The sequence below is a fragment of the Pseudorca crassidens genome, chromosome 11, assembly GCF_039906515.1.
Source record: "Pseudorca crassidens isolate mPseCra1 chromosome 11, mPseCra1.hap1, whole genome shotgun sequence".
Taxonomy (NCBI): Eukaryota; Metazoa; Chordata; class Mammalia; order Artiodactyla; family Delphinidae; genus Pseudorca; species Pseudorca crassidens.
Genome location: NC_090306.1, coordinates 70,110,363 through 71,263,795, shown reverse-complemented (window position 1 = coordinate 71,263,795; position 1,153,433 = coordinate 70,110,363). Strand labels below are relative to the sequence as shown.

General features: G+C 37.0%; 1 protein-coding gene, 1 non-coding gene and 1 pseudogene across 6 annotated transcripts; 1 reads left to right on the top strand and 2 right to left on the bottom strand.

Annotated features, from left to right (window-relative positions):
- Positions 1-268,482: 268,482 nt before the first annotated feature.
- TMTC2 (transmembrane O-mannosyltransferase targeting cadherins 2) lies at positions 268,483-1,130,520 on the bottom strand. Of its 5 annotated transcripts, none has more exons than XR_010932514.1 (14): positions 1,129,748-1,130,520; positions 967,489-968,059; positions 922,204-923,032; positions 899,085-899,199; positions 868,447-868,532; positions 867,794-867,978; positions 866,634-866,712; positions 846,947-847,068; positions 815,081-815,162; positions 794,796-794,910; positions 782,511-782,574; positions 475,588-475,685; positions 333,320-333,385; positions 268,483-268,558 (listed from the first exon to the last, which is right to left on the bottom strand). XR_010932514.1 is itself a non-coding variant. In XM_067697476.1 (12 exons), exons 1-12 carry the CDS (start codon positions 1,129,828-1,129,830, stop codon positions 733,173-733,175), a joined length of 2,511 nt encoding a protein of 836 aa, XP_067553577.1. In that variant the 5' UTR covers positions 1,129,831-1,130,519; the 3' UTR covers positions 730,675-733,172. The 5 variants fall into 5 exon arrangements, 2 of the variants coding, with proteins under 2 accessions (XP_067553577.1, XP_067553579.1); XR_010932515.1 differs by lacking the exon at positions 268,483-268,558 and adding an exon at positions 269,267-269,282; XR_010932516.1 differs by lacking the exon at positions 268,483-268,558 and adding an exon at positions 703,432-703,526 and having other exon boundaries at positions 333,356-333,385.
- On the top strand, positions 677,869-678,931 carry LOC137202965 (protein FAM50A pseudogene; annotated as a pseudogene).
- On the bottom strand, positions 824,243-824,347 carry LOC137203033 (U6 spliceosomal RNA). The gene has a single exon (XR_010932866.1). It is a non-coding gene; the product is annotated as a U6 spliceosomal RNA (small nuclear RNA).
- Positions 1,130,521-1,153,433: the final 22,913 nt, after the last annotated feature.

Sequence of the window (1,153,433 nt, the reverse complement as noted above, 5' to 3'; positions counted from 1 at the left end):
TACTAAAATACATGTTTATTTAAATAAGAAAAAGAATCCCAACAGATTATAAATTTTTAAAGAACTGAGAAATAGCATGATACAAATTCAAAATAAGAAAATAAGATTTTATTAACTACCCTGTTATATCTCTGTAATACATTTTTGGTCTTTATTTTTGGCTATATACTCTAGTGTGTATGTGTATATATATATATATATATATACACACTCTCCTTATATAAAAACTATTTTAAAATATGGTTTCTCTATAGAGGAAAAAGAAAAGTTAGTCTTTCTACAAAATTATCAATCAAAATTTAATTTTTGTCATTAGTAGTTTAATAAATTCTTCACAACTTGTTATTAATAATAGTATCTATATTTTCAGGATTATTGTCAAATCTGGGAAACCTTTATCAAGATGTAAGATATTCATGTATTTCAAGTTCATTTTGGCAGTGACTAATTCTAAGTAGTCTTTAAATTGGTAACATTCATTAACCTGTTTATCATAGATGTCTGTGTTATAGAAGCATTTTTTAAATTATACAAATCTCTATGTCAGTATTTCATGTCAAATCAATGAGCTTACATTTTTAATGTGTTCATGTGATCCACTCCTTAATATTAATTGGCTTATCAAACAAACTGACTTTACATTTTATTTCATTGAAATATATTCATTCCACTGAAGCAAATTCCTCTTATTATTTACCATGTGATCTAAAATACTTTTGTTACAAATAACTTCTTGATATCCGTATTGTCCTAAGGCTACTATAGTAAATTGCCACAAACTTGATGGCTTAAGACAACATAAATTTAGTCTCTCACAGTTCTAGAGGCAAGAAATCTAAAATCAAGTTTTCAGCAAGGCCACAGTCCCTACAGAAACATTAGAGGAGAATCCATTTTGTGCCTCTTCTAGCTTCTGGTGTTGACAGCTTCCTCAGCTTGTAGCCATGTCACTCCAGTCTACCTCTGTCCTCACATCACCTCCTCCTCTATGTCTGTCTTCTCATCTGGTATTTGACTCTTGTAAGAACACTCGTCACTTGATTTAGGGACGACACGGATCATACAAGATAATCTTGTCTCAAAATACTTAATTACATTTGCAAAGACCCTTTTTCCAAATAAGGTAACATTCACAAGTTTCAGGGATTAGGATGTAGACATATCTTTTTGGGGTCACCACACATTCAAACTTTTCTTATCTGAAGACCAGTAATTTTCATGAATAAACACTTTTCCACTATCTCAATCTCATCAGTCTATTTCCAGAGCATCATAATGGTTGATTTGATACTTTTATTCAACTTTACAGTTGCTTTTTGGAGAAAGAATTTTTAGCCTCTTCACTCCATCATGCCAGAGCAAATCTCCAAACTTTGTTTTTCAATTTTCTCCCTATTTTGCATTGTTTCTAAAATCTTCTTGATGCTTAAGATAATAAAGAGAGTTGTTATTCTGATTAGTTTTTCAAGCACATGTATTTAGTAGTCCAAAAATTCGGGGCAATTAGATTTTTGTTTTGTTCAAATGGATAGTTTAAGTTTAAAATCTAGGCAAATGATACATCATATTTTATAAGATGTTTCTTAATCATTTCAAAATCAATTGGTTGCATTATGTATTCCGTACAGGTGCTGAGTCTTTATAAAACCCAAAGGGCATTCATTTTAATCAGCTTTTACATTGTCTACTAGAGATTTATGTATTTATTTACTTATTTATTTATTTATAGTTACAGCCTTGTCTCAATGTTATATGTCATTAAAATGTGATCTTACTTTGCTGGTTGAATTTAAAGAATACATCATTTCTGTGATGGTCAAGGTGAAAAATAAAGAATGTTAAATGCCAATGCCATTCTCACACATACTAGCTATAAACTATGAAATACCAGTGTGAAGATCAAGAAATAACAGGTATTTCACTCAAGGTCAGTAAGGTATCTCCAGGAAAATATACCAGCAAAGATTAGGTGTCAGTGAGGGTTAGGTTGCCTTGGTGGGAATCTTAGAATGGTTTCCTAATGGAATTAAAAAAAGAAAATTCTAAGGGAGATGGACTCTTCTGAGATTTCATATGTTCATGAAAACATTAGGTTTAATATAATTAGCATGTGGAAGGAGAGAAAATTTTTACCAGACATTGCAGAACAAACTTTAAAAAAAACATCAAATAAAAATGATTTTTCAGGAACATTATTCCAGAGAATAATGTTCCTGGACACCATTCTATAATCATGGACAAAGGACTGTGGTAAAATCAGAGCATAGCATGGTGGAGAGTGTGTGGGAGTGAGGATGAGGAAGTCTTTGTCTAACTACAGGATAGAAGAGTTAATCCTAGGCACCATCAAAAGGAGAATTCTGTGTCTACACAAACACTATGCTTTTAAACAGGAAAAATCTTTTTCAAAATTAAACAAACCAAAGGGAAAAAAAAAAAACTGTGCTGTGAAAGAGGAATCCCATAGAAAAATATAAAAATAGGTACCAAGGGAGATGAAAGAGAGACACTGTATAGACAAGGGAAAACTTTTCTAAGTTTTCACAGTGGAGGTGGGTAAAAATGGGTACAGCTATTATGCTGGGCATAAAAGTTGGGTACCTTCAATGTTTGCTCAAATTGTGTTAATGGCATTCATATGTTTTTCTACTTCATTCCACACTTACAAGATTCTTTCTTATACCTGAAATACACTTTTCCTAAGTTCTATCCATATTTATGCATGAATTCAAATGTCATCTCTGTAAAATTTTAATATGCTAGCCTAAAAGAATTTAACCCATCTTCTCTTCTCTCTCCCTTTCAGTCTTATCTCCCATTATTCTGCTCTATAAACTTTGCGATCCTGCCTCATTCATTATTTGCTATTCCTCACTTTCTCTATTGTCTTCCCTTTCCATAAGCTATGCCCACTGTATGGAGTTGTCTTTCTCTGCCTCTCCTTGATTCTCTAGCCTTTCAAATCCTTTCAATATATTTTAAGACCTATATGAATTAGTAAATTCTGTTTGTGAAAAACTCATCGGGGGTTTAAATAGTGAGGGAAATGGGGCTGAAATTCTTTATTGAAAAAAAAATGAGAAATTTCAGGAAAGTTTAAATATTCTAATTGGGAAAGATAGAGTAAACAAACAAATGGATAAATAAATATAATAAAGTATACTATAATTTTGGTTAGTAAAAAGTGATATGAAGAAATAAAAGAGGGTAATGGGTAATAATATAGGAGAGTAATATGACTGAAAGAAACTCAGACACAGGACAGACCAAGAGACAGGGTGGTCAGCTCATCTTGGTTAAAGAGATAATATTTGAATTAAGGCGTTAATTTTGAAAAGGAGCCAGCTGAGCTGAAACTGGTAGTAGAGGTGGGAACAGAACACATTCCAGACAGAGGTTACAGCAGTTACAAAGACACTGACGTGGGAACTAACTTGAGCTATCTCAGTATCAGAAAGAAGATATATACTATTGGAACATAATATGGAAAAAAGTAGCAGAAAATGAATTCAGACAGACAGGTAGATATCACATCTTCTAAAATGTGTTCAGTATTGTCACAAAGTAGGGGTAGATGCCATATGAGTTACATCATTCTCCAATATCATCAAAATAAAACTTCATAGCTATTTGTTGACATAGTGTCTTCTCTTGAACCGTTCTATCATTTTGCAATTTAATTATGGATTTTACTGGTCTCTACACCATGTTATTCATGCAGGGTTTTAAGTTATTTAGCAGATAATCTCCCTGAACCTGAGGACCATATCACTTACTCATGTATCCTTGAAACACTTAATTTGGTATCTTTATCATGCATTAGTAATTGTTTTTTGGCATGTTTAGTATCTTGGGGATATGTTGCTACTTATAAATTAATCTGAAAAGAATTTTTGTTGGATTAACTGGCATGATTTACTATATTCTAGCAAGTTGTTATTCAGTGAAGAGTTTTTTTGATGTTATCCGTGATTCTTTGTTTACTTTAAAGTATAGTTGAGGTTCTTATAAATGACACTGGTAAAACAGTATCTAAGGACACGTTAGATTTACTGGAGTGTGGAACTTTATCTCATCAAACTTCATTAGCATACTTACTTTAGACATTAAAGCAATTTTAACAGTTAATAAATTCAAATGGAAATCTTCTGCGTGTTACAAATTCTATAAAATTAATTAAAGGAAACTCAGGGTAGTAAATACCACAGATGCAATATATCAGATCTGAAGAAGTACAAGGAGACTAGATTACTGAACGCCAAGAACTTGCTTACATTTCAGGGATGAGGTAAACCAATGATGTGGGAAATAAAACTTTACAGCCCTTGTTGTCTTTAGTGTTCAGATTCTTTGTCCCAATCTTTAAGATGTAATGATAAGAATACTGCTATATTCTTGAAAGAACACTAAATTTGTATTTGAAAGGTTCTACTGCAAGGTAAGTCAAGTCGATAGAGCTGTATATAGAGACATTAAGTTAAATGCATTTAATAAACATGGAAAAATTTAAGAGGAGAGTAATAGTATTTTCTTCCAGTCTTGTAAACGTGACTGACATATACAGAACTCTCTAAGTGTGGATTTCAACTATGTGGGCTTCAGTGTGTAGTATTTTATTTCCTGATGGTTCATAAAACTTTGTTCTTTGGGTCATTGTGAATAATGTGAAATAAATCACCTTTAATAAAATAAGTTCATTAAGTGACTTTTCTCCTTCCTTGTGTTAAACAGAAAATGGTTTCTGCACAATAGCACGTAGTTTCTCAAAAGAATACAAAAGAAAAGCAAGGCCTATCTTTAGTTTTGTTGGTGTCCTCTCTGTCAAAGAGTATCTTAATGTTAGACCACCATTGGTCACCGAGGAAATTAACAGCTTTTGTAAGGATTTTTAAAACATAACAAAGGAATTGTGAATGGCAAGTGTACATTTCTATATGTTTCTTTTGCAGTGAATGAAGTAAATAACATTCCTCTCTAAATTATAAAAATCTGCCAGTGTCAAGTGTTCTAAGGAAACATGTCTTTATTTCTAAATATTTACTTTTTGAAAAGTCCCATGTAGTCAAGCTGTTTCTTCCTATTTACCAGTTTACTTATTCTTTGTTAACCTGAACACAAAGCATAATTTTACAATTACAGGATTGGAAAAACTTTGTGTTCGAGTGTCTGTTGTCTTTGTGTGTGGGGTTCTTACCCTTTTGAGAATCTGATGAAAGTTGTGTACCCTCTCTTCAGAATAATACACTAAGACTCCCACCCACAAACTTCCGTATACAGTTTCAAAGGGTTTAGGACCTTTGATTTTGTTCATTCCATTGTCTGATAGACAAAAAAAAAAAAAAAAAAACAGTTTTCTACCATGTTCCTAAAGCTCTTAAGAAAAGATATTTCATAACATCACTCGGTAATGCATTCCAAATGCTGCAAAAACTTTCTTAATCAGTACCATATCTCAGAAGGGATCAGATCTCGTAAGTCACTGTAGACAAAAACCAATTGCCCTCCTTTTCACTGTTCTTGGGTTAAATTGAACTTTTAAAATGATAGAAAAGTAACTAAAAGTAATCCAGATTTTCTTTGTGCCACATTGTCGGATGAAACTTTCTCTCTGAACTATTGAAAAACTGATAAATATAGAAATTACATGGTGACCTGTTTTATAATACAGACATCTGTATTAAAAATTTCCTCTAGTATAGTCAGGGAAATCTGGAGGCATTTCCCAAGATTACAGATCATAAAGAACTGAGGGTTGAAAGCAATGACTTTCTCAACAGATTTGAACATCTGCTCACTGTCAATAATCTCAACATCTCATCTATTCTACATTCCCGCTATTTTTCCTTGGTTCTACCTGAAATATAAGTGAAAAGCAGCCTTGACACCATGCAATCTATATTTTGTCTTTACACTTAAAATATTTCAGCAGCATAAATTATTTGTTTACATATAAGCTTATTAGATTTTTGCCCTCCATAAATTACAATAGTTTCTTTAGCCTTCTTCAATCTCTTTTTTTTTTTTAATTGTTGGTTTCAAAAGTCACAGATTATCCTACAGATTTCCAACCTTGCCAAAAGAGGACAAAAAGAAAAGATTTAACTATCCTTACTATTACAGGCAGACATACAAGTGAGGGTAAACCTGATAGTGTAAAAAAGTGAAAATGTATGTCATTATCATATGCTATTGAATAATATGTAACATCGTTACCTTTATTTAAGACAAAATGAAATATTCTAGGACACTTCATTATTTCACTCATTTCTACCATTTCACCCACATTCTGTGTGATTCTATTTAAATCATATTTTGTTTTTAGAATTTGCAAGCATTCTTTTTTTTTAATTTATTTTTTAATTGAAGTATAGTTGATTTACCGTGTTGTGTTAGTTTTTGGTGTACAGCAAAGTGATTCAGTTTTATATTTTTTTATATTCTTTTTCATTATGGTTTATTACAGGATATTGAATATAGTTCCCTATGCTACACAATAGGACCTTGTTGTTTATCCACTCTACATATAACAGTTTGCGTCTGCTAATCCCAAACTCCTAATTTATCCCTCCCCTCCCTTTCCCCTTTGGTAACTGTTTCTTTTCTGTCTGTGCGTCTGTTCCTGTTTAGTAAATAAGTTCACTTGTGTCATTTTTTATATTCCACATATAAGTGATATCATATAATATTTGTCTTTCTCTGTCTTACTTCCTTCACTTAGTATGATAATCTATAGGTCCATCCATGTTGCTGCAAATGGCATTATTTCATTCTTTTTTATGGCTGAGTAATATTCCTTGTATATATGTACAACATCTTCTTTATCTATTTGTCTGTTGATGGATATTTAGGTTGCTTCCATGTCTTGGCTATTGTAAATAATGCTGCTATGAACATTGGGGTGCATGTATCTTTTTGAATTATGGTTTTCTCCAGATATAGGCCCAGGACTGGGATTGCTGGATCATATGTAAACTCTATTTTTAGTTGTTTGCGGAACCTGCATACTGCTTTCCATAGTGGCTGAACAAATTTACATTCCCACCAACAGTATTGGAGGGTTCCCTTTTCTCCACACCCTCTCCAGCATTTGTTATTTGTAGACTTTTTAATGATGGTCATTCTGACCAGTGTGAAGTGATACCTCATTGTAGTTTTGATTTGCATTTCTCTAATAATTAGCAATGTTGAGCATATTTTCATATGCCTGTTGGCCATCTGTGTGCCTTCTTTGGAGAAATGTCTATTTAGGTCTTCTGCCCATTTTTTGATTGAGTTGTTTTATTGTTGTTGTTGTTGAGTTGTACAAGCTGTTTGTATATTTTGGAAATTAAGCCCTGTCAGTTGCATTGTCTGCAAATATTTTCTCCTGGTCCATAGGTTGTCTTTTTGTTTTGATTATGGTTTCCTTTGCTGTGCAAAAGCTTATAAGTTTGATTAAGTCCCATTTGTTTATTTTTGCTTTTATTTCTATTCCCTTAGGAGACTGACTAAATCATATTTTTAAATATAAAATTTAAAATACTTGTGTAATTTTAATAAAATTTTAATTCTCATGCCAAACAACTTCCTAGGAATGACTAGAATAATGATGCATAGACCATGGGACAAACAGGGGCTGGTAATTCACTGAGATATAACCAACACTACTTAGAGAAATGTGCTTCTCAAAAACCCACTGAAATGATGAATAAAATAATAAAATAACATTTAAATCCACAAAGAGAAGGATAGAGTGCAAACTATAGCCTATGAGAGGTACAAATATTTTTTCCCTTTTTTGAAGACTGATAACTGATTGAAAGATTTCTAGTTTTTGGAACATCAAAATCTACCAAAAAATTTTGTAAATGCCTTAAAAATAGCTAAATATAAAGCTTTGTTTGAAAGAAAGCACAGGGAATCCCCTGGAGTGCATAGGAATCTGAAAATCAGAAGAGTAAGTCAAGATCCAAAACTGAGAATGCCATCTGGAGATGTCAAAGGAAAATAAGACATTTGGAAAATTTGTATCTACCACTATGACCTTGACATGTTCTCAATACTTAAAAACTATTCTGATGATATCAATAATTATACAATTTTTTGAAAGTATGTAATGAAATGTGGCAATGCTTGGAAGATATACATGATTCAATAAACCAATATTTTCCAAAATCATACATAGGTAAAGAATTCATTCAAAGTGTAAGATAGACTGATGAGTTTTAATATAACAGTAGGAACTTGTCCTTCATATGGTTTCAGTTTCCATATTGCAGTGACCATTCAGAAACTATATATAGTGAGTTAAGGTTTAATATTAAAGAAGAATATCTATAATCATCTGAAAACTATATATCTGTGTGAAGCTGAATTTATTTCATATACTCCAAGCAAAACAGTATTTTCCAACACAATAAATACCAAAACAGGTATGGCAATATATTAAACAAGACATTGAAGAGATTTGGTGAAAATAAAAAGCAATCCCACTTTTCTCATTAAATTTTTGTGGGTTTAGGGCTTCCCTGGTGGCGCAGTGGTTGAGAGTCCACCTGCAGATACAGGGGACGTGGGTTCGTGCCCCAGTCCGGGAGGATCCCACATGCCGTGGAGTGGCTGGGCCCGTGAGCCATGGCTGCTGAGCCTGCGCGTCCGTAGCCTGTGCTCCACAATAGGAGAGGCCACAACAGTGAGAGGCCCGCATACTGCAAAAAAAAAAAAAAAAATTTGTGGGTTTGGAAAAGATTATTAAAATGTAATAAGTTTATCATTGTCATTTTAAAATGAATTAATATATAAATATCTTTTAAATGTCTCTTTTTTTTTAATGTCTCTGTTTTTTCTTTAACATAATAACTGTCAACATGGTACCACACAAAACAAAAATTCTCTAGGGCTCTCAGTAATTTTACTAGCGTAGAGTCTTGAGACCCAAAAGTTTGTGAACTGTTGAGTTAGAATGCTATGTAACTTGTCCAGTGATATACAGGAATAGAAATTAGTCCGACACTTCAAAACCCATACTTTTCTGACTCCACCAAGCTATTCTACCTCATCTCCTAATATCACCCAGATCTTTTGGGACTCAGATAGTCACCAAACAGAAAAATATAGTGTATGTATATATGTGGGCATCCATATCCTTTCCAGGTGGTGGTGTGTGTATGTGTATGTATGTTGTATGTTTGTATGTGTGTAGTTTGTGTGTGAGAGAATTCATAGATGTGTGTTGACAAAGGTTAATGGCTTTGCTCAATTATTCATATACCAGTAGCTTTTTCTGAGATATCAAAAAAATATATGCATTTCTTTGAAATGCCAATCATTTTTAAACTTTTTCTTTTCTTTACTATTGGTCTTAATTATTTATAATTAAGTAAAGAGAGTGAGATATTTGAAAATATGCCCTAGAAGTTGAAAAATTTAATCGTATTTTCTTTACTTATGCTGTTTATTAGAATGCAAGCTCCGTGAAGTGTTTTTTGTTTGTTGGTTGGTTTACCAATTTTGTTGGCTCCCTTATTAGGTAGTAGCTAGAAAAATCCATGACATTCAATAATTGCTTTATAAATTAACAAGTAGTAAGAATATATAGCAGAGTAATTATAAAAACAACAACAACAAAAAAGAATCACAGATAAGGTGACATCTACATTTCTCACTATTGGATATTTCTTTCTATTTTTTTCTTTCTAAAGATTTTATTTCTTTACTTGGGTCCCTTTCTCTGGCAACTCAGTTCTGTCCTCTCTTGATTATACTTTTTTTTTCTCCAGTCAGTTCCAGGGTCCCCAAGCCTTGTTAACACAACCTTTAAGCAGATAATCTAAATTCATATAACAGAATTACTATAATATCAGTGCAATATTTTGATATTGTTGGCTAAGCCTCTTTTATCTGGGCTTGCCTTTCATGACCAAAAGCACTAAATAAAGTTGTTTTTCTTTTTTTTCCTGATGAAAAGAGTAACTAACCTTTATCATATCATAAAATACAGACTTTTATCTGTAAGAAATGGGGATCCTTTTGACATTTTACTTAAAGGTATGACATCATGTGATATGTCCTTTAGAAAGATAATCGGCAGAATTTAGAAGAGAGACAGACTGGAACCAGAGAGACTTGTTAGGAAGCTATTGCAGTAAATAGGAAGAGTAAGAGTATGAACTAAAACAAAAGCAATTAGCTTGGAGCAAAGGAGATAGATTCTAGAAACATGCAAGAGAAAATAATTACATGTGAGATAAGGGAGAACTCAGGAATGACTGAAATAATATGTTCACTTTCTGGGAGAATACAAAATGTTATACTTGAGATACTGGCTATAAGAAAAAACCCATGTGTGTAGAAAGAAAAAATTAGTTTGGAAATCTTGACATGTGGTGCCTGTGAAGCAGTGAGATGAAGATGTCTAGGGGGGCATCCCTGGTGGCGCAGTGGTTGGGAGTCCGCCTGCCGATGCAGGGGACGCGGGTTCGTGCCCTGGTCCAGGAAGATCCCACGTGCCGCGGAGCGGCTGGGCCCGTGAGCCATGGCCGCTGAGCCTGCGCGTCCGGGGCCTGTGCTCCACAACGGGGGAGGCCCACAACAGTGAGAGGCCCGCGTACCGCAAAAAAAAAAAAAAAAAAAAAAAAAGATGTCTAGGGAGTATTTAGAAATATGTGGTGATGACATTTAGGAGAAAGACCAGAGCTGGGGGAAGAGATTTGACAATCACATATTACAGGTGGAAGGAGGAGCCAATAAGAAGGATGCAATCAATTAACAAAGCAGAGAATGAGCCACAAAAGTCCCTAAGGGTAGAGACCTACGGCTCAATGTTCTCAAATATCTTTGGAAAGTTAAGTAGGACAAAGAAATATATTTTAAAAACCAAAAATGCAAAAGGACATTCTTTGTATCATCTATCCAATTACCTACAATTCAACGATTCCCAACCATTTGGGCACCAGGGACTGGTTTCATGGAAGACAATTTTACCACAGATGGGAGAGCGGGGAAGGGGGATGGTTCAGGTGGTAATGCAAGTGATGGGTAGAGATGGGGAGCAGCAGATGGAGCTTTGCTGGCTCGCCTGCTGCTCACCTCCTTCTGTTCCTAACAGGCCACAGACCTGCATTGGTCCACAGTCCATGGGTTGGGGACTCCTGACCTACATCAATTCCAAAATATAAATAAAGAAAATTTTTGTATATCAAACTCCACAGATCATAATTGAATCATAAGATGACTGCACACTATATATTCATTAGGAAAATATAATACTAGACTAACTATAACATGGAATCATAAAATACTAAATGCTATGTAGTATGTAATACTATGATTACACTGTATAAAAATGTCATCATATAAATAACTGTTGGGAAGCAGAAGGGAATATTTCAATATGGGCTCAATTACCAGATTATCCGGATTTGAATACAAACTTTGACAATATTTTCTGACTCCTGTAGGTGTTTTGCTATTTCTTTAAGCCTCAGTTTCCTCTTTTGTAAATTGGGAATAATAATAGTGTCTCTTATCTTGCAGAGAGTTTTAAATGTGATAATTCATGTGTTTAGAACATAACTAGCACTTGGCAACTGCTAGATATAATTATTAATTTTGATTAGTGGAAGAAAATAGAGAAAATAAATTGCTATTTTTGGATTGTTGAATGCTATTTCTGAGAGAGTGGACACTGTGGTCAGTCTGTATTAGTTCAATTTCTGCATCCTGGGCAAGTTACTTAACCTCTCTCGGCAAATAATAAATAACAGTAGCATTTACCCAATAAGAGTGTTGTGAAAACTGAAGAAGATAAAACCTAGAATAGTGCTTTTACATATTTAGAACTCAAATTTTGTGTTAATGTTCATAAATTTTAATTATTACTGTAAAATGGTCATTTTAGTTTTCTCACGTGTAAAAGGAAAATAATTATAATTACCTATAATAGTAATGCAACTCTTGGAACTATTATGAGTATTAAATGAATGAATGCATACGTAGCACTTAAAACAGTGGCTAGCAAACAGTAAGCACGCAATAATGACAATAAGCATGATCTTCTATTAATATATACAAATGCATATGTGAACAGGCTTTGAAGCCTATGAATTTTTGCAGGTAATTTTTTCTGATGAACTAGTAATCCTTCCATAATAAAACTTCCATATCACATTTTAAATTATGGAATTTCTGGACTACCACAGTTAATACATCATTAGAAGAGGTGTCTCTAGCTGATGATGTGAAAGTCTTGGAGCAGGTCAATAAGTTAATGTTTTCCTTCAGTCCAATTATATTAGTGAATCTATAATAATAGCCTTCATGGATAAAAGATTATGTCATTTGGGGACTTCCCTGGCGGTCCAGTGGTTAAGACTCTGATTCCAGTGCAGGGGGCATGGGTTCAATCCCTGATCAGGGAACTAAGATCCCACATGCTACACAGCACAGGCCAAAAAAATTAAAAATGTTCCTGGTTAAATATCAAGGCATATTGTACTGAGCCAATTTGGTACAAAGGATGTAACCATAATTCCTCATAAGTTCATGAGATGTGTCTAGTGTACCAACAGTAAACCAAAAAAAACTATTAAAAAATTGTAGAAAAAGATTATGTCATTTGATGTTTTTGAACAATGTGGTAGGAAATAAGACAGCAGAAATATTTTACAAGAGCAATAGAATATAACAAAACGTTATATCCCTTGTTACCAGTTGAAAGCAACTTTCTCTCCAGTACAACTTTTCTTTTTCTCCACTATTTAGTGTTTGTGTGACCTTGTACTAGTTGTTTTTTTTTCTTTTTTTTCTCTATATCAGTTTCTCATCCAAAAAAAAGGTGATAACATAGGATGTTTCTCATAATGTTGTGAAAATATGAGATGACACATGTAAACTGTTACCAACTCTAATATAGCAACATTCAATTATTGAACTTGTTACTCAGACCCAAAATTGAGTTGTCATCATTTACTCCTCTTTTTTGCTGAACTAATCATTTTGGATCTATATTCAAAATATGCTCTGAACTCCACTTTTCCCCACCATTTCTACTGAAATATCCCAGTTCAAGCTTCCAATAGCTTTAAGCTGGGCTCCCTGCAAAGTTGTTCTGACAGGTCAGTTGGCTTTACTGCGGCACCCCCTCCCTTTTCAGACTATTCTTACACACTAGCCAGAAAATGGTTTTCTTTTTTTCTTTTTTTCGCTGTACGCGGGCCTCTCACCGTTGTGGCCTCTCCCATTGTGGAGCACAGGCTCCGGACGCGCAGGCTCAGCGGCCATGGCTCACGGGCCCAGCCGCTCCGCGGCAGGTGGGATCTTCCCGGACCGGGGCACGAACCCGTGTCCCCTGCATCGGCAGGCGGACTCCCAACCACTGCGCCACCAGGGAAGCCCCACAAAAATGATTTTAAAATGTGAGTTAAATTGTTACTCCACATCTCATGAACTGCAGTGCTTCCTCATTGCATTTAGAATAACATTGAAAGTCTTTAATAAGATCTGGCTCCTCTTCCACTTGTTTATGACAAACCATCTACCTTCATCTTCTTGAGCTTCCTTGAATAACTCAGAGAAATTTCCACATCATGACCTTTGCACTTACCACTTTTGGTTTGGTTGATTATTGCCCAGAAATAATATATGACTCATTTCAGTTCATTCAGGCCTCTGCTCAAAATTCATACACTCTCTTTTCCCTTACTGTTCTCTGTCATTCTATTTATATGCCACTGCTTGACATATATTGTGAGCTTAATGAGCAGAAGTACTCTTTTTTATTCAAAGTTTTATCCCAGTGCCTAGAACAGTGCTTGGAATGCAGTAGGTACTAGTATTAATTAATTAATCTAATTGCTATTATAATTATTATGTAAATAAGATCCAGAGGGTATACATTTCTTTTTCTGATTGTTGAATTGTAACTGCTTATAAATTTATAAATTTCAGAAAATAATGTGGCAAAAATTATATTGTCAAGAATCATCATTCCCCACCCTTACTCCAAGAGATAATATTATTGAAACTTTTTGACATACTTTCATTCAGAATACTTTTAGTATATTTCTATTTTAAAGAATTGAGATGAAAAATAAGTCCTTTGTGCCAGTAAAACAGAAGTCATTAGAGCTATTTAAAACAAGAATAGCTTTAATACAGGTAATTAGATGTTTATAAAATCATTGAGTAATGAATATATAAAGGTACAAAAAGTCACTGTTTAATCGTATTTTCTTTACAATCTTCCCAGTTTGCTGCTTCCTCCCAAGATGTCAGGCTGTTGCAGGAATCACAGGAAGCTTCAAAGGATGTTTATAGCTGCTTACACCAATGAGGTAGGCAATATGGGGAAAACAACCAGAAGCACTGCAAGTCTTGTGTCTGCTGAAGTCCATGCTTGTCCACTAATGCTGGAAGAAAAATAATAAGTCCCAAACTGTTTCTCCTTCATTTTTCTCCCCCTTAATCAATGCTATCTGTTTCTCCAAGTTGCCCACGTCAATAATCTAGATGATATTATTAACGTTTAATCTCGCTTCTCCCAAATTTTTGTCCTACTTGAAGTGCTATTTATTCTAATTCAAAAATTATCTTAAATGTCCCCCTTTTTTTGCATCTTTACTTGTAGCAACTCATCTCATTACTCAATTACTGCAACGTTCTATATTCTAGCTCCCCTCAAATCTATTCTCCAAATGGGAGAAAGAACTTTTTGTGTTAACTTAAATAAGAAGCACTTACATTACACTTAGGGTAACATTAAAATTCTATTTGTGAAACACAAGATACAGCAATTGACTAAAGTATGTAAAATTTTAAAGGAAGGTGGGAGTGGTTTATGCACTTTAGAAGTAGACTGGATAAAGATATCAAGTAAGCATTTGAATTGTGTGTTTGGAGCATTGGTTAGAAATTGAAAATAATAATGAAAAAATGGAAATCAACAGAATTATTTCTTCTAAGTCCAACCTAGTGATAATAACCTTCCCAATACACTGAGTTCTTAGTGTATTAAAATGAAAGTAAGATTCAGTGATTAGTTCATGAAATGAAGCACAGAAAAACAGACTAAAGGTGAAGAAAAAAAGAGCAACAGCAGAAAGTTGTAAAGAGAAAAAAAATAAGATCCAGATGGTAAGCCTCTTTTTAAAAGTGAGTTAGATACTAGAGAAAAATCTATAACTTCATGCAGTGATTCCAGAGCTAAGCACTTCTATATGCTAATAAATTCTCACCAGTTTTAGTCTTTACCAGTGGGATGTTGGAAATCTGCTACACAACACAGATACACACACACAAAACCTCAATTTAAAGACAACCTCAAAGAAAAGTTATCAGAATCTATTGATTATAGTTCTTTTTATACTGTTTATTTCTGTCTTCCTCCTTAGATATTTGATCAAGAGTTATAGCACTCCAATTAAGTAACACTTGTAGTTTTTAAGAAGACATTCCATATAATAACACATAAAAAGCCAAAATGATATGAAATATATATTTGTTAACAAAAATATGCTGACCTATATGTAATCGTATTATAATTTTTAATTTTCTTTTGTCAAACAGGTTTTTTGTGTTTTTAAAATTTTACAGAAGCAGTGTTTTAAATCCATCTGCTAATGCCTCTAAGGTCAAAACCTGTTATTTCTTTCTCAATCCTTTGGTTTTAATATGTTATTTAAAGAAACCGGACATCAGCTTTAACATATCAGATGAAGCCAACTATGATCCAGGTATAGGCTTACCCTTTCATAGTCCCCAATTCTCCTATTTTATTTAACTCAGAACATTTGTTCAGAGATAATGATAGAAAACTGACAAATGTTAACTGACAAGCATCTGGTACTTATTAAATAAGATCTACAATTAATCATAGATCATATACCTTTTTTTTCAGTAAAAAACTCAGCACAAAGAAACTGACTAAAGCCATTTTCAAATATAAGAAAATATTATTATGATGGAAATATAACTAAATAAACCAATGATTTTTCTAAAAAAATATAAAATTTAATGCTGTTAATGCCCCCCCGCCACTTTTACCTTAGGAACAACCTCTTAATTTCATCAGGAACAATTGCTGCTATCATTAGCTCACCAGCTAGAATGACAATCTCTTCAGCAAACCCATTGCAACTAACCATTAAACACCCAATGCAATCTAGTAACAAATCAACCACACGCCAATATGGAGATCACCATCACTGAATGTCTAAACGTTCTTCTCTCTAGCAAGAAACAACTCAACTGAGATAAAACCATGATTTTTAAAAGTCAATCTACCCAATCAGAGAGTCATCCTTTTCGTAAATTGGAAGCAGTTAACTAGTGGTCTAATAGTTAAAGACTAATTAGTACTAGAAAAAGAAAGAAGCTGAGAGTAGAAGTAGAACATTGATTTGCCAATGGCATCTAATATACACACTTATGGAACATCTGCTCTCTGGAAGTTCTGCTTTTCCAAATGAACCCACAACTTCTGTTAAAATTTTTCCGATGTATTTCTGCAGATCAAGGATGCAACAGAATTGCAGTCAAAGGATATTTATATTTATGCAGCCATCTCAGTTGAGACAGACTGGGGTACATTTTATCTAGAAAGTGAGGGAGGGAGAAAGAGAATAAATTTTCACTGCCCTAATTACTTGCAAAAATAGTCCTATATATGACATTCTTAAGATATTTTTATTTGCTATCTTCTACAAAATGACATTTTATTCAGTTACATATAATCTTTAGAAATTGACCAGCTAAAAGTTAAGATTTCCTTACAGTTAATGCTCAGTTCTAAGATCTACAAATATAGAGATGATCATTCAAAACATCATTATTAGCTTTCTTTGAAACTAGTCCATTCTCCCTCAATATCTGTGAATAACATATACCCCAACTACATGCCCTATTGCATTGAGAGGGTAGTCCTATACACACCATCATCTGAATAACCCCAAGTAAAGAATTTGGGGGGCACACAAACATTCAGTCCTTAGCAAGTATGTTGTGGAAGATGAAAGAAATAATGAGAGGAAAAAAGAAAATTCAGGAGTTCTGTTTTAAATATTATTTAAAGCAGTGCATGCTTTCAAATGAAAATATAATACATTCAATTATCAACCCAAGAAGTGGAAAATAACATGCAAGCTTTGAATATGAAAACATTTTTACTTTAATAAAGCTTGTCTGCCAAATGTTATTATAACATATGTACGATGGAATGAATTTCAGCAAAAATAGATACTTTTCAACTTAAACATAAAGATGCTGCATTTGGAATTTTTGAATTCTATACTAATTGTTTAAGTAACACAAGTCACCAAAATAAAATCACAGCAGAATGAAAGAATAGGTTTTTATTTATTTATACAGCAACATCAGCAGCAGTCCTCAATCCATGCAAAGGTCAGATACAGGTTATTATGAATCATGCTGGTGCAGTTTTATGAGTAAAATGACCTTTGACCTTCACGTTTCCAGATGTTACTATTTGCTGTTTAATAGTCAAAACAGCTTTAATCCACACTGAGAACTGGAAGGAATTCATAGTATAGTAGGTTGGGGCTATTTATTTTACATATCAACAGAGTTTGGGCGTGTCCCCAGTCAGTATATTCTCATAAATCACTATTCTACACATGTTTTCTAAGGATTCTTTGAATTAACGGCTTTGTATTCGTCTCCTTTTTCTTTCCTCCCATCTCACTGTGAGTAAATTGTTTCAACCGCATTAGCAGAGAATACAACTTTCATTCACTTCATTCAAGAAAGATTGAGAAAAACAGATAACATTAATTCCTCTGATTTCTATGTATCAGAAGAAAAGTTTTGAGCACTCCACAGATGTAGATGTAAAACAGAATTTAAAACTAGTGCTGAGTAGGGCTTCCTTGGTGGTGCAGTGGTTGGGAATCCTCCTGCCAATGCAAGGGACACAGGTTCAAGCCCTGGTCCGGGAAGATCCCACATGCAGGGAGCAACTAAGCCCGTGTGCCACAACTACTGAGCCTGCGCTCTAGAGCCCGTGAACCACAACTACTGAAGCCCGTGCGCCTACAGCCCGTGCTCCGCAACAAAGAGAAGCCACCTCAATGAGAAGCCCGCGCACCGCAAGGAAGAGTAGCCCCCGCTCACCACAACTAGAGAAAGCCTGCACGCAGCAACAAAGACCCAACACAGCCAAAAAAAAAAAACAAAAGTAGTGCTAAATAAATGTGCTGTAACATATTTTATTTAGGAAAATGGGTTTGAGATAACATTATTATCACTTGCCTTTTTATCATAAGAAATACATTCTTAAACAGCACAGATTTATCATTAAGAATTTTTAATTTGTAAAAATAGTCATATGGGAAGTGGATTTGTTTAATCCTTTCTATCTATCTGTAATTGGGGGCAATTTTTTACTTCTTTAAAGCTAGCAGAATCTTCATTCTCAATAACCTCAGATTGAAATCTCAAAATTGGGAAAAAATGAGAAATAGTTACCACATATTAATATATCATATGTATTTAAGCCAAAGAAAAGATTTTCATAATCATTCCCATACTTAGAATTTATAATATATTTATCTCAGTGTATAAGGATTATTTGCATAGTATTTGCTTAGTTTTATATAGTATATGCAGTGTATTTGTAAGTTTAATAAAAATGTTTAATCACTGCTTTTATTTTTATAGAAAAAACTTTTAGATTTTTATTAATACTATTATTTACTTTTAGAGTGCAGAATTGGGTAAGAAATATAAAAGTGCTGCTTAGTGTTTTCTGAAAAGTTATAATATTGTGTTTCCTCTTGAAATTAATGTGTAGCACATTGAATGTTTTTCCTCCTAAGGCTCTCCTTCCCTTCCTCTTTCTTTTTCTCTTCATCCTCTTACCAGTGATAAGTACATATCCTGTGGCATCATATCAAACACTTTATGTGGAGTCTATTATTAAACCTCACCACATGTACAAACACTAACAATCCAGATGTATCTTTCTTCTTTTATTGAGAAGGAAATCAAAATTTGGGGAGATGAACTCACAGCCCTTTGAATAGTCGCCAAATATAAATGAACTCAACTTGTGAGCAATATTGCCTCGTTGGAGTTAACAACATTCCCTGTAAGATACTCAGATTTTACAGATTCTAGGGATAAAATATTCCAGTAAAAGGCAGAAAAAAGACTGTGTTAATGTGGTTCAGGGTGGAAGAAAGAATTAATTCTCAGTGTCCATGCAGTCATTCTCAGTTCTTGTCCCTGGACCAACAATGTCAGCATCAAGTGGGTACTTATTAGAAATGCAGATTCCTGGGCCCCTTCCCAGATGTACTGAATCAAAACTAGTTGCAGCTCAGCAATCTGTGTTTTAACAAGGCTTCTGGGTGATTCTAGCTAAATTTGAGAACCAGAGTCTTTGTGTATCTTTTGATACTCTCCCTAACTGATTGAAATTTGCATCTCATAATGAAAATACTCCTTTTTTAGAAAAGCTCATTTGGAAGGACTTTCAATACCTGATCCGGGGCGGGGGAAAAGCTTATAATTAAGGAGAAAAGAGTGGAGAAAAATTAAGTGGACATCTTATACATTCCTTAAGGAGAGAAAGACTCTCACTCAAAATAATTCTCAGCCATTGTTTGTGTCCTCAAATTTATAAATATGAGTCTTTTTTCTATAGGTAAATGAAAGGGATATCTATATTAGGGTAAAAGCAGAAAGGATGCACACAGATGACGATGGAAGTGGATGAGGGTGCTATGTAGTGATGGGAACCTAAAGAGGAGCAAGCCCAACAGGAGCTACTTCCTAAGGCCGTGAGCCATTCCAGGGACTCTCTTATGAACTATTTTCTTTGTTTAAGTCATTTCGTCCTTTTTCCTATTTCTTTTCTGCTAGTTATCCTAGATTATTACTTACCTAATAGGGTTCATTTCCTTTTAGCCTTACTTCTATTAATATTTGCTTAATCTCTTAATCGGCCTTCTGTGTTTATCTTACTTAAAATTGTATTTAAATTTACCTAGATCAATTTATTTTGCTCTTAATTTTTATTTTAAATTATTCCAGATATTTCTTAGTTGCAGACTAATATTTTTGTTTATATATCTTTCATTTTTCATTTCATTCACTTTAAGACTCTACAGGATAATACAAACATTTATTTACATGTACATTCCAGTCTTGATCACCTGGCATTAAACTTAAGCTAAGATTCTAGTATTTGGGCCAAGTTCACTTTTCCAGAAGGAAAAGGACATAGTTTAAAAGTGATGGCCAAAACTTTTTCCATATATAGGTATGTTGGCTCTTTGTTCAACTTTTCCAGTACAGTCCTTATTTTCACCTGTTGTACCAAAATAATTATTAATAGCACCCAGTTCAGTGCTCAAATGTAGCCCGTTTGAACTATAAATTAAATGAATATCTGCATAGAAGAAGTTGAGCTAAGCTTTGGGCTCTTCTCTAAATATGTATTGGCCAGTGTGATATCGTGATATATGTAAGAAATATATATTTAGTTTTCGTCCCTGGTTCCTGGCACAGAGCTCCTAAAACCCTTGGAATTTCCTTAGTGATAGGATTGAGAGGATAGTCCTTTGTTTTTTATAATCAGCACCTTTCAACCATTCCTGAGTTTATAGTAGTTAAGTGACTCTTGGAGGATGGGGGCTGGTTACCAGAGAAACCAACCACATGATTAAAGAGCTAGAGATTGATTTAATCACCAATGGCTAATGACTTAATTAATCATGCCTATGTAATGAAGTCTCCATAAAAAATCTAGCCAAGGGAATTCAGAGAGCTCCTGGGTTGGTGAACACACTGAGGTTCAGGGAAGGTGGAATGCCTGGAGAAGGCGTGGAAGCTCCATGCCCCTAAATTATACCTTGTCCTGTGTACCTCTTTATCTGGCCTTTCATCTGTATCCTTTGTCGTATCCTTTACAGTAAACTCGTAAATGTAAATAAATGTGTTCCTGAGTCTATGACCTATTCTAGCAAATTATCAAACCAGGGAAGGGGGTCATGTGTGCTTCCAATTTATAGCTGGTCAGTCAGCTACACAGGTGACAACCTAGCCTTTTTTTTTTTTTTTTTACATGTGTATCACACTGCCTAGCACACAGTTGGCACTCAACAAGTTAGGTGATGATGGTTCTTGAAAAGATGGTTCTAGTGATGAGTGCAGAGAGCAGGGCAAAACTGAGGGAGCAGACGGAGATGGGCAGTGAAATACGAGGCTAGGGGGTTTAGCTATCATTTTCAACTGAAGTGAATGGGGGGTCAGGGATAGAGTAATCTATCAATAAAACAGAATAGAAGGGGAAATAAGAGGGGACTTCCTTGGCGGTCCAGTGGTTAAGACTCCCTGCTTCCACTGCAGGGGATGCAGGTTTGATCCCTGACTGGGGAACTAATCTCCCACATGCCATGTGGCATGCCAAAAAAAAAAACCACACCAGAATAAAAGGCCCAGAAATAGATACAACATAAATTAGACTTTAGTTTATGATAGAATAAGCGTTATAAATTAGTGGAGAAATTATGAGCTGTTTAATAAATATGTTAGGACAACTGGCTTCCTTTATGAAAAAAAATTACATTAGATCCCTACGTCACACCACACCCAAAAATAAACTCCAAATGCCTTAAAGACCCAGATGCTTGAGGGAATGTTTTTATGACATGGAGACAGGGAAAGATTTATTTTATAAGATGTGAAAATCAGACATCAAAAAGGATAATGTCAAAATTTAAAGCTTCGGAAAAAATAAAGGCAAGTCATAAGGAAGGACTAATACTTGAAATCTATAAAGAAATTCTTTATGTCAATTTTTAAAAAGGACAAAGAGCCCAGCTAAAATATGAGTAAAGACTATAAACCAGTAATCTACAGAAGAAATCCAATAATCTGAATATCTAATAAACATATGAAAAAATGTCTGGGCCTCACCAGTAAACAGGGGTATTCAACTTAAACAAGGAAATTCAATTTTTCTTGGTAAAAATGGAAAATTATGACAATACAAAGTATTGGTGAAAATGCAGGGAAACAGGAATTCAGCAGGTATTTAAAATAACTTTGGAGAACTGTTTTGGCAAACTCTAATAAAATTGCAAATACACATACCCAGTGACTGAGCATTCCACTTCCAAGATATATCAGAGAAAATTTTGTACATGTTTTATAAACATTACTTATAGAAACCAAAAAATTTAAAAACCACAAAATGCCCACCAGTGAGATATGGATACAATGAATAAACTGTGGAGCATCCACATGGTGGAATACTATACAGCAACTAGAATACACGGATCCAATCTATATGTGACAATAGAGCCAGATCTAGACAACACAATGCTGAGTGATAAAAGCAAGTTGCAGAATCATATGTATAGGAGATAACCATTTTTCTTTTTTATTTCTTTTTTTAATTTAAATGTAATTGCTTTACAATGTTGTGTTAGTTTCTGCTGTACAATGAAGTGAATCAGCTATATGTATACCTATATCCCCTCCCTCTTGGACCTCCCTCCCATCCCCACCCCCATCCCACCTATCCAGGTTGTCACAGAGCACCAAGCTGAGCTTCCTGTGCCTTATAGCAAGTTCCTGTTAGCTATCTATTTTACGCATGGTAGTGTATATATCTCAATCTTACTCTCCCAGTTCGTCCCACCCTCCTCTTTCCCCCCTGCCCCCATGTCTACATGTCCGTTCTCTATGTCTGTGTCTCTATTCCTGCCCTGCAACTAGGTATCTGTACCATTGGCTTCTGAAGTGGGGAGTAGTCTTGTGGGACTGATCTGTAGTATTTGTGTTTGTAGTTGCTTGTTTGGGCAGTTAGTATCTGAATGAATTAAATTGTAAGACAACCAGCTGGCGTCCACAGAAAGTTGGAGAATCAGTTGTTGTGGGAAAATCCCCACATTTTTGGTGTCAGAATGTTGTAAGAGAACAGGAAAAACTTTGCCTTTAGCCAGCAAACAAAGGGGAAAAATATATTTAACTCTCATGGCCACACTTCTAAAACTTGAAGCACCTTCTGAACATTCTCTGTTTCCATCCTCTGCTTTAATTTTTAACATGGCACTTAACACTGTATATTTTATTGAAATGTTTTTTGTTACTTCCCTCTAGAGTCTAAGTTCTCTGAGGCTAGGAGTTTGTCTCTTTATTCATTTCTCAAATAGTGTCCTCAGCTACTATTTGAGTGTTTTGCATATAACAGATGTAGTCACTTCACCTCTGAATCCAAGAGGAAGATGGCGTAGGTTGGAAGAACAGCTAGCCAGTCGATATCACGTAGTCTCTATCCAATAATTCTGTTCTGCAGTTCTTGGCGGTTAATCATGCAATTTGTTTCTGTCTGCTGCTGACTTTATGGTAGCTTGCTTCCTCTTGTATTTTGTTACTTTAGATTAAAAGATTATATTTGGTGGGGCTTTATCTCAGAAATTCTATGTTGTCTGAGTTCCCAGATCTCACAAGTAACGTAGTATAAATGTTAATACAAAATCCATGTGAAACATGTGGTCACAAAATGTCATGGGGAATATTTTTTTCTAACCTATCCACAGCCAAAACTGAAACCCACAATATTTCTTTTCATTTCCTTTTAAAAGTGGGATTTTTTTTTCTGTCCACGTTTACACAGAGGGCTGAGACCCTTTGAAAGTCCAGGCTTCATGCCAAAGTCTGCTTCTCAAATTCTCATATCCTACCTTGACCCTGTACCTGCATAGCCATAAGCACTCAAGCTCTTTGATTATCACTATCAGCAAATGCCACCAGGCACAGTTGAAGCATCAGTACTCACTTTCTGCCCTACTTTTCAACTTACCTACATTCTGTCCTTTGGACTTTTATCAGCCAAGCCTTTGGTTACCACTATAAAGACATGCCTCCTGGCACAGCTGCTGCATCTTATTTTCTGTGTGATACGGTTGTTCTCACTTTCTACTCTAGCTTCCAATTCGCTATTTGTTTTTGGACCCATGAGGTTGCACTTAAAATCCTGAGAATTTCAGTATACATTTGCAATAATGTTTACTATATTCTAGTCAACATCCTAAGTGTTTTGTCATAAGAGATTTTCAAAGTACCTTGTCTTCTATATTTCTGAAACAAGTTTTTTTTTCTTTTATCTTCTTTCTCTTACTTTCATGATAGTTTAACAACTTCAATGAACATAACTTATCTAGCAATGTTCAAAGTTAGCTGTTATTATTAACCTTCTGCCACGATATATAATATGCTTGTTGTCTATTACCTCTAATTATGCCACTGCCTCCTGTCTTACACATTTTTCTTGTCCATAATTTTTCATATCTCCAAATTTTAGGTCAGCCTTAATTGGATTTATCCATATATTTAACATATCCTTTGATCATTATTGCACATAGCATCATACTCATTCCTAGTGTATAGAGAATTCCTTCCTCTTAAACATACTTAGTAAGTTTTTTATGAATGTCTATGAGTGGTGGATTCTCACTCATTGTTTCTTTAGAAATTTTCTATTTCGTGGCTACTCTTAATGGTAGTTTACCTGGGGTTGGAATTTTGGACTAATAATTACTTTTTCTGATCACCATGAATATATCATATTGTCTTCTGACACTTTGCTGATGTCAAGTTTAATGTCAAACTTATTGTTCTGAGTAGTTACCCTGTCCTTTTCACCAGTATGCTAAAAAGATCCCTCTGACTCTGAAATATCCTTTAGAATATTTCTAGGTATAGATTTACTGTTATTTATCCTTATGGGAATTGACTATACTCCTAGTATTTGACAACTTAAGATGTTCTGAAATATTGTAAATCATTTTTACATCATAAATTGCTACTATCCTTCTCTTAAAGAGATTCCATTAGTCTATGTTAGACCATGTAATTCTATCCCACAAGTCCTTTAAACCTCACACATTTTTTTGTCCCTTTTCACTCCGATCTGCATTCTCCTTAGTCCTTTTTTCCACTTAGAATTAGAATTAGAAGTTAGAATTAGAATAACTAGAAGTCTAATTAGAATTATAAGTTAGAATTAGAATAACCAATTCTATCTTCAACTGTATCTAAAGTGCTATTTTTACCCATGCAATACGTTTTAAATTTTAATAATATTTTTATTTCTCAAATTCCATTTTTAAGCCTATATCCATTGTCTCATGGTATCTTATTTTTAAGATTTTAAGATTGTGTCTGAATCATTTAAAATATTAATTTTACTATCTATCATAACACTTTTATAAATTCTTGGCACTCTAACCTACTTTTATTTAATATTCATTGCATTCAATCATATTAGATTGTTTCCTAATGGGCTTTGTAATTTCAGTTTTTTTAGCTCATAACCTGTCATGTTTTATCTATGAAAATACTGTATAATACAGCTTGTCAGAGAGCAGAACCAAGAACCCAGGAGTCAAAGCCAAGTACCACAGGGAAAACAAACAAAAAAACCTTCAGAGAGTACAGAGAGTAGGACTGAGCCTTAATGAAAGAACTGCCATCATGTACCTGGATGTATGGACCAATCGCTGTTATATAACTTTTTTTGACATCTTTTTAAAGTGGGTGTATCAATAGAAGTTATCCATGCCTGTATCACCATAGATATTGCATACATTTGGGACAAAAGTGTGGGCAGAGAATGCAGAAAACATATCTCTGCTTCACAGGTCTTCATATCAAGAGTAACTGTATCTGACAAATTTCATCTGACCTGGATCTGATTTGGATTTTGAGATCTGGTCCATGAGCCTGAACATAATGCTATAGTGAAATATAATTTTTGAGGGGTCTTGGGAGAAGTTAGGTATGTTTTTCAAGTGGGAGGAATACAATAATAAATAAATAATAATAAATATTTAATAAATAAATAATAATAAAAATAATAAATAATAAACAATAATAAATAATTTGTAGCCAAAATGCAGACTGTGATAGTTTTAAAACATGTCCACAAATCCTTTAACACTTCTCTCACTGAGGGTAGTTTCTGTGTTTCCTTCCTTTGGCTGATATAAATAACTCACTGTTATAGAATATAGTGCATGTGATGCTGCAGGACTTCTGAAGCTATATTGTTATATTATAAATGGCAATGTCAATTCTGACTTGTTTGCTAAGACACTTCCTTTTGGAATCTTGAGGCCATGATGTAGTGGAGAAGCCCAGGTCACATGGAAAGGTCACATGTTGGTGCTTCTGTGAATCTTAGCTAAGTTTCTAGACAACAGCCAAAATCAACTCACAGACATGTGAAGACTCTGGTTGATTCCAGCCATCACATGGAGTCACCCCTTCCTGTCAAGTCTTCACAAGTCTATGTCTCAGACATCATGCAACAAATAAACCTCTTATACTATGATCTTTCTGAATTCGAAACCCACAGAACCCATGAATATATGAAAAGGTTGTTTTAAGCCAATAGTTTAGTGGGAATGTGTTATATAGCAATAGTAACCCTCATAGGCTTGTAAATTTACATTTATGTTACAAGCTAAAAATTTGTAATGCTTTATCCTAAAACTCTTGTATGGCATGGGTTTAGAGTTTGTGCTGCCACAGAAATGCAGTTAGTTTAGAATTTAATTTTATATTTACTTATCAGCTAGACTTTTCCTGAGTAAAGTTGTGGTGTACACTGAAACCATACCTATTTGATGGCATGCATGTAGTTACAAATTCTTAGCAGACATCCCAGCTCGACCCCAAGAAAAAAAATAAATACTTATTTTTCATTTTTCTTGTTTTGTGGATGGATATTTTAGCCTATTTTTTTTCACTGAAGGTTAGTTTTACAGTAGGGGTTGTATTTTCAAAAACTGACCTTTCAGGGTCCTGACACAGAGTTCTTCTTTCTGTATAGATAGTAAGTCCCAATCCTCTAGATTATAGAAAAGCTCCCATTCATCTTCACGTACCCACCAACTTAGAAAAGCTACAACACAAGCCTCAGCATTGGTTGCTTACTGAGTTTGTTTTGAGCTCTTTCTTCTTTGTAGAAAATGAGGAATTGTGCTTCCCTTTGTAAGATCTCAGTTATGCATGCTTGATATAATTTGTTGTGTGCATCTAGATATTTATAGTAGAAAGTTTTTCAGATTATAAATTCATGCATATTGCTATCCCATATTTTATTTTTTCTTATGAACAAAAATATAGTACTATGCAAAAATATAAGAAATAAAATGATAAAGAGCAGGAATTAATGAATTAAATCAATAAGTAAATAGAATCAACAAATGGGAAGTTGCATCTTTGAATAGCTGCACAAAATTTAACAAACTCTCACAAGAGTTGACAAGAAAAAAAACAGAAAAAAAAATAGAAGTTATTAAGAATGAAAAGAGATAACTACAGACACAGTAGGGAAAATAATATAAAATCAAACAAAAAAGCATGGTGAAACTATGTATTATATAATTCAAGTAGATAGGAATCAACAACAGTTAAAACTTATAACATTGTTTGTTTTAAATGACCGAGATAAGAAATAAAATTATAATAAATTTGAGGCAGAGAGAAGGAAAGGGATGAAGATAAGGACATTCAAAAGTTATGTAATGTTCTATTATTCTTAGGCTGTTTGATGAATTCACAAGTATTCATGGTATATTTTATATTATATATTGTACTTATTCTGTTTTGTGTACGAGATATTTCATAATGAAATTTTTTTTTTTTTCTTTGCGGTACGTGGGCCTCTCACTGCTGTGGCCTCTCCCGCTGCGGAGCACAGGCTCTGGACGCGCAGGCTCAGCGGCCATGGCTCACGGGTCCAGCCGCTCCGCGGCATGTGGGATCTTCCCGGACCGGGGCACGAACCCATGTCCCCTGCATCGGCAGGCGGACTCTCAACCACTGCGCCACCAGGGAAGCCCCATAATGAAATTTTTAAGTGATAATTTTTTTTAAGGATAATAGCAGATTCATAAAGTGAATCTCTCTAACTATATGAACATATTTTACTGTCAATTCAGAAAACATGATACTTATATATCTTTCTAATTGGCTATCTAGCTTGAAGGTAGAAGAAAATGTAACTGTTAATATAGTTATGATTACTTGCCTTGCAAAAAACAACTTGTATCTTGAATACTTTATCTATGACTATTCCATCACACAATTTCTCTTCACGACAAAAGAGAAGATTTAATTAATTTAAATAAAACTTCTTCATGACTAAAACATAAATCATATTTTCATTGGGATAGTTCATACAATAAATATTCCACAGATAGCATTTTACTCTAAAATAAAATAACTATATTTTAATATTAACATTATTTAATATTTCTCTGCTCTGTTAGCTCAGGCAATTTCCTATGTGGTTTCAGTTGGCATTTTTCATTGTTCTTTGCTTGTCTTAATGATCCAGAAATTTAAAAGGGGTTATGACATATTCATTAAATTTGTTCAGACCTTGAAATAGTCAAATAATGGGAAGTATGCCTTTGCAAAGCATAGGGATGTTAGTCTTTGATTCTTTCTGTGGCTTAGACTGCTTTATGACTTTCTCTCAGTAAAAACCATAAAATTAAAATGACCATGCAAGGGTTTATGAAGCACCTCTGACCCAACATAGTGAAGCTAATAGTAGCAAAATTGTTTCCTAAATCTGCTAAAATACCTGGAGGGAACAATGTTACAATACATGGGCAGACAGGAGGTCTGGGAAATCCATTTTTTCGGAAACCCCTCATCTGGCAGCTGCACATAGAAGGAAAAGTGTCAGTGTTCACAAATTATATTTTAAATATTGCAAAATATATGTCAAACCACACCTTAGCTATCATACTTGGGAGAGAAACAAATGAATAAAGGACCTTGACAAAAATTAAAGTATAATTATTACTGAAATTGTGAACATTAATAGTTACTAGAACATTACTCAAGTTCCATCTCTCATTGCATTTCTTTTCTAATAGTAGAGAGAAGAAATGAGTGATAAAAACATTGGATTGTTGAATTAAATGCCTCTAACCATTATTTCTTTCCTAAAAATAAAAATCATACCATCCAAAGGATCTGAGTTTATAGGAATGGACTGTATCCTCAAATTATATTAACCCAGTTTTTTCTCTAAGCATCTAAATAGATTTAATTCTCTGCCTTACATAATTTTATATAAGGGGGTTGAAACTTACACATATTGCTCAGTATATAAAACATTACATACATTGATCAACGCTTGAGACCTTGGAAATCTTGTCTTTGTGTTATGTTTTGAGGGAGACTGAGATCAAAGGACTGAGAAAAAGAGGCAACATGACATAACAGTGAATTGATGCAGTCACTGTATTTGAGTGCTATCTACAACCTGGCTTTCAAATATTTTATTACATTATGGTTAACTTGGTCTTTATAGTATGTATTATCTTGGTCATTATCAAGAAAACTGTGCCTAACAATGGTTAGGTTTTTTTTATTATTACATAACAAAAAGAGGTGGTGATGGTAATAGCTGGAACAGCTCAATAATCTTCCAATCTTCTGTAACTGTAATTCTCATGGCCTTTCACAAACATCCTAGGATGACCACCATGGCTCTAGCAAAAATAACCTTTAAATGGCAGGAAGACGGGAGAAGAGTGGTTCAAGCTATAACTATCCCTTTTATTAAGAAGCAAAATTCATTTCATGATCACCTCTTGCTCATGTACATCTTATTGTACAGAAAAGTAGCATGCAACTCCTTTTCAGGGCAATAAGTCATAATCGTTTTGCAGTAGTAACATCAAAGATCACTGATCACAAATCACCATAACAAATATAATAATAATGAAAAGTTTGCGATATTGCTAGACTTACCAAAGGTGACGCAGAGACATGAAGTGAGCAAATGCTCTTGGGAAAATGGCACCAATAAACTTGCTTAAGGCAGGGTTGGCACAAACCTTCAAATTGTAAGAAAAACAATATTTGTGAAGTGCAATAAAGAGAAGCACAATAAAAAGAGGAATGCCTGTATTTTATTCTATTTTGTTTGTAACATCTAAATCTGGATCAAAGGATATTATTTTTAGTCTCTTTTAAAAATATATGCATTGTGCTGTGAGCTCCTATGAAGATTTTTGTTTCAGCCTATAAAATTTGGTATTATGTGTTTAGTATCATATATAGTCTCTCTGTATATACATTGTAAGTGTGATATTTTTATTTAGCACTTGAAGATATTGTTCTTTCTTATGCCACCTGTGTTTTGCCAAGAAGTCAACTATCAGTCTAAATGATATTCTTTTGTAGGCGATACTGATTTTTTTCTCTGTATGCTATTAAGATGTTCTTCTTGACTTTGATGCAATGAAGTTTCTATACAATCTGATTTACTTAGGATGTGTTGGACTTTATGAATTTGAGGATTCATGGAAATACCATGACATCTTGCTTGATTTCGTCTTCACTCAAAAGGTTGTGTATTACTTTGGCCAGCTGCCTAGGCGGCTCAACAGCTGTACTCATCTGAAAGCTTACTCCCTCACATGTATAGTACCTGAATGAGAAGACTTGAACAGTTGGAAACTGGAACAGTTGGGACTCCTCAGTTAGCTCTCGACATATGTATGTGTTCTCTCCAGCCTTACAGCTTCAGGGTACTCATATTTCTTACACTGCAGCTTAGAGCTCCAAAGGCACTTGTTCTAATAGAAAGGGCTAGGTGGAGTCTGTGTTGCCTTTTATAATCTCACTTCAGAAGTCACATAGTATCAATTCTGTCATGCTCTATCACAGGAAGTTTAAGAGAAATACCCAGGTTTAAGAGGAGCGAAGTTTTTTAGAAGAGGTTGTGAGACAGAATTTATATCAGTGAGGCCAAATTTGGAAATTACAATAGAATCCAAACCACCTGATAACGTTTCAGAAAATTTCCTTGGCTATAGTTTATTTTGGAGATTCAGGTAACATGGATATGAGTTCTGAACCTACTTATGATTTCAGGTTTTCAGGGGAGTCTCATTTCCAAATCAAAACCAAGACATGTACGTTTCCTTTGTGGATTGTATTTTGTCATGGTAGTAGTGGTGGTGCTGGTTAAGTTTATCATTTCATCAAACAGCAGTCTTTCTTTAGGGAGCGTTGCCTGTTTCAATCTCCCAACATTGCACTAATCAAATCGTAGACTCTAGGCCTTCTTTTTCATCCTTCCATGTCTTTTAAAACCTAAATGAGAAGTTTTACCCTTGGAGAAGAGTCGAGTAGTGACAACAAGGGAACAATGAGAGAGCTTCTGGGCTTTTATAAATGTTCTACTTCTTGATATGGGTATTGATTAAATAGCTAAGTTAACTTTATGAAGACTGATGGGTACATTTATAATTTGTACACTTATATGTATTATGCTATAATTCAATAGGATGTAAAACAAACCAAAAAGTGAAAAACAAAGCTGTGGATAACAAGAGATTTACAAATAATTTTCTAGAGCTGTCTTCTAGTTTAGCATTTTAATTTTTGTGGTTATTTTCATTTTCTAATCTACTCTATTACTAAAAATGGATAAATGGAAGTATAAAGTTTTTCACACTAAATTCTTTTTTGAATGTCATTGCTTTTAATTTACTCAAGTCTGACACCATTTAAACTAGTGCATTGCCTCTGTGAGAAGGAATATAAAATTCATAGAAAGTCTGCATATATCAAAGGATAAGTCAAAGGATATTTGAGATTAAACTATCAATTTTCACAAAGAATGTTGTGTTCACAATAGAAGCAGGATTGTCATAGTATTAAAATCAAAGAGTGGATCTCCTATTATAAAAGAGGAAATTAGATCTCTCAAAAATATGAGATAAAAAAGAAAGTGCAGCATTTTTATTTATATAATTTACAAAATAATTTCAAACAAATTATTTGATTTTGGACTCATACAAAAGTGTGTGACATAGATCTTATTACCACAGTTACCCTACTGGTGAAATGTTTTCTATTACCTCTAGGTAAACACACTGCATTGTCTCTGGCTTGGCCCCTAAGATACTATTATTTATATTATTATTTAATTATTGATATTGCTAATTTCATACCAGACACATGTATAGGACTTAAGATGTGAAGCTCTGAACCCATAGACACTCCAACAGCAAACTTGCAATTGCTGTACTTAGCCACATGGCACTGAAGGAGAAAGTTTATTACCCATTTGGCTTTATCCAGGATGGGGTGACTAACCCTGCCTTGAATTGACTTTCAGTCCCACACAGTTCAAACATTAGTACCTTGACGGCCTTCCCCAAAATATAGGAAATGATGCTTAGGTTCTAGAATTTTTAATACTCCTTTGGAAATTTAGGATATAGGTAGGTGTTAGAAAAAATTTTAAAACTTGGTTTGCTCAACTAGTCAACAAATTTCTGAATTCCTCTCATGTGCCAGGTTCTACCCTAAGTTACGGTTGTACAAAGATTGCTAAGACATAACCCATTGCCTTCAAAGAAATCACAGGACTGTTTTCTAATTCAGGAACATTCAGAAAATAAACCTAAAAAACATTTAGTTAAGAAGGTATCCCCCGTATCTATAACTCTGTTTCTGTCTTATGTTTGTTCATTTGTTTTGCTTTTTAGATTCCACATAAAAGTGAAATCATATAGTATTTGTCAAACAGTATTTGGTGGTTGCCAGAGGGGAGGGGTGTGGGGGAAGGAAAGAAACAGGTAAGGGAGATTAAGAGTACAAACTTCTAGTTGCAAAATAAATGAGTCACAGGTATGAAATGAACAGTGTGGGGAATATAGTCAATGACTATGTAATATCTTTGTATGGTGACATATCGTAACTAGATTTATCATGATGATCATTTTGAAATGTATAGAAATATTGAATCATTATGTTGTGTATCAAGAATTAACGTAGTGTTGTAAGTCAATTATACTTCAAAAACAAACAAACAAACTCATAGAAAAAGAGATCAGATTTGTGGTTACCAGAGGTGGGGGATTAGGGGAAGGGGCATTGACTGCTTTTTTAAAAAAAGAAAAAAAGAGACATCCCCCTTTTCTATTCTATTCATGACTTAGTCTTTTTCATTCTTCAAAAAGAGTAAGAGAAAATTGAATTTATGTGTAAATGTGTGTGTAGTTGTTGGGATTACATGCTTTAATCTTTCTGGAATTTCAAATTACTACTCTTCCCATTATGTAGTAAAGCATGTAGGCTTTTCTCAGTGAAGGCCTATGCTTCAAGACAGGAGATGATGTGGAAAGGCCAGCCCTTATTCAGATCAGCCAATAATTCTAACTAAAAACAAAATATAGTAGACATTGAGATCCCCAGGGAGAACTTGGCACATGCTCTACGTAAAGGCCAACATCAGCTGTAATCAATGTCTTACCATACCCTTAATCTCTGGTTCCTCTGCTTTTACATGAGCAAGCCACTCAGATCTCATTGGAAACTCTTTTTTTTCTGAAATGCTCCTACCAGGGGGATCCACTGTCAGACAAACAAATTGCAGTTGATAGTGATTGATTTTAAATTGGAATTTTGTACAATTTCAGATATACTTTGTGAATTCTACCAAATGCCCTTGTGCAATTTACAAGTTGAACCCTAGGTATACCACTGATAAAGTAGCTGAAGAAAACATCTGAATTTTAAGTGGAAGAGAAACATTAATTTATTAAGATGAGTAAATGTGTTTATCATAGATGCAGATTGCCCTTTGGATTCTCTGCACTATATATCAATAAAGTATATGTGTAAGAAATGCATTTTTATGTTTATCTTTTCCTGGAAGACAGAGAATATAAGATGCTATTCAGGATTTGTCAAAACAAGTTGCACCCTACACTCCAGCCACACCAAACTACATATGTTTCCTGAATATGGCTCCAGCTCATACTGGGCCTTCTGCCTAGAATCATATTCCCTTTACTCCCCCATCTCTCTTTCACACATGCACATACACACAGACACACACGCACAACATGATTTTTTTTCTGCCTTGTAAACAGTGATTCCTCTTTCATTATCATAAACTCCTTAGAGTATGTTGGTTTATTAATGTTTTAACTTCTTGCTTAGCAGTGAACCTACTACATAGTAGATACTCAATGAATAGTAAATGAAGAAAGGAAGGACAGAAGTAACCAATAAATGGAATATATTCAGTAAAACACTGTGGTGAGGATTCATGATATTTCATTCTCTCAAATAACAAATTTGGGAATTTCAGAGCACATAAAATCTAACTAATAAGTGAGCAAGAATGTTTTCAATTATCACTAATTCATGAAGAATCTGAATATTGAAAACAATTCTCAACATGAAATAAAAATAGTATGTGAAATCATCATAGTAAAGTGAAACTCAAATCTTATATCTGTTGTGGAAACCTACAGAATGTGTGTGTGTGTGTGTGTGTATCCTTGTTTTATATATGAGAGACAAATTAGTGAAGCCATAGTGATTAAGGCATAAGGCATGTAAACTTTCCACAAAGAATGAGTTTCCAGGGCTTCCCTGGTGGCGCAGTGCTTGCGAGTTTGCCTGCCAATGCAGGGGACACGGGTTCGTGCCCCGGTCCGCGAAGATCCCACATGCCACGGAGCGGCTGCGCCCGTAAGCCATGGCAGCTGAGCCTGCGCGTCCGGAGCCTGTGCTCCGCAATGGGAGAGGCCACAACAGTGAGAGGCCCACGTACAGCAAAAAAAAAAAAAAAGAATGAGTTTCCAGCAATGATAATATTACATAAAAAGTTTTCTGGCATGATGAAAGGACACAATTTTAAAAGTCACAGCAGGAAAAATGATTAGCAGTATAACTGAACACATAAAGTCAAGTTAAGCATTGCAAGACACATGCACATGGCAGCTTTTTAGTTAAAAAATATATTAAGAATAATGGTTTAAAGAAAAATTGCCATTTAAGTTTACAGTCAAAAATAAATACAAAGTACCATAAAGTTTAAGAAATGTTTCCTTCTTTCATACCTGAATTTAATGATTGTGAAAAAATATATATCGACTCTTTATGATTAATATTGTATTATTGGAAAAAGTCACAGTACCTTATTGATATATATGAGTGACTCATACTATATGTTGTTTATATACATTTTTTTTACTGTTGTTTAAAAACCACACATACCTTACATACCTTGTATGGTTTAAAAACCATACAAACCATACATACCTTATTGATATATATGAGTGACTCATACATATGTTGTTTATATACATATTTTTTTACTGTTGTAAAAAGCAAGGTTTTTCTTCCCTTGTTTGTAATTTATTTACTCATTGTCAGCACAAGAAAACTCTGGTGCATGTGGATAAATTTTGGGGAGTACTATATGCTTTAAAATTATCCCAGTTTTTCTTTTTTTCCTTCTTTACTTTTCTTTCTGAATCAGTTGGTGTTTTTGAGATTCACTTGTAATAGGAACTCATTACTCTGATTTCCCTTATTTGTTTCCATATGCAGAGCTCTCCTGGGCCATGTAAAAACACATGTAGAATGTTTCTATTGTTAATAGGTGCCCTGTGCCTCCAGATCCTACCTAAATCTATGTAATTTATATCTATTATCCATAGAATAAAATCATGTTTTTCTCCTCTTTAAAGAAAATTACAGTTGTCCTCAAGTGTGGACTCAGTTGAATAGCTCTGGAGAGTCAGTGTCCCATGAATAAAACCAAGGAAGATATAAGCTTATTATTCCCCACTGGATATTATAGACACAACGTTTTAAGTACAAATGTTTCCTGGATTGAAACATTTGGGAAAACTCAAATACTTCAGTGACGGGAAAATACTCAAATTAATTATGTAACTGGTAATTTGTTTCTATGCAGCTTACTTTTTTATATGTCCCTGTTATTTAAATGTGCTACTAATAGTAAATCCTACTATTTACTAGGATTTTATGAAAAGTGAAATGTTTTTATTCAAACCACATATATTCTGTTGCACCCTAAAAAACAACAAAAACACCATATTTACTTTAATAAAAGTAAAATAAAAACACTGACATACTGATATTATGCTGAAGGCTGGAAACTAGCATATGCATCTGTGTTACATTATGGTACATCCTATGTCAGAAACCATTTGGTAAAGAAGAAAGTGGTGTAGTAGAGGGGTTTAAAGATGGGAGTCGCAGAGTCAACTGGTTGTATTGAAAACATCCGAAGTTCATGGGGCTTGGTGTCCTTGTTTACTGGCTTGGACTCCATGATGTCCAAAGTGCCACAATCATGAAACAGGTGAAGTAAGAATCAGCTATATACCTTTCAAAACATCAATTTATATATTGATATTCATAGGTTTTCTACAATGAGGTCTAACTTACATTAAAACCTTTACTAGGAGAATGTGCCTACTTCAGAAAGCAAGTTCATACTCATCACACAGCTGATTCTCCGTTTTTCCTTGATAGTTTTGCAGTCACTTGGAAACCCTTTAAAATATAATACAGTCATCCTTCAGTATCCATGGGGGGTTGGTTCCAGAACCCCCAAGAATATCAAAATCCATGGCTGCTCAAGTCCCTAATATAAAATAGTGTAGTATTTGCATATAACCTACACACATCCTCTAGTACACTTTAAATCACCTCTAGATTACTTATACTACCTAATACAATATAAATGCTATATGTAAATAGTTGCCTGCACATGGCAAATTCAAGTTTTGATTTGGGGAACTTTCTAGAATTTTTTAAAAAATATTTTCCATCTGTGGTTAGTTGAATTCCTAGATGCTGAACCCATGGACATGGAGGGCTGACTGTATAGAAGTACATTTGTATATTTTCACCTTGTAAAATCAAATAATACCTTTATTCTTCAAACTTAGTGTTTAGCTATTCTTAACTATTAGTCGTTCTTGGTAAAAACTTTTCACTTTTTTACTTCATCTTTATCTTTTTCTCTCTTTATAGAATTAAAAAGGAAAAATCAAACAAAAGAGAAAATAAATATTTGTGATACTTAACACTGTAATATGATTAGCACTTTAATGTATTTTCTTCAGGTTTATTTTCCTTGGTACAAACATTGCATTGTAGGCTTAAAATGATAGGGAAAAAAACCAATTGTGTTCTGCTTTTGGTGACGGTGGAATGGTGTCAAAGGAGATTGGTAGAGCATATGGGGCTTAGGGGCTTCACTGCCTGGAGTTGAGACTTGGCTGCATTTTAGAAGCCGTGAAGCCTTATGTAACCTTGCAAAGATTGTCTTCTTGCTTATAAAATTGTGAGGATATATATACATATATGTATATGCAAGGGTGTTAGCACAATAAGTACTCTAAATATGAAAACATGATAGCTATTATTATTGTTATTTTTTCTTATTATTACATCATAATATTTCTATGTTATTAAATGTGTTGAAAACATACATAAAACCTACAGAATAACCTATCAAGTGGTTAAAGCTACTTTATTAAGCAACCCTGACATGCCCTTGTATAGAATTTAAATTACATTTAGTTCATCATTATTTTCAATAATTTTACATTGATAGACTTGCATTCATCTTTATTTATCACCTCAAAATGTTGAGCATTGTATCTATTCAGTTATTATCTAGTCTCTTCCACTTTTTTAGTTGGGTCGGTTTTGGTTTCAGAGCTATAGTCTTTTAATTACTATAGTGTTTAAAATGTTTTCAAGATATATATTCATCAGATTAGATTCTCTAACCTTATTCTTATCTTCCAAATGTTTCTTGGCAATCTTCCCATGAGGTTTTCCTAGTATGATCTTATAATTATTTTATGTCCTCTGTATACATCCTGATTCTAATTGTCTTTATATTTTCTCACTTCATTCATTTTCATTATTTTAGGACTCAATTTGTTGAAAGCATATTAACTGATGATCAGGAAGCAATTTGCTATGCATTTTACATGCTATTTCAATAGTTTTTATGTTTATACAGACGTTTTACTGGGTGGCAGTTATGTCTAGGATATTTGTTGATGGCTTTGATTTGATTGTGACCCATTAGAACATTTTAAATTTCAAATAGTGAGAAATAGGAGCTTAGCATCTTCCTGCAAAGTGACTGATTTTCACGAATAGATTAAACAGGAGCTGCCTTAGTTATATCATCCAGTCATAAATTACTGTATTTACTGCTACACCCTAGTCCAAGGCATTCTCAACTCTGCCCTCAAGTAATGCAAGAGCATCCTGCTTCCAAACTTGCCCCTTTAGCTTGTTCTCAACCAAGCAGCCACAGTGACTGTTTTGAAATGTAAAATAAGTTAACTTACTCCTCTGCTCAAACACTACTTTGGCTTCCTGTTTCACTTTAAGTAAAACTCAAAGTTATTGCTTAAGTCACCTGACCCCCTATGGTCTCTCTGCCCTCATAATCTATTATTCTCAATATCCTCTCTCTGATGAAGCCATGCTGTTTGTCAAACAGGCAAAGAACTCTCTCTACTTGGAGACTTTGTACTAGCTTTTCCCATTGTCTGGAGTGTAATTCCCTTATATATTCACATACTTACTTCCTCACTTCCATCAAGTTTATTCTCAAATGATAATCGAAGACTAAAGCTTTCCTTGTCCACCCAACATAAAGTAACACTGCTTTCACCAGCAGTGAATATCTTTCACCAGCAGTGGATATCTATCTATCTAATTATCAAGAGAGAGGGACAGAGAAAAGAGCAAGAGAAGGAGAGAGGGAAAGAAGGTGGAGAGAGAGAGAGAGAGGGAGAGAGATAGCATACCAAATGTAAATAACTGGTGAATCTAGATAAAGGTTGTGGGGAGGTTATCTATCATTTTTGTACCTTTTCTTCAAGTTTGGAATTATATTGAGCAAAGTGAAAAAAATTAACACTAGCAATTATCTACAATTTTCAGGTTTTTTTTACAAGAAAAATACTCAGTGCAAACATCAGTACAGATTTAAGTTATATTGATTCTGTTTCTTATTTCTTTATTGAGATTAGAAATAATACAATTTCAATTAGGGAAAATCTGCATTAATATGAATTTAGTTACATGGAAGTTGGTCACCTCAAAAAAATCTTTGATTTAACATTGTTTTAATTCTAATATCTACTACAAATTTCACAAAAGTTAATGTAATTTTTTAAAGAATCCATTTCCTAAAACATGAGCTATTATGCCACTTATGAAAGAAAACCAAAGAAAGAATTCAGTAAGTGCTAATTTAGAAAAGTAAGGGATATCAAGTTAGTTTAAAACAATAATAATTCCTCAGGTTCTAAGTTGTTAACGTTTGTGGACTTTGCTTGCTGGGGTTTCATATTAAATGATCTTCCAGTATACTGCTCAAAAGAGACATGAATCTGAGGAAATTGTTTTCATAATTAATCATAAATTATACTTGCTACTCTAAAGGCAGTGACCTGTTAAAAATTAAGTAAGAAATGAATAGTGTCAATTCTCAATTCTGATGCAATGGCTCTTTGATTTATTTGTTCTGTTGTATTTATTTAAATGAATGTCTTGGTGATATAATGGGAAAATGTCATAGCAGCAGCCTCAAAGATTTAACTCTTTTTTTCAGCTCCGAATTTCTAATTGAGAATTTGGTAATGTTGTATAATTATCAAGATCCCACATAACAAAATCTAGGCCTTACCAACTTCTCAGTATGGAGAAGAGGTTATCATACTATACTAGAAAACAATAATATTATTGCCACTTAACCCTAGTTTTTTGAAGTCCTGGCCTGTGTCTCAAGCTTAGTTTATTGCTGATGAACATAGCATAGAGCTCCATTCATAGTAAGTTTTGATAAATTCTTAATAAATGAATGAACTATGAGTATAAGGTTAACACAATGATCTTCATACAATGACAATTATTTGAGCATCTACTACAAAATACACATAAGCATCAGTGTTGGCAATATAGAGATGAATAATATATTTGATTAACTCAGAGATGTTGGGCAATATAAAGACTTGCCTTTCCACTTGACCTTATATTCAATCAATACCATATCGTCCTGATTGCTTGATTTCTTCTTTGTATCTTTTAGAGTTGTTGGTGAAAGTTCACATGATGGGGAAGTTCAGGATGTAAAGAAGCACACAAGACAGGAGAATTAAACTGAGGCAACAGTTATAAAATGAGTCTTGTTCTTTAGCTTAAGAACAAAGGGAAGTCATTAAAATTTATTAAGCAGAGAATGACATGAACAAATTCAGATCTTCATTTTCAAAGGAGTGATTAGTGCAAATAAAATTGAGGTTGGTGAGACTAGACATTAAAAGAGCATCTAGAAGACAATTGTATCAATCCAAGCAGGAAGTAATGGCCTTCTGAAGCAGAGTGGTATTCGTAGGGAAGAAGGAAGAAATGCAATAAGAGGAAGTATATAGGAGTGTTTGACAGTATTTCATGTTTGATTTGAGAAACAAATCAAACAATTTTAACAATAAGAGAGTTACCACTCAAACCTGCCTTATTTGAGAAGGTATTTGAGATGATTTACAAAAATATATGCAAAGTTAACATAAATATAGTGGTTAAGAGAGATAATTTCACACTGTGGGCCAAGATATACCTTTACTAAGTAGCTGAAGTATATTTTTTCAATAAACAAGTCAATTAATAAATTTGTTTGTGTCAGCTGTTAGTCAATAGTCAGCTATAAATAGTTGAGCATTGTGGTAATTCACAATGATTCTTGCTCACAAGTCACTGACTGTAAAATTAAATGGTTAAAATAAGACCTATGGGCTTCCCTGGTGGCGCAGTGGTTGAGAGTCCGCCTGCCGATGCAGGGGACACGGGTTCGTGCCCCGGTCAGGGAAGATCCCACATGCTGCGGAGCGGCTGGGCCCGTGAGCCATGGCCGCTGAGCCTGCGCGTCCGGAGCCTGTGCTCCGCAACGGGAGAGGCCACAGCAGTGAGAGGCCCGCGTACCGCAAAAAAAAAAAAAAAAAAAAATAAGACCTATGACTATTTGAGGTAACAATATAAGAAAGTAAATGATAGGAGTAAAAGTCATTCATTTACTCAGTAGACATTTATTGAGTACCTACTAGGTTCAGTGCAATTTTGTAGGGTCTGGGCTATAAAAATAAAAGTTAGTTGTAAAAATATATGTATTTTAGTGAAAGTATGCACATATAAAGTGAAAAAAATCAATTTTGCCATCTGGAATTAGATAAATAACACTTCATTATTGGAATGCATAAGAAGAAATAAGCTTAAGGTTTTTAATAATAACATTTGTACTTTCAAACTTAATCATATCCCTTATCCAATTGATTTAACTTTCTTTTTTAATGTCCTAAATTTAGGTGGTCAAATGTGTTCCCGTTCATATTTAGAATTCTTCTGGTTGGACAGTCATAGATTATTGCTTAAACTGAAATTATTAATATCTTCAAACTCACTGTCAGTTCCCTGCTGTTAGACTGATCTTAAATGCAAATATAAACTTTTTCTTTTTAATTCTGGGGATTGATGATTTACCACACTATCTGAGGACTTATGTATTGAAAATAAAAATATTCAAAAACCTTAATCAAAAAAATTTTTAAATTCTGTGTCAAACTGGGTTACTCTAGAACCCAGATTCTGAGCAAAGACTTGAATGAAAGTATCTTATTTAAGAGGTAATGGAAACACCATTTGAGATGTTAGAAGTCAAGGAAGGGAAACAAAATGAGTGCATTATCAAACCACTTGCCATTGGATTAAGTGCTTAAATGTTTTAAAAAAGAAAACAATAAAACAAAAAAATTTAGGAATATATATGGTACCTAGGATTTGGGAAGATCATTTATTTTATTTTATTTATTTATTTATTTTTTGCGGTACGCAGGCCTCTCACTGTTGTGGCCTCTCCCGTTGCGGAGCACAGGCTCCAGACGCGCAGGCTCAGCGGCCATGGCTCACGGGCCCAGCCGCTCCGCGGCATGTGGGATCTTCCCAGACCAGGGCACGAACCCGTGTCCCCTGCAACGGCAGGCGGACTCTCAACCACTGCGCCACCAGGGAAGCCCTGGGAAGATCATTTTAATTAAGTCTGAAAGCAATATAAGAAAAGCCATCCTTACTTGAATATATAAACAACTTTTTAAAGTTATGTAGTACAAGATACTAAATCAAAAGAAAATGAAGTTTGCACCACAGCTGGTGGATGATGTATTCATACTGATGTTACTCAAAGACATCTGCATACTGAAAACTATAAAATAAATATCCCGATAGAAAAATGTACAAATTAACAATTCAAAAAGTTGCTTTCAATAACCTGTAAGTATACCAGAAGATGTTGAAGCACTCTGTAAGTTGAGGAGAAAACTGATTTAAGACAAAATTAAAGTAATAATGAAAGCTCACTTATTACCAGTACAAAAGAATGATAACAGATTACAACACTGATGACTGGCATTAATAAGTGGAATGATGAACTTTCATATATTGCTCATAGAAATTTAGTTCATTATCTCAAGTGAAACAATTTAGCAATAGCAATTATAGTTAATTATAGATAAAATAAGTACCATCTTTACTCCAATACTCCCATTCATGAGCATCTATCTCAGAAAAATAAAAGCACCAATATGCACAGAAATGTAAAATGTAGTTTGTTGTAGAATTGCTTGTTGAAAAAAAAAATTACAAACAAAATGAATGCCCATCAATAGGGGAAGGGTTGAAAAAACACTGAAACATTGTTGAGTAACATAGAATATTTCCCTATAAAAATAATTACTTGTATCTATGCCATTGACTTGAAGAGATTCTCATAAGGTAATTTTAAAGTTAGGCAAAATGTTGCTTGAACAATATGTGATGTATTACTGTTGAAAAGCAATCACACTAAATCTTCTGTAAATGTGTGTGTGACAATTTTTGTGTAGGATTATATATAGAAATGTGCAGAAGGAAACCCATTTAGTTGTTTCCTTTGGGGATGAATTATTTTAAGGAAGCAAGTAGAAATGACTTTTTAAAAGTTGTCGATCATAAAAATAGAACAGATGATTTCCTACAAAGACATGCATTGAATGTGGACACAGAAAATTAGAACAATGCAATTAACTAAACAGCAGACTTTATTTGTATTCAAGTAGTTTTTGTTGCTGCTCTTTTTACTATTATTCTTTCTATTTACCAGGACCCAATCAGGATCACAAATTGCATTTGCTCCTCATGTCCTTAGTCTCCTGCAGTTTGTGACAGTTCTTATTATTCTTTCCTTATCTTTCAAGACATTCACATTTTTTGAGAAATACTGGCCAGTTATCTTTGCAGAACATCCTCATTTGGGATCGTCTGATATTTTCTCATAACTGAATTGAAGTTACACATTTTTAGCAAGAGTACTGCAGGGGTGATATGCCCTTCTCAATACATCCTACCAGGGATGCAGGACATCAATATTACTTATGAGAAGTGATACAGCCACTATGGAGAACAGTATGGAGGTTCCTTAAAAAACTAAAAATGGAACTACCATATGACCCAGCAATACACTACTGGGTATATACCTTGAGAAAACCATAATTCAAAAAGAGACATGTACCACAATGTTCATTTTAGCACTATTTACAATAGCTAGGACATGGAAGCAACCTCAGTGTCCATCGACAGATGAATGGATAAAGAAGATGTGGCACATATATACAATGGAATATTACTTAGCCATAAAAGGAAATGAAATTGAGTTTTTTGTAGTGAGGTGGATGGACCTAGAGTCTGTCATACAGAGTGAAGTAAGTCAGAAAGAGAAAAACAAATACCATATGCTAACACATATATATACGGAATCTAAAAAAAAAAAAAAATGGTTCTGATGAACCTAGGGGCAGGACAGGAATAAAGACACAGACATAAAGAATGACTTGAGGACACAGAGAGGGGGAAGGGTAAGCTGGGACAAAGTGAGAGAATGGCATGGACATATATACACTACCAAATGTAAAATAGATAGCTAGTGGGAAGCAGCTGCATAGCTCAGGGAGATTAGCTCGGTGCTTTGTGACCACCTACAGGGGTGTGATAGGGAGGGTGGGGGGAGGTGCAAGGGGGAGGAGATATGGGGATATATGTATATGTATAGCTGATTCACTTTGTTATAAAGCAGAAACTAACACAGCATTGCAGAGCAATTATACTTCAATAAAGATGTTAAAAATTTTTTTTTCATTTTCTTAAAATATTTCTTACATATATATATTTATAATAAACCTGTACAAGTTATATAACCAATGAAAACAAGGGGCAGTAAATGGAAGTTCGGAGATGATGCAGTAATTAAATTACTAACTTTGTTTATAGCCCTAGATACTAAATAGGTTCCTGGTTTTGTGGGTTGTTTTTTCCTTTTTAATTTTCTTATTTGAATACCTATCTGAAGAGTGTTTATTCAGAATAGAATAGTGTTTACTAATAATAGAGACATGGCAAAAAGAAAAGGATTCCCATCACTTTTAAGACTTCCAAATGAGCGAAATAAAATTTCTATGTCCATACGAAGAAAAGTAGTGATTAAAAAAAAAAATACAAACAGTACAATGATCTTTGTAAGAGGAAGGCCATCAATCCGATGCTCCAGTTAATGGGGTCTGTAAAAAGGCACTATTTTCATTTTATAGTGTAATTATGAAGGATTTTTGGAAACCACATCCAAAAATTTTTTGAAATCCAAAGCATTCTTTTTAAAAGAAACTGACTAGTGTTTAGTGACCAACCTGGCACTCTTTCTTGATTTCAGACGAAACAAAATAGGCTGTCTTCCAATTCATTAAGAATATCTGATGCTAGCCAACTTTTTCCACTATTAAATGTGTTATAGTTCTCAATTGTACGTCAAAGCTATGTTATATAAATATTACAGTAATCAACAGTGACGGTCCCAGATGCATTGTGGAAGAGAAAGGGAAGCCTTTTATCAAAAGCCAGTTCCTGCTTCCTGAACAATGATACAGTTTCTTCAGTTTCTCTCTAGAGACTTAAATTTAGTTAATATTCATGGAATGGGAAAATGAAATTTTATAATACACGTGCACGCACACACACACACTGTATGCACTCAAACTTTTCAATGACCTTATGAGTATTTTTCTTTTGTAGATGTTTGTTTTAATGATTTATTGAGACAAATGTGCTTGTATTAGTGTTTGTATTAGACAACAATTTTTAATGCTCTTCAAGGAAGGAGAGCTATTACTTTTATTTTTCCTTTGTAAAATGATTTTACCTTCTACTGCTCATCTAAAATATAACATGAACTTAGTATAATGACTAGATGTTATACTAATTTATCCAGACCATCTTTGGCCTGTCATTCAATTTACTATAAAATATTTCTCAAACAAGAAAATTTACATTGTGCATGTTGTCACATTAACTTTAGTTATTTAACCTGGAAGCTTAGGGCAATATCTTTAAAAAAATTAGGTTTGTTATTACCATGCTAACAAGAAAACTCACACCATCACTTTATCATTATAATACTTTGTAGCAATCGGAAATGTACTTTACTACCTTAAATATATTTATTTGGTTTCAGGCCTCGGCACAAAACATATGTGTCTTTCTAAGTGTTCATTTCTCAGATATTTAATGCTCTCTTACAGTGTGTTAAGGATATAAGTATATAAAAAACATGGTCCCTGCCCTGGAAAATCTCACTTTATTAGTTTGTGTGTACAATAACGTAAGGATAAGTAAGTGTTTTTCACCCTTGGCTCTCTTTAGCATCAAAGCAACATTTTTATATTAATGTGTGTTCATGTGTGTATATTTGAGGGCCTAGGAAGAACATTTTTATTTTGTTTTCAGACTGGTTTTGCTTTTGGATATAGACCATTAGGTCCAAGTTTAAGGTGAAGACATTTTCCTGTCAGTCTTTCCACCTTAGAGAGGCCCTGAGGTTGCACTGCCCTTTCCCTGCTACACCATCAAAGCCAAAAGTTTACATTTGGCTAGATATGTAAATGCCCATGTTTTCAGTCAGGTTCCCCAGGAAAGGAACTCAGAGGTAGATTTTTCTTTTGTGGATTTATAGCAGAGTGCTCTTAGGATTTCTATAGGTAAAAATATTAGGAAAGTAAGATACTACCTGGTGCCTTGGGAAGCTCTGAAGCTGCAATAGCAAAATGTTGACAAGAGAACCAGGGCTTGTGATCTGCCCACACTGATCAATCATTAGATAAGAGTTGTACCCACGGAAGGTATATCAGGCAAGGCAACTCCTGGGAATAAGGTAGCCTAGATCATATATATGTATTTTGTATATGTATGATTGTATATATATGATTATATATGTTCATATGTATATGTGTTTTGGATATTTGTGCTTTTATTCACATCCTAAGTAATCCAAGTTTTTACATAATGAATACTTGATTAAAATAGCCACACATAAAAATACCCATAGAATAAAACACAAGAAAGTGTATATCCATATATGTAGGACCTTTCTGAAGATATCTTCCAAATAACTATTCTTGAATAAATATTATAAAGATGCTAGTTTACCATAAATCCCTGTATAAATTTAAATAATTATAAAATAGTTTTAAAGGCGATTAAAGAATAGCTAAAAAATTAATCTAAAAAAGGTAGGGAGTATAAATACAGGGTTTTTATAAAATTCAAAGAATAATTTTAATATTGTGCTACATGAGGCTCCAGGCTGTTTGGTGGGGCTAATGGCAGACTCCAGGAGGGCTCATGCCAAGGAGTACCTCCCATAACTTCCGCTGCCAGTGTCCTTGTCCCCGCAGTGAGCCACAGCCACTCCCCACCTCTGCAGGAGACTCTCCAACACTAGCAGGTATGCTTAAGTTACAAGAGGGTGCAAGGGAAGATGGCGGAAGAGTAAGACGCGGAGATCACCTTCCTCCCCACAGATACATCAGAAATACATCTACACGTGGAACAACCCCTGCAGAACACCTAGTGAACGCTGGCAGAAGACCTCAGACCTCCCAAAAGGCAAGAAACTCCCCACGCACCTGGGTAGGGCAAAAGAAAAAAAGAATAAACAGAGACAAAAGAATAGGGACGGGACCTGTACCAGTGGGAGGGAGCTGTGAAGGAGGAAAGGTTTCCACACACTAGGAAGCCCCTTCGTGGGCGGAGACTGCGGGTGGCGGAAGGGGGAAGCTTCGGAGCCGCGGAGGACAGCACAGCAACAGGGGTGCTGAGGTCAAAGCGGGGAGATTCCCGCACAGAGGATCGGTGCCGACCGACACTCACCAGCCCGAGAGGCTTGTCTGCTCACCCGCCGGGGCGGGCGGGGCTGGGAGCTGAGGCTCAGGCTTCGGTCGGAGCGCAGGGAGAGGACTGGGGTTGGCCGCGTGAACACAGCCTGAAAGGGGTTAGTGCGCCACGGCTAGCCGGGAGGGAGTCCGGGGAAAAGTCTGGGCCTGCCAAAGAGGCAAGAGACTTTTTCTTCCCTCTTTGTTTCCTGGTGCGCGAGGAGAGGGGATTAAGAGAGCTGCTTAAAGGAGCTCCAGAGACGGGCGCGAGCAGCGGCTATCAGCAAGGACCCCAGAGACGGGCATGAGACACTAAGGCTGCTGCTGCCGCCGCCAAGAAGCCTGTGTGCGAGCACAGGTCACTATCCACACCTCCCTTCCGGGGAGCCTGTGCAGCCCGCCACTGCCAGGGTCCCGGGATCCAGGGACAACTTACCCGGGAGAATGCACGGTGCGCCTCAGGCTGGTGCAACGTCATGGCGGCCTCTGCCGCCGCAGGCCCGCCCCGCACTCCGAGCCCCTCCCTCCCGGCCCCCCTCCCGCCCCCCCCACCCCCGGCCTGAGTGAGCCAGAGCCTCCGAATCAGAGGATCCTTTAACCCCGTCCTGTCTGAGCGAAGAATAGACGCCCTCCGGCGACCTACATGCACAGAGGCGGGGCAAAATCCAAAGCTGAGCCCCGGGAACTGTGCGAACAAAGAAGAGAAAGGGAAATCTCTCCCAGCAGCCTCAGGAGCAGCGGATTAAATCTCCACAATCAACTTGATGTACCCTGCATCTGTGGAATACCTGAATAGACAATAAATGATCCCAAATTGAGGAGGTGGACTTTGAGAGCAAGATTTATGATTTTTTCCCCTTTTCCTCTTTTTGTGAGTGTGTATGTGTATGCTTCTGTGTGAGATTTTGTCTGTATAGCTTTGCTTTCACCACGCACATATGGTCACCTTATCTTTGATAAAGGAATGTACAGTGGAGAAAGGACAGCCTCTTCAATAAGTGGTACTGGGAAAACTGGACAGCTACATGTAAAAGTATGAGATTAGAACACTCCCTGACACCATACACAAAAATAAGCTCAAAATGGATTAAAGACCTAAATGTAAGGCCAGAAACTATCAAACTCTTAGAGGAAAACATAGGCAGAACACTCTATGACATAAATCACAGCAAGATCCTTTTTGACCCACCTCCTAGAGAAATGGAAATAAAAACAAAAATAAACAAATGGGACCTAATGAAACTTCAAAGCTTTTGCACAGCAAAGGAAACCATAAACAAGACCAAAAGACAACCCTCAGAATGGGAGAAAATATTTGCAAATGAAGCGACTGACAAAGGATTAATCTCCAAAATTTACAAGCAGCTCATGCAGCTCAATAACAAATAAACAAACAACCCAATCCAAAAATGGGCAGAAGACCTAAATAGACATTTCTCCAAAGAAGATATACAGACTGCCAACAAACACATGAAAGAATGCTCAACATCATTAATCATTAGAGAATTGCAAATCAAAACTACAATGAGATATCATCTCACACAGGTCAGAATGGCCATCATCAAAAAATCTAGAAACAATAAATGCTGGAGAGGCTGTGGAGAAAAGGGAACACTCTTGCACTGCTGGTGGAAATGTGAATTGGTTCAGCCACTATGGAGAACAGTATGGAGGTTCCTTAAAAAACTACAAATAGAACTACCATACGACCCAGCAATCCCACTACTGGGCATATACCCTGAGAAAACCAAAATTCAAAAAGAGTCATGTACCAAAATGTTCATTGCAGCTCTATTTACAATAGCCCGGAGATGGAAACAACCTAAGAGCCCATCATCGGATGAATGGATAAAGAAGATGTGGCACATATATACAATGGAATATTACTCAGCCATAAAAAGAAACAAAATTGAGCTATTTGTAATGAGGTGGATAGACTTAGAGTCTGTCATACAGAGTGAAGTAAGTCAGAAAGAGAAAGACAAATACCGTATGCTAACACATATATATGGAATTTAAGGGAAAAAAAATGTCATGAAGAACCTAGGGGTAAGACAGGAATAAAGACACAGACCTACTAGAGAATGGACTTGAGGATATGTGGAGGGGGAAGGGTAAGCTGTGACAAAGTGAGAGAGTGGAATGGACATGTATACAGTACCAAACGTAAAATAGATAGCTAGTGGGAAGCAGCCACATAGCACAGGGAGATCAACTCGGTGCTTTGTGACCACCTAGAGGGGTGGGATAGGGAGGTTGTGAGGGAGGGAGATGCAAGAGGGAAGAGATATGGGGACATATGTATATGTATAACTGATTCACTTTGTTATAAAGCAGAAACTAACACACCATTGTAAAGCAATTATACTCCAATAAATTTGTAAAAAAAGAAAAATATTGTGCTACATGGAGAAATATCCATAAAAAGGAAATAAAGTGAATCTTTTAAAAATTAACGAAGAATTGTCTGAGGAAACAATTTCTATAATACTTTAAAATAGATAATTTAATCTTATTAAATAGAAGAGGAAAATACAAAGAAATAAAAAAGCATAAATTAAAGATTTAACGTCTTATGAAGGTGACAATACAAAACACTGGTAAAGAATTGTGGTGAAGGATTATTTAATAAACAAATTTAATTAGAAAAATTTAATTACAACTTTAGCATGTGCTATAGAAACTCACTGCAGCCAACTTAAGTAAAAAATAATTTTATTCAACAAACACATGTTAACAAAAAAGAATTTGAAAAGAGTAAAGAAATCAGGCCTAAGGAAAGAGAAGTTTAGAAAGGCTCTGCAATTGAGGTAGCAGAAAATAATTACAGTCACGTCAGGGTGCCCTTGCCAATTTGAATGGCTGCTACATTTTTTAGTGTTTGCATTTTCTGTTCCAAATTCAAAAATCCATCTATTATAAATACTCTTCATATGTTCAGTAAGGTAGAGGTAAAGATGAACATGATAAAGAGAAAAGTTGAAATATGAAAAATACCCAAATGGATCTTCTAGAGAATAAAAGTATAATATCTGATTTAAAAAATACACTAGGGGGACTTACATCTAGATACTGTAAAAGAAAATATCAGTAAATTTGAACATAGAGCAAAATAAATACCCCAAAATAAACACAGAGAGGAAAAAAATTGAATAGGAAATCAGTGAGATATGGGACAGTACCATCGGGAAGCATATATAAAATTGGAGTTCTAGCAAGAGAAATGGGGAACAGAATATTTTAAATAATATCAGCTAAAAATTCCAAAATTTGATGAAAACTATAAACTTTAAACCCAAAGATTCAAGAAATTCAATGAATCTCAAGCAGAATAAAGAAAAAAATTTTTTGAAAAAAGAAGCCAAGAAAAATCACAATGAGATTGAAAAAATCCCACCACAGTAATAAAGGTAAAATCTTAAAAGCAACCGGGGGGAAAGATAGATTATATAGAAAGGAACAAAAGTAAGGATGAAGTCAGACTTCTTGTCAGAAACTATCCAAGCCAAACAATGGTAGAAAGACGTCTTTAAAGTACTGACAGACAAAAATCGTCAACCAAGCATTTTTTATGTAGTAAAAATATTTTTCCAAAATTAGCCAAATAAAGACTTTCAGGCAAAAACAAGGAGGTTTTGATTCATTACCAACAAATGTTCACTTCAACAAATATTAAAGGAAATTCTCTAAGCAGATGAAAATTATAACAGGTGGAAGTTTGAGCCTACCCAAAGGAATGAAGAGCACCAAAAATGGATAATATGCAGGTATAAACAGAACAGATATTTTTTCTGTTATTCTCCACCTCTTTAAAAGATGAGCAACTCTTCACAGCTCTTTAAAGTTAAAAAAAAAAGTGGTGAGTTCTGGACTTTATGTCATAAATAAAAGTGAAACAAAGTATGGAAGGGGAAATGATATGTAATGTTGTAAGGGTCTACATCATGTGTGAAGTGGTATGTTACTTGAAGGTAAACTGGGATAAATTGAAAATCTTTACTGTATACTCTAGAACAATCACTAAAAAAATAAGATTTATAGCTAATAACCCAATTGTGAAAATAAAACAGAATAATAGAAATGCTCACCTAATACCAACAGAAAATAGAGAAAGGGATAAACAAAGAGAAAATAAGAGAAAACATATAACAATATGGAAGAGTTAAAACCAACAATACCCATCACTGCATTAAATGTAAAGGTCTAGACAGTTGAATTAAATAACAAATACTCTTAGATTAGATAAAAAGACAATAGCCAACTATGTGCTGCCTGAAAGGTACCACTTAACAAATAGATTTTAATAATTAAAAATAAAAGTATGGCAAAAGTTATACCATGTAAACCCTAAGCAAAGGAAAGCTGGTGTGGTTATATTGATACCTGACATTTTATGGTAACAGTTATAGTTGGAAATTTTGACACTTCAGTCTCAATAATCGATAGCAAAAGTTTTGGCAGTAAATCAGTGGGGATACTGAAGACTGGAACAACACTATCAACTAACTTGACCTAATTAACATTTATAAAACACTCCATCTGATAACAAAATACACACTCTTTTCAAGGGCACCCAGAGCACTAAGTAAAATAGACATTATTATGAGCTGTAAAACAGTCTCAATAGGTTTAAGAGAATTAATATTATGCAAAGTATGTTCTATGACCAGCAGAGAATTAAACTAGAGCTCAGTAACAAAAATATCTGCAAAAATTTCCAAATATTTGGAAATTTACCCATGGGTCAAAGAGAAAATTCACAAAAGATATTAGAAAATGTTTTAATCTGAATGAAAATAAAAATATCATTATCAAAATTTGTGGAATGCTACTAAAGCAGTGCTTAGAAATCTATAGCCTTAAATGTTTGCTTTAGAAAAGAAGAAAGATCTCAAGTCGATGACCTCAGCTTCCACCTTAGGATACTAGAAAAAGAAGAAAAAATTAAACCAAAAGTAAGCGGAAGAAAAATAAATCAATAAAAGTTATTTTTTAATGAACAGTTTTAAAAAATTCAAAATCCAAAGCAGAGGGCCCAGTTGTTCTAAATTTGGTCATGTGTCTTACTTGGGAGAAAACAAGACACCGTAAATGAAGACAACTGCAGAGTATCTAGTTTTCTTAAAATTAAAAAAAAAAAAAAAGCTACAGCAATATTACCACAAGAAGAGAAAATGAAAGCATCATTAGACAAAATAACAAATCTTCACCATTTTCTTATAAAATGAACATTCTCCCCCCAGTAATACTCAAAGCCATGCTTATAAATAGGTCATAGAGATGTAAGTTATTACAATTATTTTGTAAAAGTATTTTAGTAGTTCCTCAGAGACATAAAAATATTCATATCTAACAACTTGATTGAGAATCTGTCATAAAGAATTAATCTGCAACTTCAGCAAAAATTTATTCACAAAGAATAGACTTTGTTAAAATTTTTATTTCAGGTTTTAATCTCAGATCTGTCACTTACAAAACCATCGGACTTTGGCAAGATTTGGTTCCACCTATACAATAAGAATAAGTGCACTCATGTTATGGGGTCAGGAGAGTGAGCTGTCAGTAAGTGGAAGCGAATTATATTAAAGATATTTACTATCCTTATTTATATTAGAGAAAAAATGTAAAAAATAAATTTGGTTAAACAAATTGTAATATGTTCATCAGATAGGATAAAATACAATCCTACACATTAAAAAAAATGAGACAAAAAAAAAAGATTGTAAGTAGATAGTCATTCCATGGGAACGTGTATATGTTGTTAAGCAAAATAAAATATGCTAAATGTTTATAATAACTGTCTCTTAGTTTTAATATTATGAGGATTTGGGATTTTATTTCTCTTTACTTTTCAGTGCTATTTTAATTGAAGTGATACATTTCATTTTATCAAATAAAAAATGTATTGGTTTCTTTCATTTGACAAAAGTAATTATGAAAAAAGAAAAAAATAGACTTAAAGGTGTTACTACTAAACAACTAGAAATAGATAGTAGAATGGACAAATGAAAGGAGTGTGCCAACTTGCTTTTATTACAGGATAAAATAGTTATAACTTTTCAACAGTATTATTTTATTAAATGGGAAGCTATGAAAATCATCTTGTTAAAATTTTGTGTAATACCTCCTAAAACGTTATATTTAAAAACTACAATAAGTGAATTTGGATTTACCAATCTTGAGCATTTTGTCCTACCTAAAGTATGAATGATTGATACAATTAAGCAGTATTATCTACAAGTTATTATATTACCATAGACATTTTTAATTAAAAGCTCCTTATTTTATTAAAAAAAACCTTCAAATATATCACTATTATTAATTTTACTGTCAAGATTTACTATAAATTCTGAACAGAATGTTGTTTACCCCATAACTAAATCTGTTGATGGAGTTTGATGGAGTTTGATGACGATGGTAAAATAAAATCACAAATTTTAAGTCATGAATAAATGAAGATAGTCTATGTATTTCATGAAAATAAGTTTTTTAAAAAAATTAACCATATGCTTAATTAATTGAAGAGAAATAAATATTATAAATGATGAATTGCATCTAGTAACTCATTTAAAAGTCTTGAAAATACCAATCTCAACATTTTTCTCAGCTTGTTTTAATAATGAGCAGATTTGCTAGAGGTACATTTTAAAATACTTCATATCAGTATGAGAAAAAGAAAGTATTTTAATGACAAGCAATACAAATTAAGTTCTTGATACAAATAACAATCCAGTGAAGATGTTTTACAATGGGCAATAATTGTATTACTGTTGATCTGGACCAAATTTTATCAAATGTTTATCCAAAATTGTATTATAGTAGGTAGCAGTTGAGAACACAACATCTTGACAGTCATCTGTTCTAGTGACACCCATGAAAATTTAAACACACATAATTCAAGTTGTATTAAGCCCTGGAATTTTCTCATGCACAGTAATTGTTCATTAATAGTTCCAAGGCTTAGTAGATAAAACAGAAAGAATTGGGGAATTTTAATCCCAATTCTACTTATCCAATATATCAACTTTCATTTTTGTTGCTGTTATAGAATTCCTTGATAATCTATAATGAAAGACCCTATTCCTAGAAAATGAATAAACATTTAAAATATTTAAGATATATAACCCATCACATAAATTTTCAAGAGGTCTTGAACTCACTTGGAACTAGTTATTATTCTTATGAAATTAAATGTGTGTATTAAAATAAAATATGCACCATAATTATCCAAATACATTCTTAAAAACACATTTAATCAAAATGCTTAAGTTAATACTTAGAACGTCAACCTCTTTTAAAAATTATTATGGAAAAGATGTTGGTACAAAGAGGTTTATCGTTGCATTATTTAGTATACGTTTTAAGTCAGTCAGCTAGTGGGGAAAGACATCAAGTAACCCTGGAGGATTAAATACATTCTTACTTCTAGTCCCTGTCATAACTACATTAAAACAGCAGGGAAGGCAATCTTTTTTCCGTTGCGGAGCACAGGCTCCGGACGCGCAGGCTCAGCGGCCATGGCTCACGGGCCCAGCCACGCTCCGTGGCATGTGGGATCCTCCCGGACCAGGGCATGAACCCGTGTCCCCTGCATCGGCAGGCAGACTCTCAACCACTGCGCCACCAGGGAAGCCCGGGAAGGAAATCTTTTTAAAAAAATGTTAACAAAGAAATGGTAGAAAAGATAATAGCAGAGGAGGGATGACAGCAAAACTGAGAAAGATAAATGGAGATGGAGACTTGACAGTTGACTTAGCAATTGTCAATTCCAGAGTTAGGAATCTGGAACCTATGTGCCTACAGCAGGACAAAGTCAGCAAGAAGCAAGTATATTTCTGACTCAAAACTCCAGGAAGGATGAATAACTGACTCAACAAGAACCCTTAGAGGATGGAGAGAACATTGAATTAAAATCAAAAAGGTTTGAAAATGTGTGTAAGGAGCAGTTAAGAATCTCAGATCTCTTCCATTAGCCCCTACAACAAGGAAAACTGTCCTTCTTGTCCACCTTCACTCTGCAGATGAAAAGAAGATTTAACTGGAGATAAATATAGGCTCGTTCAACAAAAGAACATTACCAAAATGCCAATTCACCTTTTCAATTCACTACATGGCCAATTCCACAACAATCAACTCATGGAAAACCAATTAATTGCTCCAGATGGCTAATTTACTAACTGGTAAATTTGTGAAATGATTAATTGACTAAATTTACACACTGCTTTTAACTATGTCCTTTAAAAATATTTCATATAAATACACACAGCATATAATTATAGTATGAATTATTTGTATTAAGTGTATATTTGAGAATGCATTCATGAACATATTGTTCAAAACTTATTTCTAAGAATAATACATGCACAGAGTATATAGACTTCATAAAATATTTATTTAATATACTCAGGAAGCATATATGTTTAGACTTATATTTCCAGCAATATAGTGAGCCAGATGTTCAGAGAAAACCTTAAACACAGCTATAAACACTGGATAAAATACAAAAATATATTAAAATATAGGGGTTTGTTTTTGTTTTTATAATCCTCTTTAGTTTTAAAATACAGTTTTAAACACAGTTTCTAGTCTCTAGTTATGTGGAGGTAAACAAAGAATATTTACTGAAGTCAAAAATGACAAGAAAGCACAAATCCATAGGATTAAGAAAACTTTGGAAACAGTGTCAGCCTGGGCGAATCTACCTGTTTCTGGAGCACTAAAATGTGCCTTTGATTAACCAATTGAACCTAGTATAGGGTCAAAGCTTGACACCTGGGGTATGTGTGTGCGGGGCGGGGGTCAGTAGGAAAAAGGGAGTTTCACACAAAATCACTTACAAAAAGTCAAGTTCTGTGCATAACAGTTTTAGTGGGTACATTAGCAAGGAACTTGCTCCATAGAAACAGGGCACACCCACCTAGAACTTGGCTCTGGGCAATTCCTAAAGATAGGACCGAGATACAAAAAAGGATGGTTATCACATAAAATGCTTAACCCGTGGGTAAACTAAATACTGATCATATAAAACAATAACAGTAATATTTAACTTAGTATGTTTAAAAAGTTAAATTAGAATTGAAATAATCCTGGATTATTGTGCTCGGCTCACATAATGCATGAGTGAAAGAGGTAATCAAGTCGATAATTAGAAAATAAATGGAAAAGTTTCATAATAAAATTTTTAAAAGGCAATAATCTATATTTTCTTTTAAAGACTATTATGTTCAGTTTTTGTGTGTGTGCTATTGATAGAAGCTTAAAGTTTCTAAGGTTTTAGAAGTAATTTTTGAAAATCATTGTGGAGGCAAACCCACACTTCTAAGCAAAACTCATGGATGGCAAAATGAATTCACACACAAAGAAAATCTTCAGCTCCATCTCTGTGAACCAAATCCTGTAAGTTTTGCTTTAGTTCAGACAAGGTTCAGATAAAATCTGAGCTCATGGTCTCCAGCCAAATTAAATAAAAGGCCAAAATTTTGACATTGTCAGAATACTGTTAATAATTTCAACATCTGTTTGTTCATACTCTTCTGTCTGCAAAATATGGATGAATAATAAGTGATTTCTTACCAAAAGCATATTGCCTTTGGAACTACACTTATGCTTGCTATTCATAAACTATACCATAATTAATACTTGTTAATATTTTGGATGAAGTGATTCAAAGAATCAAAATTAATATCTCCAATTCCACAATATTCTGGAGGAATTAATCTTGGTAATATCTGCTAGGTTCAAAATATTAAGGAAAAGCATATAGTTTCTAAATTACATCTTAGTTGAGTTTAGTTGCTTTGCTTTTGTTAGTCTATAAGGAAACAAAATGGAAACAGCTGACATTCTCACATTAGGATAGTTAGAAGAGAGTTTATGGATAAGAAATTAATTACACAGGTGTGAATAGAGAACAGAGGAAGTGAAAGGGATAGTACAAAAATACAGAGCTAGCAGCAATGGGCTGACATCACTCCTAGGCCCAAAGGGCAAGGGGAGAGATATTACTGGAAACCAGAAGGAAGGAAGTCCATGTACAGCTGACCTCGCTGAGAGCAGAAGTGATCCTCCCTTTGAGAAAAGTCGGTCCTGGTGACCTCAAGGAAACAGGAAATAAATACAGTAGCCCCCCTCATCCGAGGTTTCAGTTACCCGAAGTCTACCACAGTCTGAAAATATTAAATAGAAAATTCCAGAAATAATTCATACGTTTTAAATTGTGTAGTTATGTACCATTCTGAGTAGCATGATGAAATCTCGCGCTGTTTCCACCCAGGACGGGAATCATCCCTTTGTCCAGATTTTCCCCATTAGTCACTTAGTAGCCATCTTCGTTCTCAGACGGACTGCGGGTTCGCACGGTGCTTGTGTTCGTCACCCTTTCTTTACTTAATAATGGTCGCAAAGCACAAGGGTAATGGTGCTGGCAATTCAGAGATGCCAAAGAGAAGCCATAAAGTGCTTCCTTTAAGTGAAAAGGTGAAAGTTGTTGACTTAAGGAAAGAAAAAAATTGTACGCTGCGGCCGCCAAGATCTACCATAAGAACAAATCTTCTATCCATGAAACTGTGAAGAAGGAAAAAGAAATTTGTGCTACTTCTGCTGTCGCAACCCAAACTGCAAAAGTTATGGCCACAGTGAGAGGTAAGCGCTTTGTTAAGATGGAAAAAGTATTAAGTGTGTATAAGATATTTTGAGAGAGAGAAAAAGACCACATTCCCAGAGCTTTTATTACGTATATTGTTATAATTGTTCTATTTTATTATTCATTATTGTTAATCTCTTATGCCTAATATATAAATTAAACTTTATCATATATATGTATCCCTAGGAAAAAAACATTATATATAGGGTTTGGTACTATCCGTGGTTTAAGGCATCCCCTGGGGGTCTTGAAATGGATCTTCAGATGAAAAGGGGGGACTACCTGACTTCTCTCGCCTCCTTCCCAGGTATTCTGATCAGTGTCCTATTGACACAACTCAAACTGAAGGCAGATGGTACAGATTACAGTGATGTAATTTATAAATGTCTACATCCTGGTTAGATATCAGAGTGGGAAAAGGTGTAATGTAGATCTGGAGGGGCGATTGAAGAAACTCAACACACTTTAATGTTCTGAGCTCAGGAAGATACATTAAAGGAGAAAAATAAAAATGAAATGTTAATTATATTACCAGAATTCTCTGATTTGAAAAATCGCAATAAACAAAAACATCCCAGATTTCCAAAATGCAATGTCAAATACCAATGAAAAACTGGAGTACAGTAAGTTAGTTGAACCACTTCCTTCTGTGTATGTGTATATATACATTCATATTTCATTTTCCTTTTGAAGTAAAGCTAATGAAATAATGTTTTAAAATGCTTTAGTTAATATCTATATGAGAATGTATGTATTATAACTCCATTAGAAGCATTCGTCTATGATAATAATTCCATTATAATGAATATTTTCTAAACAAAGTGAAATATGCCATTTTTCCTAAATTAAGTTCGTAATAGCCCTCACATAATGAAGAGTTAATATTAAAACCTGGATATAAATTTTAAAATTTCGTTTCATTTAATCTTCATGAATCCAATGACATTTATAAAATTATAAAACCTTATCTCCTCATTTCAGAGCAAATCAGGACAACTGTTAAAATGGCATATTTTCTTGTAATTGCACTTAAGAAAGAAATATCCCATTCCTTTTTGTTAACTAAGAAGCACAATCAAAATGGGGGAATTTTGTTTCTTGATGACATACAGATATGTGGCACCATTATTTACTTGTTTTTATTAATTTGGTGTGACTGTTAAGAATACTACCTGTGTAACCACATAGACCTTGGTTAAAATTCTGACTTGGGCAATGTTTTGCTATAAATGGGCAAGGTACTTAATTTCCATAAACTCTACCTCTTTATCTTTAAAATGGAAATGATAAGAATATTAATATTAACACTAATATCTACCTACCTCATGTTTTAATAATGTAAAACCAAATAAGTAAAAGTTACACCTCTACCCCATAACCCCAACAGCCATAGCAGATTCAAATATCTACAAGCTTCTAACAGGGAGATTTAAGCTGGTTTCTGCTAGGAAGAAAATTTCCTTAAAATCTCTGATTGAAATATGGTGCTAGAGCTAAAGTGCTAAGAGGGAATTATTTGTTCACACCCTAACTGAGAAAAGTAAGGTAGGTATAGTCAGAATACATCAAGAGCTCACTGTCTCTCTGCTCATCTAATAATTTATTTTTAAGTAAATATAAAGCGTATCTGTATGTCAGTCTTCTCCAGAAACACATAAACAATAGGATACACACAGACACATACATACATACATATACACCCCATTGTCTGGCTGAACTTTTTAGTGCTAAACTTAGGGCATAGATTTAGTGAATAAACTTTCTCCTGTAAAATCACAATTGTTTATGTTTACTGAAACCACGTTTATATGAAAAGGTCCAGAGAAATGAGACAATTCTATAAATAAAACAAGGTAGCCCACAGAATGCTACAGATTTTATTTTGTTGCAACATAAATCGTTTGCAAAACCTAATCATTTACTAAAACAAGGAAAATTTTACTTGCGTTTATAAATATCTGTCTCCAGAGTATTATAATATATGTATAAATATAAATTTAAAGCGATGCGTCTTATTTTTAGTCTAGAAATTACATATTCGTTTATATTAGGTTAGAAAGAAACTGTTTTTATTGCCCTCAATTGAGGTCATACCATAGATCAGTTAGAAATTGTACTGTAAGATATCAACTCTGTATATTGTGTGGCTCAAAACAAGATATGAATATGAATCATACATTACATGGAATAATCCAAAAAATTTTTCATCTAAGAGCCTCTATCTTGTATTTTCCTGAATCCAAATATTCTGTCCAATAGTCCTTATTCATACATTTGTATATCTGATATTTGGTTTGGAAAATGTTGCCACCATATAGTGCTAAATATCTAGGGGTAATTGGTAAAGATTTAGGAATATTATTGTCAACTTTCTTTTTCTTTACATCCCACTCTCTCTTTTTATACTTATTTCTTCTTGGTTAAGTTATCCTTGTTTTGTGAATTTCAAATTGAATATATTTTGCCAAGTGTGCATATTCTGAGTATGTTCCCTTCAATTAAAAGAATATCCTGAATATATTCCCTTCAATTAAAAGCATTTAGTCTATAAAATATTTTACAGTTAAATCTAGGCACTGAGTGGATTGCCTCTGATTCTTACTAAAATATAAAAATGTAAGGCAGAAAATAAGAGATTTTGCAAATAGCAAGTTATGTATGCATCAGCTTTTAACATCCTTTACATTGCAGAGTATAGATTTGTGAATATTGTAAATTAAGAAGCATCACAATATTTCTTTATATTATTTCCTCTAGTATTTGATAGAACCTGAAAATCATAAGTAAGAAACTGCTAATTTTTACCACTAAGAAACTCGGAAAATCCTGAAATTCTAGACAATTTTAGATCTTTCTCCTCTGATGAGTATCACAAAGGTGCTGGCTTTTCGCCACAATCTGTTTAACATTTTCTTTTCTTCATGGGCACTGAATCAGTTAGCCCGTGCTATCTAACAATCCATGGCAGAGTTAATGGTTCAAATTAACAATCTTTTTTTTCCTTCGTGTTCCTAAGTCTGTGAGTCAGCAATTTGTACTGGATTCAGCTGAGAAGTTTTTATGTGCCAGGCTTGGCTTACTGAGGCACCTGCAGTCAGCTGATAGACCTACTGGGGCTGGATGGCCTCATTCACGTATCTGATGGCTGGCAGGCTATTGGCCAGGTTCTCCTCCATGTGGTCATTCAATCCACTTTAGATTGATTTCCAATCTTGGCAATATTGCAAGAGAAAAAGAGCAGAAACAGCAAGCCTTTTCAGTCATAGGTTCAAAATGTGCACAAGTTACATCAGATCTTTTGGTTAAAGCAACTCATTTGGACAAGATCTGATTCAAGGTGTGGGGAAAAAAGACCCCCCTCCTTGATGAGAGAGACTGCAGAAGTGTGTAGACAGTTTTAGATCTAACATAGGTATATAATTAATTCTAGCTTTTCCACCCTCTAACCTATTTGAATGTGGCCATATGACTGAGTTCCAGCCTGAGAAATATTAAGATGAAGTGATGGCCATCTTCAGACATAACCAAGAACACCTCCCATGGATGATTTGCCATGTTTTTTCCCTTCCAGTTCATCGAGGTTGCAATACCTAAGGTGGCATGAAACCAGGTAATGAAGATCAAACCTTCTTCAGCCTAAGTTTCTGAATAACTGTGTAAACAGAGCATCCCCATCTACCCCTTATCGCCACACCTATTCCGCCTTCCTGAAGCAATCCTAAACTGCATGTGAGTAAATTATAAACTTACTTTATATTAAACTATTACCTATTAGGGACTAATATTTAGTATAGCCTAAGTTATTTAAAATAATACGAGTTTACTTGGTTTTTTTGTATATTTGTCATAATAAACTTTAAAAACTAAAATTGCTTTTTTTCTTAGCAGAAGTTTTTGAGAGTAAGAAGTCCATTCTTTAATGGAAACTTCTACAGTTTCACTGAAGGCATAATTTCTATGTGTAAACATGAAGTTTGTTGATAAAACTATTGCAGTTATGTGAAACAACTGCAAATTTTTCACATAAGTTATATAGTATTCTAAGGCCTTTGTCAATCAAGATTCAGTGTATATGATTTAATCTAATCCTTAATAAAGCTTAGAGGTGACGAAAACTCCTATGTATAATATTGTTTTAACTTGGAAATTCAAAAATAACTGTTTCATGAAAACAAATAATCTTTGAGTAAAATAGAATGCTCTGGGTACTCAAAATTGACTTCTTTCAGAAACTTTTAGTAATGCTGAGAATTAATCAGATTACTAAGAAGATTCCCCAAAACTCTAAGCAATAATATTGCCAGTAGCAATGAGTTTTTGAAAGAAAAATTCCAAAATACTCTAGTATTTTTAATGTATAATGTCATCATGACACAGTAATGAAGATTATTTTTAATAAATGTATCTACAACTTTTTAAAGTAATGCATAAGTATGTTAAAATCTACATAGTAATGGAGATAAAGTGAAAATCAAATGCGTCTTTCTTCTGCACTATGACTTCAACTCGCCCCGCTGCTAAAAAGTAACCACCCTCCACAAGTTCTTTGACCCTTCAAGAAAATTTTATTAGGTTTCTTTTTCACATGATTCTGTACTTTGGGACTTTAACTTAATAATATAGCATAGAGATATTTCTATTTCAAACTACATAATTCTCTATTTTATGACTTTCTGATTTCAGACAAATTTTGTTGATTCCTCTAAAAAAGTAAGGAAGTTGGTACGCTTACGTAGTTCTGTCATTTCCCTTTTACCACCTCTTTCCAGATAGTCTCACTTATTATTTTTATATTGTCAAGATTTAAGACATTTGCATTCTGCTCTGTACATAAAATTCCCAGAAATATTTAGTTATAGTTTTCTATTTAAATGACTTTGATGTTCATTGTCATTCTTTTTACCACAGTTTCTCAAAAAATGAGGTATTATTATTATTATTTTGATATATCCCTAGTTGACTGAATTTTAACCACAAGGTTTTATTAATTTACATTTTAAATTGATAATAACTTGGCTGGGAATAAAACTATTCAGTCATACCTTATGTCTCAAAGTTTTTAGGTCTGGTAAATGTATTTTCTAGTATTGACCAATGAATCCTTTGTAAAAGTTTTGAACTCAGATTGTTATTTTTGTTGTTGTTGTTTTCACTAATAAGTGGTTGACTTTTTGTACTTAGAGACCATAGACTTTTTCTTTGTCTTTGAAACGGAAAAAAGCAGTAAGCGATTATATCATCTTGTTGATCGTCCTGTACCAAGGTTTCTTGGAACTTGGTTTCCTTTCAGTCTAAAGATGCAGGTGGCAGCAAATGCTGTGTTTCACCTATACCATTTCAGTTCCCTTTATCATTTTCATGCACACCAACTCCCAGTGTGTTCTCACTCACAACAGTGAGCACCAGGGTCTCTTTTGGAGGACCTGTCCTCAGGCTACCAACCTCATTGCACCTGTTCTTGAAAGACTAAGGGTCCTGAGAATTTATATCCCCACCTGGCCTGGGATTAGCTGTTAAACAATGACTGAAGCATGGAAGGGTCTAAATAATGCAATTCCCTTGCCTCTGACTGGGACAACTCTCAGAAATGAGCTATACTGTCTCCTGAGCTGTCAAGTGGGATCGTGTTCATGTTTCCCCCTTCTGGTATTTTACTAGGTATCATACCACTGTTTAGCTTCCTTCCATTCCTGTACCCATTTCTCCACTACCCTGCTGTTTTTATCTTGGAAACACTGATAATCCTTTGCATACTTTCCTCATCTCAAAATCTGCTCCTGGTATATTCCTTTATTTCAGGAAAGTTTTCTCCTTTTATATCAGAATAATTTTTAGTTCATTAGGAATTTGGTTGCACTTATAATTCTTGGTGCCTTTTGCACTGCAAACAATATGGATATTGTTTTATTTTCTTCTTTTCAGTTAAAGTTATCCCAAACTCTACTTTTTTATCCTTTTGAAATGAGCTTATATTTCTAGCTGGATAGTTTCAGGGTTTCTTTGTTTTTTTTCCCAGTGAAACTCAATAATGCCAGTATCATAAAAATTGTCAGGAGAGAGAGAAGAATTGTGTGAGAACTTTGTGTCTTCTTCTGTTCTTCGTTTGTTATTTGAGTTTTTGTTGAACCTTAAGCTTGGGGCCTGCTCCTCCAGGTGGGAAGCTTAACCTGTTCTCTAAGGGATGGGAAATTCCACTTGGGTTTTGTTTGGTCTCTTGCTGAGGGATAACAACCAATTTCATTAGATTGGTTAGGTCTGGTGATAGTGACAGTCTTGCAGCTCATGGGCTGTACTGTTTGTAGTTCAGTACATAATTTTCATTGCACGGATGCCTCTTTTCTGCAGGAGAAAAGCAGAATTGTGTGCACAGCTCACCCCTCCCAGTCAGGAAACTGATTCGGGAGGAGAGAAAAACATACTAGCTGAGCAATTTCTTCTCTAAGGCTGCTTTCTCTGACAACTGCAGTGGAATAATTAGCTCCAAAAGAGAGGTTTACAGATCTTCATATAACCAACATATTCAACACATCTTCAGCTCTGTCCTGGCAATCTTGTTATTATTGTAGGAATCTTAAGAATTTGTTTTATTTTCCGATCCGCCATGACTCACTGTGCTTCTAAGCTGGGAAGTGTGATTCAATATGAAAATCTTGTTTTGGTTATGTCCACATTTAATATGTGGCAATTAATCTTGTATATAAGTAGATGTAAACACGTGAACTTTTTCTTTTTTAATTATATTTTATTTGCTGAGTATATTTGTTGATTTCATGTTCTTTAGTATAAAATAAATGTCAATGTTTTTCATTTTGGTTATGATTTTACACTCTCAGGCAGACCGTCTGAGTTCAAATCCTGGCTCTGATTTAGAATGGTTATTAAACACTCTCTGTCTCAGTTTTTTTATTTTTTAAATGGGGATAATAATAGTAACTAATTTATGGTATTGTTTTGAAGATTAAATATGTCCATTCATATACTGAGTTTATTATAACAAGTACATAGTAAGAACTTAATAATTGTTGACTTTTTAGCTATCATGTTTTCTGGAATTCCCTGGCTCTGTTCTTTATCTACCTTATCGCATTCAGTCCTTCTAACAGTATTATACTTGATTATAAGTTACATTCTACACATGAGCAAACCAAGGTTCATAGAATTTGATTCACCTGCCCAAATCCCATTGACAGCAAGTGGTCAAACCAGCATTTGAAGCCAAAGTTATCCAGTTTTTCAAACGCCAAACACGTGTTTTCCACACGTGACAATGTCTTTTGTAATTTTCAAATGCATTGCAGAATATTTCTCCTTAGAGTCAATTATTACTTGAAATGTTCTCCCGTACCATCTCATGCATATATAAGATTTAAGTATGGTGAAAGAGACACAAATGTTCTAGTAAACTTTGAAACAGCAAAAACGTTAATTTCAAATATCTGAAAGTGGTGATGTAAATAATTTAGGTTCAAAACCTAAAGCTATCATGTTGACTATATTTCTGCTTTGGTACTACAACAATTTCAGTGAACTGCCTTATTTACTGATTTTTTTGGAGACTTTGTGAATTTCATGAGCTGCCTCTGAAACAGTTTATAGTAATGAGTGTGTGCATGACAGAGAGAGAGAAAGGGAGACAGAGAGAAAGGAGTTGAATGGGGAAGATAGAGTGGGAAATTCTTTGCAAATGGAGACTTCTGTACTACAGTCTGTCTCTCAGTTTACCACATTGTTCACACTCAGTCTTTTTCATGTTACTATGTCTTATTTTGTCGACCAGAAAAATGTACACTATTCACTTAATTTTCTTATATTGTCCCTTATTTCCACAATGTACTTCCTCCATTCTAAACATTATTTTAGACATTACTTTAATATTACAGTTATCTTTTTGAGAATTGAGACATCCCTAATGATCATAATTTACAATTTTAAAAGCAGAATAAAAGAAGTTACCCATGGAGTTCTGAAATCCATGCAAATGAAAAGGATGCCAATTGAGTTAATTTAGGAATTAGTTTGAATTCCAAACACAGTTAGAGGCAAATAGTCTGATTTTAACTTATTTTTAATTGAATTTATCACCCTACATTGGGTTTATTACACAACATGAATTTTAAATTGCCATCTATAATTTATCTCAGAGATGTCTGCTGCCTTATATGTTAATTCACTGTACATTCTTTCAAAAAACATTTGTAGTCAGAAAAACATTGGTTTGAATTCTGTATCTGTCATAATATCCCAGAACAAGAAATACAGTCTTGTTAGAGCTGGTTTCCTAATGTAAAAGAAGGAAAATAATACCTAACTTAGAAGGTTTTGGTAAAAATTAAAATATGTATATGTTAAGAATATACACTCTTGTCATATAGTAAATGCATTTCTTTCTTTCAGGAACAACACTGTAACAACTAACTGTGGGTGATAAAGATAAGGGAAGGAGGTGAATGTGACAGGAGGGGCAGACTCTGACGAGATAGAAGGCTACTAAAAATAAATGCCAAAAAACTCAACTACCTAGAATAATATCCAGGACACATTGTTAAATTTGAAAAAAAATAGGAAACAGAATACATATGTGTAGTATGAATATTCTGTATAAAGAGAACAAACAAATATACATAATATTAGGCATTTCTCATTTGATCCTAAATGTCCGAAGCCTGACTTGAGCTTCCTGAAATAAGAGAAGGATTTTTATTGAAAATCTATTTGATTTTCTCATGTAATAACTAAACCAAAGGCAAGGCATGAATCTGCTTCATTGCTATGGACATGTAGAACCAGATATTCAGTTCTCTCTCTCTCTTTTATTGGCTTCCATCTGCAAAACCACTTGATTCTTTCCTACTGAAGATCACCTGTGACTGTTAGTTCATATCATGATTGTCAACAACTCTCTTGATCAACTCAGCCTTCAGCTGGAGCAATATGAGGTGATGGGCCAGTTTTGCTTTTCATCGAGGTGTAGCTGACATAGGACATTAATTTCAGGTGTGCAACATGATGATTTGATGCCTGGGTGTATCATGAAGGAACCTCCAAAATCAGTCTAGTTAATGTCCACCACGACACAGAATTAAAGTTTTTTTCTTGTGATGAGAACTTTTAAGATCCACTCTCTTAGCAACCTGTAGAAATATAATACATTATTGTTAACTATAGTCCTACGCTGTACATGATAACCCCCAGCACTTATTTATGATCTAACCCAGGGGTCCCCAACCCTGGTACCAGTCCACAGCCTGTTAGAAACTGTCGCACAGCAGGAGGTGAGTGGCGGGCTAGTGAGCGAAGCTTCATCAGCCGTTCCCCATCGCTCCCCATTGCTCACATTACCGCCTGAACCATCCCCCTCATTGTTTGCCTTCCTGCCTGAACCACTGTTCGCATTACTGCCTGAACCATCCCCACACCTCCCCGTGCCCAGGCCCGTGGAAAAATTGTCTTCCACGAAACCGGTCCCTGGTGCCGTAAAGGTTGGGGACCGCTGCTCTAACTAGAAGTTTGTATCTTTTGACCCCTGTCACCCATTTCACCCACAGCCCCCACTCCTGCCTCTGGCAACCACCAATCTGTTCTCTATGAGTTGGGTCTTCTGGATTCCATACAGAAGTGAGGTCACACAGTATTTGTCTTTCTCGATATGACTTATTTCACTTGGCATGTTGCCCTTGAGATCCATCCATGTCGTCGCAGGTGGCAAGATTTCCTTCTTTTTTATGGCCCAGTGGTATTTCCACTGTGTGTATGTATTTATGTATGTGTATATGTGCTGCATCTTCTTTATCCATTCATCTGTTGATGGACATTTGGCTTGCTTCTGTGTCTTGACCATCGTAGATGGTGCCGTTGTGAACGTTGGGGTGCATGTATCTTTTCGAATTAGCGTTTAGAGTAGATGCCCAGGAGTGGAATTGCTGGATCATACAGTGGTTCCGTTTTTGATTTTTTGAGGAACCTCCATGCTGTTTTCCGTGGTGGCTCCACCAGTTTGCTTTCCCACCAGCAGTACCGGGGATTCCCTTTTTTCCACATCCTCACCAGTATTTGTTGTTTGTTGTCTTTTTGATGGTGGCTGTTCTGATGGGTGTGAGGGTTGTATCTCATTGTGGTTTTGATTTGCATTTCTCTGATGGTTGGTGATATTGAGCATCTTTTCGTGTGCCTGTTGGCCATCTGTGTGTCTGCTTTGGAGAGATGTCTGTTCTGGTCCTCTGCCTGTTTTTTTATCGGATTGCTTGTTTTTTTGCTATTAAGCATCTCAATAAATCATTGAGAAAGATTGTGTTTCATTACTCTTCAGTTGGGAAATTGACTGTCTTTATGTTATAAAATCTGGATTTCCATCCTTTTTGCAAAAGCTAAAAACAAAAACAAACAAACAAAAAAAGCATTCAAACCACCAACAGGGGCTTCCCTGGTGGTGCAGTGGTTGACAGTCCACCTGCCGATGCAGGGGACACAGGTTCGTGCCCCGGTCTGGGAAGATCCCACATGCCGCTGAGCGGCTGGGCCCGTGAGCCATGGCCACTGAGCCCGTGCGTCCGGAGCCTGTGCTCTGCAATGGGAGAGGCCACAACAGTGAGAGGCCCTCGTACCGCAAAAAACAAACAAACAAACAAAAAAACCCACCAACAGCTCTGTTTGCTTCAGGGAAAAAGTACTAAAAGATTCCAGGACTTGCTTTACATTTCCTCTCTCCAACCCCAAGTCTTGGCAGCCTGGAAGTCTCCCAATACCTCTCACATGCTCCCCTTTGGAAGGTAATGAACCTGTTACACTCAGGTCCAAAGCTTGCTTTTTTAATGTCATATTTATTATGCTCAAGGTCTTTTACATTAGGAGGGTCGTTTCCAAGGACTTCGTGGAACTTGAGTCAGTGAATCATAAAATATTAAGAGCAGGATTCTCCAACCTGACACTCAATCCTGCTTCTAACAAATGAGCTGCAGAGCCGAGACTGGGTAAAGAAAGTGGCATTGTTCTTCTTTTCCAATGGTGACTCTGGGCTGCTTTTACTAAAAACTCACGTTGGGGAATACATGCGGTCTGATGTTTGGAAACCTCTGTGCTGGCCACTGTTCCTCCCTAGAGCAGAATTTAAGTCCTCCCACCCAAAAAGAAAACCTCCAGGCATGACTTTCCCCTAGAGGGTAGGGAATGAAATCACATGGCAGATACACCAGAGAGAGGCCAGCCTTCTTTTCCAAATCCTGACTTAAAAGTACTGGTCAAGAATCCCGAGAGTCTCAACTAAGTGAAGTGTTTACTCATGGATCATTGATTGTGCACAGGGAGGTGTGGTCAAGCAGTAGAGACGTGGACACCGAGAGCCCCATCTTTAGTTTCAGAATGATTCCAGAAAAGCATGAATCATGACTTTGGTAGCTACTCCAAAGATTATTTACTACATCATATCTATATGTAAATCTATATCCATGTCTACTTAGACATAAGTGTATGAAACAAAATAGGGGCAGGGGGTAGTATGGAAAAAGGTAAGGAAGATGGGGACATTTACTTAATATCCTTATGGCTATTAGGATATTTTTTGATACATAGCTTTAATAAATTATTTGGTGGTTGGCAAAAAGTTAAAGTATGCTTAGATTGTATAGGCTGCATTAATGGACATAGAGTCTTCAGGATAGTGAGAAAAAAAATCTATTTTAATCCAGTGAGACCGCATTTGAAATATATCACTTTAAGTGGGTATAGTCAAACTCTAGTAGATGTAATGAAGAGTAATTAGCAAGGTGAAGGAAAACTATCATGGGAAAAAGGAGTTCCCTATTAGGGGGAGTCAAAGCAATAGCCAATTATCAAGTTTATTGTAGATGATATTCATGAATCAGAAGGAGAGCTGTTAAATCAATATTTTTTAACTCAGAGCTGAACTGAAAAGTTTCCATGATAGCAGATATTCGTTTTGTCTGTTTGTTCACATTTGACATAAGATAGCATTTTATCAAATGTCCTTTAAAAGTTTACAAATTATAACATTAGATGACTCAGTTGTTTTCTGCTCTAGGATTTAGTTCCCCCTGCTTACAGCAATCATGCCTATAACCAATACATCTCAGTGCTAAGTAAAAATGATGAATAATAACTTGTCACTTTCTCATAGTTTTATATCAGTTTGCCTTTAGAGTTGTTATATTTACTCTAACATATATTATGAGACTTTGAGTACATGTTATATAAAGTATATTCACGTGGCATGCACAAAGATTTGATTATGTAATTTACTTCTTTTTATTATAGTGGGCTCTTAAAATTATTAACAAATTATCAATACCTGATAAGTATGACTTTCAACAAATGAAATAGTAAAGTGTGAAAAGTGTTGTTTTCATCAATTTCCATTTAGAAAAAAACATAAAATACAAATAAGAATAAGATGCATGCAATATAGCAATTTTTCTACAGGAAAATGCATCTATAAATGGGAGATTATACAGGCATTCTCAAATTTTGTGGCACGTTATGGTATATTAAACACAAAGTTAAAAGAAAAATTTGCCTACAGCTGAATAGGACATATTATTTTTCTGGGAACTATTTTGTAATTTACTCTGAGATCGTATTGTTTTATTCTGAAGGAAAGTCAGAAAGCAAAATGAGAACTATTTGTTGGAAAAGTTCTCTCTTTTTTCCATTGTGTTATTGGCAATGTTTAAGGAAGCAATTTGATAGCACAGAGATAAGTAACAATAGAAGACATAACAGTTAAAAGTAAGTTATCACTTCCTAGCTTTTATCAGAATTATTTTCTTATTTGCCACTAAGTGGAAATGATAGAATAAATTGTATTTTTAAAAATTATCACCCACTTTCAAGATACATTCTTTGTCTTTATTTCAGTAGATGAGTCAAAAGACAATTAAGTGGTCTCCTTTCCTGGAACTTATCTTTACAAATGTTTGCCATTCTGTAATAACCTCCTATTCTCACTCAGCATTACCTTATTAAAAAAAGAAAGAATTTTTTTTATCATGGCTGTATGTAGATTTGCCTAATGTGTTTAACGAGTGTCACATGCCTATAAATGCTATCTGAAATAAAGAATTGGCTCTCAATTAAGACAATAACATTATAAAAGTAACATTTTTTAGAAGCTTTGAAAATATTGACTTAAACTCTTGACTGAGTAAAGTCATAACAACATAAACAAAACAATAGAATAGAAAGAAGATAAATCAGACTCAACTAAATCATAAGATAATTTATAAAATGAATAAAATAAAAATAAACCTTTGAAAAACACAAAATATTTTTTTAAATGTATCTTCAAAATTTTTTCTTTTTATCTTTTTGGATAATTCAATGTGAAAAGACAACTCAAAAATCAAAACAAACATAAAATGATCAACATATAGTTTCATTCATCAACAAGTATTTTTAGCATACACTAGTTATTCCTAGGACAAGCGTCCTCGAGTTGGAGGTATTATAGGGTTGCATAAAAAGTAGAGGTAAGAGTGTCATCTAAGAAATGGAGCATGAATGTACAAACAGGAAGAGACTACATGACATAAGTGAATTTATAATAAGAGAGTTCGCATTACTTTGTACGATTGTCCAGCTATATCTAACTAGTCCAGAAAGGGCAGGCACAAAATAGAAATCTGAATAGAACCAGGTTTGCAAGTATCAGGTTCAAGGGAGTTGAAGATGACTGCAGGAAGATTAATAAAATAAATGCCTATGATTTATTCTGGAAAGGAGGGAAATGTTCTGTAAAAATGGTGAAAAGTTGTAGGATTAATGGATTTTAGTTCTTGATGGAGTTGAAAAATTGTTCAAATTTGGGTACTAGAGAGAGTGAGCTGGAAAGGTGGGTTTGAGATTGTGATGCTTAAACTGGAAAAATAAATGCATCTGCAGCCCAGATAAATCCTCTTTATATAACGTGAGTTTTAAAAAGACACTAGTGTAGCTAACAGCACAACTTACCACATTTATAGAAACACATGTCAAGGCATATGTTCTACTCGTGAAGGGCCAAGAACATGAAGAACAGCATGCTATGTCATTGCCAAAGGTGCTGAGAAAGCTTTAATTTCTCAGCCAGTAGAATCTTGAGCAGCAGAGATGTTGCTAATAATAACATCTTAAATATACTTTGCTTATTAAGAAACTCTTGGCAGCCACAGTAATGATAATCTCTTGTATATAATGGTATAGAAATTCAGGTCAGAGCTATGTTTTCCATCCAAAAGCCTTTTACTTTTAATAAAGTGTTTGCATTATATAATAAATATATATTCTTGAATTTAAAATTTAGATAGGGTGAATAAAAAAATGGAAGCAACCCTCCCACTCCTGTTATAAATCTTGATATTATTCTTCTTTATCCTTATGAAATACTTATGAAAATACTTATGAAAATATCCTTATGAAAATACTCAGAAAATCATTTAATTTAGCAGAAATTAAATTCCAAAACAAATTCCTAAAACAAAGAAAAATTATACTTAAAATAATAAGAATGAGCTGGTTTGTTTTAGAAATGTTAGACTCTGACACTGATTTTTGTGCCAAGTTATAGAGATTAATCTTATTCCATTGTACTGCCATACTGTGCCAGTGCCTGGAGGGGAGGTGGGTTGGGGGTACTTTTGACTCCTAGAGCATTTCCTACTCTAGGAAATTATTAACTATTTTCATGTACTAATAATCTTATTTTGATAAATTTTATCTGAGGATGATATATTTCTTTTCACGAATGGAAAAAGTTTTATTGAAAGGAAAACATGAAGTGATTTATCTGTAACAAGATGTTGGCCTAGACATCTTGGATAGAGCATCAAACTTTCACGTACACCAAATTTCAACCTGAAAATTATTTGAGGAACTTTCTAAACTACACACTCTAATCTTAGGACAATGAAGAGACCATATTCTCCAACAAACATATCCTTGTGTTTGATACAAATTGCTGATTTTTTCCCTATGCAAACAGCTTTGAACTTCTATTTGCAGCCTGCTTGTTAAGCCAAACTTCTGCTATATATAAATTTTGAAATATTATTACACTACCTATAGAATGAAATAAGCACATGGGCAGAGACACAAACTATTTTGTTTAAAAAGAACTATTGTTCACCATTACCTGATTAAAAATAAAAGACCTAAAGAAGAACTCAGAGAAAAAAAAGGACCCCTTACTACTTCTACCCCACCACCACTCTGGTTCCATTACTGCTAAAGTAACTTCCACTGCCGCTATCACATTAAGGAAGGAAGGTTCAAGACAAAAGCCCTACAACTTTTACATTTACACTTCTTTTGCTGAAACATATATCACCACATCCACTTCAGCATAATATAATTAGATGGAGATCTAAATAATTTCTTTCTTTACTTGAGTCTTAGAGGTTCTGGGGTATAAAGATATATACCCATCTAGATGAGAATAGTAGTGGTTAAAAACTTGGTGTCAGGCATTATGGCTCAGGAAACTTTCCTCTTCCACATACTAAGTTTCTGACCTTGGGTAACCCCATTGATTCCATTGGCCTCCTTTTACTCATCTGCAAAATGCATGTATTATTTGCCTATGTCATAGGATTGTTTTAAGTATTTTTAAAAATAATTCACAGAACTTTGTACAATGTTGCATAATGAGCACTCAACAGATGTCATCTTTTCTTATTATTCAGGCTGGTATATTCCTACAGCCACTCTTCACAGGTACTTTTTTCCAACCTTCAGACAAAATCTGTGATTCCCTTTATCACTGGAATAGCAACCACACCAAAGAACTCCCCAAGTTCTAGGGACACTGTGATGAGAACTTGCCTAAGAGTGATCCATAAAAGGTGTTACGTCATAAAAATTGTTTATTTCCCTCCCATAGTATTTATTTTGCCCTCCACCCCATTATACACCACTTATTCTTTAATCTTCTTATTTATACTTCTCTATTCTAATGCACTAATTAAATTTACTTTTTTCTGCTTATTGATTACCACTTCTTAAACCGACTTGAATAGGAATTCCATGAGGTCAGGAATCTGCCCTCTTGGTTCATTTGTTCACTGATTTTCCTATTGTATTCACTGGAGCATCTAAAAAGACGCTCAATAAATGTTTTTGAAATAACTAATAAGTCCAAGGGAAGTTCTGTCTCAAGCCCAAGATAGAATAAGGGTACAATTCAGAAATTAAAATTGCTGGATTTTCCACTTAACTATTTCAGTCTGAATCTTCCTCTGATTATAGTTTATACATAATTTTACATTTAAGTTTGTCTTTATTTTCTCCATGTATGGTTTATCCTATTCCTCAAATAAGTTATTTTGTGTGTGTGTGTGTGTGTGTGTTTTGCGGTACACAGGCCTCTCACTGTTGTGGCCTCTCCCGTTGCGGAGCACAGGCTCCAGACGCACAGGCTCAGTGGCCATGGCTCACGGGCCCAGCCGCTCCGCGGCATGTGGGATCTTCCCGGACCGGGGCACGAACCCGTGTCCCCTGCATCGGCAGGCGGACTCTCAACCACTGCGCCACTAGGGAAGCCCTCAAATAAGTTATTTTATAAAATTGAATAAAATACAGAAATAAATAAATAATAGATAAAATTAAGACAGGACCTCCTCCTGGTGCTGCACAGAGAACGTCATACACAATCTGATCAGCCACATCATATGGCAGTGGAAGATAACTACAAGTTAGAGCTGAAAGTCAGTGGAGGGGAGATTAAAATTCAGTGACTTAGAAATTCACCCCTATAATCTGTGAAATCCTTTGTATCTGCCAGTCTTCACAATCAGACTATACACTTCTGATGGTAAGAAGTATACAGTACACAATTTAGTTTTATAGTGACTTTTTGATAGTCAAGGAATTAATATAGCATGTTATGAAGAAATACTTTTTATTATTTGTAAGAAGTGCTAGCTAGCTCTGTCAGTTACTTACTGTGTGACTTCTTTCAAATTAGGTTGACAATAATGCTAAACCTTCCTTTAGTGAGATTCAGGAGAGAATTAGAGTAGTTAAGAACCAGAACTCTGAAATCAAACAGTACTGAAACTACATCTTGGTTGTGGAATTTACTACAGGAGTCAGACAGTTTATTCATCAATTGATATGCTTAGTTTCCTCCAAAATAGTTGATGATAGTACCAACCTTGTGGGATTACTGCAAGGATTAAATGAAATATTGGACATAAAGCATTTGGCACAGTGTCAAGATCTTAATACACACACACACACACACACTCTTATTAGGAATTTTTAAGTTACAAACTCAGAGGGTTGTAGATATTAAGTAAGATAATGTGTCAGTCACCGACGTAGAGAAAGTGTTCAGCAAATGTCAATACAAGATTCATGTGAAATATTCTACATTAAATAATACATGCTACAGTAAATAAAGAGGAGATGGGGAGAGAGAGGAGGGGAAAGATTAGAGGAGAGGAAAGGAAGCAATAGAGGGAGGAAGTAAAAGGAGAGAAGACAGAGGAAAGGGGGTTATCATCACATTTCAAGGATGGGAAAGATGTGATTTTAACACTGAAACTTTGTTTTATTCTCATTTTGCTAACTTTTAATTTTTTCCACTTTATCATCTTTTGTAATTTGCTGTACTTTTAACAGCCCTACATTTTTTACTCCTCTCCCCTCATAATTACTGTTTTTAACATCATATTTTACATCTTTTTGTTTTGAGTATCTTTTAACAATTTATTGTGGAAATAGATCATTTTACTATTTTTGTCTCTTACCTTCCTACTAGCTTTGTACATGGTTGACTTACTTCCTTTACTGTATACTTGCCTTTACCAATGAGATTTTTCCTTTTGTAATTTTTATATTTCTAGTTGTGGCCTTTTCTTTTCCACTTAGAAAAGTCCCTTTAAAATTTCTTGTAAAGCTGATTTTTTGGTGCTGACCGTTTTTAACTTCTGCCTCTCTGTAAAACTTTTGATCTCTCCATCAAATCTGAATGAAAACCTTTCTGGGTAGAGCATTCTTGGCTGTAGGTTTTTCCCTTTCTTCACTTTAAATATATAGTGCCACTCCCTTCTGGCCTGCAGAGTATCTGCTGAATAGTCAGCCAATAGACTTATGGGAGTTCCCTTGTATGTAACTTGTTGCTTTTCCCTTGCTGCTTTTAATATTCTCTCTTTATCTTTAATTTTTGCCATTTTAATTACAATGTGTCTCAGTGTGGTCTTCTTTGGGTTGATCCTGTTTGGGACTTTCTGTGCTCCCTGGACCTGGAGGAAAGGTTTCAGCTATTATTATCTTCAAATATGATCTCTGCCCTATTCTTTTTCTCTTCATTTTCTGGGACTCCTATAATGCAAGTGTTAGTACAACTGATGTTGTCACAGAGGTCTTTTAAATTCCCTCATTTTTTAAATTTAGTTTTTCTTTTTCTCTGTTCATCTTGAGTGATTTCCTCTATTCAGTCTCAGTTCGCGTCACAGTTCCTCTGTATCACCTTATCTACTGTTGACTCCTTCTAGTGTAGTTTTTATTTCAGTTATTATATTCTTCAGCTCTGTTTGGTTCTTCTTTATATTTTCTAATTCCCTGTTAAATTTCTCACTGTGTTCATCCATTCTTCTCCTGAGTTCTTTGAGCATCTTTATGATCATTACCTTGAACTCTTTATGGGATAGCTTGCTTATCTCCACTTCCCTTAGTTCTTCTTTGGGGGTTTTATCTTGTTCCTTTGAACACGTTTTGCCTAATTTGTTGTTTTTATTTCTATATATTTGGTAGGGTGTTTATGCTTCCTGATCTTGGAGAAGTTTCCGTTTTTAGGAGACATCCTATGGGGCCCAGCAGCACACTGCCCTCTGGTTACCAGAGCTACATGCTCTAAGCATGTCCTCTATGTGGGCTACATGTGTCCTTCTGTTGTGTGGGCTCACTACTGTGGGCATGCTGTTAGGTGTGGCTGGCTCCCAGTCCTGTTGGTTGCCAGGCCCTGCCTACTGGTGGGCAGAGCCAGGTCATGAGGCAACTGGCTGTGGAGCCCCTGAATTTCCTGGGAATAATTCTGGCCCACTGGTAGGTGGGACAAGATCCTGGGTGATGGGCTTCAAGTCCAGGTGTCCTGGAGCTAGTTCCAGCTACTGGTGTGTCTTGCCTGGTCTTGACATGGCTTACTGTGTGGCTGAGATGGTTCTGGAGTTACTGTTGGCCCATTGGTGGGTGGAGCCAGTGCCCAGGGGTCCCCAGGGCTGGTGCCTGCCCACTAATGGGTGAGGCTGGGTCCTTGGACTAGTGCTGACCTGCTGGTAGGCAGGTCCATGTCCTGGGTCTGCTTGTGCCTAGGAGGTCCGACAGCAGCTGGCTTGCTGTGGGTGAGGCTGTTTCCTGCCTAGCTAACTACTTGGCCTGGGGTGACCCAGGACTGGTGCTGCCTGGCTGGTGGGCATGTCTGTGTCCCAGCACTAATAAGGTAGAGAGAGGATTTCCAAAATGCACTTGCCAGCAGCAGTGTCCCTATAGTGAGCTGAGCACCCCAAAATGGCTGCTGCCAGTGTCTATGTCCCTGGAATGAGTCCCTACTGCCTCCTGCCTTTTCAGGAGGTTCTCTAAGATCACAGGTGGGCCTGAGCCAGCCACCTTTGAAATTATTGTTTCTGCCCTGGGTCCTGGAGCATTTGCAATATTGCATGTGCCCTTTAACAGTGGCGTGTCTATTTACCACAGCCATCTGTGTCTCTGAAAATTAAGCTCCACTGTCCTAGAAAACCAAACATTCTGGGTCTCATCTTCCTGGTTCAGGATCCTGGGGCTGGGGAGCCTGAGGTGGGCTCGGAGCCCTTGTTTCTTTAAAAGAAACTTTTTAATAGCTACTCCATAAATACTTGTAATTTTGGTGTGCCCGTCGGAGAAGGTGAGCTCAAGGTCTTCCTCATCTGCCATTGCAGCCAATGATCTAGAGCGATCTAAGTTAAAAAGTAAAATGAAACTGTATTTAAAGCATTCTAGTTAACAATCCAAATTTGTGTGTAAACCATTCCAAAATTTTGTCACATAAAATGACAACTGTTTTACTATCATTATGGATTCTCTGCATCAGGATTTAGACAAAATACAGAAGAGATGGTTTATCTCTGATTCACGATGTCTAGGGCATCAGCTGCCAGTTCTCAGATAGCTAGAGGAGACTCTCACAGCTGGAGAATCATCTGTAGGTTTCTTCATTCACATGTCTGGTGCCTCGGCTGGGAATGCTTGAAGGCTAGGCTCAGCTGGAACTATTAACTGAAATGCCTATGTATGGTTCCTTCTTATGGCTCTGGCTTCCTCACAGCCTCAGAATAGTTGTATTGTACGTTGATTTTTACTTAGATATAATAGATATAACATTGTAGTAGTTTAGGTGTCCAATATAATGACTCAATATATGTATATATTGCACAATGATCGCCACAATAAAGTTAATTAACAACCATCATCACATATAGTCATACATTTTTTTCTTGTGATGAGAACTTTTAAGATCTACTCTGTTAGCAACTTTCAAATATATAATACAGCACTGTTAAGTACAGTCACCATGCTGTGCCTTACATCCCAGGACTTACTAGTTATATAACTGAAGTTTAAGGAGGTCATTAAGATTAAATGAAGTTGTAAGAGTGAGACTGTAATCTAATAGGATTGGTCTCCTTTTAAGAAGAGGAAAGGACACCAAAGATCTCTCATGCACACACAGAGGGAAGTCCACATGAGGACAAAATGAGAAGGTGACCTTCAGCAAGCCAAGAAGAAAGGTTTCACCAGAAACCGGTACTGCCAGAAATTCTTCTTGGACATTCAGCCGCCAGAGCTATGAGAAAATAAATTTCTGTTGTTTAAGCCACCCAGTCTGTAATATTCTGTTGGCAGCCCCACAAACTAATACAATAGGGAAATATTGGAAGATTTTAAGTAGGGAAGTGACAGATTTACATTTTGAAATGGTCACTGTGTCATATGAAAATTGGAGAGTGAAAGCAGAGAAAATTTTAAGGGTTTGGAAAAATGATAAGAATAAAAATTGGTACAATCATTTTGGAAGGTGGTTTGGCAGTGCATATAAAATGTTTATAAATGCATAAAAGTTGTTGAAGAAATTCCATTTTAAGTCCTTTACAGATGAAGTCACACAATTATCCAAAGAAATTTATAGCAAGATGTTCATTGAAGCATTACTTATAATGCAAAACTGGGTTTATCTAAAACTCTAAGAAAGCAGTTAAACCAATGATTATATAACCATAGGGTACAATAAACTACAGTAAATGAAAATAATTATATGATTTTTATTCCTCTAAATATACATATATAAGTCAAAGTCTGCATAACATATTGTTAGCAGTTGTTACCTATGGGAGATGGAAATGGTTAGGTGTGTGAATACAGTGAATCAAGAAATTGACTATTGCTTTTCCTTTAGTGCACATCTACACTCTTTTAATTTCCTATGAATATGTATTTCCATTAAATAAATTGATCTACTTTAAACAATTAAATATTAAAATTACATATCAACCTTTTCTGTGTAGTTAGGGTCCTTAAATATCTGGGTTTGTATGCATTAACTACATAATTTGGTTTCAATTTTGCTGTGTACAATACAACAACAAAACCCCCCCATAATTATACAGAAATTTGTTAGCCAGACAGCTGGTAAATAGGAATGCTTGAATACATAATGAATATGATTTTAAATTGACAATGTAAACAATGAAGCAGGTGGAAAGCACCAAATCATTTTCAATAAATTTTTAAAAGACTATATAGTTACTTTTTATCAGAGGACCTTAAATAGAATGCCTGTGTGACTATTTGCCTCGTTAATCACTAGGATATTACTTGTGATCTTTATTAGGGACTTTTTGTACTGCTTTGGCATCTTAAATGGAACATGTTTCTTAATTTCTCAAGACAATTACTTAATTTTAAAAAGACAACTGTGTTTAAGACAGTAAAACTTCTACCACATATTTGAAGCACTATATCCAATGTGGTTAAATAGATCTGTATCATTAAATCATTCTTAGTGATCATACCATGATGTAGCAATTTATTAATTTAATAAGCTGAATGATTACTTACTCATTAATCTTCATTTGCTGTTAGCTATTAATATAGCTTCAATATTGTCAACCTAAGTCGTAGTGATATGGGTCATCATTATTTTAGAATAAGATCCTTCAAATTATATTGTTCTCCTGTTCTATGTCTACTCTCATTTTCTTTATGATAGCATGTTTTTCTATATCTACTTTGTTCATTTTATTGTTTAATTTCTTCTCTTGCATTGCCTCATTTTAAAGACCCTAACTTACATGTGTATAGTAAATCTCCAAACCATCTTCAGTAATCTTCTACGAGCCATCTGTGCAGTAAAATACATTTGCCGTACGACGTTATATTGTGCTCATATTTTATCTGAAAAATTTTTCTGGCTATTGAACATTTGTTAACATTTGATGGTAAATAGACCAGACATTGTTTCTTTCTTTTATATCTTTATCATTCTAGTAGAAGACAGTATAATTGGATATTTGAGAGTTCCTTAGGGATGGAAACACATGCCCCCTTATTCTGCCTTTCTTCCTGAGAGATTGTATTATTTCAAAATCATAGTATTTTTAGTAATTTTGAGGTAGATTGGGAAGTCATTAAACTGTCTACTTGTCCTGGTACTCATGCTTTAAAGTGTAATAAAAATTGTAATTTTGCCTATGTCTATAAAAACTCCACCTATGTACACATTGACAGGAGGCTTTAATATACAGTAAAAATGCACCCAACCAATTTGTCCATTTGTCCACTCTTTGCCCATGTGGCTAGCCATTTAATTTAGGGATTAGTAAATTATGCTTTCTAAAATTATGACTAAAAGGAGACCTCTGTTGTTTATTATACTATTCCAAGGATCCTTGGGGGAATCCCTTAAGGAAATTTAAAACTATAAGCTATGTTGTACCTGCTTAATTAAAATGATCATTATAGGTTTTATCTGTGCCAAATCCATGCTAATTTTTGGTCATTATCATTTTCTATTATGAAGTGTTATTCTAAATATATTATGCTCCCATTCACTATAATGATTTCTCAGGTGTTATAATCATGATCTTTGCTTAACAAGTCTGTATTAAGTGGGATATATTAGGGTGAAACTAAAATAGGTGAGGTCTGTCTTGGGCACTTATACATCTCTCTTTGATAAACTGTTTGATCTTGATGGTGCCTATATTCTCTGGTATAAGGTATCTTCTTCAATTTCTTTGCTATTTCTGTCTTTTACGCCTCTATCTACAACCTTTTCCCTGTGATTTTACTACTCATGGGTCATAGAATTCTTTCTATGGCAAATAATTAGATACAGTCATTCATATCTTAGACATTTAGGCAATATAAACCTCAGAAGAGAGGTCTTTCTTGGCAAATATGGAAAATATAGAGAAAAAAATGAATCATTCATCCATTTTTGTTTTCCTTCCTACCATGGGCTAAGCACATATTTTAATTTTTCTAAATAAAATTTACATCTTAAGGTAAAATATGAAAATTGATATACTTAATTTAAAACTTTTAGAAAATTAGATGAAATTGAAAAAAGATTGTATAAAAATTCTTAAACCTGGGGCTTCCCTGGTGGCGCAGTGGTTGAGAGTCCACCTGCCGATTCAGGGGACACGGGTTCGTGCCCGGGTCTGGGAGGATCCCACATGCCGCGGAGTGGCTGGGCCCGTGAGCCATGGCCGCTGAGCCTGCGCGTCCGGAGCCTGTGCTCTGCAACGGGAGAGGCCACAACAGTGAGAGGCCCACGTACCACAAAAACAAAAAAAATTCTTAAACCTGTTGAAGATACCCCTGATCATCATCCTCTTTTTCATCTTTTCTTGTATATTGCTGCCTAAATAAATTTTTTGTAATCAAAATTACATTAGAATCTTATATGCTTACCATGTGCTGGCATGATTCTAGTTAAAACAATTCTAAAAATTATAAATAATGTTTTATTTATTTATTTATTTCATTGTTTATTGTAAAAACTTAGAAACGATAGAAAAATAGAATAAAGTAGGGAAAAATTTTTTAGCTAAATCCTATTAAAGTCAACTACTGTTTTCACTGTTATAATTTTCTCATTTTCTGTCTTTGCAAAATAGTTTATATACAATTGTGTATTTTTCCACTTATCATTAAAATGTCAGTTTTATCCCATGTCCTTAAAACTTAAGTATGACTTCTAGTAGCTACTTAGTAATTTATTAAATAATAATAATATATTAAGTAAGTAAATATGAGATAATTTACTTAAATAACTCACGGGTAAGTTTATTTTTTTTACTATTTTACCATCACAAATAATTACATAATGAAAGTGAGCTTGCATGTATTTTTGCTTATGAGTTATATTCTTTTATTAGAATTTACAACTAGAAGTAGAATTACTGGGATAATATGATATGAATGATTAAAGGTTCTTGATATATGTTAACATAATACTTCAAAGAAGACTTTTACAAAGTCCATATGGTCCAATTTATTTATTTATTATTTTTTATTTTATTTTATTTTTTTTACATGGGCCTCTCACTGTTGTGGCCTCTCCCGCTGTGGAGCACAGGCTCCGGACGCACAGGCTCAGCGGCCATGGCTTACGGGCCCAGCTGCTCCACAGCATGTGGCATCCTCCTGGACCTGGACACGAACCCGCGTCCCCTGCATCGGCAGGTGGACTCCCAACCACTGCGCCACCAGCGAAGCCCAAGGTCAAATTTATTGATAATTTTCTTTGTGACTTTCTCCAGACATTAATTTAAAATGTATTTCCCTGTCATTTACCCCTTCACCTCAGATTTGGTCTAATACTTCATGGGCATCTATTTGTTTGTGAATGGGAACAATTCAAAATAATGTTTATTTCAAATTTAAAAAATCAATTACCTAGGAATATAAGTTAGTTTTCCCTTTTGATTAGGTATTTCATTTTTCAAATATTAAAGTTATTTTTTTGATTAACAGCTTTAAAGAAAGATAATTCACATCCCATACATGAACAATTCAGTGGTTTTGAGTATATTCACAATGTTGTGCAACCAACACCACAATCAATAAAACATTTTCACTACCCCAACAAGAAACCCCATACCCTTCAACAGTCACTCATCATTTCCCCCAAACCTCAACTAGCCCTTAGCAACCACTAATCCATTTTCTGTCTCTAGAGATTGCCTTATTCTTTATATTTCATATGAATGGAATCATACATTATGTTGTGACTGGCTTCTTAGAATGTTTTTAAGGTACATCCATGTTGTAGCGTGAATCAGTACTTCATTACTTTTTATTACCAAATAATCTTCCTTTATAGAAGTATAACACATTTATCTACTCATCAGTTGATGAACATTTGGAGGTTTTCTACTTTTTGACTACTAGTATAATGCTTCTTATAGATATTCCTGTACAATTTTGGGGGTGAAAATATGTTTTTATTTTACTTGGGATATACCTAAGTGCGAAATTGCAGGCTCATATGGTTACTCTATGTGTAACCTTTTAACGAGGTGTTAGTTTTTCAAAGTGACTGCACCATTTTATGGTCCCACCAGCAGGGTATCAGGGTTCCTATTTCTTTACATCCTTGCAAATACTTGTTATTATATGTGTTTTTTGTTATAGCCATCATTGCAGGTGTCAAGTGGTATCTCACCATGGTTTGATTTGCATTTCCCTGATGGCTAAAAAGTTGTGTTTAAAGTTTATATTCTATTTCTATTATTCTGCCACATTGATATGTCTTTCCTTGCCCTGATATATATTTTGATTACTGTAGTTCTATAATATGCTTTAATGTTTATTTCCAGTTTCTAGTATAACCCTTTTTATACACATTTCTTGTGTAGACATCCTTGTTTCTTAATTGTTTTAGATTAACATTAGAACTATTTCTTATGGTTCGAAAAACACAATTGCCAATTCTACTTCCAAGTATTTATCCAAAAGAAACAAAAACAGGAACTTGAGTATTTGTACACCCATGTTAGTAGAAGCACTCTTCACAATGACCAAAAGGTGGAAGCAACCCAAATGTCTAGCAGTTGATGAATGGATAAAGAAAATGAGGTATACACATAAAATGGAATATTATTCAGCTGTTAAAAAGAAGGAAATATGGCACATGCTACAACATGGATGAGTCTTGAAGACATGATGGTAAGTGAAATAAACCAATCACAAAAGGATTGTATGATTCCAATTATATGAGGTACCTAGAGTAGTCAAATTCATAGAGACAGATAGAGAATGATGGTTTCCAGGGACTTCAGGACAGAGTTTCAGTTGAGGAATACGTAAAAGTTCTGTAGATGAATTATGGTGATGGTTGCACAACATTGTGAATGAGCTTAATGCCACAGAACTGTACACATAAAAATGATTAAAGTGGTAAAATTTCTGTTATGTATATCTTACCACAATAAAAAAAAAAGTAAAAAACACAACTGGAAACTCCAATAGCATTTCATGAAAGCAATTAATTTAAGAAAAAGAGTTGACATGTTGTAAAATTAGTTTTCACACTAAGGAGAATTCTATCTCATTTGACATTGAATTTAGTTTTGTTATTGAAGTTTTATAGTAGTTTCCCCAATATTTCTTTTATTAAGTCTATTCCAATCTCTTTTACACTTATATTACTAATATAAATAATATTTTAAAATACAGTTCCTAGTAGTCTATTGGTAGTATAAATTAAAGATTATTCTTGTCTGACTACTCATTAAGTTTTATATTTTAAACTTATATATCTAGAATTTTCCTGAAGCTTGTTTATTCAAGAAAATTCTCAATGTTATATGGTCATCAACTGAAAACTTTAGTTAAAACAAGAGATCTTAAAAATAATGCACCTATATTTAAACATTTTAATGAAAACATACACATGGGCATTTACTCACCACTCCATTTAGATAAGGCAAAGACCATATTTCTGAGTGTGGATCTGCCTATTTTAGTTTTGTATAGTCTTTCTTACCTAAATTATAATCCATCACATATTTTTTTTGAGTGTGGTGGTTGAAAATCATCTGGCCATGATGACAAGAATCATTCTAAATTCAGGTTCACTAAACTCAAGTCAGTCTTTTGTGCTGCCCAAGAGTCCTATAACATTGCCTGGTCCAGGCACTTTGCCACTCTCTCAAAAAACTTCTCTCCCTTCCAGCATCCAGTATTGCCTTCTCATCCATGCTTCCAAGTGATGACTAAGCTTTCTTTTTCATTGAAAAGTAAAGAAGAGAAATGATTTGCGTTTCCACTGCCACACCAACCAATTTCTTTCCATAGAACTCTCTTCTTAGTGTGAAAACTAAATTTTACAAGATGTCAACTCTTTTTCTCAAATTAATTGTTTTCATGAAATTCTGTTGACATTTCCAATTGTGTTTTTTATTCTGGTAAAATAGACATGGAAATTTACCTTCATCTTTTTCTCTGTACCTATGGAATGGATGATCTGTCCATTCTGCTAAGACCAAACTTTTCACATGTGCACCAGATCTCTCTTATGCAAGAGTGTCCCTTCAGCAACTTTTCCTACTCTAACCTAAATCATCCACTTTTCTTTCCCATTGATTGGATCATCCCTATGAGCATATGAACCATTTGTTATTTCTTTCATCCTACAACAACCCTCTTTTAGGCACACATTCTTCTGCAACTACCAGCACCTTTAGTTTTTTTGGTTTCTGTTTAGAGAAAATACACAAAACAAAATAAAACTTGAATGAGTTGCATAAGCCAGTTTCTAATCCAGGGCCACCTGATGTTCCTGATTTTTATGTCTGATAAATCCCTTTTAATTAACATTAAGCTTTTTTTAATGTAAATGACTATTGAAGAGACAAGGCTAATTTTTCTGCAAAAATATACATCTTTTTACATTTCTAAAGTTTAGTCATGGCAAGATGTGAGCATGCAACTAAGTGACTTCTATGAGCAAGACTTTTTCATTATTTTGTCCCTAAAAAATACATTCTACTTGAAATTTAAAAATTCTTTTGGTAAATGTGGGTCTTATCTTTTTTGTTCTTACAGTCAGTGGGCAACGTCCATGGGGCAGGGGAGAATAATGATAAAATAAAACATTGAAAACTTTTCTAGACATACATCAACAGATCAACAAAAATCTCTGTTTAGCCATCTGGATATTTACTCTTTATAAGGTGTGTTTTTCAATTTGTGTGAAATATAAAGAGCTCTTTTATTTTTTCTCCACAGCATGATAGTCAGGGACGATTCTCTTGCTAATTCTGTGGTTTTGACCTCTTAACCTAGTTAGTATACAGGGAATAAGGAATAACAACATGCAGACCTTTGAGAACTGAAGCCCAAAAGACACATCTGGTCATCAGAAGGGAATATAGTATGCCAATAGCAAATAGTCACACTTACATGATGCCATCTGCTTTAGCAGAACTAATGGAGGAATGAAAAGAGATAATTTGAAGTAAATGACATATAAGTGGATTGCTGATCCAAATAGAATGGGGTGAGGGATGCCACTTTCCCATATTTGGTTCAGGTTAATATGTGGGCAGTGACTTTGATAATCTGAGTGGTGTGCACTCTTCAAGTTCAAGAGGATTTCAAGTGATAAACATCTCAGGAGAAATCAAACCTTTGGAAGAAGCAACTGTGTCCCTTAGCATGAGCCAAGAAACTTGGGATTTTAGAACAACAAACTTATCTAGATTTTGAATAAGTCAATCATCTAGTCAAGTAATGCTTAGAAAATAATAACTTTTCCAAGATGATGATGTTCATCACCATCAAAAATACTATCCTTTTTCTCTGGAAATGTGAAAAGTTGGCAGAATATTTCTGACATATACAAAAGTTTTGGCAGCAGGGAATTTTTTTTTTCTGAAAATAAAGTGTTGACCCAGCCCCATTTTCACTCAGTTTAGCTGTTTCACCTTCTTTAAAAGTGAGATAAAATATGTGAAAGTTGAGGTAGGTTAACAGAAACTCCTATGTGACTTAAAAGAGAAACAGATCATTGAGTACCTTGGATGGAAAATAAAGTTTGAAGCATTGCCTTCTTGAACATTCTATTGACGATTTCTCCAGTGAACAACTTTATTTGGAGTTTAAGAAACGAAAGGTCAGCTAAAACTAGCTGGTTCTGCAACAGTAATATTTAGGCCTCAATATTCTTAGAGCTGTAAGAGTCAATGAAAGTGTCAAAGAATTGCACAGATTTTTGAGTCCCGCCAAAGAAGTTTCAAGAGACCCTCTGGCATTGTAACGGTGGTGTTTGACATTGACTTAGCATTGGCTGCAGCTTCTTACATGTATATAATCATATATGTTAACAACTCACAAAACTTTACTAGAGCCCTAGTATTAGGGCTCTGACAATAAGATGATTGGAAAGAATTATTTTTTCCCTTATAGTAGCAATTAACTATTCATTCTCTGTCTTCTTGCTTTATATCATGAAATTGCTTCTGGATATTATTCCATTAATCAATACTGAAATATGATAATCTTGCAATTAGAGAGCCATGCTAAGTGCATGTCCTATGCCATGATCCATGCACACTTAGCAAAGAGCAAGCCCCTAACCATTTAATCCCTAAGACATTTGAGCCTCAACTTATTTTTAGGCAGCATACTGATACGTAAACAGCATGGACATTGTCTTAAAGTATAAATAATTTTTTTCTTTCTTTTGCATTTCTCTGTAGAACCAAGTGCATTGCCTGGCCCAGTGTAGGCACATTTTGAATATGTGTAGTTTAGTCTTCCTTTGTTTTTTATTTAATATAACTTCATTTAAAAGTGTTATTCATTTGACCTTTGTTATGCTAGTGTGTTGGGGATTATTTTCTCAATACCTGTTTTAATAGGGCTTATATTATTATTCACAGATGGGGGAATATGTCTTTGAAACAATGTATTACTCAATGAATCTAAAATGCTGTAAAGGCAGTTATGTTTCTCTGATATATATAGATTTAAATTTGGTGAACATATGTAAAATCACATGAAACCACTGTAATAACATATAGGCAGATGCTAGAAAATGCTCCCACTTACATTAGAGGACAAGAAGAATTAATTTGTGACATATTTGAACTTTTAGACTATTTTTTGGAGATAGGTCCCAATTTTGAACTTGTATATATGTGACTTTCAAGGGCAACTTTTCAAAGTTATTTTGTACTTTTTATTCTTCTTTTGGTGTATCTGGCAACAATTTTTCCCTAGTATTTTACAGTTTCTAAAAATATATCTTGAAATTCTCAAAATACATGAAAGCAAATTCCCAGCTAGTTCCTCACTTGAGTATATTTGCAATGGTGGTATGATTCTAAAAATAATATTTATGTTTAATGTATCCTGCTTTGAGATTTGTATAAGAGGTTTTATAGCTTTGTGAGTTGTTAGCATATATGATTATATAAATTTAAAAGCTGCAGCCAATGCTAAGTAAATGTCAGTGTGGTTGTGAGGGAAAAATGTAATCATTTACATCAGCTACCAAGTCTAAACATTGTATAAATATGGTAAAACCTTTTAAGAACTGCTCCTGATAAAGAGGACAGAATTTTGCAGCTATAGATTCTGCAGAGGATGAAATGAAGGACAAAACTAATTTTCCCTGATTTGGGAAGCTTTGTCAATCTCAAGATATCAACTTTAAATGTAGAGAAAATTAAACTCAAATGACACTTGAAAAATAAAGCAATAGTTTCATACACTTAGCAAAGAATAAAGTGTGTCACAGATTCTTTTGATGCCACACATTTTCATGTGTAGCACTGTTATGGCCATTTTTCATTCCCTCATTTCTATTCATTACTTTTGATGGTAAGACTTTCCTCTTCAATCTCAAATCTTGATAATAAGGAAGAGGTAGAACTCATTGCCATTCCTAAATAATAGGGCAACTTAATTATTGTTTAACTTAAAAACTGACCTGTTCATTCTATTCTCCAAGCAAAAAAAAAAAATAGATGTCTTTTGTTGTTGATAATGATAATTTTTGTTTCATTTTTAACTGTTTACTCTGCAGCACGATTTCTCAAGCATGGGACTATTCATATTTGGAATCAAATAATTATTTATTGTGGCAGGCAGTCTTATGTGTTATAGGATGTTCAGCATCATCCGTGATCTTTACTCAATAGATGCCAGTCCCACAGAGTGTGAAAATCAAAAAATGTCTCTAGACGTTGCCAAATGTCACCCAATAGGCATTGAGAACAAATGATCCTCAGGATAGTTTGGGACTTTGGGGGCTTACAGTACTAGACAGAAATATAAAGGGAATATAAACACAGCATTTTATTTTACAATAGAAAACATAACCCTAAAAGTAAGAAAATCAGTGTAGCAGTTGTCATATATATACAATATCCATGTGTTCCAAACATGTAATTGTCACAGATAACTTACTAAGCAGAGAAGTACTTGTCAGGACAATGAGACATTTGAAATCTGGATTCTCCTAGCATGGCAAATATGTTTGGCTTTGCTTCTTTTTACCTCAGGAAAGAGTGAAAGAGTAGTGGGGTAATTTATGATTTTTTGGTCCATTTATGGTTTGCTGTTGCCTCACCATAGCTACTTAATACTCTATTTTCATAATATATGTGCAGTGTAGTATGGTATTTTAGAAGTCTATTGATACAGAAACATCAGGAAATGAGCTCACCTTTGCATCTCAAACTCAATTATTAGCTTTGAGGTATTCTATTATGTAAAACAGTTTATACTGTATGCTAATACTGTTAAAAATATTAAACAATGTAAAAAACCTACATTTCTATGTTGACAATTACAGAGCAGTAGTTGATTTTATCTGTTGAAAGACATGAATTAATAAAACCATGTTTCCATGACAACAATGAACCTCCTTTGCCCTAATAGCTGCAGTTTTAATTATAGCTTATATTCTCCTAGTAATAACTCTTCACTGTTTCCTCACTACTTTCTATACTGAATGTTTTCTCTTGGTGCCTTAGCCATTAAAGATCCAGTTTACAAAGGCTAAATGTCAGGTTAATACACGTTAAAGCTGGATTTATCTCTTGGATACTACACCTTGACAATTAACACTAGAAAGAGTGACATTAAATTAAAGCACGTGGATAGTTTCTAATGTAGAGTTCTCTATGTGTATAGCATTATTATTCAGATTTCAACAGTTATTTGTTGCTTCCACTGAGCAGTAATAAAATAAAAATTAAGTACATTATAATATGATTTTAATAATGTATATTTCAGATTATCAAGAAAATCTTTACAACAATATTTAGAGAAACTTTTGTTTTAAGTTAACAAAAAAATGTATTTGGGTAGAATGTGTCTTTGGGTGACCCCTTTGGACAAAGAATGTCACCGCCATATCAGTAAACAAAGGATGTTGCAGCCATCAAGCCATCAGCCACTGCAGCCATGCTGCCCCTCACCCCCTACCCCATGAGGGGATTCAGGATGGAGAGAGCAGGATAGTGGTCCTAGACAGTTAAGGTATATATCAAAGAAATGATTTCAATGAGTCCAGACTCTTGCATCTTCCCTTACATAGAAAAGTGCTAAATGCATTAACTTGAGATGTCTGGGTTTTCTTTAATTAACAGTAATCTTTTGATGTTCTGACTAACTGGTTTTTTTGTTTGTTTGTTTGTTTTCAAAAACTCTATATATCCTGACTCCTCCCTTACCTCTTTGGAACAGTCCCTCAGAGCTATCTGATTGGCTATCTCCTGGGCTTAATTCCTCAGTATGTCTGCTGAATAAAATAAAACTCTCAACTTTTAGGTTGTGCATTATTTTTCAGTTGACACTCCCTAGTCTGTGTCTTTTTTATTTTGTTATTAGGCCTCCTCTGCTTTCTCACGTGTCATCCAGGATTTCTCTGCTTTGTTCCAGGTATTATGTTGCTCTCCCAATGTCGAGTTTGAACCTGTGAGCATTATCTAGGCTTGAATTCATTTCCCCTGCCTCCAGTGCTTCATTGTCAGTGTGCCTATACCAGGTTCAAGATTCAACAATAGTAAGTCCCAAGTATTCTTGGGCGCTTTCACAGATTATCTTACCTCATCCTATCAGCCTCTAAGCTACTTAGTGCCACTTTCAATTTGATGATGATGAAGCTGAGGCTTCGAGTGTTTTGACTCACCTGGCCATGGGCACCCAGCTTTTTCCTCTGAGCCTCTCAAAGTTTGACTCGCCCATCTGATAAATTCATCACTGCTACTGTGGCCACTAAAGACCACCATGCCCCTTTTGGTAGAAATATTTTTCATGGTGGGGTGGGGGGGTGGGATGAATTGGGAGATTGGGATTGACATATATACACTAATGTGTATAAAATGGATAACTAATAAGAACCTGCTGTATAAAAAAATAAAATAAAATTCAAAAAAAAGTTTTTTCGGAGAATCTTTTAAAATACTGTGAATTAGATTTTGTTTAACCAAAAAGGAAAATAATGGTGCTAATCTCAGATCAGGTGAGAAGGACTCTGTGGCTCTGAGAAGCAAAGAAAAGATATTCTAAATCATCACAAATCTTCTCTGGGTTTTGAAAAAAGTTATATTCATATGTTGTGATGCTAATGGCAGTTTAACTCATAGAGATGGTTGCAATGTTTTAAACCAAAGTTCATGGAATTACAATTAGAATGGCATGTTCTAAAAAAAAGCACTTGCAATTTTTGAATCCTTGATAAGTCAGATTAGCTATGAACTATGTATGAGGCATATTTAATAATTAAGGGCCCACTTTGTCCTTGGCTTTTCTTCTGGAGAACTCAGCCCCTGGAGGTACATTATAAAGTATGAATAGATATTAAAAATGTAATTTTAAAGTAGAAATGAAGTGAGGCCTCTGTCTAGAGCATGACTTGTCTAGGTTTATATTCAGATAGTTAAAAAGCATTTTATTGAGAATACAAAAGATAAAAACCCTGATTTTTAAGTCTCTCTCTTAGAAATGAATAAAATATTAATGTCCCTACAAAAGGATAATGGTGGAAATGTTCATCGTATATATTATTAATTTTATGAAATCAATGTAGTTATTTTGGGGAATTATAGATTTTTATGGAATATCCCTTTCTAGATTTACAAAATTTATGAAGTCACAGTACACATTATGGAATTAGGAGCCTTGTTCAAAAATAAATTCTGTTCCTCTTCAGGAAATGAAGGCCCAAACCATAAGGATAAAGAGTAAAAATTCTATTATTCAAGGGCATATTATGTCATATTATGTCAATTATAATTATTTGTGGGTAAAAAAAAATTAAAGACATCTGAATGGTCTTTAAAAATTTTTTTCTCGACATATGTTACTGACCTTAAGCACAGATTGCTGAAATGAACATCAGAACATTTGTTAAGGGTGGTAAATATTATAAACTGATGTAAGAAAAAAAATTAAGTATATTAGAATAAATTATATTAGACAAGTTTGCTAATTACCATAATTTCCAGGTAAGCTACTCCAAGTCACAATCTCTCAGAAGGTGTTACAGAGAAGTGTAAAATAGAAATAGCAAATTGCACTTTACAAACTTAGTATATGGAAAAATTCTACAATGGCATTAATAGTATAGGCCATAGGAAAGCAGCCTAAAAAGTTAAACACAAGTCCAGTGAATTCTATTCTGGGGAGGTTTGAACATTAGGTACAAAAATTTATCAAAGAATTCAAAAACTTCTGCACAGTGACATGATTTTCTAAGTACCAACCAAACTATTGACAGTTGTTTTTCTTAAAGTGAAAATTGTTTTTGTCCCATCAGAACAAAATCAGATACTATAAAACTCTATTTCCCATAATAGTGCACTGAAAGAAATGCATATACAAGGATAATGGTATGAAGTAGAGAGACTTGACCCAGAGTTAGAAAACCCGTAGTGTGTATATGTGTCTCTCTGTGTGTGCGTGTGATAATAAGCAGACGTATAGGCATTTTCAGTGCTACTGAAAAAGAAGTTTATATTCCAATATTATATGAATGCATAAATCAATTACAGAGAAATAGTTAATCAAGGATCTTTTAAAAAACAAATTTGAAGGACTGATATAATAGCAAAACAATAATTTGCAATTGATATTAGAACTCATGCTATAATTTCTCTCCCCCTGCACCTCCCTGCCCTCCTAGATGCAGCCAACCAGTGTTCTGCTTTCTCTCACTAACAGATTAGTTTGCATTTTCTGGAATTTGATAGGAATGTAATCATATCATATATAGTCTTTTTAAAGAATTCTTTTGGTATAGGCTAGAGTGGGATGTAGACAATGTGGACATAGGTTTGTGCATGATGTCAAGGTAGATTGCAAAAAAGAAAATCTGATGGAGAACAAGGCAATGATATGAAGATATTACCTGGATAAAAATTTCCACAACTCTTTGTAAAGGAGCAATTAGAATTTAATATCAGAACAACATTGTATATTACTTTTACCTTGTTTATAAATATTCATACTTCCTTTAGTTATATATTTAAATACATGTATTTTTGTTTTTATAGTGTAGGATCAGAGGTCCTTCTATTAGTTTGGTAGAGCTAGCGTAACAAAATACCACAGACTGAGTGACTTAAACAACAAAAATTTATTTTCTGATGTTTCCAGATGCTAGAAGTCTGAGATCAAAATGTCAGCAGGTTTGGTATCCTCTGAGACCTCTCTCCTTGGCTTGCAGATGGCTGCTTTCTCTCTGTGTCCTCACACTCTCTTCCCTCACTCTGTATCTGTAATCTATTCTCTGCTTTAAGGACACAAGTCATATTGAATTAGTACCCACCCATATGTTCAAATATAGTCGCATTCTGAAGTACTGGGAATTAGGACTTCAACATATGAATTTTAGATCATTAAAATCCTCAATTATCTTTTTCTTAACCTTTCCAAAATGCTAAATTAAAGGAACCTAAACCTAGATCACAACTGACAAATTCAATTGAAAATCTTCTGAGCTTTTAGAAGGATGCTGCTAAGACTTGGATGTGATGATTATTACAATGAATGCTTTCTGCTACAGGAAGTACTTGTAAACTATAAAATGATATGTGTCAGTTTCGTTTAACCCACAATTAGATTCTTCTGTGTAGTAGTGACTGCTATATACAGTGTATCGCTTTGTTTCATCTTTGTTCTGAGAAGTATGTTTATAAATGGTTCATATAGAGAAGATAGTTTTATTACTAATTTTGTAAATTATGACATCTCTAAATAATTTATCACTGTATTTTCAGGTAATGTCATTTTTCTAACTTTTTATTTCCTTTGATAACCATAAATACTCTTCTCTCATTTGGGAGGTAGCTTTAAAAAAATTCACCAGAATTAAACATTTTAAATGTGTCAAGTTTTTAAATTTCAAATTTTAAGACACTAAGTCTGAAAACTATGATCTTTCTCCAAAAGATATAGTTGGTTGTCTTTTTGAGACAATACAATTTGTTTTGAAAAAAGGAGATACTTGAAGTTGTTTAATATCTGTCTGTGATTTTATAACACCAAAAATGATCTAAGATTGTGATCATAGTCTTTTATAATGAATGCCAAATGTTTATTTTCTATAAATACAGGATTGTAAGTGGGTAAATAAAGCACTTTCCTCTTATGCATTGCATCAGATATTTTACATGTTTAATGAGATACATGGTGCATTTACTTAAATCATCCATCATTTATTCTAGGCATTGTGCTTTATAATCTCTAATGTTTGTATATTATATATATAATATACATATATATCCAAATAATAAACTAAAAATTTCCAGCAAATTTAAGCACACATGGTTTCCGAAGTCCAATTCTTAAAGCTTACATTGTTTGCTTTAAGTTTAATTAATAGTTGATCTTATTGTTTTAGACACTGTGAAAAGAATGGTTACTATTTATTATGAAACTGATAAAACGAAAGCAATCACTTAGTATAGTATACATTACTAAATTTAATCTACAAAACTTCAGATACTTGAGTATAGTAGTGAAATGATATGTGCCTAACAGCCACATGAATAACAACTGCATATTGCACAGATAGTGCAATCACTTTGTGATAGATTTTATTATGGGATGAATTGTGTCTCCCCAAATTAATATGATTAATATGTTGAAGCCTCAACCCCCAGTACCTCAGAATGTGACTGTATCTGGATCATATTTTTAGTGAAAAAAATTAAAGTGTTAATAGCAGCTTTCTATAGCAGTGGATATATATGTGCAAATTGATTTGGCTTAATCCAGTAAATAAGCAAATCACCTGTGTCCTTTGAACACACACACACACACACACACACACACACACACACACACACGTACCTATTAGGTTCCCATTATCCCATTATGCTAAGCCTTTCAGCTGATTTCTTCATCTCTCTGATGGCTGATTTTGAGAGGTTATAGGGTAAATCTAATTAGAGAGAATGTGTGAAGAGAAATGTACAAACCAGGCTTTCCTTGCTAAAGCTAAAAGGACTATGCTTTGCTAGTGAACAATGTGGGATGGAGAGTCTGCTGTTGCTGACCCTTCACCTCTCTGGCTCTGGTGGTCCTGAACCTTTCTTTGAGCATTGAACCACTCTGTTCTGATGGTGATTTCAGGGCTGCCTATCTGCTCTCAGCGTCTTCAGGCAGTCTGCACACAGGAGACTTTGCTTGCGCATAAGCCACTACACCTTTCAAAGTGAGCACAGATGTCCTACACCACCCGACCTTCTGTTCGTTCTGGGTGAATCTTTTCATCCATTTCTTACATGACTTGGTCACTTATTCACAGTAATAAATGATAGGAAAAAAACTAGAATTGCTTCTGGGCCACATCCTAGGCTTGAAATGTGTGTGATTTTTACACGATAGTTTATAATAGATGATTGATTTTAAAATACATGTCTCACTTATACTAGGATATGAAGACTGACAATTTCATTTTCAGATCTTCTGTATGGCAAAATTAGAAATTGATTTTAAAATTAACATACGCTTTCCTATAAAGATCTGATATATGTGTTTAGATTACTTTCAGGATGCTAGAGACTCAGAACAACCCTTTAGCAAAGTGTTACAAAATGCACGTATACATTCCAAACTTTCTGACACCTAGGAGTTAACATATCCTTGTCAAGTCAAACCACGACTTCAATTTGGGACTTCGAGTTGTCTTTGTAATTTATCTTGTTGATGTTAATTCACATAGAATGAAATGGGTAGATTAGTCTTTGGAAAGTAATAGAAAGGACTTGGGTGTTTTTATATCCTTTGTATGTAAAAAATACATTATGACATGATTAAGTCTTGCTTTTATTCTTTCAAGCATTCTAAGGCTGGGTTTCTTAACAGCAATACCTTTGTTATTCTGGGCCGGGTAGTATTTGCCGTGGAAGGTGTTCTGTGCCTTGTAGAATGATCAGCAGCAACCTTATACTGTATTCACTAGATGCCAGTAGGACAGTCTCCCCCGCAACCCCCCACCCCCACCCCGCACACATACACACTGTGTGGTAACAACCAAAAGTGTCTCCAGCCATGCCAGTGGCCTCTGGGGAGAAAAACCACATGTAGTTAAGAAGATGGCTCTAAGGGATTTATTGAAACATTATAGCATATTAGAAAACAAGAGTTTTTAGTCTGTATACCAGAATTTAATCTCAACTTTGCTACTTACTAGCTTTGACTTTCAGTGTGTCACTTTATTCTTTGCGATTTTATTTTCTCATTTAAAATTTGAGGGCTACCTTCATCCACTGCTTAGAAAATTTAGAATCAAATGCTAACACCTTAACATGGTTTTGAAGGAAAACACAATCTATGATTAGGGAAAATAACCCAAGGAAACTAATTTAATTTCGTTGGTCAGAAAGAAACCTCTCAAAGGTGACATGTAAAATGAAACATGAAAGAATAAAAATGCAAGTCTTGGGATGAAGAGGATGAAGAGTGGTCTGTGGAGGAAAAAAAAAGCAAGTACAAAGACCTCAAGGTCTTTGTCTAAAAGTACATGTGATTTTTCTCCCATTCTATAGAGATTTTGTCTGTTTGTTGAAGGAGATCAGAGGGTCACACTAAAATTTGCTGCTTTGGCATATGGATTACTTTGAGCTGATGGAAGTTGAGACACAGGAAGAGCTCTATGCCCTCCGCTCATCTGCCTAAACAGGACATCAATTCCCCTTGTGAAGATGTTCTCCACTCTCCCATAACAGGAAGAGGGGAACAGCTCTTATCACCAGAGAGGGGGCAGCACGGAGATGACTCTGCATGAAGTAACCATACCAAATAACCCTTATTTACCATTAGTTTCCCTCATATATTTACCTTCCCACAATTTACTACCCTGATAAACCCAACCCCCCTTTCCTTTTTCTAGTCTCTTGTCCACAATTTATCATTCTTTGTTAAAAAGATATATAAGCTGTCATGTCTGACCACTTCTTTGAGTTTTTCACTTTTGTGAAGCCTCTGTACACATAAAAATATATTAGCATTAAGTAAAATTGGCATTCTTTTCTCCTGTCATTCTGTCTTTTATCAATATGAGTCAAAGGCCCCATTTATAGAACCTAACAGAGTAGAAGAAAAGCTTTTCCTCCCCTACAGGCATGATATGTCTACTTACCACCAGAATATCTGGCATATACTAGGGTCTCACTAATTACTTGTTGAATAGATAAGTGTATGAAAATAATATTGACATTTATTTCTAGGCCTGATGTCAAAGGAGGCACTGCATGTGAAAGAACTACAAGAATTGTATAGTGTCACACATAGCTAATGGTTATTACTACCATTTTTGTTTTCACAGTTTATTATATTGATATTACACAAGCCAGTATAATATATATAGTGAAGAAACTTTTACTTCATTAAGTTTGGATTGGCATAATTTTGAATTTAGGATTACAGATAGAATCTTACCCTTCTATGTAACTTGGTTCCAGCCACATTCCTGTTATATTTCATTCTTGGTTTCTAAATGAATAACTCATCAAAGTTTGAGCTTAAGCATATGATTCCCATATTCTAGAATAGGCATGTTATAGTTGCTGTAATTTTAAAAACTGTAAACATACTGTACTCTGTAAAAAACACAAACTTAGTCAGGACCCAATTTTGGTTCTTTTTTTTTTTTTCGCGGTACGCGGGCCTCTCACTGTTGTGGCCTCTCCCGTTGCGGAGCACAGGCTCCGGACGCGCAGGCTCAGCGGCCATGGCTCACGGGCCGAGCCGCTCCGCGGCATGTGGGATCTTCCCGGACCGGGGTATGAACCCGTGTCCCCTGCATCAGCAGATGGACTCTCAACCACTGCTCCACCAGGGAAGCCCCCAATTTTGGTTCTTAAATAGCATGTTTTGTTAAAGAATTCCAGACTTTTCAAAACCATTACTTTTATTTAACATATTTAGAGAATTAACTCTTATGGGCTATGTGGCATTTACCACCTTATTGATGCTACTGAGCTACAAATATAACTCTATGAAAATTTCATTTTTCATATTAAGTTGGCTTTGACCATCCCTTTGATGTCTAATTGAAGTGTTATTTTTGCCCTAAACTCCTGATTTTGTCTCCATGTTGTCTCCTTGAGTTTGCTATTCCTTATGAACCTTTTCAGCTGCTAATAATCTTATATGTGTTGAAATTAAAGATATGCAGCTTATAAATCTTAATAATTAATTCACCTAAGGCTGTTTCTCTGTATGGCATGATAAAACCATTGCGTGATATTTCCAAGTATAATGTTATGAATGGGAAGATAAAACATTGTTTACACATTCAAAGATAAGAAAGAATTATAATTTCAGGCACAGTGGTTATCTGAGAGTTATGCTGTATGGACACTGGCAAACTGAGGCTAATCTATTCCTGAATCTAGATACTGATATTCTATTTTATCTATATCTAGAAGTAAGTAAGAGAATGGACCCAAACTACTGCATTAAGACTCCAGAGACAGTTCAGGTAAATTAAATAGCATGCTTCCCAAACAAATACATTTGTTCAATAATATATCTATATATCCTGGGCCCAAGTGGAAATTTCATAAATAAACATATTTTATTAGTCACAAATTAAATATAAGGGGAAGTTAAGAATTATTTATCTTTATGGCCAAATAAACAAAAATACCGAGTCAGGATAAGATGGTTTCCGATTTCTGATGCTTCATCTTTTTAATCATTGTTATTGGAAGGACCTGATTTTAATCAAGTTATAGGATTTACAGTTGAATTCTGTAAAATAAAAGGAGATTGCTATGATATTACTAAGCTTTACTATATCTTCCTAAATTCTATATTTACATGAGAAGAAAAAAATCGTGAGATCTAATGTGTTTCCATAGTCAAAGATTTCCTGATTTCTTTGCCTAAAATTATCTTCAATTCACATCTTTTTCACTTTTACACTGGAAGAGTCTTATCATATTATGATACCTATTTTTTGGTGTCTGTGGTAGGCAGAATTCTAAGGTGACCCAAGTTTCCTGCCCCTTTGTGTAATCACCTTTCCTTGAATTTGTGCAGAATGACAAATCACTTTGTGATTATGTTTGGTCATATGAAATTTTGCAGACGTAACTTAGGTTTCTAACCAGTTGACTTTGTGTGAATCAAGAGGGAGATTATCCTGGGTAACCTGGTCTACTCAACTCAGGTCTTAGAAGTGATCAGAGAGATTTGAAGTGAGATTCTCCTACTGGCCTTACAGGAGCAAACTGCCATATTGTGGAGAAGGCTATGTGGCTAGGACCTGAGAATGTCCTCTAGTTGACATCTAGCAAGAAAACAGAGACCTCAGTCTTACAACCACAAGGAACTAAATTCTGGCAATAACCAATGACCTTGGAAATGGATCCTGAGCTCCAGATGAAAATATAGCTAGAATGACACCTTGAAAAAAGAACCCAGTTACAACATATCTGGACTTCTGATCCATAGAAAAATATGAGATAATAAATGGGTGCTGTTTTAAACCCTACTTTGGAGTAACTTGTCTAAAGTCACTAGGTTTGAGGTAGCTTGTTACACAGCAATGGAACACAAATATTGTATCTTTTCTCTAATAATTCCCATTTCTAAAGTGTAACAAAAACTCAATGAAATTTGGCACTTCAAGGAATCATTATCCCTGTCATTTCCCAGTTTTATGTTCAATCTTGAACATGTGTTTAAATGTAGTAAAGGAGAGAATAAAAGGCCTGGATCTATCCTGCTTAGAAGTATGTAACATCCTAGAAATTTAAAAAGGAGTCTTAACTTATACTGGGTCAGACACTCACTTTACAAGGGAAAAACTGAAGGACCTGAATTTATTTTTTAATCAACATTTCAAAAATTGGGGTAAAAATATAAAGTAAGATTTAAAAATTAGTGCAAATAACCAAGTAATTAAACTATTTTCAAACACATTTGAATTCTTTTATGATTTACCTATAGGTGGATTATTCAGATCCATTTGTTTCTTATCCTTGTACTAGTTCTTTCTTCTTTCTTCCTTATTTCTGATTATATCATTGCCTATGAGCAGAAGTGAGCAGGGCCAGGGAAATTCTCTGTGAATATCTTTTAAAATTTATTAGCATCAGTGATCAAAGATTTAGTGAAGGACAAGGATGAAATTAATGTTTAAAAATTAAGTTATAGTACTTTGGGTAATATTGCAAGTAAAAACAAAAATCATAAAAATTTTAACTTTGAAACATGGTACTGCAAATCCTTTTTATAAAAACTGCAAAATGAGAATTTTTAGCTAATGAGTGAGACTTGGCAGGACACAAATGGAAATATGTTTCATTGGCCAACATGTTCTGGAGGCATATGAGTGTTTAAATAGATGACGCTCAAAAGAATATTTTTGGCATCAAAGTGCCTCTAAACATTTTGATCAGGAATTTGATTGCCATATGTCCGTATCCTCCAACTTAAATGATGAACATACTTCAGGTCTCTTGGGATTTTTTAGTTCCTGGCAGTACTGACTCTTTAACCATTAAGAATTTTGTCTTGCAAAATACGTTCTTTTCCTCTCTTTCATAATTTTCCTTGTACATTGATCATTTCAGTGTAGACTGTCTGGAATTCAAATTGAAGCAGTGATTTTTGAAGCTCAATATTGAGAGAAGCAGCCATGTTTAGGGTTTGCTTTTGAACAGTGCTTATGAATTCCGCTGTCATGACAATTAACCATTAAAGCTTTCATATACAGATTCATCTTGAGTCTTAGATGTTCATTTTTTTAAAAAAAAATTTATTTATTTGGTTGCACTGGGTCTTAGTTTTGGCAGGCGGGCTCCTTAGTTGCGGCAGGTGAGCTCCTTAGTTGTGGCATGCGAACTCTTAGTTGCAGCATGCATGTGGGATCTAGTTCCCTGACCAGGGATGGAACCCAGGCCCCCAGCTTTGGGAGCTTGTAATCTTAACCACTGCACCACCAGGGAATCCCAGATGTTCATTTTTTATCTAAACTCCTATATTATAAATGTCTAAAGTGCATGTCATTTTCATCTTTGTTTACCCACAGAAACTTTCAAAAGGAAGGTATCAGAAAATATTTGCAAATACATTACTGAATACCATATTCAGTAATGCTAGATATTTCATTTGTTTCAATAAATCGCATTATTTTAATAAAACACGCAAATGTCACCAAAGGTAGAGATCTGAGTTTGAGGGGAAGATAATTGGACCTGAAACTTTTCTGATGCATTAGAAATCCTCAAATTACTTAAAATGTATGAGGAAGGAAACATTTTGTTAATATTTTTCCAGTTCTCCTCACCATTTTCTTCCATTTTTTTCGGATACCATGAATATACTTAACATTTGTGTGTATGCACAAGTAATCCTGCAATATGGAAGTTAGGAGTAGCCATTTTTTTCAGCTAACTTTCTAGATCTGACAGTTCTAGATATGCATTGTAGGCAATTGATGGTTGCATGTTTTTTAAATTAATAGACTTTATTTTTTTTAGAGAAGTTTAGGTTTACAGAAAAAATGAAAGTACAGAGAAAAATGGTTACATTTTAGTTATAAATGCTTATTTCAATTAGTAAGTCTTGTGCACCACATTTTTGCAATTCCTATCCTCCATTTCACTTTAAATCAAAATTTTTGCTTCGCCTTATTTTTTTAATGTTCACTCTTTGAATACTGGAGTTTATAATGTGAATGTCTTGTTAAGGAACCCCAAGAATCATGAAATAAAAAGCATCAAAATGAAATATAATTGATTGACTTATATTACGGGAAAGGTTGGCATGTCTCCTAGGCAGCAATAGAAAGGGTTCAATCAGGAGCTCAAGTGCCATAATTGAAAATAAAGATTTTTATATTTACTACCTCACCTACTGAAAAGGGGGAATTTCTCTTCCTGCATTAGATAGCTTGAGGCCTCAATCTCATATCTGATGGTGTCTGGGCCCATTTAAGTTATATATCAAGTTAAATAGCTCCCTGGCTGGCAGACATTTGTGCGTAGAATTTGAATGATTTCAATCTTTCAATTTAATAAAGGAGATAGTGTAACTTAATAGTTTCTGTGTATTCAAAGAACTTCATAGAGTTCAGCGATGACTGAATACAAAGCAATTAGAAGACAAGAAGAATGTCTGGTTGAATCAGAGAAGCATTAAGTTGTCTGTTCACAGTCTGTGCACCACATCCTGATAATGGTGCACAAAATGACCTCGTTTCTCCCTGTGGCAAATTGCCGTGCTTGACATCTGTGGAAATTGTCACACATCTGAATCCCTGAGACACTGTCCTGCAACTTCCATCCCTCCGCAGGACCTCTTTCTCCTAACTCAAGTGCAGAGAGTGCAGCAGAAAGAAACAGTAACATTGAGAGTGTGGTCTGACTGCACAAGACACCACTCAGCATGAAAATATTGATAGAATTTGGAAAACAGAATAACTCTATTACAAAGTGAAGACAATGCATTTGCAACAGTTATCTATTTATACTCAAAGATGAATATGGAAATCTAGAGTTTTTACTGCTTCTGTAGGTGATATTCTAGCCAAGTTGTGAGTGCAATCCTCTTTATGACATGATGTTAATTAAGCCAACTCTTCTCTCAATAAGAATGTCTGCAGGTTATATCCTACAGCCATCCATCCTACCATTCATCCATCCATCCATCCATCTATCTATCTATCTATCTATCTATCTATGTGTCTATCTATCTACCTACCTACCTACCTACCTACCTATATCTTATCAATCATCTATTTACCTAAATCTATTTTCCTTAGAAGTACCTCCTGTAAAACTTTTCAGTGTTTCTTCATTTGCCTCTACTAGCTACCAATCTATCATTAAAGGTTTTTTAATGTTTTGCTGCATAGTACTAAAAGAAATGTCACTTCTTTCAAGAAAAGACTTACCATCTTCTCAAGTCTTATTTCATCTCCATACTTCTCTATGGCTCCTCCATTATATCACATACTAGACTATCTGTCTAGTGTTTTTGCCTAATTTCCTGACTTCCTAAATAGATTTAAGATTCTTCACATCAGAGACCATATTTTATTTGTTTTTGTATCCTTCATTTTTCCTCACCTAGTGCCTTGTGAATAGTCAGAGCTAAATAAATATATATTGTGTTAGTGATAAAGAGTATCATTTACATTATTATGCTAACCTACTTTAGAATATAGATATTTTTGTGTATCTATGATAACTTATAGTTGTGAATAAGACTAATAATCATGAGTTCCTACTACATCAGGCTCTGTGCAGCATACTACACCATACACATTGTTGCATTGGTTTCTGAGCTGGGAGATTCAAAAGCATAAGGAAGCTGAGGGTTATGGAGGTTAAGAGACTTGTCCAGATTCAGGGTGTGGTACAAATAGGATTTAATTCCTGAACTTTAAGCCTCCCCATATAGGGTTTGTAACTATTGTACTATACTTTGTTGTAACTGCTTGAGTTGGGCATATGAGATAGTCATTAAAATGTTCATCATTCTAGCCGTCTTCCTTGTGGACACATGATCCAACTGAATTTTCCCGCCCCACTTGGTTTTAGCATGGCTATGTGATTTCCTATGCCATAAAACATAAGCAGAAGCTATGGTGCCCCTTCTTACAGAAGACTTGAGTGCCAGTTAGTGATCTGTCATGTTCTCTTACCACTGCTGACGTGATTTTGGAAAATTCCATCAGTCTGAGCCTTTGAGTGACTACAATAAGCATAGCCCTAATGCTGGTCTATGTTGTGCCTATACCATGAATGGGGAAAAAAAATTATTGTAAGTCACTGACATAATGGGGTTGTTTATTACTGCAAATTAACCAAGTCCATCCTGATATACCAAGAAACTCTTCTTGTAAAAGATCTTTTTCCATGCCTTTTTCTTCAGTTACCTGTTTCTTGTTTGAACAGCAATCTATTTATGGACAGATACATGATTACAATGTTTTATTCACTGATATGCCACAATAGTTGGAAGGCCAATTCTTATGGAGAATTGAGAGACTTGAGGACCCTTTTACCAGAATCATCTGGGAGCTTTTAAAAAACTACAGAGTCTGCAATCCACCCTAAATCTACCAGATCAAAATCTCTGAGAGTAGGTCTCTGAATCGTGATATTCACTGATACCTTAAAGGAGTGTTACATACAGTAAAGTTTGAGAATTAATGCCATGGATAGTAGAAGGCAAAATTTATTTCCATAGCTAAGTCCTGGCCTCAGTTTCCTTCTTGAGGCATGGCAGGAGTTATTCCGAGGCTTTGCCTTAATATCTTTTTGGTAAATGGCAACCATAAGCAACAACAAAAAATTAACTTGCAATGCAAATTAGAAGTTTAAGAACATTTCAGTGTTTTCAAGGTAAAGTGAGCAGGATGTAATGAAAAAGCATATTTAGAGAAATGAATTTGAGATTCAGAATGTAATTACTTTCAGATCATGTTCCTTGAGCAAGAATCCAAGTAATATGATTTCATTATGGAAAATATATGGATACAAACTACAGATAAGAAAAATATGAAAGAAATAAAAGTAAGCTATAATGTGGTATGTCTTTCCAGACTTCTTTTTTTTTCTTCTTTTGCTATGATATCTCTACTGGATATATAATGGCACCCGTATAGCACAAGTGATATCATACATTATAATACTTTTATTAACTATTCTGTGGGATATTGTTTCCTTTTATTATTTTATTGTTTTTAATAATATTGTCATGCTTATGATAGTGGATCCTGTTTAATGTGTTTATCATATATTCAAGTTTTATAATCTGCTATTACCCTCCATAATTTCTCAGTTTGAAGGCACCTGGAAGATATGGCTTTGAAGGCAGCTCTGCTACTAATACATGTGACCATAACTGAGTTACTTAAATCCTCTGAGCAATCTGTATATTCCTTGTACCATACAACCCTTACTTGTCCTCTTCAGTCCTTGCCACACCCCTCTAAAATAAGTATCTTTATCTCTTTTCATAGAGGGGGACAGAGTACTCTAGAGACGTCAGGGAGCCAGTAATTAAAGTTGTGTTGTCTACTTCTAATGCCTCCAGACTTCTTCCCACAGATTCAGCATGAGGCTAGTTTTCTTGATTGTCTTTTTTTTCTTCTTCTTCTTCTTTTTAATGAACTCAGCCTTCAAACGTGAGAAACACATCACTGTAAAAGTTTAGAATGTCTTGTTTCCTCTTTGGGTGGTATAATCAAAAGGGTACTGTCTTTGGAACAAAAAACTCCCAGGATTCAAATATTCCCCTCTAGCACTTGCTAAGCTCTGTGGCCATGGTCAAGTCCCTTTTCCTGTACAAAAGAATGTACAGAATGTAGATTGTCAGAATGTAGCTTGGTTGAAAGATTGGCTTGATTATAAATGAGGAGCATGCTCTTTGCATTAAATGGTGTATGGCTAAGCAGGCTGGATTCATTTGACTTCCCAGACAGCCAGAGTTGATTCAGAAGCAGCTAATTGCCTTGGGGACCTTCCTTTGGCATCTTGCCCAAAGTACTCTTCGTGGGAGGAGCAGCTTCACACACAGTGCTTCGAAGCATCTGGGTTGCTGCTGTTCTGAATGCTACTGCTGACAGATTTACCATCTGCCTTTGAGAAAGACAGCAGTCTGGGGAACTTTGATAATAAGCATTCACATGATAGCCTTTGACAGTCAAAAGCCCTCATTAAATAAGATACCAAAATATGTCCCATCTAAACTAAACAAACAATAAAACACCAGCTTTATTTTGGTTTTCATTCTTTACAAATGTAACATGGAAATTCATTGATGGCAGCACGTTTATTGAACATTAACTTTGTTCCTATGCTAAGTGCTTTACATTTTCATGTTTAACTTACACAACCACAAACTTGGGTAGGTAAAATTTTTATCTTTGTTTTGAAAATAAGGAAACTAATACTTAGAGAATAAAAATTTTGTTCAAGCTTACTTTAGATAGTGTCAGAGCAGGAATTTGAACCCAGGTAGTCAAAGTTGGTTTACCATAAGCTTCATCTCTGCATATACTACACTTTTAACCATTTTCTCCTGGAAGTTGATGTTCTGGATTACCTTAGCATAGGTTGATTATTTAATTAATGATGCAGTTGCATAGTATATTTCTATTACAGTAGATTATACAGTCAGGGTAGATTACTCAGAAGGTAGTTATATTGAGATCAAGGTTGCATCTGAGCTTTTCTTGACTCATTAGCTTCTCCAGAAGAAAATGTTATTCAGTGAGAGATGGTATCCCTAATCCTTAAAGATGCATGTCAAAGGTCAGACCAGGTTGACAAAAGTGCACTTCACCTTTAAAACTACCAGAGTACTTGTCACAGTGATGTGAAAGTACTTAAAAAAGTAAAAACTGGTAATTCCCTGGTGGTCCAGAGGTTAGGATTCAGTGCATTCACTGCTGTGAGCCTGGGTTCAGTCCTTGGTCAGGGAACTAAGATCCTGCAAGCCGTGTGGTATGGCCAAAAAAAAAGTAAAAGCTGTATGCAATTTTAAGTTATATCATATCTGAAAGATGGCACATTTGGTTAGCCTAATGTTTATTAACACTTGCAATTTATAGAATAGCTTTTTATCATCATTATGTCTTGCTTTCTTAGAGGATTGATAAAATATATACTCTTAGCAAGTGAGATGTGATAGGCATGTATAATTATATTTGCCCACAGCTGCAATTATATACACTACTTTGCTTAAACATTCTTGGCCTGCTCTTTAAATACTCAAAAGCTGATAATCTCAATGCCATTAATATCTATGTTAACTTTAAATGGCAATTTAATTTAAAGTCCCTAAACAGAAATGCATGGGTACATTTAAAATTGAATTGCATCTTTTAAAATAGCTCTCTGTGGACATTTCTTTATGTTCCTTAAAAGGCAGGCACATTCCAGCCGTAAGCACTTGCAGTTGGAATGCATGTCATGACCGATAGTTGCCCTGCTTTCTTTTCCCTTTGGGAAATCCACCAACCTGGTTGCAGACTGTCAGTAGGAAGATAGGTAGAATGATTTATAACCAGCCTGTGGCTGTTTATACTAAAGTGCATATAGACAAAGCACACTGGAGGGGAACATGGAGTGGAAGATATTGATTCATATTTTTTAGGACCAGCTCTAAACCCTATGAGCACAATCAATATTGAGTCTATTAACTTATATGTAGTACACTAATGAATAGTAGAAAAACTTGAGAGCAATAATCTTAAATGTAAAGGGAATACAACATATAAAGATGACGTGCACGAGTCTGAAACTCATGATTTAAGATTACTGTGTATAAATGAAATGTAATTTCCAATTATATTTGAAGACTCTGGATCCTTTTCTGGTATCAGGCAAAGAAACAAGTTAATTTTTTTTTTAACATCTTTATTGGGGTATAATTGCTTTACAATCGTGTGCTAGTTTCTGCTTTATAACAAAGTGAATCAGTTATACATATACATGTGTTCCCATATCTCTTCCCTCCTGCGTCTTCCTCTCTCCCACCCTCCCTGTCCCACCCCTCCAGGCGGTCACAAAGCACCAAGCTGATATCCTTGTGCTATGCAGCTCCTTCCCACTAGCTATCTACCTTACGTTTGTTAGTGTATATATGTCCATGCCTCTCTCTCGCTTTGTCACAGCTCACCCTTCCCCCTCCCTATGTCCTCAAGTCCGTTCTCCAGTAGGTCTGTGGCTTTATTCCTGTCTTACCCCTAGGTTCTTCATGACATTTTTTTTCCCTTAAATTCCATATATATGTGTTAGCATACGGTATTTGTCTTTCTCTTTCTGACTTACTTCACTCTGTATGACAGACTCTAGGTCTATCCACCTCATTACAAATAGCTCAATTTTGTTTCTTTTTATGGCTGAGTAATATTCCATTGTATATATGTGCCACATCTTCTTTATCCATTCATCCGATGATGGGATCTTAGGTTGTTTCCATCTCCAGGCTATTGTAAATAGAGCTGCAATGAACATTTTGGTACATGACTCTTTTTGAATTTTGGTTTTCTCAGGGTATATGCCCAGTAGTGGGATTGCTGGGTCATATGGTAGTTCTATTTGTAGTTTTTTAAGGTACCTCCATACTGTTCTCCATAGTGGCTGAACCAATTCACATTCCCACCAGCAGTGCAAGAGTGTTCCCTTTTCTCCACACCCTCTCCAGCATTTATTGTTTCTAGATTTTTTGATGATGGCCATTCTGACTGGTGTGAGATGATATCTCATTGTAGTTTTGATTTGCAATTCTCTAATGATTAATGATGTTGAGCATTCTTTCATGTGTTTGTTGGCAGTCTGTATATCTTCTTTGGAGAAATGTCTATTTAGGTCTTCTGCCCATTTTTGCATTGGGTTGTTTGTTTTTTTGTTATTGAGCTGCATGAGCTGCTTGTAAATTTTGGAGATTAATCCTTTGTCAGTTGCTTCATTTGCAAATATTTTCTCCCATTCTGAGGGTTGTCTTTTGGTCTTGTTTATGGTTTCCTTTGCTGTGCAAAAGCTTTGAAGTTTCATTACGTCCCATTTGTTTATTTTTGTTTTTATTTCCATTTCTCTAGGAGGTGGGTCAAAAAGGATCTTGCTGTGATTTATGTCATAGAGTGTTCTGCCTATGTTTTCCTCTAAGAGTTTGATAGTTTCTGGCCTTACATTTAGGTCTTTAATCCATTTTGAGCTTATTTTTGTGTATGTTGTTAGGGAGTGATCTAATTTCATACTTTTACATGTACCTGTCCAGTTTTCCCAGCACCACTTATTGAAGAGGCTGTCCTTTCTCCACTGTACATTCCTGCCTCCTTTATCAAAGATAAGGTGACCATATGTGCGTGGGTTTATCTCTGGGCTTTCTATCCTGTTCCATTGATCTATCTTTCTGAAACAAGTTAATTTATTTGTTGGATATAAAAGTTTACAATAAATCAAGTCAGAGATAAAGGAAAAGAGAAAATGTATGGATAAATTAAATCTAAGGTAATGTGTATGCATATGCACTAATCCACAAGAGAGTGTCATAGTGACAAGAATTGTGTCATATGACTCTAGTTTTACCAATGTGGGAAGAATTCTAGGATTTGAAGACAAATACACGTGAGGACAAATCTTGATTTGGCCACTTGGTAGATGTACAGCTCTAGGTAAGTTGCTTAACTTTGTCTCTGATTTCTCTCTAGTTGCAAAATGGGATAACACCAATTTCGTATTTTTCTTGTGAGTTTTTTTTTAAATTAACTAATTAATTTATTTTTGGCTGCCTTGGGTCTTTGTTGCTATGCGCGGGCTTTCTCTAGTAGCAGGGAGCAGGGTCTGCTCTTCCTTGCGGTACACGGGCTTCTCATTGCGGTGGCTTCTCTTGTTGTAGAGCACGGGCTCTAGGTGTGCGGGTTTCAGTAGTTGTGGCTCTCAGGCTTTAGAGTGCAGGCTCAATAGTTGTGGCACACGGGCTTAGTTGCTCCACGGCATGTGGGATCTTCCCGGGCCAGGGCTCGAACCTGTGTCCCCTGCATTGGCAGGCAGATTCTTAAATACTTGCACCACCAGGGAAGTCCCTCTTGTGAGGTTAAGACAAGAGGAAATGAATTGGTTGCCACATTGAAAGCAGTGAATCGTTACTAGTTTCTGTCTTTGCTCCATATTTCATCCCTTACTGAAAATGTCTTAGTCTGATGTTCAAGGCCTTCCCTAACCTGCTTTTACCCATTCCTCCAGCTTGATGTCCTATAATGCCCCTTTCAAAAGTGATACTTTCACTAAATTGGTTAGTAAGTAGTCCTTGACTTTCTTATATTTTGTACAATTCCTACTTTTTCACATTAAAAGTGAAAAGGTGTTTAAATCTTTGTCAATTTAAAACCAGTCTTTCTGTAAGTCAGCTGACCAACAATCATTTTGAGTTGTTTAAAAGAGACTACTGGTCAGTAAATTTCTGTTAGTCAGAATGCCTATGTTTCTCAGGTTTTTGGTTTTTTTCTCCTTTTTAAAAAAACAATTCTACAGAATTTTTTAAACTGGATCTTCAAAATATTTTCAAGACCATAATAAAATAAAGATTTTTCTCCTGTTCAGACCACATTCCAGTGGCCTGAAGGGATAGGAGCATATTTATGTAGCTTATATATCAGGCTTCTGTGTAAGGTTTCCCTTACTAAAGGAAATTAAAACAAACAAACAAAAAAACCAAAACAAAAAAATTGTGCCTTGAAGGAGTTCCATACAATGGTCTAGAAATTCACATCAGCAAACTGAGTAGATAGGTTCAAACCTCAGGAATTTTTGGCCTTATATTAAAACTATTTAGATCAATGGTCTCAAACACAAGTGTTTTCAAGGATAAGAAGAATAATATAATGGAGGGCAGTAGACCAGTATGATATGACATGGAGTGTTGGCAACAAAGGCATATTGGAGAGTGGAGGATCCATCTAAATTTATAGCTCTGTGTCTCAGTATCTCTGCTTCTCTACCTCTGTATCTACCTAGCCATCCATCCATATAATTGTTCATGCCAGTTCAAACTTTATCTACAAGACAAATGCTTCCAGAGTCCAGCCAGTTTGTGACCTTTGTCCTAGTGCAGATAAAGAAGCTATACTACAACAAACATACACATACACACAGATGATATCTCATTATATCATTATAATTATGATTATAATTATTTATATTATGATTATAATCATTATAATTATGATTTCTTGAGGAATACCATTCATAAATTTACTTGTAATTATTGAATTTTAAAGGGAAAAGTATTTTGCCTTGAGATGATATAAAAAAAAGATTGCATCAAAATTGGAAGTCATATCATTCCCCATACTCTCCTCTTCCTGTCTTCTTCTTTTTCTTTTTTCTGTTCTTCATCATATACATCTTCCATGATCTGTTTTTCTCCTATATCACAGCAGTACCCAGCCATATCCCTTTTCTAGGGCAGACTGGAGAGAGGGAAAGAGAAGGACCCTCACTAAGGGAGAGGGTTGTCCAAGCAGTGTGGGTGTCCTATCAGGGGAGATTGTCCCCTTTTTGGAATAGTTAACAGAATCTATAAGACTAGCCAGTGGGGATGCTTTCTGATCACTGCCCTTATTGCTTAAGTTTGGCCGAGCCATTTCAAATATTGCTGAAACAGAATTATTTTGTTAAAATAGTACATTAAATGCTATTATATATGTACACATATTTGTTTCATTTTTATAATATATAAATCTGTTGTTCAACTTTTATACTTTTGGCTTTCAGACAGAGTTTCAAGAATATGTTGGGTATAAAGTAGAGGATTTCGTAAAGTTCCCAGGCTTTCCCTCTCTGCCTCTGATAATCAAATCCTGTATATGTCTCCCAGACCAACTCATTTGCCATTTGACTCCACAGATTTTTTCCTATCTAATCAGAGTAAAAAATTACTGGCTCCTCCTGTAAAGCACTATTTTTTTTTTTACCTTTTTGTGGCACTTATTTGATAGTTTATATCATAATTACTTGTGATTATGCTAATCTCTATTCTAAGGCCACCTTTTCAGAGACCTTAGACATCTTTCTCGCCCACGCTGCAGATGCTTTGTGCTCTGTGCTGAAGCAAATACGAAAAAGAATAATTGGCTGCTATAATACTTATAGAAATTGGTAAGATTAGTCAAATTGGATTATCTACAGGATTCTTTTAATAATAGTATGATGTTTGATGAGTTTTCATCAATATTAAGAATCAGTTAATGCATTTTGAGTCAAATAAGTAGTTAACAGAAATAAACAAAGATAAGATATGCATAATGTATCTCATGCATTCATGGTCTCTAACTTTAGACCCCCAGGTATTCTAGAGTTGAGCAAATGTCCTAGTATGTATCTTTTTTCCTCAGTGATCCATAGCTGTCTTCCATTCAAATTTCCAAGCATGCTTTTATCTGCTATTCACTCCTTAGCACACTCTGACACAGAAATTACAGGAAGGTATTTCCTCTATTTTTATCCCAATTCAAAACAGAACCTATATTATTGCATACTTTTGTCTGTCTCCTTTTGTCTGTGTATTAGTTTAATACATTCAGGACTTGATGTCATCTTCCCGTCTTACAATTTATTACTACATGTTGGCTTAACTGCTAAAGCCATTAGGTGAGGTGTGCATGCATTTGAGGAGAAAATGTGGTTGTTAATCTCAAAAGGGATATTCATCAGTCTCTTTTTTTTTAATTCAAAATTTTAGCAAGGTTAGTACTACATAAGTTCTAGAAAAGTAATTAAAATTTTAAGGACAGGGTTATAATTATGATTTCTTGAGGAATACCATATAAATTCGGTTGAGTATTTTCCAAATCTTGAGATTTGCATTAAAAATAATGCTTCTTTTTGACAAAAGGTATCAATAATGAAATAAAATATAGTTACCAGTTTAATCTTCCCTGTAGGAAGCAAATTATCTCATTTTTTTCTCTGAAAATTAATAGATTTGAAAAAGCAGGCCTTGTAAAAAGCCTCACTTGCATTATTAAAATGGGCATCTAAAATTGAAAAATAAAAAAGTACTTTATAAAAATATTGATGTGGTAATGACTTTGCAATTTTGGAGCACAATAGAAAATCTCTTCATATAGCTACTATTCCATTTGGCATTGTTGCATCACAGTTTTAAAAATACCTAGTGCATTTCAAAAACACAAAGCAAGCTCATATTAAGAGAGGGGGAAGTAAATTAAGGAAAATAAAGGAAGCATCTGTTGCATGACTGGAAACTTTCATGACTGTTGTTAATAATGTGAAGGAAAATTGAGAGGTTGTAAGCTTTCTGCTGAGGATATGGTGAGCCATATCATGTTTTTCTTACATTATTTTATCCAATCCACGCAGTAAATTGTTAAATTGAGTACTGTCCAGTTTTACAGAGAAGAAAAAATGGTGGCCAGGAGATATTAGGGTATCATTTGCACAAGATCACACGTACAGTGAGTTGCAGGCCAGGAATTAAACCCATGACTCTTCTTTTCTCACTGTTTTTAAATATTTTTTTAACATCTTTATTGGAGTATAATTGCTTTACAATGTTGTGTTAGTGTCTGCTTTATAACAAAGTGAATCAGCTATATGTATACATATATCCCCATATCTCCTCCCTTTTGCATCTCCCTCCCAGCCTCCCTATCCCACCCCTCTAGGTGGTCACAAAGCACCAAGCTGATCTCCCTGTGCTATGCAGCGGCTTCCCACTAGCTATCTATTTTACATTTGGTAGTATTTTTTCTGAATACCAAAGCACATAAAGATATTGCTGAATTGTTAAGGGTAAGTGAATACCAGTGGAATTATTCATCCCAATAATGTGATATCAGAAGAGCAATTTTGCAAGATTAAAATATATTATAATAAGGCAAAGAGGATGATATATATTTACTTTTCAAATATGTTTGTCTAATTTCTATGACTGAAGAATATAATATAAAGGTAAATGTGGTAGGTTTTTAAAAATATTTTTTGCAAGTAAGGATTATTACTTTCTTCACCTATTTCCTAAAGTGGTTTAAAGGGTTTTCTTGGGAGATTAATTTTCTGTTTGTCAGTGTAATCAAAATATGGCTGCATGTAAATGGAGAGGATTGACAATAGCACAGACTGTTTCAGAAACATGGCTCTATGGTATATTATTGTATATCAAAAACTCAAAAACTTTTAAATCAAAGTTTACAATACTTTAGTGAGTCATCACTGTATAAAAATATTTCTTCATCACACTTGTTTTTATGTTCCTTTAATATTTTTAAAAATTTAATGTTACCTATAAAGCTTTTTGTTTTTGTTCTTGTTATTTTTACAAACTATCTCTCAATTATTCCATTAAGCTTGCCCTACAGGAAGTAAAATACTTATTAATTGATTAAAATATTTAACAGGCACCAGAAAATGCACTATTCTAGGGTCTGGGCATATCCACAAATCAAAAGAGCAACAAATTATATGCTCATGGTGTATGCTTTGTAGTGAGAGACAATTTTCCCTTGCAATTATGCCTAACTGTCATTAATATCATTAACTGTCATTAATTTAAATATTTTAACTATTTCCTTTGATCTGACTCCAGCTATCAAAGGCCTTAGCCTTTACAAGTGTGGTATTCCCAGAATGCACACTTGGGAAAACAGCTGTAAATAACCTAGCCACAGGAAAGAAATATTCAAAGTATAAATGACAAAATTCAGATTTTGTTTTGTGTTTATTTACTGGTTTGTTTTGGTTTGGTTTGTGGCAGTTATTTGTGGGTTTTATTGGCATTGATTTACTTTTGTAGGCCTTGCTTGGCCAGAACAAGATTTGGACATAATGGTTTCATCAAGGTAATGCCACCCTGTGAAACATGACACGGCCAGATGGTAGGCCTTTCTTGATCACATTGCTTCCCCCCATCATGGCCTTCAAACTGCAACATTAACTATACTGTTTAAACTTTTACCACATGTTCTTCCATAATGTTTTAAATAAATTGTCTGTTAAGTGGGCTTCGTGTTGGATGCTTCTCCAGATACAAAGAGAATTGCATATGTAGCCCTAATAATTAATTTTAGCCAATTGATATTGAGTAAAATTGTTAAAATGACAGAAATAAAATTGTTCTAAATTCTTGGTTTTTATGTAGTTAGTCTGATTGTTTGGAAAATATTAAATGATAAGTTTAGGACAGTGTTATGAAAAACTGTGGTGTGAAATAGCATAATTTAATAAATTCATTGCCTCTCTAAGGCCATTTTATATCTGAATATTATTGCTAAGTATTATAGAATTGCTTCCTTTTGAAAATGTTTAAGGGTAAGCTAAAGAATTCATTGAGAATACAATTAATTTCTTTTCAAAAATTGCTAAAGTATGGGCTTAAGGACCCTTGATTATGGTTCTAATTTTTTCAGTTAAATTTCCAAGATCAAGAGTAGAGTCTGATGTCAGTATCTAAGTTCTTAGTGGGTCATTCCAACTGTAATACCATGAACTATTTTAAAATTGCTCTCTGGTGCTCTGACATTGAATGCAAATAGAGTAAAAATTATATTACCTCTATTGAGCTTTGTTATTTCAGAAATTTTGTTAATTTTATGTATTATCTTACTTAATAATAATAGAAGTGAGAGACCTTAAGTATGCTGAATTATTCCATACTCTCAGCTCCCTTGCAAAATATTATTATTTCCATTTTACAGTTTAGGATCAAGTAAAATAACTTGCTAATTATCAAAGAGGTAAATTTACTTGCCCCAATTGCACAGCAAGTATTGAAATTACAATTCAAGCCCAGGTCTGTTAGATCCCCTTTGTTTCATAACTATGCCATGTTATCTTAGTACAAATAGAAAGAGCCAGAAGGTAAAATGTAGAAGATCCTTTGATTCCAGTTTAAGGAATTTGGTTTTATCTGCAAAGCAATGGGGAAACCTGAAGCAGAAATTCCTCGCTTTCTCTGAAGCCTCATTGTGTATCACTCTCTCTTTTTCTGAGTGTGCTTCAACATTTTCAAGCCCCTTTGAGTCTCTGGGTCTTTTCTAATTCTATTGTTCCTGTACTTATTTGCTACACATTCTTTAAATCTCAGCTCTAATATTATCTCTTATGTAAAGTCTTCCCTCACTATCAGGTCTTCTGTAAGCTACTGTATTTTATTTTTTTGTTTATAGCAATTAAATATATATGTTGAATGAATGAACTAATAAATGAATGAGGTACATATTATGAGTGCAAAGTAGAATATTAAGAAGAGGTGATTCTACAAGAGTATATTGCAAGAGCTAGAGAGGCAAAGTAATGGTTTTCATCAAAACTGGAAGGCTTGACTGCAGTGGTTGAAGAGGGAATTGAAAGGAAACGATGGGTAAGAAGGATGTGATAAGGGATGTTACATCAAGATTTAAAAACCTAGGAAAATAAGAGACTTATGGCAAAAAGAGAAATAATCTTAAAGGGTTACTACTTTGACAGTAAAAAGAATGATTTTGGTTTAAGACATTGAGGTAGCAGGCGTGTTGAATTTAAGGAATTTGAATATACAAATTGTACAGTTCAGTAAAGAATGAGAATTAATGAGGCAAAATACTTATAAATATCTTTTAATTTTTCAGACTCTAAGGAATTCAAAGCAAATAATTTTAAACCACACACATTATTGGGCGTCTGTATATGATTCAGTGTCTTGCACTTGTTCAACTTGGTGGTAAAATAAGAAATCTCAAATCTGAAGTGTTTGTGAGTGAATTCTAGATAATTGTTATAGCCTGGCAGAATCATTATTTGGCCAGGAATACCATGTGTTCCACTATTTGTCAGTAGTATTTGTGTGTGGTTGGGGATTAAGTGCTGAGGTTTGAGGCAAATAAATGGCAATGTTAAAAATATTTCAGTCAATCAACAAGTAGATATTAAGATCTTTTTGTGTGTGTGCCTAGCAATGTGTTGTTTACCTTTCATAGACATAGTCCATGGTGTTTATTAGTGAACCAAAACAGAATCCAAGGATATTCGTTCAACCATCTCAAGTAATGATTGTTTGTTTGATGACAAAAATGATGCTAATTGGTGAATCAGAAAGCATAAAAAAATGTTTCAAAATTATGCTGGTGAGGGAATGGTAACCTAGATCTCCTGAATCTATTTCTCATTTTACACAGGCTGTCTTTGAAATCCTAATGCTCCCTAAAGGCAGAGGTGAGAATAAGTACATTTCATATTATCAGGTCCATTGCTTTGATAAGCTATCTATATTATTCCTTCTTTTTCTCAAAGAGACCAAGATGGTCTTAATATTACTGCACTACCCTCCATTTGCTTTTACCTATTTTATCGTATGCTATATTTATGATCAGAAGATCTTATCATAGGTACGAATTAGAAATATCTTCTAGGGGAATTTTAACCATTAAACTTAAAAGATCAAGCTCATTGTAGCTTTTTCCCCAGATATATTGCTAGGATAAGAAAAGCAATGGTATTATGGTGATATTATGGTTGGTATTATGTTGCTACCAGAACTAACCAACACACACACTGCAGCGTAACCCCTGACAGTTTTTTTTTTTCTTTTTTGTAACAAGTGCCTGACTTAGGCTTTGATTGCAGATGCATCTGTTCAACGGGGCAGCCCCTTCAAAGACTGAACATACTGTCGGCTACAGGACTAGATAAAGGGCAGGTTGCCTCCCCAATCTGAGCCTCTTTTATTTTAGAGATCTTGGCTGATTTTACTAACGGACCATTTGGGCTACTTGTTTTTGGTTCTCTTCCCACACATTAAATCATTGCTCTTATGTTTTAAATTCATCAATAAAGAGTGAGGCCACGAAACCCTAGACCACCACCCTCGACCCCAATAAAAGCAGAACTCTAGACCTATGTGCTCTTTCTCTCTACCCTTGACTTTGTTGTGTGGCCCCAGGTGTGCTCTGTAATTTCCAGGTCTTGTAAGTAGTAAATCTCAATTTGTTTTTCAAAATTTCCTGATGGTTCTTACTGAAGGGCATCTCACAATCATAATAAGAACTGCAAGAGCTGGTCCAACCACAGCATGTTATTGATAGGCTGAAACCGGCACAGTAGGGACACATATACACACACACACACATACACACACCCTGAAATATCCAGTGAAGTCTATTCTCATCTGATAAAATATTTACACTCCCCCCACTCCCTAACATAAATTTCAGAGTCTGAGGTAAATTTTTCTAAATGCTAAATATTTAGAAAAATTGATTTCGAAACTAAATATTCAAATGGGCTAAAGAACACACTGCTACATTATGTTGCAACAGCAGTTATTCTTATTTGTGAAATCAGTATGATACATTGGGTTGGCCAAAGAGTTCATTTGGGTTTTTCCGTAAGATGTTACAGAAAAACCCAGATGAACTCTTTGGCCAACCCAATACTTTGCTCTACATTTCACATTCAGTAGTATACTATGATGATCCTATAAACTTTTCTAATACTATGGAAACCTTCTAATTGTCTGAAAAGGAAAATTCCTGAGACTATATTCATTTGGGTAAAAAATTATACATTATTATATGGGCTTTGTATTAGTTTTTAAATGTATTGAGAAAGGATGGTATATCACATACATGCAGAGAGAAAGGATGGTATATCACATACATGTGACATTTTCCAGAATTATGGGTCAATGGGAAATTCTTAACCTCTCTGTGTCTCAGATTTATCATCTGTGAAAAGGAAAAAGTCATGCCTACTTCAAATATTAAATTATTTCATGCAGGGTGACTAGAGGATAGGGGAATAGGAGAATTACTATCATTATTCTGTTACTTTTTAAATCGGTTTCCACTTTAAACATATGCTACCCATTACAGGGAGTTTTCTCTATCACTTTCCTTTTTTTCTTGCTTTTTATTCCTTCTTTATATGTTGGCTTTATACTTATTCTTCAAAGCCATTTCACAGGAAAGAAGGGATGGAAAAATCCAGTATGAGAGTTGGTTAGAGTTTGAAAGGGCAACCATTTTCTTTATCCTCCGTAAGTCCAGTAACAACAGTGACAGCTAAAATATTATGTTCTTCATTGTTTAAGAAATTCTTTAAAAGCTGACTCAGTCTTTGAAATATGAAGGATGTTCTCATTATGCTTCACAATATAGTCAATCACAGCTGTATTAAAGCAAAAATGGAGTGTTAATTACATAAACCATATAGTGTGCACTCTGGCTCACCAACTAAGCTCCCATATGCCATTCCTCCATCCTAACAGAACTCTGACTTCTTCTGGATTTCTACTCTTCTCATGCAGAATCTATTTGGCTCAGGGGAAATCAGCCCCAGGAGTTAGCCTCAGATCGTTTCAGCGAATTAATCATTGCATTACCTTAAAGTCACAGGTTCAGTAGAGGCATACGGCCAGAGCGACCTATAAAGTTAAGGATGCTTGATTGGAACACTGAGATTGAAGCATCCTCTCTATTTTTCCTTCTTCTGGATGGTGTTATACATGAAAGTGGGACTCAAAATGGCTGCAGTTATTTTATCACCCATGTGAGGACAAAGCCAATACAGAAAGAAAGCAGACTCAATAAAATCATAGGAACTAGAGTCAGAAACTGAGATCTTCTATCCCTCTCGACTTCACGTTATATGAAAGAGTCAAATTTCTAATTTTAAAGCCAATTTGGGTTGGGTTTTCTGTTACTTACACACAAAGCCATCCTAAATAATAAAGGATAGGATTTGAAAAATTTAATGTAATGAGAAAAATTGAGGCTTGGATTAAGCAATGTGATGTGTCAGGCCCAACAGTTAAGTTTGTTGCAGAATTAGAAGTTGTCCTCAGATCTCCTCACCCTTACTCTCACAGTAAGTGCCTTGCAGTAAAGCTCATAAAAGGAAAGTATAAACAATAGAGTTCCAATGTTATCATATTGTTCCACTTTGCTAAGAAACAGATAAAAACCCTCAGTTGATTTCAGAGGGAATCGTGTCTCCTGTTCTTGTCTCCATGGACTTAATTACATGCTTACCACTTCAGAATTTATATCTTAAGTCCAGATATTTCAGCTGAACTCCTCACTGACATACTCACATATGTCATTTAACTCAGGCAGTGTATTGCTGAGACTAGTAAAGCCAGCTGAAATACCAGTATAAAGAGGAATGAGAGGACTTGTGATGTGTGAGATTCTTTATACCCCCACTCTTTGGAGATTTATTCCTGACTTGATGCACTGATAATTGTTCTTCAATTTTTTAAAAATACCCCAAATTTAAAACATATTTCTGGCTAACTTCTTTGACTTACAGTTCATAAAATTGTTAGTCAATCTTCTAGACACAATAATGTGTTTGATACCTTTCCTGACCATATTAGTTATTGCTATAATGTGCTACCCAAAACTTAGTGGCTTTAAAAAAAAAAAGCAATTAGGGCTTCCCTGGTGGCTCAGTGGTTGAGAGTCCGCCTGCCGATGCAGGGGATGCGGGTTCATGCCCCGGTCCGGGAAGATCCCACGTGCTGTGGAGCGGCTGGGCCCGTGAGCCATGGCCACTGAGCCTGCGCGTCCAAAGCCTGTGCTCCGCAACGGGAGAGGCCACAACAGTGAGGGGCCCGTGTACCGCAAAAAAAAAAAGCAATTAAACAAGTAAAATAAGAGAAACAATATTAAAATTTAAATTACAATAAACAAAGAAAATGAAGAAATAAACAAAACAACAACAAAAAGAACAAAATACATAAAAAGGAGAAAAAAAACAAAGAGACGAAATAAAAAGAAGAAAACAGTGCTTGTCATTACTTATGAGGCTACATATTGACTGTATTGTTCTGCCGATCTGGGCTGGATCACCAAACTTTTTGTCCTCCTTCATGCATCTGACATCTGGACAGTGAGAACTTCAGTTGGGATGATTGATTCATCTCATCTTTTAGGACAATAGTCTGGGTTTGTTCTCATGGCAGAGGCAATATTCCAAGAAAGAACAGAAGAGCTCTAGACCCCTTGAGGTCTAGTCTCAGAACTGGCATAATGATTTATTAGTCATGTATTTTAAATTTGCTCAGTGTCTTAGAATAAATTTCTTTATCATCAATTTTTTTTTTTTTTACAAAGTTTAGGGTCATTAGACCAGCATTCATCTCTCTTTATAAGATGAATAGGCAAAGAACCATAGCATAAGGACTGCCCCCATCAATAACAAAACAATGACAACAATAAATCATTACTCTGATGACAAAATACTATTTAAGTTCTGGAATATTTGAACTTCTCTTTAAAATACATTTAGGAAAGGATCGAACATTTTAGGAAATACTAGTTCCTTGCTCCTGAAAAGATTTAAGATGATATTATGAAGAAAGAACAGGATGAACTAAATAAAAATTGTTAGAGTGAGAATTATGACAGAGGCCGTATGACCAGCCACAGGTTTAGTGCTTTGCTTAAAAGGCTCACAGGACTCAGCATATAGTAATACTGAATGGCTAAGATTTATTGCAGTGACACAGCAAGGATACATAGCTGATTCAGTAAGGGAAAAAGACACATCAGGCAAAGTCTGGATGAATTCATCGGCAGATTTCCCAAGCGCTCGCTGAGAGGGCCTCACAGAGCGCATGCTCCCTTCCAGCAGCGAAATGTAGTTAACACATGCACAATGTTTCTACTCAGGAAAGAGCTGTTTGATTCTGTTGTTTTCACTGGGAGCTGGTTACACAGACACAAAATCAACCATAACTACTGCAATTCTATACTCCCAGAAAGGAAAGCAAGTGTTTAGTGCCCAAAACTGTTCAAAAGCCAATGTCCCAGGGAGCCAAGGACCATCCCTATAAGCAGGTGTTTCTAAGGAAAACAGCCCACCTATTACCTAAATTAAAAGATCGCTGGAAGCCAAATAAAATAGAATCAGCAATGTTCCAAAGGTAATCAGTGATTTGGAAAACAAACTTGAGAAGAATGCCTACAATAGCTAATCAACAGACAGAGATAAGAGACTGTGGAAGACATAAAAATTGAAAAAGTAAAACAAAGTAGAAAACAAAATGCATGTAAATTTTTTTTAAAATCTTTACTCCCTTATTTTTCATAAGAGAGTAAAAGAAAAAAATGTAACAGAAACAATGATCTAACTTAAAATAGGGGGGAAAGGCTTTTCTAATGTAATACAGGTCATTAGTTTGAAGGTCACCATGTTTATGGCAAAATTTAAGAAAATTAAAAAAACAATTATAAATATATTAAAATTGTGAATTCTAAGAATAAGAAAGTAAATACTTGGTTTTGTAGAAATATGAGGGTGTTTATGTTGCTTTTTTCATTCAAAGAAATGAAAATATCTTTAAAAATTTTTTAAGAATGAGACTATGAGCATGACAACAAGCTTGTATATAATAAATGCATAAATAGATCAAAATTTGGATCTAAAAGATGATGGCATCCACCTCATATCTTGAGCACAGCATACCTTTGGAAACAGAATTAAAGGGCTACAAAAAGGTCCCACTAAATTTTCTTAAACTTGGTTTGCAATGAGTCAGGTTACTACTGAGAGCAGAGTGACAGTCATACTATACTAGGATGAAGGGGGAGTATGCAATGCCACTTGTTTTTTTAAAATCAGCTTCCCTATAACAACAGACTGAAAATGGTTCTGTTCTAAAACTGGCGCCAGAATTGAAATCCAAAAGTATTCTCACATAGAACCAGAAGGGCTAATCGCAGAGTATTCATCAGATTTCGTGGGAACATTCAGTTATTAAACATCATATTTCTTCTGCCTTCTTCTTCTCTTTAACCCTCCCTATCTTCTCACCAGTTCCAATGCTGAAGGATCAGATAACTGTGCTCACTTTCCTGCTCAAGTTCCAAGGATAAAATTAAGAAAGCATTTCCATAAATGAAGATAGAACTTAAGTAGAACACACACATAAAGTCGCAGAGAAAATGGCATATCTGGATATAGCCATCCCCATTAAAAGATAAAGAGTGCTCAGAAATAAATCCAAAATGGGGTCTATCATAAATGGCATTTTAAAACAAAACACACACACAGAATAAAAAGTAGAGAAATATAATAGCATCAAAGGCCTAAAAATTATTTACTTTGCAAGAAGAATTTGTCTAGGAAATTAATGACAATTTTAGATTAAAACTTTTCTACTTTCTAAAATAAATTTTAAAATAATACAGGCTTTGTAAAACAAAACAAAACATAAAAGAAAATAAAATCGAAAAGGACAGTTGAAAAGACAATGGAATGAAATGATAGCTGGTGGTACAAATTAAACATAACGAAGAAAACATTAAAACCATTCCAGAAATTAAATAAAAGAAAAATTAGAAGCAGCAAAATGTGAAGTCACATGATAAAAATAAAGTTAGTCATAGAAGATAACTTTGAGAAAAATGGGAAAAGATCAAAAAGCTGTCAAAATTCAGTAAAGAAGTACGAAAAGCTCAAAATGAAACTAGAGAAAATGATACATGGAAGGCAGACAATGATATAAACATTTAATGCATAAAAATTTTAAAAACAAGAATAAAATATGAAAGATATTAAAATATATAATGGAAGAATACTTTTTGCAAATTTAAGAGAGAGTTTTACAGGAGATTTAAAGGGTTTAATGTGTATTAGAAATGAGAAAAAATGAAAGGAACAGTAAACCACAAACAACATGACATCCTGATGAATTTACTGAACATTAAAACAAAAACAAAAGAATACTATAAACACCTAGACAGAAAAAACAGATCATTTACAAATATAAAAATGTCAGTGGTATCTCACATTTTTATACATCCACAGTGAGGGCATAATAGAGTGTTGTAAATTCTAGGCAGTTTAAAATTTTTAAAAAGGATGTGGCATAATTTTTTAGTTCTTTTAGCCACACTATAAAAATTAAATTTACAGGCAACATCAGGAAGGCAGGCTCAGGAATGCTCTGCCCTTTCATTATCTGTCCAGATTTGCGGGCTTGGCCTCTGCGGTCCATGCTGTAGGAATATGATTTGGGGTCTGTTATATTACTTGTCATGTGGGAAAAAGCTCCTGAAATGAGAAGAAATAAAGCCAAGAAGGGCTAAGGAGTGATTGAAGTTGATATAAGGAAATACTGACTAAGTTGAATCTTAGTTTAGTCATCAAGGCTACATTTTTTTTGCAGTATGCGGGCCTCTCACTGTTGTGGCCTCTCCCACTGCGGAGCACAGGATCCGGACACACAGGCTCAGCGGCCATGGCTCACGGGCCTGGCCGCTCCGCGGCATGTGGGATCTTCCCAGACCGGGGCACGAACCCGTGTCCCCTGCATCGGCAGGCGGACTCTCAACCATTGCGCCACTACGGAAGCCCCAAGGCTACATTTTGATAGCTGCTTCCTCAATCCTGTGAATTGCACTAGTTCTTTAGGCCAAGAAATTTTCTTTTATCCTTAAACTAGTTAGACTTATTTTGGTACTTGCAAATGCAGGAGTCATGGCTAATAACCCAAGTAAATACTTTAATATTAGAAACTAACAGTTGTGATATTAGTATTAAAATTTTTGTCTACAAGGTACAAAACATTCAATGAAACAAAGAAAGTCACTTTACCATAACCAAGAGCAAAATGAACAATGGCAATATAGGTGCCAACAAAGTTTTGGCAAGAGTAATTCCAGAGCAAAATATGTAAAGCAAAAACTATATAACATATAAAAGAGAAATCAAGAGGTATAGAGTAATTTTGGAGGAAATTTAAATATATTCCTTTCAACATTTGGCCAATTCAAGTAGGTATGAAATAAGAAAAGTCATAAAGGCTTAGAATTATATAATTAATAAAGATGATTTATTGGATTTTAACTATATGTATGTGTATATATATATGTTTATAAATATAATAGTGAACTTTTAACTTTCACTCAGAAAATTTAAACTTAATCCTTGATTCGAGAAAAATTTTTAGTTTTACATGCATATATGAGAAAAGGAGAAAGATGAAATTCAGTGATCTAAGCATCAATCTCAAGAAGTTAAGAAAAATAATCCCAGCAAATTAAGTTTAAAAAAAAAAGCCAAAAAAATAAAGGCAGCAATCGATGAAACAGCATCAAACACACAAAAGAGAGGATGTACTAATAAAATGTGTAAAACTTCCTGGCAATTCTGATCAATAACATTTTCCTTGAGAGAAGATTGGTTTTTGTTTATGGCCTGAAACACTTCTCGAGGCGAATTATCCTCAGTCCGAAGATGGACTGAGAGGGTTACGTACTCTACTCCTTCTGACAGCTAGTCTGTTTCTGGTTCACCCTCATTCCTTTAGGGCTCCCACTAGAAGCCTGCAATTTTTACCAGAGGCCCTTCTCCTTCTCAGACTTCTGACTTTTCTCTCAAGCCCTATGAGACCTCTAAAATCTCCACTTGGTTTATTATCTTTTCTGACACCAATTTCACTTTTAGAATCAGCAGTTGCTTAAGGGGGAAAAGTGGCCTCAAGGTTTGAGTTAACTTCTCTCGTCTTCTCTTCTCTTCTTAGCCCAGCATATTCTCACTGTTAATAATTTCCTGAGGCTTCCAAAGAGATTAAAAAACATATTTTGTCCAGTGTATTGAAATATTCTCAGCATGAGCTACAGTCTCAGACAGTCTAGCCTATTATTTTTGAATGTGAGATCCCATCTAAGTAACTTTTAGGTCAGATTAAATACCGAGACAGAAATTATGAAACCGCTTAAGAACTTTCCCTGTTGGATGAATTTTATTTCCCTATTTTACATTTTTATGGAGCCACAGAGGGCATTGAATTTTCTATCTTCTCATTCTGACCCTGACTCCATCTCTACATTTCATTATCTCAGTGCCTGTCCTTGTTTCTCTGAAATTATCCGGGTGTCTGTCCTTGTTCACTAGCTAGCACCAGTCTATCCGTTTGCATACTTCAGAAACTGACATCAGACTCCCTGCAGAGATGTGACAACACATTGTAATCAGTCCTGGACAATAGGTGAACTATGGCCTTAGAGCTTTGTTGCCACCAGTGCGTATAAACACTGAGTTAATATTAACATTCCGGTTGCTTTTATTTAAAGACTATCTTCCTAGCCTCTTCTTTATATAGGCTGAAGGTTTGTAGTTGAAAGGGTGATGTGTAAGGGCTTAGCTTCGCTACATTTTAGTAATCCTAGATGAAGTATTTTGGCAGTTCCTTGACATTCTGTGGAGTTATTTTGTGACTATTGATAATCACAATTTTGGAGCTCAACAGAAATTTCCAGAATAACAGGAAAAATTCCCTACATTTGCTTGTATTAAATTTAGTTAATTTAAGTTTGAAGTATCTGATGAATTCATTAATCTGAGACTTCAGAAAATAATGCAGAATCCCAAACAAGACTCTGGAAGTCCTACATAGATATGCTTTTTTGTAAATGTAGTCATAACTAAATGTTTGTTATACAGCCGTGATCCTGCTTGACTGCCAGTTCCTTTATGCTAAGAATCAGTGTCTCTCCAGAACATGGTTAGTGCTGTGATTCTTTATTTTTTCCAACAAAAAAATACTTAGAGCTAAGGAGAATGGGCAACTATCCCGAGAATTTTGCATTGTATTTAAATCTTATGCAGCTTGTAGTACTCCCTCACTTCATACTACCCAACATTTGAATAAAATTGCCTCACCAGAAGGAATGAAGTGTTTATCTGGTGTCTTAGTGAACCTTCCTCCTCTGTGTCCCACAGTGACTGTTCTCTTTGAGAAGAGCAATCCCAGATTAACCGGTCACTCTAGTGTGACAGCATATAAATATCAAATCATTTAATATTTACGAAAGCATTTAACAAATGAGGAAACAGAGGCACAGAGATGTTGACTAAGTTTGCCAGCATGCTAAATGGCAAACCCAGAGTTCCAGGAGCCATTCAGTCTCCATATCTCCTGCTCTAAGCCCCTGCGCTATCTGGCCATGGTTCTGGTACTAGTCCTTAACTGCCCTGCTGTTCCATACACTGCCCTTCCTCCTGCCACAATATTTTTTCTGGTATATAGGATTCTCAGACTCTTACAGCATTTGCTTATCCTTTAATTTTTTTTTTTTTTTTTTTTTTTTTTTTTTTTTTTGCGGTACGCGGGCCTCTCACTGCTGTGGCCTCTCCCGTTGCAGAGCACAGGCTCTGGACGTGCAGACACAGTGGCCATGGCTCACGGGCCAAGCCGCTCAGCGGCATGTAGGATCTTCCCGGACCGGGGCACGAACCCGCGTCCCCTGCATCGGCAGGCGGACTCTGAACAACTGCACCACCAGGGAAGCCCTATCCTTTAATTTTTAACAGCATACTTTTTCGTTTACACAAAACATGTTGGGAGAGTCTCTGTCGATACCTAAACTTGACCACTCTTTCTTTGATGTACCTCTATACACTTCTAACATAGAAACTAGAGCACTTTTAAATTTATAATACACTGAGCGTTGCCCCACTAAACTGTAAGATCTTTGACTCCTAGGACCATGTCTAATTTAACTCTATGTTCCCAACACCCTGCATTGCATCTGATACCTTCAGCCTGCTCGACAGATGCTCAAAGAATTAGACAATTCAAATGTGCTTTACCCCTAAAAGCTCTCTGTACTCTTGTTTCTGCTCTTTTGGTCGTCTGTTTCACTGCATTCTCTGCACTTCATACTTCTGTACATTAGCTCTCGTCATGCCAAGACTTTTTGTGAGGATTCTTTGTCATGTGGGAGAGCTAGAAATCTGCATTTTCTCTTCTGACACCTTCCTCCAATGGTAAGATTATAGACAACGAGTTCTAGTCATGTTATCATTGCATGATGACCTCCTGCCTTCCAGAATTTCCCCTTGGGCCTAAGGGCATTTATGCTGTTGGTCAAACTTTTGTCTAGTATGATTATGCAACTATTCTCAATATTACTGGTTATATTGGCCCTCTGTCATGTCCAAGGAATGTGCACTGACAGCGCTGCTATCTCTTCTGTCTATAGAGTCTGCACATGATTGAGTCTGTCACCATTCTGCAAATGAGAAGGGAAATTTGTTCATATTCTGCATCCATCACTAATCAGGAAATGGGCCCTTACCAGACACTGAATCTGCAAGTGCCTTGATCTTGGACTTCAACCTCCAGAACTGTGAGAAAATTAATTTCTGTTATTTAAACCACCAAGTCTGTGTTTTTTTATGGCAGCCCTAGAAAACTAATATAGAACTCAGTTTTTATCATTCATCACCATTATCACATATTGTTGCTTAGAATTATTATTACATCTTTTCATATGCACAGCTTGTCTTCCCAACAGATTAATAGCATTTTCAAAGGCAGGAACTTACCCTGTACTTTGTTACTTTCTTAACAATATTCAGCAATACAATGCACACAACAAAAACTTAATGAATATTTTTGTTAAGTCAGTTAATGACTTGGAGTAACATTTATCTTACTGGTAAAAAGTTTGACTAATTCACAAAACATGGAAGTGAAATATTTCATATCTATCTCATTTCTACCTATATATTTTATTTTTAATAGGGAATGAGAAAGGAAAATCAAGAAAAATTGATAGATCAGGCTTTCATACTTTTACATTTATGTCATAAAATTTATCTTTACCCATACTTATTATAAAACCAAGATAAAGAAATGAAGCAACAAAAGAAGAAAAAAATTCTCCTTTTAGGAAACAGCTTTAATTTTCACTGGTTTTCTTCCTTAATTCCATCAAGACTTCAGGGTATGGTAGTGTCTGAAGAGCAAGAGAATATCAGCTTTTAGGTCACTGGAGTATTATTTAATGGAGAGAAAATGTAATTTTCAAGAGAAAACAGTATACTAATCTGGTAATGACAAATGTTACTGAAAAACAGTAAGTTTTGTACTGTCTGTAACAAAATGGAGAGCACGTCATTTGAGCTCCTCAAGACTGAATCAAATTACTCCTTTAACACTGGTGAATAGTTTGGAGACTTAAAGACAAACATCAATTGGTATAAGCTACCTATGATGCTTTAAGTTGTTCATTTTTATGTCAGTAATGATATTTCTTAATGGCTGTAACTGACTTTATTTGGTGAACAAATATTAAATGAGCTAGCAACAATGGTTCTATGATTTAATTCCAAGCATAAGTTGCTCAATTATGGTCGGCTAAAAAGGCTATAAATGTATATATCCATGGCTAAATAAGACCTGGCACTAAAAATTTCATCCTGATTAACTTGAGTTAGTCCTATTATCATGTGTTCATTAGTGCTAGAATTGTTATTCGTATATTGAGCCATGGAATTGAGTCAACCGTGATTTTACTTAATGTAATTTATATGTATTCCAAAGTAATCTATTGTCTTCGAGTATATAGTATCTTTTAGTATCAAAAAAAAAAATGGATAAAGAAACTAAAGATCACCAGCAAACCACCAGAAGCTATGGAGGGAGAGGCAAGGAAGGATTGATTTTCCTCCTACAAATTTCAAAGGGAGCGTGGCCCTGGCAACACCTTGATTTTGGACTTCTAACCTCCATTTGTCTTACAAATACATTTGTAAGACAATACATTGCTGTTGTTTTAAAGCACACACACAGAAAGTGGACAGCGATTCTGAATTGTGGTAAAACAGAACATAACTGTGGTAAAACAGAATGTAAAAAGTAAAATAAAACCAGTGAGTCAACATGGTAATTAAATAAATGATTTATGTTGAGTGTATAACCACAAATGAAAGTGAAGACTCAGCATCTATTCTCAAATAAACTTTTATTTTTAGATGGCAGGCAGAATATAAATTCATGAAGCATATTTAGTATAAATATATTTATACTACATGAATATATAAATGCATGAAATATATTTAGCATTTATAAAATTACAAATGTGTGAGTTAATTGAATACAAATTTAGTAGGGACATTGCTGATGAAACTGAATGATCAGTCATAGTTTCTATATGAGGCCACCTTGATTCTTTTTAAATTGTATTGTGACAAGACTTTCAAGAAGAAAATTTTAAAGTAATATCTTTGGTGGCTACATAAATATAAGATCTGAAGATAAAGGTATTCCTGCTAAAGCTTTTGATGATTAAATTTGTATCAGCTTCTCTCTCTCTCTCTCTCTCTCTCTCTCTCTCTCTCTCTATATATATATATATATATATACACACACACACAGAACCTTACTTTACTGCTATTTCTTCACCTTATGATCATTCACATTTATATTCTAATTAGGAAAACACAATTAACAACAATATCTAATATGAGAGATTAGTAAAATAATATAATGCTCTGTGTACTTCCTTTTCCTCTTTTAAGACCAGTGCACATGTTGCTTCTGTGAGTAGGAATATTGGCTTCTTATAACTTATAGGTGCATCTTTCCAGAAATTGCCCTTGGCTAAAACGGAGCTATCTTGCCCAAGACACAACACTTACCCCAAGAGAAACCTGTATCCAGTGACAGGCCAACAGTGAGGTACAATGCTTGCCCATTTGTCTTGGTTGAGAACAATTCCAAAGTACTGATCTTTCTCCAGAGGCCACTGTGGGATGGGCTGAGGGTGCTGCTGTAACTGCTTTACAGTTCAGCTTTTCTTGCTGGCCTGTCCTCCTCCCTCACAGGTGTTGCTCCTGAGAGCATTCCCCAAAATACCTGTGGCATTCAACTCCTCTCCATCTCAGAGTCTGTATCCAGGGAATCTGGCCTAAGATTAAATGAAGGTGGTCTATTATCACACTTACAATTTGAATATTTAAGAAATAGATAGAACTCCTTCTCTGTGTACAATATTTGGGGAAAGAAACAAAAGGTTTGCAGTTTTGGAAATAGTATGCATATATATTTTTAATGATTAGAGTCAGTATGTGGACACATGGGAGCCAAGGGAGAAGTAAAACGACATGAAGGGTCCTGTCTCCTATCTCTAGATATTTGGCATCTCTCCTACTTTATTTTATTTTATATTTTATTTTTTAAGCGAAATGAACATTTGTTGAATGGACACTAGCATACTTCATAGAATTGAAGGAAGAACTGTAGGTATCAGTGCATTTCTGAAATACTGAAACTTGATACTCTCAGGATGGTCTCTGCTGTCTCTCTCTCTGATTTTCTTCTCTTGCAGCTTCATGCTCTCTGTGTGATGGGGAAATGTGCTCTGGGGTTATATCCATACAGCTCTATGACCATAGAAAAACAAGGTATCTCTACCCCACTCCACATGCATGGACATGCAATACCTCCAACCCCATTACACAGGTACATTAGTTCCAGTTAAAAATCAGGGAAATGGGGCTTCCCTGGTGGCGCAGTAGTTGAGAGTCTGCCTGCTGATGCAGGGGATGCAGGTTCGTGCCCCAGTCTGGGAGGACCCCACATGCCGCGGAGCGGCTGGGCCTGTGAGCCATGGCCGCTGAGCCTGTGCATCCGGAGCCTGTGCTCCGCAGCCGGAGAGGCCACAACAGTGAGAGGCCCGCGTAACGCAAAAGAAAAAAAAAAAATCAGGGAAATGATTCCAGTTGTACTTTCTTAGATTATTATGTCCACCTCTGGATAAATCTTTCGAAGCTAGTTTATAGATTTTGAGTCTTCCAACTTAGGTCACATGCCTGGGGTCAGGGATTAGATTCTGCCACCAGAAGAAGAGAAGAGGAGTGCTGGGCAGACAAAGACAGTAGGCACCACAATAACTGAAATGAACATGTTGATTAGAATAATTTGAATAACTGCTTTAGTTCTCTATTTTTTTCTTCCCTCTGGGCAGAGGTATAAGAAATAATTTAAGTATATACAAGCTTTGGCATTCATAAGGGCAAGGCAAGAGGGAAGTGGGCATGGAGAGAGGCCTAGTGAATCTTTGGGAACCAATTTAATTTCAAAAATGTTGTAAAAATTGCAGTACTTTAATGTTTATTCAAGTATTTGCAATATTTTACAATTTTAAATTACATTAAATGAGACCTTACTATTTTTGTGTTTACAAAAATAGACCATGGGGCTTCCCTGGTGGCGCAGTGGTTGAGAGTCCGCCTGCCGATGCAGGGGACGCGGGTTCGTGCCCCGGTCCGGGAGGATCCCACATGCCGCGGAGCGGCTGGGCCCGTGAGCCATGGCCGCTGAGCCTGGTCGTCCCGAGCCTGTGCTCCGCAATGGGAGAGGCCACAGCAGCGAGAGGCCCGCGTACCGCAAAAAAAAAAAGAAGATTGGGATTGACATATCTACACAAATATGTATAAAATGGATAACTAATGAGAACCTGCTGTATAAAAAATAAAAATTCAGGCCTTCCCTGGTGGCGCAGTGGTTGAGAGTCTGCCTGCCGATGCAGGGGACACGGGTTCGTGCCCCGGTCTGGGAGGATCCCACGTGCCGCGGAGCGGCTGGGCCCGTGAGCCATGGCCGCTGGGCCTGCGCGTCTGGAGCCTGTGCTCCGCGGCGGGAGAGGCCACAACAGTGAGAGGCCCGCGTACCGCAAAAAAAAAAAAATAAAAAAATAAAAAAAAAATAAAAATTCAAAAAAAAAAATTAAAAAAAAAAAAAATAGACCATGGGTTTCTAAAGGTTTAGAAAAGTGATGTAACAGGACTTGTTCTGTAGAAGAAACATAAACTATGAAATTGATCCCAAAATCATGTTTAGAAGTAAATTTGCTAAATGTCAGCAATGAACAAGGCTTAACTTTCCACTTACTTACCACCCCATGTCTAGTGAATACTCAGTAAATCTTTTGGATATTGCTTAATGAACTCTAATATCTCATTGAACTTTAGATAGCATCTCCACTTTCTTGCCTTTTGTCCTTATCACTTCATTACTAAGAAGGACAGAAAGCATAATATTAGCAGCATCCCCAACAGATGTGATTTTCAAATTTTTTTTCAATGGAAGAATATTCCTTGATCTTCTCTGTGAAATTTCCAGTACTACCAATTTTACTTTTACTTGTTGAAGACATGAACTAAGGGAAGGACTTTAATGAGACAATCAATCTCCTTTAATATTTAATAAAATTTTGTGCCTGTGGACTGTACTTGTTCGTGCATGCACATATATTGAGAGAATTTCCAAGGCATCTGTGAATCAAAAATATTTTAAAATGGCAGTAAAGGATGTGGGAAACAAAAAGTTATTGCTTATTTAAATAAAAATATTTCAGCAATTTTAACAGTTAAGACCTAGTTCATTCCATTGGAGGTCTACTATATATACTGCATAATACTAGTAACACTATTTGCAAAGATATATCAAGGACTTGTGCAGAGCTGAGCTCTGTTCTGAGCACATTCCATACATTACCTAATTTAATCATCCCCATACTACAGTTGAGAATATTGCAGCTTAGAACAGTAAGACTTGCCCAGAGTCATATAAGAGTGAATGAAAGAGTCAGAATTGATATTCATTTCTGGTTCTAAAACGCATTTTTTTTTTTTTTGCCAGGAATAAGGTAGGCACTAAAATAAGTGAATTGAATTAGATTAAAATTTTGATATAAGAAATATGTGATAAAAGATAAATGAAACATATTTACCATTTATTAAACTGTCCTTCAAGTAAGTAATTTATAATATTCCTTCTGCCCATCTCGATCCCGTAATTTTTTTTCTAATAGTTTTAAAAATATGTGATAAGGGATTGCTCTCTTTAAGCTTCACTTATTTATTCAAAAAATTATCAAACTACCATTGTATTCCAGGCATTGTATTGTGAATTCAGTGGGGGCATAAAGAAGACATTGTCTTTGTCTTTTGAGGACCTACATTCAAGCAAGAGAAACAAACAATAAACAATTTTAAAATAAACCTCATAGCTTTAGCTATAGTGTTCAAGGAAGCCCTATCGTTTTTATTATTTAAAATTAATTATTAAATTACACTAAACTTACCAAATGAGTTCTTCAGTTTCTAAGGGATTGTATGCATTTTTTAAAGAGGAAGGATTTTGAATGTATAAATTCTAAAATCATCTCATAAATATCTGTTCAATACTTTAGACAGAAAGTGAACTGTGTAGTTCATTTTGTTCAATCTTTTCTTTTTAAAAATGAGGAAACAGGGTTCCTCATTAGTTAAAAGACTTGGGAATTACAAAGCCAGAACTGGGACTAAAAGCCAAGTGTCATGTATTCTGGGCTAATGTTTATTCTGTGACACAGCAGAGTCTTTGTCTAAGGTCTTACAGAATTGGGGAGTTCTGAAAGGAAGCTGGGCTTTGCCTAATGAAAATCAAAGGAAAGAATGAGTGAAAATAATTTTCCATTGGCTTTTCCTTCTATTCCTTTAAGTGTCTTGGGAATTTTTTTTAGAACCCTTGTTTTTTTAGAACCCTTGTGCTTCTCCAGGTACATGGAGTTCCAAAGAGAATGGTCTGGGATTTACTACATTGGAAATGATGTCTTAGAGAAAAAACTAGAGCCATCAAATTGCAGAAAAGAAAAAAGAAATAACTTTAAAGTCATATAATGCATTGCCCTCTTTTACGTCTTAAGAAAATCAATATGCAGAGAGAGAATGAATGATCCTCTACAAATTTAGGCTAACTCTAAGGACTTTTATGAGTGCCTTTATTGTGACAAACATAGTCCAATGTTTGATGTAAATAGATACTTAATGAATGTTGAAAAATGGATGGACTGTTAAATATTGGAATGATAAAAATTTCCTTAAGTTAAAATATAAAAAAAAAGATCAAAGTTTTCATGTATTATAATGTATCAGAGTGGTTCTTACCTGAGGTACAAAGAATAAATGTAATAGTTCTTATAGAATTTTTTATATTATTCTTTGTTTCTTATTATTCTGTTTTCCTTTTGGGTTTATATAAACCTTGGTCAACCTAAGTTTTCATGGAACATATGTAGTATACATATATGTACAATGATTAATCTTAACCATTTCCTGATTTTCTGCAATGAATTCTATTCCTAAGCCACTGCTTTGCTTATATTCTCTTGTCTGATAGAAACCTTTCCTACTATGGAATATTTAAATGTAGAGGAACAAATTTAAACCTTTTGTTGATTTAATATTCAACATGGAGATTAATGAAGTCATAAATTAGAATGGAATTTGGGCAAATAGCTGTTCCTGTGTTCTAAATTTTCACTTATATAGACACATGTACACATATACACACACATGGCACATGTACTTTATGCAAATTTTACCTTATCTAGCTATTTTCAATCACATTTCTTTTCAAATGGTTTGGCTTAAGAAAATTGTTTTTAAGTGATGTCAGGGTACTGAAGCATGAAGGATATTTAAAGGAAGAGCAGAGTAGGAACACTGAAGACCAAAAAATAAAATAGTCATCCTACTGGATAAAAAGTGCACACACAAAGATATTTGATAATTTTATGTATTGATGTCCTTAAATAAAACATTTTAGGACTGAATTTCCTGAGTAAGTTTGTAATACGTGGTAGTTTGCTTCCATGTTGTTCCTGACCAAGTGGTTTCAAGTGTTCTTAGAAACCACTCTAGGGCACTCTCTTGCACCAGTTTTGTCTTAAAGTATACGAATACCGGAAGAGAAGGTATGAACAGAGCTTAAGTACAGTCAATAAAAGTTCAAAGATTTGATAATGGCACACAGAGATGTCTCTCAAGTGGCCTTTTTTTTTTTTAATGAATGTTATTAAGAGCCAAAGCAGAGTCAAGGCGGTAATGATACAAGAGCATGGCATGAACACTACAGCCCACGAGAACATCATGCTACCTATAGTGCTACTGTAGCACCATCATGCTCCATTGACAGTGAATGTTTGAGGGCTTCATGGCTTAGCTAACAGGCTTTAGTGGTAAAAATTCAGTGAACTTCAAAAATAGATAAATTGTGGTTAAGGTAAGGAGTGTGTGGTCACAAATCAAGGCAGATATGTTTAGGAAAAAAAAGAGGTTTACTCAGGTACTCTGGCCTTGTAAGCATGTGGTATGCTCCTGCCAAGCCTTGTTTTAAAATTAATCAGAGAAATATTTCTTTTGAATTTAAAGAAGATGCACCAGAAAAGCCAGTATATTCCAGTTATGTTGCTAGCCAAACTGGGGTGGCTTTCATGTGGCATTTTGTGGCTTTTGAAAATACAGTCAAGTAAGTGCCCATTTACAAATGTTGTTAAAAAGCTCAACCTATCACAGTTGAAAAATCTATTTAAAGGAAAAGAAACAACAAAAAAACCTGATGTTGAACAACCCACATACTGATTTAATATTTGTGACAGCTCTTAGAACCTGTTAATATTGCCACTTTATCTTAGCTTTCCTCGGAGTGGGTATATAATATTAGCTCTGTGTTGTGGTCTGATGATGAAAACTGTGATAAGTTTTGGGGTCTCTTAAACCTTAAAAGATAAAGTTAATCTTTATTGTCTTAAAAAAAAAAAGTCTAAAGCAAGTGGGAAAAAGCCATATGGTACTCCAAACCACAAGGGAAATTATACTTCTTTATATGAAGCATTCCCACTAGAAAAAAGGGTAACCCTTCTGTTTATCATTATATTTTATGAGGTAACTTCAATGAAATCATGGAAGCATTATCACACGAACAGCAAAGGATAAAATCTCTTTTGCCAGGGTCCTCAAAGGATAGGAAATTTGGAATATGGCACAATTGGAACTTATTTTCCACACTGCAAATGAGGTTCAAGATGTGGTGTGGGTGAGTGACAGAAGGTTTCTTGCCATCAAAGAAGATGGTCAGCATTTTCAAAACTTTCATGTGGGATATGAGGGTATATTTTATGGGCCCAATACAGGAACTAAAATGTACTTTTAATACAGTTTACGTTGATATTTTATGTGGGAAGAGTTTGTTGACTCAAATGTTCCAATGTGTGAAGGAAGTATCAGCAAACATGCACAGGGAACTCACTAAAAAAATTACATGTAGGGATGGTTTTTAGGGGAAAATTGATGAAGTCATAGCAAGGGTATTTTCCATCAGATGAAAACTACCAGTGCTGTCTATTCATTTCCTTTGGAAAATAGAAGATCAAAGAGAATATTTTAGTAGAGTGTTTCTTTTCAAATATAACAAAGATTTTTTTGCAGTAATAATGTCTCTTTCTCCTTTCCATATGCTCATTTATGCCCTCATCAAATATGTGCTATGTGACACACACTGCACCATATTATAGTAACAGCAGTCAGCATTTACACAGCCTGTATTATGCCACTTAGCAAGATAAGTGCTCCATGCCAATCTATAGCCACAAGAAAACTGAGGGAAATGTTCATGTTTTACAGCTGAGGAACGTACAACTTAGTGAGGTTTTGGAAGTGATTTTAAGACTTATTATGGAAACAATATTTGAATTCAGGATATTGATTTCATAGCCCAAACGTTGATGACTTCCCTCCCCATAAATAACTTATGTCTCAAGACAGACAGAGATTATTATTCAGTCATCAAAGACATAGAACATTTATAGGTAATTCACAAGGAAATAAAAGGAAAGTGCTTTGAAATCCATAAAAAAAGGGACATGATAAAATCCGGCATGCCAGAGTCACTTTATTAATTATCATTATTTTTAAAAATAATAACTTGTATTAGGTAATTCACTATATCAATATATTACATGCACTAAAGCAAATAATTTATTTTCCACTTCCTTCTACAGCTGTACCGAAATGCACAATGTGGTATGACTGACTCTTTGATTTGAGCAGAACCTGTATAAGTAGACCGCTTGAATGGCTACAGGGCATAAATATTTAATTTTCTCACTCTTAAGCAAATAAAGCTCTATGTACATAAAAATTAAATTTACCCAGCACCAAAACCAGTTTAAAATATGAAATAAAAATAAGTCCCTGGATTGAAATAATTATAAACTGACCAAAAAATGTTTTCATCTAATTACAACCATAAAAATGTTGCACAGGTGAAGTAGTGACTTCATCTAAGAAAGAACTAAGTATTTAGGATCAAAGTTACATTAATTATCACTTGTTGTGAGCAGGTTCCTTGAAAGTTCATACATTTTTACCTAGGAAAACTTTTTGTCTCTCTAAATCACCCTTTAACCAGACTCCAATAGCATTGTCTCCTCATCTTCAGTTTTTAAGTGACAATTCTCTATAGAAAACAATGTCCTGAATAAATTATTCCATTACCTTATAAAAACTCTTTATTCTTTAGAATTTGGAACCTAAATAAATTTTTTGAGAATTAGAGGGAAAAAAACCCTTTCTCTTTCCTAAAAAAAATTGTAAGCTGTTTCATCATTGCTCATGAGAATGCAGAGTTGTACGTTCATCTTGACAAATATATTGACAATTTCTTACAAAACTAAACATTCTCTTGCCATGTGATCTAGCAATTGTACTCCTTGGTATTTATCTAAAAGTGTTGAAAAATTATGTCCACAAAAAAACTCCTGCACACAAATGTTTATAGCAGCTTTATTCATAATTACTAAAACCTGGAAGTGAACAAGATGTTCTTCAATAGGTGAATGGATAAACTGTGGTACATACACACAATGGAATATTATTCAATAATAAAAAGAAAGATATGAAGCCACGAAAAAACATGGAGCATATTTAAACGCATATTGCTAAGTGAAAGAAGACAACCTGATGGCTACATATTGTATGATCCCAATTATGTGACATGGTAGAAAGGGCAAAACTACGAACACAGCAAAAAGATCCATGGCTGACTGAGGGTCTGGGGAAGGGAGGTGATGATAAATAAGTAAAACACAGAGGACTTTTCAGGTATTAAAGCTATACTGTGTGGTACTTTAACAGCAGATACATGTTATTATACATTTGTCACAACCCATAGAATGTATAACAGAAAGAGTGAATCTTAAGGTAAACTATGGATTTTAGTTAATGACGTATCAATATTGGCTCATCAATTTTAATAAATGTAGCACACCAACATAAGATGTTAATGATAGGAGAAACAGGAGGTGGGGAAGAGGAAAATATGGGAACTCTATACTTTTTGCTCAAGCTTTCTGGAAACCTGAAATTGTTCAAGAAAATAAAGTCTGCTAAAAAATTGTAATGGAAGAAACAAAGATTTGATCTCAAAAAATATACAGTTAATAATTTGAACATGGGTCAGATCAGTTATATAAGATATGATTCAATAGAAGTCTGCTGTGAATAAAATCTGTTAAAATTAAGAAACTTCCCACAAGGCTAAGGAAAAAAAAAACAGGAAAATGCATGTTCCCTTTACTGTTTCTGTATGGTTAAGCAAAAGTAAAGTTTAGTGTGCATTACTTAGGATTGAAATAAACATTCAAAGGGGATATTTTGTCTTTTAATTGTGGTATCTATTCAAAATATAATTTCTTACTTTAGTTATTTGATTTATAGCACTAAAATTTTGAGTATTTTTTGAAAGTGGAATTGTTCACAATATTTTTTAATAGATTGAAGTAAAATTTGGTAGTGGTATTAACTGGAACTTATATTTTGGTAAAGGTAAAAACATACAATGAAAAATAAAGCCTAATAATTACTGAACATTATCCATGTTCCAGATATTGTGAATATCTCATTTAGTTGGGTTAAGTACCTATTGTGTTGTGTTACTACATTTTTCTTTTCAAAGATGGGGAAAAAAAGCTTAGAGAAGTTAAGTAGTAACTTGTTCAGTGTCACAAGGTTCATAATTGATGCAGTTGGAAAGTCAACCCAGGGAATTTGACACAGTCCCTATTCTTAAAAATAATTTCCAGCGTTGCTATAGAAATACTGCAGAAGTAAAAATGTTATTATCATTTAGCAATGCAAGCATTCATTTCTATTGCACAAACGATATAAAAATCTAAATTCAAAAATCACCTCTGTATCACAAAAATATCACTAAGAAAATATGACATAGAGAACAAACGTATGGATACCAAGGGTGAAAGCAGGGGTGAATTAGGAGATTGGGATTGCCATATATACACTATTGATACTGTGTATAAAATAAATAACTAATGAAAACCTACTGTATAGCACAGGGAACTCTACTCAGTGCTCTGTGGTGACCTAAATGAGATGGAAATCCAAAAAAGAGGGGATATATGTATACGTATAGCAGATTCACTTTGCTGTACAGTATAAATTAACACAATATTGTAAAGCAACTATACTCCAATTTAAAAAACTAAAAAAAAAAAAATATGAACTGTATAGAAATACATATATACCAAAACCTAGCTTCTAAAAATGTAACTTTTAGGTAAGTCATAGAGCAAAAGTCTCATGGTTGATTTGCCAGTATGCATGGGCTAATATGATCATTCAGTAAATAAAAAAATACATTCAGTATGTAATGTTAACTGCAAATATGCCTAATAAGTGGTAATTAAACACATTTAACTAATAATTAAAACACATTTTAAGTGATTCAGAATTTGAGTTATAAAGTAATGTAGTCTGATAATGCCAAGTATCACACTTATATGATGATTATATGTGTGTGCAAAATCTAGTTAACAAGCCACATTGATCAATTATAGGACAATATATGTCTGCCTGTAACTCATGGAATTTCCATATTCAGACTATTAATTTAATGCAGTTATTTTTAGCAGTTGTAAATTACTTTGTTATTTAGACATGTGTTAACTTCATTATGTGATTTAGATAATTTAAGGCTCTGAAAAATTTTTAATGAGAACACTATAATTACATATTCTAACATGAGGCAGTTTCTTTTTAAAATATTTGTACACACTGCTGTATTTAAAATAGATAACCCACAAGGACCTAGTGTATAGCGGCGGGGAACTCTGCTCAGTATTCTGTGATAACTTAAATGGGAAAAGAATTTGAAAAAGAATAGATACATGTATATGTATAACTAAATCACTTTGCTATACACCTGAAACTAACACAACACTGTTAATCAACTATACTCCAATATAAAATAAAAATTATAAATAAATAAATGGAAATTGAAAAAAATATAAATAAAATATTTGATCCTTAAAATTTTATTTTTGGTAAGAGAGACAGTTCCACTCTTAACTCCCAGTAACTTCCATTTCCAATCATGATCATTCATAATGATTCCCAGGTGTAATAGCTTTAGCTGTATTCCTCAGGCCCTCACCTACCTGCATTTCTTTAAGGAAATCTAAACTCCTAAATTAGGTCTCCCTTTGATGGCATAAAAAAATTGAACTTTGTGTATTCTATAATGGAGAATTTGAAAGAAATCCTTGTGACACTTTAGAGAGTTTTGTATATTAATATTTCCTTAAGAATATCACAGGGTAAAACATTTTAATGTTCTATGTTTATGTGTACGTCAAATATGTGTTTCATTTAAATAAACAAAAAATCTAGTGTCTATGCTACCATGTACTTTGTAGTGATAAGTCTACCTTTTATCATAATCTATTCACAAACTTTCTTCTTCTTTAACATTTCAGGTATTAATGTCTTCCCACTAATGGTAACACTGGTAAATTACTATGACTACTTTTATTTATTATTTTATTATTATTATTTTTTTGCAGTACGTGGGCCTCTCACTGTTGTGGCCTCTACCGTTGTGGAGCACAGGCTCCGGACGCGCAGGCCCAGCAGCCATGGCTCACGGGCCTAGCCAATCCGCGGCATGTGGGATCTTCCCGAACCGGGGCACGAACCCATGTCCCCTGCATCGGCAGGCGGACTGTCAACCACTGCGCCACCAGGGAAGCCCCCAACTTTTTTTTGATTTCCACTTGCATGGAATATCTTTTTCCATCCCCTCACTTTCAGTCTGTATGTGTCTCTAGGTGTGAATTGAGTCTCTTTTAGACAGCATATATACAGGTCCCATATTTATATCCATTCAGCCAGTCTTTGTCTGTTGGTTGGAGCATTTAGTCCATTTACATTTAAGGTAATTATTGATATGTATGTTTCTATTACCATTTATTAATTGTTTGGGGTTTGTTATTGTAAGTTTTTTCCTTCTCTTGTGTTTCCTGCCAGAGAAGTTCCTTAGCATTTGTTGTAAAGCTGGTTTGGTGGTGCTGAATCCTCTTAGCTGTTGCTTGTGTGTAAAGGTTTTAATTTCTCTGTCGAACCTGAATGAGATCCTTGCTGGGTAGAGTAATCTTGGTTGTACGTTTTTCCCTTTCATCACTTTAAGTATGTCCTACTACTCCCTTATGGCTTGCAGAGTTTCTGCTGAACTATCAGCTGTTTTTTGGTTTTCCCTTGTTGCTTTTAATATTTTTTCTTTGTCTTTAATTTTTGATAGTTTGATTAATATGTGTCTTGGCACGTTTCTCCTTGGATTTATCCTGTATGGGACTCTCTGAGCTTCCTGGACTTGACTGACTATTTCCTTTCCCATATTAGGGAAGTTTTCATCTGTAATCTCTTCAAATATTTTCTCAGTCCCGTTCTTTTTCTCTTCTTTTTCTGGGACCCCTATAATTCGAATGTTGGTGTGTTTAATGTTTTCACAGAGGTCTCTGAGACTTTCCTCATGTCTTTTAATTCTTTTTTCTTTATTCTGCTCTGTGGTAATTATTTCCACTATTTTATCTTCCAGGTCAGTTATCCATTCTTCTGCCTCAGTTATTCTGCTACTGATTCCTTCTAGAGAATTTTTAATTTCATTTATTGTGTTGTTAATCATTGTTGGTTTGCTCTTTAGTTCTTCTAGTTCCTTGTTGAACATTTCTTGTATTTTCTCCATTCTATTTCCAAGATTTTGGATCATCTTTACTATCGTTACTGTGAATTCTTTTTCAGGTAGACTGCCTATTTCCTCTTCACTTGTTTGGTGTCGTGGATTTTTACCTTGCTCCATCATCTGCTGTGTGTTTCTCTGTCTTCTCATTTTGCTTAACTTACTGTGTTTGTGGTCTCCTTTCTTCAGGCTGCAGGTTTGTAGTTCCTGCTGTTTTTGTTGTTTGCCCCCAGTGGCTAAGGTTGTTTCACTGGGTCGTGTTAGCTTCCTGGCGGAGGGGACTAGTGCCTGTGTTCTGGTGGATGAGGCTGTATCTTGTCTTTCTGTTGGGCAGGTCCACATCCGGTGGTATGCTTTGGGGTGTCTGTGACCTTCTTATGATTTTAGGCAGCCTCTCTGCCAATGGGTGGAGTTGTATTCCTGTCTTTCTAGTTGTTTGGCATAGGGTGTCCAGCACTGTAACTTGCTGGTCGTTGAGTGGAAAGAAAAAAATAAAATAAAGTTATTAGAATTAAAAATATTTATTAAAAATTTTAAAAATTAAGAAAAGAGCAGAGAGCAACAAAACCAAGTGTACAAATGATAACAAGCAGTAAAAACTGTCCAAAAAAAGAAGAAAAAAGATGGACAGACAGAACCCTAGGACAAATGTAAAAGCAAAGCTCTACAGACAAAATCACACACAGAAGCATACACATACACAAAAAATGAGAAAAAGAAAATATATATATATATATTGTTGCTTCCAAAATCCACCACCTTAATATTGGTATGATTCGTTGTCTATTTATGTATTTCACAGATACAGGGTACATCAAGTTGATTGTGGAGATTTAATCCACTGCTTCTGAGGCTGCTGGGAGAAATTTCCCTTTCTCTGTTCGCTCAGCTCCTGGGGTTCAGCTTTGGATCTGGCCCCACCTCTGCCTTTAGGTCACCTGAGGGCGTCTTTTCTTTGCTCAGACAGAGTGGTTAAAGTAACAGCTGTTTAGGGGGCTCTGGCTCACTCAGGCTAGAGAGAGGGAGGGGTACAGAATGCGGGGCGAGCCTGCAGCGGCAGAGGCCGGCATGACATTGCAAAAGCCTGAGGCATGACGTGTGTTCTTCCGGGCAAGTTGTCCCTGGATCATGGGACCCTGGCAATGGCGGGCTGCACAGGCTCCCGGGTGGGGATGTGTGGATAGTGATCTGTGCTTGCACACAGGCTTCTTGCTGGCTACAACAGCAGCCTTAGTGTCTCATGCCCATCTCCAGTGTCTCTGATGATAGCCGCGGCTCGTGCCCACGTCTGGAGCTCATTTAGGCGGTGCTCTGAATCCCCTCTCCTCGTGCACCCCGAAACAATGGTCTCTTACTCCTTCGGCAGGTCCAGACATTTTCCTGGACACCTTCCCGGCTAGCTGTGGCGCAGTAGCCCCCTTCAGGCTGTGTTCACTCAGCCAACCCCATTCCTCTCCCTGCAATCTGACCTCTGAAGCCAGAGCCTCACCTCTCAGCCCCCGCCCGCCCCGGTGAGTGAGCAGACAAGCCTCTCAGGCTGGTGAGTGCTGGTCGGCACCAATCCTTTGTGCAGGAATCTCTCTGCTTTGTGCTCTGCATTGCTGTTGCTGCGCTCTCCTCCATGGCTCCAAAGCTTCCTCCCCGCCATGCCCTGTCTCCAAAAGGGCTTCCGAGTGTGTGGAAACTTTTCCTCCTTCACAGCTCACTCCCAGAGGTGCAGGTCTCGTCCCTATTCTTTTGTCTCTGTTTATTCTTTTTTCTTTTGCCCTACCGAGGTACGTGGGGAGTTTCTTGCCTTTGGGGAAGTCTGAGGTCTTCTGCCAGTGTTCAGTAGGTGTTCTGTACGATTTGTTCCACATGTAGTTGTATTTCTGATGTGGGGAGGAAGGTGATCTCCACGTCTTACTCCTCCACCATCTTGAATGTCTCTGATAGATATTTATACTTTTTCCAAAGTCTTCCAGACAATGTCATAAATATATCTTTTGTTATATTTATTTTTAAAATAATCTTAGCATAAAATTTTGTTTCCCAAACATTATATTTGAGTTGTTGCCTTTTTAGCTTCTTGGAAATATTAACACAACAGCAGCAAAAAAAATTGTCACAAATTTGCATGATTAGATATATTGAATCAGACAGTTTGAGATAGATAACTACAGAGAAAGAGAGAGAGTGAGAGAGAAAAAAATGCTTTGTTGGCTCAGCTATATATAGATGACAGCAGACAAGTTTTCAAATCTAGCTCAATTAGTTGCTGGCTGGTTCCATTTGAACAAATTTCTCTACGTTTTAGTTGCTTCATCTGTGAAACAGGGAAAATAATAATTCTGCATAGCTTGCACTGTATAGGTTTTAAGTATGCTAATGGATATAAGTACCTGTTACAGTGTTTGGAACAGAAGAAATGTAATAATTGTACATAAATTACCTCATTAACTCCACAATATGAATTCTTATTCTAGTTTTATACCCGTTATGGGTTCTGACTGGGCCTCAGATGGGACTCAGGGTCTCGTTTTATTGAAGACCCAGTGGACTGATGCCACTGGGTACCAATTCACCTTAACTGATTTTCCATAGGTATGGAGGCCTGTAAAGAGGAGGAGGATAAAATGAGGTGTAATGGGAGAGAACAGGGACAAATAGTCCTACGGAGGGCTCCAGTGGGAACCCCACTAAAGTCATTTTTTATTTGCAGTGATATCAAATCATGAGAAGACTAGAGGCCAACAAATATCTTCATAAGCACAGTTGAGACATTCCTATGGTCTCCAAAAAACTGGGGAAGACTGAAAAGGAGCTAGATGTTCTGCAGTGCATGAGCATGAGCAATTATCCAGAAAATAATTGCTACGGAAATACAGTTACACACAGATAAGAAACAGCACCTCCAAGTAGGAAAATAATTTATCCAAGTATATACACCTAATAAGGGAAGATTTTCAATCTCAGGTCTTTCTGTGTGCAAAGTCTATGCCCCTAAACATGAAATTAGCCACAAAACACCTTGCCTCATTGTTCAAATACATATATATGTGTGAGTATTGTTCAGTAACATATTTCTGCAAGTGAATACTGGCCTCCTCTTGAGGATTTTGCTCTTAGGTGATGCTTAAATAAAACATGGAAGCAATGTAGGATTATCATTCCCAAGATATTTATCGGGGATTATTTCAGCATCTCAATCCCTTCTACATATAATTGCCCTCATCCTCACAGCTTCATAGAGTCAAAATTTTCATTGTGAACCTCCAGAGTCACCTGAGAGACATCTCCCTAGAGTTTTTGGATTTGTCTTTCATTCTCTGAAGAAGAAACTAACAAAACCCCCTCACATAACATAAATAAGGATGAGATTATTTGGGAGCTTCCATCAAAGCAACTTCAGGCACAAACTAGTCAATCAAATTTAAGGTAGGAGCACTGGATACTGGTAACAGAGAGATGAGATTCTGTGAAATTTGGGGGCTTGAAGGGATACAGTATAATTTAAAGCCAATTATGGATATTTTATATCCTACTCTGGGTAATAGCATAATTTTACATATAAAATAATGTTTAAGATGATTTGGAATCAAGCTTACTTTATTTTATTTAAGATACATCTAGAGCTTTGAAAAAGAGTTAAGCTGTCTTTCTCAATATAGTAAATTGCCATCATTTATTTATTAATTTTTATTTCATTTGGTAATCACTGATGAGGTTTCTCAAAGTACATATTTCTTCAATAACTGGTCTTGATAGTAGGATATTGATTTTTGCATAGCTTTAAAATTTGCAATTATGGGAGCCTACTAATAAAAATACTCTAAAAATATAAGATTCTGAATGTGGGAAATTGTGCTTTGTGTTTTCCATTTTAAGTCAAAAGGCGAGAAAGGGCATAGAGTTTTTAAACAAATGACCTTTATCATAATGTGTCTTGTAAACTGAATTTCAAATAGAACATGCTGGTTGAAAGGCAAAGAGATGACTGTCATTGAAACACAGGATTCATCAAGTTATAATGTCAACTTAGTAAAGAAAATGCTTTCCTACATTCTTGTCAATTGACAGGCTGTCATCACATATTAAAATCTGACAAGGCATTGATGAATTAGGTTGTTTTTAATATGTCCAAAGCAACTAACCTTCAAAAAAGCAGAGGGTATTGCTCATCAGTTAAATATACCATTTTTTGACTTTATAATTATTTTAAAGAAAAATAAAGTATTTAGATAAACTTGTAGAATTCTAAGTAGATGTAGAACATAATTATACATTATTAAATTGTTTTAAAGAGCTTATATACTAATAACTGTGAAATTGAACATATATCACATGTATCAAAGAATATATATATTGATGATAGAGGAGGAATATAAAGCTTAATTTAAAAACAATAATTCTATTCTTTATAAATCATTTCTATAAACTACAACGTACAAAATGTTTGGCTATTTAAAAAGTCAATAATTTGTTTAGCTGATACGAAAGAAAATATGATGAAAGAAATTCAAGAGTAGACAAATAAAATTACCAGTGTACTGGAAATTTCTTTCACCATTTTGATGCTAGATTTTTTGATACCTGGCACTTATGTCCATTTTCTTAATTTACTCCCTTAAGATGGTAAAACATATCTTCCAGTAGCCTTTTAAGAATGTATTCATACATAATAAATTGTTGATAGCTTGATGTTTAAAAATGCCCGTTTCATCCTTACACTTGGTGAAGTATAAATCTAAGTAGAAATCATTTTGCCTCAGAATTCTGAAGGCATAGCTCTGTTGTCTACTAGCTTTCACTTTTGCTGATGACTGATGCCTTTCTGATTTTTGACATACTGTTTATGGCCTTTTATTTTTCCTCAAATAAAGGATTTGATGATTCTCATCTTTATATTTCTTGATCTGAGTTTTCATGAAGAATGCATTGGTGTGGATCTAGTGTTTATATTCCTGTGTGTGTGTGAGTACATGTGTAGATCTTTTTAATGTGGAGAATTATGTTCTCTAGTTGTTGGAATGTTTTTTTTCTATCTTTGATAATTTCCTTCCCTCCATATTTTTGAGCTCTTATTAATTAATTCTAATATTTATATATCAAAACTGTTAAATGACAGTCTGTCTTTTTTCTAATATTTTTAAAAATCAGGTTTATAGTGATATAATTTGCATACAGTAAAATTCACCCTTTTTAGCTGCACAAATCTATGAATTTTAACAAATATATAAAGTTGTGAAATCACCACTACAATCAGAATACAGGATAATACTATCACCTCCAAAAGTTCCTTCATACTGCTTTGCAGACAGTTGTCTCTTCCCACCCAAGACCCTGGCAACCATTAATCTATTTTCTGTCTCTATAGACATACCTACTTTGGACATTTTATATCAGTGGAATCATACAATACATGACCTTTAATGTTAGCTTCTCTTAATTAGAATAATGCTTTTTAAATTATTCAGTATTATTACATGTTTCAGTAGTTCATGTCTGTGTTTCCTCAGTAGAATTTATTTGCATAGATATACAGCAATGTTTTATTCATTCACCAGTTGATGGCCATTTTGACCATTTCCAGTTTGGGGAAATTAAGAACAAAGCTGCTATAAACTTTCTTTAACGGGCTTTCTGTGGACATATGATTTCATTGCATCTTCTGCAGCAGTGTCTGAGAGTTCTCCTTGCTTACTACACATATTTGTCAGCACTCAGTACTTTCAATCTTTTCTTACTCTTTCTTTTATTTCAGTTTGGTTTTATGTTTAGCCATTCTAGTGGGTCTGTAGTGGTTTCACATTGTGGTTTTAATTTTCATTTATCTGATGATTAAAGATGTTAAGCATCCTTCCATTCCTTCTGTGTGCTTATTTGCTATTCTTATATCTTCTTTGATCTGTCTGTTCAAAGCTTTTGCCCCTTTGAAAATTGCATTGTTTGTTTCCTTAATAATGAGTTTTGAGGTTTCTTTATATATTGTTGAAGTGAGGCTTTAACCCTATATGGATTTTGCAAAATTTTTTTCTAGTCTAAGGATTGTATCCAGACTTTCTAATACTGCTTCTTAAAGAGAAGTTTTTACATTTTGATCATACCCAATTTAAAAAATGTTATAGTTTATTTCCTATCTAACAAATAATTGCCTATTCCAAGATGATAAACATATTCTCCTGTATTTCTTCCAGAATTTTAGGTTTTACATTTAGGTCTATAATCCATTTCAAATTAATTGTTGATATTTTTAATGTGCAAGTTTTCTATCATTGATTTTTCACTATTGCCATTATGTTCTTAGTTTCATTAATTTCCTTCTAAATATCGCTTTATCTGTGCCCTGCTGTGATATTGTGATTTATAAGAAGAAATATATATATTTCCTCTTCATTCCCATTTATAGGACAAAGTTCCTAAAACCCTTGGAATTTCTTATGTGATAAAAGCAACAAAGGTGTCTTTTGTTTGTTAATGAGGTGACTTTTGGATTCCACCTAAGGATGGGGGCTGGTTGCCCGGGGATTACAAGGTAGGAACTTTAAATCCTACTCTCCTGACCTCCACGGAGGGGAGGGGGGCTGAAGGTTGAATCAATAACCAGTGGTCAATGATTTAACCAATCATTCTTTTGTAATGAAGCTTCCATAAAACCCAAAAAAGGACAGGATTCTGAGAGCTCCCAGTTGGTGAATTGACTGAAGAAAGTGGTACTCTGAGAGAGCATGGAAGTTCTGTGCCCTTTACTCACACCTTGCCCTACCCATTTCTTCTATATGGCTATTCCTGAATTACAGTTGACTCTTAAACAGCTCAAGGGGTTAGGGGCACTGACCCCCCATGCAGCTGAAAATCTGATTATAACTTTAAAGTCTATATCGGTTTTGTAGGATGGAGCCCTTAACTGGTGGGATCTGATGCTATCTTCAGGTAGGTAGTGTCAGAATTGAGATGAATTCTCAGACAGCCTGCTGGTATCCAAGAACTGCTTGTTGGTGTGAGGAAACCTCCACATCCATCCCCTAACCTCCCCATACCCACACAGGTTAGAATTGGGTCCCAGAACCATAAGACCTGCATACTTTATATGTTGTTTTTATTTTTACTCAATTCAAAATATTTTTTAAACTAACTTTGATTTTCTCTTTGGTTTATGAGTTATTTAGAAGTATGTTGTTTAGTTTCCAAATGTTGGGACATTTTAAGATATCTTCCTGTTACTGATTTACAGAATTTAGTGATGATGAGAGAAAATAAATTGTCTAATTTCAATTATTTTAACTTTGTTGGATTTATTTTTATGGCACAGATATGGTCTATCTGATAAATTGTTCATTTTAGTGTCCTTGGATTGACTTATATTCTGCTTTTCTTGGGTAAGGTGTTCCATAAATATCAATGCCAAGTTGATGATGTTTCAGTCTTACATAGCCTTATTATTTTCTGTTTGTTTATTCTAGTGATTTTTCAGCGAGGCATGTTGAAATCTCCAAATATAATTGTAGATTTGCCTATTTCTCCTTTCAGGCTACCAGTATTCACTGCATGAATTTTGAAGCTCTTGTTAAGAATATACACATTTAAGATCATCATGCCTTCTTGGTGAATTGATCCCATTATCATAATGCAATGTCCCTCTCTATTCCTTATAGTATTGATTGTTCTGAATTCTCAATATGATCATTCCAAGGGTATTATTTAACAAATATATTGTATACTTTATGAGTCTTACTGTATAAATTAAGTACCTGAAAATACTGTCTAATTCTCTAGTTGTTCACCATCAACTCTGATGTAAGCCAGGTTCCAAAATGGATTATAGTAGTAATATACTGTCATTGGACAGCTAGTGCTGTATAATTTATTCTGCCTAGAGAAATCAGAGAAGGTAGCACAAATAGATGATATCTGAGTTAGACTAAGTAAGGGAGCTATTGCATTCCAGACAAAGGAAGGTAGCTGTAAATGGAGAGCTATTCAGAGGATCAATACAACATTTACCTAGGGTCTATGGTGGAATGGCATAAAATCATGAAGTAAGCCTGAAAAGTAGTAAGCTATTTACTTCTATCTTCTTCCTGTCTGACTACTTGGACATTAGTAAAAATGATTAAGTTTTCCTTTTTTACTCTGTAAAATAGGAATAATAAAAGCTATTTCTCAAGATATATGTAAAGTTTAAAGAATAATTAAGTATATATATAACATCTTGCACAGTGCCTGGCAGTTAAAAAGTATACTATCTTTATACTATGTTTTTATGTTTATTGTTATCATTATTGTTGTAATTATTTAGGTCTCCAAAAATTTAGGATCTTCCTTGCAAGAGTTTTTCAACATAGAGCCTCATTTTATTATTCCAATTTTATAACAGAAGTAAAAAATAAAAACAAAGATTTTCTTAACATATTCCAAATGCATAGTAACTAACCCTCATAGAGCATGTATTATGGGATAGCTGCTGTTCTAAGTGCTGAAAGGTGGCAGAATATGCCACCTCAATATATGTCACTTTGGCATAAAAATTATTTGAACCAAAGGCACTTAATAAAATAGCAGATGCAGGAAGGGCACTCTTAATCTCCCTTTTTCTTCCTGAAAGCAGGAGATTAAAAACTCCCATGTAGGGCTTCCCTGGTGGCGCAGTGGTTGAGAGTCTGCCTGCCGATGAAGGGGACACGGGTTCGTGCCCCGGTCCGGGAAGATCCCACATACCGCGGAGCGGCTGGGCCCGTGAGCCATGGCCGCTGAGCCTGCACATCCGGAGCCTGTGCTCCGCAACAGGAGAGGCCACAACAGTGAGAGGCCCGTTTATCGCAAAAAAAAAAAAAAAAAAAACTCCCATGTAAAAGATGCCCTGTCTATACCAGGAGAAAAGAAACATTCTTTGATAGGAAGTCAAAGCCAAGAGAATTCTATACAAACAGACCTTGTTAAAGTAATTCTTATCTTCCTTTAGCCTCCCTGTATTTTAGTCACTTTTCCACAATTGCCTCTCTTTGGCCAATCTAGTATAAAAGCATTTAGGTTTTGCCACTTGTTTGGGTCTTTATTTCCTTATGACGGCTCTTATGTCACCTAAAACATATAAATGTGAATGCTTTTCTTCTGTTAATCTGTCTTCTGTAAATGTAATTCTCAGGTCCATCTGAAAAGCCTTAAGAGGTTAGAGGTAAATGTTACCTTCCCAACAGTGCTTTACAAATTTTGTTCATTTAATCTGATACTATGGAGGTAGGTACTATGGTTATCATCATGATCACTATTTTTCTCAGGATGAGAGACTCAAGAATTTTAAAGAACTGTCTCAGTTACATAGGAAGTAAAAGGGCTTGGTTTTGAACCTAGGAAGATTAGGTCCAGAATCTGTGCAGTAAACATTCTGTTATATTGCCAAGCCCAAGAGTTTTGAGGGGAAAGAGGAAAGTGGAGACATTCAATAAAACTCTTAAATCAGTTGGCAAAATGATTCAACATGATGGCTTAACTCTTACCCAAAGACATTATCTTTGGCTCCTCTTTTCCAAACTTAAGTTCCAATGAAAAGATGTTTAGAGTGCTCTCTCTCTCTCTTTTTAACACTCATATATATTTTTCCTTTGGAATCAGGTATTCTCCTGGTAACAAATTCATTTTAAGGTGAAGAAGGTGAGACATAATAATCAAATTCTCTAGAGAGGGTCTATGGTTTGGGTATGAATATAGTCGACATTATTTCTGTGCTTTGTTATGTTACAGGATTACCTCAGTCTCCAGGGAATGAACAAACCATCCATCCTCTAAATGGTATTTCAGCGTGTGTTTTGTGTGTCTACTTTAAAACCCTAAAGCACAAACTGCTACAAAAGGAGGATTTTTGTCTATTAAATAGCATTAACATGAAATCTCTTTGGACTTGTTTAATAATAACCACTTAGTAAAGTTGAAATGTGAAAATACAATTCAAGATTATTCCAAAATCGTTTTTCCTTTTGCCAAAAAACACTAATATGAAATAGAAAAGGGGTGGTTTACATCACCAAAGTCCAAATTCTATGTAGTAATTTTATCATGTGTCATCAGCAAGTATCATTATCAAAAGGAAACCTACTTCAAATTACTGTCAGATTTAATTGGATATCCTACAAAATAATCTTTAGTAAATTTATAAAGATCATTATGAATCATGAGTTATTCTCTGAATATTAAGTAGAATGTTGTTAAATCCTTTTAAAATTTAAATCTGAAGTGTAAGTGTTCCTTCATAATCCATCAAGATATGAAATCTACCTAAATGAAATCATCCTCTTTCTATGCTGTTTATTTCAATCCAAGCAAAGTCAGTCTCCAAGAAAAAAGAAAAGTTGAAAATTCAATTAAAGGACAAGTTCTAGGTGATTAAATGGTGAGGCATTTTGAATCAGAGACTCTCCTACTGCAGAATGCCTTTTGCAGGCTCAGTTACTTTTTTGAATCCTGTTGTAATTTTAAATTATTTTAACAAAGGACAAAGGCATAGGAACTGGCCCTCCTTTTGTTTTTATGACCTCAAATAACAGTGTAGAATACTTAAAAGGAAAATGGTTGGATTTTTTCAAGAAACTTTTCCAAAATACTGACTGAAATATGCTTGAGGATCTGGAATAATGATCATTGCTTACTAACCTATAAGAGGGGAGTAGTCTGTACAGATATTTCTAGCACAGTTTATTATTTTCACTGCAATATCTGTTCTTTGACAAAGGTGAATATTTCATGGCAATGATGTTTGTTTGTTTGTTTTTCTTAGGAAATAACCAACATAACAGGCTATGATATAATGATATTCAATACAACCTTATTTTTAAATGTTAGGCAGACTATAAAGAGGCAATAGAAATAGTCTTTTGAAAGAGACAATGAATTCTTTGTCATATACTTCAAATAATTATTTGAAGTTAATACTTCAATTGATTGTTCTTATTTGATTCTCTCAAACTTCTTTCCATTTATCTCTACATTTTGTCACTAATTTCCAAGTTTTATTTTTTTTCTCATTTACTTCTTATGTACCTGGTCAACATCAAACAAGAATTTTCTTTAAACATGAATTTCGATGGACTTTAGACCTAGTTGAAAAACTTTTTATAACAAAAGTGAGACTAAGTCAAAATCCCTGAATAGATACTCTTCATTATTTCTGAAAAATTCCTTTCAACGTATATTTTCAATGATCAAAGTAGTGCAATTTAGTGGAATCAGCAGTTCACAGATTTTTAAATTAAACTCTTCTTTTGTTACAATCTAATTTTTTGACTTAGTTTTTAAATGAGAATTAGAATAAAAAGTATAAATGACCCAATGAAATCTTAAATATGGTGCCAAATATTAGGCAGTTAAAACTAGTATCTTAATATGTATTGTCCCAATTTTAATTTAACTGTTTCTTTAATTACAAAATGATAGGAATTCTTTATATGTTTGGTATACTAATTTTTTTCTTATAATATATAATCCAGATATCATTGCTTGTTCTTTGGCTTATTTTTTCACTCTTTAATCTATCTGAGTATGAATATAATTTATTAATTTTTATGTTGTCTAATTTATCAACATTTTCTTTTATGGGCAATACTTTTTGTTCTTTTATTAAAAGATTTTCCTTAAATCAAGGTGATTAAAATATTTTCCTGGTATTTTATAAAGCTTTATTGTTTTGCCTTTCACTTTAGGCTTGTAATATTTCTAAATTTAATTTTGAGATTTAAGGGTCTAGTTTTACTTTTTTATACTGATAGCCTCTTATGCCAGTGACAATTTTCAATTTTTAATATTTTTTTTTTTTTTTTTTTTTTTTCTGTATGCGGGCCTCTCACTGTTGTGGCCTCTCCCGTTGCGGAGCACAGGCTCCGGACGCACAGGCTCAGCAGCCATGGCTCACGGGCCCAGCCGCTCCACGGCATGTGGGATCCTCCCGGACTGGGGCACGAACCCGTGTCCCCTGCATCGGCAGGCGGACCCTCAACCACTGCGCCACCAGGGAAGCCCTTTAATATATTTTTTATATATCTACCTTCTTTCTCCCACCACCCAGTAAATATCCATGGATGTTAATTTCTTATATATTCTTCTGTGTATAATTTTAATGCACATAGAGGCAAATAGAAATATAGATTCTTTCCTTCAGCTACTTTTACATAAAATGTAGCATACCATATCTACACTGTTCTTCAACTTATTTTTCTTAACAAATAATATATCTCAGAGGTCTTTCATATTAGTAGTAAATAATGTTTTTATTATTTTCATGACTACATATTATTCCCCTATATCAGCAGGTTTATTTTTAATCTCTCCACTAATATCCCATTCTCTTAATTACTGTAATTTTAAAACAAATCTTGGTATATGAAAGAACAAGGACCTTTTATTATTTAGTTAGCTGTTTAATACCTACTTTAAAGAAGTATATTTGTTTTTAATTTATCCATTTTATTTATTTTTTAAATTTCATTAATTTAGGCTGTTAGGTTCTTATTTCTTTCCATCTACATTTGTTTATTTTGTGCTTGCTTTCAAATATTTTAAGGTGGTCAGTTTGCTGGTTACTTTTCAGCTCATGCTCTTCCAATGTTAATTTTAAAGCTATAGCTTTTCTTCTAGACACAATTTTAGATGCAACCCACAGATATGATATGTAGTATTTTCATTAAAATTCCTTTATGCGTTCTTCTTTGACCCATGGATTATTTAGATATATATACTTGCAAATATATAGTGATGTTCAGTTATATTTTATTGTATATTTCTAACTTGATTGCATTGTGGTTTGTAAACATGTGTACACTTTCAAAATCCTTTGAAATTTGTTGAAACTTACTTTATAGCCTAGCAAATCATCAGATTTTTTACGTGTTTTGCGTTTGCTTAGAAAAAAATGGTATTCTGCAGTTGTTGTGGATAGGATTCTAACTATGTTCCTTAGCTCTTGTTTTCATCAAATTAATCAGACCTTCTAGATCTTTCCTAAAATTTCTTTTCTGCTAGTATGAAGTTTTTGTCATCTGTTACTGAGCAAGATTACCACTTGATTTTGGATTTGGCTATATCTTCTTACATTCCTCTAAGTTTTTGGTCATTAGAGGCTATGTTATGGGATGCATACAAATTTAAATTTGGTATATCTTTCTGGAAAGTTAAACATTTCATCATTCTACCATGTTTCTCCTTATCTCTACTTTTTAAAAAATTTAACTTCTAAATGGTCTTTAAAATGTCTACAAAAAGATATATCCTCTATCCATCTTTTAACTTTGTCCATATTTTCCATATTTTGATGCTTAAACCTTCTGTGCCCTTTGTTTTAGATATGCCTTTTTTAAACAGCATTCAATTGGATTTGGCTTTTAGCAGAGTCTACAACCCTCTTCCTTCATAGCAAAGTGTTTAGACTGCTAATTACTGCTATATTTGGATTTAAGTCCACCATCTTATTTTCTATTGGTCCCTCTCTTGGACATATTTTTTGCTATTTTTTTAACCTTTCATTGAATTAGTGTACTAATTTTTATTAATGTAATTTTCCTGATATCTATCTGTTGACCTAAATACAAAGCAAATATTTTGAGAGGATACAAAATTGTAAATAGAACTTAACCAGGGGAATAGAACTGCACTGAAAGGTAAAAAGGAGCTTCAAAATTTGATGTTTACCTTGTTTGGTTTGATTTTTTTTTACACGGGGCATATATTTTTATACTGACTTTTGGAAACCAGATCTGCAGACTACAGTAATTCCGCTAAAAGATAATTCGAAAAATGCATGCAAAAACAAGTAGAAATTGTTTATTCCTTGAATACTTTAGACTATCTGTTCAGCTTTTCCCCACTATCTACTTACTCTCATGCCTAATAGCATAAATGTAATTTACACAGCAAAAACATTCACAGAAAAATAATGTAGCTTTTATAATATGTTTCTCAGCATATCATTGAGTGTTTTTTATGCAAAGTGGCTTCACTGGGTTCTGGCATAGGGTCTTCAGAACTGCTCTGGCCTTTGCATGACCCCTTGTTTTCATTAAGTGATGAGCTCTTAGTAAATGTGATATAGGAAGAAAGGCTAGAGTAGTGAAAAGATCACAAAAAAGTTTGGGGTTTTTCTTTTTTTTCTTTTTGGTTGGTTGGTTGGTTTTGGTTTTTGTTTTTGTTTTTTGACCTTTGTCAAGTCTTGATACATCTGTAGGCTTCATCTGCAAATAAAAGTGTTAACCTAGAGTTGGATGATTTTACACCCCCTACCAATCATAAGTACATAACAATGGAAATATTTTGAAGACAGGCAATCTAGTCCTACTTTCAAATTCTGCTCCTTCCTAGCTATATGATTTCAACAGTTACCTGATTTCTTTGGAATGTGTTTCTCTTTAATACAACTTGAGTTATTCTGAGTAAATTCCCAGTAAATCACTGAGTTATTCCCAGTAAAGCACTTGGGGAAAATCTAAGTTCTGTCTTATAGAACAGAATTATTATTATTTATTTTCATCTTTCTAGCAGGTAGTAGGCAGGTGATGATTATTAGTTTCTACTTCTTACTGACATCCTAGAATTGTAAGGAAATTGCAAATTAGTTCTATGAAAGATTGATGTAATATTTCATTGTCTAACCTGGAATTTACAAGTGCTCCCCTCTTGCACATTAATAAAATGTGAAATGTTAATATATATTATATAGAAGAGTTTTCAACAAAAAATGTGAATCCTTATGCATCCATGACTCTATATTAAAACTTTAACAAGTTTACACATTTAAGTAGTGATATAATCTTATAAACAATATATAAATGGTATATTGGCAAAGGCAATATAAAGAATCAGGAAAAACACAACCAAGCAGAAAACTGAATGTAAAATTATTTGAGATTAAAAAAATCTTACTACCATCATAACAGCTTTTTTATCCATGTCATTTCTTATTTTGTATTGTCATGTAACAATTATGATAAATTTTACTACAAAGTGGTCAATATCATATTTGAAGGTCATTTTGGTAATTGGAAGTGAGAGTCTCCCAAAGTGATGGCAATTGGAAAGCACAACATTTTACTTTCATGAATTCAGTGATTTAGTTCTTTGACCTCTAGTTGGTTAAGCATGATATATAGTAGAACATTTCACTTCTGATATATGCACGTGAAACCCTGACAAGAATTAAAGGCAGAGTGCAGATTTTAACTGCTGGCATCCCTCACTCTGCTTGAATAATTGCTAAAGTTACTTTGAAGTACCTTAGAAAGAGAAAAAAAAAAAAGAAAAAAGAGAAGGAAGGAAAAGAGAAATGAAAGAAACATCAGAACAAAGAACAGAGAGGGGAAAAAAAGGAAAGAAGGAAAGAAGGGAAGGGAAAGGGAGGGAAGAATGTAAAAAAGTAGTCAATTTGCTTATTTTCCTTTCTGCACAAATAGCATCCTAAAGAAAAAAATATATATTTGAAAGGCTTTTAATGTAAACATGGACAGCTGTTTTAGACATTGTAACATGTGCACATTTGAAAGACACATCATGAAAAAAAATTCATGCTGAAATGTCAATTTTATAGCTCTAAGATAGAGGTCCTAAGGTTTAGAAGTTAAAAGTAAGTTAACTCCTTGCTTATTCGAACATTAAACTGTCAGCATGGAAGTAAATTTAAAACTTATGATGGTCTGAAAATGTGGTGCTAAATGAAGTCTGAAGACCTATTAACCTGCCTGAGATGTAAACCAGGAACTATTACACTCTGCTCTTCAGCATGTAGTCAAGTACTTTCTAGTAGTGTGTGAGCTATTAAGAGGTGAACAAGGAAGCTGAATAGTATCTCTTTTTTCCTAAATGTAATGATAATGTTAGCTATTTTCAGTATTCATTTAGGAATTGCATGCATGTAGGAAATGGAATACTTGCTTAAAAAGGATTTCTTCAATTTTTTTATCAGTAATGCAGAACTGACAATCCTTTAACAAATTGGCCAATAATCAATTTTTCCTTTGTTTTAGGGCTTTATAGGGATTTAAAGGTAAAACACAACATTTGTAAACATACTTACATGTAGGTGGTAGACACTTTTGATAAGCACTTTTGACAAATTATTCATTGTTTTTTTTACTTTCATTAAAAAAGGTTTTCATTATGTTAATAATAAAATATTTTAATGCATGAGCTCCTTAAAGTATTTAAACTTAATAAATTCAATATGAGATAAAAATAATAGTAATTAAATTAGTTAGGTAAGGAATATGATCATCTTTCCTTTTGCAGTTAAAATATGTTTCTACTTAATATTGTTATGTCAAACAAATATACTTTTAAAAAGCTTTACTAGGACATTTATCAATTATTTTATGATAACATATCAATTATATATATTTGATTTACATTTGAAAAGGCAGAATGGACTAAATCCGAATTACCTCAATTAAAATTAATGGTGAAATAAGCTACTGACTGAGAAAACATATTTTGTTATGAAAATATCTTTTTCCCAGAATGCCCTGTTTATGGGTTTTTAAATTCAAGTGGGAAAGACAATAACCATTTTTGTTCCATACAACACTGTTAGAAATATATTTTTAAAGAGGATTACACCAAAATATTTGAGTAAGAAACCAAAGAGTTTCTTTTTCTGGTTACTAGAGAACATTTATTCCTGTCTTAATAATTAATTATTCCTTAATTAATCTTAAGATTTAATCTTAAGTCTTACAAGCATTGTTTTAGGTGGTACGGAGTAAAGCAAGAGAAGGCTATGACACACTTGTTCCTCACAGAGCTTATAATCAGCCTGTGGAGAAGAGATAATGAAAGCAAAGAAAAGATAATAAAAGATATTAGCATTCCAGTGCCTAAGTACTTGATACACACATTAGGTACTAGGAAATGTGAGAAGGGAAAAGATGAATCTAGGGCACCATGATGTGACCTAAACTGGACTTTGAAGAATAAATGAGATGGTTGTCTCCTACAGAATTGACAAGGAATTGGTCTGTGATTTCATCTGGTTCTGGAGTATAACAAAATGTGGAAAGTACTGAAAATGTGGAAAGAACCTCAGTGACATCTGAGCTTTGATCTTGTGTCAGCCTCTTTGTTCTTTGATGAGTGTTTGATGCCCACCAGCAGGTCTAGAACATGGATAAGAGACACAGTTAACACTTTTAATTTGCTGAATGGCTTTGTTTTCATCCTCTGCTTCTCAGTAAATTGCTCATTTTGTGTGGGCAAAATGTGCAATTATTTGATTTTGCATTTATTTAGCTACATCCTGTCTTATTGCAAAAGTAATTTAAGAAAGCTTTTTAAAAAGATGAAAAAAAATGGTAAGGAAAGTAAAGGTTGGAAAAAAAATAAGAGAAGAACAAAGCTTGTGTATTTAAATACACAAAATAACTTCTATGTACTCCAATATAGTTTTCCAGCCTCTCTGCCCTAAGTCCCATTCCTTTAAAGTTTTGCTCTCTTCTAAGGAACAGATAAATACTATTATCTTAGCAAGTTGGCAATGCCATTACCTAACCCCCAGAAGAAACATGAATTCAGTTATGATGGGTACAAGTGTTTTAGTTCTATTTAATCCAAAGATGTCATGGAAAGTAATTATCGTAAGTATTTATATGAGATATCAGACTATGTAGTTACAGACATTCCACTTACTGCCCATTGAGTAAGTGATTTAACTTCTCTGTGCCTTAATTTCCTCAACATTACAATGACATAATCATTTAATTTATCCCAGGGGGTTGTTGTCAAGAATAAATGAGACAATCCATATGACACACCAAACTTAATATCTGGAACATCTGAAGCGATAAATAAATGTTAACTCTTTTTAATTTTATAACCTCATAATAAAGTAAATTTTTGATTTGCTTGTCTTCTAAGTTTGATACAAGTATCACTCCAAATGGAGTATCGAAGAAAATTATATCTTTCGGACTTCAAAGTGTCCCTATCATTATTCTGCTAAGAAGCAAGTGGAGTAAGTGGCAGCAATACTGCTTTTCTCCCTCCACTTGTTCCTATATCCTCTTTGCTGCACTCTGACCCTCAGGACTGAGTGATACTAGTCAAAATTCTACTCATGACTACCTCCTTTCCACCCAGAGTTCACAATAAAATATGTACGTATTATTCCATTTTCATGCTGTCATGGAAAATGGAATGTGAATTATTGCTTCCCTACTCTAAATGTGGTCCACTGACCAGCAGCATTAGCAACATTTGGAAGTCTGTCAGAGATACATATCTCAGCTACTCCCAGCACTTGCTGAATCAGAATATGCATTTTAACAAGAGCTCCCACTGACTCAATGAATATCAAAGTTTGTGTTGTATAAGATATCCTACCAGATAATGCAGATTGTTGGTAATGAGAAATGGGGATTTGGTGGTGGCAGTGGTCATGGTAACACTTTCAAGTGCCCACATTTCTGATTGACAAGTAATGATCAAAGTAATTGTCTCTGTTTTAATCTCTCTGAAATTAGAGGATACTATGTTTTTATCTACTAGAACATATCTTGTGTTAATTTCAAGTGAGATCCTCCACCTCTCTGTCTCTCCATGTTTCCCATTTAAAATTATTATCTTTTAATATATTACTTAACTTCAAAATTCTCCATAGATGAATAATTAGTTCTCCTCAAGTGTAATTTTACTTAGTGATATACCCTTGTTTTCTAAATCAGTGCTATTTTACAAATATTAGATGTAAATGCTGGACATATTAATGCTAGTGATTTCATGGGCCAGGAGGTTTATTAACAGGAAAAAGGGAAGAAAGCTTAGCTATGCAATGTAGGCAAATAAGGTTAGAGGACAAAGATCCAAATATGGGAGAAAAACTTCACATGAATTAGCCAAAACAAAAATAATTATGTTTTAATAAAGTAGGGACTGAAAATAACCATTGGGATATTAAGTCAATAAGCCTATGAAAAATCGTCTTAATAAATATTTTTTGTGTGAAGTTTATTTTTCCTATGGTATTAAAAAAATAACCTAGAACAAAACTGGGTATTTCTAATATTGTATTATTATAACATGACAAGACTTTAAGAGACTGTTAAACATGTTGAGACTGTTAAGATGTCTATAGCCTGTAACAATGTTCTTCCATTCTCACACATTATTCTTTCTATTCTTTCAACTTATTATTGTTTCAGGCAAATTGATTTCTTTCAGATTCTTTGAAGAAGGCATACTCCCTGTAACCACAGAACCTTTGCATATACTATATCATTTTCCTCTGCAAAGACTGTCCAACCATTTTCATTCCTTAACTCCTGCTCAGTCTTCAGATTTCAGCTCAATTATCAATCGGAGAAGTCTAGATCAGGCTCCACTTTTACCAAACCTTGCCTCATTGTGTATTACTTTTACTCAGTTTTCTACCTCGTAGGGTTTTATGGAAACTAAACAAGTAATACTCTTAAGGCACTTTCCACAGAGACAAGAACACAGAAAATGCTCACGAAATATTAGTGATTTTAAACATGGCTTATACTGCTTGCATCAGGTAGTAGTTTCCTGTATTTTAATAGATCCCTAAGTAAGATACCAAGCAATTTCTATAAAGAAACTGCCTTCCCACAGCAATAATTCAAATTTATTCCAAACTTCTTAACACGTGTGTTGTTAAATAGATTTCACTTCCCTGGATCAGGCAGATCTAGGCATGTATTGCCTCTTGTTTCTCAATAGATTTTTCTTCACTACTTCTGTGACTCTGGGGCTTTCAGTACTTCTCTAATCTCTGTCCTCTATTCCTTTTAGTTTGATGCTTTATTCTCCTTCCTATCCTCCTCCTCTTCCTCTTCTGCTGCTCTGCCTTCTTCTCATCTGCCTCTTCTTCCTACTCCCCCTTTTTCTTCTTTTTCGCCTTTGTATGTTGCAAGAACAATGGAAGATAGTATTCTGCAGTGTCTTCTGATTTTGGATTACAGTCTAGGTTGGGTATGAGTTATATATAAAAACAGACCACCCATTACACAGAAACATTGATGCCATAACTTTCATATGCAATACCATTAAACATCTCCTTTGCTTATCTCAGCATTGCATTTTATTTTTTTCCCTGTTTACTCCTTTACAACGTAGACAATAGTTACCTTGGGCAATTTTATATTTTCAGAAATAATAGTTTTTTAAAGGCTCCTCAAGCCATATAATATTCATAGTTGGAACAACATTCTTAATTTTCCAGATTAAACTATCCTTTCTACAGACAATTAAACTACGTTTTGAGGACAATTATAAAACCTGATATTTTAAAGAAAAAACTCTAGAGTTGATTGATAGTTGCCATCAGACATGAGGTCATCATGATAATAATCCTTCCTTAAATTTGAAGAACTTTGCTTCAACTTTTCACTACTATGCACCTGCAGCTTGTTGATTAGATAAATGCAGTCTTTCCTGGCTTGATGCTTAATTCGAAGTGATCATCGTTATAGATACAGATATTGGTATAAATGTTATAGATATTGCTATAGATATATTTGAATGTGAGTTGTAATTAATACTGTGCAATTCATGATATTTTATCACATCATCAACATTTTCCATGTCACCAAAGTCAACATTTTTTTATTGTTCTGAGTAGTTGGCTGTCCCATTCTCCATCCTATTTCTATATGTAGATTTAAAAAGGAATTTTTGGCCCACTAATTTTTCTCATGGGGACACATGTTTACTTGAGTCGACTGTTTATCGGAGTTTCTTCCCTAAGCAGATGCAGAATCATTGCAGAGATAATGTCCACTATGCTGGGTTGGAGTTTAAAACTCTTACCATGATTTGAAAGGGAATGGTTGATGATGCTTTCTGTAGTTTCTGCAAGAGTTGAGCCAGAATTTCACCAGTGATGGAGGCAGGGCAGTGCCATCACTGTTGCTGTAGTCAGCTTTCCAGCTTTTTATGTGGTAAAATATATGTAACAACACTGCTCCCAGTCTGTCACACAGCTCAGACTATCATGGGAATCAGATCTTGTCATGGTGTCCCAACTTTCTTCTCAGCTTTCCACATACATGAAACAAGATTTTGCTAATGGAATATTGTACAAAAGTACAGAAAACTGTCACTACCTCTGGAGTTTATAGGTGTTAAAGCACTATGTAAAGTGTCAGATTTCACAGGAGGAAGTTTATACACCTGGAAGGAGCTATTCTATACCCTGTAATTATACAAAGTCATAAAAGTTGAGTTGAGACAAGTATTATTATTTTGATATATAAATGTCCTGTGACTTTCCCAGAAGAAATCACATACTCAGATATTCATGACCCACCCTTACAATTAAATGCACTGTAGAACAGACTGTATAGTTTAGGCTCTTGTTCTACTAACATGATTCCTTGTTTTCTCAGTGGAAAAGAGGTCAGTGTGCCTATAAATAACAGTTTACCTTGCTTTAGTGAAACATATGGGCAAGTTTCTTTAATGAACTTTTAAATTTTAATCTCTTCAGAAGAATGAGAATGAAATCTAGGTGTAAGAACAGTGAGGGAAAAAATAGTGGTAGAGAAAGGTAATAAAAATCACTTTTGAACAGGACATTCATTTAGGCAAAAATAAAGGTGATTAGACTGGTTTATGTGAAGGAACTAGAGCTGCAACGATGCATGCTTTCACATAAGTCTCCTAGCACATATTTAAACACATAAAAATAGGGGGAAAAGTTGGTCTTTAAAATTCTATAATTTCAACTTCTACTTATCAATAATGAAATAAAATAAAATTTTCTCTTTATTATTAGATATATGAATTGTATTTTATCATAAATAAAAGGGAAAATACTTCACAATATTATCACTATTTTCTCCTTTAACCTCCTCAACACATACCCATACACAGAAACATATAACCATCCAGGGAAAGAAGAGAAGTGTCTTTTCTAAAGTTAAATTGTTTTCTTTAAAAATAAAGTGCACCATTAATTCATCTCTGGAATGTTAAATTTAAAATACTGCAACCCTCTTTAGGCAAGTTGCCTCCTTCAGAAATGCTTTAAACCGTTAAATCTATTCAAGGTCTTTTATTTCCACGAAAGTTACAACTGCTTTATTTCACCTGTTATATTCCCACCTGTAGTAGACACTGTTAAACTGTCCCCCAGGATCCATTCTCACCCCTTTTCATTTTAGTAGTGGAATCTACCCCTCCCTTCTCCCTCTTCACTTGCTCCCCAGCCTCCCTGGGTTTGAGCTGGGCTTATTTCCCAGCCTCTCTTGCAGTCAGGTGTGTCTACCTAAGTTCTTACCAATGGTATATAAATAGAAGTGATGTGCACAACTCACTGGTCGTTTTCAACTTAAAGACAAGTTGTGTGCCCTGACTCCACTTTTTCCTCTTCTTCTGACCAAGGAACCACAACTGCAGATGCAAACTTTGATACACAGATGGAGTCGTGTTTTGTGTAGAGCTGGCTGGCCCAGAAGTAGTCATCAGCCAGAGCCTGCCTACACTTATATTCTAAAATGAGAAAGGCACAAACTTCTAGTTTATTTACTCAACTGTATTTTTAGGCCTCTTTCTTATAGTAGCTGACTCTGTATCCTGACTTATAACACACCAAAGTATAAGCTTAGAGTAATAGTGTTCTTGAGCCTTAAGTTATTGGTGCATAAAACTGATGTGAAAACACAGTATTTTAAAAAGTGGAGTGCAAAGCAAAATCAGCATTTGCTTTTTTTTTCCCCCCAGAGATCTTCTCAGCAGTTTGTACACTTAGTTTGCATTCCACAAGGAATACTGTGTAGTCAGAGTAAATCATGTATCTTGAGAATAATAATACATATCTATTGCACCCTTGAGAAGAATGAGCAACGTACACTATATACCTCTAAGATCACAATGCACATGTAGTGAACATTGGAATGAGATTCTTCATAGCATTCAATAGCCATTCCTCTGTGCTTTGCTTCATCATTGTAAATCCATTAGCGTTCATATCTGTGGTCCTCAAAGTGTAGTTCCCAAACCTGCAACATTAGAATCACCTAGGAAAGCGTTAAAAATTCAGCACAGGGCTTCCCTGGTGGCACAGTGGTTGGGAGTCCACCTGACGATGCAGGGGACGCGGGTTCATGCCCCCGTCCGGGAAGATCCCACATGCCGCGGAGCGGCTGGGCCCATGAGCCGTGGCCGCTGAGCCTGGGCGTCCGAAGCCTGTGCTCCGCAATGGGAGAGGCCACAGCAGTGAGAGGCCCGTGTACCAAAAAAAAAAAAAAAAAAAATTCAGCCAGATGCATTGAATTAAAAATACCCAGTAGGGCCCAGAGATCTGTGGTTCAACAGTCTCTCCAGGTGATTCCAGTGCATGATAAAAGTAGAGAAAAATGGCTTTATACCAACAAGCTAGTAAAGTAGAATTGGCAGTCATTAATAGAAGACATTTGTTGAAATTATATTGATTTAAAAACACTGATCTCAATGTGTGTTTTTAAAATGTCTCCACCTGAGTGATCTTGACTTCTGACACTCAATTTATCTTATTTAATTCTATAAAAATTCTGATTTTTTAAAGTTTCTAAATATTGCAAATGGCAAAATGCTTTATTTTTTCAGGTTGGAATAGGCAACACTACTTAAATACTATATTCTCATTCATGTATTATGTCAAGACTTTCTCTTTTCTGCTATATATATAAATGGTACTCTTAAAATTCCATTAAGCCCTACTATATTTTAGAAAATACACATGATTTTTATCACCATACTTTCATGTTTATGTGATTGCCCTTGCATTCCTGTATAATATTCAGAAATAATAACTTAAATTGTTTAGTATTTTACCTTACACACATTTTCATACTTATTAACTAACTTGAGGGTCCTGTTATGTTAGCTCTGTATTCATGTAAGAGCAAACAAGAAATTTAGAGAAATTGTGAGATTTACCTAACATTACACACCTAGTAAATGAAACAGCCAAAATTAACATTAAGGACTTTTGAATCCAAACCTAAACATTGTACTTGCAAGGAAATAAAAATAATAAGATACAAATTCAGTCTCAAAAAGGATATTGTCCCTATAATTAGTGTTGCAAACAAGCAGATTATTACAAAGGAAAGTACAGCTGGGGCATTGCTAGACCTCATCTTTCTTATGATCACTCATAGATCTGCTGCAAACCAGCTGAATCATGGTGGGTAATTAACTTCAGTGAATTTCTACAACTGGGGAAAGAAGAGAATTCTGGGAAAAAGCCACTATGGAAGGTGAGAAAGAAGTAAGTCGACTCAGCAAGTTTGTTTGTTTATGTGTTATAGCTAGGATGTCCATTTGGCATTCTCTAAGAAAGATCAATAAATATTTAACTTGCTTTTCCATTGCATTAACTGACAGTAAGGTATGTCTTTGAATGCAATTCAGTTCCAAGGTTAATACCAATGTGAGAGCAAACTTATCTTTTCCTGATTAAACTGATATTAAGTCAAAAATAAATATATTAGGCAGTAAGATACCAACTTACAATGAAAATTTAGGATATATTATGCTATTTCAAAGGAATATCATGCTTACTGCTGCATTGGATTTTGTCCTCAGACTTCCTGCTGCAAAAATTCACTCTCTTCTCCCCTTGAGGAATCCTGGTGGAAACAGGTAAGAGGCCTTGGGCCAAAGATTTATAATATGATTTAAAACATGTAAAAATTCTTTATGTGATTATTTAAAATATTTTTCAATGTGAAAGTGAAATTATTGCTATAAACTGGAATCAACCTTCAAATACACCTACTCATGCATAAATCAAGATAAAAATGCTATTTTACTTGGTAGGTGGGATTATTAGTTGTTTCCATCAAATGTCCAATAACTTGTTTCCTACAAGTGTAATGTAGTCAATATAAGGGAGTGTGTCTCCTCCACCGTCCTAGTGAATTTGTGCAGGTAACCTTTTCTACCCATCCTTCAGCTTAGTGGCAAGTTTTTCATCTTATTTTGTAGGTTGCTTTTCTCTTGGCTCATTCATATGCAGAATTGACTTTGTATGTTTTTATTTCTCTCCACTTTTTATGAATATGTTGACATTAATGAATCCAATAGTGACCCAGTTGAATCGAGTCTGCTACCAGCTGTGCCACCACTGTAATAACTGCCCAAAAAAATGCATTTCTCTCTTTCATTCACCGGGGAGTTTGTTACTTCCTACCATCCCTGAGTTCGCAAGAAGAGGCAGGTACTAGTTTTCTATTATCTCAGTCCCACATTACAAGAGTAGCATTCCAAATGAAGATGAACAAACCTGAACTCATCATCTTTGTATAGAAAAGTGAAAGATGTTATTGAATTAGCTGGTATTAATCTTTTAGGAGGCTTGCCCCCATCCACCCAAATACTTTGAAAGTCCATTTTGGATGAGGATTTTTGATCCCTGAACTGATGGTTTGTAAAGATGATGTGTAAACAGTGTTAAAGTTCTCTTTATAAAAGAGTTAAGAAGAATGTTGATACTGGGTCAAACAGCAAGAGGGGAGAAGGTAAAAGAAAAGGAGGTCATCAAGCTTGAGTGGGGAAAGCTGGTACTCATGGTAAATAAAGGATCGTAAGAAATTCATTATAATGTGACCAAAGAATCTATTAGAATCCAGAGATTTACTGTTCAGTATTAATTTATACATGCAGGTGCAATAAAAAGTCTTTGGCCTAGTCTTTAATGGAGTATACCAAATAAGCAAATGCTTTGTATGACTGATTTGGGGGAAATCAAGGAAAAATTCTTATATTTTAGTGATTCTCAACATATGTGCCTGAAACAGCAACATCGGCATCACCTGGGAAGTTGTTAGAAATGCAAATTATCAGGGCTTAACCAGATGTAGTGAATTAGAAACTCTGAGTAGAGCTTAGCTTTCTGTGCTTGAAGGAGGCCTCTAGGTGATTCTGACACAGGGTACGGTGTGAGAACTACTGTCTTATTCTGTATCTAGGTTTATGTGGAGCAGAAAGAAGGGGACAGTTAAAGGAGATGAGATGCTGCAGAAATTAAGAAATCTGTCAAGTAGGAATTTGGTGTTAAATTGCTAAGGACACGTGAAAGCAAAGTAAGAATTATCAAGTTCTTGGGAAACACATGGTGGCATATCCTACCATGTAGTAGGTAGTTTAAATCTATATAACCAAATATAAAAATTTTAAAAGAGAGGCTGACTCTAGCTTTGGATAATTTTTTTTTTTTTTCGATATGCGGGCCTCTCACTGTTGTGGCCTCTCCCGTTGTGGAGCCCAGGTTCCAGACGTGCAGGCTCAGCGGCCATGGCGCAGGCTCAGCGGCCGTGGCTCACGGGCCCAGCCGCTCCGCGGCACACGGGATCCTCCCGGACCGGGGCACAAACCCGCGTCCCCTGCATCGGCAGGCGGACTCCCAACCACTGCGCCACCAGGGAAGCCCTGGATAATATTTTTAAAATATAAAAGTATTCATATTCGATGCTAATAATTCTACTGTTGTGTATACTAGATTGGTGGGAAAACTTCCAAGAGCACCAAATGATTTTTATCGAGGAAAGGTTTTGACAGGTCTATCAGTTCCTATATTGTCTACCATTGCAAGCTGGAAATGTCTTTTGAAGAATATTTAAAATTTCTTTTAATGTTTTAAGATCTACATCTTCCAACCTTTGTGCAAACAGTAATAGGCATTCAATTTTAAGGCACAGTTAAAACTACCTTAAAAATTTGGATGAAATATATATTTTAGACAAGAATATCTTTTTTTAAACATCTTTATTGCAGTATTATTGCTTTACAGTGGTGTGTTAGTTTCTGCTTTATAATAAAGTGAATCAGCTATACATATACCTATATCCCCATATCTCCTCCCTCTTGCGTCTCCCTCTCACCCTCATGATCCAATCCCTCTAGGGTCTCCCTCTCACTCTTATTATCCTACCCCTCTAGGTGGTCACGAAGCACCGAGCTGATCTCCCTGTGCTATGGGGCTGCTTCCCACTAGCTATCGGTTTTACATTTGGTAGTGTATATATGTCCATGCCACTCTCTCACTTTGTCCAACTTACCCCTCTCCCTCCCTGTGTCCTCAAGTCCAGTCTCTACCTCTGCATCTTTATTCCTGTCCTGCCTCTAGGTTCTGCAGAACAATTTTTTTTTTTTTAGATTCCATATATATGTGTTAGCATACGGTATTTGTTTTTCTCTTTCTGACTTACTTCACTCTGTATGATACACTCTAGGTCCACCCACCTCACTACAAATAACTCAATTCCATTTCTTCTTAAGGCTAATATTCCATTGTATATATGTGCCACATCTTCTTCATCCATTTATCTGTCAGTGGACACTTAGGTTGTTTCCATGTCCTGACTATTGTAAATAGAGCTGCAATGAACATTGTGGTACATGACTCTTTTTGAATTATGGTTTTCGCAGGGTATATGCCCAGTAATGGGTTTGCTGGGTCGTATGGTGGTTCTATTTTCAGTTTTTTAAGGAACCTCCATACTGTTCTCCATAGTGCCTGTATCAATTTACATTCCCACCAACAGTGCAAGAGGGTTCCCTTTTCTCCACACCCTCTCCAGCATTTGTTGATTGTAGATTTTCTGATGATGCCCATTCTAACTGGTGTGAGGTGATACCTCATTGTAGTTTTGATTTGCATTTATCTAATGATTAGTGATGTTGAGCAGCTTTTCATGTGCCTCTTGGCCATCCGTATGTCTTCTATGGAGAAATGTCTATTTAGGTCTTCTGCCCATTTTTTGATTGGGTTGCTTTTTAATACTGAGCTGCATTAGCTTTTTATATATTTTGGAGATTAATCCTTTGTCTGTTGATTCATTTGCAAATATTTTCTCCCATTCTGAGAGCTGTCTTTTCGTCTTGTTTATAGTTTCCTTTGCTGTGCAGAAACTTTAAGTTTCATTAGGTCCCATTTGTTTGTTCTTGGTTTTGTTTCCATTCCTCTAGGAGGTGGGTCAGAAAAGATCTTGCTGTGATTTATGTTAAAGACTATTCTTCCTATGTTTTCATCTAAGAGTTTTATAGTGTCTAGCCTTACATTTAGGTTTCTAATCCATTTTGAGTTTATTTTCTTGGATGGCATTAGGGAGTGTTCTAATTTCATTCTTTTACATGTAGCTGTTCAGTTTTCCCAGCACCACTTACTGAAGAGGCTGTCTTTTCTCCATTGTATATTCTTGCCTCCTTTATCAAAAATAAGGTGACCACATGTGCGTGGGTTTATCTCTGGGCTTTCTGTCGTGTTCCATTGATCTATATTTCTGTTTTTGTGCCAGTATCATACTATCTTGATTACTGCAGCTTTGTAGTATAGTCTGAAGTCAGGGAGCCTGCTTCCTCCAGCTCTGTTTTTCTTTCTCAAGATTGCTTTGGCTATTCGGGGTCTTTTGTGTTTCCATACAAATTGTGAAATTTTTTGTTCTAGTTCTGTGAAAAATGCCAGTGGTAGTTTGATAAGGATTGCAGTGAATCTGCAGATTGCTTTGGCTAGTATAGTCATTTTCACAATGTTGATTCTTCCAATCCAAGAATGTGGTATATCTCTCCATCTGTTTGTATCATCTTTAATTTCTTTCATCAGTGTCTTACAGTTTTCTGCATACAGGTCTTTTGTCTCGTTAGGTACGTTTATTCCTAGGTATTTTATTCTTTTTGTTGCAGTGGTAAATGGGAGTGTTTCCTTAATTTCTCTTTCAGATTTTTCATCATTAGTGTATAGGAATGGAAGAGACTTCTGTGCATTAAATTTGTATCCTGCTACTATACCAAATTCACTGATTAGCTCTAGTAGTTTTCTGGTAGCATCTTTAGGATTCTCTATGTATAGTATCATCTCATCTGCAAACAATGACAGCTTTACTTCTTTTCCAATTTGGATTCCTTTTATTTCTTTTTCTTCTCTGACTGCTGTGGCTAAAACTTGCAAAACAATGTTGAATAATAGTGGTGAGAGTGCAAAACCTTGTCTTGTTCCTGATCTTAGTGGAAATGGTTTCAGTTTTTCACCATTGAGAACAATGTTGGCTGTGAGTTTGTCACATATGGCCTTTATTATGTTGAGGTAAGTTCCCTCTATGCCTGTTTTCTGGAGGGTTTTTATCATAAATAGGTGTTGAATTTTGTCAAAAGCTTTTTCTTCCTCTATTGAGATGATCATATGGTTTTTATTCTTCAGTTTGTTAATATGGTGTATCACATTGATTGATTTGTGTATATTGAAGAATCCTTGCATTCCTGGGATAAACCCCACTTGATCATGGTGTATGATCCTTTTAATGTGCTGTTGGATTCTGTTTGCTAGTATTTTGTTGAGGATTTTTGCATCTATGTTCATCAGTGATATTGGCCTCTAGATTTCTTTCGCTGTGACATCTTTGTCTGGTTTTGGTGTCAGGGTGATGGTGGCCTTGTAGAATGTGTTTGGGAGTGTTCCCCCCTCTGCTATATTTTGCAAGAGTTTGAGAATGATAGGTGTTAGCTCTTCTCTAAATGTTTGATAGAATTCACCTCTGAAGTTATCTGGTCCTGGGCTTTTGTTTGTTGGAAGATTTTTAATCACAGTCTCAATTTTAGTGCTTGTGATTTGTCTGTTTATATTTTGTATTTTTTCTTGGTTCAGTCAGATGCAGGGTACACCAAGGTGATTGTGGGGATTTAATCCACTGCTCCTGAGGCTGCTGGGAGAAATTTCTCTTTCTCTTCTTTGTTCACACAGTTACTGCGGTTCAGCTTTGGATTTGGCCCTGTCTCTGTGTGTAGGTCACCTGAGGGCATCTGTTCTTTGCTCAGACAGGACTGGTTTAAAATAGCAACTGGTTAGGAGGCTCTGGGTCAGTCAGGCTAGGGGGAGGGTGGGGTACAGAATGTGGGGCAAGCCTGCAGTGGCAGAGGCTGGCATGATGTTGCAACAGCCTGAGGCACACCATGTGTTGTCCCTGGGAAATTGTCCCTAGATCCCGGAACACTGGCAGCGGTGGGCTGCACAGACTCCCGGGAGGGGAGGTGTGGATAGTGACCTGTGCTTGCACACAGGATTCTTAGTGGCTGCAGCAGCAGCCTTAGCATCTCATCCTGTCTCTGGTGTCCATGCTGATAGCTGCGGCTCACACTCATCTCTGGAGCTTGTTTAGGCGGTGGTCTGAATCCCCTCTCCTTGCGCACCCCAAAACAATTGTCTCTTGCTTCTTAGGCAGGTCCAGACTTTTTCCCATACTCCCTCCCAGCTAGCTGTGATGCAGTAGGCCCCTTCAGTCTGTGTTCACGCAGCCAACCTCAGACCTCTCCCTGGGATCTGACCGCCGAAGCCGGAGCCTCAGCTCTCAGCCCCCACCCGTCCCGTCTGGTGAGCAGACAAGCCTCTCAGGCTGGTGAGTGCTGGTGGGCACCAATCCTCTGTGTGGGAAGCTCTCCACTTTGCCCACTGCACCCCTTTTGCTGCACTCTCCTCCATGGCTCTGAAACTTCCCCCCAGCCACCCCCCCATCTCCGTCAGTGAAGGGCCTTCCTAGTGTGCGAAAACTTTTCCTCCTTCACAGCTCCCTCCCAGAGGTGCAGGTCCTGTCCCTATTCTTTTGTCTCTGTTTTTTCTTTTTTCTTTTGCCCTACCCAGGTACATGGGGAGTTTCTTGCCTTTGGGGAAGTCTGAGGTCTTCTTCCAGTGTTCAGTAGGTGTTCTGTAGGAGTTGTTCCACACGTAGATGTATTTCTGATGTATTTGTAGTGAGGAAGTTGATCTCCACGTCTTACTCCTCCACCATCTTGAAGGTCTCCAAGGAAATCTTTTAAAATGGAGTATGTGTACTCTCTTTAATATTTCATCTCTGTATATGTCTAGAACTAAATCATTATTTCTATTACAGTACTCTTCTGCTGATGCTATTAGAACAAGTAAATGACCAATTTATTTTTTTCAGAAACTATAAACTTTTTTATTTTTTATTAAGATAAGGTTGATTTATAATACATTAGTTTCAGGTATACAATATAGCAGTGTAAAATTTTTGTAGATTATACTTCATTTAAGGTTATTATAAAATATTGGCTATATTCCTTGTGCTGTACAATGTGTCCTTGTAACTTATTTATTTTACACATAAGAGTTTGTATTTCTTAATCTCCTACCCCCCATCTTACTTCTTTCCTCTTCTGTCTCCCACTGGTAACCACTACTTTGTTCTCTATATCTGTAGTCTGTTTCTATTTTGTTATGTTCATTCATTTTTTAGATTTCACATATAAGTGATAGCACACAGTATTTATCTTTCTCTAACTTATTTCACTAAGCATAATACTCTCCAGGTCCATCTCCTTCCATGTTGTTGCAAATGGAAAATTTTCTTTTTTATGGTTAGGTACTATTCCACTGTTTGTGTGTGTGTCTGTGTGTGTCTCTGTGTCTTTCATTTTGTTTATCCAGTCATTTCTAGATGGACACTTGTGTTGCTTCCGTAGCTTGGCTATTGTAAATAATGCTGCTATGAACCTTGGGGTGCATATATCTTTTTGAAATAGAGTTTTTGTTTTCTTTGGATGTATAACCAGGAGTGGAATTGCTAGATAATATGTTAGTTCTATTTTTAGTGTTTTGAGGAGTCTCCATATTGTTTTCCATAGTGGCTGCACCAATGTACATTCCCACATACAGTGTATAAGTGTTCCCTTTTCTCCACATCCTTACCAACATTTGTCATTTGTGGTCTTTTGATGATAGCCATTCTGACAGGCGAAATCTCATTGTGGTTTTGATTTGCATTTCTCTGATTAGAGATGTTGAGCATCTTTCCATGTACCTGTTGGCCATCTCTATGTCTTCTTTGGAAAAATGTTTGTTCATGTCTTCTGCCCATTTTTAAATTTTTTTTTTTATATTGAGTTGTATGAGGTGTTTATATATTTTGGATATTAACCCCTTATGGGTTTTATCATTTGAAAATACCTTATCCCATTCAGTAGGTTGATTTTTCCTTTTGTTGATGGTTTCCTTGGCCATGAAAAAGCTTTTTAAGTTTAATTAGGTCCCATTTCTTAATTTTTGCTTTTGGTTCCTTTGCCTTAGGAGAGACATTAAAAAAACTATATTGCTACGATTCATGTCAATGAGTGTGCTGCCTGTATTTTCTTCTAGGAGTTTTATGGTTTCAGGTCTTACATTTAGGTATTTTAAAATCCATTTTGAGTTTATTTTTGTATATGGTGTGAGAAAATGTCCCCATTTTATTCTTTTACAAGTATCTGTCCAGTTTTCCCAGCACCACTTGTGTATACTTGTTGTATATTCTTGCCTCCTTTGTGATAGATTAATTGACCATAAGTGTGTGTATTTATTTCTGGACTCTCTGTCCCACTGATCTATGTGTCTTCTTTTTTGTGCCAGTAGTATACTATTTTGATTACTGTAGCCTTAGATTATATTCTGAAGTCAGAGAAAGTGACTCCAGCTCTGTTCTTCTTTCTCAAGATTGCTTTGGCTATTCATGGTCTTTTGTGTTGCCATACAAGTTTTAGAATTATTTGTTCTAGCTTTGTGAAAAATGCCATTGGTATTTTGATAGAGATTGCATTGAATCTATAGATTGCCTTGGTAGTATGGTCATTTTAACAACATTGATTCATGATCATGGTTTATCTTTCCATCTGTGTTGTCTTCAAATTTTCTTAAATCAGTGTCTTATTGTTGTCCAATTACAGATCTTTTACCCTCTTAGATTTATTGTTTTCTTAATTTCTCTTTCTGATAGTTCACTGTTAGTGTACAGAAATGCAACAGATTTCTGTAAATGAATTATGTATCCTGCAATGTTATAGACTTCATTGATGAGCTCTAGTAGTTTTGGGTGGCATCTTTAGGGTGAATAATCAATTAATTTAGAAACAAAGATTAAAATACAGGATAAAAAATATTCATGATCAAATATTTTATCTTAAAATGTAAAAATGTACATTTTATTTATCAATTGTTTTATGAATGGTCAAGATTTTTTAAAAAATATAAATCTGTTGATTAAAAAATTCTGTCATCTTTGGTATGTAAACTACACCCACAATGCACTCTTTGATTTTTCACAGCAGACCCAGAATCTTAAGGTACAATATAAAACAATTTGCCTGCAGAATTATTTTATCACTTTTAATATAAAATCACAATTGTTATCCTTGTAGAGAGCACATGTGGAATTATTTAAATATTTTATTTTTCTCAAACTTTTATGATCATGCCACCCACACCTAATTAGATAGCAAGTTTAAAATTGACTCATCTTTATTAAACCATTCCAAAACATTCAACTTTGTTACCATAGAAATAACGTTTTTAGTTAAGGTAGTATTAATTACAATATGTAATTAGAATAACATGTTTATCTAATATAAAACAGTTTGAGGAACACACATAACAGTCTATTAATTGCATTCAAGTCAGCTGGAAGCCACTGAGTTGTGTGGACAGGCTGGAGAGCCACCACCAAGGTCAAGGCACTAACGTATAGTCAGTATCTCGCATAGAGAGAATGGAGAGGGCTAGTTAATCTAGAGTCAAGAATGTGGACTAAAAGTGTTTCTTCATTGATATTTCCATAATCTAAAGTTCTGATATTTATATTTTTAAAAGCCTCTAAGTGAGTAAAAGTTATTACTTTTAAATTATATTTTGATTATTTAGTTAAATCAGGTTTAAATAAATATATTTTATTTAAGTATAATTACCTCTAAATTATAATGTCCTTTGAAATCATACTGACTTTTTGCATCTTTTATGGAAAAAAATGGTTGTTGGGATGAATTGACAACCTTCTGAGAGATCTGTGCTTTGCATGAGGTATTGCCACTGTTCAAAATGTGCTACAAGACCTGCCACACAATCTGACTAGAGAGGAAGTCTCAAGGCCAAGATCAGTATTTTATTTGTGCATATTTCATAAGTGCCTATTCCAAAGAGGAGCAGTGAGTAGGCACTGAGTAATTGTTGAATAAGCAAAAAAGAAAGGGAGAGATTCTATGATATGATTTTTTTTCTTACTACTCTTCTGATTTTTTTCTCCTGATTTCTTTCCTTTTATTTTTTCATGCTATCTTATTTTTAATGTAATATTCCTTTCTTCATATTCTAATCACAAGATAGTCATTCCACCTTGTTCTGTTGTTCTGAAGAGACATAAAAGCAGAGACAGGTTATACCTTGCCTTGTAGAATATGAATAGAAAAATAACATTCTGTGGACATCAGTTTATAATATATCCTACGTGTGCTGTGTCTTGCTTTGTGGTCCGTAATCTAAAAAGCAATTTTTATTTAGAAACATGCTTGTTGGAAAAATAAAGCATTATATAATGTAACGCACAATATTAATAGATTCAGAGAAGATTTGGAGTAAAGAAAATGCATGTTGGATTAAAGGTATTTTTCTAACTTTAGATTGAGGATGCAGAAGCAATTTATAAAAGGTATCAAACATTAATTTATAGAAGATGCCAAAACATCTGACTTTGGAAACCTAGAAACAAATATTTCTTTTCCTCATCTTATGGAAAGTAATGAGATCCATAGAACAATATGTCAAATAGTTCTGGTACTCAAATATTCACCTTGAAACATTATTTAAATTTTTGTAAATGTAGTCATAATTAAAGCAATATCACCTTTTAGTTTTCACACTCACTTCTCTGGCCTCGTCATATGTTAAAAAAATTCACAAGTGGATTCTACACATGTGGCATCTATTTCTACGTCATAAACTTCCTCCATAATCTCTTAAAATATGCTTTCTCTTCTTAATCTTAAAATTCAATTTAGTTGTGTTCAATTCGAATAATATGTTGTATATTTTATAAAAAGTAATTTAAAAATTGTTATATTGAAATATTTTTAAGAATTAATTTTGTAAATAATTGAGAATTATTATGCAAATAATTGACCACACCAACTGAAAAGTTTAGGTGCATATGTAATCTAGTGGTCTAGAACTAGAAATGCCCTGATTAAAGGCCTCATTAATATGCATCTGCTCTGGAGGGTAGCAGCCCAAGTCAGGGGAAATTAAAGATTTTGACTTTTTTTTTTTACTGGAAAGATGCAACATTGAGGTTATTCAGATATTTTTTCTGCCTCTATACTTATTTTCACCTAATTTATTCTCTACACAGCTTAGGGAGTCAGGGCTGGCTATACATAAAGAAATGCAAAGTGATATAAGCCCAGATTTAAAAAAGAAAAAAAAAAAACCACTCAAAGGTACTAAAACGTAAGACATTTCCCTCTAAAAACATGTCATAATTTGTAAACATAATAGAGGTAATAGGGGTACATGAATAACAACATAAACCTACAAGTCGCCCCCCAGACCTTTGGTATGTGTATCCACCTCACCGTCCACCTCCTGACTTGGAATCTTTGCTAGGCTTTTCGACATTCTGCTCTCTCCGTTTGTTTAGCATCGATTTATCCTCCAGGTTGCACTTTAAAAGTCACTTCCTCAGGGAACTCATTATTTACTTTACAGAAGCATCTTTTATTTTTCATTCAGACACATCCTAATAACTATTTATATAATCATTTAATGTTTTGTACCCCATTGGATTGTCATCTTCTTGAGGGCAGTACACATTGTTTTGTTATTCACTCTCCTCTCAGGGCCTGGAGTAATGCGTATTGTATATTTTTATTTTCAAAATGCCTGTGCATGCTGTGAATTGAACAAACAATTGAATGGATAGAGGCCCCAATATATAATACTTGGTGAAGTGTTTGTTACTCACCATGAAGAGGCTGTCAATCAAGGGAGCAAATAACCACCGCTGTGACATCTGCACAGCCCTGCTTCCCACTCTGTCAAGGCATTTGACATTGTGGAATAGAGGGTAAAAAAAAAAAAAAAAATCTGTGACTCCAAGATTGCTCATTTTCAGCTTTATGAATTAGGAAGTAAAAATAGAGCTGAAGAGATTCAGATATGAACCTCCCAATCTTATTTAATGTTTGGCCTAGACAGAAATGTTGATTGGTAGCTCTGCCATCTCCAAGGGACAAAGACCAAATTACTGGCATTAGGAGGTTAGTGAAAGTGTTGAAAAGAGAGTAATATCTTGGCTGTGATATCAGCTACTATGGGGGTAAAGGAGTATCAGTGAATTCTGTAACCATTGCCCTAAAAAGGACACAGTGAGAGCCTGCAGTTGGCCTTATAAGCAAAAGCCTAATGCCCTCAGGTGTAGATAAAGGTGCACGAATACAAGCAGTCAGGGGAATGTCAGAGATGTAAGATTAAATTTGGGAATTTATGAAAAGCTAGAAACTAGAGTGTCTGCAATAAGAAATTGGGGGTATAGAGTTCTCCTTATAAAATAAAATAAGAAAAAATTGGATTATTTGGTTGATACCAGCCTTTTAAAAGTAATTAACCCATTAAAGTTGAGTCTGTTGTAAAGAATATGACAATGGAACTTACTTCAGAACATTACCAGCATTTTATATAACCACTATAGTGCGTTGCAAATGCTTCTGATAAATATTACATATTTCAGATCCCATGATTATTTCAAAAGAAATCATTGTTTCAATTATTTTGTAAATTTTTATGGGTACTGTTATCACATGTATTGCCACACTTTTCACAGAAGCAAATAAACATTTCTCAAAGAAATGGAAGATTTTGAAATGATTTAAATTTAGAGTACCTAAGAATAAAAAATGTTAAACCTTTTTCTTGCCTGCTACTCAGGACTAAAATACTGGAAAACAAAGGCCTTGATTTTTGACCCTATCCTTTCATGATTAAAATGAAAAGGACAGCTGTACAAAAGGGATTCCTTTTTCACACATCACTTCTTTTTGATATCTTTCTAGTTGTGCCTTTGCCCTTAGATACTTTAGAGCAGCTTCAATAAGGGTATGCATTCCTGTTAGGTGTTTCCTTAAATGCAGACAGCTCTGGGACTAGACTAAAGGAATTTCTGCTTTACAAGCCTACACCTCTTACCAAGTGATGAGAACAATAAGCAGGATTACCTCCTGAGGCCAATTAATCAAGAAGAAATTGGGTAGCCTGGAGCTTTCTTTCTAGCTGACAGCACAAAGTAATAATTCATCTTAAGCAGTTAGAACCTTCTGATTCTTTGCATTTTTCCTCTATTTCCTTAGTTCCTCTATTTGTCTACTATATATATATATATATATATATATATATATATATATATATATGTATATATATATAGTTTTGTAGTTACACAGATTTGATTTTCCCCATGTATTTAGCAGGGTCATCTATAACTATGCTAATTTCATAATTGAATTCTTGATATGCTTTGCAATTTTCTGATATGGTATTTGGATCCACATCCTATTTTAATTTTTTGAACATTGTTGTGTTTCTAATTTAATGATTTTATTTTCCAGTATCAGCTTTTCAGTCTTAGGTAATGACATCAAAGACAGAGGTCCAGAACTGGTCTTTAGATTTGGTCCATTTGACTTAAATCTTGGGACTTAAATTTTTGCTGCCAGAGCCATGACTTTTCTATTCATTGGTGGAGGAATTCATGTTATATCTAGTCCCCATAAAAGCTAATTAAAACTTTCTGAAAATAATGTAGCTATGTATTGCCATGTCTTAATCTCTAAATCATAAGATTGAAAGAGACTTAAGAATTTCAGTGACCACACATCCTTTTTCACTTGAGGCAGTCCAGATGTACAATTATCACCCATCAGAATAATTATTGTGCTCCCCTTTAGTCTTTTTCACTTTTCCCAATGTGAATGAAAATTTATTTGGCCCCCCGACTTAGATGTCATTTTTTTCCTTCTCTCACATGTCAGAAATCTCTTCATGGGATCATTGATAGGTAGTTAATTTTTTGCTTGAGAAATTCTAGAGCTACAAAACATTACTTACATAGAATGGCCTGCCTTCCTTGTATAGCTCCATTTGAAGTTATTTCTTATATTGAGTTTTCATTAAGCTAACTACTCTTAAGCTGAGTTTTAAAACAAAATACTGTAACTATTTGAAAGAGTGAATAGGGACTCCTAGTTCCTGGTTCCAAGGAACTTGGAAGTTGCCACTCTGTCCTAATCAGTAAAAAGCTGAACAGGCTGAAAAATCCACAACTCTGCTTAGAGCCATAAGAGAAGTGAGTTTACAGGGCAAGCCACTGCCCCCAAGATTGTACAGGCAGTCTGTCTTACCAGAGCAGAGTCTCATGATTGGAAATGCCCTAGGGAACTAGTGCGGGAGTAGGAAAACCTGAACTGTAAGTGACAAATTGCTAGAGGCTCAGTGCAGACAGCAGTGAGAGTTTAAAACTACGGGGGACCCACTCATAGAGGGTCCACAATATACTGAGATCCACCTTCAGGAGCTTTACCAGATTCCCATAGTAAATATTAGAGAAAAATGCCCTCAGCCTTCTGGAAGGGAGAAATGAAAAAAAAAGCAAAACATTTTGAAATATGCCAGAGCACTCTGTTCTTTTTAACAAGGCTTGCGTTAAGAGAAACCAGAGCCTAACCTGCTGGGGTATTATCAGAGCCTAACTGATCTGAAGAAGAGGAATACCCAACTCCAGCCATGCTACCTACCTAAGGGGGGAGAAAAAACTGAGAAATGCTTTTGAAGTTCATAATTAGACACACAGGCTCAGTGAAAGACTAAGATCTAATCAAGGACTCTAGAACACGTTCTTCCCCCCACACCTCACTACCACATTACTAAGGGCTTTTTTTTTGGGGGGGGGGGGCTGCACCTTGCAGCTTGTGGGTTCCTAGTTCCCCAACCAGGGATAGTACCTGGGCCTTCAGCAGTTAAAGTACAGAATCCTAACCACTGAACTGCCAGGAAAGTCCTGCTAAGGGCATATTTATGGCAGCTCCTTTTACCCAGTACATCATTTTCACCTATCAAGAAAAATTTACAAGGTGTACCAAAAGGCAAAAAACACAATTTAGAGACACAGAGCAAGCATCAGAAAGAGACATGGTAGGAATGTTGGATTTTTCAGACCAAGAATTTAAAACTACTATGATTAACACACTAAGGGCTCTTGGATCAAGTAGGCAGCAGGCAAGAAGAGATGAGCAGTATAAGCAGAGAGATGAAAATCCTAAGAAAGAAACAAAAAGAAATGCTAGAAATTTAAAACTTAACAAATGAAGAATGCCTTTACTGAGCACGTTAGTGACTGGACATTGGATGAAGAAAGAGTTTATGATATAGAGGATATCAATAAAATCCTCAGACTGAAAAGAAAAGAGAGCAAAGACTGAGAAAAATCAGAACAGAGTATCCAAGGACTGTGGAGTAACTACAAAAAAAAAAAAAAAAGTAACATACACATAATGGGAATACCAGAAGGAGAAGAAAGAACAGAAATATTTGAAACTATAATGACTAAGAATTTCCCCAAATTGTAGTCAAACACTAACCACAGATCCACAAAGCTCAGAGAACATCAAGCAGGATAAATACCCTGCCCTCCCCCACCCCCCCAAAAAGCCCTACACTTAGGCCTGAGGAATATCATCTTCAAACTACAGAAAATCAAATTAAAGAAAAAATCCTAAAGGAAGCCAGAAGGTAAAAATACCTTTGCCTATAGAGGAAAAAAGATAAGACCTCTACCTTCTCCTTGCAAGAAGGGAGTGGAGTGAAATATTTAAAATGTTGAGAGAAAAAAACCCCACCAACCTAGAATTCTGTACACTGCAAAATTATCCTTCAACAGTGACGAAGAAATAAAGACTTTCTCAGGAAATAAAAATTGAGGGAATATGTTGCCAGTAGACGTGTCTTGCAAGAAATGTTAAAATAAGTTCTTTAGAGTGAAGGAAAATAATATATATCAGAAACATGGATCTAATTAAACAAAGGAAGAGCATTGAAGAAGGAATAAGTAGAAAAGTAAAATAAAAACTTATTTTTCTTACTACTAACTGACCTAACAGAAAAGTTTGTTCAATTAGGTAGCTTTAGGTATATATCTTGTTTGTATACGTTTATGTGTATGTGTATATATATATATATATGTATATATATACTTATGTAGGTTTATATATAAGTAAAGTGAATGACAGCAATGATACAAGAAGTGGGAGGAAGGAATTAGGATTATTTTGTTATTATAAATTACTCATACTATCCATGAAGTGGTATAGTGTTGTTTAAAAGTGTACTTGAGGGCTTCCCTGGTGGCGCAGTGGTTGAGAGTCCGTCTACCGATGCAGGGGGCATGGGTTCGTGCCCTGGTCCGGGAAGATCCCACATGCCGTGGAGCGGCTGGGCCCGTGAGCCATGGCCGCTGAGCCTGTGCGTCCGGAGCCTGTGCTCCGCAACGGGACAGGCCACAACAGTGAGAGGCCCACGTACCGCAAAACAAACAAACAAAAACAAAAAGTGTACTTGAATTAGCTGCAAATATATATTGCAAATTCTAGAGCAACCACTAAAAAAATTTTTTAAGTATAACTGATATGCTAAGAAATGAGAGAAAAATGTAATCATCAGAATTCTCAATTCAAACCGCAAAAGGAAGAAAACATAGTGAAAGACAAAAATAGGAAAAAGAATAAGGGCAACAAATAGACAACAGTAATGAATATGTTAAATTAATCCAGCCACCTCAATAATTGCTTTTAATGCAGTGATGTAAATGTACCAATGGAAAGACAAAGATTGTCAGAATGGATCAAAAAAAAATACCCTACTATATGCTGTCTAAAAGAAACCCACTTTGAATATGAAGATACATATGAATTAAAAGTAAATGGTTGGAGAAAAATGTACTATGCTAACACTAGTCAAAAATAAAAATAAAAACAGGAGTGGCTGTATTATTTTCAGGCAGAGCTGACTTCAAAGTAAAGAAAGTTATCAAAGAAAGAAAGGTATTACATAATAACAAACAGAGCAATTCTCCAAAAAAGACATAACAATTCTTAACTTATATGTGTCTGACAACAGAGCATCAGACTACCTGGGAGAAATACTGATAGAATTTCAAGGAGAAAAATAAGAATCCACTTTCATAGCTGGAGACTTCAACACTCCTCTCTCAGAAATGAATAGATCCAGCAGGCAGAAAATCAGTAAGAAGGTAGTTGAACTCAATAACACCATCAATCAACTGTATATAATTAACATCTGTAGACTGTTTCATCCAACAACAGCAGAAAACACATTCGTCTCAAGCTTTCATGGAACATTAACCAAGATAGAACACATTCTGGGCCATAAAACACACTTGAAGAAGAAATAGAACTCAGTGTCAGTTCTTAGATCACAATGGAATTGAGCTAGAAATCAATAAGAAAAAAGAAACTAGAAAATTCCAAATATATGGAGGTTACACATACTTCTAAATAACACATGGGTCTTAGAAATCTCAAGGAAAATTGTAAAATAGTTTGAGATAAAATAAAAATACAAGTAATCAAAATTTGTGGGGTGCAGCAAAAGCGGTGCTTAGAGGGAAATGTATAACATTGAATGCTTATGTTAGAAAAGAAAAATCTAAATTCAATCATCTAAGTTTACACCTTAGGAAACTAGGGGGAAAAAAGAGCAAATTAAATCCCAAGTAGGAAGATTAAAATAATAATAATTAGAGGAGAAATCAATGAATTTGAAAGCAGAAAATAGAGAAAATCAATGAAACAAAGAGCTTGTTCTTTGAGAAGATCAGTAAAATAAATGAGTCTCAAGCCAAAGAAAAAAGAAAACAAATTACTAATATCAGAAATAAGAAGGGGGACAACACTGTAGATCTTATGGAAATTAAAAGGGTAATAAATGAATTTATGAACAACTCTATGCCCACAAATTTGATAACCTGGATGAAATGGACCAATACCATTACTAGTTATTGTTTTTCAGGGATTATCAAGCAAATGTTTCTGCATGTAATTATCAGGTGACTTTAGTATAGATTTCAGTTTCTTACGATGGAAAGGAAAAAATCAGTGCATATGTTTTCATTATAAACTTGGTCTTTGTTTTCCCTTTTCTGTTCCCCTCCTTTCTCCATCCTCTCTAGCTCATGTCTGTCTCTTCCCTTTTGCTCCTCTGTGCCAGATTCTCTTTGCCTTACCTTGTGAGTACACATTCTGATACTTAGTCTTCATTAACGCCCAGACAGTATAGGGTTGGGCTGAAAAGTGTGGGGGCCTGGAGACGAACTTCCTGGATGTGAACACACATTACATCCCTTGCTAATTTTTAATTTTTCTTGTTTCCCTGGGAAAACTGCTTAAATTGTCTGTGTTTGAGGTTCCTGTAAGATGGAAATGTTAGTCATACCTACCTTGAGGGATACTGGGAGGAATAAAGGGTTTCGAATTTTCCTATTCTAACACAGTCCTTAGACCACACATCTGAAACACACACTGGGAGTGTGTTAGCAAGGAGCTCCCTACAGACCTACTGAATCAGAATCTCCATTTTTACACAATCCCTAGGTGATTTGTATGTATGTTAAATTTTGAGATGTACTCGTAGTACATGTAAAACATGACTGTTTATATATAATGTGTCCTTACTAAGTGCTGTTCTAATTATACTATAAAAATATGGATAGAGAAAAAGTGTGGTATTATTAATAGAAAAAAATTTGTTCAAAGCTTTTTTTCTTATCCACTATCTTGTTATTTCTGCTAACGTTATACAGTTTAGGGTTTGAATTGTGAGTTGTGCATGCACACATGTGCATGTATATGTGATTAAGAAAGTGAGGAAGAGAGAGGGAGAAAGGGAAAGGGAAAATATAAGACTTCATAGTCGGTAAGGAAAAAAATGTTATTGTATTGATTCCAATTATTCTCTTTAGAAAAAGATTAGTGAATGTGTGTCTTAAATTGCCCTTAAAATTCCACCTATACTACTTTAAAAAGAACCATCTTATCATTTCTCTATTTTGCCAGATGTGTTGAATCAAAAGTTTTCATGTGATGACTCTGTTGTGGATACATTATTTAAAGCAAAGTATCCACACTTTGGTATAGAATTACAGAAAGTAATATACACTTGTATTTCTGAAAACTTACGATTGACAATATTCTTACGGTTGTATAAATCTTTTTTTTTTTTTTTTTTTTTGGCGGTACGCGGGCCTCTCACTGTTGTGGCCTCTCCCGTTGCGGAGGACAGGCTCTAGAGCGCAGGCTCAGCGGCCATGGCTCACAGGCCCAGCCGCTCCGTGGCATGTGGGATCTTCCCAGACCGGGGCACGAACCCGTGTCCCCGGCATTGGCAGGCAGACCCCCAACCACTGCACCACCAGGGAAACCCGATGTATAATTCTTAATAGGAAAGATATTGACTCCTTTTACCATAAAAAGAGTTCATTTTCTTTTTATCAAATATATAAATAAAAACAGCGTTAAGCATTTTAAGAATAAATCATCTAGTGTGCTTATGTACCCTCTACCACAGAGAATGAAAAGAAGGAAAGCATCCATTTTTAAATTAAACTTTTCCGAAATACTGTTCACACAGGTTACTACACTGGTTAACAGCCTGTTCAAATTAAGGTAAGAGAGCAATGATAAATATTCATCTTCTACTTTCCCACCACACCAAGATGTAAATATAGCTAACTGTGGCCTGCTAAGTGCAATTATTAATCAGTTTTGCAGCAACATGTTATTTATGCCCAGATGTATGCAAATATTCAGGTTTCTCTTGCTGCAGATGGTGTTCATTAAGTTTAAGTAATCATATAAGCAAGTGCTCTACCGTGTTGTTCCCTCTGTTCACAGGAAGCGAAAAGCAAAAAAAAAAAAACTAGCATCCAACAGCCCTGAATTGCTTAATGTTCTTGATGCACTAGAAATTTTAAGAAAGTTAAAAGACCCAGAGTCGTCTGAACTTTCAAAAGCTAGGCTGTGAAATGAAGTAACCGTATTGCAATAGTACCCACACAATAAAATTTCATTCCTTCTGAATTTCCAGATAAAAAAATTAGACTAATGCATGAAGAAAAACGCTCTCTAGTTGTGATAAGCAGTCATACTTTGTTATCTTGAGTATAAGATTACATATTTCTCATCTTTTAGTTTGAATTTTCTTCGGTTTTGAAGTTTTTAAAAATAATTTTGTTACCATTTCATATTTGGGAGCAGAATAAATTAATCCTGTCATACCTATTTTAGTTGAAATGTAAAACAAAGATCTGGAAGACCTGCAGTAATAAAATAACTCAGGTTTTCATAACAAAAAACATTAACTTCAGTATACAGGAAAATTTCCCATGGATATTTCAAAGTTAACTTGACACAAAAATATTTGAAAATTTTGGAAAGGACAAACAGATAAAGCATATTTTGAAGTATATATGTGTGTCTTCATTGCATATTTAATAACTAATGATTAGAAAAAAATTTGAATTTCTGAATCCTATTAATAATAGGTTTTTACGCCCTTTGCCTAAATTATGTAGGTTTAACTATTTTATTCATGAGAGAGAAAAAATAACACACCTCTTTTATTATGCTTTTATAAGCTCCATGAAGATAGTGATTATTTCTATCATTTATTTTAACCTTTCAATAGCAATGAGTAATGGTAATATTTAGTGAGTAATAATTAATTTGAATTTCATCTCTCAATTCCTACCATAACACTATAAGCATGGTGTTGTTATTTCCCTTACTTTACTTGCAGCATTTTCTTTATTGTTGTAAAAACTTGCTTTCAGAGAAGTTAAATAATTTGATGAAGTTAAAAGACTAACAAAAGACAGAGACAAATTTTAAATCAAAGCATTTTGACAATAGAACCCATACTCTTAACAGTTAACCAATCAATTCACCTCCTTCATTCTGATATTTGATATGTAAATCAATTTGTATTCATTTAAACTGTAGGGTGTTCCTAAGTAAGTGCAGTTGTTTTTTCGGAGTCACGGTTGAGGAGACTAACGCACTCTAAGGGCTTAAAGAAAAAGATGCCTTAAGGAAGTTGATGACCTACTGTTAAGTTGATTTGTGACCATATTTGCCTTTTTTACTTAATTAACAATATTGGTGACCAAAATGGAATTAATTTAGAAGCACAACTTAGCTGAATTAAAAGTAATGTTTCCAAATCCATGTATGCTACCCTGGTTATTACTTTTAGCTTTTTTTTTTTCTTTTGCTGTGCTGCATGTGGGATCTTAGTTCCCTGATAAGGCATCAAACCCGCCCCCTACAGTGGAAGTGCAGAGTCTTAACCACTGGACTGCCAGGGAAGTCCCTACTTTTAGCATATTTTTTGAAGTTGATACTCAGAAGAAATCAGGCTTTCATCTTTGTCCTTTATTATATAGTATCGTTTACTTAGTAATTTAAAGAATAAAAAAGTTACTACTTCTGTAATACTTCCTTTGTGCCAGGCACTGTTCTAAAAGCTTTATACATGTTATTTCATTTAATTTTCACAGTAACACTTTGTGTTGCACTATATTATTCTCATTTCCATTTTATGCAGAGATAGGGATGTTTTTAGGTTGAGAATATCTGATAAGCTATTTGAATATTTAGCTTCTAGAAGCTCTTACTACTGCATTATCTTTAATAGCCTTCCCAAGTATTTCCATTTACTGGTGATAGGAAGGAAATAGTCACTCTTAAATTTTCATTATAAAAGAAAGCATGGAATTTTAAGGAATATGTCATAGCACATTTAGTTTATCTAATTGGCAGTGTTACATGTTCTCTTCTGTAGTCTACAGGAGCACAGGTTTTTCGCTTATCTAGAGAATTACTGGATTAATACAAATATTTGCTTGATGAATTTGCCCAAATAAATTGTTTCCTATGTAAGTGATGAAAATGAAATTGGTCACACATCATCTGGGAAAGATGCACCCTGTGTAAGTTCTAAGTGCTTTGTAAATTGCTATTCCTTATTGGGATTAGATGCCTTTTTGGACACTTGGTTAAGTAAATTATTTAAGTGACCCATAAACTGTCAGACATAGCAACAGGATGTACACACAGGAAGTATCTTAGTTTGCTATCTATCTCATCAGTAAGCCCAGGTATATCATCTGTAAGATATTTGGTTTCCAGCAACTAAAGGAGTTGTCTCTACTTGCTTTGGCTTGAAAAATACTGTTGCTAGGAGAGGGAAACTAAATGAGATCTACTCTTTAAGCTACTATTTCCTAGGTTTCCTGAAACCCTTTGTTTATTCCTTGTCTCAGAACTTAGAGACTGAAACCTGACTGGCTCTCTTCTACTAGACTGTGAACATTTGGAGGACAGGAATTTTTATTCATCTTTATATTTCAGCACTTATTTAAGTAACTGACACATAATCAACACTCAGTATTGAAAAACTAAATACAGTAATTAATGAATAGTAAATGACTCAGAAATATAAAAGATATGTGAGTGTAACCAATTAATATAAGCTGAACTAAATAAGCAATCCCAACTATTAAATTATATGGATCTTTCTGTTGAGCTCATTATAAATGGCACAAATGGATTCATAATTTTTGTAGCTGTTAAACTCAGTTCTGATTAGGTTACATTTTCTGTACTTTCCCTTTTCTCAATTTCTGTGATACACTCAGGTTTTTAAAATATTTTCTCAGAGACCACATATTAGAGTATTTTTCAGCTTTTGCCATGAAACATTCTCTATTTTATTTGAATTGCTTTCTCTTAGTCACTGCAAATCTTTGTTCATTGAGTACCTTATAATGAGTTAAATTCCCTCTGTTTTCATTTTGCCGGTTAGACATCTGTGCTCAAGTTCAAACTTTCCCTTGATGATTTGTTTCCCTAAATGATAAATTTCAGGTTACTGAGTCTTCTGTAGAGTTCCACTGTGGTCCAATGATCAAGAGGTAGTGATTTCACTGCTCACATCCTTCTGGTATGGGTTTGTTCAATGATGTGGTTGCTCTGTCCAGCTCCCTTTCACTGGCCATAATAGATAATGGTAATACTCGCTCTTACATTGTGCTGAACATTTTTCTAGTCTAGACTAGACACTCCTCTCTAAGTCCTGTTTTTAGTTTTTTCTATTCTCATCACTAGCTAACTACACTGTATTTCTCCAAGAACATTATCCTTGTGATTTGCAATTGCAAACAAGAAGAATACTACAAGAAAGATAAATGTCTTAGAAAATATTGTTTTGTTCTAACACTCATTAGTTTCTTCTGTTATCTTCTCTCATAATTCTATCATAGCTATGCCTGGCTGAAACTCTACCAGTGCTATGGGTTGAATTGTTCCTCCCCCCCCCCAATTCATATGCTAAAAAGTCTTAATCCTCAGTATTTTAGAGTGTGACCTTATTTGGAAACAGGGTCATTTCAGAGGTAATTAGTTAAAATGGGTCATAAAGGAGTAGGATGAGTCCCTAATCCAATATGACTAGTGTCCTAAATAACTCCTAACAATGAATATTTTGGACTTTAGGATTGTGGTATGGAAACCAGGAATATGACATGCTATTACCTATTTTCCACTTTACAATTTCTAGAGAACAATAATACTTGCCTTTCTTGTCTTTCACTTATCCCTAACCACCAAATTAGCCATCATATATTAAGGAAAGAAAGCCTCTCTAATAATTTCACAAATGTGATACCCAAATTAGCTTTCAGTTTGATTAACTTCAATTATAACAAATTTCATTTTCAAATGTGATATTTTCACTTCTTCAAATATGTGTTTTACCTATTTTCTTTGTTTTTTGCTCTGTACTAAGGTTTCATTTGAAACACAGTATCTGATGCCAAAACACTTGAAAAACCAATGATCTTGTTATTTACAATGTATAAATAGTATAAATGATAAATTTAAAAACAATGCACAAAAGCATACTTTACCTGAATTTTTTATGTTAATTTATGGAATTTTAGATATAATAGGATTATGGAGATTATCAACATCAAATGCAAAGGCCTACAAGAGGAGGAAATAGCCAAAAATTTTAGCTGTCTTGTACAAGGTCCCAGAGTGAATTAATGATAAATTAAGGATTAGGACCCAAATTTTCTGATGCTGTTCTTTTCAAAATACAATAATGCTTCTGTCTATAGTAATCATAGTTTCCTAAATAATGAACTGGTCTTTGGTCAGTACCATTTTATTACTTTGCATGTTTACTTATACGGAAGAAACTTTTAAAGCAAAACATTTGTGATTGAGTTTCTTTATTTTCACTTCACAGGAGGAAATGTTGCTTGGGATGGTTTTCTGTGATACACCTTCAATAAAAATAAGCATTCTAGTCTTAAATTGAACATATTGCATTTATATATGTTCTCAGTTATCAAAGCCTTTATAAATGGTCAGTTCCCTCCTGCTAGGAAGTAAAAGGGATTTATTATTTCAAATTGGGAGGCTTATTTAAAATTTTAAATTAATTCATTACTTTTACTTAGCAGAGCTAAAAACTGGCTTTACATAGACATTACAGAAAAATTTTGATATTCTTCAGTTGCCAAATTCCTTAACAAAATATACTTAAAGCCAAATACTTGCTAGAGCCACTTGAAATCAAAAGATAGATACTATGAAATGATCCAGACCTTAGCTCAATGAATATGCCAGCATTTATGACTGGAGAAAGAGATGAAATGAACGGTTATATGGCAATCACAGTAAATTAAAAGGAAAACAATTGGAGAACTTTTTAAAATGATTACAAGTATAGAAATTATATAATATAAAAAGTCAGATGATTTTTAAATAAGTTCTTGTCTGCGTTTTACATCCTGCTCAATATTTAAATAATCGAGGCTAAATATGACAATGGCCTATTGAACACAGTCCTCAAAATTTTTGGATTTGGTTTCCTGAGTGTATGATACCTTTTTGCCATCTGGCATTTCATTTGAGATCATAGCCTTTGCTTGAAGAGGAGAATTATCACAAGCTAAAATTATAGTTAATATAGGGTAAACTATAGTAACATCTGTGCACATGACAATTTATATTTAGTTGTATCTAAACTTCTTTGGAATTCTAATGACCATGTTGAAATTTTACTAGTTTGTAGGCTAAAGTAACATTTATTTTCCAAGGAAATTGGTTTTCTTATTTATCTTCTCTGATTTCAATATAGTATATGAGCAATCAACTACAGATTGACTTTGAAAATGTTCTTTGATTATTGCCAATTCTTTTTAATCTTGAATTTAGGAATTCTTGGAAATAAATGGCTCTTTGCATTTATCCCCATTACCAAATACCCTGAGTATTTTCACATCAAACTGGCACAAACATGTCTTACCTCCTCACTACTTCTGAATTTACATATTATACTATTTCACGTCACTTTTTAATTTATTCATGTAGAAAACATTTAAAGTGTACAGATCATGAGTATATACCTTGGCAGATTTTAGCAAAGTGAATATACTTGTGTACTCATATTGCCAAATAGAAATTTGTAATTTTATTCTATTTCATACTAGAAATAGCTTCCTAAGAAGTGCTTCATAGGAGCTCTCTTATACTCCATCCCAGTCACTATTCCTCTCCTTTGTCACTATCCAGACTTAATTATCAATTGCTTTGTGTTAGACCTCTATATAAATAGAATTACAAAATAGGCATTATTTTGAATCCAGCTACTTTCACAAAATACTATATTTGTGAGATTTATTCATGCTGTTGTGTATAGCAGTAATTAATTTTGTATAGTATTCCATGGTATGAATGTAAAACAATTTCTCTTCTTTTGATATACATTTGGATTCCTTCCAGATTATTACAAATGAGATTGATAAAACCATCGTTCCTGCGTTTGGCTGACATATATATGCATTTCTATTAGTAATATACCTCAGAGTAGAGTTCTTCAGAGGTTCTATATTTGTCCAGCAAGTCGATTTTCCAAATTGTTTGAAAGAGTTCCAACTTATTTACAAATATGGTTGTATAGATTTACTTTCCCAGTGGGATCTTCCCAGAATGGGGCACGAACCCGTGTCCCCTGCATCGGCAGGTGGACTCTCAACCACTGCACCACCAGGGAAGCCCCACCATATTTCTTATAAGTGAAGTTATCTTCCCTTCTTGAACATCCATCCATTCCTGGATACAGTGTAGTCTGATTTATGTCACAGCTGCATTCCTAGAACTACATTCAGCTATGTCATGAATGATATTATGGTAGGTAGAATAATGGCCCCCAAAATGTCCACATCCTAACCCTTAGAACTTGTCAATATGTTATGTTACATGGCAATAGGGAATTAATCTTGCAAGTCAGCTACCTGAAAATAAGAGATTATCCTGAATTATCGGGGTGGGGCCAATGTAATCACTAGGACCCTCTAAGGGGAAGAGGGGAAAAGGATTAGAACCAGAGAGATGACATCATTAAAAAACTTGAGTGGCCATAGCTGGCTTTGAAGATGGAGGGAGGCCATAAGCCAAGGAATGCAGGCAATCTCTAGAAGCTTGTTTAAGGCAAGAAAATTAAATATTCTCTACAGCCTTCACAAATGAATGCAACCCTATCAACACCTTAACTTTAATCCAGTGAAACTCTTTTGGATTTCTGACTTCCAGAACTGTAAAATAATACATTTGTATTGTTCCAAGTGATTGTATTTATAAGGAATTAATATTGCAGCAATAGGAAACCAATATAAATTCTGGTTTCTGAAAGTGGGGAGCTGCTGTAACAAATACCTAAAAGTGTGGAAGGGACTTTTGGTTTGAGCAATTGGCTCTCAAATTTTGAGGAGCATGGTAGAATAAGCCTAGATGGCCTTGAACAGACCATTAGGAGAAATACGGATATTCATGACTCTGCTAGTAGTGACTGAGAAAGAAGTGAGAAGATTTTATATTCTTGTCCTATTTTCTATGGTAGCGTTTGATAATATTGAACTCTTTTCAAGAAAAATCTTTATTCCTTTAATATCTTTACATGTTTCTTTCATACTTCTTCAAACCTGACTATGCCTTTTTGATTTTCTCATTTAATTCTGTGTATATTGGGCATACCTTTATCTTCTGCAAATCTACGTAGTTTCCCTAGATAATAGTATCTGCTATGAATGACTTCATCTGTTCCTACACAGAAATGATTCACAAATATTTGTCTTCTATACGGACCCCCCTCATTGAACTCCTGATTGAAAATCCAATTGCCTAATGAGCAAACTTAATAAGATGTCCCTCAGGTAATCCAAAATCAACGTGTTAAACAATGACTTTATTATTACCTTTCAAATCCATCTCCCTCTCTAAATTGGTGCTGCTATCATCAGTCCAAATAATGGAACAAGAAATTTGAGGTTATCTTCTATTCATTATTCTATGATTTTCTTTATATCCTCCAAACCAACAGATTCTGCTTTTTAATTTTCTTATAGTTATTGATCACTTATCATGTGCCAGGTACAGGTTTTCAAAGAAAAACACATGTATTAATTATTTCAATTCTAATAACAACCATATGAGGTATGTTCTATTGTCATCCTCATTTTACAAATAATCTGAGACAAAGGAAAACATTACCCAAGGTCATGAAGAAGTGAGTAGACAAGATGGGATTAGGAGGCAGGGAGCCTGGCTATAGGGCCTATGATTAAATAATAATGCTGTACTGTTATCTCTTGAATACACCCTTTATTTCATTCAGAAAATAGTTTCTGCTTTTCAAATCTGAATTTTTTCTTCATTTTTTTCTGCCTATCTCTCTCTTCCTTCCTCTTCTTTCCCCTTCTCCCTCAACCTCTTTCCTTTTTTTTCCCTTTCTTTTTGTCTTGCCTTCTTTTCTTCCCTAAAAGGTTATCTCAATTTTAGTCTATCTCTACTGAGATTCAAACACTACACCACTGTCCAAGCAATTATTTTAAAATAAAAATCGAAGTCACTCCCTTGCTTGATACCCTTTAGGAGTTTGACAGTGCCATCAGAATAAAATCCACTATTTTATACAACATTCAAAAAACTCAACAGATTTCACCCCGTCTTTAATCTTATTTCCTCTCTCTTTTCCTTGCATCTTGCTACTGATTTTCTTAGTTCCTAGTAAACGCCACATGGGTTCCTTTGCCTTTTCAACTTCATATGTCAGTTAATAACTTCTTTATAATTTTTATCTCTAGATAGGATTTGTGTGTTTGTTTATTGTCTCTCTCTACTACTAGAATGTACACTACCTGAGGACAAGGATGATATCTGTCTTATTCACTGCTTTACCCCAGCATGTAAAACAATTTCTGGTATGTAGTTGGTGCTCAATAAATGTTGAATCCATATGTTGAATGGATAAATTAATCCGAAATCAACAGAAAAGCATGGTGCTTGTCTTCTTTGTAGTAAGACTGAAATAGGTAGCTGCCCCAAATAAGAGTTACTTTGTTACAGTTGCCATCACTCAACATTGTGCATGTAACTATTAGTTTTATCATATTCTTTACAATAATTGCTATGATTTCTTTACAACTATATCTCCCCTACTTGATAGAAAACTTCCTAAGGATATGATGCTCATCCTTTCTTTCCTAATCATAACTTAAAATCTCCAATCATACTCTAATATTTTACTTAAGATAATCAATAAATATATTGTATATATAGCTAAAGTGATACCAGTTCCATTTAATTTTAGCACGTCTCATTTTTTAACCTCATGAAAATTTTTTTGTACTTACCTACTCAGATGATAGTGCAATCTGATTTTTCTTTCAGGTATTTGTTCAGTCCAGTTTACAGAATAGCTTGAAGAGCCTCTCTAGCTTCTCCTAATCAAATGTTAATTTTAGGAATAAAATACTTCTAAATAAATTGATAATTTTTCATAAACAAGGACAATGTCTTTTGTTCTTTTAAATCTCTAAATATTAATTAACATTGTTTGAATTTAATACATAGTAATGATAAAGAAAACTGTGTTACTGGTCGTGACTACAATATTCTGTTTTCCTCTTTCCAAAATGACCATTTCAAACCCCCTCTCTTCTCTCCTCATGCTCCTTTTACTCTCACTCCTCTTAACTCACAGGTAAACCAAGTAGACATAATAAACTCCCTGATCTTCATTGTACCTAATCTACTATCATACCAGCATCTGTATTCAAACTCCTTGCCTACCTGTCTGTTGCCCTAGAGGTAATATTCACTGACTTTTTATTTTTAATTTTTATTGGAGTATAGTTGATTTAAAACATTGTGTTAGTTTCAGGTATACAGCGAAGTGAATCATTTATACGTGTACATATATCCACTCTTTTTTAGATTCTTTTCCCATATAGGTCATTACAGAGTATTAAGTAGAGTTCCCTGTGCTGTACAGTAGGCCCTTATTAGTTATCTATTTTATATCTAGTAGTGTGTACATGTCAGTCCCAGTCTCCCAATTTATCCCTTCCCCCCTTATCCTCTGGTAACCATAAGTTTGTTTTCTACATCTGTGACTTTATTTCTGTCTTGTGAGTTCATTCGTATCATTTTTTTTAATTCTACATATAAGTGATGTCATACGTTATTTGTCTTTCTCTGTCTGACTTCACTTAGTATCATAATCTTTAGGTCATCCATGTTGCTGCAAATGACATTATTTCATTGATTTTTATGGCTAAGTAATATTCCATTGTACATATGTACCACATCTTCTTTATCCACTCCTCTGTCAATGAACATTTAGGTTGCTTCAGTGTCTTGGGTATTGTAAATAGTGCTGCAATGAACATTGGGGTGCATGAATCTTTTCAAATTATGGTTTTCTCTGGATATATGCCCAGGAGTGGGATTGCTGGATCGTATGGTAGTTCTACCTTTAGTTTTTTAAAGAACCTCCATACTGTTCTCCATAATGTTGTAACAATGTACATGCTCATCAACGGTGTAGGAGGGTTTCCTTTTCTCTGCATCCTCTCGAGCATTTACTGTTTGTAGAATTTTTGATGATGGCCATGCTAACTAGTGTGAGGTGATACCTCATTGCAGTTTTGATTTGCATTTCTCTAATAATTAGTGATGCTGAGCATCTTTTCATGTGTTTTTTTGGCCAATAATTAGTGATGTGCAGCATCTTTTCATGTGATTTTTGGCCATCTGTATGTCTTCTCTGAAGAAATGTCTATTTAGGCCTTCTGCCCATTTTTTTGATTGGGTTGTTTTTTTTGATATTGAACTGCATGGGCTGTTTGTATATTTTGGAGATTAATCCCTTGTCAGTTACTTCACTGCAAATATTTTCTCGCATTTTGAGGGTTGTCTTTCAGTCTTGTTTAAAGTTTCCTTTTCTGTGCAAAAGCTTTTAAGTTTCATTAGGTCCCATTTGTTTATTTTTATTTTCATTACTCTAGGAGGTGGATCCAAAAAGATATTGCTGCAATTTATGTCAGAGAGTATTCTGCCTATGTTTTCCTCTATAAGAGTTTTATAGTGTCTGGCCTTACATTTAGGTCTTTAATCCATTTTGAGTTTATTTTTATGTATGGTGTTAGGGAGTGTTCTAATTTCATTCTTTTACATGTAGCTGTCCAGTTCTCCCAGAACCACTTATTGAAGAGGCTGTCTTTTCTCCTTTGTATATTCTTTCCTCCTTTGTCATAAATTAGTTGACCATGGGTTTATGTCTGGACTTTCTATCCTGTTCCATTGATCTATATTTCTATTTTTGTGCCAGTACCATATGGTTTTGATGACTGTACCTTTGTAGTATCGTCTGAAGTCTGGGGGCCTGATTCCTCCAGCTCTGTTTTTCTTTCTCAACATTGTTTTCACTATTTGGGGTCTTTTGTATTTCCATACAAATTGTAAATTTTTTGTTCTAATTCTGTGAAAAATGCCCTTAGTAATTTGATAGGGATTCAATAGAATCTGTAGATTGCTTTGGGTAGTATAGTCATTTTCACAATGTTGATTCTTCCAATTCAAGAACATGGTATATCTCTCCATATGTTTGTATCATCTTTAATTTCTTTCATCAGTGTCTTATAGTTTTCTGCCTACAGGTCTTTTGTCTCCTTAAGTAGGTTTATTCCTAGGTATTTTATTCTTTTTGTTGCAATGGTAAATGGGAGTGTTTCCTTAATTTCTCTTTCAGATTTTCCATCATTAGTGTATAGGAATGCAAAAGATTCCTGTGCATTAATTTTGTATCCTGCTACTCTACCAAATTCATTGATTAGCTCTAGTAGTTTTCTGGTAGCATCTTTAAGATTTTCTATGTATAGTATCTTGTCATCTGCAAACAGTGACAGTTTTACTTCTTTTCCAATTTGGATTCCTTTTATTTCTTTTTCCTCTCAGATTGCCATGGCTAGAACTACCAAAGCTGTGCTTAATAAAAGTGGTGGGAGTGGACATCGTTGTCTTGTTCCTGATCTTAGAGGGAATGCTTTCAGTTTTTCATAGTTGAGAATTCTGTTAGCTGTGGGTGTGTCATGTATGGCCTTTATTATGTTGAGGTAGGTTCCCTCTGTGCCCATTTTCTGGAGAGTTTTGATCATAAATGGATGTTGAATTTTGTCATAATCGTTTTTCTGCATCTATTGAGATGATCATATGGTTTTTATTCTTCAGTTTGTTAATGTGGTGTGTCACATTAACTGATTTGCCTATATTGAAGAAAACTTGCATCCCTGGGATAAATCCCACTTGATCATGGTGTATGATCCTTTTAATGTGCTGTTGGATTCTGTTTGCTAATATTTTGTTGAGGATTTTTACATCTGTGTTCATCAGTGATATTGGCCTGTAGTTTTCTTTCTTTGTGACATCTTTGTCTGGTTTTGGTATCAGGGTGATGGTGGCTTCGTAGAATGAGTTTGGGAGTGTTCCTCCCTCTGCAATTTTTTGGGGAGAGCTTCAAAAGAATAGATGCTAACTCTTCTCTAAATGTTTGATAGAATTCGCTTGTGAAGTCATCTGGTCCTGGACTTTTTTGGGGAGTCTTTTTATCTTACTGTACATTTCAGTAACTGTGATTGGTATGTTCATATTTTCTATTCCCTCCTGATCCAGTCTTGGAAGGTTATACCTTGCTAAGAATTTGTCCATTTCTTCGAGGTTGACCATTTTATTGACGTATATTTTCTTGTAGTAGTTTCTTATGATCCTTTGTATTTCTGCAGTGTCTGTTGTAACTTGTCCTTTTTCATTTCTAATTTTGTTGATTTGAGCCCTCTCCTTTTTTTCCTGATGAGTCTAGCTAAAAGTTTATCAATATTTCTTATCTTTTCAAAGAACCAGCTTTTAATAGCTTCATTGATCTTGTTTTCTTCAACTCTATTTCATTTATTTCTGCTCTGATTTTTATAATTTCTTTCCTTCTACTAATTTTGGGTTTTGTTTCTTCTTCTTTATCTTGCTGCTTTAGGTGTAATGTTAGGTTGTTTATTTGAACTTTGTTTCCGGAGTTAATATTGTATTGCTATAAACTTCACTCTTAGAACTGCTTTTGCTGCATCAAGTAGGTTTTGGATTGTTGTTTTTTCTTGTTATTTGTCTCTGGTTATTTTTTGATTTCCTGTTTGAATCTTTAGTGATCCAGTGGTTGTTTAGTAATTTTTAGCCTCCATATGTTTGTGTTTCTAGAGGTTTTTTTTTTCCTGTAATTGATTTCCAGTCTCATAGTGTTGTGGTCATAAAAGATGCTTGATATGATTTCAGTTTTCTTAAATTTACCAAGCCTTGATTTGTGGCCTAAGATGTGATCTATCCTTGAGAATGTTTCATGTGCACTTGGGAAGAAAGTTTATTCTGCTGCTTTCGGATGGAATACCCTATAAATATCAATTAAGTTCATCTGGTCTAATGTGTCATTTAAGGCTTGTGTTTCCTTACTGATTTTCTCTCTGGATGATCCGTCCATTGGTATAAATTGGTTGTTACTGTCAATTTCCCATTTATGGCTCTTAACATTTGCTATATATTGAGGTGCTCCTATGTTGGGTGCATATATATTTACAATTGTTATATCTCCTTCTGTGATTGATCCCTTGATCACTATGTAGTGTCCTTGCTTGTCTTATATATCAGTCTTTATTTTAAAGTCTATTTTTTTCTTATATGAGTATTGCTACTTTCTTTTAACTTTTATTTGCCTGGAATATCTTTTTCCATCCCCTCACTTTCACTCTGTATGTGTCCCTAGGTCTGAAGTGGGTCTCTTGTAGACATCATATATTTGGATCTCATTTTTGTATCCATTCAGCCAGTCTACATCTTCTGGTTGGAGCATTTAATCCACTTAACATTTAAGGTAATTATTGACCTGTATGTTCCTATTGCCCTCAATGGTTTTGGATTCATTTTAGTCAGTCTTTTTTCCTTCCTTCCTTCTTTTGCTCTCTTCTCTTGTGGTTTGATACTTCTTTAGTGTTTTGTTTGGGTTGCTTCTTCATTTTTGTGTCTGTATCTGTTGTAGTTTTTTTGTTTGCATTTCCCATGAGGTTTTGATATAGCAGTCTATTTAGTCCAAGGTTGTTTTATGTTGCTGGTCTCTTAATTTCAAATGCAATTCCTTTTTCTGGCATTTGTACTCGTCTCTTGTCACAGTTCCTGGTTTTGATATCATATTTGTGTGTGGATGATTTCCTACTTTTACTGTATGTTTGCCTTTACCCATGAGCTTTCCCATTTGTGATTTTCTTGTTGTGGTCTTTTTTTTCCCCGCCAGCCTAGAGAAGGTCCTTTAGCATTTGTTGTGATACTGGTTTGGTGGTGCTGAATTCTCCTAGCTTTTGCTTGTCTGTAAAGTTTTGGTTTTGCCATTGAATCTGAATGAAAGCTTTGCTTGGTATAGCATTCTTGGTTGTAGGTTCTTCCCTTAAATCACTTGAAATATATCAAGCCACTCCCTTCTGGCCTGAAGAGTTTCTGCTGAAAAAACAGCTGATAACCTTATGGGGATTCCCTTGTATATTATTTGTTGCTTTTCCCTTGTTGCTTTTAATATTTTTTCTTTGTATTTAGTTTTTGTTAGTTTAATTACTTTGTGTCTCAGCATGTTCCTCCTTGGATTTATCCTGTATGGGACTCTCTGCACTTCCTGGCCTTGGGTGACTGTTTCCTTTCCCATGTTAGGGAAGTTTTCAGCTATAATCTCTTCATATATTTTCTCAGGCCCTTTCCCTTCTCTTCTTCTTCTGGGACCCCTATAATGCAGATGTTGGTGCATTTAATGTTGTCCCAGAGGTCTCTGAGACCGTCCTCATTTCTTTTCATTCTTTTTTCTTTCTTCTGTTCTATGGCAGTGATTTCCTCCACCCTGCCTTCCAGCTCACTTATTCATTCTTCTCCCTCAGGTATTCTGCTATTGATTTCTTCTACTGTACTTTTCAATTCAGTTATTGTGCTGTTCATCTCTATTTGTTTGTTCTTTAAATCTTCTATCTCTTTATTAAACATTTTTTGTATCTTCTTGGTCTGTGCCTCCATTCTTTTTCTGAGATCTTGGATCATCTTTACTATCATTATTCTGAATTCTATTTCAGGTAGATTTCCTATCTCCACTTCACTTAGTTGTTCTTCTGGGGTTTTATCTTGTTCCTTCATCTGAGACATATTCCTCTGCTGTCTCATTTTGTCTTATGTTGTGTGATTGCTCTTTTGGTTCTGCAGGCTGGAGGGTTGTAGCTCTTCTTGCTTCTGCTGTCTGTCCCCTGGTGTGTGAGGTTAGTCCAGGGGCTTGTGCAGGCTTCATGGTGGGAGGGACTGGTGCCTGCGCTCTGGTGGGTGGGGCTGGGTTTTGTGCCTCTATTGGGAAGGGCCATGACAAGGATTGTGTTTTGAGGTGGCTGTGAGCTCAGTACAGCTTTAGGCAACCTGTCTGCTGATGGGTGGGGCTGTGTTCCCTACCTTGTTTGTTGTTCAGCTTGAGGCATTCCAGCACTGGAACCTGCAGGCTGTTGGTTGGGGCCAGGTCTTTGTGCTGAAATGGAGACCTCCAGGAGAGCTCATGCCGATCAGTATTCCCTGGGGCCTCCGCTCACAGTGTTCTTGCCCCCACAGTGAGCTACAGCCAACCCTCATCTCCCCAGGAGACCCTCCAAGACCCCTAGGTAGGTGTAGCCCAGTTTTCTATGGAGATACTGCTTTGTTTTGACTCCTAGTGCACGTGAGACATTGTGTGCACCTTCCAAGAGTGGGATCTCTGTTTCTCCCAGAAACAGTGTGGCGTGTGGAGCTGCTGCACTCAAGCCCCTCTGGCCTTCAAGGCTAGATGCTCTGGGGATTCTTCCCTCCAGTGCCAGACACCCAGACTGTCTTGGCTATTTTTATGTGGGAATGTCCCTGTGTAACCTGCATGGGTTAATAGTTTTTGGTTCAAGGGCTGTTTTTTTTTTTTTTTTTTAAAGAAGATGTTGGGGGTAGGAGTTTGTTAATTAATTTATTTGTTTTTGCTGTGTTGGGTCTTCATTTCTGTGCGAGGGCTTTCTCTAGTTGTGGCAAGTGGGGGCCACTCTTCATCGCAGTGCGCGGGCCTCTCACTATCGCGGCCTCTCTTGTTGCGGAGCACAGGCTCCAGACGCGCAGGCTCAGTAGCTCCGCAGCATGTGGGATCTTCCCAGACCAGGGCCCGAACCCATGTCCCCTGCATTAGCAGGCAGAGTCACAACCGCTGTGCCACCAGGGAAGCCCTCAAGGGCTGTTTTTAGTGTGGATGTTTGCCACCTTTTCCTCAGTGTACGCTCGCTGTATTCCCCTTGGTAGGAGGTGTGACTGATGTGGTGACCTGAGCCAGCACTGGATATTGAGCAGGGCCTCCCCTTTGCTCTGCTGTGGTCACTGCCCTGTCAGAGATGGTGTCTGCTCCCTAGCTATTGGAGTAGAGGCTTGAGTTGAGAATACAAATAGTAAGATTTTAGGGTCATAGGATATGCATAAGTTCAGAATTAGTGGATAATTTAACAGTTTTCCATAGTGTTCGTAGAAATATACTTTCACCAGCAATATATGAATTCCAGTTTCTTCACATTCTGGCCCAAACTTGGTATTTTTAATTTTTTTTCATTTTAGTCACTCTAGTGTGTGTAGTTTCCAGTACAACTTAACATTTTTTTAGCCTTCTATCATGTCAATCCAATTTATGGGTTTTGATTTTTTGTCGTTTTTTTGCTTGCTTGTTTCCTGCCATTATATCTATGTTACATTACCCATCATGGGTTAATACGTTTTAAAAACTTCTTTAATGTTATTTATGAGAGTTTTGACAGGGGATGGAGTTAAATGTTTGTGCACAATCTATCTTTCACTAGATGTCCATTAAACCATTTTCAGTTAAAAAAGAGATGCAGTAAAAATGCACTTACCCTAAAAACAATGCAAGTATCATTCTTAAGTGGAATACTTTGTTTTTTCAAATGAAATACTTAACATTAAATATACCTTTCCTTTCTTGCTCTAGCAAAGTCCATTATATTAGGTAGAAATAATTTAACTTCCTATATTTTAGGGATTCTAAATTATTTTAAACTTATTTTAGTCTATGTGCATTTATTCCCAATAGATCCATTACAATTGTAACAATATTTTAAATTCAGGAAATCTAGAACTTGATAATGCTCTGTTTTTTGTTGCTAATTTTAACATACCTACAATGTAATTACGTCCTTCAGGTTCACTTCTCTGATCACACAAATGCAGTATACTGAGTCAATAACTTTAACACAAATAAAACAATTTCTTGGTCTATGAAATTCCAATTAAATCAGTTCTGATTTTAGAGCCTACTTTTGAAGACCACACTGTATAACAATTTATGATTGTTTTAGTTTCAAAAAGTATTATCTTTAATGTGACAATAAAATTTTCTGGTGAGTGAACAAAGCAATCAAGTAATTGGCCATGGTAAACAAATCATTTTGACATTTTAATAAAACTCAATTTTAAGCACTTCCCAGTTATATTTTTAAAGATACCCTAAATTCTATCTAGCTGTGAAGCTTTCCTTATTCATGAGCACATGGAAAATAGATGCTGTGTTTTTATAATAGGCCTTCTTTAGCAGACACTTTAATAGGAAATATAATATTTATTTTTAGGGGGTTTAGGGAAAGTATTGAAGCCCAGACCCTACTTCTTATTCCTTTTTTTCCAAATTTCTCTGAGTCAATAAACAAATATAACAAATAAGATAATACTTTTATAAATCACCAATTTCCCAATATCCAATATTCCAAGTGTAGACTTGAGATACAGTTCATATAAGAGACCTAAGCAGGGTTTCCTAATTTATTCTGATTTAAAATGAGAATAAATGCATCTGAAAGACAGACGAGTTCATTTTTCTGAGTAGCAGAATGAACAAGTATGAGCAGACTTTTTAAAGGGATAAAAGATGTATGCTTATTACAGGGCGGTGGGGAGACAGCACAGAATGCATGAACACTGGCTTTGACTAGAGTGATATAGCTTACTAATAAAACAGCATATACTGAAATTGAGAGCAAATTCATTAATTTTATTTTCTGGAGGATAACCATGAATAAAACATCAAAAGTTCTTTCAATTGTTTCCTCCTAACAAAAGAGGGTGTAGTCATTTGCTAGGGCTGCCATAACAAAATACCAGAGACTAGGTGGCTTAAACAACATACATTTATTTTCTCACAGTTCTGGAGGCTGGAAGCCTAAGACTGACATGATGGCAGGTTTAGTTTCTCCTGAGGCGTCTCTCCTTGGCTTATAGACAGCTGCCTTCTCTCTCTGTTTTTACATGGCCTGTCTCTGTTTGTAGACATCCCTGGTATCGCTTCATCTTTTTTATAAGAACACCAGTAGTATTGGATTAAGGCCCATCCATCTGACCTCATTCAACAGTTATTACCTCTTTAAAGGCCCTGTCTGCAAGTATAGTCACACTCTAAGGTACCAGGGGTTTAGGACTTCAACATATGAATTTGTGGGGAGGGTAACACAATTCAGTCCATAAAAGAAGGACAAAATTTTGGATAGATGTTTTCTATTTATGTGGTAGGCATGCCCCTTTTCCCTGCCACTTAATATATACAACACTAATTTGAATACATGCTTCCATTGCATCAATGTATACATGCAATGTATACAATTAGTTGTATTCCTTTTATCAGTAAATCACTCTGAAAGGGAAAGCAAAGCACAATCTATCTATGGCTAATGAAATTTCTTCCAATAATTTTAAACTATGGAGGTGGACAAGAGATTAGAAATATGATTCCTGTGGAGCAGAAATAAGTGTGTAATTGATCTTTTAACCCAGACAGAACACTTTGTCTAATACATACTAAATACTGATATCTATTTTTTTGGTCAATGATAGTGAAATGGAGAAAAAGATAGAAAAATCCAGGTAGTATAGTAAAAATCTTATTTATTCTATTTAAAATCTACCAAATACCCATGGACACTTCAAAGTCATCAGTTTCCACCTGTACCATGGTTACTCCTCCCAAATTCAATTTCTTAGGGAGTGGAATCACGATTCCCTCCCTCATGCCTGTCAGGAACTTAGGAACCCATTGTTAACTTCTTAAACTCACAATTCCAGTCATAAAGCCCTTTAAATTCTACCTCCAAACTATCATGCATATGTTTCTCTCCATGCCCAATGTCACTGTTCTTATATAGTATTTTATATATAGTATTTTAACCTGCTTTACTACATTATTTACCCAGCTAGTATACCAACCTCTATCTCTGATACCCTTATACCAACTTCCCAGTCTGTTTCTATTTGTCAAATAGAAATCTGATAATACCAATAATTAACTCCTCTTGTGGCATACATATCTTGTCACCCAGCTCCCTGTTTACATTTCTGACCCTCGTCATAGCTGGACATCTGTCATGTATATATAATAAAGTTATACTAAATATTTTATAGACTAGGTCCTTAGGTTTTATATATTAATCCCTCTGTCAGGAAATATACTTATTCACATTTTCCTTCCTGTCTATCTCTTCCTTGTCCTTCAGAATGAAATAGTTTCCTCCTCATAAGAAATTGTTCCCATTACTACCCCTCCTTTTAGGACTTAATTACTTGCTTACTATATTGTTGTTATTACTTGTTTCCTATAGAAAGCCCATGTATATCTCTGCTGGATTAACACTGTACCACAGTTGTTTGCTAGCTTGTATGAATCTCCATCTAGAATGTGTATTCCCTGGACTCAGGATTAATATTTGCTGTTTTTATTTGCTTATATTATTGTTTGTCTTTTTTTTCAATAAATAAAAACTGAATAAGAACAATAAATATTTGACAAGACAATACTTGGAAAACTCACTTCCTCTAAAAACATAAATCTCAGTTCTATTGCATGATACAAGTTTAAATTCTAGGTTTCAAAATTTCTAGGCAAAGTATATAGGAAATATTACCTTTATTCTAAACCTAAAATAAACAGATCTTCAGAGGTGGAAAATGTAAACAGATCTTTATAGGTGGAATTTTGAATGACATGAGGAATACTCATAAATTAGAAGGTTACTTGGATTGAACATAAATGCATTATACATAAGTGTATCATACTTAAATACATGGTAATGAAACTTTTTTGGATTCTTACTATTTTAGTTATCCATTTATTGGTGTATCACTTAAAATAACTTCCACTTATTAGCTGTCATAATTCTCTGGAATTGACTGGGCTTAGGTGGACTAGTCTTGTTTGTTCCATATACAAATTGTCCCCAACTTACAGTAGTTTGACTTAAAATTTTTTGACTTTATAAGAGTGGGAAAGCAGTAAACATTCAGTAGAAAGCATACATTGAATTTTGATCGTTTTCCAAACTGACATTACGAGGTACATACTTTCTCATGATGCTGGGTAGTGGCAGTGAGCCACAGCTACCAGTCAGCCAAGTGATCGTGAAGGTGAATAACCGATACACTTGGTAATGGTAATGGTTGTACCCATACAACCATTCTGCTATTCACTTTCAGTACAGTACTCAATACATTACGTAAGATATTTAACACTTTATTATAAAATAGGCTTTGTGTAGATAATTTTGCCCAACTCTAGGCTAATGTAAGTGTTCTGAGCACATTTGAAGTAGGCTAGGTTAAGCTCTGATGTTCAGTGGGTTAGGTGTATTAAATGCATTTTCAGTTGACAATCTTTTCAACTTATCAGTTTATCGGATGTAACCTCACTGTAAATCGAGAAAGATCTTTTCTACCATCTGGACTGCTTTCATCTAGTGGCTTAATCGGGGCTGAGATATTCAAGATGACTTACTCATGTAAGTTAAAATTGGTGCTGGCATTGGCTGGGGGTTCAGGCATGGTTTCTACGAGAGAGCTTTGATTTACACAGTATGGGTAAGATAGGTAAATGAGAAAATCTGGTTTAAAAAATTAGATCATAGACAGCTTGGATGTCATGTTCAGGAATTTGACTTTTAATAATCATTTTAATAATCATTGGAAGGTGATGAAATATACTAAGCAGAAGATTGACTTTTAAAATGTCAGGTTTTTTAGGAATGTAATTTTAGCAACTGGATAAAAGATACTTGGGGGTAGGAAGAATGCCATTGACATGTATTAGTTGAGAGTTTACAAAAGACAGATACAAAGCAGTAACATTATTGGAGGAAAAAAAAGAACATTGAAAGGCATCATATCAAAATAAGAGGACTCCATTGACAGTCTCAGGGAAAAATAGGAAAGATCATGCTTGAGGATGAGTTTGAAGCTTTAAGCTTGGGGAAGTAGATAGTTCTGACATCATTCATGGAGACAAAACAGAAAAAGGCATAAAATTTGGGGGGAGAAGATAACAAGTCCAGTTTAGTTTTTAACCAAATCTGAGGTGGCTTTGGTACATCTGTGTACTTTGAAATATGGCTCTCAGCATGAAAGAGAAAGAGGGGATAGAAATACAGATTTTGCAGTTATCAAGAATGTGCTTTGGAAAATAGCGTTACTCAGGATGAGACTGGCAGTTTTATATATTACTGTAGGACTGTAAGCTTATTCAACAATGTTCTCAAAGAAATTAAATAGCATGAAAAATGTTCCTATTAGAATAAGTAGGGGGGAAATATCCTAAGCTAAATATGTAATATGTATTCAACAATTGTCTTTTAGTTCATTGATTCAGAGGCTGCATCTTGTCTTTCTCCTCCTTGCTGCCTCCTTTAGAGCTAAATCACATATACTGGGACAGTGTGGATAATGAAAATTTGCTTGTATGAGCAAACTGTGCAGCGCTTCAGGCTTACTTTTCCAGTTGCTCTTTGTATTAAACAAAATGTAGATTTTTAAAGATATAATGAATGTATAACAACAGGCTTTTTCATTGCAAGTATCAAAGTAACCACTGAAGGAAAAAAATTAGCTTTTGATTCCTTCTTTTTTTTTTTTTTTTTTTTTTTTTGTGGTACACGGGCCTCTCACTGTCGTGGCCTCTCCCGTGCGGAGCACAGGCTCCGGACGCGCAGGCTCAGCGGCCATGGCTCACAGGCCCAGCCGCTCCGCGGCATGTGGGATCTTCCCGGACCGGGGCATGAACCTGTGTCCCCTGCATCGGCAGGCGGACTCTTAACCACTGCGCCACCAGGGAAGCCCTGATTCCTTCTTTTTGTAACTAGACATTTGATGAGCAATTCGAGGATTACTATTAAGGGACCCAGAAACCATTTGCAGAAAAATTTTAGAGTGCTTCCTCAAGAATGTCAATAGCCTGAAGTGTTTGTAGCAGAGGGCAGAAAACCTTTTCTAATATTCCACATAATAACTACCTCAAAGCCAGGTTTTGACCATAACACCAGGACCAAAGCTCAGGATGAAAACCATAAAGCTAGGATTCATTAATAATAGGTATATAGAGAGAATTTAAAATAAATATCAAAAGTAATAAAAATGGGGCTTCCCTGGTGGCGCAGTGGTTGAGAGTCTGCCTGCCGATGCAGGCTATACGGGTTCGTGCCCTGGTCCAGGAAGATCCCACATGCTGTGGAGCAGCTGGGCCCCTGAGCCATGGCCGCTGAGCCTGCACGTCCGGAGCCTGTGCTCCGCAACGGGAGAGGCCACGACAGTGAGAGGCCCGCGTACCGCAAAAAAAAAAAAAAAAAAAAGTAATAAAAATGAAATTATAAAAACTTTCAAAAAATAAATTTTATACAAGATAGAAACATTTCAATATAGGTAAAGAAATGTGACATGTACATTTTTAATGTTTTTATTAAGACAAAACATTTTTTATGATTATTTGAATATACTAATATTTTTTTGCTGAAAACTCTGAAATTACAGAAAAGCATAAAAAGTGAAATTAGTCATTCATCATCCCATATTAAAAGGAAATCTCTACAAAAACTGTAGCTATGTATATTACCATATGTAGTATGATTATGCATATATATTATGCACAATGTATTTTTTTTTACATTTTATGACAAAAACTTACCAATGAACTATGAACATTTTCATATATTACCAAATAATGCATTTATCTTCATAGAAGTCAATTTTATGGCTTTATCATAATTTATTTCTTAATCTTGAGAAAGTATAATTTAAAATTATCAGATGGCAGGCAGTGATATAGTAGTGTATGAAGCAGTTATCGAAGAAATTGTCTCGAGAACCAAAGATACTAAAAGCAAAATGAGAATAAATTGACCATAGAATGTTTGTGTGTAACAGTGATTAGCTAAACCTGGTGGGAGGAGGGAGAATAGGTGGGGAGAGTTAAAGAAGGACTTTGAAAGCCACACTTAAAGAGTTCACATTTTATCCTGAGGGCATGTTTGTGTCCAAAGGCATACTTTAATAAAATCAATGTTTTTGAAAGTTTAATCAAGTGGCCATATGTTATGGGAGTGGAGTGAGGAGAGACTGAAGACAAGCAGACCTGTAAAGTGGTTACTGTATTAATCCCAGCAAGAGATGAAAGGGATGGCAAAGGGAATGGAAAGAAAACGACAGATTAAGAGAAATGTTTTAAGTAACAATGTCATATAACTGAGTCCCTCTGATCGAAGAGGAAAAGCAAACATTACATTGGTTTTGAACAGGAAATTTGAAGCTGTGGCAAACCCTCAACTCAAAATTTTGGTGGCTCTTTGGAGTATAATAAAAGAGTCTGTTGCAATTCTGAATAAGTAACAAGTAAATTTAACTGTACAGAAAGTACCTGCAGTATTGGAGCCCTGGGCAAGAATAAGCTAAGGATAAAAGGAGTGAATAGCAAAAGTTTAAGAAGTACATGGAGGGAATGTCCATAGTAAGGAAGGCAAGAGGAGGAAGGTAACCAGGAACTTTTGATCCTTATGCCATCCCCAGGTTAAATGGAAGACATAATACATAGAGCACTGGTTAGCTGAGGGAGAAGCAGGCATGCTCACACTGTCTGTACGGAGCTTCACAATTGTGTATCACACTCTCTGAGAAATTTCCTGGACTCTTTTTGCTTCCCTATGATCTCTCCAGTGTCTAATCTCTGTTGTAGCAGTTGGTTATATAGCACTTTGACATTTAGACAATACCCTTTATTACAATATATAAGATTTAGCATATATTTGCATTTCTAATTATGGCATAAGGTTACTGATGTAAATTTAAAAATATATATAGCCAAAGGTGTTGTAATGAAAGAGAACTGGACATAACTTGAAATATGTGCAGTGTAAACTAGCAACTGCCCCTTAATAAATGTGACAATTTAACCCCTTCAAACTCTATTGCTCTTTTTGGTCCTACATCTTTTCATTATGTTTGGTGTTTTCCTTCATTTCCTGAGACTTGTTTGGCCTCTTTCCAATTTATAATTTGTAAATTCTCACTGTGATAACTTAGCTTTCAGCCCAGGAGATTCAATTTTTCTTCTAAATACATATCAAATAATATCTTAGTAGGCTGCCAACCTGTTTAAGTTTAAATTCTAGGGAGACTGTGATCACTAGGCTCTTGCCACAGATTTCTGGGATCAGAAACTGATCCATTGTTTTCCAAAGTCAGCTTCACATTGTAATCATCTGGGAAATCTTTTTCAAATACTGATTCCTAGCCCTCACTGCATACATCGTAATTTAGTTTGTATGGAGGGTAACCTGGGAATCATATTTTTTTTTTGAACTCTCCAGGTGATTCTAATGTGCAGAGAAGTTTGGAAACCACTGGATTACTCTTTTGTCTCTGTGTCTTATAGTGCATATGCACCCACCTTATCGCTGAGCATTGAATCATGACACCTGATTTCTACCCTTCTGGGATCTCCTTTTTCCTCTTGAGATAGGGGAACCAATGCATTTATACATTTCCCACTGTCATAGCTTGCACAATAGAACTAGCACAGAGCTCTTCAAATATTCTGGTACCCCAGCCTTGCCCCAGTCCAGGGTATCTCTTAATGCTTTAGATAAGGAAGTGTTTTCTGGACTTTCTTAGGGTTGGAGGGGCAGGTTACTCCAAAAAAGCCTGCTATTTCAGCAGCCTATGAACTCCTTTTCCAATCCTGTGCTGTTGAAATTGCTGCATTTCAACCGCATTGATTGTAAATAATTGCTTAGTCAAGGCTTTGCTCGCTAATCCAATAGACTATTAATAGTAACATCAATCACAAGTGCTTACAACAACACATTAAAACCCAAATTCTCAGTGAGTGCTCACCAAGTTAATAAATTCATCCTGATCAAGTCATGATATATGATCATGATGTATGATTATGTCATGTTATCTCTTCTTCCATACAGTCCAGCACTTTTAGATTGCACTCCATAATACTCCCCAGTTTCCTGCAGATACAGATGCTTAGAGCTTAGAACATTTTTGGTGTAATAGCGATCTCTTTCCAGGTAGAAAAGCATATCTGTTTGAATTAAATAGAACTCTGTCTATATATACACCTGAAGGCAATACTCTGGAAAGAGATTATCTTGAGATTTGGCATTAATTTATGAGGTATCTTTCTCAGAGTTAACTATGGAATGGCTTTTAGGCATAGGAGAGCAGCTTCCTGGGGAAGAGAAGGGCTTGCCTTGTCCAGGAAGAAGTCAAGAGAATTTAGAAGTTGTCAGGCTCTTCCATGTATGCCCCCAAATCCCTATCCCACATCCCAAGTTCTGTTCCCCTACCCAATTAGCACTGTAAATCTGCCACTGCTGCAATCCAATCTAAACTTCTTCAGCCATATCTGCTCTTCTATTACTTCTATTACTGGAGATAGGATGCTTCTTCAAAGGTTTTATGCAGGCTCTCTGCTTCTTATTTTAAGATTTAAGATTGTAGATTTTAGTTCTCTTTTTCCCTGTATAAACTCTCGAGAGCTATGGGAAACAGCCAACTGATTGCGCAAGCTTTATAACCACTACTTCTTGTACCTACAGGAACTTGTTCTTCCAACCTTCTTTCTTTCACCTACGCTTCCACTCATGCCACAAGAGATGATAATTTAATTGGATCTGATGCCACTTCTTGACATAGATTATGCATGGCCCTTTTCTCCACCCTACCCTCCACTAGCAGTGAATTTATGCCAGTAATTATTTACTCTTTGACCAATACAATCCCAGAATGCCATAAGTGTCTCTTTCCTGGGGTCAGTTCATGTACCAATTACCCTACCAATCAGGGCCTCAATAGGAGATTGTTGGCACATTCAGGATCATTTGAGGATAGTTTGTTTTCAGAGAGACAATTTATAAAAATCTGCATGTGGTAGAACCATGAGGATTAGTGCTGGACTTAGTATTATCACTCCTCTTACCATTCCTAGTCCCACTGGAAAAAGGGATAGGGGTAGTGGTTTGGGAAACCTGGAAGTAAATAATTCTATAGAGTTAGCATGGGCCTTCAGTCAAAGGAAATAGCCAGTTCCCTGCAGAGAGGGATCCGGGGGGAATATAACCTGGCCACTTTGTTCTATTAGGTTTTCCTGTTGGCCAAACCCAATCTGAAAGCAAAAGACATGGGAACTTGCTAATGTAGTTCTTACAAATGTGCCTCACAGACCAGAGAGCAGGGTTTAAGAGAGTTGAGAGCAGATAAGAAGATTAAGAAAGCCCATCCTCTCTCAATTTAGAATAACTGCTTGGAATTTATACATTTCATGCCTACGAAAGAGATTTTTTAAGAAGAAAGAATTGTCCATATTTTAATAGTAGAATTATTTTCAAAGACATCTTAATCAAAGTTTTACTACTTAGGATTTGTATAATAATGAGCTATGTTATATTGAGTGTGTCTATAGGTCAAGCATATTCCAAATTTATTTTATTTATTGTCTAATTTGATTGTCAAACAATTCTATTGCTATGTATCCATTGTTAGGGTACTATTGTGCCAATTTTGTGGGTCTGGAACTGGTGCTTGATGAGATTAGCTTGTTTTTTGTCAGTAGATTGTAAGTGGGAATTTAGGATATGACTTCTGCTCTGTTTGACTCCAAAGCCAGAACACTACATTAGTTGGTATAATATTGGGGAAAATTTTCAGTGATTATCTCTTCCTATGTATACTTTACAGAGTTATTCACTGGGCATCTTCTATGAGGCAGACAATTTAACAAGGATCACAGTAGATATGAAGAAGGATATAACACAGACCTGGTTCTTGGCATGAATATGGTGTTTTGGAGAGTCAGTGTGCCTGCACTGAAGAAATATATGTGTAAGAGGCATGGGTGGCAATGTTGTGGTCATAGTGTGACCTGCAGCATTATATCAGAAAAGCTTTCAGTGACCAAGGAAACAATTCCAGCTTCCTAGAGTAAGGACAACAAGCCTCAGAAAATCAGGTAGGATTTAGATAGGTTCCTCTTCTAGTAGGATGACAAATAAAATCAAGAACTCAATATGTACTTGAAGGTATAAATAAGCCTTTAGCTTGTTATTAAATTTGTAATTTTGAAAAGGAAACAGGGACTCCCTGGTGGCGCAGTGGTTAAGAATCCACCTGCCAATGCAGGGAACCAGGGTTTGATCCCTGGTCCGGGAAGATCCCACATGCCATGGAGCAACTGAGCCCATTCACCACAGCTACTGAACCTGCATGCTCTAGGGCCCTGTGTTGCAACTACTGAGCCCATGTGCTGCAGTTACTGAAGCCTGCACACCTAGAGCCTGTGCTCCACAGAAAGAGAAGCCACCACAATGAGAAGACCGCCCACCACAACGAAGAGTAGCCCCCGCTAACAGCAACTAGAAAAAGCCCACACGCACAGCAACGAAGACCCAACGCAGTCAATAATAATAATATTAATAATAATAGAGATAAAAGCAGAAACCAGTAAAGCAGCAACAAAAAAAAAAGGGAACAGTCCAAAATTATCTGGCATTTGAAGAAATTTCATAGAGGGTAGGATAGGGACATCATTGAGGAAGAGTGTCCAGCCTACCCTTGGTAATCTTGTTTTCCCCTCTCTCATCTTCATGACTTTGAGTCACACCGACCTAACCCAGTTAACGAGGATGTACCTGTAGTTTCAGATGCACTCATTCCTCATTTAGTCATCTCAGATCTTTACAAAGAGAGCTCTGTATTTACCCTAGAGTATCATTGCTTTTGGGAAATATCTGAAAGGATAAATCTCAAATACTCAATGTGAAAACTGTGTGTTTTATTTCTCACCATTCAGTAATGGGTTGGCTACTTGCAGATATTGAAGAAAATATGCAGTTATTTTGAAATATCCGTTCTCATAATCATTTAGGAAAACACACACACACATTGGTCTTGGTGACAAATTCAATGATAAGCAATAAAGACAAACTCTTTCTTTTAAAAGTTTATTCTCATAAATTAGCTCACAAAATTACCAAATATATGTTGCTGTAGTATGTTCTTGCTTAATTTCCTAATATCCATTTCATCCCCAGTGATTAATCAAAGCCCATCCTGGCATGACTATTTTATTGGTGATAATTGTCACATGATCCAACCAAGTTATATGCATGATACAACCCTGACCAATGAGAACTAAGGAGAAATCTACTAAAGGTTTCTAGGAAAGGTTTATGTACTTCTGAAAAGGAGAGGTGAAAAAAAATATGTACATGTTCTTCATATGGACACTGACAAAGATGTTCAGCTTGGAAGTTCCATGGCTATCTCACTATCAACCCAATAAAATAGCCACACACAAGGAGAAGTACAGACCAACAGGAACACTGAGGAGTGGGAACAGTGTACCAGCAGACCCTGCCTGGAGCTCCATTAACTGTCATTTATTTTTGAGTTTATACATTTCCATGTTGCTTAAGTAGGCAGAATTTTCTGCTACCAGGAAATGTACCCACGTAAAGCTGTAGACATAAATCAAGGATGTCTTGAGTGAGATTGTTTTCACAAATAGACACTACAGAAAATAATTCCAGCATTTACTAGCTGTGCTCAAAGATCACATAGAGGTGCCTGTATTTCACCTCTGCAACTTTTCTGCCCACACATATTCTGTAATATCTGGTACTACTCAAGAATAATATCTTGTTTTTTGTATGACCTGTATTTACTACATAGTCTTGCCTGAGAAATCTTCAACAAAAAATGCATCATATGCAGTTCTTTGGGGAATGTGGGTCATTCTGTCTTTTGACAACTACTTTGATTTGGAGAATGCACCAATTCCCCCATGTAGCATTTGCCTGTCATTCCCTAAGACAATGGGGGCATATGGGGGAGATTAGAAGACAGGATATAATGTTCTATGGGAGAGCTGGACATACAGGTGAGAGATAAAAGAAAAGAAAAGTATGTGAACCGCAACAAATAAGTGGTTTGTATATATGTGTAAATAGGTAAATAACATTTTACAAAATAAATAAGTCAATAAAAATTTCCAGGAAGTACAAAATCTTCGCTGGAAAAAAATAACATAAAAATTCCAAGTTCAGAGTTACTGTTTATTATTTCAATGACAATAGATTAATTTCTATTGAAATATCTCCTACGACTGACTGGAAGTTGCTTTAACAATAGGGAAAACCCCATTATTTTATAGGCACTAGTATTTTATATTTCAATATCATGTGTTTATAGCTTTCTAAAGTGATTAAAAATTGAGTGGCTATCATTTACCCTTAGTCTGTGATTGAATGGCTCCAGAAATCATTGTAATATTACATGGATTAAGGCTATGATCCAATTTATAACATTCTACCATATGTAATAAACAAAGATGAATTTTCATGATGGCAGGTGTACAATAAAAGAGGCCATTTTACTTTCATGGCTTCATTTCATTTTCATCACATTCAAATGACCAGTCATGCCTTTTTTATTAATAAAGTCCATTTTGAAGACATTTTGCAATCTGTTAAACAGACAGAATAAGCTTGCTTAGGACAATTTGGTTTTAGTTTTGTTTATAGTGAAGTTAACAAAGAAATATCAACTTCAAGGAGGTTCTAAACAATACTCATTACTTAAACAGTATACGAATAATTACCTAGTAAAGATGGATATATTGAACAGCTCTCTAAATCGTTATTCATAAAACACAACTAAGAACACATTCAAAATAGAATATAGACATTATAAAGACATTATTTCAGTAGATGGGATTACATTATACTAGATACATGAGTTTCCTCCAACTCTTTGATTCTCTGTCATTTTATTAATCAGAATTACATTGTGTTCCCTTGAAACCATCCATTTTTTAGTTTCTATGTTTTGGAAGTTGGGTACTCTTAGAATGAAACTTAATCGAGATATTTTGTTTAAGATTCAATTTTTGAGAATAAAATATGGGGTAAGGAGAATCTCAAATTCTGTCTCTGGCTTCTGTTGGTGAAATGACAGCCATTTTTATGAATTTATTAAAGCTACACACACACACCCGAACACAAGAGACCTTTCCTCAAGCAATATATAGTCTATTGGTGACTGGGACAGTTATGTAGGGTAGTAAGTGTTATGGAAGACATACAAGCAGAAGAATTCTAAGGCAGATTCAGTGAGTCAAAGAAAGGTTCTTTGGGGAAGGGATTCTGAAAATAAAACCAGGAGGATATATTAGAATTCATCAAAAAAAAAAAAGCATATTAGCAGCATAGGAAATGCTGGATGCAAGTGTTACAGATCTCCAAGGATTTGAATCCAGATGAAGAATATAGAGCAAGGGGAGGGAGATGGAGTGTAGAGGCAGGCTAGAAATATGCTATGGAAGCCTTTAATGTCTTAATAATGATGCTTTCCGAAATATTTTCAGGAAATATTGGAATAATTCAAAACAGTGAAATAACCTGTTCAGATTTGTGTTTATGAAAATACATGTGGATAAAATAATGCAGGTAAATTGGAAAGGAATAACCATAAATAAAATTTGGGGAGCTATTCTGGGCAAGAAAATATGTAATTGTATTGAGGTTGGTGATATTGGAAATGAGAGAAAAAGATGAACTGGAGCAAACTTAAAGAAATATTAAGAAAACAGAACATAGTGATTGATTCTGTGGGAGAAAGGTGGGAATTAGGAGGGTGGGTTAGGAAACATAAAAGTCGTACCAAGGTCTGAGGATATCCATAGGGATAATGGATATGATTATGACATTCCCTTAGGTAAGTTTTAAGTAAGTTTCAGAATACCTCTGTGACTTTTCCAAACATGCTCAGTAAATAAATGATACCTGAAATGTAAGGAAGATATTTGACTCAATTATTCATAGATAACATCGTCAGTGAAGTACAAGTTAGCATTTAAAGAGTCTCTGAATATTAAATGCTGAAATTGTCTATTTAAACAAAGCTTGATGTGGAATCTGCATGTCTGAAACCTGGTATTTCCCTGAACATCCATCAGGTATTGCTGTATAACAAAACACACAAAAGTGTGTATAATACATACTTAGACTATGTGCCCTGATAATGACACACTGTTTCTTATGTACGACGCCAGTCTGGTTATGGTACAGACCTGGATTTCTGAAGCTTTCAGACCTCTCAAGGCCATGGTCAAGGCGTTCTCTTTGCTATGGGATGCTGTCTGCCATAGGCAATGTTCTACCTTTGTAGCCTGAGCTCATAAGAAGCACATTTTCATAACTGATCCACTACTGCTCTTTACTTTCTCTTTGGTGTTGTATTAAAAATAGCATTTAGCTAAAGCTTTTCTCCTTAGATATTTTGGAGCTGTAGTAAAAGGCACAAATTTTAGGAGGAATGAGAGGGAGGGAGGGAGGGAGATTGTGTGTGTGTGTGTGTATATGTATGTGTTTGTTTGTGTTTGTGTGTGTGTGATGGACTATGGTAAGATGCTTGTAAACTATATTTTCTCTTTTAAACAAAATTCAAAGACCTTCCATGTCCATTATCTCTGCTGGGTGTCTTTTGGTGGACTGATTACAGTGGTACAGATTTTCCAACCTTCCCTGTATTCACAAATTTTGCAATGTGAAAAATTTCTCCTGTTCTTTCCATTATGAGCTGGAGTTTATTTCCCTGGTCCTTGAATCTGAGCTGTGACTTGCCTAGGCCAGCAGAATGTGTAGGAGTGACAGTGCCAGTTCAGAGCCTAAGACTCAAGAGTCCTTGCATGTTTTTGTTCTCCCTCTTGCTCTTCTGCCTTCGTTATGGGAATAAGCCTGTATTAGCCTCCTGGAGGATGAGAAGGCACATGGAGGGGAGCTGATTTGCACAGTCAATGGTAGACTGATTCCAAACATGTGAGTGAGTCCAGACAAAATTAGCACAGCTGCATATCTGTCCCACAGCTAACTACAGATGCATGAGAAAGCCCCGATAAAACCAGAAGAACTGCCAGCCATAGGATAGACTAGTAAGCAATAAGGCACAGATATCATTTTCAGCCACCAAGTTTTGGCATGGTTTGTACAGCAACAGTAGCTGACTGATGAAGTTCTTTATGTGCCAGAAGTATAGAGGTACCATCTTAGTACCATCACTTAGGTAGATGAGATTACTGTGACTTTATAGGTTGGTTGTACCCTGAACAGTTTTTCAGATTCCATGAATCATATCTTCTTGGTTTATTTAGTCACTCCTAATTGTATCTTAAATTTTTCTGCTGATGGGTTATGGCTAGCAATCCAAGTCAATTTATAAATGCTATAAAGATAATGTCCTTTGCCTTCACCCATAATGAAACAATATTAAATGTATTTACACATGTTTATTTTATTTGTTTATTTATGTTTTAACATCTTTATTGGAGTATAATTGCTTTACAATGGTGTGTTAGTTTCTGCTGTATAACAAAGTGAATCAGCTGTATGTATACATATATCGCCATATCCCCTCCCTCTTGCGTCTCCCTCCCACATTCCCTATCCCACCCCTCTAGGTGGTCACAAAGCACCGAGCTGATCTCCCTGTGCTATGTGGTTGCTTCACATTAGCTATCTATTTTACATTTGGTAGTGTATATATGTCCATGCCGCTCTCTCACTTCGTCCCAGCTTACCCTTCCCCCTCCCCATATCCTCAAGTTCATTCTCTACGTCTGTGTCTTTATTCCTGTCCTGCCCCTAGGTTCATCAGAACCACTTTTTTTTTTTAGATTCCATATATATGTGTTAGCATACGGTATTTGTTTTTCTCTTTCTGACTTAACTTCACTCTGTATGACAGACTCTAGATCCATCCACCTCACTACAAATAACTCAATTTCATTTCTTTTTATGGCTGAGTAATATTCAATTGTATATATGTGCTACATCTTCTTTATCCATTCATCTGTCGATGGACACTGAGGTTGCTTCCATGTCCCAGCTATTGTAAATAGAGCTGCAATGAACATTGTGGTACATGACTCTTTTTGAATTATGGCTTTCTCAGGGTATATGCCCAGTAGTGGGATTGCTGGGTCGTATGGTGGTTCTATTTTTAGTTTTTTAAGGAACCTCCATACTGTTCTCCATAGTGGCTATATCAATTTACATTCCCACCAACAGTGCAAGAGGGTTCCCTTTTCTCCACAGCCTCTCTAGCATTTATTGTTTCTAGATATTTTGTGATGGCCATTCTGACTGGTGTGAGGTGATACCTCATTGCAGTTTTGATTTGCATTTCTCTAATGATTAGTGATGTTGAGTATCCTTTCATGGGTTTGTTGGCAATCTGTATATCTTCTTTGGAGAAATGTCTGTTTAGGTCTTCTGCCCATTTTTGGATTGAGTTGTTTGTTTTTTTTGATACTCAAATGCATAAGATGCTTATAAATTTTGGAGATTAATCCTTTGTCAGCTGTTTCATTTGCAAATATTTTCTCCCATTCTGAGGGTTGTCTTTTTGTCTTGTTTATGTTTTCCTTTGCTGTGCAAAAGCTTTTAAGTTTCATTAGGTCCCATTAGTTTATTTTTGTTTTTATTTCCATTTTTCTAGGAGGTGGGCAGAAAGGATCTTGCTGTGATTTATGTCAAAGAGTGTTCTTCCAATGTTTTCCTCTAAGAGTTTTACAGTGTCTGGCCTTAAATTTAGGTCTTTAATCCTTGTTTATTTTAATTACAATTTAATTATTTTAATTACATGTGCTTTTGCTAAAATATACTTAGAGTAACAGGCCCATGAATCCCCTTTTACCCATTACTGATGTTTTTCAACCAAAAGAGCTCAGACATTTTTCTCCTGAAAATATATTTTGAATCTCTACCCCAGTTTTCCTTTCTGTTTTATGATATTGAGAATGCCAACACTTTTATAGAGTGTCAAAATATTGACACCTTGTTGGAACCATCATCAATATTTCTTAACACAGCCATTCCCTTTGTGAACTAAATCAAGATTGTTTAATTCTAATTCAATGTGTTCTCTTATTTCAAAAGTGATGATGTATGTAAGTACATGTGTGTGTTTATTCCAAAATATGCCTGACCACGTCATATAATTATAACATTTTACCTAGGTAACCCCTAATAGGGTGTTTTCTCTATATTTAACAACATATCTCTATTGTTTAAAACTATTACTCTTCATCTACTCTTTTAATCAAAAAGACTAACAATTAATAGTGATTAACTCATATAAGCCATGAATGTATCTTTTCCTTACAGTATGGAAAACTTAGCTTACAATTTTTTCTATTTGACTTCACTAACCAAGATAGTTTTTTTAACTACCAAGTAGACAAACAGACCTATAGGTGTGGGAGAAGAGAGAGGGGGGTGGGGTGGAGTGAGGGAGAGAGGGAGGGAAGGAGACAGAGAGAGAAAGAAGAACTCTTGAGAACTATCTAAAAGGTCATATTGAGGTGATAACAATGAGAGACATGTTCCATACTGCTGGCTCTGCGGATGAATCTTGTCTGGAGACGTGTTTTGTTTGACATACACATTTTTTAGAACAAATTTGAATTAATTGTCACAATTAAAAATAGGGGAATTTCTCCAAAATGAAAAACATTTATCTTCTCTTGAAAAATCAGAAAATACATCCACACTGGGCCTACATGCTTGAATTACAAATGTCTGATGGAGCCTAATAGTAGCTGCACCCTCTGATGGGGGATGAACTCTCCAGATCCATCAATATCAAGTGTTCTATTGCTTATAGCATTTGGCTAAGACTTAGAAATTCTTATTTTTTAACAGTAATATTTTTATTCTTTTGCAGAGGCAAAATTTAGAGATTTAAGGGCTTTGGAAAACCAGGAAGTAAGGGGATGAAAACTATTGTAATATTTACCTGGCTTGTTTAACCCATTTGCTTGCCTGGTTCCTCTAGGCCTTTTGGTTTCAATCCCTGATTTAATGCTTTAGAAGGACTGAAATAGTCAATAATTTGGGGTCATAGGTGGCAGGAACCAACTCAAATTTCTTGAAACAAACAAAAAGTGGTAAGTTAATGCTCACATTATTTGTTCTAGCAGTCATCAGTAGTCTATTTCTTTTGTTCTTCGTTTACTGATGCCATTGTGCTCCCTGTTGGCTACATTCTCAGTCTGGTTCTAGCTGTGAGATAAGAAAGACAACTGGTCTCCCCAGGCTTACGGCATCTTTAATTTCCATAATTCTAGATGGAAGGAGAGTATAATTCCCAGTAATTCCAATGTGACAACTTGGAGGGCTTTCATTGGCCTGTGTCAGGCCACGTGCACAACCCAACCAATCAGTATTGCTATGGGGACTGTGGTATTTTCATTCACCAGGTCCAGATTCTAGGTTATCTGCTCATCTCTGAGGCAGGATCAAGAAGACTTAAAACTCATGAAATAATATGCCCATAGTAAAGAAGATTTCTGTTTATAGAAGAAGGGGAGAGAGATTTAAGTCAGGCAAAATGACTCCAAGATAACTGCAAATTAAGTTACAACACTAGGTAACTGTGTAGTTATTCAGGAATGAATATTTGAGTTACTAAATGAGTTGATAAAATAAAAATGTTACTCACATGTATATTCCAAAAAATAAGGTATGTATAAACATATCATATATCTTTGTACAAATGGGCCACTGAGGAACATAAGAGTTGTTATTAAGGAAGTTAAATCAGTCATATTGTAAAAGAAAAAATTAATGCAGTAGGAGACAGATATTGTAGATATTATCACTAACAGTGTTACCTTAACTATGCCATTTATTCTTTTAGAACCTTAAGTTTCACATTTTAAAAAATTATCATAGGAATAGATAGGAATGTACAAATGTACACACATACTTTAGAAAAAATAATAAAGCAAACACCCTTGTTACTACCACTCAGTTTAATAGTGAAAATATTACCCTTCACTTAGAACCCCCTGAGATACCCTCATATATATTATATATCCCTAAAAATGTCATTTAGTTTTGTCTGATTTTTAAATTTATAAAAATGGAATCATAGTATAGGTTTATCTCTCTGACTTATTTTGCTCAACATTTATATGTTTAAGTATCATTAATGCTAATGCTTATAGCTGTTATTAGGGTACATAGACATTCCACACTGCAATATCTTTCTCACAAATTGAATTTTTATTTACTATAAAATGAAACTATCTTTGATAATGCCTTTCCTTACCTTCTGTTCTCTCAGAAATCATACAGCAACCCCTGTTCCTTTTGGTTAGAATTTTCTTGACTCATCTCTTTCCATTCTTTTACTTTCTAAATACATTGATTTTTTAAAACTTTTTCCTTGCAGTTTTATTGAGGTATAACTGATATATAGCACTGTGTAAGTTTAAGGTGTATAACATACTGATGTGACTTACATACAGCATGGAGTGATTACCACAACAAATTTAGTGAACATCCATCATCTCATATAGATACAACGTTAAAGACATAGAAACAAAGTATTTTTTCTTTGTGATTAGAACTCTTAGGATTTACTTTCTTAACAACTTTCATATGTAATTTTTGGCAGTGTTAATTATATTTATTATGTTGGACATTACAGCCATAGTGGTCATTTAACCTATGACTGGAAATTTGTACCTTTTGACTACCTTCATCCAGTCCCCCCCAATCCTCACCTCTGGTAACCACAAATCTGATCTCTTTTTATATGAGTTTGTTGGTTTATTTGTTTTTGAAGTATAATTGTTCTACAACATTATGTTAGTTCCTGGTACACAATATAGTGATTTGACATTTCTATACATTTCAAAATGATCACTATAATAAGTCTAATTGTCATCTGTCACCAAGCACAGATATTACATAATTATTGGCTGTATCCCCACACTGTACATTTCATACCCATGACTCATTTATTTTCTAACTGAAAGTTTGTACCTCTTAATCTCTCTCATTTACTTCTCCCCTCCCCAACCCCTTCCCCCGACAACCACCTGTTTAATCTCTGTAACTATGACTATGTTTTCTGTTTAGTTATGTTTGTTGATTTGTTTTTTAGATTTCACATATAAGTGAGATCATACAGTGTTTGTCTTTGTCTGACTCATTTCACTTAGCTTAATTCCCACTAGGTCAATGCATGTTGTCACAAAAGGCAAGATTTCACACTTTATGGCCGAGTAAAATTCCATTGTGTACATATACGACATCTACTTTATCCATTCATCTATTAATGGGCGCTTGGGTTGCTTCCATATCTTGGCTATTGTAAGTAATGCTACAGTGAATGTAGCGGTGCATATATATTTTCAAATTAGTGTTTTCATTTTCTTCAGATAGAAACTCAGATGTGAAATTGTTAGATTGTGCAATAATTATATTGTTAATTTTTTGAGGAATCTCTATACTGTTTTTCATAGTGGTTGCATCAATTTATATTCCCAGCAACAGTACACAAATGTTCTCTTTTCTCCACATTCTTGCCAACCCTTATTTCCTTCTTTTTGACAATAGCCATTCTGACAGGTGTGAGGTAATAACTCACTGTGGTCTTAATTCCATTTCCCTGATGATTACTGATGTTGAGCATCTTTTCATGTGTCTATTGGACATCTGTGTGTCTTCTTTGGAAAAATGTCTATTCAGGGCCTCTGCACATTCTTTAATTGGGTTGTTTGTTTCTTTGATGTCTAGTATGAGTTCCTTGTATATTTTGGATAGAACCCCATGTCAGAGATATTGTTTGCAAATATATTCTCCCATTCAGTAGGCAGCCTTTTAATTTTATTGATAGTTTTATTCACTGTGCAAAAGCTTTTTAGTTTGATGTAGTTCCATTTGTTTATTTTTGCTTTTGTTTTCCTTGCCTGAGGAGACAGATCCAAAAATTTTGCTAAGCTCAATGTCAAAGAGTGTACTGCCTGTGTTTTCTTCTAGAAATTTTATGGTTTCAGGTCTTATAATTAAATCTTTAATCTATTTTGAGTGTATTTTTCTATAAGATGTGAGAAAGTAGTCCAGTTTGATGATTTTGCCTTTAGCTGTCCAGTTTTCCCCGCACTACTTATTGAAGAGGCTGTCTTTTCCCCATTGTATATTCTTGCCTCCTTTGTTGTAGATTAATTCTGATATATGTGTAGATTTATTACTGGGGTCTTCATTCTGTTCTGTTAATCTATGTGTCTGTTTTTGTGCCAGTACCATACTGTTTTGATTATTATAGCATTGTATTATAGTCTGAAGCCAGGAGGCATGATGCCTCCAACTTTGTTCTTTTTCTCTCAGGACAGGTTGGTTACCCAGGGCCTTTTGTGTTTCCATCCACATTTTAGTATTGTTTGTTCAAGTTCTGTGAAAAATACCATTCATATTTAGATAGGGATTGCACTGAATCCATAGATTACCTTGAGTAGTATGGTCATTTTAACAATATTAATTCTTTCAGTCCATTATCATGGTAATCTTTCCATCTGTTTATGTTGTCTTCAGTTTCTATGATCAGTATCTTACAGTTTTCTGAGTGCTGGACTTTTACCTCCTTAGTTATATTTATTCCTAGGTATTTTATTCTTTTTGATGCAACTATAAATGGGATAGTTTTCTAATTTCTCTTTCTGATAGTTTATTGTTATAGTATAGAAACACAACAGATTTCTGTATATTAAATTTGCATCCTGCAACTTTACTGAATTTATCAGTGCAACATAGTGGAAGACACAGTAGTGGAAATCACTGAAGCTGAACAGAGAAAAGGAAAAATAATTTTTAAAAATATGAGGACAATTTAATTCGTATTATAGGGGTCCCAGAAGGAGAAGAGAGAGAAAGGGGCAAAGAACATATTTGAAGACATACTGGCTGAAAACATCCCTAACCTGGGAAAGGAAACAAACATTCAGGTCAGGGAAGCATAAAGAGTCCCAAACAGGATCAACCCAAAGATAACCACATTAAGACACAATGTAATTAAAATATCAAAAATTAAAGATAAAGAGAAAATATTAAAAGCAGCAAAGGAAAAGAAGTATTACATACTAGGGAACTCCCATGCTACCATCAGATGACTTTTCAGCAGAAACTCTACAGACCAGAAGAAAGTGGCACAATATATTTAAAGTGATGAAATGGAAAAACCTACAACCAACAATCCTCTACCTGGCAAGGCTTTCATTCAGATTTGAAGGAGAGATCAAAATTTTTACAGACAAGCAAAAACTAAAAGAGTTCAACACCACAAAACAAGCTTCAAAAGAAATGTTAAAGGGACTTCTTCTCTAAATGGAAAAGAAAAAGCCACAACTACCACAGTCTGAAAATTACAAATGGAAAAATCACACTGGTAAGGCAAATATACAGTAACAGTAATAGCTCAGCCACTTATAAAGCTGGTAGGAAGATTAAAAGACAAAAATAGTAAAATCATCCCCTTACATCCACTATAAGCAGTTAGGGGAAACACAAAACAAAAGGATGTAAATATCATGTAAAAACAGTAAAAATTGGGCTTCCCTGGTGGTGCAGTGGTTGAGAGTCCGCCTGCCGATGCAGGGGACACGGGTTCATGCCCCAGTCTGGGAAGATCCCACGTGCCGCAGAGTGGCTGGGCCCATGAGCTGTGGCCACTGAGCCTGCGTGTCCAGAGCCTGTGCTCTGCAATGGGAGAGGCACAACAGTGAGAGGCCCGCGTACTGCAAAAAAAAAAAAAAAAAAAAAAAAAAAAACAGTAAAAATTGGGGGGGACAGTAAAAATGCAGGATTGTTAAAATGTGTTCAAACTTAAGAGATCAGCAACTTAAAATAATCATGTATTTATTGCTAAATAGAGCCGCATGGTAACCAGAAACCAAACATCAATAATAGATACAAAAACAGAAAAAGAAACCCAAACATAACACTAAAGACAGTCATTAAAACACAGTAGAAGAGAGCAAAAGAAGAAAGGATCAAAAAACTACAAAAACAACCCAAAGTCAATTAACAAAATGGCAACAAGGACATACCTATCAATAATTACTTTAAATGTAAATGGGAAAATGCTTCAATCAACAAACATAGAGTGGGGGCTTCCCTGGTGGCGCAGTGGTTGAGAGTGTGCCTGCCAATGCAGGGGACACAGGTTTGTGCCCTGGTCCAGGAAGATCCTGCATGCCACGGAGCGGCTAGGCCTGTGAGCCATGGCTGCTGAGCCTGCGTGTCCGGAGCCTGTGCTCTGCAATGGGAGAGGCCACAACAGTGAGAGGCCCATGTACCACACACACACACACAAAATAGAGTGGATGAGTGGATACAAAAACAAGATCCATATATATCCTGCCTTCGAGAGATTCATTTCAGATCTAAAAACACACAGAGACTGAAAGGGGATAGAAAAAGGTATTTTAGTCAGTTGGAAATGAATAGAAAGCCAGGTTAGCAATACTTATGTCAGACCAAATAGACTTTAAGACAAAGACTGTAACAAGAGATAAAGGACAATACATAATGATCCAGGGATCAATCCAAGTAGAAGATATAGCAGTGGTAAATATAAATGTATCCAAAATAGTAGAACCCAAATATATAAAGCAAATATGAATGGACATAAAAGGAGAAACCAACAGTAACATAATAATAGTAGGGCACTTTAACACTTCACTGACATCGATGGACAGATCATCCAGACAGAAAGTCAATAATGAAAGACTGGCCTTAAACAACACATGACCAGATAGATTTTTTATATGTATATATAAATATTCCACCCCAAAGCAACAGAATACACATTCTTTTCAAGTGGACGTGGCCCTTCTCCAGCATAGATCACATGCTAGGCCACAAAACAAGTCACATTAGATTTAAGACTGAAATCATATCAAGCAACTTTTCTGACCACATGCTTTGAGACTAGAAATCAACTACAAGAAAAGATCTGCAAAAAAAGCAAACACATGGAGGCTAAACAATATACTATTAAACAACTAACTGGTCACTAAAATCCAAAGAGGAAATCAAAACATACCTAGAGACAAAAGAAAATGAAAGCACAATGATCTAAAACCTATATGACAAAGCAAAAGCAGTTCTAAGAGGGAGGTTTATAGTAATACAAGCCTATCTCAGAAAACAAGAAAAACCTCAAAAACAACCCAACCTTACACCTCAATGAACTAGAAAAAGAAGAGCAAACAAAACCTAAAGTTAGTTGAAGGAAAGAAATCATAAACAGCAGAACAGAAATAAATGAAATAGAGATTAAAAACAATAGAAAAGATCAATGAAACTAAGAGCTGATTCTTTTAAAAGATAAAATTGAACAACCTTTAGCCAGACTCATCAAGAAAAAAAGGGAGAGGACCCAAATCAATAAAATCATAAATGAAAAAGAAGTTACAACCAACACCACAGAAATATAAAGGATCATAATAGATTACTATGAACAATTATATGAAATAAAACGAACAGCTAGAAGAAATGAACAAATTCCTAGAAAAATATAGTCTCCAAAGATTGAACCAGGAAAAAAAATAGGAAATAAGAACAGACCAATTACCAGTAATAATATTGAATCAGTAATTTAAAAATTCCCAACAAACAAAAGTCCAAGATCAGTTTCACAGGTGAATTCCACCAAATATTTAGAGAAGAGTTAACACCTATTCTTCTCAAACTATTCCAAAAATTTGCAGAGGAATGAATGCCTCCAAATTCATTCATGAGGTCAGCATCACCCTGATACCAAAATCAGACAAATGCACACAAAAAAGAAAATTACAGGCCAGTATCACTGATTGAACCCTTAAAAGGGTCACACATCCTGATCAAGTGAGATTTATCCAAGGGATGCAAGGATGGTTCAGTATCCACAAATCAATCAGCTTGATTCACCACATTAACGAATTGAAGAATAAAAATCATATGATCATCTTAGCAGATGAAGAAAAAGCTTTTGACAAAATTCAGCATCCACTTATGATGAAAACTCTAAGCAACGTGATTACAGAGGGAACAGATCTCAACATAAAAAGGCCATACATGACCGACAGCTAACATCATACTCAATATGAAAAGTTGGAAGCCTTTCTTCTAAGATCAGGAACAAGACAAGGATGCCCACTCTTCCACTTTTATTCAACTCTTACTGGAAGTTTTAGCTACTGCAAAACTTATATTGTCCTTCCAAAACAATATAAGACCCACAGAACACTTTATCTTCCTCTTGACAAGTTTTTCCTCTTCTGTATTTGAAATCTACATATATAATCCCATTAAACATTGTATTATCTCTTTGTTTCAGTAAGCATTTGTTTAAATTTATTCACATGTTTGTTACTTCCTGTGCTTTTCTTCCATTCATTTCAGCCCCTTCATCTGGGACCTCTTTCTGTTTACATAGAGTGTATCCTATAGATTTCAGTGCAACTCCACCTGTGATCAACTTTATTAGTTTTGTCTGAAAGTATCTTTACTTTGCCTTCATACTGAAAATAAGTTTTCAGATTCTCACTGAAAGTGTCAATCTCCACTCTTGTAAAGGGGAGAAATCCTTGTAGGGGGAACAAGTATCACTGAGTTATGAATATTTGGGTTTTATATACTTAGTGAATCACAATAAGGTGGTCCTAGCTATAAGTGCACAGGCTCGTTGTTAATCCTACCCAACTGGTTGTGAGATTCGCCTGTATGTAAATCAGGCAACTCTAAAGTGTTAACACTTGGTGTGATTTATGTACATCTGGTTCTTATACCCCAACCATCTAGCTCCAGTTTTACATACATGCAAAACTGGTAGACATTCTATGGTGATGTTGATTAGATGTGATGTCTTTTCATGGTGGCAGTCAGTACTTTTGTGTTTGTATTGATACAGTGAGACTGAGATTTATCTCACACACACACACTCTCTCTCTCTCTCTCTCTCTCTCTCTCTCTCTCTCTATATATATATATATATATATACACAATCTCAACTCTGTTATTGCCAAATCACTTTTCTTAAAGTCCCTTGGGATGAGTTTACTCTCGATTCACACTACAGTTACATTGAGAATAGCATTTGAAGTACTAGCTTTCTTGATGGAAGTATAAAGATGTCTCCTGTTACACTCCCTATCATAGGAAAGCCTAGGGCTTTGGGTTTTGGCCATGCTGCGTGGCATGCAGGAATCTGAGTTCCCTGACCAGGGATCAAACTCATGCCCCCTGCAGTGGAAGCACGGAGTCTTAACCACTAGACCACCAGGGAAGTCCCAGGCTTTGGGTTCTGTTTCAGTGTCTTATGAGATCAAAAAAGCGTCAATACAATATTATCACGGTTGGAAAATATCTTTAGGGATAAAGTGGGTTTCTGTGCTCTGCTTACTTCTCTGCATAATTTTATACTAAGATTTTGACATGTTAATTTATTTTATCTCTATTCTATGAAGCTTTTAAAATAATTTCTTAAAATATTTTAATCAGCCTTTTAATTGATTTCAGAGGGAGGAATAATCTGAATAGGAATTCTGATGGTTACCAAAGACAGGGTGACAATTTTTCACATTGTCAATATCTCAGAGTAGGGTGGATTGGTAGGGCTCCAGCTCTGTAATTGTGTGACTCAGTGATTAGGTGGAATCCAAAGACTTCCTTCTTCCTCACTCTTTTTAGCTCTGCTATAGAGTACACAGAATTTCTAAGACAGTCTCTTCTCTTGTTCTAGTAGTAACTAGCAAAAACTAGAGGTTGACATCATTGCTTGGTAGCTTAGAAATTTCCCATAATCACCTATTATAGAAATTCCTGTACTTCAGAGATTATTTTCTCTACAAATAAAATTATATGACAAAATATGGGTGGTATTTGGCTGATGAAAATTAACCACAAAAATCTGTTACCAAGATGTGAAAAGCCTTAACAGTACTAACTAAATTCAAAATCATATTATATTTTTGCTGGGTTTATATTTTAAATTATGCATTATAGTTTAGCAATATTTAAATGCTATTCTCTTCTTCCTTAGAAGGAATTTTACACATTAGCTATAGGATTAATTTTTGCTGATTATTCATTGTAGAAATTTGCATGATGCATGTGTTCTTGTTGTATATTGGGTTGGGGGTAATGAACATGAACCAACTTAAAATGAAGGTCATTGGGTATATTTTATGAACATGTCTCTGATATTGAATATATGAGGCAGTTTTATACACTAATATGTAATTTTATGATGTTTTGCATTAATATTCTATACTATAATAACATTGGGCTTTATTTGACAGCTTTTGCTGCAAAAGGGTTCTGTAACAAATAACCTTTGACTTTCAGTGGCTTATGTAACTGTAGATTTATTTCTCTCTCACATTTTATGTCAGTGCCTGTGGGTTAGATGCTGACTCTTGTCCAAGTTCAATGTCAGATGTAGGTCTGCTCCAATATGTCCTCTAATTCCAAGACCAGCATGATGCAGATTCGCATATGAGATGTGATGTTTTCATGGGAAAGTAGAGGAATACAAAAGGGGCACAGAAACTTGCCCTACCTTTCACAGCTTTTATTCACATTGTACTGACCAAAGGAAACCTTATGACAAAGTGGCACATGAATGTGTTGAGAAGGATATTCTTCCCATGAAGTGTGGCAAGGGGAGAGTGAAGATTTGCAAGTAAGAAAATCTACCTTAAGGACACTTTGGTTATTGTTTTTGTTTATTTTTTTTAATTTTTAATATTTCTAAAAGAAATAAAACTATAGAAAAATAACATAAAAACCAATATGCCATCCAACAAGTTTTAGCAAGATTAAATATTCTTTCATGTCTGCTACGGGCATTGTTCTTTAATAAAGCAAGCCTTCCAGAGATGGTTGGAATCCATGTTTAACTGTTTACCATTCATACGATTATCATCTTTTCTTTCCCAGAGTTAATTACTATCTTGAAATTAATATTTCACTTTTTCATGCATATGCACACATTAACTAGATTTGAGTACTTAAGCAAGAAAGTACAAATGTGAATTTTTTCATCAATGTAGAAATATTATTGTATGTATAGCATTCTACAAATTGATTTTTTATCCTAAAATATTTTCCATGTTAATATACATAATTCTAGTTTCATTCATTTTAACTACTGTATAGTATTCCATTGTGTGAACAAGTGACAGTTGTTTAATCCATTTACACAGTGTTGAACATTTAAATTTTTCTATTTTAAAAAACTGATTTTGCTTGATTTGCCTTATCTTTGCTGTTATAAATGTTTTGGTAAACATTTTGTGCATGTCTTCTGGTACAACTATGTGTTATTAAAATATTACACTTCAAGTGGATTTGTTAAGTCAAAGGGTATGTACATTTTTAACATAGAGTTTTTTCCAATTTTTATAATTTTTCTTTTTTATCAACTTGACTGGAACATCTATTCCAAAGTTGAATACAAGTGGTGCTTTATTCTGAGCTTAAATAGCTGGCTTCTAAAATTTTACCATTAAGAAGGATGATTGTTTTATGTTTGGGAATAAATTTATCAGATTATAGACATTACATTTTTTCTTAGTTTGCAAAGGCTTATTTTTAAAATCATGAATAAGGGTTTGATTTTATCAAAGGCACTGTTTTGGGCATTTTTGCACAGAGTTTTTCCCTTTGTTAATATGCTAATTTTTGTTCAATTTTCTGACGTTGCTTTCCTTTAACATTGTTGACTATGGTCTACTGTTTTAAGTTACTGCTAGATTAAATTGCTTTGCCTTTTACTTAGATTTTTTAATATAGTTCCATAAGTGGGATTACTCTGAATACATTTTCTCTTTGATATGTTCATTTCTGTTGTTTGTTAGCAAAGTTTAACTTGTAAAATTAGTTGGAACACTTTCCTTCTTTTCCTATTCTCTGGAAAAACAAAATGTGTATAATATATGTATTTTCTACTCCTTAATGATATAGAAAACTGCCTTATAAAAAGTTGATTGGGCCTGTTTTAGGGAATAGGGGCCACAGAATATATTTGAAAATGGATTTGATTTCTTTAATACTTAGTGCTTTATTTAGATTTTCTGTATCATTTTGAATCAGTTTTGGTTATGTTTTTTAGAAAATTATGTATTTTATCTAGAACATAAAATTTACATGTTTCATTTATAATTGTTTAATGTCTACTTAATCTGTAGTTATAGGCTTCTTTTCATTCTTAGTACAATTTTTTGGCTATTCCTCTTTTTCTTAGTAATTTATAATTTGGAGGGGGGTGCTGTGAGTTTCTCTCTGATTTGTTTTTATTTTTTCCCCAATAAGCAGCTTTTGGTGTTAAAATTTTGTCCACTGTTTTATTTCAAGTTTAGTTTCCATTGTTTCATTTCTAGTTTATTTTGTTTCTTAATTTTTGCTATTTCTTTTGATTAAAATTTTTTTCTTACATTCTTTTTTTCATAAATTTTGTGTAGAGCATACAAATATTATTATATGCTTTTAAGCCTATACATTCTGATCCTTAAAAGCCTTTTCCCTTAAATCCTACAAGTTTTTATATTAAGAATTTTTAGTCTTCTAAATATTTTAGAATTTTAGTCTTATTTTTCTCTTTAACCCCTATGTAATTTAAATTTTACCCTTCCAAACTCATGGATGTTTTTAGGTATAATATACTTTACATTTTTAAATTTCTAATCAATCACATCATGATATCCATGTATTAAGGACTTTGCAGACCCAGTCTTTGAGACAGTGGGCACCTTGGTTTAATTGTTGGTCTTTTTGCTGACAAAGCCCCAGTCTTGTCACTGAAGGCTCTTTTCTTTGCTTTCTTTCATTGAGCAGGATTGGGATCAAACCCAGCTCAAATGCTTGGGCCTGGCTCTGAGGTCCTGTCTGACCAGAAGCCCTTTTAGTTCTCTTACCGCACATGGTGGTTCAAATTTCTGGTGGCCACTTCAAGCTTCCAGAACTTGAACCTAGCAGGGCTGTGGCAGTAGCCTTGTTCTTTACTTTCCATTTGTGGTCTTTTTTAAGTCCAGTGAGAAAAAATAATCTTATTTTTAGGCACAGATATGTCTTACTGGCTTTCCATTTTTATATTTTATTCCTCACTGCTTTGTGTCTGGAACAGATTGTTTCTGATTAAGTATTAATTCACTGTACAATATCAAACAGAAATTACACCCCTTCTTAAGATATGTAATTTTATGAAGCACACCATGTTTTGACATTCTGTAGATAATTAGCGCCAAACACATAAATCAGTCATTTCTTTAGCAATATTTTTAAACATGTATTTTCTTTTTAAAAACATTTATTTATGTATTTTTATCAAAGTATAGTTGATTTACAATGTTGTATTAGTTTCAGGTGTCCAGCAAAGTGATTCAGTTATACATACATATATGTTTTTTCAGATTCTTTTACCTTATAGGTTATTACAAAATATTGAGTATGTTTCCCTGTGCTATACAGTAGGTCCTTGTTGTTTATCTATTTTATATATAGTAGTGTGTATATGTTAATCCCAAACTCCTAACTTATCCTCACTTTCTCCTTTGGTTACCATAAGTCTGTTTTCTATGTCTGTGGGTCTGTTTCTGTTTTGTTTATAAGTTCATTTGTATCATTTTTTTTTAGATTCCACATAGCAATGTCATATGGATTTGTTTTTCTCTGTTTGACTTACTTCACTTAGTATGATAATCTCTAGGTCCAACCATGTTGCTGCAAATGGCATTATTTCATTCTTTTTTATAGCTGAGTAATATTCCATTGTATAAATATACAATATCTTCTTTATCCATTCATCTCTTGATGGACATTTAGGTTGCTTCCATGTCTTGGCTATTGAAAACAGTATTGTAGCAAACACTGTGGGCATGTATCTTTTGGAATTACGGTTTTCTCCAGATATATGCCCAGGAGTGGGATTGTAGGTTCATATGGTAGCTCTATTTTTAGTTTTTTAAGGAACCTCCATACTATTTTCCATAGTGGCTGTACCAATTTACCAACAGTCTTCTGAAAGATGTTACTAGTATTTCTTAGGTCACTTCCATATGTATTATGTACAATGAATCCATTTTTAAACACTTATCATGACTCAAATATGGTTCTCTCCTCAAAGAACTTAGACTGTTGTTGAAGAAGAGAATTGAAAAGAATTAGGAGAGTATGTTATTAAAAGAAAAAAAAAAAGAGGTAAAATTAACATCCTTAAAGAACAGAAGATGTACCTGGTCTTCCAAGGCTGGAGAAAAGGCAGTGAGGGCAGGTACAGTTGTAGAGGATGGCAATTTAAATTAATTCAATTTAACAGCCATGATTGTTTCAGTGAATGTAGAAGGTAACCAGTTGTAAGAGGTGAGGCAGCATGGAGAATTTGTGGAGATTATAAAAGTTTTATCTAGAGACATAAAATGTATGTGTTAAAAATTATTTTTTAAAGTTGAGGGCCAACTGGCTAATGATACTTGAAATCAAGTGCTTGAGAGGTGTTCACAACTAATAAATATCAAAGAATTGGTGACTGGACTGCCTTCAGTCTCCAGGATTGTATGCAGTTCTGTAACATCATCCAGAAGCCCAGATTTAGGAGCAAGGGAAATAGAATCACATAAATTAGAAAGTGTAGCATTTTGTGAGACAAAAAAGCAAAAAAATTAGGACATAGAATGTTAACAACAGTGACTGTGGTGTTGCATTTTATTGACTAGGGGAGGTGAGGAAGAAGAAGAAGAGATTGTTAATCACTTCCATTTCTGTTTCCTCTGCTTGATTTTGAGTACTTTGAGATCAGAGTTATATTTCTTTTTGCTAGGTATCCACAGCACTTTCTCTGACATACAGTAGGATTCAATAAGTGGTTATTGAGTTGAATTTAATTTGTACAAAGATACTTTGGTTCAAAAATTGGCAAATGAAGACTTCCACAATTCATAAGAAGTGTCTCTTTGAACACTCAAAGTGAATTTAAACCCCAGGATCCACATAATCTTTCATAACCAGGTATTTGTGAGACAGTGGAAATTGCTTTCTGAAATAAGTCACAATGATGTCTATTTCCAGGCAGAAATCCACTGACAGTCTAGAATTTCTCACCTGGATCTCTCCAAAACCATGCATGTTTAAAATGTTTTTGGAGGTTTTTGAATAAAGTCGTCAAAAGTAGAAAGACTAACATACAAAAGAATGACATGATACATTATGTTAATCTTTTTCATGTGTGAAATGTAATGGAGGTAGAAAGAAAGAATAGACACTGATAATATTTAACAAAAACCAAGTGAGAAACCTTAGTGTGGGTACATTTAAAATTCCTAAATATGAAAGCAAAGTAATAACCCATCATGAAGTTAACGTCTTGTTCTGCTTCTGCTTTCAAATACAGCATGTGACGTTGTTCTGCAATAATAGGAGACTTAAAAGAAACAGTACTTGAAGCAGAGCTTTCAAATTTGCCCATTGAAGAGAGCTATGTGTTTGCTATGTTTTTTGTTTTTTTTTCTGGGTGTATTTTAGTGGCATTTTACAATACAGCTAAAGGTAATGTTCCCCAATATATAAAAAATAAATAGATCTATCAAAAGGCAACTCTTTTATAGCATTAATATTTTGTAACAAAATAACTGAATTATATTGCTGTATTCTATTTTATTCTAGTAATTATAATGTTAAATTAATACAAGTTTATTCTCTATCTGATTAACTTTAAAAGCTCAAATTTATTATAAGAATTCTAAAATTGTATGTTGTCAAGGAGAGGTAGATTTCTACAATCAGGGTGAAAATGTTCTGAGAAATTAGAGTATATTTTTCTCTCCAAAATATCTTATTTTTATTTCTCTAGTATCAAATTTGGTTTTGTTTCAAAATGTTCTTTGTAGGAAATTTACAAGAAATCAGGAACATATTCATTATATACATTTTATTTAAATATAGATTATATAGAGTCATTAGGTATTAAAGATAAGAGTTCTTAAAGATCATCTAGAAAAATTCCTTCACAGCTAATGAAACTGTGGCTCAGAGTGATAAAACATTGGAAATACATTGATGTATTTTTAAAATATTTGAAATTTCTGCCTATTTATCCAAATAGCAGTTGATGTAAATTAGTTTCTGAGACAAAAAATGGTTCTAAAGAACAACACATACATAAATTGAAAAATTAATGAATACAAAATAAATAATGAACTTCTATCAGTGAAGAAATAATATTGCTTTGAATCTGACCAATTTGATGTTCTGCTTTAATAATATTTCCAATGAGTTAAGTCTGTTTCAAAATGTTAATTTGAATTCTGAATAATTCTATCAAGCATTACCGGATTAGCACTTTCATTTTGTAAAACTTCTTTCTAATTTAATTGGGGAAGGTGGTATGGTTTTAAGCATTGTTTTATCCCGTAGCTGACATGTGATTTTCAGGAAGTCACTTAATTTGTTTAAGTCTCAATCTTTAATTCTGTAAAGGAATGTATCTCATTTCTTTGGGGAGATTACCAGTCATGTCAATAACAGCTTCTCCCTCTGCCTTCCCTTGTTTCCCCAGTTCATTCATATTGGTGGGATTTTTAAATTTTAATTTTATAGAGAGAAGGTTGTCAAGAGAGGGGTTCATGGGGAGAAGAGGAAGACACCACGTGTATATAATAGAGTACCTACCCACCAGCAGGTTCCTTATACTGGTTTTTGAACCAGGGAATCTAGGGATTAGGTATGTTTAGAGACAGAGCTAATAGAGCATTCAAAATTTTTGTTATAACTGGGCACAGCAAAGCTTGAGGCCAATGGTGACAATAGACACAGAAGAGACCCTCCCCCCTCTACTTTTACATGCACACCAGCACTATTTTGGTACCGGGAAGAATAGAAGGTTGGGGCCCATCAATACCAACAAGCGCAGCTGAGATGTCAGAATTCTCCTGATGGGCTCTGATGCTAATGAAACTTCTTTAGCAAACATCTCAGGCAGCAGATACGTGTCAGCGAGACCAGAGAAGGATGAAGCACAATAGGGCAAAATCTGAGTTGTGACATTAGGCACCAAACCGATTTGTAGATCCGTGTGTGACATCTGTTGGGGATGTCCAGAAGTAATTCTGAATCCTCAAATCCAGAAGCATCTCTCTCTGCTTCGGGTCCTGATTGCATGTATGGTCAGAAGTCTGCCTTTCAGTACATCATATATGCTAATATCCTCCATTTAACAAGAACGTTAGCATCTGGAAGGCAGATTAGTTTCTTAAACTTTTATGTCCCTTAATATCTAGGAAAAGGGGAAACAAAAGTTATATAACTGATATATAAGTATGGATATATTTTAAGGTGGCAACAGTGAGATAATTTATTTTCACAGAAGTGATATTGTGGCAAACACCATACTGTATACATTAGGTTATGATTATTTTATTAACCTGAGGAGAAGTTTCAAGGAGGGGAACATAGGAAGGTGTTTGTGAAGAGAACAGTAACATTGGTGCCTCAATGTAAAATCTAAAAATAATTACATACCTGCCTCAATCTGGCGAAGAATGTACACTCCTGAATTTATCTTGGCAATAGTGTGAGAAAAAGACCCTGAAAGACAGATGTTTGAGGTGGAAATGGAAATACTTCTGGATTAAGAGAGAGATGTTTTAGTCACAATTTTAGCTGTGCCTTTATTGTTCTCAGATCCTTGATAAATTGCTTCCCCTCATCATGTAAGATTTTCTTTGTTTGCATTTATAATTCATTCTTAATTTGAATAATGGTTAGCTATGGCATAAGTCATGGGCAGTGGTTGATAGGCCAAAAAGGCTTCAGGGCACTTATTTTGACTGTGGTCTGAACTTTGAGCTTGATATTAGACTAACTCAGAAAACGCTCTGTTTCTCCAATTGCAGAGTGACAAAATTATGTCAAGGAGATGTGATTAAAAATGGTAACATAACAAAAAATAGGAGACAGAGGATAAAAGTACGTTTGGAAAATCTTTGTGCTCTTATGGACAACAAAAATAGATTGACTCCTTACTTTTGATGTTTTTCTGAATTAAAAATTAGAAAAAGCAAAATGGACTGATATGGTACAATACTTCCACACTGCTCCTTGTCAGATATTTAGAATTATAATTATGTGTTAGTATACCTTTCTATATCTCCAGTTTTTGAAAATATGAATATAAAGTATACTTGCATATATGGGTTAGTTTAGATATACTTTTTGACTACTTATCCCAATACTTTTTAGAAAGTGAAGAGGAATAATGTCAGTCAAGTTTACAGTTGCTTCCTCAGTGCCTAGAATTGTGCTTGGCTTTGAGTAATAGTTTAGAAAGAATGAGTAAATGTTTAAAGGCAGAAGGATGAGCAGGCTCATATATGATAATCATTCATTATATCTAACAACAGAAGGCGTCTTTATAAAGCTTAACCAAATTAGAGTGTCCCTAACCCAATATATTTTTTAAAAAAATAATTATCATTAGTTAACATTCATGATAAATTTTGAGCCTATTTTAATGCTGACGTAAACAATAGAACCATTCTATTTAAAGGAACCTGAGGTCATCTAGTCTCACCACATCATTCTGTAGCTTAAGCTGGAGGCCAGCACCAGTATGTGACTTATCTGTAATCATCCAGCTAATTGCAGAGAATGGGGACTCGTCCTCTTCCTCTTTCCCACTCCAGTGTTCCTTTCACTAACCAACACTATAGACAAGGTAGAAAGCTCTCATTTTTCCTCTAATTCTAGCTTATTTCCTGTTGTCCTATTCATTTTTCCACATAAGCCAGAATTACTCAAATGTTTTTTTAAATGGTCTTCTACTAATGGGCGTCTAACTAAAGGCAGTTTGGCTAAATTAGTTCTTGAAGGCAATCTTAAGTCAAATGCACATAGCTAACATTTTTATTATTGAGCACTTACTGTAGGCAGACCCACTCTGAGGGACATAACACTACCCTTTTCTTTGACTTATTCTTCATTCTAACCCTATGAAATTAGTTCTGTATCATCATCAATATTTTTCCTAAAAGAAATTGAGAGTGGCTGAGGGAAAGTTAAGTGGCTTGTCTGAAGTCACTGTTAGTAAATGGGAGGACTAGGATATGGTTAGTAGAGTCAGTTACTTCCAGAAGCGTTTGAGAAGTTTCCTTTGTGTACCTAGCTTGGTCATCAAGCCACAGGCCAGATGTTTCACACCCTGAATGGATCTCAACCAGTTCCTTTAACTCTGTTCCAGCCCAGCCCTACACAGGATGCTTGGGTGGCAGCTAATGCCGTATTATTGAGACCTATTTTGCAATAATATGTAACTTTTACACAGTTTGAACACAGTAAGTGTTGTAGAATATCACATTTTAAGGTAAATTCATGAATTTTTATTATTTCAAACAGAATTCGCCCACCTGGTTCAATGTAAAGGAAATTTAAAACACTTTGTAAACTGGTTATTGACTTCTTGGACTGCTCAGAGCTCTTACAAAACACCATTTAAATAAACTAAGTGTAAATATTACTGGAAACATATGAACTAAATTTCCCTTGAAACACTGGGTTTAAAAATTGGGAGGAAGAGCGCTTGGCCAAGGCATTTTATGTTTTGCCAAACCCCAAATGTTTGAAAAAATAGTTTTAAAACCTTTTATTGAATCAAAATGCTACTGAGTGTACACATTCCTTAAAAATTTATGTTTACTTATTGAATCATAAGCCATATTACATTGGTACAAATTAAGTGATTATGGGGCAATGTGTCAAACTATTCAGAACATTAATGTAAAGTGTTTGATAATTTAGCAGCGGTCAAAGATTGACAAAGCTATACAAAGTGTCCTCTGCTCAACTTAATAGCTATAGAACAGCATAGCCACAGAATTATTTTCCAGAGAAGTAGCATAGATAGTCATTTTAGAGAACAAAAACATGTTCTCAAACTTAATGACTCTAATAATTATGAAAAGAACTTTAATTGACTAAAGGGGAAAGGAAACAATTTTAAGAATGACCTGGTCACAGCAAAACATTGATCACTGTGTGTGTGTGTGTGTGTGCAATTTACCCAAATTGGAACCAAACACATTTTTTGTATAAATAATCAACAGATTTCAAATTCCTTCAGTGTGTAAGTCTCAATTTTATATGAACCCTAATGGGAAAATATTTACAAAACTAACTTCTGTAACAGTGGGTGGGCATGACCTACCCAACTCACTCTTGCTGGGTGATCCATTAGCACATCAGTCCTTTGAATCTGAATGGATTTATGGTCTTCTGTCCACTTTTAAAATAGAATTACCCCAGAGTGTTAGATCATTGTTATCTAGGTCCTTAGCAAGAATTGTTTGAAATTATTGGTGGTTGGATTGACAGCTAGCTAGCTGGAAACAAGGCTTTGTGGGAACAGGCTTTAGCCCAAGAGTCAGATGGGAAATGTCTGAGACATCTAAAACTGCAAGTATAAACCGTCTGCAGTATGAGAAAACTTGCCTGGCTCTTTTAGTCAGAAATCCATCAAAAAGTTCTCCATGTGCTACTCCTGGCTCTTTATGGGACACAGTACTTTCCCATGACTGCATCAGGGTACACACTACAATGTTCTTTTCCCAACACTGATCTTAGCCAGCAACTTCATTCTTCTTTCACTTTTCAGATTACATTTTGCCTACCAAGTAAATAGTTGGATGACTGACTCTCTTAAGTAGGTCCTCAGTTATCTTCTATTTTAGCTCTTTTGTTTCCTTTATAGCATTTACTAGAATTTTGAATTATTATATTTATTACTTAAGAATTTTAAATTTACCTCCCTCACCAGAGGAGTTCTATGGAGAGAGGTAATGTCTGTCAAGTTCACAGTTGACTCCCTAATACCTAGCATTGGGCTTGGCATTGAACAAATACTTTTGAATGAATAAGTGTTTGATGGCAGAAAGATGAACAACAGGCTCATATGTGATATATTCATTGTATTTAGCAATAGCAGTCATTTGCTAAAATTGAAGCAAATTATGGTGTTACTGCAATGCAAGAAATTAGCAAATTAACTTTGAATGAACTGAGCCAATGGCTGCTGATATGATACTGTATTCTACTTCTTCACTCAAGGTATGAGCTTAATAAAGCTATCTCCTAGAAGGAGTTTCAAGAAGGCTGGGATATTTCCTAATAAGGAAAGCTAAAATGAGAGAAGAGACTGAGTAGGGCAGTGGGGGAGTGTGGGGGAAATGCTTCCTCTAAAGTTTTCTGAGTATTCGTCTACTTTTGAAAACATTAATATATGTCTTTTATGAGCTGAAATCAGCTCATTTTCCAGGCAAAGATTTCATAGAAAATGGTGGCCAAAAATAAGTGAGATTTGATGGAGCCTTCTTGCCATGAGAACAAGCTCTGATTATTCTCTCGACATAAGGTCTATTTGGACATTCAACTGAAAAATAAATTCTGAGTGTTTTTTCTCTAATTGCCATAGTCAAGATCTGTCTTCTCTTTCTCCTATATCTCACCCCAATTTTATACTAGTGTCTGATTTCCTCTCTTCCTGTCTTACAAATATTGTTTTAGCATCTATTATGTATCTGGAAATTGGGAGTATAGTAAGAAACAAGATGTGTTCCCTTTTCTCAAGGAGTATATACACTTTCCTATGGACCTCCACAACCTACCAACATATTCATGGGTTGGAAAATTAGAGTCAGCCTGTTTTTTTTTTTTTTTAATAATTTCACTGGTTTTGAGATTGGTCCTTGTACTTCTTACATTGAAAGGGCTAGACGCAAAGAAAGAATCAGGAAGACTGCCAAATTCGTGCATAGTGTTCTGTGTCATTTTTCTGTTGCCATAAAAGGAAAAACATAGCCCCAGTGGGTGATGAGCAAGAGTGCAGCAAGGACATGTCAGTGACTATGTGAGGTGTTAGGAGGTGCCTCTAAGAACAAGTTGGCAAGGAATCCAGAGTCTTCTCCAGACCTGGCAGTTAGATTGCCAGCACTGCCTTGAGTTTTCTACTAGCATTTCTATCCCTTTCATGTTTCTATCCTAAATTTTTTCCTAACTTATGATTCTTAGAATCCATTTGTCATATTTGAGTTAGACATTCAAATTTTGATCATTTTCTAATAAAAAATGTTACAATGTCAGATTGAACTGAAACTGGCTCTTAGATTCTCCATAGATCATCATACAGTACCCCTGGTATATGTTTTGAGATGCCTGAAATCACATAAGCAATTGCAAGAAGAGGCCAAAAGTGTACGGAAGAGGCAAGAACTCTTAGTGCCTTCTCTTTATAGCAGTTGTAGTGAAAGCTAAAAACCAGTTAAGATGGAAAATGTTGGTTTGGCCCATAAGAATGCCTTTATATCAGGAGTTTACTAGATGTTTAATACTTTTGATTGGTAACCAATTTATAGACTATAGTAGGTCAGCAGTAACATTGGAGTTAGCAAATATCATCAAAATGACAGGGGTGGTATATATTATAAACACTTTTTTGGTATAAGTGAGATGGATGTGTTAAAAAATAAAATATTTGCCAATCGGTTCTTTGTATAGTCTTACAATCATTCTGCATCTTGCAAATATATATATATTTGCCACTGTTTTTCTCATTGGCCACATGAACTTGCTGAATTTTAAGCTCATTATAGCAATAAAAGCCTATTTTACTTGCTTATTAGTCTTGTTACTAAATTCCTTTTCTTCCCCCCTGAAATGGAAGAATTTAACCATTTCTAAAAATATAACATAAGGGACTAATAGAATGGGAATTTGCTATGGTATGCCTGACAGGTCCACATGTATGTATTAAGTTTTTATTCCAATTAATTTAAGTGTATTTTATCAATGTACAGTATTGAGAGGGAAACCACCTCTCTCCTCCACTCAGAGAAGAGCTCAGAGCAATACTTGGCCTCTTTCCCCATTACTCACATGCTCATCTCTATAAACACAGGATGAATTATCTGCTAAATTTTGTTGTAGGAATTATATATATTCAATCCCTCTCCCTCTCCCCTCTCTATTTTGGTGCCAGCCTCAAAAATCACAAATTTTTGTGCCTTTAGTATGAAGCTTGTCAGGGGAAGCTTTGAATTATTCAGATCTATTCAAGTATGTTTAATAATAGTTTGAAGTACTAGCAGGCCCTCTATGCTGAAGATTTAAAGCGGATTCTCTAAACAGCCTTACTGAGATTAAACGCTGATAATTTCATCTCAATGTCTTTGACTCTTATGCTTTATATCGTAATCAATTCCCAACCCAAGAGAGGAAGAAAAAGATGTTATTTATTCAAACTTAAAAACCCCAACACAAAGAAATAGATTTCAGTTTTACTTTTAATTTACAATACTATGGTGAATATTTCACATATTCACCTAATGCACATGTGGAAACACTAAAATGTGTGTGTGTACATACACAGGCATCCACACACTTAGGAATCCACATAAAAAGTTTCTATGAGATAATATTTCTCCATATTGAAGAAACACTCAGTTGAACAATAAGTTACAAGTTTATGTTCTGATTGAAACTTGATTTCCATAGATTTCAGTTATATATAACTTAAAGGTGACTTTATTTTCCTTCTGCCTGAAATGTTTGAGATACTTTCATAGCAAAGATTCCACATATTTAAACTGTACTTATGTTAAGAAGATGAGATAAAAGAACTTAGATGAAAATATACTTAAGAAGAACTTCAAAGAGAAAATTGATCCTTCAGTATAATCTTCATCTTTGTAAACGGTTTTAACTAAATTTACTTAAATTATTTTACTTAACCTAATTAATATCTGTCTCTGGTTTTCAAGAGATAACATTATATTAAAACTGTGTATACTAATTCACAAATATTTTTCAAAGATAAATCTGTGTTTACATAAAGCAATTGTTTTGAAATTCTTAAACCTTAAAGACTGTATTCTTAATTCTCCCTCACAATATTTTTTCATTGAAATCAGTTTATTAATGCTTAGATTGTGAAGAGTTGATAGAATTTATCAATTAATTGTCCAATAGAACACTTTTACATTAAAAAAAAATGGCAAAAATTACATTAATAGGTTAAGTTGGAAACAAACATAAATATGGAAGCTTCTTTATAATAAATAAAATGGACATTTCAGGTTTCAATTTATTTTATTTTTAGCAGCATTTGCCTTATTAAATATTCTCTCTCATTTGGATTCCTCTTCACCTGCATTGGTGGAATTATTCCTCCTACATCTCTGGTGTCTCCTAGGTCGTCTGCTTTGTAGGCTCATTGTCTGCTACTTGGTCGTTAAAGTTGGACTTCCTTAAAGGTTAGTCCTAAGTCTCCATTCTCCTCACTTCACATTCTCTTTCTTAACCATATGCATGTATTCTCATGAACTTCTCTAGCTGAGGAAGACTGCTTTGTATTTCCAGCCCTAATCCTTCCTCTCAGCACGGATGGATATAGTCACCCCTTATTTGGCATTACTGCCCAGTTATTTAAAGTAACCTCATACCTCATTCTCTTTCACTTTTCCCTTGAGCATCCCCACTATTCCTCCAGTTTCACATATCAGAAAGTGAGTCATCATTGACAACTTACTCTTCCTTATTCTCTGTATCCAATCTTTTATAAATCTTATCAAATGTGTCTTTCAAATCTCTTTCATCCATTCACCTTTTCATTGTGACCATTCTAGTCCAAATTCCCATTATTTCAGGCATTAATAATGGTGATTTAATATGATATTAATTATTAATATCTATTTTAAATATATATAAGTTAATTTCAGTAAAATATAAAGAGAAAGCTACACAGAAGACAGACAATTTTGGTCATGTAATATTATGTCATTAATATGATTTTAGTCAGGAAACTGGGGAGTACTAGTTGATTCATTTCTCAAGAGTAAGGATTACAATGGACCATAAGTAATCCATAAATCATTTATTGTTCTGGTGACTTCTTAGGCCAATATCCTCTAATAAGTTTACCTAGATGAAGATCTTTGGTTATATTTAAAGTGTAGTAGATATTTCACTAAAGACCTTAATTATCATATTTTATTTATTATTATTAGACTTTCTTCTCTCCATGTATCCATGGCATTTCTTGGAGGATTTTGTGACTTACCAACAGTGTGTTTCAGGAGAGATCACAGAGGGATGTGTTAAGTAGTGAAAAAGAGCTTTGCATTTGAATTAGACCAGAATTTAAATCCTAACTTTGGTCACTTAAGTTTTTAGAAACTTGCATGCTTTCTTTAATTTCCAGCTCAATTTCCCCATCTGTAAAAGGGGGACAATAATACTTTCTCTTGGCTTGTGAGGAATATCAACTAAGATACAATTCATGAAACACATTATGGGGCTTACATCATGATCTCATATGTTCTTGAACAAAACTAAAACTATACGTTATGGGAAATATTTTAATTTTCTTTAGTTGTACTTTACATAAAGATTAGAACCTAAATTTAGCCCTAAATAATCTGAATTCCATGAATAAAAGTATTTGGTATGTGGTTTACTTCATTAACATATGCTTATTAACTTATTGGATATGATCCCTTAAGTTACTTTAAATTCTTCATGGGAGCTATGTAGTACATACGTTGTAAACTAATGAATTAGATAAAATCTTGCATCTGTTTTTTGCATGATTCCTAGTCTGTCATACCTGTGTAATAAGTTACCTTAGAAAGTGCAACTCATGTAACGCATGCTTATCGTTACAAACCAATAGTAAAAGACCAATTATGTAATTTTTTGCTAAATCTTTATCACCTGAATTTTGAATCTGGAAATTTAAACCTGAAAAGACCAATTAAATGTAATTCGCCTGTTCAGATGGAAAATTCATGCAATTGTTCTGCTTACTTTTTTCTAAGTAGACAGTTTCGTGCCCAATTTTCTCCATTCAATGCATTTTACACAGAGCATATGGAATAGCTTTTTTACATCTTCCATCAAGCATGTGGAGGTTGGTGAGAAAATAGATCATAAGAAAACATTAAAAAAAATACATGAAATACATTCAAGATGTATAAGGAAAACCAAATGCAGATTTTTCATGGCCTGGCATATTTAGGAGTGAGAAAAGCACTGGATTCAAAGCCTTGATTTCACTTTTGCTCAAACTACTAAATATGAGTAAATAGAAAAAGAAATATTTATTTTTCTATAATTTTCATGAGGCAAGAAAAAATAATCCAATTAAGATTTGAGTTAGGTTACTGATTATATCTATATTTCAAGGGTCTAATAATATTTATTTACATCAAGCAGAAAAAGCAAATCTAGTTCCTTTGGAGCAACGCCTGTATAATAATCACATATCATTAGAGATTAGAAATGATAGAACTTAGGAAACAAATAATAAAACTAGAAGCAGAGAAAATGCAGGGGAAATTTTTGAAAGTATTTCATGTTCCTTTAGCATGGTTTCTGAACATGCTAAATAATGTTTAATTGTAAACTTTTGTAAAAATAAATAGGATATTGATCTCTGTAACTTCTTAAGTTCAAAGTTCTATGCTAATAACTTTATGTACTTTTTATCATTTAACTCTTATAGAATAATTATATGGTGGTAAGGTACAATTAATAAAATTTCTTTTTCTCCATTCAAAGAGACTGAGGCTTAAAGAGAATAAGAATTATGTCTAAGATCACACTTCTATAAATTGGTAGAGTTGGAATTTGATTTCAGTCTTTGGATTTGAGAGCTTAGATTTTAAATCACTAACGTATACTACTTTTTATATAAGAGCATATTGATAACCTGAGAAAGTTATTATTATATCTTATTACTTTCACATACAGCAACATATCTGTAATTACGTATACTATATATTGTCTCGTTATAGTTTTAAAATGATCTGTAACTATCTAACCTCAAATGAGTTTTATAGACAATACAATTTAGATTATAAGCTAGATTTGTTTCAGATCAAATAGACAGTAAGTAGCAGAGTTGAAATTTAAGCTTAAACCCTCCGATTGGAATGTCTTGGAATGGCTTGTTATTCTAGTTGTATGAGTTGTTCAGTTTATACTGATTCATATATATGCTTTTGTATATTTCTTCCTTTTGAGCATGGCATGCATTTATAAGATTACTAGGTGACATTTTTTTCCCTTTATTTCAACAGAACTGTGTTTACTTCCTATTATTTGCCAGATATATATTGTTACGGATATAAATTTTTTTAAACCGAATCTAGCCTTCAAAACCATAAAGCCCAATAAAAAATACAAGTAAACAACCAGTTGTAATGCAGTGGTTATGTACTTTCCTTAGCAGTATAGAAAACTGTTATGGAAGTGGGGCAGTTCTCATTCTGCCTTGCTTTGGAGCAGCCTGGAAGAAGAGATTATACTGAAGCTCTGGGATAGACTGAAGCTAATTAATTACTAATTTGGCCTAATAAATAGTGTGTGCCTATCCTTTGAGTTAATCAACTACAAGATTACTCAGTCACTACATATGCTTTAGGCAGCTCTGTTTGAGAAATCTTACAACTGGCTCTGTTGGTCTGTCACTTGGCTGCTGCCCTCAAAGAGTTCACAATGAAGCCAAAGAAATGAGGCCACATTTCAAAAAATGTTTGTTCCATAAGGACAGGGGATTTTCTGCTCTGTCCATGAGTATATTCCAAGCTATTTGTAAAGCCTGGTTCCTAATAAGCAGTCAAATAATTACTGAGTAAAGGACTAAATGATTGAATGAGTGTGAAGGAAAATGTAGACTTTGACACCTGGGTTCAAACCATCATATCCTCCAACTACTAACTTTTTGACTGCAGGCCTTTGGGGAATAAATGCATCTAACTTATATGGTAGTTTTGATGATTAAAAATAATGTATGTGAATTATAGGTTTTGGGGTAATTATTCATAAATATGTATAAAAATTGTTCAGCAATACCATGAGAAAATTGTAAACACCAATAAGTTGTAGAGAGGGTTGTGCTGAGTCGAAGAGATAGTGGGTGAACTGAACTTGAGCTTCATGGATAGAACTTCGTTACGTTTCTGGTTTCTGAATTTCCTGCTTCTCCTTCAAGCACGTTGTTTGAATTTGCTGTAAAGCTTAGATAATAATACTTACCTTACAGGGATTGAAGATCTGGAGGATGACTAATGCAGGGATTTCATAAAAGTTATCTAGCTAGTGATCATTGTGGATTGGAACAGCTAAGGGAAGTTTTACACAGGAGAAAAAGGTAAATCAAATTAAAAACAAAATAGAACAACAAACCTAGAAAAGTACTCAGATAGAGAATGGAGGCACATTATAAATTTAGCATATTTGTACGGAAAAGTTAAGATGTTTATGTTGCTTAAAAATTTATGGACGTAAGAAGCAGCAGCAGTTTTATACAGTACTATGGCTGTTCTGCAGCCATAGCTAGCTTTGCTTGAAAAAAAAAGAATATGTATTAATTACTTTGTGATATATGTTATATATAATATATATATTATAATTTGAAAGCCATTCCATTATCTGTAAGAATTCAGATGCTAGCCCAGTTTTTTAACATCATATTATGTAAGTTAACTAGGTTGCCTTCAGTTTCCTCATCTACAAAGGAGAGAAAATAAAAGTATCTGTTTCATACAATTATTTTGAGGATTAAATAAATAGGCACATATAAATCCCTCAGAACAGAGTCTGGAAGGTTTTAGTATTCAATAAAGTTAGCTTCCATTATTATTTGTCATTTTTTTCAAGATTTCCTTGAGCTAGAATGGGCCTCAGAGACCAGTTTATTCATTGTAATCATTACTCTTTTCACATTAATTTTCTAAGACTGAAGAGTCCTAATCTTCTGGTTTTTCATGGAGGCATTCCATCATCTTGGCCATTTAAATTACATCTTCCTGAGCTGCTTCTATCTGCATTACATCTTTCACTTCACTAGCAATCACAGTATAGAACATTGCAGGGGGGCCTCACAATAATTTCAGAGTAGGATAAGCTTATGTTTGTGTCAGTTCCTTACCTTTCCTAATGCTGCCCAACCTTTTTAGTCTTTTTGTGCACCCTAAGGGGAAAAAAAGCTAAATCATTGTTTCCTTTTCCTGGATTGGAACTAAGAGTTCAGAACCCATCATCTAAAACAATTGTGCTTACACTTGTTTTCTCTAAATGCATTATTCTAATTAAAATAATAATACTTTATATTCTCATAGTGCTTTATGATTCAGAAAATCCATTTGATCAGAAGCCATAAGGTACCATCTCATTATGTATTTTTACTGTTCTACAGCATTTCTTAAGCACACATACACACCCACACAGATATAAAGCCAAACCAAATATTTTTTACCCCTCATTCCAAATCTTACTCTACAACTAATATGAGGTGGGATTTAGCATGATTTCTGTAGTATGTACATCCTGTATGTAAAATACCCCCAGAATTTTGGAGGTATTTTTTGAAATGTTCAGAATAAAATGTATGTATCATCAATTACTAGTTTGGATTAAACCAAAATCTCCTGATAACCAATTACATTCTTAAAATTGTGCTCAACTGAATCTTGGTAGAGCCACAGAGATGCCCCTGGACAGCTCAGTTTATGAGGGTGGGTAGAGCAGTGAACTCTGAGCAACCATCCCCTTTACCAGAATAACCCAATTTCAAGTGTTTTTATCTAGCTTACAATTTCACTTGAAGAAAAGATGCCATGGTTAAAACTGGATTGAAAACTACTATAGTGGGTAATAGACAAAGGGTTTTTAAAAACTCCCCATTCTCAGAAATCAGATCAACAAAAAATTTAGTAAGTCTAGTTAACTGACAACCCTAAAATCTCAGGGGCTTAAAACCATGAGATATATTCAGCAGAGGGCTGTGCTCCATTTTGTCCATGTTTAGAGACCTTCCTATGGCATCTCTGTTTACTGACAGAGAAACATAGATGGCAAATTAGTCACTACCTTCCAAGGGTGACATTGCTGAGTGCATCTGCTGACTTTTCATCAGCCAAGCAAATCACACCGTCATGCCTAACTTCAAAACATGTGAGGGCTTCCCTGGTGGCGCAGTGGTTGAGAGTCCGCCTGCCGATGCAGGGGACACGGATTCGTGACCCGGTCCGGGAAGATCCCACGGGCCGCGGAGCGGCTGGGCCCCTGAGCCATGGCCGCTGAGCCTGCACGTCTGGAGCCTGTGCTCTGCAACGGGAGAGGCCACAACAGTGAGAGGGCTGCGTACCGCAAAAAAAAAAAAAAAAGAAAACGTGAAAGTTTGCTTCTACTCTGTGTGTGATGGAGGAAAAAGGAAAACCGGAGGTATGAGCAAACAGAAGTAATGACCACCACAGGAGCCAACTTTATGTAAGAGAGTATGCTGAATAAAATGTAAAATATAAATACCTACACAATTCCTAACCTCACAGATCTTAGAGAAGTAAGTAGTTCTGTTGGTACAGGATGTATAGACAAATCATGTGCTTTCACCATAATATGGGCATATAGAAGCAGAATCAACCAGAATATAAAAAGTGGACCATTATGGAAAATGAGACCTTAAAAGTCATTGATCGTGTGTGCCATCGTAAAGTCCGTCAACCTCTCTGTTTCCCACTCTCCTTGTTATAAATTGTAATTAAAATCAGTAGGACAAATATGACTGTGGTTAGAACAATGATTTCAACTTTCAGAAAGAAAATTCCATTTTTATAAATATACTCAAATATTTTACAAAATATCAAGTAAAAGATTATTTTTTTTAAACAAGTGCTTAATTAGCTTTAAAAACCACATTCTTAGATTAACAATTCTGTCTTAAGCAAGGAAATAATTGGCCTTTTTTCATATACTTTCTGTAAGCCTGTGATTAATCATTTATCAATTCCACAAATCTGAACCAAGTAAACACATTTTGATATCTAATCCGAGGAGAATTGTAAGAGTCACTCATTCATCAAAATTTCTTCCAACATTATTCTAATTGCCAGTCTTGAGGCAACAAAGGATGATATAATTGACCATGATAGATTTTTATTACAAACAAATATCTCAGATGAACTTACTACAAAGTTTTAAGAAAGGGAAGTCTGATCTCCTCAGACAGTGGAGGAAGGGTACTTCTGCTGGTACCCAACTTTTTTTAGACTTGTCCATCTTCTCAGCTTTTCTCATCCCACTCTTTGGGCTCCACTCCTTCCAAGGCAATGCCCAAATCTTAACATAAAAATCATGGCAATGGTGAGCATTTGAGTTCTGTTTCAATTCCACAGTCAGCCTAATTCAATTGTGGGTAAGACTTTGAACCATGCCTGCCTTATACTGACAAAGAAAAGAAAAAGGATATTTAAGGCAACAATGGAAACTCTCTCTTGTTCTCTGATTTCTTGAGATGAAAGTCTGAGTTTATCTTTTTTTTTTTTTTTTTTTTTTTTGCGGTACACAGGCCTCTCACTGTTGTGGCCTCTCCCGTTGCGGAGCACAGGCTCCGGACGCGCAGGCTCAGCGGCCATGGCTCACGGGCCCAGCCGCTCTGCAGCATGTGGGATCTTCCCGGACCGGGGCACGAACCCGTGTCCCCTGCATCGGCAGGCAGACTCTCAACCACTGCGCCACCAGGGAAGGCCTTGAGTTTACCTTTTTAAAAGGTCTTCATAATTGTTAGAAGCAGCCAACAAATATTGGATGCCTCAAAGCTTTTCCCTATATTGGTATTTCATCTCAAATAACTAAAAGTAATAATATGTGATAATATAGATAGTCCCAGTGCATCTGCAAGCCACAGATATTAGCAATGCATTTTTCTTTAGCCAAAAAAGCTCTTATGTGGTCAAACTCCAAGAGGAGAGAAATCCAATCCCAAAATCCCATGTTGAGAGTCTCCTGTGGAGCTATTCCTGGTACTAAGCCTGTATTAGTAAAGGTTTAATTAGCAAAACAGCCCATCCTAAGTAGTTCAACAGAATGAATGAATTACAAAAAGATAGATATGCTGGAAAACCAAAGGATGGTGAGGTAACCAACAATTACTAACAGCAGGAGACCATGATCACTTTGGAACTGGAGAAGCCGAAGTGGGAGATGGTGTGACCAGAGTCAGGTCCAGCTAGTGGAAATTGGAACTATGAGGGAGGCTGCCTGAGGAGAGCTGGAAAAATGGAGTAGAAGCAGGAAGTGCTGGTTACTTCCTTCCTCAAATCCTCCAAACTCCTTACTGTGTGTCTATTGGCCAAACTCAACTAGAATCCTCTTGGTAAATGATCCTTAGAAAGATAGTGTGAAGGATTCAGTGCCAATCAATTCAAATTAGGTTGGGAGAAATTCAGGAAATTAACTGAGAGCAAATGGGGGAAGTGACAAGCATGCTCATTGTCATGACCACTTTCAAAGATTAAAGGATAGTAATATATTTGAGTTTGTAAGAGATGGTCACAATCTTTTATAATTCAATTTTTAAAATCATTTTGTTCTGGAAGAAAGATTGCTTCAAAACTTTGCTTGGTAATTAGCTACATGGTCTAATCATGGCTCCTTGAATCAGGAAGTTCTTAGTTCTGATCCTTAATCATTTGAAACCAGTATCTATTATTCTTATCAGTTAAGAAAAATGATTATGAAACACAGCCATGTTCATTTTTATCCTTGACTTCTTAGTGTTGGTACAGTAGAGCTTTGCACGCTTATCTGATGTATGTGTCATATCTTAAAATAATCACTATGTATTCTGGAGGCTCTCATTTTCTCTCTAATGCTTTCCCTGTACTATTTTTGATTTCTTATATTGATTCTAAATTAAAGTATCTGCCTTTATGAAATAGACTTCACATACACGAAATTGTTCAAATGGCGATTTCAGTTGTTCTGGCAACCTTGAAACACAGCATAGCAGACTTACTAAAGCTCAAAATAAGCTTACCTATGACCAACAATCTCCCTACTCGATAATGTTCATTAAAAGACACGTGAAAGAAGACTCATAGCAGTGTTATTTGTAGCAGCGCAAAACTGGAAACTATCCAAATGCCCATTTAGTGATAAAATAGACAAATTGATTTATAACACAATTTATTATTGTACAACAATATGAATTATCTGTCACTATACAAGTCATTATGGGTGAAGCTAATTGAAAGAAACTAAACACAAAAGAGCATATGATATATGATTCCATTAACATAAACTAAAAGAGGAAAATATTGAATCTATGCAAATAGAAATCAGCATATATCTCCCTTGGTAACACAGGGGTAGTGGCCAGAAGGGAACATAAGAGGGTCTTCTGTGGTGCTGGCAATGGTGTGGTTGTGTGTGAAAATTTTACCAATCTCTACATGTTGTTATGGGCTGAATAGTATCCCCTCTAAATTTATATATTGAAGCCCTATAGCCCTTAGTACCTCAGAATGGGGATGTATTTGGAGATAAGGCCTTTAAAGAGGTAATTAAGTTAAAATGAGGGCCTTACGCTGGACCTTAATCCAATTCGATGGACGTTATTATAAGAAGCGGACATTAGGTCAAGCAGACACCAGAGCACAGTGAGAAGGCCCTGTGAGGGCACAGGGAGAAGGCAGCCATCTGCAAGCCAAGGACAGAGGTCTCAGAAGAAACCAAAGCTGCCAACACCTTGGTCTTGGCCTTATAGCCTCTAGAACTGTGAGGAAATAAATTTAGGTTGTTTAAGCCACCCAGTCTATAGTATTTTGTTATGACAGCCCAAGCAAACTAATACACATGTGTATTATTCTTTATATACATTTTACTGTACTTTGTAAAAAACTTATGACATGTATATCACTTACTATGTAATACTCAGGAAAGTCTAAGGTAATACACTTTAACCACACTGATAAATCTATAGCAAACCATATGGCTATTCAGACTAAGTGGAATAAATAAAAATTACAAATAGCCTCACTTCTGTTTGTGTCAGATTTAGCTGCTCCATGAATTTTGGCATCAAAGTAACAAAAAGAAAAAAAATTTTAATGTTTTCAAACTAAAAGTCCTTTAGTTTTTAGAGCTCTGTGGATTTGGGACTGTGGATAAGCCATTGTGGATCTGATAAACAATCATTTTAAAATAAATGTGCAATAATGTCTATTTCCAACTGCTGTTCTCCACTGTAGTAACATCAATTGCCTTCTAAAATAGTCATGGAGATTTCACACTGTCATTTGAAATACAGGACCCTTAAAATGTTTTAAGCAGCTTGAATTAGAGCACAGTAAATATAAATACAGGGTCTTTGTGAGGACGTAGGATCTGCTCTGAACCTCATAGTATAATACAGCCAATATATTAAAAAGACCAATAAAGTAAGGCTGAAAGAATAAAATAACTTATAAAGTACCATTAAATATGCCCCTGGAAATTATACTCCTCTGAGTCCAACTTCAATTCCTAGTAAAACTATGGCATTAACATAAAATAGTATTGGGACTATTAAATAAGTTTAAAAATATCATGATAGTCTTTTATAGAGTTATAAAATGAAGCTGATAGAAAAATAACACTTTGATACTTAGAAAGTCACTTGATGATGTCTCAGGGCAAATGCCGATCTCATTTCAGGCCAAAGGAGGCATATGCCATCCTAAGCACCAATAATTAATAAACCTTCTGATGGTTTTATTTTCATCTTACGTGGTCAAATCCATGTGATACTGAAAACAATTTTTATTTGCTGTACTGTATGTTTCCTGTATAAATGAAAAAGTTTCACAAATCAAATCGGCATTTAAACAAAATACCAAATACTTGTATGTGTGGCTTACAAACTGTGTAGGTTGTTTGCCTTCTGGGAAGTGAGACGGTGTTGAAAATATCTGTGAAGACCACTCTAAAATAGAACTTGTGTTTCCTATGGGAGGAGAATACTAGAAATCTAAGTTAAAGAAAGGATCATGAGAGCAAATGACATTTTGAGGAAGAGAGATGATATTGTGAAGTTTTATCTGATATCCTTATAACCTTTTTTTTTTTTTTTTTTTTTTTTTTTTTTTTTTTTTTGCGGTACGCGGGCCTCTCACTGTTGTGGCCTCTCCTGTTGGCGGAGCACAGGCTCCGGACGCGCAGGCTCAGCGGCCATGGCTCACGGGCCCAGCCGCTCCGTGGCATGTGGGATCTTCCCGGACCGGGGCACGAACCCGTGTCCCCTACACCGGCAGGCGGACTCACAACCACTGCGCCACCAGGGAAGCCCCCTTCTACCCTCTTTAATTCATGCATGAGACAACCATTTTTGTAACGGGCATCTTTTAATGGCAAAATCATAGCGTATGTTTTTAGCAACAAATTTGTGGCTCAAATTTCAAAAGTTGAGCTCCAGATGTAATATAAAAAATGTTGGAAAAATGCATGATTAGGCAGAATCAGACTGCATATTCCTCCTGTATCGTTCAGTTTGGAACAGGGAAAACTTGACAGGAGTTGCCCTCAGTACCATCTTAGATTGCAAATGACTGAGAGAGTTGTGAAGGCAAAGAACGTTCTCCATCTTGCACTGGTGAGAGAGTAGACTACCTATCTATAATTAATCTATTCACTATTATGTCTACTATGTACTGTGCATTGTGCTGAAAATTTACATAGAGTATCTTTAATTTATAAAGCATGGATGTTTAGAATAATTAAGCATCTTGCTCATGTTTCCCTAGCATGACACTGACAAATCTGGAATTTGAGCCTGGCTATTCTGTCTTTAAAACTCATGGTGAGAATATATGAGGAGAGGTGGATATTTAGAAATGAACAGCAGTTTATGGGAATTTGGGAAAGATGGCTATGGAGTCAATTCTAACAAAGTGGGCAAGAAAGAAAATTCAAGTTGAGAAAACTAAATGTCAGGCACATTTTGCTCACTAACAGAAATGTTAGATCTAGAACAGGAAGTTGAATTTGAAACAAAGAGGTAATTGAGGGATTCTTGAAGGTAAGGATTGGATCACGTTTTGCTCTCCTTTTTCTGGTACTCTTTGGATATTTCATATTCTTGTGGAATGAATCAAAAGGCTATGAGTATTTTATTGGAATATCAGGCATATATTTGAAAAGCTCTGTTTGGAGAAGCTAGATACTAGAAAAAGAATTTTAATGTTTCCCTTCCTTGGGATAAAATATACTCTTATTATTTTTAGAAGTCAGAACATGTTCTTTCATGGTTTGGTTCTCTGAGAAACCTCACAAACCCCAAATGATAAGCTTCACTTATTTCTATATATTCTTCTAATAACATTTATCTTAGCCTACTCTGTTAGGTGCCTTTTTCTTCTCCGTTATACTTTTGCCATCTCCTTGTTTATATTCCTAGTATCTAGCAGAATACTTGCCATATAGTAAATACTAAAAGTATCCAGAATATGTCCTCTACTTTTTAAGCTATTTTCTATATTTCTAGATTATAGTATGGAGGAGGGGTAAGCAATGCAAATATAACTAAAAGAGGAAATGAATGCATTTGCTGAATCCTTCACTTAGAAGGCTCTAGAAAAGAATGAGGTACAGAAGAGGAAGGGAAATTCTGATAGTGCTGCCCAGAAAGGGAACCCCATGAAGAACCACAGATAAGGTGGTGTTGGGAATTATAATATCACAGCACACTGCTTACTTTTACAACCATTTAGAAAGTTGAGATATCTAGCTCAAGTTATTAAGTTAATAGATCTTATGTTAGACCACAAAACAAGTCTTAATAAACTTAAGAAGATTGAAATCATATCAATCATCTTTTCCGACCTCATCATTTTACATTCTTGCAAATCTCTTCAATGCTCAGGTTAATAGAAAATGAATGGAATCTCGTATTTGCTTCCTCCATCTCTTGCAATAAGACACATCATATAGTCTCTAGAAAACTCCATTATACGTTCATAGAAAATGAAAGATAAAAGAGCAAATGACATCTTAGTATTTTTGTGAAATTAGTTTTGATTTATAAAAAGTTTTTAGAGGCCCCAGAAGGAACTCAGACCTCACTGTGAGAACTACTTCTGTAGCAGATATTTAAAATAATTTTCTGGCACTTTTCTATTTTTCGTGGAGGAGGCTGTAGCCAAAATACTTTTTTCTTCCTATATCTGAGTTCTTTTACATAGCTAAATGCATATAAGATTCTTTCTTTGTACTTGAATTTTATTAACTGCACCAAGACATGCTTTGCTATTTTTTGTTCTTTATCAGTTTATCATGACTAAGCTCTGACCTTTTAGACAACAATTGAAGGCCTTCTTTCATGCAAGACAACTATTCCTTTATTTTTAAATGTTATTCCTGCTCTGTTTGTAGTTTTTTCAGGAACACAATTATGTTTATGTCAGACCTTCTCTGTATGTCATAGTTACTTAATCAAGAATTTCTGTTGATCTTTTAAATTTTTTATGGTGATATATTCTGCAAGTCTGTCATCCATAATTGACTTTTCAGGCAACCCATTTCTCCTTGCTTCTAGTGTGTACTCATTTTGGTAATGACAATGTTGTAATCTACAGTTTGATGAGCACTGCTCTCTGTTCTCACTTTTGATGTTATTCTTTTATCTTATTAGTTGTTCTCTGAGCAATATTTTATGGAATCAAGGGATATCTTATTTTCAGTAGTTTTAAGAATGTAGGGTATTATTTGCTTCTAAAATGTCATCTCTTCCTGGAAGAACTTTCTTGGTTTTTTTAGTGTTCTGTCATTTACGATACCTCCTTTTTCTGTTAGTATATAGAAGTAGATATCATGTTGAATCCTTATGCTTATTATTCATATACAAATGGAAGGGGTTTTTAACCACTTTACTGAGGTATTATTGACAGGTAAAACGCTGTATACATTTAATATATACAACTCAATTAGTTTGGATATAAGTATACACCCAGAAAATCACCACCACCATCAAGACCATAAACATATCCATCACCTGCCAAAAATTTCTCCTACTCCCTTTATCCATCATCATCATTACTGTTTCTGTGTGGTAAGAACACTTAACATAAGATTAATCCTTTTAGAACATTTTAAGTGTACAATAGTATTATTATTACCTATGGGCACAATGCTTTATAGTAGCTCTCCAGAGCCTGTTTATCTTGCATAACTGAAGCTTTGTACCCTTTGACCATCACCTCCCCGTACCTGCCTCCCCACAGCCTCTGACAGCCATCATTCTATTCTCTACTTCTAGGAACTTGACTATTCTAGATTCTACATGTAAGTAAGATTATAGTGTTTTTCTGTGTCTGATTATATCACTTAGCATAATGTCCTCCAGGTCTAGCCATGTTATTGCAAATGGTAGTATTCCCTTCCTTTTAAATGTTGGATAATATTTCATTTTCTTCTCTTCCTTATTATCATGACTAATATTATTATTATATTTCACTGTATTGTGTACTTCAACATAAAAAAAGGCTATATACAAGAAGCCCACAGCTAACATTTTCCTCAACAGTGAAAAACTTAAAAAAGGATACCCTGTCTGGCCATTTCTGTTCAATGATTTAGTGTTTATATTTATCTGATCAGCTGACTTGGATTAGCAGGTGGGAGGCTGACTACAAGTTTCTTTCTGTTCTGTACTTTTTTATCTTCAGCCTGCTTCTCATGAATAATAGTTTGAAGAGGGGAAAAAATAGTGTATCTATAGCAGTTCCAATTCTCAACTTTGCAGTGAATTTCGTTGTTTCTCCTATAACTTCTCTCCCATATCCCTACTCCTTATAACTAAATTTAAAAGTTTCTTTACATCTTTCAGAACTTAATTAGTTTTATAAAAATTTTTATCCTGCTAGAGATCAAAGTGAACTGTATTATTTTTTCATATTGATAAGATTGAATACACTGCATGTTTTTGTTTTTGCAGAAATTGTCTAGCAATACTGCATATGTCTTGAGGGCAAGAACTGTGGCTATAGACACTTGAAGTCTACAAATATTGCAATTTTTGAAGCATAGTATTATCCTCAAAATATAATATGTTTCCTAAGTTCATTAGCAATGAGAAAAGTAGCCATTATAACAGGGGTTAGAAAACTACAGCTCATGGGCCAAATCCTGATCATGGCTCTTTTTAATAGATAAAGATTTATTGGTACACAGCAACACATTTATTTACATGTCGTCTATGGCTGCTTTTCTTTTACAATAGCAGAAAATTAGTAATTGTGACAGACCCATGGCCAGCAAAACCTATAGTATCCGCTATTTGTCCCTTAACAGAAAATAATTGCTGACCCCTGATCTATGGGAAGTAAAATGAAAAGTTATTGAAATTACATGAAGATTCTTCTCCTGCTCTACTGAGCTCACAAATTTTGTACATCTAAGAAAGAGGAGAGCTCAAGATTTCAGGAAAACTTTATTAAAAAAGGAAAAACTAGTAGATCATTATAGGCAAAGATTCTAAGCATGCTAGGGGGAGACACATGTATATTGGCATTGAATTTGAAAGAATTTTTGTGTAAAAATATAGCATAAATAAAAATAAGTGAAATGTGCAAATATAGCCAAGGTCAAAATGGAATTGGAGAGCTCTGAAACATCAATCACAAAATAATTTTCTGTACAAAAAACTAGCTAAATAAAAGGCACAACATCTCACATATAGGATGATGTTTCTAAGACTTTCCTTAAGTCTCCAATGTCTTTTTAACAAACAAAAGCAAATCCTATTTCAGATGGAAAACAGTATTTTCCTGAAATAAATAATAGGATTGTTTACAACAAAAAAGGAATTCAGTGGAAATGACAAAATAAGCTTACTGTTTAAGGAAGCAGAACATTTACTTCTGCTCTTTAGAGACCAAGTTTATAATTTATCTTTCTGCATGTAAAAAGCAGAAAAAGATAAAGTAAAATTCACATATACTTTATTACTAGACAGCCATGAACTATATGCATAATTTACAAGAACAAAACAGCAAAATATATTTTTAAATCCCAATATATGGGTATTAGATTTAAGCTTCTAATGTTGAAAACAGAAGCCAACTTCAAGTTCATTCAAGAGGTTTTATTTTTCTAAGTTTTTGAAGTTTATTTAATTTATTTTTTTATACAGCAGGTTCTTATTAGTCATCCATTTTGTACCCATCAGTGTATACCTGTCAATACCAATCTCCCAATTCATCATACACCCACCCCCTGCCACTTTCCCCCCTTGGTGTCCATACGTTTGTTCTCTACATCAGTGTCTCAATTTCTGCCCTGCAAAACGGTTCATCTGTACCATTTTTCTAGGTTCCACATATATGCATTAATATACGATATTTATTTCTCTTTCTGACTTACTTCACTCTGTATGACAGTCTCTAGATCTATCCACGTCTCTACAAATAACCAAATTTTTATGGCTGAGTAATATTCCATTGTATATATGTACCACATCTTCTTTATCCATTCATCTGTTGATGGACACTTAGGTTGCTTCCATGACCTGGCTATCGTAAATAGTGCTGCAATGAACATCGGGGTGCATGTGTCTTTGTGAATTATGGTTTTCTCTGGGTATATGCCTAGTAGTGGGATTGCTGGGTCATATGGTAATTCTATTTTTAGTTTTTTAAGGAACCTCCATACTGCTCTCCATAGTGGCTGTACCAATTTACATTCCCACCAACAGTGCAAGAGGGTTCCCTTTTCTCCACACCCTCTCCAGCATTTGTTGTTTGTAGATTTTCTGATGATGCCCATTCTAACTGGTGTGAGGTGATGCCTCATTGTAGTTTTGATTTGCATTTCTCTTTAATAATTAGTGATGTTGAGCAGCTTTTCATGTGCCTCTTGGCCAACTGCATGTCTTCTTTGGAGAAATTTCTATTTAGGTCTTCTGCCCATTTTGGGATTGGGTTGTTTGTTTTTTTACTTTTGAGTTGCATGAGCTGTTTATATATTTTGGAGATTAATCCTTTGTCCGTTGATTCGTTTGCAAATATTTTCTCCCATTTTGAGGTTTGTCTTTTTGTCTTGTTTATGGTTTCCTTTGTTGTGCAAAAGCTTTTAAGTGTCATTAGGTCCCATTTGTTTATGTTTGTTTTTATTTCCATTACTTTAGGAGGTGGATCAAAAAAGACCTTGCTGTGATTTATGTCAAAGAGTGTTCTTCCTATGTTTTCCTCTAAGAGTTTTATAGTGTCCAGTCTTACATTTAGGTCTCTAATCCATTTTGAGTTTATTTTTGTGTATGGTGTTAGGGAGTGTTCTAATTTCATTCTTTTACATATAGCTGTGCATTTTTCCCAGCACCACTTATTGAAGACACTGTCTTTTCTCCATTGTATATCCTTGCCTCTTTTGTCATAGATTAGTTGACCATAGATGCGTGGGTTTATCTCTGGGCTTTCTATCTTGTTCCATTGATCTATATTTCTGTTTTTGTGCCAGTACCATATTGTTTTGATTACTGTAGCTTTGTAGTATAGTCTGAAGTCAAGGAGTCTGATTCCTCCTGCTCCATTTTTTTCCCTCAAGACCTCTTTGGCTACTTGGGGTCTTTTGTGTCTCCATACAAATTTTAAGATTTTTTGTTCTAGTTCCATAAAACATGCCATTGGTAATTCGAAAGGGATTGCATTGAATCTGTAGAGTGCTTTGGGTAGTATAGTCATTTGCACAATATTGAGTCTTCCAATCCAGGAACATGGTATATCTCTCCATCTGTTGGTATCATCTTTAATTTCTTTCATCAGTGTCTTATAGTTTTCTGCATACAGGGCTTCTGTCTCCCTCGGTAGGTTTATTCCTAGGTATTTTATTCTCTTTGTTGCAATGGTAAATGGGAGTGTTTCCTTAATTTCTATTTCAGATTTTTCATCATTAGTGTATAGGAATGCCAGAGATTTCTGTGCATTAGTTTTGTATCCTGCAACTTTACCAAATTCATTGATTAGCTCTAGTAGTTTTCTGATGGCATCTTTAAGATTCTCTATGTATAGTATCATGTCATCTGCAAACAGTGACAGTTTTAATTCTTCTTTTCCAATTTGGATTCCTTTTATTTCTTTTTCTTCTCTGATTGCTGTGGCTAGAACTTGCAAAAGTATGTTGAATAATCGTGGTGAGAGTGGACATCCTTGTCTTGTTCCTGATCTTAGAGGAAATGCTTTCAGTTGTTCACCATTGTGAATGATGTTTGCTGCGGGTTTGTTGTATATGGCCTTTATTATGTGGAGGTAGGTTCCCTCTATGCCCACTTTATGCAGAGTTTTTATCATAAATGGGTGTTGAATTTTCTCAAAAGCTTTTTCTGCATCTATTGAGATGGTCATATGGTTTTTATTCTTCAATTTGTTAATATGGTGTATCACATTGATTGATTTGCATATATTGAAGAATCCTTGAATCACTAGGTTAAATCCCACTTGATCATGGTGTATGATCCTTTTAATGTGTTATTGGATTCTGTTTGCTAGTATTTTGTTGAGATTTTTGCATCTATATTCATCAGTGATATTGGTCTGTAATTTTCTTTTTCTTATAGTATCTTTGGTTTTGGTATCAGGGTGATGGTCGTCTCATAGAATGAGTTTGGGAGTGTTCCTTCCTCTGCAATTTTTTGGAAGAGTTTGAGAAGGATATGTGTTAGCTCTTCTCTAAATGTTTGATGAAACTGAACTGTGAAGCCATCTAGTCCTGAACTTTTGTTTGTTGGAAGATTTTAACCACAGTTTCAATTTCATTACTTGGGATTGGTCTGTTCATATTTTCTGTTTCTTCCTGGTTCAGTCTTGGAAGGTTATACCTTTTGAAGAATTTGTCCATTTCTTCCAGGTTGTCCATTTTATTGGCATAGAGTTGCTTGTAGTAGTCTCTTAGGATGCTTTGTATTTCTGTGGTGTCTGTTGTAACTTCTCCTTTTTCATTTCTAATTTTATTGATTTCAGTCCTCTCCCTCTTGATGAGTCTGGCTAATGGTTTACCAATTTTGTTTATCTTCTCAAAGAACCAGCTTTTAGTTTTATTGATCCTTGCTATTGTTCTCTTTGTTTCTATTTCATTTATTTCTGATCTGATCTTTATGATTACTTTCGTTCTGCTAACTTTGGGTTTTGTTTGTTCTTCTTTCTCTAGTTCCTTTAGGTGTAAGGTTAGATTGTTTATTTGAGATTTTTCTTGTTTCTTGGGGTGGGCTGTAAACTTCCTTGTTAGAACTGCTTTTGCTGCATCCCATAGGTTTTGGATCATTGTGTTTTCATTGTCACTTGTCTCTAGGTATTTTTTAATTTCCTCTTTGATTTCTTCAGTGATCTCTTGGTTATTTAGTAACGTATTGTTTAGCCTCCCTGTGTTTGTGTTTTTTATGTTTCTTTCCCTGTAATTGATTTCTAATCTCATAGCGTTTTGGTTAGAAAAGATGCTTGATATGATTTCAATTTTCTTAAATTTACTGAGGCTTGATTTGTGACCCAAATTTGTGACCCAAGCCTTGATTTACTGAGGCTTGATTTGTGTTCTGTGCACACTTGAGAAGAAAGTGTAATATGCTGTTTTTGGATGGAATGTCCTATAAATATCAATTAAATCTATGTGGTCTATTGTGTCATTTAAAGCTTTTGTTTCCATATTAATTTTCTGTTTGGATGTTCTGTCCATTGGTGTAAGTGAGGTGTTAAAGTCTCCCACTATTATTGTGTTACTGTCAATTTCCCCTTTTATAGCTGTTAGCAGTTGCCTTATGTATTGTGGTGCTCCTGTGTTGGGTGCATATATATTTATAATTGTTACAGCTTCTTCTTGGATTGATCTTTTGGATTGATTGATCATTATGTACTGTCCTTTCTTGTCTCTTGTAACATTCTTTATTTTAAAGTCTATTTTATCTGATATGAGAATTGCTACTCCAGCTTTCTTTTGATTTCCATTTGCATGGAATATCTTTTTCCATCCCCTCACTTTCAGTCTGTTCGTGTCCCTAGGTCTGAAGTGGGTCTCTTGTAGACAGCATATATATGGGTCTTGTTTTTGTATCCATTCAGCAAGCCTGTGTCTTTTGGTTGGAGCATTTAATCCATTCACGTTTAAGGTAATTATGGATATGTATGTTCCTATTACCATTTTCTTAATTGTTTTGGGTTTGTTTTTGTAGGTCCTTTTCTTCTCTTGTGTTTCCCACTTAGAGAAGTTCCTTTAGCATTTGTTGTAGAGCTGGTTTGGTGGTGCTGGATTCTTTTAGCTTTTGCTTGTCTGTAAAACTTTTGATTTCTCCATCGAATCTGAATGAGATCCTTGCTGGGTAGAGTAATCTTGGTTGTAGGTTCTTCCCTTTCATCACTTTAAGTAGATCATGCCACTCCCTCCTGGCTTGTAGAGTTTCTGTTGAGAAATCAGCTGTTAACCTTATGGGAATTCCCTTGTATGTTATTTCTCATTTTTCCCTTGCTGCTTTCAATAATTTTTCTTTGTCTTTAATTTTTGCCAATTTGATTACTATGTGTCTCGGAGTGTTTCTCCTTGTGTTTATCCTGTATGGGGCTCTCTGTGCTTCCTGGACTTGGGTGGCTATTTCCTTTCCCATCTTAGGGACGTTTTTAACTGTAATCCCTTCAAATATTTTCTCGGGTCCTTTCTCTCTCTCTTCTGCTTCTGCGATCCCTATAATGAGAATGTTGTTGTGTTTAATGTTGTCCCAGCAGTCTCTTAGACTGTCTTCATTTCTTTTCACTCTTTTTTCTTTATTCTGTTCCATGGCAGTGAATTCCACCATTTTGTCTTCCAGGTCACTTATCCATTCTTCTGCCTCAGTTATTCTGCTACTGATTCCCTCTAGTGTAGTTTTCATTTCAGTTATTGTATTGTTCATCTCTGTTTGTTCTTTAATTCTTCCTGATCTTTGTTAAACATTTCTTGCATCTCTTGATCTTTGCCTCCATTCTTTTTCCGAGGTCCTGGATCACCTTCACTATCATTATTCTGAATTCTTTTTCTGGAAGTTTGCCTATCTCCACTTCATTTAGTTGTTTTTCTGGGATTTTATCTTGTTCCTTCATCTAGTACATAGCCCTCGGCCTTTTCATCTATCTTTCTGTGAATGTGGTTTTTGTTCCACAGGCTTCAGGACTGTAGTTCTTCTTGCTTCTGTTGTCTGCCCTCTGGTGGATGAGGCTATCTAAGAGGCTTGTGGAAGTTTCCTGATGGGAGGGACTGGTGGTGGGTAGAGGTGGCTGTTGCTCTGGTGAGCAGAGCTCAGTAATTTAATCTGCTTGTCTGCTGATGGGTGGGGCTGGCTCCTCTCCCTGTTGGTTGTTTGGCCTGAGGCAACCCAACACTGGAGCTTACCCAGGCTCTTTGGTGGGGCTAATGGCAGACTCTGGGAGGGCTCACGCCAAGGAGTACTTCCCAGAACTTCTGCTGCCAGTGTACTTGTCCTCATGGTGAGACAGAGCCATCCCCCATCTCTGCAGGAGACCCTCCAACACTAGCAGGTAGGTCTGGTTCAGTCTCTATGGGGTCACTGCTCCTTCCCCTGGGTCCCTATGTGCACAGTGCTTTGTGTGAGTCCTCCAAGAGTGGACTCTCTGTTTCCCCCAGTCCTGTTAAAGTCCTGCAATCAAATCCCACTAGGCTTCAAAGTCTGATTCTCTAGGAATTCCTTCTCCCATTGCCAGACCGCCAGGTTTGGAAGCCTGACGTGGGGCTCAGAACCTTCACTCCAGTGGGTGGACTTCTGTGGCATAAGTGTTCTCCAGTTTTTGAGTCACCCACCCAGCAATTATGGGATTTGATTTTATTGTGATTGCACCCCTCCTACCATCTCATTGTGGCTTCTCCTTTGTCTTTGGATGTGGGATATCGTTTTTGGTGAGTTCCAGTGTTTTCTTGTCAATGATTGTTCAGCAGTTAGTTGTGATTCCAGTGTTCTCGCAAGAGGGAGTGACAGCACCTCCTTCTACTCCGCCATCTTGAACCAGTCACATTCCAGAGGTTTTAAAAGGCTATCTGTGGGCTTCCCTGGTGGCGCAGTGGTTCAGAGTCCGCCTGCCGATGCAGGGGATGCGGGTTCATGTCCCAGCCTGGGAAGATCCCACATGCCGCGGAGCGGCTGGGCCTGTGAGCCATGGCTGCTGAGCCTGCGCGTCCAGAGCCTGTGCTCCGCAACGGGAGAGGCCACAACAGTGAGAGGCCTGTGTACTGCAAAAACAAACAAACAAAACAAAACAAAGAAAAACAAAAAAGGCTATCTGTGATCAAAACTCTGAAAAGCTTAGACTGCAAATGTATAGTAGAGCATACTTAGCATAACTGACAGTGTTATCACAAGTTGAAAAAATATTAAATTGAATATACAAAAATAACAACAATTTGCCTATGTGTTAGGATACATTATTCTGTTGTACACTACAGAAGTCCAACTCAAACCATTTTAAACACCAAAAAAAACCAAAGGAATTCACTGACATATAAATAAAATAATCCAAGGTACTGTTCAAAGTAATATGAAAATACTAGAATTCAGGTGACATCATCAGAATTTAGATTTTCCTCAAACATGTCTCTTCTCTGTGCTAGATTTATTTTGCCCCCCATAGGGGATCCTGGGTACTATATGCTTATATGGCCTCCTTGCTCCACAGTATAAGAAAGCGAGCTTCTCATTCTCAAGAGTTCCAGAAAAGGTCCCTGCATTACTATAATCCTATCAAATTCCTAGAATTTAAACAGTTAAAATTCTCAGTGCTGGCTAAAGCCTAACAAATTGCATTGTGTATGGGAATGGAAATTAGCAGAACCATTGCAAAGAGTGATTTGTCAGTATCTGAGAGGGAGGCAGGATATTATGAGGAACATGAGTAAACTTTCTGAAGTCAAATAGCATCTCTAAACTTAAGAAACTTTGGCCAAAATATCCAATTTCTGGAATATAATCTTAGGAAATAATCAGAATAAAAATATTTTATTCATCAAAAAGTTAATCAAAACCTTATTTATCATTAGATGAAAGAGCTTCAAGGGTGCTATTATAATACTGTTTTCCAGAGTTATACATATAAAAGGTTATAGCCATCTAAAAATATCCAAAATTTTTTTTAACTTCATAAAGAATAAATGATCATCTAAAATATAAATATTAATATACTTTAAATACAATCCTTATAATTTCAAAAATTGGAAAAATATTGGAAAAATTGGAAAATATTCAATAATATGAAAACTTTAAATTGAGGCACATGCTTTCAAAAAATATCAATACCATCATAGCACTAAATATTATTTATTCTAATTTTTACTTTGCTGTTTATCTAAATATATAGATATAGGTATCTTTTTGTTGTCTTTTTATCTAATTCTGTAGTGTTATTTCTTTTATTACTCTCCTTCCTGCTTGTGAATTTCTTCTTCTCCTTTCCTATTTTTTCTGTATTTTTTTATACTATGCAGTTCATCAAATAGAAATTATTTTCTATTCAGCAGTAGATTATATTCTGAGGATTTTTTTTCCTTTTAGATTACTGAGTGCTTTGTCCAATATCTTTCCTCATACCCATGGCACTTTTTGCTCATGGGCCCTATGTTGTTTTGTGTTGCTTTTCTTCTTACTCATCATCAGTCGAGACTCAGTGTTTGCCAACAGAAAGAATGGAGAAATTTTTCTTGATCTCAGTCTACATTTGTATGCTGGTCCTTTTTCAGATCTACAACTGAACTACCCAGGGGTCCATCCTATCACTTAGCAATTGCCACTTCAAACCAAGAAGTTTTTCTGTTTTTTGTTTTATTGTTATTTTTTTTAATTTGAAGACTCTGCATGTGTGCAGCAATCATTTCCATGAGAGCTGAAAAGAACAGTGTAGAGGGGGCACCATCATCACCAAACAGTTGTTGAGGAATAGAAAGAAATACTTTGTGTTCCTGAGTTAGAAATTGACTCCCAACCATGTGCATTTTTTCCAGGCAATCTCTGTACATTAATCTGTTTTTGCTATGAAACAAACAACCTCAGTATCTCAGTGGTTTAAAGTAACATGTAATTTGCTTACTTCTTGGTTCATTGGTCAGCTGGGTGGTGCTGCTTCAGGTCTGTTCCATGTGTCTCCCACCATCCTTGTTTCTAGGACATGTCTCTCTCATGGGGACTGATAGAAGTGTAAAAGGAACAAGTAGAAACAGTATACTTCATAATATCTTGGTTTAAAAGTGGTACACTGTCATAACTGTCCACATTTCATTGGCCAAGGCACGTTACATGGTCAAGTTCAAAATAAATGGAGCAGAAAAAGATACTTTGCCCATTCTAGTGAGAGCAACCTACTGCAAAGTCAAATAGGAACATGCATCAATTAATTCTATTATAGAGAGGGAGTGAAGAATTGGTAATCAATTGGCAACACCTACCACATTCTGTTTCATGAAGCAAACCCAAGCTTCATCTTGTGTTGTAGCATAAGCAGATTTTATTGTTAACAAATCTAATCTGCTTTATAATGTATGTCAATTTCTTTCAGATTCTCTCATTAAATCATCTGTCAATCTGGGCTTTTTGTGCTGCAAGTTTTTATCTTACTCTTTGTGTCCAGTGGTATGTTATGAATGAGATCTTGTTGGAGCTTGTTAGAAAGTCATAAGGTTGAACTGATGACCTGCATTCTGTTTTGTTTTTTAAAACTGGAGTTGAACTAGACTTCTGTTTGAGAAGGATACAAAAACAGTTTTCAAGTTATATGTGGAAATATATAACTTTTAATCCTATAGATAGTACAAAGCAACTTTGTAAACTGGGATAAGCCTAGATTCTCTCTTAGCTTCAGTAGTTTCATCTGTAAAGAAAGAAAATGAGTTATTGAAGTTAAAACTTGTGTAATGGCATATTCTTCAGTAATGTAGTAAACAAAATATTTTCCAATAAATTGTTAATCATGTGCTACCAAACAAATGAACAAAAAACACTTTCTTATCTGTAAATTATATCTTTGGAAAAAATCTCATATTTTTTCAATTACTCTAGTTATTAAAATGCATTAAAATTAAAATTCTAATTAAAATTAAAATTCTAATATTATTTCTGATTTATTTCCTCTGGGAAGAGGCTGAAGGGAACCTTATAGAGTATGGAAATATTCTATGTCTTGATAGAAATGTGGGTTACATCAGTGTATGCATTTGTCAAAACTTTTAAAAAAGTATACAATTAAAATTTGAACATTTCACTATATGTAAATTTTGTTATAAAAAAACTGCAAACAGTTTTTTAATTAGTGTTTGTTTTTAACAATGGCATGGGTTATCAATTCTCAAACTACTTTTTGTATATCATATAGGTTTGAGCAAATAAGTAAACCCATTAAAAATAAGAGGAGTCAGGGCTTCCTTGGCGGCGCAGTGGTTGAGAGTCCGCCTGCCGATGCAGGGGACACGGGTTTGTTCCCCGGTCCGGGAGGATCCCACATGCCACGGAGCGGCTGGGCCCGTGAGCCATGGCCGCTGAGCCTGTGCGTCCGAAGCCTGTGCTCCACAACGGGAGAGGCCACAACAGTGAGAGGCCTGCGTACCGCAAAAAAAAAAAAAGAGGAATCAGGGAGAACATTATTGAAGAATTTTCCTCAGCTTGTCCACTGAGAGGGTATAAAACAGTGACATACCAATAACAGTGGGCTTATTCAGAACCCAGATCTTGGTTTCCAACAGTCATTTTCCAATAAAGGGAAACAGGGCTCTTGGAAAATAGACTCAATCTAAGTACAGGAAAAGTGAATCTTTCCTGGAACACTTTATTATGCCATAAGTGAATACAATGTCTAAATAATGATGAGAACATATGAAAAGTATATAAATGCTAGCTTTAAGGCATTTAAATTGGACAATCTAGGATATTTTGAACATCAAAATATGTAAATAGCAGTAAGGAACTAAAACCCATTGAATAAAACAAGAATCCATGAAGCCATGCAGACAGGAAGGAAGGAAGGAAGGAAGGGTCGTTCCTTGAAGTAGACTGTTCACAAATAACAGAGGAAGTGATGGGCTAGAGGCAAAAGAATATTTGGCAAGGCGGGAAACCTCGAGAAGCTCATTGAGGCTTCCAGGGTAGACTGTGAAGTCTGACTGGATGAAATGAAGGTAAAGAAGTAGGTAGTAGCCTAAAGGGTCCTACAGGCTGAGTTAAGGGTCTTGGATTTTTTTTCCTTTAAGAGTCATGGAGACCCACTCAAGTACTTTAGGCAGTACATTGGCATGATCAGATCTGTACTTTAGAATGATCATATTCATGTCAACGTGAAGCACAGAAGATTCGCAAAGAAGCTACTGCAGGAATATTGCTGAGAGACGATAATGGCCCAAGTTGAACTAGTGGCAGTGTGAATGGGTAGATGGGGACAGATTTATGGCTGTTAGGCAGCTGGAATTTACAGGACTTGGCATCTGACTAGATGAAGGGTAGAGGGAAAGGTGTTCTGGTTTTCTGGTTTGGACAGCTGGATGGACAGAGAGTACTACTCAAAAGGTAGAAAACACAGAAAAAGGAGTGAGTTTCTTAATCTGTGTGTTTCTTTATCTGTGAAGCTGGCATTATTTTAATTATCGTGTAGGGTTGCCTATACTAGACTAAGAACTAAATCCCTGGCACAGAGATGTTCAATAAACAGCAGCAATTATTTTTATGTACAAAGTTGCATAGAAGCAGTTAGCCATTGGCAGCGGGAGACAAAGTGGTTACCAAGCATGTCAGAGAAGGCATTGTAGGGCTATTGAGCTGGGCTTCAAATGATGAGTAACAAATCACAAGGGCATAAATGGAGGGATGGGTGATGGGAAACCAAGAAGAATGTTCTTCCTCTGTGATCCCATAGCACCTGGGCATCCTTTTCTCTTTTCCTGTGAGATCTTTGGGGCCAGGGTCTGTGGACTTACTCATTGTTGTATCTGTACCTAACACAGTACCTGCCACAGAATAATGACATGGAATAATCATTTGTTGAATGCCTGAATGAATCAAAGAATGAATAAATGGACAAATGAAAGCAAAACTAAATAAAAGGCAGCTTGAAGTATTACAAGAGAAGGAATTTAGAGGTTTATCACACACATCCACTTGCCTTTGTCCTCTAGGTCAAAAAACATTGTCCTTTCAATTCTCCGAAAGCACTACACTCACTCCAACTCCAGGGCCTTTGCACCTGCCTGAAATACTCTTTCCCCTTCTACCCAGAGTTAATGCCCCTTATCCTTCACATTTCAGGTCAGTCATCCTTTCAGCAGGGAAGGATTCTTGCCCATACAAAGTCAGTCCCTCTACCATTTTACCCTCCTAGCACCAGGCATCTGTACTGTATCATTCTCACTTAAAAGTAGCTCTATATTTATGTCTATGACCGTTCCTTTAGTAACTGTTTCCTTCAGTAGACAGTAAACTCCAAAGGACAGAATCATGTCTGTTTTTTATTCACCATTGGATTCCCAGTGCCTAAAGTACAGTGCCTGACACATAAAATAAAATTTGTTAAATAGATACATGAATTAAAAATGGTCTCATCAGCAGTTAGCTGGTTCATTTCAGCACTCTGTATACAGTAGGGCTCAGTAAGTAAGAGTTGTTTGTTAAGTGAAAGATTAGAACTGATTTTCTTTCCCAAATTTGTAAACGGTTGTTAACTAGTATGCTTGAAGTAAATATATTCATTCCTACAAATTAAAAAACAATAGAAATGATGGAATTAGAAAATCAATGAATGCTAAAATGATTGAGTATAATTTTGCTAAGAAAAATGGTATTTACATAGTTTCAAAGTATCTCCTCACAAAGTACTTAATAATTATGAAGGGGAAAAGGAAATATAGTGACTTCATAGTAGATAAACTTTGCAGATAACCTTTAACCATATGATTAAATTAATATCACATGCCTTTTACATGATGCCTTGAGTAGGACACAATATCCCTTCTGTGATATTCCCGACAAAAATGTAATAGCTGAAACTGATCATAAACATCAGACAAATTCATGTTGAGGTATTTCACAAGATAGTGACATATATATGTTTGTATACACACACACATGCATACACACTGTGTATTAGAGAATTATGTAAAATGTTAAATATCCTGATCTTGATAATTATTCAATCATTATGTAAGGGAATGTTTTTATTCTTAAGGCATAAAAGTGGAAGGATTTAGTGGTAAAAGGACATGTGGATATACAGCAAGGTCCTACTGTATAGCACAGGGAACTATATTCAATATCCTGTGATAAACCATAATGGAAAAGAATGTAAAAGAATGTATGAATATGTATAACTGAGTCACTTCACTATATAGCAGAAATTAACACATCATTGTAAATCAACTATATTTCAATAAAAAAAGGACATGTTTCCAATTTACCACACACAAATACACACTATTCTGTTCTCCACCTTAGGCAACACTCATGGCTTAAGGAGTTTGAAGTAGGAGCAGGAATACAATCTATACTTTCATTCCTCCTTTTCTCTGCAACTGGCAAGGAACGGTCAGAGAAAGGGAGGGGATGGTGTTTGGCTAATAGTTGAGTGTGGCAGGGTTCATTGTACAGCCTCTTAACAAATCCTAAAAAGTAGTTATGTCTCCAGTTGTTTGTTGGTCTCTTTAGAAAGCCTCTGTTTTCAGCTGGGGCCCCACCTGTCTATTAAGAAGGAACAAGAAATATCCCATTTATTATTCTATGATATCAGCTTACATCCCTAACATTCAAAGTCTGGGTGAAGTAATTACACGCTTATATAGTGTGTGTAAAATACAAGCTTGAACTCACTATATACACTGACCCTAACCTAAACATCATTCCACATTCATATATATATATATATACACACACACATATATGAATATGTATGTATACATATATATGTATATTTTAAAATAAAGCCTATATATATATATGGGCTTTATTTTTAAATATACAGCCCAGGTCTGATATTTGAGTCAATTAACTCTGCTACTAGAAATCTTTATTTATAAAGCAAAGTTTGTGCTGCTCCATAGACGTTACATTTCCCAGATACTCTCATGGTCCTTAGAGAGCCACTGGCAAAAACTATTACCAAGCAGAAAGAAAGCTAAAGAAGTCACTGAAGTGTGGTGTCAGAGAGCTCTAAATAAGGAAAACAAAGATTTATAGAGTAACTATGAAAAGAGAACATGTGGGTGTGAAGAATAAAATTGGCTCTGGACGTTTCACTACAAATATATTGCCATCAATTTTTCTGGAGAGGAGGTAGAAGATTGCCTGATGACATTAAAATGCAGTGCAGATTGAAAGCAGCAAACATGCAGGAGACCAAAATAACCCCCAAATAAAACTACCTCATTCATAATATTTATATCTATATAGCCGTGAACCAGCAATCTACTTGCCAACTGCATTTTCCTTTCGTAACCAGATGATGTGTGTCATATAGACATCAAATTCTACCCAGAGTTAGGATATGTGACTTTACAATCAAACACTTAATATTTGGAGCAGAAAAGGTTATGTTTGTTTTATGTACAAAGAAAATAATGTTTCTCTGAAACAGTCATGCACTCATTCAGTATGTAACATACAACGGCCGCTATGAAGAGAAAATATACTAAACAAATAATCATGAGGCCAAACAAAGTTATCTGCTTTGGATTCTACTACTCATAGTCCCAAGATTGTAAACAACTTTTTTGTCTTAGTATACTTATTTGTAAAATAAGATAATTTTCAGGGTCATTTTTGTCATTTCTAACAATTGTGAAATTCTGATTTCAAATACTGGTAGAAAATATCTTTTAGAGCCTCTTATTCCAGAGAGAAAAATAGTCAATTTTAAATTCTTTAGGTCTTATGAACCCACTGCAGCTTTTTTTTAAATTAGCCTACTACAACAAAGAACCTGATTTGTTCAAAATTAAGAATATGCAAGGTCCTCAACTAAGGCAGGCACCTTGAAAGATGATGCTTGCCATTCTTAAAACCTTACCTTGCCTTGTTTCTAGAGCAATAACTGGGGGCAAGTCTCAGCATGGCCTAACTAAGGAAATACCATATCTGGGGCAGGGGTTGGGTAACTTTTTTTTACCTTGTTCCGTCTGTTGAAAAGGTCTATAAGAAATTATATAACAATAAGAACATCTACAGGTCAAATATTTTTTTCTAAATACAATTCTCCACTAAAAGGAACCCTAGGCTCCTTAGAAGAAAAGACTGATTTTAGGGCTGAGAAAGGGAAGGTACATGAGACTGGAATATTTTGTCATGCTAGAAAATAAGAAAATTCTCTAAGAATGATGGGACATGTCAAAAGGACACAGGGATTATCTTGAGGGACTCATACTGGTCACTCTAGGAACATCAAAAAATAATAACAATAGATTTTAACTCATTCAAGAAACAATGGTCCATAAGTCCATACTGACTTACATGCATGCATGGATGTGTTTCTTTTACTGAGGTTGAATGCCAAATAAAAAGTATAGAAAAAGTTGATGCTGTGAGAAAATAATCAGTGGATACTTAAACGAGAGGGTAAAAGTTAAATGAAGGATAGAATAATTGCATAAAATCAAAGTATATATCTCTCCCACATTACCTAAGAACAAAGGAGGAAAGTGGAATTTTATAGTGGAGAAACGCTTATAGGCAGATGCCACCTTAACCACATGATCAAATTTACTATTAGTAAATTAAATTTAAATTTAATTTAAATTTAGTAAATTAACTAAATTTACTCCAGTTAATTTACTGGAGCAAATTAACACCATGCATTTCCTGATATAATGTCATGAGAAATATTCCACCCCTCTTGTCATATTCATGTCCCATATACATAATCTAAGTTTAATCATGAAACATTAGAAAAATCCAGATTGAAGGACATTCTACAAAATAATTGCCCTCTACTTTTCACAAAAGTCAAATTCAAAAATGACAAAGCCTGTGGAACTCTTTCACAGTAATGGAGACTAAGGAGAAAGGATACTAAAGGCAGTGTGTGTTCTTGTATTAGATCCTGGACTGGAAGATATAACAGCTATATATGAAAAACATTATTGAGACCACATTGTGGAGATGGAATCTGCATATGGTGTCAATTTAATAGCAGAATCATATTACTGTCAATTTTTATTTTGATAGTTGTGAAATCGCTATTAAGAGAATGTCCTTGTTCTTAAGAAATAAACACTTAATGCACCCACTTTAATGTAAATGTTTTATCTCCAACTTAGATAATTCAGACAAAATTTCACACACACATGGAGAGAGAAAAAAAATGCAGTGAGAGCAAAATATAAACAATTGGTGAATCTGAGTAAAAGGCAAATAACAGAGCTTTGTACTATCCTTGCAACTTTTTCTTAATTTTTAAAACTATGTAATTTTTAAAATACAAAAAATATCAACAATGCAGGAACAGAGAGATGATATAGTTTACTACAATGGAAAATAGTGAAACACTCCCCTAGTCTTTACAGTTGTCTCAGTTCTCAATCTTAGAGCCAATCAAAGTGGTGGCTGTGTTCTCTTGAGGAAAAATCCTACAACACCCAGCAAGTTTAGGCAATACTGATCACTTTCACATTTCCCCAGAGAGACCTATGGCAATTTACCAGAATAACTGTCTCTGTGGAAAGGAGAATGATCAGATTATTCAATGGCTATTGCTTACAAGAAATAAGGTGATATATATGTATACGTACATATATGTCTGTATGTATATTTAAAAGGAAGAGAATGGGTCATGGTGTACTGGTAGGCTAGCTTTCTGGGGGAAAAAAATTCCTAATTTATAGTGTTTGCTGATTTTTGAGGCATAAACCTCCCACCATGGCTAATTTCAAGCCACTAACAGTTAATAACTGGCTTATAAATTTAAAAAAAAATTTTCTAATTTTTAACTTCTCAAATATTTTTATTGTTGAGGTATAATTGACATAAACCATTATATTAGTTTCAGGTGTATGACATACGGATTTGATATTTGTATAAGCTTCAAAATGATCCCTGCAATAAATCTAGTTGACATTTGTCCCCATACATAGTTACAATTATTTTTCTTGTGATAAAGACACTTTTAAATTAATTTTTATTGAAGTAGAGTTGGTTTACAGTGTTGTGTTAGTTTCTGCTATACAGCAAAGTGAATCAGTTATACATATATCCACTCTTTTTTAGATTCTATTCCCATTATAGGTCATTACAGAGTATTGAGTAGAGTTCCCTGTGCTATACAGTAGGTTCTTATTAGTTATCTATTTTATATATAGTAGTATGTATATGTCAATCCCAATCTCCCAATTTATCCCTCCCCCACTTCCCCTTTGGTAACCATAAGTTTGTTTTCTACATTTGTGACTCAACTGCTGTTTTGTCAATAGGTTCATATTTTTAGATTACACATATAAGCTATATCATATGATACTTGTCTTTCTCTGACCAAATTCACTCAGTATGGCAATCTTTAGGTCCATCCATGTCACTGCAAATGGCATTATTTCATTCTTTTTTTATGGCTGAGTAATATTCCATTGCATATATGTACTATATCTTTATCCATTTCTCTGTCGATGGACATTTAGGTTGCTTCCATGTCCTGGCTATTGTAAATAGAGCTGCAGTGGACATTGGGGTACATGTATCTTTTTGAATTATGTTTTTCTCCATATATATACTGAGGAGTGGGATTGCTGGATCATATGGAGCTCTATTTTTAGTTTTTTAAGGAACCTCCATACTGTTTTCCATAGTGGCTGCACCAATTTACATTCCCACCAACAGTGTAGGAGGGTTCCCTTTTCTCCACACCCTCTCCAGCTTTTATTGTCTAGATTTTTTGTTGATGGCCATTCTGACCAGTGTGAGGATTTACCTCATTATAGTTTCGATTTGCATTTCTATAATAATTAGTGATGCTGAGCATCTTTTCATGTGCTTTTTGGCCATCTGCATGTCTTCTTTGGAGAAATGTCTATTTAGATCGTTCACCCATTTTTTGACTGGATTGTTTGTTTTTTTGATATTGAGCTGCATGAGCTGTTTGAATATTTTAGAGATTAATCCCTTGTCGGTCACTTCATTTGCAAATATTTTCTCCCATTTATGGGTTGTCTTTTCCTTCTGTTTATGTTTTCCTTTGCTATGCGGAAGCTTTTAAGTTTAATTAGGTCCCAATCTAAGAACATGGTACATCTCTCCATCTGTTTGTGTCATCTTTGGTTTCTTTCATCAGTATCTTATAGTTTTCTGGTACGGGTCTTTTGCCTCCTTTGGTAGGTTTATTCCTAGGTATTTTATTCTTTTTGATGTAATGGTAATTGGGATTGTTTCCTTAATTTCTTTCTCATCTTTCATTATTAGTGTATAGGAATGCAGGAGAATTCTGTGTATTAATTTTGTATCCTGCAACTTTACCAAATTCATGAGCTCTAGTAGTTTTTTGGCAGCATCTTTAGGATTTTCTATGTGTAGTATCACGTCATCTGCAAATAGTGACAGTTTTACTTCGTTTCCAATTTGGATTCCTTTTATTTCTTTTTCTTCTCTGTCGTGGCTAGGACTTCCAAAATTATGTTGAATAAAAGTGGAGAGCGTGGACATCCTTGCCTTGTTCCTGATCTTAGAGAAATGCTTTCAGTTTTTCACCATTGAGAATGATATTTGTTGTGAGTTTGTCATATATGGTCTTTATTATGTTGAGGTATGTTCCCTCTATGCCCACCTTCTGGAGAGTTTTTTTAATCATAAATGGGTGTTGAATTTTGTCCAAACCTTTTTTCTGCATCTGGATAAAGACTTTTAAGATCTACTCCCTTAGCAATATTTGAATATGCAATACAGTATATTATATTAACTACAGTTGATCCTTGAAGAACACAGTTTTGAACTATGTAGGTGCACTTATCCATGGTTTTTTTCAGTAGTAAATTTGACAGTACTATGCCATCTGTGGTTGGTTGAATCAAAAAATTCAGAGTTGCAGATATGAGAAACTGCAGATATGAAGAGCTGACTATAAATTATATGTGGATTTTCAACTTCATGTGGTTTTGGCACCTGTAACCCCTGCATTATTCAAGAATCAACTGTATAGTCAGCATGCTATGCATTACATCCCCATGATTTATTTATTTCATAACTGGAAGTTTGTACAATTTGACCCCCTTCCCCTATTTTACTTAACCCCCATGCCCCCACCTCTGTATCTGTGAGGTTGTTGGTTCTTTTAGATTCCATATGTGAGATCATAAGATATTTCTATGTCTTTGTCTGACTTATTTCACTTGGCATAACACTCTCAAGGTCTATCCATGTTGTCACAAACGGCAAGATTTCCTTCTTTGTTATGAGTGAATAATATTTTATTGTATATATACATGTCACATTTTCTTTATCCATTTGTTAACTGATAGACACTTATGTTATTTCTGTATCTTGGCTATTGTAAATAATCCTGCAAGACTGTGAGGGTGCATATGTCTTATTGAGTTAGTTCTTTGCATTTTCATTGGATACATATCCAGAAGTATAATTGCTGCATCTATTTTTACTTTTATTGAAGAATCTTCATACTGTTTTCCATAGTGGCTGCACCAATTTAAATTCCCACCACAAGTGCACAAAGGTTCCCTTTTCTCCACATCGTCACCAATATCTATTATTTCTTGTCTTTGATAATAGCCATTCTAACAGGTGTGAGGTAATATCTCATTGTGGTTTTGATTTGCATGTCTCTGAGCATTATTGATGTTGAGCATCTCTTTTTTTTTTTTTTTTTTGTGGTATATGGGCCTCTCACATTGCGGAGCACAGGCTCTGGACGTGCAGGCTCAGTGGCCATGGCTCACGGGCCCAGCTGCTTCGTGGCATGTGGGATCCTCCTGGACCGGGGCATGAACCCGCGTCCCCCGCATCAGCAGGCAGACTCTCAACCACTGTGCCACCAGGGAAGCCCCTGAGCATCTTTTTATGTACCTGTTGGCCAATTGTATTTCTTCTTTGGAAAATGTCTATTCAGATCTTCTGTCTATTTTTTAATTATATTGTTGCTGTTGTTGCTATTGAGTTGTATGAATTCTTCGGATATTAACTCCTTATCATTATTTTCTCCCGTCCAGTAGGTTATCTTTTCATTTTATTGATTATTTCCTTTGGTGAACTGTCTCAATTTCCTGAACTGTGGATTAAGAGCTATTGTGATACAAAGTCCAAGTGGAAAGCCTTAAAATGCACACATTTCCCTTGCCAAATAGTAAGAAGTACAGTTGACCCTTAAACACCACAAGGGTTAATCCACATGTAACTTATAGTTGGTCCTCCATATCTGCAGTTTCTCGCATGTGCCGATTCAACCAACCACGGACTGTGTTGTACTGTAATATTTACTACTGAAAAATATCTGTGTATAAGTGGACCTGCACAGTTCATACCTACATTCAAGGATCAACTGTGATATCATATTCCAGGTGTAATGGTAGAGACTAATTTTATCACCCTGTAAAGTGTCACTAAAGTGTGCATGAATAATTGTCCCTATCATAATGCTCTTAATTTACTAGTATAAACCCTGCAAAATCCATAAGAATAATGGTGGTAATGGTGAATGTATTAGATATTTATTGCTGCAAGATGAATCACCACAAACCTAGCGGCTAAAAACAACACACATTTATTATCCATAATTTCTGTAAGTCAGAAGTCTGGGCACAGTTTAACTTGGCCTTTGGTTTCAGAGTCACAGGAGGCTATAATACATGTGTAGGCTAGAGGGTCAGCTGTGGAAATATCTGCTTCAAAGCCCCTTCAGGTTATTGGCAATATTCATTTCAAGTGTTTGCATGACTGAGGTTTCAATTTCTTGCTGGAGAATGCTATTCCACAAAGAGGCTACACACAGTTCCTTGGATGTGGTATTTCTAACATGGCCTTTACTCCATGGCAGCTTGCTTCTTCAAGCCAACAAGGGGTATCTCTAGTACACTGGTTAGTAAGATGTATCTTTGCCATGTTTCATTGTTTAGAAACAAGTAAAAGGAAGAGCTTATATAAGATCATGAATAGCAGTAAGCAGGAATCATTGGGAGTTACCTTAGTGTTCAGTAGAGTGGACTTCTTAACTTTCTTAATCATAGCTGCTGTTATACTAGCTATAGTATATTTGCTTGAACAGAGAGGGATATTTCATAATGATATAGGAATTTCCTCTCAGGAGGATATTATAATGCTAAATCTTTATGTACCTGATAACACAGCTTTAAGTTGAAGCCTACCAAAATTCTTATAAACAACAGAATGGCTAAATCATGGCAGAGCCACACAATGGAATACTACAATGCAATGAGACTGAACTAACTCCAATATGGTATATTTCAAAACGTTTCTAAAAACCTATCTAAAATAGTTATGCATGTGTATTTTTCCAGAAATGGGAGAACAAAAACATTGACTTCATATGAAACAGAAATCCAGACAAAAATTATATGTAGTTTATCTTTATTGCGAAAAATATGAACTACCATGAATATTTATCTTTTATGACACCAGACAACTTCAAAAAATAATAGCAACAGTTTCAAAACATAACAACTAAGAGTACACAAAGAATAAAGCCAATTTAGTTTTAGCTTAAAGCAGTCCCTTTAATATTTCTTGCAAGACCAGTCCAGTGGTGATGAACTCCTTTAACTTTTGCCTATCTAGAAAACTCTTTACCTCTCCCTCAATTCTGCAGGACGACCTTGCTAGATATATTATTCCTGGCTGGCACTTTTTTTCTTTCAGCGCTTTGAATATATTGTATTACTCCCTTAAGACATGCGAAGTTTCTGCTGGAAATTGTGCTGATAGTCTAATGGGGTTCCCTTATACATAACAAATTGTTTTTCCCTTGTTGCTTTAATATTATGTGTATCCTTGTAAGTCTTTGGGGTTTCCTAGATCTGGATGTCTATTTCCTTGATCTGGTTAGTGAAGTTTACAGTTTTTATCTTTAATATAAGTTTTCTGCCCCATTCTCTCACTCTTCTCCCTCTAGGACCCCCCTATAGTTCCAATGTAGTTCCATTTGATGTTGGCCCCTAAATCCCTTAAGCTATTTCACTCTTATTTATTTTTTATTTTTGCTTCTTTGATTAGGTAAGTTCTACTGCCCTCTCTTCTAGTTCAGTGATTCGTCTTCTGCTTCAACTGGTCTGCTGTTGAGCCCCTCTATTGTATTCCTTATTTATATATTTTAATTTTTATCTTCTATTGGAGTATAGTTGATTTACAATGTTCTGTTAGTTTCTGGTGTACAGCAACGTGATTCAGTTACACATATACATATATCCCTTCTTTTTCAGATTCTTTTCCTATACAGGTTATTACAGGGTATTGAAAAGAGTTCCCTGTACTATACAGTAGGTCCTTATTAGTTATCTATTTTATATATAGTAGTGTGTATATGTCATTCCCAATCTCCCAGTTTATCCCTCCCCCTGTCCTTTCCCCTCTGGTAACCATAAGTTTGTTTTCTACATCTGTGACTCTGTTTCTGTTTTCTAAATAAGTTCATTTGTGTCATTTTTTTAGATTCCACATATAAGTAATGTCATATGATATTTGTCTCTGACTTACTTCACTTAGGATGATAATATCTAGATCCATCCATGTTGCTGCAAATGGCATTACTTCATTCTTTATGGCTGAGAAATATTCCATTGTATATTTGTAGAACATCTTCTTTATTCATTCCTCTATTGATGGACATTTAGGTTTCTTCCATATCCTGGCTATCATAAATAGTGCTGCAATGAATATTGGGGGGCATATATCTTTTCAGTATGGTTTTCTCTGGATATATGGCTGGGAGTGGGATTGCTGGATCACATGGTAAGTCTATTTTTCGTTTTTTAAGGAATCTCCATACTGTTCTCCATAGTGGCTGCACCAATTTACATTTCAACCAACAGTGTAGAAGGGTTCCCTTTTCAGCACACCCTCTCCAGCATTTGTTCTTGGTAGATTTTTTGATAATGGCCATTCTGACTCCTGTGAAGTGATACCTCATTGTAGTTTTGATTTGAATTTCTCTAATAATTAGTGATGTTGAGCATCTTTTCTTTATGGCCATCTGTATGTTTCTTTAGAGAAATGTCTATTTAGATTTCCTGCCCATTTTTTGTTTGGGTTGTTTTTTTGATACTGAGCTGCATGAGCTGTTTGTATATTTTGGAGATTAATCCCTTGTCTTAGCATCATTTGCAAATATTTTCTCCCATTCTGTGGGTTGTCTTTTCATTTTGTTTTGGTTTTCTTTGCTGTGCAAAAGCTTTTAAGTTTACTTAAGTCCCATTTGTTCATTTTGTTTTTATTTTCATTACTCTGGAAGGTGGATCAAAAAAGATATTGCTGCAATTTATGTCAGAGAGTGTTCTGCCTATGATTTCCTCTAAGAGTTTTATAGTGTCCAGTCTTACATTTAGATCTTTAATCAGTTTTGAGGTTATTTTGTGTATGGTGTTAGAGAATGTTCTAATTTCATTCTTTTACCTGTAGCTGTCCAGTTTTCCCAGCACCACTTATTGAAGGGACTGTCTTTTCTTCATTGTATATTCTTGCCTCCTTTGTCATAGATTAATTGACCAAAGGTGTGTGGGTTTATTTCTGGACTTCCAATCCTGTTCCATTAATCTATATTTCTATTTTTGTGCCAGTACCATACTGTTTTGGTTACTGTAGCTTTGTATTATAGTCTGAAGTCAGGGTGCCTAATTCCTCCAGCTCCATTTTTCTTTCTCAGGATTACATTGGCTATTTGGGGTCTTTTGTGTTTCCATAAAAATTCAAAAAAAATTTTTTTGTTCTATTTCTATGAAAAATACTGTTGGTAATTTGATAGGGATTAAATTGAATCTGTAGATTGCCTTGGGTAGTATAGTCATTTTGAAGATAGTGATTCTTCTGATCCAAGAACATGGTATATCTTTCTATGTACTTGTGTCACCTTCAATTGCTTTCATCAGCATCTTATAGTTTTCAGAGTACAGGTCTCCTGTCTCCTTAAGTAGGTTTATTCCTAAGTATTTTATTCTTTTTAATGCAGTGGTAAATGGATTGGTCATGGATAGTGAATGGATGGTAAATGGGATTGTTTCCTTAATTCCTCTTTCTGAACTTTTGTTGTTAGTGTATAGAAATGCAAGAAATTTCTGTGCATTAATTTTGTATCCTGCAACTTTACCAAATTCTTTGATGAGCTCTAGTAGTTTTTTGGTAGCATCTTTAGGATTTCCTATGTATAGTTAACATGTCATCTGCAAACAGTGACAGTCTAACTTTTTCTTTTCCAATTTGGATTCCTTTTATTTCATTTTCTTCTCTGATTGCCATGGTTAGGATTTCCAAAACTACGTTTAATCAAGGTGTCTAGAGTGTGGACATCCTTTTCTTGTTCCTGATTTTAGAGGAAATGCTTTCAGATTTTCACCACTGAGTATGATGTTAGCTGTAGGTTTGTCATATATGGCCTTGATTATGTTCCCTCTATGCCCACTTTTTGGAGGGTTTTTATCATAAATGGGTGTTGAATTATGTCAAAAGCTTTTTTTGCGTCCATTGAGATGACCATATGTTTTTTTTTTCAATTTGTTGATATGGTGTATCACACTGATTGATTTGTGGATATTGAAAAATCCTTGCATCCCTAAAATAAATCTCACTTGATCATGGTGTATGATCCTTTTAATGTGTTGTTGATTTGGTTTACTAGTTTTGCTGAGGATTTTTGTGTCTATGTTCATCAGTGCTATTGGTCTGTAATTTTCATTTTTTGTGGTACCTTTGTCTGGTTTTGGTATCAGGGTGATGGTGGCCTCATAGAATGAGTTTGGGAATGTTCTTTCCTTTGCAATTTTTTGGAATGGTTTCAGAAGAATAGGTGTTAACTGTTCTCTAAATGTTTGAAAGAATTCACCTGTGAAGATGTCTGTTCCTGGACTTTTGTTTGATGGAAATTTTTAAATCACAGTTTCAATTTCAGTACTTGTGATTGGTCTGTCCATATTCTCTATATCTTCCTGGTTCAGTCTTGGAAGATTGTACCTTTCTAAGAATTTGTCCATTTGTTCCAGGTTGTCCATTTTATTGGCATAGAGTTGCTTGTAGTAGTCTCTTAGGATGCTTTGTATTTCTGTGGTGTCTGTTGTAACTTCTCCTTTTTCATTTCTAATTTTATTGATTTCAGTCCTCTCCCTCTTTTTCTTGATGAGTCTGGCTAAAGGTTTATCAATTTTGTTTACCGTTTCAAAGAACCAGCTTGTAGTTTCATTGATCTTTTCTAATGTTTTCTTCATCTCTATTGCATTTATTTCTGCTCTGATCTTTATGGTGTCTTTCCTTCTACTAACTTTGGGTTTTGTTTATTCTTTCTCTAGTTGTGTTAGGTGTAAGGTTAAGTTGTTTGAGATTTTTATTGTTTCCTGAGGTAAGATCATATTTCTATAAACTTCCCTCTTAGAACTGCTTTGCTGTGTTCCTATAGGTTTTGGATGGTCATGTTTTCATTTTCATTTGTCTCTAGGTATTTTTTTGATTTCCTGTTTGAGTTCTCCAGTGATCCACTGGTTGTTTAGTAATATGTTGTTTAGCCTCCATGGGTTTGTGTTTTTTTACAGGTTTTTTTTTTTTTTTTTGTAGTTGATTTCTAATCTCATCGTGTTTTGGTCTGGAAGGATGTTTGATATGATTTCAATTTTCTTAAATTTATCGAGCCTTGAGTTTTGGCTCAGCATGTGATCTATCCTGGAGAATGTTCCATGTACACTTGAGAAGAACGTATTAATATATTCTGTTGCTTTCAGATGGAATGCTCTATACATATCAGTTAAGTCCATCTGCTCTAATGTGTCATTTGAGGCCTGTGTTCCCTTATTAATTTTCTGTCTGAATGATCTTACATTACATCACGTCCATTGATGTAAGTGTGGTAAAGTCTCACACTATTATTGTGTTACTGTTGATTTCTCCTTTTATGGCTGTTAGCATATGCCTTATGTTCTGAGGTGCTCCTATGTTGGGTGCATATATATTTACCATTGGTATATCTTCTTCTTGGATTAATCCCTTGATCATTATGTAGTGTCCTTCTTTGTCTCTTTATTTTAATGTCTATTTTGTCTGATATGAGTATTGCTACTCTGGCTTTCTTTTGATTTCCATTTGTATGGAATAACTTTTTCCATCCCCTCACTTTCAGTCTGTATGTGTCCCTATATCTGAATGGGTCTCTTGTAGACAGCATATATATGGGTGTTGTTTTTGTATCCATTCAACCAGTCTATGTCTTTTGGTTGGAGCATTTAATCCATTTACATTTAAGGTAATTATTGATATGTGTTCTTATTGCCATTTTGTTAATTGTTTTTGTAGATTGTTTTTCTTCCCTTCCTCTTTTGTGATTTGATGACTATCTTTAGTGTGTTTGGGTTGCTTTTTTTTCTTCCCTTCCTCTTTTGTGATTTGATGACTATCTTTAGTGTGTTTGGGTTGCTTTTTCTTTTTTGTGTATCTGTTGTAGTTTTTTGGTTTGCAGTTTTTTTTTTTTTTCATGTATAAACTAAGTTTAATATATGATTTCTTTTTTTTTTATTTTTTTATTTTTTAACATCTTTATTGGAGTATAATTGCTTTACAATGGTGTGTTAGTTTCTGCTTTATAACAAAGTGAATCAGTTATACATATACATATGTTCCCATATCTCTTCCCTCTTGCGTCTCCCTCCCTCCAACCCTCCCTATCCCACCCCTGTAGTTAGTCAAACCAACGAGCTGATCTCCCTGTGCTATGCGGCTGCTTCCCACTAGCTATCTATTTTACGTTTGGTAGTGTATATATGTCCATGCCACTCTCTCATTTCGTCCCAGCTTACCCTTCCCCCTCCCCATATCCTCAAGTCCATTCTTTAGTAGGTCTGTGTCTTTATTACTGTCTTGCTCCTAGGTTCTTCATGACCTTTTTTTTTTTTCCCCCCTTAGAGTCCACATATATGTGTTAGCATACAGTATTTCTTTTTCTCTTTCTGATTTACTTCACTCTGTATGACACACTCTAGGTCCATCGACCTCACTACAAATAACTCAATTTTGTTTCTTTTATGGCTGAGTAATATTCCATTGTATATATGTGCCACATCTTCTTTACCCATTCATCTGATGATGGACACTTAGGTTTTTTCCATCTCCGGCCTATTGTAAATAGAGCTGCAATGAACATTTTGGTACATGACTCTTTCTGAATTATGGTTTTCTTAGGGTATATGCCCAGTAGTGGGATTGTTGGGTCCTATGGTAGTTCTATATTTAGTTTTTTAAGAAACCTCCATACTGTTCTCCATAGTGGCTGTATCAATTTACATTCCCACCAACAGTGCAAGAGGGTTCCCTTTTCTCCACACCCTCTCCAGCATTTTTTGTTTCTAGATATTTTGATGATGCCCATTCTGACCAGTGTGAGATGATATCTAATTGTAGTGGTGATTTGCATTTCTCTAATGATTAATGATGTTGCAGATTCTTTCATATATTTGTTGGCAATCTGTATATCTTCTTTGGAGAAATGTCTATTTAGGTCTATTTAGGTCTATTTATTGGATTGGGTTGTTTGTTTTTCTGACATTGAACTGCATGAGCTGCTTGTAAATTTTGTATCCATTCAGCCAATCTGTGTCTTTTGGTGGGAGCATTTAGTCCATTTACATTTAAGGTAATTATCGATATGTGTGTTCCCATTCCCATTTTCTTAATTGTTTTGGGTTTGTTATTGTAGGTCTTTTCCTTCTTTTGTGTTTCTTGCCTAGAGAAGTTCCTTTAGCAGTTGTTGTAGAGCTGGTTTGGTGGTGCTGAACTCTCTCAGCTTTTGCTTGTCTCTAAAGGTTTTAATTTCTCCATCAAATCTGAATGAGATCCTTGCTGGGTAGAGTAATCTTGGTTGCAGGTTTTTCTCCTTCAACACTTTCAATATGTCCTGCCACTCCCTTCTGGCTTGCAGAGTTTCTGCTGAAAGATCAGCTGTTAACCTTATGGGGATTCCCTTGTGTGTTATTTGTTGTTTTTCCCTTGCTGCTTTTAATATGTTTTCTTTGTATTTAATTTTTGACAGTGTGATTAATATGTGTCTTGGCATATTTCTCCTTGGATTTATCCTGTATGGGACTCTCTGTGCTTCCTGGACTTGATTAACTATTTCCTTTCCCATATTAGGGAAGTTTTCAACTATAATCTCTTCAAATATTTTCTCAGTCCCTTTCTTTTTCTCTTCTTCTTCTGGAACCCCTATAATTCGAATGTTGGTATGTTTAATGTTGTCCCAGAGGTCTCTGAGACTGTCCTCAGTTCTTTTCATTCTTTTTTCTTTATTCTGCTCTGCAGTAGTTATTTCCACTATTTTATCTTCCAGGTCACTTATCCGTTCTTCTGCCTCAGTTATTCTGCTATTGATCCCATCTAGAGTACTTTTAATTTCATTTATTGTGTTGTTCATCGTTGCTTGTTTCATCTTTAGTTCTTCTAGGTCCTTGTTAACTGATTCTTGCATTTTGTCCATTCTATTGTCCATTCTATCTCCAAGATTTCGGATCAACCTTACTATCATTATTCTGAATTCTTTTTCAGGTAGACTGCCTATTTCCTCTTCATTTGTTAGGTCTGATGGGTTTCTATCTTGCTCCTTCATCTGCGGTGTGTTTTTCTGTCTTTTCATTTTGCTTATCTTACTGTGTTTGGGGTCTCCTTTTTTGCAGGCTGAAGGTTCGTAGTTCCTGTTGTTTTTTGTGTCTGTCCCCAGTGGCTAAGGTTGGTTCAGTGGGTTGTGTAGGCTTCCTGGTGGAGGGTACTAGTGCCTGTGTTCTGGTGGATGAGGCTAGATCTTGTCTTTCTGGTGTGCAGGTCCACGTCTGGTGGTGTGTTTTGGGGTGTCTGTAGACTTATTATGATTTTGGGCTGCCTCTCTGCTAATGGGTGGGGTTGTGTTCCTGTCTTGCTAGTTGTTTGGCATAGGATGTCCAGCACTGTAGCTTGCTGGTCGTTGAGTGAAGCTGGGTGCTGGCGTTGAGATGGAGATCTCTCGGAAATTTTTGCTGTTTGATATTATGTGCAGCTGGGAGGTCTCTTGTGGATCAGTGTCCTGAAGTTGGCTCTCCCACCTCAGAGGCACAGCACTGACTCCTGGCTGCAGCCCCAAGAGCCTTTCATCCACAGGGCTCCTTAATTTGGGATGATTGGTTGTCTATTCAGGTATTCCACAGATGCAGGGTATATCAAGTTGATTGTGGAGCTTTAATCCGCTGCTTCTGAGGCTGCTGGGAGAGATTTCCCTTTCTCTTCTTTGTTCTCACAGCTCCCAGGGGCTCAGCTTTGGATTTAGCCCCGCCTGTGCGTGTAGGTCGCTGGAGGGCGTCTGTTCTTTGCTCAGACAGGACGGGGCTAAAGGAGCCGCCGATTCGGAGGCTCTGGCTCACTCAGGCCCGGGGGTAGGGAGGGGCACGGAGTGTGGGGCGGGCCCGCGGCTGCAGAGGCCGGCGAGACGCTGCAGCCTGAGGCGCGCCCGCGCGCTCTCCCGGGGGAGTCGTCCCTGGATCCCGGGACCCCAGCAGTGGCGGGCTGCACAGGCTCCCCGGAAGGGCGCGCGGCCAGTGACCTGTGTTCGCACACAGGCCTCCCGGTGGCGGCAGCAGCGGCCCTAGCCGCTCTGGGCGGCCCTAGCCACGTCCGTCTCTGGGCTCCGCACCCCTAGTCGCGGCTCGCGCCCGTCCCCGGAGCCCTCCCAAGCAGCGTTCTCAATCCCCTCTCCCCGTGCACCAGGAAACAAAGAGGGACGCAAAAGTCTCTTGCCTCTTCGGCAGTCCCAGACTTCTCCCCGGACCCTCTCCCGGCCAGCCGCGGTGCACCAACGCCCCGCAGGCTGTGCTCACGCCGCCAACCTCAGTCCTCTCCCGGCGCTCCGACAAAAGCCGGAGCCTCAGCTCCCAGTCCCGCCCGCCCCGGCGGGCGAGCAGACAAGCCTCTCGGCCGGCAAGTTCCGGTCGGCCCGATCCCCTGCGCTGGAATCCGTCCGCCTTGCCCTCCGCACCCCCGCCGCTGCGCTCTCCTCCGCGGCTCCCAAGCTCCCCCACTCCGCCTCCCGAAGTCTCCACCCGCGAAGGGGCTTCCTAGTGTGTGGACACTTTTCCTCCTTCACAGCTCTCTCCCGCTGGTGCAGGACCCGTCCCTATCCTTTTGTCTCTGTTTAGTTTTTTCTTTTGCCCTACCCAGGTACGTGGGGGGTTTCTTGCCTTTTGGGAGGTCTGAGGTCTTCTGCCAGCGTTCAGTAGATGCTCTGTAGGAGTTATTCCACACGTAGATGTATTTCTGGTGTATCTGTGGGGAGGAACGTGATCTCCGCGTCTTACTCTTCCGCCATCTTCCCGGAAGTCTCTGGTTTGCAGTTTTGATAAAGCAGTACAAGGTTGTTTTAAGTTGCTGGTTTCTTAATTTCAAATGCGTTTCCAATTTCCTGAATTTGTACTCTCCTCTTCTCACAGTTGCTCGTTTTGATATATTTGCGTGTGGATGATTTCCTGCCTTTCCTGTATGTTTGCCTTTACTGGTGTATTTTTCCATTAGTAATTTTCTTATTTCTAGTTGTGGCCTTTTCTCTTCCACCTAGAGAAGTGCCTTTAGCATTTGTTGTAAAGCTGGTTTGTTGGTGCTGAAGTCTCTTAGCTTTTACTTGTCTGTAAAGCTTTTGATTTCTCTGTCGAATCTGAATGAGAGCATTGCTGGGTTGTAGGTTTTTCCCCTTCATAACCTGAAATATATCATGCCTCTCCCTTGTGGCCTGCAGAGTTTCTGTTGAAAAATCAGCTGATACTGTTATAGGAATTATATGTTATTTGTTGCTTTTCATATTTTCCCTTTGTTTGTAATTTTTGTCAATTTGATTAATATGTGTCTTGGCATGTTCCTCTTGGGTTAATCCCGCCTGGGACTCTCTGTGCTTCCTGGACTTGAGCGAGTGTTTCCTTTCCCATGTTAGGGAAGTTTTTGGCTATTATCTCTTCAAATATTTTCTCAGGTCCTTTCTCGCTCTGTTCCTTCTGGGACTCCTACACACCCCCATGGTGTGTTTCATGTTGTCCAGAGGTCTCTTAGACTGTGTTCATTTCTTTTCATCTTTCTTTATTCTGTTCTGCAGCAGTTATTTCTACCAATCTGTCTTCCAGCTCACTTATTTATTCTTCAGTCTCATTTATTCTGAGGTTCCTTCTAGTGTATTTTTCATTTCAGTTATTGTACTGTTCATCTCTGGTTTATTCTTGAAATCTTCTAGCTCTTTGTTAAGCAGTTCTTGTATCTTCTCAGTCTGCGCCTCCATTCTTTTTCTGAGATCTTGGATCATCTTTACTATCATTGTTCTGAATTCTTTTTCAGGACGATTGCCTATCTCCACTTCACTTAGTTGTTCTTCTGAGTTTTTTATCTTGTTCCTTCATCTGAAACATATTGCTCTGCCATCTCATTTTGTTTAACTTTGTGTGTTTGTGGTCTCCATTCCACAGGCTGCAGGATCATAGTTCTTCTTGCTTCTGGTGTCTGCCCACTATGGGTGGAGCTTGGTCTTGTCCATCTGGTGGGCAGGTATGTGTATAGAGGTGGCTGTGGGCTCAGGACGACTTTAGGCAGTCTGTCTGTTGATGGGTGGGGCTGTGTTCCCTACCAGTTGGTTGCTTGCAGAGGCATCCCAGTACTGGAACCTGCAGGCTGTTGGGTGGGGCCAGGCCTCAGTGCCAAAATGGCAACCTCTGGGAGAGCTCACACTGAGGAATATTCCTTGGGGCCTCTGCCATCAGTGTCCTTGCCCCCACAGTGGGTCACAGTCAACCTGCACCTAAGAGATCCCTCTAAGGCTCACAGGTAGGTCTGGCCCAGGCTCCTATGGGGGTCACTGCTTTACCATGGGTCCCAGTGCATGTGAAAACTTGTGTGCATCCTCCAAGAGTGGAAACTCTGTTCCCCCCAGTCCTGTTGAGCTCCTGCACTCATGCCCTGCTGGTCTTCAAAGCAAAATGATCTGAGGGCTCCTTCTCCCATTGCCAGACCGCCAGGCTGGGGAGCCTCCCATGGGGCCCAGAACTCTCACTCCTGTGGGAGAACCTCTTTGATATAATTAGTTTCCAGTTTGTGGGTTACCCACCCACCAACCATCACAAAAGTGCCCCTCCTACCATCTCATTGTAGCTTCTTCTTTGTCTTTGGATGTAGAACATCTTTTTTGGTAGTTTCCAGTTTTTCTTGATGGTTGCTCAGCAGTTAGTTGTGATTTTGGTGTTTTCATGAGTGGAAGTGAGCTCAAATCCTTCTATTCCGCCATCTTGTCTCCCTTCCTCTGTTGTATTCTTTAGTTCTGTGACTTCCATTTGGTACTTTCTTAGATTTTCTCTGTTTATCCATTCCTCTGCAGAGTTTGGTTAGCATCTAATGACCATTATTTTGAACTCCTCATCTGGTAAATTACTTATTTCTGTTTTATTACGGGTTTTTCTTCTCTCAAGTGTTATTTTGTTCTTTAATTTGGAACATATTCCTCTATTTATTTATATTTTTCTTGACTTTGTATGGCTCTCATGCATTAGATAAAAGAGCTACCTCTCCCTGTCAGGAAGGAGTGATCTCATGTAAGATATAAACCTTACCATTCAGTACTGCCCTAGCTCTTGGTTGTCTCTTAAACCTCTGTGACTGTCCAAGCAGCCTATTTTAGTCACAGTGATTCTCAGTAGATGAGGGTGTGTCAAGACCTGTCAGTGTCCTAAAGGGAAAGATCTCAGTTGGCACCTAGATTATCTTTCTACATTTTTAAACTCCTTACTATCAACAAATATTAGTTTTATTTTTAAAAAAAAGTATTCACTCTTTTAAAAATGTTCTTCCTATACACGAAATAGAACATCCATCTATTTTTGCTAAAACTCAAAATATATTCACATACATTTTCTTCCATCTTAATCTCAGACTACGAACAGTCATATTTGTTTAATATAGAGATAATTTATTGACTCAAACACAGGTCTATTAGAAACGACTGCATGGCACCTGACTTCTTTAATTAACATAATTTTGTCTATTAAACAAAATCAACAAAAACGGACAAATTAGTTCACACCAGAAGGTACTAAAAAGATCTAACATTATAAATATTTATAAGAATGAAAACACGTCAAAATCAACATCACAAAACAACAGCATTTTTTACTTGAAATGAAAAGGTTGCATTCTAGTAGTTAATTTATAAAATAACTTATTTTCACAGTTAATGTTTCCTGCTTAAGATACCTTAGCATCTCCAATTATTCTTTAAGTACTCTGATATTAAAAATCCTTATCTATTTTGTTACTATACTCACCTGAGGAATTGCTCATAGAATACCTTTAGAGTATTTAGCCGTTAATAAGAAAATCAGGGTGAGCCTCTGAATTCCATTTCTGATATAAAATTGTCAAGTCAGCAAGAGTAAATTTATGTTAACTAGGATGTGCATTTATGCTTCCTCAGGGAACAGAAATAAAGACATCAAGAGTTAGCTAAGTTACATGAAAGAGAAAAGAATGCTATTAGAGTTCCCTTTGACACACTGAGTGGTTGCTTAGAGAAAAAGATCTGATGTCTTTAGCTTCAAAAGAACTAAATGAATGCGTCATGTCCTTTTGTTTCTAACAAACACCTCACACCCAAAGATATGACACCAGTAATATTTTAGTTAAATCAATTGGAAAAACTTCAATGGAAAAATCTGTAGATTCTGTACTTCAAGGAATATTACTTACTTTGGAGTAGATCAGACCTGCTAGTCAAAATAACAATATTTATTATAGCTAATATTTCAGTGCCTACTACCTGTAGACATCTCTTACTACAATATTACCTATTTAATCCTTATCAAAAAAAAAGAAGTCGTCAAGGGACAGGTACAGGGAAGTCAGAACTTATCCCAGGTCACATGGCTTTGAACGTAAACAGATTCACTCCAGAGCTAGGACTGAAAATGGGAATCCTATAAGCAAAGCTACAAAAATAAGACTTAGATGTAGAATAAGATATTTTGATTCTTTATGCTTTTTTCCCTCAATTATATGGATTTTATATAGGGGAGTTGAAGATACAGGATAAAAATTTGGTTGAGCTGACATTATGATGAACCAATTATGGACTCTGGAAAATAATAGGGACCAGGGAAAGCTTTCCAGCAGAGGAACAGTAAAATCAAAGTGGTGCCTTATGGAGAAAGAAGACTAAAATTTAAATTAATGTCAACGATTAAACTGCTGTTAAACTATAACCTTGGAATCACATAAGATGTGCGAGTATTGAGTATGCTTTTGAGAAATAGTATTACTTCATGGTTCCACTCAGATCTATAATGAGTAATGAAGCACATTTTGGTACCTGTTAGGTATCCTATGAATAATTTGCAACTGGATAAATTACTTGGATGGACTTCTTGGGTAACAGATACATAATGTAAATCCAAACTAATATTAATAATATACTGATAACATTTAAAATTTATTAATTAAAAAAATTTAAATATCCTATAATTCCAATCATTTTCCATTTCTATTATCACTAACCTAATTCAGGCTGCTACAACCTCATGTACCAAAACAAACAGTGCATAAGCCTCCCTAATAGTGACTAAGTTTCAATCTATCACCTTCTAATTTACTATTTACCTCTACAACTAAAATCCCATGATTCTCCTCAAAACTTTTTGACTCTCAATAACTTACCAGTGTAATTTCAAACTTCTTAATCATTTAAGACTTCCAAAGTGTCCCTCAACCTGTTTAGTTTATCTCAAATTACTATGTCATTGCCAGGTTATTCAATAAGATGGTTATCTTGCTTTCTCTCCACAGAAAGAAAAGAAAGATAAAATTTGGGAACAGAAATGAGTTTGATTCTCAGTCATTTACCCTCTTGAGCCACAGTTTGCCATTTTATTAAAACAGGTTTTTCATACTTCACTCAACAAGTTATTATAAGGATTAAAATAAATTTAAATCATGCATTTTTCCAACAAACATTACTGTGTTCCAGGATTTGGAATAGGCACTGTGGCTGCAATGACAGTATTCTAGAGATTGGTATATGAAAGAACATGGACTATTTTCCCCTTCTAAACTCAGAACCAATGTAGAGATAAAGAGGCCAAAATATCAATTTTGTTACTAATAAAATTGTGAGAAGACAACTTAAAGTCCAAAGACCAGTCCTACCATTCTCTGCACCTATAGGAATATACATCGGATGCCTGTCCCATCTGAGAGGTATTTTGCTTCTAGAAACAGACATATTTGCCCAAGAAAGCTGCCTTCCGTTAATGTGTGATGGACTATCCAGTCCTAGTGGGTATTACATTCAACCTATGTATTCAGGCAAGAATATTTCACTATATTGTGTTTAAATTCCTGGCAGAATCCAGTAAAAATATTAACAGTGGTAGATATTTCACTGGTGGCCTAAGTAGTAAACTAATTAACTTTTCTATCCTTTTCTCTCCAGGAGGGAGTTAATTCCCAAGTATTACTTGCCACTTCCCTATTTACTTCCAAACAACTATTTTTAAGTCCCTAAGATAGTCTATTTCCTGATCTTTATCCTCTGATGTGGACATTAATAGAATAATTCTATCATTTGCTTTATCTTTGATGGCCTCCTTCTTACATCTATTAAAATTTCCTGACATACACCAGAAAATGTAGAGAATAACAATCATATCAACTGTAGAAGTTGCTCCCAAATGCAGTTTTGCACTGCCATATGTTTCAGGTGAAGACACTAACATTTATTTGCTAAATCTAATTCGTTTCCCCAGGACTTTCCCATTTATAAAAATTTCCCATTTCAATTTCTGGCTACCATGGAAGCAGTTGGACTTGGTATTTGCTTTAAGTCCTCTATAACTGTGTGATAACCAAATGACTTGTCTTCTAAAGAGGGACCCTTCTAAGAGTAAAACATGGCTGTATTAATAGTCACACAGAAACAAGAGTAAGACAAGACAGTCTTACAAGGGTACAAGATTACCCTCCCTAAAATTGACCATAAGTCTCTAAAGTCCCATTTGGCTCCTGTACAGACAATTGAGTCACTATATGGTGCAGGAGCAAGAAATATCTGTCATCTTTTTGTATATCCATTTCAATTGTTGATTCTTATGGTATACTGTTCATGGTTCATCGGACAGCCTCCTAGAACTTCTACCTATAGAAAGGAGATGACCACTACTGGACCCAGACATCTATTTCTTTACATGGTATTCATCTGAAATCTCTCTCAACTTCCCAGGATTTAATAATCATGGATGCACAAGAAATGGGTATGACATTATTCAACCTCTATCAATTTGTCTGTTGCACAAATCTATGACGATTTTTAATTCAACTAGACCCCTAACAATTATTAGGCTAAGAGGACCTCACAAGCCTACATCTTCTACATTCAGGTTTAAATTTGCCTCTTTGAACTAAATAGTGTGAATTCTCATCCTGTCTTAAATCTTTTAATTTTAGGAAGATACCTTTAACTGTGGAAAGTAAAACCTCAGTATCAACAGTAAAGTCCCATAGATTTCACTTATGTGCAATCCCCTGAGTTTAAGGTAGACCTCCCGGGCCTAGCAAAGTGCGAGGACCATAGATCTGGTCTGCTTCCTCTCTCATTGGGTTTATGTTATCCCAGTTGGACTCTTACCAGTTCTTAAAAACACTGATTTTACCTGAGTGGGGTAATTTATAATTACAGTGGATACTTGAACAACACAGGTCCACTTCTATGTGGATTTTTTTCAATATTTACTTCAGTACTATAGGATCCTTAGCTGTTTGAATCCACATATGCAGAACTACAGATATAGAGAAACAACTGTAAATTCATACACGGATTTTCCATTGTATTGAGGGTCAGTGCCTCAAGCCCCACATTATTCAAGGGTCAGCTGTATAGCAGATAATTCTATTGACATTTATAGCTCTAAAACATGGATAACCCCAGTCATTTATTGGCCTCATCCAAGCATTCATGGCTATCTTCTGTTTCCCAAGGCCTCTAAATTCCATCAATTTTATTGTATTTATTCTTCTCCCTTGGAAAGAGTTCATCTTTGGGGTCCCTCTGATCTATATTCCTGCTCTCTACTTAGAAAGATGTGCACAAAGCTTAATGATAAATGATCTGGCTCTGAGTAAACAGCCAGATCAGAAGTACAAAGAACACAGGTCACAATTTCTTGCACCAGTAGACTAGGTGATAGGTCATTTCATCATTTAAGGGTTCTTTTTTTGCATCTCAGTTACAGTTTCTTTGTTTTACTTCTAATGCATTATGAGGTTAACACCTGGTCTGGTCATGAACTACCACTCATAGTTCAGAAACATCTTACCTCTTCTGGGTAGTTCGATCTAGAGGAAATCCCCTCAAAATCTAGCCCAGGATTTATTTCTACTAATTGTAGCCTTGCCTGTTTGCCCTTTACTTTTACATCATGCTCCTCTAACTTCTCTTAGATTTCTAATTCCATAAATGTCTTGAACATTTTTCCTCAGGGCACAAGCAACATCTGAGTTTCAATAACTGAGTCACCTTGAAACTCACCCAATAATACTTTCAGTATTTTAGTTATCCAAATTTTATGTATTCATATTCTGTAGTTGTCCCAATCTTCAAACAAACAAACACTTGTTCATCAACTGGTTTTTTTATGAATCTTCTGAAATTTGACACAGTAAATGTCAATTTGGGGGGACATTAGTTTTTTCTGGGTTATTTATTCCAGGTTTCCCATGATCTCCCCTTCTTTTGTTGGATCTCTTTGAGGTATCATTGACTTCCCTAACTGAGCAACCATTAAAATTCCTTCTTTCTAATGATAAGACCATTAAGGGGTTAATATCCAAAATGTATAAACAGCTCATACAACTCAATATCAAAAAGGCAAACAACCCAATTAAAAAATGGGCAGAAGACCTGAATAGATATTTTTTCCAAAGAAGACATACTGATGTTCAATGGGCACATGAAAATATGCTCATCATTGCTAATCATCAGAGAAATGAAAATCAAAACCACAATGAGGGCAGGCAGAGTCAAGATGGTGTACTAGGAGGATGCAGAACTTGCGTCCCCTCACAACTAGGGCACCTATAAGGGACTGGTGGGGGACCACGAACAACTAAGGGGACAGGAGGAACCTGCAGCAACCGGGTAGGATGTGTGGCATGGGGGGAGTGAAGGGGGAGGAGAAGTGGAGGTGAGATGAGACAGGCGCCCCTGAGGGGCAGCTGGGGGAGAGGAAGGGATCCCAAACCCAAAGGAGGAAATAGGGGAACCATTGGGAGGGCAGAAGATCAAAAGAGAGTGTGGCCAGGTTTCCCCTGCCCCCTTGGACCTCCAGGAAACTGTTGAGATCCCGGGCCTGATCCCCTGCCCACTGAGGCCCCCTCCAGCCACACGGGTCCTGAGGGAGTGAGAGGGAAGGAAGGGAGAGCAAAAGTAAAGGCTGGACCTCAGGGACCAGCACCCCTGAGGGGTGGCTGGGGAGGGCAGGAGTTCCTACACCCCGTGGGAGCCACCCACAGTTAGGGGTCCAGGAGTGATGGGGAGTCCCTGGGATAGATGGTGGGGCAGGGGCATGAAAGAAGGGAAGGGAACAGGGCCAGTGCTTTCCCTGTCCACTTAGGCACTGGGGAGCCTGTTCGGCTCTGGGCCTAATCCTCTGCACTTAGAGCCTCCCTCCTGCACAGAACCCAAGCCCCATCCCTACCTCTACACTCGGAGACTCCCCACAACGAGCTGGGCCTAAACCCCACACACCCTCACTCAGGGCCCTACTTCCAAACTCTGGAGCTCCAAACTCCAGAGGCCCTCCTTTTGATGCGCTGCCTCTCTCCTTCTTGTGCAGGTCCTAAGCAGAGGCCCCACCCCATGCTTGAATGTTGCCCCCCCACCTGCCTAGGTCCCACGCCACCCAAAACTGTGCCCAGGTTCCACCCACCCCCACCTAAACTCCACCCTCATAGCCAAGGCTTTTTTCTTTTCTGTTTTCCTCTTTTAGATTGGGGTCTGTTTTACCTTGTTGATTCACTGTTGTTGATTCTTTTATAATTTTATCTTTCCTAATCTTTTATTTTATCCATTATACTTTGTTAGTGATCTCTTTTTTGGCTTGTTTCCCCCTGCCCTTTTTATTTCTTTGTGGTTTACCTGTTGCTATTGTTACAAATATAGTTTTATTTTTCTTAATGTATTTTTTATTTTTCTAATTTTATTTTGTTTTTTATTCTTTGTATTGTACTACTCTTTTTTTCTTTTTTTGTACTGTGCTACAAACTTTGCAGGAACTTGGTTCCCAGGCCAGAAGTAGGGCCCAAGCTACTGCAGTGGGAGCTCAGAGTCCAAACTGCTGGAATAACAGTTTGAGAACCTCAGACCCCAGGAAATATCAGTCACAGTAAGGCCTCCCAGAGGTCCTCATTACAGCACCAAGACCCAGCTCAATCCAACTGTCTGCAAACTCCAGTGCTGGATGTCTCAGGCCAAACAAAGAGACAGGAATACAGCACCACCCATCAAAAGAATAAAAAATGAAATGACAAAACAAATTCTTACACACAAAGGAGGAAGGTAAAAACCTGCAAGACCAAACAAATGACCAGGAAATAGGAAGTCTGCCTGAAAAAGAATTCAGAGTAATGATAGTAAAGATGATCCAAAATCTCATAAACAGAAGGGAGAAAATACAAGAAACATTTAACAAAGATCTAGAAGAACAAAAGAGCAAACAGTGATGAACAACACAATAAATGAAATAAATATTCTCTAGCAGGAATCAATAGCAGAATAACTGAGGCAGAAGAATGGATAAGGACCTGGAAGATAAAATAGTGGAAATAACTACTGCAGAGCAGAATAAAGAAAAAAGAATGAAAAGAACTGAGGACAGTCTCAGAGACCTCTGGGACAACATTAAACACACAAGCATTCAAATTATATGGGTCCCAGAAGAAGAAGGGAAAAAAAGAAACGGTCTCAGAAAATATTTGAAGAGATTAGTCGAAAACTTCCCTACCATGGGAAAAGAAATAGTCAATCAAGTCTGGGAAGCACAGAGAGTACCAAACAAACAGGATAAACACGAAGAAAACACGCCAGACACATATTAATCAAACTATCAAAAATTAAATACAAAGAAAAAATATTAAAAGCAGCAGCAAGGGGAAAGAAACAAATAACATACAAGGTAATCCCCAAAAGGTTAACAGCTGATTTTTCAGCAGAAACTCTGCAAGCCAGAAAGGTGTGGCAGGACATATTTAAAGTGATGAAAGTGAAAAACCTACAACAAAGATTATTCTAACCAGCAAGGATCTCATTCAGATTTGATGGAGAAATTAAATCCTTTACAGACAAGCAAAATCTAAGAGAATTCAGCACCACCAAACCAGCTTTACAACAAATGCTAAGGGAACTTCTCTAGGCAGGAAACACAAGAGAAGGAAAAGACCTACAACAACAAACCCAAAACAATTAAGGAAATGGTAATAGGAACATACATATTGATAATTACCTTAAATGTAAATGGATTAAATGCTCCCACCAAAAGACATAGACTGGCTGAATGGATACAAAAACAACACCCATATATATGCTGTCTACAAGACACCCACTTCACACCTAGGGACACATACAGACTGAAAGTGAGGGGATGGAAAAAGATATTCCATGCAAATAGAAATCAAAAGAAAGCTGAGTAGCAGTTTTCATATCAGACAAAATAGACTAAAATAAAAACTATTACAAGAGACAAAGAAGGACACTACATAATGATCAAGGGATCCATCCAAGAAGAAGATATAACAATTGAAAATATTTATGCACCCAACAGAGGAGCACCTCAATGCATAAGGCAAATGTTACCAGCCATAAAAGGGGAAATCAACAGTAACACAATAATAGTAGAGGACTTTAACACCCCACTTTCGCCAATGGACAGATCATCCAAAATGAAAATAAATAAGGAAACACAAGCTTTAAGTGACACATTAAACAAGATGGACTTAACTGATATTTATAGGACATTCCATCCAAAAACTACAGAATACACTTTCTTTTCAAGTTCTCACGGAACATTCTCCAGGATAGATCATATCTTGGGTCACAAACGAGCCTTGAAAATTTAAGAAAATTGGAATCGTGTCAAGTATCTTTTCTGACCAAATGATATGAGACTAGATATCAATTACAGGAAAAAAACTGTAAAAAATACAGACACATGGAAGATAAACAATACACTACTAAATAACCAAGAGGTCACTGATGAAATCAAAGAGGAAGTCAAAAATATACCTACAAACAAATGACAGTGAAAACACGACAACCAAAACCTATGGGATGCAGCAAAAGCAGTTCTAAGACAGAAGATTATACCAATACAATCCTACCTCAAGAAACAGCTCAAATAACCTAACTTACACCTAAAGCAATTAGAGAGGAACAACAAAAAGAACCCACATTTAGCAGAAGGAAAGAAATCATAAAGATCAGATCAGAAAGAAATGAAGGAAACAAGAGCAAAGCTCAGTAAAACTAAAATCTGGTTCTTTGAGAAGATAAACAAAATTGATAAACCATTAGCCAGACTCACCAAGAAAAAGAGAAGACTCAAATCAACAGAATTCGAAATGGAAAAGGAGCAATAACAACTAACCCTGCAGAAATACAAAGGATCATGAGAGATTAGTAAAAGCAATTATATGCCAATAAAACAGACAACCTGGAAGAAATGGATGAATTCTTACAAAAGCACAACCTTCAGAGACTGAACAACAGAAAATATGAACTGACCAATCACAAGCACTGAAATTGAAACTGTGATTTAAAATATTCCAACAAAAAGCCCAGGACCAGATGGCTTCACAGGCAAATTCTATCAAACATTTAGAGAAGAGCTAACACCAATCCTTCTCAAACTCTTCCACAATATAGCAGAGGGAGGAACACTCCCCAACTCATTCTACGAGGTCACCATCACCCTGATACCAAACCAGACAAAGATGTCACAAAGAAAGAAAACTACAGACCAATATAACTGATGAATATAGATTCAAAAATCCTCAACAAAATACTAGCAAACAGAATCCAACAGCACATTAAAAGGATCATACACCATGATCAAATGGGGTTTATCCCAGGAATGCAAGGATTCTTCAATAGATGCAAAACAATGTGATACACCATATTAACAAATTGAAGGATAAAAATCATACGATAATCTCAATAGATGCAGAGAAAGTGTTTGACAAAATTCAACACTCATTTATGATAAATAGCTCCAGAACGTAAGCATACGGGGAACTTACCTCAACATAATAAAGGCCATATATGACAAACCCACAGACAACATCGTTCTCAATGGCGAAAAACTGAAACCATTTCCTCTAAGATCAATAAAAAGACAAGGTTGCCCTCTCTCACCACTATTATTCAACATAATTTTGGAAGTTTCAGTCACAGCAATCAGAGAAGAAAAAGAAATAAAAGGAATCCAAATCAGAAAAGAAGAAGTAAAGCTGTCACTGTTTGCAGATGACGTATTATACATAACCCTAAAGATGCTACCAGAAAACCACTAGAGCTAATCAATGAATTTAGTAAAGTAGCAGGATAGAAAATTAACACACAGAAACCTCTTGCATTCCTATACACTAATGATAAAAAATCTGAAAGAGTAATTAAGGAAACACTCCCATTTACCATTACAACCAAAAGAATAAAATACCTAGGAATAAACCTACCTAAGGAGACAAAAGACCTGTTTGCAGAAAACTACAAGACACTGATGAAAGAAATAAAGGTGATACAAACAGATGGAGAGATATACCATGTTCTTGGATTGGAAGAATCAACATTGTGAAAATGACTATACTAACCAAACCAACCTACAGATTCAGTGCCCTTTCAAACTACCAATGGCATTTTTCACAGAACTAGAACAAAGAATTTCACAATTTGTATGGAAACACAAAAGACCCCGAAGGGCCAAAGCAATCTTGAGGAAGAAAAACAGAGATGGAGGAATCAGGCTCCCAGACTTCAGACTATACTCAAAGCTACAGTAATCAAGACAGTATGGTACTGGCACAAAAACAGAAACATAGAGCAATGGAACAGGATAGAAAGCCCAGGGATAAATCCAAGCACATATGGTCACCTTACCGTTGTTAAAGGAGGCAAGAGTATAAATGGAGAAAAGAGAGCCTCTTCAATAAGTGGTGCTGGAAAAACTGCATAGCTACATGTAAAAGAATGAAATTAGAACACTTCTAACACCATACACAAAAATAAACTCAAACTGGATTAAATACCTAAATGTAAGGACAGACACTATAAAACTCTTAGAGGAAAACTTAGGAAGAACACTCTTTGACATAAATCACAGCAAGATCCTTTCTGACCCACCTCTTAGAGAAATGGAAATAAAAACAAAAATAAACAAATGGGACCTAATGAAATTTAAAAGCTTTTGTACAGCAATGGGAACCATAAACAGGACGAAAAGACAACCCTCAGAATGGGAAAAAATATTTGCAAGCGAAGCAACTGACAAAGGATTAATCTCCAAAATATACAAGCAGCTCATGATGCTCAATATCAAAAACAAACAACCCAATCCAAAAATGGGCAGAAGACCTAAATAGACATTTATCCAAAGAAGATATACAGATTGCCAACAAACACAAGAAAAGATGCTCAACATCACTAATCAATAGAGAAATGAAAATCAAAACTACAATGAGGTATCACCTCACACCAGTCAGAATGGTCATTTCAAAGTCTACAAAGAATAAATGCTGGAGAGAATGTGGAGAAAAGGGAACCCTCTTGCACTGTTGGTGGGAATGTAATTTGGTACAGCCACTATGGCGAACAGTATGGTGGTTCCTTAAAAAACTTAGAACTACCATATGACTCAGCAATCCCACTACTGGGCATATACCCTGAGAAAACCATAATTTAAAAAGAGTCACATACCACAATGTTCATTGAAGCACTATTTACAATAGGCAGGACACGGAAGCAACCTAATTTTCCATTGACAGATGAATGGATAAAGAAGATGTGGCACGTATATACAGTGGAATATTACTCAGATATAAAAAGAAATGAAATTGAGTTATTTGTAGTGAAATGGATGGACCTAGAGTCTGTCATACGGAGTGAAGTACGTCAGAAAGAGAAAAACAAATACCGTATGCTAACACATATATATGGAATGTATAAAAAAAAAAACAAGAATGGTTCTGAAGAACCTAGGGGCAGGAGAGGAATAAAGATGCAGACATAGCAAATGGACTTGAGGACACGGGGAGGGGGAAGGATAAGCTGGTACTAAATGAGAGAGTGGCATGGACATATATACACTAACAAATGTAAAATAGATAGCTAGTGGGAAGCAGCCGCATGGCACAGGAAGATCAGCTCCGTGCTTTGCAACCACCTAGAGGGGTGGGTAAGGAGGGTGAGAGGGAGCCGCTGAGAGACAGGATATAGGGATATATGTATGCATATTGCCTATTCACTTTGTTATACAGCAGAAATTAACACAACACCGTAAAGTAATTATACTCCAATAAAGATGTTTAAAAAGAAAAGATATGCACCTCAGATATGGAAACAACCTAAGTGTTCATAAAAAGAAAAGATATATGCACCTTAGATATGGAAACAACCTAAGTGTTCATCAACAGATGAAGTTGTGCTTGTGTATATATATATATATATATATATATACACACACACACACAAATACAGACACACACACACATACATATACACAAATGAATATTACTCAGCCATAAAAAAGAATGAAATTTTGCCATTTGCAGCAACATGTATGGACTTTGAGTCCTTTATGCTAAGTGAAATAAGTCACACAGAGGAAGAGAAATACTGTAGAATAGGAATCTAAAAACTACAGCACACTAGTGAAGATAACAAAAAAGAAACAGACTCATAGAGGACAAACTAGTGGTTACCAGTGGGGAGAGGGAAGGGGGGAGGGGCAATATAGGAATGGGGGGAGTGGGAGGTACAAACTACTGGGTGTAAAATAGTCTTAAGGATGTATTGTACAACATGGGGAATATAGCCAATACTTGTAATAACTATAAATACAAAGTAACCTTTTAAAAGTGTATAAACATAAAAAATTAAAACCTTTAAAAATTATATAAAGATAAAGAATTTATTTTAAATAAGTAAATAAACAAAACTATGTGTAAATGAACTATTCTAAAAAAAACAAACAAACCACAATGAGATACAACCTCACACCAGTCAGAATGGCTATCATCAAAAAGAACACAAATGTTGGCGATGATGTGGAGAAAAGATATCCCTTGTGCACTGTTGGTGGTAATGTAAATTGGTGCAGCCTCTATGGAAAACAGTATCAAGATTTCTTAAAAAACTAAAAATAGAGTTACCATATGATCCAGCAATCCTACTTGTGGGTACATATCTGAAGAAAACAAAAACAGTAATTTAAAAAGATACATGTACCTCAATGTTCATAGCAGCATTATTTACAAAAGACAAAATAAGGATGCAACCTAAGTGTCTATCAATAGATGAATGGATAAAGAAGATTGTGTATATACAATGCAATTCTCCTCAGCCATACCAAAGAATTAAATTTTGCCATTTGCAACAACATGGATGGACCTGGAGAGTATTATACTTAGAGAAATAAGTCAGACAGATAAAGACAAATATTATATGTTATCACTTATATTCATTCTTTTGCCTTATTTTTTGATTCTACAGATAACAAAAAAGAAACAGAATCACAGATATAGAGAACAAATCAGAAATTACCAGTGAGGGGGTGGGTAAGATAGGAGTAGGGGCTTAAGAGGTACAAACTGCTGTGTATAAAATATGTGAACTACAAAGATACTATACAGCACAGGGAATATGGCCAATATTTTATAATAACTTTAAATGGAGTATAATCTATAAAAATTTTGAATCACTTTGTTGTGCACCTGAAACTGATACAATATTGTAAATCAACTACATCTCAATAAAAAATGAATCTCAAAAATAATATTTACTTCTTTCTAGCATTATTTCTAAAATTACATCTAGGTATATTTTTAGAGCATGTATCTTATTTTTTTTTAAACATAGTATTGATTGGCTTTAAAATCTGAAGTCTCCTATGAAGTTTATCAATTCTTTTCTATATTCCTCAACTCCTCCCAAATGTATTCTTTACTATTTCCAGAACAAAAGCATTTTAAAAAGTTATCCTAACAGCCATCTATTTCATTAAAAATAGTGGTCCTCGGGCTTCCCTGATGGCACAGTGGTTGAGAGTCTGCCTGCCAATGCAGGGGACACGGGTTCATGCCCCGGTCCAGGAGGATCCCACATGCCACGAAGCAGCTGGGCCCATGGGCCATGGCCGCTGAGCCTGCGCATCTGGAGCCTGTGCTCCACAACGGGAGAGGCCACAACAGTGAGAGGCCCGCATACCGCAAAAAGAAAAAATAAAAACATAAAAAAATAAAAATAAATGTTTCTCAACCTAGGGAGGTGACTAGAAACGTGGGAAACACTTTTGATTGTCACACTGACCAAGGGAATATTTGGGATTTGCGGAGTTGGGGTAGAACGTCAAATACATTATCATAAATAGAATTAGCTCTCATATTGGGACAGTTTCCTGACTAAATGCCACTACCAAGTACACATCCATGGAAGAACACTAATCTGAAAATAATCAGGTTTTTTATCATCTAAGTATATTCATTCCTTGTAGGACAATCTATATTCCCAAATTGTGATATCCCAGATACAGATACAATTTAGTTATTTGTTTTGCATTTGGGTTTGTAATGATTTAGCTTTCTTTCTACCGTTGTTCTAATAAGAAAATATTCCCAATGATATAGGGGTCCAAGGTAGTTTTATCTGTGGTTAATAAAGCCCTCTATATTTATGTGGGTAAAAGTCACAATCTAGTTTTCAAGTTTCACAACCACTATTTACAGAGAAGTGTAAAGTCTCAAAGATTACGTGGCTTAGTCTGTAATTTCTACATAAATCTATTGGTCTTAAAAGAAAATGATCATTTAATGAAAAAAATATTTTGTAGTACAAAAGACATGGCTGAAAAACACAACCACAGAAACCAAATGATTCTATCAATGAATTTTTAGATACTCAGAAGCAAATTCTAAATGAGTCTTACCAACTCATAATGACTGTCAAAGTCAAAGAAACACATCCAGAAGGGGATTCTGGAAAGATGGCAGAGTAGGTAGCACAAGATAAGGATACCCACTCTCGCCACTTTTATTCAACACAGTTTTGGAAGTCCTAGCCACAGAAATCAAAGAAGAAAAACAAATAAAAATAATCTAAATTGGAAAGGAAGGAATGAAACTGTCACTGTAGATGATATAATATGCATAGAAAATCCCAAAGATGATACCAGGAAACTACTAGAGCTCATCAATGAATCTGGTAAAGTAGAAGGATATAAAATTAATACACAGACATCTGTTGCATTTCTATACACTAACAACAAAATATCAGAAAAAGAAATTAAGAAAACAATCCCATTTGCCATCAAATCAAAAAAAATAAAATATGTAGGAATAAACTTACCTCAGGAGGTGAAAGACCTATATTCTGAAAATGATAAGATGCTGATGAAAGAAACTGACAATGACACAAACAAATGGAAAGACATACTGTGTTCTTGGACTAGAAGAATCAATATTGTCAAAATGACAATACTACCCAAGGCAATCTACAGATACAGCTAAATCCCTATCACACTACCAATGGCATTTTTCACAGAACTGGAACCAAAAATTTTTAAATTTGTATGAAAACACAAAAGACCCCAAATAGCCAAAACACTCTTGAGAAAGAAAAATGGACCTGGAGGAACCATGCTCCCTGACTTCAGACTATGCTACAAAGCTACAGTAATCAAAACAATATGGCACTGGCACAAAAACAGACATGCCCAGAAACAAACACATGCACCTATGGTCAATCTATGACAAAGGAGGAAAGAATATACAATGGAGAAAAGATATTCTCATCAATAAGTGTGCTGGGAAAACTGGAGAGCTACATGTAAAGGAATGAAATTAGAACATTCTCTAACACCGTATACAAAAATAAACTCAAAATGGATTAAAGACCTAAACGCAAGACCAGATGCTGTAAAATTCCTGGAGGAAAACATAAGCAGAACACTCACATAAATCATAGCAATATTTTTTTGGCTTCGTCTCCTAGAGCGAAGGAAACAAAAGCAAAAATAAACAAATGGGACTTAAGTAAACTTAAAAGCTTTTACACAGCAAAGAAAACCATAAACAAAATGAAAAGACAACATACCGAATGGGAGAAAATATTTGCGAATAATGAGACAGACAAGGAATTTCTAAAATATAAAAACTGCTCATACAGCTCAATATCAAAAAAACCAAACAAACAAATCAAAAAATGGGCAGAAGACCTAAATGGACATTTCTTCAAAGATAACATACAGATGGCCAACAGGCACATAAAAAGATGCTCAACATTGCTAATTATTACAGAAATGCAAATCAAAACTATGGGTCAAATGGCTATAATCAAAGTCTACAAATAATAAATGCTGGAGAGGGTATAGAGAAAAAGGAACACTCCTACACTGTTGGTGGGAATGTAAATTGTTGCAGCCACTATGGAGAACAGCATGGAGGTTCCTTAAAAAACTACAAATAGAGTTACTATGTGACCCAGCAATTCCACTCCTGGGCATATCTCTGGAAAAGACAAAAATTCTAAGCCAAAAAGATACACGTACCCCAATGTTCCCAGCGGCACTACTTAACAATAGTAAAGATATAGAAGCAACATAAATGTCCATCTACAGAGGAATGGATAAGGAAGTTGTGGTATATATCTATATATATCTATATATATCTATATCTATCTATCTATATATATATATATATATCTCACAGTGGAACATTACTTGGCCATAAAAAAGAAAGAAATAATGCCACTGGCAGCAATATGGCTGGACCTAGAGATTAGCATACTAAGTGAAGTAAGTCAGACAGAGAAAGACAAATACCATATGATATCAATTACGTGTGGAATCTAAAATGTGATACAAAAAAAGTGTTTCCAAAACAATAATAAACTCACAGACATGAAAACAAACTTATGGTTACCATACCAAAGAGGAAAGGGGGGGGGAGGATAAATTAGGAATTTGGGATTAACACATACACACTACTATATATAAAACAGAATAACAACAAAGACCGACTGTATAGCACAGGGAACTATATTCGATATCATGTAATAACCTAATAGAAGAGAATCTGAAAAAGAATATATATAGATATATTAATATATGTATGTAAAACAATCACTTTGCTGTACACCTGAAACACAGTAAATCAACTATATCTCAATAAAAAAATTTTAAAACCAGAAAATCATCATTTAATGAAAAATATATCTCACAGTACAAGAGACGTGGCTGAAAAACACAACCACAGAAACAAAATGATTGTAACAACAAATTTTTAGATACTCAGAAGCTAATTTTAAATGAGTCTTTAAAGTCAACTAAAAATGACTGTCCAAGTCAAAGAAATATATCCAGAAGAGGATTCTAGGAAGATGGCAGAGTAGGTAGCACTTTAAAGTCTTTAAAGTCAACTAAAAATGACTGTCCAAGTCAAAGAAATATATCCAGAAGAGGATTCTAGGAAGATGGCAGAGTAGGTAGCACCAAGAATCTGTCTCCACATCTGGACAATTTGACTAGAAGGATGTATCTAATGTAATTATTTAAACTCTGGGGGCTGTTGAAGGCTTGCACTTCCAGGGGAAGACTTGGATGGACAGTTATAATTAATTGAGTTCAATTTCAATTCCTAGGAAAGTAGCAGCTACCTTTCCTCCACCCCCAGCCATGTGGCAGGCAACTGTGTACCACATTACTAGAAAAGCTGTACACAGCTTGCTGGAGCCAGGATGGGCAAAGAAAGGAACCTGGTCTCCAAATACTGAGGATCCCTGCTACTGATCACAATGGTACAGACAAAAAGTGGGTGGCATCAAGCCCACTTTGCAAGCCCATCTCCCTCCAGCTGAAGTGACTTCCAGGGGATTTAAAGTTACAGCACCCCTTTTTTCTCTTTCAGGAGCCAGATATTAAAAACATGGACATTCAAAAGCAATAGCATATACAGAGAAAATTAGAAAGTACTTGTGCATGCCCAAAACAAAGAATGAAAAAATACATGATGAGACCGTAAGTTAAGATCTGTGGCTGACCCACAGCACAGAGACAGTCTAAAATAATCAAAATAACAAAATCAATAGCAACAACAGAAAAAGTAAAACCTGGGGAGCGTAGGTAATCTAATTTCTAGAGTTACCACAATATTAGAGTCGAATGTCCAGTGTTCAAGAAAAAAAAAATCACAAGGCATGCAAAAAAAATTGAGTATGGCCCAATTAAATGAAAACAAATCAACAAAACTATCCATGAAACAGTAGTAATGGCAGATGTACTAGAAAAAGACTTTAAGTATCAAGTATTGTTTCTGACCATAATGCTATGAGACTAGATATCAATTACAGGAAAAGATCTGTAAAAAATACAAACACATGGAGCCTAAACAATGCACTACGAAATAACCAAGAGATCACTGAAGAAATCCAATACGAAATTTAAAAATACCTAGAAACAAATGACAATGAAAACACGATGACCCAAAACCTATGGGATGTAGCAAAAGCAGTTCTAAGACGGAAGTTTATAGCAATACAATCCGACCTCAAGAAACAAAAAACATCTCAAATAAACAACCTAACCTTACACCTAAAGCAATTAGAGAAAGAAGAACAAAAAAACCCCCAAAGTTAGCAGAAGGAAAGAAATCATAAGGATCAGATCAGAAATAAATGAAAAAGAAATGAAGGAAACAATAGCAAAGTTCAATAAAATCTGGTTCTTTGAGAAGATAAACAAAATTGATAAACCATTAGCCAGACTCATCAAGAAAAAAAGGGAGAAGACTCAAATCAACAGAATTAGAAATGAAAAAGGAGAAGTAACAACTGACACTGCAGAAATACAAAGGATCATGAGAGATTACTACAAACAACTATATGCCAATAAAACGTACAACCTGGAAGAAACTGACAAATTCTTAGAAATGCACAACCTGCTGAGACTGAACCAGGAGGAAAAAGAAAATATGAACAGACCAATCACAAGCACTGAAATGGAAACTGTGATTAAAAATCTTCCAACAAACAAAAGCCCAGGACCAGATGGCTTCACAGGCAAATTCTATCAAACATTTAGAGAAGACATAACACTTATCCTTATGTGAGCGAGGAACACTCCCAAACTCATTCTATGAGGCCACCATCACCCCGATACCAAAACCAGACAAAGATGTCACAAAAAAAGAAAACTACAGGCCGATATCACTGATGAACCTAGATGCAAAAATCCTCAACAAAATACTAGCAAACAGAATCCAACAGCACATTAAAAGGATCATACACCATGATCAAGTGGGGTTTATTCCAGGAATGCGAGGATTCTTCAATATACGCAAATCAATCAATGTGATACACCATATTAACAAATTGAAGGATAAAAACCATATGATAACCTCAACTGATGCAGAAAAAGCTTTGACAAAATTCAACACCCATTTGTGATAAAAACTCTCCAGAAAGTAGGCATAGAGGGAACTTACCTCAACATAATAAAGGCCATATATGACAAACCCACAGCCAACATCATTCTCAATGGAGAAAAACTGAAACCATTTCCACTAAGATCAGGAACAAGACAAGGTTGCCCACTCTCACCACTATTATTCAACATGGTTTTCAAAATTTTAGCCACAGCAATCAAAGAGAAACAAATAGAAGGAAGGAATCCAAATTGGAAAAGAAGTAAAACTGTCACTGTTTGCAGATTATATGACACTATACATAGAGAACCCTAAAGATGCTACCAGAAAACCACTAGAGCTCATCAATGCATTTGGTAAAGTAGCAGGATACAAAATTAACACACAGAAATCTCTGGCATTCTATACACTAATGATGAAAAATCTGAAAGAAAAATAAAGGAAACACTCCCATTTACCATTGCAACAAAAAGAGTAAAATACCAAGGAATAAACCTACCTAAGGAGACAAAAAACCTGTATGCAGAAAACTATAAGATACTGATGAAAGAAATAAAGGTGATACAAACAGATGGAGAGATATACCATGTTCTTCGATTGGAAAAATCAACCTTGTGAAAATGACTATATTACCCAAAGCAAACTACAGATTCAATGCAATTCCTATCAACTACCAATGGCATTTTTCACAGAACTAGAGCAAAGAATTTCACAATTTGTATGGAAACACAAAAGACGGTGAGTAGCAAAAGCAATCTTGAGAAAGAAAAATGGAGCTGGAGGAATCAGGCTCCCAGACTTCAGACTATACTGCACAGCTACAGTAATCGAGACAGTATGGTACTGGCACAAAAATAGAAATACAGATCAATGGAACAGAATAGAAAGCCCAGAGAAAAACCCACGCACATATGGTCACCTTACCTTTGTTAAAGGAGGCAAGAGTATACATGGAGGAAAGACAACCTCTTCATAAATGGTGCTGGGAAAACTGGACAGCTACATGTAAAAAAATGAAATTAGAACACTTACTAACACCATACACAAAAATAAACTCCAAGTGTATTAAAGACCTAAATGTAAGGCCAGACACTATAAAACTGTTAGAGGAAAACATAGGTAGAACACTCTATGACATAAATCACAGCAAGATCCTTTTTGACCCACCTCCTAGAGAAATGGAAATAAAAACAAAAATAAACAAATGGGACCTAGTGAAATTTAAAAGCTTTTGCACAGCAAAGGGAACCATACACAAGACGAAAAGACAACCCTCAGAGTGCAAGAAAATGTTTGCAAACGAAGCAACTGACAAAGGATTAATCTCCAAAATATGCAACCAGTTCATGCAGCTCAATGACCGAAAAACAAATAACCCAATCCAAAAAAGGGTAGAAGACCTAAATAGACATTTCTCCAAAGAAGACAAACAGATAGCCAAAAAGCACATGAAAAGATGCCCAACATCACTAATCATTAGAGCAATGAAAATCAAAACTACAATGAGGTATCACCTCATACCAGTCAGAATGGCCATCATCAAAACATCTACAAACAATAAATGCTGGAGAGGTTGTGGGAAAAATGGAACACTCTTGCACTGTTGGTGGGAATGTAAACTGATACAGCCACTATGGAGAACAGTATGGAGGTTCCTTAAAAAACTAAAAATGGAACTACCATATGACCCAGCAATACCTCTACTGGGCATATACCCTGAGAAAACCATAATTTGAAAAGAGTTATGTACCACAATGTTCACTGCAGCATTATTTACAATAGTCAGGACATGGAAGCAACCTAAGTGTCCATCAACAGATGAATGGATAAAGATGTGGCACATATATACAATGGAATATTACTCAGCCATAAAAAGAAATGAAATTGAGTTGTTTGTAGTGAGGTGGATGGACCTAGAGTCTGTCACACAGAGTGAAGTAAGTCAGAAAGAGAAAAATAAATACCATATGCTAACACCTATATATGGAATCTAAAAAAAAGTGGTTCTGATGGACCTAGGGTCCGGACAGGCATAAAGATACAGACGTGGAGAACGGACTTGAGGTCACGGGGAGGGGGAAGGGTAAGCTGTGACAAAGTGAGAGAGTGGCATGGACATATATACACTATCAAATGTAAAATAGATAACTAGTGGGAAGCAGCTGCATAGCACAGGGAGATCAGCTCAGTGCTTTGTGACCACCTAGAGGGCTGGGATAGGGAGGGTGGGAGGGATGTGCAAGAGAGAGGAGATACGGGAATATATGTATACATATATCTGATTCACTTTTTTATACAGCAGAAACTAACACAACATTGTAAAGCAATTATACTTCAATAAAGATGTTAAAGACGTTAAAAATAAAGGCTTTATAACAAATACCTTTAAAATACTCAAACCAAAGACATAAAGTCACGAAAACGACATGTGAACATAGTGGAAATATCAATAAGAGACAAAAAAGCTAAAACGGAATGAAAAAGAAATTCTGGAATTCAACAGTACAATAACTGAAATAAAAAATACACTACAAGGATTCAAAGGAAATTTGAGCAGGCAGCAGAAAACTTGTAGAAAAATGGAAAACATTGAGCCTGAGGAACAGAACGAAACGTAAACAGAGCCTAAGGGAACTGTAGGATACGATTAAGCAGACCACATACTCATCATGAGAATCTCAGAAGAAGAAAGAAAAAGGGGCAGAATTATTGAAGAAATAATGGCTGAAAACTTACCGAATGTGACAAAAGATATGAATGAAGTTCAGCAAACTCTAAGATGAACTCAAAGAAACCCACACTGAGGCACACTATAATCAAACTTTCAAAAACCAAAGAGAGAATCTTGAAAGCACCAAAGAGAAGCAAATCATCATACATAAGGGATCTTCAATATAATTATCAGATCTCTCATCATAATCTCTGGGGGTCAGAAGACAGTAAGCCAACAGATTTTTATTTTAGCACTTTGAATATATAAACCCAAAATCCTATATACAGCCAAATTGTCCTTCAAGAGTGATGGAGAAATTATGACAGTCTCAGATTAACAAAAACTGAGGAAAGCTGCTAGACCTGCCCTGCAAGAAATGCTCAAGGAAATCTTGCAAGATGAAATGAAAGCATGGTAGTATGAAGCCATATGGAAAAATAGCTATCTTAGTAAATATGTGGACAATTATAAAAGTTAGTATTGTTGTAACCATGGTTTGTAACTTGTGCCTTTTGTTTTCTATGTGATTTAAGAGACTGATACATTACATGGGAAAAAAAAAAACAAGTATTAGTGTGAAAGCTAGTATTACTGTAATTTTGGTTTATAACTCCAAACCTTGTTTTCTACATAATTTAAGAGACTGGTGCATTTAAGAGAATTATTAGTTTATGTTTGGGGGCACATAATGTATAAAGATGTAATTTTGTGTCATCAATAACCAAAAGGGTTGGGGAAGGAGCTATAAAGGAGCAGAAATTTCGTATGTAATTGAAGTTAAACTGGTATAAATTCAAATTAGAGTATTATAATTTTAGGATGTTAATTGTAATCCCCATGGAAACCACAAAGAAAATAGCTATGAAATGTACACAAAAGGGTGTGAGAAATCAATTTAAATATTTTACTGCAAAAAATTAACCAAACACAAATGCAGGACAGTAATGCAGAAAATGAGACAGAAAAGTGCTATAAAGTATATAGAAAATAAATTTCACAATGACAGAAATAAATCACTTATCACAAACTACTATAAATATAAATAGACTAAACCCTCCTATCAAAAGACAGTTTGGTAGATATAACAACTATGAACATGTATGAGCCTAATAACAGACCATCATAATATATGAGGCAAAACTGACAGATTTGAAGACAGAAATAGACACTGCTATAATAATTGTTGGAGACTTCAATATCTCACTCACATTAATGGATAGAAGAACCAGAGAGAAGATTAATAATAAAATAGAGGACTTAGCACAATACACCAAATTTAACTAGCTGACATATAGAGAAAACTCTACACTACAACAACAGAATACACATTCTTCTCAAGTGTACATGGGACACTTTCATGAGAGCCCTCAATATATTTTAAACATTTAAAAAAATTAAAATAAATATTGAGATGTAAAAGCCTCAATAAATTCAAAAAGATAGATATCATGCAAATTATCTTTTCCAATCACAGTGCAATAAAGTTAGAAATCAATAACAATGAAAAGTAGAAAATTGTAGAAATTAAATGACATACTTTTAAACAATCTATGGATCAAAGAGAGAGAAATGAAATTGAGAACAAAATATACCAAAACTTATGGGACACAGTAAAAGTGGCACTAAGGGGGAATTTATAGCTGTAAGTGATTACATTAAAAACTAAGAAAGATCTAAAATCAACAACCTAACTTTACAACATAAGGAATCAGAATAAGAACAAACAAAACCCAAAAGTGGCAGAAGGAAGAAAATAATAGAAAAAAGTAGAGAAAAATCATTCAAATCAAAAGTTGGTTTTCAAAAAGATCAACAGAATTGACAGAGCTTTAGCCAGATGGACTAAAATGATAGAGAAGATTCAAATTACTAAAATTAGAAGTGAAACTGGGGTTGTTACTATCATTTCCACAGAAATAAAAAAAGATTATAAGAAAGTATTATGAACATTTGTATGCCCACAAATTGAATAACCTAGATGGAATAGACAAATTCGTAGAAAAACAAAACCTGTAAGATTAAATCATGATGAAATAGGAAATCTAAACAGATGCATATGTAGTAAGAAGATTGAATCAGTAATCAAAAATCTCCCAACAAAGCCACTGGCTTCACTGGAGAATTCTACAACATACTTAAAGAACTAATGCCAGTGCTTATCAAACATTTCTAATATTGAAGAGGAGGAAACAAATCTTAACTGATTCTGTGAAGCCAGCATTACCCTGATACCAAAGCCAGAGAAAACTACTATTGATACAAGAAAAGAAAGAAGGAAGGGAGAAAGGAAGAAGGAAAGAAGAAAAGAAAAAGAAAGAAAGAAAGAGAGAGAGAGAGAAAGAAAGAAAGGAAGGAAGGGAGGGAGGGAGGGAGGGAGGGAGGGAGGGAGAAAGAAGAAGGAAGGAAGAGAAAGAAAGGAAGAAAGGAAAGAAAGAACGAAAGAAAGAAGGAAAGAAAGAAAGAAAGACTACAAACCAGTGGTCAAATGATTGTTGGCAAGGGTGCCAAGACCATTCACAATGAGGAAAGAACAGTCTTTCAACAGACAGTGCTGGGAAAATTTGATACCCACGTGCAGAATAATGAAGATGGACCCTTACTTACCACCATATATAAAAATTAACTCAAAATGTAGGACTAAAACAATATAGCACTTAAAAAAATATATAGGATAAAAGCTTCATGATACTGATTTGGCAATGATTTCTTGGATATGACACCAAAGGTACAGGTGACAAAAGAAAAAATAACAAAATGGACTTTATGAATATTAAAAATAATTTATCCACAGAATAAAAGGCAATCTCCAGAATGGGATAAAATATTTGCAAATAATATAAGGGATTAATATCCAGAATATATAAAGAACTCTTAAAACTCAACAACAAAATACAAACAATTCAAAAATGTCTATTCGATGTCTATTTCTCAAATGTTATAGTGAATATACCAAATGTTGGAAATAAATAATATCTTTTTTCAGAAGCAACTGGGAGAGAAATACAATAAACATCAACATATATTTTTTTCCTATTAAGTTGTTGGAGAACATGAACAGTGAGACTCGTGTGGGTTAGCTGGCTCTTCTTGAAATGCTCATCAATTTAAAAATAGCCACAGGAACTGTTGGCTCCATAGAGCAAATGCACATAGCCAGAGTGGCTGCTCACACTAATCTGAGGTGGAAAGAGAAGTCAGAGACCAAATCCATAATGCTCATAATTTTTACACACGTTAGCTCCATCTAAGTGAAAAATATGTACTGATGCTTGTCATTCTACAACTAAGAAAGTCACTCCTTCATGAGGAGGAGTAAAAGTGGAGCAAGAGGTCCTGAGTGTTGTTCTGGTGGGGAGCCTTTGCATGTATGACAAGTCTTTCTATCTTAAAAGCTGTAGAACACCAATGCTTATTGCAAAGCTGAAATAAAGTTACACATGATCGATTTTTCTTGAAGGAAAGCATGCTAGTGGAGGTTGCATAAATTTCAGAATTCTAAAGCACTATTAGAAGTCCATCAGGTGGCCCATGCGGAAGAGTCCTTCACAGAAAGAAACTGACATGGGCAAAGCACGTAAGCATAAAATAGCAGAGTGTGCATGGGGCACAGTAAGTAATTTGGCATGACTGGTGAACTAAACACACAGTTGGTGGAAAGATTTGGCAGAAATGCAATAAAACAAGCAGGAAGAGGACAGTTCATTTAAGGCCTTACATGCCAGCTAAAGAGTTTGAGCATCATTGCAAAGGCCATAGGGAAAAACTGCAGTTTTTAATCTGGCTTGAAAAATCAGATTTCAATATTAGATCATTTTAATTCCTTTATGAATGAGGGATAGAAGGTTTGGGGGACTGAGAGTGTAGTAATGAAAATTAGAACACTACTCCCAGGCCCAAAGGAGAAATGATGAGAGTCTGGACAAGTCAGCGTTGATAAGGAGTTAAATTTTAAGAGATGTTTAGGAGGTGACATAAGACTTGATCAGAGGAAGGAGTCTCGGCTTACTTCTAGATTTCATTATGTATGATTGATTGAATGCCAATGCCTATGGGTATAATAAGGAGAAATGGAAAAATGTGGGGAAAATACAATGAGTTCGTGAATAAAGCTACTGACTTTCAAATGCTTAAGTAAATGCAAGAAGAGCTATTCAGTACGATCATTTTGGATATTGGAAGATGGGACCCAGGTGGCAATATAGATTATTAGCATATGAGGTTATTAGCATATGGGGTTTATGAAAGGTAATTTGGAGAAAACAGAATGAAAAGAGAACATAACCAAGAAAATGTTATCATTTAAGAATGTGGTTAGCAACAAATAACATAATAGGATACCCAATAAATAGTAACCTTTAAAAAGGCTTCCAAAATATACAAACAGCTCATCAAATCAACAACAAAAACAACAACAAAAACCCAAACAACCCAATTGAAAAAAGGGGAAAAGACCTAAATAGACATTTCTCCAAAGAAAACATAGAAATGGCCAATAGGCACATGAAAATATGCTCATCATCACTGATTATTAGAGAAATTCAAACCAAAACTACAATTAGGTACCACCTCACACTGGTCAGCATGGCCATCATTAAAAAGTAACCAAGGGGCTTCCCTGGTGGCGCAGTGGTTAAGAATCTGCCTGCCAATGCAGGGGACACGGGTTCGTGCCCTGGTCCGGGAAGATCCCACATGCCACAGAGCGGCTGGGCCCGTGAGCCATGGCCGCTGAGCCTGCGCATCCAGAGGTTGTGCTCCGCAACGGGAGAGGCCGCAACAGTGAGAGGGCCGCATACTGCAAAAAAACAAAACAAAAGTATCCAAATTATAAATGCTGGCGAGGGTGTGGAGAAAAGGAAACTCTCTTACACTGTTGGTGGGAATGTAAATTGGTGCAACCACTATGGAAAACAGTATGGAGGTTCCTCAAAAACCTAAAAATAGAGTTGCTATATGATCCAGCAATCCCACTCCTGGGCATACACCCATTCCTCTGTTGATCAACATTTAGGTTGCTTCCATGTGCTGGCTATTGTAAATAGTGCTGCAGTGAACATTGCAGTGCATGTATCTTTTTGAATTATGGTTTTCGTCAGATGTATGCCCAGGAGTGGGACTGCAGGATCATATGATAGCTCTATTTTTAGATTTTTAAGGAAGCTCCATACTGTTCTCCACAATGGTTGTACCAATTTACATTCCCACCAACAATTTAGGAGGGTTCCCTTTTCTCCACACCCTCTCCAACATTTACTATTCACAGAGTTTTTGATGATGGCCATTCTGATCTGGGCACACACCCAGACAAAACTGTAATTTGAAAAGATACATGCAACCCTATGTTCACAGAAGCACTATTTACAGTACCCAAGGCATGGAAGCAACCTAAATGTCCATTGACATATTAATGGATAAAGAAGATGTGGTATATATGTACACTGTAATATTACTCAGCCATTAAATATAATGAAATAATGCCATTTGCAGCAACATGGATGGACCTAGAGACCATCATACTAAGCGAAATAAGCCAGAAAGAGAAAGACAAATACCATATGATATCACGTATAAGTGGAATCTAAAATACGATACAAATGAACATATCTATGAAACAAAAACAGACTCACAGAAATAGAGAATAGACTTGTGGTTGCCAAGGGTGGGGGAGGGATGGATTGGGAGTTTGGGATTAGCAGATGCAAAATATTATATGTAAGATGGATAAACAACAAGGGTCTACTGTATAACACAGGGAACTATATTCAATATCCTGTGATAAACCATAAGGGAAAAGAATATGAAAAAGTATATATGTATAACCAAGTCATTTTGCAGTACAGCAAAAATTAACACAACATTGTAAATCAGCTATACGTCAATAAAATTAAAAAATAAAATAAAAAGGCTTATTCCTCTCACATAACTAGAAATCCAGAGACAACCACTCCAGGGGTTTTGCAATGGTTTAACACCACCTTCAAGAAGCTGGCTTGTTTCTATGTTTCTACTCTGAATCTATCAGTGTGTTGGATTTCATGTTCACACTTGCTTCTTGATGGTTGTAAGATGGCACTGCCCCTCTGTCTCATATCCACATTCTACACAGAACAAAAGAGAAAGAGGCACTTTCAATATAAGAAAAGGAAAATATGTTTTTCAAAAAGTCTAAGATACACTTCATTGACCAAAATCATCATATGACTATACCTGAAAGAAAGGAAAGCACTGTATTTTGATCTCAGCACATTGCTACTCAAAGCCACTTCTATTATTAAGGAAAAGCGTAGGCAGTGCTAATGGTAGGCAATTCATAATCTCCAGAAAAAGTAAAAGAAGTTTGTTCTAACAATTACCAGAAGAGGCAGCCCTTGTGAAGTATATTGAAAAGGAGTAGCCCAAAAGACCGTGAGAATCTTAGAATTATGACATATAATTCAAACAAATAGGGAGTGAGCAGCAGTATATATGTGTGTGGAGTTCATGTACAAGAGAACTGATGAAAACGTATGTTGAAAATGCTCTGAAAATAGTAACTTGTTGTCTTGATTGCTCTATTTAATTTGCACATGAACTTCATGAACTTTGCTTTGAAAAACTGCTCTTTTATCTCTATCTTTTGAAATCCTGCATATTTTCCAGATTCTGCTCTACTTGTTTCTCTGTCTTCTATGATGATCTTTACTTCTTTAATGTCTTAGTGAACTAAATATATTTAATCAAAATTTTCCCATTTTGGTTAATGATTTCTTTGTCACTAACCCTCATTAACCAAAATGGGAGAATTGGAGGTAGAGCTGCTTGAAGAGAGAGATTCAACAAGTATTCATCACCTACCCAGGATGACCAAAACAGTGTGTTAATTGTCTTTATGTGTTCTTATGCTTAAGACCTAACTTTTCTTTGAACATGAGCAATTTGTATACCATTTTATCATGCCCTAAGGATACCAAGATGAATAAGTTACACAGTCAACTACTATCAATAGAATTTCAATCCACTTAAAAAAGGGATACCGTGTATTTATGATGATGGCCACCTTATGTGTAGCAACAGCCATTTGCTTTACAATGTACACGTTTAGTCTCTCTTCTTGCAATGTGAAATATAGGATTTCTGTCTCCATTTAATGGACAAAGAAACAGGGCTAGAATTAACTATCCAAGATGTTGAGTAATGGTATGAAGATTTGGAGCCAGAGCTATCGGAGCTCAACCCACATTCTTTCACTATGCCATATCCCTTTTAGTCACAATGCGAATCTGTGTATTTTCCAGAGGAAGAGATGGTATTCAGTTGGATGTGTCAGGAAGGAGTTAAGGAATTAAGAAAATGTTTGTGACTTACCACAGCCATATTTACATTTGCCTTTGTATTATTCTATTTAACATACTTAAACAATCCATATACTAAATTTTAAAGAAACCTTGGAGATTGCCTACTTGTGGCTACTTAAAATTTTCTGTCAAGACATTGGGACATAAAAGGATTGTGAGAAGGTAAACCCAGGACCCACCACAAGTATCAAACTTTTTTCAAGTCAATCTTTGATCTTAAAACTGTATATAATCTTTCATTTTACTCCATAATATGACTATTTCTATAAGTACAGAATTTTTATTTCAAAACATAAACATATATCCAGCATTATGCTTCACCTTGGTATCTCATATGCCTTGCTAGCTCCCTCTTAATCCAAGAGTTAGATTTTCCATAATTGGAAGAAAACTCAGTTGGGTTACCAGTCAGAGAGCCTTGCAAAGTTCAAGGTATTAGAATTCGATTCCAGTTCAAATGCACTTATCTGTGAGTGACCAAGAGTCCATTGTTATCATCTGAGTTTAGGTTGTATTAATAATTAAAATAATTTTAATTGGGAAGCGAACAAAGGTTCCTCAGAAAATTATCCATGCAATTTAGATAATATGAATTATAAAAACTGAGTTGAAGTGTGAATGAAACGCTTATCTGTGATATTTTGATCTCTTTCTGTGTAGGGCAGGAAACACCACATACTTGTATTTTATCCTCTCTTAACACTCCTTTAAAAAAACTCTCATCCTAAATGGAAAAAAAAAAAAAAAGTTCTCAGCCAAAAGGAGTTTATTTTGTTTCTGTCTGAGTTTTGAGGGAGATGTCTAGTGGTGTTTATTGTTTCTAAAATTTTTGGCAGGACAAAGAAAAACATTTTTGCTTATAAAAACCATAGGGGAAATTTAAATTAATAAAAAGAGAATGAGAGCAAGTTTAGGCCATTCCTTTGAAGCTGGCTAGGCAATTCAAAGTCACAGGGTAGGGCATCAAAGAACCACTGCCTAGAAAGGCCTCTCTCCACCAAATCAAGCTTAAATATATTTGGAATAAATTGTATATCCAATACAACAAGCTTAAAATATTTTATTTCATATTGGCTGGGGTTAGAGTTATTGTCCTTTTCATTACTTCAACGTCATTTCTCTTTGTGTCTTTTTCCTCCCTGGTTGCCCTAGTTGATCTTTTCCAAGTCCCTTGAACATAAATATATCCTTCTCCAAGTATCTTCCCTCTCATCTCTACTACCTCTGCCTTCTGATATTTTTTGCCACTGATTTAACTCAAAAATGATATGTACGCATTATCATATACACAACGCCCCACATCTTTGTCTTGGTAAATTTGAAACAGAATTCAAACCAAAAAAAGCAGGCAGAAAAACAACATATTTTTTAGCTTTAAAAGATAACGTGTTCGAGAGGAGTTGCGGAAGATGGCGGAAGAGTAAGACGCAGAGATCACCTTCCTCCCCCACAGATAACATCAGAAATACTCCTGATTTATCCCCCACAGATAACATCAGAAATACTCCTGATTTCCAGGAGTGGAACTGCTCCTATAAAACACCCACTGAACGTTCGCAGAAGACCTCAGATCTCCCAAAAGGCAAGAAACTCCCCATGTACCTGGGTAGGGCAAAAGAAAAAACAGAGACAAAAGAATAGGGATGGGACCTGCACCAGTGGGAGGGAGCTGTGAAGGAGGAAAAGTTTCCACACACTAGGAAGCCCCTTCGCGGGCGGAGCCTGCGGGTGGCGGAGGGGGGCAGCTTCGGAGCCACGGAGGAGAGCGCAGCAACAGGGGTGCAGAGGACAAAGCGGAGAGATTCCCGCACAGAGGATCGGTGCCGACCAGCACACACCAGCTTGAGAGGCTTGTCTGCTCACCCACCGGGGCGGGCGGGGCTGGGAGCTGAGGCTCGGGCTTCGGTCGGAGCGCAGGGAGAGGACTGGGGTTGGCGGCGTGAACACAGCACTAGAAGGGGGCTAGTGCTCCACGGCTAGCCGGGAGGGAGTCCGGGGAAAGTCTAGACCTGCCGAAGAGGCAAGAGAATTTTTCTTCCCTCTTTTGTTTCCCGGTGCGCGAGGAGAGGGGATTAAGAGCGCTGCTTAAAGAAGCTCCAGAGACGGGCGTGAGCCGCGGCTAAAAGCACGGACCCCAGAGACAGGCATGAGACACTAAGGCTGCTGCTGCCACCACCAAGAAACCTGTGTGCAAGCGCAGGTCACTATCCCCAACTCCCCTCCCGGGAAGCCTGTGCAGCCCGCCATTGCCAGGGTCCCATGATCCAGGAACAACTTACCCGGGAGAACGCACGGCACACCGCAGGGTGGTGCAACGTCACACCAGCCTCTGCCACCGCAGGCTCGACCCACATCCATACCCCTGCCTCCCCCTGGCCTGAGTGAGCCAGAGCCCCCGAATCATCGGCTCCTTTAACCCCTTCCTGCCTGAGGGACGAACAGACGCCCTCAGGTGACTTACACACAGAGGCGGGGCAAATCCACAGCTGAACCCCAGGAGCCGTGCGAACAAAGAAGAGAAAGGGAAATTTCTCCCAGCAGCCTCAGGAGCAGCGGATTAAATCTCCACAAACAACTCGATGTACCCTGCCTCTGTGGAATACCTGAATAGAAAAGAAATCATCCCAAACTGAGGAGGTGGACGTTGGGAGCAAGATATATTATTTTTTCCCCTTTTCCTCCTTTTGCGAGGGTGTATGTGTATGCTTCTGTGTGAGATTTTGTCTGTATAGCTTTGCTTTCACCATTTGTCCTAGGGTTCTGTCCATCTGTTTTTGTTTTTGTTTTTTTTCTTAATATTTTTATTTTAATAATTTTATTTTACCTTACGTTATTTTATCCTCTTTCTTCCTTCCTTCCTTCCTTTCTTCCCTTCCTTCCTCTCTCTCTCTCTCTCTCTCTCTCTCCCTCCCTCCCTCCCCCCACCCTCTCTCTTTCTTTCTTTCTTTCTTCTACCTTTTATTCTGAGCCATGTGGATTAAAGGCTCTTGATGCTCCAGCCAGGACTCAGTGCTGTGCCACTGAGGTGGGAGAGCCAACTACAGGACACTGGTCCACAAGAGTCCTCCCACCTCCACGTGATATCAAATGGCGAAAATCTCCCAGAGATCTCCATCTCAACACCAAGACCCAGCTACAGTGCTGGACACCCTATGCCAAACAACTAGCAAGACAGGAACACAACCCCACCCATTAGCAGAGAGGCTGCCTAAAATCAAAATAAGGCCAGACACCCCAAAACACACCACCAGACGTGGACCTGCCCACCAGAAAGACAAGATCCAGCCTCATCCACCAGAACACAGGCACCAGTCCCCTCCACCAGGAAGCCTACACAACCCACTGAACCAACCTTAGCCACTGGGGACAGACACCAAAAATAATAGGAACTACGAATCTGAAGCCTGCAAAAAGGAGACACCAAACACAGTAAGATAAGCAAAATGAGAAGACAGAAAAACACACAGCAGAAAAGGAGCAAGGTGAAAACCCATCAGACCTAACAAATGAAGAGGAAATAGGCAGTCTACCTGAAAAACATTCAGAATGATAGTAAAGATGATCCAAAATCTTGGAAATAGAATAGAGAAAACAGAAGAAACATTTAACAAGGACCTAGAAGATCTAAAGATGAAACAAACAATGATGAACAACACAATAAATGAAATTAAAAATACTCTACAAGGGATCAATAGCAGAATAACTGAGGAAAAAGAACGGATAAGTGATCTGGAAGATAAAATAGTGGAAATAACTACTGCAGAGCAGAAAAAGAAAAAAGAATGAAAAGAACTGAGGACGGTCTCAGAGACCTCTGGGACAACATGAAACGCACCAACATTCGAATTATAACAGTCCCAGAAGAAGAAGAGAAAAAGAAAGGGACTGAGAAAATATTTGAAGAGATTATAGTTGAAAACTTCCCTAATATGGGAAAGGAAATAGTTAATCAAGTCCAGGAAGCACACAGAGTCCCATACAGGATAAATCCAAGGAGAAACACATGAAGACACATATTAATCAAACTATCAAAAATTAAACACAAAGAAAACATATTAAAAGTAGCAAGGGAAAACAAAAAATAACACACAAGGGAATCCCCATAAGATTAACAGCTGAACTTTCAGCAGAAACTCTGCAAGCCAGAAGGGAGAGGCAGGACATATTTAAAGTGATGAAGGAGAAAAACCTACAACCAAGATTACATTACCCAGCAAGGATCTCATTCAGATTTGATGGAGAAATTAAATCCTTTACAGACAAGCAAAAGCTGAGAGAGTTCAGCACCACCAAACCAGCATTACAACAAATGCTAAAGGAAATTCTCTAGGCAAGAAACACAACAGAAGGAAAAGACCTACAATAACAAACCCAAAACAATTAAGAAAATGAGAATAGGAACATATTGATAACTACCTTAAATGTAAATGGATTAAATGCTCCCACCAAAAGACACAGACTGGCTGAATGGATACAAAAACAAGACCCATATATATGCTGTCTACAAGAGACACACTTCAGACCAAGGGACACATACAGACTGAAAGTGAGGGGATGGAAAAAGATATTCCATGCAAATGGAAATCAAAAGAAACCTGGAGTAGCAATTCTCATATCAGACAAAATAGACCGTAAAATAAAGACTATTAGAAGAGACAAAGAAGGACACTACATAATGATCAAGGGATTGATCCAGAAGAAGATATAACAATTGTAAATATTTATGCACCCAACATAGGAGCACCTCAGTACATAAGGCAAATACTAACAGCCATAAAAGGGGAAATCGACAGTAACACAATCATAGAAGGGGACTTTAATACCCACTTTCACCAATGACAGATCATCCAAAATGAAAATAAATAAGGAAACACAAGCGTTAAATGATACATTAAACAAGATGGACTTAATTGATATTTATAGGACATTCCATCCAAAAACAACAGAATACACATTTTTCTCAAGTGCTCATGGAACATTCTCCAGGATAGGTCATATCTTGGGTCACAAATCAAGCCTTGGTAAATTTAAGAAAATTGAAATCATATCAAGTATCTTTTCCGACCACAACACTATGAGACTAGATATCAATTACAGGAAAAGATCTGTAAAAAATACAAACACATGGAGGCTAAACAATACACTACTTAATAATCAAATGATCACTGAAGAAATCAAAGAGGAAATTAAAAAATACCTGGAAACAAAAGACAATGGAGACATGACGACCCAAAAGCTATGGGATGCAGCAAAACAGTTCTAACAGGGAAGTTTATACCAATACAATCATACTTTAAGAAACAGGAAACATCTCAAATAAACAACCTAACCTTGAACCTAAAGCAATTAGAGAAAGAAGAACAAAAAAACCCCCAAAGTTAGCGGAAGGAAAGAAATCATAAAGATCAGATCAGAAATAAATGAAAAAGAAATGAAGGAAACGATAGTAAAGATCAATAAAACTAAAAGCTGGCTCCTTGAGAAGATAAACAAAATTGATAAACCATTAGCCAGACTCATCAAGAAAAAAAGGGAGAAGACTCAAATCAATAGAATTAGAAATGAAAAAGGAGAAGTAACAAGTGACACTGCAGAAATACAAAAGATCATGAGGGATTACTACAAGCAACTCTATGCCAATAAAATGAACAACCTGGAAGAAATGGACAAATTCTTAGAAATGCACAACCTGCCAAGACTGAGCCACAATGAAATAGAAAATACGAACAGACCAATCACAAGCACTGAAATTGAAACTGTGATTAAAAATCGTCCAACAAACAAAAGCCCAGGGCTAGATGGCTTCACAGGCGAATTCTATCAAACATTTGGAGAAGAGCTAACACCTATACTTCTCAAAGTCTTCCAAAATATAGCAGAGGGAGGAACACTCCCAAACTCATTCTACGAGGCCACCATCACCCTGATACCAAAACCAGACAAAGATGTCACAAAAAAAAGAAAACAACAGGCCAATATCACTGATGAACATAGATACAAAAATCCTCAACAAAATACTAGCAAACAGAATCCAACAGCACATTAAAAGGATCATACGCCATGATCAAGTGGGGTTTATTCCAGGAATGCAAGGATTCTTCAATATATGCAAATCAATCAATGTGATACGCCATATTAACAAACTGAAGGAGAGAAACCATATGATCATTTCAGTAGATGCAGAGAAAGCTTTTGACAAAATTCAACACCCATTTATGATAAAAACCCTGCAGAAAGTAGGCATAGAGGGAACTTTCCTCAACATAATAAAGGCCATATATGACATACCCACAGCCAACATCGTCCTCAATGGTGAAAAACTGAAACCATTTCCAGTAAGATCAGGAACAAGACAAGGTTGCCCACTCTCACCACTATTATTCAACATAATTTTGGAAGTCTTACCCACAGCAATCAGAGAAGAAAAGGAAATAAAAGGAATCCAAATTGGAAAAGAAGAAGTAAAGCTGTCACTGTTTGCAGATAACAGGATACTCTACATAGAGAGTCCTAAAGATGCTACCAGAAAACTACTAGAGCTAATCAATGAATTTGGTAAAATACCAGGACACAAAATTAATGCACAGAAATCTCTGGCATTCCTATACACTAATGATGAAAAATATGAAAGTGAAATTAAGAAAACACTCCATTTAACCACTGCAACAAAAAGAATAAAATATCTAGGAATAAACCTACCAAAGGAGACAAAATACCTGTATGCAGAAAATTATAGGACACTGATAAAAGAAATTAAAGATGATACAAATAGATGGAGAGATACACCATGTTCTTGGATTGGAAGAATCAACATTGGAAAAATGACTCTACTACCGAAAACAATCTACCGATTCAATGCAATCCTTACCAAACCACCACTAGCATTTTTCACAGAACCAGAACAAAAAATTTCACAATTTGCATGGAAACACAAAAGACCCCGAATAGCCAAAGCAATCTTGAGAACAAAAAATGGAGCTGGAGGAATCAGGATCCCTGACTTCAGACTACACTACAAAGCTACAGTAATCAAGACAGTATGATACTGGCACAAAAACAGAAATATAGATCAATGGAACAGGATAGAAATCCCAGAGATAAACCCACGCACATATGGTCACCTTATCTTTGATAAAGGAGGCAAGAATATACAGAAAAGACAGCCTCTTCAATAAGTGGTGCTGGGAAAACTGGACAGGTCCATGTAAAAGTATGAAATTAGAACACTCCCTAACACCATACACAAAAATAAACTCAAAATGGATTAAATACCTAAATATAAGGCCAGACACTATCAAACTCTTAGAGGAAAACATAGGCAGAACACTCTATGACATAAATCACAGCAAGATACTTTTTGACCCACCTCCTAGAGAAATGGAAATAAGAAGAAAAATAAACAAATGGAACCTAATGAAACTTAAAAGCTTTTGCACAGCAAAGGAAACCATAAACAAGACCAAAAGACAACCCTCAGAATGGGAGAAAATATTTGCAAATGAAGCAACTGACAAAGGATTAATCTCCAAGATTTTCAAGCAGCTCATGTAGCTCAATATCAAAAAAACAAACAACCCAATCCAAAAATGGGCAGACGTAAACAGACATTTCTCCAAAGAAGATATACAGATTGCCAACAAACACATGAAAAAATGCTCAACATCATTAATCATTAGAGAAATGCAAATCAAAACTACAATGAGGGTTTCCCTGGTTGCGCAGTGGTTGAGAGTCCGCCTGCCGATGCAGGGGATATGGGTTTGTGCCCCGGTCTGGGAAGATCCCACGTGCCGCGGAGCGCCTGGGCCCGTGAGCCATGGCCGCTGAGCCTGCGCGTCCGGAGCCTGTGTTCCGCAACGGGAGAGGCCACAACAGTGAGAGGCCCGCGTACCGCAAAAAAAAAAAAGAAAAAAAAAATACAATGAGATATCATCTCAAACCAGTTAGAATGGCCATCATCAAAAAATCTAGAAACAATAAATGCTGAAGAGGGTGTGGAGTAAAGGGAACCCTCTTGCACTGCTGAGGAGATTGTAAATTTGTACAGCAACTATGGAGAACAGTATGGAGTTTCCTTAAAAAACTAAAAATAGAACTACCATACGACCCAGCAATCCCACTACTGGGCATATACCCTGAGAAAACCATAATTCAAAAAGACTCATGTACCACAATGTTCATTGCAGCTTTATTTACAGTAGCCAGGACGTGGAAGCAACCTAAGTGTCCATCATCGGATGAATGGATAAAGAAGATGTGGCACATATATACAATGGAATATTACTCAGCCATAAAAAGAAAAGAAATTGAGATATTTGTAGTGAGGCGGATGGACCTAGAGTCTGTCATACAGAGTGAGGTAAGTCAGAAAGAGAAAAACAAATACCATATGCTAACACATATATATGGAATCTAAGAAAAAAAAAAAGTCATGAAGAACCTATGGGGTAAGATGGGAATAAAGACACAGACCCACTAGAGAATGGACTTGAGGATATGGGGAGGGGAAGGGTAAGCTGTGACAAAGTGAGAGAGTGGCATGGACATATATACACCAAACGTAACGTTTACCAAACGTAAAATAGATAGCTAGTGGGAAGCAGCCGCATAGCACGGGGAGATCAGCTCTGTGGTTTGTGACCACTTAGAGGGCTGGGATAGGGAGGGTGGGAGGGAGGGAGATGCAAGAGGGAAGAGATATGGGAACATATGTTTATGTATAACTGATTCACTTTGTTATACAGCAGAAACTAACACACCATTGTAAAGCAATTATACTCCAATAAAGATGTTAAAAAAACAATAAAGATAATGTGTTCAAGAAAACTTAATCTGTAAATCTGTGTTCTTTAAACCTAATCCACTGGCATTTTATATTAAATGTGTCAAATTGCACAATGAAAATTATAACAGATAAAGAACTTCTTTTGACCTTCTCTTCAGGTTCTAAGTCCCCTAATAGAGGGATTTGACATGAAGAGGTCAGAGAAAAATTCCTAGAGGAAGTGATATGTAAACTCAGAGTTGTAGGATGAATAGAAAATATCTAGTTAAGAGTGGAAAAAGGAGTGTTCAAAGCAAAAGGAGCAATATATGCGAATAGTGAGTATGAAGGACGGGAAGAAAGCCAATTGGGCTGCATGAGAGGAAGTAGAGGAAGGCTGGTACAAGATGAAGCTAGAGCAGGAGGTAGAGGTTGCATGACACAGGGTGCTGAAGGCCACGGTAAGAATTCTACCCTTTATCCTGAAAGCAGTATGTATCATTAAAGGGTAGCAAGCAGAGGGGGGAACATGATCAGAAACGTATTTGGACAGATCACTCTGCAATACAGTATGGAGAATGGATTAAAGGAAAGTTTAGAGAAGTTTGGGGAAATCAGCTTGTGGGCTATTGAGAATCCCACGATTGCAATAAGTACAGAAGGGAATGTTGTGTTGGCCATGCACATGAAAAAAAAAAATCTGAGATATATTTAGGAAATGTGACTGACAGGACCTAGTGATGCTTTAGATATGGAAGGTGAGGAAGAATGCTGTGTCCAAGATGACAACTGTTATTTGCTTGTAAAAATAAAAGGATTGAAGTGTCATTCATGGAGATCAGGAAAGCTGAGAAAGGAATAGAACTGAGGGAGAATATTATGAGTTTATTATTTTTTATATCCTATATCTGAGGTGATTTTGAGATTGCCAAAAAGGGGTATCAGAGAAGGGGCCTGGGTAAGTGCATCTGTTCTCTCTGTATAGCTAATAATAATTGAAGTCATAAAGGTGAATGAAAACATAAGAGGTGAAAACAGGAGAGATTCTACCATTAAGCTTAAGGAACTTCAATATTTAATGGCCTATAGTGATGAGCCCAATAACAAGTACAGTGAGGTCGGAAGAAAATGAAACGGTGCTGTTGCAAGAAATTCAAAAGGTGAGAATTTCACAATGCAAGAAAGTAGAAGATAGAGCTGAATGTTATTGAGAAGCAGACTAAGAAGGGTATTAAAAATATTCTTTGGATTTAGAGACAGGAATGTGATTACTGATCTTCTCAGTAACTGTTTTGGTAGAGATGAGGTGCCTGATGCCAGATCAGTTTGAGGAGTAAGACAATAAATGAATGCAGCATCATACACACCTCGTTTGAGAACACTGTATTAGGATTTTCTTGCTCTATATTTTGGTGAAATGACACCAAAACTCATACCCATGTTAGAAACATGAGTATTAATCAAGATTCATACTTCTAATTTACTGTTCTACTCTCAGTTTGATTTGAAATCTGCAAAGTTTTGTCCTTAAAGACTTTTATGGCAAGCAGCATCTTAGACTAGAAGGAATGTTAGCCATGGATTTGAATCCCAAATCTATCAATGACTAGCTGTAAACCCTGAGTAAGCTACTTAACCGCTCTAAGCCCTTACTACCTCATCATAAAACATAACTAATAAAATCTCTCTCATAGAACTTCTTACAAATTAGAGAGATTACTATAAAGTGTTTATTAAAATGAGAGTCATTTTAAATACTAAAATTAGACATTTTTTACCCTTGTCTCCTTTTCCTTCCCCTATCAATACTTATGTTCGGGTTTTCATCAACTTTTGCCTGGTTTGCTTCACTTCTGTCCTAACTAGCCTCTCTTCAATTCTCTTCCAGACTGTTGCCAGGATGAACTTTCTAAAAGGCAAGCATGATCGTATTGCTGCCTTGCTCAAAGTCCTTCAATAGTTGCCCCTAGCTTCCAGAATAAAGTTCCAATTTATCAGATTATCATCCAGGGTCCATCATGTCGTGATGCTTGCCCTAAAATCCTAGCTCTGTTTCCTGCCTTTTGCCCATGTAAACACTTCCAATCAACACCACAGAACTTCTTGCTGTTCTCAAACAAATAGACTGTATTCCTCACATTATCACACAGATAGTTCCCACTGTTCAGAGAGCTCTTCTTCCTATTCCTTCTTCAAAACTAAACTGAATCTCCACTGTAAAGATTTTCTTCAATCTGACTGGTATGGATTTTCCCTATGCTCCAATAGCATCCTGTGCATTTTCCTCTCTTGTATATGGGTTAAAGCACAGACATTGGGTAGATTGCCTGGGTTCAGATATTGGCTCTGATATTAGTTGTGTGCCTGTAAGCTAATTATTTTACTCTCTCTGTGACCCACTTTTCTCATCTGTAAAATTAGGGACATATTAAAAGGGTTACCTTTTTGGATTGTAATAAGGAATAAATACATGTAAAGCATTTAACACTCAACTGTTAGATGTTAATATGGAGGTAGCATGACAGCTGTTAGCTGTTAACACAGAGGTCTTGATAGCCTACTATACTATGAGCTCCTTGGATCAAAGGCCTTCTATTGTTTGCTTTTATAATACCAATATGTCACAGTTGCTCTACTGTCTATTGCTGCTCAAGTAATACTGAATAATGAAGTAAGTAGATGTAATAAAGAATAAATTTCAGTACATTTCATCTGAGATCTGAAAGCACCTATATGAAACAAGGACTAATATGGACACTGAGAAAAATCTCTTCCTTTGTATTAATAAATTAAGGAAAAGTGCCTTTCTAACATGGCTGTATGCTTACATCCCATTATTTACTGTTTGCTGAAGAAATGAACTATTGTAAATACCAGAAATAAACATTCCTTGAAGAGAGATAATGGGAATTTGAATATGTCTTAATTGTAAATTTACTGTTATTAACAGAATAAATAATCATTTCTTAAAGCATCATTATTCATATAAATTAGATATATATTCAATAAAAAATCTAGTTTCCATTTTTAAAAGATATAGTTAGTTAATATGTATTATATATAGTATTATTATTATTAAATTTTCTAGTGTGCTCACATGAAATATTCAGGTGTCAATTAAGCAGATTATGAATGGCCCAAAATGTGGTATACATTGTGGTCACTAAAAATATCAGTGTACTTACTTATATAAGAATAAATGGAATAAAAAATGGTTTGGTTTCCTAATTTATTTTATATAATCTGAACTGAGCTCAGCAGTTCAGAGCATATTCTCTAATTTCTAGTGAATCAATTTCAACAATCTGTCATTCTTCACAGTAAGGTCAATTCTCAGGAATCAGAATTACTTGTTTTACAAATTACAAGAATAATTTATGAGTGACCATCTTAGAAGATTTTGCTCTCACCAAACAAGACAAACTGATAAGTGGCCATGAGCTAACTTACCTGTGTGAAGCATAGTAAATACTTCTCAGTTCCTATTTTATAACAATGTCTTTTGTCATACTAGAAAATTTTGCAAAGGAAAAGTGCAGTTCCAAAGTTTTTAATTTAAGAAAACAGAATCATGATCCACAAAGCCAGAATAGCAACACAAACTTTTTTTATAATGGTCACTTATCAGTATAGAATCTAAGGCCATACATAACCTTTTGAAGATTCTTTTTCTCCAAACAACTTTTCTATTCTAAACCTACCTATGACCTGGTTGACATGGACCCTTGCTTCAAAATCATAATCCATTGAGAAGAGTTTTGATCTCCTTACCTTGCTCATGGCCAAGTCCTGGTGTTTTCCTTATTCTTCCCTTGAGTTCTTGAAACTTCTAGTCAATTTGATATTTTATCACTTGCTTCACGTACTATTGGTTGCTCTATACTCAACTTTCATATCTGACATGAAACATTACTCCCCCAATGACCAAAATTCCCAAATATGATTTACCTTGCTCCTTGGAACTGTGCCTGCTGTGGTCACTTATCCAGCAAGAAGCCTAGCAGAACTCCATCCCTGGGAATAAAGATAAGATAATTTTTAAAGGCAGGGAATAGAGAGTTTTGAGTATGCATACATTTCTAGACATAAAGTATATTAAATTACTTTTCCCCAAGTTTGAAACATACTGATTTAAGCATTAATACTGAAAGGCAAGTTTAGATTTTAATATTCACCTTAAGTAGCAAAATGCATGTTTTAAAAAATAACTTTGCAGGAGTTTGAAAAATTGAGAATTATTCTAATAGATATGATCTAAGACTACATAAATATGAAAAAACGTATTCCACATATTTATCCATTAAATGCAGAACTGGAGCAAAGGAAATATTAAGACTGAAAAATTAGATCAAAAAAAGTTTTTAAAAAAGCATTCAAATCAACGTTTCATCTATGCTGAGCTGAGCAAGATAGACCTAGCCTTTTATGGGTACTTGTTTTCAAATTCTATTCCATAATTATCACCAAATGTTTTATATTCCTGAATAGGAAAAAATAAATAATCACACAAGTCACTTTAAAATATGTGTTCTTTACTAACCAGAAACAGAAGCTGTTTAAAGTAGAAGTATGGATATCAACAATGTAAATAATTCTGCTCTAAAATATAAAATTACCCATATTTTATCGTAACAGGCATAATGTGAAAAAATTTATCCTGACTTCATTTTTCACAATATCAATCTCTAAAACGATTTTATTAGTAATAAAAAGATTAACTACACAATTCTATCTTGTATTTTTCTCCAAGAAAATGCTACAGTATCTTATTTTAATATTTTGAAATTTCTCAAGCATCTGTTGAATCTGGAAAATATGGTCTAAATATGGCAGGGACACATATAACTGTCTATAGTCAAAAAATGATAAGAACTCATAGGAAACATGGAGTGTGATATTTCAGCCATATTTTCTTTGAGCTATAATCATAATTATTAATATTAAGCATGATCATTGTTTCTTACTCAAAATCACCTTATGATTTTGACAGAATCATCAAAACCTTTTGGTTGTTTTCCTGAATTAGGTAGATTTTGACATCAGTAGTATCAAGACCATAGCAACCAAAATGGATTGATTACCTGCTCATTTTTACAGGCAGAACCAGATTCCTTTTCAGAAACAATGTGTTCTTTAAATTTGGGTACTGGAACATATTTAAGGGACCTTGGGTATATTTTCATTTATTGCACTTTCCGTGTCAACTTCTTTCATAGTAAATACTGAATACAGTCAAAAGTTCACAAAATCAGATACGTAAAATACAACTTTGTTTATAACTGCAGTTACTGTTATTGAGATCCCAATTCCATGGATATCAAAAATATTTAACTCTACCAATTCATGGTAATTAAATTATTTCTGTTTTAAAAATGAGTCTCTCAGAATTCCACCACCCCCACACACCACCACCATCACCAAGCACACACAAACATACAGAGGTGTGGTTTGCCTTAATTTCTCACTTAGTCATCGAAATCCTAGGGTGGAGCTATGTATCATCCCAGCATTAGAAGCGAGGCATCTGGTCCTCATGCCAGTTTCTGGCTTCTCTGGTCTACGTGGAAATGTAGTTTACATTTATCTGGCCCTCACTACTCTATTACCTTCACTGATCCAGTTCATGCCTCCATAACACTGTTTTAATTGTCAGAACCATATAATGCACATCGTCTTTGTTCCCAAACATAAGTTTTATTCTGGTACCTTGATCCTCCCAACAATTCTGAACCTTTGGTGGGGATTGGTTGCTCAGGAACATTGGTTATTGTCCCACACTACTCTGGGAGTTCATGACTTTATATAGTTGAACTCATACTGATGTGACTACGAATCTCCTTCAATCACTGCTACACTAATCCTGGGTGAAATCTGGATAGTGGGTTTTCCCATAAAACTTGCTGATTTCTTTATTATACTGTGGGAAGCCAAGTAATTAGTCTTTTCTGGGGGTTTACTTCATCTCCTCCACTTTTGGGGGCTTGGTCCAAAACTCAGGGGATGGGCATTTCCCAGAGAAACATTGTTTCTAAGGTCTAGTCACATTCCTTTGTGATCTCTCTTGCCATAAGCTAATCAGTCTAAACCTCACTTTCCTACCCTAACATATCAATTCTTGGCTCAAATTCCATCAGGCACTGGCTCTTCATACTTAAATGGAAGCTTCTGGCAGTGAAAGAAAAATACACATTTCTACCTCAAGCACAAATTTCTTGCAATTAAAATCCAGTCTTTTCAAAACACTGTCTCCACCATAGGTTTTCAGACATTGAGAGATGAAGAATTTGACTCCTTGTTTTTTTTCCCTTTTGTTTTATTCTTATCATCTCTGTCCTGAAGATACAGTTTATAGCAACACTTCCTGCTGCCTCAGAGGCTAAGCCCATGAGAAAGGAATGGAAAAACTTGGTTTCAATATCAAAACTCTGCCCAGTGCACTTGCCACTGTCAAGGTAATTTAGACTAGACTCAAGAGCATGGATATTTAATGGCCCACTCACATGTGCTTTTTGCCTCTGTAGTTGTTCACAGGGTTCCCTCAAGTTCTTCCCTCAGGTTTGTATAGTCAAATCCAAGCTATTCTAAGCTCAAGTCAAATGCTGCCTCTTCCATGAAGCATCTCTAGTCAACAGAAATACTCAAGATGGTCTCTTCTTCACTAGAAATTATTATGGTGTCATATCTGTACCACTGTTATGAAGTAGAAAACTTCAGACTTATATTGGAATACTCCTGTTATATGTTTTTTTCTTATATGTTTCTTTAGTAATATTTTAAGTTCCCTAAAGGTAGTAATTGTGTCTGAGTCCTGTGTTTATCACTAGCCATGATTGTATCTGAATGAGAGACTACATCAGTTTACTTCATAAATTGATCAAACCATTTAGCTTTCTCCAAGGCCTATTAAAATATACAGTATGTATTCTAATATTAAAATACATAATTATATGTTAGTTTCCTAGAGCTGCTGTAACAAGTACCACAAACTACATGGCTTAAAAGAACAGAAATTTGTTCTCTCAATAGTTCTGGAGACAAAGAAGGCCAAAATCAAGGTGTCAACAAGGCCATGCTTCCTCTGACACCTGTAAGGGTGAAATCCCTCCTTGCCTCCTAGTTTCTGGTGGTGGCCGTTAATCCATAGTGTTTCTGGGCTTGCAACTGCATTACTTCAATCTCTGCCTCTGTTGTCACATGGCTTTCTCCTTGTCTGTTTCTGTCTTCACATGGCTATCCTCCTTTTTGTGTGTGTCTTTGTCCAAATTTCCCTCTGAAGGACTCCAGTCGTCTGAATTAGGGCCCACCCTAATGACCTTATCTTAATTTGATTATATCTGCAAAGACCCTATTTTAAATAAGTCCACATTCCATAGAAACCATGGATTTGAACTTCAACATATCTTTCTGGGGAGATACAATTCAACCCATAACAACAGCTGGTGATATTTGACACATAGTAAATATTTAAAATATATTTGAAGAATAAAAAACAGTTGGTTTAAAAATGAGGCGTTTCCATAATTTAACATACCTACTTTATATATGCCAGCTTATCAGCAACGTGTAGCAGCATGATCCTTGCATTAATAAAATGGTCCATTTGAATTTAAACAAGTCTCCCTCCATATTACTGCCTAGTAATTCACATTCCCCCTGAAAACGTCCTTCATTTTTATTTTAAAGCTTTTGATCTGAAATTGACTGCTACTGTGAATTTCCTGTTAAAGGCCCAAATCAAATCCATTTAATCAGTAATGGAATTGGGCCCATTAATCTATTTCACTACACATCACAGAGAAAAATCAAACTGAAAAGAAATAAAAAATGATGCTGTACAATATATTCACTTGCTTCTCTTAACCCAAGCCCTTGGTTCAGCTGTTCAATTTCATTGGAAATGACTAAAGATAATGGATATTTATCAGCCTTATATTGTGTCTAGATAGTTGTTGAAGCATCTCTATGAGATACACCACGGTACTGACATAAAAATATTAAAAACCTAGCTGTGAAAACTGAATAGCACTGCACCACATAAATGGTATTTGTGGTTACTGATAAGATATAAAAATTCAAGGGTGAGTAATATTGTGGATGAAATGATATCTGAGTGGTGATCTTAATTAAAATTCCTTAAAAGAAAAGAGTGAATGATTAAATATTATCACATTCCTACTGCAAAGTACTAAACTCCCACAATATTAAGTTGTTTCCAGTTGTATCACTTATATTTGGCATTATTTTAAAGTACCATTCAAAATAATTTAGGTGCTGGGAAAACTGGACAGCTACATGTAAAAGAAAGAAATTAGAACACTCCCTAACACCATACACAAAAATAAACTCAAAATGGATTAAAGACCTAAATGTAAGGCTAGACAATATAAACCTCTTGGAGGAAAACATAGGCAGAACACTCTTTGACATAAATCGCAGTAAGATCTTTTTTGACCCACTGCCTAGAGTAATGAAAATAAAAACAAAAATAAACAAATGGGACCTAATGACACTTAAAAGCTTTTGCACAGCAAAGGAAACCATAAACAAGACGAAAAGACAACCCTCAAAACAGGAGAAAATATTTGCAAACGAAGGAACTAACAAGGGATTAATCTCAAACAGCTCATGAAGCTTAATAACAAAAAACACAAACAACCCAATCCAAAAATGGGCAGAAGACCTAAACACACATTTCTCCGGAGAGGACATACAGATGGCCAAAAAGCACATGAAAAGATGCTCAACATCACTAATCATTAGAGAAATGCAAATCAAAACTACAATGAGGTATCACCTCACACCGGTCAGAATGGCCATCATCAAAAAATCTACAAACAATAAATGCTGGAGAGGGTGTGGAGAAAAGGGAACCCTCTTGCACTGTTGGTGGGAATGTAAATTCATAATGGCCACTATGGAAACAGTATGGAGGTTCCTTAAAAAACTGAAAATAGAACTACCATTGACTCAACAATGCTACTCCTGAGCATATTCCCGAAAACCATAATTCAAAAAATTACATGCGGGAATATTCACTGCAGCTCTATTTACAATAGCCAGGAAGCAACCTAAATGTCCATCAACAGAGGAATGAACAAAGAAGATGTGGCACATATATACAATGGAATATTACTCAGCCATTAAAAGGAATGAAATTGGGTCATTTATAGAGAGGTGGATGGACATAGAGACTGTTACAGAGTGAAGTAAATCAGAAAGAGAAAAACAAATACCATACATTAATGCATATATGTGGAACCTGGAAAAATGGTATAGATGAACTTACTTGCAATGCAGAAATAGAGACACAGATGTAGAGAACAAACATATGGATACCAAGGGGGGAAATGGGGGATGGGATGGATTGGGAGATTGGGACTGACATATATATACTACTGTGTATAAAACAGATAACTAATGAGAACAGACTGTATAGCACAGGGAACTCTACCTCAATGCTCTGTGGTGACCCAAATGAGAAGGAAATCGAAGGAAGAGGGAATGTATGTATACATGTGGCTGATTCACTTTCTGTACAGCAGAAACTAACACAACATTGTAAAGGAACTATACTCTAATAAAAGAAATTCTTTATAGCCATGGTAAGAGATCCATATGGCATTTACAACATAGCAACACACGAGAAAGTAGCACAGAGATAATGTTTGATATAAATAATTTTGAAAGCATTTCCACCTGCAAGTGTAATATAAGTCTTAAAGAACCACTAATAAAGTGTCTTGAATATTCATATTAATTCTATACCTCAGTGAGAAAATATACTGGTAAAGAGTAAAAAAGGAAGAATTAGTCAGAAATACATTTCACAACTATGAACTTTTTCATACGACAATACAAAATAAATGACTACAGGTTTCTAAATGTCACATTTCATTTCACAAAGTGTATATTGTTATTCACCATTATAAAATTTGAAACTGATGACAAAAGCAACTGAAATCTTTTTTAAACATCTTTATTGGAGTAAAATTGCTTTACAATGTTGTGTTAGTTTCTGCTGTATAACAAAGTGAATCAGCTATACATATACATATATCCCCATATCCCCTCCCTCCTGCATCTTCCTCCCACCCTCCCTACCCCACCCCTCTAGGTGGTCACAAAGCACCGAGCTGATCTCCCTGTGCTAGGCAGCTGCTTCCCACTAGCTTTCTACTTTACATTTGGTAGTGTATATATGACAATGCTACTCTCTTACTTCGTCCCAGCTTACCCTTCCCCCCACCGTGTCCTCAAGTCCATTCTCTACATCTGCGTCTTTATTCCTGTCCTGCCCCTAGGTTTGTCAGAAACATTTTTCTTTTTTAGATTCCAAATATATGTGTTACCATACAGTATTTGTTTTTCTCTTTCTGACTTACTTCATTCTGTATGACAGACTCTAGTTCCATCCACCCCATTACAAATAACTCAATTTCGTTTCTTTTTATGGCTGAGGAATACTTCATTTTATATATGTGCTACATCTTCTTTATCCATTCATCTGTCGATGGACACCTAGGTTGCTTCCATGTCTTGGCTATTGTAAATGGTGCTGCAATGAACAGTGCAGTATATGACTCTTTTTTTTTTTTTTTTTTGCGGTACGTGGGCCTCTCACTGCTGTGGCCTCTCCCATTGCAGAGCACAGGTTCCGGACACACAGGCTCAGTGGCCACGGCTCACGGGCCCAGCCACTCCGCAGCATGTGGGATCCTCCCAGACCGGGTCACAAACCTGTGTCGCCTGCACTGGCAGGCGGACTCTCAACCACTGCGCCACCAAGGAAGCCCTATGACTCTTTTTGAATTACGGTTTTCTCAGGGTATATGCCCAGTAGTGGGATTGCGGGGCCATATGGTAGTTCTATTTTTAGTTTTTTAAGGAACCACCATACTGTTCTCCATAGTGGCTGTATCAATTTACATTTCCACCAACAGTGCAAGAGGGTTCCCTTTTCTCCACACCCCCTCCAGCATTTATTGTTTGTAGATTTTTTTTGATGATGGCCATTCTGACGGGTGTGAGGTGATACCTCATTGTAGTTTTGATTTGCATTTCTCTAATGATTAGTGGTGTTAAGCATCCTTTCATGTGTTTGTTGACAATCTGTATATCTTCTTTGGAGAAATGTCTATTTAGATGTTCTGCCACTTTTGGATTGGGTTGTTTGTTTTTTTGATATTGAGCTTCATGAGCTGCGTGTGTATTTTGGAGATTAATCCTTTGTCAGTTGCTTCACTAGCAAATATTTTCTCCCATTTTGAGGGTTGTCTTTTCTTCTTGTTTCTGGTTCCCTTTGCTGTGCAAAAGCTTCTAAGTTTCGTTAGATCCCATTTGTTCATTTTTGTTTTTATTTCCATTTCTCTAGGAGGTGGGTCAAAAAGGATCTTGCTGTGATGTATGTCAAAGAGTGTTCTTCCTATGTTTTCCTCTAAGAGTTTTATAGTGTCTGGCCTTACATTTAGGTCTTTAATCCATCTGGAGTTTATTTTTGTGTATGGTGTTAGCGAGTGTTCTAATTTCTTTCTTTTACATGTAGCTATCCAGTTTTCCCTGTACCATTTTTTGAAGAGGCTGTCTTTCCCCATTGTATATTCTTGCCTCCTTTATCAAAGATAAGCTGACCATATGTGCGTGGGTTTACCTCTGGGCTTTCTATCCTGTTCCATTGACCTATATTTCTGTTTTTGTGCCAGTACCATAATATCTTGATTACTGTAGCTTTGTAGTATAGTCTGAAGTCAGGGAGCCTGATTCCTCCAGCTCTGGTTTTCGTTCTCAAGATTGCTTTGGCACTTTGGGGTCTTTTGTGTTTCCATACAAATTGTGCAATTTTTTATTCTTGTTCTGTGAAAAATGCCATTGGTAGTTTGATAGGGATTGCATTGCATCTGTAGGTTGCTTTGGGTAGTAGAGTCATTTTCACAATGTTGATTCTTCCAATCCAAGAACATGGTATATTTCTCCATCTGTTTGTATCATCTTTAATGTCTTTCATCAGTATCTTATAGTTTTCTGCATACAGGTTTTTGTCTCCTTAAGTAGGTTTATTCCTAGGTATTTTATTCTTTTGGTTGCAGCGGTAAATGGGAGTGTTTCCTCAATTTCGCTTTCATATTTTTCATAATTAATGTATAGGAATGCAAGAGATTTCTGTGCATTAATTAAAGTAGAATCCTGCTACTTTACCAGATTCATTGATTAGCTCTAGTTGTTTTCTACTAGCATCTTTAGGATTTTCTATGTATAGCATCATGTCATCTGCAAACAGTGACAGTTTTACTTCTATTCTGATTTGGATTCCTTTTACTTCTTTTTTTTCTCTGATTGCTGTGGCTAAAACTTCCGAAACTGTGTTGAATAATATGGTGAGAGTGGGCATACTTGTCTTTTTTTTTGATCTTAGAGGAAATGTTTTCAGTTTTTCACCACTGAGAACAATGTTGGCCTGGGTTTGTCATATATGGCCTTTATCATGTTGAGGTAAGTTCCCTCTATTACTACTTTCTGAAGAGTTTTTATCATAAATGGGTGTTGAAATTTGTTGAAAGATCTTTCTGCATCTATCGGGATTATCATATGGTGTATACCCTTCAATTGGTTAATATGGTGCATCACATTGATTCATTATATGTAAAAAAAAAAAAAACACTAAGTAGGCTGTTTTAAAGCTCAGATGGAAAATATAATAAGTATGGATAACCAGGAAAATTCTTTAAAAGAAAGCCAATTAGGGCCATTAGCCCACTAATATAAAATATAATATAAAGCTTTCATAATTAAAACAAGACAGTACATTGACTACTGGTGTAGAAGAAAACATACAGAAATATACACACACTAACATGAACATATTTTAATACATGAAAATATTTGGATCTCAAGTTAGTAAAGAAAAAAATAGCTCATTCTATAAAAGGTTTTGGGAAAACTGGGTAACCATCAATACAAAAATAAATTTGGAACTGTATTTCATATCATACATTAGAAAAAAAATCAAAATGAATCAAATACTGAAATGTCAAATTTTAACAATGGCATGTGGTACAGCTGTGAAATGAATGCCCCTAATTTGGTCTTGCAAAACCAGAATGACCTAATTACAGAATCCCATTTCCTAATTCTTGAACCACTGGACATATGTGAACATTTTACAGCTATTCATTTCCATTTGAAACCCTCTAATCTTTGGCTTCAGGGACTTCAGTGTTCGATGCAGACTCAGGCCAGGCAGACAGTTACCTGTTCAAGATGCCAGTATATAAAGAACACTAAAATGTCACTGAATAAGTGATGAGAAGAAAAATTAACTCCCAAGATATTCCCTAGGTATATTACTGATTAAACTGCTTGAGTCTGAGGGAAATTCTTCCTTGACTCACCTTTCATAAACAATGTTTTACAGAGGTAGGTTTTTAAACTCCAAGGTTTGTTTTGCTGAGGATTAGGCAAACTGAGGCATGTCTTTTCCAACATCCTCCCATTCAAGGATTTAGCCTCTTCTCTGAATAAATGAGAAACAGCCACTTACAGAGTGACATTGGAATAGACATCCAGCTATTGTCTTGTATTGTAGACGCTAAATCTTCAGATCTCCCTGGTCTTTTAAAGTCTTCTTCCCTGGGGCCTTTAATGTTTTTAAATATTACTGTTTTCCCCAGTTGGTTCCTCCCCTTCAGAGATCTCATCTGCTCTCATAATTTAAAAATCATAATTCAAAAATAAAAAAATATAAATTGATGACTCCAAAACCTGTAATTATATCTTTAGTCTAGAAAACTTTTAGCTCCAAACCGTTATTACCCATTTCCTATAAATTGTTGTCTCAAGTCAGAGACAACCACATGAAGGCAGTTTAACGTAGTAGTTAAGAGCTTTGGAGCCAGACTGCCTGGGTTAAATCCCAAGTCAGCCGATTACTAAATATGTGATCCTGCACAAGTTCCTCAGTTTCACTGTGGTTCAGTTTCTCCAGATAGTTAAATCATTTAATATTTATAAACCATGTATAACAGGTTATAAGACAGAGTAAGAGCTATTTAAGTGTTAAATAAATATAATAATAATAAATAACGGAAATTTACAATGGGACCCTCCAAGGAACTTATCCATGTGCTTCATTAGAAAGCCAACAGTTAGATATCTGTCCCACAGGACTTTGATGACCCATCAGCCTTAAGAAAGGTGACAGTAAAAGAAAGAGTACTGCTCATGCAAGCCCAATAAAGAGACTTGTCTCTTTATTTTCTGTTCCTAGAGCAGCTAGAGACATAAAAGCATAAGATAGAAGGTGGGGAGGTATCCTAAAAGACATACTATCACCTTCCATTTGACTCTTGGTGATAGTAAGAAAATGAGAGAGCAGACCACACTTCCTCCCCACTCCAAGTCCTTTGGCCCCAAACCAGGGCTGAATTTTGATGGGGAGAGGATATGAGATTAGAGTTGTAAACTAGACTTTTTAATAACTTAGAGAGAAGTTCTAGAATCTTCCCAAGACATCATTAAGAAATCTGCTACCCAGCAGAGAAGGAAAATTTGACATCACACAGTTGGGAGCAATGATTAGAGAAAATATAAATCCTTTTCAAGTGTGTACCCTATAAAGCTCAGACTCTCCAATAAACCTGCTATACTATACATAGCTATAAAGAGCTTTAACATATGAGAGGCAGGCTGTGGCACTCAAATGGCTCTCGGTGGAAAAACTTCTGCAAAATTTAAAATATTTTCATCAAGTCAAAAAAAAATCAATAACATTTGACAGAAACCAGGAGTCACTTAAAGTGGCTTATGCTATAACTGATTTTATTGCTGTAACAAAAAAAATCTACTACTAAAAATGACTCTTTTGCCCAATATAGTTTCATTAAACTCAGGAATTTCTAAAGATGATATGTCTGAACACACACACAGTCATACACACACGTAGTCAAAATTTGGAAACTAAGTCATATTTTTAGCAAAATAAAAATTATGTTCTTAAATATTCCCCTCTTCATCCATTGTTTCATATAAATTATGTTATATAAGGAGGATACAAATAAAAGTGATTTAAACAAAAAGGCACGCAATAAAAAAGGGTGGACAACCACCTCCACAGTGCTGTTTGAAAAATGTCAAAACATCCACAGATGCAGAATTATATTTTTCCTATTCCATTTATTGAATAACAAATTGATTTTCTCATCTTTCAACATTGCTATTAACACCACTCTGGGATTAGGATAAAAAGCTGGGGTGGAGGAGGCATCATTTCAAGAAGACAAATTAAATCAGGTTGTTAACATATAAAACACTTAGTAGTGTAACAAACATTAAATATATGTAACAAGCATTAAATATATGTAAATGTTTGGCTACTATGGTTAATGGCGGGGATGTGGGGGAGCTTACATATTTCCATCAAAGTCCATTAATTTATTAATTTTGATTGTTGAGACTTTTGCTTTACTGAAGAATTGTGACAGAGAGTTGAAAACTCTCAATTTTAGATTAATGAAAGAGTAAAGAACATAGAGCAGACACATGAGACAACATGAGGATATTAAGAAATAGATCACAAATGATCGTTTGCGAAAAGCTAGGCTTTGGGGGAATCACACCCAAAGGAAAGGAAGACCCAACTAGTTCCTTCACCACATAAGAGATTTTTACCAAAAGAGTTTTGGTTTCAACTTAACTTTCATAATAACACCAATAGAAGACACAGAAACAACATGAAAAATGAATGATACAGGGAGAATGCCATGTGATGGCAGAGGCAGAGATTGGAGTGATGCAACTGCAAACCAAGGAATGCCAAGGATTGCAGGCAACCTAGAAGCTAGGACAAGGCGAAGAAGGAGCCTGACTTTCCCCCATGTTGATTTGGGGTTTCTACCCTCTAGAACTAGAATAGAATAGATTTCTGTTGTATTAGCCACAAAGTTCATGGCACTTTATCAAGATGACCCTAGAAAACTAATACATATTTTGGTTATAAGAATCTGCCTGTTACATAAAGAACTCTAAACACAATGGAGATGGAAGATCTTTGCTTTGTGTTAGTTTCTTTAGGTCTTTCTCATGCCCCCAGTACAGCTGATCCTTGAACAACACAGGTTTGAACTGTGCAGGTCCACTTACATGTGGATTTTTTTTTCACAAAATACATACTATAGTACTACATGACCCAGGGTTGGCTGAATTAGCAAATGCCGAAGCACGGATACAGAGGGCCTACTGTAAAGTTATATGTGGATTTTAGACCACACATGAGGTGGGGGTGTCAGCACCCCTAACACTCTCATTGTTCAAGGATCAATTGTAATCCTCTCTAAATCTGAATCCATAAATACAATAGAAAAATTTACTGTTAACACCAATTTTTCCAAATCAGCTTCAGCTGGTTCCTTCAGGCATTTCAGGCATTCTGTATACTTTTAGAATCTCTACAAATGTCAGCACCCTAGTTATTCCAAATCCTCTCCCCCTTCTTCCTCCTCCTTCCTGTCCTTCTCCCTATTCTTTTACCTTTGTCTCTATCTCTACCTCTTTTATTATTGCCACTCCTTTCTTATTTTGTCAAATTTTAAGTATGAAATATTGCCCAGAAAACACTTCAGGACAGTTTCTCTGACAATTGCCCACTTCTCCAGCTAGTATATACAGCTAGGAGGGCCCAGGTCTCACCCCTTAGCCTGTTCTATAGAAAACTGTCACCCCAGTTTCCCAAGGTCTCTCTGGAATAAAGTCAAACAACAAAAGGAGATGGCCATCATCCAGACATTCTATTGATATGTGGTTCACAAATTGTGCCCCAGACTAGCAGAAAAAGTAATACTTGGGGGTAAGTGAGGAGTGCAAAATTTCTAACCACATTCCAGACCTGCTAAATTAGAAACTCTGGGGTTGAGGTCCTGCCATTTTTGTTTTAATGAGCCTCCAGGTGATTCTGATACACGTTAAAGTTTAAGAATCACTGCTGTAGATGATGTTCAGCAAATTAACTCTCCATGTATAAAAGCTAGTTAGTGGCTGAGTCAGAGGAATGATCTAGAAATAAATCAACATGGTTAATTAAGAGAGAAACAGTGAAAAAGCTAGACCTATGTACTGTAGTTCCTTTCCTGATGTTTATTCAAATGGCTCACAGAGGTAGAAGGAGAAATTATACTTTAATTAGAATAAGTAAAAGGATCATTATCAACTAGTTATGATGAAAAGATATAAATTTCTATTTATGGTTTGATATAGTCATTTATTTACTCAGCAAATATTTCTTGAAACTTTTTCTAGACCACGAGGATACTGCAGTCAAGAAGACAGAGACCTTACTTCATAAAGTCAAATCCTAGTAGGTATATGGAAAGAACATCTCTTCCATCCTCTTTGAGTATCTGGCTAAGCCTAAGAATTAAACTGACATAAGATGGATTAACAGGAGAAAAGCATACAAGTTTAACCAAAGTTTTACGTACACATGGAAGCCTTTACAAGAGAATGAAGACCTGAAGAAGTGACCAGAACAGAAAGCTTTTATACCTTATAGACAAAGAAAATAAATTTGTGAAAAATTGACAAGACAAAGGAGTTTGGCCTGCAACAATAAACTGTTGAGAAGTGATCAGGAAGTAAGGGTTAATTTAACAAGGCTGGTTTGTACAGATTTTTCAGCCTCAATTCCCCATCTCTGGTGATAAAAATGTCTTCCTTCCTTGTGGTACAGGAAGGGTACCTTTCACATGGGAGTTTTATCTCTGGCTTTCAGGAAGAGGAAAGGAGGGTCAGAGTACCTTTCCTGTACCTGCTGTTTCTCAAGTGCCTTTAACTTAATCACTGTGCCAAAGCAGCATATTTTGGGGTGATATGCTCTGAATTCCTTCATAGCAAAGAAAGAAAAACTAAATATTGTATAATTTTAGGGAGTGGTAAGAGTGATAAAGAAAACTTTGTAAGGGATTAGTGATGACTGGAACTAAATGATGGATGAGCAGAAAAGAAGAATATTTAAACAGAAAAAGGAATGAAGTTTGGGATGTAGACTTCAGTTTGGGGATAATAGATTCCGGCAGAGAAAACAGAAAAATGCAAATACCTTGGACTGGACTGAACTTATACATTTCAAAGAACAGCAAGAAGGCCAGTGTGGCTGCAGCAAATTAGCCAAAGGGGAGAAGGTAGGAGATAGAAGTAGAGGGAAGGGCCGAATCATGTAAGGCTTTGAGGACATCACCACGATGTCAGATTTTATTACAAATTTGTTGTGAACTCATTGGAAATTTTTCAATGGGAGAATTGACATGATTTACTTAACTGCTGTGTGAAGAAGCTCTAAGTGTAACAAGAGTAGAAAAAAGGTAAGACCATTTAGAAGTCTAGTGTAGAGGTCAAAACGAGTAGGTGGTAATTTGGATGAGATTGGCAGCAGATGAGATAAGAGGAATGGTCAGATTATAGGTGTACTTTAAAGGTGAAACTAACAATTTATGGATGGATTGGGCGTGAAGTGGGATAGAACAAGGATATAAGGATTACTTATAGGTTTGGGGGCTGAAAAACTGCAAACCTGATAGTGCCTTTTATTGAGCTGGGAACCAGTACGGCAGCAGCAGGCTTGGAGGGGGATATTGAGGTCAATTTTGGCATGTTAAATTTGTCCATCCAAGTAGAGATGTCGAGTAGAGAGTTGGATATATCATGCTGCTGCTGAGGGGAAAGACAAGACTAGTGAGAAAAATTGGGAGGAATTCATGATTTAAGAGAGAATAGTTCTGAAGACAACACAATCCATAGGAGGAAAGGAGGGAAAGAGTTTGTAAGTAATTAGGGAGATACTGCACTTTTTTGGTGTGAAAATAAATGTTCACCAAGAAACTAGAGAGCAGGATTTCAGGTAAGCACCCAATAATATTTGTTGACATCTGTTCACATGTGTGACTCTGTTCACAAATGTGTCTGCCTAGTTTGATAAATTATGAGATCAATAGGACCTCATATTTTCTTTCCATGATTACCTTTCAGTGAACTGCAAAAATTCAGAGATTTTCTACCAATTAACCAGGGTTGGTAACACTTTAATTAAAAGACAAAATAGGGAAGGAAAACTGCCTCAAAGGAAAAATAGTCAAATTTTAGATGTATGTTTTTTTATGTGGAAAAGGGCTAGAAGAGAATATTTATAGCAAATATACTATTATTAATTAAAAAACACTTACAAAAACCCATAGATCTACAGCCAAGCTTTAATGATTTATTTAATGTATTACATATTGTTAAGAAAGTTTAATAAATGTGCTCTATTGCCCATTAATAGAGTATGCAGAAACAAATAAAATGATTTAATATATTTTCTTTAAATGTTTCTATATATCTTCCTGGCCAAGTTGTTAAAATAACTTGTAACTCTAAATATTTCTTCCATTATAGCCTAAAGCCACAGAACCTATTTTTGTAAACTTGTTGAAATGTACATATTAGACGACTCTAATATTTGTATTTGAGAAAATTAATTAATGAATATTTGTCCTAAATGGTATTTGAGCATTGTAATTTCAAACGGCTGACTTTTGCTTCTAAGGTAGAAGAAATTTACAGTAACCAAAAAGAAAACCCCAGAAAACATAAAATTATAGCTAAATAAGAAAGCAAAAAGCTAATAGTAAAATAGTGAAAAGTCCAATTAACATCATGGCTTTTTCCAATAGGTATATTGGAATATGTAAATCAGTTTTTAAAATATTGAAGAGGAAAAAATTCTTTTGTAAACAATACTTTTTGGTTACAAATTCACACTAGTAATTTTATAGCAAATCTATAACACGTGAACCACCATGAAGACAGGGCATGCTGTAATCAGGCTGATTTATGAATTTACTATAACAAAATGATTAGACACTGGATTTAATCATGCCACATCTGGGATTTGGCACTCTAACTGTAGAATTTGGCACTGTAGCCCAGCTGCCAGCCCTGCCACAGTGGTAGAAACTTACCAGTCCTTTGTAATAAGCTTTCCAGAGAGAGAGAGAGAATTACGTATATCTCCTACATGTGCTGAGGTGGCATGACTCATTTGTGACTGGAGGCTTTCTTACATATCTTACTACCCAATGATATCCATATGAGTGATCACTGCTGTGAACTCAGGAAATGAATATCTGGATAGTTTTCATGATGATACTAATAAATTATTCTAATGAATTCTGATGAGCAGGAACTAATACAATAATCTCACAAATTTCAAATCATATTATGCTGGACCATAGAGTAGCTTGCTGTAGCCTTAGCCAGCTGCCTTGCCAAGTTCTAAAGCGATGTACTATAGTATAGATATTATAATAAGGAATTTGATTTTGCCGCCAAATCATATCTGCTAAAATTTAACAACTGAATGTATCAAATACCTGTAAAAGAGTTAATTCTCCTATGGTCAGATTTTGAAATGCCCCTCTTCTCAGTCTCACCAAAATCCCAAACTAGAGAAGTTACATCATATTTTCTTTTTTGACAACTAACTTCTGGAATGACGTTGTTAACAGAAAAACAGAAATGTTGCAAAGGAGAACTGATTTGAGGGGAATGTTAAGATTCTGTTTTGAGACTTTAGAACTTTAATTAACATTATATTATACAGATAAAGATTGAGGAGAAAATTTGTAATCATCTTACCGGTGTGCCTGAAATAAAGTAAATGATGCTAGCTGCTGTAATAACAAATCTGAAAATCTTAGCAGCTTCAAACAGTGCATGTATTCCTTGCTCCAATGCAAATATTCCTGTTGGCAAGCACTTCAGGTGATTATTCAGGGGCAGGCACTTTATATCTTCTTGCTCAGACCACGTCCAGTATCTCCATTTATTTGCTGAATAAAGATCAGGAAAGTCAAGTATTGTGTATGAAAGATTTTTAGAAGCTGGGTTTTGAAATGACATACAAGAATCACCCTTGTCCACCACTGTGTAAAACTGTAAGGAGGTTGGAAAATATAGTCTACTTGTGTGCCTAGGAGTAAAAGGTGAACACACAGAATCTCTGCCACATTTTGTTTGGTTAAGAGGTGAGGAATTGTGATGTGAACCTGAGCCGCAGAACGGAAGTGACCGTGAAAACTTGATGATAGGTGGGGATTTTGAAAATGTGTGTGTACATGAAAAAGCCAAAGTTTAAACAGCATCTTATAATTCTTTGATACATATGGGGAAAGAGTAGATAAAATTTTTAAAGTATATTAGTATTAAACTAATCTTTGTAAATATGAATCATATTAACTAAGCATTTCTGCCAATAAGATAAATGAGATCAACACATTGAACTGGTTGAAGGGATCCAAGTTCTTTTCTTCAGTTTTGTTCATCATTTAATGTGACTTCTGGGAAAACATTCTTTTTTTTTGGAAATTAAATTTATTTTTTTCTAGTTTGAGCCTCTGTGGAGCTATAGCTTCATGTTAGACCTGCAAAGGAGGACTCTTTATTTTAAATCCTACTTTCCGCAATATTAAATACCTCTCCTACACTTTTTCATAGATAATGTTGTAGTTCCTTTTTAAGTCAAAACTATGCAAAATAAGAGACTAGTGATATTGTTTGGCAAGGCATACAAACAGAATCCATAAATATATTCAGCATTTCAAGTTAAATATCACATAAAAGTAGCTTTGCGCCTACCGTGTGGTGCAATACTCTACACGTTTCATGGTAAAGATTGTTAACTGAGATTTACAGTGGAAATTTATCTCAAAGTCTGTTTTTTTTAAATGACATATTTTCCAGCAGATGAGTGGGTTTTTTAACTGGCACATTCTAATATGCTCAGTGTTCATTTCAATTATAGACATATTACTCTGACAGATGTTTCCAAGGGAAATGTTTATTTCAATATTAGCAGAGAAACATCTGCTGTTGGAAGGAGAAAGACTGCCATTTTATTTCTCCAAATCTTACAAAGGCCAATGGCTCATCACCAAAACCGTCTACCACCCATCTTAAACAAATATATTTATATTATTAGGAGTGAGCAACAATTTCCTTAATATTTCCTGGAACTCCAATTGTGTTCTACTGAGATACATGAAAATGTTTTTTGAAATTCTATAATCTTTTTATTTGCCTATATTCATACAACCCAAAACTGACAGGGGTAAGATAGACTCATAACTCAGTTAAAAACTATTACAAATAGAGTAATGGAAAGAGAATACCTACAATATAAAAGGCAATCGACCTTTTTATTGATACTTATCCATCTGAAAATAACTTCAGATTTGGAAGAGGTTTTTCTCATTATAAGTTAAAGGTTAGAAATACATCTGGTGTTTTCTTGAGTTCTGTGGCTGTAGAGAGAAGTTTTATCTTGACCTGATTTTTATCTTGTAAAGAGTTTTAAAAGGAAATGGAATTGCATAACCCATGGCATACACCTTCCTATCACTACTTTTTAGGAGAAAATCAAACTTGGTAAGCTTTTATTTAGTAAATACCTTACAAGTAATGATCATTTTTTAATAAGTAAAACCTAATGTTCCAATGTAAAGACTGTTAAATATGACTGCTAACTCTCTAATGAACTGTGACATAATACTAAAGAGGAAAAGTTTACATTTATCATCGCTTCCAGCAGTAGAATATCTGAACATAACAGAAGTAATAGTTGTATTGATTTGAGTCCATGTGTTTTTGTCTAAGCCAAACAAAAATCAATAACATCACTTTTGCAAAGTAAAAACTGTTTTTCCAACCCAAGTAAATATGATGATTATATCTTTTTACACAATGTATTCTTTCCCCTCAGAGTTATGACTAGTCCCCAAGAAGCCTAGAGGGTAAGACTTTGTTTGTAACGTCGAGAAAAGGAATTAACAATTGGTTCAAGAACTTCAAGTAGTTCATAGCAATGGCTGCTTTGACATAGGAAAAGTGATGATTGCAGCAGGAAGTTTAACAAGAGAATTTTTTCTTAAGTTTACTTACAGAAATTCAAATCCCAACTCAACAGCTGTCTAGCTCTGTGACTTAGACAAATGACCTAACCTCTCTATTCTTCACCTTACTTATCTGCAAAATGGAAATAATGATAATACCTAATTTGTGGTATTGTAAGTACTAATTTTGCGAAGTCCTTACAATAGTATGTAACATATAGTAAGCTATTACTGTTATTAATTTTCTGTTCAAGTAAGAGAGATTGTAGGAGAGCACAAAAGAAATATATAACCTGGTGTTATTCTTCTATTTTAGATCAATGAAATTAAATTACATTACACATGAATTTACTCACCTATTTAATAAATTTTTTGGTTCATTTTTAATTGAGGTATAGTTGATGTGCAACATTATATAAGTTTCAGATGTACAACATAATGATTCACAATTTTTAAAGGTTATATTCCTTTCACAGTCATTATAAAAATATTGGCCATAGTCCCTGTGTTGTACTATATATCCTTGTAGCTTATTTATTTTACATAGTAGTTTGTACCTCTTAAACCCCTACCCCTTTCAAGTCCTTCCCCCCTTCCCTTTCCCTACTGGTAACCACTAGTTTGTTCTCTATATCTGTATGTCTGTTTCTTTTCTATTATCTTCACTAGTTTGCTGTATTTTTTAGATTCCACATGTAAGTGATATCAGGCAGTATTTGTCTTTCTCTGTCTGCCATTTAATACTTTTTAGTCATAGCCTGTATCAGGCTATTTATTAGGAGCTTCGATCCTAGCAATGAACAAGACAGAAGTGGCCTGGCCCTCAGACAACTCAGAGAATTCCACCACTAGAGAGTATTATACAATTGTATGCAATTAAGAGTTACAACTGCCTTGAAGCAACCACTATGTGCTATGTCTTTATAATGAATAAACATAAGAATACTATGTTAATTTTAATCAACAGTTATTTTACATTTATATCTCTAACTTCACAACAACCATAGGTTACCTATTACACCCATATTATAAATAAGGATCTTGAGATCACACAGAATCTAATGGCTTCTCTGAGCTCTTTCAACTAGTAAAATGACAGGGCCAGAATTCACGTCTCTGCCCTCATTCTCTGCACTAGCTATTATATAGCAGAGCTCTCTTCTTAGAAATCCCTAGACTCTGTACTCTGCACAGTTTTTTTGTTTTGTTTTTTGTGCGTGTGTTTTGTTTTGTCTTGTTTTGTTTACGCTGAGTGCTTTCTTCCCCCTCAGGGAACCATTTTCTATTTTCACCCCAAATCAAAACGCAAATTTTTAAACCAAGCTATTGGTTCTCAAACCTCCCTGCACATTGGATTAACTCTTAAAAAATACTGATATATTGTTCCTACCACCAGATTCAATTGGTCTAAGATATTGCCTGGATATTGAATTTTTTGAAGTCCCCTGAGTGATTTTAACATATTTTGAAGGTTGATAACCAAAGAACTAAGATATAAATGACCTCGTGGGTGGTGCTTAAAATAGGGATCGGAGATATAAATTAAGGGACTAAGTTTATATAATTTGGAGAACTATAGTGAAAAATAAAATAATACAAATTCAATTTTACAGGAAAATTATTTTGTAGTATTTCTATAAAGATTAGAAAGATAACTGATTAAAACATATTTTCTTATTATTGACAGGTTTAACAAGACAAAAGACATAAAATCTCCCCATATATTTTATATGTTCTATGATTAGATTTTCCACAAACTAGCTTCTGCCTTTACACATTTCAAACTTTGTATTTCCTCTACTATACACATTTTTGGGGGGCACTGAGAGCCATAGTATGAGTTCACATTTCAGTACAACCTCTAACCCTGTCAGGATGCTCTAGCAGATTTGTATAATGAGGAGTAGTAATATTCCTGAAAGCTATTCATACCTGGCACAGCTAGCCATTATTTAGCTATACACCAAAGATACCACGAACTGTTCAAGTACATCCTGTACCCAAAGTACATTTATCCCCAACTCAACTTTCCCTTAACTATATCCCAATAAGCCTGTGGCTAATCCACAGGTCCTATGCTAGGGGAAGTGTAATGGAAGGGAAAATCATGTAGTGAGGAGACAATGGTCTCAAATGATTGTAGTTATTATACTACTTTTGAAAATCTTACCAAAAATTCAGGACCCTTAAGGGACCTGTCCAAGTGAGGGATCCTGACGATTTAGCTTTATGATATTCATGGCAAATCCATCTCTAAATATTAGCCACTATTATTGTCAATAGCATCTCCATCATTTCAATAGAGGGTAATAATCTGGTTAGAACATGCAGATAAAAACTAATATTAGTAAATGCCATTCTAAACATTTCACAGATATTAATGCGTGTACGCCTCACAGGAACTTTGTGTAAGTAATATTATGATCACCAGCTCTCAGATGAAGAAGGTGAGACCCACAGAGGTCAATGACCTTAACTCACAAAGCAAGTAAACGGCAGATATGATGTGAACACAGGCAGCCCGACTTTAAACGGCATGTTAGGGATCTCTATAAAGTTCAGCCTCTTAGATTATCCTTGAAGCCGAAAATACATAGCCCTTTACCCTAGTTTGAGGAACCATCAAATATTTATTTCAAATAACTGAATAGGGACTGTGGTAGTTGATGAAAATTGTGGAAAACTGCTTGCTTGAAATGAAAGATAGGTGGGTCTATGGGGTCAGTATGGGAATCTGCCATATACTGTTGAGGCAGCTCACATAACACATAAAGGAAAACTTTAAGGTGCGCCTGACAGGAGAAAAGGGAAAAACTGACAGAAATGTCAAGCGAAAGGAAAACTGAGTCAATTTCCTACCTTGTGTCAAAGCAAAGCCCAAAGCAAAGAACATTTATAATGTGGTTTACAAAGATACACAAGATCAATTTACAAGACAAGTTCCATATTTGCTATTAAGACAGATACATCATAATGTAAAGGCATTACAGGTCCAATCAAAGAGCTTACAAAGTATGGAATGCAGTGTTAATTGTGGTTCACCCAATCAGAAATCAAAAAGTGGAGTGTGTTGTGGATAACTGTATCCATTCAACGTAAAATGTGTAATAGTTATGTTAACTATGTGGTTTGAGAGGGGAACTGGGACTAAACTGAGCATCAATGTCCCTCTGAGAGAGAAATTTAACAGACTAATTCCCATTTATCCTAATTCAATTCAGAAGTCAGGAGACAAAAATCATATGCACCAAACCCTGACACACTGCCTATTCCTTGTCTCTGTCTCTGTCTGTCTCTCTCATAACTTATCAGAGCATTTAGCATTTATCATAATCATTTAAGTGCTTATTTATTTGCCTGTCTCCTCCAAAACATAGAGACCTCACTGCTGGCAGATCTTATCTTTTACTTCTGTGTTCTGGTCTTTTCACCTTGGAAGTGTTCCATAAACCATAGAATGATGAATGAACAAATCAGTGGGGGAGGGAAGAAATGCAATGTCTCACATCCTGCTTACTATGCGTCACAGGGTTTTAAATTCAGCACCACTGAACGTAACACTGAGCAATGGCCAGGAATGTGACTTCCAAAACTTTCCACAAATATTGTACACTTCCAACCACCCTTTGAACACTTGGAACACTTTTATTCTCTTATAATATTTATCATATCCATTCTCCAACAAATATATATATATTGAGTATGACTATGGGATAGACACTATTTCAGGCAATAGTGAAAAAGTGTTGGACAAAACGATTCTACTTTGTGTTCTATTTATAGAAGTATTGTTCCTGTCTAATTCTTCTATATTAAAAAATTCTTGTGGCCTACTCAACTTTGTATCCCCTATAATACCTAATAATTCATCTAAAACATGTCCCCTTTTTAATTGCTAAGTGAATTTATACTGAATAAAAGCAAAACTATGTGTTCAAATCTTGCAAGCTAAATTCACAGTGAATGGATATAGTTATGCCATCACTAGTTCCATGGGAAACTATTTATAAACCGCAGAATAGTCTTTCCTGAGGAATTTGTGTGTGTGCACTGCTGCTACTGAATCAGAACCTATGATTTAACAAAAGATAGGATATAACAGAAAAACTCTTCTGAGATATCACCCCATCCATATACAAAAACGCTTGATCTGCAGATACTGAGGTAGCCAAGCACCAAATACTGTGGTATAATTTTTGAGCACCCCCTAGTGTAAACAGTAACTTCCTCACTAAGCCTGTGGAATCAGAATACATCATCTGTTATTACTGAGATCTGAAATTCCAATTTCTCCATCAATTTAAATAATTTACTTCTAGGCTTTAAAACGTGCACTTTCAAGCATTCAAGCTCTCAATCAATTTATGAGCACTGTCTCAGTGTTCCTGCCGTTCAAGCCCTGCCAAATGTTCTTTTGTTTGTTCTTTGAGAAATGAATGCTGTCTTCTCCAACGGGACCAGAAAGTTTTCCTGTGAAGTCAGTGTTCATTTTCATTGTTTTGATTTTACCTCCCCACTTCCCCCCAAATGCAAATATAGTTTTATAATTTTATTTATATCTAAGGTTTTGCTTGTTCCTTCTAGGAATAATACATGGAAAAAACAAGGTTAAAAAAGCTATATGTTTTACAATTAAGTAAATATTGCTAGGAATTTAGAAGACTAAGAAACATGAACTCTGAAACATTTTAATTCTTACCATCCCTCCTATTTTGAAAAACATATAGTACAATATGTAATTCTACTGAGAATATTCTTCTCTCCATGTGGTAAAACTCGACATTAATTAACTCCTTACATGTCTATAGATATAACTTTTAGTAACTTTCCTTTCCTATAGTGGAATTTAAGCAAATTGAGTCCAGTCTAAAGATGAGGTTCTACAATGCCTTATCTACTTCATATTGCTTATTAATTATTCTTTCTTGAAATACTCGCCGAATTATTGTTTTTTTAAGAAAAATGGATATATTTTAATGTGTGACTTTGGGCAAGTTTGTAGGCTTTTCAAAGTCAAGCATTAACTAATCTCTCATCTTCTCATTTTACATTCCTACTCATATTCCTTCATGTGCATACAAATTCCACTAAGATTAAGGTGTGTCAGTTCATATCTATTTATCTCCATTAATTTCACTATCTTTACCTAATGAAAGGATTAACTTTATAGTTTTGATAGTTAAAATCATAATTAATTTATGCCATGGATAACTTTATGGAAATCAGAAATATGTCTGCTTTACTCATTGCTTGAAAAAGACAACCTTTATTCAGCAGTAGCAAAGGTGGAATTTATTTCTTCTTTATAAGTAAAGATATGAAGCTCACTTTTCATATTTCAATACCTGAATCAAAAATGCTAATGAATTCCTTAAGATGATTCTACAAGTAAGACAACTTCTAGAATCTAACAGGATATTTAACATTGCGTGAAAAGAAAGAGAAGGTCAAAAAACAGCCCAATTTCTAGCGACATCCTAAAATGGTACCTTGGAGACATCACTTGTACTTTAATAATTTATGAAGGTCTAAATCCATAGTAAGCAAATGTTAATAACAAACTCCCATGCTGTGCTCAAGAATAGCTCAAAAAGCATTTTATACAACATATTGCTGTAAGTCAGACTGAAATCTAGAGTTAACATGTGCTTTGTTTTCAAACTAGAAGATACAAAAACATAAACGCAAAATTAAAATATTGTTTTACTGGCTGCCTCAGTTAGCAACTTGTTTTGCTCCAAGGGAGAAAATAAAATGCGTGGGTTTTGTGTGTGCTTTCTCTTAAACCTCTTCTTAACATTCTAAGCTACTTTAGTATCGTTACAACTTTAATATTACTACTAAAGTAACGTTTAAATAATACTACTAAAGTATTATTACTTTAGATTTAGATTTGGGAGTGACCAACTAAGTACATGATCATTAAAACCTTCAACGTAAATGCAAACCCTCAGACAAACTGAAAAAAGCATAGTGAGAAAAGAGGTGAAAGGAGAAATCTGGGGAAAACTATTTTTAGGGGTCACACAAAACAACAAACAGAAAAGGAGACAATGAGCCAGTAGAGAGGGCCAGCGAGTTTGAAGATACAGAGAAAAAAAGGAATCGATTGATTCAGGAGTGTTTTGGAGATGGAGAGGAAAGGGATTTAGTCATGGGAGCCAGAGGATATAGTATAGAAATTAACCTTGACTAGAAGGAGAAATACCTCATCTGCATAGAAAACTTTTAAGTATGGATGGATTTGGATGTGGATGTTGCCTTGCAGGAATGGCAGTAGAAGAATTCAGGAAAAAAAAGTCACACACATTGTCATGTTGGTGATAGTTAAATCATTATCTATTTTAAAATATCTATAGTAAGAAATAAAATGGGAGTTTTCTAGGAGCATGTGGATGAATATGAGTGTGGAAGACTGTAGCCATAAATAGACTTCACTTTTCAAGGTATTTGGGACGGAGAAACAGATCGATGTTTTTTACTGATTAAGAAGTTCAAAGACTTTTCTTTGTTGTTTGTCATCATCATTGTTGTTCTGCTGTTGGGGCATTTCAGAGGGAACAATTAGAGCATGAAAAGATGAAGAATGCAATAAAAATATTAGTGGTGCAATTTTAGATACATGGGATTTTTAAATAGGTTGGCTTGCTTTTCTCATGTGTCAATCCTTGTGCTTGACCCTCCTCCATTCAACCACAAGTATCTTGGAGAGAATTAAAATTGAAAACGAAAGGAAAAAGTTAATGAACAGCTTTGCCTTTCAAATTGTCTTGTGAAGCTCATTTCATTGAGGGACAAGTAACAGCAAAAAAACTTTTATTTTGCAACAGCAGAGATCATCGAGAAGGAAAAACAGGATGAGGATCGAGGATCAAAAATCAAAGCCCTGAAGGAACATAGCATTAACTTGATTCACAAACATAGTTTTAAGAGGTAGATGAAGAGCAATATTTTATAGTTATTCTTTGATAGTGTTAGTTCTGACTGAAAGGCCAGGAAAACCCGTAAGGCAGAAAAGGGAGAGTCTCCCCAACCAAAGTGGACCGTTCTTGTTAGGGAATCCCCACTTCTTCCAAGAGCAAGTACTATCTATACCAGCCCCGGTAAGAGGGAGACATTGCCTTGCTGAGGAGCTATGTAAGCAGTCCTTCATACTGCAGGTAGTAACGGTAAGATAGCCTTTATGGATACCAGCATGATGCTGGCCAATCTTCAGCAGGGTAAATTCCCACCACAACTATTCCCATTAGACAAGCTGTTCTTCAATGTCCTACAACACTGACATGCTCTCCAAATAGGATAAGGTCCTGGATAACCAGAGAGGCACTGGAAAGTAGAGGGAAGGACAAAGCTCCATACACCCCTGGGCTTGGAGGGGGATAAGCAGAGCCAGCTCCAGAGTCCCCACACTCCCCAACAGGGGCAGCGTTGAAATCCATTCCAGTTACACTTTTTAAAAAGAGGACAATTGATGTAAAAAGATCTTAGGAGGGACAATCTAATCAAGAGCAAAGGTATATGTCAAGTCACATATAAGTAAGCAGGAACATGCTTCTTCTGAGGTGGGAAGGAATCAAGGGGAATTAAAATACAGAGGAGCAAATAAGGAAAGTGAGGGAACTAACAATATATTCACATAAATATAGGAGACTAGATAATTTATGAGAAGATGGTGCTGGGAGGATGGCTGGTCTGTGTTTTGGGGTTTGAGAAATTTAGGGAATCTTGGATAATGTGACATGCTTTAAATAAGACATATTACAAAGGTCCAGCTGAAATTAGGTAGCATAAATTTGTAGTTTAAAAATCATTAATTACCAAATTATAGCAACATTCACCATGGTTCAATTTATTTTGGTTTAATTTATTTCCCTAGTAACAGATGTCCATGTTATATGCTAGTTGCCAAACCACATGATTCTGTTTGATAATAACTCTAGTGCTTATTTTAAAATATTATTTGTGTTATTAGATATAAACTGAATATTTAAATGTCACCAAGTAAAAAATTTTTTGAAAACTAAGGCTACAGAATTCCAGTGAAATTACTCACACTTCTCCCATCTGTTATGCAAAAAAAGTCCAGGCTTAAAAAATGTTAGTATATATAAATACTTGACTTCCAGCATTTGCCTATATACTGTGATTTACTAAATTGTTACTTTAAAAGAACAGAAATAATAAAATGAAAAGGGAACCAGCAGTAATAGACAAGTTTTATTAGCCCAGAGAGGCATTATACAGAAATGTCAAAATGACCACCTACTGAAAATGGCTGGAACCCTCACTTATTTCTAAATGTCACCAACTGCTCAAAATAAACACTATGGATGATGTACTAGCAGCCTTATATGATGTTCTTTTAATGTTATCCATACTTTATTCACTCTTTTTCCCTCCAAACTTCAAGTGACCCTGCATTTTATTTTGCTTTTTCCCTAGCAGCATGCCATAAAACTCTTGCTTTCCTCTCCTAGATGAACTTCTTCTGGAACAGCCTCCTTCAATAAACCCATCCAATCCTTCAACGCCCACTCCAGCTCAACAGGAAAAGGGCACAACTTTTAAAGTCAGAAAATTTGAGTTCAGAATTCACCCTTTGCTAGTTATATGGCCCTTGAGCAAGTCTCACTCTGGACTACAGTTACCTCCTCTGTAAAATGAAAGGATTCTGAGTCTCATCCTTCAACCTTTAACAGTCTGTGATTCAAATACATAACCCATTAATACTAAGAAGCTCAGAGAAGCAGCAATATACAACCAAATTAGGATCAAAAAGCATGCCAAAACTGTCATAGAAGGGAAACCTGGGCTTCTACACCAATATTTTTCTACCAAATTCCCCAGATTTCCCATTTTGGGTTTAAACTTTCATATGAGTGAAACTATCATTGATAATGTCGGGAAAAAAAGATTAATTTGTGTATATATATGTGTGTGTGTGTATATATGTGTATGTATATATTACATATATATGTGTATATGTATATATATATATATTCTAGAAACCATCTTACAATTCACTGAATTCAAAAGGCATTCACAAAGTACTGGTTGGCAATGTTAAGATTTGCTTACTTGATAAACCATATCCAGCCATATGATTGCTAGGAAAGCAGTCATATAAAAACATCGGATATGTTATTTGTATAAAAAAATATGCTTTGAATCATAAGAACAAACTAGTGCCAGGAACTTGTTATGATTCCTAAATATTTAAAATTATTTTGATGTAAGTGTATGCCATTTAGGAAATTACAATAAATGTGCATTTACATTAATTTTTTTTAAATCTCTGAAATAAAACTAAGCTATTTTGTTTAGTATCAAGAAGGAATGTTTAGAGTATTTTTCCAAAATAACTAAGTTCAATGAATTTGCCATTTAGTTTCTGCAAAAAGTACCATTTATATGCTCATATATGTATACACATGTAGGTAAAATAAGTGATAACACCATAACATTTTCATCAAACTCCCATAACTTCTTAATATTTCATCAATTATTTCCATGTACTGAGAATGCATTTTAGAGCAAAAATCAAGAGTCACAGCAAAAATTTTTAAATGTACTTTTGAAGCTTATAAATGCATAAAAGCTATAGGCAAGACCAAAGGCTAATTTATAAAGATCATCAAAATAAAATTAAGCAGGAGAAATCATATCAATTCTAAGAATCATTTTGCACTGATAGGATATTGGCTTAACTACTGTCTCAAAATTATAGAAACTCGTTACATCATCTCTTACTGTATTGCCTTCATGTGTGTGAATGTTTTGCAGGGTCCTATATATAAAGACAACTTTGCACATTAATCCTCCAAGCCTTTATGGCTTCGGTAAAAAATTATTCAAAATTGAGTTATGGACTAGATTTTTTAAAATCACATTAATACGGAATATCTCAATGAAGAGCCATTTACACGAGAGTATAAATTTTTACCTTTATCATTATTTTAGAGTATACAAATGCCATCTCAAAAACAAGGTTCATATGACATGTGAATTGCACATTCATCTTTTTAAATTATTAATATGAGAAGGAAGAATGTTGTTACCTCTCAGTGCAGGCGGCTGCAGTGGCAAGTCCAGCAGCTTATGACTTAGAATCCCGTAATAGCTAATTTACGGTATTCTTCTATTTCAAAGCGCTTATGTCTTAGATGGGTTCATACCTCTAAACACAAATTCTTATCTTTCCAGCTCACTTAACTCTAATCATTAGTCCCACTCCAATAACTCTTCAACCCACTGGGACCACTAATTTATTAATCTATCACTTTTTCATTGGCAACCAGCCCCTCATTTTCTTAAATACCCAGTTTAGATTCCTGGTCCACAATGCTCATCTAGTCTTTGAACAAAACCTGAGCTCCTGTACTTATGCCCTCATCTGTACTTACTTGAAGAAAAAGAAAAAAACCAACCCTCAATCCCAATTAAATCCAACTTTCTTATCATACCATGCCTGTACCCACGCTGCTCAACATGACTGTAGAAAGCACACACAATCACGTGGGCTAGTCTCACATTACATTCGGGACCATTTATCTCACTCTGGACCTCAGTAGTGCTCTGGAATTCTAATATACATCCCCAGTGAGTTTACTCTCCCAATTACGAAGATTATCTCATACCACTTTGCATCTCCTCAAATTTTCAGCACCCACTTCTCCTCCCTACTCTCAGGTGAAAACCACATTCTTAGTTCACTGAACAAACTGAAGCAACCAAAACAGACCATCTCCTCCTCCCATGCCTATGTCTCTATTGATGAATCCTGAAGATCCTTTTTGTTACACTGGATGACAAATCTCTACATCTATCTAAGGTCAACCCATTCACTTATATGCATTTCAAACTTGTCTCCATCTCAAAGACTTTGTTCCTTTAGTTATCACGTCTCACTCAAACATAAATTTTATTTTTTCTCAGTTTATTGGATGGTTTCTATTTACACAGCAATGTTCTATAATAACTTTCACTAAAGAAAAAAGAAAACTATACCTATGTGCCATTTAGTCACTGCTTAAATTCTCTGCTTGCATCTTGGCAAACTTTCTCAAAGGGTTTATTTATATTTGCTGCCTCCTTTTGACCTCTTAGGGCTTTGATCACAACCATTCCATTGAAATTGTTTTATTCAAGGTTAATGACAGTCTCCAAGTTGGTAAATTCCATGGTTATATGGTCTATACGTAGTTTTAATTTTACTCAACGTTTCAGCAGCTTTTGACTAGATATTTTCTCCTTCTTGAAACATTTTCTTGTCTTCAATTACAAGACACTACATAATCCTGGTTTTTATTTTACTGTTTCTGTTCAGACTCATTCTCTGTATTTTCTTCCTCTTCCTGACTATTAAGTACTGGAATGACCTAGAACTCAATCTTTGCCTCTGCTTTCTCTATCCACCCTCACTTCTTAGGTAATGTCGTCCAGTCTTAGGGCTTTGGAAACCATCTATATAATTTGATAACTCCTAAATTTATAACCTCATCTTAGAATGCCCCCACTATCTCTTGACTGTTCATCTAACTGGCAAATCTCTCTCCTCACTTGGATCTTTAATAGACATCTCACACTTAACGTTTCTAAAATAGATATTTGATTATTTCTATCCCTTCAAACCTGGCACCACAAGTTGCTCTGGCCAAAAACTCTGGAGTAAAATCATGAACAATTACAGTGTACTCAGTCTTTAGAATATACGTGAATCTGACTACTTTTTTTTTTTTTAACCTCCACTGCTAGCACCTTATTCTAAGATATTACCTTCCACAGCAGCTGGAGGATCTTTTAAAAATCTGATTTTTAATCTTTTAAATCTTTTAAAAATCTGATTATGACACTTCTTATGTCAAAAATTCCCGAAGGCTTCCCATCTGGTTCACCTTGGGGACCTTACATTATGGTCTAGTATATTCTCTATGACCTCTCTTTCACCTGTCCCTTTAACCTTATCTCCTAATGCCCCTCCCCTATTTTCTGAACTCAACATATTTACACTTATTTCCTCTTCCTTAATTCCTTTCTTCCTTATATTGAGAAGACTTGTTCATTCACTTTATTAAGGTCTTTTGTCAAATTTACCTCCCCAGAGAATCCTTTCATGAACATCCTTTCTAAAATAACCTTCCCCTTTTATTCTCTACCTTTAATCTGCTTTATTTTTCTTCATAACACTTATCTCCAAGAAATAATATAATAGTATACATATTTACATATTCGCTTATTTATTGACTAACTCCTCCAATGGACTACAGACTCATAAGGACTTACTCTCTGTCTTGCTAATTCCCTTATCCCTAACACAGTACTTGGCACACAGTGAGAGCAAAATAATTATGTATTGAATGAACAAATGATGATAAAACAAATGAATTTAGATAAATCCATTACAAAATTCAAACTTACTCTATTTAAGATTCTATTACCTATTCTCATGTGGCATAAGTAGTGCATCCTTTGTGGCTTAAGTAAAATGTTCTTTAGTATTTTTATCATTAACTATGAATTTCAAATATAGGAGTTGTCTAGAGTTTCTTTAGTCTCACTACTTTAGCGTGATATTCAAAGATGAACCCCATTCAAATATAACGACCTTCACCCTAGGGTCTCACCTGCCCTTGTTCTAGAATAGTATTTCATTGTAGTTTTGAGTCAAACTACCTGACCTCCAATACAGACTTAACTCATTATTAGTTGTGTGACCTTAAACAAATGATTTAACCTCTTTGTGTCTGTTTCTTCATCTGTACAATGGAGAAAATTCCCATAATACAAAGGATTAAGAGATATAATGCATATAAGGTACCTACATATAGTACCTGGTCCCCAACTTGCACTCAAATAATGTCAGGTATTATTACACATATATTTCAGAAGGTCCTGACTGCTTTATCCCTGACTTAAGGTAAAATATTTCTGGGGACACTGGCTTCCTCCTCACTATAAATTATTTTCTGAACATGTGTGGTAGACAAGGATAGAAAAAAAATCAGGAGTTCTAGGATTAAAACTTGCCAGTGTTACTTGGTTATGATATTAGGTTCTGAATATCTGATCCTCAGATTCTGAATTCTGCTTACCTTTCTACCTCAGAGATCTGCCAACTTCTCTTTATTCAGGAGCCCTCCGGGGACTTGCCTACTTTCCTTTATCTACCAAATACTTACTTGATAGTCAAACACCACTGCCTGCCATTTGCCAGATCTCTGTACATCTTAAATCTAGCACCTTTATCTCTCTGCTACAAACTTTGTAAATCATATTTCTGGTTCTGTTTCTGACTATGTTTCATTACAAGTTTGTGTATTTATTCTGATAGGTCAATATGACATACTTCTTAGCATAATTTTATATTATGCTCTTTGGAAAATTTAGTCAGAGATAGAAAAACAACTAAATTCAAACTAATGTCAGCATCTATGTTAATGTTTCTTCATCTATTTTATTTTTATTTTTCAGAGGATTCTTTTCTCCTTTACATAAATTTTATCCCTCTACAGATCTCTGCAACGAATGCTCTTTATTGAATACAGTAAATAATTTACATGATTAAAAATCAAGAGGATTTTTCTATTAAAATGGATTTCATTTGTTTTTTTCAAAATATTTTATGAGAGGGCAATTATTCTCAAGCAACTAGCTAGTTCCTCCTAAAATCTAGTATGTGCTATTATGTTGTGTTACACTCCTTGATTTAAACTCTAAACTAGAAGTGAAACAAATAAAATAGTTATAGGTTATTTACTAAATTAAAAATGCAGTCTTCCAAAATATATTTCTATTGCCACTCTTAAAGTTCAACAACACTGTCTTATTGGATAGATTTGAAACATTCAGTCAGAACAAGGTCATAAAGGGGCATTTTTTTCATGTTTAAGTGAGCATTATTGTTTGGAAAAAAAAGACTTTAGCATAACTATTTCAATGTATACACTACCCGGTGATGCTTGTCTCTAAATTTTAAAACTGTTTATATATTTATAAATTTGAAGGTCAAAAAAGTAATGTAAGCTTTAAGAGTGAAAAGCAAGAATAAAATTCACTTTATATTTTACACTAAGATTTAATACTTTCATAGTGCTAAATTACAGTGTGAAAATGCAGGCATTTGGTACTTTAAGTGGATTAGCAAACAACACACAAGTAGACAGCAGAAATGAAACTGAATGCATATCGAATACAATACCCAAGCAATAAATGAGAAGAACAGTGTGTTGTAAATCTCCCCAAATGAAACTGATGTATGGAAGGTCATGCTGATTTACATGCTAAACAAATATAAATCAATAGTGTGATTCAGCTTTTAAAGCTAATGAGTTACGGAGGTGCTTTTACGGTATTTAGAATAGCAGCGCAGATGTAAAGTGAAGCTTTCTAAATTACCTAAGCAAAGAAAAACATACAAGGGTTAGTAAGGAGTCAGAGGAAAGACCTAGAATAAGAGTTTAAGACATTAAAAAGACTTCATAATACATCAGAGAATCATGAAAAATTGTTCCTAAAGTAGATTGCAGAATGAACAAAATATAAGATAAAGGAATAGCACAAGATGGTCATACAGTGAAATATTTTGACAATGAGGATAGTTAAACACAAGACTAACTTTAAGTTGTGGAATCATTTGCTTAGAGAGATTTTAGCACGGACTAGGTCTTCACAGATGACATAGCTGGAACACAGTTCTTTCAAAAATGCTAAGCTGTTCACCAGACTGCTTAGAATATGTTTGCAATTCCAAAAAATAAAACTTGGAATTTAGCGTCAGCGAACCTGATTCTGAATTCCAGCTGAACCAGTGTTTCTTCTCACTCATCATGGCAGAAGTATAAAGAAGTAAAGTTGTTTGTTAGTGAGAAGAAAGAACACAGACATGCACAGTTATGTCAAGGAGAGAGACAGACATACACATCCAGGAAGCCACAGCCATTACCATTCATTAAAAAATAAATACATATATAAACACATATAAAGTAAACATTTAAAAAAATAAGCTCCCAGCCTTTGTGATATGCACATTGATAGGAGGGACACAAAGTCTTTTTTATAAATTACAAATAATGTCTCATTATTTTATTAATGTGTATTTATTTATTAAATACATAAGAATAATACAAAATTTAAACATGATTATTAATAATGGACCAAATTCAAAAGCAGATATCCCAGTCCAGAAAATCATAGTTGTGAGATTCAGAAGAGGAAAAAGTAGAATTCAGAAGAATAATCTCAATCATACCAGAATTGGGACCAGTCCCTTGGTTCTGAGGTTAAGAATTATAAGTACTTTCCAGGTGAGAGGAAACTAGAAGTTGATTTCAAAATCCCAATCTATAGACGCCTAGTTATTCATCATGATACCTGAGTAGAAAATATGCTTATTTCTTATTCCTTAATGGGTTCAGTCATTGCCAACAAATCTTTTTGTCATCTTCAATAAATCCTAAATCTAAGAAGAAAAAAAATACTCTCCAGGTATTGCTATACAAATCTCCATGAGTTAGATTAGCTGTTCCCAAATATTTGAACCTGAAGTAAAATATAATAACAAAAGGTAAATACTCTTTAAGAAGACCATCTTAAGCAGGCTTAACTCTGTCTGGATGATACACAAATGACAAAATTAAGATTAGTAGTTCTCGTATTTGGTAAGTATCTGAAGAATTTAGAAAGAACTATAAAGCTTTATTTAAAATACCAAGTTTCAATATTTAGTACTAGAAATTTTAAGATTAAAAATATGGGATGGCGCTCTAATGTTTACTGCATGGCTCCCAATTGTCTGCGATACACAATTAAGATACACAAATACAAGTAAATATGTATTTTAAATTAAAGCCATGAAGGAGAATTACTCAAGGATTGAAACATTTATTTACTAATATCTTCTACAAATATCATGTTGAACTATATGAAATTGTCATTTTTGTAGTGCAGAAGTAGTTGAATATTGGTGATTTCATATTGTTAAATTCAACATTTATTCAATCACATTTGTGTGTGAGGATCAGTTACAGGCACTGAGGGTACAATGTGAGCAAAATTAGAGTCTGATGTGTAAATAAATTAATCCTCTTCAGTTTTCATGGCCTTTTAGTATGTCTATATCTCCCATGGATGACTGTTTTCAGCCCATCCATCCATTGGTTCATCCATGCATTCATTCTACAGATGTTGATTTGGCACTTGATACGTGCCAGATATTTGTCTAGGTATTAAGCACACATTCATTATCAAAAAACAACAACGACAACAAAAAAACCCACACATAATCTCTGCCCTAATGAAACTTAAATCTTAGGAAACCAGACATCAAAATAAACAACCCTCACCACATTATGAATATAAACATTGTGATAAGTATATTAAAAAATATGTATAAGTGGCTTTATGAAAGAGCAACCAGGAAAATCTTGCCCGATTTTTGAGGTTTCACATTTTGTAATCAGTAGTCCACATTCTTTAAGGCGTCTCAAAACTGCAAGGGGGGAAACTGTAATAATGCTTAATAGCCAATGTAACGTGGGCTAAGTGCTTTACAGATGTTTTCTCATTTAATTGTCACAGCAAAGCAGACACAATCCTAGTCCCCATTTCACTGATCAAGAACCGAATCTTAACGGGTTAAGTAATTTGCCTAAGAACACAAAGCTAATGAATGGTCTCAGAATTTGGACTCTAGCAGGCTTTCTCTCCATTATCTCTGTTTTCAGCCTTTGCTTATGTTGCCTCCTATAGCTCAACTCTGATTTATCCTGTCTGGCCTGGAACTCCAGGCCTAATATAACAGCACCAGGACACAACTTTTCTAGAAAATATCCCTAGGATTTTTCAACTAAGCTCTTTTCTTTGTGTGCTGAGATGTAATTGGAAAACGCAGGGCAGGAGAAGGGTGACAGTTGATGGCATGGTCAGTCAGCCGAGAAACGACTGAAGCGAAGGTGTCTCAAGCAGTCATCATCTCTCTTCACATAATCCTATGAAATGTGATCTGAAGTTCCCTTTTAGTTTAGGACTGATACCTGATATTCAACAGTTATAAATTGAAGCAACCTTTACTCAAATCCAAAAATGCATACTCCAAAGATGCTAAAGTTTACACACAACTGTAACATAAAATCCTCAGAGTCTCACAATGCCTCTTTGTGTAGAGTTGAAATGGAAAAAAAAGAAGAACATAAGCTTCAAATTTTAGCAGACAACGTTAAAAGTTAAGAACTGGGTGAAATACATAATGTTAAGCAAATTTAACATAATTTGGACAAGTGAAAGACATCTCAGAATACTTGACAGGAATTTTTCTATTAAATTTCATGGCAAATGACCCTTATTTACCTCTTTTCATCACTCCTGATAAAGAAGTGATACTGTGAACACTACCATTTAATGCACTTACTCTGAAACATAACATTAAAAATAACGTAGTTATGATTACAGTCAGTAAACGCCAACTGTAGAAGACAAAATTTCCTGTACCACCAAATTCCCTCTCTTTGATTATCCACCTCTCCCATGTGGCTAAGAATAGGGATTTAATCTTTACCATTTTCCCCTAGGCCTCATTTGTAGGAAGCATTTCCACTATGTCCAGAAACCATAAATACATATTTTTTATGGCTGTCTTCATCTGTATGAAGCTGCCAAGTTTACTTTGAAATCTACCACACTCAACATAGGAAGATGAAACATTATTTATAGCACTGTAAAAGTTGTTACTAATGTGTGGTATATGAGTTTATATATGACACAGGTTTCTTTGGTTGCAAGCAACAGAAACCAACGTGGACATTCTAATGAAAAAAGGAATGTGTTGGAAGAAGATACAAGAGCTCACAAGATCTGGGGAAGGTAAACAACCAGATTTAAAACTGACAAGAAACAGCCAACTACAAATCCTACCAGACCTTCCAAAGTCACCACTGCTGCTACTAGGATCAAATGCCAATCATTTGTTCTGTTTTGAATTACTCTGCTCAAGTTTCAAATCCACCCCACCCCCCAAAAGAGAGAGAGAATCTGGCTGAATAAGCTTAGATTACAGACCTCTATCTTTTTCCTAGAGAAAGGAGAATTCTAGTTAAGTCCTAGTAAAAAAGCCCCCAAAGACCCCTTCTGTTTCTGGAGTAGGAAAACTTGATTTATTGCATTAAAAAAAAACTATGTACTGATGGTGGATCTTTCTCCAAAAGGAAATCGGAATACAGTTAAAATGACAAATCACTGTTGATTGGCAGAAGACAAGAAAACTAAATAAAACAATTTTTCCCCTAAACTGTAGAATATATGCATCTCCTTTGACCCAACAATAGCATTCCTAGACATTCACCAAAAAAGAAATGCATACATATGTTCACAAAAAGTATGTACAAGAAAATTCAGAGCAATATTCTTGGTAGTGGGCAAAAAACTGAAAAGTACTCAAATGTCCATTAACAGTAAAAAGGGTAAACACTACATGCATAACAAGGTGAATCTCACAAGTATTCTGTCGAGGGAAGAAGCCAGTACTAAACAGAACCTGGTGCGTTATCTGATGCATTCTTCTGTTACCAAATTAAAAACAGGCAAAACTAACCTGAGATGTCAGAAGTCAACATATGAGTTACTTTCAGGGAAGGTAGGAACTAGAGGGGACGGGAGGAAGTTTCTAGGACGCTACTGATGGCCTGTTTCTTGATCCAGATGCTTCTAAATGCTGTATTCAGTTAGTAAAATTCTATCCACCTGTGTATCTTTGTGATTGGAGTACTTTTCGTTGTGAGTGTGTGTATCACTGTATATCTACATAAAATTACATAAAGGAACTAATGGTGACATAAATTACAGAACAAAAATAGAAAAGATTAAAGGAATCCATATAGCCATCCTAATGCAGACATGACCAAAAAACAAAATGGAAGCAGCACAGTATGTTCATTCGTTTTCATGTAATATTTATTGTGAATCACACACATGGCATTATGCCTTTTCAGGAAAAAAGGCAGACTTGAAGTGATTTGCCTAAGATGGCATTACTAATAGTGGCAGGCACATGGAACAGGCTTCCTGAATGCCTGATGACAGTTTTCTTTTGTTCATATCACACCTCTCCTATTAAGCAGTTCCCAAAGTTTATACAGTTTCCACTTACAGAAAGCAGGACAAATGAGGTCCTACGATACCAAGTGTAATGACATACAGCCGAATGGATGTCCCTGCTTACAGCACACCTAGAAGGAGAAGCCACATGCCTGTGAGGAGCAGCTGCTTATGTACACCTAACAAAGAGGAGTTGCCATTCAAGTCCACACTGATCATTGATTATATCATTGCACTTAGGGGGCCTGTCAGGGTGATGCCAACTCTTAGGTAGAAGCAAGGGTCATTTTCTAAAATCAAAGCCTTAAGTGAAAGCCACATGTAGGTAAACATTACCTCGGAAAAAAATTCTTATCACCCACAACTTAACAATATACATATTCTCTGTGTGTGCTCTTACAGAATAATTCTTGATAAAGAATTAAAGTCTAAACTAGCATAAGAGGAAAATCTAGGTATAGCAGCCAGAAATTCAAATAGTTTTGACAATTATATATTGATCGTATTCCTAGTAGCAAATGAATGAGGGGCAAATTAAGAACTATGATATATCCCTGCTTGTTTCATTTTATTTTCAATATTAAACCTCTAAAATGTAATCAATTTGTTTGTTATGATTTTATAAACTAGTGTGTTCACACATTCGAGGGTGAAATAGGTTGTTAAGACAGTGAAATGAAATGAATTCATGACAGAGGTCTTATGATGATGTCATCATAGTATTGAGCTTTAAAAATACCTTGAGCAGAATATGCTGTATCCTCTGCCTATAGTTCACATATTCCCTAGACTTCTCATCAGACGACTGAAATGTCTCTAGGAAATGCAAACTGTAAGCCTGAAACCACAGTTGCCATTATAAATAAAACAGATTTTTCCACAACCAAACACTCCCAATACATAAATCAGAGAGCTTCGTAATCCAGACCCACTGGGAAGATATGTAATATATAGAATATGTCCTGGATTACATTAAAAAATCTAAGTCAAAGATCTAAAAATCTTCTGAATTCTGAAACCCATCTGAGCCCAAAGATTTCAGATAAGGAATGATAGACCCTTATAATTTAGTAAATTATACAACTGCAGATTTAAAAGAGTATAATATTAGATTGATGAAATTATTCTTTGTGTAGATCAAAATAATCCAATATCAACACTTTTATATGGTTCAACCTAGTTGTTCTTCATTCCTCATACTTTCAATTATTGGTGTAACAAGATATTAGAATGTACTTGGTTCTCAGTTTCAGCTGAGGCTCCAATAATGAGTATGGGTCAGACTCACCTTACCGCCCACCCAAAGGGATTTTAAAATAGAAATGCAAGAGAACCTATTCTGTGGTCCTTCGGACCCCTGATCCAGATCAAAGATATTTATTAAAGAGGAGAGAAGGGAAGGCTGCTTAAAAGTCATGAAATCCTACTTCTAACTCCTAGCACTAGTAAGAGGAGATAGGGCTTCAAGTTTCCTCCACAGAAAAGGAGGACCAGAAACAAACCTGGGAGGAACCCAGAAGCATACCCCATTGTGCAAGCCATGGTGCAGGACAGCGCTTATTACCAGATCACACCAAATGAAAGTCGTTCTTGTCCTAGTCCCTGAACAAATCTTCCTTCCCCGTATTGAGGTCAAAACAGCAATTGTTAGAAGGAGAAACCTGTCTCACTGATCATCCCTGCTCCCTTTTTCCTGATAATTTCCAGTCTGAAACAGTCCTTTGCAACAGGGAAGGGGGGTTGGAGAAAAGATTTAATACATGCAAATTCAGTGTTTAATTACAGGTATTGAACATTCTAACTTGGGTTGAGATTATATGCAGTTTAGAGGGACTAAGGTCTATGCAGAAAACACATGAGGCGTGTTTCTTAAGCATACTTGTTTATATTTATTAAGCAAGATATAAAATGAATAATAATAACTCTATCATGGACTAATCACATGAATATGTAGATAAATTTTGATTTTTCCTATATAACTTTTTCCTGTGCAAAAAGAACTAGAAGGACACACAGTACAATTTCTGTGAATGCAAAAGAAACTCCCAGAAATGCTACATTAAGATTATTTTTTAATTATAGTATGGAGGTTTCTTAAAAAACTAATAATAGAACTATCATATGACCCAACAATCCCACTCCTGGGCATATACCCAGAGAAAACCATAATTCAAAAAGATATATGCACCCCAATGTTCATTGCAACACTATTTACAATAGCCAGGACATGGAAGCAACCTAAATGTCCATGAACAGAGGAATGGATAAAGGAGATATGGTACATATATACAATGGAATATTATTCAGCCATTAAAAAGGAATGAGGTTGGGTCATTTGCAAAGATGTAGATGGACCTAGAGGTGTCATACAGAGTGAAGTAAGTCAGAAAGAGAAAAACAAATACTGTATATTAACTCATATATGTGGAATCTAGGAAAATGGTATAGATGAATTGATTTGCAACACAGAAATAGAGACACAGACGTAGAGAACAAACGTATGGATACCAAGTGGGGGAGGGATGGATTGGAAGATTAGGATTGACATATATACACTACTATGTATAAAATAGATAACTAATGAAAACAGACTGTATAGCACAGGGAACTCTACTCAGTGCTTTGTGGTGTCCTAAATGGGAAGGAAATCCAAAGAAGAGGGGATAAATGTATAAGTGTGGCTGATTCACTTTGCTGTACAGCAGAAACTAACACGACATTGTAAAGCAACTATACTCCAATAAAAAATAAATTATTTTTAATTATAATTATTAAGAGTAGAAATACATGCAATTGGTAATTGCATGCAATTAGTAAATATCAACTTTAATTCCATAAACTATCTTCAATATGAAATGATCATAAAATATTGGTCACGAGTCACATGTTTTAAATGTATCTAAAGATTTAGTAAGGCTTTGCATCAGAAAATAAACACAAGGTAATTCAGACTGGAAACTTCATTTCCTGTTAAGGTTTAAACTCCTATGAGAAACATAACCACATATTTCAAGGCCACAGCTTGAGGATTTTTATCTTATATTTATCTGCACTCAGAGCTACTGTGTTTATGTATATAATCTTCTCAACCAATGCCTCACATTCATTAATTCATTCTACACATATTCTGAATACCTACTTACATTTCAGATGTTCTAGCCAGTGGGTAGATAAATAATAGTGAACTAGACATGAATGCGTAGACCGCTCTCAGGAAGCACTGCACAATTAATAACAAGTATGACACGTCACAACATGGTAGAAAGCATAAGAATGCTTCAAGGAGTGATGCATAGTTCTATCGGGGGGCAAGGGAGGGTAAAATGTCGCTCATTATTTTTGCGCACAATCAGAAATGTGGTCACTGCAATAGACTCACTATGCTCTTAAAATGACAATCAAAACATAATAATTGTGGTACTGATTAAAAAAATAATGTATATATGGGACTAAATGAATGATTTCGAGTCTTTTTTTTGGCATTATTTTCAAACAATATTTTCAAAGGTGGCTCTGCTATATTTTAATCCAAAAGTTCAAAAGAAATACAGTTGACCCTGCAACAACATGGGTTGTATAAATACTCGAGTCTACTTAGAAGTGAATCTTTTTCAATAGTGAATACTACACTACCACACAATCCACAGTTGTTTGAATCCATGGATGTGGAACCATGGATATGGAAAGAAATGTGTATAAGGAGGGCCAACTATAGGTTATACTTGGATTTTCAACTGCAGGGAGCATCAGAGTCTCTGACACTTACTTTGTTCAAGGGTCAACTGTATTTTGTTTTTCATTCTGTATGATGTCACAGAAATTTTACTTGGAGAAATGTATGCCTTTATCTCACAATAGTTCACTCAGACTATTATACTCATTGCTGATTCAACTTTTCGACATGCTTCTGTATTCTTTTTGTTTTATTTTTTCTTAAATTGCCTAAACATATGACTATGATCAGCACAGTTTTTCTGTCCATCTCAGTGACAGAGTCAGAAGATAAAGAAAGAAATGAATGACCAAACATGCATCCACTGAAAGTATCTCAAAGGAGGCATATTTTAAAAGGTACCCCAAGGCACACGGGAAGTTAGTTTTGGATTTGAAAATACTACTTCAGAAAAGCAATATTGTTCATTTGGAAGAAAAATTGAAGGAAAAGAACAATGGGTTAGGTGGAGAGCAAAACAATCTACTATAAAAATAAGCATCAAAGTAAAAATATGCCATGTGGAAAAACATATTTCCCCAATGTGTTGTGAAAAGTAGCAAATACTGCTAAATCATACTGAGGAAGAGACATATTGTCCTAGTGATTTTCTACAGATGTCAGCTGTGGCAGGCCACTAATTTATGTTTAGAGAAATAAATAAGAATAGGTTTAGTTGAAGAACTTTTAGGTTTGATGCTTAATTTTTCTTGGAAGGATCACTGGTTATTTTTTATGCATAAAGAATACTTGCGGGGGCTTCCCTGGTGGCGCAGTGGTTGAGAGTCCGCCTGCCGATGCAGGGGACACGGGTTTGTGCCCCGGTCCGGGAAGATCCCACATGCCACGGAGCACCTCGGCCCGTGAGCCATGGCTGCTGAGCCTGCGCGTCTGGAGCCTGTGCTCCGCAACGGGAGAGGCCACAACAGTGAGAGGCCCGCGTACCACAAAAAAAAAAAAAAATACTTGCAACCAACAAGGAACTACTGTATAGCACAGGGAACTCTGCTCAATATTATGTAACAACCTAAATGGAAAAGAATTTGAAAAAGAATAGATACATGTATATGTATAACTGAATCACTTTGCTGTACACCTGAAACCAACACGACACTGTTAATCACCTATACTTCAATATAAAATAAAAAGTTAAAAATAAAATATGTATTCTAGGCAAAAATTAATTAATTAAAGAATGCTTGCAAACACCCACTCGAAGTAATCTTAGTTGTGATATGAAGGCAATAATGATCTGTAAAAGGTGCATGCATCACTATGGTAATAAAAACAATCAACCTCAGTCTCTCTTCTCATCCCTTCTTACCCTCCACACACACAGTAGTTATTCGTTTTCCTGTTTCTGCTAATGGTATCACTATTTTCCTGCCTTCCAACCTTGAAAGCAGCAGTTTAGATCACAGGTTTGGAATTAGACAACCACCCAAGGCCCAGCTATGTCACTAGCTGAGCTGATTACTTAACCTTGAGCAAATTACTTAACCTCTCTCAGCCCCATTCCTTTACTCTACACAACAGAGATCACAATATCTTGCTTACTCCGTTTTTGTAAAGATCACAATAATACATGCAAACCAATATAGGAAGCATTCATTACGTGAGCTAGTATCACTATCACCATGATTATCCACCCTTCCTTAGCAACACTATGATATTTATCCTTCCTTCTCCTTTCCTATTCATCTTCATTCTGTCACCGAGCCTCTGACCCTCACTTCCTACTGTCTCTATCTCCATCTCCCCGTGTTCTTCTACCCTTTTCATAAACAAAACCAAAACAGCAAGAATATTCCTCTTCTGTACCCCTGGTTTCTGCTACAAATACAACCTGTCCCTTCCTTCCCCTTGCAAAGCCTGCTCAAATGTGACACCCCATCTGCATGAAATCACAGGCTAATAGGCTATCCAGCCTAAAATGTTTTCGGATGGGGAAGCCTAGAATTACTACCTATCCTATCTGGTAAGTAGAGTCTTGTTCTTTCTGAACAAGATTACTCTCTGACCTCTGTCAGTACCTTTCATCAGGAGTTCACCAGCCCTCCACTCACAGAAGCCCTGGTACTCAGTGTAAAGAAGAAAACCTGAGCAGAGAAAAAGGGAGTTTCTCTTTTTCCATAGATATTACAGTCTCAACACGTATGCTGTAACTGTTCCCTTTGGTTCCTTACCACAGGCTCCTTGGAGGACAAGAGGTCATGTTGAGCTCTGGGGTTTTTCCTTCTCTTTCTTTCCCTTTCCCTCCTCTCTCTGCCTCCTGCCCCTCCCTCTTCCCTTCTTCTTTTTTTTTTTTAATGTTCATTGTGAATAGCCTTTAATATATCGGTTCTTTTTTTTTCTTAGATGTTGGGGGTAGGAGTTTATTAATTTATTTATTTACTTTTGCTGTGTTGCGTCTTCGTTTCTGTGCGAGGACTTTCTCTAGTTGTGGCAAGCGGGGGCCACTCTTCATCGCGGTGCGCGGGCCTCTCACTATCGCGGCCTCTCTTGTTGCGAAGCACAGGCTCCAGACGCACAGGCTCAACAGTTGTGGCTCACGGGCCTAGTTGCTCCGCGGCATGTGGGATCCTCCCAGACCAGGGCTCGAACCCGTGTCCCCTGCATCGGCAGGTGGACTCTCAACCACTGCGCCACCAGGGAAGCCCTTCCCTCTCTCTTGTCCTCCACTCCTCCTCTTCTCTTTTCTCCCCATTCTCCCTCTTCCTCATCATTACACCTGGATGCCTAATGTTTTTTTCAGATGATCCTAAGCATGTCTGAGTACATCAAGGTGCATCTGGCTTGAGCAATACTCTGTCAATCACCCAGCAGAGCATCTAGAATCTCCTGTTCTGCATGGATGACATAAAAATAGGGCAAGGTATCAATATTCAGCCAGGTTGGATAAATGGAATTTAACTCTGTGTGTTTTATTTCTGCCTTAACCGCCTTAGAAAAACTAAGCCCATTCTAAGAGAAAGTAAAGGATAAGGTGTATAGCCAGCTCCTATATCACTTGTCTTCGAATAATATGAAAATATATCGCCTCACTTCTAGGCAGAGAATAGTGGCCACACATAAGGTCTCCTCGGCTCCACCGTCACCCAGGAGCGGTCTGGGAGGGGGAGTACTGCAGATACAGATGACTTAATATACCAGGCCGTGCTGCCTCCTCGTGCTTATCTGTGGCAAAATGTCAATGTCACTTCAGAATATGATTGTGGTCTATTGAACATAGTCTACTGGGAATTGTGTTGTTCCTGCTTTTCATAATACACTTTCCCATGTGCCATTACTTCATCAGCTGAAGGGTAAGCCCAGGTGACCAAGGGAACTACTAGACTCTACGAACACTTCAGTACCTCTGACACACCATTATGCTACATTCATCCTACCCATCCTCTCTCTCTTCTTAATCATAAATGCTTCCCTCTGTCTGGGATCATTTCCACCAGATAAACATTCTGAAATATCTCCCATATCAACACAAAACAAAAACCCTCCTCTGATATTCATATTCTCCTTCAGATAACATCCAGTGTCTGTGCTCCTCGTTTAGCAAAAAAATATTTTAAAAGTTTTTATCATCTCTGTTCTACTTCTCTCATCCTCTCTTGAATCCAATCAGGCTTTCATCTTTGCTTTCCACTGAAACAATAGTTGACAAACTTGGCAGTTATCTCCATTGTTGCTAAATACTGTGGTTGTCCTTTGGGTCATCTTCTTATTTGTTTTAGCAGCAGCATTTGACACAGTTGATCATGGTCTCCTTCTCATAACAGTTCCTTGACTTAGCATTTTACTCTGCCAGATTCTCATCTTCTCAAATTCTAATTTTTGGAGTTCTCCTGGGTGTAATTTTTGGGCTCTGCCTCTTGTCTCATGATTTTATATCATCTATATCCTGCTAATTCCTAAATTTATATCTACAGTCCAGTATCCCTCCCCCACAAATTCATTTCATGAAATAAAATACTTTAAGCCTGTTTTAAACTATTTTAAGTGAAGTTATTTCTCTACTCTAAGCAGTTTATTCACCTATGATTGAAAACAGTATCTATATTTTAGGGTTGTCACAAAGTTGAAATGAAATACCTTAAGTGGACATATTATTTTAAAGTGCTAAAAAATATAAAGGATTAAAAATTAGAAAATATCTTTAATGTTACTTCTCAAATACGCCCAGATATTAAAAATTTTAGTGGTACAAATATAGTGCTACTTTTCAAAATGGCATTCCTCTATTCAATATATAATGAATATATCTTGTAAGAATATGCATTTTCTATGGAACTCATTAGAGTAAAACTGTATGTTAACTTTTTTTTTTCTCACTGTTGTGGCCTCTCCCATTGCGGAGCACAGGCTCCGGACGCGCAGGCTCAGCAGCCATGGCTCACGGGCCCAGCCGCTCCGCGGCATGTGGGATCTTCCCGGACCGGGTCACGAACCCGTATCCCCTGCATCGGCAGGCGGACTCTCAACCACTGCACCACAAGGGAAGCCCTGTATGTTAACTTTTAATATGTATTTGGCAAACATCTTTATTTTCTCTGAACCGATCCTTCAGGGAAAAAAATGTGTCCCCCAAAGAAATTAATGTTACTAATGAAACAGCACCAGATCAACCCAGTTAAGACAAATTACTCCATTCATAATATTTACTTTCTGATTAGTCTTTGTAGAAAACTTCTAGGGAAAACCATAAGTAAAATAATTCATTTATTAGAACAATCAAGAAAATTGATACGTTTTAAAACCTTAAAGTTCAAACAGGAGTTGAGTGAATTTTTTATACTTTCAAACAGTTATTTTGATGACACAAAGACATGGACACAGTGTATGCTACAAGATGTTCTTGCTCTGTAAGTCTAATTACACAAGCTTGCTCTATAATACAAAAGGGGATCAGCAGGAAACACAGCTGACTAATAAATGTGGATGAAATTAAAGCAAACTGTACAAACCAAACACTGTTTTTGCAGCCTAATGATTTTTGAAAACTACTTGCTGGGTAATTATGATTAATCCAAAGGAAAATCTGGCATCTGGTGCTTTTAATTCAATTTGTGAGTGATTAGGACATTGAGAAAGTAAGATAATAGCTCTCTTAATGGGGTGGCTTTTAAGCACAAACTTGCCTATTGAATGCTTGAAGAAAAACATTTCAAGATTTAAAGAACCTTGCAGTGATTATTAAAACTTCTGACAAGCATTCTCTATGCTCTAATAATCAAATAAAATAAAAGTTCTTTGCCCTACTTAGCTTTACCCTTTCAATCCAGGTCAGCCAACCCACCCACGTTGTCGCATCTTCAACCTCATCTTCATTACAAGCTCTATAATCTCAAACTTATTTTCCCCCTTTGAGCATGACTTCTTGTCTTTCCCCTTTACCAATTCTTTAATATCAACCTCATCATGATCCCTCATCCCCCTACTTATTTTTGCTATGCTCAACTCTTTATTTCACTTAACTCTATTTCTTCAACCTCTCTACCACAGACATACACTTCAGTCAAATTCTCACCGTACCTCTCTTGAGAGTCTACAACATGCAAAGAGAACATTCTACATTGCTACAACATGCAAAGAGAACATTCAGAGCCTCAGTGGATAGGGCCGAGATAACTGGCAAAAGGTCACTGTGATTATAAAACAAGGAGAGATGGACACAAATAACAGCAGCAAGGCAAAATGAAATACTGGGATAGAAAAGAACCAGAACAAGATGACCAAAAAAGATCAGAAAAAGCAGTTCAACAGGAGAGAGATCTGGGTGAATATAAGATCTCTGTGGCATATATGTGAAAGCTGGCTATATTCAAATAGCCAAGGATAGACTAGATCCTATTACCCACACTGGGCCCCTTTCTATGCCCTTGAGTTCACCTGTTGGAAAGCTTTGGCACAGGCTGGTTCATTTATCAGATGGGCTGTGATCTCTTGTGGTCTTATTCTGAGGCTTATGTCTTACCTAACAAGTCATTGGAGTTATTTATTTATAACTCCAGTAGTTATAAATATTTAGTTATTAGATGGTATTAATGGTGGAGGACTGGATCTTATTATTTGGTATATGGTTCAGGGAACAATAGCTGTGTAGCCACCCCTCTTCCTTAAAGATACACACAGTACAATGTTGAGATTACATATGTCACAATAACAAGACAAGATATGACTGATGTGGGCTCAAGACATAAACAGAGCCTCTAATTTTCCCGAAGTAAAAATAATATACATGGGATTTCCCTGGCGGTCCAGTGGTTAAGACTCCGTGGTTCCACTGCAGGGGGCGCGGGTTCGATCCCTGGTTGGAGAGATAAGATCCCTGAATGGGGCGTGGCACAGCCCAAAAATAATAATGATAATAAAAATAAAGACATGTTAAAATATATAAATATACACATATAAATACACACACACACACACACACACACACACACACACACACAACCAGTCAGGGCTAGCTTCATAGTGTGTGACCTGGGCAATCACAAAGAGCCTCATTCTCTGAAGGGACTGAGCATGCTTTAATGCTCTGTTGCTGCCTTCTTCAAATTCCTAATAATTTTGTCTTTGAACTTGTGCTTTGCTAGTGAAAACTGATGGGACAATGGAGCACGCATGTTACCAGAAAAGATATGCACACTGCACATGTGCATCTCTGTTCCTGCTCACGCCATTTGCCATACTTCATGACACAGAATTCTGGTGGACACACAATGCACGTGAGTTCCATAAGACTCAAAGTTAGCACAAGATACCTGTGTTACATCTACAACTGAATAAGCAGAGCACGCCAGACCTGAGAGGTCACACTTAACTATTAGAACAAGAACTTGCTTCAAATGAAGACAGAAGGCAATGGTATTCTAAAAAACACGAAAAACCAAGACCTCCTACAGTATCTTTTCATATATGTGTTACTTCCATGTATGAGCTACACGTTTACACTGAAAATGATGACATACGGAAAAAAAGGGAAAGATAGAGCAACCTGTAGTTCCTTTTTACTTCCTTACTCACCAGAGAGCTGAAGGCAGTAAGATTAATAGAATGTGTGCCTATCAAAACGTAATATAAGAACAAATTTTGTGCCGCATTTCCATATGTATGAAGTATGAATTGTATACTTTTGGTATTTCTAACAAATTAAATATGTTGCTATTTCTACGTTATAAACTGGCATTGTGTAATATAAATATGAGCAGTAAAACTCAAACTAATAATTAAAAATTTAAATTTTTTTTTACTTAAAATAACATTAAATAACCAATACAAAACACAATGGCAAGTCAAGAGAGAGACTATGGAAGAAAAGAAAAAGCTTCATGTTCTGTTACCTTTAATTGTATTTTTGCTCCTTTTTGAACGGGGGGTCCTGCATTTTAATTTTGCACTGGACTCCACAAATTATGTAGCCAACCCTTGAACCAGTTTACAGATAGAGAGGGTGGAGCATGTTTAATTGTGTGTGAAAGAGAAGAAAGGAAAAGAACATGGCTAGGCTCATCCTTGGGGTTAACCTCGCTTGATTACATATTTGGACATAGGAAGACAGGATGCACAAAATATGCTTATATAGTCATAACATTTTAATATACGTGCCCAGAAAGTTTCCAGTTTAGAGAGATGAAAGCTGTGGGATGAAGCAATAGTTTTCTTCTGTTCCCTATCCAATTTCCCCTCCTCCCACTTTTGAGAGTAAAATGAGTACTTATTACAATCTGTGGAAATTTTAAGAGATGATTAATTATATTATTGAAAATCTAACCTTTTGTAAAGAAATCTGCTGGTTAACATTATACTTTAATCTATAGGGGTAGGTGGATTATACAAAACAGCATGTAATTCTCTGTATTTCATTCCTCTTCAACATGACGATTGGCTTTTTCAGATTTTCCCAGGTATGGATACTTATAAATGATTGCCATGCCACTTAATGGCTTTCTATAACAAGTGCTCTAATAATACAGAAATTTTCCAGAGTTTAGTCAGTTATGTCGTCCTTCATTCATCCCATCACCATTGCTCAACATTTAAGCTAATCCTGATTTATTTGTTTTGACATCTCTTTCCTTTACTCAGTGCAGATGGAAATAAGTGCTTTTAGAACCTGGAAAAACCTTTAATTCCTATCAACTAAGGAAAAAATACAAAACATTGCCATTTCTACCACATTTAGATATAGGCAAAAACTACCTTTTTCTTTTCAAATGTAGTAGTTCCTAAAAGCAAGTATGCAGTATTTGTCTACCAGAATAAGGTGATTATTAGTGGAAATGATTAACATTTGCATGTACCTTGTCCTCTCAAATTTCTCTTGTTTTTTCTCACGCATATCAGGCTGGTGCTCAGTAACTGTGCACCTAGGGAATCCTTCAAATACTGCGGTATTTCAATACGCACCTCCTTGCTTCTCATGATTGCACAGAAGCTTTGGTTCATAGGTGCCCTGTGGAAAAGTGTTTGCCTCTGAAGTTGCAGGTTTTTTATAATCATGTCAAGGTCTTACTCTTTTCAGGAAAAAAACAAAAACACTGACTTTGTTTATAGTTACATGTATTACCAATACTTTGCTTTTCTAGGAGATCACTAGTCAGTTTTCTTATAGATAATGGACTCAGACTTAACTTTTGGAAGGTGATAGAGTAAACATTCTTTGAGAAACAAGTTGGCCAGTTTTTCTTTGCCTTTTGTTTCCTAAAAGATATAAGATAAAGCCCTCATCTTGCTATGGTTCTATGAAACATTGTTTGTAATACATTTATCATATTTATTTTAAATATTATTATAAAAATCTACTTGTCCTCCCTCCAGTGAGCTTTTGGCAGCATCCAGTAGGGTAGGATAAACAGAAATTATTTCTTGTTCATTTTGTATTCTCAGTACTTAGCAAGTTAATTTATATACTAAGCACTGAAGAAATGTTTGTTGAATAAATGAAATGGTTGAATTTAAACCTAAATTTCCCCAGGGAGATCATATTCAGAGTTATAACCCAAATGTCAGTGGTCTGCTCTATTTACTTATCTGTTGCAGGAATTTCAGCTTCTTACTGTGGTGTGTGGTTATATATGGTGATGAGTCACATGGACTCATAAACAGTGTTGCTGTTGCCTTCATATAAAAATTACTTGAGATGGAAGCTGCACGTTGTTGGAACATTATGGCTACCATTCACAACGACACAGTCTTCTTGCTTAGGGCATTAATTTCCCAAAGCTAAACCCTGAAGCTACCAAAGCAGTACTGGGTTCCCTTCAGTCAATACTGTTCAGGTGCTCTACTGTTTTCCATATAAAAATGGAACTCTGTTCTCTCCAAATAAATGACAGACACTGTCATCATTAATTCATGTATTCAATTAACAAAGCTGTGTTGAATGTCTTCTAGGTGCTAAACACTGCTCAGGTCACTGGAGATCAAACAATGTACAAAATAGTAAAGGTAAAATAATGCACAAGATAGCAAAGGTACCTGTTCTCATGGCATTTAAATATAAGAGAGACGAGAGATGATAATACTTGACAAATCTATGATTTTAGATAGTGATATAGCACAGCCTGTGCTCCATATCTCAAATGTCCCATTTCTTTCGATCTGAGTCACAAGTTGCCTTCATATTTTATGGCTCTGAAATCAGGATGTCTATTACATTGATATGTAAATTTAATGCAGTGCATCCTTTTAAGTTGTTTTCTGTGAAAACTTTTTATTGATAGTGTTTGTGATGAAGAATGGCTTCTTAAGTGGAAGGAAATATTGCAGTCCCTTCTGAAGACACCACTTTTAAGTTCTGCCTGCTACAGCTCTCATGGAGCACTGAAAACCAATTCATTCAATCAAGCTGAGAAATAGATAGCACTCTGACCACCGACTGTCTTTCCTCTAAGGTTCTTTAGTCAAACATTCCCATAAAGATCCACCCCCATCAGCTCATGGGATATATTCTTGATGGGTCTGTGTGACCGCTTCACTAGATATACTCAGACATACCTCAGACTTAACCACAAGCTCTACTTCAGCTCAAGCTGTAACATTTTACAGCTGGAAATTATCTCATCCAATCCTCTCCTTTTACAGGTAAGAAAAGTGAAGCCTCAGAGGTTAGGTAAGATGTTCAAAGTCTACTCCCATGTCAGGATTGGAGCCTATGTATTCCCAACTTGGAATCCATTTATCCATTTAGCTACCAACTACTCTAAATAGTTTAAAAATTCTTTCACCTTGCATCCAGACATTATTGTTCCTAAGCAACATATGTGAAATCTTCAAAATAAAAATATACAAGACCTTGAAACAAGCTTAGAAAGATATCATTGGACACCTCCTCTGTAGTGGGGTTACTGGATATATGAGAATGTGTAAGAAGCTGCCTCCTTGAGAATCACGGTGTCATGGCCAACTGAATAGCAGGTATTGTAATTTACGATCATCTTCAAACAATGCTTGCTCAAGAAGAACATATTAGTGTTATACCAACAATTTCTGTTTAATAACTTAAAATGATTGTCAGTTGCTGGTCCTACCTAGGTTGGATCCTATTAAACACAAAGGGCACTATAAATTCTGGGTGATCTAACAGTGTAGGCTTCATGTTTGATGATAAAAAAGAAAAGTTATATAAAATGCACTGCAGGGGACTTCATCCCACTCTTTCTCTAAAATTCATTTCCAGTCAAGCAGTGGTAAAGCTAACAAAATTCTCCCTTTATGGAAAGGTCAAGAGTCACATCTATTTTCTCTTTCCTAATAGGCTACGTGAACAAAAGCATCAATGGGAAATAATGGTGGGAGATTTTGCTCAAATAAAAGATGATTTCTTTTTCTGAGAGCTCTGTGAGAAAAAACTATGTGAAAGGCTTCAGCCTTTGTGATTTATATTTTAAAGACACTGAATATGAATAATGCTATATTTTTATAAAAGGTAGAAGGATGACACATACTTAGTACTAAAAGGGTTTTGGAAGAAACCTTCACTCTTAACCACTCTTTAATTTTGATTTTAGACTCAAGGGTTTCATCAAATATCACCCAAGTATTACATACATCATCAAGCAAATATTTGATAGGAAGCCTTGGAAAAGAAATCTATGTTACCTGTCCATAATTTGATGAACCTGGAATTCTACTTAACATTCCTCCTGAAGACAATGATAAGAGAATACATGTGAGGGGTGCAGTAGTGAATGAAATCATGGAAAGTTCTACACTTCTTTCCTAAAGGTTAATATGCATATTAGCAAATATGTTACTTTACTAGAGCTGCTGTAACAGTACCACAAGCTGGGTGTCTTAAAACAATGAAAATTCATTGTCTCACAGCTCTGAAGGCCAGAAGTCTAAAATTAAGGTATCAGGAAGGCCATGATCCCTCTGAAGGTGTAGGGTAGGATCTGTTCCAGGCCTCTCTCCTAGCTTCTGGGAGGGAGTTCCTTGGCTTGTGGCACCATCACTCCAATCCTCACATGGTGTTATCCCTGTGTGCATGTCTGTGTCCAGATTTCCCTTTTATAAGGACACAGTCTTGTTGGATTAAGGGTCCTTCCTACTCTAGGATGACCTTCTTCAATTTAATTAGTTACATCTGCAATAACCCTATTTCCAAATAAGTTAATATTCTGAGGTCCTAGGGATTAGGATATCAACAAATAAATTTTTAGGGAACACAATTCAACCCATTACAGCATATTAAAATCGTTTGGAATACCACTAAAGAATAGCATTTAATTTTGGTTTTATTTAAGAATTCCTTTTCCTATATATATATTTTTAGAATAGAACACTTTACTACTATATTCCTGTTAGCATCTTATAAAACAGTATAAGAAAGAGGCAAAAGGGAAAAATTAAGGTGCAAAGTGTAGACAGCACCTGAAGTTAAGGTGGTGGTAGTGTGAATGGAAAATGGAACTTGAGAAGGAAGCTGTGTAAATAATTGCTGCAGAAGTAGAAAGACAGAAGTGCAATGAATATGAAGGGAAGGAGAGATATCAACACAAAGAGGATATACAGTTGGTATCCTGCCTGTATCAACTGGCTTTTGCCACATAAAAGATCACCCCAGATCGCAATGGCTTAAAACAGAAACATGTATTTCTCATGCGTGTGGAATTCAGCTGCTCTGTCTGCTGAATTTGGCTGATCCCTGCTTATTCCCTCATGCATCTGTGGGTTGGCTTTGTTCTACGTGTCTCTCAGTCTCCTCCCTGGGATTAGTAGGTTAGCCAACATGTCCTCTTTGTTCAATGGCCGAGGTAAAGAGAGCCAAGTGGAAATATCTAAGGCCTCTTGGGGCCTGGGCTTGGAAAGGCACAACTCTGCTTCTGCCTCATTCTATTAGCCAAAGCGAATCATATCACTGAGCCCAGAATCAGAATGAGAGGTCATTCATCTTCACATCTGACATCCCACCTGAAAGCTAGAGGCCAAAGGAAGCTAATTAGCCCTATCCTACCACCCACAGATTCATCAACTGCAGGATCTTTACATTTTTAATTTATCTCTTCAACCTGGAGTGCCTCCTTCCAGTAGCAATTATGGGCTTTCGTAAAGCCAGTACCTAGGAAATCTAAAGGCTACCCAAGGGAATATCTGGTGCATATGTTCATGTTTAACAGTGATATAAATAAAGTGTGTGTAAATAGGTACTGAGCTGCAGTATATATAGGTATAATATATACACACACACAAACACTCAACGCACGTAGTCGTAGTTGTTCTGCACACTGATAGATTAAAACTTTGGCCTCTTCAATGTAACCTCCCTCTTTATTCCCTAAGTCTACCTTCCTACTTTCTAGTACACCCATTGTGTTTCACCTCTTCCTGTTGGACCATGCAGTACTCCAAGAAATAGTTCAATGGCCTGAGATATAAAACCTGAGAATATCACTGAAGAGCTATACAACCCTTCTGAACACATGGCTGTGTTTTACTTGCATAAAATTACCTATGACATGGAAATGGAAAATTCAATGCATAAAAAATTAGGATAACTATGCATTCATCTAATATTTATTGAACACCTACTGTACATCAAGAACTGTTCTAGCTCTGGGAAGAAACCTTGTATCACTAAAACCATCTATTTCAAAGGACTTTTTACCATATCACATTAAATCAGCTCTGACATAAGAAAAATTTCAATACATAATACCTTTGATGCTTGTTGATTCATCTAATATGTATTGAGTGCCTATTATGTTTCATTCACTATTCTAAGCTCTGGAGATATTTCAGTAAACTCAGCTTAATGTTTCAGTGGTAGTTATAGACAAAAATGAAATAAATATAAAAATAATTCCAGGTTACTATAAGTGCTATGCAGAAAAGCTAAAGCAGAATTAAAGGGTAGACAGTGATGGGTAGGTGCTATTTTATACGGATCTATCCAAGTTGATAGACCAGGGGACACCTGAACAAAGTAAAAATTACATAGAGAGAGAGAAAGCCAAGAGAATACCTGAGAAAAGACCCTACCAGACAGAGATAACAGCAGATACAAAAGTCCTGTAGTGGTGTTATGTTTGACATATTTAAGAATATAAAGAAAAAGGCCAGAGTGGCTACCAGAGAGGGAGCCAGCATCCAGATCAGGTAGGGCATCCATTAGAGGCCTTGTCAAGATTTGGAATTTCCTCCTAAGTGTTAGGAAAAGTCACTGGATGGTTTTGAATAGTGGTTGTAGAAGGACAGTGAGTCATTATTCTTGTTATTAAAGAATGCTTTTACGCTGTCCATCCAAGCTCTACAACCTGGAACCAATCAATCTACCTTCCAGACTTAACAACATTATTCCATAAATCCTAATTCTCTAGGAAAAGATCCTGTCATCATTTCCCATTACTTCTGTCACTGCTTATCAAAATCTTCTCATCTTCCAAGGCCTCCAAGGATAAATGCCACCTCCTTTAAAAAGGAACTTTTCTGATTAGAATAATTTCTCCATCTTCCACTATTTATCTTTTTGATCTCTCTGTAAGTTTTTATTTCTATGTTATTCCCTAGAGGTCCTATTATTCAATACAACTGTCCAGTAATCAGTCAAATAATTGAAAAGGTCTATAAAAATGTGGAATTTTTAACATTGAGACATTCACATCATATTTTATAGTAAATTAAAATATGTAATTACACATTCATGAATATTTTAGTGTAGGGCCAAGACCTTTTCTTTGAGTGTGGATCTATTGATTAAACTTTTGCATAATGCTCTCTCCTAAACCATGCTCATAATGCTTTGCCTACTCGTCTCAATTTTACTTAATATTGAGCAGCAACTTAAAGAAACCTGTAATATAAATCTCAAGGTAAAAATCTTTGAAAGTTTATCAGTTTTCTGTCTTTTAGTATCTTCCAGAATCTTGCTGCTCAAAGTATAGTTTATGAACCAACACCCTCATCATCATATCTTGGAACTCGTTAGAAACACATAATCTCCAGATCTTTACCAAAATTAATTTAATGTGAATCCATACTTTAACAAAATCTCCAAGTGATTCTTGTAAACATAAAACTTGGCTAAATAATGGTCTAGCACTTATCCAATTCAACTGCAATTTTTAAAAAACTACCTTTATTAAATCTCTTCAAAATATTGAGCTTAGTTTTCATAGACACAACTACTTTCTCTCTTGATCTCTATTTTTTCTGCACTCATATTTCATTTGTATATGAATCTGCAAAAAAGACTTAATAACAGCAGGCCTGAGACTGTTCTCCTTAGAAAGTCCTGCTTGCAAAGCTGGCCCTTGGCTGGTGTTAGGGTGCTTGACAGGGAAACGATTCTCTACATTGGTATAAAGTTGTCTCGAAATAGTAAAAGTGGCTCTCTGTGCTTAAACTGTGCCGATGATGTAGTTTATGGTGAACACTTGCTCTCCTTCTGAGAGTCTGCAATTGTGGTGTATGCTAAGTAGAGGATTCTGTTACTGACTTTCAAACGCCCTGGACTCCTAGGCTCATATAGGTTTCCCTGGTAGATAACACTTCACATGGGTTGTCACAATTAGTTTCAAGGGAAATTAAGTGTATCCTGTGTGATTCCACTGGGAGAGGACTCTTGGAAATTTGTGCCAGGTCTCCTAACTTTGTATCATTCACCTTTTCTGTTTGCTACTCTGCCTTGTGTCCTTCCCTGTAATAAATCTTAGCTGTGATTACAACTATATACTGAGTCCTTCTAGCAAATCACCCGAGTTGGGAGCAATCTTAGGGACTCAAAACACAAAGTAATTCTAAATTAAATTACCATATTACTAAAATAAATACAGCTGATTTTGGAAGGCACAAAACTGATTTTTAGTGAGCATACATCCCAATTAGCAAGAGCAAAAGTGCACGGATCTCAAGAGTCACCAAGGGCAATTAGTACATCTCAAACATAGATCAGCATATTTTCAGAGCGACGAGGAGATAATATTGGTTAATTCTCCAAGGACATAAAGCTCTCCTTAAGGCAAGATCTAAGCTTAACAGACCTATTTTCCCCCACAGAATATAACACTGTGCCCTACACATAATAAGCTAGCAGGGAATATTTATTAAAGAATTATTTAACTGTTTAAATATTTGACTGAATTCTATTTTAAGCAAGGTAAAAGAGTCACTAAGATATTTTTAAATAAAGGAAATGTAAATGACATGTACAGGTAAATCCAGTTTGCCTATAAATATTTTTAACAAAAGAAAACATACTATGTTTCCAGTTTTTCACTATCAACTTACTATGTCAGTAGTTTATTCTCAACATAAAGCAAAGTACTGTGTTTTTATTTTATTGGCTGCCTATTTCAGGTTTTATGGTTTTTATTCTGGATCACTAAAGCTCTCTAAGGCAGAGAAAATCACAGGGGTATTCCTGCTCCAAAACAAATCTGACATTCCCCAAAGCCATCATTCTTCTTAACTGGTCAACAGATTCACTTCAATTTGTTGTACTGATATAAAACTTGAACTCTGAAAACTAAACACCCCAGGAAGCTATGATCCTTCTAGGATAGTTTGAAGGGCTTTGCCATTTAGACAAGTAAATGACTCCGTTTAGAAACTATTATGAAAACCAAGAACAATTGTTAAAATGTTGATTTATCATAATGTAGGTAAATTGCTTTACTTTGCAGCTAACATGATTTCCCACAGCCTTTGGTCACCCAGAGAGGGTTAACTTTAAAAACATTAACTTAGAATGGCCTCTGATATACATGTGCTAAAAATCATTTCATTATCCTTTTTTTCTGAATTAGAACACTTTGAATACCTAGACATCTGGTACCAACAAAGTCTGTGTGATCATAATTTTGTCTGAATCCTCAAAATTACTGGTCAACTTCAACTTGTATTGGGCTGACACGTGTAACCCTGTGGAATGGAATACTGTTATGTACAATTCTCCACCTAATCTGATGCAGAATCTTTGGTACTCATCATATATAAAGGGCCACAAAATAATATCTTGCTAAAGACATTTAGAACATTTATGGACAAGGAAAACTAATTTTAAATTATAGATTTCATTTTAAGTTGACTAAAGCTATATCTTCCTATAGGATTTTTCTCCTTGCCTTTAACCATAGATTTCACAAAAATGTTAGCATACTGAAACAATTTGAGATATTTATAAAGGCAAGAAAAGGGTCTTCTGCTATCCTAAGGAACAAATAAAGTGGTTTTTACATGAATCATTTTTCATTCATATGCTAATAAGTTTAGATTTTAAAATTCCAGAATAACTGTATTTTAAATTTACCTGAGCATCATTCAGCAATATATATATAATACATGTATAGATGTATATACATATTTTATTAAGATGTTGAATCTAACATATCAATTCAGAGACCAGTCCAGGAGTTGATGCATAAATGAACAAAATAAATCTCTCTTGAATAAAAAAATAAATGAAGGCATTAACACATAAATGAGTGAATGTGTAAATTAGTGAGAGAATTTTACAGGGATAGATCCTGACCTCTCTGAAACTACAAAATTTACTAGGAGAAAAAGAAGAGGTGTCTAACATAGTACTTTTTTGCCTTTAACATATTGTTAAAATAACAACACAGACATTGGGATTAGGAGAACAAAACATCATGCTGTATAGTAATTCTTTGTGATGCATGATTCACCCCTCAGTTCTTAATATCTAAATCAAATAAGAGGCTATCATACTATCACAGATGTTTCTAATCATGGGTTTATTTACCAACCTATATAAGTAGTATGAGAAGTATTTGTTTGTAGAACATGTACGTGTATATCAGAATTCCCAATTTCTTTTAAATGTGTTTTCCTAAGTCCCCGTAAGGGTCTTTGTTAATTACTATACTCACTTCTAAAACTGGAAACTTGGAGATGAGATAATTACATGACTTGCAAAAGGGTTTAAATCAAATAAATAGAAAATCATGCAATAAAATGATTCTGTGCAATAAAATCATACAGTGTGATGCAAAGGTGTTAACTATTCTTATAGTCATCAATGCTATTGTGAAATAACAGATCACAAAGTAGTTATTTTAATTCTTGATTTTGGAATTTTAAAAATTTTGGATTTTAATTCTATTGGAAAATTCAAAAGAGAGACAAATGCATCAACCATCAATGTTAAACCACATGGAAGTTCTTTTGTCAAAGAAGATAAAGCAAAATGTCAGTAGACTGTCTTTGAAAAATACAGTAAAACCCCAGGCCTGAAAATATACAGAGAATGAGATGTGTTTTGCTCTGATTTCCAAAGCCTGAGATCTTCACATAATACATCAGCTTTGATTTATTTCCATTCCTTGACTTCCTCAAATACCTGGTACCTAATTCTGATGTTTTCTTTCAAAATTAGTATTTTAATATCCTTATACACTTTATATGGGGGCTGTTTCCACTATAATCATTTTCTAGTGGAAGAGAATGATGTGATTCATCTGTGCCTTGGGATGATACTTTATCACTTGTCTTTCCTTTCGGTATAAACAAGGCTTTAAAATGTTCACTTGATGCCTGAATGGAAAGTCTGGAGTATTTATATTTATGGAATACATGAAAAAAAAATTGCAAATCATTGTCATAAAAAGAAGAATCACTCCTCAAACTATGCAGGAAAAATTGACTGAGAATTTACATATGTATTTTATATATTTACATATGTATTTTAAATTTTTGTATGTTGTTATGTCAAAATAAAATTGTATGTAGTATGTAGATGATTTGGTTGTGATGTCAGTAATATTTGGATTCTTGGCAAGTCAGGAGAGCTAGGACAATTTTGCAGGCCTCAGGGATGGTTCCACATCAGGGTTGCCTCCTTCATTCTCGTCTCTGCATTCCTTTGCATGTTGGCTTAATTCCCTCTTGCTGCTGAGATAAACCTTCTGCCAGTCAGGGGCATGGCATTAACAAATACTGGGCTCAAATTTTCACATCTTAGTGACATAACTGAAAGAGCTCTTACTCCATCAAAAGTTGGAAATACCCCAGTGAAGGGGTATGACTGGCTGGGCTTAGGTTCATGGCCACTTCTCAAACCACTGCCATGGCCAGGGGGCAAGTTTCATAGAAAAAATATTAGTACTCATTTGGACCGCAAGTTACAGTTAAGATGGAGTTACTTTGCTCAATAGAGGAGGAGATGTTGGCAATGAAAACAATGCAATCACAACATAAATGTCCAGCATTATTTACATTAACTATTAGCAATAAAAATGTAAAACAAATTGCCTATAAACAAAATTAAAATATAGTGTTATGTAAATATACGCTCACACAAGTGAACATGATCATTTTATTTCTCCTTTTTTCACTGCAAAATAAGATTCATAATTATTTTCTAAAAGGATTATTCTGAAATTAAAATACAAAATATCTTTAAAGTAACAAGGGCTTACCTTGACACAAAAATCATGACTCGTAATTTGTTGCTAATTGTTCAAAATTTAAATGGTCACAATCTATATTCACTTTGAAAGAATTCTGCTAATCTTGCCTAAGTATTATTTTCAAAACAATATGCTTTGGGGTTATTATTTTTGTTAATAATAATGCCACTCATCATTTTGATATTCTGGATATATTGGCATTTGCATTTGTAGAATACCAGCATAAATGAATACACGTATCCTATATAGATAACACAAAGTGATAACTCAATAAAAGGAAAACTGAATAACAAAAAAAATTATCTTTTACTATTGATATACATTTCTTCTACCAAGGTGTATATTTAGCATGGTGCTTTTGTAAGTAATCTACTTTTATAATTTCTCTCCAGAGATTATCACCTCAGAGAAGCAATTGCACTAGAAATAATTACTCTGTGGCAATATTGTGATCTTCTACATTAGCTGGGTGGAGTGAAGGTGAAGAACCTTGCCTTCCAGTCAATGAAACAAGAAAAACTTTCCACAGCTCAATATTATTGAAAAGAAGGACTCTGTGCATCTCAATTATATGAGTAGGAAGTTGTGATGTGTTTGAACATTTATAAAACCTAAGTCTATATTTTCAGATTTTCTCTGCATTTCCTCAGTTTACCTTTCACCTAGGAGTGTTTCATGGTATAACTCTTTCCTAAAGTTTAATTAAGAAGATAATTTTTTGTAAGTACATAATGGCCAGCCATGTACAAATAACTGTCGCCTCAAGCCACACCAGCCCAAGAATTGATACGCGGATTTATTACCAGTAAAAAGCTCCATTCATTGTTTGCTACCACCATATACCAAGGTGCAGACCCTGGTCCCCTCAGGCTTACTCTCCATGCAGAATTAGGGAGAATTCCCAAGAGGTAGCTGAGGCCATCTATCAAACAAATTCAGGAACTTTCTACCCATAATTTCTGTGGCTACACTGTAAATCCTTCAGGTGGCGCTGTTCTCACCACGCACTGTTCACCTGTTCTGGACACCACTATTTCCTTTGTATGCCTTAAAGTCCAGTGGTCATCAAAGCCAGCTCGACTGCTGGCTCTACTTCCAGTTACCCTTAGACACAGCTATGATTCCCCGTGGGCAGTATCAAACCTGTCAGGCACTATCTGTTCCAGGTATTGTGACAAAAAGACAAAATTAGAGAATGTCCGTTAGTGTTACATTCTGAGCCAAGTTCTAGAGCAATGCTTAATAACAGGTATCACTATTTCAGCACTCACAATGTGCTAGGCACTCTGCTAAATCATCTCATCCAATGTTCGTTATTTAAAAATTAAAATCTGAAGCTAAAATTATTGAGTAAATTGTTCAGTAAGCAGCAGTGCTGATTTCCCTACCTACGTTTGACTCCAAAACTCAGCTTCTGAACCATGCTTCTAAATATTTACAGAGGTTTCATGAAACATTCTTTCAGCTTTTATTTAAAGCCCTTTCTTAACCTCTAAGTGAGTCTATGAGCTGCTGTGCTGTGGGAAATCCAAATGAAAAGCACTATGTTCTATTCAAAATCTTTCTACCCCACAACCCTGATACTGTGTTAAAGAGCTAAGCCTGTTGTATCTGATTTTCTCTTTGGAACAAGTTTCTTCCCAAGATTGAGTTACTTTGCTCAATACAGGGGTAGATGCTGGCAAGCAAAACAATGCAATTACAACATAAATGTTTAGCATTATTTACATTAACTGTTAGCAATAAAATGTAAAACAAATTGCATATAAACAAAATTAAAATATAGTGTTATATATAAATGCTCAGATGCATAAGATGCCTAAACATCTTATATAAATAGATATAAGCTCTAAACCTGCCTTGAAATATCTTAGCCCAGCATCGGATAAAGCTGGTATCTGTGTATCTGGTATCATCTGGTCTAGAGTAAAAATTCTCCAACGTTTTCGTCCTAGGACCCCCAACACCCTTAAAAATTACTGAAGACCTCAAAGAACTTTAACATGTGAGTTATGTCTGTGTATATTTACCATATTAGATATTTTTAAAGTATAATATCTTAAATAGAACCACAAATTCTTTGCAGTTCCTTCAAACAATAGAGTCTATATCAGAACTTTGAATATTTGCTAGCCTTTTGACTTGCTTTGACCAGAATAATGCAGCAGAAGTGACATTCTATGACTTCCTGAGACTAGGTCTTAAGACAATTTGTAGCTTCTGCTTTTGCTCTTTTAGAATTCCAAAACCACCATGCCCTGAAGAAACCACACCTAGTTTATGAGATTAGAGGCCTCGTGGAGGAGAACTTAGATGCCCCAACTAACAGACTTATGAGTAAGGACATCCCGTACTTTGTAGCCCAGCCAATCCTCATCTGACTGCAGCCTCATTATTGAGCTTAGAGGAAACCAAGAGAGGAAACTCTCATTCATCCCAAATAATATGGAGAAATAATAGTAAGTCACTGTTGTTTTAAACCATTAAGTTTGGGGTGAGTTTTTACACAGAAATAGACAACTGTTATGGAAATCTTATGCACTCTTAGAGTAGTTTTGGGTTCCTAAAAATTTGAAACACAAAGAAAATTAGATTCTAGATAATGAAAAAAATATGTTACTTTAAACATAATTCACCCAGAGTGCTTTTCTCAGCTTATTTCCATTTTTTTCCCGAAACCTTTGCTCTTCTGATTTTCTGAAAACAAGAACTAGCTTGATTTGAAAAGACAGCTTACAGACTGGGAGAAAATATTTTCAAACACGACCAACAAGGGTTTAATTTCCAAAATATACAAACAGCTCATACAGCACAATATCAAAAACCAAACAACCCAATCTAAAAATGGGCAGAATATCTAAGTAGACATTTCTCCAAAGACATACAGATGGCCAACAGGCACATGAAAAAATGCTCAACATCACTAATTATTAGAGAAATGCAAATCAAAACTACAATGAGGTATCAGCTCACTCCAGTCAGAATGGCCATCATCAAAAAGTCTACAGATAAATGCTGGAGAGGGTGTGGGAAAAAAAGTGACTCTCCTACACTGTTGGTGGGAATGTAAATTGGTACAGCCACTATGGAGAACACTATGTATATTCCCTAAAAAACTTAAAATGGAACCACCATATGATCCTGCAATCCCACTCCTGGGCATATATCTGGAGAAAACTATACTTTGGAAAGATACATGCATATCAATGTTCATTGCAGCACTGTTTACAATAGCCAAGACATGGAAGCAACCTAAATGTCCATCAACAGATGAATGGATAAAGAAGATGTGGTATATATATATATAATGGAATATCACTCAGCCATAAAAAAAAATGAAATAATGCCATTTGCAGCAACAAGGATGGACTTGGAGATTACCATACTAGGTGAAGAAAGCCAGACAGAAAAAGACAAATATCATACGATATCAGTTATATCCAGAAGAAAGATACAAATGAACTTATTTGTAAAACAGAAATAGACCCACAGACATAGAAAACAAATTTATGGTTACCAAAGGGAAAGATGGGGGGGCGGGGCAGTGATAAATAGAAGGTTGGGATTAACATATACACACCACTATATATAAAATAGATAACTAAAACAACCTGAAAAAGTGTGTGTGTGTGTGTGTGTGTGTGTGTGTGTGTAAACTACATCACTGTGCTGTAAACGTGGAACATGACATTGTAAATCAACTATACTTCAATTAAAAATAGATTAATTAACTAATCAAACAAACAAACAAAAGAACTAGCTTTATTTACACAATAGCTTTTGGGAAGGTATAAAAAGATTTCCCAAGACTCTTCAGCTATTCCTTCAAGTGATGTGTGTGTGCGTGCACACGCACATGCATACACGTGTGCTTAATATTTAAATTTTTGGCAACTTCTGCTGATTATTTGAATAGCTGAAACATTTTAATGTCCCTTTTGTACATGTAGCAAGAGTTAGTATAATGGTGCCCAGGATCCTTAATTATTATATTAATACATTTTTCGATGTGTTCTAGTTTTAAGTGAAATGTACAGACTCTTTGACATTGAGGCTTTGTAAGAACAGGTCTAAATTAAACACAGAGTTGAGACAATTATCTGGCTACACCCTATTATTAAGAAAAAGCAGAGGTTTGAAGTTGAACATTTTCAGATTGGCTGTCTACATTGATTGAGTCATCCAGCTTTCCATTATCATTTTTTGCAAACATGATTCAAGTCTTTTTGATACAGAATACCTTTAGGTACATCTATATCCATATAACAAAATGGGCTCATATCAGCAATTGTGTTTTTTTGTTTGTTTGTTTTGTTTTTTTTGCGGTACGCGGGCCTCTCACTGTTGTGGCCTCTCCCGTTGCGGAGCACAGGCTCCGGACGCGCAGGCTAGGCGGCCACGGCCCACGGGCCCAGCCGCTCCGCGGCATGTGGGATCCTCCCGGACCGGGGCACGAGCCTGTGTCCCCTGCATCGGCAGGCGGACTCTCAACCACTGCGCCACCAGGGAAGCCCTGTGTATTTATTTTTAAATATGTAAGGAAATTGCGTCCATTTGGTGCTTTACTTTGAAAAGATGCCACCTTAGTGTGGTATTATATAAATTCAATTTGAAAACAAATATTTGAAGGGGTAAAGGATCTTTTATGAATGATGATATAGGAACTAGATGACACTGGAGAATACTAGATACTGTATATTTGAACATGACCAACCTCTAACCTGTGAGTTATCTTCTAAGAGAGGAAAAATAATGGTTATAGCATTGACTAATTACCTGTTGTTCTATTCTTTTAGCACGATATTGGCTTTGCCATTAATTCTTTGGAGATAAACATTAACTAACTCATTAACTCTTGTGACAGTCATAGGAAGTAGATTTTTCTTTCCCCTGAAAGAGATTGTATATAATGTGAAAAGTGAGAGAGAAAAATGACAAATTTCCAATTAATGCAACTGACACAGAAAGTCAAGGAATAAAAATCAGGAGCCAAATATAGCTTTTTTCATGAATGATGTACAAAATCATATGTCACAACTCCTCCATAATTTTCAAAATCCTTGATCACTCTTTAATCTTCATATAACTGGAGCACACTGTAGCAACCAAGGCCATGTCTTTCTACTGACCTTCCAATGGTAAGTGCTCCGTATTTATTTATTAATTTGTTGAAAGAAAGGAAGAACTTTTATCTTTACTTTCCAAGATTATTCACACCTAAATCTCCTACCAACAGATGAGTCCCCTTTCAAAGATTGTGAGAGAACACCAAAGTGACAGCAAAATCTACTTCTTTCATTCACTTAGATCAGACTCTTCATGGCTGTTATCAGTGGTGACTATACATCTTGAGTCAACTGAGAGAAGCACAATTTATGCCTCTTGTAGCAGAATAAAAATATTAACCACCTCCCCTTTCATTATCAAAAGTGTTCAAGTTTGGATAATAGCATAGAAGGTCAACCAATGAATAGCTTTTTCCCTGGGACTCCATCTCTCATGAATATATGTCTCCTTTCAGAAACTGTCTTCAGTCAGAAGGAGGAGAGTAGGTCAGTAGTTCTGAATTCAGTCCATCCCTCCCTTATTTATTTATCTTTCAAGGAAAGGCCAGCTGTATCCTTGGCTTTGTAGCCACTTGATTTGTAACATAAACAGTATTATTTAGCAGGCAGGTGAGGATGAGCTCTTGAGTTGGAGCCAACCTTGCCTGAACTTTCTTAAGACTCAGTTTCCTCACCTGTAAAAGGAAAATAGTAAACTGTCTCTTAAGGAAGTGGTAAGAATATGTCATAAAATTGTTTTAAAACTAAAATATGAAAATGCATATACTCTGATTTATGTTACAAATTAAAGCTAACTTAATTTAGGAGTAAAAAGTATTTTTCCAGGACTAATTTTCTGGAAGTTAACAAATTTTAAGTTCTTTTTCAGAATTATGATAAGTAAACTGTTTTACAATAGGTTTTTCAGATTTCTGAGAAGTACAGAAACTAAGCTGGAAGGGACCCTAAAAATTAGAAGTGGGTGGAACGAAGGGAAGAAAAGGGAAGGGAAAGGAGGAAGGAAAGACAAAAGGAAATAAGAGGAAAAGAAACATATAAAGAACTATCATACCTAGAAAAGTAATAGGAATAAATCTCAAGCTGAAATCCTAATAATTGAATGATAAAAGCTTATATAAGATAAAGCCACATTATTATTTTTCACAAGAAAACTAAAAATAAACTTGAAAAAGTCACATTAGGATAAATTCTCAAAGATTTATGAAGGATGACAGATACATAACTGCCTCGAGGATCAATCAGTACAGTTCCTTCATTACATTTGAAATTTAGCATCATATTTTACATTTTGAGCAAATAAGCTCTCAAAACATGTTTGTAGTCAAATAACGTAAAGCCGTCTTAGCTAGAGGGAAGGTTAATAAAAACATGGACCAACAGAAAAGTGTTGAAAAGTGGACTTCAACATTTTGATATAGCATTATTTAAAAGTTATTTATTCAGGGCTTCCCTGGTGGCGCAGTGGTTGAGAATCTGCCTGCTAATGCAGGGGACACGGGTTCGAGCCCTGGTCTGGGAAGATCCCACATGCCGCGGAGCAACTGGGCCCGTGAGCCACAACTACTGAGCCTGCGCATCTGGAGCCTGTGCTCCGCAACGGGAGAGACCATGACAGTGAGAGGCCCGCGCACCGCGATGAAGAGTGGCCCCTGCTCGCCACAATTAGAGAAAGCCGTTGTGCAGAAGCGAAGACCCAACACAGACAAAAATTAAATAAATTAAAAAACATTTTAAAAAAAAAAAAAAGTTATTTATTCAAATGGTCAGTAAATATTTCCTACATTCAGGTTCAACAACAAATAGCTAATGATCTATATACAAGACAATTTATGCAAAAAAAAAAAGTCACTGCTGCACAAAGTGTATAGAATCAAGTTGAGAAGAAAGAACATTTACGTAGAAAGATTTCTTTTTAAATAAGGTGGGATTTATGCTCCTGACCAATTTGGAGTATTGGAGGTTAGATTTATCCTCCTGTCTAAAACCACATGAAAAATAAGCAAAATATAGGAAACAGTATTTTTAAAACACTGGCCGTCAAGTGACAAAGGACAATGTGATCTCTGAGAGCAACAAATGAGGTGAGCCCCAGGATTGCATCCACATACTATATTCAGAGTCATTCCAGACCATGACACAGAGACAGTAATCCAGATGGAGCCCAACAGTCTCCTTAAATTGAGGAAATGGAGCTGAGAGCCAGGGGGACCAAAGTGGTTAGAATTCACAGGGCAGACTCCTGGTGAGGGGAGAGTTGCAAAGAATAAATACCCCAGAGATCTGCAGAGGCCGCCCCCAACATTTGAATATTCCACAGAGTACTGAGCAGCACACGTGTGTGAAATTACTCAAAGCCAGGAAAGAACCACTCAAAAAGATTAAAGGAAATAGTACTCAGAGCACACACAGGAACAGGAATAATGTGTATCCTTTTGCCAGAATGAAAACCTGTCACTCACAGGACATTGGAGATTATACTCGGAAAGATCTTGCCTCCGTAGTGGGGAATAAATAATTAGCCATAGACTAAACACTGTTCTGGTTCTACCTAATAAATCTTAGAGGCAAGACCTAAAAGTATCAGTGTTCCAAGTAACTCAACTATATCACAGGAACAAAGCTCAAGAATACGTCTAGGAATATTTAAAAAAATACCAACATCCAACAAGGTGAAATTCACAATGTCTGTATCTAAACAATATATTGAAGAGCACTAGAAATACTATGTTGGTAAATACATATGATTTTTTTTCATTTTGTAAATTTACTTAAAAGAGAAAACTGGACTTCTGCTTCCAGGAAGGTGCAGTAGAAGCACTTTTCTTTATTCCTTTGCTAAGTACAACTAAAAACTCTGAATGTCATATAAAAAACAAATATAAAAAGACTTTGAAAGGTAGAGAAAAGTCAGACTGGGTAGGGAAATAGGGACCCAAGGAATGACATGGTGGTGAGTTCTCTGGGTTTTCTTTTTGCCTTATAACAGTACAAACTTGGAGCTATAGAAGCCAGCAACCCACAGAAAGAATATTTATGTAGAAAGTTATTATTTTTGAAAAAGTAAGATGGGATTTAGGTCTGTGGCCAATGTGGAGTATCAGGGACTGGATTTACCCTCCTACCTAAAAGCACGTGAAAGGGCTTCCCTGGTGCACAGTGGTTGAGAGTCTGCCTGCCGATGCAGGGGACGCGGGTTTGTGCCCCGGTCCGGGAAGATCCCACATGCCGCGGAGCGGCTGGGCCCGTGAGCCATGGCCGCTGAGCCTGTGTGTCCGGAGCCTGTGCTCCAAAACGGGAGAGGTCACAACAGTGAGAGGCCCGCGTACCGCAAAAAAATAAATAAAGAAAAGAAAAGAAAAGCACGTGAAAAACAGTCAAAATATAGGAAACAGTGATTTTAAGAACATTGGACATCAAGTGGCAAAGATGTTTAAGTGTGATAACACACATACCTGCATATACACACACACACACACACACACACACACACAGCTTCAAAGAAAGTCTGTGTGTTCTAATGATAAGGCAGAGAAAAGGGGCAGCCTATTAAGACAGAAAAGTTTTACACAATAACTGTTCTACTCCAGCCAAACATGAGAGAAAAAAAAAAAAAAAAAACCTGTGGTCACATATCACTGACTCCAGGAAAGGCTGATTGCAGAATCTAGACTTCTAACCTAGCCAGGATGTAATGAGTCATCCCAGCCCCTCCCCACTGCCAGGGTGGTGTCAGAGAAGCACAAGTAGGAAGCCAGGACTTTTATCCTTTCTAGGTGGTAAAAAGCCTCCATCCAAAGAGGTATCAATGAAAACCACTGGAGGAGAAGTAACAAGAAACCCCTGTCTCTCCAGCCAGGCTGATACCAATGGGGCCCCAGAGGGGAGCCAGAACTCCCACTTCCATGCTACAATAATTAGGAAACATTTTCTTTTGTGTCAAGAGGCTGTGTGGGGAATCTTCACTGTAAGTCTCACGTTGCATAATGAGGTGATGCCCTCTTGCCTGCTGAAGTTAAGAGACAGCCAGCTAAAATGGAAAGTTTAAACAAGATCCAGATACTCATAACATACAAAACATTCAGATTCCAATTGAAAATCATTTGTCATACCAAAACCCAGTAAAATTTCTACTTGAAGGAAAAAAACACAAATCAATAGATGCCAAGACTACATGACAGATAATTCAGAATTAGCTAACAAAGATATAAAGCAGCCATCATACAAATGCTCCAACGAGCAAACAAAAACACGCTTAAGAGCAAATGAAAAAAACAAATTCTCAATAAAAAAAATTAAAAGTATTATCAAAAAATAGAGAAAATAGTAGATAGTAAAAAGAAATAAATAGAAATTTTACAACTGAAAAATAGAAAAACAAAAACCCAGTGGAAGGGATTAACAATAGAATAGACAGGATAAAGAATCAGCGATGTTGAAGACAGAAGAGAAATTTTCTAACATGAACAACAGAGAAAATAATACAGATACAGAACATCAGTGACCTGTGGAATTAGAATAAGAGATCTTACATTTGTGATATTTGGGTAATAGAGAGTAAAAGGGGGCAGGATGGGGAAAATATTCAAAGAGATAACGACAAACCTTTGCACATTTGGCAAAAAAACATAAGCCTAGAGATTCATAAACCTGAACCCCAGGCAGGATAAACCAAAAGAAATCCACACCAAGACATATTTTAGTCAAACTTCTGAAAAATAAAGAGAGAAAAAACTTTAAGGCAGTGAGAGAGAAATGAGAAGTAGAGGGAATACTCCCAAACTCACTTTATGAGGCCAGCATCACCCTGATACCCGAGCCAAACAAAACCACCACAAGAAAAGAAAATTACAAGGTAATATGTCTGATGAACATAGATGCAAAAATTCTCAAAAAAATACTAGCAAGCTGAATTCAACAACACATCAAACCATGATCGAGTGGAATTTACCCCTTGGGATGCAAGGTTAGTCTAACATAGGGAAAAATTGATCAATGTGATGCAACACATTAACAGAATTAAAAAATAAAAACGACATGGTCATCTCAATAGATGCAGGGAAAATAATCTGATAAAGTTCAACATCCATTCATGATAAAAACTCTCAAAAAATAGGGATGAAGGAAACTTACTCAACACAATAAAGGCCATGTTATGAAAAACTCACAGCTAACATGATAATCAATGGGGAAACGGAAAGCTTTTTCCTCTAAGATCTCATATAAGGCAAGGATGCCTACCCTTGCCACTTCTATTCAAAAGTACTGAAAGTCCAAACAAGAGCAATCAGGTAAGAAATAGAATGCATCCAAATTAGAAAGAAAGCAAATTCTCTGTTTACAAATGACATGATTCTATATGTAGAAAACCCTAAAGCCTCCAAAAAAGTCTGTTAGAATAAACAAATTCAGTAAAGTTGCAGAATAAAAAATCGATGTACAGAAATCAGTTGTATTTTCTTACACCAACAATAATTATCCAAAAAAGAAATCAAAAAAACTATCCTATTTTATGTTGGTATAAAATAGAATAAAATACTTAGGAACAAATTTGACCAAAGAGATGAAAAATATCCACTGAAAACTGTAAAACACTGATGAAAAAAATTGAAGAAGAATGCAAATAAATGGAAAGATATCCCATGTTCATGGACCAGAAAAATTAATAGTATTAAAATGTCCATCCTACCCAACATGATACAGGATTCAACACAATTCCTATCAAAATTCCAATGGCATTTTCACAGAAATTTTTTTTTTAAATTCTAAAATATGTATGGAACCACAAAAGACCCTGAATAGTCAAAGCAATCCTGAGGCATCAAATTCCTGATCTCAAGTTAGATTACAGAGCAATAGTAATCAAAATAGTATGGTACTGGCATAAATACAGACACGTTAACAAATGGAACAGAATAGAGAGCCCAGAAATAAACCCAAGCATATTCAGTCAACTAATTTCTGACAAGGGTGCCAAGAATACACAATGGGGATAGGAGAGTCATTTAATAAATAGTGTTGGGAAAACTGGATAACCACATACAAAAGAATAAACCTGGACCTCTATTTTAAATCATACTAAAAAAAATCAACTCATAATGAATTAAAGAATTAAACATAAGACTTGAAGCCATAAAAATCCTAGAAAAGAAATAGGGGAAGTCTCTTAGACTTTGGTTTTGGCAATAATTTTTTAGATATGACACCAAAAAAAAAGGCAAAAAAGCAAAAATAAACAAATGGGATTACATCAAACTAAAAACCTTCTGCACAGCAAAGGAAATAATCAACAGAGTGAAAAGGCAACCTACAATATGGGAGAAAATATTTGCAAGCAATTTAGTTGTTAATGGATTAATATCCAAAATATATACAAAGAACTGATACAACTCAGTATCAAACAAAAAACAAACCCCACAACTAACCCAATTAAAAAATTAGCAAAGGATTTGCAAAACATTTCTCCAAAGAAAACATATAAATGGTCAACAGGTATATGAATAAAAATGTTTAACATCACTAGTCATCTGGGAAATGCAAGTCAAAAACACAGTGAAGTGATATAACCTCATGCCTGTCAGAATGGATATTATTAAAAAAAAAAAATTCAAGTGTTGGCAAGGATGTGGAGAAAAGGGAAGCCTCATGCACTGTCACTGGGAATATAAATTGGTACAGATATTGTGAAAAAGAGTATAGAAGTTCTTCAATAAGATAAAAATAGAATGACTGTATGATCAAGCAATCTCTCTTCTGGGTATATACCCAAAGGAAATGAAATCAGTAACTTGAAGAGATGTGTGCATTCCCATGTTCAGTGCAGCATTGTTTACTATAGCCAAGATATGAGAACAGCCTAAGTATCCACTGGTAGATGAATGGATAAAGAAATGTTATATATATATTCAAACTTAAAAAAGAAAATCCTGCTATTTGCAACAACATGAATGCACCTGGAAGACATTATCCTAAGTGAAATAAGTCAGACACAGGGGAAAAAAAATGCATGATCACACTTACATGTGAAATCTAAAACAGTCAAATACATAGAAGCGAAGAGTAGAATGGTGGTTACAAGGAACAAGGAGGTGAGGGAAACGGGGAGATGTTGCTCAAACGGTACAAAATTGTAGTTATGTAGAAGGCATGATTCTAGATATCTAATGTACAATGTGATGACTATAATTAACAATACTGTGCTGAATAATGGAAATCTGCTGAGAGTTGATTTCAGGTGCTCTCATTACACACACACACACAAATGGTAACTATGTTAGAAGATATATTAATTAGCTTGACTGTAGTGATAATTTCACAATGCATATGTTTATATATATATATATCAAATTATTCTGTAAACCTTAAACATATACAGTTTTTATCAAAAAATTAAAATAAATTATAAACATAATACTTGACTAAGTTATCGGAAGATTTTTCAAAGTATGTTTTGGCAAATTGATTTTCTGAAACTTTTATAAAAACCTATGAAATCTGATATGTTTGATTAAATTTAACTAAAATTCCTAATCGCACATGTTGCAACTGTGAAATACTGGATTTTGAAGGTCATTGTGAAGAAAAATCTAACACAACTTATTCATGATTCTGATGTGGATTATATTTTAAATGGATAATATTTTAGATTTTCTGGGTTAACTAAAAATGTTATTAAAAAATAACAATAATATTATCATATAATGTAAGTGGTTTAAAACCCTTCAAATAAAAGATAGAAACTATCAAATTGAATAAAATATAAATATATATACAGTGCTCATTAACAGATGAATAGATAAAGATGTGGTATATATACACAATGGAATATTACTCAGCCACAAAAAAGAGTGAAATTCTGCCGTTTGCAATAGTGTGGATGGATCTAGAGAGCATTGTGATTAGTGAAATAAGTCAGACAGAGAAAGACAAATACTCTTTTTTGTTTTTGCTTGTTTGCCTTGTTTTGAAAGCTGTGAACATCTGGCAATGCTAGGCACATTTTCCCCCAAGGAAACACCTTTGTCAGTTTTCCAACTAAGGCAGTTACACTGGCCAGTTCTACAGTAGCTGCTCGACTTTGTTCATTGAGTATTAATTGCCATCTACCATCATAGTCACGGTGTTATTTTCCTTACAGTAAAGAGGAAAAAAAAATATTTCTCGTGAGCTTCATTCACTTAGATTCCCTGCTTTGGTCCTGGGGCATTTTACTTTGAATGCCTGCTATATAGACTGTTATTAAGATCTTAACTGATTAAAACTTTGATATTTCTTGGTCTTCTTGGGGTAATACACCCAATGGCAAACTCTGTATCCATGGGCACCTCTGTACCCCTGGGCTCCACATCTGTGGACAAAAACGAAACACAGAACAAAAATGTTCCGAAAACAAATTCCAGAAAGTTCCAAAACTTGAATTTGCCATGCACCTGTAAATAGTTACGTAGCATTTACATTTTTAGGTATTATAAGTAAACTAGAGATGATTTAAAGTACATGGGAGGATAAGCATAGCTTACATGCAAATGCATCTTTTTATATAAGGGACTTGAGCATCTGTGGATTTTGGTATATGAGAAAGGTCCTGGAACTCATCCCCCCTGGATACTGAGGGACAACTGTAACATTGCCGAGCAGGAAACATGCAAATTGGTACCCTTGGAAGTATACTGATGTTGCTGCATAGGAGACCTGTATTCTGTTTGGGGGCTCAAAAGAAGCATCTCTTCCTTGACAAATGGAGCAAAAATAAAAGCTTTCCTTTTGCCGCTCTGTGACAGAGAATGGAGTTAGCAGAGAGAAATTGTGGTTAACAAGTAATAGAACAGGAAGTCAGTATTTTATAAGACATATCAGAGGGAAGAAAGTCTTTCATAGAAAACAAAAAATAGTCAATGCGAGTTAGACTTTAAACACTGGCAAAAACAATAATAAATGCTTACTGTGAAATATAATTTGGTTCCTGGTGGGACAACTATAAGTTTGAGGGTTATTTTTAAATATCAGTGCTTTGAAAAATAATTGAGACTGGAAAGCAGTAAGAGGACCCTTGATCAGAGTGGCATTTGAATCCTTCCTTAAAAATAAGTCTAACATTTATATGAGCTAGGAACTATGCTAATCCTCACAGAAACCCTCTTAGGTGCAATTTCTTCATTATTCATATGAAGAAACTGAGGCACAAAAGGGTAAGGGAATACCTGTGCCAATGTGCAAATTCAAATCTGTATGATCCCAGAGCTCTTGTTCTTGCCCACTTCACTGTACTACCTTTCTCTTCCCTTCATGTCAAGGAACTGAATACTGAAACAAGAACTCTAAGTACACTGCTTATCTTTGTTGTATGTATATATTTATACTTAAGTTGATACACAACCATCAAATCTTTATACTCATTCTAAGGAACAACTGATCTTCCCCAGGCAGAAGCCATCACAATGAAGAGATTTCTGGATCAGTCTGAAAACAACCTAGGACAAGTGGATGCAAAGTTGTCAAACGAGCCTGGAATCTAGGAGCATTCAGATAACTCACTTTGTTTATGGCCCTGTATTGGGACACAAACACTGTTTAATACTCTCAGATTCCCTCAGTTGCCTCATTCTTCCTCTCCTACAAACCACACTGGACTCAGATGAAACATCACACCATGGCTTATAGGATCTGGTTTTCTGATTTAACTAGCAAGGCACTTTGTCTCTGGGAGTAGAAAAGAGTAAATGTTGACCACAGGAAACGAGAGATTTACTTCCCTGATGACTACTCCCAGTGACAGTTTCTCCTTGCACCCTGATGAAGTTCTGACTGCCAAGCAAATACGCATAGTGAGTGGCCTGCTGTCTCTCTTTCCAGCTTATTGTGAGATAGGAACCTAGAGGCAATGCATAACATCTTCCCTTTACTGACTTGACTTTCCTTTTTCCTTGTCAGTACTCTGGGTTTGCACTTCCCAGATACCTATCAGTCCTTTAATCCTTACTTTAGACACAATTTTCCAGAGGACCCAGCCTAAGAAAATTGATACTGCAAATTGTTATATAAAATTGAAGCTTGGGATAATGTTTTATAATTGGATGGCTCACTTGTTTGAAAACAATTCCTTGTAATAAGGAGCATAGTATGAGCTGCATATACACTGCTGCCTTAACTCGTAGAGTACCTACCTCCATCTTATTCTGTCCAATCCCATTTTCAGTGGTGCTGAGGCTTTCCAATCTCACCAAAACATACTGTGTTCATGGAGCTTACTTGTGTTCAGATAATTGGATAGGATGTGGTCCACAAATCATATGTCAATCAGGAATGGCAGACAAAGACTAGGCAGACACTGCAAAGCCATTGGTGGTTGGCAGTCTTCATTCATTGATAGCTCAGTGCTGAAGAAGCATTTACTATCTCTCTGATCCTAGAAATAAAAGGTCCATCTTTCCATGCCCCATTTAATTGACATCTATTTGGGGACAGCTTCTGGCCATGTCTCTTTTACCATGAGTACCTTTTTTATTTTCTTTGCATATCATATGACCTGATACTCCTTTCCAACTAATGAGACAAATAAAATGTATAGAAATTTTGTTTGCTAAGACATGACCTGTGATGAATATTGAAATTAAAGTTGCTTTTATGGCCATTCATCACTGAACCTTAGTATCCGAATGGACAATGATTATTTGTAAGTGAATTATTGTAGTTTATTTTTCAAAAAGCAATTCAATTTACAAATTTCTGAAATCTGTCTGTAATGGTCCATGTTACGGTAAATAATTCTAACTTGCAAGTAAAGAACTGAGTCTTAATTTCAGACTGATCATAATTAGCAAAATCTAAAAGAACCCATTTCCCAGCCTCATCTTAATGGACATCAACTTCTCTACATTCTCAAAATTGCCATCTTTAATAATGGTAAGTTAGTAAGATCCATGGAAGCCAAAACCAGAGCATCTAAAACACAATTTTCCCATACTTTAAACGCCTGTCGGCATCTTCTTCCATCCATTCCCAAGTTTCAAAAAGATCTGCAGGTCTTGAACACAGTATTTTCTTTCTTAGATGCCACTGGGCCTTCTTTTCATAGTTCTGAGGTAAGTCACTGAATCGCTTAGTGTTCAAGTTATATTCCCCAAAGCTCCCTTAGTATCCACTAATCCCCCAAATGTTTGAAATATCTGTAATTAGTAGGTCAGTATCAATTAGTGATGGTGTATATTTTTAAGGGTTGGTGCTCAATGAGTGTTTAGATACTATCAACCCCATCTTTCATGGAACAATGGAATAATCCATGCCTAAGTCTACAGACATCATAAACCTATATGCCACGTGTAAGCTAGCACCTATAACATCTTTGCTGTGTTTTAGTATCTTACCGAATACATTATTTAAATGAATACGTCAAAAAATTCATATCTCAAAATTAAAATTAATAAAATTTCGATTACTAAATTATAAGAGGAAGTTCTTTTGGTGGTGGTAGTGGAAGTTTTTGTTTGCTTGTTTGTACTTACTAGCCATTGGGTATCCGCTAAAAATCACTTAAGTCCAACATTGGCTACTGGTTCCCAAGTAAAGAGTTCAAAGCATCTTAAATTTAGGGTGTGATGTGTTCATTCACTTTAATGCAACTCTGTTTTGCCTGATTCTTTTTCCTGTATCACCATCAATGGAGATTTTACTGCTAAACTGCAAATTTTCAATGTGCTTCTTCACCTTCTTGGTTTCAGACAATGCAATATCCCTAAAGTTCTCCCCAGATTTCCTAAGTTTATTCAAATTCATCCTATGTTTCCCCATGGAAAGAGAAGCCATTTCTTCTGTCTTGGAGCGTCTCCCATAGATTTTCTTTCCACTCTGAACGTACTGAGGAGCCTTCCAAAATCAGTTTTTAGGCTTTTGTATGGGGAATACTCTAGGTACCACCCAGGATGAGAGTGAATTAGGACATAATGACTACTCTATCTGTTCTGCCTCTCCTGCATTAGTACACAGAATGTGGAAAGAAAGGGCATCCAGTTATTGGATGCCTTCCTGCTGCTGAAAGAGTTGAACTTAAAAAATAATGTTGGAATTCACTGAAATCAGAAGTGTCTATGCTTCTGAACTCTTTCCAAGTCTGGGAATATAAGTGAGGCAGAATCTACCTACTGAATGCTGCTATTATCTGGTAGGGAAATTCCAATTAAATGATACCATTACCTAGATATGGATGGGTTCCAGAATCTCAGCATAAAGAGAGAAAGAGAGAGAAAGAAAGAAAAACAAAATAAAGCCAAAGTCTAAATCTGGAGATGTCTCTCATGTCTTTGAAAGAACTAATACTGCTCTCTGGGACCACAGAGTTTCTTCCCTGTCACCATACTGCGTCACTACTTGGGTCCATGATCATGGATCAAGGTGCTATACCTCAAGTATCTCCCCTGGGCTATCTTAAGACACGTAACACCACTATTGGAACTTATATTTGTTTTGATATATTCTCATTGGCAGTAGTAGGTTTAGATCTTGGCCAGTGTTATTTCCACACACCCTTCTAGGGAATATTTTTATACCCTCTCTCAGCTTGCCTTCAACTTCTGCCTCCTTGCCTTCCTTGATCAGCTTTAGCAACTAAAAGAAATTGTAGAGTGAGGGGGAGCAGTCATACCCTACTTTTTAGATAGAGCAATTTACTTGGAAAAGCATGAGCTAGGAACTGATCCAAAAAAACATTTGAACTCATATCCAGATTCCATAGAATTTTTAGGTTGCAAAGACATATTTTCTCCTAGCATTCTGGGAAGTTATTAAGAAATTAGCTAGAACTGCCCTCCAGCTCTCTACACACCAAAATGCCCAATTGAAAGCATTTACACATTCTGCCACATTTACTGACTTTCTTGCTTTTTTGATTTGTTTTGATTTGGCCTAGCAGTCAAGTACAGAGTTTTGTAACTCTGCTACTTCTGTATCTAGCAACAACTCAGGAAAACATGCTGGGTCACAGTTCAAAAGTTCCCTGACCTGATACTGGGACAGGATCTCCTGAAACCAATCCCAGCTTTTGGTTATGGTTTCTTCCAGTAAAAGAGGAAATAAGTATCCTGAAGCCAAGATGCATTCATCAGTTTGGCAAAGTATTTTCCGACTCCTCCAGATTACCTGCCTTGAGGCTCTCTCCTTTTTTAAAGGATGCATGAGGAAAAATCTGATCACTTTTTATTGGACCAGACTAGCTTCCAACAAACCCTCTTTATTTCAATAGGCTAGCACACAAGGTAGATAATTAATTGCATAGAAACTACTCCCTTTGGGACAGCCTTCCTAAGTACCCATGTCTAATATGATTTTAATGATGCTTGCAACATCCCATAGATCCTATTCACAGTTGGTCATTATTCCTATCACCAGAAATGTGAACATCAAAGTTGACTTTATCCCTATGCATTATTCCTGTATGAACCTGGTGCTAAAGAAGGAGAAATATGTTTAATTCCAGCTTAGAGGTAATGTTACTGTGAAGTAATTCAGGTTTTACTCAGGACTTTCTACATTGAAAGGTGAGCAGACGTGTAAATCACCTAAGAAGAAGATGGAAAGATAGACCAAAAGAGACAGGGCCTACAGCTTTTACCTGGCACATGGCAAGGTTATACCTGTGTATCATGGAAGGACCCCCCAGATTAATGGGGATGGTGCTGACTCGGCTCAAAGACTTCCCAGCCAACTCTGTAGTTAGGACAAGGCTTTCATTTCAGGCCACTATTGCAGGTGGATTTACTTTCTCCCCATGCTTTCTAAGTAGTACATAAGGTAGAATTTAGTATCAAAGCATCATTCTCCTGGGATAATGGATTACCACCAGCTCTGAGATCTCTGTATAAACTGCCCATATGCATTACCTTCTACTCTACCACCTACATGGTGGTAATCCATTCTGACAATGGGGTGCAAATCAACCTTACCCAGTTGTTACAGGAGAATTTCTAATGCCATACTGATTGTCAATTCTGATTCTAGTAGCCCACTGAGACTTACCTGCTTTCGTCAGGCCCCTACTCTTAACGTCAGCAAGTCGGCCTCTGAACCCTGACCCAGAGCAATAACAATGTCACATGAAGAAAACCTTCTCAGATGAGCTCTGTTAGTCTACCTGGATTACAGGTATCACCAGTGATATGCAGGTGTGATGGTTAATTTTATGTTTCAGCTGGGCTAAGGTATGCCCAGATAACTGGTGACATGCTATTTTGGGGTGTGTCTGTGAGGGCGCTTTCAGAAGAGATTAGCATTTGATTGGTCAACTGAATAAAAAAGATCACCCTCACCAGTTTGGGTGGGTATCATTCAATTTGTGGAGGGTCTGAATAGGACAAAAAAGCAGAGGAAGGGTGAATTTGCTCCCTGCTCAAACTGGGACATCATCATTTCCTGCCTTTAGACTTGGCTCTCCTTGTTCTCAGCGCTTTGAGTTTGAACTAGAATTCTACCACAGACTTTCACAGGCCTCCAGCAGGCAGAGGGCAGATCGTGGAACATCTCAGCCTCCATAATCACATCATGATTCGTATTATATTTCTGTAAATATTCCTACCCTGGCCAGTTTAAATCTATCACTGTATCATTACTGAATGCAGAGTTGTGCACTGGTGGCTGGCATGGGCAGATAAAACTAGCTCCAGCACACCTATCTAGATTACCCATGATTCCTTTCTTCATACTCCACTTCTTCATCTTGGAACCTCTTTGTCAATTATTTTACCTGAACTATAAAAGTGAATGACTAGTACATTGTGGAATCCACCCAGCCCACCCCCAACAGAATGTCTGTGTGTGTAAGTAAACTTCCCTGTTCAAGTAGGCCATCAACATTGCCATACCTATCCCCACTATGTGCTCAACACAAGACCCAAACATACAGGTTTAGTGCCAGACCCTGATCCTGGATATTTCATCAATACATCATTAAAGAACTCAAAAAAATAACAGAACAAAATCAAGAATGCTAGAATATATTTACAGTCTTTGTATTTTAGGTCAGTTAACATCAAATTGAGTTGATTACTGACTACCAATAAATTGTTTCATACCAATAGTGTGAAAACAAATGACTCCATATTATTAAACTATCAGAAGCACTCATACGAAAGGTTACGGGTTTCAAATTTTTTGGCTACCATTTGTCATTAAATCGTCTAGCAGGTTGTCCTATTTCTGAGCTTCGTGGTGAGTAGCCTAATTGAGGGCACAGCTGTTCTTGTGTAATTTGTCACTGTCTCTCTCCGACCATACTGAGTACTGAGTTTCTTTTCTCTGATATTATCTAAATTAAAAGTAAATCAACAGAGATAGAACACATGAGCTGGCTAGCTAACAGGGTGAGTAGAATTTTAAATCAACTAATTAATCAAATGGAAGACATGTGGTAAAACAAAAATGTAGTAGAGGAAAATGGTTAAGATCTAGACTTCCTGAACCAGAGATGTGTTTCAATCCCCACATCTGCCAATATCAGCTGTAGGATATTGAACAAGTTACTGAACATCTGTTGGCAGAGGCTGCCAGCTGATCACCATAATGACTTTTACTTCTTCTCGGTTTCTGGCTAGACTATATCTCTCATCTGCCCAATATTGGCAATGGAACAGAAAAGCAACAGATGCTACTTTGGGGCTAAGAATGTTAAGAAGCAGTATTCATCCTCCATTCTCCTTTTTCAGTACAGACTGAAATACAGATTCAGATGACAATAAAGACTCCGAGGGATGGTGAAACAAAATGGAACAAGCCTGGTTCCTTGAATCACCACAAGGAGAACAGTCACCTGCAGACCAAGGCCATCACTTTGACTTTTCCTTGAGTGCACTGTCTTTGAACTTAAACGTATCTGTTACATCAGTTCAGCCTACCCAAATGAATACAACATCTGTTTAAATGAAAGCATGATACCACTACCCGTCTTAATTAACACTGTCTTGGCTGGGAGTAGCAAAACTTCACTGAAGCTACACTAAGTTAAATGGAGAAATTTTCCATAATGAAGTGGTAATCCAGGAAAATACCTGTCTCTCTAGCAGCAATAGAAACAATCAGAAAAGTCATTTAAAATCTAAGAAGCCACTTTTAAAATCTCTCTTATCTCTGTACATGTGCATTATTCTATCTTTCCATCCACTCCACAGGTGGATTTTACACACTCACGTTCAAGAAAATAACATCTCTCAATTGCAATTTCCAACTCAAGGGAATAGAATCTATTTGACCCATCTTAGGCTAAATGTTCACCATTTGTCCACTTTAGAACAAAGCAATGAGATCACAAAATACTAACATCATTGCCAAAGGCCCACGCCTATGTGTGAGTCAAGAGGGGCGATTCTCAATGTAAAAAGGTTTGGGGTAAACAGACTCAAAATGGGTCAAGTACACTATCTCATGAATTATCATAAAAATTAAATGAAATGCTCCTGGAATCCTTAGCAAAGTTCCTTACACACAGTAAGGAACTTGTTATTCTTATGATTATTAGTATTAAGACACTGTACCAGTTTTCTGTTGCCATAACAAATTATCAAAAATATAGCAACTTAAACAACATTCGTTAAACAACATCCTTTTATCTCACAGTTTCCATGGGTCAGAAGTCTGGGCACAGCGTGGCCTAGCTGGTTCCTCTGGTCCAGGTCTCACAAGAACCAAATCAAGATGTTGGCAGGACTGTGTTCCTTTCTAGAGGCAGATTTTTGGAGGCACTTCAAAGCTCTCTTAGTTTGTTGGCAGAATTCAGTTCCTTGTACTTATAGGAAATAGGTCCCTGTTTCCTTGAAGACTGCCAACTATGGGCTAACTTTATCTGCCAGAAGCCTCTCTCTGGTCCTTGCAGTTGGCCCCTATAGCTCAGGACCAGCAATGGTGCTTCGAATCCTCACTCGGAAACTTTGCCTTCCCCTTCTGCAACATCTTTCCTGCCTTCTCTTCCACCACATCTCTCTGACTCCAGACAGAGAAAATTATCTGCTTTTAAGGCTTATGTGATTAAGTTGGACCCACCCAAATTATCCAGAATAATCTTCCCACTTTAAGGTTCATAACCTTAATTACACCTTAATTACACCTTAATTACATTTGCAAAGTTCCTTTTTGTTGTTGGAGTTGCACACATTGTTTTAATTGAAAGAAGTTAGCCTCCTAAGTATTGCTCTTACAGGTTTATCGAAGTATTCATACCACTTATAAATTTTAAAATATATGTATAGAAAGTGATTTACATATAAAGGCAAACACAAATTGTACGCTTACATAATATTTAAAAATCATTACGGTCGTGTTTATACCATGGCCTGCTTCAAAATTTCTTCAGAACTATTCAAAAGTAAATGGTAGTTGGGTCATATATGTCTATCATAATTTCTAAATTAGAGAAGTCTGGAGTAGTAATATTTAATGTCTTTCTGTGGTAGGTAGAATTGCCCCCCGAAAATGTCCATGCCCTAATCACTGGAGCCTATGAATGTCATGTTTTCATGCTAAAAGGAACTTTGCATTTAGTTCTGAATAGTTCTGAAGAAATTTTGAAGCAAGTCATGGTAGAAACATGACTGTAATGATTTTTAAATATTATGTAAGCATACAACTTTTGTTTGCCTTTATATGTAACTTTCTTTCTATACATATATTTTAAAATTTATAATTATTCTCTTTGTTAAGTAACACATCCTCTGATTTATACATTCATTTCACATATATTTTTTTTACATGCTCACAATTTCAGGTGCTAGAGATACAGTCCCGGCCAGCACGGTTTAGAGTCCTGTGCCATGAAGGAGCCTACACACTAGTACCGACAGACAAGCAATAAGCAAGTTAACTTAAAAATCAAGGTAATTTCAGATGGTGATAAAACAGAGTTATGTTTTGGAGAGGGCCCAGAGAGCTAGGTAGGCAAAAGGCAGCTCTCTTTTAGATTGGCTGGTCAGGGCACAACATCTCCCTAAGGAGGAAGGATTTGAACCTTACAGGTAAAGGTACAGTAGAAGAATGTATCCACAGGGAAGGGAACCAGTTTGAAGTGATGTGGCAACAAGCTTGGGAAAAAGTGACCAATGGGAGAAAGGTACCAGATGAATTCAGAGAGGGGGACAGAGGCCAGATCACTTGACTAACACTTTTAAATTCTAATTGTCAGTATAGGTACTTAAAAATTACAATCTGATTTTAAAGCCATAAAATATACAAATAATCAGTTCAAACTAAACTTCACCAAACTTGTCTGCTTGGATACAGTATTTCAATCAAATATAAACTTATAGTTGCAAGAGAAAGTTATAATGATTAATTTCACTCCAATGTTCCCAAGTCCACCTAGTCCTATAAAATCATTCTTCTCCTTCAAGTGTAAATAGAACACATATTCCTTCATGGAAAAGATGTCCATGTCCCATATGTAATGGGAGAACTAAGAATCCTTCTTTTTCCTCATGCCCTTTCCCACGAACCTTTAGTGTTCATGTTTCTTCAAGTCAGTTTGCCCTAATTTATTGCTTCTGCTAAATTTTAATTTCACTTATATCTGCCTTCTGACTTTTTTTACTTCCTCCCCAATTAGAAAAGAACACATTTTCCTTAATTTTCTTCAAATGCACTCTCAAATTCCTCCCCCCCCAACAGTTATATGTAATTGTAACAGACTGTTTATTTATAGGAAAGAAACAGGAGTAATATTGCAGCTACTTCAAACTTAATAATGGTCATCCCTGTTCCAAAGGACGTTGGCCATTCCCACCTGGGGGGTGGGAGTGTTCATACTGTTCTCTTAGCATTCAGAAATGTTGCACTCTGATTTCTTTAATCCTCTTCTATCACCTTAGCCCCTTTTACAGGATTGTCAAAGGAAATCGAAATCAGTTATCCCCATAGCTGCCACGTCATAAGAGTACCTCAAGGTTTTTCCTTAAATGATACTTCTGTCTTTAACAGGAATTCTGCTGTTGGACTGTTTTTTTCTCCTTGCCTTATAAACTATGAAGAATTTTTTGAAAGACATAGATAATTTATTTTTCCTTTAGACACTAACTTTCTTCATTATACCATACATCTCTCTCTCTCTCTCTCACACACACACACACACACACACACACACACACACTTTCAGAGGAAACATGCTCTATAAATGCAAAAAGGATAATGATAATTATTATTCATAGTTTCTTGTGATATATACTAGAATTCATCTGTAAAATGATCTGTTGCTGAGAGATGGACAGAATGAGAGATATTTAAAACCTTAGAAGGAAAAAAGATCTAGTTGAAATGTGTAAAAGTCTTATTTTATTCAGCACCCCAACTTAAAAATGGCATTGTTAAAAAGCTCTATTCAAATTTGTAGTGAATAGAGATCTAAATTTAATTAATCTGTTGGCTTGAGAACTTTTGGAACATTTTATCTTTCTTACAGAGTCCTAAAATATGGTCTGTAAGCAGCCCTTGACATTTTTGTACATTCGAACCATATGTCTCTTGTTCAGACTCCCACTTTCTAACATTACATAGTTTAATGCCTTAAATACTTTGGAAAAAAACCCAGAATTCTGACTCTTATAAATCAAATGATAAATACCACAAGTTGTGAAATGATGATTCTGTCTGTTAATCAACATCTTAATATAAATGCTGTGACCATTTTTCAGAGAAATGTGTATCTGAATAATTTATGAAATCTCATTGTTTTGACAAGGGACATATAAGATTAAGGCCCAGCTCTGTCTGGGTATTAATTCCAGTAATTCCAGTTCTGTCATTTACTAGTGAGTTACTTCACTTTTTGTGCTTCCATCTCCTCTTTTGTTAAATGGGCAGTAGTTCATACAGTTGTGTTAGAATTCAATGAGTTAATACAAGTAAAGAAGTTCTTAGATCAATGCCTGGCATGCAATGGTATTTTAAAAGGATTAGCTACGAAACTATATGAGATATGAAACGATATGAAGATAGTAAATTATTATATTAAACTTCACAGAAGTGGGGAAATGAAAGTATTGCTTCTACTGAGAAAACATTAAATCGAGTAGGTTATCCAAAACTTTGCCCTTAATCAAGGGCCAACTGGACTAATGTTCACAAGTGAATGATCAAATTATGAAGAAAAAAGTTGTACGAAGTGTTGGGAAAGTTTATTGTGTCTAAATTATAACACTGTCAGCTCTCAGGAGACAGAATCAAACCACCACTCATATCATATAAATCTCTTAATTGTACATAAAAAAGAATTTGTTACTTGCTTTCTTCTTAGTTCACTTTTTTCCCGATGCTTATTTCATCATCAATATATTCTCTAAAATAAAATGAAGACTTTTTTGCATGCTCAAACCTAAATGCATTAGCAAGATAAACATGTAATTCACAATTTTTAGGCCATCTAGAGATTTTTTTTCTCCTCCAGAGATTCCCACGTCACTGGCACATTTTTCTTTCTTCAGGGGTAAAACAAATTTCATTATCTTTACTTACAAGTGACTTTGCCTTTCACAAGTTATAGTCTATAATACAACTCTGTTTTAAAGGTAAGCTACAATTTAAGAAATTCTGATGGTTGATTTGAGCATTTTTATTTTTAAATGTACACTAGCCTTTTTCTCAAATTATCCATGATTGTCAGTGAAGATTTATAGATATCAAAATTTTAAAAGGAAGAAAGCCATAAAATGAGATAAGTGGCATGTCACTAAAGCTACAAGGTTAAGAGCCCTGGCGACACAAACCAATCATATGTCTCCTGCCCACTGCCCACCCCCAGCAAAGTGCGACACAGGAAAAAAATTCAGGGAATGTTAAGAACAGGAGAAGACTTAGATCAACTCTGATACTTTTTTGTGCAGGTGAGGATCCCCCTGGCTCAAACAGAAAATGTGAGTAGTTCAAGTATAAAAAGGGTTCAGACTTTTTACATCTGAAATTCACTTCACAAGAGATATTTTACTATTCTCTCTTGCCCCCATAAAAGAGAAAATCTTATGTGGGCCTTATCCTGGGAAAAGAAGTGTTGCTGCAGTCTTGTTTTCATTCCTTTTCTTCCTCCCTTCATGCCTTCCTTCTTTTCTCTTTCATTTGTTCATATACATATAGATATAAAGATATATAGACATAGATAGATATAGATATAAATTTTTAACAAACACAACATTAAAATTCACATTACTTTTAAATGTTGTGCTACCTTTTCCTCCCTTTTTTTTGACACTTGTTTTATCACCATCTGAAATTACCTTGATCTTTTATGTGTTATGATGTTTCTATTTTCTTCTCGTCTCCCTCTCCTTGTCACATAATCTCGCTCCAAAGAGTTTAGTGGTATGAATCATTCCATATTTTTGTTTGTTGGAATAACCACACACGAAGTGAACACAAAAAATGAACATGGGTGCGTGTAAGCATGTATGGATTTCTCTGTCATTTAAAGTTAGGTAAACTCAGCAGTGAACGTACTTAGTCATTTTGTTGCTTGATTCTGAATCACCTTTCCATTATCTTCCAGGTTAATTTATTTACTGAAGTATTCTACATCTTCTTGGGCAATTATTTTTTAGTTTGCTGGGCTATCATCCATTTCTTCTAGGTTACAAAATAGATTTGACTGTAGTAGCCTCTTCTAACTCTTTTCATTTTCTCTGTATTTGGGAGTTATGTTTTTCTTCTCATTTCTAAGGTTTCTCATTTCTTTCATAATTGATTAATCAAATGAACAAGTAGTTTGTTTAGGTTATGCATCTTTTAAAAGAACCAGGTTTTATATAATTTGATATCTGTACTATTAGTTATAGAATTTTTTTCATTCATTTTGGTTTCTATCCAAATAATCACTGTTTTTAGAAATATATCATTTTTTCAAGGTAACTACCTCAGAATCCCTTAAGAAAACAGCATTAGCAAGATATCTAATGTATGACTGCCTTTTACCAAATTATAGATACATATTTGTTCAAATTATTAAGCATTGAATCTCTGAGAATTAAACGTGTTTGTGTCTTTTACAATTATTTTTGTTTTTATTATGAAGTTATACTTTAATGGCATTTTGGATTAAAAGAAACATGAATTTAAAACTATTAAATCGGAGAGGACCTTCAGGATGGCAGAGGAGTAAGACGTGGAGATCACCTTCCTCCCTACAAATACATCAGAAATACATCTACATATGGAGCAACTCCTACAGAACACCTAACTGAACGCTGGCAGAAGACCTCAGACTTCCCAAAAGGCAAGAAACTCCCCATGTACCTGGGTAGGGCAAAAGAAAAAAACAGAGATAAAAAAATAGGGACAGGACCTGCACCTCTGGGAGGGAGCTGTGAAGGAGGAAAAGTTTCCATGCACTAGGAAGCCCCTTCACTGGTAGAAAGGGCGGGGCGGGGAGAGGGTGAGGGAAAGCTTCGGAGCCGCGGAGGAGAGCACAGCAACAGGGGTGCGGAGGGCAAAGCGGAGAGATTCCTGCACAGAGAATCGGTGCCAACCGGCACTCACCAGCCCGAGAGGCTTGTCTGCTCCTCTGCCGGGGCGGGCGGGGCTGGGAGCTGAGTCTCGGGCTTTGGTCCGATCGCAGGGAGAGGACTGGGGTTGGCTGCATGAACACAGCCTGAAGGGGGCTAGGGCGCCACAGCTAGCTGGGAGGGAGTCCGGGGAAAACTCTAGACCTGACTAGGAGACAAGAGACCATTGTTTCGGGGTGCATGAGAGGAGGAGATTCAGAACACCGCCTAAACGAGCTCCAGACATGAGCAGGAGCCACAGCTATCAACATGGACAACAGAGATGGGCATGAAATGCCAAGGCTCCTGCTGCAGCCACCAAGAAGCCTGTGTGCAAGCACAGGTCATTATCCTCACCTCCCCTCCCAGGAGCAGGTGCAGCCCACCACTGCCAGGGTCCCGGGATCCAGGGACAACTTCCCCGGGAGAACACACAGCACGCCTCAGGCTGGTGCAACGTCACGCCCACGCCAGCCTCTGCCGCTGCAGGCTTGCCCTGCATCCGTACCCCTCCCTCCCCCTGGCCTGAGTGAGCCAGTGCGCCTAATCAGCTGCTTCTTTAACCTTGCCCTGTCTGAGCAAAGAACAGACGCCCTCAGGCAACCGACACGCAGAGGCAGGGCCAAATCCAAAGCTGAGCCCCAGGAGCTGTGCGAACAAAGAAGAGAAAGGGAAATTTCTCCCAGCAGCCTCAGGAGCAGCGGATTAAATCTCCACAATCAACTTGAGGTACCCTGCATCTGTGGAATACATGAATAGACAATGAATCATCCCAAAATAGAGGCAGTTGACTTTGGGAGCAACTGCAGACTCGGGGTTTGCTGTATGTGACTGACTAGTTTCTTATTTTTATGTCTATCTTAGTTAAAGTTTTTAGGGCTTGTTATCACTGGTGGATTGATTTATTGGTTTGTTGCTCTCTTTTTTTTATTACTTTTTTATTTTAATACTTTTTTTTACTTTTTTATTTTACTTTATTTATTTATTTATTTTTCTTTCTTTTTTTTCTCTCTTTTCTTCTCAGCAGTGTGGCTGACAGGTTATTGGTGCACCAGCTGGCTGTCAGGCCTGAGCCTCTGAGGTGGGAGAGCTGAGTTCAGCACACTGGAGCACCAGAGACCTCCCTGCTCCACATGATATCAACTGGAGACACATCTCCCAGAGATCTCTGTCTCAACGCTAAGACCCAGCTCCACTCAACGACCAGGAAGCACCAGTGCTAGACACCCCATGCCAAAAACTAGCAAGACAGGAACACAAACCCATCCATTAGCAGAGAGGCTGCCTAAAATCATAATAAGTCCAGAGACACCCCAAAACTACGCACCTGATGCGGTCCTACCCATCAGAAAGACAACATCCAGCCTCATCCAACAAAACACAAGCACCAGTCCCCTCCATCAGGAAACCTACACAACCCACAGAACCAACCTTATCCACTGGGGACAGACACCAGAAACAACAGGAACTGGCGTCGCGGCGTTCTTCATCAAGATACACCAGAAATACATCTACACGTGGAACAACTCCTACAGAACACCTACTGAACGCTGGCAGAAGACCTCAGACCTCCCAAAAGGCAAGAAAGTCCCCACGTACCTGGGTAGGGCAAAAGAAAAAAGAATAAACAAAGACAAAAGAATAGGGATGGGACCTGCACCAGTGGGAGGGAGCTGTGAAGGAGGAAAGGTTTCCACACACTAAGAAGCCCCTTCGCGGGCGGAGACTGCGGGTGGCAGAGAAGGGGGAGAAGCTTCAGAGCCGCAGAGGAGAGCACAGCAACAGGGGTGCGGAGGGCAAAGCGGAGAGATTCCCGGATCGGTGCCAACCAGTACTCACCAGCCGGAGAAGCTTGTCTGCTCATCCGCCGGGGTAGGCGGGGCTGGGAGGTGAGGCTCCGGCTTAGGTTGAAGCGCAGGGAGAGGACTGGGATTGGCAGTGTGAACACAGCCTGCAGGGGGTTAGTGCGCCACGGCCAGCCAGGAGGAAGTCCGGGAAAAAGCCTGGAGCTGCCGAAGCGGCAAGAGACTTTTTCTTCCCTCTTTGTTTCCTGGTGCGTGAGGAGAGGGGATTAAGAGCACTGCTTAAAGGAGCTCCAGAGACGGGCGCGAGCCGCGGCTAAAAGCGCGGACCCCAGAGACAGGCATGAGACGCTAAGGCTGCTGCTGCCGCCACCAAGAAACCTGTGTGCGAGCACAGGTCACTATCCAAACGCCCCTTCCCGGGAGCCTGTGCAGCCCGCCACTGCCAGGGTCCCGTGATCCAGGGACAACTTCCCTGGGAGAACGCACAGCATGGCTCAGGCTGGTGCAATGTCAACCCGGCCTCTGCCGTCGCAGGCTCACCCCACACTCCGTACCCCTCCCTGCCCCGGCCTGAGTGAGCAAGAGCCCCCGAATCAGCTGCTCCTTTAACCCGGTCCTGCCTGAGCAAAGAACAGATGCCCTCCGGCGACCTACATGCACAGGCGGGGCCAAATCCAAAGCTGAGCCCTGGGAGCTGTGAGAACAAAGAAGAGAAAGGGAAATCTCTCCCAGCAGCCACAGAAGCAGTGGATTAAAGCTCCACAATCAACTTGATGTACCTGCATCAGTGGAATACATGAATAGACAACGAATCATCCCAAATTGAGGAGGTGGACTTTGACAGAAGCATTTATTATTTTTTCCCCTTTTCCTCTTTTTGTGAGTGTGTATGTGTATGCTTCTGTGTGAGATTTTGTCTGTATAGCTCTGTTTCCACCATTTATCCTAGGGTTCTATCCAACCATTTGTTTTTCTTTAAAAAAATTTTTTTTATCTTAATAACTATTTTTTATTTTAGTAACTTTATTTTATCTTATTTTATTTTTTCTTTCTTTCCTTCCTTCCTTCCCTCCTCCTTTCTTCCTTTATTTCTTTATCTTCCTCCCTCCCTCCCTCCCTCTCTCTCTCTTTCTTCTTTTTCTCACTTTTATTCTGAGCCGTGTGTATGAAAGGCTCTTGGTGTTGCAGCCAGGAGTCACTGCTGTGCCTCTGAGGTGGGAGAGCCAACTTCAGGACACTGGTCCACAAGAGACCTCCCAGCTCCACATAATATCAAATTGCGAAAATCTCCCAGAGATCTCCATCTCAACACCAACACGCAGCTTCGCTCAATGACCAGCAAGCTACAGTGCTGGACACCCTATGCCAAACAACTAGCAAGACAGGAACACAACCCCACTCATTAGCAGAGAGGCTGCCTAAAATCATAATAAGTCCACAGACACTCCAAAACACACCACCAGATGGGGACCTGCCCACCAGAAAGACAAGATCCAGCCTCATCCACCAGAACACAGGCACTAGTCCCCTCCACCAGGAAGCCTACACAAACCACTGAACCAACTTTAGCCACTGGGGACAGACATCAAAAACAACGAGAACTACGAACCTGCAGCCGGCAAAAGGAGACCCCAAACACAGTAAGATAAGCAAAATGAGAAGACAGAAAAACACACAGCAGATGAAGGAGCAAGATAAAAACGCACCAAACCTAACAACTGAAGAGGAAATAGGCAGTCTACCTGAAAAAGAATTCAGAATAATGATAGTAAAGATGATCCAAAATCTTGGAAATAAAATACACAAACTGCAAGAAACATTTAACAAGGACCTAGAAAAACTAAAGATGAAACAAGCAACGATGAACAACACAATAAATGACATTAAAAATACTCTAGAAGGGATCAATAGCAGAATAACTGAGGCAGAAAAAAGGATAAGTGACCTGGAAGATAAAATAGTGGAAATAACTACTGCAGAGCAGAATAAAGAAAACAGAATGAAAAGAACTGAGGACAGTCTCAGAGACCTCTGGGACAACATTAAATGCACCAACATTCCAATTATAGGGGTCCCAGAAGAAGAAGAGAAAAAGAAAGGGACTGAGAAAATATTTGAAGAGATTATAGTTGAAAACTTCCCTAATGTGGGAAAGGAAATAGTTAATCAAGTCCAGGAAGCACAGAGAGGCCCATACAGGATAAATCCAAGGAGAAATACGCCGAGACACATATTAATCAAAGTGTCAAAAATTAAGTACAAAGAAAACATATTAAAAGCAGCAAGGGAAAATCAACAAATAACATACAAGGGAATCCCCATAAGGTTAACAGCTGACCTTTCAGCAGAAACTCTGCAAGCCAGAAGGGAGTGGCAGGACATATTTAAAGTGACGAAGGAGAAAAACCTGCAACCAAGATTACTCTACCTAGTAAGGATCTCATTCAGATTTGATACAGAAATTAAAACCTTTACAGACAAGCAAAACCTGAGAGAGTTCAGCACCACCAAACCAGCTTTACAACAAATGCTAAAGGAACTTCTCTATGCAAGAAACACAAGAGAAGGAAAAGACCTACAATCACAAACCCAAAATGATTAAGAAAATGGGAATAGGAACATACACATTGATAATTACCTTAAACGTAAATGGATTAAATGCTCCCACCAAAAGACACAGATTGGCTGAATGGATACAAAAACAAGACCCACATATATGCTGTCTACAAGAGACCCACTTCAGATCTAGAGACACTTACAGACTGAAACTAAGAGGAGGGAGAAAGATATTCCATGCAAATGGAAACCAAAAGAAAGCTGGAGTAGCAATTCTCATATCAGACAAAATAGACTTTAAAATAGAGACTATTAGAAGAGACAAAGAAGGACACTACACATTGATCAAGGGATCGATCCAAAAGGAAGATATAACAATTGTTAATACTCATGCACCCAAAACAGGAGCACCTCAATACATAAGGCAAATACTAACAGCCATAAAAGGGGAAATCAACAGTAACAGAATCATAGAAGGGGACTTTAACACCCACTTTCACCAACGGACAGATCATCCAAAAATGAAAATAAATACGGAAACACAAGCTTTAAATGATACATTAAACAAGATGGACTTAATTGATATTTATAGGACATTCCATCCAAAAACAACAGAATACACATTTTTCTCAAGTGCTCATGGAACATTCTCCAGGACAGATCATATCTTGGGTCACAAATCAAGCCTTGGTAAATTTTAGAAAATTAAAATCGTATCAAGGAACTTTTCCGACCACAACACTATGAGACTAGATATCAATTACAGGAAAAGATCTGTAAAAAATACAAACACATGGAGGCTAAACAATATACTACTTAATAATCAAGTGATCACTGAAGAAATCAAAGAGGAAATTTTTAAAATACCTAGAAAAAAAAGACAATGGAGACACAATGATCCACAATCTATGGGATGCAGCCAAAGCAGTTCTAAGAGGGACGTTTATAGCAATACAATCTTACCTCAAGAAACAGGAAACATCTCCAATAAACAACCTAACCTTGCACCTAAAGCAATTACAGAAAGAAGAACAAAAAAACCCCAAAGTTAGAAGAAGGAAAGAAATCATAAAGATCACATCAGAAATAAAAAAAAAGAAATGAAGGAAACAATAGCAAAGATCAATAAAACTAAAAGCAGGTTCTCTGAGAAGATAAACAAAATTGATAAACCATTAGCCAGACTAATCAAGAAAAAAATGGAGAAGACTCAAATCAATAGAATTAGAAATAAAAAAGGAGAAGTAATAACTGACACTGCAGAAATACAAAGGATCATGAGCGATTACTACAAGCAACTCTATGCCAATAAAATGGACAACCTGGAAGAAATGGACAAATTCTTAGAAATGCACAACCTGTCAAGACTGAATCACGAAGAAACAGAAAATATGAACAGACCAATCACAAGCACTGAAATTGAAACTGTGATTAAAAATCTTCGAACAAACAGAAACCCAGGACCACATGGCTTCACAGGCGAATTCTATCAAACATTTAGAGAAGAGCTAACACCTATCCTTCTCAAACTCTTCCAAAATATAGCGGAGGGAGGAACACTCCCAAACTCATTCTATGAGGCCACCATACCCTGATACCAAAACCAGACAAGGATGTCACAAAGAAAAGAAACTACAGGCCAATATCACTGATGAACCTAGATGCAAAAATCCTCAACAAAATACTAGCAAACAGAATCCAACAGCACATTAAAAGGATCATACATCATGATCAAGTGGGGTTTATTCCAGGAATGCAAGGATTATACAATATACACAAATCAATCAACATGATACACCATATTAACAAATTGAAGGAGAAAAACCATATGATCATCTCAATAGATGCAGAGAAAGGTTTCGACAAAATTCAAAAACAAGTTACGATAAAAACCCTACAGAAAGTAGGCATAGAGGGAAATTTCCTCAACGTGATAAAGGCCATATATGACAAACACACAGCGAACATTGTCCTCAATAGTGAAAAACTGAAAGCATTTCCACTAAGATCAGGAACAAGACAAGGTTGCCCACTCTCACCACTCTTATTCAACATAGTTTTGGAAGTTTTAGCCACAGCAATCAGAGAAGAAAAGGAAATAAAAGGAATCCAAATCGGAAAAGAAGAAGTAAAGCTGTCGCTCTTTGCAGATGACATGATACTCTACATAGAGAATCCTAACGATGCTACCAGAAAACTACTAGAGCTAATCAATGAATTTGGTAAAGTAGCAGGATACAAAATTAATGCACAGAAATCTCTGGCATTCCTATACACTAATGATGAAAAATCTGAAAGTGAAATTAAGAAAACACTCCATTTACCACTGCAACAAAAAGAATAAAATATCTAGAAATAAACCTACCTATGGAGACAAAAGACCTGTAGGCAGAAAATTATAAGACATTGATGAAAGAAATTAAATAGATGGAGAGATATACCATGTTCTTGGATTGGAAGAATCAACATTGTGAAAGTGACTATACTACCCAAAGCAATCTACAGATTCAATGCAATCCCTATCAAACTACCACTGGCATTTTTCACAGAACTAGAACAGAAAACTTCACAATTTTTATGGAAACACAAAAGACCCTGAACAGCCAAAGCAGTCTTGAGAACGAAAAACGGAGCTAGAGGAATCAGGCGCCCTGACTTCAGACTATACTACAAAGCTACAGTAATCAAGACAGAATGGTACTGGCACAAAAACAGAAAGATCAATGGAACAGGATAGAAAGCCCAGAGATAAACCCACGCACATATGGTCACCCTGTCTTTTATAAAGGAGGCAGGAATGTACAGTGGAGAAAGGACAGCCTCTTCAATAACTGGTGCTTTGAAAACTGGACAGGTACATGTAAAAGTATGAGATTAGATCACTCCCTAACACCATACACAAATATAAGCTCAAAATGGATTAAAGACCTAAATGTAAGGCCAGAAACTATCAAACTCTTAGAGGAAAACGTAGGCAGAACACTCTATGACATAAATCACAGCAAGATCCTTTTTGACCCACCTCCTAGAGAAATGGAAATAAAAACAAAAATAAACATATGGGACCTAATGAAACTTAAAATCTTTTGCACAGCAAAGGAAACCATAAACAAGACCAAAAGACAACCCTCAGAATGGGAGTAAATATTTGCAAACGAGGCAACTGACAAAGGATTAATCTCCAAAATTTACAAGCAGCTCATGAAGCTCAGTAACAAGAAAACAAACAACTGAATCCAAAAATGGGCAGACGTCCTAAATAGACATTTCTCCAAAGAAGATATACAGATTGCCAACAAATACATGAAAGGATGCCCAATACCACTAATCATTACAGAAATGCAAATCAAAACTACAATGAGGTATCACCTCACACCAGTCAGAATGGCCATCATCAAAAAATCTACAAACAACAAATGCTGGAGTGGGTGTGGAGAAAAGAGAACCCTCTTGCACTGTTGGTGGAAATGTAAACTGATACAGCCACTATGGAGAACAGTATGGAGGTTTCTTAAAAATCTAAAAATAGAACTACCATGTGACCCAGCAATCCCACTGCTGGGCTTATACCCTGAGAAAACTGTAATTCAAAACAAGTGATGTACCACAATGTGCACTGCAGCTCTATTTACAATAGGCAAGACACGGAAGCAACCTAAGTGTCCATCAACAGATGACTGGATAAAGAAGATGTGGCACATATATACAATGGAATATTATTCAGCCATAAAAAGAAATGGAGTTATTTTTAATGACGTGGATGGACCTAGAGCCTGTCATACAGTGTGAAGTAAGTCAGAAAGAGAAAAACAAATACCGTATGGTAACACATATATAAGGAATCTAAAGATTTAAAAAAAGGTTCTGAAGAACCTAGGGGCAGGACAGGAATAAGGTCGCAGATGTAGAGAATGGACTTGAGGACACGGGGAGGGAGAAGGGTAAGCTGGGATGAAGTGACAGAGTGGCTTTCACTTATATACACTACCAAATGTAAAATAGATAGCTAGTGGGAAGCAGCCGCAGAGCACAAGGAGATCAGCTCCGTGCTTTGTGATCACCTAGGGGGGTTGGATAGGGAGGGTTGGAGGGAGACACAAGAGGGAGGGGATATAGGGATTTATGTATACATATTGCTGATTCACTTTGTTATCAGCAGAAACTAACACAACACTGTAAAGCAATTTTGCTCCTCTAAAGATGTTAAAAAAAATAACAGGAAAAAAATAATAAAATAAAACTATTAAATCCATATATTTCAGAAGCTTTTGATATCCAAAATAAAGTTATTTACTGTGCTCTACATTCATGATGTTTTTCAAGATCAGGTAAACTTTAAATGATTCTTAATTATTGATTTTGAACTACAGACAACTAGGAATCATTTTCTGTCTTTTCTAAATAAGGATATGGCAGAAAATGACATATGTAAAAAACCATCAATTTTCTTTAAGATAAAATTATGTTATTTGTTTGTTGTAACTCATAATATTAGGTTTTAAATGTGTCTGTTGTATATATATAAGATACTATTTAATTTTTATGATAACCGTAAAGGTTAAGTAAAGGAAAAGATAGCTTTATATTATCGTTATATAAGAGGCCATATAGATTAAAAGGTGAATAAATTAAATCAGGGACTACTAATGAGCAATTCAGATAGTATAATAAAAAATAGATTCGAAATTCAGTATAAAGTGAAGGAATTAAACATACTCAAGACTTATCACTTATCAACAAGCTCTGAGAATCGTCGAGAAGTTTCATAAGAGAGACAAAAAGGAGAAGGAAACAATTTCTAACTCTTAAAAATAAGCATTAAACATGCACAATTTTCAAAAATAAAACCCCTGGATTTTCTAAAAAGAAACTAAGATTACAGACCCTTATTAGGTGTAAACTTGAGATACTGTTACTCTTGACTATATCTGGACTTATCTTTACAACCAAATTACTTCCTGAACAGCTCTTCGGCTCTGAACCATACATAGGCCTTTCACAAAGAGGATACGGTGATCCACCCAGAGTTTCGTATTTTGGTAAATATAAGATGGAGGAGCTCACCTCTTGTGAAAGGTCCCCCATGTCAGCAACTTAGGAGAGCACTTACAGGAGAAATGTACTTAAGAAATACCAGGAATCAAAGAGACCAGTTTATCTTTTAGAGAAAAAAACACTAATTCAAGACTGGTTTTTTTAAAACAAGAGTAAACACAAGCCAATTCTGTCTGCCCTCTAACACAAGTAATGTATGTCTTAATGCTTAATTTCTTTTTTTAAAAAAATCTAATTTGCCTTTATTATCAATATGTAATTAGAAACACTAAAGTACCTTCTCATAAGATGGTTCCTATGTCAGCTATGGGTTCTGTTCTCTGTTTAACACAAAAAAGAGGAAGGAAGAGAAAGAAGGAGGGAGGAAGAGAAAGAGGAAAGGAGAGAGGAAGAGAAAAATAAGTTCCACAAGTTACTCTGAGCCTTGAATTGTGCCTTAATCACCTGAAGCAGATTAGAATAAGTCATCAGGACATTGTGACTCTCCTCAGAAACAGGATTAAGGTTTCAGAAATCAGAATGGTATGAATCATCTTGGATTGAGAAAAAGCATTCTACTTAAATAGGAGGAATTATAAGGAATTTATAGTATGTTTAATCTCAAATGTTTGAACAAAGAGAAAGATCAAAGTGTAAGTTCTACCCACAGCCTTTGAAACCTTAGTTTTGCTTCATCTTTGGAAGGCAAATTTTGGACAAGAACAGTTGTTCCTTTAATTTTACTACAGCCCCTATTGAAACAATAGGACTTATCAGAATCGTTTCTTCTCAGAATCTAAGTCCTTATTTTTTAATGTTTAATAATTTATTAAAAATGAAGAAAAATCAGTTATTTTAAATACTAGTGTGAGAACACTGGAATGCTAATTCCTCATTAATATTTGTGAGATTATTATAAAATAATTCATTATTGAAAATGTTTTAAGGCCACATGTGTCATGTGTTAGTCAATTCATAGTTTTTCAAAAGAATCCCCTTTGGTTTTCCTCACTTTACAGACGTGAAAGCTCTTAATTGAACAGCTGGATACTTCATAAATGGCTGATTTTGCAGCACAAATCACACTGTCTCTCCCATTAAAAGAGAGCAGAACCTATATAATCCATTGCTGTTCTGATATTTTACGATTTATTATATTACAATTTATTGTATTATTTAAATACACTCAGAATATTGTCCATGCTTTGCAATTTGAACTGTTATATATACATAATGCTCAGTTTTGTTTGGAATTATTTTACAAATCTCCATACTAACGTTTTAAGGTCTCAATGTCAAATTCTACGAGTCTCCATGATGCTGTTCCCAAAGTCCAAATAGAAAACAACATATAAAATATCTGAGAGCTGGCACTTCGGTTAAATGTTTCGTTGCCAATTATGAAGTTCTAACTAAACAATTTTTCTTTTTTTAAGCCAAGACTTCATCATAATTAAAGATGTTATAGAAATCCGACTCAGCAAGCTTAGAAGTAATTTTGGAAAGCGAAATTAAAAAAACCATAAATGAGCAATTTGCATGTTTTTCTCCTCTATTTCATTGCCATAGTGGTGGGAAAAGAGACAGTTTATGGATTATGGTGGTCTCATCATTTCTAGTAAGTCAACTGACTGACCAAAGTCTCCAGAAAGTTTTATGGTTCATGAAGTTTTAAGTTACAAATTCTCACATCATCCATCTTTCAATTTATAGCAGCTGGAGCAAAAATCTAGTTCTAAACAATTAGCTCAGAAAGTGCTGACCCCTTTTTGTTTCATTCCATCGGTATCATTCTTGAATGTGAATCCTAAGTCTCTAAGCCAATTCCTTGGAGACTTCGTAAAAGGGCTCCAAATATTTGCTCTCTTGGACTCATTATTCACTGACTGATATTTTGATAGCATTAGCTTACATTGATCACAAATATTTCATAGCTTTTGTGTTTTTGCTTGGGTGTTGACTTTTTTTGAGAGGGAAACAATGCAGTGAATTACAGGAGAGAGAAATGAAATATATCAGATAGTAATTGACTGGCAATTAAACAAACTGAAGCATATGAACTCAAGGGCATGCCCTAATTTGCTGCTTATTGGTTTGTAATTTATGGCCTGAAAGGGTCAATATAAGATAGCTGCTGCTTAGGTATCAAGTACGTATATAGATTATTGTGTCCTCAGCTTATAAGATATCTCAAAACTGTTTGGTCCTAAAGGCAAATCCCTACTCCCTGAAATACTCTTTTCTCTTCTGTGATATATTAATTTTTTTAGGGAGGTTTCTAAATACTTTACCAGTTATTCCTTCTCTACCATGTTCTACTGCTGAGTTTCCCTGTGTTTGGTAGTGAGCCCTATACCTGGTAGTTGTACCTGTTCCCATAGTGTTAAATATTATCTCTATGCTGACAACTCCAAAACCGTATCTCCTATTAAGACTTCTCCTTGGATTCCAGGCACTCATATCCCATTTTCTATACAGTATTTTTAACTGAATGTTTCACAGCCATCTCAAATAAGTCCCAAACAAAACTCTTATCACCCAGCCTTCAGCAAATTGTTCTCTCCAAGTCTTTTCTAGGTATATAGGGTACCATCACATGCCCAAATTGCTGACAGTGATATCATGTAGGTGATACTAGAAAACTGGGAGTAATCCTAAATTCCTTCCTCTTCCTTACCACTCACATTCAATCTATCAGCATATCTCATGATTTCTGCCTCAAAAATATATATTGATTAGGTCTGCTTTTCTTCAGCTAATCTCCTACCACCTTTGTTGAAATCCCTTCCAGGGCTACTAAAACAGCCTCCTTACTGGTGTCTCTGCTTTTCCCACGGTCTTCCTCCATCCTACTGTTACACAGCAGCCAATTAAACATGAACCAGATCAGGTCAGGCCTCTTTGTAAAATCCTTTAACATTTCCCCATTGCCCTTCAAATCAAATGTTCCAATGTTGGCCTACAAGTTTTTGAAAAGTCTGACTCTTGATTATGTCTCCGATTTTACATATCTTCTTAATTACTATTAGCATCACTTCATCTCCTAGAATAGTCACTTTATCACTTTTCTTCCCTAACTAGGGACATAGTACTTATTTTTCATGGTACCTGAAATGCTACTGTTCTCCAGGTTCTGAACATGGTTGGCTCTGTCACATCCTTCAAGTCTCAATTTAAACGTCACCTCATCAATGAGACCTTTCCTAACCACCCTGTCTATGCCCTTATGCTCTACCAAAGTTCTCTAGTCAGATAAGCTGAAGCATGAAGATGACAGGCCCTACCCAAGCTCACATCCCAGCTTTACCTCTTCATACTGTAGAATGTTGGACAACTCACTTGACCTCTTTGTACCTCTGTTTCCTCATTTTTAGAGCACAAATGACAATAGTACCTACCTTCTAGATTACTGAGAAGATTAATGAGAACTGGTTCTGGCACTGTTGTGTCAACGTTCAATTCATGTTAGGTTTCTTCACAGCACTTCACAATTTTCTATTACTCATTTTTTGGTTGGCTTTATTTTGTTTTAGTTTATAGTCCGTGTCCTCCAGAGGACTAAGAACTCTATTAAGTAGGGTATATTTATGTGTGTTCTTTTTTTATATCATTGTAAACTCAGTGGCAAATGTAATATCCAGGACACAGTAGATGTGTAATAAACAATTAATGAATCAAGAAATTATGTTTGAATTGCGTTTACAAACTCACACTTAAACATGCATACATCTGGTTTTGTTTTTCCTTTGACTATGGGAAAAAAATTTGTGGTTGCTTTAACCAGGTATTAATCATTCACTGATGATTAACACAGATATACATGTAAAGAATTATATTTTATTATGTAACTATGCTCTTGTTTTTAATCCTAAATTCACTCTTACTAAACTTAAAATGTTTTAGCCATGAATCACCAGATCCATTTACACTTCATTTTCTCTTTATTCTCTACTTTTAATAAATTTTATCCTTAAACATGGGCTTCTGTATTTTATGTAGCATCAGGGGCTTTCATTGTAGGGTTTCAGACCACATCTGATCTTTCAGAGGTACCAGTGTTATACTTTAAAGGCCTCTAAAATTCAAGCAAAAGTTCTATGTTACTGTTGTTACTGTTGAAATTGCCACACTTTCTCTTGACCTCTGCATACTTGAGCTCTGCAGAAGGATGTTTTAGTCTTTAGATCACAGGGTTTTCTTTTTTTTTGCTCTTTGTTTTTTTACTATATTTACTTTGAAGTTTGTCTTTGACCATCTCTTATCCTGAGATAGGTCTCAGGGTTTCCAGTCTTCAAAAGGATGAAACCTTAGCCTTATGTCCATTGCATGACCTGTCTTCCTCTGGGCTTCCTGAAAACGTTGGCTATACTCACCCTTGCCATGCAGTGAAAAGTCTACATCAAGCCTCTTAGTGACTGATCAAGTCTGCTCAGACTGTAACACTGCATCGCTCCATTTTAACCTTTAGTTTTCCTTACTTGATAAAGTAATATACTAGTAAGAGTGAGATGTCATTTAAAAAAAAAAAAGTGGGCCTGGAAATAACTTCCTTCCTTCCTATAGCCCCTCCGTCTCATCTGGTTACCAAGACTTAATCTCACCCTTGCATTGGCAAAGTTATCTTCAAGTTAAATAAAATTTAGATATATCTAAGTTTATTTTTAGCACTTCCGTCATGTCAGTTGTTTTGGCACAATTAGATAACCATATATTAAGGGAGATTACAGTAAAGGAAACACACATGATAAATAGAAAAAAATGTGCTTGCCTGTAGTCATTATTAAGGAAATACCTCTTGAAACAACGAGATTCCAATTTTTCACATATTTGATTAGAAAACATTAAGTTTGATGAAACCTACAATGGACACAAGTGTGTATTATTGGCTGAAGTATAAATTGAAGTACTCATTGTGGAGAAAAATTTGGAAATATCCAGGAAAAGTTAAAATGTATATATACATTTACCCAGCATTAGTACTTCTAATAATATACATAGCAAACAGCAAAATACACAAATTTAAAAATTTACAAAGATTTGTGAACAAAAAACACAAATTTACAAGACTTACCAGTTTCTTACAAGGAACGGGTAAGCATTTTTTTTCCTGTTCCATCTATCATCTTAGTTCATGTTCTTTCAGTAGGGTTGATATCCATACCCCAAAAGCAGCATATGACCCAAAATTGAATAATCAGAGAATCACTTTCCATGACCCCAACAACTGGTCAAGAGAAAGGCTTATGAATGAGTCATACCCAAACAGAGTAATTTCTATCACTTTTGCTTGAGGAAACAGAAGAGAGTGTCCCTCTTTTCTGCTGGTTTCCTGGGACAAGGCTCTGAGTCTGAAACTGCTGGCAGCCATTCTGCCATCTTGAAAAGGGAGCCAGCCTAATGAGAGAATCAGCCCAGAGGGGAGGCAAGCCAAAGGATGGAAAGAAACCAGTTACAGATGATATTAATTGAATTAATATTAATAGACCCAAACACACTCAAAGTCAGTTGTACTTCTGATCTTTTTGAGCTCTGATGGCAAAAATTTCCTTTTTTGTTTAAGCCAATTTTAATTGGGTTTCTATAACACTTTACAACAGAAATCCCAATAAAAATATAGTATATTAGCACACAAATGGAAAAAAAATCATCTCTGTGGAGAATTTTAATTATGACATACTTAAATGGAATACAAAACAGCTATTGAAGATAATAAGATACAGCTATAGATATTTCCATAGACAGACACACATCCAGGATATAATAAAGTTCTAGAAACAAAAGTATATTATAGTGCCACTTCAAAAATGTTAAAATCTATATACATATATATTTACATAGACTTGTATAGAAAATTGCTGAAATAGTGAAGTGGTTACTTTCACAATTTCTCATTTAATGGCATACTTTTTATTTTATATTCATCTGTACTGTTTAAATATTTTACCATGAACATGTACTTAAATTTGTAATAAAGGTATATTTAAAAAAAATAAAGACATAGAAGCAACAAAACATGGAAGTACTATTTTTTTTCTAGCCTAAGTCAAGGTGAAATCAATCTACTATAGAAGAGGGAGTAAGATTTAATACCATTTACTATTTCTTTCTCTGCTCAGGAATTAATGGTGTATATATCACACAACTGTGACAACTGAAACAGAAAATAAGGAAAGATGTGAATGTATCAAGCCAAAATATTTTTATTTTTCTTACTGTACTCGACATAACTGATGTGGTGTTGAGAACACAGACTTTAAGATGGTCCCCTTGATTCCATCCCTAGTGTTCTTTCCCTTGAGTATGACTTGCTTTTAACCAACAGAATGTGGCAAATGTGATATAATGTCACTCCCATGATAAGGTAGCCTTATATGGGAAAGGGGATGGAATGGCACTTCTGTGATTATATGACTCAGTCTTACTAGTCAACTCACTCTCAAGTCTCAGGAGTTCCCTCTCTGTCTCTGTCACTGGTTTTGAAAAAACAAGCTAACATGAATCCTATATTCACAAGGAAATGAATATTGTCAACAACTGAAAGGATCTTGGAAGCTGATCCTTTCTTAGTAGACCTTCCAAACGAGAACCAGCTAAGCTATGCCCAAGCTTCTGACCCATAGAAACTGTGAGATAATAAACATGTGTTGTCTTAAGTCATCACATTTGTGGTAATTTGTTACACAGCATAGAAAGGTAATACAGACGAGACAGACTTGAATTCTAAATTCCATGCAAAATTTTGTAACTCTTCTCTCTATTTTAAGATAAAAATATTCATTACATACCTGTTCAAAAACATATCAATAAGAAAGCTAAGTATTTTTAAGTTGTATATTAATTAAAAGGGGACATAAATAGCAAAGAAAAGAGATGACACCAGGGATAAATTATATTTTCTTTTGGGAATTTATAAAACCCAACTTTGCTATACTAGATCCTGGCATAAAATGAAATTCAACACTAACTATTTTTTAGTAATTCAAAAACCTAAAACATAAAATTCTGGTGCTTTCTACCAAAAAAGGCACTTACACCCATTTAAAAAAATGGAATGATGGGAGAGGATAAAATAAATGTGTACACACCAAAATAAATGTGTACACACCAAAGAGATGTAAGAAAGGTTTGGCTTACATAAAAATCATTTAATATAATTTAATTTCTTGCCTTATAAATAATGCAAATTTAGTAAAATAGTCTATCCTAAGATGCACAGGTAAAGCTCTCAGTAATTTCAAAGGGAATTGTGCTTGCATATGTACTAAATTTTCCATCTAAAAAGCAACAACAAAAACATGTCTATATTTATAGATACATTTAGAATGTGTTGTTTTCTCTAATATTTAGTACACTACACACATACTTAAACACTGATTTTAAAATATAAAATAAGATCCTTTCCAATTTTGAATGGATTTTAATCAAGTCAACCCACACACAAAGTCCTGCATAAAGACATATTTTTACATGAAATATTTTCTTCAGTAGAGTTCACATAAATATAGTCTCTCAGACTTTTTAGTAACTGTGGCAAAAAAAAATTATGATTGGGAATTTATTTTTCTTACAGCTTGTATATGTTTTCTTTTTCTTGGATTGTCTACCCTGGTAGTTGGGGGATTTGAACAATTCTTTCCACAATGGTAACAGAGTCAGAGGTCAAAAGTTTCCAAGCGTGGACTAAACCTAAATGGCAAGAAAAATATCAAGATGTATGCAAAAATATACAGAAATGTTATTGATCTCATAAAAGCAAAACATACCAGAAAACTGCCTTAAGAAAATAAACCTTGCATTTGTCCAAAAGAAGCCTATCAAGAAGTATGTAATAATCACATAAACTGACTTAAAAATTTTATTTAAAAAAAATACCCATATCTATAGAATGAACAGTATCAGGCCAAGAAAAAATTTAATGTCCTGTTCAGAATGATAATAATGGAGGAACAGATAGTGGCCAGTTTAATTTAGGAAACGAAAACCAACCAAGTGGAAAAATTAACAACTAAATTAAAACCAAAAATATCAAACTAATGTTGTGTATAAAAGTTCAAACTAATGTTATGTATAAAAGTTTCCAGAATAAAGTGGAGAATTGAAGTAATTATCTGGATAATTAAAGCTCAAAAATGTAAATCTTTCTGCCCCATTGTTTAGGTATTTCAGGGAAATTTTTACTTGGAATTTTCACATTATGTGACTGTACTGCTGTATTTCATGAATTAGCATTTCTCCAAAGAGGCTGAGTAAAAACTCAAGGGTTGAGTGTAATTAAAGAGAACTCAACATAGATACATAAATACCTTTAACTTCAAACTTCACGTAACTTCAGAGGCCTCTGAAAGCATTATAAGGAATTGGGGCTTTATCCTAAGGCTAAGGGAAGACATACATATATCATATTTTCATTTGGAAAAATGTACTCTGGCTATAATATAGAGAATTTGTCAGAACAGAGGTGGAAGGGCAATAATATAGATGCCAAAGTAAGAGAATATGAGTGTGCTACTTGTTTCACTCTTCTGTACTTCAACTTATTTTCTCTGCTTACTTTTCTATTTGTTCACATTTTCAGTTCAAGTGTCATCCTTTCTATGGAACAACTTCATAAAATTCCTACCTGTTCTGTAAAGTCAACCATTCCTGCTTTTGTGCCCCATTAAACTCAGGATACGTTTCTACCCTCTTACATAAACCACTGAGTTGTATACTTAAATTTGTCCTTCTCCTACTCAATAAGTTCTTAATGACACTTATTTTCTGTTTCCAGGATCTAACACAATGTCTGGACCTGTGCTTATCAAGAAAGTTCTGAATGACATCAGAAACAATTAGTTTGGTACCATTTTCCATACCCTCACTAAAGACCACTCTTAAAAAGACATTTTGAAAATGCCATTTTGGTAAATACTATTGAGCTACTTCAACAGCACTATAATTTAAGTTGCTTAAGGAAGATATCTTGTCTGTGTTGTTCACACTGCATCCCCTGGGCCTAGAACAATGTCTGTCTGTCTGTCTGTCTGTCTCTCTCACATGTGCACACACACCCGCCATTCATCTCTGAAAGAAAAGTATTTATTTTCAATGTTCAGAGGCTAAACAGTTAAGGTCTGTATCGAGAGGAACACACACCTGAACAACAAGGCAACAATAACAATATCACTACAATGTTATGCAGAGGGACGTTAGACTCCATCACTACCCATCTGTATTAGGTTCCTGGGGCTGCTGTAACAAATTATCACAAATTGGGTGGCTTAAAACAATAGAATTTATTCTCTCAAAGTTCTAGAAGCTGAAAGATGTCAAGCAAGGCCATGCTCTCTGAAGGTTCTAGAGGAAGATCCTTTCTTGCCTCTTCCTAGATTCTGTTGGTTGTTGGCAATCTTTGGCATTTCCTAGTTTGTAGATTCATCACTCAGATCTCTGCCTCCTTTGTCATATGGTGTTCTTCCCTCTGTGTGTATTTGTCTTTGTGTCTCTTCCTTTCTTCTTATAAGGACACTAATCATATTGGATAAAGGGCCCATCCTAATCCAGTTTGATCTCATCTTAGAAAACTATATCTACAACAACTCTATTTCCAAATAAGGTGACATTCTGAAATTCCGGAAAGGATATGAATTTGGTGGTGAGGAGGGTGCTATTCAACCTAGTATACCATTTTGAAAAAACCTATTTCTAAGCTGTGCTATGGCTCTGGTACCTATCTGTAATAGCAAATGGAATCACTACGAGAATAGTCTATAACAGAAATCTGCAGAAGCTTTAAAATCACAGCACTAATTTTTCTGAATTCAAAATGAGGCTAGTATCTTCTTACCCTGAAAGTCTAATATTATATGCAGGTGATAACATATATGGAAATTCCATAATTTTTTCACATGGAGGCTATTGCAAAACTACTTGTCATAAAGCTAGTTTGTGGCTCACTCTCTTGTAAATATATACAGAATCCAGATTATTTTTCCTTAACCTTGCTCGTTATGTAAAGCCTTATGAAACTTTGCTCTATTCCCCCTGCCTTGGGACCTCTTTCTGCAGCTATACACTGATTAAAAGGGCATTTTGTTATGTAGAGGAAGTCCAGAACACATGGAGATTGGGAGTGTTTGTGGTCTTGCCTTTTTCCCAGATTAGGTTAAGTAAATCTGGGCCCAGCAGCTTCAGAGGAAGACTCTACTATTTATTCTCATCCTTGTAGAAAAGTGCCTGTTTATCCTTGTTTTCTGTCACTAAGCTAATTGCCTATCCATGACTAAACAATTTCTCCCTGGACCCACCTCAATTTCATAGTAACTCACATTCTTAGAAAATAGCCCTTGATGAGGAACTTTGCCAAAATCTAAATGAAATCTAAATAACACATATTCCCTAACCCTCACTAATTCATTATTTTAGTTACCCACTCAAAGATCTATAGTAGTCAAGCATGAGTTCATTTTACTAAAACCAGGTTCATATCCTACTAGAAGGTCATATTTATTTATGCTTTCAGCATTCTTACTTTTTATCATAGATTCTACTGGCTTACTGGCTCCAAACTTTACACTAGATAAAATATAAATAGTCCTAAAGAATTATTTACATTTAAAATGTCAATAAAGAATTTAAATTATATTTATACATCGCTACATATTATTCACATAAACCTTATAAAAAGATATTTCAAGAAAGAAAAGTAAAATCACCCCAGTTTCCTCAGTCAAAACCAAGGCATGAGAAAACTAAATAAGTAAAACGTTCATGACAACATAGATTATTCAAAGAATTGAAAGACAGAATTATCACTACTAAGGATAAATTTCCCCAAGACTAGAGATATTCAAGTATATAGTGCAGATAAACAAAGTGTCCTAGAAGACGAAGAAACTGAGGATGAAAGTGAAAGCAAAAGAGTAGCAAAGTATGTTAGATCACCTTTACGATTCTGAGATTTTGTGATTCTATTAAATTATTCCATATTATCTCTATAGACTCCTGCTTAATTCACAAGAGCATAACTCTCCCCTTAAAAAAACAATGTTATCTTATTCTGTTATATTACATATGTCATGTAATAAATGCTTAACTCTTTTCTAGGAAACTAGATTTTACTATATGTGTTTTCTTATCTCGTAGCTTTGAAAATACTATTACTACCCCAGGTTGTGTTTAAGAATAATGTTCTCTATTTTAAAACCATTGCACTAACATATTTCCAAGAGTTGAAATTGTTTCATGAATCATAGCAATTCTTTCTAGGTCAAAACTGGCAAACAATGGAACAAATATCTCTTTGTGCTCTCATAATTAAATCTTTTTTGTGTGATTTGTCAATGATATGTGCCCCAGAAAGGACATCTGTAGTTTTTTCACTTAGCATGAATACTCTAAAATATTATTCCTCTTTCCAAACCACCTTGACAACTAACTGAACTAGTCAATTACAACTAACTGAACTAGTCCAATTAGAATTCAGAAATTCACATTTGCATTTGCCAATAATTTACCATTTCTTTCCTTCCAACTCTTTCTGCTACTTGAAATTTGCTTTTATTTCTTTGATTTTGATTCCATGATTGTCCTTTCACATGGCATTTTTCTTTTTAAAACACTTGATACAAAGTGATAATAGAGACTATCTCTAATAACTGCCTGAGAGATTTAAATTCAGTTTCTTTTCTGCTTTATAAGGTCCATACTAGACTAACATATTTTTTTTTTTACTATTCCAGTCACTGGTTTTCCTTCTGCATAATTATTCTTTTAATTATACATGAATGTCATTCTCATAAAAAACTGAAATATTACAGAAAAACTAAAATCCCCTTCATATCATTGTCCATACCACTCCTCAGAGGTAACCATCAGTTTTTACATAGATATTCTATTGTATTTCTGTGCATTTACACCCATATATGCACCCATAGAAAATACATAGTATGGTTATGTGGGTTTAAAAGAAAAAACAAAACAAAGCCTTAGAGAGCTATCGCAATACCTCTTTCTTTCCAACTCTTACATCATAATCCATACAATGGATATATTATTGTTTATTCTCTTACTGGTGAGCATTTAGTCATTTCAAAATGTGTATCAATAGCGCTATAGTGAACATGCTTATACCTGCTTTCTTAAGCACACAGCATTTAATATTCCCTCCCTTCTCTTCTTTACCTGATGTTCTATTAAATGTCTTTCAAGGTATCTCAAATATTACTAATCTTTGTAACTGTATAATAGTATTTTTTTGACTCTCCTTAGAATATGGTTGACTTCTCATTTTGACACTTAACATAGCCCAGTTTCTTTTACAGTTATTTGTAAAATATCCAGATAATTTTGGATATTCTTCTACTTCTTGGGATATCCAGATAATTTTCTTAAATTTCATCCATTAACGAAATCTTTATAAGCATGGTCTATGTCACAAAGAACTGTTTTAAGTACTAGGAATGCAGCAAGAAACAAAACACTATAGGCTCTGCCCATATGAAAAAGAAAGGACCATCTCCTATATCTTGATTCTCTTCTAGTGCTAAGCATAATATCATAATTGATATAAACGTTCAATAACTCTTTGGTAAGGCTGACTTATGTTCATGATATGATATAAATAAATGAGCCAAGATAACTATATACATAGTGTGATAGTTAATTTTGTGTCAACTTGTTTGGGCCATGGTGCCCAGCTTTGTGGTCAAACATTCTTCTGGATGTTTCAGTATGGATGTCTTTAGAAGAGATTAACATTTAAATCACTGGATTTTGAATAAAGCAGATTGCCCTCCATAATATGGGTGCACATCACCCAATCAGTTGAAGACCTGAATAGAACAAAAAGCCTGACATCCCCCAAGCAAGAGACCTGCCAGTAGGTCTGCAGTAGGTCTTCTTCCCTAAGTCTTCAGACTGATGAACTTTGGGCTTGAATAGATTTTGGACATGCCCGCCTACATAAAAACGAGTCAATTCCTAAAACAAACAACCATGTGTGCACGCACGCATGCGCGTGCACGTGCGCGCACACACACGCGCGCGCACACACACACACACACACACACACACACACACACCCTATTGTTTCTGTTTCTCTGGAGAACCCTAACTCATACACAGAGGGAAAATAGTGAAATAGTTTAGCTCTTACTCTGGGACCATGGAGAGGCTTTTTATTGACAGTAACCTCTATCATTGCTGCCCCTCCCTTTCTGAGGATGGCCAAAATCAGACTTGACTATGTACTTAGTAGGAACCCTTCCCATGGGGAAATTGTACTTCCCCACTCTATTAACAAAATAAAGCTTGCCCATGTCACTCACTTTGGCCAACAAATGAGTATCATCTATGCCATTTGCAAGTATATGCTATTTTCGCCACACAAGCAGCACGTCATAGAAAGAAGACTGCTCCTTCGTACTGAACCCCAGAGTGAAAAGGCATAGAAACTAGAGTTGTGACAAATTTATAAGTGCTGAACATAAATGTTAACAAGAGATAGGCCTGGCTTGTTTTAATGATTTTGCAACTTCCATTACTATAGACAAAGTAGCCTTAATGGACTAGTACAGGTGACCCTTGAACAATGAGGTGGTTAGGTGTGCCAACCCTTTGAAGAGTCAAAAATCCACACATAATTTATAGTCAGCCCTCCATATATGTGCTTCCTTCATATCTGCAGTTCCATATCCATGTATTCAGCCAAACATGAATTGTATATTATCATATTTACTATTGAAAAAATCTGTGTAAAAGTAGACCCTTTCAGTTCAAACTCATGCTGTTCAAGGGTCAACAGTACAGTTGAAAGGAAATCCTAGAGAACTACATGACTAGGGAACTTTGAAAATCTCCAACAGAACACATTCTGGAGTACTGAAAGGATGTACACATGTCTAGGAGAGACCTAGGACAGAAGAAGGAGGCAACTGCTCACCTATGGTTGATACTGAGGCCTGCACAATCGTTGTGAAAAGCTAAGACTGTCCTGTAAAATGTGAGAAGTTTGAGGTGAACCTTCTTACACAGAACCCTTTGGGAAAGGGTGGAAAACATACAGGTAAGGCATTTAAGGAAAACTGACTGATGACTGACAGAACATTAAATTATACTGACCTAGGTGTGGCCTCTAGAAAGCAGGCTTAAAAATAAAAACAAGAATTTAAAAACAAAAAGCTAGTAGAAAACTCAGTGTCTACATACCACCGGGAATACAGAAGCAAAAGAATTAGTCCAGGAAGGTTGCTAAACAATAGGCAGCAACACGGAAAAAAAAAAAAAGCAACAATAAGAAGTGCTAGAGAGTGGAGAAATTTCATACCAGAGTTGATACATTTCTAAACTGCCCAGTTTCAATCAAAACTTATGAGACATGCAAAAAAAAGGAAAGTATGCCACAGCAATGGGGGGAAGCAGCCAAAAGAAAATGTCCCAGAGGGAAGCTCAGATATCAGAATTAGTAGACAAAGACTATTATAAGCTATTATAACCATGTTTTAGATATTTTTTAAAGAAATGCCTAAAGCATGAAAGGAACGTAGGATCATGACATCTTGTCAAAATAGAGAATATCAATATCAAAAAACAGTCCTAAAAATTATTAAAAAAGACCAAATAGAAATTCCAGAGTAGCAAGTACAACAACTGAAAAGTTCACTGGAGAGGCTCAACAAAAGATTCAAACTTGTAGAAAAAGAATCTTTGAATTTGAAGAGAGGTCAATTTAGACTTTTCAGTCTGAGGAACAGAATCAAAGAATAATCAGTAAAAATGTACCAAGCCTCAGCAATCTATGGGTTACCACCAAATATACAAATATACACCTGATGAGAATCCCAGGTGAAGACAAAAAAAGTAGAAAAAACATTTGAAAAAATAATAGCTAAAGAGCTCACAAATTTGATGAAAAATATTAGTCTACTCATTCAGTAAGTGTGAAAAAATAAGAAAAAAGAGATACACACCTACACAGGTCTTAGGCAAATTGGCAAAAGTCAAAGACGAAGAGGGAATCTTGAAAGCAGCAAGAAAATAATGAATTATAACATACAATGTACCCTCAGTAAGATTAATAGCTCACTCCTCATCAGAAACCATTGAACCAAGAGGAAAATGGGATAACATCTTCATAGTTTTGAAAGAAAAACTGTCAATCAAGAATTCAATATGCAGAAAAATTCTTCTTCAAAAATGAAGCAGATGGGCCTCCCTAGTGGCACAGTGGTTGAGAATCTGCCTGCCAATGCAGGGGACACAGGTTTGAGGCCTGGTCTGGGAAGACTCCACATGCCGTGGAGCAACTGGCCCCGTGAGCCACAATTACTGAGCCTACATGTCTGTAGCCTGTGCTCTGCAACAACAGAGGCCGCGATAGAGGCCCGCACATCGCGATGAAGAGTGGCCCCCACTTGCCACAACCAGAGAAAGCCCTCGCACAGAAACGAAGACCCAACACAGCCATAAATAAATAAATTAATTAATTAAATTTAAAAAAATAAAGCAGAAATTAAATCACTCTCAGATAAGCAAAAACAGAGTATTCACTGCTAGCAAATGGGCCCTATAAGAAATATTAAAGGGAGTCCTTCAGGCTGAAACAAAAGGGCATTTAGATGCTAATTCAAATCCAGACAAACAAATAGAGTACCTGTAAGAGTAACTGCATAAGTATTATAACAATAAGGATAAATATATTTCTCATTGTATCTATTTTCTTCTATTTTAAAAGATAATTGCATAGTTATAAAACATTTTCTAACATATTTATTGGAGTATAATTGCTTTACAATGGTGTGTGAGTTTCTGCTTTATAACAAAGTGAATCAGCTATACATATACATATATCCCCATATCTGCTCCATCTTATGTCTCCCTCCCACCCTCCCTATCCCACCCTTGTAGGTGATCACAAAGCACCAAGCTGACCTCCCTGTGCTGCAGCTTCCCACTAGCTATATATTTTACATTTGGTAGTGTATATATGTCCACGCCATTTTCTCACTTCGTCCCAGCTTACCCTTCCCACTCCCCGTGTCCTCAGGTCCATTCTCTATGTCTGCATCTTTATTACTGTCCTGCCCTTAGGTTCTTCAGAAACTTTTTTTTTTTTTTTAAGATTCCACATATATCTGGTAGCATATGGTATTTTTCTCTTTCTCACTTACTTCCCTCTGTATGACAGACTCTAGGTCCATCCACCTCACTACAAATAACGGAATTTCATTTCTTTTTATGTCTGAGTAATATTCCACAGCATATATGTGCCACATCTTCTTTACCCATTCATCTGTAAATGGACACTTAGGTTGCTTGCATGTCCTGGCTATTGTAAAGAGAGCTGCAATGAACATTGTGGTACATGACCCTTTTTGAATTACGGTTTTCTCAGGGAATATGGCTAGGAGTGAGACTGCTGAGTCATATGGTAATTCTATTTTTAGTTTTTAAAGGAACCTCCATACTGTTCTCCATAGTGGCTGTATCAATTTACATTCCCACCAACAGTGCAAAAGGGTTCCCTTTTCTCCACACCCTCTCCAGCATTTATTGTTTGTAGATTTTTTGATGGCCATTATGACCACTGTGAGGTGATACCTCATTGTAGTTTTGATTTTCATTTCTCTAATGATTAGTGACGTTCGGCATCTTTTCATGTGCTTTTTGGTCATCTGTATGTCTGCTTTGGAGAACTGTCTATTTAGGTCTTCTGCCCATTTTTGGATTGGGTTGTTTGTTTTCTTGTTATTGAGCTGCATGTAAATTTTGGAGATTAATCCTTTGTCAGTTGCTTCATTTGCAAATATTTCCTCCCATTCTGAGGGGTGTCTTTTTGTCTTGTTTATATGTTCCTTTGCTGTGCAAAAGCTTTTAAGTTTCATTAGCTCCCACTTGTTTATTTTTGTTTTTATTTCCATTTCTCTAGGAAATGGGTCAAAAAGGATCTTGCTGCGATATACGTCACAGAGTGTTCTGCCTATGTTTTCCTCTAAGAGTTATATAGTGTCTGGCCTTACATTTAGATCTTTAATCCATTTGGAGGTTTTTTTGTGTATGCTGTTAGGGAGTGTTCTGATTTCATTCTTTTAAATATAGCTGTCCTGTTATCTCAGCACCACTTATTGAAGAGACTGTCTTTTCTCCATTGTATATTCTTGCCTCCTTTGTCAAAAATAAGGTGACCAGGGCTTACCTGGTGGCGCAGTGGTTGAGAGTCTGCCTGCCGATGCAGGGGACACGGGTTCGTGCCCCGATCCGGGCCACAGAGCGGCTGGGCCCGTGAGCCATTGGTTGCTGATCCTGCGCGTCTGGAGCCTGTGCTCCACAATGGGAGTAAGCCCGCGTACCGCAAAAAAAAATAATAAAAAAATAAAAAAAATAAGGTGACCATATGGGCGTGGGTTTATCTCTGGGATTTCTATCCTGTTTCATTGAGCTATATTTCTGTTTTTGTGCCAGTACCATACTGTCTTGATTACTGTAGCTTTCAGGTATAGTCTGAAGCCAGGGAGCCTGATTCCTCCAGCTCCACTTTTCTTTCTCAAGACTACTTTGGCTATTTGGGGTCTTTTGTGTTTCCATACAAATTATGAAATTTTTTGTTCTAGTTCTGTGAAAAATACCATTGGTAGTTTGATAGGGATTGCATTGAATCTGTAGATTGCTTTGGTTAGTATAGTCATTTTCAAAATGTTGATTCTCCCAATCCAAGAACATGATATATCTCTCCGTCTGTTTGTATTATCTTTAATGTCTTTCATCACTGTCTTAGTTTTGTGCATACAGGTCTTTTGTCTCCTTAGGTGAGTTTACTCCTATGTATTTTATTCTTTTTGTTGCAATGGTAAATGGGAGTGCTTCCTTAATTTCTCTTTCAGATTTTTCATCATTAGTGTATAGGAAGGGAAGAGACTTCCATGCATAAAACTTGTATCCTGCTACTTTACCAAATTCATTCATTAGCTCTAGTAGTTTTCTGGTAGCATATTTAATATTCTCTATGTATAGTATCATATCACCTGCAAACAGTGACAGCTTTACTTCTTTTCCAATTTGGATTCCTTTTATATCTTTTTGTTCTCTGATTGCTGTGGCTAAAACTTCCAAAACTGTGAATAACAGTGGTGAGAGTGGACAACCTTGTCTTGTTCCTGATCTTAGAGGAAACGGATTCAGTTTTTCATCATTGAGAACGATGTTGGCTGTGGGTTTGTCATATATGGCCTTTATTATGTTGAGATAAGTTCCCTCTACGCCTACTTTCTGGAGGGCTTTTATCATAAATGGGTGTTGAATTTTGTCGAAAGTTTTTCTGCATCTACTGAGATAATCATATGGTTTTTCTCCTTCAATTTGTTAATATGGTATATCACATTGATTGATTTGTGTATATTGAAGAATCCTTGCATTCGTGGGATAAACCCCACTTGATCATGGTGTATGATCTTTTTAATGTGCTGCATATACATACACACGTACAAAAAGAGAGAAAGAAAAAAATATATATCTCTTTTGGGAAGTCTGAGGTTTTCTGCTAGCGTTCAGTATGTGTTCTGTTGGAGTTGTTCCACATGTAGATGTATTTCTGATACATAGGAAGTGAAGGAAGGTGATCTCCACGTCTTACTCCTCCACCATCTTGAAGGTATCTCTAAAACATTTTTTGATGGATTTATAACTTTTAATGATGCAATTCATTTGAACATTGTACAATGTGGGAAGGACGAATTACAGCTAAATTTTTCTGTAGTATTGAATATATGTTAATATTAATCCAAACTAGATTAAGATGCTAATTATCTTCCCCAAGGCAACAAGAAACCAAAAAAAAAAAAAAAAAAAAAAAACACTTAAAAAAGAAACACCTAATACATTTCAAAGATACACTGGAAAATATCTATTTAATACAAACAAAGGAAGAATTGAGAAACAGAGAGGTGAAAACACAGAAGACATGCAGAAAATAAATATCAAATGGCAGTGGCTATACTAGTATCAGGCAAAATAGCCATTAACACAAAAATTTTTGTATGAAAAGAGGGATATTTTATAATGATCACAGGGTCTTTCCACCAGGAAAATATTCTGTTAAAAACATATATGCATCTAACAACAGAGCACCCCAAAATATAAAGCAAAACCAATATAATTGATGTGAGAAATGGACAATTAAACAACAAAAACTTCAAAGCCTCAGTTTCAGTATTTTATAAAAATACAGTTAAGAAATAAATGAAAACCTGAACATTATAAATCAACTAACCTTAACAGACTACTTATGCTCCACCCAAGAATATGAGAATACACATTCTTCAAGACCATATGGAGCAGCTCTACCCACCACCAGTCACTCCTATCAGGAAAGTTAACAAGCCTCTTAGATAGCCTCATCCACCAGAGGGCAGATAGCCTCATCCACCAAAGGGCAGACAGCAGAAGCAAGAAGAACTACAATCCTGCAGCCTGTGGAACAAAAACCACATTCACAGAAAGACAGACAGGATAAAAAGGCAGAGGGCTATGTACCAGACGAAGGAACAAGATAAAACCCCAGAAAAACAACTAAATGAAGTGGAGATAGGCAACCTTCCAGAAAAACAATTCAGAATAATGATAGTGAAGATGACCTCGGAAAAAGAATAGAGGCAAAGATCGAGAAGATGCAAGAAATGTTTAGCAAACATCTACAAGAATTAAAGAACAAACAAACAGAGATGAACAATACAATAACTGAAATGAAAACTACACTAGAAGGAATCAATAGCAGAATAACTGAGGCAGAAGAATGGATAAGTGACCTGGAAGACAGAATGGTGGAATTCACTGCTGCAGAACAGAATAAAGAGAAAAGAATGAAAAGAAATGAAGACAGCCTAAGAGACCTCAGGGACAATATTAAACACAACAACATTCACATTATAGGGGTCCCAGAAGGAGAAGAGAGACACAAAGGACCAGAGAAAATATTTCAAGAGATTATAGTTGAAAACTTCCCTAACATGGGAAAGGAAATAGCCACTCAAGTCCAGGAAGTGCAGAGAGTCCCATACAGTATAAAGCCAAGGAGAAACACACTGAGACACATAGTAATCAAACTGGCCAAAATGAAAGACAAAGAAAAATTATTCAAAGCAGCAAGGGAAAAACAACAAATAACATACAAAGGAACTCTCATAAGGTTAACAGCTGATTTCTCAGCAGAAACTCTACAAGCCAGAAGGGAGTGGTGTGATATACTTAAAGTGATGAAAGGGAAGACCCTACAACCAAGATTACTCTACCCATCAAGGATCTCATTCAGATTCGATGGAGACATCAAAGCTTTACAGACAAGCAAAAAGCTAAGAGGATTCAGAAGCACCAAACCAGCTCTACAACAAATGCTAAACGAACTTCTCTAAGTGGGAAACACAAGAGAAAAAAAGGACCTACAGAAACAAGGACAAAACAATTAAGAAAATGGCCATAGGAACATACATATCAATAATTACCTTAAATGTGAATGGATTAAATGCTCCAACCAAAAGACACAGGTTTGTTGAATGGATACAAAAACAATACCCATATATATGCTGCCTACAAGAGACCCACTTCAGACCTAGGGACACAGACAGACTGAAACTGCAGGGATGGAAAAAGATATTCCGTGCAAATGGAAATCAAAAGAAAGCTAGAGTAGGAATTCTCACATCAGACAAAATAGACTTTAGAACAAAGACTATTACAAGAGACAAAGAAGGACACTACATAATGATCAAGGGATCAATCGCAGAAGAAGCTATAACAATTATAAATATATATGCATCCAACATAGGAGCACCTCAATACATAAAACAACTGCTAACAGCTCTAAACGAGGAAATCGACAGTAATACAATAATAGTGGGCCATAACCAAAAAATCTACAAACAATAAATACTGGAGATGGTGTGGAGAAAAGTGAACCCTGTTGCACTGTTGGTGGGAATGTAAATTGATACAGCCACTATGGAGAACAGTATAGAGGTTCCTTAATAAACTAAAAATAGAACTACCATACGACCCAGCAATCCCACTACTGGGCATATACCCTGAGAAAACCATAATTCAAAAAGAGTCATGTACCAAAATGTTCATTGCAGCTCTATTTACAATAGCCAGGACATGGAAGCAACCTAAGTGTCCATCAACAGATGAATAGATAAAGAAGATGTGGCACATATATACAATGGAATATTACTCAGCCATGAAAAGAAATGAAATTGAGTTATTTGTCATGAGGTAGATGGACCTAGAGTCTGTCATACAGAGTGAAGTAAGTCGGAAAGAGAAAAACAAATACCATATGCTAACACATATATATGGAATCTAAGCAAAAAAAAAAAAAAAACAAAAAAAGGGTCATGAAGAACCGAGGGGCAAGACGGGAATAAAAACACAGACCCACTAGAGAATGGACTTGAGGATATGCGGAGGGGGAAGGGTAAGCAGTGACAAAGTGAGAGAGTGGCATGGACATATATACACTACCAAACATAAAATAGATAGCTAGTGGGAAGCAGCCGCATAGCACACGAAGATCAGCTCAGTGCTCTGTGACCACCTAGATGGGTGGAATAGGGAGGGTGGGAGGGAGGGACATGCAAGAGGGAAGAGATATAGGAACATATGTATATGTACAACTGATTCATTTTGTTATAAAGCAGAAACTAACACACCATTGTAAAGCAATTATACTCCAATAAACATGTTAAAAAATAAATAATAATAAAAATAATAATAGTGGGGGATTTTAACACCTCACTTACACCAATGGACAGATCATCTAAAATGAAAATAAATAAGGAAACAGAAGCATTAAATGACAACACGGACCAAATAGATTTAATTGGTATTTATAGGACATTCCATCCAAAAGAGCAGATTACACTTTCTTCTCAAGTGCACACGGAATATTCTCCAGGATAGATCACATCTTGGGTGACAAATCAAGTCTCAGTAAATTTAAGAAAACTGAAATCATATCAAGCATCTTGTCTGACCACAACGCTATGAGATTAGAAATGAATTACAGGGAAAATAATGAAAAAAACACAAACACATGGAGGCTAAACAATACGTTACTAAATAACCAAGGGATCACTGCAGAAATCAAAGAGGAAATCAAAAAATACCTAGATACAAATGACAATGAAAACACGATGATCCAAAACCTATGGGATGCAGCAAAAGCAGTTCTAAGAGGGAAGTTCATAGCTACACAAGCCTACCTAAAGAAACAAGAAAAATCTCAAATAAACAATCTAACCTTACAACTAAAGGCACTAGAGAAAGAACAAACAAAACCCAAAGCTGGCAGAAGGAAAGAAATCATAAAGATAAGAGCAGAAATAAATGAAACAGAAACAAAGAAAACAATAGCAAAGATCAATAAAACTAAAAGCTGGTTCTTTGAGAAGATAAACAATACTGATAAACCATTACCCAGACTCATCAATAAAAATGAGGGAGAGAGGGCTTCCCTGGTGGCGCAGTGGTTGAGGGTCCGCCTGCCGATGCAGGGGACACAGGTTTGTGCCCTGGTCCAGGAATATCCCGCATGCCGTGGAGTGGCTGGGCCCGTGAGCCATGGCCTCTGAGCCTGCGCGTCCGGAGCCTGTGCTCCGCAACGGGAGAGGCCACAGCAGTGAGAGGCCCGTGTACCACAAAAAAAAAAAGAAAAGAAAAGAAAAAAAGAGGGAGAGGACTGAAATACCAAGCACCCTAAAAGACTACTACAAGCAACTCTATGCAAATAAAATGGACAACCTGGAAGAAATGTACAAATTCTTAGAAAGGTATAACCCTCCAAGACTGAACCAGGAAGAAACAGAAAATATGAACAGACCAATCACAAGCAATGAAAATGAAACTGTGATTAAACATCTTCCAAAAAACAAAAGCCCAGGACCAGAAGGCTTCACAGGCGAATTTTATCAAACATTTAGAGAAGAGCTAACATTCATCCTTCTCAAACTATTCCAAAAAATTGCAGAGAAAGGAACAGTCCCAAACTCATTCTATGAGGCCTCCATCACTCTGATACCACAACCAGACAAAGATACTACAAAAAAGAAAAACTATATACCAGTATCACTGATGAACACAGATGCAAAAATCCTCAAAATACTAGCAAACAAAATCCAACAACACATTAAAAGGATCATACACCATGATCAAGTGGGATTTATCCCAGGTATGCAAGGATTCTTCAATATACGCAAATCAATCAATGCGATACACCATATTAACAAACTGAAGAATAAAAACCATATGATCATTTCAATAGATGCAGAAAAAGCTTTTGACAAAATTCAACACCCATTTATGATAAAAACTCTCCAGAAAGTGGGCATAGAGGGAACCTACCTCAACATAATAAAGGCCATATACAACAAACCCACAGCAAACATCATTCTCAATGGTGAACAACTGAAAGCCTTTCCTCTAAGATCAGGAACAAGACAAGGATGTCCATTCTCACCACTATTATTCAACATAGTTTTGGAAGTCCTAGCCATAGCAATCAGAGAAGAAAAAGAAATAAAAAGAATACAAATTGGAAAAGAAGAAGTAAAACTGTCACTGTATGAAGATGACATGATACTATACGTAGAGAATCCTAAAAAATGCCACCAGAAAACTACCAGAGCTAATCAATGAATTTGGTAAAGTTCCAAGATACAAAATTAATGCACAGAAATCTCTTGCATTCCTACATACTAATGATGAAAAATCCCAAAGAGAATTTAAGGAAACACTCCCATTTACCATTGCAACAAAAAGAATAAAATACCTAGGAATAAACCTACCTAGGGAGACAAAAGACCTGTATGCAGAAAACTGTAAAACACTGATGAAAGAAATTAAAGATGATACCAACAGATGGAGAGATATACCATGTTCTTGGATTGGAAGAATCAATTTTGTGCAAATGAGTATACTACTCAAAGCAATCTACAGATTCAATGCAATCCATATCAAATTACCAAAGGCATTTTTTATGGAGCTAGAACAAAAAATCTTAAAATTTGTATGGAGACACAGAAAACGCCAAATAGCCAAAGCAGTCTTGAGGGAAAAAAACGAAGCTGGCGGAATCAGACTCCCTGACTTTAGACTATACTACAAAGTAACAGTAGTAAAGACAATATGGTACTGGAACAAAAACAGAAACGTAGATCAATGGAACAAGATAGGAAGCCCAGAGATAAACCCAGGCACCTATGGCCAACTAATCTATGACAAAGGCGGCAACGATATACAATGTAGAAAAGACAGTCTCTTCAATAAGTGGTGCTGGGAAAACTGGAGAGCTACACGTAAAATAATGAAATTAGAACACTCCCTAACGCCATACACAAAAATAAACTCAAAATGGATTAGAGACCTAAATGTAAGCCTGGACACTATAAAACTCCTAGAGGAAAACATAGGCAGAACACTCTTTGACATAAATCACAGCAAGATCGTTTTTGATCCACCTCTTAGAATAATGGAAATAAAAACAAAAATAAACAAATGGTAACTAATGAAACTTAAAAGCTTTTGCCCAGCAAAGGAAACCATAAACAAGATGAAAAGACAACCCTCAGAATGGGAGAATATATTTGCAAATGAAGCAACTGACAAAGGATTAATCTCCAAAATTTACAAAGAGCTCTGCAGCTCAATATCAAGAAAACAAAGAACCCAATCAAAGAATGGGCAGAAGACCTAAACAGACATTTCTCCAAAGAAGATATACAGACTGCCAACAAACACATGAAAGGATGCTCAACATCACTAATCATTAGAGAAATATAAATCAAAACTATAATGAGGTATCACCTCACAGCAGTCAGAATGGCCATCATCAAAAAATCTACCAACAATAAATACTGGAGATGGTGTGGAGAAAAGGGAACCCTCTTGCACTGTTGGTGGGAATGTAAATTGATACAGCCACTATGGAGAACAGTATGGAGGTTCCTTGAAAAACTAAAAATAGAATTACCATATGATCTAGCAATCCCACTACTGGGCATATACCCAGAGAAAACCATAATTCAAAAGGACACATGCACCCCAATGTTCATTGCAGCACTATTTACAATAGCCAGGTCATGGAAGCAACCTAAACGTCCATTGACAGACAAGTGGATAAAGAAGATGTGGTACATACCCACAACAGAATATTACTCAGCCATAAAAAGGAACGAAATTGAGTCATTTGTTGAGACGTGGATGGATCTAAAGACTGTCATACAGAGTGAAGTAAGCGAAAGAGAAAAACAAATATCGTATATTAACACATACATGTAGAACCTAGAAAATGGTTCAGATTCTAGGGGGGAAAGCTGCGGGGGGTGGGTGTGTGATGAATTGGGAGATTGGGATTGACATGTACACACTGATGTGTATAAAACTAATGACTAATAAGAACCTGCTGTATAAAAAAAAAATTAAATAAAATTCAATAATTTTAAAAAAAGACCATATGGAATATTCTCCAGGAGAGATCATATGCTAGGTCAGAAAACAAGCTTTAATAAATTTAAAAGAACTGACCTCACACCATTTATGTTCTGCAACCACAATGCAATTAAATTACAAATCAACAACAGAAGAAAATCTATACTAGATACCACACTAAGCATTGAATATAACAACATGATGAATGCAACTTACCCTTGATAAACTTACAATTGAGGGAGGAAACAGACATTGTATCTCTTATGTTTAATATAACAAATACATTTTAATCAAAATCTTGCCTCTGCAGATTTAGTACATTTTTAAATATTTACTGTATAATCTAGTTGGCAAAACAAGTTCACATCGTAAAATCAGTCAATCTTACTTTATGTCAGGAAAAAAGTATGCTAACTTTATTTTTCAATTCAAGTTTAATGAATTTTACAAAATACACCAAAATAATTAGATGTAGTCAGATAGATAAAATATAGTAGTAAAAGGCATTATGTTAAAAGTAGTATTACAGATCTAATACAGTTAAATTTTTACAATTTAGAAAACTAATATATAAATATCTTGTTTCTTATTATTTTATGATAAACCAATACAATGAGTAGCTAATATTAAGTTATTTATGAAGTGAGGAATTCCTTTGGGGAATGTATTTGTTTGCATATGCATAAATTCCTCAAAACTGGAGTTGAGGTTTTATGAATGATTAAATAAGAAACAAGAACAAAAATTAACTATCAATTTCATTCTACATGATGACTCTACTTTCCTAGTTTCATTATTTTATTGTAGTAAGAACACTTAACAAGAGATCTACTCTCTTAAAATTGTTGTGTACAATGCATTATTTTTGACTATACATACCATGTACACAGATCTCTAGAGTTTATCTTACTTAACTGAAACTTTATGCCCCTTGACAAGTAACTCATTTCCCCCTTCACCCAGCCCCTGGCAACCACCATTTCACTCTGGTGCTATAAATTTGACTATTTTACATTCCTCATATAAATAGAATTATGAAGTATTTGTCTTTCTGTGACTTGTTTATACCACTTATCATAATGTTCACAAATGTTGTACTATCTGTCAGAATTCCTTCTTTAAGGCAAAATGATATTCCATTATATGCACATACCACATTTTCCTTATCTATTAATCTGTTCATGGACATCTAGGTTGTTTCCACCTCTTGGCTATTGTGAATAGTGCTGCAATGAACATGGAAGTACTGATATCTTTTTGGGATTCTGATTTCAATTCTTTTGCATAAATACCCAGAGGGGGATTTCTGGTTCTATGCAACAGTTCTATTTTTAACTTTTTGAGGAAACTCCACACTATTTTCTATAGCAACTGCACTATTTTGAATTACCACCAACAATGTGCATGGGTTCCAGTTTTCCACATCCTGGTCATCACTTTTTGCTTTTCTAATAGCCAACCTGATAGGGATGAATGGATATCTCACGGTGGTATGAATTTGCATTTCCTTGATGACTACTGACATTAAGCATTTTTTATGTACCTTTTGGCCATTTGTATATATTCTCTGCAGAAATGTATGGTCAGATCCATAAACCATTATTTAATCTGGATTCTAAATTTTTCCCTATTGAGTTGTCAGGTTTCCTTGTGTCTTTTGGGTATTAACCCCTTATATATGGTTTGCAAATATTTTCTCCCACTCCCTAAGTTGTTTTTCCACTCTGTTGTTTCCTTTGCTGTGAAGAAGTATTTTAGTCTGATATGGTCCTGCTTGCTTACTTTTGTTTTTGTTGCTGTGCTTTTGGTTTCATAACCATGAAACCATTCCCAAGACCAAAATCTGTAAGCTTTTCCCATTTTCTTCTAGAAGTTCTACAGTTTCAGGTCTTGCATTTAAGTCTTTAATCCATTCTGAGTTGTGTATAGTGTAAGAGCCCAATTTCATTCTTCTACATATGATTTTTCAGTTTTTTTTCAACCATTTATTGAAGAGACTATCCTTTCCCCATTGTGTTTTCTTGGCACTCTTGTTGAAGATTAGTTGACCTTATATGTTTGTGTTTATTTTTGGGCTCTCTATTCTGTTTCTTTGGTCTATATGTCTCTTTTTATTCAAGTCTTGTACTGTTTTGATTACTATAGTTTTGTAATATAAAGTCAGGCAGCATGATGCCTCCAGCTCTGTTCTTTTTTAAGACTGATTTGTCTATTTGTGAACTTTTATGATTCTATATAAAGAATTATTTATCTGTAAAAAAAATGCCATTGGAATTTTGATATATCACTTTGGGTAGTGCACATTTTAACAATATTCTTTTCCAATTCATGAGCACAGGTTGTCTTTCCATTTGTTTGTGTTTTCTTTAATTTCTTTCATCAATGTTTTACAGTTTTCGATATAAATGTCTTTCACCTCCTTGGTTAAGTTTATTGCTAAGTATTTTAGTCTTCTCTATGCTAGTGAAAATAAAATTATTTTCTTAATTTCTTTTCAGGTAGTTTGTTGTTAGTGTACAGAAATGCAACTGATTTTTGTATTTTGATTTTGTGGCCTGCAACTTTACTCAATTTGTTATTAGTTCTAAGGGTTTGTCTCTTTATGGAGTTTTTAGTGGTTTCTATATATAAAAGCATGTTATCTGCAAACAGGGACAATTTTACTTCTTCCTTTCCAATTGGGATGCCTTTTCCATTTCTTGTCTAACTGCTCCAGCTATGACTTCTACTCCTATGTTGAACAGAAGAGGTGAGAGTAGGCATTCTTATCTTGTTCCTGATTTTAGAAAATAAGCATACAGCTTTTCACCATTGAGTATGATGTTAGCAGGGGGATTTTCATATATGGCCTATATTATGTTGAGGTAGTTTCCTTGTAATCCTAGTTTGAGAGTTTTTATTCTGAAAAGTGTTGAGTTTTGTCAAATGCTTTTTCTGCATCTACTGAAATGTGATTTAATTCCTTATTCTGTTAGGATGGTACATCATATTAATTGATCTTAATATGTTGAACCAATTTTGCATCCTAGAGATAAATTCCACTAGGCTATGGTGTGTGATCAACTTTTACATCTATGTTCCTCAGGGATACTGACCTGTAATTTTATTTTCTTGAGGCATCTTTGTCTGACTTTGGTATTAGGGTAATACTGGCCTCATAAAATGAGTTTGTAACAGTTCCTTCCTCTTCAGTTTTTTGGAAGAGTTTGAAGAGGGTTGGCATCAATTACTCTTTAAATATTTGATAGAATTCATCAGTGAAACAAACTCAACCTAGGCTTTTCTTTGTTGGGCAGCTTTGATAACTGATTTATTCTCTGTATCAGCTATAGGTCTATTCATACTTTCTACTTCTTCATCACTTAGTCTTTGCAAATTGTATATTTCTAGGATTTTATCCATTTCTTCTAAGAAATCTAATTTTTTAACATATAATTGTTCGTAATAGTCACTCATGATCCTTTCTATCTCCGTAGTATTAGTTGTAATGTCTCCTCTTTCATTTCTGATTTTATGTGTTCTTTTTTCCTTAATTTAGCTAATGGTTTGTCAATTTTGTTTCATTTTGAAAAGGTAACTTTTAGTTTTCCTGATTTTTTCCTATTATTTTTCTATTTTGTTTATTTTTGCCCTAATCTTTGTTATTTCCTTCCTTCTGATAAATTTGGATTCAGTTTGTTCTTTTTCTAGTTCCTTGGCATATAAAGTTAGGTTGTCTGAGGTTTTTTTTTTTAAGTAGGCACATATTACAAACTTCTCTCTTAGTACTACTTTTGCTGTATCTCTTATGATTTTTATGTCGTATTTTCATTTTTGTTTGCCTCAGAGTATTTTCTAATTTCCTTTTTGATGTCTTCTTTGGCCCAACAGTTGTTCAAGAGTGTGTTGTTAAATTTTCACATATTTGTAAATTTTCCAGTTTCCTTTTGCTATTGATATCTAGTTTCACTCCACTGTGGCCAGAAAAGACACGTGGTATGATTTCAATATTCTTAAATTCAATCTTCTTAAAATCTTAACTTTGTTAAGATTTGTTTTGTGAGCTAATATTTAATTTATCCTGGAGAAAGTTGCATAGATGTTTAAGAATGTACATTCTTCTGCTGTTGGGTGAAATGGTCTGTATATGTCTATTAGGTCCAATTTGTCTATATTATCATTTAAGTATGTTGTTTCCTTATTGATCTGTCTAGATATTCTAGTTTTCTGTTTTTAACCAAAGAAAAAAGCATAATGTGCTGAATATTGTGTCTCCTAGCTAAAAAAATTTTGGTTAAAGATATTTGTCAAAAAAAGCATAAAATATTGGGCTTCCCTGGTGGCGCAGTGGTTAAGAATCCATCTGCCAGTGCAGAGGACATGGGTTCAATCCCTGGTCCAGGAAGATCCCACATGCCGCGGAACAACTAAGCCCCTGCACCACAACTACTGAAGCCCGTGTGCCTAGAGCCCATGCTCCACAACAAGAGAAGCCACTGCAATGAGAAACCCATGCACTGCAACGAAGAGTAGCCCCCTCTTGCCGCAACTAAAGAAAGCCTGCGCACAGCAGCGAAAACCCAATGCAGCCAAAAATAAATAAATAAATAAATTTATGGGGGGAAGGCATAAAATATTAAGCATTTTGTAGAAGGAAATAACGTGAAGCTTGACTGTGATTGGGACATATTACACATGATTTGATAAAGATCAATTTTTGCTACCTTTTAAAAATATACATATTAAGGTCTTGAAAAAAGAAAACATACAAGTTTTATCTTTGGATTTTATCCAGCATACCTAGATCATTTTTGTACTCCCAGAAAATACTTTAGTGAGCTTTTTTTAAACTAACCTATTCTGCTTTAACTTTTGTGGCTGTTTTTATTTCTAACTAATTATACACCCCAGAGATTAGGGTCTAGAATAGTTAAGAATTGCTTATGTTTAAATACTTGAAAATGCCACTTTTAGCAGTTAGTAATTTTTGCTCCCAAGGACTCTTCCATCCAGAAAAAAAAAAAAAGTTTTTTAAAGTGGTGGAAATGGGGATGGAGGTAAGGATAAGGAGGCAAATATTTAAAAAGAGAGTTGTCCTTAATATTCAAGACCATATATGACCACATATCTGAATTCAGAATACCTCAAAAGACCAAAATATCCAATTTGTAAAAATCATGCTTCATTCTGAAAAAGATAATACACAAGGAAAGGAAAAATGGGGAAGCACTCAGACTTTAGGCTACCTTAATTAACCATTGAAGGATACCTCTCATTTGTTTGTATCCCAGAGGTTTATATATACAGGAGCAATGCTCCATAGCAAGATTGAGGAGCAATAAAAGGGATGGTCAGAGGACTGAGGATTATTTTACATCTGTAAAGGAAAAGTGCCATTGTGAGTCCAGGAATATCTCAGGCAGAACGATATTAGGAAAGAGAACATAAAGTTGGTGTAGAAATTGCCTATGAAATTCTTTGGAATTCTCAGTTTGATGACCACTGATTTAAAACATAAATTTTGGGAATTGGAGAAAGCTGATAAAAGAGGGAATAGAAGAGAAGCAGGAAGGAAAGAAGCAATGGCTTAACTTGGCAATAGGTCAGAGTCCAGCAGAAAGCTGCAAAGGGAGAAATTCATGATCCAGGAGTGACCAAGAACTTTTAACATCATGGTGGTTGGTTCCCAGGGATTCTTACCTCCTGGTACTCATATCCTTGTGTAACATCATTTTTTGAGTGAATACTGGACCTAGGGAGTTGCTGCTAACAAATAATACTTCAAAAGCGATTAGATGTCAATTCCAAGATTAGACACAGAAAGACTTTGACTTCAGTCCCTGTCTCTCCCTCTCACACATGTACACCTCACTGTGGGGGGAAATAAACTGCCGTGTTGTTAGTAACTCCACACAGAGGTCTTCACGGCAAACAACTGAGGTTTCCCACCAACAAACAGCCAGACCTGAGGCCTGCCAACAGCCATGTGAGTGAGCTTGGAGGCTCCCCTACTGAAATATCTATAGCCCCAGCCTGTCCCTTACATTGCAAGTATGTGAGAAACTTGGAGTCAAAGGCATATAGCTAAGCTGTGCATAGATTCTTGACCCCCAAAACTGTGAGACAATAAATGTCGTTTGAAGCTGCTAGGTTTTGAGGTAATTTGGTATACAGTGATGGATAACTAATACAGACATGATTATTTAATATGCTATATTTAAGTGATTACTTCAACTATCAAGTAAGAAACAAAAGACTAGTATAGAATTCTTAAGAATCAATATCAGAAATCTAGGGCTTCCCTGGTGGCGCAGTGGTTGAGAGTCCGCCTGCCGATGCAGGGGACACGGGTTCATGCCCTGATCCGGGAGGATCCCACATGCCGCGGAGCGGCTAGGCCCGTGAGCCATGGCCGCTGAGCCTACGTGGCCGGAGCCTGTGCTCCGCAACGGGAGAGGCCACAACAGTGAGAGGCCCGCGTATCGCAAAAAACAAACAAACAAAAAAAAGAATCAATATCAGAAATCTTATGATTTTTAACAAAAATACATAGATGCACACATACATATGCAAAATAAAGTGAATTCAGAGAGCTAAAGTCTCTGATAAGACTTTCTAATTCTCATCTATAAGGCTTTCTAATTGTCAGTTAAAGTCACCTTTCTTCTTCTTCAGTTCATTCCCTTCTACATGTCCACTTTCATTTCCTGCAATGCAGACACAAGTGCATACATGGGCACACACACTGGAGAAGCATGCTATATCACTAGCTAGATTTACTGTTGCTGTTGGATATAGGTTAAGTGCTTTATGAAGCACCTGAGATGGTTCACATCATAATTCAAATTTAGAAAAAATCTGCCATTTTTTGTTGTTTTCTACAACCATCCTAACTCATGAAAACTAATCTAAATAATTCCTGCCACAATTCCACCTGTTTTTTAACCCATGAAATAAAATTACATACCTGTTGTCAAAGAATTCAGAGGAAAAAAATGGCTACATTTAATAAAGCTGATAAGAACTTCCCTTTACAGTATATTTGACTTCTGATTTCTTAGTTTTGATGAAATAGTGTTTCCTATCCACAGCAGGAGCTCTCTTTTCATAACGTTCCAGCAAAATGTCAGCACCCCCCATGGAGATGGTTGTCAACTTTACATCCTGAGCAGAGATACTGAAAACGATTGGGATATTTATTTTAAGGCTTCAAAATACTGTGAGGTAACATTCATTCCACATGTCATACCTTAAGAAAGGTTTTATTTATTCATATAAACTTCTTTATAACACTGTCCTCAGATTCCTTGTTCTAAATCTTATTGCTTTATACCTTTTCTTTTTGACCTTTGAGTAATTCACACGGAATCCACCACACACTCATTCTACACTGCATTTCATACAGTAAATAAGATTGTTTTAACCCTAAAATATATTGTAAGATATACTTTTATTATGAAAGAATTTCTTCTCTTGTGGAAGTGTGTACTATGCACAAACTAAACCACATTACTCACACTTAGTCTATTCATCCATTTGGAATATGCTTACGTAGAAGAATTTTTCCATCAGATAAGAAAGAGCCACAGATTTTATTACGAATGAAGGAATCCATTATACATTTAAGTAAATCTGACTCTGTTTAAACAGTCTCAATGCTTTTTAAAATTAAACTTGGCGGATTGTTTGTTTTCCAGGGTGATCATTAAAGGACAAAGCAAAATGTCAGTGCAAAGTGTTATTGGCAAGCTTTGCTAGTCTGCTTCTCTCTGTTAATGAGCAGCCAATGGAACTTCTGTGCTTATTATGACAGTGTTCCAAGCAACCCATCTTTCTCAATCTAACATCCAGTTGTCTATTAAAGTCTTATTTATCATCAATTCATCCTCTTCTCTTCATGTCCATTGCAGCTACCTTACTTGAGACTCTAATCATTTTTTTCCTTAAATTTAAATTTTCCTTTCTCTTTAAATTTTATATTTTGAAATAATTTCAAACATACAGAAAAGCAGCCAGAATTCCCATATCACCTTCAACCAGAATATCCAATTGTTAATATTATACCACATTTGCCCCATTGTGCCACCCTCTATATACATATATGTATATACACATAGACAATATGTATATATACATGTACACAAATACACACAAATATGTCTAAGTCCTTTCCAGAAACTTTTGAGAGTAAGCTGCAGATGTAATACCACATTATCCTTAAATACTTCAAACACTCCAGTGTGTATTTCTTTACAACTAGAACACACATCTATATGAAATACCATATAACCCTCCTAATCAGTTATTCAGCATTGGTAACACTGCCACCTTTTCAGACCCCATTCCAAATTTGCTCACTGTACCACTGTGGTAGACCAAAGATGACTGCAATGACTTTGCTATTTCTCCCATCAAGATGTGTTGTCTAATTCCTCTACCCTTGAATCAGTTGACGTTAATGATTGCTCATCAGTACTGTGTGTGGCGTCTAGAGCTGCCATATAAAGAAGTCTGATTTCCTGAGACTACTATGCTGGAGCTGCCACAGGTAAGCTGTCCCTCTGAAATCCCCAGCTGAGCCCAGTCTTCCCCTGCCAAGTCTTTAGAAATATGATTGAGGCTGTAGTGGGCCCTCCATTTCTGCCCACCTGCCAACGTTCAATACCACATTGCACAGAAGAATTGTTCAGGTAAACCTGGCCAAACTCCTGACCTAAAAAAAAATCATGAGATATAATACAATGGCATTTGCTTTATATCACTAAGTTACGGGGAACACTTTTCCCCAGAAATAGATAGAACACCTCACAATGTCCCTTTTCTTGCTAGTCTAAGATCCTAGAAATATGCTTATACTTAGGTATTGTGTATTATAGACTCCTTCAATCTCGAATAATTCTTGAGTCTTTCTCAGCCTTTCATACTCTTACAGTTTTGAAGAGAACAGGTCTTATAGCTTGTAGATGGTTTTTAGCCTGGGCCCATCTACAGAGTCTTCATGACCAGACTCAGACCATGCATTGGGACGGAAACCACAGAATTGATGCTGTGCTCTTTGTGGTATAGAACATCAGGAAGCACACAATGTCAACCTGTCCCAAATGATATAAATGCTGATGACCTGGTCTTAGTGGTGTCTAACAGCTTTCTCCACCTTAAATTCACAATTTTCCTGATTGTAATGGATTAGTATTAGTATTGTTAACGGATTAGGTATTCCAAGATTACACTAATACCCTGTGTCTCAAATTCTACCTACCAGCCTTAGCATCCATGGACAATTTCCAACTGAATCAACCTCATCTGATGGGTGTCAAATGGTGATTCTCTACTTCCAACACTTACTGGAACTCTGAGGAATAGCTTTCCATTGCTCTGCCATTTACCTACTTGCTTGCTTAATTAATATATATTAGCATACATTAATAGATTTTATTTTATTAAAATAATTAATAACTATCATTGTTTTGATACTCAAGTCCCCTTCTATTCATCTATTGAGAGTGCCTTCAAACTGGTTATTTTATCACTTTGAGACATTTTATTTTTGAGGACTTAACTTTCTTTGAATAACATGTTTAAGGCACATCTTGGACCTTCTCTGCCCCAACCTATCATCAGCCATTTCTCCTTTAAGGGAGGATGATACTTAGAAAGCAAATACTGGCCACTTGGGACACTCATTGCTACTGAGACATCATTGTTTCTAAGCCCTCTCAGAACGAGGAAACATTTGTATGGCATCTATATAATTACAACTATATAATATCACATATGTAATACATGTACATACTAGGAGTTTACCTGACGCCCCATACTATCATCTAACAACCAAGAGTTCTTCCAAGTCTTCCCCATATGCATGATTGTATTATATCTCCTCGAGGATTGAGAAATTTGACTCAGTATATTTATTCATTTGCTCAATTTACTTATTTGTCTGATGTAGCCCATCTTCCAACACATAAACCATCTCCTCCCGTTGCTGCCCCTGCAGCAGTCCCATGTGGTCCCATGTCCTCTTTTTCCAGGCCTGCTATCTCATGCCTCCATGGAGCTCCTCAACTCTGGACTGATTCTTCATCTAGCTCCACAGTCCACCCTCCTTGCTCCATGTCTTTGGCTGTGGTACTGACTGTGCCAGGAAGGAAGTAGAAGACAGTAAAAAAGGGGAAATGGGAAGTGAGGAGATGCCCTTGTTCCCTCTTGTGACACTGAATACATTCTTAACAGTTCTCCTTGTCCCGATTCAGCCCCTATCTCATCTCTTTCCTATCCTACAAACTGCAGAGTATTCTTAGAAAGAGTACGATGTGTAGTGATGAAAATAGGAAGTTGAAAATAAACATTCCGATTATGTCTTCTTACTCTTTCACTTACTTATTGTTACTATGGACCTTTGACTTATTGGAGCCTCGGTTTCAAACAGGGAAATAATGCTTATTTAGAAGACACATTGTAAAGTTTCAGACTGAGCATGCAGAATGCCAAGAACATAACTGTAGCTGTTGTGGCATTTATAATTATCGTGAAAAATTCTAACTTGATTCTGAAACTCCTGCTCAAAACTCCTTAATGTAAAATTCAATAAAAAATTTAAAACCTTTCAATATACCTCATCACCTACAGTATCAAATCTAAACTCTTTTGTGTTATTTTAAGAGATTTTCCATGAGCTGGCCTCAGCTCACATCTCCAGCCTCACATCCCAACTCTCCCCAATGTCACTTACACCTCAGTCAATTTAACAGCCTTGCATTTCCTTGACTTCAGTATGTTGTTCTATTTCTATGCTTTGCACATACTATTGCCCCAACTGAAACTGTTCTTTTCCTAAATATCCAACTATGTTAAACTTTTACTTACACTTCAAGATTTGGAGTTAAGTTCATGTCCTCTGGAAACCTCCCTTAACCATCTCCAAAACAGAGTTAACTCTTCCATTCATTGGGTGACGACTGTGATTCTTAGGTGCCTTAATTATGTATAACACTTGTCACAACATATGGCAACTAATTTTATACACACACACACACTTGCCTTACTAGATTGTGAGCTCATTGAAGCTAAAAAGTATATCTTGGGGGCTTCCCTGGTGGCGCAGTGGTTGAGAATCTGCCTGCTAATGCAGGGCACATGGGTTCGAGCCCTGGTCTGGGAGGATCCCACATGCCGCAGAGCAACTGGGCCCGTGAGCCACAACTACTGAGTCTGCGCGTCTGGAGCCTGTGCTCCGCAACAAGAGAGGCCACGATAGTGAGAGGCCCACGCACCGCGATGAAGAGTGGTCCCCGCTCGCCGCAACTAGAGAAAGCCCTCGCGCAGAAACGAAGACCCAACACAGCAAAAATTAATTAATTAATTAATAAACTCCTACCCCCAACATCTTCAAAAAAAAAAATCGTTCTAATGAACCTAAGGGCAGGACAGGACAGATATATTCTTTAAAAAAAAAAAAAAGTACATCTTGTTCATTTTGATATCCCCAAGATATTTTCTGGCCAATAGTTCCGTCTCACCAATAATAAATCTTCAATAAATATTTGCTTGATAAAAAATCCTTATAATGGTTAGAATAATCAATAATTATTGATCACATATTAACTACTAATTACTCAGTACTGTGCTAAAGCACTATCAATTTTTCATACAAAAGAAACAACATAAAACCCTGTTATGATCATTCTAGAAGATCTCTATCCTATAAATAAGAAAAATGAGGCTCAGAAGAATCACTAATTTGTATCAGTTTGCAGCATCTAGTAGAACTGAATCAGAACCGAAGCTATTGATATATCTATAATGCAGAAAGTATGTAATATATACATGAATCCCAAGGTAAATATAAAGAAAACTATCATTTTAAAATAGGCTTTATTATATACTTCATTTTTACTTGGACACAATAAATCATTACAAATAATAAAAGTAAATGTTGAGGGTGTAGCTAAGCTACTCTATAAAATACTGCTTCCTTGGCTCCACTGTAAGTGACCAAGTAGCCTACAGAGGATTTGAATGGACACTAGCCCCTCCCTGGAGCACATGCCCTAGACAACAGCCTGCAGAGTCACAAGTAAATGAAAGTTCATTATAAGAATCCTCTAATGGCCCTTGTGATAAACAGTTTCCCTGCCTCCCAAAGCCTTCCCTTGGTGTGCTCCTTAGATAAGACACTCAAGAAGCATATCAAGCCCCTACTCCTTTTGGTTTGAATTGATTAATCTGGACTTAGCCCAAAGCACTCCAGCTATGGACTTTATTAAAGGCATGTGCCCCAGGTCCTGCCATCTCTCTGCCTGCATCCTGCCTTGACCTCCCCATGTGGTCTCTTAAGGCATGCCATGTACCTTCCCCAGGAAGTAATAAACTTCTCTATCTCAATTCCCTTGTGATCTTCTGTTAAACCAAGGCTCACCCTCCAAGACCCCAGGGCTCTACTTTAAAAATGATAATTTAACAAGGTCACAAAGGTAGACCACATGCAAAGGGAACGTGCTAAACATTTTATATGCAAGAACTCATTTAATGAGTCATAGATGAGAGACCTGATGTTCAGAGAATTTGAATGCCACACAGCCAGTAAGTGGCAGAGCTCAAGATTCTCTGTTCTATCTAATTCAAAGTTTATTTTGCTGAACCACCTTGCAATCCTAGAACTTTCAAAATATAAAATACAGCCATCCTTTGTATCCCAGAAGACAAAACATAACATAGATTTGAGTGCAAAAAAATCAGACAGGAAATAAATTTTAAAAAGAGGAATTACTAACAGGCTAAGGCAGGGTTTGGTAGACCTTTTCTAAAAAAAGCCAGTTAGTAAATATTTTAGGCTTTGTGAGCCATAATGTCCCTGTCACAACTCTTTAATTCTATGGTTATAGCAAAAAGCAACCAAAGGCAATACATAAATGAATGAGTATGGCTGTGTTTCAATAAAATTTTATTTATAAAAGTAGGTAGTGGACCATAGCTTGTGGCCCCCTGGACTAAGAAACTGGATATTTTTAATCATAAAAAATATTGAAAACTATTGAGACTCACATTGTACTTCAAGGCCCATACTCCAAAAGAGCAGTAGGAAGTAGTATAGGAATGACGTGATAAAAAACAAGGTTTACTTGCAAGTAAACCTCAAGGCAAATGTGAAAACCGTTGGCTTTCCTGAAAATGCCAAAAAGGAAAACTGCCATTGGGTCTTTAATGCGTAAGATATTGTATAAAGATATAAGCTTGATGGAAAGTTTCTCAGAAATATGTGGTCGCTAGTTTATAATCATTTAGAAGTCAGAAGCAAATATTTTGTTTCTAGGTATATATATCCATGTAGAATTATTTTACTGTGAAACAATCTTTTAGCATCTAAGACATTTGTAAAAACTATTCTCATAAATATCATTATAAGTGAGAAAAATTTATCTCAAATGTTAGTGGATATTAAAATCACTTGAAATGTTCATTAAACATATTGACTCCAGAGCCCCAACCCCAGAGATACTGATTCAGCAAGTCTTGGGTAGAGCACCCCAAGTTATTCTCATGAGGATGATCCAGACCACATACGAGAAATTCTTAACTAAAGCAACAATTCCACGTATGGTATGTATTATACTAAACAGCCAGGAGCTTCTGCGAAGCAGAAAGGAGATTCTGCTGGCCACTAGGGATAGTGAACAACCAGGAATAAGACTTGAAAATAACACTGGTTACCTTCTAAGATGGGATATGGTTCTCGAGAGAGATGTTTCTAAGAAGTTTTGTGTTTAGGAATTGGAGATTAAGAAGCTGCTCCCATCCAGATTGATAGTAAACCAGGGACCTGATCATTTAGCAACTATATCTATTGGCCTCCTGGGTTCCCCACTGTGTTTATTTCCTACTGCTTCTGTAAAAAATTACAACAAACTTACTGGCTTAAAATCCAAAACACTTTATAATCTTGAAGATCTAGAGGTTCAAAGTCTGATATGGGTTTCACTGGGCTAGAACTAACGTCTTGATGGGGCTGCATTCCTTCTAGAGGCATTAAAGACAATCAATTTCCTTGCCTATTTTAGCTGCTGGAGGTCACCTACACTTCTGTGAGCCCTTCAGCGATCTTCAGATCCAGTATCACAGCATCTTCACATCTCTGACTCTGACTTTTTCTTCTGCATTCTAAAGGGATCTTGTAATTACATTAGGCCTAGACAAATATTCAGGATAATCTACTTTCAAAATCAACTGGTGAGCGAGCTTTATTTCACCTGTCATTTAATTCCCTATTGCCATCTAACAACATATTCACAGGCTCTTGGGATTAAGACCCAGACACCGTGGAGAGGAGGAAGTACCCATCATTCTTTCTACCATACCCAGAGAGAAGCTTTCTCTCCAACCACAAGAAAGTAGAGAGTAGGAAAAAGAAAAGAGATTCTATGAGAAAGTGAGAGTAGGCTCCTAAAAATGTTAAGGGTATTGAAGGTGCTCTGTAAAGCAGCACCTATACCTTTAGAGTGTGAGTTGCAGCCTGGTACGATTCAGCAGTGGAAAAACCAGAAGGAAGGAAGCAACACACCACATGAAGCTGCAAAGGGAAATTATATGGTCACAGAGCATCAAATGAAAGACCTATTGTCTGAGAAAGAGAAATAAAAGGATGTTATAGACTGAAGGTTTGAATCTCCCCAGTATTCATGTATTGAAGCCCTAACCTCATGTGGCTGTATTTAGAAATGGTACCTCTAAGGAAATAATTAAGGTTAAATGAGGTCATAAAGGTGGGGCCCAGATCCAATAGGATTAATATCCTTTTGAGAAGAGACAGCAGAGATCTTTCTCTCCATCCCCATGCAAACACACCAAGGAAGGGCCATGTGAGGACACAGAAGGAAGCTGGCCCTCTCCAAGTCAGGGAGAGATCCTTCACTAGAAACCAAAGGTGCCAGAACTTTATCTTGGACTTCTAGCCTCCGAAACTGTGAGCAAATAAGTATCTGTTGTTTTTTTTTTCCCACACCGCCCAGGCTGTGATATTTTATGACAGCTTGAGTAGACTAATACAGAGGGAAAAGGAACAAAGGTAGAGGTAAAGAACTATGAGTCCAAGCAAGAATACAGATTCATGCGGCTATCTTAGAGATCTCAAAGTCTGGAAAATACATTCCCACAATTAAGCTACTAAGCCAAACCTTATGCCAGGTCAACAGTCAATTTATTCTTTTTTAAATACATGTTTAGAGCTATCCCTTGGGAAACATTTTCTATAATAATATTAAGATTAATACCTTCTCATTCTTGTAATAAAACTCATTTTAGGAAAAAAACAAGTATTTTGGAATATTTATTGTGTTTATCCTTACAGGTTATTAATGTATAAAATATATAAATGTGGATAAATCAATATATTTAGACGCATTCACTTTACAGTTCATTGAAATGAATTTATTTAATAAGATCAAAAATTACTTCAGGGCTTCCCTGGTGGCGCAGTGGTTGAGAGTCCACCTGACGATGCAGGGGGCACGGGTTTGTGTCCCGGTCCGGGAGGATCCCACGTGCCGCGGCGTGGCTGGGCCCGTGAGCCATGGCCACTGAGTCTGCGCGTCCGGAGCCTGTGCTCCGCAACGGGAGGGGCCGCAACAGTGAGAGGCCCACGTACCGCAAAAAAAAAAAAAAAATTACTTCAATTTTCAAATTAAAAATTGAAGCCTTGGCTTCCCTGGTGGCGCAGTGGTTGAGAGTCCGCCTGCCGATGCAGGGGACACGGGATCGTGCCCCGGTCCGGTAAGATCCCACATGCCGCGGAGTGGCTGAGCCGTGCGTCCAGAGCCTGTGCTCCGCAACGGGAGAGGCCACAACAGTGAGAGGCCCGCGTAGCACAAAAAAAAAAAAAAAAAAAAAAAAAAATTGAAGCCTCACTGAAAAATAAAAAATGCCATTTGTCTTCACAGGTCACTCTTTTTATATTCATGAGTCAATCATTTTCTTTGCTTGAATAAATTTGTTTTCAAAACTAAGTGTTTAATATGCATAACATCTTTCACAATATATGAGGTCAAAGAATCATAGAGCTTTAGAATCTGAAAATAACAAGATTGTTATTTTCCAAATCCTTCTACTTATTACTAAAGAAATAAGCATTCATAAAACAGACAAAAGTAGTCTTATAACCCTATAACCCTCTGGTTTTCTCCTTCCTTATAATTTTGTTTCAGGCTGGAAAGTATGGCAGCCACGTCAAAAGCACACCAGGATAGCTTGGGTAGGGAATTATTTAGAAAGGGTTTATGGGAAATAGGCTAACTGGAACCTTGTTTGAACTTGAACAAATACCACCTTGCAGGTATCAATGAATTTAGTAAGCTGAGCCTGAACATGTCAGAACTACATAAAAGATGCTGCTTAAAAGTTAAGTCCATGAACACTGGCCATCTGTTGGTATTCCTTTTACACAGTGTCTAGCGACTTTTACCAAGAAGTTACAGCCATACTGAACGGGATATGCTGTGTTCAAGGGAAACACCGATTAAAAAAGTAACACTGACTTCTAATAGTCTACTTAGATATTCAAACACATCTGAAACAATGAAATCATAAAACCTTTACATATTTCTATTTATATGTAAGGAAATGCAGTATTATAGAATATCTTACTGCTGAGATAGTCTCTGCTTATGGCTGACTTTAAGAAGAGATTCTAAAATGCTAGGTTGTGAGATAAATTTAGCAGTACTATTCTTATCATTATCTTATTCCCTTTTGGGACTAAGAGCTTTGATTAAGAGTGACACATATGCCTTCAGAATGTTCAAGATTTGGACAGAGTAAGATTCAGACCAGTAATTGAGACTGATCATACACATTAGTGCCAAAATTGCAGCCTTTTCACATATAACACTAAACACGGGAGAGGGCAAGAGGGGAGGAAGGGAAAGCTAACAATTGATTTTCTTACTTCCCTTGACAAAAAAAAGGAAATCCCTAAATGCAATCATTCACATATTCCTGAATGTGTTACATTCATAGTGATTGAACTTTGTGGTCTCGTAGTTAGGTTTGACTACCAAGAAAAACGACACTAACCCTTTCTGAAATTTGCTTCTTCCTTTACCATCTAATTTGACGAGTCAAGTCAGTCTAACTAGTTAAACCATCTGTCAATATTGATGCCCCCCAATCTACACTATTAGAGCACTGCCCAACTTGTCTCTCATTCACTTCTCCTCTTGATTCTCATTACATTTAAATGAGGTAAAAGCAGAAAAATAATCATCCACACTTAATACAACCAGCTCATTCTTACCATTCAAAAGAAAAAGGCAACAGAGAAATTTTATAGTGAAAACACTAATGAATAATAGGAATCAACCCTAAGTTGAAAAAAAAGATGCAAAACTGAGAAAAGCAGTTTTTATTAAGATCTTAATTTAAACTCGAGAGTAAATTTTAACTAAATATAAATTAGGTTTTTTTTTAGTGTTCTAATAATATATGAATATTTAAAAATGCAAATAATAAAAATGAGTCATAACCATTAAAATAATATAGTTAGTGTCGTCCACATGTGGGTTGGAAAAGAATTTCCAGACACAAGGCAGAATGTAAAGAAGATAGAATTTATTAGAGGGAAGGGTGGCTGCCAGAAAAGCAGGCCGACTTCCTAGTAGTCTGGGAGAGTAGAGACCGAGCATGTGCTATTGATCAGTTTTTATAGGCAGAAAACAAAAGAATGGTCCTAGGTGAAATTTTCGTTTACTGACTGGTCAAGGCACATATACCTTCCTTCTATAGGGTGGGAGTGGGACAGGGCATATGCCTTTCCTAATTTGGGACAGGCCCTGTTGCCCAGGTGGGCGTCTCCCGGATGGGCTCAGGAATTTCTTAACCATCGCAACATGGTGGGGAGGGCTATTAAGAGTCCAGTAGGAGATGTAATGCTGAAACTTTTTTCAGGCAGGGTCGTCCTTTGTCCTTGAAGCACCACTGTCCTTGGAGCACCACAGTTAGCAGTTCCCCAACCAGAAGTGATGAGATAAAATAAGAAAGAGAAATCATAGGCACATACCAAGTAAAACTGTTTCTTGTATTATAGGAAATTTCAAAGGAAATGTACATAACTTGTAACTCCTGTAATATTAGCCTGAGAAAGTCATGAGGAAGGCTGTGTAAGACATCATGCCTGCTTCACTTATCACCAGCTTGATATCTAGATATCAGGGTGGTCACACCACATCAACACTAACCCAATCTCCTGAGACAATAAAAAGAATATTAGCATAAGCTATTCTCTTAGTATTCTTCCATTTCAAACTTACTACAGCACCAACTGAGAACTTTACACACAAAAGCCCAAAATTTTGGTTCTCATTTTGTGTTTCAATAGGATGCCACCTCACTGTTGCTTTGTTTACTTAGAATATTTTTTAAAATCACTACCAAATATTATTTATAAAGACACATCAGCTACAATAGCAGTCACAGAAGCTCTAACTTGTAAAGGACACAAAGTTTCACTCTACTGGATACAGAGAATATAAAGAAACATTTAAGACGCTAAGTCCTGAAGGACTGCATGAGAATAACATGGCACAGCTGTGGAGGAAGACGTTTTTGGAGTTGTGGGGAAGCTTAGGAGAAACTCCACAGGGGCTCCAGGGTAAAAGATTGTGCAGTAGTTTAAAGAAAGATTAGAACCTGGGCAAATTAAACAATGATTTAGAAATGTGTCCGGAAGAGAAAAAAACCCAGCCTCTCCAGAGAAGAGAATAGAAAGAGAGAATGAGGTAAAAGGCAAAGTAGAGGGAGACAGATTTCACATTCAGTATTTAGACGTTTGTTTTTAACCCACATTTCCAAACCTTAGTTCCAATAGGAACAAGTAAATAATCCAAATTCCTTGGGCCGAGGAGACAATCTGAACAACAACTACAACAAGACCTAAGAGGTAAAAGAGTGGGTTCACTCTGGAAAATGTTATCACCTTCCTAGCTCATAGGTCAATAGCTGGGGAATGTTTCTAGGCATTGAAAGCAACTGCAGGATTTTAAGCATAATGACAATTTAAATGAGGCATTCAAATTCTTAAACATTCATATATGTTATTTCACTTAAATCACTCAAGAAAGAGTGGTATAGGCAAAGCAGTGTTGTGGAAAATTCACCTGGTTAAAACTTATAAAATCTATGAAAAGAAGCAGGAGATACACTAGGAGTCTATCACTTAGACTGTCGAGGAAAAAATCTGGTGCACTTGAGAGAAATAAAGAATTTTAAAGTTACCTTTGGAACCGGAGCACAAGTCAGCCAAATTGAGAGTCGTAGTGGACTTAACCATGACTTTTTGAGGACGACACCTCCTGCTTAGCTTTCCATTGGTCCTGAAGATGAAAATACAAAGAAATTCCAAACCATTAGATTCAGAAGCAGGCACCTCCCGGTTTGAAGAAAAGGAGAAAGCAGATGCTACAAGCCAAACACGGTATATAAACCAACGGTTTGCAAAGCTACTCTATCAGCATCACCTGAGAACTGATAGATATTCAAGTCACCTGGCTCTCCCCCTCATCTACTAAATCACTTACTCCTGCCGTAGAGCCCCTGAGTCTGCGGTTTAACAAGCTCTCCTGGTGATTCTGATGTATGCTCAAGTTTAAGAGCCACTGGTATAGCTAGTGTTATACAAGTAAGGGAAATCATTGAATTCAGTTCAAGATCTGAGAGAGCAGCTTCTTGAGAAAAGAGACTCAGTCAAAACTCCTAATTGGATCATTCCAGAGGGTAATTAAATACTTCAGTTTGCCCATGACCAAACAATGCAATCTTCTTAGAAATGACCCTCCTGAAAAGATATAGGAAGAGAAATTTAATACAAAACTCAATGTCAATAGTATTTTATAACACCAAATCAATTTGATTTTTTATTTCCCTCTCTTTGGAATTACCCATTGCCAACTCCTCCTCCTAAACACACAATCTGCTATATTACAAGAAAGAACTTTTATGCCCAGGGAAAGGAAGGTATTTGATAAAGTTTTGTTCTATCATAACATGTAGCAATACTTTCCTGCAGATTCATATTGAACTGAAGAATATACTCTATAATATTTCATTTAATAATATTTTTTATTAGAACCAAAAAACCCAAAATTAGCAGAATGAAAAATCATAAGATCAGATCAGAAATAAATGAAAAAGAAATGAAGGAAACAATAGCAAAGATCAATAAAACTAAAAGCTGGTTCTTTGAGAAGATAAACCATTAGCCAGACTCATCAAGAAAAAAAGGGAGAAGACTCAAATCAATAGAATTAGAAATGAAAAAAAAGTAAAAACTGACACTGCAGAAATACAAAGGATCATGAGAGATTACTACAAGCAACTATATGCCAAAAAGTGGACAACCTGGAAGAAATGGACAAATTCTTAGAAAGCACAATCTTCCAAGACTGAACCACGAAGAAATAGAAAATATAAACAGACCAATCACAAGCACTGAAGTTTAAAGTGATTAAAAATCTTCCAACAAACAGAAGCCCAGGACCAGATGGCTTCACAGGTGAATTCTATCAAACATTTAGAGAAGAGCTAACACCTATCCTTCTCAAACTCTTCCAAAATATAGCAGAGGGAAGAACACTCCCAAACTCATTCTAGCAGGCCACCATCACCCTGACACTAAAACCAGACAAAGATGTCACAGAAAAAGAAAACTACAGGCCAATATCACTGATGAACACAGGTGTAAAAATCCTCAACAAAATACTAGCAAACAGAATCCCATGGCACATTAAAAGGGTCATATACCATGATCACCTGGGGTTTATCCCAGGTATGCAAGGATTCTTCAATATATGCAAATCAATCAATGTGATACACCATATTAACAAATTGAAGAATAAAAACCAAATGATCATCTCAATAGATGCAGAGAAAGCTTTTGACAAAATTCAACACCCATTTATGATAAAAACCCTCCAGAAAGTAGGCATAGAGGGAACTTACCTCAACATAATAAAGGCCAGACATGACAAACCCACAGCCAACATCATTCTCAATGGTGAAAAACTCTAACCATTTCCTCTAAGATCAGGAACAAGACAAGGTTGTCCACTCTCACCACTATTATACAACATAATTTTGGAAGTTTTAGCCACAGCAATCAGAGAACAAAAAGATATAAAAGGAATCCAAACCGGAAAAGAGGTAGCTGTCACAGTTTGCAGATGACATGACACTATACACAGAATCCTAAAGATGCTACCAGAAAACTACTAGGGCTAATCAATGAATTTGGTAAAGTAGCAGGATACAAAATTAATGCACAGAAATCTCTTGCATTCCTATACACTAATGATGAAAAACCTGAAAAAGAAATTAAGGAAACATTAACATTTACCACTACAACAAAAAAGAATAAAATACCTAGGAATAAACCTACCTAAGGAGACAAAGGACCTGTATGCAGAAAACTATAAGACACTGATGAAAGAAATTAAAGATGGGGGGCTTCCGGGAAGATGGCGGAAGAGTAAGACACGGAGATCACCTTCCTCCCCACAGGTACACCAGAAATACATCTACACATGGAACAACTCCTACAGAACAACTACTGAACGCTGGCAGAAGACCTCAGACCGCCCAAAACGCAAGAAACCCCCCCAATGTACCTGCGTAGGGCAAAAAAGAAAAAACAGAGACAAAAGGATAGGGACGGTACCTGCACCAGTGGGAGGGAGCTTGTGAAGGAGGAAAGCTTTCCACACACTAGGAAGCCCCTTCAGAGGCGGAGACTGCGGGTGGCGGAGGGGGAAAGCTTCGGCCGCCGGAGCCGCGGGGGAGAGCACAGCAACAGGGGCGCGGAGGGCAAAGCGGGGAGATTCCCGCACAGAGGCTCAGGGCCGACCGGCACTCACCAGTCCGAGAGGCTTGTCGGCTCACCCGCCGGGGCAGGCGGGGCTGGGAGCTGAGGCTCCGGCTTCGGTCAGAGCACCGGGAGAGGACTGGGGTTGGCGGCGTGAACACAGCCTGCACGGAGTTAGTGCGCCATGGCTAGCCGGAAGGGAGTCCTGGAAAAAGTCTGGACCTGCCGAAGAGGCAAGAGACTCTTTTTTCCCTCTTTGTTTCCTGGTGCGCGAGGAGAGGGGATTAAGATCCCTGCTTAAAGGAGCTCCAGAGACGGGCGCCAGCCGTGGCTAAAAGCGCGAACCTCAGAGACAGGAGCAAGCCGCGGCTAAAAGCACGGACCCCAGAGACGGGCGGGAGACGCTAAGGCTGCTGCTGCCGCCACCAAGGGGCCTGTGTGCGAGCACAGGTCACTACCTACACCCCTCTTCCGGGGAGCCTGTGCAGCCCGCCACTGCCAGGGTCCCGGGATCCAGGGACAACTTCCCCGGGAGAACGCACGGCGGCCCTCAAGCTGGTGCAACGTCATGCCGTCCTCTGCCGCCGCAAGCCCGCCCCGCAAGCCATGCCCCTCCCTCCCCCGCCCCCACCGGCCTGAGTCCGCCAGAGTGTCCGAATCAGCGGCTCCTTTAACCCTGTCCCGTCTGAGCAAAAAACAGACGCCCTCCGGCGACCTACATGCAGAGGCGGGGCCCAATCCAAAGCTGAGCCCCTGTGAGCTGTGAGAACAAAGAAGAGAAAGGGAAAGCTCTCCTAGCAGCCTCAGAAGCAGCGGATTAAAGCTCCACGATCAACTTGATGTTCCCTGAATCTGTGGAATACATGAATAGACAACGAATCATCCCAGATTGAGGAGGTGGACCTCGAGAGAAAGATCTATGATTTTTTTCCCCTTTACCTCTTTTTGTTAGGGTGTATGTGTACGCTTCTGTGTAAGATTTTGTCTGCAGAGCTTTGCTTCCACCATTTGTCCTAAGGTTCTATCCGTCCCTTTTCTTTCTAAATACTTATTTTTTAATTTAATAACTTTATTCTATTTTATTTTATTTTACTGTAGCTTCTTTCTTTCTCTCTTTTTTCCTTCCTTCCCTCCTTCCTTCCTTCCTCCCTCCCTCCTTTCCTTTTCCTTTTCTTCTTTCTTTCTTTCTTCCTTCCTTCATTCCTTCCTTCCTTCCTTGCTTTCCTTCTTTCTTTCGTTCTTTCTTTCTTTCTTCCTTCCTTCCTACTTCTACTAATTCTTTCTTTCTACTTTTTCTCCCTTTTATTCTGAGCCGTCTGTATGTAAGGCTCTTGGTGCTGCAGCCAGGAGTCAGTGCTGTGCCTCTGAGGTGGGAGAGCCAACTTCAGGACACTGGTCCACAAGAGACCTCCCAGCTCCACATAATATCAAACAGCAAAAATCTCCCAGAGATCTCCATCTCAACACCAGCACCCAGCTTCACTCAACGTCCAGCAAGCTACAGTGCTGGACACCCTATGCCAAACAACTAGCAAGACAGGAACACAACCCCACCCATTAGCAGAGAGGCTGCCTAAAATCATAATAAGTCCACAGACACCCCAAAACACACCACCAGACGTGGACCTGCCCACTAGAGAGACAAGATCCAGCCTCATCCACCAGAACAGAGGCACTAGTCCCCTCCACCAGGAAGCCTACACAACCCACTGAACCAACGTTAGCCACTGGAGACAGACATCAAAACCAACGGGAACTACGAACCTGCAGCCTGCAAAAAGGAGACCCCAAACACAGTAAGATAAGCAAAATGAGAAGACAGAAAAACACACAGCAGATGAAGGAGCAAGATAAAAATGCACGAAACCTAATAAATGAAAAGGAAATAGGCAGTCTCCCTGAAAAAGTATTCAGAATAATGATAGTAAAGATGATCCAAAATCTTGGAAATAGAATGGACAAAATGCAAGAAACGTTTAACAAGGACGTAGAAGAACTAAAGATGAAACAAACAATGATAAACAACACAATAAATGAAATGACAAAGACTCTAGATGGGATCAATAGCAGAATAACTGAGGTAGAAGCACGGATAAGTGACCTGGAAGATAAAATAGTGGAAATAACTACTGCAGAGCAGAATAAAGAGAAAAGAATGAAAAGAACTGAGGACAGTCTCAGAGACCTCTGGGACAACATTAAACACACCAACATTCGAATTATAGGGGTTCCAGAAGAAAAAGAGAAAAAGAAAGGGACTAAGAAAATATTTGAAGAGATTATAGTTGAAAACTTCCCTAATATGGGAAAGGAAATAGTTAATCAAGTCCAGGAAGCACAGAGAGGCCCATACAGGATAAATCCAAGGAGAAATACGCCAAGACACATATTAATCAAACTGTCAAAAATTAAATACAAAGAAAGCATATTAAAAGCAGCAAGGGAAAAACAACAAATAACACACAAGGGAATCCCCATAAGATTAACAGCTGATCTCTCAGCAGAAACTCTGCAAGCCAGAAGGGACTGGCAGGACATACTGAAAGTGATGAAGGAGAAAAACCTGCAACCAAGATTACTCTACCCAGCAAGCATCTCATTCAGATTTGATGGAGAAATTAAAACCTTTACAGACAAGCAAAAGCTGAGAGAGTTCAGCACCACCAAACCAGCTTTACAACAAATGCTAAAGGAACTTCTCTAGCCAAGAAACACAAGAGAAGGAAAAGACCTATAATAACGAACCGAAAACAACTTAGAAAATGGGAATAGGAACATACACATCGATAATTACCTTAAATGTAAATGGACTAAATGCTCCCACCAAAAGACACAGGCTGGCTGAATGGATACAAAAACAAGACCCATATATTTGCTGTCTACAAGAGACCCATTTCAGACCTAGAGGCACATACAGACTGAAACTAAGGGGACGGAAAAAGATATTCCATGCAAATGGAAACCAAAAGAAAGCTGGAATAGCAATTCTCCTATCAGACAAAACAGACTTTAAAATAAAGACTATTAGAAGAGACAAAGAAGGACACTCCATAATGATCAAGGGATCGATCCAAGAAGAAGATATAACAATTGTAAATATTTATGCACCCAACATAGGAGCACCTCAATACATAAGGCAAATACTAACAGCCATAAAAGGGGAAATCAACAGTAACACATTCATAGTAGGGGACTTTAACACTCCACTTTCACCAATGGACAGATCATCCAAAATGAAAATAAATAAGGAGACACAAGCTTTAAAAGACACATTAAACAAGATGGACTTAATTGATATTTATAGGACACTCCATCCAAAAACAACAGAATACACATTTTTCTCAAGTGCTCATGGAACATTCTCCAGGATAGATCATATCTTGGGTCACAAATCAAGCCTCGGTAAATTTCAGAAAATTGAAATTGTATCAAGTATCTTTTCCGACCACAACGCCATGAGACTAGATATCAATTACAGGAAAAGATCTGTAAAAAATACATACATATGGAGGCTAAACAATACACTACTTAATAACGAAGTGATCACTGAAGAAATCAAAGAGGAAATTAAAAAATACCTAGAAACAAATGACAATAGAGACACGATGACCCAAAACCTATGGGATGCAGCAAAAGCAGTTCTAAGAGGGAAGTTATAGCAATACAAGCCCACCTTAAGAAGCAGGAAACATCTCGAATAAACAACCTAACTTGCACCTCAAGCAATTAGAGAAAGAAGAACAAAAAATCCCCAAAATTAGCAGAAGGAAAGAAATCATAAAAATCAGATCAGAAAAAATGAAAAAGAAATGAAGGAAACAATAGCAAAGATCAATAAAACTAAAAGCTGGTTCTTTGAGAAGATAAACATTTAGCCAGACTCATCAAGAAAAAAAGGGAGAAGACTCAAATCAGTAGAATTAGAAATGAAAAAGAAGTAACAACTGACACTGCAGAAATACAGAAGATTGTGAGAGATTACTATAAGGAACTCTATGCCAATAAAATGGACAACCTGGAAGAACTGGACAAATTCTTAGAAATGCACAACCTGTCAAGACTGAATCACAAAGAAACAGAAAATATGAACAGACCAATCACAAGCACTGAAATTGAAACTGTGATTAAAAATCTTCGAACAAACAAAAGCCCAGGACCAGATGGCTTCACAGTCGAATTCTATCACACACTGAGAGAAGAGCTAACACCTATCCTTCTCAAACTCTTCCAAAATAGAGCAGAGGGAAGAACACTCCCAAATTCCTTCTACGAGGCCACCATCACCTTGATACCAAAACCAGACAAGGATGTCACAAAGAAAGAAAACTACAGGCCAATATCACTGATGAACATAGATGCAAAATTCCTCAACAAAATACTAGCAAACAGAATCCAACAGCACATTAAAAGGATCATACACCATGATCACGTGGGGTTTATTACAGGAACGTAAGGATTCTTCAATATACGCAAATCTATCAACATGATACACCATATTAACAAATTGAAGGAGAAAAACCATATGATCATCTCAATAGATGCAGAGAAAGCTTTTGACAAAATTCAACGCCGATTTATAATAAAAACCCTCCAGAAAGTAGGCATAGAGGGAACTTTCCTCAACATAATAAAGGCCATATATGACAAGCCCACAGCCAACATCATCCTCAATGGTGAAAAACTGAAAGCAAGATCAGGAACAATACAAAGTTGCCCACTCTCACCACTCTTATTCAACATAGTTTTGGAAGTTTTAGCCACAGAAATCAGAAGAAAAGGAAATAAAAGGAATCCAAATCGGAAAAGAAGAAGTAAAGCTGTCACTGTTTGCAGATGACATGATACTCTACATAGAGAATCCTAAATATGCTACTAGAAAACTACTAGAGCTAATCAATGAATTTGGTAAAGTAGCAGGACACAAAATTAATGCACAGAAATCTCTGGCATTCCTATACACTAATGATGAAAAATCTGAAAGTGAAATCAAGAAAACACTCCCATTTACCACTGCAACAAAAATAATAAAGTATCTAGGAATAAACCTACCTAAGGAGACAAAAGACCTGTATGCAGAAAATTATAAGACACTGATGAAAGAAATTAAAGATGATACAAATAGATGGAGAGATATACCATGTTCTGGGATTGGAAGAATCAACATTGTGAAAATGACTCTACTACCCAAAGCAATCTATAGATTCAATGCAATCCCTATCAAACTACCACTGGCATTTTTCACAGAACTAGAACAAAAAATTTCACAATTTCTACGGAAACACAAAAGACCCCGAATAGCCAGAGCAATCTTGAGAACGAAAAACGGAGCTGGAGGAATCAGGCTCCCTGACTTCAGACTATACTACAAAGCTACAGTAATCAAGACAGTATGGTACCGGCACAAAAACAGAAATATAGATCAATGGAACAGGATAGAAAGCCCAGAGATAAACCCACTCACATATGGTCACCTTATCTTTGATAAAGGAGGCAGGAATGTACAGTGGAGAAAGGACAGCCTCTTCAATAAGTGGTGCTGAGAAAACTGGACAGGTACATGTAAAAGTATGAGATTAGATCATTCCCTAACACCATACACAAAAATTAGCTCAAAATGGATTAAAGACTTAAATGTAAGGCCAGAAACTATCAAACTCTTAGAGGAAAACATAGGAAGAACACTCTATGACATAAATCACAGCAAGATCCTTTCTGACCCACCTCCTAGAGAAATGGAAATAAAAATAAACAAATGGGACCTAATGAAACTTCAAAGCTTTTACACAGCAAAGGAAACCATAAACAAGATGAAAAGGCAACCCTCAGAATGGGAGAAAACATTTGCAAATGAAGCAACTGACAAAGGATTAATCTCCAAAATTTATAAGCAGCTCATGCAGCTCAATAACAAAAAAGCAAACAACCCAATCCAAAAATGGGCAGAAGACCTAAATAGGTATTTCTCCAAAGAAGATATACAGACTGCCAACAAACACATGAAAGAATGCTCAACATCATTAATCATTAGAGGAATGCAAATCAAAACTACAATGAGATATCATCTCACACCAGTCAGAATGGCCATCATCAAAAAATCTAGAAACAATAAATGCTGGAGAGGGTGTGGAGAAAAGGGAACACTCTTGCACTGCTGGTGGGAATGTGAATTGGTACAGCCACTATGGAGAACAGTGTGAAGATTCCTTAAAAAACTAAAAATAGAACTACCATATGACCCAGCAATCCCACTACTGGGCATATACCCTGAGAAAACCATAATTCACAAAGAGTCATGTACCAAAATGTTCATTGCAGCTCTATTTACAATCGCCCTGAGATGGAAACAACCTAAGTGCCCATCATCGGATGAATGGATAAAGAAGATGTGGCACATATATACAATGGAATATTACTCAGCCATAAAAAGAAACGAAATTGAACTATTTGTAATGAAGTGGATAGACCTAGAGTCTGTCATACAGAGTGAAGTAAGTCAGAAAGAGAAAGACAAATACCATATGCTAACACATATATATGGAATTAAAAAAAAAAAATGTCATGAAGAACCTAGGGGTATGACAGGAATAAAGACACAGACCTACTGGAGAACGGACTTGAGGATATGGGGAGGGGGAAGGGTAAGCTGTGACAAAGTGAGAGACAGGCATGGACATTTATACACTAACAAACGTAAGGTAGATAGCTAGTGGGAAGCAGCCGCATGGCACAGGGAGATCAGTTTGGTGCTTTGTGACCGCCTGAAGGGGTGGGATAGGGAGGGTTGGAGGGAGGGAAACGCAGGAGGGAAGAGATATGGGAACATATGTATATGTATAACTGATTCACTTTGGTATAAAGCAGAAACTAACACACCATTGTAAAGCAATTATACTTCAATAATGATGGAAAATATATATATATATATTTAAAAAAAGAAATTAAAGATAATACAAACAGATGGAGAGATATACCATCTTCTTGGATTGGAAAAATTAACATTGTGAAAATGACTACAGTACCCAAAGCTCTGCAGATTCAATGCAATCCCTATCAAGCTACCAATGGCATTTTTCACAGAACAAGAACAAAAAATTTCACAATTTGTATGGAAACACAAAAGACCCCGAATAGCCAGAGCAATCTTGAGAAAGAAAAACGGAGCTGGAGGAATCAGGCTCCATGGCTTCAGACAATACTACAAAGCTACAGTAAATAAGACAGTACAGTACTGGCACAAAAACAGAAACATAGTTCAATGGAACAGAATAGGAAGCCCAGAGATAAACCCATGTACATATGGTTACCTTACCTTTGATAAAGGAGGCAAGAGTATACAATGGAGAATAGACAAGTGGTGCTGGGAAAACTGGACAGCTACATGGAAAAGAATGAAATTAGAACACTCCCTACCACCACACACAAAAATAAGCTCAAAATGGATTAAAGACCTAAATGTAAGGCCAGACACTATAAAACTCTTAGAGGAAAACATAGGCAGAACACTCTATGACATAAATCACAGCAAGATCCTTTCTGACACACCTCCTAGAGAAATCAAAATAAAAATAAACAAATGGGACCTAATGAAACTTAAAAGCTTTTGCACAGCAAAGGAAAACTTAAACAAGATGAAAAGACAATCCTCAGAATGGGAGAAGATATTTACAAATGAAGCAACTGACAAAGCATTAATCTCCAAAATATACAAGCCGCTCATGCACTGCAAGATCAAATGAACAAACAACCCAATCCAAAAATGGGCAGAAGACCTAAATAGACAGCTCTCCAGAGAAGATATACAGTTTGCCAACAAGCCCATGCTCAACATCACTAATCATTAGAGAAATGCAACTCAAAACTACAATGAGGTATCACCTCACACCGGTCAGAATGGCCATCATCAAAAAATCTACAAACAATAAATGCTGGAGAGGGTGTGGAGAAAGGGATCCCTCTTGCACTGTTGATGGGAAAGTAAATTGATACAGCCACTATGGAGAACACTATGGATATTCCTTAAAAAACTAAAAATAGAACTACCATACGACACAGCAATACCACTCCTGGGCATATGCCCTGAGAAAATCATAATTCAAAAAATGTCATGTACCACAATGTTCATTGCTGCATTATTTACAATAGCCAGGACATGGAAGCAGCCTAAGTGTCCATCGACAGATGAATGGATAAAGGAGATGTGGCACATATATACAATGGAATATTACTCAGCCATAAAAACAAATGAAATTGAGTTATTGTAGTAAGGTGGATGGACCTAGGGTCTGTCATACAGAGTGAAGTCACTCAGAAAGAGAAAAACAAATACCATATGCTAACACATATATATGGAATCAAAAAAAAAAAATGGTTCTGAAGAACCTAGGGGAAGGACTGGAATAAAGAGGTAGATGTAGAGAATGGACTTGAGGACATGGGGAGGGGGAAGGGTAAGCTGGGACGAAGTAAGAGAGTGGCGTGGACATATATACACTACCAAATGTAAAACAGATAGCTAGTGGGAAGCAGCTGCACAGCACAGGGAGATCAGCTTGGTGCTCTGTGGCCTAGAGGGGTAGGATAGGGAGAGTGGGAGGGAGATGCAAGAGGGAATAGATATGGAGATATATGTATATGTATAGCTGATTCACTTTGTTTTAAAGCAGAAACTAACACATCATTGTAAAGCAATTATACTCCAATAAAGATGTTAAAAAATATATCTTTTATTATTATTATATTCAGAATTGCTCCTCTCCTAGACTTTGTTTTTTCAGCACAGGCCTAGCCAACTGTTTCTAAACTACTTTGACTAATGCTATAAAAAATAAAAATAAAAATCCATCTCATAGTACCTATGAATCTTTACTATAAGAAGGATCAATATTATATACTTGACTAAAGATATGATTTTATTTTGAAGTGTAGATTGTTCTAATTTCCCCATAGAACATCAGACTTTTCAAAAGAAAAAAAAATAAGAGAAAAACTAAAATCATTAAAGCTTTGATCTCTTACTCATTTCACTCAAAGTCAGGCTAGTTATAAAAGTTCTAGACATGCCACATTATGTTTTATTTCTGCACTATTACTTTACTTTTATATAGAATTTGGGAATCATATCAAAGGAAATATTTTAAACCATTCCAGACTTTAAGTTAGCGTGATGCAGCTTTTATTTATTTATGAAATTTCCCATCCTGTAACTATCCAAGTTTTGTTAAAGTTGGTGATCTGAAAAAGAAGGGCCAGTTATCAAACATTCCCAAATTGTGAAGGTTTTTATGAAAAGATTCATCCTTCTGCTCTGATCTAATTGTTTGCTTTATGGGGATCCCCATAAAATTAGTCAAAGAAAACTTGTGCTTCCAAATAATGTATTTGCAAGCTCTTTTGCCAGGAGCAGAGGTGCTCAGAAACACCTTCATGAGAATCATCCTTTCACTGGCAAGGAAATTCCTCAAGTTGTCAATTCAAAGTCATTTATGCTATATCTTGAGATTAGATCTTTCACCTTCTACTAAAAAGATGGAAAACATCTGACTATTACCATTACAATTGTTTCCTCAACTAGCCATCAAAACTTAAGGAGAGGAGGCTTCAAAATATTTAGATGTCACTAAAATGATATTCATGCTTTCATAATGTAACAGGGTTATTGAAATGGTTTTTATATACAGAACATTATCACATTTATTCAATTTTATTATAAGTTTTTTACACACATAAACAATGGAAAGGAGAAATGAGATTTCAGAACTTCATATTTCCATAGTACACAGCCATATTGAGTAGCTGAACCTGTATTACACAAGTGATGTAGACGCCAAAGGAACAGCCATATTTTCATTTAAAATCATGCCAAAGTTAAAATTGTTACACCAATAATGTTCTCTCACACTCATACTCACCAAATGTATCTTTTCCCCCATTCTAATTTTGGAGGGAAAGTTAGAAGCCTTAAAAAAGCATTGTTTCCAACATTTAAAATTTAATATCTTCTTATCCTCCTTCCCTTCAAACAAAAGAAGAGGAGAGCTCAAATAACTGAATTTTCCAAATTAGGAACACACACACACACACACACACACACACACACACACACACACACACACACATAGAAGCCAGGACATATAGCACTTCATACAATTCAGGTAATCAAGAATCCTAGGCAATATTCAATGGCATGGCGTTAAGTAATAGATGAGTAATAGAGAATCTCTGAATCTGGATAGCAAGACTCAATATTACCAAAAAGTTAATTCTCTCCATTATACTTTATATATTTTATAAATCCATCTAATTATAATTAAAATCCATAGGAGATTTTCTTGTAAAACTTAATAAGATGGTGCTGATACATAGCTGTACTAGATAATGTGGGACAACACTCCAGGTACAGGGAAAAGAAAACAACCCTATTTAATACTGGGAAAATTAAACAGAAAGGTAATTTGCAGAAAAAGAAATATATAGAAGATCCTTAGACTTTCCAGTGATCAGAGAACTGCAAATTAAAATAGTAATGGGATATCATTTTTCCACCCAATTCGTCCAAAAAATAAAAAAAAATTTTAAAAAAACCAATACCCAATGCTGGTAGAGGTATAGTGAAATAGGCATCAACAGGTAACATTTCACAGTACCTATCAAAATCTAAAATACTTACATGTTTTGACATAACAAATTCTTACTCAGAATCTATCCTTCAGAAATACTTAAACAGAAAGAAAAATATAAAAGTAGATTCAACGCAACATTTTTACAGGAAAGCATCAGAACAGTAAAGTTCCATGTCTGACAATGGATGACAAAGAGATGGCAATGTGCCCATGATATATAGGTTGTCTGTATTGTTATATTTTCAAAAAGAAACATTATGTACATATACATATATGCATGTTATTAAAAAATTTATAAATGCATAGGGAACAATCTGAAAGGATGTTAACAATAACATAAGCATAATAATAAAAATAACTAAGATCAAGTAATCACTATATGCTAGGTACTGTATTATATATTTTTTTATATATTATCTCAATTAATCCTCCTATCAACCTTGTGACTATGTGGGACTATTTAATAAATATGGAACCTGAAGATAAACATCCATGTTTCCACAATATTACACTGTGGAGTGGAAATAGGGATGAGGGTGAGTACCCAAGTAAGGTAGATTTATTTATACTTTTATATTGTTGGAATTTTAAAGAAAGCATGCATATGTTAGTTTACTAATTAAAAATAAAAAACCAAAATAGTTCTACTACAACACAGAACATGTTAAATACTACAAGCAATGTGGTAATAGGTTTCAAAGAAGAGAGAGAATAATTCTGACTGAATAATAAGAATCATTATGAAGGAAGTAATATTTGAAATAGGCCATGAAAGATGGGTAGGGTTTCAAAAGGTAGAGAGTACTTCAACAGACCCTCAAAAGGAATGACAAAAGAGCAAAAAATTAAGTACAAGATGAATACAGGGAACAGCAAAGAACTGCTTAATGGGATCTGAAGAAGTATTTAACAGAATAGTAAGAGAAAGAAGAATAGAGCTATAGGAGGGCTTAAATGATTCTGATATGTCCAAGAAATGACAAGGTAGAGTAGGAGATAAGGCTGAAGAGGCAAGAGGGCTTAAAGCATTTTGATTTACTTAAAAAATGACTAGAAAGTTAGCCCTTTGGATTAAACTAAAATACAGATTCTTCAAAGAGGTGATTCCCAACCTATAGGCCACAGATCTTTGGAACTGGGCAAGGTTTTTACAAGAGGTTCACAAATCCATAAACTCAATAACATTTTTAAAAAATGTCTACAGTCTAATTATCTTGAATTTTCAAAGTGGGCCTGCTTTCAGGCTGGATGTCACAATACAAAAGGTGATGTGGTCAGTTTCTTATTTTTTTCCATCTGAGGCTCTCATTTCTGCTTCCCCACTCCATAGGCTGTATCCAGGTCTTCAGGATTGAAACAGGGGAAGAAAAAGAGGCAAAGGACAAAAAAAAAACCTCCCTTGACTGGCACAGACAGAATTTGGTGTTGGTTTCCCTTAGGCTTGCCAATGCAAAAAAATATATATAAATATTCTTTCTACAGGAGCTTATTTATGGGTTCTTCAAAGCACTTCCATTGCTGGGGGCTCTCACTAACAGTTGCCTTAGCCAAGGCTCTTCATCCTGTGGGTGAATGCCCTTTGTTCAAGATTTTAAAAAAAGATTTTATTTGGGGGTCACCTCATTCCTCTTGAACAAAAGCTTACATTTCTCCTGGAAAATGGATCATCCTTGGCCTGGAATAACTCTGGGCATACAAGTGTTCCCAAAGCTACTATGTCTCATTGTTCTATTATGAGAGCCGCTCCCTGGCCACAGTCTCTTATATCTGGGCCTTCTCAGGTGCAGATATGAAACTATATTCATTCAGCCAACTGGAGACACAGGTGAAATTCTTCAATTTGTCTCTGAAGCCACTCTAGGGCTTATGTAAGGAGGAAACAGCCTCTTCAAGGTGGAAGAAGGGGTCAACAGCATTCTAGAAATTCTTTCCATAGAGACCATGTGACTCTAAAAACCTAAAGTATTTACAATCTTTACAGAAAAATGTTGCCAATCCTCATCATACAGCATCAGCTCTTTGTGTCTGGCTTCTGTCCCTAAGCTTGCCTTAAAGATTCATGTGTGTTGTTACATATCTTTATGTTGTTTCAATTATTCACCCCTTATTATTGCTGAGTAGTATTCCACTGTATAAATATAACAATTTGTTTATCAAATCCTTTATGGATTAAAATTTGTATTTTTTTAAGTTTTGGCTACTAAAAATAATAGACTATAACATATATATTACAAATAATATAGAGTGCTGTAATATAAGTAGAATGGTGTTTTTTAAAGGCTATATGGGTTTAATTCTACCAAAGCCCAATTTATCAGTGTTTAATGTTTAGTGTTTTATGTGACCAAAGGAATCTGCCTACTCCAAGGTTATAAACAATCTCTACTATTTTTTTTTAGAACTATATTTATTTTGCTTTTTCATTTATGTCTATAGCCCATAGCAAATGTATTCTTTGTAAAGCATTAAGTCAAGGTTTTTTGTGTTTTTTTTTTAATTCGGCTATTCAGTTGTCTCAGCATCACTTGCTGAAAATTATCATTTCTTACAAAGACCTACCTTGGTAACTTTGTTGAAAATCAGTTAATATACCATGAGTGGGTCTAATTCTGGAATTGCTCTTCTATTCCATCAACTTACAGGTCAAGCAGAAATACTACTCCTTTTTTTTTTTCTTTGTAAAGATTGTTTTAGCTATTCTAGGTCCTTGGCATTTTCATGTAAACTTAAAACTATCATTCAAATTTCTACCAAAAGGACAAAAAGGATCTGCTAGAATTTTGATTGTTATTCCCTTGACTCTTCAGATGAATTGAGGGAGAATGGACATCTTGATAATGTTGAGGTTTCCAGTCTATGAATTTGGTATATCCCTTCATTTGTTTGTGTTTTCTTTCACTTCTCTCAGCAATGATTAGTAGTTTTCAGTTCACAGGTCTTGAACATCTTTTGTTTAATCTTACACATTTTATATCTTTTTATTTTATTGGAAATGCTTCTATATATTTGATTTTCTATTTCTTAGTTGCAGTATTTAAAAATACTATTATTTTCATAATGGCCTTCTACCCTGTGGGTTGCTAATTTGACCTAATTCCAAGAGTATTTTAGAAATGTCTTGTGATGTTCTACATAATATTGTCTATTTATATAGAGAGTTTTAATTCTTCCATTCCAATCTTTTTTTTTTTAACATCTTTACTGGAGTATAATTGCTTTACAATGGTGTGTTAGTTTCTGCTTTATAACAAAGTGAATCAGTTATACATATACATATGTCCCCATATCTCTTCCCTCTTGCATCTCCCTCCCTCCCACCCTCCCTCTCCCACCTCTCTAGGTGGTCACAAAGCACCGAGCTGATCTCCCTGTGCTATGTGGCTGCTTCCCACCAGCTACCTATTTTATGTTTGGTAGTGTATATATGTCCATGCCACTCTCTCACTTTGTCCCAGCTTACCCTTCCCCCTCCCCGTATCCTCAAGTCCATTCTCTAGTAGGGCTGCATCTTTATTCCCGTCTTGCCCCTAGGTTCTTCTGACCATTTTTTTTTCTTTCTTTTTTTTTTTTTAGGTTCCATATATATGTGTTAGCATACGGTATTTGTTTTTCTCTTTCTGACTTACTTCACTCTGTATGACAGTCTCTAATTATGTCTCTTTTTTCCCTTGCATTCCTGGAGTGACTAGGACAATTTATTATTTCATTATTTGTCCTCCAAGTTATCCATTGTGCATTTTATGAAATATTGAAAACATAGGTCACTCTTTTCCAGATTCCTGTTTCTTCCCTAGCTAACAATAGAAGAAATGATATATATTTTTGGCTTTGGGTTTGGGTAGCCCCTCACTTCCAGTATCAGTTTCCCTATGAGTCAAGTGTGCTGTAATTACAAACAACTTCAACATCTCAATGACTTAATATTTTTCTTGTTCATGTTACATAAGAGCTGCTGGTTGTCTGAAGCTCTATTTAGCTGTGGTTCCACTCCACGTATTCTTTATTCTGATTCAGGTTGAAGGAGTAGTCCCAATTTGGCAAATACCCATTGTAGTGCCTTGTACTATTCATCTGTTAAGCTGAGAACTGTTTTCCAGAATCTACTTCCCTCTAAAGCTCGATACTAGAGTTGGCCAGAAGAAGATTTTGCTTTATATCTGCAAAGCAGAAGTGAAACTGTGGCCATTACTCTCTGCAGAACATCAAAGGAAGATACCATGATGGATAGATGAGGAAGTCAAAACTTTATGGACTCAATACAGATAGACTAGTTATGGATAGACTGGGTGCACTGTAATTTACTGTTGCTCTTTTTTGCTCTGCATTTAAGTACCCTTTCTGAATGTCATCTTGTTGACCAATAGTGGTGTCAGACTCACCAGTAAATATTTGGTTGTAGATGCACATGGCAAAAGACCTCCCCACAAACTTCCCCTTCTATGGCCAGATGTACTTAACTTCTGAGATACTTAACTTCTGATACTCAAAATCTCTGTCTATATCTTCAATTCTTCATCTCTTTCCACTAGGTAAGTTCTAATTCTTAAAATAAATTCCTCATTTTATAAAACTCATATCAACGGTTCCCCTTTTAAATCCTGACTGATACACCCATTCTCTAACAGACAGGACATTTAAAGTAATCGTTTGGATGCGGCATAGATCATCACTCTTCACATACCATTGGCATTGGCCAAAACATATTACATGACCAAGCTGAACATCACTGATATGCAGAAGACTCCTTGAATGTGGGTATGAGGGTGTGAGTACTTGTCAAAATAATATAATCTACCATCCTTACCTATCCCTGAAGCAATCACTAGGTTATATGTTTGGATCTACTATTGAGAACCCTCAGAAAGGTTTGAGGATGGACACAATCTTACTTAAGTTACATGACTGACTAGATGGGAAGGATATTTTCCAGAGTGAATTCAAGATATGGCTACAAGAAAACAAGGAAAATCTGTAAGAAGCAGTGATTCACAGGTGTTCACCATGATTAACTGGTAACAAATAAAATAGTTGTTCATTTCATAGTAAAGTTTCAACGGTCCTTAAATAATCTTTCCACATTCCTTTTTAAAAATCCAGAATCAAAGAGCTCCTTGGAGTGATGTCAGCAACAGAGCTGAACAAAACACCCTCTTGTATCCCTTCCCCAACAATAATTTGGCATCCATCCGCAGATAAAAGTACCTTTGTGGGAGCTACAGGATTCAACACAATATGCCACAGGACCCAGAAGGAGACTTGCCCATCCATGCACTGGGTAACAGGCACACAGACCTCAGTCCTAGCTGTGGACCCTGCAGTGTCTTATGAACTGGCTTCAGCCCCTCTCCGCCACAGTCCAGGAGCCTTTGGAGAACACTGTCTTAGACAATCACCCACAGACAAAGAGCTTTTGTGGAAGTATAGCTTTCCAGTGTAGAAGTTTTAGAAAACCATTGGAGAAAAAAAATAAGTTTGGACACATTAGAGAGAGGAAGAGGAAGAGTTTGACTTTATCTGCATTATCCTCTCCCCCGACATGGCACTGCTCAGTGCCAAGAGAGATCACTTCAGCCTGTGATTTCTCCTGCAGGGAAAGGTAAAAGTGTGTGAGTGAGTATCTGGCTTCCCCAGCTGTACAGGATCTTGCCAAAGAGGCCCATTTCTCTCTCACCCCATCCATGAGTTATATAACTGGGAAGTGAGAAAGACTGAGAAAGCAGCAGATAGGACCTTCAGAAGGTGTTAAATGGACATGGATCCTACAAATTACATTACAGACTCTATTAATAAGGTTGCTCATGAGCCACTGGGGATGCCTGGTGCATAGATCCCCCAACCAGGCAATGGGCACCCCCAGTGCTCTATACATTTTACTCATATATACCGCCATCCTGTAGCCAGCTCCTTATGCATGCTACCAACAGTAATTACAGCAAGGTTTGACAGACACCTAGTGAGCATTTTCAGAAATCCAGCCAGAATCTGTGGGCCAGGGACAAACAACAAACTTGAGCTTTACCTCTGCCCTTGGGAAAGTAAGAGGGAGGCTGTCAGCACCCAGGCTGGTGCTTTGCAGAACTGAGAAAAGGTATATAAGCTTAAGTATTCTGTCACAAGAGTGAGCAAGAAACATCAAGCAGGCATATCCACAGGAGGTCTGAGAAAGCCTCAGAATTTCTAGCAGTTGATAGAAGGTATTTCTTTCCCAAATAGAAGGTATTTCTTACCCAAAGTGAGTTAATGGAGACTACAAGAGATAATCACTACTTCAAATGTGAAGACAGCAACGCAAGACTTCAAGAAAAGTGAAAAATCAAAGAAAGAACACACCACCAAAAGATCACAATAATCTTCCAGTAATTGACTACAAAGACATGGAGATGTGCAGTTTACCGAAGAATTCAAAATATCTGCTTTAAGGAAAGTCAATGAGCTACAAGAAAACACAGAAACAATTCAATAAAATAATGAAAATGATACATGAAAAAAATGAAAAGTTTAATTAAGGGATAGAAATCATGAAAAAGAACCAAACACAAATTCTGGAGCTGAAGAATACAATGACTGAAGTAGGAAAAAAATGTAATAGAGAGCATCAACAGAAGAATCAAGCAGAAGAAAGAATCTGTGAATTAGAGTTCAGGACCTTTGAAGTTGTCTAATCAGATGAGAATAAAGATAGAAGAATAAAAAAGAGTGAAGAAAGACTACATGGTCTGTAGGATACCATCAAAAGTAATAATCTCCAAATTATTGTAGTCCTAGGAAGGAGAAGAGAGGGAGAAGGGGAAAGAAAACTTATTTTAAAAAAATAATGGCTGAGAGCTTTCCAAATTGGGGAGAGATTTGGTATCCACAATTCATGAAGCTCATAGGTCACCAAACAAACTCAATTTAAAGAGATCTTCTTACTGCAAAAAAAAAAAAAAAAAAAAGAGAGAGATCTTCTCCAAGACATGTTACTATAAATCAAAGACAAAGAAAGTATCTTAAAAGCAAAAAAAGTAGCTTGTACCTAACAAGGGCACCCCCATATAGCTATAAGCATATTTCTCAACAGAAACCTTACAGACCAGGAGAGAGTGGGCTGCTAAATTTAATGTGCTGAGAGAAAAAAAAAACAAAACAAAACTACCAACCAGAATACCAGCAAAATTTTTCTTTGGAAATGAAGGAGAGATAAAGACTTCCCAGATAAATAAAAGCTGGTGGAGTTCTTCACCACTAGACCTGCTTTATAAGAAATATTGAAAGGAATTCTTCAAGCTGAAAATAAAGGACACCAATCAGTAACATAAAATATATGAAAATATTTTTTAAAAAGAAAAAAATCTCCTGTTGGAATGCTGGCAGCAAATTGAGAGGTAAGGTTAGTAATGAGGGGCCAACTCCAAGGTTTAGGGTGATGGAACAGCACTGAGCTGCCCGTCTGTGTGGTCCAGTTCCTTTTCCTTATTCAGCAGATGATTACTGAGCTCCTCCTCTCTGGAACCTGTGCGAGGATTGTATCAGAAGTAAAGGGGTGAATGAGAGGCTGTCTCTGACTTATGTAACTGACAACATAGGGTCCTACCCTTCCAGTTCCCTATCCCTCAAGTACTCTCTAAGCTTTAATCATACAAATGGTTCAGCATGTAACACTGATTTCGGCATGACCTGGGCAGTGCTGGTTTTGCAATTTAGTAGTTGTATTACTTTGGACAATCTGTTTGAACTCACTGAATTTCCATTTCCTCATCTGAAAAGTAGGGTTTATAACACTCACTTCTTCAGAAGATTATTATGAGAGTTAGAGATGGTTTACATCAAGAACTTAGAACAGAGTCAGATATACACTAAGTGGTCAATACTCAGTACAGTTATTAATATGTTCATTGTAATCAGGCTTTTGAGTTATTAACAATAACAAACACCATTATTTGGAATATTATTCAGCCATGAGAAAGGAGGTTATCCTGCCATTTGCAACAACGTGGATGGACCTTGAGCACATTATTTTAAGTGAGTACAGTATGATATCACTTATATGTGAAATCTAAAAGAGCCAAACCTGTAAAAAACAGAGAGGAAATGGTGTTTACCACGGGGGGATAAGATTGATGGAGTTTAAGGATACAACTTTGTAATGAGGAGGAACTAAGCCAGAGAGCTCTAATGAGCAGCATAATGAATATAGACAATAATATTATGGTAATATAATGTGATAAATATCTCTACACTGGCAATATTATAATATATAAATGTATCAAAGTAACACACTGTACACCTTAAACTTACACAATGTTACATGTTAAATTTATTCAATAAGAAATTAACAAAAAGCCATTAAAATATATGACAAACCAGTAAAGGTAAATATATAGTCAAATTCAGAATACTCTAATAATGTAATATAGTGGTATATTAAACACATATACTCCAGCATAAAAGCTCAAGGACAAGAGTATTAAAAATAACTATAGCTACAATAATTTGTTAATAAATATACAATATAAAGAAGAAGAAAACTGAGACATCAGAAATATATGTGGGAGGAATAAAAGGATAAACATTTGCATGTAATCAAAGTTAAGTTGTTATCAGCATAAAAAGACTGTTATAACTATAAAAATGTTTTATGTAAGCCTCATGGTAACCACAAAGCAAAAACCTACAGTAAATACACAAATGATAAAGAGAAGGGAATCAAGTTTATCCCTATAGCAATCAGCAATTCACAAAGGAAAGCAGCAAGAGAGGAAGGATGGAACAAATGAACTACAAAACAGCAAGAAAACATTGAGATGACATTAGTAAGTCCTTACTTAACAAAATTACTCTAAATGTATATGGATTAAATTCTCCAATCAAAAGGCAAAGAGTGGCTGGATAAAAATTTTCAAAAAACCCAACTATGTGCTGCCTATAAGACACTCACTTTAACTTTAAAAATGCACACAGGCTCAAAGTTTAGGGAAGTAAAAAGACATGCCATGCAAGTGGAAACAAAAAGACAGTGAGGATGCCTATAGTTATAGCAGACAAAATATACTTTAAGCCAAAAACTGTAACAAGAATCAAAGAAGGTCATTATATAATAATAAAGGCATCAATTCATAAAGAGAATACAACAATTATAAATATATATGCAGCAAACATCAGAATACCTACAAATATTAAGCAACTACTAACAGATGTGATGGGAGAAATAGACAATACAACAGTATTAGGGGACTCTAATACCCCACTTTCAACAATGGATACATCATACACACAAAAAACTTAATAAGGAAATATTGGACTAGAACTACACTTTAGACCAAATAAACCTAATAGACATATATAGAACATTCCATCCTATAGCAGTAGAATACACATTCTTCTCAAGTGCACACTAAACATTCTCCAGGATAGATCACGTGATAGATCACAAAACAAGTCTTAGTAAATTTAAGAAGACTAGAATCATACCAAGTATCTTTTCTGACCACAATCGTATGAAACTAGAAATCTATAACAGGAGAAAACTGGAAAATTCACAAATATGTGGAAATCAAACATACAGTTCTGAACAACCAGTGGGTCAAAGAAGAATAAAAAATAAAAAATTTAAATATCTGGGAAAAAATGAAAACATAACATACCAAAACTTGTGGGTTGTAGCAACAGCAGTTCTAAGAAGATAGTTTACAGGGGAAAATGTCTACATTAAGACCAAAAAAAGATTTTAAATAAACAATCTAACTTTACCTCAAGGAACTAGAAAATGAAGAACAAACTAAGTCCAAAGTCAGTAGAAGGAAGGAAACTGCAAATATCAGAGCAGAAATAAATGAAATTGAGAATAGAAAACAACAGAAGATTAATTACACTAAGAGTTAATTTTTTAAAGATAAACGAATTTGACAAACTTTATAGCTAGATAACTTTACTGAGAAAAAAAGAAAGAAGACTCAAATAAATGAAATCAGAAATGAAAGAAAAGGCATTATGACATACCAAAGGAAATACAAAGGATCATAAGAGACAACAGTGAACAATTAAAAGCCAACAAATTGGATAACCTACAAGAAATGGATAAATTTCTAGAAACATACAACCTACCAAGACTTAACCATGAAGAAATAGAAAATCTGAAGAGACCATTAACAAGTAAGAAGGTTGATCTGTAATCAAAAATCTCCCAACAAAGAAAAGCCCAGGACCAGATAGTTTCCTTGGTGAATTCTACCAGACATTTAAAAAATACTGCCAATCCTTCTCCAACTCTTCCAAAAAATAGAAGAGGAAGGAACACTTCTAAACTCATTTTATGAGCCCAGCGTTACCCTGATACCGAAGACAGATAGGACACTATAAGAAAAGAACTATGGGCCAAAGTCCCTAATGAATATAGATGTAAAATTTTTCAACAAAATAGTAGCAAAAAAAAAAAAATTCAACAGCACATTAAAAGGGTTATAGACCATGATCATTATATAATATGATTTATATAATTTATATAAATTATATAAAACCAGGATTTATCCCTGGTATATAAGGTTTTATACAAAACCAGGATTTATCCCTGGTATATAAGGATGTTTCAACATACATAAATCAATAAATGTGATGCACCACATTAATAGAATGAAAGATCAAAATCATATGATCATCTCAAAAGATGCAGAAAAAGTACATCCTTTGTTGATTAAGAACTCTCAGCAAATTTGGTACCTCAACATTATAAAAGCCATACAAGGCCAGTCCATGGTGAAAGTTTTAAAGTTTTTCCTATAAGATTAGGAACAAGACAAGAGTACCCATTCTCACCTCTACTGTTCAACATAATACTGGAAGTCCTAGCCAGAGCAACTAGGCAAGTAAAAGATATAAAATGCATCTAAATTAGAAATGAAGAAGTGAAATTATATGTCTGCATATGATATGACACTATATGTAGAAAATCTTAAAGACTCCATGAAAAAAACTGTTAGAATTAATAAAAAATTCAGTAGAGTTGCAGGATGCAAAATCAACATACAGAAATCAAATTAATTTTTATACAATAACAATAAAATATATGAAAAAAATAAAGAAAATAATCCCATTCACAATAGCGTTAAGAACAATAAATTACTTAGGAATAAATTTAACCTTCTAGGAATAAATTTAACCAAGAAGGTGAAAGCTTGGTACACTAAAAACCACAATACAAGATGTTCATGAAAGAAAGTAAAGAAGATACAAATAAATGAAAAGATAGCCCATGTTCATATATCAGAAAAATTAATATTGCTAAAATACCTATAATACACAAAGTCATCTATAGATTCAATGCAATCCCTATCAAAATCCCAGTGGTGTTTTTCCACAGAAATAGAAAAGAACAATCCTAAACTTTATGTAGAACCACAAAAGACCCCAAATAGCCAAAGCAATCCTGAGAAAGAAAAAAGCTGGAGGCATCACAATTCCTAATTTCAAACTATACTACAAATAAAAACAGTATGATACTAGCATAAAAATAAAAACATAAACCAATGGAACAGAATCAACAGCCCAGAAGTAAGTTCTCCCATATAGGGTCAACTTATTTTGACAAGGGAGCCAAGAATTCTCAATGGGGAAGGCATATCTCTTCAATAAATTCTGTTGGGAAAGTTGGATTAGTCTCCAAAATTTACAAACAACGCATGCAGCTCAAGAGCCAAAAACCAAAAACCCAATCAAAAAATGGGCAGAAGACCCAAATAGACATTTCTCCAAAGAAGACATACAGATGGCCAAGAGGCACAGGAAAAGATGCTCAACATCACTATTAGAGAAATGCAAATCAAAACTACAGTAGATAACACCTCACACCAGTCAGAATGGCCATGATAAAAAATATATAAACAATAGGGAATTCCCTGGCAGTCCAGTGGTTAGGACTCCACACTTCCACTGCAGGGGCATGGATTTGATCTCAGGTAGGGGAACAAAGATCCTGCAAGACACACGGTGCAGCCAAAAAAAAAAAAAAAAATCTATAAACAAATGCTGGAGAGGTTGTAGAGGAAAGGGAACCCTCCTACACTGTTGGTAGGAATGTAAATTGGTACAGCCACTATGGAGAACAGTATGGAGTTTCCTTAAAGAGCTAAAAATAGAGCTACCATATAATCCAGCAATCCCACTCCTGGGCATTTATCCAGAGAAACACATGTTTGAAAAGATATATGCACCCCAATGTTCATTGCAGCACTGTTTACAACAGCCAACACATGGAAGCAACCTAAATGTCCAGTGACAGATGAACGGATGTGGATGTGTGACAGAAAGAAGATGTGGTACATATATGCAATGGAATATTAACTCCGCCATTAAAAAGAATGTAATAATGCCATTTGCAGCAATATGGGTGGACCTGGAGATTATCATACTAAGTGAAGTTAAGTCAGACAGAGAAAGACAAATATCATATGATATCACTTATATGTAGAATCTTAAAAAAAAATGATACAAATAAACTTACTTACAAAAGAGAAACAGACTCACAGACTTGGAGAATGAACTTATTGGGGGAAGGATGGGGAGGGAGGGATAGATTAGGAGTTTGGGATTTGTATGTACACACTGCTGTATTTAAAATAACCAACAAGGACCTACTGTAAAAATAAAGAAAAAGAAATTTTTTAATACAAAAAATATAAATAAAATAAATAACTAATAAGGACCTAGTGCATAGCACAGGGAACTCTACTCAATACTCTGTAATAACCTAAATGGGAAGAGAATCTGAAAAAAGAGTGGATATATGTATATGTACAACTGATTCACTTTGCTGTACAGCAGAAACTAACACAACACTGTAAATCAACTATACTCCATTAGAAAATTAAAAAAGAATTCTATTGGGAAAATTGGATAATCACATGCAGAAGAATGAATTGGACCCCTACCTTACAGCATACACAAAAATTAACTCAAAATGTATTAAAGACTTAAACAGAAAACTCAGATGCATAAAACTCCTAGGAGAAAACATAGGGAAATATTTATTGATATAGATTTTGGCTATAATTTTTTGGATATGACACCAAAAGCACAAACAACTAAAGCAAAAATCAACAAATGGGACTACATCAAACTAAAAAGCTTCTGCACAGCAAAAGAAACAAATTACAAAATAAAAAATGCAACCTACAGAATGGGAGAAAATATTTGCATATCACATATCTGATGAGGGGTTAATGCCCAAAATATATAAAGAAAACACACACACACACACACACACACACACACACACACACACACACACAATCTGATTTAAAAATGGACAGAAGAACTATATAGACATTTTCCCAAAGAAGACATACAAATGGTCAACGGGAACATGGAAAGATGCTCAATATTAATAATCATGAGAGAAGTGCAACTCAAAATCACAATGAGATGTTACCTCACACCTGTTAGGTGATTATTATCAAAAAGGGATAGAAAAGTATGAGAGGTTATGGATAAAAGGAAACCCATGTGCACTCTTGATGGGAATGTAAATTGGTATAGTCACTATGGAAAATGGTGTGGACGTTCCTAAAACAATTAAAAGTAGAGCTACCATACTATCCAGCAATCTACCTTTGGAAATTTAGTGAAAATAATTGAAATCAGAAACTTGAAGAGATATCTGCATTTCCATGTTCACTGCAGCATTATTTGCAACAGTCAGGACATGGATACAACCTAAGTGTCCCTCTGCAGGTGAACAGATAAAGAAGATGGGAGACAGATGATAGATAGATAGGTAGATAGATAGATAGATAGATAGGCAGACAGATGGATACAATGGAGTATTATTCAGCCATGAAAAAGAAGGAAATACTGCCATTTGCAATAACATGGATGGACTTTAAGGGCATTATGCAGTGAAATAAGACAGACAGAGGAAAAGCAATACTATATGATATCACCAATACGATATGATATCACTATATAAGTGTTTGTAAAAAAAAAAAAAAAGAAACTCAGAGAAACAGAGATTAGAATGGTGGGTGCCGGGGCAGGGAGGAGGGGAAATGAGGAGATGCCAGTCAAAGGGTACAAATTTCCAGTTATAAGAAGAATATGAATATGTTCTGGGAAATCTAATGTACAGCATGGTAACTATAGTTACAGTACTGCATTATATACTTGAAAGTTACTAAGAGAATAGATCTTTTTTTTTTTTTTTTTTTTTTTTGCGGTACGCAGGCCTCTCACTGTTGTGGCCTCTCCCGTTGCGGAGCACAGGCTCCGGACGCGCAGGCTCAGCGGCCATGGCTCACAGGCCCAGCCGCTCCGCGGCATGTGGGATCTTCCCGGACCGGGGCACGAACCCGTGTCCCCTGCACCGGCAGGCGGACTCTCAACCACTGCGCCACCGGGGAAGCCCGAGAATAGATCTTTAATGTTCTTAACAAAAGAAAGAAAAAAGAAACGATAGTTACATGAGGTGATGGAGGTGCTAACCAACCCTACTATGGTAACAATTTCTCAGTAATAAGTGTATCAAATTATCACATTGCACACCTTAAACCTACACTATGTTATATGTCAATTATATTTCAATAAATCTGGAAAATAAATCATTAAAAAAATCATTAAATGTATTCTCAAGGATAATTACTTGAACTAAATATAAAAGTACTGAAATTCTATTCTTGTTCAAATATTGGTATACCATGTAAGTATTCCATATCACCAAAAAATTAGTTTTGGGGGTTTAGTTTGGCCCCCTAGTTTGGGGCTAGTTTGCACTTCATGTTAGAGAATGTTATTCTTGGTAAACAGTGCAACCCTGTCTCTCTGTAACTTTGGTGTGTGCTTGAACAAGAATTTAAAGGCAACAGGCTCTTAGCAGAAGGTGAATGCTGCTTCTTCTCCATGCTAATATTCCTTCCTTCTTTTTCTACTGCAGTTAAAATCATACTTCTGAAACAGGGAGCTTGAAGGATCTTCTCACTTGGGTATAGTTAGTAACATACATACCTTCCTAAGCATCCTTAGGAACAAACCGAACAACCTAGTTCAGGTGTCCCTACAGCCACCTCTGTAGGGTTGTCCCTTTCTACGCCATTTTAATTGCTTTCTGACTTTCACCAAAAGCTGGCATTTTTCAATGAAGACATCAACACCCAGGCAGAGCCAAAACCCATGGCTTTATACTGCCTCATATTTCAGGCTCTAACAAATATTTTTAGCTGGATCAAGTCCATAGTGCTAAATATGCTCTATTACATTCATTCCCATGGAAACAGACACACAATGTCACAAATACAGGATAATAAATTCACTGTCTGATGGTGGAAAAAAAAAAGAAAAGAAAATCTTCTTTGGCTGAAAGAATACAGCTCTATTTATACAAACAAACAAAAAATCCTGTAGCAAGAACAAGGAAGACATAGGAAACAACCAAAAAATTACCTTTTCTTTCAAAATATTGAGTTTTTCCAACAGGAAAGACTATAGTTTGAAAGCTGCAATTGACCTATTAGATACAAATTTAATGAGAAAATAATTTCAAGTGATGTCAGCTACTTAAGGCTGCAAGTTATTTTCAGGGCTAGTCATTCCATTATTTATTTATTTTTAACTGAGCAGCTGCCTGTATGGAAAACCATACTTAGTACAGCAGCCCACTTATGGACTATGACACCAGCCTCTTAACTCTGCCTCTCCCCTTTCAACCGTGTCACTCAGAACCCCTAATCACTCTCATCTCACAAAATAACATGGAAACTCCATCATCTGGCCTTCAAGCTTACCCAGAGCCTGACTCCAAGCCCACTTAATAACTTTAACTTTTAGGACTTTACTGTATGTACCTCCTGTGCAAGTCAAGTCAGATTGAGAGGGTTGGCTGTGCTCACTTCTTGTGCATTTCTGCCATCCATATTTAGCTCTTATTTTTCCCTCTGAAGTAAAAGTTCTGACCCATCATCCCATCATCTCCACATTTTAAAATCCACCTATACTTCAAGTCATGCATCAAATGTGACTTCTATTTTCATAAACCTAAGACTCACTGCTTGGAACTGCCTTTCTTTCTCCGACAGTTTTTTTCCTTCATCACTAGACTGTAAGCCAATGTACTGAATTCGAAAAACACTTATATACATAATAAATGTTTAGTAAATATTACTAAAAGTAGCCAGCAATTAAGATGCTGAAATTTTCATCTACATAAAAATTTAATATAAATGTATCAAATTCGGGTAGAAATTAAACTGGAAAAGAAAAAATGGTTCTTGTAAATCTCAGTGCTGCATTGAAAGGACTGAAAAGTCCTTTTCAGTCCTTAAACACTCATATTTGATTCAGAAAAGTTTGATAAGTCATGGTGAAGAGGATGGATGTTTTAGCATCTTTCTTTTATGAATGAGAAAACGTATATGCAGAGAGGCTATATGCTTTACCCGGTCACGGTGGAAATCACAGCTACACATTCAGGCCAATGGCGTCATCCACTCAGCCATACATCGAAGAAGCCATTTCTAAGCCTCCAACAGGGTGGTTCTGAACTCTCCCATGATAGAGAGTTGTTTTGTTTTTAATTTGAGTAGTTCACATACCTCAATATCCCCACTGAAAATCAGTCCCAGGAAAAGTCAGAGAACACGGGGAGTCAGGAAGCTAACATTGGCATGTGGTTTTATTTACTTATGAAATCATTAAAATACTTCCTCTGATATGGGCTGGGAGGTCTTTAGAATTCAAATATTCTACCTCACTTCTCTAACAGACATGCAGACCTCAAACCTCAACTACTGGTGATAATTAAATGCTAAGGAAGAAACATTTTCATATCTCTATTGCCAGAATTGGCTCCAGATCAGAGATGACTGATAGATGTCAGGGTTACTGCCCTTCATAGATCAATCACTTATTTTGCTATAATTTGGGTGCCCTAAAGTAATTAAAAGAACATGTCCAATTTTTAGGATATTTGCCTAGGATCAGTTAAAAGGCCTCTAGGTACTCACAATTCGCAATTTAAAACTTAGACACTACTGAATGAAATAAAATCTATTTTCCAAGCCTACTGCCCTCAGTAATTTGATGATTACTTTTCTTCTTGTTGCAATTGATCTGTTTAACCTATGCATGCCTGATAGAAAAAGAGATAAATATTTTTACTTTAAAAGGAATCACATAGCTGAGATTTTTAACTCAAGTATGTATAAACTGAGTTTATGAGTGGACATAACTTCAACATTATTTGTCAATCATATGTAAAAGAGCTAAGATCTAGACAAGGTGAATTTAGGCAATATAGTATGCAGCTTTTGACACGGTTCACAAGGATCCCTGCCTCTTGATATTCATCCCTTTGGGTAATACCCTTCCTGTGCATGTGTGCTGGACCTAGTAATTTTCTTCTAGTAAATGGAATATGACCAAAACGCTGGATTGACACTTCTGTTATTAGGTTGTAAAAATCCTATGACTTCCCTCTTGCTGGTATTCTTTACTGCCTTCTTGATTTGCAGCTTTGATGAAACAAGCTGACATGTTGCAGAGGCCCATGTAGCAAGGAGCTGAGGGTTGCATACATCCAATAGCTAACAAGGATCCCTCAAGCCAATAATGCATGAGGAACTGACTTCTGCCAACAGCCACCCAAGTGAGTTTGGAAGCAGATATTTTCCCAGTTGGGCTTTGAGATGACTATAGTCCCCACTGACACCTGAATTCCAGCTTGTGAGAGACCCCGAAACAGAGAACCCAGTCAAGACATGTCCATATTCCTGACTCACAGAAACTGTGAAATTATAAATGTGGTTGTTTCAAAACAGTGTTTGAATTATATTTTAAAACAGCAATAGATCACTAATACCATGTACAGTAATGTTCCCAGGAAGCTGATACCATCACTGGAACCAGGGGTAGATCAATGGCTCACAATCTAGGCAAGCAATCAGTATATTTCATACCTAAATGCACGGTGACTGGCTTAGATTAGACATGTGACCTAAACTGGACATTCGTAGTGAATCTTAAGCCATCGCAGAGAATGCTATGGACATACTTAAGGAATCATGCAACCCTAGGAGTAGCTGATAACCCTCTTGGAGCCACAAAGGGAGGCAATTTTACAATGAATTTGAATCCAAAACAGACAGAGTGACAGAAAGAAATTTGGTCTTCAATGATATTACCAGACACTAGATCAAGCCCTGCTTGAAGTGAGTGAAGCTCTGGGTTTTTCAGTTAAATTAATTGTTATTTAACCTAGGATGAAATGAGTTGACTGATAATTTGCCCCATTAATATTACCCCGAAGAGCATAACTCTTGCATTCCTCACACATTTGACTAATTAAAACCAAGAATTTTAAAAGGCCTGAAAGAGCACCTGGAAACTTTTCCAATTAAGTGATAAAATATACCTCCCATAACAGTAACAGACATAAAAAGCATATGATACAACTAAACATTGACATATGATAATTGAACTAGAATGAACATCAATGAAAGTAGCAGGTAAACAATTCAAGAAAACACCCACACAATTCTTTTATAATAGCTTTTTTTTAACATCTTTATTGGAGTATAATTGCTTTACAATGGTGTGTTAGTTTCTGCTGTATAACAAAATGAATCAGCTATACATATACATATATCCCCATTTCTCCTCCCTCTTGCATCTCTCTTCCACCTTCCCTATCCCGGCCCTCTAGGTGGACACAAAGCACCGAGCTGATCTCCCTGTGCTATGCGGCTGCTTCCCACTAGCTATCTATTTTACATTTGGTAGTGTATATATGTCCATGTCACTCAATTTAATTGTGTTTAATTGCTTTGTAATAATTAAACATCAAAGTCAACACATATAAAAGGATACTTCTGAAGCAGCCACATAAAGTGCCTCAAAGCCAACTTTCTTTGAAGATAAGCTATGAAGTCTATTACACAGAAAAATAAAAGTGCCCCCCGTGTAGAAGGTTTGGAAATTGAATGGAAGTTTAAATAGCTTTTGAACTGTCTAAAATGTGGGGGGGGATTTTCCATAACTTCAGAGAATTTTCAAACAATTCAATATTATACTTTTTTCCTCCTAATTCCCCAACTTACTAATAAAAATTTCTATTAGACTACATTATCCAAAAGAATGAAAAGAAAAATAAATCCTGAAAGTTACAAGAACAAAGAAAGGATATTCAAGACCTCATTAGTGAGAAAATGGATCAGAGTTTCCCCTCTGTGATGAGAAATAATGTCTGCATAGCCACCCACCCAAGTAGCAGAGCTGTTTTCACAGGTCTAAGTCTTTTAAGATGGCCAGCTAAAGAGATCATAAATAATCTGACCCAAATGTTCTGTCCTGTTTGCACAAACCACACAATTTTTGAAAGTTCTAGAAACCCCTAATATTCCCCTGTGAAATTGCAAATGTCAAGTATTTTTAGAGCAATGTAAAGAGTTCTATTAAGACAAATATCAGGCAAATTTTTTTCTCCCTAAAATCTACTCAGCCAATTCTACCGCTAGGAGGTAAAGGAATTAAGTTTAATGAGAGCCTACTATGTTCTAGGTACCATTCATTTTCATATTACTTGAAAATAATTCCTGTGGTGGTATACTTTTGTTATTATCTTTCTACATTTTTCTACAACTGATGACATAAATACACCCCTTCTCCCCCCATCAACTATCCCCAAAGAAAACAAGGTTTCCTCCTTAAGATAAGTCTATAAATCAACTCATATTAAATCCGGACAGACATATACAAAGTCACCTTAAGAATTCTGAATGACTTCCAAGTCAGGAAGTCTATTAACATATCTAAACACAGTCTGCCTGAATTAGAAGAAGAGTTGGTCAGCTATGGAATCATAGATAAATCAAAAAGCAAAGTGGTACCTTCAAGGACTACTCAGACCACAGCTGAGTGGGTCTCTAACTTGCTGCTCATTGATCTAAAACTAATTTTAGATTAGCTATTTTGCTAATTTTAATTAATCTGGGTTGTGCCTACGACACTGTTTTTGTTGTTTGTTTTTTTTTGTTTGTTTGTTTAAAGCTCCCCAGAACTGCTATCTTATCTCCAAGCTGTGATCTGACTTGCCTGCATATTGTAGGGATAAACCCATAGGTTACTGGAAGAGGTAAAGAATGCTTTTCCCTATGTGTTTCATGTTATAGAGGTATGGCATAGGATACCAAGTCATGCTGTGTTTGGAAAATGAAAACAGTGAACACGGTAACTGGAAAAGAAAGGATCTGAAACCTATTAAGATACAAGGTGAAATCTGAAACAACAAATTCCTAAGGTGTTTCCTCTACCCTCACTCTTTCATATGAATCTAGTGACTACTATGGAAGGAGGAGACTGAAAAAATTATGGTAACTTGTTAAATGAATCTCTGCTTAACTTCTCTAGGGCGCCATATAAAATGTGGCTAAATCATCATCATCGTGGTCAACTTCATAATCGTCATCGTCATCAAACTTTCCTCCACCCACCCGGTTTCTGCTTTAATTTACATTAACTTAAAACTCCAGGAGTCATAGCTACAGAGAGAATGAGAATAAGTCCTGGACATCTTAACTCATTAAGTGGAGTGAATCTTGGAAAATACCAAAAATAGAGATACTCATCAAATATTGTCTCTTTTTTTTCTATATCAGAAGGGTCTAAGTCCAAATGTGCAAAACAGCTTCAATCATAATCCTCACGATGCAAAAGTTTATACTTAAACTCTTTTTTACCAGGTATTTAGATATTTAATAAATGTTAAATATGTGAATTAACTTTTTACTCTGTATGTGTTATAAACAAACAATATCGATAGGAAGCTTAAAAAGTTGATTATATGATTTATAAATCCATCCAATATTGAGGAAAGAAAAATCCAACAGGGGCATACAGTAAAATGAAAAATAAATAGTTGACTTACATATTACCCAGCCTCAGAAGTTACTTCACTGTTTCCATTTATGCTCTCTGAGATTATAATCTCTCATTTTTGTAGTATTACACATTTTTCTCAGTGTGATTAAGAAATACCCTATTTGAAATCAATATGTAACTAATATTTTCTCAGGTTTGACCAAAACTTTGTATTCAAAATAAGTCACATAAACAATAATAACTCAAATTTCAATCATATGTTGCTACTACCTGTCTAGTCCCTGATCTCTACTCCCATCCCTACATTATCATACGCCTCATCCTTAGGGGTATTTCAAATGTGTTCATTGACACTATTTTGCCTCAGTTCATCATTCATTCCAGACATATGTTTGTGCACCTTGCATGTACTAAGTAAATCCCTTCACTAATATTTACCGCTTGAGGATGTTGCCTCCCATAAACTCCTTCCACTGATCTATTTTGAAACAACTCTGATTATTTATTCATGTCTCCCATTTGTCCCCAGAGGTTCCAAAGAAAGAGGTGACGAAAAGGGAACTGAGTGCACTTCATCCTCACTGGGCCGAGCTGTCTTGTCCTCTACAGATATGGGGAAAATACCCAATTTTTTGAAGGTCTGTGTCATCTCTCATTATCTGTCCATTAAGGCCATACAGTTTGTGTGTCTGCCTCAGATCCCCTATAAAAATTAGAATCTTCACCTTCTGCTTGCCACCTCTGTTTTAATAAGGCTTATACGCACACCTGAGAGTTGGGATAGAAAATACCCACCCTCCTTCAGTCTCTGTCTTCAGGAGCTTACCTTTTCCAGTTTTCTTTCTCTAAATAAATCAATGCATCCAAATAAAAGCCTGGAAACCATTTGTCCTACCACTTTATCACCCATTCCCAACTCCGAATGACAGTTTTGCCTCAGAGAGGACTCTGCTCTACTTACATATATCACTTTAAGTAACAAGACTGATGCATATAAATAGTGAGTAATATTTGATTGTATAAAAAGTTACCTTCTACCTGCCTAATACAAATAATAAATAAAATTATTCGATTAAAAAAAAACAAGAATCTAATCTATAATAATATCAGGCTTGCTACCTTGCAAACAGGCCAAAGCAACCTGCAGCAATGAGGAAATTATACGTTGAGGTAGATCAGAGTGTTACTGGCTGCGCATACTTTGGCCAGATCTCAAGAAAGCAACACAATTAGTTAAATTGATGAATAAAGCATATTTATCATGAAAGGAGTATAAGTCAGGCATAGTTAAAAATGTAGCACACAATATATCTTCATAGTGAAGAATGATAGAATATATTATACATTTGTTCCTATTAAAGAAAAGCTGTTTCATGACTCTGCCACCCTCGCCACAGATCACGGGTCCAGGGTTGGATATCAGACTAAAAAGCTAGCAATCTATGTAGATCACTCAAAAGCTGACCCCAAAGCTAGCAATCTTATACAGATTGATGGATCAATGAAATCAATGGGATTCTCTTTCTCAGGGAGTTTGAATGTATGACTTAGAGAGAGAGCCAATAGGTTTTAGAAAAGGCAAAAAGACAGAAACAAAAAATCATATAAAAAAAAAGAAATGGAATTGTTGATGATGGCCAGAGAGTAATCAAGTCACTATTCTGATGCTGACCTGGAGGAAGGATGGAAGGTGGGGGAGGGTAGGAATGGTGACACATTACTTACTAAGGGCCAGCCACCACCCTATATGTGCTTAACATGTAGTATAATTCATTTGTTCTTCAAAAACATATTAGAGGGACTTCCCTGGTGGTCCAGTGGTGAAGAATCCGCCTTCCTAAGATCCCACATGCCGTGGGGCAACTAGGCCCACGCACCACAACTACAGAGCCCGTGTGCCCTGGAGCCTGCACGCCACAACTAGAGAGACAAAACCCACACACCACAACTAGAGAGAAACCCAAGCGGACTGCGCGCCGAAACCAAAAGATCCCACATGCCTCAACAAAGATCCCAGTGTGCCGCAACTAAGACCCGACGCAGCCAAAAAAAATAAGGAAAATAAATAAATTAAATAAATAAATAAAACCCAAAACATATTAGAAAGATACTATTTTTATCTGCATTTTACAGAAATTGCAGCACCTGCCCAACATCTTAGAGCTGAGAACAGGTTGAGGGTGTGGTTCTGAGATAGACTGCCTAGTTTCGAATACTGGCTCTGCTGCTATGATGACCAAATGAGTTAATATTTGTAAATGTGCTTAATATATTGCCTGGCACATAGTAATCACTATATAAATAAAGAACAAATACAAAAGCAAATATGGAAAAATATGAAGCCACGCAGTCCAAGTCTATATTAGTCAGCGATTTCCAGAGAAACAGAACCAATAGGATATATAGAGATCTCTTAAAGAGGGATATATTATAGGCTCACATTACTGGCTCCCATGGTTATGCAGGCTGAGAGGTTCCACAATCTCCTGGAGAAACAGGAGAGCTGGTGATATAATTCATTTTGAATCCAAAGAACCAGGGGAGCTTATCGTGTAACTCTCAGTCTAAGACTAAAGGCGTGAGAACCAGAAGGGCTGCTGGTGAAAGTACCAGAGTTCAATGGCCTAAAAGCCGAGAGCTCTGATGTGCAAGGGCAGGAGAAGATGGATGACCCAGCTCAAGGACAGAGAGAGAATTTACCCTTTCTCCACCTTTTTTGTTCTATTTGGGCCCTCAACAAATTGAACGATATGATTCCACATTGGAGAGGGCAGATCTTCTTTACTCAGTCTACTGATTCAAAAGCTAATCTCTTCTGGAAACACCCTCACAGACACCTCCAGAAATGATGTTTTACCAGCTATCTGGGCATCCCTTAGCCCAGTCAAGTTGACACATGAAATTCAACGTCACAGATTCCATATCTATGCTCTTAGTCACTATGGCTGTGTTGCAGAGTGAGAGGAAAAATTGACAGCAGCTATCCTGAGGGTACAAAAAATAACAACCAAGGTGTTAAATAAAATCTAGCCATTTATACAGCCTTCTGGTTTTTTAATGAGAGGAAAGGAGAAAGGCAGTTTGGCAGGCTCTGTAACCTAATATATTGGAGTGTTTCCCTAAGTCATCAGCTCTGCTTTTGGCTTATTTTGCATCAACCCATCAGCAAGAAAAAGACTTTTCAGCATTTAGTCCTAAAAATGTCTTTTTCTCCTTCATGTTTGGTGTGTGGAGGATTCTCCAGTGTACCACATTCTACTGTTTCATTATGTGGCAAATAATATGTATTGGTAAATAAAATTCTCTTTTTAAATGCCTCAGAAATTATCAAAAATTATATGCACATCACATATCATTGGTCCGACAAGTGAAAATAGGTCCAGGATGTATATTCTTTTAATCTAGACATATTCTAGAGGAATCATTTTTGGGGAGAAAGGCTTTAAAATTATTAATATATTTTTTGGAAAAAATAAGCATATTCATTAAGCATTAATAATCAATAGAAATACTTAAAGATAGAACTTCTGAATCTTACAGTTTGTATTTAAAAGTTTCTCAAATTGAGATATTTATAAATTATTACTGAGGAAATACCTAACCATTTCATAATGATTTCAGTACAGAGATATTAGCAGAAAAATTCTTAGGAAAAAAGATCTGTTTTGTATATTTATAAAGACCATAAGTTGAGAAAACATGTACACAATCAATATTAAGAATAATTTCTCAAGTTAGTTCTCTGCAAACACCAACAAAATGAAAGGGTGGGTTTAAATACAGAGGTCAGCATAATAACTTCATTTTCCTCAATTATGTGAATAATTAGGTAATAGAAAAGATTGTTCTTGAATTGCCCAGACACTTGTGTCAAATTGGCCAAGATTAACAGTATTATGTCTATAGCAATTGGAATACATCCATGACAGTACAGCCAAACTATTTTTCTCCTATTTAAAAATCCATGTAGGTAGTTGCTCATGCATGCAACTGCGATGTATCTGTAAACACAAGCCAGTAAGCCAGAATGGGCAAATTCAGCTAGATCCCAGTCTGGAGCTATGGAAAAAAGAATTATTTCTCTGTTTCCTGACCCTACTGAGATAAGAGAGGGCTCAGTTTCAGTGACACTTAATTCCCATGTGTTTCTCAAAAGCTTGGAGCAGAATTATTGTTTTATCTAATGCCAAATTTATGTATCCTTTCTTCTACACCAGCTGGTTGATCAGGTTCAAAAATAAACCCTCTTTTATTTAATATGAAATTTAAAGAGGGAAAGATTATTTCTGTAGTTTCTTTTCTTTCCATTGATGTATTTTAAAACAAAACAAATGAAGTGGTGCATACAATCAAGACTTTGAAAAACATCCCCAGTAAGGAAAGTTTTATAAATATCAGGAATTCTCTACAGGAATGGGAACGTAATGAGATGTTATTTCTGAACCTAAATTGGAAGAAGACAAATTATAGGACAATATTGTAAAACTGTTGATATCATTTTCCAACCCCTTTATTTTGCTCCCTGACTTAAATAAACCTGAAAAGTCCATGCTATATTCATCTTAAATCACTAAACTTAATGGACTGAATGAAAAGAAAATCACTCACACATACTCATCAGATTTAACAAGAAGTCCTGAATTGGTCTGTAAACAAAAATTGTAAAATTATATGACGTTTCAGGCTTACAATAACATAATTTAAGTAAGACATATTTATTCCACTATCACAAAAAGTAATCTACCAAATTTTAACCGTCAAAACAACAAATTCCCAATTCCAAGGTTTTGACTGACATATTTCTTGAAGGGGACTTCAATTATTACTTATAATAGCAGTCATAATAGTTTAAATTATGGTAAATTGGGGTAAAATTTACCAAATTTTGGTAAATTTGGGCAAAATGGCACTCATGAGCATATTAAAATAATTAGATTTTGGTCCTCAACTACTTTATTTGGTCTATACTGGCATTAACTCTCAAAAGGAAAAAAACAGTCTGCCAGTAGAATTATTTGCCTAAAAACAAATACATCTGATAGCAACAGGGGGTTCTAAACAATTTGTTACTCAAATTTAGCTAAACTGAACCAGGAAAATGAATCACTTATTTCTGTGATGAAACATGGTGCAGCAGTGTGCTTGAGCTGGCCCATACCAACTCACAAAAACTGATTAATTCTCAGGAATTTTGCAAGCTGGTTGTTAAACACAGCTATTACTAAAAATAACATCATATAAATTTACAATTCAGTAAATTTTATATGTATTAAATGCTCAAACCTCATCACTTCCTAATTATCTTAGTGTATCTTACAATTATCTTTGATTTTGATATTATTTACCTCTCTTATTTCTATATGTCAGAAAAACATAGTGTGCCACTACACACCTCTTCCCAATTTCATGCTTTGTCATCATGTTGGTAGCCTGAAGTCAGCCATTGCAAGAATATTTACACTGGAGTAACTGGCAAACCCTATAAACCAAGGCTTGATTAATTGATTTATTAATGGCCCAGACTTAAGTAATAGAGAAAATGTTAATATTGCAGGGTAAACTTAAATTATACTATGGCTGTATCTGTTCCATTGTGAATAGCACACAATACTGAGGAAATATTCTTCCAGTATTTGAAAACCATTATCTGATTCAGCAAAGAAGTTGGTAATGTCATTAGCAAATGAGTGAAATTCCAACATACATCTTTGTAGTTTCATTTTGTCTTATTCTTAATGCAAATGAAAATATCAACCAATGGTCATGTTGGAAAGACATTCATTGGTTGCAACTATAGCTTGAATGTGGATATACAAATTGGGCAAAAACCAAACAGAGCATTATGTGAGAATCAATTGGCTAGATTGTACTCACAATAAAGAGTATTGTATACTTTATTATTATTTGTAAAACATATGTTATACATTCTTTATATATGTAAAATTTATAATAAATATGCACCATTTTGTTTTATCGTAGGGAAACCAGTTGTTAAATTTTTACCAGTACACCAAAGATTCTGTGTCCCTATCTTGTCCTAACATAGCTGGTGAGTAGCTTTTTAAAGTGTGTTCTGTACTTGTATGGAGCAGCTAAGTCACCCCCTCCAGGTGAGTGGCATCTAGATCTTTACTAACTGCTACCAAAGTCCCTGGATATTTGCCAGTTAAGGGAAGGAATCTTCCCTATCACAGCGGTGCCCACATTTGACTGTACAGGAAAGTTTATAATAAACTGAGGTGAACAAATGGTAGATATGGTAATTGCTCTGACTGAATCACCTATCCCAACAGAAGGGATTAGGAAATTTCAAAGGCTATTAATTCAGAAAATTACAATGTAGTCAAGCTCTTCCATCTTTCTTTTCTGCCATTCTAATTATTTTGGTTTTTGTCTTTCAAATGGTTGAAGCAGCTCCCAACCATCATATCCTCACACTGAAACATGCAACAGAAGAAGAAAAATCTTTTCCTTACTTTGCTTTTTAAAGGCAAGAAAAACTCTTGCAGTAAGCTCCCAACAGACTTTCTTGCATTCTGTGTTGTGTCACTTACACACTCCGAACTCAACCGCTGACAAGGGGATTAAGTTACCTTGACTGATTCCCTCTCTGTGTCATACTCCCCTGAAACACTAAGCATCCTGACACCTAAACAAAATTGACGTTATAGGAGAAAGTGAGGTTTGTAAGCAACAGTGTCTGTTGCAAGAATATTCTCACTTTAAGAAAACTATTTCTGAGCCTTTGGATGGAGGAAAGGAGCAGGGGAAAAAGAAACCTAAGCTTTGGTAAAAGAACGCTTATTTATTAAATTATTTAATGTACACATGGAGTATTTCCTACATATTATACTTTTTACCAGATGCTGGGAATGCACAGATAGAAGACCAAACTTTGCCCTCAGAGAATTCAATCGTTTTTATTAAGCAGACAAGTAAATGAACAATTACAATACACTGTGATAAGAATTCTAATAGATATTCCTCAGCTGGGTCATCTCTACATTGACTGTGAATTGAAACAAAAATGAAATCTGTGACATCAGCAAACATGAATTTAAAAAATATCCTACATGAATAAATTCTGATGGGTGGGCCCAAAGTTATGAGAATGCCAAACTAGGTTCAAATCCCAAGTTCTTCCCATAACTTCATGTGTAACATTAAGCAAATTCTTTAAATATTTGGTTATTCAGTTTCCTCATCTTTAAAAAGTGAATGAATGTATTAAATCAAATTTAAAAGCAAGAGAAAAATAATGTACATGTATGTAGTGATATCTTATGGGAACACAATGAATGATAGCTAGTTTTGTAATAATGGAAGGGGTTTTTTTGCCTCCCCATCAAGAGAAAATATGCATAAATTTTAAAGCAGAGAAACATTGAAAGTGCAGAAATACTTTCAGCTAAATTGAAATGTTCTTATTAATTAAAATTAGGGCTCTCAGAGTAAGAAAAGTGTATATAGAAACTAAAAAGCAAGAATGTGAGAGAAAATTTGTCAGAGAACGTTCCATTTTAGTATCAATATACTTTCACCTTGCTAAGATTTCAGCTGTTCAACTGACAAATATGTATTGTATGAGATGCTTTTCAGATTATTCACTGTTTTCTCTAGTCATCAAGACTCCTGAAAGATTATGGCCCTGGAGGAAAAGAAAAGGACATCTCCTAATAGTGCGTAACATGATTAAATGGATGAAATAGTGAATAAATGAATTTCTTCATGGTGGCACACTTCTGCCACCTTATGGCTACAAGCCAAAATTACAGGATCAGCTTTTTAAGACACGAGCCAGAAATTTCTTCTTTCCTATTTGCTTTCTTCCTTTTTCCTTTCATCTGCCACATTGTAATTGCAGGCATCATGTGCAACATTGTGCTAGGTTCCAGGAATGCAAACAATTTTCACCATGATCTTAACTGTCAGAAAATTACTATCTAGTGAAAGAAATAAATATATACCCCAATGCAACATATTAAATACTTCAATGGATGCATGTGCAGAGTGGTGTAGGAGCCCACTGGAAGGCAAATATAATTTTTTAAGAAGATATCAGATGACCGTGTAATAAATAAAACTCTTAGAAACGTATTATCTGTCTCTGTGCTTAATTTAGGGAGAAGTAACTTATCCCTATTTGAATACGCAATATCTGATTCAACAAAATCATTGAACCATAAATGAGAAAAACACCACAACTTTCATCTCTTCAAGGGATTCAGTACCAGGCACCACTACTTAAATCATTCAAATCATATAGTTGTCTATCAAATTTAGTGATTCCCTAGGAATTAAGAATTCACAGCAACCTAACAACCCTTGGTAACCTAGGTCAGCATTTGATCTACCGTACCAGCAAAGACACCTTCCCTATGTGTGAATTCCTCCTTCACAACAAATAAAGTCCATTTTATTTCTCAGTCCACACCTGGGAAGATGAAGAACAAGTGAGCAAAAGAATGCCACCTTATAAATAGCTTTTTTTTTTTGTATTCAAAGACAGTTATTCATTTACCGCTTTTGATTTATCTTTCCAGAATAAATAACGACAACTTCTTTACATTATTAGCCTAAAAACAATTTCCCCACCCCTCTCATCACATTAAATGCTCTCTACCCTGTTTCCTCATTTCCTGAAATGTATGATTTTAAACTGGACACAATATTTAGGTAAAGTTCTCTTTCAAAGACCTTGTAAAAAATGATTTTTAGAAGGGAAAATAGAATTATATTCTTTTGGAAATTATTAAAATATATACAAGTTTTTGATGTTAAAATAATATTATTTTAAAACCAAAGACAGAAAACCATTTATAAAGGTACTCCTTTAACATTAAAAAAAAAAAAATCAAAGGCTATATGAGAGGTTATTTTGCATTTCCAAGTGTCAATCTGTGGGAAATCATTATTATGTTCTCACACAATAGCTTACTGGAAAATATAATTTTCAAAAAAACCTTTCAAATCGTTGGTCAAGTTATAACTGCTTTGTGAACTGATTTTGATTGTTGATACACTTCAGCTTTGACTTGACAGACAAACTACCCTAACTTAATTTTTTGTTCAGAATTCTGACTAATCGTTAGTCTATCTCCAGCAAGTTTAATTTTCTGTGATAGACTTATTGACTAAGAGCACCAAAGCTTTGAAAATTTCTAAAGAAGTTAGAAAGTTTTGGCACACAACATTTATTCATCCATTCACTTATGTACAACTTTTACTCACACTCACAAATTTGAGATACCTAACAAGGATATAGAAATAAAATTAAACAATCAAAACCAAAAAACTAATTTCATTCTTTTACATGTAGCTGTCCAGTTTTCCCAACACCACTTATTGAAGAGGCTGTCTTTTCTCCACTGTGTATTCTTGCCTCCTTTATCAAAGATAAGGTGACCATATGTGCGTGGGTTTATCTCTGGGCTTTTTATCCTGTTCCATTGATCTATATTTCTATTTCTGTGCCAGTACCATACTGTCTTGATTACTGTAGCTTTGTAGTATAGTCTGAAGTCAGGGAACCTGATTCCTCCAGCTCCATTTTTCTTTCTCAGGATTGCTTTGGCTATACGGGGTCTTCTGTGTTTCCATACAAATTGTGTAATTTTTTGTTCTAGTTGATACAGCCACTATGGAGAACACTATGGAGGTTCCTTAAAAAACTAAAACTAGAACTACCATATGACCCAGCAATCCCACTACTGGGTATATACTCTGAGAAAACCATAATTCAAAAAGAGCCATGTACCAAAATGTTCATTGCAGCTCTATTTACAATAGCCAGGACATGGAAGCAACCTAAGTGTCCATCGACAGATGAATAGATAAAGAAGATGTGGCACATACATACAATGGAATATTACTCAGCCATAAAAAGAAACGAAATTGAGTTATTTGTAGTGAGGTGGATGGACCTAGAGTCTGTCATACAGAGTGAAGTAAGTCAGAAAGAGAAAAACAAATACCGTATGCTAACACATATGTATGGAATCTAAACAAACGAACAAAAAAAAGGTCATGAAGAACCTAGGGGCAAGACGAGAATAAAGACGCAGATCTACTAGAGAATGAACTTGAGGATATGGTGAGTGGGAAGGGTAAGCTGGGGTGAAGTGAGAGAGTGGCATGGACATATATACACTACCAAACATAAAATAGATAGCTAGTGGGAAGCAGCCACATAGCACAGGGAGATCAGCTCAGTGCTTTATGACCACCTAGAGGGGTGGGATAGGGAGGAAGATACAAGAGGGAAGAGATATGGGGACATATGTATATGTATAACTGATTCACTTTGTTATAAAGCAGAAACTAACACACCATTGTAAAGCAATTATACTCCAATAAAGATGTTTAAAAAAAAAACCAAAAAACTATTAGAAAAGTCAAGTTTCAAAAAGAATTCCAATATATAAGTCATAACAGGGTATATAAAACTGAGCTTCATTTTTTGTATTTAAGCTCCTTGATAATTAAAGTGAAAGGAGAATAATGTGGTCATTTACTTATATCTCAGAAAGTCTTTTTTGTTGATAGGATTAAAGTGTAAAGAAAATGTTTTACATGCTGCTTTAAACTCCACGACCTTAAGTGGTCATATGGACATAACCTTAAATTATTCAAAAAGCAAAGAGAGCAACAGAATTTCACAAGATGCCAACTTTCATTAACATTAAAACACAGCTCAGTGAACAAGTTCTATGGATACAAGAGCCTGGCTTTCATATATGGGGCTGGTCACTTTGCATTAACAAGAACACACACAATTAATATTTGAAATGCTTGAACCTATTAATGAAAATAAGTTTACTGAGTGTACTTTTGTTTCTGAAAATCTCTTCTTTTCTTTTTTTTTGTATCCTTATTTTCTTCTTAGTTTTTGTTTGTTTGTTTTTGCCGTTTGTTTGTTTTTGTGTCTGCCTAATAATTCTCTTAAATGAGTAATATTATTGTCTTTATTTTTTATTTATTTATTTTTTTTGCAGTACGCGGGCCTCTCACTGTTGTGGCCTCTCCCATTGCGGAGCACAGGCTCCGGAGGCACAGGCTCAGTGGCCATGGCTCACGGGCCTAGCCGCTCCGCGGCATGTGGGATCTTCCCGGACCGGGGCACGAACCCGTGTCCCTTGCATCAGCAGGCGGACTCTCAACCACTGCGCCACCAGGGAAGCCCTCTCCTTAGTATTTTTACAACTGGAAAAATAACTACTTCTTTATCCTTTCAGGCTTATAGTGAGAGACCACTGTTTATCTCAGATCTTCTTCCTTTGGGGGAACACTGCGAGAAATTTCTGGACACCTGCATAACTAAAGATATTTCTTATCTGGGATGAGATAAGAGATCAAGAGATCAAGCCTCTTGTCACTTTCAGCTTAAACTAGCTTTCAGCAAAAGACCTTCCACACTAGAGAGCAGATAATACAAGTAGCCCTTATCACATTTTATGTTGTGTAAATGCTAATAAAAACAAACATCTCTTACTTTTCCCGTAAAAGCTTGCTATATTCTCTCTTTTGAATCCATACATTATTGCGTTGGCCAAAACGTTCCTTTGATTTTTAAGTAAAAATAAAAGATGCATTTTTCATTTTCACCAAGAGATTTATTGAGCAACATATTCACCATTTTGATCCACTACCTTTTGCCATTTTTCAGGCAACTTCATAACTCCATCTTCCCAAAGCTTTTTATCTTTTTGAGCTTTTTATCTTTTTGAGCAAAGAACTGATCCAGGTGTCTTTTACAGTATTCCAGAGAATTGAAAATTTTTCCATTAAGAGAATTTTGTGAAGACCAAAATAAATGGAAATATGAAGGTGCAATGTCTGATGAGCACAGCAGATGAATCAGAACTTCCCAGACAAGCTGTAACAGTTTTTGCCTGTCATCAAATAAACATGCGGTCTTGCGTTATCCTGATGGAAGATTATGCCTTTTCTCTTGACTAATTCCAGACCCTTTTCATTGAGTGCTGCTTTTAGTTGGTCTAATTGGGAGCAGTACTTGTTGGAATTAATCGCTTGCTTTTCTGGAAGGAGCTCGCAATAGAGGACTCCCTTCCAATCCCACCACATACACAACATCACCTTCTTTGGATGAAGATCGGCCTTTGGTGTGGTTGGTGGTGGTTCATTTCACTTGCCCCACGATTTCTTCCATTCCACATTATGGTACAGTATCCACTTTTCATCGCCCGTCAAAATTTGTTTTAAAAACGGAACGTTTTCATTATGTTTAAGTAGAGAATCACATGGTGAAATACGGTCAAAAAGGCTTTTTTCTCTTAACTTATGTGGAAACCAAACATCAAAGCGATGAACATAACCCAGCTGGTGCAAATGATTCTCAACGCTTGATTTGGATATTCTGAGTATGTTGGATGTCTCCCGCGTGGCATAATGTTGGCTGTTCTTAGTTAATGTCTCGATTTGATCTCTATCGACTTTAACTGGTCTACCCGACAGTGGAGCATTGTCCAGTGTGAAATCTCCAGCACGAACCTTCGCCAGCCACTTTTGACATGTTCAATCAGTCATAGCACCTTCTGCAAACACTACACAAATCTTTTTTTGCATTTCAGTTGCGTTTTTACCTTTCTTGAAATAATAAAGCATAATATGCCGAAAATGTTGTTTTATGCCATTTTCAATATTAAAATGGCTACACAAAAATTCACCAATTTTGATAAGTTTTTTTTTAAATTCATGCTGTTATGATGCTGTCACAATACAATCTAACAAAATTGTTTCGAATGTAGTTAAAGACAACTAGCGCTACTAGAGCCATCTTACAGAAAAAAACAAAAAAACTGATGGGCCAACCCAATACAATGTAAGGGAAGATTTCAAAAACAATGAGGTAGCGCATCTCTGATTTATCGTGCACAGTTTTTAGTGCTAAATACTAAAGTCAGGCAGAGAAAGACAAATATTATATGACATTGCTTATATGTGGAATCTAAAAAAATGGTACAAATGAACTTATTTACAAAACAGAAATAAAGTCACAGATGTACAAAATAAACTTATAGTTACCAAGGGGGAAAGGGGTGGGGAGAGATAAATTGGGAGATTGGGATTGACATACATACACTACTATATATAAAATAGAACCAACTGTAAGAACCGACTGTATAACACAGAGAACTCTACTCAATACTCCATAATGACCTATATGGGATCTAAAAAAGAGTGGATTTATGTATAACTGATTCACTTTGCTGTACAGCAGAAGCTAACACAACATTGCGAATCACCTATACTCCAATAAAAGTTAATTTTAAAAAAAAGAATGCCCAGAAAAAAAAAAAGACTAGTGTCCCTATCCATATTTTAATATTTAAAAGTACCTACTAGGATTATCCAGCATGGCCAACACAATATTGAAATAGAACAAAGTTGGAGTTCTGGCACTGTCTGATTTCAAGACTTACCATAAAGCTACAGTAATCAAGACAGTGTGGTATTGGGGGGGGAAAAAAGACAGATTAATGGTATAAAATAGAGAACCCAGAAACAGACCCCATAAATATGGTCAACTGATCTTTGAGAAAGGAGCAAAGACAATATGATGAAGAAAAGATAGTCTTTTCAATAAACAGTGCTGTACAACTAGACATCCATATGCAAAAAAAGAAAAAGAAAAAAAAAAGAATGTGGGCACAAACCTACATCCTTCACAAGAATTAATCTGAAATGGATGGTAGACCATTTGTAAGATGAAAAATTATAAAACTTCTAGAAGTTAAAGGAAGAGAAAATCTAGATCACCTCGGGTTCAGCAATGACTTTTAAGATATAATAGCAAAGACATGATCTATGAAAGAAAGAATTAAGAAGCTGGACTTAATTAAAATTAAAAATTTCTGCTTTGTGAAAGATACTGTGAAAAGAATGAAAAGGCAAGCCACAGACTGTGAGAATATATTTGCCAAAGACATATCTGATAAAGGACTTATTTAAAATATACAAAGAATTCTTAAAACTCAACAATAAGAAAAACAACTGGTTAAAAAGTGGGCCAAAGACCTTAAGAGACACCTCACCAAAGAAGAAAGACAGATGGTAAATAAGCAAATGAAAAGATGTTCTATGTCATATGTCGTAAGGGAAATGAAAATTAAAACAACAATGAGATATCACTACATACCTATTAGAATAACCAAAATCCAAAACACTGACAACACCAAATGCTGAAGAGGATGTGGAACAACTGAATCTCTCATTCATTGCTGGTGGGGATGCAAAATGGCATAAACACTTTGAAAGACAGTTGGTGGTTTCTTTCAAAACTGAATTTACTCTTACCATAGTCCAGCAATAGTGCTTCTTAGAATTTAACCAAAGGAGTTGAAAACTTATGTCCATACAAAAACCTGCACACAAATGTTTACAGCAGCTTTATTTGTAATTACTAAAACTTGGAAGCAACCAATATGTTCTTCAACAGGTGAATGGCTAAACTGTGGTATATCCAGAAAATGAAATATTCCTTAATGCTAAACTAAAACAAAACAAAACGAAAACACACACACACCAAAAAAAAGAGCAATCAAGCCATGAAAAGACATGGAGGGACCTATTCACTTACATATTACTAACTGAAAGAAATCAGTCCGAGAAGGCTACATGCTGTATGGTTTCAACTATGTGACATTCTGGAAAAGGCAAAACTATGGAGAGAGTAAAAAGATTGTGATTGCCAGGGGTTAAGAAAGGAGAGATGAAGAGGTGGAGAATAGAGGATCTGGGGGGCAGTGAAACTAACTCTGTATGATACTATAATGAAGGATAGATGCCATTACACATTTGTCCAAACCCATAAAAGGTACCACTAAAGGTGAATCCTAATGTAAACTATGGATTTTGAGTGATAATCATGTGTCATTGTAGGTTTATCGGTTATAACAAACATAACACTCTGGTGAGGGATGCTGGTAATGGGAGAGGCTATGTATGTGTGGGGGTAGGTGGTATAGAGGAAATCTCCCTACCTTTCACTCAGTTTTGTTATGAATCTAAAATTGCTCTAAAAATTTTTATTAAAAAATAAAAAGTACTTGGGATTTATCCCCAGGCAGACCCAGGTTTTCTGTGAGGCTAAAGTAAGCTTACTGAGAAAAATCCTAAAATCACATGATTGAAAATTTAAAGGAATAGTGTATATGACTTGATTAATAAAAGTTAATTCCATTACAAAAGTCAAATTTAAGTTTATTATACATTTTATATATTCTTATGTCAATGCTCTTGCCATATAATAACATATTCAAATAACTTTAATAATATTATGCTAACATGCTTGGATATTTACTATTTATTTGCCAAAGAGTCAGCTGAATATTGTACATATTATTTCATTTAAATATCATAATAATCTTTCAGGTGAGTATATTGCTGTTTTCCCTAAGGGCACTGCCCTTTGTTGTGGTGAAATAACCCACTTAAAATTAACTTCCATTTTTCTTTTTACTCTAAGACAGATACAGAAAATACTTGAGCCTTTTGTGCAAACCCTCTTAATAAAATCTTTCATTTTAAGGTTGATTCAATACCTCTTCCTAATTAAAAAAAAAAAACTCTTAATCAAGGTTCTTTCAAGAAACCCCTTCTTAACAACTTCCTGCCTCACTCAAAATAAAAACTAAACTGCTTATTACGAAGTTTAAGTCTAGACGGTCTGAAGCCCCATTAGCTTTCAGATCTTTGAAGATCATGTTCTTCTTTAAATATGCCAGATAAACTATTATCTCTGGGCCTTTACATTTGCTGTTTCCTCTTCCAGAAACAATCTTTGCCCAGGACTTACTCTTTCACATCCTCAAGGTCTTTACTCTCAGTGAGTTCATCCCTGGCTACCCTACCTAAAATCAACCCATCCAGACATCTCAATCCATTGCCTGGGTACTTTTTTTTTTTTTTTTTTGGTATGCGGGCCTCTCACTGCTGTGGCCTCTCCCGTTGCAGAGCACAGGCTCCACACGCACAGGCTCAGCGGCCATGGCTCATGGGCCCAGCCGCTATGCGGCATGTAGGACCTTCCCGGACCGGGGCACGAACCCGTGTCCCCTGCATCGGCAGGTGGACTCTCAACCACTGAGCCACCAGGGAAGCCCTGCCTGGGTACTTTTTATCCTTAATGTTTTCCATTGACTAACTTAATAAATCTACTTATTTATCTTATTTATTCTCTGCCTCTTCCTCTACAATCTCCAAGTTTACCTGGCCCATATTAGGTGCTTAATAAATATTTTTGAGTAAACTACTTCAACAGAAGCCAATATTCTGCGTAAAAGTGAACAATTAAAATAAAAAAGAAGAAAATGATACCTATTTTATCACTATGTAATATTGTTCCAGGAGTTCTATATATGCTAAAAAACAAAACAATGACATCTAACAATTAGAAAGAAGAAAATAACATCTGTTTTTAGATGGTTATGACCATCTTTTTTGTATTATAACCTACAGCTTTCATACAACATATAAAAGTAGAATAAAGAAACATTAATATTCATTAGGGATTTCAATAAGCTGACCAAGTATATGTAATAATTCATATCTTGCTTATATTTTAGAATAAAATAAAAAGTTGGAAGACCAGACCTTATCACAATAGCGTCCAAGATACATATCTTAAGATAAAATTTAAAAGAAATTATAGACTTCGTATGAATAAAACTATGAAAACTCAGTGAGAAACAAAAGAAAGCATTAATAAACTGATGAGAAAATACAATATTAAGATGTCACTATATGCAAATTAATTCCATATTAACTTTGGCCAGAGTAAATTCCAGATCAATTACACCATGAAAAATTAAAAGATTAAACCAAAAATAAGTAGAAAGATAGAAAATTATTTCTCCAATATTAAAGTTAGGGTAGCTACTCTCAACATGAAAGTAAAGAAACCAAAACCACAAAGGCAAATTTTGATGTATTTAAACTATATTTTAAAACTCCTATTTAAAAATCATGTTAAGCAAAATATATACAGACAACAAACCAGGAAGAAATATTTGTAACATATGGGAAAGCCAAAGGTTGCTTATTCTCACTATGGAAATTGTACTTGGAAAAAAATAAGAAAAATATGTTTACCTCCTATGTCAAGGAAAATAGATATTCACAGAATAAATTAAAACAACGCTGTAACATATTACAAACCGTTTTCCCTTACGAGGAACAAAGACATGTTAATGGAATACCTAGTGCTGCTGAGCTTACATTACAAAGGGCACCTGTGTACTATTTGTGGGACTATAAAGCAAGACTACTTTGGGGAGACAATCTGGCAAAGTGTTTCAAGACCTTATAAGTGTTTCTATGATTTATCCCATAGATTCACTTTGGAAAGTTTCAGGAAAATGATCATAAGAATATTTTTTACTATTTTTATCTAGAAGTGTGAAATGTTGGAAACAATCCAAAACTTTATATAAATAATATAATATATAAGCTTATATTTTAAGGACTTTGCAAGAGGAAAATTCTCGTGATGTAAAGTTAAATGAAAAAGTGGACTTCAGCATTGTGCTTACTGATGATCTTAATTTTACACAATATGAATATATATTAGCTATTAGATGTACCTAATATATAAGCACTATATAGAAATTATTGTTTTTAAATGCTTTTGCGTGCTATTTTTCTTGATAAGCATAAGCTTACTAACTTATTTTGGTTTTGAAACAGAAGTTTATGAATATATTTTACATCAGTTGGGTTGGGGAAAGATGGGAATAAAGATGATTGTGTCCTCTTTCCATCCTAAGAAATTATGGTGTTGAGTGAAGTGGGTAAGATGAGTGATTCAGTAGTCAAACTACGGGCTCCCATCCCAATCAGCTTCCTATCAGCTGTGTGAATTCAGACAATCACTGAGAGTCTCTGCCTCAGTTCTCTTACCTGTAAAGTGGGAATAATGATAATAGTGGCCTCATTGACTTGTGGGAGCACTGAAATAGTTAATGCCTATAAAGCCCGTAAAACCATCTTAGGACATAGCAAGCACCACGTAAGTGTTAGCAATTATCACCATTGTTAGCACAACTCTACTGAACTGACAGAACCCTCAGGCAGTCATTTATTCCAATCCCCAATGTCTAGTCTCAATCCTGTGCTTTGAATATTATTTTAAGGAGTGAAAATGTATTAGGAACATCATGCCACAGTGGTGGGTGGCAGCATTAAGTCAAGTCAGATCAAGCTGGCAGCTAAGTTTTATATGCTCTGTGAAACCAAATTTGTCTCAAAGGAAGAATTTTTTTTAGCAGATGTCTGAGTAACATGGAAGGCGGATGGCAGACTATCTACTAGATTTAATAATATGTGGCTCAATAGCCAGGAACTTGCTGATAAAATCAGGATTGTTGAAAGGTACAGCTCATTTAGAGATACGCATGTACTAGAAACAGCACAACGCACACCTCCTACGTGGTTCGCTCGCCTGCTGACATTTCTCTATGATTAATCAGACACAAAACCTCTGGATTGGAAATGACTGAACCAATGCACATTTTTCCCTTTGTGTGTGTTCCATGTTCTCTTTTCAATGTATAATTCCAAACCGAACTATGGGTACAGAGACATTAAAAATTCCATGTGGAATTTTCAAGCCATGAGGCAGGGTAATTTGTTGAGTTATTAATCTGTATTCTGTTCTCACTGAATTCTTCCATCCCCACATTCCCGTCAGGTATCCGGATCTTTTTGCCCCTTTAACTCAAAAGAGGTTTGTGGTTACAGGGCTCAAAGCATTAATTGCCTGCAGATTCCCTTCTCAGCTTTTGTGTTTTGAAAACTAGATTTCAAGGATGAGAAGGTAATGATAGGGTAAAGAGGAACAAGAATATTTTTGACAAATGTTGGAAAAAGCAAAAAGCAAAAATGAGAGGGAAAATGCTGAGAGTCATCACAACTAAGGGTAACGGAGGTTGCTGTATCCTGAGAATAGTTGGGAACACATTTCCTATCTCTGGCAGCACCCCATTATGTGGCAGGACTTCAGCTGGAGACTGCATTAGGGAAGCTGGACCTACCACATGGACTATAGTCTTGGAAAAGATACCCGTCCCCACATTTGATATAAAAGCAACAGATATGATTATCCCCAAGCTTCAACAAGCAGTGTATCAGCAGCTACACAGACAGACTGAGGACCATCTTCTATTTGCCAGGTTTTTGTACACCACCAAGAAGAGAGCGTGCCCCCAATAATCAAACGACTAATTTTACAAGTCTGACTTAATCATATGCGTATATGCGTGTATGTATGACATTTCTTGCTCATCTGAATTTATAGACGATGACTCATAACTTATAGAAATGTAATATAAATATCAACATGACTGCATATGAGAAGCATACTCATAACACATATGAAAAGTTCCAAACTTTTATCTCCATGATTCCCAAGTTGTTGCAAGACTGAATGAGAGCTTATGTTGTGTCTTTGGATCAAATGTAGAAGGGTAGTAATAAAGATAGGATTGCATTCTATTTTCCACTTTAAAGAAAATGACAGGTTTCTTTTCAAAGTCACAAGTTAAATTGCCACATTGATTTTTTTTTCAAAGGAGCAGAGTTGAAGCTAAATGATACACTACTTGTGTATTTTATGAACTATCTAGTGAAAGGAGTCATAATACTGAAATTTAGCATCCTTTATTATCTATTGAGAAAGTCAAGCCCATTCTTTACAAAAGACTGTGTGACAGCATTGAAGAATAAGTAACAAATCATTATGATTTCCTTTGCTATTCATTGAAGGAATGATAATCATAATTAATGTGCATGTAATCTGTAATTTCATAGACGTGAGGCCATATATTAAGCATTAATTATAAGATGTTCAATTCCTTCATCTATTAAAATGCCCAGCGATTCCCTTTAAGTCCCAGCTTTCAAAGAACCACTTGGCCATTCTCTTACTTTCAAGGTGAATCTGGGGTATGATAGATCTTTCAATCAGTAAGAGAGAAAAGGAAATGCAAATTGTTTTTCCTAATCTCTGTGCTCTCCCAGCATCATATTAGAGAAATGTTGCATAACTCTCTTAGTCTGGCACAACCTATATCTCTGACAGAGGGAGATAAATTTTTCACTCCAAAAGTACTCACTTAATGATTGGAAAAGAGTAAGGAAAAGTCACTTAGTCTTCGTGAAGCAACTTCTCCTGTACTGAAAGCATCTCTTCAAGAGAACATGTCTTTTGAAATCCTGATTCTAGAGTTATTTTCCACAGTCGACTATTTTGATGCCTAAAATTTATTGCTCTAGTATAGATTGACAACAAGGAGTATTACTGAAAATTATTGGGTTTTTTGTGAGAGATTTAAGACTGGTTTCAAATACATAAGTTAACTTTACCTAAAGCACTCATATCACTTTTTACTTTTGGACCAAGCTGTATCACAGTTCACAGTGATTCAGATGCTTAAAGTCACATTATTTTCTGCAGTTGACAGTGCAAGAGCTAGGCTTCAGACAGCTTCTCGTGTCCAAAGGCCTGATCCGCTGTGTCAGTAAAGTGGGAGCACTGTCATAGCATATTATGACATCTGTGATTTGTCTTCCTGACAACATCAGTCGTTTGATTTACATGAACAGGACTTAAAATAAATGAGTGGAATATTCCCCAAGGCATATAATCAATTGCATCTGTTGCAATCTTGGTATTTCCTTTGCCCTGTTTATACCATTACTGCCTCTACTGAAGCAGTATTATCATTAAGTGTTTCCATGAATATGTCCTGGCACCAGCTCATAGCACCACTGCTATACTACAAACACTCTCAGCCTCAAAGGACCACGGCTGCATTAGCATTACTCCAATACCATACTGATTGTGATAAATGTTATGAGAGAAAAGAATATACATTTCTTTGTATTTTTGTGTTTGATGACATAACAGCAAACTGTGTGGAGACGAAGTCATCTGTGAGGTAATCTTGCTGTACTGCAAAATAATGTAAAAATAAATGACTGGGTGTTTCTGAACAATATTCTCTGAAGTCTATAAAAATTGGAAGCATTCGACTTTGTTGTAGTAAGATTAAGAAATGTCAGACAGGAAAATGTGCTTTGCATTTAAAACAAACATATGGTGGAATCAGACAATACTTGTGCAACAAGATGTATCCCTAGAAAAGGACTATATCTTTGTATATATAGTTTAATCAGTTTACCTTACGGACAGGCTCTACTAATTTATATGCCCTATATCCATTTTTGGGAAAAGATCAGGCTGAAAACAAGAGGGATTAATATCCATAGGAAAAAAAAAAGATGAAAGAAAAGCTATTCTTTAAAACTAAACAACAGAAATGAAGCCTATAAACTTTCTAGGTTTCCCTGAATGTTTGATTTAATTTAAAAATAGTATCATATACCTTATTATATGTTTTAGTACTTAGGATGGCTCATAAATAAAGACAAGGTTTCACAAAGATTTTTTTTCATAATTAAATGTCATTATTCAAACCTATATAAGATGTTCCTAGTAAAAATGAAAGAAACCTGGTAATGAAATGATTCTATTCTATGCAATATAAGAATCCTTTGTATTAAATTTTATATAGAAATAAGATTTTGCTTTTCATGTTGCAAAATATATTAAAGTTTTATTGTTCTACCGATTTTAAAATATATCCAGTAGCTTATGTTAGATTTAATATGACTTTGCAAATGCTTACTAAGAAATGAAGAAAGTAGTGGTTAGGGTATTTTTCAAATAAAAGAAAAAACTTCAATGTTAAATGAATGTTAAATTTTTATCCTTAGTTTGAATATTGCGGATGCAATGAAATATCTTCTTAAATTTCTGCTAGTATTTAAGATGAAAAATTCTCTAAATTAATCTGACTGAATTTCCTACCATTAATAACATCTGGTATTAAAAACTTTCAAAACTGAACCTAATAGTAAACTATTCAAATATTTAACATTTAAAACATTATACAGAAGTGTTTTTATTTTTAAAATAAATTTTAGAGGTTTTCATTTTTTGTTTTATTCTCTCATTTCCTAATCCCCAAAGTAACCAAATAAAAGCAAAATATAAGTACAAAAATATACATCTTTATTAGTGGCAACATAATAGAGTCATTAAAATAAAAATAAGTTCACATGGATATAAATATACATATGTGGGGCTTCCCTGGTGGCGCAGTGGTTGAGAGTCCGCCTGCCGATTCAGGGGACACGGGTTCGTGCCCCGGTCCACATGCCGCGGAGCGGCTGGGCCCGTGAGCCATGGCCGCTGAGCCTGCGCGTCTGGAGCCTGTGCTCTGCAACAGGAGAGGCCGCAGCGGTGAGAGGCCCGCGTACCGAAAAACAAAATGTGTATATATATATATATATATATATATATATATATATATATATATATATATATATATATATATATATATATATATACACACACACACACACACACACACACATACATATGTGTATAATGCATTAGTGGTTATTTGTGCAAAGGGAAAATCTCTGATTTATTAATGTCACCAGTTTCACCACTATCACACGACTTTATCATTATGACATGACTAGAACCATCCTGTAAAGTTTTGTCATTAGCCAGCTTCACATTTTATCCAAGGAACAACAGGGTCATGGAGAACAGAGACTGGGGCAAAGAAACACTGGAGGAACCAGGGCAAACACTCGCCCTCTCAATCTTGTTAACTGACTAGCAAGCTTGAGTGAGAGCTGCATGAAACCCTCCAGTGGGTTTCCATGTCCCTCAGAGTCAATGTCGAAATTCTTACAATAACCTACAATATCCTACATGATCTGACCCCATGAGTTCTGTGACCCTGTACCCTCTACACACCCCTTGCTTTTCCATCTCCAGTCCCACTGCAATGCTAGAAGCTCTAAGAACTTGCCAAGTATACTACCACTCAGGACTTTGCACTTGTTCTTCCCTCTGCCTGGAACATTCGTGCCACAGGTATATCACTGTAGCTCAAACCTTCACCTTCTTCAAGTCTTTGTTGAGTAGATTTTTTCAGTGAAAATATCCAGTGCCACTAGCAACTTACCTAACTACCCCTGAGCACTCCCTCCCCTCCCCTTCTGTTTATTTCTCTTTAATAGACCGTATACCTTATAACTTACTATATAGTTTCCTTAGTTTTTAACGTATTGCCTGATTTCCCCACCAGAATGTAAGCCCTTTAAGAATGGGGATTTGAGGTGGAGGACGTCTGTGTTTTACTTTCTTATACCCCCAGCACATGTGGCACAGAGAAGACACTCAAAATATCTGGTAGTATGTTGAATTGGGAAGATTGTGGAATAAAAATCAAATTTAAGAATCAAAAAGTATTTCATTTTCTTGCTAATAAACACACCAGAGGATTGCTTCTTAAGAAGCAAACTTCTGAAAATGCAGTATACTGATTATTCCTTTTTGGTCACTTCCAAGAAGGCCAAATCTTGAGACCAAGTTGCTTTATTTTAAATGATGAAAATACTGTACAACAAAGTCTGGGCTGTAAAATTCTCTGACTCCAGGTTTTACCCTTTATTCTGTCACTGGCAGAAACTGGATTATACCTGAGCATCCTTCCAACCACTAAAGAACACTCTACCAAAATACTGATTTCTTAAAGCTGTTGTATGCAACCAGAGATTTTGTGATATACAAAATGTTTACAGTCCAAAAGATAACCTACTTATAGGAGTACTTCCATTCAAGGTTACTGGACTATTTACACATAAGATCACTGAAACATTATAAACTGCAAATCAAAAGCCAAGAGTGTATTATGGCATTCCCTGCCAATTGAAAAGAAAAGGTGAAGCTCTTTCTATCTTAGGAACTGATACTAGGATAGAAAAAAACAAGTTCTATAAATATAATCTTGGACCTGGAAAGAACCAAGGAGATCATTTTCCCTAATTCCTTCCTTTCGTAAATGTCCAGCATGTAAGAGACAGTAAGGAGATGTTTGAGGAATAAAATTAAGGAAATTGGAAACAATTATGTGATTTGTCTTAATTCATATTAAGTGGCAGAAGCAGGAATAGAACCAGACCTCCTTATTTTTTACCCACAGCAATAACTTGAAGAAGTAGAAAGCTGAAATGAGAATTATAAGAATTAGTTAATTCTGAAGTATAATCTTCCCTTTTTTTTTTTAAAAAAAAAGGGACAATTCTGACAAAGAAGAAAATAGACTAGAAAAATGTTTCCAAACTTACATAATTAAAAAAAAAATCCATATTCCCTAAAGTCCCATCATGGACAAGGCAAATCAGAGTCGGAAGGTGAGCAACCTAGAAATATGTCTTTTTAACATGTACCCCCAGTGATTGAACTTAACCTAGTTTGGGAGACAATATTGGGAAACAATAGACAATGGCCAGATAATTCCATATCTTTTGGTCCCACAACCAATCAATGACAACAATTAAAAAGACTACTTTTGCTAACAGACCTGTTATGGAGAGTGAAGAACCAAAAATTGCACAATTTACTTCAGGATGAATCCTCACCCACCAGCCGTAAGACAAATGACTTATCATTAATGCTTCAATATCTTGTACTCAAGCCACAGAGGGTATGTCTTTGTTTCTCCTCAACCCCCTTCTCTCTAGCTTTCTTTTTCTGAGTTTCTCAGTGCAAAGAAAGTCCTCAGAATCTATAGATAGAAGCAAAGTTTAATCTCAAAAAATCTCAGCTATCTGTAGTTAAGCTTGAGAGTATTAGGAATTCATGTTAATTTGTCAAAATTCAAATATAATATGTACTTTCTCAAATGTTGCATACTTCTCAACAGATGTTCATACATCCATAGAGCCATGCTAACTTTAGACACAAATTAATTTTGTGGAGTTTGTCTACCTTAATTCAAAGAAAAAAAAAGATAAAGACCTATTTAAAGATGAACTAGTTCTAAAAAGAATTTTAAAAAATGTTGTCTTATGAAGTTTCTCATGATGATTATTTCCCTATTTTTATTTGTAACAAAATTTTCAAAAGCACTATTGGTTTGTCAAATTATCATACTTGGTCTTTATCTCTACTTTCCTACAGACAAAAACTCCAGAAAAGAAGGAAAAAAGTGCCAGGTAAAATTTTACATAAAGTATTCATAGTCATCATCAATAGCATTATCACTGTTCAACACATCAAGTGAGAAGTTAGAATTAATTTTCCATGATGCAAGGATGATCACAGTATAGAAGGAGAACATGACATATTCAGGAAAAAAAATATGAACTAAAAAAAGTAGTAATTTCTTAAAGAAAGGGAGGGATTTTCGAAAGGCTTTTCTGAAAAGCATGCCAGAATAGACCTTTAGGCAAGTGTTCACAAACTTTGAAGTACAGACAGTCCCCTATTTACGATGGTTCAACTTACAATTTTCTAACTTTATGGTGGTGCAAAATCGATATGTGTTCATTCAGTAGAAATCGTACTTGAATTTTGAATTTCAACCTTTTCCCAGGCTAGCAAAATATGGTACCATACTCCCTTGTGATGCTAGACAGAGGCAGTGCCTGACAGCGCCAAGTCAGTCATGTGGGTAAACAACCAGTGCATTCACAACCATTCTGTACCCATACAACCATTCTGCTTTTCACTTCCAGTACAATATTCAATAAATTACATGAGATATTCAACACCTTATTATAAAATAGGTTTTGTCTGAGATAACTTTGCCCAACTATAGGCTAATGTAAGTGTTCTGAGTACATTTAAGTAGGCAAGGCTAAGCTATGATGTTCGGCAGGGTAGGTGTATTAAATGCATTTTTAAAAAAATATTTATTTATTTATTTGGTTGCACAGGGTCTTAGTCGCGGCACATGGGCTCCTTAGTTGTGGCATGTGAACTCTTAGCCGCAGCATGAACGCGGTATCCAGTTCCCTGACCAGGGATTGAACTCGGGCCCCCTCCACTGTGAGCGTGGAGTCCTATCCACTACGCCACCAGGGAAGTTCCTAAATACATTTTTGACTTAAGATGGGTTTATCAAGACATAACCCTATCATGAGTCAAGGAAGATCTGTACAATAAAACCAACAGTCTTCTCTACATATACATATTTTAGGGTTTGGACTCCATAGATTCTGATTAAATAGATTCGTCATGTAACTCAGGAATCTGCATTCTAACAAATACCTTAGGTAGTGTTGGGACTAAAAGTTTGGATATTTCAAACTATAATTTAGCTTATTTAATTCAAACAATATCACTTTTGAAAATTACACAGCAGACTTAAAGAAACAGTGGTGTACTTGGGTACAACATGTTCCCAACTAGGTGTCTCAGTGCCACAAACACTCTTTTCTGCCCGAATTCAGTCCCAAAGATAAATGGAAAATATAACTATCCATGTTCTGTTCTTGGTCCTAATACTAACAAAGTAACATTTGGCCTGGGCTGACACCTCTTCTCACTAGATCAGAAAATGTAGTTTCAAACAAAGATCTTTAGAGTAATGTTTTCTCTGGATCATCCAATTCTGACTCCCAATAAAACCAGAAAGCTTATCTCTTAAAATGCTCATTTCCATATCAGATGGCTTGTTTGTTGAACACATTGGACCAAGTGCAAACCATCGTATGCCTCCTAGGTCCAATTTGCTCATTTACAAGATGCTACAAAAAAGAATGTATTATGAGTAGTAACCAAATATGGAGTTACTTTAAGAAAAGTTTTATGAGAAAGTCCCTCCAAGCTCCTCCTTTGGAGGTTAAGCAATTTCTTTCAGTCTACTCTTTTATTTATACTTATGAAACCAGTTAGAGCCATTTCCTTTACTGAATAAACCCTAGCTCTTAAGACAGGTGTTTTACAAACATCAAGGGAGGTGGTGACGAACACTCCCGCCTACCATGCCTTTCTTTTTCACAATTGTGCTTCTCAGAAGAGGTCAAGCTTTGTCAGAATTCAGGGCACTCATAATCATTGTTCTTTTCCCTCAGATCATACTAGATATAAGCCAAAGATGGTAATAAGAATCAAGGATTTCATCAGGTATAGTAAATATATCTTCACCGTTCCTGTCATAATGCAGAAAATGCAAAGTTTCGGTGTTTGGAAGGAGGCAACTATAGAAATTAGATTTGTCTTTTAAAATTTATGAATACATGACTCAATCTAATGTAAAAAATGAAAAGCTCCTATTAAACATTAACATAGAACCTTAAATAAACTTAATAAAAAAAAACTTCTGGGTTGAAATCTCCAGTTTTTGACTAAACATGAAAAAGAGATTCTAGGTAGAAGCAGGGTATTTTAATAGCCAGGGAATTATTTGTTCGTCATAGGCAGCATTTATAAAACCATGGTAAAGAGACTTAGATTCTAGTTTTAAGTTTTTGACTAACTAGGTACATGACCTGGAACCTCATTTACTTTCTTTAGACCTCACATTCCTTATCTTTAGTGATAAGTTTATTACTGTCAGCAATCTCTAGGTACTTTAACAAGTTGAAGACTCTCATTCTAGATTAATCAGAGAAGGGTTTTTACTGCTACTTGCATTGAGCAGTTTATAAAAAGAAATGCCTGCTCTGGTTAGCAAACAAAGAAAAGAAAATAACTTCCAAGAGACTACTCAGAATCACTTCAGAATCTTACTTCTTAAGCCAAGTGACTGGAAATACGTTATATTGATTTAATTTGGATAAAAACATACTCTTCAGCATCTAATGGAAAGAAAATTTAGCTGATTAAAGAGTGTTCAAAGAGCTTTAGGACTTCAAACAGTTCTTACAAATCATTTTACTGATTTTAAGTATTTGATTCCAGCATGTGGGTTAAATTGTATAAGAGTATAAACAGGTCAAATATTAAGCTAGTAAAGGCTTGAGAAAAAATAATTTAGGTTTTTGCTTCCCCCCAGTTGTCTGTAATTGAATTATCTGCAAATGTGGAAAGGTTTTCCTGTCCCTTACATATACTACAAAACTTAACAAAATGTCAGATCTTTCTGTCCTTCTTCACTTATTATTATTAAAATGTTTAACTGAAAAGACTTAATATAGATGAATATCAAAAAGACTCATGAATAATTTTTGACTGCTTTAAGAAACATTCTAATTATGTATCTTTAGGTGAGGGGACACTTTAGAATCCATGTATCTGCACTCTTCAATTTATAGATGAAAGAAACAAAGCACATTGAGGTAAAGTGACTTATCCAAAATCAGATGTTTAGTGACCAAGCAAGGCTAAATTAGGGTCTCCTTACACCTAAAGCTCTTCTCTTTTCACTACTTTGTTATTGCCAAGGTTTTATAAATTGGTAAGGGAGAAACAGGTGCTAATGTCTGAAAAGTATGGAAAACGTTGCATATTTATTCCTCTTCTCAGAACTTCACTAAGATCTTTAGTGAAAGAAAAATTTCACATACTTGATTTTGTTCAAGTCAATGGCCTCACTCTTCCTCTGCTACCCATTGTCACTGTGACTACATATATTGCTATTTAATATATTATTACATTTACTATGCAATCCTTAGAGTATTTGCCTCAGCCTATAGCCAAATTTTGTCCTAAAATTTATAAACCAAAACAGCTATACTAGTTTACTAATATTAATCATAGAAATGTAGATAAAATACCTAGAAATGGATTTTTTAAAAAAATGCTAGTCCAGGGAATGAAGAACATAAATTTAGGCCAAAGTTATCTATACAGTTATACTGAACAGGAATTCTGGATTGAATGTGTTAGAGCAACTGAGCACACTTCTGATATTTGTTCAACTGACTGCATGAAATCAACTCACCCAAGGCCTAGGCTTAATAATTGAGGTTCTAGAACTTCTTTGGTAAAATGTAGATGAAAGAATTCAAAGACTTAGGAAGACAGGATTGTTGACAGGGATTTACCATATAAGACCTAGTCACGCATCCCCTAGATGGCTCTGAAGACTTTCCTTATCAAAGCATTGAGAGCTAATAGGGGAGGGAAGCACAGGCATGCCTTGAGAAGTTCACTGTCCTCTGCAGAACAGACCTTCATGTCATCAGACTCAACATCCTACCTATTAATTGCAAAGGGATCCATTCTGCCTTTACGGATCACAAAATGGATACTATCTGCACTGTCTTTGGTGATGGCTAATTCAACATGGGATCTGTTTCAGACAGACTCTGGGGTAACCCTAATGAGTCCCACCTCCTGGTGTTCATTTCTTTGTGTAATACCTTCCCCATGAGTATGGATGGTATCTATGACTTGCTTCCAACAGATACAATATAGTGAAGGTAATGGATGTCTCTTTGGTGGTTATACATTATATGGCTAAGGTTATGGGCAGCCACTCCCATTATATAAATATAAATAAATAAATATATATATTGCATCTTGCTAGAAGACAGGCTACTGACTCACTATATGGTCTTTGATGAAGCAAATGGTCAGGTTGTTGAAGTCCACAAATCAAGAAACTACAGGATTCGTCTAGTAACCAAGGGCAGCTCCAGTTGATAGCCAGAAAAAAAATCTGGGGCCCTCAATCACAGAGCTACAAGGAAATGAATTCCAACAATCTGAATGAGTTTGGAAGTGAATTCTCTCCTGGTTGACCCTCCAGATGTGAGTACAGCTTGTTTGATATCTTTACTGCAGCCCTGTGAGTCCCTGAGCAGAACACACTACAAAACCACGCCCAGATCCCTAACCCACGGAAACTGTAAGATAATAGATGTGTGTTGTTTTAAATGGCCAAGTATGTGGCAATCTGTTATGCAATAAAGGAAAACTAGAACAGAATTCCTAACACTGAAATAGATGGATAGCATTTAAAGGGGGGCGGGGTAAGGGAGAGCTGTAGGATCTGAACAAACACAAAGTCTAGGTTTAAGAAAATGAGGCCTTGTTTGATTTCACACAATGAAAAATCATAGCCCTTTATCCAAATCTTTTTTCCACGTTATTGCATATTTCTCTTAAATGAAAGTGATTCTAGAACCAGAAAAAAGAATTTGGTAACTCTACCACAAATAATGTGGCATTCATGGGTTGCTAAGACTAGCAAATTATGTGGGTCAGGTGATTGATGCAGTTTTGAAATTAATTTATCTTCATACTAGGTTAACTGACTCTAAAAAACTACCCTATAATTTTTCCCCAATACCTGAGTGTATGGTTGGGATGAGCTTGCTCAGCAATTGGAAGGTTTACCGTATTGACTCTCTGAGCCGTGAAAGTGAGAGCTGCAGTGATCAGAAAATCAGAAGAGCCATATGTAAGTCCATGAAAGCGCCCTTTCTACCAAAATGTACGTATGTATATGAATATGTGTGTATATCAATACACACACATATATATAATATATATGTATATAATCTTCAGTGGAAATCAAATACAGTGTCACTAGGAATGACTTCAAAGATGCAGATGATTTCTACCATAACCTTTTTTAACTCACTTGTTTGCCCTATCAGAGGATGAACGGATCTTTGAGAATTACAATCAGTTTTCAAAAACTTAACTATTTAGTGACTCCAATTTCAGTTGCTGCTATTCTAGGTATAGTCTCCTTACTCAAATCTTTCCTTGGAACCTGGTATGCAACTACAGATCAGAAAAAAACCTTTTTTTTTTTCCTACCTCAATAAACATAGAGGGATTTCCCTGGTGGTATAGTGGTTAAGAATCCGCCTGCCAATGCAGGGGACAGGGGTTGGATCCCTGGTCCGGGAAGATCCCACATGCCGCGGAGCAATTAAGCTTGTGCGCCACAACTACTGAGCCTGTGCTCTACAGCCCGCGAGCCACAACTACTGAGTCCACATGCCAGAACTACTGAAGTCCACATGCCTAGAGCCCGTGCTCCGCAACAAGAGAAGCCACTGCAATGAGAAGTCCACGCACCACAGCAAAGAGTAGCCCCCGCTCACCGCAACTAGAGAAAGCCCGCGCACAGCACAAAGACCCAACGCAGCCAAAAAAAAATAAATTTTAAAAATAAAATAAAATAAAAAAATAAACCTAGAATATCAGAATCAGTTTACTTTCACCTGACAAAAACCACAGGTCATTTCCACTGTCTTATTTCAGGACTATATCTACTCTCTTAAACTTTGTCATAATTTACTTCTCAGAGACTAATACCATTTTCCTGATTGGCTACATTAATATCATGCTCATTGGAGCTAATGATCAGAAAGTACCCTAGGTATCATGGCAAAGCTGACATATCCCAGGCTTGGGAACAACTCACAGAGAATATAGCAACTTGTACTCATTTAAATAGAAATATTCTAGGTATGCATTTGCTTAACAGGCCTGCCATGCCTTTGCCACCATCAACAACTGAGAACTTTATGAATCCCTTATTCATTTTCATGGCATTCTGACTTTGAGACTTATTAGACAGCATAAGTATGCCAATAGTATGATGCCCTGAAGACTCATGATGTTAGCATACACCTCGACACCCCAAAACAGCTGGAGTTCAAGGTCTTGTTGATGAATCAGTTACAACAACTGGGGGACAGCACCTTGTATGGCTGCGTGCTTTCCTACATACCGCAATTTGCTCTGCATCAGTTATCAACTTATGGTGGAGCTATGGACATAACAAGAATACACACAGAACTTGGAATTAAGAGGTAGAAATAACAACACTACCTCTCACCATTGCACCCAATAAGGCCAGCACACAATTTTGCTTCCTGTCCACAGGACTCTGCCCGGTTGAATTTTAGGTTTTAGAAACCTGATTACCTCCTGGAGACACAGCAATTATTCCACTGCTGGAATTCAAGGCTGCCACCTGGTCATTTTTGGATCCACATGCCAATAAACCAACAACCAAAACAAGATGACTCTAGTGGCTGGTGAATTTGATTCTGAATATCATAAATAAATATCATTATTGACACAAATGAGGGGTGAAGGGAGAGCAGTTTATATGTGACATTTCCTAAATCTGCCATGACCAGTATTAAATGTTAACAGGAGACTACAGCAATCTAATACAGATCCAAAATCACTCAGCTCCCTGAGGAACAAAGACATGTGTCCCCACACCAGGAAAACAACCAAACTGTCTAAGGTATTAGCAAATGACAAAGAGTGCGTGGAATGAGTCAGGGAGAAGAAAGTTACAGAACTCAACTATGGGCTCATGACCAGTTATAAAAACGAGGATGGAAGTAACTCCCTACATTTTCCTTCGTATGAAATGTTCTTCCACATATATATACATTGTATTAGTTATGGAAATCAATACCTCCAGTGTTAGCCCACTGAATCCAGCTCCTCCAGTACTTTCAAAAATTTCATAACACACAGTATTACTTAAGCACAGTATTTTGTAAGCACATTATTACAGTCCTTTCTGCTTAAAATATCTAGACTGCTCCAAACTTAGGAAAAGAACAATTGTTCTTAATAGGATAAATAATGCTTACAAAAAGAAAAAAACAACTATAAGAAACATATGCTCAGTGGTAAAATATTGCAAACTTCCCCTTGAGAGTGGGAACTAGTAAAGATGCCAACCACTATCAATTTTATATTTGATATAAACTAAATTTTTAACCAGTGTAATAAGACAATAAAAAGAAATAAAAGGCATAGGATCAGTAAGAAAGAAATAAAATGTCATTATTCACGGATAACATGATTCAAAAGATTCTACAGGCATCTTCTATATTTCAAAAGTTTATAGAATAAGTGAATTTATCAAGGTCTCTGTATACAATGTCAGTATACAATAATCAATTGTATTTCTTTTTTTTTTTTTTTTTTTTCTGTACGCGGGCCTCTCACTGTTGTGGCCTCTCCCGTTGCGGAGCACAGGCTGCGCACGCGCAGGCTCAGCGGCCATGGCTCACGGGCCCAGCCGCTCCGCGGCATGTGGGATCTTCCCGGACCGGGGCACGAACCCGTGTCCCCTGCATGAGCAGGCGGACTCTCAACCACTGCGCTACCAGGGAAGCCCCCAATTGTATTTCTATATTCTGACCATAGACAAATGGAAAACGGAATTTTTAATAATACCTTGAACCATAGCATCAAAAGTCACCAAGACCCTAAGACTACCTAATGAAATATGTGCAAAACTTTAAAAGAAATTAAAGATGATGAAATAGAACCACTGTTCTTTTTTCTCTCCTATCTATGAGTTCCTTGAGAATAGGGGCTAGGTCGTTTGTACTTGTATTCCCTCAGGATCTGGCACAGTGCTTGGTATATATTAGGTGCTTGAACAGTTGAAATACACTTAAACATACAGAATTTCATATTATTTTAACCATTTTTCCTCAATCCCTACAGGATATGAGACTTATACTGAAATCTGCCATCTCCTATCTTTTCACAATTTTCTATTCTAAAGAATGACAACATGGGGAAAGACATGGGGCTAGTCAAGGAGAAAATAAAAGTTTTAAGAGAAACGCAACCCATAGCACCTGGTGAAATGAGACTGAGTTAGGGGTAAGAAGGAGTATAATCTCCAAATCTTAAATTTAAATATCTCATTGCTCTTTAGGAAATAAATTGCACATTAAAAAAATCTGCTTTTTTAAAAAACATGCAGGTTTTATGTAAATTACATCTCTGTTCCCTAATTATTTTAGACTGCTACCTTTGATTAAATACAGTAGGGAAATAATATAACTCCTTAAATTGCTTTTCATCTTAAATTTACTGTCAAAAAGATTGCTAGCTGAACAGACAACTAAAGTGTTGTTATTCCAATTAGATGTTTGGAACCCCAAATTTCATATATTCTGTTGCACTAGTACCTACTGAGATGGTTTCATGAAAAAAGTGTTGGTTTCCTAAAAGTTTTAAATATTGGAGCTGCTAAGGAATTTAAGGTCAGAGCTGGTGTGGTCGCTTTGGACAGGGAGACCTCCCCACATCTCCTAATAGCTCTGAGGTATGGGGTAAGCACCTTCTGACATAAATACTACTACTAACATATATCATTTGTTTACTCCTGTGTTACATGTGTACCAGTGACCCTATTAAACATTGTCCTTCTTTGTATCAATGGTATCCAGAAAACAGTAAATTAAAAAAAATAATTTGATGAATGAATAATGAATGAATGAAGAATGAATATTATACCTTTATTGTTTCGTATAAGTAAATAAGGCAATAATGCCCAACATAATTAATTTTTCTCCAACATACTACATGTTATACCACCAGAACATTCCAAAAATATATAAGATTTATGTCTTCTTACCTAAACTTATCTCATATTCTCCCATTTATGCCTGGTTTTAGAAAGTGTCTTACAAATACCAAAAAAATCAGTCTCATTTGGTTTAAAACTCAGTCTTCCTAAATTAATTTTTAGTCAATTTAGGATTCTCCCACTGCTGCTGCTTCTTGCCTTTTCCCTAGACGGCATCTAGATTTAGAATAAGTTTACATATAATTTCATGCACCGAGGAGGGGGGACGTACATTGTGGAAATCAATAAAGACCACCCAAATAAGAGCAAGCAAAGGCCACTTATTCAGGGCTTGCTCTAGCAAGGGAGTTAGCCATCATCACTCACACTTGTTAGAGACTCAAAGGCAGACGGGGAATTGGAAAGCTTTAGAGCAGAAAAAAGGGAGGCTTCAGGTGTGCTGTGATTGGGAACTGTTGGCATAGGGAAGGTAGAGGTGGGCTAACTAGAAGCAGGGCACCCAATGTGATTGGTTAGGGGAGCACAGGGGTGTAAAAACTTGGGAAGCTGGCAGTCGTTAAGCCAAGTATTAAACTTTGGGGGCGGATTGCTACGGAGACTGTGGTTTGGCTTCCTGGACTGGCTGTCTCAGGGATTGTGGGTCAGAGTTCCATTTTTATATATGGTTTAGCCACTGTCCATTTGTATATGCACTATCTCTACATTTAGCCCAGGATGGTTTTCTGCCATTTCTGGCCTCTGCTGAGTTGCTCTTTGTTACCCTAGGTGTTGGGCTAAGTCATCGGCCCCAACTAAAAAAGTTACGTTTGCTGTAGCCCATAAGCTCCAGTCATCAGGAACAAGCACATTGTGAGGTTCCTTCCAGGCATCCCACCCTCCTAGCCATTTCTAGACCCCTCCTAGGGACAGCAGTGGGATGTGGAGCGGGCTCTGGGATGCTGCTCTCAGACACGCTGGATTCTGGCCATCCCAACATCATCTCCACATGACCAGGTGACACCAAGTTTATCCAGATAACAGGTCTGTGTGCTAAAGAAGTTGGTTCCCCTAACTTCTCTGGTGTTTTGAACTTTGTCATTCTGCTTTTCTTCAGAATTTACCATAGCAAATAGGACACTAGATCTTTTCTTAAACCAATAAACCCCAATTACTTTCCCTCTGACTCTTTTACCACTTTTTAATGAAAAAAAAGGAGGCTTTTGTTCAAAAGTGTTTCTCATTCTACAGTTTATGGAGTCTATTCTAAGCTCTGGGTTCTTTAGGATTTGGTGCTGCAAGTTTAAAGCAAAAATTCTGGAATTTAAAACCAGGGTAGGGCTTCCCTGGTGGCGCAGTGGTTGAGAGTCCGCCTGCTGATGCAGGGGACACTGATTCATGCCCCGGTCCGGGAAGATCCCACATGCCGCGGAGAGTCTAGGCCCGTGGGCCATGGCCGCTGAGCCTGCGCGTGCGCAGCCTGTGCTCCACAACGGGAGAGGCCACAACAGTGAGAGGCCCACGTACCGCAAACAAACAAACAAACAAAAACAGGGTAACAACCATATCTTCTCCCAGCAGACAGTGGCATCCTTATACAACTGAACACCAGGGCTCTTGGTGCAAGGCCTTTTCTAGATCTTTCCTGTAATCTTCTTAAGGGATCAAAAGTCAAGAATTTAATTCATTGTTTGTTCTCTAGTGTTCCTATGTGACAGCAGTGAAAAGGAAGCCATCATTTCCACATTACTGCTTGAATGGCATTGGGGAGAGAAGGGCAGGCCAGATAGGTGACTGCACATGGAAAAGAGAAGAGGTTAATAAAAAGAATTGAAAAAATATATTAAAATCTTTTCTCATATCTCTTTTAAGCACCATTTTTAATGTGCTTTAATATACATTGATTAATTTGATTCTCAAACAGTCCTACATAGAGATAGAGCAACCACTTGTACTAATAAAGAGAAAGGTCCAGTGACTTCACCAAAGGTCACATAATTTAAGAACAGCAGAGAAAAGATTAAAATTCCAGAGAAAGCACTTCTCCTTTAACGAACTTAGAATATATTATAGGAGTACACAGTAATGAAAGTGGCTTTTGTTACAGCCATTTCTTAATAATGGGTTTAGAAAGCTTTTCTTTCACTAAACATTTGAAATTCTTTGCCTTATTTGGAGGGACTATACTTTCCAGGATAAGGTATACTTTCCAGGGAGTATACTTTATCAAGAGAGAATATCAAGGATAATCAAGCTGGCATTGCACTGTTTTTTAAAAACTCTGGTTGCAAATAAATATTTTACATTTATGATTTATAATATTTAATTTTACCTTTAAAAATTTCTCAGCCACTTAACTATAAACAAGTGTTTCATACTCTTCAAAAAATTATTTTCTAAATCATAATTGAAAAAGAGTCGTGTACCACGATGTTCATTGCAGCCCTATATACAATCGCCAGGACATGGAAGCAACCTAAGTGTCCATCAACAGATGAATAGATAAAGAAGATGTGGCACATATATATAATGGAATATTACTCAGCCATAAAAAGAAACAAAATTGAGTTATTTGTAGTGAGGTGGATGGACCTAGATTCTGTCATACAGAGTGAAGTAAGTCAGAAAGAGAAAAACAAATACTGTATGCTAACACATATATATGGAATCTAAAAAAAAAAAAAAAAAGGTTCTCAAGAACCTAGGAGCAGGACAGGAATAAAGACACAGACGTAGAGGATGGATTTGAGGACACAGGGAGGGGGAAGGATAAGCTGGGACGAAGTGAGAGAGTGGCATGGACATATATACACTACCAAATGTAAAATAGATAGCTAGTGGGAAGCAGCTGTGTAGCACAGGGAGATCAGCTCAGTGTTTTGTGACCACCTAGAGGGGTGGGATAGGGAGGGTGGGAGGGAGACGTAACAGGGAGGGGATATGGGGATATATGTATACGTATAGCTGATTCACTTTGTTATACAGTAGAAACTAACACAACAATGTAAAGGAATTATACTCCAATAAAGATGTTAAAAAAATAAATAAATAAAAATATTTTCTAAATTTATTTATCTTATTATCTTTCTTTTAGAAAGTGAGATACAGGAGCTTGGAATAGCAGTTTCAGAATTTAATTTCTAGTTTAAGGTTCTTTTCTATGTAAATCTTCAATGGCTCTCCTAGCAGTCATCAAATAAATATAAATTAAATCAATAATTATATAACACTTTTTCTGCTATTAATTGAGCAGATTTTTTAAATGATAATATTTAATGCCAGGATAAGAAGGTGAGTCAGGACCTAATATAAACTGCTATTGGAAGTGTAAACTGGTATAACCTTTAAGAAAAATTTTTTGTGTTTCAGTGGAAAACTGTATCTGCTATAGCACATTCTTATGGATTATCATTTTCTAGCCCTGTCTGTTGTCTTGAAGTTATTTTGCAACTCTATGTAAGTTGTAGATAACTAATATAGATCTATAAATGTTATCCTGCTAGTGATTTTAATTGCCTTACACCCTCTCTGTGGAAAAAAAAAAAAATCAGTGTTGTCTCAATTTGCTGTTCAGTTAGGGATTCATTTACTTCTTCATATACATTTGTGTTATTTTGACATTTCCTTTGAAATAGTTATAACATTTGCCTGGTTCCCTCATTTCTTATAAATAAATTATTTAATACGTACTCGTTTAAAATCTGTGTGAAAGTTGTGATTTTACCTTTTCCTGAAAATTTATTAATAAACCTTTCTGGAAAATTATTTGGCAGTACAGCTAGTCTTTTTTATCAATGGATGCCCAACCTGGGGATATGGAGGGCTAACTATAGGCCATTTTAAGGGAATTGAGCACCAGCAGAAGTTGGTATCTGCGGAGGGACTGGAACCAATCCCAGGAAGATATGGAGGGCTGACTACAGTTACCAACAGTCATAAAAATTTTCAGACTATGTGCCCAAATAACTTCACTTCTAGGAATTTGTCCTAAAGATATAGTGAGAGATATATTTACAATGATGTTTGTTTCAACATTATTTACAATAACAAAATGTTTATTTGGAAAATATTTATTTAAAAATTAGAAAAACTATTAGATAAATTTTGGTTGTGCATAAAAATAAAAGTTGTGAACTATTAATAAATAAATTCGGCAAATTTGAAGGATACAAAATCAACATACAAAAATTAATTGCATTTTTATACACTAACAATGAACCAAAAAAGAAACTGAGAAGAAAAGAAGATATATTTCCAATACCATCAAAAAGAATAAAATACTTGGGAATAAAATTAACCAAGGAGATGAAAGACTTGTACACTTGTACACTGAAAACTACAAAACATTGCTTAAAGAATTTAAAGATATGAATAAATGGAAAGATATTCATGTTCATAGGTTGGAAGACTTAAAATTCTAGATGTCAATAGTACCCAAAGTGATCTACAGATTTAACACAACCCCTATTAAAATCCCAGCAGCATGTTCAGCAGAAATTAAATTTAAAAAAATCCATCCTAAAATTTATATGGATTAAAATTATATGGATTAAAGGAACCCTGAATAGCCAAAGCAATCTAGAAAAAGAAGAGCAAAGTTGGAGGTCTCACACTTCCTGATCTCAAAACTTATTACAAAGCTACAGTCATCAAGACAGTGTGATACTAGCATAAAGACAAACATATAGACCAATAGAACACAATAGAGAGCCCAGAAATAAATATATATACATATAAAATATATACACACACACATACATATTCAAATGATTTTCAACAAGGGTGCCAAGACCATTCAGTAAGGAAAGGACAGCTTTTGAAGAAACAGTGTGAGAGAAGTGGATATCCACATGCAAAAAAATGAAGTTAGACCCTTACATTAAATCATATACAAAATTTAGCTCAAATGGATAAAAGTCCATTAGGACTTTTGAAGAAAGTAAGGAAAGGACAGCTTTTGAAGAAACAGTGTGAGAGAAGTGGATATCCACATGCAAAAAAATGAAGTTAGACCCTTACATTAAATCATATACAAAATTTAGCTCAAATGGATAAAAGTCCTAAATGTAAGAGCTAAAACTACAAAACTCTTAGATGAAAACATAAGCGGAAAAAATTCGTAACACTGAATTTGGCAATAATTTCTTAGATAGGACACCCAAAGCACAAGCAACAAGAGAGAAAAATAGATAAATTGGACTACATCAAAATTTTAAACTTCTGTGTATCAGAGGACACAATTAACAGAATGAAAAGATAAATCATAAAATGGGAGAAAACATTTGCAAGTTGTATATATGATAAGCATTTATATCTATATCATATAAAGAACTCCTATAACTCAACAACAACAAAAAAAACCAAATAACCCAATTAACAAGTAGGTCAAGGGCGTGAATAGTCATTTCTCCAAAGAAGGTATACAAATTGCAAAAAAGCTCATGAAAAGACGCTTGACATCGCTAATCATTAGGGAAATGCAAAGCAAAACCACAATGAGGCACCACTTCATACCCATTAGGATGGCTATTAAAAAAAAAAGAAAGAAAAGTATAATGTTGGTGAGGATCTGGAGAGATTGGAGTGCTTGTGCATCGATGGTGGAACTGTCAAATGGTACAGCCACTGTGGAAAACAGTATGGTGGTTCCTTCAAAAAATTAAAAATTAAATTACCATGTAATCCAGAAATTCCAGGGTCTTGAAGAGATAGTTGTACACTCATATTCACAATAGCCAAAAGGAGGAAGCAACACAAATGGTCCTCAATGGACAGATGGATTTAAAAAGTGTAGTGTATACATAAAACAGACTATTATTCAGCTTTAAAAAGAAGGGAATTCTAACACGTTACAGGACATTATGCTAAATGAAATAAGCCAGTCATAAAAAGATCAATACAATACGATTCTACATAAATGAGGTCTCTAGAGTAGTCAAATTAATAGGGACAGAAAATATAATAGAAGTTGCCAGGGGCTGAGGTGAGAGGGGAATGGGAATTTATTGTTAAATGGGTATAGAGTTTAAGTTTTGGAAGATGAAAAGAGTTCTAGAGATGGATGGTGGTGATGACTGCACAACAATGTATACATACTTAATACCATTAAACCACACACGTAAAAATGAGTAAGACGGTAAATTTTATGTAATGTGAATTTTACAATTAAAAATTTTAAAACAAGTAAACCATGAAGTATTATCTAAGGTGTGTTTACCCTGTGCATTTTCCCATTTAGAATCCTTATACTCACTCTGGGAGGTATGCTGGGTTTTCTGTTTTTTAATAGATCTTTATTGGAGTATAACTGCTTCACAATACTGTGTTAGTTTCTGTTGTACACCAAAGTGAGTCAGCCATATGCATCCCTATATCCTCTCCCTCTTCAGCCTCCCTCCCACCCTCCCTATCCCACCTCTCTAGGTGGTCACAAAGCACTGAGCTGATCTCCCTGTGCTATGGGGCTGCTTCCCACTAGCTAGCTATTTTACATTCGTAGAATATATATGTCAATGCTACTCTCACTCGCCCCAGCTTCCCCCTACCCCTCTGTGTCCTCAAGGCTATTCTCTATGTCTACATTTTTATTCCTGCCCTGCCCCTAGGTTCATCTGTTTTAATACAAGGAGACAGTATAATGCAGTTGTTAAGAGCACATGCTGTAGAGGTCAACTATCTGGAGTGTGAGCCTGGTTTCACCATTTTCTAACTCTACATCACTAAGCAATTACTAACTTATCTATGCCTCAAAGTCTTCATTTGTCAAAAGAGAAAAAATGATTTCATGCATGTGAAGCACTTAGAACAGGGGGGCAAATAACATTCAATAAAGGTGAACCATTATTATCTCCAGGAATTAGATAACTTGTCCAAAATCAGACAGCTAGAGGATTGTGGAGCCATAGTATGAATCCAGATGTACTGGATTTTAAAAGCCAAGCTATTGAACATCAAGTGAAACAACATCTCAGGTGAATGTAGTCATTAAAATGATGTTTTAAAAAATGTGTAACAGGAGTGTGTATATGTGTGTGCATCACTCGTATATATTCCTGTTACATAGTCACACATCTATTGAAAAAATAGAGGAATTAAAATTTTCAGGTGAATAATTTTTCAATAAAAATACATTTATGAAATATAAAAGTTTCTATAGAAAACAGTTCGGATAGTGTGATAAAGCTACCCTACCACATTATATAGAAGTGCTCACAGAAAAATTTGATCTAACACATCAAAATTAGCTTTTATTTTAATGTATTTTTATTTCCATTTCACACATAATAATTTATATTGCACAGAAATAATTGAATGATAACGTATAATTATTAAAATTTGAAATGGATAAACCTCAAGTTTCTCAGTTCCTTCTTTGAGAGCTTATAGAAATTCTTCTCTATCATTTAACTGAAAAGCTCACATAGAAAACAGCTGGATTTAATGTTGAGCAGTTTTTGTTTGTTGTTTTTGTTGTTGATATTTTTAGTTTTTAACTTTCCACGTGTTTAAAGCAGAACAAGACCCCAGATGCTTTTATCTGGCTTCTCCTCCTTTTAAGGAGCCTTCAATGGGATGTGTGAACATGTGGTTGTACATCTAAAGTCAGCTGCTCATTGTTACGTCAGGGAAGCAAAAGCCCGTGTCTTGCAGTCATTGCCTTTATACTCCTGTGAGGCACAGATTGCCTCCAGAAGGTAACTTTGGTTGTACAGTCAGAAGAAAGAAATCAAGACATAGAAAACCAGTATGGGAGGAAAGTTGATGTTTCACTGTAAGACCTTTTTTATCTTCTGAATTTTATAACACATACAGGTATTATCTACCTCTTTTTAAATGATAGTAATTAAAGTGTTTAAAATTTGGGAAAAAAATATTGTCTAGATCATACCAGCAAAGAGTTTTTTTATGGTACAAAATCATTACCATTTACTTTTATCAAATGCACAAAATGTTTCTTCATGATACACGGGAAAATAGTTTGTTGACATAATAGCTAATTATAAACTATGGTATAGTGATCACATGCTAAAACCAGTAAAGTTGATTTTAAAACATACAATTTAATAAACATCTGCCTGGCCAATATGGAAACAGAACTGGGTTAGATATGGAGAACACAGACTTACAATACATCCACCTTCAAGGAACGTATTCTGATTAGAGAAAAAGACATGCCTGTTAATCCAGATTTTAAAATGTACTAACACAATGATTGATCATTATGTGTTAGGCACTATTATAAGTGCTTGAAATATTTTCATCTACTTAATCATTACCATAAACCTAAGAGGTAGGTACTTTTATTAGTCCTAAAGTCCAGATGGGGAAATGAAGGCATAGAGGGTACTAATAACTTGATAGTTAAGGTCACAGAATCAGTAAATGGTGGAGAAAATATGGATCCAAATTTGGATCTGAAAACACTCTTAATTATTAAGCTAAAATTCCTCCTGACTTCTGAGATATAGTTGTTAGTTGAAGTCTCCCTGCCCCAGGAGAGTACACTAGGTTTCCCTCGATATCCCCAGCTGTGCCCCTGTAGGTCTAGAAACCGTTGTAGATAACTTTAATTTCCCAGAGGCTTGGGTTCCTGTGGTTCCCTCTGATTCTGGGCTCTACTATGTCTAAATCTTGTTTTGCTTCTTTGTTATCATGTATGTAAAACTGAGCTCAAACTCAAGTTAGGAAGAAAAATTTTCTTCAATCAATTTTAATGAGTTAATCTTTAATGAAGACATAGGTAGAAACCTGAGAGATTCCTACCTATAACATAACACTATATGTATAACATAACACTATTTCCCTTTTCTCTCAACTTCCCTCACTCATCTCTCTCTTTACCTCCTTCACCCCAAACAGCCATCAAGCCATTTTTACTAAGAAATACTGTTCTCCAAGAAGACTTCTGCTCATCAAAAATTACCTTCACTATGTTTTCCACACAATGTAAAACAAAAATATAAAACTTATTAACATGCATTGAGCATGTACTACTGGCCAGGCCAGAAAGATCTTTGCCTCCAGGGCATTTAGATTTTGCTGGGAGAAGAAAGATAATAACACTTAAATAAAAGAAAAATATTATAGAATGACCAGGGCTTTGCAAAAAAAAACAAAAAAAAAATTACAGTAGGCTTTGACTCAGACTGTAAATTGGATGGACAAGTAAAGTCTGTCTTGGAAGATGACATCTGAACTGAGAGCTCAAGAAAAGGAGTCAGCCAGATCAGGCAAAGGCAAAAGCTAATACAAAGCCCTAAGGTTGTAAGAATCACTATGAGTTTTAAGAACAGAAAGAAGGCCAGTCTGGCAAAATAGGGGGTAAAGGAAAAAGTGGTCCATCACAAGGTCAGAGATGGTTGCAGAGGTATGCTGAAGTACAGTTTTTAAGCTAGAGTGAGAAGTTTGGTTCCATTCTAAGTTGCTTCAGTTTGGGCCAATCAGAGAAGCAGAACCACTAGGAATGATACAATACAAGGGACCTTAGTGCATTTGTGGGAGCTTGTTAAACAGTTTGTCTTGCTGTTGCTTCTCTGTCTGGCTGAGCTTGAGCTTATTAGAAGAAATATTTGAGAGGAAAAGATAGGCATAAAGTAAGGTTGTAAAAGGACAAATTGGATTTAATGATGATGACCAAGATTGAGCTGGACACCGCAAGGGCAAACTGAGCAGGCTGTGGCAACAATACCTCTCTCTACATTGACCTTTGTATCATAAAAACAGCTGCTGCTTCACTTCTCTCTTCCAAGTCTCAAACAAACTCTTTTGTGGCCAATGCTAGCCCAGAGCCATATAGGGAAAGGAATTCTGGGGGTCACAGTCCCAACCTAGTTGACACAGTGCAACACTACTACAAGAGTATAATGGGAAGTTATTGGACAGTGTTAAGCAGTGGAATTACATCATCTAATTTTTAAAAATCATCATCATGACCATTATGGTGGTAATTAAGTTGGGAAAGGAGTCAAGTCTAACCAGTGGTATTCCAGTAAAGGTTTGCAACCTGCTACGGGAGGAGGAAAGGAGTATTTGTATGTTCAGCAAGTTCTGTGGTATAAAACCTCCCACGGTGGCCAATTTCAAGCTACCAATAGTTTAGCGACTAGTTCACCAAATTCCTAAAAATTCAAGTTAGTTCAAGTTAGTTCTCACGTGCTGATACCAGTCAGCTCCAGCACACAACTGAGTTTAGCTGAGAGATGAAGACTAGTTGAAAATGAGTTTCTGATATTTGAGATTGAAAGAGTCACAGTTGATACTACACTCCACAGTGGTCCCTCCCTGTGCCCTGAGCAAGCTTGGGCACCTTGACTCTGTCTTTCTTGAGCATGAGATACTTTCCTGGGAGGTTCCTTCAGCATGCCTGCAAATATGCCCCTCATGTACAATTTCAACGTGTCTTTTAAATACTGTAGACTCAAGCAGGATCTCCCACTAGAGAATAAGATGAAATGAGGCATGGCTTTTTATGTTCAGTCATTGCACACTGACTAGAACTTGGAAGAAAAATAGTCTGAATCTAGGTGCAACAGACACAACTGAGCTTCTCACATCTGGTTACCTACCTATACTTTGAACAAACTACAGGCTATCCCTTGGTCCAGAGAATCATAATTAATAACCTATACTCATGTGCAGGTTTTGAATTAGCAACTTCAGTTTTGTCCCTGAGACAAAACTATTATCTAACTAGGCTTTGCCCCATAAATCATCATCTGGAAATGCACAGAGCTCACAGCAAGGCAAGAAAACGCAGAGTTGCTCTAACCAACAGAGGGCATCCTTAAGGAAGGAAGAGAATGTTCCCCTTCTACAAAGAGGAGCAAATACAAACGAAAAATTGTCGCTCAGGATGCAGGAAAACGATACAGTAGTGAGAGTCACTTCATGAAATGGCATTCATCATTCTTTATTTTTATTTGCTACCTAGAGAAAAATCTTGTGATTTTTCCACTGTCACAGAACAAGGAGAAAAATGAGATGACTCATAATTTATAGAGCTGACTTGATGATTTAACTCTCACATTTCTGAGAGTTACAAAAATCTTTCTTTCACTCTGGGACAACAGGCAATAAGCCAATCATGTGGAATCACGGCTCCCCTTGCCCTCCCTCAGCATCGCTATGCTGACGGAGGCTATAATACTTCAGTGAGTTTTGCACAGAGAGACCTATTTGCAGGATCTCAGAGAAGACACAGCATTATTTTTATAAACTGATTTCTTGTTTGGGGTGAATCCTAGTTTTATCAAGCAGAATGCTACACAACAAGCCTCCAGGCTGGGAAAGTCATTAAAAGTAAATTTAATTTACCACCCTCACCTAATGTTTGTACTACCTGTGTAGTATTTCTGCGTCCCTTTGAACATCTTCAAACTACAAACTAAATGCAAGTCTTCTGGTTTCTCACCATTTTTTTATTACAGGTATTCATTTATGTGTCCTTCATTTCTTCTTTATTTTTTTAATTTTTATTTATTTATTTATGGCTGTGTTGGGTCTTCATTTCTGTGCGAGGGCTTTCTCCAGTTGCGGTGCGCGGGCCTCTCACTGTCGCAGCCTCTCCCGTTGCGGAGCACAGGCTCCAGACGCGCAAGCTCAGTAGTTGTGGCTCACGGGCTTAGTTGCTCCGCGGCATGTGGGATCTTCCCAGACCAGGGTTCAAACCCGTGTCGCTTTGCATTGGCAGGCAGATTCCCAACCACTGCGCCACCAGGGAAGCCCCTGTCCTTCACTTCTTAATGGAGTCTCTCTCTCTCATACACATAAATATATAGATAGATACATACATACAGATATGATTAATAATGGTATGATTTTATGGGTGGTATCTATAAAGCCCTAGGTATGTGGAGTTCATCAAGGCTACCCCACTTACCTTGTATACTCAAGATGAACATGCTCGTGAGAGTCAAGCAGTCCCACAAAATTAATTGACGAAGGGCTTCCCTGGTGGCACAGTGGTTGAGAACCTGCCTGCCAATGCAGGGGACACGGGTTCGAGCCCTGGTCTGGGAAGATCCCACATGCTGCAGAGCAACTGGGCCCGTGAGCCACAGCTACTGAACCTGCGCGCCTGGAGCTTGTGCTCTGCAACAAGAGAGGCCGCGATAGTGAGAGGCCCACGCACCGCGATGAAGAGTGGCCCCACTCGCCACAACTAAAGAAAATCCACGCACAGAAATGAAGACCCAACACAGCCAAATAAATAAATAAATTTATTTATTAAAAAAAATAATTGATGAAGAGGTAAAAGTAAAGTAATTAAGATGATGGTCTTGGTAACTAGTCACCTTGCAATCCAGCATTAGTAGACAGATGGCTAAGAATGACCAAAGGATTGGGAAGTTGCTGAAACTTCTAAGGTCTTTACTTTCGGATAACTCAGAAGTCAGCCTATTATAGAATTGGGCTATAGCTGCAAAATAAACCTCCCCAGACTTAGTGGTATAAATAACCATTGTACTATGCTCACAGATTCTGTTTGGTTAGGCATTCAGAGCCAGGAGAGCTTTTTTCTTTTTCTGTTTCCACGTAGACACAATGTCTAGTGCTTTACCTAGGAAAACTCAAAGGCTAGAGGTAACAAAATGTCTGGAAGCTGAAATCATCTGAAGGCATATAGGATAGGAAATAAAGGCAGCAGTCTCCAACCTTGGGTAGGGCAATTTTGTTTGAGTTCCAAGAGCATCAACCCCAAGAGGACCAGGCTTTCCTGCCTTTTATAACCTACACTCAGAAGTGACATGCATGTGACTTCTACTGCAATCACAAGTGCACCCAAATTCACTGAGGAAAGAAAATAGATCCCCTCCTTCTCAATGGGAGGAGTGTCAAGGACACATTTTAAGAAGAGCACGTGGGAGGTAAATATATTTGCAACTAACTTTGAGAAACACAATTTCCCACTGTCTGCCCATTAGGCCCCCAAATTCATATATTCATGCGGAAAATGTGCTCCTAATTCCCTCTGAAATCCCCACATCTAATCCAATTATAGCATAAGCCTCAAAGTTAAGGGTCTTATTATCTAAATCAGGTCCAAATACATATGGGGCTCTTTAAATGTGACTACTTGGATACAGCTCCTTCAGTACCATTTCTGTCAATCTGAAAAACTGCAAACTAAAGTTATCTGCCCTAAACACACCCAACATACGGTGGTGGGACATTCATAGGATAACTGCTATAGACACTCCCGTTTAAAAGCGGTGAAAACAGAAGACACACAGCAAGCACTGTCCTACAGCTATTTTGAAATCTAGCACATTTCTTGATTAAATTAAGTCCTACTGCCTGAGAGATGTTCTCTATGGCTCTTGGCTCTTCCCTCTAAGTTCCTGGTTCTACCTTCTGGGCTTTTGACTTTGCCTTCCAAGTCTTCCTTTTCTATAAGAAACAGCCCATGTTGGCAGCTGAGTCGTTCTCTCAGCCTGCTTCCTTATATCACGGTGACTGGGTTTCAAGAGTGAGTGTCCCAAGAGAACTAAGAAAAAACTGTGTTGCCTTTTATAACCTAGCCTTGGAAACCACATAGCGTCATTTGTGTCATAGTCACAAGCTCTCCAGATTTTAGAATAGGGAACACCATAGCCCCTACACCTGTGTTAAAGATAAATTTTGAGATTAGCTTGTGGGATTGTACAAAATGTTTAAGGCACTTTTGGAAAATATGATCAGCCATACTGGGGATTCTGTTTGTTTATTTGGTCATTTTAAACTGAAGGGTTTTGACTCAATCTTCGGAATCTTAATCCAGCTTAGCTAATACTAAGTATATATAGGTGTAGAGACAGTCTTACATGGAGGTAAAGTGGCCAGCGACTTCCTATAGGTAACAGGAAGCCCTATTCAAAAAAATGTACCCCTTTTCCCTTGTGTTAGTAAAGATCAGCTAGGATGAAAGAGGAAAAAAGCCTCAAAAATATAATGTCTCTAAAAAATAATCATCTATTCCATGCTTTCTTCTGAGTGTTCTGGTTGATAGTTAGCTCTGTTCCATGTAGTCATTTAGCGATCCATGTCTTTAGGAACAGTCTACCATCTTCAGTAGTTGAATTCCAAAGTATTCTTGCAGGGGCGCCGTGCAACACAGCACGAAGCAGAAAGGGAAGTAGAAAACAAAGTACTTAACAAGGTTTATATAGGCCAGATCTAGAAGTGGTCTGAGTTTACTCAGTTTCCATTGCCGGAACTCTGTAATATGGCATACCTAATTGCAAAACAGGATAGGAATAGTAGCATAGTTTGTTCCCACGATGAAGAGGCCATATATTTTCTTGAAAAGTCGCATCCGACTTCCCCCAAATATACTCCACCAACTCTTTAGGAACCACCATCTTCCTATTGTTAGGGTACAGCAAATCTCCAACTTTGACTATCACTTGTGTAGTTTAGTCTCTCTTCACACCCCCTGGGGATTCACAATGCACCCTTCTCTGTCCTGAGCTGTGCCTTGAGAGACTGATCTTAGGGCTTCATCCCCTAGGTTCGCTTGCCCTTTGGCTTCTCGTTGGGTTTATCCAGTGGAAGACAGAGAGAGAAGATCTAAAGGTAGGAGGAAAGAGGTCAATGTATTGATTCCCTTCCCCTATTCTCTTGCAGCTTTGCTGTTGCTTTAGCAGCAGCTTCATCCTACGGCTGGAGCTTCTAGAGGGTGGCCAGTTTTCCATAACTCCAGTCCCTTCTGGACTCCAATAACACCATTCCCTCTTCTGGCCCTTTTAGGTTGGTGGTGTTAACAGCTTCCCACTAAGGCTAGTTTCTTAGTATTTCTCTATTTTTTTGTTGGTTGTCATAACCTTTCCCATCCCTTTCTAAATAGTTCCTTCATTAAATGGTTGTTAGTTAAACTCTTTGAGATGTCATCTACTTCCCATCTTGCCCTTGACTGATACAATCATTCGGTGGACTTAATTTGATTCAATATATAATTATGAGGTGCCTATTTGTGCAAATATGGGGTACATAAAATAGAAATAAAAAGGGAACGTCTCAGTTTTAGTTATCTATTGTGTGCAATAAATTATACCAAAATTTAGCAGCTAAAAAAAATTTCACATTTCTCAGTTTCTTTGGGTAACCTATCTGGGTACAGCTTAGGTGGGTCCTTTGGCTCAGGGTCCCTCACAGGCTACCATCCAGCTGGCAACGAGGGTGCAGTCATCTTAAGACTTGACTAAAAGAGGATCTCCTTCCAAGCTCACTTATATGTTAGTGAGAAGCCACCCTCAGTTTCTTGTCATATGGACTTTTCCATAGGGCAGCTCACACATAGCAGCTGGCAACAGAGGAAGCAAATGAGAGAATAAGAAAGGACAAATACGACAGAGACAGAATCTTTCTGTAACCCAGGCTCTAAAATGACTTCTCATTGTTTTTGCCATATTTTACTCATCAAAAGCAAGTTACTAGGTTCAGCCCACAGTCAAGGCAAGGGGATTATATATGGACAGGAAAATGAGGAGGCAGGCCTCATTGGGACACATCTCAGAAGCTGCCTACTATATTCCCTAACCTACCCAAACATTCTTGCTGGGTCCCTCCCTGCAGTTTGCAAGAACTACCAGTAGGGGGCTTCCCTGGTGGCGCAGTGGTTGAGAGTCTGCCTGCTAATGCAGGGGACACAGGTTCGAGCCGGATCTGGGGGATCCCGCGTGCTGCGGAGCGGCTGAGCCCGTGAGCCACAATTACTGAGCCTGCGCTTCCGGACCCTGTGCTCCGCAACAAAAGAGGCCGCGATAGTGAGAGGCCCGCGCACCGCGATGAAGACTGGCCCCCGCTTGCCACAACTAGAGAAAGCCCTAGCACAGAAACGAAGACCCAACACAGCCCTAAATAAATAAATAAATAAATTAAAAAAAAAAAAAAAAAAAAACTACCAGTAGGGACTTTTGAGAGTATGGCCTACAAACACTTCTACCTCTCCCTTTCTGTCATCAGAAGTCAACACAGCTAACACCCTCACTGCAAAGATATATATATATAGAGAGAGATATATATCTTTATATATATCTATATATATATATAAATATATATATCTATATATATATCTTTATATATATCTATCTATATATATATAAATATATATATCTATATATATAATTGATATATATATATCAATTAGAACTGCACTGCACCACTTTTAAATGAAAATCATTGCATAGAGAAAGGAAAAAGAATAATCTGTGTCTATACAAAATTCTCAATCAGTAATTTCTTGACACTAATTGCTAAGTAACCAATCCTATTCCACATTCTAATGGAATCTCTAATTGTATACAGTTCCTTGCTCTGGTCTTCATCCTCTTATTCAGGGTGGGGAAAATATCCATATACTCATTTGGGTATAGATTAACTCTCTGTTGGGAACCACTGAATAAACACAAAGTTAGAATAAAGTTAGTTTTTTTTTCCCTTTGTTATAGCCTACTATATAGTCAGGTCTATTTTCTAAAGCCATGCCATCTTTTCCTTGAAAATAATATTTGTATGGTGGAAGGGATTTATTGAGTAAACTTAGATTTTCAAAGGCATCAGCAAAAGAGGTAGACTTCAAAGTAATGTAATTTACACCGCTGAGCTTCTTTTGACCTGTAAATTTACAACAGGCCTGCTGTCACTTTCTTGCTCAATCATGAGAGATGTGGAGCATCAGTCTTTGAAAGAAGACAGACGACCTCACAACACACCAGGTCTCCAGGGCTCCTCAACAATAGGGTACCAAAAGAAATTGCATTTTGTTTTTGAAGTGCTACCCAATAAATGACTCTGCCGCTCTGAGTCCTTTTTTAATTCTCTTAAATCTCAAAATGAGCTAAAATATCAGATCTCTCTTAAGAAATAGTATAGTACTGAACAGATTATAAATTAACAGCCAGCAAATTTAATTGAGCCCACTTTAACCTGGTGAGCCTAAAGAGATACTTTTAAAGTATAAAGAAAAAAAGAAGAAGAAGAAAGTGCGCTCACTAGGCCAGCTTTTCCAATCTCTCTGGGCATTAATTTTGTCCTTTTTAATAAGGAGTTCCTATTAGCTACTGCATTTTCAAATGATAAAACATCACATTCAAAAGAGCTCATTTTAGCACTGATTTTTATCTCCTGAGTTCTCAATAGAAAACTTAGATTCAAAACACAGCAAACTGTACCACTCTATGAGACTGGTACCTTAACATCACTTCCTATATTGGTTTCTTCCTTTTTTTTCTCTTAAATTCAAATCTCTCCTCCATTTCAATACATGCATTATTCTGAAAGTCAGATTTATATTCATAACTTCCCTCTCATAGCCTTGACTCCCAATATGGTTAAATGATTAGCCTTGACTCCCTCCTTAAACCACCATCTTCAATCTTATGTTATCATTCTGCCAAAACTCAGAAATTTAAAAACACTTTGATCCAAACCAAGTGGACTTTCTGACTTTGCTCCCAATTCCAGATCTCTTCTTTGCATTCGATTACACTTTACCAAGTCTTAAAATGTGCTAATTTCTCTCAATTAGACCACCCTTCCCTTGAGTCATTTCTTGATCCTTTCTTGCATCATCTCCTCAGCTTTTCTACATTTCCATGTTTCAGTCACCATTATGGTCCAAGCTCTCATTACTCTGTGCCTAGATTAAGGCAACACCCTCCTCCATGATATCCCTGCCATTTGCCCCTCCCACCAGTTGTGTGCTGGAGTCAGTTTGTAAGTTTATGAGAGTGGTTTGTTAAGTTTTCAGGAATTGTGCCAGCTGGTTTTTAACAAAGTATTAAAAATTAACATAAACTTACACTGAAATAAATTATATTTAAAATAAAGGTAATAAACATGCATATCTCACCACTTCCCACTTTGTTACATTCTACTATTTTCTGTGGTCTTGAGTTTATCTGTAACTATTATATCTGTAAGCATGGAAACAGATATATAATGAAAGACTACTGTATACCTCTCCCCAATTTTTCATTAAATGATGTCTGAAATTGACCATGGTGGGAGAAACTGGTAAATCCTACAAATCAGGACATGGATTTTTAGAGGGAATGTTTTTGAACATTTGCCAGCTATCACCGTCACTGCACCGTGACACATCAGCCTCCTCTGCTTCATCTTTTCCTTGGCGAGGAGCTCATGACTGGATATGGGTGCTGTATTAGTTAAGGTTCTCTGGAGAAACAGAACCAATGGGATCTATAGATAGATAGGTTGGATGGATGGATGGATGGATGGATGGATAGATAGATAGATAAAATAGATAAGATAGATAGATAAGATATATCCATACATAGGATATCTATATAGAGATATAGAGATAGATAAAATAGATTAGATAGATAAGATATATAGAGGGATATAGATATACAGATGTAGCTATAAATATGGCTATATAGCGATATAAATACATGTAATAGGAGATTTATTATAGGAATTGGCTTACACAATAATGAGTCTGAGAAGTCCCAGGATCTGAAGTCTGCAAGCTAGAGAACCAGGAAAGCTGGTAATGTCATTCATTCCATGTCCAAATGTCCAAGAGCCAGGGAAGCCCCAGTATAAGTCCCAATCCAAGTCCAAAGGCCTGAGAACCAAGAGTGCTGTGGTCCAAAGGCAGGAGAAGATGGATGTTCCAACTCAAGCAGAGGGCAAATTCATCCTTCTTCTACTTTTTTGTTCAATTGGAGCCATCAGTGGATTGGATGATTGCCTATCTGCACTAGGGAGGGCAACCTTCTGTACCTTCAGTCTACTGATTCAAATGCTAATGTCTTCGGAAACACCCTCACAGACACACCCAGAAATAATGTTTTACCAGCTATCTGGGCATCCCTTAGTGGAGGCAAGTTGACACATAAAATTAACCCTCACAGGTGCATTTGGCCAGTCACTTACCGAAGAGCTGCAGGTCCAATACCAGTAGAGAGGTATGTCTGGCCTGTAACTATAGTTTCAGGTAAGACAGAGACACAGAGACAAGGGACAAGGTGGAACAGAACATGGTATAAGGTTGTTAAGTATGAGAAAGATAGGTTATAAGTTGTGACTATAAGTTAAATTGGAAGACTTTGTGGCTGTATTTTGAAGTATAATCAGCAATTACGAATTGGAAAATTCCCATTCAATATGTGTGCTTCAATCTCTTTGAGGTTTACTGTATAATTTCTCTGTCTCACATGCAAGATGGTTAGGACTTTCATCCTTCGTCCTTTCTTACTTAGTATTTGTGAATCATAGGTTTTGGTTGAAAGCATTTTTAGCAGAACTTTTTAGGAAAATGCTTTATATTGTATTATAATACCAGTTACTTGACAGTAATTTTATCATCCAAAATAATTTCAATAGTCTGAATTGTCGTTATATTTTATATATTATGTTACACTAAATTTTCCTAAATAAAATTGCTTTCCTAAAAACTATAAAGATCAAATTCATTATTATTTTATAACTACTCTGATAAATCACTATATCAAAAAAGGCAACAGTTAATTTAAATGTCTCATTAAAAATGTTTCATACATATTATTATTGTTAGCTACTATGTATACCTTTCTCCATTTTACTTTCTAAAATCTAATAAGAGTAAGTTATAATATTAATATTTCATAGCTCTGAATTCCATATCAATGTTTTCCAAATTTCAAGACTTGTCCTCTAAAATCAATTTTCCTTCTTCTAGTTGACTACATATAGAGAAAGAATTTTCTATAAGTAAAGACAATGCAAAAGTGAAAAACGTTTGTAATTAAACAGTTGGAGCTAATGGAACAAGGAAAACTTTTTTTATTGTTGTACCTCTCTGACTTATTCAAATTTGTTACAATGAACACTCACAAAAAATGGAATTGAGAGGTGATTGTTAAAAACAATAACTTTATTATATAAATAATTATTTTTATAGTGTATTCGTAAAGGATTAACATTAAACTGATGGCCTGGTAGCAACCAGAAAACAAAACAAATTAGTAACATATTTCTTTCTGCGTTTCTTTCAAAATCTCAGCACCATGTCCTATTTGTTGGAAGAATAAGTCAAAATTTTGTCTCCATTTATATGCACTTAAATCTTTTTTGTCTTCCACATTTTCTTTAATGAGAACTTAATGTTAGTAAGGGTCACTTTCCACTGAAGTTTGTTTGCATTTGTGGCTAAAATCCTCCCAAGTTCTCTGGACCCAGTCATCTTGCATCTTAAAAATTAAGTAGAGAAACAAGCAAGAGGGTGGAAGTAACTAAATCAACATCTACATATCTGTAATCCTAAACAAAGACACAAAACATGTGGCCTTTTGATGATGGTTCAGTAGCAGCAAATACAAAGGACAGCATAGGCAAGTGGGGTGAAAACAGTAATGTAACTAAAGTCAGCAAACCTAGGTGTGAAACGTACATGGACAACTGGCAGCTTTATGCACTCAAAGGAGTGACTCAACCACGCTGCTCCTTGTTTTAAAAATGCCATGAAAGGATGCTATGTAAATTAATTCATAACATATAAAAGAAACCCCATCTTAATAATAATTGTTAATTCACACAAACTCTACAAATCTCTTATCTCATCTCACAGAAGTTCTCCACAAGTGCCACCCTAACTGAAACAAGCCTTTACCTTTACTTCAAGCATTTCACTAACAAATATTTTTACAGCCTCACTAGTCTATATTAGGCTAGGAAACAGAAAATATTGGTCAGACCTTTAAGATAGAGATCACTTCCTCCTAATGAAGGTAGTAAGAAGTAGTGGAAAGAGTACTGGCCTAAATATTCTGAAGATGATAAACCTAGCTGATGATGACAATACTTTATTAACTGATTGCATAATTTTTCCATTTCACCAAATAATTTTCTGCATCCACTAGGGTGCTGGGGATACAATAATGAGCAAGAAAAAATATTCCTGGTTTTCTCCCAACTCAGAGTCAAATGAGAATAACAGACAACTAAACAAGTAACTATAGTTACATGTGATATCATAGAAGAAACAGGAGCTCTAGTGGGAATGCATACAGGGACGCTCAAGAAGATCTAGAAGCTGGGGTGCCAGGAAGATTTCCTTCCATCCTCCCCCTAGCTCACTATGTTCAGCTCCATAGGCCTTTTTTTTCGTATTCCTTGATCACTCAGGGCCCTTCCTTTATTGAAATGTTCTTATTCCAATTCTTCAAGTAACTGGTTCCCAATCAGCACTCAAATCTCACTTAATGTCCACTCTTCAGAGTGAACATTCTGAGTCCATATCTTAAGCAATCACTAACACATCACACTGTTTTATTCTCATCATTACATGTATACGTGATTAAAATGATCTTCACTGAGGACTGGTTTAACCAGATGGTGTCTATTTCTGGTACTACGATAGGAGCTCTAGGAAGGCAGCAGTCCCTGTTTAATTTAATCACTGTTGAATGATCAGCACTGAAAACATTGTGGGTGATAAATAATTATTTGTTGAATAAATGAATGAATCTGCCTTGATTATCTCACACAATGTTTAGAGAGTCAAACAAATAATAATTAACTACAGTAGCAAAAGCCCTGACATGTTTATATACTATTTTTCAGACTAAAAAAATTTTACATATATCATCTCATTTGAATCTCCTGTCCTATTCTGTGAAGGAAGGCTGGCAAGACTGAGGAAATAAAAGCTTGTGGAGGTCAAGTGACTTCTTTAAGTTCTCAAAGATAGTAGTAAAAAAAAGGCAAAGCTGAAATGAAACTATAGATCTTCAGTGGACAATCTGATGCTTTCACTGTACCACATGGAAAGGTGAACACTGTGTATACAAAGATGGTAGTTCTGCACAGCCAGAATCCTAAATGAACAATAAAATTCTTAGCTTAACTGGCAAACATCCCTAGATATTCATGACAAATCCATGCATTTGCTTCCCTTCCCCCACACAATATGTTGTTACGTTCTGACAACAGTAGCATGTTTTTTACCATAGAAATGTTCCTTACACTGAATGAAGAGAGTAAGTAATTATTCATTAGCTATTAGACTGCACAATTATGTAGCTGCTCGTTGTATGTCAGATGCCTAGATGAGACTTGGCAGAGAAACGTGGAATTGAATAGAGAACTGAAAGTGCAGTATTCTTCAAATAATGTGTGAATATAAGTAAACGGCTCAGCAGCAAGGTGAATAAAAGCACACTGCAAATTATTCTATGAAGAGAGGGTCAGGTCTTCATCTCAACAGGTCTCAATGACAAGTAGCATTAGGGATAAATTCATTAACACGCACTCCAAAATTTCCCTTGGAATACTCAAAGTTGATGCCATTTGGAAATCTAAAAATGTAATGTACTTTAACTTTCTAAAAAGTAACACAAACTTATGACTACTGAGCTTTTTTCCTAAGTATATATCTTCCTACAGTGAAGAGTAAGAAATGGGGAAGGGGACTGAGGATGGAGGCTGCCAAGTCCATCTTTTAATCCATTTTTCACTCAGGACAGGAATAAAACCTTAGAGAATTTGGATTCTTTTAGACAAAAAAAAAAGAAAACCCTATCTTACTGTGCTAGACTAGCATTACTAGGGAAAGTACTTTCTCTGAACCACTGAAAGAAAACATTCCTTCGGGAATCATTGAAAAGCCAGAGGACCAGTGTGATTCCAGCAGAAACGTGCAAAAATAAGTAAAATAAATGAAAGTGCTTTAAATGTACACATTTAGATCCAAGTTTGGAAATGTGCTATTTCTTAATATTGTTCAAGACCAATATATAGCATTCTTATTATATTTTATGAATGTTTCAGTAATTAACTTTTATTGGTCATATTAAATATAAAAATTTAACACAATATTTATCTAATTCCATTGGTTATGATCAAAATGTAAAAAAGAGGCAATTACTCAATAACCATCCAGAAACTTTGTTTCTACATGAAATATTAATAATAAAGTTTATCAACAAAAAATTATGTCAGGCTTAAATCAAAAGTATACAGCAATGCACAAAATATTTTTCTGATGTCACTATTTTTTCAAAATTATTTAATAGTGTATCTTTAATAGAGTTCAACAAACCTTTATAGAAAACAGACAACATGTCTGCTATTGTTCTTAAGATACATAGATGAAAAAGATGCTGAAGCTGTCCCCAAACACAAAATTTAAGCCCACCTGTCATCATACATAAAATTGCCCCCTCCAAAATATGATCCTGACGAAAAAGTTTTACCTCGTGAATTTAAACAAATAGAGAAAGTTCATTTTAAAGCAAATGGAATCTTAAAATTCCAAAATTTTCTTGGGAGATTTATTTTCTGGCTAAGGTTGCTCCACATAATTATCTTCAACAGTAAATATAATTTTCCTCAACATGCTGATCTTTCTAAAGCTATGTAGGTAACAACACAAAGTAAACCAGTGTTTATATGTCTATAAACACTTCATGTATTTTCTCAGATACTGTAGAGTGTTACCTCTGTTTCATATTCCTTCAGGATGTAAAATAAATATTCTTATTAAAATATACGGCTTTTCCAATACAAGCCTACCTCAAGAAACAAGAAGAAACTCAAATAAACAACCTAACCTTACAACTAAAGGAGCTAGAGAAAGAAGAACAAACAAAACTCAAAGTCAGTAGAAGGAAAGAAATCATAAAGATCAGAGCAGAAATAAATGAAATAGAAACAAAGAAAACAATAGCAAAGATCAATGACACTAAAAGCTGGTTCTTTGAGAAGATAAACAAAATTGATAAACCATTAGCCAGACTCATCAAGAAAAAAGAGGGAGGGGACTCAAATCAATAAAATTAGAAATGAAAAAGGAGAAGTTATAACGGACAACGCAGAAACACAAAGCATCCTAAGAGACTACTACAAGCAACTCTATGCCAATAAAATGGACAACCTGGAAGAAATGGACAAATTTTTAGAAAGTTATAACCTTCCAAGACTGAACCAGGAAGAAATAGAAAATATGAACAGACAAATCACAAGTAATGAAATTGAAACTGTGATTAAACATCTTCCAACAAACAAAAGTCCAGGACCAGATGGCTACACTGGTGAATTCCATCAAACATTTAGAGAAGAGCTAACACCCATCCTTCTCAAACTCTTCCAAAAAATTGCAGAGTAAGGAACACTCCCAAACTCAGTCTATGAGGCCTCCGTCACCCTGATAGCAAAACCAGACAAAGATACTACAAAAGAAGAAAATTACAGACCAATATCACTGATGAATATAGATGCAAAAATCCTCAACAAAATACTAGCAAACAGAATCCAACAACATATTAAAAGGATCATACACCATGATCAAGTGGGATTTATCCCAGGGATGCAAGGATTCTTCAGTATATGCAAATCAATCAGTGTGATGCACCATATTAACAAATTAAAGAATAAAAACCATATGATCATCTCAATAGATGCAGAAAAAGCTTTTGACAAAATTCAACACCCATTTATGATAACAACTCTCCAGAAAGTGGGCATAGAGGGAGGCTACCTCAACATAATAAAGGCCATATACGACAAACCCACAGCAAACATCATTCTCAATGGTGAAAAACTGAAATCATTTCCTCTAAGATCAGGAACAAGACAAGGATGTCCAACCTTGGCACTATTACTAAAAATAGTTTTGGAAGTCCTAGCCACGGCAATCAGAGAAGAAAAAGAAATAAAAGGAATCCAAACTGGAAATGAAGAAGTAAAACTGTCACTGTTTGCAAATGACATGATACTATACATAGAGAATCCTAAAGATGCCACCAGAAAACTACTAGAGCTAATCAATGAATTTGATAAAGCTGCAGGATACAAAATTAATGCACAGAAATCCCTTGCATTCCTATACACAAATGATGAAAAATCTGAAAGAGAAATTAAGGAAACACTCCCATTTACCATGGCAACAAAAAGAATAAAATACCTAGGAATAAACCTACCTGGGGAGACAAAAGACCTGTATGCAGAAAACTATAAGACACTGATGAAAGAAATTAAAGATCACACCAACAGAAGGAGAGATATACCATGTTCTTGGATTGGAAGAATCAATATTGTGAAAATGGCTATACTACCCAAAGCAATCTAAAGATTCAATGCAATCCCTATCAAATTACCAATAGCATTTTTTACAGAACTAGAACAAAAAAATCTTGAAATTTGTATAGAGACACAAAAGACCCCGAATAGCCAAAGCAGTCTTGAGGGAAAAAGACAGAGTTAGAGGAATCAGACTTCCTGACTTCAGACTATACAACAAAGCTACAGTAATCAAGGTAATATGGTACTGGCACAAAAACAGAAATATAGATCAATGGAACAGAAACAGAAAGCCCAGAGATAAATCCACGCACCTATGGTCAACTCATCTATGACAAAGGAGGCAAGGATATACAATGGAGAAAAGACAGTCTCTTCAATAAGTGGTGATGGGAAAACTGGAGAGCTACACATAAAAGAATGAAATTAGAACACCCCTAACACCATACACAAAAATAAACTCAAAATGGATTAGAGACCTAAATGTAAGATTGGACACTATAAAACCCTTAGAGGAAAACATAGGAAGAACACTCCTTGACATAAATCACAGCAAGATCTTTTTTGATCCACCTTCTAGAGTAATGGAAACAAAAACAAAAATAAACAAATGGGACCTAATGAAACTTCAAAGCTTTCGCACAGCAAAAGAAACCATAAACAAGACAAAAAGACAACCCTCAGAATGGGAGAAAATATTTGCAAACAAATCAGCAGACAAAGGATTAATCTCCAAAATTTATAAGCAGCTCTTGCAACTCAATATTAGAAAAACAAACCACCCAATCCAAAAATGGGCAGAAGAGCTAAATAGACATTTCTCCAAAGAGGATATACAGATTGCCAAGAAACACATGAAAGGATGCTCAACATCACTAATCATTAGATAAATGCAAATCAAAACTACAATGAGGTATCACCTCACACCAGTCAGAATGGCCATCATCAAAAAATCTAAAAACAGTAAATACTGGACACGGTGTGGAAAAAATGGAACCCTCTTGCACTGTTGGTGGGAATGTAAATTGATACAGCCACTATGGAGAACAGTATGGAGGTTCCTTAAAAAACTAAAAATAGAATTACCATATGACCCAGCAATCCCACTACTGGGCGTATACCCATAGAAAACCATAATCCAAACAGACACACGCACCCCAATATTCATTGCAGCACTATTTACAATAGCCAGGTCATGGAAGCAACCTAAATTCCCATTGACAGATGAATGGATAAAGAAGATGTGGTACATATATACAATGGAATATTACTCAGCCATAAAAAGGAATGAAATTGGGTCATTTGTAGAAACGTGGATGGATCTAGAGACTGTCATACAGAGTGAAGTAAGGCAGAAAGAGAAAAACAAATATCGTATACTAACGCATATATGTGGAGCCTAGAAAAATAGTACAGATGAACTGGTTTGCAGGGCAGAAATAGAGACACAGATGTAGAGAAAAAATGTAGGGACACCAATGGGGGAACATGGCAGGGTGGGGGTTGTGTGATGAATTGGGAGATTGGGATCGACATATATACACTAATACATATAAAATGGATAACTAATAAGACCCTGCTATATAAAAAAATAAATAAAATTAAATTAAAAATAAGAGAGAACAAGAAATCCAAAATTCTATACACTGAGAAAGATACAAATGATCACTCTCTGAATGCGTATAATTACCATGATTGAGACTGAATTTTGAGTTCACTTCCTTGTTTATTTGCTTATGCTTAAAGTACGGTATGTGTTATGTGATGCTCATTATGTGATGCTTTAAAAAATGTTCTACTGGTATTAACTTCTAAAATAAATTTGTCTTATAAATCCTTACACAAGTGACAGACATTTAACACCTAATATACCACATCTCCTGACAAGTTTTATAGCTTATTCAGGTATATTCTTCATAGTGTTGTTTTACGTATCAATTCTCAATGAGAAATGAATATACAATGTTAAACATAATTCAGTGAAGATTTTACTTCAAGAAGATAAGCTAATTAAGTTTTGGTTCAGACATTTCAGGCTTTATTAGCTTGGTAGGGACATATAGCATATAGACTTCCTGTATTAGATATGGAAACTAGCAGATCTTGGGACACAAATAATCTATATTCATGATTTGTCTGGCCAACATTTAAAATTGAAAGAATTCACACAACAGTAGTGATTCACAAGTGCTCTTGAAACAGAAGATTCTCCCCCACTGGGCTTGCACTCCTGTATATCCACCATCAGCTGGAGCTGAGTAAGGACTGCACCCTTTAGATACCACTTGAAGCTGTTCCTTTGTCTGTCACCTGACCCCCTTCACTCATTTTAATTACCTGCTCGGGCCTTTTAGACTAAAGTCATAGAAAGAAAGAGTGTGAACTGAACAGCTATCCTGTGCTCAAGATGCATTTCAAGATTCAGTTGTAGTCCAAAACACACCAGTTTTATACACTTACTTCTCCAGCATTTTTGTTGGAGGCAAAGAAATATTCTTAAATTCACAGAATTTTCTTAAACTACTATAAGACATATTTTTCACCATCTCTGACTATGTGTTATACACACATATGTACAAATCAAAACATGCTGCTAAAATAAAATGGTAATTGCTCGTGATCAGGCAGAGAAAAAAAATTATTTCACAAGGCTCCAATTCAAGATCTTTCCTTGAGTGCAATTCAGAAAAGTCCAATCTATTCGTTTTTTAAAAAGCGATGAATGAAAATATTCTGCTGATGGGATGTCAAAAATGGAATTTTCACACTTCTCAAAACTTAATGCCTTTAGCATAAATTTTTCTGTTGTGTTGAATTGCACAAATATGTTTCTTTCCACTCTTGCTTGCTAATTTCTTAGAAGTTATTTCTGTGAGATTCAATTCCAATTTGATTGTTACAAAGCAAAATTTTAGAGACTGTCACAAGAACTTTTAAAGTGCTTATAACAATTTGGCTGTTTTAAAATTTCAACTGCATTTTGATAGAGTTGAAATCTCTCCTGGCTTCTTTAGGGGGGCAGGAATTCTAAGAGGGAACTGTGTCACATTTCCCCTTCCTTCTCAGAGTGTTCATATTTTTTTGTTTAAAGGGTTCACACAGAATACTCTGATAAAAAAAACTTGTGATTAGCTGAGAAAATGTCTTAAAAGAATAGATTTCAGGAAAGTTTTCAATCCTCCAGCAAATGTCAAAACTGAAAACTTGGCAGATGTCTAATTATTATTGCAGTTTTTCAAATAGACTTTTTATGACTCACCAAGACTATGAAATCAGTTCCATTTAAAGACCTCTCCTATATTATTATGTCAGAATATCCTGATTTATATGTTATCTTCTGAGACTCATTGTGCTCAATCTGCCTTTGCTGCAAACATGGCAATATATATTGTTCTCATAACTTGCGCCTGCTCTCCCTCTTCCATCCCTTCTTCCACCCACTCATCAGAGCCTCTGAGGCAGTAAATATCAATTGTTCCCTTTAAGAGGTAGATACAATAACCATATTTCCAGGAACTCCCAGAACAGCTAATGTCACCACAGTCTACTTGTAATAAATGGATACTTAGCCTTTTGATACTATAAGGCTAAGTACAATGTATGATGGAGTCTTTATTCACAGATACCCAATTAAAATATCTAATGAAATTACCCAACTCTAATACTCAGTTCAGCAATTACCTAATACCTTTAGCATTGTTCTCTGAAAGAGGATATATGGTTTTTGAAATAAAACTTATGAATGCAATTTAAATCTGTTTAAAATGCACAGACTCTTAGGGTTACCAGTGGATTGTAAAACTGACCTTGAATTTTCCTTCAAATATGTTATAATCAGGTGGGAAAACTAAAGTGTCTTCAAGTGCTCTGCTCAAGGGAATTTAGAGGGAGACAGAAGAACTATGAATCCAGCTACGTTTATAATACATACTGTATTATAAATATCAACAGAAGACTGTTAAATTTGTCTAAAGGAGGACTGAATCTGCAGAGGATCACTACCACATAGGATCAGATTGTCTAATCAGTTGTGAACAATCAGACCTCTTACCCATACAAAATAATATCGAAAGGCTCAGAAGCAGCAGCGAGAGGTTTAGGACGTTGAAAGCAGTTCCTCAGGTCCTTCTCTCTCGTATCATATGTGGGTATTTTGGCCCAGAATGGATGTGGTCTCTAAATGAGGTTCTTGTGTGCTTCACACAACTAGAGGTGTTTCAGTTAGGTTTCAATTATGATACATCTTCATCTTATACCCCAGAGAAGCGCATGGTTTGCATGGCATTCTCGTAGGAGCCTTGTCTCTAGAACATGGGTTCGACTTTCCAAGAATTATAGGTAATTCTTTGCCAGAGATATCCTGCAAAAGGCATTTCTTCTTCCTAACAAATATCATTAGTCTGTTTACCCAGAGGGCCAGCTGACAAAACAATAAGACTCCTTTTGTTTTCCTCTGGGGAAAAGAGATGAATGGATAGCAGTCCAACTGTCCTAAAGTCCTTCTCTCAGGGATCCAGCCACATATTTCAGAGAAGCCAAACACCCAGAATGAAATGACTTCGGAAAATTCCCATCTCCACCTGGTGAGATTTAAACTTTAGAATCACAGGATCATATAAATGATGATGCTACATCATGTAAAGTTTCAGATGATTGCAGTCCAAATCCACATATCATATGGCAAATTATCAATAAATTCAAAATACAAATAGAATAAAGCTTATACATTTTCCCTATAATAATAAACGTTACTGTCCAAAGATGCAGTTGCTTTTATTAGTTTTGTACTGAACAAGTAAATGTAATTACAGATTGCCTGAAACTGTATAATATCCTGAATTTATAACAAAAAACCCAAATGAGTTTCCTGCCTTCATTTAGCTTATAATTTAAAATAGCATAATTATAAATTAAAAAATGTGAAGAGGAAAAAAATCTCTTATGAGGGAAGGCTTGGATGCTGTTGAAAACCCATGGCAACAATGCTTAACCCAGATTTAATAATTGAGACAAAGTTTCACTTATTAAAAATTCAAGGAAAAGTTTCTCTAAGGGATTTGTTAAAGAAGGCCAGATAAGGTTAGAGAAATGACTGTCCAAGTTCAAGAAAACAATGAATGAAAAGCCCTGTGTTCAAAGAAACACGATGCATTGGAGAAATTGAAAGCACTTCAGTTTGGCATAAGGCAAAGCTGGAGAACTGAGCAAGGGCTTGATCAGGAAGTTCTGTTAATACATTTGAACTTCAGTGTAAGTACAATGGATTCCCACTGAAGAATGTTAATCAGAAGTATGGCATGATGCCTTTGGGAAATGTGCAATCCAGAAAACGGGATGGGACAACATTAAAGGAAAACAAATGGGGATACTGTTGCAGGAATCCACGTGAGAGATGGTAGTAGCCCAAATCTGAGCTGCAGCTATGGGGAAAAACTGACTGGGTTGAAAGATTTGTAGGAGACTAAATGGCCAGAACACAGAGATTGAATGAACATAAGGGATGAAGAAGACGGAAGTCAAGAATAACACCAAAGCTTATGGTTGGGCAACTGAGTAAAGGATTTGCCACTGATCATTGACTGAGGTACAAAACACAGGAAGAAAAGAGAATTGCGGGGAAACTATGAGCTTACTTTGTTGTATGTTAAACTTGAAAAGTCAGACAGAATAACTTCATGAAGTATCCTACAGGAAGTTGGATGAGTAGATCTGATGCTAATGAGAAGTATCCGGTTAAAATTATTTACTTGGAAATCATTAGCATGGAGCTGGGAATTAGAGTCATGAAGTTGGATGCAACTTTTCAGGGGAATTTTCCCTCAAGAGAGACGAGAACGGAACATAAAAATTGCAGTACCAAGTGGAAGAAAAACATGTAAGGAAACTGTCTAAGAGCAAAGAAATAAGAAACAAACTAGTATGGTGTCACAGAAGCCCAGAAAATAGAAGGGCTTCTTCAAGAAGGGCAAACTCAGTAGTAGTACATGATGCCAAAGGCAACTGAGAAATACCCGTTGCAGCTTCTAAAACAAATGCGGTAACTTTGACAACAGATATAGTAATGGGAACACTGGGGGACAGAAATCAGATGGCATTAAAAGAGAAATGCATGAGAAGGTTAACAAGCCAAGAAGGCAAGTAGAATAAACCAAGAAAGAAACTTTTTTTTTTTAAAAAGTAAGTAGACAACTCTTTCAAGACAGTTGCCTGCAAAGAGAGAATTAGGGAGGTGACAGGAGGTATGCAGTAGGTCAAAGAATGTTATTTTATTTCACTTATTTAGTATTATAATAAGAGAGACAGTCCTATTTACAGATTGATGCAAAGGAAAAAGGGAAGCAGAGGAAGGAAAAGAAAAAGAGAGGGAGGACTCCACAGAATATGGTTCCTAGGAAAATAAGTGGAAGGATTAGTCTTGGAAACGAGGAGTGAAAATCAGAGATGAGTGTGTTTGTCATTTAACGATTGCTACTTTACATCATCATGTTCTCATTAAAATAGGATATACAGCCATTGCCAAAACTGAAGGGGGCTCAGGAGTTTGAAGAGAATGGAGAAGGTTTAAAATCATGTTTTGTGGAAATTAAGTACAAGACTGCTGACTTGAGAAACAAACAAACTTTTGGAGACATTATTTGAAGACATTGTAAAGTAACCCACTGATGGGATTAGCAGGTAGAGGGATTTCTAATTCAGGAATGAGTCAGCCATGAAAAAGAACAAAATAATGCCATTTGCAGCAACATGGATGGACCCAGAGATTGTCATACTGAGTGAAGTAAGTCAGACAGAGAAAGACAAATATCATATGATATCGCTTATATGTGGAATCTAAAAATATGGTACAAATGGACTAAACAGAAATACAGAACAGAAATAGAGTCACAGATGTAGAAAACAAAATTATGGTTACCAAAAGGGAAGGGGGGAGGGATAACTTGGGAGATTGGGATTGACATATACATACTACTGTATACAAAACAGATAACTAATGAGGACCTTCTGTATAGCACAGGGAACTCTACTCAATACTCTGTAATGACCTATATGGGAAAAGAATCTAAAAAAGAGTGGATATATGTATACGTATAACTGATTCACTTTGCTGTACAGCAGAAACTAACAGAACATTGTAAATCAACTATACTCTAATAAAAATTAAAAAAGAAAAAAAGAATGAATCACTCCCTGTTGGGATATTCCTCCTTGAAACCACAAAAAGTTTCATCATCCTATTTTAAACCTTACCTTAGAACAGTCCATTTCAATCAATTATACAGCTCAGGAATGTGATAGTAAAAATAAATGGCAAGCTACAGTTTGCCAGAAATACTCCTTAGAATTCTCCTGCCTAGACAGGACAAGTGGCTTCCCATCATATTGAATAATTCTATCAGAAATGTAAATATTGTCTTCCTTCACAAATTCCTAATATTTCCTATGACCCTCTACACTTTCCTCTGTACTTCTTATCTCGGTTTTTCACTCCAAAAGCTTGGAAATATATAAACTCTTAAATACCAAATGGTATTTGCTTTGTTAAGATTAGATACAGATTTTTGACTCCAAAACGCCTGAGTTCAGACCCAAGTTCTGCCATTGACTACTGGACGATTTAGGCAAGTTACCTCTTCGGAACCTCATGGTCTCGCTTGTCAAATGGGAAGCCTCATCTCATGGGATATTGCAGATTTAATACATTGGAGGGTCTTAAATCGACGCCTAATCCATAGTAAGCTCTCAATAAATGTAAATTATCATTACTTTGCTGTATCTGGGGAATAGGACAGGGGTTTGTGTTACAGGCTGGCTGTTCATCACTCTGTGCTCTTCTTCAAGGAAGATGTTTTGATTTGGGGCCCAGTTCGGTCTGGCAAAAGTTCCACATTGTAATAAGAAATTGCCTCACCAGTTTAACAGGTTAAGACTTTTCAAAAAGGCTGATAACCAAGAAAACCAAAGGTAAAAGTTCTGGAAAGTAGAGCAAGAAAAAATTAATTTTTTTATTCCCATCCCATTTTTAAAATTAAATCCACTGCTTATCTCTTTCTGGGACCACTGTATTTCGTCCAGAGACTGTTTTCATGGCTGGGTTAAATAGCAAGCAGATCTTACCGACTATAAAGGCTGGCAGACCTGGTAATGATTTACAGAAGGAGACTGTGGTGCCTACTTGTCTGAATAATTTTAAGGACTTGGCAGATAATTCTCAAGGACTTTTTAATTGTAGCCCTCAGAGAGCCAGAGGACAGGCTAATGACCTTTGAAGATTTCTTTCATTCTTGACCTGGTAACAGCAAATTTTTCGTTTACCCTAGTATGATATATTTTACATATAATGTGAATATGATTCATTCTAATTGGACATAGCATTACTGCCAAGGACGGTCGTGGATAGAGCTCCTTCCTGTCTTCTATGTAAGGCAGTGGCCCTGCCTGTTGTTTAAATTAGCCTTTCAGGCAACCACTAACTCAAGTCTAGTGATGATTCAAGCCAGAAACAGTAATTTTATTTATATGATGTCTTGCATAGAATGGAGGGTAGGTTAGTAAAAGAAAAACAAATGTGGAATGGACAATGAATTAAATCAAAGCTGCTTTGTACTCGGGATATGTACGATAGAGTCTATCTACAGAGATTTATAATGACTCTGCCAATATTAATTATTCACCATGCAGCTTACCATTTTCAGGGAACCTGGGCTAATGCTAGGAAATGTAGTTCTCGGGGTAATATCTTCCAGCTGAATGATACAGAGCACAACAGCTTTAGCTGTCATGTCACTAGTTGAAAAAGGCATTTTCAAGGCAATATTTCAGTGGATAGAATAAGTTCAGACAGTTCAAAAGTTCATAATAAACATACTTCATAGCTCCGTTTGAAATGGTGAAGGAAGGCTTAGTGAGGGAAATACTTGCATCTGATTCCATTGGGAGGGCCCAGTATACATGGTGGATTAAATATAATTAGCCCCTGTCTACTTTAAGCTTTCTTCCCTTGCCTTATACCTATAAATGATTTCACTGACTGAAACTGCATTTTATATCAAATGGAAAATAGACTGACTTGTTGGCTGGGTTGGCAAAAACATGTTGCCATTTATTGACAGGAAACCAAAAGCCTGTTTTCGTGAATGAAGTCATACGTAATTCTGTTTGATGGGAAGAAGTCCGCTTGAAAGTAGTATTAAAAAAGACTCTGGGTTTTTGATGGATGTTAATAACAGCATGAGAAAAAGGCTCTTCCCAGTAATGTTTTATTGCTTTATTCTATCCTCAGGATCTAGCCTTTCAAAATGTGATGTATTCGCCTGAGCAGTGGAAAGGCCTTTCCCCAAAGAGAAATGCCATGACAGCCTTGTCTTTGTTCATTCAGTGAAATGCTGTTTGGACTGACTGTGTGAACGTACCTTTAGATTTGGCATTTCTATAATGGAAATAATAATAATAATGCTTTGTTTTCCTAAAGTTCCTTTCTTTACAACTAACCATACTCAGGAGAGCTCTAAACTATAAATTAAATGATTTTCTTTTTAAATATCTAAGTGAATGACTGTCTTCAGTTAGGTTATTTTTGAAAACTTTTAAATCCTTGGCTTTTTACATTATCTTAGAATCACTCTTTATAGTCGGAGCAGCTGTATGAAAATGTAAATGAAATTCATATTACATTTCCTACAGTTGGACTCTCACTCACCTTAACTGTATTAAGTAACCATCAGGGAGATTCTATTCTTTGAGTCAGATTTGATTAAAACTGTACAGAGTCATTCTCAGGAAGGACTAAAGAACGATTTCCATGTAAAATACATCCTTGAGCTTAAAACAGACACTAAGCCTGATATTCCAGCATTATTATATGTTAGAAAGATGTGTTAGAAAATAAGATTTTCTCTAAAAGCCAGTGGTAGGAGTTAAGAAACAGGAGTTAATGAGCTAAAAGGAATTTTTAAAGTTAATTAGAAATGTGTTCTTCATAATAAGACGGGAAAATAATTAAACATTTTGGGGAGGAGTTTTAACCACTTTTTAGTTTATTTCACAGAAAGAGGTAATCTTATAATCAGAACAACCTTTAAAAATACTCCAATTAATCACTAAGGTCTATAGTTTATTATAAAATTGGGGGACAATGGAAATTATCATATTGTCAAAAGTTTTTTTAGAATTAGAAAAGCTTTTGCTAAAGTCAACATAGGAAAGGTGGATACGTGCTGAAATCTTTTTTTTTCAATGTTTTAAGATCAGTTTGCTCATTTCATAAATGCTCAAATATGAAGAAAAAAAGACCCACTTAATAATTAAATAGAAAATGCCAGTGTCAAGAGTTCTTGACACTGCGATTGTCCAGATTTTCATATGCTGTAAAATACAAACATTTTGAAAATTCATGGTTTTTATGCATATGCAGATGGGTAAAAAGTTATGCAGAATGAAATGAGGAAGCAGTCCATATCATAGGATTTGTGAAAATAACCGCATGAGTTAAAATATTTGACTTTGAATAATTTGAAACCTCCTACACTGACACTCCAGGTCAAAGTTATGATCAGGTAAGTGTTTCTACATTACCATTGTATTTGACCCTAAATGCATTTTCCTTAGTTTTCCTAAGCTAATACGCTGGGACTTACCAAGGCATGAAGACATGATGAATATATGCAAGCAAGACTAATCACGGAAAGCCAACTGGGAAACATTTATCTCCAAGATGCTTCTTAATATGGCAAAGATTAAAAACATTTGTAATGCAGTTTAAACCCTGTCAGTCACAACCCAGAGGGGTAGACAGAGGAAGAGGGTTCATGGTCAGCAATCATAGGAAGATGCTGTAACTGTTCCCTTTTTATCCTCTTCTGACCTCATCCCACCCCTGACCTTTAGCTCCTACTTTATTCAATACACACAGCCCTGGCTACTCTTGTACATAGAGACATGGGTAATGTAAATTGTTCAAGCTGAAGATCCACAAAAGAACAGACTTGTGTCCACTCTCAGTGGGAATCAATGAGGTTAGCAAGTTATAGTGTTCACAGGTAAAAAGGTGTTCTTCCTCGTATGTGTTGTGCTACAAGTCCACTGACAGTAGGATATAGACATTAAATACTGGGTAAATGTTTTTTGAGACAACTAATCAAGACAAAAAGCGCTTAGCAAATGTTAGTTTATGTTATCTTTAAAGCTCAATAGCAAGAGAAAGAAATAAAAATGTTTGTGTACTGCTCCCAAATAACGGCACAGTCTCTTTAGTTTACTAACTCAGGGTATTTGCTACAGCAAAAGAGGTGAATTAATGGGATTAACTAACAATTACTTTAATAATTTATATTTATTGAGTACTTAAAACTCCTTTAGGTTTTTCATACATATTTTCCTCTTGCATATTATAGATTATTAACAAATAAGTGTGTACATTAACTAGATGCCTAACACTGTGTTAAATAAAATAGAGAATATATGGAAGTATATCATACAATCTACACCTTCAAGGAGTTTGCGTCTTCTTAGAGAGACAACAAAATACATCCATGGGGAAAGTTAAATGGTAATCGTATGTTAATAATGATGAGTATAAACCTTATTTCTTATTTGGCCTGTACACAAACTTAAGATGCTAATCCTATGCAGATACTAAGGGAGATATTAATATCATACCTATGGGAGATTTAACATGTGGAAAGTGCTAGGACTTATATGATTTTTTCCAAAAAATTGCCCCAAACTTATTGTAGGAATTTGCAGGTAATTCCATTTTCTGAGAAGGGATATATATTTTTTCTGTTGCTCACTATCAATGTTCAAGGATAATAATGCTATAATATACTACCTGTATGCATAGTTATATTTGAAAAAAGCCATTCAAAGTATTTCTATTAATATAGCAATGCTTATCTCTAGGACTTCCCATCGAAAAAATTACTGATTTCTTTCTTTATCGATTTTCAAGTTAATTCATTTACAGGATTTTTTCTTATCCCCTTATCTACCAACTAAATAAATCAAATTCTTCATTTTTTAAAACTGAAGCTACTTCCTCGTCTTCAGCCTTATAGAGTACTGTAGCTGACTTACTGGTTCCCAGATCCAACACACAGCCTCTGTTTTCTCGAACTACTTTTTCTCCAACTGATGTTTACAGAGAGCCTTTCCTGGAATCACATTTTTAACAATCCTGCTCAAATTCTGAAAACCAAATTGCCTTTCCTTGAAAAATGTCTGAGGGCTGTACATGTAAGATAAGATAGTGGAAGATGACATAGTCTATGCAATTTGTCTACAGAAATCTTCACCAAATGATCAATGACCACCTCTAACAGAAATATGGTTTCAATTCTCCCTTTGACAGATGGTCTAGTCTGCATTCCCGAGAGATACGTTTTCCATGTCAAGCTTTTTTTTTTTAATGTATGTGCTGGTGTTTGGGGCCAATTTAACAACTATATTACCCTGTTGGTGCTATTCTGAAGTACCACATCTGCTTTCACACTGAGTTTGTGTTTTTCCTGTAAAGTGAGATATATATATATATATATATATATATATATATATATATATATATATATATATATAGTCCTATACTAGAAAGTATTTTCAACTCAGATTTCAATGTGGTCATTTCAAATCTAGAAGGAAAACATTCAAAAATTCAATGTGCTTTTCTTTCTTTTTTACCACTAAGAGCTCTGACGCATCAACAGTTACGCAGATAATTTAGTGTTAAGTTGGTTAATTGTTTCAAGAGAATATAATGCCCCTATCTTTAACTTTGACATAATTCAATCAAAAAGGATTTGGGGTCATCCATTATGTTGTCAAAAATCACTTCCCTCCTACTGCCTCTCAGACCACAGCACTCAAGTGCTCAACCTGACAATCAAATTAGCTAAATTAAGAATCAGGTCCTGCCTTAAGCGGATTCCAGACATGCTACTGTCCTAGGACAGAGGGTACCAGTTACGAAAAATCTTCAAGCGACTGTTGCTGCCTTTCTAGCTACTTATCTTGCCTTCTATTTCAGTGACTATATATCACCTTCTTATCTGCCTGGAATTTTGATTTCTCTCTCAGTTCCCAGCTGTCTAGACATAAAATCCCCTCCTTGTTCTGTTTCTTGGTAATTACTTTTCTCCTACCTGGGAAAAGTTCAAACCTGGAATTGGATTTTTAGAAATCAAAGTTAGGGATGTGGTTTTCACTACGCTCAATCATTATGAGATACAATGCAATTTCATTTAGGGAAGATATCTAAGTTAAGGGAGCAACATGGTAGTTTGTTAATAAGTTGCTTTGCTTCAATGGGTCTATGCATTTTTATTTAAACAGTGGATGACGAAGGGAATGGATGTGAAAAAATGTAAAAGCAGTTGAAATAAATACAGTTGGTACTGATATAAAAAGAAAGACGATTATTTTTCAGAAAAACCTTGATGTAACCAAATGCTATTTGTTCAATGATATTTAAATCCTCCATAATATATATGTTTAAACTATGATTTGAGCCCACAATTTTCAAGTTAACATCTTTTTCTGCCTAAAGCATTTAAAAATTATAAATCTATCTATTGAGATGAAGAGCTTGATAAGCTTGATTTTTGCCTGTCCATGTGGCTTTGGGCAAGGAAGTGATCTAAGCCTATGTATACATATGTCTATGTATACCTTGATTTAGCTGAAATATCAAAATTAAAATTAAACAAGTTTATTCAGATACCTACCTGATCTTTCAACCAGCTTAAACTTCCCTAGGATCAGTTACTTGACCTCAATGGTTCCTAGTCTCATGGTGAGAAAGATATTAGTTACTACACTGTAACAGTGGTTTCTCAAGTCTGACTGTACATAAAAATCACGTGGTAGAGATTTTTTTAAAATATATTAAATGGTCAGTATCCACACCAAATGAGCAAAATCAGAATTTCTGTGGGGAAAATCTAGATAGCAATACTTTGAAAGGCTCCTTAAGCTTGAGAAATGCTGCCCTATTCAATATACAGCTCTTGCAGCAAATATGACCTGCCCTCCAGGGTGTTACCATCTCTCTGAAAAGATAATAGTTAAAAAAATGTCAGCGACCACTGGGAGCTAATTGTGATATAGCATGCACTCTGGAGTCAAATAAATATGCATCTAATTTTGGGCTCTGCTGTGTGACCAAGAGCAAGTAGGTAAACATCTCAGAGTCAATTGTTTCATCTGCAAAATGTTGACACAATACCTCAAAAAGTTGTTGTGAGAATTAAATGTCAGAAGGTATTAACCAGCAAATTAGAGACCATGTAATGTCTATGTTTTGATTTAACAAATAGTTGTGGTAAAAGATTCCAGCGAAGACTGTTAGGTGAACGGGGAGCTTAACATGGATCAGGAAATATGTGGAGAAATGTTATACAAATTTAACTGTAGCTGTGCCTACACAGAATTATGAATCAATAAGGTTAACTACAGTGACCAATTAAGTTAAAGCACCTGCTAGATTATTCTTTTAACAGAATTTACCCTCCTGATTCGGGATTTTATATATTGACTATGTAGTATCCTTTTCTATGAGTTTAATTGAGATATTTAAACCTCATTCTAGTACAAGGATAGAATTTCAGCCAAATGGTACTGAAAGAGTGATATAAATCCTTCTTTTTATATCAACCCACCCTAAGGATTAGGGAGTTACCTAGAACATGGGACTTTCAGTGCTAAAACCACAATTATCTCAAGCCAACTGGGGCTGGTATTCTAGATGCCTATAATCACACTATTGCCTCCTTGCCTAATCCAGTTCTCTCTGTATAAGCTACCCATTATCCAGATCAGCTCTATCCAGATCCTAGCTGTGTATCCTACAGCTGAGCCACATTTGTTCCCTTCTGATTTCCTCAACTGGATTTTCTAGACTTTCCAATGATTCTTCCCATGATTCTTCCTTTTCTAAATTAAGTTGAATTCATTAATGTTACTTACAACTACGAATCTGATTAAAATAGCCAAATCAACAAGAATTCTGAGATATTTTAGTTACTATGCATTTTCAAATCTTTTCCATGACTGCAAGTATGTTTTCTGAGGCAGTGATGTCAAATGGGATCACTGCACACAGTAAGTGCTAAAAAAAGCAGCTGTTCGATGACTAAATACATTTTCTCATTCGAGAAACTTGATACCCACTAGCTAGTGCACGAACAAGCCTGTGATAAATCTTATAATCACGGCAGAGGGAAAAATCAGGGACAGAGAAGCTGGAAACAGCTGGAGAAACTCACTATGTATTTAAAAATGAGGTTTTTAAAAAAACTAAGAACCAGAATTTGAAGATTTAGAAATGACCACGGAAAAACCATGAAAACAAAATGCCCCATAAGTTAAAAACTTGTGTGTTTCCAGGTGTTGGAAAGATTGTGGGAATAAATAATAGCTGAGAAAATCAAAACAGCAAGTTTTTCAAGTTGTGGTTCTATGGTTAGTTAGAACACTCAATACATATGTCTTCCCACCTCCCCAGAGTATTGTCTCCTCATAAATGTCCACTGAAATACAGTTATCCCCCATTCATTATTTTTTCCTTAGGAGAATCTTGCCTGACTCTCCGCACTGATCTATCTTTTTCAGACATATCTATTCTCAGCCTACTTGTTTTTGTAATGTTATGGTCCAACATCTAATCAAGGTTTGTGTTTGTCAGGTCACTTTTATTTTTAAGCTCAACCTTTCAAAATAAGAATGTCGGGGCATTTCCATTTTTAACTTCTTTCAAGGCTCACAAACTATTGGGAATTTCTGGATTCTTTTCTCCTTAGAGAGTTTCTTTTTAATTTACTCATACTGTTTTAATTAAAAATGCTCATTTAAAAAGAATATTGGACAGCATATCTCTCGGTCGTTAGCCAAATGAAATCAAGAAATCCATGTAATCATTCCTTTCCCCTTCAAAGATTTCCCCCTCGAAGATTACACTGAAAAATGGTGTAAACAGCAAATGTGGAGTCCAAAGACACTACTACTGCCATTAAAGAAGAATGTTAGATTTTAAGGGACAAGCCAGCTGAAGGTACACATATGGAAACTAAAAATATATCCTGTACTTTACTTTATTAATCCAATCCAATCACTACATCACCCTGATAAAGTATCATATTACCTTAGCTTCAAAATAATCTATATAGCCACTATTTTCCTTGTGCAAAATTAATAGTTCTTTTCTTCCCTCCTTCTTTCTTTCTTTCCTTAATAATTCAGACAAAGCGCCATTAGACAGTCCCAATCAAGGAAGGAGAAAAGCCTGGCAGGGGTTGAGGTCATGGAAACTTCCAAGTGGGATAGCAGCCCACTGGGACTGGGAAGTTGAACAAATAAATAAATAAATTGAGCTTTCTTACTGAAAGAGAAAAAAATTGTAAACATGAAAAAAGGGAAACCTAGATGATAAATATATATATATTTATCTATTTATAAGATATATATCTCCACTAGCTCTGGAGGGTGAGAGTGTCTGGGAACAGTGATACCCCAATAGCAATCAGCACATACTCACTAAAACCTACTAGGGCTCCTTGGATTAAAGAACTAATTCTAGAGCTAGGGCAAGAAAATCACAGAATAAGCCTGGAAAATGTTATGCCAGCAATTATGGAAATGCACAAGGAATGATGGAAACATGTCAGACAGACACAGCTTGTCCCCACTGGCATAATCTGGGACAATATTGTATCAAAAGACTTAGTGATAGTAACAAATCATATCCCACTGAATAATATAGGAATCCGTAAGTCCACACTGATATAAACAGATAGATAGCAAAGTCTACCATATAGTAAACTGACAACAAATAAATGTAGAAGAAATAATGAAATTTGAAAATTACCATTTGTCACCCATAATCATAATAATTCAGGCAAGAAACATCAACAAAACTAGTGGGTGAAAGGTGAATGAAGAATAGGATATTTATGTAAAGTATCTCCCCACAAAATATATACTAATTATAAATGAGAAAAGAATAGCTTTACAGGGGAAGACATCACCTTACTCAAGTGATCAAGGTTAAGGTTACCAGTGATGAGACAAAGCAACCCAAAGAGCCATCTGATGTCTTGCAGTGAAAAGGGCACAGAATCACTACTGTTTCATTCACAACCTGACTCTAGTAAGAGGAAACACCAGACCTTGCCGAATTCTACAAAATACCTGCCCTGTAATCTTCAAATATCTTAAGGTCATGAAGATCAAGGAATGAATGAGGAACAGTTCCAGATAAGACAACTACATCCAACATGGGATCCTGGATTGGATCCTTTTACTGTAAAAGACTGTATTGTAACAGTGGGTGAAATTGTTTTTATGAAAAAGCATTTTATGGGAGTTTTCTATAGTGTTCTTAGAACTCTTCTATAACTTGGAAATTATTTCAAAAGACAAAGTCCAACTTCATAACGTTTTATGGACAAGGAAGCAATGGCAAAATGTCTGCCATATCAAAAAGCTAATTATCATCTGAGCAGCACTACAATTGCAACTTACCATTCCAGTCTTCTTTCCACTCTTTTGTCCTCAAGTAAAAAGGAATATCATCCCATAAGGTTAGGGGTTTTGTTGTCGACACTGCTGAATCCAAGTGCCTACAATTGTGGCAGGCTCCTGTTTGGTGATGAAAAGCACTCTTTGGATTACTGTACTTTAGTTTGGAGTACTTTTGACTATAAGCAATGCTTTTTTTTTTTTTTTTTTTTTTTTTTTTGCGGTACGCGGGCCTCTCACTTTTGTGGCCTCTCCCGTTGCGGAGCACAGGCTCCGGACGCGCAGGCTCAGAGGCCATGGCTCACGGGCCCAGCCCCTCTGCGGCATGTGGGATCTTCCCGGACCGGGGCACGAACCCTCGTCCCCTGCATCGGCAGGCGGACTCCCAACCACTGTGCCACCAGGGAAGCCCAACTATAAGCAATGCTTTTAATCGCCATTTCCAAATTGATATTTCTGATCATAATCAAACAATAAGGAAAAATGTTCACTGCTGCTCTCAGTCTATGCAACCTCTGAAAACTAAGAAGGAAAAAAGGAATTTTCCAGTGTTTTTCAGGATGCAGAAGTAGATCATGTAAACAGTAAAATAACCTATTGAGTTTTCTCTATCCTCACCCACACCTCTAAAGGTTGTTCCAGTCCATTCATGCACTCACTATAAATGTCACTCTTTGCCATTTACCATCTGCTGTGGCCTCCAAGAGTGAGTCTGGACAGGTTAGTTTTCTCATTCCTTCTAGGAGAATAATATTGAACAATCACAGATACTTATCAATGCTTTATGCTAACTCATATAAGACCAAAACAAACTCATAAATTAGGCATGGAAAAGACCACATAACCATTAAAATTCAGTTGATAATATCATTTAATGTCATAGATCGTGCTGTATTCCTGACACTACATCACCAGTTTTGAATTTTAAAGTAGAAAGGTATATTTATGAGTTTAATTGGTCACCTGTCAACTTGATTCTTTAATTTTGGGCAAGAGAAACCATCTATCCAAAATACAAATGCTGCCTAATGAAAATTTTTCGGATGAGTATTTACAGTTGATGTTGGTAATTTACTGCTTCATTCACTCATTTAACAAATATTTATTGTGTATCGGTCACTCTTTTAGTTAATGAAACTACTGCCAAGAAAAAGTACAAACAGAAATGGAATATGGTAAGACAGCTGCTGAAAAGCTGAGTAGGCTACTGTCACAGGTTCTTTTTGAGTAGTGTGCTTATAGCACTACTTTTATCAAATTATTGTAGAAACTTTATTGACACGATGCTTCCTAAGTCAATTTATTTCCTTTTAAGGGAATTCTATTTTAAGTCCCCAAACACATGAAATCCTTATTTGCCATGACACTCAGTTATATTTTAGACTTAATTATGGTATATGTATGGTATAATTTATGAATGTATCTTATCCATACTTTAAGTTTTAGCATCTTAACACAGGGCATAACACATTATTGATAATAAACATTTATTGAGTTAAAAAATGGAGTGAATAAATAAATGCTTGTGTCTCTTCTGGAGCTCTAATTTCTTAATTAAAATAGTATATTTAACCAAACTGAAAGGCCGTCATCATATAGCTATTTTTGTTAATGTTTGCACATATAAATGAAGAATCACATTGCTATATGCCCACTACTCTTACGACTTTTAAAAAAGTGTTTAAGGATACAGGAAACCTGAAAGTTTTGCTAATTTATTGGAATTGGAAGGGGATTTTGCATTGGATGAGACTTCTAATTTAAAAGGATCCCTTCCATGATTTATCTAACTTGCCTTTCCCTGGACACCAAAAAGCACGCAAAACAATCAACTCAGAGGGAGCAGCATGTTCCGAGTAAAAGGACTCATAAAACATTAACACAATTTAAATTAAAAGGAAAACAATAACAAATCATATTTTAAAGTCTAAAATAAATCGTTGCACACAGTTTGGAGAAAAACATGATTTCATAAGTATTATTATGTATTTCACATGAGGAAATCAATTATCCATGCATACTCATCATAAGACAAGTAAAAGATTCTTTTATATCCTGATGACTCACTTCATTAAAAGGAAAACAGCTTCCAGAAGAAGTTATGCTTTTAAAAAATAAGAATAGTCTCTAAACAACAAGGTCCTACTGTATAACATAGAGAACTACATTCAATATTCTATGATTAACCATAATGGAAAAGAATATCAAAAATTAATGTACACATATGTATAACTGAATCACTTTGCTGTACAGCAGAAATTAACAAACATTGTAAATCAACTATACTTCAATAAAAAAAGAAAAAATAAGAATAGTCTCACTTTATGGCTCCATCTGTTCTCAGACAGAGTAGAACCAATGAAGTAGATAACTCTTCAAAGAATACTAATCAGATTTGTATACAAAAAGAGTTGCACTCCAATTCCTGGCAGTTTGGTAACCAAACATGTTACCGGAGGTTCTACATTTCTTCAGAGTATTGGGGTGGGGGCAGGGGAAGGTGATGGGGAGAGTTTTTCTTACAGTGGGAATTAAGCAACTTCCAAGGTGAAAAGATAAGCTTGCACTTTATCTAACCCAATGTGTTTTTGTAAGTATCAACTCCCATAATGCCATCCTGTAAGAGCTCAATTTATGCAGATGCTATATTTTGATGATCAACGCACAGGATTTCTCTTTTCCTCCCTGATATTGTTACAAGTGGTGAAGTTAGAGTAGGAGAGGAGTCACTTTTCATGGTTCGTTGTATTTGAAATGCCAATATGGATGCCAATAAAAATTTTAGAAATCAAAGGCATGTTTCTCTTTTCTCTTTGTGATATCTAAGTGTTAAACCAAGTATTGCTGCAGCTTAACCTCCTGAGTCACTGAATACTGATTATATATATACTGCATTTAATTAAAAGGTTTTTTTTGGTTTTTTGTTTTACTCACAGGATGATAGAATAATAGAATCAGCCCAGCCCTCTGACTTGTCACAGGAGCTTAACTAAACCAACCAAGGCAAAGGGTTATCCATTTACTTCCTTCTCTCTGTTGGGCTTCTTCCTCTTTAATTTGTACTTTTACAGTCTTATTCTATTGTATTCTCTTTTCTTAAGCTTTATTGAGGTGTAACTGACAAATAAAATATTCTATTGTATTCTCACTACAAACATACCCCAAACAATTTCTAGAAGTAGGTGAGATGTAAAAAATAAAAATGAAAAATAAACTATCACTTTTAAACTATGTCTTGTGCAATGTATTTACTTGTTTCCAAAAGCACATTTATTAAGCTTCTATTTTGTGTCAGGTACATTCCTGCATTTCTGCTTCCTCTCTCAAAAAATAGGAAATTTTATAAAAATTTTTATCTGAATATAAATTTTAATCAGAAAATTACATTAATATATAATCATGATTTTCACTACCACAAAGGAGAGTTACACATTACCACAAGATAGTTTAGTAGCATACTGATAATGTTTAAACTGGTATCATTTGATTAAAGAATCAAGTGACACCAACATTTCCCTTATCAGAATATTTCAGAATACTGTTCATTCAATCCATGGCCAGATTAGGTAGATTCTCTATATTCTCCGTATGTACTTTTTAAATCCAATTTCTCATTTACTTAAATTCAGGTTCTTCCCTAGATCAACACAATAGCTAACCTAAATGGTTTCTGACTGTATCTCAAACCATTTCTACTAGAGTTACTATCACTAAAAAGTGTTACTTCTATAAAGTGCAAATTTGACCATAACATAGAAGAAAGAAATGGCCATGAGCTGACAACTTTTGAAGTTGAGTAATATGGAAATGGAAGTTCATTATAATATAATTAGGATTTGTATATATGAAACTTTTCATAAAAATAATTGCAAAACCACCTTACATGATAACTGTCGGATGAGACAATTCCATCTCACAGTTTTTTCAGATACCTATTGATATTAAAAGCTTTGCCTAGCATCAAACAGAATCATGTATTTTATACCCTAGTTTAGATTTCTAATGGCATCCTGATTATTCATATTAATAAATCAAATTTCAACTTTTCCCTAGAGAAAAATTCATCACGAAGGGAAAATAGGAATAAGGAAGAACAAGCAAAATAAGAAACCAAAACAGAGTTTCTATTTCTATCGCAGCCCATGTGAATCTGGAAATGAATTATTTAACCTTTGAGAACAGTCCCCATGTGCATCAAATTATAGTTATTATTTATTCTAAACACCACTGAAAATGCTTCCTACAGTGGTGTCATTATGTAAGTACAAGTTGTAGTTAAATAAAAGTGGAACACAATTTTGTAAAACAAACTGAGCCAAACCTTGCAAATTGGCACATGTTCAGAAGATGACTAAAAAGTATTAGGAAGAACAAGTAAAAATTTTGATAATTTTGCTCAGATAGAACCAGTCATCTACCTCCAAGAACATAAATATTGCTCTCAGTCTTGACAAACCTTCCATGATCCTTCATTAGGCTGGTTTTGATGACCTTAGAACTGATAAATGACCTTGTGAGATTACTGAAGACAGTCAATTAAAAACAATGGACCTGGGATTCCCCGGTGGTGCAGTGGTTAAGAATCTGCTTGCTAATGCAGGGGACAGCGGTTTGAGCCCTGGTTTGGGAAGATCCCACATGCCGCAGAGCAACTAAGCCCATACACCACAACTACTGAGCCCGTGTGCCACAACTACTGAAGACCGCACACCTACAGCCCATGCTCTGCAACAAAAGAAGCCACCGCAACGAGAAGCCTGCGCATTGCAATGAAGAGTAGCCCCCACTCATCACAACTAGAGAAAGCCTGCCTGCAGCAATGAAGACCCAACACAGCCAAAAATAAATTAATTAATTAATCAAAAATTAAAAACAAACAATGGACCTTCATTTTTGCCCTGCCTTGCCTCCAATCCCCCTTCAAGTAATAAAAGCATCTCAAATTTCCTTTAAGAAGCAATCCCTCCCCAACTTTTAGTCTATGAAATTCAGGTTGAACCAATACTACCCGCTTCTTGATGTAAGTTTGACGAATAAGTGAATTCCATCCCACTGGTTCTAGCGATCAGTTCAGGGACATTTTTCCCAGGTCATCCTAAGACTTGTGTAGCACCTACTGGGAAAGAGAACGTTTCTTCCCACCAAGGTTAACAAGCTCTAAGGGTATGAGTCTGAAGCTACCAGAAGCCACCATGGGAAAGGCTTGGGAGGTGGGAGAGTTGGGAAAGGGCCACCCTAAGAATAAATCCAACTCAGAGGGAAGCAAAGAGAAGAATGTAAGTGTTATATAACCTCTTTGAAGAGTCTGAACTCAGCTGTGCTAGACAACACTCCCCTGGACACACCTACTACATAAGCCAAAAAGCTTGTGAGTGTTTTTGGTTTCTGTGCCTTGTTGACAGAATCTTAACCAATAAACTGCTCTATGGCTTACTATGTCTTTGTTTTTTTATCTGCAAAACTGATATAATAGTTCTACTGAAAGGAGTAAATGAATTAATATATTTAAGGCTTTAGTCCACTGCTTTCATGTAAGAAGTGCTTATTAGTATTACATGCAATTATGATAGTTATTTTTTAAATATTTAAATCTTATACACCAAAATAAACAAATGATGGCTTTACCTGTGACACCATCAGCACTAGTGAGTACTAAATATTCATGCAGTAGAATCACTTCGTATTTTGAACACACAGAGATGCATTCCCACAACTTCACCAAATGTAAAACACAGTAATTGACTCCAGTAGAATTGCTATTTATTGAGATTAAATAACTGCATTTCTCAGAAATTAAAGAAATAGTTTCTAATGACTCTGGAAGTTAATTTTAATTTTATGAGTGGATATTTTCTGCTCTTTGCTGGACTTACTACTATTGCCTTCAAGTCCACTCACTCTTCTAATACGCCCATTTCCATCAATTACTTGCCAACACTAGGACCTCTGGTCCAGTGACTTACACACCTGTCACTATCTACCAGCTCCCTCATTTCCTCACTTCCTTCCTTAACCAGTGAAATTCCTAAGGTCCCTTCTGTAAAAACTCAAGTCCCTCATCCTTTTCTCCTGTTGTAACACTCACCTGGCAAAATCTCAAACCTGGTTAAATATAGGGTTGGCCAAAAAGTTCACTCAGGTTTTTCTGTAACATATTAAGGAAAAAACCCAAACGAACTTTTTGGCCAACCCCATACAATTCTTCACCTATTTTATCTGTATGCATGAATCAGTAGCTGAACTGGCTATAGGAAAACACCTCTGAAGACTGTGCTGATTGGACTCACTTTATTTTTATGACATGAAATATCAGGTAGGCTCTCACCACTCCAAGGCATCCTTTCCCATTTTCCTAGTTATTTAATTCCCCCATCCACAACACACACACACAAACACTATTTTACACCATCTGTTTTTTCTTCAATCCTCCATTACTTTTACCCCTTTCTCACTCTCAACTGAAGGCTTGGCTTCATGTTTCACTAAAAAAGAGAAATAATTAGATGAGAACTTCCTCATTCTCCTAGCACCAAACTAACACTTACCTGCATTTGCATGCAAATATTTAGCCTTCTGTCCTAACACAATGGATGAACTATCCCTGCTCCTAAGGACAAACTCTCTATTTATGTACTGCACTTAGATTCCTTCTTGCATACTCATGGAATTTGCTTCTGTGATTCTCCTTCTCCCTCTTACATCCTTAAATTTTCCTCATCCTAACATTCCCATCAGTTTGTGAACTCCAACATACAAACATCCTCTACCATAGCAACAGGGTTGGAAGGATTGATCCTGGAGAATGCTATTGTTTCTAATTACCTGGGTTGAATTACCACCTGCACACCTTACTAGCTGTGTGACCTTAGGCAACATACTTAATATCTCTGTACTCAAATTTCCACTAAAACAGAAATAACAATATTGTCTCCATCCTACAGTTGTTAAGAGCATTAAATTAGATGTCTGGGGCTTCCCTGGTGGCGCAGTGGTTGAGAGTCCGCCTGCCGATGCAGAGGACACGGGTTCGTGCCCCGGTCCAGGAAGTTCCCATATGCCGCAGAGCGGCTGGGCCGCTGAGCCCCGGCCACTGAGCCTGTGTGTCCGGAGCCTGTGCTCCGCAACGCGAGAGGCCACAACAGTGAGAGGCCCGCGTACCGGAAAAAAAAAAAAAATTAGATGTCTGTAGAACACATAGAAAAATGTCTGGCACATTGTAACTGATAGGTGGGTTTATTAAAATAATAGTAATCATGTAAATAAATCCCTTTAGCAATACACCCGCCTCTGGGTATTGATCAATTTATCTAAAGAGCTGTGCTGTGTTTGCACTGCCCTTACTTTCATACCCAGCATTTTCTCTTGAAATCCCACCACCCAGTCTTCGGTCTTCACCACCACACTAAAACCACCCTTACCAAGGTCATCAACTGCTCCATGTTTCCAAATCCAGTAGTGATATCTGTCTTCATTATGCTGTAACTTTCAGCAGCATTTGAATCAGATGAGATGATCTTTCCTTTTTTTGAAATACATTCTTCAGTTGGCCCCTGGTACATGCTCTTTTGCCCCTTTTACTAACTCAGTGGTTATGTCTTCTCAGACTTCTTAACTGGTTTTTTCTAGTTTTTCTGATCTCTACACTGTGCAGTGCTCTAAAATGTGGTACTTCTCTATCTACTCTCATTTCCTAAGTGCGCTCATCCACTCCTATGTCTTAAATACCGCAATAGGCTGATAATGTCCAAATGCATACCTCCCTTACTGCCCATTCACCAAAATCCAGACTTGTAAATCCAATTTGGCCAAAGGAATATGCTACAATTGAACTCTTGATTTTCTTTTCTAAGCTCCCCCAGGCCTGCTCTATTTGTCATTTTCTCCATTTTGGCAGAGAAGCAACTCCATATTTCCAGTTTTTCAAGGCAAAAGCTTGAAGTCAACCTTGACTCCAAAGTTTCTATCACATCCCACATTCAACCCATTAACAATTACTGTATATTTCACCTTCAAAGTACATCCACAACCTTTTTCTCAAGATCTCTTCTCCCACTAACCTAATCTAAAGAACCATGATCTCTTACCTGAATTACCACAACAGTCTCTTAACTCATCTCCCTTTTCCCATATGTTGGAGGTTGGGTTCTCCAGCAAGCAGACACTGAGATGGAATCAGGAATGCAAAAAGTGCCTTGGGCAGAAGTTGCTGCTGTACAGTGATGCTCACGTGATGACCTGATAAAGTCTCTGCCAGCCCAAGATGGGGGTCTGAAGCAAAGGTTGCCCACTAGAGGTGTCCCACATTGAGCAGAAATGGCAAGACCCTTGTACCACCACCTTGCTTAGTAATTGGCTGCAGTCACTCCAAGAAGAGTGTGACCCCACTTAAAAATGAGGCAGAGAAGAAGTAAAGCTGTCACTGTTTGCAGATGACATGATACTATACATAGAGAATCCTAAAGATCCTACCAGAAAACTACTAGAGCTAATCAATGAATTTGGTAAAGTAGCAGGATACAAAATTAATGCACAGAAATCTCTGGCATTCCTATACACTAATGATGACAAATCTGAAAGTGAAATCAAGAAAACACTCCCATTTACCATTGCAGCAAAAATAATAAAATATCTAGGAATAAACCTACCTAAGGAGACAAAAGACCTGTATGCAGAAAATTATAAGACACTGATGAAAGAAATTAAAGATGATACCAACAGATGGAGAGATATACCATGTTCTTGGATTGGAAGAATCAACATTGTGAAATGACTCTACTACCCAAAGCAATCTACAGATTCAATGCAATCCCTATCAAACTACCACTGGCATTTTTCACAGAACTAGAACAAAAAATTTCACAATTTGCATGGAAACACAAAAAAAACCGAATAGCCAAAGCAATCTTCAGAACGAAAAACGGAGCTGGAGGAATCAGACTCCCTGACTTCAGACTATACTGCAAAGCTACAGTAATCAAGACAGTATGGTACTGGCACAAAAACAGAAAGATAGATCAATGGGACAGGATAGAAAGCCCAGAGATAAACCCACACACATATGGCCACCTTATCTTTGATAAAGGAGGCAGGAATGTACAGTGGAGAAAGGACAGCCTCTTCAATAAGTGGTGCTGGGAAAACTGGACAGGTACATGTAAAAGTATGAAATTAGATCACTCCCTAACACCATACACAAATATAAGCTCAAAATGGATTAAAGACCTAAATGTAAGGCCAGAAACTATCAAACTCTTAGAGGAAAACATAGGCAGAATACTCTATGACATAAATCACAGCAAGATCCTTTTGACCCACCTCCTAGAGAAATGGAAAGAAAAACAAAAATAAACAAATGGGACCTAATGAAACTTGAAAGCTTTTGCACAGCAAAGGAAACCATAAACAAGACCAAAAGACAACCCTCAGAATGGGAGAAAATATTTGCAAATGAAGCAACCGACAAAGGATTAATCTCCAAAATTTACAAGCAGCTCATGCAGCTCAATAACAAAAAAACAAACAACCCAATCCAAAAATGGGCAGAAGACCTAAATAGACATTTCTCCAAAGAAGATATACAGACTGCCAACAAACACATGAAAGAATGCTCAACATCATTAATCATTAGAGAAATGCAAATCAAAACTACAATGAGATATCATCTCACACCAGTCAGAATGGCCATCATCAAAAAATCTAGAAACAATAAATGCTGGAGAGGGTGTGGAGAAAAGGGAACACTCCTGCACTGCTGGTGGGAATGTGAATTGGTACAGCCACTATGGAGATCAGTATGGAGGTTCCTTAAAAAACTACAAATAGAACTACCATATGACCCAGCAATCCCACTACTGGGCATATACCCTGAGAAAACCATAATTCGAAAAGAGTCATGTACCAAAATGTTCATTGCAGCTCTATTTACAATAGCCCGGAGATGGTAACAACCTAAGTGCCCATCATCGGATGAATGGTTAAAGAAGATGTGGCACATATATACAATGGAATATTACTCAGCCTTAAAAAGAAACGAAACTGAGCTATTTGTAATGAGGTGGATAGACCTAGAGTCTGTCATACAGAGTGAAGTAAGTCAGAAAGAGAAAGACAAATACCATATGCTAACACATATATATGGAATTTAAGAAAAAAAATGTCATGAAGAACCTAGGGGTAAGACAGGAATAAAGACACAGACCTACTGGAGAACGGACTTGAGGATATGGGGAGGGGGAAGGGTGAGCTGTGACAAAGCGAGAGAGAGGCATGGACATATATACACTAACAAACGTAAGGTAGATAGCTAGTGGGAAGCAGCCGCATAGCACAGGGAGATCAGCTCGGTGCTTTGTGACCGCCTGGAGGGGTGGGATAGGGAGGGTGGGAGGGAGGGAGATGCAAGAGGGAAGAGATATGGGAATAACTGATGTGTATAACTGATTCACTTTGTTATAAAGCAGAAGCTAACACACCATTGTAAAGCAATTATACTCCAATAAAGATGTTAAAAAAAAAAATGAGGCAGAACCTGGATGAAGCTCACAACTAGAGCTTATCAGCCAACCACACGCTTCAAGCTGGGCAGTGAGTCCCTTCTAAAAGGGACTTAGAGTAGCATAAATCTCCGTCTTCCAGAGCATCCTTGCTCCTCACCATCTAGTGTTACTCCTCTACCATTTATTCTGCACAAAGGAGCCAGCGTTATTTTTAAAATGTGAGGCAGGGACTTCCCTGGTAGCACAGTAGTTAAGAATCCGCCTGCCAACGCAGGAGACAGGGGTTCGATCCCTGGTCCGGGAAGATCCAACATGCTGCGGAACAACTAAGCCCGTGCACCACAACTACTGAGCCTGCGAGCCACAACTACTGAGCCCACGTGCCACAAGCACTGAAGCCCGTGTGCCTAGAGTCCGTGCTCCGCAACAAGAGAAGCCACCACAGTGAGAAGCCCGCACACGGCAACGAAAAGTAGAAACTGGAGAAAGCCTGCATGCAGCAACTAAGACCCAATGCAGCCATAAATAAATAAATAAAAATAAATAAATAAAATGTGAGGCAGACCATGTCATTCCTCTGTTCCAATACTTTCTCATGTCACTCAACATACAACCCCATGGCCTAGAAGCCCCTACCACCTCCGTTCACTCTCCCTGTGACCTCATTCAACAACTTCCTTTTCATTCCCTCCAATCCAGCCCCATCTCAGGGGCACTTCCACCAGGATCTTGGCACTTGATCCTTCCTCATTCTCAAGCTTTCTTCCCCAAATATCTTTATTTCCTTCTGGTCTTTGCATAAATGTTACTTTACTTGGATCATTCTCCCTGGCCCTTTATATAAAATAGGCCGTACACCTCCCCCACCATTCTCCATCCCTACACTTTATGTTAGTTTTCTACATACTGACATGTAATAGATCACATTTATTTTTTACATAAACTTCATGAGTGCAGGGACTTTTTCTTTTTTATTCACTAATGTATCTTCAGTTCCTAGAGTAGGCATATAATAGACTCTAAACAAATATTCTGAATGAATGAATTTTCTCCCTGCTTCCTCCCGTATTTTCCAAAAGGCTCAACTCAGTAGAGCAGCTAGGAGATAACTCTAAATGTAAATCAGGTTATTAGGGCTCAAAGCCTTCTAATAGCTTCTTCCTGCAGTTATAATAAAGTCCAAAGTTCTTACGATGCTCTAGGTGACGTGGCCCTTGGACACCATCTAATATAATTACCTTCTGCTTTTCCTCTCTCATTCCACACCAGCCACATGGGCTTTTTGCTGCTTTTTGAGCACACCCACCATGTTTGACAACCATTGAGTGCCTTTGCACTTCCTCTTCTCTTATCCCAGAATTCTCTTCCACAAAGACATTTACATGGTTTTCCTCAGGACTTTGCCCTAAAGCTCTACCTTGAAGAAGACTTGGCAATCCGACTACCTATAATAGCATTACCTCCTGCCATCTTCCGGTCCTTACACACTTGTCACTACTTGATACATGTATTTATGTTTATTATGTGCCCCTCCTACCAAAATATCAGTTCCTTGAGGGCAGAGACTTTTTCTGGTATTTTATGATAAACAAAGCAAGGACATTTATTTGTATATCTACCCTCACAACAAACACACACTTGCAAGACCAGCCCAATTGTTTTGGAAATAAAGTCTAACGGTAAGACTTAAACTACTTCTGGTAGAATTATAGCACCTGAAATGTTTAGATTTTTTCTCTTTTGGAAAATTTTCCCTCCACGTTAATAATTATTATTGCAAATATTTTATTCTCACCCAAAAAATAAAACAAAGAGAAACAAGCTCAAAAATTCCATCTTTCTGAAACGTTGCTGTACCTTTTATATTAACTGAAGGAAATTATTTCTAGATCTAATGTGATACGAATTAATAATATTCCTTGTGACTTTATTTACCTTCCACAATACAACACATGATTTAATGACTAATGAATTTGAATGCATTTCAGACCTCCAAGATGTTAAAATATTAAAGGCATACATACATTCTTCACCCCCCCAGGTTTCCACGTGGAGGGGCTTTGCTGGAAAAAATTCCTGGCCTGTAGCCTTACCCTTTATTCACTTTCCTGCAGGAAGAAGGAAACCTCATCTGCTTGGTAGGTTTGGGAGGAGGAACCCAGCATGGTCTTCATCTCTCCCTTCTCTTCCTGAGAGGCAGCTGCCTGCAGGAAGCAGATCATCACTGCTTTTCCTTGCCCCGAATTTTACACAGTCAGGTGTCCAAACAGGATGTCAGAGGCTTTTGATCAATGCCCATGACTTTGTAGGTAGGTTAAATTCACACATGAAGCAATAGCAGGGCTTCTTTGGTACAGGTCAAGCCACATTTCTCCAAATATGATTTCCAGACATAATTCTTATATCTGTTTCTCAGATAAATACAAGCAGAGGGAGCTGTGTTATGCCTTGACCTACCAAGACACCAACAACCGCATCAATCTTCTTTTCAATTTGATAAATAATATGGCAGTTTAATTTTTAAAAATGCACAAGTATCCTCTTATCAAAGCACTGTGACTTTAAGATATTTAAGTAACATTTTTTCTACTGTCCCGTTTTTTTCTTCCTATAAAGGTTCAAAGACATTTTAATAAAGTAATAAGAATAAGAATGAATTTAGAAGATGAACCAAAGACAGGCTTTGGTATCATAGAGTATAGCCTCTTTAAAGACTGGCTTTCTTTCCTTTTGATTATTATGGGTTGTCAACCTGCATTCAGAAGAGAGTAAAGGAAAGCACTGCTCCCTTGAAATTCCCACCTCACCTTGCCTAACCTTGAAGTCTCAGGTCCCTCATATCAAATCAGCGTGATAAATGACACCCAGCCCTGCTGACTCTTACTGGAATTTCAATTAATCATAACTTTTAAATTCTATGATTCTCTCAGTCCTTTCCGTCTCCAAGGAAATTTGAGACACTTCGATAATGTTTAAAAGCTGAATTTTTCATGGATATTTTCACAGTCATCTCAATAAGCCTGTCTACTATTTTGAAAATAGAAGTATGTCTGGAATTTACTGCCCATTGAAAGAAGAATCCATTCTATAAGCATTAATTATAAAATAAGTGATATATAACAAATCTGTAAAAAAAGGGGGTTAGGAGAGGCCTGCAGGGGGAATGACCTTGACAGCAGACAAATTGTCAGTAAAAGCTTTCAGGGAATTACAAAGCATCAAGTTTCAAACCAAAATCTGGAACAGAAAATTAAATATACATATAATGTCTTTGGGGGACTATTACATATATGCATGTAATTTTAAAGTGTATGTTTTTATGAAAGACCTTAATACTAGATGAAATTGTGAAATGACAGTTTGATAGTAAGATCCGATAGGAAACTGCCGTATAACACAGTGGATGCACGCCATATATCTTGAGGTTTTGTTTTTCCCTCCAGAAAAATATCCAAATTTTTTTTGAGTTTGATTCCCCCAACCCACCATCCGTAAAAAGCTCTCATTTTCCAGAATCCAGCAGAGAATAACTATATCAAGATTCAATGTTATCTTAATGAAAATTCACATGTATTAGAATTCATATGTACAAATAATTTGGAAAATGATACAGACGTGAATAGACATGATACAGACAGGAATAGATAAGGAGAGAACAAAAATTTTTCACTCAAAAATTCAGTAAAATAAAAACAAGTAAAATTTAGAAATTTTAGAGCAAATATCCATGTTTAATAAATACATATTGAATGAATAAACGAATTAATGTTTGAACAAATAGATACATGGATTGAGGAATAAATAAGCAAACAGAATTCAATAACAAATTGCTAAAAGCTGAAGAATGTTTTTCTTACAACGTTGTGTGTATGTGGGTGTAGAGAAAGAAATATATATAATGCATATTTTATTGGTAGCTCTAATTACAGAAAAGTAAATTGGAATGTCCTAATAAAAATGGCACCCACGTTTATTACATATGCCCATCATATATATTATATATTCATCTACTTTATGAAAACCAGCATGGTTTAATAAGTCACTTTTTGCAGAGCTGAAAATTTTATTATGTGTGGTGTTCTAGACAGAAAATACCAATCTTAATTTTTAAATGCCTTTTCAAAATGCTATGACCAATATATACAGAAGTTCCTACCCATATAAATCAGTCTCTAGTAGAAACAGAAAAAAATAATAATGTGTTAGCGCTTGTTTTATAGCCATATAGCAACTGGAAGAATTTATGTTTTTCATATCACCAGGCTTGCTATCAAATTGTTTTTGTCTCATAAACATATCTCAAAGAAGCATCATAAAAGTTTATAAGATCTTGGGGCTTCCCTGGTGGCGCAGTGGTTGAGAGTCCGCCTGCAGGGGACACAGGTTCGTGCCCCCGTCCGGGAAGATCCCACATGTCGCAGAGCAGCTGGGCCCGTGGGCCATGGCCGCTGGGCCTGCGCGTCCGGAGCCTGTGCTCCGCAACGGGAGAGGCCACAGCGGTGAGAGGCCCGCGTACCGCAAAAAAAAAAAAAAAGAAATATTTATAAATTTATGTAAAATATGTAATGAAAAAGTCATAGCATATATCAGGGATAGCTTTGAGCATTCTTAACAAGGGCTATGCAGTGTAAAAAAATTGCCTTTAAAGAGATACACTATAAACAACCTGCCAGCTTCACTTTCTACCCCTGGTAGAGCCACTGTGAGCTCTTACAGAAGCAGTAAACTCCTTCGTACTGTTATTTACAAAACACCTACATAAATTTTACAGGTATTTATGCCTTTTTCAGAACCACCTCAGATATTAGCTCATCCTGACCTCCCAAGGGCCCTGGAAAGCACATCAAGTGTATATTTTTACTCCAATATTAGAGGTTAGGAAATAAACCAACTTATAATAACTGTCTAGGTGGGGCCATTTAGTCATGTGTTCACATGAGGATAACAGCACTCCACTGTATGTCTAGATCCATTCCAAATTCAAGAATTCCTATAATTTTGTATCCTCACTTTAAAAATATAATATATGTTAAGGGTCTGGAGTTATTTTTAAATGTTTCTAGTCTTTTACTCTTTCTGGTCATATATGACATATCTAGACTGAATTGCTTCTTTCTAATCTGTTACATCCTAATATTTTGGGAAAAGCAGCCTTAAAGACAGATATTTGCAGGCCAGTTTATGTTTTCTCTCGAAGAGTCACTGTGGTTTCGTAACTAAGAGACAAGCCCTGTCCCTCCCGACCCTGTCCCTTCTGTTCCTCCCATGCCATATTTGCATACATATGAGATGTTTTCTTATATACCTTTGGCAAGTTGCTTTTCTCATTGAAAGTCAAATGCAATAACAAATTTCCTCACTATGTTCTTGTATATTTTACTTTCTTTCAAAAATACTCCTGTAGTACCACCCAAATGCAAACAATGATTCATTATTCTTAAATTTCTCAGCCTGTACAGGGGCGTGGGTTAGTAGCAGAGGAGAAAGAACACTAGACTAAGAATCGGGCCCCTAATTAGTTATGCAATACTTGACAAGTCCTTCAGTGTCTCAGTTTCAGAGGGGATTCAGCCAGGTAAACACTAACCCTTCTAGCTCTAACATTTTATGGTTGTTCAAAATGAAAAGAAATTGCTTATAGAATATGTGTTATTTACTTACAACATGCAAAATTAAGGATAAGAAATAGCACAGAGTGTAGGGTGTTAGTAAGAATATGAGTCTCAGATTGAAAGTCTGTTTCTGCCACTCCATTTATCAATCAGAAGTTTCCATCGCTTATCAAACCTAAAGTATAAAAATCAAATTTTCGAAGACGGTTTTTTGGGGACCCTAGTCTGCCATCTTCTTGATCTGCCAGCTTTCTGAATAAGGTCGTTATTCCCTGCCTCAACATCTCGTCTCCCGATTTATTGGCCTGTTGTGTAGTGAGCAGAGCAAGCAGAGCGAGCTTGGACTCAGTAAAAAATGTGGCTTAGCCAGCCGGGAGCCTTGCTGCTCGTGGCTAGCCGGCCCTGGTCAGGGAATATTGGGGCAAGGTCCTAGCAGCTGCCGGGACCATTTGTCCTGAGGCTCTTTCCTTCAAAACTCCCTGAAACAGCACTGGTTACCCCAGTGTTTGGCAGTTAAAGCAAGGAACCGACAAACTTCTACGAGTTGACAGGTTAGATTTTGGAGGCCTTTAGATAATATCACTGGACTGGGTAACAAATGACAAACCTAATGGAAAACCTGATTACTTCATCCAGATCAACAGGAATTAATTACATGGGATTGAATGAACTGTAAAGTAACACTGGCAAATCTGTCCCCTGATGAATGAGAGCTGTGAAAGAAGATCAGCCTACAACCAAGAAACACAAGTCATCATTTCTGTAGAGGCAGAAAATTATAAGCCCTTGGACTTCCCGGGTGGTGCAGTGGTTAAGAATCTGCCTGCCAATGCAGGGGACACAGGTTCGAGCCCTGGTCCGGGAAGATCCCACATGCAGCAGAGCAACTAAGCCCATGTGCCACAACTACTGAGCCCACGCACCACAACTACTGAAGCCCGAGCACCTAGAGCCTGTGCCCCACAACAAGAGAAGCCACTGCAATGAGAAGCCTGAGCACCACAATGAAGAGTAGCCCCCACTCGCTGCAACTAGAGAAAGCCCACGCACAGCAACGAAGAACCAACACAGCCATAAATAAATAGATAGATAGATAAATAAATAAACAGAAAAGAAAATTATAAGCCCTGTTTGCTATAAAAAAAAAGTGACTGCCAGAGTCTTAAGGGCCTTAATTATCAGCTTTATGCAAAGAACCTTGGTGGGATAACAGACTGAAGAGCAAGCCTCAAACTTGTCACCTAACAAGCTTGTTGAAGCAGATGCCTGGCTCGGGAGCCCAACAATTTGTCCCTCAGCAGCCCACAGGTGATGATGGTGGTGGCAATGCTGCTCCTCAGACAACATTGCCATCATCACTGGATTAATGTGTGGTCGGGAAGCAAGATTACATCGGAAAGCGATTTCACAGTGAGATAAGCTTGCGGGACTCTCCCCAAGACATTTGATTTGAAGATGCTAAAAATTTAAGGCCTAGCTCATGTAGGAAGAAGAAATCCTTGGTTTCAGATTTATACCTGTTCTGTATTTTTAATCATATGATCATAATCATATGATATCCTGCTAGTTTGTATATAGAAAGTCCTTCATGTCTTTTATTTATTTGTTTTATTTTTTTTTTAAATATCTTTACTGGAGTGTAGTTACTTTACAATGGTGTGTTAGTTTCTGCTGTATAGCAGGGTGAATCAGCTATACATATACATACATCCCCATGTCTCCTCCCTCTTGCATCTCCCTCCCAACCTCCCTATTCTACCCCTCTGGGTGGACACAAAGCACCGAGCTGATCTCCCTGTGCTATGTGGCTTCCTAATAGATATCTATTTGGTGTTGTGTATGTGTCCATGCCACTGTCTCACTTTGTCCCATCTTACCCTTACCCCTCCCCATGTCATGTCCTTCATGTCTTTTAGAGCTTAAAATATTGCTGTGAAGTATAACCATTCATCTTGAAGCTATACATAGAGTTGCTTGTGATAGAAAACTTCATTTTCTGTCATTTCTCTTGTGTATAAAGCTTTTGAATTCTTTTGTGATAAATGCATCAAGATGCTGTCTTTTCTCCCTTCACACTCGATTGCTACCTAATTTATCTAAGAAATAAATTTCGTAAAGCAATGCAAAAAAAATCAAAATTTCCATTTCTTATCAAACCACATATCCTAAGTAGCTTTAAACTGATGGTCCTAAATGGAAATTTTTAACAAGGCAATATACATCTATTTGAAATAAACAACATCATCAACAATCAGTTATCTATCTAACTCCCTATCTATCTCTATATTTACATCCTTAATCAATAAAAGTCATGTCTTGATTGTTGTTCTTTTACTGCATGAAAACAAAAAAGTTTGTGTAGATTTTCACCCAAGTTGAGGTTCTTGAACTCTGAAGTATAATCTCTTTAGCATATGCAAAAATGTCTCTTGGGATGTCCACGTTAGGCACCCCAAAGATAGGCAATCCTGCAGGGTGTCAAGGGTGGGGCATGTGAATTATCAATCAATATGTACCATCCAAACATTTTAAGTCAGAGAAAACAAGATAGTTTTAAATTTGAGCATCAGGTCAAAATTATAAGGGCAGACATTGGGAATTGGCAATAACTTGCTATCAGAGTCTTTTTCAAATGGGGAACTCTTGGTATTGCTCAAAAGTTAACAGCAACAGAATTTGCTACACCCAGTTTATGATGATTCCTCTAAACAATGGAGAAAGAGCTGGTGATCAAAGTATTTATTAACTGCCCAGAGATGACATAAAGTTTATGTCTAAACACACTGGTTCTAGCTTATTCATTCACCAAAAAAATTTGCTTCTGGGAATTAAGTGAGACAAATTAGGTTAGAAAGAAAAACAAGATGTGTAAATGCACTTACATTTTTATACAAAACTTTATCAACCATGAATTTTATCTCATACCAGAAACAAACATGAAAATGAAGTAGATCAATCTAAAGTCTCTCTGGTAAACTAAGACTCTAAGACACTAGAAATGAAAAACAATATAAACATGTCCCTTCAGGATATTTCATCATCTTGACAATATTGGTTGTGGGTTTAAAACCTGTTTAATGGTCTGAACAAAATCTGAAATACACTCAGAAACTAGGTCACCTAAGTTAAAGTCATCTCAGAAATATTCTCAGTAATGACATAAAAAGTAATTTTAATTTAAAACAATTACATCAATGAATTATAACACTTTATTAATCAGAAACAGCTAGAACAAGTTAGATAACAAGTGACCCAAAATCTCAGTGAGTTATGCCAACAAAGGTCAATTTTCACCCAAGCTATGTATATATCAAGAATTTTAAAGCTCAGCTGCATGTTGTCTCTTCCCAGAACTCACGTCTCTATCTGGAATACGGATGATCTTTGGCAGAGAAAAACAAAATATGGAAAACTACACACAGGCCCCTTAAAACTTCTGCCTGGAATTAACACAGTCATTTTCACCCATATTTCATTGGCTAGAGAAACTTGCAAGACCACTCCTGTATTCAGAAGGACTGGGACAGAATATTCTCCCACAGGATGAGGACACCACAGAGTGGGAATTCTACAAACCAGCTCTACAACAAATGCTAAAGGAATGTCTCTAAGTGGGAAAAATAACAGAAGAAAAGGACCTACAAAAACAAAAACAATTAGGAAAATGGTCATAGGAACATACATATCGATAATTACCTTAAACGTGAATGGATTAAATGCTCCAACCAAAAGACACAGGCTTGCTGAATGGATACAAAAACAAGATCCATATATATGCTGTCTACAAGAGACCCACTTCAGACCAGGGGACACATACAGACTGAATGTGAGGGGATAGAAAAAGATATTCCATGCAAATGGAAATCAAAAGAAAGCTGGAGTAGCAATACTCATATCAGATAAAATAGACTTTAAAATAAAGAGTGTTCCAAGAGACAAGGAAGGACACTACATAATGATCAAGGGAACAGTCCAAAAAGATATAACAATTATAAATATATATGCACCCAACATAGGAGCACCTCAGTACATAAGGGAACTGCTAACAGCTCTAAAAGAGGAAATCGACAGTAACACAATAATAGTGGGGGACTTTAACACCTCACTTACACGAATGAACAGATCATCCAAGCAGAAAATTAATAAGGAAACACAAGCTTTAAAAGACACAATAGACAAGATAGATTTAATTGATATTTATAGGACATTCCATCCAAAATCAGCAGATTATACTTTCTTCTCAAGTGCGCACGAAACGTTCTCCAGGATAGATCACATCTTGGGTCACAAATCAAGCTTCAGTAAATTTAAGAAAATTGAAATCATATCAAGCATCTTTTCTGACAACAACGCTACGAGATTAGAAATCAATTACAGGGGAAAAAAACGTAAAAAACACAAACACATGGAGGTTAAACAATACGTTACTAAATAACCAGGAGATCACTGAAGAAATCAAAGAGGAAATCAAAAAATACCTAGAGACAAATGACAATGAAAACACGATGATCCAAAACCTATGGGACGCAGCAAAAGCAGTTCTAAGAGGGAAGTTTATAGCTATACAAGCCTACCTCAAGAAAAAGGAAAAATCTCAAATAAACAATCTAAACATTACACCTAAAGGAACTAGAGAAAGAACAAACAAAACCCAAAGTTAGCAGAAGGAAAGAAATCATCAAGATCAGAGCTGAAATAAATGAAATAGAAACAATAGCAAAGATCAATAAAACTAAAAGCTGGTTCTTTGAGAAAATAAAATTGATAAACCATTAGCCAGACTGATCAAGAAAAAAAGGGAAAGGACTCAAATCAATAAAATTAGAAATGAAATAGGAGAAGTTACAACAGACACCACAGAAATACAAAGCATCCTAAGATACTACTACAAGCCAATCTATGCCAATAAAATGGACAACCTGGAAGAAATGGACAAATTCTTAGAAAGTTATAACCTTCCAAGACTGAACCAGGAAGAAATAGAAAATATGAACAAACAAATCACAAGTAATGAAATTGAAACTGTGATTAAAAATCTTCCAACAAAGAAAAGTCCAGGACCAGATGACTTCACAGGTGAGTTCTATCAAACATGTAGAGAAGAGCTAACACCCATCCTTCTCAAACTCTTCCCAAAATTTGCAGAGGAAGAAACACTCCCAAACTCCTTCTATGAGGCCACCATCAACGTGATACCAAAACTAGACAAAGACACTACAAAAAAAGAAAATTACAGACCAATATCACTGATGAATATAGATGCAAAAATCCTCAACAAAATACTAGCAAACAGAATCCAACAACACATTAAAAGGATCATACACCATGATCAAGTGGGATTTATCCCAGGGATGCAAGGATTCTTCACTATACGCAAATCAATCAACGTGATATACCATATTAACAAATTGAAGAATAAAAACCATATGATCATCTCAATAGACGCAGAAAAAGCTTTCAACAAAATTCAATACCCATTTATGATAACAACTCTCCAGAAAGTGGTCATAGAGGGAACCTACCTCAACATAGTAAAGACATATACAACAAACCCACAGCAAAAATCATTCTCAATGGTGAAAAACTGAAAGCATTTCCTCTAAGATCAGGAACAAGACAAGGATGTCCACTCTCACCACTATTATTCAACATAGTTTTGGAAGTTCTAGCTATGGCAATCAGAGAAGAAAAAGAAATAAAAGGAATCCAAATTGGAAAAGAAGAAGTAGACCTGTCACTGTTTGCAGATGACATGATACTATACATAGAGAATCCTAAAGATGCCACCAGAAAACTACTAAAGCTAATCAATTAATTTTATAAAGTTGCAGGATACAAAATTAATGCACAGAAATCTCTTGCATTCCTATACAAAAATGATGAAAAATCTGAAAGTGAAATTAAGAAAACACTCCCATTTACCATGGCAACAAAAAGAATAAAATACCTAGGAATAAACCTACCTAGGGAGACAAAAGACCTGTATGCAGAAAACTATAAAACACTGATGAAAGAAATTAAAGATGATACCAACAGATGGAGAGACATACCATGTTCTTGGATTGGAAGAATCAATATTGTGAAAATGACTATACTACCCAAAGCAATCTACAGAGTCAATGCAATCCCTATCAAATTACCAATGGCATTTTTTACGGAACTAGAACAAAAAAATCTTGAAATTTGTATGGGGACAAAAAACCCTGAGTAGCCAAAGCAGTCTTGAGGGAAAAAAACAGAGCTGGAGGAATCAGACTCCCTGACTTCAGACTATACAACAAAGCTGCAGTAATCAAGGCAATATGGTACTGGCACAAAAACAGAAATATAGATCAATGGAACAGGATAGAAAGCCCAGAGATAAACCCACGCACCTATGGTCCACTAATGTATGACAAAGGAGGCAAGGAGATACAATGGAGAAAAGACAGTCTCTTCAATAAGTGGTGCTGGGAAAACTGGAGAGCTACACGTAAAAGAATGAAATTACAACACTCCCTAACACCATACACAAAAATAAACTCAAAATGGATTAGAGACCTAAATATAAGACTAGACACTATAAAACTCTTAGAGGAAAACATAGGAAGAACACTCCTTAACATAAATCACAGCAAGATCTTTTTTGACCCACCTTCTAGAGTAACGGAAACAAAAACAAAAATAAACAAATGGGACCTAATGAAACTTAAAAGTTTTTGCACAGCAAAGGAAACCATAAACAAGACAAAAAGACAACCCTCAGAATGGAAGAAAATATTTGCAAACAAATCATTGGAAAAAGGATTAATCTCCAAAATATATAAACAGCTCGTGCAGCTCAATATTAAAAAAATAAACAACCCAATCCAAAAATAGGCAGAATACCCAAATAGACATTTCTCCAAAGAAGACATACAGATGGCCAAGAGGCACATGAAAACCTGCTCAACATCACTAATTGTTACAGAAATGCAAATCAAAACTACAATGAGGTATCACCTCATACCGGTTAGAATGGGTATCATCAGAAAATCTACCAACAACAAATGTTGGACAGAGTGTGGAGAAAAGGGAACCCTCTTGCACTGCTGGTGGGAATGTAAATTGATACAGCCACTATGGAGAACAGTATGGAGGTTCCTTAAAAAACTAAAAATAGAATTACCATATGACCCAGCAATCCCACTACTGGGCGTACACCCATAGAAAACCATAATTCAAACAGACACACGCACCCCAATATTCATTGCAGCACTATTTACAATAGCCAGGTCATGGAAGCAACCTAAATTCCCATTGACAGATGAATGGATAAAGAAGATGTGGTATATATATACAATAGAATATTACTCAGCCATAAAAAGGAACGAAATTGGGTCATTTGTAGAGACGTGGATGGATCTAGAGACTGTCATACAGAGTGAAGTAAGTCAGAAAGAGAAAAACAAATATCGTATACTAACGCATATATGTGGAACCTAGAAAATGGTACAGATGAACCCGTTTGCAGAGCAGAAATTGAGACACAGAAGAAGAGAAAAAACATATGGACACCAAGGGGGGAAGCTGCGGGGACTGTGTGTGCGATGAATTGGGAGATTGGGATTGACATGTATACACTGATGTTTATAAAATGGATAACTAATAAGAACCTGCTGTATAAAAAAATAAATTAAAATAAATTTAAAAAAAAAAAAAGGAAAAGCAGATTGGCTGGAACCAGACTTCAGCAGTTCAGATGCCTGCTCTGCTACTTACTAGCTATGAATCCTTGACCACCCAACTTAACTTTTCTGTATTTCAGTTTTCCTATCAAACAAGGAAAGTAATATTATCTTTCTCACAGTATTGCTATGAAATTTAAATGAGATAGTACACAGTAATGCACTAGAATACATGCTGGAACCTAAGAAGCCCCGTGGAAGTGAAGATGATGGTCTGTAGTTTAAATGAAATCTCTCAGGTGACAGTGAAACAACTTATTAGAAAATTCAAATATGATCAAAGTATTACTTGGCTTCCTGTATGTGAGAAACAGTTACCTGCATGAAATTTTTTTCTTGCAAAACACCACTCAAATCAATCTGAATAGGTCAAGAGATAATCAATGAACTAATATAAGAACCTAATATGAGTATGTCTGATGCATTTTCCAACAGGAAGAATCAAGTTTAAAATTGAGGTCAGATCATATACAGGTTGGACTGAGAGGGTGGTATCACATGACACACCTAATATAAATTATTTTACACTTATGAAGCATAACTACAGAAATTTTGACAACAGTTTGTCTTTCAAGCGTTTGCTTGCCCAGTTATTTCCTCTCATTCCTACCTTCAATCTCATCTCTCCACAGATTCATACCCTTCTACCTAAAAACCCGTCCCCCAAAAAAACCCATCATTTGATACAGCTCACTCTCCAGCAGCCATTCCATATCTTCTCATCCCACTTTAAGAATTCTTATAGAATTCTTTAAAACAATTAACTCTTTAATACATGCATTTGACATATTATGGAAACTTCACTCTGGTTGTCTGATCGTATTCCTGTTTTCTAAGTCTTCAATTTCCTTCACTTCTTGAAAACATGTAATACTCTTGACCAAAATCTACTTCTTGAAAGTAGATTCCTCCTCTGTCATATATGATATCTCAAAGCTTAGGTTAGTTCCTTCAGTAAATCCTTCCTTCTTCTATATTCCTGAGTCTCTAGCAAAAGTACTATATTTAATAAGATAATAAAGATGATGGTAGATACATTAACAAAATATATTCCTAATGGCAATAGCTAGTTAGAAATGGAAATGATATTAAATATCCAATTTGCAAGAGTGAAAAAAATCTATAAACTCTTATTGAAAGATGAGAGAACAATTGAACAATTGGAAATACCATGTCCTTGGGTGAGATGGTCTGTAATGAAAAAGCCAATTCTCCCCCAAATTAATTTAATGTAATGTCAGTTATAAACCTAAGGTGTATTTGTTTACTTCCTTGTTTTTAAAACTTGAAAAATTCAATTTAACATAGAAGAATAAATTTACCAAAAATGGTTTAGAATATTCAGAGGGAAACAAAGAAAATCAAAAGAAGGATGAAAATAGGTAGCTTTACTTTAGATACAACTTAAGTGTACTTGAAAGCCACTGAAATGAAAACTATTTGGTGCTGGCATAGAAAGCAAATAAGAGGAAAAAATGAATCAAGGACTGCCCAATCGTACCCAGGGAGACTAATTCTGTTTTATTTTTTCTGAAGAGTATTTTGTTTCCTGATATGAGCTTAGCCAAAATTACATTGTCAAGAGATTACACAGTTTATGGTAAAGAGCTAACCACACTTGCAGTTTGAGTAACCAAAGAAAGCACTTATTGGTACCAATTAATATCCTGTTAATGATACTAAGAAATACCAAAAATAAAAAATATATTAAACTTTTTTCTTGTACTGCAGAAAACAGTGGAAATGAAAATTTCTCAAGCTGGGTGTCAGAGGCCCATTGTACCAAAACTTCAGAGATCCATTTCTACTTCATGATCAATTAACTGTTGGCCATGGCTGAGCCATCACTCCTGTCTGAGTCTGGACAGTCATACCTACCACAAAGAGGGTTGAGAATAATAAATGAGACAATTTATGTAAAAAGCCCTGAGCATAATACCTAGCATATATAAAATTGTCAATGTATTGGTTTGCTTTGGGCTTGGTGATAAATGTCCAAAATAATTTTAATTTTCTAAAATTTTATGTTTCTTATAAACCACTTGGGCTACATTCCTTTCTGTTTCCTTAGTAAACCAAATCCCAACTCTGATATGTCTGAGTTTTCTTTGGCACATAAAGTTCATTAGTTTTGTAGCAAACGGATTTTGGGTGACAGTCTTTTAACCTCCAATTTTTTTTGACTGAGAATACATTCTGCTGAGCAAAAATAATAATGTCCCAAGCTTGTTTATTCAGCAGTATAACTTCAAGACACATTAATAGCCCTACGAGCCCAGTACAAACCTGTTAGATTTTGCTTATGGAATCTGCTATCACAGCTTCTAGTTATTACTCTCTCAAGAGTCTGGGTAGAGCATTGTGCTATGTGCTCATGATTCATCTCTCTCAGTGTGAACAGTTAGTGACAAGATAAAAAATACGAGCTTGAAAATGAAGCTGAATTTTCCGTAAAAAGTTTAGCCTTGTTAAGCATGCAATTGGCCTAATTTCAGGTAAAGAACAGAACAATTTGCTTCCTTGCATAAATAATTTAAAAATCAGCCACTATGGTAGCAGCCACAGTGAATGTAAATTGCTCTTTCTGCAGATTTAAAGTTCTCTGGTAACAATAATAGACTCTTCCACCATACAGCTCTCACTTTCAGGCAACACTTAAGAGATAAAGTTTCCAATTCAAGTATCTCTTGTTTATTTCAAAGAGTGGTTTTTAAACACTTGCTCTAAATGTTAGTACTATAAGATCATTTGTTATGTAAAAAGCTAGCATGGCAGAAAATTTAAAGTGTCATTGAGGAGTTAATAAAATCAAATCTACATGGTTTCAATAAATTTATGGTTTATGTGGATAGTCTTCTTTGATTTTTTTTTTCTGTTTTTATCTTTTCTTTTGAACACGGAAGAGTGAAATTTAGGTCTCTAGAAACTACAAGCTTATGGGATAGACCAAGAAGTCAGGGTGAACAAAATCTATGTGACACCAGTCTATAAAATTTAGTTGTACACATCTTTAGTGTAGAAGGGAGTGTAATAATTTCCTTGACTTTACGGAGTTTTTCCTTTATTCCTTTATATTCCTGTCATTCTGATAGAAAATAAAGTTCTAAGGTGATAAAATCCTTGTGTTTCATACACAGACACACACACACACCTCTTGTATCAGATGAAGGGTAGTTCTACCAGCATCTCCACCCCTGCCCTCACCTCACCCCCACCCGAGGAGCTCTTTGGCATTTTGTGCAGTGCTGAACAGTAGGACATGGTGTTTCCCTGGTCCTTACCCACTAAATGACAGTATTGCTCCCCTCTCAATATAACAACCAAAAAACAACCCTACACATTTAAAACCAACACCCTCCCCAAGAAGGGAGAGCAGCTGTCATGCACAGTAGCCAAGTTACTAACTATTGGATATTGTCTTGTGGAACGCAGTATGTTTAAAATCTCCTATATGGCATTAGCTGTTATAATTGCCCCTTTGCTGAGTACTTTAAGGACAAGCAGAAGCGAGAATCTATGACTCTCAAACAGGAAAAGAGAAACAGATATTTATCTTCTCCCTGAGCTCTTCTCTTCAATGATGGTTTCTTCTAACTAGATATGCTGGTAGTTAGATAGTCGGGTCATTCCTTTCCTCTTCTTCGTATATCTCATCCTCCTAATGATCGTCCTGAAGTTACCCACCCACCCTCTTTTTAACTCTTTTTAATATTATGAAATAGTTAAGTAACTCAAAAGTATAATGAAAATGGGGGACTTCCCTGGTGGTCCAGTGGTTAAGCCTTTGCCTTCCAACACAGGGGGTGTGGGTTCAATCCCTGGTCGGGGAGGTAAGATCCCACATGCCTCGCAGCCAAAAAACCAAAACATAAAACAGAAGCCATGTTGTAACAAATTCAGTAAAGACTTTAAAAAATGGTCCACATCAAAAAAAAATCTTTAAAAAAAAAAGGATAAGGAAAATAAAATGAAGTCTCACCTACCAGCTTAAGAAATAACACATTGTTAAGTAAAACTGAAGTGCACAGAATAAGCACTTAATAATTGGTAACTTCCATTATTTTTGGTGCTATTGTTTCATTTATTTGCGGGAGAGTAAGCAGAGATGATTCTCTTTTGGGTACATCAATTTTGACCCCTGGGATACACCACAGCCCCCAGCTTTTATATTGACCACAACATTTCCCTCTTCCAGTCTACATTTTAGGTTTTGCCAAAAAAGACAGAGGGGATGAAAAATTATATGAAAAGAGATCAAAGGAGAAAAGCTCATAATAATAACAATAAATAACAATAATCACAAAATAATAGAAGCTGTCTTCAGAAGGACACTACATAATGATCAAGGGATCAACCAAAAAAGAACCTATAAAAATTGTAAATATATATGCACCAACATAGAAGCACCTCAATATATAAGGCAAAAGCTAACAGCCATAAACAGAGCAATCAACAGTAACACAATAATAGTGGGGGACTTTAACACCCCACTTTCATCAATGGACAGATCGTCCAGACAGAAAATCAACAAGAAAACATAGGCCTTAAATGACACAGTAGACCAGATGGATTTAATTGATATTTATAGAACATTACATCCAAAGGAAGCAGAATACACATTCATTCTTCTCAAGTGCACATGGAACATTCTCCAGGACTGATCATATGCTGGGCCACAGAGTGAGCCTCAGTAAATTTAAGAAAACTGAAATCGTATCAAGCATCTTTTCTGACCACAACACTCTGAGATTAGAAATCAACTACAAGAAAAAAACTGTAAAAAACACAAACATGCGGAGGCTAAACAATATGCTACTAAACAACTAACAGATCACTGAAGAAAATCAAAGATGAAATCAAAAAATACCTAGAGACAAATGAAAATGAAAGCACAATGATCCAAAACCTATGGGATGGAGCAAGAATATTTCTAAGAGGAAAGTTTATGGCAATACAATCTTACCTCAAAAAAGACAAGAAAAATCACAAATAAACAACCTAACCTTACACCAAAACCAACTAGAGAAAGAAGAACAAACAAAACCCAAAGTCAGCAAAAGGAAATAAAACATAAAGATTGGAGCAGAAATAAATGAAACAGAAACAAAGAAAACAATAGCAAAGATCAATGGAACTAAAAGCTGGTTCTTTGAAAAGATAAACAAAATTAACAAACCTTTAGCCAGACTCACCAAGAAAAAAAGGGAGAGGGCTCAAATCAATAAAAGTAGAAATGAAAAAGAAGATGTTACAATGGACACCACAGAAATACAAAAGATCATACGAGACTACTGCAAGCAACTCTATGCCAATAAAATGGACAACCTGGAAGAAATGGACAAATTCTTAGAAAGGTACAATCTCCAAAGACTGAACCAGGGAGAAATAGAAAATATGAACAGACCAATCACAAGTATTGAAATTGAAATTCTGATTTAAAAACTCCCAACAAACAAAAGCAGGACCTGATGGCTTCACAGGTGAATCCTATTAAACATTAAGAGAAGAGCTAATACCCATCCTTCTGAAACTCTTCCAAAATATAGCAGAGAGAGAAACACTCCCAAATTCATTCTACAAAGCCACCATCACCCTGATACCAAAACCAGACAAAGATGTCACAAAAAAGAAAACTGCAGGCCAATATCACTGATGAACATAGATACAAAAATCCTCAACAAAATACTAGCAATCTGAATCCAACAATACATTAAAACGATCATACACCATGATCAAGTGGGATTTATCCCAAGAATGCAAGGATTTTTCAATATCCACAAATCAATCAGCGTGATATACCACATTAACAAATTGAAAAATAAAAACCATGCTATCCTCTCAATAGATGCAGAAAAAGCTTTTGACAAAATTCAGCACCCATTATGATAAAAACTCTCCAGAATGTGGGCATAGAGGGAACCTACCTCAACATAATAATGCCATGTATGACAAATGTACAGCTAACATCATACTCAACAATGAAAAGCTGAAAGCATTTCCTCTAAGATCAGGAACAATACAAGGATGCCCACTCTTGCCACTTTTATTCAACATAGTTTTGGAAGTCCTAGCCACGACAGTCAGAGAAGAAAAAGAAACAAAAGGAATCCAAACTGGAAAAGAAGAAGTAGAACTGTCACTGTTTGCAGATGACATGATACTACACAGAGAAAATCCTAAAGATGTTACCAGAAAACTCTTAGAGCCCATCAATGAATTCAGTAAAGTTGCATGATACAAAATTAATACACAGAAATCTTTTGCATTTCTACACACTAACAATGAAAGATCAGAAAGAGAAATTTAAGAAACAATCCCAGTTGCCATCACATCAAAAAGAATAAAATACTTAAGAATAAATCTACCTCAGGAGGCAAAGACCTGTATTCTGAAAACTATAAAACACTGATGAAAGAAATTGAAGACAACACAAACAGATGGATGGATATACCACGTTCTTGGATTGGAAGAATCAATATTGTCAAAATAACTATAATACCCAAGGCAATCTACAGACTCAATGCAATCCCTATGAAATTACCAATGGCATTTTTTACAGAATTAGCACAAAAAATCTTAAAATTTGTATGGAGATACAAAAGACCCCAAATAGCCAAAGCAATCTTGAGAAAGAAAAACAGAGCTGGAGGAATCAGGCTCCCTGACTTCAGACTATATTACAAAGCTATGGTAACCAAGATAGTATGGTACTGGCACAAAAACAGAAATATGTATCAATAGAACAGGATAGAAAACGGAGAAATAACCCACACACCTATGGCCAATTAACCTACAACAAAGGGAACAAGACTGTAAAATGGAGGAAAGACAGTCTCTTCAATAAATGGTGCTGGGAAAATGGGACAGCTACATGTAAAAGAATGAAATTAGGACATTCTTTAACACCACACCCAAAGATAAACTCAAAATGTATTAAAGACCTAAATATAAGATCGGATACTATAAAACTCTTAGAGGAAAACATAGGAAGAGCACTCTTTGACATAAATCACAGCAATATCTTTTTCAATCTGTCTCCCAGAGTAATGGAAATAAAAAAAAATAAACAAATGGGACCTAATTAAACTCAGAAGCTTTTGCACAACAAAGAAAACTATAAACAAAACGTAAAGACAACCCACAGAATGAGAGAAAATATTTGCAAATGATGCAACCAACAAGGGATAAGTCTCCAAAATTTACATTCAGCTCATGCAGCTCAATATCCAAAAAACCAAACAATATAATCCAAAAATGGGCAGAAGACATACAGATGGCCAAGACACACATGAAAAGATGACTCAACATTGCTAAGTATTAAAGAAATGCAAATCAAAACTACAATGAGATATCACCTCACACTAGTCAGAATGGCCATCATCAAAAAACCTGCCAACAATAAATGCTGGAGAGGGTGTGGAGAAAAGGGAACCCTCTTGCACTGTTGGTGGGAATGTATATTGATACAGCCACTATGGAGAACAGTATGGAGGTTCGTTAAATAACTAAAAATAGAACTACCATACGACCCAGCAATCCTGCTACTGGGCATATACCCAGAGAAAACCATAATTCAAAAAGAGTCATGTACCACAATGTTCAAGCGCCCTTTTTTATTTTGTTTCAAGTCAATACAGTTCTCCACTGGTTGACGTGCCATTTGAGGAATGAAAAATGGAACATCCATTTATATACTAATTAAGAAGCTTTTTTGCCCTCTACTTACATACCACAAATGACAACAATGAGATTTCCCACAGAACCAAAGAAAAACCTTTCAGACCCCAGCAGTGACTTCAAAGAATGAACACATGAGAAGACAGCTCTGTGCAGCAGCATCCCCTCCCAGGTCTGCAGCATGATATATGGCAGGTCACCTTCTTCCTCGCATTTTAGTATCCCTAGATGCTACTAAGGAGTTAATAATGCTTATCACTGATCCCCTTCAGGCAAGGTTAGGAAGCTAACGAGAAAAGATTATAAATCAGTGAGATACCAAAAAAGGTGCTCTAGAGACACAGAGCCTCTGACTACTAACAAACCTGCTACTTTTAGAAATGAAATTACACAGAGCCTACTGCATAGCCCTGGCCCAGCCCTGCACTGTATAACATACAAGCCCCCTCCCAACGGTGCTGTACCATATCTATGTGCACAATTCTCATTAGCCCCTCACACAGAGAAGTCTCTGCCCTACATCCAGCCCAATTCGATTGGAAAGAAGAATAGTTTGATCATCTATTCATTCTGCTTTTTGTAAAGTTGTAAATTCCTAACCATAAAATCAAACTACACAGTATGAAAACCAGGCCTCATGGGCTCATTCTGGCTAGTGGTCTGAAGAGAATTCAATTAAACTGACATTCTAGCTCCTTGCCTGTGTGCCAACATCCCGCAAGAGACACACTCTGAACAGGTGAAGCCCATAGAGGGGAGGGCAGGTGACTGAAGGAACAGAGTACACTCTGCTCTTAAAGGTTACCTGGTGTATTAGTCAAGGATTTCCAGAGAAAGAGAACCAATAGAATGTGTATGTGTCTGTGTGTGTGGAGGGAGGGAGGGGGGGAGAGGGAGAGAGGGAGGGAGAGGGAGAGAGGGAGGGAGAGGGAGAGAGGGAGGGAGAGGGAGAGAGAGAGGGAGAGGGAGAGAGAGAGAGAGAGAGAGAGAGAGAGAGACAGACTTACTTTAAGGAACTGGCTTATACAACCAATGAAAGCTGCAAGTCCAGAATCTACAAGGTGGGGCAGCAGGCTGGAGACCCGGATAGGAAGCAGTGTTGTAGTTCAAGTCAGAAGGCTGTCTGCTGGCAGAATTCCTTGCTCAGGAGGTCAGTCTTTCTTCTGTTAAGACCTCAACTAACTGGATGAGACATACCCACATTATGGAGGGCAATCTGCTTTACTCAAAGTCTGTGGATTTAAATGTTAATCTCACCCACACAAAAACACCTTCCCAGAAACATCCAGAGTCATGGTTGACCAAATAGCTAGGCACTGTGGCCCAGCCAAATTGACACATAAAATTAATCATCACACCTTGTAATTATGTACTTACAGCTCCATTTCATCTGTTACATTGAGGAAGCAAGGGGTATGAGAGTGTCTTCATTGCCTTTGAATATTTAAGGCCTAGCCTAGTACTCAGTCCCCAAAAAGTGTGCAATAAATATTTATTAAACTGAAAAACGTTGTGTCTTGTCTCAGTACTTCTTTACGCTACTACACAGTATAACCTTAAGATTCTTCCTTGTGAAGTTATCTAGTGAAAGGTATCCATCTGTTATGGACTGAATTGTGTCTCCCCAAAATTCATATGTTGAAACTCTAACCCCCAATGTGACTGTATTTGGAGGTAGGCCCTTTAAAGAGGTAATAAAGGTTAAGCGAGGTCACGAGGGTGGGACCCTAATCTCATATGACTGGTGTCCTCATGAGAAGATGAAGAAACACCAAAAATACAAACACACAGAAAAAAAGCCACACGAGGACAGAGTGAAAAGGGACTTGTCTTCAAGCCAAGAAGAGAGGCCTCAGGAGAAGGCAATCCTGCTGGTAACGTGATCTTGGACTTTCAGCCCCCAGAACTCTATGAAAAAAAAATTCTGTTGTTTAAGTCACCCAGTCTGTGGTGTTTTCTTTTGTGGCAGCCCTGGCAGACTAATATACACTCCAAGACACTGTTCCCCAATTCATTAACAAACAAACCAGTCCAGTCCTGGCTCTGGGTCAGGATAGGGGCCTGTAAAAGTTGCAATGAAGGAAGCACAGTTGGGTTCAACTGAATGGAGCTGGTATGATATGTGGACTGGGCAGAAATTGCAATGAGGTCCCTTTGAGGAAACGAAATAAAAATCTAAAAGAGGTGGATACACACACATTGGCTTGCTTTCCAAACCTGCAGAATACAAGGCAAACTTTCATCTTCCCAAAGTAATAAATGGCATAATCCCTCTCCTGGGATGTTTTGTTGTTGTTGTTGTTTTTAATTTAAATACCTCAGAAAAGTTTTAGAAATATCAGTCATTCACACCTCAGTCTGAATTTGTTGTGATCTGCTTTCTCAAATAACTGAAATCTGAGGAAAAGAGGGAGAAAAAAATAATTTTGAATCAAAAGATCTTTAGTAGGGTGATACGGAGAATAATTTAACATGATCTTAATTCAGAAACATACTAGGGGGCTTCCCTGGTGGCACAGTGGTTGAGAATCCGCCTGCCAATGCAGGGGACACGGGTTCGTGCCCCGGTCCGGGAAGATCCCACATGCCGTGGAGCAACTAAGCTCATGCGCCACAACTACTGAGCGTGCATGCTGCAACTACTGAAGCCCGTGCACCTAGAGCCCATGCTCGGCAGCAAGAGAAGCCACTGCAATGAGAAGCCTGCTCAGCGCGACGAAGAGCAGCACCCCTTCTCCGCAACTAAAGAAAGCCCATGCACAACGAGGCCCAAACGCGGCCAAAAATAAATTAATTAATTTAAAAAAAAAAGAAAGAAACATACTAGGGATATAGGGACTTCTACCAAAATTTACCTAGGATTGGCCATACTATCCCCTGCACCTTAGAGACAGGCCAGAGTTAAAGATCTTTAAAAAAATTTTTTTTCCATGACCATTAAGTTTCTGCCTTTCAAAATAAAACCAGTAAGAAGAAACCATTAAGATGGTTTCTGCCTTTCAAAATAAAACCATTAAGAAGAACCTTAATGCTACTGCCTCTCCTTTAAGCATTTTTTTTTCTCATTATTCCTCTAAAATTTATCGAGCTTTCCTACGTCAGCTCCTTTGCTGTTCACAGGATTTTCTTTAAAAAAGGCTCTTGCTCCCCTGCCCTCCTTAGCCATCTAAATCTTCACCATCCTTAAAGATATGGATAAGATACCAGAACTACTGTAAAGCTTTCCTCGATCAGTTCAATGGAAAATTCCCTTCCATCTTTCACCTTTCTGTCCTTCCTATTCATTTGACACTTGAAATGTATACACAACATTGTCTTTTCATACATTAGTCTTAATTCAATGATTAGATAATAAGTTCTTTTGCCTCAGGGAACATTTTGCACATTTAACTGCAGACTACATAAAGCATTGACTAAGCCTCAAAACACATAACATCTTCAAAATTTCTGCACTGATTGATGAGTGGGTGAATGATTAAATAGCAGTCTATCCTTGCTCCCAAGAGTCTGCTTGTTTTTTAAGCATAAATTTCATGCTTATAATGATTTTTGGTATGTGAACATATGCTAGATGGGGTGTCCGATGTGTAATGAAGTAAGGCACCAAAGAATTCTAACGGGTTATGGAACTTTCTTTATCTCGGCTTTTGATTTAGTACAGATTTCTGCCTCCAGCAGACATTTGTATTCAAGGCTAATATTTTCTGGGGACAATACAATCATTTATTCATTAAATATTATATTCCTGTGAGTGCCATTAACTCTGAGAGGGTCTGGAAATATAATAGTGTATATGCTGGGGGGGGGAGGGGCAGGGATTAGCAGGACAAGACATTAGTCTTCATGGAGCTCATAGTCAAGGGAGGAGAGAGCCATTATGAAAAACTATACAAATGAGGACCCCAGGAACAAGACTCCAACCTAGTGCCTCTCCCTCAATCCATCTTTCCATTCATATAATATTACAATCACTGAAGTCCTACAAGGGGAGATATACTGATCTATAAGAGCAGAGAGCAAGGGAATTTGGTCAATGTGGCAGGCAGCATCTAAAATGGCCCCCAGTGATCCCTATCTTCTGGTATTCACATCCTGATGCATGAGCTGAACCTAGTGACTTGTCTCTAATAAAGAGAACACAGCAAAATTAGGTTTGAAAGATGACGAGTTCTCCCTTTTCTCACCGTAAAGAAATTGATGTACCACTGAAATCCTCCAAGACTGGATATGAGCCTGGTTCCAATCAGAAGTATTCACTCTGAACCACCTTCCTTTCCCCTGCACACACACACACTCTTCTCCCATCAGACTCACAAAGTTTCTGTTGAACTGGCAAAATAGTTTGGTATCAAATATTGCTTTACAAATATTTATTGAGTTGAATATAGAGATAAACACAAGAATGCACTTTGGTTCCCAGTTAGTCCCCTCATCAAGTCCTCATTAAATTTATGGGGTAGCAATTAAATAATGAATGTTGGGAATATTTTGCTTTAATTATCTTACGTGTTTTCATCATGTGTTTTACAAATGTGTCATAGAGGAGGAGAGGACCAGATCCCTGAAGTCTGAAAGATAGCCCACATGTAAACTACCTTAACTGGTATAATAAACAACAAATCAGATATCAACTTAATGATGGGTTGCATTGTAAAAAATATAATAACAATTTTGGGGGGAAGATATCTTTGGAAAACTTTATCAGCTTTGTTAATTCTCATAAGAACAAGAATTTAAATGGTTTTGTTATACAATATGCTAAAAGTTATTCTTAGCTCTATTATAGAACTTTTAGGAGCATAAACACCCTATTAAATGGACTCTGGCAGTAAAACCAATCTGAAGACCATCATTCCCCAAGCCAGTGAAAATATGGAATGGAAGGGCCATACCATCATAACAAGACACTAGATGCTAGCAACAGATGATACAGTCCGTTTGTTTGTTCTCTCAACCATACAGTCATTTATTCACTTATTCATTAACACTGAGTGCCTTTTTCAGTACTAAGCACTAAGCTTGGCACCAGGGTTTTAACAATGAGTAAGCCTTGTGTTTGATGGTGATTAGAGTCTAGTGAGGAGTATAGTCAAGTAAACCACATTTGACGCAGAAGCAATTGCAGAGATATTTAAGATATTGGAGAATCTGATAATAATTATAGACTCCCTTCCAAGAAATGCATATTCTAAATATACCAAAGTTTAGTATACAATTGCAGAGGTTTCCAGGACCCTCAAACATTCATCCACAGACCACTAAATACTACCACAGAGTCAGAACATCTGGTTTACAGAGTCTCCTAATTTGTATTTGTGGTGTCCAACTGTAGGACAGCAGCACAAAACAAAGTTTTCAGTGACATGTGAACATTTTCTGTAGATATACTTCTCTGTGGATAAAAATACCCTTGCCATGGGCCAGCTGCCTTTGGCACAAAGTAAGTTCTAGAGACTTACCGCAGTTAGCTTAAAGTTTAGCAATGCATGCCCTGTTGTGCTTACATAATCATCTGTTTATAAAGAGCTGATCCAACAAGCATAAAGATTATTTTTATTTACGTTGTTTCCAAACCAGGTCATCTACCAGAAGAATTAATGTATAAAGTAAGAAGAAAGGACAGTCCAATAGAATTGGCTCTGATAAAGTATCTGCTGTGGTAAAAAAAAAAAAAAAAAAAAAAAAAAAATACTTTGTTGATATTTCTGGATTCATTCAAAGCTAAAACCAGACCTTTTTTTGCAGCTTAAATCTCCATGTTTAACATTTTGAGGTTGCCAGTATAGAGGCTGCTAATTGAAAAAATAACTGAAGAACACTAAAATAACTTTCTAATTGTCAATTCAAACCTTCCATGAATTTAGTTAGAAAAAAGTTTCTTCCTCCTTTTTACACAAATTAATAAGAAATATCCAATTGAAATGCATTTAGGTATAGATCTAGATACTCTTGAAAATTAGCTGAGTTTCAATCAAAAATAACAAGGAATAACTGAAACAAGCAAACGTTTCTTTTGGAAGGAAACTGATTAACTAAATAAAGTAGATTTATTTTTATAGAATGAGAAACCGAAGCTCAGATTCATAAAAGGGGACTTGGTTACAGGGAAAATGATATAGTCTTACAGACAAAGCTTTCCAATTCTATCAATATCACTATTTATACTAGCAAATGCTTTTGTTTTCAGTTTTATTCAAATTCAATTCTGTAGACATAGATTTAGTTAAAGGAAAAATAAAGCAAAACAGGGAATTTCCTTGAGGTCCAGTGGTTAGGACTCCACACTTCCACTACAGGGGGCATGTGTTTGATCCCTGGTTGGGGAACTAAGATCTCACATGCTGCAAGGAGCAGCAATAAATAAATAAGTGAATATTTAAAAAATAAAGCAAACACTTTTCATTCATTTTACATAACATTCACCCATTTATCATGCATTTACTTATCCATGCAATCAGTTAATTTAATAAGTATCTATTGAGTAACTTCCACATGGTCTGCCCAAGGCTTGGAAAGGAGATCTGGCTAGAGTAGTGAACTAGGGAATTGGTGCTAAGACATGAGGTTGGAAATGTAGGCAGAAGCCCATCCAGAAGGCCTTGTTGGGATAGGAGAGAGTTCAGATTTTCTTACAAATGCAAGATTAACCTATTCAAATGTATTTAGATAAGGATGTGATACAAACCAACCTGTTTTAAATCAATCTACTCTTAACTTTGAACCTTCTGCTCTAGTAAAATTACTTTACAATTTCTGCTAAAACATACCTTGCACTTTTCCTTCTCTGTGGCACACAACTTCTTTCCATGTGGAAACCTTGACTTTTATACCAACTAAACATTTAATGATATGAAAGTCTGAGGACCTAAAATACATGACCTTTGAAAATAACTTAGGAAAAATATAGTTGGAAGCACACTCGAGTCAGAAGATTTTAAGTTCAGTCCAGACTGTTAGTTTCCATGACGAGGTGACTACCAAAATGCTGCGTCCACTTTACCTTGACTCTAAGAGCCTACTGATTTGTGGCTACCTCTTCAAACTGGCTACAAAAGCATGCTTCTTTATTATCTACATATTGTCTTCCTTACACTTCTGCTCTCAGGGTCACAGTATTTTCTTTCTCTGCCCTGCTGCTCCTTCATATCTCATTACTAAAGTCAGCAAATGTATCATGCAACCAAGTTTATCAAGAAACTTCTTCATACTAAACACGATGGAGGATATTACAAAGGATACATAAAAAGAAAAGTCTTAGGGAAGAAAAAGAGGAAGAAAAAAATAACAAAATATATTTTAGGCAAAGGAGTAAATAAGAAGATGATAAAGAAAGTGAAAATAATCTTTGCATTGCCAGCAACTTTATAAGGCAGACATGCATTTATCGAACAACAAGTATGTGTTCCAGCTATTAGCAGCTAATATCACCATATGATTACTGGGCATCAAGGAATGTGCTAAGCAGTGAGTATACATGATCTAATGCAACCCTTCTAGCAGCTCTGTAAGTCAAATAGATGGGTACTATCATTATCCCTTATTACAAAGGAGGTTGGACACTTCACCCAGACTCTTCTTAAACTTCTATTAGAATAAGAATCACTTGAAGAACTTGTTAAAAATACAGAAACATGGGGCTTCCCTGGTGGCGCAGTGGTTGAGAGTCCGCCTGCCGATGCAGGGGACACGGGTTCGTGCCCCAGTCCGGGAAGATCCCACATGCTGTGTAGCGGCTGGGCCCGTGAGCCATGGCTGCTGAGCCTGCGCGTCCAGAGCCTGTGCTCTGCAATGGGAGAGGCCAAAACAGTGAGAGGCCAGTGTACCGCAAAAAAAAAAAAAAAAAAAAAAAAAAACAGAAACATGAATGCTATCATTTTTAGCAGATTCTGAGATGAGGCCACAGAAAGTGAATTTTTACAAACTCATAAGCCACCACCAATCATTACTGCCACCACTACCAAACAATCACCCTAACCCAAATTCAATGATTCTACTACTGATGATCCTTTAATTACATTTGAGAACCCTTGTGCTATGGTACACTATAACCCCCAGCACTGTGTTAATTAAATTTTAGGTGCACACATTCATCAGGAGAAAATGATAAAATATTCTGATTCAATAGATCTAAGGTGAGCCCTGAGATCCTGTATTCCTAACAAACTTAGAGGTGATGACAATGTGGTCAGTCTAAGACTCACATATTCAGTAGCCAAGACCTAGTATAGTACCAAAAGATTTAAGGTTAAATATAAGAAATGTAATTCTTTTCCATAAAGAATTTATAGTCTCCATCAACAAAATGAAAAGCCAACCTCCTGAATGGGAGAAAATATTTGCAAATAATGTATCTGGTAAGGGGCTAATATCCAAAATACATAAAAGAACTCATACAACTACCAATAGTGAAAAAAACAATCTGATTAAAAAATGGGCAGAGGACCTGAATACATAATTTTCCAAAGAAGACATACAGATGGCCAACAGGTATATGAAAAGATGCTCAGCATCACTAAACATCGGGGAAATGCAAATCAAGACCACAATGTGATATCACCTCGCACCTGATAGAATAGCTATTATAAAAAAGACAAGAGGGGCACTCTGACACCCAAGGAGACAGGAGGCACCCAGAGTGAACCGGTAGGATGTAGGGGGACTGAGGCGGAGGAGAAGTGGAGGCTGACAAGATCAGCGCCCATGAGGCCAGGGAGATCAGGAGAGGCAGGTTGGAGGGACTCTCCCAGAAGAGTGGGAGAGGGGCAGAGGGTGATCACCTGGCCCACTGGGGCTGGGAAGCCTGCTGAGCTCCCAGGCTGGTTCCCTGCAATCTAAAGCCCCCTCCAAGCCATGTCATTCCTGGGGGCATAGGAGGGAGGCTGGGGAGATCAGGAGAGGCAGGTGGGAGGGGCCCTCCCAGACCCCAGACCAGAGGAGCAGTAGAGGAGCTGGGCTCCCAGGTGAGGTCCCCTGCCCTCTGAGACCAGGCGTGGGGGCACAGCTGGGCCCCTTCTGTTCCTTGAGACTAAGCCCCACCCCCCACAGCCCCCAGGGTCTTTTCCAGCCCTGTGGGTCCTGAGCATAGGCCCCACCCACCCCCCAAACCTTGCCCTTGCTTAGGCCCTGCTCTCCACAGCCAAGGCCTTTCCCCCCACGCTTTTTCTTTTTTTTTTCTTTTCCCTCCTCTTTTTTTACTATTGTGGTACTGAAGTATCTTCCATTGTTGATTCATCTAAATTTTTATTTTTACATTCTTTCTAACATACCTGTTAGTTTCCTAACCTAATTTTATTTTTTACTTTGTTATTGTTCTCTATTTTTTGTTTGTTTTCTTTGCCACCCCAGGTGGCTCCCGAGAACTTGGTTGGCGAGCCCAGGGTCAGGCAGAAGCTCCTGCAGTGGGAGCTCGAAGTCCAAACCACTGGACTAACAGAGAACCTCAGACCCCAGGGAATATTCATCAGAGTGAGGTCTCACAGAAGTCCTCATCTCAGCACCAAGACCCAGCTATACCCAATAGCCTAGAAACTGCAGTGTTAGAAGTCTCAGGCCAAACAACCAGTAAAACAGGAACACAATCCCACTCATAAAAAAAAAAAAAAAATGAGATGGCAAGAAAATATGTCACAGATGATGAAGGAGCAAGGTAAAAACCTACAAGACCAAATAAATGAAGAGGAAGGAGGCAATCTACCCAAAAAAGAGTTCAGAGTAATGATAACAAAGATGATCCAGAATCTCGGAAATAGAATGGAAGCACAGATTGAGAAAACATAAGAAATGTTTAACAAAGATCTAGAAGAACTAAAGAACAAACAGAAATGAACAACACAATAACTGAAATGAAAAATACACTAGAAGGAATCAATAACAGAATAACGGAGGCAGAAGAATGGATAAGTGAGCTGGAAGACAAAATGGTGGAAATAACTGTTGAGGAGCAGAATAAAGAAAAAAGAATGAAAAGAATTGAAAACAATCCCAGAGACCTCTGGGACAACACTAAACACACCAACATTTGAATTATAGGGGTCCCAGAAGAAGAAGAGAAAAAGAAAGGGACTGAGAAAATATTTGAAGAGATTATAGTGGAAAACTTCCCTAACATGGGAAAGGAAATAGTCACCCAAGTCCAGGAAGCACAGAGAGTCTCATACTGGAAAAACCCTAGGAAAAACACAAAAAGACATATTAATCAAACTAACAAAAATTAAAATCAGAGAAAAAATATTAAAAGCAGAAAGGGAAAAACAAAAATAACATACAAAGGAATCCACATAAGGTTACCAGCTGATTTTTCAGTGGAAACTCTGCAGGCCAGAAGGGAGTGGCAGGATATACTTAAAGTGATGAAAGAGAAAAACCTACAACCAAGATTCCTCTACCCAGCAAGGATCTCATTCACATTCAATGGAGAAGTCAAAAGCTTTTCAGACAAGCAAAAGCTAAGAGAATTCAGCACTACTAAACCAGCTTTGCAACAAATGCTAAACAAACTTCTCTAAGTGGGAAACACAAAAGAAGAAAAAGACCCACAAAAACAAACCTGAAACCATTAAGAAAATGATAATAGGAACATACATATCGATAATAACCTTGAATGTAAATGGATTAAGTGCCCCAACCAAAAGACACATACTGCCTGAAAGGATCCAAAAACAAGACCCATATACATGCTATCTACAAGAGATCCACTTCAGACCTAGGGACACATACAGACTGAAAGTGAAGAGATGGAAAAAGATACTCCATGCAAATGGAAATCAAAAGAAAGCTGGAGGAGCAATACTCATATAAGATAAAATAGACTTTCAAGTAAAGACTGTTACAGGAGATAAGGAGGGACACTACATAATGATCAAAGGATCGATCCAAGAAGATATAACAATTATAAATGCTTATGCACCCACATAGGGGCACCTCAATGCATAAGGCAAAATGTTAATAACCATGAAAGGAGAAACTGACAGTAACACAATAATAGTAGACGACTTTAACACCCCACTTACACCAATGGACAGATCAACCAAACAGAAAATAAATAAGGAAAAACAAGCTTTAAATGACACAACAGATCAATCTAATCAATATTTATAGCACATTCCACCCAAAAGTGGTAGAATACACTTTCTTCTCAAGTGCACATGGAAAATTCTCCAGAATAGATCAACTCTTGGGTCACAAATCAAGCCTCGGAAAATTTAAGAAATTTGAAATTGTATCAAGGATCTTTTCTGACCACAACACTATGAGACTGGAAATCAATTACAGGAAAAAAACTGTAAAAAAACACAAGTACATGGAGGCTAAACAGTGCGCTACTACATAAGCAAGAGATCACTGAATAAATCAAAGAAGAAATTTAAAAATACATAGAAACAAATGACAACGACAACCCAAAACCTATGAGATGCAACAAAAGCAGTTCTAAGAGGAAAGTTTACAGCAATTCAATTTCACTTCAAGAAACAAGAAAAATCTCAAATAAACAATCTAACCCTACACTGAAAATAACTGGAGAAAGAAGAACAAAGAAAACCCAAAGTAAGTAGAAGGAGAGAAATCATAAAGATCAGAGCAGAAATAAATGAAATAGAAATGAAGAAACAATAGCAAAGATCAATAAAACTAAAAGCTGGTTCTTTGAGAAGATAAACAAAATTGATAAACCCTTAGCCAGACTCATCAAGAAAAAAAGGGAGAGGATGCAAATCAATAAAATTAGAAATGCAAAAGGAGAAATCACAACTGACACTGCAGAAATACAAAGGATTATAAGAGACTACTACAAAAACCTATATGCCAATAAAATGGACAACCTGGAAGAAATGGACAAATTTTTGGAAAGGTACAATTTTCCAAGACTGAACCAGGAAGAATTAGAAAATATAAACAGACCAATCACAAGTAATGGAATTGAAACCGAAATTAAAAATCTTCCAACAAACAGAAGTCCAGGACCAGATGGCTTCACAGGCGAATTCTATCCAACATTTAGGGAAGAGCTAACACTGATCCTCCTCAAACTCTTCCAAAAAACTGCAGAGAGAGAAACACTCCCAAATTCATTCTACGAAGCCAACATCACCCTGATACCAAAACCAGAAAAAAGATATCACACACACAAAAAATTATAGACCAATATCACTGATGAACATAGATGCAAAAATCCTCAACAAAATACCAGCAAACAGAATCCAACAGCACATGAAAAGGATCATACACCATGATCAAGTAGGATTTATCCCAGGGATGCAAGGATTCTTCAATATATGCAAATCGATCAATGTGATACATCACTTTAACAAATTAAGGAATAAAAACCATATGATCATCTCAGGAGATGCAGAAAAAGCTTTTGACAAAATTGAACACTCATTTATGATAAAAACTCTCCAGAAAACAGGCATAGAGGGAACCTACCTCAACATAATAAAGGCCATATATGACAAATCCACAGCAAGTGTCATACTCAATGGAAAAACTGAAAGTATTTCCACTAAGATCAGGAACAAGACAAGGATGTCCACTCTTGCCACTCTTATTCAACATAGTTTTGGAAGTCCTAGCCACAGCAGCCAGAGAAGAAAAAGAAATAAAAGGAATCCAAATTGGAAAAGAAGAAGTAAAACTGTCACTGTTTGCCAGTGACATGATACTATACATAGAAAATTCTAAAGATGTCACCAGAAAACTATTAGAACTAATCAATGAATTTCGTAAGGTTGCAGGATACAAAATTAATGCACAGAAATCTCTGGCATTTCTACACACCAACAACAAAAAATCAGAAAGAGAAATTAAGGAAACACTCCCATTTACCACTGCAACAAAAAGAATAAAATACCTAGGAATAAACCTGCCCAAGGAGGCAAAAGGCTTGTACTCACAAAACTATAAAACACTGATGAAAGAAATCAAAGATGACATAAACAGAGGGAGAAATATACCATGTTCTTGGATTGGAAGAGTCAATATTGTCAAAATGACTATACGACCCAAAGCAATCTACAGATTCAATGCAATCCCTATCAAACTACCAATGGCCTTCTTCACAGAATTAGAAAAAAAAATCTTACAATTCGTATGGAAACACAGAAGAACCTGAATAGCCAAAGCAATCTGGAGAAAGAAAAAGGAGTTGGAGGAATCAGGCGCCCCGACTTCAAACTATACCACAAAGTTACAGTAATCAGAACAGTATGGTACTGGCACAAGAAAAGAAATATAGATCAATGGTACAGGATAGAATGCCCAGAGATAAACCCATGCCCATATGGGCACCTAATTTACGACAAAGGAGGCAAGAACATACACTGCAGAAAAGACAGCCTCTTCAATAAGTGGTGCTGGGAAAACTGGACAGCTGCATTTAAAAGAATGAAATTAGAACACTCCCTAATGCCATCCAAGAAAATAAACTCAAAATGGATTAGAAACCTAAATGTAAGGCCAGACACTATAAAACTCTTAGATGAAAACATAGGAAGAATAGTCTTTAACATAAATCACAGCAAGATCTTTTTTGACCCCCCTCCTAGAGTAACAAAAATGAAAACAAAAATAAACAAATGGGACTTAATTAAACTTAAAAGCTTTTGCACAGCAAAGGAAACCATAAAAAAGACAAAAAGACGATACTCAAGAGTGGGAGAAAATATTTGCAAATGAAACAACAGACAAAGGATTAATCTCAAAAATATACAAACAGCTCATGGAGCTCAATATCAAAAAAACAAACAATCCAGTTAAAAAATGGGCAGAAGACCTAAATGGACATTTCACCAAGGAAGACATACAGATGGCCAAGAGGCACATGAAAAGATGCTCAACATCACTAATTATTAGAGAAATGCAAATCAAAACTACAATGAGCTATCACTTCACGCTGGTCAGAATGGCCGTTATCAAAAATCTACAAACAGTAAATGCTGGAGAGGGTGGGGAGAAAAGGGAAACCTCTTGCACTGTTGGTGGGAATGTAAATTGATACAACCACTATGGAAAACAGTATGGAGGTTCCTTAAAAAACTAAAAATAGAACTACCATATAACCCAGCAACCCCACTACTGGGCATATACCCTGAGAAAACCATAATTCAAAAAGAGACATGCATCACAATGTTCACTGAAGCACCATTTACAATAGCCAGGTCATGGAACCAACCTAAATGTCCCCCAACAGATGAATGGATAAAGAAGATGTGGCACATATATACAATGGAATATTACTCAGCCATAAAAAGAAATGAAATTGAGTTATTTGTAGTGAGGTGGATAGACCTAGAGTCTGTCATACAGAGTGAAGTAAGTCAGAAAGAGGAAAACAAATCCTGCATGCTAACACATATATATGGAATCTAGAAAAAAAAAGATGGTACTGATGAACCTAGTTGCAGGTCAGGAATAAAGAGGCAGACATAGAGAATGGACTTGATGACATGGGGTGGGAGAACAAAGCTGGGGCGAAGTGAGAGTAGCATCGACATATATACACTACCGAATGTAAAATAGTTGGCTGACGGGAAGCAACAGCATAGCACAGGGAGATCGGCTCAGTGCTTTGCAATGACCTAGAGGGGTGGGATAGGGAGGATGCGAGGGAGGCTCAAGAGGGAGGGGATATGGGGTCATGAGTATGCATATGGCTGATTCACTTTGCTGTGCAACAGAAACTAACATGGTGTTGTGAAGCAATTATACTTCAATAAAGATCTATTAAAAAAAAAAGACACGAAATAAGTGTTGGTGAGGATGTAGAGAAGGGAGAACCCTGTGCACTACTGGCAGGAATTTAAACTGGTGCAGCCACTATGGAAAACAGTATGGAGGTTTCTCAAAAGATTAAAAATAGAACTATCATATCCAGAAATTTCACTCCTGGGTTTTTATATGAAGAAAAAAATCACTAATTAGACAAGATATATGCACACCAATGTTCCTTTCAAAATTATTTTCAATAGCTAAGATATGGAAGCAACCTAAGTGTATCCATCAATAGGTGAATGGATAAATACATACATACACACACACAGGAACATTACCCAGCTATAAAAAATAAAATAAAATCTTGTAATTTGCAACAACATGGATGGACCTAGAGGGTATTATGCTAAGTGAAATTAAGTCAGACAGAGAAAGACAGATGCCATATGACCTCATTTATATGTGGAGTGAAAAAACAAAAACACTAAGCTCATAGATACAGAGAACAGATTGGTGGTCCAGACACAGTGGCTAGAGGATGGACAAAATTGCTGAAAGTGGGGTACGAACTTCCAGTTATAAAATAAATAAGTCATGCGGATGTAATATACAGTAACATGATGATAGTTAATTATGCTATATTGCATATTTGAAAGTTGCTAAGAGAATAAACCTGAAATGTTCTCATTACAAGAAAAAAATTGTATCTATGTATGGTGACAGATGTTCACTAGACTTACTGTGGTGATCATTTTGAAATATATACAAATATTAAATCCTTCTGTTGTACACCTGAAACTAATACAATGTTATATGTCAATTTTAGCTCAATAAAGTAAAGTATTTACAGTATAGAGAAGCAAATGGAGATATAACCAGATGCTTTGGGAATATGAGGCATATGAAGGGGGAAGTGTGAGAAAGCATACTAGAAAAAGACCCTTGAGCTGAGAGTTGAAGGAAACAATCTCATTCAGTTACATGCTCTTTAGGAATTTATTTAATATAAGAAATGAGGCAAATACAAAAACAACTAAAACAAGTAATTTAAGGCAAATATTTCTATAACTAATAAAAACATATACTGTAGACCTTGAAGGAAAGAGATAATTTATGATTATCTCTCCTATAAATATGCCATACATCTACCAATGTTTTATACCTCTTTACCAACGTGTCTTTCCAAGTGGACAGAATTCGTGGGGAGCAGAAACCACCATATTCATAGTGCCATCAATATCCATCTCTTTGGCTCATATACAATACACTTTTTATAAATCTATGTTGAATGACCACTGCAGGCTTCAAGGAGGAGGTAGGTTTGTTTGTTTTTCTCTTTCTGACTTACTTCACTCTGTTTGACAGTCTCTAGGTCCATCCACATCTCTGCAAATGACCCAATTTCGTTCCTTTTTATGACTGAGTAATATTCCCTTGTATATATGTACCACATCTTCTTTATCCATTCCTGTGTTGATGGACATTTAGGTTGTTTCCATGACCTGGCTATTGTAAATAGTGCTTCAGTGAACATTGGAGTGCATGTGTCTTTTTGAATTATGGTTTTCTCTGGGTATATGTCCAGGAGTGGGATTGCTGGGTCATATTGTAGTTCTGTTTTTGGTTTTTAGAGGAACATCCATACTGTTCTCCATAGTGGCTGTATCAATTTACATTCCCACCAACAGTGCAAGAGGGTTCCCTTTTTTCCACACCCTCTGCAGCATTTATTGTTTTTAGATTTTGTGATGAAGGTCATTCTGACTGGTGTGAGGTGATACCTCATTGTGGCGGGCCTCTCACTGTTGTGGCTTCTCCCGTTGCGGAGCACAGGCTCCGGACGCGCAGGCTCAGCGGCCATGGCTCACAGGCCCAGCCGCTCCGCGGCATGTGGGATCTTCCCGGACCGGGGCACGAACCCGTGTCCCCTGCATCGGCAGGCGGACTCTCAACCACTGCGCCACCAGGGAAGTCCCTCATTGTGGTTTTGATTTGCATTTCTCTAACGATTAGTGATGTTGAGCATCCTTTCATGTGTCTACTGGCCATCTGTATGTCTTCTTTGGAGAAATTTCTATTTAGGTCTTCTGCCCATTTTTGATTGGGTTGTTTGTTTTCTTTGATATTGAGTTGCATGAGCTCTTTGTATATTTTGGAGATTAATCATTAAGCTATGAAGTAGAAGACCCAGGTAGGCCATGCCCAGGTTTCTTTTCTCACAGAAATTGTGATATAGTAAATATGTATTGTTTTAAGTCACTATATTTGGGGCTAATTTGTTACACAGCAATAGATTACTAATACAAATGGTTAATGTATGTGAAGGACACTTTATCTTTCTTTCCCCAGGAATCTCTCTCCATTTAATCTAATGTGACTATGTTTCTATCACTTAAAAGCTAAATAGGGCTTCCCTGGTGTGCAGTAGTTGAATGTCCGCCTGCCGATGCAGGGGACACGGGTTCATGCCCCGGTCCGGGAAGATCCCACATGCCGCGGAGCGGCTAGGTCCGTGAGCCATGGCCGCTGAGCCTGTGCGTCCGGAGCCTGTGCTCCGCAACAGGAGAGGCCACAACAGTGAGAGGCCTGCGTACCGCAAAAAAAAAAAAAAAAAAAAAAGCTAAATAGCCACAGCTGAGATATGGAGAAGGGAGGGATTATTTCTGCCTGAGCACAAAAGTAGGGAAGTTTTCACAAAGAAGAGGACACATGTATAGGGATTTATAACTGAGTAGAATTTTACCAGGCCATAAAGGAAAGACAGGCACTGAAAGCAGAAGAAAGAAAATGATCAAAACATGCAAGTAGTAAGCTTTTCATCAACATCTTATTCCTTAAATTATTATTCAGAAGATGATATATGACACACAGTGGCAAGAATGGTCGGAAAGCATCAAGAGAATACACTGAAAAGATCAGTTTGAATAGGATTTGAAATAGGACAGGTTAGAAATAGGACAGGTTAAGGAATTCAAATATGTTTTTTATGGCAATGAGAAACTGAACTGAAGATTTGGTAATAAGAATGGAAAGAAGAGGATAGATCGGGAAAAGACATTCTAAGGTAGAATTAGGAGGGCTCACTGTTGATTTGATATACTGAGCTAGTAATGGGTGGGAAGGAAATTAGAAAGCAAAATGAGATGAAGAATGATGTGGTAACCTGGGAAATACCAACAATTTAGAACAGATTCAAAACAGTATGTTGAGGATGCTGAGAATAAATTATTATGAGAAATAGGAGTAGCAGTTGCCTGAGGGGAGTCATCATTATAAATTCTATACATGTCAAAAGGATAAATTTTAAGAAAAGATCGTTAGATGTAACCAGAACAGAGTTGTTGACCACTGAGGGCAATTTCAACGGAAAGGTATATTCAGATTACTATACGTTGAGGAATGACTAAGGGACTGAGGTGGTCAACAGTGATGGTGAATTTGATATTTTTAAGAGGTAAGAAGAAGGAAAGTAAACTTGTGAACATATGTAGGTCAAGGGGTTTTTTTTTCTTTTGAAAAAAATTTATTTTGCATAATTTTGTGTTATATGAGAGAGTCAGTTATAGTCAGAATCTGAAGAGAAGGAATCAATACAAAGAAAATGGAAGATGTTATAGAAAGAGGGAGTCAGTAATGGGGCAAAGCCACAAAAGAGATGGGAGTGGATGAAAAGAGCATTTTCTTAGACAGGACTAATAGAAGTAAAAATTGGTAAAGTATAGTTTGGAGAAAATTTGAGCAAGCCCATTTTATTCTATCAAGACCAAAAGGTCATCTTTTGACAGCGAAGGCTCAAGGAGGGATTGAAGAGCTTAAGGAAAATGGTAATGGTTTATGTCAGAAACAGGAAAAGGAATTGTAAAAGGATAAAGTTGCCAAGCAAAAGTGTTTTTAAAAAGGGCAAAAGAAGAAGTGAATAGAAGCGTATGATTTTACTAGGGTTAGAAGGGAAAGCTTATCAGACATATGGCTGAAATTAGATAGATCCAAAAGAGCAGATACCTCTGAAATATGAGAATATCAGAGAATCTTAAAAGCCATGTTTTCTTATTTCCCAAACACCCTCAGTTGTAAGGCACATCATCAATTAACTGGCAAATTTAAAGGATTAAAAAAGATTTAATTGTGACTGGCAACATTCTTCTGTAACCAAAGACTCATCCAGGTGCTAGAAATATTAAAATATATTTGAGGAAATTCATTCACCTCCTTAAGAAGACAGGTCTTTTCTTTGAATCTCTTTATATTCTCAGCAGACCCACAACACTCAGCGTAGGATCTTCCTAAATTTATTTTGATACGTTAGTTCTTGCTGATCTATAATTTTTCAGTCCAGTGAGATAAAGTCCCAGATGTAACTAACAATGAGTAGAATGAAAAAGAAGAAGTTGTCATTTCTCCTAATGTAGCGTGACAAACGAATGTTTCTAAGAAAGGTTCATTTTGGACTCTAGAAATCTGAGATTTGTGATCATGTAATTATAGCACTAACAGAAAGAAAGTTGATTTTTCACAACGCATAGAGAAAGGCTTCACTAAGCAACAGCCTAAACGCAATCACAAGGAAAAACATTTTACCTGAGTAGGGAAAAACTATTTTAAAGTACGTTAGAAGCAATAAAGAAGATGAAATCACATTATGTTCTAATTACAAATCCATGGCGCCCATTCTTAAGACCGTTCCTAAGGGTTTACTGTTGGGCAATAACTTTGATGTCCTAGATACTACAACAAAGACATACTTAAAAGTAATAAAACCATTTCCTTCAAGTTTTCTGCGATTGTGTCTGCTCTTTATTTCAGAGGCTCTTCCCCAGGATTATTCTGCATTAATTAGAAGGTGAGTTCTGCCTAGATAGCTCAGTGTTCTGAATAAACCCCCTGCCCCTCTGCCCAGCCCCTGTCCAAGCTCTCCATCAAATCATCCAACACAAAGCCTCTTGTGTCTGCCTGATAACTCTGGTCTAGATCTGCGAGCTCATACCTAGATTCTGCCTTGTCCTTTTGGAATGATGCCTCATTGGACTACCTGCATCAAATTTCATTTTCAGATTTGTTCCCTCAAAACTACCTTTCAGATTCTACTGGCTGTCATAGTCTAGGGCCTTCAAGTCAGTCCTGTGGATCTCTCCTGCCTACATGGTAGCTCAGACAATGCCTCTGGGGCTCACTTAGACTCTGAGCTCCATGAGAACAAATACAGTGTCTGATGCGTATGAGAAACTCGATTTATAATTAACAAACAAATCTAGTCCACGCCCAGCAACCAGAGTATCTGCTTCTCCAGGGAAGAAATTCAGACAAGTTCCCCCTTTCCTTGTCCCCTGGGACAAAATCAATGTTGCCTTCTGAATCTACAGAATTATACAGCAATTAGGTTAGCACTATTTCCTGTCCATTTAGCTTCCAATAACTCCAGAACAGATCTAAGGTGTTTTATGCAGATATTGATGAGCAAAAATGGCTGAATGTCACTTCCAAAGGACAAGGATCTCAGAATTCCTGAAAGATTGCATAGTCCTCCTGCTTGTGAGACCCGAAAGGTAAATTTATGGGATGCAAACCCTGACTGCTTTTAGATATTCATGTTCTGAATCACCAATTTAAGCCACAATTGGAAGCTTTGAACCTTTTCCAACAAAAGTTTCCTGGAATTTTTCAAACAATTCAGTTTAATTTAAGGCAGAATGTTAGCATCTTCAATGAACTTTAAGCAAAAGAGAAGGAGGTCATGTAATTCAGGGCTCAGAAACTGATGAGTACTGTACTTCAAAGAAAATCTCTCTCTTCTGTGAGTCTGACAAGAAGGCCACGATAGGAATCTGTACGTGAAAATGTGGTTAGTGAAACAGAGTTCAACTGTATTTTTTCCCCAAAGAATGTCCTCTCCATCTGGAGCCTAGAAACGCGAGCTCTTCATGGAGAATATCTTTCTAAAGAGCACAGCAATCAGGGTAAAGGTCATCTTCATTAATCATCCTCTCATATGATAGAGTCAACTGTAAAAAATTGTATTAAGGCTAATTTCCTGAAGAGACGATGAGGAACCATGAAGCAGGTCTAAATGTCAACTGAAACAAGGCCCTTTCTTCACATGCCTCTGACTATTATGGCTTCTGCAGTTTTCTCTTTTTCCCCATCTTCCCCTCTCCCCACCATGCTTTATGGAAGAACAAAATCAAGGATAAAACCAAAAACGACCCTTAAATAAAAAGGCCATTTTAGAGAGAAAAGAGCAGTCTGAAAAATCCTCTCTTTTGTCAAATGGGATTTACTTTTCAATCTACCCAAAATTCTATAAATATCAAATTTAAAATAATCTGTGACAGATTATAACTTGCATATTCTTTTCTGATCGTCACAAAAAGGAAATATTCCAATGCAACCGAGTATAGTGACAGAACTTGGAAATGGCTCTTCAATTCATTGACAGTGTTTTTTCAAGAACAAAAATACATTTGTATTTCAGCTATTTCTGTCACCTTTAAATAGCATAGGGACAATTATCCTTTACTAGCCTTTAAGTGAAATGAAAAGTCACCAGTTGTTTACTTAGTGTAAAATCAATAGAAATATTCGCATGGAACGAAGCAATAGATTGAAAAATGAACAAAACAAAGGTGCAATTTACTGTCAGGAAGACCAAATACACACACATACACAGACACAAACCCGAGAACAGTACCAACAACAAAAATCCTTATTTTAGCTCAATCAGTAAAAATCTGTAACAGAGTTAATAAAATGAGTAAAAAAAGAATATTTTTGTTTTGCAGACTTTTTCTGTAAAAGGCCTAATAGTAAATATTTGGGGTTTCGTGGGCAATATGCTCCTTCATAACTAGTCAGCTCTGCACCGTAAAATGAAAGCAGCCATAGACCGAGGCAACCCGTACGGTGTGGCTAGGTTCTAAAAAGATTTATTCACAAAAATTGGTGGCAGGTCACGTGTAGTCTGGGGACCATGGTTTGCAATCCTTGATTTATATCAGTGAGTGCAAGTTATCAGGCAGGTAGTACACACTGGCTAAAATTTGAATGAATAAATAGGTACGTTGTGGATAGGACTTCTGATCACTTACATACAAATACATCTGTTTCAACAGGGAGGAACTGTTTCATGTGGTATAAGTAAATAATGGAATCTGATTTTTAGTATTGGAAGTGACCTTAAAAAAGTCTGAATATCCTCTCATTAATTTTACAGATGAGGACCCTGAAGCCAAGAACATTCAGATGGCAGGTACTATGCTACGTAGAGTTTTTTTTTAAAGGAAGAATGTTCCAGAAAAAAATCATAAGTAAAACCTAAGAAATAAATGCCAAAATAGGACCTCTCTAGATGCAGTGATAAGGAACAAGAGAAACATGACTGTCGTGGGATTTTATTGTTTGTGATAAAGACAAGCAACAATTTAATGTTTCTGTTATTTTGTTTTATTGCTCTACCACAATTTGCCATGAATGACATCACTGAAAGAAGTGACTATTTCTAACAAAAATAAACTAAGTTTCCATCTATTATCATTGTGAACAAAATTGTCAGGTACTGCAACAGGCAAAGAGGCTCCATTATCTGAGTAAGGTAGTATCTACTAATGTTTATCACCCGATTTCCCACTATATGACTTCTTTGGTTATCAGGCACATAAGTTATTTTATCTACTATATGTTGCTGTTTCTCTAAAAGGAGGGTCTGCATATGGAAAGATTATACACATATCCATATTGATGGATCAATAGGAAAAAAAAGTATACTTCTATTCAATGGCCATTAAGGAAAGTAAAAAACCTTGGGTATAGATGAAATATTGGCAGAATTTTAAAGGATAAATGCACCAAAACAAACAAAACAAAAACCCAATGCTATCTTGTCATTGCATTAGTTTTTCATGGTATTTTAGGGAAGAACAGAGGAGGGTCTTAGGAATAGTTACTAGGGGTAGAATAAAGCATAGGTCAGTGCTAAAAAACAATCAACTGATAGTTACTTGGGAGAAGAGCCAACATTTGATACCTATCTCTATTTCACAGTTTCTTCTTTAAAACATTTCTTGTAAGGATGTTCATAGGTCACAGAAAAACAGGCAGGCCAATTAATTAACTAAGAGAAAGTAAATACACTTAAAAAAAAATATGCCAACCTCAAAGTTAAGAACATGTGTAAACTAACATAAACTTGTTTACCTGAAAGAGAAGTTACCCTCAGGATAAAGCATCATGATTCCATTAAAAACAGTGCTTTGCCAATCAAAGTGAACAACCTGGAGCCAAACACCTTGAGCCAACCTGGAGCCAAACACCTTTTCCTCTTTTTCAATATTCTAGGTTCCTGAAATGCAGGTTTGGACTAGGTGTTCTGTAGGTTCCCTAGAAGTCTCTAATTTTATATGTGTTCGCACAAATGCTTTTTTTTTTTTTCTAAATCATTATCCAACTAAATGAAACACTACCCTGAACATAATCTGAACTTCGATGAGATCATGGAATGAGGGGATATTGGCCATTTCTCAATTATCTTTCATGAGAAAATGACTTTTAACCAGAATAAATTTCAACAAGAACCTTTTTATCACAAACTGAATGACAAAGCAACATAACATTTTAAAAGATTTTTATGAATTAATCATGTTTGGAGAACTTCCTAAACCAAAGGATAATGCTTCTTTTTATAAGGTAGCACGTTTTTCTGATTAATGTTTTCAAACAACAAGGACTGCATGTTAATAGAAGGAAATTCTGTTAGTTCATTCAGGTATTACAGTGTCATTGTAGATTAGAATATGGGATTTGGTACAGTATATCTCTGAAAATTTTTAATTGTGTAAGGTAGTTAAATTTTTTCTCTACAGAAAGATTACTGCCTCTGTGCTCTTGGGTTGAAAGCTCTGAAAACCAACATGTATGTTTCAAAAGGTTTAACTTGAGCAGAACTAGTACACGTTTCTAATCTTCACCAGTATCAATAAACTTCAAAACTGTTAACTGATTTGCCTACTTCTTATAAACCACTTGTTCTAAGGGTGTCTTTCACAATTTTATTTAATCAAGGGCAGAGCTATTCATTCACTTCTTTTTTTGGTTGTTCATTTGCTTGTTTAGTAAATATATATTGAGCATAAACCGTTTGCCAAGTATATATGGCTTTCTGATGTCTACTACCAACACCCAAAAAACTAACTGAGGAGGAAAAAAACTTTGGGTCCTATTAGAGCTAGGTATTTAGTCACATAATATTTTTTTTTCCTTTTTTGATTAATGGTTCTTCTTTTACCATTAGCTATGTATGTTTTGCTTAATAATGACTTCAATTTACTAATACAGGCATACCTCAGATACTGTGGGTTTGAGTCCAGACTACCACAACAAAGCAAATATCACAATAAAATGAGTCACTTGAATTTCTTGGAGTCACTATCTATAACAGCTATAGCCTTAGAAAATGTTAGCCTTAAATAACAAGACTTGAAAGTCAGAATTATTCCTTGATCCATGGACTGCAGAATGCAGGCATGAAAACAACATGAATTTCATCATATGTTTCTATCAGAGCTCTTAAGTGACCAGGTGCATTGTCAAAGAGCATTAATATTTTGAGAGAAATGTTTTTTTCTGAACACTAGGTCTCAATGGTGGGTTTGAAATATTCAGTAAACCATGCTGTAAACAGATGTGCTATCATTCAGACTTTATTATTCCATTTAGAGAGCACAGACAGAGCAGATTTAGCAAAATTCTTAAAGGCTCTAGGATTTGGGGAATGGTAAATAAGCACTGGTTTCAACTTAAAGTCACCAGCTGCATTAGGCCCTAACGAGAGAGTTAACCTGTCCTTTGAAGCTTTGAAGCCAGGCATTGACTTCTCCTCTCTAGCTATGAAAGTCCTAGATGGCATCTTCTTCCAATATAAGGCATTTCATCTACATTGAAAATCTGTTGTTTAGTGTAGCCACCTTCATTAATGATCTTAGATAGATCTTTTGGATAACTTGCTGCAGCTTCTACGTCAGCACTTGCTACTTCACCTTGCACTTGGATGTTATGGAAACAGCTTCTTTCCTTAAACCTCATGAGCCCACCTCTGCAGGCTTTGAACTTTTCTTCTGCAGCTTCCTCACCTCTCTTGGCCTTCATGGAATTGAAGAGAGTTAGGGCCTTGCTCTGGATTAGGCTTTGCCTTAAGAGAATATTGCGGTTGGTTTGATCTTCTATCCAGATCTCTACAACTTTCTCCACATCCACAGTAATGCTGTTTTGCTTTCTTACCATTTGTGTGTTCATTGGAGTAGCAATTTTAATTTCCTTCAAGAACTTTTCCTTTGCATTCACAACTTGGCTAACTGTTTGGTGCAAGAGGTCCAGCTCTGGCCTACCTCAGCTTTCGACATACCTTCCTCATTAAGCATAATCATTCCTAAATTTTTATTTAAAGTGAGAGATGTACGACTCTTCCTTTCACTTGAACACTTAGAAGCCATTGTAGGCTTATCAACTGACCTAATTTCAATATTATTGCGTCTCAGGGAATAGAGAGGCCTGAAGAGAGGGAGAGAGACTGGGAAGGGCTGATCAGTGGAACATACACATTTATCAATTAAGTTTGTCAATATATAGCACAGTTAGTGGGGCCCCAAATCAATTATAATAACATCAAAATCACTGATCACAGATCACCATAACAAATATCATAATAATGAAAAAGTTTGAAATATTGCAAGAATCACCAAAATGTGAAACAGAGTCATGAAATGAGCAAGTGCTGTTGGAAAATTAACACTTGCTGGATGCAGGGTTGCCACAAACCTTCAATTTGTAGAAAAACATGCAGGACCTATGAAGCACAATAAAGCAAAGTGCATTAAAATAAGGTATGCCTGTATCTTTAAAACATAGATGGAAAACTATACCTCCATAAAGTAGTAAACCTAAATGCCTCATCGTGCTGAGTCCCTAGGTATGATCTTCTGATCTCCCTGTTTGTGATCTTTGAGCCAAGCCACTTGGTTTCCTAATCCAAAGTCCTTGGATCTCAGTGCTAGGATCAGTAGTCCTAGAATCCACAGGTACTTATCTCTTAAGACTTCACAGACAAGAGTGCCACAGAGGATAGCATGCAATGGCAGGGAGGTAGATATTAGAAAGAAACAGAGATGGTGGTAATAAAAGCTAATATTAAATGCCTCCCTGTCTGGCACTATGCTGCATTCTTTATATATAGTATTGCATGTAATCTGACGACTAGAAGATATCATCATCCCCATTTTACAAATGGGAAAAGTGAGATTCAGAGCAAGCTCAGAACTAGCTAGGTTGAATACAATTCCGTCTGACTCTGAGACTTCTGCTCTTTCAGAGTATTCCAGAAGGATAGATAGACCAGGAAAGAGAGGTAGAAGAAACAAATCCAAAGAAATGTACATATATGCTGCTCCCCCAACCAATGTCCCATGAAAGCAGGAACCGGATTGCTGTTGCTATTCACAGCACCTCGCTGGGGACAGTGTAGCCACTTCCTAGACATTGCTACATAAATGATAGTTTACTGGTATATTCTTCCTTCCACCTTTACATAGTGCCTTTTATGTTTATCATAGACAAAAATCAACAAGTAAAATAAATATAAAATTATACATGTATGTGCAGGGTTGTACATTTATCACAATAAGAAATGTTGAATATTACAAAAGTAGTTATAAGAAAATATGAGCTTGGGGCTTCCCTGGTGGTGCACTGGTTAAGAATCTGCCTGCCAGTGCAGGGGACACGGGTTCGTGCCCTGGTCCGGGAAGATCCCACATGCTGCGGAGCAACTAAGCCTGTGCGCCACAACTACTGAGCCTGCGCTCTAGAGCCCACAAGCCACAACTACTGAGCCTGCGTGCTGCAACTACTGAAGCCTGCACCCCTAGAGCCCGTGCTCCTACAACAAGAGAAGCCACCGCAATGAGAAGCCTGCGCACCGCAACGAAGAGTAGCCCGCGCTCGCCCACTGCAACTAGAGGAAGCCCGTGTGCAGCAATGAAGACCCAACACAGCCCAAAAAACTAATAAATTAAATAAAGAAATAGAAAAAAAATTTTTTTAAAGAAAATATGAGCTTGAACATTTAAAAATGAATATTAATTGGCCATAGCTTCAAAATTGTCAGAGAAGGACAATGCATAAATATACAAAGCCGCAAAAAGAACAAAGAGTTAAAGAATTTAAACTTGCCTTTAAAGCCAAGACTTTATTCTTGGCTAATTTCACCAAAATCATGTACCAGTTGGATCTATCATTTAGATGATCTTTCTGCTTTAGAGAGGAATACATTTATTAGAAAAACGGTGCTTATGATTCGCATTCTCTTCAAAACTGACTATTCCCTCACTATGCTGTAATGGGGCAAAGATTATATTTAAAAATAGAAATTTGCACCCACTGAGGTTGAGGATGACTGTCATTTTTCCATTGGGACTCCAAATTTCATTTTTAGAACTGAATAGAACAGGTTTAAAATTCCAAGCTTTCTCATTAATGTATGCAGTAATATCAGTCTCTAAGTGTAAACAGGAACTGAACAATGGACTAGCAAACAGTTGGTCTCTTAAACCTAAATAAAATGTCACAAAGTTGAATTATCTGTATGATCTCATTGCCAGGAATGAATGGGCTTAGGAAAAAGGGCTTATAACAAGTAGAGACAAGTAAAGGAAAGAAAAAACTCCTCCACCCAAGTATTCAGCTGGGTAGGTAGACTGGAGCAGCAGAAGATTCGTGATCCTCTGTGAAATGCCAGGGGTGCAGGCTAGTTCTTTGGCATTCTTCTTGCTTCCTTTCTTGTCTTCATCACAGGAACTTTATTATAGATTCTGTGCAATGTATTTAAAGCAACCAAAGAAACAAAAACAAAAAAAAAACATGGGGTTTGGAGGTAATCAAACTTGGTCAATCCAGGCTCTACCACATAATTTGACTTGAGGACAGTAATTTCTCCAAAATTCAACTTCTTACTCTTGAGATTGGAAATAGTGCAAGTTTACAGTTTGTTGGGAGGATTTGAAATAATGATTTTGAATGTCAAGCATTGGCATAGAGTAGATGCTTCTAAATTGATTAAAACTACTGCTCTTCTTGTTATTAGTAGTAATAATAGTGGTAGCAGTAATAGTAGTAATAGTAGTTAATAGTAGTAGCATTAGTAGTAAACTACTTTGCTAGTAACACTAGAATGCACTCTTCCTTTATTATGTAAAAAGAGACTTCAGTGGTGCTGAGCTAACCGCGTCCTTCTCTTCCCCATTCCTGTATATGGAAATTACCGTGTCAGAGCCTTGAGTTCATTCTTCTTAGACAATTCCAGTTTCCCTCAATGTACCTTAAAACTAATGGCCTAACCACATAGTCCAAGACCACTCCTAGTTACTTTGTCTCAGGTAATGTGGTGCTTAAGCCAGTTTTCCCATTTGTGACAGATGGGCTGCTCCATGTCCAAACCTAGCTAGGGTCACACTCCCCAGTAATTCACTCCTCAGCTGATAGAATGATAGCGATTATGAACAAAATTTCAAATTCAGTTTTAATTTACAGCTTGTCTTAGACCAAGCCTCAATATTTAATTCTGCAGAAAATTGTAGCAAAAAATACAATCGGGCATTGACAACCACTATTAAGTCTGCCCAGTCACCATAATTGTCGCTAAAGACTTAAAAATTGCTAAACAATATCTATATTGTATAACAGAACCATATGGGAGGAAAGATTTTGATTAGAATTCAACCCTCAAATTCAGAAAGTGATGGAATGAAAGAAAATTCCCAACACACATTATTGCAAAAGGCCTTTTTTTTTTTTTTGCATTTGGACAGCACATTAAGCAATTTAAAGTTTGTTCCTAACAGGACTGTAAAGTTTGGGAACTCTTATTAGTCCTCTGCTTTTGCAAAACTGTGATAGCACTTTCCACTAAATTAGAAACAATCTGAACCGATGAATCCACAGTCGCCTACTTTTTTCTTTGTAATTGCTTCTTCCTGAATTAAGCGATCAGTTTGGAGGATCTCAAAGAGGTATCCTCCATACTTTCCAATGTGTGTGATCTTACTTTGAATTTATGTGAATTGATGCTATGCAGAGTACACCCCAGTTCAGATACCAGAAAGATAACAGTCCAGCTTGGGAATCTTCTTATAACCAGGGTTGGCTTTCTGTGAAAGAAAATGGACAGTTCCCTCTGGCAATATCCTCTATTCCTCCTTTAGCTGCACTATTTGGTTCTATGTGCTATTTGTTTCTGGTTCTCAAACCAGGACCCCAGACCTGTCTCTGTCAAATCTCAACTGGGGCCAGTTTTGCTCCCTAGGGATTATTTGGCAATGCCTGGAGTTATTTTTGATTGTCACCACTAGAGGGCGCTACTGGCATCTACTGAGTAGAGCCCAGCAACGGCATTTAACATCCTATAATGCACAGTACAGTCCCCCACAATAAGTAATTCTGAGACCACGAATATCAAAAGTCCCATTGTTGAGAAACCCCACAAAAAGGAAGCAATGGATATTGTGTCAGAAAGAAAGAAAGAAAGAAAGAAATTTTCCTCTACCCTTTTAAATTCTTCTATCTTGCCTATGAATTAATTTGACATGAGATAGATTAACAGGAGAAAATCAAAAAAAGTTTAACGATATGCATACATGAGAGAGACCCAGGAAAACTGAATAATTCACCAAAGGGCCAAGACCCTCACTTTAAATACCATCTTCGGCTAAAGACAAAAGAGGAAGTGAGGGGTAGTGGTTTCGGACTTTAAAAAGGAGGAGGACAATTCACAGGGTGATGGAAAAGCAAGTATTTGATAAACAAATGTTTGCTGCGCCATGCAGAGACAATGGGATATAGCATGAACTCTGATCCCTAGGGCCTGGCAGTTTCCCCTACCACATCTTGCCCATATTCTTTGTAGATACCTCTGTGATAGTTCTACTCTGGCGACAGATCCCTTATAAAAATTCTTTTAAGCAGTTAAGGGGGAGGTATCAAGAAAAACTTCCTGAGTCTTCTGCTTCTTAGAAATAATCAGCCTAAACTAATCCTCATGTCAGAGACACATTTTGGAGTGGCAAATTTTGCTCCTCTATATAAACTATTTTCAGTAACATTTATTTATTTATTATTATTTTTTGTATCGTTATTGGAGTATAATTGCTTTACAATGTTGTGTTAGTTTCTGCTGTACATTTCAGTAACATTTAAAAGTTGAATAAAATACGTGTTATCTAAGATCACAATGCACAAGCTAACCAGAATTTAAATTTATTTTGTTTTCTGTTGAATTCTTAATAAATTGGTGTGATGCTGCTTTTCCTGCTCATGAGAAGCTCTGATTAGCAACTGCCTTTTATTATAATATATAATGAGAAATGATTATTAATAAATGTAATTGAACTAGCAATTTCTTTTTTCAAAATATAAGGTCAATGGAGGAAAGAACAAGTGGAAGTCATAATGACTACTGGTAAAGTCGATAACCACTGACATAGGTCTTAGTTATCACAAGACTATTTCATCTTACAAGAAAGATAAATATATTTTCTGAAAAAAAATTAATTTCCAAAAGTTTCAGTTTTGATTATCTCCCTGCTCACTTTTTACTACCTGTATGGGTCTCTTCATGGGAGTTTCAAACTTGAAAGCATTTTCTCAGTTATGAGTAAGAATATCGTTTTCTTGACCCAACCATTCTGCTCTCCTGTCTCTCTCCCTTTCACTAAAGTTTTCAAGTGAAAACTCTCCTCTGTTCTCCTATGGTTTGATTTTTTTTTTTTTTTTTTTTTTTTGCGGTACGCGGGCCTCTCACTGTTGTGGCCTCTCCCGTTGCGGAGCACAGGCTCCAGACGTGCAGGCTCAGCGGCCATGGCTCACGGGCCCAGCCGCTACGCGGCATGTGGGATCTTCCCGGACCGGGGCACGAACCTGCGTCCCCTGCATCGGCAGGCGGACTCTCAACCACTGCGACACCAGGGAAGGCCCCTATGGTTTGATTTTATTATTTCTGATCTACAAGAACCACAATGATCTAGGTCAACAACAAATCTTTCTCTGACTATTTATAAAGTTTCCTTGCATCTTCACTTGTCTTGATACATAAGGCAGGCAAAGAAAGTGAGAATGGGAAGGACAGTTGGTGACCCATTTTTAACACACAAGTCCAGCAGAGTTATGCTATTTCCAAGTTGGAATCTGTGTGATATCCTTTCATCCCCACAGTCTATCCTCATCCTACTCCTGCTGAGACTTCACTAAGTTTCTTTACTTTGTGTGAATCATCTTTTTGTAAAATTCTGAAATACATACTTTCTTTTCTCTTTGACATCCTATTCTCTAGACTATATAAGCTTCTGCTGCCTCTTAGAAGAGCAGAATAGCCACCTCAGCCTCCAAAGAAGATGAAATTCTAGAAGACCTGCAATTGTGGGAGGCTCAAAATTAACATAAAGATTGTTTTTTAAAGAGATGACAAAAATCACATCACGGCCACTATCAAGATTGTGGTTCCTAAAATTTAAAGACCATGGGTTATGAATTTTCATTAAACCATCTAGCCAACTGGCTGACTGTAATGTGCCAGTGAGACAGGAGGGAAGGGGGCAGTGCACAACCTTTAAAAGAATGACACAGCTGTTGAGGATATGACAAAAACTGGTTAGAATCGATTAGGCCCAAGATGGCAGAAGATTCGACTTCCAGTTGGCCTTGAGACTCATTACACTCATTGTAATACATTAGCATATGCTAAGTGATACAACCACAGGTGCCATGACAGTTCTGAGGCTGACTATAAAAGGCCAAAAAGTGGCCAGTGGCCCAGTTCCTGGAAATTTCCGACCCCTTCTCCGAAATAGTTGGAGTAACCCTCCCACTCATTAGCCTATGAAACTACCCAGCCCATAAAAACTAACCACCCCATGTTTCAGGGCCTCTCGCCTTCTGAGATGGCCCACACACTGTCCATGGAGTTTGTATCTCCCTAAATAAACCTACTTTCCCACTTAGCTCTTGGGGCAGAGCCCTCTTGCCTGCCTGCTTGTATCCTTCACAAGCATCCTTTATTAATAAATCTGCTTCTTACCTATCCCTTTGCCTTTTGCTGAACTCCTTCTGTACTGAGACATAAAGGACCTGAGCTTCATTAAGTCCTGTGACCAGGTGTGCAGTTTCTGCTGGGAGATTGCGGGTTCGAGTCCCCTCCTAAGCCTGGAATTGTGGGTTTGAGTCCCACCTGTGGTGCGATTGGGTTTGAATCCCAGTCTGAGTTGTGCAGTTCCACCAGGACCCAGGCTAGGTGCTCATAAAACAAGCATGATCCTCTCTCACAGGGCTCATATTCTGTTACCCAAAACCTACAGTTAAGCAAATGATTGCTAATACAATGTGACATATGGTATACTAGAGATATACACAAAATGTTGAAATATACACCTGTAATAGAAGCATAAGGGGACAGCAGTCAATCCTACAGGCGTAGGAGAGCGGAAAGTCAGGGGAAAGGGAAACAAGTTGGGTCTTGAAATACTTGAAGTAGTAGTTTATCAAGCCAAGGGAAGAGGTCTTCCATTTACACTTTCTTATTTCAAAAACAAGAATGCTTTAAAACTGGAAAACTTTTTTTTGTAAACAAAAGAGAAAAAGACTATGCTCATTAGATCTTCTATTTAAAATGTTCTATAACACTACACTATTCCCTCAATCTCTGTGTAAGATGCAATTTACTCCCTAAATAAAAACTACCAGTGTCTCTGATCTCTCTTCGTTTTTCCTTCAGCTCTTTATATTCTTCCCCATTTCCTAATTGAATTTTCTCTGGACCCTTTCTTGACAACTACTCTTCAATTATCTAGACACATCTTTCTCCATTTCTAACCATGTAACTGCTATCTCAGTAGCAAAATATCTGATTGGGTGCAACTTGACCTCCAGAGCACTTCTGTCCAATTGTCAGAGGAAATAAATTTAAGTCAGAGAGACTTTTATTCTTTAAAATTTATTTTAAAGAATTTATTTTAAAGAAATTAAATTTTAATTTTACTTTAATTAAACTTTAAATTTTAAAGAATTTATTCTTTTAAAAAAGGCATGAATTCTACTCTCCTTTTACTCCAACTGGGCCCATAGAGAGGACCCAGTTTTCCAGCTGGATATTTTGTCTTTGCCTCAACATGTGACTTAGGAAGCTTTCAGAGAGAAGGAAGACACAAAAGTCTTAGTCAAGGCAAATTTTCACTCACAAAATAAGATTTTATGGGAATAGCCCAGTTTAAATTTTGCTTTTATTCTATAAATATATTCAAAAGCCACTTAAGCTTCCTTTGAAACTTTCTAGAGCTAATCCTTTTGCAGAGTCCCTCTGGTGCTTAAGCAAATGGTTAGCACTAATTGTTTCCCACCTTGGGGAAAACATTTTTCGTGGAAGAATAAACTAGATCTACAAAGCAGCTACTTTCTTATCTTGGACTCCTACCATCTCTTATCCCCACAATGTGCTGACCCTGGAGCCCATACAGTTGTGATATCTTTAGTATCCCTCCCCAAAATATCCTCTGAAAAGTAGCTTGATTTGGAAAATAATATATTTGTTAAGTGTATTTTAACAATAATAATCCCTTGCTTTAAATATCACGTGTTTGTATTATACACACACACAAACACAAATTTAAGTTAAATTAGAATAACATACAATAGCTTGCAAGGAAATTAAAAGAATAACATGCTAACCATGCTTTCATTTTATAGATAAAGCGACTGATATCCAGAAACTCGGTAACTACTCAAAGTTATATAAGTTAATTGATAGCAGAATCAGTTTGAACTGATACCAGGAACTCCTCACTTCTACTCCAATGCCTTGTTCACATTATATATTTTACAATTAACTTGTGGGATACAGAGTAGGGATTATTAAATGAGAAAATGCTTATAAAGTACAGTGCCCAACATATAATAATCAATAAATGCCAACTTTTGTGGTGGCTATTGTTGTAGCTGTTTTGATTGTTAATATCACTCAAATGTTGTGACTACTATAAAGATAGGGGCCAGAATTATTTATGATCATATCGTTTCAGCCAGCATCTTGCCAACCAGGGATTCTTAGCTTAGGGTCAATGAGCCTTAAGATTTCATGAAGTGTTTAAGGAAGCTCATAAACGCCCAGAAATGTGTGGTAAAGTTTTTGTGTCTGTATATTTGGAAATTTTTTTTTTCTGGGGAGAGAAGAGATACTTTTCATCAATTCTCAAGATTTAACCATGTTGTTGAATGTCTCAGTATTTCATTCCTTTTTATTGCTGAATAATATTCCATTACAGCTGAACTTTGAACTGTGTGGGCCCACTCATATGCAGGTATTTGTCAAGAGTAAAGACTATAGTACTACACAGTCCCTGGTGGGTTGAATCTGTGGATGCAGAGGAACAGTGGTAATGAAGGGCCAACTGTAAGCAATACACGGATTGACCTCATGTTGTTCAGGTCAACTGTATGGATAGATCACATTATGTTCATTCATTCATCAGTTGAACATCTGGGTTATTTCCACGTTTTAGCACTCATATATAATACTATGAATATTTGTGTCTTAGTATTTCTGTAAACATTTATTGGCGATTCTTTTGGAGAATTGCTGAGTCAAATGATAACTCCATGCTTAACTTTCTAAGGATTTGCCAAACTGTTTTCCAAAGGTGCTACACTATTTTACATACCCACTAGCAATGTACAAGAGTTCCCATTTCTATACATCTGTGCCAATATTTGTTATTTCCTTTCTTTTTTTCTTTAACTATAGCCATCTTAGTGGGTGTGAAGTGATATTTTATGGTGGTTTTGATAGACATGTCCCTGATGAATAATGATGTTGAGCATCTTTTCATGTGCTATTGGCCATTTGCATATCTTATTCGGGAAAAAAAGGTTTATTTAGATTGTTTGTCCATTTTTAGTAAGCTTTTTTGATTTAATAGTATTCATATATCCTGAGTAAAAGACCCTTGTCAGAAATGTGATATGAAATTATTTTCTCCCGCTCTGTGGGTTGTCTTTTCACTTTCTTAATGATGTCCTTTGAAGCACAAAAGTTTTTAATTTTTAGGAAATCCAATTTATCTATTTTTCAATTGTTTATGCTTTACCTGTCATATTTTACACTTGATCTTAACCAAAAGGCTGAGAAGTGATTTAGCTGCATATTTTAAAAACCATTACCTAATCCAAGGTCATGAAGATTCACACCTATTGTTTTTCCAAGAATTTTATAGTTTTTGCTCTTACACTTGAGTCTGTGCCCTGTTTTAAATGTATTTGTATGTATATGTCGCAAGGTAGGAATACACCCTCTGGAATACTAATGCAATAAACTATGAGACAGTTGAAGCCGATACCCAAATGATCTACATTATTATACATAAAATCTCTTCTAACCAAAGGTTTAGTATAATAACTTTCAGTTTTACATAAGAGAAAATGGAAAATATGTATATTGTAATTTTTAAGTGTTTAAAAATTTTTTAAATTACCCTAAATGACATGTACATAGTACAGCTACAGAGGGAGTGTCATATTATTAGCATTTCATTCAATCTGAGCTAATCACCTTTCAGATCACATAATCTCAAGCAGCTCACAGAGTATTCACAGCGGAGAGACTACAAAATAATGGCAAAGAAAGAAAGCAATCCCTTAAGAAACAACTAGAAATGGGTATTTTGCTGACCATATTGTGGAAAGTGCATCTAAGTATCAATGAAACAAACTTTGAGCAATTACAAATGTCAAAAGCTTAATTATTTTGTAAATAGTAACTTAATCTCAATTCAAGAAAATAGTATCCTAGCACAAATCAAAGCAGGACACTCAAAGCATCAGCAAAATAAGCAACTCCCAAAGAGAATTCAACACTGAACTTCAATAGAGATAATCATAGTTATAACTGGATAGGTACCTACTCAGAGCAAACTCTCTCTAGACTGTTACAGTCTTGATTCCAGTTTTAATATTAGGCAAACCAGGTAAACAGCCTCACAAAAGATAGTTATCTGTAAAGAGGGGTGAAGGCACCCATCTGTGTATGCAAAACGATCTATTAGAATGACAGAAAAAAAAAAACGTTGGGATCTCTATTAACACTTTCAATTTAAAGAATGAGAAAAACCAATATTTACTGGTACTTAGCTATTAATATGATTTCATACTGATGTCCTCACTCAGTCTATATCAGATTACGTAATTCAGATAAGTTCATGTCATGTGGGATTTCTCTCCCAAAGAAAGAGTAGAAGTTCCACAATGGAGAGTTTGACATAGTGGTCCCACTCATCCTTTTGCTTTCAACAGAGAGTATCGTATTTCAGTGGACGGGGAACCAAGAAGGAGATTTGTGTATTATATTATCCAGTTGTAAGTAAACTAATCCTCATTAAATGGGTACAAAACTACAGACTATTTTTGTAAAACATCATGGATTGGTAATATGGGGAAGAGGTAGAACTGAATAAAGAATGGCAGACTAAAACTTCTTCTAATCTCTAGTACCAGCTCCTCATCAGCCACATTGAAAGATAAATAATGATAATCGAATCAAATCAGACAAGAAGCTGCCCAAAATGTTGAAATTATCTAGAAGGCTTTTGAAATGTGAATTCGTATATTATTTACAATGAACATTTTTATAGAGTGTTTGTGACTTTAACAATGAGTGAGAAAGCAATTAGTTCCCAAAATAACTTCATGTTATGAAGAGAACATTTTGGAGAAAAAAAAATTTTGGGAAATCTCTCTCCTGATGTGCAGTTACTGCGAAAATGTGTGCATATCAATATGTTAAAAGAAAAGTTTATGTCTGTACACTTTCATTCAAAGAAATGGTTTTAGATATTTACGCCATTTGTTCGAAACCTAGATTTTGTTTGCAAGAATAAATTATTGACTCCCGGGAGAAATTAGAATTTATAAAATGAATTCAGTCTAGGAATCTTTGCATAATTAGTGAAAGCAGTTTAAAAGTGAATATCACGTTGTGTTAGCTGCAGCCAATGAATTATTTCTTCCTTTTCTTTACACGTGTTTTTAAATTTTTTTCGAGCTTTATTGAGATATAATTGGCATATATTATTGTGTAAGTTTAAGGTGTACAACATGATGATTTGATACATGTATATATTGCAAAATGATTACCACAATAGGGTTAGTTAACAGCTCCATCACCTCACATAATTACCACTTTGTGTAGGTACGTGTATGATGAAAACATTTAAATCTATTCTCTTAGAGACTTTCAAACAGATAATACAGTATTATTAACTATAGTCACCATGCTGTAGTTTAGACTGCCAGAACTTATTCATTTTAAAACTGGAAGTTTGTACACTATTTCTTCCATTTAAATATCCTACTTCTATGACAGCCATTAAAACAAAGAATCAAACTGAATTCAAAACCTGACTCTTAAATCACTTTAAATGACATTTAAACAAAGATTTTCAAAAATAATAAAGCTATTAAAACATAGTATATTCTCTGCAATGTTATTAAAAATAATGTTGGATGAAAACAAAAAAGGATGTTTGTGTTAATAATAAAAATGAATGAAATTATTTTAAAATGTTATTACTCTATATTATTCTTTTAAATTTCTATTATAAAATTATATATATTGTACTTTAGTAAGTAATTTATTATTAAACAATTTTAGATATACTAAGAGTATTCTCAAAATTGCTCATTAGTGTCTGTTATCAAAATTTTGGGAATCACTGCCACAGAGAATGTTGCACAACATAGGTTTATTATTTTCTGAATATGCTTTATGGTGCACAATCATCTAATAAAATGGAAATAGCCCAGCACTGAGTGACCTAGATTCTAATCCAATTTAAAAAGTTGTAAAATCCCAGGCAAGTCAACTCACCTCTCAGGAACATTTTTGCCCATCTGTAAAATCAAATGGTTGGAATGGCTGATTTCTAATGGCCCATCTAGCCCTAAAATTCTGGTTTCAAGATGTTCTTTGTATGAGACTATGAATTTACAGCTATGTATTATTTGATCATAATTACATAATAATTTATCATAGGCTTTAATGACAAAGGACAAACAAGAAAGCAAAAATTAATTTTCAGAAAATGAATAAAAGTTCATATTAAATACCAGCTCTCAAGAGTATAATCAATCGGATTGATCATTTTACAAGCACAGTTTCCTGCCAAATGTTAGACACAGTGTTTTGCTTTTGGAGGGATGCAAAGATTAACACAATGTTATCCCTCTCAATTACATTCTACATAATACTTCGTAAATAAGTAATAGCAGCACTGATAGAAAGCTTATATCATTGCTTAATTCTCAGTTTACAATTGTGCTTTCTTTTCTTTTAAGTAGAGTTACATCCTAACATGCAAAAGGAAGGAAATAAAGCAACCTATATTGATGACCCCAAATAAAATGCATTAGAGGGAGTTCTTGTTTCTGGGTAAAATGTAAAAGAAGTTTTCATATATTATTGATCTACGCTTTGTTTTAAATTTTTCTCATATATATATATACACACACACACACATATATATATATATATATATATATATATATATATACGCTCCCAAATCCTACTTTTGGTCACAAAGAACTAAATGTGTTGTTCTTTTGGCACTTTAATGTTTGCAGTCTTTCTACAGAGGGTGATCAAAGTAAGTAGACAGGTCTACAAAAGTGTCACTCCATCATAAAAGATAATGTGCCTAATTTACTATAGTTCATTATTTGTAAACTTACTCTAAAGGAAATATTTACCCCAAAATGTGCATGCTTCTGAGATGGTTTCAGGGAAAACATCTTGTAGATATGATTGAAAGACATAGTTAATCTGATATACAATAATATTTTAAGGGGAAAAAATGACTCCCTAATTCATTAGAATTATTTTATTCACTCATCAATTCAACAGATATTATCTAACACTCACTCTACATTGTACATTGTTGTAAACTTGGGGCATGTATTATGAACAAGACAAAACTCCTATCCTCCAAGAGTTTCCATTCTCAAGAGAGAAATAAAGTTATTTAGCAAACAAATAAATAGTATAATTCTTAATAGTGATAAGTGCTCTAAGGAAAAATATAGCTAGTTTTTAAGAGGTAGAGTGGCTATAATATAATGAGAAAGGTAGGATTCTGATGAGGTGTTTGGAAGATTAGTTATGGAAGAGATTGGAGAAGTTTGGAATTTCAGATGTTGTAGAATTTCAGATGATATAAAAATCTATGGTCTGACCATGTAATGAGTAGAAGCATATAGCTTACATGGATTGGAATGGAATAGCAAACTCTGAAGGCATCAGCTGGGCCAGCAACAGGAATATTGAACCAGGGGAAGGGATGAAAAGAGAGATTAAGGCAAGTCGCCAAAATTCTTAATATACATGGGGGAGTAATTGATGTTAGAAAAGAGCCATGTTTAAAAGTAGGAGAGATAACCGGACTCCATTAGCCTAGAATAATGAATGGGTTTTTACAGAGAGATGGAAGAATGATAACCTCTATAATTACTCAAAAAATATTTAAAGAATGCTTAATTGATCTAAAAAAATATAGTAAATCTAAAAAGACATGGGCATGTAGAAGAATGAGCAGCATTTAGTTTAAATGGCTGTATCGACCAAGTGTCTTCAATGCACAAAGGAAATTAAGTCAACTAGGAGAAAGAATGTGAGAAGCATTCTGTGAAGAGGTAAAACATGTATGGGAGCAATAGAAAGAGTTGCGTGAAAAATTAGAAATGGAAGAATGAACCTTGGATAGAGGAAAGCAAATAAGAATTTAAGTTCTGAAGGGGATAAGTAATCAGAGGGACTTATGTCCATAAATGACAGGAATGTAAATGAGTAAAGAGATACAAAAATATAAAGTCAATTCAAATTACTAGACACTAGCAAATATATATAATATAAAATGTAATACATATCAGACATATGTAATGATATGTATACATTTTTTTTCATAAGATGTTTAAGAGGCTTCATTTATTCATTCACTCATTATTTCAAGAAAAATTTTTTGAGCATCTACTTACTAGTCAAAAGCATAATCAGTTAAAGTCTGCTGAACACAGAAATATTTGATAACTTCAGGTTTCAAGACAACTGTGCTAAAACAATGAAGTAAGCATACACGGTAAAATAATAAAATAATTTGAGTTTCTTCCCTTCTCTGGTCTGGTTCCCTTTATTGATACCTGATTTAGTGGTTGAAAAGGATTGAAGGGTGTGCATGTATTCACAGAAATCTAACTATTACAACTTTCACTAAGTCCTTAAGTTTAGAATCTTACGCTTGTGGTAACACAAGCAGAACTGGCATATGAACATGTATTGTTAACCAGTTCATTAACTATACAATCATTTTCCCATTTTTTCTATCATCTTTTATGAGTTCAGTTAGAAAGAACTCTTTCTAAATGTCTAAATGATATACAAGTATAAATGATTATCCCATAGTCCAGATGAGTCATCCTGTGGCTAAAACTTTTTAACATGGTATCTTTTACTTCCTGAGGAATTTATTACTTAGCAAAAGAGTCCATTACCAAGAAATTTCTAGGTAAGTATTTATAGTTAATGTGTTTTAGTAGTAGCAATCCTTTCCCCATCTCCAGTTATTAAGTTAAAACACATGACGCGCTAAACTACAAGTGAAAATCAGTTTGGAGCACTCTTAGAGGAACAGACAGATTCTTACCACCAATCCACCTCCCTAAAAATGCTATGAAAATGATCAGGATAAAATCTGATTTATACTGAGTAAGAAAAGACAACGAGGAAATGCAGAAAACCAATCAAACAACAGAAAAGATAAAATTGGTCATTTGGTCATTTCAGTCAAACAACACACATTGTCAGTAAAACTGGCTAATGGACTCCTTTTTTTGGAGTGAATTAGTTTATCTTTTCAGTCACTGTGACCAGAGTATCATTAACAATTTAAACACATATTTATGCTAAAATTGTCTATACAATATCGGTGATTGATATTACAATGACTCCAAAATTCCAGAAATTTAATATTTCTTATGGGGGGGGGAGAGAGAGAGAAACAGACTGTTTACCACAAGTGTTTGCCTTGCACATAATCCAGGTAAATAGCTTAAAACTAGTTTAGTAACAAAAGAAAATTTTTATTTTATTTTATTTTCTACCACTCAGTTTTCACTGAAAAAGCTTCCTAAGACACTCTTTCAATAAGTACCTAAGTAATATATGAACTCTTCTAGTCAACACCATCATGCAGGCTATACAGGCTTTAGGGTCATAAAGGGAATTTTACATCTTAAAAGAATGCACTGGTAATTAAATAAACATCTATGCTACAGGCAGGAACAAAGACAGCAAAATGGGAGAAAGACATTTCCTGAGATCACTCCCTCCTCTCTGAGCAGTTTCCACCACTCTGTTAGCAAATATATCATTCTTTTGTTAGCTGCCAATAAATTCTTGGTCTTCCTCCTTGCTTGTTTTTCCACCCTTTAATTCTACCTGCAGGGCTGCGTTTGTTTTTTCCTGACAGCATTTGAGATTTCTAAGCTACCACAGGGGTGCCAGCCCATACTGTGCACAGTAAGTGAAGAAGAAACAATCTGGCTGTTGTTTTAACACTTTGCAAATAGCAACTTGTTTCTTCTGCTTGATTTTTGCCCCTGGACATCCAACAGAGGAATAATCAATCCACGAATAAAAGACAGGTTTCCCTTTCATCTTCCCCACCAGTAAATTTGGCAATTTCAGATGGATATTTACAATTCAAAGAAAAGTTTTGTTTTTTAATCATGCATCGGTATTCTTTTACACAATAAGAAAGTCTGTTACTGTAAGGTCGGATCTTAACGAACGGCACTGCGAAACAGAGGAAAGCTTCAAGTGAGCTTTATTAGGGAGCGCTCCCGGGCGAGTTTCACTGGTCCGAGAGAAAGGGGCCAGAGAAGTCGCCACCATCCTGCTTCAACACATCATCCCCCGATTTGGTCTATCGGTCTCCATTCAGTCGGATAACGGACCCGCCTTTGTCTCTCAGGTGGTTCAACAGGTATCAGAAGCTCTCCAGGTCACCTGGAAACTCCACATCCCCTACCACCCCCAATCATCTGGTAAGGTTGAACGCGCCAATGGGATCTTAAAAGACCACCTTACCAAACTGTCCCTTGAGGTCCGTGTCTCATGGCCCGACCTGCTTCCTCTAGCCCTAACCCAAACCGACCTTTTCACCTTTTTGTGGATGAACGGGCCGGAATAGCCACTGGACTCCTTGCCCAGCCTGTAGGGCCTTCCTACCGCCCCGTGGCTTACCTCTCCAAACAGCTAGACCCAACCATTCGGAGATGGCAACCGTGCCTTCGGGCCCTAGCAGCGGCAGCCGGAACTGACCAAACACTCAAACTGACTCTGGCCCACCCACTAACCCTGTTTTCCTCCCACCGGCTGGTCGACCTCCTAGGCCGCAAGTTTCTCTCCCTCCTGGGCCCCTCCCGCATCCAGGAGTTCCACCTACTATTCATTGAAAACCCAGCTATTTCTCTTGATCTCTCCCCTTGCCTGAACCCGGCTTCCCTCCTGCCTATCTCTGGCACGGGGGGTTTTCCATCCCATTCCTGCCCTCATGTCATAGAAGCCTTCAAACCACCAAGAGAGGGACTCTTTGACACCCCTCTTTCAAATCCGAACCGCACTCTCTTTGTGGACGGTACTTCGATACTCGGTCCTGACGGGCGCCGGCGGGCAGCCTACGCGGTGGTAACTATCTCAACTATTATCGAGGCTAACAGCCTTCCAGAAGGAACGACCTCTCAAAAGGCTGAGCTAATCGCACTTACACGAGTCCTTAACCTTTCCAAAGACCAAAGGGTTAACGTCTACACAGACTCTAAATATGTCTTTCTCATTGCACACAGCCACTCAGCACTACGGAGGGAATGCGGATTTCTGACCACTAAGGGATCCCCAGTGGTCAACGCTTCCCTCATTGCAAAACTCCTGGAGGCCCTCCAGCTTCCTAAAGAAGTAGCAATTATCCATTGCAGGGGTCATCAACTCCCATCCAACCCAATAGCACAAGGTAACTCGAAGGCCGATTCCGTGGCCCGAGAGCTTACAAAAGGGGATCCTCCAGCTCCACTCCTATTTTTTACCAGTCCTACCCAACCCACATATACCCCGCATGAGGAAGCTGCCTTACTATCAAAATGGGGACACAAAGACAACAAAGGATGGATTTTTATAGACAACAAAATTGCCCTACCTCTGGTGCAAGCAGCCAGCCTCCTATCAGACATCCATAAATCCTTACACATTGGTCCAAAAGCAATGTTCCGTTTTTTGGACCCCCTCTTTCATCTGCCAGGACTTAGAGAGGCCATCTCAAAGACTCACATGGCCTGCCAAACCTGCGCATCCGTCTCCCCACAAGGAGGCCTACGGCCCCGAATTCCTACACACCAGATGGGTGCCAGGCCTTGGTAAAAGTCCAGATCCCCATCTCTAACATAGAAGGTGTTCACCTGGGATGGTCCACCCCCGCTGTCTGCTTCACTTACGATCAGACCCGAGACTACTGTCAATGGTGGAATGAGACCTATGGGGGGTGCCCCTATCACTCATGTAACATCCATGTGGCAAAACTAGATACCAGGAGCTCTCTCCGACAATCCCACCCGCTCACCACAAATGGCAAGGGTCAATTATTCATCAGCATCAAAGATCCCTGGGACACAAGATGGGTAAAAGGGGTACAAGGAAAAATCTACCGATGGGCAACTGATGCCTACCCCGTGGGCTCTACCAGGGTCTTTCGCTCATATATCAGTTTGATTCCCAAAGTTATCCAACAGTTGAGCGAACAAGCCACTGTCATCCAGGAAACAGAACAAGCCCTAAGACACAAACTACCTCACCCCGAACACAAAGAGGATCCTTTTTCTTGGTTGACCCTCATCCGTCAAGCAGTACAGATACTCAACCACACAGGAATAGGTAACATCTCCGACTGCTTTCTATGTGCCTCGCCTGGCTGGCCACCCTTGGCTGCTGTCCCACTCGACCAGCCCTTCAATTCTACTTCCCACACCTCCCAAAACCCACCTTTTTCCCCGTTAAAAGTCCCCATATTCCTTGATTCAAAAAATCTCACCATCTGTTACAGGAGCCGCCCAAATCTAGCTGATACTGGGTTTCTTTGTAACTCATCCCTCACGGTAAGCACATCAATTGAAGCACCAACAGGCACGTTTTTGTGGTGCAATGGTTCCCTCACAAAAGAGGGAACAAAAAAAGTCTTCCTCCCCCTTCCCATGTATCCCCGTTACTCTCGTCCCACAACTCACACTGTATAGCCAAGCCGAATTTTCCTCGCTAATCACGCCGCCCTTTACCCGACGAAAAAGAGCTATCTTTCTTCCTCTGCTCGCAGGCATCTCTCTCACCTCCTCCCTGGTCGCTGCAGGCCTCGCGGGGGAGCTCTAACACATAGTGTTTCAACATCCCGCGACTTAGAACATAAACTCCAGCTAGCCATTGAAGCCTCCGCCGGCTCCATCTCCTCTCTCCAGCACCAAATCACCTCCATAGCCCAAGTCCTCTCCAGAATCGACGAGCCCTGGATCTCCTGACGGCCGACAAAGGAGGTACCTGTCTCTTCCTACAGGAGGAATGCTGCTATTACATCAATGAAACAGGACTCGTCGAAGACAACGTAAAAGCCCTCCATAGCTTAAGAAAAGAACTCCAACGCAAACACCAACAGTCCAGGCCACCTCCCCAATTCCCGATTGGTGGCGATCCACCCTCTATACCTGGCTAACACCAGTCTTAGGCCCCTTAATTCTCATCTGTATCTTGTTCATGCTTGCTCCCTGTTTTCTTAGGTTCCTTCGCAGGCGCATGGAGGAAGTCTCTCGGGTGGCCACAAACCAAATGCTCCTCGGCCCTTACACCTTGCTTCCTACAGAACCCCCCACTGGTCTCCCCTAAGCCTCGGACCTCTGGTCGCCCGACTCCCCTTTCGACGCCCCCATTCAGCATGAAGTAGCCAGAGATCAGAACGCCGCCCCATTACACCAAAGATGTCGGGATGTAAGGCCAACTGGCCCGAGGCAGGGGAACACAATCAGATTCACAGGTTGCATCAGAACGAAATTCTCCGCACCACCCAGTTCCAGAAACTGCCCTGGAGACATTCCGGACCACCCAGTTCCAGGAACTGACTTCCAGGAACAGGACTTTGAACCCGGCCCAGCCTTCCCGCCTTTCGAGGGGCGGGACTAACGGTCCCCCAGGATACCCGAAAAGACCACCAAATAAGGAATACCCTGCGCCCTCCCAGATTCACCACACCCCTTTCCCTTCTTCCCCTATAAAATCTTGCCCAACCTTCTCCCGGGTGCGACTTCTCTGGCCCGTTTCTCTCGGACCAGTGAACCTCGCCCGGGAGCGCTCCTTAATAAAGCTCACTTGAAGCTTTCCTCTGTTTCGCGGTGCGTTTGTTAATATCCGACCTTACAGTTACCTTCCTCAATTTTTTTAACTGAATTTGAATAAATCACTCTTTGGAATTTATGCCAACCACAACACCTAAGAACAAGGTTTTTTTTTTTTTTTAAATGGGTCCAAATGACAAGATTCTTCATCAAATTAACTATGTTGCTAAACATTATAGCAAACTATCAAAGGACAAGAAAACCATTCTTGTTATTTTGGCGCAACAAAATTATTTATTAAAATGAGTACTTATTAAGTTTGTCTATGGAAGCAAAATTTACCACCCCCAAAATGTGTCTCTTTGGCGTGAGGATTAATTTAGGCTGATTATTTTTAAGAAACAGAAAACTCAGGAATTTTTCTGTTAATTCCCTCTTAACTGCTTAAAAGGATTGAGGTAAAAGGGCTGTTCCCAGAATAGAGCTATCACCAGAGTTACCTGCCAAGAATATGGGGCTAGGTGTGGTGGCGGGCGCTAGACAACAGAGCCCACTCTGTGTCCCACTGTCTCTGCATGGCCCAGCATACATTTGTTTACCAAACATTTGCTTTATTACCTCCATGTGAATTTTCTTCTTCCCTTTTGAAGTCCCAAGCCACTACCCACAACATCCTCCTTTGCCTTTACCTGAAGGTGGTAATTAAGGTGAGGTTTTCAGACATTTTGGCAAGTTACTCAGTCTTCCCGGGTCTCTCCCATGTATACACGTAATTAAACTTTAAAAATTTTCTCCTGTTAATCTCTCATGTCAATTTAATTCTTAGATCAGCCAGAAGGACCTAACAAAGCAGAGGAAAATTTCTTCCTTGCAAACAGTTGGTGTAGTCGGCAGGATTCAGCTTTTCTCCGAGGCTGCTACAGCCAAGAGGAGATCCTGAGACAAATGACAGCAGAAAGTAAGAATTCTTACCATGTCAGTCTCCCTGATCTCTGCCTGCAGGTCCTGTTGGAAAGGAGAATGCCTGCTAAGACTCTTTTTCCTTCTTCTAAAATTAGATTAGCAGGAGAAAATATTTGTGGAACTAGTTCCTTGGACTTAGCAACTCTGGTAAATTTCATAGAGTAATTTATGGCTTAATTGATCATTTCCCTCCTGGAGATGGTCACTGTTTCTCTTTGTCTCTGTTGTGTTTTTTGTCTTGTTCTATATCCTGAGAGTTTGACTTTTATGACAAGTGAGAATATACTTTCTGGTCTCTGCCATCTGGAAGGTGCACATACGTGCATTCGGTGGTCAATTGAATAGACTGGGATCTAAGCAGCTGTAGCCAGGTGATCAGAAGTAGGCAACAAAGCGACTGGCATCTGTTTGTCTACCCATGCCAGCTCTCAGGGAGTTTGTCATAAGGGGTCCCAGTCCATAAGGGATCTTTGTCATCTCAGCCTTTGTTGCTTTGTGAGTACGCTTGTGCAACTTTGTTAAACTATTCTTGGGAGTGGACTTTCTGGACCATCTGAGGGCTGCATCTTTTTGCACTCTCCTTTGGGTATGCTTCTTGTGACAATGATTAAGCCATAAAAAAGCTTATCATTTGAGTCACTATTAAGAGTCTACTCATCAATGGCCAATGAGTCCCTTAAATTGGAAAAACTTCTAAATTGGTAAATTTTTCAGAGAGCTCTCATTACAAACAGCTGATTTTCTTGGTACCTAGGAAAAGATCAGATTAAAAGGTGGATACAAAGAAACAGAATAGCTAGTCTTAAGAACTCTCTTGATTAAAAAAAAAACAGTTCAGGAAATCTCATCAAATTTGCCTCTCAGTTTCTCCTCATGGGCCTTACAGATGCTAATTAGGTTAATTAACAAAAGAATGGGAAGAGGCCAAGGGGAAACCAAGGGACTCTTCCCAACAAGTTGGAAATTTTTGAAGGGTTATTAAGAAATAAGGTAAATAAAGTAGATATTCAAAGAGGCAGAATAAAAAGGAATCAGAAAGGGAAGAATCATGGGACTCACCCCAGCAGGGTAAAAATTTTTAGATGGTTATTAAGAAATGGGATGAATAAAACAGACATTGATGGGGTTAAAACAAAAGTTTTAATACAGCACTATTGAAGGTTGGGTGGGTCAAAGGGACACCTTGCTGGTTGTCTAACACTAATGGGTCCCAAACAAATGTACTCTATTTACCCCAGTTTGGAGAAACTTAAAAATGCAGAAGGCAAAATTTACAATGAGAAACCTAACCAGCAATGGCTTGGGGCAGCAGTTAGGCTGACTAATCTAACTAAAGATTGACAAAAGAACCTGGGTCCCTTGGTTTGACCCCTCACTGGGGACCTAAGGCCTTTTACAAAAATGTAGGTAAACAGGCCTGGGGGTAGAAAGGAGAAGTTTCCAGGACTCCTTGATGCAGTAACCCCGTGAGCTTTGGTACCAAAATCTATTGGTGGGGCCTGGCTACAATTAGGGTTGGTAAGATTATAAAGGTTGGAATATTTAAGCGGGTGTTATGTGAGGAGGTTATGTCAACATTGCTTTCATGCTTTATGGGAATGGATGTTCTGTCTGGCCAGTAACACTTCCCCTATCTCGTGTTGTAAGACCAAGACTTGTTGATGGGGTCCTAGTGAAGGCAACGGTTAAAAGTAGAAGAGTTGATGGAAGTGAGGTGAAAGTATTTGAACGGGCTTTATGTACTGTGGTTGCCTATTTTTTGCATGATTGTATTATCAGGATGGGTGTCATGTCTCACTGGGGAACATTTCCCCTCCCTGGTATTATAAAACAGAGTATGTAAATCCGCCCCTTCAATCTTTGTTAGTTAAGCAAATGCTCAAGGGAACCAGTGGGATTGCCTGAGCTCACATAGTGTAAGGTAGAAGCTTGGGGCCAATGTTCAAGGGTTAACGGAAGCAACTACCTTCATCTGGCAAACCTATACAAAATCAGAAATGTAAACACAGCCCACAATCTCCTAAGACTGAGCCCAGTTAACTCAAGCAGTAGAACCTAAAGCCAAAGAAAAAAAAAGAGGGGGAAAGAGACCTTTTAAAAGCACAAACTAGTGAAAGGCTCCCTCACTCAAAATCTAATTCAAGATTAGACGTCAAGGACAAATACAAATGATACAAGTTTTTTCCACCAATAGTAAAAAGCCTTAGCTATCTGAATAGATAAACTTAACTTATTCCAACTGTTATTTATAAACTAGTGAATTTTGTACTATCGTACCTAAGGTTTTTTTATATATTTTATATATTAAATGAAAGCTATAAGATCTGTTTGCATCTGTCTATATGTTTTTATGTGTCTATTGTAGATGCACAATAGTTTTTTTATCCCACAGATGGTATCACTAAAATTAATTTATAAAAGAGCTCTATTTATTAAGCTTAAAAGTAAGCACTTATGAATTAAACATTTCTAAATCTCAGAAGTATAATAGAAACTAAGCCAACTGTTTTTCAGGTTCACGTGATCTAGAATTAAACTTCAGTAAATTAAAACAAGTTTAAGGTTTTGGTTTAATTAAAATAGAGATGTCTTTAGAGTTATCAGCATTAAGTACAATTCTTTTATTTACCTAGGTCTACTAAAAGTCAAACAAGCTCATATTATCTGTTACAAAACGTGTCAGGAAAAAGAAAAACAGCTTAAGATGATAGTTGACTTTGACACATCAAATTTTAATAGATAATCTAAACATAATTGTAAAGAACTATAACACCGAAGAGCTAAATCGGACTCCACGTTGGATCTTTTTCTTTGACTTTAACCTTTGCTTTTTGTTGCTTTTGTTATTATGATCATACGTAACGGCCTGCCTCGGGGAGCCCTTCCCCTCTGCAGTTCAGCTCACCGGGAGACAATCTGACCCTGCTCACCTGTGGATGGCTGCAAGAAAGAAGAAACTAACACATCCCCTCACCCACCGAGGCTGGTCATTCCAGGAGATGTTCTGCAAGACTGATGGCCCTTTTACTTTACTTCCTCACCACCTCTCCCTCTCTGATTCTATACAAGAAACTGGCATCCAGACATTGCTAAGATGGTTTTTCAGAGACACTAGTCTGCCATCTTCTCAGTCTGCAGGCTTTCTGAATAAAATCCCATTCCTTGCCTCAATACCTCGTCTCCTGATTCATTGGCCTGTCATGTGACAAGCAGAGCAAGCTTAGACTCCGTAACAGAACAAGTAATATTAAATAGATTTAAGCAGGATAAAATGTTTTGAGGTGAACATTTTAATAATAATTATGTGTTACGGTATGTGTGCATGTAAAAATAACTTCCAAAATCTTTTTGGTTACTAGAAACCTTAAAGTTTTGCTAAGTTAAATATTAAGTCAACTTCATTGAATATCTAGATCATTTCCAAATAAGATTAAATAATGAAACATTGGTTATTGTATATAGGTTTAACTACTGTTTGCTTCCTTTTACAGAGGAATTAAAATATTTGGGTCTATTACTAAGCATGTCTTATGATGCACTGAGAAATTTTTTATGAGAAAGCACATATTTCTAAGAAGTACTGGATTGGCCAAAAAGTTTATTCGGTTTTAAGTAAAAATAAGACATTTTTCACTTTCACCAAGAATTTTATTGAGCAATGTTATACACTAACCGAACGAAATTTTTGGCCAACCCAATTTACAAGTATGCCAATCCACAGAATGCTAATTTAAAAGACAGTTCATAGGGCTTCCCTGGTGGCACAGTGGTTAAGAATCCACCTACCAATGCAGGGGACACGGGTTCGAGCCCTGGGCCAGGAAGATCTCACATGCCGCAGAGCAACTAAGCCTGTGCACCGCAACTACTGAGCCTGTGCTCTAGATCCCGCGAGCCACAACTACTGAAGCCCATGTGCCACAACTACTGAAGCCCATGTGCCACAACTACTGAAGCCCACGTGCCTAGAGCCACTGCTCCACAAGAGAAGACCACAATGAGAAGCCTGCGCACCGCAATGAAGAGTAGCCCACGCTCCCACAACTAGAGAAAGCTTGCACGCAGCAACAAAGAACCAACGCAGCCAAAATAAATAAATAAATAAATACATTTATAAGAAAAAAAAGAAGACAGTTCGCAATTGTTTACCTCTTACTTTTCACTAGAAATTAAAAGTTTCTAAGGGTTAAGAAATCTAATTAATATGTGATTAAATCTACTAGAAATAAGGAAAGCATACCTGTATGTAAAGCACGTACATGTATATTGTGGTAAGAAAAATACGAGGAATAACCTTCTTACATTATATTGTAAGAACATTTCTAATGTTCTAGAAATTATATGAAATTCCTAAAATTCTGCTAATGTAACAGTAAAATGTTATCAGTCATAATTCTACTTATCTTCAAATTCTATGTGTTGCAGAACTAAATTTACCTGTCAATTGCATTATAATGAATCAGATCTTTACTATGCTTTTGGCATTTATAGAAAATTCTTTTTTTACTTTGACACTTTTGCAAAAATGTTTCATCTTCAAGAAGATTCATAGAAAGGATTTTTGACAAATATAGGTTTCTGAAAACTTCATTTTATACCACTGAACTTGGAAAGAAAATACAGAACTCTAATGGAAAACTGATGGCTTCATAAAACTGTTAAAAACAGATCAAGAACAACAAGACCTACTTACAAGGGAGTCAATGAACTAATGAATATGATTACAATTTTCATGACTTCTTGTCTGAAATATTACTGCTGTTTAATCTTTGTTTTCCATATATAAAGAAACCTTTCAGCTTATGCTATGACTTGCAGAAACTTGGCAAATTATACTTTTATAAACAGAACTGAAACATTTATCTTTCCTCCCTACCTGATCCCTCTAGAATTTGGCAACTTTTAATATTCTTATTTTCATGATGATATACTTTTTTACATAAATTCACTAAGAATCTGTTCTGCTTATAACAGGACACAATTGGGAACACTGATTATATTACCAAAGATTTGACTGGAATGTCATAACTGAGAATGTGCCTTGAATCACATGTGACTAGACAGATTTAAGAAGCTAAGATTGACTTTATGAAGTCAAAAAGTCCCTTGGAAAAACTGCCTGGTACATTGCTTAGAGGGTGTTAAGCAGCCTTACCAGGTGATTAAAGAAGGTCACTTCCTGGAAGGTACAGGAACCATAGGAAATCTGGGGGACCTCAGGAAGAGAGGAGTTGTCCCAAATCCATAAGTATTACAGATGAGTCTGCTGCAAGTTATTGACTTGGATTCCTGGCCTCAGAGGCCTGGAGGGGTGGGATAGGGAGGGTGGGAGGGAGGGAGACGCAAGCGGGAAGAGATATGGGAATATATGTATATATATATATAACTGATTCATTTTGTTGTGAAGCTGAAACTAACATACCATTGTAAAGCAATTATACTCCAATAAAGGTGTTAAAAAAAAAATAGCTCAAAAATTTCAAAAAAAATAAAATAAAATAAAAGTTCAGTCTGGGGCTTCCCTGGTGGCGCAGTGGTTGAGAGTCCGCCTGCCAATGCAGGAGACACGGGTTCGTGCCCCAGTCTGGGAAGATCCCACATGCCGCGGAGCGGCTGGGCCCGTGAGCCATGGCCGCTGAGCCTGCGCATCTGGAGCCTGTGCTCTGCAACGGGAGAGGCCACAACAGTGGGAAGCCCGCGTACCGCAAAAAAATAAAATAAAATAAAATAAAATAAAAGTTCAGTCTGGAGAGTCCTTATGAAAAGTTCCAGCAAAGCACTGTTAATGGAGTCTATATGCTCAATCACTATTCTTGCTGGAATTATGTAATCAGGCCAGGTTTATTAAAGCTAGACTTATTTTACAAACAGATTAGCCTCAATTTGGCTCTCTTTGGTAAAAATAAGTGTGATTTTAGAGAGGAAAAAAACAATGTGTTTCAGTAGAAACTACAATACACAATTGTGGATATTAAATTCTAGTTCCATAAATCATCTTCATTTTTCTACCTGTAAACTGGACTTGGTCCTATTTCTAGTTTCCTCAAATATTTGGCTACAACTCTCCAAACTAGTGTTTCCAATATTTCACCCACATTTTACTTAGAATGATTGAAAGAAAAAGCTGTCCTTCTCCTGAAGCCCTGCAAACAAAAGCTGAACGATTTGATATAGACTTAAGAGAGACCACAACAACAGTCCATGTTTAGACAATATTTGAGCCTGTTGCTATGTAAGCCACTCAGAAAATTCACCCAAACACTCGATGACATCATCAGAGACACTTAAAATATAAAACAGGAAAATCTGTCAGATTGTCGCTGCTTGCCCTCACTCCAGCTGAAGATGCTTTGAGCCTGACATCTAGAAATCTCATCTGGCAGCTCTCAGGATCCAGAGACTGGTTTTATAATTTGTTCCAATCATTAACCATTGTTTTTCTTTCACCCATAGAAATGCATCTTATTAAAATCCTGACTGCTTGCATATTATAGGCTTAACTCTGAGAGCCCACCTGCATCAGCGCCTCTTGAAATGAATTTAACTGGACTGACCTATTGTCAGAACTAAGTGACTCAATAACATGGAACAATCTACCAACTCAGCTTCTGGACTGTGAAATTTCTTGGAGAAGTTTCAAAGGTGGGAGTGTAGGGGAGCAAAATTTGCCACACCAAAATGTGTCCTTTTGGCATTAAGATTAATTTAGGCTGATTATTTTTAAAAAATAGAAGACTCATAAATGGTGGGATCAAGACTCTGAGTTTACCTCCTCACAGATACATCAAAACTACAACTACAAATAGAACAACTCGAAAAGCAACAACTCTAAAAGCAACTCTAAAAGTTAACACATTAACAAAATGAAGAATAAAAATCACATGTGCATCTCATTTGATGCAGAAAATGCATTTGACAAAATACAACATCCATTCATGAAAAAACTCTTAACAAAGTTGGTATAGAGGAAATATACCTCAACATAATAAAAGCCATTTATGACAAACCCACAACTAACTTCATACTCAATGGTGAAAAGCTAAAAGCTTTTCCTCTAAGATCAGGAACAAGACAATGAGGCTCTCTCACCACTTTTATTCAAAATAGTATTGGAACTCCTAGCCACAGCAATCAGACAAGAGATAAAATAAATTCAAATTGGAAAGGAAGAAGTAAAACACTCACTGTTTCCAGATGACATGATTATTATACATAGAAAATCCTAAAGATGTTACCAAAAAACTACAAGACCCCATCAATGAATTCAGTAAAGTTGCAGAATACAAAATTAATATATAGAAATGTGTTGCATTTCTATACAGTAATAATAAACTATCAGAAAGTTTAAAAATCCCATTTACAATCAAATCAAAAAGAATGAAATACCTAGGAATAAATTTAACCAAGGAGGTGAAAGACTTGTACTCTGAAAACATTAAGACATTGGTGAAAGAAATTGAAGACAACACAAATAAATAATTTTTTGTGCTGTGGATTGAAATTAATATTAAAATAGCCATACTATCCAAAGCAATCTAGAAATTCAATGCAATCCCTATCAAAATACTCATGGCATTTCTCACAAAACTAGAACAAATAATCCTAAAATTTTTATGGAACCACAAAAGACCCAAATAGCCAAATTAATCTTGAGAAAGAACAAACCAGGAGGCATTACACTCCCTGATTTCAAAGTATACTACAAAGCTATAGTAATCAAAAGAGTATGGTACTGGCATAAAAACAGACACATAGATCAATGGAACAGATTAGAGAGCTAGAGAGCCCAGAAATAAATCCATACACATGTGGTCAATTAATCTACAATAAAGAAGGTAAGAATAGGAAACGGGGAAAGACAGTCTCTTCAAAAAGTAGTGCTGTGACAACTGGACAGCTACATGTAAAAGAATGAAACTAGACCATTTTGTCACACCATGTACAAAAAAGAAACTCAAAATGGATAAACTGCTTAAATGTAAGACCTGAAACCATAAAACTCCTAGAAGAAAACATAGGCAGTATGCTCTTTGACACTGCTCTTAGCCTATTTTTTTCATATGTCTCCTCAGGCAAGGACAACAAAACCAAAAATGAAAAAAATGGGATATCTATACCAAACTAAAAAGCTTTTGCACAGTGAAGGAAACCATGAACAAAATGAAAAGGCAACCTACTGAATGGCGAAGATATTTGCATATGATATGCCTGATAAAGGGTTAGTTTCCAAAATATATGAAGAACTCATACAACTCAACATCAAAAAAACAAACCATCCAATGAAAAAATGCACAGAGGAATTTTTCCAAAGAAGACATACAGATGGCCAGCAGGCACATGAAAAGATGCTCATCTGTCACTAATCATCAGGGAAATGCAAATCAAAACCTCAGTGAGCTATCACCTCACACATTTCAGAATGGCTATCATCAACAAGACAAGAAATAACAAGTGTTGGTGAGGATGTGGGGAAAAGGGAACCCTCATGCACTGTTGGTGTGTTGGTGGAAAGTAAATTGATACAGCCACTATGGAAAACAGTATAAAGATTTCTAAAAAAATTAGAAATAAAACTACCATAAGATCCAGCAATTCAACTCCTGGGTATTTATCCAGAGAAAATGAAAACACTAATTCAAAAAGATATATGCACCCCAATATTCATAGCAGCCTTATTTACAATAGCCAAGGTATGAAAGCAACCCATATGTCCATGGACAGATGAATGGATAATAATAATATATATATTAATATTTAAATATATAAAATCTCTATACACCTCTCTCTCTCACACACACACACACACACACAATATGGAACACTACTCATACATAAAAAAAGTGAAATTTTGCAATTTGCAATAATTTGGATGGACCTAGAGGGTATTATGCTAAGTGAAATAAGTCAGAGAAAGACAAATACTATATGTTTTCACTTATATGTGGAATCTAAAAAATAAAACAAATGAACAAATAAAACAGAAACAGACTCATAGGTATAGAGAATGAACAGTTGGCTGCCGAGGGGAAGTGGGTTGGGGGATGGGTAAAAGGGATTAAGAGGTACAAATTACTAGTTATAAAATAAATAATTCACAGGATGTAATATACATCAAAGGGAATAGAGTCAGTAATATTATAATATCTTTTTATGGAGTGTAATCTATAAAATTATCAAATCACTATGCTGTACATCGGAAACTAACATAAGTCAACTATACTTCAATTTTTAAAAATTAGATTAAAATAAATATTCAATAAATAAATAAATAAATAACAATGACTCAGAAAGTTTTTCTTGTTACATCCTTCTTAACTGCCTCAAAGAATATAGATAAAGGGCCTGTTCCAGATAAGAGCTATCAGAGCGATATCTATAGAGAATATGACGCAGGTATGGTAGGGAAATTCAACATGGCCTAGGATCAAAGTCCACTCTGCCCTATTGCCTCTGCAGGGCCCAACATTTACCCAAAATTTGCTGTTCCATCTCAGTGTGATCTGCCTTCCTCCCCTCTGAAGTCCCAAACCCCTATCCCCAACACCCTCTTTAGTCTTTAACTGAAGATGGTATTTAAGGTGAGGGTTTTGGCCATTTTCAGGGGTTACTCAGTTTTCCTGGGTCTCTCCCACGTATACATATTGTTAATTTTTTTTTCTCCTGTTAATCTATCTCATGTAAATTTAATTCTTAGACCAGCCAGAAGAACTTGGAAGAAAAAAATGTTGTCCTCATCAACACTTCCATTTATACACAGTAGAAGTCTAACAAGTGCTCAATAAAATAGCCTCTCTGATGGAAACTACTGATTTCTCCTAGTATCAACTCTTTTTAAGTATTTTAGGCTATGAATCTTAATATTTGATGTATAAATTAATTACCTGGTCTTATTTAAAACTGATATTTTTGCCCCAATCCTAGAAGTTTTATTTCAGTAAATATGTGAGTTCAGAAACCCCTGAATCTGCATTTGGTCAGATGAGTTGAACAGAGACGGCTCAGAAACTGAACTTGAGAAACGCCCTCGGCTACTCCTTATTGGCTTACAGCCTACTATGAGACACACAGGGTTATGAAATGAATTGTTTCCCTCCCCTCCAAATTTGTATGTTGAGGTCCTAACTCTCAGTGTGGCTGTCTTTGGAAATGGGGTCTCTAAGGAAGCAATTAAGGTTAAATGAGGTCATACGTGTAGGGTCCTGCTCTGATAGGATTAATGTCTTTATAAGAAGAGTCACCAGGAAACGTACTCTCCACACGCGCACCTAGGAAAGGCCATTTTGGAATACGGCAAAAAGGAGGTTGTCTGTAAGCTAGGAAGAAAGTCCTCCCCAGAAACGGAATGAGCTGGAACCTAGACCTTGGTCTTCTAGCCTCCAGAACGGTGAGAAAATACATTTCTTTTTTTGAAGCCACTGTCACCTACAAATTGGCACTTGCCATCTACCTCTACAAGGATCAAATTATGAGCCACTGCAGCTACTGACCAACACCCCCTGAAAGGAGTTCAGGGTAGAGATCGGGAATGAGGCACTCTGTGCTCTGGGAAAAACTGGCAGAACAGGTCTTTCAGATAGATATTTTCAGAAGAAGATTTTATGAGCCCAATTCTTGCATCTCCTCATATCTAGAAAAGCACTAAAATCCTTCATGGTGATATCTGCTCCTTGTGACTAGCAATAACCTTCATGAGACTAGCAGAAAACGTCTGCAAAACATATGTGCTTGATTGCATGTACTCCCCCTTCACCAAAATCACATATATATTGACCTTCCCCCCCGCCCCCACCTCTTTGGAGCAGTTTCTCAGAGCTACCTAAAATAGTCTCCTGGGCTATTTTGCTCCAAATAAAACTTAACTCACAACTCGCACACTGTGCATTTTTTTTTCTGTTGACACCAACCAATTTGTGGTATTTTACTGTGGCAGTGCAAACAGACTAATACACACAGTTCTCATCAGAAGTTGTTTATTCTGGATCCCTGGAAACTTCTCCAGCCTCCTCCTCCTCGTTCCTCTCCTTAGACAACTAATCCCTTCAGACCAGTCTTACTATTTTTCAATGAACTCATTAACCTACCTGGCTCCCTAAATACTTTATTTCATCTAGGGTATGTCATACATGGAGTACAGTTTTCAACCCTTCAAATCTGCATAACAAAAAGACACAAAGCTATAGAAATACACAGAAAAAGTGGTAGAAACTAGTCAAGTAGCTGAATCATTCACTATCATTGTAGTCTACTTTTTCCTTCTTAAGACTTTCAAATTTGATTGAATTGGTAGTGAAATATTATATTCTTAGCCTGGGATCAATGCATAAATTCCAAAAACACTCAAATATTGTTTGTAAAATGTTGGGTATATAGAAATTTCTCTGGTGAAAGAATCTCAATGGGATCTACTGACAAGACTTCCCTTAAGGTATAAAAAGCTACCTACTTGAGGGCTTACCTGGTGGCACAGTGGTTGGGAGTCCGCCTGCTGATGCAGGGAGCACGGGTTCGGGCCCCGGTCTGGGAAGATCCCACATGCTGCGGAGCGGCTGGGCCCGTGAGTCATGGCCGCTGGGCCTGCGCGTCCGGAGCCTGTGCTCCGCAACTGGAGCGGCCACAACAGTGAGAGGCCCGGGTACCAGAAAAAAAAAAAAAAAAATCTACCTAACTGAATTACAGAATGTGCTTTTCCAGATGTTAGATATATGAATAAAAGTTGCCATTTTCAACTTAATCTGGTAAAATAGTCCCACGACGAAAGAAAAAAGTCACTCATAAAATGTTTAGAAGCTTAGGGCTTAACATAGAGAAGGAAAAAGAAGAATAAGTGTAATAGACTATTTCAAGTCCTGTAGCCTCCTTGGATCTTTCCTGAACTCTCCAATTCAAGTGTTGTCATCTGTTCCTCACATACTCTATTTTCTTCTGTTTGTGCTGCCCAACTGATGCTTATACTCCATATCCAGCTATTGCCAGTTTAGCTTTCATTAGCAGATATTCCTTCACCTTTGTAATACTTATAAGATGCAGGTTGGAAACCTTGCTGGAATCGTGAATAAAGTCAAAGCAATGTTTGAGAGAAAACCTGCACAATAGCTACAGAACAGGATTTCTTTTTTTAGTGCAAACACTACATTAAAAAGAAACAAGCCTGGAAAGGAGTCACTTCTGCTAAACCTCACCTAGACTTAGTATCTAACCCAAATGCAGTTTCAGCCTCTCCCAGGAATGGAATTTTAAACCAATCAGTGTGGCATTTGCTTGTCAGCACTAATGAGGTAATCTGCATGATAAGACTCCCTGCCCTTCCCTCTAAGGAAAGGTTACTCAGCCTGAAGCAATTCTTTTTTGATTGTTTTGTTTTTTGCTAATAACCTCCTTGTCCCACCTTATATCTAGAAAAGCCTTCCAATTTGCAAAACTCCTCGGAGCACCTGTTTACTAGGTGGGTTGCTGCCAGAATCATAAATCATTGGATAAAGCCAGTTGGATTTTCAAATTTACTCAGCTGAATTTTGTTTAACTAATACATGTTCTCTTTTCATTGGACTTAAAGGTACTGTTTATAAGCTGCAGTGTCTTATTCATGCAACAATCTATATTGCCATGGAAAGAAATGAGTGAAACAAGGGAATATTATCTATCAAATTTAAAGACAAGAAAAAGTGTCAAGAATAATAACATTTAAAAGCAACAATTACCTTCTATAACCAAACTGACAATGGTATTAGAGTACATGTCATGAATTTGACAATTTGAGACTATAATAAGGTAAGTTCAAATCAATTAGCTTCATAAAATCAACTTTTCTTGATAATTGAAAGAAAAGTAAAACATTTAAAGGGAGCAATATAGAAAAACAATTTTTAATGGGGAATATCAATCTTTAACAGGGAATATCATTTGACAAGCTGAAAGATATAATTTGAGAAAAAGAGTTTGAAAAAGTTTTAAGTTTGCCTTATGTAGTTCTGATTCTACTGTTTAGCAAACATTTATGGTGGATTTCCTGAAGTCAGTTTACAAAAACAAAAAAGAAAATTGGGGCTTTGAAATTCTTTTAGATTTGAAATTCTTTTAGAAATATTGTAACAAAAACAGAAGAGACTTTATCAAGACACTGAATGAATTAAAGCCAATTTCGATCTAAAATCCTAAATTGAGCTCATCCAATGTTGCCTCTTAAGGTTTGTAAAATTTTTCAAAAGTAATTTTAAAGCATTTTTTGCAATAGAAATTTGTTTAACACTATATGAGAATATATAGTCCTGATTAATAACAACTTAACACAAATAAAATCAACTATGCCATAGTAATCTTTTTTTTGAAGAAAATACAAAATAATCTTCACAGGTAATTAAACATGACATTTAAATTAGTTCATGATCTATAACTGACAACTCACAATAAAATAATCTTGGATTGGACCACATCTTAATTCTTGAGTTTTCAGTGTGTTTTTACTACAAGGGAGCTTTACTTAAAGTTTTATTAAAAAGGAAATGCTAACTATAAATTCAATATTTGATGTCATTTATATTACTTAGTTGTAATTGGAACGTGGGTAATTATGAATTTACAGCTGACCCTTGAACAATTTGGGGGTTAGGGATGCCGACCCTCTGAACAATCGAAAATCTCATATAACTTATTATCGTCAGCCCTTGGTATCCAGGGTTCCTCCTTATCTTCAGATTCAACCAACTTGGGTCATATTTACTATGGAAAAAAAATCAGTGTATACATGGACCTATGCAGTTGAAACCCGTGTTGTTCAAGTGTCAACTGTATCTTCTGTTATCAAATTAGTTTTTCTTCCCCACAGATTAAATGTCCCTGAAGGGCAGTCACGTGCCAGGGGCGGGGCGCGGTGGCAGCGAGTCCCCCAGTAGCCGGTAGCCAGTAGCCGACGTCACGGCGCTGGGGTCAGTTGACTGCCCGCCTCCACAGCCGCTGCAGCCCAGAGACTCGGCCGGACCGCTGTCGCTGTCGCTGCCGCCATGGCGCAGTACAAGGGTGCCGCAAGCGAGGCAGGCCGCGCCATGCACCTGATGAAGAAGCGGGAGAAGCAGCACGAGCAGATGGAGCAGATGAAGCAGAGGATCGCGGAGGAGAACATAATGAAATCCAACATTGACAAGAAGTTCTCTGTGCACTACGATGCCGTGGAGGCGGAGCTCAAGTCCAGCACCGTGGGTCTTGTGACCCTGAACGACATGAAAGCTAAGCAGGAGGCCCTGGTGAAGGAGCGGGAGAAGCAGCTGGCCAAGAAGGAGCAGTCGAAGGAGCTGCAGCTGAAGCTGGAGAAGCTGCGAGAGAAGGAGCGCCAGAAGGAGGCCAAGCGGAAGATCTCCAGCCTGTCCTTCACCCTGGAGGAAGAGGATGAGGCAGGCAACGAAGAGGAGCTGAAGAGGGAAGAGATCACAAAAAAGAGGAAACTGGGGAAGAACCCAGATGTGGACACGAGCTTCTTGCCTGACCGAGACCGGGAGGAGGAGGAGAATCGGCTCCGGGAGGAGCTACGGCAGGAGTGGGAAGCCAAGCAGGAGAAGATCAAGAGCGAGGAGATCGAGATCACCTTCAGTTACTGGGATGGCTCTGGGCACCGGCGTACAGTCAAGATGAAAAAGGGCAACACTATGCAGCAGTTCCTGGAGAAGGCCCTCGAAATCCTGCGCAAAGACTTCAGCGAACTAAGGTCGGCAGGGGTGGATAAGCTCATGTACATCAAGGAGGACCTAATCATACCCCACCACCACAGCTTCTATGACTTCATCGTCACCAAGGCGCGAGGGAAGAGCGGGCCCCTCTTCAATTTCGACGTTCACGATGACGTGCGGTTGCTCAGCGACGCCACCGTGGAGAAGGACGAGTCGCACGCGGGCAAGGTGGTGCTGCGGAGCTGGTACGAGAAGAACAAGCACATCTTCCCCGCCAGCCGCTGGGAGCCCTACGACCCTGAGAAGAAGTGGGACAAGTACACGATCCGGTGATGTGGCAGCAGCGTGGCCCCAGCCCCTCCGGCTCCCTGCGGCCCCAGGATTCTGGGCTCCCGGCTCTCCGCTCCCGAGACGTGACGGGGCCTACTCAGCCCCTGCCCCTGGCGCTATTGTTTACCGCCTTTCTCTTTTATGACAGAGATATACACGTCAGAGCTGGAGCACCTGTTGTGCGTTTTATTTATTTATTTATTTTTTTAATAAATTTATTTATTTTTGGCTGCATTGGGTCTTTGCTGCTGCACATGGGCTTTCTCTAGTTGCGGCAAGCAGGGGCTTCTCATTGTGGTGGCTTCTCTTGTTGTGGAGCACAGGCTCTAGGCGCATGGGCTTCAGTAGTTGTGGCACATGGGCTCAGTAGTTGTGGCTCACTGGCTGTAGAGCGCAGGCTCAGTAGCTGTGGCGCAGGGGCTTAGTTACTCCGTGGCATGTGGGATCTTCCTGGACCAGGGCTCGAACCCGTGTCTCCTGCATTGCCAGGCGGAATCTTAACCACCGTGCCACCAGGGAAGCCCTGTGCGTTTTATTTTAAAGATTTTTTTTTTTTTTTTATTGAGCTAAAATTCACATAACATTAAAATTCACCGTTGTGACCATTTGAAAGTGTACCATCCAGGGGTTTAGTACATTCATAGTGTTGTGAATCACCCCGAAAGGAGACCCCACGTCCATTAGCAGCTGCCCCCCAGCCCCTCGCACCCCCTAGTTTACTTTGTCTGTATGGATTTGCCTGTTCTGGAAGTTTCACATAAATGGAATTATACAATAAAAAAAAAAATGTCCCTGAAGGACATCTTGAAAGAAGAATAATGAGAAAGATAACACAGGACCGATTTAAATGAAAGCTAGATAACAGCAGCCCCTTGGAAACAATTCAAATAACTTGGTCTGGGAATAACTTGGATTCTCACATAAAGTATAAAATTGAGAGAGGCGGTATGACTAGGAAGCAGCTATCTGGCAGCCCTAACATTTCATACACTTTCAAAATGAAGAAACCACCAAGTTTCTTCTTCCATTTGAGAAATCACAGTGTTCTGGGCTATCAGTTGGGCCCAGAATAAACTCTCAAAAAGACTGGGGTTGACTTCCATTTTTAGCAATATGTCAGACTAGTCCTAAGAAATCTTCTGGTACACAATACCTAAGAAGAGTGCACATGTGGTGACCTAGACGGGTGGGATGGGGCGGTGGGGAGGGAGGTGTCAGAGGGAGGGGATATATGTATACATATAGCTGATTCACTTCGTTGTACAGCAGAAACTAACACAACACTGTAAAGCAACTATACCCCAATTTAAAAAGCAAACAAACCAAAAACCCTTAAAAATATTCACTGATGAGCTGGCAGAAAAATAAGGGCAATTCTTTGAAGCCAGAATTGTCAGCAAAGTACAAATACATAAAGCCCTGAAGCACTAGAAATGGCATTCCCAAGGATTTGATTTTAACTGACCATAAGCCTGACTTAAGGCGAGCATAAAAAAAAAGTTTAGGTCCCCTGAAAGTTGGGAAGTCAGAATGGAGACCTCCACCTAATGCTGGACACCAGAAAAGCATTCAACTTTGCTGGATGTGACAGAAACAGTATTATATGTTGGTCATAATCCTTTCTCTTCCTGGGCACAGAGGAAGGCCCATTTTCCACCCTCCCCTGCAGTTTTTTGGGGACTGTGTGACAGCATTTTGGCCAGTAGGATGCGGATGGAAATGATGTTCTCTATTTCCAGACCTGGCCCTCTAGAGGTAATGTATTCCACACAGTACAGTTTAAAAATGTGAGAGGACAGCCCACTCCACATCAGACTTGGCATGAGGAAAATAAACCTTCATTCTCTTAAAGCCACTGAAATTTGGGGGTTTACTTTCAACTACATTTAGTCTAATAATTTTGATTATTAAAATAATTGAACTAGGGAAAAAAAAAACTTGCTCCACAGAGAGAAATAATTGGAATACCTGCCCTCAATAGGATAGGATGCTGAAATTAATACTCACAATTGTGTTGGGGGGAAAAAAAAAAGAGTCCAAACAAAAATTAGAGTGGCCTCAAATTGTTAGAGTCCCCAGGTACGTTGCAGATGAAATACAAATTCTCTCTCTGCAAATAAACTTTAAATCTAGGATCAAATATTCTCAAAGATATAATTCCAGGATTATTTTACAAATAAAAATAATAAAACACAGAAGGAGACAAGCCGCCATGCACAAGAGAGCAGAAAAAATAAACTGCAGAAGTAGAAATGCAAAAGCAACAATTATTAGAATTATCACAGGGATAATATGTTTCTATTAATAAAATACCATATTAAATGCTACATTAAAATTGTAATTAAACAGTAACAGAGTTTTGAGATGTACCATGCAGATTTGGAAAGAACCAAATGTAATTTCTAGAAATAAAAATGTAATAATTGAATTAGATTAGATACTAATTAAATTCTGAAGAGAGAATAAATGAATTGAAAAGATATAAAAATAATATTTAGAATGTAGCACAGAAAAAAAATATAAAATATAAAAGAAGGGTTAAGAAAATAAGATAGTCATGTGTTCTAAAATATGTTTATAAAAGTTGACCCTAGTGATTGGAAGTAGAATCAAACAGAAACTTTGGAGATTTAAATCTCTTTGAATCAATTTAACAGCAGAACAGACAGAGTTATACAAAGAACTAGTAAGCTGGTGGGTAGGTCAGAAGAAATTATTCCTAATGAAACTTGGGGGAAACGATGCAAAATACAGGCGAGAGTAAAAGATTTAGAACAAGTAGTGAAGCAATATAATAAACATTTCATTGGACTTCTAGGAAGCCTAGAGAGAAAGGGCAGAGGAATATTCAGACATAAGAAAATTTTCCAGAATTGATAAAAGACTCCTATTCTAGATTCAGGAAGCAAAATACATCCTAAGCACAATAAAATAAATAAATCTATAGTCAGAGCCATCCAAGCAAACTGAAAAACACCAAACGTAAAAAGAAGATTTTAAAGCCCATCAGAAAAACAGAACAACTTACAAAGAGCTTACATTTCACCAACAATATATTTCTTAACAATGGAAGGCAAGAGAGTTGGATTACATCTTCAAGAGAGAAAATTCAGTGTATACCCAATTTGACCATATTTCAAGAATTGTGGTGATTTAAAGACATTTCTATGCAAACATTTACTAAGAATATTACCACCAACAAACACTCCTTAAAGGAACTTCTAAAGAAAGTACTTCAAGAAGAAACTGACCCAGAAGCTAAGTTGTAATAAATAAATTCAATTCAAATAAATCATTGAAAGCTTGATTTTACCAAACCATAATATTAACAATGTTTAACTGATGTAGTTAAGAACTAATGACAAGAGTTCTGTTTTAAAATACGTCAGGACAAGAAAGCACTTTTGCTGCAAAACTGCACAAAACCAGGTAAGTTATAAATATCATATTTTAAAAGCATCAGAGAACTTCAGAAGCAACAAACTAAAATTCCAGAAAGAAGAAAAACTCCTTTTTGTGAGCAAGGATTTTTCTCTTTCTTTCTCCTGCAGACATTTTCTAACTCTGGGTGCTCGTGGAGGCTCTGGCTTGATCAGCCAGGCCCTTGGCTACAGAAAAGAGAAACTAGCAAAAATTTTAGTGATTCTGCAGGAGTAGTGGAACAAATTGGAAACCTGAGGGTTTTCAAACTCGCAACTGCTGCTCCTCGCAGAACATTTGCTAAGTTTTGGTGCTATACAGGAAGCTAAGAACTAGGCCAAAAGCTTCCTGAAGGCAAAGTGAAATCTCCAGAAGTCTTGTGGAAATAACCTAACTCAGATATACTACAGTCTTACCTTCAAGGAATTGGCCGTATTTTGAAGCAAGGTAAGCTGGAAGACTGAAGAGCTGGGCTGAGATCTCTGAAGGACGTAGAGTTAAATTTTCTGCAGTCTTCCAAACTGGAGGAGACAGAGACTCACCGACTTAGAATCAAAACCCTTTGCAGGCAGAGAGGGAGCAGAGCAAACATGATGAGCAGGCGCAAAGCAGAAGTAGGCTGGGTTTACATAAAACAGAAACCCAGCCCCAATTTTAATTAACGTCTGATTGGATTCAGGTGCTCCAAGCCTCGCTCTATTTACCAACAAAGGAAGATAACATAATGTAGAGCTTCAAGAGTTATAGCAGAATGTCACAAAGGAACATCACATAATGTAGAGCCTCAAGAGTTATAGCACAATGTCCAACATGCATCAAGAAATTACTACAAGTGTGGAGATGAGAAACTATGACCAACTCTCATGAGCAAAGGAGAGGAGAGATGAGCCAGATACTGGAGTTAGCAAACAAGGCCTTTCAGAAACCTGTGGTTAATGTTAAAAAAAAACAACGGAGAAAAAGAGAGGCAAAGTAGATCAAAGGGTGGAGAATTTAAAAGAGAATTAAAATCTATAAAAGAGAATGAAATGAACATTCCGTAAATGAAAGAAAGAAAATATCTGAAGCTAAGTAATTAATGAGTTGAACAGCAGACTGAACGCAGCTGAAAACAATGACTAGAACTAGGTGCTAGTGAACTAGAAATTAGTTTTTAAAAAACTGAAGCAAAAAAAAAAAAAAGGTATGAGAAAGCACACACATATAAAAATGTAAAAGACTGTGGGACATTGTCTTTGCTCAGGTACCCCAGAGAAAGGACTTTGATGAAAAGACTTGCATTCAGGACATTTAACAATGAGAGCTCTCCCGAAAAACATTGTTAGGAAGCTAAGCATGATTGAGCAGAGGGAGAAATTGAACTGAAATTCAATTACAAGAGAGGCCTTAGTCAATCCTGTAGAAGTTTTGGAACTGGGATGGCCCTTCAGAGATGTCCCAAATTGAGGCAAGGAAGCTGGGCATTTTAACCTCCATGTTGCACCTGTCACTGAATGCAGTATCCTCCGCGAAGGAGCCATAAACTTGGGCAAAGCTGCTCTCTTTGGCTGCCAGCCATGCCGAGCAGGGCCTCAGCTGTGAGTTGTCAGAAGTCAACATTCCTAGCGGCTGGGGGAATGAGCGAGGCATCTAGATTCACCAGAAGCTGGTTCCCCATAGCCTCTAGGATTACCCACACTTGGAGCTACCTGCTTCATATAAGTTCACCTCCCTGGAAACAACTCCAGGATTCTGGTTTATCTCTTTTCCTGTGTAAATTTGCAAGGACAAAGTTAGTGGACATATTACAGCCCTCACGATTGCAACAGTTCCTGGAGATATAATTGACATTCACTGTCTACTGACCATTCCAGATTCACTCTTGGCTACCCCATCTACTGGTTTAAGTGCTTTATGTGTGGGGTGAAAAATACTTATTCTGAGCATCTGTTCACTAAGGCTTTCTCTAGCCGTGGCTGCTGCCCTCATCCATTCACCATCAACATTGGGCAAAGAAATGACACAGGACACACACCTAGATCATTTGGGTGGTAAATATAGTCTCTTCCACCTTCATCGTGTAACAGAAGCTCTAACTTCGCCTAAGGATTAGTCAATTACCCTTGCCAATATAGTGACTTCTTGTCTGCTGGTCTCTTGGAATGAGAAACACAAAGTGATTAGATGGCAACCATGGAATAAAAGTTCTTAGGAATCTGTGTCCCCTGATGGAGGCATTCCTTCCCTGGGAACCAGGCTCTCTATAAACTTAGAATTGGGGGTTCAGTTAATATAAAATCCCCAAGTAAATCATCGAGAGTGATGGTAAGTGAGGCCACTCCTGTTTCCAGTTCTTGGTTCTAGTTCCTTGCATTCTAACTACTCAGGACAGAGCACCTTTTCATGGTTGCTAGTTAGGGTGTATGCTGTGTCCTGGAGGATGGGGCCCAATCCTTGTAGAATACCATCTTCCAGGCAGTACTCAGGTCGTACCCTTAAAATCCATTCAATTGCTATAGCAGGTCAAAAATTTCTGGGTGGTTTGGAAGGTGATCGGACCAGTGGATATCAAGTCATGTGCTCACAGCTACAACTCCTCTGCTTTAGAGGGGTTCTTAGTATGAGGCACATTATATCACATATCTTCTCAGTGAATCAAACAACTATAAACCCTCATAGAGGGGTGCTGCCTAAGGCTCTCTGCAGGCAAGTTAAACAAACAGGAGTATGGAATACATGTCATTTCCAGACAAATCACTGACTTTCAAGATGTAAGGAATCTGGTGTACTCAATTTCCTACCAATTAACTCTTTGGTCTCCTCCAGGAATGGGGCCAGACTGAGGTACAACAATGGTCTCTTGCTGGCAGGTAAAACATTCATTCACCAGTAGCACCCTTGGTGAATGGGAGCCCATGCAAACTCCATCCTAGCCACCATTGTTATTTCATGTCTGAGCCCACTGTGCTATTAGCAGAATGGTGGGTGACAGAGGTTGGCTGGCATCAAGTTTTTTTTTGGTCTATTTTGCTGTTTAATGCCTACTGTGTCAGTTTTCCATGTATCGACTCTTAGCTCTGAATGTCCCTTTCAATATACGCATGGTAACCAACAACAGATTCCTTTAAGATTTTCTGCTTTAAAATGAGCTTGATGTTAAGCTTTCTTGGTGCAGGGTGCTAGAGAAATCTTACAGGAAGAAGAGAATTCCTGGAATATTCAGTGTGGGCTGGGGGTCAGCAGTGTGAAGGGGAGGACTTCCAAATAGCCTACCCCAGTTATAGGCCTAGTGCATCGTCACTGCATTGCCTCAAAGCTATTTCAATTTTCATATTCTCTACCATAATCAACCCACAGCGAACTTGTTCACTTTCTCATCCCACCCTGGTTCACTATGTTGTGGCCATCATGCCAATTGGCTCTGCTGAGTAGGATATAGCTAGCACCTTGGGAGATTATCAGTACCAGAAGGAAATAAACTCTATACCATTTCTGAGGCCCAGCATCTTAGTCAAATTTCTAGAGGTTCAATGATCTACAAAGTGCTAGGAAATTCCCTTTAAGAAAAATTGTCCCAGCTCCACTTAGCACTGAAGAAGAGTCATAATGTTTACTAGGCACTTTTGGATTTGGAAGGCAAAAGTCACATTTGAGTGTTCTGCTCTGATCCATTAAACAAGTAACCATAAGTCTGAGAGTTACGGGGCTTGAAGCAAAAGAAGACTCTGCATTAAGTCTGACCATAGTGAAATGTGTTTATCAATTGCATTTTATGACCCAGCAAGTCCAATGATATTTAAACTGTCCAGGGCAAGGAGGGCTCTGTACAGAGCCTTTAGCCAACACAAACAGGAGAATCACATTGCAAACCCCCAAGCAATAGAAGTAAAACCATATCCTCTTCTGCAAACAACAACTCTGCTTGCTACTAGGTCCTGGAAAAGACTGAATATCCCACCAGAGAGCATCCAGAGACCTTGAAACATGTCATGGACTGTTTTTTTTTAAACTAATTTAGCAAGTTTTACTTCAGTCATGCAAATCAGCAACTCAAAACCAAGTGGAAATGGTATAAAAGATGTCAAGCTAAAGCAAGTCTTCAAAGGCACAAGTAAGTTGAATGACCAGATGGCTCAGATGTCTGCAGCAACTAATCCTGCTGCATTGCCCCTTCTGCCTTAACCCACACTTACAGCCTCATAAGATTTCCTTAATGATCAATTGACAAGAAAAAGCATAGGCCACGGGGCTTCCCTGGTGGCGCAGTGGTTGAGAGTCCGCCTGCCGATGCAGGGGACGCGGGTTCGTGCCCCGGTCCGGGAGGATCCCACGTGCCGCGGAGCGGCTGGGCCCGTGAGCCATGGCTGCTGAGCCTGCGCGTCCGGAGCCTGTGCTCCACAGCGGGAGAGGCCACAACAGTGAGAGGCCCGTGCACCACCCAGAAAAAAAAAAAAAAAAAAGCATAGGCCAGGTTTACAGACAATATTAATAAGATACCACAAGACATTACAGTAAAATGGTTTACGTTGATACAACAGAATACTATTCAACGGTGAAAATGAATGAACGGTAACTACATGCATCAAATAGATTCATCTAGGAAATGTAAATCGTTGAACTACTTTATGTAGAAGAGTATATTTAGTCTAACTCCATTTATAAAAACTTCTAAGGCCAGAAAGCTACAAAGTAAAATATTTGGAGATCCATGAGAGAAAAGCAAGGCATGATTAATACAAAGTGTAGGATATATATGCTTTTGTACATGTGGGGTGAGCAGTGGCCGTAATTCTGTTAGAGAAACACAGAGGCCTTCAAAGGTGTAAGGCCAACTGGCCCGAGGCAGGGGAACACAATCAGATTCACAGGTTGCATCAGAACGAAATTCTCCGCACCACCCAGTTCCAGAAACTGCCCTGGAGACATTCCGGACCACCCAGTTCCAGGAACTGACTTCCAGGAACAGGACTTTGAACCCGGCCCAGCCTTCCCGCCTTTCGAGGGGCGGGACTAACGGTTCCCCAGGATACCCGAGACCACCACCAAATAAGGAATACCCTGCGCCCTCCCAGATTCACCACACCCCTTTCCCTTCTTCCCCTATAAAATCTTGCCCAACCCTCGCCCGGGTGCGACTTCTCTGGCCCGTTTCTCTCGGATCAGCGAACCTCGCCCGGGAGCGCTCCCTAATAAAGCTCACTTGAAGCTTTCCTCTGTTTCGCGGTGCCGTTTGTTAAGATCCGACCTTACAAAAGGAATTGGTGATGTTATATTTCTTAAGCTTATGATGCATATATGAGTATTAATCTTATTGTCATTCTTTTTGCTAGTGGCTCTCAATCCAGGCTGCACTTTGGACTCATCTAAAGAGGTTAAAAAACCGAGAACAAAACTCCAAAACTCATGCCCTGGCACCGACTGATTTATCCTGAGGTGTTTGTGTTCAAATGCTTTCCAAGTGATTCTAATACATAACTAGGTTTGAGAAACATTGCTTTGCACTCTTAATATACTCTTTTTTTTTTTTTTTTTTTTTTGTGGTACGCGGGCCTCTCACTGTTGTGGCGTCTCCCACTGCGGAGCACAGGCTCCGGACGCGCAGGCTCAGCGGCCACGGCTCACAGGCCCAGCCGCTCCGCGGCATGTGGGATCTTCCCGAACCGGGGCACGAACCCGTGTCCCTTGCATCGGCAGGCGGACTCTCAACCACTGCGCCACCAGGGAAGCCCCTACTCTTTTGTATTTTTATATATTTCATGTTTTTTTAGAAGACCAAAGATACCGGAAATGAAACAATTCTCTACTTAGCCTTGTTGTGATGTATTGACCCATTATGCTCCGTGCTCCATGGCAGCCAGGTCATGTGTTAGTTTATTGGGCTTTAGAGACAAGCCACATAAATGTTCTCATGAGGTAATGACTATTCCCAGCCTAACTCAGTCAACCCCGTTTGCTCCTCTTTAATCATCACCTCATCCGCTGATGAATTCTACCCTGGCTTAGCAAACTTCCTACATCAAAACACAGGCATTTTTCTTTGTGCTATCTAGGTATTCTCTGATTTTGTATGTTTCTCTTTTCTCTCTTATTATTTCACTTTTTCCTGCCTTTATGCCTTCAGGCTGTATCACTGTGGCTTTCTTCTTCCCTTGACTGACAATCCCATTTAGTGCTTTTTCCATTACTTTTCCTTCATGGAAATGTCTAAACATTGACTTAGGTCTCTTTCTAAATGAAGATTATTTTAGAAAGAAAAGAGTTAAAATGCATTAACTAAGGACCTTGTCTTTTGAACTGGTGAAAGAAAAAAAATAATTTAATGAGGATATTAACTCTGAAAGCCCTGCCTCAGGTTTTTCTCTACTTTTATAAGTTCCTAAAAATTATACCGGAGTGGAATCAATGGCCAAAATCTTAAATGTCACTTCTTCAGCATGGTACTTTAATATCACTAAGAAACAGTATATTTTACATATCCTTGAATCCAAATCAAAGATATCAAATGTATAAAAATGAAAGTATGATCATTTATGATGAAACTCAAGGAACTGAGCCCAATAAAATCAATACTAGCTTTATTTTTATCGTGTAAGCAAAGTGTGAACATTCAAGCTAATAACACATTGGGGAAATTTAAGACATGAAACATTTCAAATTCCCACTACTGAATGTGAGATGCTTAAATGTTAACGGTATGCTGAGAATAACTGCGATTTTTCACCAGCAGTTTTGAGAACTATACTGGGATATTTCATAGCTTATGCAAGCTATTCCAAATGAAATATTTTTCTAACACCTTTGAAGGGCCACTTTGTCATCCTAAATATTTAATAAAAATAGAAATAGAATAATTTCTGAAATGGCTCTAATTTTTCAGATATTTTAATTTATTTTCAGAGTGCAAGCATCTTGAAAAGAAGGAAATATACAAGGTTTATTCAAATATTTGATATTTTCCAAAACATTTTCTCAAAATATTTAATAGAAACAAAGGTTAGAGATCATAGCTTTCCAAACATAATAGCATAACAAGAAAAATACCAGTTGCCAAGAAAATAGAATAATTACCTAAAAGTAGTTAACCTTTGAGATAAGACTGATTCATTTAAGTATGTTTCAAAAGATTCCTAGCTTCCAGACAGGAAACTTGTATAGGTCAACATAGTCTTTTCAGGAATGAAACTAAGATTAGGCAATTAACCTTTTAATCCACTTACCAGTTCAAATTCCCTTCATTTTAAAGTTATACAGGCAGCACAAAGATAACTGTTGGAGTTTAAAAGAGTTTTTGTGAAAGAGAGAGATTATGGTGGTGTGTGTGTGTATGTGTGTGTGTGTGTGTGTGTGTACTTTTTTTTTTTTTTCTGCGGTATGCGGGCCTCTCACTGTGTGGCCTCTCCCGTTGCGGAGCACAGGCTCCGGACGCAGGCTCAGCGGCCATGGCTCACGGGCCCAGCCGCTCTGCGTCATGTGGGATCTTCCCGGACCGGGCACGAACCTGTGTCCCCTGCACCAGCAGGCGGATTCTCAACCACTGCGCCACCAGGGAAGCCCTAAATATACATTTTTTATGAAGGCTGAAATTGAGGTAATTATTTTTATGCCTCAATAATTTAAGGTGGTGTTGAGTATTATATCCTGGATTTAAAAAAATTATATATATATGTATGTATATATATATATATATATATAAACATTACACTTGGATAAACAAAAATACCTACTTAATTACCTAGTAGAATCCAGTGAGATACCTACAAAGATGACCTAGGGCAGAACTAAAGCACACAGTGTATTCTTGGAAGTGGATGTGAGAAGAAGGTGAATATATCAAATAGTGTCAGCAAGGAAGTGTCAGAATCTTTATGCTTCTATATAATTGGGGATATTTGCTTGTAGCTTAAGTAGACCTCAAATAGGTACATTTCAAACTAAAACAACTTTTAAATGTCCCACTTTTTCTGATAATCTAGAGACTAAAATTAGCTTAAACTAGAATATTGACTATCTCACATAACATGGCATCCAGAGGAGAAGCAGACTCCAGACTGGTTGACTCAACAGCACAATTACATTTTTTAAGGTTCAGTTTGGGATTTATCTTTTTCTCAACCTTTCAGTAGTTCCATCCTTCATGTTGTCTTCATGTTAGGGCTCATAGTAAGGTGGCTGCATAATTTCCAGGTGCTGGATCCAGATCCAGCAACATGCCTACAAAGAAGGCTCTTTTAGGAGTAAGAAATATTTTCCCTAGAATACTCCAGAACTTCTAACATTTCATGAGACAGAATGGTCATATTCTTTTTGGAACAAGTCACTGACAAGGGGTAATTTAATACCATGTGGCTAGCCTATTCATTTGGGGTAGGGATGTTGGGGAGAAAACTCTAGTATTTACTACATATTTCAGCACATATGGTATTCATTATTTCATTTATTTAATAAATACTTCTCATCTTAGGTGCCTATTATGTGTCACTAGAGATATAGTATTAAACAGTGCAGTCATTGGTTTGATCTCATGCAGTTAACAGTCTAGCTGGAAAGGTAGATAGTTTTTAAATTTTTAGAAATAATTGAATGACTAAATTTTTAAAAATATTGTTGGATCTAACAAAATATGGATAAGATATATATGTGAAAAACAATCAAGCTCTGCTAAAAAAAACCAAAACAAAACAAAACTCGAAGAATTAAATAAATGGAGAGATATTCCATGCTCATGTATAGCAAACTCAGTACTGTTAAGATGTCAGTTCTTCCTAACTTGATCTACAAATTCAATGTAACCCCAATCAAAATCTCAGTAAGTTATTTTGTGGATATTGACAAACTGATTTTAAAGTTTATATGGAGAGTAAAAGACCCAAGTAGCCAACACAATATGAATGGAGAATAAACTCGAACACTGACACTACCAGACTTCAAGACTTATAATAAATCTACAGTAATCAAGACAGTGTGGTATTTGTGAAAGAACAAATAGATCAATGGAACAGAATAGAAATCTCAGAAATAGATCCACATATAGTTAACTGATCTCTGACAAAGAAGCAAAGGCAATATAATGGAGCAAAGATAGTATCTTCAACAAATAGTGCTAGAACAACTGGACATCCATATTGCAAAAAAGTGAATTCAGACACAGACCTTATACCCTTCTCAAAAATTAACTGAAAATGGGCCACTGACCTAATGTAAAACACAAAACTATAAGAACCCCTAGAAGATAATATAGGAGAAAACCTAGATGACCTTGAGTATGACCATGACTTTTAGATACAACACCAAAGTTGTGATCAATGGAAGAAATAATTGATAAGCTGGACTTCGTTACAATTAAAAACTTCTGCTCGGGCTTCCCTGGTGGCGCAGTGGTTGAGAATCTGCCTGCTAGTGCAGGGGACACAGGTTCGAGCCCTGGTCTGGGAGGATCCCACATGCCGCGGAGCAACTAAGCCCGTGAGCCACAACTACTGAGCCTGCGCGTCTGGAGCCTGTGCTCCGCAACAAGAGAGGTCGCGATAGTGAGAGGCCCGTGCACTGCGATGAAGAGTGGCCCCCACTTGCCACAACTAGAGAAAGCCCTCACACAGAAATGAAGACCCAACACAGCCCAAAATAAATAAATAAATTAAAAAAAAAAAAAAAACCTTCTGCTCTCCAAAAGACAGTGTCAGCATAATGAGCAGATAAGCCATAGACCGGAAAAAAAAACTTGCAAAACATATATCTGATAAAGGACTGTTATGCAAAATATATAAAGGATCCCTAAACTTAAGAATAAGAAAACAAACATCCTGTCTAAAAAACGGGCCAAAGAGTAGCAGACACCTCACCAAAGAACATATATAGAGGCAAATAAAAATTTGAAAAGATGCCCCACATCATATGTCATCAGGTAAGTTCAAATTAAAGCAATTAGATACCATTATATATGTATTAGAATGGCCCAAATCCAAAGCACTGACAACACTAACAACTCATGAGGATGTGGATCAATAGAAACTGGAATGGAAAATGATACAGCCACTGCAGAAGAGGGTTTGGCACTTTCTTACAAAAGCTAAACATCTTACCATACAATCCAGCAATCAGTCTCTTTGGTATTTAGCCAGATAAGTTGGAAACGATGTCCACACAAAAACTTGCACACTGATATTTATAGCAGCTTTATTCATAATTGTCAAAACTTGGAAGTAACCAAGATGTCCTTCAGTAGGTGAATGGATAAAAAGACCCCAGTACATCTGGACAAGAGAATATTATTCAGCACTAAAAGGAAATGAGCTATCAAACCATGAAAAGACATGGAGAAATTTTACATGCCAATTACTAAGTGAAAGAAGCCAATCTGAAAAGGCGACATGCTGTACGATTTCACCGTATGACATCTGAAAAAGGCAAAACTATGGATCTAGTGAAAACAAACAAACAAACAAGTGGTTCTAGGGGTTGTGAGAGAGGGAGGAATGAATAGTCAGAGCACAGAAGATTTTTAAGGTAGTGAGACTACTTTGTTCTGTATGATATTAGGCTGGATACCTGTCAATATACATTTGCCAAAACACATAGAATGAACACCACCAAGAGTAAACCCTAATGTAAACTATGAACTTTGGGTGAGTATGAACAATATAGATTGTTCATGGATTGTAACAAATGTACCACTCTGGTTCAAGATGTTGATAGTGAGGGATGCTGTGCATATGTTGGGGCAGGGGGTACATGGGAACTCGGTACTCTCTGCTCAATTTTTCTGTGAACTTAAACCTGCTCTAAAAATTAAAGTCTATTTTCTGATCCCCCTGACTTCAATCAACTAAAGCTTGGACAATGTCAACCTCTGCCTCAATTCTACGCTGAATTTTCCTCTGCTCAGGCCCCTTCATGAATATGCATGTACCCTTAGCTTAAAACTCCCCCAATTTCGCTGTTTGGGGAGACACTGCTTTGGGAAGTGTTCTCCTTACTTGCTGCAAGTAATAATAAATCCTTCCTTCTCCCTGTCTTTGGTTTGGTTGTGCCTACTGGTTTGACACTCATCAAGAATTGAGCCCAGTTTTCGGGTAACAGCTAGGAGAATGATGTCACATAACATATGCTTACTAAAGGTTTAGAATGAATAAATGTCAAGCATCATGCTACTTGCTACAAATAGAATGGCAACCAATATAAATACAATTCCTGCTTTCAGGGAGCTTACGATTGAGAAGATGAATAATAAAATAGGAAGTTGCCCTACAATAAGTGTGGCAAGCTGTATGTTAAAGGAAATATAGTGTGCAATGCTTTTATTTATTTTTTTTATCTTATCACTTTTTTCTGCGGTCAGGGAGTTTGCAGTTTGCATTGTTCTGTGAATTAACGGTAATGACTATTGTTACAGTTGACCCCCAAATGTTTGAAGGTCCATATTGTTAAATCACTTGTTGCCTTCCCTATTTGAGATTGTTCTCACCTCCACATTCCATGTCAGTGCTGTATATACAACACTCCAGCCATGCAACAGACTTACAATTAACTGGTTTCTCCACTGGTGACGTCTAGGCAATAACATTACTGATGGAGATATTACAGAGGCCAGTTATAGAATAGAACTAAAATAAGTCTGGGGTTAGTTTCTACATGGATGATTCACATTCATTCAGTTGCTACTATCATTTTCATATCTTCAATTTGGTTATAAACTTCCTCAAATCACTGTGACTGGTATATATTAGTGGCCTAATTAATATTTGGTGAATAAACGGACTGAAGCTCTATTGGTATCACACTGTAAATACCTCCCAAGGATAGGTGAAGTGGATTCAATTCTCTTCTGTTATTAAGCACTCCATCAATGAATAGTATACTGTCTGAGTAGCAGAATTTGGCAAGTGTTTAATCCTACACTGTTGGCACAATCCTTTGGCTGTGTTCCAGTACTGTGTTCTTCTAGCAAGCTTAAAATCAGTAATAGGGGGCTTGCCTGGTGGCGCAGTGGTTGAGAGTCCATCTGCCGAAGCAGGGGACGCGGGTTCGTGCCGCGGTCCAGGAGGATCCCACATGCCGCGGAGCGGCTGGGCCCGTGAGCCATGGCCGCTGAGCCTGCGCGTCCGGAGCCTGTGCTCCGCAACGGGAGAGGCCGCAACAGTGAGAAGCCCGCGTACCGAAAAAAAAAATATCAGTAATAGGAGGGTTAGTTCTGGAATCTTCTCAATCCTTAAACTGAAATTGACTGCTCTGTAATAAAAAAAAAGTCACCTTTGTCTAATTTATATACCTTTTAGGAAACAATGCTTGAATGTGTGTATTTTGTATGCATAGTATCTATAAAATTTACAACCATCTTTGCACATGGACAACAGTTTCTTGTAGAGACATTCAATGTTTTTTCTTGTTTCCACAGAAAATCTGTGCCCCAGTCTCGGACTTTTTTTTTTTCTTGCTTCATGACACTGTTTAGAACACTGAGGACGTTTGCCATGATAAGAGGATTCCAGCAAGGACTTGTCATAAGCAATTGCATGCAGTTTGGTTGAGTATGAGGTTGTGGGTGTGGATTTTGTTCTTGACATAATGTCTCTGCTAAATTACTGACAGTAGTTTGTGGCTGTTCTGATTGTTCAGGAATATCAAGCCCTGACATATATTCTACTCTTTTTGATGTCTAGAGACACACTAATTACTTTCTAACTGATTCTTTCCCTTTCAGACTCATTTCTTGTCTCAAGTCAACTCTGTTATTTCCTTACTCATCCCTCTGTTCCTTATTCTCTGCCTTAAATGTACTTTCTTTCCCAAAAGAAAAGACATTTTTTCTTTTATGTTTTTTCCTTATGATTCCACAAAGAGCAAGTATTATGAAATACTGTTTTCCAAGAATAACCTAAGGATGAGTCCATGGCTCAACTGATTTGAACCAGAAGTTCCATCCTTCTTATTTTCTTATATGTGAACTTCAATGGATAGTTTCCTCCGGAAATCTCATTTATTTTTTCTGACATTTTTCTTGAACTCCTTTGCTGCTAAAAGGTCTAATAATAATATAAATAATAATTACAATTTATCTTTCATCTATACTTTTAACAGAGAGTATCTGACAAGTAAGCACATGTGCATATATTTCTTTGAAATTTTAATACAGTTTGTATTTAGTTTTAGGAGCAACTGCCCTTTTAAAAATATTTGCATAGCACTTTCCTAACTTTAGAATTCGTTTTTGTAATATCTGCTAGATCAATGTTCATCAAACTTTAACGTACATATGAATCACCTAGGGATCTTGTTTGTTTTTTGTTGAATTTTTTTTGCGGTACGCGGGCCTGTCACTGCTGCGGCTTCCCCCTGTGCCAGAGCACAGGCTCCGGACGCGCAGGCTCAGCGGCCATGGCTCACGGGCCCAGCCGCTCCGTGGCATGTGGGATCTTCCCGGACTGGGGCCCGAACCCATGTTCCCTGCAACGGCAGGAGGACTCTCAGCCACTGCGCCACCAGGGAAGCCCTAGGGATCTTGTTAAAATATAGATTCTGATTCAGTAGGCTTGAGGAGGGCCTGAGATTCTGGATTTTTAACAAGCTCAGGAGGATGCCAATGTTATAGTATGCACTGCTCTTTCAATGGCAGAGTGCTAGATAGTAAAAGCTACAAAAGAGCAAAGACCTTGACATCTTTGCTCATCAACACATCTGTTTTATCTACTGTAGGGTCTATTACAAGCTTGGTTTTAAATAAACATTTATTAAGAGAATAATGAGCTCCCCAAATCATCCACACAGCACTGGGAGAGAATAAGGGCAAACACTATGTTCCAACTTTACAGAAGTTCCAAAAAGTAAAGTGATCTGTCAGAACCATAGCTTAATCCGATTGTGTTATTAACAAAGGATAGTAACTGCTCCATTTTCCAGTGTCTGCTTACTTAATTTTTCCTGAGAAGACGCCAGAGTTTCCAGTGATTTTGGAGTACATAACTCTGCATTTGATTTCCATGAGTTGTGGATGAAGCCGTCTAGGAGGAAGCTAATTTATCTTTGAAGTGCTTTTATAACCACTCATGTGGTCATGTATAAAAGCCCTTGTAAAACTCTGCATGGATTTTCCCAGAGACCATTTGAATGGTAAAATTGGGGAATATCTTTTAGGAGGGATGAAGATTTAAGATTCCAATTAAAAAATAGGATTCTTTTAGCATGACCCTGTCACTCCTCCTAAAAAAATTCACAAAGTACAAAAATTCAAGGATATAATCACCTTGTTAAATTTGGAACTGCAAAAACAATGTTATCAGGAAAGAACATGAAGCTCTCCCATCAAGGTTGTGATTTAGGGGCTACTAGTAGTAACTTCTGGAGCAGTGGGAGAAAATCATTTTCAAATGCTGGAAGCCAATTAACTGTAATGAAATATTGTGGAATAACAATCAGTAATTCTACTTCAAAGTATAGTAATGAATGGAAAATAAACTTTCCAAAGACGCACATTCATTGTGCAGTTCTTTAAAAGACCACTTTAATTGTCAGGTCGTTTTTGATTCAAGGTTCTAAAACATATTTTAGCAGGAATTCTGACAGCTGGGAAAAATCCACCTGCTGAGTTACTACCTTTTAATTACCCCAATAAAGAACAAAGTAGAAAGCATGACAAACTTAAATAGAAAAAGTGAATTTAAAGTTAAGAGAGATATTACTCATGCGTTCTCAAGTTAACTTAGTTCTCCCGTGTATGAGAGAGGAAAACGACGTTTATTATTCACAACTCTTCCTAATTCTTTTCCTCTCTAAGGAGAATAGATCTTAGGGAAACTCATTTGCCCTCCTGAGTAGAGTGACAAGTAACGATAATTTTGGAAAATGAAGGGGAGACAGGAGGTGAGAAGAAAAATAAACCACTGTTAAATTGTTCCAAAGAAATGGAAGTGTGAATTTTATGAGAGGAAGGGTGGGTCAGCCAGAAGATTGGAGTTGTGGAAATAGATGTGACAGCTGCCAAGGACAGAGAGCAGAGGTAATTAAAATGGATTCTTTTTTTTTTTTTTTCTGACCACGCCGTATGGCTTGCAGGATCTTAGTTCCCCGACCAGGGATCGAACCCAGACCCCAGCAGTGAAAGCACCCAGTCCTAACCACTGGACCACCAGGGAATTTCCAAAATGGATTTTTAAGGAAGTTTTATAAAGTGATATATTTTATAAGGTCCATATTCCCTCCAATCTAGGGTTTCTTTTTTTCTTTTATTTTTTGCGTTACCCGGGCCTCTCACTGTTGTGGCCTCTCCTGTTGCGGAGCACAGGCTCCGGACGCGCAGGCTCAGTGGCCATGGCTCACGGGCCCAGCCGCTCCGCGGCACGTGGGATCTTTCTGGACCGGGGCACGAACCCGTGTCCCCTGCATCAGGCAGGTGGACCCTCAACCACTGCGCCACCAGGGAAGCCCTAATCTCAAAACTTTTGATAAAGGTCTACACTGGTTATCTGTGCTTTCAGGGTTTAGTAGGTATATGTGTGTATGTTTTCATTTATGTTAATGTTCTCCTTTGTTTGTTTCCTTGGATGTGCAAGTTGGTCTCAGTGCAGCACAGGGCAAGAGCAGAAGTTTCCAAGTCAGTCCAATTACATTCAGATTAACCCTTGAGGGTTTCTGTCTAGAATATTTACCCTAAAATGCGAGTACAGCCACAACTCAATTTGAATTATCAACTGAGAATTGAGGCAACATTGCATCCCTGTAATGACTGTGAAGGGCAAGTCAGTGGATATTGAACTGACAAGAGGTGTGATGACAGACCACATCAAATGTAAAATAAGAGAGTGGAAAACACCCCTCAATCACGCTTTCAGTTTTTCACAGGTTAGAGAGTTAAGGAAGTATTCAGGACTGGCCGTTTCCATTGAAAAAGCAGATGAACACAATGCTATAAAATCTCACTCTAATAAAATAATCCAAGGGAATCCATGTGAAATTCTAGACTGAAAATTGCAGTTTAACCCAACCTTTCCATACATGGTGTGTCTTAATAAATTATATTATTTCCTGGAAAAGAAAATCAAAGAAAGATCAGGTATAAGCTGATATATGCCGGCAAATGCGTTAACAAAGTATATTAAAAAAAAGAAAAAAAGCGCTCACTTGTAACATACATTTGCCGATTTCTGCGGTGTAAATACTACCACCATGGCCAAGTTCAACATTGATATTGTCACTAACATGATGTCACTGAAGGCAGGGTTACAAATAATTGCACACCATTGTCTCTCCTGAGTCAATAGGTGCGGGCGCTAACAAACTAGTAGGCCTGAGGCAGGCATGTTTGCGCTGGTTCACAGCCTTGCTACGCTTCACCTGCTCAACAGTGATCTCTCGGAAAGAGAAGCTGTGGGGTATATTATGAAGTAAGTTTTAAAAACACTGATCCGAGCTTCCCTGGTGGCGCAGTGGTTGAGAGTTCGCCTGCCGATGCAGGGGACACGGGTTTGTGCCCCGGTCAGGGAAGATCCCACATGCCGCGGAGCGACTGGGCCCGTGAGCCATGGCCGCTGAGCCTGCGCGTCCGGAGCCTGTGCTCCTCAGCGGGAGAGGCCACAACTGTGAGAGGCCCGTGTACCGCAAAAAAAATAAATAAATAAAAGCACTGATCCACTAGTCTCTTTGCCATTTCAAAATCTTCCCCTTTGGTGTCTCTTAGCTTTCATTTTGTAGAATAATTTAGTGATCTTTAACACTGAAATCACTGCGGATGTTATTATCTGGTATAGACTAACTAGAAACGCTGGGGCTCAGGCAAAAATTTATTTTAGGTATGTAACATATTTATAGTTAGTATGCTACACACCTAAAACCCTGAAATGTGAAAATACACACATGCATGGGATGCTGCCTTCTGAGTCATGATTAGAACATACTTCTGAGTATTGTATTGTATATCAAGCCTCAAAAGTAGATAAGTAACAGAGATGACCTAGGAGTTGAGACAATTTCAGTGCTGTAATTATATGAGAACTTAATACCCCAAAGCTCTAGGTCTATAGAAGAACATTGCACTTCATTCAAAAGAGCTTAAGAAAAGATGGAGAGATGTGCAAATTCTTATATTTATAAGCATATGTAAACTTTAGAGAGAGATTTGCCCTGAATATTTATGCAGAATCAAAAGATTCTGGTAGCAAGATTTGAAGGTTATGTGGAGTGTAGTTTAAAGAACTGGAAATGACTGGAACAAGGCAGAGTCAACAACATATCAGCACATTGGCACAAGGGACTGAAAAAGCTTAGGATTCCCCAGAGCCTGTACAGCTCTTACAGATGAGTGAAACCAAATCAGAAAGAAGAGGGAAAGGAACAGAAGGTGTTTACTCTGAAAGAATAAGAAAATCATGTGAAGCACCAGTGCAGTAAGCTGTTGTAGGCCTGCCTTGGAGACCTGAGGTGGGCTTCCTGACCACCGAGGCCCCCAGGCAGGAGGGTCAATTTCCAACCCGATTCCAAAGGCTCCTCAGAGCCAGGCTGGGCCCTGGAATCTGCATTCAATGTGGTGAAGTATGATGAAAGCAAGATCATCATGATCACTCAAGCACTGTTCGCTTAGAACTAGACCACAAGGCTAATGGGAAAAGTTTAAGAAGTAACCCAATTTTGCTGAACTCTTGGGAGATGGAAATCCTCCCAGATTTCATTGTCAGAAAGTAACTGAAAAATACTATCTGATTCCTATTGAAGACATAGGTAGAGCTAAGAGCTAAACTGAGCAGTTATTACATGCAGACCCACTGAAATTCTTATACCAATGGATTTGCTTGAATCACAGGGTCACTCTCTGCTAGATAATAAGGACTATGCTAGATGCTAAGTGAGTAAAACTGACAAATTCCTGTCCCGTATGGAGATGTCATTCTAGCGGGCAAGTTAAACAATAAATAAGGGAATAAAATATAATCAAATTAAATGTTGCTGTAAGTGCTGTGAAAAATAAGAGCAAGTGGTAGTGAAACAGAAAAAGAAATGAGGATGTACAATCTATTTAGATGGTAACAGAAGTCATTCTGAGATGAAGATCTCCGAGTTGAAACCTGAAGTATGAGAACTTGACCCAGCATGGCTGACTGTTAGGACCAAGAGGTAAAGCACCATGATGAGGTTGGAGATGTAGGGAGGGGCAGATCGTGCCAATTCTTGGATTTCATTTGAGATACAATGGGAAGTCAGTGGAGGGTCCAAGAATGGAAGTGCCATGACTAAATTTATATTTTTAATATGTTGATTTTTGCTGCCTTTTGAGAATAAGTTGGAGTGGGACAGGAATGGAAGTAAGGAGAGCAATAAGGAGGTTCTTACAACAGTCTAGAGGAGGTATTGACATAATGGTAGCTTGGACCAGAGTGGTATCCATGGGGATTGAAAGTTCTGAACATTATGTAGACATTACAGCAGGATCACTTATCATATTTGTTCCGATAACCTGCTGGCATATCTGTACCAGGCATCAATGTGAACCCCCTGAGGACCGGCACGTTTCTTATTCGTCATTGTCCACCACATTTCTGATGCTCATTGTTGAATAAAAATACTCATGAATGAAAGGATGCTCAACATCACTAATCATCAGAGAAATGCAAATCAAAACTACAATGAGGTATCACCTCACACTGTCAGAATGGCCATCATCAAAAAATCTACAAACAATAAATGCTGGACAGGGGGTGGAGAAAAGGGAACACTCTTGCACTGCTGGTGGGAATGTAAATTGATAGAGCCACTATGGAGAACAGTATGGAGGTTCCTTAAAAAGCTACAAATAGAACTACCATGTGACCCAGCAATCCCACTACTGGGCATATACCCTGAGAAAACCATAATTCAAAAAGAATCATGTACAAAATGTTCATTGCAGCTCTACTTACAATAGCCAGGACATGGAAGCAACCTAAATGTCCATCAAGAGATGAATGGATAAAGAAGATGTGGCACATATATACAATGGAATATTACTCAGCTGTAAAAAGAAACGAAATTGAGTTATTTGTAGTGAGGTGGATGGACCTAGAGTCTGTCATACAGAGTGAAGTAAGTCAGAAAGAGAAAAATGAATACTGTATGTTAACACATATATATGGAGTCTAAAAAAAAAACTTTATGAAGAACCTAGGGACAAGACAGGAATAAAGATGCAGATGTAGAGAATGGATTTGAGGACACAGGGAGGGGGAAGGGTAAGCTGGGACAAAGTGAGAGAGTGGCATGGACATATATACACTACCAAATGTAAAATAGACAGCTAGTGGGAAGCAGCCGCATAACAGTGGGAAGCAGCCACATAACACAGGGAGATCAGCTCGGTGCTTTGTGACCACCTAGAGGGGTGGGATAGGGAGGGTGGGAGGGAGGGAAACACAAGAGGGGGATATATGTATATGTATAGCTGATTCACTTTGTTATAAAACACAAACTAATACACCCTTGTGAAGCAATTATACTCCAATAAAGATGTTAAAAAAAACACATATGCATGAATGAATAAATCCTATGAACTTAAACCCCAGGCTTGAACATGCACATTTTTGATTGTACCATATAAGAATTAATAATGTTTAGCCTTTTTTTTTTCATGCTGCCAAACAGCTGTGTCAACTTCTAAAACTGAGATTAAGATCTAGAAAATATTGCAAAAATCACCTAATAAAACTCCTCTTTTCACAGGTCAGGAAACTGGAGCTCAGATAAAGAGTTACTCCAGATTATATTTGTTAGGAGCAGAGTTAGAAGTGGAACCCAAGAGTTCTTATTCCACAACTGGTGATCATTCTACTGCTCTATACCCTTCTGATCAAAATCATGTGAAAACGGTTCAACCAGTTTGCATGGCATAGATATAACTAAAAGTTTCATAGACGATCACGAACACTGTTTAAATTATAGACTTGCTAATGAAATAAACTCGCCTCAAAAATGACAAACTGTGAATACCAACACACCACTTTTTAACTTACTCGCTCAAAGGACTTCATAAATTAAAGAGAAAAACACCCACAAACACATTAAATGACTGAATGTTCTTTGGTTTCCAAGGAATTCTCTCACCAGGCCTTAGAGTAGAGACGTTTACGATGGAAGATGAGGTCACTTTTGAAAAGAAAACATTGGTTCTTTTGAATCTATGGAAAAGCGAATGTGTGTCAATATGCTGCTGACTCAATCAGACCACAGTAACCATACGAGAATATTCTGTAGTGTTCCCAGACTTCTGAATACTTACGACATTTTCCCATACTAAGACTATGACCAAATGACAACAACAATAAAAATTTGCATAACATAAACACTGCCATACTTAAGAAGGCACACCACAGGTTCTGTATTTCCAGTCCAGGGTTGATGAAACCTGTGTCACAGACTATATAAATTGTCCGTGAAAAATGGAACTCTTTGTTCTCACATTGTCATTTATAGAGAGCTAAAATGTTAAATACCCAATTCTTCCTTCAGGGCTTAAAAACCCAACAAATTTGGGAGTCCATGAATGCTTCTGACACAGTTATAGATAGCTAAGCCTTAGAATGTTGCCATTGTATAAGGTTCTTTCAAATATGCTGGACATAGTTTAAGAAAACAGCATTGGCTCCTTGAAACTGACCTATGCCTTACATTGACTGCAAATTCAGACATGTGTGGCACACCTGGAATAGGAGTCTGTCTGTAGGAAGAAATGAGGAGACTCTTGTGAAAGAATTAATCCAAAGGGAATAGAGTGTAGATACACAAGTGTGGTCCAAGGACATTTGCACCACCATGAATTCACAATTTCCAACCTCAACTTGGAACTAAAAAGTGACAGAAATCCTACGTTGTTTCCTGATCCAGAATTCATTCCAACACTCCACAACTATTGCAAACTCTGCTCTCCTAAAACCTCCATGTCCTACCCCTCTCCTTTCTCTTGGCAGGTGGTTTCACTTCCCACCTCAGAGAGAGAACAAAAGCGATCAGGTATCAAAACCCTCGGTTCACTGCTACCCAAATCAGTAAACCTATTGATGACCACGCCATTTTTTTATGCTTTACTGCTGTTTCTGGAGAAATGACATCCTTCTTCCTATTCATGCATCAATTAATTCAACAATAAATCATTGTAGAATGCTTTGAATTTCACCTTCTTTGGGGAAACTCACCCATTGGTTATCTTCTCTTTTTTCTATATCTTCAGTCTCTTCCTCCCTACTGAATCCTTCCCAGCAGCATTTAAACACGTTCAAATTTGCCTCATCTTAAAGAAACAAATGTACAAAAACAAAACAGTTATTCCCTTCACCCTAGCTTCCTAATCCCCCAGTTCTTACCCACGGTTGTCCTTTCCTTCCCAAACTACTCATATAAGATATCGCTTCCTCTTGCTTATCTCCACTTCTACTCCTCCATTTACTTCTCAACCCACCCCAAATGGCTTTCAGCCCAACCATTCTTCTGAATATGCTCACTTTTATATCACTAATGACTTCTATAGAGCAAAATTCAAGACAGCAAATCCCAAAATCCAACTTTTCACCCCTTCTCTTGCTTGAAGTATCATCAGCATTCAAAATTGTTAGCTGCTCCCTTTTTCTGGAAATAATTTGCTTCCTTGGCTTCTCTGATTCCATATCCTCTCCCATCTCTTTTCCCCCCGTATTTCTATGGCCTCTCCCTCTCCGCCTCCATTGATAGCAGTACATTTTAATGTCTCTCAGGACTCAGTCCTAGGCCATATTTTCTTCTCATCCTGTGTGTCTAATCAATTCTACCTACTCTTACAAATTGAATGACCTCCTCAAACTTTATCTCCATTTCAGAATTCTCTACTGACCATCAGGTCCATTTCCCATCTATCCCTGACTTCTCTAGTTGAAGAAAGCAACCCAAATTCACTTTTCAAACACTGCGTTTATTACCTCCACTCATTCCCAGAGCTGTCAATGCAATCCTTGTTCCCTGCATCAGTAAATAGAAGCACAAGTGACCAAGTTATTCAAGCCAGAAACTCGAAAGTCACTTGCCTCCTTTCCACCCTTCACACCTTCATAGCCAAACATGTATCCTAAAAATTCTACCTTCTAATAGCTCTAGAATCTGTCTACATTGCTCCCTAATCAAAGTTCCAGTTATTGTTCAACTTCTCGACTACAATAGAGTAATATATTGTAATATACTCTATAATATATATAATAGAGTAATATATTGTAATATACTCTATAATATATATAATAGAGTAATATATTGTAATATACTCTATAATATATATAATAGAGTAATATATTGTAATGTACTCTACTGGTACACCCTTGTGATTGCATTCTTAAAACTGAAGCCAGACTGAGCTTATAAAATGCAATTTCTACTGTATATCTCCCTGCTTAGAAGCTTGAATGTTTTTTACATTTTCACTATATATATTTGCTTCCATATATAATAGATACCATTTTATTTATGTATTTAAATTTTGTATACATGAACTACATCCTAGATATTCCTTTGGAACTTGCCTTTTTAACTAAACATCTTATTTTTTAAATGTTATCCTCAACAATTCATAAGCTCCAAGGCACTTTTTTTCAACTCATGAACAGGGTTCCACTGTATGACTAAACCAGGGTTTCTTTATTTACCCCTCTACTGAGGACTATTATGTTAGTCCCACTTTTTCACTGTAATAAAAAATGCTGTGATTAAGTTTCTTGAAAATGTCTCTTGTGCATATATGTGAGGTCTCTAAAATAGATACCTAAAAGACAAATGCAAGGTCATGGGGATTGTACTTTTTGAGCTTCACTAGATACTACATCATTACATAGGACTGATATACTCCAACTTCAGGATAGTGGCTATCTGGAAAGACAGGGAGGAAGAAGGGACATGAGTCTGGGATTTTAGCTGAAGTGAAATATTTTATTTCTTCAAACCCTGTGAGGCAAATGCAAACTACTAGGCTCGATGATGACTACAGAGGTATTTAATGTATTATTTTTTTACATTATTTTGTCCTTTTACAATATTTAATAATTTAAAATATTTTAAATCAAGCTTTCAGTGTTTCTCATTATCTTAGAATAAAAGTTAAGCCTTTTACTGTGACTTACAAGGCCCCCCTTGATCTGGTTTTCATTGGTATTTCCAGCCTCATTAAAGAAAACACAGTGCTCTCATTTGACCTCTTCAAATGGGGTTGGATCTCTGGGAATGCAGGGTCTTCACACATTTTCCTGATCCTAAATCACTGAATATACTGAATTCCCACATTTTAGCTAGTTGTTTTAGTTATTCTGTTAATTATTTCACTGCCAGAATATCATTTTTGAACATGGCTTGAGGCACCATTGCTTTTCCTCCAATTTTTCCCACGGTCACTTACTTATTTAATTCCTTCTCAGCTCTCAGATCTCAGCTTAAATGTTACTTCCTCAGGAACCCTTTCCTGACCCTCTGAGGCTGTTTAATTTCCCCTCAATATACCCTTTCATACCACTCTTTACTTCCCATTTTGCAACATCCCTTACATTTGTAATTATTTCTTCAATATCTATCTTTAAACAATAATTTATTGATTGATTTACTCGTTTGCACCTATCACCCCCATTAGACTCTAAGCCCCCTTAGGACAGAAACTGTGTCTGTCTTGCTCAAAACTCTATTTCCAGCACCCAGCACAATGCTAAACACATACACGTTGAATCAATAGTCACTGGAGAATGAAAGTGTCAGAGAACCAGTGTTAGGCAAATAATAATAAAATGAGAATCACTTTGCCACAGACCTGTGAGATACTGAGGGCATAAAGCAGCAAGACCTTGGGGCCCATATGAATACATGTGGTTCAGGTTGATGTTAAGTCAACTTTCCATATCTGGTGTGATAGTTGGTGCAGGATGCAACAAGAATGGGACACACGGGCTTCCCTGGTGGTGTAGTGGTTGAGAGTCCGCCTGCCAATGCAGGGGATACGGGTTCGTGCCCCGGTCTGGGAAGATCCCACATGCCGCGGAGCGGCTAGGCCCGTGAGCCACGGCCGCTGAGCCTGCGCATCTGGAGCCTGTGCTCCGCAACGGAAGAGGCCACAACAGTGAGAAGCCTGTGTACCGCATAAAAAAAAAAAAAAAAGAATGGGACACACAATGGTCTGAGCCACAAGCAAGACCAACCAGATGTGGAGCCAAACACTAGCCTTTTGAGGGACAGGAGACATCATTGGGATGATCAGAGAAGTGACCAGAATGGCAGAATGTCGTGTCTTAGTCAGGAGCTCTACAGTTACAAGCCCTTGCGAGAAGGTATCAATTTATCACAGAGTGAGTAGGGGCAGAATCATAGAAACAAAGAACTCTTACTATTATTGCTGCTCTATCACACAAACACTTGATTATTTTGTCACTGGATCACAAAATGAAGACTAGATAAGTGAAATATTTTCATAATTCTATGTGACGTGGCAGAGCTGGAAATCGTAGGTCTACGCTATTAGTTTTATCTAAAATACAGAAATATAAAGTGTGTTAGATCTTTAAGTAAGGGCAGATCTAAGGCAAAGAGAGTTCAAGTTTGCAAACAATCTATGGCTTTCAATAAAACATCTGTTTTTAACTTTGTACCTGATCAGTTGCTGCAAGTCATCTACTTCCTAAGAAAATCCTTATTTATGCTATGTATACGTGCAGAGTTGAATAAAACATCCAGAAATATCTTTCCCTTCAAAAATTATTTTTTAAAAATGAGTTATTTTGTCTACTTGATCCTAAATCACTGAATTGACGGAATTCCCACATTTTGCCTAGTTGCTTTAGTTATTGTTATTTCACTGACAAAATATCATTTTTGACATAAACCTGGCATAGAAAGTGAAAATGTAAGCTGTCTGAAGAAGCAACTCTTTACATCCACCAGTTCTCTCACACCTCTTGCAGTTACCCTAGTGATGTTATAAAACATATTACTTTCCTGACCTCCTAAGACATTCTCTGGGGCCAGTACCCTAGATCCCATAATTCACTCAAAAGCCAAAGCTATTGTCAAGGCAGCAGTAATATACCCAAGAGTCTCGATAAATAATTCACTGAATGCATTCATTTCCAGAAGATGCACTCGGCTATGAACCTGGTTCTTCTTCAAGACAGTGCAAATATTGCCTCAAAATTGAAGAGCTAGTTCAACATGGAGCACCTGTTGGGAAGGCTGAGGTAGAAAGACAAATTTTAGTCTACAAGCATTAAAGCAGATTGTACATGCTTGTTAACTTGCGATTGTATTGCTGTCTTCCAGAGCAGCATTTGCAACCACAGGGTGGGAGAGGCAGGGAGAGAACCCACAGACTGGGGAGTGAAGAGAAGTTTGTGGATCCTACAAGCACTTCCTTGTGATGGCCCAGGGAGGAAGCCAAACCCCCAGAGGGCTGTGGCCTCTAGAGGTGAGGGTGATCCAGAATCAGTGTGTCACCTATTTCCTCCTCTCCAGCTGACGTGCATTCACTGCTTCTCTAGTTAGCCTCACTGAAACAGCAGGTAAAAATCCTTGTCCCCTGCCATTTAAGCAAGCGGAATTGTATTCAGTTTAACATTTCTCACGTGAGGCATACTGTACCTTTCTGCAAAGATAACGATCATCTGTGTGGCTTGGGCACACTGCCGGCATTTTCACTGGGCACTTCCCTCTTCTCGCCACTCCTGCTTATCATTAAGTCTGGCATCTGTCCTCCCTGGTTACCACAGAGACATCAGCTGGACTAGCCCATGTGGTCTCTCGGGTCTGGAGACTTCTGCCTCAGAGTCACTACTGGAATGTGGGAAACTTTAGAAAGGCTAGGAGGCCATGTGCCTAGGATATTAAGTCCTTGGGAGTGACATCCGAGGGAAATCTTTGCCTCTTTGCCGAACCTAACACAGTGTCTGTCAAAAATACCCGATCAATCATTCTTTTCAATATGCTGTCTTTTCTATTTTGAATATAAGCCACATGAGGGCAGAAACTACATCTTTCTTGCTCACTATGTGCCTGAAACATGGTAGTGATTCAAGAAATATATGGTGAGTGAATAAATGTTTAGGGGATGGATGTATGTATGTATAGAAGGATGGATAAATGGATGGATGGATGGATGGATGGATGGATGGATAAATGAATGGGTGATGGGCAAACATCTTCTCATGGGTCTTTGGGTTTCACAGAGTTCAATATTATTTGAAATGAATCATCCCAATATCCCTACAAAATGGCATTAAGAAGGAAGAAAGCCTTGTTAAAGACTCTGCTAGGTAAAATTAGTGATATAAAAAAAAGAAAGGCCCTTTAAGACCTCTGTGTATATTAACCTCACTAGTATTCCTAAACTGAATATCATTTGCATTATGTAATCTGAACATGCTTAATTCTAGTAAATGAACATATGAGCAGTTGCTAGAGTAGGAGAGACTATTTGTGTTTTCCCTGGGATCTGCCCTGTCAATCGCACCTCTAAATGCAACTACAATAATTAGTGCCTTTAATCAATTTCCATACCTCTTTGTTCCATAGACTGTAAAGTTCAGGGAAGGCATTTCATGAGTGAGACTGTTGTGAAGACTCATATCTTCCACGGCAGTGGGCGTGTGCGTGAGGAAGGAGAGGGAGGTTCCCCTGTTCTCAAGCTTTCAAATCCTGTCGGTGGTGGAGGCAGCAACACAATCAGAACTATGTCTTTGAAAATCTAAAACATCACTTAGCTCTCTCCCAGATGCCTTAGTGCCCCTATCATATTACCTCTGTTGGCATTTGGAGGAAAAAGAACTTCTAAGGCATTTTATTTTCTGTGAACTTGGAGCCACGTGCAAATACAATTTTTTTTTTCTTTTTTGATGAGGAGTCCCTGCTAATATTTAATAATGTGATCCTGTGCTATGAAAACAGTTTCTCCGGTTGAAGAATAAACATAGGCAACATTCCAGGGCAGGCAAGGCTGAAAAACTTATTATTATTATTACTATTTCACCTCAATAATACTAGTCTGAGGCAACTAGTTTCATGGAAAATGTGTGTGGACCTGCATGCGTAAATAAACACTGCCAGAAAATTGCAGAAACATTGAACATCCATTCAAGGACCAAAGAAGAAAACGGCTAGACTCATTAATGACACATCTTCCAGGGTTATTGGTCCTTAGGAGACCAGCTATTTTAATTTTTTGGTCTTCTTACATTTGTTAGAAGTTATGCTGAAAACTTTTGTACCTGCACAGAGGAAGGGACAATAAACAAGAAAACAAAATCTCCGTTACCACCAGGAAAAAGAAAAACTAGTGATCTGATGAGACATGGTAAAAGAAAAATCTGGAAAACTGGTAGTTTGATAGAATTTGGTGACCATTTTTCCTAAAATGAAATAAAAATTTAAGGAAATGTGATGTTGCACTTTGACCTTCACCACCCCTAGAGTTCCAGTACACTGTAAAATCTGTTCTCCTAATTTCCATCTTCATCTTTGAGATTGCAGTAGCCTCCCAGGACTTTGTCTTATGCATAAAGTTATTATCCCCTTTTGTATCAGGCCTGTTGTAAATGTTCATTATAATCACTGCTGCTTAATTTAGCAGATGGTTGGAACTGAACTATGCTTCTCGGGGGAATTAAATATGGCTATGTCATTTCCCAAGTTGATTTAAAAGATGTAATTTGAGATCAAGCAATGTTTCAGATTCAGTACTAGTTCAGAATCATTGCCATAGATGTTTTCTTTTCTCCACTTCTATAATTTTGAACATCTAGGATGAACTGCGTTGATGTTCCAATTTTTTACGTTTAATATTCTTCAACAAAGAAATAAACATGAATAAATTATTGTACACAAATCCCACATTTTACTACATGATTGATCAGGAGTCCCCAAAGGAATTTTCCTATTGTGTTTGTGTTCTCATCTGTTGTCAGCAAATACAAGGTGGATAGAAATTATTTCTTACACCAAACTTCTGATACACCACCCATGAATACCTTGCACTGCTCTCAAGATATCGGTGGCCAGATATAATTAGCACGAAACAGAGAGGCTTCATCTAAAAAAATGTCATCTATGTTTTTTGTTCAATGGATATTCAATTGGCTGAGAATTATTTTAGCAGCATCACACATTTTCAAAGACAAGAAACTGAAAAGGAGAGATTGTTCATAGTCCCCAGTCTGTCTCTAAATAACAGGGTCCTTCTCCTCACCCTAGCATCTCTTCCAAAAAGGAAGTATTTCTAAACCAAGATTTCACCATTCAAAAGGACTTATTCCTATACGTTATTCAACTGTTTTGAACTTCCAATTTCTATGCTCTCCCAGCCACCAACTATTCCTGTTGATTTTTACTTTGGACACTACAGGAAGCAAAAGAGGGGTAATATTTGAGGGTGGGCATAGAGGGTTGATACACTCAGGGGAGCTCATTACTATGCCATTATATTTTGTATATAGAAGCTTTCTTCTGAGGAAGTAAAGAATCTTAATTTCAAATAGGAAGTCAGCTTTGCAATTGCCCCGTGAAACTGGCAAATTATATTAAAACAGGCAGACATCTTCTAGTGAGTGCTGGGATTGTGACAGAAGGTAGTTAGGTGACCTGGGTTTGTGTTTGTGTCTGTCACTTGCTAGCACTTTAGACTTCAGATTTCTCTGTTTTCATATCCTCTTCATAACTACAAATTATGGCCATGAAGAGGAATAGAATAGCGTATGTATATAATAACGTATATGAATAATATATACACATTATTTTATATATGAATATTTATATATATTATATATATTCATATATAAAATAAGGTATTTCATATAAATAAAATAATGTGTACATAAATAATATATAGAAATATATATATAATAATGTGGATACATTCCATATGTATTCAGACGTTCTCTATGAATAATAAAAATACTGTTTGTGTAAAGATATTTTTAACATTATTGTTATCAGTAACCTCTCCCCTCTCTTCAGAGAAGTTGAGAGAAAGGAATGGTAAGATGCCATCCACAGGCACCCTTGTGCCCTGCCTCAGATGGTTTTCACCACTGCTGCTTCGCTCCTCGGCACCCCCCAAGGAGATAAAGGAACAGATGTACACTCTTCCCTGCGCTTGGTCAGCTACATGCTTTGTATCCCAATCATGAGGATGGCAGCTACTGTGGTGGTGATAAATAGTAGTCCAGCCCGGCTGAAATAGGTTTGCAGCTGGCTTCCCAAGAGAAACCTTCTCTCGGCCTGGCAGAGGGGAAACGGCATAAGTTTTATAGTCAGACAAGCTCATTTTCTAATCATGGTTTATCACTTATCTACCACCAGTTGAATCCTGGGCAGTTACTCAATCCTTGTAATTCTTGTAATCTTGATTCCCTCCTACTAGATTAAAAAGAACTGAACTACCCTTTTAGGATATTGTAAGGCTTAAGTAAGAAATCAAAGTGAAGCTTCTGATGCAGTTTTGATCACTAAATAGGTCTTTAATACGTGGTATATCCTGTCTTTATTCCATCTTCAATTCTTTTTCTATTCTTCTGGCAGCATCCAAGAAGCTATCAGGACCATTCATTGCAGACTCCTTCTCTCTGAACCAGTATTCCTCAGCCCATCACCCCACAAACCAGCATCTCCCCTAGAAAAAGTGGTTTTTCTTCCTATAAACTTCAATGACATTCATTGGAAAAGTTATCCTTTTGTCATAATTCCTTGTGATCCAAAGTAGCTTTCCAATTAATTCTTTATTAGGATTATTATTGTATTTTGCAAAACAGACGATGGGAGAAAGCATCTCCCATAAGAGCTAAAGAGCTCTTATGTGCTTTTCCTTTACACCGCAGCATTTTGGTTTATAAATTTTTGTCTCAAACTTAGTTTCATTTGAAACCAAGGAAAGCTTTGCATCTGCAGCCTGTTCTTTTATGAGGATTTACAAACGTTTATAGTCAGTTTTGCTGTCAGTTTGCATTTATTTTTCTTGAGTTCCCTAGTGGTTATGCCAAGAATATAATCGGTTGTGTGATTCACAGATAAATTTTTCTAGCAAACACTGATAAAAGAGTAATGGTTATTAAAATTTCATATGATAAAGAGTTAATTCAAAGAATCTGAATTTGAAACTATATGAGACCTTCAAGATCACTTGCTTCGATACCTTATTTTTAAACAGCTACCGTGATAGAACATTTGCAAATGTCATGGTGTGTTCTACTACACGCATCACATATTGTCTAAATTCCATATGATTTCCATTGAACAGATGAAAAAGTTGAGGATCTGAAAGATTTAATAAATTTTCCAAGGTCAGGTGGCAGAGAAAGATCTAGACACTGCTGATTCTTAACCTTGGCTCTTTTCACTAAGCAATGATTATTGTTTTATGTGAGAGGTAATTGAAACAGAGGGCTCGTCGTTGATTGGAAGGGGGTGACGGAGCTGGGATGAGACATCTCGGCTCTTGAATACCCAATTTAGTCTGCATTTTGACCGTATCACCCATTAAGATATTATGAGATGGGCTTCCATCATATTTTTCTTGAGGGTTTTCATTTATATTGAGGAATTAAACACAAACATGGTTCCCTGACTTGCTACTTGGTTTCAGTTTTCCATTTGTGTTCATGTTTTCTTTTTCATAATTCTCCACTTCTAATTCCATTGAATTATTTCTTTTCGTTACATAGGGCCTTTTAAATCTTCTCCATAACTTAAGGGATAAGTAAGGAATGAATGAATGAAGTATAAATAGCCCTATAGAGAAGTGAAAAATGCATGAGCAAATGAAATAGTTTAGGGCTCTAAAAAATGTGATGTTTTGAATATAAATCATGCTTCTTCTCCTCTCTGCCCTATACTTCACTCTCCTCTATATGTTAAAGCATCATGTGCTGCATGGACATCATACACTGCATGTCCTGGAGAAGTACAGCCAGGCTGAGGTCCACAAGAAGTAACCAGAAACACTTCGGGAATTTTTACAGCAATGGCGTGAACCACCTTGATTTGCTCAGGCCTTTTCACCCACCGCTTGGCTGGATCCAGTTTCTAATTTAGGGCTCTTTATGCTGGCTTTTGATTCTACCTCCAGTGCTTGGACTTGATGGCTGAGTAAGCCTGACTCTCCGGGCTTGGGTCTTCCCAGCTTTCCCAGGCCTTCGCTGAAGCATATAGAGCCTTCTTCTCCTTTCTCCTTCAGGATCCATTCCTCTCCTGGCCTAGCCCCCAGGTCTCAAAATCCTGCTCTCTGCTCAATGGAAATGTGTTCAAGCCAAGACTGTTCGTCCCTGTTCATCAGACATATTTCCCCAAGGCAGTGATGAATGTATCCATGTCTTTCCAACATTATATGGTCTCCTCAGCATAGTAAACATTAACACAATGCAAAGCACAATTTTTAAAAATCCAGGAGGTTGGTAAAGAATGTGGCCATAAAGTAAAATGAAAGTCTTTATATGAGCAATAACTTTGATGTGGGTGTAATAGACATAGCTAACCACTTGATCACACAGCACCAGGGATCATCAATTCAAGGGGAAAAGAAGTAGAAGTGTATTGTGTTACCTATCTTGCCTCCCAAATTCTCATGGTGCCCACTCCTGCTACACCACCTTTTCTCTCTCAGCCTGTATCTATGGCCTCACGGGGAGTTCCCTATATTCAGTTGACAGAGGAAGAGAATCCTGATTTACAGATGGTTCTGCACAATATGCAGGGACCTCCTAGAAGTGGACGCTGCAGGATCACAGTTCCTCGCTGGGACATCCCTGAAGGACACTGGTGAAGGGAAATCCTCGCTGAGGGCAGGGCTTCAGGCAGTGTACCCGGATGTTCACTTGGCTTGGAAAGGTAATTAGCCAGACGTGCAGACATACCAATTCACGGACTATGGCCAATGGTTTGGCTGGATGGTCAGGAAGGAATATGATTGGAAAACTGATGACAGGGAAATCTGGGGACAACTGATGACAAATATTTGGATAGACCTCTCTGAGTGGGCAAAGATGTGAAGATATTTGTGTCCCATGTGAATGCTCACCAAAAGGTGACTTAGCAAAGGAACATTTTGATAACTAAGTGGGAAAAGATGACCTATCCTGTGGGTACGAATCACCCTCTTTCCCCAGCCACCCCTGTCATCACCTAATGGGCTCATGAACAAAGTGGCCATGGTGGCCAGGATAAAAGTCATGCATGGTGTAAGCAACATGGACTTCCACTCACCAAAGCCAATCTGGCTATGGCCTTGCTGAGTGCCCAATCTGCCAGCCATAAAAGACCAACCCTGAGCCCCCCATATGGTACCATTCCTCAGGGTGATCAGCCAGCTACCTGTAGCAGGTTGACCATATTGGATGGCTTGCATCATAATAAGGGCAGCATTTTTTTCTTATTGGAATACACACTTACTTTGGATACGGATTTACTTTCCCTGAAATGCTTCTGCAAAACCACCACCCGTGGACTTATAGAATGCCTTATCTACTGCCATGTTTTACATTGCTTCTTATCAAGGAACTCAATTCACAGCAAGTGAAGATTGGCAATGGGCCCATGCTCATGTAATTCACTGGTCATCCTGAATCAGCTGGTTTGATAACGGGTGAAATGGCCTTTTGAAGACTGAGTTACAGTGACAGCTAGATGGCAATACCTTGCAGGACTGCAGCTAGGCTCTCCAGAAGGCTGTATATGCTCAGAATCAGCATCCAATATATGGTGCTGTCTCTCCAATAGCCAGGATTCACGAGCCCAGGAATCAAAGGGTAAAAATGGGAAATTCACTACACATCATTACTCCTAGTGACCCACTGGCAAAGTTTTTGGTTCCTGCTCTCTTGACCTTACGCCCTACCAGCCTAGAGGTCTTATCCAGAGAGAAGAATGTTTTTACCAGGAGACACAATAATTCCATTGAACTGGAAGTTAAGACTGCCACCTGGTCACTTTATACTCCTCATGCCTCTGAATCAACAAGTAAAGAAGGGAATTATGGTGTTGGCTGGGGTGATTGACCCTGACTATCAAGGGAAATTGGACTATTATTCTATAATGGAGGTAAGGAAGAGCATGTCTAGAATACAGGAGACCCTGTAGGGCGTCTCTTACTATTACCATGCTCTGTGATTAAGATCAATGTAAAACTTCAACAACCTAATCCAGGCAGCACTACTAATGGCTCAGAAGCTTCAGGAATAAAGGTTTGGGTCACTCCACCAGGTAAAGAATCACGACCAGCTGAGGTACTTGCTGAAGGCAAAGAAAATACAGAATCGGTGGTAGAAGAAGATAGGCATAAATATCAGCTACAACCATGTGACCAGTTACAGAAACATGGACTGTACTGTCATGAGTATTTCCTCCTTATTTTGGTATGGATATTTGTGTGAGTGTGTGTGTACAACTTGTGATGGCTAATTTTACATGTCAGCTTGACTGGGCTATGGGGTGTTCAGACATTTGGACAAACATTATCCTGGATGTGTCTCTGAGGGTGTTTCTGCACGAGATTAACATTTGAATTATAGACTGAATAAAACACAGTGCCCTCCCATGGGTGAACTTCATGAGTGTCTGAACAGAACAAAAGGTTCAGTAAGGGAGAATCTGCTTTCTCTGCCTGACTGTCTTCAAGCTGGGACATAACTATTCTGCTGCCTTTGGACCCAGACTCAGACTGGAACTTATACCTTTCACACTCCTGGTTCTTGGACTTTAACTTGGACTTGGACTGGAACGGTATTGTTCCAGCTGATGGTATTATCAGCTCCCCTAAGTCTCCAGAAGATCTTGGGACTTCTCAGCTTCCACAATCTTGTGAGCCAATTCTCCTCATAAGCCAATATATCCTATTCATTCTAGTTGTGTTTCTTGGGAGAACTCTAATATACCTGTTCAACACTTAATCACTACTTATCACTTTATAAATTATTTGTGAGATCATTTATGGTCTGACTACATGTCCCCTGAGTGTATTACAATAGCAATAGCTATTGTTAATATTATTACAATGTAGTAATTACCAAACTACCCACTACAGCAACAGTAATGACATCCAACCGTTGTTTTACACCTAAAAAAATGCCAGGCACTGTCTTTAGTACTTTATATGTATTAATTCATGCAATCCCTACAACAAACCTGTGAGTTAGATATCATTATGATTCGAATTTACAAATAAGGAAACTGAGGCACAGAGAGGTTAATTAACATACTCAAATATTGGGTTGGCCAAAATGTTCGTTCGGGTTTCTCTGCAACATCTTACAGAAAAACGTGAACGAACATTTTGGCCAGCCAAATTCATGCTGCAGCCAGGACTTGAAACCCAGCAGGCTGGACCTAGATCTCCATCATGCAAACTGTAGCTTATATTATTTTGCTTTGGAATTCCATAATGGAGGGCAGTAGCCTTCACACTATATTCTCTGCACCTAATACATCAGAAAAGTAGCTTGAAAGTATAGTAGTAAGTAAGTAAGTAAGTAGTATCCTGGAACTAGACCTACTGGACATGAATCCCAGTCCTAATTCAATCCCTTTTAACTGTGTGATTGGAGGCAAGTTACTTAACCTTTCTGTGCCTCAGGTTTTTCACCAGGATTTTTGTTACAATTAAATAAGCCAACACTTATAAAGTGCTTAGAACAGTATCTGGCGTTTAGTAAGCACTCAGTAAATGTTAGCTTTTCTAATGATGCTGGTTTTATTCATCAATTTATCCATTCCCATTGCCCAGAAAAAGGCATATAATAGAGACTCAATAAATATCTGATAAATTAAAGAATATATTTGTTTTATTCCTCATTGCATTCTTTTATCTGACAACAGTACTGCCCACTTTCCTTCCATTCACCCCTTCATCACCTATAATGTATGAGGCACTGTGCTAGAGGTTAGGGTGACAGAGCGAATAAGACATGATGCTGCCCTTGAGGCACTTGGAGCCGAGTAAATAAACTGACATAATACTCAGAATATGGTGTCATGAGTGGAATAACATTCTAACCTGAACCTTATGGGAGGACAGAGGGTGGAACATCTATCTAACTGGGAGGGAGGGGGAGGGGGGCTACCACCCTCAGCAATGTAAACGACCTTCTGCTGTGAGCTACTTGTAGTAACTAAGGGAAATAGACTGTTCTCATAACCATTTCCCCAAATACCAAGATAATGCTGCTGAGGACACTGGTTTGTTAGGATGAGCAAATTCAGGTGCAACCTTACCGGTGGAAAGATTAGATGGCTACCTACTTCCTGCCTATTGAACGGATGCCAGGACGGGTCTCCTGGCCCCCACAACTCTTCTTATACACCTGAGGCCAAATAGGTTCTAGGCCTAAAGGAAAGAAAGAGGGCACGTCAGTCAGAAAGGCATTTGCCTGCCAGTGACTAAATGCCCAGTGAAGACTGCCTTAGAGACGGAGGTGATTTTTCTCACATAACAGGAAGTCTGGCAATAAGCAGGTATTGGCCTTGATTCAGCTGCTTAACAATTTTATCAGGAACTCAGGTCTTTTCCTTTGCTCTAAGGTGCCGGCTTTGGCTTTTATATTCATCACCCCATGGTTGCAAGATGGCTGCTCTCACCTTCAGATTTCACTTTCCTATTCAAGACCTGAAGGGGCAGTTAATATGCCAGCCTTTTCTGAAGAAAGCAAAGCCTTTCCAGAATTCCACCTAGCAGACCTCTGCTTGCATTTCATTGTCACATGGGCACTGCCAGCTGGACTGGAGCCTGGAAAAGCCAGAGACAGTACTATCACAATTCGCTTAGACGAGGGGTTGGTAAACTTTTTCTGTAACAGGCCAGATAGTAAATATTTTAGGCTTTGTAGCCCATACAGTCTCTGCTGTAATCACTCAATCCTGCCATTCTAGCCACCATAGACAATCTATAAATGACTGAGTGCTGTATTCCAGTAGCACTTTATTTATGGACACGGAAATTTGACATAACTCTCACATATGATGAAATATTATTCTTTTGATTTTTTTCAACCATTCAAAAATGTACAAAACAATCTGAGCTCACAGGCTGTATAAAAACAGATGGTGGCACTGATTTGGCCCAGGAGACCATAGTTTGCTGACCTCTAGCTTGGACCAATGATAACCCATCAACCGGATCTGGGCAAAAATCTATGACAAAGTTGGTGTTCTAATAGTTGAACTATTAGAGAAATGACTACTGGATAGGGAACTAACAATGCAGCAATAAAGGGTAGCTTTAATTTTCTATATGAAATAGGATGTATATAAAGTATTTACTGTATGATGAGGACATATTTTAGTTCCTTTCACTTTCCTCCATTTTCATTTAAAATTCTTTCTTATTCATAAAGGCCTTTTCTCTGCTCCATGAAAACAGCTGTTATCCAGACTCTGATTTTTAAAGAATTAATATCAGGAATTTTTTTGGGGGGCGCGGGATATCTATCAGTCAACAAGGGATTGATTACTTCCTGTTGCTGCACTTTAACGGAATGCTAAAGAGCCCTAAAATTTATGAACTAGAAACCCTATTTAAGTTTCATAAATGTTTCACAGTTTTCTTCCTGGCTTCCAGTGGTGAGGGAAATACAAATGGAAACCTAGCATAGAGAAAGAGATCCTGCATTCTGCTTTTGCCCAGTCTCATTATACATTCTCCACTTATAAGAGAGAAGAAAAAAAAAAGATGTGTAACAAGCAAAAAATCGGCTCCCTCTTTATATAGTTAATTACAAAGGCAATTTCCTTTATAGCCTACTTACAGGAATACCTCTTCACATGTTGCCAAAAGTATCACAACTTGTTTATTCAAAGGTTATGTGTGAATGAGAGCTTTTTGATATTAATCAAGTAATTTGCTAGCATTGCTGGGAAAAGGAAAAAGCTTTATCCTGAAAAATGAAACAGCCCATTAATCACGTTCACTCTATTGAAGACAATTATGGAGAGACAGAGGGCAAACAGACCCTTCAGATAAGAAATTCCTAAACTGATGAAACTTTTAATAGGGTTTGGCATAGACTTCTGCATAGAAAGTGATGAAGTAAACTAACTTTAATCAACTTACAAATTCGATATCAGGTATTTATGAATTCAAAAGTTACCGCTTGTTATTAACCGAAAAAACCCCAATGAATATGCCAAATTCATGAGCAAAATTCTTGCATATGGACTTTTTTGTTGGTGTTCATTTATTATCTCCAGTTAAAGTTAAAAGGTGAAACAGAATATGCCTGTCCTTAAACATCCGTCTCATTTTTTTGGTTCCCTCATCATCACACTCTTTGTAGGTTTGAGACTGGGTCTCCATCCATCAAAATTAAATTCGTTAGTAGAAGGCATTTAAAACTATTTGTATAACTATAGCTGAATAGATAAGGTTGCAAGATAAGGGATATGAAAAATAACTCTGTTCTGAGGCAATATGGTACATTAGGAGGGGTCTTTTTCTGGCATGATGAATGGCAACAGTCCATTAGTCAAACACCAACAAAGAGTTAAGTTTTATAAGCCAGGCATTATTTGAATTAGTTAATAACATTAAAGCAAACTGAGAGAAAAAGTTTCCATAATATTGTCAATTATTTCCTCAATTCGTTTGCAAACTTCATTGTTAATAAAATTAAAAAAATTTTTAAATGGTATGATGGGGCTTCCCTGTTGGTGCAGTGGTTGAGAGTCTGCCTGCCGATGCAGGGGACACGGGTTCGTGCCCCGGTCCGGGAAGATCCCACATGCCACGGAGTGGCTGCGCCCGTGAGCCATGGCCGCTGAGCCTGCGCGTCCGGAGCCTGTGCTCCACAACGGGAGAGGCCACAACAGTGAGAGGCCCACGTACCACAAAAAAAAAAAAAAAAAAAAAAAAAAAAAAAGGTATGATGTTAGCCATCAGGGAAATGCAAATAAATACCACAATGAGATACCACTTCCCACCCAGTAGGACTGTTATAATGAAAAAAAAAGAACATATCAAGCATCGATGAGGACATGGAGACGCAGACTCTCATTCATTGCTGATGGGAATGTAAAGTGGGGCAGCCACTGTGGAAGACAGTTTGGCAGTTGCTCAAAAAACTAAATGTAGAATGGTCCTATGACCCTACAGTTTTACTCCTGTGTATCTATCCAAAAGAACTGAAAACACGTGTTCACATGAAAGCTTGTACATAGACGTTCGTAGCAGCACTAATCATAATATCCAAAATGTGGAAACAACTCAGTTTTTTAAAATGGTGTGATAGAACCTAGTCCTAAAGAAATTTTCAAATATTTAAAAAATTCTAGGTAAATCATCATCTTTGAACATTTCGAGTACACTTTTTAAAAAATTTTATTTATTTACTTATTTGTTACACAGCAGGTTCCTATTATCTACTTTTTTTTTTTTTTTTTTTTTTTTTTTTTTGTGGTACGCGGGCCTCTCACCGTTGTGGCCTCTCCCGTTGCGGAGCACAGGCTCCGGACGCGCAGGCTCAGCGGCCATGGCTCACAGGCCCAGCCGCTCCGCGGCATGTGGGATCTTCCCGGACCGGGGCACGAACCCGTGTCCCCTGCATCGGCAGGCGGACTCTCAACCACTGCGCCACCAGGGAAGCCCTAGTTATCTATTTTATACATATTAGTGTATATATGTCAATCCCAGTCTCCCAATTCATTACACCACCACCACCCCCTTCTCTCATTTCGAGTACACTTTTATAAGATTATGTAGTGGAGAAAAAAATATTAACAGCAGATGTCAGAGTCACCTGGTAAGGGAGGAACTGACTTTGATTAGAGCAGGAGTTTTGAACTCAAGTGCCTCTAGAGACTGAGCAGAAGCGGGGTGCAGGGGTGGGGGTGGGGACCGTGACACACCTGCGAGTAAAGTCCTATCCAAATGGAACAGCAGCTGCCCACAGAGATATGGTCCCAGTTGCCAGATATTTTGTATTTCAAGGAAAACCAGAAACCCAAGTTTGTTTTTATTTTTTTTAAAACTCTAGATTCCTAAATATTTGTTCACACTTTAACAAACATGTGTGGAGGCTGAATTCAGTCTACAGGCTGCCAGTTTTCAAACTCTGTTTTACGAAAAACACCTGGATAATCAGCTTTCCTTATAGGAGGACAGGTCTGGAGGCCTTTGCATAAGCAGGTAACGGGAGTTTTGCGATTAGGATGAGCACAGGAGAGAGGACCCCCTGAGAGGGGACTGAAACCCACGGAGAGAGGTAACCAGTGAGAAATCCCACTTGCCGGGAGAGGCTAGAGAAATACAGAAACAAGGATGTTCATATTCAATTTTAAGTTGTTTGATTAAAACCACTGTGCCACCAACACCTTTAAAGCTGGCCACATACACAAATGCAAATGGTTTTAGGGGAAATCAGAAAAGAGTCTGCTCTGAACGGCAGAGCAGTAAGAAGAAAAAACCAAGAGAGAAGAGTGGAAGCCCAGGCTCAGAGTCTCAGGATGTGACAGGCAGGTATTCACAAGAACTAGGGAACTGCACCAAACATTCCATAGAAGATGGGGAGGCCAAACATCAGCTGAGCTCAGCTGACACCTGAATTGCAGGAGAAAGCTGCAATTGGTACACTTTATTTATTATTTTTTAACATCTTTATTGGGGTATAATTGCTTTACAATGGTGTGTTAGTTTCTGCTTTATAACAAAGTGAATCAGTTATACATATACATATGTTCCGGTACACTTTAATTAGAAGCAATTCATGCCAACCCCTCACTACAGACAAGTAAAGAAAGAGAACAAAGTGACTGGAAAAAAGCTAAATTATTTTTGTGACCCATGTATTCTTGTTGCACAATTGAATGATCCTCTCCTCCTCTTTCTACTCTCTCACAATGTAGGGATGTAGGTGGAATTGGTCTCTAGTTTTCAGTGGAAGTCTTTCAGATGGAAACACTCCTCAATCACATCTGATCCTCAGAGACTAAGGGAATAATGGTGTATTGATTGTGTCCATACCCATCAATGCCTGCCCAGGATTTAGACTAAAGTCATAAAATTAGGAGAAAGACCTCCTTTTGTACTGAACGTGATCTTGAATGAGTCGTATGGCCATTCTAAGCTTCTGAATCCTCATCTGGAGTTTGGATTTGAGGGTAATTACGATTCTCTTGTCTACTTTGTCAAATTGTTTTCAAGAGCTAAGTATAAAAATAATATGAAGCCTTTTGAAAACTGCAAAACGCTCTGCATGCAAAAAAGATAATTACAACAGGAACACAATCTTGAGAGTGAAAAAATGAAATAATTAACTCTCTTCATTCAGATTTATATCTATGGGAAGGACCCCACTGCCCTGCAATTCCAAGGAGCAAGTTGAATGCCATGTATGGCATATAACATCACCCGGGGAGCTAAAGCCAATGGAGAAAGGTGATATAATTGGGGTGCTCCAGTGGTCAGCTCATTTTCAGCAGTGCTTAGAATTACTGAGTGTGTTGCTTCCTGTATTAGAGAATTCATATTGCTGAATCATTTGGTTAATGTCTCCAAGATGAAATACGTTTAAAACTAAGATATGTAAAGGTCATTTTGGCAATTTCTCTTATCCTGAAAATGGAGAGCAACAAATCTACATTTGCCATGTCTTCTCATGATCTGAGTGGTATTTCTTTTCCAGAATGAGGACAGGAAAGTGCCCTAGATAGAGGAGTGATTCAGCTTGGTTGCTGACAGGCACAGAGGAGAGTGTGAAGAGATACGCCAAGGTGTTTACAACAGTAGCTTAAGAAGTGCCTGCCCTCATCTCCTTTGGACTCTTGCTTGTCTGGATTTAAATTGCTCACTGAAGGACAAAAGCTTTGATCTCACTTTATTTCCTCTGCTAATCAAAACATTTCAAAGTATGTCTCAATCCTCATGACTTCCTCTCCCGGAGGATCAAATGAACAGACACTTATGTTTGAACTCAAGTTTAGTTGTAGACTTTCCAGCCACACAGTGAGTGAGTTAGAGTGAGACTGTGTGTGTGTGTGTGTGTGTGTGTGTGTGTGTGTGTGTACATGGACGTGTGTGCAAGCATGTGTGTGTGTGTGTGTGTGTATAACAGAGAGAAGGTGGACAAGGTTGGTGAAAGGGAATCACACAGATTAGTCAATGATCATAAAGACTTGTAGCAAATGTATTTACTGTTGCTATACTGCAACAGGGAAATGGCATATTATTCATATTCTACAATTATCTCTGGCCTATAAAAAGCTTTCATCTAGCTAGTGCACTCCAAATAGAAGAGCCTCAAGTAAAATAAAGGATAAAACACTAGTCAGGGGCTTCCCTGGTGGTGCAGTGGTTAAGAATCCTCCTGCCAATGCAGGGGACACGGGTTCGAGCCCTGGTCTGGGAAGATCCCACATGCCGCGGAGCAACTAAGCCCGTGCGCCACAACTACTGAGCCTGCGAGCCACAACTACGGAGCCCGAGTGCCACAACTACTGAAGCCCACACGCCTAGAGCCTGTGCTCTGCAACAAGCCACACAATGAGAAGCCCGCGCACTGCAATGAAGAGTAGCCCCCGCTTGCCACAACTAGAGAAAAGCCCGCATGCAGCAAGAAAGACCCAATGCAGCCAAAAATAAAAATAAATAAAATAAATAAATTTTTAAAAAATGCTAGCCAATTTCATCATGAAGGATCACATCCAATTTGGTTATGTCTACTGAAATCTTGCACACTGTGCCTGTTGAAATCGCTAATGAACTTTGGATCACTGATCCATCATGGCCAGGTCAGAAGAAATAACCAAGCAGTGTCATCAGATGACAGGAATGGATCTTTGGAAATGGTTTAATTGACCCTAATGCTTCTCTGTACCACTTTTACTTAGACCAGCTGTGTTTTGTTAGGCATGGTTCATAAATTTATCCTAAAATGAAGAGTTCATTTCTTAAATCAGGGACCCACACTGAGTTTAGTGATTAGGAGTTTCAGGTAGTAATATCTTCCACGTATGCAATCCATAAATAATCCATGAGCAAACCTTTGCTGGTGAGCTTTGTGTCTACCCTCTCCTCCAAAGAAGAGATGTTTCACAAACTCTAGATGGTTGGCATTGAGCCATGTAGGATGTAACCTGTAGCTAGGACTCGACACTTTACCTGCTACGTTTGATCCCTGTGAATGTGTAAGCTAAGCTATGTCATTTGACTGCTATAAACTACAGCTTCTTCATTTCAAAGTGCAGAGGTCAAACCTAATATTCTCTCCTGCTAGTGGGCAGGAGAGAATATTAGAATTTTTTAAAAAATTTGTTTTATTTGTTTATTTATTTTTGGCTGCATTGGGTCTTTGTTGCTGCGTGAGGGCTTTCTCTAGTTGCGGCGAGCGGGGGCTACTCTTCATTGCAGTGGGTGGGCTTCTCATTACGGTGGCTTCTCTTGTTGCGGAGCATGGGCTCTAGGTGTGCGGGCTTCAGTAGTTGTGGCATGAGGGCTCAGTAGTTGTGGCTCACGAGTTCTAGAGCACAGGCTCAGTAGTTGTGGCACGTGGGCTTAGTTGCTCTGTGGCACGTGGGTTCATATTGCTGTTATGATTTCCATGAATATCACTTTGTGGCCACTTGAGAAATAGTAGCAGACTAACTTATCTTTAGTGTCATTCACAGAGCAAAATTTTGGATGAATACAAGCCCAAGCAAAAATTAGTTCTATAAACAGAAGTGACAAAAAATTAACTGATTGACCCACCTCCTAGAGTAATGGAAATAAAAACAAAAATAAACAAATGGGACCTAATGAAACTTGAAAGCTTTTGCACAGCAAAGGAAACCATAAACAAGACCAAAAGACAACCCTCAGAATGGGAGAAAATATTTGCAAATGAAGCAACCGACAAAGGATTAATCTTCAAAATTTACAAGCAGCTCATGCAGCTCAATAACAAAAAAACAAACAACCCAATCCAAAAATGGGCAGAAGACCTAAATAGACATTTCTCCAAAGAAGATATACAGACTGCCAACAAACACATGAAAGAATGCTCAACATCATTAATCATTAGAGAAATGCAAATCAAAACTACAATGAGATATCATCTCACACCAGTCAGAATGGCCATCATCAAAAAATCTAGAAACAATAAATGCTGGAGAGGGTGTGGAGAAAAGGGAACACTCTTGCACTGCTGGTGGGAATGTGAATTGGTCCAGCCACTATGGAGAACAGTATGGAGGTTCCTTAAAAAACTACAAATAGAACTACCATATGACCCAGCAATCCCACTACTGGGCATATACCCTGAGAAAACCAAAATTCAAAAAGAGTCATGTACCAAAATGTTCATTGCAGCTCTATTTACAATAGCCCGGAGATGGAAACAACCTAAGTGCCCATCATCGGATGAATGGATAAAGAAGATGTGGCACATATATACAATGGAATATTACTCAGCCATAAAAAGAAACGAAATTGAGCTATTTGTAATGAGTCTGTCATACAGAGTGAAGTAAGTCAGAAAGAGAAAGACAAATACCGTATGCTAACACATATATATGGAATTTAAGAAAAAAAAATGTCATGAAGAACCTAGGGGTAAGACAGGAATAAAGACGTAGACCTACTGGAGAACAGACTTGAGGTTATGGGGAGGGGGAAGGGTGAGCTGTGACAGGGCGAGAGAGAGGCATGGACATATACACACTAACAAACGTAGTAAGGTAGATAGCTAGTGGGAAGCAGCCGCATGGCACAGGGATATTGGCTCGGTGCTTTGTGACCGCCTGGAGGGGTGGGATAGGGAGGGTGGGAGGGAGGGAGACGCAAGAGGGAAGACATATGGGAACATATGTATATGTATAACTGATTCACTTTGTTATAAAGCAGAAACTAACACACCATTGTAAAGCAATTATACCTCAATAAAGATGTTAAAAAATAAAAAATAAAAAAAAAAAGATATCTGCACCTCTATGTTTATGGCAGCATTATTTACAATAGCCAATATACGGAAGCAACCTAAATGTCCATCAATGGATGAATGAATAAAGATTTGGTGTGTGTGTGTGTGTGTATATATATATATATATATATATATATAATAATGCAATATTACTCAGCCATAGAAAAGAATAAATTTGTGACAACATAGATGGACGTAGAGGGTATTATGTTAAGTGAAAGTAGTCAGACAGAGAAAGACATATACCATGTGATCTCACTCATCTGTGGAATTTAAGAAACAAAACAAATATATATATTTTAAACTTATACATGAAAATTATCTACTCCTGAAAATAAATAAATAAATGCTAAAAAAAAATTAACTGATAAAGTTCCTTGACTCACAATATACAGAGATATGCTTTGCCAGTATAATCACATTTTATTAATATCATCAGTAGGGAATTGGGAGAATGGACCCAATGGGATATAATAAAACCTAATATTGATGTACCCTTCTATATTATTTAATGCAAAATTATTCAATTGAAATTTAATAGAATACTACGTAGTAACAGCTAAATACTTGGTGGTATAGGACAGATTTCTAAAAAGATACTTTAAAATATCATAATTCCAGTGAAATTTCCCAAATAGCCATCATCACAAAGTATAGGCAAAGGAACATTTACAGAGTGATAGTCTATTGCAAAGGAAACATAAAATATCCAGACATTAAGCATAACAACATTTTTAAAATAACACAAAAAGAACTAAAAATGAAAACATATTGAGATTATTAATTGGCTTTATGTAATTTAATAAATTGATGTCTGCAGAATTAAAAAGCTAATTATCGCCAGAGTCAATATGGCCATTACTTGCTAAACGAGATTAGAAAAGGGCCTACATTAAAATCAAAGGTAGGGACTTCCCTGGTGGCACAGTGGTTAAGAATCCACCTGCCAATGCAGGGGACAGGGGTTCGATCCCTAGTCTGGGAAGATCCCACATGCCGTGGAGCAACTAAGCCCGTGCGCCACAATTACTGAGCCTGTGCTCTAGAGCCCGCGAGCCACAACTACTGAAGGCTGTGCGCCACGACTACTGAAGCCTGTGTGCCTAGAGCCCGTGCTCTGCAACAAGAGAAGCCACCGCAATGAGAAGCCCGTGCACCACAACAAAGAGCAGCCCCCGCTCTTTGCAACTAGAGAAAGCCCGTGCGCAGCAACGAAGACCCAACGCAGTCAAAAATAAATAAATAAATTAATTAATTTTAAAAAATCAAAGGTAATCACTTGTTTCTATTCCTCACACACAAACTCACCCCTCTCCTCCCTCACCAATTCTGATTCTCTGGTAACAATGATCTTTTACACAATACTAGAGGAGTGTCCAGCTGAAAAAAAAAGGCATTTTAATTCTTTTATGACATTTTAGTATTTTTGGAAAGAAATTACTTGCTTGATTTCTCTCTCAATATGTTTTTTAAACTTTCATTATAGTCTCTAGCTGCTCAATGATGTTGCCAAGAGAAAGTTCTCAGAGGAGTTATTTTGAGTCTTCTGGGATGGAAAAGAAAGATACATGATAGAAAATTATTAGAAAAAGTGCTTCTAGGAGTCTTGAGCTATTACTGAAATATAGAACTCTATTCTCTCCATCTGACTTGAGAATGGCTGGTAGCTTTGTCTTGAATGAGGGATATTCCTGTCAAATCCAAAGGAGGTAGGAGAGAAATTAAATATATTTCAAATCAGAATAGATGGACAGTTCTAGTCTAAACTTCAAACTGGTTGAACATTTTTCCAACCTCTCCTGTGGTTGTTCTATCCATTCTCTTCTTTGTTAAATGTTTTCCCCCGTATAATACAGTGGCTCAATCTTGGCAGGTTATGAAGCAACCAAAAAGGACACAGTCTCGAACTGTTCCAATCAACTTCTCCTCTTCTACAACAAAAACTTAATTATTTCTAATGGCAATTAACTGTCCATTTCCCAAATGCCCATCCTTTCTCTCTCTACCTTGGCTTTCTCAAAAATGTAGAGCTTGAAAGTCAAAAAGAGACACATTGTGGCTAATGTATAATCAATAATAATCATTAATTTGTAGTAGTTATAATAAGGGTTGCTGATATCATCAGATTTTCTGTGTACAGAAAAGATGACATAGTTTTGTTTTATTGGTGAGCTATAGAAAAGTGTTAATATCCCAAGCAGGGCCAAATTCCCTACTTCAAACACTGTTCTGGTAAAAATGGCCATATTTAGAAGACCCCGATTCTCTAGTTCTGATCCTGGAGGAAAGCACAGCTCTATTCTGCTGAGAGACATGGGTACAGCACATTCAGGAGTCAGTTATAAGGAAAGCTTGAGTTGTTGTTGAGTAGAACATAAAATACGGTAGACAAGGTAAAAACTGACAGAGAATTCGATTATCTTGTTAAAATTTTTATATAATAACAAAATTATATATTGCCTAATTCCTTGATTATAGGATAAAATTTAGATATAAGGATTTTATTTTATGCCAAACACCCTGTGGATGTGTGAGGTTATGTTCCAGCTTCACAGATAAGGAAACCAGGGCTCAGAGGTATGAAATAACCTGTCCATGTCCCAAAGCTAGCAAGCAGCAAGACTGTCCCCATGCTGCCTTATGCTCACATGTCCTGTGTCATGAGAGCACTCAGGCAGTGAACCTGAGTCCGGAGGTGGTTTCTCCGCCCCCTTTGGTATTTCTCTAGCTATTCCATCTCCCACAAATCACCTTCTCTACCTCTCTTACTACAGATTGATCATGAAGATGAAAGAAGGTTGCTATGGTCCGGATATCTACATTCCACCAAAACTCATATGTTGAATACCTAACGCCCATAGGTGATGGTATTAGGAGGTGATTAGGTGATGAGGGCAGAGCCCTCATGAATGGAACTAATGCCCTTATAAGAGAGGCTCCAGAGAACTCTCACCCCTTCCATCACGTGAGGGGGCACAGGAAGTCTGCTACCCGGAAGGGGGCCCTCACTCGACTCTGCTGGCACCCTAATCTTAGACTTCCGGCCTTCAGAACTGTAAGAAACAAATTTCTGTTATTTATAAACTACCCAGCTTGTGGTGTTTTGTTATAGCTGTCCAAACAAACAGACTAAGACAGGTAAGGCATGAAAAACATCTGAACAATTTAGACTGTGAGAGCCAAACAAGACTTCCGTGAACATGTAACTAAAGCCATTTACTTTCCACCTGAGGAGTATAAGGCCCCCAAGGTAAGTGATTTAAGCAAGTTCCCAAAACTACTTAGTGGCAGTTATACAACAGGCTACAGAAATGTCAGATATTAAGTCATCTTAGTACACGAAATATTGCATAATTGATTCTATTCTAAAATCAGGGTAGAGTTTTAACTTGGATTGAGGCACTACGCTCTGAAACCAGTGAAGGCAGGGGCCATGTCTTTCTTTTCTCACATTGTTTTTCTAGCCTGGCACTCTGTTGAGTAGAAGAACATAAAATAGACCATAAATGAAAAAAAAAAATAGACCATAAATGAAAATTACATCTACTATTTGCTCATGATCAACATGATATTTTTGAAAATCACTTTCTAAAAAGTTGAGATTTGGGGATCCAATGACTTCATTTGATGTTTTCACAAATGAAAGTGATGACAGTTTTCACATAGTATACATTTACAGTACAAAGAAAGGAAATGCATCTAAGCCTTGGTTATTCTCTTACCAGGGAAAAACTGGGTTTCTGTGGATAATTTAAGAATTGTAATCATTCCAATTCATCTCTACGTACCTTTGGAATATGATTTTTCACTTAATTTAAATATTATTTCCAATACTACAGAATTTGCTTCCTACTATTTAACACTCAACTCAGTTTAATGAAGGGGTATTGCTAAAAAACTTGGCTTAAGCATTGGAACTGCCACAAGCTGAAATGGCAATGCAACCAGGGTAACTCTGTTATATTTAGTTTTGTAGTAGAGAAAGGCGCGTACCAGGATTTTGACCTTCTTCCAGTGTGATTTTGGGTGGTCTTCCTGCAGAATGCAATCAGAGAAGACTTTGAATTGGCTTTCATTCCCTCTGCCACTTCACCACATATTGACCTCTTGATGTTGTTATTCCATAGAGATCTGAGATGTATTTTGCCCCCTGGGGTACTGCTGGAATTTGAAGCTTCTCGTTCACTTGAAATTTCTGTGAAGTTTTTCCTCGTAAGTTTTCCAAAACATTCCCCCAACTTCTTACAACTGCTCTCTGATGTTATTGTGTTAGTTCATTGTCTACTTCCGAAGAGTGGAGTGAAGAGCTTCTGTTTAGCCAGTAAATCGTGGATCAAATGAGAAAGTTCCAAATATGTGAGACAACTTGATGAGGTCATTAAGAAAAACCTAAAGGAATCTACAAAGTTAATATCTAAAATGGTGTTTGGGAAAAGTTTCTGGAGATGTCCAGCTTTCTCATTGGCCTGTTAAAATCCAAGACAGTATAAGTGTTGTTGCTGTAGACGATTTTAAAAAGGCTTATAAACGTATTTGTTATCAATGCTTTATTGTTGAAAACAAAATCGAAATTCTCTGGCACATAAAACAATTATTTCTACAAAAGGAAAGCCTACAAATCTTGATAATTTATACAAACAACAGTTTCTCAAAAAATAAAATTTTAATTTAGTAAACTTGTGCTCTATATTTTTAGCACTGTCTGCAATAATCCACCATAAATCCCTGAGCGGAGACATTTTTTGACCATGTTCTGTAGACCCCCTCAACACTCCCCCCAAGTTGGTCAGTTACTAAGCCCAGCCCTGTAGTGAAAGGTGTCAGGGACATTTAGTTGTTAATGATCCATGCATTTTATGACACAGGCCCAATTATTAACGCTACTTGGGAACTGGGTCAACATGAAGTGCCTCTGCTGTGCCATCAGCGAACCTACCAAGAACCAAGTGTGTGAAAAGAAGAACAATAACAATAAAAAGACACAAAATGGTAAGACTAGGAAGTCATCATAGGTCAATAACTATTTAAATAAATAAAAATGTTAGACACTGAATTCACCTCTATATCCTTATATTAAATTCCTTTTTGCCTTTATTTTTTTGCAATTGCCAATGCACTAGAAGATGAAAAATATACTTCAACCCACGCTTTTGGTTTGACCACGTGTTTGTTGTTGTTAAACATTAAATATCATTCTGAAAACACAGTGATTTAATTATAATTTAACTTTTGGCCCTTCAATGAAATGTTTACCAAATAATATACATATTAGGAGGGCCTTCTTTTAATGCCATCAACAAATCTCTCTCACTATGTTGCCCTTCTCACCAAAACACTAATGCCATAGGAACACTACTTTAATTCTTTACCCCACCTTACTCAGATATGCAGCAAAACATATAAAATATGAAGAAAACATAATATGATCTATTTGCATGTCCAGCTTCCCTTAAATGGGGACGCTGACCATATATACACTGAATGTGAAAGGACAAGAAAAAAAGCTAATTTTAAGTTGCAAAGAACTGGTTTAATGAATCAAGTTTTGTTATTTTGCTATGGTAGAATAATAAATAAATAAATATGTTGGGTATTGTATAGCTACTTTCTCTAGGAAGAAGTTGAGAGTGGATCGTTGTTTTTACAAAGTTAATTTTTAGTAGCAAAGTTTGACTGCAAGTCAAAAAATGTTCAGTAAATGTTTCTCTCTACTTCCCTTATAGTCTTTTACTCGTGAAATTATCACTGAAGTGGTTACTAATAGGTAATGAAATAAAATGCCAAATTTGCTAGTGAAAAAGAGTTTTCAACTGTGAAAAGCACTTGGCAGGAGACCTAGAAACACGTGGGCTAATGCTATAGTCTACCTGCAGCTTAAAATAAGTCATTTTTTATGTCTTTTGGGAAGAACAAAGTATGATTAAAAATAATTCCTCAAAAACTTATCAGCACTGCTGTTTAGGTACCTATTAGAAAGTGATTAGCATTTCATACCAACTCTTTCCAGAATATAAAAGCGTTGGCAGCCATCATTATACACCCTCGCACAGACTTGATTTTTAACCCAGCAACGTCTGGAAGGCACAAAGCATCTTCCCTTTTGTCTAATAGCTGCTGGTTAGTTATTGGAACTAGACCATTTGTTAAGCTTCCTTTTGATTTACTGCCTTAGCATGAGCGTTAACCAGGAATAGCCATTTTAAAAGGCAATTTCAAAAGCCTAAGAATTAATACAATGAATCCTCCTAGGCAGTTTTGGGAAAACGTCAGTGACGTCAGAGTAAAATATGCCTGCCTGGAACACATAAGGCCTCCCCAGTCCCTCCTACAACACCAGTGAGAAACACGGTTTGCTCTGTTCTGTATACCCTTTTCAGAACATGAAAAGCAAAGGATGCCCACATGATGGTGACATCTAAATCATAAAACGTTACGTGCACTAGTCAAGAAACAAATGTAGACTCTGACAGATCCTGACACAGTATTAAAAAAAAAAAAAAAAGTTTTCTAAGTTTTAGACACTGATAAGCAGGCTGTCCCAAAGAGGGAAGACAGCAGCGTCAGGACAACCGGCCAGCTCACCAGGATTCACACGACACTTGAATCACTGCGTGTGAACACTTGACCGTAATAGTTTACCGTGGCTGAACAGAAATTCTGACTTCCTCTCACAGTGTTTAAGGAACAGTATAATTTCCAAGTTAGCTTTCAAAATTGAACAAAATTTGAAACGTAGACTTCCCTCCCCCCTTTAAGAATGCCAAAAGATCCTGTTTTAAGTGCTCTGGTTTACGGTTCTACGGGTAACAATTATATCCTGCAGGAGGTTTCCAATGTTCCTCTTTTTGGTGTTAATGGCTGTGCCCACAGCAAAGTGGATACTCCCAGAAGTGGCAGTGACCTCAGTGACCTCTGCCCCCCTGTCTTGAAGTCCAAACTAACTCTTGTCATAGCACTGCTGGGAAGTTCTGTTCGTCAATGAGGCCGGCTTTCAAATATGGAGGAGGATGAGGTACGGCCCTCCTGTGTCAAGTCTTGGAGGTCTTCAAGCCTTGCTTTTCCATGATGTTCCAGAGTTTGCGGAGATTGGACTGCGTGATGATGTCATCCGGTTTGAGCTGCAGCGCCCGCAGGTAGTTGGCCTCGGCCTTCTGGAGTCGTCCATTGAGGTGCAGGATGGCTCCCAAGTTCATCAGAGCAGCCGGATACTGGAACCAGAGAGAGGAAGGAAAACGATTAAGAGGCCATGGCAAGCTTTCCTTCATGGAAGACAAAAATCTTCATCCATTTATGCAAATGACTCCCTTATGTCTGGAGGCATTTTATGGAAGCAATGTAGCAATTTATACAAGTAGATAAAACAGGAAGGGAAAAAAAGGTTTTCAAACAGCTGCTGTGTACTTTGTGCCTTAAAGAGGGCAGGCAGTTAGGGAAATAGCTTTTTCTTTAATGAGAAAGTATAGGTTACCTATGGAGACCTAGTAACCTAGTCACCCTGTACTTTCTTGAGAAAAAAGTTGAACGGGATACAATTTTAGATGGAAAGAATTGAACTTTTTTTCAACTCAATGCCAAGAAATAAAAAATTAAGTGGGAAAAGTTGACAAATCTATGTCTACCCATTCTTTGCTTTCTCTCCTTAGCAATCAATATTCTAGGCCGTTTCTGCAAACATATATAAATAAGTAAAATATACTGTAAAATTTTACTGATGTTTTCAGGGTGAAAACCCTGAAAAAAATTCAAATGCAGCCACTAAAATGCTTTCCAAATTTAACTCATGTAGTTTAACGAGATAAAGTTCTAATTTTTAAGTCAAACAGCTTTTAAACTTCTAATGGTCGATGTTTACAATCAATATAGCAATATAGTACGTAGCACTAGTTTAATACAAGGGTTTCCATACCCAAATTCTCAAACATTAGTTAACGACAACAAGGCCTTCCCAAAGGAAAAAACACTTTGCTTGTTATCTACGAATAAGGGCTGTTCTGTTCTTGTCTTGTCCCTGGAACTTTCTGGCTAACAAAGGGCAGCTGATACCTTGGCAGTTACATAAATGCATATTTCAAACATCAGATAAAACTAAAATTGTTTATGCTAAGATTATATTTTCATTTTACAAATGGTGTCAACTATTAATTGTCTTGGCAACTAGGATACAGCCTAAAATGATTCACAATTATTTTTATGGTTTAGTGTTTTCACAATGCAAGCATTTTTTTCAGCTGAATTCATATGACTCCACTCTTTATTGTAAATACAATTATTTCTGAATCAGAAACAATGCTGGGGGGAGGGTTGAATAGCTCAGAGTATATCAGCTGGGAAAAGATGATCAGATTTGGATTTGAAGAGTACTGGATTTGAGTTCTTTTTTTTTTCCCCCCGGTACGTAGGCCTCTCACTGTTGTGGCCTCTCCTGTTGCGGAGCACAGGCTCCAAACGTGCAGGCTCAGCGGCCATGGCTCATGGGCCCAGCCGCTCCGCGGCATGTGGGATCTTCCCGGACCGGGGCACGAACCCGTGTCCCCTGCATCGGCAGGCGGACTCTCAACCACTGCGCCACCAGGGAAGCCCTGGATCTGAGTTCTTGCTCAACCACCGGCTGTGACCTTGGTGAGGTCCCTTAACATATCTGTGTCCCAATTCTTTCATTTATGAAATACTGAATAAACATCAACTTTTTTGTATGTTGTTAGAAAGATAAAATGAGAAAATAAATGTAGCACAGTATTGATACATGCACATAATAAACACTCTATAAATGTCAACAAGTTCACTTTTTGTTGTCTCATTTTGCTTGAGGTCTAGCACATGCATGTTTATGATTTTTATACATACTTTATAATTTTTATTTCAATGGCTGCAAAACGTGTCTCTTTGGATGTATACCAAAGTTGTCTTAAGTCTTCAACTGCTGGGTATAGATTTCTACATTCAGATGAAACATTTTGGTTTAGATATGTCTATTTTAATAGAGTAAAAAAAAAGTTTTTTTTTTTCCGACTCTTCTGTATCCTTTTTTCTTTTCCAAAAACAATGTTGCAAATATAAGCTATTCCTGACCTTCGAAAACCTTTTGGTTAGGATGACTCCATACTTATCAAGAAAAATACAGATGGTCAACTTCTAATTTTAAACACCAATCCAAATAAACATAGCTCTAAATTACATGAGCAGTGAATAGCTCCACATTGGAAACTTGAAATAACACCACCTACTCTGTCTTCCTAAAAGAACTTTGTTATCATACCACCCATTGTTATACTGAGTTTCTTGATGCTGGGACACATTTCTGAATTACCTCCACTCCCAGAGCTTAGCATGACTGTCAATAAACAGCTACTAAATTGAAGGCGAAGTGTGTTCACAGCCTGACTTACTGGAGATGCTAAGTAGATAAAATGTTCAGACTTCCTGCTATCCTGAGTGGGAAGAGAGGAAATGGGGAGGGAGAACCACAGCTGGAGACCATTCCCTACTAACCAGAAATAGAAAAGGCCCAGTGATGGGGCTGAGAGAAACCAGATGGCTCTGTGGGGTAGTGGTTATTTCTTGAACCACTTTATTATCAGAGTCTGTACCTAACTATAATTGCAACTCAAGGGGATTATTAAAAACACTCAAGAGATTACAGAATCACAGGTTCCAATGCCAGTTCTGCTCCAGTGACATGTGCACCTAGGAAGCACTGAGACCACAGTTTCTTCTGGAAACGGGATGAGAACAGTACTTGCTTCACAGGGTTGTTAATGAGATTACATGAGGATACAAAATTATTGTCTTTCCCCTCTCCTTTTCTGTCTCCTCATCATCTCAAACACACAAAGTAGGATCTTCTTGTCAATATGCCTGAACGACCACTGAGTCCAAATGCTGAGGATGTGTGAACTGGCTCTGCCTATACTAGGTGTGTAGCCTTTCTTAGGTTAAACCTGGAAAAGATAACTGTGAAAACAGGTGGTGAAGTACATACCAAGCCACATAAATAGGCTTTACTATTGTTACTAAATTGCAGCCTGGGGTCCATCTCTCCTTAGACTACTTTGAAGTCACCTTTCTGCTATCAAGTGATGAAAAAAAGTTAATATTATTCGAAGAAAACACAATTAGGAAGTTATATCTGTCATCAAAATGAGTTCGGAATGCTAATTATAATGGTGTTTGGAATGATTCTAATTTTGCATTATCCACATTAGTGTTACTCATTAAACAAAAATAATAAAAAATTGACATTATGAAGTTAATGCGGGATAACTGATCTCTTGAAAGCCACATATACTCATTAACTGTGTCCCCTAAAGAGTCAAAATCCAAATAAACTAAAAACGTGCATATTTAAGAACATCATTCAATATTTTTAAGCAGCTATAGATTTCTACATTCAGATGAAACATTTTGGTTTAGATATGTCTATTTTAATAGAGTAAAAAAAAGGTTTTTTTTAAAATTTTAAAAGCCTATGGACATACATTATGTAATGCTTAAAGCAACACTATAGCTTCTTAGTTGAATAAATAGAAACTGATGAAATTTACATACTGGTGTGCTCGAATGTGACATAAGAGTATCACTGCCTTAGGTAACGGCTTTGATAGTATCAACCATTATTTTGATAAAAAATTTCATGTGTTTGTTAAACATTTATGAATAAAACTAGATATAAAAGACTTTCTTCTTACAGGGTTATTTTCTCTCTTCAAAGACAAGGGCTTCTTTATCTTTGAAGCCTGTCATGTCTCTCCTCCACAGCAATGACCAGGGTAGCTTAGTGGATGCCCATTGGACTGAATGCCTTCAGGTCTTCTAGCCTTGCTACAAAAAATTGCAAGGAGTAGCATTGGCATCACCTGGGAGCTTGACAGAAATGCAGAATTTCAGTTGCCACCTACTGACTCAGAATCTGAATTTCAACAAGGTCTCCCAATGCTTTGTATGCTTACTAAAATTGGAGAAGCATGGTTCTAGAGGTTATTTCCAGATTCTAGATTATGTCCTTTTAGGGTTTTTGAGATGAAGTTTCCTATAAGAAGATGAAGTTCCTACAGAGCAAAAGTGTATCAGATCACATGTCTATCCTTCCATAAAGTAGAATTCTTCTCTTGGCCATGTAATTATTTAAGGTAATAAATGTTCAAATGAAACTTTATTAACAGAAGCCATAAATGACTAAATATTGTTAGACAGAAGGAGAGGGAATGAAAAGCTTTTTCATAACCAAAGAAGAGCATGTAAGGGTTTCTAAACAGATTTAAAGACTGCCTCACTATGTAACTGAAATGCAAGAAGTCCAGGTGACTGACCGGCTGTCTGATTACATAGTAGTGTCATTGCTCTCTGCCAGCTATGACTCATGGACTGGGGAACAGAAACCCAACCACATCTGCTGATGTCTTCCCTCACACACATCCTCTTTTATTAAAGACAGCTGATGAAATTTTCAGCATGTTAACAAAGGCAGGCAAGCAGCTTGCAACCCAGTAACATGGGGCTTGTGGCTCCTCACAGACTAGAAAGGAAAACCAGACCTTTCTCATTTCCTTGAAGAGGACAGATGCTTTACATCAAAGGGGCTGACTAGCAGCCATAATGAGGCAACGAATGATGGCTTTTCCAAGTCTCTAGGGAATTATGCCTTTATTGTTACTTTACTGTGCTCGTTGGCTTACTTCTCTAACATTGGAGGAAATAAGCAAAATTAAAATGAATATATATGTAGATGTATATTGGGATGGGGTAGAGCAAAGGTAAGATTATGAAGGTCTTACTCTAATCTAATGCCCTTGAGGCTCCCAAGGAAACCAGCTGATCACACAGCACTGGAACACAAAATCATCTTCCTAGCCTTTGCCTATTACATAGTCTTGGAAAGATATCTATGGAGGAGAAATAGTGAGACCATAAGGGGATTTAAGATTGGGAATCCATGTTTCTACTGGGAACAGGACTAAAATATAGAACTTTGAACAGAGGACATGGGTGAGGCCTAGGAAAAGGAAAAGAAGGACTTGGTTGAAATGTTCTGGAGTTGTAAACCCACACAGTAACTGGCCTCTCTGTATCCCATTAGGCCCTGAGACCACTTCCCTTTTCTGAAAATAAATCAACAGGCAAGAGAAGCTATGAAAAAGATGAAGACAGAGATAACAGACCAATAGTTCTAGTTTTATAAATATATCAATGTTCACTCAAAGTGTTGCTGAAATTATCCATATAGTTGTACATTTACTGTTGTAAGAACTAAATAACTTTTAAGAAAGAACGTCTGAAGTTAGCCTTACCCAGCTGTTATTCAGTTAATACACTACACATCTGGGGGATGTTTTCAAGATAACCACCTTTAACTTCCCTTCTGAATTTGCAAACTTAAATGAGTTTGCACAGTCTGAAGTTTTTAATGGATTCTCACTCTTTTTCAAATAGTTACCCAATAACTTAATGAAGGCTGCCTACTGCCATTCAACTGGATTCAGTTGAAATTGCTTACCCAATTTAATTTACCGGAGCAGTAACTGTACATGATGCTTAAGAATGAATGGTATAAACTTTAAAGAAACATATTCATGAAAAAGAGTATTTATGCATACATTTAAGGGATCTCTTTATATTTATTGTGCCTTGTATATGGCAAACATTTAATAAATAATTACCGAATTAAAGTTTTTAAGATTATCTATCAGGTTTATGGGAAAAAAGTGTGACATGGACTGAGACAAAATTAGATACCCTATTCCCCTCGGTTCCAATATCACTCCTTCTCCTTGGTCCCACTGGCATGCGCAGTGGGCTGATACCAACCTAGAAACCTCAATACATTACCCTTGATTCCTGGGGAATGAATACCTTCCCCCACACGCACACATAAACATTCATCCAGTTGTTTAGTCTTGGCAACTTCACCCTCAAATCTCCCTTAAATCTGTCTTTCAATTATAATTATGCTCCTTTCTCCCAACTTGGTTTAAGCCGTGATCAACTTCTGAGATTGTTTAAATAAAATTATTTTGACAGAAAAGAATAATAAATGAATGGGTAGCTGAAAAGACGGATGGGTGACAGGTTAAATGAATGAACACACAAGTAAAGCCATAGGCAGGGTTTTTTCTTTATTGTAAGTATTTTAGTCATACAAGAATTTCAGAGAATACAATAAAAACTGTGTACCTGCCTAACAAATAAAACTTTATAAAGACAATTGAAGCCCCCAAATATCTTTCAGTGAAATAACCCCCCTTCCCTCCAAGAAAGCCACTATCCTGAAGCTGGTATTTATCATTCCCATGTATGTTTCACACTTTTATTTTTTGTGTACCCATAGCAAAGGTATGATCTTATACATTTATAAGTTTTAATTTTATACATATGTCATTATCCATCATGGGATGCCACCCTGACAAGCACTCACTCGGAACTTGAAAGTTCTGCTCATCTTTTTGTTTTTCAGATTTACCCTTGTTGATATATATAAGGTTTTGTTGTTTCACATAAATTCTGTTGAATGACTACCCATTTTCTGAAGGATCGGCTTACAGACTATTTAAAAGAGGCTGCCACTATAATTCAAAAAGCTACACGCCCTCCTATGTTCATAAAAGCACTATTCATAATAGCCAAGACATGGAAACAACCTAAATGTCCATTGACAGATGAATGGATAAAAAAGATGTGGAACGTATAAACAATGGAATGCTACTCAGCCGTAAAAAAGAATGAAATAATGCCATTTGCAGCAACATGGATGCAACTAGAGATTATTATACTAGGTGAAGTAAGCCAGAAAGAGAAAGACAAATACCATATGATATCACTTATATGTGGAGTCTAAAATATGACACAGATGAACTTACCTACAAAACAGAAGCAGACTCACAGACATAAAGAACAGACTTGTGGTTGCTAAGGGGAAGGAGGGTGGGGGAGGAATGAATTGGGAGGTTGGAGTTAGCAGATGCAAAGTATTAGATATAGAATGGATAAGCAACAAGGTCCTACCGTCCAGTACAGGTAACTATATTCAATATCCTGTGATAAACCATAAAGGAAAAAGAATATAAAAAAGAATGTGTGTGTGTGTATATATATATATGTATAACTGAATCACTTTGCTGTATAGCAGAAATTAATACAACATTGTAAGTCAACTATACTTCAATTAAAAAAAAACCTCTCATCTTAAAAAAAAGGAGGCTGCCATCAATATTCTTGTGAATATCTCCACATGTACCTACGGGAAAGTTTCTAAGACTGGAGTTGTTAGACATGGGGGATCTTCAACTTTTGCCAGATATCACCAAATTGCTCTTCTGTGTGGTTGTAGCAAAATGCATTAGCATCAACATGTAACAGGGGTCTCTGTTTCCTATCCTTAATACCACTTAGTATTGTCTGGCTTTTTAAGTTTTGCAAACTGAGAGTTGGAAAACAGTATCTTATTCTGTGCTTAAGTTTTTTTTCCTGATTACTAGAGAGGTTAATAATATCTTCAGAAGCTTACTAGCTTTTTACATTTCCTCTTCAGTGATCCACCTGTTTTTTTTTTTTTTAATTTATTTATTTTTGGCTGTGTTGGGTCTTTGTTGCTGCACGTGGGCTTTCTCTAGTTGCGACGAGCGGGGGCTACTCTTCATTGCGGCGTGCTGGCTTCTCGCTGCGGTGGCTTCTGTTGTTGTGGAGCACAGGCTCTAGACGTGCAGGCTTCAGTAGTTGTGGCTTGTGGGCTCAGAAGTTGTGGCTCGCAGGCTCTAGAGCACAGGCTCAGTAGTTGTGGTGCACGAGCTCAGTTGCTCCGCGGCATGTGGGATCTTCCCGGACCAGGGCTCGAACCTGTATCCCCTGCATTGGCAGGCAGATTTTTAATCACTGTGCCACCAGGGAAGCCCGATCCACCTGTTCTTTAACATTCGGACAGAATACGTTCTGTAAGGATTGTCAACTACATGGTGATATTTGAAAGGTAATTACTCAGGGCTCCCATCACCTCAGAACAGCTGGTAAATAAGACTGTCTGGCCTGGTGTTTTCCTGGTCAGAGTCACTTTCTCAAGGCTAACAACTAGATAACCACTGTTTCTAAGGTGAAAAATCTGTTATACATAGGGGCTTCCCTAGTGGCTCAGTGGTTGGGAGTCCGCCTGCCGATGCAGGGGACACAGGTTCGTGCCCCGGTCCGGGAAGATCCCACATGCCGCAGAGTGGCTGGGCCCGTGAGCCGTGGCTGCTGGGCCTGTGCGTCCGGAGCCTGTGCTCTGCAACGGGAGAGGCCACAACAGTGAGAGGCCCGCATACCGCAAAAAAAAAAAAAAAAAAATCTGTTATACATGAAATGGAAAATCCTTGATATAGGTGCACTTTCAATGCCGTGAGAGGAGGATAACAGAAATCTGGGCAGCGAGAGGGACAGCAGGAGCCACCAAAATGTGTCACAGTGATCATGGGGCCTGGACCACTGTATGTGGGAGAAGGATGGCATTTTGCTGGTGCTCTAGCATGCAGAACAGACTTTTCTTTATGGCCCGCTTCTCTGTCTCTATTCAGCTGCCTTGCTTTCTGGCTTCTTAGTTCCTTTTCCCAGGGGCAACAAGCAAATTTAAGGTGAACAATATGTTTCATATTCTTCCTCTCTTTACTGCCCTCCATTTCTACTGTCACTGCCTGGGTTAGCATCTCATCCCATTCCTAAATGCTATCAGCCTCCTGTTCTCCACACTTTCAATTTCTTCCTTAATCCAATACCTTCAACCTGACCATCTGTCTTTCTTAAGCACAGTGGGGTTTTAGAGGGTCAGCCTGTGCCGACAGAAAAGAATCCACTTTCATCCCAGTACTAGGAAACCCTTTACAACTTGGCACCCAAATAAGCCCTCCATATACATCCTTCATGAGCCACGTGAAACTTCTCTTTCTGCCGTGTGCTATTTTGAGCATCCAGTTCTTATCAAACTACTCTTCCGACAAAGCTCTTCTTCCACTCTCTTTTTTACAGACTTCTGTTCATTTCAAAAATGAACTGAACAGGGCTTCCCTGGTGGCGCAGTGGTTGAGAGTCCGCCTGCCGATGCAGGGGACACGGGTTCGTGCCCCTGTCCAGGAGGATCCCACATGCCGCGGAGCGGCTGGGCCCATGAGCCATGGCCGCTGGGCCTGCGCGTTCGGAGCCTGTGCTCCGCAACGGGAGAGGCCACAAAAACGAACTGAACAATCTCTTATTCATAGCTTACTTTCTCTGTTGCCATAGTACTGTCTGCATACATTAATTGCAACACTTACCACAATGAATTACATCTACTTGTTGTGTCTGTCTTCTATGCTGGAAGGTAAGATAGTGAATTTACTTTGTTTTCATAGTGCTAGTGCCAGGCTCTGGCATGTGAAAGAAACTCTCAGTGAACGCTTTCTGAAAGGAGGAAACTTCGTATGGTTTAGCAAAAAGAGGTGACCTAGGAGAGGTAAATTCTAGTCCAATCTTAGCGTAATTTAACAAACATTTATTAAGCACTTACTATATGTCAAGGTTGCTGCCAGATATGCTATATTAAGTGGTGAAAAGGAAAAATATATTTTTTTGCTCTGTATGTGTCTTAAGCTAACTTTAATTGCACACTTGGCATTTATCACTAACTATTAGGAGGTGTACATTCTATTATGTATCATTTATGCTCCTGAAATTTGTGAGGTCAGCAAAACTGATATCCATGCCCTGTTTTAAGAACTATAGGGCATTGTACAGAAGAAGGCTCCACCGCCCTCAAGGAGTTTATAGTCCAGGGCATGAATACAAATTCTTCTACGCCAAAGAAGAATCAGACATGTCTACAAAGGACATAGGAAGACTGAGCTAAGGGGCAAAGGGAGATTCCTTCCTTATGGGTGTGAAGCTTTTAGACAAGATAAATGATCAGGCTGCTTCAAATCTTCTATTCTTCTGAAATAAGAATGATACAGAAACTTTTGAAATGAATGGGTCATATCAAAATCAGTTTGTTACTTTTGAAAGCAAACTGCGGAGAGCAGAGCCAGCAGTGGAGAGAAGCCTTCACAGAGCAGGGTCTGCATTTCAATTAGTCTGGAGATTCAGATGTTAGTAGTGACAGCCATGATGTTAACCCTTCTGAGACCAAACCAAAATGGAAAAAAAATTGTTAAAAAATGAAATATTAATACAACAAATGAAAGGTCTTTCACAAAATTTTATGACAAAAAAAACCCCACAACCAATGCAATGTTCGCAATTCAGAAATGATAGTTCTTTGTAGTCATATGCTGACTACAGTCATATTTTGAATAAAGCATCTCTGCAAAAAGATTTATCAAACTGTACATCCAGCAAGGGAAAACAACACAGGAAGTCTAGCAAAGGCAAGGCAAATTCTGACAGATAACAGAAATGATTCATTCTGATTCTGTTTCAACACAGTATTTGTGTTTTTGAAATAGTTTTGAATAAAACAAAACAGATATAGGTGACAAGCAAGACACGACACTGTATTAAGGCAGTAATTTCAATTTGTCAGTGACATATTTTATCCTGTGTGCTCAATCCTTATCTCCTACCTCTGTTCCATCCCAGCGGGTATTACAAGAATGTTCATTTAACTTTTATGATGGGTGTGATTGCCACAGTGTGGAGTGCTATTCATTTCAGTAGCAATCAAAATGCCAACAGCTGTGGTTTGGGGGATAGCAAACAGTGACTGTAACAAAGTCATTTCAAAGGTGGTGGCAATTTCTAACAGATTTTAAAGTACATCTACTAAATTAAGGATATGACCTCAGAAATTATTCTTCACTGAGGATGATCCTATGATGGTTTTCCTTATGTCCTTAATTTCACAGGAAGTCTCTCACATGATCCAAATGGAAAACCTTGATCCCAGGCCACCTAAGTTTCACTCACAGCTTTTTTCTTTTTTAACTTTTTTTAATTGAATGAAAAATTATTTAAATTGTGTAGTGCTTTACAGTTTTCAAAAGTTTCACACACACATGATTTCATACAGTCCCATAATAACCCTCTTCTCCCCCTATCCCTCACTCACAGCTTTTATAAAATGCAATTGGGGGGCTTCCCTGGTGGCGCAGTGGTTAAGAATCCGCCTGCCAATGCAGGGGACACGGGTTCGAGCCCTGGTCCGGGAAGATCCCACATGCCTCGGAGCGGCTGGGCCCGTGTGCCACAACTACTGAGCCTGCACTCTAGAGCCCGCAAGCCACAACTACTGAAGCCTGTGCGCCTACAGCCTGTGCTCTGCAACAAGAGAAGCCACCACAACAAGAAGCCTGCCCCCCGCAACAAAGAGTAGCCCCCGCTCACCGCTACTAGAGAAAGCCCGCATGCAGCAGCGAAGACCCAATGCAGCCAAAAATTAAATAAATGAATAAATAAATAAATTTAAAAAATGCAATTGGCATACTTTATCTTGATTTGCAACAAGCACGTAGCTCATCATTTGAAGGAAAATGACTAAATAAATTTCTACCTATGTGAGAAAATATACAATGACTTAAAATCCATGAAGATTAGAAAAATGAAAGTAAGAAGAATTTATTGAAGGTTAAAAACAATGAAGGAAAGAAGTTTAGAAAAAGATCTGCACGGTAGGCAAACATTATGTCTCTCAAACACCAAGAGCTGTCTTCTCTTACTAATCTAGAGAGCTGCTACAAAAGCCCATAGCATCTTCTCCTTTTCTTTGAACCAAAGTCCTTGCCTGTTTCTAGTCCAAATATGATTTAAGCAACATAATTCACTCTACACTTTATGCGTTTCTTTTTAGCATGAAGGGGAGGGAGGAACACGTGCATGCTTTCTCAATCATAGTCATATTACACAGAAGGATTTCCAGCTGTAAGGCCATCCAAGTGTGTATGTGTGAAGCATGAGTTTGAATATATCTAATACAATGACTGCTCATTCCAAGGAGTTGAAACATGTCACTGGAATAATCATGTTGTTATTAAAATGTATTTTCAGAGACATGTTGGAAGTTGAGATTTAGACTTATAACATTTAAGCACTCAACTGCCATGGAAGATGGAAGCAGAGAGCTAATTCTTTTTTGTTGCCGGGCGGGGGGGCCGGCGGCTGGCCTCTTTTTTTTTTTTTGCTCTGTAAATTGGTCTGATCAAAAAAATACAATACAACAAGAGGTATGGACATACCACATTGACAGAATCAAAGTTATACTGGAATAAAGACTTGACAGATGCCACAACAATCAGATCCAGGAGATTATTTTTAACCTAGGTACATCACTTCTCATAATTAACTTCTATGTTTGCAATACACAGCTTTGATCTGATGGAGGTCAACTGGGAGACAGTAGTTTGCATGTTGTGGAAATGACAGATTTGTTCCTGAATGGGGCTAATTGAAAATATTCATTTTTTATTATGGAAATAAGCATGTCAGAGACCTTAGAACAGTGGATTAAGATGAAATTTAGGTTAGGCATACACTCTCTAAAGATGGATGACACATTTTTTTTTCCCTTTCACAAAGCAGATGGGGACCCTGGTGTGAACAAGCAGGATTAATGCAAGGCTGACAGTGTCATTCAGAGCAATCACATTTCAACGTGACATCAGAAGGCAGCAACTGTACATCCACAGACTGAATAGGAAGAAACACATTTCCCTGGGAGAATTCAGGCACACAGCAAGTGGAAAGTTTTGTGAATGCTCTAAGTTAGGATGACCAGATCAAACGTAACGAGCAGGAGTAAAGCAATCCCTCCAGAAACTATAAGTCTTTCCAGGGACTAAAAATAAAATGTAAACATACTGTTTGCTGCATGGCATTCTATTTGCACTTTCCTAGGGCCTAGACTTTGTTGATACATGCTTGTAAAAATAATGATGCAAGGTCTTCACACATCATTTCAGAAAATATTCCATCAGGACACACCAATCAAGGTGAAGCCATGCTGTACTCCAAGCCATTACACTGGCCAAAGTGTCACACCTGCTGAAAATGTAAAAATAAACATGGCTTGTGTGTATCTACACTCATGGCAAATCAAGGGAGGCTGAATGGCAGAACTTCTGCCACTCACGTAGTCTAAGCTCACATCTCCCCCTCAAGATCTCTGCATTCACTTGCACACTTGGCCTTTATTTCTGAAACGTTCGTTACCTGAAACTGTCACGTTCAGACTGAACCTCCTAACTTTAAGCCTGTATAGTCAGCACATTATAGGAAGGCATTAAAGACCGGCTTGATGACACTTTTCTGCATAGTAGCTTCCAAAATTGTAAATAAAACAGATTTTGTATCACCTTGACCTAATCTTATCTCTTCTCTGAGCAACTCTATTTTTGAAAATGCTACACACTTATTTTCTTGACTCCCTTCCTTGGTCTAACCTATTAATATAAAACAAGTGAGCGAGCAAACAAATAATAAGCCATCAATAAAGCAACTGCACAGACCAAGAGTCCAAGCAACTGAGAACCTCAGATATGTTTATTGAACACTTATTCACCCATACTCACAAATAACAACCAACATACTTGAAAAGGAAGGTAGAACAAAATAAATTATTCCAACGATTAATTCTCATATGCCAACTTTGATTTCTTTTAGACTCATCTTCAATACTGAGTTAGGGAACCATAATGAATATGTGATACATGTCAAATATGTCTACAAAATCACAAATACATTTTCACCTACTCAAAAAACATAATTTTGTATCGACAATGCAACAACCGTGAATAGTGATTTGATATGTGACTACAGAAAAAACCTGGCTACATTTCATCTCGACCTATGATTTGTATCTGAACAAGAAACCAAAAAGAACTTCTCTAGAAGTATAAGAGAGGCACATCTCAATTATTTCATGTAAGAAATCAGAGGCAAGATCCTTTTCTGCTATTACATATTAGCCAGTCGTAAAGTATCTTATGAATACTTCACTAAGTATCTAATTAAATTATAGGCCATTTGTCTCATAAATGCTTAATGTCCATTACATAGAATAACTAAATCCAATTTCAGTATTTTGAAATGGCTCATAGAAATTAAGCTATGCTCTAATGCCTATAATTTAACACTTTTATTTACTTCAGTCAAAGACAGAAGTTTTAGAACTTTGTGACCTTCTTTGGTTCACCCAAGAGAAGAAGAAATTAAGTGGTAATTATGAAGGCAATATTCTTAGAAAATTAAGTCCTGGATGCTAAGTGAACAGGACAGCCACGTGAAAGGGCAGCATCCAGCAGAGAAGCAGGAGGGCGTGTAGTGAATCTACAGGTTTTTTAATGCCAGAACTTGAAGAACCCGTGAACCAAAATATTGCCTGCCACATCGGTAAATAAAGAATGTTGCGGCCATCAAGCCATCACATTACAGCTGCCCGGGAGAGTGAGCCCTGAGGGAACTCAGGATGGAGACAAATGGGCTGCCCACTGCCAAGGCAATCTAGAAATCAGCTGCTGCAACCACCTCCGAGGATGTACCCTGAGGCAACTCAGGATGAGAAAACACAGGATACTGGCCCCAGATAGCTGAAGTGCATATCAAAGGAATGATTTCAGTCAGCCCTGACTCTTGCATCTTCCTATACATAGAAAAGTGCTGAATTTTTAACTTGAGATATCTGGTTTTCTTTTATTAACACTAATGTTAATAAAAGAAATGTTTAGATTACCTGGTCTTTTGTTGCAAAATCTCATATATTGATATATCCAGGACCCCCCCTTGCCTCTCTGGGAATGGTTTTTCAGCGTTGAGATGCTGTGTCCCAGGCTTGAAGTCCTCAGAACGTCCATTGAATAAAACATAACTCTCTACTTTCAGGTTGTGTAATTTTTTTCAGTCGACAAACCATAGGAGGACAGGAAGCATGGCCATCCCAAGTGTAAGCAGATCACTGCATTAAGTATCTCTTACTAAATAAATGGGGGTTTAGGGAGGTTGAAAAAAAAATCTATAACAATGAAATAATTAAAATTTCAAGAAAAAAGTCACTAAAGGAGACTTGTAAGCTGCAAATGGTTAAAATATCTCTCCTGTAGTTCTATGACTATCATTTCTAAAATATGTTTGAATTCTTCAGTGATCTCATCCCTTATAGCCAAATTTCTTTACTTTCATTTTTAATGAAATTTGTTCATTCATCTAATTATTGAGCACCTATGTTGGGGATTCAGTTCACAAAACAGTTCAAAAATCTCAGGCCTCATGGAGCTTAAATGCTACTTCTAAGACATACACACAAAAATAAGTAAAATATATAGCATGTTATATTGCAATATATGATATAAAAATATAACAAAAAAAGGGTTTAAGGAATGTATATAAGGAGAGAGGTCAACGAACCACAGTCTGTGGGTTATCTCCAGCCCACTGCTGGCCCATTTAAAAACCTACATGTTTTAAATGGCTGAAAACACTCAAAAGAAAGAATAATATATTATGATACATGAAAATTACATCAAATTCAAATTTCAATGCCCATAAATAAAATGTTTCTGGAACATAGCCACATTCAATCATCTACGTATTGTCTACGGCTGCTTCCGTGCTGCAAAGGCATGCAAAGAGCTGAATAGTTGAAACAGAGGCATTATGACTGCAAAGCCTCAAATATTTACCATCTGGTCTGCTACAAGCAAAGTGTGCCAATATTAAACAGGGAGATCAGGAAAGGTCTTAAGAGAAGATGGCACCTGACTGAAGAACTGAAGGAGGTGAAGGTGTAAGCTTCTCAAGGAGTGACATGATCTGACATATGCTTTGAATGTTGTGCTGAAAGCAGACTAATGAAGGACTCCAGTTTAGTATTATAGGTCAGTAGTGACGTTGTTGCCTTTGACAAGGGTAGTTGCAGTGGAAGTTGGCTTATGCGACTAGAAGAATGAGATGATTTACTGCAGTGGGAAAGACCATGTGAGAAGAAGGTGTGGGAAGAAGAAGAGGAGCTCAGTTTCGGACTAGTTGCTTGAGGGGGTCCCTGCAAGTGGAGATACTAAGTACACATTGAATAGATTAGTCTGGAGTCCAAAGAAGTGATCTCAGCCTGAGATATAAATTTGGGAGTCGTCGCTGTATTTAAAGCTAGGAGAGAGGTTGGGATCTCTGACAGACTGAGTATACAGAGAAGAGTGAAGCTGTTCAAAAAGAGAAGAACTTCAAGGTTAAGAGACTGGATGGTTGGGAAGGAATCAGCCAAGGGAATGCGTGATAAGACGGATCAGATTTAGGAGGCAGCAGAGAGAGGGTGTGCTGGTAACCAAGTGAAGAAAGTGTTTCCAGGAGGCATGAGTAATTATCTGTGTCAAACGCGATTAAAACGACAAATAACGTTAAACTGAGAACAAACAGATTTAATGATGTTCTGTGCTGTTCTAGTGACTTTGACAGGAGGAGTTTTGGTGACATCATTGGGGGAAAAAGCCTGTATGGAGTAGGTCCAAATGAAAATGGAAAGTTTTGCTATAAACAGAAGGAGGGACATTGAGTGGTAGTTAGAGGTAGAAATGGGCTTGACAAGCTTTTTGTTTTTCAATTTTGGGAGACATAATATCTTTTTTATTTTTTTGAGGTACGCGGGCCTCTCACTGTTGTGGCCTCTCCCGTTGTGGAGCACAGGCTCCGGACGCGCAGTCTCAGTGGCCATGGCTCACGGGCCCAGCCGCTCCGCGGCATGTGGGATCTTCCCGGACCGGGGCACGAACCCGTGTCCCCTGCATCGGCAGGTGGACTCTCAACCACTGCGCCACCAGGGACGTCCCATAATATCATGTTTAAATGCTAATGGAGAAAACCTGGTAGAGAGAAAAACATTTGTTAATATAAGAGAGAGTCAGAGATACAGAAACAGAAAATCGGAGAGAGGGAGGAGAGACAGAGGAAGAGGGATCCGGAACATCCTTCAGTAAGAACAGAGGCATTCAGTGAAGAAATGCAGAGGTTGGTTTGAGCTACACGTATGGACAGTTTATCCATAATAATGGAAGGTAGCATTTAAAGGCACAGATGCAAATAGATAGTTAGATTTTGTGATGGGATTCTGTGGAAGTTCTCTCTGATTACTTCTATATTCTCAGTGAAAGAGGAAGCAAGGCCATCAGTTGAGTGTGATGATGGAAGAAGAGCTGTTGGAAATTTCAGGTGAGACAGTAAAGTGTGAACAGTAATCTAGAAAAATGTCAGACAGAACAGACTAGAAAATTATAGTAGGTTTGCCACCCAGCACTGTGGTCTCACTTGAAGTAGTGATATTGAGCTTAAAGTGTGTTGTCTTCTTCTCGAGCTACGTTTAGCTTCAAGATGCAGATACGGAACAGGCAGAGATGGATTTAACCAGGTGTTGATTGCGCCCGAAAAGTATGATGGGCAAAAAGAAGCGAAGGAGCTGAGGTTGCATGCAAGGGAGTGATAATGATTGACCTTGAAATGTAATCTCAATAAAGAGGAATGTGAGGTATAATGGCCAAGAACATTGAAACACTCTTGATTTCAATGGACTGTAGGTCCTGGGTGTGGCCGGAGCATTTGGGATATTGGTGCCAGAGCTAGAGATGGTAGGCAGGTACTAGGCTGTCTGAAATGAGACCATGGAGGTAGAGAAAAGAGCAACTAGTTAAGAGGGCTCTCTTGACAGACCAAAGTTAATACAGTATTTTAAGAGTTGGGGAGTGATTGATGGGTGATGCAGGCAAAGGAGGGAAATAGAATCTTATGGGAATTAGAGTCTGGGGAAGAGGGATGACTTGTGAGGATGGGGCCTTTTTGGGGTGACTTCTGTGAACAGGGATAGAAAACATGACTGAGATTTGTCCCAATGGTACCAAGGAAAAAAAATGACACAACAATTTTGTTAACAAATACTAGCAAGGAGGGGCATTAGTTAGGATAACTTTTTTTTCCTTTTTAAAAATTTTATTTTATTTCATTTGAACTTTTTATTTTATATTGGAATATAGTTGATTAGCAATATTGTGTTAGTTTCAGGTGTACAGCCACAGTGATTCAGTTATACATATGCATGTATCTATTCTTTTTCGAATTCTCTTCCCATTTAGGTTGTTACATAATGTTGAGCAGAGTTCCCTGTGCTATGCAGTAGGTCCTTGTTGGTTATCCATTTTAAATATAGCAGTGTGTACATGTCAATCTCAAACTCCCTAACTATCCCTCCCCCCAACCCTTCCCTCCTGGTAACCACAGTTCTCTAATCTCCAACTCCAGTTTGCAGTTATTTCTTTTACCCCTCCCCACTTCAGAAGAGTGGTTCTCATCTCCATCTTAAAAGCCCAACAGCATTTCAGAAGGAGAACATACACAACTACCGGAGTCTGCATCTTGTGAAGACCATTCAAAGTAACGGGGAGTAAAAAGGAAAGTGGATCTTGCCTCAAAATGTTTTCAAACTCAAGGGAAGGGAGGAAGTGGCAAATACAGATAAGCAACATAAACAAATAAAAGTACACAGACATCTGATGAAACACTTTGACATCCTCCTGGAATGTTATCCACTTTTGGCAGTACTCCACTTTGTTCAGCTTACTACTGAGAACCACTACACAACCCGCAGTTTATTTATCAGAAGTATGTAGTGCTTTTCCTATAAAGAACACTGACTGATTTGCATTTTGACACAACCCTTTTCTTATATTTCAGTTTGATGTCGTGTTGTCAGCAGAGCAATTCGACTTCTTGCCAAGATAAAGTCTAATTTCATCCCCACAAAATGAGAAGAAATTTGCTTTCCTTCCTCTATTTTCTCCTTTCATCATTAAGTAGCAAATTAGACTAGTGACCAAATATATTTTGTTCCTTTCTTCACTTACAGAAAAAGTAAGACGTGGCATACTTTCCATGCTGCTAGGATTGATGTTCACGGGATGGATGAAGGACTCATGTATCTACTTTTCTTGCTGTCTATCCAAGATCAAGCTTTTTCTCATGTGGGTACAAACTCACTTACAGGAATATCTGCACCCTAATGGCTTGAAAGTTGCAAAGGTCTACCCAGTTGCAAGGAGCTAATGTCAATACGTAAGCTAGTCACATACACTTTGCTGTCAACTGCAAGTTTTTGAATTATCTTTGTAATATGAATTTGTTACCTGCTTTCTAGTACAATTCCCTAGTGAAAACAGCATTAGCCCACTGTTCACCTTAAGCATGACAAATCATCTTCATCCTCAGTGCAATTTTTTGTTCAAAGGTATTGTATATACAAAGCTCCCAGATCTTATTTTTAGTCTTAGTGTCTTAATGGGTCTGAAAGTCTGTCTTCCATTATTTATACTACAGGTACTTTTTCTTTTCTTTTGCTATATTTAAATTTTCAAAGCACATATACAACTGAAGGATTCAGCTTTTCAAAGTAACACGGCCAGTGATCAGTACTACTGGGTCCAAAACCCAATTCTCTCCACTCTATTTCCACTGTACTATTCCAACATACTATGATGGTGATACGGGGATTGTTTTCATTTTGGTAAACACTGGCAGTGATTCACAATGTCTGTCACAAACATTTGGATAGATTGCACTGACAATATCCTGTAACTATAATTTAAGGGCAGAAGGCTAACTGGAAGATGGAGAGACAGAGGTATTGACAGATACAGCGAATCTATCTGCACCAGCACGAATTTTCTATGATTTTTCTGAAACACACTAAACAGTATTTGGGGTCAATGAAATTATTCTTAATTTATTAGCCTTTACTTCTTGCTTCATGTACTCTAAAGAGTGAAGATAAATCACTATCTACTTGAAGAAAGACAAAATTTATATCTTTATAATTGGCCCACTGCTCACAAACAGTAGGGTTTAAATTATAATGCTTTGATATTTAAAAACAAAACACTGCTGTCTAAGATTATGTAATCACATCAAATACTCTCTTGAAGTTTTATCTTTGAATGCAAAATTGTGTCACGAGCAATCATGCTAAATGCCTGTTTTAATTTATTTGATTTATACATTTAATGTTCATTTATCAAGTTCTATTCAATGAAGACATAAAAAATATGATCAATATTGTTCTTAGCCACCAAAGTACAGGGAAAACTAGTTATAAAACACGAACTGCAAAGCAATTCAATAATAAAATAATTATTAATCAATTAGAAGCATCTAGGATGTGCTGGTAGTGCCATACTTACTTTCTGGAAGAAGGTTCCAGAGATTCTGTAATACTTACTTCAGTGTTTATTAGTTATTAGAAGTAGAAAGATCATCTTAACTGCAGCCATTCTTGCTAGTGTTTGTTAGTGGAAAAAAAATAGTGTTCTAGACAGGTAAAATATAGAATTAGCACCATGTATATTATCTAGGTTAAGATGCATTACAGTGGGGGTTTTTCCCAAGCTGTCTGATCTACATAATTATACTTTGTTCAGACAGATCATTCTTGCTGAAAATAACAAACAGACCTCAGATTATAAAGGTGTTGATATAGTTATTCCCCAGTGAGGAGGAAATGTTTTCAGACAAATATGCCAAAACAATATATATGTATGTATATCTCCAAAATGGCAAGTAGGAACAGTTCTGGATTAATAGTAGGAAGATCCAAAGTTTAATTTTTACTTTAGCATTCCTACCTATATGACTTTGGAAAAATTACCCAACATTGCTAAGTCAGTTTCCTAAATGAAAAACAACAAAAAAACCCCTGCAAAAATAGCTGTTGTTTTTCTCATTAGATATTATGAGGAATAATAAAGTAGGCACACAAACAATTTGCAAATTTATAAAACCCTACAGAAATGTCAGATATTATTTTATAGCATGTTACCAAAAGAAAAGCTGTATTATTTCAGTGGTAATGTGCAAACTTCCAGATGGTACTGTCTTAGTAGAAAAAAACTAGATCAAGGGTGAAAATACATTAGTTATAAGGGTAAGCTAACCAACCCCAAACTGAAAGAAAATTAACGTTTTTCTTCTTTTAATTTGTGGGGGAAAATTCTGTTTTGTAAATTCTTCAGTTGAAGAAGAACAATGATAAGCCTTGGAGAATCTCTTAATCTCGCTTATTCTCAAGAGGCATCAGAGGAGATGTACATGTATGTGCATAGAGCATATATACAAGTATATTTCATTTCCTTCCTAATGTTGGAGGAATTTGGACTCTGGGAAAAAAGCAAACTATACTAATGGTAGCACAAGGAAATTCAAAGCAGCATATGGTTAAACTTCGGCTTTAAATCACAAGTGCACATTTAAAATCCAGTGTGAGGGGACTGTGGATGTTGTGCACAGTAAGAATCTTACTAGAGAAAAAAAATTAAATTGAACTCATCTGGTTGCCTATGGGGTTGTTTTTATTTAGTTTGGAAAATTTCATTCCTGCTATAAATCTTAACCATAAATGCTAAAGAATAACACCTGTGGTGTAAGAAAAAAGAACGAAATTAAGCTTTTAATCAAGAAATTAGGAGCTCCCTGGGAAACAGCTGGGGAAGGAGGAGGCATCATATTTCATTCTTTTGCAAAGTAGGAAAGCCTGAAAAAAATACTGGACCTTTATAGGAGGATATTGGCATTAAGAGAATCTGATGATTATGGAGAAAAATCACTCTCTTCCAGCAACAGAGATAGATTTCTTAGTATAGCATATTCATTAAAAGAATTATTATTATTATTTTTTTGCGGTACGCGGGCCTCTCACTGCTGTGGCCTCTCCCGTTGCAGAGCACAGGCTCTGGACGCGCAGGCTCAGCGGCCATGGCTCACGGGCCCAGCCACTCCGCGGCATGTGGGCTCTTCCCGGGCCAGGGCACGAACCCGTGTCCCCGGCATCGGCAGGCGGACTGTCAACCACTGCGCCACCAGGGAAGCCCTGACATACTCTAATTTACTCTAAATTCCTTAAAAGGGTATAACATACCCTAATCTACCTAACAAGTCTTCTCAGTGGGTATTAGGTTGCTTCTACTTTCTTTGCTGTTAGAAACAATGCTGCAGTACCCAGAGATGGCATTTGATATAGATTTTCAAGGATGAATTCCTGGGGCCAGGGGAAAGCACAGGGCAGGACGTATGGGCAGGAGAAGAACTTCAGGGGAATGAAAGGGTAAAGTGCATGGAATTTCACAGCATGTTGCGTTCGTGGATGGTGGTGGCACTGGGAGATCGGGAGGTAGTAAAATGAAGTGCTTTGTAGCGCCGGGGTTGCCGGCATTGGGTAGGGGCGCGCTTGCTAAGGTGAGCTCATCTTTTACATCTTTGGCTTCTGATAAAACTTCTGTTAGAAAAAGGATTTTGTTTCTGCCCAAAAAGTGTGGGAAAAGATTATCAGCAATGAGAAGTCTTATCAGCAATGAGAGGTCAAAGAGTATTTATATTTGTAATTGGAAAGAAATGTGTTTTAGATGCGGTTCTCGTGGCTAAATTAGAGGATCGGTTTGAGGAACCTGAGATTTGAGGCAGAGAGAGCAGTTAGAGACCTCTTGAAAATGTCATGCCAGGAATTGCGGAACCCTAAGCTAAGGCAGTGAAAAGAGAGATGAAGAAGAGATATGACAGCGAGCCATTTTGGTTGTTATCTGATAGGATTTGGTGATCTCCTGGGAGAGGGGGGTGGAAAAAGAAAAGAAAGGTGAAGCTAACTTGAAAATTATTAGCTTGGCCACTTGAGTGAGGGTAAATGTGATAACTGACGTGAAGAATCCATGAGGAAGAGATGTGCTGGGACGGAAGGATGGAATCAGTTGTCCAAAATATGTCCATTTTTTCCCATCTCTACCTAGGACTAAGCCATCACCGTCTACAGGGTAGACTCCTCCAATGGCTGATTAACTGTCTCTCTGCTTCCAGCTGGTCTCTATAATTCATTCTCCATGCAGCAACGCCAGACCTCTTTGTAACATATAAATAAAATTATTTTCCTCACGCTTAAATTACCCAAGAGATTTCCCACTGTACTTAAAACCAAAGTCATTCCTGCCTACCCCTACTTATCTCTCCAACCTCGACTCCTGTCCCTGCCCCCCCCCATATGCTCCTTGCCCACATGGGTTTTCCTTCTGCTCCAAGCTTCCTCCCATCTTGTCTTCAGGCCTTTACACAAGCTGTTCCTCTCCAGTTTTCTGCATGACTAGCTCCTTGGTATTTCAGTCCCAGATTATATCTCACTTTTTAGATATGCTAAACAGTGATTATCCAAACTACAGTATGTGGCCCGCCAATTACTCTTATTTTTTTTATGGCTTATGCTTTTTTTTTCCATAACATGCATCATTCAATAATATTTCATGTTTTTATGTCCTTTCCATGACCAGAATAAAAACCCTTTTTGTAAATAAAAGGGACTGTATTTCCCTTGTTACTGTTCATTCCTAAGGCCTAGGGCAGTGCTGACTGTGAATAGATATTCAATACGTATTTGGTAAATGAAAGAATAAATGGTGTGCCCGAAGTGCCCCGTGGCACAGCTATGTGCATATAGCTCGAAAGCAGTTTTGAGCCCAAAGGAAAGAGAAAGCCTAGAGAAACAGAGGGATTAGGAACAGTTGTACAATGATTGATTTATATCTCGTAGGCTAAGCTACTACTTGTGTTTGCATGTATGAGAGAGAGAGAGATTGAGAGATTGAGAGAGAGAGAGAGAGAGAGAGAGAGTGTGTGTGTGCGTGCGTGTTTGAAAAGAACGACATCCCCATAATAAATACTTTTAAGTAACTTCATTATATCCTTTCCAGGACACAGAAACAAACTAAAACTCATCTCTCCTTGATTTCTCTTTCAATGGCTAGTAGCTTGAATTGGAACCTTGGCTGCACCACTAGTTAGGTGTATGACTTCAGGCAGATTACCCACCTTCATCTCTTTATTTGATAGCTATTTACTAAGCGTTTGCCGTGGAAAGATACTGTGGGACCCTGCTCTCAACGGAACCTATACTCTTGCGAGGGGAATGAAAAATCAAATCATCACACAACTAAATGAAGATCAACTATGATACAAACTGTAAAAATGAGGCAAATTGTAGGGAGCAAACGCAGTTCAGAGGAGGTTTCCCTAGATGATGATTGCCAAGTTGAGATCAGATGAATTAGTAGAAATTCACAGATGAGGGAGGTACGGGTAGAAGTTCAAATTCCTGAGTTGGGATGAAGCACGGCATGTGTAAGAACCTGAGAGAAAACCAGTCTGATGAGCGCTCAGAGAGCAAAGGAGAGAGAAATGTGAGATGTGACTAAAAAGATCACTCAAGACCGTATCATGAGGGGCTAAAGGCCACCTTAAGGGCTTAGTGAATGAAGGGCTCCCACATGCTGCCTTTCCCTGGTAGCTTCTCCCACTGATAACACCGTGCATACTTTGGTGTAGGTATAGAAAACTTCCTGAATGTGGCAGAAAACTTACTATTCCAAACAGTGTCTCTAAAAACCATAGACTCTTCCACATATACAGAAGGCATATTTGAATAACATGTAAAGTATCTGTAAAGTGAATTGAATAAAAGCAACTTGGTTTGTGTTGGTTAAAAGGGATGCATCTGTGACATTTGTCAGATTTTTCTCTCAATCACATACACGCTCATGATGTCAAATTTTTATAATAGTAAGAAATCATCAGTCATGACTTCAGATCTAGAGCAGTCTTCCTCATCTGAGTGTAAATTTCCATTTCTAATATTTAAGAAGAAAGAGCTTGTTAAGCAAATTAATATTGTGGAGAGGGTTTCCTAGAGGCATATTTAACCTCCGTGCAAGGCCAACCACTTTACAATACATGGCTTACATGCAAATGAGAAGCTACAAAATGTAAATTAGTTTGTTCATTACAATGGTCTAATAAGTGACCATTAATAGTCTAATAGTGCATTAGAAATGCACTATCATTAGTTAAGTCACCGTGATAAAGTTATAAAGCTGCATTTTCTATTAAAATTCATTCATTCTCTATTTCTTTCACTCATTCACTCACTCACTCACTAAACCTGCTCCTTGGGGAGTCTTCCCCATCTCAGGATATAGCAACGCCATCCTTATGAAAGTTGCTCAAGCCAAAAACCATGGAATCTTCTCGACTCTTCTCTCTCACACCGTACATCAAATCCATCAGCCAATACTGTAGGCTCTGCTTAAACATATGTACACGCAGACGCAGACACTCATACACACACCCACGATCATCCCACCTCTTCAAGAAATTTTTCTTAGTCACCTTTGTAAACTTCACTTTTAATTGGCACTAATATGTCAAGTTTGGGAATCACAAAACCTCCTGATATCTCTCCATGGACTCTAGGTTTAAAACACTTATTCTACTTGTTCTCTCTGGGTTTTTAAAATAACTTCAACACCTGTATCTCTAGCCCTGATCTCTCTCCCCTAATTTTCAGGCTTGCATTCAGTTGCCTGATAGGCATCAAGGACATCCAGCAGTCCACATCAATGCACTGTCTTGCCTATTAGAATGCTCATCTTTCAGGATCCCCTATTTAAATAACAAGTGGCAGAATCCACTTGATCACCCAAGTTACAGACTCCTCCCTCCTCCTTACTTCCTTGTCCCTTTTAAGGAATCATCAAATGCTGCCCATTTGATTGCCTAAATATTTCTCAAATATGCCTCTTCTCCCTCTCCTACTTACCACTGCCCTAGTTTAAGGGAGCTTATTAGTGTTCTCTTCGTTTCTTAGACCTCAATTTATCTCCTTTGTTCAGGCAAGAAGGGCAGGAGAGGAGGTTCCTCTGTAGAGATGCAGCAGGTACAAACTTAGTATAAACTCACCTACTGCAATCCCTCGCTACCTTCTAGACTCTCACAAAAACAAACCCAACAAGCTGACAACTTATTTACTACACAGAAAAAAGTCTGAAGCAAGAGTTATAAAAAATATTTTGGTGCCTCTTCTTCCCTGCTTTATATGATACCTTTGGGAATTCATTGGAGTTCCTGTCTCATTCACTGAACTTGGCAGTTGTAACTCGCAGACACAAAGAAAAAGAAGAAGTCTGCAGATGTCTGTGTTTTTCCTTTTCTTTCCTTCTTTTTTTGGTGAAGTTCAGCCAGGGCAGAAAATATAAAAATATGTAAAATATCACTTACAGACTTGATCACAAGAAATTTAGCTTTGTATCTTACCTTTGCAAGGATTTTCCTCTCTAACGTTGTTACTCATTATCTTGTTGGGCTATTCCACATGCTAAAGTAATACAGACTGACAGAGGAATGTGTACACACACACACACATACACACACACACACACACACACACACACACACACACAGAGAGTGACACCCTGAATAGGCAACAGAGTTCCTTGCATGCCTCCCAAGAGATAGTATGGGGATCTCTGAAGCATAACAGTACTTCAATACCGAACATTTCGTATCTTAAAAATGTTCCACATTCCCACCATTAAATTTCAAACCTATGTGCAAATAGCTGGAGGAAGAACACGGTATGCTTTTATTTAACTTTGCCACTTGTCTATTTCTCAAGACAAGGGACATCCAAGCTTTGCTTGTCTCTTTATAGTTGTAGTAAATACAACTTGATACGGCTTGATAGAGGGATGCCTGATAGGGGACCTATGATAAAGGTTCATTTTTAATCATGGGGATAGCAAGAACATGGATGCTATTTTTTTTTTTTTTTTTTTTTTTTGCGGTACGCGGGCCTCTCACTGCTGTGGCCTCTCCTGTCGCGGAGCACAGGCTTCGGACGCGCAGGCTCAGCGGCCATGGCTCACGGGCCTAGCCGCTCCGCGACATGTGGGATCTTCCCGGACCGGGGCACGAACCCGTGTCCCCTGCATCGGCAGGCGGACTCTCAACCACTGCGCCACCAGGGAAGCCCATGGATGCTATTTTTAATTAACTGAACTATGCAAGACAACCTATTATAAATAGAGACGTGTATTTAGAAAGGTAAGAGTACATGATGAAGACAATATAAATACCATGATGAAGACTGCTGATTGCTCCCCCAGTACAATCTAGTTTTCTCTTCTTTCTGGGTACAGGGCTACCCGCTAGAAACAATATTCCCCACTTTGTCTTGTGGCCAGGCTTGGTCATGTGATTAAATTCTCACCAATGAAATGCAAGCAGAATGGATGTCTGTAACTTGTGTAAAAGGAAATCCTTACCCTGAAGTTCCTTTCTTTTGTCCTCCAACACATGAGGACAGAGCCGTGCCTATAATCAGTTGCGACCATGTAGAAGAGGCTAATGGTCTCTGGGATGGCAGGACAGAATGGAAGGAGAAGTCCCTTAGACTCTCTTGGAGGCTGGGAGGAGTTGGGCCTGGCTCTGTCTAGGCGAGAATACTGCAAAAGTATACCCTTTGGGAGAAAGCAAGATCATCTCTAAAACACAGTGGCAACCATGAAGGCAGCAGGCCAGTTAGGGATGCCCCATGAGCAGAAGCATGGCTCTCAAAGGCACGCAAATGTACTTTTCCAAAGGAGGTTCATAATGTCCATTTCTTCCTTTCCATCCAAACCAACATATACATGTTGGTACTTATTCTCTCACACATATTCTTTCATCCTCCTTCCTCTAAGTGTGTGTAAACTCACATGCCATAGTGGAGAAGACAGACATCTTGGTAACAAGAAAACCTAGTAGAAAAGTGGGCAAAAGATGTATTATAGGCAAGTCTCACAGAAGATTGTTAACAAATAATTAATATATAAAACATTTGAAAAGCTGTGTTACCACAAGAGTAGGCAGGAAGGTGCAACTTGAAACAACAAAATAGCAATTTTTAGTCTTCAGGTTGTTAATAATTATAAAAGATGGCTATTACTCCAATCTGGCCACTGGGCTGGTAGGAATGTGCATTGCTGTAACTTTTTTGGAAAATAATCTGGCAGTATAGCAACTATTAACATTTAAAATGTTCATCTTCTTTGACTCAACAACCATACTCTTAGGAATTTATCTTAGAGAAGTAAAAACAAAATGTTTAAGGAGCTATGTAAAAGGAGCATTGCAGCACTGTTTATAACAGCATTTAGAGAAAGGGAGAAAAAAGGAGCAAATGAAACGTTCATTAATAGGGTAAAATTTGACAAACTGATGGTAATGCCTTAGTGAAGTTTTACTCTTCTTTAAAATGACCTTCAGTTATACTCTAGCATCTTAAAATGTTTAAAGCCACATATTAGTGTCACCTGTGCAAAGGGGCGTTTAAAAAGGGAATTTGGGGCAAAGTATGTTGGGAGAAAAGCAGTGAAGGGAGGGCAAAGATGATGTGCTGAGCTTTAGAACAAAGCGGGTTTGGACAGAGAAGGGCTTACTGTGGTGACTAGGAAACCACCCAGACACTTCTATAGAACATGTAGCCATTCTTTGGGGAAAACCTGAAAATTATATGAATGGTTAAGTTCAGCATTGAAATCTGTATATTAAGGAAATGTGACTTTATTTGGCAGTCACATGTTGAGGTTTGGGGGTATCTGGGTTATACTTGATATGACTGAATGTATTAGTTGATCTACCAATGTTTCAATGGAGTAGAGCACAAGAGGAACTCTTGGAGTTCTGGGAGAACTCTTGGAGTGCTGGGTGTAAGAGGAACCTAACAAGTGTGAACTTCATTCAGGTGAGTAATAGGAACAGATTTACATTTCAGAAATACCACTCGGCAGCAACCCAGGAAATGGATCTAAGAAGGAAGCGGATAACTCATGCAATGGTAGGATCATCCCTGAGGGCCTGTACAAGGGCAATGTGGGAAGAGATGGAAAGCGGGGAAGACAGATTTGAGAAATGAGAGATGGAATGCCTAGCAAAAGGGCAGACTTGCTGCTCTCTATGCCTCTTGCTCAGTGCCGGGGCAGATGATGGCCCCGTTCCTATACTCTGGGAATTCAGGGATAAAAGCTGATCTCAGAAAACTATCTTATCCAAAGAAGTTAACTTTTTGCAGACACTTGTGATGTGTCAGCTGCATGACTCTTAATGCATAACAATGGAAATAGAACCTTCAATATTAAATTAGTGCAAATGAGTTTTCTCTCTAAAGGGCATGGAAGTGACACTCGTAGCAGGATATGATGTTAGAACAAAGTACTTCAGTGATTATATTTCATTTGATTTCTCCAACTGTAATTCGTTTCTTTCTTTTCTCCTTCACTCAACACATGGATTTAAGAAATTTTTTTCAAGACACAGACTAAATCCAGGAAAATATATCTACATCTAACCTTTCTCTTCTAATGCTTCTGAAAATTAGATATTTTAATGCCGCACTTAAAACATCTAAACCATGGTAACAATCTTACAGTATATTATGACTATACCTAGTCTTTACAACTTATTAGGGATTTGATGTGAAAAGGAAGGCATAAAAAACGCTAAACATGGGGACAGGAAGATGCTTTTTTCTCTCCATGTCCTCTATCACAACTCAAATTTGAGCCCATGAGCCCATGTTGACTGTAAACCTAGGGTATATGCATTGAATTCTGCAAAATATAGGAAGCAGAAAGCACATGCACAGAAGCACAAAAAAGAACATAAAAATCTGCCTTTTGGTTTTTACACTATCAAGCCAACCCCTTGCTCTGCCTTTATCAAGTCAAGATGCATCACTGAAACCCCCCAAGTCAGCACTGCCTACAGAAAGGTCATGACTTAGGAGAGGTCAGCATTTGGAGTTGAAAGGAGCTTCTTTTGCTCACTACCATGCCATATTTCAAACTGAGATTCTCACGATGAGCCTGTAAAGATTTTAAGAATTTAAAATTTAAGGATTTTACGGCTTATGTTTCTGTTCCTACACTTCTGACACAGGCATCATGCTGGCTACAGATCAGGCTACAGTTATTTGTCTGATTCAGTTTCAGAGTGCTTACCAGGCCCAAGTGATTACTTAGTTTGGCTACGAGCACATAAAAAATACAAAAATGTGTCTGCTGTATTGTGAATTCGTTATCTTCTGAAACACCACAGCTAATAATAGCAACAGTACCATAAGGTTAATAAAAACAATAATAATAAGTGACATTCATTGAATGCTTATGATGTACCCTTCAATTTTTTAAAATTAATTCTCACACCAACTCGAGGTGAAAAATAAAATGAGGAATTCGCGTCAATCTGTATAAGGCAATGCAACATGTAAGTGGCTGAACCAGAATAAGAACAAAGGTTTCAGTTTTATAATATAGTGTAAGCACAGATGAGCAGATGTTCCAGAAGAGCCCAAGTTGGGAAGTATACAGAAGGAAGCAATTCAAAGGCTCATTATTATTTTAATTTTTTGTTATCATTTTAATTTTAAAAACAGATGATAATGCTGATGACAGCTAACCTTTGCTGTACACTTAGTATGTTTCAGGCACTATTTTAAATGCTTAAAATCTATGAACTCCTTGGATTCTCAAAATGATTTTATGATTTAAGTGCTACTAATACCCCATTTGACAGAAGAGGAAATTGAAAGACAGAGGTTAAGGAACATACCCGAGGTCACAAAGTAAATGGTTTAGCTGGAACTGGCTGATGGAAGTAAAGCCAATCGAGAAAAGAATGCTAGCTTTTAAACTGGGGTCCGCAGTCTCATGGCAGATTAGAATCAACTGGGTAGCTTTAAAAACTAGGATGATGGGGTTCTGCCTTTGACCAATTAAAATCAGAGTGTCTGGTGAGACGCAGGGCTCAGGATGTTGTGAAAGCTCCCTAGGTGATTCTAACGCAGCTAGGGCTGAGAACCACTGTACAACATAAAGTCAAGACTACCGTTTCTATTCTCAGAAAATAACATTTGGGCTCAAGGTCAATGGCAGGAGGTAGATTAAAAACTCAGTAATAAATAATAGAACTATTGCCTTTGCTGTGTTAGAAAATTATTAACATTGATCATAAACAAAAACATTACAGATAACTTAAAACAGAGTTCCAGAGTGAATACAGAATCTTGGGTTTATTTAACGGATGTCAAAGCTGACTTTCTTATCAGGTTTAATTGGATAGTAAATTCACTCTATCGTTTCCAGAAATAGTCCAGGAATACCATGTTAGGAGAGGCCTTGCAGGATCTTTTTTCAATTGGGCTCAAATAGATGGTTAATTTCTAAAGTGTTCATTTCATTCTGGGGGTTCCATTTTTCATGGCACTTATTTCTGATACACACAGAGGGCAATATTTTCAAGGTATGAGAAATATTCCTCTCAACCCAAGTGAATACATACCACTATCTTACTACTGTTTCGTGAATGGGATTTCAAACAACAAATGAAGTCCCAAAGAGAAATCTGGGATGCAAAATTTTTTGTAGCATGATGGAAACTGTCTATGGACAGCCATTAAAAAAGTAAATAACACAAACTATGCCCTCTCTCCAGGGCAAAGAGAAAGGCTATGAGAAAAAGGTAAGGTAGAAAAAGGATAATGCTTGGTAAACCTTACCTGTTGAGGGAAGTGAGGACAAATACTGGCCCCACCAAGACCTTTTCTCAAAGGCATCGTTAAAAAAAAATATAAGTGCATTCTTTGGTTTTCCACTCTTATTTTACTTTTCCTCAACTGATGGAACTCACAGAAGAATTAATAGCAAATGTAAACTGTGGAGGGGGCTCAAACTGAGTGCTCTTTTCCAATGATGAAGTGTTGATTCAACAACCCCATTAAAAACAGAACATCACCACCAAATCCCGACATAGGACGTGTGGTCAACACGCCTGGCCCTTGCTTCCTGATCCAAGAGACTCACTACCAGGCTAGACACAGTGATGGCAGGAAGAGTCTGGGGAAAAAAAAAATACTCTCCCTGGAAAGCACACATACTAGTTTAGCCAATTTGTTATTTTTGTGTTTAAAATTACTTCTTAACCACAGTCAGGTTTCTTGAAATGCAGGCAATTTTTCTTTCGGAGAAAAATTGGCCTTTCGCTCATTCTTATGGTTGACACAAACCACTGATCCCCAGGGCTGCGGCCTGTCATATTAGGTTTTGGCACTGTTGCCCCCTCTCTGCATAGGTGCCTCACCATTTTGTTTTGTTTGCTTGTCATTTCCCCTTTCACTGGTATTTTCCTCCGATTGTGGCTCCCAATATCAAAACAGGTCATCCACAGACAACAGCACAGGGAAATAAACCACAAAATCTAGTCTTTTTTTTTTTTCCTTCATAAAATTGACTAACGGGGAGGAAAACTTTTTGGCTTATTATTCTTATTTTAAGTTTTCTCACATACCCTTCTTATTTTTAGCATCGAAATATTTGTCATTTTTTTTTTTAAAAGGAAATCTTATATAAGGTAAATTAGCTGGGGAGAGGGAGATATGCCCTTTAAGGGGCTACTTTTTGGAAAATCACTGGCCAGTTTTCAATAAGGTCTGAATGGATTTATACAATCAGCTTCTACCTCATGGTTTACTGTGTGTTTTGCAGAGGGAAGTGAGGCCTGTAAAAAGGAGGCAGGCGTACCATTAGGTCAAACAGAGAAGTGTAAGGGTTATACTTCATTGGGATCATAGCGCTATAGAAGCCGCTCCAAAGGTTTATAGCTATTCATTGTGTGAGATCTGCTGTCACTTCTACCACAGGCTGAGTTTCAGAATCTGAATATATAAACACTTATCAAGAGCGATTCTGCATTTCCTGAGAGGATGAAGTCATCTAAAATTCGACAGAGTTCCAGTTCATTGTGATCACTGTCTCCTGAGACGCAGGTAGAGAGAACCAAAAGACCCAGGGTGGGTGCAAGCTGCGGGTAGACAGAGAAGATTTCAAGGTTCTCCATTCAGCGAGAGTTAAAAAAAAAAAAAAAAAATCAACATTATTCTTAAACACGTCTCTTAAAAAATCACTTGGATGGCTCTTGAGGTAAACTACAGTCCAGCCTCTCAGTGTGTTCCTGGCAGCCAGTCTCACTGCTTTTGGTTTTATTTCCAGCACTGTAAAAGATCAACGTGTTTTGTGCTGAGCAGACCATGTTGTGGTTGGCTTGCATTTAGAGGCTGAATTTCACTGGGGGAGGGGACACGTTGAACATAACATGTTTCAAACACGAGAACCATACTCAGTGCTGCAAGATGTCCATGCTAGGAAAGGACAGGAAGCCAACACAGACTGAGAGGACAGAAGCTTCCTGTGAATCCCTTCACAACATTGACCGAGCACCTGATGTCTTCCAGGCACCACCACATGTGCTGGGGAAAGCGGAGGTACAGAAAATAAAGTCCTTGCCACCACAGAGCTCGTGGTCTGGAGAGCGGACACAGATAATGCACGTAGGTAAGAAAATACATAGGCTGTAGATGGTGATAAAAACCAAGGAGAAAACGTACAGCAGGACAGGATAAAAGAGGTAGGGTATATTACTGGTACAGAGGTGTTTCCTATGAAGCAGGATGGGAAATCTTACTGATACAAGTTGCTATTTGAGCAGATATTTAAGAAAGTGCCAGAGCTAGCCATGCTGCTATCCGGAGGAAAAGCACAGCAGCTGGAGGAAAAAGTACGATTATAAAGCCCGGAGGAAGGAGCATGCTCGAGTCTGTTGACAGGCAACACCAATTTGTTCGTTGTTTAGGTAACCTGGCAAGTGGAATTGACTTATTTAAAAATTATTCTCTTTGTGGAAAGAATATATAGACAAATTCCTGCAATGTAAGTAATTTAACAGTAGCTCTGGACCAAGTAGAATTCTAAGTGCTCTGTATGTATTGTTGCATTTCCGTAACAAATGCTCTGAGGTAGTTATTATTACCTCCCTTTACAGAGTGAGCAAATGAGGCTTAGGGATGTAAGCAACACACCCAGGATCTCAGAGCCAGAGGCAGGTGAAGCCCTGTTTAGTACACCCAAGCCATGTAATTCCAGAGCCTACACTGCTAAGCTATGTTGCCTACCAGGGCTTGTGAAAATGGCATGATTCCACTGGAAATTCACTGCAGAGACTGCTCTTCCCAAACCAGGGAAGTCACCGAAGCATGCTATTTATAGCAACATCTAGTAAACAGACAAACCCTATGTGCTACCCATGTCTCTGTACATTCAGGAAAGCAAAACCCAAAGTTTCTTTGTGAAATATCATGCTGGAAGTAGGTGTATATATATATATATTTTTCCCAGTACGTGGGCCTCTCACTGTTGTGGCCTCTCCCGTTGCGGAGCACAGGCTCCAGACGCGCAGGCTCAGCGGCCATGGCTCACGGGCCCAGCCGCTCCGTGGCATGTGGGATCCTCCCAGACCGGGGCACGAACCCGCGTCCCCTGCATCGGCAGGCGGACTCTCAACCACTGTGCCACCAGGGAAGCCCTAGAAGTAGGTATCCTTTTCTCACTGCTGCCATATGAGCGGAATACACTTTATCCCTAAACATTAAAAACGGTTTGATGCCATCAAGGTACACAAAATATATATTCATGATTAAGTGCTACACTTTTTGAGATATAGCATATATAAGCCAGACCAGGTAGGGTGGGAATAGATATAGGTTCTGGAAAACATGTTAAAATAAAAACTTGATATATATTTGAAGGTGCTCCACTAAATAAAATCTACATTGTATCAAGGATCATTTAGCACTATACACTGTAATTTTATGAAAACATTTAGTTCAAAATAGGCTTTCAAAACCTGCAGTCATGAATTGCCCTTTGACTATCAACTTTATTGATGGTGTGTATCATGTTTTGTCACCATTCCTGCCTTCACTAGGGATCCTGACTTGTTCTGAGGCTATTGCCAACACGCATCTGGCAGACCTTTGGTTATTCCCAGAGCCTAGCATGTTCTAGAACACTTTAAGTGCTATAGCACGCACATATTTGAGGAGATAATAAATTTCCATTAAAGCAGAGTTGAAAACTCAAACCAAGTTTTAAAAAGAATTGAGTCATATAGTATCTTCATGCTGTAGTTCCTTTTACATAAACATCTTCACCATATCCAGCAGCTTCAGTTTAGACATGAGAAGTACTAGGATTGGATAAATTAAAGACTAAAAGATCAATCCCGAATTACTCAAAAAAAGCTTTTTGCTGTAATACTCTATTCATAACACGTCATTAAACAGATTAAAAACCTACAATCAATTTAGCATATTTCTAAGTAGTTTTTTTTTTTTCTTTTCTAGGGATTTTTTAAAGGAGAATGTTAATATTACTTTATTTATATGTGGGGGAATTTTTAGATTCCTGTGTATTTAAACATTATTGTACTGGAAATCACAATAACCTTAACTAATACGAACTTTTGTCAAATACATCTCTAGACCGTAATACACATATAGTAGGAATAAAATAAAATCTGACATGATACCTGCACGTCATTCTACCATAACTCTCATTTAAAGAACACAAATTCAGTTAACAGCAAAACTTCACAAAGAAACTGTCAGGTAAGTAAGAGTCTACTGTCGAAAGTATCTGGCCTTCCAAATCCTAAACCAATATTTCACTAAATCATTTTGCTTGCTTCAGCTTATTAAAGGAAAGGAAATAAATTACCTTTATGAAAAAATGAGCAGATTTACTGTCGTTGCATGAGTTAGCCCAAGACAAAGTAATCCACACATTTCAAGCAATACAAAAACAGTAATTTGTTTGCTATGTTTCTTGAAGTCCCTGAATATTCTCTGAAGATAACACAGTGAATTCATGAATTTTTAAGAACTGTTGTATAAGGTGTGGAAGATGCAAACTTTCAAGACTCATAAACTATATAAACCACTCATGAAAAAAATTAAGAAACAATTAAATGCTAAGCCTGCATCAGCTACATCTCTGAGACAGTAGGAATCACAACTTCCTTGTTTCTCACTATATCCCTGGTATTCATTTTAGATACTGACATATAATAGGCACTCTGCTTGCCTGGATTTGTATTCTGACTCTACCACTACCTGTGAGATCCCAGACAAACTACCCTGCCTCTGTTTCTCCATCTGTAAAAATGGGGTAGAATTTAACTTTTAATGTTTAACTAGTGTAGATGTTGTTAGGCTGACGCTTCCTAATTTTTAAAAAAAGACGTTTTTCTGGTCTCAACATTATCATGTTTATTCTTCTACAAGCTACAGAGACAAAATTTTTTTGGTAATAATTCATAATAGATACAAGCAGAAATATGGACCTATAACAGTTGTTTATCAACTTTTAACCCATTCAATATTATCACCTACATTTAGGTGAATGCTCTCTGTTTTACATCATTAAGTGTGTATAAAAAAGGTTCCTAACTTCCAAACATGGAGACACAGTTTATACAAATTCAAATGTAACTAATGGATTTAAAGCAATCATATGGTACTACAGTGCTTATGGTATAATCCATCATCTGTTCACCATAAAGTTCCCTACAAGTAGGAAATGTTTAGGAGTTACTGTGTCAATCAGCATACTAGAAAAGAAAATGATAATGTTATATTACTCAATGAAAGGAAAAATAAGCATTTGTGCATGTATCCAGTAAAGATTTCCAAGGCTAATCAAAGTACATAATCTTCCTTCGGCAGCAAAATAATTCCATCTTCCAGTTAATGGAATCTATTGCTCTCAATGCTAGCCTAAGAAAACTATTTCAAAAAGAAGATATTAAAGTGGAGAAAAGCAACTAAACATAAGTGAGAAATTATAAATTCTACATAGGAATCTTTCTCCATAAGAAAATTCGAAAATAAGCACAGATATCTATGTATTTGCGGTGTGTCATTTAAGTAGAGTGACCTACAGAAATGCATTTTAAAAATCCTTTGTTCTTTCAATATTTTCATATTGACGCTTTTTCAAATACAGTTTTTCACAATTTCTGGTATCATTTTAATAATGCATGTAGGGCTTCCCTGGTGGCACAGTGGTTGAGAGTCCACCTGCTGATGCAGGGGACACGGGTTCGTGCCCCGGTCCGGGAAGATCCCATGTGCCGCAGAGCGGCTGGGCCCGTGAGCCATGCCCGCTGGGCCTGCGTGTCTGGAGCCTGTGCTCCGCAACGGGAGAGGCCACAACAGTAAGAGGTCCGCGTACCACAAAAAAAAAAAAAAAAAAGAGAAAAAGAAAAATAATGCATGTAATCATGGATGAAGAAAAGTAGCAGTGCATATTAAGGATTTATTTATTATAGTAGCTTTGATTTGCTGATAGATATGTACATTAGCATACTTGTGGTTACAAATAAAAGCTCAGCTAGTTGAAACAGATGAAAGCTATGACTACAAAAATTTAACAAATAGTATGACTCTTTGGGAAAAGATAGTTGAACCTTGTTAAGAAAACGGGAAAACTACCATTGGTTTCTGTAAACCAATAGTGGAAAATGCACTATATATTTAAGAAAAATAATTTGTCTTGTAGGAAAACTAAATTAATACATATTGAGGATTTTTATTCATTTGTTTTAGTAGCTTTTATTAGGATTTGTATATAAACAACCAGTAAAAATTACAGATGGAATCAAGAAATAAACTGTAGTACAAATATAGATTCCATGGGGAAGATCCAGCTATCTTTTATAGGATTAAACAGTTAAGTAGAACAGTTAAGGATAGAGTAATTTAGATTGGAGAATATGGAAAAAAAGTGTTTGAAAGCAGTAGCAGTAAATGTTCTACATCTATCCATTCTTGAGCTTGTTAAGATCTATCATATGATACTATCAAAAACGTAGTTGATTATTTCCACATGTAATTTAAGCAATTATTTTCTTTAGTATAAATTGTATATGTATATATACATATATGTAAATATATAAATATATATTTCGTAAATCATTCTAACAAATCTTTTCAAAATTGCTTCTCTCTTTAAAATTCAGTATTCCTAATCTGAAGAAGTTACTTTTAAAATGAAACCAATTCGGTGAATTGACCATTTCAAACTCTCGTCACAAAACCTTTCATGGCATGACATTTGCCCTCTTTAAGTTGCCATTTACTCTTCAAAAGGGCAGTGTCTCAGTAGGTCATAGTATGTGGTAAAGCTGCATTTCTGGGAGTTATTTCGCTACAGATCTCATTTAAGAAAGTGACAAAAACAACAACAAAACGGAGATGAAAACCACACAGAAATAATGAGAGTAGGTAAAATATAAAGGTCCTATTCTTAAAAAATTGAGTTCTCTATCGTTTTATTTTTTGCTGTAATCACAATGCAGGTTCAGACAACTGATAAAACTCTGAATACCATACCACAGTGGCCATTTGTTGGCACCTGGTATCTAAGGAAGTAACAGTTGATCATAAGACAAAGACTGAGACATTTTGTAGCATACACAAGTTTTTCCCTCTCTTAAAGATGTCATTCTTTTCAGCTCTCTTCTAGGGTTCGTTAGCAAAGATGTTACAGCAATATATTTAAGCAAATCCTTCTCAAGTTGATAAAGGGAAACTCCTGATTCTGAATTATCTAGTGACAAGAAGTTTAACATTATAACAACTCAGTCTGGGAAAATAACCTCATCCAGAATGACACAGACTCTCCTTGACCAAAGAAGACATTCCTCTGAGTCCTCTTTTTGACTAGGCCTCATCCTTGGGTCTTTTCTTACGCCTGCCTAGCCCAGCTGTATCAAGAATTCTGATAAGTTAATTTAGCGAGAATCCCCCCACCCTCGCTATCTGATCATATTGGCTTGTCTTCCAGCAAGAATTATGTAAGTTGGTTTACCAAGAACCCTCCTACCCTTGAGGCCTCTTCTTAGTAATTTTCCATCCACTGACCACCCCCTGCTGTCTCTGCTGTATGCCAGGTTGAACCTGATCTGTCTCCCTTATTTCCATAGTCATGAAACTTATCACAATAGTCCTGAATAAAGTCTTCATGACTATTTTTAAAAGCATTGGGGACTTCCCTGGTGGTCCAGTGGTTAAGACTCTGTGCTTCCACTGCATGGGGCACAGGTTCGATCCTTGGGTGGGGAAGTTCTGCGTGCCGCATGGTGTGGCCAAAAAAATAAATAAATAAATTTTTTTTTTTACAAAAGCATTAGAATAATTTTTTTTCTCTTTAACAAAGACACAGGACTTTCAATAAGAAATTATTCTATCAATCTACTAATTTTTCAGGATCTGCCCAACTTTTACTTGTCTCTAGGGTAAAGTAAAATATAATTTTATCTGTAGATGTAAATGAGAGTTCAGGTAGATAACAAAGAGTTAAGAGTAGAAGAAAGGTAAGAAAATAGAAAAAAGAGGAGTGGAATGTTACAGGAAACTCAGAAGAGGGAGGGGATAAAGAATCATACACAAACACGGCTTTTTGTTAATGTTTCAGTTATATTTAGAAAAAACATGGCCCCATAAGACCAATCAAGGATGAGAAACATAAATGTCTGAAATAGAAATGGGGGAGAAATTTTATATACAATGGAATACTACTCAGCCATAAAAAAGAATGAAATAATGCCATTTGAAGCAATATGGATGGACCTAGAGATTATCCTACTAAGTGAAGTAAGTCAGAAAGAGAAAGACAAATATCATGCGATATCACTCATATGTGGAATCTAAAATATGACACAAATGAACTTATCTACAAAACAGAAACAGACTCCCAGACATAGAGAACAGACCTGTGGCTGCCAAAGGGGAGATGGGGTCGGGGGAGGGATGAATTGGGAGTTTGAGACTAGCAGATGCAAACTATTATATTTAGAATGGATAAACAACAAGGTCCTACTGTATAGCACAGGAAACTATACTCAACGTCCTGTGATAAACTATAATGGAAAAGAATATAAAAATAAAAGTCTATATGTGTAGAACTGAATCACTTTGCTGTACGGCAGAAATTAACACATTGTAAATCAACTATACTTCAATAAAAAAAAAATTAAAAAAAAAAAAGAAATGAGAGAGGCCAGCTGTGGAAATAACCAAAGGGGATTATGAAGAATGTGGTGACTGCGGGTGAGGGAAGGTCATATCCTTCTCATGGTAGCAGCTACTGGTCCACCCTAGTTGCTATTCCCAGGTAGGAACATGGGCCAGTGTGGTTAGATTAGCTGAGTTCAAAACAAAACAAAACAAAACAAAACAAAACAGGAATCTAGTTTCTCTGGAAGAAAAGGGACTACAAGTAATTTTAGTGTGTGGTCCCACAGTTCAAACAATTATAGCTATAAATTGATGCAAAGGATACCCTCACAAAGAAATGTGAGTAAAAATAAACACGTTTGGAATCAGAGAACATAATTAAGTGGAATTCCCCAAAGTTTTTGATGTTCCTCAACCCTAAAGTACTCAGGTTGATTTTCTTTATAGCCAAGAGCCATGTAAGTTCCTGCACACGTCTCACACCCCCTCATCCTTTTCTGGTTGTGAATCTAAAACACACACACAACACATACATACATTTTCAAAAAATAGTGCTCAAACATGATTGCATGTGGATTGTGATGAATAACAATACCCCAAGGATGGAAAAACTGTAAATTCAGCTTAGTTGAGTCCAAATATCTAATCCCAGTCTAGGCAACAACTAGCCCACATCAACAGCTAGTAAACAAGTGGATTATACTAACCATCTTTGTCTTCTAAGCATGAAGAATTATACAGATGATAAACAAAAACAGTAATCACTTCAGAAATACATTTTTTTCTGGTTTATCTCACATTTTCGAAATAGAAGTATAACACAAAGCAACAATGTAAGCAGAGAGAAATGAATGCACCAAAAACTCGACTTTGTAACTTGTTAGAAGAAAAGCAACATCTAAATAATTTGGAAAGAAGATCTACAGTAGCAAGGAGTTTGAAGACAGATATGAGTGTCTTCTCATATCTAAAATTGGGGCTAAAATCGATCCTGGCATAACTGAAGCTCTCAGGGAAGTGAGCATCTATTTTGCTGAAATCAGACATGAAGAATTAGATATTTGATTTCTACGGCTGTGTGCATAAATGTCCATAACATCGAAAGGATTAAGTCTATTTATGAACTGAAGTAGAATTAGGGTTTGTTGACTTAATTGGGTATGTGTGAATAACCAACAGTTTTTGTTTCAATGATATCTCTGGGCCCTTTTAATAAAACCAGATAAAATACAGAGGGAAACTAATGGCGATTTCTCTCTTGATGGAAACCTATTTATTCTGGGTTTGTCAACTTACTCTATTTTTGACTGTAAAATATATAGAGGTATTTGAAACTGAAATGACTAGTGAGAGTGGGAAATATATTTACAATATTAAAATGCATTTTATTCATAAAGTCAATTTGGTGATTCTGGGATCCATATATTATTAATGCCTGAAAGTCAAGAGACACATGGTATGTAATTTTCCCACATCACAGAAGCCTGTGGAAAGTTTTGGAAAAGGCCATATGTTTTTTCCTCCGTTTACAAGCAGAAATGTGGTTTAACTGCTTCCCAGACAAATTATTATTTACCCTATTTTTTTTTTTTCCCAGTGAGATGGCAATCTCAGCAATTTCCCCCATCAAAATCCCCTATATGGTCAAATCTGAATCTGTCCTGTTTAACTGAATTTCATGGTCTCTTGTTCTAATTAGGGTTGAGGAATATCTTCCCCATCAGAAAATAACTATAACTCAGAACATTTTCTCTCTCTTCTATCAGAAGGTAATTCTTCCATCAGAAGTTAATTCTTACCCTTTCCCCCCAGATTCTAGTCTTAGTGGTTATTTCTACTGCACAGCCATCTCTCCCTACCCTATCTCACAACCATATTTACCATAAAAAAGGTAGTCCAAGTTGAAAGGAATATATTGTAGAATCTATGTACTAGCTCATAACACAGCTGCACTCTCTTACAGTAAGCTCATTTCTTTGAATCTCATATTTCTCATTTGCTCTCTGACATATAATCATTGCCAAAGAGCCCCAAATGCATAACATCAGCTTTGATTTTATAATAATACTCTGAAATAATTTATGTTCTAAGTGCCTAGGAAAGGTATAATGCATGGATGTAATTTTCTATTGGACAGTCCAATCCCAGGAACACATTCCCCTTGAATTCATATGTAATGAATGTGCACTGGAAAACATTTATAAACTATTATACATACTAGAAATATAAAGGGTGAATACAACAATCAGTGTAAAAGTCAGAGAATTGAATCAAAACTAGAAGCAATCGACCAGTGGTTTCAGAACTTTACTGAGAATTATCACAAGATGACAAAGGGCTTAAGGCCAGAATTTCTCCTGGCACTTACTGATCATATATAGATGGTACAGACCTATGGCAAATATTATGTACTGCCTGGCCTGGCATGTTCAGCTCTATCCACAGGCCTTTGGCTTCAAATTCTGTCCTTTTTGCCACAGGACCAACGGACAGCCAAATAAAGATGACATTAGTAAATTACTACCTACGCATGCTCTATTTCTAATTTTGTTTTTCCTCCTTATATCTTCATAGTCTACTTTTTCTTTTTCAGTCCCTGGGGAGGAAATAATCCTTTAAGATCTTCTATATTTCCTCTGCTTTCCCCTCTACTTGGACACATTTAAAATCTTGTATTTAAACACACACACATACCCATACCCTTTAACACCTTTTTTTTTTTTGCGTTACACGGGCCTCTCACTGTTGTGGCCTCTCCCGCCGCGGAACACAGGCTCCAGACGCGCAGGCCCAGCGGCCATGGCCCACGAGCCCAGCCGCTCCGCGGCACGCGGGATCCCCCCCAGACCGGGGCACGAACCCGCGTCCCCTGCATCGGCAGGCAGACTCCCAACCACTGCGCCACCAGGGAAGCCCTAACACCTATTTTTAATATTTAATAAACACATACTTAATATTTCTTTGGTATTGCCCTCTTTCACTTACTTCCACACTTATTTGAAGATTCACTTTACACGCTCTGCTCCCAATTCTCATGTCCTTAACACCTTAACAACTTCCGCCCATATCACTCGCATGAAACTGAACTCACGAAGGTAGCCCTTCATCTTATCCTTTGAAGTCAAAGGACTTTCTCAGTCCTTGTTTTTCTTTACTGTTTAGCAGCAGTGGAAATTGCTCACCAATGTTGATTTCTACATCCTATTGTTGTCTTATGCCTTCCTTACCCTATATTCCCAATGCAGGGATGCTCAGGGCTGTGAAATGGGCTCTCTTCTCTCCTTTTGTACTTTCCCTCCCTCGGTGATCTTATCCTCCTTTGGTACTATGCAGTTTCTGCAAATGACTCCTGCACCTCTATGCCTAACGGTGGCCTTTCCCCCAACTGCCACTTGATAGGAATGTCCTGTAGAAAATTAGAATATCTTCCTCCTCACTTAGAATCTGCTCGGTTCAAACTTAACACTTTCTTCTAGAAATAAACACATTTTTCTGTCCTATTTCTGTTTAGGGGATTTCTTTTTTTCCAAGTTACCTAATTTAAAATTTTGGAACACTCATTGGGCCAATTAATTTTCCTACTCATATCCTATCAAATAATATGCTTACTCTCCCTGCATGTTCTTTTCCATTCTACTGTGTTTCTGTATTTTTGGATCTATATTATGCCTTGTGCCTATACTATTTTTTTTTTCTTTTTAAAGAGAGAAGGCAAGTTGTTTTTTTTTTTTAAATAAATTTTATTTGTTTATATTTGGCTGCATTGGGTCTTTGTTGCTGCGTGTGGGCTTTCTCTAGTTGCAGTGAGCGGACTTCTCACTGTGGTGGCTTCTCTTGTTACGGAGCACAGGCTCTAGGTGCGTGGACTTCAGTAGTTGTGGCTCGTGGGCTCTGGAGCGCAGGCTCAGTAGCTGTGGTGCACGGGCTTAGTTGCTCCACGGCATGTGGGATCTTCCCGGACAAAGGCTCGAACCTATGTCGCCTGCATTGGCAGGCGGATTCTTAACCACTGCACCACCAGGGAAGTCCTGCCTATACTATTTCAATGACTTTTTATTTGGTTTTCTCAAAGCTGCATGTGTCATTTCTACTTTCCCAAATGAAACACACATTCTTCATCACATCAGATAAATCACCACTTTCATTACATCATCCTGCTGAACACAATCCTGGAATACAAACTCCTCATTCACAGTATGGTATTCAATGCCCTTCATCTGGTTTTATATTATTTTTCAGTTCTATCTTCCCCCACTCTTCCTCTCTGCCCCCCACCATGGGCAGTATTAACCACATCTGCTTACTGTTCCTTGGGTATAGTTCATGCTTTCTGAGCTCATGTCTTTGTTCATGCATATGCCTCTACCTGCCAGAATTCTCTCTTTTCTCTTCTTTCGCTAAAAACTTCACCTATAAACATCCAGTCATTTCAAGATTCTCTAAGTTTGTCAACTGGGACTCAATGTCTTCTAGGATCAGTCCCGCTGAAAGTTTTTTTTTTTGTTTTTTTTTGCGGTACGCGGGGCCTCTCACTGTTGTGGCCTCTCCCGTTGCGGAGCACAGACTCCGGATGCGCAGCCTCAGCGGCCATGGCTCACGGGCCCAGCCGCTCCGCGCCATGTGGGATCTTCCCGGACCAGGGCACGAACCCGTGTCCCCTGCATCTGCAGGTGGACTCTCAACCACTGTGCCACCAGGAAGGTCCTGAAAGTAGTTTTTTTCTCCTGTGCACTTTTCCAGCACCTAGCTTCTATCACTCACAGAGCACTTAATATACAGCATCTTTTACTGCCTTGAAGTATGAGCATCTGGATCCTTGGTTCTCTCCCCCACTTTCTCCCCGCATCAAGGTCAGGGTTAATTTTTCACAAATTGGATCCTACTGCACTTGGCGTAGAATTTTACACTATGTTAGAACTTAATAGTAACAATAAAAATGTTGAATGAATTCAGACCAAAAACAATTACATGCAGAAAAATACAAAATATAAAGAAATATAATTCCTCATTATTAGGAATTACCCTCTTCTAACTTTGGCATTTACTAAAAGCCAAGTAGAACCGGGTGACTTTGTACTATGCAAATTCCCCATTCTTCGCATTTTACGGAAAATTTAAAAACCTATAAATTAATGCAGAATTTGGCTCACTTCCCACAGGAGGAACAAAACCATTTCATTTTAATGTTCCTTCTAGTCCTCAAGAGTCGGCAGTTTTTGATGTGCGTAAATGGGAGAGAAGACAGAGAAAAGTGTTGTCTTTTTAAAGTAACCTCCACAGAAAGATCAATTTTATTTATAAAAATGGAAAACTGAAAGCGGAAAAAATTAAAATGGCAATTTTGGTAAAGAGTTTTCCCACTACGAAAATGTTTCTCTCAATGTGCACTTAAATAAATATATTTCTCTAAATGTGCACTTCAGTAAATGACGATGTATTCAATATCCCTGATGAAGAAACAATATCAGAGTCTAACATTTCAAGTTATATGTGCCTGCTAACTGACAACGGATTAATCTCCAAAATATACAAGCATCTCATGCAGCTTAATATCAAAAAAACAAACAACCCAATCCAAAAATGGACAGAAGATCTAAATAGACATTTCTCCAAAGAAGATACACAGACTGCCAACAAACAAATGAAAGGATGCTCAACATCACTAATCATCAGAGAAATGTAAATCAAAACTACAATGAGGTATCACCTCACACCAGTCAGAATTACCATCATCAAAAAATCTACAAACAATAAATGCTGGAGAGGGTGTGGAGAAAAGGGAACCCTCTTGCACTGTCGGTGGGAATGTAAATTGATACAGCCACTACGGAGAACAGTATGGAGGTTCCTTAAAAATCTAAAAATAGAACTACCATACGACCCAGCAATCCCACCACTGGGCATATCCCCTGAGAAAACCATAATTCAAAAAGAGTCATGTACCCCAATGTTCACTGCAGCTCTATTTACAATAGCCAGGACATGGAAGCAACCTAGGTGTCCACTGACAGATGAATGGATAAAGAAGATGTGGCACATATATACAATGGAATATTACTCAGCCATAAAAAGAAATGAAATTGAGTTATTTGTAGTGAGGTGGATGGATCTAGAGTCTGTCTTACAGAATGAAGTAAGTCAGAAGGAGGAAAACAAATACCATATGCTAACACATATTTATGGAATCTGAAAAAAAAATGGTTCTGATGAACCTAGGGGCAGGACAGGAATAAAGACGCAGATGTAGAGAATGGACTTGAGGGCATGGGGACGGGGAAGGGTAAGCTGGGACAAAGTAAGAGATTAGCACTGACATGTATACACTACCAAATGTAAAATAGATAGCTAGTGGGAAGCAGCCACATAGCACAGGGAGATTAGCTCCTCGGTGCTTTGTGACCCCCTAGAGGGGTGGGATAGGGAGGGTGGGAGGGAGATGCAAGAGGGAGGAGATATGGGAATATATGTATGCATATAGCTGATTCACTTTGTTATACAGCAGAAACTAACACACCCTTGTGGAGCAATTATACTCCAATAAAGATATTTAAAAAATAAATAAAGTTATATGCCTCTGCTAATTTAGATTTCTTTATTTTAGCATTTGGTCACTGGAATTCTTTGAATATGAATAACCCTAAAAGTCAATTAATAATTTTCAAGTAAGTTGTATGGAAAAATAAGACTTTCGTAGAAGAAAAAAATATAAAGCAATTCATCATGGGACATACTGAAGAAATGGAATAGGTATCTTACTAAGAGAGGAATTCATCTCACAGATAATCAGCAATCTTCTTAATATAGTAAGTGGGTAGTACACAGGGTTGCAATAAAAAATTTTACTTCACATAGTCATGATCTGACATGAGCACTGCTGAAAAATCCACAGAGGACCCCGACATACAGCTACAGACTGCTGTAGTTGAAACTAAACAACAGAAGAAAATGCTTTATGAAAAACAAGAATAAGATTAGGTTACCATGTAGACAAGAAAAATAGAAAAGATAGTGAAACTACTTAAACAGGCAATAAGAGTTGAGGTCTGTTTACCATGTTCTCATATAAACAGGTAACTGAAATTTATTTAGTAAGTACAGAAATAACAAAGAATGTTTTTATGACAAAGGGAATAAACAGCTCTGAACAAGATAAATGTCAGATGGATGTTTTAATTTAGATCACATGCTAACTGCTAATAATTCATGACATGGGGCTATTGTTTAAATAGGTCTCTTCATTTCAGAATACAAACCTGTGTTATTGTCAAGGTTTACATTTTATCAGTCTTGTCTTGGTGGCATCTTACTTACCAAATTATGTACAGAAAACCAAACACAATTCATAAAACAGATTAGGGAAAGATCACATCTGTTGATCATCAACTGTAACATCATTTTCTTATTGTTAAATATAGACTTCATATCTTATCCAAGTCTATAAAATACTTAATTTATTGTTACCAGATAAGAGAAATATCATTTGAATAAATGCATTTTTCAAAAGCAATCTGCGGCGTGTTTATGAAGAAACTTTTTGGGGTTTCAGAAAAAGTGGTTTCGAGTTGGAGATTAAATATTGATTTTATGATTTGGCCAGTCTTTAAAATAAATACTCTTGTAAGTCAGGTTTAAATCTTGTGGTGCCTCATTTTCTTTTTCATTTTTGAGGTCAGGTCAGAGAGCCCTTTTCTCCCTAATCCATTACAATGTGCTGAAGACGGCCACCTGATCAACCACTTAACAAAAATAAAAGTGACAGTCAAGGGACTGCTACTCAATGAACAAAGGTTGAACTTACCATCATTTAGTATATATAGTAAGAGCATTATATCATTCTATTAATCATTCTATTATTGATTCTATCAATCAATTCTATTAATCAAAGAAGGGAAGGAAGGAAAGGAACGGAAAGGAAAGGAGGATAAGGAAGGAAGGAAGGAAGGAAGGCAGTCAGTCAGACAAAAAAATCCTGATTTCTGTCTTCAGTGAACTTATAAGTTTAAGGTCTCAAGTCCAACCCTTTTCTTAGAAATGCTACACAAGATGCCCAACTCAGGCATTTACAAATCTGTGCCTCCTGCATACCTCCCCCTGCACCTTCTAATTTCCTTTTCCTGCTCCATTTTTCTCCAAAGCACTTACTGCTGTCAGACATACTATATATTTTATTGATCTGCTTCTGTTCTGTCTCCTCACCACTAGACTATATGCTCCCAAGGGGCAGAGACTCTTTTGTCAATTTTGTTCACTGGCGTGTATCCAGTGCCTGGACTAGTGTCTGGCACTTAACAGATGCTCAGTAAATATTTAATGAATAAATGACAGGACCATTATTATTTTGTTTTTCTAGACTTCTGGCTTGCATTTTCTAAGATACCACTGCATTTTTTTCCATAAAGCTTTCTCTTATACACACAACAGCCTGGGTTACAATGTGATTCCACTTATTAGTTGTGATACTGGGTGAGTTATTCATTTCTCTGAACTTCAGCAGAATGAGGATCACAGAAGTATCTGTGGGTTGTTGTGAGAAATAAATGAGAGAATTCACTTGTTTAAACAAGTGTTTAATAAATTTTATGCTTATTATTCTTTTTACAACTATTAAATTATTTTCTTCTGTTGCAAACAGCTTACCGATTCTTAAAGTACCTCATAATTAATGAAACTGGGACATTTAGATTCAAGGGCTAAGGTTACATGTGGTTGAGTCTCTTGATCAAAAAAGCTACTTCCTGGGTGGGTTGCTTTCAGGAAGCATTAATCCTCCCCTTGTTCCACACTGTATTTCAATTAGTTGATTATGTTCAGTCTTGTCTGCTACATTGTGTGGTCTTTTAGGGTATGAAATCTCTGTATCCTATCACAAAGCAGGTACTCTATAGACCTTTGTCCAATAGATGAGTTACTGTAAAGAAATGGGACTGATTCCATTATTTGTAGTCCCATCACACGTGCACTTTCATTACTGTTTGAAAATTACATTTCTCAATAGACGGCGTAGATCCAGAGAGCAGGGTAGAGGTTTTAGTGCTGCAGAGTGATGCAGAGCAGTGTGGATGAGAATAAAAGCAATGCCCTGGAATTCAATGATGTACTGTGAATAAAAAAGTGCTGAGAAGACCGATACAAAACCAGTTCTTATTCTCTCGTAAATGGTTCTCTATTTCAATAGCAACGATCTGATTTATGGAAGTGTGACTACCCAGGGAAAAAGTCTAATAAAAAATACTTGATAAAGTTGAAAAGCACAGTTACTAGAAATGAGTACTGTGGAATAGGGAAGAGGCACACAGCTTGAGGTTTGACAACACATAAGAACCATTGAGTTGTTAGGAAGTCCAAAGGCATGTAACACCACAGCAAAAGTACTTTCAAAGAACTCATTTTAAAAGTCATCCAAATGCAAAATATCTAATAATGCTAAAACCTGTGTTCAAATGATAAAAATGTATGGTGCTTCACACACGGTAGTAAATAGGCATTTGTACCTCTGGAAAAAGAAAGAAGCTTGAGACGGGCATATTTTATGGTTGAATCAGCCATTTAACACAAAATAAGAGATCAGAGAGAAAAACACCAGTATCACAAGGCTTCTATGTCTAAAACTCTCACATGCTGTGAGTCCATCCCTTTGAATAATACTTCTCATTAGGAAGGTACTTACATTAGGCCTCAGCTTGGCGGCCAGATCATAGTACTTCTCGGCGGCTTCATTGAGGCTAGCCTGCCTGTTAAAGAAAACAAAAACAAAAACAAAATCGTTTATTTTAAAATTTCAGAGAGGTGAACAGAATCATTATGTAGCAAAATAATATTAACTTTTTAAAGATTACAATCATGCCAATCAAATAATAAGGTGACTAAGCAAAAAAAGATCAGTAAAAATTGAACGCACACAATGTACTTGTCATGATCTTTAAGGCACTGTAAATATCTCAACCTAATCCTACTCAGTAGGCATTATTTTAAATGTACACATTAGGAATTCGCAATGTTAGTTTCCTTTTCCAAGCTAATGTAGATGGTATGTCACAGGGTTGGGGTTCTCCTGCTTCAGTATGATGTCCTAGAAAAGTCTTAACTCTTAAAAATAAACTGTCAAGATTACTATTTAGTTGCTTTTATTTTATGAAAATAGTAAACATTTTCAGGTTTTAGAAAAAAAAATCTATCTAGAAAGCTACTTTCTTTACAGTCCAGGAGGGGAACTTTCCATTGTGTGTTGTTTATCCAGAAAAAAAAAAAAAAGAAAGGCCAGCCTCTCCCTCTCTTTGCTCTCTCGTCACCAGGGTGGGCACATGATGTAGCCTCAGCTAACGGGATGTTCTTGCCTAGGACTTTGATTCCTGAGCAAATGACAGAAAGATGAGAGGATGGCTAGAATTTGCTCACAGTGACAGTGGTGGAGGCAACCAGGAGGCAACTCCTGGTCAGAGTCTTCCTGTAAAGAACTGCTATTGGATGTCCTGCTTCTTTGCAGGAAGACTCTGGGGCTACTTTATTTCCTGCCAGTTCAAGCTATGTCTTCCAGTCTATAGTGAATTCTGTAGTTCCCACAGCCTTCAAATAGCTACAGTCCGTTTTTCTTAATTACTACCAAATACCATGAGTGGCACAGGTGACTTATACAAATAAGATGCAGACTAAACTTTATAGATAAGTTTGTGCACTGTCTATTCTTGCAATTCACAGCAAACTCCTTGGTTCAGCCAATTGGTTAACAGAAGAAATCAAATCTCTCGAGTCCCGAAGAAGCCCAGCCAATTAGCCATCAAAACATTATGCTTTTTACTTTTTTTTTTTTTTTTTGCGGTACGCGGGCCTCTCACTGTTGTGGCCTCTCCCGTTGCGGAGCACAGGCTCCGGACGCGCAGGCTCAGCGGCCATGGCTCACGGGCCCAGCCGCTCCGCGCCATGTGGGATCTTCCCACACCGGGGCACGAACCCGCGTCCCCTGCATCGGCAGGCGGACTCTCAACCACTGCGCCACCAGGGAAGCCCCAAAACATTATGCTTTTTGATCATGCCATGCTGCTTTCTGAAAACCTTCCAAGATGGTAGATAATAAAAGCTAGAAGCTCTTGCAGGTTACACTGTAGTCTGGTGACCATATCTGTGTAGAAAAGAAATGCTATAGAAAAAGAACAAATTCAACTTCAGATAACTATAGCGTGAACAATAGTAGTTAAAGCCGTGTGGTCCTGCAGTTAAAATGGAGACTTCTCTTGAAACTGTGATGTGAAGAACCTTTGGAGACAAGACGATTGCAAAGAGGTCAGGAATAAAGAAACAAAAATTAACTTTCTCAATTAGAAAACTACTTCTCTCTTTAAAAGAGAAGGCAAACTAGCCATACCTATAAAATTGAATTTGCACTTTGGTCAAGCCACATAAAAACTATAAAGACATATGGCATGCAACCATATAAACTACAGGAATAAGTGAAGATAACATTTCTCTGGAGAGCAGGACATATTTTTCTAATTTTTAAAGGAAAAATAATTAGAAACACTGCTATTTTTAATGGGGTTATAGAGAAAGTAAAAGTCCTTGACTTAAGACTCTACTGGACTTACAACATGTTACAAAGTGCTGTTGCAATTTATATTCTCATAAATGTTGAAGTTCAATTTCAATATGTCAAGAAAAGTACTTCAGTCTGGTATGAAACAGTAAAAATTCTCTCGCTAGGGTATTTAATGAAGGTTCCCTAAACCAAACTATAGAATCACTTTGGTTCAGATTCATTTGGAAATTTGAACCAGAATTCATTAGGTCGTGCCCTGGAAAGGTTTTCTCCAGAGGAAAATAAAAGGCATGGAGTAGGAAATTAGAGTAACTTAATTCTACAAAGAAGTAAGTTACTTTGAAGCAAGATCAACCAATAAATGTTTAACATAGAAAATATGGTGACTATTAATATTCATCTTTATGGACATTCAGATTCAGGAGGTAGATAAGGATCAAAAAAGAAACTCAGGAATTCACTAGGTAAAATGCCTTTAAAATAATAATCAATGCAATTGAAAAAAGGCTTTTTCCCCCTAAAAAGGTTATTAGTTTTTCAAGCCTTCACTGTTTTCAGTCTTTTTAATTCCCAAAGGAAATATCTAGTTTAGAAGACTTAGTTTCTTAAGCTAAAAGTAGAATTGATGATATTCTAATGAAATAAGAAAATACAAATAGAATTTATTATATTTGTCATATAACTGTGAAAATTAATTTTGACTCTAGGACTTTTTTTCTAATATTAAACGGATTTTACTGACTACTAGGCACTTATGGCAACACATGGAAAACTGTAGGGAAAAGAGTATGTCAGTTCTACCCACTGGATCTTCCTGTATATCCTTGTTTTACTCTCTACAGAGAAAACTCATGAGGAGCTGTCCAATGTCTACTTTATGGCGTAAGCTGTATTGCATACTCCCCCCTCTGCAAGAAGCATCCTGGGAGTACTTAATAAATCTTAATGCAAAAATGATTGAGCCATTAGTCAGCATTTGAAAACTGAGGAAATTAGCAATATCCTGCCAGTTGCTTAGGGGATTCTAGTAAACAACCTAGAACCTCAACCACTGGATTGTTAGAGATTGATTACAGGACTCAGGTTCCAAAGACTATTGGGATCAAACTATTTAAAGAAGCTGATAAAATATACTTTTCCTGAATGCCCATATTTCTTTTCTTTGTTCACTATTTCTTTTTGAGATAGTAAATTCTCTGTGTATCACTTACAAAATTCCATGGATTGATTACTCTATTTTCCAGTTTCAACAATATTATGAATCTATTGCTATTATTGCTATTATTAACCACATTTCAAAGATGGTTAAAATGAGGCTTAGAGAAGCTGACAGTCCCCCAAGGCAACGCAGCTGGTAAGTGGTTGAGCTCAGAATCAAGGGCTCTAAAATAAAATATCTGAATCACAGGATCATGCTGCTATCTTTGTGAGCGCCGGATGTATCAGAATGACATGTGGTACATTGCTCCGTGGCAGATGACCACAACAATTCTTACATCAAATACTAAGAAAGCAATAAAACATGCTTCTTGATTATTATGCTTAAAAGCGATGATTTAAAGTAAGGAATGAGATTTGAAAAGGGGAAAATATGAAAAAAAAAAAAAAAGAAAGAAAAGGGGAGAATATGGAGAATATTTGCAATGACAGGTTTTACATCCTTCCAATTCTAACTCCCAAACTGATAGAAGTGAACTTCACCAGACCCAGCTGAGCAGAGGATAGTTTTAAGAACGAACAGTGAGGGGCTTCCCTGGTGGTGCAGTGGTTGAGAGTCCGCCTGCCGAGGCAGGGGACGTGGGTTTGTGCCCCGGTCCGGGAAGATCCCACATGCCGCGGAGAGGCTGGGCCCGTGAGCCATGGCCGCTGAGCCTGCGCGTCCGGAGCCTGTGCTCCGCAGCGGGAGAGGCCACAACAGTGAGAGGCCCGCGTACCGCAAAAAAAAAAAAAAAAAAAAAGAACAGTGAAATGCACTATAGTATTTTGCCGCATGTACTTCACCGTCTCCCATAAAGGAGGGGAAGAGTAGGGATTCAGGGGAAAGGCAAAGAAATAGGGAATGAGAAAAAGCAAGAAGAGTATTTGGATACTTAACTTTATTACCCCCCAAATCTCCTATTTTGAGGGGGCGGTGGTCACAATTAGACAGAGAAGGGGACCGTAAGTTTCCCGCGTGTCCAAGTAGAAGACTCAGAAGGTGAGTAAAGGGCAAAGTAGTTGGCTCTGCCAAGAGATCTCCCAGGCCGTATGTAGACAACCTTGTGTTCTGGCCACAATATACTTTACAAAAGCCAGGAATGAGATGGTAAGAAAAATTACTCTTACCAGGAAACTACACTGGGTCCAGATGGGTGACTACCCTCATCTAACATGTCACCCTGAGTCAACATTATGTCCCTTATCTAAAGAATAAAGATTAAATCACCATGCCAACAATAGACATCAACTGGAGACTGATACAGTGGCTCCTTTCTTATTAACTCCTGTCCATCACATATGTAAGGCCCTCTCCCTCTGCATATTATCTGTGGCCTCTCAGGGCCACAAAAGGTAAGGAGGTAGAAAAGCCAGATGGTATTTGTAAACTAGATTATGAAGTAAACCTTAACTTCTGAAAAAATCACTGGGTTGCACCGATTATATTTTATCTTTATTATTATTATTATTTTTTGCGGTATGTGGGCCTCTCACTGCTGCGGCCCCTCCCGCCGCGGAGCACAGGCTCCGGACGCGCAGGCTCAGCGGCCATGGCTCACGGGCCCAGCCGCTCCGTGGCATGTGGGATCTTCCCGGACCGGGGCACGAACCCACATCCCCTGCACCGGCAGGCGGACTCCCAACCACTGCGCCACCAGGGAAGCCCCCCGATTATATTTTTAAAGTCTTTAGATTCAGTTTTTCTGCCATCAGTGAAAAAGTAGGTTCACAGTGAAAACAAATAGTAACAAAAGTCACACACAAATGTCATCATTTGATTACTACAGAATTCCATTTTTGCACATGGGACTATGAAACACATCTGTTAAAAAATATAGAAATATATTTCATACAGCTAATTCTTCTCTTTGGTATTATTTTATGACATAAAAGTATCTTTTGGAACACAGGTTTAGGGCCCAATATTCTTACAAGAAAAGATATGTAAAAGAAATTTGGGAATCAATTACGTTACGAAACAACTTAATACACCCCGTAAAATGTTTGAGGAGATTCTGATTAAAAGAATCATGTGCAATTACCTACATTTTTATGTATTCTGTGAGAATTATAAAATTAAAGGTTGGTAAATTTTAAATTGAAAAAATATAAAAAATAAAAACTCAAGTAGCATTTAGAAGACTCTCTTTAACTACAATTATTAATGGTTGTGAATTGTCAGTTTTGAATTAAAATTATTTAATATGGATGATAACCACTGTTTGACTCATACGAAAGACAATATTTTATTTAATTCTTGGTGATCATTTTCAAGGATAACTTATGAGGATTTTTTTTTTTAACTAGAGAGCCGTTTGTTCCTGTATCATGAAAGTAAGCTGAAACAGTAGCTGATGTTTCCTGTGTTCTTGCCAACTTGCTAAACTTACACTTAGCTTTAAGTTACTCAAAGCAGAGGTAAATTTTAATTCTAGTTGATAAACTGTACAGTAGTAATAGAAGTAGAACTGAAATAAACAAGGACATAAAAATGTATGGAAAATCTTAAAATAGCAAAACCAGCGTCACATATATGTAAAAATAATGGAGTAGAAAAAATCCCTTGTAATGAAACTCCTAGAATAAATGATTTATGGTCATCAAGGCTTCTTAAATGAAAACTTCTCAACCAAGACATCAAAAATGGCTTCAAGACCTGTAGGCATCTGCCTCAATACTAAATATAAAGGATAGAGAGGCATAGTGGAAATGTAGCAATAACAGAGGAAAAGACTAAGCTGATGGTGTAAGTTTTACAAAATGAGTCCTTGAAGTTAGATATTTCTTGATGTCCTGTAAGAATTTGAGCCCATTGTTTCATGGCCTCAAATCTTTGAGGGCTGCTAAGGACAGGTTAAGCCTATATCTGGAAAGATTACATAATGAAATGTACTGGAAAAATTAAAAGGAAGGAAATGTCTATCGGTAATGTCCACTATAATATTCCTATATAGTAAATTACTACTTATGTTCAAGTAGTAGTGCTTGGGTGGGGAGCAGGGTTTGAGAGGGATTACAAGAGGAAAGGCAAACTAGAACTTGTTTGCAGGAGTGGTCCAAGAACCAACATCATAAGCAACACCTGTGACTTGTTAGAAGCGTAAAACCTCAGGCACCATCCACACATACTAAATCAGAACATGTGATGTAACAAGATCCCTGGGTGATTCACATGAACATTAATGTTGGAAAGGCACAGAGTAGGAAGGTACCTACCTTTAACCTCATCTGCCACACCCCTTTGCTTTAAAGACCTTACATCCCACTATAGCCTAGTTGAAATACGCCCCTCTTAACCAAAACTTGGCAGTAATGTACAATTTATAAGTAGAAAACCCAATAACTTTTTGAGCGGTCTTTGGTAATTTGGGAAGTGCTAAAGAAGAAAGTATATTACTTACAGGGTCTTGGAGATATATATATATATCTCCAATATCCAACGTATGTATGCGTGTGTGTGTGTGTGTGTACATTCACAATCTGCTTTGAGAAAATAATCTGATTTTGTTCCTTTATTCCTTAAGAACATCTATTTTATGTCATTTCCAGTGAAATTATTTGAGAATGAAAACTGAAAGATAATTTTTTCTCATATATTCACTCTGCTCTCTAGAAATTAGGGAAGCATTGGGAACCAGTTGGTACAGTACAGTTTTGCTTTCCTTACTACCTTAGGAAGCAGTGACAACTTGGGCCCTTAGGCCTGGATAAAAGGAAACTGCACACTTATCTCAGCAGTGTGTCCTTCGTCAGACAATATACCGTGACGGTATGTCTATAAACTTAATGTTCCTTTGAGAGTACAAACTTGGAGTTCTCTCTCCTATGACTATATACCTACTTTCTAAAATTTACCACAAAGGGATAATGTAATAATACTGGAAGGATCTTACTATTTAGGATTTATACATTTGAAAACCTGTCACTCTCTATAAATCCTTTTTCCATCAATAAATTCAGGAATCACAGCTTCTAGGTAATCACTCAGTTATAAAGCTATGAGGGAGCCAATGTGACACAGTGAAAACAGTATTATACTTGGCAAGAATATGCTAAGTTTAAATCCCAGCGTTACCAAGTATGGGAAATACCAACTCTCTTTGAGCCTCAGCATCTTCATCTGTAAAACGGGAATATTAGTGTCTATTTCATATATGTGAAATTATAACTAAGAGGGTGACATATACAATGCAAAATACGGTGCTAGGTAGACAGGAGATGTTTGAATAAATGCTACCTTTTTTCCTTCATTACCCTGTAAATGGATTTTAAAAAAGAAAATAAAAGAAAAAAACAATTTTCCACCAGAGCCCATGAATGCTGTGAATGAGTTAAATTTGTTTTCAGTGCCTCAAGATTTCCTCTCAGGTGTCAAATACCTTTGCGTGCTTTCTAGCTTCCAGGTCTGGAAGAACACTGAATAAATCCATTCATACAAAGTGCTTCTAACAGAATAATTGATTCAATACTTTCCTCTCACAACTCTATAGACATAACTCTACTGAGTTTTAGTATTTTAAATTCCTTTGATATTTTCCTTTGATGATAACCAATCTGCTTTTTTTAAATGCTCTCATCTGGAAATATCCAGTACTTTTTCCATTTTATTTGAAGTACTAAAAATGTCAACACATGTAGTCAACCATTCATTATGTGAGGCCTTCAACATCTGTGATCACCCTCCCTGGAAATATATTTAGTAATTAGCCACAGTGTGCATCCTGTCTTCCTAAACAAGGCAGAAGCCGAAAATTTCCTCATCTTCCAACTTTCTTCCAGCCAAGGTATCAGTACATGACTCAGATTCTATCAATCAGATGCAACCTCAAGAGAATGAAAATCAGAAGTAAGTATAATGGGTAGGCAGCTGCACTCAGAAGACTCATCTTCTAATGAATGTGGTGCTTATTCTTCTTGGTTCCTTGTGGGTGATGGTGTCAGAGCTCTGGATTCTAAAAGCTGCTGAGCACCAAGGAAAGCTAGGTGGTGGAAATTATTTCTGGCTATGTAGAGCACTCTCAAGCCTATGGGAGAGTCTGTGGGCTACAGAATTCTCTACAATAAAACCTGTTTCTGCTTAAACTGGCAAGAGTGGATTCTCTAGTTTGCAACTAAAAATCGTGACCCATGCAAGAACACAAGTTTAGGAGTAGATCTATTTTCATTAATTTTGGTTTTAATAATGATGATTAAAGACCTCCATCCTATCTTGGAAATTTTTTCTATTTGTTGATAATTGCTCATCTGAGCTATGTTCTCCTTCAGGAATTTTCTATTTATATTAACATTTATACAACAAATAAAATTATATATGTATATGTGCCATATCTAACTACATACACATAAGTACAGCATAATTATATATACATATTTATATATACAGAGACAAAAGTATCACATATTACATAAACAATACCTATATACTATATAGGTATATATAACTATATATACATAGTTGTATACTATATATAATTATACAAACATATATATATATATAAATAAAATTACTAGTGTATATATACTATTCTCAATCTATTCGTCAATCTTTTATCCTTTCAGTCATCATTTTCATGTCTTTAGTGTTTTTCATTAAGTTCTGGGAAAATATATATAATTTCTATTTAAATTTCAATCTATCAATTTTATATTGCCTCCACTGTAGTTATAAACTCAGAGATACTATTAATTGCTTAATCTTTTCTCATGTTATATGGGTCCTCTTTCCAACTATGTATTTTATTTTCACAGATATATTCTGATCAGTTAGGATAGGTTATTAGATTACACTGCAATAATAGACACATCCTGAATCTCAGTGAATTAGGACAAAATTTATTTTGCATTCATTCATCCTATCCAATGCAGGTGAGAAGGGAAGTTTGTCTCCCTTTGCTTATTTCTGGATCTATTTCCACAATTTCCAAGTCAGAAAAAGGGAAAAGCACTGACTCTTACAATTTGGGCTCAGAAATAACAAGCATCACGTTCACACACATTCAACGACCCAATAAGACCCAGGAAGGTCTTCAACTTGGAAGAAGGCAGGAAAGTGCAATCCTATTATGTTTCTTGAAGTGGGAAGGCCAAATATATTTGGTGAACAGCATTAATACTTCTACCTCACACAGTGTTCTTGTGACTCACCTTGACAACAGGAATTAGAAATATTCTAATTCTACAGAAAGAGATCTTTCTCCATTACTGAGAATTAAAATGGATCTGTTAGACATTTCTCCAGTTTCAAGCCTCTTGAAGGTCCTAATAAGTTAAAGATTTGCCCCTTGATGGGCTCTTCCAAACTAGTCTCTTCTGGCGGAATGATTTTTCTTTTCCTTTTTCTTTTTGGCTTTCGTGATAAGCAGTTTTTTCCTTATTAATAGATTCTTTGTGTTAATTCATTGGGAATTACCCAAGGAAAGGGAAGTTAAATAAGTATGCTTCAAATTGTATCTTGAACTATAACATTTCCTAAATTGATGATTTTGTATATTAGGTCAACCATTGATCCAGCTAACCAAGACACAGCCAGGGAGACATCTGCCCTTTCCCTCCCATCGAACTGATCACCAAACCTTGCCAATTTTGTCTCCTAAATATCTTAGGAAAGAACAGAGCTCTTGAAGGAAAAAAATTAATATCAAACTCAATTTACAACAATTTGGCTGCCTCAAGGGTAATGTTAGATGTAACACCGAATAAGCAAAATCTTGACAGCTAACCATTTTGATAAGGCTGCATTCAAGGGAAAACCAATAACCTTTTTTGTTCTTTTTAGCAAACAAAGTCCTACATGCTCTTGATTAATAAGGAAAGAGGCTGGTGTTCAGCTCGCACAATAGGCATTCAAGAAATTGTTGAATTTGACAGAGCTAAAAAAATAAGTAAAAACATTCATACGTACTGCCACCAAGTTGAATAAGGATATGACCAGGTTGCTGTGGTCATACTCACAATCAAGATAGGAAGGCGCTAACTGAATGCAACTTAATGAGGAATGCAGACTGTAGAAAGCTAGAGAGAATGTTCTGAAAAATAAATCCTAAAGATTTCCACGTCGCCAATGTATAACAAAAACTTTCCACTGGTTTCTAGCACTATGGTAACTAAGGAAAAGTTACAAGCTATATATTTAACAAGGATGTTTTTTGTAATGTTCTTGTAACGAGTTTCTAAGTTTCCGTTGGTAGACCTTGAATTTCAGATACTGATTTAATATACAGCAAAATGCCTTGTTGATGAAAGTATCTATTATGATTAAGATAAATTAGTTTCTAGAAACTTGTGCATTCACATTCTATATGGTTTATTGTAACTAAAAGCACAGTGTTTTATTCATGAAGAACAAAAAAGTCCTCTTCCCAACACAGCACCTAACCTTCTCATGCAAATTAAAGTATCTTTTAAAAATTATCCTTCTAGGGCTTCCCTGGCGGCACAGTGGTTGAGAGTCCGCCTGCCGATGAGGGGACATGGGTTCGTGCCCTGGTCCGGGAAGATCCCACATGCCGCGGAGCGGCTGGGCCCGTGAGCCATGGCCGCTGAGCCTGCGTGTCCAGAGCCTGTGCTCCGCCACGGGAGAGGCCACAACAGTGAGGGGCCCGCGTACTGCAGGAAAAAAAAAAAATTATCCTTCCATTGAAGGTTCCTGCGAACTGGCTACAGTTTATTTTTAAAATATACCAATAGTCTATTGAATCGTGATTTCTCTTTGTAGGTACCTGCTTTAGGAACGCTAAGCATTGATATGGAATGAGGATATTCAACTGAAACCTCACAGTACACTCTTTCCTCTCAAACAGACTTCGAATTTCTTATTTAAAACTTATTAAAAGCCAAGGAGTAAACCACTAAGATACAGTTACAGTAATAATCTCAAATTATAAATCCAAGGTAATTTACAAAACTTGCTTTAAATATTGGTTCCTGGGGGACAGGGGTAGGTGAGGGTATGTGATTATAAAAGGAGAATACGAACAATGCTTGTGGTGATGGAAATAGTCTGTATTTTGACTGAGTGATGGATACACCAACCTATACATGTAATAAAAGTGCACAAAACTAAAAACACACAGACACACACAGGGGTACAACTAAAACTGGGGAAACCCAATAAAACCAGTGGACTGCATCAATATCAAAATACTGGTTTTGATCCTGTATGGTAGTTCTACAAGATATCACCACTGGGGAAACTGGATAAGTGGTACAGGGATCTCTCTGTATTATTTCTTAACTGCATGCAAATCTACCATGATCTCAAAAAAAATTTTTTTTAAATGTTCCTCTACTTTTGTCAAAAAGTCCATGTTTTAAAACCATCCAAATGTGGACCAATTCTCTGCTATTTTTCTTCCCATGTAAGAGTAATCTACATAATTAGAAACTTGCCCCTAGAAGCCAAGTTCAGAGCCCATAGTGTGAATGTCACCTAAGGAAGCATTTATGTGGAGATTTAATAGAGTGAAATTCAGGTAACAGCATGTGCGAAGGGGTATACGTATGGCTAACAGAACAAACAATGCTTTTTAAACAACTGTATAAATCATTCGAGTTTCTTAAAAACATCCTCCTTTAATGCATTCACTTTCATTTTATATTCACACAAAAAACTTTCATCTGCCTTTTGTTTTGCTATTATTGTAATTAGCCTTCAAAATAGTCTTTCTGAAAACAGATGCACTAATGGTCTAAAAACATATTGTTTTAACACATAGCAACAGTGCTAATTATAGGGCCATTTTGAGAATTTGCTAGGCCTTAAGTATATTTATATTTGATAATCCTCTCTACTACCAAGCGTAATAAAATGTACCCACATGACCCATTCAATATAATTAATACAAAAACACAAATATTGAGATGCAGTTGACTAACTGACATAATGTTCTGTCTTGGAAACATTTAATTAGACAGTTACTAATTTCAGTTTTGCAATTTTCCTTTTGTATTTTATGGCCAATAATTTTTGAAGGAAAGAGAAAAGGGGCCTGAATAATTTTCAGAGTCCTAAAAGTTCATATACCCTATGTACTATGCGCATAAACTATAATGAATTAAATAGTCCTGACTGATTTTAACATGGTTAAGCAGCATAATTCACTTTTAGAATATGGAATAAGGTGACATATAAGGGGAATTAGTATTATTGATTTAATTATATTATATTAATTTAATAAGAATAAAGCTACAGTGTTGGTCTTCTCAGGCACAGTAGCAAAAACTAACCTGAGCATGTGGGCAGCATTGAAGACCACATCAAACTCCGTGCTATCCAGTTCAGCCGCTTTTTTTGCCATCTCAGCTGCTTCTATGAGGCGAGCTTCTTCAAGAAGAAATTGACCTGCAAAGCATGAAGTCAAGTGAGCTGAAAATTGGAAAATAATAATCCTGTGAAACAACTAAAGCTGCTATAGAGAAAAACGTAAGAACAGTGGTAAGGGTGATACGAAGCTAAGATTTATGTGTACCGTGTATCTACGTGCTCATTATTTAGTCATATTTTATATACATTTCCCTTAATTGCAGGGCATCGCAATGTGCCTAATCTGGTACATTAACAAATTTTTTTCCTTAAAAATCCTCCAAAGACTATTGAAGCAAGAAATAAAATGAACAAATTTAAAGATATACTAGATATGTAAAAATGTTTTTAAAAAGTAAAGCAATATAAAAAAGACTACGGGGGAGATTTTAGTTTTCTGATGGTCAAAGAGTTTGGGGATTAAGGCCCTATATTAGTTCTGTTGAATCTACAGCTCGGGTGCGATATATTTCGGTAAGTCACCCATCAACTGGTTTAAACATTAGTTGTTCCACCTATATAAGTCACGATAATCATTATGTTGCATCACTAGTATAAAATATAATTATTAGCTATAAACCTCTGAGATCCTAAGATGGGAGTTGCTTTGTAGGAAAAAAAGATATATGACAAATATAACTTGAATTGATTTTAATTATTGGTCCTTTAAAACAGTTTTTGTCTCTGACGCACATTCACAAACAGGGCTACCCATATTAAGATATATTTATTTCTTATATTTAAGTAACACTAAAATTACTGGAAGAACACAGAAAGGTTGGTTTAGCATTAACTTATAGATTGACTAATAAACACGGAAGAATATTAACACATACAGATTTCTGAGATTATTAACACATACAGATTTACTTTCAGGTCAGCTTTGCAAGGTTAGAATTATTGCAGATAGAGCCACACAATTCTTCAAAACTGTATCTCAAGAATTGTTTATATGATGCTATCCTAGAATCATATTGTAAAGGCAAAGAAAACAACATAAAAGTTGGGCCCAATTCTAAGGCTGTAAACATGCAAACAGAGAGAGCAGGCTGCTTTTTCATAGCTAAGGATTTATTAGCAGCAAAAGTAATGATGTTAAGCCTTGTCTGATACAGATAATCAAATGAAAACCAAATCAAGGGAGGACAGAGATATGTAGAAACCACCCATGCAATTGACAGGTTTATAGAATTGTTTTCTATTTATTATTTCTCTTTGCTTTCAGATTCCTATTTGCTTAACGTTCAAGACTTTAACAACATGAAAAATAGTTACAAAAATGATTGCAAGTCCTAGGCATACATGGAAACTGAAAAACTTTAAAAATGGTGGGTCCCTCGCTTAGCATTTATCTACTAAATATTACAAATTGTCTTCTGACCTAAAAGGACCAGTTCTTAAAATACAGGGGAAGTTTTCTGTTTTAAAGATTTATAATAAACCACAGCCACTGCTTGTACTTAACCGTTTCTAAACTTCAATTGGTAAAGAGTGGTGTGTAAAGATAGGCCTAGGATTTGAATCCTACTTTCAGACCGGGAGTTGGAGATCCTTCAGTTCTTTCTACAAAAAGTTTTACATAACTTTCTTAGTTTGTCACCTAACATTTGGCACCTTTCTCATTTCCCAAAACAAATATAATTGTTGGGTCAGAAAATTTTTAAGAAAACAGAGTTGTAAATGGTTTTGTTGATAAACAGAAAAACACATTACTTATGAAATTCATGTAGACCCTAACCCTACAGACATGTTGATATGAGACACAATTTAAAGTATATGAGGTTTTAAAAAAGTAAAACAAAAATTAGACACTCTTTGGCATGCTGAAAAATTAACATCCCCTCACATATATCTTAGTACAGGATACCAGGCTAAACCCATATTTCAGTTAGCTATACTTATTACAGATTAAAAAAAATTTTTTAAATATTAGGACTTCCCTGGTGACGCAGTGGTTAAGAATCCACCTGCCAGTGCAGGGGACATGGGTTCCATCCCTGGTCTGGGAAGATCCCACATGCTGTGGAGCAACTGAGCCTGTGCGCCACAACTACTGAGCCTGAGTGCCACAGCTACTGCAGCCACGTGCCTAGAGCTCGTGTTCTGCAACAAGAGAAGACACCGCAATGAGAAGCCCGTGCACTGCAACAAAGAGTAGCCCCCATCTGCCGCAACTAGAGAAAGCCTGTGTGCAGCAACGAAGACCCAATGCAGCCAAAAATAAATAAATTGATTTAAAAAACCCATAATATTAATTGCTACCTGTCCTCAAGGCCTATTTACCTAACTAAATGTATTAATAAATATACTACTTATGTGATATTTAAACAAAGGATAATGTAGGAATTTATCAATTGTTCTTTTTCCTTTCTAGACAGCTATTAATCCTGAAATGTATTCTGTATTAACAGTAGGAAAATGCAACAATTAATGGAATAATGAAGGTTATTTTCTTAAAATTTATTACTCCAGACGGTAGAGGGAAAAGGAGATAATATTAGCTCTGGTAAAAAAGAAAGAAGGAAGGGAATGAAATCTATACTGTCCATACAGAAACAGAGACGGCCAGTGACAAGAAGTCTATGTGATGAAGACAATGATACTCAATGGCCTAAGAGGACAGTTGATATGCAATGTCCAGGGCAAAGCCTTCCAAGGTCTATTAATGCCGAACACATCTCTGTGTTCATCAACAACAAAAAAAGAGTAACATTAACTAATTGTGTAAAATCAAATATACAATTTTTAAAATATTTAAAAACATTTCCTTATGGTTTAGGTAAGCTTTGCCGCAGAACATAGACTTTGTAAGCAGCTTCCAAGATCACAAAACTACACGAAACACATAATTTGTGTATTGCAAATGGTGACAGAAAGAATTCCTATACGATCATTTTCTAACAGGAGGATTCAATCATCATACTAACATTCAGAAAAACAATAACACAGCATATTAGTAAGGTATTTGCATAATTCCCTGCACTCTGTTCTCGACAGGCCACAGATCTCAACAGTCCAGGGTTAGTGTTTTGCTATGATAAAGCCATAAAACATTATGGAATGTGAATCATTTGGTATCTCTTTTTAAAGTGAATTTGAAAATCTGAACCAAAGTTGAAAGTATGTTATTATTATGCTGTTTATATAGTCATCGTTTGTTTGAAAGAGGGCCCAAAATTGATGGAAAATAGAGCAATAAGCATTTCAAATACACAGAACCAACATAAATAAGGAAACAAAGACATACTAGGTTTCTTCTAAATAATTATCCAAAGAGCCTAAATTGATACATTGTTGGGGGAATAAGAAACAAACAAACAAACAAAAAGATGACCTTAATTGCTCCTCTTCCACCAGCTTCTTCTATTATTGCTCCCACCAGACCCTGGCTCCAGACTCTGAACTACTTCCGCTTCCCTTAGTGTAACCTGTTGCTTCACATCCTTATTTGTCCTGAATCCTCAGCCTCTAAGGTTTCTCTGCCTTGTCCCATCCCAAGCTCCAGGCCTGTCTTGCCTACCTCTTGGATATCTTTCATTTTTATGCCCTAAAACATTTCCTTCTTGGTGAATCCTTCTTTGACCACTTTCCAATAGTGGTAGAACTGCTTATGATTTAAGTTCACTGTACTCTGATTTACCATCTAAACTAGAGTACTTAAAAGAGTGAAAGAGAATGGTATTGTCAACTGTGCTGGAACGAGGGGGAATAAACCAGAATTGTCCCAATACCGCTGCCCCACTTACAGCATATGTGACAGGCTGTTGATCGCAATCCTCTTGTCTTGATTACTACTGGGAAGTGAACTGTTTTACACAATAAGGCACTGAATCAGTTTTAGGAGAAGTGATCAATACTAGCAAGTGAGCCAGAGGCGCTCTTCACTGAAGAATATAAAGGTCGACAGTTGCGCCCACCAAGACAGAGCCAGATCCTGAAGTTCTGTGGGTAGGAGCTGCTACTGGGGCTCTGAGATTGAGGGTACCTCAGTCTGAGACACAATGGAGCTAGGACACTGTGAGAAGTGAAAGGTGTTAGGAAAGGAAAGCAAGAGCACTTGAGAAGGGCAGGCACTTTGGGGAGTCCATCCACATTGGTGGATTCTGTAAGACCTGAAAGGTTGCCTTTCCCAGTGGTTCCCCAGCTTTAGGGCATATCACAATCACCTGGAAGCCTTGATGAAACCGAGAGCTAGGTCCCATCCTTAGAATTTCAGATGCGGCAGGTCTGGGGCAGAGCCTGTGATTTGCAATTTTAAGAAGTTTCCAACTAAAGCTGATGCTGCCAGTCGGGTGCCCGCAGTTTGAGAACCAGTTGTCTTATGGGAACAAGAAAATAAATGTTTTGCACCATACTCGGGACTCCATGTCTGGGATTGGCTACCAGTTAGACTGAACTTTTCTGGAAATCAAGTGCATGTGGCACGCCCTTCCTCATATTACTGGCACGATGACCAGGTTACACATACATGTGTAGCTAGAAATACATATGTGTATGAATAAGATATACTCATTACATATGAGTTTACTCTCTCAAACTCGAAATAAGGAGATTTAAGAGTTTTATCCCTCATTTGCAGACTAGATCTCTGAGACATCACTTTTCTTTCAGATATAGTAGACAAACACATTCTTTGTGTTTGATACTTGAGTAGACTTTCAAATAAAGAAACCACAAAAATTTAAGTAAAATACATTTTGTCCTCCAGGGTGTATTGTGCTACCACACTTTATCATTATTTCTTTGGTTTGTAATTTGTCTTACCCAAGTTAATTATTATCATCTTATTTCATTTCTCCAATCAAAGGGAGAAAAAAACAAGATGAGAAACTGTAAAGAAAGAAAGAAAGAAAAAAGACGTTTGAATAGGAAAAAACAGAAGAGGATATAAAAAGAGAAAGCATTCTCTAGAGGTCCAGATACAAAGAGCGTAAGTCTCCTCACAGGCTAACATGGGAAAAGGGGAAAAGCATTCAACAGTTTTAGATTCAACTGTTTCAGTATTAAAGGGATACCACTTCTTCTCTGGACAATTCTCTAACCGAACAATTTAAATTACTTGGTAGATTTTTCCCAACATATCAATATGACAAGCCTGTGAAGATCAATCTTTCATTAATTCCTGGATTTAAAAAGCTGTCTGAAAGGTAGAAATCCATAAAATTGTAAGCTGGCCTTAAGCCGTAGGCTCAAATACTGCTTAAAAGTTCTGCATATAAACTCCCTAGCTTAGTGGAACTGTCATTTCTTACTAAAATACTATGAAAAATTCACTCTTATGATCAATGCTACTAAATTAAGGAGATAAAATGATCTGTAATAAGTGTCATAATGATCCAATTCTCTTTAGTAAAAAATCATTCATATATAGCTTTAAAAATGGTCAAAGGCAAATGAAAATCTTACTTATAAAATAACAGCTAGAACATAACATTTGCGTTAAAATAGTTCCCCTTAGAGAGGACATCAGATTAGCAAAATGTATCCAGAATTGTCTTACTTCTACTGATACCACCCTGTCTCAAACCATCTTCTCCCCCGGGATTACAGCAATAACTTCCTAATGCGTCTCCACACTTCTGCCCTTGGTTCTACAGGGTATTCTCAGCACAGCAGTCAGAGAGATCCTGTCAGATCCCGTCATTCTACAGCTGACCCAAGGAAAGTGAAAGTCATTACACTGGACTACACTGCCTGATATGACCAGCACGGGGCTCTACCCCCAACCTCTACATCGGTTCTCTGACCTCAACTCCTTTGTCTTCTACTACTCTCCCTCTTGGTTACTTAATTATATTAGCCCCTTGCTGTTCATCTAACACACCAGAGTAACAAAGACCCATGCTCCACGGTCTTTTGCCATTCCCTCTACCTGGAATGCTCTTTCCCCATATATCACAGTGGCTCACTCTCTTACTTCCTGGCACATGGTGGGGATTTAATAGATACATATTCGATGGCAGGACTGAATTAACTAATCATACTGCTTCATCTTCCAGAGCAAGCTAGGACCTAGTTGGCCCAGGTCACCAGGCACTTGCCTATTCATAGCCTCTCATCTCACAGTGATTTTCAGGGAGGGCTGCAGTGAATGGCCACACATGCTGGGCATTGCACAATTCTCAAGGGTGCCATTCACAATGATGTCTCTATGGATGTGTCTCTTGGACTTGAGCAACATGGTGGCCGTGGCCATGGTTTTAGAGCTTTGAATTTCCCTCGGAATACAACAAGTGATCCAGACATCAATTATACCTTCAAAGATATCTTAATTCCAGAACAGTTCAAACTACCTAAGGTGGCTAAAGTTTATTATATTCCATTGTACTATGGAATCACTTGAATGGTTTGGGAAAAGAAGAAACTGTAGGTTAAAGTATCCAACCCAAGATATGTACATTGTGCCTTGTATAAACAAGATATGGGGGATATGAAGATAAATGCAACATTTATCCTTGGAATAGTTCCCATCTAGCAGAGGAAAGAGGAGATTATGGAGATCGTTTAACTAGTTATAAATGGATATAAATTTGAAAAGGGAGGTGTGCAAGGTATCAAGCTAAGTGCATCATTTCTGGATGGAGGTGCATTGTTTGGCTTTGTTCAACTTATAATCAAATTTAAATATACATAAAGGGCACAAGTAAGTGAATTTTTACAAAGTGACTATGGTCATATAATCAGAAGCCAGATCAGGAAAAAGAACATTACTAGTATCCAGAAGCAATCTATGCCTGAGGGCTTTCTCCAAAGATTCAGATGACTGGAACAAGGAAAAAGCCACAGTGGAAGGATCTGGGCGGACTGCTTTTGGTGACATCTAACGATAACAAGAAGAGTGGGTAAAGTGGAGCTGAGGTGAGCCCTTCATGGGCTGCTTCTATTAGGGGAGGTGAGTAATGCATTCCTGGTAAGACAGCGTGGGTGACAACCCAATCGTCAGGATTTAGACGAGCTGTTGAAAAGAGAGTCTGCTGAAGACAGGCTCCTTGTTAATGTGTGCTCATTATGCCTGGGAGAAATAAAATTATGGAGGACAACCTTCTCTCTTGCTTCTCGGAAGGGAAGCTTGCTGAATGTCTGAGTGAGGTATGCTCTCACTTTTCAAACCAATCTCTCTCCCCTGCCCTTCTATGAGTTTTGTTGCTTTATGTTTTTGTGCATTGGCTGCCTGAGTTAATAAAAGCTCTGGTTTACTGAGACAGACTCAGTGTGATAAATGTGCCACAGTTACTGGCTAAGAAAACAGGTGGGCCGGGGAAACAAGGAAAAGGACGCCCAGTAGATCAATCTGGACTGCTCACTTTGAGGCTGGAAGGCCCTGGATCTGTCCCTAAGATCCAGGGACATGGATGAGGCCAAGAATTTGCCCTGAATTGGACAGGTGGCATGAAAGGTGTCCAGTGCAAAGGAGAGTAGAAGAACAGCAGGCCAGGGCTCTGTGCTCACCTGAAAAGGAGGTCAGGAAGGTTAGCATTGCTTTATTGCATTTATTTCTACCCTGACTCTTTCCAGAAGGGTTATGAAACTGATGGAGTTATGAAGACTGTCAGATGGGGAATGGGAAGCAGCGGGGAGCAAGGAGGAGAAGAGAGGAGACTGGGGAGGAGTTGAAGAGACCAGAGAGAGCGGAGGAGTGGGGGAAGGGGCACGGAGAGAGGAGCAACCCAATCCCATTATAAGTTTAAGTAATACATAGATTCAATAGAGATCAAGTGTGCTTCATCAAGAATGAGACGTTCATGCTAAGACTTGAAACAATCTGAGTTTCATCACCGAAAGATGAAGAGAAAGACATAACTAAATGAGGGGTACAACCTAATCAAAGATAGAGGTAAGCACTTTGTTCTGGGATATTGTGTAACCTGAGACAAAGCAGCTGTAAGGAAAGAGATGAGGCAGACAGAGGACTCAAATGCAGACACCGAAGTCACTACAGAAAGGAACATGCCTCTGAGACTAAGTTAAGGCAGGTGGTAATTAGAATGGAGAGAGGTGGTCAAAGAGCTTACATCCTCTTCCTAAGAGGAGCTCAGAGTCTTCTCACTGTGCTCCACACCATCCCTAAGGGCTTTGTGGAGGTATTCACTTACAGATGCATCCACGAAGGCACGGAGGAGTCAATGGCAGGGTACACGAACGTACCTTTGGGAACAATTGTTTTAATTAAGCAGAGGCAGAATGCAAACAAGAATCTCCCAAGTGCATTCGGCCACTAAGTCAAATAGCTAAGACTGGAAAAGCAGTCTCTGTCTCTGTCTCTTTCCTCCCCACCCTTTCTTTCCCTGTTCCCAATTACTTGTAACTTATAATCTTCTTTCTTCTTATAAGCAATTATTCCCTTTCTCTCTGGTCCTGTCTGCACGTTGACAGGTAAGGATTTATTATTTTTCTTAATTCCTAGGTTTTTATTCTGTCTCCTCTTCCCCTAATTTCTGTCCCTTATTTATATATCTTATTCAAAAATTTTTCTATACAATTCATTCATTCCAGGACATTAGTATGGTTTCTACTATAATCTTAAAAGAATAAATGGCCATTATTACAATTTACTGAGCATTTATTACATGCTAGTTATTTTACGAAATTGCCAAGTGAATCCTCACAACTTGAGGCAGTAGCAATCATCTCCAGATTAAGAAACTGAGCAGCAAAGAGGCTAGCGGAAGGTGGAACATGCTCAAGGAGATAATCGGCAGTAGGGCTGGTGTGCCTCCTTCCAAAATCCAAGATCTGCCATCCGAAATCCAGTGCATTTTCTGTGCCCTAATCCAAAACTTAATTCAGTTCCCGTCATCTTGCTTTTATAGCTTTTTGAGTCCTATACAAAATCTTCAAAAGAATATATGTAAATTGTTGCTATGGTCTGAATGTCTGTGCCTTCCTCCTGTTCATATGCTGAAATCCTAACCCCCAAAGTGATGGTATGTGGAAGTGGGGCCTTTGAGAGGTGCTTAGCTCGTGAGGGTGGGACCCTCATGAATGGGATCAGTGCCCACATAAAAGAGACCTCGGAGAGCTCCCTTTTCCTTTCCACCACAGGAGAACACAGATAGAAGATGACTGTAAATGAGGAAGCGGGCCTCACCAGCACCAAATCGACCTGAGCATGATCTTGGGCCTTTCAGCCTCTAGAACTGTGAGGAATAAATTTCTGTTGTTCGTAAGTCATGTAGTTTATGGTATTTTGTTATAGCGGCCCTAGTGGACTAAGACAAGAACTTAACTGTACCTTTCTCTTAGCAAAACAAGATTTGGTCACAAATGATTTAAACAAGGTAGATTCTATTCCCATGCAAAAAATGGAAGCAGAGATAAGAAAAGGAAAGAGTAAAACCAACTGAAAGCCAGTCTATCCTCCCTTAATCATTCTTTTATTGAACAAAATATTGACTGACCACCTTCTTTGTGTGAGGTATTGTGTTCAGTGCTGGAGAAGGGCCACCTGGTTATTTTCAAGATTCTCTGGTTTTGAGCCTCAGGTTCCTCACTTTTTAAACAAGGATAACCTCACTGTGTTATCAGAAGGAATAAACAAGGCAGCATGAATAAAACTGCCCAGGGTGGGGGTTGGTGCCTTGCCTCCTGTCTTTTCTTTTCACTCCCCTCTACTTAAGCTCCTTCCCTCCATCTGCCCCTGTCAGGCTCTTTCCCCATCTTGATGACCTCAAGCTGCCCTTCCTTCCTGAGGCTTTCAAGTACATGATTATGAGAGCTCCGTGGGTTTCTCCACCAGCAGTCCTCCAAAATCTCAGCATTCTGGATCTGTGTCACATTTGAAGACCCATCAGGCTCATATTTCCTAAGAGTGAAACTGTGAAAGCACCAGGCAAACCATAAAAATATCACAGCCTGGAGATCAGACAAGGTTCAAATCCTTGCTCTTCCAAGTTACTATGCATAAGGGCCTTCGATATGTCACTTGCACTCTTGATACCTTAAATCTTGCATCTGTAAAACAGGGATAATGTTATTTTGATCTAACAGGGTTAGATTACTGGAGTGACAAACTGTACATAAAAGCACCCAGCACTGGGTCAGAAATGTAACTGTTTGACACTGAGATTCCATAATAAGAGTACTAGCATTAATGGATACATATGTGCCTGGTATGACACTAAGCACTTTCCTTTATGTAAATTCTGAAAACTCTGGAGTCAGCCCACGCCATATTACTTGAATTGATTTAATCATTCTAGTACTGTGAAGCATCTTATAATCCTTGTACATTTTATAACAATAGTATTCATTTCTTTTTTGAAATATAATAAATATAATAAAACTTGGTGGGTGCTATGGTCTAAATCTTAACTCCCAAGGTGAGGGTGTTAGTAGGTAGGGCCTTTGGATGGTGATTAGGTCACGAGGGCTCTGAGATTTGTGTTCTCATAAAAGAGGCCTCAGAGAGCTCCCTCATTTCTTCCACCGTGCAAGTATACAAGGGGAAATCTGCAACCCAGAAGAGGGCCCTCACCGGACCATGCTGGCACCCTGATCTCAGAATTCCAGCTTCCAGAACTGTGAGAAATAAATTTCTGTTGTTTATAAGCCACTCAGTCTGTGGTATTTTGTTACAGCAGCCTGAACGGACTAAGACAGTGAGTCAGACCTATGTCATTTTGGAATCTCAGAAGTATGGTATTATGAGCATCTTCCATATGGGGAAATGGGAGCGCGGAGAGGTAAAGACATTTGCTTACAGCTGTACTACTAACAAGTGGCCATTTGTATGACAACAGTGCCAGGCTGCGTGATGCCTGATTGCTATCACCATAATGAGTTGGGTTTTATTTTTTAAATTTATTTTTATTATTATTTTTTTTGCGGTACGCGGGCCTCTCACTGTTGTGGCCTCTCCCGTTGCGGAGCACAGGCTCCGGACGTGCAGGCTCAGCGGCCATGGCTCACGGGCCCAGCCGCTCCGCAGCATGTGGGATCTTCCCGGACGGGGGCATGAACCCGTGTCCCCTGCATCGGCAGGCAGACTCTCAACCACTGCGCCACCAGGGAAGCCCTGAGTTGGTTTTTAAATGTGTTTTATGAAAAATGCTTACAAGGCTCAAGTATACACTGCATAGGGGTTATAGATTGATATACTATGTACTTAATATATTAAGAGTTTTAGTTGTACTGTGAAAACTAAAATTTTATATAAAGTGTTTATATTTTAAGTAGTATTTTATACTATACTTTCTATAAAAGGTTATTGGAAATGAAATTTAAAAGGCCAATAAGTAGTAGATTCAAAATAATAAATATTATATGTACACAAAATTCTTACTTATTTTCCTTCCTCAAAAGAAAATTCAGATAGAACCAAGAATGGAATATTCATCGTAAATGCATGAATTCCATAAAGACTTCTCCCTCTTATTTTCAAGTCTTTTATGGCTTCAGAATAAAAAGGTAAAAAACAACAGAAGAACAAAGACCACCTCATCATTCACTGAAGCTCGGACCTTAAATGAGTTGTCCATGTTTGACAAGATAAATAGAAATAGTCTTCTACCTCTAAATGTCCCGAATGATAATAAAAGGTGAGTGATTCCCAACTTTCAGTGTATTTGATACATATTGTATCATCCACCAATAAAGCATCCATGGATGTAAAATATCTGTGTTCATCTCTTACACTGACATAGAGGTGATGACAGTGCAACACAGCAGTCAGGACTGTTCTGGTTCAAATGCTGCCTCTATACTAAGTGGCATTGAAATCTTAGATAATCTACCCTACAGCTTGATGACCTCACCTTCCTCATTGTAAAATGGGGACAGGTAATCTCATCGCCTGGCTTTTGTGGGGATCAAATGCGAATTTCTCAGGACACAAAAGCACTTAGTAAATGTTTGTACTGTTATTATATTTGATGAATTCATCATGGAAATACAGTATTTAATAGAGAATTCAGACAAGATGCCTTGCTCTACTTTTTATTCCTTTCTCACTTAATTTTTATCTTAAGTTTTACACGTTGAGTTCTGTTAAATAATTTTTGGATAATTATTCGGTTACTATAATAATTTTCCTATGTTTTCTACAGACTATCTGAGCAATAGATTAAGATGCTTGTACTTTCACATTTTGCTAAAGAATTTAGTCCTTCCAAAACTAATATGCTCATTAAAGAAAACATAAACTAGAAAACATTATGCCTGTCCCCCCCCAAAAAAATTGACTGTAAAAGTCCAAAAAGCTAAAATATCCATTCTTAACACTGTTTACTTGTTTTACTTTGCTTTTTTAATGATATAGCTATTTTGTATAATTTAATCATTCTTCATGTACCATAACATAGATAGTTGCCTCTGTTGTTGTTATTCTTTATAAATTTAACCTAGGGTTTATAATATTTCCTCAAAAGGGGATAACCATAATTTATTTAATTGTTTTCCTTTTGGGGGCATTTAGATGCTTTTTAAATTTTTGCCTCTAATAAATAGCAATGCTACTATCTTTGTTGGTAAACATAGAAAAACATTATATTTTTTAAAGATATATTACCAAGAGAAGAATTACTCAGAATAAGTGCGAGAGCAGCTAAAAAGAATTCATTGAATTCTTTACTTGAATTTGAATTTCTTTGATTTCTAATGAAATTGTATGTTTACCTATCTTTTAAAAGCTATTATATTTCTTCTTTTGAGAATTGTTTGTTCGTAACCCTTGGTCTTTGTATTCGATTTTCCTCATAGTTTATAGAGTTTCTCATGTCTTAAGTAGCCTGATCTTTTAGCTTTTACTTTTAAGGAAATTATTTCCTATCACTTTACTATTTGTCCTTTAACTACATCCCTTTTTTGAGACAAATTAATCATTTAATTTTCCCTTCATTTTTGGCTTGTAAGCTTAGCTAATCCCTTCCCTATTTCTTCCCATTTTACTCATGGGAAAGTTTTAACTCTAAACGTCTCTGGAAAGTATCTCATATAAAATACACACAGGTAGGAAGATTAAATTAAATTACTAAATGCATTGTTATAAGAGGGAATTTAAAAATAAAAAATCCTAGGCAAAAAGTGAAATAGTTTGGAACAACATTTAGAAAAATCCAATTCTAATTATACCCCTGTAAACTGCCTGTACTGTCCTTGGAGCAGTAAAAACACACAAAGCACTGATATTTTAGCAAAATGTTTTCGTCCTAAGCATTGAATATAACTGGAATCTCAATGTAATTTTTGCAAAGGCCAAAAACATATTTTCATTTTTAATCAAGGAAATACCACGATTTAGGTCATTATTTAATTTTTAAAATTACTCTTACAATTTCTGACGTGATTAAAAATGAAACGTTACAACCAACCTCAGTTCACTGCCATGTTCTATTTTAATTACAAACAATAAAAACCATAGGTCTCTCACCAATTCAACCCATTATATAGTTTTCAAGCTGCTTCTTTTAGTGTTCACTGATGAAAAGTCAAACCCAATATTTTAACAATTTTCTCCAGTAACTACTTTTTAAAATGAAATTTAATATATATAAACCATGCTGGAGAAAAACAGACTACAACATTAACAGAGAGTTCTGGACTTAAAAAGTTGAAAGAGCTGGATTTTCAAGTTCTTCTCCCACTACAGACATATGTTGAAAATTTCTGATCTGAAGAGTCACTTGAAAATTCTGAACTTCTATTATCTTAGTCAAATGTATTGGGATCCATTCCTACCTCACAGGGGTTAGATAATGACCAAAGAAGATCAGGGTCCGAAAACACTGGGTTAGATCATAAATTGTTTGATCAATGTAGTAAGAAGTTTTCAAGATTCTAATCTTGTTGATAGTAATGCCTCTAAAAAATAATAAAGATAATTATAGTTTAAAAAAGTCCACACTTCTCTGTGGGCCCCAGATGAAAAATGATCAGCTCTCATAATTTGAATTTCCTCAATTTGGATGTACATTCTATGTATCTTCTCTTAGCATCTAACTATGGTCCTAGTTCTGTCCTTGAACTATTCCCCAGACACATGCCGTGCCTTCTGCCTCAAGCATTTTCTCTGCTTTAACGTTCTTTATTGCCTCCCCTCAGTTCTACACTTTTGTTTGGAGAACTCCTACTCATCATTTAAATAAAGCTTACATGCACCAGGCACGGCTCTCCTGCACCCCAGGCACCTGGGTCAAGGCCCCTTAGTTGATACTGTGTCTCCTTTTAAAAACTAATTGTAATTGTAATTAAATCATTATTTTTATAATTTGTGCCTCCCTCTTCAGTTTGCAGTCTACATTGGAGCCTGTCTTGTTCCTTGTGGAACTGAGCAGAATCCTGTGGCTCCCCACGCCAATTCCCACCCAAGTACAAAGGTCCCTCCATGTCCCCTGACTCTTGTTTGTAGAAAAGCTGAAGTTTCCCAAGCCTCCCTGAGACACAAAAGAGCAGACTCAAGTAGTTAATGATAAGGACAAGAGCGTCACAGAATCTTTCAGTGTCTGATGCACATTCCTGAGTTTTTTTTACAGATACTGTAATTACTACCAGAGGGGAAAAAGCTAACTGCATGATGACCAGATTGTAGCCATGACATAAGCTGCTCCATCTTGAGCAGTACTGAATCTATTGGTAGCACAATTCCAAGAACTGGCCTCAAGTGAATGGGATTAACACTGTTGCTCATAATAATCTATATCTTTGTCGGCATCAAAATAATTGTAGCTTGCTGTGTCCATATATGTAAGCAGGCAACTAAAATTGTCAGCAAAGAGATGCTACAGAGTCATGTCAACATCTTCTACTCTGAGAATATGGTGCTCTATGCCAGCATGAAGAAGTTATAGAAGATGGACCTTCATCCCTAATCCCACAGAAATGGAATGATGTCTGACAAATGGGGATTTGTAAGAGCTCTTTTGCCCCTTTCCTGTTTGTCTATTTCTGTTCCCCTTAAACCTTAATTATAGAAATGAGATCACTAGGTAACATTCAACCTAACTCCTGACTTATGCTCTACTGAATGTGCACAATACCTTGCCTAACCTGTTGATTCTTTCTCTAAATTAAAAGAAGTAGGAATGAACAATGAAGTAGTTAAAGAATGACTAGCTTTCCACCCCCAGCAGCTCCCTTAGCGATCCTGCAGGCAGTCCACATGGGCAAGATAACATCTGAAGAAAGACCATGAGGAGTCAGCCAGCCTGCCTACAATGGAAAACGATGCAGAGCTTGACCTCCTGTCTTGATGATTCACTGAGATTTTTACCTTTAAAAACTGGCATGGCTGAGCAGAATCTTCAGAGTTAGTTTTGGGACATGAGTCCACCTTCTCCCCAGATTGCCGGCCTTCTGATTAAATCAACTTTTCCTTTCTACCAATACTTGCCTCTTGAGTATTGGCTTTTGAGCAGCGAGCAGCTGGACTTGATTTTGGTACACTTACATCTAGTATAGTGCTTGCTAAATATTGAACTGGAGGAAGAAGATCAGGACTTGGCACTATTGTTGGAAATGAACATCACCCAGAGAGAGGATCAATAATGAAGAAAAAGACAATAAATTCTTTGCTCTTAGAAACTATGGTTAAGAGGTAGATGGGAAAAGAAGAACCGTCCAACATCTACTTAAAAGAGTACTTCTTCTCATTACCATTTATCACAACCTGCTCCCTTTTAACTTTTTATGCTTTGGTACTTAATATCTAATGACTTTCCATCTGCCCCAGATTTAAGCATAGTAGGTACCTTATAACAAATATGTATTGGTTTTAGTTGTTTCAGTCTATATCAAATTTACTACTATGCATATAAAGAAACGATTTATAATATATTCTTTCTGAAAAAATGTTTTTTCCAGTAATTCTTTAAAAAACAAAGGAAGGGGCTTCCCTGGTGGCGCAGTGGTTGAGAGTCCGCCTGCCGATGCAGGGGACGCGGGTTCGTGCCCCGGTCCGGGAAGATCCCACATGCCACGGAGCGGCTGGGACCGTGAGCCATGGCTGCTGAGCCTGCGCGTCCGGAGCCTGTGCTCCACAACGGGAGAGGCCGCAACAGTGCGAGGCCTGCGTACCACAAAAAACAAAACAACAACAAAAAAACAAAGGAAGACAAAGAGACAAGGAGGGACTTGTCTTGACTTTCATTCTTTTGGCAGAAGCTTTCTACTGGAGCCAAAAGGAAATTCATGGAGAATCCCTTGAATAACAGGCCCACATGAGACATCAGGGCACCAAATGTTCACCTTTGACATTTATAAATTAAATTCTGTAAAGACTAGACATGATTTGTTTTTTACGGACATGGGAGTACACTGTAAGCTTGATGAGATACGAATACAACCTTATACTATTATGGATAAAATAGTTTGAAACCTATTTTTTATACATTCCTTAAAATTTCTGATGAAAGACCAGTGAGAAATTAAGTATATATTAGACACAACATGAAATATGAGTTGGAAAACATTATGGAAGCCCACATCAACCCTTTCACTTTAGAGATGGGGAATCTTAATCCCAGAGACTATAGGTACCACAGAGGCCTACATTTAACAAACTTATTAAACCAGTTTTAAAAACCTGCCTCGCTTTCTTTCTTGCAAGCCAACATGAAGAAAAAAAGGCAATCTCTAATGCAATCCCTTCTCCCAAGACATAAAACTAGTGGATTCAAAACAAAAATAACTAATAATACTTTTAAATACTGTCTTCTAATTGCCATTGCAGCCAGTATAAATTCCTGTAATTTCCTGTCTATTCCCAACTGAATGGCATATTCCAAGTCACTTGTATCATTAACAAGCAAATGAAAAGCACACCATCACCCAGCAGAGTGAATTTCCCATAGAACAAAACTCACTGACTCTGGCATTTTCACTGGCATTTGCAAAAACATTAAAAAAAAAAAAAAGACTCAGAACAACATTTACCATTTCATTTACGTTACATAAACATTCATTTAACATTAACATTTCATTTAAACATTTATTTTTAAGCTGAAGAAGTGTTATTATTCATTCAATCCATGGGCATAAATACCCTAAGAATATCCATAACCAGTAAGTTGGAGAAGAACTGATATAAAAATCACAGTATGCATCTTCTTGGACAAAGAGTAAAACAAATTCTAACGGAACAAACTTTCAGTCAGTTTTGGAACCTCCATCCAATTCTAAAACTAAGAATATATCGAGCTCAACATTTATTGCACATTACTGTGACATGGCAATATGCTAGATACTGATGGTGCAAAAATGGAAAATAGGTCCTCCCTATTAATTACCTTAGAATTTTCTAAGGAAGGTAAGTGTATAATTTCAATTTAAATATTTGCCATTCCCACAACACTCCCCGGCCTAAGCCACCACCATTTTCTTGCCTGTGAGACAGCAATAGGGTTCCCCTCGCTCTACTCTGACCTTTCTCTCATCTTGTCTTGCCACATGGTCCCTTCCATTGCTCTTAAAATAAAATGCAAACTTCTTAGCTTGGTTACAAAGGCCCCTGGGCTCTAGCCCTGCCTCCTCTCCAAGCTCATCTCCTCCCACTTTCCCATCAGGTTTAATATGCTCCAGTCACATTAGCCTCTTTCTTTGCTGTGAACACAAGCTTGTTCTTGCCTGCGACCTTTGAACTTTCTGTTTCTTTTGTCTTAAATGCTCTTATCTGGCTCTTCAAAGAGTTGGCATAAGCTAAGATTTCATATATCACCTCCTCAAAGATGCTTAACCTGACTATTTGGTTTCAAGAAGTACCCTACTGCCCACCACATCATCTTCTAAAAATGACATCATCCTATTTATTGCCTACATAGCACAGACTCACTTTCTGAAAAGAGAACAGTGCTTTGCATCTTATACATATTAAAATTAATAAAAACCCTTCCTTAAGAATTTTAAGCTAAGTCATGATTTATATGAATTTGACATTCTAAAACTACACAGAAGGGCTGACTAATCAAAAATATCTATCTACCTACCCAGCCACCTATCTACCTACTTGTCTGTCTATCTACAATGTTGTGAAAGAAATGGAATATATATTACAGAAGAAAAAGCAATGATGGTTATCAAGGGACCCAAAATTTAGTTACTTACAGCTAAGTTGGGCAAATCAACTTCATCTCTCCTGGTTTCAATCTACTTATTTGTACAACAGGGGTTATATTAGATAATTTTAAAAGAACTTTTCAGTTCTAAATTTTAGTCATTTGAAGCAGACTTTTTCCAAATAAAAATCATTAATATTCCTTTAAATGTACATTTTTAAATAACCTGAGGACAGTGAGGTAGGAATATGAGGCCCTTAGCTATGGGCTTCCTGTCTATTTGTAGGTTATTTTGCCTTATCTACTACTTTTTGATGCCTCATCTTCAGTCCTTTCCATTTCCTATTCCAGAGTGGGGAAAAAATATTGAAACTATTTCATAAAAATATATTGAATTATGAACTCATTCCTCCCTTGAAAAATAAATGTACTTCTAATAATAGGTATATGCCAAAAAATTAAAATAACCCCGAGTACTAAGAAGAATCAGTTTTACACATGCATCTACAGAACATCTATCACTGTTTTCCAAATAACATACAAAATAAAGAATTTGTTTCACTTTCTGTTAAAACTAAATCCCAAAATTTCTCATTGGAGTAATATTCCCTATTACTACCACTGGAAAAAAATTATTTTCAGGAGAATACTGTAATATAAAAAACAATAATAAATAAAAAGATAGCAGTGGGTAAAGATAGACAAGTCAGAATAATAAATAAGGGGGCTAACTCTTAAAATTAATAAATAGTGACTTTTTTCAGTGGCATTTCAGATGAAGCAATGATGACGTTTAAAGGAATTGAATGTGAAAAATCTAAAGCGTATAATAAAATTATGGGAAACAAGCTTAGAAGATGCAGTAGGTAGGATTAGTTTGAGGTACAGAAAATGCAAGCAGCAAGACAGGATAAAAAAAATCCTATTTCATAAAATGACAAGAGGTCCTTTAGCACTCATAGAAAATAATCAGGGAATTACTTCAGCTCAGTAGGGGCACCCAAAATAATATGCATGAGAAAATCCTAATTTAAAATATTTCATATAAGAAAACCTGAAGAAGTAAACTAAATTCTGCAGCAAACTTAAATTAGTTGACTACTATTTTAACATGGTAATAAAACTGCATTGTGAAACAAAATCAGGAGTGGTGATGCAATAAGTTGTGTGAAATTACATGCTGTGTTATGCTGGAAAGATAAAGTATCACAACCCTAGGTTTATAAACATATACACACAATATAAACAAATGGACCGGTGGTTGGTTAAGTGTATCCTCCATTTTTTTATTTCCATTTTCCACACTCATAGCCTGTCACTGATCTATTTTTACCAGTTGGGAAATGGAAGAAGAAATTTAATATTATACAAGCATATTAGCTTAATTTTCCCAAGATTTTTCATTTTCATCCATCTTTAAGTTTACTACTTGATAAAACAAACACATCGAAGACAACAGTGGTCAAAAATTTGTTTTTATTTTCCAAGGGATCAGCAAAAGTAAATGCTTTTAGGCTCCTTGAAAGCCAGTTCAAATGAAAATATGGTAGGAATCAGCACATCTTACCCGACACCAAACCAGCTATATACTTCGCCTCACTGAACACATGACTCACTACTAATGACAGCATGGAGTGTGACAGAGTTGTTACGTAACTTCATTCCAGACTGATTAAGATAAACCAAGTGAGAGACACATCCTTTACAGCCTTTACAGTTTTTATCCTCGACCCCAATCTCAGGAATCTAGAGAACAGGCTGGGGTAACTCCATATCTTCCAGAAAGCAAGACCCTGAGGCCAAAATGTAAGCCTCTAAAACTTCAAAATGATACATTCAGTGAGCAATACATTAACATTTAGAATGAAAAGAGAGCTAATATTTTAATTATATACCACGCATCAGGCAAGGAGCAAGATGATTTTCTGACGAGACCTCATTTAAACTCCAAACTGAACTTGAAAAAAAACCCAAAAAAACCCCACAACTGTGAAAATACCTTGCCCCACTGAAGTCCTATGAAAATTACTAAAAGTAACCATAAGGCATAGCCCTTGTTAACGTGACTGCTTTGAACAAGAAGGCAAGACTATAGCATGAGACTACATCTACAACAGCAAAGTCAATGTCCTCTCAAAATGTTCTTTGCCAGCACAACCTAAATCTCGGATCAACATTCATTGTAAACGTGGGGGACATGGGAAAAAAAACTATCAACCACTCACCATAATGCATGTAACAGTTTCCTTTGGTGGGGTCCAGCTCAATAGCCTTCAAGAAGAATTTTTCAGCCTCACTCTTACGACCCTTGAAAAACAGAGAAAATGGATGATTCAGCAGCGGATCATGAGGGATTCTTCACCTCCTGGGCCCAAAGGAAGTAGACTAATGTCTACTTAGTAATCATCATCAAAAAACAGTGTTTTGCTTTTATCTAAACGAGGATGATCAAAGAGAATATGTTGAGAGAGAAGACTGAGGTCAGAATCCTGGGAAACATCAAGATTAGAAGAGACAGTGAGAGTGAGTTCATTAAAGACGTCAAAGAGAAGAGACCAGGAGAGCAAGAGAAAAAAGGGAAAAAATGGTTTCACGGAAACCAAAAGGATAAGAGAGTTTTCAGGAATGGTGGGAAACATATTTTCACTTTCTATTTTATTTTCTCCCTTTGATCTGTTTCTCTTCATTCATTCATTTATTCTTCCTTATAAGGAATGATGACTATTTTAGCTTTGAGATGGTTTTGTCTTAATGTTCACTTATTTCTTTATTTTTTTTTAATGTTCACTTTATATAGGAAGAAACTAAGTCACAATTTGTTGACTCTCAAGCAACTACTGCTTATCCTTGCTGCTGTCATTCAGGACTACAATACTGCTAAATCAGGATTTAATCTAAAGCTAGATCTTCTCCCTAGCTACAGTTTTAAGTAAACGTTACCGTAATTCTCAGAAAAAAAATAAGCAAAAAGTAGGGGCAAAGGCTTACATGCAATAAACTGATTTTTCATGAAATAATATCATAATCCAGGCAGATTCTAAAACTAGACATTCTTTGCTGTGCTATAGCTTCTGCACCAAAATTGACTCCAGAGTAACAAAAAGGGGTGACTCAAGGTAGGAGAACAACCCAAAGAAGACCTTTCCTAAAACAGTTCTGTCTTGTCCTGCAAGGTTAAAATGAAGATCTATGTTAACTGGGTGGAAGCAAGGCACGGGGTGGTATTCAGAAGCTGTGGGTCTAGAGTAAAGAGAAACAATCTTATCTGTCTCTTCCTTCTAATTTAAACGCTATCTACCACATAAACTTCAGGTGATGTTTTTCTTTCCCCTTCACATATATTTTTTAAATCACTTTTAAGGAGATAATTCTTCCAAAGATAGAGGTGTATGGTTAAGCTAATATTCTACATTTCATGCAACTTTGACTCATTTCTCCATATGACTTCTCCTTTCTATTCGTTCTTTTAAAAAATTCATTCTGTTGCCCTCTTTCATTTTACTAATGCTACTCTAGTCAACAGCGCCTCTTTAATTCACAAGGCTTGTCAAATTTCCAGTAATTAAAAATCAAAAATCTCTTGCGATATTTCTCACCGCACTTTAAGTTCAAAGGAAAGCACAGGCAAAACACTTGCTACACGTTTCACACGTTGATGAAGTTAGTAAGAATTAGCAAGACTCTTACCCAGTTAGGATTCTCTAAATGATCATGCAGTTAAGAGCACAGATGCCAGGAGGCCGAGCAGCTCTCACACTTATGTAGCTATGTGAACCTTGGAGAATAATTTCATCTCCTAGTTATAATTTTCTCTGCTACGGAAAAGAGGGCAGGTGGAGAACAGAGGATTTTTAGGGCAATGAAACTATTCTGCATGATACTGTAATGGCAGATACATGTCATTATACATTTTTCAAAACCCATAGAATATACAACACAAAGAGTGAACCCTTATGTAAACTATGGCCTTTAATTAATAATAATGTGTCAGTATTGGCTTATTAATTGTAACATGTACAACATGAGCTCAAGTTGATACAACCAGAGAAGCTGTAATAGGAGGGTGGGAGAGTATATGCCATTTCTGTACCTTCTGCTCAATATCTTTTTTGTAAACCTAAAACTGCTCTAAAAATAAAGTCTATTATTTTTTAATGAGGATAATAAAATCTATTTCATAAGATTACTGAATTATCTGAAAGGACACACATGAAGTAGCTATTACAGTACATAGGCATATTCTGAGTTTATAATAAATGTTAACTATTATTTATATGTATATATATATACACATCTCTATATATGTGTGTATAGATATATATATATATATACACACATATATAGTATGCAATAGAATGCAGAGTTCTGAATGACAAAGAATATGTTTTATTATATACACAGCCTCAAAACACATGGTTAGCCTTTAAATCACCACTGGAAAATAATGTACAAAGAACTTGCAGAAGATGATAAAAGAAAGATGCAAAATGAAAACTATCATTGGTAAAGAGTCTGCACAAATGTTATATGCAAAAATATAAAAGGGTCTATGAACTTTCTTCCACTTAAGTTTTAAGGACAGAAGAGAAGAAAGTGGCTCATTTGTCAATGTCTCAGTAAACAGCGTAGTAAAATTCTTATGTGTAGTCCACTGGCAAAGCAATAGTATATAGCTTTAAAAAATAGATCAGGGCTTCCCTGGTGGCGCAGTGGTTGAGAGTCCGCCTGCCGATGCAGGGGACACGGGTTCGGCCCCGGTCCGGGAAGATCCCACATGCCGCGGAGCGGCTGGGCCCGTGAGCCATGGCCACTGAGCCTGCGCGTCTGGAGCCTGTGCTCCGCAACCGGAGAGGCCACAACAGTGAGAGGCCCGCGTATCACCAAAAAAAAAAAAAAAAAAAAAAAATCACAACTCGAAGGCCAGTAGTCTCAGGTTACTCAAACGAACCAGGTTATTAAAGACAATAAGTCCCACCACCTCCTAGATACAAAACAAATACATCAAAGGCCAGAACATTCTTTTTTGGGGGAAGTATCAAACCATCATGCAAAGACCCATTTTTCTACTTTGACCACTATGTGGTCAAGTGCCAAATTATGAGGAAAATAAAATTCTCAGGACACTATATAAAATTAATTCAAGCAGATGCATAAGCCAACCAAACACCCACATCACTGGGTCCTAGGAAGGGTGGTAAGGAGGTCACACTATGTTTAATCAGGTTTACTCTTTTTACTATTATTGTTATAGAGGGGTAGGTAGCAGTTAAGAAAGTGGAGAAGAAGAAAAACATCATGTCTCAGCAGGTTTTTCCTGGAGTCTTTTAGATTATGTCAGCATTTTCTACAAGCAAGCATTATGGAGTAGCCTCTGGTTATATGAACTTCTCACATCAAGCATTGTTATTCATTTTGTATATTGGTTGGGATGTTTGGACACAAGTGGTGGTTGAGAAAACCAAGAAAAAGGGACTGTGGTCAGCTGTGACAAATAAGGGAAATGTGAGTGGAGAGGCTCGGTTTCCACTGCCAGGTCTATGACTTATTTGCGTGTTCACTTGTTTTCGTAGGGTAAAAAACTTGTATCGGATGCCTTGCGCTGTTCTAAGTACTGGGGATATAACCATATAACTGAACAACACAGACTGCTCACTTGCAAGTGCTACTTGCAGGAGGCACATAGCAAACGAATAACCCAATAAGCAAGGGGATCAGTCATAAGAGCACTGAGGGCTAACAATGAATTTCTTCAATTCTCATTGAGAGAACCGGGCCAGAGCCAGACTAGCCTGTGTTTGAATCTTGCTGCCTCTACTTATTTAGCTGTGTGACTCTGTCTCTTTTTCTTCATTTGGAAAAATGAACATAATACCAATTTTGAGGGGTTGCTAAAATCATAAGTCAAAGGGAAATAACTAGCTTCGGACCTGGCATAGAGAGCTCTGACATTCTTTGATTTTTCTTCCATCTATCTCCTCAAAAAAATTTTATTCTTTCCACCTTGAATGCCACTGTCTGGCTCCCAACTACCAAAATTCAAAAATCCTTTGCAGAATTTTATGCCATGGTAGAAACTGAATTTCACGAGTTTCCTATAAAATGTCTCTCATTCGCAATACTTCCCCCTCCCCCAATAAAAGGCTCTTCCGGCTCACATCTTTTTTTTTAATATTTTTTTTAAAAAATAAATTTATTTATTTATTTTTGGGTCTTCGTGGCTGCATGCAGGCCTTCTTTAGTTGTGCTGAGGGGGGCTACTCTGTTGCAGTGCAGGGGCTTCTCATTGCGGTGGCTTCTCTTGTTGAGGAGCACTGGCTCTAGGTACCCAGGCTTCAGTAGTTGTGGCACACAGGCTCAGTAGTTGTGGCTCGTGGGCTCCAGAGTGCAGACTCAGTAGCTGTGGCACACGGGCTTAGTTGCTCCGCAGCGTGCGGGATCTTCCTGGACCAGGGCTCGAACCCGTGTCCCCTGCATTGGCAGGCGGATTCTTAACCTCTGCACCACCAGGGAAGCCTCCGGCTCACATCTTGAATGCTACAATAGATTTCGGATTTCCTGACTCACTGAACTTCATTTTACCAGCTTAATAATACTTAAACAGAACTGTTTTCATGTTGTGCCACTGCTCAAAAATATTTTAATAGCACCCTGTTTCCACTCATTTTATTTACTAATAACCAGTCTAATTTTCAAACTATTTCACAATCTAGTTCAAATCTTCTTGGATAAATTCCTGTACCTTATCAGGCCAATTTCCTTATGTACCTTACCTTAACTGTAGCTCCTATGTTCTTCCTTAATTATTTCTTCTGGTCTGTAATGTTATTCTTTCTTTTCATTCATTCATATATACTTTATGCTTCAAGCCTTGGTTGAAATCCCACTTTTTTATAAAGCCCTCTGTGATGGCTCCACCTCCCAGTAATTTCCCTTTTCTTTTAATCGTGCTTATATGATTATTTTTTCAGAGTCATTACTATCACACTGGAGTCACACAACTTGAACCCTAAAATACCAGACCAAGGGCTTTCATTATAAACTAAGGTGGTTGGCAAGTAGAATTTCAAATTTGCAAACTGTAATTCTCGGAAAGTATTTACAGTTTGTATATAACAATTTGGTGTATTCACGCAGGAGTCAGTTAAAACAGCAAAAACCCAGTATGTGGAAGCAAAGAGCAACTGATGGTGGAAAAGATTAGAAAGTCAATATCAAACAGACCTACAGGAATACTTGGCAAACACTTTAGAAATTTTACCATCAGAACTTTGAACAATTCTAGATTAGACATTCTCTGCAGTTAGCATATTAGTGCTGATATGAAGGATTAACTGGCTGGATCTGAAGCAGCATAGATGACTATGGGATGAAGGGAAAGAGCTAGAAAGATGAGAAAAGAGGAGAACTGAATGGAACCAGTGCAGAGACATATTCCTGGCAAGGGCTGCATGAGTAACAAGGGGGTTAGGGATTTGAGATTATCAATATATTTATCCTCATATTCGTATAATATTTGTAGCACTCTACTGAATATTAAAAACAGATCCAAGATTAATATCGTTAAAACTCATGAAAAAAAGCATCCTCAATCAGGACTAGGCTTGGTCAGGTCCTCTTCCGACCGGCAGCAATAAAACATACACATGTAAGATAAATATTCAGTAAAGTTCAGATAGCCTGTTCTGCAGCATAAGATTAGTTTTCAGCACATTTATTTTGTTTTCTAATTAAACTGGAGGCTACTGTCCCTGTTCAGAAAGAGGTGCCCACCTGAGCGGGTATACAAGGCAAACAGTTTCTCTTCTGAGGGCTGATCAACGTTTTTTCCAACTACAAAGTGAAGAAATATAAAAATAGATACTTATATATTTATACACACACACACACACACACACACACACACACACACACACACACACCCCCCAAACCTGGAGCTCCTACTTAAGGAAGCACTCGGGAATATTAAACATGAGAAAATGTTATACTATTAATGGCTTCAGCTTGAATTGTCTTATTTTTAAAAGTTAACCATATACCAAATTTTATACTTATTTTTGGTAACAAATCACTCATTATATCTACCACCCTACACACAGTGTGTTTCCATGCCACAGCTCAGAACTGCTATTTTATTGAATAACCTAAAAACTTCAAGACTTTGCATTGCATTATAAATATATAATATAATTAGTGTATTAATCTTGTCCTCTAAACTAGATTACTCCCATAAGACTTTACTTTTTCATCTATAGCCATCCAAGTGTTCTATAAATATAATTACCAGTCAACAAATGAACAGGCTACCACTGTTTTCTTGTATACAATTTAATAGCATATAGTTACTCCTTAGCTATTTAGTTCACATGGTAACATGTTTTCAGTAAACTACAGAGCTATGAATAAAGCAGTGATCTCTACACTTTACTTCTGGAAACTGTCACATGAACCAAGGTCTATAAAACTATAAAAAGTGTTCCTCAGAAGTAGCCTGATTCTCAACCAAATATTTATATCCTAATAAGGGACCACCTGTGTCTTCAGCATTGGTGGGAACACCAGTTAGAATAATATAAAGAACAAACCAGAGGATTTCCCTCAGGTGGCCCTACTCATATTTAGAGGCTGCTGTAAGTTTAGTGTAAAGAGTCTCCTTCTGCAATTGTGTATCCAGCAGTCACTCCCATACATTTAGTGTCTACTTTGGGGGAAAGTCTGACAACGGTGAATGTCAGTCATTTTTCACAACCAATGAAAATCACATCTTCATTTCACATTCAAGAATGTATCTACACAGATAAGAAAGCAGAAAGGGAAGCAGCCAATGAAATGGGTCCAAAGCTTATATGTAGTTTGGTAAATGTGTTGTTTACAGCTGCATTATAGTTTAATGAGTACAAAAGGAAAAGCAATCTAATAGCCTTGAAAAATTAATTTGTGAAGGCCACCATTTACAAATAGAAGAAGTGCTGTTTCATGGTCTGTCTTAACATCACAGTGTTTGTAAGCAAAGTGTCTTCAGGATAAAAAAGGTTTTCCTCATCACAAGAAAAATATCATTAAAAAAAATCTAACAGTTGAACTAATTCTTACTAATCAAGATGATTTACATCAAACCATTTAGTTCTAAAGTCCCTCCAAGTCATTATATATAATCAGCCAGAGATAACCTTAGAGGCAAAGTGAAGGGACAGGGGCAGTGGTAACTCTCATGATGAAATACTTTATCTCCATACTACTAAAATGTTTCCCATCAAATTATCAGGGGCCTAAAACTTGACCATGACATTCTTTTTTTTAGGGACAGAATAGCATTTCTTCTGGAAAGCTTTGAAATATAACAGAATAAGGCTACCATAAACAAAAATGAATGTGGCTAAGTAGCTTACTGATAATAGTTTGTGTTTCTCCTCCCTGAAATGTCCCTCAAGTTTCGCTTTCTATAAATGTCAGGCCTTTTCCTGATCTCTTTTCCTAAATGTCCCAAAGCAGAAGCTGCCTGAAAGATACCTGGAGTATACTGTCATAAACCTAAGCTCACGGAAAAGGCATGTCAAATGACATTGAGGGCAGCTAGTGGTGACAGGGAGTGCCCTCTCAGTGTCCAGGGGCTGCATCCAGAACCCGGCAGGGAGGCATGGCTCTGGGGTACACCTAGAGCAAGGCTGGACCCCAGAACCGCAACTCCCAACCTGAGCAAAGCTTCTCTGAAATCCGTCCTGGGTCCTACTGCAGAGCCATCAGACTTCAAGGTGAAGAAATCTGCTCAGACCGAGCTGCCCAGGGCAGCCTCCTTCCCAGCTTTTTGAACACCATTAAGCCTCCCAGATTTAGGTGAACTTTGGGAAGGGGAGGAGGCCACAACACTGGCTGAAATGAAATGGCAGACCAAGTGGGATGAAAGACTGCAGTAGACTGAATTTCCCTCAAAGAAGTTAAAGTGGATCATCTGTGTGCAGCTGGGGCTCTGGCTCGAATGTCAGACATGTTACATGAGCAATAGGCACAAATAAGCAGTTTGCAAATACAAAAAATAATGTTCGATATCCCTGTAAAAACGTATTAAACTTACTCAATATTCAGTTTACCTAAAATGTAAATTAATACATTGAGATGTGACGAATCATCTATCAGTGAAGTTGCCCCAATATTATAGAACTCAGTATTCCTGAGGGTTCATAAAAACCAGCACTCAGCTAACACATAGCTAAAATATAGTAAAAGATAATAAGATCTTCCTGGGAGCAATTTGATATTCATCAAAGCTCTTAAGTCATAGGTATATCTTGGCCAAACAGTTCAATCTCTAGGCATTTGTCCTAAGGAAATATCTGTAAATACCGAGAGGTAGCTATTTATTTTCACTGCAGTATTGTTTATACAAATTCAGTGTCTATCAGCATAGACTTGGTTAACCAAATGTCATTTCAATGAAATATTATGTATCTACTAAAATGATTTTGTAGAAATGATTGAAACTACAAGAGATTTCCATGATCTGTTGCTAAACGAAATAAGCAGGTTGTAAGTTTCTGTTTATGTCCTAATTGCATTTAAAAAACAAAAAGAATATTTTAAAAAGGAGGCTAGCACTACCTGTATCACTGGCTTATTTTACTGTAGGATTTCAAAGGTAAATGAGAGGGTTGGTCCTTTGGTATTTCAAGACTGACAGGGAGGGAAGTACACTTCTAGATTAGACTGTTAAAAAATAGTGCTGTGTTACTTAGTGTCAAACTAAGTGTCCTGAGAACACAGAACAACTTAGTCCACTGAAAAGGGAAAGAGAATGCTTCAGAGATGTGACTTTCACTCCACAGAAATGGATTAAGCTCCTGCTATGTAACAGGCTGTATTCCAGATCCTGGTAATCAAGACGAAGTTCCTGGCCTTTCGCAGTTCACATTCTGGTGGTGAAATGATAGTTCACATACGAGCAGGTGACACTGTCTGTCTAAAGTAGTTGGTACAAAAAAAAAAAAACAAAAAACACAGGCTAAGGGAAGAGAGCAACACACACTGGGGTGGGATGGTGTCTGATAAAGTGGTCAAGAAAGGCCTCTGGTAACACTGGAGAAGTGACCTAAGTAAAGGGAGTGAGTGAACCATGCAAAGATGTGGCATGTCTGGAATTTTAGGGACTAACAAGAAAACCAATATGGCGGCAGGGCAGTAAATGCCGCAAAGAATCACAGGAAATGAGTGTGAGAGACAGGAGCGACCAGACTTTGTAGAGCAAAAGTAGGCCCTGTGAGGAGTTTGGAATTAATTTTTCTTTTTCGGTAGTAAAAAAAATCACAGTTTCAACATCGGATGCCACATGTTGCTTTGACTCACATCATTTCCTTGGTGTTAACCAGCAAAGCATCAAACAGCCTCTGGGAACTGCACAATATATGGAACACTTACTTCATCAATGTGTGTCATCCTTGCGTGGGGCCCATGCTAATCCTCTCTGTGTCATTTCAGTTCTAGTGTACATGCTGCTGAGGCAAGCCCTGCAATTTCTTTTGACTAGGAAGGAACACGACAGAGGATTTTAAATAGAGGTACAACGTGATCTCACATATTCTTACAAAAATACTGGAGATCTTGGCTGGAAAACTGACTGTAGGGGGCACAGAAAACAGGGAGACCACGTAGGAGGTTATTAATGCTCCATGGCTAAGACTAGGGTGAAAGAAGTGGAAACAGTGAGATGTGGTTAGGTTCGGAATATCTCGCAGATAGGTGACTGATGGATTGGGTATGTTCTGTTTGATTGAAATGCTAGGGCAGGAGAGTATGGAGGACTAATTTAGAAAGACTGGACAGAAAGGAGGTCACAGACCAAGGCTTGGCAAGAACACCAGATATCTAGTACCTTCCCTGAGAAGAAAGTAAAAGAAAACTTGGAAGAATGCCAAGAGGAAAGCAAAAAATGGGCAAAAACAAAAAACTCTTCTATTTCAATCATGTTTTCAATAAAAGAAGAAAAAAGATTTTAAATAACTGTTTAAAATAAGTAGCTTGCTTTCCATAAATATTTAAAATATTTGATTAATAAAAATTAAATTCTATGTTGCTTTCTATACAGCTTTGACATTAGGAGTTAAAAGTTAGATTTTAAGGTATAAATACAAATAGCTAATTTCTGAAACATTATATAACTGAAGGTATTTAACTTATTCAGATTTCTTGTTAGATAACAAGTTTTTACTTCCTTTCTACATCTGTTCACTTGTATATTTTCCCTTCAAGCTTAAAGAGGTCATCCACACACACTGTAATAACATTTCAGTGGAAGGTAATTAATTTGATAGGCTACAACCACATCTTAAGCTCCATCTGGGCAAATTGCTTAGGCTGTTACATTGCATTGCTGTACTAAAGTCAAAGTCAAGTTAAAGACAACATCTTACCACAACCCTTCTCCATCCATAATATCAATTTATGAGAAGGGAATTCAGATATTTTATTAAAATGTCTAAGGAAGTTGCGGTGAAGTAAGTAGAAATTTTGTTTGGATCAAATGTGTAATTAAATTGCAGATAAATGTATCCTAAAATTTACTTTAAAATTATGTAAATCATTTTTAAATATCAAAATCAGCTATTTTTAGACTTCAGAATAATACACAAAATTTATCTTTGACTCACAAATAGAAAAATATCTGTTTGTAATTAAAACAATGAACTTTCAGCAGTTCATTAAATTTATTCGTTGATTTCCTTAATCCAACAAATATTTATTGGGAACTGTGTTAAGCACTAGTATGAAAATGGTGAATAAGGACATAACCCTTGCCCTCATGAAGAGTCCAAAACTGTAGCTGTTAGGAGTACAACACAAATAAGGGCTGTACATTTCACTTAGAACTAGTTGAAGTATTCAGGAAAGGTTTCCAAAAGAACTCCTGCTTGCTCTAACAATCTGAGAGCTGTGTATGATTAACTAGTTGTATGATCTAGTTGCAGGGTAGACAAAAGTATCTGAAGTAGAGACACAGCAAGGGTAAAACCTCTGTAGCAAAAACACTGCATGAGCCCAGGATGAGGGAGACAGAGAGAAGGAGTAGAGGTAGGCCATGTGAAAAGGTCGGAGGGGTAGAGCCCGCCTGGCGAATAGATTACGTGAAGGAATTTGTCCTTATCTGTTTTGTCAATATCGCTCTGAGGGTTGTGTGGATAACGGTTGTAATGGGAACTGGAAGGGATGCGGGCAGATTAATCCAGGCTTTTAAAAGAGAGTGATGGGGCTGATAATGGAGATGAAGCTTAGTGGACTGACAGGAGGGATATTTAGGTGATACAGATAGGATTACATGAGGGATAAGAGAGGGATGGGGTGTGAGACAGAGGTCACAAAGATGACCCCTAGGTTTCTGATTCTGAAACTGAGACAAAGCTGGTAAATAATAGAAAAAGAAAGACCAGATTAAGGGGGGAAGATCATGAGCTCAATTCTGAGAACTGTAGAGATTGAGGTACCTTTGAGACATCTGAGCTGTCAAAGATGTGGTCTGTTAGGCTGACTCAAGAGGCCTGAGGTAAGGTAAAACAGTATTTCAAGAAGATAGAAGTAGTCAATTATGTCAATTGTTGAAAATATCCAGTGGATTTAATGACACAGAGATCACTGGTAAGTTCAGTAAGGTGTATTTCTATGGCATAATAGGTCTTAAAGCCTGAAGGAGTGGGGGGGAATTTGGGGAGTGGAGCGAGGAAATGGATACCCTCAGTCAATAGTCTGGCTCTGAAGGGGAGGGAAAGTGACCATGTCAGCAGAAGGGAATGAGACATATTGAGTGTTTTGAAAAAGAAAACAGAAAGTCAAAACATAAATCACAACTGGGCATAAAAATTAATGTGTAGGGCTTTTTTTTCCCTCTTAGTTTAATTGAAAATTAGAAGAGAAAACCTCAAAATTCCATTTCTAGAGTTCTTAGGTAACTTTCCAATTTGGTCATGGCCAAATTTAAACCAGTCCAGAATTCTTTAAACTGTGTCTTTTCCTCCTGGATGCCCTAACAGCGTTTGATTCCTGCTTTTGTTGTGACACTTACCATATGTACTCTAATTACCACTTGTAATCTCTTCTAATTGTAAACCATTTTAGGGGAATTGTTTAGTCAACACTTCGCTAAGGGCCAGATGCATAGTAGGTGGTCATAAATGCATGAAAACGTTAAATATCTTGTAAAAGCAAACACTCAAAACACACTTCATAAACGCATGCTCTCATTGGGAAGTCCTGTTGCCTTAATGAGGGCGTAGGTTTCAGTGGGTAAATGTGATTACATCATGAGGCCCGAGTGATACCCAGAATGTCATCCCTGGCACTGTTGTCAACACCTCCTCTATACAAGGGGAAAAAAAGAAGCCACAATTTTTATCAGCCTTCTGTGGTCCATAAGACGGCACCACAAGTTCGTAGAAAATAGTTTCCAACAGGAAACTTTAGATGGATAAAGTGGTCCACGTGATCACCATTTAGGGAATTAGTGCCATTGGAAAGCCCCTGAATCTTAGCTATTAGCAACAGCGCCAACCATTTTCTTGCGCTGTTTGTGCAAATGGGTGCTTCTTGCTTGTCATGAGAATTTGCTGGATCACTCCAGCCCAAACTGCTTAGCAACAGCCTGGAAAGCGGCTACGCTGATTGGTCCCCACAGAGCTGGCCTTGGCTCACAGAGCTCAGGGCTGACACTCGTGCTGCAGAAGTTTAAACCCCATGGGGATAGTCAGGAAAGCTGCGCTGTGAGAGTGGAAAAGCAGGAGCCCCAGCAACAGCTGCTTTGCAGCTGGGTCACAAAGGAGAGCAAGCAATCCCTCGACACCATAAAAGGTAGCGGATGATGGGAAGGCAATCTCTGTGCCTCCATTTGTCACTGGCAGGGTGCCACTGGCTCTCAAATCCAAATGCTCTCACAAGAGGATAAAGCCAGATGTAAATAATTCCCTAATTTTATACTTTTTTTTTTTGTAGAAATCTTCAGCAGTAAAGGACATAGAGGGTTATTTAATTTATTTAGACGCAAAATTCTTTGGTGATTGAACCAGGGTGCTGAATAAAGCACTGGATTCAGTCACAGAAACCTGAGTTCTAATCTGTTTCTGATACCAAGAAGGTGAACCACCACAGAAAACCCCTAATTTGGATAGGTTTCATTTTTCTCCTTTGCCAATCAAAGGACCTGGGTTAACTGAACTCTACTGGTTACGATTCTCTGTTTAAAAAATGGAATTCAACTCAGGGAAGTCATCATTGGTTAAAAATTCAGATTAAAGGAGAGTCAAGCTCTTAATTCATGTCATACTCCTTTGCCTCCGTTGCCTTCCAATCCATGACAGAGAAAAGGAATTGGCCTTCCCCCAGATCCAGCCAGCCGACACTGAGATTGGGGATAGTAGCCGAGACCTAAAATCAAGTGTAGTTTAACGTACTAACAAATGAAACTAAATGGAGTTGGAATAAATGATCCATTTATCTTCTTCTGAAAGGACTTTCAAGGTAAAGATGCCTATCAAAGGCAGAATGTCCTAGAAAGGTTCTTACGCCAATTAGACCACATACATGTTGATTGTGTATACTGTGCTTCTGGTTTTGGAAGTAATTCTTGGAAGTAATTCTGGTTTGCCTGAAACTATTCTGTCTGTGTCCACTGTTCCAGTGGAAAAATAACAGCACCCCCTTCCTGGTTTGAACAAATATTCTATAGTTACCCTAATTCTTGTTTCCCTCTCACAAGTATTCACCTAAATCAGACGAGCCCAACAATGGCTTTATGACGTTGAGATGTCCCAGAAGATGAAACCAGGAGGCTCCATCAGCAGCATCGGTGAGATCTCAGCTTTCTATCCCTGCCCCACTCCTAACAAAGAAGGCATGAACAAAGACATCCTTTCACAGCACAAGACCATGTGATCTTTGTCAAGAGTAATGAAATTTCCATTCATCTCTGCTTCCCCAAAACAGATTTTTCTGGGTGTCTGTTGTCCTAGCACATTGCAATTTTACTTTGTCTTTACAGGTTATATGATAAGAACAGAAACATCATAAGAGCAGCTTACTATGTGCCAGGCGCTGTTCCAAGAGCTTTCTCTGTATCGTCACATTAAATCTTCATATTACACCTGAGATATTATTATTATCCATTTTACAGAATAAGAAACTGAGGGACAGAGGGGTTAAGTACCTTGCCCAAGGCACAGAAGCTTGATTTGGCAGAGCTGGGGTTCAAACAGAGACAATCCGGCTTCACAGTTTGTGGTACTGCATTATCGACTTGGTTCAGAAGTTTACTACCAGGAATCATTACGTTGTTTAAAGATGAGCTTTATGGAGTAGGTCCACCCATACATTCATGCACCCACCCATCCATCCCTCATCACGTATTCAGAGGGTATCTACTATATGCCTAGCATTGTGTCAGGCACTGGATAATGAAAGGACTCTTGCTCTTTCGACTGAATAATATGATAACTCTGGAAGTGGGCGTTTACCAATCGCAAGATCATACTCGAAAGGGCTCTCGTTAGACATATGCATCCTACATAAGGAGAAAACAGAGACCAAGGCATCTATTGTGCCTGAGTGAGTTCGGGGAGGTCTCATAAAAGAGGTGGCATACTTCAGCTGGCTCACAGATGGAGGAAAAGTTGGCCAAGCATCAAGACAACAGACTACCTGCTAAGTCCAAGTGCTGGTGACTTACAAGTTCTCTTTACAAGATCCAAATTAAGAATATTGTTTAGAAAGTCAGTCTAATGGAGAAAATGTTCCTTGTTTTAACAACATTAAAAGGCCCTGTAGCTTACAAAGGTTCATTTGATATCAACCAACTCAAAACACATCTATTTGAGAAAATAAGGTTATTTAACAACTCCAGTTACCAAATTTCTACTTTTTGTCAGTCTAATGATTTTTGAGCCACCTTCTGTGAATAATAATTATCTGTGACTTACAAAGAAAGAAAGATCTATTGAAAACAGCATTGTTTAGTATGCAATGCTCATTCACTTTAATTTCTAGAGTGTGAAGTGACCAGAGGTAGTACATATACAATTACAGGAAACTTTAATCTAGGCAAAAATGGGAAAAATACACACACACACACACACACACACACACACAGAGCAAATGGTCAGAGGCTGGCACATTACCAGCAGAACAAGTTTGTATGTATAAATACATATGACAAGCATATCGCCGAACTGGATCTTTCCCAAGTCCTAGCAGAATAGTGTGCAAGTAAGAAGCACACACACTTGGGTTTTGGCATTATCACAGAATAAGATTCTCTCTTTCTCTTTCTTACTGTAAGAGAAAATGCATAATGTCACAAGAAGATGTGGGTCACTAACAGGAAAAAATCGAGTACAGAGGTGACATGGAGATGGAAAATACAAAGTCTGAACTTCTTTGCCTCTAGACAGAAAATTTAATAGTGGTTCAGCTCAGGGCTAAATTATCACTGTCAAGATCTCAGACCCTCTTGACCTTGGTAGGAAAAATGTGCCATGAAGGCTGCATAGAACTCATTAGACATCAACTTCCCAAATTGTCCTCGTCACAGTCTGCTGTGTAATTGACACCTGAGTCGACAGGTTTATCTGTGAGATTCAAGAAGGGCTGAATTGACACTCCCAATCACAAGAGCATCTTTAAAAGTCATGCGGAAGTCTATAGGAGGGTGGTGGAACACTCCTTGCATGACTGCTATAAATACAAAGCAGCCTTTGGAAGAAACATATTGACCTATTCAACTTCTAAAAATGGAATACATGTGCACGTTGGGGTATATGGTCCCATGCCATGAAAAACACGAACATGGCACTTTGAAGACTTGGGGGAAAATATAAGCTATTAAATTACTAAATCATTTAAAGTGGTATTAATTTTTCAATAAGCATAGATATGTTATAAAAAGAGAAGCAACAGCATAGAGGAAAGATTGCGGGCTTAGGAATCAGGTAGGCCTGAGTTTGATCATCTCCTCAAGAACGATCCCTAAAATAGCCGGGCTACTTGGGCAAATTGTTTAATGTCTCCAGAAATTCAGCACCTTATAGAGAAAAGATGATACCTCCTGATAAGGTTTATAACTGAGACAGTACATGTCAAGCTTTTACAACAGCGCATGGTATATAATAAGTGCTCAACAAATGTAAACTGTCATGATGACTGTGCAACAGGAACAGCAGTAGCTCTCATGCAATATCTTAAAAGGATTAAACAAAGTAAAATACATTTTTAAAAGCATAGCACAGCAACACACTGTTGGCACTCAAAGAAAAAGTTCTCCTCCTAACTAGACCTCTTATACCTAAATCCATTTACTCAAAGGTGGCTCATGGAAGTAGATGACTATTTTTCATGTATTTTAAGCAGCATTCTTGTAACACACCTACATTAAGAACTTTGTGATCCCAAATACTTTGCTAACAACCAAATTATCTCTTGTTCTTGAATGTCTTAGAATATCACAGGCAAAAATTGCCTTTGAGTTCAGAGAATTTGAAGAAAAGCGAAAACAGGGAAAATACTCGAAACTGAAGTTACAGTGAAAAGTACTTACGACCACTTCTGATCAAACTGGAAAACCCATATAAATACTGGCGACAGTTTAAGAATATATTTCCCCTTATTCAGAAATATGTACTTTCCAAAAGGTCCATTTTCATTTTGAAATCTTGACATGATTTGGCAAGCTCATGTTAACTAGTTAGTGTGGCTTAAGCTGTTACCAATCTTAGAACAATAAGAAAGTAGAAGAATTATAGCTGATTCTTCACTATTCAGATACCTGGTATTTCCTGGAAGCAAAACTTGAGTTAATCAAAATATCATTTTATTCAGATTTGTCCTTCTTCACACTTCTTTTTCAAAGTAAATGCCAAAGATTATCATATTAATATTTTTTAATTTTGTTTCTAAAAACATAATAATGAAATAAGAAGTACTGGATAGGCAATGGAGGGAAAATAAAAGGAAGTACAGACAACACCCAGAGAAGACATTATTTTCAGCAAATAGCTTTTGTACTGAAGGATAAGCAAGAAACAGAGTAGAAAAGACAGTTTTTGGTGTTGCTGGACTGACTAGATTAATGATCAAATGAAGTTAGAAAAGCATAAGGAGACTAAGTTAAGTGCCTAAACAAGGGTCACTTAAAATAAATCATACTACCTTTAAGAAAGATTTTATACAACAGGAAATATTCAGTCTTTCTGGGATAGTGACTGCTTTAGATTTGGGCGGCTTACAAGAATAATAGTAATCCATTCATTTCACAAATATTTGGATATCTGAGATGTCATTATGAAAAGAAAAATTCCTCAGAGTTTCAAATAAAGATTTCTTAAATGTCTTGTAGTACAGTAGCTATTTTACTATTTGTTTCAAATTGAATAAGTGAGATTGTGTTAATATTTTCTAACATCACAAGTGAAGTTCAACAAAACTATAGCAAAACCATGAAAAGAAAAGCTTCCTTCTTTTATAGTCATCATCAGTGTAAATTCAACCTAATCAGTTCTCAGTGAAAATATTTCATATTGCTCGCCAGCCCAATCAAATTCATGTATCAAGCTGACTCTTCAACTAAAATTATAGATATTATGATAGTTTATATAAAAGATATTATTATTCCTGGCTGCCATACATGATACTCAATAGTTAAAAAAACCCAAAAACCAAAGGATTATCTGTATTTTATTGTACCTGTCAGAAGAGCACATATTCATTATCATCACTATCACTGTTCGTGAAATTCTACAAAGTCCCCTGAAATGAATGATTTATATTATGCACTCTACTGAGATTGCACTCCAAGGCTATCAGAGCAAAACAGATAGCCAGAAGATCATGCTACACTATGTCACCAAACAGAAAAAAATAAAGGAATATATTCAATTTTGTGTTTTTTCATTTCTATCTTTCAACAGTAATCAGGATTTCTATATTCGTAGGATTACCATATCATTTTTACTGAGACAAAAAAAACAAAGAAATTTCACTCCCCAAAATGTTGTTATCCAATTATTTGACCCTTTAAATTCACTCTTTAATCCCTTTTTAAGGCTGAGGACTTTGACATTTTTAACCAACAGAACAAAAAATAAGTTCTTATATTTTTTATTCACTTGAAGCTACTTAAAACATCACTTTTTTTCTCCTTCCTAATTACTTGTATAACCCCCTTGCCATTTATTCCTTCAAACTTTTATTGTTCCTTTCTCTCACCCTCTCCTTCCTCCATGCAACAGTGAAATAATGTGTCCAACAAATAGTTATTGCTGTACGAGACCCTCCCTTGGCATCTGAAAAACGTGAGTAAGACCGAGCTGCTCTCAGTCTAGTGGGGAAGACAGACATGAAAACGACTAACAGTAACAGAAGGTGATGGAGCCACTTTCATGAGAGCACAGATAACAGAAGAATCAAGTCAGTGGGGAAGGGTAGTGATGTGTCAGTGCTATGCCCTGACAGAAAACTTTTATGTGAACCGGGCCAATCTCTGCTTCAGAGTCATTTCATCTACATTCACCCAATAAATATTTATTGAATAACTATGTGCCAAGCGCCAAGCTAGTAATAGTAATGAAGAGACAGGGTCTCTACTCTCACTGCCTACAAAAAGCAACCAACAGTAATACATTAGTATTCAGCTATCCCAGATATTCACGTGCAATAAGAACCCTGGAAGAGAAGCATGAAGGCTGCGTGGAAGAATCAGTCACTGTTTTATGGAACGTAGTGTTAAAGATGAAACTGGATGGATGGATACGGCTTTGCCAAGTGGAGATAAAGGAAAAAGATATTCTAGGCCAAGGCAGCAAGCGGCATGCTTGGAAAAGACAAAGAATGAATAGATTCTTTCTTAACATACTTAGGGAGCCATTAGAAGTTTAATATTGTGGGGGGATAATGGCTGATGAGGTTTAATGAGAAAGGCTGTGGCCAAATAATAAACCATGTTCCATGTGACACAAAGACATAAAGATTTTACTGAATAAGAATCATGATATTTTTCTTACTGTTAATTGCTAACAATTATTGAGTCCTTACAACATACACACCTGGCAGTATTCTAAATGCTTTTATAATACATTTAGACTCACTTAACTTCTGGACCCTCTCAAGAAGGAAATACTTTTGCCCTCATTATACAAACAGGCAGAATAAGATAGAGAGAAGTTAAATAACATAACCAAGATCACTGAGCTAATGAGTGGTAGAACACGCGAGGCAATCTGGAGCCAGTGTTCATATATTACGGATGCATCCCCTCTAAGGTGATGGAGTGCTAACGGAGAAGGGAGGCAAGCTATGTGATCAAATATCTTTTTCTAAACATCTGTTTCTATACCTTTGAAATACTAAGAAAATAACTACTGAGCATTTACTACATACATTATTCTTCGAGCCACAGGAAAACAAAACTACACAACACATCCCATGAATGCCTGCAATTCCCAGTATATTCAGACATAGATTGAGATAAAGAAACAGAAATAGAGAGACAGTCACAGTCAAGATCTGCTTATCTGATGCAGCAACCAATGGAGCCATGAACAGGTAGGCATACTTTAAGTGGTACTTTTGATGACTTGTTGGAGGCGGACTGTGGACTAGCTTGAGAAATTCCTGAAGGCCAGTCTTGAGGGGGCAGGGGGGGTCCCACTCTTTCATGGTCTTTATTTCCAAGAACCCGACCAGGTTCTCATAGTGGAGAACCAAAAAAGATCCCCTCCTGGTGAGGGCAAGGGAAGAAGAGTAATCCTTGTGAAATATATCCAGAGCCTTCTCAATAACAAAGGCCTGACTCTCCAAGTAAAAGACTTTACTAGAGCCTTTTAAAAAGCTGTGGCAAAAAGGCACTCTCTGACTTCGCCCTCCTCTGGCCTTCTTGTCTCATCTAAGGTGGTGAGGGGGGGTAGCTCTACAAGCAGAAAAACGTGTGAAGGTCATGGGACAGAGACACAGGCTGAATCAAAGACTGAGATTTAACTGAACGGTTATAGAACATTCTCCCTCCACCATACCTAACACCCCCACGACAGGGCTCCAGTATGATAATACTGAAGTATACCTGAAACAGCTTCAAGACACACAGTCTCTCTGAGAAAGAGTATTAAGGAAAGCCTAGCACCAAGATGGAGATAAAAACAAGGACACTAGAGAAATTTGAAGCTGCTAGCACCAATAGCTACAACAAACACTAAACAATGCTGAAATCCCAGCCAGATTAACATAAATCTTCATATTAGAGGCCTAATAATTTGAATTCCTATTACAAATTCAACATAGCCAACATGCAACAAAAAAATTACAAGGCATGACCAAAGGAAAGAAAAACATAGTCCGAAAAGACAAAGCTAGCATGGGAATCATAATAAGATGTTGGAATATGAAACAGATGTTGGAATTGTCTGACAGGGAACTGAAAATACCTATGATTAATATGCTAAGGATTCTAATAGAAAAAGTAGACAACATTCAAGAACAGATGTGTAGGGCTTCCCTGGTGGCACAGTGGTTGAGAGTCCGCCTGCCGATGCAGGGGACACGGGTTCGTGCCCCGGTCCGGGAAGATCCCACATGTCGCGGAGCGGCTAGGCCCACGAGCCATGGCCGCTGAGCCTGCGCGTCCAGAGCCTGTGCTCCGCAACATGAGAGGCCACAACAGTGAGAGGCCCGCGTACCGCAAAAAAAAAAAAAAAAAAAAGAACAGATGTGTAATGTAAGCAGAGAGAAATTCTAAGAAAGAATTAAAAGGAAATGCTAGAAATCATAACAGACATGAAGAATGCATTTGATGGGATCAACAGAAGATTCAGCATGACCAAGGAAAGAATCAATGAGTTTGAAGATAGGTCAATATAAACTTCCCAAACTGAAATGTAATAAGAAAAATGAATGAAACATACAGAACATCCCAGAACTATAGGAAAATTTCAAAACATGTAACACGTGAGTAACTAGAATATCAGAAGGGGAAGAAAGACAAGAGGGCAGAAGAAATATTTAAAGTAATAATGATGGAGAACTTTCCAAAATTAATGAAAGACACCAAACCATAGATTCAGAAAACTCAGAGAACACTAAGCCAGATAAATTCCAAAAATAATAAGCCTAGGCAGAGTATGTAAAAACTGTAGAAAACTAAAGGCAAAGAGAAAATCTTAAAGTCAGAGGGGAAAAAAAAAAAACACCTTACCAATGGAGCAACAAGGTTAAGAATTTCATTGGACTTCTAATCAGAAACCATCAAGCAAGAAGACAGTAGAGTAAAACACTGAAAATGTTGAGAGAAGAAAGAAACTACAAAACTAGAATTTTATATCCAGCAAAATTTTCCTTAGAAAGTGAAGTAGAAATAAAGACTTTTTGGACAAATAAAAACTGAGGGAATTCACATGATCATCTCAATTGATGCAGGAAAAGCATTTGACAAAATTCAATAACCTTTCATGATAAAAAACACTCAAGAAACTAGTAATAGAAGGAAATTATGTCCTATAGCTAACATCATATTCAACAGTGAAAACCTGAAAACTTGTTCGATGGGTAATGAGTTTCAGTTCTACAAGATGAAAAGTTGTTTTGCAAGATCTGTTGCAAAACAATGTGCACATAGTTAACACTACTGTATTACATACTTAGAAATGGTCATGATAGAAATTTTTGTTTTCTTTTTTTACTACAATAAAAAAAATAAGGTGAAAAAAAACAGAGAAGGAAGAAGCCTTTGGTAACAAATAGAAAACAGTTACAAACCTGGTTGATATTAATTCAAATATATCAATTATCACTCTAAATATGAATGGTCTAAATGTACCAATTAAAAAATAGAGATTGTCATAGTGAATAATGATAATAATAAAGGGCCCAACTATATGCTGTCTACAATAAGTCTACTTTAAATATAAAGACGCTGATCGGTAAAGCAAAGGGACAGATATAGATAAACCAGGCTAACACTAATCAAAAGAAAGCTAGAGTATTAATTTCAGACAAAGAAGACTTCTGAGCTAGGAAAATTATTACAGTTTCTCCCACACTATTTGCTTACTTAATTTTTTCTAAGGAACACCTAGACGTGCTAATGTCTATGGAATACACTCGGGGAATGTATTTTGTACCTTCTGGGAATACTGCTTTAATAGAAACTATCAAAGCAATAATGGCAGTGGTAAAATCTTCTTGGTACCCTTAAACTTCACCATATTTGAAATTCCCCATCTTATAATCAAGTAAAAGCAATCCTTGTCATGTAGCATTACTATTTGAATCAGCTTTGTTATAATTAAAAGGTATCAAATTTAGTAAGTGCCATGTATACACAGTTATTTATATAAATAGGTTGAGAACTGTTGAAGTGGTGAGGGGGAGAGGATGGAGGACCCCTCTTCCATACAAGTAGAAACAGAGTGGAGAAGATAATTACCACTTGTGGCAAATGCACATCCTGGGTGGAAAGAGAAAAACAGACACCTTCAGGAAAACTACCTTTAGCCAAAGCAATAGATTTCAACTTAATCCTTTACCTCTACTGAGGTAATCTCCTTGAGATATGCAAAGATACCTTAAAATAAAATACTCCTGATCAGTAATTTTCTGCTTAAAGTGAGTAAATTTCTGATTCAAGCAGATGGAAATTCTGTTCTTCTTCTAGCTAGTGTTGTTTCATCCCCCCAAATGAGAAATAGAACAAACTTTACAGTGGATAATATCTTTCAGTTCCATTGCTCAGGGACAAAAATTTCCCAGACTGACCATTACATCTACCAATTACACTACCTATTTTTCCATTATATGGCATTATAATACATGGCATTATTTAATGGCCAGTGCCCATCTTAAACCCAGTGCCACATGGTTAATGTCAAAGGGACCAAAGGGTCATATTAAGTGTCAATCCTCCTGCATGTTACCATCTCTCACCTAAAGTACTGTTACTACAATGCACACTGAATTACAGTGTCAGCTCAAGAACGTACGCCATCCTGTCACTTTTGACAAAGAGCCTCAATTACACCTCAGAAATAAGAGTCCTGCAATTTTAAGTCTTTTAAAGGAATTATGCTTTTCACTGTGAGAAGAAATAAATACATTTATTAAATAAATTTGTAGGCCGGTATGTGCTCAGGTGTTCTGGCTTCAACTCACTATCTACCAGTTAAAAGTTAACCAGGTAAAGGTCAGCAGTCACTTCACTCAGGCATCTGACCTCGTGCTCCCCTTCAGTTTGGAATATCATAATGTTTCCTTCAAGACTTAAAATACAAGAGAAACTATACACCATAAAAGGTACATCATGTAAACCGTATTTAAATTAAAAATTCAACTTTCAACTTCACTATTACTATTTTCTTGTTACTTCACATATATAGATACCTAAATCCTTTTTTGAATTATCCATGTTAAAATTCTTCTTTAATTTAATGATATACATAGAAGTTGTCTTTTCACTTCAGAACTGCATTATAAGAAAATCTAAAAACTGAATAAAGATTTTCTTTAAAAATCAATTTTTACACATTTTGAAGTTAGGCGTTTATGCGCACAAGGCAACATATATCCATATTTGATCATAATTAACAAAAGGTTAAAGAGAAATTTAAGTACAGCTTTCAGAAAAACCGAGTATAATGCAAGAGGCTTTGGACACAGGTCTGAACCTCTGTGAACCACAGTTTCCTCATCTCTAGAGTAGGTACCTAGATCGTGGGATTATGTGAGAAATATTAGAATAGCATATTCACAATGTCTAGTTTACTGCATGATAAAGAGTACGAGCTAACTACAGGAAATACTGTGATTAACCTGATCACAGAAGCGGCAGGGTCAGGGGCCACCCTGTAGGTAATATTTAATTCTTTTTAGGAAGGAAAGCAAGAGATGAGGATTGATGTCAAGGGAGATAGGAAATGAATGAGAAATTCAGATGGTCCTAGAAGCTCAGGTCTCAGGGAAAAAAAAAAGTTGAACTCAGAATGAACTATTGTTTGGAAGAAGTATAATTTTAATAAAAAACTAAGGATAAAATCTACAAGTCTGCAGATGTCATGCTTCAGGCTGCTGAGGCCCAAGCGGCCTCATATGCAATGTAGATGAATATAAGGGGGAATGACCAAAATGTCATGGGTTTGTAAACATGTTCATGGATGGGCTGATAAACCTATTTACGAGGCTGCAAAAATGAAAACTGTCACATCTTAGAACACACGTGGCTTCCTTTATATATATGCCTTTGTGTGTGTGTGTATATCTGTGTGTATGAATATATGTATACACAACCAGAGGCTACAGGAAAAAATAGGCAACTTTTTTTTGTGAAGTGTTGATCCAACCCCTTGGGAGGAAAGATACTTGCTTCTGAAAACGTATGCGGTCAGTACCACTGTTTTCAAAGGTAAACAGGGGCTTAGACAAGGATGCTGTTTTAACAAGGAAAGATACTCAAAATGTCTTCTATTAAACAATGATCGAACTAGGAAAATATAAAACATAAATTACAAACAGAGTTTAGCTCACATTAAAATGTGTTCATGCTTGATTACATGACAGGAGAGTCAACATGATGTAGCAGAAAGGATAACAAGCTGGAAATCGTGACGCCAAGTCATTTCGTGTATCAATGGGCTCATGTAACAAATTAAAGGACTGCAAAGTGGGAGAATAATACCTACTAAGTGGTGTGGAATCCCATGCCTCTAATAAAAATTAAAAAGAAAACAACATTAAGGTACCTACATAATTATCCTTTCTGAAACAAAAACTATTTCCACCAGTCTTAAGCATGGTAGCCCACCACTGAAGCAACTATAGATAGTTGTTATAATTTCCCCTAAAGAGAATACACTGAGGTCTTCTTGAGACCAAAGAAACGCCCTGCTGGTCTTTGTATCACCACTGTTTATTACAGAACATGACACAACGTTCAGGTTCAGAAAATGTATATTGAATTCAGGTTTTTATAAAGGATTGCTTTTTTAGAGTCCTGCAAGAAAGCCAAGCTATATTTAAGGGCATACGGCTTCTCCAATAACATGGGATAGCAGAGTCCTGGGGGATTTTGAGGCCTGAGTCTGCTGGGCTATTTATTTATTTATTTATTTTTGCTGGGCTATTTAAATTGCACTAAATGTTAACTACAGACCAAATACAGAAACCAAACAAAATAACAATGAAGTTTAAGTTAGTTTCAAAGCAGCAGCATCCTATCTACCCCTAAGTAAAAAGCTAACATTTCTTTTCAAACATAGCATCATGATATGTAGATATAAAGCAGGTAGAATTATTCCACATGACCTTCAATGACTGAGAATTTGAGTATTTTGATTTTATTATTTCTGAGAATATTATTTCTGAGCATAATGTTACTTCCGGCAAAAGAAAATATCTGTAACAATGACTTTTAGTAACTGACATAAAAAGCAGAATAAAACTCTGGAATACTTTGGAGATACTTGGATTCCTAGGTCACTCAGTGGCAACAAATAGTGTAATTACAAGATCGATTCTATAAAGATACCTCAATTAAAAAAAAAAGATTGATTCTGTATATCAAAATGCATAAAAAAGAACTATCAGATTCATTATGCTTCAGAGTAAAAATAATACAATGATAACGTCCAGAATGCTAAATCATTTAGTTTAGATGAGGCAATTTCATATAAAATGTTTAGCTGAGCACTATATTAAATTAAATTTTCTTCTATATGTTATCCAGTATTTCAGTAGCATGATATATGTGATATATGCCTTCTTTTTTCACGGAATAAATTTGCAACTTCAATGGTATATATCCGTAATAATCATTCAGTGAGAGTCACAGGAAAATTTTTTGTTCCCTGCTCCCTCCAATCTAAACATGACTGTGCAGTGATTATAATAAAACAAAGGAACCTAAATGTTAGTCAACGTGCAAAATGGGAAGAGCTTTGCTTTAAAGAGGAGCAAATGGAAAAATAATCTCAGCTCTAAATAGTAATGATTATGACAAAAGGCCCAAGGAAACACACAGCGCTGCGCTCCAGATAGACTACACTGACACCATTTTAGCCTGGGGTATGGAAATTTTCCATGGAACTTCAAGTACTTTCACAACTGGAGTTTTATGTAGCCCAATTAACTTTGGCTAGACACAGAAATCTGGCTCAGTATTTCCATACAGTAGCCAAAATAAAGGTTTGCTGTATCAAGAATTACTGTCAGAGTCTCCCATATCCTTCCTTCTCTTTTACTAACCTAAATCTGGAAAATACGCTAACAGCCAAGTTGCTTTTATTACAATTTAAGTCAATATTAATTTTACTGGCTCACAAAAACTGTAAAATATTTGGCTGAAATAAACTGAACAAAGACAAAAGGAAGGAGGACCAAAAAAAAAAAAAAATCAAAGTAAGGATGTACACACAACTAGAGAACACACACGGGTTTAGAAACAACTATAAAACCATCTGAAACACCGTAATAATGGAAATGTTATTCCTTCTTTTCTCTCTTAATGCATGCCCGATTTTAAATTCATGGCACTAGCCCTAGGTAACAAAGTTCAAACAAGGAATAAATCAATTTTAAAGACAGCTTGTATTTAGTATTTTAATTGGATATGACATTGGTATGAAAGTTCCATATATTCTAAAGAGATGTCACCCAGGCCCAACTATATGTAACCATGGAGGTTAACAGTGACCCTAAAGCAGAACTAACTATTCTCTAGGGTACCCTGGAACATTTGTGTTTGAGCTGTAATGTAGGACCCCAAAGTGCCAATAGACAAAAGTTAATGTTAAAAGTTAAAAGTTTTGCCAATAGCCAAAACTCTTAGTTAATGACCTATAACGCCTAATAATAAAAATGCATTTACCCATTCAAACTAAACTAGCATTTAGAGGTAATGTCCAAAAATAAGTTATAAAAAATGGGGATGGGACTTCCCTGGTGGCACAGTGGTTAAGAATCTGCCTGCCAATACAGGGGACACAGGGTCAATCCCTGGCCTGGGAAGATCCCACATGCTGCGGAGCAACTAAGCCCGTGCGCCACAACTACCGAGCCTGTGCACCACAACTACTGAAGCCCACGTGCCTAGAGCCCGTGCTCTGCAACAAGAGAAGCCACTGCCATGAGAAGCCCATGCACTCAGTGAGAAGCCCACGCACTGCAATGAAGAGTAGCCCCAGCTCGCCACAACTAGAGAAAGCCTACGTGCAGCAACAAAGACCCAACACAGCCAAAAAATAAAAAATAAATTTAGTTAAAAAAAAAGTGGGGAGGCAGGAGCACTAACTTCCTTTTAGAATCTCTGATCAAGTATAAAAGGGGGGGAAAGCTCCACACAAAATTATTTAATATAGAATGAAAATTAATGATGCTAATTCAGAAATCCTTGAGGACGTATCCAATTCTACTATTTTGTAGCTTATTTATTCTTGGGGACATTCCTTAAATCTGTGAAGTTCAGTTTCCTCATTTATAAAAAGAGGACAGTACTCGTTGTAAAGCTTCATGAAATAACATATATCAATCACAGGCACTCAAGAGATGTACAATCCTCTTGTGACCACCTCCCCTTCCAGGGTCTTAGAAGATTACACTGTATCCACTCTACAATCATGCCACTCTCATTCATTTATTCAGTATATATCATTGGGAATTAGAGTGATGCCTAGCATGGATTAACAAATCTCAATACATGTGTTGACAAAATGAAGGGACTAATGAGGACATGAGAATCAGGCTAGGGAAACAGAAATATTCAAGTCAGGCACCCTGTATACCTTTCACTTATACAGTACTATATGTCAATTATATCTAAATAAAACTGGGGGGGAAAAATGACCTATGCCCAGCCCTTATGTAACTTAACAAGGGAAATGCAAAAGGAGGGTACAGGGATAGTTATCAAGATACTGAAAGCCATATGCTAAAGATATAAAAAGATAAGTTAAGACTTAGTCCCTGTCCCATGTCCAGGGTCAAAAGACATAGATTTATGTCTGCCATTCAATCTAAAATGTGCTATTATAGAGATACTGAAACCAGTGCCATGGAAGCACAGAGAAAGGAAAAAAATAATTGCTTGAAAGACTCAGGCAAGACTTCACAGAGGAAATAAAATTTGAACAGGTAGAGAGAGGAAAGGGACATTTTTGCCAAAGAAATAAAAAAGGATTTGATCTATGGAATTTGTCAGAGCATTCTGGGAAATTCCAAATCTTTTTGAAGTTTTCTAAATACTATAAATACTACAAATTCTTAAAGAAAATTTTGTACAAAAATGCTTTGAGTGAATCATTCCACTGGCTATAATAAAAGCACCAATAATCAATTTTTTGTCTAATTTGTCTCAGAAAAATATAATTCTTTATATGAAGTCCTACTCTATAGTCTAAGTCTAATTTTGTTGCACGTCAGTTTTACATATTTTGCCTTTGGTCAGTTTTGATGGAACAGTAAAAACACAATCCCATTTCTATTCTTCTTCCCTTGAGAGTAATAGCCAATTCCATTTTATAATATTTTATATTTAAAGCGTTCAGAAGTCAAATGTGTGGCATTTTCTACCTTGCCAATTCCATGTTAAGTCAATGGCATATTATCAGGCCAAGAAACCCAAAATTAGACAAAAGCAATCCACTGGGATCAGAAATTTGCCAAATCTCATAATTCAAAAAGAGACTGTTAAGGATGGTTGTGGAGTTTTTGGCACTTTGAGTTTAAGCCATTCCATAATAGGATTTGTATTTCATCTAATCAGCAAATCGGAAACTATGAAAGTTCTCTTGATTGGGGGGGGGGAGGGATTAAAATTTGATTGTAATACATGTCTTTCCTTCCCTTCCTTCCATATGTTTCAGTAAATTAAAACTGCTAAATCTTGTTTTTAAAAATACCTTCTGAAAAATAAAGCAGCCTGGAAAACCATATTTTTGGTACAGGAAACTTAAATAATTCAGGCGTGTAAAGAAGAAGGAAAAAAAATTTTAAAAGACACGTAGTTTCTATATCCAAACTAGCGTCACAATCTAGGTATATTCAGAATTAAGTACATTTAAGCATTCAGTTTTTTTTTTTTCTAAATGATTTTTTTGGCGGGGAGGTAAATCAGGCATTTGAAACTTTTAGATTCTTTGAAGGTGGCCATTTCTCAATCTAATTAAAAATGTTTCCATTTGAATTCTATAAGGACATCTCAAATACAGTAGTTGAGGCCCAAGTTATATATGAATTCCATTCTTATATGGAGCTGTGCGAATTATCAGCCTATCAGAATAGGAAGTGGAACAGGTTTTCATAAGGTAAAATATTTTTTTTCTAACTGATTAAACTAGACATATCATGATCCTATAGATGGCCAAAACGGCAACTTATACCCTCCAATTCTAAGTAATGTTCTTTCCCTTTCTCTGTTCCTTCTTTTCTGGGGCCCCCATATTAATTTATTTCATAATTTCTTCTTTCATATATTTTTTCTTCATCTTTATGTTTAGGTATGAAAACATTTACTCACCTTTATTTTCTTATACTTCAAATGACAATTGTTTTGCCATCATTTTTTTTTTAACTTCTAAAAGCTCTTTCTTGTTTTTTCATTATTTATTTTTTATGGCATCCTGCACTTCACAAAATGCTATATTACCATCTCTAAGGATTTTTTTTCTTTTGTTTCCTTCAGTTTCCTTTTGCTAATCATTTGTTTCAGTTCCAATCTTTTACATTTGAGGCTTTCCTAATATGACTGATGGTCCTTGGTTGCCCATTGTTATTTAAAAGTAATGAAAGCTGAATGAACTCCTTAGGCATAAGTACGCTTTCTAGACTGGAGTCACTTTTGTTTGTCTGGTTTGGGAGCTACTCATTTTCAGGGACCTCCAAAGGTAGGTATACGGAAATCTTTTCCCTACAGTGACTCAGTTTCTCCAGATAAGAATGCAACCATTTCTTGGGAGGGGAGGTGTGTGTACATGCGTTGCTGAGGGGGTATGAACTTTGTGTAGCTTGTGTTCTGTGGGTGCCAGGGGAGCGGTACTGACAATCTGAGTACTCCACTGGAAAACATTCAGTCAATCCTCTTTTCAGTCCCCTCTGCATTCCACCTTTGACTGGGCAAGCTGTTCCTGAGTCATGGAGCTCTCTCACCCAACTGCTCCACCACCGTGAGCATCCCTTCCCCACTTAGAGGTGAGTGCCTGCTGGCTAGCACTGTGCACATGGGGAGAAACTTGACTGCCGCATATGTAAGTTAGAACTGATTACCCTATTTTATACTCCTTAACTCACTCTCTTCTATGCCAGCTGCCGCCATGTCTTGAGTCTCTCCAGCTTTCTTCTCACTGTTATCCCGTTCCAAACTCCCTTTAGATGGTGGTTTACTCTGTTCTGACGAATCAGTTGTAATACCTCTTTCTACTTTCTGACTTCTAAAAATCAGCTTAAATTTCATCTCCCCTCCCATTCTGATTGTTCCTGTGAGGTTATTCCTTCTCAATAGTTTTATTGAGTAAAAGTTTACACCATTTCTTTGTTCCCCAGTCTTTTTGCTCCCCACTTAGTAACTCCTTCTAGATTTAACTGTGTTCTTTCAGAGGACACCTTCAGTAATGTCTTCAGCTAGAGATTTTACTGGACTGACTTTAATTTCTTGGCCTAGGAATTCCCTGATCATTCAAGTAAAGTAAATTCGAAAACCCAAAGCCTGGCAAAGGGAGGATGATAGTAACAAATTCTCTGCAAAGATTTCAGATTCCATGCTGAGATAGACAAACTTTCATGCTGCCCTCTTGTATCAGTATGTGAACTTTTTCTACATTATCCTTTCACTGAGGATATGAACTTTCCTGCTTTATTTAGGCATCTAATTCTTGGCTTTCTGTTGGTCCAAGGTTTTGTCTCTTATTCCAACAAGAAGGAAAACAAACAATAAGCTCCTTCCCATGGGTTGTTGCAACTGGTAAACTATCCCAAATCAGCTGTAGGAACAGCCTACTGTTTACTGTTCCGGTGTTTAGTTACTGCTTCATTTCCATCCCCGGGAAATTCTCTTTCTACACCTTGAGCTCAGCCATGCATTAAGAGCATATCTGTTGTAGTTCATTAGGCATATCTAGATATTTTTTAGTGGGATGTTTTCTGGTTACTTAGTCTGCCTATATAATCTCTTTAGTAACATTTTAGTGGTATCTTAGAATGGATCCATAATACTTTTAAGTGTTTAGCTTATCATCTTCTGTGGGAAATAAAAATGTTATTATTTTAAAATAATTATAAGACACGCTTCTATGAATTCACTTAGCAATCACTTTCCTGACCGTTTGCTCTACGTTTTGCTAGTGTTCATTTGTTTTTAGTAATATTGGAGAGAGATTAAGGGATATAACTAAAATAACACAGATAAGAGATTCATATTAGGATTGAGGCTAGTTGTACCATTTATTAGCTGGGTGAAAAGTTACTTAAATATTTTGAACAATCCCTGATTGTATAAAATAAAAACATTAACATTGCTTTGCGGCACATAAAATTACAGATTTTGTAAGTCACAAAGGTAGAATATCAACAATTTCTTATGCTTCGAATAATACCACTTTCACAGAAATGTGGCCAAGTGAGCTTGTCACATAGTGGGTGGCCAAACGATGGCTCCACTTCTCTTACAGAATGATTTCCAATTAGTAGGAATTCTAGGTGACAGTGACGGACACACACGCAGTTATCTTATATAATGCTGGCTTTTTGGAAAGAATCAGACTCAATTCCACATTATAGCCAATCTGGGGTTAACACTGGCTTGGAGAACATAGTCGTTACACCAATATTGTTATTTTGACAAGTTCATTATATAATCACACATTTGGAGTTCTCCATTTATACATTTCAATTAAGTTACATCAAGGATACATATTTTATCTATGGCAAACCCCATAGCCAAAGGAATGCATTTTTCTATATTTTTCTGTACAGAGTTCTAACTTAGTGTTATCATCATGAAATCCTAACAATCTGGGTTAACTGGCCAGGAACCAGTACCTCAAACCCTATCTGTCTCAGTCTGCATAGGCAGAACCAGTTTCTAAAGGGGGAGAAAGGGAGTTACTCACTGTTAGAGCAAGCAGTTTCCCGTAGGTGAGATGAGCAGGGATGTGGTCCGTCTTGGATCTCAGTGATTCCATATACCAATGCTCTGCCTCAGGGAGCTTGCTTAGTCGCATGTATGCTTCACCTGGCAAGAGAATCATGAAAATCAGTATGAGGATACAGCTTTGCAAGAACATTTGCAACAGATCACATCATCCTGTTTATATTCCACACATTTTCAGATTCTGTGGCAAGTACTCTCATCCGTTACCTCATTTGATTCCCCAAAAGTCACCATCATGTCTATTTCACAGATGAGAAAACTTGTGTTTGGAGAAATTAAGTGAAATGCCTAAAAGTCAAAAATGCAGTACATGATAAAGGTTTGATTTTTTTTTTTAACTTAGAAACATCTAACTCCCAAGAATATGTGCTTTGTCATCATTTCTTCTTTATTTTTAAGGTTGGGTCTTTCTTATGTACAATCATTTGTTCTTTTTTATTCACATTCATTCATTCCTTCAGACACTCAAGTATTTACAGAATAACTACTAATTGGAGAGTATTATGCAGGACCTAGACAACAGAAGTTCAAGGTCCTACCCTCTAAGGTTGACAACCTTGTTGAGAAAAGTAAGATTAAATGAAGGAGTTAAAAATATTTGGGTTTAAGCATTGGTGCTAGATTTTAGTTTTTTTCAGAAATTATTTGCATTTTGTATTTTAATGAGTAAATAAAATTTACCAGTTTCCTTTGGAAAATCCAGTGAATATATGACAGTTATTTAGCACGCCCATCACCATGTGCAAAGCTAGTCTAGGGCCTTTCAGCCATCAGCTGTTACTTTCAAATTACACAAACTTTGCCCACCAAATAGCATTTCACTAACAGCCAAGCAAGAGAAAAAAATTGGAAATAAAGCCAAAAGTGTATCAGTTGCCCGCTTATTATCATCCCCCTCTCCCTTCTATGATCATAGTATGGAAGAATATACACCTGATGGTAAAAGTATATTTTAAGATGATTTGTGTATTTAAGTTAAATATTATAGTTATAATAAACACTGCAAATGTTGAAGCTACTTAATTTCTGAGACCAGGCAACAGACTGGTGACCTGCATTATTTTTCAAGCAGACTTTTATAGCTTAACTAATCATAATTATCATGGCTTTTTCCATTTAGAGGAATAATCAGAGGCTTTCCTAAATGTGCTACCCACACTGGTTGTATATCTTTGCTTCAAAGGAAGAGCTAGCTTCCTTTTATTTTAATCAAATTCTTTTTGCATTAGCACAGCGCTGTCAATAGAAATATGTCTGATGAATTGAATTGATTTGCATCTCCTGACCTTTTGAGTGCCCTTTGCTTGACCGGTTAGTAAAAATATTGGTGACAAATTATATGTAACATGCATAAAAATGTAGGTACCACTCACACACATCTATGTGTTTCTAGTTCTGAGAAAAGTCACTAAACTATATTATCATAAAAATGATAGCTCAAAAAAATATTTTCTTCCTAAAGCTTAAAATGTGTTCGCATTTAAGAAGAATTTGGTTAGATTTAATCAAATGCTCAGGGTGAGATGCAAGAAATCCTGAAGCAAAGACCAAAAACTAGAATAAAATATACAAAATATTCATAGCTGTTAGAGTGGTAGGATTAGGCATGGATTTAAAAAAATTTTTACATGTTTCTGCGATAATTATATTTTTAAATTATAATATCTCCTAATAAGTGAAACAATGTCATAAATTTTCTTTTTGGCATGTTGAACTAATAAATATTTCCAAACAAAACAAATAGTAATTTTCCTTAGGGAGAGTGAACCACTTCTTCATACTAAAACGATACTAGATATGATTTCTATAACAGAAAAGATGCACAATTGTAAAGCAATTAATGATAAACCAAATCCAACTATTTATCTCTAAAAGGGATTCTAAAGCCAGAAGAAAACACATACTAATTTCAGAGTTAGAGCTGAAAGATGGGTCTGCATTATAGGTTCTGTTTGGAATTGACCTGAAATTCTACTTTGGGTCTTCAAGTGCTCATAGATCACTTTTTAGAAGTTCTACAATCATTGCATTTAATATGGCTTCTACTTTTCATTTATTAAAAATTCAACTAACTTGTAGAATAGTAACAGGCAAGCTACCTGTACAGAAAGAGAGTGCAGGAGAACCCCAATTCCAGAGTGCTTTCGAGATTCATATCTTTATATTTAAGTGTCTGATTTTTAAAAAATCATTTCAGAAAGTGCACTATTTTTTCCCAAGTCAGAAATCTATCATGATTAAAACTCATTTTGAAATGAAATATTATTCATTTGCTAACTACTTAGGTTGAACTATTTTGTTCAGTAAGAACTCACAAGCAACTTATTAAGTTGTAAAGCTTGTGAGGTGGGGAAATACCAAAGGACCACAAATAAGAAATATAATGCCATAATGCATCTTGGCAAGTATATGAAAAATGTAAATAACTAGCTTACTTAGGTACTATTCATTACAACTTAGAAAAACTTCATGTAACCATTCAGTGCATCTCAGTGATAACACTGACAATAACATTCATTGAATGTTTATTACAAAATAGGGTAGCAAGCTATAGGGAGCAAATGTCTGACTTACAGGCAGCCACTCCTCCCACTCTATACCTTTGGGCACACAGAATGTTTTCTCACTTAGCCCCACAAGGGGCCTTAACGCATCACCCTCATTCAGCCAGTACTAACTAACTTTTCAAATTAGGTTTATGAGATGAAACATATTTTCAATCTCTACATTAGTTGCTTATGTATCTCATTTTTTAAATTACAGAACATCCTTAATTACCTGGATTTTACAGATAAGAAAATTGAAAAGCACAGTGACTAAATCAAACACACAAAACCATAAATGTAGAACGTGGTAAAACTGCAATTCAAACCCAGGACGACCTGACCTCAGTGCATTGCTAACCTGTTGGTAGTGAACAGTCACAAACTTTCCAAGTCTCCAGCTCAGGTGAAAATTATACTCTGCCTCACTCACGGAAAATTGTTTTCTAGCTTATGACACACTGGCCATCAAGTTCATTTCACTTTGCCTTGGGCTTCTCTATTGAATTAAAGGAATAAGGAAGAGCAATAATAATCCATGGTTGACCTTTAAAAACGTTTCTGCCTCATACTTTATTCAATTATTAAGATGGAAATATGTAGCATATAAGATGTACTTTAGTCCTAAGGTTAACCTTAACACAAAACAGCCCATAAAAGTGGTAATAAAATCAAGATGCAAAACCTAAAATGCAAGAAAATGATCATGGATGAATTTAAATGTGTTTAAAATGCAACTCAATAAAGATTCAGGCAACAAACAATACAAGCCCAAGTACTTGCTATTTCCCTGGCACTGCCAAGGTAGGAGCCTCATATTTCTCATTTCTAATTCATACAAGGGGTTAGAACACTCATTTGTGAATAATAAGTCACTTGAACAGTTAACAATCCTATCTTAAAAGGTGTGAATGCCTCGAAAGCCCATACTTTTTGCCAATGCATCAAGCTACCTACTATATAAAGTTTATTACTTATCGAATACCTACTAAAGTATTATATATATATATTTTTTGGAGTATAGTTGCTTTACAGTGTTGTGTTAGTTTCTGCTGTACAATGAAGTGAATCAGCTATATGTATACATATATCCCCTCTCTCTTGGGCCTCCATCCCACTCCCCCCCCCCATTATCTTTATACTTTTTACATTATCCCTACACTCTAATTAGTATTGGTCTCATCTTACAAACGAAGTGACTATGGGTTATTGAGCTTAACCAACTTGCTCAGTGTTCAAAAACAAGCAAATGACAGGTTCAGGATTTAGATTGGATTCTCTCTTTTTCTTTCTACTATTCCACTCTGTCCAAATACTATAAAAATTAGAGAAGGGATAAAATAACTGCAAAAAATGCCATCAGTGGATTCAGTTAGGAGAGAATGGTATACATGTAATCCTTCAAGCTTGATTAAAATATTAAAATCATAAAAATTCCATTAAGGAAATGGCCACAGGAAAAGAAAGTTCAATAAATTCAATAAGAAAGGGAATGAAGACACTTGATCGGGAATGGGGTAGAGGGAGGAGGGTTAAGTCATCTTCTCTGGTACTATAATTCTTCTTAACTTACAATAATAGAAAAAAAAATGTTTATACTACCCAGGAGGAAAGAAGCAATGATTACTATTTTTCTTTCTCACCCTACATACAAACACACAAAAATGACATAATAGAGGTACTTTCGTAAGAATTCAAAGATCTGCAGTGTGATGATCATCACCCAGATTTATTTCCAATTCATTCACAGACAAAAGGGATTTCAATGTCTCCAAGCTGGCTTCAGGCAGATATAAACCAGTTTCAGATGTAGAACAAATAATGTCACTCTTCCTCCCTAAAAAGCCCTGAATCTAAATAATCCAGGCAAAGACTAACTCCTTAAAGGAAAGAAAGCTGGATTATTGATGATGTAAGAGTCCAGATCTCACTAATTTTCATGTTTCAAGTTACTGGACAGCTCCAGCTACCAGATAAAGAATAGAGCATGTAGGGGTACATACTACCCCTATCTGCTAGTGTTACCTTTTGTTTCTCCTGCCCTTGCTCAAGAGAATATATTTCTATGTTAAGATTCAGTTTAGATTCCCTATTTTTTTTCAGCTTCATTTAGATATATAAGTGGCATACAGCACTGTAAAAGTTTAAGGTGTATAGCATTATGACTTGACATATATATTGTGAAATGATTACCACAGTAAGGTCAGTTAATACCCATCATGTCAGATGGATACAAAACAATGCTTTTTTCCCTGTTATGAGAACTTTGAGGATGTACTCCCTAATCAAATACATCATATAGCAGTGTAAACTACAGTCATCATGTTGTACATTACATCCCTAGTACGTCTTTGTCTTATAACTGGAAGTTTGTATCTTTTGACCACCTTATGCAATTCCTCCACCCTCCAAATTCCCTATTTTTTTTTATATTTTTTATTTTTTTGCGGTACGCGGGCCTCTCACTGTTGTGGCCTCTCCCGTTGCGGAGCACAGGCTCCAGACGCGCAGGCTCAGCGGCCACGACTCACGGGCCCAGCCGCTCCGCGGCATGTGGGATCTTCCCGGACTGGGGCACGAACCTGTGTCCCCTGCATCGGCAGGCGTACTCTCAATCACTGCGCCACCAGGGAAGCCCTAATTTTTATTTGATATTGGAATATAGTTGATTAACAATGTTGTGTTAGTTTCAGGTGTACAGCAAAGTGATTCAGTTATACATATACATGTATCTATTCTTTTTTGAATTCTTTTCCCATTTAGGTTATTACAGAATATTGCGCAGAGTTCCCTGTGCTATACAGTAGGTCCTTGTTGGTTATCTATTTTAAATAAAGCAATGTGTACATGTCAATCCCAAACTCCCAATCTATCCCTCCTCCCCAACTTAAAATTTTTTTGACCACATGTACCAAAAGTAATCACCCCTTTCTCAATTCTTACAGTAATTGTTAAATCTCTTTTTAAAAATGCTTAAATAGGGACTTCCCTGGTGGTCCAGTGGTTAAGACTCCATGCTCTCAATGCAGGGGGCAGAGGTTCGATCCCTGGTCAGGGAACTAAGATTCCGCATGCCACATGTCTCAGGCAAAAAAAAAAAAAAAATTCTTAAATGTATATCTTGCATATTAATTTAGGTTAGCCAACATGGATAATGCATATGATGGTAAACCTAAAGGCTAATGAGGTATCATTCATTCCTGCCTTCATGGTACTTACAATCTTCTGAGAGAAATACATTTATCAGTATTTTCCAAGGTTTGATTTTTAGGTGCACATGAAACACAAAAAATTTTTTGTAATTTAGTACTTATAAATTACATTTAATCTGTGTTTAAAAATGTGATTTCATAGATATGTTTTAGAATGAAGAAAATTATCAAGTAAATAATAAAACAGATGGTAAGTGGTTATGAGCAAAATCACAGTGAACAATGGAACATGAGTGCAAAAGGTGTGAACAACACTGAATTGCATGTGCCTAGCTATAAGTTGAGAAGTTCTAAAAGTTTCAGAAGAATGTTTGTAAAATACAGTGATACCAGCACACTGGGGAGAAATGCTACCTTTGTAAAAGGGCTCACATAGGTTATAGCGTTTTTCTGGCCTGTAAAGAACAGGAGCATTCAGAAAATAGCCCTGCATGATTTCTAGCAGGCTTTCTGCTGCTGATATGGTGAAAGCATCTGATTGTCAATATTGCAAGCGTTTTAGGATACTTTGCCTGAAGGTCAGGCATTCTATGGTAATCTGTCTAATTTCTAAGCTCTCCCAGCTTAAGGACTTGGCTGGTCACTAACGTAATCATTCCATTTTTAAGAAATGCTTCTATTCCATTTAAGATATCAGGTTTATTTTGTTTTCTTTATTTTGGCTGCATTGGGTCTTCGTTGCTGTGCGCGGGCTTTCTCTAGTTGCGGTGAGCGGGGTCTACTCTTCGTTGTGGTGCACAGTCTTCTCACTGTGGTAGCTTCTCTTGTTGCAGAGCATGGGCTCTAGGCGCGCGGGCTTCAGTAGTTGTGGCGCACAGGCTTAGCTGCTCCGCGGCATGTGGGATCTTCCTGGACCAGGGCTTGAAGCCGTGTCCCCTGCATTGGCAGGCGGATTCTTAACCAATGTGCCACCAGGCAAGTCTTATATTGATGGTTTTTATAAGTCGTGTTTTTCTGTGCTGGTCATTTTTCTTTTAATGAGCACTTTACCCATCTTCAAGTTTATGATTTTTTTTTATATGTTACTTTTAATTCTTTCCTTAGGAACTAATTTTGCCACATAATTTTAAAATGAAATAAACACATTTTAATTAATTGATTGATTAACTTGGTTTGTGCATCTACCTGTTGAAATTATTTATAATTATGATGTAGCACAGAATTATGAATTATATACCAAAAGAGTAATTAGATGTCTGGGTTTCTAATTCTTACTTTTCCATTAAAACTTTGTATGGTTATAGACAAACAGGTTATTTGACAAGACCTTTGTTTATCATCCACAAAATGAGGGGCTAAGACTAAATAACTCCTTAATCCCCTAAATTATATAATCATTTGTAGATTCATCACTGTCCAGGAATTTACAGTCATTTCATAAACCAGTGACAATATCCTAGTTAGTTTAAAAAGGAACTGTCATATTCATGGATTTTCTAGATGATCTACTCAAGATTGACTAGCCCAAGTCCTGATTAATCCTTTATTTTTTTTTTAATATTTATATTTATTATCTAATTACTAACATTATATCTACTCATTGTAGAAAATCTGAAAGATAATAATTTTATTAAATCAGACGAATCCCATCACTCATAGTGATTGGTAAAGTTTTGGTGTTTTTCCAGAATTTATTTTATATTTTGAAAAAAATCAATTATAAGTAAAATATTTTGCTAGTTTTAAATATTTAGGTTCCTTCTAGCATTTTAAAACTATATTAAAAACTATGATAAATTTTCCAAAATTGTATTTTCTCATTCAAGATCAATTTTTTGTGTATTCAAATTCCCCTCCCAATTTTTTTGCAGGTACTACACCTACTTCAGCAATTATCATCCTTCTTTTTTTAAAAAATTTTTATCTTAGAATACATATATAGAATTCTTGAACTAATGAAATGCATATATTTTCACAAATTTTTTTAAATAAGATTTTAACCAGCAATTTTTTAAAATTGTGGGTCACTGTTTAATGGTTTTAAATCATTTTTTAAACCATTTTTAATTAAGACATTTATCTTTTCCCTATAATAGGCAAAAGATGGTAATAGCTTTTCATTTCAGACTATTTTAATTTTTACATATGCAAATCAAGTTGACTTTTCCTTTGTAGTTTAATCACTATCTATTTTGCACAAAATTATTCTCCATTATAGGGACATACATTCTCTTCTACTTATATAGTTTTGTTATTAAAATTAGCTACTTATTCCACATGAAATACATTTTACCATATGGTGTGAGGCAGATATCTAATTTTATTGTTTCCAAACATTTAATCAATTCTCCCAGATCAGCTTTTATAAAAACTCCCTTCCCTCAATCATATTTAATTCCACATCTATTATCTATAAAGATTTAGTAAATTTTGATCTGTTTCTGGGGTCTCCATTCTGTCCTACTAGTCAGATTTTCTGTTTTTATGCCAGGACAACACTGCTCTAATTACTGTAGCTTCTATTGATACTAATATTTTAATATCAAGTACAGCAAGTCTCACCCATTATTCTTCTCTAAACCTTCTTGGTTCTATTTTCCTGTTAAGTCTACCAGATAAACTTTAGAATGATTTTGTCAAATTTTTGATATATTTTTGAGATGTTTATTGCTATTGAATTATAATCCAGGGATCAAGTAAAGATGGCAGTTTTTCCAAAATTGACTTTTCCTATTTAAAATTATACTCAATTCTTCATTTATTCCAACTCCTGTCTGTCCCCCATCTTTTTAATGTATCTATAGGACTTACCTCACCAATTATAATCTTCCTGATCTTAAATTAGACTATGAGATGTGTAGAGCCCGAGAGAAAACACTTCATCTCTTTATCTGTCCTCCAACCTAAGTTCAGAAGTGGCTCCACAGAGTCTTGATAAATATCTGAGAAATAATTGATCACATTATGTATCAACTTGAATTTAGATGTTACATTTTTGCCTAGTATGTCACTGAAGAAAAATTTCCAAGTAACTTCTTTTTCTAGAATCTATAGGTCGGACAGAACCACATGACATCAGGAGCCTATTATGTCAAGAGTTTAACTTGCTGTGATTTTAATTCTTACTTTTTACTTCACGGTATTAGCATTAACATAGAAACATTAGGGAGTCTGGCCTTTATTTATTTATGTCATAAACTTGCTGTAACTATTGTCTGTCAAATTTTGTGAATCTTTTGTATTTCCATCCTAATATCTTCCTCAGCCTTATGGTATCATAAAGATGACAGAGTCCAGTTACCTTAGATATATTAGTCCTGATTGGAAATCCTTAAGAGGTAGTGAACAGAGCAGGCAAAGACAAAGACAAAAATTAAAATGATTACAGAAATTAGGAAGGCTATTTAGTATCTGACAACAGACTTTAACAATTATAACTTCTTCCTTTGGGGCGGAGTGATTGGAAGTAAATGAAATATAATCCAAGTCTTAAACTGAGGGTTATGAAAAGGTTCAATACATAATTCTTTAGCAAGTCCTTACAGCACCAAACTTAAGGGGAAACCCTTGAAGCCAGAAAGGGTAGTTTTAAAGCAAAGAGAGGAAATGCAGGGGAAAAAAATGAAAATGTGTTTCATTAAGTAAAAACACAAATCATGAAGAAAGAGGTTAAACTTAAGTGAAAGTTAAAAAGGTTCCTAATACCTAGTGTTATATACTGGAAACATCTGATGTACCATCAAAATTTAACTTTAGGAAAATAGCCAGGAGCCTATGTTACTATGTCTCTTTTTGCAACTCGGGATCCCGAAGTTCTCTAGGCTAATCAATTTCCTTTATGTTTTCAAGGAAATAAATCACTAAGAGCAATCAATCAACAAATGTTGGAGACAATCCCATAAAATGTTCAGATTTTCCAAAAAAAGAGAAAGTGAGACTGTGTGCGTGTCTGTGTATGTTGGAGGTGATGATCCGCTCCCAAAAAATATAATACTGTCGTCAAGAGAATTACAATGCAATAAAATAAAACGGCTTAATACAACTGAAATATTTAGGGAATACTAAAAATATATGCAAGGAATTTCTAAATTGTGTTTAGAAAAACCCAAAGCTTACACCAGAAAAAAGAATGAGTAAATGTTACACTAGCTTGGAAAGAATTAATGAAAATAATAGTATTCAGAGAAATAGGATATAAATATTTGCAGGAAGACATCAGAATAGAATAATAAAAGCATTTTCAGTTTTATACACATCTTCTTAGGATTACATTTCATATGTATTCCTGGATCAAGCAATATGTCTCTATAATATGTAATGAATAATATATTTTATATTATAAATTTTTATATTAATGTTAATTACTAAGCTATATCAAAAATTTAAAAATTCATTCTATTTTTAATGAATACTTAAAAATAAGATTCTACAACAGCTCACAGAACCCCATACTCATAATTTACATGTTGGCAAAAAACAGACTTGTAATCTGGAACAAAACTTTGCATGTTCTATTTTAATGCTTTATTCAATTTGAATATGACAATAGCTTCACTCAGTGTAAATAAAATCACAACTAAGTAACAGTTCATGTGGGAGTTAAATAAGATTTTCATGTAGGAAACAACTTTTCCCTACCTATTAGGAAAAGCCGATATAAATACACACAGAGCAAAGTATGTACAATTAGTAATGTATTTAATTTTTAACTTCATTTGTATTACTGGCCTATTCTAAATATGTGCAACAATTTATTGTTTTCTTGACATTGATTTTCAAGATTGTATCCTTCATACAAGATTTTCTTCTTCCTCATGATTATGTCCATTTCATCTCAATGTCATCAAAATTGGCATCTTTTAAGAATGTCAGAATTCGAAATTTAGTTAATTTTCCAAGTATAACATAGCATCACTTTAATTTTCTGAGAACAATCCAGCCCATATTTATTACTGAGTAAAAGATTCACTCCGTGGATAGTGCCCAATAAGAGAGTAAAATATACACCTTTTTTTTCTCATTTATTTCTATTGAAGCCTCAGAAAACGTATTTTTCAAGCAGAACATATTGAAATTATTTGGGAATCAGAGAATAAGGATATAATTAGGTATTAATTTGAATATATTCATTTCCTTATAACTCAATTTAAAAATAAAGTTTTTAAGTCTCAATCTTTTCCTTTACCACTAAACTGGCAAAAGTATGAATTAATGTAACAGGTGGGCTCGTGTGGTTTTAATAGCAGTGAAATATAATCAACTGTCTCATATCGTATTTCCAGGAAAGCAAGCAACATCTAGACCTAAGCATGATCCTTAGGCAATCCCAGCACTGGCATGAAAATGTTCAAACTCCCCACAGGGACCATATATCTTCTGGTTCTGGGTTTAATTGAAACTTTAAACAAAATATATTACCTATTTAATGCAGCTGAACTGGAGGCTGGCCTTTGTAGTGTATGTAATGCCTAGCAAATTAATGTCTGTAACCATAGTACATAATGGAGAATTTATATCAAGCGTGAATGGTAAAAAGAAAAAAAAAATAAACCACTACAGTTTTATAATGAGAAATGAACTTTTAGGAGCAAATTGTGTACATACATTTCATATATTTATTCTTTTTGATATACAGCCCAAAGCTCATATTTCCTTATCTTATTGGCTCCATATCTTACAAAACGAATTTCTAAAATCTCCTGGCCCTGGTCTTATCCTTTCTCCTGGTCTTGTCCTTTCTGACGAATGAAACATGAAAATGCAGTGAAAAGGTTTATCTTAAAAATTAGAAGTTAATATTCTTGTAGAGGTACACAGATCAATGGCTAATCCAGTTATACAGTCGTATCATATTTGAAGGGCTGACGCACAGATTTTCAAGAGCACCAATGGAAGCAATCACAGGAAAATCACCAGAACTCAAAATAGGGGAAGCAGGTGGTATAAAAAGCTTAACACTACTGGAGTGTTAATGCTTCCACACTTGAAAGATGTGAAGTTCAAATCTCACACAGTTAAAAACCATTTCTTTCACAGTCAGCATGCTAAATGCCTTGAGCAATCCACTTTAGAACCACCAGTCATAGAAGAAGACATTAAGCATGTAACTGACCTATCAAAAATTTACTCTGAATATTTCTATTCTAAATATATTCTGGAACAAAGTGAGGTCAACACATACACACACACACAAATGTGCACACTAGAAAAATCCAACAAAAAGAAATTATGCACTAAAAAACCAACCATACAGAGGCTGAGAGAAAAGCAGACTTCTCTGACAGCCAACCTACTAAACTGAATTCAGCATAGAGTATACATCCTTCGGTAGAATTAGGATAAATTTACAAGTGAGAATTTTTGTGTTTTGTTGTCAGGAGGTACATTTGACATCTTCTTTGTCAGTTCTTACTTAAATGAGAGTAAGGAATCTAAAGGTCCCTGGTAGCCATTCATGACAAAACTTTTTCATTCCACAAGTTTCTTTCTCAAAAACACAAATTCTAAAATTTGGACAAGCGCTTTACTCTAAAAATCGTTATAATAAATTCACTGTGTCTCCTATTTATTGGTTCTTTCACCATTCTCTCTAACTAGCTCAATGAAATTGGGGAAATCTCTCATAATTGAAGAGCCGTTTTCACAAAACTGAAAATTAAGTCAAAAGAGTCCTTCTTTCTTATGAGAGAATGTGAGGAAAAAGCATCTTGTCAATTTTAAACCTATGTAAGTAAAAGACTTGTTAGTTGCAGGCTGATGGAGGAAAATATATTTTCTAATAATGAGCTAGGATTTCATAAGTAACAGGGATGTGTATAAAAAAAGATCTAGGAATTATCAGAAATAAGAGAATCAAATGGTAAGATCAAAATAAAGGCAAATGAGGTAATAAATAGCAATGATCATTATCATGGAATTCCCCTGGAAGAATGTAACCTCTCCCTAAGATAAAAGCACGTTACCCATAGACACATATTTTTTAAAGAACAAGGATATATAAATATATGTGCAAATTGTGACACTAGTGTCACATCAAAAAAAAAAAAAAGCTTGAGATTTTTGTTTGTTTTGTTTGTTTTGGTTTGTTTGGTCCAGTCAACATAGTAGGCCTACAAAGTTATGAACAAAATATTCTCGAGGTTAGAGTAATACAATTATCCATTTCATTTATAGGCATTTACTTATTAAGGAAAGATACTAAAGAGCACTAGACCAACTGTGAAATCACTTACAAAGTTCTATGAGAGCAGAAACCATATGGACTATTTCCATTTCATCCTGCCACCACTATACGCCCCCCCAACTCAGGACCTGTGACTAAAAGATTTTTTTTTTTTTTTTGCACACAGAGGTTATTCTAAACATAGTGATTGCAGACTGCAACACCAAGGCTGTAACTCTAGATTCTTACTCCATGAATACATTGTGGCTTTTTGTTCTCGAGATATATTACCAAGATGAAATGGCCTAAATTGCTTATATATTATAATTAAACCCAACAATCACTTTGCATTGAGAAAGCCAAGTAATTTTATATTAAATAGTAAATAGGCTTAAAATGACCTTTGGGATTGGAATGGCTCAAACTGATAAAATTGAAAGCTACAGCCTATTTTAGTTTCCCATAATCTCTTAGGATTATTCAAAAGCAATGCTTAAGTATACGTAGTAAGGGAAATAAACAATTACAAAGAAAGAAGAGAAAAAATGAGGGTGGTTAAAAATTAACCTACATTAAAAGAATTTTAATATCCTGCATTTCATGCATCTGTAATGAAACCACAATTTTGTAGGTGTTTCATTCTTTTAAGATGAAAAGGTTTTTAATATATATTTGGACAAGGAATGATATCTATATCCATATATCTATATATCTATATCTACATATAGATATATATGCTGGTTTTTAAATGGGTAAAGATAAGCTATATTGACATAGTGAAGAATGTGCCAATTTTGGCAATACAGAAGGACTGAATACAAAAAGCATTTAAATTTAAATCAGTAAACTACACTTCTGGTTCTAACACAAACTGTGTAATCCTAAACAGATCAAACTAACTCTTTGTAGGTCCTTTTCTTCTCTGTGTTTCCCACTCAGAGAAGTTCCTTTAGCATTTGTTGTAGAGATGGTTTGGTGGTGCTGAATTCTCTTAGCTTTTGCTTGTCTGTAAAGCTTTTGATTTCTCCATCGAATCTGAATGAGATCCTTGCTGGGTAGAGTAATCTTGGTTGTAGGTTCTTCTCTTTCATCACTTTAAGTATATCATGCCACTCCCTTCTGGCTTGTAGAGTTTCTGCTGAGAAATCAGCTGTTAACCTTATGGGAGTTCCCTTGTATGTTATTTGTTGTTTTTCCCTTGCTGCTTTCAAGAATTTTTCGTTGTCTTTAATTTTTGCCAATTTGATTCCTGTGTTTCTTCGCGTGTTTCTCCATGGGTTTATCCTGTATGGGACTCGCTGCGCTTCCTGGACTTGGGTGGCTATTTCCTTTCCCACGTTAGGGAATTTTTCAACTATAATCTCTTCAAATATTTTCTTGGGTCCTTTCTCTCTCTCTTCTCCTTCTGGGACCTCTAAATGCAAATGTTGTTGCATTTAATGTTGTCCCAGAGGTCTCTTAGGCTGTCTTCATTTCTTTTCATTCTTTTATCTGTATTCTGTTCCACAGCAATGAATTCCACCATTCTGTCTTCCAGGTTACATATCCGTTCTTCTGCCTCAGTTATTCTGCTATTGATTCCTTCTAGTGTAGTTTTCATTTCAGTTATTGTATTGTTCATCTCTGTTTGTTTGTTCTTTAATTCTTCTAGGTCTTTGTTAAACATTTCTGGTATCTTCTCAATCTTTGCCTCCATTGTTTTTCTGAGGTCCTGGATCATCTTCACTATCATTATTCTGAATTCTTTTTCTGGAAGGTTGCCTATCTCCACTTCATTTAGTTGTTTTTCTGGGGTTTTATCTTGTTCCTTCATCTGGTACATAGCCCTCAGCCTTTTCATCTTGTCTATCTTTCTGTGAATGTGGTTTTTGTTCCACAGGCTGCAGGACTGTAGTTCTTCTTGCTTCTGCTGTCTGTCCTCTGGTGGATGAGGCTATCTAAGAGGCTTGTGAAGGTTTTCTGATGGGAAGGACTGGTGGTGGGTAGAGCTGACTGTTGCTCTGGTGGGCAGCGCTCAGTAAGACTTTAATCCACTTGACTGCTGAAGGGTGGGGCTGGGTTCCCTCCCTGTTGGTTGTTTGGCCTGAGGCAACCCAACACTGGAGCCTACCTGGGCTCTCTGGTGGGGTTAACGGCAGACTCTGGGAGGGCTCACGCCAAGGAGTACTTCCCAGAACTTCTGCTGCCAGTGTCCTTGTCCCCACAGTGAGCCACAGCCACACCCTGCCTCCGCAGGAGACCCTCCAACACTAGCAGGTAGGTCTGGTTCAGTCTCCTATGGGGTCACTGCTCCCTCCCCTGGGTCCTGATGCACACACTACTTTGTGTGTGCCCTCCAAGAGTGCAGTCTCTGTTTCCCCCAGTCCTGTTAAAGTCCCGCAATCAAATCCCACTAGCATTCAAAGTCTGATTCTCTAGGAATTCTTCCTCCCGTTGCTGGACCCCCAGGTTGGGAAGCCTGACATGGGGCTCAGAACCTTCACTCCAGTGGGTGGACTTCTGTGGTATAAGTGTTCTCCAGCCTGCGAGTCACCCACCCAGCAGTTATGGGATTTGATTTTGCTGTGATTGTGCCTCTCCTACCGTCTCATTGTGGCTTCTCCTTTGTCTTTGGATGTGGGGTATCTTTTTTGGTGAGTTCCAGTGTCTTCCTGTCGATGACTGTCCAGCAGCTAGTTGTGATTCTGGTGTTCTCGCAAGAGGGAGTGAAAGCACATCCTTCTACTCTGCCATCTTGGTTCAGGCTCAGATCAACCTAACTCTTTGAGTGTTAATTTCTAGCTTGTAAAAAGATTATGTTAGGAGGATTTTAAAGATACGAATCTTCCGTCTCTAACATTCTATGATTCTAAAAATCACTTACAATTTGAGAAGAAAAGAGGAGAAATTGAGATTCAATAAAGGCCTACAATAGGTGTCAGAATAAAGAATAATTTTGACAAAGTCTAGGGGAAAAGTATGTCATGACAGGAAAAGGAGAAGAAACTCTAACCTAAATATGACGATTTCAATTTAAAGGGAATACTCTATTAATGGAATTAAATTAATTGGGCATTAACTAAGTACGCTGTTTCACTTTTGGTTAATGCAGTTAATGATAAAAGATGGATTTTGACTGTGGTTGTTGAGAGATAAAGGGAAATGGACTTCGAGAGAAAACGCAGCAATTCTAGACAGGACAGAACTAAACAGAATCCCTGCTGGTGACTCCAAGGCCATCAGTACGTCAAAACTGTATCTATAGAGAAATCAGATTTATATTGGTAAATACAGAAAGAACTGCCAGAGAATATACAAGGAGTGACTTCTGGAGTTTAAAGCCTACAGAAAGGATAATGATTACAACGGAAGGTAAATGTCACGAAACACTTACTAGGTTGGGCATTTGGTCCAACATGCTTTACCTTCATTATCTCACTCAATCCTCAAACTGACACTACCATTACAAGCACATTATGGATGGGGAAACTGAGGCTTCAGTTAAGTAATTTGCCCAACGTCACTCAGCTGTTAAGTGTCAGAGCCATAATTTGAACCTGGGCTATCTGACTTCAGACTATACTGAATCTCCACTGAATCCAACCCATTCTCTCAAGAGGAAACTGAGGTCCACAACTGGCTAGGAGCAATTTTAACAGTTATTGTGTGATTGGCCTCTTAACATTTCATGTATTTTCATACCTTACTAATTATAACTGCCACCTAGGTGAAACTTTAATTTTTGTTTATAAAAGTGATATATAGTGTCTTTTAAAATATGATTTGTACATGCTTGCAAATTCACTTAATTTTGGATGGGACGATACTCCTCAATTATTGTTACTCAATCACCTTGATCCTATGAAATCAAAGAGAATAATGAGAATGTATTTTTAAATAGACTTTTAAGTTTACTTATAAATTATCACAATAAAAACTAAGTCTTACAATAAAATATAGAAAAATTTAAGTTGGGAAGCAAGTAATAATCGATAATCAAACTTGTTATTTTCTATTAATACACAAATGCGAAAAATAGGCTCATTCGATGTTCAGGGTAAGTCAAGTACTGGCATGCAGCATAGAGTGATATGTTTTTCATAAAATGTTCAAGGGAAGGGAAAATGCAAAGGGCTGGAGTGTTGGGGTTTTTTGTTGTTTTTTTTGTTTTTTTAAGCAGCTGCAATGAATTGAGTTATTAAAGTAATAATAACATTCAAATATAATTGTATTTTTTCATACCTATTCCTTTATGTCTCCTAACTTCCAAATAAAAGAAAATAAACAATGTTTGCAGATATACATGCAAGTGCTTGGGGGTAGTGGTCTTGAAGGGGTAAATGAATGAGCCGTGAGAAAAATGAATACTTGCAGGCTAAATCTCACCAGACGTTATAATCCATCACTGATCCCTAAAGGGCACCAATAATATGCAAATGTGAGAATCAGAAAACACATTCAAGGCTGTTGATAAACTTGATAGGATAATCAGCACATGTTGACAGACTAATGAAAATGATGAACTGATAGGGCAGCTTATCTCCTGGGCCATTTTTTTTTCTTGTCAAATGGAGGCTAATCAAAATGTATTAGGAGTTAAAGCCAACACTCAGAGGATTTCACCCATTTGATTAGGAGGTGAACTCATTCTCGGAGAAAATTACAGTTTCGTGAACAACTGAAACTACAAAACCTAGTCAGCTGACAGACCGTCACATAAAATTAAACAGAAGGCAGCCACTATAATTATGGCAGAAATCTGGAATTATAAATTATATTGGGATTCTCCCCTTGCAAGTTGTTAGAGGGCTTTGCAGAGTCTGGGCAAAGCGGCTCCCTCCTTCTATAATGGAAAATAAGACAAAGGACTAAGCAATCACCCCAGGGATACACTTATCTTTTGCTGCCTGTTTGTGCTCAGCATCTGTGTAACCACATGAGACACAGATCTCAAGGTACCAGCTGAATTTTCAATCAAATGTATTTACTTAAAATAATTGAATGAATTTTCTCAAATCATTAACTGTAGTGAATACCACACTTCCTATTAACAATAAAGATGCCATATGCAGTCTGCTGCCATGGATCTGAGTCCTTTCCTAATTTAAAGAAAGATGTCTTCTCTGATAACCGAGGAAAATTGGGGAAAAAGTCCTTCCCAAGCATTAGCGTTAAAAGTAAAATTATAAACTAAAACCACTGTGCCTGCTCAGACAAAACTAGAGAACACAGTTCTTTCAATATTCATTTTGAAATGAATAACCATCCAGCACTAACACAGAAGGTTAATTCAACTGATAAATCTAGGTACACACTTTATGGACATGTAAATTTCACCTGAGTGGATAGATCGATGGTAAAATGTTAGATAGTGAAAGGCGCGGTTTTAATTCATAAGAGGGTAAAGACAAAAGTACATTTAAGGAAGTTAGATTTTACCTTTCAGTAATTATACCAAAGAGAAAAAGAAATAGCAACTAAAACTACTCCAGTGTCCTCTTTAACACGAGCGTTAAATCACCCTACTGCTGTCCAGGCTAAATGTCAGGATTCCCAGAGACAAGGAATGAATATATAAACCTCTCCCCAATCTTTTTTCTTTTTTTCTATTTACTGACCTGTGCCTTGTTATAGCTCTAAACTATTTCTGAATTTTCTGTTATTTAAAAAAAAGTAGAAGTGAGTGTACTTGCCAGGCATATATTTTCTAGTTTGGGAGGACTTGGGATTTTATATGTGTACTCAGAGCCATACAGCTACTACCAAATGCCTCAAATCACAGAATATATAAAAGCATAAAATAATCCTAGCGATCATGTAGTCACATTTAGTTTATATGCATGAGGAAGGCCTAGAAATACTAAGCAAGTTAACCAAGTTTAATGAAAAAGGAAAATCTGAGTTTGCGATTCGTTGTTCGGAGAAAAAGAAATATTTGATTTGAGGACAAAAGTAACCCCTTATCTGGAAACAGCAGAGTTAATCAATCAGCAGAACATCTTAAACTTTAGGGATTCTTTTCAAGAATCACATACTGAATAGGCAATTTTCAGGTGTGTCCACCATCAAATAGCTGTGGTAACAATTTCCTATAAGGCTGCCACGGATCAATTGCAGGTAATAGGCAGATTATTTTACTAGAAATTCTAGTTCTTGACCTCTTGTACCTAGAAAAATCAATGCCCTAGCGTACATACTTTCTGATTAATAAGAAAATTAAGCTAATTATTCAATGTAGAAAAAGGAATAATTGTAGTAGGATATTTACACTCTTCACAGTATTGTTTTTACTCTAAAATAATACCCTGAAAAAAACCTCTTGAGATCCAAGCCTTTATCAGCGAAAACCATACAAGTTGGCTCAGTTGCTCACATTTTTTTATAAGCATCAAAACCATGAATCTCTACATCATAGCAATGTTTATTTTTGAGGAGGACATTATGATTAAGAAAATAACATGATCAAAAATTATCACAAATTTCATAAATTCATTAAAATCTACATGTACTTTATTCATCATTTTCAATCTCTAGGGTCTAGCTAACACTCAAAACCCGCTTCAGTTTTTGAGCCCCTTTTGAACAACTCTGGGATCCAGCCAATTGTTGAAAATCACTATGTTAACACATTTATTTCTCTTAGAATAAGTATGCTTTGTAAAAATTTGAATGTGACACTCAATTGTGAACAGGGTTTTTTTAGTGAAGATTAACAATATGATTTATTAGAATTCCATTTAACAGAATTACAGGTTTCAATTTTTCCATAGGTCCCTGAAATATCAATTAAAATATTACTATTTTACTTACCCATCATGTTGTACAAGCTCTGTGGGGCAAACTGCCTTGGCATTTTCTGAATTGCTTCTTTGTATACACTAAGTGCATCCTAATTTAAGAAACAGAAAAAGAGCTAAAGTACAGGGCTAGTCACTGAAAATAAAATAACAACATCCTTCCAAAATTAAAATCTTCCATTGCTCTTTCTAAATGGTATTCAGAGGAAAATAATTAAGCCATCCTTTGATATCATACTGCCTCCATTTCATGAATAAAAATATTCAACCCAGTCCGTGAAGAAGGTCATATAAAAATCAGTTTAACAAGGAGTCAAATGTTACTATTGTTCTCTCAATATAAATTTTTCAGTTCCCATAGATTATGCAATAAAATAACCAGAAGTCACCCACAGTCATCTAAAATCTGTAGGTACTTCAAGTCAGGCGATCAAGTAGGATCTAAATAAAATATCGACTAACGAATCTTCTAGCTACTGAGACCTACTGAGATCATTAAATGCAATTATTTTTAAAATTCTATTTTCACCCTCATGTTGCAATCTTAATACATCGTGTAAGAGTGTGTGTGGGTGTCATTTGAGGAGGGAGGAGCCATACTGAATGGGAGAGAAGAAACCCATGCAGGCAGGCTTCGTGAGAGAGACAGGGAACACAGGACTGGGTCAGCCTCCCAACTTCCCACACAAGACCCTGTCTCCATCACCTTTCCCCCTCCCCAATTTAAAAACACAATAAAATTAGTTTTCACTGGGTTATTGTTTTAAAAAGAATGAAAAGAAACGAGTAGGATTTATATCAAATCATTTACTCAATACGCAGAGTACAAAAATGTATTTTTTAACATCAAAAAATGGATATAGGTAAAAATAATAATGTGTCTTGAATTGTAAAATCAAAGAGATGGTGAGCAAACAAGGCTTGAGCTGCAATGCATGTTATTTCCTTTTCCTGAGGAGTCATAATTACGCTGAGAAATTCACAGTGAAGAAATCCATTAGGTTTTGCTTGAGCAGAGTTTTTTTCCAAAAGAATTTCACCATAAAACTCTTTTAATAAAAACACTTATGAGCTTCTTAAATGATCAGTGTCCCTACAATGAGATTGTAGGTAGAAAACATTGAGACTAGATCAGAACAAGGGGGAGGAATAAGGCAGAGGTTTTGGCCTGACCTCATAGTGTCCCTGCTCATGATAGAGTTTCCCCAGGTTGTACAGACAGCTGGTGACTGAGCTCTTATGGGCATGAGGGTCCTTTAGGTTTTCGTCAGGGATCTCAGAACACTTCAGGAACGTGCGTCGAGCTTCTTCCGTCTTTCCTTGGTTCATTAGAATAATCCCGGTGTTTAAATATGCAGCTGAGGGGAGACAAGTGGAAATACAAATGTTGAGAAGATGATGTATACTATGGAAACAATAAAGTTATCTTTACTTCTGTTTTGTTTCTATGCATTATTTCTGATTTTAAAAGAAAACCAAGAAATAAATACCCAGGGAACAAATATACAAAAGAACAACAATGTAGTAAGAAGTACAGGTATCACTGAAAAAAAATATATAAGAGTCTCTGCCTTCAAGGAGTCAGAATATTTTGAGCTTAATATCTAGATGAATAAAAGTTATATTTATCTTAATACATTAACATGATAAACAGGCACCAAAATATTAAAATTGAAAGAGATGTAATTGTTAAAGTCTCATCATTTGATTGGCAAGTATTCAGAAATAGAGTTACCATGTTTTTTAATCTGTGAGGCTTTAAATCACCATTTTCACGAAGGGAGGGGGAGGGAGGGATATTTTAAAAGGACTTGAATGTTACTTACAAGCCAGCGTAGGCCTGCTCCCGATCGCCAATTTATAATAATGTAGTGCTTCTGCAAACCTGCTGTTCTCTTGTAGAAGTAACCCTCTGCATGAGCAAAATAGAAATTTGGAGACAAGACTGTATTACTATACATAAAATCAAATTTTCATTTTATATTTCAAAAATAAAAATGGTTAATGGGGCCATAAAAATGATGAGGTACTATAAAAATAAATTCTAAATAGAAGGAAATGATTACTCAGGAGAGAAAATACTAGAGAGGGATCAGCTGCATTTACGTTACATTAGAAAGTATTAAGAAGTAATTTCAAAAAGCTCTTTACCCCCTACTGAAATTTCCCTTTTCCAGCAATCTTTTCTCTCCCACTAGAATTACAAACCACCTGGATTTCTCCTTGGAGCACGCAGTTTTTCATCACTTCAGAAAGGAAACCTGTCTAAGGCCCTGATATACATATATACATTTAAACCTGAGACGCCTCTCCCACTGGCCATATTGCTTGGGAAATATTGGCCCATGACTGCTTGAAAGGCAAAAGGTAATCTGGATCAATAGTATAGAGTCAGAATTTTAACAGATTCCATCAAAGACTGAAGACCAACCACATTGTTATTTCCTTATTATTTGGATTTGGTCAAATAAGCTTAAATTTCAGAACACTGGGCGAATTTCAGTTCACTGTTGCGAGACATGCTTTGGTCTACAGACCCTCAGACTCTGGGCCTCCCTAGGAGGCTCCTCTGGCAGTGCGTGGCCACATGGATTATCCCAGCATTTCCAGGCCCTGCCCTCTTGACAAGTGAGAATCAATTATAAGCATGTCTGTGAAAATACAGTGTCAAGGAACTGGACTAAGTTCGGAAAGTTCTCACGGAGGGCTTTCTGGCCTATCCCTATTCTCATATAATCAGCAAGTGTCTTACAGACATTTGGCACCTCTCTTGGACCCAAGTACTACTGTCATGAACCTCAAATTGCAGATTCCATTTGCCAGCTCCTGAGGCCTCCAAAAGGCGGGAAGATGGAGGTTTGCAAAATGAGAAGGCCACTGATAAAAACTTATCATTTTGTAGAGTATTTTTAAGTACTCAGCTTTTTACTTAACGGGCATGATTGAAAAATAATGAAGTAAATCATTTTGAAATTAAAGTTTGCTCACTTGTGTCATTAGCATATATTAACCTCATTATTTCTATTATTTGTTAAAAGAGCCATTTGAATAAATGAAACTGTTCCAAACCACATTAACAGTTACATATACACAGAAATGTACATATCTGTAGAAAATTTAGAGCAACAATTTGATAATGAAATTGATGCGCTTTGCTGTTAAGTGTACTTTTCAGTTGCTAGGAACAAGGAAAAACAAAGCTTCCTGCTGCATTTAAGAGTCTATGAAAAAGTTCAGTTGTCTTTAGAAGCAAGTAAAACTGATAAAGAGAAAGAACACTCACATATCTTCCAAAAAGGAGTAATATTCTTTATAAAAATAATTTTGACAAAATGCTTTCCAGTTAGCTAAGCTCATACACATTATCTCATTTCAGAAACGTATCTACAACCTTAATTGTCTTTGTCACTTTCCTTTGAGGTTCAGATAGAGAGGTGTTTCTTCTTTGATACAAGGCCAATGTCATCAGAGGAGAAATCCATCTTAATCCGAGTCTTCCTACTTTCCTTAGGAACTAAAGTCCTTCCACGAGCCCCTTTTTATCCAATATCTTCAATCTTTTTCCCCATTGCAATTTCCTTTCCCTTAAGACTACAAAAATGTTTGTGTGCCTCTTAGCATAGAGCGGAAGATAAAACCCTACCACCTTAACATTCCTGCATCCACCTCTTAACTACCTCTTACTGTCGTTCTTCCCCTCAAAGTCAGATTTCCTTTAAGGATAGTCTGTGGTGCACATGTCCAATGACTCAAATCCCATTTACCCCTAAATCCAGTTTAGGCTCTTTCCCAGAATTCTGCTGAAATGTCATAATCGAATTTCCACTAATTATCAAACTCCCAAAATAGTTTGCTTGTATGAATCACCTACTCAACTGTAGCATCTGTGACTATTAAACCCATTTTCCTTCCTGAAACTCTTGTGTTTCCTCAGCTTCTGGAAAACCAGTCTTCCTTATTCTCTATCCCTGAGACTATCCTTCCAAGAATGAAGAAAAGTGTATCTTTATTCATATATTCCTTTAAAAGAAGTTGGTATTTCCCAGGACTTTGTCTTTTTCTCCTTTTCTTGGTAAGTACTGTCTCTGCATGACAACATGCATACATGCAGCTCATATGCTGACTGTTCTCAATTCTAAATTAGTGATCTCTCTCCTGACATCCAGATCTGTTGAAAATTCAACAGCTTACTCAACCACATCAATCCAGGTGCTTATTAGCTGGAATTTCAAAACCAACACAGCCAAAAATTGAAAGCAATATTTCCCACTCAAAAATAAAGTGATAAATGAAAGATATAAAAGAAGAAAAAAATCTTTCCTCAACAATTAGAACCATCCTTTACATCAGTTGCTAAAATCAGAAACCTGGTTATCACTCGTGACTTTTCACTTACCCTCAAAATCCCAGGTTTAAAAAGTTTCCAAAGCCCACCAATTCTTATTTTATTTTCTAAGGCTCTTTACTCTGGCCCCTCAAGGTTCACTTTTACAGATCTGGCAGAGCCCTTTTTACCTTTCCTGTCACCTAAATAACTGCAATCGCCCACTAATTAGTCTCATTTCTAAAGGACAAATATGCTGTTAGGCTAGACAAAAAGAACATGAAGAGATGAATGCATATCTTTGAAACTGTACCTAAAGCCCATAAACCTGGAAAATGATGTATTCAGCCTCATGGGCTCCCCCATACTGATGTATTACAGTCCTGTCATTTTCTACCTCATAAAATACAGCATGATAACCACACCTAGACAATCCTGTCCAGCCTGCCTCATTCTTTGGAAGAAACTAGTCACACAGAGGGATGGAGCAGCTAAGTCTCCAGGATTATATATAAAGTGGCTCTTTGAATTAGAGAGCATCATCCTCTGCATCATCTGAATAAAGTTAGCAACGGAATGAGTCCAAGTTAGACGGCTATTGTGACCAATTTCTCATGGCTAAGGATTTAATTGAGCATCAACTATGCTCTAGTATGCACACTGCATATGTGAACAAGACAGATGCACTCTCCTGTGGATGCACAATCTATTGAGGGAGACAAATAAGAAAATAAATGGCGTGGAAAATTACTATGATAGGGCACAGAGGAGCAACGCCGCTCTAGCTCAGGAATGGACAAAGGAAGGTTCACGGAGTGCAAGTGCCATTGGGCAGAGGCTTGAAAGTAAGCAGCAGTAGAGAGTGTCATCATCAGCCCCATGTTACACAGGAAGAAAGCGAGGTCCACGGAGAATTTACCAACTAACCCTAGGTTTTATGGTTAACAAGACACAAAGCCAGGACTGGAACACAGTTTCTCTGATACTAAATCCCATGCTCTTTCTAAAAGAAAAAAAGAAGAGGAGAGAGAAGATAATTCAAGTCTAGATGCATATGTACTAGGTTATGTTTCCTTTTGCTCTAAAATTCTTCAGAGTTTGGATAATATGAATTTGAATTAATGCTCTGAAAAGGAATCCAAACGCCATTTTGACAGCTCAGGATCAATTTGGGTCAATTCCAGCGCTGTAACAACGAAGCTTCTATTACTGCTGTTCTCCACATTTATAGAACCCATTCTTTACTTTACTGAAGACTGGATAGAAGGATAGAAACCCTTCACATTGTAATAGTCGTGGTTGTAATAATAGGAACAACGACAACAGCTAAACCTATTTGGCACTTACAGTGCTACATATATTTACTTAATTTACATATATTAACTTATTACTCATCAACAATCTTATGAGGTAGGTTATTATTACAAGTCTCGTTTTACAGATGATGAACCTGGGGCAAGTAAAAGTTCTGCAACATACCAGAGGACACACAGCTAGCAAGAAGTATGCTACAGTTCAAGCCCAGCAATCCGATTGTAAAGGAAGATCTGTATTTTAATAGACCATTCATACCAAAGGCTTTTCCACAGCTGTTTAAAATTGATGACACAGTTTGTTTACATGCTGATCATGTCAATAAAATCTTCTGGTTTCTATGTATATTAAAAACAACAACACATTTTAATATACCATCAAGCTAGAATCTAACAAGAAATAGTGTTATTCATATTATGTGAAGTTGCTTTACAATTAAGGCAACTGGCCCATGCTATAGATTAATGTGAATTCAAAGTGTCTTTTGGGGGAGAAATTGAAAAAATGTTATTGATCTCTAAGTAATAAATGGTTGGGTCACTTTTATGTATCTGTGTGTAGGTGGATATATTATAGTGTATTTTAATAGATTCAAATCTTTTACTTCTCATATTTCTCCCCCAGTGATTTATCTTTCAGAACCACAGTCACTGAAATTAAGCAGCCAGTGAAGAATACAAATTGGAGAAACAGAAAGAATAAATACTTGTTACAGTCAAAGGAAGAAAACACATCTGGATACAAAAAGTACTATTCACTGTAACACTTAAATTCCAGAAGACCACTTTACTTCAAGAAAAAAACAACAAAATGCCCTCCCTTAAATCCTTTCAGTTTGTTTTAACCTGATTTTGACCATTTTCTAGGAATTACCATTAAGTGTGTAGAATTTCTTTTTCTTGCAAAAGTTTTGCCCATCTTTACCCCAATCTCCCCTAACAACCCTTTCTCTAAAATACCATTAAAAATAAAAATCACAATACTCCAGGTACTTGATAAATGAAAACCAGTCAAACCCATGGTAACAGTGGATTGGACAGAGTTAAATGCAAACATTAAGTGTAAACAGGCAGACAAATCCCTAGCTGATTCTAAATATTGACAGAGACAGAAGGGGAGCATTTTTTAGTACAATGTTTCTCAACCAGGGGTGACTCTGTCTCCCAGGGGACACTGGGCAATGTCTGGAGACGTTTATGGTTGTCACAAGTGGGTGGATGCTACTGGCATCTAGTGGGTAGAGGCCAGGTATGCCATTAAATATGTAAACATGTTAGAAGACACAAGACAGCCCCCGAAAGCAAAGATTATCTGGCCCCCAATGTCAATAGTGCTGAGGTTAAGAAACCACATTTAGCATTTCATACATACTAACTGCAACATATCTGTTCAGAACATAAGGTCCTCATGTCTCTGCTAACCACATACATGAACTATGTAGAGAATACAGAATGCAAAAAAGCAAACTACAGGGAATAAATTATTTTTTTTCAATAAAAATCTAATCTATCATCATTTCTACTGACTTTTCATTTAAAAAGGCAACAAAATAAATTTTCTAAATTATTTTAAAAAGCATGCCCTTCCCCACTGCTGTCAGTACATACAAACAAAATGTCAGTGGCTCTTTGTAGAAGGTTGCCCTCAATACAGAACTGTCAAAACATACAAATCCTCAAGTAGAGCTACCTTTTGCCTCAGGTTCAAACAAAGGTCTTTAAAAATCGTTGAAATCCGACATGTTCAAATATTGGTATTAATAAAGCACATCAGAAGTATACTTTTCAAGAATATGTATTGCAGTAAACAGAAGAAAAGTATAGTTTTCAAGAATATGAATTGCAGTAAACTAAGCGGACATTTACTCAGAACATGGGTGAAACAGGATGTGGTTTACAGAGCCATGAGCTGTTAAGACCAGGGAAATACTAAAGGATAGTAGCTTTCTTTCTTCTTTCAATTTCATTAAAGCATAATTTGTGGCACTCCTATACCATATTAAACATTGAGAATAAGATTACCAAACAATAGGTAAATATTTTTTGAATGAACTATCTCATGGTGAAGACAGATGATCAAACACTCACAATACAGTGTAAATGAAGCATAAAGTGTTCTGGGAACCCACAAAAGGGACACTTTTCCACGATGACAGGTCAGGTGAGGTTTGTAGGGAAGGCAAGCATGCAGGGAATGGAGTTCCAGACAGATCAGGCCGCCATGCTTATGAAAACTCAAAGTTACAGAGGATAGCATTTTAATCTACCAGTAGCAGTAACGACAAGCTTCATGGAAATTAAATGACGATCTATGTTAGAAGCCTTCTGGAAACTGAAAAGCTAAAATAACTTAAAATTAAGATTATGTTATTGAGAATATTTCAGTAATAAGTTGTTTGGTTATTCCCTGGGCAAAAATTCTTAGTCATCAAAATAAATCAGATAGTTTAATGTTTACAGGCAATGGTTCACAAAATAATTGATAATCCTTAAGGTCCAAATACTAACAAAAACATCATGTTCATGTTAAATTGAGACATTTTTTCTGAACTTTATTTTGTTTGATTATCTTTTAACACATGTAGGTACTCTGAAACTAAGATTTCTTTCCTCAGAGATAAGACATTATATGTTTTAGATGTTCAATGCTTTCCTAAAGTATTCATGCCTCTGAAATTTCCCAACTGACATTAATTGGCATTGGCTTGGCATCATATTCAAACTTTGCATTAATTCACATTTAATAACTGATTTTGCTAATTCAGCTGATGACTCTAATAATGAGATTTTATATAATTTAATTGTGAAATGGCATTACAGTTGCATTTCTTCTGTTTTTCCAAGATTAATGCCTACTTTTAGTCTATGTTCATAATAGGATATTTGGAAACATAAATCGTTAATCTCTATTATCAGACAGAAGTGATAATTTACAGCATGTCAAACTCATAACACACAAATGCCCCCAAATCTTGCTTGATAAAATAGGTATCAGGCAAAAATCTCAAGTGACTATCCTGGAATGAAACTCAAAGTCCTTTTAAAAAACAGAAGCTGTAAGTAAAATGAATAAATTACTACTACTTGAATCAACTGCAGTAATGCCAAGGTTTAGGGTGACACAAGAGCTTAGAAATTAAGTATCTAATATGCACAAGCCACTGAATACATACAAAGAACCAGAATCAATCAGTACAGGAGTCTTGGTCATGTGACTAAATTCTATCCAATGAAATGAAAGCACAGTAGCCAGAGGCCCTCTAGGAAAAGTCCTCAAAGAGGAGGGAGCATGTTCTCCCTTACCCTTCCTCTGTCCTGCTGACTATAGGTGGAGGCCCAGTTCTGAGGATGGTAGAGAAAAGCCCTGTTCTGAAGATGGTAGAGAGCAAACTGAAAGGAGCCCAGAAACTGAGCCTTTTATAAAAATTTCCCATGACCTTGGGACTGCACACCTCTGGACTTCTCTGTACAGAGAATACAATTTTAACTAGTTTAAGCTAATGTTATTTGGGATTTCTTACCACTTACTTTCTTATCCTCTTCTCTACTGATAAAAAAGCACATGTAAATGACCCAATTTCGTTCCTTTATTTGGCTGAGTAATATTCCATTGGGTCATTTGTAGAGATGTGCATGGATCTAGAGACCGTCATACAAAGTGAAGTAGGTCAGAAAGAGAAAAACAAATATCGTATATTAATGCATGTATGTGGAACCTAGAAAAATGGTACAGATGAACCGGTTTGCAGGGCAGAAATAGAGACACAGATGTAGAGAACAAACGTATGGACACCAAGGGGGGAAAGCGGCGGGGGGTGGTGGTGTGATGAATCGGGATTGACATATATACACTAATATGTATAAAATGGATAACTAATAAGAAGCTGCTGTATAAAAAAATAAATAAAATAAAATTTAAAAAATAGATACATATAAAAGCACATGCATTGTTTTGTTTAGTTTTTCTTTTGTTTTTTTAAAAACTAAAATATGTAATATCAGGTATGGCTCTTATAGAGAATTTTAAGGAAAACTTCTATTAATTATATTTGAATGAATATAAAGTATGTGTTGTCTGGTTTTGAGTGATAACCAGATGAGACAATTTGCCAAGTATGAAATTTGCAATTAAAATATTCAATTAAACTTATACAATTTTAGAGTGTAATAGGGGCATGAAATTAGAACTCTTAAATTAAATGTCTAGACATCAGAGTGGTCAGAGTTATCACTCTTTGCCCAAAAGAGTGATGACATTAGTAGCATTTTTTAATATAAAAGCATTTCAGTTAATCCTCTCAATCCTCAAATAACTAGAAAGAAGCAAATTCATAGGCATTATCACATGAAATAGAAATAGGTAGGATTTTAATCTCAGAAAAAAGATATAAGTGAGATATAAGTGATTGAATTTGAGTTCCACGGGAGATTCCAGAGACAAAGCTATATAAATTTTCTGGTCTCACATGGCACATCTATGGCTTTCAGGTCACCCTAGGATAACAGATTTTGTATTTGAGGACCACGCAAAAGAATTCCCTCTACTCATACTTTTTTTTCTCAAATCATAAACTCAACTTTCCTTCTCTCCTTTTCTTTAATTAAACTAGAAAAGCACTAAGAGAGAAAGGGAATATAAACAGTTAACTTTTTACTTAAAACACACAATTTCAATTTATTAGAATAATAATAAGTTTGTTACAAAAAGCATAATTTAATTGGATACTAATTTTAAACTACTGCTAAGTTATTATACATGATAACTATATACTGTATGTACTCTGAGCAAAATAAAAAGATGTCACTTCTTGAAAAGGTTAAATCCCACTGAGCAATGAGCAAGTTGTTTCCCCGCTCCACACTTTCATTGCATGAAGAAGAATGGAAATGGAGATGGAGAAAAAGACAACAATCATGTGACGTGAACTAGACAGATGCGCACACAGGATTCTATTACGTAGCTCCCCAAAGCTGAAACCCGTTTCACTGGGTATCATTTCTAAGTGTCACAGAACTGCCAAGTAATACAGTTTCAGAAAATACAGTTAAGCCTCCTCTCTGGTATCTTTCTTTTGACACAGACCTGTTTATTTGTTCTAAATTGGATTTTGTTTAGACTTTGACAACTGAATAAAGTACAGTAATGACATCCTATTTCATAAAGATGATTGTTTTTTATTCTAACCTATCAAATATGGGGCAGTAGGCATCCAATCAAAAAACTGTTTTTATATTTCCAACACATTACTAAAAACCTCATCAATTCCTATCAGGGGGAAAATGAACAAGTTGTAGCTTTTATTAACTTTATTTTAAAATTAGTTTTTGCTTAGGGTCTAAAGAAAGAGAAATGTATCCTCACTATAGTACCATGTCTGAAAAATAGATGAAGACTCAGTTAAATGGAGCATTCATTACGAAGATACTTCTTCTGAGTTAGAGCCTGGACTATGCCATCTAAATAAGCCTTTATCCCATATAAGTCCACTTCTACTCTGTAACACGTCCTGAACAAAATGCTTCACGATTATTATCTTATGTAATTCTCTCAATAAACCTATAAAGGTATAATCCCCATTTTACAAATAAGGAGCCCCCAAATCGGAATGGCTACTCAAATCTACATAGCTAATTTTGTTGGATCTGGGATACACAGACTACACTGTATATTAATATATGCATAATTCACTTTATACCTGTCTTCTGAATATATAATTACGGCTATATTTTCCTCTACATGTCATACAATAATAATAGGTGTGAATATAATTTCCTAGTTAAAAAATAGCACTTAAGAGGAAGTAAGAAAGAGAATTAACACTCGATGTGTGTTTTCCATATTATTTATTTTCATAATTAAAATTAGCAATTTCAAATATTATTACTCTTTTTACTTTAGAGATATGAAAACATCAGAGATAGAAATTAAACAACTTGCCCATGATAACACAACTGGAAAGTCTTAAGATGAGACTCAAATTCAGAGCTGCCAGGCTTCAACTCACATGTCTTTCCATGTCTTTTCCCATATTTGTCCACTGGGAATATGTACCTGTTCTTAGTTTAAGCATTTATAATTGCCCTCTCTCTCCTGCTCATATACCCAGTGCTTTTCCATTTTCTGTATAAACAAATTTCTCTTCTCTCTTTCTGTATTTATACATACCCATCCCAATATATAAACATCTTGGATTTGCTTCAAAGGTGGGTAAACTACAGCCTCCAATGCCAAGTCAACTTCACCAAGAAATGCATCATAACCAATATACTTGGTGTGACAGTTAATTTTATGTGTCTATTTCATTGGATCATAGGAGACCCAGAACACTAGTTAAACATTATTTCTGAGTATGTCTGTGGGGATGTTTCAGGAAGATTAGCATTGTATTCAGCAGATGGAGTAAAGCATATTGTCTTTCCCATTGTAGGTGGGCATCATCCAATCTGTTGAGGGTCTGAATAGAACAAAAAAGAGAATAGGAAGATTTCTTTCTCTCTGTCTCAGCTGGGACACTGATCTGCCCTCAGTAATCCTGGTTGTCAGGCTTACAGACTCAGACTGGAATTTACACCACCATCCTTCCTGGGTCTCCAGCTTGCAGAGGGCAGATCATGAGACTTTTCAACCTTCATAATTTCATAAATCAATGACTTACAATAAATCTCTTTACTATACACACACACACACACACACACACACACACACACACACACACACTAGCGGTTCAGTTTCTCTGGAGACTCTGATTAATACAACTTATAAAGGGGTTTCCCTGAGTTATTCTTGTGCTCAAGACCTACTTCTCTTAATGGAAATGTTTACCAGTGAGTGTAAGCAATATCCTCACACAAGAGAGCTGTGAGCTGTTAGAAGCGGAATGAAATTAACAGCTAACAAACTCTTTAGCTTTTATTATACAATTATATCAAGTTCCCAGGAACTTTATTTAATCCTTGCTACAACACTAGGTGATATCAGAGCCCAATTTTGCAGATGAAGAACAAGGATTAAGCAACTTGACCAAGTGCAGGACCAATAAATGGGAGATCTGAATCCAAGTCTGTTTAATGCCAAAACCCATGCCCTTAATATTTCACAAAGCTGCCTCCATGGTGCAAAGGTGAGAGTTAAATTTTTTAAAAAATGAAACTTTTCCCTTTTGCCCACTCCTTTTCTCCCCACAAAAACAAATATTATTCAGGTAGGTCTATATATATTTTCTGGGACCATAGTCAAATCTCTTTCAAATATTTCCTCATTCTCTAAGAGAATTTTGTGATTTGAAACTAGCAAAATTAAGAACTAAAGCATACCTAAGACAAAGGCATTGACCACCAGTGATGGAACTTTAAACCTATATACAGACTTGCTTTTATTCTTTGCTATTTACTGGGGCTATCCAAAATCGATGACTAATTATGTCATTTTTTGAAGGAGAGATATTTGTCAGTTGGATGGTGTACAATCACTGTGGAGGAACCCCAAGCTGGGATACAGGAGTAGGCCAAAGCTTGACCTGCTCAGTAAAAGTCAATGTAATTAGACTCTTGGTTTGTTCATTCATTCATTCAAAATATATTTTGAAAGTGCCATTATAGAGATTTTAATGACTGGCAGAAAAGAGAGATAATTTAAAAAGCAGTAACAAAGTTGTGTACAGGGTACCATGATACAGTCTGATGCACTGTGGAAGTCCACAGAAGGAAACCTAACTTAAAACTAGTTTGTTCAGGCACTGGGGGAAAAAAAAAAAAAAGAACATTTGTGAATTCCACAGGAATCAACACACTCAAAAAAATATTACCAAAAAAAATCAGGGCCTGATTCCATCACAGATATGGTTATAATTTGGGTTAGAGATGTTCCCATGGGCACACAGTGATTTAGTGCAATGCACTCACTTTAAACATAAATGTTCAACAAAGTGGGTGTTTTCTTTGTCCCTTAACAGCAGGGCTCTAACAAAAGTCTGCTGTTGAAGCAATAAATTATGAAAGAGGAAAAGGTATCATGTATCTCACAGACCAGCAGGAATAGGTGTTAGGTCAAACCAGCAGTTTCTAACTTAAGAACAGGCATGAGCAGTTCCAAAAACGAAAGTCTTAGCCTATCTCTTTTGGCCTGGAAAAAATTTTACAACCTAGAAACAATTCACTCATGGGCTTATCCTGCAGTACTTGAAGAACTGAAAGAAAACACCATTTATAACAATGTTCCTAAAACTGCCCTTGCAGGTTTAATTTTGCTGCTGAGAAGAGATGTCCCTTCACCCAACTCAAGGGTCAAGAGAGCAAGGATCTATTCATGTCAGGAGTCATCATTTACAGGTCCTAGCAGTGGGAACCAGAGGCAAATTCGTGGCTGGAGACAAGGAAAAAGAGCTGGCGGAGCGCCAGAAGATCTGAACGGAATGATGAAAAGTTGGGGACTGAGGTGCTCAATGAAGAGAAAAATGGGTGAATACTTTCAGCGCCACTTGCTTTTTACACACACACACACACACACACACACACACACACACACACACACAGTCATTAAAATGAAAAACCAAAGGCTATTCACAGAATATAAACGGCGTTCAAAATTGGACTACCTTTAGACTTCAGGACAGCTCAGATTAATCCCCTAACCTGAAATTTCTATTCTCTAAGAAAAGTGTCTGCCTGTCATTTCCTGAGTCTGATGATGAGATGTGGTTACACTGACCAGGTTGGATCTGGTTGTTCTTCTCTAGATGATTGGCGAGCATTTCCTCACAGTGTTCTCCTTATTATCAGAACTGCAAGATGGGATCACTCCTTCCTCTTGCCATTCATCCAACCTCTATCTAGTCATTTCCAACTACAAGGGTGCCTGGGGCAAAGTCAACTTAGGGGCACTGTAATTGCAAGCAATGGAGGAGTAAAGAGAAAGGGCATCCTTCGGTCTCTGATTCTACAGAGGTAAACAGGGACAGAGGAAGAAAGAAAAAGCAGGGAGGCAAGTCTCTGAAATAATCCTTGATGCACTCTTCACACACAAAGAGCTTAAGGAAAATGGATGTACCTAAATCGTGGAAAGCACACATAAATATACATACAACATATATTTATCGAGCTTGTTTCTGTTAGCTAAGCACTGTGCTAGGCACTTAGGAGACATATATATATAAACCCTGTCTTCAGGGAGCTTACATGTTAGCAATATACAAAATAAACTATACATTTGTATTTATTTTAATACCATTATACAGAGCTAAATAGGAAATTATAAAGTTCACTAGAAGGTGATAAATGTAATGTAAAAAAAAGGAATTAAGGAGAACAGGAGTGTGAGAGCAGTGGAGGGGCTGCAGTTTAAATAGTGCATCTGGGGAGCCCCATGCAATTGTTTGGAGCAAAGAATTGAAAGGAGTGATATGAGATATAATTTAGCCACAGTAATAATTTAGTACATGTTTATATGAATAACATATAAGAGAAAAATAAGCAGCAGATGACAAGATATTAATTTTTAAAATTCACCATCATCTGAATACCCAGATGGCCTCCAACTTCAATTATACTTTAAGCAACTTCTCCAAAACACAGGCAAAATCAGTTACGTTTTGTGTAATAGAAAAAATAAATTAAATGGAAGACAATATTACTGTATTTCCTGGTGTATCTAGGAAATAATTCTTAAGTCATAGTAATTGGAAATCTGCAGAGGACTGATAGGAACTACTCAAATAACAAATTTACATCTGTTCAGTTTTTTCAGGAGTAGAGGAAAAAAGACACTTTTTTTTTTTCATAGTGCAAAACCTCCTTCTGAGAAAACTGAAATTAATTTATTTGAAATTCTGCTGCCTATCAGCCTTCACTTTCCACATGAACATAATTTTAGGAACAACAACAAAAATGCTTCTGGCCATTTGAGCAACTTTTAATCAGTTTTAAAGTTAATCCAAACAAAAGGCATTAAAACAGGATGCAATTATGAATTTCTTAATAAACCTCTTTTATAGGCTTTCTAATACATGTCTTCAAATTTACCTGCAGTGCTCTGGATAAAAATGACTATGAAATTAAAGGCCATTTTAATGAGATTTCAGAAAAATGCCTTTCATCGTTTTTCCAACATGGAAAATAGTTTAACTCTCTATATACAGTTAATTTTGAATGAGTATTTCTACATAGAAAAGCATGACCCATACAATGCCATTTTAAAACTACATTTGTAATAGAAAACCTATAACACAAACAAGCATAGGAATGATTTAATCTCCTTCTTTCGCTTTGCCAGACTCCAATTTCTAAAAGGATTCTGATTTCCCTCAATTTTACTTTGGGTTGCAATGGGGAGGGCAAAGTTTAACAGTTAGTTCCAGCAAGCAATCCTAGACACCAGTACCACAATGTGTAGTTTCCACTGCTATAAAAGAAATGAGTGTGAAATAATAAGTGGTTTAATTCAATTCTATCCAAAAGCACTTGTTAGTACCAAGAAGGTGTCAAGGACTTCACTATGTGCTAGAAATAAAGACATAAATAAATTACATCCCCAGTCCCTAAGGAGCTCCTAGTGTGAATTTCAATTCTTTGGTCATTGTGTCCATGGATTTCATAGGATAAAATTATTCTCTAGGATATCTTGTAGCTTTGTGATGGCAAAATGTTATTCTCTACTATATTCAGGAGAAGTGAATAATATTTCCAAGTTTCTAGACCCATGATTGATGCCACTATTTTTTTTCCCCCACAGGGACACAAAAACCTCATAGAAATAATTAACTTCTCTACAGTACATGATCTTTGGCCATTTTCTCCCTTCTTACTGTCCTATCCATCAGCTTCAATGGCATCAAAGTACCCTGGGCTTCTTTCCTTCTCCTTGAGCACACTTTATGGTTCTACTTTCTCTACCAAGCTCCTTCAATATTCGTATTTCCCAGGATTCCATCCATGGTCCTTCTTTCCTTTATCCTTATACATATTACATACACACACACACACACACACACACACACACACATTATTGACAGTCAGTTTCAATTTACACACTTAGATAATTACTCCAAAATCCACATCCTCTACCTCAGAATGCTCTCATGAGTGGCAGAAACACGTTCTAGTTGCTTCGTGGATGCCCAAGAGTCATCTGAAACTTACGTAGCCAAAACTGTACAATTTTCCCCCTAAACAACCTTGTTCATTTGTCTTTCAAGTGTGATTCCTCTTGTCTTTCTCTTTATTATTCTTCCTTTTTCTCCAGCCTGAGTTAAGTCCCTGCCTTCTCATAATAATATAAGCATCTCTCTCTTAGAAGAGATATTACTTTATATTACTTAACATATTTTTAAATCCAAACTTCAAGCTACTTGAGGGCAGAAACTATACTTTCTTTGTCAGCTTATTCCTACCATCTAATAGAATACCTGTCACTCTGAAGGCACTAATATTTGTTGAATGAAGTAATGAATCCTTATTTCCAATACACAAACTTACAAATGTGTTCATATATACAAATGTACTCAGAAAATATAATCAGTATTAATCAAACTTTATAATTGGTCATTACATCTCATAAATGGGTGAAAATTAGTGATGTTTGACATAGGTGTTATCAGCATTGGGGCTTTTAGAGTGCCAAGAAAACAGATTTCACCTTGAAAGCTAGACTGTAAAATCAACTCACAATGAATCAGAGAACCAGTGTTCAAAAAATGAACTGTGGAAAGAAAATGGCCATGAAGCTAGCAGGTATGAAGTGCTTACTTGTTTAACTATATTAACACAACCACTGAGTACAAAATGTAAAAGTCTTCATGAAAGAGAGGTGGTTTGACTTGGAAGAAAGGTCTGTAAATGGGGATTTACAGAGGCAAATGCCAACAGCACTTATTCCAGCACTTTCCAAGGAAGGAAGAGCTTCAGCCAAGAGGTTTCATAGCATCAGGCTGTCTTAGACTAATGTCATTATAAATTAATCCATCCAATACTCTTTAGCCTGATGTTCTTATAAATTAAACACATGGATTTTAACAAATTTTTAATTTAAATTTAATTTAAATTTTAAATTTTAACAAATTTTAACACATGGGTACATATGCTTACCGAACAGACTTATGATTCTCATGCAGATTTGACTGGACTGAGTCCTTCTAGCACCTGTGACAGTATAGTGGGGGAAATCCCATGAAAACACTACTACCACAGGGGAACTCTGTCACTCTTCTGTGTGTTTTTATTATATAAGTAGGTTGCTCTGGGACTGATCACCCCAGGCAACTAAGCACCCCATGCACCTAAACTGATTGTTCCTTCCCTCAAACTACTTGCAAAAAACTCACTAGATATTTGAATGCTGTAAAATGAGCCTTCATGTTACCTACAATTTGTAATTTGAACTAATAATTACGTATGATGCTTTACACTATAAAACCTGCATAAAAAATTTTTTTCATCTTGTGATTTTTTTCTTTTTTAACTGACCTGGATGTGTTATGAAATTAAATTATTTCTGACTTCCTCTTTACCATCCTACAGATGTCCAGGTCATCATATATTAATTCTCTTGCCTTAATCTATCTTGGCATCTTGATAGGCTTGGCCAAATTTCTTGAATATAGTGTAGCATGGCCAAAACTCAAGAATGGATAATTTAATGCTAAAATATACTCAAGGGACTTCCGGGAAGATGGCGGAAGAGTAAGACTCGGAGATCACCTTCCTCCCCACAGATACACCAGAAATACATCTACGCGTGGGACAACTCCTATGGAGCACCTACTGAACGCTGGCAGAAGACCTCAGACCTCCAAAAAGGCAAGGAACCCCCCACGTACCTGGTTAGGGCAAAAGAAAAAAAATAGACAGAGACAAAAGGATAGGGACGGGTCCTGCACCAGCGGGAGGGAGCTGTGAAGGAGGAAAAGTGTCCACACACTAGGAAGCCCCTTCGCGGGCGGAGACTGCGGGTGGCGGAGTGGGGGAGCTTCGGAGCCGCGGAGGAGAGCACAGCAACAGGGGTGCGGAGGGCAAAGCGGACAGATTCCAGCGCAGAGGATCGGGGCCGACCGGCACTCACCAGCCGAGAGGCTTGTCTGCTCGCCCAACGGGGCGGGCGGGGCTGGGAGCTCAGGCTCCGGCTTCTGTCAGAGCGCCCGGAGAGGACTGGGGTTGGCTGCGTGAACACAGCCTACAGGGCGTTAGTGCACCGCGGCTAGCCGGCAGGGAGTCCGGGGAAAAGTCTGGAGCTGCCGAAGAGGCAAGAGACATTTTCTTCCCTCTTTGTTTCCTGGTGCACGAGGAGAGGGGATTAAGAACGCTGCTTAAGAGAGCTCCAGAGACGGGCGCGAGCCGCGGCTAAAAGTGCGGAGCCCAGAGACAGACATGAGACGCTAAGGCGGCTGTTGCCGCCACCAAGAAGCCTGTGTGCGAACACAGGTCACTATCCACACCCCCTTCCGGGGAGCCTGTGCAGCCCGCCACTGCCAGGGTCCCGGGATCCAGGGACAACTCCCCCGGGAGAACGCACGGCGCGCCTCAGGCTAGCAACGTCACGCCGGCCTCTGCCGCCGCAGGCCCGCCCAGCACTCCGTGACCCTCCCTACCCACCCCCCCCCACCCCCCCACCCCCCCCCCCCCCCCCCCCCGGCCTGAGTGAGCCAGAGCCTCCGAATCAGCGGCTGCTTTAACCCCGTCCTGTCTGAGCAAAGAACAGACGCCCTCCGGCAACCTACACGCACAGGCGGGGCCAAATCCAAAGCTGAGCCCCTGGGAGCTGTGAGAGCAAAGAAGAGAAAGGGAAATCTCTCCCAGCAGCCTCAGAAGCAGCGGATTAAAGCTCCACAATCAACTTGATGTACCCTGCATCTGTGGAATACATGAATAGACAACAAATCATCCTAAATTAAGGAGCAGTGTGGATGAAAGGCTCTTGGTGCTGCAGCCAGGAGTTAGTGCTGTGCCTCTGAGGTGGGAGAGCCAACTTCAGGACACTGGTCCACAAGAGACCTCCCAGCTCCACATAATATCAAATTGCAAAAATCTCCCAGAGATCTCCATCTCAACGCCAGCACCCAGCTTCACTCAACGACCAGCAAGCTACGGTGCTGGACATCCTATGCCAAACAACTAGCAAGACAGGAACACAACCCCACCCATTAGCAGAGAGGCTGCCCAAAATCATAATAAGTCTACAGACACCCCAAAACACACCACCAGACGTGGACCCGCCCACCAGAAAGACAAGATCCAGCCTCATCCACCAGAACACAGGCACTAGTACCCTCCACCAGGAAGCCTACACAACCCACTGAACCAACCTTAGCCACTGGGGACAGACACAAAAAACAACAGAAACTACGAACCTGCAGCCTGTGAAAACGAGACCCCAAACACAGTAAGCTAAACAAAATGAAAAGACAGAAAAACACACAGCAGATGAAGGAGCAATATAAAAACCCACCAGACCTAACAAATGAAGAGGAAATAGGCAGTCTACCTGAAAAAGAATTCAGAATAATGATAGTAAAGATGATCCAAAATCTTGGAAATAGAATAGACAAAATGCAAGAATCAGTTAACAAGGACCTAGAAGAACTAAAGATGAAACAAACAATGATGAACAACACAATAAATGAAATGAAAAATACTCTAGATGGGATCAATAGCAGAATAACTGAGGCAGAAGAACGGATAAGTGACCTGGAAGATAAAATAGTGGAAATAACTACTGCAGAGCAGAATAAAGAAAAAAGAATGAAAAGAACTGAGGACAGTCTCAGAGACCTCTGGGACAACATTAAACGCACCAACATTCGAATTATAGGGGTTCCAGAAGAAGAAGGGAAAAAGAAAGGGACTGAGAAAATATTTGAAGAGATTATAGTTGAAAACTTCCCTAATATGGGAAAGGAAATAGTTAATCAAGTCCAGGAAGCACAGAGAGTCCCATACAGGATAAATCCAAGGAGAAATACGCCAAGACACATATTAATCAAACTGTCAGAAATTAAATACAAAGAAAACATATTAAAAGCAGCAAGGGAAAAACAACAAATAACACACAAGGGAATCCCCATAAGGTTAACAGCTGATCTTTCAGCAGAAACTCTGCAAGCCAGAAGGGAGTGGCAGGACATATTGAAAGTGATGAAGGAGAAAAACCTGCAACCAAGATTACTCTACCCAGCAAGGATCTCATTCAGATTTGATGGAGAAATTAAAACCTTTACAGACAAGCAAAAGCTGAGAGAGTTCAGCACCACCTAACCAGCTCTACAACAACTGCTAAAGGAACTTCTCTAGGCAAGAAACACAAAAGAAGGAAAAGACCTACAATAACGAACCCAAAACAATTAAGAAAATGGGAATGGGAACACACATATCGATAATTACCTTAAATGTAAATGGACTAAATGCTCCCACCAAAAGACACAGATTGGCTGAATGGATACAAAAACAAGACCCATATATTTGCTGTCTACAAGAGACCCACTTCAGACCTAGAGACACATACAGACTGAAAGTAAGGGGATGGAAAAAGGTATTTCATGCAAATGGAAACCAAAAGAAAGCTGGAGTAGCAATTCTCATATCAGACAAAATAGACTTTAAAACGAAGACTATTAGAAGAGACAAAGAAGGACACTACATAATGATCAAGGGATCGATCCAAGAAGAAGATATAACAATTGTAAATATTTATGCACCCAACATAGGAGCACCTCAATACATAAGGCAAATACTGACAGCCATAAAAGGGGAAATCGACAGTAACACATTCATAGTAGGGGACTTTAACACCCCACTTTCACCAATGGACAGATCATCCAAAATGAAAATAAATAAGGAAACACAAGCTTTAAATGATACATTAAATGAGATGGACTTAATTGATATTTGTAGGACATTCCATCCAAAACCAACAGAATACACATTTTTCTCAAGTGCTCATGGAACATTCTCCAGGATAGATCATATCTTGGGTCACAAATCAAGCCTTGGTAAATTTAAGAAAATTGAAATTGTATCAAGTATCTTTTCCGACCACAACGCTATGAGACTAGATATCAATTACAGGAAAAGATCTGTAAAAAATACAAACACATGGAGGTTAAACAATACACTACTTAATAACGAAGTGATCACTGAAGAAATCAAAGAGGAAATCAAAAAATACCTAGAAACAAATGACAATGGAGACACGACGACTCAAAATCTATGGGATGCAGTAAAAGCAGTTCTAAGAGTGAAGTTTATAGCAATACAATCCTACCTTAAGAAACAGGAAACATCTCGAATAAACAACCTAACCTTGCACCTAAAGCAATTAGAGAAAGAAGAACAAAAAAACCCCAAAGTTAGCAGAAGGAAAGAAATCATAAAAATCAGATCAGAAATAAATGAAAAAGAAATGAAGGAAACGATAGCAAAGATCAATAAAACTAAAAGCTGGTTCTTTGAAAGGATAAACAAAATTGATAAACCATTAGCCAGACTCATCAAGAAAAAAAGGGAGAAGACTCAAATCAATAGAATTAGAAATGTAAAAGGAGAAGTAACAACTGACACTGCAGAAATAAAAAAGATCATGAGAGATTACTACAAGCAACTCTATGCCAATAAAATGGACAACCTGGAAGAAATGGACAAATTCTTAGAAAGGCACAACCTGCCAAGACTGAATCAGGAAGAAATAGAAAATATGAACAGACCAATCACAAGCACTGAAATTGAAACTGTGATTAAAAATCTTCCAACAAGCAAAAGCCCAGGACCAGATGGCTTCACAGGCGAATTCTATCAAACATTTAGAGAAGAGCTATCACCTATCCTTCTCAAACTCTTCCAAAATATAGCAGAGGGAGGAACACTCCCCAACTCATTCTATGAGGCCACCATCACCCTGATACCAAAACCAGACAAGGATGTCACAAAGAAAGAAAACTACAGGCCAATATCACTGATGAACATAGATGCAAAAATCCTCAACAAACAGAATCCAACAGCACATTAAACGGATCATACACCATGATCAAGTGGGGTTTATTCCAGGAATGCAAGGATTCTTCAATATATGCAAATCAATCAACGTGATATACCATATTAACAAATTGAAGGAGAAAAACCATATGATCATCTCAATAGATGCAGAGCAAGCTTTTGACAAAATTCAACACCCATTTATGATAAAAACCCTGCAGAACGTAGGCATAGAGGGAACTTTCCTCAACATAATAAAGGCCATATATGACAAACCCATAGCCAACATCATCCTCAATGGTGAAAAACTGAAAGCATTTCCACTAAGATCAGGAACAAGACAAGGTTGCCCACTCTCACCACTCTTATTCAACATAGTTTTGGAAGTTTTAGCCACAGCAATCAGAGAAGAAAAGGAAATAAAAGGAATCCAAATCGGAAAAGAAGAAGTAAAGCTGTCGCTCTTTGCAGATGACATGATACTCTACATAGAGAATCCTAACGATGCTACCAGAAAACTACTAGAGCTAATCAATGAATTTGGTAAAGTAGCAGGATACAAAATTAATGCACAGAAATCTCTGGCATTCCTATACACTAATGATGAAAAATCTGAAAGTGAAATCAAGAAAACACTCCCATTTACCATTGCAACAAAAAGAATAAAATATCTAGGAATAAACCTACCTAAGGAGACAAAAGACCTGTATGCAGAAAATTATAAGACACTGATGAAAGAAATTAAAGATGATACGAACAGATGGAGAGATATACCATGTTCTTGGATTGGAAGAATCAACATTGTGAAAATGACTCTACTACCCAAAGGAATCTACAGAGTCAATGCAATCCCTATCAAACTACCACTGGCATTTTTCACAGAACTAGAACAAGAAATTTCACAATTTGTATGGAAACACAAAAGACCCCGAATAGCCAAAGCAATCTTGAGAACGAAAAACGGAGCTGGAGGAATCAGGCTTCCTGGCTTCAGACTATACTACAAAGCTACAGTAATCAAGACAGTATGGTACTGGCACAAAAACAGAAATATAGATCAATGCAACAGGATAGAAAGCCCAGAGATAAACCCACACACAAATGGTCACCTTATCTTTGATAAAGGAGGCAAGAGAATACAGTGGAGAAAAGATAGCCTCTTTAATAAATGGTGCTGAGAAAACTGGACAGCTACATGTAGAAGAATGAAATTAGAACACTCCCTAACACCATATATAAAAATAAACTCAAAATGGATTAACGACCTAAATATAAGGCCAGACACTGTAAAACTCTCAGAGGAAAACATAGGCAGAATACTCTATGACATAAATCACAGCAAAATCTTTTTTGACCCACCTCTACAGAAATGGAAATAAAAATAAACAAATGGGACCTAATGAAACTTAAAAGCTTTTGCACAGCAAAGGAAACCATAAAAAAGATGAAGAGACAATGGGAGAAAATATTTGCAAATAAAGCAACTGACAAAGGATTAATCTCCAAAATATACAAGCAGCTCATGCAGCTCAATATCATAAAAACAAACAACCCTAATACAAAACTGGGCAGAAGACCTAAATAGACATTTCTCCAAAGAAGATACACACATTGCCAACAAATACATGAAAAGATGCTTAACATCACTAATCATTAGAGAAATGGAATCAAAACTACAATGAGTTATTACTTCACACCATTCAGAAATGGCATCATCAAAAAAATCTACAAACAGTAAATGCTGGAGAGGGTGTAGACAAAAGGCAACCCCCTTGCACTGTTGGTGCGAATGTAAATTGATACAGCCACTACGGAGAACAGTATGGAGGTTTCTTAAAAAACTAAACGTAGAAGTAACATACGACCCAGCAATCCCACTACTGGCCATATACCCTCAGAAAACCATAGTTTAAAAAGAGTCATGTACCACAATGTTTACTGCAGCACTATTTACAATAGCCAGGACTTGGAAGCAACCTAAGTGTCCATCGATAGATGAATGGATAAAGAAGATGTGGCACATATATACAATGGAATATTACTCAGCCATAAAAAGAAACGAAATTGAGTTATTTGTAGTGAGGTGGATGGACCTAGAGTCCGTCATACAGAGTGAAGTAAGTCAGAAAGAGAAAAACAAATACTGTATGCTAACACATATATATGGAATCTGAAAAAAAAAATTTTAAGTGGTTCTGCTGAACCTAAGGGCAGGACAGGAATAAAGAGACAGACGTTAAGAATGGACTTAAGGACATGGGGTGAGGGAAGGGTAAGCTGGGACGAAGTGAGAGAGTGGCATGGACTTATATATACTACCAAATGTAAAATAGATGGCTAGTGGGAAGCAGCTGCATAGCACAGGGAGATCAGCTCAGTGCTTTGAGACCACCTAGAGGAGTGGGATAAGGAGGGTGGGAGGGAGATGCAAGAGGGAGGGGATATGGGGATATACATATGCATATACCTGATTCACTTTGTTATACAGCAGAAACTAACAGAACACTGTAAAGCAATTATACTCCAATAAAGATGTTAAAAAAAGAAAAGAATAAATCAACCTCAAATATGTGAGGCCTTTTTGAACCAAAATACAGTATTTTCAATATGGGAAATTTAAAAATTGAAATAAATGTAAAAATACACATATCTAGAAGGGAAACTTGGAGAGTATAACCACGTCAGTTTACCTCACTTGAACATATAGTCACTGGAAAACCAACTAAAACTCCAGACTTATAATGCAATTTAACAAGGCTATGATCATGTTCATATTAAAGACAAAACACAGAGGAATAATCAAGAATTGCTTGAAAATAAATAAGAAGAATGGGAAACTTGCCTTAAAATATAAAATATAGTAGAAGTTACAGTAAATAAAACAAATTGTTCTCGGTGTGGGTTACCGAAAGACCAAAATAAAGCCCATGACAATGACTCCAGGGTTATATACAAACTTGGCCTAGGTGTGAAGCATTCAATAAATTATTATGGGGACATTGGTTTTCATTTTGGAAAAAAAAATACCTTAATACAAAAAATAATATATCCAGGGTGGACTAAGTACCTAAAGAAAAAAACCAAAAATAATTCTAAAACTATTCAAAAAATGGACAATAACTTTAGAAAATATTAGCCTATGAAGGGTTTTCATAGAGACACAAAATTACAGAGGTTTTAAAGGAAAGGTTCTGTGGATTTTTTTTTATATATATAGAGAGAGAGATTCAAGTTATATACAATAACGATTATCATAAGACAAGTAAAAATACAAGCAAAAACTAGGAGAAAATACCTGCAGAAAAGATGTTTGTGTTATACATGTAAGTGCGGCGGAGGGACCCATTTTCACCTTAAACCCCACAAATCAACAAGAAAAACTTCTCAATAAAGAACCAGGCAAGAAACCTGAACAATTAATTCCCAGGAAAATTACAAAGAGCTAATAAACAAAATAAACTCCACTGGTAATTACGGAAACACGGTTTTGAAGCAACATAGTTTTAAAACCATTCCATTGGACGTTTATTAATGCTGTCTGTCTAACAGCCCCAATTGAAACAATGTAATGTTAATGAAAGCAGAGACGGTCATGAAAATTATGACACATTTGTATATACATCCAGAAGTAAAAAAATCACTGGTGATTCCATACACAGGGGAAAAAGTTAAAAGGATGCTTGTATAACTACATGTTGTAACTACATATAGAAATGCTTATGAAAAAAGTGAAAATATACTAGAGGAGGGGAAAAGATGTGTAAGGAATGCAATAATAATTTTTATGCTTTATTGCTTATTCTTCAGTACTGCTTCAATGTTTTCAACAAGATTCTATTAAGTGGTAAAAATGATCAATTAAAACAAAATGAAAGTATGCAGTAAGTGTTAGACTTTGCTCTTGCCATGTGAACAGGTAGGTAGGTACCTGCAAGCTGTCTCACCTCCTTCCAGGAATCACTAAAGATGAGTTGTGTATCCAGATCTCTGGTGACCCCAAGCCAATGGAATTTCACCAAAATCTCTCAGTCCCATTTACTTGATATCAGACATGGCAAGCACCTCCTGGCCCTCCTGTTTGATAGCCTCTCCTGAATTGTCTATTTTGGGAGACCAGCCTGCTTACCTGGTATCCTTTGAACACCTCCCTCCATCCTTTATACACATACATACACACATCCATGGAACCTGGCAGGAAACCCTGCCCTGAACTCTAGCCTTTTGGCCAAGGGTTACTTTCCCCCTCATTTCTACAGACCTCACTTCCACAGGCTTCTCATGCCTTGTTTTCAACGGGGATTCAAGGAATGGCTCCACCCCATTATCAGATAGTCCCACCACTTCCATCCTGTAATCTCTGATCCTTCTAACCTCTCAAGGGTCCTCAAAAGCTGGTCCTGAACAAACAAAAAAATCTCTCATTAGAACTGGATCTATGGTGACAACTCTGCACCCCACATTCCCTCACTGCTCTATCCTCCTATATTACTTCCTTTGAAGACAGAGTTCTCGGCATCATGAGATATATAAACTTGTTGAAATTCTATGCAGATTTTTAGCTTCCTCAATCCTCACCCCCCGTTAAAAACTCATGTGTTTGACATTGTGCTTGGTACTGTGGATAGATAGAATGGTACCACTATGTGTCACTCTGCCTCTTAAAATGAAGCTCCCAATAGGCAGCTATTGGTTGAATTATGTCTCTCCCAAAAAAGGTATGTTGAAGTTGTAACCCCCATACCTTAGAATATGTCCTTTCTTGGAAAAAGGATCACTGCAGATGTAATGTGATAACAAGGGTGGGCCCCTAATCTAATATGACTGGTATCCAGATAAGAGGATGTGAAGGCAAAGTTACACAGGGAGATTGTCATGTGATGACAAAGGCAGAGACTGGGGTCATGCAGCTAGCTGCAAGCCAAGGAACTCCAAAGAATGGCAGCAAACCACAGGAAAGAGGCAAGGAAGGATTCCCCTAAAGCTTTCAGAGGGAGCTTGCCCTGTGGACACCTTCACTGTGAACTGCTAGCCTCCGGAACTGTGCCATAATAAATTTCTATTATTTTAAACCACCTAATTTGCAGTACTTTGTTACGGAAACTAATACACAAACTAACGCTAACATAAATGTCTTTGTTTCTGAAACTTCAAGATAACAACTCTAGACACCTCATTCAAGAAGGCTGTCATAACCCAGAATTGTTTAATGACAATGATCAACATATACTTACACAATTCAAAGAATGTGGCTAATACCCATTACTAATCTTACCACTTATAGTGACAAATGGAATCTCCTCTGCTCTGATATGAATTTCATAATTCATTTATAAAAGCAACAAATATAGTCAGAACTCCTGTGGATATGGAGAGATATAATGACCAATAAGGAACTGCCACTACTTCATGAAGCTGAATATGAATGGCAATGACCATAGTACTTCAATATCAAATATGGTATTTCTATAACTTTAGACAGATAATCTTTATGTTGTAGAAGTATTTATTTATTCCTAGTTTATTTATGTCTTGTTCTCTGAGGCAGATGTTGATCGAAAGCCTTCCTGGCACTTCTAGAAAAGATAATTTTTTTCCTCTTCTGACTTTTTAAATTGAAAGAGTATAGCAATTGAATTGTGGTATTGAATACCCCACTATAAAACTTAGAATAAATCTCATCTGATAGTAGTGTTTTAATCTTTAATATGCTGCTGCATCCACTATATTAATTTTAAGATATGTCTACGTTTATATTCATAAGTCTATTGGCCTGTTTCGGTTCTGTTATTTGTTCTTGCTTGTTTGCTTTTTGTTTTGTTTTTTGAGTTTTGTTGTTGTCGTTATTCTTTTGTGTTTTGGTTTTAAATATCATCAGACCTTTTGCTGTCAGTTTTATTTAGCTTCACAAAAATAAGTGAGAAGTGTAACTAATGCAAGAAATACCGTTTGATTAATGACTTGATAGAACTTACTTGTGAAATGCCTTAACTTGGTTCCTTGGAGAGAAAATTCTTTAATATGGTTTTCAAATTTTTCCAAGGTTTTTGATTCAGAATGCCAACTTCTTCTTGGGCTAATGTTAATCATTTATATTTTTCCAGAAAAGTATTCATATTACTAAGACTTTCATATACATAACTAACATTTTGTTATTTTAAGCTTCCATACATCTGGATGCAGGCCCTTTCTCATTCTCAGTACTGTATTGTATATTTGAGATTTTCTATTTTGTCCATTACTTTTGCCATATATTGTTGATCTTTTAAAGAAAAAGCTCTTACATTTATTCATTACTTCCCATTATTTCTCCATATTCTACTTCATTAACATTTTCTTTTTACTTCCCTTACATTTATTAGTTTATTGTATTGCTCCTTTCCTAGCTTCTCAGATTGGATGATTCCTTAGATGCTCACAGAACAAAAATGACAACTTATGATGGCAAAATCTCTATTATCCACAGAAATAATCCCATCTGTTATGTAAGATAATCAAGAATTGATTAAACCACATTACATTTATCATCTGCATTCTGAAATCTAATGCCTAATGAAATATTCAATGCTCTATTGAATTCCCTGTTTAGGTGGCAATTGGAACAGACTGACTGGGACAAATCTATAACAGTGAAAGAACAGAGCATTTTTCAGACGAGAAATCAATTGTATTTCAAATGGCAGTGGGTGGTGCAGTTAAAAGGTTGAAAGTCGACTACGTATTTATAAGATCTGACAGTGTAAATCACTGAGTGGTGGTCCATCTGCTTTGTCCCTGAAAATTTATTATACCTGAAAAGAGAAACCAACATCATAAGGCAGATCTGTCAAACCTGGTCTTAAAATTACTTGTGGGAACTACTGAATTTTAATAAATTTGATAATATGAATAAAAGGTTAAATATAAGGTTATGCAATAAATGTACTACATCTATTGCTATTAAGAGTAGAATTGTGGCTTCCCTGGTGGCGCAGTGGTTGAGAGTCCGCCTGCCGATGCAGGGGACGCGGGTTCGTGCCCCGGTCCGGGAAGATCCCACAGGCCGCGGAGCGGCTGGGCCCGTGAGCCATGGCCGCTGAGCCTGCGCGTCCGGAGCCTGTGCTCCGCAACGGGAGAGGCCACAACAGTGAGAGGCCCGCGTACCGCAAAAAAAAAAAAAAAAAAAAATCATTGAATAACTCACCTATTTTGAAACATAATTATTTATGTATCAGAATTCTGTCAACCACATGGGTTATGTAATCCTTCAAAATTATTGCCGACATTTCTTGTGGAATTTAGGCCTCTCCACTTGAGCCAACAGTTTAGTTAAAAAAACCTGTCACAGTAGTAAAATGATTTTGAAACTATAAATGGCATTATGCCATATCCCTTTTCCTACTAATGGGGGGAAGAAACCAAATCTTGTTAATAACCGCTTCTTCAGCAAGAATTTTTCATTAGGGTTTAGGGAGATGTATCTATATGCTTTCACAGTTTACATATGCATCCACAGAGTAAGTTATAAGATGCAGCTTTTAAATTACATGTAAAGTATATTCATCTAATTGAATAAATTTCTCTTCTCAGCAAAGAATAAGGCTGGTTGGACACATTTCCTTTTTCTTTCAACCCTTGCCCAACAAGTAACACCAGAAGGTAGGTAACTTTTCAACCAGTGGCTATAGATGAGAGAGAGAAAAACAAGTTCAAAGAAGAGATGCTGGTTGTTCAGCTACTTTCTCCCCTGACAATGTATGAAGAATGGGCACCAGAAGCAAACTGGCATCCCATATTGCAAGGCAAGAGTTCCCTTTGACAACATTACTTTCAGAGGCAAAAAAAAAAAAGAAAAAGAAAAAGAATGTTTGTGTAAATTTGTCAAACTGATAAGGTTCTTTTTCATGAAATAAAAATAGTATTCAATAATCAATACTAATCAATAATATAGGAACATCACATTATTTAGATGAAGAAGACATGGGGGGAAAGCCTTTGTAGTTGTATCTAGATATATCCATTCAAATAAAGAAAAAGATGCAATCTCAAATTACTTCGGGGAAAATGACGAAGTATGAAACACAGCAGACCGGGGAAAATGATGAAGTATGAAACACATCCCATTATCAGGGGTGTGTAAACTGGAGAGGGAGTGCTCCACCTGAAGGCATCCCAGGTAAAAAAGAGAAAATTGAACACTGTGCAGGTCAACACAAAACACATGCTGACCTAATTCAGACTATAGGCCAGGAGACTGAGACCCCAGGGTTAAAGTCTAGGAAGTTAAAGAAAAGGTAAATGAACAAACAGGAAGTTAAACTGAGCTCATCTTGTCTGCTTTCCCTTAAAAATCTAGATATTTTGGTGGTTTTTTAAAAAAATTTTTTTACATCTGTACTTTTAGATTTACCCAGTACAAAAGATTAGAGATAACCAGAACACAAAGGCACATTAAAAATGAAGCTGACAGGGGCTTCCCTGGTGGCGCAGGGCTGAGAGTCCGCCTGCCGATGCAGGGGACACGGGTTCGTGCCCCTGTCCGGGAAGATCCCACATGGCGCGGAGCGGCTGGGCCCGTGAGCCATGGCCGCTGACCCTGCGCGTCCGGAGCCTGTGCTCCGCAACGGGAGAGGCCACAACAGTGAGAGGCCCGCGTACCGCAAAAAAAAAAAAAAAAAAAAAAAAAAAAAAAAAAAAACGAAGCTGACAAATTAGTTTAATATTGTCAATATTACATAGCAGCCATTAGACACAAGCAGTAGACATCTTATATGCCTGGTCCCTTCCTACAGGGAACTGGTCCTCCTCCTTTCTATTCCAACCCCAGAGGCACTGTCAATGGAGGGCTCTTACAGCCCCGGACACACGGCCCAAAGTTTCATTTAAGAATCGATCCATGATCCCAGAAAGGTCAGTCAGAGATCTTTTTCCAGGATTAATAGAGACACCAAGACAAGTCCTTCAGAGACTGAGTCTATATGCATAAAGGTGCATGAGTCATTTCATTAACTTAGAGTCCCACAGAGAAAGGAGTGAACCCAAAAGAAACCAAAGACACAAAATGGAGACAAATACACGAAACATAATAAAACACCTGGATCTAATTGTGCTTTCATCTAGTCAACCCCAGGGATTTTCAGTTATGGAGGCTAATAAATTCTCTTTTGTGTTCAAGCAAGTTTAGACTAAGTTTCTATTACTAATAAATAAAAGAGTGTCATAAATACAAGAGCAGAAAAAGGATTTCAGTTTAATTTGCATTTATCCACTCACATCTAACTGCACCCCCTGGGGCTTTCCATTCAAATAACAGAACAGATTTTTCCCCAGGGATTTTTCTAACCCAACATACACAGACATTCTAAATTATCCCATTATCCCAACCTAATTGTCACTACCATTGAAGGAGGGGGTGGAAAAATAAAAGAAAAACATTATCTTATTTGATAACTCCCCAGGTTTAGTACATGTTCTATATATACTTTGACACCAGCAATTCTTTAACAGAGGATAAAATCTATTATTAAAAATCAAGATATCAATTACATAGAGTATCATACATAGCAGCCTTATTTTATGAGCACAACCAAGTACTAATGATGTGAACTTTTTAAAACAAAAAGCTAAAAGCATTTAAACCAATTTTTATGTTATATGGCATAGTACTTCAAAAAAAAAAACCTAGCCATATTATATCAATACACATGAATATCAATGATGTGGCCCAAAACAGAGATCACATATACCATCTATTTACTGATCTCAGAGGCATGATTCATGAAAAGACTATTTCAGAATATCAGCTACCATCATCTCCATTTCCAGCAGTTAAATCAATAGCCCCTCTCGCCACATGTTTCAAAGATGAACCAAACCAGAGAAAGCAACGCATACTCACAAATTATAAAGCATGTCAGCCATGTTGCTTCGGTAATACAAAGCATTTCTATAGGCGCTTTCAGCTTCAGAAATTTTGCTCTGACTCTTGAGAACATTTCCAAGGTTACCCCATGCTGCCAAAAAGAGAAAGAAGTATTCAGGCTGAGTGTCATTCCAATTACATATGACATAATATCAGGCCGTCAGGAAGTACCACAATGAGAGAAAAAACTCTCATAAAACATTTTTAAGAAAGCAAATTTATTTCCTTTGTACTCCAACATTTCATCAAACTAGGGGATTAAATACAATGAAAGCCTAAAACAAAACTATGTCTCAAAGCTGATATACACATACAGTTCATCATAAGGCCAAGAACTATGTTATCTTAAGATCACCTACAAAGACTTGAAGCTCTTTCAAATCTTGGTAGGGGTCTTCGTGGACTGAAATTATTGTATACTTACTAAACCAGAAACTGTAAGAAATCATCTTAAAATAAAGACTTCATTCAAATACAAAAATACTGATAAATGACATAGAAGAACTGGGAATAAAAAAGAAGATAACTAAGTATATCAAAGCTATAAAAAGGCTTAATAGTCATCAGAATGTATCAGTAAACACTATGCTTCTTAAAACAGTGAAGTATATATGGTTTATTCACATATAATGTTCTTTTATACCCTTCCTGTTAATAAATTCATACATGGTAAAATCAGTAACAGTGTTTTCACACACAGTCACACTTAAAAATTGACATTTTCTGTACACCCTTTACGTTTCACTCCAAATAATCATGATTTCTCAATATTAGAAGACACTCCATTAACAGCTGCCCACACAGCATGGCTCTCAAACAGACCTATCCCTCAAACTTGGGTGCTTCTCTTGTCTTCTTTCTTTCCCATAAGGAGATGGGGTGTCGGGTCCTGAAATCAGAGTCCCTCCCAACTAGAAGATGAGGATGAGAAGGCTCATTTGTGCCAAGATCTATTTATTTGGGTAATTAATAGCTGTATATGAAGAATGAAAGGGGTTTTGAGACATCACTTTTTAATGCATAAAAATATGTAGCCTCTTTCGATCCCAAATTTGCTTATGTGGCCTGTAATTTAACACTCTGTGCCTTTGTTTACTCATCTGTAATATGGGGGAGAATAATATCTCCTGGGTTTGTTGACAAGGATTAAATGAGCTTGTATACGTAGGGTGTTTAAGATGGTGCCTGCCACGTGGCAAATACTCAATAAATATTTTCACACTAAGTTTCATCTTTCACTGCAAACCAACATTCACACGCTACGAATAGGCCTTGGCACTATGAGTCCATAGAAAATTGAATCCTTATCTTTTTGAAAGATAAAAGTTAAAAAAATAAAAAGTATGAAAAACATATAGTAAAATAAATTATGATTATCTTTAAATTTAATAGGCAAAACACCATATGTATTTTATATCCAACCCCCCCATCCCACCACCAACATAACAAAGTATGGCTCAATGGAAACTTCTAATAGCCAATGCATCCAACTGGTAATTTAAGCACCAGGAAAACATCATTATAATGCTATCCCATCTTACCCGTAGTCTTTGAACACAGATGATGAAAAAAAATTATAGCAAGAAATTAGTTTGAATATTAAGGCATATTTCCAGAGAAACTGATTGACATTTTTTCAAGTACTTATAGCCCAATTAATAGTTAATAGTCAACAAATACATAATTATGTCTAGAATATACATTTACTCATTTGGTTAGTGGTTCATTTATTAATTAATAAATGTATTTGTTTATTAAGCACCTATTTTGTGCCAGAAGCATTATCGGGGGCTGGCACAACTGTACATACATACAAGTTCTCACCCACTCGCAGCTTATGTTTGAAGTGGGGAGTGGAGTGGGGATGGGAGGACCACACAATAGAAGAAATGAATTAACTTCAGGTGATAAGTGTTACAAACAATATAAAACAAAGTAAGATGGAGGGAATGAGGCTAATTTAAACAGGGATATCTTAGAAATAGGGAAATGGGTGTTATCTCTAAAAACTGAGGATAAGGAAGCAGTCTTGCAAAGACCAGCGATTCCAGGTAGGGGGAAAAGTAAGAGCAAAGAATCTAAGATGGCTTCCGCAGGGAAAGGCAGCAGAGGAGATGGTTATTTCAAAGTAAGACTACAACTTATAAATTAAAAATCATCAGTAAAGTTATCTGTGGCAAAGCCACAGCATGTTACTAAGTTTCTTTTGTCCAAACAGAAATCACTCACGTATTTATGATTAAGTCATTGCCCTAGGTAACTACAAAAAGAAGAAAATTCCCAAATTAAGTACGTATTTTTTAAACAATTTTAATTGCTTATGGATGAAAGAGGGAGTAGGGGAGAGAGGAAAGAAAGGGTAGACTTTGATGTCCTGAACTCATCTGACACTCACCAACAGGCCATTCTGTTCTTCCGTTGTACATATACAACAGGAAAACAGCTGGAGACAAGGTTACTTTGAGACCATGGTAAATGATACCAAGCAAGATCACTTCATAATTTTACTAAACACAAAAAAGAAAAAGGGCACTGTACAACCCACAAAATACCAAACAACCCCCTCTCTTGCTAAACGAATACTTCTTTAACCAGGCATAGATAGAATTGTCCCAGCATCCGATCTAGAGGACTCCCCTGTTTCCTGAGACCCTTTCCCAAATCACCCAACCAAAATCCAAATCCAATGACAGGGCATATAATGAGATTCCTTCAGTGCAAGGAGTAGTTAAGCCAACTTCCTTACTACCAGTGTGTTCCTTCTGGTCTCTGCCTGCAAGGCACCGACATAGAGGATTTCATCACATTCAAATATGAAAACAATTCTTCTTCAAAACCCCTTCTTCCTAATTGCTCTTTAGTACTGTGTTTACCAAAAGAGAGTTTAGGTTTTTAAGTAAGAGCTGACAAGACTAAGCCTATTTAAATTTAAATACTATTGATTTTTGCTTCAATGCTACCAGAACCCAATGCTAACCTAAAGATTACTTCTAAAAATATAAAGCTACCCTACAGAATATAACCTAAAATTAAAAATCCTATTAGTAGTCAACTAAATAGTAACCTTTTCACAAAAGTTGTTCATGTTTCAGTGATAAAACAAAAAGTAGGAAAAAAAAACATTGTTGACATATAAACCAGTTAAAATTTAGTTTTTAGAGATATATTATAGTTTAAAGGAAAATACATTAAAATAAACTATAAAAAGTACATCTTAAAAGGGCTAATGTGACGATTTCAAATCTATATAATTAACCTACAGAATTAATCACTGTAGCTTTAGGGGTTTTTTTTTTTCCTATTACTTGACAAATTTGATCATATCAACCAAGTCAACTGTTTTATATCAGATCCATTTTTACACCTAGCTGGTCTGATGACTTGAAAGTATCTAAACCAAAACTCAAAAAATATGGAGAAATATTCCAAGGCTCACGGATGGGACAATTTAACATTATAAAGATGTCAGTTCTCCCAAAATTAATCTATAAATTCTATATAATTCCAATCAATATTTTAGCATAATTTATTAACAACAAAAAATGTATTCTAATAACCATAATAGAAGAGAAAAATGAAACTGGGTCTTTATAGCATATTCACCATATACAAAGGTAAACTCCAGATGGTTTTAAAAGATAAATGTGAAAAAGTAAAGCTAACAGAAGAATATATAGATTATCTCTGTGGAAGGGAAAGTGGCTTCTTAAAAAGACCTCCAAACAGAACTCAAAAAGTAAAACAATTGATGAATTTGAGTATCTCAAAATGAAGGACTTCTACTTATTGAAGGACACTAGGGACATGCATTAATACACCAGGAGAAGATATTTCAAACATCTAAACAAAAAGGAACTGTACTTAGAAATAAAAAGAACTCCAAACAAAGCAATAAGAAATCCAACAGCGGGGGAAAAAAATGGGCAAAGGATATGAACAGGAATCTACAAAAGGGGAAACCAAAATAAATTCTAGAATACATTAAATAATTTTAACTAATACTCAAATTCCTTAGTAACCCAGAGAAATGCAAATTATAACTATGAGACTTGAGATTGGCAAAAATGAGAAAACTGGATAAGGCCAAATACTGGTAGGCATGTGGAATGGGCCCTGTGCACTGTCGGGGGCCTTGTAGCCTGGGGAAACCACTGCGTTCTGCCATCTGACAGATCAGCAAATGTTACTGACTACGTCATGAATAATCCCTGACCAGCAATCCCACTCCCAGAGAAATTCTAAGAGAACATTAAGAGGATGTTTAATGCAAGCCTCTTAGTGTTGGCTGATAGTAGGAAATAATCGACCTGTCCATCATGGGAGTATCATGTGAGACATAAACTTCATGGATTACTATACAGCAGTGAGGACCAGCACATTCCATGTAAACACTGTAACATGAATGGACCTTGAAAAGCCTACAAAGATTCAAAATATCTAATGCATTCTTTTAAAAATATTAAAAATTCATTCCCACCCAAAATCTCACTACATATTTTACAAGGGTACATTATAAATCTAAGGATGCAAATCAAGTACATTAGAACCGTTACCTATGATGCAAAGGGAAATTCAAGTTAGGAATAGAGATAAAAGGGAATAAATACATAAATAAAAGAGAGGAAAGTTGTAGGGCTCACCCTGAAAACTGGCTGCAAACTGAGGAATATAATTAACTTCTGCAGCTGGGTAGCAGGGGATGAAAAGGAGAATGGAGGGGAGGGGAGGATAGGAAAGAATGGACAAAAGGAAAATGAAGGTCACACTTCACATTCTTTTAAAATAGAGATGGGGTTATTCTATATCCTACTTCAGGAATAAAGGGTTTTAACATTCACTAAACTTTTTCTTGTACTACGACAATTCGAAACAGATGTTTGAGATTATCTTCAAATTTTCACTTGGTAATTATACTTTGGACCAACATAACTTAAAGATCTTGTATTTTCATTAATATTTAATGTCATTTACACTTTTAAAATTTTTAATCTCATATATTTTATTGATGCATTTATTTCACTGCAGTGACCTTTAAAACTACAGTTTGATTGGAATAAAATCCCTGAAATTTTTCCAAGAAATTGTGAGTGAAGCCTAAAAAAAGTATCTAGTTTTTCAAAGTCTATATTTTAATAGTGTGCCCAGATGAATCCAATTCACACATTAAAGCACTGTAGATAATAAAGCACTTATTTGAAGTTTTAAAAAAATGTAATCAGTTTATCCTAAAATCTCAATGTAATTTTTGAAAGTTTTTCCCAACAAACAGTATTTCAAAATATTCAGAGTACTCATTTTATTCCTATTTTTGACACAGTTTATACTATAAGAAGCTGCTCTTGTTGGGGGACTACTGTCCCATTTCATGGGCTTAATGTGCACCACTACAAGCCTAGGTAGAGAAAAAGAGAAGGAAAAGGTGAAGGGAGAAGGGGAGGTGGAGAAGGAATAAAAATATATGTATATTGGGATAATAAAAATAACAGTACTTTCATTTATTTAAAGTTTACTATATGCTTGACAGTGTCCAGAATTTATTTAACACAAAAATAACCTTTGAGGTCCATTACTATACCCATTTCACTGATGTATGAACTGAAGTTAATTTTTTAAATTGCAAACTTAATGACAATAGAGAACCAGATCTGTTTCCAGGCATCGAAATCTCACCCTCTCAATACTGAGTCAGAATACAAAGTAGATCACATATTATAATACTCAATATTTACACATATTTAATTGAGGGACTAGAGTATAATACAGAACCAAGATAAATTATCCAAATGAGTCATCCCCTCAGAACTGGTAGGGACAAAATACTCCAGAAACAACAAACTAAAGCTATCTGGTACCCATATTTCATAATGTATTTTCTATACCACAGAAAAATGAATGCCAAACAATATATTAAGTGTTTTACATTTCTTTGGGAATAGAATTTTAAATGTCACATTTTCTAGTTAATGCAATGGAAAGAGAACAGAGTCTACCTATGTAAATAAATGGTTGTTGCTCAAAGATACTGGGGATTTAGGTACATTTATCAAGGACTCCTAAGTGCCCTGAAGATGCCTTACATGTGACAAGAGATTTAAAAAGCATTGTTTAACAAGTACCTGACTTAGTTCTTAGGACTAAGCATATACAATGATTATATTAAGGAAAAGCAAACAGATGCTTCTAGGTATCACTGGATAAGCTTTAGGAAATCTCATCTGTAAAGTTATTTTATTTTCAAAAAGAAAACGAATTTTTTCTTTTAAACAAAGTCAGGAAGCAAAGAAGCAAGAATAACTCATATCTCAAGGGCCCTTCACACTGGTATTTAACTGCATCTAAAAGGTATCCACTTACTAAGAAACTTGACCTTAACTCACAAGGAAAGCTTCTCTTGTACTTCGTCCACAATCTGCCACAGTTCATTTTATGTTCTTTGAAAGGCAGAAAAACAATTAAATATTCCCATCTTGCAAAAGTTCTTCTAAAGAGAAAATCAAATGTGAGCCCCGTCTGGAAATGTTAAGTGATCTACAGCAATGAATCCCTCCAAAATTTTTTCAAAGCCCTCATTCAAATACAGCAGTTCTAAGTTCATAAAGTAATTCAAACTTACTGTAAATTAACTACTGCAATTTCATAGCACTTGATATATTTCACAAAATCAATGCAGGGAGATTTGAGCAATTTTTTCAAGGATATATTTTTTTTAATTAATTTAATTTTACTTATTTTATTTTTGGCTGCATTGGGTCTTTGTTGCTGCACGCGGGCTTGTCTCTGGTTGTGGCGAGGCGGGGCTACTCTTTGTTGCCATGCGCAGGCTTCTCACTGCGGTGGCCTCTCTTATTGCGGAGCACGGGCTCTAGAGCACAGGCTCAGTACTTGTAGGCGCATGGGCTTAGTTGCTCCGCGGCATGTGGGATCTTCCCGGACCAGGGATCAAACCCGTGTCCCTTGCATTGGCAGGCGGATTCTCAACCACTGCGTCACCAAGGAAGCCATTCAAGGATATTTTCACTTTACACTAAAAGTTTGGAGATATTTATATTCATTGATTATAAAAAAAAAGTTTAAATAATTTTATGATTACGGCATGCATTACTCTTTGAAAAATTAGCTAATAAGATGAATGAGGGTGGGAGGGAGATGCAAGAGGGAGGAGATATGGGGATATATGTATAGCTGATTCACTTTATTATAAAGCAGAAACTAACACACCACTGTAAAGCAATTATACTCCAATAAAGATGTTAAAAGAAAAAGATGAATGAATCTCTTAATATTCAAATTTCAGCTACTTAACATTCAGGCATGGAGTCATGCCTCAGGGTTATCATGCCAGCATTTCCATTCCATTGGTGCAGTGAACACAGCCACCAGAATCAGCAAGGACTCCATTTTTGACTTCTGCCTTCAGCTGTAATTTATTTTTACTTTAGAACTTTAATATATGTCTTCAGTCCCTATAGCAACACCAAGTTCTATGTAAAGATCTGGCAAAATTGAAACATTTAATACTGTTTTAAATAAGGTGATAGGGCTTCCCTGGTGGCGCAGTGGTTGAGAGTCCGCCTGCCGATGCAGGGGACACGGGTTCATGCCCTGGTCCGGGAGGATCCCACATGCCGCGGAGCGGCTGGGCCCGTGAGCCATGGCCGCTGAGCCTGCGTGTCCGGAGCCTGTGCTCCGCAACAGGAGAGGCCACGGCGGTGAGAGGCCCGCATATCGCAAAAAATAAAAATAAAAAAAAATAAGGTGATAAATCCTAAATTTTGCTTCCTCCAGTTCTAAGTTACTTGTTTGAAATCAGAATGCTACCCCCCAAAAAAGGTTTAAACATTGAAATTTGCCAGTTATCTAAGCCAGGCCAGCAGCAAAAGGAAATAAATACAGGAGTGCCTAGTGTACCTGTACTGGATGAGGAAACTGTGCCTCAGAGAAAGTGACACTTAAAAGCTAACCGAGCTAAAAGTTATGTCTGCTTGGTTCCAAAACCCTTGTTTTAATCACTATGGAACACTTGGACTTCAGATGTGTTCCAAAAATGGTGTTACTAAAGATATAAGTTAAATAAATGTCATTTTAAAATATAAAGGATAATTACGTTAAAATTTCTAATCTCAGTGAAAAGGGAAGAGAAAGAAAGTAGAAGGAGGGGAAAAAAGAGCCACTCAACTGCATGAAACTTAAAATTAATGTGAATGTGGTTTTTTTTTTCTTGTTAACCAGAATGATTTCTCATTCTATCCATTAACAAACATTGTAAGGGAGTCAACATTTGTAGCCTGGGCTTTTTACTAATTGTATGATAGTGACTCCAGGGAAATATGAGCCCTTATAAGCCTACAAGAATTTATTTTTCCTGGTAATTATACCTTGGATTATTATAGAAACGAACATAAAGTGGGTAAAAAAAAAACTGCCTGGCTGAAATGTTAAGTGGAAAAAGTACACATAATTTAAAGATTATGATTCATATGATACCGGAATACATATACTATACACTTTTACACTCTAATTAGAGCAATTTTATAATATGCAATTATTTCTCATTTCCCTACCTTTGGTTACTTCACACGGAGCTGAAAATAAGTTTATTCCTAATAAGGGAAAAAAGTATTAAAAATGAAAAGATAAAATTTAGTATTCCACTGATATGTCAACATTGTCTTCACATCATTGTTAGTCACTACGCTATCTATGTGCATATTGTAATATCCACATATACATTTCAGTGCAGGTTTTTTGGTTTTAACACATCTAGGGTTATTCCTTAGCGTTTTACCATCTGCAATCTCTACTGTATTCTGACTAACTATGAGCCACCCCCAGGTCCACAGTTCAGTGTCTGCTATCAGTACCACGTATGGTCTGTGAAGCTGGGTCTCACCTGTGGAAGTCTTCACTCTTTCATTTCCCAACTGTGCTCAAAATTTTTCCCATTGCCTCTCCATCAAAAGAAAACAAATCTCTTTATGTTCCTACCTGATAGCAATGTGCTCTCTGTGAAGTTTCTGATTAACTAACCCACAGCATTATACATGAAGACAGCAAATACAATTGCATTTGCAAATATAATGACTGGACAAGGAAGAATTTAGAATCATCTGAGCTTTCAGGCTCTCCTCAAATCTTACCAACAGACCCTTTTTTTGGCCTATTACACTGTCAATCTAAAACACTTGGTGAATATATAACTGGTATATAGTGACCCTATTTATACAAAAGACATACCAATTCAGTAAAGACTCATCAGAAATTCCTCACATCTGGCTGATCTCTTAGCCTATGAGGCTGTTCAATCACTACCATAGGTTGACTGTAAATTCTACAGAGTAGTTGAGTTACTTCTGATTTCATATAAGGAACATAATAGAACCAAAGAATCTCTTACAGTTTGTCTCTGACATATTTAGTATCATTTGAGTCTGGTTCAGCTCTAAAAGACGAACAACCTTTAGAAAGGGCAAGAGTTCAGGAATTCTAAACAACTCCAGGGGGAAAACAGAGAAGTGATTTTTTTTTTCTTTAGTTCTCTCTTTTGTTCCTTTACACTCCAATCTCATAATCTACTTTATCTCACAGTGAATCCTGTCATCATTTGGATGGGTCCCTGCCATCGAACGGCCCCAGGTTAGTTTCCTATTATGTGTCACTAAAAGGAAATTTGATGTGGAGACATAAACCAAAATATCCCAAACCTAAGGTTTTAGTTCTAATTCTGTTAACAATTAGATCTGGGTACACTGAAGTAAATTACTGGACTCTCCTATTTCTTATTAACAGTAGTAAGTAAACATGGAATATGGGCCAAACCCTGGGCTAGGGTGCTACACACACTCTGTCCCACACAGTGGTATTGCTATACTCACTATACAGATCAGCCACTTGACACTCTAAGGACGATAATAACAGCTATTCATGGTCTGGGTTAGGATTAGGACCCCGATCTACCTTACTGCAAAATCTGTCCTGCTTACCATGCCTTTTCTCCCTAAGCATTCTACCCCTCCTTTAGCTTTCTCATCTGTAAAACAGGTATAACAATGCTTGCCCAAGTTAAACTCCAGCATCACTGAGATAATTAAATAAGAAAATAGAACTCTGCAAAGTACATTACTATGGAAAAGGAATAATATGCCATTAATAGATCATCATCCATAAAAAGCATAACAAGTTAGATATACCCTTTAACAGGGTATCTCCTGTATTTAGAATCTATGGTCATGCTACTGAGGATTTCATTGCCAAGCAAACCCAGGCCAAGAAAAACAAATCTCAAAGCAACATTAAATACTCTCAAAGCCAGTTTTAAGAAGAGAAAAATAATAAAAATCAAAGATTACATTTTATTAAAAATAAATCAGTTCCTAAGATAAACATGCAGTATATCTCAAACATCCATCAGGACACCATGTTATACGCTATATTACATTAATATATTCAATATATTAATTTTTTTAAATTTATTTTTTGGCTGTGCTGGGTCTTCATTGCTGCTCGCGGGCTTTCTCTAGTTATGGCGAGCGGGGGCTACTCTTCATTGTGGTGCACGGGCTTCTCATTGCGGTGGCTTCTCTTGTTGTGGAGCACGGGCTCTAGGCACACGGGCTTCAGTAGTTGCAGTGCGCAGGCTCAGTAGTTGTGGCACACGGGCTTAGTTGCTCCTCGGCATGTGGGATCTTCCCAGACCAGGGATCGAACCCGTATCCCCTGCATTGGCAGGCAGATTCTTTTTTTTTTTAATACCAGCAAAGCAAAAGCAAGTTTCTTTGGGAGCAGAAAACAACTGCAATTCGAGACACACAACTATAGCAAACCACATGCGAGTCCAGCAAAAAAAGGAGAGGAAACTTTTTGTTGAGGAGAAGGGAAAGTTGGGAGGGGCTGTTATAAACAAAAAGTCCACTATAGCAGGGGTCCCCAACCCCCGGGCCACGGACTGGTACTGGTTCGTGTGGCAGGCAAATTCTTAACCACTGCACCACCAGGGAAGTCCAATATATTAATTTTTAACAGTCACTCTTAACTCAGCACCTAGTGCTGAACATGGAAAAAGTAGAGTTAATAACTAGAGAAAACAGCATTTCAAAAAGTGAAAAATGATCAGTAAGAACAAGTATCAAGAATAAAATATTTATGTGAGTAGAAAAATATTTACTTACGAATGCTAATGAGAAGAAAAATTAGCTATTAAATAAATTTCTAAAAATATCAACTACCTTTCTATATGCACAAATCTTGGGCAACTATTATTTTAATGTATTTTCTTCTGTGCTTTCAGCTAACTACGAACAACAGAAAAAAAGAGGGAGGTTAATTTTCTTTGCCTTTTTTGCTGCTACAGGACAAATAGATAAGGGTTCTTCAAAGGCTGTGCAGCCAGTACTTGTATGAGGCATTTTCGCATCACTTGAGAAACAATATTGAAACAAAGGATGATGTTACTCATTTAACAGCCTTAAACGTACAACTCAGAAAGTCTACTTCCAAACAGCAGAAGGAAGCTAGTACATAGAGGGGTAAAATAAATAGGAAGAACCAGAAGGGTGAATGCACTAAAATGACATTCTCACATCAGTTGAGCACTATGAGAAAGAGAAGGGCTGGCCCACCTTCCTGAAGCTCTAATCTTAACTGGACTGGATCCCAACAGGGAATTTTCAGAGGCCATTAAAGGCTCTTTTACACCAAACACATCTACTGGATACATATTAGTGTTTAATAAATATTACCAACTAGAAATTATGACTAGATATGTGGTTTTAGAGGCATAAACCCCTATATTCCATCCATGAGTCCTAAGTGGTGTTGACGTTCAGAGGATTTACATTTTAGGTTGATTAAAACCCACAGAGAAGCTGTATTTCCCTATGAAATCATCAGGATTGGGGTTAGGATATACTTCTTTAAGTCTAAACTTTTAACTTAAAAACCTCAAAAGTAAATATCTACTCCAGGCTCAATTTAGACATGAGCTGGGAACCAACAGCCATGATCAAAGCAAGGCAGGTCTCTGATCAAAGTACCACTTAAGACTCTTGGTTCTAGAATCGCACCACAGAGCCCAAAGGTATGGCACAGAAAGAACTTTAGTGACTGTATCACCTGCCCGAAAAAACTTTCTCAAAATCATTGTCCTATACTGTAAAAGCAAAAGAGATTTTTAAAATCTTGTGCCACTGCTTCCTAATAATAGAATTGCAAGAGCAAAAGTAATTTCAAATAGTGATTGGAGATAAGAAAAACACACAACACATGGATTTGGACAATAGCATTAATTAATATGCTCATGCTTTGTTTATGTAAACCCAGAAACTTATCTCTACTTGAAAATTGTTTTCAACACTCACATGAATAAGGACAACAGCATTCAGTTTTAACCACTAGAGTGAACACGACTTGAAGCTGTCCTTGGGAAATATTCAGATAATATGAAAACAGACTAAGTAGAGAAATGAGGTATTCTATACCAGTTTTGCAAACCACCAAAGCTTATTTGTAAAACTCAAAAAGAATAAGCCGGGCTTCCCTGGTGGCGCAGTGGTTGAGGGTCCACCTGACGATGCAGGACACGGGTTCGTGCCCCGGTCCAGGAAGATCCCACATGCCAAGAAGCGGCTGGGCCCGGTGAGCCATGGCCGCTGAGCCTGCGCGTCCGGAGCCTGTGCTCCGCAGCGGGAGAGGCCACAACAGTGAGAGGCCCGAGTACCGCAAAAAAAAAAAAAAAAAAAAAGAATAAGCCAACTGATAAAGTAAAACCAGATATTATCTCAACATATCTCAGACCTCCTGCTCCTTCCTGGTAGTCTCGTGATACATAATTTGAGAAATTTACTCTCTTTTCCCGAGGAAAGAAAAGAGAGGAAGAGAAGAAAGAAAGTTTATCGCATTTCTTTATTATACAAACTCCCAGTTGTAATATGCAGAGCCCCAAACATTACAAGACTATAAGTTTCCTCTGCCATCCAGGGAAAGAGTTGAAAAAAAAGTTCGTTGACACCTCAGTTATCTGTTCTTGTCAAAATTTGACTCTCAGCTATTGTATTCCATATCTAATCCAGTTCCTTCTTTCTAAACTTCCAATTCCTAGAGAGAAAGTTCTCCCAATTAAAATGTATGCCTACACTACTCCCAAAAAAGATGTTAATGTTTTAATATAATACCCCATGGTGTTTTACATAGAGAAACTGAATTATGCTGTTTAAGGTGACTGAATAAATGTTCAGAGCAGCTAACATCATTGGGATTTAGAGTCCTAAATACAAGACACAACAAAGCCCCTAACAGAGTCCAGCCCTCGAGCAAGGTTTTTTGTTTGTTTGTTTGTGCTTGTTTCTCTCTACTATTCAATCAAGTTGGATTGTAGTGTCTTGCTTGGTAAATAATATTATCATTTTTAAATCATATCTTTTAGCGTTTGGTCCTTATATTTTAGTAAGCACATATATGTTTCCACTAGATCCCCCTGGATGGTAATATTCCTATTTTTAAATTAGAAATAAATTTAACACTAAACTAAAAACTAAAACTAAACGGAGGAGAGATTTCTAATTTAACACCCATATGCATTAAAAATAGGGCTCACACTTTGTTGCTCCCATAGAGTTATATATAAACAGTCTTCTACATCCTTCTACAGTCTTTTTCAATAATTATACGACTTGGAACATCTCAGATTTTTCCATAATCCCTTGAGACTTAACTGGAATTTTCTTTTACTTCCACCATCACCAGTAATAGGTGTGCACGTGTAATAAGGGTAAAACTAAAAAACACGTGTGTTTGTCTTCTTGAAAATCTGCTGTATCTGTGACATTATCTGCAAGTTTATATTACAGCAGAAAACAAATATACATTACCCTTCTGTGTTTTATAAGGGTCAAATACCTGTAACTTGATTTTGCTTAAGACAGTGCTCTAATACACTTTTTAGCTTACTTGGGCAACTTGGTTCTCTTGTGGAAGGAGAATTTAAAATTTCAAAACTATCTTCTATGTCATAAACAACAACTCTATTCTCAAACTCTAACTTCTAACATAGCTAACCCATTCCTTAATAGATGCTAGATTGAAGGATGTTTCTTGGGTGTTTCTCTTTCCAACAGTACAGTGAAACTCGATGTTCAGAGATTGCCTCCTAGTACAGAACACATGCTAGACAGAAATTACAAAGTATTTGTTAAGGAATGTATTAATTGATGGGAAAGTAAGGGCAATCCCTAAGCTTAGAGACTGCTTGAAAGCAGGAATCCAGAAGGTTAAACAGTTCTGAAGATGGTACTCACCTTGCGTACATCTGTGAAACTAAGAGGAAAAGGGCTTAGGGTTTAGTTGGCTTCAAAAGGGAGGTCAAATTGGAGAAGCCGAACAAACTCAAACCCCCTGAAGGGAAGTGCCAGTCTCACCCAGGAACACGGGTGAAAAACAAATTTAGAAGAATATAAATTTGATAAAACATTATAAGTAATTTTTGGGCTTATTCCAGGAATGCAAAGTAGGTTCAACATTAGAAAATCTATTAACATAAATCATTAACATAAATAGATTGAGTGGAGAATATCATTATCAACATTAATTCCTAAAAAGAAATTTTAGACTAGAAATAAGAGGACAACCCTACTGATAAAAGCTGTCTACTGAAAAACCTATAAAATATACATAATTAATGGTGAAATATTTAAAACATTCTTTCTTAAACAAGAATAAGACAAAAATCCTGCTGTCATCACTCTTGTTTGAGATTGTAATGGGGGTTCTAGCATAAAATAAGAGAACACAAATGAAAGAAACAAAACTGTGAAATAAGAAGAGGTATGGGGGAGGTTCTGGTAATAGCTTTCTCTTAATCTGCAAAATGCATGTTTTAGTAGCATCCTTTAAGTGGTTCAAATATGAGGTATGTGTATATATTTCTCAATGAATGAAATATTTCATATATGTTTAATTAAAAAAAAAAAAGGCAAAGAGGGCTTCCCTGGTGGCGCAGTGGTTGAGAGTCTGCCTGCCTGCCGATGCAGGGCACACGGGTTCGTGCCCCGGTCTGGGAAGATCCCACATGCCGCAGAGCGGCTGGGCCCGTGAGCCATGGCCGCTGAGCCTGCGCGTCCGGAGCCTGTGCTCCACAACGGGAGAGGCCGCAACAGTGAGAGGCCCGCGTACCGCAAAAAAAAAAAAAAAAAAGGCGAAGAAATGTTAGAGCATTTTAAGAATCAAATACAAAACTAATACAGAAATCAGAATAAAGTAACTTTACACTTATTTTAATTACATGTGAGTTTCAGTTCCTTTGATATATAACCACTGGTGAATATATTCAATCTAAGGCAACACTAATTTTAGGTTTGAGGGTTTTCAAAAACCCATAAAGATTCTAAAAGTTCTGTTACGGACAATCCCAAAGAAACAGCAGTACGTCACCTACTTCACTGGTAAAACACCGTAGGACCATTTTCACTGAGTCTGTTGTGGTCTGTTTTATTTTTTTGTTTTCTTCTTCCCTACACAACTGTACTTGCAGCCATTAGAGCTGGAACCAAAGAAAAGATTTATGTGTTACTCCATTCTTAGAGGCAAGGAAACCACATGCTTTTGAACTACTGTGACTTACTCTATCTCAACTGAGAAACAACCGTAATTCATTTCCTCAAGAATCAAATGTTTAAAAGGGGCCTTAACAATTTAGCAGATTTACTTGTTTAAATCCTTTGGTTGAGCCAATGAGACATTTTCATTTTACTCTTGTCAGTCCCATTATTTTATATTTCTTTTTTCTACTCAGAAGAGACGAATTGAGAAGAAACACTGAATTTCTTTACCCTCTGGAAACCTGATTCCACTTCACCTTGTTTTTCTCTCAATCAGCCTTTTAGGGGGCTTTTTCCCAGCTATCTCCTACCATATCTGTTAAAAATGAAAATCTGTATTTTACAGCTTTTTAACTCAGGCCAGCCAATCTGATAAGATATTATACTGGTTTTCCTTCCTGACTTAACTGCTTCATGTTACTTTTCATAAAAATCTGTACCTCTTTTGAAAATTTTTCATCTTCAGAAGTAATATGACAAATTAGCTAAGAAATATAAGATTTATTACACAATCTCAAAGCTAGCTGGTTAATTGCAATTTACCATAGTTAAAGAAGACAGTCAATTAGAGGTAACCAAAAACTTAGACCATAAAATCCACAAGGAATTAGTCAAGTTTCACATGACTTAAGAGGTTTAGATTTCACTTAAATTATGAATTGTTTTCTTCATAAAATGATATTCCTTCCACATACTTGTTTCTTGAAATCTGCAACCATGTGAAGTTGAAATTGAAGTGTCAATTTTACAGAAATCCAGGAAAAAAGAAAAATTGTCAAATGTTGCATGGCTGAAACAACTATTTAGTTTGTGTTTTTCTATATCTAAATGGGCAATATTTGTCATTTGCATAAGGAGGCGTCGAATATAGGATGTGTGAGTAATCACCCTTAAGAGTTTCAAATACGTTTATCATCATATACACATCTTTTATATCTATCATTTCACATATTTACATTAGAAAAAGGCATTAAAATAAATGTTTTCTTGTTAAATTTTCCTTGGATGAACGCTGCTTCATTGTTCCTAATTATTTTAAGAAATTGTTTCCAAACAATTAAAAAGCATAGTCATGTTCTCTAAAGCAAATTGATACAGAGTTAATAAACCAACCATTCTAAAGAGCTGATTTGATTTTTAATCTATAACTTGAAAAAATGTAAATGCCTTTTAGCACACCAGCTATGCTGCCTATATGTTATCATTCTTTTTTATGTATATGTGCCCACTGATCTGTTTATCTATAATAACTTTGTTAGTCTCTGCTTATGACCTTAATCACTAAGGACGTCAGTGAGTAGGTGGTTTTAGGGAAGACTGGTGAAGAGTTTGAGATGTGGACAAATCACCCAGGTGGAGAAGTCCCCCACAGATAGGAAGTCATGGGGAAGGTAACTTAGAAATTCAATGACACATTTATTGACCCCGCACTATATCCCAGGTAGTGGTCTAGATTCTATAGAGAAAGGAAAATGAAGGCAGTCTTTGGACAGAACCTTGCAGAATGAATCAGTTTGGAGAGGAGACAAAACCATACAAGAGACAGCTGTGGAAAATGAGAGACAGTCAAAATTGTGGAGTGGCCTTGAAAGCCAGAGCGCAGGAATCAGTGGTGCCAAATTCTGTAAGAGCCAAAGACACACGGGGATTCAGATAAGGCCAGAGGCCAAGAAGGAAAGTGATCGTACATTGAACCACCTTGTAATGAACTAAGAAATGCTTGTTTCAAGCAAATGTTAATCAATAGTTTATAAAAAACGGTGCTTTAAACACACGCTTCAAAAATAAAAACCTTTTAAATATTATGTGGCTTGCTCATTAAAGCAGTCATCAAAGGAAATTTCCTTTTTCCTAAGCACAAAAATGCAAAGAGTTATTGTGAAATCAGCAAACTATGGTAATCAACTATGTCTAGTATTTTCCTGACATTATCAACCACATAATGAGGTAGGACTTGTAGTTTACATAGTCCAAATCAGCTATCATTTCTCCACTATCCAGATTTAAACCATAAATTAGCAACACAGTCACTGTGACAGGCTCTACCCATCGTCATTTGCATCCAATCAGTTAATGACTGGCAGCTGTCTGCAAGACCAATTACTGAAGGCAGCAGCTTTCATGTATAATGCTTCATGAGGCTTAAAATCATATTCTGTTAAAGTACACGGAAGACTGAAGAACTCCAAAATTTGCAAAGGCTTTCAAAGGAGGGAAAGAAAAACTAACTCAATGAAATAACTGTAATCTCAGACAACCTTACATAAGACTGGCTTTAAAGGGTTTCTAATCTTTGGCTAGGCTCAAATAACATCACAGACTTAGAAAAATCTACCTTAAGGAAGATGACGACCAGTCTCATAACTGCTAAAGGAGTCACTGTAGCCAGAACTATATTTATTAGCATGTTATAAACAGAAAAAATCAGGAACCTGGATTTTAAAAATTTTGCCTTGTAGCAAAATGGAAGCGTATGTCACACAAGGCACTCGTGGAGTCCAAAACTAACTCCACTCCCAATTCTATCCCTCTTATTATGGAGCATGCCTCAGTACCTGGGGTATCAACAGCATATTTCTCTTCCTTTAATGAAGGTACATTTTATCTCGAAACAGGTTCTCTAAACTCTTTCAGGAGAAGGATTATGACTAAAGTTTATTCGTCAGTGTATTCGTTATTGAATGCCCTCTCTCTACCAGGCACTGTCCTAGTCGCTACATATACAGCATTAAAAAAAGGCGAAACTCCCTGCCTTCTTGTGTCGTGCATTTTAATGGACACTGACAATGCATTCAAACAATAAACACAGAAACATGGAGAATATAGTATGTCAAATGGTCCTAAGTGTTATGGGAAAAACAAAGTATGGAAAGAGGATAGGGAATGCTAGACAAGGCAGAAGCAGACGGGTAGTTGCAATTTTTCAAAAGGTTGACAGTTTTACATACAGCACCTTACTGATAATGCAACACTGGACTGGAGACCTAGAGGAGGTGAGGGAGATAGAGGTGAGACTGTCCTGGGAAACACATTCCACGAAGAAGCAATGACAAGTGCCAAAGCCCTGAGGCACGGGCTTATCTGGGATAGAGAAGGCACATCAAAGGGGGCCAGTAGGGCTGGAGTGAAGCAAGTGATGGCAAGGCTGGGAGATGTACAGTGTCAAGTCTCTGATTGTGTGCTTTGACTTTGGGAGAAATGGGTGCCAGTAGAGGACTGGGGGCAGTGAACACCATACTCTGGCTTACGTTTCAAAGGAATCATTAGGGCTGCTGATGGCAGGCAGATGCTAAGGATGGAAAAATGGAAGCAGGAGTTCAGCTCAGACATGTAAAAAGCTTGGAACTCATCACTCCCATTCTTACAACAAGAATACACTAAACGAACTGCAAAACTAATGGCTTTTCTTGGGGACTTCCCTGGTGGCGCAGTGGTTAAGAATCCACCTGCCAATGCAGGGGACATGGGTTCGATCCCCAGTCCGGGAAGATTACACATGCCGTGGAGCAACTAAGCATGTGTGCCACAACTACTGAGCCTGTGCTCTAGAGCCCGCGTGCCACAACTACTGAAGCCTGCGCGCCTAGAGCCCACGCTCCGCAACAAGAGAAGCCACCGCAATGAGAAACCCACGCACCACAACGAAGAGTAGCCCCCGCTCGCCGCAACTAGAGAAACCCCGCGTGCAGCAACGAAGACTCAACACAGCCAGAAAATAAATAAATAAAATAAAAATTAAAAAAAAAAATGCTAAAGGAACTGCAAAACCAATGGCTTTTCTTGGAACCATCAGTGAATTGAGGTCACTGGGCAAACCATCACCAGGAAATCTGGAGAGACTGGAAAATCCAGTCATGCAGAGATGAGATTACCGGGAGCAGAAACTGATAGGAACAAGTAACTGGCGATTTTGAGAGGAGTTGCTGGAAGCTGAGTTGTGGAAGAGCTTCAGGAAGAGGGAGAAACTCCTGGAGGCCACGGTCTTAGGGGCTTCTACTCTTTTGTGGGTTTTACCTCCAGGGACCCCCATTCTCACATTGAAGAGCCAAGAAACAGGCCTTCCTGGCTCTACAAGAGGAGGAGAAATATACATTTTATGAAATAAGCCCTGATCCCTCTCCATAACAAAGGCCTACTCTCCAGGGGAGTGGCCTTACCCAGAGCTGCGGGGGACAGTCATCCCTATCACTCCCATCCCCTCTGGCCTTCCTGTCCCAATTAGGAGACACAGGGAAAGCTAAGAAACTTTCATAAAGGTTACAGCCCAGAGGCACCAGGATTTAATCACCAAATAAGAGGACACCTCCCTTCTCCTACATTTAACCAACACACTTACAGGTCTCCATTATAAAACTGGTGACTTTAAAGTGGAAAGAGATGCAAAATACAGACTCTGAGTTGTTGGGGAAGCCCAAAGACAACAGGGGAGACAAGAACAAGGACACCAGGGAAATACAATGCCTCTGGCGCCTGTAGCTACAGCGAACATTAAACCGACGCCCAACTCAGAACCAGATTAACATTAAAGCTCACATTAAGCCTATTTACCTAAGTTCTTGTTACGTCATGTCCGACTTTCATAAAAGCATGCTAAAAGGCAAGAAAATAGAAGAGATTACTTCAGAGGTTTTTAGTAATAATCTGATGAAAGATGATGGTGACTTTGGCCATGATGTTAGCAGTGGAGGTGGTGAAATGTGGTCAAGTTCTCGATGTGCTTTTGAAGAGAGAGCAGAGGATTTGCTGATGAAATGGAGGTAGGGTGCAAAAGAAAAAGACGAGGTATGGAAGACTCCTAAGTATTGGTCAGAGCTTTTGAGAAAACGGAGTTGCCACCAACTGAGATGGCAAATGCTGTAAGTAAAGCAGCTGGCTGGGGCGCAGGTTGGGGAGGGGAATTCAGGAATTCAATTTCTGATGTCTCAAAAGATTTATACTATTGGTCAGCTGTGTACTCATTTAACTAATAAAATTTGGAGTACCTAAATACTATAGCACTTCTTAAGTACTAAGAAGGAGACATGGAAATATATCAGAAACCAAAGACATGCTTAATAATTGTTTTACTGGGGATTTCCCTGGTGGCGCAGTGGTTGAGAGTCCACCTGCCAATGCAGGGCACATGGGTTTGAGCCCTGGTCCGGGAAGATCCCACATGCTGTGGAGCGGCTAAGCCCATGTGCCACAGCTACTGAAGCCCGCGTGCCTAGAGCCCGTGCTCTGCAACAAGAGAGGCCACTGCAACGAGAAACCTGCAACCAGTGGCCCCTGCTCACTGCAACTAGAGAAAGCCCACAAAGACCCAACGCAGCCAAAAATAAATCAATAAAATAAATAAATTAAAAAAAATAATTGTTTTACTGAGTGAATGGATGAATGAAGAAATGATCAGTCATCTTAACCATGTCACCAAAATAACTTGAGCAAAATCGGAATCATAGTGTCAGCAGTACAGTAGCTAATGCTGGAAAATATCTAGGAATTTACGAAATGCTTTTGCTTATTCTGGGACAGAGACTGCTAATCACACTGGCATCTCAGTATCTGCCCTTCCCTTCTTCAAGAGTTAATAAAATTTGGCTGGGTGCTTAGCTTCCCGAAATAAAGATAACATTTCTCAGCCTTCCTTGTAGCTAGGTGTGGCCAACAGTCTGGGAGCAAGCATGGTGTGGCAATTTCTGTGATACACTCTTAAAGAGAATGGGAACACCCACCATTTGCCCTTTCTCTCCCTCTTCCTGTTAGCTGAAGTGCTGATGTGATGCTGAGGCATCTTGGACCACTTGGACAGGGTGACACTACTGAGATGGCAAGGGAACAAAAGCAAAGGAGCACGGATCCAGAAAACCCACGGCGCCATCTTATCAGCGCTGGACTGCACAGGCTTAGATTGTTACATGAAAGAATAAAGTTTCTATCTTATTTAAGCCACTGTTATCTCGGCTCTTTGTTACAGTGGCTTAACCTGAAACTTAACCAATACATTTAACAAATCCTTAGAACAACCCTGTGATGAAATTAATATGCTGGCGTTTTCTTTTAATTCCTTACTGTGTATCTCTTTCAAACAGCAGGAAAATAAACTAGCAACATAGCTTTGTTTTATATATTTACATGTACCAGTGAAGAAAAACCAGCTCAAAAGCATTCTGTTGAGAACGGATTGCAACAATTTTACAGCAAGATTGGGGTTCAGGCATTCAATAAACTGTGCAGCACTCACTACCTAAAAAGCCACATGGTAAAGATTTTTCCAAGAGAATTGAGAAATTCTATGCTCTGTATTAGCTCAATTTTAACGTTTCTACTCCCATTAACATCTCTGCAATCTATTAAGCATTATAAGTACCAACAATTAGTCCCTTGGCTGAAAGAAATGAGCAGTGGTTCACTGAACTCTTGACTTAATTGGTCATCGATAGGGATGTCAGAGTTGTTTCTGGGGCATCTAGATCTTTGGATATATATATCCTGATACCTATCAGCAGGCCATTCCATTCATTAGGAAGAGTTTCACACATTCAGTATTTGAATAACTGGTACAGAAATGTGTTGGAAAAAGCCCAGTTCAAATGCTATGCAAGCAACCATAATTTGAAGGATAAAACACTCAAAAGTGCCTTATGAAGAACAAGACTCTTTGGCACTATTTACTATGATATATTTCTACACTTAAAATGTACACTTATTTTCGTTCAACTGCTCTCTAGCTTCTCTCATCATTCATTGCCTAAACCAGAGAGATCACTGAATTAACAGCTTTTGACTATTCATTTATGCTTTAAAGGCGACTTTCTACTCAAGCAATAGATTCTGAGATTTACTAAAATAATTTTTTAAATCAAAAGCAGTAATGAAAAATATGCTCCATCTTCTCCTTGTATAGTGAAAAGTTTATTTCCTTAAGTGACTTAAGGACTTTCAGATAAGAATATGAGAACTGCTTGGCAATACCCAGATTATTTAGTCTCTGCAAAGCTAAGGGTGACTCACACTTGCAGGCACACACACTGATACCTATAGACACCATGTCAAGGTTCAGAGGTGGCCTTACCTCCAAATCTTTTAAAGGTATCAGTGTAAGCCTCGTGGTATTTCCTCAGGCAGTGCTTGGAAAACAGAAGAGCTAAACTATACTTATGTGGGATAACCTGACTTTCATTGCATGATGAAAAGAGATGATGTCCGTGCCAGTTTTTTAGAATGTGGAAACCAAGCCTTTTTCTAAATTCTTACGATAGTCAGTATTTTTACACAATAGGAGCTCTAATTCCTCTGGACAAGTATAGTCAGAAACATAGGAAAACACTTCCCTATTCCAAATATGGAATGCTGGATGTTTCTAAAATAATGGTACTGCTCCCTTGCTTAAAAAAAAACAAAAATTATAAGTATTGAGTAAAAGAACCTCTTCTTCCTTAATACTGTGTGTTTTAAGGCAAGAAGCAAAGATATAAAAAGGCAGAAAAAGTAAACCGTCCAGGCAAAAGCATAAAATAAAATATTACCTTTAGCTGGGTTTACTTTTATCCCTGACCTATACAGCATTTCCTCATTCTGCCAGTCTCCGTTCCTGATCGCCGTCTTGAGTCCATAGAAAACAATTAACGTAGCTGTAGCATAAAAAATCAAGCTCTTGAGAAACCGCTTTTGGACTTTGACATAAAGGGCTCTCGCACCCACTGTAATGAGGAGGCAGAAGCCCATACTAGGAATATACAGTACTCGCTCTGCAATTACAAAGCCAACATAGAAAAACAGGTTCGTGGCAGGAACGAAGGGTATTATTAACAAAGATAAAGACAAAACAACAATGTTCTCTGTAGAAGGAAGCCGTGTTCTCTGTGACACATTATTTTTAATGCCATTTTCTACTTTGGATGGAAAGCTGGGCTTAATCTCTGAGTTCCGGTACTCCACCTCTGAATGGCAGCTATGTCCATTTGCATTCTGCTTGCCATTTGTTACAAATTTCCCGTTGCATTCTCTTTCTACGCTTGGGCTCTTCAAACCATAGTAGGCAAGGAGGAGGAGTCCAGTATAGAAGGCCACAGTGTGTAGGTTTCTCCAATCACAAATTGTTTTGAGCAGAGGCACGGCATCCATTGACCAATCAAAACTGAGGGTATCTGGGCAGAGCAACAGCCAAAGGTTCTTGGTTGGCAAGTAGAAGAAGGTGAGTGTGCGAGCCAGGAGGCTATCCGAATCAGCAGCTGGGTTGTCAGAGTTGGAAAAGCTTGGTGGTTTGTTTCCCATCCAGTATAAACGGGCACCCAAAAGGGAAGTTCCCCAGAAAGTTAACAAACTAATGCTGAGAAAAAGAGACAAGTTCTTCCTCTGAAACCAAAAGAGAGGGGGAAAAAAATTAAGATCATCATCAAGACAACATAGGAATACAACACTTAGAGATGAAAAATACTTTAAATGGACAACTAAAAACAGAGCATTAGGTTTCAAATACATGACTTCGTTTCCATCTCCTTTAAACATGCTTACAGATATCGTAAGCTTAAAAAAAATGGACTATGGAATTCTACTCTGCATATAACTTTTGATGAGTATCCTTTCTTCTTGTTGCTCTCTAAATACCAATAACCAAAACTTCAATTTCTTGACCTCTATAAAATGGGTTGAATACATTTCCCTCTCGAAACTGGTGTCAGGTCACAATAAGACTACAAAGTGGAAGTACTTAGCACTGTATATGGGATATAGTACACATCTAATAAATGTCTTCTTTCATTTTATAGTTTAGATTCTGGGGAAAACAAAGAGCAGACATGCCAAAAAATATGGAGTATGACAGGATTCTGCATGCCTCAATCGCATTTAGCTACAGGCTTTTCAAAAGCTCACTTTATGCCACCTTGCTTTTACAAAAGACCTAAATTAGTACCTATTTTCATTAACAACAACAAACATGCAAAGAGGATTTTCACTTTTACAAAAAAGGTGAAAAGTGAAAATAGGTTCAGCCTTTGTTTTTGCAGGGAGCCACCTACAGAGGCAGTGCGTACCCCAGTGAGTGGCACCACCAAGCTCCTTCCCCAGGAGCTATACTCAGCATCAAGCTGCCATAGCTTTAAACTGTTTCTGTGAGCATTTGCACTTTATCTTGATTTATCTGGTACATCCAGTTAGCAAGATGTGCCCTCAGGTAATAGCTTATTTGCTTTAAGCCATTTCGGCTTGCAAAAGGTTTCACAGGAACAATCTACTTTCGGATAGTAAAAACCATGGTATGCCTATGCCAGTCCCCATTTAATTGTCTTGAATCTCCTTGCAGAATTTATAAACTGGGTTTTCATCTGCTACCCTGTGCTCTCAGTGCCATCAGTGACAATAAACATCTAATAAGACTCCTCGTGAATCCTAAAATTTTCATGTCGATAACATTTTAAAAATAAAATGACTTTAATGATGGACTTATTTCAAGAGAAAGACAGCAAATTGTGAGAGGAAGGCCAAATGGCATCCCTGTTAATGAGAAATTTCTGGCAAACTCTTTCAACATGAATAAGAATTTAGTGACCTCAAATAATTTAAGTCCTGAAGAAGCAGTGGGGAAGGGGGAAGGGTGGACACCATATCCCAACTTTAATGATCCACTGCTAATGTGATCTCTTACTGCACACATTCTGGCATTATATAAAACTATCTTCCTCAGACATTCAGAAATGTGCTTGGAACCATGCAAAGAATATGCCAAATATTTAGTTTAAAAAACAATCTATAAAAGGCAACAAAAGCAAAAATAAACAAGTGGGACTACATCAAACCAAAAAGCTTCTGCACAGCAAAGGAAACCATCAAACAAAATAAAAAGGCCACCTACTGAATGGAAGATAATACTTGCAGGTCATGTGTCTGGTAAGGGGTTAATATACAAAATATATAAAAAACTCATACAACTTAATAGAAAAAAACAACAATCTGTTTAAAAAATGGACAGCGGATTTGAACAGACATTTTTCCAGGGAAGATATACAGATGACCAATAGGTATAGGCAAAGGTGCGCAACATCACTAATCCTCAGGGAAATGAAATCAAAACCACAATGAGATATCACCTCACACCTGTTAGAATGGCTATCGTCAACAAGACAAGAAATAGCAAGTGTTGGCAAGGAAGTGACGAAAAAGGAACACTTTTGCACTATTGGTGGGAATGTAAAGTGGTGCAGCCACTATGGAAAACATTTTTGAGGCTCTTCAAAGAATTAAAAATAGAACTACCATATGATTCAGTAATTCCATTTCTGGGTATTTATCCAAAGAAAAGTAAATCACTATCTTGAAAAGATACCTGCACACCCATGATCACTGTTCACTGCAGCATTATTTACAACAGCCAAGACATAGAAACAACCCAAATGTCCATCAATGGATGAATGGATAAAGAAAATGTGGGACATATATACAATGGAATATTATCCAACCATAAAAAAGAAAAGCCTGCCAATTGCAACAACACAGATAGACCCTGAAGGCATTACGCTAAGTGAAATAAATCAGACAGAGAAGGGCAAATACTGTATGATCTCACTTATAGGTGGAATATTAAAAAAAAAAAAGCAAAACACTGAGCTCATAGATTAAAGAAAACAGATTGGTGGTTGCCAGAGGCAGGGGTTTTGGGGGGATGGGCAAAATGGTTGAAGGGATAAAGGTGGTCAAAAGGTAAAAACGTCCAGTTATAAGATAAATAAGTCGTGGGGATGTAATGTATAGCACGGTGACTATAGTTAACAACACTGTATTGCAAATTTGAAAGTTGCTAAGAGAATAGACCTTAAATGTTGTTGTCACAAGAAAAAAAACAGAAATTTTTGTGTCTGTGGCGATGGATGTTAACTAAACTTACTGTGGTATTCATTTTGCAATACATATATGTATCAAATCATCATGTAGTATATCTAAAACTAATACAATGTTAAATGTCAATTATACCCACCCAGAAAAGAAAAAAACCTTAGTCCACAAAACAATATATTTTGAGCATGTACAAGTTCTATTAAAACAGTGTCTGCATTAAACTGTCACTGGCCTCTCCTCCTCTGACTCTCCCTTGTTCACCCCAACTCTAATTGCTGGAAGCCACAGAACTCCTCATGGATCATCTGCTCCATCTCTACTCTGAACTGAATAATCTCAGCAAGGATCGTGATTTTAAAATTTATTAGTAAATACTAATGACACCACCTTAACTTTCCTTCATCTCCATGGTCATTTATCCAATTGCCTGTTGGGCACAGTCATAGACACCTTAGGTACCTCAGACTCAAGATGCCCAAAATAGAAATTGTTCGTTAATATCATATCACAGTAACACTAAATTCACAGAATTAACTGCCTCAGTGTTTTAAAAACATCTGTGGCAGACTTCTGCTCAAAATTAATTCATGTAATGTTATATGGAATTTTTAATGGTTGGGGGAGTAATATGTTCATTCATCACCGAATTTTCAGTTTCAGGTCTGCCCTATCAAAATGCAATGTTTGAAGACTCATTTTCATCTAAGAATAACTTTTGCAAACTATTCTTTTGCTCCCCTGAAATTCTACCTAGCAAAAGTCCTAAAATTTCTTGATTTTAGGGGAAAAAACGCATAAAACCATATGTTAAAAGTTGTAATAACTTGTTGGATCAATCACGAAACTGAGTATTCTTAGATTATGCAAGAGAGAAACACATCATTTGTCAAAGACAAATGAGGCCAGGTATCAAGGTATCATAAAGGAGACAGATCTTGGAAAACAATTCAACTTTGAATTTGTACCAAAGTCCATTTTGTAACTAAGTATTAACCAAGTGTTCTAAGTGTAATTAGGGCCATTCTATTACAGAATCTTCTGGTGGGGGTAAGCAGAGAGGATGAGCAGAAGGAAGAAGGCGTTACAAAAAACAAGCTGTAATCAGGCAAGAAAAGCAAGGGAGTAAGAGAACCTTGGGGAGGGAAATTAATCAGGTTTCTTTGCTGGCGTGAAACTCCAGAAGAAGTTAGCCTTAATAATTACATAATTCTATCTGATTCCTAAATATAGAAATGTCATAAGGCAAACCTACCCTATCCATTAATTTTTATTTTTTTTTGCGGTTCGCGGGCCTCTCACTGCCGCGGCCTCTCCAACTGCGGAGCACAGGCTGCGGACGCACAGGCTCAGCGGCCATGGCTCACGGGCCCAGCCGCTCCGCGGCATGTGGGATCCTCCCAGACCGGGGCACGAACCTGTGTCCTCTGCATCGGCAGGCGGACTCTCAACCACTGCGCCACCAGGGAAGCCCTATCCATTAATTTTTAATAAAAGCATCATTATATTGAATTTTAATAAATTTCTATCAAAATAAAACAAGATTTAAGATATGATAAAATGATTCTAGTTTAATAATGCTGGAAGAATATTTAAATATACTAAACTACAAAACAAAAATGTGAGTAATGAAAACTATTCAACGATAAATACTATATAAGAAGGCTAAGTGCTGAGAAAATGAGAAAAATGAAAAAGCATAAAAATAAAATACTAGCATGAAGTACTTTACATTTTAAAACATTTTCACATATAGTCTCTGATTTAAACAACTGACATAATAACTAAGATCAAGAGACATAAAGGTTGTGAAGTGAGATGCTCCATACACTCATTCTGCCATAATGGTGAAGTCTACAAGGGCTAAATAAATTACACTATTAAAGGAAAACTGAGCTAACAGGTAAAAGAAAATTGATGTTGAAATATTTAAAGTAGAAGAGTTTCTAAAGCCTTGTGATAGGCTGATACTTTAAAAAAGTGGTAGCCAAAATCTGAAATTGCAACTTTCAAGTCTCTTTAATGCCTTCTCACAGAATTTTGTTTAAAATTATCACCTATAAAAATGGGATTCTGATAAAACCAAATCTCTCTTCTAACCTCACATTCACTATTCCTGTGGAGATGGCCTTAAAAGGTGAAAAAAAAAAGCATGAAAAGATTTTATTTATTAATTTTAATCCTTACGTTCTGATTTATGGATTAAATCAAATTAACAATTTTTTATTGAGCTACAACTAGGAGCCAAGTGACCATACAATTAGCCTAGCATTTCTGCAATGTTTTGTTCTTGGCTTGGTGCGTCAAATAGATTCAACACAGTTATTTCAAAGATAAGCCATGAGAGTTCTGATGAACTGCCACCATAGACTTGAAAGTCAAAACTAGTAAAGTTTTGACTTGAAAGCCAAAACCACATATAGAAGATGAATTCCAAAGGCTGGGAAATTTAAACATGATCTAAGTATAACCTTTGATTGGGAGCATTAGAAAATGATTGAAATTTAATAGCAAAAGCATAATCAGTTCATTCAACACATCATGAAGGCTGCTTTATGTGGCAGACACTCTTCTTCTATGTGCTGGACATACACCTGTAAGAAGAAATGAGAGCCCATGTGCTCTTGGAGCTTTGTGTATTCTACTCTGCCTAGAAAAATACTTTGAAAGGAGAAAAATCTTAGTGTTTTCAATGATAGTTTTCAAACCTAAAGGACCATCAATATCAATTGTGAGCTTTTAAAAATACTGATACCCTAGTCTGACTAAAATCTCCATAGGAGATTGTAATATAGGCAAGGCTGAGAATCATCACATATTTGCACAAGTCTAATTCTTATTACTACCACTAAAAATACTGTTGGACTCTGGCTTTCATTTCACAGTCTAAGGCATATTTTCCTCATTCTAAATGAAGAAACCATAATGAAACATAAATAATGCTTGCTTTCAGTCTCTGGGACAAATTGAACTCAGCATAATAAATGAAAGTCAGGCTATAAAGGAATTGAGGTCTTTGGAATAAGTAGAATTCAGGGTTGAAACATTCAAGTCTTGTTGCAACATTCAGAAGACAGAGGGTTTGTTCTCAGAAAAAAAAAAGTGAGACTTCTAAGTATGAACCACAAAAAGCAAATAATCCAAGAGTAAATACAGATGTGAAACTACAGACAGGAAATTCAGAGAAAAGACAACAATAAACATTTGAAAAGATGCTCAATCTCATTAATAAAATGAAAGCTGAAGTGAAAAGAATATATTTCAAATGAACCTAAGTGAAAAAACAAAAAAAAAGAATTGGATATTAAAGTCCCTGAAATTGTGTTGAAATGACAACTATCGCACATTGTGAAAAACATAAATTGTACAATTTGGGTGGAAAATTTGGAAGTGTTTAGTTAAATTAATAATTTGTATTCCCTATCATTTGGTAATCTGGATTTAGTTACTCTCTAACAAAACCTCTTAGATCTAAATACAATGTCATCTAATGCAGCACTATTTATAAAAGCAAAAATAAGGAAATAGCTAAAAATTTCAATAGAGCAATATGAAAATAAATTATGGTATGACCATATAATCTAATCTATAAGGTAATTAAAAGGAAGACCAGGGTCTCCCTGGTGGCGCAGTGGTTGAGAGTCCGCCTGCCGACGCAGGGGACACGGGTCCGTGCCCCGGTCCGGGAGGATCCCACATGCCGCGGAGCGGCTGGGCCCGTGAGCCATGGCCATTGAGCCTGCGCGTCCGGAGCTTGTGCTCCGCAACGAGAGAGGCCACAACAGTGAGAAGCCCGCGTAGAGCCAAAAAAAAAAGGAAGACTATATATATAAACTATATATAATATATATAAAGAGATACAAATATTTATATATATGCATACATAAATATCAACATGAAAAATGCTATATAGCAATTAAGACAAACCAAATCATTTTAAAGTAACATGACTAGTGAATAATCATTGTGTAAAATATTCGTATCATAAAACCATATTGGCAAAAAAAAAAAAAACCATATTGGCTATTCAGGAAAAAATACCATCTATTTTTCACAAATGCATACATATATATGTAAAGGTTTTTTGTTAGCTTGTTTTTGTTTTTTTCCCAGTCTAGAAATAATTACACCAAACATGAGATGATGAAATCTCTGGGACAGGATAGGGCAGGGAGATGGACTGATGGATAAGAGACAAAGGGGGCTTCAAATTTCTGCGTAATTGCTATTTATTCACAGCCTCCCAAAATTTATTGTAAAAAACAAGGTTTGACAATTCGATGTGCCTAAACTTACATTTCTTGGGTTAAAAAAAAAATTTTTTTTTGAAATATGCAAATAATGTTAACAAATCTAAATTCTGGTCATAGGTACTTAAGTATCTGATGTGTTAGTTCCTATAATTTTCTATATTTAGTATTTACGGTAGCTATAATTTTATAATTGTTTCTTCATTAAAAAATACTTTTCCGTGTCCGTATTCAATCTATCTACAATTATTTTGTGATCCTTACCTTAATTTTGCTAGCAAATCTCTTAATTTCACAATGCACTCTAGTTGGGATACAAAATTATGATAATATTACCCCAAGGCACTCTTTTATATCTGGGGTATAATCACTGACACATCTTTGAATTCCCAGAAGCTAATACACACTCTGACATTTGTAGGTATTCAAATAAATTATTCTTAAACTAACTCTGACCCTCAAACCAAAAGTCTGTTTATACCTATCATCGCACACATTCTGAATCTTGTTATGATAAATCCTCACTCCTAATCCCTTATGAAGCCTCATAAATTAAACAATATTGCACAACTCCAAGGCTATTTAAAAATAGCTTGTTGTCATCATATACAGAAACTTGGCCTTGTCACCTTTATAGCATAACACTTTTTGCCTGTTTCAATCTTTCTCCATGAAAAGTACACACAAAAGCAATGACATATGTTCTGGAGGAACAGTTTTCTGACTACAACTTCATTTCAAAAGTAGAATTAGAAATGGGAAATTGCACGACTAAAAAAATTCTTATCAGACACATTTTATGTCAATTATTGAAGGGACAGGGTTCCTTCATGGTTTAATTCACTATTTACTTACAAAATGATGTAAATCTGCTTCATGAAAGTCTAATTTCTCTAAAAGTTCAAATACATTCATCTTTTTAAAAATTCTTCTTTAACATAAAAAGGGGAATCAGACCTAATCTCCATTTCATTTTAAAGAATTATACATTGCTAATCACAAAATCTTACAGGGATTTTTATGGAACTGTCAAACATAGGCAATCATAGAATGGAAATCCGCTAAGAATATAAAGTGCATGTTTGACAATTTTATCTGTATTCTCTGGACACACTAATCGAATACAAGAATGTAGCTACAGCTTAAGCAAATAATGAGAAATTTATCATAGAACATAAAAGTCTTTCCCACACATCACCTGAAATATGAAGGCAAAGCTGATGAGAAGACCCTGCCATATTAATTAGTGGTGATGTCTTTATAGAAGCCCTGTGGTGATTTTCTCCTATGGGGAGTCTTTGACTAAAGAAATAATACAAGAGAAAAGCAAAAATCAACTACAACAGCTCCCCTCTCTCTATTATTCAAGGAAAACTGCCACTCATGATGGCAACTTCAATACTGTCTTCTGCTCTCACAATTTGTGAGACATAAAGGAAACTGAAAAGGATTATTTTAGACTCAATGAAAGAAAAATGTAAACATTCTGCCTTAGAGTATTAAAACCATCATGAGGCTCACTTTTTGGCAAACTAATGAAAATAAATTACTTACACATAAGGCCCATTTAATTCCAAATTAAGCCCTTGGCAATGATAGTAGAGTTGTAATAATAACGTAGATAAAAATCAGTATCTGAAAGTTATAAGAATAACTGAGAGAAAAGGCTATCCAGACATAACAAAAATCGAGCATTCCCTATTTTGTATCCACCATTCATCACTGAAGTCATAAGCTTTCACTTTATCAACAATATAGGATTTCTCCTCACTGTCCTCCTTTCTGAAATAGTTCTCACTGGAGACTCACTCCAAAACACGAATACAAAAGCAGATTTTTCTGAATATGTGACAAGAAGGAATGCATGGCTAAAAGTATAATTAGAAACTTTTTTCTAGAATATATTCATGTGATTAATCAAAGTTTTGCCATAACCAAGTTGTCAGGTAGTTCTGTTTCCCTTCAAAGGAAAAATGGGTTTCCTTATTAATACTTACCCTCTATACAACATCAGAAACTTTTTTCCATACCAACTAACAGACAAGATAAAAGAATTTTAATGTTTGGTATTTCAAAAGCTATAAAGAGGTTCAATGGGTGGGCATATCCAGTCTTTGTGAGGAAAGAATTTAAAAACTAAGGGCATTTAAAAAAAAAGTATGTTGGTGAGATACTTAACACGTTAGATTATAAGGAATTTTTTCATTTATTCAAGCTGACTCTACAATACACCATAATACTTTGTTAAGTTTGGCCATCTATCAGGAAGTATTTCGCATGTCCAGAAAAATATTTAGCATCTCAATAAAATCAGTTATAGCCTGAAATTCACTGATGAAAATATACAGATTTTTTTAGACCAGATTATAACTTACCCAACAAGGTTTTCATCAAGGGAGAGTATAGTTATATAAAAATCCAGAGTGTTGAAGCGTATTTCATGTATCTGATATAAGGAATGACACAGGATATTTACCTGAAGTTTAAAATCAAATATATTTGGATCGATTTGGTAGTAAAAAGCCACCAGAAACAACAGGATTTTTTTTCTTATTTCAATTATAACCACAACTATTAGCCTATTTGAAATCTTCTCATATTTCTTCATATATATGATACTAGCTAACATTGGTAAAAATGGACATTTAGAATAGTCTTTAAATGTGATGTAAAGAGAAGAAACCTAAGACAACTATCTATACTTCTTTTATTTAAGCGTACTTGAAAACACCTCCTTAATTTTACTTAAAATTTTGTTTTATTTATTCCTTAAAAAAATTTTGTTTTATTTATTCCTTGATTTCGAATATCATTTTCCAATAAAAGAAACCAAGGTTCCTTGGAGAAATGTACTGATTTTAGGACTGGAGCAGGAAATATACAAGATGATCCTGGAGCATCTTGTAGTGCTAGAAAGTAAGAAAGTGCTCAACACACACACACACACACACACACACACACACTCAGGCAGCCACCCATGGGATATGGCAAAGTGCCAAAGGGACATAGGAGCTTACTTAAAGAGCTCTCCTGGCCGAAGCCAGAACAATTTGAGCAGTAAAATAAGTAGTATTGGGTTATAACCTAAAGTATAAAATAGCCATGAGTCCATACAGATAAATAAATGATATAATAAAATGATATGAAAAAGGGGGAGCAGGAGGGAATAACTTTACAGTAGAGAAACCTGAAATACACTATCTCAGCCAAATGATCAAGGTCAACCTGAACAGTGATAAGTCATGTTGATAACATGTACCCTTCATCCTTGATATTACATGATGCAAATGTCACTTTATCTGTGTGCTTCCTCTCAAAACCCATAAACCCAGTCTAATCATGCAAAAAACATCAAGCCAATTCTAATAGAGAACATTTTTACAAAATATCTGACTAGGAATCCTCGAAACTGTTAAGGTTATCAAAAATAAAGTTTGAGAAGCCATCACAACCAAGAGGAGCCTAAGGAGCCATGACAAATAAATGTAATGTGCCATCCTAGATGGCATCCTGGAAGAGAAAAAGCGCATGAGGTAAAAATGAAGGAAATCTGAAATAATTATGAACTTTATTTAATAACAACGTATCAGCATTGGTTAATTAATTGTAACGCAGATACTATACTAGTGTGAGCTGTCAATAACAGGCAAAACTGTGTGTGAAATATACGGGAACTCTGTTCTACTCAAGTTTTCTGTAAGCCTAAAACTGTTCTAAAAAATAAAGTCTATTTTAAAGAACGGTTGTTACTAGAATAAAAGCTGCTAGAAACCAAACAAAATTAAATAGATGGCCTTTGATAGATCAATATCTGAAACCTACGATCCAAGAAATATTAATAACTGACAATTAACACCAACATAAGTGCCTATTAACATTTTACATGTCTTCAGAATTAAAAGGATAGAACAACAAAATGAAGTAAATGACCATTTAGTTCAGGTTAAATGACCACAGTTGTTTATATGGATTGTATGAGAGATGATATACCAATTTCAAATCCTGTTGGGTTTTGTCTGACACTCTACAGCTTCTGTAGTTTACTAGAAACCCCCAAACAAGAAGCAAATATTAAGGAAAGGACGCTTCTAAACACATAGCTAGGGTGTTTTGGTTGGCATGGTGACCCAGTCTTCCTCATTAAGCTAACATGGGGAAATCAAGCAGTTAGCAATTCCTTGTGTACCCATGGCAAGCTGCTTCCAGAGCTAACTATTAGAAACTGAAGTACCCAAAGAGTTCAATTACTGAAACTGCAAGGGGTGTGCCACAACCCCTATCCCATTATACTAAAAGCTAGCCCCTGAATGCCAGCCTTCAGAGTAATCTTGTTTAGCTTAAAATAAGGGTTTTAACACTTCCCACCAGGCAGTGCGCTATGGTCAAATCAGGTTAGCCATGAAACAATCCAGCCTTTATGAAGAAAATATGCGAAGAAAATAGCCTTCGTGACCTAAGAAACAAAAAAAGCTTTAAACCAAAGACGACACCTCTCTATCAAAACACTTTTGGTTCTTATTAAGCTCCTTTGCCTATACTTTAAGATGACACCTAATAGGGGAGAAATCAAAATAAAAGAGCCCAAAATTAATTGAATTTGGAAAAGGACCTCTTTTTCTATCCACCTCAAATGGGCAACTGCATTGCAAATGCATTTCCTGCACCAATGGATTAAACAGCAACATTCTTTTAACTCTGTGTGGCTTTAGTGAGACAAACCAGCCATTATGAGATGCGTTCCAGTCTCATTAATGAGGTAAGCATGTGAGTCCAGCATTTTGGAAACATAAAGAGACAAATTATAATGAGACTTCACTCAGTGGGGAGGCCAAGAGACATCCATCTTCTCTCAAAGAGAAAAGACAGCTATTTAATGAGTGTGGGAGTTTTCCTGTGAAGACACAAAAGACACCAATAAGAAAAGGAAGATTTTATATATATATATGTATATATATACACATACATATATAAAACAACATACATACCTAGTAGGTAGGTGTTCGTTAATAAGCATAAATTTAATGCTTAATGTCTTTACATAGAAATAAATGTGTTCCCATTCTATAATTACACTTGTCTTCTGCTAAATATGAAGAGTAAATTCAATGTCAAAATGGATGAATGGGGCTTCCCTGGTGGCGCAGTGGTTCAGAGTCTGCCTGCCGATGCAAGGGACACGGGTTCGTGCCCCGGTCCGGGAAGATCCCACATGCCGCGTAGCGGCTGGGTCCGTGAGCCATGGCCGCTGAGCCTGTGCGTCTGGAGCCTGTGCTCCGCAACGGGAGAGGCCACAACAGTGAGAGGCCCGCGTACAGCAAAATAAATAAATAAATAAATAAAAATGTAGCCTTTTATCTATATAATTCTCATGTGGATTTTGTCTATATTCGCAAAATACCCACTGATGTATGCAATAACACTTTTTTTTTTGATTGGGAAACTGAGGTAGAGTAATTAGAGTCTTTGAAAGAAAATGTTCACTTGGGAAAACATCCATCAATTTTTAAAATTCATCTCTCAATATCTGGTGATTACAACCATTCAGAACTTCCCAGACAACACTCTGGCACATACTTAGGCATTATAATTATTAGTCATTCAGAGCAGAATTAAACAGAACTGGAATTCTCAATAAGAACACCTGAGTAGAACATTCTGGGTTTACTAAGCAAGGAGAACTGGGGTCATCACCTCTCCTCCCCTGTATCCTTGCCTAACTGAAAACAGAATAAACAAGTGCCCATGACAGATTTTCAAGTGATCAGAGTAGGAAGGGAAGTTATGGTTACTAGAATCTACTACAGAAAAAACAAACCAAAAAAAACCCTCTACTTTCAAATCTTTTTTGGGTGGACTATTTGGTTTGTTCCCCTGAATACAGGAAGAGATGTGAGGAGCAGCAAAGTAGTGATATCAGCGGTAACCTAAGGCTAGTTATTTGAAAATACCTGAAAAACAAGATTTGAGTCTAGGGATGGGTGATGTGAGAAAAGACGAAAAATATAATTTGAGTTCTCATGAAAAGAACAGTCATCTCTCAACGTCCATGCATCTTATTACTCTGAAAGTGAAGTTTTTCTGGAAAGTAAATAGTAAACCTAGATGGCAATACTTATTATAAAGAAGTGGGATATCTTTTCTAAGAGCACCAAGTAATATTTGTACCATCAAATAAGCATTTTTAAATGCGTGATTTTATTAGCTGAAATTAATCATCAAAAGGGTCTGACCCTCGATTATACAGACTTCATGAATAATAAACTAGTTGCATGTTTCATGTTATGCAGACACAGAAATGATTCATATAGCTGCCAAGTGGCCATGAGCCAGATGTTTGAGAACACACGAAAATACTAGCAAGTTTTCAGTTCAGATTCTGTTCTGATGGCCTCTCCAAGTGTGTCTTCTTGCCAGAAGCTTAGCAACTTAGCACAATGCAATTTTGGGAGCCCATTGGTGGTGGCTACCAATCTAAACAGATGGAATTTTTGTGTAAATATTACCTACCTAATTTCTTTTTTTCCCTCTTTTATTGTGAGATTTGAAATTAAATTTTAATCATATACTAACTTTCAAAGATTATATATGTGATCTAAGGTGTTTCAGAAAGTTCACAGGTGGCTTCACAAGAAGATTTTGAAACAGAAAGGAATTTCACAACTGTGAAACCCACGTAACTATAGCAGTGTTTGTCTTCCACTTGAATAAGATTTCAATACAACCCAAAAGTTTGATCTTACTTCAAATTAGTTTAAAAAAAAAAGAATTCTGCATTTATTAAATACCTATTTTGAGGGCCATTAAAACTCTCCCCATTAATCTTCCTTTTTAAGCACGTCCAGCCTTTGTAGCTATCACTAAAGTACTAGATTTCAAGTCTGGTTAAAATCTGGTATTTTTTAATTAAGATGTAGATCTTTGATTTTTAGCAATATCAATTTAAAAAAATCCTAGAGTTAAATAAGATTTACTGCAAAAATCTCTCAATGAGTCTTCAAAACATATTTGGATAATTCTTTCAGCCCAACACAGCTCCAATTAGCACTAATCATTGCCATGCCCTAATTATTTAAAATTAAATAAATTGAACTTACACGTGCAAACATTTTGCAATTCACCCTGCACCCACTTCTCTTTTCAAGTTAACTCATAAGATTAGACAACTTGGTTTAATAGATTATTATCATTGGATTAGATCCAAAAAGCATTCGTCTTATGGGAATTCTGTCTTGCTTTAATAGTTGTGGTTTAGTGGATGCTCCCGAACTAAATTGTCAATCATTTTGATTGGCTCCTGGCCCCAAGAACCCTGCTGGGAGACAAGCGAGAAGCTTTTTTCCAGGTGTGTGACTGGTACTCAGTAAGTGTGGATGAAGCAAAGGGCAAGTGGAAAGGACTGGTTAAAATACCTGACTGGGCTGCTCCAGCTTCCGGCGCCATACTTAACATGCCCTTGTTCAAACACGTTAGTTATCCCTGTCCCCGCATAATGTGACCAGTTAGGCACCTTCAATACAGCAACGAACCAGCAACACTTAGAAGTGTACAAACTCATGCAACCCATGCCACGGGCAAATCGAACATTAATAAAACCCACAGTGTATAGTAACACTGTGCTATAACTTTTGGTAGCCAGAAAATAATAAAAATTACAGGATATGCTTGAGTCTTTATTTAGCCTCTGTGACTCAAGCATTCCCTTTTAAGGAGTATCAGGAAATTCCATTCTCGAATAGGTTCCGTAACAACTCCTAAACTAAACACCCCAGATATTTTACAATGAGGATCATATTTCTCAATAAATCCATTTTTCTTCTATTCTGGACCATCAAATCAACCCACATTATCTTGTTCCTTCAATAATCTAAACAAATGCAGGTCATCCAAATGATATGCTAACGTGAGTACAAATTAAGCTCCATTCTATTTTTCCACGAGAGACCAGATATTATGAGGAAAGAAAGAATTGTGTGTAACTGCCTAATGAATTCAAACACCTGTTAAGTCATTTTATCCCTCCCAGATGAGGCCCCAGAAGCTAGTGAAGAGAGCAGTGCCTAGAAAACTATTTTGTCATTATATTTCACTGTGAAATGCGGGGCGAAATCATTTATTAGTAGGAGTAACACTAATTATGAAGGTTTAGTAAACATTTTACAGAATGTTTTTACATATATTATCTCAAGGGATTCTTTCTAAAACCTTGTTTGTAAACTTTGTGAATTTGTATTTTACGAAATGGTAGGTGGGGGATTCCCTGGTGGCGCAGTGGTTAAGAATCCGCCTGTCAATGCAGGGGACACGGGTTCGAGCCCTGGTCCAGGAAGATCCCACATGCCGCGGTGCAACTAATCCCGTGGGCCACAACTACTGAGCCTGTGCTTTGGAGCTCGCGTGCCACAACTCCTGAAGCCTTGTGCTCCACAACAAGAGAAGTCATCTCAATGAGAAGCCCACACACCACAACGAAGAGTAGCCCCCACTCGCCACAACTACAGAAAGTCCGCGCACAGCAACAAAGACCCAATGCAGCCAAAAATAAATAAAAACATAATAATAATAAAAATTTAAAAAAAAAAAGGGTAGGTGGAACTCAGACTAAATGGGTTGGTCAGAATCCCAGAGCTAATGGGTAGAAGAACTAGGACTCAAGGTTATGTCCTTTAGGGCTTCCCTGGTGGCGCAGTGGTTGAGAGTCCACCTGCCGATGCAGGGGACACGGGTTCGTGCCCCGGTCCAGGAAGATCCCACATGCCGCTCGGCTAGACCCGTGAGCCGTGGCCTCTGAGCCTGCGCGTCCGGAGCCTGTGCTCCGCAACGGGAGAGGCCACAACAGCGAGAGACCCGCAAACCGCAAAAAAAAAAAAGTTATGTCCTTTAAAAGTCCAGGGTGCTATGCCCTCCCCCTTCCCCCAACCAAACCACACAGTTCCCACTCTTCAACCACCATCTCCAGTCCTTCACCAGCCAGGTTCCTTAACCTGCTCTCACGCTCTCCAACCTCCAGGTGTTATCCAACATAAAAGACCATCACTTCCACAGTAGAGGCTCATAAAACCACAGATGGGTAAATGCTAGGAGAGGTCTAGAGATCAGAAATCTCTATTTGTAAAATCCCAGAACTTTGGAAATTATCTCCTCAATGCTTATTTTTGCAGTGAGGAAATGGATGTCCATAGAGTTTAAATGTGTTCCCCAAGGACAGAGAGCTATTTGGTTGAGGTCAGGACCACAAATTTCATCTGCCTTTGTGTTTGTGGCAAGGAACTTGATCCCTTTGTTTCTATTTTTAATCACTACTCTGTAACAAGAAACTATAATGATTCAGGAATAATTATTACATTCCAATGTTGTGGACCTAGTATTCAAAGCTGCCCAAAATTTGGCCCATCTTTACTACGTAAACTTCAAAATTCCCTAAGTAAAAAAAATATATATTTTAATAGATCTCTATTGGAGTATAATTGCTTCACAACACCATGTTACTTTCTGTTGCACAACAAAGCAAATCAGCCATATGCATACACATGTCCCCATATCCCCTCCCTCTTGAGCCTCCCTCCCACCCTCCCTATGCCACCCCTCTAGGTCATTGCAAAGCACCGAGCCGATCTCCCTGTGCTATGCTACTGCTTCCCACCAGCCAACTATTCTACATTCGGTACTGTATATATGTCGATGCTTCTCTCACTTTGCTCCAGCTTCGCCCTCCCACCCCATGTCATCAAGTCCATTCTCTATGTCTACCTCTTTATTCCTGCTTTGCAACTAGGTTCATCGGTACCATTTTTTTTTTTTAGATTCCATATATATGTGTTAGCATATGGTATTTGTTTTTCTCTTTCTGACTTACTTCACTCTGTATGACAGACGCTAGGTCTATCCACCTCACTACAAATAACTCAATTTTGTTTCTTTTTATGGCTGAGTAATATTCCATTGTATATATGTGCCACATCTTTATCCATTCATGTGTCAATGGACATTTAGGTTGGTTCCATGTTCTGGCTATTGTAAATAGTGCTGCAGTGAACATTCTGGTGAATGTCTCTTTTTGAATTATGGTTTTCTCAGGGTATATGTCCAGTAGTGGGATTACTGGGTCTTATGGTAGTTCTATTTTTCGTTTTTTAAGGAAGCTTCATACTGTTTTCCATAGTGGTTGTATCAATTTACATTCCCACCAACAGTGCAGGAGGGTTCCCTTTTCTCCACACCCTTTCCAGCATTTATTGTTTCTACCTTTTTTGATAATGGCCATTCTGACTGGCCTGGGTGATAGCTCATTGTAGTTTTGATTTCCATTTCTCTAATAATTAGTGATGTTGAGCATCTTTTCATGTGCCTCTTGGCCATCTGTATGTCTTCCTTGGTGAAATGTCCATTTAGGTCTTCTGCCCATTTTCTAACTTGATTGTTTGTTTTTTTGATATTGAGCTCCATGAGCTGTTTGTATATTTTTCAGATTAATCCTTTGTTGTTTCATTTGCAAATATTTTCTCCCATTCTGAGGGTTGTCTTTTCGTCTTGTTTATGGTTTCCTTTGCTGTGCAAAAGTTTTTAAGTTTCATTAGGTCCCATTTGTTTTTATTTCTGTTACTTTAGGAGGTGGGTCAAAAAAGATCCTGCTGTGGTTTATGTCAAAGGGTGTTTCTCCTATGTTTTCCTCTAAAAGTTTTATAGTATCTGGTCTTACATGTAAGTCTTTAATCCATTTTGAGTTTATTTTTGTGTATGGTGTTAGGGAGTGTTCTAATTTCATTCTTTTCCATGTAGCTGTCCAGTTTTCCCAGCACCACTTATTGAAGAGGCTGTCTTTTCTACATTGTATGTTCTTGCCTCCTTTGTCATAAATTAGGTGCCCATATGTGCATGGGTTTGTCTCTGGGCATTCTATCCTGTAACATTGATCTATATTTCTGTTTTTGTGCCAGTACCATACTGTCTTGATTACTGTAGCTTTGTGGGATACTTTGAAGTCAGGGAGACTGATTTCTCCAACTCCATTTTTCTTAAGATTGCTTTGGTTATTTGGGGTCTTTTGTGTTTCCATACAAATTTTAAGATTTTTTGTTCTAACTCTGTAAAGAATGCCACTGGTAGCCTGATAGGGATTGAACTGAATCTGAATTGCTTTGGGCAGTATAGTCATTTTCACAATATTGATTCTTCCAATCCAAGAGCATGGTATATTTCTCCATCAGTTTACGTCATCTTTGATTTCTGTCACCAGTGTTTTATAGTTTTCTGAGTACAAGTCTTTCACCTCCTTAGGCAGGTTTATTCCTAGGTATTTTATTCTTTTTGTTGCAGTGGTAAATAGGAGTGTTTCCTTAATTTCTCTTTCTGATTTTTCATTGTTGGTGTATAGGAATGCCAGAGATTTGTGTGCATTAATTTTGTATCCTGCAACCATACCAAATTCAATGATTAGTTCTAGTAGTTTTCTGGTGGCATATTTAAGATTTTCTATGTATAGTATCATGTCACTGGCAAATAGTGACAGTTTTATTTCTTCTTTTCCAATTTGGATTCCTTTTATTTCTTTTTCTTCTCTGACTGCTATGGCTAGGACTTCCAAAACTATGTTGAATAAGAGTGGCGAGAGTGGACATCCTTGCCTTGTTCCTGATCCTAGTGGAAATGCTTTCAGTTTTTCACCACTGAGGATGATGCTTGCTGTGGGTTTGTCATATATGGCCTTTATTATGTTGAGGTAGGTTCTCTCTATGCCTATTTTCTGGAGAGTTTTTATCATAAATGGGTGTTGAATTTTCTCAAAAGCTTTTCCTGCATCTATTGAGAAGATCATGGTTTTTATTCCTTAATTTATTAACGTGGTGTATCACATTGATTTGATTTGCACATAGTGAAGAATCCTTGCATCCCTGGGATAAATCCCACTTGATCATGGTGTACGATCCTTTTAATGTGCTATTGGATTCTGTCTGCTAGTATTTTGTTCAGGATTTTTGCATCTATGTTCATCGGTGATTATTGGTCTCTAATTTCTTTTTGTGATATTTTTTTTCTGGTTTTTGTATCAGGGTGATGGTGGCTTTGTAAAATGAATTTGGGAGTGTTTCTCCCTCTGCAATTTTTTGGAAGAGCTTGAGAAGGATGGGTGTTTGCTCTTCTCTAAATGTTTGATAGAATTCGCCTGTGAAGCCATCTGGTCCTGGACTTTTGTTTGTTGGAAGATTTTTAATTACGGTTTCAATTTCATAACTTGTGTTAGGTCTGTTTATATTTTCTAATTCTTCTTGGTTCCGTCCTGGAAAATTGTACCTTTCCAAGAATTTGTCCATTTCTTTGTGGTTGTCCAGTTTATTGACATATAGGTGTCTGTAGTAGTCTCTTATAATCCTTTGTATTTCTGCAGTGTCATTTTTGATTTCTCCTTTTTCATTTCTAATTTTATTGATCTGTGTCCTCTCCTTTTTTTTCTTGATGAGTCTGGCTAAGGGTTTATCAATTTTCTTTATCTTCTCAAAGAACTAGCTTTTAGTTTTATTTATTTTTGCTATTGTTTTCTTCATTTCTATTTATTTCTGCTCTGATTTTATGATTTCTTTCCTTCAATTGACTTTGGGTTTTCTTTGTTCTTCTTTCTCTAGCTGTTTTAAGTGTAGGGTTAGATTGTTTATTTGAGATTTTTCTTGTTTCTTGAGGTGAGATGGAATCATTATAAACTTCCCTCTTAGAACTGCTTTTGCTGCTTCACATAGGTTTTGGGTCATCGTATTTTTGTTGTCATTTGTTCCTATGTATTTTTTAATTTCTTCTTTGATTTCTTCAGTGGTCTCTTGGGTATTTAGTAGCACACTGTTTAGCCTCCATGAATTTGTGTTTTTTTTACAGTATTTTTCCTGTAATTGATTTCCAGTCTCGTAGCATTGTGGTCAGAAAAGATGCTTGATATGAGTTCAAGTTTCTTAAATTTTTCAAGGCTTGACTTGTGACCCAAGATGTGATCCATCCTAGAGAATGTTCCATGTGCACTTGAGAAGAAAGTGTGTTCTGTCACTTTTAGGTGGAATGTTCTATAAATATCAATTAGATCTACCTGGTTTCTTGTGTCATTTAAAGCCTGTGTTTCCTTATTTATTTTCTGTTTGGATGATCTGTCCATTGGTATAAGTGGGGTGTTAAAGTCCCCTACTATTATTGTGTCACTGTCGACTTCTCCTCTCATGGTTGTTAGCATTTGCCTTATGTATTGAGGTGCTCCTATGTTGGGTGCATAAACATTTATAATTGTTATATCTTCTTCTTGGATTGATCCTTTGATCATTATGTAGTGTCCCTCCTTATCTCTTGTAACAGTCTTTATTTGAAAGTCTATTTTATCTGATATGAGTATTGCTACTCCAGCTTTCTTTTGATTTCCATTTGCATGGAATATCTTTTTCCATCCCTTCACTTTCAGTCTATATGTGTTCCTAGGTCTGAAGTGGGTCTCTTGTAGACAGCATATATGTGGGTCTTGTTTTTCAATGCATTCAGCCAGTCTGTGTCTTCTGGTTGGGGCATTTAGTCCATTTACATTCAAGGTTATTATCAATATGTATGTTCCTATTACTATTTTCTTAATTGTTTTGCATTTGTTTTTGTGGGTCTTTTTCTTCTCTTGTGTTTCCCGCTTAGAGAAGTTTCTTTGGCATTTGTTTAAACCTGGTTTGGTGGTGCTGAATTCTCTTAGCTTTTGTTTGTCTGAAAAGCTTTTGACTTCTCCATCAAATCTGAATGAGATACTCGCTGGGTAGAGGAATCTTGGTTGTAAGTTTTTCTCTTTCACCACTTTAAGTATATTCTGTCACTCCTTTATGGACTGCAGAGTTTCCACTGAAAAATCAGCTGATAACCTTATGGGGATTCCTTTGTATGTTATTTTTTGTTTTTCCCTTGCTGCTTTTAATACTTTTTCTTTGAATTTAATTTTTGTTAGTTTGATTAATATGTGTCTTGGTGTGTTTTTCCTAGGGTTTATCCTGTATGGGACTCTGCTTCCTGGACTTGGGTGACTATTTCCTTTCCCGTGTTAGGGAAGTTTTCCACTATAATCTCTTCAAATATTTTCTCAGACCCTTTCTTTATCTCTTCTTCTTCTGGGACCCCTGTAATTTGAATGTTGGTGCATTTAGTGTTGTCCCAGTGGTCTCTGAGATTGTCTTCAATTCTCTTCATTCTTTTTTCTTTATTCTGCTCCTCGGCAGTTATTTCTTCTTCCAGCTCACTTATTCGTTCTTCCAGCTCACTTATTCGCCTCAGTTATTCTGTTATTGATTCCTTCTAGTGTGTTTTTCATTTCAGTTATTGTGTTGTTCACCTCTGTTTGTTTGTTTTTCAGTTCTTCTAGATCTTTGTTAAAGATTTCTTGTATTTTCTCAATCCATGCTTCCATTCTATTTCTGAGATTCTGTATCATCTTTACTATCTTACTCTGAATTCTTTTTCAGGTTGATTGCCTATTTCCTCTTCATTTATTTGGTCTTGTAGGTTTTTACCTTGCTCCTTCATCTGTGACATATTTTTTTGGCATCTCATTTTTTAATTTTTTTTAATGAGTGGGATTGTGTTCCTGTTTTACTGGTTGTTTGGCTTGAGGCTTCCAACAGTGGAGTCTGTAGGCTATTGGGTAGAGCTGGGTCTTGGTGCTGAGATGAGGAACTCTGTGAGACCTCACTCCGATGAATATTCCCTAGGGTCTGAGGTTCTCTGTTAGTCCAGTGTTTCGGACTCAGAGATCCCATGGCAAGAGCTTCTGCCTGACCCTGGGCTCGCAAATCCCACAAGCCGCATGGGGTGGCCAAAAAAAAAGAGAGAACAATAACAAAGTAAAAAATAAAATTAGACTAGTAAACTAACCAATATGTTAGCAAGAATATGAAAATAAAAATATAGATAAATCAACAACCGGAAGATACGTCAGTAGCACAATAGTAAAAAAGAGGAGGAGTGGGGAAAAAAAAAAGAAAAGAGCATGGTGGGGGGAGGGGGAGGCCTTGGCTGTGGAGAGAGGGGCCTAAGCAAGGGTGAGGTTTGGGTGGTGGGCGGGGCCAATGCTCAGGACCCACAGGGCTGGAAAAGGCCCTGGGGGCTGTGGAGTTGGGGCTTAGCCTCAAGGAACAGAAGGGGCCCCGGCATGCCTCCTACCCCTGGTCTCAGAGGGCAGGGGACCTCACCTGGGAGCCTAGCAAACTTCCTGGGTTCAAGTGGGCGGGGCAAACGCCCTCCTCTCCTCTCCTGCTCCTCCAGTCTGGTGTCTGGGAAAGCCCCTCCGGCCTGCCTCTCCTGGACTCCCTCCTATGCTCCCAGGACCAATGCAGCTGAGGGGTCGGGGAAGAAGGGGCCTTGGAGGGCAGGGGACCGGCCTGGGAGCTCAGCAGGCTCCCTGTGCCCGAGTGGGCGGGGCAATAGCCCTTTGTTCCTCTCCCACTCCTCCCAGAGGGCCCCTCCTGATATCCCTGGCCTCCCTCCTATGCCCTCAAGGACCCATGTGGCCTGGAGGGGGGTTTGGAGGGCAGGGTATCAGCCTGGGAGCTCAGCAGGCTCCCTGGACCCAAGTGGGCCAAGGCAATCGCCTTCCACTCCTCTCCCACTCTTCCTGGAGAGTCCCTCCCACCTACCTCTCCTGATCTCCCCCCCCTCGGGGGCACCGATCTTGTCTGGCCTCCACTTCCCCTCCCCCCTCAGTCCCCCTCTGTCCTACCAGTTCACTCTGGGGTTCCTCCCGTCTCCTTGGGGGTCAGAGTCCCCCACCAGCAGCCAGCAGGTGCCCTAGTTGTGGGGAGACACTAACTCCACATCTTCCCACACCACCATCTTGACTCCTCCCTCCCTAAGTAATACTGATCTCTTTTTTCGTTTGTTCAAAACTTCAAAATTCCCCCAGGTATCAGTCTCATTAAACAAATTTGTATCCATCTACCTAATGTCTTAAATGTCTACACTATCTTAAATGTTCTCCATCACCTCCAGTTTAAATTCCAGTTCTTCCACAAGACATCCCCAACTTCTCCTGGCTACATTAATCCCTGATGTCTCAAAGTTCTCTAGTCTTACAAATTTGTACCATATATGAAAGATATATTGTAAAGGTCAAGTCTAAGTTGTTAAGGCCCGAAGTGACACTAAGCATATATAATCTTAATGATTATCACACTCTTCAGAAATAAGTGTCACTGCTCCCACAGGAATACAAGCTCCTAGAGGACAGGGATTTGTCTGTTTTCTTCACTGAAGAAAACTATCCACAGCAACTAGACCAACACCTGGCACAGGGCAGTCACTCAACACTAGATGGATGAATGGGCATGTGAGTGATTGAGTAAATGACTGATTGAATGAACAAAAGAACAATGAACCAAGACAGCAGTCTTGAAGGGAGCTGCAGGGCAGATGTGAGTGCAGTATTAGATACACCAGAATCTTGATATAATGATCAAACTGTCCAATCTGATCTCTCTAGTCTACATTATCTATAAAGGACAATACGGAGAGGGGATTCTTTACCCCAGGATTTTTTGAAGTCTACATGGCTAGGTGATAGTGCAGCTCCTCATTTCTTTAACTTACATATTTATGTCGCTGTCCATACCTTCTTTAACAAACCATTTATTTTTCCTGGTGGATACTATATTAACTCAGGAGTCAGAACAATGGTAAAGCATTTAAAGGTCCCAGTAGCTAATAAGGCCTGTCTTCCTTACTGTAGAAAAAAGTTCAAATGTTTTTAAAATATATTTGAAACATGAAGCCAGGTCAAGTTCCTAATCTTTAGGGCTCTTTTTAATCAATGAAGAATAGGAGAAGAATATAGTGTCTTAAAGAAAAGAAAAAAGGAGAGGGAGAGACAGAGAGAAGGAGGCAGGGAGAAAAGGAGTCAGGAAGACAAGACGTCTAATCATTAGATTTGTAAGTTCACCTGAACAAGATGACAAGTAATCAAATTACAAAAAAACCTCTGGGCATCATCAGCTCTAAATGAAGGGCCTTAAAATATCCACTTCCCTTTCTGAGGTCTTCAGGAAGTGATCTGTAGTATTAGGAAGGCTTGTAAAAAAAAATATAACACTGGACAAACGTAAGGCGCATTACAGGTATGAGGGATGGATATTCTTGAAACAGCAATGTTAGTTCCTTCAAAAGGATGCTACTGTGGGATGTGAGCAACTTCTAGGTAACTGCATACCTCCCAGTGATGGAAGACTATGGTCCTAGGGAGGAAGCTATTTTTAATCTCATTTCTAAACATTCCTGTTGAAAATGCAGTCACTTCCTAGTTTAGTGTCATACATAGAGAATAACAAAATTTAGCAAATGATGAATATAAAAATGGACTAACATCTTTGCAATGTTAGATAATAGTATCAGAATATTCACATTTACTGCAATTCTCTAATGAACTCTGACTTCTAAAAAAATATATTAAAAAAAATAACAGGAAAAACCATACATACGTTCTTATGGCACATACTTTAAAATCAGCCAATTTACAGAGAAGAGTAACCGTCTTAAAACGGATAAAAGTAAAACCAGCTAACATTAATGGAGCACTTAGTGTGTGCTAGGCATTCAGAGATTTCTACATAGTAACTCATTCAATCATCAAAAAAACCCTAGATTTGAGATGTACTGAGACACAAAGAGGTAGGATCAGAATGTCCAGGTCAGGGCACTATTAAAACAGCAGGCTTTATTTATCCATTCTCTCATGCAACCAGCTGCCTCATTAAGATAGGGGCAAAAATATTACAAATCATCGCCAAAAAATCTGAAATAACCTTGAAAAGGGCCAAATGTAACGTTGCACTCAAAAAGAACAATTATACGTTACTTATCAGAATGTATTTACAGAACATTCAGAACTGGAGATTTGGGCTTGATGAATTCGAAAGAAAAGAAAAGGAAAGAGTTGCCAAATTCACACGGATCCTTACAGATTTAGTTATCTTGGATTTTTAAAATTCTCAACCAATACTTCTAATGATGTTTGATTGCCCCAAGTGCTCCTCATTTAGACAGAAGGAAATGGCCAGTTTTCTAAAAGATGGGATGAGAGAATTATATAACACAGTAAATATAACATTGTCAAACTTTCCACTACCGCCCAACTGAACTATGTCACAGGCACCAACACATCGATCACCAAGTTATTTAAAAAAAAAAAATCACTGCCAAAGCAAATAACTTCTTATCTACTAGGGACGTAAACACAGTAAGACATACACCATCACTCCACTACCACCAGTAACAACACCAGCCAAGAAAAAAAGATTATGAAACCAGTATTTACTTCTCAATTTTCTTCCAGTGACAGCTCCCCTTCACAATAAAAGCGCTTGACCTTTGTATTAAGAGCAATAAATAAATATCCTCAACATCTCTTTCTAAATAATTTGCAAAAAAAAAATTAAGGAAGATGCAGAAAAAGAAAAATTCAAGTACCCTTATATTACAAGCTAAATTTCTACTGAAGATATATTTTTACAGCTGCTATGAACTTCTAGAGCTGGTTATTCTTGGAAACCACCTTCTGCTTACTTGGGCTTCCTTTAGGGGAGAATTGTTACCAAAGTTTACTTTGCATGATTAATTTGAATGAATTTGGTGTCCAGAGAATAGTCAAGAGTGCTAAATTTGGACTTGAATTTACTTTCAAAATATAGGGTAAAGGAGAGCCCACGAACACAAAGCAGGACAGGAGATATCTGCTCCGTGAGCTCTCTGGTACTTGGATAAAATACAGAACAGGAAAAGAGAGGATTTGTCTTCTCAGGGTCACCTCAGGCAAACTTCACCACTCTAGATTTCCTCCACTATAAAGGAAGAAGATTAATATCCTCTTGACAGAAGTATTAAAGATCCAGATAAAAATAAAAATGAATGTGAAATTCCTTTGTATAATGCATGTGACTTGTAGGAAATTGAATGAATGATACCACTACAAAGATATTATCCCGAAATTGGATGAGAGTCTCTCTGGAGAGCCTGTATGATTTAAATCACATGGGTGTGTGTATCAGCTAAGGTTCTAGATAAAGTCTGCAAACTAGAGCCTACTGGCCAAATTTAGTGCACACCTGCTTTTCAGATGAAGTTTTACTAAAACACAGAACATCTAGTTGTTTGCAGTAATCCAGCAGAGCTGAACTGTTGTCATGGAGTCCAAATGACGGAAAATATTTACTATCTGGCCCTTGACGCTGAATGTTTGCTGACCTCTGAGACAGAGAATACAATATGGCAAGCTCTCAGTCTAGATCACTGTTTGTTTGTTTGTTTGTTTGTTTGCAGTACGCGGGCCTCTCACTGTTGTGGCCTCTCCCGTTGCGGAGCACAGGCTCCGGACGCGCAGGCCCATGGCTCATGGGCCCAGCCGCTCCGCGGCATGTGGGATCCTCCCGGACCGGGGCACGAACCCGTGTCCCCTGCATCGGCAGGTGGACTCTCAACCACTGCGCCACCAGGGAAGCCCCTAGATCACTGTTTGACACTCGACAATATTATTTCTTTTAGTTTTTTTTTTTTTCTTTTAAAATTTCCCTATAGAGAATAGCAAATTCAATTTATTATTTCAAGAAAACATGCTCTTTTTCTTGCATGGAAAAAAGGATCAAAGCCAATTTCTAATTCCGGGCCTAAAATGACAGTACTGCTCATGTGAAATGACATAAGGAAACAATTATGTGGACGAGAATAGGGAATTAAGAACTAGAAAGTATGATGGACTTCTAGGAGAATCCATTTCAGAAAACCAAGTGTTAACTGTATTTGAGTTTAGAAGATAATGAAAAAAATAACTTCAAATCATCATGATAAAGGGAGATATGAAGATATTTTAATACAAATAGATTCCTCTGAAAGGTGAAACAAAACATAGAGCCCACTTCAGTTTGCAATAAATGCTTGGTCCTCAAAAACTATTATTATAAGTACCTGGGATCTAATCTTCTGTTCTGGCAATGAATGAAGAACTTAATATCTGCATAATAATTCCATTTTTCCAATCAGATTATTTCAAAGACAGAAAGTTATGATTTTACTAAAAAAAGATTAGCAATAAAATTTTTTAAATTATGATTAAAAATAGTATGATATAATTTGGTCCTTGAAGCATCCCCAGAAACTCCCATATTAGGAAAATAACCCCTGGAGAGGTTAAATGACTTGTCCACAATTACACAAGCAGGTAGTGGCAGAAACTGTGAGAACCCAGACCTCCTGATTAGAGCTGCAGGATTTATGTCAGTATGCCACATGGCCATACTTTTCACAGTGTGTTCCCTTTTCTCTGAAATCACAACTTCTCTCAAATGTCTAACATTTTTCAGAGGCTCGCATGTAATTAACCCAGAAAAAGGCCACCAGCAGGATGCAAAGCTGTAGCTTCAAACAACCTTTATGTTAAGTCTGATGTAAATCAGCAAATGTCTTAATGGCATATTAAATTTTTATAGAATCGTTCTCCCATAATTAACTTGATGTTATTTCTCTTTTAAAGCTGCTCAGAAGTAAATCTACCTCTAGGAAATAAGCTGGGACATATTTTAGGGTGGCCATTTCTTTAAAGGGGTAAAGAAATACTCCAAATTCTGTTCCATCTTTAAATATGTTTAGTTTGTCTAAAAATATGCTTCCTTTTTTTAAAAAAAGTAAAGGTACGGAATTGGATCTATCTTAGATTTTAAAAGCACCTTTACACTGATAAAACCCCTGGTCACAGCTAAAAAAAGTCAATAACATGCACTTAAATAGAACACAATTACTTCTGCATGTGTAAGACATATGTAATACACACTGAGAGGCAAATATATGGAAAAGACTTAGAAGTATCTCGATTCCTATTTACATGATAAGCCGTTGTTACTCATTCAAGAACCAAGGGCTGCATGTACAAAACACAGTCAAGAAAGCAATCAAATACTGATGTCAGATTCTTACTGCAGAAAATTGCATTTATGTAGGGGCCTACAATTTATCATAATTCTGAAAAAACAAAATAAGGATCTAAGCATTCTGACCTAAACATAACCCCAAGGAAGATACCTTGATTACCCAAACTCCATAACCAATTTGTTAAACAGTAAATAAGACAGGCAAGCATATTAAAGACACCAGTGAAAACAGGCAGGAATCTCAGTCAGACTTTAACCAACTACATGGACTGAGGTCAGAACTTTTTTCTACAGATCTTATTAAACGTGAAAAATTTTTTTTTAAAAAAGGGAAAACAACAACAATCCTACATCTTTTAAAAACAGTAACTACAGGTCCAAACTCCCTCATTCTTAATTTCAAAATATGGAATTAAGATTTTGGTGACAGTTGCAAAAACTTGGTAAACACACTCAAAACCAACATAAACTATACACTTTAAATAGACCAATTTTATGACATGCGAAATGTAGCTCAATAAAACTGTCAAAAAATACAAAAAAAAGCCCAACGTGAACTGACATGAGGCTATTTACAGTCTTTATGCCATTTATTGTAAATATTCATATATTTCCCTTCAGAAATACTAAAAGTTTCTTACTTTGAAATGCTGCCATGTTGGGGGTGTTATCTAATACAGAGTTTATGCACCATTACTTCCAAATAATTTTTTAAAAAAACAGAATTACATCTGGCCTCAAAGGTTATGGGTATTGCATCAGGGAACTTAGAGCCCTTTTTTATAGAAATAGAGGAAAGCTCAGATTCCAAAAACACTCTTTACGATCCTCGTCCAACAAGACCTGACATCCTGTGCAGGGTAGGACCCACTAAGACACATAGGCACTTGTTGGCATCACAACATTGCTAGTTATTCTAAGCTGTTTTATAATTTTAATGAAATTTACAGGAAAAAGTTTTTAACCTGAATTATAAAACCACCTCTGTATCACAGACTCATCTTTTCTTTTATAAAGCCACTAGGAATGCATCGCCTATACGTGTAAATAAGTTAATAAGGTTGATTAGCAGTGATGCGGCAATATGAAATTCGGAGCCAAACCAAATGTTTCACTGTGAACTGACTCCAGATAATTCTTTTTTGCATGCTTTTGAGAAACACCATGCATTTCAGAGGAGGGAGAGGAGCTATAAGGAGGTTCAGAAGCAAATCTAACCCAGTCCAACCTCAAAGGAGGTATGTACAAGGCCTCTCTTTCAAATCTGTTCAGTGTAGGACAAAGCCATGGCAGACATGCTATGCCCTTGCAAGCCAATGGGATGTTGATGATCAAGCTCAGAGTACTCAATGACTATTTCTCTCCTGGGACAGGAAGATGCAAAAGAAAAAGAGTATCCAGCCCTTGTTCTAAAGGAGGCTTCTAAACCAACTACACACACACACACACACACACACACACACACACACACAATCAGTATTACTCATATAATACCTTAAATAATCAGGCCACATTTACTTGAAGGAACTCAAAGGAAAGATAATGTGCTGCACTGGAAATGATCACTGGATTTACAGTTAGCACTGTCTTTGAAGTCCAGCTTCACTGCATGCTAATCAATTCGGGGGAATTCACTCAATCTCTTGTAAAATGGGTACAAATAATGACCCCACAGGGTCACCGTGACAGTTAAATTAGAAAACAAATGTAAATTTCAAGAGAAGAGAAATTTTGTCTGTTTTCTTAACTGCTTTATCCTCGACATCTAGAAAGGTGCCTCATACCTAGAAGACACTCAGTACCTATTTTTCAAAAAATGAAAAAATAAGAAAGCATCTAGCAAACTTCTAGTCACATGACAGGTATTGAGGGAGGAAAAAAAATGGAAGTTGACTCTGAACCCAAGTTAAATGCACCCACATGAAATGTTTCTAAAAACAGTTAAGAACAGAACAAAATCTTGGATAAGCAGAGCTACTGAGATGCCACTGCTTTTCTGTCACTCAAGACTCTTCCCTCACCAGACTAAATAAATTTGTCAGACATGTGTGCACTTTATATGAAATTCTATTAGCATTAAGGCAGAGTCATATAATTTGTACATGTCTTCTACTTCCTAGGGACTGGGATAATATATTATCCATCTTTGTATTTCTAGCACACATAAAATCAGCTATTGCATGTGGAAGTGCAGGTTATTTGTATTTAAAGCTATTCCAGGTAAACAGCCTTGGTCCTAGAACCAAGTAATACGAAAGCGGTTGATTCTTTCATCATCCTATTTGCATCTTCCATTTTAACCAAACTTGTACAAAAACAGTATAATGGAAAGACCATGAGCTTTGGTGTCAAAACTTTGGAAGGAGATCCTTTCTCCCCTAGGCACTCTCTGAATCCTTGGGCAAATTATTTCACTCCTATAAACCTTAGTTTCCTTATCTGTAAATGAGGTTAATAATACCTACTCTCATAGAATCGAACAAAGAAATGCACAGAAGACACTTTGCTAGCACACCACGGTAAGCCTTGATCAATGGTGGTTGTTATCGTAATTACCACCAGCTCTGTGTATATGCAAATGAAGGCTAATGAATTCAAATTGGGTATTTCTCTTCCTCTTTAAAGAATATGGAAGTCAGCAGAGCCATGGAGAAGATTATACTGCAGAATGCAAAAGAATCAAAGACTACAAATTACCCTGTCCAAGAACCAGAAACTTTCGGCTGTTGCTTTGACAGCTTAAATTCAGCCCTTTTCTCACTCAGCCTGCCCATTTTTCAATTGGCACCTCTTTATTTTCTCCTTTCTGGCAATTTTACCTTCATTTTTGGAACCATCCTCACTTTTGACATTAGGGTTGTCACTCATTCGAATATTCACCCAACAGTGAGAAACTAAAGTCATATCATATGGTCAGAAGAAACTTTAAGCATCTTTAAGACACAAGTTGTGTCCACCACACTCCTGGAATTGCAAGCACCAGGGTGAACGATGATACACCAAGCTGATGAGGCTACTGCTAATGCCTAAAACTTTTCTTCTCCAAGTTTGAGCCATGGTACCTTGGAGAGTTGGAAGAGGGTGTCAAAAAGGAGGTGCCCCAGTACTTATTACTTCTCCACCTCTAGACCAACCTCAGACTCAGCATCCTCAAAGAGAAGATCCCTCTATTGAGGGGTAACCTATTCCAAACATAATATCCTGTTAGTAAAGGAAATTAACCAAATCAGGAAGAAAAACACTCTGATTTTAGTCACTTTGTGTTCAGCTTCTCGTAGCTACAAAAGTATGTGTTCCTATTGAAAGCAAGCTTAAATCAAGCTGGAGCCCTAAAATAGCAAAAGGAAAATATCTGAGCCCTTAAGTGAAGCTAGTTCAGGGGGGTAGGGGAGGAAGGGGCAGGGATAGGAAAAAGATGGGCCTGGCGGGGAGGAAAACAGTAACAAAACACAAACCAACTCAATTTCAAAAGGTGCCCTGGAATTATTAACACAGCAAAAGAGAAAGAACCTAGGGTGAAATAAGAAGCGCAGAGTCTTAATTAATGACATACTTGAGGGATGGTACATAGCAGTCCATTACAAGTCTCTAGTCTAAAGTGGCAAATAGGAAAGTATTTCCATAGTAACAAGTTTTTTATAAATTAAAGGCAGGGAAGCAATGTGCACAGTGGTAAACGCACTGGACCTGGAGGACGAGGTACCATGCCAACTCTATGCTTGACTTATCCTGTGACTAATTTCTGTGGGCCCCAAATTCTGTGAAAAGAGATGGGGTAGCATATGGATACGTAATTTCTAATATCCTTCTCCAGCCACAAAATCTTGTGTCTTTATGAATATCTTATAATGTTTAATAATATCGTATGGGGTATCAGATTCTCGATGTGCACCAGTGGGTCCCAAACCAAGCTATTCATCAAAATCACAGTGAAATCAGCTCTTTTGCCCTTTTCCTGTTTGCCCATTTCTGTTCCCCTCTTAACAGTAAAAGAATCTAATTATAGGAATGAGATCAGTAAGCAATTGAAACTAACCCCTGACTTATGCTCTCCTGAATGCACACCATGCCCTGTCTAACCTGTTGATTTTTTTCCTAGTTAAAAAGAAGAATGAAGAATTAATATGTTAAAAAATGACTAGCTCTCTACCCGCAATAGCTCCCTTAGCAATCCTGCAGATAGATCGCACGTGCAAGGTAACATCTGAAGAGACAGCCACCCAGTCTGCACACGATGAAGAATGATGCAGAATCCAGCCTCCTGCCTTGACGATTCACTGAGATTCTCCCCCACTCACCCATTTTTTCCCTTTAAAAACTGCCATTGGGCTTCCCCAGTGGTGCAGTGGTTAAGAATCCGCCTGCCAATGCAGGGGACATGGGTTCGAACCCTGGTCCGGGAAGATCCCACATGCCGCGGAGCAACTAAGCCCGTGCACCACAACTACTGAGCCTGCACTCTAGAGCCCGTGAGCCACAACTACTGAGCCCACGTGCCACAACTACTGAAGTCCATGCACATAGAGCCTGTGCTCCACAACAAGAGAAGCCACAGCATTGAGAAGCCCACGCACCATAACAAAGAGTAGCCCCCGCTCGCCACAACTAGAGAAAGCCTGTGCGCAGCAACGGAGACCCAATGCAGCCAAAAATAAATTAATTAAAAAAATTTTTTTTAATTAAAAATATAAATAAATAAAAACTGCCATGGCTGAGCAGGATCTTCAGAGTTGCTCTCTGGACACGAGTCGACCTTCTCCCCAGATTGCCAGTTTTTCTGATTAGAGCACCTTTGCTTTCTACTGACACTTGCCTCTTGAATTACTGGCTTATGAGCGGCAAGTAAACAAACCTGGGTTTGGTAACAACAGCAGGAACTTTTAAAAAGGAGTTTCTTGGGAATCCCCTGGTGGTCCAGTAGTTAGGACTCGATGCTTTCACCACTGTGGGCCTGGGTTCAATCCCTGGTCAGGGAACTAAGATCCTGAAGGTTGTGCACCGCAAACCGTGAGGTGCGGCCATAAATAAATAATAAATAGTAGTTTCTTTCCTGCTACCTCTCCACCAGCTCCCCCTCAACACCTCAAAAACAAACTAAAGGGCTTCCCTGGTGGCGCAGTGGTTGAGAGTCCACCTGCCGATGCAGGAGACGCGGGTTCGTGCCCCGGTCCGGGAAGATCCCACATGCCGCTGAGCAGCTGGGCGCATGAGCCACAGCTGCTGAGCCTGCGCATCCGGAGCCTGTGCTCCGCAACGGGAGAAGCCACAACAGTGAGAGGCCCACGTACCACAAAAAAAAAAAAAAAAAAAAAAAATAGCTACCACTTACTTGAGGACTTCTACTTGACAGATATATTAGATAAACACATTTAATTTATTTAATCCTGAATTTGGAGATAGGCGAGTGAATCTCCATTTTATTCATGAGAACTCTGCACCTGCTCAATTTTACACAAGTAATAACTGATGGTACCGAGATTAAAATCTAGATGTATCTCACCCCTGACTCCATCCTTCTTAATCATTAACATCATTAGTAATTAACAATATTCAATAATACTTATTAAGAATTAATATGGGGCTTCCCTGGTGGCGCAGTGGTTGAGAGTCCGCCTGCCGATGCAGGGGACACGGGTTCGTGCCCCGGTCCGAGAAGATCCCACATGCCGTGGAGCGGCTGGGCCCGTGAGCCATGGCCGCTGAGCCTGCGTGTCCGGAGCCTGTGCTCCGCAACGGGAGAGGCCACAGCAGTGAGAGGCCCGCGTACCGCCAGAAAAGAAAAAAAAAAAAAAACTAAAAATAAGCAGAGCAAAATATTATTATTCAGTAGCTTCCAGTTTGGGGCTATAATCTCTGGTTTAAAACAGTTTCCCCAGGAGAGGCTGATGACCATCCCAGTTTGGAAACCCATAACGAATCCTAATCTTTAGTCACCACCCCCCACCCAGCCCTGTTATTACCTGCCAATTAAACCAGATTTTTAAATACTGAATTTTCTGAAATCAAAAACTAATTTTACCTATAGACTTTTCTCAGCAAGCCCAAGTTACCAGATTTAAGTTTCTGTAAAAATAATTTGGTCTGAATGTTATTAAGACGTCTGAAATATTTCGTAAAATTTTTGGCAGCCAGAAAATAGGAATGCTTTAAAAATAAAACTTTTTGCTTACTCTGCTCTCCCTAGGAGGTAGGGAAATAAACTAAACTGTGGAACAGCAACAATAACAGCAGCAAAAAGCAGCCTCAACGTTTCCCTGAAAAGGTTTCTTATAAAAGATTCTGGAATCAGCTGCCACAATATTGGCTGCCAGGCTGGGGAAGAATAGGAGGAGGAAAGAGATGCACATTCACCCTTAGGTGATAACTGCTTCCTCTTTCTCCAAAGAATGAGACTTGAACGCTGCAAGCTATTGCAGCTACTGAACTAATCTTCCTTACTATAAACCTTACCAAAAGGAAATATACAGGAAACAGGGAGGTCGGGGGGAGCAGACCAGAAAAGGCCCGGCTCCCCTCCACTTTCATATATATAAGCAACAGCACCATCCTGAGCCTGAAGGGGAAAAATCAGGCTATAAAAGTATGAGATGATGGCAAGATATTATCAACGGAGAAAAATTAAGGAATGAGTATGTGTACTTATTTTCAATCAAACAAAAGATAAATGATCAAATCGTGTTGTTCAGAAAAATGATCCTTAAAAAAGGTCTCCTTCTCAATATTCTTTAAATTGTCAGCATTGGTGAAGAGGATAGCAAACAAGCTGACTGACATTTCACCCTGCATCCCACTAGAAAAGCCAGAGCTATGCTAATTGAGAGCTCTGTAAAACAACAGACAAAAAGTTCACTATTATTGGAATGCTGTGGAAATCCAGTAAAATGCTGATGATCATGATAGTACTATAGAGAGGAACTTGGCTGAAGAGTGTACACCTACTATATTCATGTCTGGCAATAACTTGGCAAGGCAAATATTATATTCCTAGTTCACAGACCCTGTAACTGATGTTCAATACATTTAGTACTTTATCTAAAATCATATCATTTAAATCTAAACCTGCATGTTCCAGTCCTACAGCCTTTCCAAAATAGCCTTACTTGCACCTATACATGAGAAGACTAGCCAATCACCAAGTCGTTCTTCAAAGTGAACATCACTTGCTTTTATAGTATTAGATATATTTAACTTTTGATCACACTACGTCATGAGATTTTTTTTTTTTTTTTTTTTTTTTTTTTGGTACGCGGGCCTCTCACTGTTGTGGCCTCTCCCGTTGTGGAGCACAAGCTCCGGAAGCGCAGGCTCAGAGGCCATGGCTCACGGGTCCAGCCGCTCTGCGGCATGTAGGATCTTCCCGGACCGGGGCACGAACCCATGTCCCCTGCATCGGCAGGCGGACTCTCAACCACTGCACCACAAGGGAAGCCCTTTCATGAGATTTTAAGAAAGAAACTTCACTCGATGGAACACGTAAACTGGCAAATTTTTGCCTGAATCTTCAAATTAGAAAAAAATAATCCTATGTAATTTGGAGCTTTCCATTTCATAAAAATTATGGAAATACACTCAAATCATTCATGTATAACTTTGGTATAATCTGAGTACATTACATAAACATGTATTCTGATAGAAAACACAAAACACACACACACACACACACCCTTTTATAGGGGGAAAGGACTCAGTGTCTTACATATTAAAAACTAAGACAATGCCCTCAAAAGGTTGGGTTGGTACTGCTAACAGGTATAACGACTCAAAATTCATAAAATTAAAATATTAAGGTTTTTTCTTTTTTGCTGTTTTTAAATACATAAAATTTAATTATTTTTAAGCAGTCACAAATGATGTTGCATATAATCAAAGACTATTAAATGTACTTGGTATGTAGTTATCTTCAGCAATACATTAACGGAAATTCTAGATATATCTTCCATTTCTTCATATACTAAAAGCTAAGAGTCATTTATTTGTTTTTACATGTCCTTCATTTTTCTCATATTGTCCCTGCTGTTTTCTTTGAATCTTATATTAATTATAAGCAAAACGACAACCACATACCCAAAGGCAGGTATTGCAGATTCCCCTATTATACCAAAGAGAAGCATTATGATCTTTGCATTTTATTTGATTTCCTGAAGTGAAATGAACAAACATGTGGAGAAAGAAAGAAAGTGTCCTCTGGAACATGAACACTGACTTCACTAATCAAGGCCATAATTACCGAGGAAACATGTATTAAATTCTGAATTCATGCTATTTCACTTGATGCAAGAGTTGTAATCAGACCAACAGAGCATACAGGAGCCATCTGGGTGCTGCAGAGCTGTAAAGACAAACCCTGAGAGCAAGGGCACATCGACCTTCCTAGCACCAAATCACTGCAGACTTTTGTATCAGAAAGTGCTGTTCTTCCCTTTTGATTTCTTATTTTCCTTTTTGAAGAAAGGAATACTGTGATCAATAGGTATGAAACTGGATATAAAAAATAAAACATCACACCATGCAACCTTTACCACAGTATCACATATCACAGATATTCTAATGATCAAAGAATTTGATTTAATATTCAGTTTTATCCAACCCACCTCCCACCCTGCTCACACCTTTTAAGGAATCTCTAATGTACTCCGGAAATCAGGCTTTCTATAGCTTAAGTTTCATTTGAGAAATCAAAACTAAATTAGCATTTCCATTGTTCCAGGCATTTAAGACGGGAATCTGACTTCTAGGCAATGACAATGGATTTCAAATTTGTGCAAACCACATCATTTTCTGTGAAATTGACAGAACCCAGCTGAATATGAGTAACCTGATAGTCATGAGATCCCGTCAGTCAATTGGATTCCTCTGAGGCAGCAGGTTATCGAAAATTGAGCCAAGTGATGTAATATGCATCCCAGACAGTGTTATGAGAACAGCAGAGATGATTTCAATGAGACTCATTATTTATTCATCACAAGGTCCAATTTGCGTGTCATTTTCACTGACAGTGTACTCAGTTAACTGGTTGAAATTTAGTGCTGATAGGGTGTTTTATTCCGTCCTGTAAAAATTTTTTTTTCTGTCTTCCTTTGTGAAAGAGTACAAAACAAAGAGGGATTTGTATTTGTGGCCATTCACAGTAATATCTGAACACGTTTCAGGAATACTGGAAGAACGGACATAGGAAAGAGCCCTTAAGGACTCCCTGTTTTTCTCATTAGGAGTATATAATAATATGCCAAATATTACAGAGAAAAAAGTACGACAATATTAGCCTTCAGAAAATAACTGCTTTTCTTTTAAATGCTAAAGAACGAAATAAACACTGATAGGAGACACACTCACTGAATGAGATGCAACTTCTACTCCTGAGTCTGGTCGTTAATCTCATCACCCAAGGGACCCTCTCTCCCCAAGGTTTAGGGGAAGAACAGAAAAGAAAGTTCTCCAAGAGGCAAGAAGAGCTGGCCTATACATTCTTGGGCTTCTCCCATGGACCAGTCCAAGGGCTAGCACATTTGAAAGCCAGGCATCACTTCCCATCATTGTCGGGGTGACAAGCCATCTTAAAGGGCCCCGACGTCGTTAGACCCAGTAGCTGTCTCAGTCTACCTTTCCTGATTCATTTTCCTCTCCAGGTCCTGGTGCTCTGGGTATCTAACAAAAGGACTGCTCAGTGCTCCTCAGTAACTTCCTCTGAGCGTCCCTCTGTGTAATGCTCAGGCTCCGCTCTCCACTCTTCCTCGTCTGTCCAATTATAAATGCCCATATCCCAAGAATCCTTTGGGGTCCTCCTCCCACACCTTTGCTGCTGAAGGCACTTCAGCTGAAAGTCACCTCCCCTTCCTCTAAGCCGCCCTAATGCTCCCAGGGCCTCCCCTCCAGCCCTCACCACTCTTCAGCTTGAATTTCAGTTCTATACTTGCAGGCACTATTCTCCACTTCCTACTACTCTCAAACGTCCTTCAGGGCAGAATTTTTTCGATTCATATTTGATTCCCCACATCACCTAACACCATGCCTTGCACAAAGATGAATCTTTAAAAAAACAATCATAATTTGTGAATAGAACACTGTCCCAGGTATTAACACTCTAATGCAAGCATTACAGAAACCTGCAAGGGTAATCAGCTTCCCAAATTTAAATAATTGGAACCTAAACCACAAATAGAATACAGAATCATCCTAAGTCAGCTGAGCGAGGAAGCCAACCTGCAGGAATAAAATACCCTATTAATCTTTGGCTTTTTGAATTGTAAAATATTTCTGAACCTCGACTTTATTTGTGGTGTTATCTGGTTAGCGGTCTTCGCAGCAGTTCAAAGTTTTAAAGAACTACAGGTCATGAATATTAAATGCTACCACAAGTTTACTTGAAGGAAATCCAGATTCATTTGCAGCTGCATAACAAACAGTCCTCCAGTTTCAATAATGCGAGGAAATACTGTGATCGGAATCGGAGTCTCTTGCTATATCTGGATTCTCACAAAGTCAAGTGTAAGGCAAATGGGGGAAAAGACAATCCTCAGAAAGCAGGAACACTACTTGGAGTGGCACAGATGGTGATTAAAGACAACCAGAAAGGGCAAATATATCCTATTTCATTCAAGGCAATGGATATGAGGGTCACATCTTACGTAAAACCACAACCTGGTCTAGAAAGAAAAGGGACAGGGACATAAATGATAACAGATTCCACCAATGTCATCCGAGCAGCTAATCAAAGAAAAAAACACATGTGGATTCAATGTGCAAATACCTGCAGGCTATGCGCTGGCTCTTCTGTACACGGGGAGTCACACAAAATAGTCTGATATACAGAAGCACTACGTTTAATGTCTTCAGTGTTCCGACAGCGACAAACCCAAACCTTCAACAGAACATAAGCCCTAACCCTCGGAAACCATTCTCAAGATAAACCCTGTAAATGGTTTGGAAATATGGGACTGTTTGTTAGTGTGGGTCTGATCACTGCACCCGGCTGTAGAGCCCAGCTTACATAATACCCAAGATAAAGGTAAACTTGTTCAACAAAGGCAACCTCCATCAAACACATCCTGCTTCGCATTAAAATAAAGTTATTTCTAGACAGAGATGACTTGTTTTTTGAAAGTGGCAATGCCTCCCGTTTCCCTCTCTAATAATATAGTCTCTTTATCTTGTTTACATGAAATACAGCAGCAAGATTTTATTTGAAGGAGGCTGTCCGGATAATGCACATCTTGGAAGCAACTACAGCAAAATTAATGCAGCCATCTTTAGAGACAGTCTTTAAAAAGATCAAACTCAAAGGGCTTCATTTTTCCAAATTATTTTGGGCTATAGTTAGAATTGTTACACCCGCTTTCAGATTTCCTTCCTTTTTAAATTTTTTTCCCCACCTGTAACTGAGTAAGTGATTATGAGGCTAATAAAGGGGGGGAGAAAAAGATGTTTCCACATTAAAACAGTTAACAGATGTTAAATAAGCACAGAAAATGGCCACTAGGCAAGAAATGACTGATGTTGGGTAAGTAAGAAAAATGTTGCCTTTACTGATTTTATTACCCATGTACCTCCTGGGGTCATGGGAGACTTGTAAAATATTTTGTGGGCAGATAAAAGTCTAGCATTTATTTGCAAGGCTAGTGTGTATTTCAAGGGTTCCCCACTCCCCTTACTTAGTTTTATGCTGTCAAAAAGTAAGTGAAGGGGCTTCCCTGGTGGCGCAGTGGTTGAGAGTCCACCTGCCGATGCAGGGGACACGGGTTCGTGCCCCGGTCTGGGAGGATCCCACATGCCGCGCGGAGCGGCTGGGCCCGTGAGCCATGGCCGCTGAGCCTGTGCATCCGGAGCCTGTGCTCCGCAGTGGGAGAGGCCACAACAGTGAAAGGCCCGCGTACCGCAAAAAAAAAAAAAAAAAGTAAGTGAAAATCATCTAAGAAAGGCTAAAATAATCATTTGGTGAGAGGTCAAGAAAACTCATTTTTCAACATTTTTCTGACATGCATTTCTTCCAATCCTACCTTCCAGAACTCACTAACCAGTAATGAAATCCTCACTGTAGAAAGGGGAGAGTATAGGATTTCACTTCACCATTGCAGGCACATCCTTTTCAAAAGTCAATCTTAAACAAGGACGAATTCAATAATTTACTAGGTTCCTACTATGTGCCAAATGGTGCACTAGATGCCAAGAATAATGTAGGAAACATATTAAATAGATGCTGAAGTGAAGATCTAGAACATTTAACAGTTTTCAAAAAAATACTTAGGAACTCTAATTTTGTTCATACACATTCCTGAAGATTTTATATTGTTTTCTTAGAAATCTTCCTAACTATTGAAAACTATCTTATTTCATATTATATTCAACCACATTATTTCATAAGTCATATTACTCTCTTGATAGGCATTTACTAAATAAGTTAAATGTGTTAATATTTTTGACATATTCAGAACAGTGCCTGGCAGATATAAACACTATACATGGTTACCAAATACTAAATAAAATATCTATGATTTTCTGGGTACCTACTGTTTTTCAAACACTTCATCGAAGAAAAAACTTTCGTATTTCTTTTGCAGAACTACAAAAAATGTACATGTCATATGGACACGGGTATCCCTTGCATGAACCTTAGAAGTCAAAACACGGCAGCCAAGACTTCCGGCCAGATTCAGTCATCCCAAGGATATCGTCTGGTCCAAACAGGGCATATTTGTTCTTAAATTAGTAAGCAATAATAAATAACAGGAGATGTCATAGAAAATACAGATGTCTGTCTTAGAAAAATATTAACCTCTACGAAACTGAAACCTGTATTTTCTTATCGCAATAATGGGATGGAGAGAAGTACGAGTGCGAGAGCATAACCTCTAGTTCACCACAGGCCCTTCTGCCTGGTCCTGGTGTGCATTTGACTTTGGGGCCTGGATCTGATAGGCCTCTAACTTCTGACGTTTCCGAAGAAATGTGAAGGGAGAAGCTGAGTGTGACTGCTATGAGAAAAACATTACGGACAAAACTATAAGAATGGAGAGCCTTGCTCCTCTGGTTTTAATAACTTCCAGCTTGTAGGACCACCATCTTTAGAGTTTTGAGTATCTGGCCGGTTCTCTAGTTTGCCTAATAGAGGTAAACATTTGTGCACTGGATTTTTCTGTTTATATATAAGTTATGTTTTAATAAGGCAGGGAAGTTTATTTCATGTGGCCAACTATGATAACTCCGATGCAGAGTTAATTAGTAAGACATTTAAGACGATTATTCGTTTAAGGTTGAAACGTCTTTTAATCCACTTCCTTCAGAGTCTCTTCTAACTCACCCCAGGCAGAGAGATCTATTTATTTTACAGACAGAACATGGAATTTTTCTATAACTTCCATATGTAATCTATGCCAGTGTTTATAAGCCCCATAGTCATGAAATTCGAAATGAAAGTTTTTGCTTAAATATTCATGCTTCAGCTTTAGTTGACTCCTAATTCATGTGCTTTCAAACCACTGCGTGTTTAAAGACTAGTAGAAATGTATCCTTTGGCCTTCTCTTTCTTGAGATAAAGAATCACATTTCCACTGATATTTCTTCTTTCCCTTCAACTAATGTGCCTTAAGTGACTTCCAAATATGGGGCACCCAGTTCACAACGAACACTCTACAGTTTCACACAATCTTCCTAACATCTCTAGGAAAGAACATTAATTATCTCGATTTCTACATGAAGAAACAGGTCATTGAACTAGTGCAAAGTGACTCAGCCAGTGCACGTTAAGATACAATGCCTATTATTTTCTTTTCTACTGTGGAGTCATCTGACTACTTTCTTTATTCATCTTCACACCTTCACAGTGTAAGATCACTAGACAGTTACAAATATGTCTTCTAGTCCTAGTGATTCCACCATTTTCTGGGTGACTTTCACATCTCTGGTTCTCTACACCTCAGCTGGAAACAAGGGGACTGGCATAGATGGTCTCAAGGTTCCTTATGGATCTGTAAAGTCTGTTATCCCAATGTCCTCATTAAGCTCACTGCTAAGTTGAGATAGCAGCTATCAGATGAAGGGTTTTGCTGCCCTGACCACTTCCCTCGCCCGCAAGCAGTGGCTGCCAGGCAGCCTGGGCAAGTTTCCATCTGAAAACTTCTCAAGACACTGAACATTCAAAGCCATTAAGTCCTTTCCCATAGTGCGGGGGACTTCACACTCTCTACTCTTACGAATTCCTTCACAGTGATGGGGTTCGGGGCAGGCTGCCACAGAATGTGCCACTTTGGCATGTGGATTATACGGAGCGAAAGACAATTAAGGCCCAACAGACTCAAGAAGAAGTTTTTACTTCCCTCTTAAATGCCTAAAAGGATTTAGTTAGCCTGTGCCAGGAAGAGAGTTATTACCAAAGATAACTTTTTTACAAAAGGAAGACTCTTTGGTCTGGTGTGGCAAACATTTGCTCGTCCTGTCTTCCTGTGCATCGTCTTCCTTCCTCTGAAGTTCCAGACCCCTCCCCCCTTTTCCTTAGCTCAGGATGGCATAGAAACCTCAACTGCCTAACTGTTGAGGAGCTTCTCCTGTCTCTGAGGGGGTCCTGTGTGTACAAAACTAAATCTGTTTTTCTCCTGTTAATCTGTCTTACGGCCATTTGATTATTAGCCCAGCCAAAGAACTCCGATGGAGAGAACAGTTCTTCTCCCCTGCACTAGTGGCACGTCTCGTTTTCTGAAGCAGCAGTTGCATGAGTAAGGCTGCCAAGTAAAATACGAGATGCCCAGTTATATTTTAATTTCAGATGAACAAAGGATAGTCTTCTCTTATAAGTATGTCCCAAATACTGCATGGGACATATTTATAGTAAGGAGATCAATCAGCAACTTAATCCTTGAAAACAGGCTTACAGACCTGAAAATTTCTCAGAAGAGAACTTCAAAGGTCCTAAAAGCAAGTCCTGAATTGACATACCAAGGTAATTTCCTAATTCATGAGATGGTAACATGAAAATTCTGTAGGAGAAACCACAGTGTTTCACAGGCTATCAACACAAGGTCTTAAAACACCCAGTCTGCATCCCCAAATAGTTCTCACCCTGCATAGGACAAGGACCATGACTTACACTTACTCTATTTGTATTTCCAGTAAAACAAGAAAACTGTCTATTGTTGATGGCATGGTTTTCAAAGGAAAGAAAAAGATTATTTTCCCTAAATTTCCTTGAGAGACTAATTAAAATTGATTTGAATTTAAAAGCTTGACTTTCAAACCATATGTTGTTTGCAAAGCATCAAACTCTAACCAGAGTTCTCTTTTAAAGTTTCAGCATTTAATCGAAATCACAAAAGAACTTCATTAAGCACTTGATACTGGAGTTCCCTGCAGAGCAGAGGCACAGCAGTAATTACTCTGCCTCCTATGTAAAAGAAAAAAAAGTCATTTAAAAATAAATGTTTCCGAGGACTTCCCTGGTGGTGCAGTGGTTAAGACTCCACCTGCCGATGCAGGAGACACGGGTTTGGGCCCTGGTCTGGGAAGATCCCACGTGCCGAGGAGCAACTAAGCCCGTGTGCCACAGCTACTAAGTCTGCGCTCTAGAGCCAGCGAGACACAACTACTGAGCCCGCGTGCCACAACTACTGAAGCCCGCGCGCCTAGAGCCCGTACTCCCCAACAAAGAGAAGCCACCGCAATGAGAAGCCCATGTACCACAACAAAGAGTAGCCACCGCTCGCCACAACTAGAGAAAGCCTGCGCACAGCAACGAAGACCCAACGCAGCCAAAAATTAAAAATATATTTTAAAAATAAAATAAATAAATGTTTCCATTTCCCTCAATTTTGTTCTTTATTTCAATTTCTTCCCAATTGAATTTTAAGTAAAATTAATAACTGAGAGAAAAAAGTGGTAAAAACTAGAAAACTTGACAGCTTTCTCAGGGTCAGTATCCTAAACCGTAATTCCTTGCTTAAGAGTGTCCAAAAGGATGGAGGAGCTGGCTGTGGTCCATGATTTAGAAAATGGCTGAGGTCTGCAAACACTGGCAAAGTTCCGCCTTTATGCTTAAGTTAAAGCAAGGGTGAGTTTATTGCCAGAGAGGGAGGATGGGGAGATGGGAAGGAGGCAGTTTCTCAAGAGGTGCTGGTCCACCCAAACACACCAGCAGAAAACTGCTCAGTTCTCTTTAAGTACGTGGGATCCGAAAGTGCTTCCGTGACCTTCAGACGACATTGCATTTTGCAACCACTAAGGGAATACAGAAGAACACATATTAAGCCCTGAAGCAAAGGTCTTAATTGGCCTCAGGGCAAAACTTACAATAACCACTTTCTGTTTTGACTCTTAGGTTCTTATATACTACATCAGGGGAAGGTGAATATGACTCATGATTTAAGAATGTGAGTTCCCAGTGCACTGCAGAGAGGGTTGTTTTCCAAAGTCAGCTCAGGAAAAGTAATATTAACAAATAGCAGAGGATTTCCTCTTGACAGAGTCGAGCATCTAGCTCTATGATCAGCTGTGTTATTTTTTTCAAACACATTTTAGAGGCAATTTATTGGATTACAGGGAATTTGGGCTGAAATCGAGGAGTAAAACTAAATAAATAATAAAGATGCATATTCTTTACAAGGCAGAATTGTCCTTCTAGCCCCTTGGAAATCATGAAAATAAGAAACCTGAGAAATAAAATCATCCGTGACTGACACCCAGTTAGTAGGGAAAGGTCAGAGAGGACACTTCCACCTCCCGAAGATCAAAAAGTAACTTACTTTAAATTCTCTTTGAAGAGGAACACATTTGCTTTTTAAATGGGGAAAAGGGACCAAGCAAGGAGAGGACTCAGTAATCCAATGCTCAAGCACCAACAATCACTTACTTTGTAAATGGTGGGTAAGATCTGTTTCATTTTCAGCCTGTGAAAGACAAAGACGTCATAAATGGCTGAAACTGCCAGGACCGTCACTCCTTGTTCCTTCCACAGCATGCTGCATCCGGCGCACAGTCCTGTCCCCAGGAACCAGCCCCAGGTCCTGGCCGAGGCGCCCCTTGTAGAACAGTGTTTCATGTAGCAGAGCAAGGAGAGGAGGAAGAAGAGACTGGCCCCCACATCGGCCCGGCCCACGATTCCTGCCACCGCCTCCGTGTGGATGGGGTGAGAGGCAAACATCAAGCCAGCCATGAAGGTCCAGTATCCATCCCCAAGCAGGATCTTGGAGAAGCTCGTGAAGAGACCAGTGACCGCCGCATGCAGGAGCACGTTGACAAGATGGTAGCTCCAGGGATTCAGCCCTCCGATGGCATGGTTCAGGCGGAAGGAAAGAGTGCAGAGTGGCCGGTAGGACTTGTGGCTGCCGCTGTGGGTTAGCAGCGTCCCCCAAAAATCATTGTAGAAAATGTGGGTCCATGGGGTTTCTGGGAGAAGGTCCTGATTAGTCTTGATAGCACGGCTAAAAAATAAAATGTCGAAACAGAAATCTAATGTAAAATACAGAAAGAAAGAAGGAAATACACTGCTAAAACATATTGCTAAAACACTGCCTTCCTTTGTAGCCTTGTCATCACGTGGCTTTGTCATCACGTGGCTTTATGATGGGATTCCAGGTATACGTGATTAATGCAAACGAGCCTTGGAGCCGGCTTTCCAAGTAGATTGAATTCAGATCCTCCCCTTAATGGCTTACTAGATCCGCAATTAAGGTTGTACTTCTCTCCCTCAAAAGCTTTCCTCCTTGTTTGAATGCAAATACCTTTGAAGAATAAATGCAGAGTTAAAGGCTTAACTCTTAAGGTTCAATAAATCAGTTGCCAAACAATTGCCCCGTGTTGGCTAGAAAGTCTCGGGTGATACTGGTGCAGGGGATACGCTTACAGCAAGGACTAGCCGCCCCCCCAGCAGAAATAAATTTTAGGTAGAACATCTGTGCCCAGAGCAATGCTTCCCATACATGCAGATCACCTGGGGATCTCATTATCAGGCATGTAAAGGTTCTAATTCAGTAGGTCTGGGGAGGAGCCCGAGCTTCCACAAGCTTCTAACCCTTGTAATTGTTCATTTATCTACTGTGTAAAAAAGCAAAGAACACTGCTTTGCAGATACATGAGTGTTCTGGAGACCTAGTGCAAAGAACACCTTGGCCCTGTGAGCTGCTGCTATTATTATTCTACAAAGACTGTATTCTAATCTACAAAAAGCCCCTTATAAAATTCAGTTCGACCCACAACCTCTGAAATTAGGTGCATCTGGGGGCTGGAATGAAAACAGACATCAACATACATTAATAGTAGTTGGTTATCTACTCTGCCAAACACTATGCTAGTCCTTCTGTATATATTATCTACTTATGAAAACAAGCTGACTTTTCTAGATGCTCAATAAAAGGCAGAAAGTCTGTCAAAATCAGGTTTTAAAAAGTACTCAATGTTACAGACAGTTCTCCAGTGTCTATGTTCTCCATTTTCCCATACTTTAGTTTTTAGCTGGGTACATGTCTTCTGGACAAAAAATGATCATTTCCTATCTTCCCTTGCTGCTAAATATGGTCCTGTGACTAGTATTTGGCCACTGACTAATATTTGGTCAGTGGGATATAAGCAGAGTGCTATGCACTACTAGAAAAAAGTATCCTTAAAAGGAAAAAGCTTAGTATCCTTCCCTCTCCTACCCCTACCCCCTTCCTGCTGGAGCACAGATGTAATAGCTGGAGTTCCAGCAGCCATCGTGACTCACAAGGTGTCCTTAGGAATAGAAGTCATGCCAACAGAGCAATAAGACTGAAGGAAACTGAGTCCCTGTCATGGTAGACCATACCAGCCCTTGGCAAACTACCTGAGTTTGAGAAAGAAATTGCTATCTTGTTTAAGCTGCAATAGTTTGGGTGTTAGCACAGCTGAATCTACTCATCAGTGAAATCCTTTGTTAACAGAAGACCTACTATATCACAGTGGTTTGATTTTCCATTTTGATTTTGATTTTTACAAGGCTCCGTGTATTGACTGTGTATAAATGAATTTCCATATAAATTGGCTTTTAAAATATTAGAAACAGATGTTAGTCTGGATCCATTAAACTAAAACACCCTGTTATGACATTCATCAAGAGTCTACCCCAGAAGTAATTGCTTAAGAATTGATGGGTTATAATTAAAATTTTAAAGAAATATGAAAAACTGCCAAACTGCCAGTGTTGTTAGAGCTGATTTCAAGCCATTGAGAATGAAAAGCCAACTGGCCTCCACTGAACATTAACTTAGATATTGATGTGCATTTCTCTAATATCAATGCAGAAACGTTCATACTATCAAAGTCAGGGCAGCAGAAAGTTCAACAGCAAAGCACTGTGGGATAAGGCTTGGCTAATTTAGCGAGAAAAGCTGAAAAGCACATTTTGTTTAGGACAATACTTCACCCTTTCAGTGGCAGATCCTTATAGAATGGAGACGCATGTTCCCTAAACCAGGTTTTCTACATGCTATTAGTTCAGCTCCATAACTAACTCTGTAAAGACTTTTTGAGGGAAAGGAAAAAAAAAAAAGAAGCACATGTTTAAAAATCTGTTCAAAGCTGCCAGAATTTCTTATATCCGTAGCAATAAATCTACTAATCTGCAGCAACAACAAGATATACTATGCGTTTAACTCTCGTGAAACAAGAATTTCAAAACAAAGAACAAAACTAACAAATCTCATAATTTCATTGTGAGAAAAACCTTTGATGCGGCACAGCCCTAAATTTACACTGTAGAAAAGAATTAAAGGCAAACAGTGTCAATAAAATAATAGAAGAGCAAAGGAACATCCCACCCATGTTCAAAATACACTGCACTAAGGGAGACTTCGGTCTGATAAAATTCTCTGATGGGCATTATCTTATTATTAGCCAGGTTTTTATTTACTCAATAAATGTTACGGCAAAAGAACAAGAAATAAGACGAAATTGCACTGGGCTTTAGTACATAAGTCAGGTCACACATGCAAGTCAGTGATAAGGGATGCATTACGCATCCTTCACATCATATTAAGAAAGATACACACCAAAAGGGATTTAATGGAATCTGAATAATCTGCCAGCAAAATGAGAAGTAAAGGTAGTCGCTCAACACTCAACATAATAGATACTCATCTATTTGCGTTTTCTTATGCAAGTCCAAAACTGAAAGAGGGGAACCTGTTACTTCTCAATGAAAAGGCTTAACTCGAAACAAAATGTCATGCTGATATAATTTCTAATGTTACTTCGGTGAGTGGGTATTGAAAATTCAGAAAGACACTAAGGAATTGGGAAATTTTCCACTCCAGGAAAGGTGAAGAACATTGAAGCAGCAGGTGTGGAAAAGAAACAATTGTAGGCAGAATTCTCCAGGGAACACAGGCCCAAGAGACTGTCTTTTGAAGCAAAAAGATCCAGTCTCTCAAGCTTTCAAGGAGGTCTTAATCTGTTTTCAGTTTTGCTCATTTGTGGCTTTTTGCTGCATTATGATTTTTCCTTTAAAAAATGTTGACAAAGGCCAACGCTATTGTAAAACGTAAAATGGATGAATGATATGACGCTGCCATCCCAACTGTCCTTGTGTGGGTTTCTCTCAGTACTGTTTTTCCTGTCCGTTGACCTTTTCAGTCATGAGCACCCACAAAAATGACGGCCATCAGTCCTTCAGAGGAGGAACGATGCTTAGATTCTCCAAACATCAAATGGCACGCTCTTCCCAAGTACTTTCAAATTGTTCTACTAAAAAGTAAGTAAAGGCCAAACTCTATATTTAAAAAAATTTTTTTTTTCTTTTAGGTGATGGGTTGAAATTTGTTCCACAGGAGAAAGAAGAAAGAGCATGGCCTTTGTTAACCTGCCCTGCTTCAGTGCTACCCAAGCACGCCAATCTATGCCCAGAAAGGGCAGTGAAATGCAGTGGTTAAGAAAACTGAGTCTGGAGCCAACTGGACCGGAGTTACTCCATCTCTCTGTACCTCAGTTTTTTCACCTGCAAAATAAGGGTAATAACTGTACTTGCCTTATAGGACCATTTTGAGGAGGAAACGAGTTAGTAAGCAAAAAGCACATTGTTATATGTAATATATGTAACACATGATAGCTGCCGTCATTATTAGTATTACCACCATTAACACCAAACAACTAGTGCTAGCCATCAATGCAAAATCAGTACTCTTTCTTCATATATATATAGCCTTCAAAAATCTATGTACCACGGTCCTATTTCACTTAAAATTCCTTTAAGTTTTTATGACACTCTCAGCACAAAATAATAAACATTTATGAAGTCGTACCTGGGGTCTTTTAACACATTACTCTTCCCATTCCCCTCCTATCTTTTTTGACTTCTTTCCAACTCTCCTTGGCTAGCATCTCTTTCAGATTTTTCTCCCAAATGTGGATGTTTCTCTCGGTTCTGTCTCCTGACCTCCCCTCTCTCTACACTTTCCACCTCTGTGGTCATCATCTTTGACACCTGCAACTCAAGAGATGCTTTCTCCATCGACGCCTCCAGCCTGAGTATTGCTCACAAGCCTACACTTGTACTGCCCCAGGTGACAGCCATACCTGAATGATGCAATCCCGGTTCCTCTACTAACACCAGAGTCTTACCTTTGGCCAGTTAACCTCTCTAAAGCACAGCTCCTTTACCTACAGTTGGTAGATAAGAACGCTTCTCACAGATTGTTGTGTTGAAGATCAAATGAGGCAATGTTAACTTAAAATGTTTGAAAAATTACTTAGCCTGGTGTCATGGACTGGTTTTTCCAGACCCCTTCTTCTTAGTTAACAGTGTCCTGTTCTTCCTTCTGAGAACAGGCCACATCCACCCTCAGTCCATGTGCATAGAGTGAAGCTGTCATCCCCACCTCCTGATGAAAGGTTATCATTTGATTTGGCCAGTTAGCGTACTATATCCCCCCATCCTCCTTTCTGGCCACAAGAACTGACTTAGCAGCCAGCCAGGTCAGTTGGAGTCAAAACAGCTCCAACAATCTACTGGGAAAGGACATCTTATTTTAAGAATGAGATGAAATCCTAGGGCTACTACAGGATTCCCTGAAGACAGAGCCTAAGAATGAAGCCAACACAAAAAACCCAGATCAAGGAGACAGAGGCAATTCTTAGTGCAGCTGGATCCCGTCGTGCCTGAAGCTAACACCGCTAAGTAAGCCAATAACTAAATAAGCCAATAAGCCAATACACTAGTTTGAACTGTTATTCTGAGATGTGCAACCAGAAGACTGCTAAATAAAACAGCACTCTGTAACTATCAAGCAATATTGTTAGTTGCCCTTTCAGTATCTTCAGCTGAATAAGACTGAATCCAAATAATTTTCCTTACACACCACCTCCTTTTTCATACAAGCCCCTCATGAAGCACCATCATTCTTCCACCACTGACACCGCGGTTGTGCACGAGGGGTCCTTCTCTCTTTGCTCCTACATCTACTTTTAAATTGGTTAAGGATATGTTGACGCCAGTCAGGATCTCAGAGAAAAATCCAACTCGCAAGTTTCCCTTAAATTCACCTCTAACTTCTCTTTTCTCCTTCCCCGCCCCCATTCAGGCTTCCATCATTTCCTACCCCTATTGCTTAGCAGGCTTACTAAAAGCGCCTGTTTATTATTCTGTTTCTTTCATCAGGCTCAAAGTCCCCTCATGGAAAGAGTATATTTTCTTCAATGCCCAATACATATGAGGCACATAACAAATATTTGTAAAACTGAACTAGTCATCCCTGCCTGCTTTCATTCCCCTTTTGATCTATTATACATGCTGTGGATAGAGAAACTTCCTGAAATATAACTCCTGAAGTATAACCCTAACACCATCACTCTGCTTCACAAGAATCCCTCATCACATCCTATTTCTTACCAAAATAAACACCCTTCCCAGCCCAGCATTCACAGCCAACCCCATTATGACTTCTAGGCCAATCTCCCATTACTCCTCTATATGCATCCTAATGTCAACCGAACTTCCCAGCTTCTAGGCCTTCGCTCAGATCATTTTTTTCCTTCCTCTGCCTGGATTGCTGTTCTTTGACCAGTTTACATCTGTCCAGATACACTTCAACTGCCAATGCTCGTTTGTGATGCCCCAGTCTCCCCTAAAATCTCTCCTAGTTATTGTTGCAAATCGGCTCGATTTTAACATTGCGCATTGACACATTCCCATTAATAACACTGACTTCGGGCTTCCCTGGTGGCGCAGTGGTTGAGAGTCCGCCTGCCGGGGCAGGGGACATGGGTTCGTGCCCCAGTCCGTGAGGATCCCACGTGCCGCGGAGCGGCTGGGCCCGTGAGCCATGGCCGCTGAGCCTGTGCGTCCAGAGCCTGTGCTCCGCAACGGGAGAGGCCACAACAGTGACAGGCCCGCGTAACGCAAAAAGAAAAAAAAAAAGAAAAAATACCATCGACTTCTTACTACCATCATCAGGGATCTTACATGGGATGAGAGGTGGAAGACATTTCAGAAGGAGTAGGAGGAAATATATGCATTGAAATCAGGGCATTTTAACAGTCCCTCTTCTCTACCCTATTGAAAATCACAACTCAACAAAATGGATTGATTCTGTCTTAAGAAAATTATTCACTCACTCATTTATTCATTCATTCCGTGATGGGCTAGACACTATAAAGGGCACTGCAGATAGAATGGTGAGTAAAACAGATCCACTGACTTCGAGAAACAGCCTAGTAGAAGAGGCAAAGATGTGTAGAGGCAATTTCACTGCAGTATAATAAATACCTCTCTAACACGAAATCCTGATTGCCTTGGGAGAACAGAACAGACTTCCGACAGTCGACGGGTCAAGAGCTTCCTGGAGGAAAGCATGTCTACATACACGGAAGGGGTTAAGCAAAAGAGTAACGGAGTTAGGATGTTGCCAGACTGATGGGCAATATTTTCAAGGACCATGAGGCAGGAGAGAAGAAGGTGGTGAGCTTGGGACCTGAAAAAAATGCAATAGATTGGTTTGGCTGGAGTGAAGTTTGAGGGATGGAGTGGCAGGACTCACTGGCATTACTCTGTCTTGGACTATTGTCCTTCATGGGATGGAGAGCAATGTGGCTACACATCAAGCTCTGCAATGGTCTTCAGGTCCGATTCAGCTTGTTAGGACTTGCTTTATCTCCGCAATGCACTGTTAACTCCTAAGACACAGAACAGTATCTTATTTATCTTTTGGAGCCTTGCACATAGTAGGCATTCAATATATATTTGAAGAACTGAATTCTAACTAGAAATGATTGGTATTGATAAGCTGCACTCACCTTTTAGAAAAATTCTACATTGTTTTAAGTATATAGGGAATTATCACTTGCATCTAAAAGTAGTTCACTCACTCTGGGCACTAAACTCTGTTCACTCAATGATAATTAACTGAGAAAAACCATCAGGTTAATTGGCTTACCCAAATGTCTTTGGCACACATTTCCCACTTAACCTATAATCCCTCCATTAGAGTCTCTCTTTAGGGATAAGCCATTATATTTAGAAAGCTCCAGTAAATATGCAAATACTTAGCTACCAGGGTAGGGAAATGAGAGATATATTGTAACATCTTACAGCCTGTCTTAGTCTGGCAAGAAGCAATGCATTTCGGATTCACAGGGGAATGTCAGGTAGGGCAAATAAACTTCGGTGTTCGCTTTCTTGGTCCCTACAGAAATGGAAGGCACTATACTTTAGGCATGAAATTATCATTACACATGTAACACATTCCTAAACTTATTTCCATCTTGATCTCCTCCTACTAAATTGTAAACCCTTCAACGGCAGAGATGATGACTTCCTAAGCAACTGGCACTTTTTAAAAAATGTGATTGTCACTGTCTAGATGTTTAATGAAAAGAGGCCAAAGGAGTAATAAAGAGCCTGCTGTCAGACTTCCAAGGAACAGGGCCCCCGAGTAACTGCTCGCTTTGTGAGAAGGTAAGTCTGAGAATGCTCAGCCTTGTAACTAAAGGAATATTCTTAGTGGACTCCTCTTCCATCCCTTTAGGAGCTTTTCCTGTAAGCAGTAAAGGAACTTTATGAGCTACATCTGACACAGCAACCGCTCCAGTTCCCCCCACCCCCAAACAAAGAAAACTAAGCTTTCTGATTAAATGTGGCCCCAGCTGCAGCTGAACTAAGCTGAACTAAGCTGCTGGAGATTCGGACTCACTCTCTAGAGCTTCCCAAGTCTAGAGTTTGCCCAGACACTCTTCTTGTCTTAGTGGGAGAAAATGAAAAGGATGAACCTTGGCTAAAGAAGTGTCTTTAGTTCCTCAATTAAATCAATGCTGCCATTTTCAGAGTTTCTACAGGAAATGGTCAAGAAAAAACTTTAAGTAACCCTGAGAACAAATTAATAATCCATTTAAAAGAAAGCTGATGATTTAAAATGAAAACTTCTGGGAATTCCCTGGCGATCCAGTGGTTAGGACTCCACACTTCTGCTGCAGGGGGCATGGGTTCAGTACCCAGTGGGGGAATTAAGATCCCGCATGCCACACGGTGTGGCCAAAAAAAATGAAAAAAATAATTATTTTTAAAAAATTATACAATTAAAACTTCTGTTACTAAAAATGTTTTTTTAAGTATTAATATGAAAAGCATTTGACAAGATTAAAGCAAAAACTAACAGCATGAGATAATCACAAAAACCATACTCCAAGCATTTAATTTCACTGATTAAAATAATCCTCTACCTTAATATTAGCTTCTTAACAACTTGAAATATCTTTCACTGCCTTGCAATCTGCATGATGAAAAACAATATTAATGTTTTCCACACAAGTATTTGTTCACTATATCCACATCATGCCACCCTAACATCAAATATTATACTTACAATTCATCTCCTTCAAGCTGTACTAAATTGAATCAGTCTCAACTTAAAAGCTTAATGAAAATATCTTTATTCCTAGTTTTCCAGACTTGAAATTAGTAACCACTGGAAGAGGTACTATGAAGCTTTTTCACTCCCCAAAGTTTTTCACTCCATAAACTCCAAGTTTATGAACCACTTTAGTACACTGCTGTATATAATTTATGAATTTCAATCAGTTTCACAGGTTTTCATGAATTCATAGTTCTATAAAAAGGTGATTAAAAAATTTTGGTTTTCTTACATTTCATACTAGGTTTCCCTTACAATGGGGTCTTGAGCACTAGTGATATGTTTTAAAGTATGACTGGTTCCTTATAATTCTATTTTTAAAATATTACAAATATTTGCTTTTTTTAAGATGAGAAATGAATATGAGGTTGTAGCTTTCAAATATGACTGGGCTCTATTGGACACCAGAGTCCAAGAACAAGAGCACAGGTGTAACCATGAGATTCTAAGAACACCTATTTTGTGCATGGTCTTGTTCTATGTGTTTTTACAGAATAAAAGATGATGTGCTTTGTGCTTAAGAACACAAATGCCTTCTAAATAGGTAGGCATGGCAAACTGAGAATACACTTTTTCAATTAAAATACTTGCCTATGTATGTAAACATGCTGTACAAATTTCAGAACAGATATCCTGAAGTACATGGAAGTTTTCCCAACTACTCAAGTATTACCTTAAAAAACAAAAAAAAATCACATCCTTGAGGCGGTGTCATAGAATCTTCACTTAAGGTAAATAGGAAAAGTGCCTTCTGGCTATGAAACTGCTTGGAAACCCACTAAGAGTTCTCACTGCCAGACCATGGAAGGTAGGGGGAAATTTTTTAAACCAAGAAACTAACAGGCTTTAAGAAAACAGCCTCCATTGGGAGATGGGAAGATATTCACCCACATCATCCAGATGTTGGGCTTATCTGTAAGCCTAACTCCTGTCTTCTCTGAGTTAAGTCTTAACCAAATCACCTTTCTTTATTCACGCCTCTCCTTCAGCCAAACAGACTAGCCAAGAGGTTTCTTTAGCCAAATATTTGCAATGATCCTTTGTCTTTTCTACTTAAAATTTTCCACATGTTGCCAATGTATCCCTCACAGGTATCCATGATACAATACAACCTTGCATTTGTATCATGCTTTTATATTTCACCAAATGTGCTCATGTGCACGACTGTCTTGAATCCTTGTCACCGCCCCGTAAGCAGATGTAGACGTGACAAGTTAGGAGTCCTGCATGAGACAACTGCATCGGTACAGATCAGAGCCGCCCACCCTGGAATCCAAACTTCAGTTCCTTGTCTACTGCCCTCCCTATGTTACAGGCTGAATTGTGTCCCCTTAAAAGCCCTATGTTGAATCTCTAAGTGCCTCAGAACGTGACTGTATTTGGAAATTGGAGCTTTCAAGAGGTAATGAAGTTAAAATGAGGCCTTTAGGCTGGGCCCCAATGCAATCTAACTGGTGTCCTCATAAGAAGAGGAAATTTGGACACACAAAGAGACACAAGAGGCACACGTGCAAGGGAAAAAAAAACATGTGCAGACCAATGAGAAGGTGGCCATCTGCAAGCCAAGAAGAGGCCTCAGGGGAAACCAAACCTGCTTACACCTTGATCCGGGACTTTCACCCTCCAGAACTGTGAGAAAATAAATTTCTATTGTTTAAGCCACCCAGTCTGTGGTATTTTGTTATGGTTGTCCTAAGAAACAAATACACCCTACTATACCATAGCGACCATTGTACATAATTACATACACTCTCCTGTTTATCCTTCAGAGTTACAGAGAAACTAGATTTCACACAAAAGCTATATTTGTCCAATACTATGTCTGGTACTCTGATTTTTTTTTTTTTTTTTTGCGGTACGCGGGCCTCTCACTGTTGTGGCCTCCCCCGCTGCGGAGCACAGGCTCCGGACGCGCAGGCTCAGCGGCCATGGCCCACGGGCCCAGCCGCTCCGCGGCATGTGGGATCCTCCCGGACCGGGGCACGAACCCGTGTCCCCCGCATCGGCAGGTGGACCCTCAACCACTGCGCCACCAGGGAAGCCCTGGTACTCTGTTTTTGATGACAGGGGTTGAACTGCTTTGTGAGTATAAATAGGACTTTAAGAGGTATCTTATTCTTAGTTCTGCCAGGATGTGTCTACATGCTTTACCAGAGGGGAAAAAAAATCCTGATCATGCCAATGGGGCATTAACTCTAACTAAACACACGTAATAAAACACAAGCGCTACTTCATATTTACACTGAGATCACAAAGCTTACAAAGTACACACACGTTATCTCATATTATCCTCACAATACTGCTATAAAATAGAAAACTACGCTGGATGGCTTAAGTTAGTTAAAGAAGAGCACATACTTAATAAGAGGCAGAGGGACTTCCCTGGTGGTGCAGTGGTTAAGAATCTACCTGACAATGCAGGGACATGGGTTCGATCCCTGGTCCGGGAAGATCCCACATGCTACGGAGCAACTAAGCCCATGCACCACAACTACTGAGCCTGCACTCTAGAGCCCGTGAGCCACAACTACTGAGCCCACGTGCCACAACTACTGAAGCCCACGTGCCTAGAGCCCGTGCTCTGCAACAAGAGAAGCCACCACCATGAGAAGCCCGTGCACCGCAACAAAGAGCAGCCCCTACTCGCCACAACTAAGGAAAGCCCACGCACAGCAACGAAGACCCAATGCAGCCAAAAATAAATAAATATAAATAAATTTATTAAAAAAAAATAAAGAGGCAGAGAAAGACCCTGAACACTGTTCTCCAAACTACTCCATTTAACCTTCAAAGCAGCCCTGTTCCTCCACATGGACAATAAATCTCCCACGAGAAGTGTTTGTAAGATGATTTGAAAGTAAAATCCTAGTCTATTATTGCATTTTGTCTGGAATCCATATATCTGCCCTCAAGACTCAATAAAGCTATAAAAAATGTTTTTGTGCCATATTCTTTTAATTTCTGCATTTCAAAAAGAAAGTCTTCTTTTAACACTAAGGAGTCTTGGAAAACGTGAGTCAAAGGAAGGTGTTACTTGTCTCCCAGTGACGGGTGAAAAAGGCAGCTTTATGAAAGCCAAAAACGAACCTATAATTTCATATTACAAAATATAATAGAAAACATATTCTGTCAGAAATTTTGCTGCCTGCATCCCTTTTCAGCCATAAAAGTTATACACACACACATACATCTGAGAAAGATCAGACTTTAAACATACTGCAGCAACACACACACACAACATGGGAAGTTTCACCAGGGTTGCCTGTGATGACAGGATACACAGACATCCCTACAATAAAATCAGCCTCACAGCTAAATCAGAGAGTCTTTTTGGACACAAGAATATACGAGCCCTGATGAAAAACAGATAGGCAAGGGGAAAAACACTCTAATTTAAAACTAACACAGATGAGCCTACACAAAGTACCCAAACATTTGGTCCACAAACCACCAGCAAGCCTCTAATTTGACATGGAAGGCAAGAGATATTTCATCCCAGAAGGAGGAGAGAAAGATATTAACCCCACCATTAAAATTTATTGGCATTCCAAAATACAGTACTTTCTAATATAGATGTCATTCATTGACCAAACTAATGATCAAGAAATAAATCAAACTTCAGGAAGCCCCGACACTTTCTGCTGTGGCCCTTTAAATAAATCATTAACGGTAGGCATTCAAAATACTTACGCTGAATAATGAAACTGTTAGCTCTCTCAGAGCTTTTGTTATAAACAGACAAATTATGAAGCACCAACATGTCCCTTTAAGACTCTTAAGCATGGTATTATATTTTACCCTTTTGATGGTACCCGAATCCTCAAACTTGGAAGAATTGGATATGAGAAGGGTCTGTTTTAGTCCTCTGTATTTAAGACTGCTAAATCCTCCACAAGATTAGACATCCCAAAACCTTCACTAAACATAGTTTCTGTCACCCTGTCCATGGCCAATAAAAGAAAATTCTTTTCAACTCATAAGTATCCATGCTAATTAAATTCACAAGTAATGAAGCGAACAAGAAGAACCTAAGTGTAAGAATGGGAGACTATTTAATCAGAGGAATCTAAGCATAACGGATCTAATTTTTCACTCCAGTCTGTAAAAAAATAATCTACATCTTTTATCTGAAGCAACTCCTAAAATCAATGTTCAGTATAAAACGCACACACGCACACACTTTAGTCAGCCAAATCTCAATTCAAATTCTTCCTCTTGAATATACTAACTGTATGATTCAGTGTTCTCATCTATAAACTGCTGTTCCTGGTGAAGATAAAATAATAATTAAATAAGATAAGGAGGTTAACTCCTGACACATAGTAGTTGATTCGGAAATGACTGTTACCACAATGAATCACCTCCCTTGCCTTCCTGGACCCCATAGCATACACTCCACAACATAGCACTCCATCTAGCATTCAGTATCGCTTATCTTTTCTCTTAGCATATTCTTCAGGTCCTCTGTTCCTCCTTCCCCACCACAGCCACCTGAAATTGTGCCTGTATTCATCATAAGTTAAGCCCATTAGCCAAACTAAGAGCGCAAGAATGATGGTCACAGCGGTCTAACTCGTCTGGAAGAATGGATGACAGTAAGGTTAAGTGAGGGGACCAAAAAGCGTAACAGAAAGAAAAAGAGTCACGGGACATATGTCATAGTGCACAGCCTAATGAGGATATTCTGGGAAGCAGCCTCATAGGAAGGACAACAGTTATATATCATCAAAGAAGCTAGGCTTGGGTATTTCTTTTGGACAGAAAGATCACCAATTCTAATAAAACTATAATGTGATCCGCAAATTTTCTTTTTTTTAGCTTCCCAAGGCCTATTTTTTCTTGCACAAAGCAGGAAAAGGATTACTCCAGGCATTTCTAATCACTCACAAACACACACACACACACACACTCACACACATCATTGTTTTCAAAGATAGCAACTTCTAAAAAGCAGGACAATATATATTAAACCATTTATATCTTTGCTAACAAAAAGTAAAAGTCAACATAGTATTTGAAAAAGTCTCCCTTATATTCTTCATATAAGCCAATCTTAGGCAGGTGGGCAGTAAATTGGCTGTAATTTGTGATGGCCTGGAAGACAATCTAGAAAAGTTCAAGATCAGAAATATAATCACCTTGTGAAAAAAAAGCAATGTCACACACTCTGTCATGGTCACTCCACTCAGAGCACATGGATTTTCACATTGAAAAACTAACATTAAAAGCTGCCTCGGGGAGGATAACAGAATAGGCAGCCCCAAATGCTATATCAGTCCTCCCTTCTAATGGTTTCTTTTTTGAGGGCATCCTGGAGAGAAGTTCAATCTTTCTAATGGGAATATAACTGTACTACAACCCTCCAAGGGCATTTACCACTTTAAAAAGGAACTCCAAACTCTGCTGTCTTTAAAAGGCAATAGGTCATTGGGAAAAGTCATTTTTCAAAGCTCCAGTGAACTGGCACTCTGCTTTTAGCCAGTCACAGAGATAAGGCATGTAGTCTCAGCAACAGAATCACCTTACTTTAATTTTTAATACCTGTGCATTTCAGGGCTCTCAGGAGGAATCAGTGACTTACTCATGGCATCGTCAATGTCTTAGACTATCTGTATGCATGCATTTGACAAAGCAGAAAGGAAAATCATCCACCACCTATTAATTTTGGATGAACATTTGAAATAGGTTACAGGAGGACAACATAAAGGCATCTTCCTCTCCATCCCCCTCAAAAAAGGAGAAAAATAATAATCTCATCATTGTCACCTCTCAGAATTTAAGTGCAAATAAAGCTCCTAGAGGGGAAGGGTTGTGTTTTTTATTTCCCATTCTGAAAGCACACACAGGTATCAATTCAAATGGCAGTGAATTCATCTGGAATGTAAAAGACCATGGGGTTCACACGTATAAAGATCAATAGTTGTTTTAGAAATTAACTACACCGCATCTTAAACTTCTACATCAGTTTTAAACTGATCCAGGTGTTATCATCAGGGTAGAAACAGATGCAGTGTTAGCGCATTAAACTGTGAATCCAGCTCCAACACCGCTTAATGGGCTCCACATGCATGAAAATGATCATCATGGTAGGAAGTACACTCCACCAAAAGCCTAACTTTCAAACCAAACCAGAGTTTCATTATCTACATTATGCTCACACACAGCTACTCTGGGACTAACACTGTTTTTACATTGATTACAGTGCATTAGTAGTTTTGAGGGTGGAAATGATATTAGGAGAGTGATGCACTAACAGAGGAAACAAAGCCATGGTTGTCAAGTGTGTGGACATCGTGACATCCGTGCTGCCACCACAATAAAGTCAATACTGGTTGCACCAGCCTGTCTTAGCTTGTGATTCTCTCTAGATCCCCAAAGTGGCTGAAGGAGGTGAGACGAATGATGAGGAAGTTTACGTAAGAACCAACATGACTTAACATATGTATAGAGCTTTCTAGTTTTCAATGTATTTTTATATGCATCACGTGATGTCACAAATGCTTTTCCCATCTTTTTAGTGAAGAAACTAAAGACTCTCATCCAAGATCACACAGTGAGGAAGGGGCAGAATTAGGGAAAAAAATCAGATCTTTGGACTAGTGTTCAAGTGTTACTTCTGCAACTCCAATGTCTCCAGTCATGAAGTTTCTGCACGGGGGAGGCCCTTGCCCCCATTTCACTTACAGTTAAACACACACACAAAACCAATCAAACTTGTTTTAAAAACTTGTGTTATACTTGAAGAATAATAATGTACAATAAAGCAGCAAACTGCGTTTTAGTCAATTCCCTTCGGCCAACACCATTTATTTTGCAACTCACGGCACTGACAAAAAGGTCTAAATGATGCTGAATTAGTGTAACATACTAGAAAGCTGTCTGGAACAGAAAGGATTTCACCATGGAGCGTCCTGTATATATTGACTTTTCTCTTGACCAAAAAGCCTTCCAGTCTTTAAATACCAACTTCGAAAACAGACTATTAAAATCATGCCAAACTATTCTTTATAGTTTTTCCACTTCTAGAGTTCAACTTTGATGAAAATTAATTGAATTTTTAAACTCTACTGAGAAGTCACTATTGTACATTTCTTGAATCAGGTCATTTAATTTTTAAATCCCTCCTATTTCCTGAGCTTCAGCCTTAGTACTTACTTTGCACCAAGCAGCCCTCTGTAGATGGTTTACCCCAAGGAAAGCCAGCTTCCCAGTGTAACTCACATGAAGAATAAAAGCTGCTTCTGTGACAAGCAGACAGCGTCTAAATCACATCTCAAGGGGGGACTTCAAGCATAGGTATTAGAGTTTTTGTGAAAAGATCCTTCTGAAAACTGACTTCTATTTTTATTTTTAATCTAACAGGGTCTTATTTGTTGTCCCTTTTGACTAATGTATATATCGCACACATTAGAAACTAAGTAACCAGAGGAGGAAAAAGAAAAAGAAAAAAAGGAAAAGGTGGCAGAGTAGAAGAAAATTTTGAGTAGATTTGCGAGAGGGAACACCAGCCACACAAAATCTCAAGCATTCCCGTCTCAACAATGATGGAGGAAGGTAGTCAAGTCAAACGGTTTTGTTTCTCCTGTCCTCTGGCTTGTACTTATCAGTGCAAGAACTGAAGCTAGATAACCTTAATTATAGGCAAAAAAGGTGATATCGGTGTCTGTATTATGTTCCTATTGTTATCGTAATGTAATGTGATTATGAGTTTCCTATTGTTACTACATACTTAGGGGCAAAAAAAAAAATCACAAATTTATCATCTTCCAGTTCCAGAGGACTTAAGTCCAAAAGGGGTTGCCCTGGACTGAAACCAACGTCAGGACTGTGCTCCTTCTAGAGGGCCTAGAAGAGAATCCAGTTTCTTTTCCAGCTGACAGAAGCCATGCCTGGACTCACACAGGCTCTTTCTCCATCCTCAAAGCCAGCAATTAATTCCATCACACAACCTTTGTTTCCATCCTCTCTTCTCTGACTCTGACTCTCCTGCCTCCCTCTTTCCAATACAAGAACCCTCATGACTGCACCAGGCCCACCCAGATAACACAAGATAATCTCCCATTTTAAAACCCTTACAGTCTCTTTTGCCATGTAAGGCAGCATATTTACAGGTTCTGAGGATGAGGAAGTGGCTATATTGGGGAGACCTTTATTCTGCCTACCACGGTGCCCCACTTAGCTAGGCTTAACCCAGCATATTAACAAGGTGATGAAAATTATTTCCTGACTAAAGTGCACACGGTACTCCATCTCCATAGGCACACAGGAGCAAAAGTCAACAGTCTATATGTGCATACAAACTGACAAAAATTACCATCATTTTGTATTTTCTATACTAACCAAAGGAAAACATGATACAAATGGCTGGAGCAACACTCTGATAAGACAAAGTAAAGTGGAAAATAGGGTGATAGGTTAGAACAAAGAAAATCCCAAAGCTTTTCCTGATTTGAAGGAGAGGAACAATTTTTATAGCAAAGCTCCACACAGCTTTCATCACTCAAAACTCCCTCTAAAATCCCTCCTGGGCCTCAAATACAATCTGGAGAACTAGACTTTGTAATTAAGGTAAGTGGTCAGTTCATGGCTGTGGATTTCACATATGTTATGTTATACCCAGGGATGATATTCAAAATATTATCAACTACTAGAGAATGGGCAGTACTGCAACAGGGTTCTATAGGGTCTCTGCTATGTTCAGCATTAAACTTTAAGTAGTTGGTCCTTGGGGAGGTCCAGGTGATCTCGGGTGAGGGCACAAGATGGTCAAGGAAGAGAAGAGCCTCAGGGGGGCAGGAGGCAATAGCTATCTATCAACTGCAACTGTCAAACCAGTGAGAACTGGCTAAATATTAGCGTCTCAACAGAAGTGATTTAGTTGGCCAATGATTGCCACAATGAGTATGCATCCCATTCCTAATGAGGGAAATAAAGTCAGATGGAAAAGAATGCCTAATTAAAAAAAAAAAAGAATGTGTTGATACTATTTTAAGCAGGGGGATGTTTAGATTAACAGAGTGCAGTATTCAAACAGATCCTGACAGAATGGATGACCAACTGAAATAAACAAAGTGAAGTTTAATAGGGATAAGGATTAGATCCTAAGACCTAAAGTTGGGCTCAAAGCCAGGAGCTACAGGATGGGAAGATGTGAGTCAGCTACATATGCATGGAAAAATAGTTGGAGATTTTAGAAAGAAGGAAAACTCAATGAGTCAGTGTAAGGTGGCCACCAAAGAAAAAAGAAATCAAATGCAAACTCAGATTTCAGTAAAAACAAATACAATACATAATCAAAAGCTACAGTACCTACAAGAAGGATAAAATAAACTCGAAACATCTCAGTATTATTATATATTACAGGGAGATATTATCACTATTACTACTGACTGTTGCTATTACACATACTAACAATAAAAATAAGAACGATCAAGTAAAAATCACTAAACTGTATACTTTAATGGGTGAGTCATATGGTACGTGAACTATATCTCAATAAAATGCTTTTTAAAAGAAAAAATGAAAAAAAATTAGTGATGAGAGATACTTACTAATTAGTTTTTGTGACAGACTTTATAACAGAAGAATTCAAATTCACCATCTACTTTATAGGATGCTGTAAGACTTAAATTAATATCCTCATCTTCAGAATGATTAAGTCAATTACCCAAGGTTACCTAACTTTAGGGAACCGTTTGGGAAGAGACCTTAAAACCAGAAAACATTCAAAGACGCAAACAAAATGACATGTGGATCCTGGAACAATGTCACTTTGGGAACTTTAGAAAAGACTTATTTATCCAACTTAGAAGAGAGAGAATAAATTTCTTCAAATTATCATCACACCAAAGAAGAATTTAGACTTGATCTATACTTACCATGAAGACAGACAGAGATCATGGAATTACAAACAGCTTGATGTTGAGCTACATGGAAGAACTTGAAGGTTTAGATATATCTCTAGTGACAGAACACTCCACCTTAGGGGTTAGTGAGTTCTCCATCAACAGAAGTCCAAAAACAGAGGTGAGATGGTCATGATAGAATAATATTAGATGAGGGCTAATATTAGAATAGTAATATTGTTCTTAGCAATGATATCCATGGACTATCTGATATGCTAATCATATTTTTAATAAAAACCCTTAAAATAAACATTAAAATCAAATGTTTAGGTCAATGCCTCCTAAAATCAGCAGCACACATACCCCACTTAAACACACCTGCTGTAAGTTCTCAGTTACACAAGTGCATACATTTTTCTACTTAGAGATTTTTTCCCCCTATCTCTAAGCCTTGAAAATCCCCTTTAAGAGACCTGGTGGGTAATTATCATATTTTGGTGTAGTTGTGGTATTGTTGCTGTGTTTGTTTGCTTTGTTTAAGAGCGGACAATGGAAAAACATTTCCCAGGCTTCCTACTTACTTGGCTGTATCTGCCTCACATTTTGGAAACCAATTATTCATATAATGGACAACAGCCTTAAGTGTCAAGACAGAGCTCTGGTCACCATTAACTTTTCTTAAAGTTGAGCTCAAAAGTCTTGAATACATTATTGAATTTATCTATATTCCAATTAGCTAACAGATTAACAGCTGTATATTTGGCATATTTGTTTGGGATTTTCGCTTTCCTTACAGACTTATTTGGCAATATCCCATACATTTAGTGAGAGTGAAACAGCTCAATGAATAAAGAAGCATTTTGAGAAAAAGAAATGTGTCTAACTGCTTTCCTTCCACAACTACCTTGAGAGACTCTCAACAAAGAGCAGAGACTTCTCAGAGCCCAAACTACCTACATTTTAAAACACAGAAGCTTTTAGCAGACTTACGTTTAGTTGACACTGCTTTGTAGCCTCACTAGCAATTTTGAAACTATCTGCCATAAACTGAAAAAAAGGCTCTTCACACATGATCAGGGTTTGAATGGGGATTCTCACCCAGCTTTAGCACCTACTTTAGTTGACAAATGTTTGTCCAGCTGGTTTTCCTGATTTATTATGCTGTGGTGGAACAAAACATTTTCCACCTTGCTACCTTAAAAGATAAACAACTTGGTCATTAAAAAACACTTTAGAAAATATGGCAGCATTATATGTTCTACTCCATAAAGTTTATTGACATTTTGGAAAAGAAGGCAAAAAGGGAAGAGGAAAACCTCCACTAAGAGAAAGCAGCCAGGTCTAACTACAATTAGACGGAATTTTGTGCTAGACTGAAGCCATCTTGGACAGTCTTTGGATGGCATTAAATCTCTTGGACAGCACCTTCCTTGACCATGACCCAAACTTTATATTCAATTTCCACTGGGGGTGGAAACAGCAGGGAACTGGGACTGCAAATCTGGAACTAAAACATTTGCTTCCTAAGACAGACCTTTTACATCTCCTTCTGTCCTCCATCCCTCTTTCCTCCTTTTAAAGAAGTGGTTTCATTTCTTTGAATGACAAATTAAGTTAAAGCTATAATTCAGAGAATTTTAAAACTTTTTGCTAGGCTTCAAAAGCTGCTTTGAATTAGGAGCTGCCACTGGCATGCAATTTATTTGTAGTGAAGACTTGTGCCTTTCAGTAGATTTTCTTTTCTTTTTTTTTTTTGTCTAAGCCTCATAAATTAATAAGAGTTTAATAAAACTTCACCACTGCTTTGCAAAAGAAATGCTGTTGGGATTACAGAAGATATACCCCAGGCAATAATGTAGGACAAATTATCACTCAGGACAAAACATAGAGGTACTTTAAGCCACTTACAAAGATAACATTTGCAATAAAAATAACTGTTGAAACAGTCCACAGTAGTATGTTATTTATTCAGCCTGAAAATGTGTGGCACAAGTTCCACTTATAAAAGAATTGCACACATAATTAAAAACAGCAACTGTATCTCAAATAAAACGTACACCACGTCTGGCTAGGATGAAAACGAAGGAATGATGGAGCAAGTCTGGCAAGAAATTTTGCCGTGTGACAACTCAGCTTGCAAAGTTAAATTTTAGGATCTTTTTTCTTTGTAACGTCACACTTGAAATGAATTTGGCTAGATGGCGAGTACAAAAAATAATTAAGACCAAGCAAGTTTGATTCCATGAAGAGAAGTGGTTATTAAACTCGTTATCCAGCCTGAGGAGCTCACCCGTATCTTTAGGTCGCTTCAAAATGGTCATGGTTGGGTACTGCACACATAAGATATTCTATACAAGCCATTTCCTATCAATGATAAAGGTGACCCTGAGCTACGAGTCCAATTTTAGGCAAGTGATGACACAATAATTGTAGGAGCCAAGAGGACTTCTATACATCTCAAAACTTTTCTTAACACATCTTTCAGCCTCACTGAAAGTTCTCAGTACGATCCTTTGGGAGATTCACGGTGCCAGTTACCTTGTTTGAGTGTCCACAGAGAGAGACAGAGAGACAGACAGAGAGGGAGGGAGGGAGAGGTAGAGAGAGCACACTGGAGCAGAAATCGAGGGCTAGGACTTTCAGTATTAGTACTACCATAACCTGTTTGAACATCTACTCCCTCATCTAGGAAAAAAAAGTTTGAGACCAGTGATCTCTCAACTCCCTTCTGGCTCATTTAAACAAACAAAAAAACTATGAAAATTTCTATACTAAGCATTTCAGAAAAAAAGTACATCATCGATAAAGACTTTGGCCTGAAGATAAAGATAACACACAAACCCACAACTCACAGAATTACTGTGACAATCCCATTGCCCTTTACTAAAGATAAATCCATTCAACCAATATTTATTAAGAACCTACAATCTACCAGGCCTTGTACTATGAGAGGACTTAGCCCAGGCTCTGGTCAACGAGACATAATAAACTATTCTGGGAAATATTTTCTCATTGATAAGAGAGAAAAGCACTCCTCATCCCTTCCCCTCCCAGGTTAGTGACTTCTTATGAGAATGTGATGTGTGGAGCTGCAGCCACCTTAAAACAGGAGAAGGGGCTTCCCTGGTGGTGCAGTGGTTGAGAGTCTGCCTGCTAATGCAGGGGACATGGGTTTGTGCCCCGGTCCGGGAAGATCCCACATGCCGTGGAGCAACTAAGCCCGTGCACCACAACTACTGAGCCTGCGCTCTAGAGCCCGCTCGCCACAACTACTGAGCCCGCTCGCCACAACTACTGAAGCCTGGACGCCTAGAGCCCATGCTCTGCAACAAGAGAAACCACTGCAACGAAGAGTAGCCCCCGCTCGCCACAACTAGAGAAAGCCCACGTGCAGCAACGAAGACCCAATGCAGCCAAAAATAAATAAATAAATTTATATTAAAAAAAAAAAAAAACCAGGAGAGGAACTGTGACCACCTTCCCTGAGACCACCTTCCTCCAGACTTCTTAATAAATAAATAAACTTATTATAGTTTAATGCACTTTTAATCAGCTGTTATTGGTTACCAAAGTCAAAGCAACTGACAATAGCCTTATTTATCTATTCGATATTTCATATATATCTCTCACCATCTAGAACTAACAAATATTCAATTTTTGTATTATTTATTTCAATTAGGCTTTTCCTTTAGAACAAAAAGATATAATTACTGTTTACTGTTAACCTATCCCTAGCCTATTCCTTACCTTCCCTTTCAGAAGTTACCACCATCTTGAAGTCAGTATGATTCTTTACCCCATGTTTCCGTGTTTTTATATTTTTACCACTTAAATATTTTCCATGTAAAATAGATGGTATTGTTCTGTGTACACTTAAAACTTACTGAAATATATTATAAACTAAGCTTCATTCTACAACATACATTTTCAACCAACAGGTGTCTGAGATTTGCCCCATATCAATACAACTTCTTCATTGTAACTACGCAGAGCATTTCAATGAATGAAGATTCTACAACCCAAGAGTACTGGTAGACATTTAGATCATTTCCAATTTTTTTGCTTGACATGGTTTTTTAACACATAAAACTCAAAGCTATTGCTTAGCCTTCCAATTATGCACTAGATAGGGAAAAAAATAAACCTGAAAACACATAGTACATATCCTGGGAGACTATTAGGGCATGGTAAAATGGCATGTTAAGAAAAAAAGGCTACTGGACATACTGTTCTTTAGGAAAGCACCGCTGTTATCTGATGTTCTACTAACATTATCTCTAAGCTATTTTATAAATTAGTGTCAGTATCACCAAAACACTGTTCTCAACACTGAAGGACAAGATATAATGTGCCTCAATGAGGCCCTAAACAGCTAGTTCACCTATGCTGCAGACATTTATATTGGCTAAGGGAAGTCTAGATCGATAAACACTTTAAGGCCACTGTGCTAGGCAGAGACACAAAGGTGCAATTATAAAACACAATAGAATTCAATTTGAGACCATACAGTTTAGCTTGTGAAAATGCTGTTTCAAACCTTCCAATCTTGCATTCAACATTTAGGAAACAGATTCCCCTTAGAGGGTAAAAAAAAAAAAAAAAAGCTGTCAGGTTGCTTTTGCAGCAGATCTGCAAACCTCATCTGTTAACTCCATGCTTTAAAATATTTTTAAGTGCATCCCATTGTTCTTGGGATTAAAAAAGAAAACCTTTAACACTGTCTACATAGTTCAGGATTACACGGCCTCTGCTCACCTTTTCGGCTACATCTGAGGCCAGTTCTCCCTTAATATCAAACCTTCAGTCACGTCAGACTTTTATCGCTTCTCTTAGAGAGTTCATAATGCCCTAGGTATCTTTCTAAAGACCCTCTAAAGCTTTTCCTCCTAATCTTAACCCCATCCACCTTTACTTTGCAAACTCCCTCTCCTCCTTCAAAGTTCAGCTTCAAAGTTGATTTCAGAAACCTTCCTAACATTTCTGAGTAGATGAAGTCTCTTTGTTGTATGTTTATAATACCCATCACAATGATAATTATTTGCTTAATGATCCTCTCCTCCACTAGACCAAACAGGCTGGAAGGGCACAGACTATGCTTCGTTTTTCCACCAGTATATTCCTATATCCTGGAAGAATGCTTGAAACATATTAGGTGCTCAGATAACTTCTCAAAACCAATAAAAATACTGCAAGGGAAATTGTCATAGGTTTTGACACAGCAGACACTCTGTAAATGCTGGCTGAGTAAACAAATCTCAAACAATACCAAGTGCCAAGTAAGACACAATTTTAAATTCAAATGCAGCGTTGGCACCTCGATAGAGTTCAAATTCTGCAGGACACATTCTGGTCTTTTCTTTCTCAGAAACATGAATATAACATTATGACAATCATCATCATTAAATAAAATGACTCTTACAAATCCTCTCATTCACGACGTGAATGCTCTATAATTATTCTGTCCTGATATGCCTGATATGTACACAGTCTGTGTTTCCACTGACAGTTAATCTTATTCTATTTGCAAATGACATAAACTGAATTTAAAAAAATTAGGTCAGAATAAAGGTTAAGGGTAACTATGTACATTATAAAAGATCAACCCTTTACTATTTCTAAATTACACTTTTTTTTTTCTTTTCTGTACGCGGGCCTCTCACTGTTGTGGCCTCTCCCGTTGCGGAGCACAGGCTCTGGACGCGCAGGCTCAGCAGCCACGGCTCACGGGCCCAGCCGCTCCGCGGCATGTGGGATCTTCCCGGACCGGGACACGAGGCCGTGTCCCCTGCATTGGCAGGCGGACTCTCAACCACTGCGCCACCAGGGAAACCCCTAAATTACACTTTTTAATTTGGCAATTCAGAACATTGGGATTTAAATTCTTTTCTCCTATCTCCTCTCCCTAAAGAACTAGAAAGCATAGATCACGTATCACCATCTATTATATACTTAATATTTATTTATTTAGAGGTATAATTGACATATAACATGATATTAATTTCAGGTGTACAACATAATGATTCGATATTTGTATATACTGCAAAATGATCACCACAATAAGTCTAGTTAACATCCAGAATTACTTATTTAACAAAGCCTTTACATCCCTTGGTTATGTGCCAGGCACTGTTCCACCTTTACAAATAAGAACTCATGTAGGGCCTTCCCTGGTGGCGCAGTGGTTGACAGTCCACCTGCCGATGCAGGGGACACGGGTTCGCGCCCCGGTCCGGGAGGATCCCACGTACTGCGGAGCGGCTGGGCCCGTGAGCCATGGCCGCTGAGCCTGTGCGTCCAGAGCCTGCGCTCCACAATGGGAGAGGCCGCAGCAGTGAGAGGCCCACGAACCGCAAAAAAAAAAAAAAAAAAAACTCATGTAATCTTAAGGTTTAAGAGGTTGAGTAAAAAATAATAATAATTATAGATAAATAGCACTAAGTTGTCTATGTATAACTTTTTAAAATATGGATCAATTAGGGGTGATATTTGCCAAAATTAGCTAACGGCATGCTTATTAGTACTGATTTCTATCACCAAGCTAGGATTGCTTTGATGTCTCTTTTCTTAAAGTGAATGATCTCTTCACTTGTAAAATACTTTTTAAAATATTCACAAAAACCAAAAACTTGGATGGCATAATTCTCTTTTAAATGCCACTCATTAAACAAAATTCAAATAAACAAAATTTCAGCAGATAATCCCTGGTTTGCTACTCACGAGCTGTGTAGGAAAAGGCCTTTTCTTATCTTTATATAAATAAGGGATCAAGACAACTGATTCTGAGTCTCCTTCGAATTCTAGCACTCTATGTTTCTACAATATTATCATGAAAATAAGCCAGACACTAGGAAGTAGGTTTGGTTCTGACTGGATTTATGTGAGGATCCTGAAAGCCTATCCGAATCAGGTCTCTGATTTCTCAATCGTAAACAAAAGAACAAAAACTAAAGAAGGTTGATGAAACCGTAGCGCAGCCAGCAAATTAAGTGTTTCAGAAGTACTGCCTTACCTGGAGAATCCTGATGCCACCTAAAAAACATTATTGTCAAAATAACATAAACCCTTGGACTGCACATTAAACACTTTATTCATCAAAGTACTCACATGACTATAATTTGGTTCGAAAACAAGTTCTGATTACTTTTCCCATTTTTGTTTTCCTGAAGATTACTGAGAACACTACTGCTTTTCAATAAATGATAATACTTCTGCATGTATTTTAATCACTGTATTAGGCAGCACACAACTTCCCAAATGACTGCTCCTGAAAATAGCAACTTTCTGAATTTCAGTCTCTTGATTGTTTTATCTTAACATCTCATTTTTTTTTCAAGTTGAAACACCTATCATGATGTGCACTAGCTAATTTAGCATTGTTTGGGAGCTACATGCATGGTCCAAGCGTTCTATAGGTGCTGATAGTGTACCCCAATTAAATTGCAAACGTTTTGAGGACAGAAAAAACCCTTTATAATGTTTTTTGTCTCTAAACAACCTAGTAAAGTCTATCATTCATAATATTGATAAATGCTTAAATATTTGCCTATTTTACAAAGAATATTTTTCCCTAGAGTATATCAAGGCCCTTCAAAAATTGAAAGCATTTAAGATGTTCATCCTTGTGCTATATCAGGCAAAGGCATGGTTACTAGTTGACCTTGCCCCCATAAGAAACTTCCTCACCTTCTCATAAAACTCTATATCTCTGATCTATTCTCCTATAATACAATAGGATAAAATTTAACCTGGGTTATTCAAACTAAATCATACCTCCAAAATTCACAAAAGTTGCATACATATTTCCCTCTTATATTTAAAGGCCATATCATTCGATGCAAGGAACAACAAAAGTTTGAATGCCAGCAAGCACGAGACCTCTCTCAGCTTGGTCCCTTACTAACTGAGTGAACTTGGGCCATTTCCTTAACTCACTGAGAACCATTTCCTCAACTGCTTGACAAAGGGTAAGTGGTTAGTTAATATGACTTACCTTCTTCTTGCCCTCCTCCCTACAGAAGAGAGAAAAGAAGTAGGTATTACACCTTTATAGATTTTAACTCTATACAAAACAAACCAGCTTAACATTGCTCCTTAATTAAGACATCATGGTTAGCTAACTTCCAATGTCTTTGATACTTTACATCTTACTCCTAATATTCCTTTTGACCATTTATTTATTGATATATTACTAGACCTAACTATTTTATAATTTCACATAATAAAATTTCAGTGTTGGATTGAAGTCATAATGTCAGCAATTTTAAGAACTGCTTTATGCAAATCATTAAGCATCATTACACTCGAATCTTTGCATCAGTAAAGTAAGGGAATTGGGAATCCTTAAACTCTTCTTTAGCTCTAAAATGGATACATAAGATTTAAGATGAAATATGTTGATCTAATAAGTAAATTTTCAGAAAAAAGGAGGTCAAATTGCAGGCACTAATACTTCACAAATACACACAGGGTTTTAGGCGTTACGCTTGAAAGCTTCTTACAGGTTTGGTCACCAAAAAGATATTCAAAACCACAGTAAACAAGATTGCATGTTAGATGGCCATGTAAGAGAGAATTTCAAATAGCTCATCAGGAAGGCCATGTATATTCAACCAGAGGAAAAAAATCAGTCCATCCAGTAATTAAGAAATACTTTCTACTCCCACCAAAGACGTGCAATGATTTGAAGCAAATGTTGCTGTATAATTACATATGAACATAATTGAGGCTCTCCATTTCTGCAAGTCTTTCTATGTGAGTAAGTGATTTGAAATGGAATGCAAAATTTAAAATACCTTTTTTAAGCAGACCATAAAAATTATACTCTGGGCTCTAAAACTTAGCAGGGAACAAGAAAAATCTTTAGAGATGTGGAGTAAAAAGATAAAAAGGTAGCACAAAGTTAAAAAGCAGAAGATTACATATTTAGTAAAGCCATTATTGGGACAACATTAGCACGGTCTTCTAGGGGTCTAACTACGGAAGCAGAGAGCATGTCAGTATACTCCCTTCCTTCATAATTATCCTTTTAATCTATAATCTTCATAAGAAGGAAGGCTACACCAGGATGAGTATAAGATATACAGTACTGTAATGAAAGCTCAAACCACAATGAAACATGTACTCATTTACCAATTTCCTTCATGGGATGAAAAGACATGCAAATTATATTTCAGGGTAGATTAATGAATTTGCTTAAACATCTTTTTTTTAAATAAAGTTTGAAGATCAACTCGATATATGTAAATGTACCCAAAACCAGAATCATCTACCACTTCCTCTCAACTTACTACAACCAGCAATCTGAAATAAGTGTTTTGAACCTGTGGTGAAATCTTTAATTAGTTATTATTTATTTATGTGTACTCTCTCACCAAATATTGAAGAAACCTGGTTATCTCCAGCAACCTGGTAGGGGGTTTTTTGTTTGGTTTGGTTTGGTTCGGTTTGGTTTTTTAATTACAGAGTGAACAAACTGGAAGACTTATTAAGGAAAGTTAAATATAAAAACTCAAAATAAACAAAATTTCTTATTATAGGAAAACTTCCATTTCTTCAGGTTAAGTCTTTCTCAGAGTATCTTGAGGATTTGGATAACTATGTTTTCATAGCATTATGTAAATATACACATCTATTTGGTAGTGTTCTTTTGTTGTGGTGGTGGTTCTTTTTAAAATACATAATAGGGTTTTTTTCATCCTATCAGGTTGGAGAGATAGACCCTCAGAAGAGAAGGGGTTAGAAAAGGAAGCAATTATGTATAAAATACGTGAAAAGCAGAAAAGGAAGCACCAGTGACAAGAGAAACTAACAGTGAAGCATTGAAAACACTTAGTTGAATTGAGAAATTGATATTACTTTAAAAACAGCAGCATTGTTCCCCCATGTTTTCTGGTTCTTCACTGACTGCAAGTCTCTACTCCCATGGCTGACTGTATCTGGGAGTCCTGCCTGCCCTCCCCATTCAGGTTCAGCCGGAAAATAAGAAAAGAGGACAACCCACCTCACATTTTCAACTGTCTTTGTCCCATTATAAATATCTTCCGTTTCCAGTGCTATTAATAAGTCCAAAATTTTTTCAAATAAAACAACTTCAGAAAACAACTCTGACTCAATGTAAGAAATAAGTTTTCGTAGTTTCCTATCTCTTCTGTCAAAGGAAGGGCTGAATCATAATGAAACACATACAGCGGCTTCTAAATCACCCATCTATTTTTAATAGATTACTTCCGGAAAACAATCTCATCAATAATAAGCTTCCCTCTGACTTAACTAGAAAACTTAAAATTCAAATGCAAATTTCAACGATCACAAAACATAGGATCTACGCCATTCATTTCTAACAACCTAGTGAAAAGTGATTTCTCAGGCCATTTAATTTCACCAAATTTTTACAGGCATGAAATTCCTATGAATTTCTTTGTAATGCGTTTTGTATCTTTTCATTTTATCAAATACTGGCAGCATTCCTTTTCTGCAGACACTGCTACATGTGACAGAAGTTGATTTTCACCCAAATACCTAACTAGCATTTCACTGCTATTCATTCACACATTTTTATTGAGTGCTTGCTATGTGCCAGACACTTTTAACAGGTGAGTTATAGAACAGTCTTGAACCAAATTATTATAATTAATAATGTACATTTTTAGTGTATCAAGGTCACACTCTGACCTAGTCTGGCCACCAAACTCACTAGCAAAAGGTCTTGGGCTCTGCTAATGTACTCAGCCAGCCTGTTGCATAATTGTTATGTATTCTCTCTTTAAAGGTCAAGTCTCTGCAACAGAAATTATAAGATGCAGACAGAATACCCGTTATTTAAGAAATGGAATGACAACTAGCACCTAGACCAGCACTTAATATTTACACGTTACTCTTCCTCACTCTATTTTTTGTGGGGAGGACAGGGGGAAAAGAGAAACAGAGTGGAGGAACGAGGAAATTAGAAGAAGAGACTCAAGATTGGAACACAGGCAAAGATAAGAAACATCTACCCATCTTCTTTGGTACAAGAAGATACCCAGGACTAGAACATCAGAGCAAAAGAAGAAATAGCTACCCATTCCCCTTCTCAGGGCCAGGGCTACGTGTGTCTTCTCTGCGGAAATAATGAAAGGGAGCCAACATTAGAACTATCAAAGGTCCAAATCCTCAAATAATTGTATATTCTCCCACTGCAGGTTTTTACCCATCCTTCTTTGAGCCAAGGAAAATATCTATGCTACTGATTATCCACTCACTCTTAAAAATACTAACTAAATACTTTTTTTTTTTTAATCTTGGGGGTAGGAGTTTTTATTAATTAATTTTTGCTGTGCTGCATCTTCGTTTCTGTGCGAGGGCTTTCTCTAGTTGTGGCAAGCGGGGGCCACTCTTCATCGCGGTGCGCGGGCCTCTCACTATCGCGGCCTTTCTTGTTGCGGAGCACAGGCTCCAGACGCGCAGGCTCAGTAGTTGTGGCTCACGGGCCCAGTTGCTCCGCGGCATGTGGGATCTTCCCAGACCAGGGCTCGAACCCGTGTCCCCTGCATTAGCAGGCAGACTCTCAACTACTGCGCCACCAGGGAAGCCCTAAATACTTTTATTTTTCATTCCACAGCAATTTGGTTTTAACAAATCAGGAAATGTGGAAAGCCTGGTATAGTACTCATACGAACAGCAAGAAGTAACAGCTGGCAGCATAATTATGAAGGAAAAAATATTAAGGAATTTTTATTAAATACCAAAATCAAACTAACAGTCTGGGGTCACTTTGTGTAGTAAAAAGTTTTCCTATACATACAACGAGTTTCTGAATGTGTCTACATATTAAAACAAAAAACAATATGCAATGATCACAATGATGGTATTGAGTCATGTGAAAGAATAAATCCAATATACTTCAATTATGATGGTAAGTATGGAATATATTTTGTAAGGATTTCCCACCAATTTGCTAATGTTTCAGAATAAAAAAAGCTAACATTAATAAGAGAATTAATTTATGGAATATGTCATTTCCCAAAATCAACAACGTGGTAGATGAACAGGTTAATTTCAGTTCCATAAAAGGACACTGAAGTAAAAGTTAAAAATGCTCAGAATACTCTAGGCTTTCTTTTAACATCATTTCAAAGAAGGCTTTTAGGATTCCCCCTCCATCCTCCTTCTTTTTTGTCTTTTTCTAACATTTTCTCCCACACCTACCTCTAGACTTTGGCTCACTCTCAGGCTGTGTAAGGATTTTGAGGCTAATTTGTTTGGTCACCGCTAGACCACCACATGGAAAATGAAAACACCCCACTCTGTAACGTGCTCTGCTGTACAAAGGACAAAATAGCGACACCACAGTAGGAGAGCCACATGCATTTTAATAAAACTATTTCAGATGTCACCTATTTTTAGTAACACTGTCAAATTTTCCATTTGCTACTGGGAATTTGAAGATGTTCACTGGAAATCAAGTTTGTCACAAAACAATCCAGGAACATTTTCCTTGGTATTACAGGTTGATAAGGTTAGATTCGTATACACAGGGAACACATTGTCAGGAGGGCATTTGAGCTTTAGTTTAGTCTTTCATAAATCCTTCATGATCTTTGTAGACCCTCCCCCCAAAAAAGGGAGAAATATAGGCTATATACTACTTTTTAGAGTAGTTTCAAGTTCACAGCAAAACTGAGCAGAAAGTACAGTGTTCCCATATACCTACTGTCCCCCCACATCAACATCATGTACCAGAGTGGTACATTTGTTACAGTCAATGAACCTACACTGACACATCACTATCCCCTAAAGTCCATAGTTTACATCAAGGTTCACTCTTGGTGCTGGACATTCTATGGGTTTTGACAAATGTAAAATGACATGTGTCCACCATTACAGTATATAAAATAGTTTCACTACCTTAAAAATCCTTTGTGCTGTGCCTATTCACCTCTCCTTCCTCCCTAACCCCTGTCAACCTCTGATCTTTTTATGGCCTCCACAGTTTTGCTGTTTCCAGAATGTTAGATTCTTGGAATCACACAGCCTTTTCAGATTAAATTCTTTCACTTACGCATTCAAGGTTTTTCCATATCTTTTTATGGCCTGATAGCGCATTTCTTTTTAGCACTGAATAACATTCCATTGTATTAGAGCACTTCTGATGAAAATTTTATAGCACCTTGCAAGAGGTCCAAGGCAGAGGCCACAACTACTTTTGAAAACTTCCATGTTCCTATCACATAACAGGTGTCCAGTAAATGAATTGCTGAATGAATATATTGTTGATTAGATGAGTGTGCAAATGAAGTTACTTACTCTTGCAAGCCTCATTTTCATTTCCTGTAAAAAGAGGCTAATACCGTTTCTCATAACACTATATGAAAACTAGAAGAATACCTTTAAAAGAGTTATTAGCAATAGCAACTAGTGTCATGAATTGACTTAACTAAAACAATATTTTCAATTTGGGGTCATGAATCTTTTAGTTCCAGGAAAATAAAATGGTGAAGGCAAGAGGAAATCAAGGCCAGAATTAGGGTGAGACACCTAAGGCACAACATTTAAGGAGGCTCTCACTCTCCTGTTTGCTGTGTCAAGATCCAAAACATTTTCAACAGACTAGTAAAAAGGACCAAAACAAGCAAAATGATATTTAATGTCCTCGAATATAAAAACCTAGAATCCAGACCCACAAATCAAATGCACCAGTAAAGGACAAGGGAGCTCTGGTTTAATAGCAGAAAACATGAGTGTTTTCATTATTCACAAGGTTATTAAGAATCTATATTATAATCTGTTTGCAAAAATAATCTGTTTACATACATAAGGTGAATTACTGAAAATAAATAGTAATATATAATATATAGTAATAACTATAATATAAAACATATGTAATATAAAAAATAATATTTCTTAGTAATAGGTCATCAGCAGTGTCTAGTTCTGAATACTACATTTCAAAACAAATGATGATAAATGGAGATTTTCATAATATCAAATCACTTTGTTGTGTACCAGGAGCTAACACAGTGTTGTAGATCAATTATACTTTAAAAGAAACCAAACTCATAGAAAAAGAGATTAGATTTGTAGTTACCAGAGGTGGGGGGTGATGGGGAAGAGGGAGAATTAGATGGAGGCAGTCAAAAGGTACAATCTTCTAGTTATAAGCTAAGTAAGTACGAGGGGTGTAATGTACAACATGATAAATATAATTAACACAGCTCTATGTCACATATGAAAGTAGTTAAGTAAATCCTAAGAGTTCTCATCACAAGGAAACAATTTTTTTCTGTTTCTTCAATTTTATATCTATATGAGGTGATGGATGCTCACAAACTTATTGTGGTAATCACTTCATGATGTATGAAAGTCAAATCATTATGCTGTACACCTTAAACTTAACCTGTGATGTATGTCAATCATATCTCAATAAAACTAGAAGAAAGAAAAAGAAATGACGAAAACTTTACTGAGAGAACTGTTAAACAAAGATAAGAATTATTAAAGGGGGTTGCAATATCTACTTTTCTGAAGGGCGCTAAGCAGGGTAAATTTCATCTTCTATAGCCTCTACTGAATTCAATTAGGAAACTAGAGACAAAGGAGTGAAGAAAACTAGTTAAATTTTAGCTACTATTAAGAATATCAAAGAATGTTTATAAAGGAAAAATTCAAATACTAAAGAGAAGAAAGAAAAACTAAAAGTATCTTAAAAGCCAATAATGTTACTAAAAGGACCAAAAAAAGAACTAAAAAAAGTTACCAAAAAAAAAAAGAGAAAAAAACAGAATTGAAAAAAGAACTGAGGTTACCCAGTGTTTTTTACATCCCTAGAAACAGTATAAGTTAAATATAAACAAATGAATAAGTAAGCACACATACACACTCATATACCCACTTTGAATGAGTTCATTTAATAAATACAAGGATAAAAAGGGAACCATGAGAATAACAGAATAACAGAAGAATAAAGGATCTAGGAACCATGTTATCTACAGGGTTAGAAAATGAGAGATAAGTCTGATAAAAGAGCCACCATGTCATATGAGAAATTAATGTTGAAAGTAATGAAGAAGAAAATTAACTTTGAATTGAAATAAAAATTTTTAATAATTAAGAGTTGTTCAAGAATGGAAAAAATTGTGTCCTAAAGTAGTAATCTTCCTTTCTTCCTTTCAAAGAAAGCATTCAAACAGGGGCTAGGTGACCATCTCTAAGTCACACTGAAGATGCTGTAACTCCAGCATTTTCCTCACATTTAGAATGAAATATAAGTAATCCTAAAAACTATGTAAAACACTCCTTAAACACTGTGGGATGCCCACTAGACTAACTGTTATGAATTATTTAGAAAAAGTTAGATCTTAACTTTTTACACTTACTGTGAATTTGGTCTGTAAGTTTATTTTTATACAGCACAATGAAAAATAATAAAAATGCATGACAGTGGTAAGAAAGCTTATCCACTGTAACGATTTCAGATTCGAGATGAAGTCTATGGCTGCACATTTAGCCAACCAATGGTCCACTTTTTATTTTCATATTAAATTAAATTAAATTAGCTTGCAGTTCATGTGGTTCAAAACGGATCTCTTTTCAGGATCTGTCATCATAAAATTCTAAGAGGCTGAACATGAGAGAGCAAATAAATGATGGTTGAAAACACTAGAACACTATTTAACATCATATTCATTAAGCAGATATTAGTGAGCACTGCCATATTAAGTATTACAGAGATTCAAAGAACCTTAAAAATGCTGACAATTAACCCGGGGGATGTCCTTCTCTCGATACACTTACACATGAAATACTTCACCTACATCTATGATCATTGTTACCAGTGATCTAGAGAACCCTGCAATTAACCTTTCTACTGGGTCATGGTCTACGGCATCTGGCCAAGCACATGGGAAGAGTTAGGCAAAATTTTGTTACATGTTTGAAAACAATGGAAGCGTTAAAAGTTAAGCCATCCATCATTTTTTTTAGACCTCCCATAAATAAGAAACAGTTTTAATTTTGCAAAGATTTACTACGGAAAACTTATATTGAGAAGAAAAGACCACAACATGAACACGGACAAAAGAAATTACTCTTCTATAATATTCATCATCTGGAAGTATTTGGAGTTCTACTTTCCTTCACTGATTAACTTAAAATATAAAAAGGAGCCAGTTAGCAGGTCTATGAAAACTACTGGAATAAAGTAAAAACTTAAAACTTAGGTCTAGGAAGTCTAAAACTTAAGACTCTATAAGAAATGCTAAATTATTTTCAGAAGAAAATAGAAGAAAAGATGAGATACAAGTACTGAATGATGAGACACAAGGAAAAATTAGCAATTTTACTTGCATCTTAAAATCAAGCTCCAGTTCATTTCTTCCTTTAAAGTGTAAATGTAAGTAAAATATGCTGCTTGATACAATACAGAAAATGCTACCAAAGACAGAGAAGATAGAAATTAGAGTCCTAAAATTTTCTATTATCACAAAGGTCAACCTACACACCCATGAATGGCTGGCATGTGCCACCAAACTTGAACCTACCAGTGAAGAAACTGACACTTCAATTCTCTATAATACGGACTCCGCTACTACCAAATGAGCCTGAATTGATTAGTTAACCCTAGTAATTGTTACTTTTTTAAATTCCAGAATCAGTTGCCTTTTGCCTCTCTGCATTTTCTCACTGGTAGGCTCAAGCCCGGTGGCACATGCCAGTGGTTCTTGGATGTACACGTTGATCTTTGTGATAATGAAAAATTTTAGACTCGAATTTCTATCTTCTCTACTGCAGAAAGGCAAAAGGCAACTAACTGATCAGGAGTTTAAAAAGTTAACAGTATCACAGTCATCTAATCAACTTGGTTCATTTGGAAATAAGGGAGTCCTTATTATGGAGTAACTGAAATGCCAATTTCTTCTTTTATTACCTCACTGTGTGCACGCTCACCGAGGAATAAGACAAAGTTGAATGACTAAAGACACAAATGACCTAATGAATAAGTGTGAAGAATTTGATTCAAACAAGTCACTGGTAGTAAACACTCCCACACACACCCCCACACACACACACATGCAGTGATTCTTTTTCCCTTTGCCAAGGGCAATAGATTTTAACAGCACACATGGCCTTTTGTCATTCCACGTACAGAGACCCACATTCAAGAATTATTACATGACATAGGCCAAATCGTATTATACAGAATTATTGAACTACAGGCTCAATTCCCAAAAGAATATTACATAACAGTGAAATAAATACAAGACGGTTTTAGGGAAAGGAGAAAACTTCTTAGATACCAGGTAAAATGGACCAAATTGATTTCTATAGAAGAAAGAAAAATTCTTATTTCTTCTAACTTGTGCTCCTATGTCCATATACTGTTCTCTGTCCACTTCAGCAATTCAACCTAAACTATTTCTAGAGTATGGATTGGAATAAGCAGAAGAAAAGTTTTATTTGCCTAGACAAATCTTACCCAATCTTTCTTCCAAGACAAGATTCCAATTAGAATCTTCTCTAATTTTTCCTATCTCTACTAAATATTTCCAGTACTTGGAAATTTACTAACTTGCAAGCCTGCCGTTTCCATTCTTAGAAACAACAAACAGTCAAAACAGTCCTCTCATCTGTAGAAATAAATTTCTAGGCCCGAGACGGAACCACTCCTGCCCAGGGTGCCATGTCAGCAAACCCAAACTTAGATAGCTTTCGTGTTCCTGTAAATGCTCTGCTTGACCAGAAATTCGGTATATCCAGTCAGCCAATCCCCAAATGCCAGGCCAATTCTGGGCCTTCTCACCCCAAACTAGCCTGACTATGTGACCTCAGCCAATCAGATATTTTCTATGTTTTCCTGCTTTTTGCTCTTCATCCCATATAAAAGCTACCAACTTTCTGCCCCATTTTACAGTTCTATGAAAGGAGACTTTCCACTTCATGAAGTGTTAAATAAAATTTGTATCACCTAAATGGTCTTCTTTAATCATGTTAAAAATAACATGTCTTAACCTCAGCCTAATGTTATTTGAAGTAAAGCCAGCAGATTCTTAGTGGTCCTGAGGTAACAGAGCCACTCCACACACTTGCAGGAAGATGAAAGTCTATTGTCCTGGACATACACTCTAACTTACTACAAACTCACACTGGGTCTCAGAGGTCACAACATTTTAAAACCATCACCAGGGCACTATCTAATCAAGAGGTTTTTGGAGGTTTCCTGATGGACTCTTAAAAACACTGTGGCCCTCAAGGAGTCAATGAGTATTAAAGGAACCCCTGATTCTAGGGTGATGGGAATAGAGTATGTGGATTGCATATGTGCATCAAATAAATGCCTTTCAATTTTAAATAAATTCTTCACAAGTAAAGCTTAATTTCACTAAAAGAATTTGAGCTACTATGTTTGGTCATTCTGGAATGATTTAGGTTTTCTTGATGTCCTAACGTTTTAATGTCTTAAGGTTTATAAATACTTTAGCAACTAGAATGGAAAATTTCCATGTTCACTTCTAAAATGAAGAATTAGAGAAAGCATAACCAGCACATTCAACTCAACAAAATTTTTTAAAGGGGCCAACTTCCTTTTAGACAAAATTTGTTCATTCATATATACAATATACCTACTATATCAAGTATTATGCTCAGTTATGGAAATAAAGATGAGCACCATCTGCTTACAGAGGGAAGAGAGAGGAAGTTAATATAGGTCTATTAGAATCCTTAAGGAAGTAAAGGGAGGTAAAGACTTGCTCAAATTAAACCACTCTCACTCCAGCCTCAACCCAGGCACCTGAGAAGAATCATCCTGTATGATGGAAGCTAATGGAGCCCATCCTCTCTCCTGGGAATGGGCAGTATTATCCTTCAGACTGATTCAACGTGTCACTCTGAAGCATATGAGGCTCTTCAAATTTGCTGGGTCACACCTTCACTGTGCAATGAATTAAATGTTTTAGCCTCCAAACTTTCACTCCTGCTTCTTCCCGGACTAGACTAAGCAACAACATATTTATCTTCAGCAGAACACTTGCCAACATCAATACAACTTGAAAGAGAGATTTCCCACAATGGGGACTGACTGTTATGAGCCCTTTAAAATTCAAGGATAATAGAGAATTCAATTCCTGACCCTAAATGTCAGAGGAGCTACATTTTTCTCTCCAATGTTAAATGTAAGGTTGGATCGAGCCTCAAGGGAATTCTTAATTGTGTCTTTAAAAACTGGAAAAGTAAAAACATAGTATTTAAGAGTATGGTTTTAAATATTTTTCAATACAATAACCTTCTCACTAATCAGTATAAATTTGATTGGTTGCCAGAGGCACGTTAGGCCATGGGTTTCTAAGACTTTGAAAACCACACAAGAAATCCCAAAGAAATCATTTCCAAACAATATAAATCAAGCTACATTTTGCCATACAGATATCCTACAATGCTTTACATGTACAGCAACCTCAATGAAATCAGTAGACGCAGCCTACCTGATGGTAAAGCATACATACGACTGTGGGCTACAAGATGCGAACCAGAAAGGAAACATTAGGCATATGGAATCAGAAGAGATGATAGAATTTACAGGTTACAAAAGTTAAGAGTTCAGAGAAATAACCATGACAAATTTCAGCCAAGTGATGAAAGGAATGATAATAAGACAAGGATCCGGTTGTTAAATTTAAACTAAAATCTGAAACGTTGGCAAAGATAATGGAATTAGCATCTGGTCCTCGTAATGAAGTGTTTGAGGTTGATCCACTCATGGAACGAAGCGTAAAAATCAGGAAATGCATGAATGAACAGCTTTAATTGAAATTACATACAAAGTCCTTAAGAAAACGGCCACGCTGTTATCTGTCACATACTACTCTCAGAAAATCCCATTGGCCATCTCAAGTTTAGGAGCACCTGTCATGTCCCCTCCCTCCTTCATGCCCTCATACATTGTTTCACATCTACCCCTTTACGTCTAAAAGTGGTTTACATGTTTAAAAAAAAGAAACAAATAACAGGTCCCGAATGGAGTCACTTGTGCTGAGCCCCAGGTCAACAAACCAAGACAATATCTAATCTAATTATAGTTTCAGCCTATCCCAGAAATGTGACCTATAACCAGGTAATCTGAAATTAAGTGATTAGCACTAGTGAAGTAATCTGCATGACAGACCCCAGCCCTTCCCCCAAAGGAAAGTGACCTTGTCTGAAACAATCCACTTTTTCTTAGAAATTTCCTTTTTCAGCCTCCTTCTGTCTTCTATCCCTAAAAGCCTTCCATTTTGTATAGTTGCTAGGACCACCTTTCTACTTTCTAGATGGGATGCTGACCAATTCATGAATCATTGAATAAAGCCAACTGGATCGTTAAATTTATTCAATTGAATTTTTTTCACTAACAACATCTCCACTTTTATCTTTTCTTCCATATCACTGATTCTCAAATTTCCTATTAGATCTTTCCATCTGGATTTCAAGCAGTACTTCAAACTCAACATTTTTAATACTCCTCATATTCCTCAACCACACATGACTAGTTCTGTGAGCAGCATCTTCATTTTCAGTTCTTGCTGACTCCAATTTGATTTGGTTTCAAAATCAAGCAATTCAAGCAATGCCCTGTCTTCTGTATCTGTTCTTTACTTTCTGTTCCTTTCAGTAATAACTGGTAATTCTGGCTCTCATTACCTCTTAGTCTGATTACTGAAATAGCCCTAATTTGTTTCCCATCTGATTGTTTTCTACATGCTTCCTTTCTACTCCTCCCTAAATACTACATCAAGATTATATCGTCAAGGCGTGAGATGACTATGCAACATACCTGTTCAAAAACCATCCATAATTTCCTTTTACTTGCCAACAAAACACACTTATTTTGGCTTGACATGAAGGGTCCTCAACAATCGATCTCTAGTCTTTTTTCTATCTTATTGTCCTCAACATGCCTATGCGTATGTCACATTCTAGCCAAACTAGATAAACAGGATACCGCCTTCGATGCTTTGTACTCTCCCATCTTAGTAGCTCTACCTGGTGATAACTTTCTAAGCTAGAAACATCTCCCTCAAAGGCTAATTTCCTCAAAGAAGCCTTGGTCATTCATGCTGAAAAACAAAATCTTCCCCTTACTTAAACTGCTAAGACAGAAACAAGGAGTTATAGAAGAGTGGTTAAGACAATGGATTTGGCACGCGAATCATCCAGATTCTAAAGCTAGCTCTGCCAACCACTAGCTGACCATCAGCAAGTTACTTTATCTCTATAAACCGTAGTATCTTCATCTGTAAAATGGGAATAATAATAAATACCTGTATTTTAAGGATTGTTGTGAGAGCTAAATGTACCAGCACCTGGGAAGTAGCCATAATTGCCAACCATCATCATCATCATCATCATCATCGTCACCATTCCCCATTCCCTCTGGTAGTGTAATCAGTGTACTGTGACACCAGGAAATACAGTTGGTACTACATCTGGATCATCATGATCTCCTAGCACCTACTAGAATACCTGGCACATAGGAGTTCAATAAATGATGGTTAAAAACACAACTGCACATAGATAAGATAATAGAAGGAAATATAGCTTGAAAGAGTAGGGCTGGTAGGAAAAAATTTTACCAAGCCCAGTAGTGTAAACTGGCTGCCAGAAAAACTTACGAAACTGCAAAAACATAGATGATCGATCAAGGGAAGTAGTAGTTTCATGGTATAGTGCTCAGTCTAGGGCCACATATTAATTAAATGTGGTACTGATTAAATGGAATATGTCAAGAGAAAGGTGATCAGAATGGTTAAGGATATAAAAATAAAGCCAAATAAGAAACTTCTGAACAAAGGAAATGGAATATTTAAATTGAAAGTGAAAAGCTCACGTGCAGATAGGACCATTGCCTTGAAATATCTGAAAGACTGCCACTTGTAAAGGGAATAGCTGACCTCTGTGTGGCTTCACAGGGAAAAGCTTAATAAGGGAAAATGTAGTGGAAAGAATCTTTTGACTTAATAAAAATAGAACAATGATTAAAGATGCCCAGGAATATATCAGCCTACTATTACAAAGTAGTGAGTCCTCCATACACATAAGCATTCAAGCAGAAACTGGACAGCATCTGCCAGAAATGCTAGGAAATTTTAAAATATATATATTGCCCTAAGTACTATGTAGTTGAGTTCCTACACATTTTAAGGAAAAGATAATAGTAAATATTATTACATTGAGGCTAGAGAATAAATGAAGGTACTGGTCTGATATGTCTGTTAAATTTTGAGTTTCCACAGAATGATAAAATCGGGTATACAATACGATTGCAATCAAGTAAATTATATGTACCAGTTAAATTTAATAATAAAAAATGAAAACTGTTTTTCTAGGGATAGAGGCCATAAGCGATTTCACTGTTTCTTAAAATTTGTCCTTAATTATAAAAAAATCATGCCTTAAATCAGTCACATTTCTTGCATAAAAGAAACACCTAATTCTCAATATTTTTCTACAGGCTTACAAGATATTTATAAAAGAAATAAGGAAGAATAAAAGAAAGCAAAAAAGGGAGGGAGGGAAACAGACCAAGCCCGTCAAGGATTTATAATCTAATGTGTTCATTGATTTCAATGAGCCCAGAGATGACTTTTTATCACATATAAAGGACAGCCTCAAAAATTTTATCATAACTGTCTTTGACAAAGCTATTCCACATGATACAGAAAAATATCCAGTAGATTAAGTTAATAAAACTCCACTTGATTTTAGTTCTGTCTACATTTCACATCGATTTGATGTCACTTTAAATGCCCCTTCCATTCAAAAGAATTAGTTAAGTCTGTTGACATTTTCCATTAAACAGACTAGCTGTGATACATGTAGATTTCCAGTTTGGCCATTATTTTAAAGTAATTCCTCACCTCCTGTGGAGTTTCTCTTTAATTCTCAAGGAACTTAAGGATTTATGAATCAATTTTCTCCATATAATCGCTATGAGAGAGATGCAGCTAAAATAACATCCAATGACAGAGAGTCTAAGACAACTACAATAACTGATTTTGTTTCTAGTATGTTTCAGGGAGATATAGTAGCCACTGAGGAAGAAAAATTAAGGCATCAACAATCTCCTAACATTTCAGATATGTTTAAATAGCTTAGGAAGCAGAGCATGCTACAGAAAACTTCAAATAGACCTCGACAAAACACATTCAGTGGAACTTCCCTGGTGGCACTGTGGTTAAGAATCTGCCTGCCATTGCAGGGGACATGGGTTCAATCCCAGGTCCAGGAAGATCCCACATGCTGCGGAGCAACTAAGCCCATGCACCACAACTACTGAGCCTGCGCTCTACAGCCCGCGAGCCACAACTACTGAAGCCCGTGTGCCTAGAGCCCGTGCCCCGCAACAAGAGAAGCCACCGCCATGAGAAGCCCGCGCACCGCAACGAAGAGTAGCCCCCGCTTGCGGCAATTAGAGAAAGCCCGAGCGCAGCAACGAAGACCCAATGCAGCCAAAAATAAATAAATAAAAATAAAAGTAAAAAAAAAAAACCACATTCGGTAATTTTCCTATAGCAAGGATCTAATATCATTGTATAAATGGTTCCTTCATTCAGATAAATGTAAACGAGCTCTTACCACTGCAATTTAAAAAACTGTATTTTGAGTTTCTAAAATAATTTGCAAACATATGAAACTTCAGACCTGTCCTTTGTTCGAAAATAATAATTTAAATAATTTTTTCCCTGAGTATTCCTTATAACATATCCATTTACACTGATTTTTCCTATTTGTATTGTTTCTAACACTGATTATAATTTACACATAATATTAGCTTAAGAAATATGTATAGTAAGCAGCCAAATTAATATCATTCTTATGAAATATTGGTTTTCCCTGGTGGTCCAGTGGTTAAGACTCTGCGCTTCCACTGCAGAGGGTACGGGTTTGATCACTGGTAGGGGAACTAAGATCCCACATACCACATGGCACGGCCAAAAAACAAAAAAAAAATCATTCTTATGAAATATAAATATAAAGGAAATTGACCAAGCCTCACTAATTCATTAGAATATAACTTCCATGAGGGCAGATTTTTCTGTACCACAATGTGTAGAAGTACTCAGTCGGTGCTCAATAAATATTTCCTACATAAAATGAATGAAAAGCATTTGACTTCCATTCTATAAAAGTCTTGTTGGAAAATATAAAATTTCCCATGCTTTAAAGAAGATGTTATGGACCCAATTTGGAGATCAATATGTTACGTGTGAAATGTTTGAGTTTTTTCCCTAATAGTTCTGTTATTAGTGTAAATTATAGTTAATTTCTACGTTGTTTAAAACTAAAACAGCTTGTAATGTGGAACTCATATGTACATGGTACCCTCGCCTTTTACATGAAAGACAATTTAAAATCTTAGCCATGATACTTTAAGGAAAATCAAAATCTTCTAACATTTGACAGTAATCAGCATAAGCTTCCTTTGGCCACAGCAAAGGGAAAAAACATCCACTTTTACTTTTTTAAAGAAAGTGGTATGTAAGAACGACTGATTATACTTCACTTGTCTCTTATTAAACAGGTATAGATTTTGATTATGAGCGACATTTTCTCTTCGTATACACAGGTAAATATCATTACACACGACCAAAGCGTTCCAAGTTTCTTCAGAAAAAGACTCTGCATATAAATTCTCAGTTTCAGCTCCTCCAAAATGGAGAGATTAAGGTAAAATACATGGAAAGGACTGGCCTAATTTAGATAATATACAAATTATACAAACCCATTTCACACACATTTCTACCCAATACAAAAGACAGCTGAAGAAAATTCTGTACATCCCGGGCATGGGATTCCTATGTTTCTTCTCAAAGTCACCAATCCAGAGAATGTTTGTAAGAAAGGATTACTTCGTGTCTATTACTCACCCCTGACATGAATCCCCGACTCTCTCTCACATTCCAGTCCCCCAAACCACTAGGCTCCAGGCAACTGTCATGGAGCGACTGATTACATACATAGAATCCACTCCTACCTGCAGCCCCTATCTATGCCCAGAGACCATGGGTTCAAAAAGTAAGAAACAATGCAAATGAATAAGTGTTTGTGAGAAGGTCTAAAAGCAATAAAACTGATTTTTAAATCTATTTCTAGATCCATTTACATCCTATATCTTTACACTATTTCCGTGCTTTTTTCATTCTGTGGCACCACCTCAAGGTGTCCATTTCCCCCACAGAAAATCTCCTCCTTGAAAACGAGTTCCAATGCAACTCTCTCCTTAAACCTACCAAAACCGCACCCAGAGGACTGAAGCATTCCTTCTTCTGTGCAGTCAAAAAGCTTGCTGCGCTTGTTTCACTCTCCTTTGTAATATTAGCTATATAATATACAATGAATCTCTTCCCAGCTAGGGTATAATGACATTAAAAGAAAGATCTGAGGCTTTTTCTTTTTATTTATCTTATAAAGTACCTAGCATGATACAGAGTAGACATTCAAGAAAAATCTATTGAACGAGATTTGGAATTTTCTTCCAATGTATATTACTTATGCCACTGTATATTACTGATAACTAGCTGTTAATATTCTTTACTTCTCCCCATGGATGCTTTCATTTACTATTTCTAAATATTGGCAGGTTTATAAATGAATAATTTCAGAGTCAATCATTTTCTCTCATTCAGGATAGAAAGTTAATTGAGATATTTTTCATTAAAATAAATCAGTGAGTAATGGATTAAAGAGAGTAAAAAATCTTGAAAGTGGTGGCTAATACCAAATGGAGAGAGAGATTATATAAAAGCTTAAGTAAAATTTGATATTGTAATGGACAAAACTTTTGATTTATACAAATTTACATTTGAAAAACACAGTTGATTATAGAACACCTATATGCAAAAGTGTTAACAGAAAAGAAAAAAATATATCTATTATAAAGTAAAACTAATTAGAAACTGTTTAGTAAAAAGGTTTGTTATAGTATCTGAACAAAATAGACAAGAAGGGATTACTTAAATTATAATATTGAACTATTAATACCTTTGAGATGCAGCAAATAACAGCAGAAAAGAACACTGGACTAGATAAAAGACTCAGTACAAGCTTTGCCTCCAGTACTTAAAAAGAACCTCATGGCACATAGAGGGTGATCAGTGAGTATCTGAGCAATAAATAAGTAAACAAAGAAAGGAATGAGAGTGTATAATGCTTGATGATTAATGTATTTGATCTTCCAGTTCAGTTTCCATATCTACAAACCAACAGCAATAATTCCTTCCTTATCTAGGAATTTTAGAGATTAAATAAGATTATAAACATAAAAGAGCTTTTAACACTACAAAGCAATGTACAGATAGAAGTCATTTTATTGTAATTAACTTATCTTACTATATGTAGAAATAAAATTATATTGCCAACTATATATTGCCAACTATATATTGCCAATTATATTTTTCAAGCAAGCATAATATCAAAAATTCTGGAAAAAAAATTTAAAGGATACATGTACACTACTTATATTACCATCCACTGCTTTTTCTGAAGCGTTTCAAAAAAGCTCATGTTGTTTTAGGTAATTTAGTTAATCATCTCTGAGGTATCAAGAATTTTAAGAAAATTTTAGTTCAATTTATATCAATAATTTCTATTGCCTTTTAATCTCCAGAAAAGAAGCCACAAACCATTTTTTGAAGACTGACTCTAGAGATGTCAATTTCTACATCTAATTAAATTTTATCCAAGTCTTTATCAAATAAAACTTGACATTTCTTAGAGCCCATTATAAGTTAAGAATGGGCTCTAAGAAGCTACTCACTTTCAGATAGCTACACATATAAATTGGATAATTCTGCTTTTAATCATCCATCTATATTTTAAATAGTTTTACTCACTCATATATTCACATAAATTCATACAATTCCTTTCTAGCCTAAATCTCAATATAAATCTATGTATTAGGGTGACTCCAACACCTAGTATACCAATATTCTGTCATTGGTCTATTTATGATCGCCTAGAATAAATTAGTCTGGGTATTTTCTGTTTGTTAGTTATTCCAGGGAAGGTGGATTTTGCCTCATACGATGCTGCTTCTGTACCCTCATTCAATTTGGCCACACATTCAGAAGTCATATATTATTGCTCTAAGGTCCAAGAACACATTTATGGAATGTTATTTACATGGAGTCACAGAAATAGGCTTTGCCTCACATTACCCTTCTGGCACATCTAAGCCTACATTTGGTGCGTATGTCACAGATGAAACTGAGACTGAACTATATATCTACTTTATCTCATAGAGGTAGCACTCACACATGATACGAAAAGGAAAGATTTTCCCACCAATCGACACTGAGCCAAAAGGAACTAGTTATCCCTCTGTTTTGCTCCATATGAATAATACAATTTAGAGGCTTGTTCCTAACACTCCAGGTTAAGCTTCTCTGCCCCTCCAGTCTTCTGTCAAGGAGTTAATGGTCTGGAAACTAACACTTAAGTGAACTGGGTAAAATACCTAATTAAAGGAACCCTGGGTGAATCCTTTTATAAAAAGAAAAATCATTTGGCAATGAACACAATCACCTCCTTACATGATATTTCATAGGTTTAAAAATTGTATGTTGAGTGAGGCAGCACATTTGTCTCTTAGAATATTTCTATTAATTATTTAGAATTTGAAGATCTACCTTCACATTCCTGTTTGCTTCAAACAACATCTCAATCAGTCCTATGTAGTAAGGCTCTGTTTTGAACTGAAAGGGGTTGATTTTTCAACCAAAGAAATTCCTGCAAATTTTAGGGAAAAAAGTCAGTATAAGCAGTTTTTATTTTTTTTAACATTTACAGACTCCTTAACTCCATATACTTCGACTTGGACCCCCCTCATCTGGGCCAAAACTGTTTTCTAAAAGGTGGCCAACCTCCTTAAACTCACAAAAACATTTAATGCTATTGTATACTATATTTGTTTTAAAAGCCTCTCCTCTACTATTCTGTGAAGCTGTACTCCTCTTTCTGCTTTCAGAAGCTCATTTTCTCTTCTCTTCTGTTTCCACTTCCTCCTTTAAACCAGAAAGCTTTTAACTATATTGTTTTCTTCGATTTACCACCCCACAGAACTCAACGGTCTTATCTTGTCAATGAGAATGAGTCCAATATTTTTTCCACCAAAAGAGTTTCTTTCATATTTCTAATTCCAACCTGTTAGGTGTATGCATCTGGATGTCATGATGTCATCATGACCACTCAAACTCAACATATCCAAAATTTAACATCTTTTTCCTATATTCCTGACATTTGCTAATGGTACCCAGTCTTCCCAGACACCCTGGATCAAAACACTGGGGCTACCTTTGACTCTGTCTCATATTCTAACCTGCATCAAGTCCTGCTGATAATACTTCTACAGTATTTCACACCTTGCCATTCTCTCTACATTCCAGCTTCCATTAACAACATTCAGACCCTCATGGCTATAAGCCAGGAATACTACAGAAGCTCCTTAAAGGCTTTCCGCATCACCAGACCATCTTCTCTACACTGTCAGACTAGCCTTCCTACTGCAGGGCCTCCTTAAAGAGGTTGCTCCTTATTTCCTTACCACAAGGTCTAATGCACTTGCCTGCCACTCTAAGCTTCCATAATCCATTCTCATTCTGCCTTTCCAACATTACCTCTAACGTTTATTCATCAAACCAAGCAATTCACTTTTCTGTACGTCATGCACTTTACTTGGAATTCCCTCCTTTTCATCCTATTGTCTTCGTCAAAATCAGTTTCATCCTTCAAGGAGAAAAACTTTAAAAGTTTCTTTGGATTCCCCACTTGGGAATCAGTTCTTCTCCTTCAAGTGCCTTCAGCCTACTGCCTTATGTCCCTTATTACATTGGAAGCTGTCCTCATCCCCGCCCTGCACATAGAGCCTTGCATATAAGAGATTCTTAAAAATGATGGTCAAATATTTTGAAAGTTGTCAAAACCCTTGCTTCCCCTTTAAAAGGTTTAAAAATAAATACAGCGATACAAAAATATACAAAGTTTACAAGAATATAGCCTGGTACCCAGCACATCCATGCACTTGCTTTCTAAGCATGCCAATGTGTGTTTATGATTTAACCCCCTCTTTGTTGTTTAAAAATGATCTACAACCAACTGGGACAGCTCTAAACTACACACAAACACATTCCATATTTCCCAGTAAATGCTAACAGGAAAAATGTGTTTGTATATGATTTGACTCTACCAATCAAAATTCAACAAGGACAAACCCTGTTTTCTCCTTACCCCTGCAAAAAGTGTGGACATGACATCTTTATTATTTCATCAGTGAGAATCATACATTTCCAAGTTCTCAAGTGTAGGAACTCTAAAATTTGGGGGAGGGGAGTGTTAACTAGTTTTGACTATTTTAAGAGTTTAAGTGAATTCTGACGTTTATACTTTTTTCCCCTTTTCCTCCAATAATCTGCTTTAATGACAAAAATATGAGCTCTGAAAACACAACAAAGAAAACAACTTGAAAGAGAAGAAGGAAGCCTGCTGTCCAGCTGGGTGCCAAGTGCTAAGATCAAGCGCCCAGACACACAGTTGAAGAGAACAGAGACCGTGGCAGAGTCGGAGTTGTAGTAGACGCAGGTGAGCAGCGCTGAGAGGTAAAAAGCCAGATGTTTCCTTCCACTCTGGGAAATGCCTATTTCCCAGCATCCTCAGGGGCCGTGGGTCTTTTTGTTTGCCTTCTTATGAACTGCCCTTTAGTGTGCTCATACTACAGGCCAGGCACTGTGCCTAGAGTTTAAGAGTATTACCTGATTCGATCCGCAAGCAATCCACAGTGAGGAAGATACTATTACTACCTTTGGTTTACAGATGAAGAAATTGATGCTCAAGAAGTTAACTGCTTGCCTGTGATCACACACAGCTAGTAGTTGCCACGTTAAATTCTTAACCTCTCTGCTTCATACCTACAAACATAGATTATATTTTTATTTGTTTATATTTCTTTGCTTTAACGTTACTATGTTATTACTTATTCCTATGTGTGTCTCATAAAAGGCCAGAGAACTTGACTTGACCTGAGACTCTTGACCATAAAACAAGCCTGACTGCAGGTACGTGTGCTGGTTAAAGCTTCGCCATGATGCTCCTCCACGCTCCTCGGTGACACAATGCCCCAGAAAGTAACACTGAGGGCTTCACCATCAGGACCCCTGTTATGGGTTGGGCTGTTTTCTTCCACAAAAGATATGGGGGAGTTCAAACCCCTGGTGCCTCAGAATGCAACCCAGTCTGAAGATAGATAGGGTCTTTACAGGGGTGATCAAGTTCAACCCGAATGAAGTCATTCGGGTAGGCCCTAATCCAATATGACTGGTGTTCTTACACAAAAAGAAAATCAGGACACAGACACACACACACAGAATGCCATGTGAAGATGAAGACAGAGATCAGAGGAATGTTTCTACAAGCCAAGGAATGCCAGACATTGCCAGCAAACCAACAAATCAGTGGAAGCTAGGAGAGAGGCATGGAACAGATCCTTCCCTCATGGCCCACAGAAGAAACCAACCCTGCTGACAGCCTGATTTCAGTCTTCTAGAACTAGGTGTCTTTTTCCTGTATTACCCAGCTTGTGGTACTGTGTTATGGCAGCCCTCAGAAACTAATACAGCCCCCCGCTTCCAAAAATTTAAAAGACATGTGGCCACAGCAGCAAATAAGAGACCATATTTCCATTCTACCTCTGCATGTATTCCCTAGGAAATGCCTCTTAGTATATTAAATTCACTTCTCACCTCTGGGAAACAGCAGGACACAGCCTCTCTTCCTGCAATAGGCACCCTGGAAGGGGGACCCAAGTGATTCCCGAACAAGGCAGGCTTTGCATCATCAGGCTGTACCAATCTGCACTCTGGTTTACAGGACTGAGTTCATTTTTCACCACTGAGTGTATTTCTCATCAGTGTTATCAAGAGTGTAGTAAGTCTAGGTAAGTTTCAAAATTACAGATAGCTACTACAGATAAGTTAATTACCTGGTAGCAATTCTCCCATGGAAATATTTTATAAGCTCGAATTTCAGCTAGACTGATGCACAGGCTGACAGAAGGGAGTGACCTCATGTTTTATATCAGGGAGGAATGATATTTTTTGCTGGAGTTACGAATGCAATGTGGGCTTTTCTGAGTGCCTCAACCAGAGATCATTGCTCTTGAAAACAAAATTTTGCCTGCAAATATCATCATTGCTTGGATTTGTTTCAAATGTATATTTTCTTTACCTCTAGCTGTTCATTAGTCACAATTTCTCTAAGGAGAAAACCTTTACATCTTTTAATAATAAAAATTAGATCGGTTATATGAAGAAGAATTACTCTTGAAAAAAATGCTTTGCAAACAAAAATTTAGAGATAGCCACAGTACCTAGGAACTATAAGTGTCATAGCATTTCATATAAATCACATGATCCCATCTTCCCACCGAGCCTAAAATGACTTAATATTGTCCTGGTTCTGTCTATGTAAAACCCTTCAAAAACATGTATTAAATATATGAATAAGCCAGCAAGCCACGGTCAGATACTTCAAAGGCTGATGAACTACAGCCTATTATTTTAGAAAGTGGATTTACTGTCCAATGCACAGAAGTGGACAACAAAGGTACTGAGGTATGTTTTCACGTACGTTTCTGACATGACTTTTTTTTTTTTTTGTCTCCATAGATCTTATTTCACACAGCAACCAACATATATGATGGCACTTGAAGAAAACAGCTAGTGATGCTGAAACAACCACGTATCAGCCTACCACATGGTGATTTCTACGAGAAATTCGGCCAGCCTATTCACTTGAACAACCTATTAAGGAGGTCGGTTAGGATGGTTAACCTATTCAGTTAAGGAGGCCTATTTCTCTGAAGTCCATAAGAGTGACTGTCTCCTTCCTTATGCTACAGAAGTATAAGGATTGCCTTCGTGAATAGAACAACGAATGAGAAGACAGCCTCCACCCCTTTTATTGAAATTATAATTAGCAACACATAACCTCACAGCAGCACCTAGGCTTTACAGGAAGTAATATTTCATCAAATTATTTTCCAATGGTAAAAATAAAAACTCCATAATCACTTGCAGAACATCTCTAATGTTATGGAAAACAGCAATCAGTATTGCAGAAAACAAAGCAGGGAAGATAATGACCAATATAATATATGAACAGTATAGTGTAAACAGTTTGAGTTTGAAAGGCAACTAAATCGATTGTTTCAGATACTCTTTTGATCTAAATCACAGCATGAACCAACATGTAGCCTCCTATTACACAGACATATCTTAAATAATATTTTTTTATTATTAAAGCTAACTTTTATTGTGATCTGATTATAGCTAACCAGATGATGATTCAAATAGAATTTCACAGAACTGTGAAGCAGAAACTTTTATATCCCCTTTTTTTTTTTTTGCGGTATGCGGGCCTCTCACTGCTGTGGCCTCTCCCGTTGCGGAGCACAGGCTCCGGACGCGCAGGCTCAGCGGCCATGGCTCATGGCCCCAGCCACTCCACGGCATGTGGGATCTTCCCACCCGGGTCACGAACCCGTGTCCCCAGCATCGGCAGGCGGACTCTCAACCACTGCGCCACTACAGAAGCCCTATACCCCCATTTTACAGGTGTGGAAACTGAGGCTTAGAGGAGTAACCTGCCCAAGGTCATAACTAGTAGCTGGCAAGCTGCAGAACCTGCACTTACATCCCAGGCTCCCAAGTTAACTTGCTCTGGATTTTTAGGCCACATTGCTTCTTAACGGACATAGCCTAGAAAGAAAGGGGCTTGGGCAGAAGTTTCAACCAAGGTTTCACCAAAGAGGATGATGAGGATGATACTTACAAACTCAGATAAGGTCTCTGAAGAAAATGCTGAAACTGATCCTGGGTGGCCTTTCTGGGCTTAGCATGCCTTTGAACAGTGGGGCACCCCCAGATGTAGCCATATCCTCAGTAGATACAGGAATGATCCTGAGGTCAGCCAGGGACACCCCAAGTACAGAGCAGAAGAGAGGACTGCAGAGCAGGAGTCCTCCCGTGACTCCAAAGCTGTTTTTCTATTTCTGGTAACAAAATCTCTTGACAATCTAGTGGAATGCATATTCTTGGTTAATATAGGTATTTAGCTGTATTAAGGGTGTGTGAGGGCAGTGATGACAGGGAAAGGTAAGACACTAAATGAATTCAATGTACATCTGTGTATCTACATCTGTTAGGCTAGATGCTAAATACTGAGTACTTTCAAATACACTATCTAATACAGTAGAAATAGAAGGAACTTTTTTTTCCCCAGTGATGTCTTTGTGCCAGGTACTATGATGAACAGTTAACAAATAAGTATACTGAGGTTCTCAGAGGTTAATTATATTCCTCAGGGTCACAGGGCTACTAAGAAGCACAGGCTCTAAACCCAGACCTGGACTTCATTACCCCACTGTGCCATACACCAAGAGAACACAATGATTACCCGGGACGTGAAATGGCTCTGGACTGCTGTGAGATTTTGGTTAACCCCTGCACACCCCATCACCTTGGCTCTAACTCATAAAATCGCCATATTTTTCAAATAATACTGTATTATTCAAATATACTACATTAACATGGCCCTAGTAAAGAAAGATAAAGAATGAAAGCTAAACCATGCATCTAATGTATACTCAAAATTAAACACAAATAGATTTGCCACTTTTCCCTCACAAAATTAAGTTTGCCTTATCAACTAAATGTATACTACTCTTCTACAATTCTTTGCCACCTGCTTTTTTTTAATTGAAGTATAGTTGATTTACAATGTTGTGTTAATTTCTGCTGTATAGCAAAGTGGTTCAGTTATACAAACATAAGTATATATATGCATTTAATATTATTTTCCATCATGATGTATCACAGGATATTGAATATAGTTCCCTGTGTTATACACTAGGACCTTGATGTTTTGCCAGCTACTATTTTAAAGTCTATTCTCCAGTGGTTACATAGATTACAAATATCACTTCTTAAAATACTGTTTTTTAGTATATATAGAATTATGCCTAACTTCAGAAAGACACATTAAATTGAACACATCTGTCATTTAGTACAACTTTATTAAATGTGCTCTGCAGAATACGTTTTTTCCCCCTAACCACCCCAACAAAGTTATTCTTAGACCAACTACTTAAATTGCTAGAAGAGGCTGAAGTTAATTTTATCAATTTTTTTCACCAAAAGATAAAGGAGGCCGTTGAGTAAGTTAAAATATATGGAAAGGACTGGAAATAAGTGGTCGTTATATGTATTAAAATAAATCCCACTAGCTTTCCCTGAAGTTTTTTCACTAGTAAAACCAGAAGCCAAAGAGTTCAATTTACCACCAGCCCCTTCAGCTGGTATCGGTCTATTATAAAAGTCCTTTTTTTGAATAGCAAATAAAATCATTCTTCAGCCTTGTTTCCAGATACCTTAGTAACCAGCTCTATTCAGTAAGCATTACCCCTCTCTAATGCTCAGTGCTTTCAAGAAAATACTGGCAAAGAATCTGGCCAGGTCACCTTGGCTACAGACACCCTCTCCTTCCAACAACCACCCTCTCCGTACTATCTTATTAAAATCCAACAACTTAAAAGGCTCATGGGAGGCCTCTCATACTCATCTCAGATACACACACTCGGTGTCTTCTGTGTGGCTGGCACTGCTCTGGTGCTCAGAACACTCTGGTATTCTAGCACATCTTATTACCTCTGAAAGGACAAAATCGCTGTATCTACGGATACAACATAAGAGGAGAAAGCAGGGGAAATTATTGAATCATGCTCCCCAGCTATAAACCTGCGGAAGCCAACATTCATGTAAGGCAACCCAATCTCGACCTTACAGATACAAACACTAGGCTGAATACGGGACCAGGATATGAAGATGTGGGTGAGTTGTAGAGAGAATTTGTGGAATGAACAGGCTGCCTTACCATATAATTTTCTCAACTTCTTCCATTTGAAGAGATTCATTAATGAACTATTCCAAGTTGCCTTACATTTCTTAGGATCCTAGGCTCCTTTTATTTTTCCAAAAGATTTCTATTGGCATTATTGCTACCTTCTCTGGCATGCTTACTACAGGGCAGAGACTTAACAGTAGCTTTATATGAATATTCACGAGAATCCCATGATTACTGTTTTTTGTTTTTGTTTTTGCTTTTTTTTGGCAGATGGAGGAACTAAAACTTAGAGTAGTTAAGTAGTGTGGCTAAAGTCAACCAGTCAGTAACTAAGGCAAGTCTGTCTTCCAACTCTCATCTTGTAACAAATATACTGTCAAGAGGTGGTTAGATTCACCTTCTCAAATTGGAATATCATATATTACGGTAATTGAAGGATCATTTTCCTATGTTCATAATAGAATCCTTTATATAAAGTAGGAATACAAGTAACTCTTTTGACATAACACAAAATAAAACTGTAGACGCTTTTATTTAAAATGTAAAACAGCTGAGTTCACAGGAGGTACAGTCAGTCCTCCATTTGTCTGTGGAATCAACATTCTCTAGGTAGGCAAGGCAGGGCTTGGCCTGTTCCTGAAATGTCACTAACGATATACCTCAATTTATTTCCCCTTTTTGTGTGTCAGGGGATAGATGTAGTGGAAGAGGGGAAACGTGAATCATTTATACCTTTAGGGAACAAAAGGGGAACCAAAGCGAGAGGACAAAGGCTAAAGGGAGGCGCTAGAAAGAAGGCGTGCGCCCCAGGCGACGGCACTAGTTGAACAAATTGCAGGGCTGTGCCCTGTCCCACACGCCAGCCGAGGGCAGACAGTTGCCCCAGGACCAAGTCACATGTGCCTTCTTCTCACGCATCAACAGACCCTGTGCAAATAAGTGAACAGCTGCAAGTGAGTGACTATGGCACCCTAGAGCCATCAAATTGTAAAGAAGGTTTTCTATCAGAAAGCTGGAAATCAAACACGTGAAATTTACTTTGTGGCTACAAAGCAGCTGACACTGAAAAACCTCCCCGAGAGATCAAGCAAGCATAAAAGTCAAGTCATTTTCCCAAGTCTCATATACAGTAGCTAAGCCTATTAAGAACATCGTAAGCGATGCTAATTGGTTCAGGGGTTACATATCGCTTTTGTTTGTTCCCATTGAGCCTTCACACACTGCAGTGAATTGGGGAGAAAGACAGTGTAATAAATCTATCTGAAACAAAACAGCATTGGGGTTTGGAAGATGCTAATGAGCTCCAGTGTTCCAACTTGAAAACCTCCCATGCCCACCCCGACAGACATATTGCTAACTCCTAAGTCATTTCTAAGGGGAGCAGGAAGAAGGCGTGTAAAAATTCAAATCCTCATGCGTTAATTTCTTATTACAATGAATACATTTAAAGGGAAATCAAGTGTCATTTGAGGCAGTAATACTAATTTAGTCATTTAGAATGAAAGCATGTTCCTCTGCATCTAAAATATTAAGGATAAATTGAATTTGTATCATTTCATTGGAAAACTCCATCACCATTAATTAAATAATGCTTCTTAGATGTTATTATCTTCAAAGTAAATATGTGCCTAAATTTAGAACTGAAGCTGTGTTTTAATTAAAAAAAAAAAAAAAAAAACGACTGAGTCAATCACTTTATTATCCTGGGATAAAGATTAGTGAGACATGTAAATGAAAGAACTACACAAAATACAAAGTCCTTTACAAATGTTAAATATTATTTTGAGAGCTTAAGAACCCAAGACCTAGAAGGTGAAAGAGAGGGGATCCTAAAAAAGAAAATATTATTTTATCCTTTACATACCATTAGTCAGATTTGTGTAAATACCAAGTAATGAGGACATCGTGGAAACTATTCAGAATTATTAACCCATACAGCTATCCTGTAACTAAACAGTGAAATGGTTGTGTGAATTTATGTACGTGTGTATCTATCAGTCAAAAGGCACCCTGCTAAATGAAAGGTAAACATACAGCACACTTGCAGAAATCACAAAGGGATTATAAGGACTGCACAACATATACTAATTTCACTTGACAAAAAATTATATACTAATTTCACTTGACAAAAAATAGACCATGCTTTGTGGTCTGATTCAGATACTCAGCACATTTTAATTTATCATAATTTAAAGATGAATTGTGCATATACTACATGGCAAGCACTCTGTATCTTTAGAAAATCAAAGATAATACTCCTCTCCTGACTTGTCTGTCTAAAGAAGGAAAGAAGGAAGAAAGGCAGGGAGGGAAAGAAAAGAAGGAACTTTTTCAAATACACTGAACCTGGTCCAGTAATTTACTTCTCCTCAGCAAAGTCAGCATCCCCTTCTTCTTCTTCTTTTTTTTTTTTTAGTATTTTATCATTTTATTAAAAAAAAAACTTTAAAACTTCAACGCCATTTGAAAGGTAGAATTTCTGGTGTTTCACTGGAGTGCCAGATGGATGAATAGACTAATCTCTCTCTCGGGCCCCTACCATTTGGAGAGGAAGATAAATTACATTCTACGCAAGAATGTATGTAATGATATGCTCACCCTTCCTGACAGCCTCGAGAAAAAATAAGCATAAAGCAAATGATGACAGGATGGTATTTACTTAATTTCCACTTCCTTACTTTACTCATATTTGTACAAAGGACTGCCACACCCAGTGACTCACATCATTTTGTCACCGAAATTATTCTTGTTGAGATTTTTTTTCTCTCCTTTCTTTTTCAATTTCCAATGTCTTAAGAAGGAAGGTTCAAGAAAGAGGGGGAAAAATGCAAGAGAAAAAGGAAACAGAACTACCTACCTGTAGTCACACAGCATCCCCTTCTTCTAAAGAGGACCCATGAGAGGGGGAAAAATCAAGTGTTATCAAATGACAATTCCAAACCAAAGCAAAACGAGCTACTAATATTAGAGAAATTTCAAATCTTGAATCTTTCAAACAGGAACAGGAAACTACAGCCAGAGAGAAAACTAACTGCTACCAGCCCAACCCATCCCGCCACAAATGTCACAAAGTCTTGGGCTCAACATCAATAAGCACAGTACTCTGGCCCTGACAGCATGACCTTGGGTAGGTCACTCATTTTTCTGAGCAGTTTCCTCCTCTGTAAAATAAAGGATAATATAAATAATACTTGCCTTGCCTACTCCACAGGTTAAATGGGAAAAGCAAATACAATGCAACATAGAAAGCAAATGGAAAGCATAATCTATCACAAACTCTTACGCATCCCTATCATGATCTCACAAAAGACTCAAGGTTACACTCAAAGAAGGGAAGATGAATCAAAGGCCCATCAGTCAGAATTCTTTCTATAGTATTAACAGCACAAATTTCTTTAGATTCCCTGGCTTCTTTCATCACTGCTGTTTCTTCAGAGGCGATCAAGAACCAGAGTTCTTTGCATATCTTAGTAGAGAGACTGACCCAGCCAATATTTCTACATAATTTTGAATCAGGTACGGCATTGCACTTCAAGTCAATACTGTTCATATTAGATGGAAAGACAAACTTTGTTTAACGAATCCGTTCATTGCTCCTGTTGCTAATGCCATTAATATACCATAGTAATATTTATGTATAGAGTCCACATGTGTTTGTTTATTTCTTATTTCAAATGTTTCTTGACCATAACAGTATATGTAAACCTACTGGATCTTCCTTCTTTATTAACAACTTCTGGAGTTCAGCAGATGCATATTTAGAGCCTGAAGGAGGCAATTCTTCTCCCCAGACTGCTCTGGATGCTCTTGATCATTTGGCAAAACCCTACTTCCTACACCTGCCATTCGGAAGATTAAAAACAAAAAAAACCGCTTAACTTTGTTTATCCCATGTTTCAGTGGCTGGTTTCAAAAAGACAAAAGGAATGAATCTAGAGGTTTTTAGGAAGCCATTTGGCACAAGGAAACGCTTTATCACCTGAAAGGAGCATCCCTCAGCGAGTTGGGAACATCTGGTGACAGACAGAAATAGGAAACAGGCTTTCCTTTAAAAGTTAATTCAGAGCTCCTTGACTCTGAAAGGGAAGAGAGGGAAAAGCTGCAGGGGTCTAGAACTTCAGAATTCTAAGCAAAGGAGACACAGAATAGGCCAAGAACCCAACAGCAGTTAAGTGCTCACGGTTAGTGCAGTGTGAGATGTTAAGGACATAATTATGACATACATTTTCCAGAGTCCCTACAGTGCCAGCTGGAAAAGATGGAGACATTAGTTCTTGAACATGAAAAGGCTCTGGGAGAGATGTGAGGAAGGAAAGGAAAGCAAACTAAGCTAGTAATCTTTTTCTCATCACACTAGGGAGACTGCAATTGAACAAACTGTAAAAAGGTAAAAAGACGTATGCAAGACACAAAGGAGCAAGTAAGAAGGGGACCTGCTGGTGGGAGGGGTGTGGGTAGGCTGCAAAGGGGAAAGGGTATATATTTACAATCCCAGCATTGCCAATCCCGCACCCTGGCAACCCCGCTACGCACATTCCTGCAGTTCCCAGCCTACCAAACGTTGCTATTAAAAACAAACCCCGTAACCCCGAGAACTGCGTCCTCAATAAATATACGCCATCTAACCTCAAGTTTGCTGGTAGCTACAGGTACCTGCGATGATGTAAGAATGTTGAATATTTCCATTGAATTCGTGGGAAAATACTTATTTTCCTTATTCCAAATATCTATATAAAGGGTCAGAAGAAGTCCTGTCCTGTCATCTCTGTACCAGAATAATATTTCTATAAACTATTCTTTCCCAAAATAAAAAGCACTTTACCCAAAAGATGTTTCTAAAATGTTACATAATAATATAATAATGGAAGGGTTTTTTTTTATCAAGTCATATTTGAAATACAGAAGCAGACCTGACTTTTTTTTTTTTTTTTTTAAGGAAACCCATGACAGACTTTTTGTATAGAAATCACTGGAACACTACTGGGACACTGGCTAGTCTATTCCTATCTCACACCAAAATGCCATTTTGGGAAAGCACATTTAACTCTCTTAAAAAAGGAAACACACTTTATCAGAAGGGAGCGAGGAAAGACAAGTTCAGCCCACTGTTCCTCTAAGGACATGTAATGTTCTTTTAATCAGCTAAGAGAATTATATACACACAAACCTGTACCGATATGATAAAATAAATTAGCTCAAAGATAACTGTAAAAGATAAAGACCTTACGAAGCAAATCTAGCAAAGAGCAGTCTCGGAAGGTTTAGCAAATCCTAACACTACAGGGAAAAATATAAATTCATTTACATTTACAGATGGATTCTGTATTATTCGAACCCTTTTAGAGTGAAAGTCTAAACATCATTACAAACAATTCCTTAATAGTATCTCCTTTCCAATTCAGAAACAGTTAAGTAGCAAAAAAAGGTATTACACATAAAGTGGAAATTCAGTGCAGAAAATAAGTCCAATGACATTTCATAAATAATACCCGTCAGCCGTCCCATGCAACTCAGACCACCTAAAATTAACTCTGGGAGGAAAAAACACAGGAATACAGAAAATGATAAAAACTGCTTCGCCTGGTAGATAGTGAAAATATGAAAAGGAAACACATTTTTACCGGTTTTCATTGGGTGTAATCATTAAAATGTACAAACCCACCATCCAACCAAGACATAACGTGTTAGAAAGAAACAGCCAGATGAAGGTCACTGGGCAAACAGAACAGCATCAGAGCTAAACACAAACTCTATTGTTATATAGTCTTCTACAGCACAATAAGGGCAAATAAAAAAAAAAATGAAGCACTTTCCATTTTCTCCAGCTTGGGATAAGAAAACTGCACGAGGAATTCATTTTTAAATGCTATAGACATAAATCAACTACAGCATAACTGAAGAGTAAAAATGTTCTTAGAAAGAAAAAAATCTACAGGATCCCTTGGAGTTGGTGGTGTTCCCTCTCCAAGGTCCTCACAGAGACAGAGGAAAATCTCTCAGGAAGAGTTCTAAGGGGCCTGAGACATCTTATTCAAATGTGATGGAATAAGTCACTGCTGGAGACAAAAAGAAGAGATGTAGCAAGCAATATTCTAATCAAGGAATCCCCAGTACATGAGAGTCAGCAAAGTCCACGTTTCAACACTCATCATCGGCACTACTTCAAAATAATGACAGAGGCTCATTTTTTCCCCAAAAATGTAACCAAAATCTGTTTCCCTATCAGAAATACCAGCTGGTGAAAATGACTCTCAAAGTACAGACTGAAGGAAATTAATTCAGTACCACTGATCTCAGTGTCAACATGAATAAAATGACGGCAATGAAAGAAATAAAATAATCCTCACTTCTGAACTGTGAGAACCACTACAATTTATTGGGCAATATCTAGTGTACTACACTTTGTGACATCTTTCCATTATTGCCTTATACTGTAATTAAAATTGGGGAGGGGGAGATAATTACCTTTCCAGGTGTATATGTCGTAATTTCTCAACTAGATTATAATTCCTTTGAAGAAGGAAAGTAGAAGTTTAGATGCTCATTTTTTTTTTCCTAACACTCTGCACACGTAGAGATAGAAACATATAGAACCATCTGATCTATTGCTTCTTAATAGAAAGGAAACCTCAGCAAACAGAACACAAGGAGATCAGAAGAAGCTATCAGCCAAACAACAGTCAGGTTATCAGGGCGGCTTAATTTTCTATATTGCTCCACAGGCAAAAAATTCAGAAACACCTTAAAGACTGTCTCTGCAGTGACCAAAACTTGGAAAGAAATCTAAAAATCAGAGAGGATACAATAAAAAGCAGTCTTGCCTTCTCTCAGAATTTTAATATTTACATAAATCTCAAATAGAAATAGAGACATAAACTCCTACCCAGGGCCTTCCACCTATCAGAGAGTGAACAAACATCTGCAGAAATGAACCAGCTCTGTTTGAAAGCAAAGCGCTTTACTGCCAGTGACTTGGTAAACCAACTAATATTCACAAGACACAAAGAAAAGAAAAGTTACATTCTCACATCCCAGTGCAGAAGAACATGCTCTGATTTGTTCTGTTTTGTTTTGTTTTCAGTTTTTTTTTCTTTTAGATTAAAAATTAAAATAGCTGATACAAAGAGAAAGAAGAAGAGGGCTCAGGATTAAGCACAGGACAGGGGAATTCCTTTTCCAATAGATTTCCCAGTTCTGACAAAAATCAAAGCAAAATGGAATTTGTTCTCTGCATCTTCCCCATCTAATGTTTTGGTGCTCAAGAAATTCTCCAACAGCTTCAGGCCCTAAGGAGAGCTTGCAAAGTAAAACTGAGTCCTTTCGCATTGACCTGTATCTTGATGAATCCTCCATCGCTGTAGGTTTAAGAGAAACAAAAACCACAAGGCAGGTAGGGTAAATTTCTTTCCTTCTGTGCCAGGTAAGAGCCTTCGACTACTCACTCTTATCATTCCCAAATGGAAATGGAAAATAAAGAAGACATAAAAATTGTAACCTAGGTTATTTTCTGAAAAATCTAATGTGACTGGAACAAAACACACACACACACACACACACACACACACACACGCAGAAGAGAAATCGGTAACACACAGAAAGCTCCAGGGCAGAATTCTGCAATAGAGCTGATGTTCTCCACTAAGGAAATTAATATGCTGTTAACTCTAGCTGAATATTTGCTGGGAAATTTAAAGCCCAAAAACCAATAAATGAAGCATGGAATTACCCTGACAAAACGCTAACCTCACATCTCCTAACCACTTTCGAACTTCCAGATAGAATCCAAAAGGAAGTCAGCCTTGGTCTACAGCTGGAGGGAGAAAGAAGTGAGGTGGCCTTAAGATACTTGAGAGAGAGAAAGGCTAGAGTGTTGCTTCCTTTTAATGTCCACCAAATCAGCCAGGCCATTGGTAGTGAAGCAGGACACCAGGGCCCATGAACAAATTGTGGCCTCTATTAATTTCTGACAGGGCAGGAGGAAACATGAATTTTATCAAGCCACAGGAGCACAGCAATTACGTCAGACCGAACACCCAACTCCACCTAGGGGGTACACTTCCCCCTAACGTACCATGTCAACTTCATTCTACTTTCTAAATATGCAGTCCTTCTACAACACAGCCCGTCTTCTCCTGGGTACAGTGCCCTAAACAATGCCTTTAAAGGAGGTTTTCAGACTCCCAAGGAGGAAAGTTGGTACAAGATAATCAACTAGGTATGGGAGAAATGTATTGAGGCTTCTATCTGTATCTCTTTATTTTAGTTTCCATTTTTATAGGCTTGTCATATACAAGATATATTACTACAGTATTATATGTATATAATGTATTTTCCAAGTATTTATAGTGTACATGTGTTCCAAAATATTTTTGGAATGGTAGAGCAAATGGGTCAAAAACAAGGGAAGAATAACTACTAGCATACAGGCAGGCCTACTCTATATATTCCTGTCGGCTGAGGGTAATTCATGTCAAAAATGGCTGTAGTCAGAGCCTCATCCTCGTGTATTCCATTCTAAAGTCTCCAGAGGACTGTTATAAACATTATCTCATGACAACTTCTCTCAACTCTGTGACATAGCAGGTAGATGGGGCGCAGTCCCAGTTTTTAACAGCTGAGAAAACCAAGAAATGGGAAGGACAACGTGAGGTTGATTCAGTCCTCTTCCCCAGCCTGTGCTAGAGGTTTGTACCCTGTACGAAAATCACCTCCTTGAGGATCCTTCAAGTGCTGGAAAAACAACAGTAAATTATACTCCTCCTGAAATGATAACTTGGTAGTGAGCCTTCCTCCCCCAGATTTGCACAACAACATAACCATTCATCCAGCCAGGTTAAAAATCATGAGTGTCAGTCCCTCACTGAGAAGAACGTGAATTTAGGTAGAGAAGAAAATCAGTGACCTACTAAAGGAAGTGCACAATCAGAATTCCACAGATGGAAAAAAAAAAAAAAGAGAATTCCACAGATGGGACACACTTCTACTCTCTGAGCTACAAATATCCTAGTGTCAGGTCACAGCCAACGAAAAAGAAGGTCTGTCTCCATCCACCCGCTTCATGTTTGTATTTGAGAAGGAGACAAAGCCGAGGGGCAAGAGGCAAGGGAGGATCTTTAAGTTGGCCTTAGGACCACTCAGTGTCCGTCTGTCCCTCTCTCCCTCTTCCCTTCTCTTTCTCTGTCTCTGTGTGTCTGCCTCTCTCTCACATACACTCACTCACACACACACACACACACACTCACACATCCAACTTCTTGTAGAAAGAGCTACCAAAATATTACTTAAAAGCCAAAAACCTGCCCTACAACTAGACAATAGGTTTGTCTTCTCATGCCATGAACCAAGTAAAGACTTTTATTTAATACATGACCTGCCTTACTTACTTTAGGGCCTATTAAGTTTCCCCCAAATCCAGGAAGTTACTCAAATCCATTTAGCATCCAATCTCATTTGCCCTTAATTGAAGCATTTCTTTTTTTTTTTTTTTTTTTTAAACATCTTTATTGGAGCATAATTGCTTTACAATGGCATGTTAGTTTCAGCTTCACAACAAAATGAATCAGTTATATATATACATATGTTCCCATATCTCTTCCCGCTTGCGTCACCCTCCCTCCCACCCTCCCTATCCCACCCCTCCAGGCGGTCACACAGCACCGAGCTGATCTCCCTGTGCTATGCGGCTGCTTCCCACTAGCTATCTACCTTACGTTTGGTAGTGTATACATGTCCATGCCTCTTTATTGCTTTGTCACCGTTTACCCTTCCCCCTCCCCATAGCCTCAAGTCCATTCTCTAGTAAGTCTGTGTCTTTATTCCTGTTTCACCCCTAGGTTTTTCATGACATTTTTCTTTTCTTAAATTCCATATATATGTGTTAGCATACGGTATTTGTCTCTCTCTTTCTGACTTACTTCACTCTGTATGACAGACTCTAGGTCTATCCACCTCATTACAAATAGCTCAATTTCGTCTCTTTTTATGGCTGAGTAATATTCCATTGTATATATGTGCCACATCTTCTTTATCCATTCATCTGATGATGGACACTTAGGTTGTTTCCATCTCTGGGCTATTGTAAATAGAGCTGCAATGAACATTTTGGTACATGACTCTTTTTGAATTATGGTTTTCTCAGGGTATATGCCCAGTAGTGGGATTGCTGGGTCATATGGTAGTTCTATTTGTAGCTTTTTAAGGAACCTCCATACTGTTCTCCACAGTGGCTGTATCAATTTACATTCCCACCAACAGTGTAAGAGGGTTCCCTTTTCTCCACACCCTCTCCAGCATTTATTGTTTCTAGATTTTTTGATGATGGCCATTCTGACTGGTGTGAGATGATATCTCATTGTAGTTTTGATTTGCATTTCTCTAATGATTAGTGATGTTGAGCATTCTTTCATGTGTTTGTTGGCACTCTGTATATCTTCTTTGGAGAAATGTCTATTTAGGTCTTCTGCCCATTTTTGGATTGGGTTGTTTGTTCTTTTGTTATTAAGCTGCATGAGCTGCTTATAAATTTTGGAGATTAATCCTTTGTCAGTTGCTTCATTTGCAAATATTTTCTCCCATTCTGAGGGTTGTCTTTTGGTCTTCTTTATGGTTTCCTTTGCTGCGCAAAAGCTTTTAAGTTTCATTAGGTCCCATTTGTTTACTTTTGTTTTTATTTCCCTTTCTCTAGGAGGTGGGTCAAAAAGGATCTTGCTGTGATTTATGTCATAGAGTGTTCTGCCTATGTTTTCCTCTAAGAGTTTGATAGTTTCTGGCCTTACATTTAGGTCTTTAATCCATTTTGAGCTTATTTTTGTGTATGGTGTTAGGGAGTGATCTAATCTCATACTTTTACATGTAGCTGTCCAGTTTTCCCAGCACCACTTATTGAATAGGCTGTCCTTTCTCCACTGTACATTTCTGCCTCCTTTGTCAAAGATAAGGTGACCATATGTGCGTGGGTTTATCTCTGGGCTTTCTATCCTGTTCCATTGATCTATATTTCTGTTTTTGTGCCAGTACCATACTGTCTTGATTACTGTAGCTTTGTAGTATAGTCTGAAGTCAGGAAGCCTGATTCCTCCAGCTCCATTTTTCGTTCTCAAAATTGCTTTGGCTATTCGGGGTCTTTTGTGTTTCCATACAAATTGTGAGATTTTTTGTTCTAGTTCTGTGAAAAATGCCAGTGGTAGTTTCATAGGGATTGCATTGAATCTGTAGATTGCTTTGGGTAGTAGAGTCATTTTCACAAGGTTGATTCTTCCAATCCAAGAACATGGTATATCTCTCCATCTATTTGTATCATTTTTAATTTCTTTCATCAGTGTCTTATAATTTTCTGCATACAGGTCTTTTGTCTCCTTAGGTAGGTTTATTCCTAGGTATTTTATTCTTTTTGTTGCAATGGTAAATGGGAGTGTTTTCTTGATTTCACTTTCAGATTTTTCATCCTTAGTGTATAGGAATGCCAGAGATTTCTGTGCATTAATTTTGTATCCTGCTACTTTACCAAATTCATTGATTAGCTCTAGTAGTTTTCTGGTAGCATCTTTAGGGTTCTGTATGTATAGTATCATGTCATCTGCAAACAGTGACAGCTTTACTTCTTCTTTTCCGATTTGGATTCCTTTTATTTCCTTTTCTTCTCTGATTGCTGTGGCTAAAACTTCCAAAACTATGTTGAATAAGAGTGGTGAGAGTGGGCAACCTTGTCTTGTTCCTGATCTTAGTGGAAATGCTTTCAGTTTTTCACCATTGAGGATGATGTTGGCTGTGGGTTTGTCATATATGGCCTTTATTATGTTGAGGAAAGTTCCCTCTATGCCTACTTTCTGCAGGGTTTTTATCATAAATGGGTGTTGAATTTTGTCAAAAGCTTTCTCTGCATCTATTGAGATGATCATATGGTTTTTCTCCTTCAATTTGTTAATATGGTGTATCACGTTGATTGATTTGCGTATATTGAAGAATCCTTGCATTCCTGGAATAAACCCCACTTGATCATGGTGTATGATCCGTTTAATGTGCTGTTGGATTCTGTTTGCTAGTATTTTGTTGAGGATCTTTGCATCTATGTTCATCAGTGATATTGGCCTGTAGTTTTCTTTCTTTGTGACATCCTTGTCTGGTTTTGGTATCAGGGTGATGGTGGCCTCGTAGAATGAGTTGGGGAGTGTTCCTCCCTCTGCTATATTTTGGAAGAGTCTGAGAAGGATAGGTGATAGCTCTTCTCTAAATGTTTGATAGAATTCGCCTGTGAAGCCATCTGGTCCTGGGCTTTTGCTTGTTGGAAGATTTTTAATCACAGTTTCAATTTCAGTGCTTGTGATTGGTCTGTTCATATTTTCTATTTCTTCCTGATTCAGTCTTGGCAGGTTGTGCCTTTCTAAGAATTTGTCCATTTCTTCCAGGTTGTCCATTTTATTGGCATAGAGTTGCTTGTAGTAATCTCTCATGATCTTTTTTATTTCTGCAGTGTCAGTTGTTACTTCTCCTTTTTCATTTCTAATTCTATTGATTTGAGTCTTCTCCCTTTTTTTCTTGATGAGTCTGGCTAATGGTTTATCAATTTTGTTTATCCTTTCAAAAAACCAGCTTTTAGTTTTATTGATCTTTGCTATCGTTTCCTTCATTTCTTTTTCATTTATTTCTGATCTGATTTTTATGATTTCTTTCCTCCTGCTAACTTTGGGGTTTTTTAGTTCTTCTTTCTCTAATTGCTTTAGGTGCAAGTTTAGGTTGTTTATTCGAGATGTTTCCTGTTTCTTAAGGTAAGACTGTATTGCTATAAACTTCCCTCTTAGAAATGCTTTTGCTGCATCCCATAGATTTTGAGTCGTCGTGTCTCCATTGTCATTTGTTTCTAGGTATTTTTTGATTTCCCCTTTGATTTCTTCAGTGATCACTTCGTTATTAAGTAGTGTATTGTTTAGCCTCCATGTGTTTGTATTTTTTACAGATCTTCTCCTGTGATTGATATCGAGTCTCATAGCGTTGTGGTCGGAAAAGATACTTGATACAATTTCAATTTTCTTAAATTTACCAAGGCTTGATTTGTGACCCAAGATATGATCTATCCTGGAGAATGTTCCATGAGCACTTGAGAAAAATGTGTATTCTGTTGTTTTTGGATGGAATGTCCTATAAATATCAATTAACTCCATCTCATTTAATGTATCATTTAAAGCTTGTGTTTCCTTATTTATTTTCATTTTGGATGATCTGTCCATTGGTAAAAGTGGGGTGTTAAAGTCCCCTACTATGAATGTGTTACTGTCGATTTCCCCTTTTATGGTTGTCAGTATTTGCCTTATGTATTGAGGTGCACCTATGTTGGGTGCATAAATATTTACAATTGTTATATCTTCCTCTTGGATCGATCCCTTGATCATTATGTAGTGTCCTTCTTTGTCTCTTCTAATAGTCTTTGTTTTAAAGTCTATTTTGTCTGATATGAGAATTGCTACTCCAGCTTTCTTTTGGTTTCCATTTGCATGAAATACCTTTTTCCATCCCCTTACTTTCAGTCTGTATGTGTCTCTAGGTCTGAAGTGGGTCTCTTGTAGACAGCAAATATATGGGTCTTGTTTTTGTATCCATTCAGCCAATCTGTGTCTTTTGGTGGGAGCATTTAGTCCATTTACATTTAAGGTAATTATCGATATGTGTGTTCCCATTCCCATTTTCTTAATTGTTTTGGGTTTGTTATTGTAGGTCTTTTCCTTCTTTTGTGTTTCTTGCCTAGAGAAGTTCCTTTAGCAGTTGTTGTAGAGCTGGTTTGGTGGTGCTGAACTCTCTCAGCTTTTGCTTGTCTCTAAAGGTTTTAATTTCTCCATCAAATCTGAATGAGATCCTTGCTGGGTAGAGTAATCTTGGTTGCAGGTTTTTCTCCTTCAACACTTTCAATATGTCCTGCCACTCCCTTCTGGCTTGCAGAGTTTCTGCTGAAAGATCAGCTGTTAACCTTATGGGGATTCCCTTGTGTGTTATTTGTTGTTTTTCCCTTGCTGCTTTTAATATGTTTTCTTTGTATTTAATTTTTGACAGTTTGATTAATATGTGTCTTGGCGTATTTCTCCTTGGATTTATCCTGTATGGGCCTCTCTGTGCTTCCTGGACTTGACTAACTATTTCCTTCCCCATATTAGGGAAGTTTTCAACTATAATCTCTTCAAATATTTTCTCAGTCCCTTTCTTTTTCTCTTCTTCTTCTGGAACCCCTATAATTCGAATGTTGGTACGTTTAATGTTGTCCCAGAGGTCTCTGAGACTGTCCTCAGTTCTTTTCATTCTTTTTTCTTTATTCTGCTCTGCAGTAGTTATTTCCACTATTTTATCTTCCAGGTCACTTATCCGTTCTTCTGCCTCAGTTATTCTGCTATTGATCCCATCTAGAGTACTTTTAATTTCATTTATTGTGTTGTTCATCGTTGCTTGTTTCATCTTTAGTTCTTCTAGGTCCTTGTTAACTGATTCTTGCATTTTGTCCATTCTATTGTCCATTCTATCTCCAAGATTTTGGATCAACCTTACTATCATTATTCTGAATTCTTTTTCAGGTAGACTGCCTATTTCCTCTTCATTTGTTAGGTCTGATGGGTTTTTATCTTGCTCCTTCATCTGCGGTGTGTTTTTCTGTCTTTTCATTTTGCTTATCTTACTGTGTTTGGGGTCTCCTTTTTTGCAGGCTGAAGGTTCGTAGTTCCTGTTGTTTTTTGTGTCTGTCCCCAGTGGCTAAGGTTGGTTCAGTGGGTTGTGTAGGCTTCCTGGTGGAGGGTACTAGTGCCTGTGTTCTGGTGGATGAGGCTAGATCTTGTCTTTCTGGTGTGCAGGTCCACGTCTGGTGGTGTGTTTTGGGGTGTCTGTAGACTTATTATGATTTTGGGCAGCCTCTCTGCTAATGGGTGGGGTTGTGTTCCTGTCTTGCTAGTTGTTTGGCATAGGATGTCCAGCACTGTAGCTTGCTGGTCGTTGAGTGAAGCTGGGTGCTGGCGTTGAGATGGAGATCTCTCGGAAATTTTTGCTGTTTGATATTATGTGCAGCTGGGAGGTCTCTTGTGGATCAGTGTCCTGAAGTTGGCTCTCCCACCTCAGAGGCACAGCACTGACTCCTGGCTGCAGCCCCAAGAGCCTTTCATCCACAGGGCTCCTTAATTTGGGATGATTGGTTGTCTATTCAGGTATTCCACAGATGCAGGGTATATCAAGTTGATTGTGGAGCTTTAATCCGCTGCTTCTGAGGCTGCTGGGAGAGATTTCCCTTTCTCTTCTTTGTTCTCACAGCTCCCAGGGGCTCAGCTTTGGATTTAGCCCCGCCTGTGCGTGTAGGTCGCCGGAGGGCGTCTGTTCTTTGCTCAGACAGGACGGGGTTAAAGGAGCCGCTGATTCGGAGGCTCTGGCTCACTCAGGCCCGGGGGTAGGGAGGGGCACGGAGTGTGGGGCGGGCCTGCGGCGGCAGAGGCCGGCGAGACGTTGCAGCCTGAGGCGCGCCTGTGCGTTCTCCCGGGGGAGTTGTCCCTGGATCCCGGGACCCCGGCAGTGGCGGGCTGCACAGGCTCCCCGGAAGGGCGCGTGGCCAGTGACCTGTGTTCGCACACAGGCCTCCCGGTGGCGGCAGCAGCGGCCCTAGCCACTCTGGGCGGCCCTAGCCACGTCCGTCTCTGGGCTCCGCACCCCTAGCCGCGGCCCGCGCCCGTCCCTGGTGCTCTCTCAAGCAGCGTTCTTAATCCCCTCTCCTCGTGCACCAGGAAACAAAGAGGGACGTAAAAGTCTCTTGCCTCTTCGGCAGTTCCAGACTTCTCCCCGGACTCTCTCCCGGCCAGCCGCGGTGCACCAACGCCCCGCAGGCTGTGTTCACGCCGCCAACCTCAGTCCTCTCCCGGCGCTCCGACCTGAAGCATTTCTAATCAAAAATGCTTCAATTAAGCATTACCCAATCCTCATTGTAAAAGAAATTGCATAAACAAGCTTATCAAGCCAACTAGCCTGTCAACATGAGATTTACTGCACCCATGAAAGAAGTGGAAGCATCCCCCCCCGCCCTAAACTCCACATAATACTTCTGTACATAAAGGGGCATTCAATATTTTTTGTTAATTTCATTGCAATAAATATGTCACACTATCAAAATTAGGAATAAAGAGGCTACTCAGAAGTAACTCAAAGGTACTGTGTATCACACAAGCCTTGAATCCCAACCCTTTAAACAGTCATCTACATCATACTTCGTCAGGAAAGGATAAAGAATATCAGTGGCCACAGGACACAGATTTCTTTCCACGGTCCTCTTTTCAGAGACAGTGCGCTTCACTGTCTATGCCTATGCCAAACATGACTATGCCAAACACTGATCTCAGAGTTTCTGTTTCAGAATGTGGCTTTGTAACCAGCACCCCAAAGTGGTGGCAGGAGAGGCTTTTGACCTGCACTGGCTTCAGTCAACACGTCCATAAGACGAGAATGGCAGTGCTGGTCAAAGAGGTCTGTAACGCATTCCTGATCCTTCCATTAGCCAAGCACCAGGAAGGTGCACAGAACTCTCAGCTGAAATGCAGATTCAGTGTCTTTCAAATAAAGCCAGTAATAAATTCTGGGGCCTATATTTACCAAGGTCAAACACACACCAAGCATGAGGTCCACAGAATTTTTTCTTTTTGTTCAATCAGTTTCATCAAACAGTAGATAACCATATTGTAAATATTTCCTAAACCTGAAGTCATTGAACCTGCTCTCTCTTTTTCAGCACTGTTATCATACCTTTATCCAATATTCATGGTCTGCAGTGTTAACGTGGAGGCTGAGATCATCTATTTTTTAGGAACCCAGAGTTAAAGACTAAGGATTAAAGCAGCTTCCTAAGGAGCATCTGTCCATCATTAAGAAGCACTGAGGCCAAAAATTCAGTTCTTCACTGTTTGTTTATTTATGTTAATGATGTGACTGCTACTTATTTCAAAATAAATAGAAATGTTAAGAGGCTCTTCTCCGGGGGTGGTGGGTCTTCAATCCTAGTAGTTCAGTTTAAGACCACCAGTGTGGTCTCTGGAGAGGGCCCTGCTTTCTAAAGCACACAGTTGTAAACAGCAACTGGTTGAAGGACTAATTAGCATTAAACAGGCCCCACGAATGAACAGCAAGATGACAAGGGTCACTAAACTAAAGACGAGGTCGAGGTACCCCAGGCCCACAGGACAATGCCCAAGGTACCCATGCAAATTAGGGAAGCAGACCAGGCATGTAGGGGATGAGCAGTTGGACAGAAAACCTCCAATCCTCCTTTCACTTTGTCTCCTAAAAAATAAAAGAAAGAAAGAAAAGAAAAGAAAACCAAATGGCCCACTTCTTCGGTGCAGCAATAATTAGTAATCACTTCTGTCCAGGAGAAACAACAAATAAAAGGCAGCTAAGAACATTGCAATGGTAACTAAGAAGAATTAGAGAATACAATTAAGCATCCATGTTAAGATGGGCAGCGGTTTTCTCCCACGACATCCCAGTATTTCTACCACAAAGAGGAAATCGGTGCAGCTAACTGCCAACTTGTTGAATTTTTTTTCCGTTGAAGAAAATAATAAAGAACAAACTCCACACACATCCTCTATTCAAAAGTGACAAAGAACCCCTTTTTCAAAATGTACTATGGGACTGTTGGTTTTTTCATTCTCCAAGCAGTAAAAACCCTTCCTTCTTCAAATTACTGCAAGATAACTACAGAAATTTGATTTGGAAAAGTTTGAGAGAGATATTTTCAGCATTTGGAACACTGTTAACTTTGATCTGATCATCAACCATAATCCCCTGCCCTGTTTTGATTTGTTGGTTTTTTTTTTTTTTCTTTTAATCCTACTTTTGTTCATAGCCAACTTGGGGAAAGTTTTAGCTGTCCTGAATGAGAATAGACTCTATATCAGTCATCAAGTTGCTTAAGGTCAGAAAATATTTATAACTGTAAAGGCAAAATTTTTCCAAGATAACACAAAAAGAAACAGAAGTTCAAAAAACTCAAAATAAAATGTAACATTCATTAGTCATTCATTATTCTAGCCCTACTTTCTAAAACAGAAAGTTGTTTTTATAACGAAAACAAATGAGAGACAACCCTAAGAAACTTCTCCTCCAACTAGACAGCAGCTTAAGAACAATTGTTTGCAGCCAGAAAGCCCATTAATTCTACTTACAAAAAAAAAACTTCTGATATGTTGAAAAATCAACAACAAAAAAGGAAGATGAGATAGAACATTTTTATTCGAATATGTAAGTACATTTCGTGTCCCATGCATTCTCTGAGAACACAGATACATTCTTATCACAAAACTGAAAAATGTTAGTTCAAATTTCTCTTGGGGAAAACACTATTTTTTTGGTTTATATTTCTAAGATACTTTTTTAACAGTACATTTCCTAATCGTTCTCCGTCATTCCATTTGACTGTGAAAGAATGTGCAAATTAACTTTACGAACTTCCCTTATATGCTACTTATGGGTTTTATATATTCATATCACAAGGTATCAGTATAATACATAGAATTTATACCATGTATTCAATAGTGTCTGTATTATATGAACTTTCAATAAAAGAGGTAGGGATTGCTGTCAAAAAACAGCACTGAGTCTGATATTTTAGGGAACTTATCTCAAAGCCATCTACTCTCTCTCTCTCTCTCTCTCTCTCTATATATATATATATATTTTTTTTTTTTTTTTTTTTTTGCGGTACGCGGGCCTCTCACTATTGTGGCCTCTCCCGTTGCGGAGCACAGGCTCCGGACACGCAGGCTCAGCAGCCATGGCTCACGGGCCCAGCCGCTCCGCGGCATGTGAGATCTTCCCGGACCGGGGCAGGAACCCACGTCCCCTGCGTCGGCAGGCGGACTCTCAACCACTGCGCCACCAGGGAAGCCCTACTCTATATTTTTCACAAAAGGGAAAAATTAAATAAAGTCATTTCATTGCTCTAAGTGACTGACAACCACAATAAAAGGAACTCTCCAGTTTAATACTTAGCAAGCCTTATTTCAAACTTCTTCAGAAAGATGAAGCTGAAGAAGAGAGAAGACTTTGGACAGACCTAGAATGCTCAATATTTAATAACGTGCCCATCACAGCTCTCTAGGCATGGCTGAGAGATAATGAAACATTGTAAGATACCATCTCTGCTTTTAAACTACGTAAAATATCATCGGGGCAGTAAGATTCTTCTACATAAAATAATTAGTAGACACTAACAAATGTGACCAAAAAACAAGGGATGGGAATAAGAATGATGAAGATGTATATACTATTTTACAATGTATATAGTAATTTCCATGTATTACCAAATCTAATCCTTGTAACTGAATGAAGGAGTGATTTTATATTATACCCAACTTACTGAAAGTAAAAATGAGTCAAAAGGTTATACAACTCTTTTTAGGATGGATCTGGGACATGATTCTAGAACACTAATATAACTCATTCTCACTTCACTTTCTCAACATGGTACAACCCCATAGAGAAAGCAGACAGAGGAAAGGGACCCTGATACAAGGGACCATTTGGAGAATGGGAAGGATCTGGAAAGAGAGAAAATAGCTAAGCTCTTCTATTGAAAAACAATGAAAATACTATGAACATCAACAATTTTGGAGACAGTGAAGAGAGGAATCTGCAAGAGTGAAACATTCAGCTGGGGAATCAGTACCTAAAGAGATGCAAAGCCTAGAAAAAGCATTTGGAACGAGACAGCATGTAAGTCTGCAACTGGCAGCTTGTGAGCGAGTCAACATCAGACTTAAAGAATTTGAGAAAGATGTTTTAAATAATAGCCTCCAGTACATTTTACTGGGAAAACCTCACCAGGATTCACCATGAATTTAACAGTTCAGCAGCTGGAGAAACTTGGACTTAAACACATAAAGGAGTGGAACTTCCTGCATCCTTTGTAAAGATGGCCACAAAACAAAAAAATAAATGCACCCTCTAAAGATTTCTTTTAGACATTACACAGTATGGAAAGAGGAACGCATTCCTAGGATATTTCACTTTGATTCCTTTGTTTCACTGCCTTATTATGTCAACAGAAATGTTTCAAACAGAACAGCTTATTTATCCTATTTTAATAACCAACCAAGTGGTATATACTGATTGCTACAAGCAGGAGAACCGTGAGCGCCTGGTTTTCTAGAAGAGTCTGAGTCCGTGTTTGCTATTCTGCTGTAGTTATTAATTATGCCCCCTTTCACTCTCAAAATCTAGCTTAGACAATAAACGATAAAGTCTTTCTAGCTAGAAGATACTACAATGAACACAGCAATTTCAAGGCTGTGATGGAAGACTTCCCGTTACACAACCCTAAGGGGCACCATTCACACTATGAATATGACACCCCTGGAGCTGTGTCACACACAGGAAGAGGGAACCAAGAGATCAAAGCCTGCTGGCTGGCTCCTACTTTCAGACAGTTTTAGGTATACTTTTCGAAGCTTATTTTACATGACGCAACTTTGTGCCACAGATTTTAGTATCTAAACTAAATCCCCAGCAGGAAACAAACAAAAATAAAATGTCCAGGTGACCTCAAAACTAGGATACACCCAGAGTGGAAACAGGCCGCTAGCATTCCCTGGGGACTTGTATCAACCACACCTGGTAACGCCCAGGAACCATCAGGAAGGCCTACACTGGCCCTTTCCTCTCTTTGCTCCGTGCTATGTTATGTTTAGCATATATATGTTAAAAAAAAAATCTAAACATAAAACAGGTACTATAGGAAAGGCTAACATGAGTAAGCCCAGACATTCCTAACAAACATTAGCTAATATTGATATTTATGTACATATCACTGGAAACTCAATAAAAGTTGGTTCAATTCAATGGGATACTCTATACAGACACATACTTAATTTTCTTGGTAAAACCAGAAACAGGGTTTAACACACACATACAGACAACCCATTTCCAGTTTTTTCCTAAATTATGTTTCCTCTTAAAAGGAAAGAACACGATCCTCTCAAAGAAAAATCGGCCAAGCCCTCAACTTGAGACTAAAGAAACTGAAAGATTATAAATGTGTCAGAGAAAAATCAATCAAGCATAAAAGCAAAACGGGCTGAGTTTTGTCTCCTTCTACTAGATATGACTCGGTACATTTACATTCCCTACCACAGTGTTATTAAAAAAGGAAGAAATATGAGCATCATTATACATCACAGGCTTTTACTGCTACTAGAGACTAAGGCTGGCCTCAAGCAGAACATTTTTATTCTCCAGTAAAAATATTTTTCTTTTTGAGATTGCGAAAGAGTTCAGTGACCATTATTAGTTACCTAGAACTCCATGTACTTCACGAGACCTAAAATCAGCTATAATCACAGCTCAAGTTCTCTCTTAAGTTTCCCTTCATTTGCACCTCTCACAAGGTTTACTCTTCTAGGCCCTCACCCGTGGCTCCTGAGTATGGGAATCCTGTTTCTAACTATTCGATTCAGGCCCTAAAAAACAGGCAGTCCTGCTTTAATTTTTTTCCTTATGGTTAAATTAATATTTTCATTAGTAGCAAAATCAACCCTAAAATAAAATCCTATTTATTAATGGCATTTTGGGGTCAATCTTACCAATCGCAATAGTCACAGTTTATTTGGAAGTTGAATGGAAATCAAGTAGAGGGTTTGTGGCAGAAGCACCATGCTGTTACTGATATATTTCCCCTTAATGCTTTACAACAGAACACCCGGTTTGGGCCAAGGACATGAAGACTCAAAGACTATTTCTCAACCTCCCTGGTAGCTAGCTGTGCCCATGTGATCAATTTCTAGCAAAGGGGACCCAGTAGAATTGATAAGGACAATTTCCAGGTCCTGCCTTTGGAGGAAAGTGGTACCACCCACTTCCTCTTCCCCAGTACTGCTTTGAGTGGAGACACAGTGCTAGAGGGCATGGCAGCCATCTAAGAAATGAGATAAAAGCCCAGTCTTGAGGATGGAAGGAGTTCTATCAGCCTTCGATAGGAATTTTTATGTAAAATCAAAATAAACTTCTATCACCCTGAGTCACTGTTACTTCGGCTTATTTTAAAAATAGCAGCTTTGGGACTTCCCTGGTGGCGCAGTGGCTAAGAATCCACCTGCCAATGCAGGAGACACGGGTTCGATCCCTGGTCAGGGAAGACCCCACATGCTGCGGAGCAACTAAGCCCGTGCACCACAACTACTGAGCCTGCACGCCTAGAGCCTGTGCTCCGCAACAGGAGAAGCCACCGTAATGAGAAGCCCGCACACCGCAACGAAGAGTAGTCCCCGCTCGCCACAACTAGAGAAAGCCTGCGCACAGCGGTGAAGACCCAACGCAGCCAAAATTAAATAAATAAATAAATGTATAAAAAAATAAATGAATTGATCTTTAAAAAAATAAATAAATAAAATAAAATAGCACCTTCAATCTATAAATTGATGACTATATCAACTGTTCTCTTCATGTCTCTTCATTTCTAGGTAAAATAATAGAGGAAAAAGGTAAAGATATCCTGGATGAAAGAAATATTCTTCCTAACCATTGGCAGGGCAATACCAATTCTAAAAAAATGCAATTCTCACACTTAAAAAATACATTTACGTATAACAGCACAACAAGGGATTTACTCGTCATTCTGACACAGAAACATCTTTCCTAAAATTCTCATCTCTGAAATTGCCTGGGAAAAAGAAAAGGTAACATCTACTTTAAGAAAATGGAAAAAGAAAAAAAAAAGGTCTCCAGGGGCCACTTCAGGGCTCAAGCATTAATGTTCTGGCTAAAGAAATATCCCTTCTCATTTTGCTGTGGATAAATTACATGCTAGAAAAGTTTTCTTTCGTCCTCCGCACATCAACCACTACCTAGGAAACTCCAACAGTCCAAACAATATTCATTATTTATCACAAATCAACAGATATTTTATCACAAACTGCAATACAATCAAAAGAACGTTAGGTCGAGCAGTAACAGATCACTGCCAAGCTTTGAACTGTATATCACTTGAAACAAGACTCTAAAACTGCCAAAAAGACACAGAAGCTGGTAGTCCCTGGTGACAACCAATATAACTAACTCAGGAATAACTGTGGGGAGAAGCGTGCGGGAGAGAGTTTAGAAACAACCAAGCAACATATAACATTTTCACTTGGGCTCAATTTTTGCATCAAAAAAAAACACGTGGCATATAAATGATATGAAGAAAAACTATAATCTACACATACATCAAAATACCAAACTACATTTAAAACTAAACAAAACAAAAAACCACCTTCTTTCAAACCTATGTCAATAAAGAAATACAAGGACAATTTTCTAAAGTAATCAGTAATTACCCTGCCTCTTTGTTTCACACCTAGGAAAGAAATATCCTCACCTAGCCCAGCATCACTTTCAACAACTGAATAATTCAACAGATGATTAATGAAAACAAAGACCCAGCAGAGAATCTGAATACTTATAAAATTCCACAATTTCTTGGGGAATTAGCATTATTTGGCTTAGCTTTTGATTCCAGGGGGAAAGGAATTCAATTTATTTGAGGGTAGGGAGGGTGGGGACAGGAAATACTCTAAATTAATTATTCACTGTTCACCTTAACAGAAGTCAAAATTTTCTACCTCCTGCAATGATGTCTACCATGTCTTCCTATGCCTACCATCACTAGACAGCAGAACCATCAGTAGAACGTTCTGCAATAATGGAAATGTTCTGCACTGTATAAGTCACTAGTCAAGAGAATTTAAGGAGCTCTGGAAATGTGGCTAGTGCAATGAGGACTGAATTCCTTATTTCTTGAATTAATTGGAACATTCGGCCAGTGGCTACCATATTGGAAACACAAGTCCAGATGGAGTTCCATTTCCACCATCTTTCAAGTCTCTACTCAAACACTATCTCCTCTACGAAATATTTCCAGATCCTGCAGCCTAGAAGTTAGCCCTCTTTCCTCTGGTATGCCACAGCAATTTAAATATACAGAGAGAAGTTGCATGGGTTAGGTCAGCAAATAAGGCAAAAATTTAGTTTCATCAAAATGACTAAGAATCCCGTACAAAGAAGACCAGTAATTCCTAAGCCAGTTTTTCTCCCAAGTTGGAAACACATTCCCAATTGTTCAACACCATTCCTGATTTGTTAAACACCAAATGCAGTAGCAGATTTACATTTAAGGGCCGCAATGTAAGTACAATTCACATTTAGATATTCAATTGACAGCAGCAGAGGGAGAGACACAATGTGAATGAAACTAATGTGAGAATCACAGGTATTCTGGTGCAAATGTGAATGCAGTACAGAGGAACCCATGCAACAGCATCTCTTCCTCTTTCCTTATCTACTGCTACTCCCCTTTTTAAGCTTACCTACCTTTCTTCCTTAACTACCTACTCCCCTTCCAGCCTCCCTCTCCCTATCCTGCAACATTCTAGATGTTTGAATTCATGCAAATTAAATGCAGGTAATGGAGTTCCACTAAAATAGTGCTTATCACTTTCTACTGTTCATTATTTATTTATAACCTCTCTGTCCTACTCAATTATTTATCTTTGTCTTACCCATGTCAATATAATTTGTATTGTTGTCAAATGCAAAAGTATTGCATTTAAGCCAAACCATTATTTGTTCTTATTTATAATGAAGTTAAGGACTGGTTTGAAAGCAAGGGTACTGAACTCCTAAGCCTTCAGTGGCCAAGCAGGTTTAAGAAAAAAAGAAAGGTGCTCTGTCTAACACGTGACAGTCACTACCGGTCCTGCTGGTGATGCCACGTGGTGATGTGAGGTCAGGCTTGCTAGCTCTTTCAAGTTTGCAAGGGAAGCCGGAAACTCAAGTGTTTATTTAAAACCAGATTTATAAATGTTTAACTTATTCAATTCAAAGGGGAAAAAACAAAATAAAACAAAACAATAAAAAAAACAAAAAAAAAGTTTGAATGTATCACACAAATATCCTCCGGCAAGATCCTGCCATGGATTTCTGATCTCGGCCCTACGGGGTAAGCTCTAGGCAAATTCACTTTCTTGCATTCAGCAGACCCTTTACTGTGAACCCAGCCAGGAATACTTTGGTTAACAGGACAATTTAGGTTTTGATAGAGCAGAGAAATAATAAACAAGAAAACAAATTAATAAGGCAATTTTAGATAACCATAAAGGTTCCACCTAAAGTAGGGCAGAGTGATGGGCCCATTTAGATTAAGTGCTTAGGGCAAATCAATCTCCCCCTTGGCCTTTCTTGAACAAATGAAAAAATTACCTCAAGGGAAGGCTCAGGGGTAGCTATTCTAAAGGTCAGTGGTTGTGTTTATTTACCTTGCTTCGAGGAATAACATATCCTCTTTTGTAGGCTATACTCTATGGAGGAAAGTTATTGAACCCTCAAACGGACAGAAAAATCTTGCTGAACTAAAACAGAGCACTCAGTTCTTCCAACATCCTGTAACAGAGTGAAACATAATAGGTATCTGAAAATCTGAAACCCTAAATCTTTCAGATACCCTTATAAACAATGGACCAAGAGCTACTAGGAGCAAATCAACTCATCAAATGCATACCTTGAAGAAATTTAATTGCCCAACCATTTACTGCAGTCATAATGTATTAAATGGGATACTAAATTTCACAGACTGGAAGGTTTATTATTTCCCAGGCAAACTGAAGTAAAAGTCACAACCTGGCTTGCAGTTACGCATTTTATAAAGGGTATGATAATAAATTACTCAAAGATACTTAAGTGCGAATGGAATTCACATCTACACACAAAATTAAACTCTAGTAGTAGAATTTTATACTTGGGGTAACATAGATAATTTTCAATAAAAAGTCAGAATACAGGCATCTTGGTTCTTCAGATTTTGGAAGGACTGCGCTAAAAGAAAACAAAACTTAGCCCATGAAAAATAAATATTCTTACATCACTTCTCACTTTTACCCTACAGAAATATCTAGGGAAGACGATGGCTTGAACATATATAACTTCTAGGTCATCATAATAATTGTTCAGTAGTTGCTCTTAGCTACTTAACAGCTACATCTCGCTGCTACTGGAGTAACACTGCCAGACTCTCGTGGCCCCTCAACTGGTCCTCCTTAGAGAAATGGAGAGACTTGATGGATGGGTGAACTGTGGATGGAGCTAGGCATGGGTGGGTCAGTCCTTCCTTGGTCTGCTTTGGGATCTACTTGCCTGCAGAGACTGTATATTTTGGTATGTTCTCTAGGCCACCCAGCAGCCGGGCAGAATAGGTCTCTGATTGCCCATGTTGCTTGTGGCTGGGTGTGGAAGCCTTGTTAAGGAAAAAGTATTAGTCCTTCAGATTGTCACAGTCTATGCTGCATTCAAAGAGCTTTATCGGTAATTAAGCAGAGTGTGATCCCCACCTGATTCCCATACTCTCTCTCGATTGGTTCTGATCTAGACAAAAACAAGAAACTTTAGTGACCACCTAGAGGGGTGGGATAGGGAGGGTGGGAGGGAGGGAGACACAAGAGGGAAGAGATATGGGGATATATGTATACGTATAGCTGATTCACTTTGTTATAAAGCAGAAACTAACACAACATTGGAAAGCAATTATACTCCAATAAAGATGTTAAAAAAAAGAAAAAAACTTTAGGCTCTCAGAACCTCAACCATAATGACCAATAAATGTACCACTGTAGAAAATCCTGCATCCACACTATAAATTAAGAAAGCACCCCTATCAAGATGCCAGAAACTTTCAGAATTTCTTCTGGAAATATTGCATAAGGAACCTAATTAAAAAGACATTAAAGATCTAAAAAACTGGCCACACCACCAGAAAACCACCCACCCAGTACTGTAGGAAGTACACAAAGCAGGTTTTGCAGAATTCCACGGATGCATCTTAAGTTGCAGGGTTGGGAGCTGGAAGTGTGGACAGGCCCTGGCAGATGGGGCACACACTGTTCAGTGTAACGGAGAGCAGCTGTGCTGGGAGGCCCACTGTTCACACAGCCAAACAAGTGTCCTAGGGCCTTTCCTTCTATAAAGAGCTGAAGTACCAGAAAGGGGGTTAGACACAGTCATAGTTCAAACCTGGCTCCGAGGTCAAAGCAAAAACACAGATACTAAGTGTGTATTCGGACACTATAGACACAGCAAACAGCAGAGGGAAAGAAGGAGACACAACATTCCTCTGCTGGACTATGTAGAGCTCCACCTTCCTCTCTGCTTCTCCTTTAACTTCTAAAACCTTCATCCTATAGTGTTGATTTTTATCCCCTCGTTGCCCAGCACAAGTTCTTAGAGAAGGAGCCTCATGGAAATCCTACAGGACAGGACAGTGAGGTAAACTATGGTTCTGAACAGACCTCTCCATTTGCAAAGACAATGAAGCAGGAAAAAATATATATACAAAGTAACTTTAAAACATAAAGAAAAACTTATTTCTGAAACAGAATTACTTCAGGTAACAAATTCTTAAACTCACCTTTGTATTTTCAATACCACTTGAGAAAACATGGTCTCTGTGAATCAGGTCTGAGAGTCTAGAATGAGAGTTTATATAGGACTGGCTGGGAAAGCAGCAGGATTTAAAGGCGGTTGGGTTTCTTTAGGAAGTAGTTTATTGAAACTGAAAATTCAATACCAGAATTTAAATCCTCACAGGATGAAATAAACAGAATCAATCAGTGAAAACAAACTTCCTCCATCCCAAGGAAAAGAGAAAGAAAAATCAGATGAAGAAGAAGGAAAGCTGGGTAGGGCACAGAAAGAACGGAAACCAACCTACCGGTAACCTTGGAGGGACAGACCAAGGAAAAGGAAGAAAATATCAAACATTTGGGAGGAAGAAACTTTCAGAGGCTGATACAAAGCTGAGGACTCAGGACAAGGTAATGACTGACACCAGCAAAATTAATGAAAACTAACCAAGGTCTAGCTATATCCTAGTTCATCTTTGAGGTGTAAGAATTAAAAAAAGAATCCTAAAAGCATCAAGACAGAAAAATGTTTAAACTACAAATAGACTGGCTTCAAACTTTCCCAGAAGCCAAGGAAGCAACACTGTATGTAACTCAAGATTAGCATACACAGGTTGTTCATTTGTGATGAGGAAAAAAAAAAAAAGTGACAGATATGCAAAGGCCCTTATATATTTGTATACAAAGGTGGTATTTATAAACATACAGAGTCAAGAGAGAGATGAAAAAATAGCTCTTGTAAATGTGGTCATGAAAGAGAGTGCAGGGCTTCCCTGGTGGCACAGTGGCTGAGAATCCACCTGCCAATGCAGGGGACACGGGTTTAATCCCTGGTCTGGGAAGATCCCACAGGCCACAGAGCAACTAAGCCCCGTGCGCTACAACTACTGAGCCTGTGCTCTAGAGCCCGTGAGCCACAACTACTGAGGCTGTGTGCTGCAGCTACTGAAGCCCATGTGCCTAGAGCCTGTGGTCTGCAACAAGAGAAGCCTCCAAAATAAGCCCGTGCACTGCAACGAAGAGTGGCCCCCACTCGCGGCAACTAGAGAAAGCCCGTGCACAGCAACGAAGACCCAACGCAGCCAAAAATAAATAAAATAAATAATTTTTTTAAAAAAAGAGAATGCAAAGACACAAAAAATTTTAAAGAAAAAAATATAAATACATGAAAACATAAAGAGAATAATAAAATGCCAAAAAGAAATAGAGGGAGAAGAGTGGTAAAAGAGAGTAAATTTGAGTAAATATTGCCAGTTTTAAAAGAGGATACCAATGTATCTTTTCTTATATTAATAATGAATACAAAAATATATGTTCCTGTGCTTTAAAAACTTAAGGTAGATATTATGGAAACTAAAAAAGATGAGCATTCCTCTCAAATAACTTAAAAAATAATCCGTCAAGAGCACTGAACTACATGAGAGAAAAAGACACAGATTTAGTCAAGGCAATATATGTGACTTATACTCCAATATTTAAAGACAATTTCTTAGAATGAAAAGATAAAATACAAATGAAGATACACATACACACAGATGGGTAAATAGGGGAGCATGTGTACAGACGGAGGAAGACGAGAAGGAGGAAGGGGGATACATACATATGTATGATCTATCCTATTGAACAAATGTAAAGACTGACAAGAAGGTTTACACAGGGCATTTGAGCATGACTAAAATCTGTGCAGTAGGCATTACCTACTAAAGGTAGGTAAATGTAAATGAAAAAATTGCAAATTAGAGAGATGTGAATGAAAAATTTGCAAATTAGAGAGGTTTCACATAGCAAAAACTAAAGTATTAAAAATACATAATAAAAGAGAATAAATGTAGAAACATAGGAGGGAAGGAAATATTAAGGGACCTCTTTCTTTTTCCATTTACACAGGCAAAAGAAATGGATATACAGATAATCTGAATATTAGAACTGATAAGCTTGCTTTAACAAATATATATTAAGTTCTATATGCCATAAAAGGTACACCTTTGATTGTTATGGAGTACTTTTAAAACTAATCCTGTATTATAACAGAAAAAAAACCAGCACATTTGAAAACGGAAGTCTTTCCTTTATCACAATGAATTGAAACTATAAATTACCTTAAGATGTATAAATTAAAAACCTGCAAATTTATTAAATAATAAAAATAAAAAACATTAAAAAATAATGATAAAATTAACACCTATGCTTTGTTGCCAAGTAGTAGTGAGAGGCAAATTTATAACAAAAAGCTTTCATTTCTAAGCACTTTAAAGTAGAAAAAGGTAAATAAGCATTCAACTACAGAAATTAGAAATATAACAAGAAAAAAACTAACATAAAAATCAAGGCAGACATTCATTAGAATATAGAAAAAACATTGTAGAACTGATTAGTACAACCATGAGTAAGTGTTATGAAGCAAAAGTATGAAAAAGAAAACCCTCTAGATCAGTAGTTCTCAAAATTTACTGCACCTACAGATCACTTGGAGAAATTATTAAAAGTATATAGACTCGGGCTTCCCTGGTGGCGCAGTGGTTGAGAGTCCGCCTGCCGATGCGGGGGACACGGGTTTGTGCCCCGGTCCGGGAAGATCCCACATGCCGTGGAGCAGCTGGGCCCGTGAGCCATGGCCGCTGAGCCTGCACGTCCGGAGCCTGTGCTCCGCAACGGGAGAGGCCACAACAGTGAGAGGCCCGCGTACCGCAAAAAAAAAAAAGGTATATAGACTCACCTGCAAGGGATAGTGGTCAGGACTGTCCACTTTAAACTAGCATCCCAGTGGTTCTAATACCTGTGGTCTGAGGACACCCCTTTGAGAATTAAGAAAATGTTTTATACCCAGAGCTCATGTCTGTTAAAGATAAATAAAATAATAAGACAATTCAATAAAAAGAAGACAGACAAAAATATGGCAAGGATATCTCAAGGTTTAAGAAAACACTATTCACCATTTTATCCTAATAAATTTTAAACACTCAAAGTCATAAATTACTCTCCAGGAAAAAAAGAAAAAAATGAATGATTAAAGAAGAAAAATAAAACTGAACAGATCAATAGCCACAAAAGCAGTAAAAAGCTGTCAATGAAATACCTTCTGAGGAGCACCAAGCCAAGATGGTTACATAGATAAATGCATATAAACCCAAGGGACACATACTCGTGTCATATAAAACATTTCAGAGAACATAAAAACTTCCCAAATACTTTTATGATGCTAGCATAATCCTGACACATACGGCTTAAAACAAAGAAAACCACAGTCCGATCTCACTCATGAAAACAAATAAAAAACCACTTGCAAGGCTTCCCTGGTGGCGCAGTGGTTGAGAGTCCGCCTGCCGATGCAGAGGACACGGGTTCGTGCCCCGGTCCGGGAAGATCCCACATGCCGCGGAGCGGCTGGGCCCGTGAGCCATGGCCACTGAGCCTGCGCGTCTGGAGCCTGTGCTCCACAACGGGAGAGGCCACAACAGTGAGAGGCCCACGTATCGCAAAAAACAACAACAACAAAAACAAACAAACAAACAAAAAACCACTTGAATATAGACTCTAGCAAGGTATTAATATATCACCCGGTACTTCTGTTGGTTTTAGTCTCAGGTACAATATTCATTTAGCTATAGGAAAATTATTAGCATAGTTTTTACATCAACACGTGAAGGTAGAAAAATCGACGTGTGTGTTATGTTTTTTTTTTTTAATGGAGGCTGTTTGTTAAAGACAGCAAAGTGAAAACACATTATTTACCTCTGCTCTCTCACAAAACCCCAGTGAAACAACAGTAAAGAGGCATAAATGCTCAAGGACACTTTGTTGAAAGACCACACTTCGCCCACATACTCACAGCACCTTTCTGTATCACGGTATTTAATCATTCATTAAATAAATATGTATTAAAATTTAGTCTGTATCAGATAGCATGTTAGGTGTTCTCTCCTTCCTCCAGGTAGATTATTAGCTTCCTAAAGCAGGTACCCTGTCATCGTATTCACTATTTTCTCATCCTGGTCATATCAGTGGGGCTCAAAAAGTATTTGTCAAAAACAAAGAATGGAAGAGAAGTTAGAAAGAATCTAACTAGCAAAAGAAAGCACTCAAAAAAGAGATTATCAAACAAGATTTTTCAGATTTTTAATTGCAAACATGGTACAATGTTCACAAACTCAGTGGGTCTCAATATCATTGAGCTCAATATCATAGACAGGGATTCTTTGGGGTGAGGTTTCCTTTGGATGCAGAAAAGAGCTTCAGATCCCGGCCCAGGTTCTGGTGGCCTAGGACTCTGTGACAGCTTTAGAGTTAAAAGCCTCTTGCTGCTTTGGATCATGAAGGCTTAGAAGTTTCTCTGTGTCTGGGCTTTCATTGCTGATTCAGAAAATGCTCCAGCCTTCCACTAGTTTCCTACATCACAGGGCTGAGGAGGGTTCAGATGTTCTCCGACCCCCTCCTTCTGCCTTCGGGCTGCACACTTTACACTGTAGGCTTCCTGGAACATCCGGACAAATGTGTATTCTTATCCGTGACTACACACTTCTATTGCTGGGAAGAATCCCAACCAACTTACTAGGTCTCTCCCAGCTTCCTGTTTTTCAACAAATAAAAGCCCCAAAGAAAAAAGATGGTGTAGACTCAGTGCCAATTCCTGTGATGATCCTTATTTAAGCCGGGAAGAGCAGACAAACATCTGCCCGGTAACTGATCACTCTCGTTATACTGTTTTGACTTAGTTCCTGCACTTCATTTCCTTCTTAGAGGAACCACAATGAACAGCAAATAGGTTTTGCAGCTATCTGCCATTCCAAAGTTGCATTTTTCGCCTCCTTCTTGTAAAGATAATTATGTATTCTAAATCTAGCCTGATGAAAATGTCCAACATGGCAAAGAGTTCCTGAATATTCAGATACCATGTCAGTTTCCTTTACCAGTTATCCCTTTGCATTGCAGGCAATACTATTCTTCTCATCCCCCAGTCTAGAAATTCGGTACTCATTGTTGACTCTTTCTTCTTTGTCCCTTATAGTCAATCTCTCAAGTCTTATCAAAGGAAATAAAGAGGTTAAGTGGCCACAGCATTCCCCTCGGGACAGTGTTTGGGGAATAAGGCTGGTGTTATGTATGTGGTGAAGACCAGGATGCTTTGGGACAAAATACTTAAAGAGCTCTGCAGTAGCCCTGCACAAGCATTTGGGAGAATGAGGATGAGTGAGGTCACCAGGAGAGAGAAGACGGCCAGCAATCTGGTAGATGGCCAGTCCCAGAGTACAAAGCCAAAAGAAGCAATGAATGAACATTTCCCAGAGCAGTAAGCACTGAGGGGCTTTAAAAGACTGATATTTCTAAGGGTCCGTTTTAAGTTGTTGCTGCGTTGTACCGTAAACCCCCTTGCTCACATCAAACCTTCATTTAAGTCTAGGTCCAGAGCACTAACATCAGCAGGGGTCTGGGAAATAAAGAGAACACTTCACCTAAGCAGGTTGCCAGGGGGTGGGAAAGAGACACCACAAGTAGGAGACACACTGTGTAATGCGATCCAGATCACAGCAAAAGCAGACACTTAGAGTTGGCAGCAACTAGGAAAACGTGAGCCTTCTATGAATCCCTACAGACAGTAAGGTCACAGGGAATTCCAACCTATGCTGGACAGGGATTCAAGTTAATACTTATTTGAATCTGAGAATGGGGTGGCCACAGCTTGGACTGCACGTTTCTCCCTGTTGAGCCATCTCCATTTCAGCCAACACAATACTTGTCCCCAGCCCTCACTGCTCTGCAATTTCTCCTACCTGATCAGGTGGCATGCCTCATGAATCATTACCGAGCATCATGACATGCCAGGCGGACAGGTAAGCACTTTGTATCAGCATCTCCTTTAACATTTAGTACAGTGAAAACTACATTCCCTCTGTCAGAGGTTAGAAAATGGAGACTCAGAGAAGTTACCAAACTTGATCAGGATCACATTGCTGCTTAAGTGGCAAGGATAAAACCTGAACTCATCTTCCTGAGACAAAAACCCATGTTCCTTACTGCTCCCTGTACTGTATCCTCAAACTAAGATGTCCCTTTTATAGGTGAATCCTGGACTTCAAACTACCAATTTGCCATTGAAGGCTCTCCAAAGAAACGTGAGGCACAGTGCAAGCTAGAGTCCAGTGAGGAATAATTTTAGTAGATGATTTAATATTCTCCTAAAGCTATGAAAATATAGTTACTGAATGAAAATCTGAGAATATGCATTTGTGTGTTTTTTTACACTGGCTGAAAAGATAATGCCAAATGATGTCAGAAATCTTGCTAGGAAGATGCTACAAATATCTGTGTAGAGATTCAACTAAATGAGAACACCTCAAAAATGCTGACTTCACATTTTAGAATAACTAGAAAACCTAGGTTTTGGGTTTTTTTTTTAAAATATAAATTAGTTATGTCCCAAATTTACTTGGTTAATAATTTGTTTTTCTAATTCTGAGACCCGAGTTTGGACAGAAGTGATAGAATGACTTGAATAATGAAAAAATTAGAGTTAGGAAAGGACAAAACACAAGAAATAATCCAGTGGCATCACCATTCACCATATAGTTATTTTAGATATACTTCTCTAAAAATTAGGTTAGTGAAGTACCCCAAAATCTGTTAAAATAATACTGTTTGCATTTAGCTTAGAGGAGCACCAAAAGTTTAAACACCCTCACATTTATCTAAATCCCTTTATCTATCAACTCCCAGGTTTCTAATCCACAGGCATTCATTCACCCAAGCATTAACTGGAGTTGACATTTATAAGTCATTTAGAATTTACAAACTAGTTTTGGGGTTGTCATCTATAAAAGGGCATGGTTCTTAGCTGTTACCAGAGCTTGGAAAATTTGTCAATTTTTTTAACTTTTTATATTTCCAGCTTTTCACACAGCAAGATTTTTAAATTATTATTAACAAAGTTTATCATATATCAATCAAGTACTGGAATTTTCCCAGTACTTGAGTAGAACTCAGTGCTTATATACTAATCACATCAGATAGCTACTGACACACAGGATCAAGATTTCAATATTACAGTACATTCTCATTACATAAAAGTGTTTTTGTATAATCCTTGGGACTTTTTTCCCTAAAGAGCAAGAATTATTCAAAATTTACAATGGAATCTTATCTCTCTTTTAATATAAGTTGGGTTTTTTGTTTATTTTTTTTTGCAGTACGCGGGCCTCTCACTGTTGTGGCCTCTCCCGTTGCGGAGCACAGGCTCCGGATGCGCAGGCTCAGCGGCCATGGCTCACGGGCCCAGCCGCTCCGCGGCATTGTGGGATCTTCCCGGACCGGGACACGAACCCGGGTCCCCTACATCGGCAGGCGGACTCCCAACCACTGCGCCACCAGGGAAGCCCTAAAATAAGTTTTAAAAAATCCATTTGAAGGAGGAAAAGTTACTTTAAATTCTTAAGACAGCTTCTTGCTCATTTTATGTAACAAAATAAAAGCAAGATTAGGTATTAAGCAGGGTTCAAGGCATTCTTTAAAGAAGGCTGTTTCAATATACACCAGGCCACTGAGACATATTCTCTTGATATAAATGTTCAAAATACGTGATCTGGATTTGCTTCCTAAAGCAGGGTTCTTCAAACAACGGTGATGGTAACAATACTAGTAAGTGGTTTACACAGTACTTTGTCACTAAAGGAATTTTCCCATATTCTATTTCACTTAATTGACATACAGCCATGGAAGCAAGTCTAATATCATCACGCCTGTTTTACCAATGATGAAACTGATGTTAAGAGGTTAAGATCAGATGCAGCTTGAGAGGTGAAGCACTTGTATAGATTCCAATTCTTGACACCCAATCCAGGATTCATCCCTTATGGCTACGCTATCTCCTACACTGACATCTTATACAACGGTTTGCATTTCTCAAGTCAAGTTCATGGTAAATATTTAGCAGATGGGGAGCTCTACTGGATATATATTTACATCAAATAATGCTAAACTAACCAAAATTACCTTAATCTTCAGTGTTTTATTATTGTTAAAATCTATTTTTACTATAAGGGATAATATGCTTTGAGTTTAAATTGGTGTTTGAATAGAAAATAATTATTCCACAGTTTTATTTTCACATTAACAATATTAGTTATAAGTCACACATCTAACCTTCTATACTATACTTATAACACTTATTAACACTGTCATGGATAACTTTATAAAATTTATAATTCAAATTTATCATTCTAGATCTAGGATCTATACCTAGGAAGGAAACTATACAAATAGTTTAATAAGTTAATGCTAAGTTGTTTTTCAAAGTTTTATACCAATTTATATTCACACTTGTAAATATATGAATTCCCACGGAGCCATACCAAATCTTAGTACTGTCAGTAATATTGCAGAATATTATACAGTAGTATAAATCAGTAAGAGAGTCACATATCACAACAAGGATGAATTTTTAAAATATTACATTGAGTTTTTAAAAAGCAAATGACAAAAGGCTTTATAGAGCTCAATATCATTTTTATAAAGCTCAAAACCACAAAAATGTAAATAGAGAGATATACACATACATAATAAAACTACTTTTGAAAAACCGGAAGAAGAATAAACACAAAATTCTGGATGGGGTTTTCTTCCTGGTGAAAGCAGAAATATGGGATTTGGGTGCAGTAATTAAATATATTTTACTATATTCCTTTGTAAGGAATATAAAATCATGTAAAATTTGTATTTTTATTGAAATATAGTTGATTTATAATATTGTGTTAGTTTCAAGTGTACAGCACATTAATTCAGTATTTTTGTAGATTGTATTCCAGTATGGTTTATTACAAGATAATGGCTATAATTCCCTGTGCTATATAGTATATCCTTGTTGCTTAACTATTAAAATTTGTATTTTTTAAAGTGACAACAGTACCATACAAGTCTTACTTTACACTACAGTAAAATCTTAGAAAACACTATTTCTGCCAAAGTAGTCAAGAATTTGGATCTTCTAGAGACTACTGACTAATCCTTTGATATTTCAATCATACTCTTCTGAGGGGTCTCTCTTGTCATATCCGTAGTGATAATTGCCTGATCCAATCCTTTTATACCCCCATTTATCTATGGGTTTACATGTTCACTCAGATCTTACTGAGCCACTTCCACTAACTTCATGGAATCCCAAATACTTTGCAAGATGTCTAATTTGTGTTCATTTTGCATTGCATCTGCATGAGATTTTGAGATGTTCACAGAAGATAGCAGAAGACTTATCGACTTGATGCCAAAGAGCAGAGGTGCTGGTAGGATTAAGCAGAGAGGGATCCATGAATAAGGAGTCATTTATTAATGACAAATCGTTAATAAACATTTTCTTGGTTTGGAGAGCAACCTTATTCCTGCAGGAACTATGATAATAAGCACCGTACAAGTTGGATTCCTAGCACTGAATACATTTCCTAACCTTTGTAGAGCCTCAAATTGCTCTTCAGTGACTGACTGACGGAAACATTAATAAACCGCTGGCCCCTTAACGTTGCTATAAAGAAGGCGAGGCAATTTATATGAAAAACTCTGTAAACATTCAAGCACATTTAATCAAATATTAATATTTTAAAGAGATTAGTATTCATGAGCAAATTGCCAGAGAAGGCAATTACACAAATGAAGCAATGAACCAAATGAACAAAGTACATCACAACAAATAATAGAGTAATAAAATCAGCCCTCCATATCCGCAGGTTCTGCATCTGTGGATTCAACCAACTGTGCATTGAAAATATTAAAAAAAAAAAAAAAATTCCAGAAAGTTCCAAAAAAGCAAAACTTGATTTTGCCCCACAATGGCAACTACTGACGTAGCATTTACATCGTATTAGGTATTATAAGTAATCTAGAGATGATTTAACATACAGTATAAGGGAAGATGTGTGTAGGTTATATGCAAATATTACATCATTTTATATAAGAGACTTGAGCACCTGGGGTCCTAGAACCAATCCCCAGTGGATACCCAGAGACAACGACTGCTAAGCATGTCCCAACTTTCACTAGAGGAGGCTCTCACTGGCTTCCTAATAGAGTCCCAGTAAAATTATTGAAACTGCAAGCTCTTCAACTATGTGGAAAATGGGATCGACTTATTTTCAGCTTTGCAGGAACACACCTATATTAGATAAAGTTAAGGTCATCTACACACTGTAAGCCAGGACAAAACTCAGAATATTTGGGGTTTGCCATGCATTTTCTTTTTATCCCTGGAAATCAGGGTTTGTTTTAGGAAAAGAACCTGGACTAAAAAACACAAGGTTTTAAGTAAAATAAAGCTTCTAAAATAGCAATGTTTTTATTACCACCGCTAACACAAGGATTCAAATTTTCTTCACAGGAAGGAAAAAGCCCTTGAAGACAAAGGGCTAAGTTAGAGCCATTTGCATGAATCCTCCTATAACAGTGTGATATTTGGATTGCTAGTTGCCCATCTGTGTGTACAAGCAGTAGGGCTATCACTTCTGCTATGTGGTTGATTCCCTTCAACAAAAAAAACAAATGCTGTTAGGCCAAAGGAAAATGCTATCAAAATCCACAAATTTTTCCACATTCAACAGAGCTGGTGATGATTGCTAAATAATTCCCCAAAGCCAAATCTCTCCAGGTTCTTTATCTGCTTGCTTTGTTTATATCCCATCACTGTTCAGGATACTACTACGCTGGAGCTAATTATTCAAAGCCAGGAAGGAGGTCTGTATATCCCTTTGTCCCATGCTGTGACCAAATCTGGAAGCAGTAATACCTGCCAAAAACAGCAAGGCCACATCAGTAAGGTGAAATCCTCCCACAGCTTTGCTGGCAGGATGATTGCTCCAAGCACACCCAACCTCTTCTTTTATAAAGAAAATACAGGGTTTCCCCTTAACTTTTTGACACAGACTAATAACCCAGCTACTCTTGTTAATCAAGGACTACTCTGTCCTTGGAAGTGTGTCATATACCTCAAAGTCTTGGAATTGTAAATCATTATAGATGGGAGGGACATGGAGGGCTGGGTTGCTCAATTTTTTTATAATCTTACATAATTTTATTAGTACATAGAGAAAATATACCAAGCATCCAACCTAAGAAGTAAGAAAAATAAGACAAAAAAAACAAAGAAAATATAAGGAAATGATAATGCTGTGACTAGGTAGTTTTAGAGATAACTTTACCACACATTCAAAGAGCAAGTAATTCCACTCTTACACAACTTATTTTGCAGAATAGAAGAAGAGGAAATGCTTCCTCCACTCATTTTATGAGCTACTGTAACCCTGTCTCCCAAACTAGACAAAGGCCACCTGTGTCACTTGTGAGCATGGATGTAAGAGTTTTGGTTTTTTCTATTATGCCATTTTACCTTTAGTAATTTACTTTTTGTATTGTAATAAAAAAATACATTTTTATTTTTTAAGAAAAATTAAATTACTGACCAAAAAAAACAAAGAAACCCAGTATACTGGCCCTAGAGAGTTAAGATGCATATCTAAGGAATAATTTCAATGAGCCCAGACTCTTGCATACACAGAAAAGCAATAAAATCATTAACTTGAGATGTCTGTTTTTGTGACTAGCAGTAATCTTTTGATGTTCAACTACATTTTTTTGTTCTTTATGTTGTTTTGGTTTTTTGCTTTTTGGGGGTTCTTTTCCAGCAAAAACTCCTGTATATCCTGGCTTCTCCCTTACCTCTTTGGAACAGTTCCTCAGAGCTATCTAAGAGGCAATCTCCCAGGCTATAGTCTTCAGTAAGGTACTGAATAAAACACAATTTGCACCTTAAAGGTTGTGCATTTTTCTTCAGTTGACAATACATACACCAAGTTAGTTTTGAGGATGAAGGTGGATCCAACATTAAATTAATAAGAGTGAATCAATTAGGTCTATTTGGGGTACAAGGGACAGAAACCCAACTCACTGGTTTACAAAAAAAAAGAGAGAGAGAGAGAGAATTCATTGGCTCACATAACTGATAAGATATTCAGACTGAGCTATCAGGAGTCTGTATTTCCAGCTCAAGCTCTGCCTTCCCCTCAGGAATGATGGGAGCTCCCACCAACACCAGACTATCTTGCTTACTACGTGCTAAGAAATTCCAGGGAAAAAAGTTAAAGTCTCCTTTCCACAGAAAGTCCAAGAATTGAGTCTCACTTGACCAATATTGGGTACTTAGCCATCAATTAGTCTCTGTGGGCAGTGGATGGGTCCCTTGTCCATCATAGCAAGGGGAGGGGTGCAGGTAGCCCCTCTTGAACTACACAGAATATACGAGGAGAGGTTTCCCAAATGAAATTCCAGATATTATAAGGAGGAGAAAGGGAAACTGATGTTGATGCTGGAGAAGCACAAATAATAGATACCCACCATAATCAACCACTGCTCCAAACCTTAAAAGAACAAAGGAAAAAAAGAGGCACTGAGCAGCTCAACTTACCTGCCTAAGGACGCCTCTGTAATCAGAATTTAAATTACGTTGGCTTACAACACTGATGAATCTGAAGAATTTTCCCCTCAAAGTGACTGCAAGTTGGAATGTTGGTAGGCACTCCAAACACAATAGTATACAGATGAACTTTGATTGTAATCTCTTATTTCGAGGAAGCTTTGACTTGTGAAAGCTGCTTACAGATAGTACTTGGAAAATAATTATGTCTCTCATGACATTTTTTTCTGGGATGCTTTCTATAGCTCCTTTAACCCATCCTCAAACATTCCTGTTCACAAGGAGATAAGTGCAATTGTACTGTACTTTGAGAAAACCAAATACAAGAAAATCCAACTTCCAGGCCACATAAATTCAGGAGTGCCTTTTTACATTCCAAAATGATACAGCATTACAGGAACTGACTCAGCTGAAGTACTTTTGAAAAGTATCTCTAGTACAATCCAAATACTTAATTTACAAAGCTTTGTTCTACAAATAAATTAGCAAAGCCTATCTATCGTTTTAACTGAGGGCCATCCATTTCTTATAATACAAAGTTGCTAAGCCTAATGCCCCATGGGTTTTTGTGTTTTGTTTTATAACAGTTTTCTGAACTCAGTGAATTAAACTACTGGTGAGAAAATCAATAACAGAATATTTGTTTCTAGAAGCCACTAAGAAAGGAGTGCGTTTAAAACAATGCAATTGCTCTTGATTACTACTGTCAAAGAAATGCCTTAGTTTCTCAATCATCTCTCCATTTATCTGATAAACAAAAGGCAGAATAATGGAAATACGAGCAGATGTCATTCTCTGGGGGTATCTCCTGGAAAAACAGGTGGACTCCAGGCATAAATCTCAATCTCCTCATTCTGGTGACATCTCCATTTGTCCCTTTCACAGATGTGACTGTAGGATTCTGGCATGGCAAAACGTGACCTACTAAGACTCCCGAGAGAATCTGCTCAATGATGGCTCTAATTCCATCAAGCTTTTCTAATTTATACAGTACAATTTATTTTTACCTATATTTTCCTAGGAGGGCCAAACAGTTTCATCGACACAAGACACAGGCTGACATTTGAAATCAATTAACTTTTGCATCTAAAAACTAGAAATGCATTTTAGAAGACCTTTGAAAATTTGAACAGCTTTACACACAATCAATTGGGTCTCACAGAGAATGTATTATGCCTTTGGCTGTCTCACGTGAGAGGCCTAAATTTCAGAAGTTATGCGTAAAGTTTTCAAACCTTCTTTAAAAGAAATGAGCTCTTGAAGTTTCCCTGTTTTATAGATTCCTCTCAATTCAGCAAACAGAAATGAATGACTATTTTCCTAGTCAGTTTCCTCCAGTTAAAATTACTAAGCCACTCAATATATAAAACAGTGGCCAATACATAAAACTAGTCGTAAACACTTGTTATAATAACATCGTATTTACTTTTAAACTTTTTTGTTTGTTTGTTTGTTTTACGGTATGCGGGCCTCTCACTGTTGCGGCCTCTCCCGTTGCGGAGCACGGGCTCTGGACACGCAGGCTCAGTGGCCATGGCTCACGGGCCCAGCCGCTCCGCGGCATGTGGGATCTTCCTGGACCAGGGCACGAACCCGTGTCCCCTGCATCGGCAGGCGGACTCACAACCACTGCCCCACCAGAGAAGCCCCTACTTTTAAACTTTAACCCTACACTCAGTAAAGCCACAAATGAGGAAATCATTTAAAGAATGTTTACACATGGTTGGTCTTTTTGCTTTTACAAAACTTCTTCTTTCCTTTATTCTTTTTTTAATTTTTTTTTTTTTTTTGGCCACTCCACTCAGCTTGCGGGATCTTAGTTCCCCAACCAGGGATCAAACGCGCGTCCACAGCAGTGAAAGCACGAAGTCCTAACCACTGGACTGCCAGAGAATTCCCTTCTTTCCTTCGTTAAAAAAAAAAAGCTATTCTGTTTTCAGTGAGCAAACTGGCATGACAATATCAAGACCGCACCAATAAGTGATTTCCTCCTTGCACATTTTGTTAAAAAAACAAAACAAAAAAACTCTACACAGTTAATCTGTGGAGTTACTTGGCTCCTGAGGGTAGGAGGGCAAGAGTAATGAGTAGAAAAGATAAGCTGCCTACAGGAGCAATTGTATATCTGGTAGCTGAGGGCTACTGGAATAGAAAAGCCAGGGGGCCAACCAGGTATAGGGCTCTAACTTGTTGGCTTAAGAGAAGAGAGCTCATTCAGAAAGGTGAAGAAAATACCTGGAGAGAGAAACCCTCACTATCGCAGCCCTCAAGGACAGCGGGAACAAATGATCCAGGTGCCTGGAACCTGGGTGTCTAATGACAACAAGACAGTAGCACCTGATGTGGGAGATTTCAGAGCCAGCTGTGCTACCCCACAGCACGGCTACAAACAGGGATAAAGAGAAGACAGAGGGATAAACCTTAATATATTGCTAAACCTACTCCCCAAAGTCTTAGATTATTATTTATGAAGGTCGTTGCTCCTATTTAAAGCAAAGCCCTACTGTAGTGCTTAGTTTCTTTAGAGTTCTACATACTAGATGTTTACTCATGTCGACTAAGGTAACCAACTAGAGTTTAAAAAAAAAAGGAACTCCCAATAAATGAAAAAATTGACAGTCTACGAAGGAGTGTATTTAGTTAACAATTTGGAAAAATACTTAACTTCATAAAAAATACAGACTGCAAGTTAAAATGGAATGCCATTTTTCCCCTGTAAAAACTGCAATAATTCTGAAAACCAATAGCCAATAATATTGGTTAGAATAAAGTATATGTTCACAATATTCTAGAAGCAGTGGAAATTGGCGCAATCTGTTTCTGAAATACCTTGGAATTCTGTTCAACCTTTAACACAAAACTATTTGTCTGGAGATGCCCTAAATATGTAAGTATCAAAAACATATTTCACACTCCATACAATGTAAGTGTTCATAATTCCACATATTTTTTCTAAAAGGGAAAAAAAAAGCATTAGGAATAATGGTAGGTGCTAAAATCAATACATTTTGAAAATCCATATTTAATTATGCAAAACACTGGCAAATCTGCTAAAACTATACTTTAAATTTTTCCTTCTTTAAACAGACTAAAAACATTACTGTGTCACAGAATCTTCATATAGTCATATACATTCACATACATATTAATATATTCCTATACAGTCCTATTTTCCCGTAAATAAGCAATACACACATTTTTCATGATTTCTTCAAGATCAGTCCTTCTAAACCCATAACTTTTCCATTAAGAGATGATTTATGACAGTTACAAAATAAATTTTTGCACAGTTTCCAAAACAACATTATACTTTTTTTTTATTTCAGAAACCTGGAATTATGCAACATTGTGCCTCAGAACTTAACATTATCCCAGAAATCTGTTGACAAAAAATAACTCTCATAGAACACAGATAAAGATCACAGCTCTGAAGTCATACTTGCCTGGGTGCAAACCCCAGATTCACCACTTGACCTTGGGCAAGTTATTTAACTTCTCTTTAACAGTTTCCTCATCCAAAAACTACAAATTTGTTCATTCAATAGCTATTTACTAAGTACACCAGGCACTATAATAGCTGCTCTCCTAGAATTTAGCCCAGAAGGAGAAAACAAAGTCACTGACCTCATAGAGCTTATACACTGGTGGGATAATAACTCAGAAGGCTGTGGTGAGGAACTAGAAAGATAATACAGATAAAGCACTTTGTGTGGTGTCAGAAACAAGCATACACTCAAAAGATGAGGGCTCTAAAGTCATAGGATTGATAATAGTGATTATTATCTCACAGGGCTGATGATAGCTATAATTACCTCACAGGATTGTTGTGAAAATTAAATGAGCTAATTCATACAAAGCAGTTAGCCTTAGGTTAAAAAAATAAAATCTCTATACATACCAGCTATTATTATAAAATAATTAACATCATGATTATTTCTAATATAATCTCTATTCACTGGGGGTGGTAGGTGGGGAGAATGGGGTGATGATTGCCAGGAGGGTCTTTTAAGTCCTTTAGGAAATGGCAAACCCCATGCTGGGTCAGGTCACCTCTCAACGACATGAGGAAAGGATGTCAAGGGCTGTCTCATTCCTTCATCTCAATCATGCATGCTGGTCCCTAAGAGAAGCCTGCCTGATTGGGTCAGCATTACAGGAAGTATTTAACATCCATCATTCTTTGTTTCAAAAAATGGTTTTAACTTTTAGAGCTCAATGATATAAAACTTCGGAAGCACTTCATAACTTGAACCAAATACGATTAAAGGGAAGGAAAACAAAAGTACAAATAAGTGTATGGTGACATCACACAAGCATCAGAACTGGCCGAAAGGAATGGAGACACTGAGTTCTCTGTGCTGAAGCCGGGCCTCAAAGTCAGGAATTCAGCAGCTATACATACACAAAAAAAGCACCAGGTGTACAAGGTGGAGCTGTGCCCACATTTCAGACTCAGGTGAGAAAGGCTGAGCAGGTAGATTGTGATAAGAAAAAATGGTTTTTCATCTGTCTGTCTCACTAGAATGTAAGTTGAGGGGGACAACAAAGATGTTATTTTCTCACTGTGTAATATTAATGAATGAATATTTGTGTCTAAAGTGGAAGCAAGTCCAAGTTGAAAGAGTTTGGCAAATCTTAATTGTTCCCAACACCAGAAGAAATGATAATGATGTGATGTGATAAAGGCGTTAGCTAACATTACAATGGCCATCATATCGCACTATGACTACATCAAATCAGTATGTTGTACATCTTAAACTTACACAATGTAGCATGTTAAATATAGTTCAATCTAAAAAAAAAAAAAAGAGTTTGGCACACTCAAGAGAAGCCAGAATGATCCCACACTAACACGGGTCCACTGGAAAAGAGGGAAAAGATGGTCACAAAAACAGAGAACAGCCCAGTCTACCTCCCATAATGAGCAGACACACGTCAGGCCACCACCAAAGAGGCTCTACACAGCTTCAGCACCAAATCAACAAAGAAAGGAATTCTATTTCTTGGGTTCAAGTAAAACAAGAAGCTACTCTTAGCCATCAAACCTGAACATATAATTTAACTTTCACTAAAAATAACATTTTGAAAAACAAACTATGCTTAAGCACAAACTATGCATAAGGTTTATATGTAAGAGCTTTACACAACTAATATTTAATCCACTCATTTCATTCATTTATTGAGTAGCTCCTATGTGACAGACATAAAGTTAATGCTCCTGTCTCCATTTTACATATTAAAAATTCAGGGTCTGAAGAGGTTAACTCTCCCAGGATCCTACAGCTAGAAAGTTGTCAAGTCAGGATTCAACTCTCTCCAAAGCACATGTTCTGTTTAACTACTTATCAGAAGCAACTGGGTAGTTACCCCAGTCATGTGAACACTGTTGCAAACGACTTTTAAACTTTCTTTAAAACTATGGTCCGTTAGATTTAAGAAACAAATAGGAAAGTCCATCTTAGTACACGATAGCAGTATTTTCTTTTTATATTACCCAGACCAATTTTCTTACGTATTACCCAGATTGATTTTCATTAGATTATTCATACTGATTACCAAATCTGATTTGTCATATTAGAACCAACCCAAAAGCTATTGGAAACAATATCAAATAAACCCTCAACAGTAAAGCAGCTGCCATCACTGAGAATGTTCAAAAGAAAGTGTTAAACGTGTTTAAAGCAAAAAAATACATCAAATAACTGCAGAATCACTGGGAGAGCTCAGCCATGGCTCAGTCTGAAAAGGAACACTACTCCACTGAATGAGTCAATGTTCTTATGTGGGCTTACAAACAAGTCACAAGCATGTACACTATACTTCATTCCATGCTTTAGAATCTTTAGGGAAAAAAATAACAATGGTCTCCTGAAATTACCTTTTTGTCCTATTCCTTTCCTTCCTTACATTTGGCATTATGACAGAGTAACTGCCATTATCTGGTTTTGCACTTTGGTTCCAATTTAAAGCTAGAATTCATTACGCACCACAGTGAGATATAATGGAAACAACATTGAACCCTGAATCCAGATATGAGTGCCTTTCCCAGCTCTGCCTCTAGCTAGCTCTAAAACCTTAGACAAACTCGTAACTTCTCTGGACTTCTATTTTCTCATGTGTACAGTTAGAATATTGATGGTAAATCTAAAACTCTGATAATGTTATCCAATTCTTTTTTTTTTTCTGGTGTCCTGAAAACTGAAATTAATTCCATATCTCTAACATCTCCTAGCACAGAGGAGAGGACCACCCTGTCTAACTGTATGTGTATTAGTTTTCTATTGTTGCATAAATTACCACAAATGCAGAGGCTCATAATGAGGCCAATATATTAGCTCACAGTTCTGTAGGTCAGCAGTTCAGCATGACTCAGCTAGGTTCTCTGCTTAGAGTCTCACACAAAGCCAAAACCAAGGTGATGGCTACACTGGCCTCTTATCTGGAGGTTCTAGGCAAGAATTCACTTCTGTGCTCATTCAGGTTGGTAGACAAATTCTGTTTCCTGGCTATTCTAAGACTGACCAGTTCCTTGCTGGCTGTCAGCTGAGAACTGCTCTCAGCCTCTAGAGGCTGTCCACACCTCTTTTCACATGGCTCTTCCACCTTCAAACCAGCAATGGCCAGGTGAGTAAAGTCTATCTCAGGCTTTGAATCTCTCTGACTTCCTCCTCTGCCACTGTCAGAGAAAACGCTCTTTTTTCTTTTTTTTTTTTTATTAATCAATTAATTTGTTTTTGGCGGCGTTGGGTCTTTGTTGCTGCATGTGGGTTTTTCTCCAGTTGCAGCGAGTGGGGGTTACCCTTTGCTGTGGTGCACACGTTTCTCATTGCGGTGGCTTCTCTTGTTGCAAAGCACAGGCTCTAGGTGCGCAGGCTTCACTTGTTGTGGCACACGGGCTCAGTAGTTGTGGCTCGTGGGCTCTAGAGTGCAGGCTCAGCAGTTGTGGCACACAGGCTTAGCTGCTCCGCAGCAAGTGACATCTTCCCAGGCCAGGGACCTAACCTGTGTCCCCTGCATTGGCAGGCGGATTCTAAACCACTGCGCCATCAGGGAAGTCCCTCTCTGCTTTTAAAGGGCTCACCTTCTGGGGTCAGGCCCATCTGGATAATCTCCATATCTTAAGGTCAACTGATTTAGGACTTTAATTACATCTGCAAAATCCCTTCATACTAGTGCCTGGATTCACGGTTTACTGAATAGCCAAGGGATGGGAACCTAGGAGGGCCATCTTTAGAATTCCACCTACAGTGTGTGTGTGTTGATATGTACATGTGTGTGTCCCTTCACAAAGCTGGAAGCCACAGTCATTTTTTGTATCTCCATTATACACATAAGTGCTGAAATATGATGCATCCCATAAATATTTGTTCAACTCAGTAAAATACTACCCTGTAGACAAAAACCCACATGATGCTAAATGCTGCCATTAACTGAGCCCTAGCACAGTTGAAACAGAAATGTGATGCACCTACCTCAAAGCAGACACTTTGTTAGCCAGATGGATAAAATGTTGATTATGTATTAGCTGTTTCAATAGGAAAATGCCAGATAAGAATAAAAAGCTAAATAACTGAGCAAATGAGGAAAAAGAATTTTAAAAATGCACATACAGAGACCTTCAAGATGGCGGAGGAGTAAGATGTGGAGATCACCTTCCTTCCCATAAACACATCAGAAATACATCTACATGAGGAACAACTCCTACAGAAGACTTACTGAACACTGGCAGAAGACCTCAGACTTCCCAAAAGATACATTAAATTTTTTTCCTTTTTCTCTTTTTGAGTGTGTATGTGTATGCTTATTTGTGTGATTTTGTCTGTATAGCTTTGCTTTTCCCATTTGTCCTAGGGTTGTGTCTGTCCGTTTTTTCTTTTTTTTTTTCTTAGTATAGTTTTTAGCACTTGTGATCACTGGTGGATTTGTTTTTTGGTTTGGTTGCTCTCTTCTTTCTTTCTTTTTTTTATTATGTTTTAAGTTTTTTATTTTTAATACTTTTTTTATTTTAATAACTTTATTTTACTTTATTATTATTTTTCTTTCTTTCACTGTTTTTTCTCCCTTTTCTTCTGAGCCATGTGACTGACAGGGACTTGGTGCTCCGGCCAGGTGTCAGGCCTGTGCCTCTGAGGTGGGAGACCCAAGTTCAGAACATTGGTCCACCAGAGACCTCCCAGGTCCACGTAATATCAAATGGCGAAAGCTCTCCCAGAGATCTCAATCTCAACGCTAAGACCCAGCTCCACTCAACGACCAGCAAGCTCCAGTGCAGGACACCCCATGCCAAACAACTAGCAAGACAAGAACACAACCCCACGCATTAGCAGAGAGGCTGCCTAAAATCATAATAAGGCCACAGACACCCCAAAACACACCACCGGACGTGGTCCTGCCCACCAGAAAGACAAGATCCAGCCTTCTCCACCGGAACACAGGCACCAGTCCCCTCTACCAGGAAGCCTGCACAATCCACTGAACCAACCTCAGCCACTGGGGACAGACACCAAAAACAACAGGAACTACGAACCTGCAGCCTGCAAAAAGGAGACCCCAAACACAGTAAGATAAGCAAAATGAGAAGACAGAAAAACACACAGCAGATGATGGAGCAAGATAAAAACCCACCAGACCTAACAAATGAAGAGGAAATAGGCAGTCTACCTGAAAAAGAATTCAGAGTAATGATAGTAAAGATGATCCAAAATCTTGGAAATACAATGGAGAAAATACAAGAAACATTTAACAAGGACCTAGAAGAACTAAAGAGCAAACAAACAATGATGAACCACACAATAAATGAAATTAAAAATTCTCTAGAAGGAATCAATAGCAGAATAACTGAGGCAGAGGAATGGATAAGTGACCTGAAAGATAAAATAGTGGAAATATCTACCACAGAGCAGAATAAAGAAAAAGAAATGAAAATAATTGAGGACAGTCTTAGACACCTCTGGGACAACATTAAACACACCAATATTCAAATTATAGGGGCCCCAGAAGAAGAAGAGAGAAAGAAAGGGACTGAGAAAATATTTGAAGAGTTTATAGTTGAAAACTTCCCTAATATGGGAAACGAAATAGTCAATCAAGTCCAGGAAGCACAGAGAGTCCCACACAGGATAAATCCAAGGAGAAACACACCAAGACACATATTAATCAAACTATCAAAAACAGTTCTGGGGATGCAGTTCAGAGGGCCAGGGTGAGAATCAATGAGAGTGAGGGAGCATAGTGCAATACTGAAACATACTGCAGTTACTGCGGGAAGAGTACAGATGGCGAGGGTTACAGGAAAGAGGAGAGCAGGCCTTCAAAAGAAAAAAAGAAAAGGGACGTAGGGAAGGAGGCAGGGGAAAGAGGGACGGAGGGAGGGAGGGAGGGAGGGAGGGAAAGTAAACGATGCTGCCCACTGGTTATTCAAGAGTGCAAAGGTCAGAAATATCAGAAGTTGAGGAGACTGAAAAACCCTGTAGTTCTAAGACATGTTTCTGCTGCCCTGCCATTGTCAAATCTGAAAGAGACTACCCAATAACTCCCCTGCAGGCTCACAGCAAGGGCAGGGGTCCTACCCAACTCCAAACAAACGGTTTCAGGGATGGTGTGGAATATACACATGTGAACATGTTTGATTCCAAAATAAAACTTAAATACAAAGAAAAAATATTAAAAGCAGCAAGGGAAAAACAACAAATAACATACAAGGGAATCCCCATAAGGTTAACAGCTTATCTTTCAGCAGAAACTCTGCAAGCCAGAAGGGAGTGGCAGCACATATTTAAAGTGATGAAAGGGAAAAACATAAAACCAAGATTTCTCTACCCAGCAAGGATCTCATTCGACAGAGAAATTAAAACCTTAACAGACAAGCAAAAGCTAAGAGAATTCAGCACCACCAAAACACCTTTACAACAAATGCTAAAGGAACTTCTCTAGGCAGGAAACACAAGAGAAGGAAAAGACCTACAAAAACAAACCCAAAACAATTAAGAAAATGGTAATAGGAACATACATATCAATAATTACCTTAAATGTAAATGGATTAAATGCTCCAACCAAAAGACAAAGACTGGCTGAATGGATACAAAAACAAGACCCGTATATATATTGTCCAAAAGAGACCCACTTCAGACCTAGGGACACATACAGACTGAAAGCAACAGGATGGAAAAAGATATTCCATGCAAATGGAAATGAAAAGAAAGCTGGAGTAACAATTCTCATATCAGAAAAAATAGACTTTAAAAAAAAGACTATTACAAGAAACAAAGAAGGACACTACATAATGATCAAGGGATCAATCCAAGAAGAAGATACAACAATTGTAAATATTTATGCACCCAAATAGGAGCACCTCAATACATAAGGCAAATGCTAACAGCCGTAAAAGGGGAAATCAACAGTAACACAATCACAGTAGGGAATTTTAACACCCCACTTTCACCAATGGACAGATCATCCAAAATGAAAATAAATAAGGAAACACAACCTTTACATGATACATTAAACAAGATGGACTTAATTGATATTTATAGGAAATTCCATCCAAAAACAACAGAATACACTTTCTTCTCTAGTGCTCATGGAACATTCTCCAGGATAGATCATATACTGGGTCACAAACCAAGCCTTGGTAAATTTAAGGAAACTGAAATCGCATCAAGTATCTTTTCAGACCACAACGCTATGAGACTAGATATCAATTACAGGAAAAAATCTGTAAGAAATACAAACACATGGAGGCTAAACAATACACTACTTAATAACCAAGAGATCACTGAAGAAGTCAAAGAGGATATCAAAAAATACCTAGAAACAAATGACAATGAAAACACGAGGACCCAAAACATATAGGATGCAGCAAAAGTAGTTCTAAGAGGGATGTTTACAGCAATACAATCCTACCTCAAGAAACAAGAAAAATCTCAAATAAACAACCTAACCTTACACCTAAAGCTTTTAGAGAAAGAAGAACAAAGAAACACTAAAGTTACCAGAAGGAAAGAAATCATAAAGATCAGATCAGAAATAAATAAAAAAGAAATGAAGGAAACAATAACAAAGATCAATAAAACTAAAAGTTGGTTCTTTGAGAAGATAAAATAGATAAACCATTAGCCAGACTCATCAAGAAAGAAAGGGAGAAGACTAAAATCAACAGAAGTAGAAATGAAAAAGGAGAAGTAACAACTGACACTGCAGAAATACAAAGGATCATAAGAGATTACTACAAGCAACTGTATGCCAATAAAGGGACAACCTGGAAGGAACGGACAAATTCTTAGAAAAGCACAATCTTTTGAGACTGAACCAGGAAGAAATAGAAAATATAAACAGACCAATCACAAGCACTGAAGTTGAGACTGTGATTAAAAATCTTCCAACAGGGCTTCCCTGGTGGCGCACTGGTTGGGAGTCCGCCTGCCGATGCGGGGGACGCGGGTTCGTGCCCCGGTCCGGGAAGATCCCACATGCCGCGGAGCGGCTGCGCCCGTGAGCCATGGCCACAGAGCCTGCAGGCTCCGCAACAGGAGGGGCCGCAACAGTGGGAGGCCCGCGTACCGCAAAAAAAAAAAAAAAAAAAAAAAAAAAAATCTTCCAACAAACAAAAGCTCAGGACCAGACGGATTCACAGGCAAATTCTATCAGACACTTAGATAAGAGCTAACCCCTATCCTTCTCAAACTCTTGCAAAATATAGCAGAGGGAGGGATACTCCCAAACTCATTCTATGAGGCCACCATCACCCTGATACCAAAACCAGACAAAGATGTCACAAAGAAAGAAAACTACAGGCCAATATCACTGATGAAAATAGATGGAAAAATCCTCAACAGAATACTAGCAAACAGAATCCAACAGCACATTAAAAGGATCATACACCATGATCAAGTGGGGTTTATCCCAAGAATGCAAGGATTCTTCAATATACGCAAATCAACCAATGTGATACACCATATTAACAAACTAAAACCATATGATCATCTCAATAGATGCAGAAAAAGCTTTTCACAAAACTCAGTATCCATTTATCATAAAAACTCTCTAGAAAGTAGGCACAGAGGGAATTTACCTTAACATAATAAAGGCCATGTATGACAAACCCACAGGCAGCATTGCTCTCAATGGTGAAAAACTGAAACAATTTCCTCTAAGATTGGGAACAAGACAAGGTTGCCCACTCTCAACACTATTATTCAACATAGTTTTGGAAATTTTAGCCACAGCAATCAGAGAAGGAAAAGGAATCCAAATCGATAAACAAGAAGTAAAGCTGTCACTGTTTGCAGATGACACGATACTATACATAGAGAATCCTAAAGATTCTACCAGAAAACTACTAGAGCTAATCAATGAATTTGGTACAGTAACAGGATACAAAATTAATGCACAGAAATCTCTTGCATTCCTATATACTAATGATGAAAAATCTGAAAGAGAAATTCAGGAAACACTTCCATTTACCACTGTAACAAAAAGAATAAAATACCTAAGTATAAACCTACCTAAGGAGACAAAGGACCTGTATGCAGAAAACTATCAGACACTGATGAAAGAAATTAAAGATGATACAAATAGATGGAGGGATATACCATGTTCTTGGATTGGAAGAATCAACATTGTGAAAATGACTGTACTACCCAAAGCAATCTACAGATTCAGTGCAATTTCTATCAAACTACCAATGGTGTTTTTCACAGAACCAGAACAAAAAATTTCACAATTTGTATGGAAACACGAAAGACCCCAAACAGCCAAAGCAATCTTGAGAACGAAAAATGGAGCTGGAGGAATTGGGCTCCTGGGCTTCAGACTACACTACAAAGCTACAGTAATCAAGACAGTATGGTACTGGCACAAAAACAGAAATATAGATCAATGGAACAGGATAGAAAGCCCAGAGATAAACCCACACGCATATGGTCACCTTACTTTTGATAAACAAGGCAAGAATATACAATGGAGAAAAGACAGTCTCTTCAATGAGTGGTGCTGGGAAAACTGGACAGCTACATGGAAAAGAATGAAATTAGAACACTCCCTAGCACCATACACAAAAATAAACTCAAAATGGATTAAAGACCTAAATGTAAGACCAGACACTATCAAACTCTTAGAGGAAAATATAGGTAGAACACTCTATGACATAAATCACAGCAAGATCCTTTTTGACCCACATCCTAGGGAAATGGAAATAAAAACAAAAATAAACAAATGGGACCTAATGAAACTTAAAAGCTTTTGCACAGCAAAGGAAACCATAAACAAGACTAAAGGACAACCCTTCGGATGGGAGAAAATATTTGCAAATGAAGCAACTGACAAAGGATTAATCTCCAAAATTTACAAGGAGCTCATGCAGCTCAACATCAAAACAACAAACAACCCCATCCAAAAATGGGCAGAAGACCTAATTAGACATTTCTCCAAAGAAGATATACAGATTGCCAACAAATTCATGAAAGGATGCTCAACATCACTAATCATTAGAGAAATGCAAATCCAAATTACAATGAGGTATCACCTCACACCAGTCAGAATGGCCATCATCAAAAAATCTACAAACTATAAATGCTAGAGAGTGTGTGGAGAAAAGGGAGCCCTCTTGCACTATTGGTGGGAATGTAAATTGATACAGTCACTGTGGAGAACAGTATGGAGGGTCCTTAAAAAACTACAAATAGAACTACCATATGACCCAGCAATCCCACTACTGGGCATATGCCCTGAGAAAACCATAATTCAAAGAGTCATGTACCACAATGTTCATTGCACCTCTATTTTCAATAGCCTGGACATGGAAGCAACCTAAGTTCCATCGACAGATGAATGGATAAAGAAGATATGGCACATATATACCATGGAATATTACTCAGCCATAAAAAGAAATGAAATTGAGTTATTTTTAGTGAGGTGGATGGACCTAGAGTCTGTCACACAGTGTGAATTAAGTCAGAAAGAGAAAAACAAATACAGTATGCTAACACATATATGGAATCTAAAGAAAAAAAAAATGGTTCTGAAGAACCTAGGGGCAGGAATAAAAACACAGACGTAGGGAATGGACTTGAGGACATGGGGAGGGGGAATGATAAGCTGTGACAAAGTGAGAGAGTGGCATGGACTTATATACACTACCAAACGTAAAACAGATAGCTAGTGGGAAGCAGCCGCATAGCACAGGGAGATCAGCTCGGTGCTTTGTGACCACCTAGAGGGGTGGGATAGGGAGGGTGGGAGGGAGACGCAAGTGGGAAGGGATATGGGGATATATGTATACATATAGCTGATCCACTTTGTTATAAAGCAGAAACTAACACACCATTGGAAAGCAATTATACTCCAATAAAGATGTTAAAAAAAAAATGAACATACAATTCCTGGTTATTTACAAAACTCCAGTGTCCCATACCTTTTTCTAACGTTATAATTAAAGCTCTTTGTTTCACCAGAAGAAACTTCTAATGTAAAAGCAAGACCTCTCTACAAAGATTCATAATGCTTTCAGTAGCACAGTAGTGCCCTCTCCAGCCAGGGCCAATAAGTAATACAATTTAGGATCAACACCTTGAATAGCGCTGACAAGCAAACAGACGGCCCATGTAAAGAGCAGGACAAAAGAAACAAATCATTCAGCCACAGTTCCTAATTCAGAAGGCTGAAGCATTTTGCAGTATTTCTTAAATTTAAAAAGGGGGAAGGTTAAAAAGTATGCACTATATTCCTAGATGCTCTGAATAAGCCACGGAATTCATATCAACTCAAATAATTTATTCTTGAGCCCCTACTTGTCTGCTTTGCATCTTCATGAAAACAAAATGGTATTTTTTCTAAAGCATAAATAATCCTGTTCTTTTGCAGGCTGATGTGACATCTGCATAAAGATAATTAATTCCCATCTTCCTCTATTATCTATTTGTCCATTACCAAAGGGCAAGTGGTGTTTTCCCTAGGTTCTTGTGTGCTAATACACACTGGTAATAAGCATTTCAAGTTATTGGAGAGCAGCTTCAAAAGGACATGAAATTAGCTAAACACACATCACAACACCCTGGTATTTACAACAGGCTCCCATGGATAATGAAACTTCACTTGGGACACGATTTCTGTTCAGTCGACACATATCAAATACTATTAAAGGGATCGCTACCTGCAAAGGACCTCAGCTGATCTAATTTAACTTTATCTTGTAACACATGGGAGTTAGAGCATTCTTCGTGACAGTCGTCTTTTCAGATTCAAAAAAGGTTTTTCTGCAACACTGTTATCTGTCCATCTCTAGAACAGCCAGATCAGATTTAATCATCATGTGCGGCACGGCATGAACTGCTTTAATTTGGGGTTGCCTGAGCTCTGCTTGAGGAATGAAAAAATTAAAGGGCACACATGAACAGAAGGGAAAATAAATCCCTGTCATGTCTTTCAAGATGCTCACTGATGCCTTACTGGGTTTTTTTTTCCCTTCCAGAAATAAAACTGGATTTATATTCTAAGCATTTCTCCAATCCAAACCTGAGATTGCAATATCTTTTGCAGACAGTCTTGGACAATAAAAAGAAAGCCAACAAGCATCAGAATCCCCCCCAAAAAAGTATAAATGCCCCTTCAGAAAGTTAAATTAATAGCTTCATTAGCCTAAAAAGTTACTTTTTCTGAGAGATACCTAGTAGAGGGCACTTTCAAAATGGGGCTTTTGGGGCTTCCCTGGTGGCGCAGTGGTTGAGAGTCCGCCTGCCGATGCAGGGGACACGGGTTTGTGCCCCGGTCCGGGAGGATCCCACATGCCGCGGAGCGGCTGGGCCCATGAGCCATGGCCGCTGAGCCTGCGCGTCCGGAGCCTGTGCTCCGCAACGGGAGAGGCCACAACAGTGAGAGGCCCGCATACCGCAAAACAAAAAAAAAAAAAAAAAAAAAAAATGGGGCTTTAGTTGGGAAGATAACTACTTAAGCTATTGCTTAATATTTGGGTGGGGTGCTGTTGGTGTCTGCCCCAAGCCCCGTCAGCCCCCTGCTCCCAGCCACCCTCCAGTGAAGGGTCACCATGTGGCACAATTCCATGCAAGGAAATGTAAGTAGAGGTTTGCAGGTGGAAATTCCATAAAAGTTTATGACGCCTCTATAAAATAAAATAAAAATTCAAATACCTGGCAGATGTGCCCTTTCCTACACTTTGCTCCCTCCACTTCTCTCTGCCCAGAATATGGACCTGACCCTTAGAAGGGTAACGACCACCAGGCAAGAATGAAGAGACACGGTGAGGATCTAAGGCAACATGCCAAGGATGCTGGAGGAGAGAGGCTGGCCCTGGTATGTAGTGTGGAGCAGCCCCCAACACTGGCCTCCGAATCTCTTGTTATTTGGGGAAAATAAACCCCTTACGTGTTTAAAGTCTCCAGAGACAGGTTTCCTATTGTTGGCAAAGAAAAGCATTTCAAACTGAAACCGTACTTGACTCTTATGCCCTTTGATGAGAGTACTAAAAGTTCACACTTCAGAAGGTTGTCATAATATTTGCTAATATTTCTCTCAAACACACAAATACTACTTTTGATAGATATTCCATAAAGAAGGTTATGGAAGTCTACCACGTGTCATTTAATAGTTATTGCTGGTCAACAGTAGTCAAAGTCAAAATTTCCAAAAAATATTATGGAACAATTGGTTACCAAGCACTTTAATATATGCTTGCTTAATTACAAAAAAGGGCAAAAAGACAACAAAACTTTTCTCTCCAGGAGCATACTATCTAGTTGAAACAGCTAAGGAAAACCATGGAAAACAGGAAAATAATTGGAAACAATGAGAAAAAATACAAAATATACACTTGAAATACATAAGTCACAATGCATTGTGACTAAGGAGTCCTATCTTCTATGGTGCTATGAGAGTTATGTTTTCTATAGTGTTAAGGTAGTTAAAAGAAAGGGCAGATTATTGGGAAATAAAACTATCAGAAAGGCACCAGTAGAATAAATAAGACTTGCAATGAATTCTAAAGGCAAAGTGGGACACGAAATGTTTAAGAGACTAACACTACCACTCCAGCTGAAAGGGAAGTCTTGTGTTGGGAAGCAATGAAAAGGAATAATAAAAACTACCACTAACTGAGTGCCTGGTAGTCCTTACCTGGCATGGTGCTAAAGGCTATATATCTGCTCTTTCATTTCATCCTCACAATAACTGTATGAAGCAGGTATTATTATCCTTATCCACCAGTGGGCAAACCAAGGCTCAGAAAGAATTAACCAGCCAAATGCCACATAGCAACTATTGTAGCTGCAAAACAGATTTCATAATAAAGATGGTGAAAAGGTACAGACAGTCAAAATAGTCATAGAAAGGTAACTGTCTACATAGGAAGCAAGCACAATACACTAGAATGGGTAAATACTAGAGGCAAGGTGGTCACATGGTCAGGGATGGATGATGAGCGAGTGGTAATAAAAATAGACTGGATCTAGGGAATGAAGAATGTACAGGATATAGTGGAAAGTCATCGTCTTTAGAAGTCAGCTATTTCTAAACTAATTTTTTCTCATTTGGACTATCCAGTTGCTTCATGTTCCAATCTACCATGTAGTGATGGCATACAATGTAAATATTAGATATTACAATATTTTTGAAAGACATCTTTGTCTCATTTAAGCTTAGCCTTGTGTCATTTAGGCTCAGTCATGAGGCTGAAGACATAAAGGAAGCTGACATGACATAGGTGAAGTCTCCAGAAGGAAGTAAATGAAAGTCTGCTTCTATCTTCAAGGATTTTGGTCATAAGGATGCAGAGCACAGAAGAGCTCGTGAAAGTCAAGTACAGCGGTCCTGCACTCAGTGGGAAAGGGATGTGCTTTAGGAGGAGCGTCAAAACATTTGGGGGCAGGACAATCCCCTCTGGCCATACTAGGCTCATGATGACCTCCCCATGGTATGCAGTGGACCCAGAATTTTATGGGACCCAGGAAGGGAAATGCAAATGCTAAGAAATATATGTAGACTGGAAGAACAGTACTAGGATCCAGACAAAGGGATCTGTTCAGATTCTCTCAATAGAAAGACAGAACCACTTACATCTTAGCAATCACTTTTCCTGATCTAATACAGATCCATACAGATCTAAGGACCGCATCTCTCCCTCTATCCAATGTCTCACTTTCTCTCCCATATACCCACATGACTTTTTTTTTTTTTAATATTTACTTATTTATTTCCCTGCCTCGGGTCTTAGTTGCAGCATGTGAGATCTTTGTTGCAGCATGCAGGATCTTTTGTTGCAGCCTGCAGGCTCTTCATTGTGGTGCATGGGCTTCCCTAGTTGTGGCACGGGCTTCTCTCTAGTTGTGGCACATAGGCTCTAGAGCACGCGGGCTTAGTTGCCCTGCGGCATGTGGGATCTTAGTTCCCCGACCAGTGATCGAACCTGAGTCCCCTGCATTCGAAGGCGGATTCTTAACCCCTGGACCACCAGGGAAGTCCCTCCAAATGACTTCTTGAAGATGAGAAGAGAGATAGGAAGGCAAAACCTAGAGCCTCCCATTTTACCGAAAGATATGACTTAATTGCATTGGACTAAGTTTCTTCTACCTGACTATGTAGTGGTTCCCTTCCCTACTATCCAGGAAGCAAGGAAGGCCAGATCAGTTAACAGAGTAATAAAAAAGCTCTCATTTTCTCTGCACATCTGGACTGAGTTTGAGTCATTTAACCATGCACTGAAATTCAAAAAAAAAAAAAAAAAACAATCAAAGCTACCCCTAGTAAAGCCCTCTTGAGGGAATACAAATAAATAACTTTTGAAAAGCTGGTGTAACTGGATATTAAAATAAGTTTTGGTCGAGGCCCCAGATGATAAATATGAGATACACAGGGAGGTGCAAACTAAAATGCAAATTTCAAAGTGTGCATCACAGAAGTACCTGACCCGTCCCTGATGTAGTGGGCACAAAAGTGTCGGGTAATAGAGAGGAGAAAAAGGGGGCAAGTGATGCCTCCTTCACCTCAAGAAAGAGGAACCTCAGGGGCACATTCAAAGCTTGTTATGTTGTCTCAGGGTTGGAAGTCACCATTTAGTGGTGTCCCTAACCTGAGACATATCAGGCGGCCTGGGGCGGCATGACAATGCTGTACCTGGGAAGCACCGATGGTTTCCCTTTCCAAAGGGAGGTCAAAGATGGGCAAGTGTTCCCTGTGGATCAGCAGCAGGTCTGGCAGAAGGACGAGCCAGCTTGGAGCGGTTTTGAATTTTCTTAAGAAGTCCACATGGTAGGGTCACCGGTAGAGACTGTGACACAGACCATCAAAAAAACAAAGGCTGAGGGGAAAGTGTCAGCCAGAGGGAAACACAAAACACTCCAGGGGAGCTGTGGTCAGCAGATCCCAGCAGGGAAGGCTCTGCTGGATTCAGAGACACACCCATAAGAAAATGATTCAGCTCTGAGTATCTGCTAGGTCTCAAGTATGCAAAGCCAGTGTGAATCCACAACACACACAGAAAGAACTTTCCTGTGGACGCTTTACACGATTCTTATATTTCAGAACAGTCTTTGACAGAAGACAGGAGAAGAAACAGAAAGGAAGAAAGACGTATGCTCCAAGAAGCAGGGGTTCCTCTCTGTTTTGTAACTTACTGTATCCTCAGCCTAGAACTAATAGGTGCAATGAATGAACGTTCATCACACTCCCCCTGTCCAGAATGCAGATTCCCTTCCATAGCAAAGTCCACCAAAGGCAGAGGATTTATTTCCCAAATGAGACTCTCATTGCAGGTGAAAGGGGTTATAAGGCTTTCTAGTACCAGAAAGAGGACTTGCTAGAATTTTGATTAAAAACAGGGGATAAACTTCACGCTTTAAATACATTTTAAAGATTTTTTTTTCTTGAATCTGGACCATTTTTGAAGTCTTTTTTGAATTTGTTACAATACTGCTTCTGTTTTACGTTTTGGTTTTTTGACCGCAAGGCACGTGGGATCTTAGCTCCCCGACCGGGGATCGAACCCGCACCCTCCGCATTGGAAGGAAAAGTCTTAACCACTAGACCACCAGGGAAGTCCCATGAATACATTTTAAATGGATAGTAGGAAGCACAATTTAAATTTGCCTTATGATTTCATCCCATGACGTATATGTGTTCAGTATACTAATTAGCCAGGAAATGGTTTACAAAGCAACTTGCCACACATGTTCCATTTCATCTTTATATCAATCCGTCACACTTTCATAGTTTAAGGAACTATGGCTCGATGGACAGTAAGCAACAATACTGGTTCTATGATACACATTTTGTAAAGCCACCTCTTGTACCCTTTCCAGTACACCCCCTGTTTTCCTTTAAGATTTTCTGAGTCATTCCTCCTAGATCCCTATCTAGCCTCTCCTATCCACATAAAGATAGACAACCTTGGACACTTGCCTTAATTACACCCCAGCTACTCCTAACAGATGGCCCTTTCATCCGTTATTCAGTTGATTTAGCCTATATGGCTTCCTGACCAATGATTAAGAAATGTATCTCATTATATTTAAGTTCAGCAAAAATAAATAGAAATTCCAAAATAATAGTGACGCACACAAGATGGGATCTCATTCCATCTACATAAATATATGGTCCAGTGCTAGAAACGGCAGATTCCTGATAATACAGACCCGGACAGCATCCTATCCTGCTGCTCTGCTATATTCAACTCAAAACATCTGGTTTTTGGCCCATCCTGGTCCTACCACCACACCTACACTCCAGCCAGCAGGAAAAAGGAAAGAAAATGAGGTCTATCAAGTTACACACATCTCTTCTACTTACATCCCATTGGCCAGAACAAAATCATATGGCCACATCTACCCACAGAGAGTCTGGAGAATCTGAGCTCTTACAGAGCAGAGATGTGTCTTATTTAAGTGTTCAACACGTAACTGACACTGTTTAAGACACTGGCCACTATGATTTTTGCAATCACTGCTACAGTCATTCACACAACAAGCATTTATTAACTTTCTATGTATCATGTTTAATTAACTAAAGTGAAGACTTACTAAGGATCATTTTACTAACTGTCTTCATCACTGATCAAAACAGCTATCACTGACATTAAAATAACTAACAATAATAGTTGGTTCTGCTCTGCCACAATAGCCTCAAAATGTTTAAATATTTGGTGGTGAGTGACCTGGAATTCTCACTCCATATGAATAAGAATACATTCAATCTTACATTTTCCTACTAGGTCAAAAGACAATTTATTCCAAGTGAGTCAGAGGAAAATGTTCCCAAGTCTTAAATAAAACTCATCATACAACATTAAAACTTGAAAAATACTATGAAACTAAAATGAACACAAGAGCCAACCCGTTGCTTATATCTATTTAAGACAGAACATAAGTAACAATTAACAATTCTTAGTGTGTTGATTTGGAATGCAAATGTCTCTGTATTCAGCAAGTGATCACAAAATTTAAAAGGCAACAGATCACGTTTCTTAATCAAAATCACAAGAAATACTCTCATAAACTAACTGAAAGGTAGAAAGTCTGATAAAGCAGCTAAAACCATAGGATAAAAATCAGTTCCTCCATGACATCCAGGCCAACAACTCACCCTGGGGAAAGATGTAGTTTTATGAATAAAGAAGACACTCCCCTTTATCCACTAAAGATAACATAGGCTCGTCCCTGGAGTACTAATTCAAGGGAACACAATCATTTTTGCCATTTGTCCTTTGCAAACTTGCAAATGGATAGAAAAGAAAAAAAAAAGTCCTTAATTATATTAGATCAAATGACTTAGAGTATTTTATTTAACTTGGAACTCTTAGAAACTTCTAAGAGAGGCAAAAAGAAAAATACCAGAGCAACTCAATGTCTCCTGTAAATTACTATTAGGAAAGTTGAGAATTGAAAGCTTGCTTTCCACACCAATGCACTTTCTTCCCTTCTCCCAACATATATTTATTATTCCACATCATTGCCTAAAATGCTTTCTTTTGAATGTGATCCTTTGAAGGACATCAGGGAATAGTCTTCCTTTGGGCGCTGGTATTGAGAGTAATATATTCCCTCTTTAAAATGCATACAGAAAAGCTCAATAGGGTGCTTGTGGCTTACTCTCAGGAAGCTTGAGCATCACAGATTTAAATCAACCTCAAATTTCTTCACAATCAATCAAATCTGTGGATGGAAAGTTCTGTGTTTTTTTAATCTTTAACTTCTGACTATTTAACCATTTTTATTTCCTGAACTATTTGCAATATGTAATAAACAAAGCCTAGAGGCAAGCCTATTATGTTGCGTACAGTGGCATCTACTTCCTGTTCCCTTCCTGGGGCAGGCAGAGCTGCCTGCCATTTTAAATAAATATATTAATCATATGGCTATTTTTAAAAGTTTCCCACAGAGTGGTTGCTCTAAAGCAGTAAACAGAACTGTCTAGTCTCCCAGTGTGGATGCTTTGAGTGTAGGTTCAAATTCATTTCTAAACAGAGTTGCACATAACAATTTTAATTATTAACTTGACTCTCCCTGTAGTGTCATTTCAGACCTGACATTTAAAAAAAAACACACGTTAGACTGTTCGGTTGGACATAACATAGGAAGAAATTATTTGGCTAAATTAGTGTTATATTTACCGTCATTCAACTTTATCGTTACATCAATGTGATTTTAAGTTTCTCAGAAGGATGGAGATTAAACAATACCATAATTTTACAACTCTAGTCAAAATTTTATTAGGGAAAAGACTCACGGCATTAGTCATTCAAAGCTTATCACCCTTCAGCACAATTTCTAAATGGATCAATCAATATTACCTCCCCTTGGACATTTTCTTTTAATGGTCATAAATTCTAACTAATCTTTAGTTGCTTACCTTTCATATGATTTAAGAATGTCTCAAATCATGGATACATTAGTGTATAAAAGTGGAGCATTTGTTCATCTGTAAGGTAAAAGGGAGATTAATACATCTCCCTACTAGATCTTAAAGGCTGTGCAGCTGGAACGTTCCTTAAAGTTAAAGACTTCATCTTGGATTAGCTGAAAGCAACCAATATTTTCCTTTTCCAACTGTCTATTCTTAGGTAAAGTCTATTGTGTGGAATACATTCAAAACAGCAAGTGGCAATCTTGGTTTGTACTTCTCAGAAATGTTAAAATGCTAGCAGTAATATAGCAATCATGGGACTAAACATCCATCATGGGAATAATGCCCAGACCGTAGAAAATGTTAGCCTCTTCAGACAAGGCCAAGGAAGAAAAGCACAGTGGGGTAAAGGTTTGTAATAAAAAAAATTATTCTGATATTATGTTGCAGTTGCCCTCACCATTTATATTACTGGAAAGCATGCATAATAGAATGCAACAGCTAAAAACAATGATGACTATAAAGCCACTGAAATCAAAGATGAATTTAAAAAGTCAAAACTGGCAGGCTTTTTATTATATGAACATTCTCACGGTACTTTATTGATACTGGAAGATGTTTAAAGCAACTCCAAGACAAAAGAAATTCTGTTTGTATACATAGGACATGTTTGTCAAAAAATAAGTTAATCACCTTGACAATTGTTGATAATTATTTTAATAAATGAGGAAATGGAAGAATATTGAGAATGCCAGAATGCTAACCTAAAATAATATTTAAATGTAGTCAAAATAATATTTAAAGTGAAGTTCAACTTTGATTAAATTTTCAGTACCATTTATTCACCATTTATGTTCTATCACTCACTTCCGAGGTACCTCAATGGAAAAGAAAAGACTTATACTGAGTGAGCAGGGCCTGGGCTAGGGTTAGGTGAGAAAGGCTTTCATCTCAGGTGCAAAACTTAAAACTCAGTAATCAAGATAAAGGAATTAACACAATATTTTAAAAATCAAGTTAATGCAAAAAAAAAAAGTTTAAATAAACACAGGATCAATATTGTAACTGAGCAGGACCCTATAGGACCTTCCCAGGACAGACCCCCTCTATGTCCTCTGCCTGTCTCTTTTTGCAGAAAAGCTAGTTGCCCAGGCCTTCCCCGAGTCACAAAAGCCTGGTTCAAGAATTAATGATTGAAAGGATATGAACAGGTAGTAACAAAAGTAGCAGTTGGGCCAGGAGAACTGGTAACAATTAAAATAGTAAATCCTCCATATGGCAATCACAGAATCTTTAGTTCCTCCCTGAAGTACATAGATAACAGTATCTGATACACATTCCTGAGCTGTTTTACAGATACTGAAACTCCTACTGAATGGAAGAAGTTAACTACATGATGACCATGAGCATGTAGCCCACAGACCTGCTAGAGCCCAAGAATTGATCATGTTAACCCCTATGACACCACGCTCTTACCCCACCATCAACCAAGCAGAGAACTGTGCATGAGAGGATCACACACCCTGTGACACCCCTCCCTCACCCTGTCTTTAAAAATGCTTCCCTGAAACACATCCAGGAGTTCAGGATTTTTGAGCATCAGCGGCCTAGACTCCTTGTTTGGTGCCTTAAAATAAACGCTGCTCTTTCCTTCACCACAACCTGGTGTCAGTAGATTGGCACATGGGTGAGCAGACCTAAGTTTGGTTCAGTAACAGTATTACACTGCTGACTTCTCCTTTTGCCTCAGACTGAAATATGGCTCAGCACAAGTGGTTACTGATTCTGCCTTTATTTGGATATTTGGTTCATTATTTTGATTTGGCATTAATTTGATTTTTTAAACATTAAATTAGTGTATAATTTACCTTATTACTAAGTTTTTGGCACTACCCCTTGCCCCTAAAATTTTGTGCTTGAGGCAAATATCTCCCTCACTTCCTCCTAGTTCCAGCCTGCTGTTTAGGATTCAATAAATAACTGTTGAATGAAGGACAGAATGTGTGAATTAACTTATGTCAATATTTCCTTGCCACCTGCAACAAATCTCAGACTCTTTCCAATATACTCTCTTGATACCTCCACTTATGAGCACCCCTCTTTGTCAGGTACTTTATTTATATTACCTCTAATTCTCACAAGAACGCTTCAAGGTAAATACAACTCTTCTCATTTTATGACTGAGGAAAACGAGTCTCTGACAGTGACTTTCTCCTAACACAGGCCTTCAGTAAATATCGGTGGGATAATAATGACAAAGCCAATAAACAGAGACCTAGACTTTAACCCAAGTACATGTTCCTCTGGCTCAGCAATCGTCAACCCCATACAGCCATTCTTAAACCTCTCTCATTGGATTTTGGTGTTCCTCTTCTGTTTCCAGTAACAAGGGTGGTAGGCAGAATATTAAGATGACCCTCACAATCTCTGCCCCCTGGTGTCACTCCTGTGATCAAGGCAAAAGGGTGATTGTATGGGTGGGACTAATATAATCACATGAGCCCTTCCTTCAGAAGCAATGAGTGTCTCTAGCTGGTGACACAGGATATCAGAGAGATTTGAAACAAAAGGACTAAACACGCCATTGCTGGCTTTGAAGAGCGCTGCCCCCAGCTGAAAGCCAGCAAGGAAATGGGAACCTCAGACCCACAACCACAAGAAACTGGACTCGGTCAACTACCAGAATGAGCTTGGAAGCAGATCTTCCCCAGAGCCTCCAGATAAAAATCCAGTTGGTTCTTATGCTTTATCCTTGTTAGACTGTGAGCAGAGAACACAGCTGAGACTGCTAAGACTTACAGTAACTGTTTATGCAGCAATAGAAAACTTACATATCAACCCCTGCATAACTTCATCATAATATTACAAAGCATGGCAATTAGATAATTGTTCATCTGAGCTCCTTATTATCAAGGCCTAGGGATTAACCCACACACCCTGGTGTGACTTGCCCAAGGCCAGACACGTCAGAGGCACACAGCTGATGTTGAAGAGATGAATGAATTCGCACACTAGTTCTTCAATAAAGATTTAAGGTATTGACAGTAATGATGAAAAAGAAGCAACTTACGTCTAACATGGGCCCTAAATCAGTATTCGTGGGCTAAACTTTGCCACTGTATACCGTGCTATGTAATTGAAGGAACACACATTACAAAGACCAGTTCCACAACTATGCAAACTTGGGATATTTACTTGGATATAATCTCACCTTCAATTTATAATCTATAAAGAACTACACAACTTTATATATAGAATGACTTTTGCATTGTATGCCCCACAAAGAAGATAGACAAAATATCCTCTTTTTTTAAATAAATTTATTTAAAAAAAAACTAAATTGGTGCAGCCACAATAAAAATAAAACTACCATATGATCCAGCAATTCCACTTCTGGGTATTTACCCGAAAAACACAAAAACACTAATTCAAAAAGATATATTCACCCCTATAATCATCACAGCATTATTTACAATAGCCAAGATATGGAAACAACCTAAGTGTCCATCTATAGACGAATGAATAAAGAAGATGTTTTACACACACACACACACACACACACACACACACACACACACACACACTGGAATATTAGTCAGCCATAAAAAAGAATGAAATCGTGCCATTTTTGACAACATGGATGGACCTAGAGGGTATTATCCTAAGTGAAATAAGTCAGAGAAGGACAAATACCATATGATCTCACTTATATGTAGAACCTAAAAAACCCAAACAAACAGACAAAACAAAAAGACTCATAGATACAGAGAGCAAACTGGTGGTTGCCAGAAGGGAGAGGAGGGAGTGGGAGGCAAGATAGGTGAAGGGGATTAACAGGTACAAACATCCAGTTATAAAATACGTACATCATGGGGATGTAAGATACAACATAAGGAATATTGTCAATAATATTGTAATAACTTTGTATGGTGACAGAGGGTTACTGGACTTATTGTGGTGATCATTTTGTATTTAAATGTTGAATAACTATATTGTACACCTGAAACTAATACAATATTGTATGTTAACTTTACTTCAATTAAGAAAAAGAAAAACTTGGAGGCTGGCGCCAAAGGCCGGTGATGCGCCGCGGGAGGCGGTGCAGGACCGCAGCATGGAGGGGATGGCCTAGCTGGGGCCCGAGGCCCTGCGTCGTCTGGCTGCAACGCGGGTCCTGCGCACGCTGCAGGGCTGAAGCCGCGGGGCAGTGAGCGCCCGAAGGGCCAGAAGACGAGCCAGGGCCCCCAGGTGGGTGCAGGCATCGTGTCCGCAGCCAGCGTCCCCGAGGCCACGCTTGGGCCATGATCACTCGGTGAAGCTGCGTTGCGACACCACGGCCGACTTCTTCCCGCGCTGTGAGGACCTGTGCGCGCTGCAGGACTCAGTGCCTCTGCCCACCTTGCGCGCGTCCCCGTGGGAGGGCCTGCGGGACTTAAAGCCGACTGCCTCTGCTGGGTGGACTGGGCGCCGCTCCTGAGCACCCTCTGCCCCTGATCTGTATCCAGAGCTTCTTCCAGCCACAGCTGGGTGAGACAGTTATTTGTCAAGGTGTAAAGAACTCTATCACTCTTAAGAGAGTAAACTTCACAAGATGTAATCTGACATGGCAGGGAGCAGATCACATGGCCAAGATCTTAAAGGCCCATCATAATTTCCTGTGACTGTGACAGTAGAGAGTCCTTCCTCCTCAGAAATCGAAGAGGTCAATGATTCCTCAGAAAGTGTTCAGAAGAGCCAGAGAAAATCAGTTTGAAACAAGAAGCATTGCCGGTACAAAGTTATGACATGATACTATACATAGAGAATCCTAAAGATGCTAACAGAAAACTACGAGAGCTAATCAATGAATTTGGTAAAGTAATAGGGTACAAAATTAATGCACAGAAATCTCTGGCATTCCTATACACTAATGATGAAAAATCTGAAAGTGACATCAAGAAAACACTCCCATTTACCATTGCAACAAAAAGAATGAAATATCTAGGAATAAACCTACCTAAGGAGACAAAAGACCTGTATGCAGAAAATTATAAGACACTGATGAAAGAAATTAAAGATGAGACGAACAGATGGAGAGATATACCATGTTCTTGGATTGGAAGAATCAACATTGTGAAAATGACTCTACTACCCAAAGCAATCTACAGAGTCAATGCAATCCCTATCAAACTACCACTGACATTTTTCACAGAACTAGAACAAAAAATTCAAAATTTGTATGGAAACACAAAAGACCCCGAATAGCCAAAGCAATCTTGAGAACGAAAAATGGAGCTGGAGGAATCAGACTCCCTGACTTCAGACTATACTACACAGCTACAGTAATCAAGACAGTATGGTAATGGCACAAAAACAGAAAGATAGATCAATGGAACAGGATAGAAAGCCCAGAGATAAACCCATGCACATATGGTCACCTTATCTTTGATAAAGGAGGCAGGAATGTACAGTGGAGAAAGGACAGCCTCTTCAATAAGTGGTGCTGGGAAAACTGGACAGCTACATGGTACAAGTATGAGATTAGATCACTCCCTAACACCATACACAAAAATAAGCTCAAAATGGATTAAAGACCTAAATGTAAGGCCAGAAACTATCAAACTCTTAGAGGAAAACATAGGCAGAACACTCTATGACATAAATCACAGCAAGATCCTTTTTGACCCACCTCCTAGAGAAATGGAAATAAAAACAAAAATAAACAAATGGGACCTAATGAAACTTCAGAACTTTTGCACAGCAAAGGAGACCATAAACAAGACCAAAAGACAACCCTCAGAATGGGAGAAAATATTTGCAAATGAAGCAACTGACAAAGGATTAATCTCCAAAATTTACAAGCAGCTCATGCAGCTAAATAACAAAAAACAAACAACCCAATCCAAAAATGGGCAGAAGACCTAAACAGACATTTCTCTAAAGAAGATATACAGACTGCCAACAAACACATGAAAGAATGCTCAACATCATTAATCATTAGAGAAATGGCAATCAAAACTACAATGAGATATCATCTCACACCGGTCAGAATGGCCATCATCAAAAAATCTACAAACAATAAATGCTGGAGAGGCTGTGGAGAAAAGGGAACACTCTTGCACTGCTGGTGGGAATGTGAATTGGTACAGCCATTATGGAGAACAGTATGGAGATTCCTTAAAAAACTACAAATAGAACTACCATATGACCCAGCAATCCCACTACTGGGCATATACCCTGAGAAAAAGAGTCATGTACCAAAATGTTCCTTGCAGCTCTATTTACAATAGCCTGGAGGTGGAAACAACCTAAGTGTCCATCATTGGATGAATGGATAAAGAAGATGTGGCACATATATACAATGGAATATTACTCAGCCATAAAAAGAAACGAAATTGAGCTATTTGTAATGAGGTAGATAGACCTAGAGTCTGTCACATAGAGTGAAGTAAGTCAGAAAGAGAAAGACAAATACCGTATGCTAACACACATATATGGAATTTAAGGGAAAAAAATGTCATGAAGAACCTAGGGGTAAGACAGGAATAAATACACAGACCTACTAGAGAATGGACTTGAGGATATGGGGAGGGGGAAGGGTAAGCTGTGACAAAGCGAGAGAGAGGCATGGACATATATACACTACCAAACGTAAGGTAGATAGCTAGTGGGAAGCAGCCGTATAGCACAGGGAGATCAGCTCGGTGCTTTGTGACCGCCTGGAGGGGTGGGATAGGGAGGGTGGGAGGGAGGGAGACGCAAGAGGGAAGAGATATGGGAACATATGTATATGTATAACTGATTCACTTTATCATAAAGCAGAAACTAACACACCATTATAAAGCAATTATACTCCAATAAAGATGTAAAAAAAAAAAGAAAGAAAAACTATTTTCTAAGAGAAGTATGTTCAAAGGCATGTCATTTACAAGAAGAAAAAAGTAAGAAGTAAACCTAATCACTTAGACTGACTGCCCATAAGCAGTTCTTAGAAAGGTAAAGCCACACATACACAAAAAGAAAAACAAATCACTGAATTAGCTGCTTAATGTTGACTTCCATCCATAACCCTAAATTCTACACAAAGGAGGGAGCTGGCATGAACACTGTGTATGTATTCATCTTTTAATCCCAAATACTTATCGTGATACCTAGTAACATAGTAGGTACTCAATACATGTTTTTTTTTAATGTGTGTAATCTCATTTATTTTTATACAATTTTTGAACACATTACATTTACAGTTATTATAAAATATTGGCTATATTCCCCATGTTGTAGTCTGTAGACTACATCCTTGTAGTCTATCTTACACTCGATAGTTTGTACCTCCCACTCCCTTACCCCATTATGGCCCCTCCCCCGTCTTCCCACTGGTAACCACTAGTTTGTTCTCTGTATCTATGAGTCTGATTATTTCTTGTTACGTTGTTTAGATTCCACATATAAGTGATATCATACCGTATTTGTCTTTCTCTGTCTGACTTATTTCACTTAGCATAAAGCCCTCCAAGTCAATTCATGTTGCTGCAAATGGCAAAATTTCATTCTTTTTTATGGCTGCGTAGTATTCCTGTGTGTGTGTGTGTGTGTGTGTGTGTGTGTGTGTGTGTGTGTGTATCTGTATATAGATATATATACCACATCTTCTTTATCCATCCGTTGATGGACATTTAGGCTGCTTCCATAACTTAGCAATTGTAAATAATGCTGCTATGAACATTAGGGTGCATGTATCTTTTCGAATTAGTGTTCTTGTTTTTGTTTTTGTTTTCGGATATACACCCAGAAGTGAAACTGCTGTCAATACATGTTTATTGAACTCAAATAGCACTAAAATCTGTAATGATTTTTGTCATCCTTAAACATATATGCTACTGTCACCTTACAGCAATGAATTCACTATTTATAATTCAGCACACTTAAAATAAATGATATTTTCCAATATTCACTCTTTCTTAACTGCATTTCTATTATTCAACTTGCTTTCTTAACTGCATTTATGTAAACATAATGAATAGGGAAAGTGCTTCACCAGTGGGAAGTATTGTGAAGCAACTAAACAGATGCTAAGAAAAATTAAAATCAAAAAATTTTGGGGGCTTCCCTGGTGGCACAGTGGTTGGGAGTCTGCCTGCCAATGCAGGGGACATGGGTTTGAGCCCTGGTCTGGGAAGATCCCACGTGCGCCGCAACTACTGAGCCTGCACTCTGGAGCCCACGCGCCTGAAGCCCGTGCTCTGCAGCCGGAGAGGCCACCGCAATGGGAGGCCCGGGCGCAGCAGCGGAGAGTGGCCCCCTCTCGCCGCGGCTGGGGAGACCCCACATGCAGCGACAGGGACCCAACGCAGCCAAAAATAAAATAAATAATTTTTTTTAAAAAAAAAGAAAGAAAATACGTTGTTCCCATTCACATTCCCACCAACAGTGTGATCAAAGCTCCTTAATACAAGGGACCATTACTATAAATTCCATCTTAAAAGTGATTTTCAAAAAAAAAAAAAAATTTTTAAGATTTTTTTTAATATATTAGTCAAAGCCTTTAATTGTTATAATTATGTAAATACAGCCCACTATCATGATTCTGGTATTAGTATCCATGCTTTGAAATTCCCTTACAAGGTCCTCTTAGGGCAATTAACCTTTTTTGGATGGCACCCAAGAGGAATCTATATTTTAGCATATCCTCAGCTCCAGCTAACAGTGTTTTAGGTAGGTGCTGGAATATTCTGAATTAGAACTATAAAATTACTTAATTGTGTGACCTACAAAAATACAGATAAGCCATGCTTCCACACAGATGAAAACCTAAATTAGTGCTCATCTATCTGTGAGTAACTACCACGTTCAATTGTTCACTGAGACTTTAAGATCAAGAGAACCAAAATGCAAAGAGGTTATAGCTGCACTTCAATATAACAGTAGCCAGAATAAATTTTTTTAAAAGCCCCAATGAGACATTTACTGTGACAAAAATCTGTATAAAAATCTATAGTAAAGCATGATAGAGATTTTTAAACTTCCAGAACCAGTATTACACAGCCAGTGTCAACTTGAAATTGACTTTGGTAAAGAGGGCTGAATAATTTTTCAAATACATAAAAAATAAATCCTGAAATTTAACACCAGCAAAACATTTTAACAATTCTTAGCTTCCAAAAATACCAGCCACAATTGCTACCAAATAAATTTCCATTGCTCTCCCACCCCAACATTTCTAAGCATTACCTCCCAGTTGACATGAAAATAAGAGGGGAAGGGGGCGAGGCAATGAACAAGGAAGAAAAAGAGAAAGCCCTCATGACTCACAAATTAAACTTCCTATTAATCAGGAATTGGCTCTATGTTGTTTCTGCATATTTTAGCATGATCCAAGAACTAAAGCTGAGCCATTTAGTCATTTATTACACACACTATTCCTCATAAAATAGAACCTTGCCAGCTAAACACTTAACTTGGTTTACTAGCTCCTGAATACACAGCAGTCTAATTGCAGTACACATGCATAACTAAACTGTATAGCTAAGATATTACTTTTGCCAAATCCCACATTTGTTCTTTTTCTTGACTTGGCCAAAAATGAAGCCTATTATTTATAGTTCAAGCCTGAAACTTTCAACAAATTGATAAGTAAACAAATTAATACATATACCAAGGATTTAAATAGAGACTTCTGATGCCTACAGTTTTAAGAGCACAGCTATAAATTTTTAGCCCCATATCCCCACTGTTCTAAAATTTGTATATGACCTACTAAATACTTCTCACAAATTATATTCTGACAGCATGTTATTTCTCCTTACTGAAAATATTACTGTACTCACTAACATATAATTTTCTTTCTTAAAAAGATGAGGAAAAACCCTGAACTCCTACATGCCAAGCCTTACCACCACACGGCCAGACACTCTGGAGCCCCACGTTGGCAACCTACAAAGTCACATTCGCTCAGTTCAGCGATAAGCCTGTTAGGTTGCCCGACACAATCTTCTGTGCTACATATTACACAGCAAATTTAAGTGGGGACAACTATCAAGTACTGTGCTTTGCAAGCTCTGAAACAATGCACATTTGTAAAGGTAGCAGCCAATATTCAATAGATTTTTTCATGTGTTGAATATATAAACACTGATAACTCTGGGAATTGATTCTAAATTCGCCAACTGTAATTACGAACATATGTGCGCATTACGTAGCTACGGATGCACTTAAAATAATTACCTTATTGAAGATGTCTGCTTCTCCACAAGCTACTAGGAATAGCTGCAGAGCTCCTCTGAATGCAATAGCTTTCCATGTGCAAACACGTTAATCAGAACAACTTATATACTTGGAAAGGCAATATAGATATCTGTATACGGCACTTCTTCATTTTTTTACCTCCCTAGAAAATTTTATTTCACTGTTTCCAAGCAGATCTCACTTTGCAAGTGTGCCCATTAGAATTCTAATGGTTTCACTGAAGAATATTTATGTGACATATATAAAGCCGTACAATCAATAGGCTAAGATTGTTAATCTCTGTAGTGGACATGAGTTGAAGAGAACGGGCAATAGTTGAGAGCATTTACTGGAGACCCGAAAATCTGTCGCTGCCAAAACAATGTTGTTTAAGTGGACAGAGCTGTGGGCTGGGTACCCACCACCACTTCTTTCCTAGGGCACATAACTGAGAAGTGGCCCTGGGGCCACCCTCTTATTTTTCCAGCACAGATAATCATCCAGGAGAAGAACTCGAACAGATGAAAGCAGCTGATTGGGGGAAACACAACTCTGAGACAGGGAGTGGACGAGGCAGGCTCTGTTTTTCATTAAAAGTCTTACAGTATCTTTGACTTTTCAAATTAGAAGGATTACTTTAATAAAAACAAACTTGTTATAAAAATTAAGAAAGTCAAATAATCTCAAAACCAGTTTTAAGTAATAATGTTCCTACTGTTTAACAGGCTCCAGGGGTACACAAAATAGGAAACTGAGCAGGACCTCCATCTCTATTACCAAAGTTCTCAAAACCAGCGGGCCAGCCCAGAAGCAGGCAGTCCAGTTAGCTAAGTGATAATGGTGGCTGCGAGGGGACAAGAGGGCCTGGTATTTCCAGTTATTCTGATGTGTGTGTTCCAAATGCAGGAGACTTCCCGGTACCAGCAGGAATCAAAAGAAAACGAAGACCACATCCTTAGTTGTGGTTCTGCCACTATGTGAGATATTTTACATTCCTAATTTAGGTTCTCAAAACTCGACCTCAAGTGTTAAAAGGAGACGCCAAAATAACAAACATAAAAGTGCTTAACAGCTATAACTTGTATGGTAATTTAATATTCTGTTCTGCCACTTTGTTTTTTCTCTCCCACTCTCCCTCTCTCCCTCCCTTTCTCTCTTTTTCCTTCTCCTTTTTTTAACTTGTTGGACTATCCTGTCACTGGTGTGCTTTCAAGTGGAGCTGTGTTATGGAGTGATCTTTTCCCCCACCCCTCAGATTCCTGGGTAAAGTCTTGAATTAAAACTAGATTTTTTTTTAAGTTGTGTATCCCCTGTGTTGAGAATGAGACAGTCATTTCTGGAGAAGATTCGTTCACACCAATAAAAGAGAATCAAATTGGAAAATTCAAAGGCCCAACAGACAGAATGCAAATGGCTCTGAATAAGTAGTGTAGTTTAATCTTAGTGCAAGAGATAAATCAATACATACATAAAAAGGATTAGAAGCAAATATAACAGAGGGTTAAGAATGATGATAGGCTTGAGGTAGTAGAATTACAGTTTAACTCCTCTATTTTTTGTTTGTTTTTTATAATGAGCATTATGACTGGGAAAAAAGAAAATAAATGTTACAAGTGCTGTTTTTAAATTGTTTTAAGAAAACCAACATAAAAGATCAGAATTAGAGGGCAAACAAAGAAAACATCAGACTTTCCTTATTTAACAGGTCACTCAACTGTGTATCAGTCAAGAAAAGGGACTTTCCTAAGGATACAGAGCAATTCAAAGGTTGTATGGTATAATTGGTTAAAAGTAGACTATCTGAGCCCAAATCCTGCCTTTGCAACTTTCTAGCTATGTGACCTTGGGCAAATTACATTACATCTGGTGGCCTCAGTTTCTTTATCTGTAAAATACAGGTAACAACAGAACCTTCCGCCAGGGTCATTAGGAAGTCTACGTAAAGTGCCTGGGCCAATACCTGGCACATGTGAAAAATTCAATGTTTTTTTGCTAGGAAAAAGAATCGCACTGTCATTACCATCTCATTATCATCATCTGGGAGGTAGGCTTCACACATACTGTTCAGTCATCTATGGCTTTCCCTGTGTTTTTAATCTCAATCTGTGGGCACTATAAACAACTGGGGACCACTTCCAGTTAAGGGCAAAGAGACCCAGAACTATTTTTCTTGACAAATCATGCCAACTACTCATTGAAAAAATGAAATCCATAAATCATAATTTCAGTTTTCTAAAGCAACCTGATCAAAGGAAAATTTAATATTCAGAACAAATAAATTCACACTTAATGAAAACACCTCCAGCTATTAGGAAGCTGACAGAAAATTAAAGTCTAGAAAAGTGACTGGTAAAAAGAAAACTTACTTTGAATACACAGATTAGCAAGATCTTTTGAAAAAATAATTCCCCCAACTCCATTTCTAAATCTGGATGTATTCCAAAAATATTTTCTACTGATGGTTTTTTAAAAAGACAGTTTATTAACATTTTTTTAAATCAAGAAAAAGGCTTCTTGCTCTAAATCTAGTTTATAATTTCCCTTCCTGCTCTCCTACCCTAGAAAAAAACATTCTGAAATTTTTGATAATTAATAGCAAGAGCTCTCAAAAATTCATTAGCTTAAAATGACCTTTGCCTTTCCTGATTCCCTATGGTTCACGGGTATCATCTCCTCAACACCAAGAGCAGAGAGATGTTTATTGTACAAGCATGATACCATCAAAGGTCATGAAGTCACTCAATATTTTTCCTAGATAAGTATAAATGGATACTGCTATCTACAAGAAACAAAATATGAGATAACGTCACTCAATAATAGCCATATGTTCTCAGAGAGTCATACCAGTTCTACCTCTAAAAGATGTATGATGGAATATAAGCCTGACAATTGATTATCAGTCTCTTTCCAAGTCTCCATCCAACAATTTTATTTCCTTCAAGTCTAACAAGTAACGTAATTGTTATGTCCTTCCTATTTAAGACTGCCAGATGAGAGGCTCTGAGTAAACAGCCAATCTCCCTTCATTCCTCATTAAGGTAATGATAGATTCTTAATGCACACCACGGCACTTTCATATGACTCCAACATTAATAAATGATTGTTTCCGAATTTCCAGTCTAGCTTGCATGTCTCAATGCTCAAAACTGAGCTACATCAGAAGGAAACTGGACAAGATTTTCCTTCCCCAGGGCAATTAACCTTTATTATCACTAATTCTCCTAATAAATTATAAGAATAATTGATTCTTATAACAAATCCAGAAGCTCTTTGTGTCTTCATTTTACTGATGAGGAAATCAGACCGCAGAGAAATTAACTGAAATATCTCGGGCTGTAAGTGACAAAGGCTGGCACTTAAATGGTTACTTGGCAAGAAAGCCTATACTCTGCCTTTCAGCGCACTGAGCAGGCTAGGTGCGTTTTCAAAAGTCCTAGGATGCTTTGTAATGTACTCCAGCCTGTGCTTTGGTTTGGTAAGGCACAAAAGGCCATATTAGATCCTATCTCCCATAAGGCCTTGCACAACCACAGCTAACAGGGAGCAGAAAACTGCAGTGGGAGTTCCTAAATTGAAACAAATGGAAACCTCCATGCCACAAGCTTTCCCCTCACAAGCAGGATCCCGCTTCTGAGTAAGTTAACCGTACCAGTAAACTCTCAGCTTCAAACCCACTCTTGCACCAAATTATAAGACTTGAGGTGTCATAATTGCTATATTTATAGATTTCTCTTCAATTCTATGGCTATAAATCCTAATTCACTCATGCAGCCTGTATTTAATGAATGCCTACGATGTATCAGGCTCTGTGATAGGTGCTATGAAGATGCAATGAACGAACACCGGACATGAAAAACCTACGGTCTTACAGATGAGCTAGATGGTACATGTCACATTCAAAGGATTATAACAAGAGGCAGAAAGTGAGGGATGCTTGTCAAAATGTGCTTTGTTTCTGAGGATGGATTTTACTGACACGATAAAATCAGGGTGAAAGAACTAGCATAGACTTTTTTAATGCCGCTGAAGTTAATTTTTTCTTGAAACTATCTCTATTCCACAGCTTAGTAAATCACATCCTCTTGAGGTAGCAACATTATATGAGGTTTCACATTAGTATTTAAATCATTCTTTCACAAACAATTTTAGGGGAGAAGAAAAACATTTAAGAAGTAGTATGTTTCCATGTGAGAATACTACTTAAATCCAAGTCCTTTGATTTTTCTTTCTTAAGTCAAATGCTGATGCATAATTCATTAGGAGAGTCTTTATAATGGCAGGAGTTGGGAGAGCTGATGACCAATTTGCAAAATACACAAAGGAAAAAACCTTGTAGTTCTTCCAGCAGCAATCCAGCAAAAGCGAAAACAGCCACAGAATGTGTGAGAAAAAGCACTGATGATGTCAGAGGACCCAGATTCTAATCCTTGCTGTAACCAGAAGACAGATTTGGGTAGGTCATTACCATCTTGAGACCTCAATTTCTTCATCTCCAAAGTGAGGATAAAACTGCTTGGCCTAAATGTAAAATAGGTAGCTAGTGGGAAGCAGCCGCATGGCACAGGGAGATCAGCTCCATGCTTTGTGTCCACCTAGAGGGGTGGGATAAGGAGGGTGGGAGGGAGACGCAAAAGGGAAGAGATATGGGGATATAGGTATATGTATAGCTGATTCACTCTGTTATACAGCAGAAACTAACACACCATTGTAAAGCAATTATACTCCAATAAAGATGTTTAAAAAAAAAAAAAACTGCTTGGCCTATTTACACCACACAGTTCTCATGAGGAGTCAAACACTATAGAGGATGGGAAAGCACTTTGAAAAAAATATTACATCCTACATAAATGGTCACACATATCATCACAGAAATCTCAGAAATTTAGTCAGAGCAAGGCAATGACTTTTCAATATAACTTTAAATAGCTTGCATATTTTAATCTCTATTTCTGTCACTCTCACCAAAATTAACTTGGAATTTTTTTTCCAAGGAGTTTGCTAAAATCAGTCAATTGTCCTCTTCACAATTTTTAGAAATTACCTCATAGTCAACTGTTGGATGCAGAGTCTTTTTCAGACAATGGTTCATTGCGTAATTGTAGACATAGCTTCTATTCAGTAGGAAACTATAATAAAGAAGTCATTTCTCAATTCTTTAAATGTTAATACTCAAAGTACCAAAAGAGAATTTGTGGAATTCAGAAAATAAAAAACATAATTGAAGCTATTATGAAGACTGAAGTAAGCAGAAATCTATTTTAAAAAAAAAACTTTCTCTGCTCCTTTGTCAAAATGCCCATGTTTTCTGGTCCAGATGAAAACTAAACAAGCATGAGTTTCTTCTCACTGGATGGCATACATTAGTGAACCCACCCAGCACTGCCACTCACAGAAAGCATGGGAAACAAAGAAATAAAATGCTCTTCTGGAGAGTAACTTTTACTTACCAGAAACTGGAGGGGAGAGGAGGGATTCTAGCTATTTTGCTGGAAGGTACACAGATTAAACCCAATGACTTGTGTGTCCTTTCAAATTAACTCCATTTAGAAAACCTCTCATTAAATGTAATCTAATTTAAATGCGTATCAGAACCACTTATATTTAACTCCTCTCTTGATGAGCAATTAGTTTTATTCTTGCTTTCCTTTCCTGATCTACTTACAGCTAAAACACAGCAGAGATAAGAAACATTTATTAAATTATCTTTTGCTGAGCTTTCAAACAAATCCTCCCCCTCCAACCCTCACCTCAGCCATTAGGAGGTGGACAAGACAAGACAAAAATTAGGTTTTTGCTCTCTTCACAAGTCATAATCAAATGACATGGAGACATATAAAAAGACGCTCAACAGCACTAGTCATCAAGAAAATGTAAGTCAAACCCACAACAGGATAAACCATTTCACATTCACGGCAAGGACAAGAACGACAAAGACAGATAATAACAAGTACTGATGAGGTGTGAAGAAAATGGAACACTCACAGACTGCTAGTGGGAATGTAAAATAGTGCAGCCACTTAGGACAATAGTCTGGCAGCTCCTTAACTAGTTAAACAGAGTTATCACATTACCAGCAGCTCCACTCCTAAGAATATACCCAAAAGAACTGAAAATAAGTACTCAAACAAAAACTTGTAAAGGAATGTTCATAGCAGCACTATTCACGATCACCAAAAGGTGGAAACAATCCAAATGTCCACCAACTGATGCATGGCCAAACAAATCTGGTGTATCCATACAATGGAATTCACAGTGAAATATTAGTTGGCCATAAAAAAGGAATGAAGTACTGGTGTATGCTACAACATGTTAAACCTTGAAAACATTTTGCTAAGTGAAAGAAGTCAGTCACAAAAGATTACATATTATATAATTCTATTTATATGACTAGTCTAGAACTGGCACATCTATATAAAAAGATTAATGGTTGCATAGGACAGGGGGGATAAGGGCATAGGGGGTTATAGCTAAAGGATATGGAGTTTCTTTTTATTTACCTTTTTTTTTTTTTTTTTTTTTTTTGCAGTACGCAGGCCTCTCACTGTTGTGGCCTCTCCCGTTGCGGAGCACAGGCTCCGGACGCGCAGGCTCAGCAGCCATGGCTCACGGGCCTAGCCACTCCGCGGCATGTGGGATCTTCCGAGACCAGGGCACAAACCCGTGTCCCCTGCGTCGGCAGGTGGACTCTCGACCACTGCACCACCAGGGAAGCCCCTGGAGTTTCTTTTTGAAGCGATTAAAGTGTTCTAATCATTGTGGTGAGGGTTGCACAGATCTGGGAATATATTAAAAACTCTCTTCTGGGTATATATCCAAGGAAAATAAAATCAGGATCTCAAAGAGATATCTGCACTCCCATGTTCACTGTAGCATTATTCACAGTAACCAAGATACGGAAACAGCCCAAATGCCCTTCAACAGATGAATGGATAGAGAAAAATATATATATCTGTATAAAATGAAATATTATTCAGCCATGAGAAAGAAGGAAACCCTGCCTTTTGTGACAGCATGGATGGACCTTGAGAATATATGCTAAGTGAAATAAGCTAGACAGAGAAAGACAAATACTGTATGATCTTGCTTTTATGTGGAATCCAAAAATAAGAAAAAAATCCAACCACAGACACAGAAAGTAGATTAGTGGTTACCAGGGGCTGCGGTAGTGGGGAGAATGGGGATTTATTGGTCAAAGGGTACAAAGTTGCAGTTACGTAGAACAAATAAGTGTAGATATCAAATGTACAGGCATGATGACTATACTTACTACTGTATTGAACACTGGAAAAATGCTGAGAGTAGATTTCAAGTGCACTCATCACACACAAAAATGGTAATATGTGAGGAGATATGTTAGTGGGCTTGACTATAGTAATCATTTCACTATGTATGTATATATCAAGGCATCATATTATACACCTAAAATATATACAATTTTTATTAAAAATACAGAAATGGGAAAAACACTGACTTGTACAATTTAAATGGGTGAATTGTATGATATGTGAATTAAATTTCAATAAAGCTATTGCCAAAAAAAAAAAAACAAGAAAACAGAGCAGAAAGTATGCAATTTTAGAGATCAGGTAAACTAATCATTGTACTTCAAAATTCAAATCACTTTAATTATAGAAATTTCATTATAAAAATCTTTTCAACAAACCACAAAAATAATAAAAACTACCATTTATCTAGCATGTACCATTTGCTGGGAAACTTACACACTTCAGCTCAAACTTTCTTAACATTCAGATGTTTTTATTTCCATGATGCAGTTAAATTAGAATCTAAGAGAAAGCATAAGTTGCTGTGGTCACACAGTTAGAAAACCAATGGCACCAGAACACTACCCAAGGTTACCTGACACCAAAGCTGTGCTCTTTCTCCTACATTATGACATCATAATTAAAAGAGACAGAATCATGTTCTCTCTATCAGACCCAAAGAAAACTACTACCTGAGTAATTTAGGTATAAAGCAGGGAAAAAGCATTCACCCAGTGTTAATTGTACCTGTATTACATGATATTTTCATTCATTCTTTAAATATATTTCCGGAATGTCTACTATCTGCAAAATAGAGAGATGGCTGTAAAACCTTTTTAAATGAATATTTTATTCATTTGCAGTCTTTGTTTATTTATCTTCTTAATGTATCTTATGATTCAGGCTTATTTCAAATATAATCATCAAAAAGCCACAGAAATATAGTAAGCTCCATATCACTCCAAATGTAGTAAGCACTCAATATTCTGAATATATATGCCAAAATAGAAAAGTGATGCTCCCTATTTGTAATCAACAGGATTAAACTCTCCAGAATCCAGAACGGGTATGAATGCGGTATTTGCAGGTCTAAATCCTAAGTCTGTATGCTTATTTGGATCCACAACTTCGAACTGGATCGTAATAAACTTGCCCCAAACTTCCTATTTCCATTTTCCTATGAAAGGTTAAATCTCTATAAACATAAAGGAAAACATATCAAAAATCATGGTAGGGACTTCCCTCATGGTGCAGTAGTTAAGAATCCACCTGCCAATCTACAGATTCAATGCAATCCCTACCAAACTACCACTGGCATTTTTCACAGAACTAGAACAAAAAATTTCACAATTTGTATGGAAACACAAAAGACCCCGAATAGCCAGAGCAATCTTGAGAATGAAAAACGGAGCTGGAGGAATCAGGCTCCCTGACTTAAGATTATACTACAAAGCTACAGTAATCAAGGCGGTATGGTAATGGCACAAAAACAGAAAGATAGATCAATGGAACAGGATAGAAAGCCCAGAGATAAACCCACACGCATATGGTCACCTTACTTTTGATAAACGAGGCAAGAATATACAATGGAGAAAAGACAGTCTCTTCAATAAGTGGTGCTGGGAAAACTGGACAGCAACATGTACAAGTATGAAATTAGAACACTGCCTAACACCATACACAAAAATAAGCTCAAAATGGATTAAAGATCTAAATGTAATGCCAGAAACTATCAAACTCTTAGAGGAAAACATAGGCAGAACACTCTATGACATAAATCACAGCAAGATCCTTTTTGACCCACCTCCTAGAGAAATGGAAATAAAAACAAAAATAAACAAATGGGACCTAATGAAACTTCAAAGCTTTTGCACAGCAAAGGAAACCATAAACAAGACCAAAAGACAACCCTCAGAATGGGAGAAAATATTTGCAAATGAAGCAACTGACAAAGGATTAATCTCCAAAATTTACAAGCAGCTCATGAAGCTCAATAACAAAAAAACAAACAACCCAATCTAAAAATGGGCAGAAGACCTAAATAGACATTTCTCCAAAGAAGATATACAGACTGTCAACAAACACATGAAAGAATGCTCAACATCATTAATCATTAGAGAAATGAAAATCAAAACTACAATGAGATATCATCTCACATCGGTCAGAATGGCCATCATCAAAAAGTCTACAAGCAATAAATGCTAGAGAGGGTGTGGAGAAAAGGGAACACTCTTGCACTATTGGTGGGAATGTAAATTGATATAGCCACTATGGAGAACAGTATGGAGGTTCCTTAAAAAACTAAAAATAGAACTACCATACGACCCAGAAATCCCACTACTGGGCATATACCCTGAGAAAACCATAATTCAAACAGAGTCATGTACCAAAATGTTCATTGCAGCTCTATCTACAATAGCCAGGCCATGGAAGCAACCTAAGTGTCCATCATTGGATGAATGGATAAAGAAGATGTGGCACATATATACAATGGAATATTACTCATCCATAAAAAGAAACGAAATTGAGTTATTTGTAGTGAGGTGGATGGACCTAGAGTCTGTCACACAGAGTGAAGTAAGTCAGAAAGAGAAACATAAATACCGTATGCTAACACATATATATGGAATCTAAGAAAAAAAAAAAAGGTCATGAAGAACCTAGGGGTAAGACGGGAATAAAGACACAGACCTACTAGAGAATGGACTTGAGGATATGGGGAGGGGGAAGGGTAAGCTGTGACAAAGTGAGAGAGTGGCATGGACATATATACACTACCAAACGTAAGGTAGATAGCTAGTGGGAAGCAGCCGTATAGCACAGGGAGATCAGCTCGGTGGTTTGTGACCACCTAGAGGGGTGGGATAGGGAGGGTGGGAGGGAGGGAGATGCAAGAAGGAAGAGGTATGGGAACATATGTATATGTATAACTGATTCACTTTGTTATATAGCAGAAACTAACACACCATTGTAAAGCAATTATACTCCAATAAGGATGTTAAAAAAAAAAAAAAAAAGAATCTGCCTGCCAATGCAGGGGGCACAGGTTCGATCCCTGGTCCAGGAAGATCCCAGATGCCACGGAGCAACTAAGCCCCATGTGCCACAACTACTGAGCCCACATGCTGCAACTACTGAAGCCCACGCGCCTAGAGCCGGTGCTCCACAACAAGAGAAGCCACCGCAATGAGAAACGCACTCACTGCAACAAAGAGTAGCCCCCGCTCGCCACAACTAGAGAAAGCCCGCGCGCAGCAACAAAGACTGAACGCAGTCAAAAAGAAAAACAAAAAGAATCACAATAAATAGGTGGATCTCTTTAGAAGTACTCACTAAACCACATGGAATTGCTGATCTTTGACCATTCTTGATAGACAAAATGGCACTGCCATATGATTCATACTACACTTAAGAATTACACATTTTCTGAGTTCAGGCTTTATATTCAAACTGTTGGCCAACTCTTGACCTTCATTGTGTACCAAGAGCTCCAGCACCAGAGGCCAGGGGACCAGGGTTCTAATCCAACACGGTCACTTAGCAGACTTGTGACCATAAGTAAATTATGCCCTGAGCCTCCAGAGTTCCCCGTTCTGAAACCTGGGAATTAAAACATTGGCCTGGATTTACAGGTTTATTGTTGGGATATACTAGGAAAGCTCAGATTTCATAGATTTAGAGCACTGCCAGATGTAGGGAATATTAGTTTCTATCTTGCTTTGCTTTGCAACTTCCACAGTACTCTGCAACATGAAAGAGTAGAGGAGCTTTTTTGGTTTTTAACTGGATTAGATGAAGTTTGAAATCTAACTCCACAACAACCCATTTTGTGTCCTTGGCGATGCTGCCTAACAGCGTTCCTTAAATTGTGTCATCTATAAAACTGGTAATGAGGGGGCAGCCACTCTTTTGCTCCTGATAATTGGTTCCATGCAGGAATATGAGCCCGCAGTTGTCAAATTCTTTTTAATTTTTTTTTTTATTAAGAAAGGTGTAAATATGAACCGGGGAGTAAAGTGTCCTAATTTTTAGATGTTGGCTACCTACTGTTTTTTTGTTTTGTTCTGTTTTCCTTTGCTTTTTATTTTTTTGTAACACAATTCAGAATAACCAAAAAACTAGGCTGCCAATTTACAACTTCAGAAATGTACAAAATGCCTGATATATTGTCAGTGCTAAACAATTTACTGAATGAATGCCCTCTGGATAATTAAAAGAGGTCCCTTGAAGATTTCAAAGTGTTTTGTGTTGTTCATTTCCTGCTTTGGATTTTCCAATTGTTTCTAATTTTTTAAAGAGCCGATTTTTATTTGCTCAATTTAGGTGCCTAAGATAAGACTCTTAAAGTACATAATATAAAATTACCCTTCACCTATTACTCTTAGGAGTAAAATCAGCAGATAATAAATTTGCTTTGGGAGCAGGTTCACAAGGTGGTGAAGAATTTTATCACTGAATTGCTTTAAGGTCCTCAACTTCCAGGCATACCAGGGTAGGGGTGATAAATTCCTCATGGATACAAACACCCCAGCATTCTAAATCACCCTCTCATCCTCCACCCTTACATCTGTGATGCTTTAAATACGAATATGTTAATTTCTCAACAGATTGTGTAAAGAACAATGCTTGTATGAGAAGCAGAAAAGGCTCATGGGCATTTCAATAACTAAGTCTCGGTCTTACGTATAAACCTCCTCATTTTCTGTGTAATGAATGATGCAACACAGGGTACTGTGGTGCACAGCCTTAAAGACCACTCTACTTGATTCAATGATAAATCCAGGCACCTGACATATGTCTGTCCCCACAGGTAACTGGCACTCGCAGAAACAATTTACCAAATATTCCAAAGCATCCAAATATGAATGCACCATTAAAACTTGACAAGCGTCCACTAATTCTGATAATAGCACCATTATCATTTTTAATTCTACCACCAGCAATTTGTGCCATTCTCTGATGGCGCAAATAAGAATAGATGATTAGAAGTAAAAGCTTGTTCCTTAGAACACAATACTTACATTCTGTGTAATAAAATATAACGAAAAGTTGACATTTTGCCCAAAGATGTACCAGATTTGCCAAAGATTTACCAGAAAAGTCTATTGCATTCAAAACTGGATTCATTTGACCAACAACAAAAAGAAAAATGATTTACACACCGAGTTTTCCAAAAGAAATAAAGCAAAAGAACCAAAACACCCAGTATCCCTCTTATATTCAATTTTACATAATATTGGATAATTTAATTTTCACTATTTCATAATGACAAAAATAAAACTAAAGGATAATAATGTGATCGGATATGGGAGGGAGTGGCAAGGGGGAGAGGAGGAAGTAATTGCTTTTGTTGTCATTATCTTTTAGAGGTATCTTCACTAATAGAGTCACGAGGCACCCTTTGCATTGATGGTAACAGAATGTGAACTTTCTAAACAAGGTTGTGTCCTACTTATGTTCAAGTCCCATGAGACAAGAAACAAACCAAGACCAATAAACAGAGGAGCAATCCTGTAGAGATCTTTCCTGATTTCTCTAAGGGAAGACTCAGAGTCCCACGGAGTCATTTTTATTATTTAATTTTAGAATGCCAGTTATGAGAATATTTTAATTATCTTCTTTTTCTTTCTTTTTTTTAATTCCTAGTACCTAACACAGATCTTGAATATAGAAGGAAGGGAGCAAGTACAGGCGAATCTGGGGGAGGCAGAAGCCAGCTTAGCCATCTTGCACATTACCCCAAAGGAGACCAGAAACAGCAAGTCACAAGAGGCAACAGGAAAATGCTTCACAGATCCTAAACAAGCAAACAGCTGAAGGACTGGCATTTAAAAAAAAAAAGACAAAAACATCTTTTTTTTTTTTTTTTTAAAGTCCAGGCACAATTTTCAGGGTGCTGTTTCTGAAGCACTCTGACATGCCTTATCTAAGGGTGCTTTTCTCTTACAGTCCAGTGAAAACAACAGCTAAAATAAAATATTTATAATGATCCCAACTCCAAGCACTTTCTTTTACAGCTTTATTGAGTTTTACTTTATATCATAAAATTCACCTATTTCAAGGGTACAATTCAATGATTTTTAGTAAACTTACTGAGTGGGGCAGCCATCACGATCAATCAGTTTGAGAATATTTTCACAATCTTCTTAAGATCCCTGATGTTTATTTGCATTAATCCCATTCCCACTCCCAAGAAGCCACTAATCTACTTTCTCTTTTCTATAGACATTTGCCTTTTCTGGGCATTTCACACGAATGGAATCACACAATATTCTATCACTTTCTAAATACGTAAAATCACTTAACATTGCTAGGCCTCATTTTCCTCACGATGATCTTACCTGTATCTCACAGAGCTATTATAAGGAATAAATGAGATAATCCACGTAAAGTGCTTAGAACCCTGGCTGGCTCATGTCAAAGGCACAATACGCTAACTTAAAGTAGTTAATACCCTACTATGGTTTGCTGTCTACTACAGATTCTATGTCAGCAGAGCCTCAAATTCAACATGTCCAAAAATGAACTCTCCCTTCAAAACTGCTTTCCTCCTAAGTCTCTTCATGCAGAGAACACTCTGAGTATCCAGACAGTTTTCAGAAACTTCCACAAATTCTTTCATTCTTTCCTACCCATTCTCACATCCAGCCAGCAAGTTCTAGAGTCCTCTTCCCTCCCTTGAATTTGCCTCTTTATTTCATTCCCTGAGCTTTAGTCACAGTTCTCAACTTTTTTTCCCTGATTTAGTGCAAAAGCTTCCTACCTGTTCTCTCTACCTTCGGTGGTGTTTTCCTCCAATCCATCCTGCTTCTGTCAGAGGATTCTCTCTTAATATGCAAGTCTGATCATCTCTTTCTCCTTCAAGGGCCCCCCCAGCTTTCAGTTGAGCTCGTTAGGGCCCATCACAAACTGATTTCTACCTATTTCTGTATTTCCATCCCTGGCCAGTCTCCCAAATATGCCCTTGGTACTGGTCGTTCCGAACAACCTGCGGTCTTCTCAATGTGTGAGACAGTCTTAGGGCTTCAGGCAAGCTAGTCAGTTCACAGCACCCCCGAGACAGCCATTTGCCTTTCCCAAAGCTCAGCTCAAGTATCACTTTGTTAATCAGATGCCCGGTCATGAATCACCAAGCATGATTTGGAGATACCTTCTCTGTCCGGAGCTGAATGAAGTAATACTCAAAAAGAAGCTCTCACAGTGCCATCAACTCAGTGAAGTGGCTCTTCTTGAGCCCAAGTTCAGCATCACTTGACTTTGGTGAAGGGTAGGGGTGGGGAAAGTATGGAGGAGAGAGGAATGTGTGTGGGAAAGGGAGAAGCAGCGAGAGGAAATGGGGAGAGGAAAGAGAAAAAGGGTATGAAAGGACAGGAAGGGAGGAGGGAAAATGGAAGATGATAAAGGTAATGCGTGCTCCCTGAGGACAAAGGATGTTGCAGGAGAAAGAGGAAGAAGGGGTAAGACCCACATCTCTGAGGGGAGGCTTTTCTTTTGGGCATGAGCCTTTAGTAACAGTGTGAACCCTTTCTGTTCCCCCTACCTGTGATGATAACCATACCATTTTTCTTTCTATTTTTCTGATTCTGAAACAATACCACTCACAGTGATTCTAGCTCTAAAGTGAAAGAAAAATTTACACACTTCCATCTGCTGGAGACAACATTTCATTTCCTTTCTAAAGCATTCTCCACATTAACTGTCAATCAACCAAGAGTTACTTTTCAGGTTCTCCATCTGTTTTCATTTTTCTCACGTCTTTCATCAGAATCCACGGAAAACTAGACTTATTTCAATACGCCATAAATATCAAGGATATTTGGGTGAAAGAATCAGAGTTAAAAAGAGGTATTAGAGGTTATCCAAATCAGCAGTTTCCAGTACTTTCTCCACAGGTCCCTTTAAGTATATCCACCTGCACTCAACCCAAGGCCTGGCTTTCAAATAGTTTCTACACCTAACTTTGTCTTTTCACAATGCAGCTTTCAATTTTATTAACCAAAAATCAAAGCTAACAATCAGATTTTCTGACAAACATAAGCTACTCAGTGCTAAGACCCCTGAGTTTATGTAATTATTGATCAAAACCCAAGACAAAACAAAATCTCAACATTTTGTTAGCCTATATGATCCCGTATTGGATAACTACAAGTTTAGGTTGTTGTTTTTTTTTAACATCTTTATTGGGGTATAATTGCTTTACAGTGGTGTGTCAGTTTCTGCTTTATAACAAAGTGAATCAGTTATACATATACATATGTTCCCATATCTCTTCACTCTTGCGTCTCCCTCCCTCCCACCCTCCCTATCCCACCCCTCCAGGCAGTCACAAAGCACCAAGCTGATATCCCTGTGCTATGTGGCTGCTTCCCATTAGCCATCTACTTAACGTTTGGTAGTGTATATATGTCCATGCCTCTCTCTCGCTTTGTCACAGCTCACCCTTCCCCCTCCCCATATCCAAGCTTAGGGGTTTTAATGGAAGTTGATGGTGGATTCTGGTTGTGAATTTCCATGTCCCTTCCCAGGCTTCAAGCTACTGACTCCAGCCAAACTCTTCCAGGTTTAGAGAGATGAAAGCCCAAGAAATCTTAGAGCTCTCAAAACTGCTGATGATCCTTCTCTTCTGCCATGTTTCCTCACAGGACCTTAATAAGTGTCTTCTTATCCTGTTCTCATCTTGGAATGCACAAAGAGAATTTAAGGAGTCCATGAACTTGGACGGAAAAAAAAGTACATCTTAGCTTTCACTAGTCGTAAAGAAACTTAGCAATGCCTTTAATTCTGAATAAAGGCAACTAACCATGGCAGTGATTTCATCACCAGTAGGAATCACAGATGCTTTTCTATCACAGTACAATTGTTGCAAATTTCTCAAAAGATCATTTACGCTCATCACCACTTCGATATTATGGCAGTTAATGGATCTACCACCTGGTTTTGTTATTAAATAGATTAATAAAGAAGGATATATTTCACTATATGATAACTTGCTATTTTAGTATTTTGATAAATATATTTCAATTTGGGGGCTTCTATATGTTTTATTTTATGCAAGTAATACAATTTTTTAGGAAGAAGTCCATAGGTTTCAACAGATGGACAAAGGGATCCACGACACACAAAAAAAAGCTGCTTTGAAAGCAGAATTCACTCAAATGCATCTCTGTGTACCCTGCAATAACAAGATGGGGTAATAAAAAGTAAAGACTTCTTTGAGTAAATTGTGCAATCTAACACAGTTAGTGGGGAAAAAACAGGATTCAATTTCAGATCTCCTGAACTCTCGTGTATTCCGACGCTTTCATAGAGGGGGTCAGGAGCCTGAGCTTCAGAGACAGACATGTGTGGTTTCAAATCTCACTCATCATTTAATGGCCAATGACCTCAGGCAAATTACTTAACCTCACAGAGCCTGTTTCCATGTTTATAATAACTGCCTTATTGGATTGAGAGGATGAACTGCAATGAAATATGTAAAGAACTTACTATGATATTTTGCACATAATTTAATTTTTAAGAAGATATAATAGGGACTTCCCTGGTGCTGCAGCATTTAAGAATCCACCTGCCAATGCAGGGGACATGGGTTCAATCCTGGTCCATGAAGATCCCACGTGCCGTGGAGCAATTAAGCCCATGTGCCACAACTACTGAGCCTGCCCTCTACAGCCTGTGAGCCACAACTACTGAACCCGCCTGCCACAACTACTGAAGCCCACGCACGTAGAGCCCATGCTCCACAACACGAGAAGCCACTGCAATGAGAAGACTGCACACCACAAAGAAGAGTAAGCCCCCACTCACCGCAACGAGGGAAAGCCCATGCGCAGCAACGAAAACCCAACACAGCCAAAAATTTTTAAAAGTTAAAAAAAATAAAAGATATAATAATCTACTTCATGCCTAAATATCTTTATGGAGTTTTTCAAAATACTATTTATATCCCACATAGCGTTACCATTCTCTAAAACTTTACTGCCAGTATGATGCCACTCTCCACGTAACCCTCAAAATCAGAGCCTACTTTCTTCTCTAAAGAACTCATGGCCCCAGAAGATCTGAAGCTAACAGCTAGAGCAACATGGCCCTGACCCTAGTTTCCATCTTCAGACTACTAAGAAGTCCATCTTTGAATCCCACATTAAGTCACACTACTTCCTCCTGCCTACTCCCTCCTGATCAACAACCTGGGCAGCTTGACGTTTTTCACCTACCATTATCCATGCTGAAGACACATGCAAAACTCCGCAGTAACAGTTTTGAAGTTTCCATCATTCTAAAAACCTGACATTTCCTCCATGAATCCCTACGCTTCGCCATTTGCATGCCATTCCACTAACAGAGCACCTGACGGATTAGACAGAAAATTAAAGTGTATGAAGCTGAACTGGATTTCATGCTCATGACAACCCTATGAGATCAGGAATTACTGTCCTCTCCGTAAATGAGCAAGCCCAGGTTCAGACAAGTCACTGACTTGCCCCCTGTAACACTGCCAGAGAGTAAAAAATTGAGGAATAAACTCAAGGACCCCCACTAGTCAATGAGCCATCATACTTGATTTTTCTTCCCTTTATTAACAAAAATACTTAGCCCATTTTCTCAATTTCTTATTCCCCTGGAGAATTAAGTATACTTCTAAATATTTCTCTTTTTAATGCATTATTCAGGTATTATGTTCATAATGATCATGATTCATTCAGATCTTGAGTTAAGTACACAATAGGCGAGCTGGAAATGACTTGAGATGGAAATACTGGGCTGCCTAGAAAAGAAAGAAGCATGCTGGCAAAAGCAAGGATCCAAGCAAAAGAAGAAAGAACCCAAGCTACGACAGCCGGATCAAAAGAGGAACAACTAAGAGGGAGACTGTAATGTACTTTGAACTTTGTGGAAGAAAACAGGGTACCCATGTTGGAAGCCTCATTCTCCTTGATGTAGCTCAAAATGATCAATGTGATTAGAGCAGAGCCAATAAGATGTCTAGATTCAGACATGAACCCCTGCCAGCTGGGAACTGTGTCTCAATTGATCACACAGCACCGAGCCAAACCCTTAAATCTGAAATGTGAGTTGGGAGGGTAACTTCAATATAAACACTGATTTTATGGATATGATTTCAACAGTACACATTTTCCTATTACTCCCATAAAGTATTTCACTGATATCTAAATACCTCCAAGCCTTACATAATGTAAGTGCTCGGACACGTTCACATATCACCATATATTTGGCTCAGAGCAACATCAATTCACCACTTGCATGTTGAAAAAACTACAGAATTACAACAGGCCTAGAACTGCTGCCAACAAATTTACTGCCTCTGTGCTATTTGTAAATTGATTGTTTCTTCTTTGGCTTATGGCAAGTAGAGAATTGCGTATAGATGCATATATATTACATAGCTACTCATAAAATTTAACATTAGGATTGAACTTTCCCCAAACTCAGAATATTGTGATACCCTTTAAACAAGTATTATAATATATGGTTGATTTAATGTGTCTCTTCTAGCTTAATGTTTTTTAATTGATTTCACTAGCTCCAGGTCAAAACCATTCTACCTAGACGTCTGCTTTCACAGAAACTGTTTACTACCTGGCTTAGGAATTAAGAATTTTTAATAGGTCCTTATTGAAAATCAAATGAACAGGTTATTTGGTGTTGTTTTTAAGCAGAACAGGTGGCTACTGGCTAAAATGTATTCTACTTACTTATCAGGCCTCCCAAGTTCACTTCACATGCAAACATAATTAGTTATTCTTCAAATTAACTCTTGAAAATAATACCAAAGGCAGCATTTTCCACTCAGTAAGGATTAATCTATCTATTATTTTAAATTTGCAAACCAACCTTCGAGATACAAATTTTGAAAAGCCAGGTATGACTGCTTTGTAAATCTTACACTTCTAGCCTCACAAGTTAACAAGACTCCTGAAAAGTTCAAGAATCAGATGTAATCCTGCAGTAGGCAACCCTGGTCCTGACACCGATCTTTCTACCTGAGGACAACCACGTCCAAACCGCAACCATTTGACAAGTGGAGACTCTAAAAGAACGTGTAAGATGGCAATCCAGTTCAAAGCAGAAACATACGGCCTTTTTCCTTGCCAATAAGAAAAAAGCCAGCACATTACTGAACACAGTTTATCAAGGGTGCCCCTTGGGGAGCCCAGAGAATGAAAAAGCATCAAGACGAGGCTGTCAACAACCAAGCAGTGACGCAGACACTTCGTAGGTGCCAAAACCTCAATCACAGAAAATCAGTACCAGTGGGCCGACCCCATGAGAACTAGATACCAGAAGAATACCAAACAGCTGCTTAGGGCTGAGCTAAAGCCAGGCCCAGACCCGACCCGGGGGGGAGGTCAAGCAAAACACTTGGAGAGCAGGTTGAAGCAAAGCCTGAAACAATGTAACAAAGCAGCAGACAGCTGGGCAACAACTGCCGGGAAACGGCAGGCTTGTGGCTCCAGAGGCAGGGGAGCCAGGTTCACAAACAGCTCCGGCAGCGTTCCCTAGGCGGCCGCTCTGAGATGAAAGCAGTGGGCGCTTCCTTGAGGCCCAATGGGACTGCCAGGCTGCACAGGGGCTGGGGCACCAGCTCACAAAGACATATTGTTGCCTGCAAACCCACTGCTCACGAACTCACTCAGGATCCAGGGACGAGTTAGGACAAAACCCACAAACGACTGCAGACATGTGGCATCCATGCCATCTAGTCACTTAACTGCTATCCTAGACAAACAGGCCGCAGTTTGCCAAGTTCTACCAAAAATCACCGGTGAGGACTCACTATAGTGTCATCCAAGAGGAAGGGAAGTCAGTAACATTTTACATCTGTAAGACTGACCTTGAGTTTTAACTCCTAACAAGTGTACCTTAGACCTGTGTTTCCCATCAAATGTCACGGAACCCGAGAGGGCCCAGGGACCAGTAAGATCGTCCCCTGCTCTCAGGGACCAGTAAGATCATTGCTGGAAGAGTTTTAAAGGTATGTGTTTCCATTTAGATCAGAGGTGGCAAACTTTTTGGTTAAGGGCCAGACAGTAAATATTTCAGGCTTTGCGAGCCCCAGGGTCCCTGTTGGAACTACTCAACTCTGCCATTGTAGAGAGAAAGCAGTCAGAGACAAGTCCACAAATGGGTGTGGCTGTTCAAAAAACAGGCTACAGGGTACACTGGCCCACAGGCTGTAGTGCCTACTCCCAATTTAGATGATAGTCCAGAATACACACACACACACACACACACACACACACACACACACACGTATGAATCAACGTTCTACCTCATATGTGTGACCACCTCATAACTAAGTAAGGCCACATGACTTCTGAGATTGCATTTATGATCGAGTTGGCACTCAAATGGTTAAGGGTATGAACAGACCGGAAGTGGACATCATGGTTTCCATGGACATCTGTGGTCTCCCCCTCTTCGCAGAATCCCTTTTCCTTCCTTCTAATCAACGCCCTCTTTCCTATACTGCATACGGCATGGGCTAGGCAAACCTGCTTCCTCTTCACTCCGAATGCCAGACCAGAGGTACGTTTCATGGACGAGCTTGTAACCTAAGTCAGGATAACTAAGATCCCCTCTGGAGCATTCTGGGAGAGCTAGGGAAGAGATCTTAGGTTGCCACTGGCCACAATGCCCACCAAGATGGCCAGACCAAGAGATGGAGAAAGAAATGAAGTCTTCAGGCCTCCTCAGGGCTCTTAGGTTCAGACAAGCAAGAGGTTCTACCTTTTCTGAACTGGGCTTTGGGCACTTGAAACCTTATTATCAAAATAAAACATGCTAGCAAAAGTCAAGGGCGGATGACAATGTTTTAGCAGCAATTCAAAGCAGCAGTACAGGCATGCCAAACTCCAAAGCACCCACGGCATCTCCATGCTGTGACATCTCACTGCTTCTTCTTACTCACTGAGGAAAATAAGCACATCCCTCCACCATCTTTCACCCCAAACTGATCTACATGTCTGCTTCCTTTTTCACCCACTTGCTCCAGACAGAAACCTGAGAAAAGTCCCTCTCCTACAACCCTCCACATTCAGCTTGTCACCAAGTGACATCAACTTTTCTTCACCTTTTCCTTTCTATTTCACCCCAATTTTTTTCACCGCTGTTTCTACCTTATTTTAGCCCTCATCACAGACAGGAATACAAATCCTCCAATACAATCCTATAATGGACCCCTTTCTGGTCTCTCTGCTTTGGATTTCACCCTTCTTCAGACAGTTCCCCAAATTTCATCAGGGAACACGAGACCCCAGCGATCTGGCTCCCGCCTACCCTGCCAATTCATCTCTTTTCCCTCTACTCTAGCTTTAGGCCCTGCTCTTTGGACACCATGCCTTTCTCTTTCTGCACATTTTTTCCCCCAAATAATCCTCCCTCTCCCTCATTTTATAAGCTATTTCTTATTTGTTCTTCAGGAATCACGTTCTCACAAGTACCTCCCTCATCCTCCCTCCCAGTCTGGGTCAAGTGCCCCTCTTACGTACTGACAATCATAAGCATGTCTCCCTGTTAGGGAAACTGTCTGTTTCCTTGGTCTCCCCACCAGACTCTAAGATCCTTGAAATTATGGACTACATCTTCTTCAGGGTCAGTGCCCCCCATATTAAACATGGTTCCTGACACAGCTAAGCATTTACAAATGCTTGCTAAAGGAACACAGGAATGGCAGGAGCTGAAAGCATCCCACACTGATGCTTTCTTGGGAGATAACACACTTCTAGATAAGAATGACTTAACACTTTTAAATCAAAGGCGAATGTCTATTTGAGTGGATTTCCTGAATTTAAAATAAACCACAACAAATCTTCCTCCCAAACTTTGAATAGAATTATCATATTTTTATACTGTAATTTGCAGAAATCAGGTTACTTAAATGGTAAACATACCCTTACTTTTTCTTTCTCTCCATCACGTCTAGTAACAACAGCTGTTTCTGGTCTCTGAGGTAAGTGACCAGAATACACAAAACAATTTACAATGTTATTACTAAGTATCCTTAAATCTTTTGGTTGGTATGTGTATAAGGAAATTATCTCTTTACCAGTGTTGCTGCTTTCTTAATTTCTATTCATCTCCTTTTTTCTAAAACCAATGCTGATAGAAGTTAGCAGGAACTGATATGATTTTTCTTGGGAAAAGAAATCCTTAAAATAAAATTAATCTCCTTTAAGTGGAGGAAAACTGATAATATTTCACAAAAGAAATCACTCATTAGCTTCCATTTACTCAAGATTATGACAGAGAATACCATTCTGGTTTTCAATAAAGTTATAGCTACAGTGTTACTTTGGCCACTTTCTACCAATTTCAGTTGATTCTGGTAAACTCTTTCTGAACACACAAATAGCCTGAAGACATACACAAGAGATTTTCTTCAAATGCAGTAGGTAAGCTGCATGCAAAGCATTTACTCTATTTTTATAGAGATTCCCAGTGATGTTCCAAGAAAAAACATTCTGGCTCAGTTCTGGTTTGTGTTTAAGTTTTTATTCCGGTTTAGAGAAAACTTTAAAGTAAATAACGTTCTTGTCACATCTTAGGTTTTACAGGAAATCTTTGATCTTCATTTTCAACCAGTTTTCATAAATAATGATGACATAAAAAGAAATCAAAGTGAAAATCTAAACTCAAGATTATTCTTAGTATTGAAAACAATATTAACTTTAAAATAGCATATATGGTCTACCTTAAATCTACAAGGTTTACGTATACGAATAAAGTGTCCAATTTAACATTAAATTTGCTAATTCTCTCAGGCTTTAGTTTGAAAAATAAACCCAACCCTCTCCCCAAAATCATAAATTCTCAGAATGCAAATTCTAAGTACACAAAGATGAACATCTGGGTATTTATTATGATAACTGCCTTTAAAAAAAAGTACAAACTAACTGCTATTTTATAGCACACACCCCAAATTCAGCATGTAATCAAAATCTACCACAGAATTTTCTGAAACACCAAAGACCTACTTTCCACAAATACAGCTGAATTCAGAGGATTTCCATTCTAACAAACTGTCTTGATTTAACCTCAAGAAGCTGTCAATCAGTCGCTGCTCTGGTTCCAATCCACAGAGGTACCAATCAAAATGACCCATCTTCCACTGCAGTGCCTCTGTTTTCCCCACACGAAGAAAGGTCATCCCAATTTCTCTATAATGATCCCTCCTCTATACCATAAAAGGAAAGCACTGTATCATAAACAAGAAAGGGGCAAAATACTCTTCAAGTCAACTCCTCTCAGTTTCACCGAAGTTCATTTATAGGGATGCCAAACTTAACCTTCTCCTTCATAGTAGATAACCCCTCCTTTCCATCCAACTCCTCACCCTGGAGAAATTCAGCTGTTGGTCTTTTCTTTAGTCTTAAAAATCAACTGCTGAGGCATGTTTAATAAGGTCCTGAATTATTGGTTTCTTGTACTCATTTAAATTAATCCCAGAGAGTTGAGAGCCATAGTACAGAAACCATTTGCCGTTTCCCTTTAATAAATTAAAACAGTATGACGGATTTCTTTTTTAACCCATCAGTAACAGAATCTGGTTTACTAAAACACTGGGTGAATTTTCACCTGAACATTCTAAAAATGTTCAAGGAACAGATGTGCACTAGAGAAAACTAGGCTGCTATCCAACAAGAACCAAAAGTGCTCTCCTTTTCAGGAGCTTGCCACTTGCTGTTACAATTTAGTTATCAATAGGAACAGAGTAACAAAGATTCCAACCAATAAGAAGGTAACACATGAGGAAGAAAATGATGACCACGGCTGAGGTAAAAACACGTTTGGTCGATATGGTTTGTTGTATTAATGCCTCATTTTCATTTTCACTGTAAAACATCAGATCCCTAGTTACTGAAAACATTATCCATTGCCTCCAAATGGCCAATTTCATATATATTTCATAGGCGAATGAGCCCAAACCCTAAACCCTATAACTGTGACCTGCTTTAAGCTGGAAGGACCCTGGAGGATCATTAGAGCCTCACTCTGACTTTAAAGAGGAAACCATGTTATCAATACAGTAAACCTTCAACATGCTAAGCTTACTTGGACTTTGAGGGGGAAAGTATTTTCTTTTTTTTTTTTTTTTTGGGAGGGGGGAGTGGGGGAGAAAGCCAGAAATGTTAGTGTCAAATGGTAAGTAAACATGTAAAAGATCTGTTTTAATCAAGAAAGAGATCAATATTCTTAAATGCAGAACTACCTGTAAATAAACTAATGTGAGTTGTAGGTCCTGGTAAGAGAGCAAGTTAGAGAGTAAAAAGCTTCCCAGAAAAGGCTTCAAAGAACAGAGCTTTTCTATCCAATTTACTCACTGTAAAACAAAAGATATATAAAAAGTATTCCTGGGATTTGGGCTAACTCTCTATTCAACATCATCTTTTGCAACATAACTGAAAACAACTCCATATTTTCATTAAGATTTTTCTTATTAATATTAATAAGGAATAACAATATTAAGATATGTCCTTAAACAATGATTTTCCTTAAAAATCTAAGATACATATCAGAGAGTGAAACACTTCTTATAAGATACTAAGAAATCATAATTTTGCCTACGCTCCTACACACAGTAAGTATTATCTAATCTAAAGAAGAAAGTCACTTGAAGTGAAGAAGATGGGAGATATCTGAGTTCTGGTTTTCGTATGTACTTTTTTTTAAATTGGTTGTTCAATTAATTTTTTTTATGTTTTAATTTTATTGGAGTGTAGTTGACTTACAATGTTGTGCTAGTTTCAGGTATACAGCAAAGTGATTCAGTTATACAGTTAATCAAGTATATACCACAAACATTTTATTGGCAAAATTTGTGTGTGTGTATGCATGCATATGGGTATATATAATGGTTAAATTTCAACATCATTTCTTCAAACCTATTACCCAAGATGAAAATTAAAATTTTAAATTAGTAATTATTTAAAATACTTCACCGAACTTTTCAGTGACACTAAATCTATCTGCAATACCAAGTTAAATATTATTGGAAATAAGTTTAAATTTTGAATATTGGCTTTAAAGAAAATTCCCTAAGTGCTCTACAATATTTTTAGATGTTATTATATAATGATTTTAAAATATCAGCTATAAAGTTAATGAATAATTTCTTGATCAAGAGAAATACTTAATAAGTATCCCAGACAGCACCGTACCAGGCATTTTATAAAACTTATTAAATTCTCCCAAGAACTCTAGGTATTACTATCCTCATTCTATAGAACAGGAACAGAGGCTAGAAGAGTTTTAGTAACACAATCAAAATTACACAATTAGCAAGTAACAGTTCTGGGATTAGATCCCTAATTTATCTGGTTCCAAAACTCTTGTGGTCTTTTTACTTTTTGCCACCTTGTTGCTTGGAAAGGTCTGAAAGAAAAAATACATTTTCTAATTAGTTACAAAAATGTATCACCAGGTTTAGATATTAGATGTCACCATCTAGTACATGTGCTAAGCACACTTGCTACTGATTTTCAGTACACCACGGATTAACACAAACACTTCAATGCAAAAAAACTTCAGCTTATCTGACGTCTATCTTTCCTAATCACTGGACTGCCAGAACTGCTCTAAATCTGAACATACTCCCAAAAGAAAAGGGGTTTCATTGAAGACAGAGATCATGAGTACCCAGTAACAATATACCCTGCCAAGCAGAACCAGAGTACCAAAGATTATTCACACCCGATGCACTGCAATTGGTCCTTTCACCCTACAGAAGGAAAGAAGTGCTCAGATTGGCCAGAATATCTATTCAAAATAAGCACAGAGACCAGAAACAAAGGGAAAGCAGCAGAAAAGAAATACAGGAGAGCAAAACCTGCTTCTACGGTGAGACCAGGGACAGCTGACCAAAAGGGTGGACAGAGATGAGAAGCGGAGATGGGGCAGAGGCAACAGAAGCTGAGACAAAAGGAGCTCAACCACTGACTCCGAGCGAAAAAGTGAGCCAGGACATGGAGTAGAACACAGTCCTGTTCTCAGGGGAGAAGACAGTGAGATGCTAATGTATGGGGATAACTGAGTCATTCATCCTCTGGCCCAACACCATCTACATCTGATTGTAACATCATGAGGCTTTTTAAACACACAGAAAACATTCACCAGACTATTCCACTTGGTCCTCACTCTGTGGTTGGCAGTTGTTATCCTCATTTGCACTTCCTGACCAATTACAAGACCAAGTTTTAGAGGCTTAGTAGCTCAAGTACTAGTTAATAAAGTGTTATTTCCAAGACTCCTCTTTTATCTTAGCCCAGTGTTCTTTCACAATACTGCCTGTAGTACAGAGTACAGTGTTTTAAAAAGAAAGAAATAATTATAACTTATTTTAAAATAAGTTCTTTAAAAAGATTTCTACTAAGTAGGAATGTAAAACTTCACATATGTGTGGTATTCACCTATTCAGAAATCCACCAAAGTGCCCAAAGGCTGAGGTATAGTGTACCAGGTTAAAAAAGTCAAAGGGGCCCAAGCATTTCTAATACTATGTTGACATACCTTTACCCAGTAGCATCGCCCAGTGCCTGAATGTCATTAATAAATCTTTCCTACTCTCAGCTGCCTAATGCCTATATTTTGCCACCTGCCTGACGTCTATAATCTTCCTTCAGTGTAAGCCAAGTTTCCTTACAAGGGATTGTTCAACAAAAGTACAAACTCATCAAGGCACTGACTATAGACTCAGTTTAGGCATCAGCATCTATTCAAGTCATAAGCCTAAGGCAACCGCCTATCAGTTTATTTGTAAAACTCAGAATCCAACATCTGTCTCCATAGTAACTACAAAGAAGATGATATTGTAATACAAGTTGGTGACAGATATTTCAATAGAGATCATCTCCTAGATTTTAGCAGGCTCTCTACCTTTTCAAAATGTACACAATATCTTAAACTCTTAAGATCAATTTAAAGATGTATGATTGAACAAATATAAAACAAAACAGAGAGATTACATAAAATGGCTAAACTTATACGTTTTTGAGATATAAAAGATTATCCTAAATCTTTTTTAATACAGGAATTTAGGCAGTCTTTTCCGAATATCTGTAAAACACACTGAACTGATGTGTACGTTGCATGAACCAGCCGCATCTATCACACCTGGGAATGACAGAAATGCAGACTCTTAGACCCACTCCAGGCAGAATCTGCATTTTAACAAGCCCGGGTGATGTGCAGGTAGACTGAAGTTTGGGAAGTGCTGGTCTAGAAATATATATACATATACATAGATGGAAAGAGATCCAACAAGAGGCCCAGCTCAAAAATGTCCTTTTAGGAGAGGTACCAAAACATCCATCTGGTTCAAAGAAACTGAGAATTTGAACCGCATTTTAAAAGATGTTCTAAAAGGTAATCATCCATATCAAAGGACGAAGGTAGGGTGTGGAGGTGCGGGGTTATGAGAGAGGACCAGGTCTAAAGCCCCCTGGCCTACCACCGGCATCCTCAGTATAATATCAGGCCTGAATTTAAAAGTAGCTACGAAATACTCTCTCACAGAAATGGTTTACTTTATGTTAATGACATACAAGAGGTTTTAAAACAGTGAAATTTTATTTTCTGTTCAACATGGAATGAAAGCCAAAAACACCACTGTTTCTAAAAGAAAAAATACAAAGACTCTTAAAAATATAGAGGTGGAGGAAACCAAAAGAGATCACTTAAATAGGATATTTTAAATAGAAGACTAGATATCTGTGGCAAACTATAGTTGGTAATTTCAGGCTGGACTCTGGTGTCTTTATAATAGATTTTTGTTCAAATCTCAAATTCATTTTCTTTGGTTAAGTCACTATATATCCCTATAAGAGTGGGTTAAATTGTAAAACCTTATTTCTTTAACATAAACTCAGCTCCATTTTTTTTTTCTTTCAATAGAATAACGAGAAAATCCTTCCTATTTTAAATAAGGTTTACCAAATGCTTTCAGGTATACTAGTTTTTCACATCAGTTAGAAGTAATTGTCTCCCACTAAAGGGCCTATTTCTGCAAATAAAATTATCTTTTTGCCTGATTAAACTTCTTCATCATCGGAGAACTTTTCTTCCACAAACTTGTAGTTGGAAAATTTGCCATTAGAAGCTTGCTTTGTCAAAATGAGCTCTTTTCAGTTTCTTTGGCAGAGCAGTCCTGTAGTTAATCATTTGGAGGAGGAGAGAAACATCCTATTCTAAAAGTACACCTGACAAACTATTCGGACCCAAGTATTCTACCTTAAGACATCTTTTACAACACAAAGCAGCAGTCTCAGTATTTATAATACCTTTAAAAACCTGAAGCTAGGAGGGCAGAGACACACAAAAGATAGTTTATAAAACAATGAGAATGGTCCCCAGGGGAACAACACCGCTGCCAGCCTTACCCCCCCTTTTCCCAAACGGCTCTGTAATGACAATATACAACTGTTTCCTAGTTAAACCATAATCATAAGACTATAGTGAACTCGTACTTTTTTTTTTTAACTTGATGCTCCTGAGGAATAATCACACATTTATTATAATAAATTCCGCAGAAATAAAGAGTAGTCATCAAAGACAAAGGGAAAGACACATTTTATTTGGACACAGTACCTACCACATAGCTGCTATTCCAAGGGCACTGATGTGTGTTTCACTTGAGAAATCATGTAATTTAGTCAGTCTCCTTGACAATAACTATATGCTGTGCCACGCTTCAGACCCTGCCTCACCCTGATATCACAAAATGCCGCAGCAAAGAAATCAAGAAACGAAAGCTTACACCAGTTTATCACAAGCAAACAGCATCTCCTCTGCCATGTACTAAGGTACTTTTAAAACAGATACAGTAGCACTGCCCTCAAGCAACGCGGCATGTTTATAGCCTTGGAATAAGTAAATGTACATATAATTTCACTTATTTCCATGATAAAATGGAATCTAAAGGTGGAGTTAGGGTTTTGAATTCTAATCTCTATTCCAAATTAATTTTTTAGACATCAGCAAGTCAAAATCTCTCTCCATCTCATCTTTAAAACAATCATTTCTAGTTACTCAAATTAACTGTATCTTATGAAGTGCCCTTAAATAAAATAAATTACTTTAAAAACACAACAGAAACTTTTAATGTAGAATCTTGAAAGCAAATCATTTCAGTGTTCCCGCCTTCTTCAAATTTCTCCTGAATAGATAGGCTTACTCAATTCTTTCCTACTTACCTGTAAAGAAAAAAGCTCACGGTTGAACCCAAAATTGTAATTCCCAAAAGTTTCTAAAAGACTGAAACGAACATCTATAACTTTTATTCTAAGAAACCTTGAGTACCAGAGAAACTGACAAATGTAACTGAAAAACTAAACTGTCAGAGTGGAGGAAAAGAGATCAATAGAAATTTGATAGTGCTGCATCTTGTTGGAATTAACTGCCTAGAAAATACAACCAAAATAATCTCTGAGGCAAAAGTCTTCAATCCCTATGACCAGTCAAGGCAAATCTAGTTAACTCAAAGGGTTCAGCCCCTGCAGACCTCCAAGGAAAACAACTGACCTGAACAATTAGGAAGGAGCCATTTGGGAAAGGTATTCTAAAGCTTCCACAGATATGAATGAAGTACCAATGAGCACCAGATCAAGAAAAAGTCCAATTCAAACCACCAACCATGGATCCTCAGCAGAGATGCTCTGGGAAAGAAGCCAACAGAATCCCAATAAAAGTTTAAAAATATGAGTATCAATCAAAACAAACATGAGTCAATGCAAGTGAAATTCTGCTAAAGGACAAGCTATCAGCATTTTTTTATGTCTATCATCAGATTCCCAGATTCAAACACTATATAGTACCTGGTAAAGTACAGGTAGGAAAGGACGGACAGGGACGCTTACTGACAACGGGGAAGAGCTGCTGTTTGTATTAGGCACCGTATATAAGGGAAGCCCATGTCTAGTGGTGTTCATAATTAGTGAATTAATGAATGTAGTCCTTTATTCCTCAAAAACACATACAAATCAAATCTTCAAAGAAATCATCTAGCATTGTGCATAATTACACCTGTAATGATTCAAAATATTATGCCTTTTTCATCCCATGAAAAACAGGAGGTAGTTCCTGGTGATAGGCCTCTCCACTTTTTTCAGCTAGGCTCTTAATGAGGACAGCTATTCATAGAGGGAAGGTTGTTACATTCAGCAACCCACTTGTCCTTTCCATCAAGGCTGCCACACTTGTCACTTTTGTGAAGCCATTAAAGGAAGGACCCAAAGCTCATGTAAGACTTAGCTTCTGAGAGAGGACCAAAAAATTTAAGAGGTGAATGTTACTGTGTTGAAAGCATGTTGGGTGAGAATAATGAAGTTATAAGAAAGTAGGTTTGTCAGCCACAGATTTATTGGAGTGCCTTAAGGGTAAACTTTGTCCTTTCCTAATATTATGAAGGTGCCTGTTTTAGAGGAAACATACCCTTCGCCTATGATAAACAGCTGCACCATCAAGGGCATTTTAAACAAGTGCTTTTAGCGCACTGAACAGCAACAAAGAGATCAGGAAGACAAACGGCTCTTAACTCATGTTGGAATCCAAAAGGTTGTAGCTATTTCAGAATTATAGCAGCCGGGAATTCAGTGTTACTGTAGGGACACGTTAGCTCTGAAAAACTAAGTGCAGATGATGAGATGATGTAAACTAATAATGTGCAATAAATGCAGCCCCTCTCCCAAATACAGTGTATTTATAAATGAGAAAAACTAAGAGACAGATGGCTGGCAAGCAATTTCCCCTATGGCATTTGCACATGTCCGTTCAGTGCTTGTATCTGGGTCATTTGCTAGGATAAACCCCATGTGACAAGCTCGATGGAGGTAAGGAAAAGTGGTCCATACCTGCTTCACCGAATTTTAATTTTAATTTACTGTTAAGAGATGTACTTATTCAAACAGCAAAATGAACCTTTTCCACATAGATTTGATTAAACAATCAAAACTTAGCTAGAAAATAAAATGTCACGTAAAATATTTCATAAACTATGAACTGTACCCACTGGCCTTTCTTTTAGTACATTATCAACGGGGAAGGAAATGAGAGTAAAATAACACTCTTGTACACGTTACCTTCTTCTAATAAAGACCTGAAGAGACAACCTTGGACACAAAGCAAACTTCTCCCTTATTTACTTTGATTTTATAGTAATTCTTTCTAAACATGCTTTTACTAAATACCAGACATGCCTTCAGTGGTTGAACATACTATGATTTTAAGATAACAAACCCAGATTGGTCCAAGGCAAGTTTATTAGAGAGAACTTTTCAGAGAGACGTTAGAGGAACTGATCATTTCACAAGCTATTCTTATACCAGGTCAAAAACCAAAATGATAATAACACTAAAAGACCAAGTAGAAAGTACAGTTGAATATCTTCAGGGGAAAAAAAAAAAAAAAGGTTTTTCTAAAAAGCTTGCCAATACACCTTAAATCCTCTATTCCTTCATTTTAAATACTGTTAACCAAACTCTTTATAACATTAAGAAAAAAAAAAACCCTAATGAGGTGTTTCTACAAAACTGAGATTTACATTTACACCTAAATGAATAACTAAACCAGGGATGTGCTACTGAAAGTTTGGAATAAGTTTGATTTCAAGAGTAGAAATTCCTGCTGTGGAGTTGCTTCTCCCAATTTCACAAAATTACTGCACACCAATAACTAAGGCACCTAAAGGTAATGTTAATGATCATGGGTGAGTTTAACAGTTGCAGAATGGGCAATAAGGAAAAAAAATTTCAAAGCAGCCACAAACGCATTTCCCACTTTCAAAAACTCAAATTGCCTTTTTTTTTTAAACTAATGCATTATTTTACTCACATGAGACTAAAAAGATGTATTCGGTGCATTATGTCCTTACTTATCTATCACAAAGGGCCTGCCGTCAATTAGATGATATGTGCCAAATGAAATCACACTATGAAACAGCAGTTATAGTTTACTTTTGTTGCTTTGAAGTAAACTGACTCTTCTTTTAGTGCTATCTTTATGCAAAACATAGCAGGACTTCTAAAGAGGATGCAGGGAAAGTGATGCAATGTTATCCTCGACAAATATGGAAGAGAGCAGAGAATTCGGGGTCAGCAAGTTTTTCCCACTGACCTAACATCAAATTTCTCCAGAAAGGGAGACAGTCCTTCACAAAGTCACATGCAGCATGACTTCAGCTTTGGCAAAGACTGCATATTTATAATTCCAATTTTACTCTAACCACAATTTAAGATTCAGTACAGTCTTTACTAGATTGAAGGCAAGGAGAGAGGGGAAGAAGCTGAAACTGTATATGCTTTTTCATCAGATATGATGAATTCTACTCTTCTACTGTTTGTTTCATCACGTCAGAGCCATAGTCTTACATTTAGCACAGAAACACTTGTAAAATATTCAATTTTACCATAGGGAAATTGATTTTGCTAGAAGAAGGTTTCAGATTACCACTTAATCTCAACCAAGCTACATCAAACACTGAATATAATTACATATATAGTTTATAAAGTAAACCTGAGCACTACATTTAAAAGAAATGATAACTTGGAGAAGTACCACAGCAATAATGTTTAGGCTGAAGCAATAGAAAGCCCTCCTACAGTAAATGCCAGGTTCTTCAGCTAAAATGCAGAGTCTTGCTTTAGTTAAGCAAGTCGAGCGTAAGAGCCATCTCCCTTCCTTGAACTGCCCTTTCACTCCCAGCACTGCCCTCTCCTTGCAGAACCATATTTCACAAAAGTTCCTAGGGTGGGCGGGGGTGGGGGGTGGGGTGAAGGGGAGTGGGCAGTGTTTCGGCAGAAGCCACAGATGTAGTTTAAACAAAGTTTTACACTTGAGTCTTTGTAGTATGAAATGGAGTGGTGGAAATAAACACATTATCATCATCCTACAGTGTCCACTTGACTCCCCAGCTTTTTTCCCTGCTTCTCACACAAGCGAGTTAGAGCAGTGAGACAGAAACCTTGGCACTGAATCACCTGAACATGGTATGCAGACACCAAATATGTGCCATGCTCCTATTAATACATATTTCATAATTTCTAGGATTCATAAAAACCAAGTGTGGCACTTGTAAGATCTCATACTCTCAAGAGTATGTGATTGCATATGCAGTTCTGCTACCAAGAAAATTAGAGTAAAATACACTTTTCAAATTGTAACTAAGTATAATGTATATTTACAGGTCTTCAACATCATAATGGTATATGTTGTCTATATGTCACACATTACGCATGCTATCAATTAGATGATACGGGCAAATCATCACATTAAATTCATCTATGCAGCTAGGTATAACTCAGGAATTTTGACGCTCCATTCAATCTATAGTAGGTAAAGAACTTATAACAATTGCCAACTATCAAAGCACAACTAATTTATCATCACACTCACACCATTCTGCCGAGTTACAACACTAACACTTCTGACTGATCATTAAAGAACACAAAGTAAGCATTAAGTCTACAGAGAAATGTACATGCAAATGTAGTTTAGTTCCAGCCTTAATCTTTATTAGGATAGTTTCTTCTGACATGTACTTTTGAAAGAACTGGACAGCAATAAAGAATAGCCACACCATGCTATTTGCTTGATTTAGCACAAGGTTCTACAATAGTTACAGTATGACAGTAAGTTACTTTTCTATATAAGTCCTAAATCATTGGTTTAAATGCTTACTCTTCAAACTGTCCCCAACAGTGCCAGTAACTGCCCAGATTCTTCCCTGAGCTCGCTTTAGTGAAAAGTCACCCAACTTTGGAAGCAAGAGCTTTTCCTGCCAATATTCTAGAAATAGCAGGTGCAGAGTAACACAAAATTGGAGGGTACAGAAGCAGCTCACCTCACTCTTACACACAGACCATTTACTTCTCGAAGCACGTAGCAAAACTGCTGAAATGTGTACACTGCTTGAAAGTTGAGGAAAAGTTTATGTGTAACAGTGGCTTCCTATCAACCAGTCTCTGATAGACACTACATAAAATGCATTAAGAAGGGTCTGCTGGATGTTCTTGTACCTATTATCAGGGGATTTCATAACAGACATGTGGGTGTGAACCAAGATTCGCTGACTGAAGGCATACATCCATGAACATGCTTTTAGCTGGAGAGTGGGCACACGAGAGGATACAGAATATGGCTAAGCACCACCGGGAGAAAATTCTGCCTTCCTCTCCCCTCACTATCAACCACTTCACTTAAGTTCACTCACTGCCTCGCCCTGACCCTGAGGATCCATTCACTTTCCATAACCCAGAGAGGCTGCTGAAAAGCTGTCAAAGTAAATCTGTGCTCACTTTTTGGATGGTTTAACTTCAATGGAGCATGAAACACCCCAGGACGGTTAATAAGTTTAGCCAGGCGTGCTGTTCTCCCTAATATATTTTAATTATGCATCTGTTTTAATTGTAATCAGATTAAGTCACCGGAAAGGCACAAATTGCAATTTTCCCTAATGGCTATTAGAGCTTTTCATCAGTTTCTAAACACTAACAACGTTTAAAAAATAGGTAGAGACACGAGCACAACTGTGACATTTCCCAGAAATCGATGCAGTTTCTTTGACAACACAGTTCAGGTCTCATTAGCCACCCAAACTAACCCAAACGCAGAAGACAACTTCAGTCTCTAGGGGCGTCTTCTTCCCCAATTAGCACAAAAGAAACGCTAACGTCTAAAGTAAAACTCCCAAACAGAAATGAAAACCCAGGCTTTTATAAAGTGCTACTCCATCGATCGGTGAGGGAGGCGGGGGAGCGGAAGAGATGAACAGCAGCATTATCCTGGCTCAAAGTAAAGTACACCATGGGTCAAAAGGGAAAGTTGAAATAGAATGCGATTTCTCCACTATTTTGGCAACTGTCAAACGTGTGTTTTAACCTCGGGAAATAAAAGTGTCCCATCAATAGAAGGAAACATTACAGGGAAGATTAGGGGACGGGGAGCAGCTTCCTTCCAGTCCAGACGTAAAATCGCTCAATGTGCTTTTGTTGCACCATGGAATACCTAAGATTATTTTTTAATACGTTCATTAAAGAGTTTCCCAAATTGCTGTGATTTCCGCTAAGAAACTTAAGCGTCTGCCAACAGCCTAGAAGCAAGGGAGAGGAACCTGCTGCAAACTAGGAACCCAAACTCCCTCAGCCCGCCCAGTGCGCCCGCGTCCTCGGCGTTTGCTTTAGGTGTTGATGTTTACGCGTCTCCTAAACCTTCAGGTGCTGGACCAGTCCCCCCAAGACGTACTTCGAACCTTAAAGCAGGAAGCTTCAGAGCTACCGCGGAGTCCCCAAGCAGCCCGCCACCCCTTCCTCTCAGCCCCTTACCTGTCATCGTAGCAGAAATCCGCACTCAGGGTGTTGAGATACAAAGCGAGCCCTAGAGCGCTGCTCACCAACTCTGCAATCATCTCTCCACCGCCTTCCCTCCGGCTCGGCTACCAGCGCGAGGGCAACAGCGGCAACAAAAAACAGAAGCATCAATCCCCACCTTCCGCCGCCTTCTCCTCCCAGCTTCACTTTTCCCTCACTTCCCCACCCTCCCTTCCTCCCTCGGGTCCTTCCAATCCACCGTTCTCCTCCTCCTCCTGGCGCCCGTCTCCGCAGCTCCTGCGTCCTCCCTGGGTGCGGGCTCACACCGCGCTCCCCATGCCCTGCGCCGACGAGCGGCGAGCGGCGAGCGGCGTTCGGGCTCCGCGCCCCCAGGCGGATGCACAGGGCTAGTCCTTCGCGCGGCTCGCACCCCCACCCTAACCCATGGCAGTGCAGGGCGCCCTAGGTGAGGAGTGGGACTCGGAGGAGGTGGAAGAGTGCGGGGTGGGGACAGAGGGACCGGACCGAGCCGGGCTCTGAGACCAGCTGGAGGAAGAGAGAGAGAGAAGGGCGGGTGGGAGGGACAAGGCGAACCGCCTCCCCTCGCCGCCTCCCGGTCGCACCGCTCCGGTGCCGCTCGGGCAGTCTCCGGCCGCCACAGCGGCTGCAGCTCATTCACTCTTTATTAGCTCCCCTCCCGGCCCCAGTCCCTTCTCCAATGAAGTGAGAAGCGGCGGCTGGATACTCCAGAAGCTCCCGCGTGGGGTTCTCGGAGCTGTCCCCCGCGCCTGCGTGGCCAACCCTCCACCGGGTTTGCCCAGCCCCTTTCTCCACCCAGATCCGCCCCTAAGGTTCCGCCCACACTCCCCCCACGGCCGGAGGCTCCTCCTCCCTACCTCCCGCCCTCCCCATGTTTCTTTCACCTTCGATTTCACTCTGGGAAGCCCAGGGAATCCAGGGGCGACGGCTGGAAGACAGCCCAAAGAGGTAGCTGGAATGCGCCCTGGGCGGGGCAGCTAGAGGAGGAACGAGACCGAGGAGGACGCAGTCGCTCGCCCCGCTCTTGCCTGCCGGCGCCTAGCACCGACTGGATCGTGTGCCAAGCGTGCGAGGCGTAGGTCCGGTCAGCTGGAGAGACTTCTGGGCACCGGGAGAGGAAGAACAGGTTTGGCGAGTGCTGCGGACTTGGTTGCCACAAACACACACGCGACTTGTCACACACCCTCACTGTGCGTGAACCGAAACGGTGCGGGGGGTGGGGGCGTTGGAGAGCTTGAGGGGTGTCTTAGGAGGGAGAAATTTCAGCTCCGAGCCGACCGTTGTTCCGAATGTCAATGGAGAGACGTGTGGGGAGGGAAATATTCCCGCAGTCAGGTTAAAAAGAAAGGACCCCCGAAGAGGAAAGAAAGACTAGCGCACACACATTCGTACCCCGCAGCAGCGGGAGCTTTTCGTGGTTTCAAGGGAACTGTCAGGCTGACCCCAAGAACACGGAGAAGAGACGCCTGTACAACCGAGTACAGCGCTACCCTTACACCTAGGAAGGCGGGAAGCTAATGCCCTTTCCTTTCCGCCCGGATGCAGGACTGGATGGAAGGCGTCCAACATGATGAAATATGGTGTAGAAGAATGGTCTGTGTAGAACGAGCTCTGGGTACTAAAGTTGCAAGACCAAAGAGGACCGTGGGCTGCCTGCCACATCTCCTCCCAGCTTGGCCCCTTTCTGGATGGACGAGTGGCTCCCGGGACCGCGATGAACACTACTGCAGCGCCCCCTGCTGCATGGCAGCCACAATGCATGGAAAACAGACATGTAGAGGGCTGACTCCCCCCCTTCCCCCCCATACCTCGGCCATAGCTCCAAAGGCAGCACCTAACCAGCAAGCTCTCCAAAACGGCGGCAAGAAATTGAGCCCCCCGGATGTCTGGCAGTGGCCTGAAAAGCAAATACCGTGGTTTGGGTGTCTGCAAAACAAAGCAACATCTTTAAATGATGAATATTTATTATACCTATTATGCCAGGCACAAAGGGCCCATTTTTGTGCCCTGGGAAAAAACATAAGTAAACGCACATAAGAGGGAACTGTATCTTTAAAGGCAGGGACTGATCTTTTGCCTTTTTTTTTTTAACCCCATAACCTCTGCTCACTGTCAAAAAAGTTTTTAAAATCATATCAGTTGGCCCATCAAGGTCCTCTGTGTCCCTCCACTGCACTTACATGTTGATACTTGATCCTAGGACACTGGAAGAAGGGCACGCTCCTCTAGAATCAGATGCTTGAGTTTGTGTCCCCACTCTGCTGCTTACCATCTGGGTGACCTTTGGTCAGTCACCTAACCTCTTTGTGCCTCAGTTTTCTCACCTATAAAACAGTGATGATAATAATACCTATCTCTGGGCAGTATTATTATGAAGATGAAAGTAGTTAACATGTGTAAAGCACCTAGAAGCGTCCTAAATGCAATAGAAATGGTAGCTGTTATTTATTACTACTACGACTATTATTATTATTCTCTCCAACTTCCTCTTATCCTTTAGGTTGTCAACTAACACCTAGATGTTTACCCCCAAAACATACTCCCATCACATCCACACTGCTCCAGTCCTAATCCAAGCTACCCATGTTCCCTACACGGACAAATGCAGAAGTTTTCTAAGTGCTCTCCTTACTTCTACTCCTGCAATTCTCACCCCTCGCCAGTCATAACGTCAGGTATTAGACGGAGGATTCTTTGGAAACCCTATGATCTCCCTGCTAAAAGAAACTGTTCAATGATTTCCTGTTATACATAAAATAAAACTCGAATCCTTACCACAGCTAGCCAGCCCTTCGTCTGGCCCAATGACTCTCGCCCGTCTCACTCTGCTCCTGTGCTCCAGCCACAGAGACGTCCTGCTCCTCCGGAATCTACACTTTTCTTCTCCCCCACGTGGAATGCCTTCTAGCCAGACCTTCTCCAGCTCCTTCTCAGCATTCAAGTCTTAGTTCAAAGGTCATCACAGGAAGGCTTTTCCAGCCCACACTTTAGGAAGTAGCCTCTCCCCCAGCAATCGCTATCCCATCAGGCTGCATTATTTTCTTCATAGTACACATTAGTATCTGGAATCGCCACCAGAATTGTGGTCCCAAGAGGCCAGGGACCTTATCAGTCTTGTTTTCCATGTAATGCCCAGCACCTATAAACATCTGGACAGGTAGAAGAAAAAAAAGTTCACAGTTAATGAACAAGTAAATGTGCTCAGCAGAAACTGTAGAACCACTGAAAATCCACAAACTTTCATCATGAGAGAATAGGGTAAACGGATTAACTGTCAATGTTAAAGACAGTAAAGTATTAACAAAGGAGCGAGGGAGGAAGTAGGTTAAAACTTCTTAAGAACGCATTGACTCTTCAGGAAAGTGGAAGTGGTGTGAAGTCACAGGCGGCTCCCTTTAGTAATTAAGAGGAAGGAATCAGAGGCAAGAAAGCATGAGAGACACGTGGGTTCAGTCTGCTGAAAGCTTGTAAGCATTTTCCAGAGCTGTCTTCTTTCTCAAGGAGCCAACAGATTTAAAGAAATATTTGCTACACTCCTCCCTCACCTCCTCCTTTTCCCTTCCCCCCCACCCCCCAACTCCTCTAAATTAGAAGCACAGGAGACTGAGAAATGCCACAAAGTGGCACGTCTTGCCATCCCTGATGAATGGAAGGCTGAAAATCCAGCTGTGTTTGAGAAATCCAGCTGCTTTTAACAAATTTTCCTACTATAATTTAACGTGGGTCTCAATATTCTTCCAGGGCATTAAGCCTTAGTCTCTTTCACACTGCTCTCCAAGGGCTGAGAAGCAGCCAATGCCTGCATCTTTGACCTTCCTTGAACAACTTTGGGGGGGAAATCAGATTAAAGATGTAAAGATGTCATCACTCTCCTTGCAGATTATTTCAAACCTGAGGACATTGCTATTTAATTTATTAAGGTATACTTACCCATTGTGAGATTGCTGCCTGGGTTTTGAAATATATATATATATATATATATATATATATATATATATATATATATATATATGTATGTATTTTAAAAATTTAAAAAGATATATATATATACACACACACATATATATTCTATTTAAAGCTACTGTTTCTCTCCACAGATGAAGGAAATTAGGCTGACTGAGTTGAGTTTTCTACCTTAGACACCAGACTGTCCAAAAAAGTGCTAAGCCTTTATTTTCCCCAAGTAGGTTCCACACATCTGCTACCTCACCACTTCCTCAGTGAATTATTTTTTATAGTTGCCCCAACCTACCCTGCATTTGTTCTGCATTTCCAGCCCTTTGTTGTACAATTCATACCTTTGCAGTGCCAGTTCCTTGGGGTAAAGATTTCCTTATTTGCCTAAGACATTTTTAGTTTATTGTGCAATACTATCTTCCCTTTGGGTGTTGCATAAATATTAACTAAAAATCCACATCTGGTCTTGGTCGGCATTTCTATTTGTCCTAATATAATTTCTCTTTGAACAATTCATTTGTAAAGTGTGCCAAGGGTGAAATGTGGCACATAAATTCTCCTGCTGCCTAGAATGCCTTTTAAAGTGCCCACAGATTTGGTTATTTATGAACAGAAGATTTGCACCTCTTCCTTGCTCTCTCAGTTCTAAAAATGTACCAGGCCAAAGTAATTACAATCTCCCATATGTTTTGTGAAAAGGTATCCAAGAATCTCCTGCTAAAATCTTAACAGACTGACTAGGAAGCAGAAAAGCACTAGCCCAGCAGGTAAAACTGCCTGTTTAGGGAGGTCAGAACAGAGCTCTCTGTTGGGGGACTCATAAGCTCTGGGCTTTACTCAGGAAATAACCCTGCAGGAGAAAAACAGCAGAGCGTGGATGAAATGTGGGTCAGGGAGCTGAAAGAGTCACCAGGGCTGCTTGGTTAACTAACGACAGTAAATGCATCGGCTACACATGTTACCTTTCGATGTTTCCCAACATACCTTAAAATGCTACCCTGTAGACATTACAAATGTAACATCGCTTTATCCCCAAACTTGTGATCCATAAGGAATATAATTACGACGATGCAACCATGGAAAGAGATCCTGTCGCCGCTGCCACAAACCCAGGGCTGTTAAGAACCAGCTGCTTGGGCTTCCCTGGTGGCACAGTGGTTGAGAGTCCGCCTGCCGATGCAGGGGACACGGGTTCGTGCCCCCGTCCGGGAAGATCCCACATGCCGCGGAGCGGCTGGGCCCGTGAGCCATGGCCGCTGAGCCTGCGCGTCCGGAGCCTGTGCTCCACAAGGGGAGAGGCCACAACAGTGAGAGGCCCGCGTACCGCAAAAAAAAAAAAAAAAAAAAAAAAAAACCATACTAAAATAAAGATCACTTTAAGAATCTTCCAATTCACAGGGTGCCGGGTGGAGGAGGAAGAAGAGTGTAGAAATAACATGTTGATAACCAGATATGGATAATTGCAGAGATGATGAGGCTAATGATAGAATTCAGAAACTCAATCAAGAAAAGCAAGGACAGCCTCCTTCATAGAATCTCTCTGAATGCATTCACATGCACTGGTATAAACAGTGATCAAAAATATTCTAACGGCTTGAAAATGGCACAGAATTTAGGTAACAGAGTTTTGATAAGCCTCAGATTCTGTAAAATAAAAGATAAATCAAAGAGTAGGTAGAAGACTAGTTTTGAGGTGGACCTTAGGTAAATTAACCAGTTATTCATGAACATTGCCTTGATGCTTAGCCCAATATGGACTCTTCAGAGACAGCATCATCCAGCAAAACTTTCTGGAAAGGCGGTTTTATACCTGTGCTCCCCAGTGGGGTAGCCATCAGCTACATGCGGCTACTGAGCACGTAAAGTACGGCTACTGTGACTGAGGAACTGAATTTTAAATTTTGTTTAATTTTAATTAATTTAAATGTAAATAGCGACATTGGCTAGTGGCTACTACATTGGACAACACAATACACACACACAATACATTTTTAAGAATAAATGTATTCAAAGCATGCATAGACTTTTTCCTAACATAATCCACACCATCTATGAGAAAAATAATTGGGCTAAGCATAACCCAAACTCCAACACAATAATGAAAGTATTAATGTAAATTAAAATTTGGAAAACCAAGTAAAGCATTTATAAAAGTGACTTAATATTATTATGTTAAAAATGCCACTACAAATTTGCACATCATAAAGCATGTTTAATCCACTTATTATTATTTTTTGGCAGTCAGTTCCAGAGAGGCAGTCCTTGGATTGAAATGGACAAATGATGACACCACTGAATTAATCAATTCCAAGCTGAGCACCAATGGGAACCTGGGTCAAGAGCCTCTCATTCCTCTACACCTCCTGCCTGAAGTTAATCACATGCCAGTGCTAGGCTGGAAGGTTATGATCCACTACCTTTGATAATTTTGGCCAAGTGTCTCCCCCGATTTATACTGCAAACGTGTGACCCAGGCAATTACTGATCTGCTTTCTGTCAGGAGAGATGGATTTTCGTTTTCTAGAATTTTACATAAATGGAAATAACACTATGTACTTTTTCAGGGGTGAGGGTTGCTATCTTCCACTAAGCGTAATTATTTTGAAATTCTTCCATGTTTTGTGCATCTTAGTAGTTCATTTCTTTTCATCTCTTTCTTTGAGTAGTATTCTATATGTATAGCTATACCACAATTTGTTTATCCATAGATCTGTTGATGAACATTTGAATTGTTTCCAGCTCTTGGCTACTACAAACAAAGCTGCAATGAACATTTATGAGAAGCCTTTGTTTGGACATAAACTTTCGTATCTCTTGGATAAATACCTAGGAGAGGGATGGCTGAGTCATTTGATTGGTAGTGTTTAATATTTTAAGAAACTGCCAGACTTTTTCCAAGGTAGTTATAACATTTTACATTCTCACAAGCAGCTTAAGAGAGTTCCATTTATTCCACATCCTTGCCAACACTTGATGGGATCAGTCTTTTTAATTTTAGACATCCAACTAAGTGTGTAGTAGTATCTCATTAAAGTTTTAATTTGTATTTCCCTAATACTAATGATGTTGAGCATCTTTTAATATGCTTATTTTCAACCCATACATCTTTGGTGATATGTCTGTTCAAGTCATTTCCTCTTCTTCCCCTCCTCCCCCTCCCCCTTCTCCACCCCCCTTCTTCATTGTCGTTAGCTGCTTGAGCAACACAAATTTATTAGCTCACAGTTTTCTGGTCAGAAGTCCAGCATGACTCAACTGTGTTCTCATTTCAAGGTCTCATTTGATGGGAATTAAATGGTTTAGACAGCTGAGCTCTCATCTGGAGGCACTGGAGAAGAACCCACTTCCAAACTCATTCAGTTGTTGGCAGAATTCAGTTCTTTGCAGTTGTAGGACTGAGGTCCCCATTTCTTTGCCTCTTAGCTTTTATTTTTATTTATTTATTTATTTATTTGGCCTCACTGCGTGGCATGTGGGATCTTAGTGCCCTGACCAGGGTTTGAACCCATGCCCTCTGCAGTGGAAGCAGGGAGTCCCAACCACTGGACTGACAGGGAATTCCCTACCTCTTAGCTTTTAGAGACTGTCCCCTTCCTTCTCACGAGGACCTCTTAATTTACAAAAGAGCAGTGGTGCTTGGGGTCCTTTATATCCTTCAAATCTCTCTGCTTTTCTTTTTGCCCATTGAAACAATTACATTGTTTTCTTCTTATTGGATTTTGAGAGTTCTTTATTTAAAATATAAGTTCTTTGTAAGGTAAGTAATTTGCAAACATTTTCTCTCAGCCTGTGGCTTGTCTTTTCATTTTCTTAACAGTGTCTTTCAAAGAGCAGAAATTCTTAATTTTGATTAAGTTGAATTTATCTTTTCTTTTCTTTTTTTTTAGATCTTGTTTTTGGTGTTGGATCCAAGAAATGTTTGCCTATTTCAAGGTCACAAAGATTTTCTCCTGTTTTCCTCTAGAAGTATTGTAATTTGTGGTTTTAGAATTAGATCAATGACCCATTGTGACTTAGTTTTTATATATGGGATGAGGTATGGCTCAAAGTTTGTTGGTGGTGGTTTTTGTTTTTTTTTGTTTTGGGGTTTTGTTTTTTGTTTGGCCCTTGGATATCCAATTGTTCCAGCACAGTTTGTTAAAAATTCTGTTTTCCTCACTGAATTGCCTTTGTATCTTTGTTCACTGACATATATGTAGGTCTCTTTCTGAACATATAATCTGTCCATCGATCCTTCTGTCTATTTTTATGCCAATATCAAACAGTCTTAAGTACTGAAGCTTTATAAGTCTTGAAATTGGGTAGTGTAGTTCTTACAACTGTTCTTTTTCGAAATTGTTCCTTACTTCTATTTAATTATGAAATTTTAAATTGTATTTCCCTTTGTTATTATGAGCCCTTATAATTTCGCTCTTGTTTTTTTTCGCTTCTTCTTGATTTATTTATTAATTCTATTTATATGTTAGTATGTGATTAGGTATATGTGGGCATTTAGGTATGTAAATGTAATCGTATCTGTTTCCTGAGTGAGTTTCTTTGAATGAGAAGTAGAGTGAATATTTATGGTCTATGATACCAGTTAGTAAAATGGGCAGCGTATGATTAAGATATGCAGGTATCGGGCATCCCTGGTGGCGCAGTGGTTGAGAATCCGCCTGCCAATGCAGGGGACATGGGTTCAATCCCTGGTCCAGGAAGATCCCACATGCTGCAGAGCAACTAAGCCTGTGCGTCACAATTACTGAGCCTGCTTCTCTGGAGCCCACATGCCACAACTACTGAGCCCGCGTGCTGCAACTACTGAAGCCTATGTGCCTACAGCCCATGCTCTGCAACAAGAGAAGCCACTACAATGAGAAGCCTGCGCACTGCAACGAAGAGTAGCCCCCACTCACCGCAACTAGAGAAAGCCCATGAGCAGCAATGAAGACCCAATGCAGCCAAAAAATAAATAAAATAAATAAATTTTTAAAAATAAATAATTAATATTTTAAAAACTTAAAAAAAAAAGATATGCTGGTATCACTCCTTCTAACCAATATCCTTAAAATATTTGTTCAACATGTATTTTTCTCTGTGTTCCAAATGAAAAAATTATTGTACACTTTGAAAGTGATACAACACTTTAACCTAGCTGGGATTATCACTCATATCTATACTGTCATTGGATTGCACTAATCACCAACTTTCACAAGAGATAAGTGATTTAATGGATATAGTTACAAGTCTTTTTTTTCTAGTATTTAAATTCCCTGCCCCCCTCACACTTTCATGCCAACAAAACATTTCCCATTTTTCTGTGGTTCCTGTTCTATCATCTGTTTTACTTTTGTGAGGTTTCAGAACCAGACAACATCTTTGGAAACATCTTACAGTGTCTAAACTTTAGTTGTAAATCACTGGTTCTCAGCAAACAGCACATATCATGTTTTGTAGTCAGTTTTACCCTTTCGGCTGACAGGAACGACAGACCTCAGTCTCAGGGTTATTGCACCAGGTTCCCTACTTACAGAAGCAGGCTACAAAAATACACATTTCAAGATAGGCTGATTCTGACCCAAAGGGATTTTTGAGTTGCAATTCAAGGGATCATCTTTACAGCTTGCCAGTTATGAAAGGAGTCAAATATGCACTACATTTCCAATTTATTTCAGTTGTGATTTTATATCCCTAATGGATCATAGCACTGGACAACTGCCTGGCTGACCCATCTTTTAACCTGGCTCTGGGTACATGTGACAATTCCACTGCCCAAATAACACTACTAAAAGCCAAGCTCTGTGGCTGCCCACATGTATGATTCTACCTTGTTTGAGTATGTTGTTTTTCTTTATCCCTCCTCCCCGTCTCCCTTACTGTCTCTCTTACATACTGCCAAATTAAACTGGGTTTCTGATGTAGGGACAGAGAGAAAAAAAACGTGTTTATATTGTTGAGCACCTACTGTCTACCGGCACTATACCAGCTATTTTAAATACACTAGGTAGCTTAATTCTCTGTCTCACCAGATAGGTATTGTTATTGTCTTTTCACAAATGACAAAACTGAGGGTCAAAGATATCAAATAACTTACGCTAGAGGATGGCACAAATAGTAAATGATGACCCAGGATTCTATACCATGCCTGTCTTGTTCCAAGAGCCTTTATTTTTTTAAAATTGTATACGATGTCCATTTTATTAACAATATTGAGAACCATCTTCAGAATGAAGTGACTTTTTCCGATTCTCTCTTTCTTTAAGCCCTTTGTAAGATGATGAAGAACATCTTTGGGGAGGACTTCGAAGTGCTTTCTTTGCTCTGCTGAGATTTTTGTGAAATAATGGAATCAAAGGAGATAGACTCATGGGCCATGCAAAAACAACCACGTTTAGGTTTTGCACAAACAAAAAATGAAGGCAAGTCCAGATGGCTACTGAATATGGGGCAGGATATGAAGAATTTGGAATATAAAAAATAGAAACACCAGTGGGAGTGAATTCCTACAGAGAACACCAAGTAGCTAAGATTCATTCTTGAAAATGCTATATCCAATAAGGGGCTAATGTCCAAAAACACAAAGAACTCATACAACTCAACATCAAAAAATCCAAATAACCAAAAAAAAAAAAAAAAAAAAAAAAAAAGGTCATGAAGAACCTAGGAGCAAGACAGTAATAAAGACACAGACCTACTAAAGAATGGACTTGAGGATATGGGGAGGGGGAAGGGTAAGCTGGGACGAAATGAGAGAGTGGCATGGACATATATACACTACCAAACGTAAAATAGATAGCTAGTGGGAAGCAGCCGCATAGCACAGGGAGATCAGCTCGTTGGTTTGACTAACTAGAGGGGTGGGATAGGGAGGGTTGGAGGGAGGGAGACGCAAGAGGGAAGAGATATGGGAACATATGTATATGTATAACTGATTCACTTTGTTATAAAGCAGAAACTAACACACCATTGTAAAGCAATTATACTCCAATAAAGATGTTAAAAAATAAAAAAAAATAAAAATAAAAAAAAATCCATATAACCCAATTAAGAATGGACAGAGGGGGCTTCCCTGGTGGCGCAGTGGTTGAGAGTCTGCCTGCCGATGCAGGGGACACGGGTTTGTGCCCCAGTCCGAGAAGATCCCACATGCCGTGGAGCGGCTGGGCCCGTGAGCCATGTCCGCTGAGCCTGCGTGTCCGAAGCCTGTGCTCCACAACGGGAGAGGCCACAGCAGTGCGAGGCCCGCGTACTGCAAAAAAAAAAAAATGGGCAGAGGATCTGAATAGACATTTTTCCAAAGAAGACATACAGATGGCCAACAGGCACGTGAAAAGATGCTCAACACCACTAATCATTAGGGAAATGCAAATCAAAACCACAATGAGATATCACCTCATACCTGTCAGAATGGCATTATTAAAAAGACAAGGATGTGGAGAAAAGGGAACCGTCTGCACTGCTGGTGGTAATGTAAACTGGTACAGCCACTATGGAAAACAGTAAGGATATTCCTCAAAAATTAAAAATAGAACTACCATACTATCCAGCAATTCCACTCCTGGGTATTTATCCAAAGAAAACAAAAACACTAATTAGAAAAGATAAATGTACCACTATGTTGTTCACTGCAGCATTATTTACAATAGCCAAGATATGGAGCAACCTAAGTGCTCATCAACAGATAAATAGATAAAGATGTGAGATATATTTATATATATATATAATATATACGTATTCCATTGTGTATATATGTACACATATATGTAATAATATGTGATATATATTATATACATGATGGAATATTACATATATTATACAAATATGTAATAATGTGATAATGTAATATAATAATGTAGTAAATAATATAATAATGTAATATAATAATATTACATTGTATGTATATATATACACAGTGGAATGTATATATATGTACCCATACACACACACACACACACACACACACACACACACACACACACACAATGGACTATTACTCAGCCATAAAAAAAAAGAAACAAATCTTGCCATTTGTGACAATATGAATGGACCTAGAGGGTATTATGCTAAGTGAAATAAGTCAGACAGGGAAAGACAGGTACAGTATAATTTCACTTTTACATGGAATCTAAAAAACAAAACAAATGAACAAACCTAACAAAACAGAAACAGAGTCATAGATTCAGAGAACAAACAGGTAGTTGCCAGAGGGAAGAGTGCGGCGGGGTTGTGGGGGAGAAAAATAGGTGAGGGAGATTAAGAGGCACAAACTTCCAGTTGCAAAATAAATGAGTCAAGGATATAAAATGTACAATGTGGGGAATATAGTCAATAACTATATAATATCTTTGTATAGTGACAGATGATAACTAGACTTATCGTGGTGATCATTTTGAATGTATAGAAATATCTAATCACTAAGTTATATAACAGGAACTAACATAGTGTTGTAGATCAATTATACTTCAAAACCAAACAAACCACTCACAGAAAAAGAGATCAGATTTGTGGTTACCAGAGGCAAATGGTCGGGGAAGTGGGGACTGGATGAAGGCAGACAAAAGGTACACATTTCCAGTTATAAGATAAATTAGCAGTAGGGATGTAGTATACAACATGATAAATATAAGTAACGCTGCTGTAGATTATCTATGAAAGCTGTTAAGAGAGTAAATCCTAAGAGCTCTTATCACAAGGAGAATTCTTTTCCTATTTCTTTAATTTTGTATCTATATGAGATGATGGAAGTTCACTCAACTCATTGTGATCATCATCTCACAATGTATGTAAGACAAATCATTATGCTGTACACCTTAATCTTATACAGTGCTGTATGTTATTTATGTCTCAAAAAAAAAACTAGAAGAAAAAAAAATTTATTTTTTTGGCCACGCTGTGTCACTTGTGGGATCTTAGTTCCTTGACCAGGGATTGAACCCGGCCATGGCAGAGAAAGTGCCCAGTCCTAACCACTGGATCGTCAGGGGATTCCCAAAATATATTTTAAAGAAGAAGCCATTTCAGGCAGAGAATGGACCAACTCTCACTGTTGGAAGTTTTATCTCTCAATCTAGTATTGAGAGCCAAGTGAGGGGATGTCACTCTGCACAGATAGACATCAAGAAATACCTATTTAAACTCTTTTATAGATAGAGAAAAATTAGCCTTTTACCTTGAGGCCCAATACAGACATTACAGAATACAACATATACACAAAGATGTACTAATTACATTTCCTATCTCTTCATCTTATTAAAATCACCTCTTAAAAATATTTTTTATAACAGAAACACCAGGTAACAAAGAAGTAAAACTTGGCTATCCATCCTTGGAAAGCGTTCAAGGTTCTGGAAACAATTACTCAGTAAAAGTGACTCAAAACAACAACAACAAAAATTCTTAATAATATGCATAGATACTTTTGGAAAATTCTAGAACTGTATAATATTAAATAAAGGATCATTCATGAAAAGTGATGCTGAGAGTGGTTGCCAGGGGCTGGGGGGAGGGGGCAATGGGGAGTTCCTTTTCAATGGGTACAGAGTTTGTCATGCAAGGTGAAAACATTCTGAAGATCTGCTGTCTTACAATGTGCATGTAATCAACAATACTGTACTGTACACTTAAAGATTATTAAGAGGGTAAATTTCATGTTATGTGTTTTTTACCACAGTTAAAAAAAGAAAGAGATGTTGGGAAATCAACTTTAAGTGATAATTAATGAATACTTGCAGAGTACCTCTTTTAATGTCATTTCAAGTTGTCAGATATTATTGGAATTAAGAATTACTATTCACTGTATATGTTTTTTAATGTTACCCTACTAAATATATTTTTAAAATACACATTACAGCATATCTCTGTAATACCAACCCTTATTTCAATAAGCTGACTGTTGGCAGAATTATTTCAGCAAAATAGATCATGTATTTAGAGGAAGATTAATCTGTTTACTATTTTTCTAATGCATTTAGCAGGAAATGATATGAAACTACAGTGAAAATCAAAGTGTTTGCCTGAATATCAGATAGAGCTACCACCCAAGTGGTTTTTTAGGAGAGATCACTTCCTATGTCAGATCAGTCAGTGGAGCTAAAATATTGTCTATGATAGGACCTTTTCAGGAAAAACATCAATAAAAGTAGCTTCCATTTCCTCTGATTCACTAACTGCCGCTTGTTATTAGAGCGCAGAGCCTCCAGATCTAAGTGGCTACTTGGCTCCTTGATTAAGCTTCTCCTGTGTCATATAAAAACAAAAAAGCCTTTGGAATGTAAAAGTCAGTAAGAACAGGCAAATACTCCCCTCTCCTTGCCAGTCCCTTGAAGTCCGAATTCCAAATCCAAAGATCTTTTCGAAATCTCATATAACATCAGTATTACTGACAGAATTGAAAGCCATCTTTAGAATGTAATCTAGAATTACTTTTCAGGACATGAAAGAATATACCTTGTCTTTCTTTAAAGATTTTTTATTCAGAAATTTGCATTTTCATGGCCAGAGCTGATCCGTGGATCAGCTTAGTTTCATAATAGAGAGATGTTTTTATAGTTGATACTAAATACGCAGCACACAATTTCAGCCATTCAACGTTGTCAAAAAAGCCATCCATGTCAAGGAAACAGCAAACTCATGAGACCCCAGATGGACTCATAGGGAAAAGCTGTTTCAAGGGTCTTAAGATGTATAATAAAGATTTTACAAAATTGATTTTATAGTATACATTCACTTAAATTCATGAAAACTTGTATATTTTAATAGGAAATTTACTCATAAATATCAGGTCAAACTGTCATCATAGTTAAACTTCTATGGGACTTCCCTGGTGGCGCAGTGGTTAAGAGTCCGCCTGCCTATGCAGGGGACACGGGTTTGATCCCTGGCTCGGGAAGATCCTACATGCTGTGGAGCAACTAAGCCCATGCGCCACAACTACTGAGCCTGCGCTCTAGAGCCTGTGCTCTAGAGCCTGTGAACCACAACTACCTAAGCCCGCGCACCCTAGAGCCCGCACACCGCAACTACTGAACCCACGTGCCACAACTACTGAAGCCTGCGTGCCTAGAGCCCATGCTCTGCAACAAGAGAAGCCACCGCAATGAGGAGCCTGTGCACTGCAACGAAGAGTAGACCCTGCTCGCCACAACTAGAGAAAGCCCACATGCAGGCAGCAATGAAGACCCAATGAAGCCAAAAATAAATAAATTAATTAAAATAAATAAAAAATAAATTAAATTTCACCAATATATTGGACCTATAGATTAAAACCAGAAAAAATAATTTCCCGAACAATCACATATATGCACTTTAAAAAAGTATGCCATGCCCTGGCACTACTTTAAAATTATTCAGCCAATGTCTTCTTGAGCTGCACTCAATGATAATCACAAATGCGCTTTCCATTCAGATTCGACCTCAACCAAAACCAGGAACAATTCTCACCGTGGCAGAAAATACATCTGCACCATCAGCAAGTGGACGGAACCTGGGGTCCTCATGCTTCCTGTTTCACCCCTTCTATTTGCCTACTGAATCAGTGCTTTCCCCCTCACCCTGGTTATGTTGGTTGAATCTATGTATATATCCAGACATCTGTTTTGGTTTTCTCTCATCATTTCAAAACCCATCTGGATGTAGAACTTTTCCCTGCACCCAAGTCCACTTGGCTGGAGCCCTGACATCCTGCCTAGGTTTGACAGGACTGTCTTTGGAGGCTTAGCTCTGTTACCTGGACCCTCCCGCTACTCAAGGAGGTTCTGCTATATATCATGTGAAACCACAGTTCCATCCCTCTCTTGACTTCTAGCAAAGCCTGATGCCTATGGACTCCTTTGGCTGTATTCCCACTCAGCGGACTGGGTCTCCTCGCATAACCATACCTGCTGGAATCAAGCCCAAGTTCATCAAACATCTTCGGACTCTGTATATTGGACAAGAGAGTCCCCTTATGAAGTCACTCAACAGCTGGGGGAAATTTTTGTTTCATGGTAACAGTTTTTTCACCACCTTCAATCTTGCTGTGCTGATTAGGTCCCAGTGCGCCTCGCTTCTTTATATATTTCCATTTGCCATTCTGTCCATTCTCACAAATTTAGTGTGATAGTCTCAACTCTTGCACATGGCAGCTAAAGAATGTTGTGGAATATTAAACAATTCACTTCTTTTATATTTATATTTGAAGTATAGTAATAAATTGTGATACCGACTCTTTACACTGGCAGCCACAGGAACCTTGAATGGTGGGATTATTAATTGATTGATTTTTATAAAATTATTTAATGAGATTTATTTAAATCATTTTGATTTAAAGTATTTATATTTACTAATTATAATTTGTATTTTTCCTTATGAGTATTTTAGAAGAAATATCATTTACTTTGAAAACAAAATAATTTGTATTTATTTTTTTACATAAATTTATATAGTTTTGATGAAAATACATTCAACTTTTGTACACTTTAAAAATAATTGCATATTTCATTCCTTAGATCATTACTGTTATTAGGAAACAAATTATGTAAAAATCTTGATTTCAAAAACGTAATTAATGAGTTTGCTGGGACGAAACATGAATACAAGGAAATAATATTATAGAAAACGTATAATAATGTATATATTATGATTGTTTATTTTATGACTTACCAAAACATCACTGTGAACACCCAATGTGAGCAACAGTAATTAAATTCATTCAGCTTTGGTATTTTGCCAAATTTCAGTCACATGGAAAAACAGACCTTTACACATATTTTTCAATTTTGTTGCTATGAAAGTATATATGTCACAAAAGGAAAACTGTTTGCTTGATTCAAGAGGTAGATGATATGTGTTTATTCTCCATTTATACTCTCGCCTTGGCCTCCGCAAATGTTAGGGGCAGGACTAAGTTCCATTTTATATCAGAAGAACTGAAAAATAATATGTACTTAAAATAGAGTAACAAAACTTTGTCCCTAACTTCTCTTAGCTTTGGTTGTTGTTGTTATTTGTCTGTTTTTGTTGGTGGAGGTGAAAGTGGGATTCTACTTTCTAGAGTAGTGTTTATGTGAGCCTCTGATTACCGATGTTAAGAGGCATTTTGAGCTGCTTTCTAAAGAATGTCACAGAAATACTCATTTGTTTTGCTTGATTCTTCTACGGAATACAGTATTTCACAGGAGAAGATGATTTTGCTTCATGGGTAGGTCTCCCGTACTTGAATTATAGACATACTGTGACTTGTCAGGATGTGATGCAGGTGGAGGGTTTTTGTGTGTGTTGTAATCTGTGTATCCTCATTTCTTGGCAGCTTTGTTGTCCAATAGAGGGAAAACTTAAGGAACAGCTGAAATCTGTTTCTTATCATCATATTTTCCAGAGAATGGAGCAAGTCCTCTTGTCATCTGTTGGCTCAGTATCCATCTCTGCTGTTTGTTCTGTAAGATTTCCCTTGAGGTAAAAACGTTGAAAGACAGCTTCATTCCTTTCCTGCTCCGGTCCTTTGCATAACACCTGCTCTATAAATGCTCATCACTCGAGTAAGGTTATAAGTCATCCAATTATCAAGCGATCTGTTTTAAACTTTTAATTTGTAAAATAAAAATATTTTATTTAATCCTTTCACCATACTATAACCCAACTATTTGATCTGTTCTGTTATTTATCTTTCCCTGTGTATCCTGTACACATCTGGTTTTATAAACTATGAAAATGGCTGTATGCAAAATGTACATTTTCAGAAGATGGCACTCATAGATCATGCAGGGCACTTTTAAACAATCCTAGGCCATGACAAGGCATTATGAGGAGAGACAGAGGACTGCCTGGGAGAGAAGGACTTCAGCTGAGTTGATGGTGGCTTTGTGCAGCGATATATCCCTTTTTCTAAAGAAAAATGTTACCTGCAATATTCTGGCCACATTTCCAGTTGGTCAATGGTAGGCTGTCTCTCTAAATTCTGCAGCTTCAATTACATTCACTGTCCGAATGCCCTTTCTGTCAGGAATGGTTGTGTTGATGTGCTAGTTAAAACAGCTGTTGCGTCTGATGTGTGAGAAGTTGTGATCAGGAGGGCAAAGAGACTCTCCTATACAATGCCAGTGCAGAAGTTAGAGATTTGCCAAATAAATAAATATAAAACCATTCTTTTGAAGTATTCCCAACTGCTCTTCATTTATTTAAACATATTCCTTCACGCTACCACAACTTGTTTATTAATTTTCAAAAGACATCCTGGTTCTACTTATTTTGAGCTTTCCAGATTTCCCAGACATGTTCATCAGAGGCATCAGACTGACTCCTCTTGATGACTACACTATCGACTGATCGCTTTTGTCAGTTGTGTTGTGTATATAAAACTAGCCCACAAAAGCTGTACATTAAACACTTTTTGTTAGAACGATGCTAATATATCATGATGCTAATAGCATGATGTTAATATATTTTACCTAATATATGGTTCCTGCCTTTAAGAATACCAAAATTTTGTTGCCAAATAGGTATTTTGATCACAACATAATCTTTATAGTTTTTTTTCTTTAAATAATAAAATGATTTGTCTATTTTTCCATTTCCAGACAGAGAAGAAATAAGAACGATGTTCTGACCACAGTTAAGTATGCATATTTTTTGACCTTTTCCTCCACCTCTACATTGAGCATAAAGATTTTAAAAAATTCAAACGGCCTGCAAATATCCAAGTAGACTGAAAAAAACACAGACATTTTCTTCTTTTATTATAGTTAAAGGCAAATTCCCAAAATAGTGCTGGCACCCAGTGGTTACATAGTAAGTGTTCACTGGACTGAATTATTGCACCCTTTCCCTGCATTTATCTCTACAAGAGGTAGTTTAAAATAAAGTATCAATTTAAGCCTTGATTTTTTTTTTCTAAAACACTTGGCTTCTGTGATAAAGTCCATATACTAATAATAGCATATGTTAAATCATTAACTCTATTAGAAAGTGATGAGTACCAACAGTGGAGAGAAACATGCTATAGTTACTTATTTATACACAGACTTCCTACTTTTTTTTTCAGTTACTAAAATGGAATCATAAACCAGAGGGCAACACATTCCTTTTCTCTACCACCAGATGCACATAAAAGAACCACGGCTCAAAAGGAGGACGCTTGTTATTTTTTGTGTGATCAAGAAACAGATGGAGAGTGATTATGTGTTCTGTGTCCTGCTGACTGTTTTAAAGCAAACAAACATTAATCTGTATTCTCTGAGTTTGGATTTGTAAACAGTGATCACTTAGGCTGAGCAAGACACAACTTCAGATTATCAAAGATATAAAATGATAGTGGGAGTTTCGGCCCATTTAGTTCTGCTACACAAATCCTGGACCATTGTTCAATGTATAGTGAAGTATCTGTAAGAGATGTCCCAAAGTTCTTGTGTAAAGTGGGATTCATTAGATAATTCAACCCACCGTGTGCTTAGGGAAGTTTCGAGTACATTCTTTCACATGATGCTAGCGGTATAAAGATGAGTATGATGTAGCACAGTTCCTATCATCAAGGAATGCAAAAATGAGGTGGTTATCATTGCCCTCTGGTACTTTGCCATGGATGCCACTGCTTAAGCCAATCTTCTAAGAATATAGGCACTTGCTCAATTGTTGTCCAGTAGGTGACTATTATGCAGAAGTTATGGTAACTCCCCTCAGGAGGGTTAAAAGGATTCATGGGAATTCATGACTTTTGCCCTTTGGCATTTAACCCCTCAGTCCTCCTGCTCTTCAGGCATATTTTGGCATTCTCTGCTTCTCTCAGGTGAAGACTTTTCTCTTCTTCCAATGGTCTATCACATTTGGCATAAATCTCTCTTCCCTCCTGCCTCTCCCTCTAATGCTATTTTGGTGGGCGAGAATCTTAGTTCCCCAAACAAGGTATGTAAGGAACATCACCTTGTTTAAATAATTCAAATAAAAAAGAAACCTAATTGGAGTCCTACCGCACTGGGTTGTTTGGAGATTAAAACACAGTCATTTGGTGGACAGCTTCTTCTTTTCCCTGGGCTCTCTGAGGAATCCCGTGGCTCATGTGTTTGCCTGAAATGGAAGAGGAACTCTTCATGTTCCACCTGTCATGGTTGCTGCAGGTAATTCCCATTGCCAAAGCCCATGTGAGCCCTTGAAGGTCAGCAGCCTTTCTGCCATGCTTGGGGCCTAAGAACCTCATTGGTGCCCAAATCTCAGAGCCAAATGTTCAAACCTTCAGAATCCACAATGCATTTTTTAAGATTTTGTCACTTCCTTCAGGAACTGCAAGGGAGTGGGTTGAAAATGGTTGAGAATCCCCACTAATCCCGTAAGACTTCAATCTTAGCAAACACTTTTTTTTTTTTTTTTTTTTTGCTGTACGCGGGCCTCTCACTGTTGTGGCCTCTGCTGTTGCGGAGCACAGGCTCCGGACGCGCAGGCTCAGCGGCCATGGCTCACGGGCCCAGCCGCTCCGCTGCATGTGGGATCTTCCCGGACCGGGGCACGAACCCGTGTCCTCTGCATTGGCAGGCAGACTCTCAACCACTGCGCCACCAGGGAAGCCCAGCAAACATTTTTTTAAATAATTTTTTATTTTTTTAAAGATTTATTTATTATTAATTAATTAATTTTATTTTTTTGGCTGTGTCGAGTCTTAGTTGTGGCACACGGGATATTCATTGAGGCACGCAGGATCTTTTGTTGCGGCGTGCGGTCTTCTCTCTAGTTGTGGCGTGTGGGTTATCTCTTCTCTAGTTGTAGCGCTCAGGCTCCAGGGCACATGGGCTCTGTAGTTGTGACGCACAGGGTCCAGAGCACGTGGGCTCTGTAGTTTGCGACACACAGGCTCTAGTTGAGGCGTGCAAGCTCAGTAGTTGTGGCACGCGGGCTTAGTTGCCCCACGGCATGTGGGATCTTAGTTCCCTGACCAGGGATTGAGCCCACATCCCCTGCATTTTAAGGCAGATTCTTTACCACTGGACCACCAGGGAAGTCCCAACATATTTTAATTTACTACTTAGACAGGAAGTGCGAGTTGTCTTCAGATACTTTTCTTTTAGTCCCACAAACTCCCCTTAAGACAGGGGAGCCCAAAGACGCTCGATAACTTCTTAGATCTAGGGAAGGGATAGAAAATTATAAAGAACAAAGCACAATCTCTCATAATCATTATGTTTCTGTCTCTCTCTCTCTGAGGACTTAACCTGTCTTCTGCTTCTGTTTTCTTTCTTTTAATGCAGTGATTGAATTCTTGCTAGGGGCCAACCTCACAGAAATCTTTAGAGATCAATATTATTAATCCCATCTGAAAGTTGCAGAAACTGGAGGGAAAAGATAAATAAAATAGCACAGCTGAAATCTGACATTGTGTCTGCTTACCGATTTCAAAGGAAGAGTATTTAAATGGAAAGAAATGTCTAACATGGGATTAGGACTCCTGCATTGCGCCCAAGCTCCTGCAAAGTGGTGATCTTGACAAAGTTGCTTAACCTCCTAGATCCCTAATGTGCTTATCCAGAAATTGAGGTACTTGCTCACAGAGTTTGTTTGGTTATTAAATGAGATCATAGATGATAAACTACTTTGTGAAGTTGGAGGCACTGTACAAATGTAAGAAGCTGAGGTCACCCTATAACATTATGGCTCCACAAGTTATACATTCAAGGTGATCAGTATTTGGTAGTTAGCCAATGAGCGGATTGGGCTATTCCCAGAAAATCAGCAAAAGAGAATCTGTGTACAGAATAAGAGGAATCTGATTCTAAGTGTGGAGGAGATTAGGAACTCTGTGCAGTGCATCAGAAGAGTTGACACAGAAGAAAGTAATAGGCTTCCCTGGAAGATTTATGTTAACTCAGCAGAGAAAGAAGAGCGTTAAAAATAACGTTCACAGATGCAAACTATTATATATAGAATGGGTAAACAACAAGGTCCTATTGTATAGCACAGGAAGTATACTCAATATCCTGTAATGAACCATAATAGAAAAGAATATGAGAAAGAAAAATATATGCATATATAACTGAATATATATATGTATATAAAACTGAATCACTTTGCTGTACACCAGAAACTAAAACAACGTTTTAAATCAACTATATTTCAATTAAAACATAGAAAAAAAAATCATGTTCAGTGATCCCCGACTACTAAAGATACAAGAGATAGTCTACAAGCATGGCTGAAAATCAATTAAGAAATATGCAGAAACCAAGTGAAGAGCCATCTGTGAAGAATCTATGCACATTAAATTCAAATTGAAAAGTCTAAGCATTCTGACAGAGGAAGTTATAGACTACAAATGATAGTAGAATGACACGACGTATTATGACTAAAGACAGAATGAAATACAAACAAAAAATTAAGGCCCTAAATTGAGGAGGATAAAAACCAGAAAATCTGTAATATTTTCTATTTTTATCATATCTAGCATGTACCAGGCACAGTGCCAGGTATACTTGAAGGTTAAGTGTTAAATGATCAGTGATGTGACTCTCTTCCTTTTGCATTCAGTCCAAGTGAGAAATTATAGACAGAAGTCAGAGAGAAACAAGATCTTACTAGTAATAACAAGTGTTCATTTTTATTGAGCATCTACTTAGTGATTTATAGGGATTAATTAAACTAATCTCCTAATAATGCTTTGAGGTATATTCTATTTTTATTCTCATTTCACAGAGGATGAAATGGAGAAAGAGAGAGAGAGAGAGATTGACTTTACAAAGGAATGAAACAGGGACATATAGTAAGTAGAAGACCAATATTTGAACCCCAAAACTCTGGCTTCAGGAGAGGGCGCTTAACCAGTATGTTGTGAAGTTGGACTGGAGAATTTAACCCTGAATCCAGAAGAGGCCTCCTCATATAACAGCCCAGATGTAGATCTCTGGACTCACACTTTATGAATTTGGGCTTCCAGAGCATTCTGGGGAATTACCACCTGCCTCAAAGCCCACCAAGCTCAGAGAAGCCAAAAGGCCGAAAACCTGAGAAACTACTGGATTTTTACCTACATCTCTGAGGTGTGCCATTCTGAACCAAGGTTTCTAAGAAGGGTTTTTTGTCCCTCCTCACTGTCTTTCACTTTCTTCCAGTGGGATGTAGATAACAACAAGGCTAGAGAACAGCAGAACCACAGATGAAAGGCTTCTCAACCTCTGAATCACGATGTGTTGGAAATGCACTCCCCTCTAACCCCGGCAACAAGGAACCCCTGCCTTGGACTGTTATAGAAAGAGAAATAAACCTTTATTGTAACTGAGCCACAGTACACATTAGGGGTCTGTTTGTTACTGCAGCTAGCTTTACCCTAACCAAAACAGAGGAGCAGAGAGAGAAAGCCCATATATGTACACCAAGCTTTAACACGTTATCCCTGCCCAATAGAGCACAATGGATTGATTAGTGGATGCCAGACACTCTTCATTTCACCAATTATATAAATTCCTTCTCATCCTGTGGGGACAAGCGAATGAGAAAGGTGAAAGGAAGAGCAGAAAGCCTTCAGCCAATATATCTAAGAGAGAGAAGTTTCTATTTTTTATTTTAGGCAGAAATGTGAGGACAGTGAGAAAATTGTTTTCCCCATTCTGTAGGTATTATTGTCCTTGTTTGAGTTGAGAAAATTGAGGTACAAAGAGATTAAGTACCTTTTCTACATTTGCTTCTATTTATACTTTTATTTGTAAGATATAATTTGATTGCATGGCCCAAAACAAAAGGCCTAAAAGCAAAATATGTCAAATGTGAACATAATTAT

Coding starts and splice junctions, on each gene's coding strand:
- TMTC2 (XM_067697476.1), bottom strand. CDS start 1,129,830: ATGATTGCAGAGTTGGTGAGCAGCGCTCTAGGGCTCGCTTTGTATCTC. Junction 815,163..846,946: donor GGAAACTGCTTGCTCTAACA/GTGAGTAACTCC, acceptor CTGTTTTTCAAG/GGTCGTAAGAGTGAGGCTGA. Junction 733,353..782,510: donor CCGCCAAGCTGAGGCCTAAT/GTAAGTACCTTC, acceptor CTCTGGTTCCAG/TATCCGGCTGCTCTGATGAA.